Source organism: Sciurus vulgaris (assembly GCF_902686455.1).
Source record: "Sciurus vulgaris genome assembly, chromosome: 11".
Taxonomy (NCBI): domain Eukaryota; kingdom Metazoa; phylum Chordata; class Mammalia; order Rodentia; family Sciuridae; genus Sciurus; species Sciurus vulgaris.
In genome coordinates, this window is record NC_136472.1 from 61,559,639 (window position 1) to 62,642,718 (window position 1,083,080).

At 39.1% G+C, this 1,083,080-nt stretch overlaps 9 protein-coding genes, 2 long non-coding RNA genes and 1 pseudogene across 39 annotated transcripts; 6 read left to right on the forward strand and 6 right to left on the reverse strand.

The window, feature by feature from the left end:
- Positions 1 to 1,301: 1,301 nt before the first annotated feature.
- Positions 1,302 to 111,769, forward strand: IRAG1 (inositol 1,4,5-triphosphate receptor associated 1). Of its 13 annotated transcripts, none has more exons than XM_079102681.1 (21): positions 1,302 to 1,627; positions 37,699 to 37,936; positions 43,188 to 43,345; positions 57,005 to 57,105; positions 57,834 to 57,904; positions 59,975 to 60,148; positions 61,208 to 61,285; positions 61,951 to 62,003; positions 62,202 to 62,249; positions 63,253 to 63,870; positions 66,028 to 66,106; positions 80,497 to 80,620; positions 84,081 to 84,111; positions 86,261 to 86,401; positions 87,180 to 87,311; positions 89,601 to 89,742; positions 94,931 to 94,980; positions 95,532 to 95,639; positions 97,513 to 97,577; positions 105,602 to 105,721; positions 106,942 to 111,769. In XM_079102681.1, the coding sequence occupies exons 2-21, from the start codon at positions 37,867 to 37,869 to the stop codon at positions 107,264 to 107,266; spliced, it is 2,688 nt and encodes an 895-aa protein (XP_078958807.1). In that variant the 5' UTR covers positions 1,302 to 1,627; positions 37,699 to 37,866; the 3' UTR covers positions 107,267 to 111,769. The 13 variants fall into 13 exon arrangements, with proteins under 13 accessions (XP_078958807.1, XP_078958802.1, XP_078958808.1 ...); XM_079102676.1 differs by having other exon boundaries at positions 1,619 to 1,705; XM_079102682.1 differs by having other exon boundaries at positions 1,619 to 1,705; positions 62,205 to 62,249.
- Positions 87,429 to 125,294, reverse strand: LOC306639283. 2 transcript variants are annotated; one of them, XR_013757600.1, is made up of 4 exons: positions 124,527 to 125,294; positions 98,385 to 100,575; positions 94,901 to 95,006; positions 87,429 to 87,583 (listed from the first exon to the last, which is right to left on the reverse strand). It is a non-coding gene; the product is annotated as an uncharacterized lncRNA (long non-coding RNA). The 2 variants fall into 2 exon arrangements; XR_013757601.1 differs by lacking the exon at positions 124,527 to 125,294 and adding an exon at positions 102,965 to 104,874.
- On the forward strand, positions 119,668 to 134,155 carry LYVE1 (lymphatic vessel endothelial hyaluronan receptor 1). Its single transcript, XM_079102725.1, has 6 exons — positions 119,668 to 119,984; positions 123,571 to 123,742; positions 123,863 to 124,002; positions 130,425 to 130,727; positions 131,238 to 131,316; positions 131,890 to 134,155. Exons 1-6 carry the CDS (start codon positions 119,900 to 119,902, stop codon positions 132,074 to 132,076), a joined length of 966 nt encoding a protein of 321 aa, XP_078958851.1. The 5' UTR covers positions 119,668 to 119,899; the 3' UTR covers positions 132,077 to 134,155.
- An 18,644-nt stretch (positions 134,156 to 152,799) lies between these two features.
- RNF141 (ring finger protein 141) lies at positions 152,800 to 181,249 on the forward strand. 2 transcript variants are annotated; one of them, XM_079105069.1, is made up of 6 exons: positions 152,800 to 152,922; positions 162,723 to 162,914; positions 166,080 to 166,188; positions 170,161 to 170,342; positions 173,980 to 174,087; positions 178,697 to 181,249. In XM_079105069.1, exons 2-6 carry the CDS (start codon positions 162,772 to 162,774, stop codon positions 178,845 to 178,847), a joined length of 693 nt encoding a protein of 230 aa, XP_078961195.1. In that variant the 5' UTR covers positions 152,800 to 152,922; positions 162,723 to 162,771; the 3' UTR covers positions 178,848 to 181,249. The 2 variants fall into 2 exon arrangements, with proteins under 2 accessions (XP_078961195.1, XP_078961196.1); XM_079105070.1 differs by lacking the exon at positions 162,723 to 162,914 and having other exon boundaries at positions 152,818 to 152,922.
- LOC306640657 (biogenesis of lysosome-related organelles complex 1 subunit 5-like) lies at positions 159,626 to 161,520 on the forward strand. Its single transcript, XM_079105071.1, has one exon. The coding sequence runs from the start codon at positions 159,630 to 159,632 to the stop codon at positions 160,191 to 160,193; it is 564 nt and encodes a 187-aa protein (XP_078961197.1). The 5' UTR covers positions 159,626 to 159,629; the 3' UTR covers positions 160,194 to 161,520.
- On the reverse strand, positions 180,166 to 230,380 carry AMPD3 (adenosine monophosphate deaminase 3). Of its 11 annotated transcripts, none has more exons than XM_079105062.1 (15): positions 230,233 to 230,380; positions 219,258 to 219,483; positions 209,236 to 209,440; positions 206,274 to 206,436; positions 203,160 to 203,379; positions 201,190 to 201,319; positions 195,972 to 196,166; positions 194,913 to 195,044; positions 194,223 to 194,386; positions 193,490 to 193,616; positions 190,471 to 190,634; positions 189,228 to 189,348; positions 187,791 to 187,964; positions 185,970 to 186,080; positions 180,166 to 185,007 (listed from the first exon to the last, which is right to left on the reverse strand). In XM_079105062.1, exons 2-15 carry the CDS (start codon positions 219,476 to 219,478, stop codon positions 184,831 to 184,833), a joined length of 2,304 nt encoding a protein of 767 aa, XP_078961188.1. In that variant the 5' UTR covers positions 219,479 to 219,483; positions 230,233 to 230,380; the 3' UTR covers positions 180,166 to 184,830. The 11 variants fall into 11 exon arrangements, with proteins under 11 accessions (XP_078961188.1, XP_078961191.1, XP_078961186.1 ...); XM_079105065.1 differs by lacking the exon at positions 230,233 to 230,380 and adding an exon at positions 228,358 to 228,376; XM_079105060.1 differs by lacking the exon at positions 230,233 to 230,380 and adding an exon at positions 228,152 to 228,299.
- Positions 230,381 to 344,841: 114,461 nt separating this feature from the next.
- ADM (adrenomedullin) lies at positions 344,842 to 347,211 on the reverse strand. Of its 2 annotated transcripts, none has more exons than XM_079102797.1 (4): positions 347,058 to 347,211; positions 346,516 to 346,631; positions 346,112 to 346,261; positions 344,842 to 345,898 (listed from the first exon to the last, which is right to left on the reverse strand). In XM_079102797.1, exons 2-4 carry the CDS (start codon positions 346,611 to 346,613, stop codon positions 345,583 to 345,585), a joined length of 564 nt encoding a protein of 187 aa, XP_078958923.1. In that variant the 5' UTR covers positions 346,614 to 346,631; positions 347,058 to 347,211; the 3' UTR covers positions 344,842 to 345,582. The 2 variants fall into 2 exon arrangements, with proteins under 2 accessions (XP_078958923.1, XP_078958922.1); XM_079102796.1 differs by having other exon boundaries at positions 344,842 to 345,901; positions 347,058 to 347,210.
- An 11,884-nt stretch (positions 347,212 to 359,095) lies between these two features.
- SBF2 (SET binding factor 2) lies at positions 359,096 to 853,201 on the forward strand. Its single transcript, XM_079104301.1, is given in 44 exon segments — positions 359,096 to 359,319; positions 446,875 to 446,960; positions 581,192 to 581,329; positions 606,808 to 606,930; positions 608,055 to 608,165; positions 609,600 to 609,705; positions 636,025 to 636,157; positions 637,571 to 637,679; positions 639,683 to 639,796; positions 651,603 to 651,680; positions 652,896 to 653,009; positions 653,461 to 653,589; positions 655,945 to 656,043; positions 666,307 to 666,514; positions 668,768 to 668,877; positions 670,128 to 670,130; positions 670,132 to 670,204; positions 670,207 to 670,274; positions 732,469 to 732,537; positions 775,858 to 776,028; positions 778,263 to 778,525; positions 780,767 to 780,939; positions 781,735 to 781,808; positions 783,822 to 784,017; positions 787,622 to 787,749; positions 789,412 to 789,587; positions 793,450 to 793,595; positions 795,743 to 795,938; positions 802,298 to 802,494; positions 805,205 to 805,345; positions 806,166 to 806,261; positions 814,020 to 814,094; positions 815,323 to 815,507; positions 820,331 to 820,507; positions 822,665 to 822,766; positions 823,675 to 823,860; positions 838,932 to 839,058; positions 843,010 to 843,137; positions 844,193 to 844,426; positions 845,461 to 845,565; positions 847,093 to 847,286; positions 847,961 to 848,048; positions 850,451 to 850,582; positions 851,500 to 853,201. Coding segments are annotated over 44 exon segments (5,715 nt in total). The 5' UTR covers positions 359,096 to 359,264; the 3' UTR covers positions 851,599 to 853,201.
- Positions 501,857 to 533,480, forward strand: LOC306640214. The gene is made up of 2 exons (XR_013757770.1): positions 501,857 to 502,703; positions 533,221 to 533,480. It is a non-coding gene; the product is annotated as an uncharacterized lncRNA (long non-coding RNA).
- A 26,084-nt stretch (positions 853,202 to 879,285) lies between the features above and the next one.
- On the reverse strand, positions 879,286 to 956,346 carry SWAP70 (switching B cell complex subunit SWAP70). Of its 2 annotated transcripts, XM_079104291.1 has the most exons (13): positions 956,146 to 956,346; positions 938,340 to 938,480; positions 922,902 to 922,937; positions 919,439 to 919,612; positions 908,528 to 908,755; positions 906,005 to 906,151; positions 904,356 to 904,464; positions 902,138 to 902,319; positions 897,175 to 897,282; positions 895,720 to 895,886; positions 884,019 to 884,217; positions 882,517 to 882,613; positions 879,286 to 882,211 (listed from the first exon to the last, which is right to left on the reverse strand). In XM_079104291.1, exons 1-13 carry the CDS (start codon positions 956,242 to 956,244, stop codon positions 882,105 to 882,107), a joined length of 1,794 nt encoding a protein of 597 aa, XP_078960417.1. In that variant the 5' UTR covers positions 956,245 to 956,346; the 3' UTR covers positions 879,286 to 882,104. The 2 variants fall into 2 exon arrangements, with proteins under 2 accessions (XP_078960417.1, XP_078960418.1); XM_079104292.1 differs by lacking the exon at positions 922,902 to 922,937 and having other exon boundaries at positions 956,146 to 956,345.
- Positions 956,347 to 985,742: 29,396 nt separating this feature from the next.
- LOC306639846 (nucleolin-like) lies at positions 985,743 to 987,865 on the reverse strand (annotated as a pseudogene). Its single transcript has 2 exons — positions 987,449 to 987,865; positions 985,743 to 987,288 (listed from the first exon to the last, which is right to left on the reverse strand). The product of its transcript is annotated as a nucleolin-like (transcript).
- Positions 987,866 to 1,045,009: 57,144 nt separating this feature from the next.
- WEE1 (WEE1 G2 checkpoint kinase) lies at positions 1,045,010 to 1,062,749 on the reverse strand. Of its 2 annotated transcripts, none has more exons than XM_079104289.1 (11): positions 1,059,339 to 1,062,749; positions 1,057,450 to 1,057,655; positions 1,056,741 to 1,056,801; positions 1,056,369 to 1,056,541; positions 1,055,772 to 1,055,893; positions 1,051,826 to 1,051,972; positions 1,049,522 to 1,049,617; positions 1,049,228 to 1,049,313; positions 1,048,187 to 1,048,357; positions 1,047,958 to 1,048,103; positions 1,045,010 to 1,046,381 (listed from the first exon to the last, which is right to left on the reverse strand). In XM_079104289.1, exons 1-11 carry the CDS (start codon positions 1,059,912 to 1,059,914, stop codon positions 1,046,228 to 1,046,230), a joined length of 1,938 nt encoding a protein of 645 aa, XP_078960415.1. In that variant the 5' UTR covers positions 1,059,915 to 1,062,749; the 3' UTR covers positions 1,045,010 to 1,046,227. The 2 variants fall into 2 exon arrangements, with proteins under 2 accessions (XP_078960415.1, XP_078960416.1); XM_079104290.1 differs by lacking the exon at positions 1,059,339 to 1,062,749 and adding an exon at positions 1,058,507 to 1,059,238.
- Positions 1,062,750 to 1,083,080: the final 20,331 nt, after the last annotated feature.

Genomic DNA, 1,083,080 nt, shown 5'->3' on the forward strand with positions numbered 1-1,083,080 from the left:
AGGTTGGTAAAGTGTGCTAAAGAGCTTGGCAAATCCCTTCCAGGCCCTATGTTTGCAGTTCTAGTAGTTCCCACCATGTGGCTCTGCCAGCTGGAACCTGTACCAGCAAATGGACAGGTGTGAACACCGAGAGAAAGCTTGGCTGGTACCCAAGGTATCATCCCCCACCCCAGTTTCATCTACAAAAACACAATTACTCACGAGGGTAACTGTCAGAATGACTCCACCCCTACCAGGATCTCTTTCATAACACCCAGGAAGGGAGACAATCCAAGACTGCACATAGAAGGAAGGCCTGGGATGGAGGCCTGGAGGGCCAGGCTCAGTGGATAATGCCTGCTATCGTGGGGGTGCCCATTCCATGTCCATGGATGGGCTGTGCAGGTCCTGGCAGACTTCACCAGGAGCGCTTGACACTGCAGGCCTGGGAGCTCCCATCACTATGCTCTTGTCCACCACTGGTGAATGCTCTCTGCGGCGGCAAGGGATGGCCCAGGGATAGGATTCCCTGATTTAGCAAATAAAAATACAGGGTGCCCTGTTAAGTTTGAACTTCTGATGAAAAACACACAGTCTTAATGCAAGCATATCCCATGCATTCTTGGGACATACTTACACTGAAATAATTATGTGTTGTTTCTGTGAGATTCAAATTTAAGGGGGTGTCCTGTAATTATCTGGCAACCTGACCCAGGGCTTCTCAGTGTTTCTTCTAACCCCAGGAAGGACTGGAGCCCCCATGTGGTCATTTTAAGTTTGGTGCGCTCCGATCTTGGCCTAGGGTAGGAATGCACCTGAGGAGGGTGAAGAGGGAGTGCGGAAGGCTTGTGAATGCAGTCCCTCCTCACCTGTGCCCAGCCAGGGGCGGCAGCCCATCCATGCTGCTGTCGCACATGTGAGATGCTGGCACAGCAAAGCTCTCGAACATGTCTCATTTCGTGACCCTGTGAGCCAGTGAGTTAGGCATTTTCACTATTACTCCCACTTTAGAGATGAGGAGACTGAGGACCCATGATGTTAAGATCACAGGGCTGTTAAGTGGAGGAGTAGGGACTGGCCCCTGGGGCCTATGCCAGGTCTGAATTTAGCAGAATCTCCTAGTTCCTTCTCTCTGGTAATCCCAAGGGTTTAAGGTAGGAACAGCCCCCGCTCCCAAATTCCTGGGACAGGAAACATTCTCAGTTTCTCCTGGCACTGGGCCAGGGTCTTATCCCAGCTCACATACTTGCTGGAGAATTCGGGCTGGGAGGCGGGTCTGCAGAGTCCCCTTCGCCCCTATCTGACCAGGACAGTGTCCAGCAGCGTGAACTGCCCATACGCATTGCCATCTGCTGTGTGGGTGCCATGGGAGGGGTCTGGGGTTGGTGGCTACCTCACAGGCCCTGCCTGCCCTGAGCCCTGAGGCAGAAGCGTGGGCTTCCCCTGCCTGTAGACCCCCGGAGCCAGGCTGCAGAGGAGCTCTGCCTCCAAGTCCCAGCCCCTCAGAGGAGGCGGGCGGCCCTCTGCAGCCAGAGGCTTCTCAGCTCGGAGCTCCAGAGCCAGATGTAACATTGACCTTAAATGGTAAAAGCTCCCCAGAGTGAAGAGAGGCTGGCCAGAGGAGGAAAGGGGAATAACTCAGTTTTAGGTAAGTCATTGCTATATCCTAGAATAACCTGCCTCTTCAGCTGAGAGGGAAGCAGAGGGAAACTTCTCCTCCTTAAAGGTACAGGGTGCTGGGAGGGGATGCTTAACTTGGACTTTCCAGGGGATCTGGCTTTGTCGGGTGGCATTTCAACTGAGTGTTTTTATTGTTGCTGTCTTAAGTTTTAAATAACAAGTGAACTTTACTGGTACTAACTTAACTAAATCATGCCCCTTTTGTTTGCTGTTGGAAAACATGCACACGTTGGGGTGAAGATGTGGCTTCTTACTAGAGATCCCCACCCTACGCTTTCGTGTGGGCCCTTTGTGGCAATAGAGGGGTCCTGAGATTATGCAACTGCCAGGCAGGGTTTTCTTGCTGTTTTTCCTGTGTCTCTCCTTCTGTTCCCCTGTGCCTCTGTGTGTGCATACTGTGCTGGTCCATCCTATCTCCATCCTTGGCCCTGGGGCTATTTCTGTCCCTGACCCTCCTGTCCTTTGTTCTGGTCACTGCCCCTGCTTTTATCTCTACCCCATCTCTCCTTTCGTCTCCAACTCTCCCCACCTCCTGTGCCCTTTCCCTGCTCCTTAGAGAGGTACATGTGTCTGGGCCTGAGCCCTGGCCCTGCTCCCTTCCTATTCCTAGAGTGAACTGCATTCAGACTGACTTTTTGCAGAGGGAAAGCCTGGTGAAGCCAGAAGCCAGAGAGAGGCCCAGCTGCCCCATCCCTCCTGCGCAGTAAACAGTTGTAAAAGCTGGAGAGGCTCTGCAGTTTGCGTAAACAGCAGCGCAGGTCCTGGACCCCTGGCTGGCTCTCCCGCCTGCCAGAGTTCCAGCTGCTGTTCTCTTACACTCTTCAGGCAGCTCTCTGGAGTGGCAGGGGGAAGTGAAGCAGCCCCAGGGCTTGTCTGAGCTGGGTGTTCTGCAGGGAAAGGAGAAAGCTGCCCAGGTCTGCTAGGATGGGGGCACGAGGGAGGCAGAAACTGCCAAGGATTGTGTTGCCCTTATCAGGGGGTGATGACGAACCTGTGAGGCAGGTGGAGGTTCCCACCCCTCACCTCAACACTTTTACAAAGAAATAAACTCAGGTTAAGTGACTTAACCAAGGTCATACCACCAAAAAGAGCAGTGAGAACTTGAACCTTGGTCTATGTGACTCCAATTCCAGGGCTCCTGACCCTCAGCACAACTGAGTGTCTCCAACAGTGTATTGTAATTTTTGACCTAATAGACAAATCAGTTGTCATTGTCATGTTTGTTTGGTCCACGAATCAGTGGCATGTGTGTGTGTGCGTGCACTCGTGTATGCGTGCATGCATGAATGATTATACATGCTTTGGGGAGGGGCTGTTTGTATTCACAACTGAGGTCCCTTCCTCTACAGTTGGTGGTAAGCGAGGTGTTTCTATGTACCCTCTAAGATCATCTGGGAAGGATAACTCTGTTCTAATTGCTATGGCATAATCAATTATCCCCATAAGCATATTGTTTTCAGGGAGCGGAAGCAAACATGCAGTTTTTACTATGCAGTGAACATTGTTCTGAGCCTTTCCCACACACCATTCCCACAACCCTACAAGGCAGGGATTATTATCACCATTCTCACAGCACAGAGAGGTCACACAGTGGGCATGTGACCTCAGGCAGCCCGTCTCTGGAGGCTCTAGTCTTGACCACCTCAGCCCTGTTCACCTCTGCTTGGTTCCATTTCTGAGAGGACAGCGGGAGAAGGACAGACACTTCCAACATGCTGCATCTGAGGCTGTCACAGGTGGAGCCATGTGCCCCTTACTGCAAGGCTAGCAGAGATGGATCTTTACCTTAGTTTTGCAGGTGAGGACACTGGGGCTGGAGGGTGTGAAGTGACTTTTCCAAGCTCTCCCAGGCACCAGGCTAAATAGCATCTTGGGCTGAGTTTATTTAGGGCCACGTGACACCTTCTACTTGAAATTGAATCCCCAAGGGGCCCCAGGGGTCTTTTGGGTGGAGGGTTTCTGCAAATATGTGAGAGGAAGCTAGACGCCTTACCTGAGCTGCACACATGGTTCTCAGTTTTCCAAACAGCTTGCATTTCTTTCCTCTGAGCCTTCGCGATGAAGATGGATGACACCCCCGTGCCACCAGCAGAAGCGTATAAGTGCTTGGGATCAATGATTTTTGGGTTTGAATAGACACAATGCTCATAAAATGTGTCCTGGTTAAAGAAGGTCCTGAGTTTATTGAGCACAAGTTCCTGAGATCAGATTCTTGTAGCCTGGTTTGAAAGAATGCAAGGTGGGGGTCTCTAGCTATCCATCCCACCCTGTCACCTCTCCTTCGGAGCCCCACAGAACCACTGCCTGCATCTCAGCCATCCTCCCTCTGGTTCGTGGGTAGCAAGATTCTGTTTGATGCCCAAAGAGGAGCAGAGGCCCATGTGGATGAGGAGAGGAGAGAGCAAGACTCTGCCCCTGAAACTTCAGGAGCTATTTGAGTGAGGAGGAAGGAGATGGAGAACTGAGTTCTAGGGTAGTGAATGCAAAAGGAAAGAGGGGAGAAAACTGATATGAATTGAGCTCCTACTTTGTGGCAAGATCTTTTATTTAATTTAATCCTCGGGTTAGAGTCCAGGATGTCGTGGTTCAAAGAGAGGCACACAGCTGCTGGTGGTGAGCAGGAATTCCAGCTCAGGCTGCCTTGGTTGGTACTTTCTGCATTAGATGTCACACTCTAATTAGGGACTTGGGTCCCAGAGGCAGTTATTGAGTGTCACAGTCCAGATCATGCAAGAAGCAAGAACAGAGGGAAAGGGGATATCATGAGTTCAGGATAGCCTCATCTGATGAAACTTCAGACCCAGACTTCACAGGGGAGACACCTGCTGTGACCTTGGAAGCCCCCACCTTCTCTGCCAGGGCCTTCTCTGAGGGAGATAGAAAGCAGGTGAGGTAAGTTAGACAGACAGAAAACCTTTTCCAGACAGCAACAGATGTCAAAATGTTTGTTAAGGCTAGGCTTAGTCAGCGCTATTACATTCTTTCTAGTACTTTTTTTTAAATTCCAATTTTTATTCAAAATATTTTTTTGGTACCAGGGATTGAACCAAAAATTTTTTTGATTCTAAAATGCAATCCCTGGTACCAAAATACTTTTTTTGAATAAAAAAATTAACCACTTAACCACTGAGCCACATCCTCAGCCCTTTTTAATATTTTATTTAGAGACAGGGTCTTGCTAAATTGCTGAGGCTGGCTTTGAACTCACAATCTTCCTGCTGCAGCCTCCCTAGCTGGTGGGATTGTAGGTGTGTACCACTGTGCCCAGCTCAAACAAAAATTTTTTGGTCATAAAAATAACACATATTCCTTGCTAAACATTCTTGGAAAACATAGAAATGATATGAATAAGAAATTCAAAACAAATATGAAGATTTAAACTTTCCAGAAAAATCCCATCACTCTTAAAAATATTCTTAATATAGTGTGTTTCTTTCTTTAGATTTCTCTATACAAAACTAAGATTTCATTGGCAATGTGATTTTATAGTGTGCTTTTTTTTAAACTAAGCTTATAATAATAATGATCATTTTTTCCACATCATTAAAGGTTCTTCCAAGCATGAGTTTGTAACAGTTGTATAACATAGAGTAATTTTAGCTGTGTAACAGTTTGATCATCCTTCCTGTGGTTGGCATTTACAAATGTGGGTTTCCTTTGAGGACTATCTTAGTGACACACACAATTTGACAGCTTCCCAATATATTTGCAGTATTTGGGGACCTGTTTCTCAGAGGCGGGCTTCTCCCTTGTGGCCATGATGTGGGCTTGTTCTGAAAGACGATTATCAGTGAGACACTGGCCCAGCCTCACACACCCAAAAGAAGATGTTGAGTTTTATTACTGTGTTATTTTGTTTAAGTTTTCAGTCTTTCCCGTCAAGGGTGAATTCTCTATTGGAGGTCCAGTAACCAGCTGTCCGTTTTTTTCTGGGAATGAGAGTTGCCCCAAACTTCCAATGCTAAAAAAAAAAAAAAAAAAGGCGGCCTAAACAGACTGGGAAGTTAGTTGCCCGCCCCCAAGTCCACTGTGCTTAACAACCTTCTGACACTTGCTTGTCTTCCTTCTTGACAGGAGGAGGGCCAGTCTTGGCATGTAGTCTGGTAGGCAATAGCAGGAATTTAATAATTGTTTTCATTACATTTATTTTTACCGTAACTCTCTATTTGTGGTAAGTGGTACTGATTTTTCCATGTAAGAAAGGGACATAAAGTTTCCTTTTTTTTCCCCTTGGTGCTGGGGATTAAACCGAAGGTTTTGCACATGCTAGGCAAAGACTTCTACCAACATGCTGCACGCCCAGCCCAAAGTTTCCCTTTCAAATCAAGGTAGTGGTGATGTTAGCTAATACTTATTGAATGCCTGCTGTGTGCTAGATGCTGTTCTAATGTTTCACCTGCAATGGGTCATCTAACCTCAAAGCAACCCTCAGAAGTAGTTACCAGCATTGCCCACAGTATACAGATAAACTGAGGCATAGACAGTGTAAGGGACTTGCCCAACAACATGAAGCTGGTAAACAACAGAGCTAGGACTTCACTCTTGGCTTTTAGGCCCAATGCTAGTGAAATTAAAGAATATTAAATAAATAAGTACGTAGGTGGAACACAGATGTGGCAAAAATTGTGAGAGCTGTGTGCTCTCACACATGAAGTCTAGGACACATGGCTTGATGGAATTGGCACATCAGTGAGAGCAGGTGAGGGAAAAGCTGATCTGTCCCAGTAAAACCAAGGGAAAGTTAGGGACCCGTGGGCCAGTGGGACAGGTGGGCAGGGACGAGGCCACACATGGCTCACAGCTCAGCTAGAAGAGCAGCATGTGGTCCCCAGAATGGCTTTGCTGTGAAGGGACACACCAAAGCTATAGATAGTTCTGCTGTTGACACATCAGCAAGGAGGATGTTTCCAGAGAACCCCAGACCCCTGGTTCATCAGGAGAAAGCCTGAAGATGCCCTTGGCTTTGCTTACACAGGTGAGGTCAAAGACACATTGGAGCAGAGTGGGAAGACGGGCTCAGTGTTGACCAGCTCTTCCCTCACTGTTACCTCATGCTGGAGCCTCACAGTATCCTGGTGTGAAGTGGGGCCCTGGACGAACCATGTCACTCCATTGCTGACCAGCTACATACCTCCAGCTGTACCAATCTCTCTGAGCCTCAGTGAGGATAGAATCTACTTTGCAGGGTTAAATCCCTTAGTCCAGTTGGCACCCAGTATACATCAACTATACATATTTCTAGCATTCCTCTGTCCCCCCCCAGAGTTTCAATCAAGAAGACTCCTCACTGGCTTTAAGATACTGATCATCCATAATCTCAGGCCCTACTGGTGCCTCAATAGACACCCAAGTAGAATGGGGAACTTATTTACTAGATGATTGATCTTTGGTACCTGGTGAAGTCTTTAAAGAGGCCCAATAAATAATCTCTATGCTTCCCTTACGTTTTGAGGCCTATTGAGATTCTGAGAACAATATCCCCACATAACTGACAAAACTGGGATTGAGAAAGTGGGTCACATTGGCAGGCAAGCAGGCTTTCTAACCGTGTATTAAGCAGACTTATCCCCTTCCTCTGTGGTGCCCTGTGGTGGAGGCAGGGCCTTTTGGTTGGAGCATGGAGGAACAGAACAGATGCTGTGTTCCCTGTGTGTACTCATTCCCTGTGGAAAAGGCCAAGCAGCTCATGCTCACATGCCCAGGGCTCTCAGATCCATCCCTCTGGGTGGAGCTGGGACACTCCTGGGAAGTACAGTAAAGACCTGGTCCAAGCTTGTCCTCTCAAGTGACAAGCACCTGGTGAGACTTGTGCCATTCCCTAGTGAGAGATAGGAAGTGGTGAGGTCACAGGGTCCACCACGTGGAGCCCCAGCTCCTGCCCTTCCCACCTGAAGGAAACTTACCCTTTCTCCTCTGGAGATGCTGCTGGGGTGGGAGTGGGTCGATTGGTGCAGGGCTTCCCAGACCACACAAGCTCCAAACTGGAAGGATCTGGAATGATTTCTTTATTTTTTTCACAGAAGTTCCATTTCCAGTCAAGGAAACAAATGGTCTTTTAAGCCCCTCCTTCTGGGTTACTTTATACAGGTAGATGAGAGGGGACAGAAAAACAGAACTATAATTATCTGAGCAAAATGTATGTGCCAGGCATTTTAGATAAAATAATACACTAAATCCATATGTCAGCCATCTAAGGGAGATGTCCATGAGCAAACTGACTCCAGGAGGTTAGGTCACTTATCCAAGATCACTAACAAGTAACCAGTAAGTGAAGAATGGGGAGTTAAACCAAAAATCATTAGGCTCACAAACCCCCAACTCTTTGCATCTCTTTGTGGCTTACACAATAGGCCACAGAGGAGAGTGAGTGTATCCGGCCCTTTGGTCCTGCTCCTACAGGAACAGGTCCAGGAGGCCCCAGTGCTGCTCAGAACACAGGCCCCGAGCTCTTGTGGCAGCTGCCTCCCAAGACATGTTCTGCTTTGCTTCTTTCTTTTGTCTTCTTTCATTCAGTCTGTGACAGTCTTCATCAAGTCTCATAAACTTGTTCATGAATAAGCTCCTTCCTCTATTGAGAAGGAAAACACACATCTAGATTCATGAACTTTCTACTGACAAGAAATGCCATGTCCTACATCGTGAGTCCAGAATCACTGCCTGTGGCTCACCAAGGTTTTTGTGCTAAAAGTTCATAGATATTGTTAAGGTCACCTGAGGCAGTCAGGAGTAGTGGTTGAGGTGGGTTCAAATCCCAGCTTCACAACTTACTAGTGAATGATAATCTAACCTCTCTGTGTCTCACTACCCTAACCTTTAAAGTAGGATTGATGATAGTACTATGACTGTTCCAAGGGTCCTCATGAAGATGGAATGGATCACTGTAGAAAAAGCACTTGCACAAGTGTAAATGCTCAGTAAATAATAATAATTATTATTGGGGTCTGGATGAACACCAAATGCATGGACCCCAGATGGTCAGGTTTCCCCTAGTTGTCTTGTCTTGATAGTTTTAATCTCTTTGGAGATTGGCTCCCTGGGAGAAAGAATGCAATATCCTCCTGGACTTCCCCAGCTGAGGTCCAACTGGTCCTAACATAGGTTGGAAGACAATGATGAGAGGCTGGGGGTTGTCAGGAGGAACCTGGCTACTCAGCTTTTAAAAAGTCTCCCTAAGGAGCATCATCAGTCCTAAGCATCTATGTGCCAATGTATTGTGGGAGATAACCCTGCCCGTAACCAAAAAGCCCAGGAGATGGAGATGGAGATTTCAGTTGGAGGCAGACAGTTCTGATCAGCCATTTCTACCCACATCAGAGAGACACCCGCAAAGCCCAAGACAGGTATATCTCTTCTTGGAAGTATAGATGAGGATTTTTTTCTTTTTCTTTTTGCTGTAGGAAAATATTCTAGAATTTATTTGGTGGTACCTACAGGGCCCTTCCCAGGTAGGACAAAAGAAATTTATCAGATTCTACCTCTGTTGGTTAAAACTCTTTGGTTACCAAGTATCAGGAACCTATGCTGGATATCTCAAGAGAAAGTTTTGATTTTTGGAAGGTATTCCCAAGACTTCAAGAATGAAGTAGTCAGCCAAGCTTCAGGAAGGCAGGACCTGGTGAAGCTTGGCCTGCCATGGGAAGTTGCCAACCTTTTCTCTGGAGCAGAGAGCTGCAAGTTTTGGGTTTTTTAAAAGTTGTGCATCTTATTAGTTTGAAAAATTTAATCATGCACTTTGAACTTATGTATATTTGTTTCAATTTATAAAATATTTTATAAAACAAATTTTTTATAGAATGAGAAGAATGGAATAATATGGAAAATCATGATTATTTTTTTCTGAACAGTGCCAATAAATTTTCTACTTTGCCCAAAGAAAGAGATGTGATTGATCCTGCTTTATTATTTTGAAAATCTTGGTTTGGCACTTTGGATAACCCCTGGTTTTAATAACTGTCATGGCTGAAAGAGACACTTTGTCAATCAAGTTCCCAGTATGGAATCAAATCCAAGTCAGATGGTTCAAGAGACTTTAATAGACAGTTGATGGAGGTGTGAGAGCCAACAAGAGATGGTACCAAGAGACACAAAACTAGCAACAGCAGGAAGTCATTTCCAGCCCAACTGGGAGGGCAAGAGAGAAACACTGTATTACCAGAAGTCAGTGAGTTCTGTAGCCAGGGAAGAGGGTTTTTCTAAAATAAACTGTGGTTATGGAAGAATACAAACCCCCAGACCCTCCTGCCAGAGAGGTAGCAAGGACAGGCAGCAGGAAAGCTTCAACTTCTCTCTCCTTCAATCCTGCTGGTCCACTGATCAAACTCAGATGGCAAGCAAAGAAGGCCAGGGGATACATCCACAGGTGTCATCCTGGAGCCTGGAGTAGGCATGGCTCCCCAACAGGGCAGGCAGAGGGAGGGCAGAGAAAAACCAGCTCATATGGAAGAGAAATATGGTTACTTTCTGAATGAGATGTTAATATTTCAATTTGATCCACCCATTTGCAAAAAATTTTTGTAAATAAGTCATATGTAGTTTTAGCACCAGCAGCAATATCTTCACTCCCCTGTTTTTGCAGGAGTCTTCTAAGCACATGCCTGTTATGGTGGTTGGGTTGGTTAAAACTAGGTAAATATATTTCACTAATCCACTCATTTACATACGAGCTGTGTCACCCTACACTAAAAGCAAATGAATATATAGGTGTTATTCCGTGGCTCCACTGTGGAATTCTCTCTGAGCCCTTAGAGTGTCTCATGAACTGGACATGAAAGTGACCTTTCAACATATAGACTGAATAAGGGCGCCATTGCCAATGTGTTCATTAAATATTAAGCAAGTTTACTTTTTAGTAAAAATAGCAGTTTTAAATTTCTTCCTGTATTTCATTGAACCATCTTGAATTCCTTGGCATGTAAACTCCGCTATGAAGACCACTGCTCAGGGGCACAAGTCTAGCTTAAGCAGCCTCCTAATTTCTGTCCTTGTTCTCAGGAGAAAGATCCTGAGAGGCCCAGCTTGGGATCAATAGCCATGGTTAGTGGTCAGTATCACAGGAGACAGATGTGGCCATGGGGTTCATCCCTGGTATATAGGGGTTTCTTCTAAGAAAGGGAAATTTCTAAAAGCAAAAGTGTCTTCAAATTATATCATGACCTTGTAACAGCCCTTCTGTCCTGCCTCCTGGAGGTCCAGCAAGACACCCAACTCCTCAGCACATACATAGAAAACCTCTTATGTTATTTGAACAAATAACCCATGGTGTCCACTTGTGTGTGGGTTTTCCACCTGTGAATGCGCTGGAGAGTAGCCTTATTTCCCTGTGGTTGTTCCCATGTATAGCCAACATTCCCAACAGGTCTGGGGTTCATAGGATTTTTCCTAACTTGAAGGCAGACTGCTTCTCAGGCCTGATGGGTCTGGTAGAGGAACACGTGGTTGCTGATGGACTTCAAGCATCTGACACATTAGACCCCCAAACACGTGGTAAATTGTCCATATATCACAATTTCTACACTTTGGAAAACACAAAAGTTACTCAGGCACAAAGAAAGAAAGACTAATTTTTCAAAGGCCTGCAAGGGAAGGTTCCACTTGCTGAAATCTGTAGGAACTTGTTTCACATGACAATAACAAGAGTAATAATACTGTATTTATTATTGTTATTATAAGAGCTACTTTTATGGAGCACCAGCTAAACAACATGTTAAGTGCTTTGCATTTATTATCTCATATGTTTGCAACATCCTCAGAGATAGGCAATAATAATATCTCTGTTTTACTAATGAGAAAAATCAAGTCTTTGTAAGGTCTAGCAGTTCACTTGGGATTACACAGTTGTAAAGTTCCAGAACCAAAGCCTTCTTTTTTTAAAAAAATTATATATTTATATATATTTTACATATTATATATATATTTCTATATATCTATAATATATATTTTTTATATATATTTAGTTTTCAATGGACCTTTATTTTACTTATTTTTATGTGGTGCTGAGGATCAAACCCAGGGCCTCACACATGCTAGACAAGAGTTCTACCACTGAGCCACAACCCCAGCCCCCAAGACCTCATTGACTTTGGGGCAGAGTGCAAGAGAAATTCGAACTTGGGAGTTTACCAGGCCACGAGGGAGTAGAGGCTGGGCCAGTAAGATTTCAAAAAATTAACTCATGACAGGTTTACAGAGAGGTATTAAGGGAAGCCAGCAGCTTGGCAGTGGTCCCAAACTCTAGACCTGGCTCTGCCTCCAACTCATGCTGTGACTTCAGCATATCAATTCTCCTTTCTGAGGCCTCAGTTTCCTCATCTGTGAAACATTCATTCTTGAAGGCCCAGGAATTCACCCCAACAATCACATAACTGAGGTCATCCCCAAGCAAGAACTTCACCAGACACTAGATCCGTGACAAGGAGGGGACTGCAGGTGTGTCAGAAGATTTGCTGTAATTGTTCATTCTCCAGAAGCCACTGTAATGTCTTGGGGATAGTGGGAACTGACCTCAGGTCCAAAACAAATGGAAGACTTTGCTTTTAAGAAAGCATTTCTTGCTGAAGGGACTGTCTACTCATTCTCTTTTTTGTTAAAACAAGAGTCTCTTGACTCTCGCTTTAGATATTTACTGTTCAGATCAGAAATGATGTCTTATTTTTGTCACTAACAAAGGCAGCTGTTAAAACCTGGTCCCTCTTCCCTTGTGTTATAGAACCAGCTGCTCCAAGTCTCCAGCTCTGGGAGCAGATGGGAGTGCCTTCTGGAGTAGATGGTGGGGACATTGACAGAGAGGGTCTGTGTCTTAGAAGGGATGAACATCATTGGCGTCATAATTTGAGGGGAGGGGGCTTCAGGAGGCCTGGGTGCCCCTTTGGAACTCCCTAGGTAGAGGAAGTCTAATGAATGTGAGGAAATTCAGGAAACTGCTAAAACAGCTCACCAAAAGTGCGTAGCACTTTCTCTGATCCCTCCCCAAGGACCATGGAGCCTGGTAGCTAAGTAGCCTTTCAGGAATTCTCTGGATTTTACAGTTTTTTAAAAGAATTATTATTATTTTTTTTAGTTGTAAGTAGACAAAATACCTTTATTTTATTTATTTTTATGTGATGCTGAGAATCAAACCCAGTGCCTCACACATGCTAGGTGAGTGCTGTACCACTGAGCCACAATCCCAGCCCTGGACGTTACAGTTTTGTGCACTGTAAATAGCATAACCACCCCCTGCTCCATCCCCAGACTCCCACTAGCATTTTGTGCGCCCCGGGTACTTTTGCCTTCATGGGTCCCTTCCTCCTTATGAAAATATTAGAATTTATATTTTATGACTATGCTAGTAGAAAGACAAATGTACTACCATTACCTATTAAAATGTTTTCTTTGACCTAAAAGCTTGCTTTTTTCTTCAAATTTTGGAATGGAAACATTTTCACAGGCCCTCATCCCAGTTCCTACTGCACAATGGATTTTCAGCCCTGTCCCTGCCACTTTACTTTCCAGAATGTGGTCTAGGGACCAGCAGCATCAACATTACCTGAAAGCTGTTAGAGATGCACAATTCTTAGAGCGGCCTCAGACCTACTGCATCACACCCTGCACCTTAACCAGACCCCAGCTGACCATCTGCACCCTAAAACTGGGGATGCACTGCCTATGCACTGGCCCTGGACTACTGGGAATGCCTGAATCACAGGACACAGACTACTCCCCCAAATTACAGCAAGAAGTTTCATGATAGAGAGTCCTATATGGGAGACATGGCATCATTAAATGGCTATATAAATGCCAAGACTTCCTGTCTGCCTTAACCCTTCTCTCCCCTTACCCAGCCAGTGCTGTCCCTGTTCCCCCAACCCCAGGGGAAAAGTGAGATCCAGGGGAAGGAGCTAATTCCCCTCCTAGCTAATCTTTCAGTTTTTCTATAAAACACGTGGCCTTCAGAGTTATCTCTGCAGAGAAGAGGGATGCAGGAGACACCAGCCTCAGGGTTTCCACTCAGAGGTGACATGGACTATTGTCTAGAATTAGTCATGTGACTCCAAGCTATGACCACTCTGCCTTCTCACCTTTGGATGTCCTCCAACCCTAACGGGTTTAGGGCACCCCAAACTAATCTCCACGTTGTCTACTCCTTGAAAAAACATGTCTGGTCAAATAAGGTTGGAAAACATTGTATCTTGTTGCTCCTTCCTGGAGATTTATATTGCACATTTCCTTCTTAAAGGCTCTGAGATGTCCTGCAGGACAGAACCCTGCCTCACAGTGATATCTCCAAATGCAGTGACATACACAACCTTTCTTTTTATGGCTCCTAACAACATCACCAAAATTAGGGTTGTGTAGAACATGCTTTGACAAAAGCTAACTGGGGCATTTGTGCTTGAGTAGATATGGGGTGGATCTCACAGCATCTAGGGAGTCCCCCCCCCTTGCCAAACTGCCAAGGAGTACCTAAGTGGGTGAGGTCAGCCCAGAAAGCTTCTCCCTGTGTGTCAGACTGTGGGCTGGAGTGGAGAAAGCATGGGTTCTGATGGTTTTCAGTCCCCACTTAGCTATCCATCAGTTCTGTTACTTTGGAGAAGTTATAGCTTCTCATTGAGCCTCAGTTTCCCTATTTGCAAAATAACATCTACCTCGTAGGAAAGTGAGGGGATTGAGTAAATTTATCTGAAGTATCAGGCACACAGTGTGCCTTTGCTGAGTGGGAACGTTAGGGCTATTACCCGTTGTCTCTTTTGCTTATCTTATTCTTTACAATCTCCTGATCCCAGGTTGATGTAGGAGACGAGGATCAGAAGCCTCCAACGGGCATGCTGGACACAGCTCTACCATGTCAGGTTTTTGTGCTTTTTTTCAACTCCAAAGAGGTCAAGGGTCTCCTTGGTCCAAGGGATAGTTTCCTCCTAAGAAGGGAAAGGGAACACTGTCGCGATGAATGAAAGAATGGGAGGAAATTCAGAGTTGAAGTTGAACTTAGGGGAAACATTTAGATTTCCCTTTCTGTCGACATCGAAAGGAAAGCTTACCCCAGGATTCCAGAAAGTAACAGAAGACTCCCCAAAGGCAAAAGTGTCTTTACTTTGGCAGAATCTGCCCCAGGAAAAACATTTTGATTCTAAATGAGGTGCTAACAGAGTATATACAGAAGTCTTGACCAGTCATCCAGCAAGGGCCATTTCTTTTTCTTTTTTTTTAGCATTAAATTTTTTTTTAATTTTTATTTTTATAGACTGCATTTTGATTCATTGTACACAAGTGGGGTACAGCTTTTCATTTCTATGGTTGTACACAATGTAGATTTACACCGGTCATGTAATCATACATATGCATAGGGTAATACTGTCTGTCTCAACCCACTATCTTTCCTTCCCCGCAACACCTCCTGCCCCATTTTCCTCTACACCATCCAAAGTTCCTCCATTCTCCTCTTGCCCCGCCCCGCCAACCTCTAACCACCCCCCCCAACCGTTATGTATCATCATCCATTTATCAGAGAAAACATTCAGCAGCAAGGTCCATTTCTAAGTAATGGTGGATCCTAGAATAAATTTCCAAAGGTGGTCATTTTCAAATGACCTTGAACAGAGAGGCAAATGGAGAGAAGGCCCCTGTGGTGCTGTGGAAAGGGCACAGGTTGGGATATCAATCTTGGTTGGATCTCTAATGGCTGTGAGACCTTGCCAAGTCGCTTCACCCCACTGAATCTCAGCCTCTGTTTCGGAAAACAGACATAATAGTATGACCTGCAGGGCTGTTGTTGGAGTAAATTTAGTAGTGGATGTGAAGTATCTTGGGCCACAGAAAACTCTAAACAGCAAGAGGTTAGTGTCGAAGACCAGGAGCATCCTTTAAGGTGTGCCAGGAGGGATGGCAATTAAGATGAAATAGCTCCCTTGGACACTCCCAGGTGAAGTCAGCTAAGTGAATCCAGCATGTTGGTGAGAACTGGAGATCACAAGAATAAGCAACTTACTGGTAAACAGAATTTCCATGTGATACAAGTGGGCAACCCCACTTCTAGGTATATATCCCAAATAATTGGAAATATGGTCAAACAAAAACTTGTATAATAATGTTTACAGCAACATTATTCACAATAGCTAAAAGGTGGAAAGGACTCAAATGTCTAACCCCTGATGAGTGGATAGGCAAAATGTGGTATATCCATATCCATATAGCAGAATGTTATTCATCTATAAAAAGGAATGAAGTTCTGCTCCAATGTGCAGAAAATGGAAAAACATTATCTAAATGAAAGAAGCCAGACACACAAACAAAATCACATTTTGCATGACTTTATTTACATGAACTATCCAGAACAGTTCAATTGCTATATACAAAGAAAGCAGAGGTTGCCAGGTACTGGGTGCCAGGAGAAGGGAGAGTAAATGCTTACTGGGCCTGAGGTTTCTATTTGGGCTGATGAGAAGGTTCTGGAACTGGATAGTGGTGATAGGTGCACAACATTGTGAGTAGTCTCAGTGCTGCTGGATTGTACACATTAAAAAGGTTGAAGTTATAAGTTCTATGTCATGTGTATTTTGTCATAATTTTACAAAGAAGTTTCCTGGTAAAGAGAAAATATAAACCAAGGTGGTAGCTTCCACTGCTTGAGTGTGGTTAAGGGAATGGAGTGGGGGATGCAGAGTTTGTCAGCTAGAAGTTAAGGACTATGCCAACAGATTCACCAAGGAACTATATGGGCAAACCTAGTGCAAAGTCCCCAAGGGGATCTGGAACTGAGTTAGACATGCTTCTCAAGATGCATATAAACGACCCTCATGTAGGACAGACTGAGTGGCACTATATGTAAAGGAGAAAGTTCAAGACAGGGAGGCACTTTTTTGCTCTGGGGTCATCTGCAAAATCCTCTAGAAGAGAGTTGAGTAGGTAGGTAAGAAAGAGGTGTAAGGTCTTTCAGGAAAAGGGCCAGGCATGAGAACATGGAGGGAGTGTTTCAGAATGGGAGTAGGTCTGTATAAATGGGGCTCAGGGTGTGTGGAGCTGACGGACATGGTCATGGGAGAGAAACTCTTGGGGCAGTTAGGATCAGATTGTGGCAGGTATTGCAGGTGAAGCTGAGGGAGTCAGGACTTGTCTAGGTAGTAGGGAATCAAGGAGTCCTCTAAGTCAGTGTTTGAGAGCAAGCAGTGTGATAGAAGATGGACTGAGGAACAAAAGAGGGAGGACAAGGAGTTGAGCTGTGGTTTCATCTCTGTGGGGTTAAGGAGGGCCCCCCCAGGACAGCAGGAGTGGGGAAGGTAAAGCAACTCTCTTGAACTATGCATTAGCCAGGATTCTTGTTTGCACGGACTAGAAAAAAATGCAAATTTTATGAGAAAATTATCAGAATTTTCCGACAGTTGAGAAATCTAGGATAATTTCAGGTTCTTGCAGCAAGAAGTGCCCCAAAATTTCCAACAAAAGTTACCAAATTGACCAAATTGCATTTGTCGATTTGCTGAATTGCTCTGAGTGACATGCTCATCCTTAATTAATCAGAGTGGGGGGTCTGGGGTGTGCTGATGGACCAGTCTTGTGTCAGTGGGCACTCCCACAGTAGGGCCAGCTGCCTCTGTCCAAGCACAAGAATGTTGAAGATACTACAGATACCAGGAGGCAGACTGGGCACCAGATGGGCAAAAGCTGCAGCAGTTCCCACAATGCACCAGCTCTGTGCCAAGCAGTTTACACATTTGATTCTTCCTCTCAGCCCACCTGAAATAGAGACTGTTACGTCCATTTTACAATGGAACAAACAGGCATAGATTAGCTTGCCTCTCCCCTTGCTCCTCGCATCCAGAACTTTCTATCTTGTGCTACTGGCATCTCTTAAGGAGGCAAAGTAAGGTCAATGAGATGCAATACGAGGGACCCAGCTAAAAAAATTAGGGCTGACACACATGGTCAAATCACTTTTCTTTAGGCTAGACACACCCCAACTGCATTTAAATCAGAAAACTCACACTGGGGATATAAATCCCAAGCACTTCATTGTTAGAAAATTGGGGGTCAGTTTCCCAAGAGGAAGAGGGATGCTCTTCTGCATCTCTCCTGCCCTGTGGGCAAGGCAACCTTGGGGGATGGGGAGGAGGGGGAGTGTGAATCTCTGAGTATGCCCTGAACAAAGGTGTCTCCTCAAAAGCATTCACTGCAGATGAACTCAGGGAAGACTCAGCTTGTATAGACCCTTAGGAAGGCACTATACAAGAGGGCAAAGGGCACTGATTAGTCTCAGGGAGGAAAGGACATTCTGCACATAAAGCACATCATGAACAGAGGCTCTGAGGTGTGTGTGGAGTGATATGTCTTCTTCGTGAGCAAAGATCCAGGGATCCCAGAGTAATTTATCAGAGAAAGACCAGAGCCTGGGGGAATGGCTCCCTTTGGCATCCTGAGCAGGTCAGAGGCTCAGGGTTTCCCCAGGTGACTCTACTTCTCCAATCTTTATTTTTTCCTAATTTCTAGGAATTAAGTCACAACTCAGTGACAGAGCCACCCAGGCCACTTCTCCAAGGGCCTGTTTCTGCCCTTCTAAGTTATGTGCTAGGTTAAAGGCCTTTGACTTGGTAATAACAGGCAGCAGGCATAAATCTCAAGAATTTCCCATTTGGGAAGCAGCGCACGTGATGCAGAGTAGAGAAGGACCAGGCAGGAGCAAACAGAACCAAGAGAGCACCATGGTGGCCCAGATGGAAGTGGAGGTCTGACACAGGCACACTGGGTAAACAGGGATGTCTTAGAAATGCTAGCATTCCCAGGGGACAGGCCCAGCCCACGATGGAAAGCAATTTTAGATGCTCTGACTACTATTTTTGGAGCCTGAATCACATTAATTCACTACTGCTCCAAATGGTGGGCAGCCAGGGAGACCTTCAGGAGCCCAAGGGCTGTTTCCCAGCTCAGCAGGGCTACAGCCTTCCCAGACCCTGCAGGCCAGGGTCCAGACCCTCCCCACCCAGGTCGCTGTGCATTTCTTATACATATGCTGGTCCCAGTGCCCAAGGTACCCTCCATCAACTGCTCCAAAGAGAATCGGTCCCTAGCTTATATGCAGGGGGTGAACTGCCATCTTAGGATGGGATTCCAGGCAATTTCAGGACTATTGTTCATCTTGGACTCTAAGTCTGCAGTTGGAAGAGGAACCAGAATAAGAAATATTCAGAAACTTCCTTGGTCTTCTCAGAGTTGGTTGAATTGGCAGGGAGCAGGCACCGTGAGGGAAGCCGAGTTACTTCTGAGCTGAAATTCCCTTTCACGTGCCCGTCAGCAGTAGAGGATCCACAAGGCAGGGAAAAGGGGGCAACATGTGATGTCCTTTCTGGGCTACATCTGGAGGGGATGAGAGGAACAGGGAACAGAATGTGTTCTGGGAATTTTCCAGCCAAAAGCCCAGAGGAGGAGCACTGGTGTGCTTGCGATAGGTCACATTCCTCTGTTTCCAGTCGAGTGCTCACTGATGAAGCAGAAAGCGCACTGGGAATCTCCAGATTGTGGGATGAATCCTATCTTTGAGCCTCATTCTGTAGAGACTTCGGGGTGAGAACTACAGGATGCCATCCCCATTTTTACCCATACCTGTGAAAACACGACATCAACTTGAATGTCTTTGCTGGCAGAATTCTAAATGCCTCAGATGAGCAATGTTGCACCCCACAAAAATGACTTTGGTTTGGGGAGTGCTGCATCTGTGTGTGTGTGTGTGTGTGTGTGTGTGTGTGTGTGTGTCCGCACGTACACACCTGTGTGCTGCTGCTACGTCCTGAACTGCTGTGTGGTGGCTAGCACTGTACACACCTGTACATGCCTGTCACTGCTGCCTCTCTTACCTCTGAGCTGAGCAGCCTCATCAGCTAGGTTTACTCCTGTGCACATTTTGTAGGTGGTCAGTAAATAGTTGCTAAATGCAAGAAAGGATAATTGATCTGCACTGCATAGTTTGTCTTTCTTTTCCAGTGAAGTGTTGTCTCCTTGAGTCCATGTGTCTATCTCTCTGAGCCTGTGTCCTTTGTCCTTTCATTACTTACTATTTCTTTTGGTCTTTTTCTTCTCTCCTCCTCCTTCCCTTCTCCCCCCTCATGACTCTATCCTAGACACAAACTCCAAATCTTTTCCTCATCTGTTCTCTTGCATTATGTATACTCAGAGATTTCAGAAATGTAAAGAAACTTAGAAGTCATCTAGTATAATTTTCACCTTCTTTGTTTGAGAAAACAGTACCCAGTGACAATGTGGTAAGGAGGAATCCTAACTTTCTGCTGGAAGCTTTATTTATTTATTTTTTAAAAAGCCTGAGTTCAATCCCTGATACCACCCCCCAAACAAGCTTTATTAAGGGCTGCAGTTCTGGCTGAGTGGTAGAGCACCTGCCTAGCATGATGTGTGAGGCACTGGGTTCGATTCTTAGCACCACATAAAAACAAATAAACAACATCAAGGTAAAGAAAGAAAAAGCTTTATTAAGATGTAATTTATATATGGTACATCTCACCAATTTAAAGTGTAGAATCCACTGGTTTTTGGTATATTTGGAGGCTTGTGCAGCTATCATAACTATCTAGAACATTTTCATCACGCAAACAGAAACCTGGAGTTATTGATAGCCACTCCTCCTACTCCCATCCCTCCAACCCTAAGCAGGTGCCGACTTGCTTTCTGTTTCTGTAGACCTCTCTATTCTGGACATTTCATGTTGATGGAATCATGCAACACATGGTCTTTTGTGGCTGGCTTCTTTTACTTGGCATAAAGTTTCATCTTTTCATTCATTTTGAGGTTCATACCTTAGCAGTACTGCATTCCTTTTTATGACTTTGTAATCCACTGTAGGGATATACCACATTTTGTTCATCTATTAATTACTTGATGGACATTTAGTTTGCATCCACTTTTTTTCCCATCATGAAAAATGTTGCTGTGCACACTTTATATGTGTCATTATGTGATCATGTATTTTCTTTTGTCTTGGGTATATATCTAGGAGAATCAGTGGATCATGTGGTAACCATTTAATCTTTTGAATTACTAGCAAACTGTTTTCCAAGATGGCTGCACCATTTTACATTTCTATCAGCAATATATAAGGGTTCTAGTTTCTCCATTTCCTTGTTGACTCTTATAATCAGGTTTTTAAATTTTAGCCACCCTAATGGGTGGTCTTTGTTTCTACTTATACTTCCTTCATGGCTACTGATGTGGAGCATCTTCTCATGTGCTTTTAACCATTCCTATGCATTCTTTGGTAATAAGTCTGTTCAAATCTTGCACTCATCTTTAAATTGAGTTGTCTTTTCATTACTTAGTTGTTAAGCTCTTTATTCTAGATGTTGGTCCCTTACTAAATGTACTTTTTGAAACTATTTTTTCCTCTTAGTTGGGTTATCTTTTCACTTGCTTGATAATATCTTTTGCAGTGCAAGTTTTTTACTTTGATGAAGTCTGACTTATGTACTTTTTCTTTTGCTGCCTATGCTATGATTTTGTATCTAAGAAGGCATCATCTAACCCAAAGACACAAAGATTTACTCATATGTTTTTCTACAAAAATGTTTATAGTTTTGGCTCTTCCATTAGTGTGTTTGATCTATTTGAAGTAAATATTTGTGAATGGCATTGGAAGGGATCCAACTTTATCCTTTTGGATCTAAAAATTTAGTTGTTCCAGAACCATCTATTGAAAAGGCTCTTCTTTTCTCACAGAATTATCTTGACACCCTTGTTTAAATCTATTGATTATACATGAAAGCATTTATTTATAGGCTCTCAACTCTGTTCCATTGATCTATTACTATAGTAATGTGTTACTATATCACTGTATTTTTATAGTAAGTTTTGAAATTGGGAGATACAAATCATCCATTTGTCCTTTTTTTTTTTTTTTTTTTTTTTTTTTTTTTTTTTTTTTAGTTATTCTTGGTCCCTTATATTTCCATTTGAAATCAGAAATTTCTACTTGCCATTTTTTGCCAAAAAATTTTCAAACAAACAAACAAAAAAAGGAAGCTCGGATTTTAATTGGGATCATGTTGAATCTATAGATCAATTTGGAGAGTATTGCCATCTCAGCAGTATTGAGTCTTCTGAACACAGAATGACATTCCATGTATTTAGGTCTTCTTGACTTTCTTTCTGCATTTCTGTAGCTTTCACAGTATAATTTTTGTATATATTTTGTTGAGTATATTCCTAAGTAGTTTATGCTTTTCAATGCTGTTTGAATGGAACTGTTTTCTTAACTTTATTTTCAGATTGTTCATTGCTAGTATATAGAAATATAATTGATTTTTGCTTATTAATTTTGTATCCTACAACCTTACTGAACTTGTTTATTAGTTATAGTTTTTGGGTGGATTCTAACATCCTATCATCTGCCAATTTTACTTCTTCAAGGTAAAATTATTGGGGTGTAGTCTAGAGCATTCTGTTTATTTGGAAAAAGCCTAAAGAGCTTTGTTGTTAGCCTGGAAAAACACTAAAGCAGTTATTCTCCAAAATTCATTGATCTCAATTTCAAAGATGAGGTGCTTGAAACAGACTATAATTTTCATTTGATATGGCTGAGAAATTCTATCTATAGCTATATAGGTTTGCTAGAACTGTCATAGCAAATACCATAGACCAAGTGGTTTAAGCAATAGGAATTTATTTTCTAGTACTTTTGGAGAAGCCCAAGGTGAAAATGTCAGCAGGTGTGATTACTCCTGAGGCTCTCTCCTGGGCTTATCAGTGGCCACCTTCTTGCTATGTCTTCACATGATCTTTTCTCTGTGAGTACATCCCTGGCATCTCTGGGCATCTAATTTTTCTCTTCTTAAAAGACAGTAGTCAGTGATCATTCTAATGACCTTGTTTTAACTTAATCATCTATTTAAAAGCCCTATCTTCAAATATGTCATATTCTAAAGCACTGAGAGTTAGGGTTTCAACGTAAGAATTAGAGTAGAAGAAGCAAACTTCAACTCACAACAAAAATCTTCTAGTGTTCCTCTGAGATCTGAGCTCTGATTAGTTGCAGAATTTATGAAATAACACATTCACCATAACTGCCCAACAAGAGTGACCTGCAGCCACTGCTATTGTCCCTGAGCTAAAGGATCCTCAGTGTGGTTTTGGTTTTGCATTTTCCTGGAGTTCTTGGAAGTCAGGGTCTACTCTAATGCCACATCAGGGAAAGCTGATGACCAACCTTCAGATTCAAACATGCACATGACAGCTGGAGTCTCTATTTATACTGCCTACTTTAAAAACCAAAGCAAAATTACCCCAGATCCTGTTGCGTAAACAGCCTGGGGACACACATGTGCTTCTGTGATGGGAACTGTAAAGTTCAGAAATTCAAACTCTCACTCCAATTTTGCTCTTTTGAGCTAAGGGTCAGTTCTGGGGGTTAAAGATGCAAGTATTCTTGCTCTGCAATTCTCGTAGAAGCCAAATGCTGCTGATCTCAATTGGTTGTCTGCAGAACTGAGACTCCAGATTCCCCTCCAGTTCTAGAGCTCAGGAGTCATCCCACCTCAGCGTGGAGTTATTTCCCTTTTTCCTCTGCTCCCTCTTTCAACCATGATTTTTAATGTCTCTTGGCCTCCAAGTGTTTTTATTGACATATGACCACAAGCCCTTTTAGGAAACAGGCAGTTATAAATCACCCACAAGGAAATCGATAAAAACCAGTTCAATCTATGGTAAAACTGATTTGCCCCCAGATAACCAGGACTTTGCAGGCTCAGGATTTGGGCCTGTGGGGGTGTCTGCAAGAGGGTGGAGGGTAAGGTGGGGAAGGGGGGTGCTTCTGAAAAGGCAGTAGGCTGCTGACTCCTGGAGGCTGAACAAAAAAATGGACTTTGACCTCCCTCCATGCTTCTCATTCAGCCTCAGGGGAGAGCTCAGTGTTTGCATTTCACGCAGCTCAAAGTTTTCACATCAGTGGTTTCCTCATCTTCTGAGGATCTGCTTCAGACTAAAGTATCTTCTTTAAACCTCAAGGAAGGACCATAGGAAGGAATCGCTGCATTTGCTGGAGCGGGCTGCAGTATGTGACCACAGTGCAGAGGCACGGGAGAGGCAAGAATCTCTCCCAAGCTGTTTGTTGTCAGACCACTGCCTGCAGTCACCAGGAGCTAGAGGAGACCAGTCCTTGGGCCAGCACTTCAGGGAGTCAAAAGTCTGAAAGTCATTGTACAAAAGCTAGAAGCGAGGCTCAGAGAAGTGTGTGACTAGCCAATGTCACAGAGTGGTTTTATAACCATCTCATGTAGAAATGGTCTCATTGTTTTGAAATCCTAGTTCTCTTCCTGTAAGGAGTTTTGCTCAGAAAATATGAATTTATGGATAGGTGAAGCTAAACAAACATAAATCTCCAGAGGAGAACTATCAATCAGTTCATTTATTAAAAATGGGTAGATCAAACCACCACTGTAAGGTTTATAGGGATCATTAAACCATTTGGATCATCCATGTATGCCCTCTTAGAAAATGGGAATACACTAACCATTGAAAAGATAATTTCCTAAAAGTTTTGTTTGTTTGTTTGTTTGTTTGTTTGGGCCCATATCCATCAGGGAAAATACTCCACCTGCAAGGCCTGGGTTCCTGGGGTTGGGTAGTGGGAGACAATGAAACTCTGATGCACTGAGACCAGCTTTTCTTCTTCCCCAGGGCAGAAGGCAGGCTCAGAGCCAAGACTCCATGATCCATGGTGAATGGGGCCCAGGAATCTGCCTGGCTCATGGCCTTCAGGGGAGGCCAGAGCAGGAGGAGGTCCACGAATGGAGTCCAGGTTCATTGACACTCATGTGAGACTTTCTACTCTGAACCTGCCAACTTCTCTTATTTATTTTCCAGCCACTAGCACCAAAGTATCCCATATCCCAGCATCATCGAGTGCCCCAGTTTCCAGAATCTTCCATGTGCTATCAAACCTCGGTTCCACTCCTGCCTAGAAAGTCATTTCCCCCACCTGTCTCCATGGAAGGCTTACTCATTCTTCAAGAGCCATTTCATGATCCTCACCACATTAACCCCTTTTTTCCCCATGATCCACAAATGCTTCCTTTTAATTCCCATTTGTCCTATGTTTTCCCAATTTCTTCAGCCCTAGCCCTCCAGGAAGACTTGCTTTAGGGGCTTTCTGGAGACATGCATTTAAACTAGGGTGAAGAATTATTTGCTTCAGTTCAACATTTGCAAACCTCTAATTGTACATCAAGTGTTAAGGGAACAAAGGTGAAAAACACTGGCTTTGGAAGAATGAGTACGAATCTGCCGTGAAGACCCTTGAGTTGCTGTCAGTCAAGTGGAGATCAACCTGAGAACAAATAATTGCAATATATTAGAGTGGGATTGGCAAACCTGTCTGAGTAATAGAGATAGAGAATATTGTGGTTTTGTGGGTTAGATAGTATGTGCCTTAACTGCTTAACTTCCCTTCAGTATGAAAAAGTCACATATAATACACAAATAAATGGCTGTGGCTATATTCCAATAAGAATTTATTTACAAAAACAGTCAGTCATTCATTCATATTTGGCTCAGAGGTCATTCTTTGAACTCTGGGTTAGAGGAATGTCATCATAATATGAGAATAAGAAGAATAATAAAAGCTACCATTCCAATAGTTACTCTGCGCTGGACCCTCACTAGTCACTGCATAAATATACTTTACATTCTTATTTTTCTTTGCAATTTGTGAGAGTATTGAGATTCAAGAGCCAAAGTCACAGAACTAGGAAGTGGCATGTAAAGGGTTTAGGTATATGTTTCCAACTGAACTATTTTAAATGCTGAAAGGACAGAAGGGATGGATCTGGTGAGGATCAGAAAGTGGCTCTTGAAGAACGAGTACAGCCTTCCATGGAGACAGGAATGGGAAAATGGCCTTTTAGGCAGGAATGGAACTGAGGTTTGACAGCACATGGAAGATTCTGGAAACTGGAGCACTAGGTGATGCTGGGGTGTGGGATACTTTGGTGCTAGTGATTGGAGGATAAACAAGAGAGGTTTGCTCATATGTACACAGTAGGGAGTCTCATATGCATGTCAGTGACTTCACCTGTGGACCAAGGGTCCTCCAGTTCTGGCCTCCTCAAGGGCTATTGAACAGACAGATTCCTGGGCCCCATTCCCATACTCCAATTCAGTAGATCTTGGAAGAGTCCAGGAAAGTGCATTTTTTCAAACATTTCAGATAATTCTAGTAAGCAGTCAGATTTGAGAGTCAGTGCATGGGAAGCCACTGAAATGTTTTAACCAGAAGAAAATATGACTACAGTTGCCCGTCTGCATGAAAGACTGGTTACTTTATTAGAAGAACCAGTCCTCCCCTGGGTCTTTTTTCTGGTTAATTATCAGCTACTCTATCAGAGGGAAGAGGCTGCAGGATGGCTAGATTTTGATGAGGAGGGAATTGGGGTTACCTGAGGCAGCAAGAGGTATCAAGGAAGCACTGGTGGAGGCCCAACACCACCTGTGCTGTCCCCTGCCTTCTGTCCTGGGGCTCCTGGACCACCTTGGCCTGCCAGTCCTGCCCGAAGGCTGGCAGAGCCAAGTTGCTCCAGGTGCCTGCCCCAGTCTCAAAACCTGCTGGTCATACTCTAGTCAGCACTTCCAGGGGCAGGCCCTTCGGGGGGCTTTGCTTTTCCCAAACTCTGCCAACCCAATAAAAGGCCCCATGCAGAGGCTCTAGAAGGAGGGATCAGAGGAAGGGGCTCCAGAGGCAAGGCCAAGAAAACAGTGTCCCAGGCTTTTGGATCCAAGATGCCCCCAGCTTTGTTGTCTTTTTCTTAAACTTCTGTTCTACAACCATCCCTGGTCACATTACAAATATTTATATTCCTCCTAATTCTATCCCTATTGTTAATGGGGGAGAAAGACATTTAATAATTTAGAAAGATCAACCATGGACGTAGGAAAGCAGGAGGCCTGGGCCAGTGTACAGAGCCCACAGGCCATCCTGCTTCCTGAGGGATGGAAGCTTCCAGGTCAGTCCACAGAGGCATCAGGGACGTTGTCCTGCTGAGCATCGGTGACTTTCCAGTGCTTATGCTCCCCAGGGCTGACACCCAGCCAGGAAGGGGATTTGCGCTCCCGCCTGTCTGCCCACTCCACCCTGTTGGCCACTGCAGAACTGCTGAGGCATCTCAAGACCGTAACTGGCTCTCACCTCTCATAACTCAGACTTTATGGAGACAAGGGAAAGCTTTGTGATATGACTCAGCTTAACCCCCAGGATGGATTCTGTGCTGTTGACCAAACAGTTAACTGAAGTAGAGCTAGTGCACCTCAAACAATCTGCAGCTTAAAAGAACAAATCTGCAGCCTCTGATGGTCGAGGACAGTACCTTTTCCCTGGTGAATTGGTGAAGGCTCTGCCACATGACCCTCTTCTGCTCCTTCTTCAATGCTACCTGGGGGTGGTGGTTATCGCTGAGGTTGTTGATGATGATGTTTGGTTCTCTGTTGCTCCAGAGGCCTCATCATGAACTACTGAGCAGTTCCTGGGATTGAAGTCAGACTACTCTGAGCTTGAACCCTGTGCTTAGTACATACCTAGTAATCAAGACACCTGGAATAGTTTCCTTCACCTTGCTGAAGTTCAGTTTTCCTGCCTGTTAAGATGTGAATTATGGTACTGTACAGGGCTGTTGTAAGGACTCGATAGGAAAAAGGATGGAAAGAGTCAGGTAGGACAGCTGGCTGACAAATATCTGTCCTCTCCTGTGACGCCTTGGAATTACTCCCACACCATCCCCATCTATCCACTGGGGAGAAGCAGGTCCCCCAGAGGGACATTCTCTGCGGCTCCTTTCTGTCTCATATCAAGAAGCAGCCACAGTCACACGCACCCATTTGAGTAGCAGGATGCTGGAATATATGTTCCAGAGGCCCCTGTTGGGAGGGTCCTTTCCAGGCCCCTGCCTCCACTTCTCCTGGTCTCATTTCTGGTTTACCATAGTCTGTGTTTAACTTGTGTCTAAAAACTCAAATCCTGCCACACTGCACGTAGATCTGAATAACCAAGGGCACGTCTCGGTTTTACTTGAGTATATGGCTTCATGTGCACACAGCTGCTATCCCACAGTTCCACTCAGGATCTACTGGAGAAGCAAAGACACTGGCCAAGATCCACAGCTACCCCCACCCCACCACTGGGCTTGGTGGGCAAGGCTTGGGCTTCCTTCTTGCCCTACAAGCTGGACTCCTCACCAAGGGTCCAAGCAGAGTCTTCGAGCATGTTTCCATAGCCCGTCCTGGTCTGTGTCTCACCTCAGGGCAGCTTTCGTGGGGAGGGTGAATCCTCAGCCCATCTCACTTACTCTGAGCTGAGGATAGATGGAGAGTCAGCCCCAAGAATCAGTGATGTTTGAAAATCACTTGGAAGTTGATAATTGACTCATGAACATGCCTTGCTGTCCTCCAAACTATTTTTTAGGCAGGAACACGGAGGTTAGTCAAACCCAGTGCCTCCTCTGGGACCAAGCGTTTAGATGGATATGTGTAGCATGGGGAAGGGGAAGCACCCTGAGATCCAGTGGTTTGGACTGGGGTTCCTGAAGGATGCTGAACTCATCAGTGGGAGCAGGGATGCAGGAGGAAGAGCAGGTTCTGAGGATAGGGGCGTGGTCATATTTTAGTTAGGGAATAGCTCAGGACAAGCTCATTGGTTCTGGATCTTAGTTTTCCAGCTTAAACTTTCATGTAGCAACATAGCAGAGAAGACGGAAAAGTCTTTGGTGCTCTGCAAGACCTGGTACAGTCAGCTTCATGAAGGCTAGGCTGTTTGTACCAAGTGAAATTATCATAAGTGTCAAAAGAGACAAAATGTGCTCTTTTTGTAGTGAAGGAAAAGTGGGGGGGGGGGGGCGGGTAGTGATTTGTCCTCAAAACCTCAAAGCCCAGAGATTTCAGGCACAGCTTGATCAGGGCCTTAAAGGCATCCTCAGTTTCTTTTAGGTTCTTAACTGTGCTTCGTTTCATCCTTAGACAAGTTCTTCACCATTACAAGAGCGATTCTGGTGTCACCCTTCTAAGTTCAGGGTCTGCAGTTAAGAGTAAGAATCTTTTTCCCAGGATGCCCAGCAAAGTCTTATTGTATCTCATTGACTACGGCCAACTCACTTGCTCACTCTCCAGTCAATCACTGTAAGAGGGGGGATGTGAGGCAAAGATGTCTAAAGGCTACCTCTGGTCCTGGGGTTGCCAGCTGCCTCACTTTTGTCTGCATGATTGTTCTTAATAGGCAAGAGTGACCCCAAACTTGTTGGGAAGAAAGTGGCAGGCAGCTTAGGTCAACCTGTACCGTAGAACTGAGGAGTCTGAGTCCATCGTGGTGGAGAACTCATTCCATGTGGCAGATAGTGTTGCCATCTGTTCTTCATCCCCCCGAAGACCCTGTCCAGTCTTGTCTTTGGTTTGCTGGAGCACAGATTAAACCAGCCACCAGGCCAGACCTAAGTTATTGGACCCAATTCCATGGCTTCTGAGAACTGGGATCCCCAGCATGGTGATGAACAGGGCAGCACTGAACCTGGAGGTGCTCCACTCTGCCTGGAAAGTGCTCACTTCTCTGCCTTAAAGGATCCCAGCTGCTTCCTGTGACCTCAGGGAATGGAGTGGAAGGATTTTCAGTTCCTCAGAGAGGGGCTGCACCTCACCTGGGGTGACCCTGAGGTAGGGCTGCGATCTGGAATGATCAAGATGCACATCAGGAAGTGCCTCCCAATACCCTATTCTGTCTCTGCTGTGTTTAGAGAAGAACAGAATGAGCCCTCTAGAGGGAGAGAGTGAAGACCCCATTTGGGGAACAGAAGATCCAGATTTAATCCTGACTCTGTTTCCTTTACTCACTTTGCCTCTCTGAGGCTCAGTTTCTTCATCTGTAAGATGGAGATATGATACTTTCCTCAGAGCTGAAAGCATCCAAGAGCTCATCTATAGATATGTGCTGGGTGTGTAGCAAGCCAAGTGAAAACAGGTCTAATTCCGAGAGTGAACATTTTCAAAGTCAGGACTCACAAGGTACTGAGCCTTGCCCTTGAGCTGTGCTATGTCCCCACAGTGAGGATAAAGACAAAGCTCTCTACTTTCAGGCTCAGCATTCTCAGAGGAATGTGAAAGAAACAGAAACAACTGCTCCGCAGATGGTGGGGAGGTGTTTGGGAGGGAGCCACATGGTGCTATCATTGACTAAGTGTACACAACATCCAGGAGAGATCTGGGAAGCCTTCCTGGAGGAGGTGGCCTTGGGAGCCTCACTCCAAAGCCCCAGTGCATAGCACAGCACCTGGCAGACACTCAACAAGCATTTCTTGAGTGAATGGATGATTTAGGCAGGCACCAGGAGGTCATCTTTATCTTCTAACTTTCCTAAACCATTTTCTGCAGAGAGATCCTGATAGACACTTTCTAGAACAAAACTGGGAAGAGAGGAGGAGAGGAAGGGAAGCAGGAGGGAGGAACCCTTCAAGCTGGCATGATGCATCTGGGCTCCTTGTAATGAGACAGAATGATTTTCAGAGGTCTACCTCACAAGAATGAGTGTTTCCAGGGAAAGCCAGGATGTCCTAATGTCAGATTCTGTTCCCTTATTCAGAGTAGGAGTTGAGCCATGTGTCCAGGTTTGGTTCAAAGACTATGGCTACCTTGCAAACCTTCACACTCCTCTCTCTCAGGAAGGAGATGGTTCCAGGAGTACCACGGCAGCAGATACCAGGGTGCTGCCTGCTTTGACCTGTGCCACCAGCTGCTTGGGTGTGGCTAGCTTCCTGAGTGGAGCTGGAGGAGCCCAAGGGACTGCCCTGTGGCCTCCTGCTGGGGTTGAGGTTAAAGTTGGAAGTTCTGATAAATTAATCCTAAAAGTCACAATTCAAAGAACTCCTGGGCGGTAGAACAGAGGCATGGAGGTTTCAGAGGAGGAGGCCTTGCTCTTGGTGAGGTTTTAGTTGGTGGAATTCGATGGGGCAATTTGCACATCTGTGTGGCAGAGAAGACAGGAAACCGGTTATATCCCTAGGAGGAAAGCTCAGTGGTGAACCTAAGGAAGCTCGATGAGAACAGGGCAGCGAGGCCCCACCTGTGTGCACAGCAGCCCGGCTGACTCATGGTCACATCAGTCCAAGAGAACCAAGTCCTCCTGTTATATCAACTATTTCACTGCTGTGACTAAATAATCTGACCAGAATAAGTACAGAGGAGAAGAAGCTTATAGTTTCAGAGGTCTTAGTCCATAGAAGGCCGCTCCTTTCCTCAGGACTCAAGGTGAGGCTGGATATCATGGCGGGAGAAGGTGGTGGAGGGAAGCAGCTTACATCATGGTGATCAGGAAGCAGAGAGAGAGAAACTCCACTATCCAGATATAAAATACATACCCCAAAGCCACATCCCAATCCCACCTTCTCCAGCCACACCCTACTACTTCAGTAACCACTCAGTTACTCCCTATCAGGGGATTAATTCACTGATTGGGTTAAGACTCTCACAACCCAATCATTTCTCCTCTGAATCTTCCTGCATTGTCTCACATGTGAGATTTGGGGCGACACCTCACATTCAAACCATAGCTCCTCCCCACTTCCTGTGTGAGGAACAACAGGCCATGATGGGGCTACAAGTGGAATCAGCCCTGGAAGGGGCTCTTGGCTCCCCAGGCACCCTCAAAAATCAGGTTTGGAATTCTTAACTTCTCTGTCTTGGGAAGTATGTGAGAGTTCTTTTATTTTTTCCTTTTTACATCCAGTCATTCATTGGTTCAAGAAACCCTTGGAGGTAGACTATCCACTGGTTCCACCATCCTGGAGCCCACCCCTGACATGATTCTTCAATGAAGCATGGTTGAGAAGAAGGAAAGGGAGGAGGTGGCGGGGAGAGTGTTCCCCAGCTGGGGGAGCTCAGCAGAGTTAGCTGGAGGACTCTGCCCGCTTCGCACCACCCTGGAGATTTAGGCCTCTGGTGGTTGATAGACATTTTTTACATACTTTAGAAGGACTGGGTGGCAAACACCATTGAGAACTGCTGGTCCACTGAACAAATGATCACCAAACAAAGTGACAGAGACTGTGGGACCCAGAAGAGGGGCATCAGAGGGGGACATATGGGGAAGTTTCCTAGGGGAACTGACTAAGACAGAGTTGGCCCAGGGAACTCCAGAGAGAAAATTCCCCTGAAAGGCTCAGAGCCTCAAGTAGCATGTGCTGAAATGAAGACCCCTGGTGTACTGAAGTAGTCCATGATCAACTGTTCACTTTAAGTCATTTTTCGGGACACCAAAGAGACCATCTTTTTTCCCTTTCACAATTCCATTATATAGTATGTAAATAAGGCAAAATCATTGTGGAAAATACAGAGGTATAAATATTTTAAAGATGTTAAATTGAGTTTATTCATAATTCCACTTGAAGATTACCATTCCTTTTTTTTTTTTTTTTTTTTTTTTTGCAGCGCTGAAGATTGAACCCAGGGCCTTGTGCTTGCAAGGCAAGCACTCTACCAACTGAGCTATAGCCCCAGCCCAAGATTACCATTCTTAACGTTTGGGTTTTGACCTTTTGGACACACACACACACACTCTTCACATACAGTGTATACACATAAAATGATATGTGATTTTTAAGTGAAAGTAGAATCATGCCGATCATAGTTTTCTTCTCCTACTAGTATATTGTGGGGGAAAAAACCCCAACTATTTGTATAGCATCAAACCTTTACACATTTTAATCATTTTGCATGAAAACATTCTGAAAGGGAACTTATTTTCTAGTGCGTTCCAAGCAGCCAGCATGGGAGCCTTACTTCATTTCTGCCTAACCCGTGAGCTGGGCTGTAATCCAGGCGTGGCTCTGTGACCAGGAAGGAGTGGAAAAAGCAGCTCACCTGTGCTGAGCACGGGCTGCCACTTCCTTGGTCATGGTCACTTACCTCTTCTTATTGCCCCTTCATATTGCTGTGGGTTAGAAAACCAGAAAGCCAAACCTAAGAAGTGCATGGGAAGGAGGTACCTAGGTTATAACTGAAGTCCCTGTTGCTAAAGTGAAGGTGACTGTGTTTCCAGTGTTCTCTGTCTCAGAGACAAGTAAAGGAACCCTTCCTGAGCGTGCACTCTGCAGACTTCATGGGCTTTATCTTATTAAGCCCCAGAGCAATCTTTTTAGAGAGTATCTGATCCCCACTTGACAAAAGGAGACTGAGCCCTGAGAAGTTCATTGCTTTGTCAAGGGTCACTGAGCTGCAAGGGACAGAGCCCTGAGGGAGCCTGGTCTGTTCCGCTCCCAATCCCTGCTGTTCTCTCGGTGCCTTAGTTTGCTCTCTCTCCCAGGCTGTCTTTGGAAGGATGACATTTGCATAGACATGACCACTGAAGTGAGTGGAAAGGTACTTTGCTTGGAGAATTCTCCAGCTCTCATGAAGGAATGGGGCGGACACAGGCAAAAGGACGTCTCCTCAGGTGCCTTTTCCAGGGACCAGACACAAAGAGAGACCCACCCAGTCACAGACCACCCAGAGAGCAGGAGTCCTGTGGACAGAATGGGGAATCATCAATCTTTAGGAAGGGCAGGTCTCTGCTTAGCTCACTGGACCTGCCAGAGACAGCTCACAGTTGAACCTATTTGATTTAAATTAGATTCATTAGCAAAGAAGGCCCAGAGGAATATATTTTAGGTTATAAAAAAATCAAAGGAATTCCCTGGAGATCTGTTTGGCCTTCATGATGTTTTTCTAAATTTTGTTGTTGTTGTTGTTGTTGTTCCTCTAAATCTTTATGTTAGTTTTAACATTTATAAAGTGGGTGATATTACTTTTAACACCTAGTGCTTGTTCTTTCCTTAGAAAATTAGGAGATCTGGTTAACAAAAGATGGTGTTTCTTCTTAACCTCCAAACAGAATGGTAGCTGCCCCAGTTAAAAGGCACCTGCACTCTCTGTCCACCACTGTCCCCATCTCTCATGGTAGCTCTGCCATTCATTGTGCCTCCCTGGCCCTGAAAGGACTTGAGTGTGTTACTTCTGCATGAATCTTATTTTCACAGAAGTCGGTTGACAATGAAAGCAAAGTCTTCTTATCTGTTTATTAGAGACATGCTGTCATTCATTACTAATTTGATAAATATTTAGTGAGGGGTCATTCTATTTTTGACCCTGAAATGGACATAGGTCATGAAAATATGAATATTTATAAGGGTGTTCATAAAAATGTGAGTAAGCACAGTTCCTGTTGTCAAAGTGTTTGAGAGAGTATCTGTGTAAAGTACTCTGAGAGAAGAGTCCAGTAGGCAGAGTAATACACCCCTCCCCCCAGATGTCTACTTTGGGGATCTATGGATCTTTACCTTAAATGACAAAAGGGACTTTGCAAATACAATTAAACTGAGAATGCCTAGATGGAGAAATTATCCTGGGCTATCTGGGTGGACTCAGGCTAATCACAGGAGTCCTTAGACAAAGGAGATGGAAGGTCAAACTCAGAGAAGGAAATGAGAAGGTGAAGATGAAGGACAGGGAGAGAAGATGCCAGTACCTTTGCTGGCTCAGAAGGTGGGGAAAGGGGTCACTAACTGGGGCATGTGGCAGTCTCTAGCAGCTGGAAAAAGCAAGGAGACAGATTTTCCTCTTGAGCTTCAGGAGGAACACAGCCTGGCTAACACTTGGATTTTAGCTCTCTGAGACTGAGTTTAGACTTCTGACCTCCCAAACTGTAAGATAATAAAATTTGTGTGGTTGTAAGTCACCAAGTTTGTGGGTCCCAGAAGCAAAAGGGAAAAAAAATACAGGATGGGAATAACATTTTCTGGAGCAAGGTGAAGGAATGGGTTTATGAAGGAGGGTATATTTGAACTGGGTCTTGAAGGATGAGTAGGTAAAGAAAGTGGGTAGAAAGCAACCCAGGCATGGGGAAGAGGATATTTGCAAAGTGTATTTTAAAAAGCAGGGCATATCTGGAGGTTGGCTGTCAGTCTGTTGTGGTTGGAGCACAAGGTGTGTGAAGGCTGAAAGAGGAGATTAAGATGCAGACAGGCTAGGGTTTGCTCAGACTGGTCCAACACTTAAAAATTTTAGGAAAGGGAAGGACAATCACATTTATGCTTTAGTGAGACTACTCTGGTGTCATTGTGGAGGGTGGTTGGAAGGAGCCAGACCAGAGGTAAGGGGACCCACAAAGCTATTGCAGTGACTTGGGTCACACAGAGCCCTGGCAGGAATGGCAGCATGGAAGAAGGGAAGCAGTCGGAGTTATCTCTGAACTGGGATTGGCAGGGCTTGGAGAGGGATGGAGATGGAGGCATCATGATGACCCTGGTTTCTAGCTTGGGTGCCATGCTCAGAGCACCCAGGGAGTGGGCTGGGGAGGGCAAGAAGCAAAGGGCTCCCTTGGGAGGGTCCATATTACACGTGGGAAGAGTTGTCAGAAGGAAACTGGCATCAAATCTCCATGACAATGCTGTGGCAGGGTGGTGTTCTGCACTCCTTTTGTACCCTGGCAGGAGCGAAGCAGGGAGTCTGGGTGTGCTGGCTGTATGGTGTGCTGGCCATGTTTAACAGCCAGCTCCCTGGTGCAAGAGGGGCCCCAATGCGTAGCATTTTCTCCTTCTGTATGTCACTACTTCCATTTATGACCATTCTCTAGCTGCAAAGTGGACATCACTGATGATAGAGCTAAGAGATAGGCAGTGTCCCCTCTACAGTCACTTGTCCCCTCCACACACTTGTCCCCTCTACAGCCATCTCAAGAACATAGATCATAGTAAAACCCAGGAAAATGAGCAGAAAATGGTTGCATGTTTGTTTCTTTGTTTTCGAGGCAATTTATTTAGTCATAAGTCTGAGTGATTCAATTTTTATTAATGTGTTTAACAACCAACTTAGCAAAACTCTTGGAAACTTTACATTGGGCCCTTGTGAACTGTACAAGCAGGCTACGCACCCCACTGGGGAGGCTCCTCCAAAGTGCAAGGTAGAAAGGTCTAGAAACCCGTCTACCTCTCCACCAGGCTCAGGGTCTCACAAGGTCAAGGACGTGGGGAGGCAGAATGGTGCCCAGACCTAGGAACCACTCCCCAGCCTCCATTTCTTTGTGGTGACCCCTTGGGGCCTGCCCTTCATGGGTCTCACAGATCCAGGAATACCGTGTGGTCCTTGACCCCGGAGATGATGACTCATGTCACCATGCAGTGAATGACTCAGGAAAGAGGCTGCTGGACGGATGGCCTGGAACAAAGAGAACTGGGCAAGATTTATTTTTGCTTGGAGTTAAATGGGAGGCTCAGATACTTTTCTGCTGTTCCCGGCGCCTTTGAACTGCCTCCGATTGAGCAATTGCACATATTTCCAAGAAGAAAAAAATGTTTTCAAGTGGACTTATTTTTAAAAAAAGAATTGCTGAAGTGAACAAGCTGGAAAGGAAACCTGGGGAGATGTTTGGCTTATTTCCTGTCATGGCCAGGGGAGGGGGAGGGAGGGAGGAAGGGAAGAATGACCCAGGCTTGACCGTTTCTCCAGGGGCAGAGGACCTGGATCTCAGACATTTCAGGCCTTCCTCAAGCTCCCTCTTTCTCCAGAAGGCATCTAAATTCCAAGAGGCTTCCTAAGAACCAGGCACCAGGACAAGGACAATGTCATCTGTCCTGATTTGACAATGGGCCCCTCACCTACCTAGCAGTCCTTGGTCTGCTGAATCATCCTCTCAAGGCACTTGGGGTCTGGCAACGCCACTCCTGGGTCCACAGAAATGATGGTACTCTCCCCCACCCCTGGGACGTGAGGACCCTGTGAGGATGTCTAGAGGTCTGACATGTCTAGACGTGCCAAGTGGCCACTTCCTCTTGCTGGGGGCTTCTCCCTAAGGCTCTGTCTGAGAAATGGGATACAAGGCCACTTGGTTCAGCTTGGGGTTTTCCCACCTCCCCAGGGAAGCAGGCCCAGGTCCCTTCTGGGAACATCCCCGTCTGTGGTGTCACTGCCTCTCCACCTCTCTGTCTCCCTCACCCCACAATCCTACACTAGTCCTGGGGAGAGAGACTTGCCTTTACTTGGGATGTTTTCTCCCAAATCTTTTTTCTGTGTCTTAAGCCCTTTCCCTATCCTTTTGAGACCTAGAAGGTGGGGCTGGGCTGCTTCTCCATTTCCTGCTCCGATAGCCTCCCCAAGGCAATGGGCACAGTATTGTCTCCACAGGCCTGAGATAAGGGCCGTAAGGAAAAAGGAGGTCCAGGAAAGCGAGGGGCCTCGTGACTACTTCACCTGGCTTGGTGCACTTCCTCCCTGCCCCCTGCACAGATGAGTACCCCCGGCCTCCTCCAGGACTGGTTCAGCCTCTTCTCCAGTGGCCTGGCCCTGGTCTGCGGGTGTGGACCCTCTCTGGGAACCTATAGCCCACAAAGCCTGTAGAGATCTGCAGCAGTAAAAAGAGTGGCCATAGCCACGGGCCTGAGAGGTTTCCCAGAGAGGGGTAGATCCCAGGGAGCTGGGGTGCTGGGGTGCTGGGGTCATGGCCCTATGCTCCCAGCCAGTATTCCCACCATAGGAGGTGGTGCTGAGGGACAAGTCCTGGAGACTGTGCCCTCTGGTTCCTCATTCTTCCCTCTCCGTTGCCCACACCTCCATCTTCTCCACCCATCCCTGCAACCTCATTCTGCCCTACAATTGAAATAGGCTTTCTGAAAAGAACCTGGAGCCCCCACCAACAGCTGGGCATGGTGGTGTCCTCTGCAGTCATTCATCTACCCTCTTGTGCTGCCAGCACTGACCCAGAGCTCTTCCAGGACAGGCCCTGCGCCAGCTCCTGCCTCTCATTTGTGTATGGAAACCTCTTGCCCTTTGGGGCCTATCGTCACCACAAGGGTGGCAGCAAGAACGGGGTCTGAAACCAGGCAGACCACACTACAGATCTAGGAATGACCACAGTGCTGATCTGAGGCTGACCACAATACAGACCCAGGGCTGCCCACAGCCCTGTGCTCCCTCTCCATCCCAGTAGTGTTTGCAGAATGACCCTCCTCACAGGGCATGGCCCCTGAGGGCTCTAATTCCAGGCATGGCTGATGATGTATCTGTTTTTCTGTACAGATGTGAAGCCCATGGCCAGGCCAGGACTGTGTCTCCTTGATTTACAAGAGACCAGCTGGGGGATTCTGAGCCACCAAGTATGAACTACAGAACATCCGGGCCATGGTTGGGTCCTGATGCCATGGCTGAGAGAACTCAGCTGCCTACTCCGAGCATGGGAAGGATCATATGGAGTGCCTGCTGTGTGCCAGCACCTTGCATGCACCTCCTGATTTAATCCTCACGACAACCCTAAGAGGTGAGTACTAGCACCTCCTTTTTACAAATGAGGAAACTGAGGCTAGGGAGACAAATCCGACAAGGAAGACACAGAGGAGAGTTGCGGCTCCATCTCTTTAGCTCTCAAGCCCTCTTGGGACCTTCCAAGATTAGGAAGTGGGCGGATGTCCTGGATGGACCTCCACTAGGGCACATTTGTAGTGTCCAGGACTCAGTTCTACAGTTGCCTAGGTCCAGGGACCACAGAAACACCTCCCAGAACCTTGATCTTGTTTCCAATGCCCAAGGATCTTCTCCAAGTCTGACCTAGGTGAAGGCAGGGTGGGAGCATCTTCTTTCTCATGGGCCTGAGAGAGACCTGGAGGGGAAGAAAAAAATGGGGTGCCACTTTCTGGTACCAATACATTTGCTTATTTTCTGTTATAAGCTCAGTCTCCAAAGTCAGACACCAGAAAACTTCCAAGGTGACAGGAATCGGAGAGTTTGGGGATCTTCTCTGATGCTGACAGCCCCCGAGGTGTGGCATTGGTCTAGTCCCTGTCCCTGTCTGGGTCTCCGTTTCCCATCTGCAGAAGTGGGAGCCGGGTTTTCAATCTTCAGGGGCCCTCCCTGTCCCTTCTGGATTTTCAGAGGTGCTGAGAAAGATGTGTACAGATACCCCAAGCAATCCCCTGCCTCAGCTCTTCATCCAGAGAGAGGCTAGACCAGATATTAATAGCAGCCTAATCGCTCTCACATTCTTTATGTGCTAAACGAAAGCAAAAATCCCAAGCTGGAAGAACAAAGTCCTCCCTTCTGAGCAGACTGAGTCACTCCATGAAGGTCAGCGGAGCCTGGGTTAACTCCTGGTTTCCCAGATTGGCCGCTTGGCTCTTTCTCAGAGCCAGAAATTAACAGAGGGACTGAGCCACAAGCACACAGGCTGTGCTCCTGGGACACAGGTTTCAGAGAGGGCTTCGATCTCTTCTGGATAGGTCACACAGCTCTGGGAGAGACCACTGCCTGCCAGGAATGCCACTCACAAGGCAGAGGGCCCCACAAAGAGCTGGAGAGTCAGACAGATATGCAGTGCCATTCAGAGGCAATGCGAGATTGGGCAAGTTTTGGGCCATCTGTTTCCTCATCTGTAAAACTGGACTAATCATAGTGTCAATGGTGACAGTACTTATGTTGACACCTCCCTGGTGGCTGAGAGAACTGAGAGGGTAGATTCTATGAAAACCATTTCTTCACCCTGAGTTTTTTTTGTACCGGGAATTGAACTCAGGGGCCCTCAACCACTGAGCCACATACCAGTCCTATTTTGTATTTTATTTAGAGACAGGCTCTCACTGAGTTGCTCAGTGCCTTGCTTTTGCTGAGGCTAGTTTTGAACTTGTGATCCTCCTGCCTCAGCCTCCTGAACCACTGGGATTACAGGCATTTACCACCAAGCCCTGCTCACCCTGACTTTTGCTGGGACAGGGTGTGCCCTCTGTACCTATGAGGCCTGAGGAGCCCCTTTTCTCTACTCCCTACGGCTATGACCCCCACTCCCAGCAATGAGCACAGGAGGCCCCTCCCTTCCCACTGGCTGCGGTGGGCAAGCTGGTACCTGGTAACTATGGCTGGGCTCACCTGTGACTGCACGGCCACTCTGTCAGGGCAGCCCTAGCCTGCAGCCCACAGGGACCTGAGCAGCTCTTCTCAGGGTAACAGCCTGTGCTCTTGGCCTAGAGTGGGACTTCCTGGGGAGAATGGTTGGATGAACAAACCTGCGGGCAGTGGTATGAATCTGGAGGAGTCAGGAGGTGAGGGGGTGAGTGGATGGCCTGACACAGTGGACGGAAGGATGAAGGAACACCCTTGCTGCTCCACACAGTGGGGTCATGCAACCTCACACTGTGCCCCTCTTTTGCCCTCAGAAGACCCCTGGCCTGGCAACCAAGGTGCTGGTTTGCTTCCTCTCCCCTGCTTCTGGGAGTTTATGCTCTGTTTCCCAGTTGGGCTGTGAGGTCCCCACGCTAGGCTTCTCTGCTACCCTCTTGCAGAACTCCTGGTGGAGGAAGCAGAGTGCAATTAGGGGAAAGATGATGGGCCTTGGAGTCAGTCCAGCCTGGTTCATAATCCTTGCCGTTTATTACCTGTATGATCTTGAGCAAGTTGCTGAACCTCTCTGAGTCTTTGTTCTTGAATATGTTAAATGGAAATAATACAACCTATTTTGTGGGGTCAAACAAAATAGCAAAATAGTACCTGAAATGTACCTGGCATAGGGTCTGATGCCAAATAGAAAACCTAGAAATATCTGATGCATGAAAGCATGAACAAAAGTAAATTCCATAAATGGGGCAGGTAACTTACTTAAGGATGGGACTTCCAGCCCTTTTGAGTTACAGAAATGATGGTAAGTTACTCCGGCAGAGGCTCTTGGATAATTTGCACCAGGTAAAAAGGTTGCTGGAACCAGTCGAGTTGTTTCTTCTCTCTGCACCTCAGTTTCTCTTCCTGTAAAATGGGCCAGGTTCTATTTAAGCACCGGCTAGAGGCAGAATGAGTGGAGTCCAAAGAGTTGATAGGCTCTTGGAACAGTCCCTTTGAACCCTTTCCTGACCTGACTGGAGAGTGAGCAAGAAGGGCCAGGAAGCAGGTTCAGGAAGGAGCCACAGGGAGACCAAACATCACCAGATGTTTTTTCCTTTTTTGGGCTGGTGCTCTAGATTGCCACTTCCTGTAGATTGTATTCAAACTTTGCTGTGATGAATGTGAGGTCCGTGTGCCCATGAGCTCCCGCGGAACCCAGATGTCACTCACGGGGAGGGACTCGGCTTCTACCTTGCTATTTTAAGCAGCCAGTTTATAATAATGGATGGGAGAGAAGGCAAACAGGGCAGGAGCAGCGTGGGAATGGCCCTGCAGGCAGGGCTGCTGGGTCCCCCATGGAGCTGGGGGTTCCACCTTGTCAAGGGTGGGACCTCAGCCGGCATCCACTCTGCCTTCCTCCTGCGGCAGTGCCACGTTAGAGTTTGTCTGACTTCAGTCACTGCTGTTTGCTTTGCTGACCAGGGACTGGCCTAAGGCCTTTCCTGAAGAGAGGGAGGGAGAAGGGACGAAGAGGGTTAAGATTGGGGTCTTTCTGATACGACTGTGGAATGCCATGATTCCAGAATTCTGGGACGGAGCCTCAGGTCTTGTGGTTTGTTGTGACTAAGAAGAGTCCGGGATTTCAGAACAGAGGACTGGAAAGGCCCTGGCAGTGGTTGGGAATCCTGTGGCCCCTGCCCCAGGCTTTGTTGGAAGTCTCCCAGGACTAGGGAGCGCTCTGCCTTAAAGAGTGTCCCGTTCCATCTTCAGATGCTCCCAACCTCTAAAAGCCTTCCTTTGCACTTCTCTGACCTGGTCATGTGCCTGTCCTTTGGGGACAACAGTCTCCAGATGAATGCCTCTCACATCTCTGTGAAGAGAATATATTTTTTCCTGCACCTTCTCTTGTCCAGGACAAAGTCCTCTAGTTCTTTAAACACCAGTTCTTGTCCTCTGAACATCCTGCTTCCCCTTTTCTGAACATGTCCTAATTTGTCTGAATCCTTCTTAGCCTATGGAGCCCAAAGTACTTTTTATAGATTAAGACATAAAGGAAAGCAGGAACAGTTACCTCCCATGTTTTGAAAATCATACTTCTATGAAGATACCCAGGACCTGCGAATCTTAAGTGGTTTCCTGGGAGGTAAAACCAATTTTGTTGGTAGAATTGGGGTTTGTGGATACTCTTACTATGGTGCTGTGAGAACCCCTGCTGCTAGATACTGATGTCATTGCTGCTGAGTTCCGAGTAAAGATGATAGAGAAATTAATCTCAGGGCTCACCTTTGGGAGAGCCTCTCAATGTATTCATATGGTAACCACTTGGGATGGAAGACATGGCAGCTCTGGCCCCATGGCTGTCATTCCCGAGAGCCAGGTCAAATATGTCCAGGGTGGCCTCTCCTCTTCCTATCTCATCTTTTCTGTCTAGATAGATTCCATGTGCATTTCAGTGTTCAGGGCTCAGCTCAAACACTATAGCTGATGTAGAATATTCACTAACATTTTGTCCTCCTTCCCGGTTTCCGTAGTCAGGGACCTATTCCTGAGGTTTCTTTCTTCCGAAGTATTTATCCCATTACGCTGTATTCTGATTGCCACCCACCCTGGACTCCTTGAGGACCGTCCTCAGCATCTTTGTGTCGTCGTCAGCACAGGCTCAGCAAAGAGTGTTTGGAAGAATGAATGATGGGTCAGGTCATGCTCTACCAGCAGGGGTCGCCCCAACTATTTCAGAGCTGAGTGGGGCTCAGAGCAGAAAACGACCCAAGCCAAGAAGGCAGTCACCTTGACAACTCCCAGAGCTGAAGGTTTCTAGTTCTTTAAACCAACAGCCATTTTTGATGAATCTTTGGAACATCCGCAATGAACTAGACACCTTGCCTGCCTCAGGGAGCGAGGTCTAGAGGTGTGGGTTGGCAGGGGTGGGTCTGGCAGCTGGGGCTGATCCCAGATTCTGCCTTTCCGAGCCCTTTCTGTGGGACAGGAAGAATACCTAATATTATGGGAAGTGGCAGAGCTTTCTGGCTCTTCCTCCTGTAGCCCCCAGCAGCAGCAGCATGATACCTAGAACCTGCAACAGAGTAGGTGCTCAGGAAATGACAGTGTCCTTTGTTCTGTCCATGGGGAGGAGGTCAGGAAACCAAGGAAGGCTGTGTGTTAAAGTGGAAAGAATGCCAGCCTCAAATCAGGAAGGTCCAGATGCCAATGCTCAGTTCTTCGTGTGATTCAGGGCAAGTGGCCTCCACTCTCTGAGGAAGTTCCCTTTCTGTAGAATGGCACTACTGATGCCTATGTCAGAAGTCCTCTTGAGGATTCAAGTAGATGAAGGTAGTCATGTTCCTAGGATAGTGGCCGGCACACAGTAGGTGCTCAATAAATGGTGCTCAAATACCAATCTGATCCCAACGGAGTATCCTTCATTAGCTACAGCTTTGAGGAGTTTGAAGCACTTTTCTCCTTTCTGAAATAGTTCATGTTTACTGTAAGGACCAAATTAGATGCAAAAGGTCACCTCTGACTTTGTAAACAAAGCCAGAGAGCCGGAGGAAGTGCACTTCCAAATGCCCTCTCCTAGCCTAGTTTGACCTCAGGCATTGATGCGAACTCAAGCTGGCTCTCTCTGTGGCTCTTGGCTCCTGGAAATGGAACCCAGCTTGGGACAGGGATGGGAAGGAATTTGACTTGTCCTTTTGGCGTCTCCCCAGCCTGCGGAGCCCAGGCCTCTTGGAGCATCTTTGGGGCTGACGCAGCAGAGGTTCCGGGCACACGGGGCCACTCCAGCCAGGAGGCTGCCATGCCCCACATTCCCGAGGACGAGGAGCCCCCTGGAGAGCCACAGGCAGCCCAGAACCCTGCCAGTCAAGTAAGTGCCCCCCTCCCTGCCCATGGCTAGCCTGGCTGGGGGCCAAGACAAGTGACAGCTCTCAGCTGGTCAGGGGGTTTGCCGACAGCTTGTGTTGTCTGCAGTGGCACCTGGGAAAGGAGTGTGGCTTCCACACAGAGAAACACATTACCCTGAGTTCATCTGAAGTGACCATGACTGCATGTGGAACCATCTAGGCTATGTGTGATTGAGGCTTCATGGGAAGTCAAACCACCCTAACCCTGCAGGCTCCCTCCTGAACCGGAGAAAGGCTTAGAAGAGAACCTGCAACACAGAGGGTCCAGTCACATCGAGGTGGTGGGCACCAGCCAAAGGCCACTTAGAGTCAATCAGCTTAAAATGAAGATCAAAATTTCATAGCAAATAGTGAAAAGAGCATTCAGTGAATTTTTATTATAAAACAGGAAATAATGAAAATAAGTTAATGAAGAGAGTATCATTAAGCAAATGAAATTAAGAAAACAATTTGTTTTTAGCTGTACATATTACAAAGCACAGATTATATACTGATTTTCTGATTGAACAAAGAATCAACTGTTGATATGTTTATTTTTTTATGCCAACAAAATGATGTGTTCATATTTATTTTATAGCAACTTAAGAGACTGTTTAATATTTAAGGGCTTCATCCAAGGATCTCTTCAAATTCTTTGATATTCAAACCATCCCTTTTGAAGAACCTATCTTATCATCATCCTCATTATTTTTTCTTCATTCGTTAACTGATCCAGTGGCATCTGATCCTCACTGGTCAAAGATCGTGCACACAAAGGTCCCCAGCCTTGTTTTCTTTACTTCATGAACTTTGCAGTTGGTTTGCACTGAACTTGTATCGTCCTATTCTGACAGTCATCCAAACTGGCCGGCTCCAGCTGGGATAGACACTTGCTAAGCAAGGGAGGAATGTATGAGTGAGCGTTATTTTTCCAAATGAGCAGATTCCTAATGAATATTTTCATGTTATGATGACATTTGTTTTCTTACACATCATGACTGTGGGAACTTAGATAGCACATACTTAGAAAAGAATGGTCCCTGTATCTCCATATCCCAAGTTCGTGGGTTTGAGATGTTGCAGAACTTGGTAACCTTGGGGCGGGGAGATGCTCTTTCCCTGAATGTCTGAATGACAGTGTCCAGCCCCATCTCTTTGTCTGCAGACAGAAGCTCAGATTTTTACAAGCACCCCATGCCCACCCTGGGACATCTTGGGCCAGAGTGGGTGCTGCGTATCAGCAACCTTTGAGGTTGCCAAGTTCCAAGAGCTTGGGGACTGAAGAAGGAAATGGCAACAAGGAGAAACCACAATGGGATTGGAACGTGACTGATCCCAGAGCCTCAGGTCAAGACTTCCCTTGGGCTCCTCTCGCAATGGCCACCCCAACCCCTTAACATTTCACTAACAATGGCAGCGCCCTTGAATCAGATCCTCATGTGAAATCTAGCTCCCACATCCTGGGCAGCTCCCCCAAAGAGCTACCCCAAGAATAAAAGCATTCCTAAAAATAGTAATGAAAGATCAGCAAAGACACCACGCCATTGTCAGGGAAGATGAACTCATTTTCTATTGAATTCTAGTCTTCCTGGTTCTAAAGCTCTTTAACAAAAAGTTCTTTCAAACCATACTCTCAGGAGTCCCAAAGAAAGACCACACAAAAACCTGCTGGCCCTTCTAACCCTCATGCCTTCAAGCTACACACAGGTGCAGATCCTGAGGACAGGGTGAAGGTGAGCTTCCAGAAGTCTAGCAGGGGAAGGAAGCAATGAGCTTGCTGCAAAGTCAAGAGTAGGAGACCTTTGATTGACCAGCAAGAGCTCCAGATTCCAGTTCCCCATAGACTCAGTATCCCTGTGACTTTGCGCCAGAACCAGACTTTACAAAATGATAAGATGAATTCTGATGGCTTTTGGTCCTGAGACCCTGAAATCAAACCTGTTCAAGTTTTCATGCCTGTGATTCCTCCTGTGAAAAGTGAACTGCTGCATCCTGGACTCTGCCAGTCCAGCACAGCTGGAGACCATACCATTGAGCAGTTTAGACCCCCTGACTGAAGGCCCATAGGAGATTCAACATTCTTTTACTCTCCTCCCATACTGCCAGCCTCTGGCCTCTCTGACTTCTCCAGAAACCAATCAAATATCACTAAAGAGCTTCTGCCCCTGTTGTATCCACTAGACATCCACATTGGGATTTTAAGGCAGCCTCAGCTTCAGGGGAGAGTCAAGCCTCCTGAGCTGGGCTGGAGCCTCCAGGGGCAGGATCCTGAGTCCCTGGGAGCAGCGGAAGCCAGGCAGCCAGGGAAGCAGGGCTGGCCAGGAGGATGCAGCCGGAAGTCCTGGTACCGTGTGAATTCCCACTCTGCAGAGCAGGCAGAGAACAGAGCATCCTTCTGAGTTTACAGCTCCCCGGGGTCCAGCCCTAGTTCTGGTTGCTCTGGCCCCAGCCCCCATTTCCCATCGCTGGCATGAACACTAGCTGAAGCCTCCTCACACACAAACACAAGAGCTGTGGGACTAGATTCTGTTTTTCTTTCTGTATGCACATGCACGCACATGCAGTATTTATTGGGTTGGTCTGTAAATAGTGAGGCCCTCAAAGGAAAGAGTTTGCAAAGGGAAGAGTTTGTAGCCAAGGGCTCTGGAAGGATTGAAGCTATCAGGACACAGGACTGGGGCCTTAGGCGACCCAAGAATAGCAGACCATCTGAGCTAGCGGATCCCAGATCACATCTAACCTCCTCCCAGACAGGCAAAGCTCTCTATAACATAAGCCCTAAACCAGTCACCTAGGGAACTCAGGGAAACCCCAGGCTCTTGAGCACTGCCAAATCTGTGGGGATGGGTCTTGGGAATCTGTAGTAATGTTTTGATGATAGGAGGCTCACCATCTCACAAGGAATTCTGTGCTGTAATTGGCCAGCTCTGACCTGGTCAAGCTGGATCCACCTCTCCATGACTCTTCCTCAGTTTTGCCCTCTACAACAGCCTGTAGTAGACGAAATTCTGTACGTGAAGAGGTAGTTTCTGAATCTTCCCAGAGTGTCCTTCTCATTGTCCCTCAGTCTTTGCTACAGTGGCAGTGCCAGAGCCTGAGAGGAAGTGCCAACCTGTCCGTACTTCACTATGTAGCCCCAGACCCCAGAGGCAGTCTGACAAGGAATCAGGGATTTCCTAGCCTGTGACCAGCAGCCTCGTGTGGAAGTCAACTCATGGGGACAGCATGACATCCTCACAAATGCCTTGCAAACCTGGGGGAAAAAGAGGCTCACACTAACTGTGGGCCAGGCTTTCACTGGCTCTGACTTCCACTTGAACAACTCTACTCTTCAAGTTTCTAGAAGCCCCCAGGGCAGACCAGTTTCTAGAAGCCTCCAGGGCAGGTCACTCATAGGCAGATCTCTCTTCACATCATCTGCTCTAGCATCCCCACTACCACCACCTGTCCCCATATCCATTGCCCACAAAGTCACTTAATAATTGCAGCTAACCAGGTGCCAAGTACTATTCTACTTGGCATCTCATTTAACTTCCGCCTGACTCTATGAGGTAGATGTTTTCATCCCTGTTTCAGAGTTGAGGAAACTGAGGCACAGAGAAGGTGACTGCCTTCCTCAAAGGTCACAAAGCAAGCAGGTGGCAGTCCAGGATTTAAACCCTCACCACCAGGTCCTGGAGATTGCACTCGGCACTTTGCCTTGGGACCTCCGTGAGAGCTCTGGGGCCTGGACAAGGGAACTTTGTCCTGTGCTCCCAACCTGGACTCCTGCAGAACTCACTGTTCTGAGATCCCCAAAACACTGTAGCTGGGGCATGGCTCACACCAAAGCCCCTCTGCTTACTGTCCTCCCAGTTGCAGGAGCCTATGGGGCCAGGGGGCAAAGCTCCAAGTCTCACATCCTGCTGCCCTGGGACTTCCTCATTCTCCTTCAGCCAGACATAAAGCAGCACCATGAGAAGCCCACCAACTGAGAGAAACACAGACCGCCATGCTGCAGCCTGGTACGGCCACATCCATGAGGCACTCCAGGTCTCCCCACACGGCTCCTATGTGCTTCATGTGTGAGACTCTAGGCAGATGTTTAGCACTGTCATACAGTCGCATCTTGTGGTTTAGGACAGCACTTGACTAGCCAATGGCCTTCCCCCACCCGATTTTCAATTGTCTTGGATGAGGTTGGAGAAGTAGCCTTTTGTGTGTGGCACTAAAGAGGGGATCTGCTTGCAAGGTGGCTAGAACCTTTACTCATGAAGCCACTCTTTTGGCTCAGAATTGGAGACCATGGTAAGTGCCACCATAACAAATGGTAGTTCTCTCCCTGTTGGTGTGACAGGGTTAGAGACCCATCCTGGGTCCCACCCTCCATCAGTGGGCTGGGCCAGAGCCAGTACAGCGGTCTGTCCTCTTAGAGGAGGCCATGACAAGTGGTGCTCCCCAAGCAGCCAGGGAGATCTGGAAGGTGCAGGAAATGCTCTGGGTCAGAGGCAAATGGGTGTCACAGCACAGCAGAGGGGGAAAGCCTAGGCTCCATGTCCCTGAGGGCAACCCCGGGTACATTAGTTCTCTGCCTTAGTGCCCTCATCTACAGGTCGAGGGTTCCAATAAGAGCTGTATGGAGGGCTCGCTGTGTGCCAGGTGCTATGCCAGGCTCAGGATAGGCATGACCTCCTTTAAGCGCACAAAGTACTTGCATGGTCGGCACTACTATTATTTCCAATTATGTGAAGAGTTTAAGCACAGAAAAAAAGAAAAGTAATTTGCACTATATAACACAACTAAAGTTGAAATTATATTCAAACTCATGAGCTTAACCTCAATTACCAGACTTGTGTTTATATATAATTTATAATAATATATTTAATACTTAAATATATTATTAATATATTTAAATATATTATTATATATTTAATATATTATTAATATAAATATATAAATAATATAATAATATAAGTCTATATTTTAGATCTTTACATATAATATTAATGTATTAAATTATTAATATATAAATATACATAGAGAGAGAGAGAATGCTAAGCAAAGTGCTTAACTTATAGTAGATGTTCAATCCCTAATAATAAAAAGAAACTGGTTTGTAATGTGTCCTTGTAATTAATCCTCCAAAACCACTGAGAGGTAGCAGGGCAGAGGTCATCTCCCTAGGAAAGCAGAAGTTCAGAGCAGTGGGTATCTTATCCAAACTGACAAACAGGCTCCTAGTGTTTTCTGGAATAAACGCTTTACACTTATTATCTCAGCTAATGTCATACCATTCCTATAAGGGAGCAGTGACTATGCCCATTTTACAGCTCAGGAAACTAGTTTTGGAAAGGGTATGCTAGCTGTCCTAAGTCTCACGTAAAGAAGTTATAGGCCTGCATTCTAGTGTCCCACAGCTCTAAATCAAAGAAATGTAGCTACAGTTTATTGCTTTTCTTCTTTCTAGTCCAGAAATTCTCCCTCTATACTGCAGTGGTGTTTGAACACACAGGGGACAGAAGACTTCTCTTATACATGGTGAGCACTTCATAAATACAGAGGAAAAGTGCATTTACTCAATAAATGCTTATTGAAATCCTTCAGGAAATGTTGGTTGAGCATTCACTAACCAGGTCCTGCTCTCAGGGTGCTTGTATCCTAGTGGGTTTGCAACTGAGTGTTGATTCTCTGATTTGATTTGCTCTGAGTTCCCCTATGACCTTTTCTGTTCTGGAACTGGAGAATGCTTGCTCTGTGGGATCCCGAGATCAACTGGAGCTTAACAATTCACTTTACTATTTTAGGTGGGTGTCTAACTTCTCTCTCCATCTGTTTTAGTCAGCTTTTTCTTTTTTTTTCTTTTTTTTTTTTTTTGTGGTGCTGGGGATTGAACCCAGGGTCTTGTGCTTGCAAGGCAAGCACTCTACCGACTGAGCTCTCTCCCCAGCCCAGCTTTTTCTTTGCTGTGACCAAAGATTTTGACAAGAGAAACAAAGGAGAGGACATTTATTTGGGGTTATAGTTTCAGAGGTCTCAATTAATAGACAACAACTCCATTGCTCTGGGCCCAAGGTAAGCAAAACATCATGGCAGAAGGGTACGGAGGAGGAAAGCAGCTCAGGACATGGCAATTAGGAAGCAGAGAGGACTCTGCTCACCAGAGACAAAATATGAACCCCCAAATCACGCCTCCAGTGTCCCACCTCTTCCACCCACTCCTACCTGCCTACAGTTACCAACCAGTTAACCATAGGTTAAAGATCTCATAATCTAGTCGTTTCACCTCTAAACTTTTTGGCATTGTCTCACATATGAGTATCTGGGGTACACCTTATATCTAAACCATAACAGCATCTCACTTCCTCTGGACTGTCCAGACCCTGTCTTCATTGCCCAGAAAAACGGTTCTGTTTGCTCTTCTTTGGAGACTCTTTGGGGAGTGTGTACTCACCCACTGAAGGAAAATGTTTTAGGACCCAAAGAACCAATTCTGTCAGGAATGAGATGAAGATAAAATGGATAATACATGGGAGACACTTGGATCCCAGTATGGACCGTGTAGAGTAGGGACTTCCCCAACAAATTTACCCAGTGAGAAACCTCATATCATGCTTCCTGCAGCCAGGCACTGCTCTTAATATGCAGTAAGCTCAGAGTGACTTCAGGAGGCAGATGCTGTTATTATCCCATTTTACGGGTGAGAAAACGGACACCAGTAAGTACACTCTAGGACATCAGTAAGTACACTCTAATCACCATAAATCAAGAAGGAAGTACTTGAATGCTTCAACCTAGGATTTTGAATTCATCTTCCATAAAGCCATTTCCACTTAACTCATTACACCCTTTGAAAGAATGAGCTCAAGTATGATCTATAATGAAATATCTTCAAATAAGTTATAAATGAAGAATTGGGATCTGGTGTATGAGACATATGTTAGGTAGTGGCTATGTAGTCTCATCTCTTCAAGGTAGATTTTATTATCTCTAGAATTTAAAGGAAGACATTGAGTCTGCGAGGTTATATAACTGTCAAAGGTCACATAGTAGTGCATGATTGAGAGGAGATTCCAACCTGTTTCCTTCCTACATGTTTCTACCAGCTTTGCCTCCTTCTGACTGTCCCAAGTAGTAAAGCCAGCATCTTTTTTTACCAAACGCCTCAGGCATGGGGTGAAGGTGCTTAATGCTCTGTCTCCATGGAGAGGAGACTTGGGAAGGATTGAGGAGACAGAGGAAGAGTTACCAGATTTTATCTGTGAAGTGCCTACGTCAAAGTGGACAGTGTCTCAAAAAAGTTTTGGTTACAGACAATCAGGAATGCCTATGACAATTATTTGTCCTTAGTTCCTACTGTGAGCATGAAGTAGCTTGTCATTCTGTGTTTCTCTGTCACCCGTGTGTGAGCTACTTGGGGCCATGTCTTTCACATGTGCATCTGTACCCTCAGCAGAGGCCCTGGAGTGTGGTAGGGGCTTAGGGAAGCATGGAAGGACAGGTGGATGGATGAATAGATGGATGGATGTTTGTGTGAACGGTTGGGTGGAAAATCGGGATGCTGGATTGAAGGGAGGAAGAAATGGAAGAAGGAATAGCATTAGGAAGGCGGGGTAAAGATGATACTGGCCGACTGACTGACTGAGTGACTCCGTGGAATAGGTCCTAGCAATCCTGTGCGCCTCCATGCTCTCGAAGGCGATGGGCACGAGGTGAAAACAGTGAAGAAGAAAGCAGAGTCGTCTGGTTATTGATCCCTGACCTCTAGGGTTGGAGTGGCAGGAAAGAGGGTCCACCAGAGGCAGGACAGCGTGGACACACGAGAGGATCCACAGAGTGGATACTGGGGAGCCTACAGGGAGCCAGGGAACTGGTCCCCGCGGCCAGCAGACCTCAGCAGAGGCACTGCCGCCTCCCCCCGTGGCCTTAGGCCTTGCCACTGTAATAACCATTTTCTTGCAAGTCCCCTGAGAGTCCTTCATCCTGCCGTAAAAGCGCTAACTCCTCTTTGGGGCTGGGCCCCTGTCTACTGAGGCTCCCCACTTGCCCTCTAGGCCACAGCTAAACCATGCACACCCATTCCCACCCGCACTCTTCCCACCCTTATTGCTGTGTCTGTTTTATCCTTAAAACAAGTCTGAAAAACAGGAATTCATAGTTCCTTAGAATGTTTGAGAACATGAGAGTCAGGGAAACTAAGTGACTTGCTGGAGGTTACCGGGTGGGACTGCCGGCCAGGCCCATCCAACCTCTTCACTACCCGGCCTTGTCTTCCAGCAGGGTCCTCCTCTCCAAGGCTGTCACCCAGGGCCCATCAAAGAGCTAAACTGCACACGCCCTCCTGTTCCTTACTATTGCCTAGTCTAGTCCTCGTCATGTGACACTGGGATTCAAAGCTAATATTCCCGTCTATGACACTGGCCTATATTTATCCCTGAGCTCAGGCGCTTAGGAAAGTGTTGTGCATTCCTGGGAATTTATGAGTGAAATAAACATTTAAATGTTTCTATAAGATTTATTTAAAGGGAACAAAATGTGACCTGTGTGCTTGTTATTGGGTGAACTTGCTGGGAGGTGGTCCAGCCCTGCAGTGCTTGATGGCTTCAGGGAAGGGAAATGGACCCCCAGGGAGCCCAGGCCTCTGGACCAGTGACAGGAGCGGTGTTCAAGGTACCTCTGACCCCAGCTGGCTTTCCTCCAGCTGTATATTCAGTCCCATGCTGGCTGGAAGGCTTCTTGGAGGAAGAGGCACCTTCTGTGAGGAAGTGTGCAGCTGGGAAGAACAAGAGAGGAGTATCAGAGGCATTCAAGGAACCAGGGGAGGTGCCACCGAACTGCTTTCTGAAAGCTGTAAGAGTAGGATGTCCCAGTGGGAGGGACGCAGCCAGTGTTTCCCCTCCTGTATTGTTTATAAACCACAGAGCCCCAGGACAAGTCAAGCTTTATGTTGATAAAGTAGGGATCAAAATAGGAGCTGGGTGGGGCATGGTGCATGCCTGTAATCCCAGTGACTCAGGAGGCCGAGGCAGGAGGATCACAAGTTCAAGGCCAGCTTCAACCACTTAGTGAGACCATATGCAGTTTGCTGAAGCCTGTCCCCTGTCTCAAAATAAAACAATAAAAGGGGCTGTGAATAAGCACCCCTGGGTTCAATCCCCAGGACCCTCCCCCAGAAAAAAAAAAGAGGGAAGAGATAAGAAACATGTTATTGCCAACTCTATGGTACAAGCTTTGCTTTTATCTTCTCATGATTCTACCAGATTGGGAGGTATTATCACCTCCAATTTCTAGGGTGTCCTAAGGCTTATTCGCAGAATTGCTGGAAGGATTAAATGGGAGAGCACCATGGGATCTGGGATAGGGCCCAGCTGCAATGTGTCTGAGTAACCGTCATATCACTTCCTTTTACCACCATGTTTCTTTGCTTCCCTTCTCTGGGACCCACACTAGGCATCTATTGTTTGATCAGCAGAGGGTGAGAGATGGGGTGGACCAGGTGAAGGGCACTTGGGGATGGGCCTCTTGGGAGGCTTTGACAGCTTGGGCTTGTGTGACCAGATGCCCCAAGGAAGATGCTCTATAGCTCATGACCAGAAAGGGTGAGTAACTTGCTCAAGATCACAGAGCTAGTAAAAGAGAAGCTGTATCATAATAGTGTGGATCGGAGTCTGAGTCCCTTGAAATTTCAAAGTAACTTGCCTGGAAAACTCTAAATTCAGTCACATGCATTGCCTGAATTTTTCTTGAAGGCCTGCTTCTGTGGGAGCAGGGACAGGTATTTATGATGCATTAAAACCTGGCAAAGTTCACCCCAGAGGGATCCTGGAATCTTCCCACACTCTCTTCTCTAGAATACTCTTTCCCTAGTCCCTGCTAGAGTCAAAAACAGCCCACACGAGACACAAATGTTCCCACAAATACTGTTTCTCAGAGAACTAGAGTTTGCTGTGGGGTACCCAACCATTCTGTGAATAATTAGGGAAGAATGCTTTGATCGTAATGCTAGTGTATTTTGCACACATAGGAAGGAGAGAATGAAGACCCTTCCAGGATGTTCCATCAGGTGATTCAAGGCTTTCCTCCTGACTGCTTCACACCTCCTGGTTTTTGAGCAGCTGGAACTGTGTGACATGCTTGGCACTCACCACCCATGGCGTGGGTCTGCCTTTCTGTGCTGGCATCTCTGCCCCAACCCTCCTCCAAATGAGGGAATCTGCTGTCCCAGGCAAGGCACTCACCACAGGAGAGCTTTGCTGCAAGTGGCCTTTAGCCAGTAGGCAGAGAAAATTCCAACCAGAAAGCTGCTCCCTCCAGTGCCTTGCAAGCCATTTATCCTGTAGGTGCCAACCCTGAGGGCACTATCAGGTGTGGGGACAGGGACTCTTTCCTCTCTCCATCCCTTGGTGCTGACAGGAAGCACTGCAGAGGATGCCTGGCTTGCCTTTGTCTCCCAGACCATAGCCTAGACCATGTCTATAACAATAAATGTTTGCTGGAAGAATGGAGAGAATTAAGAGCAATAATGCGGAAGTGCTGGCAGACTTCATCCCCTTCCTGGAATCCAAAGAGGATTTCATCACTGCCACCCAGGGCCCCTCTCTTCTCAGAGAAGGTCCTTCCTCTGCAAGACTCTTGTAAACTGGTGTGGGCCAGTCATAAGAGCAGAGGTTCAGGTGATCCACACAATCAATAGTTGGAAGGAGCCGAGGGAGTAAAAGCACACCCACGTGAAAGAGAGAGAGAGATGGATGCAGGGAGAGGTGAAGAGAGAGGGAGAGGATTTGGGTGGGAAAGGTAAACCAGAGTCATCAGAGGAAAGAGTATGAGAAAAGGGAGGAAAGAAAAGGAGGGGAGAGGAGAAATGAGGACAGGCATCAAGGTTTCTTTCCCTTTCATGTCTGTTAAGAGGTGAGAGTAAAGAAGGAAGTTCCTTTTCTGTCTTTTCTTTTTCTTCTTTACTTATTTGTTGAACAGTTCTTTAAAGCAATCCTCTCAGATCCTGGACCACGTGGATCACAGCTTCACTGAGTTTCAGGTCACACAGTCTAACTTCAGAGCCAAACTGTAGGTGGCCGATTAGAAGGAGCAAGTGCTTCTCTTTGTCTGTTTTGGATATCTATGTTTATCACATCATTCCCCCGTTCTTATGGACTCCTGGTTTTAGGGCTTATATTTTGTTGTCAGATGCTTTAAATTGCTTGGTGAAATAGGTCATCTGTCAATAAATTAAAGTAAAATCTGCATTCTTCTTACTTAGAAGGTTGATATATTCGACTCTTGGAGAGGGATACATACTCCACCCCTGGCATGCTTGGCCCTTCCCACCCCTCTGCATAGATGTAGCTCCTCGGCATCAGTGCACACTGGGAATTTGTGAAGGCCCCACCACAGGGATGACAGGAACCATATGAGATCATGTGTGTGAGAATGGTATTTTAGTCAACGTGTTTCTTCTGGTTTACCAGAGAACTCATAATAGAAGTGAATTCTCTAAAAATATGGTAAACATAAAAAAAGGCAAAGTTCAGAGTCAGGATAGCATCCACCCAGGGAAGAAATCCCATGCACACTGTGAGCATAGCCAGAGTTTTGATTAGTGTCCTTTATAGTAAGAGTCATGCATGAGCCATTGTTAATCAGCTTTGTGTCGCTGTGACCAAAATAACCGATAAGAACAACTTAGAGGAGGAAAGGTTTTGTTTTGTTGTTTTTTTTCCTCATGGTTATCGAGGTTTAGTCCATGGTTGGCTGGGTCCATGGCTCTGAGCCCAAGGTGAGGCAGAAATCATGGCAGAAGGGCCTGGTGGAGAAGCACTGCTCACCTCATGGTGGCCATGAAATACAGAGAGGGGGAGGGGACGCAAGGAAGATGAGCCCTCCCAGGGAACACCCCCAATGACCTACCTCCTCCAGCCACACCCTACTCACCTATAGTTACACCCATCAGTCTATTCAAACTAGAATGAACTGGTTACGTTACACCTCTCACAGTCCAGTCATCTCACCTCTGAACACTTCTGCATTAACACAGGAGCTTTCGGGGGACACCTTATATCCAAATCATAACAGCCATCAAGATGATATGCGTGTGGGATATTTAAGCACAGCCTCCCATGCTCCAGAAAACCAGGCCACAATAAGAATCACTTGACATGGGGGCCAGTAACTCAGATGCCTTTGGGGCCAGGTACCATAAATGATTGAAGCAGGCCAGTTTGGATAGTAGCTCAAACCAAGGGATACTCTGCAGAAATGTGGACCTGAGATTGCTTGATCTTTCAGTTTTAGGAAAAGCAGGACATCCAGACCTCCATGCAAATTGTTTCCATTATAAACCATTGGTGGGCTGGGGATATAGCTCAGTTGGTAGAGTGCTTGCCTTGCAAGCACAAGGCCCTGGGTTCAAACCCCAGCACAATAAATAAATAAATAAATAAGTAAATAAATAAATAAATAAAATAAACCATTGGTAACTAATTTAAAACCTCATAAACACTTCCCCTAGAAAAAGGGCCCACAGGTCTCTGGTTTGCACCTCTGAGCTCAGAGATGATGCTACAGAGGATGCTCATTCCTTGATTGACGTTTAAGAGACAACATCCACCAGACAGTCTTTTAATGATATGAGAGGAAACAATGGAAACACTTCAGCCCTTCTGGCCCGCCAGAGAAGTCATGCAGTTGAAACCCACTCCCTCCTCTCCCCCGACTTTCTCATTTAGCCTAACACCCACTTCTGACCCTGCCTTCTGCCACCTTCCTTCTGCTACCTACTATTTGACACACTGCTTCTGCTTTGTGACCTCCCTCAATACTATTCCACTGCATGTCCTCATGACCAAAAATCTTCCTGCATCCCTGCTGTACCCCAGGGAACCTCTCTGCTGCTAGCTGGCCTCTTACCAGGGGAGGTCAGTGGACAAAAGATGGGGAGAACTGGTTCACTCAGAGTAGAGCCACTATTTGTTTTAAGAACAACCATGATGAATGAGTATTCATAGATCATATGATGACCATCACTGTGTATGTAAGTGCATTATTTCATTTTATTGGCCCAACCTTCATCTGAGACAGAACAGGCCTTTGACCATTTTATCACTACGGGAACCGCGGCATAGCGCAACAAGAGGACAAAGCAGAGGCTCTCTCCTCACCAGCCATCAGGCGATATTGTCACGAGAATGAGTAGTTGCTTTCTGGGAAACTCCCTGGGCATCACTTTCAGGAAGATGGGTATCTGTGTTCTTGGAGGGACTGGAGCCCTGGGGTCATGAGGACAGGTGTGCTGAGATCTGCAAAATTCCTGTGTGGGAGGATGGATGCTTTAATAGCTCAGCCTCTTCCATCATCTCAACCACTATGAATCATGGGGATTCACAGGTGGCTCTGCTGTCAACATTTCTGTGTTGTAGATATGTTAATTAGCTTAATTGTGATAATCATTTCACAATGTAGATGTATATCAAAACATCACATCGTGTACCTTGAATATACAAGGTACACAAATTTTTTTTATCAATTATGCCTCAACAAAGCGTAAACCAACAAGAACACTGCATTGGTCTACTGATTCCGATGGCGCTGAGTGTCATGGTGCAGCTGCAGGCCCCGGAAGCTCCCACCAGCCCAGGCCTAACCCCGTTTGTGTTCTTGTTCTAAACCACCAGGACCCTTCCTCTGCGGAAATATTTCACAGTCCACCTACAATTGTCCTGACTGGGGATGCCAGTTCACCTGAAGGAGACGCTGACAAAAACCTGGCCAACAGGTACACATCCCAGGTGCCTGATCCTTGTGTCTGATGGGCAGGATTTCTAAGAATGTGGGAGTAGATAACACTATTTCTTACAAATCATTTTTTTCTTGCATCACTTTATTGATGAAAATGTTTTTCACAATGGAGAGACAGGTTAAGGTTTTCCCATTGTCTTTCCCCCACTTCCAAAATGGTGTTTCTCTCCTTGTTTTGGCCCTTTAGTCTTTAAGTAAAAGTCTTCAAGTAAAAGCAGGATCGTAACAGAAATTTTCTCATAATAACTGTCCAGATTTTGCAGACAAACCTGAGAGTGTGTCTCTGACTGCAGAATCCTACCCCTGGCCATAGTGGGTCCTATGTGCAAGACGGTCACTTGGGAGGGACCCTGCTCACATGCACAGGGATGTCACTGTGTGTTTTACACAGTACTGGCCCATGCATTGGTCTAGGTGGAATGAGATTGTCTAAGTGTAATTTCCAAAAAATTAAAGAGAGAATTATCCTACAAACACATAGTAAGCATATGTCAAAGACTCACTTCCCTCAGGGAGCCAGCAGGATAGCAAAGTGGACTCAAAGAAGGATACAAGAAATGGATATACATAATATTATATCATACATAATAGTCAGAGGACCCCGGACATGCATGTAAGACAATGCTCTAGGATATCATGGAAGGAATAATCTGGCAATTTTTCCAGGTTGCTTTCCTAATGAGTTGACTCCGTTCTGATTTTCAGAGCTCACAGTCCCCACAGGAGGCTGTCTCACCGGCACCTGAAGGTGTCCACGGCTTCACTGACTTCTATAGGTAAGGGTTGGACCAGTTGGAAGTTGTTTTTGAACAGTAAGATTGAGGTTTGGTGTTGGCCATGCAACACCTTCCTGTCCTGCTTCTCAAGGCTGCCCAGCCCCATGAGCCCAGAGGGCAGAGTGGACCAGTCCCTCATGTTTGCCTCCAGAAGTAGCATGTCTGATTTCAGCCTCTCGTGGTAAAAAGACAAGATGGGGATATGAAGAGGAAGATAAGGAAGTCAAGGAGAGACTGTTGGGTGATGCTGATTTCTAGGGCTCAGGAGGCAGAATCCTTCAGCTCTTCTAGAAAGGCCCACATCTAGGTCAGGGTGTGTCTGGACTGACTGACCTGGTCACCTGCTCATTCCCCTGAGGTTTCTCCCAGTCTTCCCTGGGCCATTGGAACATAGATGTGCTGCAGTCTTGGCCTCTGCCTTCATATTGGTCACAGGCTATGAGGAGACAAGAAAGTGAACAGATGTAATCAGGACACAAGATTATAATGGCCATCACAGAAAAGCTAGGAAAATCAAGGTAAGAAGAAAGGTACTGCAGGTGAAAGAAGGGACATGGTAGGAAGCAGTCACCATACAGAGCACCATGTTGGCAACTAAGTGCTCTGCTGTCTTAATCAGACATTATTAAATGATGGGAACCCAGTTCACACTAGCTTACATCATAATAATAATAGTAGTAAGTAATAAGTGCCAGGGATTGTGGTTTCAGGTAGTGCTGGATCCAGGTGCCCAAACTGAGGTGTTAGTCATTTTCCCCGTCCATCTCTAAGTCTCCTTTCCTGTGTGTTAGTTTTCTTCTCTGGCAGATCCTTCATACTTGGTAACAAATGACTACTAGCAACTCTAAGCTTTCATCGTATCAATGAAAGAGTTTCTCTTCCCCACAGCCCCCCACCCCACAATTCCCATGACTGCCTTTGCTTGGTCTCACTTGTCCATGAGCTAATCTCTGTGTACAAGGATGGAATTCCTTGGTTGACCAAGACCGGTGTTTCCACTCTTTTCCTTGGCACTTGGGGCAGGGTTGTGGGTGGAGGTGGTTAGCTCCTTCCTAACTAGTGTAGCGGGGAACCAGGAGGGTTTCACCAATGAAAATGAGGAGCTGCTTCCAGAAATGAGAAGGAAGGCTGGGGAAGCTGGAGGAAGTCCAGTACAGAGGGCTCGGTGGAGATGCCTCAGCAGGAGTACGTGGAGTCAGCAGATGGGCTGGCTGGACCCAGCTTGGAGTTTGGATGTTACCTTGAGGACCTTGAGGAGTCCCCATGGAGATGGGCAGGAGAAGGGCATGGTTAGCTATGGGAGCTAGAGACTCACCCTCACAGGAATGGAGGATGGAATGAGGGGATGACCTGAAGACAGGGACCTATGAGGTGGCCGATGTGTTTGTTCAGGTCAGAGCTCCTGAGCACTCATAAAGATGAGGGGTGGCTCAGTGATTTCACAGGTGAATGCCAGGACTTGATTGGGTGGTTGGACATGCGGTAGGTGGGGAGAGGAGGTGTGCAGAGCCACTCCCATATTCCTGAACGGAGGTGAGAGGTGGTATCACTCTCCAGGGGAACTGCTAGAGAAGGGGTAGATGGGGAAAGGAGGGAGGTTGACCATGTGAGTTGAGGAAAGAAGAGGGAAGGTGACCATGGAATTGATCCTTGCCCTTCTTCCTTTTTCCACAACTTCAGCTCACTAGATTGTTTAAAAAAAAAAAATTAGAGACCAGGAGGAAGAATACATCAGGGGGAGTGGAGAGCAAGGAGAGGGGAGCCTGGGTGTCCTTCTTGAACAGCAGAGTTTAGGGCAGTTTTGGAACCCCAAGGTGGCTTCATGACTACTTTTGACATTTGTGACGGAGGACTCACCATAGCCATAGGCTACAAGCCACAGGCAACAGAGAGACCAGGCCAGCCGAGGAAGCTGCTGTCTGTTTCCAAACAATCCTCTCCATGCACCAGCGCTGAGCTGAGGTTCTTCCGGCTGTGTTATCTCTGGGATGAGGTGTGGGGTGGCAGGGCCTCTCAGCCCAGGACCATGAATGCAGTGGCTTTCACTCCAAGCTCACCCTCCCTCTGCAGACCCTGCGGGGCATGTCATTGACCTGGTAAATGACCAGCTGCCAGACATCAACATCTCAGAAGAGGACAAGAAAAAAAATCTGGCCCTGCTGGAAGAAGCCAAGTCTGTGAGTGAGCGATTCTTAACCCGCCGTGGGAGGAAGTCCAGGAGCAGCCCTGGAGACTCCCCGTCAGGTAGGCAGGGCCAGGAGTCTAGGTGGTTCCCTAAGTCCCTGTGAGACAGGGTGCTGGGGGGTGGGGGGTGGGTAAGGAGGGAAGATCCAGGCCCCAGCTGCAATGGAGCCCTGCTTCCAAGAGGGTAGGCTGTGATTCACCTGTCCTCAGGCCCCTAGGCCTCAGAGGGTCTGAGCCTTGTGGAGAAAATCCTACAAGGAGAATGTCTTGCTCAGTTTCAGGAGCTCTAAAATGCTGTTCAACTCTAACCCAGAAAATTTTCCTGCTTTTCGACCCTATGTGTGGCTATCATGGCTTCCTGTTTTGCCAGCAAATGTCAGCCCACTTGATACTGGTGAACTTAACCTGGGCTTCCACTCTCCCCCACCAGCTTCCACCTCCCTTGATCCTGCATGGAGAGATCCCTCTATGTGATACCCATGTGCACAGACCCGTTGGTCACCCTGCATGGGTGGAGTCTGAGTGTCATCCCCACCTTCCCCAGGAGGCCCTGCTCTATGAACTTCCTCAGCAAAGGTCTCAGGGGCCATTCTGGGCTTCCTCCCCCGACCTCCAGCTGCAGACTGGGAAGGACCTAGGCACTCTTGGGAAGGAGAGGCAGTCTTTTGGGGAAATTTCTGGGTTAGAGGGAAGGTTTACCTGGGCTCGCCTCTGATCCCTCTTCTTCCTGAGCAAAAAGTTGAGGCAGGTTTTATATAAGTCTGAATAGACTTAGAAGGTCAAGAAGAGTATTTGAAATCAGGGCCATCCTGGGACATCTAGGAGTGCAGCCCTTGGGGCTTTACCTGCTGAGCAAGAGCAGGTACTCAGTTTCTAAGGTGCTCTGAAGTCAGACTGAGGAATGTGATCTCCCCACTCCCCAAATGACTGGAGGGTCCCTGTGCCCAGTTGGCAGCAGAGAAAGTTGGTCTGTAATAGGAGCTTTACATGTCCAGAATTTGCCCCTGACCCTGACACTGCAGGCCTAGTCCCCAGGAGTGAGAAATGTCTGAAAGGACATTTTATTAGGTGGAGGTCCTAACCCTTCACCAATGCCAGCCTGTTGTGTCTATTCCACAGCCGTTTCCCCACGCCACAGCCCAGGAACTTCTCCCACACACTCTAGGAGCAGCTCACTTACAGTCCCCACCCTACCAGGTGAGGCCCAGCTTTCCAGCCCCATCCCTCTCTGCCTTTGGCTCAGCCCAACCAGGATGTTTCCCACTGGCCTTTGCCAGCCTGCAGCCATCCCATTCAGGGGGCCCAGCCAGGTCACCCCATGGAGGCAGATCATCTGTTGGGGTTTGGGACCCGTGTGTGGAGGCAGGAATAGTCGAAGACACCAGGCTAGGTGAGGACAGGGACAAGGTTAGGGGAAGGGGGCAGTGGTGGGCACTCTTTGCCCAGAGAGGGCTCAGAGAGAAGTCATCACAGAGCTTATTTGGAGAGCCCTCTTGTGTGGGCCACTCTTTGCATTTTGGTTTCTTCCCTTTCCTTTGGCTGTGTCCAGAGCCACACCCTCAGACCAGCAGGGGAGGGAAGAGTGAGGGGTATTGTGCCTGGGAAAGCAGAACCGACGCTTCCCGTCCATGTGACCTTGAGGTCACTCTATGCCTCAGTTTCCTCATAGTTCTGTGGGGATTCAATGAGGGCCCACCTCAGAACCTGGTCAGCCTGTGAGAGGCACTCGACAAATGGCAGTGTGTCTGGCTCTCAAGCCTGAGATTGCTAAGGGACAGCATCCCAGGGAGGGCTGTGATTTTGCTAAGGGAACAAATGAGAGTCTGGGGTGCTAACATCACTTCCTGTGTCAACCATTCCAGGTCTGGATGTGTGTGGTGGCTCACAGTCCCCTCTGCCAGGAGCACCACCACAGGTAAGGGCCCACTGGCTGTGGTGTTTCCATGCCAACAGACCTCTCCCCTCGCCTCTTCACTCCTGGGAGGCCCTCCATGACCTTAGCTTGGGTGCTGGGGCGGGAAAAGGCATTCACACCACAGCAAGGCCTCCTGTGGCAGTTCAAGAGGAAGCCAGCCTCTTCCCATCCAGGCTGACCTGTGTTCGCTTCTTTCAGCAGAAGGAAGATGAAGTCGCTGTCTCTGCACCTCACCTTGTCGAGCCTGTGAGTTTGAGCTATGTCCCATTTGGATGACCTCAGCTAGCCCCCAGGCAGCCTGCGAGTGTGTGTGCATGCGGGCATGTGAGTGGAGGGTGGAGATGGGCAAACAGCAGATTCCTCTGTCCCATCATGAGGTGGAGCCGGTGGGGAGACAGGATTCAGTCAGGCTGCTGGTCAGAGGGAGATGAAACTCCAGGCAAGACTGATGCTCCTCTCAGCTCCAAAGAATGTACAGAAAAGTCCCAACCCCTGATTGGGGTCCTCCTGGAGACATCCAGGAAGATTTCATCTCTGTTGATGAGCAATAGAAGTGCACATGCCTGCTCAGAGCAAGGTGCCCAAGCCCTCCAGGCAGAGTGGAGGGCAGGCTAGAATACAGTCTTGTCTGGAACTGGGCCTGGGATAGAGTCCTCTGGAGATTCAGCACCTACACAAGACAGCACAGATACCCACACACAGACCCTAATGTTCCCCGCAAAGCAGGCAATGAAAAGAGGGTGCAGAATCTTGGAACTTCTGAGAAGATGCCACTTTGCAAGGACCCTTACCCTCTTTTGATTCATGGAATGCTCTGAGAAATTATTAAAAACTGTGAATTTTCTTCCCAGAAAAATAGTCTTGAAATCCACAAATATTCATTTACATTTGCATATAATTTCAGAGTTCATAAACCTGGTGGGGAATGTGATTCCTGAGGGTCAATGGCCTTGCCAGGCAGAACCAGGACTTGAATGTGGGGCAAGTGAGCTGGAGCCAGAGCTCCCTTATATTCCACTCTCCTCCTTAGCTCCTAGACCTTGACATGTTCCTGACTGGCTTTAAATTGCAGGTCCCCTTGTCCTCACTGTTTCTCAAATCCCAGGCTTGTTGTGTGGCCCCTTTGCTGGCTCAGACCTTATCCACCTTATCCATACCCCATGTACACACACAAATGTGCCACTTGGCAGGGTCTCTATCTCCTCCTCAGCTTGCTTTCAGGGTCCCAACTCTACCTCGTCTCTTTCAGAATGTTCCCAAAGGGCTAGCTGACCGGAAGCAGAATGACCAGAGGAAAGTGTCTCAGGGCAGGCTGGCCCCTCGCTCTCCCACAGTCGAGAAGTCCAAAGAGCTTACAATAGAACAAAAGGAAAACTTTGATCCCCTTCAGCACCCTGACACTACACCCAAGGGCCCAACTTCTGGCACAAGCAACAGTGGGAAAATGGCCCTGAACAGCCCCCAGCCTAGCCCTGCGGAGAGCGAGCTGGGGAGGCAGCTCCTGAAGACAGCCAGGGAGGGCAACCCTCTGCCCAGAAGTCCAGCCCAGAGCTCGGGAGGGGTGGCTTCACAAGCTCCCCAGGGAAAAGGTTCAGCTGGAGAGCCCCTGGGATCCAAGTTTGGCTCCAAAGCTGAGCTGCGTCCCCCTGTGTCCCGGCCACCCCTGATCCGGGGGCTGTCCTGGGACAGTGGCCCCGAAGAGCCTGGGCCCCGGCTGCAGAAAGTGCTTGCCAAGCTGCCTCTGGCAGAGGAAGAGAAGCGGTTTCCAGGCAAAGCCAGTGGCAAGCTGGCCAAGACTCCTGGGCTTAAAGACTTCCAGATACAAGTACAGCCCGTGCGGATGCAGAAACTGACCAAACTCCGTGAGGTGGGTTTCTAGGTGCCACCTGGGTGGGGTGTGCATGCTGGGTCCCTCACAGGCTAAAGACCTCCGGGCAGAGCATGGACCCTGGGGCAGGGTGGCTCTGGCCTGGACGTAGATCTCAGGAGCCCTAAATTTCCCTACTCTGAGAAGCCAGGCCCACTTGCATGACGTTTTCTTCATAGTCCCAGTTTCAGGTACACTTTACACCTATTAATAGGCAGAAGTCAGTTTCAGATATAGCTGCCAAACAAAGCCATATTTCAGGGGAAGGTGGGTATGTGGAGAGACACATGGACTGTCAGTCCTGGGCTGTTTTTCTTCTCCAGCTAGTGTCTCATAAATGAGCCCCTGATGGAGGCTGGTCGTGCCTAGGACTGGACGAGGCTGGGATTAGATGGGTTTTTCTTTTGTAAGAGCACCCAGTCTTTCTTTCTTTTTTTTTTTTTTTTTTGGCAGTACTGGGGGGATTGAACCCAGGGCCTTGAGCTTGCAAGGCAAGCACTATGAACTGAGCTATCTCCCCAGCCCCAGTCTTTCTGATGCCTGGATCTGAGGCCCTTGGTTAAATATGATGAGGGCAATGAAGGCTGCTCCCTCCATGGTGAATTTCTTCCAATGCCCATGGTGCCCCCAACTTCCTTTGGCCATCAACCTAGGTACAATGGTTGTCCATAGGCTGCCACATTATGTATGGAAGGAGTGGTTAGGATGTCCAGAGATGCAGGCGAGAGAGGGCAGAGGGAAGGAGAAAAGAGTTAACAGGATAAAGAAATATGACCTAACCCTCACTTCTCCAGAAGGCCAACCCAGACACAGACCAAAGCAACTGGGATTCCACGGGGTGGGGCCTAGAACTGGACAATGTTTCCCTGGTTCCCCTAAAAAGAAGGCATGGGACGGGAAAGGAAATGAAGAACCCAATAGCTCTCCAGACAAGTGAGGGCATTTCTGTGCTAGAGGGACACATTCCAGTGCTGACCACTGTCCTACTCAGAAATCCTTCACGGTGCTCTAAGTTGGAAGCTTCTGGGAGCTGGGGCCTGGCTGCCAGTGTGAACATTTTACACAGAAATCCTTACCTAACCAGAAAGACCTAGGAAACCAGTGGACCTGAACAGGCACTGGAGGAGCTACCCATGGTGGGCCACAGTTCCACATCTGTGGGGGCAGGTGGACCAGAGGTTCCACAGATGGGGATTTGCCTTCATGAGCCTCAAAGTCCTAGGCAACAAGCCACTGCGCCCCCATCCAGCAAAGAAAGTTGCAGACAACCTGGAGGCTCCATGCCACTAACTGCTACCCTGGCAGCTGAGTACCCCACCCACTGCCTGGTTCAGGGTGCTGAGAGCTGATGGACTGCAGGCCTCCAGCTTCCTAAGGAAATAGGTAAAGGGCCTGGCCCAACTTCCCTTTGGATCATGAGCACCCTCTGCTGGCCCCTTCCTTTCCTTCTTTGCCCTGTTTTTTAATAACTCAAGGGAAAAATCTATTGATGGCACAAGTCAAGCGGGAAGGAACTCCGCTCCGAGTTTCCAGCCGAGGGCCCTAGTCTGGTGCTACCCGACTTGGAGCAGGTGTGGGCCTCACTACGCCACATTCCTGTGGTCAGCATCCCAGCTCTCCCCAGCTCTGCCCCCAGAGGCACCAAGGCAGCAATTCTCAGGCAACCTTTGTCTGGAGATGCCAGAAAGTCCACTGAGTAAGGGATGGTAGGGCGGGGTGACAACTCCAGAAAGTGGTCCTCCCCGCCCAGAACAGCGGGGCGGGAAGGTGCTGTCAGCCATGAGATCATCAGAGAGCGGGAGCAGCCACATGTGCACTCAGGGAACCCTCTGTCCCCAGGTCCCTAGTTCTTTTGTCCTCCAGTGTGGCCGAGCAGTTCAGTTACCCTAAGGCCCACGGACTTCTTAGAAAAACAGACCACACCAAGGGTAGTACGAGACCCAAGGAATGTGGCACTAATGGGGTTTCAGGCCCTTCAGAGGCTGGGAGAGGAGCTGGTGGCCCTCAGATCTCGTCATGCCATGCCTGTCCACTCACCCCGCTGCTGCCCCAGGGTTTTCCCAGCCTGGTTCAGAGTCACAGAACTACAGAGGGAACCCAGAGACATGTCCAGCCTGCTGCCACCATCTGAAATGCTGCCTTTCTTTTCCCACAAAGGAACACATCCTGATGAGAAATCAGAACCTGGTGGGGCTCAAGCTTCCTGAGCTGAGTGAAGCGGCTGAGCAGGAGAAAGGTAGGTGGGTGGGGCAGGTGCGCTTCAGGCCGGGGCTGAGCTGTCTGCCCCATCAAGTCTGGGAACTATGTGAACACTAGACTTCCTGCCCAAGGCCTTGGTCCATCCCAGGGGTGGTTGTGTGCCAGACAGAGCAGGCCCTCTCTCAGTATTTGCAGACGAATGAGGGAAATGGAGGGTGTTTCCTGCCCAGGCAGAGCACCCCAAACCTGTCTCTTCCCGCCAGCTGCCTGAGCCCTGTGAGCAGCAATGGGTCTGGAAGGGTGCCCCAGGCCTGAACTTTTGACCCTGCCTTTTCCTCCTCACACCCAGGAAGCCTCCCCAATAGACCAGTTCCTCTTTTCAAAGGCACCAGAACCATCTCTTGTTTTCTAATCTGCTGTCACCACAAAGTCCATACCCCAGCCTCGCCCTGCTGAGTGCCTGCAAGTCCCTTCCTCCTGGCCTCCTGGTCTCCACTGCCCTACCCACCCCCATGCCACATTCATCCAAAAACAAACCTTTCCATCTCCCACCGGCCTCAGTGGAATCCTGACCCTCTTCCATCTGCCCCTGGGATCCAGTCCTGCTCCCAGCATTCCCCTCACCCGTCTTTGGGCCTGTTCTTTAGCACCCATGCACTAAGCCCCACTGCAAGTCAGGACTGTCCAGCTCAATCCTGGCTCTGCCACTGCCCAGCCACAAGGTCTGGGCAAGCTACTTGACCTCACCATATCTGATCTCCCGCACAGCCGCATGTAGAATGGGAGTAATCATGGTTGCCTCAAAGGTTATTGAGAGGATTAAATGAGCTCCACTTGTGAACTACCTGAAACAGTGCTTGGTAGCTAAGCATTGTCTGGTGTTAGCTGTTACCCCTGAGTCAAAACCCCCAAGGGTGGGCATTTGTCTGGAACTCTGTGTGTGTGTGTGTCTACTGTGAAATGCCTGGCATTACTAGGTCCTGAATAAGGTTTTGTTTGTTTATGTGGTGCTGGGGATTGAACCTAGGGCATTGTGCATGCAAGGCAAGCACTCTACCAACTGAGCTATATCTACCAGCCCCTGAATAAGTAATTTTTAAATAAATGAATGAATGAAATCGTGTAAGACGTGGCAAAAGTTGTCACAGGGAAGTTTGTGAGACAGGTGCATAAAAATAATCTATAATCATAATGCCTTGAGGTGGGATGGAGGAACAAGGTGTGCTCAGAGGGGTCAGTGTTTCCAGCAGGCCAGGCTCTGTCCTGCCCTCTTCCTGACACCTCCCCCCAGGGGCCACTCACCTTCTTGCATCTGTGTATCCACACCATTTCTGCCTCCTGCCACCTCCTCTCCACTCTCCATCATATCGTATCTGTTCCTTAAAGCAGTGGGTAAGTCCAATCAGCTCTGAAATCCCCCCTGCTTCCTTGCTTTCTTTTGGATCCACTGCCGTATCCTACTTTGATTGGCCCTTATTAATTTTTTTATAGTGGTAAGTACATGTAATATAAAGTTGACTATTTTTGCCATGTGAGCTTACAGTTCTGTTGGCATTAAGCATGGACTGTGCTACTGCCACCACCATCTATCTCCGGAAATTTTCCATCCTCCCAGACTGAAACTCTGTGCCCATTAAACACTAGCTCCACTCTCCTGCCTCACCTAGTGCCTGGAAAACACAATTCTTTCTGTCTCTGTATTTGATAACTCTTATATAATATTATATCCTACCTCATTTAATGTAATCATAATAAACATTTTTCTAATGTGCCTTCCAGAGTATACATCATTTTGCACTTATGATTTTATTCATTCCCAATAGACTAAAAAGGCAGTGATTCTTGCTCTCATCTTACAATTGAGAAAAGTGAGGCCTAAAGAGCTCCTGAGTTCAAATTGCATGGTTTTGCCATTGCATGAGCGCTTTTGAAATGTTTTCATAGCCATATGATATTTCAGACAAACTGATACAGAGAAAGCTTCTAAGCTGGAGAGAGGTCTGTGGGCTGCTCCAGGTGCAGAGGAATCCTCTTTGTCCTCTGTGGTGCTAAGGCACCCCAGTGGATCCCAGGTGTCACAGAGTGACCACTTCATGCTGCCATGGTTAGTGACAGCTCAGAAGCCTCCATTCATGGATTGCCATGTGCAAGTGTTCTGGGTATCACCAACAAGTTGGAAGCCCCTAGTCTGAAATATAGTAACAAACACCCACCTATTCAATATGAACAAGGAGGTTTCAGGAAAGAAAAATTCCTGACAACATTTTTTAAAAATTAAAATTATTTTAAATTAACCATCGTTAGAGGAATCTTTTAAAATGAACATTTCTCTCCTTTGAATTTAAAAAATTTGCTTATTAAAGCAGATTTGAAACACTAGGAAAAATATCTTAAAATTTCACTCACAACCCCTTTTCAATTCTGAAAAGGCAACAATTGTTATACTTTCCAATATTTACTCATATTTATAATTTTTCATAAGGCAGTATGATGGTGTACATATACTTCCTACTTTATTTTCACTTAATTCAAAACTAATTCCATATAACTTGACTTGTCCTTATATTTATCATTAATAGGCATATATTTCCTGTTGTACTGATACATCTATTGTTGGGCATTTCAGTGTTTACAGTTCTCTTAACTATGATTAACGACCTTACTATAAACAATTTTGTACTTGTAGGTTTTATAGTTTTCTTCCTTGTTTTATTGTTACTCCCTTGGCACATGCTCAGACTTGAGATTCACTGGTTCAAGTGTGGAAATATTTGCATTTATTAAATTGCCTCCCATGTGTAATGCTATCTCCAGTGTATATGTATGTCTCTCTCCTAAGCAAGACCAGATCTTTTTTGCTTTTGGTTCTTATTGACCAGAATACTGTATAGTAAGAACCAGCTAATCAATAAGAAGAATGACAATTACGGTGTATTGTTATTACCAGTGTGAAATGCCACTTCATTATTATTGAATTAATTTGCTAGTAAGTTTAAACTTTAAGCTTTGAAATATTTACTTTCTTTTTTCTTTTGGGGCCAATCAGCTCCTCATCTCTGTCATGTATCCATTTGTGTCCTAGGCTTTGTTGTTGTTGTTAGTAATAAATGCAACCTCTATACATGACAGGTATTAACTCCTTGTTGGCTATATTTTTCTCGATAATTTTTACTTTATCTTTTTTTTTGCTTTTTAATGAATTAGAGAAGCTACAGAGTTTTTATATAATCATTTTTGTTTCTTTTGCTTTGAGAAGTCCTCCATTTTTTTAACCATTATAAAAATATTCTGTGTGAGAACATAGTTCTATTTTCATTAGGTTGTTTTTTTTTACCTATATCTTTGTTAATATCACTGAGCCTCATTTTGAGATATAAGTATTTAAGGCTTAAGATCTTGTTATTGCAGTCGTATTTTTAAGTGTTTATGTTTCTTCCATGGCATAGACAGTCATATTTTATATTCTTTTGGATACATACCACAGACTAACCCCAGCTCCTGATCAATGCCACATTATAATCACTGTTTTCATGATAGTGTGCAGTGGGGTTTGATCTCCTCCATTGCTCTTTTTTCCCAGAATACTTGTGAATATTCAAGAATAGAAAGAGTCAGTGAAAATAACAGCAAGAGTAACTAGACAGGACTCAGGAGGTCTGAGTTTGTGTCCCAGCCCAGAAACCAATTAATGGGTCTTTAAATATGTTCCTCAGCCTCTTAAAACTGATACCATTTTGTATAACATTTTAATTTTGGTTGCTCTAAACCTGTACATTGGATTCAGAAGAACTGCCCACATTTTGTTTGTCTTACAATTTATAGACCTTTTTAAATTTGCAAACATGTAGTTCTCTTCCAGGCACAGGGTTTGTCCTATTAATTTAGGTATTCCTTTCTTCTGCCCCTAAAAGTTTTGAGGTTCTTCATGTGCATCACCCTTGTGTCTTAGGGAGGCAAATTCTATGTGAGTTATACTTTGCCTGTTTATTTATGAAGAAGACTCTTTTTCATTAGATTTTCTAGCTGATAATTAGTGGCATAGATGAATGCTGTTCAGTGTTCTGTTTCTTGTATTGTAAACATTACTATTAACATGGTGGAGCAATTACTATGGTGATTAACTGGTGTATTGTTATACACCAGTTACTATAACTAGAGTGGTTACTATAACTAGAGTGGGCATGTGACAATGTTAAACTTAATGCTTGTAATAACCTTGGTAAGTGCCGTGGCCTTATGCTCCTTTCTCAAATGAGGAACTTGAGGTTTAGGGAGATGAAAGTCACGTGGTTACTAATTGCTAAAGCCAGATTGAAACCCAGACGTGTCTAATTTCAGAGGCCACTGGGCAGAACACATTTCTTTTTTAATCAACCCACCTGCTGTCTTTATTCTATGCAACTCACCCTTTGTCCTGGTTGTATGTGCATGTGTGTACATTTCTCCAATTGTGCTTGTACATGTTTTATTACTTTGTCAGCATTCTCTAATTTGCTAACAAGGTGATAAGGAGAACATTTGCCTTGTTTCTCTTTTTTGTTAAATTGGATATTTTTAGTGTTTTTTTTTCCTCAAGAAGCATATTAAATAACTGTATTATTTATGTTTACATATGCTATTTAAAATTATATTTATTATTTGATATCATTCAATATGTAATATTAATAAAATATAAAATATGACATTGTTTCATATTTTATATTATTTTATGTATTTTTTCCCAAAGTAACATTTTTCTCTTCCAAGTTTCAATATTTATGTTAAATTTTATCAAATGTCCTTTGGATATCTATTGAAAAGAATCATGAATTATTTTATGTAATTTATTTAATAATTTTCCATAAATAGAAATAAACCTTTGGTACTAGGGATTGAACTCAGGGGCACTCAACCATTGAGCCACATCCCCAGCCATATTTTGTATTTTATTTAGAGACAGAGTCTCACTGAGTTGCTTAGCACCTTGCCTTTGCTGAGGCTGGCTTTGAACTTGCCATCCTCCTGCCTCAGCCTCCAGATCTGCTGGGATTACAGGCAAGCGCCACTGCTGGAAATAAACCTTTTTTTTTTCTGATGTTCTTATTTCTGGGTGCTGGAATGAACTCATTTTATCATGACATGTTTTCTTTTATATGTCCTACCAAATTCTATCACTATCTCTTTTAAAGTATTGTGTAACTTTCCTGCTTAGGTAAGATAAAATCTAAATTCTTGTAACATAGAGAACCCCAATACAATAATGCATTGGAGAGTGAAAGTTGTTTCACTTTGGTGTAAAGTTCCAAAGTGAGCTGTTCAAGTATCAGCTGGCTCTGCTCCAAGCAAACATTCTGGGACCCTGGTTTCTTCCCAGTTGTCATTTTGCCATGGCCTGTGGTGTTAGGCTAGTTACAAGGTCAAAGCTGAATCAGATTTGGGTTCCCAGTACATGGAAGGAGAAAGAGTGGAAATCCAGAGTAGACAAATAAATAAATGAGCAGGGTAGGGATTACATACCTCCTTTCAGCTGCATTGTATGGATGCTGTTGTCCCGTGACCATAACCAGCATCAAGGGAAGATAGGGGCATGGTTGCTAGCTAAACAGCTGGTCCTATGTCCAAATTAAACTCCATCTGTTTAGGTAGATTTTGGTGGGTGACTGGGTACTTATCACATTGTCTTTTTACTTAACATATACTTACATCATTTCCCATTTAACATATATGGAGCTTATAAATTTTTAAATTGTTTTGTAGTATTGCACAAAGAACTGATATAAACATGTATGTTTTCCACACTCAACTCTTTTAAATTTTTTTTAGATATACAAGACAGTAGAGTGTATTTTGACATGTTTTACATACATGAAGTATAACTTCCCATTCTTATGGTTGTACGTGTCGTGGAATTACACTGGTTATGTATTCATTTATGAACATAGGAAGGCTATGTCTGATTCATTCTACTGTCTTTCCATTCCCATTCCCCCTCCCTTCTTTTCATTCCCCTTTGTATAATCCAATGAAGTTCTCTTCTTCCCTCCCTGCCACCTTATTGTGAGTTAGCATCCATATATCAGAGAGAACATTAGGCCTTTGGTGTTTTTGGAGACTGGTTTATTTCACTTAGCATGATAGACTCCAGTTCCATTCACTTACTGGAAAATGCCTTAATTTCATTTTACTTTATGGCTGAGTAATATGTATATATGCCACATTTTCTTTATCCATTCATTTGTTTAAAGGCACCTAGGTTGGTTCAATAGCTTAGTTATTGTGAATTGATCTGTTATAAACATTGATTCCACTAACCTCTTATTAATATTTATATTACTTCCAATTTTCCTCTATTACTAAATAATTATATAATGAACATTGTTCTACATGTATCTTTATAGAAATACGTGTTTTTCTAAGGGATATTATCCTATAAATGCAATTGATTTAGCAAAAGGCATTTACATTTAAATGTATAACATACTGCCAAATTAGTTTACAAAAAATTATGCCAATTTAGATATCCACTATGAACAGCAGAACCTCACTATCCAATATTAATAAAGAATAAGCTGGATCTTAGAAGTAAAATTATCTGATAAATGAATGATTCCTATTAGCACCAAATTTAAAAAAGAAAACCATGGTAGGTTTTTAATAAATGCACACTTCCTCTTGATTTTCTCTTAATTTGAGGGTGTGGATGGTTAAGAGGTCAAGCTTCACTATTTACCAGATGCAAAACCTTGAGCAAGTTTCTTATTTTCTTGATGCCTCAGTTTGTTCATCTATAAATTGGGGGTTATATCGCACCTGCTTCATTGATCTGGTATAATGTTTTGTGTGATACTAGTCATTGTGATTTCTGTCATTGAGGTGTGGAACTCTATCTTGTTGACCAAGTGAGACATTTTTTTTTAAACTCTGCTCCCCAGTGATAGGACAGTGAAGGAAATGTGGACAGCTATATGTGTTGGATGGCCATTTGCAGAATTCCTTCTCTCACATTTTGAAAGCCCCTTTCCCTACCCAGAACAAAAGGCTTTGGGAGCACTCTGAGATCTGGCCCAGAGAATATTTACAGGTTCTAAATTCAACAGTGCATATGAGCTCATGGGGAAAACGCGAGTCTCTTAAGATGCTTACTGGCTGTTCCTTTGGGAAATGGGGTAGATTCTTATCAGAACATTCTGGAGCCTTCAGAACTTTGGCTCTCCTTCAGATTCTGAGAACTGGGAGGCTCTCTTCCCTGCTGCATCTGATCTTTCCAACAATCCAACCAGTTCCTTTGTCTTTGTTTGCCCTTTGATTATTTGCAGTCTATTTCAGGACAAAGATGTGGGGCTAATGTGAGCCAATTCCTGGGCTATATAGGTTATATGATACAATGCATTATTTAAGAAAGGCTTAACCCCTACTCTCAAGGGGAGGGCCTCATCCAGCTATCATCCTAGTCATCTCAGCTACTTCAGCAGCCTCCTAACCAACCCTCAGCCTGCACTCCTGAGTGCCTCACCCTATCCAGTCCCTCCACCTGTACTCCTGACTCCCTCACTCACCTCAAACCATGACCACAGAGCCAGAGGAATCTATGAAACGCAAATCTGTTTCAGCATGTTCAGAGGCTTTATTCTGCTCTTAGAATGAGCACTTGAATCCTTAGTGGAAGCTGCAAGGCCCCATGTGGTTCACCCACTCCCCTCCCAGCATCTTCTGGGGCCACTCTCCCCTCCTTCCTTTAGCCACTCATTCCTCAACCATTTTAGCCTTGGCACATGCTATTCCTTCTACATGGAATGTTCTTCCTGTTGGCCTAATGAGCTCCCATTTATTCATAAGCTATCTGGTCAAAAGTCATTTTCTATGGAAGGCTTTTCTGGCACCTCCAGATCTCTTCTTTGTAAAATTTATCACAATGTGAAAGGAAAAGTTTAGATTTTTCTCTGATTAATCTCTGTACCCTTAGATAATAAACTCTTAGAGAACAGTGCCCAATTTTGCCTGGGACATAGTAAGCACCTCAGTAGATTTTAAATGAATTCATGAAAGAATGAGCTCACCTTCACTAAGAGAGGAAGCACAAGAGTAGACAAAGTCCCCACAATACATTGTGATAGACTTAACCAGAATATAAAGTACTAGGAACAAAGGAGAAGAAGCAGCCAGCTCAGTAGGGGTGAATCAGGGAAGGTTTCAATAGGAGCAGCTTTGATCTGGAAAGGGGGATCAGTAGGAATGAAGATATGTAAGTACAATCTAGGGCTTGGCATGTTTCAGGAACAGAAGGAATCCCAGGTGAACCAAGTGTGGATCATGTGTCCCCAGAGATGGGCAGTGGGGCTCGAACAGTGGGAGGCCGAAGGCTTTGCTGGCCAAAGTTAATGAGTTTGAACTTCATTTAGGACACTTTGGAAAACCAGAAACACCTGAAGGTAAGGTAGCTCAGGATCCAATCCATCTTTTAGAATAATTATGGATAATTACAAAAGATGGCTTTGAGACAGAAGAGGCTGGAGGCCAAAGGACACCATGTAGGAGGACCATGAAGGGCAATGAGATGATAGGGATGCAAGGAAAACAGTTTGAGAGCCAATGGGAGGCAAGCTTAGCAGGACTTGACAAGGGGAGAGGGTGAAGGGAGACCCAAAAGACCCTCAGGTATCTATGTGCATGGCTATGTGGGGGATGATGACATTAAGGACTGGGAGTACAGGAGGGGAGCTTGCTTGAGAAGATGGTGTGTTTGGGTTTGGACAGGTGGAATGCACATGAGAAGCTGGGATGCAAACGTCAGACAGACCTGCTTTTGCATCCTGGCTCTTCCACTAACTGGGTCAGCCCAGGGGAATCAGCTTACCTGAGTTTCATGTTCTCCAGAAAAAAGAACGTATTCACTTTGCAGGGCTACTATAAGGAATAAACAAGAAAGAGCATCTAATATGTAGCTGATATTCAATAAATGGTGGCCATTGAGATTATTTTATTCTCTTTATCCAAGTGGTCATGTCTAAGACGTGGTTGGATATCTGGACCCGGATTTTGAGAGAAGTGTAGGCTGAGGCAGAGAAGCAGAATTGATGGGCAGTCCTTCCAGACACCCCTAGTCTGGGCTCAGATCTCAGATCTCACACAGGGGAGAACCCTTCCTGAGAAGATGGATATGAAGGAAGTTTATCCCAACCAGTAGCTTTGGCTTTGGAGAATCATCCTGTGTTCAGAACATCTTTAACAAAGCCTCAAAGTTTATTTTCCTCAAATCCTTGAGATGTCCAGAAACAAATGTTTTTATTAGAATGAGCAAGCATAGGCAGATGTTTTGAACCATTAATGTTCATGCTCATCATCAAGAATTTCAACTAACAATGAAAAATACAAAGAAGAAAGTAAAAAGTAGCTTACACCAAATGCCCCCTCCCTACCAACACAAAAGAAGAAAAGGAGGGAGATTAGACTAGATGAACTTTTCTCAAAATAAAAAGTATTACAACTTAATTGAGTTAGAATTAAAGTGAAGTGAAACCATAGGACTTGCTGAATTTTGGTAATTGCTTCCTCCAATGAAAAGAAATTAGTTTCTAAAAGTTTTTAAATTGTATTAGAAATTCATTAGGGGTTTGGAGTTGTTGTGGTAGGTGTTTGCATGTTTTAAATCCAGATGGTTGTTCTAAACTTTGTACCCAGCGCTTGCTTTAATTAGGTAAGACACACAAACCAGAATTGATTCTCCGGAAGGAAGAAGTTTATACTCATAGATTACTCCAAACAGGGGACACAGCACGCCTTGGCACAGGGACACTTGGGCAAGGACCAGAGTTGGTCAGGAGGCAGAAGAGGGAGGTGAGAGTACAACCCAGGCCTTTATGGGGGTTTTCATGGGAAGGAATGCACAAGGTCAGGGGAGGGATGCCCTGAGTAAATTTAGGATTTGCTAACTTAAATACCGTTGGCAGGTTGGGCTAGAGGGGAGGTGTCTAGTTGTCAAGTCCCTGGTCCAGGGGTGATTTAGGGCAGGGGAAATATTGGCTTGGAGTGTGCAAGTTTGCTAAAGGAGATGTTTGGGGTAGGTTCTGGACTGGTTGGTTTGTATGTCAAAGAAAGCTGGCTTCTATCTCCAGGAATTACGTAGCCTTGGAAAGGCAGTCTCTCCAGGATGAAGGCCCCAAATGCTTGACATCAAGAATAAAGATGAGAACATTTTGTCACTAGGATGGTCCTACTGACTTCCTGGGAGGAAAGATGAGAATGGCAGCATTTCCTCCCACTTCGTACTGCTTCCTGTCTCCCTGTGACTACCTACACGTGTGCTGGATTCTTCTTTGTTTATTGTCAAGGCTTCAACTTTTACATTCCATCCTGCAGCCGTGGTTTTCACAGTTGTTTAGCCTTGGACTGACATGTAAAGGAATGTAAAGTTCACCCTGGTCCCTTTATCATGATTCATCATACTCCAGTTGATTTTGATTTTTGTCTTGCTTACCTGGAATTTCATTATTATTGTTTTCTCAGGAGGGTTGAGAGATGCTGTATCCCCTGCGTTCTAACATGTTTGAAAATGTTGTCTAGGTCTTAAACGACAACTTACATAATTATAAAATCCTTACCCTTAGAGCACTGCAGATTTGCTCCACTCTTTCCATGTTGTAGAGAAGTCTCAGTTCAGCTGTTTGCCTGCACTCTTTAGCAATCACTTCCCCCTATAGGCATCCTACTTTTCTGTGAGGGTGGCTAGAGAAGCATTTCTCTATCTACCTATCTTATTATGCCAAAGGCCTTACAAATATAGGCAGGAGGGAGGAGGGAGATAAGACTAGATGTACTTTTTCAAAAGTTAAATACATTTTTTTAATATGAGGTCAACTTACAACTTCAGCTTTCCCCTCATTTGAGGAAATTTTTTCTTTTGTTATATCTTTGAATATGTTCTTTGAGTCATTGGTTTGCTTCACTATTCCAGGAGAACATAAACTATACAGTGGTCAACAATGTCTCAACTTCAGGCCCATATACCTCATTCTTTTTTTTTTTTTTAATTTTTTTAGTTGTAGATGAACACAATACCTTTAATTAATTAATTTATTTTTATGTGGTGCTGAGGATTGAACCCAGTGCCTCACACGTGCAAGGCAAGTGCTCTACCACTGAGCTATAACCCCAGCTGCAAACCTCATTCTTTCTTTTCTTCCTTGCATTTCTTGTGATCATTCAATTTCTCTCACCTTCCTTACTAATCAATGTAGAACTCTTTATGTTTTATTTCATTTTCCAACATATTGGTTGCTTCTATATTTTCCAATTTATTGATTAGTTCTATTTTGGTCTTCAGTTTCTGTATGATCTTTTTATCTCATCCCTCATTTCTAATTTTAGTTTTTTTCAGATTCTAATTTCTCCTAGAGTCAACGTGTTTGTGGCATATATTTTGCACAGAAATGCATTTTTGCATTTTGATGTGTTTTTTTGCAGATATGTTTCCATCCTGACATCTGTCTCCTACATGTTTCCCTTTTTTCTTCCTTTCTACCTTCCTTCCTTCTGTTCTTCCTCTTTTGACTTTAGTATTTTTGTATAGTTGCTACACCATTTGTTTTCATTTTCTTTCTTTCTGACCTGGACATTTCTACTTGGATTTCTTTTGCCACATACATCGGGTGGGTTGATTTTCATTGACTTCTTTGTGCCTCATCTGAGATCTCGTCACCCTCCCTTCAGTCCTTTAGTTGAAGACTAGGCATTTTGTGTCTGTCTGCTTGTTACTGGTGGGGAAAAGGGGAAGTTCAGACAGAGCTGTGAATAGTAGTGTTTGCAGAACTGTTTTCTGCTCTTTTTTTATAACCCCAAAACTTGAGTTTACCAGATTGGGGATGTATCTGTTTCCTCGGTGGGCAAGAGTGAGCTTTGGACTACTTTCTCCAATTTGGAATTATGGAGACAACTTGCCCTGGTGTTTATTTTCAGACTAGGCCCATCCTCCCAGAAGCCACTCACTCTTCTGCCAAGCAAAGGAAAGAAAAGACAGACAAAATCCAAGGCATTTGGTCACTATGCCATTTTCAGAAGTGGGGTGGAGGTGGGGTTGGCTTCAGTTGGGGCTTTCCATGTCTCCTGTCAGTCACTCCATCCAAAGGGCTTGTTTTATTTTTAGTCTTCCTTTCTGGTAAATCCCTCCATATTGTTCAAGACAAGCAACTCTGATAGAATTCTGTGCAATCATTCTGCTTTTCCTCTCCCTTCCTAACCAGTAAGAAATGCTAAACGGCAACACAGTTGTTCCCCTCTTTTTCCTTCCTTAAAGTGTTGGTGTGGTGGGATGGAGACCCTCCATCCTGGAAAACCAGTGAATGTCCTCTGTAGGCAGCCACCCCCCACCTTTTCACTTTCCTGCTGTTCTGGGTCATTGCACTTGATCAGAACCTTACCTCTCACATCTTTTCAGAACTCATTCTTCAGGGGAGGAAGAAAAAAAGAGCTGTCAAGGGTGGGAGCTCAATGTTTATTGCAGTAATTTCTGTCTTTCTCTAGACATTATTTTTAAAGTGTGTTGCCATTTCCTGTATTTGAACATTGCTGGTGTATTTTGGGTTGATTTTTAAATTTTTTGTTTCTAATTTGGTCACATTCAGGAGGAGTGTAGTTGGTTCTGAGACACACCAATTCTGGCATTACTCTTCAGGGAGTTATTTTAACAAGGGTTAGAATCACTAAGTAGTTACTTTTGCCTTTCCTTTTTTTCTCCTTTCCTTCGATACCCGCTTCTTTTTCTCTTTCTTTCTTTCTTTCATTCCCTTTAACCTAAGGGGTTTTTCTAGGCAAAAGCCTCTGCTACAGTTCCACTCAATTATTAGGCTTCCTATTGTTCAATCAATCATACAGAGTTATCAGGAGCCCACAGCATAATTGATTCTCTGCTGAGTGTGGTGCAAATATAAAAATGTGGAGTGATGCCAAGGGTAACACAAGGTTGGCCATCGGTCACATAGAAATATCAGAGAGCAATAATTGCCTATCGATCCAAGAGTAGAGAGGTAGCTACGATACTAAGATATAATATAGTCAATGTTATACATTAAAAAAAAAAAAAAAAAAAAAAAAAGATTGCTGATGGTCCCAACTCTGACAGATGACCCTCCAGTCTTTGCTTGGATACCATGAAAATTAGGGAACTCATGAACAACATTCTGTTGTTAGAAAGCTAAAGGTATTTAAAAATTCTTAACCTTGAGCCCATCTGTACCCTATTCTCTGTGTGGTCTCCCTTGGTGAGGCTTCTGTTCACATGGTTTCAATCTTAGCTCTATTTAGATGGATGCAACAACTATGCCTGCAGTCCTGATCTGCAGCCTGGCCTACAGTTCTAGAAAATGACCAAGCAGTTTGGAAAGCTGCTACGTCAAAGTCCATGACAGACAGTCAAACAGGGATAAATATAAATTCCTGAATGCAAACGGAAAACAATCATTGTATGGGAAAAGGATACCTGAACTGAATAAAAGAAATTGGAGACTTTGACTTAACCCTAGTCAACTTTGAGCCCATAGTAAGGCATAGCAAGTCTATGCCGTGTGAATAATAAATGTCAATGTCAAAGTATTTGCTAGTGTCCTATGCTGAACTCATTAGAGCACACGTAGGCCTCTGAGATAACAAACCAGGATGCAGGCATGGACCTTGGATCATGGTAGGCCACAGTGAGCAGCTGGAAGTGCTGCAACCTGCAAAAGAGAATCTCTTAATACAAGAAGTGTCTTCAAACAGGGGAAAGATGTATGCGATCACAGCACAGATCCAGCATGGTTCCAGGGTATAATAAAGGCTGTTCATTGGCTCTGTTGGCTAGTAGGCATCTATATTTTAGAGCTATGTAAAAGGGCCTTAATGTCTTGGACCCTAACTTTGCCCTAGACATGTCTGTTTCTTTTCCTATCTATGAAACTATGAAACCAAATGCTGATTTCTAGGTAGGAACTGAAAAATAGAGCTTTTGAATATATATGAGGAAAAAATAACTGGACATGAGACCTCCTGAAAAACTACCAAATAGAGAGTTTTTCCCACTCTTTCTTTATCGCCAAACAGCTGACAAGTTTTCAGTTGCCAGAAACCAACATCTGTTCCCAGACATAAGATCACATTTGACACTGTGGGGAATTATGGGAAGAAAGAATTTGGAACAGATAGATCTAAGTCTGAAGTCTGGCTATGCCATTTACTCTGCCATTAATCTTGACCAAGTTACTTAAACTTACTGAGCCTTGGATAAGCTATCTGTAAGACAGGATGATTTTCTTCTAGCTCACTGGATCATTGTGATAAATAAGATGATAATTATTAAAGCCCCTGGCATCTAACTAGGGGTTTTAAGTGTTAAAACTCTTCCTGGTCCCCCTGAAAGTAGCTGCCAATAGTACTGCTGTGATTTCAGACATTTCATAAGAAAGCACCTTTATTTTCCAGGGCTCCCTTCTGAACTCTCCTCAACTATTGAGGAAGAAGAGTCCAAGAGTGATTTAGATGTCATGCCCAATATTTCTGATGTGCTGCTGCGCAAACTGCGAGTCCACAAGTCCCTCCCTGGAAGGTAAAATCAGAACATGGATTGCAGAAGACCCTGTGTTGGGTGGTGCCTGTGTTAGATTCTAGGAGGGACACAGAGGAGAACTAATCTTGGTTCTTAACCCCTGAAGGGTCACAGTTCAGTGGTCCAGGAAGGGGTTATGAATTCAAAACAAAAAGAATAAGGAAGGGCTGAACCTGGGAGTTTCCAACTCAAAGAGTACGTGGGATTCACAGGTGGTCACAGCCCTGAAGGACACAAGGGCCACCAGAGACTCATTATAGAAGAGGGTGGTGGGCTTTGGGACAGGAGAGATGGGTTTCAATCCAGGTACACCACTTACCTATAACTGGGAGAATCCAAGTCTTTTATCTGCATAGATGAAGCAACCACATGAAGAACAATTGCTTGGAAAACCCACCAGACTTCCTCCACTCATGGGGGTTAGTACCTTTGCTTTCTGAGTCTTAGTTTCTGAGGTGTTAATTACTCTGTCATTGGTGAAGTGTGACACAGGCTAAATGAGATTATGTGTGATCAGGGAGTTGAGACAGGGTTAGTACATAACAGGCCCTTGATAGCTGAGTTAAAAAGTGAACAGTCTGGGTCAGGCACAGTGGCACGTGCCTGTAATCCCAGCAGCTCAGGAAGCTGAGGCAGGAAGATGGTGAGTTCAAAGCCAGCCTTAGCAAAGGTGAGGTGAGACCCTGTCTCTAAATAAAATAGAAAATAGGATTGGGGATATGGCTCAGTGGTTGAGTGCCCCTGGGTTCAATCTCCAGCAAGAAAAAAAAAGAAAAGAAAAGAAAGAAGGAAGGAAGGAAGGAGAAAAAAGTGAACAGTTTGGTTGTTTGAGAAAGTTAGGTTGCTATGAAAATCATAAAATGGGGCATAAATAGAGAATGACGTGGGAGAGAAACATTGAGCAAAGAGTCAAAGAAGGTCTCTGTGATAAGTTAATAAATCTGAGACCTATAAATGACAAAAACAAGATATCCAGGCAAAGATTTTGGTGAAAAATCTTCCAAAAAAAAAAAAAGTAGTAATTTCAGCAAATGGTGGTGGGAGAAATAGATAGTCACATGCAAAAGAGTGAACTTACAACCCTACCTCACACAGTACACAAAAAATTTTAACTCAAAATGGACCACAGATCTAAGGGTAAGATATAATGCTATAAAGTTCTTAGAAGAAAACAGGAGTAAGTCTTCTTGGCCTTGGGTTAGTCCATGGTTTTTTAGATATGATACCAAAAGTACAAGAAAAAAGGTAAAAAAAAAAAAAAATTGATGAGCAGTACTTCATCCAAATAAAAACTCTGCTGTGCTACCAAACAATGCCATCCAGAAAGTGAAAGGCAGCCCACAGAGTGGGAGAAAATATTTACAAATCCTTTATCTGGTAAGGGACTTGTTTCTATATTAAGAGTTCTTAGAATGCAACAAAGACAAATAACCAATTTCTCAAAATGACCAATGATTTAAATAGATATTTAAAGAAGACATACAAGGGGTCACATGAAAAGACACTCCGTCCCTTCAGAGGTATGTGGCTCTGCCTCCTAGCTACCAATGCCAGTTTACAAGGCCTAGTTCTACATCAGGAACTGGCCTGGCCTGGGACTAGGCTTAAATCACACCTCTTTGAATTCCTCCTGTACCCACATGTGAATCTCATGTACAGTAAAACAAACCAATAAAATGTGTTTGGGTGTGTTCAAGAGCAAAAAAGCAGTCAACAAAGTAGTTGTTTGTGAGTCAGTAAAGTAGGAGAATAAAGGAATGAAGTTAGGTTAATTATTTATGAAAATATGCAAATTTCACAATAATATGCAGAGCCAGGAGTCAGAGGCACGCTCAGTGAGTTTTGATAAACAGTGTAGAGAGTATGTGATGCTCCACAGGAGGTATGTGGTAAGAGTGTGTGGGCCCTCAGGGGAAAGGGCCCTCTGGGTGGGGCTGTGACCAGGGCTGTAAGCCGAGCACATCTTTGCAGCTGTTTATTTCACGTTCTGCTCCCAGCTGACTTGGTGGCCGTGGGGTCTTGTTGCCTCATTCTAACAGGAAGGCTCTCACAGTCCCTCATGGAGGGTGAGAACCAGCCCCTTGCAGAGATGGCTGACCCTTACCTTTGCTCTCAGGTCCCTCTGCACCCGTCAAAGGGAGGAAGTTGTGTTTCCTGTGAAGCTTATTGATGGCAACCTCTCTTGCCAAGTCCTGTGACGTTGGTTGGACCCCTCCCGGTCTCCCCACCCAGCACAGGAAAGGGCCTGTGCATTATTTACATTAATCTGGGCTTCAGAAAGGGGCCAGCTTTAGTTATTAGCAGGAGCAGAGGTGGCAGCCACACAGTGTGAGCATGCAGATAAAAGAACTGCTTACTGGGGACAGGCTGCGGGGCCTGCACTAGAGAAGCAACCTCTCAGAAGGACTCCTCTGTGCCAGCTGGGACTCCCTTAACACTGTGCTTCCAGTCATCAGAAGGGCTCATTGGGGAGAAGAACTCAGGATACTCTTTCCTATCTTTAATTCTTTGGCCTCGTGGAACTTTGTCACAGTCCTCAAAAACGAAAGGGTCAGACTTTGCAGACTGAGGTAGTCCAAGGAAAAAACTATAACAGCAACTTGGTCATGTACAAAGTTTGTAAATTACAAATGCACTTGCTTATTAACTCCTCACAGCAAGCCTGTGAGTGAATAGTGACAATAGCTAACATTTCCTGGGTACTACTGAACGTGGATGTCATTTAAAAGTTGGTCCTCAGTATTCATGAAGAATTGGTTCCAGGACCCTGCCCCTTCTGTATGGATACCAAAACCTGCAAATTCTCAAGTCCCTTGTTTAAAATAACATAGTGTTTGCATATAACCTACACACATCCTCCAGTGGACTTTAAATCATCTCTAAGTGACTTATAATATCTAGTGCAATGGCAATGTTATGTAAATAAGTGTTATACTGTATTGTTTAGAGACTATAACCAGAAAAGTCTGCACATCTTCAGTACAGACACGATTTTCTCGAATATTTTCAATCTGTAGTTGGTGAAATCCAGGAATGTGGAACCCACAAATATGGAGGTTTGCCTGTATTAATAGGCACACACCTTCATTTTATATATATATATATATATATTCATTATGTACATATATATTCATTATCTATCTATATTCCTACTTCTGCAAGGTAGACAATTTGTCAGATAAGCAAGCTAGCACTTACAGAGATTAAATAACTTGTCCAAGATCACAGAAGTAGAGGTGACACTGATGGAGGACTGACCCCAGTATCTAATGTTTTCCTTCATGCTATCTCTGCAAGGGTCAGAATCCCACAGAAGACAGAGAACACAAAGTATTCCCATCTCACCAACTCAGCTTACTCTGTTCCTGAAAACACATGGTCTGCTGGTCATTCAGAGTCACCTTGTACTTTATTTCCCGGGCTAGATAAAGTTCATATGTGCATTCTTTCTTTTTCACAGCACCCCTCCACTCACTGAAAAGGAAGTTGAGGTAAGTGATTCAAGTGTTTTATGAAACTGAGTGTCTGCGATTAACTGGGCTTATTCAAAACATCCCTTTCTCCAGCCTCTGGTACTGACTTTTTTACACAAAAATGAGAATGAGTGACCATGAATAACATGGACATTCATACCCAGCCACTGAACCAACACGATTCCCACTGTTGGCCCAGTTAATGGAGGATTTGGACAAATTTGGTCAGAGGTGAGAAGGTAGTTGGAAATGTCATGTTCCTTCAAGGATTGTCTATGTTTTTTAAGTGAATATTTTTGATGCATGAGGTCAGCTAGAAGGCTGCAGAATTATATCAAATTTATTTTTAAAGGAGTAAAAGGTGGTAAGATTTCACGTTTCAAACTTTGGTCTCTAGGGAAAAGGTGCTTGCCTTCTGAGGGCTTCAGCTGCAAGAAAGCCAGCTCAGCTGCCTGTAGCACAGCGGCTCCTGGCTTGATGTTTAGTCTTCTGAGGCCTCCCTGTCCCAAGGTGGGTGGGGAGTGAGCTAAGAGGAATTTGCATTTCATTCTGGTGAAGGCATAGATGGACAAGGAGAACCTCTCAGAGGTGAGACAGCGTAAACCACTGGTGTGGATCAGATAAGCAAAGGAAGACAGATGAAATGAAATGTCTGCCACAGATGCCAACAACAGCCTTGCTCTAGACACAGCACTCGTAGCTTGAGCATGCATAGCCGTCCTTTCAGCTGATCTTCCCAACAGCTCTGAAAAGCAGGTGGAGCAGGAATTAAAGAAGAAAAAACTGACCAATCAAATAATTTGCCCAAGTTCCCAAATCCAGTGCTTAGCAAAACTAAGATTTGGGCCCAAGTGTTCTTTCTGAATTCAGGACTTGATGCCATTAAAGGAATAACCCAGGTACAGAGAACGACACATTGAGCATTATTCATAGACTATGGAGGCTGAGTAGGACAGAGAATTGGCATCGCAAGGCTGAGAGCTCAAAGCCCACTCACTGACATTTATGAACATAAGCCATGGGCAGTTGGTTTAATGGCCGAATCCTGTCCTCAGATGTCTTGCAGTCAGCTCCCAGCATGATGGAAGTAAAACAGACTTTGAAAGCAGTCCAAGAATTAAATCCTGATTCCACCACTCCCTGTCACCTTGTACAAGTTAATGACCTCTCTGGTCTCTTTACCCACAAAATGAGTATATCAGTCCCAGAGGATTGTTGAGGGATTAAATGAAGTAAGATTTGTAAACTCATGGCAGTCCTGGCATAACACAGATGTTCAAGAAGGAGTAGTTTTCAATATTGTCATTGTCATCATGTCGAGTCAGTTCAGTGCCTTCAATTCTGTCTGGAGATATCTGCCCACCACAGGTCATGTGACATGGACTTCAGAAGCTCAGACAGAGTTAGTGACCACTGGATATAAATCTGCTACCGCTGGACTCAGGTCAGGCAGATGAAGGCTGTAAAACTGAAGACTCTTCCTCCCTTCCAGTGTGGAGTCCCTCTGTCTACTCTCCCCCGTAGTTTCCTATTTCTCCAGGATTTCCATGTCTGATCAATACCACCTTTTAAAATGTATTCATGAACGCCATGATGCATTTTTGGCATAGAATATTTATTCCAGGAAGCTTATTCTAACAGAACCATACCTAGCCTTATTTAATCCTCTGGCAGCTACTTAAAGCTGCTATTGATGCAGGATTTGGAGCACTCAGGCTAGATGCTTGTTGAAGTTTGCCTTAAATCAACAAAACTTAAATCTCAAATGAGGCTTCTTTAAATACAGAGGTTTCATGCAAAAATCTCCAAAATCCCCTGAGCAATAAATCCAAACTGCTTACACAATCAGCTACACTGGCCTGAATTTAAACCCAAATACAGGATGTTACTTTCTTGAAATCTAGGGGAAAAGCAGAGTGTTATTCTCTTATTACTTTTTGGTAAAATGCATTTGGACTCCTGGTCCCAGAAAGGGCCTGGTATGAACTTGGGGTTACCATTCTCCATTATTTGTGTGGTTTACCATGTGGTGAGTTCCAGTACACATGGCTGCCTTGGTGCCTGTTTCTGGGGTCTGTTGTAAAATGCTTTGAGCAAGAAACACCTGCAGCCTTGTTCCCTGCAATAACTCCTCCTAGCACCTCTTCCACACTCTTGTTCCCAACAGAACGTGTTTGTACAACTGTCCTTGGCCTTTAGAAATGACAGCTACACCCTGGAATCTAGAATTAACCAGGCTGAAAGGGAACGAAACCTGACAGAGGAGAACACCGAAAAGGAACTGGAAAACTTTAAAGCTTCCATTACGGTAATTTTGTGGAGTCTACTTTAAGGAATTCTTGCAGGAGGGACTGTCTCATGCTAAGTGTCACACATCTCTTAGTCACTAAGTGAATCTCCTGAAATGAGAATTCGAGCCAAGATCCTGTCAGGGTTTTCTTCAGAGAGCTGGAGGAGCTGAGGCAGAGAACCTGAAGCCAGATTACCTTAGGCCTGTGAATGAGGCCTAGGAGTCCTTGGGAGCTTCTCCAGAGTGGGCCGAATGCCTGCATGTGACTCCTTTCAAGCCAGCCAGCAATAGACTATCTACATAGGGTTTCTCCAACTCCCAGAAGATGCTGTGGCCCTAGCCCTGCAGAGTCCTCTGGTCTTAACCAAAATGAGTCCAGGGTTTGTCTCATGAGTCTGTCATATCATCAGGCATGGTATGTGCTCCAGTCAACTCAGGCTGCTGTAACAAAGTGCCATAGACTGGGCAGCTTAAAGAACAAGCATTTATTTCTCACAGTTCTGCAGGTTGGAAGTCCAAGATGAGGGTGCAAGCACGGTCAGTTCTGGTCAGGGACCCTCTTTGGGCTGGCAGGCTGACATGGTAGAAAGAAAGCAAGAGACTCTCTGGGGCCCCTTTTATAAGGACATTAATCCCACTCCTGAGGGTTCCACCCTTGTGACCTAATCACCTCTTAAAAACCCCACTTCCTAGTATTCTTACCTTAGGATCTCAGCATGTACATTTTGGGGGGCTCAGACACGGGGTCCACAGCATTACATGAGGACCCTGGGTGATGTTCCCTCTCACTTCTCAGTCCTCAGCACCACTCTGGCACCACTGTGAGCATCGCGAGACCTACCAGAAGCTGCTGGAGGACATCGCGGTCCTGCACCGCCTGGCTGCCCGTCTCTCCAGCAGAGCTGAGGTGGTGGGGGCCGTTCGTCAGGTGAGCACCAGCCCCAGCTTTGCTGACTAACTCTGTTCCACCTATGGTAACCAGCACAATGACCAGCAGGAACAACTATAGACACCACCCAGTGCCGGGAGTCCTGTGTAGGTTATTGAGAGTATTTTTAGTGATTCACAAAACCCTGGAGATGCTCCCAGGAAAAAGATTTCTGTGGACACATAAGTTTGGTGATGATTGTTTACTGTCTTTCTTCATGGAGATTTTTAAGCATATTGGTGTTGGGAAGTCCTATAGGAAAAAAATGGGTACTGAAAAAATGATTAAGGAGAAGGAGAAATCCTATAGGAAAAAAAAAGGAAATTTAACTTTACCTATGTATTTCCCAAATGTATTTGACTAAAGAACCCTCCCTCTTTATTTTTATCACAAAGTGCCTATTTAACTCCCAAGGAACTAGGATTGGGGGAAACATCCTTTAGGAAAAACTGCTTTGTTTCATTTAATTCACCCACTAACCCTGAAAAGTATCTGTGCTTTTCCCCAGATGAAGAAGTGGAAGCTCTGAAAGGCCCAGGTTGAGTATTCCTAATCTGAAAATCCAAAATCTGAAATATTCCAAAGTTTTTGAGCACTAACCATGATGCTACAAGTGGACAATTCTATACCTGATTTCATGTGACAAATCACAGTCATAGTGTGGATGCTCTAAAAATATTGCATAAACTTACCTTCGGGCTACAAGTGGATGGTATACATGAAGCGTTAATGAATTTCATGCTTAGACTTGGGTTCCATTACCCAAGGCACCTCATTATACACACACACACACACACACACACACACACACACACACACACATGCACACACAAATATTCCAAAATCTGAAAAAAACACAAAATTCAAAAACACTTCTGGTTCCAAGTGTTTCAGATAAGGGCTACTCAACCTGTGATAGCACCAGTGAGTGGCAAAGTAGGGGTACAGGCCCAGGTAGGGCTCTCTCTTGGCCTCATTGGTCTACCCTGGTCCAGCGTGGTGTTATAGGGCCATACTGCCCAAGTTCTAGTTCTGGTTCCACCCCTCACTTGCTGTGAGACCTCAGGATGGTTACCAAGCTCTCTACGCTTCAGTTTCTTCAGCTGTGAATGAGGATGATTATGGGTCTGCCACGGGTCGCTGTAATCCTTGTAAAGTACTTAGATGTCATCATTGCTGGTGCTATTTCCGTGGACCCACATCCTGCTGCACTGGATGCATGAGAGGATGTCACTGGGGTGTGGCCCTGAGCACCGCCTATGAAATGAAAGGACAAGCCACAGGGCTGACCCACCCTGTGTCCTTTTGGATAGAGTTCCTGACTCAGCAGGGTAACCCAGGAAGTCACCCAGCTGGGAGCAGTGACATAGGGAGGGTGCTAGGGAGTGACTGGTCTCAGCCCCACTGGGCAATGGGGACCTCTTCCAGGGAAGTTAATGGGGAAGTCCCTCTGAGGCCAGATGGGGTATGAGCTAGACCCTCTGAGGGACCCAAGGTGGGTATACACAGAGAAAAACCATCTTCCCAAACAGGTTTCTGTCCCCTGGGTTGCTCACTCTGTCTTCACGCTTCTTTAAATGGCTCCCCACCCTGCCTCTGTCTCAGTCCTTGCCTTCCTCTCTGGTTCCACTGGACTAGCTCAAGCGCTTGTCCTGTCTTTCCCTGTTGCTCTCACTGCCACCAATGTCGCTCCCTTTCACCTGTCTCCACTCATATCATTCAGTGGTTCTACTTTTTCTTCAGAATAAGTCCTAATTCCTGCGTTTAGAATCCAAGGCCCTTCGCAGCCAGTTCTAATTCACCTGTTTTTCTTACTGCTTCTTCCCAGCTGCTGGCTGACTCTTGCCTGAGGGGGATGACTGCACAACTCTGGTTTATGCCTATTGTCCCAGCATAATTTGTAATGGCACCCCCTTTTCACTCTCTGAGGGCTTCCTGCCTGGAGGATAACTCCTCACTTACATAGAAGCCTTGTGAGGTCCTTCCTCTTGACTCACCTTGGGGCTCCCTGGCCTGCATGCACTTTGTCCCTCCTGCCTGTGTCTATATGTCTACACCCTGCATCCAAGACTTCATCTCATCTCCACAGACCCTCCCCTGACCCATTCTCCCTGAACACAGGTACCTGAGTCTACCTCTTGGTTCAGGCGGCAGTCTCATAGGGGGCATGGTCACCTCTGATGGGTCTCAATATCTCAATATCAGTGCAGAGCCTAGCTCAGAGCAGACAAGTGCTAATGGCGCCTTTCTTCCAATTGCCCCCTGAACACATGCTCTCCTTCCCTGTAGGAAAAGCGCATGTCAAAAGCAACAGAAGTGATGATGCAGTATGTGGAGAATCTGAAGAGGACCTACGAGAAGGACCATGCAGAACTCATGGAGTTTAAAAAACTTGCAAATCAGAATTCAAGCCGCAGCTGTGGCCCCTCTGGTAAGGAACTAGGCTTCTGCCCCTATCTTGCTCTCAGCTAGAACCAGGGGGATCAGGACAGCCCCAGGACCTATTTCTGATTGAGCAAGGCTCCCTGCCCCTGCCCAATGTCACCTAAAGAGCATTTGCAGCAGCTGCTCCAGGGAGCTTGGGGTCCTGGAACCAGGAAATATGAATGACCCCAAAATGACCTCCTGACTCCCAACACAATTAACCAAAGTGGCTGACCACAGACACAAAGACTACGGCTGCAAGAGCTCCCTTTACTCTGTGAGAGTGACCCCACGATCCATAAATCTTTGTGCTTTGGGACCACTTTTTAGGCAACATATGCTAAGGAATTTGGGTTTTATTTTGGAAAGCATTAGGGATTGAACCAAGGATTTTAATCAGGGAAATGACTTGATCATATGTGTAGTTTAAGAAGGTTCCTTCTAGCCATGGTGCATCAATCACATTGCTGGGGCAAAGCAGAGCCAAGGAGCACCATGGATAGGATATTGCAACCGTCCAGGTGAGGGGTGAAGTCTAGCAGTCAGGGTGGAGTGTGAGCCTGGCTGATGGCAGTATTGCAGAGATAAAGAGCAGACTTGTAGTCGAGACTGTTTTAAAGAAGTCCTCTCAGACATATGTTTTAAGTTCTACACAAATTGCTGTTGGAGCACAGAGTTGGGGCCTGCCTGATTCTGTTTAAGAAAGGCAAGGAAGGCTTCACAAAGGGATGGCATTTACTCAGTATTTAAAAATAAAGCTAGGAGTTCTGCAGTCAAGAGGGGCAGACTCATTGCAGGCGGAGAGAACAGCATCGACAAAGATGTGGAGGTTGAGGGTGAGAAGATGAAACAGTCTGATGTGGTTGCAGTGCGGCTGTGTGGTGGGGCAGGTTGAAGGTGATATACCTGGTAATCCAGGGCTACCTGCCAGGCCATGATAATATCAATGCAGGCCTTTGTCTTCCAGCCAGAGAGAAGTCATTGATGAGTTTATCACCTGACATGACCAGATTTTATTTCTAGAAGATTACTTTGACTTCAGTGTGACCAGTACATGAGAGGAGTATAAAAGTGGAAGTAGGGAAGGATGAGTTAGGAGGTTCTTGCTCAGTGCAGGAGGCAGATGTCAGTGCTTTGTATTAGAATCTCTCCCTGGGCCCTGCCAGGGCCTGGGCTCTGCTGATGAGGGTGGCTAATGGAGAAAATGGACATTTTAGCATCAGGAATCCCTGTGGAATGCAAACATCCGTGTTACCAAAAGCAGGAGGAGGGAGAGTACAAAAAGTATAACAGATGGAGAAACCTTTATAAACAGGAGGTTTCACAAGTTTCCTGGGGAACGTCAGTGACACTTCCCAGAGTCCAAAGGCAGTGTGCATATGCTCCAGGCTGTCTGCTTTGGATCTTTGCAGCAAGGCTCCTGACCTGTGAGCATCTGGGCTGTTAGCAAACCACTCTTAGTCAGTGTGGGAGAGGAGAATGGGGCCACCAAGGAAATCTTAGTACCTGGGTTATCACATTACTGTTCTACAGGTTCAAGGTCTCCTGAGGACCACCTTACCCATGATTCACGAGACAAACGGTTACTCCAGTCTTGTTCATTTGTTCTACACTTATCAAGCATCTTCAGTGTGCCCCACATGATATGGAATACAGAGACTCAAAGGAGTGCCCAACTATTGGGAGGTCAGGACGCTGTGGCCAGTGCCTTGGCAGAAATAAGCAGACCTCCACGTCTGCTCTGGGGAGATGAGAAAATGCTTACAGTAGCAAAGGACATGAGAGCTGAGTCTTGACTGATGAATTAAGATTTGGGAATATTTGGCTCCCTTCTAAGTTGTTTTTCTAAGGTGTGCCATCTCTTGAGCTGGTGACAAGGGGTCAGCACTCATCCAGCAGGTGTGTCCATAGGTATGCCATGACCATTCCCAAAGACTTTTTAAGCTTTTACATGACTTCTGACTATCTTTGTCTATGGCTGAGACTTTGAAGACTACAGTGAAATAAAATATCCCTGATTTCAAAAAAGATGATGTACATTTAAAAAATTTTTCTGAATATGCAACATGTTAATTATCTGTATATTACATTAAAATAGATTTTTAGTGGTATAAATACTAGCTCAGGGAAAAGAAATATTTTTAAGGATCTTAAAGCAAATATTTTCAAATAACTTATTTCCATTGAATGGATTACAGTGGGGTTCAATTTATTGTGTCACTAAAACCATTCTTATTCTTCCTTTTTAAAAATATGTATGACTTTGATAGGCTCCAACTATTTGATAATTGTTTTAATTTGTATTCCCATGCTTTTACCAATATCCATTAAGCATTTATATCTCCACTTTTGTAAATTTTCGAATTATGTTGTTTGCCCGCTTGTAAGATTGGTATTTTATTAATTTATATGAACTCTTCATATGTAAAGAATATTTTTTGGTTCTGCTAAATGGGCTGACTGGAAAACTTGAAAATTCTTTGACCACAAATACTTAGAAATTTCTGCTGGATAAAATCAAGCAAGCAATCTTAAAGAATAGCTGAATCCACAGGAAAAGAAATTGAAATACCCAGATACAAGAAAAGAAAAGAGAACTGAAACCGAGCTTGCCCTGCAGCTTCCTAGGGGACAGAAAGCCCAAGTTATCTGGGGGCCAAGTGTTTGCGTCCATGTCCATGGCCTTAGCCGCTCACGACAGAGTTGGCACTGAGATTCACACAGAAGGCAAAGACCATCCCCAGACTGTATCTTTATAGAATTTGGATGAGGGAAAAACAATCACCCACCAACAGAGAAATAAATAAGGAAGTTTGTCTGTTCCATCCTGCATTCTAGAAGGAAAAAAACACTTTCTCCTTCCTCATAGGAAAAGTACATGCCCAGGATGAGAGCGGTCATGATGCAATATGTGGGGAGCTGAAAGAACAGCAGGATGAGGTCTTTAGGAACACTGTCAGCCACTCCAGAGAGACACACCCTGCACGCAGGACACACAGGCTCCCTCTAAATAGCACCTCACTGAAGACAAGTTCACAATACAAAATGATAAATACACCATCAGAGAGAATCATCAAACCCACCGAACAATACGATTGTATCCTAAGAATATCATGTAGGAAGATAATTTATTTAAAGATACATTTAAAATTATTAGAGAGGTGAAAGGATGAATGGAAGGTATGACAGTAAAAGGATGTAGTTATTGAAAGAAAAGAAGAAGAAAATAGAATTCCTCAAAATGAGAAATAGAGTCATGGAAATAGAAAATTGAGTAGTTGAGGTGTGGTAGATGTGGTCATTACAGTAGTTGAGGTGATTCCTCAGTATTCCAGGTGTCTTCCCTCTGGGCACACTTCCCCATCCCCTGGAAGTTAGGCTAGGTCATGAGGCTGGCTTTGGGGCATAAGATGTGTCACATCTGAGCTGAGGCCCTTAAGAAATAGGTGTAGTTTGCCCTGCCTCTTGTTCTCCTGACCTGATAATGGTCGCTGCCCCAGAATACTAAAAGGTCCAGCTTGACTGGTGATAGAGTGAAGATAGTTACCCAAAAGGCAATGCAGAGGGATACAGTGATTAAAGAAATAAAAGGAATATTATGAGACATAGAATGCAGAGTACTGAGTAAGAAAATCTGCGATCCATTTATCAGATGGTCCCTAAGAAACAAATTAGAGCCAGAACATATTCAAAGAAAGAATAGCTGAGGTTTTTCCACAATTAAGGAAAGACCTAAATCATTGAATTCAGAAGGCATAGTGAATTCCATGTGGAAGAAATAGCACACAAAAGAGAAGCTTCAGAAGAACAAAGACAAAGTGAAGATCTTAAAAGTAACCGGAGAAAGAAGATAGTTGACAAAGCAATGACAAATCTCAAAAGCAATAATGGCACCAGAAGACCATGGAGTAACCTCTTCAAGGAGCTGAGAGAAAATTACTGTCGACATAGAGATAAAAGTGAGGTAGAGGGCTAGGTCAAGACATCTGGAGACAACTAATGAGAAGGTTTACCTCTACAGGTCATTGTTCAAAGAACAACTAGGGAAGAATGAAATTGAGATTTAAAAAAAAATGAGTAGGATGTGAGAAAGAACAGTGACCGAAGTTATTTGTAAGCATGTGGGCAGATCTAAACAAACATTCACTGTAGAAAACAACAACAGTAATAAAAAATTTTGGAATATAAAACAAGGTGAAGTAAAAATAATGAAAAAATATGTAATTAAAATTGGGGGATAGTTATTGTTTTAAAATATCAGGAAAAGAATAGAGATCTTCATTAATTTTAAATTTGAAGTTCAAAAAAGTTAAAGGAGTACATTAAAGATTAGAACTACAATGAATAATTTTCAAACCGTTAGGAGTGGGAGAGGAATTAGAAAAAACTTAATGCATAAAGTAGGGTAAATAGAAAAATAGAAAGTAAGATGGTAGAAATAAAAGGACATGAACAATCACAAGAAATATAAGCAGCATAAACCTGTTGGCTAACAGAGAACTTCAAATTAGATTAAGGGAAAAATATGTAGCTTTGCACTTTTGAAGAGGACAACTAAAATATATAGATTTGAAGGCTATACAGATATACAGGTTAAATGATATTGGTCAAACTGAATTCACCTTGCAAATACCTTTCTTTGCACATATTCAGATGTTTCCTGGTGGCACTGTTATGCAGGTGTGATGCTCAACACTTTACATAAATTATGTCAGTTCATGGATGTCCTAAGAAGAAAATCCTAGGGTGGTGGCTTCCTTTATTCTGAATCACCGGGCATGTGACATTTTGAAACTACTTGTTTAGCAAGTTTTCATTCTTACCAATACCACACCTTCCTTGCTCAGAGTTTCTCTGATTGTACCTCTCTTAAGGGAGCATAAAAGACCCAATAAGCTCTGAGTAGATTTCACACACTCTCCAAGAGACTGTGTAGTGGTGTTCAATGCAGATCAAAGGTTCCAGATTGGGACTTCTTATTAATATCCAGTAGATCTAGGAGAAAGGTTTCATCCAAAAGAGTCCCCATTCCGCCGATGATCATCTCAGAGAGGGAAGGGCCAAACTCAGTGTCCCAAACACCCAGACCATCCCTTGAAGACCAGTTCTGACCTTGATTTAGTTTCTGCTGACTGTTATATGCTGAAGCCCACTCTGAAACTTACATGAGTTTTTTCTGTTTCCTCCTGTTGTAGAAGACGGGGTCCCTCGCACAGCGCGGTCCATGTCCCTCACAATGGGAAAGGTACGCATGTTCAAGGACTACCGGGGCTTCCAGAGAAAATAGGACAGAAACTTTTATGGTTACTCAAGAAATTATTCACTCATGGATCATAGGATCCAGAGACTCTCTGAAAGTTTCCATTTAGCTTCCATATTTGCTAGCTTAGCCACTGGAATCTCACCTTTCTTGTACATATGTAGTTTTCCTGACTATACATCCCTTAAATGAACATGAAATGATGCTTAAACCTTGGTGTTGCTACAGGCAACTTTAATACACTATCCAAGATATTATTCAGAGACTAGGGGGTCATTTCCATTCTGTTTCTCCAGGATTTCATAATCTAAAGTAGGAACACGCTGAGAGATCCCTCACCACCAATAGAAAATTTGAGTCAACTTGACTCACCAATTTTCACACCAATTTTCAGCACCATCAGTATCCCCAAACCAAAATATCCAGTTAATGTCATTATAGCATCAGGAACTAGTAGTAGGCTTTTTCCAGGCCCTCCATGAATATGACTGTTATTACCTCCAAGAAAGTGGGCCTGGTCACTTCTCTTCCCACAGAACATGCCCCGCCGGAGGGTGAGTGTTGCTGTGGTTCCCAAGTTTAATGCCCTGAACCTGCCTGGCCAATCTACCAGCTCATCACCCATCCCTTCCTTACCCGTCCTGGTGAGTATGATGATGCCTGCCTCCCAGCCCTGACCTCTCCCTCACACTCACAGCTACAGAGGGAACCTAGGTGGGGGTAAATACTGAGAAGAAATTTTCGGAACAGAATTTGGGTGGTGTAGGCCAGGTCACATGTATTCCACTGCTCTCAGAAGAGATCTCAGGGCCCTTGAGCAAGGCATAAGCATCTCAGAAAATATTCCTTACAAGTGGTAGCTCTTCATGCTTGAATCCCAATTCTCCAATGTGAGGTTTTTTTTTTTTTTTTTCCCCCCACTCTGCAGTGGGTGTAAGTAGCTAAAGGTCATAATGTGTGGTGAGTGGGAGAGCCGAGCCTTAAACCCAGGCTTTCTCATCCTAGAGTCTGCATTTTTACACCGAGTGTTATCCTGCCTTGATTCACTAACACTGTGTGTCACAGTGAAACACTGGAAACAACCCAAGGTCCATGCATAAGAAATTGGTGAACAAATTATGAATGCCACTATAAAGAACTTCTGAAGAATAGAATTTTTGTGTATAATTCATTCTGAATAATTAGCAATTATATATATACACGCGTATGTATATAATAGTGCATATAGTGCGTAATTCTGTACTTTTAAAAAATCTGTTTCTATGTGGACATAGAAAATTCAGGAAGAAAATATGTAAAATTTAGTAATGATTATCTCTGGGCAATGGTAAACATAAAATTTTTATTTTCCTTTTGATTCCTTTTAAAATTCCTATTATGAGCAATAATCAGAAAAAAATCCATTTCAAGTTCTTTAAACACAGTTCTTATAAAGAAGTATTTTCCACATCCCAGGCCTCTGTGTATCTGATTAATTCTATCTAAAACACTTGTAATTCCTTCTCCAGTGGTTTCTCTATTCCCTGTCAATTACTAGTATTTCTGTATAAACAATTTGTGTAAGCAATTGGTAGTTCAAGCTCTATTGTCACAGCATTAGATAGTAATATCTCTTCAGTTTCTTTCACCTCTTCCTACCTTAAGCATTATAATCTATGAAATGATCCTAAACTTCCAAATCACTAACACAAAGCAACCTGAAAAAAAAAAAAAGAGTTTCAAAGGATGGGGAGGATTGGTTAGTATGTTTTAAAAGACCTATTTCTTCCCATACTCTACCTAAATTGTGCAAATGTGGTTTCCAAATATATATTTCCTTAGACTAGTGGTTAGCAACCGGGGCTGTGCATTAAAATCACAAGAGGATTTTGAAACCATTGAATGCCCAGGCCCCTTCCTCAAGACCATGGAGTGGATCTGTACTTTTAAAAGCTCTCCCCCAGGCCACATGTCTTCCAGGTGATTCTAATGCGCAGCCCCAGTTGAGAACCACTGCTGAAACCAAACCCACTAGAACAAAGCAAGGTGGGCTTCCTGGGGAAGGGGTCATGCAGGTGTTCCTGCTGGTGGGCACCTGCAGTAATGGCAGGCATCTCCTGAGAGTTATGCTTGGAGCTGTAAGTTTAGGAGCAGTGGTGGGCTTGTATGAGTCCCTCCCAGGGAACTTGGGACCTGCGCTGCCCTTTGGTGTTCAGTCATAGTCAGGAAATAGGACAAAGAAAACCTGAGGGCTCCCCTCTAGAAAGAAGTCTTAAAATGTAAACTCTTCACTCAAGGAAACAAAGAGGAGAAGGAAAAGGAGCAAGTTTTAGATGCCCCACATGGAAAGGACACTGAGAAAAGGGGCAGGGAAGTCCCAAGGGAGAGGGTGAACACCTGCGCTCCCGTGCAGGTTGGAAAGCTGGGAAGGAAGTGAGGGAAGGGAGAGAAACAGCCTCTCCCCCACATCATCAGAGGCTCAGCAGCCCTGGCTTCTGTTGCTCACCCTCAATCCTCTGTCTCCTGTTTCCCATCTAGTCGGAATCACCCAATGGGAAAGGCAACCTTCCTGTCGCCCCAGCACTGCCTGCACTTTTGGAAAAGTAAGTTTGTTGATTTTTCCTCTTCATGTTGGGGATCCCTAAGGAAAGTTTCCCCAGCTCACCCTCTTTCTTCCCATTCTCAACCTCGAAATGCAGTGAAAAGAAAATTTAAGTTCTAAGGGAAACTAATGGGACTCAGATCCACAAAGATTTCAGATCCATTTTGTAAAATTCTTGGACCAGGAAGATGCTATGACTTCATAGGCACTTTGCACCTAACCTATGAAGAACCCAGGGGACATGGAAGCTCTGCTGCTGGTTAGGATTCTTGGGCTACAGGTACAAGAAAACCCCAACTCAGCAGGGCTTAAAAAATAAGTGCAGAGGTAGGGATGGGCAGTTTCCTTGCCTCTGGCCACTCCATCATCAGGCTTATGGTCGTGGTTATGCTAGTTCCAGGCATCCCCTCCGGACAGGACACTATCTGGGGAAATGTAGGCACCATTTCTTCCATAGGAATGCCCAGAAGGTTTTCTCAGTCTTCCCTCTCATCTCATTGGCAAGTTGGGGACGGTCCCTTTCTAAACCAATCACAAGCTTTAGGATTGAGATCCCCATTGTGGGTTTAAACTATTCCCTGGAGTTGAAGAGACAGCTTCCCCGGAAGCACAATGACTCCGTGAAGAGGAGTAAATTCCTGAACAGAATCGTGTTGCCGTTAGGAGGAAGGAAGACAGGGCTGTGTTGGCAGCCAGCAGGCTCTGTTTTGTCTGACTTCTCTAGGTGTCTGTGCAATTCGCAGGTCTTTTATCCTCAGCCAGAGCAAGACAGGCTGTTTCTATGTACTCAGGGGAGTTTATAACTTACTTTTCTAATTCTTCCATTTGCTTGCTGGAAAACATCTGGATCACAGCTGGCACCTCTCAGAACTTTCCCCTTGCGTCTTTCTTCCTCTTATTCTTTCTTGTTCCTTGCCCCGAAACAGCTTTAGTCCTTCATTTTCCATTGCTGTTAGAAAAGTTTTGCTTGACTTGGCAAGGAATGTGTATGTTGGGCCCCTTTTCAGGTACAGACAAGTTCCCAAGCTCTCCACCTTCAGACTGGGCCTGTTTTCTTCACCTCTTGGTCTGTGCAGTCACCATCTTGTCACGCGCCGACTCCCCCCAGGTTAGTCTTGCAGTTTGCCCAGCATTCCCTCCCTTTGCTGCCTCACCCCACAAACTTGCAGGTCCTTCATGGTAAGCAGTGATCCTCCCCCTCCTCTTTCTTCTCCATCTCTGTAGGGATGACAAATTAACCACCATGAGAAGTAACCAAGGCTACGGAATCTTACCAAGTCCCTGGAGTCATAGTGCCTAGTCCATGGTCTCTGAATCTCTCCAGATATGGTCATTTGATCTCTGAGTGAGAAGTTATATAAACCCCTGTTAACCCTCCCTTCACCAGTTCCATTTCCTTCCCAACTCTAGGCCTGAAGAGCCAGACAAGGCAGATATGGGTCCCCATGCTCCCCCATCCTCTGATCATGATGGAGGAGGGCCTAAACTTGGTAGAACTAATGCGCAGGCCAGCGGAGAGCATCTGTCCAAGGCAGTGGAGATCAAGAACATGATAGTAGGAGAAACTGGGGTACAAAATCAGGGATGGCGGGCAACAGCCCCAAATCTAGAATGTCAATGAGTAAAGATCAATGATGGTGTCAGCTTTGCAATGGTTTAGAATCAGGAGGGAAACAGCCAGTTAACATCAAGGTAAGTTAAGTAAGAGGTTCCCAGGAAGGCATCTGCAGCTCCCTCCTGGGGCTGACCAGAGAAATGCCCACTGTGTGTGCTGTGTGCTGTGGGCTGACTCCCCTGTGGGCAACCCATCCTGCAAGGATGCTGTAAAGAGGGGAGGGAGGAATCAAAGGAGAGTCTCAGGACTAATTGCAGCTTTTCCTTCTGGATTATAAAAGGTGCTAAGTGATTTCCATCTGAATTCATGAAACTGGAAATATTTTAGACTAACATTGAGATAGTTGGTGAGTGAAAATGAATTCACACCTTCTGTTCTAGACACAGATGCAGTCCATTCTAGCTACCCTGTCCAAACTATTAAATAAAAATAACATGGTATAATTTAGTAGCCAGTGCTTTCTAGATTGCTGTATTCAATTTCATGTTAAAATAATTCCACATGCATTCAGTAATTAAACAAGAAGGGATCTGGCTGAACATGGGATAGGAAGATCGAATAACCTGTGGCTAGTTCACAAATACTTGAGAGCTGACTGCACTGCACAAAGTGGTTTGAGAGAATTCTGGGCTTTGCTCTTGTAAGTCACCTGGTGATAAACTGTTCTTCATTCAACAAGGGCCTAGGAACCCATAGGCTTAAGGAAACACAGAGAGTTATATTCAAAGTTAGAGATTTAAACAGAACCAAGCACAAGAGTAGTTCCACACTTAGGAAGAGCTGAATATTTGTAGTCTTTTATTCTTTCATTCTTTTGACAATTAATCACTGAGGACCAGGCACAGAAAAGGCTCTAAAGGAGCTCCACTCTAGTGGGAAAGGCAGACAGGAAACAGCCTATTAGTTCAGTGTGATGGGTGCTACTGGAAGAAATTACAGGTTGCTAAGGGAATAGCACACAAAAAAATGAACAGCTAACCCAGTTTAGGTATAGAATAGGGGGAAGGAGAGGCTCGGAAAAATCCCCATTAGGAACTTACTTTTCATGTGCCTCTTAGGGGGAACATTGCTTATAAAGTTAAACCTACAGGTTATATCATTAGCAAAGTGAACAGGAAAGAGGTTCTGTGGCAAGAAGGTATGGCGTATTCAAGGAATGATGATGATGATGATGATGATATAATGATGATAATTACTTTAACGTACTGCACATTTGCTGCATGCCAGGTGCTTTACTAATTGCTTTACATAAGAATCTTATTTAATCCTTACAATAATCCCATACTCACTTTATAGGTGAGGAAACTGATGCTCAGAGAAATCTTCACTTGCCTGAGTTCCCCCAGCATAGCTCATACTCTTAACCTCTTAATAGATTCTCCCACTAGAAGAACAGAGGAAGTTTAGTGTGACTATTGAGAAGAGGATGGATTTAAGATATGTATATATATATATATATATATATAGATATAGATGTATATATATATATATATATATGTATATATATATATATATATTTTTTTTTTTTTTTTAAAGAACCTGGTGACCGGATGGACTTGCTGAGGAGGGAGAGTAGGGTGGGAGGCATGGTGTGAGTGGAACTAATAACCAGGAGATCAGCAGAGCCAGGATGTGGATGATGCACAGGGTTAGTTGCTCAAAGGGGCCTTTTACTAATGTACAATGGTAGAGTGTTAACCAAAATCTCTAAATTCACAATCTTCTAACACTTTTGCAGCAGCTAGGGTAAAACCATCAAACATTTTATATGACATTAAGTTTGTAGAATAATCCCTCCCCCTTGCTGATAATATTCTGGAGTAAATTATCTTCCAATAAATGTGTTGGACCCTGGACCCAGGAATCTGGGAGTGAATAACAGGGAGTCTACTACCTCCTGTCATCCGGGCTGGCCTTATCAGGAGGAGTCATGGCAATAGAGGTGACTTAGAAATATTGCTGAACCCAAGAAGGTAAGATCTGTCCTTTAGAAAGGATTGTAGTCACTTTCAAACATTGTTTTAACATGCCAGGGAAATTGAATGTAATAAATCTGCCTAACAACACATTTTGACTAAACCGCCCCTCACTTTACTAAGAGATGAGGATACCAACAAAAACTTTTGACCTGGTGGACATGTGAGAACAATGGGCTTCATTTTAATGAATCACCCCAGAAAGAAGATACATAGGATTTCAGGCTGGGATTGAATGCCAAGATTTGTGCGTGTTTGATCCAAAAATCCCTGTGGTAGGCAGAGGCTATGCTCAGCTCTAGTCTACAGACATGGAAATATCCTTAGGCCCAACCCAAATACTGGGTTCTCAGGAAATACAGAAAGGACCTGCCCATTTCACAAGATTGGTAGACAGAGGACTGGATACATCATAAAGAAGACAGGGCAAACTCAAACGCACACCCAATGGTACTATGTGCACTAAGCATCATGTTGACTCAAACACGTCCCTCCCCCCGTGGCAATAGTCATATAGAGGAATGGGCAGGAATGTAAAAATGCCGTGTCTTAGTCATGCTGTCATGGGTGCTGTGAGAGAGCAGAGGGAGAAGGAGAGATCAACTTTAAACAGGGTGTGGGGGAAGGGAGAACATCAGCAAAGTTTTCATAGGGGAGGTTTTGAGCTGAGTCTTAAAGATCCTTAAGGGATGTTAGAGAAGATATGTAGGGAACTGGCAAGACTAGTTTCAGAGGTCAGGAGATGACAGCACATAGCTTACCTACTGTGGGTTTGCCCACCCTCCAATCCTCTTGATCCCGTCCCACTTTAAGCAAAGGCCCTCCACATTCTGAACCTGCAGCCTGAGAAAGAAGCGCAGCATGGCCGGCAGTGCTGCACCAGCCTGCAGGTGGGGATGGCTTAACTCAGCAGGTACCTGGGAGCCCAGGCACCACTCAGAGCTCCAGGAAATGCATCTTGACACGAAGTTAGAAGACCAATGTGAGAGTCCCAGCAGCAATAATGTGACCTGTAGGCAAGTCACTTACTCAACCCGAACTTGGGTTTGTTATCTGTCAGAGGGTCGATGCCTTGCATGGTGGCAGATTGTGCAGTCAAAAACATGGGCAGGTGTTGGGCTACCCAGGGTCAAATTCGTTTTGGAGCTATCATTTAACTTCTCTGAGACTTGGTTTCCTCACCTATCAAACTGAGAACAGTAATCCCTTAAAGGGTCATCATGAGTCCTAAGTGAACTCTTAAACAGAGCCTGATACATTGTTAGTTCTTCTTGTCATTGGGAAGATCAAGGGAGAGAACATATGTGAAAGCCCCATAGGGGAGCTGAAATGGACAGAAGGTCCCTGTTGAAGGGCGAATAAAATGGGCTTCCTGGCTCTACCAAGGAAGTTTGTCACTAGCGAGCAGTGACCCAAGGATGATAAAAGATTCGTTTATGGCCATGTGGTCAGCAAAACTCTAATGTGTATGTGTGTGTTATGGTAAGTGATAGTCATGCACTGAGAAAATTTTAAAGTAATCTTAGGTTAATTTCATGTAAATTATACCATACCTAACATTAGTTCACATTTAGGGTTCCTATGACTTTGAGGTGTCAGAGTAACCTATATCAAGTTCTCCCTTGAAGATGTAAAATTTGCCTGATAATTTATCAGCTTCAATTTTCTTTTACTGGGTCAGGTTTGAAGGAAGTTCAGTTTGCTTCCAACATTTACCAATACATCAACTAAATAACAGTAACAATGATATTCAGAGATATCATTTGTCAAGTACCATATTCAAGAAAGTATACTTACATTTCTTCATTAATTCTACCACCACCACCATCAAGGTATGTATTGCTGCCCCCATTTGACTGCTGAGGAATCTGCAGTTCAGGAAGATTAAGTAACTCACAAGTGTTGGAGCTGGGATCTGAACTCAAACTTGCCTCAATACATTCTTTTCCCCTCTACCGCATTGTCCTCCTTCAAACTTGTTTAACATTAATAAACCTCTAAGGTCAATAGCTGTACAGAAAAGAAATGAAAAGTGTGATAGCAGTATTTCTAATATATAAATATATTTCATAAAAGAATCACTGTCCCTGCCCTTGGCGGTAGCTATGTTTTTCTTCTCTTGCTCCAGTCATTTGGACAAATAGGAAACTGCACATTAGGCAAAGGTCACATGGAAGGGAGTGGATAATGTAATTTGTGAAAGGAGAAATGTTATGAATAGCTGGTATTTTTAGAGTGTTATCTTCCTTGTCCACAATGGGTTTTGGTTTCCAGTCTGATGAAATGTAAATTCTACAAGGTCTAAGGGAAAACTAAGAGGTGGGAGACTGATGCCAAGAATGAGGAGCAGATACAAGGCTCACTCATAAACCCTGCCTGAGAGGTCAGGGAGGAATGGCAGCTGTGATCTCTCAGAGTCCTGGCTGGAAAGCCCTGCTCACAGTTTTGCCTTGTTTGAGGGCTCCTCCATGACAACATTCCTCCCACTGGATCCTGGATGCCTCAGTGGGCTGCAGGATGTGTCGGGAAGGCATTGGCCCTTTAAACCCGATCCATCCCACTTCAATGAAGACCGGCACTGCTTAGCCAACCTACCATGGTTTTCTAATATGTGTATTTTCCTACTTTGCCACGTGACCCTTAGACTTTCTACTTCCTCCAACCTTATAGGCCCCTCTATCTCTCACTCTCAGCAGATAACCTTGCCTTCCACTTTATGGGAAAATTGAGCCTTCAGTAGAAGCCTTCTCATCTTCCTTCACCAGACTCCCAAGATGTCTCCATCTTCTTCTTCCCTTTGTAGTAACCAAGGAGAGGCATCTCCACCTTCCTAAGGTCTTTGTTCCCCCTAGCCAAAGACATCCCATTTTTTTTTATCCCTCCACTGAATCATTCATGTTCAAATGTGGCGTCGTCTCTTGGCCCACCTCTTCAGCTAAGTGCTTCCCCCAACACGCTCCTTTCTCCTCTTCCTAGTTAAATACCTGTGTCTCTACCTGTCTCACCTTCCTTTCCTTACTAAGTCCACTTGATATGCTCCTGGCTCCCACCCTTACCTCAAGGCTCTTCTTGACCTCTGTACTGTCATATCTAATAGTCACTTTGTTCCACAGAATCTCTGAAGACACAGTGAGATACAGTGACTCTCCCTCCCTCACACACTCTCCTTTCCTGAGTCCCAAGTCTCCAGACTCTTCCTGTCTTCCTCCTGCCTCTCTGGTAACTACCTCTGGATCACCTCTAGAGGCTCCTCCTTCTCCACTAAAGTGAGGAGATACCCCAGGTTTGGTCCAGAGTCCTCCCTTTTCACCTTTCCTACTGCTGTCTCTAGGCAATTTTATCCAATTCCCTAGGTTTAAATATCATCTGTATTCTGAGGATGTCAAATGCATATCTCCAGCTGAGAACTCTTCTCTGCCTCACTTCAGCATATCCAACTGTGCTCTTGACATCTCCATTTGAATACCTCACATACATAGCAAATTTATCCTTTCCAAAAGTTAACTCCCACCATGATGACTCTTTGCAGCTCCTCCGATGTCTCTGTCTCAGCACTTTTGTGCTGAAGTCTTTATATCCTGCATCCTCTCCCTCGGATGATCTTTGTGTGCTATAGACACAGCTGACCTCCCATCTTTCAGGCCTGTGCTTCAATTTTAGCACTCCAGAGAGGTCTTTTCTGATCCTTTACTCTAAGCACATTTTCCTCATTTTCTATCACTAATAGTTTCTTTCATAAGTGTAAAGTAATAATTTCATAATTGTAGTAATTTACAATTTGTTTCTTCCTTTTTTTGGGGGGGGTGTGTTGGGGATAGGGATGGGAGTCTTTCTCATCTGAGAAGCTCCACATTGGCAAAAATCATTTTGTTATTTTCTTTTTTGGGTACCGGGGATTGAACTCGGGCACTTTATTCCTGAGCTACATCCCCAGCCCTTTTTAGTTTTTACTTTGAGAAAGTCTTGCTCAATTGGTGAAGCTGGCCTTGAACGCGTAATCTTCCTGCCTCAGCCTCCCAAGTTACTGGGATTACAGGCATACACAACCAGCTCTCATTTTTTTATTTCCTAATGTGTCCTAAGCACGTTGCAATTACCTGCAGCTTATTTATATCAGTAGATGTTTGAAAGAATAAGTGGAAATCATGAGAATATTTTGATTCACCCTCATTTTCCTCATCTCAGTGCCGTGAAGCTCTGAATATTTGTCCACTCACAGCACCTCCTGGAATAAGAATAAAGGTGGATTTGGGAACACGAGGAGGAAGGGAGCGATGGCAGTTTTTGATGGTCTAGGAAAGATTCATGGAGTCAGAACTTTAAAAATCTTTCTCAGGGGTAGAAGGATTTTTAAAAATCTAAAAGCCTACTGAAAGAGCTGATTTCCTTACTTGTAATCAGGAATCAGCACCTGTACTTCCTCCTTCCCTCTAGTGGAAAGACAAATGGAGAGCCAGATTGTGAAGCCTCTGCTCCTGTGCCACCCCCGGGCTGCCTGGAGGAGATCAGCCAAGAGACCAAGGCCAGGGTGGAGGAAGAAGCCTACAACAAGGGGTGAGTCAGACCTTGGCCAGCCCTAGGGCACCTGGCAGATCTCAGAAGACACCTTCCCACAGCCTTTCCTGTTTCTTAGCTTTGGGGAGGCAACCAGTGGCCCCAGGGCCTCCTGGCCCTAGGAAGGAACTACATAGGAAGAGAGTAAGACTATTCCACAGGAAGGACAGAAGGAAGCTGGGTGGGACGTGTGGGTTAGGCAACAATAGACTACTCTCTTTTTAGGTTTGAATGCTACTGCTGGGTATGGTCTGGAAATCAGGGGCTCAGAGTAGGTTCCTCTTGGTGATGCTTGAGGTTTCCCAACACACGCGAGAAGCAGCCGTGTTGCTGCCAACAATACTCAGGGGCAGCTGCAACTCTGTTTCTAGAACAGCCCCCTCATCCCTTCCTCCTCTAAACTAGAGTCCCCTTGCTTCCAACCAGCCTCTTCTCTAACTGAGCTTCAGGAGCACCTAAGGCCAACTGTAAGTCACTGGGGAGATGGCACTGAGCAGGCCCAAATCCCAAGGTAGAGAATCACCTCCACCCTGGCTTGATGCCCCTACAGCTCCTGAAGGAGATGTAGCTCCCTGCCTACCAAAACCCTGGATAGTTGCAGGGCTACTCCAGCCAAACTGCTAATGTTAAGCACCATGCTATAGGACACGTAAACATATGTTCAGGGTAATCCTGATCCTGGGAGAAGGAAAGCAGAAGGTTCTCTCTTGGAAAGCCTATCTTTTCACCCACAACTGTCATCTACCCTCAGAATGTGCAGGGACAAAACTCCTTCATTGGCTTTGTGAACATTTACTGCCAGGTCAAGTCCCTGGCACTTCTGAAACTTTCCTGTGCCCTGTGAGATGGCGATCACCCTCTCTGTCTTACAGATGAAAAAAATGAAGTTCCAAGGTTACACAGAGAACAAATGCAATCTTATCTCTACAGAATGTTTTGTAGGATAAGAACCAGGAGCCCCTGTGCCCACATTTTTTTTCCCTGACAAATTGTCACATTGTCACATAAACAGGAAGGATGGACTGAGGAGTGAGGGGAAATTGTACTGACATGAGCCACATTGGGGTTCAGCGGAGCTTCCCAGCTTTTTCCTGTTGTGTGGGACCACAGGAAGTACATCATTATTGGAGGTGTCTACGTCCCCTCCCCTAGGAACTCAGGAAAGGATGCTCCTCCATGTCTGACCCTTCCAGATTCAGTTTTTCCTTTTTGCCTTCCAGATACCAGGAAGGTCTAAAGAAAACCAAAGAACTTCAAGAGCTGAAGGAAGAGGAGGAAGAACAGAAAAGCAAGAGTCCTGAGGAACCTGAGGAGGTGGAAGAAACTGAAGAAGAGGAAAAGGACCAGAGAAGCAGGTGGGAAGCCTGTGTGTGGAGACCTGAGATTACTGAAAATGGGTTACATTTATTTACTGAATTGCACAAAATCTCTGGAAGTGTCCGTCCAGGGCAGCAGTGGGTCCAGGGCCAAAGCATGGCCAACAGAGAACAAGAGGGCACTCATGTTGGAGAGGAGGTAGAGGAAATCAAGAGCAAATATAGTTAACAATGGAATATTTGCAAGAGTCGTGGGGTCAGAGGTGGTCATGGGTAGGACAGACAGTAATCAAGAGCTCTTATGAGTCGAGAAAGAGTAAAGGATCCTGAGCAGACTCCCTCCCAGCCCATTGACAATTAGCTCATTTTCCAGCCCTTCCCATAAACAATCCAAAATCAAGGGAAGATTCAACCAAGCGAGAGGGCTCAGCCTGCCTGAGTCAACCAAGGGAAAGGGCATCCAGGAGAACTGGGGAAATGCTTCCCCTCTGCTGGGACACATGGCCTCTCCTGAAGGAACCTGAAGCAGCTGGATGCTGTTCTCCTTGTGGCTCATCCCTCTTGGGGGTCTCTGCTCTTATTATTCAGGCCATCACACTGCCTTTCTTCCCTTAATATCATCAAACCCAGGTCCAGACAAAAGCCCTTCCTGAATACAGCGAAGACAGGCTAGAACTTCTAACACTACCAAACACTGAGAAAAAAACAAAAGAGAAATAAACAGAGAGAGTACATGCAATATAAACAGTCTGGTTTACAAAGCACGGGACTTATCTAGCTAATTTGATCTCAGGCAATTGTCAGCTCCCTCCCATTTCATGAAATTCCAGGGGAAATAAGGCTTTGTCTGGGTCCATTTCTGCCAGCTAGTTATAAGCACCTGGCAATGACCACCTGTGGCATCCATCACGCAAGAGTGTCCTCTTGATCCTCCTGATCCTGAGAGAGCTTGTTCTGTCTCCCTCTGCTCCCCCTTGGATTTGTTTTTTGGTTTTGAGAATATAACTGTTCCTCACGCAACAGACACCAAGCATGAGCACATGAGAAGGGTCTACATCCTTCAGCACAAGGATGTAGCTTCACATTTTCAGGCCTACCAGTGTGGTGTCATCTTCTCCATAAGGGCTGATATTGCTAGCATATAATCTGTCCACTCATGGTAATAAGTTTCCTTCCTCCCCTGTAACCCAAGCCACATTAGCCTCAAGAGCTGTTTTCTTCAATGCCAGGTGATCCTTGTCCATGTGAGCCTCTTAGATACACAGTTGCCTGCAGACACCTGCACTCAAACATGATCCCCCCATGAAATTTTGGTACCTCACTAATAAGCCATGTCTGAAGTTATTAAAAGTCCCATGTCCTATTTTAAAAAACATTAAGCTAAGCCCAACAGCTGAACCTTTATTTAAGGGATTCAACATCAAACACTAATGCCCCCACTTTTTTTTTTCTGAGTTTCTACTTAGTTATATGTCATAATGTAATCTGTTACAAATATTGCTATCTGGAGGATTGGTTTAAAGGAACTGGGATGAGTCAATCCAACATCTTAACAATATTCAAACAGAGAATACAGTCTTCTGGCATTTATATTAAACATTGAACAACTGAGACTCACAATATGTGACATAAAACTTTGTCTTTTTTCCTTCCACTGTTTAAAACTGCTCTAATGGGTTAAAATGATATTTAGGCAGGTTCCTTTACTTACCCTTAACTCTTGGGAAAACAGAAGTTTATTTACAATAACCAAAAATTGACTTCCACAGAATTCTATTTCTAACCTAATTTTTTTATTGGCGTACCTCAATTATGCAGAATAATGGGTTTTATACACATACAGGAAACACAATTTGATCTTTGTAACCTAATTTATCTCTAACCTCTCTTATAGGCTGGAAATGGATGACCACTTAAGGGTCACAAAGTCACATTTTTTTTTTTTCCTACTGGGGATTGCTTTATTTTGAGACAGGTTCTCACTGAGTTGCGTATGGCCTTGTTAAGTTGCTAAGACTGGCCTTGAACTTGTGATCCCTCCCATTCTCACTGTCCTGAGTCACTGGGATTACAGGCATGTGCCACCACTCCCTGCTACAAACCCAGGACTTGACCTCCTTTGTAGTGTCACTTAAAGTGGGGTCAGGGTGGGATTTTTCCCACTCTTGTAGCCTGTTTGGGGGCATGGAAATATAGTTCCAAAGAATGACTCCATTTTGGCATCTAGTCATACTCAATTAGAATCTAAAGAATCTAAATAGGATTTGAAAGGAAATAAAGCTTGCATTTCCAAGCTCTACCTTCCTGACGGTTGTGAATTAGCTAGTACTTTTCATATCAGCTAGTGTGCTCTTTTTATTTTTTTTTATTTTTATTTTTGTATTGCTATATTGTGCCTGAAATTATCTGATGGGGTTCCTACATAGGCAAGAAACAAATCAATTTCCTGTGGCCATACTTAGCAGGGGAGGCAAGCACTCTGAGCACTTGGCCCCTTTCAGAGGAGTTTGAGTTTTTCAATATGTTCCAAGTTATCCACTCTCTACTAACTGTATTAGAGCTCCTACTTCTCAGCAACAGGCCTTCTGGTGGAAATCTAGCTGCTTCCGAGAACTTGGCACAATTCTTCCACTCTGGACACAGTCGAAGGTGGAACTGAGAACAATGAATAATAAGCGTCTTAGCACTGATACAGGGACAGTTTAGAACTTGGAACTGATCACTAATACAGCTGAGAGCAATGGCATGCTGGTGCCATCTGATCCGTGGGAATATGGATCAGCCAAACTTGTGCTCTGGGGCTCAAGAGAATATAGATATCAGTGATCATCCCATGAATAGACAGATGAGAGCATGTGTGAATGGGTGAATGATCAAACAAGTAACAGAGTATTCTGATCAGAAGCTCCCACCATCAATGCTATAGACCAGAGATGTCAAAACCATCTAGAGAAATGTGACTATTGAGTCCTAGATCATAAGAATAATCTGGAGATTATTAAGAATCTGAAAATTCTTATTCAGTAGGCCTGAAGTATTTTGAAAAATTGCTACCAAGCTCCTATGCACAGTTGAGTTTGAGAATCACTGCTCTGGACAGCATAGGCGGGAATCCCCAGATAGAGAAATATGGATCTGGGAATCATACATTTGCCAATATACTAAGCCCCTGCCACCTGTTTTTCATTGACAGCAACTTGAAGAATTGGTCCACTTCTTACAAGTCTTGTATCCCAAACGTTGTCAGCACTGGCAAGTGATCTGGATGATGGCGCAGTGATTGCTGGTCTTGACTGTTGTGCTGGGACTCTAACAATTCCTATAATTCTTGTGTGGAGCAGGCCGATGGGCCCCTTGGAAGATCCACTTGCTCAGCAGCCCAGAGGGACTCCTGGTGGAGCTCAGGACTCCAGCATGAGCAGCCTACAGAGCAGTAGGAAACCTGATTCCTAGCCAATGCCCTGCTCCAGGACATCAGCCCACCACCTCGTCCCAAGTCTAGTGCATCAGGTTCAGGTGTGGATGTACTGCCACCCCTCCCATTGGGGGATAGAGGAGGGCTTCTTTTCACACTTGGCACCACTGTGGGAATTATTCAGACACAGTAACTTGCTTGTTCTTGGAGGATCAACAAACCTGCTTGGGAAAAGCATATGGTGGATAAAAAGTGACTGTCACCAAGGAAGTCTGGCAAAGGGAAGGTGTCCTGACCCTAGCTCACCTTCACTGGGGGACAGTAAGAAGCTCACTTTCCCCTTTTCCTTTCAGCAGTTGGGTACCAGGAAGAATTATACTTAACAGCTAGCATTGGCCCTAAGAGTCAGACCTGGAATATGGAGTCACACGTTGAATATCTTTCCAATTACCCATCTCATTTTCCATGACTATCCTTTGGCCTCCCTTTCTCCCCTTCAGAATCAGTTTCTTTTCACAGAGTAGGATTCTTAGAAAAATGTACAGGCCAAATTTAGCTCAGTGCTTGTAATGAAATGGGAAGATGAGAATTTAGGTCTGTGCATCTGTACACAAACACAACACACACAACACGCATAGTGCACGAAGCCAACAACCCTCCAAAAGTGTGCTCTGAAGAAATAAGATTGCGTGTCAAGCCCAACCCATAGATTTTCACTAAGTGTGGGGCAGTCACATCACCCGTATAGTGAACTATCCACATGGACTGAAGATGTTTGAAAACACTGAAAACTTGTGGCTTCAATGGCAGACTTGCTGGTCTCCATATCAGATGCCAATTCTAAGCTGCTGCACAGCACAGTCTGTTTCCTATTTGTTCTCCTCCCTTTGAAGGAGTTAACCCACCTCTCAGTGAGCAAGGAGAAGTGGTGTGCTTTCAGCTTCAGGCTCTCACTCTGAGTGTGTCCACATGCAAGGGGGAAATTGCACATTAGGGTTTCAGTTCAAATGGAATTTTCCAACCCTAGCATATAGCTCCAGAGCATTCCCAATTGGTTCAGTACAGAGCTGAAGGAACAAATCTCCAATTTGACATCTCTCCCACCTTTTCAGCCTCTGCCTTCATCAGCCTTCATCAGTTTGGGGGTGGGGGGTGGTGGGGGTTGGCTTCTGTATGGGTGGTTGCTTTGGGGTTTTGTTTGCTATCATTTACTTTTATGGGCCAACACCTCATATAGAACTACTCTAGCCAAGAACTATTCTCAGTATTATATGAATATTAATTCATTTAGTCCTCAAGGGAAAAAAAATAACTCTGAGGTGGATATCATTCTTCTGTTTCAGATAAGGAGCTAAAGCACAAAAAAAAAAATAAAAACAGTAACTTGTTAGGGACACACAGCTAGTAAATTGTGGAGTTAGCTCTCAAACTGGGGTGGTGGGGTCTATTTCCAGGGTACTCTACCCCTAACCCTATACTATATTTCTTCCTCCAGTGGTCTCCTAGCTGAATGCCTGCCATCCCAATCTTGCTCACTAAACTGGTCATTCAGCTCCTCCAAATCATCTCTGCTTCCCAAACTAAATTTTGGCTTGATGTTCTAAACCTCCACTCATCACTCATTAGGTTTTTTTTTTTTTTTTTTTTTTCGTTTTTTTTTTTTCCTGCTGTTAATGTCTTTGCTTTTGTTCACTCTTGAGGGCCAAGTGAAAAATCGCCCCTCCATACAGGCTTAATGACCTCATCCCACACTCTCCTCATACCCAACATAATGGCTCATATCCTCTGTGCTTTCTGACACTAAGTATTTTCATTATTTACCTATACCTACAGTCTATTGCCATAATTTATTTGTATTATCTGTTTCTCCAATCATTTTTCCTCAAGACAAAAACCATGTCTTACCCATCTGTTGGGTAGCTAACATGGTAGCTGATGCTTGGGAGGGTGTCATTAATATGATCAAAAGAACAAGTGAACATACAAGGTGGTGGAGAGCAGCCTGAGACTGCTGACATTCTGCAGTTTTCCCAGTTCCAGCACCAGCACCACCCCCATCTGCATGAGAAGAGTCACATTTTTGTTGACCTCAGCTTGTTCTAATATTTCTCAGGCTATTCTGTGAGAGAGAAGGAATGCAACCAGGCTAGCAGCAACACTTCCAAGCTCAAGGATGGGCTCAGTGCAATCACTCCCTTCAAATAGTCACCCTTAGACGAGACCCCACTTTAAAAACTGCATGTTATTGAAGGCAGTGTCCTTCACAGTGGTTTAGAAATAATGAGAGAGAAGCCCAAGCCAAGGGCTGACCAAGATTGCCATTAAGTAAAGAGGTACAGATCAAAGCCGAGGGACTTCAGAGGCATGGTGGTGGATGTTTCACCTGGCCTCTTCCAACAGGCATAAATACAAACTGAAGGATCTTTAGGTACACAAACCCCTCAGAGACAAAGATAGGCTGTGAATGGAGATCCAGAGAGAGCACCTATAAATAGAGCAGGACTCCAAGTGACCAATGTCCAACCTCAGCCCCCAATAACGGAGGACTAGGCTGAGTTGGCCCATTACCCACTTGGCACAAGCTTCTCAACCATGTTTTCAGGTCAGACAAGGTAAGGAGAGCTGGTGCAGAGAGCTCCTGCACCTCCAGCTTCCCCTGCAGAAAGGCCCTTAAGAGAACTTCAGGCACAGGCCCTCACCCACCCTACTCCATTTGTGAGTAAGGAAAGTTGAGGAAGAAGACAGTCCAAAAGGGAGCATAAGGGTAGCCATATTTACATAGGGCATGGCTGAAAAAGTACGCATCCGTCTATTGTTTTTTTCTGGAAGCAAAGATCAACCTGAAATAGTTGCATCTGTTGCCAAGCAGTTGTGAAAGGGAAACAGGCCCTATATTTCTAATATGATATTGATCTGAAATAAAGTTTCCCTCAAAATGCCTCTGACATTGCTGCTTAGCCCTAAATGTCTGGTTGCCTACTTTCGGTTGCAGAGTGATGCGTTGTTTGCATCATTGCTGACTTCACCTGTTGAAAGATCTTCCCTTTCTGGCTGCTGCAAAGTTATATGTATTGCTCCCCATGTACAGCCTGACAGAGGGAACAGGAAGGGAGAAGCTGGATTTGTGTATCACTGGTTGTCAGTTCCTAATGTTGTTAAGCCTCACACAGGTGTGCTAGCATTGAACTATAGAGTGTCACATACCTGAGTTTGAAAATAAAAGCACATTTCTAAACCTTTGGCAGTAGCCAGATGCCTCTTCATTTTATGGAGCTGAGCCACAATCTCATTCCAACCCTGAATTAGATTCCTTTGGATATAAGTTCCTCCCAGAACCAAGCCAGAAGTCCCCAGCTGTGTTAGTCAACTTTTTGTTGCTGTGACTGAAATACCTGACAAAAACAACTTAAAGGAGGAAAAGTTTATTTTGAGCTCACAGTTTCAGAAGTTCAGTACATGGTCAGCAACTCCATTGCTCTGAGCCCGAGGTGTAGTGGAACATCATGGCAGAAGAGTGTGACAGAGGAAAGCTGCTCAGCTTATGGCAGCCAAGAAGCAGAGAGGAAAAGTCACAGGAGCAAGGCATAATCCCCAATGGCACACTCACAGAGACCTACTTTCCCCCAGTCATGCCCCACCTGCCTACAGTTACCACTCAGTAGAGTAGTTCTTTCAAATTATTAGTCCATCAATAATTAATCCACTGATTAGGTTTTATTCTCATAATGTAATCATTTCCACCTCTGAAACATTCCCTGCATTATCTATCACATGAGCTAATTGAGGGACACCTCACCCAAACCATTCATACCAGCCATCATACTATGTATGATCATGTACATATGATCATTGTACTATGAGCTTCCTCACAGAGGCTAGATCAGTTCCTCTCCTTCATTCTTTGCCCATTCCTGTGCCAGTTCCTGTTTCTCTTCCTCGTCTATGTTTTTTTTTCATTAATATTTTTCACTATGTGATAGAGACTGAGTTTTGCCAACCCTACTTCCAAAGCTTGCCTGCATTTTTTGGTCTTTCTTGCAGCTAGATGCAAGGGAATGTGGACTTTATGGATCCAGTCTCCTAAAAACAAACTCTCCAGCCTAATATTCCACACTTCATTCATCCCTCTTCTACTGATCAAAGTCAGAGGATTCTGAAGAGGCCTCAGAAGCCTGGTAGAATCACTGAATGGATCAGGTCTCTGGTGTTGTGCTCAACAATGTCAACCTGTGACAGTGAGTAAGAAGCAAAATTTTAGTGTGTTTGAGTCACTAAGATTCAGGAAAGTTTGTTATAGCAGCTAACCTATCCTGACAAATGTATGTATTTGTACCTGAGATGGGGTGGTTTAATAATAAAATTTTAAAATCTGAGAAAGTGATTTAACAGTCAAGTATCAGACAAAAAGCTATATTGGGAGCTGGAAAGATAAGGGCCCATGTTGTGAATAAAACAAAAACATTTGGTAAAATCCTACCTGTGCTATTTGAAAGGCATTCTGTGAGTAGCTCATAACTCTAGAAGAAGTAAGTGGAAGAATTGAAGCGTTGGAATATGTGAGCCACTATTGGTTGCCTTTGACAAGATATTGCAAGGAAAAGAGTCCTTGGGAAAAATTGGCTATTTGAAGCAGAATTTAAAAAAAATAGAGAACATGTAGGGATTTAAGGGTTAGAAAACCGACTCCTTCTAAACTCCAAAACAAACTGAAAACAACTTCAAGAGAAAAAGAACTATTAAATTTCTCAGTTGAACAGATCAACTTAGCCTTATAGCAAAGAATAGATGCAGATGTGGCTTTCCCTTTTGTGGTTCCAAATAAACTTAGTGTAGTCACCATTAAGTTAGAAAGAGAGAAAGGATTGGACACAGGGACAGCAGAAACAGACTTAGAGAATGATGACGGAGAGAGATTGGGGGTATGATTATTGCACATGAAAGCAAAGAGATCATAAATCTACATTGTGAGGGAATCATATTTACAAAGAAACATAAGCCAGGATGGAAAACTTCAATTGTGCAAGCTAGAAAACCATCACTGAGATCCAGAGCTTACAACCGGGGGAAGGTGTGCTTCCTAATAGCTGCTTCAATTATGGCCAATAAAGATATATAATGAAAGGCATCCCAGAGGGAAGACAAAGGCCATAGAGAACAGTGGACTTGGGAATGTCTCCCAGAAAAGAGAATCAGGAGCTAATCAAGGACAGTTCACCATGGTAGGCAGAATTTCTCAAAGGGGCTCCCCAAAATGCCCCACCCCAAATCCCTGGAGCCTTTGAAAACAAGATATAACCCTTACAATTATATGGTAACTCTCACATTATGTGGTGAGTTGAGTTTGACACAGGAGATTATCAGGCAAGCTCGATGTAGTCACAAGAGACTTTCAAAGCCAAGAGCTTGCTCTGCTTCAGAGTGGAAGAGGGAGAAGAGGACTCGGCAGGTTTACACTGCTATGAAAATGAAGGGCCTCCAGGAAACAGGGAACTCATTCTATGAACTCAAAGAAATGAATTCTGCCGTCAACCTGAATGAGTTTGGAAGTGTGTTCTTCCCTAGCATCTCCAGTAAGAGCCTACCTACCCCAGTCCGATATCCTGATTTCAGGTTGGTGAGAAAACAGAGCAGAGCTCAACTATGGCCCAGATCTGAGCCACAGGAACTATGAGATAATAACTGGGTGTTGTTTTAAGACATTAAAGCTGTAGTAATTTGTTACGTAGCAAGAGAAAACTGATACGATGACTGTGTTAGTCCACTTTTCACCACCATAATGAAATATCTGACACAGACTACTTATGAAGAAAGAGAGTTTATTGAGCTAACAGTGCTGGAGGTTCAAGGGCATGGTGCCTACATCAGGTCATTTCTGGTGAAGACCTCATGACAATGGCAGGAGTGTGACTGAAATACTGACAATCTGGAGAGTAGAGACTCTTTCTCTCTCTGTTTCTGATCGCCATGATGCAAGCTGCTTCCCTCTGCCACACTCTTCAGCCATGATGTTTTGCCTCACCTCGAGCCCTGAGGAATGGAGCTGGCCTTCTATGGACTAAGATCTCTGAAAACATGAGTCCTCAAATAAACCTTTCCTCTTCTATAATTGTGCTGGTCAGATCATTTAGTGACAGCAGCAAAAAAGTTGACTAAAACAATGATCCTTTACACTCTGTTTCTTTGGTTGCTGGCTCAATGTGAAGATCTGGGGGAAAACCCAGAAGTACTAGGTGATAGTAGAGCTACACAAAGACCGATGGCAGGAGCCTCAGCCTCTAAATAACTGTGTGCGACTATCTCCCCACCACACAGACACCCAACATTACCACCACCACCATGCATCAGCCATTGGATTGTGAGATTAGAGACATTTTTAATTTATTAAGTCATTGAGATTTGGGGATGTTTGTTATAGCAATTAGACTACACTAAGACTTTTTTTTTTTTTTTTTTTGGTACTAGAGATTGAACCCAGGGGCGTTTAACCACTGAACCACATCCCCAGTCCTCTTTATTTTTTTATTTTGAGACAGGGTCTTGCTAAATTGCTTAGGACTACACTAAGTTACTGAAGCTGGCTTTGAACTTGTGATCATCCTGCCTCAGCCTCCTGAGTCAATTACAGAGATTATAGGTGTGTAACACTGTGCCTGGATAATACATTTTTAAATGATCCTTGTAATGTTAGGTACCATGGAATTATATTGCTATGTTATTTTCAAGTTTATAGAATTCAGTTTCTTTCTTTGACAGATGATAAAGCTGAGGCCCAGAGAAAAGTTAGTGATTTGCTCAAGGTTACACACATTATTAGCATTTGAATTTAAAACTAAAATTAAAATATTACCCTCAGCCCAGTACTCTGGATTATACCATATTTCCTTTCTTTGTGCCACATTTCAAATTTTCTGTTCTGCTTAAATTTGTATTTGCATGTGTTGGATTAAATAGGTAATCCAAGGTCCTATCTGGTTCAAAGTTCATGACCTCTGGGATGGATTCAAACTTCCTTAACAGGCCCAGTTGTAGCACTTTGTGATCTGGTGACCTATGAACTTTTACTCTTGTTTTCCACATGAAGAAAATAAGAAAACTGGTTTGGATATTCCATATTTCCTGCTCTCCTTTGAAACTTAATGGCTATCTTCTTCATTTTCTTTATTTTGCACATCTAATTGTGCATCTTTTTTCTTTAATCATTAGTTCTCCTTGATAGTGTGAACTACTACTTAGAAGTAGACGTGGTGCTGCTGGTTCTTTTTCCTTATCCTAAACACTCTCAAAATGGTGAAGAGAGATTCTGCACTAGATTCTTTTCTTTATGGCTCTCCACTTGAGCTTTTTAGCTTTTTGACAACAAGTTCTTGTCAGAACCTAACCATAGGTGGCAGACCTAGAACAGGCTGAACATATTCTCACTTAACAAGAGAGGAAGCAAGCCACCAAGAATTTCCATTCACTTTCCAATGGCAGCTTAACTTTTTTTCTCTTTTTTCCTCTCTTCAGAACCTGATGATCAAGCACAATTATGCAGACTCCCTTTATTCAATAATTATTCAACAATCCTCTTTCTGGACATTTGTTTCAAAATCAGTATCTTCCAAAAACCAAACTATGGAACCAGCCTAGGTGTCTATCAACAGATGAATGGATCAAGAAAATGTAATATATATACACAAAACGGAGTTTTATTCAGCCAAAAATGAAAATAAAATTATGTGATTTGCAGGAAATTGGACAGAACTTGAGAGCATTATGTTAAACAAAATAAGTCAAGCTCAGAAGGTTAAGGGTCATATGTTTTCTCTCATATGAGGAAGTTAGAGAGGAAGAAGGAAAAGAAAGGTGGGATGGGGAGGGTCTCATGAAAATCAAAGAGATCAGTAGAGGAAAGGAATGGGGGTGGGCAGAGGGAGGGAAGGAAAGAAGGAAATACTGCAGAGTGATACTGGCCAAATTACGTTGTTATATTGCATGCACATACAAAGTGCAACAACAAATCTCATCATTATGTACAACTATAGTGCATAGTGCATTATAATGCACGAATAAAAATGTGGGGTGAAAATCAAGTGTCTTCTCATTTCTCATAAGCTATTTCTCCTATGCCTACCCTGCATGATTCATTTTTTTCTCCTTACTGTTTTCTTTCCTTTTTCCTTTCATAACAATTTAACAAATTCTTAAAAACTAGCTATCTTTCAGGCACGGTGCTAAATGTTAAGGACATGATTTTCTCTCTTCCTCTCTGTCTACCTGCCACTGCAATGAGAGGCACATTTGTTTTTTAGGTACTAGGAGCCTAGGACTAGAGCTCACCTGAGAAATGAGTTTATATTGGAGATACTTAGGGGAGATTTCCCTGGTCTCTTAGAAGCTTGTGCAGAACAGATTCTCTTTTCATTACTGGGTTTTTTTTTTTTGTTTGTTTGTTTTTTATCTAACTTTATGATCAATAACTGCTTCTATAGAAAAGAACTTGTCATCCATGCACTTCATATAAAAGACATTCATTTTGAAGAAAAGTTATAAACATTTGCTCAAGGCATTGCTTGCAACCAGAATCTCATAATTGCTGTGGAAGGCAAACCACTGAAAAAACAGCTGGGAAACCATCAAGTACATATACTCACTTACATTCAGGTAGGGTCTGAATTGAAATTTGGTCCATCAGACTATAAAAGAAGTTATTATAGGGAAAGTTATATAAAGAACTGTCTGTGGTGATTACTATTGTAAAGTCGAAAATTCTTTTGTAAAGTGTAAAATGACTAACTTTGTAAATTGCCCCCTAGTTGTGTTTCATAGATGTGGATTTTTATGTGTGTCTGATTTCTTTGAGAAAGGAATCCCCTGCAGTGGTGTTGAGATTTCCAGTATATAAAAGAAGTCTCAAAGAAAGGCATGGTATTTAAGTGGGCATTTACTTTCATTGTTTCCCCCCCACATTATAAGGCAGTACTGCTGAGGGGGAAAATCACCAAAAGGAAAGAAGCACACCCACGCTCAATCTCCTTTTGACAGACACATTCCTAGGAGTATGTGGATGAATGGGCTCCACAGCAATAACAATGAATGGTGTGAGAACGGAGCTGTGGGGGAGGGCGAGTGGCAGGGAACATGGGAATTAGGAAAACCTTTGGTAGTTCACCCTGTGCTATCTGCCTTCCTCATTTGTGTGTTTTCTGAGTCAGCATTAGCTAAATTTTCCAGAAAGCCATCCACAAAATACAGCCTGGGCGTTCAAAGGACGTCACTCATTTCCCCCAGTGGCCTTGACAAGTCAGGAGCTTGAAAGCAGGGAAATCCGGATGTCTCAGTTATGAAGTGTAGCAGGGGCCTCGACATATTTCCAGAACTCTCCATCCAGCCTGGTGATTGAGCTTCTGCCTTCCTTACTGCCAGTGGCCATCTGCAGTGCTTACCTGGCTCTGAGGGGTCTGCACAATGGCCAAGTGCTTCAGCCTGGTGCTGCTTCTTGCCTCCATCTGGACCTTGAGGTTTCTGGTCCAAGGCTCTGTCCGAGTACAAGGTAGGTTTCTTACTAGATTTCCAGACAGAGGCGAGGCAAGGTCTTCAAAGCTGTCCTAAGCCCTCTATGCTCTTGACTAAGGACTCTGGGAATGTGGGCAACACTCAGGGTCAACAAAAGATCTAATTGGTAGGATTGCTCAGTCAGAAGTGTTCTCACCATATTGTCAACTTCACCAACATGATTTATGTTTACCTTTATAACACTTTGAATTTTTTTTTTTTGGTTATGGAATATCTTAATAATAATATGTTTAAATCAAGCATTGAGGAGAAATAATTTGTTCTTAAAAGTGTTTCATTCAAGAAGCAAACTATGACTGAAAAATTTGAAGCGATTACTAAAAAAGTGGATAAATGTCACTAAATACTGTCCTATTTTCTATTTTTAGAAGTGTTGACATAATTATTTTAATTTCAAGTATATTGTGCAGTAAATGAAATATTGTTTTTAATATGCATTGAATTTAATATGCTGTAATTTACTGGAAAAAAAAAACTGTGAAATTGTAAGTTTGAAAATTCATCATCAATTCCCTACCAAAGGAATGATTTAAAGTGATTTCTGGGCTTTTGAGATGTCTAAATGGAAATTTCAATCTGTACTATAGGCAAAAAAAAAAAAAAATGTTACCACAAACCACTTATTATAGCTCTGGGAAAATGAAAATCTGAGCACTTTTATAAAAGAGAAAATAGTTTTTTCCTCTGTTGGAAGATGCCCTAAGACATAGAATATAACAGTAAAAGTCATTTGGAGTTCACTCATATATTGTATTTTAATTTTATAAGGGAATTTAGAGTTACATGATTGCTATTTTTTCCCCAAATATCAGAACTGTTACTTGGGATCTTTTTGTGTTGTGCTGGGTATTGAACCCAGAGTTGCTTTACCACTGAGCCACATCCCCAGACCTTTTTATTTTTTATTTGAGACAGAATCTCACTAAGTAGCCTAGGCTGGACTTGACCTTGTGATCTTCCTGTCTCAGCCTCCCAAGTTGCTGGGATTACAGGCCTGTGCCATTGTGCCCAGCAGAAATGTTACTTTTAATAAGCTTGGTCCTTTCTGAAACCACCCTAGGGAGACTCTTCACTTTTTCCCACATTGCTGCCATTATTCAAACTGTTTTGGAATTCATGCTTTGATAATAACTCCATTGCACTCTGTGCACCATCCTCAATAATGGCAAATTTTTCCTAAGGAAATTAACTTTTTGGAAACAGCTGAAAGTACCTTAACCACAACTGTGGAACCAGGGGGTGATGAAGGTGAGTGGACGGGATAGGAACTTTTCTGAAGGCTCATTATGTAGAGATTTGGCTTTGGGTAAGAATATATAGATAAGGATTCATTTAATCCTCTCAAGAACAAATTTTATGAATGAATAAACAGGCTCAGTGATGCCAAATGACTTGTCCAATGCTATGCAGGAGATAAACGCTAGAACTTGGGGTTGAAATCAGCTCTGATTCCCAGGTACATTTTTGCTGTTTCCTAAGAAATCTTAAGGGAGAGGTTATAGAGTGCCCCTTAGATTCCACCTCCCTATTTCTATCTCTAAATGAAATAAGAAAGCATGAAATTGCTTAATATTTGTTGATTGCTTTCTATGAATCCAGTCTCTGCTAGGTATAAACTCTCTCATTTAATTCCAGATAAAAATCCTAGGACACTGTAGCCATCTCCATTTTACAGACAGCAACACTAACTTGCCCAAGGCCCTAAGGGCAGTTAACAACAGAAAAAATATCTAAAGCCAGGTCTATATGCACAGAATAGGTCTATCATGACTCTAAATAATAGCACTTCTCTAAATAGTAGCAAGACCACTTTATAGTGTAACAAAGACTCTCTGCAGTCAATTTCCAAAGAAGGAACCATAAGAGGTCTGAGCAAAAGCAAGCTTATAAGCCAAAGGAGCCAAATTCAAGGGCAAGTGGACAACTATATGTGTGTGTGTGTTTGGCTGTCAAACTCCCAGCAATAAAGTGGAAGGCAGAACAGTGTTACAGTTGAGAACTGGAATTTCAGAGTCAGGTAAAACTGAGTTTGTGACCCTAATCTGCACCAAGTTTCTGTATGGTTTGGGGTTTAGAAAAGATACTCTCCCTGAGCAAGTTTTAAGTTTTCTCTTAAAAGAGGCAGGGTTTGGCACAGAGTAACGTCAATGGATGGTAGGTATGGGAATTACTATTGATTTTAGTGTTAATGTAAGAATTGGCATAGGTGTGAATATTAGTGCATACAGTCATAGGTGGCTCTGTTGCCCCAGGCACAAACATTGGTACCGGGCTATTGACTCTCTGGTCTCTCGTGACAGCAAAGTCTGGATGCAAACAAGCCCATATGCAAATACACATCCCTTCCTCTAGCTCCTGCTTCAGAACACAGCAAGATCACACAAAGGACTTAGTGATGCACTTTCTACATTTGCAAGAAGAAACTTCCTTCAAATACTAACCCAGAAAGTGATCAAGGCATTTTTGCACCCACTACACAGAGCTCTGTACAAGCAGTTACTTGGGAGATTGAAATGCCCTTTGATGGATTTTCATAGATGAATCCCAACAGGAATAATGTACTTGAATATAATGCAACATGGCAATTTTATATAGTCTATAAATCCCAGAACCCAGAGGGGAGGGGTCAAATGAGCTCACAAGTCCATTAGATTTTGGGTAAAAATATTAGCTACATCTTAACAGAGCAACTGCTTCAGCTGCCCCAGGAAGATCAATCATTAGCAGACTAAAACCAAAATGCCTTGACGATAACATAATGGTGACATGTTTTCAGTACGTACTATACAGTAGGCACTATGCTAAACATTTTTATTACACTTCATTCTCTTAATTCTCACTATCCTATGCAGTAGATACTGTTCATATAAATAAGGAAACTGAAGCTCAAAGACAGTAACTAGCCTGAAGTGACAGAGCTAGCAAGCAGCATAGGCTAGGTCCAAGCCTAGGTCTGACTCTAAGATTCTCTTTCATTTAGTTTCTCTGCCATGCACGATATACTACCCAGGAACTCCAGGAACTTCTGAGTAAGCCTGCCCCCCTATGGTCAGAGAAGACCTGGAACTGAGGGAGCCCACATCTGTTAAAATGAATGCAACATTTTCAGTTCATTTCAGAAATAGCAGGGTCCCCACTCCACTATTGATTGGGAGTGTTGCTAACATTAATAACTATTCTACTAACCCAAGGCCTGAATTCTGTCTTTCCCAAAGTCTCAGATGCTTCATTTATAGACTCCCAAAAGGCTGGCAGCAGCTGTATCACCTAGACCATACCCCAGGAACTAGCAGCCAAAGGCCCCATGCAATGAACAAGGTTCCTTAATAGAGAAGATAGGATGGACTTGGATCTGGTGAAATTTGCATCTTGGACCAGAGCAAGTATCCACCTAACCCAACAGGCTGTCCTTGTAGGAAATTCCTGGCCTGTGTCCTGTTATTTCTAAATTCAATCCCAGACACCAGACCGCACTGCCACGCTACAACAATTCTCGGAGAGGAGGAGAGCCTAAGGTGTGCGGCAAAGGCAATAAACTGAGCACCTCTGTGATTTCTCTGCAGAGCTTTCCATCTCGCTGCCATGCAGAATTCTGGGGGTCACCCTTGTGAACAAAAAGGTACACCGGCAGATGAACTTCACAGAAGCCAAGGAGGCCTGCAGGCTGCTGGGACTAACTCTGGCCAGCAAAGACCAGGTGGAAGCAGCATGGAAGTCTGGCTTTGAGACTTGCAGGTGAGGAGCGACTGGATTCACTAATGCTGCTGGAGTTCCTTTGACGCCATGTTCTTATGCAGCACTCTAGAACGGTGCTTTCTAATCCTTTGTCCATTCAATGAGTGTGTTCTTTTACAGTTATGGATGGGTTGAAGAAGGGTACACTGTCATCCCTCGGATTCTCCCGAACCCCAAGTGTGGAAAGAATGGCATAGGCGTCCTGAGATGGAGCGCTCCAGTGAGCCAAACGTTCAGGGCCTATTGTTACAACTCATCTGGTGAGTCCACCCTGCAGCCTCTCCACACGGCACGTCCTTTCTGGTATCTCCAGCTCTGTGGCCTGTTTGGGAAGAGTAACCCTGAGCAGCAGTAGAAGCAGCCATGGCAATGATCATCCAGTTTTCCCAAAACTGTCTCTGACAGGGCTAATGGAGATAGTGTGCCCCCCAGAGGCAAAAGTTAGGGAAAATATGATTGAAAGGCAGCCTAAGAAGAGGGAGTCCCAGGAGGCATCTCCACCACCCCTGCTTCCTAAAAGATAAACAGGAAGAAGGGAAAGAAACAAGTACCACAGGTATGGGACCCATCCACTGTGGACAGAGCATTATGCAGGTTAGTTGTCCCTGAACCTCCACAGCTACCCTGTGAAATACGCTTTATCACCTCCAGTTACAAATACAGAAATTCAACTTGCAGGATGTAAAAAACACATCTAAAGTCTCTGTATTAGTCATTTTCCATTACTATAATGAAATACCTGAGGCTGAGTGATTTATAAAGAAAGGAGGCTTATTTAGCTCACAGTTCTGTAGATTCAAGGACATGGCGCCAGCATCAGCTCGGCTCTGGGAATGCTTTGTAGAGAATGGCATCCCAGCAGTGGAAATGCCTGTGTGAGAGTGATCAAATGACAAGACTGCAAGCCAGGGCCATGATTCAGGATGGCTACCCTCTCTGACCAGGGTCCCAGGGGAAATGTAACTGATTCCTTTAGAAGGAAGCACCTTCAATGACCTCCCACTAGGCTCCACCTCTTAAAGTCCCCACCACCTCTTAACATCAACACACTGAAGACCAAGCTTCCGGCACACGAACCTTTGAGGATAAGCTGAAACCACATTCAAACCATAGCAGTCTCACCCCTACAAAGGTTCCAACTCAGGTCTAATTCTGACACCTTGCTCTTTCCACCTTAAGAGGAGAGGAAATGCAGATGCTACATTTGACATTTTTAAGAACAAACACAATCTCCATTTTATGACAGAAGAAATTGAATTCCAAGTAGTTTACCTAAGTACTTTCTCAGAGAGTTTTTTTTAAAATTCCTACTCACTCTTAATTGTCCTAGGAACCACTGTCTGACTCATTACTTTTCACACATACTCACATATTTGACCTTAAGATTAGGTGCTGAGTGGACCCATACAAGATAGATTCTAAATTCATTCCCTAAGATCCACAAGATAAATGTTGGCCAATCAACATTAGCAAAAACCCAGAAAGACAGTAAGGAAGACAGGCAGTTCTCTGAACCTGAAAAAGGCCCTCAGGGAATCTTGTCCAGTTCCTTCACTTTATGGATGAAATGACAATGGTTCAAAATGGGGACAAAGCTAGCACAAATCTACAGCTAGTGGCAGAGGCCAGCTGGAGCACAGGGCCTCTCCAACATTTCTTCATCACCCTCCTTCTCTACTCTGCCTCTTCGGCCTGTCATGGTTGTCTAGGAAATTGACGATTGACATGCCTGCTTATCTCATGACCATCCCATGCCCTTGGCCTTGCCTTTTTAACTGCCTCACCTTCCTGCCAGCTGTCAACAAGACGATGTGATACCCAGCCCTCCGACTTGGATCTATTTACTTGTGGTTTCCTTTAACTTGTATTCATCCCCTGTGTTTCCTGCATACTGTAAGTTAAGGGAAGAGGCTCCATTAGACTCATGTTCAATATTTTTGGCAAACATATTTTATAGATGATATTATGATATTGTGCGTTTTGGATTGCATCACAACAAAAGGCACTTAATGTAATTACGCTTTGATTATTTAATTAAGATGGTGACAGCTGGTTCCCTCTAATAAAATTATAATGATATGTCTTCTCTTTTGCAATTAGTAGGTAATCTATAATGTAGTATTTTTGCATCATGAAAATAGTTGGACCACAAAGTGCCTTTTACCTAACAGTTTAACCAATCATTGATGAGCTTTGCTGAAATCAATTATTATGTAGGGGGTGAAAAATGGTGATATTTCTAAATCTATCCTTCCTTCTACATTTATTAGCCACCATCTTTGATAAAGAAGAATCACACTGGGTGTGATGACGCACGCCTATAATCCCAGCTACTCAGCAGACTGAGGCAAGGAGGATTGCAAGTTCAAAATCAGCCTGGGCAGCATAGTGAGAACCTGGCTTAAATTTTTTAAAAAAGGGCTAGGAACATAGCTCAATGGTAAAGCATGCCTTGATTGAATCCCCAGTAACATACACACAGAGAAGGAGAAGGAAAACTCCCTAAGATTAAGAACTCTCTCACACACACCAACACTTACAAATACATACTTTCTTTCTCCAGCTTATAGTACCATGACACATGACATATTACTTATTCATAATGTTTTCAATGTTATAGTCAGTCTTACAATTATTATATTTTATTCTTTTGGAGGCTCAAATTGTCCCAATTTTGGCAGGTGTGAACACTTTCTAGCTTACTATTTTTCCTTTATCCTATTTATTTTCTAATATATTTTATTTATTTATTTATTTATTTATTTATTTATTTATTTATTTATTTATTTATTTATTTATTTATTTCACTATACTGGGGATTGAACTCAGAGGTGCTCCATCTCTGAGCTACATCCCCAGCCTTTTTTATTTTGAAACAGGGTCTCACTAAGTTGCCCAGGCTGACCTCAAATATGCAATCCTCCTGCCTCAACTTCCTAAGTCACTGGGATTACAAACATGTGCCACTGCGCCGAGCTTATCAAATTATTTTCTGAGTAATTCCTTGCTCCCTAACACTATAATATATCCCAGGCTCACTTTGTACTTTCTCTGTCTCAAATGTGGGAATAGTTACTCATTTTTACAAAGAGCCCTAGTTCTTTTTAGTGGAGAATGTTAATTAGAAACCAAGATCTGCATGCAAATTTTTCTAATTACTACTGGAGTTTTCATTGCTTCTTTGTCCTTTTTGAATGAGTAGCTAGGAATGCACGCGCACACACACACACACACACACACACACATACACGCATACACATGAATATATATACATACATGGATATATATAAATATATACAGTCATAATTTTATATATACACATATAAATTATAAGTTTATATTGATAGTTCCATCTCAAATTTAATAATTTATTATTTCTTAGTTTACTTTTTAAATATTTGTATCTCTTTTTTCTATGTTGAAAAAAAATCTTAGTTCCCAGTAAACTAAATATTTTCTTATCCTCAAGTTTCAAAATTATAAAACCAATAGCAATAGGAATAACAAACCTACTAAGTGGAATTTAAGATTTCTATGCAACCCTTTTAGTCCTTAGATGATATCCTTGCAAGGATGTAGTCAGGGAATTATGTACAAAAGTGACATGGAAAAAAAAGTCACTATTCTATGAAGTTGTAATATCATTTTTAAATACGGTGAGTTCACTTGCTTCTGTTTGTAATGAATTAGGATTCGACTTTTTCCCTATTTTTTAAAATAGATAAAACATTTACATGGTTCGATGGTCCAAAATATGCTTTTTTAAAAAAGCATAATCAGAGAAGTCTTCCTCCTAACCTTTCTATACTGTTTCCACTCACAATTTTTGTTTCTGGTTTATCCCTGATTTTGTGTATAAAGGGAGGTGTGTGTGTGTGTGTGTGTGTGTGTGTGTGTGTGTGTGTGTGTGTTGTTTCCCCTTCCTTTCTTACAAAAAACTAACATACTGCATATACTATTCTTCACAAGACTTTTTTTACCTAAATTCTAGAAATTACTTCATATCTGTTCATAGAGATATTTCTCATTTTAACAGCTACATAGTACTCCACTAGGTGGTTATAGCATAGCTTATTCATTCAACCATTCCTCCATTGAGGGATATTTGGGCTGCTTCCTAAGGTTTTTGGGATTTCAGGTGTTTCTAGATTCTCCTCTTTCTGTGCAATTGCAATAACCTCCTCCTTTTCCCCTGGATTGTGCTCTCTCCCTCTGCATTTCATCCTCCACACACTTCCACCGGTAACTGTGTTCCTCCTCTGCTCACAGGCTTGGATGACTTCCCATTTGAGAATGTAAATTGTGAGATCTTTTACACATAAATGTGGACATATATGAGAACTTCTGTGTGAAACGTAGGAGGTTTATGAACCCCAGTTGAAAATTCCCTCTCGTACAGAATAAAGTCCAAATTCTTTAACATAAAAATTATGACTCTTAATACCATGGTCCCACCTATTTTTCCAGTCTTATATGCTGCTCATGATCTATCATGTTCCCAACCTCTTCCACACACACCATGTACCCCTTGTCATTTGTCTAACATGACGATACTCTCTAACTTCTGATTCTTGGATCACACTACTCCTGTTGACTGGGATATCTGATTCTGCCTTTGATACGAGGTGAGCTGTGCTCTCTTTGAGTCTTACAGGCCTTCGTATTCACCACACGGGTGAGTTCATTCAATTTCTGGCTCTCGTACCTTCTGTTCTTTTTACTGAATGTTTTTGCCCTAGATCTTCAATGACTGGCCACTTTTCATCATTCAGGTCTCAGCTTAAGAGTCACCTCCCCAAGAGACCTTCTCTTATCACTCCACCCAAAGTATCTGTCCCTCTTCCTCCACCCTTCTCAATTGAAACCACACCCTGTTTCATTTTCTTAACACCATTGACCATCCTCTGAAATTCTGGCTTATGTTCACTTATTTATTACCTCTATCCTTCTGGTAGCCTGGACACCCCTAAAGAACAGGGACTTGGTTTCATTTGCATCATGTCCCTAGCACCTGGAGCAGGGTTTGACACAGAGTTGGTGCTTCATAAATATTTTCTTTATGAACACACTAATCCTCCATGCTCTGCCCAAATGTTTCTCTGAATCCTCGATGATCACCCTTTTTTTTATCCAAATGCTTTCTCTGTCCTAGAAGCAAGAACCATGCCTTGTTTGTATTTAATATTAGTACCCAATGTAGTCTGGTGAACTGAGTGTTTTCCCCTTGATATTCAAAACTTCATTTTCTATGATGTCTATTTGAATGGAAGTAGGTATTTTCAATAGAACTAATAGAATAATAGCATGCAATTTAATGCATATGTGGTCAAAAATATTTTATCAGTTGTGTTTATGACCTTGATTGGCAATTCATTTAATTTTCAAGCAGATCAGCTTAATGGAATAACTTTTTGTTCATAGCTAACATTCAGGATGCCATCCACTTCTGCAAATAAACAGGGATTTAAAACAGTTGCAAATAGATATTATAATATGTTGCTTGACTCTGCCATTTACTAACTGTGTGACTTTGGGCAAGTTATTCGATTTCTTAGAACTTCAGTAATCTCCTGTGTAAATAAGGGTTTAGTCAAATTGTTAAATGAGTTACTTATTTAAACACCTAGTACCATGGTCAATTCAGAGTAAAATACCAAACAAATACCACGTTCAACAGATTGAAAAATAAATGTGCATGCTTCCCGTGGTCCCTCCTGCCTTTTTATATTTTGGTTTTTAGTTTTAGTTTAGTTTAGTTTTGTTGTTGTTGTTGTTGTTGTTGTTGTTTTATGAGCACAGAGAAATTTGGTTTTAGCAGATTTTGTCCTGAATTGTATGACAAGTGTATCTTGTTTCCTCATCTACTCCTTCCATCTTTTCATTTTTCCTTTTTACTTTATCAAATATTTTTTGAGCCAGACACAGGGACACACCATGATGACCAAACAAGACAGGGTTCCTACTTGCAGGGGGGAGGGTCACAGCCCAGTAGGGATCAGTTTAATGAGAACCATGACAAGAGAAGTAGACAGAGGTGCAGGAACATACGTCTACAGATCCAATATTGTCCCCAAGTCTGCCTGAGAAAGTCAAGGTCAACCTGACACCTGAAGGACAGGTAGGAGTTAGCTAAATAAAGAGCAGGCAGAAAGCCCTAACCCACTGCATCCCATCATCCCACATGCAGAACACCTATAAAAACTCAAGTACAGTACATAATATACAATTATAATAAGATGAGCATAATCACATTATAATGTAATAATTATAACATAAGAATAAACATAAGCTCTACATTATGATTTGCCACCTATTTTATTGCATCTGTGTCAATTTTTTTGGAATATTTATAGAATTGAATACTTGAACTTAATGAGTTAAGGGTGAAGGAAGCTCATGGGGGAGGCTAGGCTGTGGGAGAAAGCATGTCAGTATGGTGGGAGCCGCGAGAGAAAAGCTGAGCTGATCAATCTTACAATGCGAGCAGGGCCAGACCATGCAGCAAAGCCACGCGGAGTAGAGGCAGACTGCAGGATGCTAAGGAAGGAAGTGATATGATTAGATTTGCATTTTGGTGAGACCTCTCTGCTGCAGTTTGGCGGGTAGTGAGACTAGAGAGAGGAAGAACTTAGGAGGCTGTTGCAATACTTACTTCTTGTTTCATTTTTCCCTCTCTGGGCAGATATTTGGGTCAATTCATGTATTCCAGAAATTATCACCACCGATGACCCCATGTTTGACACTGAAACTGCAGCATACACATCAGAGTTCACTGACAGTGACAGCCCCTCCTCAGAATCATCCCCTTATTCCACGACACCTGTGCTTGCCACTACTCCTGCTCCAGCCACCACTTCTTCTCCGCGGAGGAAAAAATTGATTTGCATCACAGAAGTGGTCACGGAAACTAGTTCAATGTCTACAGAAACAGAGCCATCTATTAAAGGGGAAGCAGCATTCAAGAATGAAGCTGCTGGGTTTGGAGGTAAATGCTTTTTGTGTCTATGTTCTGTGCTTGTGTGTGTTTATGTAGAACAGACAATGCACAGAATCTGGTCTGCTCCAGAGTAGGCACTTAGCACCTGCCAGATAAAAAATAAAAGCTGAACACAAATTCAGTTTTCATAAGGGCATATAACTTAAGAGTTATAAAGAGCCTTAATGATTAAACTATGGTAAAAATAAATTATCATATTATTATATGTTCAAAACTAATTCCTTAAATGCCTATTACTTTTTTTCTGACATCTCTTTGTTAGCTAGTTTGGGTCACAAGGCCACAGGAAATGAACTCTACCTTTTGCTTTGCAATGGCATAGAATCGATTCTGAGAGGCAAGGTTGAGGAGTCTGTAGGCAGGAAGCAAAGAGGCTGGTGAGGGCCAGAGAGAAGGCTCTTCTCCTGCACTACCTACAGTCCCTATCATTGCATCATGAAATACACAGTAGGCGCAGGTGTGAGCGAAGGACCTACAGGCCTCGTCTGTTTCCTCCAGGTGTTCCCACGGCTCTGCTAGTACTTGCCCTCCTCTTCTTTGGTGCTGCGGCTGGTCTGGCAGTTTGCTACATCAAGAGGTAAGGTTGTTGGCACATTGCTGGTCTTGTTATCTTTGTCACATCCCTCCCTTGTGTTTTTCCAGGGTTGTTATTGACATTTTATTGGTAAAAATGGAGATGCATTATTCTTGTACTGTAAATTTGCTCCCTTACCTGGCCTCTCCTCCCTACCACCTTATCTTTCCTACTGTTTCAGCACAGGCATATCATCCAGGCTATAGATACCAGTCAATGGGTGTCCCTTTGAAATAAAATACTACAAAATACTATTATAAAATAAAATTTTATTTCCCCAGGGAATAAAAAGGAAAGATTGACATCTAGGGAAAATTTTTATGCTATATTGATTTTGGGGTTCTTGTTTTAGGTGGAAGAGTTGAGAGTTCAGCCTAAAGCTGGACCTGTGAGCATACCATCTGATTTAAATGACTCCATTAGTGGGGATGTATTAATGTATTTGGGCGTGCCTTAACATCAGTATGAAATAAAGGTACCTGGTGGACTGGGCCAATATGCATCATTGTAGGCAAAGTACTATCTATTATGATGTGGGCTACAAAGAAGTCTTACTCTTTATGTTTACGCTTACAGGTATGTGAAGGCCTTCCCTTTTACAAACAAGAATCAGCAGAAGGAAATGATTGAAACCAAAGTAGTGAAGGAGGAGAAGGCCGATGAGGGCAATCCTAATGAAGAATCAAAGAAAACAGATAAAAATCCAGAGGAGCCCAAGAGTCCGCCCAAAACCACAGTGCGATGCCTGGAAGCTGAAGTTTAGATTAGAAAGAAATGAAAAGCCACACCTGAGGCTAGTTTCTTTCCTGAACTATCCCAGCTCCAGGTGGGGAATCTAAAAAGGGCCAAAGAACCAAAGAAGAAAGTCCACTATTTGTTCCTAATGGGAATCAGCTCAGGGCTGCCTTTGGGCTGTGGTATTCTCCAAATGGACCCCTCTTCTTCTGTACCCCTTTCTGGACTATCTTTCTACCTCCAAAGTGTCCCATAGCCTCTCCAGCCTGCCTATGTCCTAGTAATATCCCACTGGGAGAAAGGAGCTTTGCAAAGCACAAGGATCCAGAAGTACGTGTCTGTACACATTTGTAAACAGGCTTCTGGGGTTGGCAGAGACTGGGGAGTTGCAGGCAGAGGAGTCACTGAGACCAGGCTGGCTCCATAGCCCAGAGCCTTTCTGCAGCTCTGAAAGGGGAAACGATTATACTGCCTGACGTGTCCTTCTGAGCCAGGCACACAAGGTTTGAGACCCAATCTCTGGGAAACCAAAATAAATAGAGCAATAGAAGGAGGCCAGGATCCTGACAGGGCCATTGTTAGCAGGGACAGAGGGCCAGGGATTCTTCCCTGAGTAAATAGATTGGAAACACTTTTTAGAATATTCTCACACTTTCTTTTCTCTCTACTACTACTAATTTTCTGTAGAAAAATAGATTTTTACAAGAAACAAAAAATACTTGTACAAATTTCTATTTTTATCTGGGTTAAGAAATTATTATTGAGGAAAATTACTATTGAAAAGTAATAAAATCAACAATTAGTTGCCAAATATCTACTGTAGGTTGATTATTCTTTATCTTAAATGCTTGGGACCAGAAGTGTTTGGATTTTGGATTTTTTAAGATTTTGTAATATTTGTGTATACATAATGAATATCTTAGAGATGAACTCCAAATCTGAACACAAAATTCTTTAATGGTTCATATACCCCTTATACACTTAGACTGGGGGTAATTTCATATAATATTTTTGATAATTTTGTACTTGAAACCGTTTCATGGTGTAGAATTTTCCGCTTGGGTTATCATATTGACACTCAAGAATTTCTAGATTTTGGAGCACTTCAGATTGGATTTTTGGATTATAGATGCTGTATATGTATATGTCAACCTGTATATGTCAGGTGCTTTGCAAGATATTACATCCTGTAACTGAATGTTATTCATCAAAAAATTGCATATAGTTGAGTGCTGTCTGAAGATAATTTTTTTTCTAGTTTTGAAATGCTTAGCTTACCTACTTCCAAACTAATTGTGGATGTGTTTTTTTCTTTTTGTTTGTTTGTTTTGGTTTTACTAAGACTAATCCGTTCATTTTCTTTAATATGGCAACTATTATAACTTTAATTTATTATTAACATACCTAAAAGTACATTATTACCTCTGTATATCAAAGCACAATTTTTAAAATGTCATTAACAAACATATCACCAGCTCTTGTTTTTCTAGCAAGAGCTACATGACAGGTGCGGAAATATTTGTGCCAAAAAAACAAAGCATTCAGAAAATTTATTTGCTCTCTTGTGTACCTAGATGAATTATCTTCCATGCAAAATTAAAATAGGACCAAATTATAATCTGTAGTTTGCAGAAGTGAAAGAGACAAACTTGGTTGCTAAAATTCAGATTAATGTGAACCCAGCAGTATTATAATCACCTTGTGGACTGTCCTTGCTTCAGATGGTCTCCTTTTAAGTTGGTCAGGCACACTCACATTAGTCCTTTACTTGTGACATCCCAATCCCCAGAGGGTTCATAGGGGAACCAGATTCGGGATAGCTCATCTGCCTTGGCTCTCCAGCTTTCCCTAGACTCCTATCTCCCTCCCTTCACCAGTGACTCCACAGCCCCAGTCCTTGCAGCCCAGAGGTCAGAACCTGGGGTTCATCTTTTGGATTGGCCTACAATTAAACAATTGACAATTAATTCAGTTGTCAAGAATTAAAAATCAGGGGCTGGGGTTGTGGCTTAGTGGTAAAGTACTCACCTCGCACATGTGAAGCACTGGGTTCAATCCTCAGCACCACATAAAATTAATAAGATAAAGGTATTGTGTCCATATAAAACTATCTATATATATATAAATTTTTTAAAAGAATTAAAAATCAAGAGCTCTTTTATGTTTATATTTCTAGGTTTCATTGGAAAAAATGGGAAGATCTAGAGTAGAGAATCCATATTTCCTCGGTACATAATTACCTGAGATGGAGCAGTGCTGTCCCCCTTGAGGGGACAGGCTCTCATTTCACCATGCCCTCATCACTATGTTGCATACTCATGCAAAAAGAAAGGAACCAAACCCAAGTACCTCACAACACTGTTGCCTTTGTCATGTCCTGCCCATGTCCCTCATTTGTATTACCTGCCTGGCCCTGTAAGTTTATGAGTTTGAATCTATGGTTCTTCAGCTTTATCAGCTTTACCCAGTTCTTGGGGAGTCAAGAAGAAAAAGTAGAAAGCTTAAATAGTGGCCTTCCCCTGTGTGTGTTAGCTGAAAAAGCTCAGATCTTCCACACATTTCCCATCCTGTGGGCATCTACTATATATTAGGATGCTATCGCTTCCTGTTTTTAGACAGGTATGTGCTCTTCCAAGGAGGAGGAAGTAGGAAAGGAGAAAAATTCACCCCGTCACATACATGGATAGTTCCCCCATAATCACGGTTCCACATCTACAGTCAACCAAGAGTGGATTGAAGATATTTGGGAAAAAAATTGTGCCCGAACTGAATGTGTGTAGACATCTCTTAAAAATACAGTTTAACAACTATTTGTATAGCATTTACATTGCATTCAACATCGTAAGTAATCTAGAGATGATTTAAAGTACACAGGAGGATGTACAGAAGTTATATGCAGATACTATGTCATTTTATATTATGGACCTGGACGTCTGTGAATTTTGTCATCGGAGGGGGAGACTAGACTCAATTCCCTCAAAGTACCAAGGAGCAACTGTAATCATTCAGTAGTCCAAATGTCATGCACGAACACACTAATGAATATGTAACTTCCATCATTATGCAAGGTAGGAGAGGGAGAAGGGAAGGAAACTAGTATTTATTGAGCACTTACAAAGTGACAGTCACTTCGTATGTTGTCCAAATAATTTCCACACCTTCCCTGAGAGGTAAGGATTATTACTGACATTTTATCAGTTAGAAAATTGGGTTTTCAGAAGACTCAAATCACTTTCAGAGGTCACAGGTCTAGTTAAATAGTAAAGGCAGGATAAGATCCCAGGATGACTGCAAAATTCATGCTCCTTTCCCTAAACCACAAAACTTCTCTTGCAAATGACAATATAAGGATGAATGGGAATTGTTTCATTATGCAAGTTGAAAATCAATCACCTGCCAAAAACACCAGGGAAAAATAAGGAAAACAACTCAGGACTCCTGTGCCAACTCCAGAGATCCTTTCTTAAATCCATTGACAATGATAGGGAGGAAAGAAAAGCCACTGAAGAACTGTGCGAAGTGCTTCCTCATCCATACCTAGCCCAGCTAGTATGGGCAGAAAATGTGGGACTCCTAAGAAACTCAGATCAGCTTCTCTAATTCTTTTTTCACAGAGTAAAAAATACAAAGCCTAATGTAACAGATAGCTAAAGGTGACACCTAGGCTAGAAATCTCCTTCTAGTCAAGTTCTCTTTACTCTCCATGGAACAAAAAGAAGTTGGAAGAGTACATGGGATCACCCCAGTTTAGACTTATAATCCAGCTCCCTTACCAGAAATGCCTCTTCTTCATGCATACCTCCTTCGTTCAAACTTAGTAGATCTATTCCTTTGACCAAAGATATTCTGTACCAAGAAGTCTCCTGCAAAATTGCATGTTTTGTCTACGGCCAGGATGCTATCAAATATTAACATGTCATTATGGGTTGAATAAAGGCAAGCTGATGTCTAATGACAAAACGAGAAAAGCCAGTGACTTTAGGCCCAGCACATTGCTGTACATAGTCCATGGACTTGAACAAAATTGAATAATAACCATTTCCAGACCAAAGAATTCTACACTTTGTTGTCTCTAGACCTTCAGTAAGTGCCCAAAACAAAACCATTCTAGGAAAGAATAGCTTTGAAAGGACAATAATAGCAACATGCTAATAAATTTATAAATATATAATATATATAATAAATATATTGTTACAAAAAAGAAAATGTGTTAAGCTTCCCAATGTGAAGAAAAGCAATTATTTGTCAGTTCACTCTTTAGTTGAAAATAAATAAAATTTAGTTGTCACCATAATGGTTTATATGTGGACTCAGTTTTAATCAAAAAGCATTTTATTTTTTTAACTTTTGCTTAAAATTTATTAAATATTCTTAGCTAAAGTAGTAGAAATAAAGAAATCCTCACAAATATCATAGAATAGTGCAGAAAACTTGTCTCTGGAAGGATATAAATTTATTATAAATCAAAGATTACTCAATATCCTCACTTTTGAAAACTGGAGAAAACAATTCTAACTTAGATCCTTTTATCAGAAGAAGACTTGTTCCTGAGGGTTGTTTTCTTTTTTTCAAAAAGCATTTCAACAATACTAAAATCAGATGGGAGTACTCCTTTCTGTATGTTCCCCAATATATGCCTGAAATTTCAAATAGTACTAATGTGATTGAAGATGTCCCCCGTCAGTATCTAGAATAACATTTACTTTTTAAAAAAATAAACATTTTACTTTGGTATAGTTTTAAATTTACAGAACAAAAATTGTGAAAATAATACAGAATCCCACCTGTTCACATCCATTTTCCCCAATAATCAACATCTATATTAATACAGTACCTTGTCACAATCACGAACCAACACTGACACATTATTAATTGATATCCATACTTTCTTCTAATTTCCTTAGTTTTTACCTAATATCCTTGTGCTATTCAGATTTTCTTTGTTCTTGATAACTTGGCAATTTTTGAAGAATACTGGTTAAGTATTGTGCAGAATGTCCCTCAGATGAGACTTCTCTGACATCTTCCCATGAGTGCACTAAGGTTAGAGGTTCCAGGAAGGAAGACCACAGAGGTAAAGTGCCATTTTCATCCCTTTGTATCAAGGGTACATAATATCAGTATGACCGACCACTGTGTGATGTTAACCTTGAGCACCTGGCTAAGGTGGTGTTTGTCAGGTTTCTTTACTATAGAGCCATTGTTTTTCCTTCTTATACTGTATTCTTTGAAAAAAAAAAAAGTCCCTATGCACAGCCCCCATTTAAGTAGTAGGGAGTGCGCTGCCTTCTTGAGGTACAAAATCCACACAGATTATTTGGAATTATCCTGCACAGTAGAGTCATCTATTCTCCCTCATTAATTTATCCATTCAATTATTTATTTGCATCAGTATGGACTCAAGAATATCTCTTTTCCACTTTAGGTTATAACTTAATACCATTTTATTTGTTTACTTGCTCAGTGTGTTCAAGCATCGACCATTGGAAGTGCTTTCAGTTTGCTGCTGTGTCCCTTTGACATGTCCTTGAGGGTTTTTTTTTTTTTTTTAAAGGCATAGACAGAAGTTTATTTAGGAAGGTAGATACACATTCGAGGGAGAATGTGGCTGTCTTGAGAGTGAGAAACAGCCCTGACTTGGGTTGGGGGTCCAATATTTATAGAAGGGCTATATCAGGGGCTGGACTGGAGGTGGATTCAGGGTGGAGCTACACAATTTCATGCCAGTTTTCCTGCACTTGTGTATCTGCCTCATTTCACAAGGGCACCAGGCCAAGGACATGGGCCAACATTTGCAACTGTGTTTTCTCCATCTCAACGGCTTGAGCCTGTTTCCCTTAAGATTAAGTATTTCTCTCTCCTAGTCCTAAATCCCTATCTCATCCCCTCCTCTTTGACCCCTTAATCTTAAGCATCAGTGAGGGATGAAGATCCATTTTCTATGACTGCTTCAGGCTGGCAAGGAGTAATGACACTGCCTTGTCAGGGATCAAAAGTCTTATCCTGACTATTCTAAAGGAAAGAGACACTGGTTTCAGTGGTAGGGATGTGTTGATTTTCTTGTGTTGCCATCCTCTTAACATGGAATTGTTATAATCAATGTTGATGCCTCTGAAGCCCCACATTGGGCCCCAAAAGATGTCATGGGAGAAGAGATGTCTCCAGAGAAGGATCCAAGGAGTTCCCAGAGAACTAGGGGGTTCTTGGCATATGTGATGGAAAAGAATTTCAGCAAGAGCCAGACAAAAGAATAGACAGAGATTTATTTAGAAAGGTAGATACACAAAGAAGAATATGGGTTGTCTTGAGAGTGAGAAGCCTACCCTTGGACACTTCCTTAACTTCTGATACTATAAAGATGCTCCAGTTTCACCTTTTCTATTTCATGGACAGGTTCTAGAATCAGCTGTTTCATTCTGCAAGGAGCCTATTTTTATTTGTTATTGTTCATTTGGTTTCACTTTTTGGGTTTTTGTTTTGTTTTGGTTTGGTTTTTGTCTTTTTGTTTTTTTTTTTTTTTTTTTTTTTTTTTTTTTAGAATAGTATTAGAATTAGAAGCCAAGATCTAGGCACTATGCACATTCTTGCTACTGGCATGTCAGTGTTTCTAGGCCTTTGCCCAGCAATGTAGGGAATAAGAGTCCTATGTATTTCCAATTTCATAGACCAATGATTCTTTTTGAAATCTGGGGAGCAACACAGGCCTACTTTCCAACTTTGAAATTTAATTCAGGTATTGACATCTGAAAATTATACTATCTAAAAGTCATTATCATATTATGAAAACTAACAAAGAGGAAGGATACAAAATTAGGATAAAGAGAAGTCTAAAAGTCTAGTGTTAAGAAAAACTCACTACACAGACTAATTTTGCTCATTTTTTTTCCTGGTCCAGTGAAGGCGTACTCATGATAAGCACCAAAGGATTGGCATTTCCTAATACACTAGAAAGGAAATGACTCTCTGCCAAGCATGGTGGTACACACCTGTAATCCCAGTGACTTGGCAGGCTGAAGCAGGAGGATTGCAAATTTGAGGTGAGCCTTAGCAGCTTAGCAAGGCCCTAAGCAACTCAGTGGAATTCTGTCTCAAAAATAAAAGCAGGGTGGAGTGGGGGGCAGCTAGGGATGTAGCTCAGTGGCAAAGCACCCCTGGATTCAATACCCAGTAACAAAGAAAGGAAAAAACAAAGAAGGGAGGAAGGAAGGAAGGAAAGAAGAGAGAGAGAGAGAGAGAGAGAGAGAGAGAGAGAGAGAGAGGGGGGGGGGGGAAGGAAGGAAGGAAGGAAGGAAGGAAGGAAAGAAAAGAAAAGAAAAGAAAAGAAAAAACTCTGAACCTGCCATTTGGATAAACTTTCAGGAATTATTCTGTCAACATTAGTTGACACATGATCCAATTCCCTCTACTCTCCCAATCATCTCCGCTTCCACATTCCTCCCTTCCACCCTACCCTTGTGCTCTGCATACGCCAACCACCACCATTAAGGAAAGAATCAGGAAGAGAGGAGGGGCAATTTATAGGTCACTATAATCTTAACCTAACAGTACTGAATGTTATAAAGCATAGCTTATGGGAACTCAGAGAAGAAACCACTTCTGGCTTACTTTTTCTGCAAAGACTTTAAGAAGATGGTTAATATTTCAGTTAGACTTTTAAGGATATGTAAGATTTGTGACAGGAAAAGAGAGAACAACATTCTGAGCTTTGGACTCTTGCAAAAGCACCAAAATATGAAAGAAGAAGTACCTCAAACAATTAATAATAGAACTTTTATATGCTATACAATCCAGCAATGCCACTACTGGGTATATATCCAAGGAAAGTGAAATCAGTATGTTCTATAGGATATGAGCACATCCATGTTTATTACAGCCCTATTCACAACTGTCAAAAATGGAAACAACCCAAGTTGTTGTGATATGTGCATATATAGATATAGAGATCACATATACACATGCACACTGAAATACTGCTCAGCCACAGAAAAGAATGAAAACCTGTCACTTGCAACAATGTGAATGGAATTGGAGATTATTGTGCTAAGTGAAATAGCCAGACACAGAAAGAGAAGTTCAGCATAATTTCGCTTATATGTAGAATCCAAAAAAGTTGATCTTACACAAGTTGAGAGTAGAATAGTGGTTACCAAAGGCTGGAAAGAGTGACAGGGAGGAAGGGATAGGGAGAATATATTAAGTCATAAATGGATAGGAGTAAGAAGTTCTGGCATACTATTGCATAATAGGGCAACTATGGCTAACAATAACATAGTGTATTTTTTTTAATCTAGGAGAAAAGAATTTTAAATGTTGTCACATAAAAAAAATGACAAGTGTTTGAGGAGAGAGAAATGTTTAATCTGTACTATATCCTCTAACCCTTAAAAGTACTGCTCCTTCTGTTTAAATCATCCTTGGTTTTCTTCTTAATGGTATTAATTACCTTTTGCTGCAATACAACTTACCTTAAAATTTAATGACTTATAATAACACTTGTTATTTCATGTGTTATGAGCCAGGAATCCACAACACATAGCCAGCTCTGCTTTGGGGTCTCTCACAAAGCTGAAGTTCAAATGTCAGCCAAGGTTAATCATCTCAAGGCTCAATGTGGATAGAATTCATTTCCAAATTCACTCACATGGACATAGTTCCTTGCTTGCTATGGGCCGAGGGCTGCCCTCAGTTCTTCCCCAGGTGGACATCCCCTGTGGAAACATCTCACAAAATGGCAGCTCGCTTCATCACAGGCAGCAAGCGAGAAGAGCCAGAGAAAGAGTATGCAAGATGAGAGTCATAATCTTTTAGATCTAATCTTGGAAGTACCATCCCATTACTCTTCTATTTGTTGGAAGCAAGTCAATATGTCCAACTCACTCTTAAGGAGAGGGGATTATATAAGGGATGAATACCAAGGAAGTTTTGGGAGTCATTTTAGAGGTTACCCACTACCACATTACCAAACCCTTCTTGTTCCTTCCTTTGCAATCTTGTTTATATAGTCAGTTTAGTACATGCCATATCATATTATAGTTACTTGTGTACATGTTTTTTCCTTTCATTCTTACCATTTATGTAGTATATGCACAGCTAGTACATACAAAGAAAACTCTTGGTAAATGTTGTTGAGTTAATGTGAGCAATCTTTGAGATCGCATGAGCTGCAAATCACAGCTTTTACCAGATATCCATGTTAAGTGCTGAGATCATTCAATATAGGGCCCACTGTTCCTTCCCATCTAAGTTGTGTTCTTGATGACTTTCTCCTGACGTAGAATGCAGTTGTAAACAAGCTAGAAGAATGCATAAAGGCTATTATATACCTGAACTTTACTGACTTGGACATTGACTCACCTATGTGAGTCATATATGTATTTGAACAGGGAAACTAGTGTGTTTTGGAGTCAATTCAGAGAAAGCTGAGCTTCCTCAGCAATCACAAACCTAATAAATACTGGCAATTTTTTGTTTCTTGGGTCACCAGATTTTTATTTTAGCCTTTGAAGTCAATGCTTTCTTGGAAGTCTGGAGTTTTGCACTAAACACTTTTGCTTTTTGAAAATTAGAGCCCTTTTCAGACTCTTCCAGATTCTTTTTACTGCTCCATTTATTTAGTTTGGGTCTTACCTTCAGCTAAGTTGCCATTCTTCTGTAACCAAAAAAAAAAGACGAAATTAATTAAAAATAAAATCTTTACAAATGTCAAAAGATCTAATTGAGTGCTCAACTGTGCTAACTGTGCTGTGAAGATTATTTTAGTAACAACATTGCAAATAATAAAAGTAATAACAAAAATTTAAATGTTGTAAAACTGCACGAAACTACAGTATCTTGAGAAAATATCTTAAAATCATGTCAAGTTTTCTCCATTAGTAGATTTTTAAAAAGAATCTAGTAAAGGGAGAGATTCAAGATGGCAGAATAGAGGAGGTTGAATTCTTGGCTGTTCCATGACTTGAAACCAAGAAAGCAGAAAAGTAGCTTCTTCACAAGGTGAGTGAACAAAAAAAATGGTGGTGGGGGGTACTTTACTGGAAACTAAAATTTGACATTCAAATAAGAATGGGGACACAGGAGGTTGTATATAATGAAATAAGGAAAAAAATCCCCAACGGCACAGCTGCTGCCACAGATGGGCCAGAAGCCCCTGCCGGGAGGTCCCTCCGTGAGCATATCAGAAGGATGAGGGAATTAAAGGAACCTGCATTTTTGGGAGGCCCAAGGCCTGTCTGGGTACAGAGTGTTTAGAAACCAAGGACATTGCCCAACAAACTTGAAGGACTCGCAGAATGATATCCATCCGTGTGTGGGGAAAGAATCTGCCATCTCTCTAGGTGGCATGTGGAGGACAAAGGAAGGAACCATTTTGCACCCTCGGGGCAGGGCCTGCAACTAATAAAGCCAATTGCTGGCAAACCCAAGTTTGGCCTGAAATACAGGCCCAGTAAACACACGCTGCATGACACAGAGTGCTTAAGTGACCAGAAGAAAATCAAACCTGAAGAGAGATTTACACAGGGACAACTGATCTCAGAAGCCCACCTGACTCTAACCCTCCCCTTCCAATCCAACTGTTTGCAGGATGGGCTGGAAGAGACACACCTGGCTGGGAACTTGGAAGGGCCATGGCAGGACTGTCCGGAGACTGAACCTGAGAGATGGAAACCTGTGGTCCACAGGTGACACAGGTGACACAGGGATTAAGAATTGGTTCTCCCACCACAAAAGTGGAACCCAGGGGAAACCTGGGGTAAAGTCCTCCAGTGTTGACCAGCAAGTACTGGGCACCGGAGGTGCACTGATTTAAAATCTTCAGACCAAGGAGCATTCAGTGAAAGCCTGGAGTCCTCCTAAGCCTAAACCCTGCCCCAAGGAACTCTGCCTACAGGATTACCTCTCACTCCAGCAATCCAGAGGGTGGAGAATCACACTCCAGATGACCCCACCTAAAACTGCTGAGAAGAGAAGCCAAGAATATTTTGAACTCAAATGTAAAGAATTCTTTAACTTTTCATCAAGATTTTTTTCTTTTCTTTTTTAAATTCTTTCTCATTGTTTAATTGTGACCTTAATGGTACATGGACATTTATAGTTTCCTATATTTCTTTTCTTCTCATCTCCAGCATTTTTTGAAGATAGTTATTTTACATGGATTAATTTTTTATGAACTAGGATGTTTGATTAGTATATTTTAGTTTTGTATTCTTTTATTTTTATTTATAATTTTTAAAAATGTTTGCTTTATATATATTTTTTCTCCTACCAGTTTCCCTTGGTTCTCTCTTTTCTTCTGCTAACAGTCAGTCTCTATTATTCTCTTTTTCACTCTTCCTTTCATCTTTTACTTCTGTCTTCTCTCCTCCTCCCTCATAATCATCATATCCTATATCACTTCTGTTCTCTCCCTGTCCACCATTTGAATAATGCAAACCCTTTTGTAAACTTGTTGTCTTTATTATAGGCAATAACTGATCGTAACATTTCTGTTTATTGTGATAATTAACATTGTAGACACCACAGTTGGAACTATTTGCTTTCATGTTGTAAATTGTTTGGATTGATTGTTGTTGGTATTATTTGTTTCTACCTAAACAGTGAGGTACTAGAAACCTTCAGGGACACTATAAGTCTACAGAGTAGAAACTCCACTTCCTCAGATCCATACTATTAGATGGGTAGACACACAAACAACATGATAAAGCAAGGGAACAAATTGCCTTAAGCAAACTAAGATACTCCAATAACAGAATTCATTGACACCGCAGTGGAAGAAATGTTAGAGAAGGAGTTTAGAATGTACATAGTTAAACTGATCTGAGAAGTAAAGGATGATGTAAGAGAACAAATACAGGTAGCAAAAGATCACTTCAATAAAGAGACAGAGATTCTGAAAAAAAAAAAAACAGAAATCCTTGAAATGAAAGAAACAATAAACCAAATTCAAAATTCAATAGAAAGCATCATCAACAGTCTAGACCACTTGGAAGACAGAACCTCAGGCAATGAAGACAAAACAAACAATCTTGAAAATAGAGCTGTCCATGGAGAAAAGATGTTAAGAAAACATCAACAGAACGTCTAAGAATTATGGGATAACATGAAAAAAACAATTTTAAGATTCAACAGGATAGATCAAAGCACAGAAATACAAACCAAAGGAATGCAAAATCTTTTCAATGAAATAGTATCAGAAAATTTTCCAAATCTGAAGAATGAAATGGAAAATCAAATACAAGAGGCTTATAGACCCCAAATGTGCAAAATTACAACAGACCCATATCAAGTCACATTATAATGAAAATACCTAGTATGCAGAATAAGGATAGAATTTTAAAGGCTGTGAGAGAAATGCATCGGATTACATAGAGGGGGAAACTAATATGGATCTCAGCTGATTTCTCAACCCAGACCCTCAAAGCTAGGAGGTCCTGGAATAACATATACCAAGCTATGAAAGAAAATGATGCCAACCAAGAATCCTATATCCAGCAAAATTAAGCTTCATATGTGAAAATGAAATAAAAACCTTCCATGATAAACAAAAATTAAAAGACTTTGCAGCCAAAAAGCTTGCACTTCAGAATATTCTCAATAAAACATTCCATGAAGATGAAATGGAAAAAATAAAAAAGTGAGGATGAGCAAAGGGAAGAACTACACTAAAGGAATAGTCAATCAAAGGAGAAACTAATTAAAATTAAAAACTAGAAATAAACCAAAATAAACAGGAACACAAATCATACCTTTATGAAAACCTTGAACATTAATGGCCTTAACTCACCAATCAAAAGAAATAGACTGGCAGATTGGATTAAAAAATAAGACCCAACAATATGCTGTCTCCAAGAGACTCACCTCATAGGCAAAGACATCCACAGATTGAAGGTGAAAGGATAGGAAAAAACATATCACTCACATGGATAGCATAAACAAGCAGGGTTGTCTATCCTCATATCAGATAAAGTGGACCTCAAGCCAAAGTTAATCAGAAGGGACAAAGGTCATTTCATACTGCTTAAGGGAATTATATATCAACAAGACATAACAATCATAAATATTTATGCCCCAAACAATGGAGCATATATGTACATCAAACAAACCCTTCTTAACTTCAAAAATCAAATAGACCACAACACAATAATACCAGGTTTGAACACTTTTATCCATATATATGAATACAAATATGAATATGCATGTAAAAATATATGTGAAAACATTTAAATGGATATGGATTTGTATATAGTTATTTTTCTTTTGAGATGGATATTTACAATTTTGGTAAGATATTATGTAACTGAGTATATATGAAAATTTATGGGTAAGATTTTGGATGTCATTAGGATACATATATATATGAATGTATATAAACATATACAGAACATATATGTGAAAATATATATATGGATATTCAAAGTAAAATAAATTTGGTTTAAAAGGCTCACAATTATAGGTAGGGTTAGGTTTAGTTGTGAGTTTTGGCTTTGGGTTAGGGGATGGATTACCTTTGGAACATATATATCAATATATATGAATATAAGTATGAATATAGAGGTAGTACTATATATCAAAATTTATATACATGTTTTATCTATGGATATTTTCAAGGTAAGCAATATTGTAATATTATGTATAAAATCTGGGTTATGCCTATGGAAATGAGTATATATATAAAATATCTATGGGTTTTTATGTGAATTTATAAATTTATATCCCCAAATACATAGGTACATTCATGTAAAATGTTATGGTTTAGATATAGAGAGATTTCCCTTAGGTATATTGGTAGGTATAGGACTAAATACAGGAAAATAGCTTATGGATTGAACATTTTTATCCATATACAGGAATGCAAATATGACTACATATGCAAAAATATACATGAAAATATTTAAATGGATATAAATTTGTATATAGTTGTTTTTCTTTTGAGATGAATGTTAACAATTTGTTTTAGTTATAGTTTATGATTATGTAATTGAATATATATGAAAATGTATGACCAGGAATTTGGTTCTGTTAGGGTATATTCATATATATATGAAAGCATATAACCATATAGGAATATATATGTGAAAATAAATGTGGATATTCAAATTTTAAAAATAAAAATTAAATTTAAAAAATCTAGTAAAGGAATACTACCAAGTTAAAGCATATAATAGGAACTTGTACATAGTAGAGGCTCAGGGAGGAGATGTTTATATCTACAGATTTGCTCAAAAATATATCTGAGTAGTAAATCTAAAAAGAATGATGGGTTGAGGCCATAGAGACAATGTTAACTCACCATGGGTATTGACTGGAATCTGGGCAGAGGCAAGAGGCAAGCACGATTCCAGTTTGGACTGAAACGAGGCTTTGTCTGCATGGGATTCTGCCCTGCATCTGAGATCCCAGCCCAGGTAGATCAAACCACTAAGATGCTCAGCCAAAATGACAAAATAATAACTTTTTTTTATTATTAAGCTAGAGGAGTCTGCACCTACATGGAGGAAAAATGTCATGAGGTATCAACCAGAGCTGCAGACACTTCTATGTCCCCTTTCTAATCTCCTCTCCATGGGAAGAGGGGTTGTACATCTACTGATTAAGACCTGGCTTACTACTGGTGGGGCTACACATTTTACTGGTGGGTTAAGTTATTTGTCTTAAATCTTAGCACCTATTCCTGGCTCCCAGTTGTCTGCTCCCTGCCTCAAATCCTGGCAGAGCCTTCTGGTTCTTACAGCAGATGAGTCATTTTGATCCACCACTGCCATTTTATACACAGGGTTAGATAGGTGGACCTTAATACCTGCTGTTCATCCTTTTTAGACTTCCAGGTTTAGGCCATATGTTCAACAGACATCTCTGTGCTGGAGGTTACTGGCTGGTATTAAACAAGTGTGGGCGAAGGCAGAGATAATTCTCTGCAGTTACTGTTCCTGACATTAACACTGATGCACTCTCATCCTAAAGCCATTTTGCTATGGAAATCATTGAGTTCTGGTCCCATTGCTACGGTACAATTATTCCTATGGGAGATAGTCTACGTAAATATGGAAATATGGGATTGGAATACCAGCAACAGACAACTGGCAAAGTAGATCTGGAAATTATCCAATACACATGATAATTAAAGCTATGAATGCATGAGCCCCATGAATATTTAAAATAAAAACAGAGGGCTGAGGACAAAGCTTGAGTAGAAGCAACCAGTGAGATATAGAAACCTCAAAGTGTAACATGCGGGAAGATGATAAAGCTTTAACCTTAGCTGCGGGTGCCTAATTGTTCCTCTGTATTCCACACTGATATAATTAAAAACTGTAATGCATTGTGAGGAAAAGCACTGTAGATTTGTGGCCAGGAAATCTGGATTCTAACCCAATTTGGTTAATATGCTTAGTCCTTTAATCATTTCCCATCTTTATATATCAGTTTCCTTGCCTATTAGAGAAGAATGTTGGACCAGATGATTGTCAGACAGTTCTTTCAACTCTATGATTTTAGGAATCACATGCAGGAAGTTAAACATGTTAACAGTCCATAGTTACTCACCGACTCCTCCAATATTCCCACAGTCCTGTCACAGATGTTGAGTGACCTTATAAAAAGCAGGAGGCATTGGACATGGACATATCTTCCTAGAAAAAAATATACCATTTCAAAAGCCAACATTTCCTTGTCTTCACTATATGACTGTGTTTACTATAATTTTAATAAAGTCTCCACATTTTCAATAACTTGGAAACACCTATATAAACTATGAAAATACACATTATAAAATTTATTACAAAAGGATGGAGCCTTCTTATAAAAAATTAGAGATCTCTTCTTTGACAACTATTATTATTTATATTTATGGTTTTCTACAAATATTTTTCCTACACTTTATGTGTAAGAAAAATAAATATTTCCTTATCCTGCTTCAAAATAACTTTATAATTTCTGTTTCGTGGAAGATTTCTAATCTGTTTTAAATATATATTACTGTCTTATTCTGTTTTCCATCCTAGTTAATTCATTATGCTTGTGCAAAGTTAAGAAAAAAGCTGCTATACTAAGAAGGAATTATATAGAGTCTCATTGACAATACTACTTTAATACTGATTTTTACATACACATAATATCACAGAATCGTGTGGCTGACAGATTCAAAGTTCAATATATACCAATGGATTCCCTTGTTACAGAATAAGAAAAGATTCCTGATAAGGTTTCAGATTCCATATTGCGACTAAACTTATTTTGGTATGATGTTTAAGAAGAACATCTACAATTACCTGAAAAGTTATTACAAAACTCTTCCAACTGCACAATATGTGGGGTTAGATTTTCTTTGTATATTCCAACCCAAACAATTTATTACCACAGATTAAATGTTGAAGCACTTATGAGAATCCATTTTTCCCAATATTAAAACATAGGTTGGAGAGATTTACAGAAATGTAAAACTATGCCACTCTTTTGAATCTGTTTCATAAAATACTTTATTACTAATTAAAAAAATATTGATTTTTACATATTTTAGTCTCATGGTCCTCTCTTATAGTCCAATCCTCATTGTACTAACTGTAAAAAGAACTGGCCCCATTTTTGAAATTGTACACAATTTGCACAGATTTATTTTTCTGACAGGCTCAGATTAGACTGAAATACAAAACCTTTTAAAATTTGACTCACTACACTTTTTTTGACAACTTCATTGATAATTGGTTAAAGTACGATTAAAGTACACCTTTTGATAAGTCTCTACATTATATATATACACTTGTGAAACTGTGACCTGTAATCATAACAATGAACAAATCCATTGCCCTTCAAAATTTCCTCCTTTGTAATATCATCCTACCACCCAACTCTCCCTCCTGTTCCCTCACCGTTCTCCCTACTCCCGATCCTTAGGCAACCACTGATTTGTTTTTATTGCTAATGGTTAGTTTGAATTTTCTGGGATCATACAGTGTAGTTTGTTTTGTTGCTATAATCACTCTTTCTTATTGCTGAGTAATATTCCATTGTGTAGATACGATTTTCCATTCACCTATTGATGGAAATCTGGGTTGTTTCCCAGTTAAGCTCTATTAATAATAATGCTGTGAAAATTTGTGGAAAAGTCTTTGTGTAGATACATTGTTTCATTTCTCTTAGGTAAATTCTTAGGAGTGGAATGGTTAAATCATGTAGTAGATGTCTATTTAGCTTTTTTTTTTTTTTAAATAAAATGACCAACTTTTCTTCCAAAATTGTTAGCATTTTGCATTCCCAACTGCAATAAACTAGAATTTCAGTTGTTCTACATCTTTGTCAACATTTGGTACAGTCAGGTTTTTTAATTTTAGCCATTCTATTAGCTATTATATATGGTGGTATTTCATTGAACTTCTAATTTTCATTTCTCTAATTATTAATGATGTTGAGCATCTTTTCATGTACTAATCTATTCATCATAAACCCAAATGCTCTTCAAATCTTTTCCCCATTTAAAAAAGTTAGATTGTCTTACTGATTTGTAAAATTCTTTTTAGAGTCTAGTTAGAAACCCTGCATCAGATATATGTCTGCAAGTACTTTCTTCTCCAAGTCTACAGCTGGCCCTTTCATTTTCTTACCAGTTTTGGAATAGCAGAAGTGTTTAATATTGATGAAGTACAATTTATCAATTTTTTCTTTTGTATAACTTAAGTTTTTTGTGCCTTGCTTAAGAAATCTCTGCCAAATTCAAGGTCATTAGGATTTTCTTCCTACATTTTCTTCTAGTTTTGTGATTTCTGTTCTTATATTTAGATTTATGATCCATTTTAATTAATTTTGTATGATATGAGGAAAGGATCTAGACTCCTTTGCTTGACACATGCTCTCCAATTTTTCCAGCTTCGTTTGTTGAAAAGATTATCCTTTCCCCCATTACATTTCCTTGGTATATTTGTTGAAAATCAATTGACAGAATATGTGTAGATATATCTCTGGGTTCTGTTATGTTCCATTGCTCTTTGTCTATCTTTACACAAATACCATACTGTGTTGATTGCCATAGCTCTTACAACACCTCTTGAAAGCAGGTGTAAGTCCTCACACTTGACCAAAGTCTTGGCTATATTAGGTTCTCTGCATTTCCATATAAAATTTTTAATAGCTTGGTAATTTCCACTAAATTGTCTGTGAGGATTTTTATTGGAATTACTTTGAATCTTCACATCAATTTAGACAGGAATGACATTTTTAAAATATTGACTTTTCTGACTCAAAATCTATGTAACTCTATTCAATTTAGGTCTTCTTTACTTTCTCCCAGCAAGGTTTTGTAGTTTTCAGAATGTATATCACATGTTTGGTCTTAATTTTTCCCTAAGATGTCATATTTTTGCTACTAAGTGGTATTTTTAAAATTTCAATTTCCAATTGTTCATTGCTAGTTTATAGAAACAACTGGGTTTTATATATTGTATCCTGCAACTTCTACTAAGCAAAAAACTGAGTTCTAGTAGCTTTTTTGTAGAATTCCATAGTATTTTTTATTGGTGTATTATAATTATACATAATAGTAAATCGTTGTTACACATTTGTACATGCACACAATATAATTTGGTCAATTTCATTCCCTTGCCCTCTTCTCCTTCCTCTCCCTGGTTTCCTTCCTTTATTCTACTGGTCTCCTTCTATTTTCATGATCCATAGTATTTTCTTATGCCAATAAAAACTGTTAGATCTTTCCCAGCCTGGGTGCCTTTTGTCTCTTAGTCTTGTTTTATTACACTGATTAGACTCTCCAATGCAATGTTCAATTAAAGACAATTTTTAGACAGCAATATTTCTGACTCCCAGGCCCAGATTTGGCTGAACTATAGAACTTGTTGAATTTAAATTATTTATTTGTTTGTTTGTTTGTTTGTTTATTTGCAGTGCTGGGGATTGAATCCAGGGCCTTGTGCATGTGAGGCAAACACTGTACCAACTGAGCTATATCCCCAGCCCAAATATTTTAAATTTACCAAACCATTAGTTTTTTTTTTCTGTTTGATGGGGTTTTTTTTCATTAAAATTTTTTTTATATTTACAGACTGCATTGTGATTCATTGTACACGAATGGGGTACAACTTTTCATTTCTATGGTTGTACAAAATGTAGATTCACACCTTTCATGTAATCATACATATACATAGGGTAATATTGTCTGTTTCATTCTACTATCTTTCCATCCCCCACCCCTTCCCACCCTATTTTCCTGTACACCATCCAAAGTTCCTTCATTCTTCTCTTCCCCTCACCTGCCACCCCCCCCCATTGTATATCATCCCAAACCATTAGTTTTAATGATATTTTAAATCACTTCAGTTTCAAGTTTTTTGCCTTCCAATGTTCACCTATTTATCAAGTGGTCAAAGTTTGAACTACTGCAAGTTAGGCACTGTGCTGATTGTCAGGGAGACAATGGAGGACAAGTAAACACTGTCACCCTGATGAAGTCTTATCATCTCATTGAGGCAGTATAAAACAAGAGTTAAAAGCACAATCTCAGAGTCCAGTAGGCTTGGGTTTGAATCTGGTGTTGCTCCTTACTCTTTTGACCTTGGAAAAATTGACCTAAGCTTGTTTCTTCACCTTTAAAATGAGGGTATTTACACCTACCTCACAGAATTGCTGTGAGGACTAAACAAATTAATACCTTTAGAGTCCTTAGAACAAGGTCTGACACATAGTAAGCAGTCAATGGATATTACTTATTTTTAAAGGACGGATTAGGTTTTTTTGAAGGAATTTTTATTGGTGCATTATAATTACACATACTAGTGGGATTCAATATACCATAACATAAATTGCTCAAACTCTTTCCCTTAGCACCTTCCTTTTCCCTCCTGTCCACACTCCCCCATCCACTTGCTCTACTCTGCTGATCTCCCTTCTATTATTATTATTATTATGTTAATATGTGCATTATCCTCCTAGTGAGATTGAGATTCATTGTGGTATATTAGGACCTGGACATAGCATAATTTGGCAAATTTTGTTCCCCAGTACTTGATTAGCTCCTTACCTAGTAAATCTATAAATGACTGATGAAAGGGTTCAGGCGTCCAAACATTAATCTAGCAGTTTAATTTAACTCCTAGGCATAGAGACAGTAGTGTCAGCCATCCTTAGGTTTAAATCCTTGCTCGGCTATCTACTGCCTGTATAACTTTGAGCCAACAACTTAAACGAGAGTGATGCTTGTAAAATGCCTTAGTGCAGTATTTGGAACACAATAACACATGCTTAATGGACAGCAATTATTGACTAAAATGTTCTCAAAAGCAATAATATCGCCAACATGTTCATAATAATGCTAGATGCTTTCTACACGTTCTCTCTTACGCTTACCGACCCAGCGAGGTGACCATAAGCTATCCCATTTCATAATAGAGGAAGGAGATGACATTTGTGTAGCTATGGTCGGAGGGAGATGGGAGTCTTTGTTAAGTGGTGGCCTAGGTCCCAACCCTCCACCAAACTCGGGGCTTGCAGGGCAGCCTGCCTCCGCTGCCGAGGCGGGTTCTGAGAGGCGGGAGTCGGCCAGGCGGACCCCCAGTCAACCCCAGGGGCCCCCTGCCTGGAGCAGCCTGTCAGGCAAGGGCTTTCGGTGCTGAGAGTTCCGAGGCCTAGGTCGCCACCACCACCTACGTCTCAACACGTTGGCGGCGCTCAGGCCTCTGGTCCACTGGTGAGGAGCAGCGAGAGGCGGGGCGGAACTGGGCGGAGGAAGATCCGAGCACCGTCTCCAGGCTACGCGCCGGGGGCAGGGCTTTGCGTCACTGAGGTGCGACGGGGTGGGCCGCCGAGCCGCCGCCTGCTGGTCTGAGCCCGGGGCCGGGGCGGCGTCGCTGCCGTCAGGAGCGCGATGCCTTGAACTGGGTGAGCTCCGCAGCGCTGTCTTCTCGCAGTTCCCCTTCCCAGCCGCTCCACGCCCCTAGAGCTGGAAATAGAAACCCCGTCCAGGCCTCCACTGCTGAGCCGGCATTCGGGCAGCTAGGCCCTTTCCAGGCCTGGGCTTAGGGCGCGGGCTGGCTTGGGAGGCCTTTCGGTAGACGCTGGGCTCCACCCCGGCGGTTTTCAGTGCCCAGGATGAGGTGACTTGTCCCGCTTTGGGGGTGGTTCTCGGGGCCCAGGAGAGAGGTTTTCCTCCTGAGCCCAGAACCGTTTTTTTGAATATTGCCGCCGGCGCAGTCAGTCGGCCGCCGGATTTAGCTGTTGGTTAAAAGTGCAGGTGCACCGAGGAGGGGCTGAGGCGGAGAGCGGGCGCCGGCACCCCGGTGGCGCGCGGGGCTGCGGGCGGCAGCCGGGGCGACTGGGGCTTTAGCTTAGAAAAACCCAGTCGTTCTTAGCACACCCTGTTGCCCAAGACTGTTGATTGTCAAACTAGCTGCTACCTTGAAACCCTTCTGAGAAAAAAAGTTTCCTTGCTAATAATAATTGTAATGATTACACAGAAGGGAAAGAAACCTTGTGTTAGCTTTTGAAACTGTTTCTTCAGTTATTTGTCTCATTTTATAAAATGTCGGGATATAGCCCCAGCTTCTACTTAAATGGGCACTGCCATATTCTGACCCTGCCCTGTTTTACAGCGCCCAGCATTCGTTTCTTTCCTCTGGTGTATTTATGAAGCTGCAATAATAATGCTTTATAAGTCTTCCATCTTCAGCGCGAAGTTTATCGTTACCACTCCCCTCTGCCCATTCTTCTGGCTATAAAATTTGGTTAGTTCGTTCAGAATTTTGCCTGGGGCACGAGCTACCAATGATCCTTAAGTAGTGCCCTCTGTATTGAAGCCACCCCTCTGAGAAGTGGTGCTTTTTGAATTCAGAACTCAAAAATAGAATAGAATATTCTTCTTTATGCTGCCTGACCTCAATTTCTAAATATTTTCCTCCAGAATATGATTGCGTGTTTCAAAATGTTAATTCTTTGTCTCTTGATTCCTCTTGGTTTTTATCTAAATACACTCTTCCCTTTTCCTTTTCCTAAAAAGGCTGTGAGGATCCACAGAGAATTCTTACAAGTGTAGTGTATTTTTCCAAATATGAAAGGTTTTTAGTAAACACATTGATACCATTAGAAATATACTAATTTCCCAAGACTATTTTATAGATAGTTTTTGTTGTTGTGATGGTGGGGTTTCTTTCTTTTCTTTTTTTTTTCTGATTAAGGTCTTTGAACCTAGACCATAGGAACGACATCAGGGCCCAGAGGAGGAGAGGGAAAGACGAAATACTAGGGACATACATTGACCAAATCATGTTGTTGTATTGTATGCATGTAACAAATTCCATTATTATGTATGATTATAATGCACCAATAAAGTATATGGAAAAATCTTTAATCCCAGAATAGCTATTCCAAACTCGGTAGTGACTCTTACTGGCCTAATTGTTGCACTATGTATCTGTTATAACTGTTAATTTTCTAGCTTGAAAAGTAATTGATACCTGCTTACAGATGTAGAATTTGAGTAAGCAATGAGTAACATCCTTCTGGAACTAGTTGTAGTACTTAGTACTGAGATTAAAGTTGACTTGAAAATAGGTGATGATATTTCCAGTTATAAGTATCTTTTGTAAGTGAATTTGATTCAAAATTTGATAGAGAACAATTTCAGAGAGGTTTTCTGAATGTTTCATTACTTGTCAATTAATTACCTCGTTGCACTTTCAGTTTTGCTTTTATCACTTTATGAATGGATTGTGGTTTAAATTTGCAGAGTTTTTGTGGACTTTGGATTTGATTTGGTTTTTGGTGGGGTATTTGTGTGTGTGTGTGTGTGTGTGTGTGTGTGTGTGCGCCAATTAGCCATGATGTGGTTGTTATATTTTTATAAGAAATGTTTGAACTACAGTAATTCATTTGTTAGAAGAAGAAGTGATCAACTATATGTACCACCCACTAGAGAATGGCATTTTTGGAATCCTTGACAGTCTTATGAGTTTCAAAATAACAGTTCTTTATCTAGAAATATCTTCAAATGTTTTCTGAAAGCACATTTCTATCTTGCTAGAAAGGACTATGTTAAAAGTGACAAAGTAGTTTGAGAGCTGCTAGTTCTTTGAGAAATCTTGACTACTGGTTTGTTTTTTGCTGAACTTTATGCCCGTGGTTTGTAAATTATGTTCCTATGCAATACCACTGTTCCATGATTTAGAGGTATTTTGTTAATATCAAATAGTGAATGTTTCCCAACTTATATAAACATCAATGATAAGGTTTTACAGTTTTTCATTCTTTTCTTCCATGTGTCTTTAACTTCTACGTATCTCCAAGTCAATACTACTACTTGACTGAACAAATTAACAAGACAAAAGAATTACTAAGCAAATAATTAAAAAACAAAAGCAGTCAACAAGACTTACTGCATTCATTTAGAAAACATTATGTACCTATGTATTTTCTAAAAGAGAGAACATAGGGTGTGGTTGTGCATGCCTGTAATCCCAGCAATCTGGGAGGCTGAGGCAGGAGCAAAGCCAGCCTCAACAGATTAGTGAGGCACTTAGCAACTCAGCAAGACACTGTCTCTAAATAAAATATAGTAAAGGGCTGTGGACATGGCTCAGTGGCTAAGCACTCCTGGGTTCAATCCTTGGTACCAAAAAAAAAAAAAAAAAGAGAGAGAGAGAGAGGGAAAACACATAGCTCTTATCCTGAAGAAGCTCATGGAGGAGAATGGGCAAGTAACTTAACTGCTGATATGTGCTATGATAGAAATGTGTAAAATACCAAAGGCAGATGCTGAAAAAGCTGTGACTGGTGACAAAAGGATGATCTCAACAGGTTGTTTTTTTGAACATTTACTCTTGATTGCAGGTTTATAGTAGTATAAATAACATATTTTTAGGCTAGTGTTAGACATTAATATTTATCAATATTTTATTGTTTTCAAAATAAACTGTAAATTCTAGGTTCTTCCTCCTGAACCAGGTTGAGAACCACTATTCCAGCTATCTTGGCTAAATACTGTTATTTTTTAATCTTAAGGAGTCAGTGATGAGGTTTCCTAGATACCAAGTACAATTACAGAAAAACAAGTTAATATGCTGCCTCAGATTATAAACTTTATCATTCAGAATTAGAACACCAGATTGAAACAATGCAGAAACAACGGGACACATTTTCTAACTCAATAAATAAGTAACTAAGGCTTCCTTGTAAATAGATTTTGGTGATCAGTGTAGCAAAATGTGTCACTTAGCATAGGGATTGTTTTGAGTTATAGGCACTTAAAAATTAGACCTTCCTTTTTCTTCCTGAAAGCAGGAGATAAAACCCCAATGTGAAAGTTACTCTCCCTGTACCAGGGGAAAGGAAGACATTCTTAACATCAGAAATGGACAATAAAGGCTGAGAGAAATCTATACAACCAAACCTTAAAGTAACAGTTATTTTCTCACTTTTCCATAATTAGCTTCTGTAGCCCCAAATCCTTTGTTTCATCATATTTTCACAATTTACTACTCTTGTTCCAATGCGGCATCTAAGCTTTTAGCCCTACTTTGTGTCTCTGCTTTTCTTGGGTCTCAGTTTCCAACTTGTTGAATAGAGTATTTTTCCTTTTTAATTAAGTTGGTACAGGAAATTTAGAAGAAGGTTAAGTTTCATTTGGATTACTCTCAAATATTAGGTTCAAGGTCACCTACTCCACTTCCCACCCAAGAAAAATCTATTAATCTCCAGATGAACTTCTAATTTTACTTAAATACTTCAAACTTCAGTGAAGAGGCTCACATATTACCCTTTTCCACTTCTAGATGTAAGACATTCTTACATTCAACTGAAATCTGCCTCTAATTTATTCTTTTTGACCATTTTCTTCTTGCAACTATAATGTAAATCTTACTTCTTCTTTCACATGGTAGCTCCTCAAATATTTGAACCAGTCATGTTGCTCTGGGTTACCAAGCCCTGCTAGAGTAAATCATTTTGTTTCCTTTTTTAGACCTATAACATCTTATCTTATCATCTTAATTTATCATCTTAGAGCTGAATGTAGACCTTCATTATGGTCAAAACATTAAAGAGCACAATGGGACTAGTAGGCTCCTTGTTCTAGACTTCTGCTTCTAGCAAGAGTTTAAGATTACTTTAGCATCTTTGGAGTCCCTATTATGCTCCTGACTTATTTTAATTAACCTTTTTTTTTCCTTTTATTTTAACTGCTTTACTTAGGTATCTTACCTGGGCGTATTTATGCAGTTGACTTTTCAAAACATATTCAGGAGTTAACTTGCTGTATTAAACATAATTTTAATTTCAGCAAGTCAGTACCTATTTCAGTCTTGATTCTGTGGATATTATTCCAGTTTTGGTCATCTATAGACCACATCTATAGACCACAATGGATGCAGTCTTGTCTTCAGGTCATCAATAAAAAAATGTTAAACAACGCATCTTTTGGTGCCAGTATCCCTTTCCCTCAGTCTCTCTGCTTTAGTTTTTCTGGCCTTTTAAAAATACGTCAAAGACACCATGGTCCTTCTTATCTCAGGCAAGTTCCTTAACCTCAGCCTGGAATGCCCTGCTCTCATCATGCGCCACCCCTCTTCTCTTACTCAGACTGTCCTGAACTCAAATGTTTTCCCAGGAAGTTCTCTCCTGACACAGGACTGGATCAGGTCCTTCTTATATAGACTTTCATAGCACCCTGTGCTTGTTTGGCTTAGTAGTTCTCATTTTGTAATCATACTTATTTATGTGAATATTGTCTCTTGCCCACTATATTGTATGCTCCGTGGTGACAAGAACCATGTTTCTTTTGCTCTCTGTCATATCTCTAGAGCATAAGCACCAGGCACATGGTTCTTGTTAAATTTAATTTTTAAAAAGATCATGTCACACAATGGATGCCTAATACTAGTCTGAAATCATTTGTTCCTGATGATGCTTTCATAAGTTTGAATTAGAACAACAACAACAAAAAATGACAATATGTAATTTTAATGTATATATGTAGTGAATATTAGGGTGAAGTCATTTCACTGTCTTTCTTAGAAAGGACTTCTAGTGTCATATCCTACTGTTCAGGATATAAGTTTTCTTAAATTTTTTCTTTTAATTTTTGAGGTTTCTTTTTTTTTTTTTTTTCTTTATTTTTAGATTACTTAGACTAAGAAGAAGTGTGCAACACCGTCATATGTGTTACTAGTCTGTAATACTCAGAAATCACTGATGGTGAATGCTCTAGACACCCGTCTTTCTCTTTGGATATAGTTGCAATAAATCTGCTTGTCCTTATTTTAAAATGTAATTTTACCTTCAGAGTTTTTTTTTTGTTTGTTTGTTTTTTGGTTTTTGTTTGTTTTTAGTAATCTGAATCTTCCTCAACGACTTCTTTTCATTTCTGTCAATATGATATTATTGCTGCCAAGTAGTCTCAGATACAAAATAATACTTGTAGAGTTTTTCCTTTTTTAGAACAATTGTACTTTTCCTATATTTAAGGTAACTTAGAGAATAAATCTCAAATATAGTACATTAGAATTTAATACCAAAAGCAAATTTTACATACTTATGACTACATACTTTATACTTTAAAATTGTTTTATATTTAAAGCTATACTTTATTTTTCATTTAATGATGAAATAAGTTTCCTAATAAAACTTTTCCTGTGAAATTGTTAGTTTTATCTACTTTATATGATATGGACATTAATTTGTGAAATAAAATGATAGTCTTTAATGGGTATATAAAATAGAATTTCCTCAGAGGGATCAGATATTTTAAAATTATAATTCATTTTTCATTTCCTACCTTTTTGTTTTAAAACTAAGCAAAAGTTACTGTTAACTATGTGACTTCCGGCAAGTTACTTTAATCTATTTTTGTTTCCTCAACTATCCTGTTTCTTCATCCACAAAATGGTTATTCTGGGAATTTAAATGATTAAATCTATGAATACATGTAAAGTGTTTAGAAGTATGTGTTATACAATGGAAATGATCAAGTGTGAACTGCTTTTATCATTAATAATATTTGTATTGAGTAGGAATATCACATGTAGTTATTGAATACATAGACAAATACTAAAATTTAGCTTAATTTTAACCAGATTCTCAGTGCTTGATATTCTGTTCAGTCATTATTTACCAAAGGAAAAGTATCTAGAATAAACACTCCAACTCTTCTCTAGCCACAATACATACAATTTTATCTTTCAAGATTTTAGAGTATGTGGTTATTGTATAAATGTTTTGTGGTTAAATTTTAAAGTCAATTTAACAAATTATTACTGTATATTTTTATACTCTATATTTCTTAGTAGTGATCCAGCCTTTTAACTTTAAAATATTCGTAATTAAAAAACAAATTACATAAATTCTAAATTAAAAGTAACTTGCAGAATTAAAGAGCAAAAGAGCTGTCTTCCCCCCCCCCAAGCAGAAAATATAAGCTGGTTAAATTATATTAACATTTCAATTTTATTAAATTTTTCAAACCAAAAAACTTGTTTAATTTTAATGTATTTTAAATTAAAAATAAGTTGTACATTGATAAGTAAAATATTTTAACTGATATAATTTTATCATGAGCCAGTGTATCATAGTGGTTAAGAATGTGTTTGAGGCCAGTCGGAATGAGTGGCGGAGGCACAGAGGCCCCTGTGGGTGGTGAGGTTGCCCGGGTCGCCGGCGTCAAGAAGAGGGACTCGCTGGGGACTGCGGGCTCAGCACACCTCATTATCAAGGATCTTGGAGAAATTCGTTCAAGGCTTTTGGATCACAGACCAGTTATTCAAGGTGAAACTCATTATTTTGTAAAAGAATTTGAAGAAAAACGTGGTCTTCGAGAAATGCGAGTTCTTGAAAATTTGAAGAATATGATCCATGAAACAAATGAACATACTCTTCCCAAATGCAGAGAAACGATGCAGGACAACTTGAAAGAAGTTCTCCAGAGATTGCAAGCAGCTAATGACTCCGTCTGTAGACTCCAGCAGAGGGAACAGGAACGAAAAAAGGTGTATAATGACCACTTATTAGCTAGTGAGAAGCAGCGTCAACTCCAGTGGGAGGATTTCATGAAAGAACAACCCCGCGGTCAGGCTGAGGTGGATGAAGAGCACAGGAGAGCCATGGAGAGGCTTAAAGAGCAGTATGCTGAGATGGAGAAGGACCTAGCCAAATTTTCAACTTTTTAAGGACTTGAACTACAACATTGACAGACAAAGGAGAAGACATTGACTTCCCCCACAAAATGCTCCCACCCACATTTAGCCTCTGCTTCAAGCTTAGCAATACTTTCAGTGGCACTCTTAGGTCCAAACGGAAACTTCAGCTCGAGCCTGATTGAATGTTCAGTAGAAGAAGAGTGCTACACCATTCCCGTTTTAAGTGCCTATATATGATCATTTGAATGGGGAAGAAGAGGAAGGAAAATGGGACGAATTTACTCATTGTCAGATTTGACTTGTTTTCCGATCATTATCTGAGAAGTAAGTACAGACTTCTTAGAAGGAACTCATTCTCACACAGGGTTGGTTAGTTTATCACCATGGCTGACAAGGCAGGTAGAATAGCTGCCTATCACAGCTTCCCTGGCTGTGAGAGATATAAGAATACGTAAAGCTCATTCCATGAGTGATATAAACAAACAGCTGGCTTTGGAACAAAGATCACATTTAAGAGAGGTAATGATCAAAATATCATCTCCACTATCATAAAGATGGCCACAGTGGTCCTGGCCCTGCCTGCTGGGAAAGATCACAGATTTTGCAGTGCAGCGTAATGCCTGCGTTTCCCTGGATGACAAGACGTGTGTGTTAAGCTTTGTGGCCTTCCAGCTCTTAATATTTTCATCTTTCGAAACATGCTTAGGAGGAAAAGCTTACTAAAAATATATTTTGGCTTTTAGCCTTTCCAAGAACCACAGTCTTGCCCATAGTATTTACCTCATTTTTGTGTCTGTTTTTCTGTGGGTAAGCTTTATAAGATAAATAACATCTATACATGTTTCAACTGTTTAATGAGTAATCAGCACAGTCTTCCAAGGAGTCCCTCTGGAACCATATAAGCATTCTGGCTCTGAATGAATCAGAAGTGTTTGCCCACATGGCAAATGATCCGTGTTAAATGCAAATCCTTTTTAATGTTCACGTCTGTTCTCATAAGCAGGTATATTAGGATGAAACTTATACCAATTTTGTCATCACTGTGATCCTTAAAATTCTGCATTTAATAATCAAATTGAAGAACTAAGTTGATTTTGTTTGCCATAAACCAAGCAAAAGTAAATGCAATAAGTTCAAGAGATTTATGGCAAATGAATTTGAGGTATGGCTGGATCTTTCTAGTAGTTTTGATTGCTTTTTATTAAGGAAAGGTACAAGGAAGAAAATATCTAACTCTCATGTTATCTCAGTGTTATGACTGCAGAAAATTGACAATGCTTGACTGTGTAAAAATTATGGCTTACTGTCAAAGCTTCATTCTTGGCTGCATGTTGAAAATGTGATTAAAGTTAATAGAGGAGATAAAAAAAAAAGAATGTGTTTGAGCATTAGAATATAAGAGAGTTCAAAGTTCACTTCCACCTTGTACAAAGTTCACTTTACTGTGTACTGTATATTTTACATAACACTTAGATCCATTTCTGTATCCATAAAACAGGAATATGATAACATCTTCCTCAAGAGATGTAAGTGTAAGCCCATGACCCACAAATGATGGAGGCAGGAGACAAACCTTCCTTCAGCAAGCTTTCCTGTATTTTGCAGTAAAGTCAATCTATCAGACACAAGAGGGCCCATTTTCTGGGTATGGAAATGGCCCCAGGGTTATAGAAGGTAGTCTGAGTTTTATAGTTTCATTGGAGACTGTGGACATGCAGTTTAGACAGGGGCTAGTTGTACAGGTTAAAACTTTAATTTAGGAAGATAGTTGTAAAAAGTCTGAAACTCATTGTCACTGGAAAAGCTCACAACTTGATGTTCACTGCTTATCTTCCTTCCTCTGGGACCCATTGCTATCTCGAGCTTCACTATTTGTTTTTCTCCTTCCAGGCCTCATCTGCAATGGGGAAGGGTAAAAGTCCAGGGCCCAGCATTTCAGTATTGCCTCCTTCCTTCAAGATCCACTGGGGTTGGAAAGGGGTAAATGTTTGCTTTTGGTGGAGATGGTAGGGATGAACCCAGGAGGAGATGAAAGTTTGCCATTTCTCCTCAGGGCCCATTGTTATTGGGAAAGGATGTCCTGGGAGAGGTTTAATTTCCCTCCCTGCTCCTGGCCACACTGTCCCTCACTTTTTCTTGGGGAACTGTCTTGTAGGAATATTATTTTCCATAACCCTTCAGTAAGAAATAAATGATATAATATATAGAAAGCGCTTATTTGGAATCTGACATGTGGTTAGCAGTCAGGAAATATTCTTAGGAAAATTAAATAAGGTAAACAATTTTCCTATTAAATACAATTATTTGACTATACCTGTGTATAAGAATTAGAGGTATATCACCCTCCCAATAAGTGAATCAATTTTCTCTTTTAGCTATGTGATTCTGAAAAAATAGAAATATAAATCTTAACTTTGAAAATATAGTCATTTGAAAAACTGTATTACACTCACATAAGACTACTGAACTCTTCCTAGTTTTCCTTTCTTTATTCAGAGAATGGATATTTTGCGTAATGGAATGTTGTGTGTAAAAGTAATTTTTTTATGTGTTTGACAGAAACTATGTGAAGCAACACTTTCTGAATTCTAAAAGACATCATTTCATCATGGGACAGCAAATTTCGGATCAGACGCAGTTGGTTATTAACAAGTTACCAGAAAAAGTAGCTAAACATGTCACATTGGTTCGAGAAAGTAGCTCCTTAACTTATGAAGAATTTCTTGGGAGAGTAGCTGAACTAAATGATGTGTAAGGCTTGCTCTTTTTCACTTTATTTTTTTCCTCTTTATGTGTGCCCCATATGTCATGGCTGTGTAAGAAGTAACTAAAGGTATTGATTGGTAAGATTTAATGTTTTCAGCAACAGGTAGCAAGTATTTGTTGACGTTATTATAAAGTAGACTTCCTGTGTAGTTTTTTAAAATAGATAATAGGAACAGAAGAGAAGAACTTAAAATGAAATTTGGAACGCAGATCACAGATATATTGAAGCATTTCTAGAATATAATGCAACCAGCATCTCAGTAATTGTATACTAAAAGACTATAATAATCAACTTGTTTGAAAGCACTAAATGGGTGCACAACAGAAGGAACTGTGTTATTTAACCACTATAAAGAAAGACTAGGATAGTCAGAAGTAACTCTGAAAAGGCTTCTGTACATCAACCCTTTCCACTGGATAGAGAAGGGAGAGTATCCCCTCTGTGTTTGTTTACTAAGTGATGATTTGGCAGAGAAATACATATATAGTGATGGGTAACTTTTATCACTTAGGAATAAAATTTTGTTTATTAGTGTTTTCTAATTATCTTGAAATCCCTACATAACTCCTTTGAATAATTTTTTTTTTCTAAGATGGGTTGTAAATGTCTCTGCCTTCTTAAAAAGTACCTAAGAGAACTTGGCCTTCATGAGTTTATTCTTTTTTTTTATGAATTTTTTTATGTATTTGTATAAAAATTCTTAAAATATACAGGCCTTTTTTGTCCTTGAATGGCCTCAGACCACTATGATTTTTAAATAGTGCTTATTTGTTTTCTCCCCTAGTGACAGGTAGGCAGATGTCAACTCTTTCTATTAAATCTTCCTGTAACAGCACCCACTTCTACCTTTCTTTATCTTCAGTCCCCCTAGGAGTATAATTAAAACTTATGTAAGATATCTTAAATAATATCTTAAAGATTCTCCCCTTAGTCTCTTCAATTTAGCCAACATTCACTGAGCATGTATTACATACAAAGTATTGTGCTAAGGGTTTGACATTTTAACTGAGGCCTAAATTGATTACCCAAGTATTTATGGCTGATCCAGCTCTCTCTCAGTCTGAAGCATCTTCCACTCTTCCACATTATCTCTCCTTAAACCCAAAAAGACAAAAAAAAAAAAAAAAAAAATTTCGTTAGAGGCCCAGAACCACTTGGTATATAAATTTATAGTAGTATAGTCACTATAAATAGCTCAGGGTTAGATTTATGAATCTACTCCCTAGGCTTTATGTGTTAGATAAGAGACATACCTGATAATCTAGAACACGTTAAGAAAGAATGCAGTACTGTCTTTATGGACATGATTGGAGTTGGCTATTACTAGCCAGTGGTGAAGAGTAAAATCTGATAAATTAGTTATTTCAGGAGATGATGCCTTTTAAGACCACTAGATTTCATTCATTAAAAAAAGAAAGAAAAAGAAACTTGTATGAATATATACATATATAAGTAAATACATAGAAAATGAACTAGAAGAATATGCACTAAATTATTCCCAGTGCTTGTCTCCGGATCAGGAGATGGTTGGTAAAGGAAACAGTGCAGGAAGATTTTACATTTTACTATGTACATTTGTGTATTTTCTAATGTTTTATGATAAAAATGCACTGTGGGTTTTAAAAACTCTAATATTTAAAATTTTCTAATCATCCAAATGGTAGTGTTTAAAGCATTACTGCTATGACCATATTCTTAAGGAATAAAATTTAAGATTGAGAATTTAGAAGTATCATAGAAGTGGAGTGCTTTTTTGTTGCTTGGTTTCAACTCTTAAGAATGATCAATTAACACGTGCCATCCTTTTAGTCTCAGAATTCATATACACAGACTCAATCTATTCTATACTATTTTGCCTATTAGCCTAAAGATATTGGATAAAATATGTCCTATAAAATCATCCACAAATTTATTGTGTCCTACAGAAGTAATGGTAAAGAATATATTCCTCTTATTTAGCACAGGACACTTCTAACTGTATTTGGGTTTTTTGTGGGTTTGTTTTGTTCTTTGTTTTTCTTTATTGGGGACTGAACCCAGGGTCTCACACATGCTAGACAAGCACTCTATCACTGAGCTACATCCCCACCCACCCTCTGGATTTGGTTCTTAAAATCAATTTGTGGGACAGGGGGTAGTTCTAGAGATTGAAATGGAGAAAACTATGTTATATATATTTATGAATATGTCAAAATGAACCCACTATTATGTATATCTATAATGCACTATATTATGCATTTAAAAAACCAGTTTGTGTGGATTAGAGTTGGGCATTTTACAAGTGCAGTGCTTTCTGACAACTGTAGTTAAGCCTCTACAGAGGTGTGGCTTGGTAGCTAGGAAACAGAACTAAAAACTGGTAAAGCAGAATTATTTTCACTGGCAGACTTTATTTCCTACGTCTAGTTACTTTATTTTTGATGGTCTCATTTTACTTAGCTATAAGTCACTTAGTTGAATGCTATTCCCTACTGGTGCTCAGAGAGAAATGTTATTAATGATAAATGTTTAATTATGTCTTTGAACTGATTTAGATTGGTATTGAAGCATATTAAATTATTCTCTAAATGAGTTGTTTTTTTATGTAATGTTTAAGAGGTTCTCAAAATTACTCTGCTGGGAGAGGATAGTAGAGCCATACTTCGTGTCTTAAGGTGTTTATTTTACTTGATCAAGCCCCAAATTGCCTATAAGGCCAAACTCTTGAGGAGTTCATGTTGTTGCTTAAACAGGACTCAATGAACAGCAAGATAGTTCTCAAAATATATCTCAGTAGTCAATATTTGGATTTTGGATAAGTGAAACTGACTACATTTTTTCTTTAGCTACCAAATTTCTTTGACTTATTTTTCCTAAATATCTTTGTTAGGATTTTAAAGACAATTGAGAAACAGATATGAAAAAATAGACATAAATGTTATTCCATAAATCTCTTAGCTTTAAAAACTTTGAAAACTAAGTTGTATGCTTATGTTCAAAACATTCTCTATTACTGTGTTTTAAGAATCTAGTTACTACAGTCATGGTTATCATTTGTCTTCATGTGTTTTCTTCATGTTTCCTATTCTGTGTTTCTTGAATCTGGCTTTATAGCTCTAGTGTTTTATGCGACTTTTTATAAATTAACAAATATGTTTGTCTTTTTTCAGAACTGCTAAAGTGGCTTCTGGCCAGGAAAAACATCTTCTCTTTGAGGTACAACCTGGATCTGATTCTTCTGCCTTTTGGAAAGTGGTTGTTCGCGTGGTCTGTACCAAGGTGAGACTGATAGAGACTTGTGTTTCTGAAATTCAACTATTTGGGGGTTATAACCACATTTTATAGTGGAAGTAAATGTTAATAATTTGGTGGTTTTGTAAAGCATCATTTCGATACTGATTGTCTTCCAGCTAACCAATTGTTTAATTGATGTATTACAGAGATTTTTCTAATCAAAGAAAGTGGTAGTAAACTCTTATCTTTATCTTCCACTTCTTTTTTTGAGTTTCAGTTGTCTGAGGAGTCCTGTTGAGCACTAAGACGACACCTTAAAAATTAAAAATATCTTAAGCCCGGTGTGGTGGCACACACCTATAATCCCAGTGACTCAGGAGACTGAGGCAGGAGGATCTTGAGTTCAGAGCCAGCCTCAGCAAAAGCCAGGTTTTAAGCAACTCAGTGAGACCCTGTCTCTAAATAAAATACAAAATAGGACTGGGGATGTGGCTTAGTGGTCAAGTGCCCCTGAGTTCAATCCCTGGTACCCCCCGCCCTGCCAAAATTAACAATATCTTAAAAGAGCATTTCTCTCAGAACCCTGGGTTTTGTTCATTTTTTTAAAAATCCATTAGAAGGGTTTGGTTTGACTTGTTTTGATAATTCTTAGTAATGGGTTTTTCACCATCAGTGTACTACATTTTAGATAATTGAATATTTCAGCTCAGCTAAAAATGCAGTGGTAGTTTTCACAGTGTGTTGGAAAGCTTCATCCACCAATGAATGGATTAGAATAGGAACTCTTAACTCTCTGAAGCCACAGACATTTGAGTGAAAGGTATGAATTTCATTGGCCCTCTTCAGTCCTAACCTCTATTCTAAAACAAAGATGCAATGAAACTGTCCATTTCCATATTATCTGTAAGTTGGACATTCACTAATGCCTTTAAGGCCATTCCTGACCAACCCATAAAGAGCCCCAAGGTTAGAAGATTTTTCTTTGAGTTCCCAGGATCCCAGAGTATTAACACAAATAGTATGTCACATTTTACCTCTATTATGTTTCACTTCCAGTTTATTCAAACAAGTATTTGAGTACACGTATGCCAGGCACTAGGAATATAGTATGTGACAAATAAGACAAATTCCATGCCATCAGGGAAACTGTACTTAGAGCTCAGCCCCTCTCTCTCCTGGGCCAGATTACTATAGATTTCATATTAATCTCTACACCTCCAGGTTCTTCTTCTAATTTGTGCTGCTGTGAGGTAAACTTTCTAAAGCACAACTATCATCAACTCATTGCCCTGCTTAAATTCCTCAGTAATTCCTCATTGCCTTCAAAATATTCCCAACTCCTTAATGTGGCATTCAAGGCTCTCTGCTGACTCCAAACTACTTTTTCTGCTTTATTCACAAATATCCCCTTTTGCATTCTCCATTCTCACTAATTTAAGCCATTACTTTCCCACCTTAGTTCCTGTGTTTCTTGAGTTGTCATCTGGACTATTCATTCCTTCCTGATGCAGACTAGCTCCAGCGGGACTCATTAAATAAGACCCAGCAGAACCCTCTTCTCAACTCATTGAGGAATAGGTCAAATTTCCTTCATACACATACATTAGCAAGAGGAAAGTGCTTCTCATGACTGGATTAGATTACACTAATCAGTAGTAACTCCTCTGAGTCACTTCAGGGGGTTATAAAAGCCAAAATAAAATGAGGTTCTGCCAGTGATGCAAAGTGGAAATGCTACTTGGATATCAGCCAACTGTTTCTGGCACATCTTTTGTTTCTCCTTGTCTAAACTTGATGTCTCTTTAAAGGCCCACCTCAGCTACCATCTTCCATAAAAATCTTCCATAAAGACTTCCCTAATAGGAATTCTTTTGCCTCTTCTAAATTCCAGAAGCACTTTATTTATATTTCATAATTAAATTTAGCATTAAGAATAAAATTATTAGGTTCTTGGCTTGAAAATTAGAGAGTTAGCTCCTAAGGGTAAGAACTAATCTTTATATCCCTTACAGTTGTAATTCAGCACTTTGCACCCTGCAGCTGGGTGTCATGTGACTGTATAGTCTTAGTTACTTAGGAGACTGAGGCAGGAGGATCATTTCAGCTCAGGAGTCTGAGATAAACACAGTGAGAACCCATCACCAAAAAAAAGGAAAGAAAAGAATAAGATTTAAATTATGGGAACTCAGCATATGTTGAGTGATCAAAAGTCTTTTTGAAGATCCAGGTGTAATGGCTGTCAAGAAACATCATGAATTATATGTTTCATCATTCTTAATATTTAGACTCAAATCTTAGAATTATCCTTGACTTTTCTTTTTTCCTCTCATGTTTCGAAGTCCATTCATAAATGAGCCCTGTCAGTTTTCTCTTCAAAATTTATTCAGAACCTAACTAGTTGTTACCATATGCACAGTATTCCCATCCCATTCCTAGTGACCATCACCTTTCACCAGGATTATGCCACTCACCTCCTAACTGGTCTCCCTGCTTCTGCTCTTGCTCTGCTCTGTCTATTCTCAGCTCAACAACCAGTCTATTAAACATAACACTTTAAAATACAAATTAGATCATATTACTTCTTGGCTCAAAGCCTTTCAGTACTTCCCATGCATGTTGAATAAAAGTCAAGTCATTTTGGTCAACAAAGTTATATATATTTTTGTCCCTACCTCACCTACCTCTAACCTTATCTTCCACCACTCCTCCTTCTCTCATTCTGTTTCAAACATTCTGGGCTCTTTGTTCTCCTTGCCAGGTATCCATCTGCCTAACAGCCTTTACACTTCCAGAAATGATCCCCAAGCTATCCATATATGATTAATTCCTGTACTTTTTCAAATTCTTAAATGTCACCTTCACTTTGAGGTCTTTGCTGCAACCCCTCAACAGTCTTCCTCCCCGTTTTCTCTTCTCCACAACAATGATTTTGTCTAACATAATCTGTATTCTGCCTGTATCTCCTACCTATCATATAACTTGCATGAGGGCAGGAATTTTTGTTTTATATGCATCTTTAAAACCTAGAGCAGTGTACATAATACCTATGAAGTCTACATCAATAAACGTAATAAATGTAAATCTCATTCTTTTCTTTCCTTTTTTTGGTGATGGGTTCTCACTGTGTTTATCTCGGACTCCTGGGCTGAAATGATCCTCCTGTCTCAGTCTCCTAAGTAGCTAAGACTATACAGTCACATAACACCCAGCTGCAGGAGTCCTATGATAGGAATAGTTAGTGTGATGTACTTTGCTGTTATGGTTAAGCTTATGAATTATTCCATGATTTCTTATGTACTGTGCAGTTCCAAAGAAAGACTGGCCTACTTTCCCCAGCTGTGAAGGCCTATTTGATAAACTGATAAATTCCTGTCCCTTTTAATTCTGTTTATTGTTCTCCATGTACAGTCTCTTACTACAAAGAACCTTATATATTTGCATCCACATAGATCTTACCTTCCAAAAATTAATCAACTTTCCAGTTATTAAAGATGAATCTACCTTTGAGCTAAAGCTCAAAATACAACAACCTTTGTTAGTTTTTAATGTAATTTTCCTGCCTTAGTTTAGAAGTTTTGGTACAAAATAGAATTTAAAGATATTCAAGAAAGCACTGTTTTTTCAGTCATAGTAGAATGGCATATGTTTGTTGGATTCAAGTAAATCCCTTAATTCTTTGAGAAATTAAAATGAAAGAATTGTGAATACTGATCTCTAAAATTCATTTCTTTGGAAAAGTCACTTAACTGTATCAATTCTTAACAGGATGATAGCTTAATCAATCTTATATAGTAAGATTGTTCAAATGAGATGTATCAAATTAGATACATTTATATATATATATATATATATATATATATATATATATATATATATTCAAAAAATACATTATTCACTTACTAAGACCTGTAAGTAATTTACAAACATTGAAAACCTCTATTTCCTAGGACATTTGACTAAATATTTGTGGTTCCCCCCCCCCATATACTTTTTTTTTCTTTTTCTTTGTATTTTTAGATTAACAAAAGCACTGGCATTGTGGAAGCATCACGGATCATGAATTTATACCAGTTTATTCAGCTTTATAAAGACATCACAAGTCAGGCAGCAGGAGTATTGGCTCAGAGCTCCACCTCTGAAGAAGCTGATGAAAACTCATCCTCTGTAACATCATGTCAGGCTAGTCTTTGGATGGGAAGGTATATAGTGCATAATCACTGTGCTTTGTTTATTTCTAATACGCGAACCACTGAAATCTCATTAGTATTTTGGCTGGTGCTCATTCTGACACCTTAAATTTTTTTGTCTCAGTTGGTATTATATCCCAGATCAGTTTTTGGATCACTTTGTCCTTCCTTTCATTTTACAGTGCTAAATTAAAGTGTCTCACACTAGGTATTGTCTCTGTCAACCCAGTCTCCAGAAGTCCACTCTCTATATGCTTACATCTGCTTATAAAGGAGATATTAAGTATTTAGTTCTTAGATGGTCAAAGCCTTTAAAGGAATTAGGTCCAAGAATTTGGCCAGATCATTCTAGAAAGTGTCTAAGTGAAGGATTAAAATTTTAAATAATGGCAGTCCATTCAGGAATGAACAAGTAGTTGGTGCACATATTGCATATAGTGAATTACAAGAAGGAAATGAAGTCAGCCAGAGTTTTCTGTGATGGTTCTTGTTTACTCAGGCCAATATATTATTGTTCTATCTGAAGTTTCTTTTCCTTCTCTGTTATGCTTTTGGCCTGTGAAAAGCTCCCACCTGTTGCCATTTGACAATCATGACCATAATTTAAATACCTCATTGGAAAAAGAGTGTGTGAATCCAGACATGTTGACATCCTGTCTTCTTGTCATACTGGGTAGACAGCAGAAATCTGTATTGACGGTGTCCTTTTCCTAAAGTTAGGAATGTGTTTAACAAGAATTTCTCTTTTATTGTTTTATTTGCACTTGCATTTTCTTGTCCATCCTTAACCAACTGGTTTCCAAATGCTACATTGTAGTTGAATTTTCCATTTATCATTTCCTGTTTATCTTTAGCTTTCAAGTCTTAGGCTTTTAGACAAGTGACATGCCAAATGAGGTTTAGAACATGGTAGGTAGTGTTTAGGCTTATCTTTCCTTTACTTTAATAAAGTTAATCTTTTAAAGACAGGGGTCTAATTTTCTGCTTTTTTCTTCTCCCTCTTCAGAGTGGTGAATTTTTTTAAGTGTTTTGAAAGCTGAGGATGGTATTTACATATATATTTAAGCCATATAGTAGCATACAAAAAGAAAATAATACTTCTTTTCTTGTTGCAGTCATCTTAATGAAGGAGGTAAAAGTTTTATCTCTTTAGATAGGGAAACTATCTCTTTAGATAGGGAAACTATCTCTTTAGATAGGGAAACTCAGTGACTGGTTAGTTAAGGCTGCTTCTTGCCTTTGTTTGTTTTTGGCTCATAGTGATACCTTGCTAAACTATTTCATAGAAAAAGACTTTCCAAGTTGAAGAGGACCTTAAGGGACCTTTATGTAGTTCAGTTTTACATCTGATGCATAATTTTATTAATGGTTTACATTTATTATTTACAGGATATTAGAACTCATTAAATCCTCACAGTAACCCTGTGGGAGTATAAATATTGGCCTATGTCAGATGAAGAAAGACTTAAACAAACAAATGCCATGATTAGCAATCAACCTCACTGAGACTTACATTTAGGCCTGTCAATATAGCTATGCTCTAACCTCAGAGATCTTATAGTACTGTACTTCTCAAAGTTTACTTTTCACTGTTTTTGAAGAAGAGCCTGAGGTTCTGTCAAGACCCAAGGTGGTGCCAATGCTGCTGATCCTCAGATAACACTTTGAGTAGCAATATTCTACTTAATCATACTTGACCAAATAGAATATAACTTTTACTTGCAAGTTGGACTACTGCTAACACCTGCAGTTATGTGAAACTCAGTGTCTCTGAGAAGCAAGCCTTTCCATGCTCAGATGACTCCAATGACTATGAAGTTTTTCCCTTTTGCCTTGTATTCCTCAGAGCACTCAAAACCTGACTATCTGGAGACAACACAGATTCTAGTACCAAGTCACCTGTGTTCAAATCCTCGATCCACTTTTTTCTCAGTTTCCTCATCTTTTAAAAGAGGTTAAGAACAGTAATATCTGTCCCAGAAGAATGTTGAGAAAATTTTGTGAGTTAATAGATATAAACCTCTTAGAACAATGCCTGGCACATAATATGTTTTAAGAATTAACTGTCATTGTTATTAAATTGTAACAGTATTCTCCTTGTGTTCAGTGACTGTGCCCTCTGGAATTGTACTAAAAACCTCTGTTCTCTCTACCAGCCCTTAGATATTTGAAAACGAATCAAATTCTCACTGAATCTTCTGTTCTCCAGAATAAGCACCTCCAGTCCCTTTGACCTATGTTTATATGGGTCTCTTCTACATACTGTAGGCTTTGCTGGACAATCCTTTATTGGTCAATATTACATTCAGAATATGGGGTAGAGAAAATTAATTCTTCACTCTGCAAGTGGTCTAGCAGGATCAAATAGAATAAGATCCTTCCTTCTGGTCACTGTGCCGCTAGGAAGGCAAAAAAAAAAAAAAAAAAAAAGGAGAAGAAGAAGAAGAAGATGATCAGGTGAACATTATACAGGTTCCACTAGCAATTTCTGTATTTCCTGATTTTTATCTCTATCTACAATGCTGTTCTTTGTAGCCCTGTCCTCTCACTTTTAAACCTTCAGAACACAATGTTACTCTTTGTAGATTCAGTTATATTCTCTGCAGCTGTCATCCAAGCCTACATCCTAGATGAAGATTTGAAGACTCTTAGAATCAGAGACCCTAACTCATGTGGGTCTGGTATAGACCTGAAAGACACTTAAATATTGAACTGAATATATATCATCAGTTTTATGTATAACATCAGATATATCAGATTCACATTCATTTAGGTTTTCATTCCATTTCACCTTTTCATTTCAGTGGCTGATTTCATTTTCCCATGACTAAAGCATAACATTTAATTTTAATCTATTACCACATTCTAATGATTTGTCTTTTGTAATGCTCCTTAAACCAGGCCCTAATTAATCTCCCAAGTGAATTGCTGAAATAAGGTCCTAACTGGTTTTGCTTTCTAGACTATCCCTTATTTTGTACTCCCAATTAATCTTCTCCTTGAGAAAGAGAAAAATGGATATTTGGAGCTGAGTTACTAAGGTTGGAGTTTACAAAACTCAGAAGAGCATCCCAGGAAAGGAAAACGCTATGTGCAAAGGCTCATGGCTCATTCAGGGCACTCTGAATTGTGACTGTAGTAGAAGATTCAACATCTTTTTTTCTTCCCGAGAAGATGAAAGAGCTTCTTGAGGACAGAGATTTTGTTTTCTATCCCTTTTGTTTACTTACATGCCCACTATCAGTATCAGCATTTCAAGGTTGTGATTCAGGGTTCATACTTTAGACATTTTTGTATCCTCTGTGATGGGTAAATCATATATTGGTCGAAATTATTTGTACAAATTCAGTATGATTAAATGGACTATTTTCAGAAAGACATGAATACTTCCAGTTTTTGTTCATGTTTTGTTTTCTTTAACCATCACAAAATTTATCTTTTATCCAGTCTTTATGAAATGTATCCCTTAGTTTCTTCCCTAATATAATCTTCTATCTCTAAAAGATGGTAATTTTAGTTCCATATTAACTTTGCACATAAGACATATTGTGCTTTCTGTGTGCTTTAATGCTTTTTAAGGCAATGAAAAAGAATTAGAAATCATATGGGCAGAGAATATGCTTGTCCCAGCTCAGTTTTCACATTGCAGGGTGAAGCAGCTGACCGATGAGGAGGAGTGCTGTATCTGTATGGATGGGCGAGCTGACCTCATCCTGCCTTGTGCTCACAGCTTTTGTCAGAAGTGTATTGATAAATGGTAAGTTATCTGCTGCCTTCAGGGATAGGAAAAGGTCAAATGGAATAGTATATGAATAAACTTTGAAAAGTTCGAAAGTATTGTAGTTAAGTATGAGAGATTTCTATTCTTTAGTATTTTGAATTTTATGATATAACTCCTGCTAGTTAAAAATATTTTTATACATAAAGTTTATAAAATGTGGGACTGTAGCTTGGTTTTAACATTTTTGTTGTAAGGAGATTTGTGCCTGAATTTAATCTAAAATCAAATGTTTTCTTTTTTCTCATTTTTGTATTTATATGTGCTTAGAAGGAATAAATCCTTGAGTATTAGATTTGGAGAGAACTTTAAGAGATGAGCTAGTCAAACTTGTTATTTTACAAAATAAGAATTAAGCATTTTAGAGAATCTATAAATGACATACAATAAATTACATGTATGTGAAGTACAATTTTATGTTTCGACATACATATAGACCCATAATAACCATGATCACAATCAAGATAACGAGCAAATCCACTGCCCCCACCAATTACCTGTATCCCATTGAAAAACTTCCTTCCCATCCTTTCCCCTAGTTCAGGCACTTGCTAATCTGCTTTCATTTGCTGAAAAGTAAGTTTGGATTTCATAGAATTTTTATGACTGGAATCAAAGTTTGTACTTTTTTTTTTTTTTTTTTTTTTTTTAATCTGGCTTCTTTTAATATAATTAAATTTAGATATATCCCCCTGGATAAATTACAAGTAAAAGTTCCTATATATATTCATAGACAAGTTTTTTTTTTTTTTTTTAAATTCACTTGTTCTGGGTTTTGTTTTGTTTTTGTGTGGTACTGGAGATTGGACCACTGGGCTATATCCTTAGCCCTTTTTTTTTTTTTTTTTTTTTTTTTTTCCTCTCAGTTCTCAAGGCAGGGTCTCACTAAGTTACTGAGACTGGCCCCAGCTTTGAAATTCTCCTGCCTTAGCCTCCTAAATCACTGAATTACAGGTGTATGTCACTGTACCTGGCTCTTAAGTATTTCTATGGACTGTGATTTTTTTCCTGGGAAAATATATAGAAGTAGAATAGCTAGATCGTATAGTAGGTATGTGTTTTAACTTTATGAGGAATTGCCAATTATTTTCCAAGAGAGTCATTTTAAATTTTTATTACTACCACCAGTACTGTGTAAGAGTTAGAGTTCCTCCAAGTCTTTGCCAACAATGGGTATGGTCGGTTTTCTTAATTTTAGCCATTTTAATCATGTGTGTAGTAGTATCTCATGGTTCTAATTTGCATTTCCCTATTGACAGAAGATATTGAGCAGCTTTTTGCATGCTAATTTACCATCTGTAGGTTTTTTGTGAGGTATAGCAGGAGTTTTGTGAATTCTTTACCTGTGGGTATGCACATATATACACATGTATGTACATATATATGTATTTTTTTTTCCAGATATATGTATGCTATAAAACACAGTATATGTTTTACACATATTTTCTCCTCTCTGGCAGTTTTCATTCTCTTAAAAATGTCTTTGAAAGCTTTTAATTTTGATGTGGTCAAATTTTTCAATTTGTGGTATATAGGTAGTGATTTTAGTGTCCTATGTAAGGAATCATTTCCTAACCTGAGGGTACAAAAAATACTATCTTTTCTCCCAAAAGTTTTATAGGTTTTTAAAAATTTTACATTTAGGTATACGATCCATTGTGAATTAACTTGTTGAAAGACTTTTTCTTCACTAACTTACCTCTTCATGTTTGTTGGAAATCATTTGTTCAAGTATGGGCCTGTTCCCACTGATCTGTTTGTCTGTTTTACTCCAATACCATACTATCCTGATAATTGTAACTCTATAATAAGCCTCAAAGTTGGACATAGCCTTTTGGATTTCAAAGGTCTTTTGGATTTCAATATGAATTTTAGAATCAGGTTATCAATTTCTATAAAAAAAACCTGAAAACATTCTGATTACAATTGTGTTGACTAAATAGATCATTTTGGGGAGAATTGATTTCTTATTAATATTGAATCTTTCAATACACAATGTATTTCTTCTTTTACTTAAGTCTTCTTTGATTTTCCTGACCAATTTTTGACATTTTCAGTGCTGCATATCTTTGACAAATTTGTCCCAATTTTATATTTTATGCTATTTTTAAGTGAGTTTCATTCGTTTTAATTTTTTTCTGCTAGCACATAAAAAGACAATAGATTTTTATGCATCAAATCTTACACCCTGCATTCTTACTAAACTCAGTTGTTCATTTTGGTATTTTTATAGATTCATAGGATTTTCTTCAATGTCTCAACAGTTATATCAAAAAAAATTTTTTTGATATAAAATTCTAGACTGAGATTATCTTTCTTTTCAGTACTTTAATGATGTTGCTTCACCCTCAACTTGCTTGCATTGTTTTCCCATGGGAAGGAAATATGTGGTCCCTTTTTCCTCTGGAGGTACTATGTCTTCTTTTCTCCTCTGGATACCTTCAAGTTTTTAACTTTTCACTGGTTTTAAGCAAGTATATGATGTGAGTCCCCTTCCCCCACCAATGTTTCTTGTTCTTGGAGTTTATCAAGCTCTTAAATTTGTAGGTTTTTAGTTTCATCAATGTTGGAAAAATTTTCAGCCATTATTTTCTCAAAAATTTTTGTTTTCCTTCTTCTGGGAGCCCAGTTGCCATAATTTTAGACCACTCGAATTTGTTTCATTTTGGATAGTTGCTATTGCTATGTCTTTCAAATTCATTAAACTTTTTCTGTAATGTCCAACTTGCCATTAGTCTCATCCAGTATCATTTTGTTTACCTTAATATTTTAGTTTTTATATCTGGAAGTTTGATTTGAATTTTAAAGTCTATATCCTACTTAATATAATTGATTTTTCCTCTAGCGTTTTGAATACATGGACTATAGTTATAACTTTTTAATTTTCTTATTGGTTAACTCTAATGCCTGTCAGTTCTGGGTTTTTTGATTGTTTTTTCTCTTCATTGTAAGTTATATTTTTTAGCTGTTTCTTTGTATGCTTTGTAGTTTTTCATTAGATGCCAAATATTGTGAATTTTTCCTTTTTAGGTACTAGATATTTTTGCATTACTGTAAATATTCTTGGGCTTCATTCTGGAATATAGTTAGGTTGCTTGGAAACAGTTTGACCCTTCTGGGACTTGCTTTTGTAATTTTTAGGCGGACCACATCAGTGTTTAATGCTAATTATGCCCCACTTAATGAAGCAAGACCTTTGAGAATACTCTACTCAGTGCTTCAAGAATTATAAGGTTTTCTTGTCTGGCTAGTGGGCACAGGCAGTATCCCATGCCCTCTGTGAACTTTGAGTAGTGTCCCCTCAAATCCCCAGCGTCACATAGTTTCCTCATTTGAAGGGCAGACTGTAGATGTCCAGAATTCTCTGTGTAGCTCTGTCCTCTCCAGTATTCTGCCCTGTGAACTCTAGCTTCCTTGGCCTGCAGAGATTTTGAGCTGTCTCTTCAACCCAGGTTGTCTGTCAGGTTCCATCTAGTTCTATCCTGGCCCCATTCTTGCTCAGTGCAGGAAAACTCTCTCCAGGCAGTTAGTTGGGGCAATTACAGGACTCACTTTCTTTGCTTAGCTCTTCTCAGGGACCACTCTCTTTGTTGCCTAATGTCTAGTGCTTCATATGAAAACATATTACACTGCTACTTTATAAATTTTGTCCCATGTTTTAATTGTTTTTAGTGGAATGATAAATCTTGTCCTTATTGGCCAGAATCAGAAGTTGTTTTTAAATTTTAATGTTGTATGTGCAGAAGAGCACACATAATTACTCATAAGAAATCTCTGGAGAGCTAGAAATCAACCTGAATAGTATATGCCAGTTCTAGCTCTCACATTTAGGTTTTGGAACAAATTTCTAAATTTTTGAATTGCCAAAGAGCAACTGATATAATTTAATTATTCTTTAGTCTCATATTTCCCAGAGAGAGAAAAAGAAAAACAATTTTCCTTGTATATTTCTGGCTCAAATATGGTAAAATTTGAAAAATTTCCCAAATAGCATTTGACAAAAAAAACCCTTTTGGAAAACATAAAATCTTATTTAAGTAATCATATACATATTCTTTGCCAATCAGAAAAATTATGAGAGATGAAAAACATTTTTCCTTGTATAATATATTTCTGGCTGAAAATTTGAAAGACTTCCCAAATAGTATTTGACAAAAAATAAAATCCCCTTGGAAAACATAAAATCTTATTTAAGTAATCATATATGTATTCTCTGCCTTTCAGAAAAATTATGATGCACATAAATTTAATTTTTTTTAAACTCAAATGCTCCATTTTTAGTTTCCCTAAGAAATCTTATTGATTATGAACCATAGGATCTTTTATCAGATATTTAAGCATAATTGTATGTTATACTTATGTCATAATTGAAGATATTATTTGGAAAAATGACTGGTACTGCCCTTTCCTTCTGCCTTATTCCCCTGCCACTGCTAAGAAGTTTTTCCTAGGGTAATGGGCTTCCATTTAAATGCAAATAAACATTTACTTTTAAGAAAAAAAACATGTGCATGTATTACTTTTCACACAAATCCTTTTTTAAAAAAGGAAAGAAAACAAACTGTTCTTGTTTTGACTTCCCTAATAGGAGTGATCGACACAGGAATTGCCCTATTTGTCGCCTGCAGATGACTGGAGCAAATGAATCTTGGGTGGTGTCAGATGCGCCCACTGAAGATGATATGGCTAACTATATTCTCAACATGGCTGATGAGGCAGGCCAGCCCCATAGGCCATGACGTTCTTTGGAGGGAGATCTTCCTTTGCTATTGTGGGCTACAAATACATTGTGGTCACTGAGGACAAATGAAGGGATATCGTGGCACAGATACAGAAAAAGCAATTTTCCCACCTTCTTATTTTTGCTATTGTGACAATATGTCCATTTTTTAAAATAAACCTCCCATGTCTTCCATTTTGGTAAACTAAAATTTACTACTATTGTAGATCATACTTCCCTATTATTTATCTGTTCTAATGTGTATTAGAACTAATTGCTCTTGAATCCTTTGCTGGCAGATAACAGCAATATTTCCATAGGCTTTTTGACACTACAGTTTTTCAAGGCATGAGTTCTGGAATCTTTTTTGTTAGGTTTATATACTTTGTTGAAAAGTTGTAGCCATCTGAGGGAAATTTAAAATGACTAAAAATGTAGGTTACATCAAAGTGCATGTTACTACTTAAAACGTCTTTCTGCTGGAATCTAAGGAGTATTTATTATGCCCCCTTGTGGTGAATTATTGCTCCTATTGCTCCTTTTACAATTTTTACTTGAAATGTTCCACAGTTATTCCATAACTTTATATAACTTCAATGTGTTTTGGAACTATGTATTTTTTAATTTTTACTTTAAAAATCTTTTTTCTTTTTGCCATGCGGTATTGTTTGGTTGAGGACTATAAAGTTGAGGCTTTAGGCCTTATAAATGAATTTCTGCTGGAGAACCTTCTTAGCTGTTCTGGAAATGCATTCCCAAAGCTGGATAACTAATTTAACTGACTTGATAATGCTTGTGCATTTGGGGAGTTTCCGGAGGAAATTTTTCTTCATTACAAGTACTAAATTTTGTATTTCTAAATTATAATAAGTCATTCAATATTCATTTATGGTGCTTTTATTTCAACTTGAAGGCATCTCTGAGATTTCACAGTCCTTGACTCTCTTGGATTACAAGAGAAGGAAAACAGGGTGAGACTTTTTCACCATATTTATATAAAATACCTCAGAAAACTAGGAGATAATTTGGCTTTCTTACTGTTCACTATACTTCCTTTGAAAGTCTCCCAAAGAATATAATAATGAAATTATGATCTTCATTAGCACCTCAACCATTTCTTTAGATATTTTTTCTTAAGAAGTAAAAATTTTAACATTATTTCAGCATATAGTAAGACTAGGGCTTAAAGTCTCCTTTAAAAAATGTTTTAACATTCCATGCAAATTTTTGACCTATTGACAAGTAACAAATATTCCTATTTTCCTAAGTACTAAGGTACACAATTTAAGTTGCTGCCTATTGATGACAAATTTTTGGATATTAAAATTTTAATAGGCTGGGCACAGTGGTCCGCAACTGTAATCTCAGCAGTTCTGAAGGCTGAGGTAGAAGGATTGCAAGTTTGAGGCCAGCCTTGCCAATTTAGTGAGACCGTGTCCCAAAAATAAGAGGGATTGGGGAGGTAGCTCAATGGTAAAGCACCCCTGGGTTCAATACCCAATACTGAAAAAAAGAAAATTAATAGACATGGCAAGTAAAATCCATTCCAAGGAAAAATGTCTAGCTAATAACTTGATTCCTGATAGGAGCAGCTAATTACCAAATACCTAAACACTCACTATTGGGTGTTTATGCAAGCAGAATACTGGAAGCTCTATTATATCAACGTGGAGATGCACTTGATGATTGTGTAACCTTCGGAAAGTCTTTTACTCTTGTTGGTAGTTTCCTACTTTAGAAACAGGTTTTTATCTGTGGTTTTTATACTACTACTTCAGCAGTGGAATCCTGTTTTTCAAGTAAAAATCGTAGAATCCTTATGCAGGTGTGCATGCACATATTCTACCCCACTATATGTCATATTTTCTTAATTAATTTTATTAATATCAATGTCCTTACATAAGCTTTGTGCACTATAATTACTAAATATTAGATCAACCAGTGAAAACACAAAATACATTGGTGATATATATTAAAATTTGGTAACAAATTTGTATCATGAGAATTCTTTTAACTTTTTTTTAAATAAAAAAAAATTAATTCCAGTCAAATTTGCAGGTTCCTGAATCTTCTCCACTGATTCTTCTTATTCCATGGAACATTATTTGAAAACCTTGGGATAAGTGATCCTCTGAGATGTAGTCCAGATCTAAAAATCTTAATTGTCATTTTGGATTAGACTGAGTTTAATTCAGAGTGTCTAATTTTAAAATGTTTCTGGAAATGAGCAATGCTGCTTTCCAAGTTTTTTGATCTTTCCAGGTATAGCCAATGATTTTATCCCCAGAATCCTTCACCTTTAAAGGAATTATAAAACAGTGACTTGATATTGGCCACACCTTTTTATCTTGCAATATGAACTCCAAGACACAAACTGTTCTACTGTGAAAAATAAAAATGTTTTTTATTAGCCTTATTAAATGAACGTAGTTCTTTAGTCACTTTATTAAACTGAGTGATAATTCTTAAGATGTGAACTTTAGGTTCTATTGTAATATCTAATCATAATCATAAGAGTTGTAAATTTGTCTAATAGATGAAATGTATGCTTTTTCTATTCTGTACAGCTTTGTCTTTTTAAATATGAAGTACTTAAATGCACTTACTATGATAGGAAATATGTGTGCCTTCTAGGATTTGTGAAATAGTCTCATGTATTCTGAGGAATTTGTTTTGTAAGTTATAGTTTTCCCTTCTATCCTAACTCAGTAATAAAGGGTTTACTCATAATGCGGTAGAACTTTAGTTTGAGAATATGAGTTTGACTATGTACTGAATTTAGAGGTTGAGAATAGTAGTATCTGTTTTATTCTTAGGAGAAACTGATTAAGTTGTGCAATAAATAATCTTTAGTCAATTTTATCTAAATTGAGATTTTCTTCTTATCTAATTTCACATTCTTAAATACTAAATATTTATATTCCTTAGAGGACTATTTGTGCTCTGAGGATTTGTGTTGTTTATGTGCTATGTTTGATAATAATTTCAAATTGGACTTGATTTTCTTATGTCCAATATATGTCTGGATAATAAGGCTGCTTGGAAATGTCTTTTGGTTCAGTAATTTTTAACATTGGGAAGGTAGGTTCATTAAAAAGAAGTCTGAAGAATTTGCATTTTTATCTGTTATGTTTTTGTTTTATTATGTTTTGTTGACATTTTGTTTATTTGTTATGTTTTGTTGAAGTTTACTTCATCTATCCAGGAATAAGAAAACTAATTGGAGATTAGAGAAATCAGCTGATAACCCACACTGACAATATATGACAATATAATATATGACAATATAATATAAACAATTGGCAGTAGAATATCATTTGTTTTCACATCTTTTTGTCCTATTGAACAGTAAAAATAATTTATAAAATACTCCATTCCGTGGTTGTTTGGTGTTTACCTTGTAAAATCATTTCCAAGATCCAAGAATATAATTAGAGATGCATCTTCAAATTTTAAGTGTTGAGAAAAGACAAAAGAGGAAGTAGCAGCTTATAATTAAAATTTACTGATGCATATCATCATACTGTGGAGAAATTTACATTTTGGTATCAGAACACATAAAAGCCTCCTCAGAGATGTATTTTGATAATCTTGTAGCTATGTATAGTCTTACTGTCATCCTCTTACTAAAAAGACATTTATTCTCTAGAGGCTGAAAGTACAGAAATTTCCACAGAGCTGTGTTTATCCATGATTTGTGTTCCTTTTATTGGAGTTAATTACACCTGTTCTTTATAACAGCCATGGTTCAGGGATAGAACATACAGGTGTACCACCAATATTGTAGCACATTACTCAGAAACATGTGAAGAGAAAACCAGAAGTAAAAGCCTTGATCAATACCATCCCAGGAGCTGAGATTTGTGTTCATGAGGCAGAGAGTAAGGATGTTGACCATTTCAGTAATACAACTCAAAGTAATGTGGAAAGCGCACCTATTAACACGACCTCAGAGCCATTCCATTAGAAACCAGTATACAGTTGCCTCTGATTCCAACTGCAAACACAGTGGAGAGTAGGAATTCACTTCCAAAAAGGCCAATCAAGACAACAGTGTAGTCAGTGTGAAGTGCTCCAGGAGATAGGTGCCTGGAAATATTGCAGGTCAAACCAACACATATTGGCTGAACAGACTGATGTACTATCCAAGGAAAGGAACTTTGCTGATGAACCCCTAACAGGGCAGAAGTTAGAGGGAAAAAAGGTAGCAAAGATTTACCTTCTGGTTCTAATGAGCTTTGGTTTGAGTATTTTGAATTTTTCTAGTGAATATCAGCCATGTCTCTTAGTTAAAAGATAAATTAACAGTTATTGATAGCATTTCATTATGCCCAACCTTAAAGTAAAAAATATTTGGTGTAAATATTAATGTGAGATAGTTTTAAATTATTGAGTCACAATCCTAACAGACTATTTAATAATTAAAAAATACTTGATACAGATAAAATTACAATGAAAAACTGTACAATACTTGCTATGTTAGGGCAAATGTATACAAATGGAGGTTTTTAAAAAATAATCCCTAAGATAACGACAGGTTTCCATTCAATTTCATAATTAGCTGTTAAGACAGCACATGTGTTTGCCTAGTAAAAAGATTACATTTATAGATCTGTATGCTATTTTGACCACTGGAGGGGCAGGCATTTTAAAGTCACAGGACAAGACAATCTAAAGTCAATATGCATGTTCCCAAGCAAAAACAGAGTCCTTTTAATTTTGAGTATTTTGTTGAATACTCGGAGCACATATCCTTCAAAAGTTGCCAGAAGAGAAATTCATTCACTTATTCCATATGCATTTATTGATCTCCTACTATGTACTAGGCACTAGTAACACAGATGAGGAATTCTTTGATAAAGTTTAACTTCAAATTGGTCATAAAAATGCTTTCTACCTGGCTCCTGGGACCACTCAATCTTCTGAAGAAATCTTCATATCAGGTAAGGGAGAATTTTGCCTTTTTGAAAAAAATGCACCAGGTTATAGTAGTTTAAAAAGAAAAATCATTTGTGAAGTGTCATGGAATAGCAGGGAAAGGACTGAATTGGAAATAAGGAAACTTAGTTCTAGTCCTGTTATTTATTAACTGTGTGACCCTAAGCGAACAAATTTCACTTCTCTGACCAAACTCTTCATGGGTAAATTAATACTAATTGGGCTACAATCATAGGATATTAAAACCAAAAGGATCACCTGGTTCTGTATTTCTCAAAGCTTTTAGTTTTCAAATGAAAATATGTAGTAGCCCCAGTGTAAAACTGAGGGAAGCAGAGTCACGTTGACAGCCCCTGAACCTCATTCACCCCGTCTCTTCCCTACCCCTGGAGTTGTTCCTGAGGATTCACAGAGCACATTTGAAAATACTTGTGTATCCAAACTCTCACTTTCCAGATGAGGAAACCAAAACAGAATAGGAGTGCCCATGTAATGAGTACACTTGGCTTCCTGACTAGAAAGAAAAGTTAAATAAAACAGGGTAAATTCATTAAAAAAAAAAAAAATACTGTCAAGAAAGGAATCTTCTATTTTCTCTCAAAGTAGCCCCTTTATGAAAGGGAGCTTTGAAGTGATTTTGTTTAAGGCAACCAGCCAGCCAAAGGCTGAAATGAACAACTACCAATTAGCCTGCAAGGCCTACAGAGAGAAGTGGCAGAAAACCACACAGGCCTCATGTCACTTGGCATTTGACCATGGATAATCCTGGCCCAACTCTCAAGCCCCAGCAGTTACAAGAGATATGTGGAAAATTAGGAACAAGTTCAGACTAGTGCCAGCTCCCAGGTACCCAAGGAAAAGCTGCCACCTCTTACTCAGAAATACTAACAGAAGTGGGCATGTCTGATCATAAAATGAACAGGACAACCAAAATCACAAGTTTGAAATTTCTTCGTACTCATCCTCTTTACAGAGGAAAACCCTAGTTTGATATCTTGACCACTGTTAGCCATCGCTGACCTGAAATTAAACCAAAAGGTTAAGATGCATGTTGAGTGCAGGACCTATTTGGTCAGGGCTGTGAACTCTTCTGATTTCATGGCATCAGACAGGAAGCTGAGCTCATTGCATAAGGTCTCGTAACGGAATGCCATCCGGATTTGAGCAACATTTGTCTTTCGAATATCATTTCCCTCGGGTCCTTCTTTGTAATAATTTTGTCCCAAAAATTTTTGCTTTTCCTGTGGACCAAGAGAAATAAATAGATTCACTTTCTATATCCACATGGCACCTTTGACATTAGCCATGGCATACAGAGTAGTCCCCTGAAGCAGATCCTTCATAAGGACTCATAAAATTCCTCCTGGCCTCTGTGTCCCTGAGGATGTCACCTGACAGCCCATCATTCATTCCTATGATTCCCTTGATCTGAAAGGGAAGAACTGTAGAACCTGCCGGGGATGGAGACAGTAAGGTAAAGATGTTAAGTACCTCCTGTGAGCTGACAAGGGCAGACAGGTTCTGGAGAACGACTACACACAGAATCTTGAACGTCTGTTCCCTGTATCATCATCCCAAGCATAGCACCTGATTGTTACCTCTTCTTGTACCAGTGACATCTCCCAGAGGAGGTGTCCAGGGACCTGAGATAGCTTCCAGAGTAGAGCTCTCGATTCCGGCTCCATATCAGAATTACACAAGGATCTACACAAACATTGCTGATGCCTGGGTCCCATCCCTAGAGTTTTTATTCACTCTAGAAACTAGTCGACTAGTTTGACAGTACTTAGTGGCTGCTATGTGCCAGGCCTATTCTGGGGATATGACTGGAATAAGCCTCTGCCCTCACAGAGCTTACTTTTAGAGAAAAACACCTAAGTACGCATTTCAATGTTAATAGTGGTAATGTTATAAAGAAAAACAGGTTAAAGGAATAGAGGAGGATGGCAAGTGTGTGGCTGTCTTAGAGAGAGTGACTAGGGAAGGCCTCTCTAAGGGGGTGACATTGAGTATAGTCTGAAAAGGATGAGGGAGCAGCCATGAAAGTTCAGGAGGTTCCTGAGGATCCTCCGAGAGCCCAAGAGACAGGGCATCAGAGGCACTGCTTGTTCTGTTTGCCATAGATCCCCAGGGCACACGGCAGACATTCTTTGCCCACTTGTTGAAGGACAGGCAGGACAAGGACAGCCCCATCACACCCTACCTGATGCGAGAGGCCACTCTGCAGCACACTGTTCCTGGCAATCTCACACAGGTCACACGTGCTCAGCTTCCACACTTGGGCAGCAATGGCGTATTCCTCCATCAGTGCTTCCTAGATCCCTCCCCAGAGGACATGGATTAGATAGGAGAATGTCCATTTCAACCCCTCGCACATCTCAAGAACTGAAAAGGGCCTGCATTGCAGACTTCATTTTCCTTTCCTAGCTAGCACCTGAATCTTCACACCGTAAATCCCAAACTCCTAGGATCTTTTCTCTGTGAAATTGTAAGTTACCAAACAGAAATAAAAGAACACCTCAACATTTGGTTTTTGACCCGTACTGGACCCTACCATGCTCAAAACTGAGTGCCAGTCATCAGCGATGCCAGGTTCTGTGCTGGAGAATTCCTTACATCAATTCAATGTAATAAGAGTTTATTCAAGCAAAACAAAACAGAAATGACTCATGAATAGGCCAGCTCCCTGAGCCAGGACAGACACTGAGAACCCCAGCCAACAATGTGATCTGACAGCATTTATAGAAAAACAGAAGACACAGAAAACAACTTCACTGGCTACAGCTTCATCAATCAACCAGTAAATTGTTACAGCTTCACTAGTTAACCAACCAAAGCTCAATTACTGATTTGTCTATACTGGCTTGGTCTGTTGGGCTCAGTACAGGTGCCCAGTCCAAATCCATGGCCTCCTACAAAATTTTTACTTACCCCTCTAGTCAGGCACATTTTTAGTAGCTGCTTTTTAGAGTTTCTCTTATTTAATGCACTATTTTGTTAAGATTTTAAAAGTATGAGTAAAGTTCTAAAGAGAAGAAATGGAACATTAAATAAGAATGAGAAATGGTCCTAGTGCAAGCAGGGAGACAGTGTAATCCCAAGAGGATGGGCTTTGTGCTGTGGTCCTGCTTTGTCTTTTGGGATATGAATGTCTGCCATGAATCCCTAGCCCTCCCCTTACCCCCTCCCTCACCCACCACTGCCTCTGTCTCCTACAGCAGTGGTTCCCAAAGTGGTTCTCCAGGCCCCTCTGGGACCCAAAGACCTTCTGAAAGGTCCTCCCCTAGCCAACTATGTATCTTTGTGAGGCAATATTATCTTCACAAACTTTGATAAAAACAAATTGAATGCAGAAGCAGATATGGGAACCCAGCTGTCTTCTATTAAGACATTAAAGAGATTTGCAAAATTGCAAAACAAAACCACTCAGTATTTTTGTTTTGGGCAATAGTTATTTTTCATAAAAATTACTATTTATATAACAAGTTCATACTGTTATTTTTAAATGAATTAATAGTTTTAAATGTCATTAGTTTCTAAGATTTTTCTCTTTTCCCAGAAATCCAAAGAGTAATCATAATAATAGTATTAATAAAAAAGACACCTGATATTTTGAGTAAATGCCAAATGCAGACATATTAGACTATTATTTTTAGATTCTATTTTCTTAATGAATTTCTGCAGGAACATAGAGACAATTCTATGCCCATTTGATAAATGAAGAGGAATAATAATACAGAGAGGTCTAATAACTTGACCAAGGCCACAGAACTAGTAAATATCAAAGGCAGGGAAAATGAAGAAAAGCAAAGAAATGTACTTTTTCCTTCAAGGGTTCAAGGACCTCAAAGAGGTTTCCTGAAAGAAAGACTTTTCCCTTACCAGGGGCTCACCCTTTTTCTTCACTGGGACACCAACCCCAACCCAAAGCCAAACTGAACCATGGCTGCAGGTACCCACGTGAGAAGACAGGTGGAGACCAGTGTCTGCTTGGACACAGCCACCCTTCCCCCAGAGCCCTCACCTTGGTGTAGTGGAACTGCATGGGATCATCAGTGGAGAGAGAGATGTGCAGTCCCTTGTGCAGGAATTCCCGCAGAGGGTTCTTGGAATATTCCAGGAAAAGGCTGTTGTTGCTAAGAGGGGACATGGCAATGGGGATCTGAGCAAGGTAGTAGAGATACTGCAATACCGGACTCTGCAAAAGAACCACCAAATTCATGTGACAGGTGCCAGAGGTTGGGCAGTGTCTGTACAGGTCCCCAAGTTCTCCAAGCCAGTACACCTAACCTGCCTTCCCTTTCTTCCCTTCCCCCCATTCCTCATCACTTCCTCTCCTTCCTGCATCACATGCCAGCCCTCAGGCCACAACCTTGCTACCCACTGTTTGATGTGCCCACTCTTGGCTCTAGGGTGGAGGCACGATGAGCAGCAGAAGGTGCAGTTGTCCCAACCCGCATCTTCATCTTCCCTCCCCTAGGCACTGACCCAAGGCTGTCAGGCAGGAGATGCCCCATTTCTGTTGCCTTTTTTTTGTTGTTGCTGGGGATCGAACCCAGGGCCTTGTGCATGCAAGGCAAGCACTCTACCGGCTTTCTGTTGCTTTGATATCAAACATTCAAGTGGAGATTATAAACACTGCAGCCCCTCAGAGATGAAGGGCTGGACAGGGGCACACCTGGCCAAGATACAGTGGTCTTCTCCTGTAGCATGAACCCACAGAGAAATGTGACACAGGCCAGAACTGCCAGGACCAGGACAGGGGAGCATATGGAGCAAACTACATTCCTACTGCAGTGACCCAACATACAGAAGACTAGGCACCCAGAGTTCATGGAAGCATTATTTACAGGAGGGAAAAGTCGGATGGCTGATGTGTGTCCACCACTGGGGACTAGCTGAATCGATTATAGACCAAGTGGCAGATAGTCCATCCAAAGCCTTTGGAGTAAGGAGCTGGGTATTATGTTGCTGCACAGAAAACAACTTGCTATGCAATGTAAAGGGACAATGTAGGAACCAAATTTCTGTGTTTACTATTATAAATGCTTTAAAAATATGCTGTGGCTGAGCCGGGCACAGTGGTGCACACCTGTGATCCCAGCAACTCAGGAGGCTGAGGTAGAAGGATCAAAATTTCAAGACCTGCTTCGGGAACTTAGCAAAACCCTATCTCAAAATGAAAAAATAAAAAGGGCTGGAGGTGTGACTCCCTGACAGATGGCTTGTTGTAGATGAAAGAGGGAGTTGGAGATATTAAAAAGCTAATAAAGCTGTTTCTATGAAGTAGTAGCAATAAAGGTTTTTTATTCGTTTCTCCATTTTTCAGAAAATCTAAATTAAAAATGAAAACCAAGATGACTACAGACAGCCCAGCCCAGACAGAAGCCCTGGCCCAGTAGCACTAGGGGCCGGGGGTAATCAGCTGCTGTGGGGCAGCTCCCCTAAGAAGCTTGTTTACCTTTTTGAGGAGCAGCCCATGGGAAATGTTGTCGGCAGTTAGGAAGGCAGACACCAGGTGAGTGATGGAGCCAGCCTCCCCACAGTGAGGCCGGAACAGGAACGTGCTTAGGCCTCGTTCCCTGTAGGAGAAGGGAGGCCCTGGGTCAGGAACACCCCTGGTTCACTCGGCCTGGGGTCCAACCCTCAGCCCAGGATCTACTTCAGGGGAGGCTGCACCCATGGCACAGCACAGCTGACCCATTCATCCTAGCAATAACCCCTCCTAAAATTCAGAGGCCCAGGCCCAGAGCCCCTCAGAGCCAAGAGTTACAATCTCCAGGGGCAGACATGTGCCTAATGATAACCCCGGCCTGCCTTCTGCCCACTCTTGCCCTTTCCTTCCTCTCTAGGCCTTGTTTCCCCCATTCATGAGCCTCCAGCATGAAACACACCCTAACAAAACAAGTCCAACCTCTGTTATAAAAGTGGGCAAACCAAGGCCCAGGGAGTGAAATCTGTGTTCAGTGAAGCTAGTGAGCAGGTCCATGGCAAAGCTAGAACAAGAAAACCGGTATCTAAGAGCTCATCCAAGGACGGCCTCCACCCCAATTTCAGGGCTCTTCCTTAAACCATGGCCCCATCCACAAGCTCCACACCTAGTAGCTTGCACTGGTCGAGCCTGAGCCATGGGGCCCCCATGCCCAGCAGGGGCAGGTGGTGCAGGACTTGCATGGAGAGAAACGGCCCCATGCCCTGCTGCCTTAGGCATCCGATTCCCGCCCTGTGTGCCTGGTGTGTGTTAGAGGGCTCCTGTGCACATAAGACCACCCCTGAGGCACAGCTGGATTGAGGCTGCTTTCCTCCATTGGTTGGCTTGTGCCTACACTGTGCCCATCACATTGCAGCTGCAATGATTTGTTGTAAAAACAAATGCATGTGCAGACACTGTTGGTGTTGAGTGAACATGCATGTGTGCTGGCATGTCCTGTTTCTGTTGTCTCAGGGACACATGGAGGTGTGTTGGTGAGTGTGTACCTATGACCTGTGTGGTGTGTAGCTTCACTGTATATATGCACATCTACGGGCATGCATGTTGTGGACATGCCAGCATGCATGTGCAATTGTGTGATGCATGCCTTGGGTGGTCCTGGGGGGTATCTTTGTGGGCAAATGGATGTGTCGGTTGAAGTGTACATAGATGAGTGGAGTGGGTGTGTGCCAGCGGGTGGACACAGGCTCGTGGGAGGGCTGGCCTCACCCACCTGCGGAGGTTGTTGAGCACCATGATGTTGGCGTACATGTAGTACAGGTAGTAGCTGTAGGGCGGGTTCTGTTCACTGGTCCAGATGTCTGGGTTGGGGCTCTTGTCCGAGAACATGTGGTCGCTGTGCTTGGACTCATCATCCACACTGTCAAACCCTGTCACCTGGACAGAAGAGGGGGTCCTGAGCATCAAGCCAAGGAGGGACAGGTCAGGACTCAGGCTTGGCTCAGCTTCCCGTGGCTCAGAGCTGAGCTTTTGAGGGCCTAGCAGCTCAGGTCTCTCAGGTGCACATCTCATCTAGGGACCCCAGGCTTGACTGAGGCCACTTTCCTCCCAGGGATGAGGACTGGGTACAGTGCCATGGTCTGGTCTTTCAGGGCTTCCCAAGGTCCCCGTAGGCCAGGCTGGAGAGTGCCCAGTCCCTGTGTGGTAGTGACAGTGGGGGAAACTCAGGCTGGGCCAGGTGAGGGTGTGGCCTCAGACCCACTGCCCATCTTGCTGTGCCACTGTGCCAGCAGTAGTAGTAACAAGCTATGAGGGAGAAAGGGAGCCACTGTCTGTCATGCACCTACTATACACCAGGTCCTGCTTCAAGCTCTTCACACACACGAGCTAACGTAATACTTGGAGCAACACTGTGGAGGAGGGGCTGGCCATGAGCCCCATTGTAAAGTTGACCAAACCAGGGCCATAGTGACTTAGGAAGTTGCCTGAGCAAGACGACCCACAAGGGCCCTAGGTCTGGATTCTTTGGGGCCTCAGGTGGAGGATACATTGGGACATGTTCCAGTGTGGCCATGAGATACTAACTGAGTGCCTCACAAACAGACCAGAGGCCCACTGTCCAAGCTGAGCCATTGTTCCCAGAGGCAGCTCTGCTAGCTGAGGGGAACTGCCCTCTGAACAGGTCAGAGGGACCTGAGAGAGCTCCCTCTTCTACTGCAGTTAGACTTCAACTGGAACTCATCTGTGGCCCTGGGGGCTTACCCAGGTCACTGAGCTTGGACTCCCAGAGCCTCAGGCTAATCCCAGAGACTGGGCCCTGACCAAGAATGTCCCTGCAGAGGACATAGTTCTCAGCCAGCACTTAGGGGAGGTCTGCCAACAGCCTCTCTTCTTTTACTCAGCCATAGCAGGACTTTGGGGAGGATCCTGAGCACCAGGCAGGAGAAAGAATGCTTTCCCACCTCATGCCACAACTGACCCAACTAGGGACTCCCAGCCTAGGCCCCAGTCCCAGCCCCAGCCCCAGCCAGGTCTGCCAGCCTCTCTGGTGCCTACATGGGCAAGGAGGGATCCTGAAGAGCAGGGAACAAGGGTCTTGGCCAGAAACTTCCTGTCACAGAGCCCTGTATTCAAGGAAACAACACAGTTCCCACTGTGGCTCTCAGCAGCTCCCAAATGGGTCTGGGGGCGGCTAGTGAGGACCTCTAGCTCTGCTCTGCTCACTGGTGCCACCTAACATCTGAACATTCTGGCATGGAGATAACGCCATCCCCTCTCCCAAGCTCTGTCCACCCAGTACAGGGCCTCACCACTGCATCTCACAGGCCTCAATCTCAAAATAGGTCCAAACCCTTCTCAAGCCTGCTCTTCCCCCATGGTTGACAGTAGCCTCCAACTACAAAGCAGGCATCCCAGGCACCCAGACTCCTCCTTCCTCCAGCCTCCACCTAGGTCCTGTGAGTCTACACCAGCCCCTTTTGCCTCACCTGCCTCTGCCCAGAGCCCCGGCCCTGCCCCATGCAGGCCTCAGGCTCACTTCCTGTACGTGGGAGGCAACCCAGAACTGGGGTTCAGGGCGCATGCTCTGGAGTCAGGCCCTCCTGGATATGAATTCCAGTTCTGCCACTTTCTAGCTTTGTGATCTCTCCGTTTAATTTCCTGGAGGGTACACTGGAGCTAGTAGCTTCACAGGGCTGGTGAGGATTAAAGGAGAGACTGGATGGAGAGCCCTGCACACAGCATCCAGCAAGAAGCACGCGGCACGCACACGTTAACTCTGCTTATCACTAAGGGCGAAGCGGAGATGCGGACGGTAACTGTGAGGCTGAAGTGAGCCCACGTGGTGGCGTACCACTAGGCCTGGCAGCAAGTGCTAACAAATGTGAGCTGTCACCGTCGGCTCAAGTGCCCACCATGTCTCCTGGGCTGGAACAGGCCTCTTACTGCCCGTCTAGTCCCCCACCACCACCTGAGCTACCTCCTGTTTCGGGCCCTCCTTCTCACACACAGCCAGATGATGTGTGTCTAGAACACAAATTCAGTGAGGTCCCTCAGCTTGTCCAAACACTTTCCAGGCAGCCCCTACGCATCTGAACTTAGCCGCTCCCTCCCCAAGCCTCGGTCCCCTGGGCTCCTCCCTGCCAGACCTCATCCCATCACCTCTACCTTCACCTCCACCATCACCTGCCTCCACCATCACCTCCCCAAAGCCTCCACCAGTCCTGAACTTGCTGCTCTGACATCCTCTTTTTTCCAGGCATCCAGAGGGAGGGGGGTGAAAACTGATCCCTCCCTCCTTAAGTCTCTCTTGCATCCTTTCTCCCCTTTTCCTATAATTACTCAAATACAGAAGAGAAATATATTTCCTGGGGCTTGTTATACTAAACCAAAGATGGTGTGAAGACCTTTGTTTCAGGTAAAAGAGGAGTTGAAATGTCTGCATTTCCAAGAAGACCCTCTGGGGCAGCTTGGTGCTTCCTGGGACAGGATCCATCTTGTCAGCACCCCTGGCCAGGAACCGACTCTCAATTCTTACCCACTTGCTGCCCTTCCCTGCTGGACCCACAGACTGCCCCAGGACCATCACCACCAGTACCCACCCAGGGCTGTCCCTGAGGAGAAGGGGACATCCCTCTAGGGTAGCCTCCCTTATTTTAGAAAATCAGCTTCTAGGGGCAGACAGCCCTAGGCCTGGGGCAGAGGGGTGGCAGGAGCCGAGAAGGAAAGCCATGGCAAGGGGTGAACCCTCCTCTGCCATGTGAGCTCACCCAGGTGCCCCCACCACCACTTACATATTTGAGGAAGAGGTGAAGCTCCCGATGATCTTGGGGATTGATTGTGGCCTTAAAAAGGGGCAGGAAGATGTTCTCCAGCATCTTTCCAAAGTTTGGCAGCAGCTTCTTTGACCTAAATATGTCACTGTAGGGAAGCAAAGACTGGCCTGTTGGGTGGACCCACAGTCCCCTTGGCCTGCCTCAGTCACTCAGGCAGCCTGCTTCCCATTAAGCACTCAGAGTAGAGTTAGATGTGGCCTTTCTGCAACACTTGGCGGTGCTTTGCAACTCCACACCTGCCAGACACCACCTCAAGCCAGAGGCCACTCAGGAGTGGGATTCAGGCTGGTCAAGGGTCTAGAGAGGGGTCTTCAAGTTTCCCAGTGATCCAGACTCAGTTCCCCTTAACCCCACACCCCAGCCCACCCAGAGAGGAGAGCGGTGGTCTAAGTGGTATCCAAGGGGAGGTCAGCAATGTAGACCACTACCAGGTCGCCCCATACCTTGAAGCCACCCAAACCTTCAATGAGAAGGCAGGCCGTAGAGCCCCAAGGCCTTGGAACATAAATATTCTTCAAAGAATCAGAGTTTAAGTGTCATAAGGGCATCTTTGCCAACCACTCCTCCTGGGGAGGAGAGGTCTAAGATGGCACTGGGCTTACAGTCTCCAGCCCTTAACAGTACAGCCCACACCAGACAGGATGTCATCCCCAGAGGGCATGGGGCAGACAGTGGGGTCATCCTCACTCACTAGATCCGGGGCACCTGGATGATCCAGCGCATGTTGGGTGAGTAGACCTTGTGCTGGATGAACCAGCGGGCCAGGTTGGGCCACTCCTCAGGACTGCGGCCATAGATGGAGAGCCGTGGCTCTGAGTACTGGTACTTGCTCTCCTCCAGCTCTCGGGCCACCTCCTGGCACCAAGAAGAACCAGGTCAGCCCAAAGCCTCCCAGCTGCATAGGTGATCTCTACCTCCAGCTCTGCATGACAGCTGGGTCCTGGGCCAGCTGCTCCCTGCTGCCTGCTGCCTTGTGAGCTCTGCTGCACAGCAGAGGCTCCTCCCCCACCGGGGAGGAGGGCCTCTGGTTTGCACCGGCACACTGCAGAACCAGGCTGGGCAGCAACAACATCTCCACCCCAAGCCAACCCGCACACGGCCAAGTTCAGGCTACAAATAGAGACAGGCACAGCGCCAGGGTGCTGGGAGTTCTGCCAAGGTGGATGCCCTCCCCTCCTCTTCCCTGCAGTTGGCATACAGCACCAGCCTGCCCATTCTCAGAAGAAGGAGACCAGGGCCAGAGCATAGGTGCCTGAGCTGGATGGTAGACAGAGGAGGATTCAGGGAGGGGAAGGGGACAGGAGGCCATGCAGGGTCCCCACTGAAAGCAGACAGCATCAGGTATCTGAGGAGGCCTTCGAGAGGCCAAGGGATTGCTCACCTTGACCATCCTGGCAAAGTACTCTCCTCCCAGATAGTTTTCAGTTTTTAAATACAGGTCGCGCAGCTCACTGGCCCCCACAGGGTTGTATTTGGAGTTGAACTTGTCAAAACGATGGAATGTCTGTCGGCCCTGAGGGGAGGAGGCCACCGGCCAGGTCACCACATTGTTCTGCAGCCATCAAGCATGTTTCCCCTCCAGGCCTTTATGTGTGGCATTATGTGTGGCCACACTGAATGATGTCTTTCAAGTCATTTCTTGCATGAAATCTTGGAAAATTCCAAGGGCCAGGTCCACGTAGCCTCATAGCCAGCCACAGGGCTCTTTCTGAGGCATTATGTGAAGGAGCATCAAAGGCTTCAGGCCCCAAGGAACCATGGCAAGGAGCATGCCAGCTTAGTAGCAGAGGATGATAGACCCCGGAACAGCAAACAATAAAGTGTTTCCTACGCCTTTTTAAGGCTGACTAATATTCTATTGTGTGGATATACTACATTTTGGTTACCCATTCATCTACTGATGAACACGGGTGATTTCTACCTTTTGGCTGTTGTAAGGAATGCCGGCTGTGAATACTGGCACACAAGTGCCTGTTCGAGTCTCCGATTTCAGTTCCTTTGGGTGTCTACCCAGGAGTGTGATTGCTGATTATATGGTACTTCTATAGTTTACTTTTTGAGGAGCCACCATACTGCTTTCCACACCATTGCACCATTGTTTTGAGTTTTAGTAACAAGGCACATGGCAGTTATCATTTTATAGGAAGGAAATAAAACCTTAAGTGAGTTGCTTAAGGGCATATAACTCCGAAGTGGCAGAAAGGGCATTAGAACTTGGACCCATCTAACCAGAAGTCACACACCCTTCCTCTGCCCCATGGCTGCTCCCTGCCCCATTATTTTCTGAGGTCAAACTAACACCGCAGCCTCCAAGACAAGCAGATAAAGAGCTGCTTCCCCAGCCAGTTGCTCTCCAAGCACAATCATAGCGCTTTCCAGGGGCTGAGTCCCCATCCAGGACTTCTTTCTGTTCAAGGCACTGGGGCAGAAGCTCACTCACAGCATGGACATCCAGGGAATCCACAGTGAGGTCGTAGGGGTCCATGTGCAGGCTGTCGAACACCTGCCGCAGGGTGATCTTCCGGCCCAGCTTCTCAGCCACAGTCCTGTCAGGCTCCGTCTGGTACGTGTGCTTGATGAAGCGGAGCAGGTGCTTCTGGTTCATGCAGGCTGCTGCGTGAATATGTGTGTCCACCTAGAACACAGCACCCACAGGCCAGTGAGCCAAGTCATCTCCTCAACGTGGAGCAGAGCCTCAGCACCAAATGGGCCACAGAGGCAGTGCCCACCGATGCCTGAATGTCCCTCCCCATTCCTCCCCTGAACTTCAAAAATGGTCTCCTTCCGTTAGCCTTGCTGCCCAATCCACTTCCTTATAACACCAAGAGATGGTTCTAAAATGAAGACTGGATCAGACCACTCTGTTAAGAAATCACAGTGGACCAGCACTCTGCAGGTACCGCCCAGCTCCTCAGCCTGGGAGTCGAGGCTACCTACCACCTGCTTTGCCACTGCCCCATCTATGCTCCAGCCATGGCAAGCCATGACCTGAGTTCAGGCACTAGGCTACTCCACTCCGCGGCAATTTGCCCACAGGCATCCTCGGCAGGGAATGCCTTTCCTCCTACCCACCAATCTCTTCCTTCTACATCCTCCACTTGGAAACCAATTCTGGTCTGCTACACACAACTAACCCACTCTTCCCTTGCCTGGTCTGGGCCGCTGGTATAGATGTTCCCTTGCTGTGCATGTCCTCCGATTCATTCAAATATGTTTCTCTCTACTCCTCTGCTAGCCTGGAGCTCCTCAAGGACAGGGACCATGTCTGAGGCATCCAGTCTCTACTGCCTACCCCATACTGGTACAAAGTATCAGGTGAATCAATGGATGGTTGAATGAACAAATGAACCGCTGTTACAGGTTTCAAGAGTTCTGATATCTATATGACCCCATATAAGCCTATGGGCATTATCAAATGCCCCACAGAATCTTCCCATTGACCTCTCAGAACCCCCTAACATTCCCAAAGCAAATTCCAAGTGGGGGACAGCAGCCACTACCACAGACTTCTTCAAACAGTTTCAGCTCACCCCAAATACAGGGCCTCCAAACCCCAAGAAGCACAGCTTCCCTGACCCTAAGCCAACATGTGGACTCAGATTTCAGAGTGAACTCTAACTTGAAGAAAGGCACAGAGAGCTTGGACTTCTCCTCTTACTTCATGGAAAGGCAATTTCCTTGAAAAAGACCCTGGAAAGGAGCCCACCAGGGTCTCAGAACACCTCACCGGATTCCTCATGCCTTCTGTGTCATGCTAAGTTCCTGAGGCACCAGCCTGGACCCTTGCCTTTCTGGCCTCTCCTTTTCAACCTCCTCAGTCAGCTCATCCTCATGACTAGACCTCCCAATACTGGCATTTCTTCAGGCCTGGTTCTGGGCCATCCTGTCCCCCCACTATATACTCTTTTCAAAGGTTATCTGTGCCTTAATTTTCTTCTTTATACCAAAAGCATCCAAATGTGTATCATCAGCCTAAAGCGCCAGAATTGTAGACAGCTGCCTATTTGGGAAACTCAAAGGCAGTTCAAATTTTAAAGTGGATGGACTCTATCTCTGGACCCAGCCCATACCTGATAGCTTCCCAGGTTTCTGCACCCCAGGAAAGGATACACCCTGCACCCAGTTGTTCACATGGGAAAACTGCAAGTCATCCTCCACCTTCCCCTCCCTCCCCAACACCAGCCAACCCATCAATTCTACCTTCCAAATAAATCTCAGATCCACACAGTGCTCTGCCACCTCACTGTCACTGCATGCTCACTCGTGAATCCACAATGACCTCTCAACTGGTCTTGCCACTTCTTCTCTTGCTCTGGTTCAATTCATTCTTTACACAGAAACTAGAATGGATTTTTGGATGCAATTTGATTCTGATTAATATTCTCATTAATCTTAGGATGAGGACCTTGCTACTCCTACTTAGTCCCTGCCATCTCCCCACCCTCCACATCCCCACTCTCCCTTTTTCTCTGTGCTCACACACAGGATAGCCACTTGGCTAAAATGAGAGATGGCCTTAGTCACAGGGGGCATCTTAAGTTTCCTTCTATGAGCCCAAGGGGCCTAAAGCAAGTCCCCAGGAGACAGCAGCCTCACAGGCCAGAGTGCCACCAGCCACCAATCTACACTGTGGAGTTACTGCTGCGTCTGACTGGGCACTGTGCCAGGGCCAGAATAAGGAGGCACTGACCTCGGGCCAGGGAAGGCTGTCCACAGCTGGTTGGGCATCTCCAAGTCATGCCAAAATGAGACATTTGATCTTTTGGACCTCTGTGCGTGTAATCCCAGCCAGCCCATGTCACTGGCCACATCACTCTGTCATCAGGGTCTTTCCTGCCATTAATCCTACTGCTACTACCAGAAAGACAGACTGCTGAACATCAGAGAAATGACACAACTCAAAGTACTGAAAACCAAAGCATCACCCACAGCACAGTGTCAAGGCTCGGGCGCCTCAGAAATGAGGCGGGGCTCATTTGGGATGCACAAGAGAAGGTCAGCTGGGATTAGCTCAGCTGGACACAGACTGGCTCCACTGCCTCAGCATGACTCAGCACATTCTGGGCTTCTGCTCATGTCCTCCAGCTTACCAATGACACACCACAGGGGGTTCAGCCTGTCCTTACCCCATGAGTCACAAGATAAAGAAGGAAAACAACTGGACATCCAGGAAGCACCCAATCCAAACTACAGGCTCTCAAAAGTGATTATTTTAGGAACAAGTCAAAGAAGCTGTCATGGGAGGTCAGTATTTTCAATTCACCAGAAGACCCAACCACATTCTCCACTTTTGCCTGAGGTTCAGGTCTAAAGAAACTGCAGAGTTTCCAAACAGGGCTGACCCAGACCTGGGGCCTGAGCTAACACTGACTATTCCCATACCCATGGCCGACATCAGTAATAGGTCACAGCACACTTTTCACTGAGCTTCTGGAACAGCCTCAGGGCGCTACTCCCAACTGGTGAAGTTTAGCGTAGAAGCTGAAACCTATTTGCTATCCCTGATGTGACACTTAAGCCCTGATGGATAATGTTCAGTCCTACCCTACTCACAAGCAGCAAACACGCTCAGCCCTTCTATCTTTGCTCTGAACAGAAAACAAGTGTCTCAGTTACACGGTACTGCTGGCTGGGCCTCACAGTGTCATAACCCACCATCTACCACCCACACGGACCCATAGCCAGGCCACAGCACCTGCCCTCAGAACTCAGTCCTGGCCTGCCCTGCCTTTGTGAAACAACCACTACCCCAGAAATAGGGAGCCCCCCTCCCAGCTCACTCTGAGTTTTATAAAGCCAGCTCTCCTCCCCACAGTACAGATTTTGAGGGAGAGATAAAGCTGCTGGCACCCAGGAGACAGGCTTCTCCTACCCCGGGGCAGAGCACACAGGCCTGATGCAGTGGCCCCAGGCCCATGTTTATGGACTGACTGTGGTGCCAGAGAATAGGCCACAGTGTCACCACACAGACATGAGGCCACCTCATGTACAGAGAGCACAGTAACCCCAAACTAAAAGGGAACCCCAATGATCAGCTCTGATATGTAACCACACCTCTACACAAGGACTCTGGCCCGCATTGTGGCAGGGAGCAGATGGTGAGCCCAGGAACATCCACAGGGCCCCACTTAGGGAGAAACCACTTCAGAGCCCATTCAGTCAACAAAAACAATTCAACCTAGGCAGCAGCAAGCAGCCAGACCCAGAACATTCATGTCTGCAGAGGGCAGGGCTGCAAGGAGCTCACAGTGACTGAGGTACCTGCCTGCCACCTAAGGCTCACAGAGAAGGAACAAATGGTACTTGAGGTGAAAGTGCCCAGCTACCCACATAGGTGTATCTAATGCATGACCCTTAACCTCTACCCAGAAATCCCCAACACTTTTTTCCATAAGCCTCCCAGAGTCCATTATCTGAAGCTAAACTCTCACTTCTAAAGGCTCTTAGTCCCATCCAAGTGGGGAGCCCAACACGGTGTGTAACAGGTGATCTTAGGCCTCCCTAAGATCCAGAGGGAAGGAGGGGCCTTCCATCTGGATCACTGAGTGCACTCACCCAGGGGGTCAGAGAGGCTGAGCAGGCTTTCCCAGAGGAGCCACGAGCTGACCCTAGGGAGAGGAGGCCTCAAGAGGTTGGAGCTCTGGAGATGACAACCCCACCGTGACCCAGCCCAGGTCTGGCCATCCTCCTCAAGCAAAGTCTAAACCCCCTGCCCCCAGAGACTTCTCTCCCAGCTCACCAGCACACCTGGCCCATTCCCAGTCCACAAGCCCCCAGACCTCTGCAGCTTCACTCCCCACAACCCATGCTCCCCTCTCCCTGATCCAAGCTCCAACCACACACCTCTCCCCTGCCTGGCATCCGCACATGCTGTTCCCTCCACAGGAAATGCCAGGGACACTGCTGCTTCCCTCCCGGCACCACCCTCTGCCTGGCTAATTCCTTCTCGCCCTGTAGATCAGTCCTGTAGATCAGCTTAGTTCTGGCCTCTCCCTGAAAGTCACCCCATCACACTTAACTCTAAGGTAACAGATGGGGAGATTCTCATCAGCAGGAAGTGACTTGCTCACCATTAAAGTCCCATGCTTAGCGCTGATCCTGCCTTGTTATAGGCTACTTGAATGGAAGAAAAGGGAAAAGCTAGGGGACACGATCATTTAACATAGACACCTGCTGCCCCCCTGCAGGCTGAAGGTGCCAGGAGCCACTCAACCACTCAAGGGGTATAAGAGGGACAGAGCTAGGAACTTTAAATACACCTTACCCTGAGGGACACAAACTCCCCAAATGCAAAGAGGTCATACAGTTTTTTCCCTCTATTATGAATCTAATTCTTCCCCTACCCTAAAGTAGACTGTGCTCACCAGTTATGACCACCTCATGGCCATTTCCTACTTCCCAAGGAAGAGGGCACATTCCAACAGAGGCAAACATGGACCTGGAGTGGCACCCAATACGGTCAGAGGCACAGCCTGACTCTAAGGACACAGCTCAACAGTCTCCCTTCTGCACAGACCCATTGCACTCCTCTGGCCAAAAAGGGCTGCCCTTGGCCAGCCTCAGGCTCTCACAGGGCACTAGCCCTGAACTGGCTCAGGGCAGCTCCTGTGCAGGGAAGGGGACCAGGCAGGTGGCTGGAACACTGGCCACTAACGCACCTTTCTCACATTATAGAAGTCTCGATGGGGGTTACTCTTCAATTCTTTGAACTCGGACATTTCATTTAACATCTCGTGAAGGCTGAATTTGGATTCCAGAAAATTCAGTCGCCGGTGACAATAGGTTTTCCTGCAGATTGGGAGGGGAAGAGACCACAGTTGAGGGGAAGTCACATCAAACTCTGTTTGGAGACTTCTAGAACAGGTGGGTCAAGCCCTGTGTGGAAGGTTGGGCTCTGGAAGGATGGAACCAAGAGGCTAAGAAGCTTTTAGATGTCTACTGACCTAGCTGACCTGGCTAACACATCAGTGTGCCCCAGTGTGAGTGGAGAGTCAACTTTGGAACCCCGTATCTTTGACTTCTAGATCTGTTTAGGCAATTAACCACAAACCTTCCTTCTCAAGAATAAGTAGCCCATGGATCAATATTGAGATGGTAAGGCCAAGGTTAAAGTGAAGGTTAGATTGGTTGATGTCTGGGAAAGGCCTGACTTTGAGAAGAGTGGGATACTCAATAAGTCTCCATCTCTTGTCCCCTCTCTTCTTTCTTCCCATCTATCCTCAGCTACCTTTTATTCCTTAAGAAATTAATTGCCCAGAATATGATAATACAGTCACACTATAAAGCATGGCCTGCCCATCTTGGGTTACAGAGGTACTTCCCAACTGACCAAATGTTCCCAAATTCTAAGACATGAGGACTCCCAGACTCTGAGGCTTCAGGACAATAGGCAGATTAGAGGCAGATTAGGAGTGGGGGTATTTATCACTAGGATAGAAATTTCTGTGAGACTCATGCCCCAAGTTCCCACCAACTCAAAGAAGGTACCCATGGGTAAAGAGGTTTTCTCTGCCAGCAAAGGTGGGGAGTTCACTGCTGTGGTCAGCTGCAAGCCCACGCCTAGCCAGGGGTGGCAGTCACATGCCTCGAGTCCAATGCCACACAGAACCTTTAACCACAATTCATGCCACACTGCTTCCTCACCCCCAGTGGCTGCCTCCATATCCCATCACTGAGGTTCCCATAAAGAACAGCTTCCTACCTGCAAGAGCGCCACCCTGTCTGCCAAGACAAACCCAGGATGTCACACAGCAGAAAGGAGGTCAAGCCCAGCCTCTCCTTCCAAGAAGGACTCTTCTTGACAACCACCCAGACAGGAGAGCCACTGCTCACACACCTGGCCCAGAAGGGCCTCCAAAAGAAAACTGCCCCTTCCCCACCCCAGTCTTAGTTCTGCCCTGGATCAGTGAGGACCAAGCTGCCCATCCACACCAGGCCCACTCTCTTCCTTCGGGACCCAGTATCACAATATTCCCAACAAAACCCAAAAAGCAGCACAAAGGAGAGGGAGCAGGGGCATGACGGCACACATCCCTCCGGATTCCCACTCCTGACTCATTCACTCCCAGGCTCCCGGCATGCCGGTCACTGAACTTCCGTCACTCATAGCTCAAGTGCCCAACAACTGAGGGGCCAAAATGCAGGAAGACAGCCACCTGCCAGCTCAGTTTAAGCCAAGCCTGTGGCCTCAGGCGGATCATAGCACAAAGTGCCTCAGGCTCCCTGCATGGCCCCTCCAGAAACTCAGACACCCAGGACCCGAAGGGACAGTCATTGCTCCTCCACCATATAATACCATGCCCTGGGCTGCCAGTTCTCTGCAAGGCTGCTGTCTTTCCTGACAAGAGGGGTGGCAGTCGTTTTAAGGTGCCCAGGTTGCCAGCAGCAAACAGAAGCTCCATACCCATAGGTGCAGAAGGGACGAGTAGTAACAACTCTAAGAATACAGCAGCCCAGGAAGGGAAATTGTTGCAGAAACCACAAAGCAAAGGGAAGTGACAACCACTCTTCCAGGAGGGTTTACATGCAGGAAAGCCTGGAACAGAGGGACACCCAGCTGCTTTCCCAGTTCCTTCCTACAAAAGAGCACCCACACAATGAGAGGGAGAGTTGGGGAAGGCTGGCTTACGTGGGGCCATCAGTGATGAGAGCCAGGATGTGGCTCATGTCCACCGTGTAGGTCTCCAGGTCAGGGTAGGGCAGGCTGTGGGGCTCCTGGCGCTCCAGCATCTTTTTGTTATCATACACGAAAAGGATGCCCCCCTGCATGCAGACCAGGTAGCCCAGGTTGGGGGGTGCATCATCCAGGCAGTAAGGGTCTTCCCCAGGCTGTGGGGGAGGGTGGAATTCTGCAAAACAGGATCAAGTGATGGCCATGACCTCGTGAGCTCTTGGATTCAAAAGTCACATTCGGGGTGAAGCCTTCCCTGGCCACTCTATCTAAAACCAACCGCCCGCACCTGTGCCAACATCAAAGCTCCTCTACTCTGTTTCGGCTCCTTAGCACTTAGCACCAAGCAAAGTAACTGTACCCCTGACCTTGGGTATTGGAGATCTTCCTGGCTCAGAGGAGAAACTTGGATGCAGACTGAGACTTTGATTTGCTGTACCCCACTACCCAGAACAGCCCCTGGTACCTGGCTGGCACCTCAGTATTTGTTTTTTAACTGAAATGGGCTTCAGTTTCCTTGGCCCTGCAGGGCCCCCAGGAATGTTTTTAAAAGGGCAGCTGCATCCTCCAGTAAGAGAACAGACAGCATTTGTTGTTTCCTTTGATGAGGAGTCAGGGTTTCTTCCCCTGCAGCTGGCAGCTGGTTCTATATGGTGCTGGCTGATCTGCCATACAGGAAAGCTGAAGCCACCAGTTCTGCTGTGTAGTATCAACCCTTGGTCAGACACAGAGCTTATCAAAAGCTAGAAAACACAGAATGAGAATAATGAGAAAACAGGTACTCCTCAGCTTATTATGGGGTCATGTCCCACTAAACCCATCATAAATTGAAAATATCCTAAGTTAAAAATGCACTTAATACCCCTAACCTACCTTAAAGGTGCTCAGGACACTTGCATTAGCCTACAGTTGAGCAAAGTCATTTAACATAAAACCTATTTTAGGTTGAACAGCTCATGTAATTTATTGAACACTGCACTGAAAGTGAAACACAGAATGGCTGTATGGGTACATTTTGCATGATCATGAAGTTGAAAAATTGTTAAATTGAACCACTATAAACTGAAGACTGTCCCTAAGCCCTCTAATGCACGTGCAGGGCATTCTTGTTTACAAAGCATTTTCCTATACACACAGCCTATGGAGGCAGAGGATGTGATCCTCAGATGAGAAGACAGGATCAGAGAGGCAAAGGGGTTTGTTAAAAGTCTCATGCTTAAGCCGGCCACGGTGGCACACACCTGAAATCCCAGCGCCTCGGGAGGCTGAGGCAGGAAGAGCGAGAGTTCAAAGGCAGCCTCAGCAACTCACTAAGGCCCTAAGCAACTCAGTGAGATCCTGTCTCTAAATACAAAAAAAAAAAACAGGGGAGCTGGGGGTGTGGCTCAATGGTTAAGTACCTCTGGGTTCAACCCCCAGTACAAAAAAATAAGGTCTCATGCCTAAAAAGAGGCATTCTGTGCCTCCTGTGGGCTAGGGACAGGGACAATTATCCCTACTGGGGGTCATGTAAATGTCCTGAGCACCTTTAAGGTAGGTTAGGTGTATTAAATGCATATTTAACTTAGGATATTTTCAATTTATGAAGAGTTTATTGGGACATGATCCCATAATAAGCTAAGGAGCACCCATTTTCTCATTGTTCTCACAAGCATTTTCTAGCTTTTGATCAACTCTGTGTCTGGCCAAGGGTTGATGCTACACAGCAGTACTGGGGGCTTCAGCTCTCCTATATGGCAGATCAGCCAGCACCATATAGTACCAGGGGCCCAGCTGCCAGCCATAGGGGAAGGAAATCCTGACTCCTCATCAAAGGAAGCAACCAAGGCAGGGTGACCTGCCTGGGTTTCCTCCACCAGTGCTCAGAACAGAATATCCCTAGAGCAAATGTGAGGAGTCACAGAGGAGCTGAAACAGAGGAGAACTGGGGGTTGGTGTCCCCCATGAGGCAAGGCCACAGGCCAGCTCAGAAGTTCCTAGTTTGTATCAGTGATCTTCAATTGCCTGGGTGAGGCCACAGCGTGTACACTCTGAGATGACTCCAACTCACCACACTCACGCCCAGAACCCCTGAGTCCTCCATATGCAGTACACATTTAGCCATCAGCCCTGCTGTCCTTACCAAAACTAGACTAGTAGGATCAATTTCCCTCAGACACATGGAAAATGGACCCAGAAGGCTGAGATTTACCCAGGGGTCTGGGTGGTGACAGATGCTCAAAATGCAGGACTCAGAGGTTCAAGGGAGTCAGTGACAGGAATAACCCAGCACCACCAACCACAACCAGGCAGCCAAGGTCCTGGGCCTTGGTGCAAACCTTGGGCCCTTATCTGCTCCCCATCCCTTGCTTTCAAAGTGAGGTTTCCCATCGTTTTCATTTGCATGACTTAACTCACAGCCTCTACAGCTCCAAGGTCCTTCACAAACCAAATGCACTCCACCTGGAAGCCATCCTGCACTCTCTCCTCTCCCTTTCCCTGAACTCTGCAGCTGCCATTTATTGAACATTCTGTAAATGCCAGAGATGCACTAAGTATGCCACAGGCATTTGCCTATTTAATCCTCACAATGACCCTAGGAGATAGATAATATTAGTATTCTCATTTTATAGATCAAAAAGAAGGAGATTTAGATTAAAATTGTTCAAGGTCCAAGAAATTGGCAGACCCCAGATGCAGGTGTGCTGGACTCCAGAGCCTACTTCCCCTGCCCCAGGACTATGCTCTCTGTATCTAGTCCCACCCCAGCCCATAATACCTCCAATTGGTCATTAACTGGTTGATGGTATTGTTTTCAGTGTCCCACTGGAGAATTCCTACCCCCCTGGCAGATTCCCACCACCAGGAACTTTCATCTCTCTGAACTTCCCCAGTTCATCTCCACACGGGGCCAGGCAACAGGACACATAAAACTGACCCAGGGGGAACCGCAAATAGCAGTGTAGCACAAGCCTACACCAGGGCCCACCCCTAAAACACCAGTGGGAAAACACATTCAGTCAACAAAAGGTCCCAAACAACTCTTGGGCCAGACCCACACTCGGGGCCCCATTTCCCACTTGGGCTCCATACCTGGGAGACCCTCTTCCAGGGGTGCAGTGTTGGCCCGCCGATGACCCAGGTACTGGGCTGTGGTCCGAGGGAAGCGGTGGTAGGCAAGCCGTGCATACTTCTCCCGGATCATCAGGGCCTTGGCCAGGCTCTTGGCAGCCTGCTCATAGTCCTCCACAGTGATCTGCAGAAGGGAGGCACGCAGAAAGGGTTCACGCAGCAGATCTGAGACCACTGTGCTTAAAAGGATGTACTTGCAAGGTTTGGCCTTTGACCAGCACCTGGGAACCTGGATTTCAGGAGAATTCCCACTATTCAATGATCAATGAGTGGCTCACTATGTCTAAACATGGCTTATGCTGGACACCACATTTCCTCTGGGAGTCTGGGCATGCGCTAGGCGGATATGTGAGCAGACCAGCACCTTGGGCACTGAGAGGCTAACGAGCCTCCCTGGCAGACAGCACTTCACACGTTGTCGCACTCAGATGCTGAAGGTATTATGTGTTCTGGTGACTCCACTGGGAGAGAACCCTTGCAGGCTCGTACCTGGTATCCTCCAGACCTCACCTCATGCACCTTTCCTTTTGCTGGTTTGTTCTGTGTTCTCTTGCTTTCATAAGTCATAGCTGTGAATACAGCTGGATGCTGAACTCTGAGAGTGCACCAAGCAAGTCACCAAACCAGGAGTGACTTTGGGAACACCCCCCCCCACACACACACACACACACGGAATTTCTGTGTGCCCAGCCCACAACTTTGCCAACCCAGTGGTCACATGCTATATGCCTGACTTTCCTTAGATGTCATTTTGCTCCTCAGTGCAGCTCATTTACAAATGGGAAAACTGAGGCCCAGAAAAGATCAATCGCCCAGGAGGAAGTTACAAAGTCAAGCTTCAGACTTAGCTCTGATTGATTCCCAAAACCCAAGGATGAGCTGCCTGACCAGAACTGTTTCATTTACAAAGATGAAGGAGACACACACCCACCTTCCAACGGGCTCGTTTATCTTGGTAGGTTTGGGAAGGAGGAGTATCACAGAAATCTGAGTGTGTCTGGGAGGACAAGCAGTAGACAATCAGGACAGGGGATGAGTGACACAGAGTGGGAGTGCAAGATGCTAGAAGAGCACAGAGTGAGACGGGCTAGGCCTGGAACTTTCCTCCTCTGCTTTAATAAAATAATCGTTCTTAATTTTGAAATATTTTAAATTTAGAGACAAGCACTGAAGGTAATATAAGAAATACCCACGCACCTACCTTCTAGAGCTAGCAATATTCACATTTTTCATAATTGTTTCAGAGATCTTACAAGTGTAAATAAATCATCATGGATACAGCTAAAACTACCCTCCCCCACCACTCTCTATCCTCAGAGCGGGGAAGCTGATACATATCTTCCCCATGTGTGTTTTCATTCTTTTATCAAATATTACTCCTTGCTTTCTGCTAAGGCAGAAGTTTCTTTCCTGTCTCCGAATGTGTTAATCAGTTTCACAAGGAACACTCCTGAGGAGGACGCTATAGGAGCACCGGGCCCCACACCACCTGTAAGACTGCAGGCTCTTTACCTGTCAGCAGGTGACCCCAGTTATCTTTGCCCAAGTTGAGTGCAGGGTAAAGATCAAGGCAGACAGGCTGCTTCAGAGTGCTGGTGAGCTTTCCACTCTGCTGCCATTACCAAATGGGTCCTTTGTGAAACCCACACCAGTCAGGGAGGTCACCTGAGGCCACCAAAGGGGTACATTTTTCTTAATAAAACTAAAGGATGTTTATCCTTAAACTGCCCCTTCTTACTAGACTTGTTTCTAAGTAAACTGGTGGGTTCTGTTTGGGTTTGCTTTTTTGAGGAAGGAAAAAAAGAGTGTGTTAATGCCGCTCTCAGTGGGCATGGCCTCTGAGAGCAGCAGGAATAGGTAAGCAGATACAAGTGTCTTAAACAAAACTATGTTCCTGCCCACAGCAAAGCCAAACTTGGTCTCTAGAACCAACAGAACCACATGACAAGGGATTCGGGCCATGGCCAAGGATATGAGAGGGTGCTCTGGATCCCAGTGAGGCTGCCGCCAATCAGCCAAGCTTGAAGGCATTACAGTCCCCATCGCTGGCAGCAGACCCTCTGGGTGCCAAGGAGATCTGCAAAGCTGGTCCACTTTTCACAGACGTGTAGCTCTCTGAATTCTAATTGCCCGGGTCAGGGGCCCCTTCCCTGCTACTTGCCAGACTGGCAGAAAGAAGCTAGTTCATGCTCCAGGCTGAGGTCTTCTCTCTTGTTCAGCTTGTGGTCCGCCCATCTCTGCTCTCCCTTTCCACTGCTGCGCCCACATGCCTGAGGTTTTCACCAAGGTGTGGCCAGGATGCTGACCTTCAGAAAGGCCTGAACTGTTTCCAACTCAAATTTCCATCTCCAAGAACTTAACATAATTCATGGTACCTCCATACTGTGGAATATTATGGGTTTGTAAAAAAATATTAACAAGGAAGTTCTTTATATTTTATATAAATTAACTGTTAAGTGTGTGGGGGGTGGACCTTGTCCACTTTCTGATCAAGACCCTCTCTTCCTGGTGGAGGAGATCTGGCCTATACTTAAGGATACTGAACCTAAGCATGTAAGAGGAGCTAAGTCAGCAATAACTGATTTCACACAAACCAGTCAATGCCATGACTTTGAATCCACTGAACATTTGGAAATGCTGATGTACCCAAGCTGGCACTCTGCTCAATAGGCTGCAGTGACAGAAGCAGCATTTCTGGACCTGGAGAACACCTAGGACTTACAGGCCACCGCCACGGTGTTCTGGACTCTCTGCACAGGACTGGAACAGCTCCCTAAACACTCCCACACCCTACGGCCTCTGCTCGGACCCTCCTTCCTTCTCTTCAGATTCCTGCACCTCCTCTCCACACCTCGCAGACACCCACAGACTGAGCCTGACCTCTGCATGCAAAGCCCAAAAACCACTCTCATGACTACCTTACCCCAGCACAGTAGTCTCCACTGATGGTGACCCGCTGGTACTCAGGCATGGCGTAGGGTGCTGGGGTGGGCTGGGAAGTGGCTCCAGGGAGCACAGGGGTTGCAGGAGACAGAGCCGGACTGGTCGTCGGGGGGCCTTTCCAGTCTTGCTGCACTGGCATTTGCAGAGACAGGGACTGGGAGCGGATCATCTTGAAACTTTTCTTTCTAAGAGCGAACAAGGAAAACAGAAGACATCAGCAGTTGCTTGGGGAGAGCCATAAACAATCTTCATTAGGTACAGAGCAAGAGAATTTTGCTATGATTAATCATGGGTGCTGGCTCGACCATTAAGAAATTTCTAAATTAGTTATGCCTTACACACATCTCTGCCTGAGGTACAGCACAGCCTCCAAAAACCCCGACCTATGCGTACTACGAACAGAAGTGGCTGTGTTTGCACAGTATGAGTCCCATTAGAATAAGGCAAATGCCCCAGGGAACAGACAGATGTAGACCACTCTGCAGTGCATGATGGACGTGAGGATAACATCAAATAGGCCAGGCTTTCCCTGTGCGAGGACAGTGCACTATCTTCACAAAACCCAAACTCTAAGGCCCAACATACAGTCTTAGGAAGGTCTGTGAACAGGAACACAGAGACAATCACACTATATTTCACAGAGTTGGAAATCTGGGGCACTGGAACCAGCAGAGATATAGATGATTGATTAATCCAACCTTCTTGTTTTATAAGAGTCAGGGATCCCACAATGGAAAGGGGCTTACACAAAGTTACACAGCAAGGTGGCTGCCCTCCCCAACCAGCACCCCTGCTATTAGGAAAAGGGATGATCAGCATCAGTTTCAAGACTGGACCTCTGGACCTGTCACCCTGGCACCAAAAGATTATTTCATTCACTCTTGGGCACAAGACTGTTTTACAATGCTGCAAGCTCATGCTGATTTGCAATGACCTCACCTTCCTTATTAACAAAATAGTTATGTTTCAACTGAGGTCACTCCACGTCCTGGAATCCTCAGGAAGGAAATTACTCTGCACTTAGGTGAAGCCATAGGCAAATGCCCCTCCCGTGTTTCTTTCTGCCTCCAGTGGCACCCAGCCTCCGATGTTGTCACCTCACAGTGTCTAATCAGAAGCCAGCTGACTCCTTGGCCACCTCATGACCAGGGGCTCAGAAGCTTCATGGGATTTATTCCACCACAACCAGGGTCTACAGCCACCAGCAAAGAACTCAGTGAAAACCAAGACCCACGAGAGCCCATTGAACCTCTCTTCTTCCCCCAGCAGTCATGACAGAGGGTGCAGAGAATGCGTTGATCCCCAAGGGGGCCTCAAGGCTCACCCAGAAACAGCTGTCTTCCTGCTGGCATTTGCCCAGTCTCCTCAACTGCCAAAGTTCCAGGAAGCACAATTCACCTCCTCTAATTACACACCCACCACATGCCACGGTCCTCTGGTTCTCCCATGCCTGTGGTAAAGAGCCTCTTTGAGGCAAGGCTGTTTGCACCTGAGAAGTGAAGGTGGCCCCTTTTCAGGAGGTTACCTTTGTCCTCCCCTGACCTTGCATAACATACTAAGCTACTTCAGGAAACTCATCTGGAACTCCTGGAACCCCCAGCCTGCCATCCATCACAGGGAGCTGAGCCAGCATCCTGCCCCAAGGAAGACATCAACTCAGGCCAGCCTACCATTCCTCAGAGCAGATTCACCCTGAGCAAGGAGGCTCTCCCTTGGCATCTTTGCAACATCCACACCTACAAGACTCATTGCTTTGGGCATCTTCTCATACTCTGACAGGCTCAGCTGGGCGCCATGGAACTCCAGCTTCGGTGTCACTCTCATACCCATCAGTCACTGTTTCGGTCTCTGTGCCAAACTCCACCACCCCCATATGCCTCAGCCCATGCTGCCTGAGGCCTACCAAGGAGAAGCAGCAAGTGACTTCTAAGGTAAGAAAGGTTTAAAAACACACATATAGGCCAATTGCCCTAAGCCTAGAGTCTCCCGGATTTCTCTTAGGAAGGTCCACATCCTTCTGCCCCACTGAAGAAGCCAGAACTCACCAAATGGTGCCTAGAGAATTCTCCTTCTTGCAGACATCCATTATGGGTACAGCCTTGGTCTTCAGATTGTCACATACAAACATCCTTAGGCCAGAAGCTCAGACTTTTCAGACACAGAGGTAGGTTCAGAGGCTGATGGGCCATCTCCTCAGGACCTACTCACCTTGGGCAGTGCCTTGGAATCATCAGAAGCTAATCACTGAGCATGTATCTCAAAAAGCTGGAGAAGCTGTTTTTGATTACTAAAAAATGAACTGCCACAAATTTGGTGGCTTAAAACAATAACCATTCATTAACTCACAGTGCTGCACGTGAGAAGTCTGACTGGATTTAACCACATTCTATGCTCAGAGCATCAAAAGACCAAAATCAAGATGTTGGCCACACTGCTTTTATATGAAGGCTCTGGGAAAGAATCTACTTCCAAGTTCATACAGGTTGTTGGTAGAATTCAGTTCCATATGGCTGTGAGACTGCCAGGGGTCACCTCATCTCCTGCACAAGGCACTCTGACCCTCACACTTAGCCCTCCATCTTCAAAGCCAGGGAGGCTGTGTGTTCTGGTACTTCAGATCTCTCTGATTTCCCCACCTACTCTCAACTTGAGAGAGCTCTGTTTTGAAAAGTTCCCGTAATTAGATCAGGCCCACTGACAACTTCCTTATCTTAAGGTCAACTGGCCATATGCCATGACAATCACAGGAGTGATAAGTCATATTCACAGGGTCTGGATATTAGAGAGGGGCAAGTTGGAAGGGGAGCATTTTAAAAATTTTGTCTACCACAGGCCCATATTCAGCATCCATCTATACAGCAGAGCTGGGGAGTGGCAGCTGAGGGTATGGATGTGTGGTTGCAGGTGCATGTTCATACATGGGCCCCTCTTTCCTTCCCAAGGCTTTCTGAAGCTCCCCACATGTCACGATAACAAAAGGACACATAAGAAGTTACCATAATCTTTATCTGAATTGTAGAACTATGGGGTCTCTTGATTGGAAAAGACCTTAAAGGCTGTACACCCCAGCCTCTCGCTAAGACAGCCTTTGCCTGGATACCTCCAGTGACAGGGTTCCCTATACTCCTGGGTAAGACCTCAGCATCGCTATTCAATAAACAGTTACCAAGCACCCACTCTGGGCCAGGCCAGAGCCAGACACACGAACAAACACAATGTTGATCAAAGCACGATCTGCTGCCACTGTTAGAAAGCACTTCCTCACTATGGGCCAGAACTGTCTGTCTGCAGTGCCACCTGTCACACCTCGTGCTAGCCTCTGGGGCACCAGGGTAAGCCAGCTCTCTTGCCACAGCTGGCCCGCCCCCTCCTTCCTCCAACCACATGTACGCTGGCAAAAACACACTGCTGCCGAGGAGCTGGCAGGGGTGGGGCTGTGAGGACACCAGCTCTGGCCAAGCCTGAGGGCCTGGGCTTAGTAGCAGCTTTATCGTCCCCTACACACAGTTGGTCCTCCTGGGCCACAGGGACCTTCTTGATGACCAGCCCCTTAAGACAAGGAGGCGATCTGGTCATGTGGGAGTTTTTATAGCCTTTCATCTCCCAGCACCTGTCCAGTGCCCCCACCTGCTCCATGGCTCTCAGCTGCCCCTGCCATTCATGACATCCCCATTCCTACCCTGTCCACTACCCAGGCCTCCTCAGAGCCTGGGAACCAAACACCCAAGAGCCCTCCAGAATATCTGGTTCATATGCTAAACCCAAGCTAGGACCATCAGTGGGGGCCCCCCTTGCTCTTCTTTCTAGAGAAGTGCTGGTCTCTTCCTGGAGAACCTTCTAAAGCCCACTACCCTGCGTAGTCTGTCCAGGAACGGCCAGGCAGGGAGAAGCCCCAGGCACTCAGAGGTACACAGGGGTCAGCGGGCTGCACATGGACTCCACTTCTTTCCATAAATCACCACAGGTCAACCCCTAGGGGAAAACAGGTAGATCACATATAACCTCAGACCCCAGGGGCTGTGTGATAGCAGAGATGGACACAGACAAGGAACAAATTATTAACAATGTGTGGTAAGATGCCCAGGATATTTTGGGATCCCAAAGGAGACACCTAATCCTGACTGGGGGTGGGAGCAGTGGAGCAGCACGCACGGAGGGAGGGGGACGTTTCAGAGTGGAAAGGCTCGTTTGAACCCCTCCCCCAGCACACTCAGACCATCCTGGCAGCCCGCTGCCTCCAGATGAGCACCGCTACTCGAAGGTTGGAGCAGGAGTGTTTTGTTGACCTTGTGACTCTAGATGCTGCTGGGCAGGGCAGGCATTCTCCACTTCCACAGGCTCCTGCTCCTGTTGCTTACAAGGTCACTGCACTGAGCCACACAGAACTCGGAGCCTGGTCTAAGGAGGAGAACGGCTGGAGAGCCGGTGCCTGCGGCATGATGGAGACCAGAGGTCCCAGCCAATCTGGGGAGAGAGTATGGGTGCAGTTGACCATGGTGCAGGGTACACGCTGGGCATGGTAAAAAGGTGTGCAGAGTGGAGAGGCCGCATGGAGACCACATACTCTGCTGGCACAGCCAGGTGACCAGCGCCACAGCTCAAACAGGTCACACACTTGAAGCCTGTCGTGCCTAAAGACTCAGAATACCCCACTCTGTCTCTCCCTTAGCTAGTCTACCTTCTCGTCCTCTCGACCCCAACAGCCTCCATTTGTCTCCCCACATTACCCTGGTCTCCCTCGCCCTTTCCCAACCCTTCCCACCTACTGTTCCTCCCTAGACCTCAGAAGTCAAAGTGAAGTACAATCCTTACTGCCTGTTATATTAAGAGTTAGAATCTCTATTCCTAATTTTTAAAGAAGATGAATAGACTGTTTCAAATGAAGCTCCTTTGTCAATGGCTGTGAGTTTTTTAAAAAAGAGTTTACCCATCCCTGATTTAAGAAGTTTCATAATACTAAATGACTTAACAAAATGTTAGCTGTGCTATGCTTTTGTAACAAACAAACGTATGTTTATCTACTTTACTCAAAACATTCTCGGAAAGCCAGGCACAATGGCACACACCTCTAATCCCAACTACTAAGGAGGCTGAGGCAGGAGGATTGGAAGTTGGAGGCCAGCCTGGGCAGCTTAATGAGATCTGTCTCAAAATAAAAAAAACAACAGAAAAACACATTCTCAGGGAAGTAGTTGTTCTGGATAGCCAGATGCTTAGATTGCAAAGTCATTCCCCCTGTATGTCCTAATTTAAAAAAAAAAAAAAAACTTTGGTGTAGCATTTTTTAATGAAATACATAAGTCCTGCATTCTTAACCAGAGTTTTCTGAACATAATTTAAAGTTCTGTCAGTGATTCAGGGTCATCCCTGAATTATCCAGTTATGATCTTAGAGGTGTTTTCCCTCCACTGCTGTGCTTTGAATTCTTGTGTCTGCTTTTCATAATTATGCTGATTCCTCCCTCACTGTTAACTGTCAAGTAATAACAATAACAAAAGCAGGACCATGAAAGGAGTTCCCATCACTGGGCTAAGCATTTTATGTGGATTCATTAATTTAATTCTCACAAGGAGGTCCTCTGATTACCATCATTTTTCAGATCAAAAAAGAGACTCGGGCAGTTAAGAGCCTTGACCAAGTCCACCCAATAGTGGACCTAATGGCCATCACTTGAATCCAGTTGGTCTGACTCCCAACTCACTTAAAAATCACTGCGCTTGATTTCTGAGATGCTCCCTATAGCAATCCTCCTCTTTACTTCTAATTTGCTCTTTAAATCTGCCGAGGGATAAACAGCAAGATAGACAAGTTGATCAAAACTCTGTGTAAAGTAAGGATAAATGGGAGATGGGATGGAAGGATGCAGGTGGGGTTGATAGGTAAAAGATGCGGGTTTTCTTTTGGTGGTGATAAGAATGTTCCAAAGCAGAATGTGGCCAAGGTCTTACAACTCTGTAAATAGACTAAAAACCATCTAACTGTAGAGTTTAAAAAGGTGGCTAATAAGGTGTATAAATTATATCTCAATAAAGCTGTAGAAGAAGAAACAGAAGAGTAAAAAGAAAAAAATCAGAGAGCTAGAAGAGCCCTATTAGGCACTTTGGTTGCTCAGAAATTTTTCATATTGTCCCCAGGATTGGCTAAGTTTCCCTATGTACATTTATAGGGTAGGTGAACTCTGCCTAATGCATTTGAGACTCAAAAGATGTCTCTGGGCACCACCAGCATTTTCTGGTTCTCACTTTGCCTCTACAGATAGTCCACCCCTCTTTCTGACCCTCACTGAGCCCTGAGCCCCAGCAGGGACCTGGCCAGTGTCATCTTCCTACATAGGCAGGGAGTCCTGCTGGCTCCTGATCTGAACTGGCCTGTAAAATACGCACCTCTCTGAGCAGCGTGGGTCCACAAGCCTGCAAGGGGGGCCACGTCTGAACCCAGCCTGGCTCCCACGCTGGCAACCCTGGACAAGCTCGTTCATCTTTCCAGATCACAGCTCAGGTTCTTTTTGTAAGAAGCTGGTTTACTACTATGATTCTCTCTTGAGTTTTTATATTAGACTTAAAATAGTTGTGGGTGTTTTGTTTTACTTTGGCTCATTTCTAAATTAGAGAGAAAAAAAAAATTGTTGTAAAGAAAATCCTTCTCCAAGTGCCAGAGATATTCAGAGGAGCCAGGGTAAGGGAGGTTTTTGTTTTGTTTTATTTTGTTTTATTTTTTGTGGTCCTGGGGATTGAACCCAGGGGCGCTCTACTGCTGAACTACATCCCCAACTCTTTTCTTTCTTTCTTTCTTTTTTTTTTTTTTTTTTCTTAAGCAGGGCTTTGCTAAGTTGTCCAGGCTGGCCTCGAATTTGAGATCCTCCTGCCTCGACCTCCCAAGTTGCTGGAATTACAGACATGCACCACCACACCAGGCTAAGGGGAGGATTTTCCTAAGAGAAGCCCCATCTTATGTAACCATTTGAAATACAAGCCCACAGACTGGGTATCTGGTGATCTGCTACTGGCTCCAGGCCTGTGGGATCCTTGCAGGATGGCTGCATATCACCAATTGTATTCAGAACATCAAGGAGGGGCCATAGATAGAGAGGCCTCTGGGGAGAAAGTGTCCTCCAGTGAAAATGTTAAAATTGAAAATTTGCATCAAGGCCCCTCCAGTGAGCAGTGAAATTAAAAGACAAACTTGAGCATGCAAGCCCCAGGTGACACTGGGATGCCTGACCAGGCTGCCTTTCAGGAAAGAAGTCAGTGGGCACAGGCACAGCTGTGACCAGCGTCCTTCATGTCACTCAGAAGCCAGCACCTGCATCCTGAGGAGCAGCACCAAGTGTCCACACACCAAGGAGCCAAAGACTCACCCTGCCTGCAGATAGGACAGTCTCCTGGTTAAGGTGTGACACCTGGAGCTAAAGGACAAGGGTTCTGGCTCCACACTCACTAAACTATGTGCAAGCCAATTCGACGTCCTTGAGCCTTACTCTTCTCATCTGCAGCCAGGATACTAAGAATATTCACTCGATAAGCTCAAGGTGGGGATGAAAGAAAACACAGATCACACAGCCCAGAAGTTGGCCCAGGGTAAGTCCTAACACAGGCTGTCACTGCTGCCCGTCTGAGCAGCAGGAAGTTAGAGAGTTAACTGTCATTTACATGGCGTACTATGACCCAGGCATGTCCCAAGGCTTTTGCATATGTTAACTTCCTCATTTCTCACCATACCACATGAAGGAAGCTACTGTCATCATCCATACTTCATAGAAGAGGAGGAAGCTGGGGCCCAGAGAGGTTTCCTAATTTGCCCAAGGTCACAAAGCATGTGAATAAGTTGCAGAAAACAGCAGTCCCCAGTGTGGTAGCAGTGGGGAGGCCGGATGCCTTCCTCTGCCAGACGCGCTCTGCCCACCAACACAGCTAAGGCTGTGGATCCTGGAGAGACAGTGGAGCCAGATACAGTCCTCAAGGGTCTCATATCACATGGGGCAGACAGATACAAACCAAGGAAGGGACACAACAAATTTCTGAAGAGGATTCTGCAGAGGAATTTCTGGAAATCACAGAGCACCATTTGACCGAGAGAAAGCTTCCGTTTTGCCCTTATCCTGGGCATCCAGAAGAACAGCAGTCTCTTTTTGCAGATGTCGGGCCCAGTGTCACTCTGTAATGGAAACTGGTCTCAGACACTTATTGTTCCTGGTAATAAAAAATGCCAGGACTCCTCCTCCTCTCATTATGAAGGGTCTAAAATGCTCAATTCATCACACACAGAGGATCCTGCAGGCCACTCCTTTCCTGCAGACAGCCCTGTGTGATGCCAGGGCAGCATGAACAAGGGTCTCTACTGTCATTTCCTCCTCTTTCCAGGGAGGAGCATGGCCCTGGCCAGGGACTGCACACCTCGCTTCTTGCCTGAAGAGGGCAAGCACTGATCTCCCAGAAGGCAAGGCTCTTCCTGCCTCTACACCACAACTTGTTACCTCTTTCCAAAAACAGTCAAGGAGATGCTAAAATTCTATACTACCAAGAAAGGCAAGGCCTTGCCTTTAAAAATGATGAGGTACCTTGGGAAGGGTCTCAGAAAGGACTCCAAGTTCCACTACTCTAGCTGTTGAGGTCTGCAATGTGCTGGGCAGGTGGGGACCCAATAACAGTCTCGCCAGATATTTCTTCCTCAAGGCTTTCTTCTGCTTTGATTTTGCTCTCCCACGTGAGATGAGCCATAAATCATGATGAGGACTTCCCACTGCACTTACCCTGAGATCCAAACCTCTTATCTGAGAGCACAAAGCCAACCTGCTTCCCTTCCAGCAGCAGGGCATGGCCTCCTTGAAGATATTGGGGCCTCTGCCCTGGCTGACTGACTTTACCTGTGAGGCAGCCACCCAACTCTGCACATAGCTAGATCCTTTGTACCTTGAAGTATGAGCTAAAGGATCACCTCCTCAGAGCCACCAACCCTGACTACCCAGTCTGAAAGAGCATCTCTCCCTCCCTCTCTCTTCCTCTCTTTCCCCTTCCCTCCCACCCTCCCTCCTTATTCATCTCGTTTCTATCTCTTATGCTGGTTCTGGGCCTGTTTGTCCTCAGTTGCATTCCTTCTCCTGTTTCCCAGGGGTGTCCGCTGGCTTCTGGCCTAGGTTTGGTCAGTACAGCCCCTGGGGGAACCTGGCCTGGAAGGTTCAGGAGGGGTAGAGCCATGTACGGCACCTCCTGCCTCCATCCCTGTCTTGGGAGGCAGCTCTCAGGCCTCCTCCTTGACTCCTGTTCTCTTTGGAAAGGCCACCACAGCTCCAGCCTTCCCAGGATGACCCCACCCTAGGCTCCAGCTGCCACCCTGTCTCCGGTTGACTCTCTAGCCTAGGGGTGGTGGCTGTCCCTACTGCCTTTCATCTCCAGGCTGTCTCCTTCTCCCCTGTTTGGCTTCTCAGTTCTCTACTACCCATGTAACCAAATCCTTGCACTAAAATCCTATTTCCAATATTCAAATTGTTTCTGTTTTTCTGATTAGACCCTAACTGACACAGCATCTACCATAACTTGTAATCTTTTTATTAATTTGTTCAGTTAGTTATTGTCTAGACCCACTGTAGCTTCCACAGGGCAGTGCTGTATCTATACTGTACATCGTTCCATCTGCAGTCCCAGCCCAGCACCTGGCAATTAGGGAGCCACCTTAACTAATAATGCAAACAAGAGTTGAGGGATGAAAAGATATAAAAATTGGTGTTTCCCAAGAAATACTCAAGTTTCCAAAAAGAAAAGGGAAATACCATTTGGAAGTAGCGTTTATTTCCACACACAATTTGTTATTAAAACATCAGCAAAGAAAGAGTGGCTTTTTTTATCTTTTCAACTAAACAGAGTTACTAAGACAACGTTCAATAAGTGGTGATGTAACTGATCTTGATTAAGAAATCAACACAGCCCAGGGACAAGCCAGCTCCCCAGGGTGCCACACCTCAGTACACACAATTCTGTACACATGAATGCCAAGTCCTGCACAAACCTTTTTGCAGTTTCCACAGACTTCTGCTCTGCCAGCTCCTTCTGTAGTTCCCTCTCCTTGGCTTCCTTCTGGCCAATGGGGCAGTCCTCGGGGACAGTGAAGAGGGACAGGGCATCTTTACTGTCCTCTTCTCGTAGGACTTTAGCAAACACCTTCTCAGCCAGGAGCCGGACTTGCTCATCCACTTCAGAGATGTTCAGCTTGGGGAATTGGCGCGGCATCTCGGCTGGCAAAGAAAGAACGAGAGTGTAAGTCTAATGTGTTACTGGATGTTCTGGGTCCCCACTGTTGGGGGCAGAAGGCATTGAAGTGAGGCCCAGCTCCACCTGATCCTTGGGTCAGCTGTCAACTCAGGAATTCCCAGATTAAGCCCAGCAGGCCAAATTTCAAAATCAGCTCCATAAGTAATCAACTGTGAAGTGCATGAAGCCACTCATGTTTCATGGGAAAGCAAACATTCAGACGTCAGAGAGTGAACTGTTCAACTGGATGTTTCCATTTTCCTGACCTTGGGGAATCTGCAGCACAAGGCAGGTCTGCCCTCCTGACTTTGCTTCCAAGACCAAGAAGGGGTAGGGGAGAATTCAGAACTTCCCTCTTCCACACTGTGAGATTATTAGGGCTGCAATACTAACCAAAAACTTCACTCCCCCTCTTCCAGGAAGTACCAAACTCACGGGGTTTCACAATGAGCTTACAGCTCCACAAGATTACAGTAGAGCCCTGAGTAATCCAAAGCTGCATTCTACATTTCATAAAATGGGAACATTAGGGGAAAGGAATCTGCTATCACAGTTCACGGCCTCCCAAACCCTCCAGAATTCTCTAATAAGACACAGCAAATAAAATGAAGGTTTTGAACAGGGATGCTTTACCCAGCTGAAAATCTACTTTCTCATAGAAACTTTCCCCATCCACCTCTCAGATACTGGAAAAGCTCTTCTCATCACTTAGCTTGCTTGTTTTCTTTTTCTTTGCTTTTTTACTTTGCAAACACTTATACAGCACTTAATATGTATACTCTGCCATGCGCTTTATATTTATTATCTCAGTTAATATTATTCCTAGTTTACAGATGAGACAAAAAAATGAAGACATAGTGTGACCACTCCCAGGGTCACACCTACCATAAGTTGGGGGAGGTCTGTGCTCTTCTCAGCCTTTCTCTCTTCTGTCCTTGGATCTGAACCTAATCGCCCATGTCCTTAACCACTATGCAGTGCTGCTACTCTGTTCCTCTGGGTGCAGGGCAGGGATTACTCACACTCCCCGCATAGCACACCTTGCAATAGGTGAATTCTGCCAACTTTTCAACAAACCACCTTCTCTAGGAGCAGCTCTGGAAGGGGCGTTTCCTGTCCACCTATTACCACTGTTTCTTAAAGGCTGGTTTAAGAAAGAAGTGGTTTTGTTGACAGACAAGTTGAAGGTGAGGCAGTGTCCTACCTGGCAGGAAGAGGAAGCAATTAATTATGGGGAAGGGGGCTCAGTGGGCCATCCCAGGACGGTCATTCTCTGGCTTCACAACTTTCTCATCTGTGAGATTAAGCCATGGGACTAAATGGTCTCTAAGGCCCTCTCAGTTCTAAGTGGCATAATTCTAGGTACCAGAGAGGTTTCCGGTGCCTAGGGAGGCTTGCTGCTCTGGTACTCATCATGGCATTTGCAGCTAATTCATGACACAGACAGGAGGGAGGAAAGTAGGCTGTAATGGGCAGTTAGAGCTCCATCTGTGGGCCCCTTAACTCTAAAACCAATTTCCTCTTTCCTCCACACCCAGGGTCATGCCTTTCCCAGGCCTCCCTTGCCCTAAGGGAGTTGGGTGGGAGGGAGCTGGTGAGGAAGAGCCACCACAACATGCAACTCTGCTGGTCTAGGGAACAGACCCAAGACAGCAGAGGCCTGGCCTCTGTAAAGAGGAAAAGGAACCGAGTTGACTGTGGAAATTGCTATGTTCTAATGGCAGAGCGAAGGGGAAGCTGGAGGTCATTAGAACAGAGGCTCAGAGAAGAAGGCAACTGGGGTTGGGGCGTTGCTGGAACAGCATAAAGAACCAGGCTCAGGAGGCAAAATCAGGCCAGAACAAAGCTGCACCCCCATCACTCCTCAAGTCCAAAGTCCATGGGTGAAGTACAGCATTCCAAATCCTCACATCACTTTTCAGAAGTAGACAGACCCAGATAAAGGGCAGCAAATTTCACAAAGCACCCACATTGTTTGACCAATAATCCTACTTCTAGAAATTCCTCTAAGAAAGAATCTGAAGAAAGGAAAAAGCGGAAAGACAGTTACCTCCACTCTTTACATAAAGAGTTTAAAATGTTCAAATTAAAGCATACACACTTGAAAAGTTATTAAGCTACCAGTATTATAATTATGAGGACAGTGTAACCACATTCTAAAAAATCTTGTGAAATAATAGTAAATGAAAATTTTAATGCCTGAAATTGTGCCTGTGCTTTGATTACAATGGCATAACAATGTATCCCCTTATGGACAGGGGCTGCAAGGGAGAGAGATGTTCAAAATGAGCAGATGACAGGATTCCCTATGTGTGGGGGGTGTCTTATTTTGATAATTAATGCTGTAGTAATGTCACTTTTTAAACAAACAATAAGAATAGAAAGAAAATGAATAGATTGCAAACCTTATAAGAAGAGGAATAAACAGTAAAAATAAACCATATTCCTTATTCTAGCAGGTTTTGGCAATCAGAGCCCTCTTCTATCTACTCCACACAGAAAGAGGCCAGCCCACAGGGAGCTAAGCCATTGAGACCCATCTCTGCCCAAGCTACTGCCCTGCATGAAAGCTGCCCACCACCACCTTCCTGCTAGCTCCACCCCCACAAACGCACACAGCCTGACTCAGGCATACCCCAGCAGGCAGCTCAGGAATGAGCATTTGGGAGGGCCCTTTATGTCTAAGGGTTCTTACGCCAGAGTCTACCATCTTTGTCCCTGAAGCATTTTCAGCCTGCTCAAGTCAATCAAACTTACTTTTCAGGATACATCGTTCTATAAAAGATCTCCCCCTTTTACTTTAGCTTAAACAGTTTAAATCAAAGTAGGCCCTGTGAGAAGTTGATACCTGTTGCTGGAAAAGCAGGGCCTGTCATCAAGTACTGGGGAGATGCTGTGTTCCACATCCCCTCCACCCAGGTTCACGAGGCACATTAGACTCAGGATCAAGGAGTAGTACATTCCTATGGAAGTCTTTCTATCATAGAGCTCATAGGAACCACTGCAGTGTCTTCAGTGACTGGTCCTTAGTATGGACCCACATACTACATCAGTGGGCCTTGGAGCCTGCCACACATGTGCCATCTCTTGGACGTTCCTGGCAGATAACTCCACCTGCCAAACCTTCCTTACAGAGCTCAAACCCCCTCTCAGACCTTCAGACACCTGCTAGACCAGGCCTGCCAAGGAAAGACCACTCGGCAGATGCCAAGTAGAGTTCAGCTCCAGCTGCCTGATTGTGTCTGGCCTTCAACCATTTGTCAGCTGAAGCCAGCAGGCTTTCGAGGCTTAACTGTTGATTCACCAGCATCAGTCAGCTAGTGATACAGCTTATCTTGTTGTTGCATATGACACCCTCTGATGAGCATGAAGAAATATCCCCAAGTTAGAAAGCTCTAAACTGCCACCAACTTCAACAAACTAATTTTGCATGGCACTAGGGCACCTCCAGAAAAGCAGCACAGTGACCCTGAAATCCCCTCCTTACACAAATAATGCTGTTTCCTGCTCTTGCCAGATGCTCCCTGAGAGAACCCATGACACAGACCTGAGCCTGGAGCTGGAGTCTCCATGACTGATCCTGCGGATGCCACACAGGCGATGAGACGTACTCAGGCCAGGTGCTACGTGCTGGTGCTGCCCAAGAGGCTGCGCTGAGTCAGTATAAGAGCAGCTAGCTGGGTCCTGCCTGCCGCGGCTGGGGTGGGAGGTCTCTGCTTTGCATATCTGTGAGCAGGAAAAGTCTGGGCTGGAAATTCTCCCGTGAATACAAAATGCGACTGGAAAATTTCAAGAGCCCTAAAGGCCCCAGGTAATGCTGGTTATCCAAGGCTGTAGTGTGAATGTGGTATCCTGGCACTGCTCCCAGCCCTCACCAGAAGAAACTAAAGCAGACGCTACCCCAACACAGCAGCACATTCAGCGATCCTGAGTGACCACAGAAGATAAGCCACCACCTCTCTCTAACGCCCAGATCCTCCTGAGAGCTGAGGAGCATTGAGACTCCATCACCAGTGCTGCTTCCGTTTTGAAACCCATTTCAGGCCTGACCTGGCAAAAGGCCCTTCTCCCCAAGGGGTTTCTTCTATGGCACAGACTGCCCTGTCTTCTTTCAGAAGACACCAGCAAAGCTACCCTTCTGACAGTACCCCAGGACTGAAGCAGGAGCCCAGAGCCCAACTGCCACTTCCATCTCCTCCCTCCCTTCCTCCAAGAAAAGAGGAAAGGACCATGAACTGTTTCCTCTTTTCCCAGGAAAGGACAGAGTCTCAGGGAGAGGAGAAGGCCTCAGTGCAGAGGCAGAGAGAAGGGTCAGTGGGGATGTGTGGTGGGGGGAGTTGGCAACCTGAAAGAAACCACACATCACAGACGACAGGCCAGCCTGACAAGCTCCACCAGACACACACTCACACAAGCAAGAAGATGCCCACCTGGCCCACCTGAGCCCACACCTTGCACCCTCCCCTCCTTACTGCCACTCATGTGGGCTCCAGCTCTGAGCAGCCTCCCGAGCTGGCTGGACTCTGTCACTCTCCTGGAGTGGAGTCCACTTCAAGTGACCCACAGAAGCCAAGCAGGATGGATTAAAACAGCATCACAGGCACAAAGCTCTGTATCCTTTCATCTGCCTTTTAGGAGAATGGGGAGGCTCAGAGGAGCCGCATGGCCTTCCAGTGACTTCGACAAATTGTGTGGGTCTGGGAAATAACCATGAGCAAAATGGCTATTTCTGTGGTGCTGTTGAAATCCTGGCGAGAAGAGCCCAGAAAGAATGGGTCAGCTGTTTACCAAGAGGCTAGATGTAGCCCTGACTTGGGCCTGAGTCACCTCCTCATGTCCAATCGAGATGTTGTGCCTTGCTGAGCCCGCATCATGACTCCTGTGAGCACAGAGCAGGATTACAGGGGTTGACACATGATCCTCAGGCTGCTGCTGGGCTTTGGCTACCCAGAGATTATGATCCACCTGTCCTCACAGCTGTTTCATAAACAGTACAATCAGCAGGCTACAAGCATTCTAGAAGGAGAGTAATATTTATTCATTAAATAATTAAACAGGCTTACAGCATGAGAAAAAATAATATTCAAGCCCTCAGTATTGTTCTGCCAGAAGGGAGGATACAAAGGATTTCTTCTGCTGGTGTTTTGGGGAAAGGAAAGATCAGGTGGAGAGTGTGATGGGAGCATCCTAACCCATGGGTCTGAGTCCAATGCATTCAGGTCATCTTTTTCTGCATCTTTAATGTGATCCTTGCTAGCCTTAGTCTAAATAAAGTACAGTCTGTGGAACCTAAAAGGACAGAAGACCTGGAAAATACTGCATTTCACAGTTCCATGTGAGGATTCATGCATTATTTCTACTAGCAGATTCACCCGCCAGGTCCAGACAGAGTCAGGCAGCAGTCACACTCAGATAACACTGGGTAGAGCAATGGCCAAGGTCCTGCTGGAGCTAAAAGGATGGAACACTCTCTAGAACAGGAGCCATTTAGGAGCAAACTACAGCTCTGTCTCAGGAGGGCAAGCTCTGCTCAGGACCTCATGATTCCACTTAGAACTTAACACATTGCTGTTCCCTGAGGCCCAGATGTCTCCCTAGACTAAACAGCACTGGTCCCAAGCCCAAAACCTTACTTCCCTGTTCAATAGACAACAGGTCAACATTTAATAACCAGACTCAGGGCCTGTATCTTCTGTGCAGGAAACCAGGCTACATTCACTTACATGCCCCTAAAAGACCATAAATGCTGGAATTAAATAATGTCTTATTGGGACAGGGAGGCACAGGCTTGCCTAGAGGGGTCCATTTTCCTTTTCTTTCCTGAGATGCACATGACTTAACACAAGGAGCTGGCAAAGCGGCTTTATCTGCTCAATATCAACTTCACAAGAAATCTTGCCTGTCTCATTCATGATTATATCCTTATGCCTGGAACATGGCAGGTACTTGATACATATTTGTTGAATAAGCAATTGTATAAAACACAAATGAATGAATGAGCTTTGTACAGGAATCTACCTAGATCAGTACAGTGAAGTAGCTAATAACATGGATTCAAGGTAATCTCCTGGGTTTGAATCCGAATCTTATTCCACCACTGAGTTGCATGACTTTGGGCAAGTGATTAAACTTTCTGTGCCTCAATTTTATGCCCTATAAAAGGAGAATGATAAAAATATCAGCCTCATGGGTTGCCATGACAAATTAATTAGCATATGTAAAGTGCTTAGACTAGTACCTGGCTTAGAATATGGGCTTTGTAAGCATTATCTGTCAACATCATTATCTTCACCATTTTATCAGATAAGATTCCAACTGGGAAAATAAACATGAAGTTTCATCTAGACACTGAATCCTTTCATTTAGCGTTACTTATCAAGAACAATTATGGGCCTGGTACTGTCCCAAGTTCCTACCTGGGTGCAGGAGGAAGGAAGCCATATTTAAATGTGAAGGCAGGTTAGAAGGAGGAACAGCCTTCCCCTCAATGAATACTACTTCTTGGTAACTGTGCACACCTAGGACTCCAACCATGAATCCCCCCTCCTATGCCCTAATCAGTTCCTCTTCACCATTAGAGACATTACCAATTGTCTCTTGTCCTGAATATGCAATCATGATGTGGATGCACTAAGAATTAATCTTCTCAATGGAAGAACCAGGAAAGTCAATTAGCCCCTTATGGAGAGAAAATGTATCTCCCTGATTAACCCTAAAACTACATTTATCTGACCATGACATTATGAAGATCTGAGACTGATGTTAAGACCACCCTGAAGAGTGATCCAGCAAGTGTAAGGGCGAGAAAAACAAATCTCATATCTCAAAGAACTTCTTGTCATAAGCGAGAGTTGCTCAATCCTTATCCAGGATCGAGTGACTGAGGCTGAGCTAAGAATGGGACTAAAAGTTCAGAGAGTCTCCCAGAACCCATCCACACAAGAACCATTATTCCAGAACGGGTAGTGCCCTACCATCATCTTCAGAGCAAGTGAGGCCCCTCAGAGTTGCAGCCAGAGTTGCAGCCAGGACAGACCAACTACCCCAAACCTTCTGTCAACACTCAGAGAAGTAGGAGCTGACAGAAGCTCTGTCTGACTCAGTGGCTCCACTACCACTCAGCATGGATGCTTCACAGCCAGAAGAAGAATTTCTCCTCTGCAGATTCCAGCAGCAGTCAGCTTTTCCCTGAAGATGGCCAAACATTGGTCACTCCCTCCAGGGGAATAGCCAACAAGGGCTCAGGGCCATGCTGAAATCCCTCCTAATGCTGCTTTCATCCCGCTCCTTTGCTTATTTGTCACCAAAAAAGCTTCCAGCCACAAACAGTTCAGGGACATGACAGTTAGCAAGCCTCTTCCTACTCCAGGGCCTCTGATAACTCACATCAGAGGCCACTGCCAGCCTAGACCAGCCATTAGCAGCTCTGCTGGCAAAACAGCTACCAGGAAGTTCAAGGGCAGAAAGCAGAGTAAGAGAAAACGAGGTTGCACATCTCCCTCCTTTGCCCCCAGAAAGCCAGAGGCAAGGATGAAACGGCTCATCCTGTCCATTTCCTGCCGCTAGGGAGAAGTCCACCTCAGTTGCCCACATCCAGCAGATCTCAAGCACCTAGAAACTTGTCCAGATGCTTAAGTGGCGGCGTGTCCCAGGGCCTTTAATTTCCCTAAATCTTGAGAATCCAATCTAGGCCTCCAGGAAACGGGGATGCTGCCAGCTCACCTGGGGCCCCTGAAGCCCAGGCCACCTCCAGGACAGAGGGGGAGCACAGGTAAGGTTAGGGTAGGGGATGAGCGCGGGGGTCGACGCTGCCACCTCTGTGGGCTGGGATGCCCGGAGCCGAGGTCTGGACTCTGGAGCACTCAGGATTCCCACCCTAGACTGCAGGGCCACAGGGCGCCGGCCCAAGGTCAGCAGTGCAGCATCGCGCGCACTCACCAGGTTCGGAGGACAGAGCCATGCCGCGGGCGCGAGAGGGGCGGCTGCAGGGCTGGAGCGCAGGTGACGCGCTAGGCAGGGCACACGGCTACGCCACGGAACTGGGCTGCAAAGCGCTGAAGCCCTCCAGGGCCGGGGGCGGCCGGGCCAGGCCGCGCTCCGGCCGGCGCTCCGCAAGAGCCCGCAGCGCGCCTGTGGCAGGGGTGGGGGCCGAGCTCCGCGAAGGTGCTGCGCCACAGAGCCCCGCTCCAAAGCCCCCGGGGCTGGCGCAGCGGGAGGAGCTAGGGCCGCCTCCGCAGGGAAGGAGCCGGCGAGCGGCGCACCGCCCCAGTCGTGCCCTACCTGGGCGCTGAGCAGAGGAGAAGCGAGAAGCCGGGAGCAGAGGGGTGCCGGTCCCGCTGCCGCCGCCCGCCAATTACGCCTGCCCACGGCTACCTGAAGCTCCCTGCCGCGCTGCCAGCAGGAAACTTGAGAGTGCCAGGGGCGCGGCAGCCGCCCAGTCCCTCGGCCGGAAGCGAGCCCGGCGCCGCCTGGGCTCTGCTGGGCCATCGCCGCAGCCCCGGGTCAGAGCCAGCCAAGATCCCCTCCTCGCCTCCGCTGCCACCCAACGCCGCTCGGTTCAGCGATCGGGTTTGCCTGACAGCCTCCCCTCCCCGCCAGAACTTTTGCCAAGGCGAGATTGGAGGGGTCTCTGCTCCCATACAGGTGACTTACTCCCTGTAGCTGAACCGACCCTCAAGCATCCGTTCTCTCCCAGGTGTCCGTCTGGTCACTTGTTTCACCTTCCCGCCCTCCCACACTCGGACACTTGCTCTCCAACTCTGCTGCCCAGCTTCTCTGCCTGGGCCCCGCCCCTCAAAGTCCGGAATGACCTCCTCGCTGCCAAAGCCAGTAGGTGCCTCACAGCCTTCCTTGCTCACCTCTTCCCAGGACTTGCGCCTGCTGACCACGCCCTCCTTCCTGGAACGTTTGGAAAACTCGCCCTCCAAAGTTAGCACCCGCTGACACTCCTCCCCACCCCGCCCCCACCCCCAGTACACACACACACACACACACAAGCACATACCTGGGGGCCTGTGGCCTCTAGGCCTCCATGGCCTGGTTCTTCTTGCGGTGTTCCCTGGGGTCCCACTGTGTCAGCCCCCTCGCTCACTCCACTGGCCCGTTCTTGGGGATCCCTGAACGGATCACTCCCATGGTTTTAACTACCTCCTGTCTGGTAGCGATTCTTGAACACCATCTTTAGTTAAGAATGCTCCAGAGCTGCTTCCTGGGAAGATCTCCACTTGCAGTTCCTACGCCCATGGAAATTGTCCATACCGAAACCCCTAATTGCCTCCTAGGAAAGAACCTGCTCCTGTGTTTCCAGTCTTAACGAATGAGACCCCCCACGCACCCAATCCCCTAGGCCACATTTGAGAGCCATCCTCCATTCAGTGTCCCTTTCACCAAATTAGTCACCAAGGGGAAAAAGAAACTATTCATTAATGAGTACCCCCATATATCCTCATGTGTGCCAACTGCTTTCACATAATTGCCTCATTTAAGCACCGAGTTTTATTCCTTCTACCTCACAACCTGATATTTATAATTTTTTATTTATAAAGTATATACACTGAGATTATGCTAATATATATTATGAAGCACATTGGAAAATGTTAAAGGATGTGGTAAAGATAAAACAATAATTTTAAATTATTTTATTTTTAACAAGTGATACAATATGCCTTTTTCCTTTCACTTTTAAGTTGTTTGCAAACATCTATTTAGTTACATAATTAAAAATGACTTTAATAAATCTTAGTTTAATATTTTATGAGTCTAAAAAGTACGCTTTTAAGTTCAGTTAATGTCAACACTGGATTCTAGTAGCTTTTATTGTTTTGTTTGTTTTGTTTTGATTTTGAGGGGTGGTGGGTTTTTTGTTTGTTTTTGTTTTTTTTTTTAAGACGTCCCAGCCAGGCACAATTGTGCACGCCTATGATCCCAGCTACTAGGGAGGTTGAGGCAAAAGAATGTAAATTCAAGACCACACAGGCAACTTAGTGAGACTTTGTCTCAAAACAAAAAAGAAAAGAGCTGGGAGTATAGATAAGTGATAGAGGACCCCTGGGTTCAATCCCCAGTACCACTGGGGGGCGGAGTGTATCCCATAAAGATTTAAAAAATAGAAAAACTCAACGTTTGCATCTACTAAATCATAAGTCACTAGGAAGCTATCTACTGATTTTACAAATGTAAAATTCCATAGGAAATATTTTTTTTGTTCATGAGGTCAATATTCTCAATGAGATTTTCATTGGTTTTTCTTGCAAATAATTTGAAAAAATAGGATGTTTAAAATTGTGGATTGTGCATTTTCAATATTATAAAATGAATTTAAAAGTATGCTTCTAAACTTTGCAGACTATGACCATTTTGACATTAAAATCACATGATAATCTAGGCACAGTAATGTACACCTGTAATCCCAACAACTCAGGTGACTGAAGCAGGAGGATCACAAGTTTGAAGTCAACCTCAGCAACTCAGAGAGACCATAAGCAGCTTAGTGAGTCCCTGTCTCAAAATAAAAAAAAAAAAAAAAAAAAAAAAAAATTAAAATGGGGATATAGCTCAGTGATAAAGCACCTCTGGGTTCAATCCCAAAAGATAACAAGTAACAAAAGATAAAAATCAATTAATCAATCCCATGAAAATGAGAAGAGTCCAAATGTCACTTTTCAAAGTACTTTCCCCACAACGTGATTATTTTTAAAGCATAATTATTTTTTATTTCATTGTTAAAATATTACCTGAAACGTCACAGTGGGGGCAGAGGGAGGGAGAGAAGTCTGTTCTCTGCTGGGTAGCACACTTGGAACAGCCAGCAGAGCAGAGGACCACACATTTGAAGCCGCTGTCCTTTTGTCAAAGAAAATTCATCTTTAAATTCCACAACTTCCAGTTCTTTGCCCTGAAATAATCAGTGTATCTTTGACTCATAGAAAAGATTTTGTCTTATTCTACATTTCATTTTAAAGTATTATAAGGACTCAGTGTTTGTTTTGTTTTGATGTAAACCACATTATTGACATCCTCTAGCAGTTTCTGCTCATTCAGCTTCAACTTTATTTTTGCCACTTATAGACAAATGAGGTGATTAATGAATTTCACATGTCTCAGTTTTGTATTCCAGACAGGTAGCTAGTACATCAGTGGTTATTCTCATATATAAAAATCACAGCATAAATTATTATATGTTATCCACTGTTAAAATAAAAGATCTTTATTTTTTTAAATATTTTTTAATTGTTGATGGACCTTTATCTTATTTATTTATTTGTATATGGTGCTGAGAATTGAACCCAGTGCTTCACACATGCTAGGCAAGTGCTCTACCACTGAGCCACAACCTCAACCCCAAAAATCTTTATTTTAGTAGATCACAAAAGTATTAAGTATTTTGTCATAGATGTTTTCATCATAAAGTGTAGCAAAGACTTAAGGTGAAACGTGTTAGCAACCTGCACCCAACCCTATAGCCAACCTCCTCAACACCATGTGTTCCAAATCCTTTTCTTCAGATCTTCAACAATGTTTCCTGTATGTCTTTCTTTTTCCTTTTCTTTTTTTCTTTTTTCTTTTTCTTGGCATTAGCAATTGAACCCAGGGGCGTTTAACTACTGAGCCACATCCCCAGCCCTTTTGAGACAGGGTCTAGCTAAGTTGCTTAGGATCTCGCTAAGTTGCTGAGGCTGGTTTTGAACTCAGGATCCTCCTGCCTCAGCCTCCCTAGCTGCTGGGATTACAGGCTTGTGCCACCACACCCAGCTTCTGTGCATCTCTCAATAGCATGCAAGTTTATATGTTACCATCTCTTCTCTGTACTAATTCAGTCTCTTAAACCATGGAAAATAGAACAGCTTTTTTTTTTTCCAATGATACTGACTGACATTTTGCCTCCTGCTGATAACTAAGAAGTTTCAAAAGAGAGTTCTGAACATTTTTATTACATTTAGTAATGCTTCACCAAAGTATACAACTAAATATTGCATGACTTGGAATATCCCTGAAAAAAATTTGTTGAGGTTCATTTCCATGCTCTGGGTTTATAGAATTTACATGTCTTGCTGATCATGATGGCTTATTTATATTATTATTAGTTAATAACTTAAGGGCCAATGTACAGTCATGTAAATCCATATTTTGAGTAGTCTTTTTTATAGATTTGAACATCTTGGTTGACTCCATTGTCAGAGCTGACTGTATCATCATAAAGGATCTCATGCTAGTAGTAGGAAATTTTCAGCTCAGTCATTTATTTAGTTAGTTTGCTTTTGCTTGTACTATTCATTTTATTTTCAATTAGTTGGTGGTTTCCTTGCAGGAATTCTTTCCCATCACTTGTCTTTTTACGAGAACAGTTTAGACAAAATCAGAAAATATAATCTGTCTATCCACTGCCTGGATGGAAGTAATTTGTAAGACATGCTACACTTGAAAGCAACTGGACCAGTAAGGGGACTGCAGTCCCCTCCTCCACCCGCTGCTTTGTAGAACCTCCCCTCTTCCCTGCCAATACACGACACAGACACCTGGCACATGGACTGCGTAAGGGTGCCTGTATTGATCTATGTAGTAAATATTGGTGAAGCAGATTTTTAGAACCAAAAAGATAAAAACAGAAGCTTTCAAAATTTTTCTTTTATATTCCAATTGATCATTCTGCACACCCCACTTTGAAGACCACTGATCTAATCCATCCCTTCCACTACCTCAGTTCAATGTGAACACCGTCTAACACTAGTCTCTGCCAACACAACCAGCCCCTCCCCTGGCCCCCAGCAGCAGTACCACCACCGGTCTCTCTTCACCCTCCTTCCACCAAGAGCAGACATCCTTTGGGATCTTACTCCTCTCCTCTGATCTGCCTGGTGTCCCCCCTTTGAAAACTTGGACCACCATGGAGAGCACCTGGAGATCTGTGGCCTCGAACAGCACTCAGACCTCTGGCAGGGTTTATTAAAGCGCTTTTGGAAGCTAAGAACTATTTGCTCCCCCCACAGTGATTGTCCCACGATGTGCACACATGTTCAAGATGGGTGTGACACCCTCCCAATACCCAATTTCTCTACCTCCTTTGATAGCTCCCTGAGCTGCCCTCCCCAACCCCTGCCCCACCGCTGGCGGGAGGCAAAAGGGAGGGCTCTGCTTCTGAGAGAGCTTTAGCAATGTCTCTTCAAATACGGCCAGTTTCAACCCAGAGTGCCCTGAGGACTGCTGCTAATTGAGTGGACAGAAATCACGGCATATGGTCAGACAACAGAGCAGAAACAGGACATCAGGAGTACAGGATGGCTGAAAGAAGAGAACCTAGGACAGTCGTCCTGGCTCCAGGCACAGGAGGCATTGCAGTCCGCCCTGATGCTCTAACCTAATGGGAATGCAAGCCTTCCCCACACCCTCCAGGTCAAAGTGCATCCCCAACCCCACCCCAGGACTTTAATGCCACATAGTCAATTACATCTAAGCAAGAAAGCCGAAGTCTGATTGGCAGTGGCCACAGTGGTCCCCTTACTAGTAAGAGCTGGTTCCTTCTTTCTGAAAATGGGGATCTGAAAGGGAGAGAATCAAACCTCTCTTTCTTCTAGTATGGGAGATAGCTAGATCCAAATCACAATGTACATAGTCACAGGATTTCAACAGAAAGTTCAGGAAAGGCATCCTGGGGGCCAGATGTAGGCCAGGAAGGGGAAAGAAGAGAACTCAGCAGAAGGACTGGGTTGGGTCTCCCTTGGGAGGCAGAGGTCCTTCCACCAAGTATCCTCACTTCTCTCTGAGCTGGAGTGCAGAAGGGTTAATGAGAGGGGATCTGAGACTTGAGGTCTCAAATGCCTAAGTCTGAGCCTGGTGGGGGAGATGCTTATCAGGTCATGCCTTTCTGCTGAGAAGTCCATGGTTTCTCTAATTAACTTGAAGTCTGGGATCCCAGTGACTTGGGAGGCTGAGGCAGCAGTATCTAAAGTTTGAGTTCAGTCTTGGCAACTTAATAAGATTCCCCCCACAAAAAATAAAAAGGGCTCAAATGATAAGGCAAGAAATGAAGGGGATTGAGGCAGATGATTAGGGGAGTGCCAGCAAAGGGTTAAATGTACAAGGCTGTTCCAGGCTGTGATTCCCACCTATGAAAATTTAATTGCAGTCTCACCAGAACAGAAGCTTGTTGTCACCTAGGGTGGTTTTGTATAGAGTCCTGGAAGGATGGCAGAACCAACAGGCCATTCTCAGATGGGAAAGGGGACTGCTAATTTCCAGACTTCAGGTTTTTTTTTTTTTTTTCAGTACCAGGGATTGAACTGTGGGGGTTCTACCTCTGAGGTATACAAAATCTGAAATGCAGGTTTCTAATTCTAATGTAGCCCTCTAGAGGTTTTGGTAACAGGGAAAGGGAAGCAAGAAGAGCAGAGCTCAGGCAAGACCTCTCCCCTAGATATATGGTCACCTCAGGGCCCCACCAGCACCACCAGTATACACACACACACACACACACACACACACACACACACACACACACATATAACATACCCCTTAGGTCACTTTCATTCCCAAGATTCCTCCCTGGCTATAATCTCTAGCATTTCTAGTCCCTGGCCAGCCTCTTCCCTATTCCTGATTCAGAACTGCCCACCCAACCATTCAGTGAGAAATAGAGTTTGAGGCTGAACCAGGAGCAATAGTAGGTAGCTATCCAATCACAATATTTGTAACCTAGTTGAGTGGCAGGCCTCTGAAGGCTGGCCTCCGTCAGTCCTTCACAGCACCCTGATCACCCATATGTCCATAGCTCTGTGAATTCTGCCAGGGATATCTGAAGAGAGGAAGAGAGGACCAGCTTCACTCCATCAGAGAGAAGCATAGGGTTCTTCCTAAGTACCTGAATTCCTGTTCTTTAAGCATGAACCTAACTATGATTTCACTGGTGATATAACACCTCTGGGTGGAGGAAGAAGACTCTGCTTAAGAAATGGATGCGGAAAATCAAAAATAAAGAAGTGGTGATGATTGGGCATGGTGGTGCACACTGGCAAGTCCCAGCTCCTCAGGAGGCTGGGGCAGGAGGATCACAAGTTCAAGACCTGAACAACTTAGCAAGACTCTGTCCCAAAATAAAATAAAAAGGGCTGGGGATGTAGTTCAGTGGCAGAGTGCTTGCCTAGCATGTTCGAGGCCCTGGATTTAATTCCCAGTACTGAAAAAAAATTGCAATAATTTTATAACATTATGAAGGCAATTAATGCCACTGAATTATAATTTAATATGTTTAAAATGGCAAAATATAATTAGATATTATTTTTCTATAATAAAAATTTAAAATTTTTGAGAAGCAAAAATTTTTAAATGTTATTTCAGAACTCCACAGCTTCTTTGCATCATTACACAAACAGGGCAGGCCACCCCCAACCATTCAGGCAAAGCGGTGAACAGCTGCTCTCAGGGACAGAACAGGAAGAATCTTGTTCCATGCTGGCTGGGACCAGGCCCAGGAGAGCAGAAAGGAGCCCCAAGGATATAAGCACATAACAAGGAATGAAGACACAAAGGTCACTATGACACAGAGCTCCACCCACATTCCCAGGAATTGGAGAAGAACAGTGGCCTGGTCCCACACAGCTCAGGGTGGGCAATAGTTCCCATAGCTCATAATTAGTTTAAAGGATGAATTGTTACAATTGAAAAATATATCAGTTAGAAGTCACTGGTACCTATCACCTGTCCACTGCTCCCAAAAGCTGAGCCCCAGTCACTGGCCCAAAGACATATTTCATGTATGCCTCACATTCTAGATAATTCCTGCTCGAACCAGAGCAATTCCAGTCACCTATGGCAGAGTACAGATGCCTTCTCCAATAAACATAGTGAAATCTCAAAGTGGTACCAATAATTCAGTATTCCCAAAATGGATTCATTGGAATTAGATTCAGATGCGGGCAACCGAGACCAAAGATAATAATGCTCCAAACAAGAAAAAAAAAATTCTTTCACTAAAGAGTCAGAAGTTGGAAACTACAAGCTACTCCACAAAATCTCCAGACACCCTTCAGCCACCACTCCACCATCCCACCAGTAACCATCATCCTGGTGGGAATCTAAAATCCTTCTACCTTGACTAAAGAGGAGCCATCAGTTAAAGCTTCAGCCACCTCTTCCACATTTCACACAGCCAGAAGAGAAAGGGAAGAAGAACCAAAGGAAAGGGCACAGGCCATATTTTGCTTGTTGGTTCATTTTCCTAGTACTGGGGATTGAACCCAGGAGGACTCTACCACTGAGCTGTTTCCCAGATCTTTATTTTTATTATCTTGAGATAGGGTCTTGTTAAGTGGCCCAGGCTGGGCTCCAAACTTGAGACCCTTCCTGCCTCAGTATCCTGAGTCACTGGGATTATAAGAATGGGTCACCCCACCTGGCTCCAAAGGTCTTTTTAATGAAGCCATTGTATCACCCTTCCCATCAGCCATGTCAGGCTGCCCTGTAACATCACTGACCAATAATAACAGTATTTCTTTGCTCACATGTAACTCCACCCAGGAATAAGTTTTCTTTCCTATATATCTGCCATTGATTTCCACTTGGAAATAACTGGTATAACTTGGTTATACCAGGCCTAGGATCTCATGTTAAAGGAAGAGGAGTAAGGTATCATGGGCAGTTAGCTGTCCCCAAACTTCTCCCACTGATCTTGTGCTCCATCACATTTTCATAGTTATAGCAGTCACTGCAAGATCTAATGACCTCTGAGTTAAAGGAAAACCTTCTGGCAATTTCAGGGAAATCAAAAGAGCTGGGTGTCTCTCTCCTGCTGTGAGGGCAAGATTTGATCTGATTTAAGTCTTCACTACCTCAGGAAGTTCTGCTGTCTGCAGGCACCATGCTAGTATCACATACTCACTCCCTCCTGCTAGACTGGGGTCAGGAAAAGGTCTTTTACACAGAGAAATGCAGGCAACATGGGCCCAGTGGTCAGACATTGTGCTTCACCTTCTCTCTCTTGGAAGCCAGTCTCAACTTGACATGCTTTAAAAGTCCTTCAGGAAGTCATCCTTGAAATATGTCAGTCATCTAGCAGGTGGCAGGCACTAGGTCCAAGAATAATGATGGGCCTAGAGCAACAATGGAGAGCAGAGGGCACTTGTTGCCTTCATGAAGGTTGTCAGCTAATGAGTGGGACAGGACATTCATCAGATGACCATGTGAAACATGACTTGAAACTGTGAGAGATCTGTGAAGAAACAGTACTAGAGCCATATCAGAACATAATAAGAAAACCCAACCTCCTTCAGAGTAAGAGAGAGGAGAAGAAGCTTCCAGATATTGGGAACAGCATGTGCAAAGGTCCTGGGAGAATTTATGGGAATAATATCTGAGTCATTCTGCCCCTTTATTTCTCCCACATATTTGTGATTGAAAATTGTTAAGTTTACACAAGAAAAGTTCAATATGTCAATGTGTATAAATTCCTTCTTTCACTGAGGGGAAGTACCACATGGCCTGGGTAAATAAAACCAGATTTCGGGCTCCAGGGTGGTGCTGTTTTTAAACGAACTTTTCCAAATCCTGCGCTTTTCTAGCATTTATTAAATTAATAGCAAACCTGTTTTAAAATCCCTCATGTCCACCCCCCATCTCTCTTATTTTCTGAGTGTTTCCAGCTCCATCTCTCCCAAGCATTTTTTCCACGTGAGCTGGAAAAAATGCTGGAAAAAAATTCTGAAAGTCAATGGGAAAAAACACCCTGATCCCTAGAGCTGTTCTCTGAGCATCTTCGGGTCTCCTGTCACAGTGACGTGAGCAAGTGCTCCGTGCCAGGTTTTGGCTCATCGTTCTTATACCACTCCTTCCTCCTGCAGTGGGTTCTAACTTTAATCATCCATCCTCCCCTGGAACCCTGACCCACTCAGCCCTTCTCAGAGAGCTAGTGGAATAGATCTGGGTGAGGCTAATGGTCATGGGCTATGGTCTTACTGTAGTCTTCCTGCCTCCAAATACCACTATCCCATCCCTGTCTCGAACCAGCTCTATCTAATATCTACCCCGCCTGATGCTTTAAGCCTAAACAGATAACCAAAATCCTACCGTGGATCCCTGAAGTGTCAGTGGAGTCCAGTCTACATCCTTACCTTTTGTGTGGTGAAAGTACCCACCCTTCAAACCTGTCCCCATCCTCTAATCCAGAACTGTTGCCAAGAGCCAGAGTCCCAGGGATCCTTCCAGAGCTGTCAACAGAATGACCTTCTCTGCAGTAGGGTCCCACAGCAAACAGATGGCACATTCACATTAGGATCAAGGATTTAATATGTAATTGAATAAGACTATTAAGACTATCACTAAAGTAGATAACTTAATAAAGGGACAAATTAGGATAATTGATTTAGTAGATAATTTGATAGAGGGACTATTTACAAAGATTTGGGAAGGGTATAAGACAACCATGAGCATTTGTGTAATACTCGAGGGCTAGTTACATCATGGCTGTTGCTCTCTGGGCCTGAAGGGCAAGGTGAAAGAGCAAGGACTCTAATTAAACATCAGGTTTCCAACCAAGCCAGAATCCAAGTTATTTTACTTGCCTCATGTTATGAGGCCAGCTCCTGAGGTCCCAGTAGGCTTTTCTCCTCACAGCCCTATCCTGTATGTGTAGGCCCCTCACAAGCTCTCACTAGGCCCTCCCCTAGGGGTTACTCCTTGGTAGAGGTACCCCGTCTCTCACATGGCCTGCAAGCTGTCCTGTGAGCCTAATGACTGCAGGCCCCTGGCCAACCCCACCTGCCCCTCAAGGTTCACACTCCTCCTCAGCTGAGGAGCTGGGAACCTGTGCTAAGGTCACCACCTTTGCCCTCTGACCTCCCTTGGCTTTGTTGTAATTGGTAATTGGTACCCAATCAGGCTGAACATTAAAGTCACAGCCAGTTCTTGTGGCAGCCCAATGTGGAGTCCTCCAATCCTCCTCCTCTGGGCCAGTGTACTATGGTCCAGCTCATAGCTCAGGCAGCTGTGTCCAATCTGTTTCCCAGCATTTTCCACCATGAGGGGGAAGGATCCCTCCCACCACCGCCATCCTGTCTCCTGTGGTCATTCTCACAGAGAACACAAAGTAGAGTGGCCCGTGCTCCTGTAGCAATTTCCATGAGCTGCCCTGTTTTGACTCACTTTCCATTACCACTTCCCTTTCTGGGGCTGAGCCACCAATAGCAATATCCACAGGCTGGGTCCCTCCCAAGAGGCTCCTAGAGCCTTCTGTGAGCAGACAGCTGCCTGCCTGTTCCCCATGACCACTCCAGCCTCCTCAGATGCATCTGATTCTGGTAGACCTGGTCCTAGGACCTGGTCCTGGTCCCAGGTCAGCTGTACCAGCAGAATCTTGACTCTGGTACAGTTCGACAAGGGACAGTTCTGTCCAAGCAGTCACCCCACAGAAATAGTCAACAATATCCTTCTCTCGGTCTGCTGTCAGCAGCTGAACTCAAGCAGCTCAATTTGCTCAGAACTCTGACCAGTGGGTGGGACATCAGGAAGTTGTACGTCCTTCTTACCCCTTAGGACTGACTATCATGGTTTTAAGTAGGAAAAAAAATGTGACTATAAAAAAGATGTTTATCAAGATCACATAGTAGGCTGTTTCTCCTCCTGGAGGGGGCCCATGTTCTTCTGCTTTCCTAAATAAACCTCTACATTCTGACCAGAGTTTGCTGGAATTCTTTTCCATCACGTATGCCAAGAACCCCACTGGTCCTGAGTCAAGTTCCCTCTTTTCTCTGGGAACTCCTCAGACCCTGCTTCAGAGACATCTCTTCTCCTGAGACATCTGTTGGAGGCCTGTACAGGGATTTTCAGAGGCATCAATATTGGTTCCAACAATTCCATGTTCAGAAGATGGCATCCCCATAACTGAGACCAGTGTCTCTCTATCTCCTTTACATCAGTCAAAATGAGACTTTCAGTCAGTGGGCCGTTGCCCCCTGCCAGCCTGAAGCAGCCATAGAAAATGGATCTTCAGCCCTCACCCACCCATAAGATTAAAGGACCAAAGTCTCAGGGGATGAAAATGAGATAGAAATTTGAGGATACCAAAAAGGGAGAGATATACTGCGTCTCAAGGGAAGCTTCCACATACCACTTAAATACCAAAAGCACCCATGAACAGTTACAGTTCCTGACCCACCCAGTCCTTGCCCTTGGCCCACACTGCTGACCCATGCATTTGCCTGCAGAAAGTAACTTGAAGGCGATGCAAAAGTACAGGGAAAACTGGTCAAAATCACATGACTCCTCCCTGACTCCACCTCTAGTCCAGCCCCCAAGCAACTATCCCTCTATAAATGTTAACACTCCACACCAGAAGGGTTGCCGTCTCTCCCTCTGGAGCTGGCCCACATTCTCCCTTGAATGTTCTTCTGCTTTTCTAAGAAAACCTCTGTATGCCTCTGGGAAATAAATAAATATGTGTGTGTGTGTGTATATATATATATATTTACTACATTATTAGATTATATAATCTAATAATGTAGTAAATGCTTATGATAGAACATTAAGTTATAAAAGTACAACACAAAAGTACAATCTCAACTTTGTCAAGAATACAACAAATGAAATAAAGTAAATAATAATCTGAGCACTGGGAATGTGACTGTCAGCAGAGGTCAGTTTAGCATGTATAAAGTCCTGGGTTCCATTCCCAGCACCACAAAAAGCTAAATAAAGTAAAATTAAAAAGTAGTATGTAGAAGTAAGTGGCAGGAGAAAAAGATAAAAATAAACCCTGGTTCTGGGGAAGAAACCTCACAGCTGACGAGAGCCGCCCTGATTCTCCATCAGCTGCCCACAGCCTTGTCTCTGCCCTAAGCTTCTGAGTGTGCTTTGGTCAGTAGAAATGAAAATTTGATCTTTGATCTTATCCTTTAATTAAGAAAAAGCTCTAATGTCAAAGTTGGAGAGCTTTGAGTGCTCTGGAGTAGGAGAGATGGGAAGAAGCAAGAATAGAGACTGGGAGAAAATAATGTGAATAGAGAAGGAGACCCAAGGACTTGGACCCTGAAAGGCAAGGAAACATTCCCTATGGAATGGAGAAGGCAGCTTATTCAAGTCGTTTCCTGTGGTGCATTGTGCTGTAACACCCTCTCACTACCCCCACACCTGCAGTATAAACCTCTTATAACAACCATCTTCTAACACTGACATTGGAGGAATAAAGAAGAGGGCTTGGCAAGTTGTAATATAGACTGATTTTTAAAAACTGATATAAAACAAGTCCCTGTATTAGCCACAATAGACTAGGCTATAGCAAGTCTCTTTAAAAAAAAAAACAAAACCTCAGTAGTTCAACATATCATTCTTGCTCATATCAAAAGCCAACGTGGGTCAGGCAGCTCTGCACGGCTCTCCTCCAAATGGTTTCTCAGAGACTCATGCGATTCCAGCCTGCACTTCCACCATTTAGGAGTCTTTCACCCTGGATATACGGGAGAAGGGAGGCAGTGTGGCCAATAACACTACTAATTCAGTGCCTAGAAATAAATTTATACCTTTAAGTCTAAATCTTTAAAAAGAAGAAAGGTTGAAAGCCAACGATCTAAGGTTCCAACTCAAAAAGGTAGGGAAAAAAAAGAAAAGAAAACACTAAATAAAAACCCCAAAAAACCCAAAAAAGTAGAAAAGAGGAACAAAGACCAGAAACTGATGAAATAGAAAACACACAATGGGAAAAAAATCAACAATGTCAAAAGGATATATTTAAATAGATTGAAATAATTAATAAACTCATAGTAAAACATATTAAAAAGAGAGAAGAACTGAGAGACAACACAAATACCAAAACTACATTTGAAAAAGGAGCTATCACTACAGACCTACAAACATTAGAAAAGACAATGAGGGGATATCATATGCCAATAAATTGGCATTTAAAAATAGCCAAATTCCTTAAAATAAAATTTATCAAGATTGCCACAAGAAGAAACTAAAAAGTACCAATAGTCCTTTATCTATCAAAGCCTGCAAAACCTTGAGACCTAAAGCTCAGAGAGACTTATACAAGAAAGGAAACTTGCTGGCCAGGGCCTGAGACTGGGAATTATAAAGGAACATGTTTTGAGACTATTTGGTGACCCATAGCCATCTCCACCACAGTACACTCTCTGGTCATTAAATACCCCTCTGTTCCCTTCTTCCCCAAGTGGGACAGCTTCAGCTGCTCTTCATGGAAACACCTCACTGCTTTCCATCCTTTGAACTGAAGACTTGTGAATGAAAAGAACAAGTTGTCTACCTCATATTCACATCAACAGACAGACATGCCATGATGAAGGAACAGGACAGAAACATTCCCATTCAGGAAGGGGAAACTGAGGCACCCACGTACGTCACTGGTCTGTAACAATGCTAACGGTGGTCAAGCCCAAGCAGGAATTCCCTCCTCCACTGTTGCTTGTGATCCTTGGTGCCCACCTCTGAGCGCTTGCTCCTGGACCCTAATTCTCTCAGACACATCAAAAGAGGGAATTGGGGTATACACTTGGACAACGTGCCACTTCCTCCTGCAGCTTGCTTTAAGGCTTAATCAACAGACTCACACTTTTTTCCACAGGACTGTGGTTTCTTTGACAACACAATTTCCTCAAAAAATTGAAGGTCTTCTGCTGGGGATGGTGGCACACTCAGGTAATCCCAACAACTAAGGAGGCTGAAGCAGGAAGATTGCAAGATTAAGGCTAGCCTCAGCAACTTGGCAAAACTCTGTCTCAAGTGTTTTTAAAAGTAGGGGGAGCTGGGCACGGCGGCGCACACCTATAATCCCAGAGGCTCAGGAGGCTGAGGAGGGAGGATTGCGGGGACATGGCTCAGTGGTTAAGCGCCCCTGGGTTCAATCCCTGGTATATAGCTCAGTGATAAAGTACCCTGGGTTCAATCTCTAGTACCCTCCCCCACAAAAAAGAAAACAATTGGTGAACTTCTGATCTATTTGCACCTTCTCAATTTCATTTGCCAATATCCACACCCATCATGTGTAAGATACGGTTTTCAAATTTGCCTGATGTTCTGCCTTTTTTTTTTTTTTTTTTTTTTTGGGTCAAGGCTCTCTCTTTCAAGTGACAGTGAAGCTGCCTGGAGCAAAGGAACACAGCCTTAGTCATATATTTTTCATGATTCATTTTAATTACCTGAGACATTTTCTTGGGCCTTTGTCATGCCAAGTCTTTTAGATTCCCATAGGAACTAGAAGCAGCCAGTTTCTTTGTTTTGTACCAGGAATTGAACCCAGGAGTGCTTTATCACTGAGCCAGATCCCTGAAATTCTCCTGCCTCAGCCTCCCAAGCAGCTGGGATTATAGGCATGTGCCACCCCAGTCAGCTCTGCTTCCGTCAGACTTTCCAACTAAGCAGCCACAGCATTCTGGACTTTCTCTATTTCATTTAATTTTTTTTACAGTGCTTGCAAAAATTGCCTAATGTTCTAATTTACTGTTATTTTTCTGACATTCTTTTTTACTACTCTCCTTGAAAGATGCAACAAATACATGCAAGTACAAAACTAGAATAACATCTGTTTTCCAAGGAAACAAACACATATTGAACACACTTAGGCAATAGCCAACTAAGCCACACCCTACGAATACATAGGACTTTGTTTTGTTTTTGTGAACTGACTGCATTTTTATTTACTTATTTTTTTTTTTTAACTGCCAAGCAAAACTTCTGTATATGCATGGTATACAGCATGGTGTTTTATGTATACATTGTGAAATGGCTAAATGGAGCAGATTAACATGTTTACTTACCATATTTTTGTGGTAAGAACACAAAGTCTATTGTCTCAGCAATTTTCAAGAATACACTATTATTAACTATAGTCACTATGTTGTAGAAAACAAATCTCGAGAACTTATTCCTCTTGTCTGATTGAAATTTTGTGTGCTTTGACCAGCAAGTCCCACCCTCAAGTCCCCAGTTTCTGGTAACCTCCATTCTACTCTCTACTGCTTTGTGTTCAACTTTTTAAAATTCCACATATAAGTGAGATCATTTCTTTCTATGCCTGGCCTATTTCACGTAACATAATGTTTTCTATGTTCATCCATGGTATCACAGTAAGGTTGAATAGTGTTCCTTTGTGCATATATAACCACATGTTCTTTATTCATTCATCTGTTGATGGACACTTAGGTTGATTCCATATTTGGCTGTTATGAATAACACAATAACAAACATGGGAGTACAGATATCTCTGCAATATAATAATTTCATTTCCTGTGGATATATGCCCAGTTGTGGGGTTATGGTATCATATGCTATCATAATTTTTAAGGAACCACCATACAGTTTTCCATAATGGCTGTACTAATGGATATTTCGACCCACAGTGTGCAAGGGTCCCCCTTTTTCCACATCCTCTCCAAATCTTGCTCTTTCATCTTTTTTTGGTAAGTCATTCTAATAGGTGTGAAGAGGTATCTCAATGTGGTTTTAACTTGTATTTTCCTGGTCATCAGTAATGTTGATGGATCAACTGTTGAATGGATAAACCATTTTTTTACTTATCTGTCGATGGTTTTGTGAATTATCTCTACTTTTGAGCTAATATGAATAATTTTGTCATGAACATTTGTGTACTAGTTTTTATGTGGATGTATGTTTTATTGCTCTTGGATAAATACCTAAGGGTGGAACTATAGATCATATAGGAACCTTTCTATTTGGTATTTTAAGGAACTTTCCAGATTGTCTTCCTGAGTGGTCACTCCATATGACATCCCCACCACCAACAAGGGAGAATTCCAGTTTCTCCACATCCTCCCCAGCACTTGTCATTGTTTTTATTTGATTGTAGACATGTTAGTGGGCAGGAAGTGGTATCTCCCTGTGGGACTGATTTGCATCTCCCTAATGACTGAGGTTGAGCATCTTTGCATATGCTTGTCTGTGTGCATGTGTCTTATTTTGAGAAATGTCTGTCAAATCCTTTGCCCATTTTAACATTAGGTTATTTCTATTTTTTATTATTGAATTATAATAATTCTCAATATCTTCTAGATACTAGACCTTTATCAGATAGCATATGCATATCAGACTTGCAAATATTTTTTCCTGTTCTCTGAGTTGTCTTTTCACGTTCTGAATTCTCAGTATCCTTTGAAACACTTTGAAGAGCCCTTTAATTTTGCTTACAATATGTTTCTTCCTGAATTCTACCTCTTCATTTTAAGTCTTTAATAAATTTTGAGCTAATTTTTGTATGTGGTGTGAGATAGTAATCCAACTTCATTCTTTTGCATGAATATTCAGATTTCCCGGCTCCATGTCCTAAAGAGACTATTCGTTCCCTATTGGTCTTCACTGAAAATCACTTGAGCATAGCACACATTTGGGTTTATTTCCAGATTCTCAATTCTATTCCACTGATATCCTTATGCCTGTGCCACCTCTTTTTTTTTTTTTTTTTTTTTTTTTTTTTTGGTATCAGAGATTGAACCCAGGGGCACTCAACCACTGAGCCACACCCCCAGCCCTTTTTATATTTTACTTAGAGACAGGGTCTAAGTTGCTTAGGGCCTTGCTAAGTTGCTGAGGCTGGCTCAGAACTTGAGATTCTCCCACCTCGGCCTCCCAAGCTGCTGGGATTACAGTTGTGTGCCCCCATACCAGGCCACACTTTTGATTATCATAGTTCTCTAAGTGCTGAAATCAGTAAGTGAATCCTCCAATTTTGTTATTTTCCGAATTTCTTTGTCTATTCTGTTCTTTCTCTAAAATTTCTTTGTCTATTCCAGATCCTTTATATATTTCCACACAAATTTTATTATCAACTTCTCAATTCCTCCAAAAAGTATGATAGGAATTTGATATCAATCAATTTGGGGAGTACTGCCATCTTGACGATATTGTTTTAAAATTCATGAGTACAGGGTGCCTTTCCATTTACTAAGGTCTTCTCTAATTTCCTTCAATAATATTTTGTACCAGTATTTCACTTCTTCTGTTAAATTTACCCTGAAATACTTTGTTATTTCTAATGCTACTTTTAAATTTATTGAGATTTAACAGCCTGACATATGGTCTATCCTTGATAACATTCCAGGTACACTTAAGGAGAATTTGTATTCTTCTGTAGCTGGGTGGAAGGTTCTACTGCTATAAGTTAGGCGTAGTTTGTTTAGATTGTTATTCAAGTCTCTGTTTCCTTATTAACCTTCAATTCAGTTGTACTATGCATAAAATTATCAAAGGTGGGGTATTGAACTCTTCAATTATTTTTGTGAAGTTGTCTGATTTTTCTTTTTTTGGTTTTTACTTCATGTGTTTTGGGCTCTGCTTTTAGATTTATATATGTTTACTTTTTATATCTTTTTGTTGGTTTGAGTCTTTTATAATTACAAAAATATTCATCTTTGTCTCTAGTGATGATTTTTATCTTAAAATCTATGTTGTCTGATATTAGTAGAGCCACACCAGCTTTCTTTTGGTTACTATTCACATGATATATCTTTTTCCATTCTTTTACTTTCAATCTATTTCTGTCTTGAGGACAACATGTGCCTTGTATATATAGCATGTAGTTGGATTGTTTTTTAAATCCATTCTGTCCAATTTATTCTGAGCTTGTCTTTTTCTTATAATCTTTAGCAAAGGTAGCAAGCACACATTATTATGTTCTGCTTTCCACTTTCTTCTAGAGATGCCATATAAGTTAACATGGAGTTTGCCTCCCAGGATAAGTTGATAACTTTTTGGCACAACATGACATGTATTGACCTATTTCCAGTCTCCAACATCAATTTTCCTCTTAGCATGCCACCAGATCATTAAGCTGTTATAGCAGTACCCTATTTCAATGTACGATATCTGTCTTAGTATAATGTCTACATTACTCAGTGTACTATAAACTATGCTGAACAGTAAATGAAACCAAAAATCTAAGTGGTCTAACCCATCACGGGTTCATTTCTGACTGTGTCACCATTCAATGCAGGTCAGTAGCTACAGCATGGCTCTCTCCAAGCAGTAATGGCTGCTCATATCTAACAACCCGGCTGTCTCCAAGTTCTTCACTTCTGGAAACGCAGAAGAGAGAGAGGAAGAGTGGCTGATAGTGCAAAGGCTTTATCTCCCATCTCAAAAATGACACATCACTTCTGCCCCATCTAATAGGCCAGCCATATACAAGGCTCAAACTCAATTGCAACAGAAATGGGAACACATTGACACTTGATGATCACTAGTAGTCTGCACTGTACCTCTATTCCACAAATACATCATAATTTCACCTTCAAAAGAGGAGAGGGTTAGCTAGCGTCCACTATTTTACAAATACAGACCATTCAGGGTACTAAAAGGTGTCATGATTAGGTGGCATTGGCTCTGGATCAAATCTAGCTTGGGCTCAAATCTCAGATCTGCAACTTACTAATTATGTCATCCTTAAGCCCTATAAGCTTCAGTTTCCTCATCTATAAAGTAAGGATTAAGTATTACCTACCTCTTAGTTTTTAGTCAAGATGAAGTGAGACAGCCCATGTACAAGAGGGTAATACCTAGCACACAGTAAATATGTAATAGAGGTTTACCTATTATTAGCTAAAGAGAAGGAAAATAATGGAACAGGAAATAAAGTCATACAGAGATTATAAGTGTTAATGATATTTCCCTCTGCATGACTGATTGGTTCCAAGCAGTGGCAGAAAAGTGCATGGCCAGACAGATGAAGAACTAATGGGCCTATTCATATGAGATGAGCAGGCATCTGATAATGGTATCAACTCTCACAAGTGTATGGGCCAGACCTGAATATGTTTCCCTGAGGACCAAGAGGAGAGATGTGTAATTGAAGTGCAATTTAAGTGTCTATCACATCCTGACTCACATGGGAGTGGAGCTGCCTGCCTGGTAGCCAGAAGCTTGGACTCTACTTTGGCTGCTTCTAGCGTTCCAAACCATGAGGCCCTGCAAATCCTCACAGGAGGGCCTAGGGGGAAACCAGACATTCTGAGTCTTTCTTCAACATTCAGAGACAGCTGAACTAAGGGCTCTTGCAGCTGCAAGGGGGCCCAAAAGATAAGGGAATTCGTGTGTGGTCAATCTAATGTCTGAATTCCCAGTCTTCATATGAGAGGTGACTGAATATAGTAGTCAAAGTACAGGTTTCAGAACCAGACTGCCCAAGTTCAAACACCAACTTGTCCCCTGAATTAATCGTGTAAATCAAGGAAGTCACCAACTTCTCCAAACCTTAAAAATATTCATCTGGGGTTTGTGTTATCGTGTTGCTGTCTTCTGTTTGCCACTCCTATCTACTTGCTACCCTTCTCCATCCTGACCTCTGTCCCAGAAGGCTGGCCTTCATAAACTGTATCCAAGGACTCCAGTTGCACCTGAGAAATGGGAGGGTGGGGGTAACATCTTGGTGCTTATTGCCCTGAATCCACACCGCTGGGTTGCTGAGGGTTGATGGACCCTCTCCCAAAAACCACAGTTACTTTCCAGCAAACTTCTCCTTACTGTCCTCTCTATGGGTTCCAGAGGTCCTACTTCCTCTTTCTCCTTCAGACCCAGGACGGTAACATCTCTTGCTGTCACTAGCCCCAAGACAGTATTGCAACATTCCTTGTTGCTGTTGCTAACTTGCCTCACTTAATCCCCTTATTAAATGCTTTTCGGTCAGCTACTTTTGAGTGTGCCAGGATCCTGTTGATAAAATTATGTACTTGCAATTATCACCCTTTCATCTATTGGCTCAGATGATTCTGTTTCTCTGAGAACATCTCCTATATAAGGGTGAGACCCCCCACCCTCAGCAGCCATGCCTGTTCTATGTGGTCCTTCAATTTGACTGGTCCAGGGACAGATACATGTGACCCACGACAGGCCCATCGGGTTCTCCTCCCAGGAATATATTCAGAACAGAGATAATAGGAACCAGAAGCCTCTAGAAGTGCACCAGCTTTATCTCCAAAACCACCTTCTAAGGAGTCTACAAGATCAGGCAAAAATTGGTTCCACTTCTCCCAAGTTTTGATTGTTGGACTCCTCCTTTGATAAAGTATAAGTATCCATCCTTTCCATACATTTCTTCTTTATTTAGCTAGCCAGAATTGGTTTCTGTTACTTACAATCTGAAGAACCTCAACAAACCCAGCTTGCTTACTGTAAGGCAAGCTCTCAATGGCTTTTAGCATTTATCATCTGCAGAAGTGGAGCTAATAATTGCCTCACAGGTTTTGTAAAATTTAAATGAACCTATGAAGTCTATACTACACCCTGATGGGCTCCCATAAGACTTGGGTCTGGAAAATTAAATAAAGGTTCTCAATAAATCTCAACTGTTTCTCACGTCCTGCAAGAGATAATATTAGTACCTCTGACCAATATAGCTCTAGGGCGAACATGATATTTTGCCTACTTGTGTTTCCTCATTTGCAAACTGTTCTGCACACCTTTCAAAGGAGTCTTGTAGGACTGTCAATCAAGTCAGGGGAAGCAAGAGGGATGAATGACCAAGTTGGCCAGAGTACCCTATCCCCTGGACACAGGAATGCACAAGACACCCAAGCAAGGACTAATGGAGTCCTCTGAGAAATTGGATTGGCTACTAAGAGGAATTTCTCTTTTTCTGAGATTATAAAATTATGGGTCCTAAAAGCCTGGAATCTCTGGAATTCTTTCAACATATGGAGAAAGTATGCTAGAAAAGATATCCAACATAGAAGAAAGAAGGTCCAAGAAATACAAAGGAGAGAAACAAATGTCTAGCAAAATTTTGGAGTTCCTTAAGCCAGCTACACCTGAAGCTGAAAACTGGTGTTTCCAGTTATAAACACATTTCCTTTAGTCTACATAGATAACTGTTTTTCACAACTGAAATAATCCTACCTGTTATATAACCCTTACTTCTAAAAAGTTTAGGCACTGTCAGGATTATTTCCTTTGTCTTAATAAGAGTCCTGGGAAATGAATGAGTACAGAAATTTTTCTTCCCATTGTTTGATAGAAAAAAATTAGTATGTTAAGAAATGTACCCAAATTTATATAGCAGATCAATGTTAGTGCCAGGATACCAGATTGACTGATAGATCAGTGTTCTGTTAAGGTCACATTAGGGCTTTCATAAGCCCCAAAGACTTTTGCCTTCTTGAGTTCCTTCCTCCTTAAACTAATACTTTAAATAGTAGTTTGCAAGTGAATTTTATGAATACTGTTTTATGAAATATTATCTTATAAAGAAATATAATCTAGTCTGGGTTTGTTATAAATCATTTTCATAATCATTTTTTCTACTTTTAAAAGAAATTAAAATTGACATTTTTTCATGAACCCTGAGCCCTAATGTGCTTAATGCATAAGTTGGCCCTGAGTCTCATTTGCAAAAGAAAGTAGGGAAATGATATTGTATGTAGGAGCATACTAAAGCACTCTGTTGATATATGTCATAAAATAAATATAAAGGCTATTATAACTAAAAGCGTACTCTCAGAGGGATAAGTGTATGATCTTTATATGTGGTCATGACATGATTTAAAGCCAGAAGCTCATGTGACTACACATGGGAGACGCCTAATGGTAGGAGACCAGAAGGATGGGGAGTCGATGACTTTGGGCAGGAAGGAGGCTTTTGCAGGCCAGTATCCACCTCTGACAACCAGCTGTCTCCAGGACATGGCCCAGCATGATGCACAGTCCAGAAGAAGCTAATCCTGGACACAGATGGAGCCTGCAGAGACACTCAGATGTGTCTAGGTCCTGGTAGACTGGTAGAAGCCACCTATAGGGATCTGGGTCAAAGAGGAGTTTTGGGTCAAGACTGAAAAGAGTTTTAATCTCGGTGACCATAGGAGGAATAGAGCCAGCAGCATAGACCAAATGTCCGGTGCAAAATATAGAGACCAAACTTGGGAAAATGCTTGGTGGGGAACTATAGGATCAAGAACAAGCCAGAATATAGTGTGTGGAGTTTCCAGGAGAGGATCAAGACCAAAGCCATGAACCATGGCTTCAGTATCACCTGGCTCTGTGGCCCAAAGGCAATCCCTGTTATTTCTTTCTTTCTTTCTTTCTTTCTTTCTTTCTTTCTTTCTTTCTTTCTTTCTTTCTTTCTTTCTTTCTTTCTTTCTTTCCTTCCCTCCCTCCCTCCCTCCCTCCTTCCCTTCCTTCCTTCCCTCCTTCCCTCCCTCTTTTCTTCCTTCCTTCCTTCCTTTCTTTCTTTCTTTCTTTCTTTCTTTCTTTCTTTCTTTCTTTCTTTCTTTCTTTCTTTCTTCTTTCTTTCTTCTTTCTTCTTTCCAGTGCCAGGGATTCAACCCAGGCCTTCATGCAAGCTAGATAAGGACTCTGCATCCCCAACCCAGTCCCTGTTATCTTAAGGAGCCCATGTAGAGTCAAACACACTGGATAAAAATAAACCTTCTCAAAAACATAGGTACCAATTTTCTCTTTTACTGTGAACTCTGAGCAACTGCTGACCAACTGAGAATTCTCCACGATTGATTATAAGTCCCATCTTAAGAAAAAAAAATCACATCAGTGAAGGAAATATAGTATGCCTGAGACGCAGAAGAGGGTTAAGAAAGAAAATGAGGCCAAGATAATAAAAGGAGAGGATTTCAACAGAATCAGGACAGAGATGATCCCCTTAGCCACATCTGGCTACAGTTACAGTCCCCTAGAGAAGAGGGATTAGCATCAATAGCTGAACAATATTTCATCTACTTTGCATCTGCTCATATATATGTGCTCGCTAAAAGCCACTTGTATAGTTCTCATCCCCTAGTGTCAGCTCAGTCAGTCTAGATGCCTTTTGTGTTGTTATTGTCCTTAGAGAGTCCCAAGAGAAGCTGTTTTCTGGATATGGTAATGAGAGACACCTGTTATAGAATAATACCTAGGTCAGCTGGATTCCAACAGGCAGCCACAACTCAGATCCTAGTGCCCAGATTGAGCAGACCAGGTAACTGCAGTCCCCAACCCTCTAGAAACTGTGGAACAAGCCAGAATGTTGGAGAAGGAGGCCTGCACATGCCTCATTGTCCTATGGTTGTACCACATATTACAGAAACTCATGGGTTAATTGAGAAGCAAGTTCTGGAACCGAAAACAGGATCAAACATGAAGAAACCTAGGAAAAAGCAAGAACTCTGATCACGGGAACACAACAGGGGAACCTTCCAGTCAACTGAACTGTTAGGTCAGTGAGAAACCTACTGCTGGGAGACATCAAGACTCTGCAAGATGACTGAGCATCTTTCTTAGTTGTCTCTTCCCTGAGGCAATAAAGGAGTGGCAATCACAGTCCCAAGCCACAGGACATTGGCTGGGAGGTGGGAGGCCACTGTGCCAGGGCAAGTGGCTCAGGCTGTCCTCAGAGAAGCTGCTGCTCTTGTGGTCCCCTGCCTGTGCAGCCTGCCTGGGGTGTGGGCAGGGGAGGGATGCTGAGCTTACACCAGCCTGACCCACCTGGCCCTCCTTAAAACCTCTGTGGGAATGCCATGAGCCCTCTGGGGCCTCCGTCACTCCAGAAGGAAATATTCTCAAGCTCTCTGCCTCTCTCTTTCCTCTCTTCAAAAGGTTAAAATTTTATCTTGCCTTCTTTTTTTTCATAAGTAGGTTGCTATTTTTGTTTTTGTTTTTTCCCAAAACCAACAACTTCAATAACCACAGAGAAACATGAAGGGAAGGAAACGGTGATAGTCATTTCCCAGACTCCTGCCCAAACTCCTGGGGAGAATTTGCATCTTAACATCTGCTCTGAACTGTAGACCATAGATGAAAGTTTCAACTTCAAAGTCTTCTCTAAAGACACTCCATAGAGGAAAAACAAACTCAAACTTACTATCTCCCACTACATACTCACAACACAGATCACTCCTGGGGTCCCAAAATATTGTGGATGGGGGTGGGAGGAGTTCTCCCCACCAGCAAGCGCTTCTGCAGCAGACACCAGCCAGGCCTCCTGATTCAATTCTGACACTACCTACCTGGAGACAGCATTCATCCCACAAGACTGCCCTCACTTCAGGTTCCAGTCACAAATCCTGCAGGCTACAAATTGGGCATTCTACACTCCCTTCCTTGGAATCAATGAATTTGCTAGAGGGGCTCATGGAATTCAGGAAAATGCTTATATTTACTGCTTTATTATAAAGGATATTTTAAAGGATAAAGAAGTGGTCAAATAAAGAGATCCATAGGGCAAGATATGGCAGGGTACTGAACACAGGAGCTTCCTGTGGAGATGCGGTGCACCACCTGCCCAGCACATGGGTGAGCACTTGTTCACCTTTCAGTATGCCTCTGAGTGTTCAGCTACCCAGCAACTCCCCGAATCCTCTGGAGTTTTTATGGAGAGCTCATTGCTTTAGCATGACTGAAGTGTGGATAATCATGTAGAAATGCGATTGGACAAGAGAATGAGCTAATGCCAATAGACTAAGTGGGGAACCCAGCAAGGCCTGTCTGCTTAGATTCTTCTGGGCCTCTCAGGAGAACTTCTTCCTCCCAGGCATGGGGCAGGATGCTTCCTGAAATGGAAGTTTTAGGGTGGTCTACTGTCAGAAGAGTAGGTTAGAGAATTTCTTTATGGTCAGCTCCAAGACAGAAAGACAGGGAAGATCATGATATAGTTTTAGATTCTGTGACCTCTCAATGGGGAAAACAGATTCTAGTTTCTATGACCTGCTTTAGGGGGAGGGGAGAAGAAAAAGGTCAATGACAGATACCTTGCTTCCTGAGGCTGCTTATGAGGGCTAAGGCGCCCCAACATTATAACAAGTCTGTCACCTTTACCCTTCAAAGCTGTTCCAAATCACTTTCAGAAACCAAAGAAAAAAGGCCAAATACTTTAACCTTATTGTTCCTGTCATTTAGGAAAGTTTAGGAGCTGCTAACCTGTGGTGGAGGTGTGTGTGTCATAGTAGCACAGCTTCATTCAACTACACTCTTTGAAGAGACACACAAAGGTACATCCTCTGTGTCACACACCAGGACTCTCCATACAAAATAAAATTAGAAGTCAGCAGCACCAGATACAAGTGACACCCCAAGGCCTGTCTTTGCTAGTCTCAGGCCCTCCCAGTTATTGGAGTCTCACTCTTCACAGTTGAACCTGGTGGCACTCCTGGCCATGTGGAAAATTACCCCCCAAAAGTTGTGGGTATGAGATGCCTTTGAGGCATATAGATGGAGAGTCCAGTAAACTGCTGGAATTCAGGGTTTGTCTCCAGTCCTTGGAGTACTTGGTATATATGAGGTATTTAAAAATCCCAGGACCAGATGAGATCAACTGTAGAAGGTGTGTAAGAAGAGAAAGAGGACCAAGGAAAAAGTTTATGGAAATTTCAGAAGAGCAAGAGAGTACAGAGATCCAAGATGACGGACTAGAGGGAGGCTACATTTCTTGTTGCTCCGTAACTCGGGTTTCAAGCAGAGTATATCTGTTTCTCTGTGAGGCAGTCTTTGCTGCTTATTGATCCCCTGTCGTTTACCCCATTTGTCCACTGTGGTCACCTGCAGTCTGCCAGCATATTGACTAATTTTTGAGTGCAGATTGCTCACTGACTGGCGCCTACCATCCAGCATTTGCCCATCATCCACCATCTGCCTGCTTGCCTGCTTCTTGCCTGCCCATTGCCTACCTTTCACCTATTCATCACCTACTGTCTGAGATCCACCTGCTGGTCATCCACTGGTAGCCTGCAGACCAACTGCAGACTGCCAGTGGATCACCAGCTGCCTGCTGTTGCCTGGAAGTCCACTGTCACAGTACCCACAGGTTTGGTTACACGTGGCTGCCACTATTTTGAGACAACAGCCAGGACCTGCAGGACCCCCACCTGGACTGACTGAGCCCTGTCTCCAGGACCCCTTAGCCTGACTGCACCCCGCCTCCAGGACCCCTGGACCAACCACACCCATGCCCCTAGCTCCAGCTCCCCATTTGCCAACACATTTGGAAACCAGTACAGCCATCTTGGATTATCCTGGAAGCAGAAGTTTCCATCTTTAGGTGGGGCAAATCCCTATTGGAGACTGGAAGCTCATTGTCAGGTACCTCTCGCATCAGGCTACAGAAGACTGGGAGGTTTGAATACTATATGACTGTATAGTGTAGATTTATTTTTCTTTTTTTTTCTCCTTTTTGGAAGTTTTAAAGTTTTTATTTCTTTACTTTTCTTGCTCTATTTTCCTTTTGTTTACCTGTTTCCTCGGTCTCATTCTCCCATTTCTCATGCTTACAACCAATCTCTTTTGATTACACTTTCACTCTTTCTATGATCTAGAACTTCTATATACCCTTTTCTTATCCCAGTAACAGTTACATCCTATACCCCTCCCCATCCTCTTTATCCTCCATTAGAAACTGCAGACCTTATTGAAAATCTATTTGTTACACTGTGGATAATAATTAAACTCATCCTCTGTTTATTATGACAATATTATTTTAACATCTTCATAGGGGCTATGTGGTTTAGGGATGCATATTGTCTGTACTGGGCACTGCTAATATTGATCTCCCCTTTAAAGAAGAGGTTTTGGAAACTATAGGGTCACTATAAGCCTATAGGAGAGAAACTGCAATACCCCAGATCTACACTGCTAGAGGGGAAGATACATGAACAACATGAAAAAACAAGGGAAGAAAATGATCCAAACAAACCTACATTCTATATTAATAGAATCCAGTGACAGCATGGGAGAAGAAATGTCAGAAAAGGAGTTCAAAATATACATAATTAAAATGATTCATGAAGAAAATTATGAGATAATTTCTTGAGAGCAAATGCAGGCAACGAACGATCACTCCAATAAGCAGTTGAAAGAGCAACTGCAGGAAGCAAAAGATCATTTCAACAAAGAGATAGAGATTCTCAAAAAAAAAAAAAAAAAAAAAAAAAAAAACACACAAACAGAAATCCTTGAAATGAAAAGAGTGCAGAGTAGCCAGTGGGATAGCAGACAAATAAGAAGAATGTGTTATCCTGAAGGGCAAAAGAAGCACGTCTTTCAAGAAGAAAGGAGTGGATGAACAGGGTGATGCAGGCCTATAATCCCAGCTACTCAGGAGGCTGTGGCAGGAGGATCACAAGTTGAAGACCAGCCTGGGCAGTTTAGCAAGACCTTTTCAAATAAAAAATAAAAAGGACTGGGGGTGTAGCTCAGTGGTAGAGCACCCTTGAGTTTGATCATTGGGGAATGGTATCTACTACAAATGTTTTATAGCAAAGTGATGTTCTAGAGAATAATTTGGGAGAAGGGCACCTACCCTAGACAGAGTGGACTAAGCAAGCCTCTCTGAAGAGGTAAATTTGAACTTCTGTGTGAATGACCAGGGACTGGGGCTGAAGTGAGCACTCTAGGCAGAAGGAAGAGCAGCGTGTTGTCAACAGCTCAGCAGACAAGATGCTGAATGCAGAGTCTGGAGGAGAAAGAGGAGGAGGAAGAGAAGTGAGTGGCCAAGTGCGTGGAATGCTGCTAAGAGACCGGATATTATGAAGACAGCAAAGTCACTGTTGGATTTGGCAACAAGCAGACTGTGGGTATCATTGACAAGAGCAGTTTTAAGGAACTGATGGAGACAGGAGAAAATGTTGACAATGACGAGGATTTCTGGTTGAGCATGGGTGGCTTCATGTGACGCTCCATTCCTTCCGGACACCCACTGTAATGAAAGTAACAAAGTTAATGTTTTTAAAATGAACCCACAAGAACCAAGAGAATGGCATGAAGATGACAGAAAACAAGAGAAGTCAATAATTGTTAGATGGGGTGATAGTCTGGGAAATGGTTACCCGTTTACCAGAGAAGGCCAAAACTAAAGCAGTTGAAGAGAAGGATGCCAACAAGAAGCCAGCCAGTGCCAACCACTGACCACACAAAAGCTCTTGAATTGAAGCCAGTGTGAGAGATGGGGCAAAAACAGGAGGGGGAGTCTAAGTCTTTATAAGAAGCCTGACTCCCCCAGAATCCCTCCCAAACTCTGCTGGAGGGTGCAATAGTTTTGTCTCCCATTCATCCAGAGACACTCTGGAACATAAGTGGTACCTGGCTTGAGGGAGGTTACATTGAGGCAATGAACAGAAAGCAGGGGGTTAGGTAAAATTTGCATTGCAAATGTGAGACTCCTCCCACCCTCTCCCAGCAGCAGCCTGGCAGGCTTACAGCCTTCTCTGTAGGAGACTGAGGAGCTGCGGGTTACACCCACTCTGGGCCAATGGCCAGGTTGGCCTGTGCAGACAGAGAAAGCCAGCTGGGAGGAGAGAGAAGGCAGCAGAGATGCTACACAGGAAACAGGGTCAGCTTTGGAGGCTAGCCTCAGGCCAAGACCAGGGGGTTCTTCCAATGCCGTGTCTGGAGGGTACCCATCATGCCCACAAGGGACACATCCTTCCTTGATCAGGTTGGAGGCTTATGACTTCACAGCCTGTTGATACCAGATAAGCACCACAAGCACCCAATAAATAGAAGGCTGATCTTTCAGACTGGGTAGGAATATCATTGGTAATCTTTCTCCATAATTGTTATGCAGAGGTTGCTGACTGAGCTACAGGCTGTTCCTTCCCAGGGACTCCTGCAATGGTCTGAAAAAAGCCTAACTGCTGGTCTGGAGGTTCCAGGAAAATAAGCGGTGGTCCCAGGTTGCTAGACAGTATCTTGTGCAGCCACCACACGTTACCGATAGAGAAGCGCTAACTCAAGGGCTGCAAAGGCCCAGCATACCGTTTACCAATTCCATAGTAAGAACTTGAAGGACTCAGAGAGAGGTTTTGGACATTTTATTACCCTGGTGCTCCTTGGCAGCCTCGGGCCAGGATACATGCAGGGCTGCACCTGGCCTGTAAGCAATGGTCTTCTTGGCATGTTTTATGAGTACATTCCTTTACTTTATAACCAAGGTCGCTGTGCTTTGATCCTCATCTAAAGATTGGAGACAAGGGAAGTGGCCAGTTTCCCCTCTCCATTTCCTCCCTTATCACATGCTTTGGTGTCTTTCATATCTCACCACCAGGAATAACAAGCTTTCCTAGGTTCCAGCTAGTGTATACCCCAACAGGAAAGTCCAGAAGACTTAGGCTACCTGCCTAAAGTAACAGAGTTTTATCAGTAAAAGAACTAGTTAAAGATAAGATCCAACTCTTAACTTTCAGTCCCTAAGTCTTTTCACTGCCCATGTTATTGTTGGGGTGTCCGGGTCTTTAGTGTCTCCCAAAAGCAACTAAGAAAGACGCACAGAATAAAAGGCAAAGTACAGATTTATTGAAGGTGAAGGTGGCACTCCATAGTCCAGAGCAGAGTGGACTCACGGCCCCAGTGTCTAGAAATTAGGGTCTGGCAGAATTATTTAGGGCCTTGCTAAATTGCTGAGGCTGTCTTTGGACTCCCAAGACTCCTGCCTCAGGCTCCTGGGCTGCTGGGATTACAGGCATGCACCACCACGCCTGGCAGGAAATTAGGTTTTTTTTTGTGCTGACCAGTGAAACATTTTCCTTCCTATGAGAACCGAATTGAAGACCTTATCCCATTTGCTTCCATTGATTACTTTTTAACACATGATTAGTATATTGTCCAATTCCCCCCCAACCCTGCCACTGGTTACTTTAGAAAACCTAATTAGAATACTGCCCACTTTACCTCCACTGGACATTTTAAAATATCAAACTGTGGCTGGAGTTGTCGTTGTGATAAGTCCTCAGTGGCAGGAGTTGTCATGGTAATGGGACTTTTCATAAACAGGGACATGACGCCTCTCCCTATCTTGTCCTCCAGCAGCATCGTTCTTATGCCCTGCCTCTACCATCTTGGCATCCCTGAACTCCTACCTAACACCCACATTCCCTCCCTGGGTAGGACTGATTTGAAACATCACGCGGTGGCCAGACTACTCTTTCCAGGGCACTGCTGAAATGAAAATTCTAAACCACACAACTATAGATGCAATTTTATGTAATAGACAAATGCTGAATGCAGAGTCCAGCATATAGGTTCTAATTCCACTCTCACCTCTCACTCTTTGGCAAATTACCCCTTCTCCAGACCTCATTTTCCTCATTTGAAGAATGTGGAGAGGACAGTGCCAAGAGCAAAGAATCCCAAGGGTCTGGAGCATCATCTGTACAGGCCTCTTAAGCTTGAGATTTCTGTAAGGTTTCCCTATTTACCTAAATGCCCATGCAAATTTTGCATCCTGTTCCTTTGTTTAATAATTTATATTTGTTAATATAAATATAAATAAGGTGGTATTTCACACCAATATTTACATCCAATTAATGCTCCAGGAAAATGATCTATAGCCATCCTAACTTTGCTTATCCTTGTAGAGCCCAAGGTTATAAGTCCTCCTTCTTTTTTCTTTTTAATTTATTTTTATTGTAAACAAATGGGATACATTTTGTTTCTGCTTGTACATGAAGTAGAGACATACCATTTGTGTAATCATATATCTACATAAGGTAATTGTGTTTGATTCATTCTGTTATTTTTACCCTCCCCCCCGACTCCTCCCACCCCTCTTTTCCCTCTATACAGTCCCTCCTTCCTCCATTCTTGCCCCCCTCCCACCCTCCATTATGTGTCATCATCCTATAAGCCCGCCTTCTAATGTCTGTTTGAAGGAAAGAACAAATGTGTTAAAGATGAAAGTGTCAGGCTAGTTCCAACGGAGGGCCAACACTTATGGTTCAGTCCACCAATTTTCCAAGGCCTCACAGATGCCTCACTCAACCTATAAAATATTGGGCCCCAGGGAGATTCCCCTAGTGAACCCAAAATTATCCTTTCCCACAGCAGAAAAAACCTGAAAGTTGAAATTCCCTCCAATAGGAGCCCAAGGGAAGTGAGAGACTGGGTCCAAGCTCTATAATTAGTCCCCAGGGATGTGGGAGGAGCTCTCATGTGCTATTATGCACAGCTCTCCTGGGAGACTGGCAGCTAGCTTCTCTCCCAGCTCCCCAGGAGGGGAGGTGCCAGGGGAAGACCAGGGCCAAGGGTGGGTCAGAGGTCTCACTCCTCCTACCTCTCACTCCTCCTTCTTCTGGCTGTCTCTGCTTTCCCTGCTCCCTCCCTCCCCCATGTCAGTGATCCTGCCAAAGTCCCTTTCTATTACCCTAACCTTGTCCCCGACCTAGTCTCCATTCCCCTCTTTCCCCAAAGTGTTACAAGATTGCCTACTTGGTCCCCATCCCACTCCACCCCTTGGATTCCCTGTGGGTAAACATGACAGAATGTTTTGAAGTTCAGTGACAGGCAGGCATCCTCAGTGGCTGAGGGCCCTTGAGGACATGGCAGTAGCAACTGGTTACAGCTCCCAGTTTCTATCCAGGCCTGGGCAGATCCCACTATGGAACTGCTGATTCAATTCCAGCTAACAGACATTATCAAGGCCCATCCCTGGACTAGAGTCTCGAGTGCCAGCTGTTAGGTATACATAGCCTGGCCTGGCCCCTGAGGGGAAACAGATCTGAAAAGCCATAATTATACTCTGCTGGCTACACAGGGAAGATACTTGGTAAATGAAGAAGAGCAGAGGGAGTAAGGGAAGGGAGTAGGTAGAAATCAGAGTAGCCAGCCCTCCTATGACCACACCACCCCTGTATCAGGTCTCTGAAGTCTGGCTCCCCACAAGACTTTACATCATTACAGACAAGAATGTAGGCCTGCCTGGACCTGAGCAGGAGAGCAAGTGAAGAGAATAGGGCTCATGACCCAAATTAGCTGTTCCTGAGCCAGACTGCCATTTTCCCTTACCCAGTTCACAGAACAGTGGGCCCAGAAGAGCCCACCCACCCCCAAGTGATAGAGGTGGGAAGCCCAGGGCTGTCCAATAGCACCACCTTCTGATTTGGATTTGCCCTCAAGAGCAAGACCAAAAAGACTGTGTGTATTGTAACATGGAGGAGAAGGGAATAATGAAAGAAAGGCACAAGGATGCAGAATGAAAAAAAGACATGCTAGTATCACTCTGATACCAAAGCCAGACAAAGATGCATCAAGGAAAGAAAACTTTAAACCAATATCCCTGATGAATATAGATGCAAAAATCCTTAACAAAATACTGGCAAATCGCATACAAAAACATATTAAAAAGATAATGCACCATAATCAAGTGGGGTTTATCCCAGGGATGCAAGGTTGGTTCAACATCCAGAAATTGATAAACATAAATCATCACATCAATAGGCTTAAAGTTAAGAATCATATGATTATTTCAATAGATGCTGAGAAAGCATTTGATAAAATATAGCACCCCTTCTTGCTCAAAACACTAGAAAAAATAGGGATAGTAGGAACATACCTCAACATTGTAAAGGCTGTCTATGCTAAGCCCATGGCCAACATCATTCTAAATGGAGAAAAACTGAAAGCATTCCCTCTAAAAACTGGAACAAGGCAGGGATGCTCTCTTTCACCACTTCCATTCAACATCATCCTTGAAACACTAGCCAGAGCAATTAGACAGACCAAAGAAATTAAATATAAATAGGAAAAGAAAAACTCAAGCTATCATATTTGCTGATGACATGATTTTATATTTAGAGGATCCAAAGAACTCCAGCAGAAATTTCTAGAACTAATAAATGAATTCAGCAAAGTAGCAGGATATAAAATCAATATACATAAACCTAATGCATTTCTATTCACAAGCGATGAATCCTCTGAAAGAGAAATTAGGAAAACCACTCCATTCACAATAGCCTCAAAAAAGATTAAATACTTGGGAATTAATCTAACAAAAGAGGTGAAAGTCCTCTACAATGAAAACTGCAGAACACTAAAGAAAGAAATTAACAAAAACCTTAGAAGATGGAAAGATCTCCCATGTTCTTGGATAGGCAGAATTAACATTGTCAAATATTATTTGGTCATATTGTCAAATAATATTTGGTCATTCTACCAAAGGCACTATACAGATTCAATGCAATTCCAATTAAAATTCCAATGATGTTCCTCATAGAAATAGAGAAAGCAATCATGAAATTCATCTGGAAGAATGAGAGACCTCAATAGCCAAAGCAATCTTGAGCAGGAAGAGTGAAGCAGGAGGTATCAAAATACCAGACCTTAAATTATACTACAGAGCAATAGTAACAAAACAGCATAGTATTGGCACCAAAATAAACAGGAGACCAATGGTACAGAATAGAAGACACAGAGACAAACCCACATAAATACAGTTACCTCATACTAGACAAAGAAGCCAAAAACATACAATGGAGAAATGATAAAGTGTTCAACAAATGGTGCTGGAAAACTGGAAATCTATATGTAGAAAAATGAAATTAAACCTCTATCTCTCACCCTGCACAAAACTCAACTAAAAATGGATCAAGGACCTACGAATTAGACCAGAGACCCTGCAGCAAATAGAAGAAAAAATAGGACCGAATCTTCATCACGTTGACTTAAGACCAAACTTTCTTAACAAGACCCACAAAGAACAAGAAATCAAAGCAAGAATTAATAAATGGGATGGATTCAAACTAAAAAGCTTTTTCTCAGCAAAGGACACAATCAATAATGTGAAAAGAGAGCCTACAAAGTGGGATAAAATCTTTTCCACGGGCTGGGGAGATAGCTCAGTCGGTAGAGTGCTTGCCTTGCAAGCATGAAGCCCTGGGTTCGATCCCCAGCACCGCAAAAAAAAAAAAAAAAAAAAAAAATCTTTTCCACATGCACGTCAGATAGAGCGCTAATCTCCAAAATTCATAAAGAACTTACAAAACTTTATACCAAAATTCAAAGTACCCAATCAATAAATGGGCCGAGGAACTAGACACTTCACAAAAGATATACAGGCAATTAATAAATATATGAAAAAGTGTTCAATATCTCTAGTAATTGGAGAAATGCAAATTAAAAACTCTAAGATTTCCTCTTATTCCAATTAGAATGGCTATTATCAAGAACACAAACAATAATAGATGTTGGTGTGGATGTGGGGAAAAAGGCACACTCGTACATTGTTGGTGGAGTTGCAAATTGGTGCAGCCACTCTGGAAAGTAGTATGGAGATTCCTCAGAAAACTTGGAATGGACCCACCTTTTGACCCAGTTATCCCACTCCTCTGTTTATACTCAAAAGACTTAAAATTAGCATACTACAGTGACACAACCACATCAATGTTTATAGCAGCTCAATTTACAATAGCTAGATTGTGGAACCAACCTAGGTGCCCTTCAACAGATGAATGGATAAAGAAACTGTGGTATATATACCCAATGGAATATTATTCAGCCATAATATTATAAAGAATAATATTATGGTATTTGCAAATAAATGGATGGAATTGGAGAATATCATGCTAAGTGAAATAAGCCAATTCCAAAAAACCAAAGGCTGAATGTTTTCCCTGATAAGTGGATGATGATACATAATGGGGGTGGGGGATGGGGGGCAAGAGAAGAATGGAGGAACTTTGGATTACGTAGAAGGAAATGAGAGGGGGAGGGGGTGGGGCTATGAAATATGGTGGAATAAGACAGACATCATTATCCTATATACATGTATGATTACATGAATGGTATGCATCTATATCATGCACAACCATAGAAACAAAAAGTTGTACTCCGTTTGTGTACAGTGAATCAAAATGCAGTCTGTATAAATAAAAAACAAATAAAAGTAAAAAATTTTAAAAAGACACAAAGAGCAAGAAGACAGCAAGCAAAAGGCAGAGTTGGCTGTAGATCTGAGCTAATGAGGTATAGATGTTCAGCATCCTATGTGCCCAGAGACAGGCCCCATCCCAGCCCTTCCCACAGAGCAAACTGTTTACCTGGTGTTAGGGTTTGGACATGAGGTAGCCCCCAAAATCTCCTGTGTTAATGCAGGAATGTTCAGAGGTGAAGTGATTGGATTGTGAGAGCTGTCACCTAATCAGTCTATCCTAGTTTGAAAGGACTAACTAGGTGATGACTGCAGGCAGGTGGGGGGTGGCTAGAGGAGGTGGGTCACTCGGGGAAGGTGCCCTGGAAGGTTTCATCTTCCCTGTAGTTCCTTCCCCCTTACCTCTCTCTGCTTCCTGGCTGCCATGAATGGAGCAACACTCCTCCACTTTGCCCTTCCACCATGATGTTGTGGGCCCAGAACAACAGACTCTACCATCTATAGACTGAGACCTCTGAAACCATGACCCTCAAATAAACTTCCTCCTCTAAGTTGTTCTGGTTGGCATTTTGGTCACCATGATACAAAGCTAACTATGACACCTGGCCTGAGCTCTGGTCCCAAGGGAAATGATGCCATGGACTCTTGGTCCCTGACAAATCAGTTTCCTATGGTGGTGGCTGGAAGGGAACCCATCTGGACCTTGTTCAGGTAGACACCCAATATACACCTTTTTTTAGAACTCAAAACCACAGAATTTAGCTTGGTAGCTTGGCCTGTTCCTACAGTTCCAGAAATTGGGAAGCTGAGGCAGGAGGATCACTTGAAGGTAAGAATCAAGACCAGCCTGGGCAAAGAGTGAGACCCTGTCTCAAAAACAAATGAACAAACAACAGAACTTGATTATTTATAATCCGTGGATATGTTTGACTGTATTCCCCAAGTGCTCATGTGTTAGGAGCTTGGTGCCTAGTGCAGTGGTGCTGAGAGGTGGGGACAATTTCAAGAGGTAGAGCCTAATGGGAGGGTCTTAGGTCATTGGGGAAGCTGCCATCAGAAGTGATGGTAGCTTTAATAAGGTCCGCAAGAATGAGTTACGGTAAGAGCAATCCTGACCCCTGATTCGCTCTCTGACTTCCTGTTTCAAGACATAATCTCTTCCTCCCACATAGGTTCCCATCACTGATGCCATCCACCATTAGACCCTCACCAAAATTAAAACCAATAGGTTACCCAATATTGAACTTGAACCTTCAGAATACTGAGTTGTAAAACACCTCTTTTCTTTATAATGTTAGTCTGTCTCCAGTATTTCAGCGTAGTAACACAAAACTGACTAATACAATTTCTAACACATTTTTAGGTTAATTTATGACCCTCTCTTACTATTTTACTAATGTCATGCCTAATGATTTCTGGAAACTTATTTAAAAGTTAAATGACTAAATTGACCAGGCATAGTGATGTGTGCTTGTAATTCCAGGTACTCAGGATACTAAGGCAGGAGGATCACAAGTTTGAGTACAGCCTCAGAAATTCAGCAAGATGGGCTTGGGAGATAGCTCAGTTGGTAAAGTGTTGCCTTACAAGCACAGGGCCCTGGGTTCGATCCCCAGCACTGAAAAAAAAAAAAAAAAAAAAAATCAGCAAGACTTTGTCTCAAAATAAAAATATCTTAAAGGGCTGGGATGTAGTGGAGTGGTAGAGCTCTTCTCTAGCATGCATGAAGAAAAAATAAAGACTGAATTGAATTATGAATATGGGGTTATACTCGGAAAGCTGAAATATATTAGCTTCTTCAGGGGCTAAAAGGACTTTTGGGTTCCATCCAAAACACACAGGAACTGAGAATATCCCAGAAAAACTAAAGGTTATGGTTTCTTTATGCTGAAGCACAGAAATCCAAGAGCCATCCCTTTCCAGAAGCCCATCCACCCCCAAGACTCCCACACGACATGTACCTCTCTGAGCTAGGAATTGGGAAGCCATGCCCCACTGGGCAAAACAGGTCTTCCACTCTTGTTATGTAAGGCCAATGAGCCCAGAATGGTTTTTACATTTTACAATGATTGAGGGTTTTAAAAAAAAAATCAAAAGAAAAATAAGACTTTGTGACCAGGAAAAATTACATGAATTCAAATTTCAGCATCCATAAATAAAATGTATTAGAACACAGCCACATTCATTCCCTAATTAGCATCGACTGCCTTCACACTACAATAGAAAAGTTAAGTAATTTGAACAGAGACTGGGTGACCCCACGAGCCTAAGATATTTATCATCTAGTCCCTTACAGAAAGGTTTGCCAATCCTGCTCTAGTCCAGAGCTTAGAAAGGGAGCACACACGTGTCTGATGGATCTCACTCCTTCCACCATCTCAAGCTTTCTCCTCCTTCCTCTCACAATTCTCTGTGATCAATAAGTGAGTGTCTATTTCCCGTATGTCAGATCTTCATCCTTTCTGACGTTAGCCCTAGTACCCTTCCTAGGTGAAAGCTTCCCAGTGGAAGTGCCTCAAAGTGGCAATAGGAGTAAAGCAAAATGGTCCTCAGGTGAGGAAACAGCTGGAGCACATGGATTGGTCACTCCCGGGAAGAGCCTCACCTACAGCTGCTTGGAGGGCAGCCAAGAGCAGGTCCCACCAACAGGCAAGGACAAGGATCTTCCCCCAAACAGTGAAGGGGCTACCACCATTTGGACATGTCCTTCAGGAGCCAGTTGTTCTATATACAACTGCCCATTGTGAACAAAGAGGCCAGAGGAACTGCTGGAGAAGCAGGAGTCCCATGGGCCCAGGAGCAAAGAGCACAGGCCAAGAGAGTTGGGTCTGGGGGTTAGGAGAGCAGGAGGGGACTCCTGGTGGCTATATCAGATGACACCCCAAATCTCCATTTTCACACATTTTACAGAAATGGTAATTCATTGTCCAAACAGGTATACTTGATTTTTTAAAATCAACTTTAACAAGGCATAATTTACATACAATAAAACACATTCATTTTAAATATACATTACAAAGAGTCTTCCCAATATGTGTATATATGGTGATCCGTCACTACCATAATCAAAATAGAAAACCTTGTTGTCTGATGGAATGAATCTGACATAACTTTCCTATGAACACATATGAATACACCACAGTGAATCTCAACAAGACTGGAATCCTAATTAGAATAAGATATACTTGATGTTTGTATAACTATGTCAAAACTGACTCCACTGTCATGCATAACTAAAAATAAAAAATAAAAAAGAAGAAAACCTTGTCATCACCCTTCCAAAGACCCCATGTTCCCCTTGCTGTCACCCCCCCAATTCTTCCTCCCAGCACCACTGCCCCAGACAAGTACTCATCTGCATTCTATCACTACAAATTAGTTTTGCCTGTTCTAGAATTTCAAATAAATGGACTCATACAGTGTGTACTTTTTTGTGTCTGGCTTCTATCAGTCAGGATAATGTTTTGAGACTCATCTATGCTATGTGTATCAATACCAGACTGGGACACTTCTGTTTGTTTTCAAGCGGAAGGAGGTGATGTTGAATAGTCATGTCAGGTCAGAAGCATGGATCAGAACTCTTCAGGACAAGTCAGGACAAGGGTCACCCTAGGTGCACGGGCTATTTCTGTCTTTCACAGCAATGGAGCTTTTTAGTCAGAGGGTGCAAAGTGACTGCTCTAAAAATGCTGTGTACTCTATGCCTCAGTGCATCACCATTATTTCAGCGCACTTGAACCAAAACATTTGAGTGCCAAATCTTACGCTCGTCACAAGAAATTTCAACAGTGCCTTTGTCAATGGGGAAAAAAAAGACTATTGTGTTCTTTTTTTTTTTTTTTTTTTTTTTCAATATTTTTTAGTTGCCAGTGGACCTTTATTTTATTTTATGTGGTGCTGAGGATTGAACCCAGAGCCTCACACATGCTAGGCAAGTGCTCTACCACTGAGCTACAATCCCCAGCCCTATTAGGTTCTTTAAATATAATTTCGACTGCTATATAATTTTAAGTGGTTATAAAATGTTTGCAATTTTTCACCACCAATTTTACAATAAAATTTTCTTGTCAATGATGTTTACCAAGAATTTGAAGAAATCATGAAAAATCTTGATCAAAAATTTTGTGTGACCATTTCAAGAGTACAATTAGATGGAAATATCATGTGCTAATTGAAGCAAGCTCATGTTTAACAATAAAATGTTTAAAATGTTCAAAATTATTTTATTTAGAATTTTGTACAAATTCAGTGTCTAATATTTTCCTGTACTTTGGACTTGGCCAAATCTTCCTCAGTTTGCCTGGTGTACCAGACTTGCATTCTCTTTTTCTATGTGTGCTGCCATGAACTGGGAAAGATAAGGCAGCACTGGAGAACCTGCTCCCTTGCTAAGAGGTCTCTCCTGCCCCCTAGTGATCACTTCTGTAGCTGGGTCTCAAAGGGAAAAATGGCAATGTAAGGAATAATTAAACAGATGGGTTTTGTATTTGCAAAGCTATCATCCCGGGTATACAAGCATTGCGCCTATCTTGAGTCCTGGAAGGTATTCCACTTCACAGTGGTGGGATACCTGGTGCTCAATGGGCTCTGGAAGGTCAAGCCTGTGTCTCCTCTTCCACAATTCCACCACCCTCTCTGCCCTTGTCTTCACCACTACTACAACACCAGCCAGGTCTTCACCACCCCAGCCAGTGAGACCACCCTTGACGTCACCTAGAACCACCAACCTCTGAACCCCCCTCTTTACCCTCACCTCCAGATACAAAAGCCAGAGGAAGGGAAAAGGGAGCATGAGCCTGGGAAGAAAACCACCAGTTCAGCAACCTGACATCAACAGGCAAACACCAGGTCCCAGACCTCTAGGGATTTTGAGCCCCTTGATGCATTGAGGGGAAAGGGTCCAGTTCCACCATAAACACTTTTCATACCCCGTTGTCTAGTCATAGTCCCAGCCTTTTCTCCCCTAGCAGCAGGTAGTAAGTGGCTGTCAGGAGAGAATGTAAAATTATCATCCAGCAGTTGTTATATAAAGTATTAATTTTGAGGGCTGGTGAGACAGCTCAGTTGGTAGAGTGCTTGCCTTGTAAGCACAAGGCCCTGGGTTCAATCCCCACCACCTCTAAGAAGAAGAGGAAGGAGGAGGAGGAGGGGATAGAAGGAAGGAAGGAAGGAAGGAAGGAAGGAAGGAAGGAAGGAAGGAAGGAAGGAAGGAAGGAAGGAAGGAAGGAAGGAAGGACCACTGTTGGACCATGTGCCAGTCCCTGAAGTAATTGCCATAGTCCTAGAGATGGAACAGGACACATTTCCTATATATCCAGGTCACAAGTCTGGCTACTATAGCAGGAGTAACCTGAAGCCTCCATTTCAAAGTCAAGTTGACTTTCCTATGGCCACTTCCAGGTCTCTCCTGGTCTCACCTTCTACAGAACACCTTGTCCACCCATCTTTCCTTCTTACCCTGGCTGTCCACCAAAGGCCCACTCTGCTGGGCCTCTCTGGCCCTTTCTGGTCCTCATCATAACCTGATTCTCAGCACCCTCTTCTCCAACCCCAAGTTTAGGCCTGAACTCAGGGACTGTGAGAGCTTCTTCCAAACCCCATGAATCTTTCGGCACCAGTCAGTGAGAATTATGGGGAATACGGGGAAAGACAGCGCTTCTCCATGTGCAGTACACTTACTATGCTCCTGCCAGCCAGCCAGGCACAGGAGGCCACCTGGGGCTACAGATGCAGCATGTGAAGGACTGGGCAAGCAGAGGGCAGAGTAAGAGGTTTCAGGAAACCAAACCCCTCACCCAGCTCTGTCCTAGATGGCTCAGACTGTGAAGGGCCACGAATATTGAACCAAGGAGCTGAAACTGTATCCAACAACAGAGTAAACCAAAGGCTCGCTGGTGAGTGACAAGTAATTACAGAGAAGAAATGTGAGCCCAGAGATGGAAACTGACTTGCTCCACATCACAAAGCAACCAAGTGGTAGACACAGGGATAAACTCCAGCCTCCTCATGCCCATCCTGCCCCTCCCGCCCAGGGCTGTCTGGGAACCTGGAGATCATCAGCCGTGCTCAGCTCCTCAGAGGAGCCAGAGCTGGGCTCCTGAGCTCCGAGGAAAAGCAGAGGCCTAGGGATTAGAAAGATGGACAGTCAGACAGAACCAACAACTGGGAAACCTCAGGAAGGCTCGAGCTGGCGCCTGTGATTGAGGCTGGGGAATTCAAGTGATGCTGAATTCTCTGGAGCGAGGTAGAGACAGGCAGAGGGAGCTAGCCCCAAGCTCAACTGCACTTTGCTCTGGGTACGTCCAGCCAGACTCTGAGGACAGTCCATCTCTGACAAAGCCCAAGGCTGGGCTGCAGGGGACCACACCCGCTTTGGTGGGTGGAGGGGCTCTGGCCTCCAAAGACCTTGGCAGTCCCCCTGCTGAACCTGGCATTTTGCCCCAGGTCCCAGAGTTGGAATTAAAGAGGGCAAGGACTAGGGTGGAGGGTGGAGTGAAAGAGGCCTTTTGGCTCCCGGTTTAGGGTTTACTAAACCAGAGGTGAACAACGGCCCAGAATTTCCATAAAAGCAATACTTTGCTGTATGGCTCACCACCACATCCCCAGTGTCTGGAATAGAAGCAGCACATGATAAATGCCCAACAAATAGTTGAATTAGTAATGGACCCTGCTAAGGGGTGGGGGGAGCAGTTTTTATAAATACTTTTGAAATTTCCTCTTTTCTTCTCTATGATTTATTATGATAATAAAAAGTCTGGGTGAAGTCAAGTCAATGCATATACAGTGGTTGGTTGAGAACTTTCTGTCCTCAGAAAGGCTGCTCAGCCCAGGTAGAACCCTTCATTCTTTGCTTTATCAAACATGTTTGATGGAAGCAAAAGATTTAGGCTGACTATCAGAACATTTCAGTCTTAGAAACACCCCAGCATCTATCAGTGGCAGATGTGAAGGAAAACAACAACACTTTTCAGAACATTTTCACAATTGAAAAAAAAAAAAAAGAATATACAGGCAGGGTGGCCCATGCCTGTAATTCCAGTGATTTGGGAGGCTGAGGCAGGAGGATCTCAAGTTTGAAGCCAGCCTCAGCAACTTAGCAAGGCTCTAAGCAACTTAGTGAAAACATGTCTCAAAATAAAAAAATAAAAAAGACGTGGGTGTGACTCAGTATGTATGCATACATACTTATAAAGGAATACTATTCAGCCTTTTAAAAGGAGATCTGGCCATTTGAAACACATGGATGAATTAGAGGACATCATGTTAAGTGAAATAAGCCAGACACGGGGTAAAATGCAGCATGATCTCACTTATAGATGGAAATCTTTTTAAAACTGAATGTGTAGAATGTGAGCTGGGTGCAGTAGCATACTCCTAGAATCCCAAGTTACTCAGGAGGCTGAGGCAGGAGGATCAAAATTTTGAGACCAACCTCAGCAACTTAGCCAGACTCTGTCTTAAAATTTTTAAAAATAAAAGTTAAAGGGACTGGGAATGTGGCTAAGTAGTTAAGTGCTCCTGGGTTCAATCCCCAGTACAAAAAAAAGCAGAAGAATGTTGTGTGTTTGGGGATGGTTGGGGAGATGTAAGTCAAAGAGAAAAAAGTAGTAGTTATGCATGAACACCATTTTTAATAATCTAGTAAGTGTACTAGGAGTTCCCTAAGAGAGTAGAGTGTAGGTATTAATGTTATCATCCAAATAAAGAGAGAACTGAGGAACAAAGGGAGGAAACTACCCGAGATAATGGAATATGTTAACTTACTTGATTTTAGATTAGTAATAGATAGGCCAAAACATCATATTGTACACCTTAAATTTATACAACAGAGAAAAGAGATAAAAAAGGCTAGGAGCCTCCCAGCCTCCCAGCCATCCCCTACCCTCCCCCACTCCCCTCTCAGGTGGGTTCCAGGCTCCCCAGGCCTTGAAAGAACTCTTTTGTTAAAATCCCTGCAGGAGGGCCCCATTCAGGACCTAGCTACTTATCACCCACAGGGAACTGGGACCAGCTGTGCCAGGCTCAAAGGACCCACAGATGAGGGAGAAGCAAGTCTGTCCCCCAAGAAGTCAGTCCTGGTGAGGAGTGGGGGATGGAGGCATAGGCAGACACAGTCCCCTGCGATCTTGCCTGGAAAGTGTTCAGAGGAAGCAAGTCCAGAGCTGTGAAGACATGAAGGAGGAAGTGATTGTCCCTGCTTGGGAGGTCAGGGAAGGACAAGAGCCTGGGGCTACAGCTCTGTCCAAGTGTGTGCAGGAGGGAAGGCTGTTCCAGCCCCAGGGGAGAGCATGTACAGAGGCACTGGATAAGGTCACCATGAAGAACCCAGTGCTCCTCTCCCTGGCTCTGAGATCTCCTTTTATGGAGCATGGCTTCCAGTTCTACCTTTTGTCTCCCTGCTTCTAGTTAACCTGCCCCCAAGCCTCCAAATAGTCTTCAGGCTCTGGATATCCCCAGTTCTCCCAGTATAGAAACCTTTGGTCTGATACGCACCACTAATCTCCCCGACTTTCGGTTCCTGGGAAATGAGTCAGAGCTGTAGGAACATGGACTTGGAGGTAGGGCCAGACTAAAGCAAAGCCAGAGCAAGGTAGAAGGAGCCCTGCAGCCCTTCTTAGCCCCCCTGGTAGGACCCTTCTGTTTATTGATAAGACTGCTTCAAATGGACCCCACCAGAGACAGGAATGAGCCCAAGAAACCTCAGCAAATCCTTCCAATTCTCAGCCAGGACAGCTGCAGGACCGTCTGTCTAACTGTATTGTGTATTGCTGCCAGGGTGGGTCCCTGGGTATTGTGCCCAGTCTTTAGATCAAATACCAGGGTAGATGTTGGTATAAAGGTGTTGTTATTATTGTGGTTATTGTTAGATATAATTAACATTTAAATCAGTAAATCTTTCATGTGGGTCGGGGGCAGGTATTGGAAATCAAACCCAAGGCCTTGCACATTCTAGGCAACTACCACTGAATCGTAAGCCCTTTTTAAACTTTTATTTCAAAAGAGGGTCTTGCTAAATTGCCTCATTCTCCCAAGTTGCTGGATTCACAGGTGCATGCCTCGGTACCCAGCTAGCTAATTCAGTAGACTTTCAAATAGAGCCAATCACTCTCCATAATGTAGTGGGTCTCATCTGATCAGCTGAAGTTCTTAAGAGGAAAGGCTGAGCTCTCTGGAGCAGAAGGGATGTGATCTCAAGTTTGCAACATGGAAACTCGCATAAGCCAGTTCCCTAAATTAAATATCTTTCCATATATATCCATAGGAGACATACGTAGTAGATACACACACATCCTACATCACTTAGATGCCTAATTGATGCTTGTATAGGATAATATATTTGTCTATATTTATATATGCTTTTGGTTCTGTTTCTCTGGAGTAATAAGCTGACTAATAAACACCGCTTTCTTTTACTTTATCCACAGAGAGGGACGTAGCCTGGGCTTCCTTCCAGGGGAACCAAGTAAGTATGAGATTGTTTTAGTCAGCTTTTTCACTGCTGTGACTAAAGGACCCAACCAGCACAATTGTAGAGAAGGAAAAGTTTTTTTTGAAGGCTCACAGTTTGAGGTCTTAGTCCATAGAAGGCCAGCTTCAATCCTTAGGGCTTGAGGTGAAGCAGGAAATCATGGTGGAAGAGTGTGGCAGAGGGAACCAGCTCATAGGATGATCAGGAAGCAGAGAAAGAGACCCCACTCACCAGATATGAAATATATACCCAAAGCCACGCCTCCCCCAGCCACACCCCACCACTTCAGTTACCACTCAGCTAATCCCTATCAGGGGATTAATTCACTGATTGGGTTAAGGCTCTCACAACCCAATCATTTCTTCTCTGAACCTTCTTACATTGTCTCACATGTGAGCTTTTGGGGGACACCTCGTCTCCAAACCGTAACAGACACGATTGTGGACATCCCGTGAGTGCTGTGGCTCTTCTCAAACACGAGAGATCCAGGATCCAAGCTGGAGCATCACCCTGCTCCTCGCCATCCTTCCAGAAATAGGTGGCTCACCGCCCAACACTGAGGCGGTCCCTGCACTAATGAGGCAATACTATTAAAAAATGTTGATCGATGTGACAAACATTCACTCTGAAGATTACATATCAATGCTAAAGAGTCACCAGAATCTCTACTCTCATTAGATTTCGTAACTCATTCGCTCACTCAACAAATATTTATTGAACGCCGCCTCCATGTGCCAGACATTCTCCTCGGCACCGGGAATGCAGCAGCAAACAGAACAGTAAGAGTCGAGCAGGAGACACGAGCAATAAACAGACTTGCGTATAATACATCTTGTGAGGAGGAAGAGCTATGGAGAAAAGTGAGGTGCAGTAAGGGGGTGGGTAGTAGCGTGAGAAAATAGGTGAAGGAGGCATTAATTGACATAGGGCGTGCAGAGAAGACCTCTTGGTTAAAGTGGCATTGAAAGGAGGCCTGAAGGGGTAAGGAAATGAGCCAGGCAGCTCTGTGGGAGAATATCTCAACAGGAGAGCACAGTAAATGCAGAGCCCCTGCAGCACAATATGCTGGCACTGGAGGCCAGAGTAGCTAGAACAGAATAAAGAAAGGAGAATATCAGTCTTTTAGCCAGCTTTGCATCACTGTGACCAAAATGCCTAACAAGAAAAACTTAGGAAAATTTATTTTGGCTCATAGTTTCAGAGGTTCAATCTACAATGGGCTGGTTCCATCCCTCTGGGCCCAAAGTGAGGCAGAACATCATGGCAGAAGAGCATGGTGGTGGAAACCAGCTCAGGACATGGCAACCAGGAAGCAGAGAGAGAGAGGGGGAGAGGGATGGAGGGAGCTCTGCTCATCAGGAGCAAAGGATAAACCCCAAATGCTCACCCCCAGTGACCTGTTTCCTCCCATCACACTCCATCTACCTACCTACAGTTACCACCCAGTTAATCCATATTGGTAGAATAATCCACTGATTAAGTTAAGGTTCTCATAACATATCATTTCACCTCTGAAAATTCTTGCATTGTCTCACACTCTCATGTGAGCTTTAGTGGGGATACCTCTTATCTAAACCATAACACTAGGAGAAGTAACAGTGGGAGGCCAAGCATGAAGGGTTTTAAGTCCACAAGAACTTTGGGTTTTACTCTGAGGAAGATGGAAGTCACTGGAGTTTATATCCAGGGGTAGCATCCTAACTCTAAGACTTAGGCCTTGGGATGGAGGGCTTGGGATAGACCTCAGTGGTAAAGCACATGCTTAGCATGTGCAGGAGCCTTGGGCTTAATCCCCTGCACTAGACAAAACTCATAAAAGATGGAAATAAAGAAAAGGGGAGGAGTGGTTTTACAGTCCAGGGATTCCATACCAGCCACTTCTGAGCCACGACATGCCCAGAAGCCCTGACTGAGCTTTCCACAGCTGTTGCCTGCCTCCCAGTTATATCACCTCCTCCTCAGAGGTGGACTGGTATTAACCTCCAGGCGACACATGGGAGGATGGGGAAAGGGCAGTGAAGGGCAAAGACCCCCAGAAGTCCCACTTTGACTGCCATCTGCTCAAGTTGATGCTGTGCTTTCTGCATTGCTTCCTCTAAACTGTTTTCATTGCAATCTTAACAACCCTCACATCAGCACACCACCTTGGTAATTGTTTTCCAGCAAATGAGCCCAGGGAGATGGCTGCTCCCCTTTTCCTGGCCCACCATCATGTTGATCCCCATTCAGTCCCTCCTCCTTGATTCTGAAGGCCACAGTCTTGTGACTCCCTGAAGGGCCTTTTGAATTAGTGCCTGCAGAAGCTTCTTCACCCCTTCCTCACTAGCTTTCTGTTCCTCCAGCAACATTCTACAGCTATTGCCCACACTGTCATCCCCTGTCCATCTCTTACTCCATCTGGTGGGAGAGAGTCAGGAAATAAAGACAGGAGAAAGGGCAATCAAGGGAGAGCGAGAGAGAAAGTAAGACAGAGAGAGAGAGAGGTGCCAAGGAAATGAGGAGCACAATCAAGGAGGGAGAGCCCAAAGACTTTGACCCTGAAGAAGTAACTCAGAAATCTCTGCCTCTGGTGAGCAGACAAGAAGCTAATCAGAATGAACTCTACTTCCCAGGTGTGGTGGTACATGCTTGTAATACCAGCAATTTGAGAGGTGGAGGCAGGAGAATCCCAATTTTGAGGTCAGCTTAGGTAACTTGGTGGTGAGACCCTGTCTCAAAATAAAAAGTAAAAAGGACTGGGAATGTAGTTCAGTGGTAGAGTACCCCCAGGTTCAATCCCAGCAACACAAAGAGAAAGAAAAAGAAGAGAAAGAGAGAGTGGGGGAGGGAGAAGGAGGAGGAGGAGGAGGGGGAGGGGGAGGGGGAGGAGGAGGAGGAGGAGGAGGAGATAAAGAAAGGAAAGGAAAGAAAAGAAAAGAAAAGAATTGATTCTGCTTCCCCTAATGTGTACTCAAAAGCCAAGAATGGTAGAAATAGCAGGAAACTGGGGGCGGGGGTGTCTTCTATCCCAGAGAACTCAGCCCTAGGATTGAGAACCCTCAGAAAGAAACATTCCTCCTGGAAGCCAGAGAGGCACGCTGTGTTCCCTGCCCCACAGAAATGATGTTTTCCCCTTCTTTTCCAATTTTCCCTTCCTGACTGGAACATCAGACATGACACCACCAAGTGCACCCCCTGCCGCCCACTGTGTGAAGCTATGCATGGGTTTCTCAGGAGTGAAAAGTACACAATGACTCAGCCTGGCCACCTGCATCCATTTTCCAGCTCTCTTGCCTGTGGCTCAGCCTCCTGCTCGGCCTCCACATCACAGAGCAAGACCTGCCTTCTCTGACTTTGCCGCATCCAAAACTAAAAGAATTTTTCCATGATTTGTCACTTTCTGAAAGAGCTTACATAAAGAGTAGCTGTTTCCAGGACAAAGCAAAGAATAATCAATGGAATTTAGAACAATCCTCGGAAAGGCCAGTTCCCGTGGAGAAGAGAAAATCCCTTGCCCCAGTTGAGTCACTACTTGCACACCATCCTGGCATCCTGGCATCCTTATGTTAGAAGGGTATCCCGGGATCCCACCCTAAGCTCCTTCCACAAGCCTGTTTGAAAGACCTTAGCCATAGTTCAAAGCTCTCAGGGAACAGATGAGAGGGTATGGCTGCCCAAAGGGAGTCTACAGTGCCATCACACTGGACCACGTCTTTGTCATCTCTTGACTGACAGCAGTAGTTCCTAGTTGATCTCCCTGTTCCCTCTCATCCATTCCTCAGAGCAGCTGGGGAAATCTTTCAGATCCAATTGCATCCATCTTCACTTGAGCCCCTTCCATCCCATCTTCCTCACCGTAGCCAAAAGGCCACGCCTTCGTATGCCTCCCACTTTCCTCCTGGCTTGGCTTCATGTAACTTTCTCATTTGCTGTTCTTCAGCCACGTTGAGTTCCTTTCTGTTTCTGGAACACATTTTCTTTCCTACCTCGGGGCCTTAGCATTTTTTGTTTTGTTTTGTTTTGTTTTGTTGCCTACTGCATGTACATTATGGTCCATCTACCACATCTTTCAGATCTCAACTTAAAGTTCAGTTCCTCAGAAAGCCTATGCCTAACACCCTTGAAAAATACGGCCCCTTCTAACTCATTCTTGTTCTCTTTTGTGCTCTTATTTCCTATGTATTAGGTCCTAATTACATTTTTAACAATTAATTATATTTACATGTTTATTGTCATTCTCCCCACTATTTCTCATCTCCTAGACTGGAGGAAAGCACATCAGTGGGTCCTGGGAGACAGAGAAAGGGCTAATAGCAGAAATAAGATTCCCTGGAAGAAGAATCCATATCTGACACCATGTTCCCACTGTCCAACACAGAACCTGGCAGAATATTTATTGGGATGGAGGGATGGATGGATGGGAGGAATTCAGCCTTGGGAAAAAAGCAACAAGAACCACCCCTGAGGAATGGGGGACAATTAGAATAGACATTTCCACCTACGGGAATATTATAGACCCAAGTTCAGAAATGTAGACAATGTTATTTTGGAGCCTGGATAAGAAAGAGACTCATGAGTGTGCTTAGAAAATACCTACCTGCATCATAAGGGGGAGAATCAAAACCAAATGAGAACCGGGATTGTGGCTCAATGGTAGCATGCTCACCTAACATGCGTGAGACCCTGGGTTTAATTCTCAGCATCATATAAAAATAAAATAAAGGTATTGTGTCCACCTACAACTAAAAAATATATTTATTTAAAAAACAAATGAATGAGGAATGTAGTCTGCTTTTCTCCTTCTTCACTGGGGCAGAGCTGCTTGGACTTGGATTAATCCCATGGGTTGATGAGCTAATGCAGGATGACCCATAATATTCTGAGACATGTCTACATCTACATGTAATGTCAGCATCTCTTACTGGTACACTAGGAAATATATTCCTTGAGGGAAGGGCTGCTTTCCACGGACTTCCAACAAGGTTTGCAATCAACAGAAGGGAGACAAATGAAAAGGAGAGAAGACTCTTGGAGTGGCTCAGAGGGACAGGCAACATAGCCCAGGCCAAGTGTCATTAGAATGAACTCATAGAAGAAGCACTAAGTCCAGAGGGAGGAGCAAAAGAAAATAGAGAAAGCCTCCTCACTAAGCCTGAGCCTTGGGTTCCAGCCCAGCTGCAAAATGGGCCCATAGACTGTTCATGGAATATTTCTGGTTGGCATCAGTATGAAAGGCGACCAGGCCAGTGGGCAATGATGGCAGACATGTGAGGTGACATAGAATCAGGAGAAGCTGCATCATGATGCCCTCCTTTGTGGCTGAAGGAGGGGGCAGCAAGCCCAAAATTTGTAAGTGGGCACAGAGTCCCAAGCAAGCTGGGTTCAGGGAAGCATAACAAGGAACCCAGGCTTGTGAATATATAACACAACAAGGCAGAAAGATCTCAAACAGGAACCCAGCCTGATGCTCCCCATACCAGATCTACCATCAGAAAGACAATTCCACACTGCATAGGGTATAGACTGACTAAGGCTATTATCAGGATTGGCTCAAGCCATGGAATACACTCAGGCATGGAGGTGGGGAAATCAATGACCCCAGCCACGAGGTACTAGAGAGACAAAAAGAGGGACATCAAGGTGCCCACGAAACTGACAACATCCTGGTGAACATTAGCATCACTTCCCACAATCAAGACTGTGGAGTGGGAGGAAAAATGTCACTGCCCAGGAAGTTTCAAGAAAGACCAGGGAGACACCACATTTCCTTTCTTTTGGGTCCTCTAGAAACAAGATCTCTGGCCTGGTTTGGGGATCCACCTCTTCAGCTTCAGGGAAAGAAATTCCTCTTCTGCAATCACAATGATTGTATGTCTCTGCCCTGTCCCCCTCACAAAGGTAGAGTCCAGTCAAAGAAAAGCTGTCTGTGTTTTGAGTTTTACTATCAAACACTTTCCATGAACAAGAACCCGCAGGCATGGGACCTGTCACTGTAAGATTCTGATTCCCTGGTTTGAGCTAGGGGACTCAGGAGAAAGTCCTCCTCCCTGTCCTTCCTGGCTGTTGTGGTTTGGAAGTTAGGTGGTTCGGATATTAGAAGTCACCCGAAAGTTCACATGTGAGACAATGCAAGGTTTGGAGGAGAAATGATTGGGTTATAGCCTTGACCTAATCAGTGAATTGATCCCTGATGGGATTAACTGGGTGGTAACTGGATGCAGGTGGAGTGTAGCTGGAGGAAGTGGTTCATTGGGGGCATGGTTATGGGGTATATATTTGGTATCTGAAGAGTGAGGTCTTTTCTCTCTCTCTGCTTCCTGATCATTGTGTGAACAGCTTCCCTCTGTCACACTCTTCTACCATGATGTTCAGCCTCACCTTGAGCCCCCAGGGATGGAGACTGGTGTCTATGGATTGAGACCTCTGAAACCATAAGCCCTCAAATAAACTTTTCCTCCTCTACAGTTGTTCTCATTGGGTCTTTTTAGTCACAGCAGTGAAAAAGCTGACTAAAATACTAACCTTCTCCAATTCTATCTTTAAAAACAGCCTCTAGGTGAAGGCCAGAGAAAGAGTCTGCTGGGCACAGTGTCTCACACCTATAATCTCAGCTACTTGGGAGGCTGAGATAAGAGAATTACAAGTTGGAGGCCAACCTGGCCAACTTAGCAAGACACTGTCTCAAAAATAAAAGGTCTGGGGGTGTAGCTCCATGCTAGAGCACTTGCCTAGCATGTGCAAGGCCCTGGATTCAATCCCCAGTACCAGGGAAAAAAGTAAGGGCCCATCCCTCCTCCAGGCTCCTACACCCTGTGAGAGGTCATCCTGCCCACCCAGGTTTCCCCAAGGGTTGCAACTAGCCACACCACTGATGTCTGGCTCTCAGCTCACTCCAAGGCCGCCAACATAATTCTCTTTAATCAAAACTGCTCACTCTGCAGTTGCTCCCGAGGGGACACTGCATAGGCACAGGCTATTTCACAATCACTGGCTTCACATCACGGCTGAAGGAACAGGGTGTAGCGGAAAGAGCACTGGTCCAGGAGTTAGATGCCCTGGGTCCTACTCTCCTCTGACGCTAGCATGGCCTCCGTTTCCTTGCCCTGTCCCCATCCCAAAGGTAGGGTTAGGTCAAAGAGAAGCTGTCAGTGATTTGTGTTTGAGCACTTTCCATGAACTCAGGGGTGGGACCTCAGGGGGAGCTCCCCTTCAGCTACATTTATACACAATACTCTGACCCTGTGGTCACAGCTGATTTGCCAAGAGTGAGCCTATTACCAGTCAAGGCCAATTAACACCCTTTCCCAAGGAATTTGGGATGAGGGAAGATTGAGAATGAGAGGTAGAAGAGAGGCCCATCTGAACTCAGGAGCTGGGGGCAATCTCATTTTCTGCCCTGCCTTCTGGAGAGCCAGGAAACCCATCCTGCAATAAGGGGAGAAATGAAACAAACATGCAAGACTGGCGGGCAGCAGGGCAGAGAGCCTGGGGAATCTTAGTTCTGGGTTCCAGGTCTCCCCAAAACCTGGCTTTTTAAACTGTGTCCTTCTTTGATCCCAAGCTCCTGAACAGCTTCAAGATGGTGGGCACGCATGGGCTGTCAGGGTCCGACACACGCATCAACACACGCATCAACCTGGATCTCGCTTCTCCAGTCAGATTTCCACCACCCCTGCTCTGTTCAAGCTTGGCTCAGGTATGGTCCATGTTTGTGTCTCACCCTGTCCCATAAGGCAGCCCAGTGCTTTGGCCACAGTAGGTGTTCTGTCAACTTGTGTCAGGTTGAGACAAAGAAAATCCAAAGACACCATTCCTCCCTGAGGCGTGTTCCTTAGTCAGGCCGGGCAGCTCCTCCCTCCCTGTGCAAGCTGTCCACAATGAATCCATGACCTGCCTGAGCCCTTCCGGCTCTGCAATCTGTGACCCTGCATGAGGCCAGGACTCAACCCCTGATGCAGCCAGCCCACAACTTCCCAAGTTTTATTTTTATTAACCCAACTGGAAAATTGGACTTCACTCAGGATTGTGCTGAAAACCAGATGCTGGAGCTGGGCTCTGGTTTCCTAGATAAACACATTGCAATAATATGCATCTACCCGTGAAATGCTCTCTGTGGCGGCACGTGGCAGTTCTCCAGAAGAAAGAAAAACAGTGTCAAAGCTCCATTTGAGGCTTCTCACTCCCCTTCCTGGCCAGAGGCTGGTGAAAATAGCCAAGTTTTTCTTGTTGGCCCCACTGTGGGCCAACTCCCTCTCTGCTGGCTCCCCTCACCCTCTCCCTACCTTTGGCCAGGAACTTAACAGCTTCTAGAAAGAACTTTAAGCTTTTCCCAGTTCCTTGTCTGGATCAAGGTCCTTCTCTGATCTCTCACCCTGCCCTGTGTCAACCCCATCCCAGCAGCAAGAAGACAGCATGGCACTGGGATTGCTAGGGTAGCACAGGAGCTCCTAAGGTGGGACAGGGCATCACATGTTGTAACCTGGTGCCCAGCAAGGGTTCTGGCACTGAGTGGGTGAACAGAGATGCTAATGCTGCTGTATCAGTGAATAAAAATGAATCACATTAGCCATAGAGGGTGGGGCAAATTAGGTTGCACAGGCAGAGGAAGCCTGGGCTTCAGGAATGTTGCTGAGGTCTCATTCAGTACTCACTGAGCTGTTACCTTGCCCAGATTCTGTGCTTGGTATGGGGATAGGCGGGATCAGGACACATTTCTGCCCCCAAAGAGCCTGCCATCTTGGCAAACAGCTATAGTAGCAAAGATAAGGTTTTCTTTCCCCTCAACCACATACAACCTCACTATCATGATGGGGAAGGCTCCTCTAGATAATCACCACAGAGTGACAGAAATTATTAATATAAAATCCCCAGGCTGTGGAAGTCAATCAACATCAAAAAGAGAATGACTCGCTGTATGGATGCTTCTCTTACTATTCTGAAAGACTTTAAGAACTGAAGACCTCTGAAATGATTCCATCATTCCAGAATAGAGTTGGGACCCTGCTGGAGACCAAGGGTTACAAAATACAAAAAAGTGGGTCATGAGGGAGATGAAGACAGCAAAAGGAATTCCCAGTTACCTTACTAAGGCTACTTCTACATGGACCAATCAATGATTTGATGAGAAAATTAAATATTTTGCCACATCCTTTGGACTGCGTGGGGTATACACAAATCCTTGAGATGAAGAGGTATTATGAAGCCACATAGCATACTGGAAGTTTCAGTGATGCTTTCAACTGGGCACAACTGGGAATGCATAGGGTCTATAGGAACATAGAAGATGGGTCACCTTTTTAGGGGCTCCAAGCTCTCATTCAGAAGTGTGTACCATCTGACATTTGTGTTTAAGTCTGGCCATTGTCCTTCTTGTTTATATCTTTGACTTCTCTAGACCTCAGCTACTCAAGGTACGCAGTAAAAATTCTATCACATTGGACATGGGGTGGACATTCATATTGGGGAGGATAAGCGCATGAACTCATAGAGCTGCCGGGGCAATCACAGTTACAACCCCAGCTGTCGTTAGGGACAGTCCCCTTTGACCAACCCACAAGGCTCAGAGCAGCAGTGCTGCTCCAGCCCACATGGTATCTCTGTTCTGAGGACAGTTGGACCAGAGTCACACACTGCTGGCCCACTGCCAGCAGGCCCTCAGAGCTGAAGGATGTATCATTACATCCTTCATTAGGTAACCTAGGCAGAAGTCAGACCTCCTTCAGGAGAATACGGAAGGCAGGGCAGAGTTCTCAGCAACTTCGAAGACTGACATAAAAGCAAACAAATACCAAAAAATTATTTAGACAATAAAATATAATCTATGTAAATGCAAATTAGTTCAGTCACTTTTTTATGTGAGGAGAGAATTAAGTGTTTAAATTAAAAAGATGGAAGAAAATTTTGGTTTTTTTTAATTTAGCTTTTTAATTCAAATTTGTAATTATCTTTTAAAGACAGAAAATCATCACAATTATTCCAGTGGTAGCTGTGAGGATTGTTTTCATGTATTAATAATGATGACACTATTTTAGTGTATTTCAAGCTTCCCTCACATGTGACAGAATTTTCCCTCACAGGAGTGACAGAATTTTCTTCTGTTATGAGTAAAGAATGATTCCTGGAAAGGAATCCAGTTGAGAACCTTGGCTGCCAAGACTCCCAGTATCTGGGGAGTGAGCATCCTGCTCCGAAGGAGGGATCTGAGAGACCAGAGGTCCCATTCAGCCGTTAATTTCAATGTCTTTGAATGCCTGTGTATAGCCTTTACCCAACTTTTTAATAGCAGTTTCATCTGTTTTATAAATTTATACTTGTGTTTTCTCTCTCTCTCCCCGTTCTATATGTATGTACACATACATATATGTGTGTGTGTATATATATAGTGAATCTTAATATTCTTATATATATACATTCTGCAAATCTTTCCCTCACTCTGCTCCCCCTCCCACTTCACCCCCTTTACTTTTCCATTTTCCTTCTTCTTGCCTCCTCAATCTATGTGTGAAACTCCTTGTTTATCTGTCCAGGACCCCCCTATTTGTATTGAGGAAACAGATTTTGAAACAAAGACAAGGGAAGGAGACATAGAAGAGGTTGGGGGAAAACCCAAAAAAATTCAGAGAGGGAAGAGGAGCAAAGACTCCCAAAGAGCAGATGCAGAAAAGGAGGTGCCGAGACCCAGGGGGGTCGAGGCCAAGGTGAAAGGGTTGACAGGGCCTGGGATAGGAAAGACCTACAGAGAAAAGGAAACTGGAGGGAGAGAAGCAGATCCAAAGTTTGTTTTATGACCTTAACATGATTATGTTGTCCTAACTTGCACTATATGATGTACTCAGATCTGAATCTACGTTGTGTATAACCATAGAAATGAAATTATGTATCCCATTTGTGTACAATGAATCAAAATGCAGTCTGTAAAAAATTAAAAGCTAAATAATAATAATAATAATAATAATAATAATAAAGACTTTTGAATTTTAATATCTTATTTAGAATGGTTTTCCCCACCCCAAGATTTTTAAAATATTATCAAATATAGTAACACCACTCACCACCACCACCACCACAATTATCTTTGGTTTAACTTCACACAGTTTTAATTACTTGTGGTCAGCTGGGGATGTAGCTCAGTGGCAGAGTACATGGGCCAAGCCCTGGGTTCAATCCCCAGCACTGAGGGAGAAAAAGATCTATTACTTGCAAACAACCTCAGTACTAAAATATTAATGGAAAAATTTCAGAAATAAACAATTAAAAAGTTTTTAAAAACTTATATTACAGCATATTATTATAATTATTCTACTTCATTGTAGTTGCTAATCTCTTGCTTTGTCTAATTTATAAATTAAACTTTATCGTAGAAATATACATGTAGGAAGAAACAGTATATATGGGGTTCAGTTCAATCCAGTTTCTGGCATCTACAGAATGTTTGTATATGTCCCTTGAGGTTGAGGGAGGAATAACAAAATTTTGTTCTAAAATTTTTATCTTTGTAATATTCTCTTCATATGTAGACCTCGTGGTACACACCTATAATCTCAGCTACTGGAGAGACTGAAGATCATAAGTTCAAGACCAACCTGGACAACTTAGCAAGAACCTATCTCAAAATAAAATAAAATATAAAGGGATGGGGATGTAGCTCAGTGGTAGAGCACCCCTGGTTTCAAACCCCAGTACCAGGAAAAATGTATATGATCTCCATAATTAATTTGAAATTTTATTTTTGTAAACAGGTGGAAAGGAATTTCAATTTTTTCTTTCCAAATAAATTTCTAGAAACATCGCTCTTTGTATCATTCACCCTTAGCCCTCTCCCCTTAGCCTGTCATTTGAAATATTATAGTCAACACATACTAAGCTTCTACATATGGACGAATCTGTCTCTGTACTCTCTTCTCTGTTCCACTGAATTATTTGTCTATTCCTGTGCCAATCCCACAATGTTTTAACCACTGTAGCTTTATAGTATATTTTGATATCTATTAGGCAAATTCTTCCCCATTGTTCTCTTTCAAAAATGTTCTTGGCCAGGCTTGTGCATTTTCTATTCCAGATGAACTCAAGAATCAGGGTCAAAAAAAGTTCAGAACACATCAAACACCTTGTTTCTAAATGTTCCTCCTTTTCCAATTACTGATCTGTTTCTCCTCCTCCCCACCCCCATTTCCTTTAAGCAGTACAAACGGTCATTGGCAAGGCACTCCCATAATTCCAAGAATCAAACTATTAAAATTTTCATTTTATAAGTAAAATTAGAAACATATAAGATGATTACTCTAAGATCAGAAGTAGGCACACACAAAAAAAAAAATCCCTACAATCTAATTGATTAGATATAACTATCTTTTTTCTTGTGGAAAAAGAGGAGCTGACTAGAGCCAGCAAATATCTTGTTCTCAAACCACTGTTTATCATCAGTGAACACCTAGTAAGTAATTTACACAAAAAGCATTCACTAGCTTGTGCAGTGAAATTCTGTTCTGAGTGAGATGGAGACCCTCTCAGAATTGACAAAATTTTATTTCCAAGTCTAACAAGCTGAGAACCAGGCTCTGGCAGGAGACATCCCAAGGTCACAGCTGCTTCATATAGCACCTATGAAAGTCAACAAGCCTCTCCATCCAGCTGTTGACCTGGCCACACACCTTTTTACAGGTTTGTGTGACAGTGTTCCACTTCTATTAAAGGAAGCAACAGATGGCTTTGAATATTTTCAAAACTGTCTGCTCATTCTTAGAAGGAAAATCTTTACACACCCTCAAGTATTCTAGTCTCCTTAACATTCACCATGCCAGGACCTCCATTTTTGTTAGATTTCTCTCTTCTACCTGAGTCATTCTAGACTGCTGGTTGTGGGCATGGATATCATAATTCTGATTTTTCTGAGACAGACAAGGATTTCAAATATTCTGAACTCAAGCCCGAAACCATTAAAATATATTTGGAATCCTAAGATTTCCATGTCCAACTAACCTCTCCCATATTGCGTTAACACTGGGAAATAACCCAAAACAATTTTGTAAGATGATGTGTCCTTGATGTTGGTTTGGTTCTGAAAATTCTGTTATAAAAGATTCCTAAGCTATGACACACACACATCCTTGAATTGTTTCTAACTCAATCACTCAGGGTCTTATATTTAGCCAAAGGAATTCTTTATTTAAACTAACTCAGTATTCCCTTTCACACATTATGTATCTTAAAGAATAAAATCTTTTAAATTGAATTTTTCTTCCATCAAAATGAATTAGAAAGAAAGAAAGAAAGAAAGTCAATTCATCATTCACAGAATGCCAGTGGCCCAGTGGTCCCATTAAGATGGGAAGACTGTGGTGGTTGCTGTGGAGCTGTCCACCCAGGGAGGTGCTGACAATTTCCTGGAGTTAGACAGGGTCTGCCCTCAAGAGTTGTGAAAGAGTCTCTTCCACATCACCACCCCATCTCCAGAAAACTCTAAAGTACTATCAGAGTTTACATAAACATAGGTCATGTTCCCTAGTTGGAATACAGAAGATAAAAATTGGCCTCAGAGTGTTCCAAATCTTCTCCAATTCACACAAATCCAGACATAATATCTGCCCAGGTAGGGCTCCTTTGCTCTGATTCAGAACATTTTATGCAATGCATGCTATGGATGCCTCCAGATGGATTTTTGGTCCCTGTAGATGCTAATTCTAGTGGACCTAATAGGAAAGTAGGACTAGCTGCCAAAGAGGGAGAGGTTATAGTGCTTCTCCCATGCCCTGGCATTCTCTTTCTTTTTCCTTTTCTACGCTAAGACCACAGATCTGAGGCTCTACCTCCTTTCCTTCTTCATAGGACTTGGAAAAAAAGATGGATTGCCTTGGGGGGGTCACTGATTGACTTTGATGTGTGGGGCAGGTTGACTAACTCTGAACAAAGCCTTCTTCCCTTCTAGTTTTGATCTCCTCATATGCAAGACAAGAAATGCCAGGGACTCAGAGCCCTTTTCCTGACTCCCTGTCTTCTGGCCACCTTTCTTCTTCCCCTCAGTCGTATACCTCCCTGTGGCCACCAACAGCCTGCACTCAAGTTCTCCAGCATAAAGACCCCTGATATGAGCTCTGGAACATGGGTCTTGGATGAGACCACCATAAATATTGAGGTATCAGATGGACCTGAAAGCTTTGGTCCTGGAGAGTATAGGGTGAGGGAAGGTAGCAAGAGGAAACCCCCAAGGTTGGGGGGATGGGTCAGGAGCATTGTCTTCCTCTCTTTTTTCCCATTGAGTCCTAAATTTTCAATTCTATACAGGATGATAGGACATAATGGGTTAAGATAATCTTTCACTTTTTATAAAAATGACACATACATACTATAAAATTCAAACAGTATTTAAGAACATGAGGAAAAAAATTGTCTTCAAAATACCACCACCCCAAAATAACCATAGCTGACACAAGAGAATATCACTACAGACAGTCCCCCGACCCCACTCTCTCTTCATTTACACGCAGGATAGATTGGCAGGTAACTAAGAAGGGAGAGTGAACAAAGGAATAGACAGATGAGTATAACGGAGTGGTTTATAAAGGGATCATACTTTGCATGTTATTATACAAAATATAAAATTTAACTTTCCTCGATTTTTAACAGAAGACAAAAATACTAATGTAAATCTAATGGAATTAAAATCAAATTTTGTTTATTCTCCACAAGAGATATTTCTCAACCTCTAAGGCTTAGCTATATTACAAAAGTATTGAGACCAGAATCTTTTTTATTTTAACATGATTCAATTTCAGGCAATATCAAATGACTGGCTGCTATGAAAGGAAATTAACACTTGTACACTTCCTCCCATCTCCCCCCTACTTCCCGAATATTATGAGTAATACTGTTTTTTCCTATTTTTGTCTCTTAATGTGAGTCATTGTCAGTGCATGTGATAAGGATTAAGCGGTACATATAATGGAGAAATGTGATGACAAAGCTGTCTATTATAAATACCAAAGAATAGCAGTAAAAGAAAGAAATTTTAAATGTAGCCAAGTATGGCTATATAAATACAATAATAAACTTAACCATCTTTGTGGATCACTGCCCTTGTGTTCCTAATTATCATGAATCACAAGGATAATTATGTACGATTATTTTCAAATATTAGATTGTTTAACAAAAAATTAAATGAGTAGACCAACTAGATTATCTTTAAAGCTTTTGTAGTGCTTTGACAATTCATTTTCTAGGATACCCTGGAGCAATCCCTATCTGAGATCAGGGGAGACTCCTGTCTCACAGCAGGGCCAGAACTGATACCAACAGCAATGATTTCTAAAATTACTGAGCACTCACTGCCTACCAGCCAGAATTAAGTACTTCACCAATATTAGCTGGCTTCATCACCCAACATTCCAATGAGTTTCAATACTCTATTCCTAATTTTAAAAGTGAGGAAAGAGGCAGAGTGATCAAGGAGTGCCCAAGTTCCCATACCAGTGAGTTGTGAACCTAAGCGCTTCACAATAAGTGACAGAGCTGGATTTTGAACACCATTTTCCCTAACTCACTAGATGTGTGGCCTTGGATTAATCACTCATCCTCTCTGGGTCAAATCATCTTCTATAAAAAGGGGACCTTGCTGTCACTCAGGACTTCACGGAGGATCAAGTAAGCAGTGCCTGGGAAAGAGCTTTATGAAGCAGCATTATTATCTTCTTCCCTTCAGAACTCACCATGGCACACAGCCGGTGGCCTTGGTCAGGACTCAGACAGGAATCAGCTCCTGCTGATGAGAAAAACACGACCACAAGTCTACAAAAACAAAAGAGCTCTGCCAGAAGATAGATGCAGTGGGGGTGGGGGAGTTTCAATGGTCATGAGCACTTTACTAAGTTCAGGTTCATAGTGAATTCTGTCCAGACACTATTTGTTCATGGGGTTCATTGTCAAACTACTAGTTGACAGTAGAAGCTGTTGCATTGAGGGACCATCAAGAGACAATGATCTCCACTACTTTGGCCTAGCTCTCTTTTTCTTCAGGCCCCAAGTGTTTGTTCACCCCTGGAGTTAACACTCTTGGCTGGGCTGAGCTACCAACCTGCTTCTCTGGATGAGATGCCTGAAAGGTGAGGGCCAAAGAAACACCATTTTAAAGCCTCAGTTGGTATGAAGAAGGAGGCACCAGGCCAACATTCAGAGCACTGGGGGCCCTGGGAGGCAGAAAAGATGACTTCTGGCCCTAACTCAAAAACATGACCTTGGGCAAGTCCCCTGTCCTCTCAGGGGTTTTGTTTTCCCATCCATAATACAAGGGCTTCCTGGATGTTCTCCCAAGGCCTTTCTAACTGCCTCATGCTGACTATTCTGGGGAGAGGTGCAATGTGGATATGCTGGCTGCAATTTCTCTGGAAGATTTCCAGAGAAAGGAATCCGGCAAGAATCTGGAGACCACAGACAAGACAAACTGCAGTTTAAGAACCCTGGGCTCTAAGTGCACAGGGATAACCCACAGCAGTTGGTTTGTAGGACAAAGAGGAAAGGATAGTACTGCAATTCACGTGTAAGGCACATGGAGAGATGGAGAGAAAGAGAAGCTACGGAAGCCCCCCAAATCAGTAAGCCACAGTGTCTGCCCTCCTAGCCGATGACAGTCTAGGCAAAAGACTATTGTATCATAAATCTGGGGAGAAGGATGAGGGATACAGTAGAGCTGTTTGCACTTACCATGGGATGCAAAAGGAAACACTTTTAAATCCTGGGCTGAGAAAGTGTGGTCAACGGTGGTCACTTCCCCTTGACTTCGGGTAGGAATGTGGGCCAGGCAGAAGAGATATCATTAAATACCAACCCAGGCCCTTGGAAAGGAGAAAGTCTGTAAACAGTCTAGAAAAATCAGATGTTCCCTGGGTTTTCACACCTCCAAGACAAGGCCTGTGTCCCTAAAGCTCTTTCATTTCTCAGTGAGCCAAATCAGGACCCTGTGTCCCTCTCAACTGCCCTACCCAGCACCCAAGGACTTCTCTCTTCCAGAAAAAAGTCAAGATCCCCAAACTCCCTCCCAGACCCTTCACTCTCTCCATCACTGGCAGGGCCTCTTTCTGACGCCTGGGAATGAATCCCGGGGCTGAACCCCACCTGGCTGGCTTTCTGTACTCTGCTCCAGGTCTGTCACAGATCCCAGACAGACAGAAACAGGAGGCAGCTCTGCTGGGACTTCTAAGCCCAGAGGTGGTAGCGACAATGATGGCACAGTCACTCAGGACAGCTTCCTGAATGACATGAGAGAGTTCTGTGACCCAGAACTTTGTAAAGATGACAAGAGGATCATTTAGAAGACTGGAACTCATTATTAACCATGTATCATTGTTTATTGTTTTTATATATGTAGACATATACATGCATACATGCACATATAAATACATATATGTAAGCATGCACAGAGTAAAAATAAAGTATACCTGAGGCCATTTTGGGGGCCCAGAATCAACTGTCAAACCCTCCTCATCAGAATGGCATTGGCTACGGGTAGTTTCTGTGATTTTTTTTTTTTTTTTTTCTGGTCTTCCTCTACCTGACCCATCTATACATGCTCACCCACTTATCCATCTTGATGATCCACATCCTGCACAAACCACATTAACCTCACACTGCCTTCTACAGATTCCATTTATTAACTGATAATGATTCTCTGTCTCTTTTTAAAATTTTTATGTTTAACTATGCTTAAAAACACACAAACACACAACATAACATTTACCATTGAAACCATTTTTAAGAGTATAATTTAAGAGTGTTGAGTTTATTCACAATGTTATCCTTCATCTCTCTTTTTGCAATTGCCTAAAAGTCCTAAAGTGACAGAATTCTCTTTTATAATTAGACTGATTTCAGGAATTTGACTCTTCTTTGTTCCTGCATATATCTGTGTAGAACTGAAGTGCAAAAGGTTCATACTTGACTTCAAATGCACTCTGTTAATGCCTATTATAAATTATCTGCACATTTGCTGACTCTGGATAAAAGCAGGTCAGTGCCCTGCAACCAACAGCCTTGGGCAGGTCAGTGGTGTGGGCTGCCTTCCAGGGACCTGTCTCAAAATGTGCTCCCAACACCACTGGAGTAGATCTTTCATGTCAGATGGGGGCACCAGAGGACCGTGCCTTTCAGCATGGTAGGTGCCTGCTGTGGCCCCTGCTTTGACCCTTGCAGGAAACACTTGGAAGAAGCAAGTTATTTAATGTCCAGTTCCTCATCTGTAGAATGACAATGATTTCAAAGCTTGAAAAAATATGACATACATAAACTTTTTGCTTTGGAGTGAGATATATAGAAGGCTTTTTTAAGTTTAAATTTTCAAATTCATTTATACTTTGCAATGTGCTATACTTAATATGTCTACTTTTTAAAAAAATTTAATTGACAAATTAAAATATCTAAATTTATGGTGTAAAACATGATGTTTGACAGGCATACATTGTGAAATAGCTACATCAAACTAATTAGCATACCTATTATCTCATATACTTAATTTTTTAAGGTAAGAATATTTCAAATGTACTGTCTTTGCAATTTGCAAGAATACAATGTCGCTATTAACTATAGTCACCCCATTGTACAATAAATCTCTTGAACTTATTCCCTCTAACTGAAATCTTATATCCTTTGACCAACATCTCCCAATCCTCCCACCCCCATGATAAGTGCTTAGTATGTGGAAGAATGGTATTTGTTGTTCTTGTTGTTTTGGGGGATCCTATTAACATGACTGAAAGTACTTGAGTAGTGATTCAGATTTCACCAGCTTATAGCCCCCTGAGCCCCCTGGCTCCAGTGGGGTGCCTCTCATGGAAGGCGCCTTTGCTCAGAGCAGCTCTCTCTCTGGGCCATCCCTGCTCTGCATGGCCCTAGTGTCTGAGGCTGCTTCTCACACCCAACACTACTACAGGTGTACAGAACCCCAATGGTGTCAAGCAGGCTCTTTCCCTGTGTGTCACACCCAGCAAAAGTCATCTCAAGGAATGTGACTGATGCACCAATGTTTTACATTCTTTGTAAAATGGCTTCATTTGCACTCAGAACTCCCTGTTCAGCATGAGACAGGATTGAGTGAGTCTCTGAAAATTCTTGAAATGTCAAGAGGCATCTTTAAGGGATAGCCACCAAGCTGGGTTCTTATTTCTTGCTCCCTCCTCCCCTGAGAGAAGTGTGGTTCCTCAGAAACCACTTCAGAAGCCCAACCCTTCAGGTCACCAGTCATTCCATGGAAGTCAAATCTGTCTCAGAGCAAGGGACACACCTAGACTAAGCTAAAATCTATCATCATTACCTTACTGAACTTTGACATCCCAAAATACACTCTCCCAGACACCTGCCCTGTATTCGTTGTTTATTGCTGCAAAATGAGTTATTTCAAATTTAATGGCTTAAAACAAGAAACTTTTATTATGGGGTTAGGAATCCAGTAGTGGCTTAGCTGGTTTATTTCGATCAGGGTCTTTTTCTCAAGATTGCCACGAAGGGTCAGCCAAGGCTACAGTCATCTGAGGCTCAGCTGGGTCACACTCAAGCTCACTCATGTGGCAGCTGGCAGAAAGTTTAGTTCTCTGTCACCTGGACCTCTCCATAACTTCTTATGGCATGGCTTTCTGCAGAATGGATTATCTAAGAGGGCAGACTGACCACGACAAAATGGCAGCCTTTCACAGCCTAATCTTAGAAAACACTTAACACCACTTCTGCCTTATGTTTTGTTTTGTTTGCCTTATTTTTCTGATCACGCAAGCCCACATAGGTACCAGGTAAAATGTGACCACACAAGGATATGAATAAGGAACTGGGGATCACTGGAGTCACTTAGAAGCTGGCTACACACACCCTCTGCCCTCTCCAGCTCCAGCCTCTACAGTCTTGCCTTCACAGTCCAAGAAGTGATTTTAGGGGCCCCAAGGACAGAGCTAAGCAATGTCAAAGTAGCTCTGGGACCCAAGAACATGTGTGTGAAGAACAGCATGAGGAGGAAAAGAAAGAGGACACAGGAGGACAGAAGTAAACCAGGGAGCACAGGTCTTGAAGAAAGTAAGAAAATAAAAAAGTAATATTATGTAAACAGAGAAGACTGGATCTTTAGTGGGTAGAATTGATAGAAACAAGAACTTTACAACAGCAGAGATATAGTCTCCTCTCTTGCCACTTGTTCATAGCGGGGGTTCTGTTCCACATCTCCTGCTTGGGAAAGCAGCTGTCATCTTGAACTCTACCATATCACTGGCAGAAAGAGAACTCTGGAGGGCCTTGCATTGCTAATGAAATGCACTGGCTCAGAAGTAGTGCATGTCCCTCCCCTGCAGTATCCACTGGCCATAAATGGTCACTCTGGCTCCAACCGCTGCAGAGAGCCAAGAAGTGCAATCCTATCACGTGCCTGGAGGAAGAGAAAACTGGAAAAACTTGGCAAACAGCACTCATAATTCCTCAAGGTCTAAAAGGAATAAACTTTTCAGAGAGAAAGGCAGGGACAGGACTAGGGTGGATCCTAGGGGTTAGATCACAAGGCAAAATGAGACTTTTCCAGGGTTTGATCAAAAAGGCCCTTTGACAGTTCCTCCCCCACCCAGCTCAAGTCATCCTTTGCTGCCTCACACAGCAGTCCAAAGAAGCATTTCTTGGGTCCTCTGCCTCAGGCTTGGGGCTTTCCCTGACCTCCCCTTATATAGTACCCCTCCCTCACTCAGCCCTTTGATCCAGGGGGAGGATGCCTAGACTCCAGGTCACATGCCGTTCAATTTCATGTTCCAAAATGTAGCCCAAGCCCTTGGGATCCCTGGAGATAACTCCCAACTCTCTAGTTCTAACCTGACCACTTGCCAATTGTCGTTGGTAGAGAATACATCCAAGCTCTCCATCAACCTGATGTGTCCCTGGCCCCTGTTCTCTCCCTTTTCACCAAAATCTCACTTCTAGGAATCTGTTTCTTACCCACACTTGCTGGTCCAGTCCAATCAACCCAGGCCAAAGATGTCATCTCCCCAGGAGGTCTTTCACACAAATACCTGGAGGTGGCTTCAAGACAATTCTTTGTAACACTGTCTTTATCTCTTCAGACTCCATATGACCTTTCACATTTATTCACATTCCCATATCCAACAACTGCTTAAGTTGTTAGAGCTGGTTTAGTTATTGGCCAGGTCCAAGCACTTTATTCATTCCCTCATGGATTAAGAAATATCCATGGTCATCAATAGAACCAGTGCCACCTGACCCCAGTCTCTTACTCCCCATCCCCTAAGCTATTTGCTCCAAAGTACCCAGCTAGTAAGTGGCATACCCAGGCTTCAGATTTGCCTAGTTCCAGATGTCAGGCTCTTAACCACTAAGTGATATTAAATAGTGGCAAACATACTTACAAAAGTGCCCCTCCAGGATTTTGGCCTTAGATGGCATCCTTAAGGTGACAAGGAAAGGGTCATCCTAAGATGGACAATTTGCTGCCTCACTCAGTCCTCACCATCTGGCTTCATCCACCCTGGCAGCTAGACATACAAATTGTCTCAGGTAGCAAGAAAGGACAGGAAAGGAGCATGTTGGACAAAGGTCTAGACTCAACAAGATGCCCTCCCATTCTGAGGTTTGCAGAGTTGCCCCACCAGGTCATACCAGGCCTTCAAAAAGTTGACCTGGAGTAGGAAAGTCATTAGTGTTTCTCCCTAAGGGCAGAGTCCAGGCTTTTTCTGAGGCATCAGAACAACCATGGCCTCATTGCAGCACCCTCTTCAAACCAATTGCTCTGGAGAACTCCCGGGGATTTCAAGACATCTGCAAACACGGAACCTGTGGAACTGAGTGCCATTCTCAATGCCTCTGACTTCAGGAAGCCATGATACAGTGGCCAGAAAGCAGGCGAGGGCAGCAGAGAGCCAGCAGCAGAAGCCCAGGAAAGAGCTAATGATCACAGCTGGGAGAACTCCTGGAGGAAGTGGGAGGGACACACGGAGAACCTCCATCTGCCAAGGAAATCCCCTCCCCTGGGTTCATACAAAGGCCAGTTCAGGTTGAAGCAAAGATGCTTGGAGAGCCCACTGGGAATCAGACCGGAGGAGAAACAGAGAGATGCCAGAGACAACACCACTGAGAGGCAAGGAGAGAGCCAGGAACTTGCTGGAGATCACCATAGGTCCTGGAACAGGTCTGAACAGGAGCCAGTCCTGTCGTCTTCAGGCCAGGAGAACAGAGAGGAATTTGAGAAAAAAAAGCAAAGAAGAAAGCTGCTCAGTTCATTTTAGGAGATCATCATGACCCTGATAGCAAAACCTGTCAAGAAAAGCACGAACACTGGAGGAACATCAGGCCAAAGCCACTTTTGAATGTGGACGGAAAACAACTGAAACACTAACTAAGTCAAACATATCAAAAAACTATCTGTGATAGTGAAGCAGAGCTTAGGCTAGCACTGTAGGGATGGTTTGGCATTAGAAAGCATATTAAAATTATACAGTTCACCAACAAGAAAATAAATCACCCAGACCTACATTCTGGAAAAATAAAACAACTAAAATTTCACATTCATGTTAATTTTTTTTTAATTTTTAATGTATAGGAAGAATGGTTCGATCTCTTAACAAAGAGTAGCAGTATCTTACTTAAAATCAAAATATTATAGATTACTTCATTAAAATCACAACCAAAACTGGTCATGGTGGTCCACACCTATAATCCCAGCTACTCAGGAGGCTAAAACAAGAGGATCACAAATTTGATGCCAGCCTGGGCAATTTACCAATCAAAAGATTTTTTTAAAAAGGGCTAGAGATGTTAGATGGTTGGTATAGCACTCCTGGGTTCAATTCCTTTTCAAAAAGTTTGAAAACATGACATTGATAAGCATGTGGATAAAAAGGCGTAGGAAAAACAAATGGTTTCTTCTCTATACTCAAATAATTCTCTGTTGGGTCCCAGTAGTGTCCTATTATTATTTCTGAGAGTAACTGTTCAGAGTAAGTCCATACCATAGATTAAGGGCTCAGTCCCACCTAGAATCACCCCCACTGCCTACCCTCAGGCACCAATTATGGTCCCCAGGTCATCCAGACTTCTGCCTGACAAACTGGGGGTTCTCACAGCCCTATTCTCGTGTTCATTAATTTGTTAGAATGTCTCATAGAATTCAAGGAAATATTACCTATATTTACCTGGTTTATTGTATGATGAAGGCTATAAAGACAGATGAACAATCACGGCTGAAGAGGAGCAGGGTGAGGTCCGGAAGTGTGCGGAGCAAGCAACTTCTCTCCCTATGGAGTTGGAGTGCGTCACCCCAAAGCACACGAAAGCATTCACCCACCCAGAAGCTCTACAAACCCTTGACGTTAAGGATTTTTATGGAAGCTTCTTCACACAAGTATGACTGATTATTTCCTCAATCTCTAGTTCCTCTTGCCTCCCTGGAGGACAGGGTGTGGGGACAAAGTTCCAAGCTTCTAATCATGATGTGGTCTGGTAACCAGCTCCCAGCCAGGAGTCCATCAAAAGTCATTTCTTTACAACAAAACAGACATTCCTAGCACCTCTATCACTCAGGAATTTACAAGGGTTTTTAGGAGAATTTATGTTAGGAACTGGGGCAGATATATAAGAGAGAAATGCATGCAATATGTATATTTCTTATTAATTTACAGTATTGAATATTGCTATAGCCTTTATGGAAAGCAATTTAGCAAGATTTAAAAATTATAAATACATATACCTTTTATTCTAGCAGTTCCTCTTTTAGGGATTAACATATATAATGAGTATATACAATATATATTGTAATATACAAGAATATCCTACAGATATCCATGAATCTATGTAAAAAAGCATATGTACAACCTTATTCTTTTTTATTTATTGTTATTACATAAGCAAGTGGAAGTGACCGGATAACCATCAATAGGAAATTGTTTGATAAATTGTAGTATCTAGCTATTAAAAAGAGTGAGGGAGCTTCCTATATACTAAAATGGAATAAGCTTAACATTCTAATGTTTAAGCAAAAATGCAATTGCATTAGGACTTCTCAGGAAGTGTGGGTAGTGGCACAACACACTAAGTCCAAGCTACTTGGGTATGTGGGAGGCTGAGATAGAAAGATCTCTTGAGTCTAGAAGTTCAAGGCCAGCCTGGGCAACAGAACAAGATCCTGCAATAAATTTAAAAAAACACTACGCTGGGTTTGTAACTCAGTAGCAGAGCCCTTATCTAGCACACATAAGGCACTGGGTTCAATCCTCAGCACTACATAGAAATAAATAAATAAAACAAAGGTATTGTGTCCATCTACAACCAAACATTTTTTAAAAAAGACTGTATAATTTACTACCATTTGGACATATGCATTATGTATTATTGTATTTACATATTTACTTGTTTATGCATAAAATATCTAGTAACATTTATTACATCTGCATACTCTGTTTTATGATTTGAATTTTCAGCCAGTAAATATATTATCTATTAACAAATACATTCAGTTTTAAGAAATAAGAGCTGGGGAATGTTTACAAAATATTGAGGATCTTTGCTTTGCCAGCCATAAAATTTACTTTAAAACTACTATTACTAAACATTATGAAATGATAATACTGGCAAAGTACTTGACAACATGAGAATTAGTAACTTGATACATGGCAAAGAAAACATCAGAAATAAGGAGTAATGTCAAATTATTCACTCAACAAAGGATCCAGAGGAAATAATTTTTCGGCAAAAAAAAAAATTCTCCTTTGACACAGACCACCTAAGTAAATTCCATATTATTCCAATTTTTAAATGTGCAAAGTAAAACTCAACAAAATAGGTGAAATATATATGGCTAGCTAACTCATTTCATATATTGATGGATTTTTCTGTTTTGAATATTAATTGAACTTCCCATTCCTGGGATAAACCCCAACTGGGTTGTGCTTGATTTCTTTTTCAGATACTGTTGGTTTCAAATTGCTTAAATATTGCAAAATTTTTTTTTACCTTTATTCATGAGGGATATTGGTCTTTAGTTTTCTTGTAATATCATTATCTGCTTGTGATGTCAGGATAATTCTGACCTCTTAAACTGAGTGATATTTCTCCTCTATTTTTTAAGTGAGTTTGTACAATTGGTATTTTTCCATTCTAATGTATGATAGAATTCATCCATTAAGCATAAAATTGCTCATAATATTCCCCTTTTTAAAATATCTATAAGATCTGTTATGATTCCCCCCCCCATTCCTAATGCCTTTCTTCCCTCTCCCTTCTTCCATCATTTTCCCTTCTTTTTATTAGTCCGATTAGAGGTTTATCAACTTTATTGACCTTTTTAAAAACCAAGTTTTCAGTTGGGCATGGTGGTGCATGCTTACTCCAAGCTACTCTAGAGACTGAGGCAGCAGAATTGCAAGTTTGAGGCCAGGCTCAAAAACCTATAGAGACCCTGTCTCAAAATAAAAAAATAAAAAGGGCTGGGGACACAGCTCAGTGGTAGATTTCCCCAGTACTGGGAGTTTTATTGACTTTATAATTTTTCTGTGTTGTATTTCATTGATTTCCACTCCTTAATTACTTCCTTCTATCACTTTTATGTTTGCTTTTCTTGCTTTTTTTTTAAGGCAGAAGCTTACATCATTGATTTCTTTAGACCTTTCTTTTCTAATATAAACTTTTAAAGCCAAAATTTATTCAAAAACACTACTTTAGTTACCTACCACAAATTCTGATGTTGTGGTTTCATTATCATTCAGTTCAAATTGTAATTTCCCTTCTTTGACCCACGGGTTATTTAAAAGAATGTCATTTAATTTCCAAATATATGTGGACTTTCTTTTTACTAATGATTTCCCATTTAATTGATTTTTAGTCAGAGAACATACTCTATGTGATTTCAATTATTCTAAATGTATCAAAATTTATTTTAAGGCCCACAGTGTGTTCCGTCTTGGTGAATGTTCCACATGCTCTTGAAAAGAAAGTGCATTCTGCTGTTGCTGAGTGCTAATGTTCCATAAATGCCAGGTCAGTCAGTAGACTGTGTTTCATCTTTATTCTTACTGGTCATCTGTGTGTCCTATCAATTACTAAGAAAGGAGTGTTGAGATCTCCAACTATAACTGTGGATTTGCTCATTTCTCTTTACTTTTGACAGTTTTTGGCTCATAAATTCTGAAGCTCTGGTGTTGGGTGTGCACACATTTTAAATCTTTTTTATTAATCAATCTTTTCAACATTAGGAAATATCCCTCATTATCCTTGGCAATCTTGCTTGTGCTAAAGTCTGTTTCGTTTTATATTAATATAGCCACTCCAGTTCTCTGGTGGCAAATGTTTGCAAAGTATATCTTTTTCTATTCTTTTAAGTTTAATCCATATGTGCCTTCATTTATATATACTTTTTTTTTTTTTTAAGACATGGCCTCACTAGATTGCCCCAGCTGGTCTCAAACTTTCAATCCTCCTTCCCCAGGCTCCCAAGTAGCTGGGATTACAGGTATGCACCACCACACCCAGCCTCACATTTAAAGTGGGTTTCTTCTTGCACATAGCACAAAGTTCAGTCTCCGGAGTTTTTTGTTTGGTTGTTTTACACTTGTTCACTTTTCATTTGATTTAGATTAATTTGTGGTGCTGGAGATCAAACCCAGGTACATCTTAGGCAAGGACAATACCATTGAGTTTAACCTCCAGCCCTGGGTCTCTGTTTTTAATTAGAGGGTCTAGATCATTTATGCTTAATGTGATTATTTAGTTTGCTATTTGCTTTCTATTTGGCCCCTTTGTTCTTTGTTCTTTCTTTCTTTTCCCTTTTATCATGAATTCTTTTGGATTACTTGATTGCATTTTAAGTATTTCAGTTTATCCACTTATTTGAGAATTCGTTAGCTACACTTATTTGGAGGTATTTTCTTTTTCCTTCTGTTTTGTTTCTGTGGTTGCTTCATGTTTTGCACCCACACATTTATCCAATCCTGGTCTACCTTCAACTAATATTATACCACTTCATGTATAAGACTTCACAAGAATTGACTTCTATTTCCCCTTCCTATCCTTTGTGCTATGTGGTCATGCATTTCACTTCTACATGTGTTATAAGGACCATGAAATGTTCTTGTTCTTCTTTGCTTTTGAGGTACTGGAGATTAAACCCAGGGGTTCTTAACCACTGAGCCACATCCCCAGCCCTTTTTATTTTTTATTTTGAGACAGGGTCTCACTAAGTTCCTGAGGGTCTTGCTAAATTGCTGAGGCTGGCCTCTGTCCTGCAATTCTCCTGCCTCAGTCTCCCCAGTTGCTGGGATCACAGGCAGATGCCACCATGCAGGGCACACTGTTATTTTTTTAAGTGAATTGTCTTTTTTTTTTTAAATTGTCTTTTAATAACATTTTTAAATGAAAAAAAAATTATTTTATAAATATTCATCTTTGCCATAACTTCCACCCTCTTTCCTTCATGTAGTTCCAAATTTCCCTGTTTTATAGTTTTAGTTGTCAGAATTTTCTTTACTGTTTCAAAAGTTCAAGTGATGTTCATTAATTCTCAGTTTTTATTTGTCTGAAGAGTCTTCATTTTTAAAGAATATTTTTCCTGGGGAGAGCACTGTAGGTTGACAGACTTTTCTTTTAAAGCTGTTGTTAGAAACAAGGCCTTGTTTTTGCAGTCATTCTTATCTTTGTTCCTCTGTACATAATGTACCTCTTTTTTTCTGGCTGAGTTTCAGGATTTTTTTTGTGTGTCATTGACTTCCAGCAGTTTGATTATGTTGTGCCTCGGTGTGGTTTACTTTATGTTTATCTTATCCTGCTTGGGGTTTGTTGAACTTCCTGGGTTTGAGGATTTATAGTTTTTATCCAGTATGAAAACATTTCCACCATTATTTCTTCTGCCGCTCCCTTTAGGACTCCAGTTATACATATATTATGCCCCTTATTATTGCCCCATAGATTACAGAGACTCTGGACATCTTTTCAGTTTTTTTCTTCTGTTTTTCCCCCTTTCTGTTTCTATTGCTTTGTTTTCAAGTTCACTAATCTTTTCTGCAGTGTCCAATCTGTTATTAAGCTCATCCAGTGAATTTTTCATTTTATGTATCTGCTAGCTCTGTCCATTTCACTACTTTATGTCTATCATTTCCCGTCCATTTCACTGCTCTATGTCTATCATTTCCTTCCTTGTTACGTTCATGTTTTTATTTAAATACTTGAACATATTAACAATAACTGCTTTAAAGTTATTTTCTGTTAATTCCATTATTTCCTTAATATCTACATCTTATTCTTCTCCTGTTGATGAGTCACTTTTTCTTGCTTCTTCCCATACCTAATAATTTTTTGGATGCTGGGCACTGTGCACGTTATGTTGTTACTGACTGTATATTGTTGCCTTCCAACATAAGTGACTTTGGATCCTGGAACGGAAAAAAAAATCAGTGAAAAACTGGTGAAATCCAAATTGAATCTGTACTTTAGTTAACAACACTGTGCCAATGTTAATTTGTTAGTTTGGACAAATTACCATGGTTATGTTTACATTAAGGTAGGATAGGTGAAGGTGATGCAGGAATTCTTTTTTTTTTTTTATTGTAAACAAATGGGATACATGTTGTTTCTCTGTTTGTACATAGAGTAAAGGTATACCATTTGTGTAATCATAAATTTACATAGGAAAATGATGTTTGAGTCATTCTGTTATTTTTTTCCTTCCCCCCCACCCCTCCCATCCCTCTTTTCCCTCTATACAGTCCTTCCTTCCTCCATTCTTGCCACCCTCGCAGGAATTCTTTGTACTATCTTTGCAACTTTTCTGTAAATCTAAAATTATTCTCAAATTAAAAGACTTGTTTTAATTCCTCTTTTTCTTCTATTTATCTTAAGGTACTATTTGTTCTGTTTTCCCTTGCATTTGGTGATAATTTAGCCTTTGTTTCTAAAATGATTTATTTTTTGTTTGTAATTCTTTTGTTATCTCATTTCTTTTTTCTTTTTTTTTTTTTTTTTTTGGGTGGTGCTGGGGATTGAACCCAGGGCCTTGTGCTTATGAAGCAAGCACTCTACCAACTGAGCTATATCCCCAGCCCCTTGTTATCTCATTTCTACATTTTTCTAATTCTGCTTTATTTTGTTCTTCAATATTTTTGTTCGAAATAAAATGCTATATGATATTATGACCTCTTTTTGAGTGACTCTTTCTAGCATGTATGTTTCATTGTCTGTATGTATAATACTGTTAATCCTTTTCTTCATGGAATTTTTTATCTTAATGCTTTCCTATTGGTTATGTTGGTATGAGTTCAGGATGGTTTTTGTTTACTTATTTGTTTTGTTTTGTTCAAATTGCTTTTATAATCCCACAGATTTCTCTTTTCTCATGTTTTCATGCAGTGTCAAAAATGGCATCTGAGTCAGACACAGTGGCCACATTGTAATCCCAGCTACTGGGGAGACTGAGGTAGGAGGATCATAAGTTTGAGGCCAGTTTGGGCAACTTAGTAAAACACTGTCTCAAAACAAAAACAAAAAGGGGCTGGGAGGTAGTTCAGTGTTATAGCACTTGCCTACCAAGTGTGAGGTCCTGGGTTTAATCTCTAGTACCACTAAAAATAAAAAATAATTTTTTAAAAGGCAGTCTACATTCTATAATAAGTTATTTTTTTAAATCATTCATCATTTTGTTTTCCTGGTTCTTTTTTCCTTCTACACTTTGATCTGAACTTTCTCTTTCTTTAGTTTCTTTTGTCCTTATTCAGTTTCAGTTCCTCTCCTAGACATTTCCAGTAGCATGGGGCCTGTCTTCAAATGGTACAACACAGGTTACTCAGTCTTGAGTTCATTTTCAAAGAGGCTAGAGTGCCCCGGTCCCTTTAGGCCTTACCACAAGCCCTTTGTTCTCATCCATCATTCAAGTGGACAAATTCCCATTTTTGCTGCTGTTCTCAAATTGACCCTGCATACTTTTCATCATGTCTGATGTTTTCTCCTGATTTCTCAGATCCATGAGCTGCCCTGTTGTTTCCCTCTGCTTTGTTCCACGATATGTTTGTGGTTGGTGCTTGTACTCTGTCACCTAGTTTTGCTATAAATATTGACCCTAGGTCTTTATATAGTTAATCAGGCATTCTGTTTCTTATATGGTGATTCAAGTCAATTCACACACTATGTCACCCCCCCCCTCCTGCTGTCTTCCCAGAATTCCAATATCTATCACTTTTAAACCAGGTCTGAGGTGGGGGACATTAGATATTCTGAAGTCACATTTATATTCCATTTGCAATTTAACCACAGTGATAGAAACTTGGAAAAAAGTCAATTGACGCAAGGAAAAACACCCCACATACTTGCACTAATAATGTAGGTAGCAATTTGTGTACTTCTTTTTTACTAAATGATTTATTACATGTGTCCCATATCTGGTATATAATCTTCACGGTCGTCATTTTAATGGCTTCAGGATATCCCATTGAGCAGATGTACCAAAATTTACTCAACCTCTTCCCTGTTACTAGACATGCGGGCTGTTTTCATCTTTCAGCTGCTTCAGATGATGTTGGCATAAATACCTTTGTGCATTTGGCTTTTTTGTTTTTGTTGAATTATTGCCCTATGATAAAATCCCCAGAGTGGAATGGATTGGGTCAAGGGTAGGAACATCTCCTTGGCTCTAGCAATCTATAATATGAAAATGTGTTTTGAGAATTATTTTTCTTATTCTAGGGGAAAGGTTGAGGCTCAGTTGTTATGGTAAGAATCATGTGAGAGAACAAGGACTATTTCCTGGGATGGCTGCTAATATATCTTCTCATAGCCATCCGTTTTTCCTATTCAGTTTAATCAACTTTCATCTTCAATCCACTTAACCAACCCATATGGGGGGCCTGCCCTGTGTCAAGCACTATGTTCCTCTCTTTCACACTGGAGTGAGCTCCACATGTATGTATGCTTCTCTGATCAAGGACCCATCCAACACACATGATGCAGATGGGCCCAGTTCAGATATGCACTGGCCTAGTTTCTCTGAGGAGCATGAAAGGTGCTGTGATTATCTTCACCAGGTATTCCCTCACCCCTCCTGATATGTCTAAGGCTGCTCATAGAACTCCAGAATCTTTCACCCGGAGAGATCTGGTGTCAGCAATCTGTCTCCCTCCATAGACAAGTTTAACCCCATTCTAGCACAGGTTTGAGTAGAAAAGGGAAGACCTAAACAATCAGCTGATCCAGTTGCCTAGAAATTATTTTCTTACCTGTATTCCAGAAAACTGGCAAGCTAGAGATAACCCCCATGGCCTCCTAGTCACAACCCACCAGTTATATTGATTCAGTCCATACACCGAATCTTCAGCCTGAATGTCCCTCAGTCTGTCTTTCCAATGTCCCCTTGAAACTAACCATCTTTTGCTGAACCCAGGTTCTGTTGATCTGGGTTCTGGTCGTGTTCTGAGTGCCTACCGCAGTCAGCATCTCCCCACATGGGGGCTGATCCTGCTGCACAACTCCAAGCCACTTGTTGAGTTTGTGGCTCAGTCGCCTGAGTACTGAAAAACAAGATCCTGTGCCTGTCTCTGCTTTCTCCTCCACGGTCACACTCAAACACTTGGTGGAGCCTGCAATCAGGTCCCTTGCCCCAACCTGACCAGAGTTCACCACACCTTTAAAGTCGCTATCAAGACCAGTTGGCTCCTGGTCTTGTAACTTGCACCTAACCTGATAAGTTAATATCACAATGTTTTAAAGGGGAGGAATCTAATTGCCAGAGAGTAGATCTGCATTGCAAAAGTCAAATAGTAAGTGTATCTTATACATAGGTCTAGAGCTCAAGTTCTTCATTTCCAGGGGGAAATGAGTAGGCAGAATATCAGAGGAGAAATTTAGAAAAATAAATGTTCAATTATAAGTTCTGAGACATCCAGGGTGAGGAAGGAAAGAAGGCCCTAGGATTTGAGAATAAGATAGGTCTTGCTTTTCAAGACCAGGGCATGAGGTCAGGAAGGTTTGAGCAATAGGACTGATTTTTGTAGCATCCCAGATCATCTGGCTGGATGCTACTTGTATCTCCAGAATGTCCAATGGGCCTGGAACTGGAATGTGCCCATAGGTGCAGGTCAGGGCGTGACATTTAAAGGTCAAGGAAAGAGAAAGGATAGAAATCTGAGGAAAGATATAGGGGCCAGACTGGACCTCACACATGTTAGATGCTCATATAGTCCACACATCAGTTGAGGCCTCCCTACACCATAATTTTATTTTTGGCAGTAATGGAGATTGAACCCAGGGCCTTCTCCATGCTAGGAAAGCACTCTACCACTGAAGGTCACTTCCAGCCCTTGAGACCTCCCTGTATCGTGAAGGCTAAGTAACCATTGCTCAAAATACACATGAGCATGGCCTGCAGAAGCTAAGCTTTCTTCAAGATTCCTGTAAATACTAGGATACATATATCCCCATGTGCTTGTCTCTCAGGGGTAACAGTCTTTGTTCTGTACTACATCAATCCAAGCACAAAATTTAGCCCTTTCATGAAAAAGGAAAAATCTTAACATGCTATATATGAGACTAGAAGACTGAAAAATGGGGCTGGGGAGATAGTGCAGTTGGTAGAGCACAAGCACAAGGCCCTGGATTCAATCCCCAGCACCACAAAAAAAAAAAAAAAAAAAAAAAAAAGACTGAAAAACCCTCTTGTACATTCTTGTTCTCCTAGTCCTTGTTAGCTACCTCTTGTAATGGTTTCCTCTATTGACCCTAACACTACATCTACCTTCAATGCACCCACCCTGACACACTCCTCTGCATTCTCTGTCTTCCTTCTCCTGTCTCCCTCCTCTGTTCTTTCCTCTTTCCCATCTCTCCAATGGCAGACATAAATTATTTTTCTTATCTCATACCAGGAGGCTTTGGGATATGAGGTTTGGGGGGGTGGATTCTTGTATCCCTACTGCTTCTTTGTCACACTTTTCTCAAAGACACTTCCTTTCCAAAGAGGAATTCACTAGAATTCAGGTGTTAAGGTAATTCAAACATTTTCTACCTCAATACACATGTATAAACAGAAAGCATGTAGAATTGTTCTGATGCTTAAGTTCATACCAGACCAAACACTAGGATTGTGCTATTCAAATGGACTAATGAAGAAGTTTAGACCATTGCATCTGATTCAAGAGTATGCCCTGTGAGTCCCCATCTCAAAATAAATGAAAAGGGCTGGAGATGTAACTTGGTGGTAGAGCACTTGCCTAGCATGCATGAAGCCATGGGTTTCAGCTCCAGTACTGGGGGGAAAAAAAATAAAAAGACTGTCTTTGGCCATGACAACTCAGCTGAAACCCAGAACTGATCCTAAAACTTGATTTGTCTTGTGTCCCTTTAAGATGTTTTAGAAACTGCTACAGGGAAGACACCCAAACTGGAATAATGTTTTTATTAGATGAGCCAAAAAGTAGTGCCCCTGGTCAGAAAGTTTCAAAGTTTTTCAAACCTATGTGAATTCTCAAAGTAGTCTCAGACTCAAACTTTGGATTGAAATGTGATATCCGTCCAGTTTAAAATAATGTTCAATGAATATTTCATATGATTAAACCAGGTAATCAGGTAAGCAATGAAGCTTCAAGATATGCACTTTAAAAGAAATAAACAGAAACTTCTCCATAGAAGGAAAACAGAAAGCCAATCAACACATGAAAAAATGTTGACTATTTCTAGTAATCAGGAAAATACAAATCAAAACTACAGTGAGATTTCATCTCACTTCAGTCAGAATGACAATGATTAAGAATACAAACAACAATAAATGCTGGCAAGGTTGTGGAAAGAAAGGAACACTTGTACATTGTTGGTGGGTCTGCAGATTAGTACAACCACTCTGGAAAGCATTTTGGAGATTCCTCCAAAAAAAAAAAAAAAACTGAGGATGGAAACACCATATAACCCTGCTATCCCACTGCTGGGTATTTTCCCAAAAGATCTAAAATTGGCCTACTATAACAACACAGTCACATCAATGTTTATAGCAGCACGATTCCCAATAGATAAATTAAGGAATCAACCCATATGCCATCAATAGATGAATGGATTAAGAAACTGTGGTATGTATATACAATGGAGTTCTACCCAACTATTTAAAAAAAAAAAATGAAAGTATGGCATTTGCCGGCAAATGGATGGAAATGGAGAATATCAGGCTAAGTGAAATTAGCCAAACTCAAACTCTCAAAAGTCAAATGTTTTCTCTCATGTGCAGAAGCTAGAATAAAATAAAGGAAAGGATAGGATAAGATTACCAAAAGAATCAATAAAATATTAATAAATGAGCAAAAGGAAGTCTAGTAGAAGAAGGAGAAAAGGGGTGAGGGGAGGACAGGAGGAAAAAGGGGGAAGGGATAATGAGCTGAAATTGGTTTCCATGCATGTATGAGTTTGTTGGGATGAATGCAACTACTATGTATAACTATAAAGCTCTAATAAAAAAATAAATTTAAAAACGTACTTGAGTTACTGCCTAGTGATATAAACTAACCACCAGTTTATTATGCTCAAGGGTTCTATGGTTCAGGAATTCAGAAAAGGCATAAAAAAGAAAGTTTGCATTTGCTTCACAATGTCAAGAGCTTCAGTTGGGAAGTCTCAGAGACTGAGGGTTACCTGAGTGCTCAGGTGCTGAAATTATCTGAAGACTCTCACTCATATGTCTGGCATTTAATGCTGGGATATATACTTGTGTCCCCATATGGACTTTCTCATAGCACGTTGGTTAGCTCTAGTGGAAAGGAGTCTCTAAGATCATCCCCAATGATCTCTACCTGCTGGTATTCACAGTCTTGTGTAGTCTTATCCCCTTGAATAACTTGCTTCTAACCAATAGAATATGGCAACACTGATGGACTATTTCCTCCACAATTAGGATTAGGTTACAAAAGATTGAGCTCTCTCTCTCTCTCTCTCTCTCTCTCTCTCTCTCTCTCTCTCTCTCTCAGCAAGATGCCATGTTGAAAAGGCTCACATGGTCACATGGCAAAGAATTGAGGGTTACCCTGGCCAACAGCCAGTGAGGAACTATGGCCTTCGGTCAGTCCAACAACCTTTAAAGAATTGAATCTTGGGTTAGGCATAGTGGTGCATGCCTGTAATTCCAGTGGTTCAGGAGACTGAGGCAGGAGGAGCATGAGTTCAAAGCCAGCCTTAGCAAGAACAAGACACTAAGCAATTCAGTGAGACCCTGTCTCTAAATAAAATACAAAATAGGGCTGGGAAGTGGCTCAGTGTCTGAGTGCCCCTGAGTTCGATCCCCGGTACTCCTCCACCCACCCACCCCCACAAAAAAGAATTGTATTCTGAATCTGGTTGTGTAGTTCCAGCAACTCAGGAGGCTGAGACAAGAGGATCACAAGTTTAAGGCCAGCCTAGACAACTTATTGAGACCTTGTCTCAAAAATAAAATAAAAAAGTGGTGGGGATATGTCTCATTGGTAGAGGGTCCCTGAGTTCAATCCCTACTACCGCAAAAAAGAAAAATTGAATCTTGCCCCAAAACCATGTAAGTGACCTTGGAAGTGGATCCTTCTCCATTCAAACCTTCAAGTGAGACCCCCAACCCTGACCAAAACCTTGATTACAGTCTTGTGAGAGATCCAAATCAGAGGTCCAGTTAGACCACAGTTGAATTACTGACTCAGAAAATTGTGAGATGGGTGATAAATGTGTATTGTTTTACAATACTAAGTTTGGGGGTGATTTTTACATAGCAATAAATATCTAACACAGGTTTCAAGAATGAGTATTCCACAAGAACCAGGTGGAGACAATATCATCTTTTATAACCTGGGCTCAAAAATCATATATTATTTTCCCCAAAGTCATAAGCCTGTCAAAATTCCAAGAGGTGATACAGACCCCCATCTCAAAAGGGAGTGCATACAAAATGTCAAAGTGTGATCACAAGAGGAGCCTGAGACAGAAAGATGCTGCTGTGATCATCTTTGGAAAATATACCCTACCCCATTACTTTCTGACCTTATCTGGCATCTTGGCCAGATCTTCTCATGTGTAATTTCAAGAAAGATCGTATATTCTTTTGCTATTTTGAAACTGGGGTTTTGTTTATGCTCCTCCTAAAATGTCTCCTCTCTTTTTAAGAAATGCTCAAAACAATTTCTCAGCATGTCACAATATAAATGGGAGTTTCCCCTCCTGCAGTCAGGGAGACCTCAGAAACATAATTTCCAAGAATGTGACTATCTGAAGATTCAAGATCTTCTCCACTTAGGAAAGACTCCTAATGAATTACAACACTGCTCTGGCTACATGTTCTGGAACATTCCAGCATTGCCCCACACTCCATGCCAGTTGAGGGAAAACTGAACTGAGTGAGGACAGGGGAGGACTGAAGAACACTCAGGCCAGGCTGAGTCCTGTGGAGCTCCTGGCTCTGAGGAGCCATAGAGCTCTGAGCAAGAAGGCATTTCAGACACCAATCGATTCAATTTATGCTAGTAATGATAGTAGCTATATTTAGTGTGGCTATAGTAGCAGTCCCTTCATGACTGAATGAACTTGATTCTATATCATATTGGATGCAACCCAATACATGTCAAATTCACCCACATGTAAACTCATACTTCTATTTGATGCTTCATCACTCTAGCTTGCGCCTCATCCTACTCGCTTCTAGCAATGCAGGCTTTGATCAAGTGCCCCTGAGAAGGGCTCTCACATCCGCCATTTCTCCAGACTTTCCACTTTGCCAGCTGACTCCACATGTGTGTCCAAACACCTGCTTCTTCAGGATCCAACTTTGCGAAGCCCGCTGTTCTGCCCAGCTTTGAGTCTTACAGGCCCTCTGCTGCCATTTTCATTGTGATAACATAAAGTAGGTTTGAAACTCTAATTTCTTTCTTTTCTTTTCTTTTTTTTTTTTTTTTTTTTGTGGTACTTGGGGTTGAACCCAGGACCTCATACATGCTAGGCAAGCACTCTGTCCCTGAGCTGCCTCCCCAGCCCTAAGCTGAAACTCTTAACAAGACATTACTAAAAGTTTGGAGAGACAAGAGAATTACAACATGAAGAAACTTAAGAGAAAATACTTTTGCTCAGATTCCCCAGGTCCCCAGCTGACCTACATTCTTTTCTGTTGCTGCCATGAAGCCAGGGCCAACCTGCCTCCCCACAGTGGGAATTCTCTTGATTCCTCAAATCCTTGAGGTTCAGAAAAAGGAGTCAATTATTTTCCCACACTCCAATCTGAGGCACATGTCCTGAGTCTTTATTTCCTCTTTTAGGTTTGATTTTGTTCCAGGTGGCCTGAGAATTGAAGTGTCCCTTTCATGGAAATCTCCAACTTCTAAATGTTACCATGATAAGCAGTCTGGCCATAAAACATCAAATGTGTGACACTAACAGCCCAACCAATGCTTTTAGTCCAGAAAACCAATGAAGTGCTTTTCCTCATTCTCTGCTCTAACCAGAAGTCTATGACCAGAGTTATATAGTCTTCCAACCTTCTTCATTGATGAGCTCCTGAGTATCTAAGATTGGCTAACTAAAAAACTGGTGCATTATCTAGAAAATGTCTAAGAGCAAGGTATAATAAAAAGACCATGCAAATCAAAACCACCCTAAGATTCCATCTCACCCCAATTAGAATGGCGATTATCAAAAATACAAGCAACAGGTGTTGGCGAGGATGTGGGGAGAAAGGTACACTCATACATTGCTGGTGGGGCTGCAAATTAGTGCAGCCACTCTGGAAAGCAGTGTGGAGATTCCTTAGAAAACTTGGAATGGACCCTCCATTTGACCCAGCTATCCCACTCCTTGGCCTATACCCAAAGGATCTAAAATCAGCATACTACAGAGATACAGCCACATCAATGTTCATAGCTGCTCAATTCACAATAGCCAGACTATGGAACCAACCTAGATGCCCTTCAATTGACGAGTGGATAAAGAAACTGTGGTATATATACACAATGGAATATTACTCAGCCATAAAGAATGACAAAATTATGGCATTTGCAGGCAAATGGATGAAATTGGAGAATATCATGCTAAGTGAGATAAGCCAATCTCAAAAAGACAAGGGACGAATGATATCGCTAATAAGTGGAGGATGACACATAATGGGGGGGAGGGAAGGGTTAGTGTTAGGGTTAGAGTTAGGGTTAGGGAGGGGGACAAGTATGGAGGAAGAAAGTACTGTATAGAGGGTAAAGAGGGGTGGGAGGGGTGGGGGGAAGGGGAAAAAATAACAGAATGAATCAAACAACATTACTGTATGTGGATTTATGATTACACAAATGGTATGCCTTTGCGCCATGTACAAACAGAGAGGCAACATGTATCCCATTTGTTTACAATAAAATAAAAAAAAAAAAAGACAGACTTCAGTCTAAACATATATTAAGGAAATAAACACTGCTCCAAAAGGAACCATTTAGAAAGATCAATTCTGCCATATGGCAACAACATTTTACCTAATTTTGACAAACATTTGCAGGTGTTAGAGACAGAATATCGGACGTTTCCTATTCCAGAGTAAGATTTTTTTCTCTCAACCTATGCATAAGGTCTATAGGAGGCATTTTCCTAGATATTTTCTCTTTTAGGAGGCACAAAACTGCCTGCAATTTATGATAGTTATTTCTATCCAGAGAACCAAAAATCTTTGGGTCCAATCTTAGCCAAGTTCACCTTGTTAAACTTCCTTTATGGGCAGAGGAAAATGGAGTTCTGTGAAATCCAATAGTTCATCAGAAAGTAGAAAAGCTGAAATTTAGAACACTCCTACACTGGGTGCTCTGGCTCTTGATCCTGTATCAGGACATGCTTGATCAGAGAGGAAATGTTATATATCACAAAAATATGCTGTGTGAAGACCAGCCAAACATGCAACAAATCAGTCCCATTCAGCTTGGGATTAAGCAGGACAAACAATAGAGCAGCTTTCAAAATGTACTTCCGTTTCCAGGATGAGAAGGAAACATAGGGACATAAGCTCTTAGGAGACACCTGCAGTGAGCAGGGACAGGTGCCAAAGATAGGGTGTAAAGAAGAGCCCAAAAAGAGAAGACTCCAAGGAGGATTGCCACACTGATTCTTCTTTTCCACAAACTTTCTTCATGTCTGGATTTGTGCTAAGCAGCAGGCATATGATAATGAATAAGTAGGAGACTCCTAGGCCTCACAATCTGGTAGAAAAGAGAAACAAGTAAATATAGAAATTGCATTCCCCTGATTCAAACAGAAAGGACATCCTGATTAAATTATCTATGGCAACTCTGAGCGCATTTGTGTCCAAGGACAGCAGGAGTCTGAAGTGGTTGTCGTTTCCTTTGTTCTATCAACTGTTATACCCGGAGAATCCCTGGGCCTAGCACCTAGCATGATCTCTCCAGGCCTCACCGCCCTCGTCATCATTTTCCCCTGGAATGTCTCAGCCTTTGAGGTACAATGCGTAACTATGACCATTGTCAACAGGCAATGACACAAAGCACCTGTCGTCTTTGGCAAAGATCAGCTGAGCAAATGCTTAACTCAGAAGCCTGTTATAGTTTCTGTAAAAACAAATTACATCAGTGCTTACCCAGGAGTCTTCCAATGAGGCTAAAGACTATTTTCTTTGGTAAGAGTGTGTGTGTGTGTGTGTGTGTGTGTGTGTGTGTGTGACAACTATGTAGCTGTCACGTGGCACAAAGGAACTCTGCATAGAGTGAAGTAGCACAAAAGTCTCCATATCTCAGTGCTCTGCAATGCTATCCAGCAGAGCCCTGGAAAACCACTTGGCAGGGAGACAGGTTTTCTGAGAAGTCTCAGCATTCAAAAAACCCTTTGAGTGCTGGCAATATAGCCCATCACGTTGAGTGCCTGCCTCACATGCTCGAGGCCCGGGTTCGAGTCCCCAGCACTGTGGGATTGCGGAAATAACAAACAAAAAACCCTTTGCTGCGGTGAGGGAGGTGCGGGAGATCAGCCAAAGTCATGGGTTCTCAGAGAAATAGAGGTTACTGTGTGGCTTCCATGGGCTGGGTACCAGGCCAGAGTTTTCACTTGCCTCTCTTATTTACTTACAACCCATGTGTGCTCAGTCCCATGCTCTTACTCTGGACCCACCTCAAGGCCTGCACTTGACAAAGTCACCTCTAAAACAATAGTGAGTAACAAAGATTTTACCACAGACTCCATGGAAACACAAAAGAGACATTTACATGGCAGACCACTAGTAAATCTTAATCTTCAAGACATCTATTGCATAACATGGTGACTATAGTTAATAACAAGGTATTGTATTCTTGAAAATTGCTAAAAGAATAGATTTTTTGTTCTTGCCACAAAAAAATAAGTATGTGAGGTAATGCATATTTTAATTAGCTCAATTTACCCATTCCACAATGTATACATGTTTCAAAACAATCTGCCCTCCATATCCACAGGTTCCACATCCACAGATGCAACTGACTGCAAACAGAAAATATTTGAAAAATAATTGCATCTGTACTGAACATGTACAGAACTTTTTACTTATCATTATTCCCTAAGCAATTCAGTCTAACAACTGTTTAAATAGCATTTACATTGTATTAGGTATTATAAGTAATCTAGAGGTGATTTAAGATAGGAGGATGTGCATGGGTTATATGCAAATACTACACTTTTTTCTTTTTTTTTTGATACCAGGGATTGAACCCAGGGGCACTTAACCACTGAATCACATTCTTTTCTTCTTTTATATTTTATTTTTGAGACAGGGTCTCAATAAGTTGCTCAGGGCCTCGCCAAGTTTCTGAGGCTGCCTTTGAACCTGGGATCCTCCTCCCTCAGCCTCTCAAGCAACTGGGATTACAAACATGTGCCACTATGCCCATCATATATCATTTTATATAAAGGACTTGAACATTCAAAGATTTTGGTATCCATGGGTCATCCTGGAACCAATCTCCTATGGATGCCAAGGGACTACTATATATGCATTTTCTATTTGCCAATTAAATGAATAAATTAGGGAAAAAAATCTCAATCCAACACCTCCATTGTCTTCTCTCTTCCCTGCTTCTCCAGTCTTTCTAACTTCCTTGTGGGTAGTTTCTCTCTTTCTCTCCTCCCCCTCCACTTCTCTCTGCCTCTCCAAATACACAGTTCCTTTAAAATCCCCTCCATATCTTCCCTCTCACTTGCTTAACCCCACATATAAAGTCTAATACTTAATCAAGAAGCAAGAATATCCCATTACTTCTTAAGCAGAACGCTTGTTTCATTCATTCATTCATTTAACAAATAGTTGTCAAGTTCCCAGCACTGATTTGGGTGCAGGAACTTAGTAGTGAACATGACAGACAAAAATATCTGCCCTCACATAGCTTCCATAATCCTTATAGCACTATCCATTTTTCCATATAAGAAAGCTGAGGTTCAGGGTCAATTTATCCGACAGAGTCAGACACTTGAAGCCCAGGAGCAAAATGTAACCCAGAAAAAGCAGCTGGCAGAACCTAATCAGGGTTTCTGGAGCCCAGCCAGCTCCCTGGGGTTTGTGGTTAGAGTCGGGGTGCACAGGCCTGGAGAACTAGAAAAGGAACCCAACTGTTACATTACAAGAACAGTCCTTGGAAACAAGTAAGTCTGGGTTCAAGTTCTGGCTCAGCTATTTACTTGGACTAATTACTTAATTCTAAGTCTTAGTTTTCTCATCTGTAAAATGAGAATAAACATTAAACTTATCTGCCAAGTGCCGTGGTACAAACCTATAACCACAGCCTCTCTGGAGTCTGAGGCAGGAAGATCACAAATTCAAGACCAGGCTGGACAACTTAGCAAGATGCTGTCTCAAAATCAAAAGTGCAAAGGACTAGGAATGTGACTCAGTGGTAAAGTGCCCCTAGGTTCTATCCCCAGTACCACACACACACACACACACACTTGCTTCATAGACTATGAATTTAATACACACACACTCCTTAAATGCTGCCAAACAAGTGCTATAAGTGTTTATTATGTATTTATTCATTTACATTTGTTATTATTATAGGTAGAAAAACTGAACCAAGATTGACCAAGTAGTAGAGCCCCATGGTTTTTCAGACCAGCACCTTTCTTCTGAGAACACTTTTCCCAATAGCCTCCCCATCTATCCTCATCATCCTGACCAATCAACCCTGTCCATGAGGTTGTTATGGAAGCCAACTTCCATAACATGTTATGGATCATATTGTATGTTATACAATATGGCTCCCCACACACAAGTACTTAAACCAAACTTAACTGATCAGAATCCAGAACAGAAAAGAGGTCAGACTCCAGGTAACTAAAGCTCTACCACTGGTGGCCATGTTTTCAGCCCCATGAACTAGAGAGTAAAAATCGGTCTGCAATAAGAACAAAGAATGGAATTGGTGAGCAGATAGAAGTAGAGATAGAAGATGGAGAATTGTGCCAGCATCTTCACTTCCAAGTTAATGGCACCATTGCTGTGTTCCCTATGGAAACACTCCTCCCTTAAGAAATAAGATTTCTAGACTAGTAGAGCCTAAAGTGGTGGAGATAGAAAGAAAAAAAATTCACAGTGGATAATTAAATGCAATGGTAAGGGGGGAAAAACTCATTTCCACTCCTAGATTCTTGGACCCATAAAAACTATCTATAGGAAAATAGCAACATGCATTGGTCTCTAATTTAGAGAATATACTACATCCCATAGTAGATTTGCCCCAGTTCTGCAAGATGTTTCCATCTAACTGGCTCTGTAACTAAGTCTTCAAAAGGTCATTTCACCACTTTATCAGGCCAGCTACTTCAAGGTGGTGGGGAACATCATAAGATCAGTGAATTCCATAAGCATGGCCCATGCCACACTTCATTTACTGTGAGATCCCTGGTCAGAAGCAATGCTCTGTGAAATGCCATGTAAATAACATGGTGGTTGAGGTGGAAGTATTGTGAACAGGGAAGACAAATCTGAGTCTGATGTGTCCATTCCAGAGAGAACAAAGTCTGTCCCTTTCATGATGGAAATTATCCTTTGTAAACAACCTTTCACCAGGTGGCTGGCTGATACTTCTGGGAATGGAACCATGTTGAAGGTTCAGGTTTAGTCCCTGGTGTTAACAGGATGAGTAGCAGAAATTGGAAATCCATGTTGCTGAGCTCCTGAATAACCCTAAGGACCACTTTTGTTTGGTTTCCATTGGACTAACCCAAGGATGGGTGGGGAAAGAGGCTAACAGAACAGGTAATCTCAACCACCTGTTTATTAAGATCTTCTTCTAATAAGATCACTGGTGAGCATTCACATGAAACATAATATCTTCACATTTTGTTCAAATTCAGAGTTCTACTCACAGACCACTTTCTCAGACCTCCTAATCATTGATTTTCCAATTGTGATCCTTCTAAGTCTCAATCAGCCAAACAAGTTGCTACTGTCCCTAATTCAATATAGATCCACACTGCCCACTGGGAGGATTTCCTTCCCCCATCTTTCGAATCCACTCCATTGTGAGACTGTAGTGCTACAACCATTCACTTTCAGGAAATGCCAGCACATTGTACAGAATTACCTTCAAATAAATTCAGGAATTTTTTCCTTCTCAGCCAACTTGTCATAAAGAACTACTAAGAAGCCACAAATACAGGTTGAATGGGAAAGAGGCAATATGACAGGAGTCTGGTACCACCCATGCCATGGGCAAATTGTTTATGCAACTTATTATACCTTTAGGACTTACTTGATGTCATATATAACACTTCCATTGAATGGTAGAATGCTGCGGTGAATGGCCAGCTTTATGGCTTGGAGGGTCAGACAACACCCAGTTCATGATGGGAAACTAAGATTGCATAATAACTTAGTGACTCATGGGTTAATGTTCATAGTCATTCCTCAAGATACATCTGTCATAGGTAGGTATTATTATTATTATACACATTTACAGATAAAAAGATAAAACCACAAAAATGTTCATAGTCTATTAAAGAGAAAGAAAGATTTTAATCCAAAACCTCCATAGTGGTATACTTTATTATTATCCTACCTCAGCCCTTATGCCATGATTGCTCTAGTATGGATCATGCATTCATCTTTAATCTAGGCTATGTAAAGACATACCATCCACTCCAAAACCTACAAGAGAATTCATTATCAGAAAAGGTAAGCTGATTCCTGAGGATGAGAAACAAGTTCTGATAAAGTAATAGGTATGGATTATACAAACCTTGTCTTTATCAAACTTTACCTGTATCCATAGTAGGAATATAGATAAATAAAAATAATTATTATAGAGTGAGGTTAAATGCAAAGATGAAAAAAGAATCAAGTCCTGTGAGAACACACAGAAGTTATGGGGGTCAAAAGAAGTTTTCTGAGAGGAAGTAATATTTGACTTGAGATATGAAGGATCAGTAGGAAGTAGGGGCAGAGCAAAGGGTGGCAGCAAGGGGAGGAAAGTATGGGTAGAGGGAATAGCAAGTTCCAAGGTACCTGAGGTGACAGACAGCACATTGGTTGATTTCTTATTTTGTTCTGTTTTGACATAACACAAACTCCAGGAGTGGACCAGAACCAGAACAGATGCTAATGGCTGCGATTAAGGAGTCAGGATCCCTTCCATCATTCCACTGTCTTAGCTTTCAACCTTGGTTCTCGTGGTAACAAGACAGCTGCTGCTACAGGTACTGTGTCTAAGCTCTGTGCTGGAACCAGAAGGCAGAAGACTTCTCATCACAGATCTTTGCCTTTTTATTTGGAGATGGAAACCCACCTCAGGGGTGTCTGTTAACTTCCAAAAGTACATCACATGGCCATCTCAGGCTATAATGAAGTCTGGGAATTTGTGTATGTTGCTTTGTTCCCTCTGTAGAAGGCAAGACAAAAGCAGTTGGAATGCTTATTGGGTCAGTCGATCTACAGTTTGGCCAAGAATTACTTTTGTAATTTTTTAATGTAAAAACAGTGCTATGAAAACTGTAAGGAAACACATACCTGGAAGAAATTTCATCATAGCCTGGCCTTCCTTTTTTTTTTTTTTTTTTTTTTTTTATTTCTCTTATCCAAGTTCCAAGCCTTCATGATCCTTTTTCTGGTGCTGTATTAAATGGTTACTATAGCAGCCTTTTCAATTCCTAAATTTTCATTTGAATAGAAAAGAGGCAGCCATAGCCTAAGACTGGAGAGTGGAATGACCACAAAATCCTCTCCAAAGTCCTGGCCTCCTTTTGCCTGATAGTCTCCAAAATAAATTTAATTTCTCCACTGACCCGAAGTTCACATTAAACTATTTACTGCCAAGGGTTTGAATTACTGCAAATATGTCTCTTGGGTTTATCCCAGTTGAATTAATAATCAGAGCCCCTGCCACGATCTCTTGTTTGGCAATTACTCTTATTCTAATCTCCCTCCTGAACTTAAGACTCATAATTTCCAACTTCCTGCTGGACAAGAACACCTTGATGTCCCACAGGCAAATCCAACTTGGTATGTTATCATGATCTCATGACAATCCCCCTCCAAACTCCTGTATTCCCCTGTCTCAGTGAATGGTACTACCATGGATTAAGCTGTTGAATTAATTTCTCAAATCTGGGCTCAGATCTTCTATTTTATTTATTTCACATCTCAGGTTAGAAAAATCCTGTTAAACAGGTGCTCTCTAATCTGCCCTTTTCTTTTCCTCCTCTAAATCAAGTTCAACTCATCTTCTGCCTGGACTGTGTAACAAAAGTGAATAAAATGTCCTAGAGGATGCCAAGAAACAGAAACAAGGCTGGGCACAGCAGCATATGCCTGTAATCCCAGCTACTTGGAAAACTGAGGAAAGGGATTCCAAGTTCAAGGCCAGCCTGGGAAGTTTAGCAAGACCCTGTCTCCATATAAAATTTTTAAAGGGGTCTGGGGATGCAGCTTGGGAATAGGGCATTTGCCTAGCATGCATGGAGACCCACAGGTCAGTTCCAGTACAGAAAGAAAAAGAAACAGAAACAAAAGCCTTGGAGCATAAAGAGGAAGGAAGAGCGTCAGGAGATGAGGTCAGAAAGGAAGACTGTGTCCAGATCCAGCCACGCTGAGGAGTGAGTGGTTAGTTATGGATTTTTGTTGTTGTTGCTGGTGGTGTTTTGTTTTTGTTTTCAGAGCTGTGGGTTTACATGCTAAGCAGCACTCTACCACAGAGCTACACCCCAGCCCTTTATTTATGTATTTTTTAATAATTGTGATGGTAAGCCATTGCAACACTTGAAAATAAAAGGGAACTGACTTAATAATCTCGAACTAGTTCACCCTCCACACTGACCCTATCTCACTTTGTAAAACACAGATCAAACTGTACTTTAAAACCCATGGTACCCACAACCCCAGTCTAAGCATGTGAAAAACATCAAAAAAACTGCAGTTGAGGGATATCCTACCATATACCTGACCAATACTCCTCAAAACTGTCAAGGTTGTCAAAAAAGACAGAGAAGAAGAAGGAAAGGAGGAGAAGTCTGAGAAACTGTGTTGTCTCAGCCAAGAGAGAAGCCAAAGGAGACGTGATGATTAACTGGTAGCCTAGATGGGATCCTGGAGCAGAAAAAGGACAATATGTTTAAAAAAAAAAAAAGAAAGAAAGAAAGAAAGAAAAGAAAATCTAAGTAAACTGTGGATTTTAGTTAAGAGTAATGTATTAATATAGATTCATTAATTCTAACTAAGTTGCCATTCTAATGTAAGATGTTAATGATAGAGGAAACTGCAGGGTCTATGCGGGAACTCTCTGTACTATTTGCTCAGTCTTTCTGTACATCCCAAACTGTTCTAACAAAAGTATATATACATTTAGGAGATGGGAATGGGAAAGACAGTAGAATGAATCAGATATAACTTTCCGATGCTCATATATGAATACACAACCAGTGTAACTCCACATCATGTACAGCCACAAAAATGGAAAGTTATTCTCCATGTATGCATGATATGTCAAAAAAAATTATAATGTCATGTATAACTGAAAAAAAATAAAAATAAAAAATGATTTTTTTAAGTATAATTTAGCCAGGCATGGTGGTGAGTGCCTGTAATCCCAGCAGCTTGGGAGGCTGAGACAGGAAGATCACAAGTATAATTCAGCCTCAGCAACTTAGTGAGGCCCTAAGCAACTTAGCAAGACCCTATCTCTAAATAAAACATAAAAAGGACTGGGGATCTGACTCAGTGGGTAAGCGCACCTGGGTTCAATCCCCCACATCAAAAAAAAAAAAAAGAAAGAAAGAAAGTAAAGTATATAAATTCCAAAGTAATTGGAGTTAGGGTATGGCTCAGTGGTAAAGGACTTGCCTAGCATGCACAAGGCCCTGGGTTCAATCCCTAGCAAAAAACAAAAACAAACAAAAAAACCAAAGACAAAACCTTTACAATAATTCCCAAAAGAGAAAGGTTAAATAGCATGTGCTTAGGGCATTTTTCCAAGCCAATTTCTTATTTCCCTGCACCTCCAAATCACACCCCAACTACACTGAACACTTCACTCTTCCCTTTTGTGAAAAGTAAAGTTTTCATTCTATGCCCTTTGTGCCTCTGAGCCCTTACACATACTATTCCCTCTGCCTAGAATGCCCTTCTCAACTCAGCTAACACTTTATTTAATTCCCGTGTTTCTCCAGCTGCTCCAATTGCCTCCTCCTGTGACATCACTTATCTCTTGAAACACTAACACATTATCTGTTCACAACAAATTCTAGAAGAGCAAGCAGCCCAAGTCAATCACCTCTCCTTCACTCCTAAGGTCTGAGCAGCTAACCAAACCATCACCAACTTTAAATTTTCCAAGCAGAAGTCAGAAAAATGGTCCAGTATGAACCCTTCTACCCTCACAATGGCAAGAGGTACATCCAGGCTGTCAGAATGGACCCTTCGAATCCCTTCTCTCTTGATCTGAGATCATAGGAGAAATACTAGTACATCTGTATTCCTTGGACTAGGTGGAGATGATACTCACTAGACAATTTTTCCAAAGAAATTCCCTTTTACAAATCCCCTCCACCCCCCCCATACTTTGTATTCCTTTGGTGTGGGTGAGCAGTTTAATGAATTGTTAGCAGTTTCAGGTATCTGCTTTGAACACCTGTGGATTGACTTACCTTGGCACTTGCTTTGGTGTCTGATACCTATCATATTGTACTGCAAACGTCTGCATGCTTGAACATCACTTCCCATCCCCTTCTCTGTGCCTTCCTGTGCTATGAAGTCTAGAAAATTTAAAACTATAATTCCCTTGCAGCTAGTATACTAGACTCAATGAAGGGCCCTCGCCTCACCTGAGTGTTAGATGGTATCCATGAGACATAGGCCTCAGCCTGCTGGCAACAAGGTCATGGGCCGAGCTCAGCTTTTCAGTGAATGCTCACCAGCTTCCTGGATGTTAGGGGGCAGCTGGTTGGCAGGGTCGACAGTGATCTCCAGATCACAGCCCCAGCAGGGCCTTCTGAATTCTGTTCGCAGTCCCTGACTCCAGCTACTCCAGCTCTTCCAATGATTTTGAATGCTCTTGAAACCTGAACAAATAAACACATCTGCTTAAAATACCTAGAACAGTTTCTCTATCTGTGTTGGTTTGCCAGGGCTACCACGACAACATACCCTGAGTTGGGTGACTAACACAGAAAAAAAATTGTTTTCTTAAGGTTCTGGAGGCAGGAAATCCAAGTTCAAGGTGATAGCAGGTTTGCTTTCTCCTGAGACTTCCCTTCTTGACTAGCTGATGTTCACCTTATGCTATGTCCTCACATGAACTTTCCTCTGTGTGCATATTCCCGGTGTCACTCTGTAAGTCCTCTTCTCCTCTTCTTATAAGGACACCAGTGCAATTGGATTAGGGCCCATCCTAATGGCCTCATTTTAACTAATTTCCTGTTTAAAGACCTTATTTCCAAATCCAGTCACTTTCTGAGGTACTAGAAGTTAGGACTTCAATATAAAATTCAGCCTATACTAACACCATCCATGTATCTTGATGTCTGCCCTTACCACCGATTTAACATCTTTAATGAATGAATGGAATGAACACAGTAGAGCTTTACAGCAAAAGTTCTTTCTCTAGTCACATTTTCTTTTCAGAGAGGCTGCCAGGGTTCCCTTCCAACCTCTCTTCACTAGGACTATTTTTTCTCCTGCAATTTTTATGGACAGCAAAGAGACTAATAAGTGGTATATTCGTTCTTTTACTTCTTAACATTATCACAAATTAACTGCTTAAAACTGTGTGTGTGTGTGTGTGTGTGTGTGTGTGTGCTTTAATTATCTCACTGTTTCTGTGGTTCAAGAGTCAGTCTTAATTTAACTGACTCCTTAGCTTAGTGTCTCACAGGTCTGTAATCAAGATGTCAGCGTGGCCACAGTCTCATCTGAAGCTAGTCTGTGGAAAGATCTGCTCCAAACTCACTCAGAATTCAGCTGGCAGAATTCAGCTCCTGTAGGATTTAGAACTTCAGTTTAATGATGTCCATTAGCCAGTGGTCACTCAACTCTTAGAGCCTGCCATAGTTCCTCGGAACATGGGGCTCACAACATGGTCATTTGTTTCCTCCAAGTCAAGAAAACAGCTCATCAATATGACATTAAGACCATGTGCATATAATAGCCTCAAAAAAATAAAATACTTGGGCATCAATCTAACAAAAGAGATAAAAGACCTCTACAATGAAAACTACAGAACACTAAAGAAAGAAATTGAAGAAGACCTTTGAAGATGGGATGATCTCACATGCTCTTGGATAGGCAGAATTAATATTATCAAAATGGCCATACTATCAAAAGTTCTATACAGATTCAATGTGGAATTCCTATTAAAATTCCAATGACATTCTTCACAGAACTAGAAAAGGCAATCATGAAATTCATTTGGAAAAATAAAAGACCCAGAATATCCAAGGCAATTCTTAGTCAGAAGAGTGGAACAGGAGGCATCACAATACTAGACCTTAAACTATACTACAGAGTAATAGTAACAAAAACAGCATGGTATTGGCACCAAAATAGACATGTAGACCAATGGTACAAAATAGAAGACACAGAGATAAACCCACATAAATACACTTATCTCATTCTAGACAAGGCACCAAAAACATACATTGGAGAAAAGATAGCCTATTCAACAAATGGTACTGGGAAGACTGGAAATCCACATGTAACAAAATGAAATTAAACCTCTATCTCTCACTCTGCACAAAAATCAACTCAAAATGGATCAAGACTTAGGCACTAGAACAGAGACCTTGTGCCTGATAAAAGAAAAAGTAGGCCCAAATCTTCATCATGTCAGCTTAGGAACTGACTTCCTTAACAAGACTCCTAAAGCACAAGAAGTAAAATTAAGAATCAATAAATGGGATGATTTCAAACTAAAAAGCTTCTTCTCAGCAAAGGAAACAATTAATAATGTGAAGAGAGAGCCTATAGAATGGGAAAAAATCTTTACCACATGCACCTCAGATAAAGCACTAATCTCCAAGATATGTAAAGAACTCAAAAAACTTAACACCAAAAATCGAATAACCCAATCAATAAATGGGCTAAGGAACTGAACAGACACTTCACAGAAGATATATAATCAATCAACAACGTACAAAATAACGTTCATCATCTCTTGCAACTAGAGAAATGCAAATCAAAACTCCTCTAAGATTTCATCTCACTCCAGTCAGAATGGCAATTATCAAGAATATAAGCAATAATAAGTGTTGGCAAGGATGTGGGAAAAAAGGTACACTCACACGTTTCTGGTGGGACTGCAAATTGGTACAACCACTATGGAAAGCAGTACGGAGATTCCTCAGAAAATTTGGAATGGAACCACCATTTAACATAGCTACCCCACTCCTCAGTTTATACCCGGAGGAATTAAAAATCAGTATACTACAGTGATGCAGCCACATCAATGTTTACAGCAGTTCAGTTCACAATAGCTAAACTATGGAACCAACCTAGATGCCCTTCAACAGATGAATGGATAAAGAAAATGTGGTACATACACACAATGGAATATTACTCAGCTTTAAAGAAGAATGAGATTATGGCATTTGCAGGTAAATGGATGGAACTAAAGAATATCATGCTAAATGAAATAAGCCAATCCTCAAAAACCAAAGGCCAAATGTTTCCTCTGATAAGTGGATACTGATCCATAGTGGGGGTGGGGGGGGAGAGTAAGGGGAGAGAAGAATGAAGGAACTTTGAAGTGTGCAGAGGGGAGTAAGAGGAGGGATGGGGTGGTTGGGATGGGAAGGATGGTAGACTGAAACAGACATTATTGCCCTATATACATGTATGATTACACTACTGGTGTGACTCAGCACCATGTACAGTCAGAGGAATGAGAAGTTACGCTCCTTTTGTGTACAAGGTGTCAAAATGCATTCTATTGTCATGTACAACCAATTAGAATAAATTTTAAAACTTTTTAAAAAGATCACGTGCAACATAATCATACATTCCATCATCTATACTGTATTCTGCTAGTTAGAAACAATCTCATCCACAGTAAAGAAGAGGGGATTATACCCAAATGTGAATGTCCAAGGTGAGATTCATGGAGGCCACCTAGAGGCTTACCACAGCTGCCATCTGCTTTCTTGGCCTTGTCCTCTTCCTTCCTCTGTCGGATCTCTGTGATCGGGACCCTGTGCCTTCCTGATGGCCTCAGAACTAGGGAAGGGGGCTGTGGGTGGAGCTCAGTGGTAGAGCCTAAGAGTTTGATCCCTAGGTAGGAAGAAAGGAACCAAGGAAGAGAGGGAGGGAAGAGTGGGGAGAAGAAAAAGAAAGGAGGGACACAGGGAGGAAGGGAGCAAAGGACATGAGGACTTCATTCAGAGCAAGTGCCTCTTCTAGCATAAAGTATCCATGTGGGAGCTGTCTGAAAGTAGAGAACCCATCAGTTTTACTGTTCTAGGTCCAAGAGGGGCAGATGAACCTGGGTTGTTGACAGCCTCAGCTGCCTGAATCCTTCGTGGCTGCTGCTTCAAGCTCCCAGGAGCGCCCCAGGGAGAGAACACTCCTGTCCTTTGCATTTACCAAGGACCCAGAGCACATGGCACACACCTCTGCAGCAGTCTCTACCACATGAGCCTTTTCCTGCACTGCGAGTGTGTTCATTTTATGACTTTTCAGATTCCAAACCCCTGAAGGACCAGGACCTTGCCTGGTTTTTCTTTTTAATTGCTCACTGTTGTGACCCAAGATTTGGCATATATGGATATTCTATATACATTAGGAAGAATAGATTAATTCCATAACTTGAAAATCAATATCTGGACTATAATATCAGAATGTAGCGAATTTAAATAGACAATTTGTTAAACACTTAGAAAAAAAATGAGATTCATACAACCAAATTAGGCTCAGATGTAGAAAAACAGTTAAAATAGATTAAGTAGAAAGCAAAATGTAATTACATGTGATTTTTTTGTAAGACAAAAATGCTGTAATAAAGAATATTGATAATGATAATAATTGACATAATGAGGGGACTGGAGTTGTGGCTTGGTGGTAGAGCACTTGCCTGGCATATGTGAGGCCCTGGGTTCAATTCTCAGCACCACATATAAATAAATAAAAGAAAAGATTCATTGACAACTAAAAAAAAAAAAATTTTTTTTTAATTGACATAATGAATATTATCAATCACAGTCTGCATTTTATTTTTCCTGTAATGGGTGACTTTTTTTTTCTTTTTGCAATGCTGAGGACCAAATCCAGGGCCTCATGCATGCTAGACAAGCGCTCTACCACTGAGCTACACTCAACCCCATTTTTACATTTTGACTGAAAACACCAAAAAGGAACATAAAGAGCACGAGGAACCCAAGCAGCTTATCAATGGATCGTGCGTGCCTAGTTTCCTTTTTATGTGGTTATTATGTTGATGATTCACAGAATTCAATATAATTCAAGAAACATTTATTGAGTCTACCACGTGCAAAGTGTTGAGCCAGTGCCAGATTGCTAGAGGTGGAAATCAAGGGCAGTGAGACTTGATTTCATTAAGGTGTTCAATAAAGCATCTCATGATCCAGGGGCCTCTAAGGTGGGAAGGTTGAGTGGTATAAAATTATTGGGATGATTCTGCAGCTGACTGAATAGCTGTACCCACAGAGGGTTGATAAATAACTGGGTGTCCATTGGCAGGAAACTGTCCTTATGAGTCACAGTTACCCCCTAATAACCTGCCCTATATATGACTTGACTAAAGAAGAAAGTAAGCACACAGTTTAGCATAATAGCTAAAAGATAAAAGAATCAAAATGCCAAATGGTCAAAACACCAGGAAATTCAACAAGGATCATTGTAAAGTTGTATACTTAAGCTTCCAAAAAAAACCAACAGTCCAGATTCATAGGGATTCCTGGCTTGGCAGCAGTTCATGTGGAGAAAAAAAAACTGGGTTTTTAATTGACCACAGATTCATTCTGAGGTATTAATGGAATGTGACTGATAAAAACAAAGACTAGGGCAATTCTTGACCACAGCCATAAATCTAGCATGCAGATAAGAGGGTAGCAGTTGAATCCTGTTCCAGTCAGACCACACTGGAGTTCTGGTTTCACTTCCAGGCACCCATTTCACTGTTGGAACATGGCACCCTTCACCCATCTTTGTGAAGTAAGAGTTTCTTGCACCCTTTTGCATCCCATGTACTGGCATACTCTCAAAAGCAGTATTCCAAACTAGGACAAGTGAACTGTACAGCTATACCCTTCTTACATAGCAAGATGATGAGGCAGTCATGTCACGTGGACCAGGTCCCTTACAGAAATGTCAATCACCCTAGCTTGCTGTGAACTGATTCTTTTATTGAAGCCTCCTCTCCCTGGGCATCTGGGCCTGAATACAAGGGTAATGAAATGACTAGAAATGTGACCTACAGCCATTACATGTACTCCAAAGGATTCTCTCCTCCCCCTCGTCATAAGATTCCAAGGAACCGACCTTGCCAGCCTCCTGTAGGACTTTAAATTCATCATTTCATCTGAAAACTGGAAACCATGCTATACTCCAATGCAAACAAGTCATCAAAATTAGATTGCAGAAGTTCCTCTTTCCCCCTCTAGTTAATACTTCTCCTCTCTTGCCAGAAATCCAACTCAACTCTCACTTCTCTTTCTTCCCCAACCCTAGTGAGAATTGGGAGTGAGGAAAACTTTAAGAAGAAAGGAGGAGAAAAGAGGAGAGAAGTGGGAAAGGAAGAGATTAACCCTGATTCCAAAGATAGTCGTTATGTTATTGCTCCAGAAAACCATGCTTCTCTCCCTTTTTAACCCTCTTCAATTCATTTACCTGCCCAAGGGCCAGAGAAAACCCAGGCTTTTAGGGCCCACTCCCTCCAAAGAGGCTGATCTTAAAACTAGAACCAGTCTAAGGGGACCACTGTCCACCCAGGCAAGATGCCTGACCTCAAACCAAGGTAAGGTGTAGTCAAAGATCTGCACACGCCCTCTTCTTCCTTATCTTACAAATGCCTGAAAATCATGGTCTCTCCAACTAATGCCCTTGGACTGAAGGGTGAAGGTTATATCCATAAGTCTAGGTTTGTGCTAAACACTGTGAATCCTTTATCTCACTCAATACCCACAGTAAATCCAGTGTTGAGGTGTATCAGTTAAGATTTCATCCATTGGGCTGGGGAGATAGCTCAGTTGGTAGAGTGCTTGCCTTATAAGCATAAGGCCCTGGGTTCAATCCCCAGCACCATGGGGGGCGGGGGGAGGGGGAATGTCATCCATTACAAGTAGCAAAAAGCTCAACTCAAAATGACATAAACAGTGAAGAGGATTATTGGTTTATACACATGAAATAAAATAAGTAGAACAGACTTTGGGATGGGTAGATTTCAGAGTTCAACAACTTTGTCAAGGAATCCTCCGTCTTCCTTCTCTCCACCCTGCCATGCACAGTGAGTGCATCCATAGGACTGGCCCTTATTTTAGTCTGAGTGACTTTTCTTTGTTATTAGAACCACATATATCCTTTTTTGTATATAATTTTAGTCCTGAGGATTGAACCCAAGGGTGCTCTACCACTGAGCTACACCCCCAGCTATTTTTAAATTTTTATTTTGAGACAGGGTCTTGCTAAGTTACCAAGGCAGACCTTGAACTTGCAATCCTCCTACCTCAGCTTCCCAGGTAGCTTGAATCACAGGCAGGCCCAACCACAGCACCTGACTTCCAGCCAGAAGAAACAAGACCTTCCTCCCACCCCCAAAAACAACCAGAAAACTTCTACAAGCTCCTTGGCCTGAATTAGACAGGACCCATGAGTGGATCTACAATATTGATTTGGAAATGGAATCTTTGAAGCCCAAGCCCTCAGAAGTGGAATGGTCTATTGTGGGGAGAAGAGGACACCCTAACAAAAGTCCCAGTAGTAAACAACAGGAGAACAGGTGCTGGGGGGCAAATGAAAGTCTCTCTTAAGTGTATATTATCCCAGTTGTGCAGAGAAGACATCAAGCTCAGAGAGGCTATGCAGCTGTGCAGTGATAGAGACCGCATTCTCAGTCTGCACCCCCATCAGGATATCTTAAGGAATCAAACCATAGAAAAGCCAGAGTAGTTATCCCTTCACCTTCAACCTAAAGCATGAAGTAGGAAAGGGAAACAAGGATTTCATAGGGCTGAGATCTTAGCCACTGTGTTGGTGCCAGAAACCACTAAACCAACCACCCCACAAAGCTGCGGCAGTATTGAGTGTGCATATCCCCTGGTCCCATGTCTAGCTCAGCAAATATCTGTAAACTTAAGAGAAGAGACTTAAATGCATCGCCCATGATGGTGAGTTCTAGAGCACTACTTTCCAAGTCCATTCTGGATTCAGTCAGTGGTGTGGGCTAGCCTGGGAACCTTGCCACAATGCATAACATTGCACCTCCTGGGGAATGTCTTCCAGGTTCCAAAGGACAGATTTGCAAATAGACTTCTGGAGCACAGCCCTATCCACTGCTGGGAACTGCATTTGTTGGACTTGTTTATTTGGGAGAGCTGCTCTGGACTTTCACCCAGCAGTTGCCTGGCAGGAGGTGACCTGCCTTTTGCCAACAGAGGGTGGGGTTAGCAGGAGAGTAAAACTGATAGCTGCTGCTCTGTGCTAACTGGGCACCAGGCTATACCATGGGAGGGGTAAGGGCAGAGTAGTCTTTTTTTTTTTGTGGTGCTGGGGATTGAACCCAGGGCCTTGTGCTTGACAGGCAAGCACTCTACCAACTGAGCTATATCCCCAGCCCAAGGGCAGAGTATAGAGAATCCAGAGTGCAGCTGGTCTCCCAAAGAGGACTTCAATTAAGGAGCATGAGACTCCCCAGCCCACTTCCACTTGGTGGAAGAGGGAGAGACAAGGTTGACTCACATGAGGTGAAAGTCTTTTGTAATTTTCGAGGGTCACTGCATAAAATCTTTGCTATAAGCAGCTGCTGTTTCTTGTTCCTATTGAGGTCTTTCACAAGGCAGCATCAGATTTTGAGTGTCAAGGCCTGCCACAGCCACACTGGCCATGAAGATTTCTGGGATCTATTTTGAGCAATTTCACTGTTCATGGTTCTGGCAAACTTGTCCATTTTCTGACAATATTTAGAGTCTGAGGTAAGTGTGAAGTAGATAATGACCTTTCAAGTCATGGCACAATGTTCTGTTTAAAGTTTTAATTTCTTCCTCAGAGCATCTGCAAGGTCCTTTGACCCTTCTGCATGGCCTCCTGGAGATTGCTCTGAGTTTCTGTCCACTCATGTGTGCCCAGGTTGGGGGAGATGATGAATGATGGGCAGAACATCCACGTGTCGGGTCGTGAGGCACATCAGAGCCTGCCCAAACCACTCCTTTGGTCTCTGCCACCCTTGCAGCGTGTTCTGATATGCACTGTGCTGACAGACTCCTCTGAGGCATTTCTTTCTCTCTGGACAATTTAGGATCATCCTCAAAACACATGTGAGAGCACACCAACTCCCCCCAGTGAGTAGTTACGAGGATTTGGCTCACATTTCAAGCCTGCCGTGGCTGAAACAATACCATATCTGCAGCTTAGCTTTAGGTGACTCACCAGAAGAGCTATTTTAAACAGAAATTGTAGCGACTAAGATTACATTTGTTCTAGGAAAAACAGACTGAAGGGACAAAAGGCTAATGCGATGTTTTTGAAATGCTCTTTTTGAGCTCATAGAAGCCCTGCTATATTTTCTTGACAGCATCCTAGTTACTGGGCACAACAGGAGGGGTAAGAACTGGTATCTATAACACTCAAGAAAAGACCCTGCCTTGACACCATCCAGCAAGAGTGTGTTCATCAGAAGCCAGGGCTGCTGAAGTAGTGATGATCTTGTCCATCTAGGCACCAGGGAACGAATGTAATGCATACCCTTGGGCTAGAGCTGTGGTAGCCTTGTAAAAGACAGAGTTTACCAGTCACCTATCCTACCTTCCAGTCAGCAATTACTGTCCCTACTCTCGTCCCCACCCCAGAAAGCAGAAGCAAATTGAGGCTCCTAGCTCTGATTTTTTGAGCTGGGACTGGGTTTCTAGGAGGAGCAAGGAATTGACATACAAGGAATGGGGGCTCCCATGCTACTCACACCAAGAGCTCAGGTAAAAATCAACTCCATCATTCTCTTGAGAAGCTGCTTCCCTTCCTGGTGGGGACTGGGAGGTGGTGGGAGGAGTGGGGGTGGATATAAGCATCAAAGCCTGAGGATTTGTCAGGACGGGGAGGGAAAGTGAAACCACTAGCCCAACCCTGTGTCGCTGAGTTTTCCTTCCTGTTTGGGGTCTCTCACTACACTTCCCATTGCCTCTATTACATCAGTCCCCCAGGGAGATACTGATATTTCTGTAGTGTTCTACAAGCCCTTTTCCGAAACTCTTCTTCACTCCGCTGAGACAGGGTAGATCTTTCCCAATGCCTCTGCAAAATTCTAAGGGAGAACAGGGGAGATAAACAAGAAAATACTTGAAGCATAAACATGGTCAAGCTTGTGTAATATGTTAACAATGGTGAGGCTGAAGGAATGAGACATGGAAGGGAGGGATTTTGTACATTGTAACTTTCTTGCTTAACTATTTTTCAAGAGTCATATTTACTTTGTAAGTAACACACGTGCATTTTGAATTTTGAAGCATACCCAGGATTCCTTTGGGCCTTCCATGGCGTTCCAGCTCTCATGGCTCATTCCATCTTCACACTTTCCACCTGATTAATTCTAAACTCTTTCTTGGCTCCTTTCTACCCCCATCCTTCTTCAACAGGTCTCACAGATCTTCCATGGAGAACGATGTGTGATAAGCTCGATCATTCATTCAATATGCGTTCCCTGTGCCAGCTGTAGTGCCAGACACTGAGTAATAAGTCATCACATACCTTCAGTGCTTATCAGTATCTCTCAAATGCCTTTCTCCTTGATAGCAGAAAAGATCAAGGGTCATTTCCTTAACACTTCATTCCGCGTCTATCTAAAAAGTCCCAGATCTTACGTTTCTTGAAAAAAAAAAGCACTCAGAATGATATGAAAACACACTTAAGAGGCTCATTAATCTCTGCCAATAAAAAGATCACGGTCGAAAGAATTCCTCAGTACAACAATGACAACAATGGAAAGGAACTCATTTGCATACAGATGGATCTTCCCGAAGAAGGCAAAGAGGAAAATCCCACTTTCTGAAATTGTTGGAGCAGCAACAAGTTACTAATATAGTAAGACAAGGCGATCTCTGTCCTCAGGGCTCCCCAATCAGATGACTAAGAAACCTTATCAGGTCCATCTCAGCATATGACTGCTAACTCTCCTGCTCTTTACCTGGGCTTCAGGGAGCCACCAAGTCCTCCCTCTTGTCATCTAACCTGAGGTCAGGTATTCCCACTTGAGAGTGATTTAATTTGAGCAAGTCTTCCCTTTCCTGGGAACTCCTCTTCCTTCAACTGCCTCAGTTTCCCCAAGGAAGACAAAGATAAAACATTTGGAAACACCACAAAGAGAACCTCATGCGAAGGTTTAGAGCCAATTTTACAGAGAAGAACAAATAGCGGGGGCGGGTTGGCCAAGGAACACCACCCACTGACACACCCTTCAGGGAACAATCTGTGCTTGGGGAATTTGCCTGCGGTTATGGCTCTCTTGACATCATTGACCCTCGAGGAAAAGACATTCAAACCTTCAGGTCCCTGGGCCTTGCTCAGAGATCTCATTGGCCAAAGCCATACATGTACCACCACCCCTCTGCCGAAGGTTTGGAGTCAGGGAGTCTGCTTTTCCCCTCTTCTGAGTTCTAGTCAGCTTATTCCAATGGATGGGGCAGGTGGGACTTACTGGTCTGAAAGAGAGCAACCACCATGTGGACTAACAGTTTACCTCAGGAAATGGCAGACAGCTGATACAGCACGATATAAACATATATTCCCAAATCCCCCCAAATTCTTCAGGGCACTTGGCTAAGATCAACCAATACACAATAATCCTAAAAACATTTCAAGAATTTATTCCAAAGGAAACAGCAGGTGGCAGCAGAGTTTTATATTTTTTACCCTTTGGACTGGAATGAAAAAGTATCAGGAAATAAGGGCCTCATTTCTGAGTCAGCTGGCCTAGAAATGGGTGCCCTGCCATTTTTAATGCAGAGTATAGAATCTCCTCAGGTGAGCTCCATACTTTTTAACAAGAGAATCTCAAAAATGCCCTGCCCCCAAATCAGTGGCTTGCCTGGTTCTGCTGGCCAGGTAGGAAAGTGACTGCAGCAGAGTGGCCAGATCACAGAGGTGCCCAATTTCAAGGTGATGCTTGATTGTGATGGAGAGGCCCTCAAAGAAACTTGAATATGATTAAGTAGAAGTATGCCTAAGAACTGAGCATCCATCTCACAGCGTATTTACCATCTATTACAACACAACCCATGGCAGAAATATGGGGGCTAAGAAAGATGGGGAAAAGAAGAAGAGTTAATAAAATCTGTTTCTGGTGCACCTAGTGATTTAAGTGCCTCTGAAAACTACATCACCACCCCACAGCTGCTGTAGCTCTGGGCTGGAGAGTAGGCAGTGCCAAGATCACTGTCTGGTTTGGTCTCAAATGTCTTCCTTGCCTTAGTGTTGAACTTGGCTCTCAACTTCAGGCTGTGGCTGGAAGGTTTCCATTGCCACAGCACAGACCTGGAGTTCAGAACCCAAGCTTTTACTGAATTGCTTTGCTGGGCAAATTCGGTTTGTCTTTAAGAAGTGACTGGTCGCTAGACATAGTGGTACATGCCTATAATCCCAGCTACTCAGGAGTCTGAAGTAGGAAGATTACAAGTTTGATCTCAAGTATGCCAGCCTGGGCAACTTACTGAGAGAACACCTGTCTAAAAAATAAGAAATAAAAAAAGGGCTGGAGACATAGCTCCATGATAGAGTGCCCCTGGGTTCAATCCCTGATTCTGAAGAAGGAGGAAAAAAAGTGCCTAGTCAATTCATTTCATCCCAAAATTGTGCTTTGAACTCTCAGACACACTCTAGATTGAGTCACTTCATTTCCATCCAGGAAGTAATTCATTCTTCATTCTCTCTCTCTCTCTCTCTCTCTCTCTCTCTCTCTCTCTCTCTACCAGAAATTGAATCCAGGGGCACTCTACTATTGAGCAACATCCCCCGCCCTTTTATTTCTTATTTTTTTAGATAGGTTCTTGTTGAGTTGCCGAGACTGACCTTAAGCTTGTGATCTTCCTGCCTCAGCCTCCTGAGTAGCTGGTCTTACTGGTGGGTGCCATCACACCCAACATAATTCTTATTTTTAAAGGTAGGGATGCAGGAATTTAGAGGGAATGGAGGATTTTGAGTTATTATTTTTAAAGGTCCAAAATTTGTTGAGGGCTGGGGTGGGGAGAGAAAATTGAAGACCTTGTTCCTAAGATCCTACACAGATCTTTCAAACAGATGTGTTTGTGGATTTTCCTTTTGGAAGTCGAGTTGACAAAAAAAAGGTTTTCGCCTTTTGTAAGTTACATAACTGAATCCATGGTACCTCAGCTGCTGGTGATCAGTGAGAACATTCCTGAAAGGTGTGCTGGAAGTGAAAGTTCATTTATTTACACAACATGGGGCTTCAGCCCCAAACACATGCCTTTTTTTTTTTTCCCCTTTCCTGCAGAAAATATGATTCTATTCTGACAAATGAAGGACAAACTTTACAGTTCTCTGCATAGAAAGAGCCATTTAAAATTATCTGCTAAGAAAAACATTCTGCAATTCCTTTGAATGTAATAAACAATATATTTTGGGGCAACTTGCCGCAAATGTTCCAGAATTCATATCAACATTTAATTCTCCCTCTGTGTGTATGTTCTGCACTCCCCAAATATGATGTTAAATCATTTAATGCAGAGAATTGACAGCACCAGGAAAATATTTGGATTGACTGTCTGGAGTTGCCATTATTGGCTTTAATTATGACCTACTGGCTCTTGGGTCCTGAAGCAGCCAGAAAATGAAATATGTGTGCCAAAGTATTCATTAGAATTCCCTTCTCAGTCATCGTTCAGAAAGAAAAAGTTCCCTTCTGGCTCCCATCCTCAGTATTTTAAGTGGAGTCATTAATATGCCAGATTTTTTAAAGGATCCCTCAGAAAACAAGATTATGTGCATACCTTGTATTTTGCATTAAAAAACATCTTGGAAAGGTCAAATGTCCCTTTGCTCTCATTCTATTACCACGAAGAAAGAATGTTTTTTGCAGCATGTTTGCGGGTATTCTCCACCAGGCTTTCTTTTCCAAGCCTTGCTCTCTTGAATGGACTTGATCCTGTAAGCTTCCGGGCTGGAAGTTCTGGTGAAGCACAGCTTGATAGAGGAACTATTCAGAAAAGATGGTTGAATTTCCTCTGTTCTTTGATGTTCCTCTCACCATGAATGTAAGATCTTAGAATGTTAGAGTAGGAGGCAAGGGATCTTAGAGATCATTGACTGCATGTCCTTGTTCTATAAGTGATTTGGCTAAGGCGAAATGATACTACCTCAGCTTTGTGTTCTGGCCTAGAGAAAGAATGGTGCTTTGTTTTGTCTTTTAAATGGGGACATTCTTATTGTTACTATTAAAAAGAGGGGCCCTTTAATGAGCAATCACTACACTGCCAACCAGGAAGTGTATCACTCCGAAGTATCATTCATCCTCACTACAAGTCTTTAAGGTGAATATTATTATTCCCTTTTCCTTGATAATGAAACTGAGACTGAAGTTAAAGAGATTTGCCCACAATTACAGGAGGAAGGAGAGTCCATATGCAAACACAGGGTTGTCTAACTTGTGTCCTTTACTAACCCCACCCTACTGCCTGCCAAATGAACTGAGACCAGAGTATTAATCAGTTGGGATATCTTGGGCCCTCACATCACTTTAATGTTTCAGAGAAGGAGGTGAGGGAAGAGTCCTCCCTAGTGATAAAGTGGAAAGGGTTGCCTGTGTCCAAGCAGTCCCCACTTAGCAGAATTTCCAAAAAGATCAGGAGGGATCATATAGATGCAACTATTTCCCACTGTCCGCTGGACATGTTGAGCAGGGCCGTGTACTCTGAAAGCTTTTGAAAGACTTTCCAGCTTTTAATAAAAGTTGGCTGATTTGGTGTTGACAATTTGTCTTTCATTTAATAAACATTTGGTGGGGGGGGAATTTGGGACAGATGCTTATTTTGGAAAAAAAAAATTGGGAGTTTTGTTTTTTTTATGTTAAAGTTCATATAGGGCTAGGAGAACAGATGTGGTATGAATTAGAGAAGTTGATCTGATTGTCATTTACAGTGGCATAGATGATGGGGTTATTGCATGGAAACACTTGAGTTTTCCATTGAAACATGGTTTGGGAAAGAAACATTGACGTTTTAGGAAAAACTAATAAAGTTAAGATAAAGTTGGAATGTTACGTATTAAACTAAAGAACATGAGCTGGGAACATTCCAGAGAAACATCTAAGTTTGTTAACTTAGGTGCCAGTGAAAATTGTGTACACTGAAATTTTACTTACCCTCAAAGAGAAAAGTCATATATCTGGGTTAGTTATAAATAACCTGCCTGGTTCCACAGTTCCCCTCTTTGCGTTTGAAGTCACTTGAATCACTCTGCAAGTAACTATGTACCTGGTCAGGGTGACTTCAGGAGCATCACCTCCACGTGAATTTTATCAGTGTTGAAACACCCCCATCTACCAAAACCCTCCTAATCCACACCAACCTCATGCCTATTTGGGCTAGCAAATAGCAGCACTCCAGTGCCTGAAACAGGGTCCAACACAGAATAGATAGTCAACGAAAATAGTGTGACTGACCAACTAAATGAATGAATGAATAAAATCCTGTTTGTCCTGAATCAAGTGACCCCAAGTCCCTAACCCTATTGTGTGACTGGTGCTGAGACCCAGCCATGATATCATGTCCCTAGGACTGCAGCCCCACCAGGTTCTCACCAATCCCTTCACAGATGTGTATTAGTTTGTTAGGACCATCCCAACCAAATAGAATGGCACTGGTAGCTTAATCATTAGAAATTTATTGTCTTACAGTTCTGGAGGCTGGAAGTCCAAAATCAGGGTGTTAGGAAGTTTGGTTTGTTTGAGGCCTCTCTCCCTGGCTTGCAGATGGTCACCTTTTCTATGTGTTCTCACATGGTCTTCTTGATGAGTTTATTTTATTTTAGTTTTCCCTTTCAAGGGAGTCACATTCTGAAGTACTAGGGGTTGGGAGTTCAACATACAAATGGGGGGTGCTCAATTCAGTCCATAATAAGCAACTCTAGTCCTCTCTCTGCATCCCAAAGCTGGGCTGCTTCGGAGCTACCTATGATTTGCTCCTAGAATGCACACTTCCCTGCTCTCTACATTCTCCCCCCCCCCCCCACAAATGGGGTCTCACTATATCGCCTAGGCTGTCTTCAAACTTATAATCCTCTTGCCTCAGTACCCTGAGTAGCGTATAGCACCATGTCCAGCTTCTCTGCCATTCTTGGTGCCCTGTCACGTCCTGCTGTTCCTCCTGGATGCCAGCACCCTCCAGCCCGTCAACCTGTTCTCTGTTACCTCACCCTCGACTGGCCTTCTTCCCATCACCTGTAGCTGGTCTTGTCTTTGAACACCTGCCCCCCTGGCTACAGTTAACCCTTCTATTTCTGTCTGTTTTACTAAACGCAACATTAACTCTAAAGCAAAATAAACATATCAGTTCTTATTCTTTGTTTCTTATGACCACTGGCGTGCACTTTTTAAAATGTAAAACGGCAATGTATGGCCTGGGGATGTGACTCAGTGACAGAGTGCCTCCATAGCATGCAGGAGGCCCTGGGTTCTACCTGCAGGATCACGGAAACAAACACACAGTAACAATAAAGAATGGCAATGTGTGGGCTAAAGTTGAGTGGCCTCACAAAGGTAAAATTTACACATGATCACATATGGTATTATTATGCCCCACCCACAGGGAATCTAGTTCAATTGGTTTGAAATGGAGCTCATATCAGCATTTTTTTCAAAGTTCCCCCACAATTTTAATTGATGAAAGGGATTAAGGATCACTGCTCTAACTGGTGTCCATCAAATTGAGAGGACAGGTTACCAACCAGGCTGGAACAAAGGAGCAACACAAGGCTGGGAGGCCCAAGTCATAAGTGACATGCAAAGTTATTGGAGCGTGCCTCTCCAAGTCTAGTCTCAACTAAGACAGAGTTGATTATTTTACCTGTGGCAATACCAGTCCTTTTATGTTACAAGCTCTGCCCTTTGGTCTAAGAAGTTGGGGTGGTTCCCTGCCCCGTGATGCTCTGGATGGAGCTCAGCAGTGACTCCAGGCACAGGTGAATATCACTTGCGCTAGAGTATGATCTACGGGCCCCAGCAGTGGTAGCAAGAACAGTTAAACATGGCTCAGACCACAGCGGAACTCACTCACATGGTCCAAGATGAGTTCCAGGCATTTAACTGAACCCACATGTTGCTGAATTGACCCGCCATCAATGGCCGCCCCTCTCTGTGGGACTTACCCCCCCCACCACCCTCCCCGGCCTCCTGCCACCTCTTAGATCCCCAGAGGACTGGGTGAGAAGTCCTACTCTGGGCTCCCTCTAGCCTCTTTCCCTCTAACCTCTTTCTGATAGGGGCAGAACCCAATCCCTGGTGCTTTTTGGCCTTCCCTTTTGATTCTCAAGAGCTTTTCCTTCTCTCAACAAAACCTGCTTCTCTGCAAATAAAAGGCTTTGGCTTTCAAAACTATTGTTTTTGATGTGGGCTTCAAGAGGCTATTTTAAAAGTCAGAAAACTGAACACTGACTGTTTTATTCTGACTGTTTCTTTCTGTTTGCATCCGGTTGTACCAATCCTAATTCTCCTCAAGGCAATGCCTCTGACTTACTAGGGGAAAGGTCAAGTGGAAAATGTGTAGCAAAGAAAAGCAGGAAGATTAACATTTTAAGATTCTCTTCCCACATAAGAAATAGTGCAACACCAACCACTTCTCCAACTTGCCCCGCAAGTCCCAACCAGAGAGAAGTCCTGGAAGGTCTCACAGGCAGAGCGAGGACATAATCAAATCTGTCTCCATGAGGAAAGTTCTGAATCACAATTATTAAATGTTGTTTTTTTTTCAACAAGTCAATATCATGAGAACAAGAGGAATGTTAGAGATATGACAATTTTATTTGGGACCTGTTTTGAACAAACCACTGTTAAAGGACAGTTTTTGAGACAATCATGTCAATTTGATTGTGGACTGGGTATGAGCTGATACCACAGAATTGCTAGTAAATGCTAACCGTGACATGTGTACTCTGGTTATGCAAGAGAACTTTGTTGTTTTTGTTGTTCTTTTTCTTAACAGATGCATACTAAAATATGTGGGGATAAATTGATAAAATGTCTGGAGAAAAGAAAAGATGCCAGGCACAGGGGTGCATGCCTGTGATCCTAGCTACTCCAGAGGCTGAGGCAGGAGGATTACAAGTTCAAAGTCAGTCTTGACAACTCAGCAAGACCCTGTCTCAAAATAAAAAATAGAAAGGGATGGGGGTGTAGCTCAGTAGTAGAGTACCCTGAGAAAGAAAGAAAGAAAGAAAGAAAGAAAGAAAGAAAGAAAGAAAGAAAGAAAGAAAGAAAGAAAGAAAGAAAGAAAGAAAGGAGGGAGGGAGGGAGGGATGGAGGGAAGGGAGGGAGGGAGGGAGGGAGGGAAGGAAGGAGGGAAACAGAAAAAAAGAAAGGAAAGACAGTCTGGAATAAAACAGAAAAAATAGAAAAGAAAAAGAGATAGGCATGAGTTATAAAATCATGATAATTGTTGGATTTTAATAGAGTATATGGAGACTCATATTATCATCTCTAACTTTTACATAAGTTTGAAAAGTTTCATAATAATCTTTTAAATTGTTAAACTAGTGCATAAAAATACAAACTGAGCAATGAAAGAGAATAAAAGGCCCAGAAAGAGATTTGTTGTTCAAGAATTTATATTACTGATTTATAGGCAGATGGACTCTTTTTTGACATGGAGACCCAACAAACAAAAAGACTGGAGAGGTTCAAATGGAACCTGGGGAAATAGTCTTTCTTTCCACTCCCTTGTCTCCCCATGAAACTTAAGAAGTAACTCAGGATGTGATTTTTGACATTGAAAGATGTCAAAGTGCTGGGCGTGGTGGTGCATACTTGTAATCCAGTGGCTCTAGGGAGGCTGAGGCAGGAGGATCTTGAGTTTATAGCCAGCCTCAGCAATTTAGCAAGGCCCTAGGCAATTCAGTGAGACCTGTCTCTAAATAAAATAAAAAATAGGGCTGGGGATGTGGCTTAGTGGTCAGTGCCCATGAGTTCAATTCCAAAAAAAAAGAAAGATGTCAAAGCTATATGAATGAGTAGGAAAAAGCAGGTAATAGACAAACATGATCCCATTTACTTTTAAAAAATTTGTTCTAATTAGTTATACACGACGTAGATCCCACTTATTTTTAATTGTGTGGTCCATTAGTGAAAGTTCACATCACCAATAAATAAATGAAGATAAGTCAAAATTCACTAGTAGTCAGTCACAGGAATTCAAACAATAACCTTATTGCTTTATTTATTTAAGACAGTGCTGGGAATCAAACCCAGAAGCTTACATACGCTAAGCAAGTATTCATCACTGAACTTCATTCTCAACCCGGAATAATATTACTTTTACACCCATCAAGGTGGTAAACATCAGAAAAAGAGGACCCACACTGAATTTATCAGGGCTGTGCAGAGACAGGTAATAGAGCATGGGAATTGCCTCACACAATCGAGGAGGCTGAGAAGTCCCAAGATACACTGTCTACAAGCTGGAAGACCAGGAAAGCCAGAAGCATGATTCAGTCTGAGTCCAAAGGCCTGAGATCCAGGAGAGCTGAGGGTGTAACTCCCAGTCTGACAGGGTGGAGCGAAGTGCTGTGAGTGGAAGTCCTAGAGTCTGAAGGTCCAAGATCCAATGTCTATAGGCAGAAGAAGATGAATGTTCCAAGTTAAGGAGAGAGAGGGAATTGGCCTTTCTTCCATCTCTTTTGTTTCATTCCAGCTCTCAATAGATTGGATGAAGCCTGGTAAGGGCAGATCTTCTTTAGTAGCTGATTCAAATGTTAATCTCCTCTGCAAACACCCTCACAGACACGCCCAGAAATAATGTTTTACCAGTTATCTAGGTATCTTTAAATCCAGTCAAGTTGACACATAAAATTAACCTTCACACCTGCCATGTTGGCAAGGATATGAAGAGATGGGAACGCTCATGCATACTGCTGGGAATACAAACTGACACAGGCATCCCAAAAAACTTACACAATTTGACAGCATCCGTATATAGAAAGCTTTTGAACAAATGATGAAAGTTCGTGATACATTTCCTCAAAAACTTTTAATTCAGATCCATAGAGGTCACAAAACCGGACATTCATCTACGCATTATTTGTAGTAGAGGGATGTTGCAGGCAACCCAAGTAGCCCTCATTTAAAGACAAGAAGAGTAACATGTGGTAGAATGTGTGTGTGTGAGAGAGAGACTATTAGAAAACAACAAAATGGAAACACAATAGATTGTATGTGAAACAGTACAAGTCTTACAAAATTACATTCATATAATTAGCATAGCTATCAAAAAATTAGTGAGGATTCTTATGAAGAAGACAAGAAGAATGAGAATTAAAGGGGGAAAAATAAAAAATAAAAATTATTAAAACAGAAGACTTTCATAGACTGATAATAATTTGCTTTAAACAGAAGTGTGTTTAATTCAGCTCTCCCCACCTGAGTTCCTTTTTTTTTTTTTTTTTTTTTTCTTTTCTTTCTTCCAGTACTGGAAATAGACCCCAGGGTCACTCTATCACCTAGCTACATCCCAGCCCTTTTTGTTTTTTTAATTTTGAGAACCGTCTTGCTAAATTGTCCAGGCTGTCCTCTACTTGTGATCTCCTGCCTCCTAAGTAGCTGGGATTACTGTTGTGTACCACCATGCCTGGCTCCAGGTTCCATTTTTAAAGGTTATAGATAATGTATTAAAATCTCTAAGGGGTCTATATTAAAATATTAATAGTGGTTATCTCTGGGAGTGGTATTAAAGGTGAATGTTGTTGCTGCACTTAATAAATATTGTGTAACAAGCAAAACATTATTTAAAAAAACTCATCTTCCTACTCAGAATTACTTTCCTGCTGTTAGAGAAATGTACAATAACCTACTAAAATCAGCTGCCTGTGTGGCCACAGTCATTTTATTGTTTTTTCCAGAATGTTCCAAAATAGCTCTGGAACAAGACCAGTGGGACCACCAGATAGCTATCTAGCCTCACCCTTCTTCCCATGCAAATGAAGACCAAGCCTCCAACTCAGCTTTGGCAGAAACCTCTGTGGGACTCAGGATAACAAGGCTCTCTCCTTGGCTGGGGAAAGGAAGGGCAGTACTCATAACTCTCTCAGAGTCAGCTCAGAACATCCTCTGAAAAGTTGCCTTGAGCAGCAGTTGCCAAGACAAAAGGTCCCACCTCAAGGGTGGAAATTCTATTTGCAGCTTTGTAGACACAGGTGTTCTTCCAGCGACTTAAGACCTACAGTGTGGTGGGACAGTGTTTGGCCCAGAATAGCTCAGAAGGCCTTCCCCTCAAAAGCCAGCTCTTGAGGGCTTCAGTGTATGTTCTAACTATATTTGGCAATACAAACCAAAGAGGTCAGTGGCTTAGCTCGGGAGGGGGGAGTAGAGGGGGGGGGCTATTCCTGATTTATAATCCCTGCTTCAAACCAGGACCAAGAATTTAAAACTCACTTCATTTATTTATTCTGTATGCAATGAGTTTACTATTGAAGCAGCTCTCCCTCCCAGTCCTACCAATCCTCTTGTAAACCCTTCAGAACCACAGGTGTAATCACCTACCCAAGCCATCCCTGTAGTAGAGGACTCTCAGGGACATCTGGCTTGAGAACCTAAATATTAAAAGTTTTCCATGTTACTCCTTATGGCTTCAGAGCATCAAAATAACCCATAGCACCTGGGTGCACATCCAGGTTCCACCACTTATTAGTCACTGTGTGACCTTGGCTAAGTTACTTTATGTCTCTGAGGTTCAGTTTCCTTATCTACAAACAGAGATAGTAACACCTACTTCACAGGGCTGCTGTGAGAACTAAATAAGATAAGGTATATAAAGTGGTTAGAATATCTGACACCAAGTGCATGCTAAAAAAAGAATCGGTTTCCATTCCCCTCTCTCACTCTCCTCCACCCTTAGCTGCTCAACCAACGTGTTGGCTCTTCAAGAAACTGCCTGGTACTATTGACTGATTACAAATGGATAATACCATCCCACAGCCAGCAACAGTAGCTGCCGATAAAAACTGGGACTACTTCTCAGCTGTGAACAGGTCGAATCAGCTCACAAATGACTCATCGCTGTTGATAAATGATGTGTTCTTGGCATCAAGAGACCCTATCCTGATAAGCTTCAGCACCTTAAGAAAAGACAAAGCAAAACAACAACAAACAAACAAACAAACAAAACCCCAGAAGCCCTGCCAAATAGCTTACAGAGAAGCCTGGGATTTGATGGTGACCTTCAGCTAATCCTAACCATGTACCAGACTGTTCATAGGAGGGTCTCTGTCTTCTCAGAAATGTCTGCAGTCACAGGACTGCAGTGGGAAGGACTCCAGCTGAGCAGCTGCCTCTCCCCTCTCAGAGCTGCACCATTTCAGCTGCACTTGCCTCAGATTCCCTGAAGTCATAAGACTCCTCAGGAAAGGCTAGATGCCTGTTCCCTGCTTACAACAGCCCCAAGCTAGTGCCCAACCTGCCTTTGGCAGCTTGGTCTGGTGGTTGAAGCTCTGCCAGGGTGAGGTTTGGCTGGAGGGCTCTGTGGGGATGGGACAAACCCTGGCTCAAGGAAGAGGGTAAGTGTTTAATCTTCAGCCTCTGTCTGTGAGGCTGAAGTGTTCACAGTTCTGTGTAGTTTCTGTAGCCCCTTCAGACCTCCCCAAATCCACTCCTGGCACAGAAATTCCTTGACTGGAGTTTTTAGTCACTCCTTCATTCATACATCCTGTACCTTTCCAGTGCCTGGCACAGAGTTCCTTCCAAGTGAATATTTATTAAGGAGTCCTTAAGGACATGATAACCTATTGCTGCATTGGTAAACCCCTAAATTCTGTTGAACCTCACGAAATTGTTAGGATCAAACAGATTACTGTATAAGCCTGACACTTGTCAATAGTCAGAGGCCCCAAACTGAGGTCTCCTATGAAAATTTCATGTTCAAAGGTCTTCTTTCTCCTAAACTGAAACTGCTGCCAGTTGCAGTGTAACCCCAGCAAGTCTGGAATTCCAGTAATTTGGAGCCTGAGGAGGGACACAAGTTCAAAGCCAACCTCAGTAACTTAGTAGGACCCCATTTCAAAATAAAAAACGGCTGGGGGTGTAGCTCAGTGGCACAGCACCCCTGGGTTCAATCTCCAGTCAAAAAAAGAAAAAAAGAAAAAGAAACTGCTTCAGAATCAGGTTGTCACTCAAACCAGTCTACGTCTTCCTGTGCATATACATACTGCTTCCGCAAGGAAGAACCATTCTCAGAGGGGGCCTGTAATGTGCAATTGAGGCAAAAGCCCCAGAGGGAGGTAAGCCACTTTGGAAAACATTTCCATCCTCCAAACCACCTTCAGACTTTCTGCATTAGGTAGATTTCTGAGATCTCAAAGAAGCACTGATATTTTTGTCATGCTCTGAAGTGGAAAGGAAACTTTGTAGAAAAGACAGAGAACTGGTCTCCATCTGGGGTCTTCAGGATATTGACTGGGACAAACGGACCAAGAAAATCAAAATCAGGTATGCCTCTTCCATCGACTGCCTCCCCCTACCTTCCCCTCCTGTTCGTTCACTGATACTGTGCTTCTAGTCACTCAATGTCTAGCACCTATCAACGGAACTGGGGGTAAACTTCTAAGATGATAAGTCATAAAGAAAGAAGCAGGAAGGAAGGAAGGAGAGAAAGGAAGGCCAGAGAGAAGTGGGAGAAAAAATGAAAAAGTCTTCGGGAGGAGGAAGGAAGAGGAGAGCTGCAAGGGGAGGCGGAACAATGAAGGTCTCTGGCCGTCCGAGGCGCACGGTTCCGGCGGCACGTCCGTCCCGCCCGCCTGCGGCCAGCAGCTGCACGCTGCGCAGCGTGTGGGCGCTGAGTCACTGTCCCAGAACAGCAAGCCGCCGTGCAGGTCGCGGGGGGAGGGGGCTGGTTGGCATTTGCAAACTTTTTTTTTTTCTTCTTTCCTCTTTCATTAAGGCTGTGTGCTGACTCCCACGTAGGAGAACTTATTAAACCGCACGTACTGCCTCATGGCTCTTGGGGCCAATCCGAGACGGTCGGCAGGGGGCGCCACAGCCTCGCTTATGGGCCCACCAGCTTGCTGGGAGCTCCGGCGGAAAGAGGACTACGATGGTAGTTCCCGAGATACACGAATATTCTGCTGGGATAGTTTCTAATTTTGACACCCGCAACTGCCAGAGTAAACTCTCCACTACACCTCGAAGACCACCCAACTGTCTCAAGAACACTTTCGCTCAGTGTCGGTGGAACAATACCATAAAACTGGGCCACGGTTGCGCAAGACGGGGAGTCCAGGCTCGCCTCTCCACTAAGGCTCATCCTACCCCGCCCCTCCTGGCCGCCACGCGAGGCGGTGACCTCGGGCGTCTCAGCGAAACTGATTCGCACCCAAGACACGCGCTCTGCGCGCCCCACATGGAGAACCGAGCTCGTGACAACTAAACTGTTGGGTCAGAGCTCTGAGGGGTCAGCTCAGACCGCCCCTCCATCCCTCCTCTCCAAGACCAGCGGCTAGACCCCAAGTTTCCAAGCGATCGTGAGCAGGACCCTCCCTGCCTAGATGCGTGAACTGAGAATGAATCAGCATTGAGACAGTTTATTGGTTTGCTGTTCGCACATCACCCATTTTATGTAAATAGGTTATACAGAGACACAATGTTTCCTTCTTCCACAGGCAGTAACCAGGCACTCTATTTTACACACGCACGCGCGCGCGCGCACACACACACACACATTCCACGAAACCAATGTTACACCTTGCTGAGACATTCACGTCTTAAAATAGGGGGAAGGGATAATATAGTTGCTTTAAAATGCCCTTAATACAATATATAACGTACAAAAATATCTCTATATATTTGAAGTTACAAAAAAATCTTGACAGCAACAAACTTAAATATTGATAGTTACCTCTGTTTGTACAATACGCATTGCACTTTTCCTCTCTAGGTTTGTAAAGTTCAAGTAATATTGAGGCTTGCGCCCCGTAGGGTGACACCCCTTGAGAAATAAGTTTGTGAGCGGGCAAAGCAGTGGCTCAGACCCCTGCCCCAAGGGTCTCAGCATTTAATTTTTAGTTTCTCCTCTCCATGAGCCTGGCACTCCCTCAGATTCCTCTGCCCTCCCTGGGCACCCAAGCCTCTTAGGGGTGAAGAAAGCGCTCAGCACTGAAGGAGAGGGGGCTCCGCAATGCCAGGGCTTGCGGCCGAACAGTGCCTTCTGGACTCCAGGTATCTGCAAGACTGCCTTAGCCTGGTCCCCCGAAGTCCCCTGCTCCGGGAGGCGCCAGCTTGTGCGACTGTTCGATGCTGTCACGGGTGCCTAAATCCTAAGGAGGGTGGAGAGCACTTGGTGCACCCGGGAGCCCGCAGCCGCGCGAGCCTGTGGCTCTGAAGACACCAGAGTCCGGCTCTGGCTAGTCTCCGGCAAGGAACGACGGCGCCGTCGGCCATAGCCTTGGGGGCTGATCTTGCTCCTGGGGGCGACACCGTCCTTGTCCTTGTCTGTGAACTGGTAGATCTGGTGTGCCAGCTTCTGAACCGTGCACGTCCCGAAACGACAGCCAAAGCTCCGGAGGCCCTGGAAGTTATTCATACTCTGGCGGTAGCGCTTGACTCGGATGCGGACGGCGTCCGGACTGCTGGGAAGGAGAAAGAAGGCTACTTGAGACCCCAAAAAGCAGAGTTTTGGCCCCAGTCATCAGGAACGAGAGTCATTCTAGGACCCGAGGGTGTTGGAAACTGCTCCTGAGATCCGAGCTACAAATCCAGTCGCGGCGATGCCCATAACCAGGGCAGAGGAAAGGGATAACACCTTCCGCACACCCCCTCCCTCCACCGGGCATAGTTACCTGATCTGAGGGCTGTGAGAAGCGCCCTTCACGTCCTGGGGCCGAATAAGAGTCTGGGCAGTCTCCGCCTTCATGTCAGCAAGCCCGGTGGGGTAGCTGCTGGACACTTGCAGTTCTCTCTTTCCACGACTTACAGCCCACTTATTCCATCTATTAAACACAAGCAGAGCCAATTCGAGTGAGTTCAGACGACTTCCCCGCCCGTTCCCGTTCTCATTCACTCTTATTTTTAAATTATTTACGGTGCTGGGGATCCAACCCGGGGCCTCACAAATGCTAAGCAAGCTTTCTACCCCGGACTACATCCTCAGCTCTCCCACTCAATTCTAACCCCTGGAGACCAACGATCAGTTTCCCCTGATCTGCCAGGTATCAGGACTGGGCAAGACGCTGCCAGGACTCACTTCTTTCTGAACTCCGACGCCACGTCGAGCCGAGCAGTGTCAGCGCCTAGGAAGGCGAGTGAGCCCAGGAACATCAGAGCGACGGAAAACAGTTTCATTCTGGCAATGCACAGAACCTGGAAAAGTAGAAAGGACGAGCTTGAGTACCCCGGCCTGCTGTGCGGCTCAGGCAGGGCACAGCCGGCGGGCTGGGGCCCGGGAGCCAGCGGTCTCACCCCCTAGCTCTGCTTGGCTTTGACGCTTATCTCCCCAGCGCGCAGAGAGGCGCCAGAGGCGTTTGCACCAACCGGTGACCGGCCCCGCAGGGGAAGCAGCTGCACAGCTCCAGTCTCCCAGAGGTTCTCTGCTCAATGCTTGGAACTTGCTTTATGAAACAGGAGACTAGGTCTCTGCAACTCCATCTTTATGCATGAGCGGGGTTCGGGGATGCGAGGTTTACCCCGGAGATAATCCCCCAAAGTGGGTTATTTTTTCATCCAGCGCTCCCAGTTTCGGGTTTTGACAAATGCCCACCTTTAACTCGCTGTGCCTGCAGCACCTACCTGCTGAAGCGGTGATCTGCCAAGTACTTGGAGAAAAAGGTTCGAGACGTCCCTTTGACAGTGGCAAAACACCAAAATCCGAGACTGCGATGAGAAGCCAGAAGTGGTAAGGCTGAAGCTGTTCTGCCTAGTGTCACCAAGAAACCACTGAGTGGCCAGCTCTGGTTCTTGCGCTTTATAAGAGCTCAGGGGGGCGGGGCCTGTACTGCCCTCGCGCCCTCCCTTTCCTCTCTCGCGCGCTCTCGGAGCGCAATGCTTTCACGTGAGCGTGGGGTTAGGGGGTCTCTTGTGCCCAGAGGGCTCACAGATGGACTACAGGAGATTGGTGGAGAAATTTCCACAATCGTAATTCTCTGGCATGGGTACAAATGGTAAGGAGGGGCGAAGGATGACTAGGAAAATCTTTGGGGGTCCTTATCCCAGGACCTGTACAACCCAGTGAGGGGCCTTCTGGCATCGAGTTGCTAGAGCCAGAGCCGGAGGACCGTGAGCCTGGCCCGAGCCCGGGACGTGGGGAGCTGTGGCTTCAAGTGGACCGCGCCCCCTGCCGGCTCAGCGCCTGACCTAGACTCGACCCCAGACTCCTGCGGAACCGCAGAAGCAGGGTACGAACCCTAGAGAGAGGAGTGGAACTACCAGCCTTCTCCCCACCCCCCTACCCCACCCCACCCCGAGAGCGGGTGAGGCCCGGAGGTTTCTGGATGGGCTAGTAAGATTTCACAATAAGGGCAAAACTAAACGGTTGAATTGAGAATTGGGATTTGGAGGGGTTAGTTAACTGAAGTTTCAGAATGTACGTGCCTATTTGGAAATACAGGAATATTTGGAAAATTAGGAAGAAAGATACCGTTTTATCCCCCCCACCCTTGTAATCCAATTATGCCTTATAAGGTTATAACCTGAGAGTTTGCCTGGCCGCCTTTATCCACCCATTGTAAACGTGAGGATTGACTGCCAGGGAGCACACTAACGCTTCACGTATGTTAATCGCTTTGCAGTTTACAAAGCAATGCCACATCCCGATTTCCTTTGATCTTTACACTTGAGTTAGGGAAGGAAGGCAACATTACTTTTCCCATTTCACCAAGTATAAAATTGAAGTTCAGAGAGGGGAAGTATATTGGTTAAAGCGACACTAAAGATAAGAAGCAATAGAGTCCTAACTCGATCCGGCAAGCAAGCACGGTGCTTTGGGGCGCGGCGGCGTGGATTCTTCTAGGCTGGGGTCACCATCTCTTCAAGGGGGAGAAGAGAGTCCCAGCCCCCGCCCGAGGATATGTGCCTGTTCATGATGAATCAGTTCAAACACGTTTGTCACCCGTTTGTGCTGTTGGCTCACAGCTTCTCCACTTCACTTTCTTGCTTACTTTCTGGGGGCCAAGCTGGGGAGGAAAGGCTCAGCCCCGCGGGGCTCCCTACTTCTTGCATATGAGTCGCTGGTGGTCGCTATCACCCACAACCCCAATCAAGTGTCCTGAAGCTCAGCAACCTAACTGAGGCCCAGGGTGTGAGACCACTGATTAGACCAGCTTCTTATCCTTGCTCTCTGACAATTCGGACATAGGCAAGTCACATTCTTTCTTTAGCGTCCCCATCTAAAATGTGTTCCCAGAAGATCTCCAAGATTTCTATCTGCCCTGCCATAATCAATCTGAGAGCCAGCCCCGCTGGGTCCCCTCGGACCTTGCTCACAATGTTCCTGGGATGAGCACTGCTGGCTCAGCCTCCTTTTCACTCTCGGGACTGAACCGTGGACATTGCACCAGGGAAGAAATAGCCCCGACAAGGTTATTCTAAGGGCTCTTGCCAGAGGGAGACACTTAAGTAGACGTGAGTTTCAACTGAGGGTCGGGGACAGATTCCAGGCTCTGGTTCTGTAAGAAAGTGGGGGAGCCCAGGGTTGAAGGGGTGGGTAAAGCGCCGCGAATTGGCCCATTTCAGGTTGCCTGACTGGCTGCAGGACAGTCACAGCAGCAGCGGGTCAAGCAGCTGGTCTGTCTGCACCTCAAACAGCAGGTATTTCTGTGAGCTTGCTGTTTCCAAGAGCCTCCCCAGTCTATTGTTTTTGTTGCTCCCATTTTCTGTCTCTTCCTTTCACTTCGTACCCAGGATCCTCTTCACACAGATCCTGTCTAGGATGGGCTGTCAGTCTCTCAGAGGATGCTACCTACCTGTCGCCAGCTTCCAGCTGGGTCAGTGCCAGATCAGGTTTTACTTTCATTTCCCCCCAGCCTGCGCCTGGAACTGTCCAGGAGGTCAAGGACAACTGGGCGTTGGCCCACATCCAGGGAAGGTCCCGTGATCTGGACTCGTTCCTTCCAGTCCCCACCAACCTTGAGAGGTTCGGTCTGCAGGGAACTCTGAGAACCTCCTCTTTGCTGTGTCCTTCAGGAAAGCTGGTGATTCTTTGAGGGAAACTGAGCTCTAGCTTGGCAGCTATGATCTTGGAACGTGCTGTCAGCTCAAACGTCTTTTGAGCTGCAGACAGCTTCAAGAAGAAAAATAAACTTGGGTGGAAACAGACTCAGTGGCTTGGGTCCACCAATCTACAGTGCCTAAGCCAGCAGCGTCGCCTCTATACAAGGAATTCCCACCTGAGAGCCTTGGCACGGTCTTATCAGCCTGGGTGCTGTTTGCCTTTCTGGCACTTAGAAGGTCTGTCGCTTAAGAAAAGAGTCAACTCTTTAAGTAAAGTCCTGGATTGTGCATGGGTGGGCAGCAGGGGTCAGATTGTCCCCCAAAGCATCAAGGGGCTTAAGTCCAAAAAAGATAATGAATTTGCCAAATCTGGACATCTATCCCCTCCCCAGGCCCTGTGATATCTAGTTGCCTTACTTAATCATTGTTAAAGGGGGGGGGGGGCCCTAATAACATAAATGTGGCGCACACACACACACACACACACACACACACACAAACCACAGGAGTTCTGTTCCTGGTGATTTGTTAACACAAGAGTTTCCTCCAAGTTGCAATGATTGCAGTTTCCCACTGAGCATGGACAGTACAAGGAAGAAAGGAAGGAAGGAAGAGAAGGAAGAAACATCTTAAATATCTTCCTGGCAAGAAAAGAGAAAGAAAAAGAAAAAAAAGAAAAGAAATCCTGGTTAATGAAGACCCACTATTTGTGTGTATGTGCACCAAAGACTTTTAGAAGGTGAGACTATAAATAAATCCCCAAAGCACTGTAATAAATGTGTATATCCTGACATGGTATGTACAGACATAAGAATACATACTTGTTGAAAAATAGTGTTTCAGTTTCTTCTTCACATTCCTTTTGAGTCTTTTAGGCCCTAAATTCAAGCATTATTCTCTTTTTTAATATTCATATTTTAATAGGGTTATTTTCTTTACAGAGGAATTACCTCTAGGTTTTTCTAAATAGTTTCCAACCAGTTCAAATGTGACTGCAATGATGAGCAAAGAAGCCTATATCAAAATTCAGGAGGCTGGTTTCTTTCCAAACATGTTCATGGAGTCCTGACCTCAGGGCTCAGTACTTCCTATCCTTTTTGATAGTCATGAAACAGGGGTTCTAACTGTTAAGATGTAGGTATAATACCCTAGAAAAATACCAGAGTTGAAAGAACACTGAGTTTGAGTCCTGACTCTCTGCCTAAAATAATGTGAATTTATTCAAGCTGTTTAACCTCCTTTGTAAAACAAAGGGGCTGTATATTTAGATGACTGTTGAGCATCTTCTCTGTGCTGATATCCAATAATTTAAAAGTATAAAGTGAAAGAAGTACATTTAAATATACTCTGTAATTATAAAACACAATATAGATGCTGTTGGTTATCTTTACAAGTTATAACATAAACCATCAAATTTATAGAAACCCAATTTGTACGTAAATTTTCAGGAAGGTATACATTACTCTATACATTTATCTAATGATTAAAATGAGTTGACTAAATGTATTATGGTATCCTGGATTAGATTCTGGAGCAGGGAAAAAAAAAAGGAAATTAATGGAAAAAACCCTAGTGATATCCCAGTAAAGTGTATAATAAGTTAACAGTAATATGCCAACAGTAAGATCTTAAATTTGAAAAATTCACCATGTTAATAAGGTAAGATGTTATGATTAGGGAAAGCTGTGTGAAGGATATACAGCAATTCTATGTGCTGTCTTTGCAAATTTTCTGTAAGTGTAAAATTATTCCAAATAAATATTTTAAATAAAATTATTGTGTTAAGTCTTTAGAATATAAACATGCATTCACAGGACCACAGAAATTAAGAAAAGGGACTGTCCAAACCAAAGTGGAAAAAGTAGGAGTGTAAGGAAATCAGACAGCAAGCAGCCATATTTTTAACACTACACAAAAGCAAGAGGAAGAAGAGCTTTCTGAAATTAGAAAACTTTTCCTGAGCCCCATGAAAAAGTAAAAATGAGCATGGACTAAGAAAATAAAACTGTGTTTTGCCATTCATCAAGTATTTATAACAGACATAGATAAAGTCAGATGCTGAGTTAAGCAATGGTTCCTCTCAAGAACATGTTTTAAAGAGTTACAACCCCCCCCCCCATTTTGAGTTATTATTGATTTTTCACTCACAGAGAACCTCAAGCATTATTCTTGATAATGTTTGGAGTTTAAAAATTGTGTGGTGGTGGTTTTTCTGTTGACACTGTGGACACAGTCCCTGAAGCTAGGGTAATCACACTTAAGTCTTTCAGAAAGGTAAGGGGAAATAATAATATTAATAAGAATGACTAAAACACAAGTAGTACAAGTAGTACACAAGTAGAGGAGTACATCACATAGTGACAGCAGATGCCTCTTTTTTAAAACAGGAAATTTTAGGGTGCATTCAGTATTCATGTAGTTCAAAATGTCTGTTAAGTTCAGGGGTTGTTTACAACATTCTCTGGAAAACAAGTTTCAAGATGTATCCTGAAATCATAACATCAAGTGGTTTACAGAAAGGATACAATCAGCCTTGCAGATTTGGTCTCATAAGGAAAAATAAAGCAGGCTAAACAGGTCAGGGAATTTTTTTTGGTATCTCTAACTTCTCAAAGGAACTAATAAAAATATAGATTCTTTCCAGAAATAGGCATATACATAAAATCAATTACAGTATAAAAAAGGAGTACAAGTTCAGGAGATTGGCCAATTTGAAATCTCTGACACAATAAAAAGTACCATTTCTTTATCTTTAACTTCTATCTGCTTTGGAGTGGTGGGGTCAGGGAGTGTAGTTAACCTCTGCTTTTAGTGCACACTATTTTTCAAAGTATCAGCATGAGGAAAAGTATGCTTTTGGTGCTTCTGCCCTCCTTTTTTGTTGTTGTTGTTGTTGTCCTTGTTTTGTTTTTGGTGCTGAGGATCAAACCCAGAGCCCCATATGTGTTAGGCAAGCGTTCTACCATTAGACTACATCTCCAGACTCGTGCCTTACTTTTGAGCTCCTGCACAAAACAGACAGAAAGTCAGTCCTTGTACATGATCAAGCCAGAGGGTAGACTGCTCTCAAGCTTAGCAAAGGTAAATTGCAGGACAAGTGAAGGAGAAGAGAGAGGGGGTAGTAAACATTAAGAAATTTATACTAAAAGCAATAGTAGAACAAGATAAAATGACTTCAAGAGAAATTTACTACTGAATGCCATGAATGAAAAGATGATAGAAAGCATCATTAGACACTTAGGGTCACTTCTAGCCAAAGAGAATGGTGTTAAGGAGAGTTACCTGCCAACAGGTGGGGATCCTGTACTATCGGATTACAAGAAAAAAGGAAATTTAATATATAGGCCTGTATGATCTGAAAGTTTATTCATTCCTTCAACAAATATTTATTGATCATGTATTAGATGTGCAGCATTCTGCTAAGTTCTGAACATACAGTGACCATCAATGCAAACATCACTCTTGCCCTCAAAAAACTTACTTACAGCCTAGTGGAAAAGCTAGCTATAAATTAATACTCATAGGAATAAATACATGATTGATTATAAATTGTTGTAAATGTTCTCCAGTGGAGAAAAGAGAATGTGGCCAGAAATGGAAAGAATTTTAGTGCCTTAGGGCTGGGGATATAGCTCAGTGGTAGAGCACTTGCCGGTCATGTGCAAGGCCCTGGGTTCAATCCCCAGTAGGCAGGGTGGGGAGGAGAGCAAGTTCTGCCCTGTAGCAAAATGATAGCTGGACATGGTAGTGATGCCTGTTAACCCAGTGACTCAGGAAGCTGAGGCACAAGAATCTCAAGTATGAGGCCAGCCTGGGAAACTTAGTAAGACCCTGTCTCAAAATAAAATAAAAAGGGTTAGGGATGTAGCTCAGTAGTAGAGCACCCCTGGAATTTGGTTGGAACATACTAAATAAGAGGGAAGAGTGGTATGAAATGAAAGAGATCAACGGGGTCAGAGTAAATAGGACCCTTTGGGACACATTGAAGATTTCACACTTTATTTGTGGTTACATGGGAAGCTATTGACAGGTTTGAAGACAGGAGAGATATGATCCAATATACATTTATTTTAAAGATCATTTATTTATTTTAAAGATAATTCTGGGACTGAGGGTGTAGCTTGGTATTAGAGCATGTGCTTAGGTTGTATGAGGCCTGGGGATCCCTCCCCAGCACTGAAAAAAAAAAAAAAAGTAAAAGATCATTTTCATTATTGACTAAGTAGATGAATTAGAGAATAACAAGAAGGGACACAGTGCAGTGGTGGTACCCAGGGGAGATTAGAAAGGGCCTAGTCCCACCATATTCTCTATTATATCTCATGCCCCACATACACACACTCCACCTTAATTGCACCAGCAGAGCTATTTTCATGGACATGCACCCTGTTCAGTTGTACAGGGTCTGCACTTGGAGGAGTCTGTACCTGGTTAAAGGTTTTGCTAAAGTTGTATGAAATTCTTAATAACTTTTGAACAGTAGGTCCCACATTTTCATTTGCACTAGGCTCTGCAAATTATGTAGCCAGACCTGCTCACTAAACATGCAATCTAAGTAAAAGCAGCCTGCAAACTCTGACAGTACCTATTTATACTATAGCTGCTAATGTCAGAGGTACTTCAAATGAATGCCAAGTTTCAATCATTTATCTCATCACACATGTAAAAGCAACAGTAGGACACTTTCCATCAGTTATCCTTGAAGTTCTCTTTTCTGTACCTCAAACATACATTAAAGGTAGAAATGGTGTGTTTGCCATACAAATTTAAGACAGGGCAATAGCCTCCTTATTGTTTTAAAATTTTACCCATATAGAAAGACTGGAACCACTGTAGCACAGTGGCACAGGTTTGTAATCCCAGCAACTGGGGAGCCTAAAACAGGAGGATCACAGTTTAAGGCAATTTATTGAGATTCCCGTCTCAAAATAAAAAATAAAGAGGGATGGGTGTAGCACCGTGGGAGAGAAGCCCTGGGTTACTGCATTTTATTATTATTTCAGAAGTATTTCAGTACTGGAAAGAAACAGAAAAAAGAGCCTGGAACCAATGAAGGACAGAAACCAGTTAGAAATGTATTACAATAATGTAGGTGGAAGATAATAACGGTTCAGACTAGTAAGGGTGGTGTAAGGATGGAGAGAAATGGACATATTTGGGAAGTAGGAGTAATAAGACTGAGGGATAAATGTGGGGTTAACAGACATGTATCAAGGGTAAAAATCTTTGTTTTTTGCTGAAGTAATTGAATAATTGTCAATGGATCAGAGAATTATTCACCACAGCTCTTGGGCTCCTTCGTTAGGGGTTGTAGAGACAATTTGAAAGGGCTAGAGCCCTGCCTGTGGAAATTTGGTCAAGTCTAACTCTCATATTGCGTCTCTGAACTGTAGTGGCTAACCACAGGAAACACTTAAATGAATGTACAGATCAACCACTTACCCCTACAACCCACAGTAGGAGCAATGGGCTGATAAGCCTTACTAATTTTCAGCTTCATTTTGTCTTCTAAAGCAAAAAGACAAGCATCTACTTTAGGGACACTTCCATTATAATGCGGCATAGCCTTCTGCCTTGCTGCTCTTGCTGGCCTTTAGTGAAACAAATCTGTGCTTGCTTTACTTCCTCACTCTTTGGTAAAAGGTAATGGTGGTTATCTTGGGGGAGGGTATGGCCTTCAGCCAAACTCAGAAATCAGGCTGTCTTGTCAGTGCTTTATCTGTTTCAGGCGCTTAGCAGCTGTTGTCTGAAAAGCAAAGTACAGCCTCAGTCTATGCTAAATATGCTCACGTGCATATACAAACATGCAGTGCATTTGAATAAACACCTGGGATATTTGAAAATCCCTAGGCTACAAAACAGTCATTTGCAAATGGTTGGCAGTCTGCGGAAGACCTTAACAGATTAAATATACCTAAGGGCAGTCTGATTCTAGGCGGTGAAATTTTGACTTTAAAAAAGTTAAAATAATTTAAACCAACACTTGCAAATAAAATAAAAAGTTATTTTAAAAAGCAAAATGGGAAACTTCCTACTACAAAGTTAACTCAAAGTGGATCAAAGTCCTAAATATAAGAACTAACACTATGCAGTGCTTAGAAGAAAACATAGAAATAAAATTTTATGACCTTTAATTTGGCAATGGATTCTTAGATATGACATCAAAATCACAGAAAACAAACAAAAAAAAAATTGGACTTTATCTAAATTAAAAACTTCTGTGAGTCATTGGGCACCATGGCACATGCCTATAATTCCTGCAACTCAGGAGGCTGGGGCAGGAGGATTGCAAGTTTGGGGCCACCCTCAGGAATTTAGCAAGACTTAAGCTACTTAGTGAGGCCTTGCCTCAGAATAAAAACTAAAAACATTGGAGTGAAGCTCAGTCATAAAGCACCCCTGGGTTCAGTCTCCAGTATGGGGGTGGCGGTGAAGGACAAAAACTTTTGTGAGTCAAAGGACATTATCAAGAAAAGGAGGGCTGGGGATGTGGCTCAGTGGTAGAGTGTCTAGCATGCATGAGGTTCTTGGTTTAATCCTCAGCACCAAAGAAGAAAAGGAAATGACAATCCATAAAATGGGAAAATGTCTGCAAAGTTTATAACCGATAGGGATTTAGTAACCAGAATGTGTAAACTCGACCACAAAATGACAAACAGGGCTGAGAGTGCAGCTCAGTGGTGGAACACAGGAAGCCCTGGGTTCAATCCCCAGCACTGAAAGACTGAAAGGAAAAAAAGAAAAGAAAAGAAAAGAAAAGAAAGGAAGAAAAGAAAAAGTCAATCGCGAGTTCAAAGCTAGCTTCAGCAAATTGGTGAGGCCCTAAGCAACTCAGCAAGACCCTGTCTCTAAATAAAATATAGAAAAGGATTGGGGATGTAGCTCAGTGGTTAAGCGTCCCTGGATTCAATGCCCAGTACAACAAAGAAAAAGTCAAAGGACTTGAACAGACATTTCTCCAAAGATTTTGAAGTGACCAACATTCATATGAAAAGATGCTCAACATCATTATTAGGTCAGTAGAGAAATGTAAATCAGGACTACAATAAGATACTACTTCTACCTACTAAGATAGCTTTAACAAAACAATAAACAATAAGAATAGGAAAACAACAAATGTTGGCAAAGACGCAGAGAAATCAGAACCTGCCGGCATTGCCAAGGGGTAAAGTGATGCAAACAGTGAAAAATAGTTTGGTGTCTCCTCAAAGTTAAACATAGGATTACCATAGAATTCAGTAATCCTACTCCTAAGAACACCAAGAATTGAAAACAAATATTGAAACAATTACGTGTATAGGCATGTTCATAGCAGCATGATTCACAATGCCAAAAGGTAGAAACAATCCGCAAATGTCCATCAGTGGATAAACAAAATATGGTTTATACATAAGGTGAAATGTCTTTCAGTCATAAAAAGAACAAAGTGCCAATATTAGGTATGGTGCTGTAAGGCAGTATTGATGCTTCAACTTGGATAAAACTTGAAAACAATATAGTAAACAAAAAACTCAGACACAAAAAGTCACATACTTTTGATTTTTTTTTTTTTTTTTAATCTTTTGGTACCATGTATTGAAACCAGGGGTGACTCTACCACTGAGCTACATTCCCAGACCTTTTCGTTTTTTTATTTTGAGACAGGGTCTTGCTAAGTTGCCCACGCTGACCTCAAACTTGTGATTCTCCTGCCTCAGCCTCCTGAATAGCTGGGATAATAGGTGTGTGCCACCACACCCAATTTATGATTCAATTTATATGAAATATCCATAATAGGCAAATCCATAGAGACAGAAAGCAAATTGGTTGTTGTCAGGGGCAGGAGGAGGGGAAAATGGAGTGACTGCTTAATGGGTGTGGAGTTTTCTTTTGGGTTATGAAAATGTTTTGGAACTAGATAGATGTAGTAGTCATCTGACACTGAATGTACTAAATGCCACTTTATGGCACACTTCATTTTATGACAGGTAAATTGTATCCCATTTTTTTTAAAGGGGGTAAATGGAGAAGGAACCTAATTGTCTTCAAAATCTAAAAGGCTATATCATGCAAATATTTCTGCCCCTTCTGGGTAGCTGCACAGAGCGGACTCAGGGGAAGTTACAGTAGCACAACTCTGACATAATAAGGAAGAACTTTCTAACAGTAGGGCTGTTAAACAGTGGAACGGGATGCTCCCAGGAAGTAACATTACGCTATATGGAAAGTGATCAAGTTGGATGATGTTCTTCCAGGATTTCCATGTATGGGGTATGATGTGAAGATTTAAAAAAAAAATTATTTTCAAGATCAATATATTTTCCCTCCACCTCTGCAATTGAGCTGATTCAGTTTGATCATTAGCAATTTACAGAGTTAAAGTATTCTTCAGTTTCAGCCTAACCTTCACAATCTGATGAAGCATGGCACACAAAGGGGAACTAGTCAATTAGAATAAATCTTCAGCTGCTGAAACACCAACCCTTTGGACTCTCAGTTCAGAGTTCCAGTCATTTCAGCTGCCTGATTATGACTAGGGGTGGGGGGGGGAGTGGGGTGGGCGATGAATTGCATATTTATTCACTAAAAATACTTGTTAAGCACTTATTATATTATATAGTGGATACTTTAAGAGCTCGTGTATGTAAATATTAAGGATCAAATCCTAAATGAACAGTGAGAGATAAGCAACCACAAAGATTATTTCCAAACCACAGAGAACCTCAAAACTTCAGAAATCTATCATTAGTATATATTTTACTAAATTTTCATGTGATATTAACAAGTGACAAAGTAAGCTCATCTAAGTGACACACCAGCCAAATTCGAAATGATCAATAGGAGGTGTAATAAAAGGCAAACGACTTGGACAGTCTTTAGACTGGACGATGAGACCCACCAATGCATTTCATTGCGTGTTTGTGCAGGGAACTTGAAAGTTACCACCTGCTTTCGGCTGCAGTAGCCCTGGGACCGTTGCAAAGGAAGCAAGCCGAGGCAGGCGGGGCTCCCCAAGGAGAGGGAGAGACCAGCCCAGTTCAGGAGGATCCCGGGGAAGCCGCGTTTCTGGGTGGAATCCTGCTCCCTCGGGCGCTCTGGGGGAAGCCCAGGCTGACCGCCCCCGGCCCAACCAGCAATGAAACCCGAGGCGCCGGAGGATTGCGCAAAACCCTCTCCCTCCCCCGCTTGATCGGTGGCATGTTTCTAAAATTCCCATCTGCACAACATAAACAGGAAACATGCAGCAAAAACCCTGGCGGTGCAAATTCCAAGCTTCCAGCCGAGGGCGGGAGAATCTCATCTTTGCTGGTGGTGGTAGTAAGCAGCGCAGAGTGAAAACTTTCCAAGTGACCCTTCAACTCTTCAGGTCCGGTTTTCCCAAATCACGCCCTCCCCGCCCTCCCCCAACAAAAAAAAGAATAGACCCTTGCTTTAGGAAAAATAGGGAATGGGGACCGCGAAGCGGCAAGGAGGCCTCAAAGCCACGTCCCGCGGCTCCAGAGGCAGCTCGAGGCTGGGATAAGCCCGGCTACCCACTCCCGCGATCGCTGCAGGAGCGGCCCGCCGCGGGTGGGGGTGGGCTCGCCGCCGCGGTTCGGGGCCGCGGAGCCCGTCGGGTGGGGGCAGGGGAGGAGCGGGCGCCAGGCGCGGCGCAGGCGCAGAACGCGCCTCGGTTGTCAAACATGGCTGAAGTGCTGCCGCTACCGCTGCTGCCGCTGCAGGGAAAATGCTGAGCCCTCCCGGGCCAGGTGGGCGGCGGCGGCGAGGGCGGCGACGGGGATCCGCTTCCCGGGCGCGGCGGCGGCGGCCATGGCCCGGCTGGCCGACTACTTCATTGTGGTAGGCTACGACCACGAGAAGCCAGGTAAGGGTGTGGGGCGGGCGCCGCCCCCGGGCCTCCTTGCCCCCGCCCCCCGGCCGCTGTCCAGTGGGCTCTGCGGGGCCGGGCGTCGCGGCCGGGAGGCGGGGAGGCGGGGAGGCCCTGGTCTGCCGGCGGCGGAGCGGGCGGGCGGAGCGGGCGGGCGGCGACGGGCCTTCATGGCGTGGCAGGACCTCGCGGTGGGCATGGGGCACCCGCACGAGGGGCGGAGACGGGGAGGCCGCACCGGCCGGGCCCAGGGAGGACCAACTGGGCCAGCCTCGGGCCAGTCTGGGGCTACGACCCTCTCTCTGCAGGCGCGCGGGGACTAGGGGCAGCGCCCTCGTGCCGGCGAGATTGGGCCCTGGACCGCTAGGTTGGGAGGGCGGGAGCCGACTGTGTTAAGTTCCTCGGGGATAAACTTCTACCCTGCATCCTGAGTGAGTAACGAGTGACGCAGGGGGCTGTCCTCTCCAAAAGGAAGTGCTGAGAGTCCAGTGCTACCTCACTCCTGCGTTGTTGGGGGCATTTACTGACCGCCCCTCCGAACGCTTGGTACGGACGAAGTTGGAAAGGATCTTTGCACTTTTAAACGTTTCTGGGAAATGCTCCCCGTTCCTTCAGGACTAAACGCATCCCGCGGATCGCTGGAGATGATGATGTTTCACTTTAATGTGTGTTTAAATTGTTTTCTTCATTTGTTATAAATTTTCCTTCACAAGGAACAATTTGGCTAATTCGTTGCCTTTTATATTTTAATTGATAGACTTCCGCAATTTAAGAGAATTAAAGGTCCATGCACTTTTTAATTTTGTTTGCATTCCTTTGTATGGTTACATAGGTAAACAATGTAATAATAAACTGAACTGGGGAAGCATTCCTTTTTTTCAAGCTTTTTTTCAAGCTTCACGCTTGAAAGGAATCTTACATTCCTTCTGTTCCCTTCATTTTTCAGAGGAGATGCTGAGGTTGTGTTTTGCTGATGGTCACGGTCATTGGTAGTGTTAGAATACCATTGTTCCACCCCCTCTTGTTGGTCCATTGTCCCTCTCATTACTGCTTTCCTAAGAACTTCCCCTTCTTTAGTGGAACTCTTATATTCTTTCATCTTTCACCACACGCGACCTGATTGAGGTCAGTTATTTAAGAGAAGGGTCTGGGCTATATTTAGAGTGTCTTTTGGTTTCAAAATTTCATACCGTTTCCCAGTAATTTTGCATAGTATAGTGTCTCCTACCAAGATTTAAGTGTGGAGGATCACACTTTTGTTTTTAACCTTTGTGATCTGGGGTCAAATCCAGAGCCTTGTGCATCCTAGGCAAGGACTCCAGTGAACTACAACCCCAGCTTGATTTTAACCTTGTTTAGTTTTCAGTGACATTGTTCTGCATCCTCACCCCACTTCCCTCATTGGGTTTTGAACCCAGAGGCACTCTGCCACTGAGTCTTTTTTTTTTTTTTATTTTGAGACAGGGTCTCACTAAGTTGCTGAGATTGGCCTGGAACTTGCATCCTCTTGCCTCTGCCTTCAGCGAAGCTGGGATTATAGGCATGCACCACTGTGCCCAACTTCCCCTCCCACTCCAACATTTTTAAACAGTCACAGATTGAAGAAAAGCTAGGAGTAGGGTACAAAGAATTTTTTTTCTCCTGAACAATTTGGGAGGAAGTTGTTGATCTGATGACCTGTCACCCTAGAATACTTTAGTGTGCATTTTCTCCAAAGAGGGTATTTTCCTACATAATCACAGTACAGGCATCAAAATAGGAAATTCATATTGATACAGTGCAACATCTAGTTATTTTGTTGATTGTGCTGTTAATTTCTTTACTGGCAAAAAGAGCACTGCAGAATTATGGGTTGCATTCATTTGTCATGTTTCTTTAGTCTCCTTCAATCTGGAACAGTTCCTGCCTCTTCTCTTTCATGACCTTGGCACTTTGGATGATTACAGTTCTTTTATTTTGTAGAATTTCTTTCATTTTGGAATTGTCTGTTCTCTCATGGTTAGATACACATAGGTTATGCACTTGGACAAGAGTATCACAGAAGCAGTGTTCATTGCATTTTCCAGTTAGGTGGTGCACAGTTTTACTTCATTATTGGTGATTTTCACTTTGAGTATATAATCAGTATCTGCCAGGTTTCTCTACTTGAAGTTAATAATAGTTTTTGTGAGGAGTACTTTGAAACTATGTAAATACTTGTTCCTCAACAAAAACTTGATGGATTCATTTATTGACGTCTATGAATTCATGGTTTTATGGTTTTTTTTTTTTTAGTGGATTATATTCTGTTACTGTTTGTTTTAATCTGTTACTGTAACAAAAATATCTTAAACTGGGTGATTTATAAACAATAGAAATTTATTTCTCAAAGTTCTAAACACTGAAAGTTCAAGATTTAGGATTCAGCAGATTTGGTTTCCAGTGAGGGTCTACTTCCTCATAGCCATGTTCTCACTTTAACCTCCCATGGCCTAAAGGGCAAATTAGCTTTCTGGGATCTCTTTAATAGAGGAACTAATCCCATTTATGAGGGCTCCACCCCCATGACCTAGTATTATCACTTCCTAGTACTGTCACCTTGGGGTTGAATTTTTTTTGGGGGGGGAGTTATAAACATTTAGGCCATAGTAATATTTATTTTGGTGATCAAATTATTTCTCATTTGGCCAGTGATATCCTATACAGCTAGTTTTTATGTCTTTATGATACATCCCTATCATTCTTTGAGTATATCTTTACTTTTCAGCATAAAATATTCCTGGGCTGGTGTGGTGGCAAATGCCTGTTTTCATCCCAGCTACTCAGGAGGCTGTGGCAGGAGGATCACAAAATCAGCAAGATTGTCTCAAAATAAAAAAATAAAAGCCTGGGGTGTAGCTAAGTGGTATGGGGCTCTTGAGTTTAATCTGCAGTACTCCCAAAACCAAAAACAACCAAAGATTTTCCTGGATTTCCCCCTCCCCCCTTCTTTTTTGGTGAATATTACCTAGGGGCCTTCTGCATGCTAGGCAAGCACTCTAATCCCCCCCCCCCCCCCCAGCTTATTTTGTACTTCCTTCTCTTGACTCTGGAATTAGCCATTTCTCTAGGGATCCCTGATTCCCTTTAGTGGAGAATGACATTTTTCAGTGCTAGTGTCTTATTGCTTTTAGGTTGTTAATGGTTGGAACTGGCAAATATATGTATGTATGCACACATACACATTTGCATCTATTGCTTTACATTTTGAAAACTGAATTCACCCTGATACTTTTGATTTCAGTTTAACACTCCAGGGTCCTTTTACAGCTTGTAATGTTCTTCACAGACAGCAAGATATCTGGCTTTCATTATTCTTAATATGTTTATCTGTTTAGTTTCTCATTTATAACCAACCTTTTTATTTATTTGCTGTGATGATTGAACTCACGGCCTCACACATGCTAGGCAAGCATCTACCACTGAGTTACATGCTCAACGCCCCCAACCTTATAACTGATCTTTCTTCTTCACCACTGTCCCCTTTCCCTTCTAATTCCCAGAGTCTTCATTCCATCTCTTCCTTCCTCACCTCCATCTCTGTCAGGATCTAAGAGCCCATAGTAGGGTGCCTCAATACAGGGCCTTCCAGCATACTCTGACTTAATACAGGGCTTCCCCAGCCTACTCTGACTCCCCAGATTTGTTTCCCCTCTGGATGTGTACACATTTCTCACCCTGTTCAGGCTCTCACCTCCCATGCTGGGTTGCTCCTAGTGAAGACATTCTTCTGAATGTGTCAGTTCTGCATGCCATTGACCCACAACTTGGATTCAACACAGTGGTCTTTAGTTTCTTTTCACATAGATAGTCTCTGTAGCTCACTTGAAATCCTACAAGCTTCCGCCCCCACGCTGCTTCTCTTCTCACAGGATGGAAAGGAAATTTTTTTCTTTTTCTTTTTTTTTAAAGTAACAAAAATCTAGAAGCTTGTATAAATTGCATAATCTTTCATAGTGAACTGTATAATTTTTTCTGTTTGGGGTAAGTTTTTGTAGTTTATTCAAGTATAATTTACATGCAGTAAATTTCACTCTTTTATGCGAGCTGTTCAGTGTTTCTTTTTTTAGGTTTTTTGTTTTTTGTTTTTTGTTTTAATACTGGAGATTGAACCCAGGGTTGCTTTTGATTTGTGGTTATAGTCTTCCTCTCTAAAAACTTATTGGAAGAAAATCTACTAAATCTATGTATTTTTAAAAATTACAATTGAAGATTCAATCTAATTGATTCTGCAGATCTTTATTACATAGTTTTCTTCGGGCATTAATATGATTTTATTATCCAGCTCTCTAAAAGCTAATCATATTATGATGATATGTTACTGAAATATATACAAGATTTAATACAAGAGTTCCTGGAATTATTCAACCAACATACTCTTTACTTTTGTACCTAAAATGTCTTTTCCATTAATAATACTTTCAACTGAATTTTGATATATATCTATTTTAAAGTTAAATTGAAAGAAAAAACCCTGTCTTGAAAAATTGCTTTTAAAAACTGGAAAAAAAAGAAAAAGAATAAGTATGTGCTATTCAAGTTACATAGAAAGAAGAGTACCTAACACTTTAGTATTTAACAAACGTATATTGAGCGAACACACAATTGTTAAAAATATGGAAAAAAACAAAGGAGAGGGGAGATGTGGTTATAAAAGGGCAACAGAAGGGATTTTTATGGTGATAGAACTGTTTTGTATCTTCACTGCATGGTGGATACATGAAGTTCCATAGGTGATGAAACTGTAGAGAACTAAATACTACTCATACAAACGAATACAAGAAAATGGGAAATCTGAATAAGAATGATGACTTATAGTAAAGTCTGTATCCTAGTGATGGTATAGTGCTATGATTTTTCATGATGTTACAATTGAGGAGAACTAAAGTAAAGGATACATAGTTTCTTTCATTTCTGATAGCTGGTGTATGTTTGTTTACCCAGGGCCCTATATCATTGAGCTACATCCCCAGCCCTGTTTACTTTTTTATTTTGAGACAAGGTCTTGCTGAGATACCCAGGCTGGCCTTGAACTTTTGATCCTTCTGCCTCAGTCTCCCAAGTAGCTGGGATTATGAATGTACACCACCAATCCTGGCTTTACAACCGTAAATCTATGATACCTCAAAATAAAAGGCTTAATTTAAAAAAAGCTATAAGGAAGATAAAAAGATCCCCTTAACTTCATACTGGTGGTATAAGGATTTTTGTTGTTGTTTTGTTTGTTATTTTGGTACTGGGGGTGGAAACAAGGGACTTGTGCAAGCGCTCTGCCTCTGAACTATATCCCCAGTGCAATATAAGGAAATATTTATGCTATAAAATCTGAAGATTGAAAAACAATCTTCAGTGGTGGAATTATTACATCTTGTGTGGACATCAGTTTAACTTCAACATTCACTTTATTATTGGACATTTACTTGTTTCCAGTTTTGTGCTTATGATGCTGCTATCCAGTTCAGGAAAACGTAGCTTGAAAACCTCGTTTTTTTTTTTTTTTTAATAGTGGTTTGATTTTGATAATTTGAAATTATGACTTTATTTTCCAGATTTTACATATGTACAGAATAATTAAAAATATTTGTTTCTAATAGTTATTTAGCCAACTGTTTTACTTTTAGTTTCACTCAGATTTGTCAAAGAAAAATTGATGACTACTGAGTTAATTCCCTACATGCCTTTACTTTTATTTTTCCTTACTTCTGCTTTTCATTAATAAATTTAGAAATAATCTACTTATCTAGATTTTATTTAACCTAGAATTAAGTTTGATAATCATTTGAGGTTCTTGTATTTTTTTCATATCAAAGTGTTTGCATATATTAGAGAAAGCATTTGGAATACTTCATAGGTAATTAATTGGTTTCATTTAAGCAGTATGTTATAGGTGAGGTAAGGCCAAAGGTAAATTATGTATAATACTTAAAATACTGTAGTTTGAGACTCTTTTTCCCCTCTGCTGGCGATTGAATCTAGAGCCTCTGTGTTTGCTAGGTAAGAGTTTTACCACTGAACTATACCCTAAGCCCCCCTCCCCCTGTTTTTGGTATCAGAGATTTAATCCAGGGGTGCTTTACCAGAGAGCCACATCCCAACCTTTTTTATTTTATTTTTGAGACAGGGTCTCACTGAATTGCTTTGGATCTCACTAAGTTCTGAAGCTTGTCTTGCAATCCTTCTATCTCAGCCTCCTAAGTTGCTGAGATTATAGGTCTGTCCACCATGCCCAGCAGCCCTTATTTTTTAAATTTTATTTTGAGGTAGGTTCTTGTTAATACTGATCTGGAACTTGGGATCCTTCTGCTGCAGCCTCCTGGGTAGTTGGAATTATAGGTATGCACCACCACACCTGGCTTCTGTGTGTGTGTGTGTGTGTGTGTGATTGAACCCAGGGCTTTGCACATACTGAGCACACACTAGAGCACTGAGTTATACCGAGGCTAGTCCCTTGAGCCTATGCATTTAAAAATCAACTATCCATTTTTAAAAGGAAATTATTATTAAACTATTGGAATACATAGTGCAAGATCCCCTCCTCATCCTCATTCTATATTGAAGGAGTTGGAATTTCCTGGCTATTGGTTTTTTTTTTTTTTTTTTTTTTTTACCAACTGTCAAGAACTATTTGGGATTAACTGATTTGAAAGAAATATTTATTACTTTATAGTCATTGTGCCAAATGCTAGGACAGTAAATAAATGAGTGAACAGGTGAGTCTCAGAGCTGGGTATGGTGGTCCTTGCCTGCATATAGTCCCAGCTGCTGAGGAGACTCAGGAGGTAGGAGGATCACTTCGGTCCAGGAGTTCAACTGGGCAACAACCAGACACTGTTAAAAAAACAAAAAGGAAAACTATTTTTAACTTAGTCATTAATGGAGACAGTCTTGAAGTAAGAAGTAATGATAAGAAGATGGATCTATTTTCCTGAAAGAGAAGATTTATGAGAGGTGATGTTTAAATGAAGTTGAGTAGGATGAGTAAGTCTTTGCTATATGGAAAGGAGGACAGAGATTATAGGCAAGGAGAAAAATGTGGAAGAGAGTAGTATAAATGGGAATGGAGGTAGGCTTTGATGTTGGAGTGGATTGGGATCAGACTATGTATAGCTTTGTGGAATTTAGCATTGACTCTGTAGATAGTGAGGTTTTTGAAAAACAAGAATTAACCTAGAAAAGTGACTCAAATGGTAATGAACTGGAGGTAGAAATATCAGTATCAGAAAATTCTGGAGCATTTACAGTGAGAATACAAAGGAGGATATGGATGCTAGAGAAATTTGAAAGCTCAAATTAGCAAAATTTAGTAATGAATGAATATGAGGAATAAAGTGGGAAGAGTAGTTGAGGATAACAAAATCTCTAGACTGAGTAATGGGTGGGTAATGATGATATAAATACAATTAAGGCATTCAGGAGAAGGAATGAATTTGGATGAAATGCTAATCAAGATAGAGATATCATTTGGGTATTGTAAATATATGTCAGGTTGTAAAGACAGGTAAAGATTAGAGATTTAATTTGATAATTTTAAATAGCTAGTTGATTGTCAGATATGAAGAAAAGAATTAGATTCCTCAGGAAATATGTAGAATGAGAAGAGGAGTGACATAATGGTTGAACCCAGAGAAAAATCAGAATTTAAGAGGTTGATAAAGTAGTAACAGCTAGGAAACTGAACAAAGCCAGGAAAGAGAACAAAGATTGTGAGGTATCATGGAAGACCAGGGTGTGCCAAATTTTGAGGAAGAGAAAATAGTAAATAAGTATGAAATGTTCTGAAGATGTTGTATAATGAAGGCTAAAAATAAGCTCATGAATTTGATAATTAGGATAATGATTTTAGAACATTATACAGTTATCTCTTGGTATCCATGGGGGACTGGTTCCAGAACACCTTTCCCAACTTCAGGACACTAAAATCTGTAGATATTCAAGTCCCTTTTATGAAATGATGAATATTTGCATATAACTTGTATATAGCCTTCATCATCTCTATATTATTTAAGTAATACAACATAAATTCTAAATAGTTGTTATACTATATTGTTTGGGGTATACTGATAAGAAAAAGTCTGTATATGTTCAGTAAAGACAAAATATTTTTTTTCTATTTTCAATCTGTAGTCCGTTAAATTTGCAAGTGCTGGTGAATGTGAAACCCAGAATACTTAAGGCTGAATGTATTAGAGTTGCAGGGACCAAAGTTAGTTTAATAAAATGCATGTCCCATGTCATGCTGCATAAATTTCATGTAGTTCAATATATTTAATTTGTGTGTGTGTGTGTGTGTGTGTGTGTGTGTGTGTGTGTGTGTGTGGTGCAGGGGATTGAATCCAGGACTTTGTGCATGCCAGGCAAGCACTCTACCAACTGAGCTATATCCCCATTCCCATATTTAATTTCTTTTTAAAAGTTTATTATGACCTGCAACTCATGGCTTGTGGAAAGAGAAGTCAGAGGTGACTTCAAGTTGCAAACCTCAAGGTCTGAGATACTTGTGATACTGTGAATTAAATAGAAGATTAAAAATGTTTTTCTTTTAAAATTGCATATGTCTCTGTGGGTTTGGAAGATACTGGGTTTTATTTTATAGACATCTGAGTGGAGTATTCAAAAAATGGGACAGGTAATAGTAGGTAGAGCTGTAGAAAGTTGGCATTGAGGCAGAAGAATGGATGACCAAGGATCAAACTTTGGGGAATACCATTGCTAAGGGTATGGAAAAGAAAAGGAACCACAGAAGAAGGGTTTGGAGAATTTAGGAGAGATGTTTAGGTTCTCCCCAGTAGCCATTCTTCTCTATGATAGTGATAGAACTACTACTGATTTTTGACTAGTTATGGGGCTGTGCAAAAGAGATCATTTTCAAATTTATAACAAGTATAAATCTGTGAATCTGTTCTGGCCAGTTCAGTGTAGGTGAAAATTGTGAATGACAGTATTTCGAAAGTGTTCTTAAAGGATGAAAGTGTGCCTTCTAGCTTTTCTCTTTTCTGAGACTGGCATTCTGATTAAAGACTGGAGCTCTGGCAGTCATATTGGGCCAAATAATAAAGGTCCATAGGTCCATACCCCAGGGATGTCAAAGGAAAACATTAGAAAGAACCTGGGTTCCTAATGACTTGTAGTAGGATTGTCATAGCAGACCTGGGGTGTAGCTGCTCTGGATTTTTTTAAAACAAGAAACTACTATAAATCTGAGTTTTCAGTTTCATGTATTTAATCCCAATACACAGAGGAGGGGAAGATCAGAATCCAGAGTCGTAGAAAGCAAGGGAATATATCTGAGTCATATGTGGCAGATAGAGATCAATGGGATAAGTTAAGAGCTTTCCAGATGAAAGTACAGATCTTCTGTTTGCATCAGATTTATGGATAAGGAGGAACCAGTGAAGGTTTCCTCCTACTAGTGGCTCATAAGTTATTACTTGTGAACAGATACACATCTTTTGAATGAAAATTCTGAACTGGAGGTTTCCTGATGCTTATTACACTCTAGTACATTATTTTATCTCTTGAGAATTTATATCAAGGATAATCTTAACCCTGAATTGTTTCAGCTGGCATGTTGTGTTATAAAGCAAATTATAGAACTTTAGCAGGAGAAATTAAGGAAACGGAGGAAGGAGATTAAGCTCTTATTTCTGAGAATATTTTACTGGTGTTGATGTAGGTGCATTAAAGTAGGTTGGAGATCATAAGCTAGAGCTTATATATATTAATTAATATTTGTCATAATTATATTCTTATATAATTACATTATACATTATTTGCTATGTTTGAGTTTTTATATATGTTCCACGTCTGGGACTGTGGGACAAAATGAGTTAAGACCTTTAGTTTGAATAAACTGATTTTGATGGGTAAGAATATCTGGTTGGAAAACTGAGAGTTTTTTCTTCAAGATAAAAAGACTATTTTTTTTTTTTTTTAATACCAGTGTTGTTTGTCTTATTAGTGCTCAATACATGTTCTTTTTTGGGGGATTCTGTATTGGGGATCTAACCCAGGGCCTGGCACATGCTAAGCCAGTGCTCTACCATTGAGCTACTCTCCCAACCTTGATAAGATATGTTTGTAGAATTGAATTGTAGAAGTAGTAAAATCCAATGAGAGTTAAAAAAAAAAAAAAAAAAGTATTTGTGAGCATCTATCACAATGGAAATCATTGGAATAAGAGCAATTAATGCTGGAGACAATGGGAATAAGTTTAGGAATAAAGTTCCTTAGGACTTGGAGGTTTTAGTCACCTTATTTGCTGCTGTGATTAAAAGACCCAACCAGAAAAAATGTAGAGGAGGAAAAGTTTATCTGGAGGCTCACGGTTTCAGAGGTCTAATCCACAGACAGCAGTTCCATTCCTCAGGTCTCAAGGTGAGGATGAACGTCATGGCAGAAGAATGTGGTAGAGGGAAGAAGCTCCTATCATGATCAGAAAGCACAGAGAATAGTCTCCACTTGCCAGATACTATTATGTACCCCAAAGTCACACCTCCAATGCCCCATCTGCCTTCAATTACCACTCAATTAATCCCATCAGGGAATTAATTTGCTGATTGGCTTAAGACTTTCACGACCCAATCACTTCTCTGAACCTTCTTGCATTGTCTTACAGGTGAGCTTTTGGGGTACACCTCAGATCCAAATCATAATGTATGCAAATGTTTGCAGGATACAAATATTTCAGTTAAGCTCTGACTTCTTCCCTTTAAAGGGTGTGTACATTAGAAAATAAAATTGCCATTTCAGTAGTCTTAGAGATATTCTATACAGTAGTCTTAGAGGTATTCTATACTGATCTGCATCAAAGAATGTCACTGATCAACTATGGGGACTTTGTGAGAGGTGACAAGTCAAGTAGGTAGGTATTATAAAACCAGAAATCTAATCTTTTCCTCCCTCTTCACATGGTTTTTGTGTCCTTGTCCCAATCGCCCTGTCTTTTATAAAGACACCAATCACTGGATTTAGAATTTATCCTGTATCCAGAATAATTTCTTCTCATTATATCATTAATTATATCTACAAAGACCCTCTTTCCAAATAAGATCACATTTTGAGATTCCAGTGGACTTGAATTTTGGAGGGACATTCTTTAACCCACTAGAAATGTAAAGGTTCATGAAATTTTTTTTATAATGCTGACTGTTTGCAAATGTTAGGAAATTGATCTGACAGAATAGTGCTAAATTGACTTAATTTCTTAAACATAATTTTGAGGTAACTCATACTTTCAAAAGTCAAATATATATAAAAATTCATTTCCATAACATTACAAGTTGAAACAACATTCACTTTAAATACCTGCATTAATAACACTTATGGAAAATTAAGAGGGGCTGAGGGTGTAGTGTAGTGGTAGAGTGCGTGCTTGATCCCAGGTTCAGTTCCAATCACCAAAGGAAAAAAAGAAAAAAGAAAGAAAATTAAGAATTCCTTGGATGATAGACTTGTAACTTTGTACATAGTTTTTCTTTTTCTTTCTTTTTTTTTTTCTTTTCTTTGTAGTGCTGGGGATTGCACCCAAGGACACTCTTATCACTAAGCTACATCCCTAGCACTTTTTGTTTTGAGAAAGGGTCTTGCTAAGTTGCTAAGATGGATCTGGAACTTGTGATCCTCCTGCCTCAGCCTCCTGGGTTGCTCAGATTATAGGGATGTACCATTGCAAATGGCTGTATATAAGTTTTCAAACATTTTTTTTAAAGGTAAAATTTATTAAGTGTTTGATGTCAGAAATTGTATTATATGCTCTATTTTTATAATTTTATTCAATTTTATAACAGATAATATCAAACAGTTGTTGCTGTTATCACCAATTAATGGCAAAGAAACTGATGCTTAGAATATTGAGCAAATTGCTAAAACTAGGAGACCCAAGTAGTGCATGATTAGAATCAAAAAAGGTTTTGATTTGTATATGTTCTTTAATTTACTGTGCCCTTTCTTTCCATATTATTATGTTGGTATAGTCAATAGGTAATGTCTCACAGCCTATATGTATATGTGTATACACATATATATGTGTGCCTAAATACATACATATATGTATGTGTATATGTATTTAGGCATTTGATTTATAGGCAGAGACCATCAGATTGAGTCTTCAACTCATTAAAAAAAAAAAAAAATCGAATGTTTTTCCTGCTAGGCAAGCACTCTACCACTAAACTATACCCCCAGTCCTACGGATAGATTATTTTTCAACTGTTTGTATAGGCCTGACACTTTTCATTGAGTTTTCTCTTGTCCTTTTTGTACTTCATTCCTGGATTTGAACTTCTTGATACTTTGCCAGTTAGCCATGAGAAATCAATACAAATAAGCAAATGCAAAACAAAATTTAAATAACCTGTTACAAGAGATGGTCAAAAGTGTTTCTGTAGAACTTTGGCCATCAGGAGGTGAATCTGCTTTTGAAAATATTTTTCTGTTGCAAAGTATGGTTGCTATTTTTTGATATAACTGGACTACTAATTATGGTTAAAGACCCATTTTTTTCACTGGGCAAGGTGGTGCATGCCTGTAATCCCAGTGACTCTTGAGGCTGAGGCAGATGGATCATAACCTCAAGACCAGACTTAGCAATGTAGTTGAAACCCTGTCTCAAAACAAATGAACAAACAAACAAAAAAAGAAAAGAATAAAAAGGACTGGGATATAGCTCAGTGGTTCAATCCCTAGTATTTTTCACCTTATTTATCAATAGTGTCTTTTGTAGAAAGTAAGAGTTAGACTGTGCAAATTGACTGATTTTAAAAGATCAATAACTGTAACCTCAGAAAAAAATTGCTTCTTTAAGCTTCTTAAAATCATTGTTCTGATTTTAACTATGATTAAAGCATGAAGAGAATTTTCAAGTTTTGAAGGCTATGGCATGTTATAATCTGCAGTTGCCACTAATATCATGTCACATAAATTCAGAGATTGCAATGAAATAGCATATTGGTTTATACACTCTTAAATGTTGATATGTCTTTTAGTGAACCTTCATAGGTGTATATAATTAAAAATAATAGTGTATAGAATTTCAGCTTTGGTAAAATATTATTTTGAAACAGGGCATTGTTAGTGTTACATGTCCCTCAAGAAACAAATTTTGTTTTATTCCCTCTGGTATATTGTTTTGTTATTTCATTTTATTCATTCATTTATTCATTTAGTACTGGAGATTGAATTGAGGGCTTTATACATGCTGGATAAATGGTCTACCTGTGAGCTATATTACCAGCCCTTTTTTTAAAAATTTATTCGTATTGTAAACAAATGGGATACATGTTGTTTCTGTTTGTACATGAAGTAAAGGCATACCATTTGTGTAATCATACATCTACATAGGGTAATGGTGTTTAATTCATTCTGTTATTTTTTCCTTCCCCCCACCCCTCTTTTCCCTCTATACAGTCCCTCCTTCCTCCATTCTTGCCCCCCTCCCACCCCCCATTATGTGTCATCATCTGCTTATCAGCGAAATCATTCGACCTTTGGTGTTTTGAGATTGGCTTATCTCACTTAGCATGATATTCTCCAATTTCATCCATTTGCCTGCAAATGCCATAATTTTATCATTCTTCATGGTGGAGTAATATTCCATTGTATATATATGCCACAGTTTCTTTATCCATTCATCAACTGAAGGGCATCTAGGTTGGTTCCACAATCTGGCTATAGTGAATTGAGCAGCTGTGAACATTGATGTGGCTGTATCTCTGTAGTGTGCTGATTTTAAGTCCTTTGGGTATAGGCTGAGGAGTGGGATAGCTGGGCCAAATGGTGGTTCCATTCCAAGTTTTCTAAGGAATCTCCACACTGCTTTCCAGAGTGGCTGCACTAATTTGCAACCCCACCAGCAGTGTATGAGTGTACCTTTTTCCCCACATCCTCTCCAACACCTATTGTTGCTTGTATTCTTGATAATCGCCATTCTAATTGGGGTGAGATGGAATCTTAGGGTAGTTTTGATTTGCATTTCTCTTATTACTAGAGATGTTGAACATTTTTTCATATATCTGTTGATTGCTTGTACATCTTCTTCTGTGAAGTGTCTGTTCATTTCCTTAGCCCATTTGTTGACTGGATTATTTGTATTCTTGGTGTAGAGTTTTTTGAGTTCTGGAAATTAGTGTTCTATCTGAAGTATGAGTGGCAAAGATTTTCTCCCACTCTGTAGGTTTTCTCTTCACATTGCTGATAGTTTCTTTGATGAGAGAAAGCTATTCAGTTTGAATCGATCCCAGTTATTGATTCTTGCTTTTATTTCTTGTGCTTTGGGAGACCTGTTAAGGAAGTCTGATCCTAAGCCGACATGTTGAAAATTTGGACCTACTTTTTTTTTTAAAATTTTATTTATTTATTTGTTTGACACAACTTGTTTCCTCCTTTATTTGACAATTCCTTTAGGATAATTCCTCCCTTTGCTGATTTGCTTCTTTGTTTTTCATCTCTTCCTCATGGAATATTTTGCTCAGAATGTTCTGTAATGCTGGCTTTCTTTTTGTAAATTCTTTTAGCTTTTGTTTATCATGGAAGGATTTTATTTCATCGTCAAATTTGAAGGTAAGTTTTGCTGGGTATAAGATTCTTGGTTGGCATCCATTTTCTTTCAGGGCTTGAAAAATGTTGTTCCAGGCCCTTCCAGCTTTTAGGGTGTGGATTGAAAAATCTGCTGATATGCGTATTGGTTTCCCCCTGAATGTAATTTGGTTCTTTTCTCTCACAGCCTTTAAAATTCTGTCTTTATTTTGTATGTTCGGTATTTTCATTATAATGTGCCTTGGTGTGGGTCTGTTGTAATTTTGTGTATTTGGAGTCCTATAAGCCTCTTGAACTTGATTTTCCATTTCATTCTTCAGATTTGGGAAATTTTCTGATATTATTTCATTGAATAAATTGTTCATTCCTTTGGCTTGTTTTTTCTAGGCCTTCCTCAATCCCAATAATTCTTAAATTTGGCCTTTTCATGATATCCCATAGTTCTTGTAGATTCTGTTCATGATTTCTTACCATCTTCTCTGTTTGTTCAACTTTGTTTTCAAGGTTAAATATTTTGTCTTCAATGTCTGAGGTTCTGTCTTCCAGGTGTTCTATCCTATTGGATATGCTTTCTATGGAGTTCTTAATTTGGTTTATTGTTTCCTTCATGTCAAGGATTTCTGTTTGTTTTTTTTTCAATATCTCTAACTCTTTATTGAAATGATCTTTTGCTTCCTGTATTTGCTCTTTTAATTGTTGATTGGTGCGATCATTCAATGCTTGCATTTGCTCTTTCATCTCATCATTCAGTGCGTGCATTGCTCTTTCATCTCATCGTTTGCTTCTCTGATCATTTTAATTATGTACATTCTGAACTCCTTTTCTGTCATTTCTTCTGCCATGCTGTCATTGGGTTTTATTGATGTAACATCTAGATTTGTTTGCAGCATTTTCTTTCCTTGTTTTCTCATATTGTTCAGGTATCAGTGGACCGCTGAGATGTTGCAGATTTCCTCTATTGACTTACAATGTCCCTGAAGATTTCTATATATATCCCCCCCTTCGCCTTCAGTAGGCTGAAGTCTTGGAGGAAGTTGATAATGCGGTGCTCCACAAGGAAGCTGCCTCTCTAGGAGTGGTGGCCTTCAGGTGGGGTATAATCCCTGCTAGTGGGCAGAGGTGCCTCCACTTGTTGACCAATGGTCATCCAAGGGGACCTAGGCTGCGGGCTGAGGCAAGGCCTGTTTGGGCCTGAGTCTCTGGTTTTACCATCCTTGTGGGGAAACCTCACCCGGCAGGGAAGACTCACCCGGTGGGGAGGTCTCGCTGGTCAGTTCCCTCCTAGAGGTTCCCCTCAATTTACAGCTACCGCCTGGGCTGGGCTGCCTTCCTCTGCAAAGTTCCCAGGGGCCCGGCCCTAACTCCTGGGCCTGGGAGCCTCACCCTTCGCAGATGAATCTCCTTAGGCTGCCCCTCCTCAGAGAATCTGCCCGCAGGCCTGGAACCTTCGCTCCGCCCTAAGCCTGTCTCTGTGCGGCTCTTCCACCAAGAAGCCTCCTAGATCCTGGGACCTTGCTCTGCACCTAATCGCCTGGCTATGCGGCCCCTCCTCTGAGCAGCCACCTGGGGCCCCGTACAATCGCTCTGAGTCCCAGAGACCCGCCACACGCCTCTTCCTCCAGACAGCTGCCCAGTATTCCGGTGCGATCACTAGGAGTCCAAGAAACTCACTGCGTGCCTCCACCTCCCACCAACCACCCGTAGCCCTGGGCAATCAATCACTCCGAGTCAAAGTGACCCTCCCCGTTCCTCCTCCTTCTCCAGATAACTCCCCGGGTGTTCAGGAGCGGTCGCTCTGAGTGACTCTGAATCCACGTGACCCGCTGCACGGGTCCTCTGGGCAACCGCCCGGAGCTCTGGTGCGGCCACTCAAGACCAAGCGACCCACCACGCTTCTCCTCCAGGCAGCCCCCCTGTGTTCAGGAGCTGTCACTTTAAGTCCAAACAACTCACCACTCGCCTTCTCCTCTGAGCAGCCGCCTGGAGCTCTAATGCAGTCATTGCGAGTCCACACGACCCGCCGCACTCCTCCTCCTCCTCCTCCTACTCCTTCGGGCAGGCCCCCGGTGTTCAGAAGTGGTCTGAGTCCAAACAGCTCGCCACGCAGCCCCTCCTCTGGCAACCGCCTGTAGCTCTCGTGTAGTCACTCTGAATCCAAGCGGCTGCGCTCCTCTTCCTCCTCCTCCTCCTCAGGGCAGGCCCCGGTGTTCTGAGTCCACACAGCTCTCCTCGCCACTCCTCCCCTGGGCAGCCGCCGGAGCCCCAGTGGTTGCTCCGAGTCCCAGTGCTGTGCAGAGCGGCCTCCTTTACGGGGCTCCCAGTTATCCGAGTTCACTGCTCCAGCGGGGGGAGGGGTGTCTCGCCGGCAGCTCTACTTCACAAAGTTTCCTGCGTTCCGGGACCACCGTCTCATCCGGGACGCCTTCCCAACGGGTGAGAGTCACCCGGCTGCTTTGAGTTGGTCCCAAGTGTCTCAATATCTCCTCTTTTGAATCCTGAGTCCTGGAGCAACATGAAATGCAGCCACCCTCTAGGCCGCCATCTTGAAACCCCCCTACTTTTTCTTCTATAAGATGCAGGGTCTCTGGTCTGATTCCAAGGTCCTTGATCCATTTTGAGTTGAGTCTTGTGCAGGGTGAGAGATAGGGGTTTAATTTCATTCTGTTGCATATGGTTTTCCAGTTTTCCCAGCACCATTTGTTGAAGAGGCTATCTTTTCTCCATTGCATATTTTTGGCCCCTTTGTCTAGTATGAGAAAATTGTATTTATTTGGGTTTGTGTCCTTGTCCTCTATTCTGTACCATTGATCTACCTGTCTATTTTGGTACCAATACCATGCCATTTTTGTTACTGTTGCTTTGTAGTAGAGTTGAAGTTCTGGTATTGTGATACCCCCTGTTTCACTCTTCCTGCTAAGGATTGCTTTAGCTATTCTGGGTTTCTTATTCTTCCAGATGAATTTCATGTTTGCTTGCTCTATTTCTGTAAGGTATTACCAGCCCTTTTTATTTTTTATTTTAATACAAGGTCGCACTAAATTGTTGTGCCTGACCTGGAACTTGAGATCCCTCAGCCTTTCAAATAGCCTGGATTACAGGCTTATAACACTTTCTGGCCTTTTAAAAATTTTGTTCTAAAATTCTCTTGTTGACTTGGAACTTAGAAGGATTGGGAGACCCTTTTTTTTTCTCCAAACAAAAAACAGTTAAAACATAAAAAAAGTGAATAATTATAATTTATTTTTATTTTTTATTTTTATTTTTGGTGGTGATGGTACTGGGGACTGAACCCAGGTGTGCTTTGCCACTGAGTTACAGTTCCAATTTTTTCTTTTCTTTTTTTTTTGTTTTTTTGGTATGGGGGATTAAACTCAGGGTCACTTAACCACTGAGTCATATCCCCAGCCCTTTTAATTAATTTATTTATGTTGAGATAGGGTCTTGCAAAGTTGCTTAGGGCCTTGCTGATTTGCTGAGTCTGGTTTTGAACTTATAATCCTCCTGCCTCAGCCTCCTGAGTTGCCAGGCCCAGCCCTTTTTGATTTTTTATTTTGAGACAGGGTCTTGCTCAAGCTGGTCTTGAATTTGCAATCTTCCTGTGTTGTTTGGATTATTGGCATGCAATGCCTCTTCCCCCTTTTACTCACATCTTGACTTTACCTCCTTATATACTTGTTTTCTTACTGGTCCTTTTGCCTGGCTCTTGATTTTTTGGTGCCATATGATTTAGAATCTCTGCTTACTATTTTTTTTTTTTTTTTTTGTGTGTGTGTATGATCAAATTCAGGGTCTTGCTGCATCTTAAGCCCATGCTAAGTCCATGCTAAGCCTATCACTGAGATACACCCTCTGCCCCGTGCATATCTGTTTTTCTGTTCAGCTTTGACTCAACTATTATGGTTCTGTTGCACATTCCTGGTACATGTTCCTCCATATTCCTTGGCATATTGCTTTAACTGACCTCCCTATTGCTAAATTCTTTTATGTCTTACTTATTATAGTAATACATATTTGTTACAAAAATTTCAAACATTACCAAAAGCTGCTGCTCTCTTGACTATATTACCTCTCTACATACTTTGTCACAATGAATTTGGTTCTAGGCACCTGTATGGAAAATTTCTAGTTCTTTTATTTTATTTTTTAGTACTGGGGATTGAACATGGGGGCAGTTTACCCCTGAACTACATCCCTAACCCCTTTTATTTTAAGACAAGCTCTCACAAAGTTGCTTAGGGCCTTTCTAAATTGCCGAGGCTAGTCTCAAACTTGCAGTCTTCCTACTTCAGTCTCCTGAGTGGCTGGAGTTGCAAGCATGCACCAGTACTTTTAATGAAATGAAACCTCAGTCTTCCAGAATTGACAACGGACGGAAAGCCTCAACAAGGGAAGGGTCTGCTTAACCTGCAAACTTTAATTCTTGCATTTCTCCATTCTGTCTTATGGAGTGCTACTTTTTTCATAACAGTTGTACATGTCATCCTGTACAAAACAAATTTTCCCTTTATTTTCTGAGACACAGCTGAAACAAGACTGAAACACTGAAAGATGACTTTTCTTGTTGGAAACAGTGGCACATGCCTATAATTCCAGCAGGCCCAGGCAGGAGGAAAGCAAGTTCCAGGGCAGTCTGGGTAACTTAGTAAGACCCTGTCTCAAAAAAATTTATGTGTATATAAATAGGGCTGGGAACGTAGATCATTGGTAGAGCACCCCTGGTTTCAGTCCCTAGTTCTACAAAAATAAATAAATAAAAGACTTTTCTAAAGACTATATAATGTGCATGCACGCGCGCGCGCACACACACACACATACACACACACACACAAACACACAAACATAAACATACACACACCCCCACACCAACCAACCAACCAACCAACCAACCAATCAACCAACAAAAGGTTTCCAAGGTGTAGTTTACTCCTTTTGGGTCTGTGGTTTCTTAAAGGATATGGATACCATTCCACTTGTTTTCTGGTCTGCCATCATATGATAGAAGTCATTTGTCCTTTCACCCTGTCTTACTTGTTTTTATGGTATTGGGGATTGAACCCAAGACTGTTCTGCCTCTGAGCTACATCCCCAGCCTTTTTTATTTTTGAGATAGGATCTTGCAAGGTGTGGAGGCCTTGATCTTTTGATCCTACTTTCTCAGTATCCTAAGAACTTGGGATTACAGGTGTGTGTCACCATGTCCCGCTTCAATATGTCTCTCTCTTTTATTATTTTTGACTTTAAAAAAAATTTGTTGTTTTTAGATATACATGACAGTAGGATGTATTTTGACATTATACATAACATGGAGTATAACTTACTCTAATTAGGATCCCAACCTTGTAGTTGAACATGATGTGGAGTTACACTGGTCATTTATTCTTATATGAACTTAGGAAAGTTATGTCTGATACATTCTACTGTCTTTCCTGTTCCTATCTCCTGTCCTTTCCCTTCATTTCCCTTTGTCTAATCAACTGAACTTTTATTCTTCCCTCCCCTGCTTATTGTATGTTAGCATCCACATATCAGAGATAACACAGAGAACATTTGGCCTTTGGTTTTTTGGGATTGGCTATTTCACTTAGCATTACAGTTTCCAGTTCCATCCATTTACTGCCAAATGCCATAATTCCATTCTTCTTTATGACTAATATTCCCTTTTATATATCTATAAAAGGGAATATTATATATATAATATTATAGATATATTATAGATATATAATATTATAGATATATAATATATGATATTATAGATATATATTATAGATATATAATATATAGATATATAGATATAGATATAATATTATATATAATATTATAGATATATAAAAGGGAATATTTACTTTATCCATTCATCCATTGAAGGGCACCTAGACTGGTTACATAGCTTAGCTATTGTGAATTGAGCTGCTGTAAACATTGATGTGGCTGTCTCCATACTGCTTTCCGTAGTCCAATTTGCAGTCCCACCAATAGTGTATCAACGTGTCTTTTTATGTGTAGACCCTAGGTGAGGGCTAGGCAGATAATCCATTCCTGTCGGGTCTAAGGTCCCTTTCCTGGTTCTCATATTCTACCTAAAGATCTGTCTCTTTTATGTGTGGTTGATATCAGGACTGCTTTAGGAGATATTCTATTCCTTACCCTTAAACACCGGCATCAACTGTTTATACAGTATTAGAAATCTGCACAAGAAAGGATAGTGATGTAGTTTGGGATATCTTTGTTTTTGTACCTGTTTGCTACCCCTGGTCCTAGCATTGACAAAATATTGATGTTACTTAGAAACATGGTCATAACATTTATGCATGTATCAAAACACAACCAAATAAGCATCATATTTTCTGTTATTTTTTAAAATAAAATAAGTTCTGTGAACTATGGGCTTGTGTATTTATTTTTGATACATTGTAATCTTTCCTGTTTGATTTTAATCTGAATAAATAATGATACCATTTTTCTTACTCCATAAGTGTAAATGTTACTTGAAGCAGTCTTAAAAAAATCAGTGGTTTGATTCCAAAATCATCTAGATCCTGGACTTATTTAATTTGTTCAGTTAGGTTGTATGATTTCTGAAAGTTGGCTTATTGTTTTAATTTTACTCTCTTGTTTAACATGTATTTTTTTCCCTACTAATGATTAAATAGAATAGTTACCAAAGCACCTAATTCAAAAGCCAAAACACAATAGTCTTTTCTTCTGTGTACATATTACATAGAAGCTCACTCTAGGGACTATTTTAAATGGATAATTTTAAAGAAATGGTATGTTGAAATCACTGTGTTTACTAAGGATTGTTTGTGCTTGTGGGTCATGAGGTTTGGAGCTATTGAAGAAATTGTTACGAGACTCAAGGAAATTGTGTGAGTGGTTGGTAATTGGCAAATAAGTAAGCTTCAGCTATAGTGAACTACTTTCATTCTCCTAAGGAGTCATAGTTGCTCACCTTAATTTTTCAAGTGCTATTCCCTTGTTTAGTTTGTCTTTTTAATTTTAACCATCCCTGTGGGTATTACCAAAGCAACATACTGCTAACATTTTGACATATCTTTCTTGAGATTTTATGTTCATTTACATGTAATATTTTTATCATCATTATTTTATTTCTTACAAAACAAATTCATAATACCTGTTCATTTATGCAATGTTTTTAAAACAATTGCCAGATTTCCATATACTGTATATTTTATATCATGATGTTTTTTGTTAGTATTTCATCATTTTAATATACACTTTAATGTTCTTATAATAACTTTGCCAGTGAATCTCTTATGATGAGACATTTTGGTTAGTTCCAGTTGTAAATGATGTTATGATGAATCTTAGGTAAATTTTTGAGTTCTTTCTCTTTTCATTTTGGTATTAGAAATTGAACTCAGGGGTGCTTAACCACTGAGCTATATCCTCAACCCTTTTTATTTAGAGTCAAAGTCTCCCTGAGTTGCTTATGGCCTCGCTAATTTGCTAAGGCTGGCATTGAACTTGATGTCCTCCTGCCTCAGCCTTCTTGTGAGTCCTGGGATTACAGGCGTGTGCCACTGTGCACAGCTTGAATTCATTCTTAATTTCTTGAGATAAGTAGAGAGAGACAGAACAGTTTAGTAATAGTAAAGTTAAAAGTGTGAAATGAAGCCAGGTGTTCTGGGTTTGATCCCTGGTTTTGCCTCTTAATAGTCCGACCTAATTTTTCTGTCTCAGTTTCTGCATCCATAAAATGAGATAATAGTAAATTGATTAATATCCATTAATTGATTAATAATAGTTTCTGCCTCATAGAATTGTTGTGAAGATTAAATGAGTTAATTCTTATAAAGCATTTAAGTCAGTGTTTGATATACAGTTATGGTGTAAATTTTAATTCCTGGAAGTGAATCTCCTGAATCAAAGATTATGTATGTTTTATGGACATATATTAATTTTATGCTCAGAAAGGTTCCTTTGTGAACCTTGCCTTTTATTCTCTGTGGTCTCAGGGAAAGTGTCATTTCTAGTTACCCACATGCCCTAGTTTTAAGTTGAGCTAATTAGAGCCATCCTTGGATCTTCTTTTTTGGAACAAAGCCTAACGTTTTCTATTGGAATGACTAAGGATTCTAAGTTGAGGCTGCCAAGGCAGCCTCCCTGCTGTGCTTAGAGAGTCTAGCTGAGTATTGAACACAAACTATGGCAAAGATAGCCACAAAATGAAGATGGACACAGGGTTTGGAAACATACTTCTGGTTGCAGGTGTTTCTGAAAGCCAAAAGAACTTTTTTTTTTTTTTTGAGGTGTATGCCAAATAGTCTTCCTGAAAGATTGAGTCAAGTTAGCAATATTGGAATATACTTATTTCCTTAGGGGAAATTTTCATTAGGAAAAAAAGTCACTTATCAGTGGAAACTGCATAGATCCATGAAGGTGAGGATGCTAAGGAGTTAGTTAAGTGAGGTCAGACTTTAAACCTAATTCGAATGCATTCTCTGAAACATTACAAATTGCTACTTATCTTTGATCATTACTGTGTCCTAAAAATATTTGAAACCAGGAATCTGTGTTCTGAAAATCCTACAGTTTTCCTTCTTGTATTTATCTGATTTATTCAGACCAAAAGAGATCCTTGCAGGCCAGGTCCCAGTATTCTATGAGTAGAGAAATTCTTGGAATTGAGGGGAAAAAAGTCCTTTCAGCAGAGGTACTATTATTTTAGAGAATACATATTATAAAGTAAATAATAATTTACTGATTATTTATTATGTGGACAGTTGTAGGCTGTTCTTTTCAGTGATTTCCCAAACAGACCTAGTTAGGAAAAAAGAATTTGTATCTTCCTTGGTGAGAAATGCCCTGTTCCACTGATGAGACCTTTATGTAGATGTCATCTTTTCCTTGGTGCTTTTGTAGCTCTCTGTGTAGTTTCTTAGTTTACAAGGTAAGTTAATAAGTACCATGATTTGAAGAAAACAACTTGTTTGGGAACTTGACTTATCAACTATTTTCTCCTTCCAAAAAAATATTTTATCCTCATAGTCATTTAAAATACAGATTTAAACTGAATGTGGTAGCCCATTCCTTTAATTCCAGCTGTTTGGGAGACCAAGGTAGGAGGATCACAGATTGAAGGCCAACCTGGGCAAATTTAGTGAGACCCTGTCTCAAAAAATTAAAATAAAGTGGGCTGGGGATATAGCTCAGGGGTAGAGTGCCCGTGGGTTCAGTCCCCAGTACCACAGGCTAAAAAAGAAAAAGAAAAAAAGGATTTAAGAACTTGAAATGAAAGATACTTCTTTAAAGAAATGATTATTTTGGGGACCAAAAAAAAAAAAAAAAACAGTTCAAAAAAATCTGTTTATAATTAATGACATTTGGTTATGGGTACAAATGCATCCATTGTTTTTTTCCCAGCTTAAGCTAACCCAAGTAAGATTCAGAGAGAGAAATCAAGTGTCAGACAAACATGGAAAATAGTAGTAAGAAAATGAATTTGCAATAGAAAGTACCAGTTAGGACTGGAGTGAATTTTACAGATATTTTGTATAATTGTCCCACACAGTCTTCTAGGGAATTTGAAAAGAATGTTGCTTGTTTTCCTTTTAAGACAGATGTTTTACCAAATAACTTTAGCCTGAGTAAACCAAAATCCTCTCAAGATTAGAGTTAGTAAAACTCTTTTTTTTTTTCTTTTTCTGGAAATGAGAAGGAACAATAGAATTAAATTTCACTTAGGGCAGTGAAAAACTGAATTTTGAAATACAAATTAACTATTACCAAAAAGTTGTATTCTTCCCATCTCTCCTGCCCCCATCCCAGATTATGTGTTTGAAGAATTTGTAGAAAAATGAAAATCTGAAGAGTAAAGAAGTTCATAAAGATATTATAATATGAATTAGGAGAAGATTTATGGCTTTAATTGTGTGAAAGGTGGAACACATAATTCCAATTGATAATGGCTACTGTTTATCAAATACCATGTTTATCAAATACCATGAGTTTAATCCATTTACATTTAATATGACTATTGATAGGTAAAGACTTACTGTTGTTGTTTTTAGTTGTCAGTGGCTCTTTTATTTTATTTATATGTGGTGTGGAGTATCAAACCCAGGACCTCACACATGCCAGGCAAGCACTCTACCACTGAGCCACAACTTCAGCCCCTCATGCCTGTTTTGTAGTTCTTTTGTTCCTTTTGTCCTTTCTTGCTATTTTCTTTTGTGCTTTGAGTTTCTGTGGTGATATACTTTGTTTTTTAAAAAATATTTTCTATTACAGGAGTTTCCTTGTTGATATCATAAATCTTACCTAAAAGTTATTAGTTATTTTAGATTATTTTGAGCTGATAAAAACTTCAATCTTATACAATCTATGCCACCCATTTTGTTGTCAATGCCAGTACTTCTACTTATATTGAAATCTACCAGCAATTTTTTGTGACTATAGTTTTATGTTAATACTTCTCTCCTTTAATTTGTGTGCTTGGGTTAAAAGTCAGTATGTGTCACGGTTGGAGTATTGCTTATTTTGTATTTGTTGATAAATTTACCTGTACTGGGTGAGATTTTACTTTAATTTGTTTTGGTGTTGTTGGTTAACACTTTTTCATTTCAACTTGAAGAATTCCCTTTAATATTTTTTGTCAGTTTAGTGGTGATAAATTCAGTTTTTGATTCTCTCAGAAAGTCTTTTATGTCTCTTCCTTTTAAAATATAGCTCTATCAGCTATATTATTTTTGATTTGCAACTTTGTTTTTCCCTTTTCTTTCAGCACTTTGAATGTATTATCCTGCCATCTGCTGGCCTGCAAATTTTTTGCTGAGAAATCCACTGGTAGTCTCATGTTTCCTTACATAGGATGTGTTACTTTTACTGCTTTGAAAATTTTCCTTGACTTGACAGTTCAATTGTAATACGTCTTGATGTAGAACTCTTTAGAAGTTATACTTATTTGGAGTTTTGGGCTTCATGATTCTGCATATTCATTCTTTTCTAGATTTTGGGAAATTTCAGCCATGGTTTCTTCTCTCTCTCTCTCTCTCTCTCTCTCTTTTTTATTTTTTTGCGGTGCTGGGGATTAAACCCAGGATCTTGTGCTTGATAGGCAAGCACTCTATGAACTGAGCTACATCCCCAGCCTCCTCCATTTCTTTAAATTATCTTTCACCCCTTTTCCTTCTGTGATCCTGTTATGTATATACTAATTTACTCGATGATACCTAATATGTCCTGTAGGTGTTCTTGAATATTTTTCACTCTTTTTTCTTTTTTTTCCCCCTGTGTTTATATAATTTTATATTACCTTGATATTTGCTGAGTTTTTCTGCTTGGTTGATTCTGCTGTTGAAGCTCTCTGTTGATGTTTTCATTTCAATCATTTTATTTTTCAGCTTCAGGATTTGTTTGGTTCTTTTGTTATGGTATTTATCTGTATATTAAACTTAGCATTTTGTTCATATGTATTTTACTTGATTTCATTTAGTTATAGTCCATGTACTCTTATAAGTTAACTGCATTATTATTTTCCTCATTTCATTTGATTGTCTGTGTTCTTTTATAGCTCATTGAGCTTTAAGGTAATTGTTTTGAATTCTTTTCTAGGCAGTTCATAGATTCTTCCTTCCTTCCTGCCACCTACCCACTCACTTAGGGCATTGTGGATGCTAATCATATGCTCTACCACTGAGTTACAACCCCTGGTCTCTATTTCCTTAGTGTCAGTTACTGAAGCTCAATTTTTCTGTGATGGTGTCATGATTCCCTGTTTCTTTGTGATCTTGTTTTTGTATCTGCATTTGAAGAAGCAATCACCTTTTCTATTTTTTTATAGAAAGACGGGTAAAACTCTTCACCAGATGTTCAGGCAAAGTGATTCTGGGTAGACTCACTGGATGAGGGGATGGGTGTAGGGGGTCGGCAGGCCCTGTGCTGGGTGTATCAGCAGGCACATTTCACTTCTTCTTTCCTTCAGGGGAGAACTTGGGGAGACTTGTGGACCAGGTGTATCTCTCTCAGTACTGTGCTTAGGAAGGCTGCATTCTAGAGCTCTTGTGAAGATCCTGTTTTTAGGCTGGATAATTGTTATACTTCTTTTTCTGTGGGCAGATGAGTGTGAGACCCTTTTATGCCATTTTGCTGACATCACATCTCTGCTCATATTTTCAATTTCTTGAAGTAGTTTTAAGAAAGTATTTCTTGGAGTTTGCCCTTTTCATCCAGATTTGTTTAAATTTATTGCCATAACATTTTTTTTTTGACCCGGTGCCATAACATTGTTGATAATATACATTTATTATCTTTTAAAAGTCAGTAGTATCTGTAATGATTTCTAATTTTGATTATTATTACCCTTTTTTTCCTCTTTGTTTTGTGTTATTGGGAGCTTATCAACTTAATAACCCATTTTTAGGTGTATGTTTCTTCTCTGTTGTATGATTTTTTTTTGTTTCATTAATTTCTATTCCTGTCTTTATTTTCTTCCTTCTTTTGGTTTAGTCTGCTATACCTTTTTCAAGTTCTATACTTTTTTCAAGTTCATAAGATAAATTTTTGGATACTTGATTTTTAACATTTCTTTCTTTTTTTTGTAAGGGGGGAGTACTGGGGATTGATCTCAGGGCACTCAACCACTGAGCCACATCCCAGCCCTACGTCGTATTTTATTTATAGACAGGGTCTTGCTGAGTTGTTTAGTGCCTCACGTTTGCTGCGGCTAGCTTTGATCTTGAGATCCTCCTGCCTCAGCTTCCAGAGCTGCTGGGATTACAGGCGTGCCTATTTTTATTTATTATGAATTTAACACTATCCATTTTTCTCTAAACACAGTCTAATTTATGATACAGAGGTTAGTTTAATAGTCTGATTTATTAGTATTAATTTATAAATTAGTATATCTTTTTTAAAAATTTTGTTTTAGATGTTGATAGACCTTTATTTTATGCATTTATTTTTTAATATGTGGTGCTTAGAATCAAACCCAGTGCCTCACTTGTGCTAGGCAAGCACTCTGCCACTGAGCCACAACCCCAGCCCTAATATATCTTTATAAAAATTAATGTTGGCGATCCAAGATGGTGGACTAGAGGGTGACTGCATCTCCTGTCGCTCCAGAACCCAGGATTCAAGAAGGGGAGGCATTGAGAGACTTGGACTAACATAGAGCCACGGGGTGAGTCTCCCCTACCAGGTGAAGCTTGGCCTGGGCAGCAGGCCCAGACAGGGGTGGCTTCTCAGAGCAGGGCAGGGCAGCTCGAGTCTTCCCCAGGCAGCCCTGATCCCTTCAGTGGCGGGCTGCTTTGATGGCCAGCTTCTCGGAGCAGGCCGCCCAGTGAGAACCTTTCTGCACAGAGCCAGCTCCAAGTCTCGGAGCCAGCAGCGAGCTCCGGCCTGCAGGCAGCGAGCTCCGGCCCGCAGGCAGCCTCTGGGACCAGGGCAGGGCAGCCAGAGACTTCTCCAAGCAGCCCTGCCCCCTCCGGTGGCAGGCTTCTTCCACGGCCAGCTTCTCGGAGCAGACAGCCCAGTGAGAGCCTTTCCGCACAGAGCCAGCTTCAAGCCCAGGAACCAGTAGTGGGCTAGGGGCACCATTCTTCGGAAGCACTGCATTATCAACTTCCTCCAAGACTTCAGGCTACTGAAGGTTGGGAGGTGCTATACTGGAAATCTACAGGGACATTATAAGCCAATAGAGGAAATCTGCAATATCTCAGAGTCCCACTGATATCTGACCAATATGAGAAAACAAGGGAAGAAAATGTCCCAAACAAACCTAGCTACTATATCAATAAAACCCAATGACAGCACAGCAGAAGAAATGTCAGAAAGGGAGTTCAGAATGTACATAATTAAAACAATCAGGGAAGCAAACGAGGAGATGAAAGAGCAAATGCAGGCATTGAAGGAGGAGATGAAACAGCAAATGCAGGCATTAAATGATCGCACCAATCAACAGTTAAAAGACCAAATACAGGAAGCAAGAGATCATTTCAATAAAGAGTTAGAGATACTGAAAACAAAAAAAACCAAACAGAAATCCTTGAAATGAAGGAAACAATAAACCAAGTTAAAAACTCCATAGAAAGCATAACCAATAGGATAGAACACCTGGAAGACAGAACCTCAGATATTAAAGACAAAATATTTAATCTTGAAAACAAAGTTGACCAAACAGAAAAGATGGTAAAAAATCATGAACAGAATCTACAAGAATTATGGGATATCATGAAAAGGCCAAATTTAAGAATTATTGGGATTGAGGAAGGCTCAGAGAAACAAACCAAAGGAATGAACAATCTATTCAATGAAATAATATCAGAAAATTTCCCAAATCTGAAGAATGAAATGGAAAACCAAGTACAAGAGGTTTACAGAACTCCAAATATACAAAATTACAACAGACCCACACCAAGGCACATTATTATGAAAATACCTAACATACAAAATAAAGACAGAATTTTAAAGGCCGCGAGAGAAAAGAATCAAATTACATTCAGGGGGAAACCAATACGAATATCAGCAGATTTTTCAATCCACACCCTAAAAGCTAGAAGGGCCTGGAATAACATTTACCAAGCCCTGAAAGAAAACGGATGCCAATCAAGAATCTTATACCCAGCAAAACTTACTTTCAGATTTGACGATGAAATAAGATTCTTCCATGATAAACAAAAGCTAAAGGAATTTACAAAAAGAAAGCCGGCATTACAGGACATTCCCAGCAAAATATTCCATGAGGAAGACATGAAAAACAACGATGCAAATCAGCAACAGGAGGAACTAGCCTAAAGGAATAGCCAAATAAAGGAGAAACCAAATCATGTCGAAAAACAAAAATGAGTCAAATGACTTGGAATACAATCATATCACAATAATAACCCTGAATGTTAATGGCCTGAACTCATCAATCAAAAGACATAGACTGGCAGATTGGATTCAAAAGAAAAATTCAACAATAAGCTGCCTGCAAGAGACTCATCTCATAGAAAGAGGTACCCATAGACTAAAGGTGAAAGCATGGGAAAAAACACCATGCACATGGACACAGCAAAAAAGCTGGAGTATCCATCCTCATTTCAGATAATGTGGACTTCAAGCCAAAACTAGTCAGAAGGGATAAAGAAGGACATTACATTCTGCTTAAGGGAAGCATAAATCAGCAAGACATAACAATCATAAATATTTATGCCCCGAACATTTGCTCATCCATGTACGTCAAACAAATCCTTCTTAATTCCAGAAATCAAATAGATGACAACATAATAATACTTGGCGATTTTAACACACCTCTCTCACCACTGAATACATCTCAATAACAAAATCAACAATTTAGGCTTAACCGACTTATTTAGAATGTACCATCCAACAAAGAATGAATACACCTTCTTCTCAGCAGCACATGGATCCTTCTCTAAAATAGACCATATTTAATGCCACAAAGCTGTTAGCAAATACAAGAAGATAGGGATACTACCTTGTACTCTATCAGATCATAATGGATTGAAATTAGAAATAAATGAAAAAATAAAAAACAGAAACTTCTCCAACCTGGAGATTAAATAATACACTATTATATGATGAATGGATAACAGAAGTCATCAGGAGGGAAATAAAAAAATTTTTAGAAGTAAACGAGAACAAAGACATCATATCAAAATCTCTGGGACACTATGAAAGCAGTACTTAGAGGAAGATTTATTTCATGGGGCGCAGTCAACAAAAGAAGTAGAAATCAACAAATAAACGACTTAACACTACAGCTCAAAGCCCTAGAAAAACAAGAGCAGACCAACACCAAAAGTAGTAGAAGACAGGAAATAGTTAAAATCAGAGCCGAAATTAACGAAATTGAAACAAAAGAAACAATCAGAAAAATTAACAAAATAAACAGATGGTTCATTGAAAAAATAAACAAAATTGATAAACCCTTAGCCACACTAACAAAGAGAAAGAGGGAGAAAACTCAAATTACTAAAATTCGGAACGAACAAGGAAATATCACAACAGACACGAGTGAAATACAAAACATAATTAGAAGCTATTTTGAAAATCTATACTCCAACAAAACAGAAAACCTCGAAGACATCAAGTTTCTAGAGACATATGAATTACCTAAACTGAATGAGGAGTATATACACAACTTAAATAAATCAATTTCCAGCAATGAAATAGAAGTGGTCATCAAAAGCCTACCAACAAAGAAAAGTCCGGGACCAGATGGGTTCTCAGCCGAGTTCTACAAAACCTTTGAAGAAGAGCTCATTCCAATACTTCTCAAAGTATTCCATAAAATAGAAGTGGAGGGAACCCTCCCAAACTCATTCTATGAAGCCAATATCACCCTGATACCTAAAGCAGACAGAGACACATCGAGGAAAGAAAATTTCAGACCAATATCCTTAATGAACATCGATGCAAAAATTCTCAACAAAATTTTAGCAAATCGCATACAAAAATATATTAAAAAGATAGTGCACCACGATCAAGTGGGTTTTATCCCAGGGATACAAGGTTGGTTCAACATCCGGAAATCAATAAATGTCATTCACCATGTCAACAGACTAAAAGTTAAGAATCACATGATTATTTCAATAGATGCAGAAAAAGCATTCGATAAAATACAACATCCCTTCATGCTCAAAACACTAGAGAAAACTGGGGTAGTGGGAACATTCCTTAACATTGTGAAGGCCATCTATGCTAAGCCCATGGCCAATATCATTCTAAATGGTGAAAAACTGAAAGCATTCTCCCTAAAAACTGGAACAAGGCAGGGATGCTCTCTTTCACCACTTCTATTCAACATCGTCCTTGAGACTCTGGCCAAAGCAATTAGACAAACCAAAGAAATTAAAGGGATACGAATTGGAAAAGAGGAACTCAAACTATCCCTATTCGCTGATGACATGATTATATATTTAGAGGAACCTGGAAATTCCACCAGAAAACTCTTAGAACTCATAAGTGAATTCAGTAAAGTAGCAGGTTACAAGATCAATGCTCATAAATCCAATGTATTTTTATACATAAATAATGAATCTTCAGAAAGAGAAGTTAGGAAAAACTACCCCATTCACAATAGCATCGAAAAAAATAAAATACTTGGGAATCAATCCCACAAAAGAGGTGAAAGACCTCTACAATGAGAACTATACAACACTAAAGAAAGAAATTAAAGAAAACCTTAGGAGATGGAAAGATCTCCCATGTTCTTGGATAGGCAGAATTAATATTGTCAAAATGGCCATATTACCAAAAGTGCTGTACAGATTCAGTGCAATTCCAATTAAAATCCCAGTGACATACCTTACAGAAATAGAGCAAGCAATTATGAAATTCATCTGGAGGAATAAGAAACCCACAATAGCTAAAGCAATCCTTAGCAGGAACAGTGAAACGGGGTTCGCAATACCAGATCTTCAACTCTACTACAAAGCAATAGTAACAAAAACGGCATGGTATTTGGTACCAACCAAAATAGAAAGGTAGATCAATGGTACAGAATAGAGGACATGGACAAATAAATTTTATATTAAAAATTTCATCAAAATGCAGTTTATTTAGTAAGTCAAGTCTTTGTACAAAAGTAGTGTTTGTCATTGTAGAAAACAAAGTTTTTACTGTAATTTTAAAAATTATTTTTATTGCAATTGTTAAGATTTTAAATGAAATTGCACCTTTCACCTTTGGCAAACAACCACAGAAAATGAAGTTTTAGATATTATATGACAAATAGCACTGTGCTCAACTGGAGATGAACATTAAAGTAGAAATATTACAATTTAAAAAAAAAAAAAAAAAAAAAAGAAACCCATAATAGCTAAAGCAATCCTCAGTAGAAAGAGCGAAACAGTGGGTATCACAATACCAGATCTTCAACTATACTACAAAGCAGTAGTAACAAAAATGGCATGGTATTTGTACCAAAATAGGCAGGTAGATCATTGGTACAGAATAGAGGACATGGACACAAACCCAAATAAATACAATTTTCTCATACTAGACAAAGGTGCCAAAAATATGCAATGGAGAAAAGACAGCCTCTTCAACAAATGGTGCTGGGAGAATTGGAAATCCATACGCAACAGAATGAAACTAAACCCATATCTCTCAGCATGCACGAAACTAAACTCAAAATGGATTAAGGACCTCGGAATCAGACCAGAGACCCTGCATCTTATAGAAGAAAAAGTAGGTCCAAATCTTCAACATGTTGGCTTAGGACCAGACTTCCTCAACAGGACTCCCATAGCACAAGAAATAAAAGCAAGAATCAATAACTGGGATAGATTCAAACTAAAAAGCTTTCTCTCAGCAAAGGAAACTATCAGCAATGCAACGAAAGAGCCTACAGAGTGGGAGAAAATCTTTGCCACTCATACTTCAGATAGAGCACTCATCTCCAGAATCTATAAAGAACTCCAAAAACTCTACCCTTAGAAGGCAAATAATCCAGTCGACAAATGGGCTAAGGAAATGAATAGACACTTCACAGAAGAAGATCTACAAGCAATCAACAATCATATCGAAAAATGTTCAACATCTCTAGTAATAAGAGAAATGCAAATCAAAACCACCCTAAGATTCCATCTCACCTCAATTAAAATGGCGATTATCAAGAATACAAGCAACAACAGGTGTTGGCAAGGATGTGGGGAGAAAGGTACACTCATACATTGTTGGTGGGGCTGCAAATTAGTGCAGCCACTCTGGAAAGTAGTGTGGAGAATCCTTAGGAAACTTGGAATGGACCCACCATTTGACCCAGCTATCCCACTCCTTGGCCTATACCCAAAGGACTTAAAATCAGCATACTACAGAGATACAGCCACATCAATGTTCATAGCTGCTCAATTCACTATAGCAAGATTGTGGAACCAACCTAGATATCCTTCAATTGATGAATGGATAAAGAAACTGTGGTATATATATATATACAATGGAATATTACTCTGCCATAAAGAATGATAAAATTATGGCATTTGGAGGCAAATGGATGAAATTGGAGAATATCATGCTAAGTGAGATAAGCCAATCTCAAAAAACCAAAGGTCGAATGATATCACTAATAAGTGGATGAGGACACATAATGGGGGGAGGGAGGGGTTAGTGTTAGGGTTAGAGTTATGGTTAGGGAGGGGGGCAAGAATGGAGGAAGGAAGGACTGTATAGAGGGAAAAGAGGGGTGGGAGGGGTGGGGGAAGGGAGAAAATAACAGAATGAATCAAACAACATTACCCTATGTAAATTTATGATTACACAGATGGTATGACTTTACGCCATGTACAAACAGAGAAACAATATGTATCCCATTTGTTTATAATAAAAAAAAATAAAATGTTATCAAAGATAATCAAGTAGCAATTCCTTCTGGACAAATAAATTTTATTTTTAAAATTTCATCAAAATGCAGTTTATTTGGTAAGTCAAGTCTTTGTACAAAAGTAATGTTTGTCATTGTGGAAAACAAAATTTTTACTGTAATTTTTAAAATTATTTTTATTGCAATTGTTAAGATTTTAAAATGAAATTGCACCTTTCACCTTTGGCAAACAACCACAGAAAATGAAGTTTTAGATATTATATGACAAATAGCACTGTGCTCAACTGGAGATGAACATTAAAGTAGAAATATTACAATTAAAAAAAAAAAAAAAAAAAAAGAAACCCATAATAGCTAAAGCAATCCTCAGTAGAAAGAGCGAAGCAGTGGGTATCACAGTACCAGATCTTCAACTATACTACAAAGCAGTAGTAACAAAAATGGCATGGTATTTGTACCAAAATAGGCAGGTAGATCAATGGTACAGAATAGAGGACACGGACACAAACCCAAATAAATACAATTTTCTCATACTAGACAAAGGTGCCAAAAATATGCAATGGAGAAAAGATAGCCTCTTCAACAAATGATGCTGGGAAAACTGGAAAACCATATGCAACAGAATGAAACTAAACCCCTATCTCTCACCCTGCACAAAACTCAACTCAAAATGGATCAAGGACCTCGGAATCAGACCAGAGACTCTGCATCTTATAGAATAAAAAGGAGGTTCAAATCTTCAACTTGTTGGCTTAGGATGAGACTTCCTTAACAGGACTCCCATAGCACAAGAAATAAAAGCAAGAATCAATAACTGGGATCGATTCAAACTAAATAGCTTTCTCTCATCAAAGGAAACTATCAGTAATGTGAAGAGAGAGCCTACAGAGTGGGAGAAAATCTTTGCCACTCATACTTCAGATAGAGCAGTAATTTCCAGAATCTATAGAGAACTCAAAAAACTCTACACCAAGAATACAAATAATCCAGTCAACAAATGGGCTAAGGAAATGAACAGACACTTCACAGAAGATGTGCAAGCAATCAACAATCATATGGAAAAATGTTCAACATCTCTAGTAATAAGAGAAATGCAAATCAAAACCACCCTAAGATTCCATCTCATCCCAATTAGAATGGCGATTATCAAGAACACAAGCAACAATAGGTGTTGGCGAGGATGTGGGGAAAAAGGTACACTCATACATTGCTGTTGGGGTTGCAAGTTAGTGCAGCCACTCTGGAAAGCAGTGTAGAGATTCCTCAGAAAACTTGGAATGGACCCACCATTTGACCAAGCTATCCCACTCCTTGGCCTATACCCAAAGGAGTTAAAATCAACATACTACAGAGATACATCCACATCAATGTTCATTGCTGCTCAATTCACCATAGCCAGACTGTGGAACCAACCTGGATGTCCTTCAATTGATGAATGGATAAAGAAACTGTGGCATATATATACAATGGAATATTACTCCACCATAAAGAATGATAAAATTATGGCATTTGGAGGCAAATGGATGAAATTGGAGAATATCATGCTAAGTGAGATAAGCCAATCTCAAAATACCAAAGGACGAATGATCTCGCTGATAAGCGGATGAGGACATATAATGGGGGGTGGGAGGGGTAGCGTTAGGGTTAGGGTTATGGCTAAGGAGGGGGGCAAGAATGGAGGAAGGAAGGACTGTATAGAGGGAAAAGAGGGGTGGGAGCGGTGGGGGACGGAAAAAAATAACAATCAGACAACATTACTCTATGTAAATTTATGATTACATAAATGGTATGCCTTGACTCCATGTAGAAACAGAGAAACAACATGTATCCTATTTAAATACTTTGAAATATTGAATTAAGATCATAAAATTTCATAATCACTGTTCTTTTAAACGTCTAAACACATTAAGCAGGAAAAATCATGTTTTATTTGTAAATGATCATTCCAAGTCATATGCAACATTCAATATCAGAAATTTAACTTTTTCTTATCCTTATTATAATATATTCCTACTATTCTAATATTTCTCCTTTTTAAGGTGTAATTCAACCCAATATAATGATATTTTGTTTTTATCTTTTCTAGCATTTAGTAATAGCACCAAACTCAAAGGCAAAAAGCATTTAGTCTGAGACCAGCAAAGCGTTCAGTTCTGTGTCATTGACCAGTTAAATTTTGTGTTGGACATGAAATCTGATTTTGTAGTCTGTGATGATTCAGGTTTCAGTTTTGTTCTCTATGATAATGATTTGTTTAATCTAGTTACTATGCATTTTATCATGGTAACTTTTACATTCCTATCTTTCATCTAAATTTGTGAAAATTTGTGTTCCTTCGTAGAAATAAGACAGTTCTAAAATTTTGTTTAGCCAAACTTAATATATTATCCTCCTGTTTTGTTGTAATGATTATATGCTTATTTTCTGACATGAATAGAAACTTAGTGCCTGTGGCATGGTAACATTAATATGTGTACCTGAGGTTTCATCCTCTGGGATATGAATTCTTAAGTCTGCATAGTTAACTTACTTTTAGGTGATTTTGTCTAATATGATGTCTTGGGACATACTGAAGAATTTCTTTTAACTGATTACTGTATATCAGTAACTAATTCGCTGTTGTACTTACTAAGGGGCTGACCTCTGATACTGATTGGTTCTTCTTGTCAATAGTTCAGTTCCTTCTTTGGGCCAGTGTTTATTTCACTACTGATTTTGTTCACTTTCTTCTGCTTATAAAAACAGGTCAGGTGCAGTGGTGTACCCTGTAATTCCAGCAACTCAGGAGGCTGAGGCAGGAGGATACCAAGTTTGAGGCCAGCCCTGATAATTTAGTGAGACCCTGTCTCAAAATTAAAATTAAAAGGCCTGAGTATGTAACTCAATGGTAGAGCACCCTGGTTTCAGTCCTCAGTACAACAAAAATAAAATAAAAAAAAAAAAGATAAAAATGGACACATTTCTATGTTTCATTTTTGTTTGTTCATTTTGCAGTATTGGAGATTAAACCTAGGGGCTCTCTACCACTGAGCTATACCCTCAGCTCTTTTAATTTTTTAATTTTTAAATTTTATCCTTGAACTTGCAGTCTTTCTGCTTCAGCCTTCTGAGTAGCAGGGATTACAGGCATGCACCACTGTGACATTTCTTTATGAATGAACACATACTCAAAACAAAAATATCCATAGATCCGCATATAGTGATACTTTTCTACAGATTAAAAAAACCCTATTATATTTGCCATTATTGTTTATACAGTGTATTTTGTCTTTTTGAACTCTTTTCTACATTAAAATTTCTAATTATTATTTAGAATTTGTGTTTTTTGCTCAGTTCAAAATTTAGTCTGTAAAATTCCTTATTTGGGTGTGTGTGGTTGTTTTAGTGCTAATTGTGATATTCTTTATAGTAATATTATTTCCCGTTTACAACACGATATTACAGACCCATTCTTATTTTGTTTCCTAATCCATGTTAAGTTCTTTGCCCAGGTCTTCTAATTGTTTCCATCAGGAAAGTTTGCCTAAATTACTGAATGTACATTATTAGAAGTGAAAGTTGTACTGTTTAAATTGAATATTTTTTCCCTCAAATGTTTAGTGTTCATTGTTATTTCTTTTGTAACTTTCTGGTTATTGAGAACCATTATATTTTAAGAGAAAATCATTACCCATCTTGCGTGATGAATATCTTGATGAAGCAGTCATTCAGTTTGCCTGTCATAGATTAATAGTTTTAGGGCATTGTCAATAACTTTGGAGTCTGGTTTGTGGTGGTCAGTAGAGAGTTATGAAGAAGTAGAGAGATGTGAGAAAGATTGTTGATGTGAAAGTATCTTCTCTTTTCAAAAAAGGGAGAAATTCATATAACTTAGGCTTGGCATTAGTGTTGGTCAAGGTTCTCAATTGGGTTTTTAAAAAAATATTTGTTAGTTATAGATGGATACAAGATCTTTGTTTTGTTTATTTGTTAATGTGGTGCTGAGGATCAAACCTAGAACCTCACATGTAAAAGGGAAGCTCTCTACCACTGAGCTACAACCCCAGCCCTCAATTGGGTTAAATAACCATGTTTTGTGACAGAGTATAATTATTATATATTCTTGAAAAAAAATTGATTATTATGTATTGAAGGCTCACAAATGCTGATAGAGTCATTAACTTGATGTTATCTCCTTTAGATCTTTATAAAGAAAGTATTTCTACCAGTGCTCATGCTTACCTGTTTCTCCTTTTTTTCCTCCACACAGAAATACTACCTCTGTAGCCCTCCTTTTGACCAATTTTAGCCAGTGAAATATGAGCAAATTGATATTTCTCATGTTCCTCGATGCATTCAAATGTATTTTTTCTTTTACTAAGCTGTAGCCACACTGATTTTCTTTTTTCCAGTAACACATCAAGCTTGTTACCATTGTTCTTTCTCTTGTGGATGTGTATGTCCTCTTCATCACAGTTCTTTTGTTATGGCCAATTAGTATTCTATCATGTATCTGTACCACTTTTTATTTATCCATTGATACCTAGGTTGATTTCATATCTTGGCTGCTGGGAATGGTGCTGCAGTAAACATGGGAGTCCAGATATCTCTTTGACCTACTCATTTCCTTCTTTTGGATATGTATGCAGTAGTCAGATTGCTGGATTATATGGTAGTTTTATTTTTTAATATTTTGAGGATTCTCCGTATGTTATGAGGATTCTCTCATACTGCTTTCCATATGGCAGTACTAATTTACATTCCTACCAGTGGCGTGTGAAGATTCCCTTTTTCCCACCAACATTTGTCTTTTGTTCTATGTGTTTGTGTGTTTTTTTTGTGTGTGTGGTATTGAGGATTGAGCCCAGAAGTGTTCTTCCACTCAGCTACATTCCCAATCCCCCTACCTTTTTAAAAATATTGACACAAGTTCTCACCAAGTTTCCCAGGGTGGCCTCTAATTTGGTGATCCTTCTGCCTCAGCCTTCCAAGTAAGTGGGATAATAGGTGTGCACCACCATGCCTAACTCTATTGTTGTTTTGATAATAACCATTCTAACTGAAGTTCGGTAGTAATCTCATTGTGATATTGATTGACATGTCCTGGATGATTATTGTGTTTTTGTTTCCTGTGCAGAAACTTTTTTAGTTTGGTGCTACACTGTTCCATTGGTCCATGTGTCTCTTTTTAGGCCATTATCATGCTGTTTGGTTGCTGTAGCTTTGTAGCATATTTTGAAGTCAGGTACATGTGATGCCTCTGGTTTTTTGTTGTTGTTGTTGTTGTTTGTTGTTTGTTTGTTTGGAATTGGGGATCAAACCCAGAGATTTGAGTATGGTATGCAAGTGCTTTACTACTGATCTGCCTTCTCAACCCAAGCTTTGTTCATTTTGCTCAAGATTGCTTTGTTTATTTGGGGTCTTTTGGTTCCATATGAATTTTAGGTTTGCTTTTTGTTTCTGTGAAGAATGTCATTAGTATTTTGGTGGAGATTGCATTGAAATTATAGATCATTTTGGGTAGTATGGACAGTTTTTAACAATATTCATTCTTCCGATTCATGAACATGGGATATCTTGCCACTTACTGTGTCCTCCAGTTTTTTTTTTTTTTTTTAACCAATGTTTTATAATTTCCAGTGTCTAGATCTTTTGTCTTCTTGGTTAATTTTATCCCTAGGTGTCTTTTTTTTTTCTTTCTGTAACTATTATAAATGCAATTGTTTTCTTGATTTCTTTTTCAGATAATTCACTATTTATATATAGAAAGTCTACTGAATTTTATATGTTGATTTTGTCTCTTGCACTGTCCTTAAAATCATTTATCAGTTTTAACAAATTTGGGGGGTTCCTCAGTAGGTTTTCCTCTATATAAGATCATGTCACCCACAATGGATAATTTGATGTCCTTCTTTCCAATTTGAAATGCATTTTATTTCTGTTTCTTGATTCACTGCTGTAGCTTGGACTTTGAGTACTATTTTGTATAGAAATTGGCATTTTTGTTTTGATCCTGATCTTAAAGGAAATGCTTTCTCTGTTTAGTATGATGTTGGCTGTGGGTTTATTTTATATGGCCTTTATTGAGTTGAGGTACATACCTTCTTTATCTATTTTTTTTTGAGAATTATCTTGAAGGGATGTTGAATTTTGCTTAGTGCTTTTTCTGCATCCATGGAAATGACCATGTGGTTTTGGGCTTGCTTTCTGTTAATGTGATGAATCACATTTACTAATTTGCATATATTGAACCATCCTTGCATCCCAGGATGAATCCCACTTGATCATAGTAAATGATCTTTTTTTAATGTGCTGTTGAATTCAGTTTGCTGGTATTTTGTTGAGAATTTCCAAATAATTTCTGATCCCACTGTTATGACAGAATAGAACAGAAATTACAAAGATAAAATCTAACAGTTGTAACTGCACATGGAAAATTTTTGTTGTTGATTAAAATCTGGTAGCAATAAAATCCTCTTGACAAAATGCAGATCTTAAAAATTGGCTTGGAAAAAATAAACTTGGTTAAGAAAAGGAAACTCAGTATGGTAGAAGTTTATCACTCTTTTCCCCTTCAAAATTTAATATGGTGAAGTTTACCTTTTTATTTGTTTATTTTTGAGATGGGGTTGCTCTCATTGCTCAGGCTGGCCTTGAGCTGCTGGGCTCAAATGATTCTCCTGCCTCAAGTCTCTATAGGGACTGTAGGACTGCACCACTGTGCCTGGGGATGTTTACATTCTTAAAATTTGTTTTGGAAGGTTGGGTTTGTGACTCAGTGGTAGCATGCTCACCTAGCAGCGTGAGGCCCTGGGTTCGATCCTCAGCACCACATAAAAAAATAAAGGTGTTGTGTCTACCTACAACCAAAAAATAAATTTTAGAAACAAATTATTTTGGATAGAAAACAAAATTACATTGTTACATAGAATGAATGTGTTGAGGAATTGGTCTAGCAATTCAGCAAAATGAACTTATTTATTTTTTTTCCCTGAGACTTGCTTCCTTCCCCCACTTTTCTTTCTTTCCCTTTTTTTTTTTGGGTACTGGGGATTGAACTTAGGGGTACTCGACCACTGAGCCACATCCCCATTCGTTTTTTGTATTTTATCTAGAGACAGGGTCTTGCTTAGCATCTAATTTTTGTTGAGGCTTGCTTTGAACTCGTGATCCTTCTGCTTTAGTCTCCTTAGTCTCACTTGGATTATAGGCAAGCATCATTACACTCAGCTGTTTTTTTTTTTTTTTTTTTTTTTTTGAGTCAGGGTCTTGATAATTTGCTCAGGCTGGTCTCCAACTTGTTTTCCTTCTGCCTCATCCTCCCCAATAGCTACTTTTATGTTTTCAGAATCTCAAAAATCAGTAGTGTAAGATTATGGATATGAATTACTCATGAGCATCTGGCAGAAGGATGATGTTTTTGGGGAGGAGGGAGTTGTTGACTACAAAGTTGTTATGCTTTAAGACAGGGATAGAGTTGTTCTTCCTATGCATTGTGATGATTAGAACATAATACTTATCACGTGTGTGAAGGAAGTCTAAAACTGAATAAAAAGGAGAAAATTGATAGAAATAACAAGGTAACTACTTTGTAAGGGAACATTTGTGTTGAAATTTGTGTATCAGCATGAAACTTTCGAAGAGACGACATGATAGAGTAAATTGAAAGATGAAAGTAGGTCTTTGTATATAGCCAGTTAGCTTCTTTGATTGGAAATATTTGCTTAAAGAAGATGTGTGGACCTTTTATGTTTTCAATATACTTTGTATATTGTACTCCTGACCCCAGGCAACTGGAGCTATCCAGATGGCAGATTTGTATTCTTGGACACCCTGGGACTAGGGTCTATGAATAAAAGAGCACATATTCATCACTGCCTACCAGAGAAAATAACAAAGGAGATGACTTCTGAAGGACTTCATATTGCTATAGAGGTAGAAGAATTTAGTTTTGGAAAACTTCATGGTGAGTTTGATAGTTAGGAGTTAAACTTTTCTCAAATGAAAAGAACCCCCCTCCATAATAAAAAAGACCCCCCCCCATAATAAAGAACTCAGACAAAATAAAAATATAAACAAGAACTTCTACTACTTAGATGTAATTGTTACCATTTTAGTATGTATACTTCCCAACTTCTTAAAATGCTTGTGAACCACTGATGCATGAAACATGTGTTGTACCTTAAATAGTGACTTTTTAATTTATAGCATATTATGCTGTTTATGAACTTTATTTAATTTACTATGTTTGGATATCTTCTGTGCAAATAAATATGTACACACACACGTGTGTTTATGTGGTGTGTGTGTGTGTGGGCGTATGTATATCTCCACCTCCCCTTCAGTACTGGGAGTTGAACTCAGGGCCTAGCATATGCTAGGCAACTACTCTGCCACAGAGCTATGTCCCTTGCTCAGTATAGATGCTTTTTTTAATCACTGTATAATTTTTTTCCAAATAGTTCCTATTATGGATGGTTTATAACTGGTTCATGAATATACTATAATTCATTTAACCATTTGCCAGTGTCATATATCAAGTGACATATAGGGCATTTAAATTATTTTTTAGTATTATCAGACAGTGTTGTGGTTTACACCCACATACACACACAGAACTCTCTCTCTCTCTCTCTCTCTCTGTCTCTCTTTTTCCCCCCTAGTCTAGTACTGGGAATTGAACCCAAGCGTGCTTTGCCACTGAGCTGATAAAAAGTCCTTTTATCTTTTGTTTGAGGCAGGGTCTCACTAAGTTTCCCAGGCTAGTCTTCAACTTGTGATGCTCTTGCCTCCACCTCCCGAGTGGCTGGGATTATAGGCATCCAGCATACAGGCATGTGGTACTTTTGAAAGCCTATTTCTGTTGGATGAAATTTTATAAATGAAAATCACAGTTTAAAAGACATGAATATTTTAAAAACTTCTGAAATGTATTACTGATTGACCTCTATAAATTTTGCCAACTTCTAGCAGTAGGGTATATGAGTGTTTTGTTCTTTTTATGTAGAGCTGGGAATGAACCGAGGCTGTCCTGTGTGCTAAGCATGTGCTCTACACCCCATCCCCTGTTGTTGTTCTTTTAATTTCTCAGCTGTAGACAATATCTTTCAGTTTAACTTTGCTAATAATAAATGGTATCATATTTTAATTTGCTATAAATGTTTGAATGTAGAATGATAAAATGTTACTGAGAAGTAGTAAACCAATTTCCTTTGGGATTGTAGAATAAGTGGCACAGAATGCTATTTTAGAACTTACTTGGTAGGATGGATGAATTAAAGATTGCTTTTGATAGAATTAACAAAATAAAAGAAAAATTGAGTTCTTCCTCTTTAAAAATGATAGTCATTGTCATGTAGAACTATCGTAAGGTAATAAAAGAAATACAAATAGAACATGTATTAGGAAATAAATTTCTATTTATAATAGCACAAATACAATTTTTATGACTTGTCTTTAGGAACAGAGAGTACTCCTTGTCTTGGATTCAGATGTTTACTATTTTCTCAAGGACATTCTTATATGACTTAAGACAACTGCTTTTTTGATGGGGAATTGGGTTTTCAAAATGCTACAATCTATTAAAAAATACATTTTCATTTATCTGGCATAATTTCATGTTCCATTCGGGCCCTTTTTTTATAGAAATAAGAATTTTTTAAATCAAATTGTTAAATGTTATCGGTAATATTCTCAAATTGGTTATATTTTAAGATGTATCTAATATGAGTTCATTTGAAAGATTACCAGTGTTTTTTTTTTTTTTTCCTCAGGTACTGGGACTTGAATCCAGGGGTGCTTTACTGATGTGCTACATCCTCCAGCACTTTATTTTTTTAATTTTAAGACAAAGTCTCACTAAGTTGCTGAGGCTGACCTCAAACTTGTGATCCTAAGGGTTTTTCATCCTATTTCTGAGTAATATAGAATATCAGTGACAGTAAAGAAACATTTTTATGTTCTTTTTATTTTGAATAAAAATTGTGTTCTTTTTATTTTTAATAAAAATATGTCTCAACATTTATTTGTCATATCAGTTTCCTCATACCTCCCTACCCCCAAAGAAGGTAAACTAAGAGGGCATTTGTACTATCTAAAATGGAGCAATATTTTAGATCTTTGTAAACTTGAGCCCAGGTTGGGTTTTCAGTTAATAATTAAGAAATTTGTTTTAAAGCATCAGTATTCTTGTTATATTGACCTTTGGGCATCCTGGAAAAACATGCAGATGTGGTCATTGTTCTCATGAAGCTATGGTACTGTAGCGGTGTGTTATTTAACTGTTTGTCACTGTAACCAAAATACCTGGCAAGTACAAGTTAGATGCTGCAGCAGGACATTAGGTTTGAGACAAAAGCAAGCAGACTGCCTGCCCAGCAGTTGCACTTGCTAACCAGGTTCCAGAGCAAGCCCTTCTGCGAGAAGTAAAGGTTTGCCTTGCCCACCCACTTTCAAGCATGTGTTTTCTTATTTCTAACACAACTGCCCAATAATATAGAAAAAAATATAAACAAATTAAGAGGGCTCGAGGTGTCTGTCACAGTGGGACTTACCTGTAATCTCAGTTACTTGGGAGACTGAGACTCTGATTGGAGGAGTTCTGGGTTACAGTGTACATGATTGGCTAATTTTAGAATTAGGGTGGGCAAAAAGAAGAGCTACAGTTGATCCAATTAAGGCTGAATACTAGATTTTGAAAATGAACCACCAAACCTTCTGCTTCTCACAGTTATAATAGTTGCTTGAAAATCTTTGCAAATTCCAACATCTGGCTCATCTTAGAGTTAGTTTCTGTTGATCAAAAATAGGTCATTTTTTCTAGATTTTTTTTTTTTTTGGGGTAAAGGAATTTTGGATTGTATACTGGACTTCATGAAAATGAATTTGTGGAGACTCTCAGGTCTGTTATTTCTTCCAGAGTGTGTTCATGCTTTTGTGTAGCAGCCAGTTAACATGATTGGACTCAAACTGCAAACTCTATTTCTTAGGTGGTAGCTCTCAGTTCAGTTCTTTTATTCTCAGCTGAACTCCTTATAATCTGTTCTTTGCAACTGTGATTCAGGGGAAGTCTAGTATCTACCTGTATTTTGTGCCTCTCCCTTTCTGGCTGTGGTTTTTTGTTTTTTTTTTTTTTCTTTCTGAGATTCCTTTTTAACTTTCCAGTATCTTTGGTCTCCCTGAATTCTGTTCTACAGTTCTTTAAGGTAGTAAGACTGTGTTGTGGAGTTTATCTGGGAGTTTTAGATACCTATGGTGCTGACTGGACTTGCTCTCAGGCTAAAACTTGTTTATGATGAACTTGCCTAATAACACTCTCAGTCTTTGACTCCCTTCCAGTATTTGTTCGCTAATGGTTACTCTTTAGGTAGCTGATTTTTGTAAATTATTCAGAATTTATAGTTGTTACTTGTGGAAAGGTTAATTTGGTAGGTGCTTATTAGTCATAGCAGAAACAATATTCTTTTCATCACTTTTTGTGTGGGGAAATTCCATTCATTACTATACTACCTAATGTACATACCATTTTTGTCAATATATCATATACAAATTAGTTAAGAAATACCATTTCGAGGCCAGGTGTGATGGTGCATGCCTGTAATCTTAGCACCTTGGGAGGCTGAGGCAGGAGGATTACAAGTTTGGGTCCACCTTCAGCAATCTAGCAAGACCCTCTCTCAAAAAATAAAAATAACTAGGCATGTAGCTCAGTGGTAAAGTCCCCTTGCGTTCAATTCCCAGTACCAAAAAAGGAAAAGTCATTTTGATTATTTTTGCCTTGTAAATTTCCTGACTTAGGAAAGACAGTTTCTGACCTTTTAACAGTCTAGTGGGAAGACAGGTAAATGGACCATAGTAATTCAACAGAAGGAGACATGGCAGAGGGATAAATAGGATACTGTTAAGAGAAATTTAACCCAGTTTGGTAGGGAAGAAACAAGGTGAAAGATGACTTCCTGAAGGAGGGAATTTCTGTATTTTATCTATGAGAAATAAAAGTATGCCAGGTGAAGAATAGAATAAAAGGCTATTTACAAAAAAGAAGGGGGCCTAAGAACAAATGACTTGTTAGAAGATTTACAAGTTTTGCTGTGGCTACAGTAGAGGGTGTATGTGAGGAAAATGTCAAAATTGGAGGCCCATCATTTAGGGTCTTGGATGTCATGCTAAGGACTTTGGACTTTAAATTATACATAGTGGGGAGCCATTGACGTGTTTTAAATTTGAATGTCAAAATCAAATTTGCATGTTAGAATGATTATTTTGGTAGCAGTGTACAGAAGAGGGAGAAATGGAAAGTAGGAACACCAAGTTATGCAAGAAATTATGAAGGCCTAATGAAGTTGCGGTAGAGAGGAGGAGATGAACCCAAGTGAGAATTTAGGAGTAAAAGCAGTAGACCTTGGAAAGACAGTCGTTGTATGTGTTGTGTTAGTTAACAAGGAGAAATCTACAATGTTCGGAAGTTATCCTCTCTCAGAGATGATTAGCAAATATAGTAACATGTCTCTAGGGCCCAGTTTTATCCCTCATAAATACTGTCAGGAAGCAGCACATTTTGGTCCCTGGTAGAGGCATCATTCATTGTGTCCGATTTGAGGCAGTGAGAATTTTGTGATTTTATAGAAGTGTACTTTAGTACTCATAAACAGAAGAAAATCTTTAAAAGTTGTCAATGGTTATTTGATTTTTGTTTACTTAAGAGTATAATCACAGATTTTTCTATTTATTTTCTTCCATATTATATGCACTAGTAACTTTTATATTTAATTTTTTTTTTCGGTGCTGGGGCTCGAACCCAGGCCTTTGTGCTTGCAAGGCAAGCACTCTACTGACTGAGCTATCTCCCCAGCCCTATATTTAATTTTTTAAAAAAGAAAACAATAAACAAACAAGGATATAAAGTAAAAAATTTCCCTTCTAAAAAAGTGAAGAGTCTGCCTTCACTTGCCTACTCAGTCCTCCTTCCTCAAAGTAAATTTCTTTTTGTCTCTTTGATCTGTTGGAGGACACTTCATAGAGGAATAAGTATATTGAACAACTTTAGACAGTATCTGTTAGTTCTCCAGTATGAAAGATGGGGAACTTAGTAAATTTAATACCTATCTAGCCATGTTCTCTCTTCACCTCCTGATATTTGTTTGGTATGTGAATGTTGTTAGTCTAGAGGATGAATACTTTATTACTGTAATATCATTATATTTTTGTCTCTCGAATTAACAAGTATAAAATGTTTGTTGGTTACCAACTGTGAAAGATAAAGAAAATTGGTATACTTTTTACCTGTCTTTAATGCCTATATTATTTCTTGTGACTTTTAAAAATACTGATTTAGACATTAATTTTATTTATAGAAAATAAATGTTTACCTTTATCTAAGATGTTTCTTTCTTATCCTTTTCTTCTTTTAAATTCATTTAAAATTTCTTATTCTGCATTAATTATTATTCTATATTCCTTAATTGTTCAGTTCTAGATGGGTACTGTTTTAAGGATTGAAACAATCTATACTGGGAAAATTACTTAGTTCTTGTTAGGAAATAGGAGAGAGGGATGGGAGAATCATGATTATGCTCTTGAAGGCATTTTATTTATTATTCCAGGTGACATGAATTGGTGAGAGTACTTGGTGAAGGTATTACTCATTGTACAGAAAAATTAAGTTCTTGTACTATTTAGATCTTTCTAACAATCGACTAAAATAATTGCTTAGCCCCTTCTTAGCATCATTTCTTTTGTGTTAGAGCTGCTAAGTCCTGCTAGAAGATTATGTAACTAAGTTTTCCCCCCTTTGATATTTTCAGTGTAATTTTAAGGCAGTATAGGAAAGGAAAACCCTTAGTTTGGGGGCACAAGTTGTCTGGAAACTTTTCTAAAAGGAGATGACACTTTAACTGCATCTTGTAAAATCTATGAGAGAACTTGGTGATGGGGGTATAGGAGTAAGAATAAAGAGGAGAGACTATATGGAAGGGACAATATATTCAGAAGCTGATGAGCTTGAATCCTTGTGGGCTAGCAGTTTGTGTGGCAGCTTCCTAATTTAGTAACGACTTTCCAATTCTGCAGATTCTGTAGCGGCTTCCTTGCTTGCCAGATTCCTGCAGGGATGGTACCGTCTTTTGAGACTGTGGCCCAGGCAGAATGGTTCTGTGGACTAATTTTTGTTTCTGGGAGTTTAGTCACTCTAGAGCTTGCCTCTCCACTTTTTCCAGTGACTTTTTGGAGCATCTGATTCTTGTTTAAGTTATTATTTGCTTAAATAACTTAGAGTGGATTCTGGTCCTGAACCAATACAGTGATTGGTCATAACCAAAACTGACCATCTGTAGATCTTTAAGGAATGTAGAAGGGTCACTGATAATCATTCTGTGGCACCTCATGATAAAAGTTACTTAAGATTTCACTTTGTGGCTCTGTGTGGTGACGCACATCTGTCATCCCAGTGGCTGGGGGGCTGAGGCAGAAGGATTGTGATTTCAAAGCCAGCCTCAGCAAGTTAGAGAGGCCCTAAGCAATTCAGCGAGAACTTGTCTCTAAATAAAATGTTAAAAAGGGTTGAGGATGTGGCTCAGTGTTTAAGCATCTCTGGGTTCAATCCCCAGTACCTCCTATTTCTGCCAAAAAAAAGAAGATTTTTACCTCTGATCACTGTTTTAGTCAATTTTTTCACTGCTGTGACCCAAGCAAAACAGTTGTAGAGGAGAAGTTTATTTGAGTCTCATGGTTTTAGAGGTCTTAATCCATGTAAGGTTGACTCCATTTCTCCAGGCTGAACATCATGGTGGGAGAGTGTGGCAGAGGAAAGAAGCTCATAATATGATCAGAAAGCAGAGGGAGACTCCACTGACTACATACAAATATATACTCAAAAGCCATGCCCCAATTCCCGCCTCCTCCAGCCACACCCTACCACTTCAGTTACCATCAGTTAATCCCTGTCAAGGGATTAATTCACTGATTGGATTATAAGACTCTTACAACCTAATCATTTCTCCTCTGAACCTTCTTGCATTGTCTCACATGTGAGCTTTGAGGACACCTCACATCCAAACCATAACAGTCACCTAAAATGAAGTACTGGTTAAAGGCAAAGCTTTGATGGACTGAGACACACACTATAAAAGACGCACACTATAAAAGATTAGGGAGGATTATGATTTTTAAGTCATCTGCAGAATTTAAAGCAGTGTTTCTCAACCTAGAGTGATTTTGCTCTCTGGGGAATATTTACAAATGTTTGATGATATTCTTGGTTATCATAAATGGGGTAAGGATAATCTAGGGCTTGGAGACCAGGGATGCTGCTGCATAGGAACCCCACCCCAGTTATCTAACACAAAATGTCAGTAGTGCTGAGTTTGAGAAACTCTACAGAAGACGAAAGGTTCAGAATTTTTGCTTTTTCCTTTTTTGCAGTACTGAGGATTGAACACAGGTCCTTTAACACTGAACTACATCCCCAACCCTTTTTAATTTTTGAGACAGTTCTCACCAAGTTGCCAAGGATGTCCTCCTGCCTCAGCCTCCCAAGTATCTGAAATTATAGGCACTTTTTAGCAAAGTGAGCCCACTCTCATCACTCTTGCTTCTGTTGGCAAGAGAGGATTGGGGAAAATTATGGATTAAGCATGCCTGGAGTCATTTAAATACTCCCAAATCTTACCATTCCAATTCTTGGAATCTCACTTTTTCCCAGTGACCCAAAGTATACCTAAGAAATCTGATAAAACTCTTGAGTTCCAGTCTACACTGTAGTTGAAAAACTTACTGGATCACACTGTTACTTGGTTTAGGCTATGAAAACCCTGATTTAGAAAATGTGATTTTAAGCCAATCATAAAATTCCTTCGTTCTCTAACTGTAACTTCAGCCGAGAGTTCAAATCTTGGCTGCTTAAAGGTGCTATAACAACCTCACTTCTTAAAATAATAACTGTTCTCATTTCTATTCTGCCACCCCATGACCTCTAGTATAACTGGAGTCAGATCCCAGAAACAATTAAGTTGGTCCCAGGCCAACTTAATTGTTGAAAAACAAGTTTTATACATCAAAAGAATTGCAAAAGACTGGGCACAGTGGTGCATGCCTATAATCCCAGCTGGAGGCCGAGGCAGGATGATTGTAAGTTCATGGTCAGCCTCAACAACTTAGTGAGGCCCTAAGTAACATAGTGAGATCCTGTCTCTAAATAAAAATATAAAAAGGACTAGGGATGTGACTCAGTGGTTAAGCAACCTTGGGTCAATACTTGGTACCAAAACAAAAACAAACAAAAAAAATGAATTGCAAAATACTTTTACCAATTTATATTAGCAAAAACCTGGGAAGTACATATGGAATTAGATTCTGAGGCTGCTAGACCAGGTATATAATTTTAGTTTGGACTGAATTTATTAATGTAGGTTCACCAACAAGAGATTTCAGATCTAGTGTTTACTCAGGAAACTGGGGCTGTTTCTAATTGTCTGTGTGATTGGCAGAAACCTGAATTCATCAGTGACCTATGTTGACTAAATTTGAGATTCCACACATGGGAATTGAGGAATGTTGAGGTAGATTTATTATGTGCAGTTAACTTCCTTACTCTCTAATTGTGTCCCCCAGGATGGATGTTCTCTACTACCTTTCAGAAAATACAGTAGTGAGGGGAATACTGGTGTCCTTAGAAAGTGCTCTACTGGCTGTTTTATCTGACTTTGATATGAAAGCTAGATCTGTGAAAGATTCTGCTGTTAAACTGGCGTGCTGCACTTAGTGGAATTCTGGAATGACAGAGGGAAGTAACAGAACGTAATTGTTCAAGGCAGAGTGGATATGGTTAACATAGCACACAAATTGATCAAAGGTTTGGAGGACTGACATGGAAGGGTAGCTTCTTAAAATCTTATTTGATCTGGATAACCGAACTCAAATAAAAACAAAACATGTTAGGTCTGATGAATGTAGGACTGGGGCTGGAGTTGTGGCTCAGTGATGGAGCACTTGCCTAGCATGTATGAGGCACTGGGTTCAATCCTCAGCAGCACATAAAAATAAATACATTAAAGAAAAAATAAAGGTATTGTGTCCATCTACAACTAAAAACAATTAAAAAAAAAAGGGATTGATTTTAGATCGCTACACCCAATCTCCCAATCCCTATACCTTTATCACATCACAAATTTCTAGAATTCCTTGAAGAAAGGGGAGACAGGGTACCTTTCTTTGAGGACTTTGTGATAATATCACAAGTAGGTGCAACACATTTTCTTCATAGTTTCTGTAAAGAAAGGAACTTTCAGTCATTTACAAGTATAACTGTGTATCAGGGAAAGGAAAATAGTCATACCTTTCAGGGATTTTTGGAACCTGAGCTAATATTTATTTTTAATGAGTCAGGATACAACAGTGTTTCATCAGGTTGGATGGGAGCTTGTGGAAATCAGTATGGACTGGAGCTTTAACTTAAATTTTTTCACATCAGGCCTCACGGATGCCTGATGAATCTATGAATTCATCCTGTGGTTATTTCTTGTTTCTTAATGCATTTTTGGAATAAACGTATTCAACAGTTGGAAGAATTCCTAAATTTTGATTCCATATTCATGGATTAAGGGCCATTGTGCTTAGAAGAGCCAAGGGTCTCTGGAGTTCTCCCTTTTTACCAACCAGTCTCATTTTCTGAATTCCAGAGATTAATGCCATACTAAAGACTTTGAAAGGTTCAGTTTGCATTTAACTCTTGTTTTGCCTGTACAGAAGATAGATATTGTACAATGCTTATGGTAAGTGTCTTCTGCCACTTGTATCATATCTAGATACAGGAGTTGTATCTAGCATGTGTGGTCTCTTTGCTAGATAAGGAACCTGGTACCTGGTAATTTGATATTGGTATATGAAATCCCTTGCAAACTCTAATTAACAGAGAGTATCAGAATTAACCAACAGTGTAGTGCATTGTCACCATGGCTAGGGCAACTTTTTAGCTCTTTGTTTTTATGTATGTACGTATGTATTGGGATTGAACCCAGGGGCACTTAACCACTGAGCCATATCCCTAGCCCTTTTTTGTTTTTTATTTTGAAATGGGTTTTTCACTAAGTTGTAGAGGGCCTCCCTAAGTTGCTGAGACTGACTTTGAGCTTGCAATCCTCATGCCTCAGCCTCCTAAGTTCCTGGGCTTACATGCATGTGCCACTGCACTCAGCTATGTTTGCCCTAATTTAGCATGTGCAGATTTTGTTGATCTCATCATCCCATAGTACATCATGATAACATCATGCTGATTCATAGGACTTCGTGATAGAGAACTAACTGGCACATAGATCCTTTGTGAAGATACAGAAGATGGTAGGACGTGAAGCCCATTAAAAAACTTAAGAATATAACACCTTAGTGAAATTCTTGAGGTTACAGTATTTTGGGATAAAGCTACTGCATCTTATATTCCCCACTGCCAAAAAGAATACAGTAAATAGTGGATCTTTGACTTTATAGTTAGCATGTATCACCTTATTTATTTATTTAAAAAATTTTTAGTTGTAGATGGGCATAATATTTTTATTTAATCTATTTACTTATATATGGTGCTGAGGATTGAACCCAGTGTATCACACTTGCTAGACAAGTACTCTACCACCGAGCTATAACCCCAACATAGCGTGGATTACCTTTCTTTGGTACCAGAGATTAAACTCAGGGGCACTTGATCATTGAGCCTCATCCCCAGCCCTTTTTTGTATTTTATTTAGAGACAGGGTCTCACTGAGTTGCTTTGCACCTCGCTTTTGCTGAGACTGGTTTTAATCCTCCTGCCTCAGCGTCCAGAGCCACTGGGATTACAGGTGTGTGCTACCATGCCAGGCCCAGCATGTATTATCTTTTAGTAACCATTACAACCTCTTTACTGATAACCCACAAGGCACCTTAAATTACTATATGGAACTCGTAGCACTCTCCGACAGAACTAACTGTATCTTCTTTGAAAAAGGCTATTGACTTGCTGTGGTATCTGATGGAGAACAAATATCTAAATACACAGATACCAACAATATGATCTACCTATGCAGGGCATGCTGAGTGGCATTCTTTCATTAAAAAGAAGTGGTAAATGTGAAATTGGGCAAAATGCAAGTACTAAAAGCACATGTACATTTAACAAGCAAAAGGGTCTTTCTGAACTGCTTTCACTCTCACAATCACACACCTATGACTTTATTCCCAGGGATTTCATTCTATTCTTTGTTAATTGAAGTTTTCTACCATGTGTTGGCACTCATCAAACTCCAGGCAGACTCTGGTAGAAACTGCCAGTTGCCTCTTACCATCTATTCTTTTTTCCTTGTTTACAAACAACCCCCCCCCCCCCCACACACACACTTCAGCAATTGTCACTTAACTAAGAAATTCCCTAGCAATTGAGCTTGGTCAGTGATATATAAGCAAAATTGTTCTTTCAGAAATTTTCCTTTAAGTAATCGGTACCCTTCTTTCTCCTCAGTTTCTGTTTGAAATGTAGATATGATATTTGGATCTCTAGCAGATATATTAAATCATGAAAATGAGGGTCACGCTCTGTGTAGTGGAGTGATAAACCTGAAGAAGCTGGATCCCTGAGACCATAGCTTTTCTTTTAGTTTTATTTCACATGAAAGTTTCTTATGAAAACTGCTGATATTTTAGGTTTTCTGCATATGAAGCTGAACATAATCCTAACTTAGACATTGAATTCCTAGATGGGAAAGGTATCACTCTCTAAGATAGGGAATAGAGTAAGGAGAAGATACAGGTTTTGTAGGAATGATGGAAAATCCCATTTTGGTCATGATTAATTTGCTGTGTTTGTGGAAATGCTCACTAAGGGGTGTAGATGGCATAGGACGCTTGAGAAATATTTTCTTTTTATCTATTAGAAGGCAGTGCTTATTTTCAGGGGAGCGAAACCTTAAGGAAAACACCCTGAAGTAAAGTATTTTGTAACCAGCCTCATAACTTGTCAGCTGCTTAACTTGTAATTGTTTTTTTGCAGGATAGGAAGTTTGATTTTCGAGAAGAGTAGAGCAGAAAACATAAGGCCTGGATTATGCATGTTGTGTTTTGCTCTGAGGTTAGCTTTTAGTTGGGACTAGGGAGTTAGAGATGGAAAAACACAGATTTGTGGAAGGGAGAGCACTGTAGGAAGTTTAAACTCTATTTTGGAAGAATAAATTTGTCATCTATATTTCTTTAAAGCAACAGTTCTAATTAATTTGCAAGGCTTAAGTTTCTGCAAATTCTTCAATACAGAGAGATTTATTTTCTTTCTCCTGTATTGATTTAGGATTAGAGTATGTATTGATAGGGACAAGTTGAATGTGTTTTAATGAGAATTGATAAGTATTTAGTCCAGGCACATTGTGTAAAAGATATGAATCTCTTGTTTGCATGATGACCTTTGCAGTTGTTTAATAATTAATCTCCATAATTTAATAAGGTTCTGTTTAAAAATTCCTATGCTAGAGACTGAGGCAGAAAGATAACAAGTTTGAGGCTAGTCTGGGCAACTCAGCAAGATCTTGTCTCAAAGTGAAAAGGGCTGGGGATTTAGCTCAGTGGTAGAGAATGCTTGCCTAGCTCATGAGAGGCCCTGGATTCAATCCTTAGTATTCAAACAAACAAACAAACAAACAAAACCAAAAATACTGTGGCTATCATATAATAATCTTATCTTCAATTGTAGTATAACTTAAATAGCAGAGTGAAAGTGATACAGCAAGGCATAGAAGAAAATTGTTTTAAATTTTCAATTCTCATCTATAAAGGGATTATACCTTTTATATTCATATTCTTCAAGCTGTTTCTAAGAAATTGGATTAACATTTTAACCCATTAAGTCCCAGGTTTTCAATTATGTGAATGTTTGAAAAAAATTTTAACATAGGTGTGTTAAAATAGATTAGAAATCACAGCCTACAGCTTATATATATATTATTATTTTAATTAGTATTAATAATAATATAATCTATTTTGAATATGTAATAGAATGTGTAATCATGTAACATTGTATAATTATATGCTATATACTATAAATTTTTAGATGTTCCACATCTGGGACAATGGGACAGAATGGGTTAATGTGTGAGTATTTTTTTTTTTCTGCTAAATTATCAACAAAGAAAAACATTTTGTGACACAATGGTAATACATTTCTATAATTCCTTGATAGGCACAGATAAAATATGATATTGCAGAAAGTCTCATAAAAACAACCACTTTTTTTTGTTTTAACCTGCCCCCATCCCTCTGCCTATATTCTTTCTGCCCCACTTCTTCACCCACTTCTTTGTGAAGGTATTGATTTTTAACTATTATACAATAAACAAGTCTTTATGATACTTATACTTACTTTTTTGTTTGTTTTTATTTCTTTTTTATTGTTGCTCATGTGGTGCTTGGAAACCAACCTAGGGCCTTGAGCATAAAGCAGGCACTCTAATTTGACCCACAGTTTGATTTAGGATAACCTCAGCCAGTCTAGAAAGGCACTATAGACAAGTTATTGAAACAATATAAACTGGTATAGTTTAAACTCAAAGGTAATCTTATCTAGAGGAAATTGTAATCAGCTTTTCAGGTCAGCAACCATAGTTTTATGCCCTCTTGTGGTAGATGTGTAATTTTCACATTTTCTTGTGCTTTATTTATCATGTATAGAATTTTAGAGCCAGAAGGGACCTCAGCTCAAGATGATGTAAGTGGGAGACCAAGTCTCAGAGAAGTTAGAGGATTTATTTAACATTAAGACAAACCGCTGGGTGGTGCATGCCTGTAATCCCAGTGGCTCGGGAGACTGAGGCAGGAGGATCAGGAGTTCAAAGTCAGCAAAAGCCTGGCGCTAAGCAACTCAGTGAAGCCCGTCTCTCAATAAAATACAAATTAGGACGGGGGATGTGGCTTGGTGATCGAGTGCCCCTGAGTTCAATCCTTGATACCTCCTTGCCAAAAACAAAGACAAAAAAAAAAAAAAAAAAAAACCCAAAAAACAAAGATTAAGACAAACCTTAGATTTCTTGTCAAGGGTAGTGTTCTTTTCAAAATATGACACAGAAGTATATGTCTGTGTCTTAGTTTGTTTTCTGTTTCTACAACCCAGTAGCACAGATTGGACAATTTACAAAGAACAGAGGTTTATTTAGCTCACAGCTGTGGAGACTGGGAAGTCCAAAACCATGGTTCTGGCATTCCTTGAAGGCCTTCTTGCTGTATCATAACTTGGTAGACTGTGACATCACATGGTAAGACTGACTAAGTGAACCAGAGAGAACTGACTTTTATAATAAAGCCATTCCCATGATACCTATTAATTGATAAGTAGGTTAATCCATTCATGAGGGCTCTCCCCTTATGATTCAGTCACCTCCTAAAGGTCCTATTCAATACTTTTGCTTTGGGACCTAAGTTTCCAACTTGAATTTTGGGGGGACAAATTCAAGCCATAGCAATTTACAGTGCATCCTTGAGGACTTTGTTATATTAATTTGAAGATTTTATGTGGGAAGCTATTTATATTTTGGGTTTTTTGCTTATTTAGAATTATTATTGATATCTTTAACATACTGGTGTTTTGAAAAGTAAATCCTTGCACTTGGAAGAGTAACCAAGAGAGGAAGGGAAGTGGATATCATATTTACCTATGAGAAGACACAATAGTTGTCTTTAAGTAGTTAAAGGACCGCTCATGGGAGAAGGTTGAGCTTGTTTTCAGCTTGTAGTGAGAACAGCAAATATTAATTATTGTGCCCCTGGGCTTGCCTTGGAGTGGTCTTGTTTATTTCAGGAGGATTAGGAGAGAGTCAAGGTCCTAGGTTTAGTTTAGACTTTGCTGTTAGGGTCATACTCAGACTATGTTCTGTGTTCAAAGAACTTGATTCTGGCTGATACACCCAGCTCCCACTCCATAGTACAGAACTAAAGGTTGCGAATCATGCAAGCAAAAGCTTCAAGGATGTAGACCTTTTAAGCAATCCCATGTATTATTTGAATAAGGATGCAGGATGAAAGATATTGCCTTGAAAAGATTTCGAAGCCAGTTGACACCAAGACACTGACCATTGGATTGGAGAAGCATTTGAGTACTAGAATTAGGATGATGTAAATTTGCATTTGTGGTCTGCTTCTTATTTATACTGTGAGACTTTAGGAAGATTACTAGACATCTTTTTTTAAAATAAATTTTATTTTTTGTGGTGCTGGAGACTGAACTTAAGGCCTTGTGCATGCTAGGCAAGTGCTCTACCACTGAGCTATATCCCCAGCCCCTCTCAGTTAATTTCTTTATGTCTAAAATGGAGATTAATATTTCTGTTTTGTAGGTTGTTAGGATTCAATACATTGTGCATAGCAGTGTTGACTGGATTTGGATCTGAGCAAAAACAAAATTGAAGTCCTAGGAAGTCTTAGGTTCTGAACAAATATTTTAATGTACAAAAGATATTTCTAATTGGGAAGTAGTGATTTCATTTTCACTAGGAGGTGTTAAGAGTATGAACCAACTCTTTGTGGATATTGTAGATGGTATTCAAATACTGGAAGAATTCAAATACTGAATTATTTTAACCATTAGGTATGAGTTTTAAAGCTTATAGGAACAATGATAGTTTATTTCATGTATCCATATTTTTGCATTGTTCATTGTTCTTCCTTCCTGATGTTCCACTATTGCTTCTTTTATAAGTTCCTGTCTGTTCAAGCAAACTTCCTTGTTTAAGAGTAGGTTTGTGAGTGACACATTCTTTTAGTTTTTCTTTATCTGTGTATATCTGAATTCCTTCTTCTTTCCTGGAGGATAGTTTTGCTGGAAATAGAATTCATGGTTGACTAGTCCTCTTGACTTATTTGCTACTTTGGGTGCTCCCCAGCTGGTGCCACCTGAGTTGGCAGAAGGTGTTTCCTAGTTTGGGCTGTCCCATGTCTTTTGGTTGAGGAGGGGAATCTCAGACCCACAGAAACAAGGTGATTTCACTGGACCAGGCTGCTTTTTGTGGCACGGTCACCATTTCTGGTACTATACTACTGCCCTGATGTTTTTTGAAGTATATGGGAGATTCTGACCCATGAGGACAAAGAGGCTCCCTGGGCTGCATGCTGTGATAGAGTCTGTCTTGTAATGCCACCCGCTCCCTACCTCACCCCAACCCCAGTATCTCTGTGTAGCAAGGGAATTCTCAGACCCATAGGAATAGAGTCTGGCTGGGTCACTTAATACAGTGGGGTTCTTTTTGCTGATGTTGATAAGATCCCATGATATCTCTTAGATAGGAAGATCTCAGGCCTATGGGGACAAAGACTTTTCAAGCCTGGCCACTAAATGTGACCTCATTTGCTAGTGCTGACTGGTCATGCTGCTGTCTCTCTGGGAAGGGAGTCTCAAGTCCAGTGGTAAAAGAAAATGCATTTCCTGGCTGCTTATTATCAGTGTGGCTCTCCGTCTACCTCCTTGGCCACGGTTGGGGCTTGCCTTTTATTATCATTAGAACTTCTATTTGATCTGGGACAGGAGTGAACTTGCCTGGAGTTGCTGCCTTCTGCTAGCTTGGGGATTGAGATACATCAGATCTGGGTTGTCTTTTTTGTTGGTTAGAGAGATATAGGATGTCCTAACACATAAGGCCGGGAGTGTAGTTCAGTGGTAGAATGCTTGCCTAGCATGTGCAAAGCCATTGGTTTAATCTGGAGTACTGCTAAAAACCAAACCCCCACAAGCTACATAAGTGCTTGGGCTGGGGATGTAGCTCAGTGGTAGAGCACTTGCCTAGTATGCGTAAGGCCCTGAATTCAGTCCCCAGCACTGGAAACACCCCCCCACACACACACCCACCCCCAAAAAGTGCAGTGGTGTTATGTTTGAGACCAGTGTCTATACCATGTGAATATAAAAAATAAAAAGGACCCTGGGGATGCAGCTCATTGGTAGAATACCCTGGGTTTAATCCCTACAGCCAAAAGAACCCCCAAAATTAAAAAAACTACCACTGTGTTGCTGCTCCATTCCTGCAGTTCTAAACTAGTTCACTTTCCTCTTAATCACCTTTCAGAGTCCTTTGGCTGTTTCTTGGATTACTTTTAGGTTTATACTTAGTGGAGAAGAGCAGAGAGAAATGAATTTACACCATCTTGTCTGGACCAAAGACCTATCTTTTTTCTTTTTTAATTCCTTTTTTTGGGATCTAACTCACATGCCATCTCACACTTCAAAAACGTAAAATGTAAAAGTTTTTCATATAGTTTTAGAGTTGTGCATCCATTACCACTATTTAAAACATTTCAGTCAATCCAGAAGAAACCCTATACCTGGTATCAGTCATTCTTCAGTTCCCTCTTCCCTAAAACTTTGACAACCACTAATCTTTCCCTTTGGATTTTGCCTGTTCTGGGCATTTCATATAAACAGTATCATCTCATATGTAGGTTTTGTGTCTGACTTCTTTCACTTAGTATGTTTTTAAGGATCATCTGTGCTATAGCATGTATCAGTACTCCATTTTTATGTCTAAATAACATCTCATTGTTTAGACATACTGTTTTGTTTTTAAGAGTTGTTTTTTTTTTTTTTTTTTTTTAGGGATGTATAAATGTTGAATTGATAATTTTTCTTTCAGTATTTTGAACTGAATTAAAACTATCTTTTAATTTGCCTTGTTTGTAATGAGAATTTGGCTGTCATTGTTATCTTTGTTGCTCTGTATGTGACAGATAACTCTGGCTTTTTAATTTCTAACTGTTCTTGAGATTTTTCTCTTTATATCCAACTAATTCGATTATGATGTGTTTTAGCCAATTTTCTCCATGTTTTTTGTGTTTGGGATTTGACTGAGAGAGTTAGCATGATGAACCTACTAATCAGTAGGTATATAGTTCTCAGGCTTGGAATAATCACCAGGCACTGTGGCACACCCCTATAATCCCAGTGGCTTGGGAGGCTAAGGCAGTAGGATTCCAGGTGCAAAGCCAGCCTCAGCAACTTAGTGAGGCCCTAAGCAACCTAGTGAGACCCTATCTCAAAAATTTTAAAAAGGGCTGGGGCTGTAGCTCAGTGATAAAGCACCCCTTGGCTCAATGTCTGGTACCAAAAACCAAAACAAAACCCTTATTAAAATGCTATTTTCGTGGGGGCTGGGGATATAGCTCAGTTGATAGAGTGCTTGCCTTGCAAGCGCAAGGCCTTGGGTTCAAATTCCCAGCACTGCAAAAAAAAAAAAAAAAAAAAAAATGCTGTTTTCTTGTTTACCAGAATACTTGTATTATAATGCCAAAATTGCCAGAAAAATCAAAACTTACCAAAATAAGTAGATCTAATTGTGTCAGTATAGACCAATTTTGAAGGGATAAAGAAAAGAAAAATGTTCATTCACTGGAAAGAAAGCATCCAGGAAATCATTCTACAAAAGACTTTCCTGTTTGAACCATTTAGCATTTAATGAAAGCAGTCTCTCTATTTCATTGAAAGAAGTCTTTTTATGGTTATTCAAAAAAGTAGGTAGGAATGTAATGTGAATTTTCCTATTTTCCAGTATAATCTCCTACTATTCAAAAGATTTATTTGGAATACACAAACTGTTTTTTTCCAAGAGTTAAACTTAGCAAAGTGCCCACAGGCTTTTATATAACTAAACAAGAATGCATTTAAAAATTGAACACAGTACACAGAGAACAAGGTATGCCATTAAAAAAATATCAGTTACAACTTTATTCTTTATAAATTCACAATTTATTGATAATGCATATCAAACAACTTAGAGAATAAAGAGGGAAATAAGTATAACATGAAATTAAAACATTTATCTAACATACTAATAAAGTTATTCAGATTTTGTCATATTACTGAATTAAAATGCCTTTATTAATAACAGTGAAGAAAGTGGTTGACAGTGCTTGGAATGTTGTGAAAATTCTATGGTCGGCTACCAGAAATTTTTTAAAGAAAATCTGATTGAATCCAAGCCTTTGTCCTGGAGGCAGAAAAGCAAGTGGTGGCAGACCCAAATGGAGGTTTGGAAAGTTCAGACTCAAGGGGTAACCAACAATGTTGGTATTTTGCCAAGACCTGTTTAGCATAGATTCTGACCAATGACATTGTTGGTACTGTTTCAAGACATGTTTAGCATAAATTTTGACCTATAACATTGATACCTTTGTAAGACCCGAATAGCCTAAATATTGATCAGTGCCCCTCCCCTGTAGCTATATAAGCCCCTAGATTAGTACTTTAAGTGGTAACCTGCTATCAGGTCCCCTTTCTGCTTGTAGGAGTTATTGTTGTTTTTATTTTTTTTAATTTTTGTTTTAGTTGTAGGTGAGCACAATACCTTTATTTTATTTTTATGTGATGCTGAGGATCAAACCCTAGGTCTCACACATGCTAGGTGAGCACTGTAACACTGAGCCACAAACCCAGCCTGAGTTAGTTCTTTCCACTTAAATAGGTCCTACTCCTTTCACTCTTGCCTTCCATTATTGTACATGGATTTCATTGTTGGAATTTGAGACAAGAACCTAGGAAGAAATTGGCAGTGAGCTTCTGGGGTGTGCTGCAACACTGGAGGACACAGTTGGCAATTAAGAACTGCAACATACCACTTTATAGTAGTGGAGAGGAATCCGGCTTTACCAGCTATGACTCTTGGAGCAGGCATCCCCTGCTGTGATTAGCTCCTGACACTAAAACAGGCTTTCTCAACTACAGAGATCTGCAGCAGACCCCACCCACCAGCAGAAGCAGAGAATCTAGTTTCATCTCACACTCCACTTTCATTATCAAATCTGTCCTCTGAATATGCTCCCATCTCCAGCATCATTCACAATCACTCTAATAGCTCAAACTCTCATTATTTTTCACCTGGTTGATAACAGAAGCGTTATCATCTCCCTAGTTCCTATATCATTTCACTCAGAGTAAAGCTCAAGTTTCTGGCAGTATAGAAATTCTGCAAAATCAAAGTTCATTATGCTAACTCCCTCAGTCAAAATAATTGAGTGATTTTCCAAATGGCTACACAATACAATAGTTCAAAGTCATTTTCTTGGGAACTTTATCTCACCCAAGATGGAGTTAAGTTGATTAAATTTACCCACCAACATGAGAACTAGAATTAAAGAAAAATGAAAGCAGATTTATAAATCAAAACGGGAAACTTGGGTCTTGCAGTTTGAATATGGCCCTCAATTTTGCTTACACACGGGTAAAATTCAGTTTCTTTTGATCAGCCTTTGCCCTATCCAGATGAGCAAGTCAATTCTGTGCACTCACCGGGCCAGAAATCTGATTTTTTTTCTAGCATTGTGCTTTTTCTCAAGCCTTTTCCTTTGAGTTGATAGTCTCAATAAAGGAGAGAAGAACAGGTGCAAGACATCATGATGTTCTAAGCAGACTGTTTTGGAATAGAATAGGAGTAGAGCCAAAGTTAGGGTATAGAGTATGTGTTATAGTTTAGATAAGAGGTGTCCCCCAAAGCTTATGTGTGAGACAATGCAAGAATGTTCAGAGGTAAAATGATTAGGTTATGAGAGCTTTAACCTAATCAGTGGCTTAATATACTGATATGGATTAACTGGATGGTAATTGTAGGTAGGTAGGGTGTAGCTAGGGGAAGTAGGTCAATGGGGCATGCCTTGGGGGTTTATATTTTGTCCCTGTCAAGTGGAGCTCACTCTTTTTGCTTCTTGGCAGTCATGAACTGAGCAGTTTTTCTTTGCATGCCCTTCTATCATGATCTACCTCACTCTTGTTATAGGATCAGCGGAACATGAACTGAACCTCTAAAATTGTAAGCCAAAATAAAGTTTTCCTCCTCTAAGTTGTTCTTGTTGAGTCTTTTGGTCACAGTAATGCAAAACTGACTGAAATAGCATGTTTTAACCAAGACCTTTTCTCTGTTGAAAAATAAAAAAATTTTTTACCAGACTTATGCCTAAGTTGATGAAGGTTTTTTTGGAAAATATTTTCTAGAGGAACTTCTTGAGTGATAATACAAATAATTTTAATTTTCTCAATTTTTCTTTGTATTTTACTAAAAGGGTTCTCATTGAGAGTTTGTCAGTATCCATCAGTCTGTTGACTTTAAATGGTTGTATTTTATGGCATGATACCTTAGCAAAAAATAAATTAATAAAACAAAAATTGAGTAATATAAATACAGTAGGTAACAGATATAGGATCTAAAAAGTGAGTGTGTTTGAGCTGTCTAAAGAAGTTTAACAGGGATATAACTTGAGTTGGAACACATTTTGAATAGGTACAAGAGAGCATCGAATGTTTTTACTTTAAAAAATTTACGTATTTGATTCAGAGGTAACTGCAGTAAGACCCATTAAGAAACCAAAAAGACCAAATATGAAACCATACTTCACTGTTAGTAGCACAGTTATCTAAAGTAATAGGTTCTCTTCTCTATACAATTATCAGTCACATCAGCTCATTTATCTCAAATATTTTATATTCAGCTCAGTACTACTGTGACAAACTGTCATATGCTTATGCTAACATGCATTTTGTGTATATTAAATTTTGGCTTTTACTATTAGAACTCTTTTAAGAGGTATGTAACAATCTCCATTTTACATAGTGGGAATAATAAAGCACAGAGAAGTAATGTAATTTTCCCAGGGTCATACAGCAAATAAATGGTGGCAATGGATTATAGTATACATGGTCTAAATCATGAGTCCATGTTCTTTCAAAATTATCTATCAGATTCCATGGCACATATTGAAATAAGAGTTCCTCTTTACCTAGTGTCAGTTACTCTATTGTCTTCTCATGTGCAGAGTTTTAGGATATCATCATTTAAATTTATTGCACAAAGGCAAGAAACTGATTCTTGCTCAACCAACATCAAGAAGAAATGATCCCATTTTGGGTTCAAACCCCAGAGTTGCCACAAAAAAAAAAAAAAAAAAAAAAAAAGCAAGAGAGAGAAAGAAGAAAAGAGACCCACAGTTAAAAGATGATTTTGTTTTCTTACCCAATGAAAGAATTAGTTTGTTCTGCTATTTATTTTTTGGGCATCTACCATGTATAGTGCGCTAATCAAGGTTGAGGGTGTAACTTAGTGGTAGAATAGATACTGAATATCTGTGAGGCTCTGAGTTGGGTCCCAGCACCGCTCCCTCTGCAAAAAAAAAGAAAAAAAAAATGCAAAATAGTATTTCACATGTCTGAATATTTAATCTGCTTTAAGAAGAAATGGCAGAAATTCTTATGGACTCTCTCTGTTTTACTGGGATAATAAATTATTTAATAAGCTTTGTATTTTTGAATAATTTTGGATGCAGAGAAGAGGCACAAATAAAACAGAGTGGTCTCACATCCCCCCTTGCACAGCTATATAAGATGCTAACATCTAATATTTGGATTTTACCTGTTTTCTTTAATGTCCTTTTGTAGTTCAGGCTACAACTCAAGATTAGATTGTACGTAGTCTTCTTGTCTCCTTAGTGTCTTTTGATCTGTGGACAGTCTTAGTCTTTCCTTTAAAAAATTTTTTTTTTCTTTTTTCTTTTTTTTTTTGGTACTAGGGATTGAACTCAGGGACACTTAATGACTGAGCCACATCCCCAGCCCTATTTTATTTTATTTAGAGACCGAATCTTGCTGAGTTGCTTAGGGCCTCACTGCGTTTCTGAAGCTGGCTTTGAGTTTCTGGGATTACAGGTGTGCCTCACCTTGCCCATTGTCTTTCTCTGTGTGTGTGTGTGTGTGTGTGTGTGTGTGTGTGTGTGTGTGTAATTTTAAAGAGTACTGATCAGGCTTTTTTAAAAATTTTATTTATTTTTTTGTGGTATTGAAAATTTTTCATTATCTTTTTCTGACAGTGATAAATATTAAAACATTTTTTTCATGCATATATATAGGGTAATAATGTCTGTCTTACTCTACCATCCTTCCCATGCCCTCAGCCCCTCCCTTCCTCTCATTTCCCTCTACACAATCCAAAGTTTCTTCATTCTTCCCTTACCCCTCCCCCCATTATGGATCAGCATCCAGTTATCAGAGAAAACATTCTGCCTTTGGTTTTCTGGGATTGGCTTATTTGACTTACCATGATATTCTCCAACTCCATCTATTTACCTGCAAATTTTATTCTTCTTTATGGCTGAGTAATGTTCTATTTCTTTATATATATAATATATATGTATATAAAATAGAATATATAATAGAATATATATTAATATATTATATATAATAGAATATATATATATATATATAGATATATAGATATATATATATATACACACACACACCACAGCTGCTTCATTCAACTATTGAAGGGCATCTAGGTTGGTTACACATTCTAGCAATTGTGAATTGAGCTGCTGTAACATTGATGTGGCTGTGCAACTGTAGTAAGCTGATTTTAAGTTCTTCAGGTATAAATAGAGGAGCTGGGCCAAATGGTGGTTCCATTCCAAGTTTTCTGAGGAATCTCCATACTGCTTTCCAGAGTGGCTGCACCAATTTGCAATCCCACCAGCAATGTATGAATGTACCTTTTTCCCCATATCCTTGCCAGCACCTATTATTGCTTGTGTTCTTGATAGTAGCCATTCTAATTGGAGTGAGATGAAATCTTAGGGTAGTTTTGATTTGCTTTTCTCTAATTACTAGAGGTGTTGAACATTTTTTCATATATTTGTTGATTGATTGTATATCTTCTGTGAAGTGTCTGCTCAGTTCCTTGACCCATTTATTGATTGGTTTTTTTTTTAATGTTAAGTTTTTTGAGTTGTTTATATATCCTGGAGTTTAGTGCTCTGAGGTGCGTGTGGTAAAAAGATTTTCTCCCATTCTGTAGGCTCTCTTTTCACATTATCAATTGTTTCCATTGCTGAGAAGCTTTTTTGTTTGAATCCATTTATTGATTCTTAACTTATTGATTCCATTTATTGATTCTTAATTTTACTTATTGTGTTTTAGGAGTCTCGTTAAGGAAATCAGGTCCTAAGCCAACATGATGAAGATCTGGGCCTACTCTTTCTTTTATTAGGCACAGGGTCTCTGTTCTAGTGCCTAAGTCTTTGATTTATTTTGAGTTGATTTTTGTGCAGGGTGAGAGATAGAAGTTTAATTTCTTTTTGTTACATATGGATTTTCAGTTTTCGCAGCACCATTTGTTAAATAGGCTATCTTTTCTCCAATGTATATTTTTGGCACCTTTGTCTAGTATGAGATAACTATATGTGGGTTTGTCTCTGTGTTTTGTAGTTTATACCATTGGTCTACATGTCTATTTTGGTGCCAGTACCATGCTGTTTTTGTTACTATTGCTCTGTAGTATAGTTTAAGGTCTTTTATTGTGATGCCTCCTGTTCCACTCTTCTGACTAAGAATTGCCTTGGCTATTCTGGGTCTCTTATTTTTCCAAATGAATTTCATGATTGCCTTTTCTAGTTCTGTGAAGAATGTCATTGGAATTTTAATAGGAATTACACATTAAATCTGTATAGCACTTTTGATAGTATGGCCATTTGATAATATTAATTCTGCCTGTCCAAGAGCATGTGAGATCATCCCATCTTCAAAGGTCTTCTTCAATTTCTTTATTTAGTGTTCTGTAGTTTTCATTATAGAAGTCTTTCATCTCTTTTATTAAATAGATTCCCAAGTTTTTTTTTTTTTTTGAGGCTATTGTGAATGGGGTAGTTTTCCTAATTTGTCTTGCAGAGAATTCATTTCTTATGTATAGAAATGCATTTGATTTATGGGTATTGACTTTATGTCCTGCTACTTTGCTGAATTCATTTATGAGTTTAGAAGTTTTCTGGTGGAATTTTTGGATCTTCTGAATATAGAATCATGTCATTGGCAAATAGTGATAATTTGAGTTCTTTGGCTGTTGGTATCCCTTTAATTTCTTTCATCTGTCTGATTGCTCTGGCTAGAGTTTCAAGGACGATGTTGAATAGAAGTGGTGAAAGAGGGCATCCCTGTCTTGTTACAGTTCTTAGAGGGAACGCGTTCAGCTTTTCTTCATTTAGAATGATATTGGTCATGGGCTTAGCATAGATGGCTTGTACAATGTTGAGGTATGTTCCTACTTTCTCTAGTTTTTCTAATGTTTCGATCATGAAGAGGTGCTCTATTTTATCAAACACTTTTTCTGCATCTATTGAGATAATCATATAATTCTTGTCTTTAACTCTATTGATGTGATGTATTACGTTCATTGATATCTGGATGTTGAACCAACTTTGCATTCCAGGGATGAACCCCACTTGATCATGGTGCACTATCTTTTAAATATTTTTTTGTATGTGATTTGCCAAAATTTTATTGTTTTTTTTTTGCATCTATATTCATCAAGCATATTGGTCTGAAGTTTTCTTTCCTTGATATGTCTTTGTCAGGTTTTGGTATCACAGTGGTATTAGCCTCATAGAATGAGTTTGGAAGTTTCCCCCCCTTTTCTGTTTCTTAGAATAATTTGAGGAGTATTGGTGTTAATTCTTCTTTGAAGGTCTTGTAGAACTCAGCTGAGAATCCATCTGGTCCTGGGCTTCTCTTGGTTGGTAGGCTTTTGATGGCATCTTCCATTTCATTGCTTGGAATTGATCTGTTTCAATTGTGTATGTTCTCCTATCTGTTTCATGTGTGTCTAGAAATTTGTTGATGGCTTCGAAATTTTCTATTTAGTTGGAGTATAGATTTTCAAAATAGCTTCTAATTATGTTTTGTATTTCAGTTGTGTACGTCATGATATTTTTTTTCTTTACAAATTTTTTAAAACTTATTTTTATTGTAAACAAATGGGATACTTGTTGTTCTTCTTTGTACATGAAGTAACAGCATACCATTTGCGTAATCATACATTCACACACGGTAATGAGGTTTGATTCATTCTGTTATTTTTTCTTTCCCCCGACCCCTCCCACCCCTCTTTTCCCTCTATACAGTCCCTCCTTCCTCTATTTTTGCCTCCCTCCCACCCCCCATTATGTGTCATCATCCGCTTATCAGTGAGATCATTTGTCTTTTGGATTTTTGAGATTGGCTTATCTCACTTAGCATGATATTCTCCAATTTCATCCATTTGCCTGCAAATGCCATAATTTTATTATTCTTTATAGCTGAGTAATATTCCATTGTGTATATATATATATATATATATATATATATATATACACCACAGTTTCTTTATGCATTCATCAATTGAAGGACATCTGGGTTGGTTACACAGTCTGGCTATTGTGAATTGAGCAGCTATGAACATAGATGTGGCTGTATCTCTGTAGTATGCTGATTTTAAGTCCTTTGGGTATAGGCCGAGGAGTGGGATACTGGGTCAAATGGTGGGTCCATTCCAAGTTTTTTTTTTTTTTTTAAGTTAAAATTTTTTTTAAATTTTAATTAAAAATCATAAATTAACATAGGGTAATGTTGTTTTATTCATTCTGTTATTTTTTTCCTTCCCCCCACCCCTCCCACCCCTCTTTTCCCTCTGTACAGTCCTTCCTTCCTCCATTGCTACCACCCTCCTTATCCCTAATCCTAAACCTAACCCTAACCCTAATGCTCACCCCTCCTATCCCCCCTTATATGTCCTCATCTGCTTATCAGCAAGATCATTCGTCCTTTAGTTTTTTGAGATTGGCTTACCTCACTTAGCATGATATCCTCCAATTTCATGCATTTGCCTGAAAATGCCGTAATTTTATCATTCTTCATGGTGGAATAATATTCCATTGTATATATATGCCACAGTTTCTTTATCCATTCATCAACTGAAGGGCATCTAGGTTGGTTCCACAATCTGGCTATTGTGAATTGAGCAGCTATGAACATTGATGTGGCTGTATCTCTGTAGTATGCTGATTTTAAGTCCTTTGGGTATAGGCCAAGGAGTGGGATAGCTGGGTCAAATGGTGGTTCCATTCCAAGCTTTCTGAGGAATCTCCATACTGCTTTCCAGAGTGGCTGCACTAATTTGCAGCCCCACCAGCAATGTATGAGTGTACCTTTTTCCCCACATCCTCGCCAACACCTATTGTTGCTTGTGTTCTTGATAAACGCCATTCTAATTGGGGTGAGATGAAATCTTAGGGTAGTTTTGATTTGCGTTTCTCTTATTACTAGAGATGTTGAACATTTTTTCATATATCTGTTGATTGCTTGTACATCTTCTTCTGTGAAGAGTCTGTTCATTTCCTTAGCTCATTTGTTGATTGGATTACTTGTATTCTCGGTGTAGAGTTTTTTGAGTTCTCTATAGATTCTGGAAATTAGCGCTCTATCTGAAGTATGAGTGGCAAAGATATTCTCCCACTCTGTAGGCTCTCTCTTCACATTACTGATAGTTTCCTTTGCTGAGAGAAAGCTTTTCAGTTTGAATCTATCCCAGTTGTTGATTCTTGCTTTTATTTCTTGTGCTATGGGAGTCCTGTTAAGGAAGTCTGATCCTAAGCCAACAAGGTGAAGATTTAGACCTACTTTTTCTTCTATAAGATGCAGGGTCTCTGGTCTGATTCCAAGGTCCTTGATCCATTTTGAGTTGAGTTTTGTGCAGAGTGAGAGATAGGGATTTAATTTCATTCTGTTGCATATGGTTTTCCAGTTTTCCCAGCACCATTTGTTGAAGAGGCTATCTTTTCTCCATTGCATATTTTTGGCACCTTTGTCTAGTATGAGAAAATTGTATTTATTTGGGTTTGTGTCCGTGTCCTCTATTCTGTACCATTGATCTACCTTTCTATTTTGGTACCAATACCATGCCGTTTTTGTTACTATTGCTTTGTAGTATAGTTGAAGTTCTGGTGTTGCAATACCCCCTGTTTGATTCTTCCTGCTCAGGATTGCTTTAGCTATTCTGTGTTTCTTATTCTTCCATATGAATTTCATGATTGCTTGCTCTATTTCTGTGAGGTATGTCATTGGGATTTTAATTGGAAGTCCATTGAATCTGTATAGCACTTTTGGTAGTATGGCCATTTTGACAATATTAATTCTGCCTATCCAAGAACATGGGAGATCTTTCCATCTTCTAAGGTTTTCTTCAATTTCTTTCTTTAGTGTTCTGTAGTTCTCATTGTAGAGGTCTTTTACCTCTTTTGTGAGATTGATTCCCAAGTATTTTATTTTTTTCAATGCTATTGTGAATGGGGTAGTTTTCCTAATTTCTCTTTCTGAAGATTCATCACTTATGTATAAAAATGCATTGGATTTATGAGCATTGATCTTGTAACCTGCTACTTTACCGAATTCACTTATGAGTTCGAAAAGTTTTCTGGTGGAATTTCCAGGTTCCTCTAAATATATAATCATGTCATCAGCAAGTAGGGATAGTTTGAGTTCTTTTTTTCCTATTCATATCCCTTTAATTTCTTTGGTTTGTCTAATTTCTCTGGCTAGAGTCTCAAGGACGATGTTGAATAGAAGTGGTGAAAGAGGGCATCCCTGTCTTGTTCCAGATTTTAGGGGGAATGCTTTCAGTTTTTCACCATTTAGAATGATATTAGCCATGGGCTTAGCATAGATAGCCTTTACAATGTTAAGGAATGTTCCCACTACCCCAGTTTTCTCTAGTGTTTTGAGCATGAAGGGATGCTGTATTTTATCGAATGCTTTTCCTGCATCTATTGAAATAATCATGTGATTCTTAACTTTTAGTCTGTTGATATGGTGAATGACATTTATTGATTTCCGGATGTTGAACCAACCTTGCATCCCTGGGATAAAACCCACTTGATCGTGGTGCACTATCTTTTTAATATATTTTTGTATGCGATTTGCTAAGATTTTGTTGAGAATTTTTGCATCGATGTTCATTAAGGATATTGGTCTGAAATTTTCTTTCTTGATATGTCTCTGTCTGGTTTAGGTATCAGGGTGATATTGGCTTCATAGAATGAGTTTGGGAGGGTTCCCTCCTCTTCTATTTTATGGAATACTTTGAGAAGTATTGGAATGAGCTCTTCTTTAAAAGTTTTATAGAACTCGGCTGAGAACCCATCTGGTCCCGGACTTTTCTTTGTTGGTAGGTTTTTGATGACCTCTTCTATTTCATTGCTTGAAATTGATTTATTTAAGTTGTGTATGTACTCCTCGTTCAGTTTAGGTAATTCATATGTCTCTAGAAACTTGTTGATGTCTTCGAGGTTTTCTGTTTTGTTGGAGTATAGATTTTCAAAACAGCTTCTAATTATGTTTTGTATTTCACTCGTGTCTGTTGTGATATTTCCTTGTTCGTTCCGAATTTTAGTAATTTGAGTTTTCTCCCTCTTTCTCTTTGTTAGTGTGGCTAAGGGTTTATCAATTTTGTTTATTTTTTCAACGAACCAACTGTTTATTTTGTTAATTTTTTGTATTGTTTCTTTTGTTTCAATTTCGTTAATTTCGGCTCTGATTTTAACTATTTCCTGTCTTCTACTGCTTTTGGTGTTGTTCTGCTCTTCTTTTTGTAGGGCTTTGACCTGTAGTGTTAAGTAGTTTCTTTTTTGATTTCTACTTCTTTTGTTGAATGCGCCCATGAAATAAATCTTCCTCTAAGTACTGCTTTCATAGTGTCCCAGAGATTTTGATATGATGTGTCTTTGTTCTCGTTTACTTCAAAAATTTTTTTTATTTCCCTCCTGATGTCTTCTGTTATCCATTCATCATATAATCGTGTATTATTTAATCTCCAGGTATTGGAGAAGTTTCTGTTTTTTATTCTGTCATTTATTTCTAATTTCAATCCATTATGATCTGATAGAGTACAAGGTAGTATCCCTATCTTCTTGTATTTGCTAACAGCTTTGTGGCATAAGACATGGTCTATTTTAGAGAAGGATCCATGTGCTGCTGAGAAGAAAGTGTATTCGTTCTTTGTTGGATGGTATATTCTATATAATTCGGTTAAGTCTAAATTGTTGACACACTGCTTTCCAGAGTGGCTGCACTAATTTGCAACCCCACCAGCAATGTATGAGTGTACCTTTTTCCCCACATCCTCGCCAACACCTATTGTTGCTTGTATTCTTGATGATCGCCATTCTAATTGGGGTCAGATGGAATCTTAGGGTAGTTTTGATTTGCATTTCTCTTATTACTAAACATGGTGAACATTTTTTCTTATGTTTGTTGATTGCTTGTAAATCTTCTGTGAAGTGTCTGTTCATATCCTTAGCCCATTTGTTGATTGAGTTGTTTGTATTCTTGGTGTAGAGTTTTTTGAGTTCTTTATATATTCTCGAAATTAGTGCTCTATCTGAAGTATGAGTGGCAAAGATATTCTCCCATCCTGTAGGTTCTCTCTTCAAACTGCTGATAGTTTCCCTTGCTGAGAGAAAGCTGTTTAGTTCGAATCTGTCCCAGTTATTGATTCTTGCTTTTATTTCTTGTGCTATGGGAGTCCTGTTAAGGAAGTCTGATCCTAAGTCAAGAAGTTGAAGATTTAGACCTACTTTTTCTTCTATAAGATGCAGGGTCTCTCGTTTGATTTCAAGGTCCTTGATCCCTTGTGAGTTGATTTTCGTGCAGGGTGAGAGATAGGGGTTTAATTTCATTCTGTTGCATATGGTTTTCCAGTTTTCCCAGCACCATTTGTTGAAGAGGCTATCTTTTCTCCATTGCATATTTTTGGCCCCTTTGTCTAGTATGAGAAAATTGTATTTATTAGGGTTTGTGTCCATGTCCTCTATTCTGTACCATTGATCTACCTGTCTATTGGTGCCAATACCATGCCGTTTTTGTTACTATTGCTTTGTAGTATAGTTGAAGTTCTGGTGTTGCAATACCCCCTGTTTGATTCTTCCTGCTCAGGATTGCTTTAGCTATTCTGTGTTTCTTATTCTTCCATATGAATTTCATGATTGCTTGCTCTATTTCTGTAAGGTACATCATTGGGATTTTAATTGGAAGTGCATTGAATCTGTATACCACTTTTGGTAGTATAGCCATTTTGAAAATATTAATTCTGCCTATCCAAGAACATGGGAGATCTTTCCATCTTATAAAGTCTCTCTCAATTTCTTTCTTCAATGTTTTGTAGTTCTCATTATAGAGGTCTTTCACCTCTTTTGTTAGATTGATTCCCAAGTATTTTATTTTTTTCAAAGCTATTGTGAAGGGGTAGTTTTCCTAAATTCTCTATCTGAAGATTCATTACTTAATTATAAAAATGCATTGGATTCATGAGCATTAATCTTATATCCTGCTACTTTACTGAATTCACTTATGAGTTCTAAAAGTTTTCTGGTGGAATTTTCTGGTTCCTCTAAATATATAATCATGTCATCAGCAAGTAGGGATAGTTTGAGTTCTTTTTTTCCTATTCGTATCCCTTTTAATTTTTTTGGTCTGTTGAATTGCTCTGGCTAGATTTTCGAGGACAGTGTTGAATAGAAGTGGTGAAAGAGGGCATCCCTGCCTTGTTCCAGTTTTTAGAGGGATTGCTTTCAGTTTTTCACCATTTAGAATGATATTGGCCATGGGCTTAGCGTAGATGGCCTTTACAATGTTAAGGAATGTTCCCACTATCCCTATTTTTTCCCGTGTTTTGAGCATGAAGGGATGCTATATTTTATCAAATGCTTTTCCTGCATCTGTTGAAATAATTATATGATTCTTGACTTTAAGTCTGTTGATATGGTGAATGACATTTATTGATTTCTGGATGTTGAACCAACCTTGCATCCCTGGGATGAAACCCACTTGATCATGGTGCACTATCTTTTTAATATATATTTGTACGCGATTTGCTAAGATTTTGTTGAGAATTTTTGCATCAATGTTCATAAAGGATATGGGTCTGAAATTTTCTTTCCTCGATGTGTCTCTGTCTGCTTTAGGTATCACAGTGATATTGACTTCATAGAATGAGTTTGGGAGGGTTTCCTCCTCTTCTATTTCATGAAATACTTTGAGAAATATTGGAATGAGCTCCTCTTTAAAGGTTTTGTAGAACTTGGCTGAGAACCCATCTGATCTCAGACTTTTCTTTGTTGGTAGGCTTTTGATGACTTTTTCTCTTTCATTACTTGAAATTGATCTATTTAAATTGTATATGTCCTTGTGGTTCAGTTTAGGTAATCCATATGTCTCTAGAAACCTGTTGATGTGTTTGAGATTTTGTATTTTGTTGGAGTATAGATTTTCAAAATAGTTTCTAATTATGTTTTTATTTCAATCATATCTGTTGTGATACTTCCTCGTTCATTTCCAATTTTAGTAATTTGGGTTTTCTCTCTTTTCTCCTTGTTAGATTGGCTAAGGGTTTTTCAATTTTGTTTATTTTTTCAATGAACCAACTATTTATTTTGTCAATTTTTTTGATTGTTTCTTTTGTTTCAATTTCGTTGATTTTGGCTCTGATTTTAACTATTTCCTGTCTTCTACTACTTTTGGTGTTGCTCTTTTCTTCTTTTTCTAGGGCTTTGAGCCGTAGTGTTAGGTCGTTTATTTGTTTATTTTTTGTTGTTTTATTGAATGCGCTCCATGAAATAAATTTTTCCCTAAGAACTGCTTTCATCGTGTCCCAGAGATTTTGATATGCTGTTTGTTTGTTCTCATTTACCTCTAAGAATAGTTTAATTTCCTTCCTGATATCTTCTGTTATCCATTCATCATACAATAGCATATTGTTTAATCTCCAGGTTTTGGAGTAGTTTCTGGTTTTTACTCTGTCATTTATTTCTAATTTAAATCCATTATGATCTGATATAATACAAGGTATTATGTCTATCTTTTTGTATTTGATAACCGTAGCTTTGTGGCATAGTATATGGTCTTTTTTAGAGAAGGATCCATGTGCTGCTGAGAAGAAAGTGTATTCGCTCTTGGTTGGATGGTATATTCTATAAATGTCTGTTAAATCTAAATTATTGATTGTGTTTTTTGAAATCTAGTGTTTCTTTGTTCAATTTTTGTTTGGAGGATCTGTCCACTAGTGAGAGAGGTGTGTTAAAATCACCTAGTATTATTGTGTTGTGGTCTATTTGATTTCTAGCGTTGAGAAGGATTTGTTTGACATATATGGATGAGCCAATGTTTGGGGCATAAATCTTTATGATTGTTATGTCTTGCTGATTTATGCTTCTCTTAAGCAGTATGAAATGTCCTTCTTTATCCCTTCTGACTAACTTTGGCTTAAAGTCCACATTATCTGAAATGAAGATGAATACTCCAGCTTTTTTGCTGTGTTCATATGCATGGTATGTTTTTCCCCATCCTTTCTCATTTAGTCTGTGGATATCTTTTTCTATGAGGTGAGTCTCTTGCAGGCCACAAATTATTGGATCTTTCTTTTTAATCCATTCTACCAGTCTGTGTCTTTTGATTGATGAGTTCAGGCCATTAACATTCAGGGTTATTATTGAAATATGATTTGTATTCCTGGTCATAGGTTCATATATATATATATATATATATATATATATATATATATATATATAATTTTTGTTTGGAGGATCTGTCCACTAGTGAGAGAGGTGTGTTAAAATCACATATATTATATATATATAATTTTTTTTTTTCGACACGATTTGATTTCTCTTTTATTTGGTTGTTAACTTTAGGGTAGTTCCTCCCTTTGCTGATGTACATCGTTGTTTTTCATCTCTTCCTCATGGAATGAATATTTTGCTGAGAATGTTCTGTAATACCGGCTTTCTTTTTGTTAATTCTTTTAGCTTTTGTTTATCATGGAAGGATTTTATTTCGTTGTCAAATCTGAAGGTAAGTTTTGCTGGGTATAAGATTCTTGGTTGGCATCCATTTTCTTTCAGAGCTTGAAAAATGTTGTTCCAGGCCCTTCGAGGTTTTAGGGTCTGGATTGAAAAATCTGCTGATATCCATATTGGTTTCCCCCGAATGTAATTTGATTCTTTTCTTGTGCAGCCTTTAAAATTCTGTGTTTATTTTGTATGTTAGGTATTTTCATTATAATGTGCCTTTGTATGGCTCTGTTGTAATTTTGTGTATGTGGAGTCCTATAAGCCTCTTGTACTTTATTTTCCCTTTCATTCTTCAGATTTGGGAAATTTTCTGATATTATTTCATTGAATAGATTGTTCATTCCTTTGGTTTGTTTTTCTGAGCCTTCCTCAATCCCAATAATTCTTAAATTTGACCTTTTCATGATATCCCATAATTCTAGTAGATTCTGTTCATGATTTCTTACCATCTTTTCTGTTTGGTCAACTTTATTTTCAAGATTAAATATTTTGTCTTCAATATCTGAGGTTCTGTCTTCCAGTTATGATGTCTGTCCTTTGCCTGCTGGCTATGCGGATAGCTGCCCGCCGCTTACCTCCGCGATGTAGGCGGCCTGACTCACCCGCCTGCTCTGTCTGCAACTGCCTGGGTCTTGTTTTTTAATTTATCTTCCAACCTGTGTCTTTTGATTGCAAATTGAGCCCATTTACATTCAATGTTATAAAGATGTTTATTATTTTTTACCATTTGTTTATTTCTAATGTTTAATTTGGTCCTGTTCCTCATTTGCGTAGCTGCTTTTCAAATGAGATCTATTTGTGAAACTTGGGTTTGAGGTTTATTTTTGATTTCTTCTCTGTGAAGTATTTTCTGTAGGGCCAGCTAATCATGAATTGTTTTGGTTTCTGCTTATATTGCAAGATTTTTGTTTCTTCTATTATTATAAAGGACAGCTTTGATGGATATAGCAACCTTGGTTGACAGTTCCTTTGTTTTCTAAATTGGTCATTTTTAATTATACATGACAGTAGAGTTCATTCTGACATAATTATAAAAGCTTGGAATAGGTCTTGTTTTAATTCAGTCCCTAGTGCCTTTCCCTTTTCCTCCCCTAACCCTTTTTTTTTCATTTTTTTAAAATTTATTTTTATTTTAAACAAATGGGATACATCTTGTTTCTTTGTTTTTTACATGAAGCAGAGGCACACCATTTGTGTAATCATACATTTACATAGGGTAATGGTGTTTGATTCATTCTGTTATTTTTTCCTCCCCCCCACCCTTCCCACCCTTCTTTTCCCTCTATGCAGTCCCTCCTTCATCCGTTGTTGCCTCCTTCCCACCCCCCATTATGTGTCATCATCCGCCTGTCAGCGAGATCATTTGTCCATTGGCTTATCTCACTTAGCATGATACTCTCCAATTTCATCCATTTGCCTGCAAATGCCACAATTTTATTATTCTTTATGGTGGAGTAATATTCCATTGTGTGTGTGTGTGTGTGTCTCACAGTTTCTTTATCCATTCATCAATTGAGGGGCATCTAGATTGTTTCAACAATCTGGCTATTGTGAATTGAGCAGCCATGAACATTGATGTGTCCGTATCTCTGTATTATGCTGATTTTAAGTCTTTTGGTTATAGGCTAAGCAGTGGGATAGCTGTGTCAAATGGTGGTTCCATTCCAAGTTTTCTAAGGAATCTCCACACTGCTTTCCAGAGTGGCTGCACTAATTTGCAACCCTACCAGCAATATATGAGTGTACCTTTATCCCCACATCCTCACCAACAGCTATTGTTACTTGTATTCTTGATAATTGCCATTCTAATTGGGGTGAGATGGAATCTTAGGGTAGTTTTGATTTGCTTTTCTCTTATTACTAGAGATGTTGAACATTTTTTCATATATCTGTTGATTGCTTGTACATCATCTGTGAAGTGTCTGTTCATATCTTTAGCCCATTTGTTGATTGAGTTATTTGTATTCTTGGTGTAGTGTTTTTTGAGTTCTTTATTCTGAAAATTAGTGCTCTGTCTGAAGTATGAGTGGCATAGACACAAGCCCAAATAAATACAATTTTCTCATACTGGACAAAGGTGCCAAAAATATGCAATAGAGGAAAGATAGCCTCTTCAACAAATGGTACTGGGAAAACTGGTAATCCATATGCTGCAGAATGAAACTAAACCCCTATCTGTCACCTTGCACAAGACTCAATTCAAAATGGATCAAGGACCTTGGAATCAGAGCACAGAACCTACATCTTATATAAGAATAAGTAGGTTCAAATCTTCAACATGTCGACTTAGGATCAGCCTTCCTTAACAGGTCTCCCATAACACAAGAAGTAAAAGCAAGAATCAATAACTGGGACAGATAAAAACTGAAAAGCTTTCTCTCAGCAAAGGGAACTATGAGGAATGTGAAGAGAGAGCCTCCCCTAACCCTTGAGAGTTATTCTCTTTCCGGACTTAGAACTCATCATTCTAAGCCTTTTTGGAATTTAGAGTTTGTGCTAGAAATGAGAAGTAATTCTGAATGTCTTGTTCTAAATGTGGCCTGATGTTTTCTCCTGAGGCTTTTAAAATTCTCTCTTTGTTCTGTATGTTAGGCCTTTTACGTATGTGTTGTAAAGACATTCTTTTTTGATCTGGTCTATTTGGAATTCTGAATGTCTCCTATATCTGAATATCCATCTCATCTCAGGTTTTGGAAATTTTTAAATATCCTTGAAGAGGTAATCTGTGCGAGTAGACTGGATGCTACAATCCTTTTTGATTCAAATGTTTCTTAAGTTGGTCTCTAATTTTCCTACAGTTTTTGTGTATTATGGTCATGGTTACTTACTTTCCTTTCTTTAACACTGTCCAAATTTTCGAGTCTAGCTACTTTGTCTTCCTACTCTGAGATTCTTTCTTCTGTGTAGTCTACTCTATTAGGGAGATTTCAACTGAACAGTTTGATTATTCTTTTATATCCAAGATTTCCATTTTGTTCTTTTTCAGTATCTCTATCTCCTTGTTGAATTTCTCACTCATATCCCATACCATCTTCCTTAATTCATTCAGTTTTTTTTTCCTGGATTCTCTTGACATTTGCTGATTATTTTCATTATCATACTTAAAAAATTTTTTTAAATTGTATTTTGTTGCAGTCATTGAACCCAAGGACACTGTACCATGAAGCTTCTTCCCTAGACTTTCTTTTTCTTTCTTTCTTTATTTTTTTTTTTTTTGAGACAGGGTCTGAATTGCTGAGGCTGGCTTCCAACTTGTAATCCTCCTGCTTTAGACTCCTGAGTTGCTGGAATTACAGGCGTGTGCCACTGCATCCAGCCTTTTGAATTCTTTATTTGGGTTTCATTCTCTTCAGTGTCTTTGGAGTCAGTTCTTGGTGCATTGTGAACATTAGGAGGTGTTGTCTTACCTTGTTTTTATATATATGTATTTCTTATACTCCTGTGCATTGGGTTTTGTGTATCTCTTAAGATAGATTTCTCCTTCACTATTACGTGTGGGCCTTTTTAGGGCACAGTCTTCTCTTGCTAATGTGTCCTAGATGGATTTAGACCCCTTTGTAGGTATGTTATCCACAGCCTTGTGTTAAAACCCTCTGTTTTTGCTGTAGGAGTAGTTATTCATGTGTTGGATTGAGTGCTTCCTCCCCCAGTGTTTCTGTTTGGGGCCTGGTTGGTTGGGGTTTTTCATCTCTTCTATTCTTTGTATTAAAGTGTCACTAAAGTTTGAGTGTGGTTAATTTGTATGTGGATTACTTGCACTGTCTCTTTCCTGGGTTTACTTTAGCAGCAGAGACTCTATCATGTGAACTTTTAGTGTCCCTGTAGATTAGTGCACCTGCCAGAGGGGAAACAATAGCAGCAACCAAAGAAAGCAATATAGAACATTAAAACAAACACCAGTGCATACGGTGATATCTCCAACACTAATTAGCACAAAACCAGGAACGGCGGGAATAGTAGTTGCCAACAGCAAAAATAATAAATAGCCATGAACTAGATCTGGCTTTAAAGTAAACATTAGATGTCAGCTGTGCTATCCACAGTACTAATATATGCAACAACATGAGTGGTGGGGACAGGAGTTATATAAACCAACTAGTTCTAAGATGGTAAAAATGCAGTTCATTTTACCTTGAAATAACATTATTGGCCTTTTTCATATCTTTCTCATATGAAACCTTTGTCTTTGAGCAACAAAACAAAACAACAACAACAAAAAATAAAAAAGGGAAAAATAATTCATAAAATGCTGAAATGAGAAGCAAACATGTATATTATATATATCTACAAATCAATCAGCACAGGAAGATACAAAAAATGCAAAAAGAAAAAAGAAAAAAAGGAGAAAAGATTCTTAATGAAAAGTGAAAGAATAGCCTCCACTGAGGTGGTCAAAACTGCCAATGAGGTTGGATGATTACTGCCTATCCTCGACTGTCCTTTATTTTTTTCTGGGCTGTGTACAGAGTAGGAAGGCAGGAGGGAGAGGGAAGAAGGCTGAATAATATTCCATTGTATTGATAGAGTACATTTTCTTTATCATTCGTCTGCTGGTGGGCATTTAGGTCAGCTACATATTGACTTTTGTGAATAGTGCTGAAGTGAATGTGGGCGTACAAATATCTCATTCATATCTTTCATTGCTTTTGAAATATACTCAAAAGGGGGATTACTGAATCATATGGTAGCTGCATTTTTGTTTATTTTTTTGAGTATATCCATATTGTTTTCCATAGTGTCTACACCACTTTACATTCCCATTCAACAGTATATAAGATCCCAGTTTTGTTACAACCTTACCATTGTAAGTTATTTTCTGTTTTTTGATAGTAGCAGACCTAATGCATGTGAGGTGGTATCTCACTATGGTTTTGATTTACATTTTCCTGTTGATTAGTGATGTTGAACATCATTGCATGTGTTTATTAGCCATTCAGGTATCTTTTTTGAAAAAATGTCTTTTGAAGTTCTTGCTCCATTTTTTAAAGTTTTTTTTGTTCTTGTTGTTGGTTTTGAGTTGTAATAGTTCTCTTTATATTCTGAATATTAACCACTTATTCAATATATGGTTTATCTGATATTTAGTCCTTTATCATATATATGGCATAATATATAGTCTATAAGCTATATGTACAAATATATAAGCTATATGTATGTATAAAATGAGCTATATACGTACAAAATAAGTTATGTGTAAAATAATCCATGTATTTATAAAATAAGCTATTTGACATATATCTTAAATATGTATTACATAATTTATATAATAAGCTATATGTAATATATATGTGATATTTTAAATATATATTTTAAATATTTTCAATATTCTCAATATATTTCGCATATATATATTTTACATATCACACCATACATGCGTGTGCGTGCACGCGCACGCTCACACACACGTATGTACCTATATATGGTATAATATATAGTCTCTTCTTCCCATCCAAGGACAAATAAATCTATGACTATGTCTACTCTTTTCTCATTGGTAGAAATGAAGAAGGTATAGGAACCAAGAGACGGACAATCAGAGTTGAGAAATCTTTGTTGAAGATAGGAGGACAATCTAAATGATATATTATGCTAGTTATCTGGTCATTAGCTTATAAAATTACATCAAAGGTCAATGATAAAGCTTACCATTCCTATGTAAAGGTTTCTGTTAGTATCCTTTTGTTTTAATAGGACTCAAACAGACTTCTGTCTTTGTAAATAGTAATAATTTTAGTCTGTTATTTAGTTTACATATTTGAAATGTGTTGGTCAGTAAGAAAGTCTGTACTAAATTTTCATGATTTTTCTTGAATGTTGGTAGTATTAAATGTTGATTGAGTACAGATTTTGTTAAGTGTAAAAATCCTCTACAAAACAAAGTCAGGGGCTGGGGTTGTGGCTTAGTGGCAGAGCACTTGCCTAGCATGTGCCAGGCACTGGGTTTCATTCTCATCACCGCATAGAAATAAATAAAATAAAGGTCCTTTGCCAACTACAATTTTTTTAAAAATTAAAAAAAAATCTGTGTGAGAAGAGGTCATCATGCACTTTTAGGTAATTATGAATTGCTTCTTAAACTGTTAAGCACTGTACCTACAGCTGCCCTTTTATTTGCATTCAAAAACCTCAGTTTAGGTCCTAAATATTCTCTCTGGCAGGTTTTATTCATCTCTCCTTAGCACTTAACAATTAACTCACAGTAATTGTTGAATAAATGAATTACTGTAATATTCTACTTGCCAGATTTTCTGGATTTATTCTCTTACAATTCTACCTGATTTTCCAGAGCACAAAATCTGGTAGCTTGAGTAAAACCTCCATTTACAATAATTACTTTCTGTGGCATTTCATTCTGCGATTTGATAGGTCTCATTATCAGAGGGTTTTGACTCAAAAATATGCCCTTAAATTTTTCTTTTGATTTGGGTCTTCCATATGTCTTGGTATATTCTTCCATATAATAACGCCTTAGATATTTGGAGAATGTTCTCATATATGTTACTGTTCTTTTAAATTTTGTCTAAACCTTTTTGTGTAATTGTTTCCATACTATATAAATTTGAAAGTGTTTGATCCATTAAGGTACCTCTTACTGTATGGTCTAGTTTGGACTCTGATGACAAGTAAACAAACCTATTCTAGGTAAAGTAAGAGGGAGATATTTTATAAGTATAGCCCAGATGTTTGCTGACAGATGCTACAGCACTACCCAAATTTATCGGGGGTAGAGTCTAGACAGACATTTTAATATGGCATTTCTGTTTCTTTCTATGTATTGTTCACCTCTTTCTTCTGGAGAATATCTGCCTACTTAGAATGTCTCCTGTTCTATGACTTTAGTTTTACACATGACCTCTATGGTTGCCTGTGCTCTTCTTGAGCAAATTGTGGTACATCCTTTTGACTCTGCATTTTCCTATTGAAACTTTCCTTACAGAGGCTTAGAATTTGGCTAGGATATTTTTTACCAAGTCACTCTTGTCATAAATTCTTGCCAGTTTATAGGTGCCCATGTAACTATTAGTCCCATTCATTTATTTGACAGGCATTTTATGAAGTATTTAATATATGCCAGAAACTATTGTAGGTACCTGGGATATATCAGTAAACAAACCAAGCCAAATTATTGTTCTAGTGCTATTGTTCTAGTGAGGTGAGACAGACAAGTAACAATAAGTGTAATAATTAAATTATTTAATAGTTGCTTTCTGGCTGGTAAGAAGAGGGTATGGTCATGTACACCTGAACATGACTGCTCCCTTCGGTAGAAGGGGGTGTGGTCAGATGAATATCAAAGGACAAGTCTAATGCAGATATCCACTGATCTAATTGTTTAATTAACACAGAGAAAAAGATGATTTATTGAACTTTGTAGTGGAGTAGAATTCTTCAAGCAAAGTTTAGGGTCTTATTAAACCAAGCAGTATATATTTTCTATGTCTGCCTTATTCTACAGAAAGCACTTTTGTCAGTTGGTATAGTCAATAAATATCAAGCATCCTTTTTGAGTGGAGCAGAGCATTACGTTTCTCTGCCTAATGAACCTCTAATCGTTCTTCACTTTTTTTGAAGAACTTGTTCCTTGGAGTCAATGGCAACTCCCCACCTAAAGCATGGTAGTTAACAAATCCGGAGAATGTTGTTTGATTCCTGTGGGGTCATTCTTCCAGGCTAGAACAGTTGCTTTGCTAAGGGTTGAGAAGTAATTGGTTTATCATAAAACACTTGATAATCCCTATTGCTGAGCTGGGTCGCCCAGCAGCTTTAGGAGGACCCAAAACGAAGTGGGTGAGCCAACGTAAGGGAGAGAAACAGTGATTGAACAATGTTATATCACTTTTCCTAAATTTGTTTTGGGTAGTTTGTCTAGCATATACACATAGTCTTTTCATAGAAAGCCATTTTCAGATGTGCTGTTGTCCTGTAGAGGGACCCCCACACCCTTTTAAAAAAATGGGTGAACTCCATTTGGTCATCATATTTCTTGATTTTTTTTTTTGGCTAGGGCAGGAGAGTAGGAGCTGGAAAGAAAAGCATGAAGACGCTGACTAATAACACCCCTCCCCCTTTCCATTGTAGCTGTGTAGAATGCAGTGGGCAATCATTATTTTGTCTGCCTAGCACCTCTTTTCTCCTGGAAAGGTCCTCTTTCCATTAAGGACTTTATCTCTCTCTTCCCTGTCAGAGTGCCACATTTAATATGTGCTACAAATAGGAGGTGCTTCCACAGCCATGCTTGATTGATGTGATTACTTTATCTGTGGGCATAAAGAAGAAATATGAATCTAGAAGAATTTTCCTTCATTGTGACTTGCTTCTCATTATAATTGTTATCTTCTCAAAATTCTAAATATAACTAGTACTGCCATAAGATAGTTATCAGATAAGATGTGTACACTTGGAAAGCAAGTTTAAACATTGACAATAACACATAAAAATCAGTCAAGAATCAGGAAATGTTTGCTTTTTGTATACTGCTTCCATAAGTTCCTTAAAAGTTGTCAACTGTGTCTATTTACATATTGAAAAACCAAATTTTGGGGATGGGGGTATATTTTAGAGGTAGAGTGCTTGCCTAGTATGCACAAGGCCCTGGGTTCAATTTCCAGTATTGGGAGGGGTGTGGGGGACCAAGTCATTATTGCTATTTCTACATTTTATTCATAATGAAACATTATTTTACCATTTTGATTTTGCCCTTTCTACTCTAATTTCCATTTTCAAATAATAGATCATCTTATCCTCATAAATCATGTTTCTGTGTACATTTATAAATGTTATACCAGCATTTCAAATGAAACCATCACATTATTGAAGCACTCTGTATCATTTTGAAATCAATAAATAGTATGTTGCTTATGGAGAACTTTTGAAAGCATAACTTCAAAAGTTCCAAAGAGGAACTTCTTATTTCTAAAATTGGCACTAACTAAAACAAACCAGTATGTATGTATTTATTAATTTATTTATTTTGCTGTACTGGGAATTAAACCCAGAGCCTTGTGCATACTAGGCAGGTATTTTATTACTAAGCTACACTCCCAGTCCAAAACAAACCAATTTAAAAAATAATGATTGTTGGTATCCGTGAAGTGAAAATGCCAGTCTTATATACAGAATTTTAAAATAAATGTTAACATCTTTCAGCTAGGTCCTTTGGATTTGCACACAGAGAATTATTAAAATTTTAATAGATTAAGTAGCTATATATCAAAGAATATTTTCTAAGGAAAAAGGTTTCTATAAAAAGATGCTTATTACAACTTTATTTATAATAGTGAGAAACTAGAAAATGTATGTCGAAAAACATCAAAGACCCTTTGTAAAATATGAAGAAGTAAACCAATATATAAAGCTTGGTTCAGTTATGAAGTCTTTAAGAAAAAATACATATATATGAAAGAAAAACCTAGGATGAAGTTGGGCACACGGTGCATGTCCGTAATCCCAGCAACTCAGGAGCATAAAGCAGGAGGATCACAAGTTAGAGGACAGCTTGGGCAGCTGTCTCAAAATAAAAAATAAGAAGGTGCTGATGGTGTAGCTCAGTGTTACAGTGCTCCTGGGTTCAGTTCCAAGTACCAAAAATAAACAAGCAAATAAATAAAAGCAAAACACAGCTAGGATGAATTGGATAGTTCAGAATTAACAGTAATTGCCTCCATGTGTAGGATTATGAGTAATCTTCATTAATGTTTTCTTTAATAATTTTTAATTTTTCTATAATTAATAAAATTAATGATAAAAATTTTTCTTGAGCCAAAATACATTAGGTTTGACTTTCAGAACTGAATAAATATGAGGATGCCTAGTTAAGTATGATGGGATAAATAATAATTTCTCTTTAGGAAGGCAAAGAGGTATAAATATAAAAGTTTCTGTCAATATTAATGAATTCAGTAAAATAGAAATTCAAATCTTTATGGCCTATATGCCAGGCATTCCATATAGTATGTGCTTGGGGTTACAAAGATGGTTATTGGGAAAAAAAAAAAAAAAAAAAGCTTACTATCATTTCTTCAAACAAGTTTTCTGTGGTCTTCTCTGTTAGGTTAGGTTCCCTTCTATCCCTGTGCTTACCATGATACGTTGACATTTCAGTTCATTATCAGTTCATCACCACTGTCAGAAAGGGTAAAGCTTGAGGTGGATTTTGAAGAATGAGTGCCAGTGATGCACCATATTTAATTTAGTTGACTTTTTTTGTTGTTGTTGCAGTAGTGGGGAATCAAACCTAGGGGAACTTTCTACTGGACTACATCCCCAACCTTACTTAAACTTTTTTACTCTGTTGCTGAGGCTGGCCTCCAACTTGAGATCTTTCTGCCTAGCCTCCTGAGTACCTGGGATTTCAGGTATGTGCCACCAAGCCCAGTTTAGTTGACCTTAATGAAATCCTTCATTTCCCTATAACATGGGATAGATAAGGAGTTACTGTCCTACAGAAGTTATGAATTTTAATGGAGAATGTTTTCCAGATTTATTTATTTATTTGTTTGTTTCTTTTTAGTTCCAAATGGACACAATTCCTTTATTTTATTTATTTATTTATTTTTATGTGGTGCTGAGGTTCAAACCCAGTGCCTCACACATGCTAGGCAAGTGCTCTACCACTGAGCTACAACCCCAGACCTGAGTTTGATGTGGGTTTTAGAACACAGTTTTGAGTTGGTTAATAAAGTGAATTTAATATCCATTCATTTTTTTTGAAAGCAAAACTTTGACTATGAAGTTATTGCACTGTAGATACAAGGAAAAAGTTCAGTTCATTGGGATGATTTTTCAAAAAGTGTATTAACAAATGTAATCAGTTAAGGCTTTCCTAAATTAGATGTAGAAATAATCAGAATATTGTTGCTTTCATCTTAAGTAAGCTGAACAACATGTAGAATATGTAAACCCATGAAGTACTTTAAGAAGTATATAGCAAAGGGCTGAATTATATGTAGTAAAAGAATGTATCTCAGTGGAAGCAAGCTTACCTAGCACAGTGCAAAGGATCCTCAGTTTGATCCCCAGGAACCACACACATACACACAAACTATAGTAAAAAGCAATTTAGATCTGGCAATTTAGATCTGACATGTACTTCTCATCTCCAAATTATTCACAGGATTATATCGCCAAAGTTCATTAATAAGTTGATCCAGTCTTTGATGTCATAGGCTAACTTTGTAACAAGAGTGATAAAAAACAGTGGTTTTCAACCCTGGAGACATTTGGCAATGTGGTTGTAACAACTTGATGGTGGTGGTGGGTGCTGCTAGCATGTAGTGAGTTGAAGCTGGGAATGCCACATACTATAATATACGAGACAGCACTCCCTCCCCTACCCCATACACAACAAAAAATCATCTATCCCCAAATGTCAGTAGCGCTAATGTTAGGAAGCTCTGCCTAGACAATGATCAAGTTCCAAGCCCAGCCTAAAAAACTTTATTTAACCCTCAGTAGTACTTGTAAACCATAACTGAAGCTTAGTGCCAACAGTACCATTTCATTTGTCATTTAAAATCACTGTCTCCGTGGAAAAGCACTCCTTAAATTTCAGCTTGGTATACTAAAGTTATTTCCTTATCGGGGCACAGAGAATAGTTACTTCCATGATGTGATAGATTTTAATACCTCTGTGTATTTTTCTTAGGTTCTCATATGTGTCAATCTTCGGCAGTTTTATAGGATGGGAATTGCCTGTTTTTTCAGTATTGTGTTTTGAAAATAACACTTTTATGTCCTTTAAAATTTAAAAATGTTTACTTGATATATCAATTTTTTCAACTATTCATTTAGAAATAAGTAATAGTTTAATGAGTATTCAGTGTTTTAGTACCTTGTAACTGATTTTCCCCCCAGTGGTACTGGGGATTGAACCTAGGGCCTTACATATGCTAAGCAAGCAGTCTACTACCAAGTTACATTCCCCAAGTGGTTTTTATTTTTTTATTTTGATGCAGGGTCTCCCTAAGTTGCCCAGGCTGACCTCGAACTTGTTGTCCTTCTGCATCAGTCTCCTGAGTAGGTGGGATTTTATGCATGTGCCTATCACACCCAGCTAACTTTGATTTTATTGACAGGGTCAGGAGAAGGTCTGGGGAAAATAATCCAGAGATTTCCACAGAAAGACTGGGATGATACACCTTTTCCACAGGGAATTGAATTGGTAAGTTTATGTTGTACTTATTATTGTACTTTTAAAATTATATATATTTTTGTTATATTTCTGTTTATATTGTTAAATTTCTTGTTAAATAATTTGATGATTTATCTGCAACATAGCACTAGAAATAATTTTCTTTCCTGCTAGGCCTATAAATATAATTCCCTTTAAATATATTGATTGTGGAATGCCTGTTATGCTATTCTTTTCTTCTATTTAAATTTCTGCCCATCTTTATAGGTGAAATTGATGATCTTTATGGACTCAGGAACAGAAAAATCCCTCTGATTCCTTAGTAAAAATCTTAGCCTAAGTAGTTTAAGGAATTGTTTATCACTAGGTAAATTTTATTATTTTATTTTTCCCTGAAATTCCCTGGTTCTTGTTTTAGTGAAAATAAAACAAACAAAACAAAACAAAACAAAAAAGACAAAAAGAAACCAAAAGTTTGTTTTATGGTGACCAGCCATAGTTTGAGTTTGGTCTCGAAATCACAAACCTGAATTATTTTATTTTTAGCTGTAGTGTTTGTAGGTTGCTTTATAATAGTGCAATTTGACTGACTTTGGGGGAGGAACAGTATAATGTGATAGAAGTGCAGGCCATGGAGCAGACTCCCTGGGTTGAAATCCCAGTTGCATTGTATGGCTTTTGACATGTTAATATACTTCTTTGAATAACAGAGTCATTTATAAAATGAGAATAATGGCAATAATAATTCATAGGGTTGTTGTAAAGATGAAGTGGAAAAAATGCACATACAATGCATAGAACAGTATCTTCCAAAAAATAAATGCTTAATAAATGAGGCAGATGTTTATTATGACTGTTGTTCATCATTTCTCACCACCTTACTCAGAGGAAGAATCATTCATTCTTTTGTTAACATGTATCAGAAAGGTCTATGAGAAATAAAATGAATGTTGAAAATTATAATTTTGCTTATTCAAGCTGATGACTGTCCCATTCTGTTTTACTGAGGATACACTGCAGAACACTTAGTTTTGATTGTCATAACCTAGCCATATAAAGAAGGCTGTGGGTTTGTAGGCCCACAGCAAGGGTAAATCTTGAATTTTGGCATTAAAAATAGGGAAGGAATGTGAGGACCCAAGGAAAAGTGGCTGTTTGGAGAGCCCCCTGCATTCCTTTCTTTTCTCTCCCACATGCCTTCACATACCAGTAATTGGCTTACTGTGTGAATAAACAGGCATTTGTACTATAATAGCTTTTAAACCCTGTTTTAGCTAACCTTTTTAGTGATGACTAAAAAGGTAGAATTGGATGTTGGGGACCTGTTGGAAAGTTTTGAAAGTTCCTACCTCCCTTCACATCAAAATGTGGAGGGCTAAAGAGGTACATCAATTTGACTATATGAACAATGAACCACTTTAAGTTTCAAGACTTTACAGGGGTATAAATAGATCATAGATTGGCATAGCTCTGTAGCTAGGACTGAGAAAGGATACTTTTTATATTTCGAAAACCTAGGAAATAGATGTTTATGATGCCTCTGAGGCAAGGGAGAAACATATATACATATTGATTTTACTGCTTAGTAAATGGATATTTTTAATTTTTATTTTGTATGACAGATACTGCCATGTTCAAGTGCTGCTAGTGTCTGTTCAATAATGGGGTGGAGTTGTATGCAGCTGGATTAGTGAAATGGAGGAAGCAAGAGGTAGATAGCACTTTTCCTCGCTTAGATAACTATTTTTTGGGGGGTACCAGGGATTGAATTCAGGGGCACTAGACCACTGAGCCACATCCCCAGCCCTATTTTGTATTTTATTTAGAGACAGGGTCTCACTGAGTTGCTTAGTGCCTTGCTTTTGCTAAGTTTGGCTTTGAACTTGTGATCCTCCTGCCTCAGTCTCCCTAACTGCTGGGATTACAAGCATGCGCCTCCATGCCCAGCTAACTTTTTGACTGGTTCTTAGTATAGCATTTAAAAAATTGGGGGGCTAGCTCAGTATTTAAAGGATAATTTATTTGTTGGATTATGTTGAAAATGTTCTTATTCCCTACAATTTAATGTCTATTGTGCTTTGTCAAGTACAAAAAAATTCTTACATCTATTAACACGTTTTTAAACAGAATACATTACTGTTAGCTTTTTGTTTGTGTGTTTTTAATTATTACATTGTACTGTTCTTTCATGTTAGGTATGATTTTATATATGAACAACAATAACTTAAATAACTGTGGTATACTATGTGATCTTGAGTAACTTTTAAACTTCAAGACCAAAGATAGACATAATAAAAGTTTAGTCTGAATTGATCTGGTTTAGTCCCTAAGTGGTTTGTTGATTCCAGGGTAATGGTAACTCTTCTCTGATGACATACAGTAAAAAAAAAACCATATCCTTTACAAGATGGAATGACTTTTAGTGTGTAGCATTAAAGTTAATATCTAATAGTTGTATGGCATTGATAGACTATGATAGACTAACATAAATTAGATAATTGATAACATTATGTTAATTTACAAATAAGTAAACTGAGGCTTAAGTTTAAATAATTTCAGCAAGGTCTAACAGGTAGAATGCAGCAGAGCTAGTATTCAAACTTAGATCTTCTGACTCTTAGTTTTAAGCAAGACATGGGAATATTCTTGGAGTTACAGATTAAGCTATATTAGCAGTTGCACTTTAGTACAAGAACTGAGGTTGAAAAATGTTAAAAGAATGCTAATTGTGTTAGGTTTTCATCACTATAAAATATACATGATACAGACTACTTATGAAGAAAAGAAAGCTTCTTTAGTTTACAGTTTTGGAGGTTCACATTCCGAACAGTATAGCATAGGCTCAGTGGTAAGGGCTGCCTCTTGACTGTAACACTTCATGGCACAGGTAGCCATGGGAGGCATGCATGCAGAAGCAAGCCATTACAACCTCATCCAGGATCAGAGAGAATGGGATGGGGCAGTCTTGCTCCTTTCATAACAACCCTTTCATGAGAAATACCTCATGCCCCAGTGACTTAAGGATCTCCCACTATGACCCACCTCTTAAAGGTCCCATCACCTCCCAGTATCAATACCTATAGAATAAGCTTTCATTCACAGTGAACCCTTGGGGGATACCCATATTATATGCAAACCATAGCACTACATTATTGAATACATATCAACTTTATCTAAGGACAAATATGGGTTCAGAACATAATTTTTTATTGAAATTATTTTCTGTTGCCACCTCTTCTTCCCAGGCAGCATATATTTGATGTACTTAAATTATAAATGAAAGAAAGAGTGTGTGTTCAGCCTGAAGATTAAACTTTATGATTTGTGGAAAAGGGCTTTAAGTATTCATTCATAATAAATCAAATCTCAGGTTTAATTTAGAGGATGCTGAATTTATTCTTTCTGTTTTTATGTAAAGAAATTGCCTTTTTCTTCTGTTTAGAAGTGGTAAACTTTAATTTGGACAGATTTTAAAAATAAAAATATGAAAATAAGCTAAACCAAACATAATGACTACTTTTCCAATTCTAGGATATTTTTGTCTTTTTCTTGTGCTTTTTAGGTATACACAGAAACCACAGACAGTCATATAAATAAAGCTGAAGTTAATTTTAGTGACAGTATTTCAAAGAAAATTAAAGAATTGTTTTCCAAAGGCATTCTATGGCTAACAATCTATTTATGATTATGGGAACAAATGTTTTTATTGGCTAGGTCTTGGATGTTAGCAAAACAGTATTGTTTTGGCACTACTTTTTAAGATGCTGTCTCAGAAGTGAATTTTTATTTCATAATTCAGAAAATATGCCATAATCTTCACAGAATAACTTTATTGAGGCATTTGTAGCATGTCTAATTTTCTTAGAACACTAAACTACTGTGAAGTATTTAAAGTGATTAGTTCAGTTATTTAAATTATATATTAATGATTTGAATGTCTTTAGTTTGAATCCAGTCTTCTATAAGCATAACTGAGGGAGAAGAGGGAAAGAAACTGGTATTCATCATTTTGTAGATATAGCTTCAATATGAGATGCTATAGGAGAAATAAGCATAAGCACCATGTAATGCTTTAATTCTTTACACTGTTTAGAATGAGATGAGTGTAACAAATGGGATGGTGGCCATCCACTTGACTGTTCCTCAGTTGTATCTTTTATAATAAATGAATAAATGTATGTATTTTCTGGAGTTCTGTGTGTCATTGTAATAAATTTTTGCACCACAGGCAGGGAGTCATAGAAATGCCTGAATTTGTGGGCAGAAGTGTGGGTAGCCTCGGTGCCCCATATGTGACTGACAACTAAAGTGGGGGCAGTCTTTTGGGCCTTAGCGCTAGACCTGTGAGGTCTGTGTTAACTCGTGGTAGGTAGTGTCAGAATTGAATTGAGTTGTTGGATAACATAGTTGATTTCAGAATTGGTTGGGGTTAGAAAAACCATACATTTGGTGTTAGAGAAAACAATATAGACTTCATCATATTGTATATTTTTCCAATTTCAGTTCCAATTACTTCTCATTTTCCATTATTCATAAGAGACTGACTTTTTAGTTTTTGTGTGTGTTTTATTTTCTCTGGAAAATGATGGTATCCTGCCAATCATTTGTACCTGACTCCCAGTCATGCCTTTGCTTATACTTTTCTGTAATTCTCATAACCTAACAGTATTGCCTGTATGGTGCAGGCAAAGCCAATCTATATTTTGGTCTCTTTTGCTAATACGAGGTTTTTATTGTGGGGTGAGTTTTGGAACAGATAATCTAGAAGGTTAAATCAAAGGTAGTTCTTGCATAATTTCTCTTCCTGCTTTGTTTCCTATACTTACATGGAAACTGGCATAACTGTATATTCAAACTAGAATGCTTTTGAGGATGAATGGGAGAGAATTGTGAAAACGTGTAAAGGGGTACTATCAGGAGCAAATTGATTTGTATGATTACTTATGTATATATATGTATAAGGCTCTTTATGGCAAAAGATTGGCAACTACATAAATGTCCCTCAGTAGGGGACTGGTTGAATTAGTGCTGGTATAGCCAGTCAACAGAGCATAACATCACTGATGAAAAGGATGATATAGAAGAACATATACAAATGGCTAATAAATATGTGAAAATATGCTGATATAACAACTCATCAGGGGATTGTAAATCTAAACTACACAGAGATACCAACTCATGTCCATTAGTATGGCTGTTATCAAAAACCAGAAAATAGGGCTGTGGTTGTGGCTCAGCGGTAGAGCACTTGCTTACCATGTGTGAGGCATTGGGTTCGATTCTCAGCACTGCATATAAATAAATGAATAAAATAAAGATCCATCAACAACTAAAAAATATTTTTAAAAGCCCCAGAAAATAGCAAGTATTGATGAGGGGGAAATTAGAATCCTTATACCAACCTCCTGCCTCAGCCTCCTGAGCTGGTGGGATTATAGTTGTGTGCCACCACTCCTGGCTTGGAGTAAAACTCTTAAAAAATAGTTTATCACTATACCACAAAGGTGGAAAGTCAGATAGCAAGAAGGTTCATTTTTGTCTCATTGGTTTCCCTTGGATCTCTGGACTCTGTGGATGTCATCTGGACCTTCTGTATTTTGCTTTTTACCTTTAGTGAGGAGGAGGGCAGTCTAGCAGCAGTTCAGCTTGGAATGCAAAGCTTTCCCACCTGGTGTTAACTGGTGGGAAACAGTGTTAACTGTTTTGCCTGATGCCAGGTCATCTTCTGCAAATCAAATTTTGGATATTTCAGATCTGTGGGATGACTTTGACAACAAGACTTTTTCCTTTAGCCAACTTTAGGTATTAAAAACATTATATGTGAAAGATTTTGTGATATGGAAGAAAGAACACTGAACTCTGGGATTTTATGTATCTATCAGGATATGTGTGTGTGTGTGTGTGTATACATATAAACAATTTGCTTATACAAAGCAATGGGTATTTAGCAAGAGCATCAACTTTCTAGGTCATATAATCTATTTTCAAAAGTATGTAGAGAATCATAATTTTATACTGGAGGGTTTATATCAACCCTCTCCTGCCCATTCTTGGTCTGATAAAATTCTTTGATGACTAGACATCCTATTTAATATGAAATATGCTCACATATTTTTGAGTTTGTTGTTCTTATGCAGTGTTCCCAGTTATGGGTATTTCTGTTCTTTCTTTATAATTTGGCCTATCTTAAAGTACCTTTAAGCTCACTAGAATAACTTGCAGATGTGTTCATTTTAAAAAGTAAAGTATTTGGTGGCCTCTAGTGGTACTTGTGTGTCTGTAAAAAGTTACTAATATCACCAATACACAAAATTTTAGAGTGAGAATATTACTAAGGTGACATAATAAGCAAATATGTATATTTGTTGAAGAATTGTTTTAGTCTTTGAGAACTAAAATTTTATTAATAAGTTATAAATTTACCAGTGATATGGCTATGTCTGTCTACTATTGTAGCAAATTGTCATTTCTGGATTTCACGTACCTTCAAGAAATGCCTTTGGAATTGTATGCATATATCTACATTGGAAGTTTTTCTATGTAGCTTGTACTTAATGTTTACTAATAGTTTACTATTGCATTGCACTGAGATGATAGGAGTGATTTCTGATATCTTAAATAAAAGCTAAAATAACATTAACGTTACATGTTTAATCATAAAGATAATAGTTTTTAGTAAGTTTTATTTAAATAGCTAATTCTGACTAGCTTACAGCCATTTTAAGTTAGGCCAAGAATTATCTGGAATCTGAACTATATGTGGAAATTTAGATCATTTTGAAACTTGGGAAAATTTGTACAGAGTCAATATTTAGAAAACCAAAGAGAAGATGACGGTTTTAGGAAATTAAATTTAAGTGCTGAAATTAATTTCCATTCTAAAAATAAGAAAATCCAAAGCTATTTAATAGCTTGTTCAGTATCATATGGCTATTTGATAGTTGCTAAGATGATAATAGAACCCTGGTCTTTTGACTCTGTTAAAGTTTTTCTAACAAATAAAATACTCATTATATAATATTGAGGCAAACTGATTTTGGAAATATTTCCCTGCTACTTGAATTTAAAAAAATTAATAAGTCTTAGATTCTTATATATCTGAGTTGAAAAGAGGCACAGGAAGACTCTGCTCATCAGTAATATCTTCCATTCTTGGAATCAGCTAGACCTTTTTCTGTCAATGTTTTTGCAGTCCTGGGGATAGAACCCAGGGCCTTGTGCATTAATACTGTCTACCTAGACATTGTCTGTAATTTTATCTCATGGAACAGCCTGTTGCTTGTTGATGACAGTGACAACTTTGAGCAAAATGACATGTCATTCTGGCATTACAAAAAGTGAAGAATTGTTTTCTGAATATGAAAAAGCACTGAGGGTGGAGCCCAGAAACTAATAATTTGGATGTCAGTAGGTCACTGGTGTTTTTTGTTTTTTTTTTTTTTTTTTTTTAAATCATTAAAGAACTGGCTTTTAAATACTTACAATATTTTTTTGGTAGCTTCCTCATTTGTCCAGACTTTTGCTTTAAAATTTACCACTGTTGAATATTTCGGTATGATCTGATGTCAGTTAATTCAGTTAGCAGGTATTTTTGAATGATTACTAGGTTCCAAACACTGAGATGGTTCAGTTATTTAAGATACAACTGAACCAAATAAAACCCTCTTCTTTTTAGAACTTAAATTTGTAGTGGGAGAAACTGGCACTAACCATAGTAAATAAGTAAATTATATAGTGTGTGATAAGTACCACAAAATAATTACTATAAAAATAATAAAGCAGTAATAGGCAGAGTAGTGGCCTATTAATTTGTAAATAAACAAGGCACCAGTTGTTTGTTTCTGTTTGTCACACAGAATCCTAGAAAGGAGATGAACTAGGTTAAATACCTTTTAGCAATTATACATTTTATATTATCAAGCAAGTTGAAACTATATGCTTTTAACCTTATTGAATTATTTTAAAAATTCTTCAAAGTATATTATGATATATGAAGTCCATAAGTGATAGATATCAGTTTCTTGGCTTAAATTAGCTATTACAGAGTTAATAGGTGACCTATTTGTATATGATACAAAATTTTCAAAAATATTTATATTCCATGAAAAGATAGAGGAAAAGGATAGAAAATGCAGAATCATACTTTTGCAGTTTATCATTAAAGTAAGTTAACTGCAAATATATAACTAACCATGTATCTGAGCAGTTGTTTAACTGGCACTAGACTTTTCAACTGGGAATTTTAAGGAAAAATGATTCTATGTACTTTCAAAACCAGGGATTTCCCCCCCAAACTGATAGTTAGTATACAAAATACAGCATTTGAGCATTTATCCTTTTAATACAATTCTTAGGTATAATCACTTTTTTAGATTCATATAATTGCTTAGTATATAAATACAGGAATATAGAAACAAGGTGAATTTATCCTTTAATATCACTAATGTTTACTGATTCTCTTTCATTCATTTTTCCCCCTGCCTGATAAAGATTTGTATAAAAAGGCTGACTGGAAGGTTATGATGCAGCCTGTGGTTATTGATAGACATTTCTGTAAAAGTCCTTCATGTCACAAGAGTATGAACCTCATTTAAAGTCATCACTGGGGTAATGATGAAAATGTTGTTGAGTTTGGAAGAACCCTTAAAGATTTCCTGGTCAAATTCCAACCTTTTTTGGTGATTAAATCAATTTGTATGCAATATTCTTGCCAAATGGCCATCTAGGTTTAGTTGTTATTAAATACTTAACAGTGATCTCTTCAACTTAAAGTATTTTCATGCTTGTTACATTCTGGCCAATGTGTTAGGTGCTAGGAACACAATGACAAGACAGATGTGGTCCAGGCACTCATAGACTCATTATAGTATGTTTTTATGGTGATAATGAACTTTTTCTTGTATGTATACTCAGCTTTATAGTCTTATATACATTATCTTTGAAGATCTTTTCCCCCCATGAATTTTAGAATTACCCTGACCTATGTTAAAGTCTAGTTGTTACTGTGCTTGAAAGTACTATGAGATCTTTTTCCAAATGCCAGCTTGCTAGATTTGTATTAAAATACATAACACTCAAATTTCTTTTTCTAAGAGTTTCAAGTCCTAAAATGTCTGGATGTGTCATGAAGTTATAAATATAGAACTATTAATGTAATCAAATTGAATTTTCTGAAACTTATATAGGGCAGAATGTAGGGTATTATGGTCCCATTTAAGTACATTATGTGAAAGGTGAGATTTATTTTAGATACTCTGTCTAGTTGAAGTGGCTAAGATGGTAACCTGATTCTGTGTAATGCTGGATTTTTTTTTTTGTTTCTCTTTCTCTTTCTCTCTCTCTCTCTTACTGTGGCAATGTAATTTTAGCATCTTTAGCCTTTCAAAAAGAAATTCCAACTCTGGAAAATCAGATAATCCAACTCTGGAAAATCTTTGGATGTTGTTTTTGATTAGTTTTGCAACAGATCATATTCAAGATTGGAAACCAGTCTGTTGTGAGTGGAGGGTTATTTGGTTTTTTTGGTGTTTTTTGAGTTCTCTGTATATCCTGGAGATTAGTGCTCTGTCTGAGGGTGTGGGGTAAAGGTTTTCTTCCATTCTGTAGGCTCTCTCTTCACATTGATTGTTTTCTTTGCTGAGAAGAAGCTTTTTAGTTTGAATCCATCCCATTTATTGATTCTTAATTTTACTTCTTGTGCTTTTCCCTCTGAGGAATGAAAGGGTTGGAAACAAAGAACATAAAGAGTTCCTGGGCTATAAATATAAATATTATTTTTTGGTATTACTGTTAAGTCCCCCTTACAAAAAGCAAATATATGGATACAGTATATCTTCCACTTGTTCTGTCTCAGCTTTGTTTGAACCAAGAAGACATTTTCTACTTTCACATTTTCTAATTTTATTTTACCTTTTTAAAATATGTGAGTTGGCATACATGGCAGTGGTGTTACAAAATTTGATGTCTCTAGAAATGACTTAGATTTCTCATGCATTTGAATATTCTGTTCTGTGGGAAATAATATGAAGTGTGGATTAAATGTGACCAATGTATAAAATAATTCTGAGTAATAGCACCAATTTCTGAGCTATAAGCTATTAGCAATAAGTGTGTTTGCATAGCATTTGTTTTTCATGTGACCAACATTGGAGCTCAGCACAAATGATTTAGCTGTTCATTACAATTAAAACATAAGCCTTTGTAGGTATAGTTTAATACAAAAACAGATCATATATAAAAAGAACATTCCATTTTTAGAAGAATTTACAGAAAAGAATTGGTTGTCAGAGCTGGGCATGATGGCACATGCCTGTAATCCCAGCAGCTCGGGAGACTGAGGCAGGAGAATCGTGAGTTTATAGCCAGCCTCAGCAAAAAGCAAGGCACTAAGCAAGTCCATCAGACCTTGTCTCTAAATAAAATACAAAATAGGGCTGGGAATGTAACTCAGTGGCCGAGTGCCCTTGAGTTCAATCCCTGGTACCACCCAACCCTGACCCCCCACCAAAAAAAATTGGTTTTGTTAGTTCAGTGGAGTCAGAAGCTGAATAATGTCCATGCTTTTAGATTAGGTTTTGAATTTAGTTTATAATTGGCTGCATAGTAGGTATATTAGGTCAGCCCTCAATGGGACTCCAACGAACTTTGAGTAATTTCAGTCATGATTGGATTAAAGTGATCTGTAATTGCTAGGGCTGTGTTTGACTAGTTGCCTGCTAAAAGAAAATAAATTCACTTTGGGTGAAGGTAATAATATCCAGAGTCAAATAAAATCTACTTTTTTAGGAACATATAATGTTCAGCATTCAATCAAAAGTAAGGGAACTCCACTAGCAATGTACAAGTGTGCCTTTCCCCCCAACATACCTACTGTTGCTTATGTTTTTGATAATAGCCATTCTAATTGGAGTAAGATGAAATCTTAGAGTTATTTTAATTTGCATTTCTCTAATTACTAGAGATGTTGAACACATTTTCATATATTTGTGAATTGCCTGTATATCTGTAAAGTGTCTGTTCCAGTTCCTTGGCCCATTTATTGGTTGGGTTCTTTGTATTTTTGGTAGAATGGAGGAACTCTAGATTACATAGAGGGAAATGAGAAGGGAGATGGGGCGAGGGTATGAAAGATGGTGGAATAAGATAAGACATCATTACCCTGTGTACATGTATGATTATGTGAATGGTATGAATCTATATAGTGTACAATAATAGAAATGAAAAGTTGTACCCCATTTGTATACAATGACTCAAAATGCAGTCTGTAAAAATTAAAATAAAATATCTAAAAAAAAAAAAAAAGTAAGGGAACATTCAACAAGCAAGACCATGTAACCCAAAATCAAAACAAAACTAAGAGACTTAATAGTATAAATAGACTCATAGGATTGAACTAATGGCACTGTCATACATGGCTGTATTTTACCTGGTTAAGGGAAGAAAGATTTAATATTTTAACAGAGAACTGGCAACTTATAAAATAAATTAAATCAAATATGAGAACTGAAAAAAATGGAGTAACTGAAATTAGTAACTCAGGAATTGATTTAAAAGCATATTAAGCCTATTGAAGAGAAAATCAGTGAGCCATAAGTAACAAGAAGAAAATTTCCAAATTGTTTCATGGAGAGAAATAGAGGGGTGGGAGAGGTGGGGGTGAAGAAAAAAGAAGTGTCTTTTTAGTAGATATTGCTGAAATAATAGATAACCAATTAACAAACGGTCTTTGATAAAAATCTAACAGTACATTTAAAAATGTACTTTAAATGGATCATACCTAAATATAGAATTGAAAACTTTTAACACTTTTTTGTTTTCCCTGGTTGGTCTAGCAATTTTATTTTATTGATCTTTTGGCAAATGATGCTTTGTTTTTGTTGATTTTCTTTATCAACTTATTGATTTCTGTTCTCATGTTTATTATTTTCCTCTTTCTGCTTGCTTTGGGGCTAATTTTCTCTTTTCCAATTTCTTAGGGTGGAAGCTAAAGTAATTGATTTGAGACCTTTATTATTTTCTAATATAGGTGTTTAGTGCTATAAATTAATCTCCAAGTGTTACTTTTACTGCATCTCACAAACTAATAAACTGTTTTAATTTTATTCAATTAAAATGTTTTTAGATTTCCATTTTGCATTATTCTTTGCCCCATGGGTTATTTAGAATTGTGTGCCTTAATGTTTTTGGATTTTGCAAGATCTTTTTAAAATTGATTCTTAATTTAATTCCATTGTGGTCAGAGAATACATTTCTTTTTTATTGTAAACAAATGGGATACGTGTTGTTTCTCTGTTCGTACATGGCGTAAAGGCATACCATTTGTGTAATCATAAATTTACATAGGGTAATGTTGTTCGATTCATTCTGTTATTTTTTCCCTTCCCCCCACCCCTCCCACACCTCTTTTCCCTCTATACAGTCCTTCCTTCCTCCATTCTTGCCCCCCTCCCTAACCATAACTCTAACCCTAACACTAACCCCTCCCTCCCCCCATTATGTGTCATCATCCACTTATTAGCGATATCATTCGTCCTTTGGTCTTTTGAGATTGGCTTATCTCACTTAGCATGATATTCTCCAATTTCATCCATTTGCCTGCAAATGCCATAATTTTATCATTCTTTATGGCTGAGTAATATTCCATTGTATATATATACCACAGTTTCTTTATCCATTCATCAATTGAAGGACATCTAGGTTGGTTCCACTATCTGGCTATTGTGAACTGAGCAGCTATGAACATTGATGTGGCTGTATCTCTGTAGTATGCTGATTTGAAGTCCTTTGGGTACAGGCCAAGGAGTGGGATAGCTGGGTCAAATGGTGGGTCCATTCCAAGTTTTCTAAGGATTCTCCACACTGCTTTCCAGAGTGGCTGCACTAATTTGCAGCCCCACCAGCAATGTATGAGTGTACCTTTCTCCCCACACCTCCCCAACACCTGTTGTTGCTTGTGTTCTTGATAATCGCCATTCTAATTGAGGTGAGATGGAATCTTAGGGTGGTTTTGATTTGCATTTCTCTTATTACTAGAGATGTTGAACATTTTTCCATATGTTTGTTGATTGCTTGTAGATCTTCTTCTGTGAAGTGTCTATTCATTTCCTTAGCCCATTTGTCGACTGGATTATTTGTATTCTTGGTGTAAAGATTTTTTTTTTTTTTTTTGTAAACAAATGGGATACATGTTGTTTCTCTGTTTGTACATGGCGTAAAGGCATACCATTTGTGTAATCATAAATTTACATAGAGTAATGTTGTTTGATTCATTCTGTTTTTTCCCTTCCCCCCACCCCTCCCACCCCTCTTTACCCTCTATACAGTACTTCCTTCCTCCATACTTGCCCCCCTCCCTAACCCTAACTCTAACCCTAACACTAACCCTTCCCTCCCCCCCATTATGTGTCATCCTCCACTTATTAGCGATATCATTCGTCCTTTGGCTTTTTGAAAGATTGGCTTATCTCACTTAGCATGATATTCTCCAATTTCATCCATTTGCCTGCAAATGCCATAATTTTATCATTCTTTATGGCTGAGTAATATTCCATTGTATATATATACCACAGTTTCTTTATCCACTCATCAATTGAAGGGCATCTAGGTTGGTTCCACAGTCTGGCTATTGTGAATTGAGCAGCTATGAACATTGATGTGGCTGTGTCTCTGTAGTATGCTGATTTTAAGTCCTTTGGGTATAGGCCAAGGAGTGGGATAGCTGGATCAAATGGAGGGTCCCTTCCAAGTTTTCTAAGGAATCTCCACACCGCTTGCACTAATTTGCAGCCCCACCAGCAATGTATGAGTGTACCTTTCTCCCCACATCCTCCCCAACACCTGTTGTTGCTCGTATTCTTGATAATCGCCATTCTAATTGGGGTGAGATGGAATCTTAGGGTGGTTTTGATTTGCATTTCTCTTATTACTAGAGATGTTGAACATTTTTCCATATGTTTGTTGATTGCTTGTAGATCTTCTTCTGTGAAGTGTCTATTCATTTCCTTAGCCCATTTGTCGACTGGATTATTTGAATTCTTGGAGTAAAGTTTTTTGAGTTCTTTATAGATTCTGGAGATTAGTGCTCTATCTGAAGTATGATTGGCAAAGATATTCTCCCATTCTGTAGGCTCTTTCTTCGCATTGCTGATAGTTTCCTTTGCTGAGAGAAAGCTTTTTAGTTTGAATCTATCCCATTGGTTGATTCTAGCTTTTATTTCTTGTGCTATGGGAGTCCTGTTAAGGAAGTCTGATCCTAGACCAACAAGGTGAAGATTTGGACCTACTTTTTCTTCTATAATCTGCAGGGTCTCTGGTCTGATTCTGAGGTCCTTAATCCATTTTGAGTTTAGTTTCATGCATGGTGAGAGATATGGGTTTAGTTTCATTCTGTTGCATATGGATTTCCAATTCTCCCAGCACCATTTGTTGAAGAGGCTATCTTTTCTCCATTGCATATTTTTGGCACCTTTGTCTAGTATGAGAAAATTGTATTTATTTGGGTTTGTGTCCGTGTCCTCTATTCTGTACCATTGATCTACCTTTCTATTTTGGTACCAATACCATGCCGTTTTTGTTACTATTGCTTTGTAGTAGAGTTGAAGATCTGGTATTGCAATACCCCCTGTTTCACTCTTCCTGCTAAGGATTGCTTTAGCTATTCTGGGTTTCTTATTCTTCCAGATGAATTTCATAATTGCTTGCTCTATTTCTGTAAGGTACATCATTGGGATTTTAATTGGAATTGCATTGAATTGTATAGCACTTTAGGTAGTATGGCCATTTTGACAATATTAATTCTTCCTATCCAAGAACATGGAAGATCTTTCCATCTTCTAAGGTGTTCTTTAATTTCTTTCTTTAGTGTTCTGTAGTTCTCATTGTAGAGGTCTTTCATCTCTTTTGTGAAATTGATTCCCAAGTATTTTATTTTCTTCGAGGCTATTGTGAATGGGGTAGTTTTCCTAATTATTCTTTCCAAAGATGCATCACTTATGTATAAAAATGCATTAGATTATGTGCATTGATCTTATATTCTGCTACTTTACTGAATTCACTTATGAGTTCTAAGAGTTTTCTGGTGGAATTTCCAGGTTCCTCTAAATATATAATCATGTCATCAGTGAACAGGGATAGTTTGAGTTCCTCTTTTCCAATTCATATCCCTTTAATTTCTTTGGTCTGTCTAATGCTCTGGCTAGAGTCTCAAGAATGATATTGAATAGAAGTGGTGAAAGAGGGCATCCCTGCCTTGTTCCAGTTTTTAGGGGGAATGCTTTCAGTTTTTCACCATTTAGAATGATATTGGCCATGGGCTTAGCGTAGATGGCTTTTACAATGTTAAGGAATGTTCCCACTACCCCAATTTTCTCTAGTGTTTTGAGCAGGAAGGGGTGCTGTATTTTATCGAATGCTTTTTCTGCATCTATTGAAATTATCATGTGATTCTTAACTTTTAGTCTGTTGATATGGTGAATGACATTTATTGATTTCCGGATGTTGAACCAACCTTGCATCCCTGGGATAAAACCCACTTGATCGTGGTGCACTATCTTTTTAATATATTTTTGTATGCGATTTGCTAAAATTTTGTTGAGAATTTTTGCATCGATGTTCATTAAGGATATTGGTCTGAAATTTTCTTTCCTTGATGTGTCTCTGTCTAGTTTATGTATCAGTGTGATATTGGCTTCATAGAATGAGTTTGGGAGGGTTCCCTCCTCTTCTATTTTATGGAATACTTTGAGAAGTATTGGAATGAGCTCTTCTTTAAAGGTTTTGTAGAACTCGGCTGAGAACCCATCTGGTCCCGGACTTTTCTTTGTTGGTAGGCTTTTGATGACCTCTTCTATTTCATTGCTTGAAATTGATTTATTTAAGTTGTGCATGTCCTCCTTGTTCAGTTTAGGTAATTCATATGTCTCTAGAAACCTGTTGATGTCTTCGAAATTTTCTATTTTGTTGGAGTATAGATTTTCAAAATAGCTTCTAATTATGTTTTGTATTTCAATCCTGTCTGTTGTGATATTTCCTTGTTCATTCCGAATTTTAGTGATTTGGGTTTTCTCTCGTCTTCTCTTTGTTAGTGTGGCTAAAGGTTTATCAATTTTGTTAATTTTTTCGAAGAACCAACTATTTATTTTGTCAATTTTTTGTATTGTTTCTTTTGTTTCAATTTCATTGATTTCAGCTCTGAGTTTATTTCCTGTCTTCTACTACTTTTGGTGCTGGTCTGTTTTTTTTCTAGGGCTTTGAGCTGTAGTGTTAGGTCGTTTATTTGTTGAGTTTTTCTTCTTTTATTGAATGCGCTCCATGAAATAAATTTTCCTCTAAGTACTGCTTTCATAGTGTCCCAGAGATTTTGATATGATGTTTCATTGTTCTCATTTACCTCTAAGAATTTTTTAATTTCCTTCCTAATATCTTCTGTTATCCATTCATCATATAATAGCATATTGTTTAATCTCCAGGTGTTGGAGTAGTTTCTGTTTTTTGCTCTTTCATTTATTTCTAACTTCAATCCATTATGATCTGATAGAATACAAGGTAATGTCTGTATCTTCTTGTATTTGTTAACATCAGCTTTGTGGCATAATATATGGTCTATTTTAGAGAAGGATCCATGTGCTGCTGAGAAGAAAGTGTATTCGCTCTTGGTTGGATGGTAAACTCTATAAATGTCTGTTAAGTCTAAATTATTGATTGTGTTATTGAGATCTATGATTTCTTTGTTCAATTTTTGTTTGGAAGATCTGTCCAGTAGTGAGAGAGGTGTGTTAAAATCACCTTGTATTATTGTGTTATGGTCTTTTTAGTTTCTGAAATTGAGAAGGATTTGTTTGACATACATGGATTAGCCACTGTTTGGGGCATAGATGTTTATGATTGTTATATCTTGCTGATTTATGCTTCTTTTAAGCAGTATGAAATGACCTTCTTTATCCCTTCTGACTAACTTTGACTTGAAGTCCACATTATCTGAAATGAGGATGGATACTCCAGCTTTTTTGCTGAGTCCATGTGCATGGTATGTTTTTCCCCATCCTTTCTCCTTTAGTCTGTGGATGTCTTTTTCTATGAGGTGAGTCTCTTGCAGGCAACATATTGGTGGATCTTTCTTTTTAATCCATTCTGCCAGTCTATGTCTTTTGATTGATGAATTCAGGCCATTAACATTCAGGGTTATTATTGAGATATGATTTGTATTCCTGGTCATTTGGTTCATTATTTTATTTAATTAATTAATTTATTTGACACGACTTGGTTCCTCCTTTGACAATTCCTTTAGGATAATTCCTCCCTTTGCTGATTTGCTTCTTTGTTTTTCATCTCTTCCTCATGGAATATTTTGCTGAGAATGTTCTATAATGCTGGCTTTCTTTTTGTAAATTCTTTTAGCAAAATATGGAACACTTCATGAATTTGCGTGTCATCCTTGCGCAGGGGCCATGTTAATCTTCTCTGTATCGTTCCAATTTTAGTATATGTGCTGCCGAAGCGAGCACCAGAGAATACATTTTGAATGCTTAAATTGTTTTAAATTTTTGAATGCCTTCATCATAGCCCAGAATATGATCTGCATTGTATGCTACTATGTATGTTTGAGGCTATTATTTTATTTATTCTTGGTAATTATATTGATTTTCTATCTGGTTTTCTTTTAGATTATCATTGCTTCCCTTTCACTGTTACCAGAGTTGTTATTCCTAAACCATTTGATTCTGTCAATCTTCTCTTTCTCAGAAAGTTTCAGTGACATCCCACGATCTGCAGATTTCTTTATCTTTAGCATGGGGGACAGTCCTTCCTTATTTGGCTACAAGTTGTCTTCCTAAGAAAGCCTCCAGTAGTCGAATTGTTTTCTAGATATTCTGTATTCCAGCCATATTGAATTGTTTTTCTTTTCCAACAATTATGGACTTTCAGATTTTTGTGCCTTGGATCCTTTGTGACTTAGATTTCCATTTTGAATTATTCTTCCTCCTTGAGTTCCCTCTTTCCATTTCTTTCTTTTCATTGGCTAATTCTGCTGCATCTGTGGAACTTTCTTTGATTTCCCTGGTCAGAATCTACTTCATCATTGGTTTTTTGTTTAGACCTTATCATATATTTTTACTTTGGTTGCCGTATTTGTGTCACTGTCCTCACCTAGTGTAGAAGGCAGGTTTTTTTTTTTTTTTTTTTTTGGTTAAATAATCTTTCTAGTCTTTGGAACACAGTAGGCACTTAGTATTCCTTCGGATCTCAGTTGTGAGAAAATTAAGATATTATTTGAGATATTTTCTAATTAAATAAATTTAGTATTCTTAATTTTAGCACATAGATCAAGGAGTTCTGGAATAGTGAAAAATTTTAAAGTATGTTTTGGAAGAAATTGAATTCAAGATTGTAGATTCTGTCCATTTTTAACAAACTTTCAGCATATGGATTCTTGGGAATGAAATAGAATTTTCAGCTCAGTTTTTTTACTAAATCTTAGAGTAATTAAAGGACTGAATTTGACCATGCTATTAAAAAATGAAGAATTTCCAAGAAGAAACTGAAAATAATTTTACTGATACCTATAAAATTGTTACTACTTAGTAAAGGTAACATTTAATAATCAATTAGTTTTGATGATTAGTTGGAAAATGAAATTATAAGTGATATAGAAATCATATATATAGTAAAAATGGTGAATCCAAATACAAAGAGGAGGAAGAGTTGAAACTATCTCTAAAGCTCGAAATTTTTTCTGTGGTATCCACAGCTGCTTGGCACATAATACTATATATTATATTACATTATTTATTTTATATTACATTACATTATGTTTACTTTTTGGAGTACTAGGAATTGAACCCAGGGTGCATGGTGGATCCCCAGGGCCTCACACATGTTAGGAATTGCTGTACCACTGAGATATCTCCCTAACCCCTATATTATGTTTAATAATTCAGTTAAATCATGATAAAATAAAAAAATTAACATCTTTTAAACCACCTAAAATTTTTTCATTGTAATACATACATTTATGTTTTAATTTGAAACGAAAATTTTAGAGATGTTTATTATTTTTATGATTCCCTGTTTCAGCCAACTTAACTGATTATCTGTTGTGTGCTTTGTGATCTATGTAGAATTGAATGAATGAGAGTTATACTTTTAGCCAAGAAAATAAGCTTTGTATAATAACAGTGTTTGAATAGCCCTTTTCTGTTTTCAAAAATGTTTTAAATATAGTGTTTCTTTGACTTTCAACAAGTTTGAGAGGAGAGAAATTAAAGATGTGAATACATGGAACCTGGTAGTCTGTTTACTTATTTTTCAGTGGCAAAAGAAGGATTCGTAGGGGTGGCTAAGTAAACAAAAAAATGCCAAGGGATTTTCTGTTCAGCATGACAGAACCTTTGTAGAACTAGATTAATTAGACCATATTATGGACACTTTTAGAAGTGTAAAGTATGGTATATGTGTGCATAGCTGAATATGGACATTTTTAAAAGTTATGGAGTCCTTGAAAGTTAAAGATTATGTATTTCAGAATATAAGATTTGATGATTTACACATGAATGTTTTCCTCTAAGGGAAATACATGTCAACTTTTAGAATAGAAAGTTGGGAGGAGCTCTTTATTATCTATGAGTCTTACAAGAAGTGCTGACTGGTATTTCTCTAATGATTTCATCCTAATTCCAGAAGGTTTAAGTCATATGTGATTATTAATTTAATACATTAGTAATTGCTACCATTGTGCTTTCATCCTTCTTTGGTCATTTAATCGCCCATTTCATGCCTGTTCTTGTTTTTTCCTAGTTGACCTTTTCATACACACCTGGTGGAGGGGATGTGTCTGTGTGTGTACACACACACACACACACACACACACACACACACACACGAAGTGTTTCTGTCTCATATCTGCTATACTTAAAGAATATTTTAAATTAGTTTTTTTGATGTATTTGTTAAGTGTGAATTCCTTTAACCAGGTATAAAATATGGGGCATTTATTTTAAAGTAGAACTAAAACAGAGAATGTTATCTAGGTAAAGCATTTCCAGATGAACAGCTTAAAAGCTGTTTTGTAGTCTATTTCCAGTCAATAAAATATATTTATTACTTAAAATGGTTAATATCAATGTGCTTAAAACTTAGATTTATTAAAAACTTACATCTGTTGAAACAGATACTAAAACATTTCAGTCAACTTAAAATAAGTTTAAATGTTTAATTATTAAATTGATATTTAAGTACCCACTTCCATCAATAATCTCTCTCCAAAAAAAAAAAATTAATTTATTGATCTTAAACTTTTGTGTTGATATTTTGTCAGCAAATGAAAATGGTGTTCTGCCCTCAAAAAGGCAATGAGTTTTCTGTCATAAATTTCAACTAGTTGTGCCATTCTCTCTTCATCACAAAGAATGGTTGTGAAAATGTTTGGATTATTATTAAGCCTAGGTGATTATGCCAGAATTATACTGTGAATTCAGAAAGAGTAGCTAAATCCTGTTGAATATCGTATTTGTTTATTCCTCATTTGTGTGCTGAAGGAGGTCATCTTAGGTTTTGTCATAGATAAGAGTGCAGAATTTTTGTTTAAGGGTTGGCAGTGACAGAAACTGGATAGTTTCTTCTGTAACAATTTTCTTTACTGCTAGACTGTACTTCTTAGTCTATTTTGTATTGTTATAACAAAATAACTGAGATTGGGTGTTTTTATAAAGAAAAGAGATTTATTTTGTTGTTGTTTTATTTTGTTTTTGAGGCAAGGGTCTCACTATGGTGCCAAGGCTGTTCTCAGACTCTAGAGATCAGGTGATTTTTCTAGCTTCACCTTCCTGAATGCTGGGACTATAGGTGATAACATGGTGCCTGGCTCAAGATTTATTTTGATTCACAGTTTTGGAGGCTGGAAAGTCCAAGCTTGGTTCTCCACATCTGGTGAGGGATTCACGCTACATTATAACATGACAGATGACATCACATGGCAGGAGCATGTGCAATAGCAGCCTGAGGTACAAGTGGAAGAGACCACATGGTAGCCTCACTTTATAAACTGACCTCAAGGTAACTAAACCACCCTTTAAAGGTTCTACCACCTCTTCAGTACTTTATAATGGGGAATAGACTTCTAGCACCTGCACCTTTGAAGGATAGACCACATCCAAATCATAACAACTTCCTCTTTCATTAGGTGGGGCTGTAATACTAGCTTTTGAGAATGGAATGTAGGTGAGAATAATGAACACAACCTCTAGACCCAACCCTAAAATCTCCTTCAAACTTTTCTAAAGTCTCTGAACTCATTGGTTATCCACATGCAGAGTATTTAGTTGGGGGAAATATCTGAGACCCTAGGATAGATAATAGTAGATACAGTGTCATTCAGTCATGATTGGAAGGCCATCTGTCCCTCTCCCAAATGGATTGTGACATAATAGAGAAGAACTTTTGTTGTATAAGACACTGAAACTTTTTGGTTGGTTGTTACAACAGAGTGTTAACATTTTTTGACATGGATTGCTGCTGTAATGAAATCCTAAAATACGTGGTATTGGCTAAAGGGTTGGGCTGTGGGAACATATATAACATATTGGGTGGCTAGAAATCCATGTCACATGATGAATATTTGCTAAAACTCTTAACCTTTGTAATCTGGAGACCATACCATGTTTCTGCCAAGTTTTAAATCTTAGAAAAAGAAATCATTAGTAGTATGTGTTGATTATAATAGCATGTATGAGTTTAGTAAAGAATTGCTCAATTTACAGGAATGAAAGAAACAGGAGCCAGAAACTCATTGCCTTGCAAAATTAGAAAATGTTTTCTAAACTCTAAAAATAAAAAATAAAAAATAAAAAAATGACACTTTAAAAGGCTTTGAGCAAATAGGACCCAGTAAGACTTCTCAGTTGAAGAGAGTATCTCTGCATTACTGCAAAGATCAGATTAAGTTATGTGACTTTCCTCTCAAACCTGAAAAATTAAAGTAGCTACCATTAAGTTAAGGGATAGAGGAAGAGTTGGGAAAAGAAGTAAAGAAATAAAGCAGATTTGAGAATGACATCTAAAAATTTTTGGGTTTGGTTATTGACACATGGATCTGATTAGAAGCCTACTATGATTCTGATGGAATTTAGTTGCTCCAGAAGCTGTGAAATTGATTTTGAAATTGACTCTTCAGTGAACTCTAAAAGCCATCCTTAAGCAAGAAGGCAAGAACCCATACTTCTCAACACCAACTTAATTAAGTTGAGGAATTAGTAGACAAGGAAGAAGGTAGAGGAAGGAGACATCAAGAACCAAGGACCAGGGAGTTTCTCCCAGAAAACAAAATTAGAAAGGATGAAGAAGTTTTCCCTTCACAATGTATATATATCCAATGGGATCTGAGAATGTTACAGATTAGTAACTACTAGTATCTTCTATTTTTTGCCTTTCTAAATGTGGTTGTTTTTTCTCTTTCACTAGAAAAGTTATGTGTTCTTCTGTACAAGGGGTATATGGGACAGATACCTTGTTATTTTAAGACTTAGATTGTACAACCACAAGAAGCCACATCTGGATCTGATGAAGATGATGAAATGTATGAACTGGAGATCTTAGATTTTTGTCCTAGGTAGGACTTTGAGTAGTCTTCCTAGGGAAGGGCTTGAGTACATTTCATATCAAGGAGGAATAGTAAAAAATTGACTATTTAGTGACTTTAATGAGGGACTATGCAGAAATTAACTAGATTCTCTTTATGCTCTTCTTCGGCAAACGGATTGTATACATATGGCCCCTAGTATGGAAGTGATATTATGTGACTTTTCGTTATCAATGGAATATGAGCAGAAGACATTTTGAGGCAAAGGTAGGGTGTCTTCTTTCTTTTCCTTTTCTGTAATGTCCTCTAAGCTAGGTCTCACAGGCTATTTGAAAGTTGTTTTTGTAAATGACCATGTACAAAGTGTCTTTCTCTACCACAGCTACTCCTCACAATTATTACTGAATGAATATTAAAATTTTGTCATAAAGGCATTGATGTGTGTGTTATCTATTATAACAATAAACTTAATGTTTTATATAGCAAAGAATATATTATTTTATATTAATTCATACACTGGCATGTTATATTAATAATATTTTGGGTACCTTTTAGAAAATAGCATTTCTAAGTTACTTGCTGTGTTCTAGACAGCATGCTGAGCTCTTAACACAGTATCATCTTTTTTACCCCTTAGTATTATTCATTGGAAGTGAAGTTGTTATTCCTAATTTAGGATTTAGGAATCTGAAGCTTAGAACATTTATAATTAACTTGTCCTGGTAGCTGCTGTTTATTGGGGTTTTATTTTATTATAATTGCTTATTTAATCTCATTCTGATGGACTTAGTGTTTTAAGAAGCAAAGACAGGCTGCCTTATTCACTGTTACGTATTACTAGTGGCTAATAAAGTTTGTTGTAGTTGTGAACTAAATACTGAACAAATGTATCAGTGACATTGGCATGGATCGCTTATGCTAGGTGCTGTAAGGGATTTATAAATTATTAAGCCCATCTTTCTAGGGAATTCCAAATGAAAGGTTATATAAGTCCTGTGATGTAAATAACTATAAAATAAATTGATAGAGAATTTGTTTTTTTTAGGAAGAACTTGTGAAGACTTTTTGGTGGGGATAAAACTTTAGCATGGTTGTGAAAGTTAAGTGTGGTGTTTTTAAAAAAACAGTCCTAAAGTTCTTTGACACTTCTCTCATTAAGGTATTTTTGTTTTTCTTATTTCCTTGAATCTGGGTGGTCTCATCACTTATTGAAACAAAAGAATGTGAACTTGAGAGGCTAGTTCAGGTGTTGAAGTTGTTCTCCTGTTACTTAGAATTTGCAATTGATTTTCTGAACCACAATGTAGAAGTCTGACTACTCTGAGGCCAATGAGAAAATGGTGACTTTATGATATTTATATTAGAAGCTTCTTTCTTTGAGAAATAGCATATGACTTTTGGAAGCTGAGGAGATATAAGGAAAATGTTTTGATTCTATATAATTAGTCTTGAAAAATAAGGTTATTTTTAGAAGTTGTGACTTTGTTTTATGTAAAAGACTTTCTACAATGAATTTCATTTTCAAATTAGTTGTGAGAGTCAGGCTTTGTATTAGTTTCACATTGCAGGAGGACCTAACAATATAATTTCCTTAAATGTTGAACAATATAGAACTAAATTGTATTCTCAAATTTCTAGCAGGTTTGGAAATTAATTTACATCTAAATGGCAGATGTATTATAAAAAATTAATTGCCTTTGCACAGTATTTCCAGGTATAGAATTGATTATATCCAATCTTTTCACTAAGAGAAATTTCTAAAATGTTTAGAAATATTGTAGTTCATGTCTGTGACATAGGCTACTCTTCTAATGTTGATATGTTCAGTATTTACTTCCTTTTCAGAATTTCAGTATTTGAAATGAGAAAAAATGTGGACTGATATCTTGGGGGAATGATGGTTCTAAGGAAAGTTTCAGTGGTGTAAGACTTAAGAGCTTAAAGAGGATGGTAATTTTTATTTTTATTATTTCTGACTTGAATATTACACCTAAAGTTTTTAGAAGTCAGATTTGAACCCCTTCAGGCTCAGAAACTTTATGTCATAGTTTCTCAATGAATACAAGATTTGTAAAGGGTTGATGGTGACTTTTTAAAGTATATTTGACATGACACATCAGTCAGGAATCTTGTTGGAGAACTGGATAGGTGCTTCACCATGACTTGCTTTTTGATAGGATTTCCAGTCCTACACTTGCTAGTATGTGTGAGGAAAGTTCTGAAACTGTGATACTTATCTCAGGACCAAAGCATGTTTAATATTTTATCAAGCAGCAGTAGCACTTCATTAGAAATCAGAGGGAAGCTACAATTTTGATGATTAGTTTGTTGGATAATAAAATTAATTGTCTTTTTAAGGATGATTTATAGAATTCATCAAGATTAATATAATTGTATTAGCTAAGGGAATCACATCCTCTTCTTGTTCTAAAATTATTAGATATTTACAGTCCTTTCCAGAGAAAGAGGAAGAGGTCTCCTGGATAAGGAAAGGGAGGGCAAAAACAGCAAACAGCAAAAACCACTAGTTGAAACTGAGATTATCTATTTGCCACCTTCTTTAATCTTGATATTTTTGTAAATATCCCCATGAAGAAGTGATCTATGTTCAGTTAGAATTATAGTATACTTAGAGCTTTAAAATAACCTAGGTTCCTGGTTATTAGGAAGTACTCTATTAAATCTGTTCTGAATTCAGAACATGATACTGAAGCCAAGCCCTTGTCCCAGAGTGAGGATATGGTAGACTGGAGCACAGGGTAAGAATAGGCTGTGGCTGTGTGGAGACCACTTTGCCAGTGTGGTTCTAAGATGCAGCAAGCCAGGCCTGAGGCAAGCCAGGGCACACTGACTAGTCATGCCAAGGCAGCTTAGCCAGAATTTTGTGCAGATGCCCCCTCCACATAGTGCTGCAGCTCTGAAACCGCAAGCATCCATGATCCACTGACCTCAGCCTCCTGGGAAACTGGGATTGCAGGCCAGCAGCAAGATAACAGAAGTGGGGCAGACCTGAATGGAAGTTCAGACTCAAGGGTTAACTAGTAGCATTACTTTTCCACATCCCAATTAGCATAAATTTGGACATTGACCCAAGTGTTATTTAAACCCCTGAACTAGCACTGAATGACAACCCTTATTGGATTCCCTCTTACCCTGCAGGAGTTCTTTTTCTGTTCACACTTGAATAAATCTTACTTTTACACACACTCATCCTTGTCTGTGGATTATATTCTTAGAGTTTGTGAGCGAGGAACCCAGGAAGAAGAAATTGGAAGTGAACTTCTGGGGTTTGCTGCAACACTTGGAGGGCATAGCCTATCTTTAGGAGCTGTAGCACATTTCTTTGCTATAGAGGCCTGCGTTTTATGCAGACGCCACCTGCCAGAAGAAACAGGTTTCAATATTGCAGCCATTATGTGGGCTGTAAGTCCTTATTCTTAGGTGTTGACATAAATCTGTATTTGGTAAAAGGAGAGTAAGCATTTTTGTTTTTCATACATTAAAGATACATGTATCCCTAGACTGTGTTTTTGTCATTTATTTGCCTTTAAATAAATGTGAACAAGAAAGGAAATACAGACTTTCTGTACTAACAATATTTCTCTTCTGACAACAGATTCATGGGAGTTTTTTTTTTTTTTAAACAAAATTTCTAATTCTTTAGACATCAACAGAGTGTTTTACAATTCAGTTTAATTCTGACAGTAGGCGGGGCTAGCACAGACCACAAGTTAGGGGCCAAGTCCTACAATACTGCTTCCTCCATCTTCAGATGCCAGTCTGAAGACTGTTACCTTCTTCTGGAGGTTCCCGTGACTTCGTCTTCAGGGTTTAATAGTTTGCTACAGTGGCTCACGGAATTCAGGGAAATACTTTACTTATTGGCACTGGTTTAATAGACAATATTTGGGAATAGCCAAATTCAGGCGATAGACTGGGCAGCATGTGGGGGAGTTGCATGGAGTTTCCTTGCCCTCTGTAGGCATGCCACCTCCCAGCATCTCCATGAGTTCATCAACCCTGAAGCTCTCAGAACCAGCCCTTTTGGAGTTTTATGGAGGCTTTATTATGTAGGCATGATTGATATGGGGTATAGATCAGTAGTACTATGTTTGCCTAGTATTCTGGAGGCCCTGGGTTTCATCCTAGGGACCAAATATTAGAACAGAAGATACTCTTATCACTCAGGAAAAGACAAGGGTTTTAGAAATTCTGTGTGAGTAACTGAAGATAGATTCCAAATATATATTTCTTATTGTAAATCACAAGTTTCACCTCCCACTTAAATGTTCAAAGGTCATTTATACACATTATATATATGTACATTTTATATTATATATATTATTTATAAACATTATATATATAGTATATTATATATATATATATATATATTATATACACAATTGTTTCCCTTTTGAATCTCCTAGAAAGTATCTGCATCCTAGGTAACTTGTACTTTTGCTAAACTATATCATGTGGTAGAAGTAAAATGATCCAGGATTCTAGGTGTTTTGTTGTTGTTATTGTTTGTTTGTTTGTTTTGTACCCAGAGGTACTTTATGATTGGGCCACATCCCCAGACCTTTTTATTTTATTTTTTTTTAAGCTTTGGGACAGGGTCTCATCTAGTTGCTTAAGGCGTTGCTAAGTTGCCCGGTGGGCCTGGAACTTATAATCCTCTGCTTCAGCCTCCCAAATTGCTGAGATTACAGGCGCATGCCATTGCGCCTGACTTAAATGCAAGAGTCCAAAGGTTTAAAGAGCTGTTTGTTAGATCAAAGATCAAGTATTCTCCCGTCACTTCCATCGCTCAGAAAATTACAAGGGTTTTTGGAGCTCTCAGTTCGAAAGCAGAAGCAGAGACCAAACATGTAAATTTCATGTGTATCACAGATACACAGGTCAGTGGAATAGATTTACAAACCCAAAAGTAGCCTCATATAATTATAGCCACCTAACTTTTGACAAAGGTATAAAAGAAATTCAATGGAGAAGAATAGTCTTTTTAAGAAAAGGAACTAGGGCTGGGGAGATAGCTCAGTCGGTAGAGTGCTTGTGTTGCAAGTGCAAGTCTCTGGGTTTGATCCCCAGCCCCCCCAGGGAGTGGGGAAGAAATGGAACTAGATCAATTTTATGTTGATAGACCAAGAAAACAAAAACAAAAACAAAAAAAGTCTTGACCTGAAGCTCATAGTTAGTACAAAAATAATTTACAATGGATCTTAGATTGAAGTTTAAAATGTAGAACTATAGCTGAGTGCAGGGGAACACATATGTAGTCCCAGCTACTCAGGAGACTGAGGCAGGAGAATTATAAGCTCTAGACCCACCAAGGCAACTTAGTGAGACCCTGTCTAAAAATAAAAATAAAAATAAAAAAGAACTGGTGATATAGTTCAATGGTAAAACTTCCTTGGGTTTAATCTGCAGTCCTAGGGTGGTCGTGGGAGGGTGGCAGATAAAACCTTAAAACTTTTAGCAGAAAACATAGAACATCTTTTAGAAGTAAAGCTTGGTGAAGAATTCTTAAATATGGAACTGGGAATATAACTCAGTGGTAGAGTACTTGGCTCTTAATTTATAACTTTGTTATAATAACTCTGTGATAAAAAGGAAAAGACTGGGATAAAATATTAGCAGACCACATACCTGACAGAAGATTTATAAATAGAATATATAAAAGCTCAAATCTCAACCTTAAAAACAACAATGCACAAAACAGTCTATTTAGAAAATGAGCCTATCTATCTCCTCAAACATTTATCATTTTTTTTTGTGGTGAAAACATTCAAAATCCTTTTTTTTTCTAGCTTTCTAAAAACGTACAGTGTGTTATCTTTATCAAACTCATTCTACCGTGCAGTAGAACACTAGAACTTATTTGTCTATTTAACTTAGTATCCATTGACGAGGTGTATATGTATGTATCAAAACATCACATTATACAGTATGTACAATTTTTATGTGTTCAAAATATAAAATAAAAATAATTTAAGAAGAGAAAAAATGTGGACAAAAGACACGAAAAGGTATTTTTCACCAAAAAGGGTATTGGGATGGCAAATAGGTACAGGAAAAGATGTTCATCTATAGGAAAATGCAGATTAAGACCTCAATGAGGTATCACTATATACCTGTTTGAATAGTTACAATAAAAAGTAGTGTTGATACCAACTGTTAGCAAGGATGTGGAGATACTGAACTTCTCATACATTGCTAGTAGATGGAATGTAAAATTGTAAAATCACTTTAGAAAATAATTTGGCAATTTCTTAAAATACTAACTACACACTCAGATATATTACTCAGCAATTGTATTCCTGGACATTTCTCCCAAAGAAATTAAAGCTTATTTCTACATAGAAGTCATACATGATTCTGCTCTCATTGGCCCCAAATTGGAAGCAACCAACATATCCTACAGTTGTTTGGTTAAATGAACCATCATATATCTATACTATGGCATACCACTTAGCAACAAACAATAATAACCTATTGATGCACTCAGCAGTTTGTATGGATCTCACCTTTTTTCTGAGTGAAGAAAAGCTAATCTCAAAAAGACACATAGTGTATAATTCTATTTATAAAGCATTCTCAACACAACAGAAGTCTAGAGGTTATCAACAAAGTAGTGGATGCCAGAGGACTATAGATGGGGAGGGGGATGGGTGAAACTAAAAGGTGTGGAAGGAGGAAAATTTTTTTGTGTTGGGGGAGGGGACCAGGAATTGAACCCAGGGACACTTAAACACTGAGCTACATCCCCAACGCCACCCACCTTTTTTTGAGATGGGGTCGTTTAGGGCCTTGCTGAGATACTGAGGCTGACTTTGAACTTGTGATCCTTCTGCCTCAGCCTCCTAAGTTGCTGGGATCATAGGCGTGTGCCACCATGCCTGGCTGGACGTGAAAAAGCTTTATGCTTATGATTTTTTAAAAATTATGATGTTGATGATACAAATGTATACCAGGGATAAAGTGACATAGAACTATTTATACATATTATGCCAATGTCAGTTTTCTGGTTTTCGTATTATACAATATGTAAAAAGTAACTCCTGGGGAAACTAATGAAGATTACAAGGGATCTCATCATGCTGTCTTTGTAACTTGATAAGATTCTGTAATTATTTCAAAGTAAGAACTTAAAAAATAATGTTTTGCGAGAAGTATATTGAAACTTAATGAAAAACACTTCCAGCCCCTTTTTAGTATATTTGATTAAAGAAGCTGTTCCTTGGCTAAAAAAAAATAGGCATAGTTAATATTCTTCAGATAAATTTTTGAAAAGCCATTCCTAGGAAATTAGGAACTGAATAATTCTTATGCCTGGATGCACATTCTTTTTGAAGTCAGATGGTTTTCACTTAATTGTTCTCAAGAAAATTAAAGGAGGATCTATGTAAGTTGTGAGCATTGCCTTACTCATAACTTTTTAGTTTGCTCAGTGTGCATGGGCATGTGTTTAATAAATAACTGTTAATTCCTTTGAAGAGAGGAGAAAAATTGCATGCAGTTAGCAACAAAACCGTTTCTCTGAAGGATTCTTACCGTCAAGCAAATAGCAAAGGAGCAAGAGATAGTATTTCATGGGAAGCATGACTGTTTTTGCCCATAATCAACTTGTTTGGATACTATCTGCATTGATCCAGGTAGAGAGGAATTCCTGTTTTGATAGCTGAATTAAGCTAGGTAAGAAAGCAAGCAGGAAAATAAACATTTATTCATATAAAACTATTAAAAAAAACATAGTTTGAAAGATAACACAGTTGTTTCCCCTATTTGTTTTAAACTGATGAAATGTTTACAACTCTTGAAATTCACTACATTTTATTTTGTTGACCTTTTCCCCTACAATTTGAATTTATAAATTAACAAAATTGCCAAAATGTACTATTTCTTATTTTCATTCTAAGCAACAGTAGTTTGTTTAGGGCTTTGATGTTCAACACTGTATTTTCATCCAATGCCACCATCATTACAGTCTTTAACCAGAATGTGATGTACCACTACAGGTTCTTTTGCTTTGTTTAGCACTGTTCATAGAATTAGAATATGTGGTAAAATAGTTGGATACTGAAACAGATTGGTATTCTCTGGTGGCCTTTGTGAAAATGCAAAAATGCAACCTTGGCTTTTACTGTTCAGAAGACAGAATCAGGTTTTTTTTTTTTTTTGCGGTGCTGGGGATTGAACCCAGGGCCTTGTGCTTGCAAGGCAAGCACTCTACCAACTGAGCTATATCCCCAGCCCCAGAATCAGGTTTTTAAGGAGAGGAGGGGGTGATTGTTCATGATGTAAACTTCTGTGTAAATTCTTTGAATTTTGTAAAACATTAGCTATTTGATTCATTTCTTCAGCAGCTATTTGAATGCCAAATTTTTGCAATTATATTTCTCCCAATTTCTGTGCTAGGTGCTCTGTGGTAGTAGGTAAGATTAATATAATTCCTGACTTCTTGGAGTCTAGGTAGGATGATAACTGGCACACTAACAAGTGTATGTTTAATCATATTACTTTCTAAAACTTGATAACAGTGTGTTATAAATTTACCAAAATGGAAAGTTTTGTTTATAATTCAGCTTGTTAGAAATTTGCTCAATCCATTTATACTGAAGTGTCAGACATTTCTAATAGGAATACTGAAAGCTAGCCTTTATTTAGTTTTTATGTTCTTTTAATATGATTTAACCTTCATGTGATGTTATAAAGTATAGATACCTTTATTCTTTCCATTTTGCAAGTAGGGAAAGTGGAACTCAGAGGAATTAAGTAACTTCCTAGCCTCAAACAAATTATTTAGTGATAGAAATTATTTTTGTATTGAATTAATGACAGGAGAGCTTGAGCTCTTAACCACTTTTGTAGTCTTTTCTCTATTACTTAGTACTATGTTAGGCCATATAAGGATATAAAGAAATAGGACATAAATCACTTTCTCTTAAGGTGCTTTCAACCTTATGCCAGTAGATAAAGACTGTATGTTAAATGATGTTTTTTTTTTATTGTAAACAAATGGGATACATGTTGTTTCTCTGTTTGTACATGGCGTAAAGGCATACCATTTGTGTAATCATAAATTTACATAGAGTAATGTTGTTTGATTCATTCTGTTTTTTCCCTTCCCCCCACCCCTCCCACCCCTCTTTACCCTCTATACAGTACTTCCTTCCTCCATACTTGCCCCCCTCCCTAACCCTAACTCTAACCCTAACACTAACCCTTCCCTCCCCCCCATTATGTGTCATCCTCCACTTATTAGCGATATCATTCGTCCTTTGGCTTTTTGAGATTGGCTTATCTCACTTAGCATGATATTCTCCAATTTCATCCATTTGCCTGCAAATGCCATAATTTTATCATTCTTTATGGCTCAGTGATATTCCATTGTATATATATACCACAGTTTCTTTATCCATTCATCAATTGAAGGACATCTAGGTTGGTTCCACAGTCTGGCTATTGTGAATTGAGCAGCTATGAACATTGATGTGGCTGTATCTCTGTAGTATGCTGATTTTAAGTCCTTTGGGTATAGGCCAAGGAGTGGGATAGCTGGGTCAAATGGAGGGTCCATTCCAAGTTTTCTAAGGAATCTCCACACTGCTTTCCAGAGTGGCCGCACTAATTTGCAGCTCCACCAGCAATGTATGAGTGTACCTTTCTCCCCACATCCTCGCCAACACCTGTTGTTGCTCGTATTCTTGATAATCGCCATTCTAATTGGGGTGAGATGGAATCTTAGGGTGGTTTTGATTTGCATTTCTCTTATTACTAGAGATGTTGAACATTTTTCCATATGTTTGTTGATTGCTTGTAGATCTTCTGTGAAGTGTCTATTCATTTCCTTAGCCCATTTGTCGACTGGATTATTTGAATTCTTGGAGTAGAGTTTTTTGAGTTCTTTATAGATTCTGGAGATTAGTGCTCTATCTGAAATATGATTGGCAAAGATATTCTCCCACTCTGTAGGCTCTTTCTTCACATTGCTGATAGTTTCCTTTGCTGAGAGAAAGCTTTTTAGTTTGAATCTATCCCATTGGTTGATTCTAGCTTTTATTTCTTGTGCTATGGGAGTCCTGTTAAGGAAGTCTGATCCTAGACCAACAAGGTGAAGATTTGGACCTACTTTTTCTTCTATAATCTGCAGGGTCTCTGGTCTGATTCTGAGGTCCTTAATCCATTTTGAGTTTAGTTTCGTGCATGGTGAGAGATATGGGTTTAGTTTCATTCTGTTGCATATGGATTTCCAATTCTCCCAGCACCATTTGTTGAAGAGGCTATCTTTTCTCCATTGCATACTTTTGGCCCCTTTGTCTAGTATGAGAAAATTTTATTTATTTGGGTTTGTGTCCGTGTCCTCTATTCTGTACCATTGATCTACCTTTCTATTTTGGTACCAATACCATGCCGTTTTTGTTACTATTGCTTTGTAGTAGAGTTGAAGATCTGGTATTGCAATACCCCCTGTTTCACTCTTCCTGCTAAGGATTGCTTTAGCTATTCTGGGTTTCTTATTCTTCCAGATGAATTTCATGATTGCTTGCTCTATTTCTGTAGGGACATCATTGGGATTTTAATTGGAATTGCATTGAATTTGTATAGCACTTTTGGTAGTATGGCCATTTTGACAATATTAATTCTTCCTATCCAAGAACATGGAAGATCTTTCCATCTTCTAAGGTGTTCTTTAATTTCTTTCTTTAGTGTTCTGTAGTTCTCATTGTAGAGGTCTTTCACCTCTTTTGTGAGATTGATTCCCAAGTATTTTATTTTTTTCGAGGCTATTGTGAATGGGGTAGTTTTCCTAATTTCTCTTTCTGAAGATTCATCACTTATGTATAAAAATGCGTTGGATTTATGGGCATTGATCTTGTAACCTGCTACTTTACTGAATTCACTTATGAGTTCTAAGAGTTTTCTGGTGGAATTTCCAGGTTCCTCTAAATATATAATCATGTCATCAGCGAACAGGGATAGTTGGAGTTCTTCTTTTCCAATTCGTATCCCTTTAATTTCTTTGGTTTGTCTAATTGCTCTGGCCAGAGTCTCAAGAACGATGTTGAATAGAAGTGGTGAAAGAGGGCATCCCTGCCTTGTTCCAGTTTTTACGGGGAATGCTTTCAGTTTTTCACCATTTAGAATGATATTAGCCATGGGCTTAGCATAAATGGCCTTTTCAATGTTAAGGAATGTTCCCACTATCCCTATTTTTTCTAGTGTTTTGAGCATGAAGGGGTGCTGTATTTTATCAAATGCTTTTTCTGCATCTATTGAAATAATCATGTGATTCTTGACTTTAAGTCTATTAATATGGTGAATTACGTTTATTGATTTCCTGATGTTGAACCAACCTTGCATCCCTGGGATGAAACCCACTTGATCATGGTGCACTATCTTTTTAATATGTTTTTGTATGCGATTTGCTAAAATTTTGTTGAGAATTTTTGCGTCGATGTTCATTAAGGATATTGGTCTGAAATTTTCTTTCCTTGATGAGACTCTGTCTGGTTTAGGTATCAGGGTGATACTGGCTTCATAGAATGAGTTTGGGAGGGTTCCCTCCTCTTCTATTTTATGGAATACTTTGAGAAGTATTGGAATGAGCTCTTCTTTAAAGGTTTTGTAGAACTCGGCTGAGAACCCATCTGGTCCCGGACTTTTCTTTGTTGGTAGGCTTTTGATGACTTCTTCTATTTAGTACTTGAAATTGGTCTATTTAAATTGTGTATGTCCTACTCGTTCAGATTAGGCAATTCATATGTCACTAGAAACCTGTTGATGTCTTCGAAATTTTCTATTTTGTTGGAGTATAGATTTTCAAAATAGCTTCTAATTATGTTTTGTATTTCACTTGTGTCTGTTGTGATATTTCCTTGTTCATTCCGAATTTTAGTGATTTGGGTTTTCTCTCGTCTTCTCTTTGTTAGTGTGGCTAAAGGTTTATCAATTTTGTTTATTTTTTCGAAGAACCAATTATTTATTTTGTCAATTTTTTGTATTGTTTCTTTTGTTTCAATTTCATTGATTTCAGCTCTGAGTTTTAACTATTTCCTGTCTTCTACTACTTTTGGTGCTGTTCTGTTCTTCTTTTTCTAGGGCTTTGAGCTGTAGTGTTAGGTCGTTTATTTGTTGAGTTTTACTTCTTTTATTAAATGCGCTCCACGAAATAAATTTCCCTCTAAGTACTGCTTTCATAGTGTCCCAGAGATTTTGATATGATGTTTCTTTGTTCTCATTTACCTCTAAGAATTTTTTAATTTCCTTCCTAATATCTTCTGTTATCCATTCATCATATAATAGCATATTGTTTAATCTCCAGATGTTGGAATAGTTTCTGTGTTTTACTCTTTCATTTATTTCTAACTTCAATCCATTATGATCTGATAGAATACATGCTAGTGTCTCTATCTTCTTGTATTTGCTAACATTAGCTTTGTGGCATAATATATGGTCTATTTTAGAGAAGGATCCATGTGCTGCTGAGAAGAAAGTGTATTCGCTCTTGGTTGGATGGTATATTCTATAAATGTCCGTTAAGTCTAAATTATTGATTGTGTTATTGAGATCTATAGTTTCTTTGTTCAATTTTTGTCTGGAAGATCTGTCCAGTGGTGAGAGAGGTGTGTTAAAATCACCTAGTATTATTGTGTTATGGTCTATTTGGTTTCTGAAATTGAGAAGGTTTTGTTTGACATACATGGATGAGCCACTGTTTGGGGCATAGATGTTTATGATTGTTATATCTTGCTGATTTATGCTTCCCTTAAGCAGTATGAAATGACCTTCTTTATCCCTTCTGACTAACTTTGACTTGAAGTTCACATTATCTGAAATGAGGATGGATACTCCAACTTTTTTGCTGAGTCCATGTGCATGGTATGTTTTTTCCCATCCTTTCACCTTTAGTCTATGGGTATCTTTTTCTATGAGGTGAGTCTCTTGCAGGCAACATATTGTTGGATCTTTCTTTTTAATCCAATCTGCCAGTCTATGTCTTTTGATTGATGAATTCAGGCCATTAACATTCAGGGTTATTATAGAGATATGATTTGGTTTCCCGGTCATTTGGTTCATTTTTAAAATTTTATTTATTTATTTGTTTGACACAACTTGTTTCCTCCTTTATTTGACAATTCCTTTAGGATAATTCCTCCCTTTGCTGATTTGCTTCTTTGTTTTTCATCTCTTCCTCATGGAATATTTTGCTGAGAATGTTCTGTAATGCTGGCTTTCTTTTTGTAAATTCTTTTAGCTTTTGTTTATCATGGAAGGATTTTATTTCATCGTCAAATTTGAAGGTAAGTTTTGCTGGGTATAAGATTCTTGGCTGGCATTCATTTTCTTTCAGGGCTTGAAAAATGTTTCAGGCCCTTCTAGCTTTTAGGGTCTGGATTGAAAAATCTGCTGATATCCGTATTGGTTTCCCCCTGAATGTAATTTGGTTCTTTTCTCTCACAGCCTTTAAAATTCTATCTTTATTTTGTATGTTCGGTATTTTCATTATAATGTGCCTTGGTGTGGGTCTGTTGTAATTTTGTACATTTGGAGTCCTATAAGCCTCTTGAACTTGATTTTCCATTTCATTCTTCAGATTTGGGAAATTTTCTGATATTATTTCATTGAATAAATTGTTCATTCCTTTGGCTTGTTTCTCTAGGCCTTCCTCAATCCCAATAATTCTTAAATTTGGCCTTTTCATGATATCCCATAGTTCTTGTAGATTCTGTTCATGATTTCTTACCATCTTCTCTGTTTGTTCAACTTTGTTTTCAAGGTTAAATATTTTGTCTTCAATGTCTGAGGTTCTGTCTTCCAGGTGTTCTATCCTATTGGATATGCTTTCTATGGAGTTCTTAATTTGGTTTATTGTTTCCTTCATGTCAAGGATTTCTGTTTGTTTTTTTTTCAATATCTCTAACTCTTTATTGAAATGATCTTTTGCTTCCTGTATTTGCTCTTTTAATTGTTGATTGGTGCGATCATTCAATGCTTGCATTTGCTCTTTCATCTCATCATTCAGTGCGTGCATTTGCTCTTTCATCTCATCGTTTGCTTCTCTGATCATTTTAATTATGTACATTCTGAACTCCTTTTCTGTCATTTCTTCTGCCATGCTGTCATTGGGTTTTATTGATGTAACATCTAGATTTGTTTGCAGCATTTTCTTTCCTTGTTTTCTCATATTGTTCAGGTATCAGTGGACCGCTGAGATGTTGCAGATTTCCTCTATTGACTTACAATGTCCCTGAAGATTTCTATATATATCCCCCCTTCGCCTTCAGTAGGCTGAAGTCTTGGAGGAAGTTGATAATGCGGTGCTCCACAAGGAAGCTGCCTCTCTAGGAGTGGTGGCCTTCAGGTGGGGTATAATCCCTGCTAGTGGGCAGAGGTGCCTCCACTTGTTGACCAATGGTCATCCAAAGGGGACCTAGGCTGCGGGCTGAGGCAAGGCCTGTTTGGGCCTGAGTCTCTGGTTTTACCATCCTTGTGGGGAAACCTCACCCGGCAGGGAAGACTCACCCGGTGGGGAGGTCTCGCTGGTCAGTTCCCTCCTAGAGGTTCCCCTCAATTTACAGCTACCGCCTGGGCTGGGCTGCCTTCCTCTGCAAAGTTCCCAGGGGCCCGGCCCTAACTCCTGGGCCTGGGAGCCTCACCCTTCGCAGATGAATCTCCTTAGGCTGCCCCTCCTCAGAGAATCTGCCCGCAGGCCTGGAACCTTCGCTCCGCCCTAAGCCTGTCTCTGTGCGGCTCTTCCACCAAGAAGCCTCCTAGATCCTGGCGCCCTAATGCAGTCACTGCGAGTCCACAGGACCCGCCGCGCTCCTCCTCCTCCTCCTCCTACTCCTCCGGCAGGCCCCGGTGTTCAGAAGTGGTCTGAGTCCAAACAGCTCGCCACGCAGCCCCTCCTCTGGCAACCGCCTGTAGCTCTGGTGTAGTCACTCCGAATCCAAGCGGCCGCGCTCCTCTTCCTCCTCCTCGTCCTCAGGGCAGGCCCCGGTGTTCAGAAGCAGTCGTTTTGAGTCCAAACAGCTCGCCGCGCAGCTTCTCCTCTGGCAACCGCCTGTAGCTCTGGTGCAGTCACTCCAAATCCAAGCGGCCACGTTCCTCCTCCTCGTCCTCAGGGCAGTCCCCGGTGTTCTGAGTCCACACAGCTTTCCTTGCCACTCCTCCCCTGGGCAGCCGCCGGAGCCCCAGTGGTTGCTCCGAGTCCCAGCGCTGTGCCGAGTGCTGAAAACAAGACTAATCTGACTGAGGAAACAGTTTGCCTATTCATTTTTCTTCTTCTGAGAGCCAGACATTTTGTCTGTGAGTAGTGAGATACTTTAGATTCTTCAGATTACTTATGTAGAATCTTCAATTTCTGGTAATAAGGAGTCTGTTGATATGTCTATTTTAATATTTTTGTTTTGATGAGATATAAGAAATAAAATTTACCATTTACTTTAAGTATACCATTTCGAGGCATTAAATACATTCACATTCTTGTACACTCTTCAGTGCTGTATATCTCCAGAACTTTTTAATTATCCCAGAATGAAAATTTGTACCTGTTAAACAATAACTTCTCATTTCCCTCTTCCTCCAACCACTGGTAACCTCTGTTCTCCTGTATGTCTCCATGAATTTGCCTATTTTAGGTCCCTCATATAAGTGAAATCCTGCAATATCTGTCCTTCTCTCTTTTGCTTATTTCACTTAGCATAGTGACTTCAAGGCTCATTTATGGTGTACCAAGTATCAGAATTTCATACATTTTCAAGGCTGAATATATATATACATCACATTTTGTGTATCCATTCACACATTGTAGACTTTTGTGGGTTTTTTTTTCTCACCTTTTGTATATTGTGACTGCTATGAGAGTGGACACAAATATCTGAGTCACTGCTGACACTTATTTTGGGTATATTATATACCCAGAAATGAAATTTGGGGATCACATGGAAATTTTATGTTTAATTTTCATAGGGAATCTATTTATTGACTGTAATATTTTCCCAATTGTTCACTGTTAGAATGTTTCCATCCCTGCACATATATATTATAGCTAGGCCAGATTATGTGCCCCATGTTTTCAAGTCCTTTGTTCTTTGTTTCTTTAGTTATCTGCCTTCTTGCTTTTGCCTTCCCTTCCATTTTTTTTCAATGTATTAACACTTTGACCATCTACTAAGATCTTTCGTGTGTATGTATGTGTGTGTGTGTGTTTTGTGGTACTGGGTATTAAACCTAGGATTTTGTACATGTTAGCCAAGCACTCTGTCACTGAGCTGCATACCCAGCCATTATCAAGATCTAAATACTGCTTCTTTGATAAAGGACAGTATTGATTGATCTATTTACAAAGAAATTAAATTCTCTGTCAATGTGTAATTTTCAAATGTTGGAAATAATCCTCATATAGATATAGAATGAGTATGCATCAGAACTCATTCAACCTTGAATTAATGCAGGAAACAAAGATTATAAAGCTAGATACCAGAGCATTTAGAGAATGGAGACTTATTATGTATATCTGGAAAGGTATTTTTAAAAGGTTGCCTTGAGAATGACCAGAAGACTGATCTGGTTAATATCATTTAACCTGTGGGTTTATGTTTTCTTTGGGACAGGAATACAAAAGTTACATGGGATTTCAGTGTCTGAGCTTTAATTAAATACTAAAGAAAGTTGAACAGGCATATTCTCCTCAGGAATTAAATAATCCTTTGATGAACCTATTAAATTAGTTCCCTGATAGGACATTGACAGGATATGCTAGACACCCTCATTTCTTCCCTTATTTTCTCCTTCAAAGATGAACATAAATGAATTCAGTTTTTTAGTATTTTGTGACACTTGAACCCTGATGCCTCTTTGAATTTCAACAGAGAAAATAGAAGAGTTATCTACAGTTGAGTCAGGTGGTTGGAGTGGTGAGACTAGGCAGTAATGACCTGCTTATATGGTGACTCATGAAATAGTCCTGGTTAAGTAGCTTCTGGCAAAAAAAAAAAAAAAAAAAAAAGAAGAAGAAAAATGTAGACAAAGTAGAGGTGTTTTTTTAAAAAAATTTATTTTAATTATTTTTATTGTAAACAAATGGGATACATGTTGTTTCTGTTTGTACATGAAGTAACAGCATATCATTTGCATAATCATACATTTACATAGGGTAATGGTGTTTGATTCATTTTGTTATTTTTTCCTCCCCCCCATACCTCCCACCCCTCTTTTCCCTCTGTGTAGTCCCTCCTTCCTCCATTCTTGCCCCCCTCCCACCCCCCCATTATGTGTCATCCTTCGCTTATCAGTGAGATCATTCGTCCTTTGGTTTTTTGAGATTGGCTTATCTCACTTAGCATGATATTCTCCAATTTCATCCATTTGCCTGCAAATGCCATAATTTTATTATTCTTTATAGCTGAGTAATATTCCATTGTATATATATATATACCACAGTTTCTTTATCCATTCATCAATTGAAGGGCATCTAGGTTAGTTCCACAATCTGGCTATTGTGCATTGAGCAGCTGTGAACATCCATGAGGCTGTATCTTTGTAGTATTCTGATTTTAAGTCCTTTGGGTTTAGGCCAAGGAGTGGGATAGCTAGATCAAACGTTGGTTCCATTCCAAGCTTTCTGAGGAATCTCCACACTGCTTTCCAGTGTGGCTGCACTCATTTGCAACCCCACCAGCAATGTATGAGTGTACCTTTTTCCCCACATCCTCTCCAACACCTATTGTTGCTTGTGTTCTTGATAATCGCCATTCTAATTGCAGTGAGATGGAATCTTAGGGTAGTTAAGTAGAGGTGTTTTTGTATGTGTAACTGCAAAAGTATATACCTGATAAGCTATGCACTTTTCTAAGGGTGTGTTTTAACATAATTTAACCTTTATTTGATAATTAAGGCTACTTCACAGGAGTATCAACTCTTGTCATCTTCTGTAGTAAGTAATCATCTTCTGTAGTAAGTGATGTTTGCAAGGAATAAGAGAGTGTGTAGGTATGAAGAGCTGATCTAGACTAGTGTGCTTGTTGAGACTTTATGACTCTTATCTCACCCCAATGTAAATGCATTTGTCGTACATGGGTAAGATACTTAATTGAATTTGTAGAATTGTGTATAAAATGATAGTATCTAATAACTCAGTGACTGTCAAAGGGAAATTAAATGCCTTTTTATTTTTGATACTGAGGATTTAACCCAGGGGTGCCTTATCTCCCTTTTATTAATTTATTATTTTTATTTTGAGAAGGACCTTGCTAAGTTGCTGAGGGTCTCACTGAGTTGCTGAGGCTGAGCTCAAACTTGTGGTACTCCTTCATCAGCCTCCCAACTTGCTGGGATTACAGGCACCACAACTGGAAAGTGCCTTTTAATAAAGATGTGTGATATTTAATTTTACTCTTTTACTGTTTGTTTGTTTGTTTGGCCTTCTTTCGGTACTTTGGCTATATGCCACACACTTGAATGTTTTGAATAAGTGAGATGTTGGAATTTTTTTTTTACTTTTTAAAAATTTGTTTCTTCTATTTAGTTATACAGCAGAATTCATTTCAATTCATTGTACACAAATGGAGTATAACTTTTCATTTCTCTGATTGTACATGATGTAGAGTCACACCATTCATGTATAGGATAATGATGTTTGTCTCATTCTACCATCTTTCCTTCCCCTTGCCCCCGCCCCTCCCTCATTTCTCTCTACACAATCCAACGTTCCTCTGTTCTTCCCTTAGCCCCTGCCCCACCCTATAATGTATCAGCATCCACTTATCAGAGAAAACATTTGGCCTTTGGTTTTTTAGGGATTGGCTTATTTCACTTAGCATGATATTCCCCAGCTCCATCCATTTACCTGCAAATGCCATAATTTTATTCTTTATAGCCAAGGAATATTCCATTGTATATATATACCACAGTTGTTTTTTTTTTTTTATGATTCAAATGTTTATCATAATTTCAAGACTTGCTCTGACTTCTAACTCTGCATTCTAAAATACATAAGAAATATGTTTTATTCTACAGGTTGCCAATTAAGTGCTGGATTTGTATAAAAGCATATTTTTATATCTATGTTGATTCTTTTCTTTTTCAGAGATGGTCATCTTTAGGTGAAATAGGGACTCAACTACTAGTCATCTTTAAAATTGGTTGGGAGAGTTCCAGCCGTGTATACTTCTGCCTCATAGCTAAGGCTTATTCTCCCCTCCCCCCCATCATCCTTATTACCATGAGGGAGAGGTAAAAAGTCATTCCTTATCTAAACAGTTAAGGCTTTATATATAAATGGTCCTGGGAGAAATCAGAAATGTTTCCATGTTCACCTTAAACCCTTTCTTTTTTCTTTTAGAGCAAATGTTCTGCTACTGGGTCACATCCCCAGCCCCAAATCCTTCTTTTTTTGGGGGGGGTGGGGTGGGTACTGGGGATTTAACCCGGGTCTTGTGCTTGCAATGCAAGCACTCTACCAACTGAGCTATATCCCCAGCCTCCAAACCCTTCTTAAGAACAGAGTAAGGTTGAGAGAATACTTGATAGTAAAAGAAGCAATTGGGGAGATTTCAAAGAAGGAAGCAATGTAGCTTATGCTACAGGTTGCCAGGTAAATGCTTGGTTTGAGAGATTCGGGAGATTTCAGAGAAGGAAGCAGGCTGAATCTGAGAAAAAAGAAGTGAACCAGTCTTACCTGAAAATTTTGTGTGTTCTCTAATTGTATTTCAACCATTACCTCTCTGTTCTTGCTTTATCTTTACTGCTGAGTGCTAAACCTGTATTTCTGACTGAGTGATATTACTTGAATGTTGCTTAACATCACTAATCATCAGAGAAATGCAAATCAAAACCACTGAGCTATCACTCAGTGTTAATACCCAAACAAAACAGAAGTTTATGGTTAATAAACTTATTTCATTAAGTTTATTGTGTTAATTATAACATAATATGTTTAATATGGTTAATACCAAAACAAACAAAACAGAAAATAAGTTTTAGCAAGGATGTGGAGAAATTGGAACTACATTGTGCAGTATTGGTGGGAATGTAAAATGGTACAGACATGTAATTCAACAACTTCACTTCTGAATATGTTTCCAAAAGAACTGTAAGTAGCATGTCAAATATGTTTTTGAACACCCATGTTTATTGCATTGCAGCATTCTTCACAATAGCCAAGAAGTGGAAGCAGTCCAGATGTGCATTAGTGCATGAATGGATAAAGAAAATATGGCACATACATATAATGAAATATTATTCAGCCTTAAAGAAGGAAATCCTGTCATATGCTATAACATGGGCCAGCCTTGAGAACATTATGTGAAATAAGCCAATCATAAAAAGAAAAATATTGGATAATTTTTACTTATAAGAGGTATCTAAAGTAGCCAAACAAATAGAAGCATTAAGTAGAATGGGGTTTCCAGGGGCTGGGGAAGAGGCAGATGGAGAGATGTTTTTCAGTGGGTATGGAGTTTGTTTTGTAACATGAAAAAGTCCTGGAGTTCTCTTCTTGCACAATATGAACATTGTTAAGTAGTTAACCCTATTGAGCTGTATACTTAAAAATGGTTAAGGTGGAACATTTTTTGTTATGTGTTTTTGACACAAAAATTTAAAATAAATATTGATACCAAGGCCTGATTGCCACAATTTTCTGATTTATGTGATTCCAGATGGAGGTCTGGTATTTAATAATTTAAAAAGCCTCTCAGATGATTCCATAGCACAGTCAAGGTTAAGAAACACTGAAATAAACACAAGAACATAAGGAATTATAAGACAAGTCCCTAGGTAGATGATTTTATATGATTCTATAAGCATTTTCATTCTAGGAGATTAAATATTCTTTGACCCAGGTATGCATGAGTTTGTTGGGATGAACCCAACTGCTATATATGACTATACAGCACTAATAAATTTTTAAAAAATTATTTGATTCATATATTGCTGAACTCTATTTAAGCAATCATTTGTTATTTTAATCATCAGAGTTGAAATCAGAGGATCCTTTTCATAAAAAATTAAATAAATTTGTGGAAACAAACATGGTTTTTCTTATGAATAATTTTCACTAATGACTGCTCCATAATAGATATCAGTTGGTTCAAAAATTTTATATCTACTTTTAACTTTGTAATGGCATACATAACATTTATTTAGCTTAAACTTTTGCTCAATTGGGAAAATTAAGTTCAGTTTGACTATAATTGTGCTTATTGCTTATGCCTCCATTGTTTTTATCTGCACAGATTTCCAAATTCTTACTTCTTGGATTTTTCTAAATGAAAGTTGTCTTTAGTTTGTTCTTTATACAGGTTGAGTGTCCCTTATCCCAAATTTTTGTAACTGGAACAGTGTCACATTTTGGAGTTTTTCAGTTTTGGAATATTTGCCTAGACTTTACTGGTTGAGCATCCCTAATCCAAAAATGTGAAATCCAAAGTGCTGCAAAATGTATTTTAATTTTCACATTTTTGAATTAGGGGTGCTCAGTCTGTACTAATATTTATACATGGGAATCATAAATGATAAATATCTTCTATGCAAAAAGAGGAGCAGAGAGTACTGAGAATTTTTCTACATAAAATTTTAGAAAATATGGTACAAATCAGAAACTTAGATGAAGTTGGAAGAGGTATTCAGTAAAATATATTAACTGAGAATTCACATACTATTTTTATCTTCTGAGTCTAGAATTTCCACCTTAAATATATGGGCATTGTTCCGTCCTGAGCATTGCAAAATATCTACTGGCAGGATATGAACTTGGAAGGGCAGACTGTTCTTTTTTTAGTAGCCTTTTTCCTGCAGATGTGACTTTAACAGAGAAAGATTCTTTCTTTATTTTTATTTACTTATTTTTTTGTGTTTCAGCAGGTAATTAGCTGTAGAAATGAAGACAATAGTCATTTGCTAAACTAACTGGTTAATTTATCTATAGAAGTTGTACATCTGTTTAAAAATTTTATGATTTTGTAGTATTCTTTTAAAATTATTAGTTTTGAATTTTAGGAATAATTTTTAATTTGTTTAACTTGTTTGATTTGAGGGGGAACAGATTTTTTTAGTTTTTCTTCTAGATGCAATATGAAAAATTGATGGTAACGTTTCTTTTATCTTACCCAATTATCAGTGATACTAGAAAAAGGATGTGTAATATAACCAAATACTAATAACAGAATTGAAAAAATTCTTTGTGAATACTTTCTCCTTACATATGTTACAAATATACATTTTCTGATGATCATATTTTAAGGTTTGATAATGAACCAGAACTTAGTATCATTAAGCTAAATTAGATAGTATTTATTTAAAGTTTTTTGAAATAAAGATTAATATCCTGTTGAAGCGGCATTCAACCCAGACTTTACCTTTGTGTGTGTATACCTCTAAGTTTTGTCCTGCCTTATACTTGGCTTTTTGAGTTTTTTCTTTGTTGTACTTCAATCCCTATTGTAATCTGGAATGCAAAGAGAACTTCCGGGAAGGACGTAAGTCTTACTTTAAAATGTACAAATAGGAATAGAGTCATCAGTCACTGACTAATGATAGTTGAACTCAATTTGCTTGTGTTTAAATTGACTAATGTTGTGCCTTTCAGTGAGACCAACATTTGGCATTCAGTATTTGGGATTGTGGGTAAAGCGAAAGGAAAGGTGAGTTCTAATAATGAATCAAGTCAGGAACTAAAGGAGGCTTTGTTTGTTTCTTTAACTTGTTTTGCAATAAGATCAGTTGTTTTAGTGAATAGCCAAGTTGTAGTGACATGAGGAATTGCACGTTGCTTGTGAGATGCAGAATGACATTATAGAAACTGCCAAAATTCTTTTCATTTATCATGAATTCCAGAAGGAGAACTTTGACCAGAAGTATCACGTTCCTTTTTTTTTTTTTTTTTTTTCTTCTTCTTTTTAAACTAAACACTCTTCATTCTTTAGGGAGTACAGCATTCCATTTTTACTTGAAATCCCAAATGGAATCATATTGCATGGTTATAATCAGAAAAGAAATGTGTAAATAGCACCCAAGAGAGCCTTCTTAAGGCTGCTTTACCAAGTCCAACTACATCTTTCTGTGTCTAAAAAGCAAGTCCATAACTAATTCTTCTCTACTCTTTATATCTCAATAATCACAGCTAATTTGTATCAGAACTTCACTTCAAAGTTCATAGAAACTTAAGTCTGAATAGGAAAGCGAAATGTCAGTGAGTTAAAATGCAAGAAACAGAACTGTATACTGGTCCCTGTTTGTGATTTTAATTTCTATATTAAGCTGAAGAACAAGTAGAACCATGGGGTTTGATAATATACTTTTTGTTTTACTTCATCATTTGTTAATACTGTAAAGATAAAAATCACTAAACTGGATCTTTAACTAGTTTGAATGACTTAACTCTTTGATCTGGGAATTTCCCTGAGGTTTACTTTTCTTCTTCAAAGTTCATATTTCCTTCCTTCCTTGTTCAGGGGATTGAACCCAGGGCCTCCTGCACTTGTTTACATACATTGTACCATTGAGCTACACTACCAGTCCTTAAAGACTTCATCAATTTAAAAGAATTTTTCTCTAATGGGGAAGAGATGGAGAATGTTTTTCACATTCTCAAGACTTTAAGATCTGTTAGGAAAAAGTGATAATTTAGAAAGAAAGATATATCTGCCTTTGGTAATTTAGAAACTCAAGCTGAAGTAAATTAAAACTTGAATTGGGCTGAAAGGGTGTTTAGAATTTTTTTCATTAGGAAGAGACTTGGGAAGTGAATGGGCCAAAGCAGGGTTATAAGAAAGATGGGTCTTGCTTAAAGGACTGACCTAACTGAAGCACAGAGCTCAGTGGGGGTTAATAGGGGGCCAGGGAATGAGAATTAAAAGTATATAAATTTATGAAACCTGATAATGGAGGGCCTTGAAAGTTGTGTAGGAGTTTGTATTTGAAGTAGGAGGCAATAAGAAACCATTATAGATTCTTGAATAAGGAAGTAGCATGACAAAAGCAGTGTTTTAGAAAATCAGTGCTTTAATGGGGAAGTTTTATTAAAAGAGACTATCTTGAGTTATTCTTTTTTTTTTTTCCTTTTAATAGATGGGGACACAATACCTTTTTTATTTATTTATTTATTTTAATGTGGTGCAGAAGATTGAACCCAGTGCTCACATGTGCCAAGCAAGCACTTTACTACTGAGACACAACAACAGCCCCTATTTTGAGCTATTCTTGATGCATAAACCTCCTGGCATTGTAATTGAGCAACCAGAATTAAGATTACACATTTTTGACTGTATTTAATTGTTTTATCTGTATGTGACAACTTTATAGATGTATTCTTACTTTATTTTAGAGCAACATAATTATATATATAATCTTTTAAAAATTTTGACAACTAGGGTTTAAATGAGTTAAAATTTATTTACAGTTGGCATTGTAAATGTAAATACTTTAACCAAAGTAATATTTAGATTAACTGATATTTTATATCTGTTATGCATATCTATATTTGTGATATGATCATAATCTTTGTACATTATCACCGGGTTTCTTTTGATATAAATTGGAAGCTCCATCTTGATTATATAAACATTAACAAGTGAAAGATATGTCTTAGATGTGAGGATTTAGGTTTTTTAAAATAATGTCTTTAGCAGTATTATGTGTTTAGTAGATTAGGAGTCTCAATTAGTATTGTATATTAATAACTGAAGCAGTAAAGTAGGTAGACAGAGTTGCCTCATTTAATACCCTTAGTAGGAAACAACAATAACAGCAAAGAAGAAAAGTTACCAATAAGAGAAAATCAAATACATGTACTAATGAACAGTTAGTGTAAATGTAGTTCTTTCCTTATATGCATGTGACCCAGTAGCTTTGGCTCTCAGATCATTATGTCTAAAATGGGGATAGAGTTGCCCTTTCTTCCCAGGTTGGTTGTGAGGAACTAAAGACACTGTGTTTTAAGTACTCTTATTTCCCTAATATATGTAATAGCATTTTTACTTCTGCTGTGATTTGAACATGTACTCCAAAGTTCATGTGTTAGAAGATTGATCCTCAGTGCTAAGTTGATGAGAGGGGTGTGGCCTAATGGAAGGTATTTGAGTTGTGGGAGCATCACTTTCAGGAATGGAGTAATGCCATTTTTGAGGGAGTCTCTTCATTATGATGGAAGTGCCCCCCCCCCCCCAACACTTGCTTTTTTCTGTCACCCTCTCTCTCTTCTTCCTGACATGGGATGATGTAGCAAAAAAGTCTTTGCCAGAATCTGGCACCTTGATCTTGGTTTTCTCTGTCTCTAACTTTGAGAAATAAATTTGTTTATTATAAATTATTCAGTCTTTGGTATTTTTGATAGTAACACAGAACAGACTATGACAACTTAAAACATTCAGCAATATATTGCTGTCCATTATTAAAAAGGTAATTTATAGAAAAGATTATAACTGCTAATACATATATATACTCATATATGTATATATACCTCTGAACTATGCAACTCAACAAGACCTTATCTCTGAATAAAATATGAAATAGGACTGGGGATGTGGCTCAGTGGTTGAATGCCCCTGAGTTCAAGCCCTTGTCCAGAAAAAAAAAAAAATCTGGTATGATTTCGACTATACTGGTCAGAGAAGAACATCTAATGTAGTGCTGTATTTGCTTGTTAATTGGATCAACTAATTTCCTTATTGATGAAATCATTTATATCAGAAATAGTACAAAATAAACAGATTTGTGTATATTTAAATAGTTCATACACATGAGTGTACAGATGACCCTCTCCCATCACCCTGGTCGGGGACCAGTGAAATCCCTTGGAGCTTGACTGAAGGAAATGCACATATGCACCTGTCCTGTGTGTTTTAATAGCTTCAAGCACAAAAGGCTCCCAGGGAATAACACCATCTTTGCTGAAGGTCGTAGACATTATACACCACAGAAGAAAACCATCATACAAAGGAGTGTGCAAATAAATAAATAAATACAAAAGCTAGAGATAATAGATAAAATCTTGAGGAGATTATAAAGCAAATTTGTTTAACATGATTATAGATAAATAGCACAGAAATAGAAAAATGTGTAAAAGATGTTGAGAACATGGGAAGACAGAATGTCAGGGTCCAGTTTATTTCATATAAGGAGTTTTAGATACAGAGAATAGGGAAGATATCTGAAAGAAGATAAAAGATATAAATTTTCAAAAATTAAAGAAAAGCATGAAATCCCACATTGAGGATATATGTGGAGTTTCAAACAAAATGAACAAAAATTTATCTATAGCTAGGCACAGTGGTGCACACCTTTAATCCAGCTACTCAGGAGGATGAGGCAGGATAACTGCAAGTTTGAAGGTAGCAATTTTATTAAATTTGCAAGTTTGAAGGTAGTAATTTTATTAAATTTGCTTTGATCATTGTAGATCCATTTTTTGTGCGTGTGCATAGAAATGTATTTTAGATCTTGAAGTTATGATATTTAGTTATAACAAAAGTATATTTTCTCTTCAATTTCTCTATAGTATGAAGATAAAAGCCGTACTATTTATGTTGTAATAGTATGTAAATAGTATGGCTATTTATGTTGTAAATAGTATGGTTACTGAACACTAAGAGAAACGGCAGATTATAAATGTTAAATTGTTTCTGATTCACCAGTTATTTTAATGTCCATTGGTAATGTAGCAACTATATATGTAGTTAATTCATTTTGCAATAATTCAACAAATGACTTTTTAGAGTAGTGAAGACTCAAGATTTGTAGGATTTCCTTTTTGCTATTTGTATCTAGTGTATTTTTAAGTGGTCTCAAATAAAGGCAGTGAATAAATGCTTTATTTTTCCTTGTATTTAAAAAATACATCTGGAAGAATAAATTCACCATCTGGTTCATGGATTTCCTCCATGGAGATGATCCAAATTCAGTGTCAAGATTAGAGCTTGTACTCATGGGTTTGCAGAATCTTGTGTGGAATTTGAAATATTTTGTTTGGAAGTAGTTGGGGGAAACAATTGATTCAGATGTTTGTGTTAGGTTCTAATTTTAGATATATTTCCCTCATTAAAAATAAAAATGTTTTGTACTTCGTAATATTATCAAGGTACATGTAAACACTGTTCACATTTGACAAGATGTTTTAATTGACTATTCTCTAATATTGCTTTACAAAAGAGAGATGAATTAAATAGTTAAACTCATCAGGCCACGGTGAGTAACAACGTAACCATTATTAGAAATGTATTTTGTACATAGTATTGTTATAGCCTGAATTATTTTGCCACATTTTGGTGACTCCATTTAGAAGCAACAAGTCATTTTTAAAAATTATTGTATCCTAAATATCTGCTCAAATGATTGTATAAGTTTAAATTCTCAGAGTATAATACACTGATTGCCTCCCTCAGCCTCATAATATTAACAAATGTATTTGTGTCTGAATGGAGTCCCTGGAGTAGCATAAAGTAGAAACATTTATGGGTACAGTCCAAGAAACATGTGAACTAAAAATAATATTGTCAAACTTTTATGAATTATTTGTCTTATGCATTGAGACTGCCAAATCAAGCTGCTGATCATGTGAGTTAATGTGATACACTGGGTGTTGCTTCATAAATCACCCTAATTTAGGAGGATGTTTGTTCTCTTTCAGAAATTTTTCATCTTTTAATGTGTGATGTATTTTCCATGTAACATTATAAAATTTATTTATAGATAAATCTGTATCTATTTGCCTTTTTGTTTTTTAACTTTGAGCTTTGTATGGAACAGAAAATGCATTTTGTGTATGTGTCTCACTTAGTGATTTCTAAATAATATGGCAGGAATTTTTGTGTTTCAGCAGATTTTCTGGTGCATTACTAAATCTTAGGTATTATAAGTGTTGAAAGGTGCCAGCATTTGAGGGTTCCTGCTTCTTTTCTCTTTATTCCTTCTTCCAATCTTTCCTCCCTCTTTAGTCATTGCCAGATAAAATTTTATTCTTTGGCAAATGAGAATTAAGATGGAAACATTAATTTACTTGATCATATATATGCAAGCCTTAAATCTGATTTGTACAGGTATGTACATTCTCTTTAAAATAGTTCCTTGCTTTATTTACTTGCTTTTATAACCTTCTTTGAACTTATGTCTCTCCTTACTTTGTTTCACACAGCAACTAAATTACCCTGGGTCTATAGATACCACTTGGTATTTAACACAGGGAACTCTGAGTTAGTGCTTCGTTGATTGATTGACTTGCTCCACAAGTATTCATTGAGAGTCCCTGTAAAAGGTAATGTTCAGGGAGCTGATGTTAAGCTGTCTGATTTCCTTTTTTTTTTTTTTTTTCCCCTTTGAGGTAGCAGAACTCTTTCTTCCTTAGGCTCTGTCATTCATTAAATTTACAGTTCAGATGATTCTACTTTTCTTTCTCAATTTTGCTAATTTCTTTAAACAACTCATAATCAATTTATTAAAATAGTTGACTTAGGCATGTGCAATGGGGACTTCAGTCTCCACTCCTGCTCAGTACTGATGGGAGTGATCTGCTTAACAATCTAAGAACTGTGCAAGTCAATGCATTGCTTGTGGGTTCTCATCTGGAAATCATCCTGTATCTTAAAATTGTCACCATAAGGTATTTTTCTTGTAGTGATTCTCAAAGAACCTGCAAACAGGTTCTTTCACTTGGATGTTCTTTTCCTTTGCACTTCTCATCAAGTCCGCACACACCTTCTGTGATTTCACATTGTGACTGGTAGGGTAATTCTTGGTGAATTACCACCTCTGCCACAGTTGCCGTTCCTACATCTTTAAAAGCCATGACTAATTCCACTAATTTAAAACCCTATTCTTGCAGTTCTGCTTTGAGTTTAGAACACTTACTTAAGTCAGTATCATTTCATGGTTACATTTTGAAACTCAGACATGGGACATGATGGAGTTCTCATCGCAAATTGTACACTTTGATAAACTTTTAATATGTTTATGTCTATGAAGCCACTACTGCAATCAAAACCAGTGGACATATCTCACCTTAGAAGTTTTCTCATACCCCTTTCTCCTAATCCCTCCCAATCTTGAGACAATACACTGATGTTTTCTGTCACTGTAAATGTAGATTGAATGGTGATCCCCCCAAAGATATATCTATCTTTAACCTATGATTGTGACCTTATTTTGAAACAAGGATCTTTGCAAATGTAATTAAGTTAAGGTTGTTAAGATACAATCATCCTGGATTAGGGTTGCTCCTAAATCCAATGACAAGTGTCCTTGGAAGAGAAGGACAGATGACATAAAGAGAAGATGATGTGATAGGGGTAGAGATTGGAGTGATATATCTACAAGCCAAACAATGCCAACTTTTGCTGGCAGCCACCAGCAGATAGGTGAGAAGAATGAATTGTTCCTGAGAGCCTTCAGAATAAATCCACCCTGCCAACAACTCGATTTTGGACTTCTGGTTTAGAACTGTGACTGAAATAAAGTTCTATGTTGTAAGCCACCAAGTTGTGGTAATTTATCTCAGCAAACCCTGTAAAACTAAGATCAGTTGCATTTTCCAGAATTTCATATAAAATGAAGTCATATAGTAGGTATTTTTTTATGCAGGTACTTTCAGCACAGTTATTTTGATATCATCTTTGTTATTGATACATTATTTTTTTTATTTATATGTTAGTGGATATTAGGGTAGTTTTCCAGTTTTGGGCTCTTATATATAAAGCTGCTATGAGCATTTATATACTCTTTTTTTTAAAAAAATGTGGTTTCTTTTCTCTTATATAAAAATCATTAGTGGAATAGCTGGATAAGATGGTAATATATGTTTAACTTTTAAAGAGATCGCATAAAACCATTTTTTCCAAAGTGGTTATGCCGTTTACATTTTTCACAATTAGTGTTTGTGAACTATAGTCCCTTCACATCCTTACTAACAGTATGGTCTGTCTTTTAAATTTTAATCATCCTGATAGGTGTGTAGTGTTAACATCATGGTTTTAGGGCTTGGAATATAACTCAGTGATAGAAAATTTGGACTAACATGTGTAGGGCCCTGGGTTCAACTACACACACATACAAATCATTAGCTCATGGTTTTAATATGCATGTCCTTGATGACTAGTGATAATAGTGTTTTCATGTTATTATCTGCCACCTAGATTTTTTTTTAGTGAAGAGTATGTATAATATTCCATAATGTTTAAAAGTGAGTTATTCATTTTCTTATTTTTGAGCTTTAATTGGTTTTTACATACCATGGATATAAGTTCTTTATCAGATGTATGCTTTGCATTTCTTTCTGTAGAGTGTGGCTTGTTTTTTCATTCTTAAAGTATATTTTGTTGTTGTTTACTTTTATTTATTTTTTTACTAGAGCTTTATACATTTTTTTTACTTTTTTAAAATTTATTTTATTTTTTTTATGTTTTAGAGACTGTGTTTTGATTCATTATAACCAAATGGGGTTGTACATTTCATTTCTATGGTTGTACATGATGTAGATTCATACCATTTGTGTAATCATACATGTACATAGGGTAATGATGTCTGTCTCATTCCACCATTTTTCATACTCCTCCCTCTCATTTTAAAGTTCCTCCACTCTTCTCTCACTGCTCCCCCCATTATAAATCATTATCCACTTATCAGGGAAAAACATTTGGCCTTTGGTTTTTTGGGATTGGGCTTATTTTCACTTAGCATGATATTCTCCAGTTCCATCCATTTATCTGCAAAATGCCATATATATTATTATTCTTTATGGCTGTGTATGTATACCACAGTTTAGTAGTTTTTTTATTCATAGTAGTTTGGTTCATCCTGACAAACCTCACTGTGACATTTTGAGGAGTAAAGGTTTTACATTTTAATAATGCCCATTTCAAGTCAATTCTTTTTTAAATTGTGATTTTGTGTCACATAAATCATTGCATAACCAAGGTCACTAAGATATTTTTCTTTTAGGTATTTTTCCCCACAATTTTTTTTTTAAGGTCTGTAACCCATTTTTAGCTTGCTTTTGCATGCAATATTGGTAGATGGGATGGGTTGAATTTCCCCTTTTCCCTACATAGAAATCATTATTTTTTAAAAAAAACTGTCCTTGCTTCAGTGAATTTGCCTTTGTGCTTTTATCAAAAATCAGTTGTCTATACATGTGCGAGTCTATATGTGGACTCTTCTATTCTCTTCCGTTCATGGTTGGTCCTGATTCTGGTAGTGTGCTGTCATAAATACTGTTACCTTTGTCTTCAGATATGGTAGTATTAGACTTGCAACTTTGTATGTTATACCCCAGAGTTGTTTTAGCTAGTTTAGGTTCTTGGTATTTCCATGTAATTTATTTCACCTATTTTCGTTCTTTAAAATAAAACCCACTGGATTGTTTTTTAATTAAGAGTGTGGTTGACTTCATAGTCCAAGGTGGAAAGGGTTGGTACATCTATTGTCAGATTATAAATATTTCATTTTGATACTAATGTAAATAGCAAGTACCTAACACATTTGACTTTTCTATATAAATCTTACATCTTACATATTTTAAAAACTCATTATTTTGATTAGCTTATCTTTGCAGATTCTGTCATATTTTCATTCCAGGTCAGATATCCTCAAACCATAGATATTTATTAGCCACCTTTTTTTATAAATAAAGTTTTATTGAAACATATTCATTTGTAATTGTATTGCCTAGGATTCTTTTTATTGTACAATTGTAGAGTAGTGTAGACTGTGGCCTGCAGCCTAAAACACTTATCACCTGCATGTTTAAGGAAAAATTGTGCTCACTCTTGACCTAGATGATTATGTAGTCTACTATTAAAGACCTTTTCCTTTCTATTCTGATTATCTTTATTTCTTTTCTTGCCATTGTTATAAGACTTCCTGCCATTGTTGCAAATCACTACCCTTTTAACTGAAGTGAGTTCTAAGGATTTAAAAGGGACTGGCATTCTTGTCTACCCTCCCTTTAATTTTTTCTTCTTTCCCTTTTGAGAGCCAGATATTAAGGACAACAACATTCTGAAGCAACTGCACCTACGGAAAAAATTAGAAAATGACCACCTATGTCCTGGGAAAGACATGGGTTTAGAAAAGATGTGAGAAGACTTTAGATTATGCCTCAGACTGATCCTTGGCCCAGAGGTAGCCTACAATATCAGAAATTTAAAAAAAAAAAAAAAAAATTTAAAAACTGCAAATTCTGTGCAGAAGTGGAGAACACTGATTTCCAGAATTATCATACTACTTGCATTCATATGTCCAATTTTCAAGAAAATTAAATCACAAGGTATACAAGGCATGGGAAATTATGACCAATTCAAAGGGGGAAAATCAACAGAAACTACCTCTGAGAAGACTTAATGGCAGATCTGCTACACACAAATATTTAAAACAACTGGGATATAGATGCTCAAATAATTAAAGGAAAATGTGGAGAGAAATCACAAAATAATGTGTGAATAAAATGGAAATGTCAATGAAGAGATAAAAGAAATTAAAGGGAAATTCTGGAGTTGAAAAGTGTAGTAACCAAAATGAAAAATTCAGTAGAGGAACAGGCAGAAGAAAGGATCAGTGAACATAAAGATAAGGAAAATGGAAATTATTGAATCTGAATAACAGAAAAAGGTTGAAGAAAAGTGAACAGAGCCTAACGAATCTGTGGAACATCATCAAGTGGACCAGCACATTCATTGTGGGAATTTCAGGAGAAGAAAGAGAAAAAGAGCAGAGAGAATATTTGAAATAATGGTGGAAAACCTCCTAAATTAATGACCCACATATAAACATCCAAAAATCTCAACACACGTAAGATGAATTTTAAAAGACCTACATCAAGAAATGTCTATACTTTTGAGAGATAAAGACAGCCTTGAAAGCAGGTTGTCTGCTTTCAACAAATGACTTCTCATATATAAGGTATCCTCAGCAACATTACCAGCAGCTTTCTCATCAGAAACTTTGAAGGCCATAAGGCAGAGGTTGTATATTAAAATGTTACAAAAGAAAAAAACAAAAACAAAAACAAAACCCCGTTCAACCAAGAATCTCGTATCTGGCAAAATTGCCCCTTAGTAATGAGAGAGAAATTGAGATATCTCCATATAAACAAAAAACTGAGGGAGTTAATTACCTCTAGATTGACCTGTAAGAAATGCTCAAGGGAGTCATTCAGAATGAAATGAAAAGACCCTGCATAGTAATTTGAAGCCATAACAATCCCAATAAAGGTAAATAAGTTCAAGGGCAATTATAAATGCTAGTATTATTATGATAATGGTTTATAACTCCAGTTTGTATTTTTCTGCATGATTTAAAGGATTAATACATTTTAAAAATTACTAGTATAAAAGCTAATATTGTACTTTAGTTTGTAATTCCACACTTTTGACATTAACTTAAAAGTTAAATGAATTTAAAACAATTTATGTTTTGGGGAACACAGTGTATAAAGATGTTATTTTTTAACATTAACTGAAGGAGTTGGACAGAGTTATAAGGAGTGCCAGTCTGTGTGGATTATTGAAATTAAACTTGTATAAGTTCAATTAGAGTATAGTAACATTAGAATGTTAAATGTAATTTCCCTTGCAACCAGGAAAAAAAATAGCCAGAGAAAAATAGATGTAGGGAGAAGAAAAGATGATGCACTAGAGCATGGATACATTTTCCATTTGCTCTGTGCCTTGGGATTCAAGTGAGCAGTAGAAGTATTGCTTCTCAATGAGGTGAGTGACAGAGGGCATTCAATGAAATCCAGTCTCAAGTAGGAAAAGAATTATAGAGACACACATATTTGGGAACTTTGAACACAGGGACAAGAAATAGTACATGGGAACCATATCAATAGTGCTGATGGTGCTGGTTCACTGCAGAGGGGGAGGGGTGACACAGGAAGAAAAAGGAAAACATGCTGAAAAAAAATTGACCTGAGGGAACCTGTGAAACAGAGAGCCAGTCTAATCCTAACTGAACCAGAGACTGAGCAGCAAGCCGGTGTTTGAAAACTGTTTCATGTTCTTGTCTGGCAAACTGAGAGCTGAGGAAGGGAGCCATCTTTGTTTATTTGTTTGTTTTGTTTTCCCCATACTTTAATTGGTGCATTAGGATCATACTTAATGGTGGAATTCGTTGTTACATAGTTGCACATGCATATTATATAACAATACAATACAGCCATTACCTTTTCCCAGTATTTCCCACCTCCCTACCCTTGGTCCCTTTTCCTGTACTCTATAGGTCTTCCTTTCATTTTTAGGGATCCCCTCCTACCTTTCTTTTCATTTTTCTTGTCCTTGCTTCTACATCTGAGAGGAAACATATATGACCCTTGACTTTCTGAGTTTTGGCTTATTAACATAATGTTCTCTTATATCTCATTTGTTGCAGGTGACATAAATTCTTCTTTATATGTGAATAAACTCCATTGTAGGAATATTACTCAGTCTTAAAGAAGAATAAATGATGATATTTGCTGGTAAATGGTTGGAGCTGGAGAATATCATGCTAAATGAAATAAGCCAACCTCCAAAAAACAAAGACCAAATGTTTCTCTGAATACCAATGCTAATTCACAATACAGGGGGTGCTAGGGAAGAATAGAGTTACTGTAGATTAGGCAGAAGGAAATGAAGGAATGGGAGGGGGGTATGAGTGTGGAAAGGAATTGAACATTATTTCCCTATGTGCATATATGATTACATGAATGGTGTGATTCTACATCATGTACAACTAGAACAATGAGAAGCTTTACTCCATTTATGTATGATGTGTTAATGCATTCTACTGTCATGTAACTAATTAGAACAAATTCTTAAAAACTCCATTGTGTATATATACCACATTTTCTTTATCCATTCATCCATCGATGAACAGCTAGGCTTGTTCCATAGTTTGACTTTTGTGACTTGTGCTGTTATAAACGTAGGTATGTGTTTATCACTATAGTTTGCTAACTTTATTATTTTGAATAAAGAATAGGGAGTGGTATAATTGGGTCATATTGCTTCCATTCATAGTCTTTTGAGGAACCTCATACTGATTTCCATAGTGGTTGTACTAATTTATAATCCTAATAACATTGTAAAAATGTTCCACCATTTATTGTTTGTATTCTTGATATAAGCTGCCATTCTAATTGGAATCAGGTGAAATCTCAGTGTAGTTTTGATTTGCATTCCCCTAATTGTTGAAGATCTTGGATATGTTCTCATACCTTTTTTTTTTTTTTTTTGTCATTTGTATTTCTTATTTTGCAAAGTGCCTGTTTAATTCATATTCCCATTTATTAAATGTTTTTGTTTTGATACTAAATTTTTTGAGTTCTTTATATATTAATCCTTTGTCAGAAGAGTAGCTAGCAAAGATTTTCACCCATTCTATAGGTTATCTCTTCACATTTGTAATTGTTTCCTTTGCTGTGCAGAAGCTTTTTAATTTTATGCCATCCATTTATTAATTCTTAACATCATTTTCTGAGCTTTAGAAGCCCTGTATTAAGAAAGTCATGCATGTACCTGTATGTTGGAGTGTTGACCCTGTGTTTTCTTCTAGTAGTTTCAATTCTTAAGTCTTTGGTTTGTGGTTCAATTCTTAAGTCTTTGATCCACTTTGAGTTGACTTTCATGCAGGTGCGAGATAAGGATGTAGTCTCATTCTTCCATATATAGATAGCCAGTTTTCCTGGCGCCATTTGTTAAAAAACTGTCTTTTCACTAACACGGGTTTTTTTTTGGCACTTTTGTCAAGAACTGTATCTGTGTGGGTTTGACTTTATGTCTTCTATTCTGTTCTCTTGGTCTGTATGTCTGTTTTTATGCTAGTGCCATGTGGTTTTTTTGTTACTCTTGCTCTCTAGTATAATTAGAAGTCAGATATTGTGATGCCTCCAGTATTGCTTTTTTAGCTTAGAAGGCCTTGGGATATTTTGGGTGTTTTATTCTTCCAAATTAACTTTTAGAACTGTTTTTCTGATTTTCTGAAGGACATCATTAGTATTTTGATGATAATTGCATTGAATCTGTAGATTACTTTTGGCCATTTTGTCAATATTAATTTTGCCTATCCATGAACATGGGAGGTCTTTCCATCTTCTTGTGTCTTCTTCAGTCTTTCTTCAGTGTTCTGTAGTTTTCATTGTAGACGACTTTCATCTCCTTGGTTAGATTTATTTCAATGATTTTTGTTGTTTTTGTTTTTTTGAGGCTATTTTGAATGGGGTATCTTCTTGATTTCATTCTCACCAGATTCATTATTGGTATATAGAAAAGCTGTTGATTTTTGTATGTTGATTTTGTGACCTGCTACTTTGCTGAATTCATTTGTTCTCGGAGTATTTTGGTAGAGCTTTTATAATCTTCTAAGTATAGGATCATATCATCTGTAAAGTGATAATTTGACTTCTTCCTTTTATATATTTATCCCTTTTATTTCCTTCTTTTGCCTCATTGCTCTGGCTAGAATTTCTGGTACCATATTAAATAGGAGTGGTGAGATTACACATCCTTGTCTTGTCCCAGATTTTATAGGAAATGCTTTCTTTTTTTCCCCATTCACTATGATGTGGGTTTGGATTTGTTCATGTATAGCTTTTATAATGTTGAAGTTAATTCCTTCTATCCATAGTTCAGTGTTTTTTATCCTGAACAGGTACTAAATTTTGTTGAAGGCTTTCTCTGTATCTATTGAGATGACTTTGTGATTGTTGTCCTTAATTCTTTTATGTGGCCAATTATATTTGTTGATGTTAAGCCATCCTTGCAACCCAGAAATAAAACCAACTTGATCATCATGTACAAATATCCTTAATATGTTGTTAACAATTTGCTAATATTTTATTAAGAATGCTTCAATGTAATTTAATCAATGATATTTGTGTTTAGTTTTCTTCCTTGATGTTTCCTTATCTGGTTTTGATATCAGGGTAAGGGTAGTACTGACTTCATAGATTGAATTTGGAAGTATTTCATCCCTTTTCATTTCATAGAATATTTTGAGGAACATTGGCATTAGATCTTTTTTAAATGTGGTAATTCAGCTGAGAATCCATCTGGCTCTGGGCTTTTCTTTATTGGAAGGTTTTTTATTACTGCTTCTATCTTACTGATGGATTTTGGTCTGTTTAGGTTTTCTGTGTCCTCTTGATTCAGCTTTAACACATCATATGTGTCTAGAAATGTATCCCTTTCTTCTAGTTTTTTCAATTTTTTGGAGTATAAGTTTTCAAATCACCTCTAATGATCCTCTGGAATTCTGTGATGTCTGTGATAATTTCTTTATTTGTTTTTCATGTCTAATTTTATTAATTTGGGTCTCCTCTCTTTCCTGTGGTTAATTTGGCTAAGAGCTTATCATGCTCATTTATCTTTTCAACAAATCAAATCTTCATTGATTCTTTCTATTTTTTAAATTCTCTGTCATTGTTTTGGCTCTGATCTTTATAATTTCCTTCCTTATACTGGATTTGGAATTAGTTTGTTCTTTTCAAGGGTCTTGAGAAGCATCATTAAGTTGTTTATTTGGGATCTTCTGATTTTCTTATGCAGGCACTCATAGTTATAAACTTGCCTCTTAGAATTGCCTTCACAGTGTCCCAGAGATTCTGATATGTTGTATCATGATTCTTGTTTGATTCCAAAAAACTTTAAACTTCTCCCTGAATTTTTCCTATCACACATTCATTATTCAAAAGTATAATGTTCAATCTACATGTGTTTATATAGTTTCAATAGGTTTTTTTTTTTTAGTGTTGATTGATCTCTAATTTCATTCCATTATGATCAGATAAGATGCAGGGAATATCACTTTTTAAGTATTTGTTAAGAGTTGCATTGTACCCTAAAATGTAATTTGTTTAAGAGATGATTCCATAAACAGCTGAGAAAAAAAATGAATTTGGTTCTTGTTGGATGGTTTATTCCATAGATGTTTGTTAAATTCATTTGACTTCGGTTTTTATTTTTTTAATAACTTTATTTTGTTTATTTAGTTTTTTATGTGGTGCTGGAGCTCAAACCCAGTGCCTTGAGTGTTCTAGGTAAGCACTGTACCACTGAGCCACAACACCAGCCCCCAAGGTTTTTATCTTTATGTCTAAAGAGCCTGTACTGAGTTAATGCCTGGATGATCTATCTGCTGGTGAAAGAATTGTGTTCAAATTACCCAGTATTATTAAACTGGGGTCTATCTCAGTTATAAAATTGAGTAGTATCTGTTTTATTAATTATCTACATTGACATTTGGAGCATAAATATTTACTATTGTTATGTCTTCATGTTGGATTGTTTCTCTTACCCCTATGCAGTGATCTCCTTTTTCCCTTCTGGTTTTATCTTGGCTCGAAATCTGTTTTTTTTTTTTCTTTTATTTCTTTTTTTTTTTTGATATGAGGATAGGTACTTTTACTTGTTTTCAGACTCCATTTGCATGGTATATCAATTTCTGTCCTTTCAGCTATCTTTGCCTGTTAGGTGAGTCTCTTGCAAACAACATGTAGTTGGATCTTGTACATTTTATTTGATTCTAACATTTCTGTTTGGTTCTTTTTCAATATCTCTGTTTCCTTGTTGAATTTTTTATTCATATCCATCTGACTTCCTCAATTCATTTAGTTGTTTTTCTGTGTTCCTCTTGGAATTCATTGATCAATTTTATAATCATCCTTTTGAATTCTATTTCTTTTATTTCATCCACTTCATTATCTCTGGAGTCAGTTGCTGGTGAATTACTAGCTTTAGAAGACATCGTATTTCCTTGAGTTTTCATACTTCTTGTGTTCTTGGGATTTGTGCATCTTTTGGGATGGATTTCTCTTCCATTCTTACTTATGGCCTTTTTTAGGGCAGAACCTTGCCTTGGCAAAGTGTTTTGGGATATTAGATTCTTGTGAATTTTTCAGTATATTTCCTAGTAGGTTTTGTAATATAATTTCCCTGCTTGTTCTTTGATAATGATTACTTTATTTTGATACAATGTATATTTTGTCAGAGGTTGAGGATTCTACTTTCCCTGTAGGTCTCAAGAGTGGGGTTCTTATTGATCTTGCAGTTTGTTGTATACAACAGTGTATGTGAGGTAAACCCTCTGTGATTGTTGTATATTCTAAAGGGTTACAGTAGTGTTCTAGATTGAGACCCCCCATAGGTGTTATGTCCACAGTCTTTGTGTTAATTCTCTTTGTTTTGTTCATGAGTAGGACCTGAGGACCTCTTCCTTACTCCTTCCTTCTTGTGGCCTGGTCATTATTTTGGGATTTTTGTCTCTTCTGTTCTTTGCACTAAAATATCACTGAAATTTGACGATGTTTAGATTGGTTGGGGAGCAAGGTTTTCTATCTCTTTGCTGTGTTAATCTCCTCAGCAGGGTCTCTACACTGTGAATTTACAGTGTTCAAGTAGATTCCCAGTATCTTCTCACCAGTGTAATGTAGGGCAGACTATGAAGTACTGAAAGTTGGAGTTTTGTTTGGACAAACCAGATTGAAGCACTCCAATGTGTCATATTTTGAAGGATTCTAGCTGGGTGCAGTGGTACATACCTGTAATCCTGGTAGCTCAGGAGACTGAAGCAGGAGGATTTCAAGTTCAAAGCAACCTCAGCAACTTAGTCAGGCCTTAAGCAACTTTGTGAGACCCTGTCTCAAAGTAAAAAAAAAATGAAAAGGACTGGGTATGTGGCTCAGCATTTAAGTACCTCTGGGTTCAATTCCTGGTACCAAAAAAAAAAAAAAAAAAAAAAATATATATATATATATATATATATATATTATATATAAATATAAATTCTGTGGCTGGCTCCTTTCTCCTCTGGACAATTCCAGAAGGGTGCCCCTATTGTGTCCATATTCTAGACCAGAGTACAGTAGCAAAGCTAACCAAAGCACTTCTTAGGCCAGGCTTGGTGATGCGTGCTTGTAATCCCAGTAACTCCGGAGACTGAGGTAGGAGGATTGCAAGTTCAAGGCCAGCCTCAGGAATTTTGCAAGGCCCTAAGCAACTAAATGAGACCCTGTCTCAAAATAAAATATAGAAAGGGCCGGGGGACATTGTTCATTGGTAAAATGCCCCGGGTTAAATCCCCAGTACCCAAAAAAATTTTAAAAAGGTAGGAAAGCACAGAACAAAAGGAAGAAAAAAAGAAAAGAAAGAGAACAGCACTTCTAAGGAAACATCTTGAAGTGGCCTGGCAGCAGTTTTCTGCTAGGGGAGCCTAGGAGATTGTAACAAGCATTCCCAGACTGTCCTAGCGAGGGCCTGCCAAAGGGTCCAGAGTATGCCTGGTAGTGCGACTGAAATGGACACAGAGAGATTTGTGCCCAGGGTAATTCAGGCTGGAAATATGAAGGGGAGTGAGGCTCACTTTCCCCGGTAGCTCATGGAACCAGCTGGGGAGAACCCAGAAGCTGAACAGGTCGGCACATTTTCGCTCTGGGTCTGATAGTGGGAAGACCATGACCATGTTCATGAGCTGTGAGTGTTTGATATCTGTGGAGGGTTACTTGCTCTTCCCTACAAACCAAGTTCTCTGGAGATTCCTGAGATCCAGATATGCAGAAGAGATTGGCATCTGCTTGGTAACAAGGAGTGTGGGTTTAACCTCTCTGGAATAGGTACTATTCCAGAAAGTTCAAAAGGATAATCAGAGCTAAACATCAACTACTGGAGTTTCCCTTTTAGAATTCTGCATCAGTCCTACTCTTTGCTGCATCAGTCTAATCCATACAAAACTCCAGTTGTCTGTACTTCCTATTATGTCCTACCTTACACTGGTAAGATGGGAAGCTGAGAGCTTTACAACTAGCTTCCATTATAGGCCGCTCCAGGTGGCTGCTTGATAAGCAACACAAAGAGAACAGGTTTTAACTCCTAGCCCTTGCTCCAGGATGTACATAGCCCAAGAAGAAGTGGAAAGAAGGGCACCATGTTATAGGCAATGAACATGCATCTTTTTCAACAGTTTTGTCTACCTCAGCGGAGACAGTCCTTTGATTTTTCATTAACTTTTTCCCCTGTGTGTGTGTGTTCTTGCTGTACCAATTGGTTCATGGACACACACACAACACAACACATGTATGTACACACACATTTTTCTTTAATTTTTAAAAACCTTTTTTTTAACCCATTATTATTGCTATTGGTACCAAGAATATAACCCAGGAGCCTTTAGCCACTGCCATATCCCTAGCCCTTTTGTAGTTAATTTAGAGAACAGGGTCTCACTGAGTTGCTTAGGGCCTAGCTAAGTTGCTGAGACTGGCACTGAACTCATGATCCCCCTGCCTCAGCCTCCTGAACTGCTGGGATTACCAGAGAGCACCGCCATGCCCTACTTACCTGTTATTTTATCTTGTTTTGACTTCGGTGGGTTAGGGATTTTTTGTGTGTTTCTTTTTATAGCTTTTGCTTTTGTTTTTATTTCTCATATTACTCTTTTCCTCTTTTCTTCCTCCTCTAATAGCCAAATTCTCTTGTTCTCTCTTCCTTTTTTTTTATTTTTTACTTTGGTTTTTATAGCTGTCACCGCTGCCTCTTCTGATTTTCCTCTGTTCGTATTTTAAATTTTTCTTTGCCTTCCTACACCAGTTTCTTTTCTCTTAAGGAACTGTAGTTTTACCATCTTTTAGAATGATTTAGTTTGATAATACCTGACCCTACCATCCTTGGTGTTGTAGTTATCAGTACTGTGGATGGTGTAGTTGACCTGCTTGTTTACATTAATGCCAGATCTAGTTCATGACTGTTTATCATTGTTGCTGTTGTTAATTGATAACTCTGCCATTTCTCTTTGTAGCAGTTACTGTTGTGAATGTCACAGTAGCCTCTGGGCATTTATTTTAATGCTGTATTTAGTCATTACTGTTTTTTCTGAGAGGAGCTAGGAAGTGACTGGGACACTAATAGTTCACAAGGTAGAAACTGCTGCTGATCTACACCCACAACTCAACCAAGTGACAGTCTACCTTGCTGCACATACAACTAACCCTCCTGAAGCTTCAAAAATACTTTAACACGTAGACCAGGGGAGAGAAAGCCCCCAAACCAACAACCAAGCCCCATATGAGAAGAGCTAGAGGGGTGCCCCACATAAATCCTTATTAAGACATTAGCAGATCACATTTAAAAACACACTAAGAGGGCTGGGGTTGTTTCTCCATGGTAGAGTGCTCATCTTGCATGTGTGAGGCACTGGGTTTGATCCTTAGCATCACATAAAAATAAATAATAGAAAGGTATTATGTCGATCTACAACTGAAAACCAAACCAAAACAACAACAGCAAACACATTAAGAAATTGTACACCAGGTTCAGGTTGGACTTGTCCCAGGAATGCAAGATTACTTTATTATGCATATATCAATAAATATCATTCGTCACAGAAATGGAATCTAGTAAAAACCACATGATCATATCAATAGATGTAGAAAAAGCCTTTAACAAAATACAACTCTCATTCATGTTAAAATTCCTGAAGAAACTGCATATAGAAGGGACTTACCACAGCATCATGAAGAATATGTACAACAGAGTCAAAGCCAGCATCAGACTGAATGGAGAAAAACTGAAAGTATTTCCTCTAAAATCAGGAAGAAGACAGGGATGTTTACTGTCATCAATCCTATTTAATATAGTTCTTGAAACTAGCCAGAGCAATCAGGCAATAGAAGGAAATTAAAGGGCTATAAATAAGAAAAGAAAAAATCAAACTACGAACATGCTCCTATATAAAAGACCCAAGAAACTCCACCAGAAGACTTCTAGAGCTGATAAACAAATTCATCAAATGCAGGATGTTAGATCAACACAGAAAATCAATAGTTTTCCTATACTCCAATAGTGGATCTCTTAAGAAAAAAGTCCAGAAAACTATTTTTTGTAATAGCCTCACAAAAACTAACATACAAACAAACAAAAAGCCCTTGGGGTAAATCTAAGAAAGGGCAAGAACTTTACAATGAAAACTATAGAACGCTGAAGAAAGAACTTGAAGAAGATCTTAAAAGGCGGAAAGATCTCCATGACAATATTGTCAAATGGCCATATTATGAAAACAATCTATAGAGTCAATGCATTCCCCATGAAAAAATCGATGACATTTTTCACAAACTAGAAAAAACAGTTCCAGAATTCATCAAAGTAAAACTAGTAGTAAGAGAGAGACTGGAGGAATTACCTCTTCTCAAATTCTACTATAGAGCTAGTGAAAAAAACATGGTATTGGCATGAAAATGGATTAAAAGACATACGGAACACATTAGAAGACACAAAAAGAAATTCACATACAGTCATCCGATCCTTGACAATAGGTATCAAAAATATACGTTGGAGAAAAGATTGCCATTTTATCAAATGATGCTGGGAAAACTGGATAGTCATATGTAAAAGAATGAAACCAGATCCCTATCTCTTCCCCTGCACAAAAAATCAACTCAAAATTAGAAATGCAGATCAAAACTAAGATTTCATCTCACTCCAGTCAGAATGGCAGTTATCAAGAATATAAGCAATAGTAAGTGCTGGTGAGGTTGTGTGGAGAACAGTACACTCATACATTGCTGGTGGGACTGCAGATTGGTGCAACCACTATGGAAAGCAGTACGGAGATTCCTACAAAAACTTGGAATGGAACCACCATGGAGTGTCATATAGGACCAATTAGAGCAAATAAAATTTAAAAAATTAATATTAAAGACAGGAATTAGAATAGAAACACTGAAACTACTAGAAGAAAACATACTGGGTGACACTACAACATATTGGCATAGGCATGATTTCCTTAAGACTCATAAAGTAAGAAATAAAATCAAGTGTTAATACATGGGATGGTATCAAATTGGAAAGTTTCTGCACAGCAAAGGAAGAACATGAAGAAAGAACCTACAGAATGGGAGAAGATCTTTGTGGGTTCCTCTTGTTATGTGATTAATATCCAGAAAACACAACTCAAAAACAACACCAGAAAATTAACCCAATCAATAAATGTGCAAAATATCCAAATAGATACTTCTTAGAATTACAAATCACCAACAAATACATGAAAAGATGTTCAACATCCTTAGCAGTCAGGGAGATGCAAATCAAAACTACACAGAGCTCTCACTGCAGTTAGAATGGCAGTCATTAAGAAGACAAATAATCACTGCTGGCAAGAATGTGGCCAAAAAGATACATTGATACATTGTTGGTAGTACTATAAATTAGTACAGCCACTTAGGAAAACAGTATGGAGATTCTTCAAAAGAACAGGAAGGTCCCAGGTATCCCACTCTTTGATATTTATCCAAAAGATCTAAAATTAGCATATTGTAGTGATACATGGATACAAGTATTTATAGCAATGCAAGTCATTGAACCAGTCTAGGTGTCCATCAACAGATGAATGGGTTTAAAAAATGTGGTATAAATACATAAGGAATTTTAAAGAAAACATGGCGCATATACACAATGGAATGCATTTTCCAGTGAATGGATAGAACTAAATAATCTAATGATAAATGAAATAAGCCAGTCAGAAAGTCCAAGTCAAAAATTTTCTCTAATATGTGGAAGTGAGGTGAGGAGAGAAATGAAAAAAGGGGAGCTCAGGAAAATAGGAGGGAGGGAAATAGAAAGGAGATAAGTAAAGGAAGGAGATCAAGAGAGAGGGAGGGGGAAGGGCATGGGAAAGTATTAAGGAATTAAATCTAACCAAATTTTGCTATGTCCATGTACAAATACCACAATGAATTTATACATTTGTACACAACACACAACCGGTAAAATTATAACACTAATTAAAATAACAGTAGAAGGGAGAGCAGCAGTAGAACAGATCAAGCCAATCTAGGGAGGGATGTGGGGAAGGAAATTGAAGGTACTGGAGAATGACCCTGATGTGTGCATGTGCAAATATGCCATAAATGAGTCCCACTATTATGTATAATTACAATGCACCAATTTTAAAACTCTGAAAAAAATAGCTGTGGGTAAAGAAAATAGTTACGGAATATACAAAGATGGAAATAAGAAAGGAATATAAATATTCACTACAAAAAAATATCAACTGAAAGTGGACATGGTGATACATGTCTATAATCCCAGTTACTCATGTAACTGAGGCAGGAGAATTGTAAGTTTGAGACAATTTAGTGAGACCCTGTCTCCCAGTAAAAAAGACTAGGGATACAACTCAGTGGTAGAGTGCCCCTGGGTTCAGTCCCTGGTACTGGGGGAAAAAAAGAGTTAAAAGAAGATTGTAATTTACGAATGAAAGACAAAAAAGCCATAAACTATATAAAAAACAAATAATAGAAAAATAACAGAAGAAAACTTTCTCATCAGTCATTTCTTTAAATGGATTAAATTCTCTTCTATAGTCTAGATCTTAAAGGTCTCCTGGAGGCCTATGTAGTAAAGCCTTGGTTTCTAGTCTGTGGTGCTATTGGGATGTCATAGAACCTTTAAGAGGTGGGTTCCAGTTGCAAGTTTTCTGGTTCTCTGGGTCCTTTCCTTTGAAGGAGATATTGTGGCCCTATCTCCTCATCTTTCTCTCATTTCTTCCTGGCTGCTACAATGTGCGTTCTTTGTTACACTATGAGCTCCCATCATGATTCAGTGACTTGCCACAGGTCCACAATCGATGGGGTCAACCAACCATGGACTGAAACATACCAAACCATAAGCCACCACAAACCTTTCCTATTTTTACGTTGATTATCTCAGGTATTTTGTTATAGTAACAGAAAGCTTTGGGTGTAGCTCAGTGAGGTTTAAACTCTGTACCAACAAATAAATAAATAAACAAAAACATAAAAACACAATCCAACTATGTGTTTCTTTTTGCCTCTTTAAGTGCATGTATTCTGCTTTTTCCTATAGCAAGGTTCTGGCCTGTGTGCTAGACTCCTGAGTTCCCTCAGAGAAACTCATCTGTGTTGAAATTGTTTCTGTAGAGCTGAAACAATATAGCTGAAAATTCCTATTCCTTCTTCTTGGTGCCAAAAGTCCTGTTCTTTTTTTTTTTTTTTTTCTTTTTTCTTTTTTCTTTGTTTTGAGCTGCAATCTAGGGGTAAAATGTTACATAAAATATTTGGCCAAAATGAGAAGTAAATGGAACACTTGTAATCCACAAGTGAGAGCAATCCATAACCCACTTTAAAAATTAGCAATAAGGATAAATCGAGTATAGTTGATGTCACATTTGAGAGAAACAGAGGGATCTTTGATGATGTCTGTTTTTAGACCTAGCTATACTATAGGTTTAAGAGGAAAACTGGTCATTTTGTTTGGACTATATTGAATTGAAAACTCCTAGTGGAATTCCAAATGCAGATGTTAAATGGGTAACTAGATTTGTGAGTCTGTGCTAGTGGATTAAAGATTATGTTATACAAACACATACATAAATGTATACACACATGTAAATAAATACAACTTTAAAGCCTTGAAACGGAATGATCTCCTAGAGAGTAGGTATTTCTAGAGTAGAGGGACTTGAATTCATGCTGTTTTGATGTACTTCAATCCAACATTTAGAGTTTTGGTAAAATAGACCAAGAGGGAATTATCAATGAGATATTTAGATGATCACCAGATGTTAGTGGTACCAAGGAATACTGGCACAGAAAGTGTAACAAGATAGAGCAAGTAGTAACCCCATTAAATGTTTTTCAAAGAGCAAGTTAAAGATGTAAGAGTCAATCCAAGTTTTTGTGGGAATCTCCATACTGCTTTCCATAGTAGTTGCACCAATATACATTCCCACCAGCAGTGTATGAGTGTACCTTCTTCCCTACATCCCCACCAACATTTATTATTGCTCGTATTCTTTTTTTAATTTATTTTTATTGTAAACAAATGGGATACATGTTGTTTCTGTTTGTACATGGAGTAACAGCATACCATTTGCATAATCATACATTTACATAGGGTAATGGTGTTTGATTCATTCTGAGGGCCCTTCCACCCCTCTTTTTGCTCTATACAGTCCCTCCTTCCTCCATTCTTGCCCCCGCCTACCCCCCATTATGTGTCATCATCCGCTTATCAGCGAGATCATTCATCCTTTGGTTTTTTGAGATTGGCTTATCTCACTTAGCATGATATTCTCCAATTTCATCCATTTGCCTGAGAATGCCATAATTTTACTATTCTATATAGCTGAGTAATATTCCATTGTATTTGTCTGTGAGTAGTGAGATACTTTAGATTCTTCAGATTACTTATGTAGAATCTTCAATTTCTGGTAATAAGGAGTCTGTTGATATGTCTATTTTAATATTTTTGTTTTGATGAGATATAAGAAATAAAATTTACCATTTACTTTAAGTATACCATTTCGAGGCATTAAATACATTCACATTCTTGTACACTCTTCAGTGCTGTATATCTCCAGAACTTTTTAATTATCCCAGAATGAAAATTTGTACCTGTTAAACAATAACTTCTCATTTCCCTCTTCCTCCAACCACTGGTAACCTCTGTTCTCCTGTATGTCTCCATGAATTTGCCTATTTTAGGTCCCTCATATAAGTGAAATCCTGCAATATCTGTCCTTCTCTCTTTTGCTTATTTCACTTAGCATAGTGACTTCAAGGCTCATTTATGGTGTACCAAGTATCAGAATTTCATACATTTTCAAGGCTGAATATATATATACATCACATTTTGTGTATCCATTCACACATTGTAGACTTTTGTGGGTTTTTTTTTCTCACCTTTTGTATATTGTGACTGCTATGAGAGTGGACACAAATATCTGAGTCACTGCTGACACTTATTTTGGGTATATTATATACCCAGAAATGAAATTTGGGGATCACATGGAAATTTATGTTTAATTTTCATAGGGAATCTATTTATTGACTGTAATATTTTCCCAATTGTTCACTGTTAGAATGTTTCCATCCCTGCACATATATTATAGCTAGGCCAGATTATGTGCCCCATGTTTTCAAGTCCTTTGTTCTTTGTTTCTTTAGTTATCTGCCTTCTTGCTTTTGCCTTCCCTTCCATTTTTTTTCAATGTATTAACACTTTGACCATCTACTAAGATCTTTCGTGTGTATGTATGTGTGTGTGTGTTTTGTGGTACTGGGTATTAAACCTAGGATTTTGTACATGTTAGCCAAGCACTCTGTCACTGAGCTGCATACCCAGCCATTATCAAGATCTAAATACTGCTTCTTTGATAAAGGACAGTATTGATTGATCTATTTACAAAGAAATTAAATTCTCTGTCAATGTGTAATTTTCAAATGTTGGAAATAATCCTCATATAGATATAGAATGAGTATGCATCAGAACTCATTCAACCTTGAATTAATGCAGGAAACAAAGATTATAAAGCTAGATACCAGAGCATTTAGAGAATGGAGACTTATTATGTATATCTGGAAAGGTATTTTTAAAAGGTTGCCTTGAGAATGACCAGAAGACTGATCTGGTTAATATCATTTAACCTGTGGGTTTATGTTTTCTTTGGGACAGGAATACAAAAGTTACATGGGATTTCAGTGTCTGAGCTTTAATTAAATACTAAAGAAAGTTGAACAGGCATATTCTCCTCAGGAATTAAATAATCCTTTGATGAACCTATTAAATTAGTTCCCTGATAGGACATTGACAGGATATGCTAGACACCCTCATTTCTTCCCTTATTTTCTCCTTCAAAGATGAACATAAATGAATTCAGTTTTTTAGTATTTTGTGACACTTGAACCCTGATGCCTCTTTGAATTTCAACAGAGAAAATAGAAGAGTTATCTACAGTTGAGTCAGGTGGTTGGAGTGGTGAGACTAGGCAGTAATGACCTGCTTATATGGTGACTCATGAAATAGTCCTGGTTAAGTAGCTTCTGGCAAAAAAAAAAAAAAAAAAAGAAGAAGAAAAATGTAGACAAAGTAGAGGTGTTTTTTTAAAAAAATTTATTTTAATTATTTTTATTGTAAACAAATGGGATACATGTTGTTTCTGTTTGTACATGAAGTAACAGCATATCATTTGCATAATCATACATTTACATAGGGTAATGGTGTTTGATTCATTTTGTTATTTTTTCCTCCCCCCCATACCTCCCACCCCTCTTTTCCCTCTGTGTAGTCCCTCCTTCCTCCATTCTTGCCCCCCTCCCACCCCCCCATTATGTGTCATCCTTCGCTTATCAGTGAGATCATTCGTCCTTTGGTTTTTTGAGATTGGCTTATCTCACTTAGCATGATATTCTCCAATTTCATCCATTTGCCTGCAAATGCCATAATTTTATTATTCTTTATAGCTGAGTAATATTCCATTGTATATATATATACCACAGTTTCTTTATCCATTCATCAATTGAAGGGCATCTAGGTTAGTTCCACAATCTGGCTATTGTGCATTGAGCAGCTGTGAACATCCATGAGGCTGTATCTTTGTAGTATTCTGATTTTAAGTCCTTTGGGTTTAGGCCAAGGAGTGGGATAGCTAGATCAAACGTTGGTTCCATTCCAAGCTTTCTGAGGAATCTCCACACTGCTTTCCAGTGTGGCTGCACTCATTTGCAACCCCACCAGCAATGTATGAGTGTACCTTTTTCCCCACATCCTCTCCAACACCTATTGTTGCTTGTGTTCTTGATAATCGCCATTCTAATTGCAGTGAGATGGAATCTTAGGGTAGTTAAGTAGAGGTGTTTTTGTATGTGTAACTGCAAAAGTATATACCTGATAAGCTATGCACTTTTCTAAGGGTGTGTTTTAACATAATTTAACCTTTATTTGATAATTAAGGCTACTTCACAGGAGTATCAACTCTTGTCATCTTCTGTAGTAAGTAATCATCTTCTGTAGTAAGTGATGTTTGCAAGGAATAAGAGAGTGTGTAGGTATGAAGAGCTGATCTAGACTAGTGTGCTTGTTGAGACTTTATGCTCTTATCTCACCCCAATGTAAATGCATTTGTCGTACATGGGTAAGATACTTAATTGAATTTGTAGAATTGTGTATAAAATGATAGTATCTAATAACTCAGTGACTGTCAAAGGGAAATTAAATGCCTTTTTATTTTGATACTGAGGATTAACCCAGGGGTGCCTTATCTCCCTTTTATTAATTTATTATTTTATTTTGAGAAGGACCTTGCTAAGTTGCTGAGGGTCTCACTGAGTTGCTGAGGCTGAGCTCAAACTTGTGGTACTCCTTCATCAGCCTCCCAACTTGCTGGGATTACAGGCACCACAACTGGAAAGTGCCTTTTAATAAAGATGTGTGATATTTAATTTTACTCTTTTACTGTTTGTTTGTTTGTTTGGCCTTCTTTCGGTACTTTGGCTATATGCCACACACTTGAATGTTTTGAATAAGTGAGATGTTGGAATTTTTTTTTTACTTTTTAAAAATTTGTTTCTTCTATTTAGTTATACAGCAGAATTCATTTCAATTCATTGTACACAATGGAGTATAACTTTTCATTTCTCTGATTGTACATGATGTAGAGTCACACCATTCATGTATAGGATAATGATGTTTGTCTCATTCTACCATCTTTCCTTCCCCTTGCCCCCGCCCCTCCCTCATTTCTCTCTACACAATCCAACGTTCCTCTGTTTCTTCCCTTAGCCCCTGCCCCACCCTATAATGTATCAGCATCCACTTATCAGAGAAAACATTTGGCCTTTGGTTTTTAGGGATTGGCTTATTTCACTTAGCATGATATTCCCCAGCTCCATCCATTTACCTGCAAATGCCATAATTTTATTCTTTATAGCCAAGGAATATTCCATTGTATATATATACCACAGTTGTTTTTTTTTTTTTATGATTCAAATGTTTATCATAATTTCAAGACTTGCTCTGACTTCTAACTCTGCATTCTAAAATACATAAGAAATATGTTTTATTCTACAGGTTGCCAATTAAGTGCTGGATTTGTATAAAAGCATATTTTTATATCTATGTTGATTCTTTCTTTTTCAGAGGATGGTCATCTTTAGGTGAAATAGGGACTCAACTACTAGTCATCTTTAAAATTGGTTGGGAGAGTTCCAGCCGTGTATACTTCTGCCTCATAGCTAAGGCTTATTCTCCCCTCCCCCCCATCATCCTTATTACCATGAGGGAGAGGTAAAAGTCATTCCTTATCTAAACAGTTAAGGCTTTATATATAAATGGTCCTGGGAGAAATCAGAAATGTTTCCATGTTCACCTTAAACCCTTTCTTTTTTCTTTTAGAGCAAATGTTCTGCTACTGGGTCACATCCCCAGCCCCAAATCCTTCTTTTTTGGGGGGGGTGGGGTGGGTACTGGGGATTTAACCCGGGTCTTGTGCTTGCAATGCAAGCACTCTACCAACTGAGCTATATCCCCAGCCTCCAAACCCTTCTTAAGAACAGAGTAAGGTTGAGAGAATACTTGATAGTAAAAGAAGCAATTGGGGAGATTTCAAAGAAGGAAGCAATGTAGCTTATGCTACAGGTTGCCAGGTAAATGCTTGGTTTGAGAGATTCGGGAGATTTCAGAGAAGGAAGCAGGCTGAATCTGAGAAAAAAGAAGTGAACCAGTCTTACCTGAAAATTTTGTGTGTTCTCTAATTGTATTTCAACCATTACCTCTCTGTTCTTGCTTTATCTTTACTGCTGAGTGCTAAACCTGTATTTCTGACTGAGTGATATTACTTGAATGTTGCTTAACATCACTAATCATCAGAGAAATGCAAATCAAAACCACTGAGCTATCACTCAGTGTTAATACCCAAACAAAACAGAAGTTTATGGTTAATAAACTTATTTCATTAAGTTTATTGTGTTAATTATAACATAATATGTTTAATATGGTTAATACCAAAACAAACAAAACAGAAAATAAGTTTTAGCAAGGATGTGGAGAAATTGGAACTACATTGTGCAGTATTGGTGGGAATGTAAAATGGTACAGACATGTAATTCAACAACTTCACTTCTGAATATGTTTCCAAAAGAACTGTAAGTAGCATGTCAAATATGTTTTTGAACACCCATGTTTATTGCATTGCAGCATTCTTCACAATAGCCAAGAAGTGGAAGCAGTCCAGATGTGCATTAGTGCATGAATGGATAAAGAAAATATGGCACATACATATAATGAAATATTATTCAGCCTTAAAGAAGGAAATCCTGTCATATGCTATAACATGGGCCAGCCTTGAGAACATTATGTGAAATAAGCCAATCATAAAAAGAAAAATATTGGATAATTTTTACTTATAAGAGGTATCTAAAGTAGCCAAACAAATAGAAGCATTAAGTAGAATGGGGTTTCCAGGGGCTGGGGAAGAGGCAGATGGAGAGATGTTTTCAGTGGGTATGGAGTTTGTTTTGTAACATGAAAAAGTCCTGGAGTTCTCTTCTTGCACAATATGAACATTGTTAAGTAGTTAACCCTATTGAGCTGTATACTTAAAAATGGTTAAGGTGGAACATTTTTTGTTATGTGTTTTTGACACAAAAATTTAAAATAAATATTGATACCAAGGCCTGATTGCCACAATTTTCTGATTTATGTGATTCCAGATGGAGGTCTGGTATTTAATAATTTAAAAAGCCTCTCAGATGATTCCATAGCACAGTCAAGGTTAAGAAACACTGAAATAAACACAAGAACATAAGGAATTATAAGACAAGTCCCTAGGTAGATGATTTATATGATTCTATAAGCATTTTCATTCTAGGAGATTAAATATTCTTTGACCCAGGTATGCATGAGTTTGTTGGGATGAACCCAACTGCTATATATGACTATACAGCACTAATAAATTTTTAAAAAATTATTTGATTCATATATTGCTGAACTCTATTTAAGCAATCATTTGTTATTTTAATCATCAGAGTTGAAATCAGAGGATCCTTTTCATAAAAAATTAAATAAATTTGTGGAAACAAACATGGTTTTTCTTATGAATAATTTTCACTAATGACTGCTCCATAATAGATATCAGTTGGTTCAAAAATTTTATATCTACTTTTAACTTTGTAATGGCATACATAACATTTATTTAGCTTAAACTTTTGCTCAATTGGGAAAATTAAGTTCAGTTTGACTATAATTGTGCTTATTGCTTATGCCTCCATTGTTTTTATCTGCACAGATTTCCAAATTCTTACTTCTTGGATTTTTCTAAATGAAAGTTGTCTTTAGTTGTTCTTTATACAGGTTGAGTGTCCCTTATCCCAAATTTTTGTAACTGGAACAGTGTCACATTTTGGAGTTTTTCAGTTTTGGAATATTTGCCTAGACTTTACTGGTTGAGCATCCCTAATCCAAAAATGTGAAATCCAAAGTGCTGCAAAATGTATTTTAATTTTCACATTTTTGAATTAGGGGTGCTCAGTCTGTACTAATATTTATACATGGGAATCATAAATGATAAATATCTTCTATGCAAAAAGAGGAGCAGAGAGTACTGAGAATTTTTCTACATAAAATTTTAGAAAATATGGTACAAATCAGAAACTTAGATGAAGTTGGAAGAGGTATTCAGTAAAATATATTAACTGAGAATTCACATACTATTTTTATCTTCTGAGTCTAGAATTTCCACCTTAAATATATGGGCATTGTTCCGTCCTGAGCATTGCAAAATATCTACTGGCAGGATATGAACTTGGAAGGGCAGACTGTTCTTTTTTAGTAGCCTTTTTCCTGCAGATGTGACTTTAACAGAGAAAGATTCTTTCTTTATTTTTATTTACTTATTTTTTTGTGTTTCAGCAGGTATTAGCTGTAGAAATGAAGACAATAGTCATTTGCTAAACTAACTGGTTAATTTATCTATAGAAGTTGTACATCTGTTTAAAAATTTTATGATTTTGTAGTATTCTTTTAAAATTATTAGTTTTGAATTTTAGGAATAATTTTTAATTTGTTTAACTTGTTTGATTTGAGGGGGAACAGATTTTTTTAGTTTTTCTTCTAGATGCAATATGAAAAATTGATGGTAACGTTTCTTTTATCTTACCCAATTATCAGTGATACTAGAAAAAGGATGTGTAATATAACCAAATACTAATAACAGAATTGAAAAAATTCTTTGTGAATACTTTCTCCTTACATATGTTACAAATATACATTTTCTGATGATCATATTTTAAGGTTTGATAATGAACCAGAACTTAGTATCATTAAGCTAAATTAGATAGTATTTATTTAAAGTTTTTGAAATAAAGATTAATATCCTGTTGAAGCGGCATTCAACCCAGACTTTACCTTTGTGTGTGTATACCTCTAAGTTTTGTCCTGCCTTATACTGGCTTTTTGAGTTTTTTCTTTGTTGTACTTCAATCCCTATTGTAATCTGGAATGCAAAGAGAACTTCCGGGAAGGACGTAAGTCTTACTTTAAAATGTACAAATAGGAATAGAGTCATCAGTCACTGACTAATGATAGTTGAACTCAATTTGCTTGTGTTTAAATTGACTAATGTTGTGCCTTTCAGTGAGACCAACATTTGGCATTCAGTATTTGGGATTGTGGGTAAAGCGAAAGGAAAGGTGAGTTCTAATAATGAATCAAGTCAGGAACTAAAGGAGGCTTTGTTTGTTTCTTTAACTTGTTTTGCAATAAGATCAGTTGTTTTAGTGAATAGCCAAGTTGTAGTGACATGAGGAATTGCACGTTGCTTGTGAGATGCAGAATGACATTATAGAAACTGCCAAAATTCTTTTCATTTATCATGAATTCCAGAAGGAGAACTTTGACCAGAAGTATCACGTTCCTTTTTTTTTTTTTTTTTTTTTCTTCTTCTTTTTAAACTAAACACTCTTCATTCTTTAGGGAGTACAGCATTCCATTTTTACTTGAAATCCCAAATGGAATCATATTGCATGGTTATAATCAGAAAAGAAATGTGTAAATAGCACCCAAGAGAGCCTTCTTAAGGCTGCTTTACCAAGTCCAACTACATCTTTCTGTGTCTAAAAAGCAAGTCCATAACTAATTCTTCTCTACTCTTTATTCTCAATAATCACAGCTAATTTGTATCAGAACTTCACTTCAAAGTCATAGAAACTTAAGTCTGAATAGGAAAGCGAAATGTCAGTGAGTTAAAATGCAAGAAACAGAACTGTATACTGGTCCCTGTTTGTGATTTTAATTTCTATATTAAGCTGAAGAACAAGTAGAACCATGGGTTTGGATAATATACTTTTTGTTTTTACTTCATCATTGTTAATACTGTAAAGATAAAATCACTAAACTGGATCTTTAACTAGTTTGACTGACTTAACTCTTTGATCTGGGAATTTCCCTGAGGTTTACTTTTCTTCTTCAAAGTTCATATTTCCTTCCTTCCTTGTTCAGGGGATTGAACCCAGGGCCTCCTGCACTGTTTACATACATTGTACCATGAGCTACACTACCAGTCCTTAAAGACTTCATCAATTTAAAAGAATTTTTCTCTAATGGGGAAGAGATGGAGAATGTTTTTCACATTCTCAAGACTTTAAGATCTGTTAGGACAAAGTGATTAATTTAGAAAGAAAGATATATCTGCCTTTGGTAATTAGAAACTCAAGCTGAAGTAAATTAACTTGAATTGGGCTGAAGGGTGTTTAGAATTTTTTTCATTAGGAAGAGACTTGGGAAGTGAATGGGCCAAAGCAGGGTTATAAGAAAGATGGGTCTGCTTAAAGGACTGACCTAACTGAAGCACAGAGCTCAGTGGGGGTTAATAGGGGGCCAGGGAATGAGAATTAAAGTATATAAATTTATGAAACCTGATAATGGAGGGCCTTGAAAGTTGTGTAGGAGTTTGTATTTGAAGTAGGAGGCCAATAAGCAAACCATTATAGATTCTTGAATAAGGAAGTCAGCATGACAAAAGCAGTGTTTAGAAAATCAGTGCTTTAATGGGGAAGTTTTATTAAAAGAGACTATCTGAGTTATTCTTTTTTTTTTTTCCTTTTAATAGATGGGGACACAATACCTTTTTTATTATTTATTTATTTTAATGTGGGCAGGAAGATTGAACCCAGTGCTCACATGTGCCAAGCAAGCACTTTACTACTGAGACACAACAACAGCCCCTATTTTGAGCTATTCTTGATGCATAAACCTCCTGGCATTGTAATTGAGCAACCAGAATTAAGATTACACATTTTGCTGTATTTAATTGTTTATCTGTATGTGACAACTTTATAGCTGTATTCTTACTTTATTTTAGAGCAACATAATTATATATATAATCTTTTAAAATTTTGACAACTAGGGTTTAAATGAGTTAAAATTATTTACAGTTGGCATTGTAAATGTAAATACTTTAACCAAAGTAATATTTAGATTAACTGATATTTTATATCTGTTATGCATATCTATATTTGTGATATGATCATAATCTTTGTACATTATCACCGGGTTTTCTTTTGATATAAATTGGAAGCTCCATCTTGATTATATAAACATTAACAAGTGAAAGATATGTCTTAGATGTGAGGATTTAGGTTTTTTAAAATAATGTCTTTAGCAGTATTATGTGTTTAGTAGATTAGGAGTCTCACTTGTATTGTATATTAATACTGAAGCAGTAAAGTAGGTAGACAGAGTTGCCTCATTTAATACCCTTAGTAGGAAACAACAATAACAGCAAAGAAGAAAAGTTACCAATAAGAGAAATCAAATACATGTACTAATGAACAGTTAGTGTAAATGTAGTTCTTTCCTTATATGCATGTGACCCAGTAGCTTTGGCTCTCAGATCATTATGTCTAAAATGGGGATAGAGTTGCCCTTTCTTCCCAGGTTGGTTGTGAGGAACTAAGACACTGTGTTTTAAGTACTCTTATTTCCCTAATATATGTAATAGCATTTTTACTTCTGCTGTGATTTGAACATGTACTCCAAAGTTCATGTGTTAGAAGATGATCCTCAGTGCTAAGTTGATGAGAGGGGTTGTGGCCTAATGGAAGGTATTTGAGTTGTGGGAGCATCACTTTCAGGAATGGAGTAATGCCATTTTGAGGGAGTCTCTTCATTATGATGGAGTGCCCCCCCCCCCCAACACTTTGCTTTTTTCTGTCACCCCTCTCTCTCTCTTCCTGACATGGGGATGTAGCAAAAAAGTCTTTGCCAGAATCTGGCACCTTGATCTTGGTTTTCTCTGTCTCTAACTTTGAGAATAAATTTGTTTATTATAAAATTATTCAGTCTTTGGTATTTTGATAGTAACACAGAACAGACTATGACAACTTAAAACATTCAGCAATATATTGCTGTCCATTATTAAAAAGGTAATTTATAGAAAAGATTATAACTGCTAATACATATATATACTCATATATGTATATATACCCTCTGAACTATGCAACTCAACAAGACCTTATCTTCTGAATAAAATATGAAATAGGACTGGGATGTGGCTCAGTGGTTGAATGCCCCTGAGTTCAAGCCCTTGTCCAGAAAAAAAAAAAATCTGGTATGATTTCGACTATACTGGTCAGAGAAGAACATCTAATGTAGTGCTGTATTTGCTTGTTAATTGGATCAACTAATTTCCTTATTGATGAAATCATTTATATCAGAAATAGTACAAAATAAACAGATTTGTGTATATTTAAATAGTTCATACACATGAGTGTACAGATGACCCTCTCCATCACCCTGGTCGGGGACCAGTGAAATCCCTTGGAGCTTGACTGAAGGAAATGCACATATGCACCTGTCCTGTGTGTTTTTAATAGCTTCAAGCACAAAAGGCTCCCAGGGAATAACACCATCTTTGCTGAAGGTCGTAGACATTATACACCACAGAAGAAAACCATCATACAAAGGAGTGTGCAAATAAATAAATAAATACAAAGCTAGAGATAATAGATAAAATCTTGAGGAGATTATAAAGCAAATTTGTTTAACATGATTATAGATAAATAGCACAGAAATAGAAAAATGTGTAAAAGATGTTGAGAACATGGGAAGACAGAATGTCAGGGTCCAGTTTATTTCATATAAGGAGTTTTAGATACAGAGAATAGGGAAGATATCTGAAAGAAGATAAAGATATAAATTTTCAAAAATTAAAGAAAAGCATGAATACCACATTGAGGATATATGTGGAGTTTCAAACAAAATGAACAAAAATTTATCTATAGCTAGGCACAGTGGTGCACACCTTTAATCCAGCTATCAGGAGGATGAGGCAGGATAACTGCAAGTTTGAAGGTAGCAATTTTATTAAATTTGCAAGTTTGAAGGTAGTAATTTTATTAAATTTGCTTTGATCATTGTAGATCCATTTTTTGTGCGTGTGCATAGAAATGTATTTTAGATCTTGAAGTTATGATATTTTAGTTATAACAAAAGTATATTTTTCTCTTCAATTTCTCTATAGTATGAAGATTAAAAGCCGTACTATTTATGTTGTAAATAGTATGTAAATAGTATGGCTATTTATGTTGTAAATAGTATGGTTACTGAACACTAAGAGAAACGGCAGATTATAAATGTTAAATTGTTTCTGATTCACCAGTTATTTTATGTCCATTGGTAATGTAGCAACTATATATGTAGTTTAATTCATTTGCAATAATTCAACAATGACTTTTTAGAGTAGTGGAAGACTCAAGATTTGTAGGATTTCCTTTTTGCTATTTGTATCTAGTGTATTTTTAAGTGGTCTCAAATAAAGGCAGTGAATAAATGCTTTATTTTTCCTTGTATTTAAAAAATACATCTGGAAGAATAAATTCACATCTGGTTCATGGATTTCCTCCATGGAGATGATCCAAATTCAGTGTCAAGATTAGAGCTTGTACTCATGGGTTTGCAGAATCTTGTGTGGAATTTGAAATATTTTGTTTGGAAGTAGTTGGGGAAACAATTGATTCAGATGTTTGTGTTAGGTTCTAATTTTAGATATATTTCCCTCATTAAAAATAAAAATGTTTTGTACTTCGTAATATTATCAAGGTACATGTAAACACTGTTCACATTTGACAAGATGTTTTAATTGACTATTCTCTAATATTGCTTTACAAAAGAGAGATGAATTAAATAGTTAAACTCATCAGGCCACCGGTGAGTAACAACGTAACCATTATTAGAAATGTATTTTGTACATAGTATTGTTATAGCCTGAATTATTTTGCCACATTTTGGTGACTCCATTTAGAAGCAACAAGTCATTTTTAAAAATTATTGTATCCTAAATATCTGCTCAAATGATTGTATAAGTTTAAATTCTCAGAGTATAATACACTGATTGCCTCCCTCAGCCTCATAATATTAACAAATGTATTTGTGTCTGAATGGAGTCCCTGGAGTAGCATAAAGTAGAAACATTTATGGGTACAGTCCAAGAAACATGTGAACTAAAAATAATATTGTCAAACTTTTATGAATTATTTGTCTTATGCATTGAGACTGCCAAATCAAGCTGCTGATCATGTGAGTTAATGTGATACACTGGGTGTTGCTTCATAAATCACCCTAATTTAGGAGGATGTTTGTTCTCTTCAGAAATTTTTCATCTTTAATGTGTGATGTATTTTCCATGTAACATTATAAAATTTATATTATAGATAAATCTGTATCTATTTGCCTTTTTGTTTTTTAACTTTGAGCTTTTGTATGGACAGAAAATGCATTTTGTGTATGTGTCTCACTTAGTGATTTCTAAATAATATGGCAGGAATTTTGTGGTTTCAGCAGATTTTCTGGTGCATTACTAAATCTTAGGTATTATAAGTGTTGAAAGGTGCCAGCATTTGAGGGTCTGCTTCTTTTCCTCTTTATTCCTTCTCCAATCTTTCCTCCCTCTTTAGTCATTGCCAGATAAAATTTTATTCTTTGGCAAATGAGAATTAAGATGGAAACCATTAATTTACTTGATCATATATATGCAAGCCTTAAATCTGATTTGTACAGGTATGTACATTCTCTTTAAAATAGGTTCCTTGCTTTATTTACTTGCTTTTATAACCTTCTTTGAACTTATGTCTCTCCTTACTTTGTTCACACAGCAACTAAATTACCCTGGGTCTATAGATACCACTTGGTATTTAACACAGGGAACTCTGAGTTAGTGCTTCGTTGATTGATTGACTTGCTCCACAAGTATTCATTGAGAGTCCCTGTAAAAGGTAATGTTCAGGGAGCTGATGTTAAGCTGTCTGATTTCCTTTTTTTTTTTTTTTTTTTCCCCTTTGAGGTAGCAGAACTCTTTCTTCCTTAGGCTCTGTCATTCATTAAATTTACAGTTCAGATGATTCTACTTTTCTTTCTCAATTTTGCTAATTCTTTAAACAACTCATAATCAATTTATTAAAATAGTTGACTTAGGCCTGTGCAATGGGGACTTCAGTCTCCACTCCTGCTCAGTACTGATGGGAGTGATCTGCTTAACAATCTAAGAACTGTGCAAGTCAATGCATTGCTTGTGGGTTCTCATCTGGAAATCATCCTGTATCTTAAAATTGTCACCATAAGGTATTTTTCTTGTAGTGATTCTCAAAGAACCTGCAAACAGGTTCTTTCACTTGGATGTTCTTTTCCTTTGCACTTCTCATCAAGTCCGCACACACCTTCTGTGATTTCACATTGTGACTGGTAGGGTAATTCTTGGTGAATTACCACCTCTGCCACAGTTGCCGTTCCTACATCTTTAAAGCCATGACTAATTCACTAATTTAAAACCCATCTTCTTGCAGTTCTGCTTTGAGTTTAGAACACTTACTTAAGTCAGTATCATTTCATGGTTACATTTTTGAAACTCAGACATGGGACATGATGGAGTTTCTCATCGCAAATTGTACACTTTGATAACTTTAATATGTTTATGGTCTATGAAGCCACTACTGCAATCAAAACAGTGGACATATCTCACCTTAGAAGTTTTCTCATACCCCTTTCTCCTAATCCCTCCCAATCTTGAGACAATACACTGATGTTTTCTGTCCCTGTAAATGTAGATTGAATGGTGATCCCCCCAAAGATATATCTATCTTTAACCTATGATTGTGACCTATTTTGAAACAAGGATCTTTGCAAATGTAATTAAGTTAAGGTTGTTAGATACAATCATCCTGGATAGGGTTGCTCCTAAATCCAATGACAAGTGTCCTTGGAAGAGAAGGACAGATGACATAAAGAGAAGATGATGTGATAGGGGTAGAGATTGAGTGATATATCTACAAGCCAAAACAATGCCAACTTTTGCTGGCAGCCACCAGCAGATAGGTGAGAAGAATGAATTGTTCCTGAGAGCCTTCAGAATAAATCCACCCTGCCAACAACTCGATTTTGGACTTCTGGTTTAGAACTGTGACTGAATAAATTTCTATTGTTGTAAGCCACCAAGTTTGTGGTAATTTATCTCAGCAACCCTGTAAAACCTAAGATCAGTTTGCCATTTTCCAGAATTTCATATAAATGAAGTCATATAGTATGTATTTTTTTATGCAGGTACTTTCAGCACAGTTATTTTGATATCATCTTTGTATTGATACATTATTTTTTTTATTTATATGTTAGTGGATATTAGGGTAGTTTTCCAGTTTTGGGCTCTTATATATAAAGCTGCTATGAGCATTATATACTCTTTTTTTAAAAAAATGTGGTTTCTTTTCTCTTATATAAAAATCATTAGTGGAATAGCTGGATAAGATGGTAATATATGTTTAACTTTTTAAAGAGATCGCTAAACCATTTTTTCCAAAGTGGTTATGCCGTTTTACATTTTTCACATTAGTGTTGTGAACTATAGTCCCTTCACATCCTTACTACAGTATGGTCTGTCTTTTAAATTTTAATCATCCTGATAGGTGTGTAGTGTTAACATCATGGTTTTAGGGCTTGGAATATAACTCAGTGATAGAAAATTTGACTAACATGTGTAGGGCCCTGGTTCAACTACACACACATACAAAATCATTAGCTCATGGTTTTAATATGCATGTCCTTGATGACTAGTGATAATAGTGTTTTCATGTTATTATCTGCCACCTAGATTTTTTTTTAGTGAAGAGTATGTATAATATTCCATAATGTTTAAAAGTGAGTTATTCATTTCTTATTTTTGAGCTTTAATTGGTTTTTACATACCATGGATATAAGTTCTTATCAGATGTATGCTTTGCATTTCTTTCTGTAGAGTGTGGCTTGTTTTTTCATTCTAAAGTATATTTTTTGGTTGTGTTTACTTTATTTATTTTTTACTAGAGCTTATACATTTTTTTTTACTTTTTTTAAAATTTATTTTTATTTTTTTATGTTTTAGAGACTGTGTTTTGATTCATTATACACAAATGGGGTTGTACATTTCATTTCTATGGTTGTACATGATGTAGATTCATACCATTTGTGTAATCATACATGTACATAGGGTAATGATGTCTGTCTCATTCCACCATTTTTCATACTCCTCCCTCTCATTTTAAAGTTCCTCCACTCTTCTCTCACTGCTCCCCCCATTATAAATCATTATCCACTTATCAGGGAAAACATTTGGCCTTTGGTTTTTTGGGATTGGCTTATTTCACTTAGCATGATATTCTCCAGTTCCATCCATTTATCTGCAAATGCCATAATATTATTATTCTTTATGGCTGTGTATGTATACCACAGTTTAGTAGTTTTTTTATTCATAGTAGTTTGGTTCATCCTGACAAACCTCACTGTGACATTTTGAGGAGTAAAGGTTTTACATTTTAATAATGCCCATTTCAAGCAATTCTTTTTTAAATTGTGATTTTGTTGTCACATAAATCATTGCATAACCCAAGGTCACTAAGATATTTTTCTTTTAGGTATTTTTCCCCACAATTTTTTTTTTAAGGTCTGGTAACCCATTTTTAGCTTGCTTTTGCATGCAATATTGGTAGATGGGATGGGTTTGAATTTTCCCCTTTTCCCTACATAGAAATCATTATTTTTTAAAAAACTGTCCTTGCTTCAGTGAATTTGCCTTTGTGCTTTTATCAAAAATCAGTTTGTCTATACATGTGCGAGTCTATATGTGGACTTTCTATTCTCTTCCGTTCATGTTGGTCCTGATTCTGGTAGTGTGCTGTCATAAATACTGTTACCTTTGTCTTCAGATATGGTAGTATTAGACTTGCAACTTTGTATGTTATTACCCCAGAGTTGTTTTAGCTAGTTTAGGTTCTTGGTATTTCCATGTAATTTATTTCACCTATTTTTCGGTCTTTAAAAATAAAACCCACTGGATTGTTTTTTAATTAAGAGTGTGTTGACTTCATAGTCCAAGGTGGGAAAGGGTTGGTACATCTATTGTCAGATTATAAATATTTCATTTTGATACTAATGTAAATAGCAAGTACCTAACACATTGACTTTTCTATATAAATCTTACATCTTACATATTTTAAAACTCATTATTTTGATTAGCTTATCTTTGCAGATTCTGTCATATTTTCATTCCAGGTCAGATATCCTCAAACCATAGATATTTATTAGCCACCTTTTTTTATAAATAAAGTTTATTGAAACATATTCATTTGTAATTGTATTGCCTAGGGATTCTTTATGTACAATTGTAGAGTAGTGTAGACTGTGGCCTGCAGCCTAAAACACTTATCACCTGCATGTTTAAGGAAAAATTGTGCTCACTCTTGACCTAGATGAATTATGTAGTCTACTATTAAAGACCTTTTCCTTTCTATTCTGATTATCTTTATTTCTTTTCTTGCCATTGTTTATAAGACTTCCTGCCATTGTTGCAAATCACTACCCTTTAACTGAAGTGAGTTCTAAGGATTTAAAAGGACTGGCATTCTTGTCTACCCTCCCTTAATTTTTTTCTTCTTTCCCTTTTGAGAGCCAGATATTAAGGACAACAACATTCTGAAGCAACTGCACCTACGGAAAAAATTAGAAAATGACCACCTATGTCCTGGGAAAGACATGGGTTTAGAAAAGATGTGAGAAGACTTTAGATTATGCCTCAGACTGATCCTTGGCCCAGAGGTAGCCTACAATAATCAGAAATTTAAAAAAAAAAAAAAAATTTAAAAACTGCAAATTCTGTGCAGAAGTGGAGACACTGATTTCCAGAATTATCATACTACTGCATTCATATGTCCAATTTTCAAGAAAAATTAAATCACAAGGTATACAAGGCATGGGAAATTATGACCAATTCAAAGGGGGAAAATCAACAGAAACTACCTCTGAGAAAGACTTAATGGCAGATCTGCTACACAAAAATATTAAAACAACTGGGATATAGATGCTCAAATAATTAAAGGAAAATGTGGAGAAAATCACAAAAATAATGTGTGAATAAATGGAAATGTCAATGAAGAGATAAAGAAATTAAAGGGAAATTCTGGAGTTGAAAAGTGTAGTAACCAAAATGAAAAATTCAGTAGAGGAACAGGCAGAGAAAGGATCAGTGAACATAAAGATAAGGAAAATGGAAATTATTGAATCTGAATAACGAAAAAGGTTGAAGAAAAGTGAACAGAGCCTAACGAATCTGTGGAACATCATCAGTGGACCAGCACATTCATTGTGGGAATTTCAGGAGAAGAAAGAGAAAAGAGCAGAGAGAATATTTGAAATAATGGTGGAAAACCTCCTAAATTAATGACCCACATATAAACATCCAAAAATCTCAACACACGTAAGATGAATTTTAAAAGACCTACATCAAGAAATGTCTATACTTTTGAGAGATAAAGACAGCCTTGAAAGCAGGTTGTCTGCTTTCAACAAATGACTTCTCATATATAAGGTATCCTCAGCAACATTACCAGCAGCTTTCTCATCAGAAACTTTGAAGGCCAGAAGGCAGAGGTTGATATATTAAAAATGTTACAAAAGAAAAAACAAAAACAAAACAAAACCCCGTTCAACCAAGAATCTCGTATCTGGCAAAATTGCCCCTTAGTAATGAGAGAGAAATTGAGATATCTCCATATAAACAAAAACTGAGGGAGTTAATTACCTCTAGATTGACCTGTAAGAAATGCTCAAGGGAGTCATTCAGAATGAAATGAAAAGACCCTGCATAGTAATTTGAAGCCATAACAATCCCAATAAAGGTAAATAAGTTCAAGGGCAATTATAAATGCTAGTATTATTATGATAATGGTTTATAACTCCAGTTTGTATTTTCTGCATGATTTAACAGGATTAATACATTTTAAAAATTACTAGTATAAAAGCAATATTGTAACTTTAGTTTGTAATTCCACACTTTTGACATAACTTAAAAGTTAAATGAATTTAAAACAATTTATGTTTTGGGGACACAGTGTATAAAGATGTTATTTTTTAACATTAAACGAAGGAGTTGGGACAGCGTTATAAGGAGTGCAGTCTGTGTGGATTATGCAATTAAACTTGTATAAGTTCAAATTAGAGTATAGTAACATTAGAATGTTTAAATGTAATTTCCCTTGCAACCAGGAAAAAAATAGCCAGAGAAAAATAGATGTAGGGAGAAGAAAAGATGATGCACTAGAGCATGGTACATTTTTCCATTTGCTCTGTGCCTTGGGATTCAAGTGAGCAGTAGAAGTATTGCTTCTCAATGAGGTGAGTGACAGAGGGCATTCAATGAAATCCAGTCTCAAGTAGGAAAAGAATTATAGAGACACACATATTTGGGAACTTTGAACACAGGGACAAGAAATAGTACATGGGAACCATATCAATAGTGCTGATGGTGCTGGTTCACTGCAGAGGGGGAGGGGTGACACAGGAAGAAAAAGGAAAACATGCTGAAAAAAATTGACCTGAGGGAACCTGTGAAACAGAGAGCCAGTCTAATCCTAACTGAACCAGAGACTGAGCAGCAAGCCGGTGTTTGAAAACTGTTTCATGTTTCTTGTCTGGCAAACTGAGAGCTGAGGAAGGGAGCCATCTTTGTTTATTTGTTTGTTTGTTTTCCCCATACTTTAATTGGTGCATTAGGATCATACTTAATGGTGGAATTCGTTGTTACATAGTTGCACATGCATATTATATAACAATACAATACAGCCATTACCTTTTCCCAGTATTTCCCACCTCCCTACCCTTGGTCCCTTTTCCTGTACTCTATAGGTCTTCCTTTCATTTTTATGGGATCCCCTCCTACCTTTCTTTTCATTTTTCTTGTCTTGCTTCTACATCTGAGAGAAAACATATATGACCCTTGACTTTCTGAGTTTGGCTTATTTAACATAATGTTCTCTTATATCTCATTTTGTTGCAGGTGACATAAATTCTTCTTTATATGTGAATAAAACTCCATTGTAGGAATATTACTCAGTCTTAAAGAAGAATAAAATGATGATATTTGCTGGTAAATGGTTGGAGCTGGAGAATATCATGCTAAATGAAATAAGCCAACCTCCAAAAAACAAAGACCAAATGTTTTCTCTGATATACCAATGCTAATTCACAATACAGGGGGTGCTAGGGAAGAATAGAGTTACTGTAGATTAGGCAGAAGGAAATGAAGGAATGGGAGGGGGTATGAGTGTGGAAAGGAATTGAACATTATTTCCCTATGTGCATATATGATTACATGACTGGTGTGATTCTACATCATGTACAACTAGAACAATGAGAAGCTTTACTCCATTTATGTATGATGTGTTAATGCATTCTACTGTCATGTAACTAATTAGAACAAATTCTTAAAAACTCCATTGTGTATATATACCACATTTTCTTTATCCATTCATCCATCGATGAACAGCTAGGCTTGTTCCATAGTTTGACTTTTGTGACTTGTGCTGTTATAAACGTAGGTATGTGTTTATCACTATAGTTTGCTAACTTTATTTATTTTGAATAAATAATAGGGAGTGGTATAATTGGGTCATATTGCTTCCATTCATAGTCTTTTGAGGAACCTCATACTGATTTCCATAGTGGTTGTACTAATTTATAATCCTAATAACATTGTAAAATGTTCCACCATTTATTGTTTGTATTCTTGATATAAGCTGCCATTCTAATTGGAATCAGGTGAAATCTCAGTGTAGTTTTGATTGCATTCCCCTAATTGTTGAAGATCTTGGATATGTTCTCATACCTTTTTTTTTTTTTTTTTTGTCATTTGTATTTCTTATTTTGCAAAGTGCCTGTTTAATTCATATTCCCATTTATTAAATGTTTTTGTTTTGATACTAAATTTTTTTGAGTTCTTTATATATTAATCCTTTGTCAGAAGAGTAGCTAGCAAAGATTTTCACCCATTCTATAGGTTATCTCTTCACATTTGTAATTGTTTCCTTTGCTGTGCAGAAGCTTTTTAATTTTATGCCATCCATTTATTAATTCTTAACATCATTTTCTGAGCTTTAGAAGCCCTGTATTAAGAAAGTCATGCATGTACCTGTATGTTGGAGTGTTGACCCTGTGTTTTCTTCTAGTAGTTTCAATTCTTAAGTCTTTGGTTTGTGGTTCAATTCTTAAGTCTTTGATCCACTTTGAGTTGACTTTCATGCAGGTGCGAGATAAGGATGTAGTCTCATTCTTCCATATATAGATAGCCAGTTTTCCTGGCGCCATTTGTTAAAAAACTGTCTTTCACTAACACGGGTTTTTTTTTGGCACTTTTGTCAAGAACTGTATCTGTGTGGGTTTGACTTTATGTCTTCTATTCTGTTCTCTTGGTCTGTATGTCTGTTTTTATGCTAGTGCCATGTGGTTTTTTTGTTACTCTTGCTCTCTAGTATAATTAGAAGTCAGATATTGTGATGCCTCCAGTATTGCTTTTTTAGCTTAGAAGGCCTTGGGATATTTTGGGTGTTTTATTCTTCCAAATTAACTTTTAGAACTGTTTTTCTGATTTTCTGAAGGACATCATTAGTATTTTGATGATAATTGCATTGAATCTGTAGATTACTTTGGCCATTTTGTCAATATTAATTTTGCCTATCCATGAACATGGGAGGTCTTTCCATCTTCTTGTGTCTTCTTCAGTCTTTCTTCAGTGTTCTGTAGTTTTCATTGTAGACGACTTTCATCTCCTTGGTTAGATTTATTTCAATGATTTTTGTTGTTTTTGTTTTTTTGAGGCTATTTTGAATGGGGTATCTTCCTTGATTTCATTCTCACCAGATTCATTATTGGTATATAGAAAAAGCTGTTGATTTTTGTATGTTGATTTTGTGACCTGCTACTTTGCTGAATTCATTTGTTCTCGGAGTATTTTGGTAGAGCTTTTATAATCTTCTAAGTATAGGATCATATCATCTGTAAAGTGATAATTTGACTTCTTCCTTTTATATATTTATCCCTTTTATTTCCTTCTTTTGCCTCATTGCTCTGGCTAGAATTTCTGGTACCATATTAAATAGGAGTGGTGAGATTACACATCCTTGTCTTGTCCCAGATTTTATAGGAAATGCTTTCTTTTTTCCCCATTCACTATGATGTGGGTTTTGGATTTGTCATGTATAGCTTTTATAATGTTGAAGTTAATTCCTTCTATCCATAGTTCAGTGTTTTTTATCCTGAACAGGTACTAAATTTTGTTGAAGGCTTTCTCTGTATCTATTGAGATGACTTTGTGATTGTTGTCCTTAATTCTTTTATGTGGCCAATTATATTTGTTGATGTTAAGCCATCCTTGCAACCCAGAAATAAAACCAACTTGATCATCATGTACAAATATCCTTAATATGTTGTTAACAATTTGCTAATATTTTATTAAGAATGCTTCAATGTAATTTAATCAATGATATTTGTGTTTAGTTTTCTTTCCTTGATGTTTCCTTATCTGGTTTTGATATCAGGGTAAGGGTAGTACTGACTTCATAGATTGAATTTGGAAGTATTTCATCCCTTTTCATTTCATAGAATATTTTGAGGAACATTGGCATTAGATCTTTTTTAAATGTGTAATTCAGCTGAGAATCCATCTGGCTCTGGGCTTTTCTTTATTGGAAGGTTTTTTATTACTGCTTCTATCTTACTGATGGATTTTGGTCTGTTTAGGTTTTCTGTGTCCTCTTGATTCAGCTTTAACACATCATATGTGTCTAGAAATGTATCCCTTTCTTCTAGTTTTTTCAATTTTTTGGAGTATAAGTTTTCAAAATCACCTCTAATGATCCTCTGGAATTCTGTGATGTCTGTGATAATTTCTTTATTTGTTTTTCATGTCTAATTTTATTAATTTGGGTCTCCTCTCTTTCCTGTGGTTAATTTGGCTAAGAGCTTATCATGCTCATTTATCTTTTCAACAAATCAAATCTTCATTGATTCTTTCTATTTTTTAAATTCTCTGTCATTGTTTGGCTCTGATCTTTATAATTTCCTTCCTTATACTGGATTTGGAATTAGTTTGTTCTTTTTCAAGGGTCTTGAGAAGCATCATTAAGTTGTTTATTTGGGATCTTCTGATTTTCTTATGCAGGCACTCATAGTTATAAACTTGCCTCTTAGAATTGCCTTCACAGTGTCCCAGAGATTCTGATATGTTGTATCATGATTCTTGTTTGATTCCAAAAAAACTTTAAACTTCTCCCTGAATTTTTCCTATCACACATTCATTATTCAAAAGTATAATGTTCAATCTACATGTGTTTATATAGTTTCAATAGGTTTTTTTTTTTAGTGTTGATTGATCTCTAATTTCATTCCATTATGATCAGATAAGATGCAGGGAATATCACTTTTTAAGTATTTGTTAAGAGTTGCATTGTACCCTAAAATGTAATTTGTTTAAGAGATGATTCCATAAACAGCTGAGAAAAAAAATGAATTTGGTTCTTGTTGGATGGTTATTCCATAGATGTTTGTTAAATTCATTTGACTTCGGTTTTTATTTTTTTAATAACTTTATTTTGTTTATTTAGTTTTTTATGTGGTGCTGGAGCTCAAACCCAGTGCCTTGAGTGTTCTAGGTAAGCACTGTACCACTGAGCCACAACACCAGCCCCAAGGTTTTTATCTTTATGTCTAAAGAGCCTGTACTGAGTTAATGCCTGGATGATCTATCTGCTGGTGAAAGAATTGTGTTCAAATTACCCAGTATTATTAAACTGGGGTCTATCTCAGTTATAAAATTGAGTAGTATCTGTTTTATTTAATTATCTACATTGACATTTGGAGCATAAATATTTACTATTGTTATGTCTTCATGTTGGATTGTTTCTCTTACCCCTATGCAGTGATCTCCTTTTTCCCTTCTGGTTTTATCTTGGCTCGAAATCTGTTTTTTTTTTCTTTTATTTCTTTTTTTTTTTTGATATGAGGATAGGTACTTTTACTTGTTTTCAGACTCCATTTGCATGGTATATCAATTTCTGTCCTTTCAGCTATCTTTGCCTGTTAGGTGAGTCTCTTGCAAACAACATGTAGTTGGATCTTGTACATTTTATTTGATTTCTAACATTTCTGTTTGGTTCTTTTTCAATATCTCTGTTTCCTTGTTGAATTTTTTATTCATATCCCATCTGACTTCCTCAATTCATTTAGTTGTTTTTCTGTGTTCTCTTGGAATTCATTGATCAATTTTATAATCATCCTTTTGAATTCTATTTCTTTTATTTCATCCACTTCATTATCTCTGGAGTCAGTTGCTGGTGAATTACTAGCTTTAGAAGACATCGTATTTCCTTGAGTTTTCATACTTCTTGTGTTCTTGGGATTTGTGCATCTTTTGGGATGGATTTCTCTTCCATTCTTACTTATTGGCCTTTTTTAGGGCAGAACCTTGCCTTGGCAAAGTGTTTTGGGATATTAGATTCTTGTGAATTTTTCAGTATATTTCCTAGTAGGTTTTGTAATATAATTTCCCTGCTTGTTCTTTGATAATGATTACTTTATTTTGATACAATGTATATTTTGTCAGAGGTTGAGGATTCTACTTTCCCTGTAGGTCTCAAGAGTGGGGTTCTTATTGATCTTGCAGTTGTGTTGTATACAACAGTGTATGTGAGGTAAACCCTCTGTGATTGTTGTATATTCTAAAGGGTTACAGTAGTGTTCTAGATTGAGACCCCCCATAGGTGTTATGTCCACAGTCTTTGTGTTAATTCTCTTTGTTTTTGTTCATGAGTAGGACCTGAGGACCTTCCTTACTCCTTCCTTCTTGTGGCCTGGTCATTATTTTGGGATTTTTGTCTCTTCTGTTCTTTGCACTAAAATATCACTGAAATTTGACGATGTTTAGATTGGTTGGGGAGCAAGGTTTTCTATCTCTTTGCTGTGTTAATCTCCTCAGCAGGGTCTCTACACTGTGAATTTACAGTGTTCAAGTAGATTCCCAGTATCTTCTCACCAGTGTAAGGTAGGGCAGACTATGAAGTACTGAAAGTTGGAGTTTTGTTTGGACAAACCAGATTGAAGCACTCCAATGTGTCATTATTTTGAAGGATTCTAGCTGGGTGCAGTGGTACATACCTGTAATCCTGGTAGCTCAGGAGACTGAAGCAGGAGGATTTCAAGTTCAAAGCCAACCTCAGCAACTTAGTCAGGCCTTAAGCAACTTTGTGAGACCCTGTCTCAAAGTAAAAAAAAATGAAAAGGACTGGGTATGTGGCTCAGCATTTAAGTACCTCTGGGTTCAATTCCTGGTACCAAAAAAAAAAAAAAAAAAAAAAATATATATATATATATATATATATATATATATATAAATATAAATTCTGTGGCTGGCTCCTTTCTCCTCTGGACAATTCCAGAAGGGTGCCCCTATTGTGTCCATATTCTAGACCAGAGTACAGTAGCAAAGCTAACCAAAGCACTTCTTAGGCCAGGCTTGGTGATGCGTGCTTGTAATCCCAGTAACTCCGGAGACTGAGGTAGGAGGATTGCAAGTTCAAGGCCAGCCTCAGGAATTTTGCAAGGCCCTAAGCAACTAAATGAGACCCTGTCTCAAAATAAAATATAGAAAGGGCCGGGGACATTGTTCATTGGTAAAATGCCCCGGGTTAAATCCCCAGTACCCAAAAAAATTTTAAAAAGGTAGGAAAGCACAGAACAAAAGGAAGAAAAAAAGAAAAGAAAGAGAACAGCACTTCTAAGGAAACATCTTGAAGTGGCCTGGCAGCAGTTTTCTGCTAGGGGAGCCTAGGAGATTGTAACAAGCATTCCCAGACTGTCCTAGCGAGGGCCTGCCAAAGGGTCCAGAGTATGCCTGGTAGTGCGACTGAAATGGACACAGAGAGATTTGTGCCCAGGGTAATTCAGGCTGGAAATATGAAGGGGAGTGAGGCTCACTTTCCCCGGTAGCTCATGGAACCAGCTGGGGAGAACCCAGAAGCTGAACAGGTCGGCACATTTTCGCTCTGGGTCTGATAGTGGGAAGACCATGACCATGTTCATGAGCTGTGAGTGTTTGATATCTGTGGAGGGTTACTTGCTCTTCCCTACAAACCAAGTTCTCTGGAGATTCCTGAGATCCAGATATGCAGAAGAGATTGGCATCTGCTTGGTAACAAGGAGTGTGGGTTTAACCTCTCTGGAATAGGTACTATTCCAGAAAGTTCAAAAGGATAATCAGAGCTAAACATCAACTACTGGAGTTTCCCTTTTAGAATTCTGCATCAGTCCTACTCTTTGCTGCATCAGTCTAATCCATACAAAACTCCAGTTGTCTGTACTTCCTATTATGTCCTACCTTACACTGGTAAGATGGGAAGCTGAGAGCTTTACAACTAGCTTCCATTATAGGCCGCTCCAGGTGGCTGCTTGATAAGCAACACAAAGAGAACAGGTTTTAACTCCTAGCCCTTGCTCCAGGATGTACATAGCCCAAGAAGAAGTGGAAAGAAGGGCACCATGTTATAGGCAATGAACATGCATCTTTTTCAACAGTTTTGTCTACCTCAGCGGAGACAGTCCTTTGATTTTTCATTAACTTTTTCCCCTGTGTGTGTGTGTTCTTGCTGTACCAATTGGTTCATGGACACACACACAACACAACACATGTATGTACACACACATTTTTCTTTAATTTTTAAAAACCTTTTTTTTAACCCATTATTATTGCTATTGGTACCAAGAATATAACCCAGGAGCCTTTAGCCACTGCCATATCCCTAGCCCTTTTGTAGTTAATTTAGAGAACAGGGTCTCACTGAGTTGCTTAGGGCCTAGCTAAGTTGCTGAGACTGGCACTGAACTCATGATCCCCCTGCCTCAGCCTCCTGAACTGCTGGGATTACCAGAGAGCACCGCCATGCCCTACTTACCTGTTATTTTATCTTGTTTTGACTTCGGTGGGTTAGGGATTTTTTGTGTGTTTCTTTTTATAGCTTTTGCTTTTGTTTTTATTTCTCATATTACTCTTTTCCTCTTTTCTTCCTCCTCTAATAGCCAAATTCTCTTGTTCTCTCTTCCTTTTTTTCTTTATTTTTTACTTTGGTTTTTATAGCTGTCACCGCTGCCTCTTCTGATTTTCCTCTGTTCGTATTTTAAATTTTTCTTTGCCTTCCTACACCAGTTTCTTTTCTCTTAAGGAACTGTAGTTTTACCATCTTTTAGAATGATTTAGTTTGATAATACCTGACCCTACCATCCTTGGTGTTGTAGTTATCAGTACTGTGGATGGTGTAGTTGACCTGCTTGTTTACATTAATGCCAGATCTAGTTCATGACTGTTTATCATTGTTGCTGTTGTTAATTGATAACTCTGCCATTTCTCTTTGTAGCAGTTACTGTTGTGAATGTCACAGTAGCCTCTGGGCATTTATTTTAATGCTGTATTTAGTCATTACTGTTTTTTCTGAGAGGAGCTAGGAAGTGACTGGGACACTAATAGTTCACAAGGTAGAAACTGCTGCTGATCTACACCCACAACTCAACCAAGTGACAGTCTACCTTGCTGCACATACAACTAACCCTCCTGAAGCTTCAAAAATACTTTAACACGTAGACCAGGGGAGAGAAAGCCCCCAAACCAACAACCAAGCCCCATATGAGAAGAGCTAGAGGGGTGCCCCACATAAATCCTTATTAAGACATTAGCAGATCACATTTAAAAACACACTAAGAGGGCTGGGGTGTTTCTCCATGGTAGAGTGCTCATCTTGCATGTGTGAGGCACTGGGTTTGATCCTTAGCATCACATAAAAATAAATAATAGAAAGGTATTATGTCGATCTACAACTGAAAACCAAACCAAAACAACAACAGCAAACACATTAAGAAATTGTACACCAGGTTCAGGTTGGACTTGTCCCAGGAATGCAAGATTACTTTATTATGCATATATCAATAAATATCATTCGTCACAGAAATGGAATCTAGTAAAAACCACATGATCATATCAATAGATGTAGAAAAAGCCTTTAACAAAATACAACTCTCATTCATGTTAAAATTCCTGAAGAAACTGCATATAGAAGGGACTTACCACAGCATCATGAAGAATATGTACAACAGAGTCAAAGCCAGCATCAGACTGAATGGAGAAAAACTGAAAGTATTTCCTCTAAAATCAGGAAGAAGACAGGGATGTTTACTGTCATCAATCCTATTTAATATAGTTCTTGAAACTAGCCAGAGCAATCAGGCAATAGAAGGAAATTAAAGGGCTATAAATAAGAAAAGAAAAAATCAAACTACGAACATGCTCCTATATAAAAGACCCAAGAAACTCCACCAGAAGACTTCTAGAGCTGATAAACAAATTCATCAAATGCAGGATGTTAGATCAACACAGAAAATCAATAGTTTTCCTATACTCCAATAGTGGATCTCTTAAGAAAAAAGTCCAGAAAACTATTTTATTTGTAATAGCCTCACAAAAACTAACATACAAACAAACAAAAAGCCCTTGGGGTAAATCTAAGAAAGGGCAAGAACTTTACAATGAAAACTATAGAACGCTGAAGAAAGAACTTGAAGAAGATCTTAAAAGGCGGAAAGATCTCCATGACAATATTGTCAAATGGCCATATTATGAAAACAATCTATAGAGTCAATGCATTCCCCATGAAAAATCGATGACATTTTTCACAAACTAGAAAAAACAGTTCCAGAATTCATCAAAGTAAAACTAGTAGTAAGAGAGAGACTGGAGGAATTACCTCTTCTCAAATTCTACTATAGAGCTAGTGAAAAAAACAACATGGTATTGGCATGAAAATGGATTAAAAGACATACGGAACACATTAGAAGACACAAAAAGAAATTCACATACAGTCATCCGATCCTTGACAATAGGTATCAAAAATATACGTTGGAGAAAAGATTGCCATTTTATCAAATGATGCTGGGAAAACTGGATAGTCATATGTAAAAGAATGAAACCAGATCCCTATCTCTTCCCCTGCACAAAAAATCAACTCAAAATTAGAAAAATGCAGATCAAAACTAAGATTTCATCTCACTCCAGTCAGAATGGCAGTTATCAAGAATATAAGCAATAGTAAGTGCTGGTGAGGTTGTGTGGAGAACAGTACACTCATACATTGCTGGTGGGACTGCAGATTGGTGCAACCACTATGGAAAGCAGTACGGAGATTCCTACAAAAACTTGGAATGGAACCACCATGGAGTGTCATATAGGACCAATTAGAGCAAATAAAATTTAAAAAATTAATATTAAAGACAGGAATTAGAATAGAAACACTGAAACTACTAGAAGAAAACATACTGGGTGACACTACAACATATTGGCATAGGCATGATTTCCTTAAGACTCATAAAGTAAGAAATAAAATCAAGTGTTAATACATGGGATGGTATCAAATTGGAAAGTTTCTGCACAGCAAAGGAAGAACATGAAGAAAGAACCTACAGAATGGGAGAAGATCTTTGTGGGTTCCTCTTGTTATGTGATTAATATCCAGAAAACACAACTCAAAAACAACACCAGAAAATTAACCCAATCAATAAATGTGCAAAATATCCAAATAGATACTTCTTAGAATTACAAATCACCAACAAATACATGAAAAGATGTTCAACATCCTTAGCAGTCAGGGAGATGCAAATCAAAACTACACAGAGCTCTCACTGCAGTTAGAATGGCAGTCATTAAGAAGACAAATAATCACTGCTGGCAAGAATGTGGCCAAAAAGATACATTGATACATTGTTGGTAGTACTATAAATTAGTACAGCCACTTAGGAAAACAGTATGGAGATTCTTCAAAAGAACAGGAAGGTCCCAGGTATCCCACTCTTTGATATTTATCCAAAAGATCTAAAATTAGCATATTGTAGTGATACATGGATACAAGTATTTATAGCAATGCAAGTCATTGAACCAGTCTAGGTGTCCATCAACAGATGAATGGGTTTAAAAAATGTGGTATAAATACATAAGGAATTTTAAAGAAAACATGGCGCATATACACAATGGAATGCATTTTCCAGTGAATGGATAGAACTAAATAATCTAATGATAAATGAAATAAGCCAGTCAGAAAGTCCAAGTCAAAAATTTTCTCTAATATGTGGAAGTGAGGTGAGGAGAGAAATGAAAAAAGGGGAGAGCTCAGGAAAATAGGAGGAAGGGAAATAGAAAGGAGATAAGTAAAGGAAGGAGATCAAGAGAGAGGGAGGGGGAAGGGCATGGGAAAGTATTAAGGAATTAAATCTAACCAAATTTTGCTATGTCCATGTACAAATATACCACAATGAATTTATACATTTGTACACACACACACAACCGGTAAAATTATAACACTAATTAAAATAACAGTAGAAGGGAGAGCAGCAGTAGAACAGATCAAGCCAATCTAGGGAGGGATGTGGGGAAGGAAATTGAAGGTACTGGAGAATGACCCTGATGTGTGCATGTGCAAATATGCCATAAATGAGTCCCACTATTATGTATAATTACAATGCACCAATTTTAAAACTCTGAAAAAAATAGCTGTGGGTAAAGAAAATAGTTACGGAATATACAAAGATGGAAATAAGAAAGGAATATAAATATTCACTACAAAAAAATATCAACTGAAAGTGGACATGGTGATACATGTCTATAATCCCAGTTACTCATGTAACTGAGGCAGGAGAATTGTAAGTTTGAGACAATTTAGTGAGACCCTGTCTCCCAGTAAAAAAGACTAGGGATACAACTCAGTGGTAGAGTGCCCCTGGGTTCAGTCCCTGGTACTGGGGGAAAAAAGAGTTAAAAGAAGATTGTAATTTACGAATGAAAGACAAAAAAGCCATAAACTATATAAAAAACAAATAATAGAAAAATAACAGAAGAAAACTTTCTCATCAGTCATTTCTTTAAATGGATTAAATTCTCTTCTATAGTCTAGATCTTAAAGGTCTCCTGGAGGCCTATGTAGTAAAGCCTTGGTTTCTAGTCTGTGGTGCTATTGGGATGTCATAGAACCTTTAAGAGGTGGGTTCCAGTTGCAAGTTTTCTGGTTCTCTGGGTCCTTTCCTTTGAAGGAGATATTGTGGCCCTATCTCCTCATCTTTCTCTCATTTCTTCCTGGCTGCTACAATGTGCGTTCTTTGTTACACTATGAGCTCCCATCATGATTCAGTGACTTGCCACAGGTCCACAATCGATGGGGTCAACCAACCATGGACTGAAACATACCAAACCATAAGCCACCACAAACCTTTCCTATTTTTACGTTGATTATCTCAGGTATTTTGTTATAGTAACAGAAAGCTTTGGGTGTAGCTCAGTGAGGTTTAAACTCTGTACCAACAAATAAATAAATAAACAAAAACATAAAAACACAATCCAACTATGTGTTTCTTTTTGCCTCTTTAAGTGCATGTATTCTGCTTTTTCCTATAGCAAGGTTCTGGCCTGTGTGCTAGACTCCTGAGTTCCCTCAGAGAAACTCATCTGTGTTGAAATTGTTTCTGTAGAGCTGAAACAATATAGCTGAAAATTCCGATTCCTTCTTCTTGGTGCCAAAAGTCCTGTTCTTTTTTTTTTTTTTTTCTTTTTTCTTTTTTCTTTGTTTTGAGCTGCAATCTAGGGGTAAAATGTTACATAAAATATATTTGGCCAAAATGAGAAGTAAATGGAACACTTGTAATCCACAAGTGAGAGCAATCCATAACCCACTTTAAAAATTAGCAATAAGGATAAATCGAGTATAGTTGATGTCACATTTGAGAGAAACAGAGGGATCTTTGATGATGTCTGTTTTTAGACCTAGCTATACTATAGGTTTAAGAGGAAAACTGGTCATTTTGTTTGGACTATATTGAATTGAAAACTCCTAGTGGAATTCCAAATGCAGATGTTAAATGGGTAACTAGATTTGTGAGTCTGTGCTAGTGGATTAAAGATTATGTTATACAAACACATACATAAATGTATACACACATGTAAATAAATACAACTTTAAAGCCTTGAAACGGAATGATCTCCTAGAGAGTAGGTATTTCTAGAGTAGAGGGACTTGAATTCATGCTGTTTTGATGTACTTCAATCCAACATTTAGAGTTTTGGTAAAATAGACCAAGAGGGAATTATCAATGAGATATTTAGATGATCACCAGATGTTAGTGGTACCAAGGAATACTGGCACAGAAAGTGTAACAAGATAGAGCAAGTAGTAACCCCATTAAATGTTTTTCAAAGAGCAAGTTAAAGATGTAAGAGTCAATCCAAGTTTTTGTGGGAATCTCCATACTGCTTTCCATAGTAGTTGCACCAATATACATTCCCACCAGCAGTGTATGAGTGTACCTTCTTCCCTACATCCCCACCAACATTTATTATTGCTCGTATTCTTTTTTTTAATTTATTTTTATTGTAAACAAATGGGATACATGTTGTTTCTGTTTGTACATGGAGTAACAGCATACCATTTGCATAATCATACATTTACATAGGGTAATGGTGTTTGATTCATTCTGAGGGCCCTTCCACCCCTCTTTTTGCTCTATACAGTCCCTCCTTCCTCCATTCTTGCCCCCGCCTACCCCCCATTATGTGTCATCATCCGCTTATCAGCGAGATCATTCATCCTTTGGTTTTTTGAGATTGGCTTATCTCACTTAGCATGATATTCTCCAATTTCATCCATTTGCCTGAGAATGCCATAATTTTACTATTCTATATAGCTGAGTAATATTCCATTGTATATATATACCACAATTTCTTTATCCATTCATCAATTGAAGGACATCTAGGTTGGTTCCACAATCTGGCTATTGTGAATTGAGCAGCTATGAACATTGATGTGGCTATATTTCTGTAGTATGCTGATTTTAAGTCCTTTGGGTATAGGCCAAGGAGTGGGATAGCTGGCTCAAATGGTGGGTCCAAATGGTGGGAGATTCTAAGGAATCTCCACACTGCTTTCCAGAGTGGCTGTACTAATTTGCAACCCCACCAGCAATGTATGAGTGTAACTTAATCCCCACATCCTCTGCAACACCTATTGTTGCTTGTATTCTTCATAATCACCATTCTAATTGGGGTGAGATGGAATCTTAGGGTGGTTTTGATTTGCATTTCTCTTATTACTAGAGATGTTGGACATTTTTTCATATGTTTGTTGATTGCTTGTAGATCTTCTATGAAGTGTCTGTTCATATCCTTAGCCCATTGTTGATTGGGTTATTTGTATTCTTGGTGTAGAGTTTTTTGAGTTCTTTATATATTCTGGAAATTAGTGCTCTATCTGAAGTATGAGTGGCAAAGATTTTCTCCCACTCTGTAGGCTCTCTCTTCGCATTGCTGATAGTTTCCTTTGCTGAGAGAAAGCTATTTAGTTTGAATCTATCCCAGTTGTTGATTCTTGCTTTTATTTCTTGTGTTATGGGAGTCCTGTTAAGGAAGTCTGATCCTAAGCCAACAAGTTGAAGATTTGGACCAACATTTTCTTCTATAAGATGCAGGGTCTCTGGTCTGATTTCAAGGTCCTTGATACATTGTGTATTGATTTTTATGCAGGGTGAGAGATAGGGGTTTATTTTCATTCTGTTGCATATGGATTTCCAATTCTCCCAGCACCATTTGTTGAAGAGGCTATCTTTTCTCCATTGCATATTTTTGGCCCCTTTGTCTAGTATGAGAAAATTGTATTTATTTGGGTTTGTGTCCGTGTCCTCTATTCTGTACCATTGATCTACTTGTCTATTTTGGTGCCAATACCACGCTGTTTTTGTTACTATTGCTTTGTAGTATAGTTGAAGTTCTGGTATTGCAATACTCCCTGTTTCATTCTTCCTGCTTAGGATTGCTTTAGCTATTTTGGGTTTCTTATTCTTCCACATGAATTTCACCATTGCCTGCTATATTTCTGTAAGGTACATCATTGGGATTTTAATTGGAGTTGCATTGAATCTGTGTAGCACTTTTGGTAGTATGGCCATTTTGACAATATTAATTCTTCCTCTCCAAGAACATGGGAGATCTTTCCATCTTCTAAGGTCTTCCTCAATTTCTTTCTTCAATGTTTTTGTAGTTTTCATTGTAGAGATCTTTTACCTCTTTGGTTAGATTGATTCCCAAGTATTTTATTTTTTTTGAGACTATTGCAAATGGAGTTGTTTTCCTCATTTCCCTTTCAGCTGTTTTGTTGCTTGCATATAAAAATGCTTTAGATTTATGCGTGTTGATTTTATAGCCTGCTATTTTGCTGAATTCATTGATGAGGTCTAGAAGTTTTCTGGAGGAGGTTTTTGGATCCTCTAAATATAGAATCATATCATCAGCAAATACTGACAGCTTAAGTTCCTCTTTTCCTATTTGTATCCCTTTAATTTCTTTAGTCTGTCTAATTGCTCTGACTAGAGTTTCGAGGACAATGTTGAATAGAAGTGGTGAAAGAGGACATCCCTGTCTTGTTCCCATTTTGAAAGGGAATGGTTTCAGTTTTTCTCCATTCAGAATGATGTTGGCCATGGGCTTAGCATAAATAGCCTTTACAATGTTCAGGTATGTCCCTATATCCCTATTTTTTCCTGTGTTTTGAGCATGAAGGGGTGTTGTATTTTGTCGAACGCTTTTTCTGCATCAATTGAAATAACTATATGATTCTTATCCTTAAGTCTATTGACATGATGGATTACGTTTACTGATTTACAGATGTTAAACCATCCTTGCATTCCGGGGATGAACCCCCCTTGATCGTGGTGCATGACTTTCTTAATATGTTTTTGGATACGGTTTGCCAATATTTTGTTAAGTATCTTTGCATCTATATTCATCAAGGATATTGGTCTAAAATTTTCTTTCCTTGATATGTCTTTGCCTGGTTTGGGTATGAGGGTGATATTAGCTTCATAGAATGAGTTTGGTAGGGTACCCTCCTTTTCTATTTCCTGGAATACTTTGAGAAGTATTGGAATGAGTTCTTCTTTGAAGGTCTTGTAGAACTCGGCTGAGAATCCATCTGGTCCTGGGCTTCTCTTGGATGGTAGGTTTTTAATGGCTTCTTCTATTTCATTGCTTGAAATGGATCTGTTCAAATTGTGTATGTCCTCCTGGTTCAGTTTGGGAGGAACATATGTCTCTAGAAAGTTGTCAATGTCTTCGGTAGTTTCTATTTTGTTGGAATACAGATTTTCAAAGTAGCTTCTCATTATGTTCTGTATCTCAGTGGTGTCTCTCGTGATATTTCATTTTTAATCACGAATTTTAGTAAATTGAGTTTTCTCTCTCCTTTTTGGTAGTGTGGCTGAGGGTTTGTCTATTTTGTTTACTTTTTCAAAGAATCAACTTTTTGTTTTGTCAATTTTTTGAATTGTTTCTTTTTTTCAATTTCATTGATTTCAGCTCTGATTTTAATTATTTCCTGTCTTCTACTACTTTTGCTGTTATTCTGTTCTTCTTTTTCTAGGGCTTTGAGCTGTAATGTTAGGTCATTTAATTGTTGACTTTTCATTCTTTTCTGGAATGCGCTCCATGCAATGAATTTTCCTCTTAGTACCACTTTCATAGTGTCCCAGAGATTTTGATATGTTGTATCATCATTCTCATTGACCTCTAAGAATTTTTTAATCTCCTCCCTGATGTTTTTTGTTATCCATGTTTCATTCAATAGCATATTTTTTAGTCTCCAAGTGTTGGAGTAATTTCTGTTTTTTATTTTGCTATTGATTTCTACTCTCAGTCCATTATGATCTGATAGAACACAAGGCAGTATCGCTATTTTTTTTGCATTTCCTAAGGGCTGCTTTGTGGCATAACATATGGTCTATTTTCCAGAAGGTTCCATGTGCTACTGAGAAGAAAGTGAATCCGCTCGTTGATGGATGAAATATTCTATATATGTCTATTAAGTCTAGGTTATTGATTGTGTTATTGAATTCTATGGTTTCTTTCTTTGTTTTTTATTTGGAAGATCTGTCTAGTGGTGACAGTGGTGTGTTAGTCACCCAGAATTATTGTGTTGTGGTCTATTTGATTCCTGAAATTGAGAAGGATTTGTTTGATGTACATGGATGCACCATTGTTTGGGGCATAAATATTTACTATCGTTATGTCTTCCTGATTTATGGTTCCCTTAAGCAGTATGAAATGTCCTTCTTTATCCTTTCTGACTAACTTTGACTTGAAGTCCACTTTATCTGATATAAGGATGGAAACCCCTGCTTTTTTACTATGTCCATGTGCGTGGTAGGTTTTTTCCCATCCTTTCATCTTTAGTCTGTGGATGTCCTTATCTATGAGATGAGTCTCTTGCAGGCAGCATATTGTTGGGTCTTTCTTTTTAATCCATTCTACCAGTCTGTGTCTTTTGATTGATGAGTTTAGGCCATTAACGTTCAGGGTTATTATTGAGATATGATTTGTATTCCCAGTCATTTTGGGCTTATTTTTGGTTTTTAAGTTGGCTTGGTTTCTCCTTTGAGTGGTTTTTCTCTAAGGTAGTTCCTCCCTTTGCTGACCTCCATTGTTGTTTTTCATTTCCTCCTCATGGAATATTTTGTTGAGAACATTCTGTAGTGCAGGCTTTCTATTTGTAAATTCTTTTAACTTTTGTTTATCATGGAAGGATTATATTGCATCTTCAAATCTGAAGATTAGTTTTGCTGGGTATAGGATTCTTGGTTGGCAACCATGTTCTTTCTTGTAAAGAGCTTGAAATACGTTGTTCCAGGCCCTTCTAGCTTTTAGAGTCTGGGTTGAGACGTCTGCTGCTATGTGTATTGATCTCCCCCTATATGTAATCTGATGTTTTTCTCTGGCAGCCTTCAAAATCCTATCTTCATTTTGAATGTTAGGCATTTTCATTATAATGTGCCTTGGTGTGGATCTGTTGTGATTCTGTGCATTTGGTGTTGTGTAAGCCTCTTGTATTTGATTTTCCATTTCATTCTTCAGGTTTGGGAAATTTTCTGATATCATTTCATTGAATAGGTTGTTCATTCCTTTGGTTTGTATCTCTGTGCCTTCCTCAATCCCAATAATTCTTAAATTTGGTCTTTTCATGATGTCCCATATAGTTCTTGGAGATTCTGTTTATGATTTCTCACCATCTTCTCTGTTTGGACAACTTTATTTTCACGATTAAATATTTTGTCTTCATTGTCTGACAGGTTCTGTCTTCCATGTGGTCTAGTCTTTTGGTGATGCTTTCCAGTGAGTTTTTTATTTGGTTTATTGTTTCCTTCATTTCAAGGAGTTCCGTTTGGTTTTCTTTGAGAATCTCTATCTCTTTGTTGAAATGATCTTTTGCTTCCTGTAGTTGCTCTTTCAACTGCTTATTGGTATTATCATTTATTGCCTGCATTTACTCTCTTAACTCATCCTTTGGTTCGCGAATCATCTTAATCATATATAATCTGAAGTCCTTTTCTGACATTTCTTCTAACATACTGTCATTGCATTCTATTACTATAGAATCTAGATTTGTTTGGATCATTTTCTTCCCTTGTTTTTTCATGTTGTTCATGTATCTTCCCCTCTAGCAGTGCAGATCTGGGGTATTACAGATTTCCCCCTATAGGCTTATAGTGGCCCTATAGGTTTCCAAAACCCTTTCTTTAAGGGGAAATCAATATTAGCAGTGCCCAAATCAGACACTGTGCAATCCTAGACCAAATAACCCCTATGAGGACAATAACAAAATTGTCATAATAAACAGCATGAGTTCAAATATTATCTTCAGTAAAATGAACAGATTTGCAGTAAGGTCTGCAGTTTCAAATGGAGGACAAAGAGAATGCAGAGGGATGTAGAATGTGGCTGTTAATGGGACAAGAAAAGAATATACAGAAGTTCTAGATAATAGAAAGGGTGAGAGTGTAATCAAGGGAAATTGGATGTTAGCATGCAAAAAAGGGAGAAAGAGACTCTGAGGGAACAGGTAAACAAAAGGAAAAGAGAGCAAGAAAAGTAATGAAATAAAAACTTAAATTTTTTCAATAAGAAGAATAAAGAAAATCTATAGTATAACAGCCACATAGTAATGAAACCTCCCAGTGTTCAGTAGCCTGATGCATGAGAGGTACCTGACAATGAGCTTCAAGCCTCCAGCAGACGTCTCAGGATGGGTTTTGCCCCACCTAAAGGTAGGAGCTCTGGCTTCCAGGATTATCCAAGATGGCCGCTCTGGCTTCGAAATGTGTTGGCAAATGGCGAGCTGCAGCTTGAGGTGTGGATGTGGTGAGCTGTAGGTCCTGGAGGTGGGGTGCAGTTGGTCAGGCAGGGGTCCTGGAGGTCGGGGTGTTTGGTGTGGTTGTGAGATCCTGGAGGCCGGGTCCAATCAGTCTGTGTGGGGTCCCGGTGATAGGTCGCAGTCAATTGGTCTGGGGGTCCTGGAGGCAGAGAGCAGTCAATCGATATGAGGGCCCCAGAGGCAGGGAGTGATCTGTCAGGCTGAGGGCTCCTGGAGACGGGACTCAGTCAGTCTGGCCAGGGGTCCTACGGGGCCTGGCTGTTTCGTATTCTTGATGATTGCCTTTCTGATTGCCTTTCTGACTGGAGTGAAATGAAATCTGAGAGGAGCTTTGATTTGCATTTCTCTAACTGCTAGAGATGTTGAACATTTTTCCATATATTTGTTGATCAGTTGTATTTCTTCTGTGAAGTGTCTGTTCTATTCCTTAACCCATTTATTGATTGGGTTACTTGTTTTTTTGGTGTTGAGTTTTTTGAGTTCTTTATATATCCTGAAGATTAATGGTCTATCTGAGGTGCATTTGTTAAATATTTTCTCCCATTCTGTAGGCTCGCTCTTCATGTTATTGATTGTTTCCTTTGTTGAGAAGAATCGTTTTTGTTTGACTACAATCCATTTTCACCCAGCTGTCCCAGGCTCCTTGGTTTATACTTAAAGGACTTAAAATTGGCATGCTGTAGTGATGCAACCACATCAATGTTTATAAGCACCTCAATTCATAGCTAAACTATGGAACCAATCTAGATGCCCTTCATCAGATGAATGTATAAACCGTGATATGTATACACAATTGAATATTACTCAGTCTTAAACAAGAATGAAATTATGGCATTTGCCAGTAAATGTCTGGATCTGGAGAATATCATGCTAAGTGAAATAAGCCAATCCCAACGAACCAAAGGCCAAATGTTTTCTCTGATTTGCCAATGCTCATTCATAGTCAGAGGTGGGGGTGTGGCGCTAGGGTATAGTAGAGGTACTTTGGATTAGATGAGTGAAGGGAGGACAGGGGTATGAAGGTAGGAAGGATGAAGAATGAATTGAACATTATGACCCTATGTGCATATGTGATTACATGACCAGTGTAATTCTACATCATGTACAACCAGAAAAATAAGAAGTTATACTCCATTTATGTATGATGTGTCAAAATGCTTTCTGTTGTCAGGTATAAGTAATTAGACCAAAATTTTTTTAAAAAAAGATGGAAGAGTCAACTATTCTGGACTTTGCTTGCTATTAGGATTTAGGCAAGTTAATTTCCCTAAATCTTAATTTTTCAACCAGAAAAAATTTTGAGGTTTCTTTTAACTTTTTCTTTTATGGATTTAGAAATATTCTACATATTTATATTGTTTTGTTGTTTCTGTCTAATAAACTGGCACTTGGCTAGGAAGTAATACCATTCCACTGCCTGTTTTTTAGCTGTTTAATCTAGTACCAAATTGCATCACTGTGTTAGCCCACTTGTGCTGCTACAACAAAGTGCCACAGACTGAGCATTTTATAAAGAACATTCTTTTTCTCGTAATTTTGGAGGTTGAGAAATTCAAGATCAGGGTCCCAGCAGGCTTATTGTGTGGTGAGGGCATAGTGTCTGTTTCCAAGATGCTTGCTACCGTATAGTTGCATTCTCTAAAGGGGACAAATATTTTGCTTTCACATGGTTGGAAAGGTAAGCTTGCTCCCTTCAAGCCCTTTTATATAATACCATTTATGAGGTCTCTGCCTTTAAGACCTAATCCCTTCCTCATGACCCCCCACTTAATACTATTATATTGGTGACTAAATTTCAACACATGAATTTTAGAGGACCAAACGATAGCAGTCAGAATAGTGAGTTCTAGTGACTGAATGTTATTAATGTGCTGATTGATTTCTCCTTTCTTCATTCCATAGCCTTCTTTTATATGTGTCCAGTTTTTTTTTTTTCTAATTTTAATTAATGCTGCCTGTAGTAGTGTCTGAAAAAAAATGAATCATAAACTCTACGTGATGGAAAGCAAATTGTTTTGTATCTTAAAATTTTTTTCTTTCCCTTAAACCTCATGAAAAGAAATAGAAGACCTCATTCCTAGGTGATGAAAAAGTTCAGCATTACTGTGAATGATGTACTACTGAGCTGCCTTTTGATTCGATTCTAGCAGAAAAGCAGTACTTAAAAAGAATTTACATCTTCTGTGCGATTCCATGGATACTTTGTTTCAGATCTTATGCAGTTCCATTATTTTGTACCTACATAATGACTTTTCTCTATTGTGAGATGTATGATTATAAACATAGTATTTTTAAATGTTTTGTGGTATAAATACCAAGTTAGATTTTTAGTTACTTAGATTTGAGTTATTTAGATTTGAATAACTGATTCTTGATAAGGTAATGAATATTAAGGCTTTTTACTTGCTCTTGCTTTTATCAGAACCTTGACTTAAGGTTAATCAAATTAAATAATGAAAATACACATTTCCAGGAGAAATCTTTTTGTTTTATTATATATTAAATCTTACATATTAAAAAAGGAAAATGCTGATTCATCTGAATTTTTTATTGAAGTGTATATAAGTCATTTTGTTTGAAACCTTTGCTAATAGAATATATACATAAGACTTGGCAATAAATGATCAGACATTTAGAAAAATGTAATTATCTGGCTTAAGAAAACTTCTGGCATTTATTTGGCCAAGTACTCTTAAAAATATGACAAGATCAGTTTATAAGGTCTCCTTTGTTGTTGAATCAATGTGGAATGATAGATTTGTAATTATCATGTTTGGGGGCATTCTCTAACTTCTGTTTAGTTTACTTTTGAAATAGTTCACTATTTAATCAACTGAAGCAATGGTAGGTTAAAATAAAGGTACCAATGCCGGTTGTTAGCTTTTGATCTTAACCTGATACTCTACAATTCCCTTACCCCAACTCTACATGACTGTTTTATTTAGGACATTTTGTTCAACTGTGTAATACTGTTCTTTAAATCTAGAATCAGATAATGCTAACTTGATTTTCAGTCTTTCTGGCCAGTACTTTGTTCTCTGAGATAAGAACTTGCATCCTTTTCTAATCCTTGTTTAGCTTTCTTTTAAGCTATTGACAAAAGTGATTATTTACTGTGGAACATGACCCTTTATCAAATATACCATGTACTTTGATTTCCTTATTTTATGCCTTTTTTTTTTTTTTTTTTTTTTAAGCTGGCAGCAACTGACTTTTGAAAAATAAGCCTGTGGAGTTCAGTGATGTTCCATTTATTTGAGGCATAGATGTATAATATTGTCATAGTTGGGCTTCAAAAGTGCTGAATTGGGGGTTATCATCTGTTTTCATTAAACTATTTCTATGCTTTATATCTTAAGTTATAGTGTCTTACATTCTTTGAACATTTTTAGCACTCAGTTCTTATTTAAGGATTTGTAATTTTAGTGCTAGTAGGACACATTCTATTACTTCACCATTAATATTATCTTGCTATTTAAATTTGTACAGTGACTTAAAATTCAAATTTAAAAGTTTAGTGACTGCAATTCTCTTTATTTTTCTGCTGGCCGTAACTATGCTTTTTAAAAATGAGAGTGCAATGAGGTGTCACAGCCCTGTAATCGCAGCAACTCAGGAGGCTGAGGCAGGAGGATCACAAGTTTAAGGCCAGCCTCAGCAACTTAGCAAGGCCCAAAGCAACTTAGCAGACCCCATCTCAAAATAAAAAATTAAAAGCCTGGGAATTCCCCCAGGATTCAGTTCCTAGTACGTACATGTATGCATGCATACATGCATACATACACATACATATATAAATGGGAGTACATGGGCAACTCTAGTTTTCAGTGGTATATAATAGGGTTACTTTCTTTTTGATTGATGAGTCTTAGACAGTTTATTAATGATTCTCCTACTACACCAGTCCCCATCCCCCCCAGATTTTATTTAAATTATTTTAATTAATGTAAATCATGAAGTAAAGGACGTGTTGTTAACCTAAGGCTCAAAAGATTTATAGTACCTTGATGAACACTTGGAGAACAAAGCAGTTATTCAAAGAAGAAATATTTCATAAGGTATAGAATCAAGAAACAGTGTAAGTTTTCTTAGTGTGTAGGTTTATTAGGCCAAAAAGTATAAGAGAGAAGTCTGGGAAATATGTTAAGGCCAAGTTGTCAAGGTTGTTTAATGTTGGTCAGTGGAAGTTTGTTTCTTTTATTCTGTGACTTTTATTTTTATTATTTTATTCTGTTATTTTGGGATCTGGAATGAGTAATGAAATTTGTGAAACTAAGAAGGCTGAGTAGTGAATTTAAAGAAAAGTAACAGATTGTGAGATAAGAATGTATGAACTAGGAATGAATAGAAATTCAGAGTTTGGTTATCACAGAGGTAGAACAATCCCCCTAATAATATGTCTTAACATTAGGCCTTGCTAGTGAATAATTGAGAAGGAGCAGTAGCAGAAAATGATTTCAGCATATAAATTTATTAACTGAGTAAATTCTTTAATTTATTGTGTTCCAGATAGTTTCCTAGGTTACAATAATTAGTGAGTAAAATAGTTTTACTATTAAGGGTTTTGCTTTGTAAACATACACATATATTAATAATTTTTTATAGCTTAATTCCTAAAATTATGAGTTCATTTTCCCAGTGATCAGAAAACAGATCAGCTGGTTTATTATCACTTTTAATTATTTTGTGGAAGTTAATTATTTAAAAACAATCTTAGGCCAGTCACAGTGGTGCAGACCTGTAATCCAAGTGACTCAGGAGTCTGAGGCAGGATTCCAAGTCCAAGGCCAGCCTGGGCAACTTAGCAAGACCCTGTCTCAAAATAAAAAGTAAAAAGAGATAGGACTGGAGCTCATTGATAGAATACCCCTGGCTTCAATCTCCAGAACTATAAAAAGAAAAAATACAAAACAAAACCTTACTACCATATTACAATGATTTCAGTGGAATGTGGTTTAAAATTTAATTGGAGGAAAACTGTTAAAAAATGATGTCATTTAACATATACAAAATTGTAGTGCTATATAATTTCACTGTTGAAGAGAATTGAGTATTTTTAGACCTTAAAGTTCTAAGACATTTTTTAAATCACATTGTTCCCCTTTTCATTTTTTGCACATTTAAAGTATACAATTTGAGTTTTGGCATTTGTGTACATTTGTGGAATTTAGCACAGTCAGTAAAATGTTTGTATATCCATCACCCTCTGTTATGGTTTGGATGTGAGGTGTCCCCCAAAAGCTCATGTGTGAGACAATGTAAAAAGGTTTAGAAGAGAAATGATTGGCTTGTGAGTCTTAACCCAATCAGTGAATTAATCCCCTGATAGGGATTAACTGAAGTAATAAGGTGTGGTTGGAGGAGGTGAGAATTGGAGACATGGCTTTGGGGTATATATTTATATCTGGCAAGTGGAGACTTTTCTGTTTCTGATCATCATGTGAGTTGGTTCCCTCTGCTGCACTCTTCCACCATGATGTTCTGCCTCACCTCGGCCCAAGCCTCTGATACCATCAGCCCTATAGAGTTTAATCTAAATTATTCTGGTCAGTCTTTTAGTCACAGCAGCAAAAAAGCTGAGTAAATACCCTCTAAAACTTTACTTTCTCGTTTCCCTGTCTTATATTTCTTATGCTGTCATTATAGATTAGTTTGTGTTTTCTAGAATATTTATATAAATATAATTATTCAGTATGTATATTTTGAGATGTTTTCTTTATAAGCATTATTGAGTTCATATTTATTATTGCATGTATCATTATAAATTGAGTCTTTGGCAAAGTTGCACAGTTTGTTAGTTCAGTTCACCTATTGATGGACATTGGATTGTTTCCACCATTATTTCCTTTCTCTTAGGTAAATTCATAAAAGTTAAATGACTGGATCATATTATAGGAGTATGTTTAACTTTAAAAAAAATATTTTTAGTTGTAGATGGACACAATGCCTTTATTTATTTATTTATTTTTGTGGTATTTAGGATCAAACCAGGTGCCTCACACATAATAGGCAAGTGCTCTACCACTGGACTACAACCCGTATGTTTAACTTTTTAAGAAAACTGTCCAGCTACTTTCCAAATACACCTTACTAATTTGCATTCTTTTGACCAGTATATAATATTTCCAGTTCTGCTACATTCTGGCCAGTACTCACCCAAATCAGTCTTCTGAATTCTAGCCATTCTGATAAGTGTGTATTGGTCCTTTATTTGCCATCTGAAATGTTCTTTGGTGAAATCTGTTAGAATTTTTTATTTATTTAAAAATGAGTGTTTCCTTATTTTTGAGTTGTAAGGAAAGTTCTTTATATAGTGTGTTCACTTCTGTATTTATAAATGTTACTCCCAATTTGTGGTTGGTCTTTTCATTTTCATAACAGTGTCTTTAAAAAAATTAATGTTGTACATGAACACAATACCTTTATTTTATTTATTTATTTTTATGTGGTCCCAAGGATTGAACCCAGTGCCTCACCTGTGCTAGGCAAGCACTCCACCACTGAACTACAACCCCAGCCCATCATAATAGTGTCTTTTGAAGCATAGAAGCTTTGTTTTGAAATCCACTTTATCAGTTTTTTTGTGTGTGCTTTTGGCATCATATTAAAGGTCACAAAGATTTTCCTTTATGTTTTCTTCTAGTAGTTTTATAGTTAGAGCTTTTTATGTTTAGTCCTAGCATCCTTTTCAACTTAATTTTTGTATATTGTACAAACTATAGTTTGGGAATCATTTTTATGGATATGAATGTTTGATAAATAATGCCTTATGTTGAGAAAATATTTCTTTTCTATTGAATTGCTTTTGTGAAAACAAAGTGTTCAGATATATACACATCTATTTCTGGACTTGATCCAGTGTCTATCTTCTAGCCAATATTACTTTCTCTTGATTACTATAGTCCTAAGGTAATAGTTACTGTAGTTCATTTACTGAGCTTTCTTTCTTTGTTGCTTTATAGTTTTCTGCATTTATATCTTACATATATTTTTATTCCTAAATAATTCATGTTTTCAAATGTACTTTTAATAAAACAGTACTTTAAAAAATACTGTCCTCATGTTCTGCACTCTTTCTAGTAATAAGCTTACTAATTAGTTCTAATTTTTTTTGGTGGATTCTTTGGAATTTTCTATGTAGATAGTTGTATCACCTGCAAATATAGTAGATAGTTTCATTTCTTCTCTCCCGATTTCTGTTTCTCTTTTCTTGGCTTCTTGCACTTAGTTGTATATCTACTACAAATTTGAATAGTTGTTTTTGCCTGTCTCATAGGTGAGGGCAAAAGAATTCATGTTTTATCATCATTATTATTTTTGTGTGTGCTACTAGAGGGTGAACACAGGGGTGTCCTACCACTTAGTTACACCCCCCCCCATCCCTTTTTTATTTTTATTTTTTTTTTTAATTTTGAGACAGGGTCTTACTAAGTTTTTGAGACTGGTCTTGAACTTCCAGTCCTCCTGCCTGAGCCTCAGCCCCTTGAGATTACAGGTGTGCATCACTGTGCCCAGCTATTGATATTAACTTTAAATTTTGGATTGATACCCTTTTTATTTTAGCAAGGTTTCCTTCTAGTTTTAGTTTTCTGAGAGTTTTTAATCATAACTGAATGTCAGATTTTTGGCAAATGCTTTTTTTCTGTCTAAATGATCATATGGTATTCTTCCATCTCTGAATATAGTGAATTGCACCAATGAGTTCTCAAATATTGAACCAGACTTGCATTCCTTGGATATATCCACTTGGAGTTGATTGCTGGTTTTAATTTGTTAATGTTTGCTTGGGAATTTGAATCTTTGTTTATGAGAGATATTGTTCTGCAGTTTTCTTGTGTGATGTCTTTTTCTGGTTTTAACCTTGAGGCAGTACTCACCTAAAAAAAAAAAAAAAAAAAAAAAAGCTTTGGAAGTATTTCTTCCCTTTTTATTTTCCCCAAATTTTTAATATTGTCTTCCTTAAATATTTAATTCAGTTTGTTCATGAGGTTTTATGGCCTGTGATTTTTTTTTTGAAAGACGTTTTAAAATCAGTAATTCAAATGTATAGAATTAATTAGCCGTTTATTCATAAATGTCTTTCAGAGTTTGTATCTTTGAAAAAATTAAATTGTTCCCTTATAATTTTAATATGTGTAGAGTCTGTGGTACTACCCTCTTTTTACTCTTGATATAGATAATTTGTGTCTTTTTCTTTTTTTCCTTTGGTCAGTCTTACTAGAGGTTTGTAAATGTTATTGAACTTCTCAGAGAACCAACTTTTACTTTCATTGATTTTTTTCCCCAATTATTTTTATGTATTTTTTGGGGGGGATGGTGTACCAGTGAACTCAGGAGCACTCAATCATTGAGCCACATACCTTTTTTGTATTGTATTTTATTTAGAGACAGGGTCTCACTGAGTTGCTTAGCACCTTGCTGTTGCTGAGACTGGCTTTGAACTGGTGATCCTCCTGCCTCAGCCTCCCACACCCCTGGGATTACAGGCGTGCAGCCCCGCATTCTGGCGTTTTTTCCTCTTATTTTGTTTTTTCCTTTTACTTATTTTCTTCTGCTTCCGATCCACATAATCTATTGAATATTTGAAATAAACCTTCAGAAAATCTTTGAAGTTTTTTCTCTGAGCATTTCTCTCTGGTACTTTGCCCTGCAAACACTACCTGCCTTGGTCTGTCTGGAGTGTTTTTGTTTTTAATGTGGTACTAGAAATTGACACCAGGGCTTTGCCCATGCTAAGCATATGTTATACCAGTAAGCTATACCCAGGCTCTTGCCTTGGTCTTCCTGGATCTCTGTCTTCTCAACTTAGGGAGTCTATTAGACTTTAATCCACTCCGTGCTGTGACCTTTAAACTCTTTTGAAGAAGCTGAGGCAGTCATTGGAGTCACCTAATTTATTTTTCACTTTTCATGAATGACTTCCCTTTATTACCTGATGTTTACTGTCTTGAAAACTATTATTTCATATACTTTGTCCAGCTTGTTTTGTTAAAATGGCTTTCTGGGAGGAGATTAAATCTATTCCTACATTTTGGTGTTTTATCACCCTATTTAATAATGGTAAACTCTTGAGAGAAGACAACTTTTGCATCCTTTATAGTATGTAGTACTAACCTTGTAGTTATTTGGTGTTTACTCAGAATTTGACTTTTTACTTCAGTTTACTTTTATTGGATGGAAGAGAGTGAGAAAGGAAAAGAGTAAAGTGACTATCTGACTGACTGTCCATGCTTGTTAGATGAACTTTCTTTGGAGTCTGTTATAATATAATTTCTTTATTCTATTCCCATGTGATAATTCTAGTTCTTACATTCAGATTATTGGAACTACACCCTCGGCCCCCACCAGACATCAGCTGAACCAACTGGATCATTAATCTTTAGTTTTGTGTATGAATTGTGTAACTGGTAAGATGTTGAGATAGGAAGAAATTTATCACAGATTAAGAAAAAATTTAAAGAAAATTTTTGATGCTGACTCCAAATATCCAGTTTCATTGTTAATCTGAAGATTCATTTTTCTTTTGTTCTAAAAAATTTCCGGCAATGTTTTCTTCACCATTTCTTTTAGTTCCCTTTTATCAAATTCATATTACAGAAGTATCAGAGCATCCCAATCTACACATGTCTTGGAACAACAGTTTCAATTAAATATTATTTCTGACTCTGTGCTGTTTTTTTAATTGGTGATATTAATTATACCAAATAGTGAGTTTTATTATGGCATATTTGTATATACATAAAAATGTAATGCAATTATTTTCACTCCCCAATGCCTCTTCCACTTTCCTCTCCTCCCTTGAGCTGAGATTTTGATGAATGTATCAACACAGTCTTCTAATTTAGCCAGTGGAATGAATCTGACATAGCTTTCCTATGTAAATGTATGAATAAACCACAGTGAATCCCACCATCATGTACATCCACAAGAATGGGATGCTAATTAGAATGAGATATATTCCATGCTTGTATAGTTATATCAAAATGGATTCTGCTGTCATGTATAACTAGAAAGAACCAATTAAAAAAAAAAAAAGAATTCATTCTCTCTTCAGTGCCAACAATAGAAAAGTTTATTTAATCTAGTGGTTAAAAAAACTCTGACTGTATTTTTCATTTTTAAATTTTCTAATGGGATTCACTTCATATCTACTTTTTTCTTCCTTTTTTGTTTTCATTTCCTGTTCATCTTCATTTTACCTGAACTTATCCCTTTTAACATTCATTCCATGTCAACTTATTTTTAAAGTTTTTGTTATTTAACTGTAAAACTTATTTCATATTGAATAAATTAAAATTCTGATGATTAATTTTTCTGGCTATAATTTTTTGGATTAGGTTTTCCCATATGATTTGTTTTTTTCCCCAGTGCTGGCGCTCAAACACAGGGCCTCCAAGCATTCTGCCGTGGAGCTGCACTCACAACCTCTCTATATGATTTTGACTTTGGGTTTGCTGGCTCATGTCATTGTGGGTATTGTTTTTCTGCTCTTGTTTTCTCTCCCCTTCCTCTCTCCCTGCTCATATTTATCTTTGGGAATTGTTACCTTTCATTTTGTTATTGCCTTCCTTTTCTACCCAACCCAGAACCATTTCTTAAAACAAAATTCTCTGCATTCAACAGGTCTGAGTCTTCAACCCAGTTCCTTTTTTGAAAAATAAAAAGTTCTGTTTTACAGTTTGTCATTGGAAATGTTTATTTTGCTTTTGAACCTGGCTCCTTTTTTGTTATTATTTTTGTATGTTTTATATGTCCTGGCCATGTATTTGATGTAGTATCAGTGACCAATAGTTAACTACCATGCCATCCTGATTTGAAATTCTATTCCTAGATTAGTAGATTTTAGAATAAATATTACTGGTTTAACTACTCCTGATTCTAAGTGGTCAAGGAAACAGGACTACAAATCTAATATTCTTTTATTGGTCTTTTGCAATAGAGAATATGTAAGTAGTTTCTTTATAGAGTATTACTTACTTATAATTGCTTTATTTTTCTCTAAATTCCCTAAGTTCTCCATGAATTTCTGCTCCTCAAGTCTTACAAGCACTGTAGTATAATCAAAGGACTGTTAAAAATCCAGATCTCAGGTCCTGGCGCCTAGCTGAGTGAATCAGTGCACATTATTCAACCTATTTGAATTTCAGTTTCCTCCTTTATAAAGCAGGTATAATATTTGTATATACCAGCTCATGGGAACATTGTGGACAATGAAGAAGGTAACAGAGTGAAATTCAACAAAGTTTTATTTAGCACATATTTGTAGAGACTCATTTTATTTTAGGTTCTAGGGAAATAAAAATTGAATAAAGCATAACTCTTTGGTAATTTATAATATAATGATGTGAACAACCTGTTTTATAATAAGTTGTAATGCAGCATGGAGTATGAGAAATTTACAAATATGGATACAAACAATGAATTAAGAAGACATCCCCCAGAGGAACAATTTATACTTAAGGAAATGAGCAGAAACTTCACTGAGGAGCCATTCTTTGATCAAAAGCCCTGGATAATGCCAAGGTGATATGTAAATGTAAGGTGTGCTATTTTTTTTTTTTTTTTTTTTATATATCCAAGTTTTCCCATGGATGAATCTGATTGGAGACCACTTGGCTGTTTTTTTTTTTTTTTTTTTTTTTTTTTTTTTTCTATTGATTGTGTCAGTCTGATCTTTTTTTTTTTTTTTTAATTTTTGTAGTTGTAGATGGACAGCATGCCTTTATTTTATTTATTTATTTTTTATGTAGTGCTGAGGATGGAACCCAGTGCCTCACACATACTAGGCAAGTGCTCTGCCACCGAGCTACAGCCACAGCCCCTTCGGTCTGATTTTGCTAGTAAATCGTCTTTCTTCTTGGTCCTGATGCTTGGCTCTAGGCAGCACACTCTTGTAGGAAGGCACTCAATATTTTTCTCTTCTGTAAACAACTGATTTCGATGTTGCTTTTTCAAGTGAAAGGTTTTCATGTTTTATTTTTGATAATGTAATATTGAAAAGAAGATTTTTCTTCTCCAGGCTGCTTTTCAAATATTGTTAACTCTGAAGTTCCAAGGAAACACCCATTTTGCTATTATCCAGATACATTTAGACTGAGCTTTTGCAGTAGAACATTTTGTTCCATTTGCAGTAATTTTTGTCAAGGGACAAAGATAAACAGCTTAAACAGATAACCATCTCTGGTTGCTGCTTCTAATAATAATATTTAGCAGCCAGTGAATACTCTGCAAGTGTCTTTCTCAGAAAGGCTTAATTAAGTAAACAAGCAGTAAATATTCTCTGATGGATAGATGATAGAATTTAAAGTTAGCCAACTGCCCATATCAGAATAAAACATTATTTGTTTTGTTTTGGTAAGCAGTACTCATCTTGTTTAGACAGGTCTTATCAAAAACGGTGTTAGCATTTTATACCAAACATATTTTTATGATGCTCATGAGAGTTAAAACTAAGTTTTGAACTACCTGAATCATACTTTATCAGCTTTCTTTAGATATATATCTTGATTTATTTCCAAATCACAAGTTATACTTTATCCTGTGTTTTGAAAAAAATGATAAAGCATTGTGCTGTGTTCTAATCAGTTAGCCTTTATGGTAAAACTTAGTCTATTTTTTTCTTTAATCTCAGCCATAGCTTGGGTTGATACTTGGAAACTTATTTTCATTTATTCTTTGGGTACCAAAGACTGATTTTGCTACAGGTGTTTTGTGAGGCTTATGTACTTAATATTTGGGTGGAGTCTATCTCAGGTACCAGTGTAATTTGAAATGTTATTTCCTTTGCAAACTTTGTAACATCAGTAGGCTAAGGGATGTAGTGATTTCTAGCATCCTTGCTTAGGTCTACAGAAGAGATAGCTACTATATATCACATATATATTTCAAGTTCAGATATTCTCTCAATTTATTTTATGTTTCATTAACAACCATGTATCATTGGAATTGACAGACACTTCAGACAGTAAACTGCTACAGATCAGGAGTTTCTTCTTTCTTATTGTATGTTAGTTCCTGAAACAAGGTTGGTACACAGTATAATTTAACAAACTAATTGAATTAGTTACTATCAATCCCTGACTCATCATCAGCACACTCATTGCTTTTATAAATGTTATACATAGGTCCTGGATCTTCTCCCTGAAAAAAATGGCACTCTCTTTCCTCTACTATTGAACACATTGTTTCAGGCTTAGAGGTTTCCTCTCTTCCATCCTTCTGTTTCATTGTATAATAATAACTGTAACGGCAGTGAAGATGATACAGATTGCTAGTAACACTTTAGTACCACTCTGTTACTGGTTTAAGTTTCTGTAGTAGTATAGGTATCAGGCAGTATGTTGAGAAGTTTACGTACATGTTGTCATTTTATTTTTTTCCCTTTTAAATTTTTACTTTCACAAACTGCATTTTGATTCATTGCACACAAATGGGATACAACTTTTCATTTCTATGATTGTACACAATGTAGATTCACACCATTCGTGTAATCGTACATGCACATAGGGTAATAATGTCTGTCTTAGTCCACTATCTTTTGTCATTTAATCTTGATAGCAAATTATGAGATATTTTGTGTTCAAGAGAAAATGAGATTCAGAGAAATTAGGTAACTTCTCCAAAAATTATAACCTAAATTAGGGGTCAAATCAGGACCAAGTTCTTAATTGTCTTGTGAAAAAGACATGAGATTATCAAGTGTAGCTTTTCTTCATGAATCTCTTTATCATTATATCTGATAAATTGCTGTCTAGTTTCTGGTTTAGTGTCCCCAGTAAGTGGTTCTCATTCTCTAGGAGACAGTTAATTTTATTAACAGCACTTATTATTAAAAGTTTTTCCTGCAGTTGAAAATGCATGCAGCTCAGTGGTAAAGTACTTGTCTAGCATGTACAAGGCCCTGGGTTTCACCTCCAGCACCACAAAAACAAACAAGTGGTTCTCTTTAATGTTAAGGATACACTGATATGTGTTTATGTAACTTTGTTTTCCAGTGCTGGGGATGGAACCCAGGACTTTGCCCACGCTAGACAAAAGTTCTACCATTGAGCCCTACCCCCAACTTCTATTTTTCTGTAATTTTTAAACTATTAGGTCTTAATAAGCCCTTCCAGGAACACGGAGGATAGACTGAATCTATCCTTACTAATATTGGTTATATTTAGCAAATTATATGTGTATATATATATATTTATATGTATACATATATTTGTGTGTGTGTGTGTGTGTGTGTATGTGTGTGTATAAACAACATTTGCCTGGCTATAAGCAAGAAATCTCTTTTTTTCAGATGGGTAAACTTTGTTAAAATTATATGTATATGATATTTTTAAAAGACTCTAGAGAGCTTAATGGACATACTTTAATTTTTAAAAATTCTGTATCTAGTCTACATCTGAATATCTATACCTAGTAAACAGAGATAGGTAATGGAATTTAGTGCAAATGTCCCCCCCGCCCCCTGGTACTGGGGGTTGAACTCAGAGGTGCTTTACCACTGGCTATATTCCTAGCCCTTTTTTACTTTGAGATAGGATCTCCCTAAATTCATGAAGCTGACTTTATACTTTGCAATTCTTCAGCTTCCTGATTGCTGGGATTATAGGCAAATGCCACCGTGCCTGGCTTGAGCAAATGTTTTTAATCAGACTAGTTGAAAACATATGAAACACTGATTACTAATAGGTAAAAGGAATTGTAGTGTGAGGAGTAATATTTATCTATTACAGACTTTGAGATATTAAAATCTGCTGAATGAAAAATCAAGCACAAGTTACAAGTGAGAGTTTCACAGAATTCAAAAAGCATTTTGCTTCTGATTTTTGTCTCTTATCTTCCTTTGTCAGTCTCATTAGTTTGTTTTTAGTCCCTTTCTAGGTTGTTGATTTGTTACCTTGTCAGTTAGATGTGTTTTGTGAACCCATCATTTTTTAAAGATGGGCCTTTGTTAGAAGAATATTGATTATGTCTTTCAACAACGTTTTAAATATTTACTGTCATATACAGTGCTTTAACAATAAGCACTAGGCAAAAAAATGTGATAAATAAGCATTGACTAGGTGTAATTACATACTGTAGTTCTCTCCCTTCGTTTCTTTTCATTAAAAACAGAAAAATTAAAGCATCAAAATAGAAAATAGTGAACTCTCAGTGTCTTCTGATCCAGCTACAATAATTATTAGCTCTGGGTCACTCTTTTTATTTTTATTTTTTATAACACTTATGTACTCACTAACCTTATACTTTCTCAAAATTAATGTGAAATAGATATTATATTAATAGAACCATATGAAATTTTCTATGTCAAACCATTCAGACCTATATGATAATACCATATAACTCCATATAATTTCATTCATAAAAATTGCAGGATGTATTTCTTCTAAAAGATATTTTTTTAAAAAAATACAATATCATTTTCACACCCCAAAACAATAATACATTAATATCATCAAATATTCATGGTCTTCATAGATCCTTACTTATGTATATATGCATATATACTGCTACTATTTTACTGTCTTTTCTTAGGTGTGAGTTTATTTGAATTATCATCCAAATAAGAATTACATGTGCTTCTGATTGACAGGTCTCTTTTTTTTTCCCCTTTAATTTAATTTAATTCGTACTGAGAATTGAACCCAGGGACACTACCACTGAGCTACATCTCCTGTCCTTTTTATTTTTTATTTTGAGACAGGGTCTTGCTAAATTGCTGAGGTAAGCCTCAAACCTGCGATCTTCCTGCCTCGGCCTCCTAAGTCCCTGAGATTCCAAGTATGCAATACTGCACATGGCAATAGTTCTCTTAGAGCTTTATTAATCTATAGTTTTTTTTTTCTTTATCTGATTTTCCTTGTTAGCCATTTGCTAAAGAAATTGCTCTCCCTTAATTTCAACTTAATAAAAATGTTAATAATTTAAGCAAATTAAAAATTAAAGTATGTGAAATTATTTTAGTTCATCTTGTGAAGAATATAGAAAATATAACTCAGTGTACATAGAAGCCTACTTTATTTCTTTAAGGTTACATTATTGGGCACTTGCTGTGTTCTATGCACTATTCTCAGCTCTTTCATATTCACAACAACCCTATGAAAAAGGTGCTATTATTAATCCCATAGGATAATGTGGTTATAGCTTCTTAGACCACATTATGTATTGGCCTTTTGAAGGAGTCAGTTGACAGCAAGATTCCATGTTTTTTTGTGTTTGTTTTTTTTTTAAGATTATGGTAATAGAATTATGAGTGGAAAAGCCCCAAATGATAGCATTCCTTCTATGTGTTATTCAGGAAATTAGTAAAATTCCAGTGTTTATAATCTACCAGAAGGGAAGACATATTAAATGGAACTCACCTCATTTCCTCTACTGAAGCACTAAATTTTAAATTAATTCTTAAAAAACTAAGGAATTTGTATGACTATTTGTTAATTTCAGTTCTTTAAAGAATTAAAAGTTTATCTATAATTTTCTAAGACATTATAACTGTTTCTAACTATTAAAAGGCAAGAAGTAGGCAAGTTGGCTGATCCTAAAAGATTTTGAAATGTCAACTCTTTGTCCTGTCTAGAATCTTGTCTCATTAAATATACAGTCTTGATATGATTCATTTTTAGATGCTGTCTGAAATTTTGGTTTTAGTAACTACAGTTTTGACAAATCTCTATCTTAGAAGCTATATAAGATATATAAAATACTTTATGTTAAAAATCAAAGCTGAATATTTTCATGTGATAAAACACTGACAGTAAAATAGGTGTAAGAATAGAAGGATTTCATTGTACTATTCAGATTATGTCAGAATAGTAATATACTCATGTACATGTGTATATATAAAGCATGCAACAATATTTGGAAGTAAAACCATAAAGCCATTACTCAAATGACTGGAGTTGAAGTTTAGAGTGGCCATATTGTTGGGTTATCTAAGAGTCAGAATTCCTGCTGTGACCTAATTTTCTTCAGTTTTTCCTTTAGGATACCTAATAAAACATTGTTTAAATCCCTTTGTTTATAATTTTTTATTGTATCTCCTTTATTCTGTAAATGTTCTTTGGTGTATAAAATCTCCCATCACCACCTCCCCCCCTCGCATCCCTCCAGGGTGCTTGGAATTAAAGCCAGGGCCTCAAGCTTGCTAGGCAAGGGCTATACCACTGAGCTGTACCCCCAGCTCATAAACTCCTCTTCTTAATGTTTTTCATTTTTTTTTTTTTCATTCTCCTGTGTTTGAAATTTTCTGCCGCTTCTAGCATTATCTTAAAGCCACTGCGTTCCCTTGTTTGTTTGTTTTGGACTTTCCCTCATATTTGGTGACATTCCTACATACCTGGTGCCTCTATTCCTCATGTTTTCCAGGAATTAGTGGTGTAAATCAGTTTTCCGGCTTCCAAAATCTTGTTAATGTTTTAAACTTATTGTTATCTTCTTTTCCATTTGTTTGCAGTTTGTATTTTTTAACTGTAATTTTAGTGGATTTTCAGGGTGTCTTAGAGTTAAAACATTTGATCTGCCATGCTTAACCAGAAGCATCTTTTGTGTTACTCATTTTGGAACTGTTTTACATTTGTAATCGGTTTGCAGTTGTTTTTTGTTTTAAAGCTTGATATTAGAAGTTATTCTAAATATTCCTTTTTCCTCTCTGGAGTTGTCTCTTGCCAATTTTATATTTAAAGTCAATGTATAGTGCTCTTTGTGAGACTGATAGATCAAAATGTTCAGTGTGAGAGGGTAGATTGGCTTATCCTGTGTTTTTGACAACATAAGATTATGAGTAGGATTCTTTCTCTAATTGCTTGTTGTCAGTATCAAAGGAAGCTATTAATTTTAATGTCCTTATATCTATCTACCTAACTAAAAATCTAGTTTAGTGTTATGTCAGTTTGCTTGGATTTTCTAGGTAGACAATCATATTGTCTTATACATAGTGAAAGTTGTATTATAATAATGAGGACAGTGCAATATAGTGTATAGCAGTAATAAAATATCCAAATGTAAATTTTTACTAAGATCACTGTAGGTGACCCATTTAAATTAAGCTGCATTTATTTAAGTAAACACTTAAAATATCTCTAACTACACTGAAGTATACATCATCAAAAGCTGCCCATTAAAATTAAGCATATATATGACACCAGCTAACAAAATATTTGAGAGTTATTTAGACTCTTAAATCGGCTTCCTTTGAACTTTTGAAAAATACACATGTAAAGTATAGAACACACATCTGATGCTCACCTGGCCTGGCTTGATGACGTTTCATCTACTAAAATTTCTGTTGCTTTATTTCACAATCTTTTCTTCTGTGGTCAGAATAAAGTTCATAAAGTTCTTTTTCATTACTTCTTTTTTTATCCCCTTTAGAAATATACCAGCAAAACAAAATAATCTTGTGGTTGCTTAACATTAAAAAGGAATTTAAAGGTAATTAAACATTTTTGTGCTCACTTGTATATATCCTATAAAACCAGTTATATTTCCCTTAAAAGTCTATAATATATATGATACTGTGCTTGTTTTAGCACAGTAAAAACAATAATGGCTAAGGTATGATACTTTATGAATACTTATATGATGATACAATACTCATTAAAAATACCTTTGTTAATCAGGCATGGTGGTGCATGCCTGTAATCTCACCTACTTGGGAGGCTGAGGCAGGAGTATCCCAAATTCAAGACTAACCTGGGCAACTTAGGGGGACCCTGTCTTGAAACAAAAAATAAAAATGGCTTGTGTAGAGTGCTTGCCTAGCATGTACAAGGCAGTGGGTTCAATCTTTAGCACCTTAATAAACTTAAATAAATAAATAAATAAATAAAATTTTTTATTAGATGCGTGTAAATTGATGGAAAATTTTAGATGTTACAGAAAGTGAAGAAAAAGGATTCATAAATGTATATATGATTTTCCTCCTTTTACGTAAAAAATATGCAGAGCTGGTGATGTGGCTCAGAGGAAGAGCACTTACCTAGCATGCTCAAGGCCCTGGGTTTCATCCTCAGTACCATGAAAAAACAAAAAACACCATATACATGTACATAGGCACACCATCTTGTTGCAAGGAAATGCATCATGTTATGAAATTCAGTTCATGTTATTTAAATTTTTCTCTCACGAATTTATATGAAGATAAAATAATATTCATAAGATGATTTGTAACGATAAGTCAGCAATGAAATAACTGGTTCCTAAAGATGCAGTTGGATTTTAGTCTTGTCAGTGTCACCTGCTGGCTCTGTGAACTTAACATCACATAACCCTGATTTCATTGTTTGTGAAATGAGTCTTGTAAGATATGATTTTATATAAAATGTTTTAAAATATGAGATCTTTTTACATTTGCACTTATCTTTTGTTTGTAGATAAGTGGCCTGATCCATATACTTGAGCAATTAAGTAAACAAGTGAACAACTAAAGTTGGTGTTTATAGTGTATTAAGGTGTGGAGTCCAGCCGCCTAGCAATTTTAACCTGTAACCTTGAGGTACCACTTGCCAAGTATACCAAGGTCTTAAAGAAAACTAAACATCCTGAAAAGGAATACACCTCTTGGCTATTCCCAGATATGTTGTAAAATTTTTATGCATGATCTGAGTGAAATGATGAGGTGAAGGTAGAAGGGAGTTGTCAAAAACATAAGTTGTTGCATATACAATTGTGGATGCATGAAAGCAACAGCTTTCATGGTACATCCATTGGTAATGACTTTTCAAACAAACGTATTTTCTCATGACTTGAAGAAAAGAAAGAAAAATGTAAATTTATTAATTATAACAATGAATTCTAAACATTTGGGGTTCTGTACCTGGTATAGCATTTTTTCCCTGTTTGCCAATAAAGACACTGGAGAGAGCAAAATCCTGATTTTATCCTGTTTGTTTAATGCTTATCATTTTGCTCACTGTCTTTTAGTGACTACTCTGTTCCCAGCTGTCTAAACATTCTCTCAGATTCCTGTCAGAAATGTGATTCCAGCCAGGTTCAGGAATTGTAGCGTCCACTCCCTCATTGTATATTACTTCTTCAAAACATTTTTAGTAGGCTGGGCTTGTGGCTCAGTGGTAGAGCACTTGCCTAGCACATTGAGGCACTGGGATTCAATCCTCAGCACCACATAAAAATAAATAAAGATAGTGTGTCCATCTACAGCTAAGACTTTTTTAAAAAAACATTTTTAGTTAAGAATTGACATGACTGAACCAGCTAGCATTATTACATTTCAAATCCAATCCTATGGGTGTTCTTCTCATTAAACAGTAGCATCATATCCTAATATCCAAATTCTATTATTGCTTAATCATATGTATGATAGAGTGAATTTAGAAGTAGATAGCAGATTAGGAAGAGTTCTTTTCATGGTTTGAAAAAATTTCAGTAAATTCAGTTGTGTGAACTTTTGTTTATTTTCTGAATATTATATATTAAAGTCATTCATTTGAGAGTACAAAATGCAATAATTCCTATAAAGTATGACTCTAATGATACTTTTAAGTGCATAGTGTAAGATAATTCTTTTTTATAGTTGTCATTTTATGTGTTAAATAAGGGATACATCTGTAACCAGTGTCTAGGTAACTCTCTTAACAGGTATTTTTGTGAAAATTTCATAAAAAAAAAAAAAAATCTGACCAGGCCAACCATGAATTACCATTACCATTACTCTCTTAGTTGTGGTCACATTATACTGATCTATGAAGAACTTATTGAATTTGGAAAGTGATCCTTGAAATTTTCCAAAAGTTTTAAGGTCAGTACTTTTTTTTTAATCACAGAATTCCTGTTATAATATAAACAGGGAAATGAAACTGTTTATATAACTAAGGAGCTTTTATTACCTAAACTCTTGCATTCTTCTTCTGGGTGTTATATGTTTCTTATTTTCTACTAGAAGAAGAAATTTTTATAAGCCTTTTTTAGGGGCACATTTAATTTTTTAGTTTAAAAGTTATGTGATAAAACATGGATTAGTAAGCTATAATTTATGATATGGATAAATATCTTGGAAAATATTAAAGGTGACTATTACCTAAAGAACCTTCTACAATGTCACCATCAAGAAATCATTTAATATAGTCACACTAATGCTATGGATGGTTTTAATTTTTCAGGTAAATTTTTCTTATATTCTCTGTATATTCAAAGCATTGAGAAAAGTAGGCACATTACTAGTTGCTTTTTCTAGTTTTAAGTGGCAAAAAATCCTATTGTTCATCTAATTAATATATCTATTTGCTTATAAAAAGTTATTTTGTTCCTTACGAACTCTTCTCTGTGGTAGGTAGCTTCAGTTTGAGATGTCAAATATATTTGATAGAATTAGAAGTAAAATATAGAGATTTAGAAACCTGTTTAGAAAACAGGTTCTTGAGAACCTGTAGTTTCATTTCATGAAAATAATGCAATCATAATTCTTTAGTATATAGCTTTTAGAACCATTTACTAAGCTCAATGATCAGCTAATGATCATGAATGACAAATGTCTATGAGAATGGAATTATTTGTAATTATTATTATCACAGAACTGATTTACTTTGTATCAGAGATGCAGTTTGTTGAATAAGTGGTAGTAGTAGAAATGTTACTGCAAGTTGTATCATATTGTTTTATAACCAAGCTCAGATACCTCATTCCTGGTTCCATACTTAACTTTAGAAAATCATATACCTTCCCAGTGACTTGGGAGGCTACAGCAGGAGGATCACAAGTTCAAGGCCAGCCTTGACAACTTAATAAGACCCTGTCTTGAAATTTTTAAAAAAGGGCTGGAAATATAGTTCCATCAAAGAGTTCCCCTAGGTTCAATCTCTAGTAACAGCACTACACCATCAAACACACACACACACACACACACACACACGCACACACACACAGATTGATGGAGAGAGAGAAAATGATACGCCTGATTTAGGAAAGAAGTTCACTGAAAGTAAAAAAATTTTAAAAGACATTTCTGGGTATGTTGTAACCTGATAAAACTTCCTGGTTCTTTAAAAGGATTATAACTCTCTGCTACACATAAATGTTGTTTAAGCCTAGGTTAGTTACATGTTAGTACTCATTCTCACTAAAAGAGCAGTTTGCAGCTGGGCATGGTGGCACACACCTGTAATCCCAGGGACTCAGGAGGCAGAGGCAGGGAGATCACAAGTTCAAGGCCAGCCCCAGCAACTTACTGAGGTCCTAAGAAAATTGGGGAGACTCTATCTCAAAATTTTAAAAAATAAAAAAATGGGTTGGGGATGTGTCTCAGTGGTTAAGCACCCCTGGGTTGAATCCCTGGTACAAATGAAATTTTTTAAAAAGGCAATTAATATGCTTTTTAGCCTCAGTACCTTTTATATGCTTATAGATCACTAAGGACTACCAGTGAGTTTTGTTTATATGGTTTTATCTGCTTATACATTAAAATTTGCCCTAAATTTTAAAAAATAAATTTATTCATTAAAAAATTACATGTTAACATAAATGTGCTATTTATGAAACTAGCTATATTTTCCAAAGCAAAAAAGGGCAAAAGAGTGACTTTAAAAATATTTTTGTAAATAACTGATCAACAAATATATGAAAAATATTCAATATCTCTAGCAATTAGAGAAATGCAAATCAAAACTATACTGAGATTCCATCTCATTTCAGTCAGAATGGCAATCATCAAGAATACCAGCAACAATAAATGTTGGGAAGGATGCGGAGAAAAAGATACACTCATACATTGCTGGTGGGACTGCAAATCAGTGCAAACCACTCTGGAAAGCAGTATGGAAATTCTTCAGAAAACTTGGAATGGAACCATCATTTGACCCAGTAATCTTGCTCCTAGGTTTATACCCAAAAGATTTAAAATCAGCATCAATTTTTATAGCAGTTCAATTCACAATAGCTAAACTATGGAACCAACCTAGATGCCCTTCAACAGATGAATGGATAAAGAAACTGTGGTATATATACACCATTGAATATTACTCAGTCTTAAGGAAAATGAAATTATGGCATTTGCCTGTAAATGGATGGAACTGGAGAATATCATGCTAAGTGAAATAAGTCAATCCTAAAGAACCAAAGGCCAAATGTTTTCTCTGATATGCAGATGCTAATTCATAATGTTGCAGGGAAGAATAGAGGTATTTTGGACTAGTCATAAGGAAGTGAAGCAAGGGAAGGAGGATATGAGGATAGGAATGATAGTAGAATAAATATGACCTTATTACCTTATGTGCACATATGATTACATGACCTTTGTAACTCTACATCATGTACAACCAGATAAATGAGAAGTTATACTCCATTTGTGTATGATGTGTTATAACGCATTCTGCTGTCAAGTATAACTAATTAGAAAAAAAAGAAAGTATTTTTGTAAATATCTTTTATATTTGATGTACTCAGAGGTATCTGGAGTCTCATACCTGGTTCTGCTCTTGTGATATATTATTTTCTTTTTTTTTTTTTTGTTAAAGTATATGAAGAAAATCAGATCTCACAAATAGGTAATCAGAGAAGGTAAGAGTATTTAATAACCTTTTTAGATAATTAAGGATATTCTTCTTTAAATACTGTGCTAACATGGAATAAATAGTGTTTTAAAAGTTAGTTGGAAGGTGGAATCTGTAACCACATCAGTGAACTTTCATATTATGTTACACTAAAATCTATTGGTCTACCTTATACTTTGAATAGATTTTTAATCCATGCATAATTTTATAATACCATGCATTGATCATTTGGCAAATATGAGTTCAATGAGTTATCTTCCAGATATTGACACATCATTAAATGATATTTAAAATATTATATTATTAATATTGCCATCATTTTTATCAGAAAAATTTTAAAATACTGCAAAGTTTTCAGGCTCATGGTGATGTTTGAAAGCTCAAGTTTTATCATTGGTAACAAATATTTGTTATTTGTGCCTGATACTGGCAGCAGATCTTTATCTTGAAATTACAGGCCTAGTTGATTTGTTTTGAGAAAATGTCTGCCAAATACATGTCTGTATAAGAATATTTTGTCAGATACTTTCAAGTGAAAAATGATGTTCCTTGGGGGAAAAAAAGATCTAATTCAGTTCACAGTGTAAATCATTGCACAATTTTTTTTTCTAGACAACTATCCTATTTCCACATGTAGCATAAGTGCTTTGTATGTACTTACTATTTGAAACATTGGAGAAAGTTGTGGTCATATGTGTTAAGATGAAATTTAATTTAATTTAATTGCTTCCTCAAGGGCTTTCTTAAGTGAAAGTGACTTTATTATTTTTTTAATTGCAAATGTGCAGCTATGAAGAATACAGTAACTACCAGTCAGTTTGGTGCCACTGCTTAGAGTTTGTTAAAACACAGAAATTTTACCTATTGTTTTCTTTTGCCTAACCAATGTAAATGTCAGCAGGGTTGAAAGAAGCAATGAGCATCTTAGTAGTAGTATGAAAATAGTTTTGACCTCAGGAACTTCTGTGATTCTGTTTATCACACCTGGAGAACTGCTATACTGGAATGTAAAGCGCTTGTGGTAGTTTTCAAGCCTGAGGTGTAATGATACAGAATTTAGTATATATAGATTCCAGAGAGAGAAATATTCATGAAGACAATGATGGGAACTTCTCTGTATCAGATTAGTAGATTAGAGAAGGTCTAACAAAATATAGGGGAGAACAGGTTACTATTATTATTGTTATTTATAATAAAAATGGTTTTGGAACACAGGACAGGAACTACCTAAATTCTTTGGTTTGGAGGGAGCTAGAAAAACTGGCAAGTTTCATAGAAGACTTTGTGAAATAAATGATATTTAAGTGCTCAGTAAATATTTGTTAAATGAATTACTACCTAAAAATAAAGATTCAGTAGAAATGTTTTCATTAATTTGGTATTTAAGGTATCTTTAAGCCTTACATGCGATTTCTTCATGTATACTTCATGGCGTCTGCTTAAAGAAATTCCTCTGGTAGGATTTTTTCATTCTGTAAAGAGACTGAATATGACTCCAAATGTAGGAATCATCTAGACAATACTTTTCTGATGTCTCTGGACTGAGACAGGGGCAATGAGGTGGTGAGAGGAAGGGTGGGTTTTCAAAAAGTGTATACAGAGGGGAAAGAGTCAAAGAGGTGGCATTAGAAACTGGGGTGAGTGAGGTGGGGTAATCATAATAAAAGTATTATAGATACTAAAGGATGTGCCAGGGCCTGTTCTGAGCACTTGGCATGTGTTAATTTATATTCCTTCTCAAGAATATTGTAGAATATACATTAATATTCTACCTTTATTGATGAGGAAACTGAAGCATTTAGAGGTTAAGTAAATTGCTCAAGATTATATAGTTATTAAGCAGAAAAAACAAAAAAGGAGGTAATCTGGCACAGAGGGCTGCTGTATCGGTAAACTATTTCTGTACATCATTCATGAGTAATACTGCTAATCAAGGTATCTTTTTTCCTTCAAATTCTAAAGCAAATAATAAATAATAAATAAATAATAGGGTTTTTAAAAAAAGCAGTTTTAGATTCATGGCAAAATTGATGTGAAAGTTCAGAGTTCTTATACACCCTCTCCCTCAGACCCTTTCTAGAAGCAGCCTCTCCCACTGTTATACTACACCTGAGTGGTGTGTCTATTACAATCGATGAACCTACACTGATGCATCATTATCACCTTAAGTCCATTGTTTACATTAGAGTGCATTTTTCCTCTACAGTACATTCTGTACATTTTGACAAAGATATAATGACATATATTCACCATTATAGTATCATACAGAAGAGTTTCACTGCCCTGAAAGTTCTGTTTCCTTGTTACGTTTTGGTTTTGGTTCTGAGGGTGGACTTGAGGGCCTTGCGTGTGCTAGGCAAGCACTCTGTCACTAAACTATATTCCAACTCCCCTAAAAATTCTCTGTGTTCCACCTGTTAATCCCTCCACTCTCCCCTCTCATCCCCTGACAACCATTGGTTTTTTAAATTATCTCCTTATTGTTGCCTTTTTGAGAGTGTCACATACATGAAAATCAATTTGTAACTTTCAGACTGGCTTATTTTACTTAGTAATGTTCATTATGTACAGACTGGAGATGTAGTAGCTCAGTGGCAGAGCTCTTGCCCAGCATGCACAAGTCTGAGTTTGATCCCCATTATCATATAAACAACAAACATACATTCTTTCATGTCTTTCATGGCTCAATAACTCATTTTTTAATTGCTGAATAATAGTTCATCTGTTTGTTTTTCATCCTATAGATCTTCTAGGAGTTACGTAGTTTACACTATATATGTGATCCATTTTAGTTAATTTTGTGAAATGTGCAAAGTTTATTTCTAGATTTTTTTCATGCTGATATTCAATTTTTTCATCACCATTATTAAAAACATTATCGTTTTTCCATTGTGTTTCTTTTCTCCTCTATCAAAGATCACTTATGTGAGTATATTTCTTGGCTCTCTAATCTTTTCATTGATCTCTTTGCCTGTATTTTTTTTTTTTTAATTAATGACATACTGGTTTACTTACTGAAGCTTTAGGGTAAGTCCTAAGTAGGTAGTATCAGTCTTTTGAGGTTCTTTTCTTCAATATTGTATTGGCTATCCTGGGTTTTTGCCTCATAAACTTTAGAATGAGGTTTTTGATAATATGCAAAATAACTTGCTGGGATTTTTATTGGGCTTGCATTGAATTTACAAATTAAAGTGGGAAGAATTGAAATTTATCAGTATTGAGTCTTCCTATCCATGAACCTGTAGTATCTTTCCATTTATTTAACTTTTTTGTGGTTCTTTTTTGTTATACATGACAATAGAGTATATTTTGATATATTTTACATACATGGAGTATAACTTATTCTAATTAGGATCCCATTCTTGTAGTTGTACATAATGTGGAGTTTCACCAGTGGTGTATTCCTACATGAACATAGGAAGTAATGTCAGATTCTGCTCTTTACTATTCTGTTCCCCATCCCTTCCTTTCATACTTTGTACTTTCTCTCCAACTTATTCCATGATTTGTTCTCATATTTGGCAGAAAGTCCTTATTTTTGGTACTATTTGTACATTTGGCAACCTTGGTCTGAGATATGGCATCTCAGAGTGCCATCTATGGAAAATCTAGATGTCTTCATAAAATATACATGCACATTTGTTAAAGTTTTCTACATTATGAATCTGTACATGAAATTTTTTTATGTTGGCTGAAATGACATGCCACATTAGGCAGGCATTTTTGAAGATAGAGGAAACTTTCAACACTTCTCAGATATTAAGGAATAAATTTTCATTATACTTCATAATGTGACATTTTTTCCCCCTGTTTCATTTAGTTTTGTCAGCCTGGAGGATGGCAGCTGTCCAGAGAGAGGAAACAACCAACGTTCTTTGTGGTGGTCCTAACAGACATTGACTCAGATCGACATTACTGCTCATGCCTAACCTTCTATGAGGCAGAGATCAATCTCCAGGTACAAAATCTTTTCTAGCCAAAGTGCAGTCACAGGGACAACATATTTGTGACATTTGTTTTTGATAAAACTGCAAGTTTGAGTTTTATGGGCTACTTTAAAAATCATGAGGCACTTTTTATGTTTTTGCATTTAATATTGAGTAGGAGAGCAACAAGGTAAAGTTTTTTAATAGTTTAATTATCTCATAAAAATATTTACCATAATCTGAATATTTCTAAGAATAGCTTATTTTTATTAAGAGTAGTTTTCTCTCGTGGTGAACTTGTGATTTTTCCCTTCTAGTTCACCCAGGGGATCTTTCATAGAACATAAGAATATTTAATCCAAATTTTTATGAGTCATTTATCACAATGCTTGACATTATTGTTGTAGCACCCAAGTAAATGTTAACTCAGTCTTACTAGTGGTAGTATTAGCAACATGATTAGTCAATATTCAGAGGCTACAATTATAGAAATCTAAAATAACTTTCTCTTTCAGAGTATTGTTTGAGATTTGATTTTAACTTTTAACTAGATATACTTTCCCTGATTTAAGAAGAAAAGATTTATGACAAAGTATAGGGCAACTTATGGCATTTCAGTGATTGAGTTTCAGGGATGAGGGACGAGTAGATAACCAATTTCTGGATATGAGAAATGGTTCACTTGGTGCTGTTCTCATAGAAACCACACTCTTTCCATGTTTTTCAACCTGACTCTCATGGTGCTGGGTATCAGGCTGTGTAACTGTCACCATACTTTCCCCTGAAAATTGCTTCTTCAATGTGCAGTCACTGTCTCACTGCTGACTTCTGCTTATTAGTCTAAAATGGATGTTTCCTTGGTGGAGGTGGAATAGTGAGTCAGAAGAACATAGGGTCTTTTATAATTGTTTGGTTTGCTTTTCATGCTGTGTAATACAAGAAGGAAATTAAAGGGATTTGGTGATGTTGGGTGAGCAAATTTACTTTATTCTGCTATATGGAGATGAATATAGATCACCACTGGGGAAAGATTGACTTGTTTTCTGAAATGGCCTCCCAAAGGAGCATTGGTAGTTTCAATTATGTTTATTAAACTCTAAGAACTGAATTTTCTGGATGCAGAAATCTGATTTTTCAATACAAGAAGAGATAGGTCTCCTATCATGACACAGGTTTACATCATCCAAGTTCATTGGACTTATGTATTAAAACCAGTATGCAAGTTTATGTATTTACAGTGAATTGTTAAAAAGTTACATAGAACAAAATGTGCGTATCTGCAATTATCAGCACATTCTATGTCTAATCTTGTGGGAAGCTATATCACAATCTGAAGGGGTTTTATATTATGAAATCAATCTAATACTTGATGAAATATTTAACAACTGTTAGCATATTGCTTCTGTTTGAGATTATTTTTTTTTTTGTCAATGGGAAATGGAAAATTTACAAGTCTGATTGTCATTTTTTCCTGTCCTTTTGTTACATAAATAGCTGATCAAATTCCTGTTTTGGTCCAATTCAGTCTAAATAAGTTAGTATTCTCTAGCCTACGTGCCACTCTATTGGGTGATTTTTCATTACTATGCTGATGTTTAGAGTTTAAGTTAATTTTGAAAATGCAGCATTTTTTATTTCCCTATTCCTTATAACTAGCCAGGATTGTCTAACAAAACTACTGTGATTATTTAGGTTCTCCCTCTTAAAATAAAATAATGCGGGGAGTTTCAAGATGGCGGCCTAGAGGGTGGCTGCATTTCATGTTGCTCCAGGACTCAGGATTCAAAAAGAGGAGATATTGAGACACTTGGGACCAACTCAAAGCAGCCGGGTGACTCTCACTCTTTGGGAAGGCGTCCCGGATGGGACGGTGGTCCCGGAACGCAGGAAACTTTGTGAAGTAGAGCTGCCGGCGAGACACCCCTCCCCCCGCTGGAGCAGTGAACTCGGACAACTGGGAGCCCGTAAAGGAGGCCGCTCGGCACAGTGCTGGGACTCGGAGCAACCACTGGGGGCTACGGCGGCTGCCCAGGGGAGGAGTGGCGAGGAGAGCTGTGTGGACTCAGGACACCGGGGCCTGCCCTGAGGAGGAGGAGGAGGAACGTGGCTGCTTGGATTCGGAGTGACTGCACCAGAGCTACAGGCGGTTGCCAGAGAGAAGCTCCGCGGCCAGCTGTTTGGACTCAGAACGACGCTTCTGAACCCCGGGGCCGGCCCTGAGGACGAGGAAGAGGAAGAGGAGCGCGGCCACTTGGATTCAGAGTGACTACACCAGAGCTACAGGCGGTTGCCAGAGGAGGGGCTGCGTGGCGAGCTGTTTGGACTCAGACCACTTCTGAACCTTGGAGCCTGCCCGGAGGAGTAGGAGGAGGAGAAGGAGGAGCGCGGCGGGTCGTTTGGACTCGCAGTGACTGCATTAGCACTCCAGGCGGCTGCTCAGAGGAGAAGGCGAGTGGTGAGTTGTTTGGACTTAAAGTGACAGCTCCTGAACACAGGGGGGCTGCCTGGAGGAGAAGCGTGGTGGGTCGCTTGGTCTTGAGTGGCCCCAGAGCTCCGAGCGGTTGCCCAGAGGACCCGTGCAGCGGGTCACGTGGATTCAGAGCCACTCAGAGCGACTGCTACTGAACACCCAGGGGGTTATCTGGAGAAGGAGGAGGAACGGGGAGGGTCACTTCAACTCGGAGTGATTGATTGCCCAGGGCTACGGGTGGTTGGTGGAGGTGGAGGCACGCAGTGAGTTTCTTGGACTCCTAGTGACCGCACCGGAATATTGGGCGGCTGTCTGGAGGAAGAGGCGTGTGGCGGGTCTCTGGGACTCAGAGCGATTGTTCGGGGCCCCAGGTGGGTGCTCAGAGGAGGGGTCGCATAGCCAGGCGATTAGGTGCAGAGCAGGGTCCCAGGATCTAGGAGGCTTCTTGGTGGAAGAGCCGCACAGAGACAGGCTTAGGGCGGAGCGAAGGTTCCAGACCTGCGGGCACATTCTCTGAGGAGGGGCAGCCTAAGGAGATTCATCTGCGAAGGGTGAGGCTCCCAGGCCCAGGAGGTAGGGCCGGGCCCCTGGGAACTTTGCAGAGGAAGGCAGCCCAACCCAGGCGGTAGCTGTAAATTGAGGGGAACCTCTAGGAGGGAACTGACCAGCGAGACCTCCCCACCGGGTGAGTCTTCCCTGCTGGGTGAGGTTTCCCCACAAGGACGGTAAAACCAGAGACACAGGCCCAAACAGGCCTTGCCTCAGCCCGCAGCCTAGGTCCCCTTTGGATGACCATTGGTCAACAAGTGGAGGCACCTCTGCCCACTAGCAGGGATTATACCCCACCTGAAGGCCACCACTCCTAGAGAGGCAGCTTCCTTGTGGAGCACCACATTATCAACTTCCTCCAAGACTTCAGCCTACTGAAGGCTAAGGGGGGATATATATAGAAATCTTCACGGACATTGTAAGTCAATAGAGGAAATCTGCAATATCTCAGCGGTCCACTGATACCTGAACAATATGAGAAAACAAGGAAAGAAAATGCTGCAAACAAATCTAGATGTTACATCAATAAAACCCAATGACAGCATGGCAGAAGAAATGACAGAAAAGGAGTTCAGAATGTACATAATTAAAATGATCAGAGAAGCAAATGATGAGATGAAAGAGCAAATGCAAGCATTGAATGATCGCACCAATCGACAGTTAAAAGAGCAAATACAGGAAGCAAAAGATCATTTCAATAAAGAGTTAGAGATATTGAAAAAAAACCAAACAGAAATCCTTGACATGAAGGAAACAATAAACCAAATTCAGAACTCCATAGAAAGCATATCCAATAGGATAGAACACCTGGAAGACAGAACCTCAGACATTGAAGACAAAATATTTAACCTTGAAAACAAAGTTGAACAAACAGAGAAGATGGTAAGAAATCATGAACAGAATCTACAAGAACTATGGGATATCATGAAAAGGCCAAATTTAAGAATTATTGGGATTGAGGAAGGCCTAGAGAAACAAGCCAAAGGAATGAACATTTATTCAATGAAATAATATCAGAAAATTTTCCCAAATCTGAAGAATGAAATGGAAAATCAAGTTCAAGAGGCTTATAGGACTCCAAATGTACAAAATTACAACAGACCCACACCAAGGCACATTATAATGAAAATACCTAACATACAAAATAAAGACAGAATTTTAAAGGCTGTGAGAGAAAAGAACCAATTACATTCAGGGGGAAACCAATACACATATCAGCAGATTTTTCAATCCAGACCCTAAAAGCTAGAAGGGCCTGGAACAACATTTTTCAAGCCCTGAAAGAAAATGGATGCCAACCAAGAATCTTATACCCAGCAAACTTACCTTCAAATTTGACGATGAAATAAAATCCTTCCATGATAAACAAAAGCTAAAAGAATTACAAAAAGAAAGCCAGCATTACAGAACATTCTCAGCAAAATATTCCATGAGGAAGAGATGAAAAACAAAGAAGCAAATCAGCAAAGGGAGGAATTATCCTAAAGGAATTGTCAAATAAAGGAGGAAACAAGTTGTGTCAAACAAATAAATAAATAAAATTTTAAAAATGAACCAAATGACCGGGAAACCAAATCATTTCTCTATAATAACCCTGAATGTTAATGGCCTGAATTCATCAATCAAAAGACATAGACTGGCAGACTGGATTAAAAAGAAAGATCCAACAATATGTTGCCTGCAAGAGACTCACCTCATAGAAAAAGATACCCATAGACTAAAGGTCAAAGGATGGGGAAAAACATACCATGCATATGGACTCAGCAAAAAAGCTGGAGTATCCATCCTCATTTCCGATAATGTGGACTTCAAGTCAAAGTTAGTCAGAAGGGATAAAGAAGGTCATTTCATACTGCTTAAGGGAAGCATAAATCAGCAAGATATAACAATCATAAACATCTATGCCCCAAACAGTGGCTCATCCATGTATGTCAAATAAATCCTTCTCAATTTCAGAAACCAAATAGACCATAACACAATAATACTAGGTGATTTTAACACGCCTCTCTCACCACTGGACAGATCTTCCAGACAAAAATTGAACAAAGAAACCATAGATCTCAATAACACAATCAATAATTTAGACTTAACGGACATTTATAGAATATACCATCCAACCAAGAGCGAATACACTTTCTTCTCAGCAGCACATGGATCCTTCTCTAAAATAGACCATATATTATGCCACAAAGCTAATGTTAGCAAATTCAAGAAGATAGAGACACTAGCATGTATTCTATCAGATCATAATGGATTGAAGTTAGAAATAAATGAAAGAGTAAAACACAGAAACTATTCCAACATCTGGAGATTAAACAATATGCTATTATATGATGAATGGATAACAGAAGATATTAGGAAGGAAATTAAAAAATTCTTAGAGGTAAATGAGAACAAAGAAACATCATATCAAAATCTCTGGGACACTATGAAAGCAGTACTTAGAGGGAAATTTATTTCGTGGAGCGCATTTAATAAAAGAAGTAAAACTCAACAAATAAACGACCTAACACTACAGCTCAAAGCCCTAGAAAAGAAGAACAGAACAGCACCAAAAGTAGTAGAAGACAGGAAATAGTTAAACTCAGAGCTGAAATCAATGAAATTGAAACAAAAGAAACAATACAAAAAATTGACAAAATAAATAGTTGGTTCTTCGAAAAAATAAACAAAATTAATAAACCTTTAGCCACACTAACAAAGAGAAGAGAGAAAACCCAAATCACTAAAATTCGGAATGAACAAGGAAATATCACAACAGACAGGATTGAAATACAAAACATAATTAGAAGGTATTTTGAAAATCTATACTCCAACCAAATAGAAAATTTCGAAGGCATCAACAGGTTTCTAGAGACATATGAATTGCCTAAACTGAACGAGGAGGACATAAACAATTTAAATAGACCAATTTCAAGTACTGAAATAGAAGAAGTCATCAAAAGCCTACCAACAAAGAAAAGTCCGGGACCAGATGGGTTCTCAGCCGAGTTCTACAAAACCTTTAAAGAAGAGCTCATTCCAATACTTCTCAAAGTATTCCATAAAATAGAAGAGGAGGGAACCCTCCCAAACTCATTCTATGAAGCCAGTATCACCCTGATACCTAAACCAGACAGAGACACATCAAGGAAAGAAAATTTCAGACCAATATCCTTAATGAACATCGACGCAAAAATTCTCAACAAAATTTTAGCAAATCGCATACAAAAACATATTAAAAGATAGTGCACCATGATCAAGTTGGTTTCATCCCAGGGATGCAAGGTTGGTTCAACATCAGGAAATCAATAAACGTAATTCACCATATTAATAGACTTAAAGTCAAGAATCACATGATTATTTCAATAGATGCAGAAAAAGCATTTGATAAAATACAGCACCCCTTCATGCTCAAAACACTAGAAAAAATAGGGATAGTGGGAACATTCCTTAACATTGTAAAGGCCATTTATGCTAAGCCCATGGCTAATATCATTCTAAATGGTGAAAAACTGAAAGCATTCCCCGTAAAAACTGGAACAAAGTAGGGATGCCCTCTTTCACCACTTCCATTCAATATTTTTCTTGAGACTCTGGCCAGAGAAATTAGACAAACCAAAGAAATTAAAGGGATACGAATTGGAAAAGAAGAACTCAAACTATCCCTGTTCGCTGATAACATGGTTATATATTTAGAGGAACCTGGAAATTCCACCAGAAAACTCTTAGAACTCATAAGTGAATTCAGTGAAGTAGCAGGTTACAAGATCAATGCCCATAAATCCAACGCATTTTTATACATAAGTGATGAATCTTCAGAAAGAGAAATTAGGAAAACTACCCCATTCACAATAGCCTCGAAAAAAATAAAATACTTGGGAATCAGTCTCACAAAAGAGGTGAAAGACTTCTACAATGAGAACTATACAACACTAAAGAAAGAAATTAAAGAACACCTTAGAAGATGGAAAGATCTTCCATGTTCTTGGATAGGAAGAATTAATATTGTCAAAATGGCCATACTACCTAACGTGCTATACTAATTCAATGCAATTCCAATTAAAATCCCAATTGTGTACCTTACAGAAATAGAGCAAGCAATTATGAAATTCATCTGGAAGAATAAGAAACCCAGAATAGCTAAAGCAATCCTTAGCAGGAAGAGTGAAACAGGGGGTATCACAATACCAGATCTTCACTCTACTACAAAGCAATAGTAACAAAAACGGCATGGTATTGGTACCAAAATAGAAAGGTAGATCAATGGTACAGAATAGAGGACACGGACACAAACCCAAATAAATACAATTTTCTCATACTAGACAAAGGGGCCAAAAGTATGCAATGGAGAAAAGATAGCTTCTTCAACAAATGGTGCTGGGAGAATTCGAAATCCATATGCAACAGAATGAGACTAAACCCATATCTCTCACCATGCACGAAACTAAACTCAAAATGGATTAAGGACCTCGGAATCAGACCAGAGACCCTGCAGATTATAGAAGAAAAAGTAGGTCCAAATATTTACCTTGTTGGCTTAGGATCAGACTTCCTCAACAGGACTCCCATAGCACAAGAAATAAAAGCTAGAATCAACCAATGGGATAGATTCAAACTAAAAAGCTTTCTCTCAGCAAAGGAAACTCTCAGCAATGCGAAGAAAGAGCCTACAGAATGGGAGAATATCTTTGCCAATCATACTTCAGATAGAGCACTAATCTCCAGAATCTATAAAGAACTCAAAAAACTTTACTCCAAGAATTCAAATAATCCAGTCGACAAATGGGCTAAGGAAATGAATAGACACTTCACAGAAGAAGATCTACAAGCAATCAACAAACATATGGAAAAATGTTCAACATCTCTAGTAATAAGAGAAATGCAAATCAAAACCACCCTAAGATTCCATCTCACCCCAATTAGAATGGCGATTATCAAGAATACGAGCAACAACAGGTGTTGGGGAGGATGTGGGGAGAAAGGTACACTCATACATTGCTTGTGGGGCTGCAAATTAGTGAGGCCACTCTGGAAAGCAGTGTGGAGATTCCTTAGAAAACTTGGAATGGACCCTCCATTTGACCCAGCTATCCCACTCCTTGGCCTATACCCAAAGGACTTAAAATCAGCATACTACAGAGATACAGGCACATCAATGTTCATAGCTGCTCAATTCACAATATCCAGACTGTGGAACCAACCTAGATGCCCTTCAATTGATGAATGGATAAAGAAACTGTGGTATATATATATACAATGGAATATTACTCAGCCATAAAGAATGATAAAATTATGGCATTTGCAGGCAAATGGAGGAAATTGGAGAATATCATGCTAAGTGAGATAAGCCAATCTCAAAAAGCCAAAGGACGAATGATATCGCTAATAAGTGGAGGATGACACATAATGGGGGGGAGGGAAGGGTTAGTGTTAGGGTTAGAGTTAGGGTTAGGGAGGGGGGAAATTATGGAGGAAGGAAGTACTGTATAGAGGGTAAAGAGGGGTGGGAGGGGTGGGAGGGGTGGGGGGAAGGGAAAAATAACAGAATGAATCACACAAACATTACTCTATGTAAATTTATGATTACACAAATGGTATGCCTTTACGCCATGTACAAACAGAGAAACAACATGTATCCCATTTGTTTACAATAAAAAAAAAATAAAAAATAAAATAATGCATATTTTTTTTTCTTTGTAACTTTTTAAGCATGTACCATAAATTAACAAAGTTGCATACTGGCTTACTGTCCACTCTTCTTCCCTCCAAATAAACCACAGAAATACATAAAGAACATTATCACAGGTATTTGTAATGAAGTTTTAGGAATTCTCGGGCATTTTCCAAACTTTTTATTTAGAAACAGAAAAGTAGCAAGAATTGTGTAAACATTCAAATATCATTTACCCATATTTTCCTATTGTTAATTTTTTGTTCCGTTGATTTGTTGAGATGTTTCTCCATTTTCCTTCCCTTTCTTCTCCCTCCTTCCCTCTCTTTTTCTTTTGTTCTCTCTCCCCCATACAAACACACACACAATTTTTTTCTAAATGATTTGAGAGAAAGTTACATGCACCATATCCCTTAATCCTAAATTCTTTGATATGTATTTTGAAGGAACATAAACAGTACAGTTATGAATCTCAGGAAATTTAACATTGATATAATACTTTAATCTACTATATATATTCCGTTTTTGTCATTTGACCTGATTTTTTTTTTTTTTCCTTTGAGGCTGGGTCTTGCTATGTTGCCAATTCTGGCCTCAAACTCTTGGGTCTAAGTGATCTGCTTACTTCAGTCTCGGAGTAACTAGGATTGTAGTCATGAACTACTATGCCTGACCTCAAAATGTTCCATATAGTCCCCGCCTCTATTTTTTTTTTCGTGAACAAGTCCAATATATCTTATATACAATGCATTTAATTATCATTTCTCTTTGTTTCTTTTCACCTGGAATAATTGCTCAGACTCTGTTTTTTTTATGACATTTTCAAATAATATAATTCCCACCCCCCTTTTTAATAAAATTTTTCTTTTTATTTAGTATTTTCTGATAGCCTCTCAATTAGATTCAGGTTGTGCTTCAATGAGTTAGAATACAGGCTGGGGATGTAGCTCAGTTGATAGAGTGCTTGCCTCGAAAGCACAAGGCCCTGGGTTCAATTCCTAGCACCACCCAAAAAAAAAAAAAAACAAAAAAAACTACACAAGTGTTCCTTCTGTGGGCATCTTTCTAAGGGTACATATTTGGAAGTGCACACTGTGTATCTATATGTCCTTCACTAATGATGTTAATTCTGGTAACCTGGTCAAGTGATTGTTAGTTTTCTCCACTGTATAGTTGCTTTTTTTTTTTTTTTTCTTTTCCTACCTGCAGCTAATAAGCAATCTATAGGAAGACATTGTAGGACCGTGCAAATATCCTGTTACTCATCACGTATACTTTCTAGATTTAGCATTTACTGATGATTCTTGACTATTCCAGTTTTGTATGATGGTTGCAGAATATTTTTCCAACTTCACACTCTACTTTTATCAGTCAGCAGTTGACATTTTAGTATAAGCAAGAACTCTTCCTTCTTGTCTGAGTCAGAAACTTACGAAATCCAATTGTTATGCTTTTTTCTTTTCTTTTCTTCAGTAATGTATAATTCATTAATTGTCCTTAATAGTTGTCATGTATATATTATCCTGTATTGAACAGTGGGTACCTCTCAAGCTAGGCTGGTTCCTTTTTTTTTTTTTGGCAGTGATGGGGATTGAACCTAGGGCCTTTGCTACCAACTGAGCTATATCTCCAGCCCCCTGTATGTTTTTCAGTAAGGCCCCATCTCTTTTTTTAACTTTCTGTCCTAACAGGCTGAACTAGACTCATCTTATTCATTTCCAGCTTTAGTCTTGAAATCATTCATTTCTTCAAGGAGCCTTGGCTCCTGTGAATATGGATTGATAGGGGAAACCAAGATCTGAGTTCTTGTATATTTTGATTGAGTGTTTAAAAAATTATTTTTCTTTTGAGATACATTATTTTCCTACTTGTCATTTTAATGAATAAACATTGTAATTTAATTTTACCTTCAATTTACAAAAGTTTTAAGTTTGGTTCATATGAGTTTTTCCAAGATTCTGAAAATTTAAGTAAGTTGTGAGAATTTTGGCTTCTGGGTAGGTACCAGCCAGAATTGCAAAACCACTTTTCTATGTTGGAAACAGAAAATTAATGTCTTTTGAGTTTGGTCCAATTGAGGGTACAAGCAATGAAGTAGAATTTGGAAAAAAGTAAATAAAAACCCAGAAGATATTCCTTTCTAGGTCATCAGCAAGGTTGTTCTCATTTTTGGCATGAACTATTTAGCTATGTTCTTTTTAAAATATGTGCTTTTCTTTTATTTTGGGGATCATATCATCAGTTCAAATAGATCTTTTAATTCTTGATGTGAATTACTTCATACCACATATATTATGACACATTGTTTGGAAGCTAGAAAGAGAAGGAACTTAGGGATGTACACCATCCAAAGAATAACTGTGCAACTTTAAAAATGTTGGCTCCATTACCTTTTCTAAGATACAGTAATACTGTCAGTAATCATAAGCAAACTGTGGCATCAAACTTTTGATAACATATCTCTAAAATTATTTAACTAGGGAATGTGATAGTAGATTTTTAAAATAGTAGTCAATAATGATAGATTTGGTATGGGCTTTAATGGCTTAGATAAAATATACAATAGACTTAAAATTTGTATCTTTTTAATAGTTCTTTAATGTGTTTCTATAACTATGTTTGAGTCAATGGTAATTATTGCAGTTCTCAGGAAAGATATCTGATATATCAGCACAATTGTCATTAGAAGGAAGTGGGGATGAATGAGTGTACTGTGGGGAGGTAAGAGGAAGAATAAAGGGGGAAGAACATAGAAGGCATAAGATATTGCTTTCTTATCTTAGTGGGCTTGAATTCTAGCTCAGGAGACAAAATTAAAACTAAAGAACAAAAATATCCCAAGTACCATATGCTAAGCATATTCAGTGAAATAGATAATAATTGAATGCTGGGCAACTTGAATAAGTCTTCCAGAGTTTACAAGATTGAGTAGACATTTAAAACATAAGATCTAATTACTTAGAAAAGGGGAAAGAAAAAGGACAATACAGGCAAAAAACTGTGGATAGGAAAAGAGATTTTAGAGCTTATAATAAATGAAAGACTTATCCTATTCTGAATACTATTCTAAAAGTTTTATAACAATTTTATTCTATTTTATTTAATTCACATGTATGTTATTTATTCTCAAAGAACATCATCTGATAGGTTCCTATTATATAGATATGACTAAAAAAACTGTACCCAGGGGACATTCAGTTTAGTAAGTCAAAGAGCTAGACTGTATCTGTCTCTGAAAAACCAAATACTAAAACATATACAGAAAAAGTGTGTCAGTGTGTTATTGATTCAAGAATAAGAACAATTATGGAAAGAGAAAAGGTAGTTGAGAAACACTCGAGGGTGGTATGGGAAATCAGTATCCTACAATGGAAGCTACATTTCAACAGTGTTAAACAGTGAGCATATTTGAAAAAAAAAATTGAAATGTTGATAATATTGTACAATAATTCCAAATGCTTAAGGAATTAACTGGAAACTGAAGGAATAAAAATGGATTTCTAAACTAATCATTAAATTGGAAAACTTGGCACCCTAGAAAGAATCCCATACAAAACATTTAATAGATTTATCTGAAGTATAAACCCAGTAACCACACCCTTTATCAAAGTTAACTGTGCTCATTATAGAAAATTTACAGAGTATGAGGAGAAAAGTAAGAGAAGAGAAAAGAAAATTAATTTGACTAATTTCTTCAAAAGATAAGAATTTTTAAAAAACTAAAATGACTATGTCCTAATCCATCATATGCATATATTTAATCAGGCTCCTAATGGGCAATTGTTTCCCATTTGCCAGTATTATAAATAACTTGTGATCAGTATCTCTTAAAAAAAAAACTTTTGGTTGCCCTCAACAGATTTAGTCAACAATAATCTACCTTATGGAACTAGAAATTAGGAATAGTTAAGTATAGGAATTGAGTTTTCTGATAATATAATCAACATTTTACTTGATTACATCTAGGCATTAGACCTAATTCTTAGACTTATTCAGCAAACAGGGTTTAGGAAAAACTAGTGTAAGTAACATGATTAAGACAGAAAAAAATCGGTAGACTTGTGTATGCTGAATTTATTCTATAGTTTGTTTGATAATTTACAATACATGCAAATATCCACATGGGATTTTCCTTACAGTACAAATGGTGAAGATTATGCTTAGTCCTAAATCCCTTTTAAAAATTGGATTGGACAGTGAACAGGATGTTGACTGTCTCCTTGATCCTCCTCACAGATATGTTTTGTAGGGAAGAACTATCTCTGAATTAATATTACATTCAGACTTGGGAAGGTTGAAGTAAGAACTGTGTGTTGTTATTACTATTTTTTAAACACAAAGATTATTACATTTGAATATAAAGGGGAAAAGTCAAGTTCTTTTTTATTGACAGTTTGACTTAAGAGATTTTTCTCTTAATCATCTTCTTTGAACTAATACCTTATTTCTTGTGTGTGTATGTGTGTAGAAAGAGAAGTAATTTAAATGAGAAGACTCAATTCCTAATGCCAGTTGTGCCTTAAATAAGCTGTGTAACCTTAGAAAGTTATTTCATCTTTTTGGGCATGGTTGCTAATTTATAAAATGACAAGTTTAAAATACCTTCTACTACTATATTTTTTTATTATTCTGTCATATTAATTATATCTCATTTTAAATAAATTATATCTGGTTTTAATGTTCTTCATAGTAGATAGACAAGTCATCTACTGAATAAGGTATGCATTTTAAGATGAATGTACTTTGTAGAATTTATTGCATGATATTTGCTTATAACTAAATGTTTGATTTCTTTATGAAATATTTAAAAAATAAAATACTTGGGAATCAATCTCACAAAAGAGGTGAAAGACCTCTACAATGAGAACTACAGAACACTAAGGAAAGAAATTAAAGAAAACCTTAGAAGATGGAAAGATCTCCCATGTTCTTGGATAGGCAGAATTAATATTGTCAAAATGGCCTTACTGCCAAAAGTGCTATACAGATTTAATGCAATTCCAATTAAAATCCCAATGACGTAATAGAGCAAGCAATTATGAAATTCATCTGGAAGAATAAGAAACCCAGAATAGCTAAAGCAATCCTCAGTAGAAAGAGCGAAGCAGGGGGTATCGCAATACCAGATCTTCAACTCTATTACAAAGCAATAGTAACAAAAAACGGCATGGTATTGGTACCAAAATAGACAGGTAGATCAGTGGTACAGAATAGAGGACAGGGACATAAACCCAAATAAATACCATTTTCTCATACTAGACAAAGGCGCCAAAAATATGCAATGGAGAAAAGATAGCCTCTTCAACAAATGGTGCTAGGAAAATTGAAAAACCATATGCAACAGAATGAAATTAAACCCCTATCTTTCACCCTGCACAAAACTCAACTCAAAATGGATCAAGGACCTTGAAATCAGATCAGAGACCCTGCATCTTATAGAAGAAAAAGTAGGTCCAAATCTTCAACATGTTGGCTTAGGATCAGACTTCCTTAATAGGACTCCCATAGCACAAGAAATAAAAGCAAGAATCAATAAATAGCTTTCTCTCAGCAAAGGAAACTATCAGTAATGTGAAGAGAGAGCCTACAGAGTGGGAGAAAATCTTTGCCACTCATACTTCAGATAGAGCACTAATTTCCAGAATATATAAAGAACTCAAAAAACTCTACACCAAGAATACAAATAACCCAGTCAACAAATGGGCTAAGGAAATGAACAGACACTTCACAGAAGAAGATGTACAAACAATCAACAGATATATGAAAAAATGTTCAACATCTCTAGTAATAAGAAATGCAAATCAAAACCACCCTAAGATTCCATCTCACCCCAATTAGAATGGCTATTATCAAGAACACAAGCAACAACAGGTGTTGGCGAGGATGTGGGGAAAAGGTACACTCATACATTGTTGGTGGGGTTGCAAATTAGTGCAGCCACTCTGGAAAGCAGTATGGAGATTCCTCAGAAAGCTTGGAATGGAACTATTTGACCCAGCTATCCCACTCCTTGGCCTATACCCAGAGGACTTAAAATCAGCATACTACAGAGATACAGCCACATCAATGTTCATAGCTGCTCAATTCACCATAGCCAGATTGTGGAACCAACCTAGGTACCCTTCAATTGATGAATGTATAAAGAAACTGTGGCATATATATACAATGGAATATTACTCAACCATAAAGAATGATAAAATTATGGCATTTGCAGGCAAATGGATGAAATTGGAGAATATCATGCTAAGTGAGATAAGCCAATCTCAAAAAAACCAAAGTATGAATGATCTCACTGATAAGCGGATGATGACATATAATGGGGGGGTGGGAGGGGTTAGCATTAGAGTTAGGGTTAGGTTTAGGGTTGGGTTAGGGAGGGGGGGAAAGAATGGAGGAAGGAAGGACTGCATACAGGGAAAGGAGGGGTGAGTGGGGTGGGGGAGAAGGGGGAAAATGGGAGAATGAATCAAACAACATTGCCCTGTGTAAATTTATGATTACACGAATGGTATGCCTTTACTCCATGTACAGAGAATCAAAATGTATCCCATTTGTTTACAATAAAAAATATATATATGTGACTATGTCATGTTACCTGGTCATTAAGCAAGATTTTGGCCTGTATTCCTCATTAAAGTAAAACTGAAATCTTGGTCTTTGTGACCAGTTTATTATAAATTTCTCCATCAGGAATTCCAAGGAAGTATATTTTATCTAATCAAAAATCTGGTGAATCTTTTTTAAGATCTTACAGCTTATCAAATAATATTAATGTAATGTTTTAGAAAAATTATTTCAGATTTTATTTATTTTATTTTTTACTAATTTTATCAAGTAGCAAAAAGAAACTTTAAAAGAGTTCATTGACTATGGTGGTTCACAAAAATTTATATTCTTAAATTTGTGAGAACCAAATTTTAAGATGATTAACCTTGTTAGAGAATAAACATGAAGCTTATTTGGTTTCCCTTCCTCTTTCAAAAGTTTACACTCATCTCCTTTCCTTGAAATACAAAGATTAGCTTAATAGTATTTCTCATAATTTTTACATTTTAAAGTCATCCTAAATGTTCTTAATTTTAAAAGTAAAGTCAAATACTTTTAAAGTAATTTAATAGTCGGAATATGAGTTGATTGTTTTGGGAATAAATGAGCAGAAACATTTCTCAGTTCCAATGACAGTATTCCCCAATTTATGATGATTAATTCATTAATTCTAACTGTATTAGATATTAATCAGAGTAAAAGATGTTTTAAAGAAAGTATCAGTAAGAATTATTGAAATAAAAGATGCCAAAAATTAAAAGTATAAATAAATTACCATAGTATATCTTTCTGATGTTATAAAATCTGTTGCAAATTAATCTGTTTCATCAACTAATAATGTCAAAATAGGCAAGGATTTTTAGTTCAATTTGTGTTGCATAAAAATTTAGAGTTTGGATTCATATTTTTAAAAGGCACATAATGACTAAAATTAGTAAAACTGTAAGAACTGGTGAGTATATATTGCAATTCAAGCCAGTCACAGTACAAAGCACACTTTTTTTTTTTTTTTAACTTGACCTCTGACTTCCCTAACTGTTGAATTTCTCTTTTTCACTTTGTCATTACTTCAGACTGTTCTGATTGATTTTTTAAGTTCCAATTTAATGCTGTGGGCCTCACTGAATGCCCTTCTCAGAGTTTCTCTGGCATTTTAACTATAAACTCCAATTGTTGCAATATTATTGTGCACCAAAGCTGTTATTTCACCTGTGTTGCTCTTATCATTTAAGCAAGACTAAATTTCCTGAGAGAAGGGGCTGCACCCTTTCCTTCTGTGACACCCACTCTGTGGTCAACCATGTTGTAAAGTTCAGTAAATTAACACATAATAATATATTACTACTTACTTTTTTAAAACTTTAAACTTTTATTGTTAAATAATGCAAATGTAGATATTTTAGAAAATTATTTTTCCCTGGATGCATATATGTTTTATGTGGTACATATCAACTATAATTCCATGACCCAAAGGGATTGGGCCTGAAGTAAAACTTTTCAGACCTTTTTCCCTCCATGTTCAAAGGATAAACAGATTTCATGCAAATTTACATACACATTTCTATATAGGTGATCCTTCTAAAAATTCTGTTTATATATTGATAAATTATCATGCCAGTATATTTATGATTACCTTTAAAATGTTTTTCTGGCATTATTTCTAAAAAATTTCAACTTGCTATCCTATTTTTTTTTACACAATATTTTTCTTTATTTATTTTTATGTGGTGCTGAGGATCCAACCCAGTGCCTTGCACATTTGATGAAAGGGCTCAACCAATGAGCCACAGCCCCAGCCCCTCCTATTTTTATGTAATAGAAAAAGCACTGGTTAAGAAAGGAATGCAGCTCATAGTTTTTGGAACTGTTAACATATGCAAGGTATACATTGCCTCTTGGTTACTCCCTATTTTCTACTTCCATCCCCTTTCCTAATGTAACTTATCTAGTTTTCCTAGTCTCAATAAATGGCATTACTATTGATTCAGGTGTTCAAACAAAAACTTAGAGTTATTCCTTATCCTTACTTTCTTTAATGAGAAAATTCTATCATTCTAGCCATGAGAAAATTATGTCAACTCTACTTCCAAAACAATTTCTCAGACATTTCCTCTCTGTCCCTCCCTGTTAGTACTGTACCATGTATCTAGCCTAAGCTACCAGATAGACTTCTAACCAGGCTTTTTCTGCTTTTGCCTCCTTACAAGCCGTTCTCCATTTAGCATCAAAGTCAATCTTTTAAAGGCAAAATTGAGATCACCCTGCTTCTTAAAATTGTATCAGATTCCCATGATATTTAGGTGGGGCGGGGGGGACCCAAACACCTTACTTTGGTCTCAAGGCCCTAAATAATCTGATCTCTGTGTATCACTCCAACTACTTCTGCTATAGTTTTCCCCCTAGCTACCTAGATTTCATACATCTGACTACTTTTCTGTTTCTTAAACTATAACATGCTCTTTCCTCATATGGGCTTTTTGCATTTGCCTGTTTATCCATCTGAATGTCTGACTAGCTGCTTTGGTTTTTTTTTTTTCCAGATATCATTTCCAGCATCACCTCGGAGAGATTCTCTGATCTTCTGAGCTTCATTATTTCTCTCCCACCTCTCTTTTCTTCTTTTTCATCTTCGTATAAGATACACAAACAAATTACTTTGTTTGTGTACTTGTCTTTTCATTGGGTGTGCCCCACCAGAATGTTCTGTTGCTGCTGTGATTGTTTGTTTGTACTAGGGATTGAACCCAGAGGCACTTTACCACCAAGCCACATCCCTAGCCATTTTATTTTTTTATCTTTCATTTTTAAATTTTGAGACAGGGTCTCACTAAATTGCTTAAGCTCTTGCTTAGTTGCTGAGGCTGGCCTGGAACTTGTGATCCTCCTGCCTCGGCTTCCAGTTTTGCTGAGATTACAGGCATGTGCTACCACACCCTGTATTCTTTAAAATTTTAAGACTGTCTCTAAATGTCTTTCTTTACCTATTCAGGTTTCAGAAAAGACCCAAACATTGAATTTTGTTTTTTTTTTGTTTGTTTGTTTGTTTGTTTTTCCTCTTAACGATTCTCCTTTAGGGGCATAGACCTGGGTCACTTGTTCTATGAAATAGCCAATATTCTGGATTTGGCTGATATTTGCCTTTAACTTGCACCTCTAATCCCCCTAGTTATTACAAAATAGTAATGGGATCTAAAATCTTTATTAGATTCAGATTTGATTTTTTTATAGCTGGAATACTTCAAAGATTGTGCTGTGCTTCCTATTATATTACATCAAGAGGAACATAATTTCTGGCTGTTCTGCTTTTATTGGTGGCTAAGATTAATTAATGGGTCTGTTGTAGTGCCAGCCTGATATTAATGATTTTAATATGTATTGATCATTTCCTGTATCCATTAGCTCATCAGAAATTATAAAAAGATAATTTCATAATTATATTATTCCTTCTGCATTTATTAATAGAAATTCATCTATGAAATAGAACTCTCTCTCATTAACCACAGTTTTATAGAAAAGACAATAAACTTGTTCACTTATTCTAAAACTCTCAGAATAGTAGATTAGTGTCCTAGCAGTCTTCAACAGTGACTGTTTAAAATTACCAATTTGAATATTTGATGTCTTATACATTTGATGAGTTTCTGTCAGCTGTGGTGCTTATTCATTTCAATGGTGTCTTTCTTTGGCAGATTGTTAACTTTTTGGCTTGAGATGAACACTGTAGAACTTATTTTGTACGTTTTCTGACACAGATATGGAATGTAATTTCTCTAAAAAGTCCTGGTTTTATTTACTAAGAAACAGTATTTAATAAAGTTTGGATTGTATAAATGAATTAACTATTCTCATTGTCCTTTATATTCTCATATTAGTGCAATGTAGTGATTCAAAAAACATCATCCCTGGATTAACTTCAGTATCACCAAGGAGCTTCTTAGAATAAATTCTCATCTCAGACCCTACCTCCGACTTACCGCATGAGAAATTGTGGGTGAAACCCAGAAATCAGTTTTTAGAATCCTCCCCTGATCTTGTTACACGCTAAAGTTTGAGAACCACTGGTCAAGAGTTGAAGTTCCTCTAGAGAATATTATTCTAAGCAAAATAAGCCAATCCCAAAGAACCAGAGACCAAATGTTTTCTCTGATATGTGGATGCTAATTCACAATAGGGGGCAGGGATAGAGGTATTTTGGACAGAGGGGAGTGAAGGGAGGAGAATGGACAGGGGGGTAGGAATGATAGTAGAATGAATCAGACATTATTACTCTATGTACATATATGATTATATGACCTGTGTAACTCTACATATTGTAGAACCAGACAAATGAGAAGTTATACTCCATTTATGTATGATATGTCAAAAAGCATTCTACTGTCACGTGTAACTAATTAGAACAAATAAAAAAATATTTTGAAAAAGAGTAGATGTTCCTAACTTGTCTGGTGAGAATGGAGAACAGGCATGCCAACATAACTTCTTAGGGCAGGTGCATAGTTCCCTGGCTTGTAGTACCTTGTCTTTTCAAATCTTGCCTTACTTTGTGCAATATGAGAATTAGTAGAAGTGGGACAGTCTATTTCTAAAACAAGCATTGTATATGCCTGTGCTCATAGGGTATAGAACATATGAACATATACATACTTGTTTCACACATTTTGTATACTGGACTAGTGTAAGACAGCCTTTTCCAGTATGTGTTCCAGGGGGCAATGTCTGGAATAAAGAGGAAAAATACTATATGTTATTTTCTGACACAGATATGGAATGTAATTACACAAATTATATTTGCATATCATAGTCTAAGAAATCCTGTAGTAAAAAAAACTTTTTTTATAAAACTATGTTGACCTTATTATTTCCAAAATTTGGGGGATAAGTAATGTCTATCAGTTTCCAGGAGAAAACACTTTGGAAAATACTGCCTTGTAAGTATTAAAAACACCATCACCAGCAGCAAAAGCAACTTATGGACTATGTGCCACTAACATAGAAAACTTTATGGGTGAATAAAAAATTGCCCTATAATTGAATTTGTCCTGCCTTCTAACTACTGTATAGCCCAGGTGCTATGCTCTTGAAGGTGCATATCTGTAGTATATTTTCTTTTCTAGAGGTAAACTCAAGTTTGAACTAAAAGCTAGTGGCTTGATTTATCTGAAGACTTGTTAATCTAAAACTTATATTCTTTATGAAATCTTTATTTTGTAGACCAATGCAAAGATAAACCACATTTTCTCATGTGACCATGGTAATGTGATTGAAAGATTAGTTGGCAAGAAATGATGGAGCTTTTCCAGGGGAATTTTAGACCATCAAGAATTTTGTAACTACTGAAACTCCTTTATTTCCAATTCTGGAAAATTTAAAAGTCCTTAAATTGTTTTACTGAGGCAACTCTCCATAATGGTACACTGTAATAAATTATATTTCAAAAAGGAAATTTAGAACTGAATTTTTTTTAATTTCAGAATTCCTTTTGTCCTTTTCTCAAAAACTAAATGTTTAATGAAATGTTATAGGAAGATTTTTAGTATGAAAAGGTAATTGTTGAAATTGAATATAATATAGAAGATGTTGGGTGCAACAATTCTTGTGAGAATAGAAGGGACAGGACTTGGTAGCTGGTTTAAGGTAAAAATCAAGCATTAGAATGCAGTGATCATGAGGTTGAAGTGTTCAACCTGAATGATAGATAAGATAAACTTCTTAAAGCTAGTGCCTGTCTGGTAGAAAAAAATCATCACATAAAATCACCCTCTAGTACTTTTTAGCTTTTTATTTCAAATATGTTTGAAAGTAACAGCATTTTGGGGGCAGAGCAATATGGTGTGTACTCATTTAGCTCATATTATTGGAAGCACTAGGACTATCAACTATACCTAAATGAACTACACAGAAGCTGAGAATGTCACTAGCAGTTGTAGTTCATTGTAATAATTGATAGACAAAGACACTACGAATGAGCAAGATGTTGCATGTAGTTATATTTGGATAAGAGATCAAATGACCTGTAAATCAACATGAGATAGTTCAGTAAACAGCATGTAAATTTGTACCTTAATTTGGGCCTACTAAAAGCCAAGAATAATCTTAGAAGAAGGCTTTATAAATATTGTTCAACTAGATAATATATGTAAAAATGGTTTATTCTATAAAATATTAAATTTCAAAGCATTATCTTAACATTTCTTAAATTCATAGACTGTGGTTTGAATTTCCTGCTTATTTTTAAGTTTCTCACATATTTTCAATGTGAAAATCTGCCATTGTAAAACATATATCAAATTAAGCCAGTATCATTATGTACCACAACTGTAGAAGTGGCAGTAGTACCCTTATATGATAAATCCTTTCTGGAAAATTTTGATGTGAAACATCACCTTATCATCCGCTGGAACAAACTATTTTATCTAACAACTTTTGGGGTTGTTTCTTTTATCACAACACTATGATTTTGCTTTGAAAAGTAGGAGCATGAATTTTTCTCTTAAACTTGAGATACTATATTCTTGTAGGAGAGTTATTAGAAATAAAAATAACATTTTAGGATTTACAAGTGAAAATCAACATCTGTAATAAAAAGTAATATAAAAGTGAAATTGTTTTTAGTTAACACTGAGTTACTATGTATTGAACCTTTTTCCTTTCTTGTTAATAACTATTCCTTTTAGTGGAATGTTTAAAGAGCAGGTTTAAGAAATGTCAAATAGGGGAGGGAGTGGGGAAAGGAAAGGTGGCGGAATGAGACAAACATCATTACCTTGTGTACATGTACGATTACACAAATGGTGTGACTCTACGTTGTGTACAACCAGAGAAATGAACAGTTGGTACATCATTTGTGTAAAATTTTAAAAAAATTAAAGAAATGACAAATGCATTCTATTTTATGTTTTGGTCAAAGTAGACTAATGGTTATTCATTTGAAATGTTTATCTACTCTTCGGGCTGTCTTTTAATGGTACTCTAGGGCATTTATCAGTCTCATAAAAATGTGGGTAGATTTTTCTCTTCCAGGAATTTCAGTCATCCTTTTGTCATGTTGAGTTCGTTAGTAATCCATGAAGAATATGATTCATTAAGTGTGGAAATCTTTGGTTAATTCATATTCAGCACATTTTAATTATTTCTAAGGATTCCAGAAAACAACCAACCTAATTTTAGTTTTTGCCTTGTAACAAATGAACATCTTTCAAGAGCAAATGGATCTTAAATTTCTCTTCAGATATGTACATTCCTTGGACAGTGAAGTCTTGGTCATGTTGTACTCTAATCAAACTAAACAGATTCTAAAGGAAATTGAAAGTATAGTTCTTGACTTCAATGAGTAAAGAGGCCCTTGGTAAAATACCCAGAGAAACATCCCAAGAAAATTATTCCTACATTTATGCACTGAACAAATAGTAAGTATCAACTGTGTACCCAACTGCTATTTTAGAAAGTAGGAAGTCACTATTGAACAAAACAGACAGAAGTCCTATCTTTTAGGGAACACATTCTAGTGGGGGAAACAGACAAACCAAAGCCCAAGATAAATAAAATGGATAATATGTTGGTTAGTGATAAGTACCATGGAGAAAAATAAAGAAGGAAAATGGTCTACTAGAGTGGTAGGGCATTGCATTTTCCAGTAGATTGGTCAGTATCAGAGCAGGACATGTTTCGATGAAGGAGATGAGGGACATAGTCATTGGGATATCTGTGAAAAGAGTATTCAGGCAAAGAACAAGCAAGTCCAAAAACATGTAGATGAGTGCATACCTGGTGTGTTTGAAGGCAGCAAGGAAACAGAGTTAAAGAAGAATAAAGGAAATGAAGGAAAGCTGTTGCAATAATCCAGGCAAAAGATAACGGTGGCTCCCAGTATTGTGGCAGCAATGGAGGTGGTGAGAAATCAGGATTTCTTGACATTTGGATGTGGTCTATGAAAGAGAGAAATCAGGACTTTGTTTGCCTAGTAAAAAAATGAAATTGCCATTAATTCATACAGACAGTGCAACTTCAACCATAGATTGAAGCTATGTTTTGCATATGTTTGTGATGTCTATTAGTCATTGACTGGAGATGTCAAGCAGGCAGCTGGATATAGCATTCTGTGGCACTTGGGGGAAAGGTTGGCAGAAGAAATATGTGTAAGCAAGTCTGATATATTGGTGAACCATGCTGAAAAGTAAGAGAAAGAAAAAATTTAGGAAAGAAAGGCTTCAGGGAGGAAAGTAAGCTTTCAGATGGGCCACTGATTGGTCTAAATGAATGAAAAAGAAATTTGGTTTAGGGAAAATGTTCTAGAATCTTAGAACATCTAGTACTAAATTTGAATCCCTCTTTGCCTTGCCCCTTATGTTTCATAAAACTTTCAGTGTCAGAGTATTATTGAACAGTAGGTACACAGCAAATATTTGTTGACTCAAAAATGAGAGTAATATTTTCCCAAGTTTATTGATCAGTATTTACTCATTGAAACTGAAGGGAATTTTTTTGTTTATTGATGGATTTTTGTTTTTCAGTACTGGACAATGAACCCAGGGCTTTTTGTGCAAGGGAGGTAAACATGCCAACCACTGAACTACATTCCCATCTGGAAACAGATTTGTTGTTGTTGTTATTGTTTAATTGTTGTTTAAGACTTTCTTTTTAAATGAGTTAAAATCTACCTGTGATTTACCATTTTAGCCATTTATAAACATGCATTTCTATTGCATTAAGTACATTCTGAAACTTATTTTGTGCATAAACAGATTCTTTCTTCTCAAAATATTAATATTGTTGCTTATGTGCAAAAGCAGTTTAGAGTTGATTGCTCTTTACTTCCAAGAGAATTGAACATTGTATAATTCAGGGTCAACTTGAAAAATAAAAGTGAAATTGAGTGCCTTAGTCCTAAAACAGGTTTTTTTCTTCTCTTGAAAACTGACTTCCTTTTTATGCGAAAGTCATTTTTAATTGTTTGGGTACTACTAAAAATAATTTCAGTATGCCATATTCAACTTTGACCACTGACATTTGATAAAGGAAATGCTGAAAAGTCATTGCACACACCTATAGTCCCAGCTACTTGGGAGGCTGAGGTAGGAGAAGAAAGAAAGCCGGGGGTGGGGGGGGGGGGTGGAGGGAAGAGAGGGAGGGAAGAAGAGGGGGAGGGGGAGGAAGGAAGAAAAGAAAGAAAAAGAAAAGGAGGGAGGGGGGAGGATAAAATGCTCAGGGTTGGGGTGGAATATGTATCTGGAGCTTTTTCAAAAATGAAATAACTGTCCCTTCACAATTTCTTTGTAAATTATATTTTGTAATTAATTTTAGATTTTTATAAATTATTTGGAAGGTGTGTACACATCTATCTTTTGTGAATAATGAACTTAGAAGAAGATCTACAAACAATCAACAAACATATGGAAAAATGTTCAACATATCTAGTAATAAGAAGAAATGCAAAATCAAAAGCCACACTAAGATTCCATCTCACCCCAATTAGAATGGTGATTATCAAGAATACAAGCAACAACAGGTGTTGGCGAGGATGTGGGGAAAAAGGTACACTCATAACATTGCTGGGGTGGGGCTGCAAATTAGTGCAGCCACTCTGGAAAGCAGTGTCGGAGGATTCCTTAGAAAGCTTGGAATGGAACCACCAATTTGACCCAGCTATCCCACTCCTTGGCCTATACCCAAAGGACTTAAAATCAGCATACTACAGAGATACAGCCCCATCAGGTTCATAGCGTGCTACATTCACAATAGGCCAGACTATGGAACCAACCTAGATCCCTTCAATTGATGAATGGAAAAGAAACTGTAATATATATATATATATAGTTGTGTGTGTGTGGTGTGTGTACACACACAATGGAATAGTTACTCAGCCATAAAGAATGATAAAATTATGGCATTTGCAGGCAAATGGATGAAATTGGAGAATATGCTAAGTGAGATAAGCCAATCTCAAAAAAAACAAAGGATGAATGATCTCGCTGATAAGTGGATGATGACACATAATGGGGGATGGGAGGGGTTAGGGTTAGAGTTAGGGTTAGGGAGGGGGGCAAGAATGGAGGAAGGAAGGACTGTATAGGGGGAAAAGAGGGGTGGGAGGGGTGGGAGGGGTGGGGGGAAGGGAAAAAATAACAGAATGAATCAAACAACATTACCCTATGTAAATTTACGATTACACAAATGGTATGCCTTTACACCATGTACAAACAGAGAAACAACATGTATCCCACTTGTTTACAATAAAAAAAAAATAATGAACTTAGGAAATTCTGTTGATTATCTATCTGTGTTGCTTTTTTTAGGGAACAAAGAAGGAAGAGATTGAAGGTGAAGAGGAAGTGTCTGGTTTAATTCAACCTGCAGAAGTGTTTGCTCCCAAAAGCCTGGTGTTGGTATCCAGATTAGATTATCCAGAAATTTTTAGGGTAAAGAACACCTAATTATTGTTATTGATTTGTATCATTGAGTAAATTTGTTTTGAATAAACCATGGCAATAAGTTCTTTTATCAAAATACTGTTAGTTTGATTTAGTGATTCATCAATAAAATATAGAGTAAGCAGAATAAATAAATTCATGTTGGATAGAAGGAATACCTGAGTATTCTAAGGATGTAGTGTTTGTTTTAAAACAGTTTCCACATTAATCAAAACCAAATTGTAGAAATCCTAAAGAAATAAAATACATTAATAATTTAACAACCTTGTATATGTTCATTAAGTTTATGAGAAGTTGAGTTGACATAAATAAAATTACTTGAGATTTGTTAATTCTGATCATACCGCCAGTGCATCTTTAAAATATTGTTTCCAGAATTTTTACTCAGAATTTTCAAATGTAAGAAAAAATTTTAATCTTTAATAAATATGTACAGTAATATGTAACTTAAAAAACTCTTCCAGAAAGTGAGATTATATATTCTATAAAAATTAACTTAGTGTTAAGGTTTCAGTGACAATGAATAACTCCTAATTTGTGACTAATTTTTCAGTCACACATTTTAGTAAACTGAAAGAGTCATAAAGATTGCATTTTATCTTTCATTTTACCACCTACCTTCTGCCGAACTCAAAGTATCAGTTAGTATCTTGGCTATTTTGCTACCCTTTGTTGTAATTAACATATTTAATTTTCTGGTGCATAAATGTTCTGGATTTATAATAAACACAAAACAAGATAAAATCTCTAAATTTTTACTTGAAATTTGGAGTTTCACAAAGTAAGTTGAAACAACATGATAAAACAGTATGGCAAAAACAGTGTTAGCCCTGCAAATTATCTAGAAGAGTTATCTGAATATAGATAAGACACTTGTTTTTTAAATTGGGGCTTTCTGCTTTCTATAAACTCATGCCAGAAGCTCATTTGTAGGTTCTGGTCCTAGAGGAAAATTTAATAAACTTTAATAACATTTGCTGCTTAAAATTTATTTCATGTTCATTGTAGAATATACCTTACTTGGTTTAAAGAGAAATTTCCGTCGAAGCTAATGTCACGACTATTTTTAGAATTTTTTGCATGATGTAACTACATGTGTCTTTCCTTTGCAGGCTTGCCTGGGTTTGATCTATACTGTATATGTGGATAGTCTGAATGTCTCCTTGGAAAGTCTTATTGCAAACCTTTGTGCCTGCCTTGTCCCAGCGGCTGGAGGGTCTCAGGTAAATAGAATAGAAGGGAGATGGAGACTGTTCCTTTTCCCCTCCAGTTAATTTATGAAGAAAGGGAAAGAAAGAATTCTTTAAATGTTTTTGTTTTAAAGAGCATCCTACTTTAGTTAAGCATTGTCCCTATGGTCTGCCTCTTAGACACTCAAGATTCCTTTCTTTTCTTAGGCCATGAGGTTAATTTTAACACAAGATTCACCTTTCACATAGCATAATTATAAGTCATATTTTGTGTAACTTGAACTCTAGTTTATATTTTTGGGGGCATATGCTTTTCAGACTGAACTTTTAAATGTGCTCTTTCTACCTTTCTTACTCTTGTGTATAACTCATTAACTTAATGTTTAAGTGACAGTCTTTGTAATATTATAACTCCTTTAATCTGTGTATCTTGATTTTTTTCTGTGTCTCTGAAGTAGAAAAATTAGAATTTTAGCAGCTATGATTTATTGTATTGTGTTGGAATATACCTTTTTTTTTTTTTTTTTTTTTTTTTTTTTTTTGGGCAGAGGGTACTGGGACTTGAACCTAGGTGCTTAATCACTGAATCAATCCCCAACTCTTTGTTTATTTTGAGACAGGGTCTCCTAAATTGCTCAGGAACCTTGCTATGTTACTGAGGCTGGCTTTGAACCTACAATCCTCCCGCCTTAGCCTCCTGAGCCTCTGGGATTATAGGCATGCACCACCAAGCCCAGCAACAACCATACTTTTCAAAGAATAAACCTTGGGTTGTGAAATGTAGCTCAGTGGTAGTGTGTGTGTTGAGCATACATGAGGCCCTGGGTTCAATCCCCAGAATCCAAACAAAAAGAACAGACTCTTTTCCTTTAACCCTAAGAATGATTCATTGATCATTTGTTTTTTGTTTCTGCTTATATATTATTGTGAAAACCTGCTAAAAATCACATTGTTTGTGCTTAATCTGATTAAGATGTTATGTATAGAGAAATTGGAATCCTGTTTCCTTGCCCTCTGACTTTAATTGTCCTCTGTCTTTCCCTGATGTTTTTTGTCTTAAATCGTTACCCTCTCCCCCACACCCTCCTACTCTCTTCTTCATCTCTGTTATAAGGGCAAATATTAAATGTGAATTTGGTCACAAATGAGCCTAAACTTTAAAGAAGCAGAAATGTCTTATGTGTCTTAATTAAAGTTGACTTTAACACTTTTATTTTTTGGTCAGTTATGATTGTCAGTGATTTTTGTGTGTCATTTCTACTAAATTTGAAACTTTCAACAATTTTCTCATACCATTTTTAGTTGTACGCGAAGTATCTTGAATGTTTTCAGTTATGTTATTGCCTTTTGCATCTATTAATTGACTCTTATGGGACCATTTGCTCTAAAATTGAGCTTAAGAGGAATTTTTATTTTGAGAAAACTTCAGAAATCAATTTGTGTGTTTGTGTTTCTCAAATTCTGCAGAAGCTGTTTTCCTTGGGTGCAGGAGATAGACAGCTGATTCAGACTCCTTTACATGAGAGTCTTCCTGTCACAGGCACTAGTGTGGCTCTTCTGTTCCAGCAGTTAGGTATGTCTTTTCTCCCATTTTCAATATCCTTTTATAGAATCCCATGAGGAAAATATTTAAGCTTAAATCACCTGGCATTAATCAAGAAAACATAAAACAAACTATTAAATGTCTCCTAGCTTGGGAGTAGGGCAGGAGAAAAGGAGAGGAGAGCTTGCTTCCCAAGTTCTGGTCTTTGAGCAGGCTGCCTGAGGGACTTGTTTCTGGGGCATGGTTTGGATATCTGGGAGCATCTGAGAACAAAGAAGGAGCATAGGGAGATACTTGCCATGACTTGCACAGCTTGGTGGCTTTGTAAGAAGTCACAGGATTTGAGGTTTATCCTTCAGGAAGGAGAGAGACAGGCATATCTGGTGTTCGATATAGATCTATATAACTAAATAATACAATCAATGATATAGACTTAATGGATATTTACAGAGTTATTTCATCCATCATCAAGTGAGTATACTTCCTTCTCAGTAGCTCATGGGTCCTTCTCCAAAATAGACCGTATGCTATGCCACAAAGAAGCCATTAGTAAATATAAAAAACAGAGATCCTACCCTGCATCCTATCAAATCATAATGGAATGTAATTAGAAATGATCAATAAAATAACAAACAAAAACCACTCATACACCTGGAGACTAAATAATATGCTGTTGAATGATGCAATGATAACAGAAGACATCAGGGAAGACATAAAAAAATTCTTAGAGGCAAATGAGAACAATGATACAACATATCACAATCTCTGGGACACTATGAAAGCAGTACTAAGAGGAAAGTTCATTGCATTGAGTTCATACATTAAAAAAATAAAAAGTCAACAACTAAATGACCTAACATTACACCTCAAAGCCCTCGAAAAAGAAGAACAGATCAACACCAAAAATAGTAGAAGACAGGAAATAATTTAAACCAGAGCTGAAATCAATGAAATCGAAACAAGAGAAACAATTAAAACATTTGACAAAACAAAAAGGTGGTTCTTTGAGAAAGTAAACAAAATTGATAAACCCCTAGCCACACTAACAAAGAGGAGAGAGAAAACTCAAATTACTAGAATTTGTGATGGAAAAAGGAAAGCTAACGACAGACACCATTGAAATACATAACATAATTAGAAGCTACTTTGAAAATCTATACTCCTACAAAATAGAAAATATCGAAGACATTGACAAATTTTTAGACACATATGATCCTCCCAAACTGAATCAGGAAGACGTACACAATATAAACAGATCAATTTCAAGCACTGAAATAGAAGAAACCATCAAAAGCCTACCAACTAAGAAAAGCCTAGGACCAGATGGATTCTCAGCCGAATTCTACAAGACCTTTAAAGAACAACTAATACCAATACTCCTCAAGTTATTCCAGGAAATAAAAAAGGAAGGAACCCTTCCAAATTCATTCTATGAGGCTAGTATCACTCTGATACCAAAACCAGACAAAGACAAATCAAGAAAAGAAAACTTTAGACCAATATCCCTGATGAACATAGATGCAAAAATTCTTAACAAAATACTGGCAAATCACATACAAAAATATATTAAAAAGATAGTGCACCATGATCAAGTTGGGTTTATCCTAGGGATGCAAGGTTGTTTCAACATCTGGAAATCAATAAATGTAATTCATCACATCAATAGGCTTAAAGTTAAGAATCACATGATTTTTTCAATTGATGCTGAGAAAGCCTTTGATAAAATACAGGACCCCAATAGGAATAGTAGGACCATACCTCAACATTGTAAAGGCTATCTATGCTAAGCCCACAGCCAGCATTATTCTTAATGGAGAAAAACTGAAAGCATTCCCTCTAAAAACTGAAACAAGACAGGGATGCCCTCTTTCACCACTTCTATTCAACATCATACTTGAAACACTTGCCAGAGCAATTAGACCAAAGACATTAAAGGGATACAAATGGGAAAAAGAAGAACGAAAGCTGTCACTATTGCTGATGACATGATCCTATATTTAGAAGATTAAAAAAACTCCACTAGAAAACATCTAGAACTAATAAATGAATTCAGCAAAGTAGCAGGATATAAAATCAATACACGTAAATCTAATGCATTTGTATTCATAAGTGATGAATCCTCTGAAAGAGAAATTAGGAAAACCACTCCATTCACAGTAGCCTCAAAAAAAAAAAAAAAAAATACTTGGGAATTAATCGAACAAAAGAGGTGAAAGACCTCTACAATGAAAACTACAGAATATTAAAGAAGGAAATTGAAGAAAAAACTTTGAAGATGGAAAGATCTCTCATGTTCCTGGATAAGCAGAATTAACATTGTCAAAATGGCGATTCTACCAAAGGTGCTATACAGATTCACTGCAATTCCAATTAAAATACCAATGACATTCCTCATAGAAATAGAGAAAGCAGGTTGCTGGGATTACACTTGTAGGTGGACCCAGGACCTTTATTTTATTTTTATGTGGTGCTGAGGATTGAACCCAGGTTCTCATGCATGCCAGGTGAGCGCTCTACAACTGAGCCACAACCCCAGCCCAGAAATATTCATGCCAGCATATCGACGCCTTTTTTGAGAGCAGATTGCTCACTGTGAGGCATCTGGCTTCCGCCATTTGCCTGCCTCTCGCCTGTCCATCGCCTGCCTTGCCCCTGTCCATCGCCCGGCGCTCGAGGTTCACCTCCGGATCGTCCGACAGCTGCCAGCGGATTGACCACAGACCGCCAGTGGAGAGCCGGCTGCCTGCTGCTGCCTGGAGGTTCACTGTTGCAGTACCTGCAGGTTTGATTGCACGTGGCTGCCGCCATTTTGAGACAACAGCCAGGCACTGTAGGACCCCTGGCCAGACTGACTGAGTCCCATCTTCAGGATCCCTCAGCCCAACCGATCACTCCCTGCCTCTGGGGCCCTCACATCAACTGACTGCTCCCTGCCGCCAGGAGCCCCAGACCAACTGACTGTGCCTTATCACCAGGAACCCAGACCAACTGATTGCACCTGGCCTCCTGGATCTCACAACCACACCAAACACACCTGACCTCCAGGACCACTGCCAGACCAACTGCATCCTGTCTCCAGGACCTCCAGCTGACCACATCCACCCCTGAGCTGCAGCTCCCCATTTGCTAACACATTTGGAAACCAGAGCAGCCATCTTGGATAATCCTGGAAGCAATAGCTCCGATCTTTGGGTGGGGCAAATCTCATCCTGAGACGCCTGCTGGAGGCTTGAAGCTCATTTTCAGGGGCTATTTGGTCTAGGATTGCATAGGGTCTGATTTGGGCACTGCTGATATTGATCTCCCCTTAAAGAAAGGGTTTTGGAAACCTATAGGGCCACTATAAGCCTATGAGGGAAATCTGCAATACCCCAGATCTGCAGCGCTAGAGGGGAAGATACATGAGCAACATGAAAAACCAAGGGAAGAAAATGATTCAAACAAATCTAGATTCTATAGTAATAGAATCCAATGACAGTATGTTAGCAGAAATGTCAGAAAAGGACTTCAGATTATACATGATTAAGATGATTCGCGAAGCAAAGGATGAGACAAGAGAGCAAATGCAGGCAATGAATAATAATACCAATAAGCTGAAACAGCACCTGCAGGAAGCAAAAGATCATTTCAACAAAGAGATAGAGATTCTAAAAAAAAAAAAACCAAATGGAACTCCTTGAAATGAAGGAGACAATAAACCAAATAAAAAACTCACTGGAAAGCATCACCAACAGACTAGACCACTTGGAAGACAGAACCTCAGACAATGAAGACAAAATATTTAATCTTGAAAATAAAGTTGTCCAAACAGAGAAGATGGTAAGTAATCATGAACAGAATCTCCAAGAACTATGGGACATCATGAAAAGACCAAATTTAAGAATTATTGGGATTGAGGAAGGCACAGAGATACAAACCGAAGGAATGAACAACCTTTCAATGAAATAATATCAGAAAATTTCCCAAACCTGAAGAATGAAATGGAAACTCAAATACAAGAGCTTACAGAACACCAAATGCACAGAATCACAACAGATCCACACCAAGGCACATTATAATGAAAATGCCTAACATTCAAAATAAAGATAGGATTTTGAAGGCCATGAGAGAAAAGTATCAGATTACATATGGGGGAGACCAATATGGATAGCAGCAGACTTCTCAACCCAGACTCTAAAAGCTAGAAGGGCCTGGACCAACAGATTTCAAGCTCTGAAAGAACATGGTTGCCAACCAAGAATTCTATACCCAGCAAAACTCACCTTCAGATTTGAAGAAGAAATAAAATCCTTCCATGATAAACAAAATATAAAAGAATTTACAAATAGAAAGCCTGCACTACAGAATGTTCTCAACAAAATATTCCATGAGGAGGAAGTGAAAAACAACAATGGAGGTCAGCAAAGGGAGGAACTACCTTAGAGAAAAAACCACTCAAAAGGAGAAACCAAGCCAACTTAAAACCAAAAATAGCCAAATGACTGGAATACAAAGTCATTTCTCAATAATAACCCTGAACATTAATGGCCTAAACTCATCAATCAAAAGACATAGACTGGCAGAATGGATTAAAAAGAAAGACCCAACAATATGCTGCCTGCAAGAGACTCATCTCATAGAAAAAGACATCTACAGACTAAAGGTGAAAGAATGGGAAAAAAACCTACCACGCACTGGACCAAGTAAAAAAGCGGGGTTTCCATCCTTATATCAGATTAAAGTGGGACTCAAGCCAAAGTTAGTCAGAAGGATAAAGTGAAGGACATTTCATACTGCTTAAGGGAACCATAAATCAGGAAGACATAACGATAGTAAATATTTATGCCCCAAATAATGGTGCATCCCTGTACATCAAACAAATCCTTCTCAATTTCAAGAATCACATAGACCACAACACAATAATTCTGGGCGACTTTAACTCACCACTGTCATCACTAGATAGATCTTCCAAACAAAATCCAACCAAAGAAACCATAGAATTCAATAACACAATCAATAACCTAGACTTAATAGACATATATAGAATATTCCATCCATCAACGAGCAGATACACTTTCTTCTCAGCAGCACATGGAACCTTCTCGAAAATAGACCATGTTATGCCACAAAGTAGCCCTTAGGAAATGCAAAAAAATAGAGATATTGCCTTGTGTTCTATCAGATGATAATGGACTGAGAGTAGAAATCAATGACAAAGTGAAAAAAAGGAAATTACTCCAACACTTGGAGACTAAAAAATATGCTATTGAATGAAACATGGATAACAAAAAACATCAGGGAGGAGATTAGAAAATTCTTAGAGGTCAAGGAGAATGATGATACAACAATATCAAAATCTCTGGGACACTATGAAGTGGTACTAAGAGGAAAATTCATTGCATGGAGCGCATTCCAGAAAAGAATGAAAAGTCAACAATAAATGAGCCTAACATTTACAGCTCAAAGCCCTAGAAAAAGAAGAACAGAACAATAGCAAAAGTAGTAGTAAGACCAGGAATAATTAAAATCAGACCTGAAATCATATGAATTGAAACAAAGAAACTGTTCAAAAAAGTTGACATAACAAAAAGTTGGTTCTTGAGAAAGTAACACAACAGATAAACCCTTAGCCACACTAACAAAGAGATGGAGAGAGAAGATCCAAAGACTCAAATTACTAAAGTACATGATGCAAAGAAATTATCACAACAGACACCACTGAGATACAGAAACAGTAATGAGACAGCTCCTTGAAAATCTGTATTCCAACAAAATAGAATAGTACCGAAACATTGACAAATTTCCTAGAGACATATGCTCCTCCCATACTGAACCAGGAGGACATACACGATTAACAGATCAATATCAAGCAATGAAATAGAAGAAGCCATTAAAAAAATCTACCATCCAAGAAAGCCCAGGACCAGATGGATTCTCCAGCCGAGTTCTACAAGACCTTCAAAGAAGAACTCATTCCAATACTTCTCAAAGTATTCCAGGAAATAGAAAAGGAAGGTACCCTACTGAACTCATTCTATGAAGCTAATATCACCCTCATACCCAAACCAGGCAAAGACAATCAAGGAAAGAAAATTTTAGACCAATATCCTTGATGAATATAGATGCAAAGATACTTAACAAAATATTGGCAAACCATATCCAAAAACTATTAAGAAATTGTGCACCACGATCAAGTGGGGTTCATTCCTGGAATGCAAGGATGGTTACAACATTCGTAAATCAATAAACGTAATCCATCATATCAATAGACTTAAGGATAAGAATCATATGGTTATTTCAATTGATGCAGAAAAAGCATTTGACAAAATACAACACCCCTTCATGCTCAAAACACTAGAAAAAATAGGGATATAGGAACATACCTGAACATTGTAAAGGCTATTTATGCTAAGCCCATGGCCAACATCATTCTGAATGGAGAAAAACTGAAACCATTCCCTTTCAAAATGGGAACAAGACAGGGATGTCCTCTTTCACCACTTCTATTCAACATTGTCCTCGAAACTCTAGTCAGAGCAATTAGGCAGACTAAAGAAATTAAAGGGATACGAATAGGAAAAGAGGAACTTAAGCTGTCACTATTTGCGGATGACATGATTCTATATTTAGAGGATCCAAAAACCTCCTCCAGAAAACTTCTAGACCTCATCAATGAATTCAGCAAATTAAAAGGCTATAAAATCAACACACATAAATCTACAGCATTTTTATACGCAAGCGATGAAACAGCTGAAAGGGAAATGCGGAAAACAACTCCATTTTCAATAGCCTCAAAAAAAATAAAATACTTGGGTATCAATCTAACCAAAGAGGTAAAAGATCTCTACAATGAAAACTACAAAACACTGAAGAAAGAAATTAAGGAAGACCTTAGAAGATGGAAAGATCTCCCATGTTCTTGGAGAGGCAGAATTAATATTGTCAAAATGGCAATACTACCAAAAGTGCTATACAGTTTCAATGCAATTCCAATTAAAATCCCAATGACGTACCTCACAGAAATAGAGCAAGCAATCATGAAATTCATATGGAAGAATAAGAAACCCAGAATAGCTAAAGCAATCCTAAGCAGGAAGAATGAAACAGGGGGTATCGCAATACCAGAACTTCAACTATACTACAAAGCAATAGTAACAAAAACGGCATGGTATTGGTACCAAAATAGACAGGTAGATCGATGGTACTGAATAGAGGACACGGACACAAACCCAAATAAATACAATTTTCTCATACTAGACAAAGGTGCCAAAAATATGCAATGGAGAAAAGATAGCCTCTTCAATAAATGGTGCTGGGAAAACTGGAAATCCATATGCAACAGAATGAAACTAAACCCCTATCTCTCACCCTGCCAAAACTCAACTCACAATGGATCAAGGACCTTGAAATCAGACCAGAGACCCTGCATCTTATAGAAGAAAAAGTAGGTCCATATCTTCACCTTGTTGGCTTAGGATCAGACTTCCTTAACAGGACTTCCATAGCACAAGAAATAAAACCTAGAATCAATAACTGGGATAGATTCAAACTAAATAGCTTTCTCTCAGCAAAGGAAACTATCAGCAATGCGAAGAGAGAGCCTACAGAGTGGGAGAATATCTTTGCCACTCATACTTCAGATAGAGCGCTAATTTCCAAAATATATAAAGAACTCAAAAAACTCTACACCAAGAATACAAATAACCCAATCAACAAATGAGCTAAGGAAATGAACAGACACTTCACAGAAGAAGATGTACAAGCAATCAACAGATATATGAAAAAATGTTTAACATCTTTAGTAATAAGAGAAATGCAAATGAAAACTACACTAAGATTCCATCTCACCCCAATTAGAATGGCAATTATCAAGAACACAAGCAACAATAGGTGTTGGCGAGGATGTGGGGAAAAAGGTACACTCATACATTGCTGGTGGGGCTGCAAATTAGTGCAGCCACTCTGGAAAGCAGTGTGGAGATTCCTTAGAAAACTTGGAATGGACCTACCATTTGACCCAGCTATCCCACTCCTTGGCCTATATCCAAAGGACTTAAAATCAGCATACTACAGAGATACAGCCACATCAATGTTCATAGCAGCTCAATTCACAATAGCCAGTCTATGGAACCAACCTAGATGCCCTTCAATTGATGAATGGATAAAGAAACTGTGGTATATATATATACAATGGAATATTACTCAGCTATAAAGAATAATAAAATTATGGAATTTGCAGGGAAATGCATGAAATTGGAGAATATCATGTTAAGTGAGATAAGCCAATCTCAAAAATCCAAAAGAGGAATGATCTCACTGATAAGCGGATGATGACACTTAATGGGGGGTGGGAGTGGGACAAGAATGGAGGAAGGAGGGACTGTATAGAGGGAAAAGAGAGGTGGGAGGGATGGGGGGGAAGGAAAAAAATAATGGAATGAATCAAACATTATTACTCTATGTAAATTTATGAATATGCAAATGATATGCTGTTACTTCATGTACAAACTGAAACAACGTGTATCCCATTTGTTTACAATAAAAATAAATTTAAAAAAAAAGAAATAGAGAAAGCAATCATGAACTTCATCTGCAAGAACAAGAGACCTCAAATAGCCAAAACAATCCTGAGTACAAAAAGTGAAACAGGAGGTATCACAATATCAGACATTAAATTATACTACAGAGCAATAGTAACCAAAACAGCATGGTATTGTCACCAAAATAGACAGGCAGACCAGTGGTACAGAATAGAAGACACAGAGACAAAACCACAGTCAACTCATACTAGACAAAGGAGCCAAAAACATACAGTGGAGAAAAGATAGCCTCTTCAACAAATGGTGCTGACAAAACTGGAAATCCATATGCAGTAAAGTGAAATTAAACCTGTATCTCTCACCCTGCACAAAACTCAACTCAAAATGGATCAAGGACCTAGGAATTAGACCAGAGACCCTGCACCAAATAGAAGAAAAAATCGATCCGAATCTTCATCATGTTGACTTAGGACCAGACTTCCTTAACAATACCCACAAAGAACAAGAAATCAAAGCAAGAATCAATAAAGGGGATGGACTCAAACTAAAAAGCTTTCTCTCAGCAAAGGATACAATCAAGAATGTGAAGAGAGAGCCTACAGAGTGTGAGAAACTCTTTTCCACATGCACTTCAGATAGAGCACTTATCTCCAATTTATAAAGAGCTTACAAAACTTTATACCAAAAATACAAAGTACCCAATCAATAAATGGGCTGAGGAACTAGACACTTTACAGAAGACATACAGGCAATTAATAAATATATGAAAAAGTATTCAATATCTCTAGTAATTAGAGAAATGCAAATTAAAACAACTCTAAGATTTCCTCTTATTCCAATTAGAATGGCTATTATCAAGAACACAAACAATAATAGATGTTGGTGTGGATGTGGGGAAAAAGGCACACTTTTACATTGCTGGTGGAGTTGCAAATTGGTGCAGCCCCTCTGGAAAGCAGTGTGGAGAACCCCCAGAAAAGTTGGAATGGATCCACCTTTTGACCCAGTTATCCCACTCCTAGGTTTATACCCAAAGGACTTAAAATCAGCATGCTACAGTAACACAGTCACAGCAATGTTTATAGCAGCTCAGTTCACAATAGCTAGATTGTAGAACCAACCAAAAAGCCCTTCAACAGATGAATGGATAAAGAAACTGTGATATATATATATATTCAATGGAATATTATTCAGCCATAAACAAGATTAATATCATGGCATTTGCAAATAAATTAATGGAATTGGAGAATATCATGCTAAGTGAAATAAGCCAAGCCCAACAAACCAAAGGTTGAATGTTTTCCCTGATAAGTGGAGAATGATATATAATGGGGGTGGGGGATTGGGCAGGGAGAGAAGAATGGGGGAACTTTAGATTATATAGAAGGAAATGAGAGGGAGGGGGTATAAAAATGGTGGAATGAGATAGACATCATTACCGTATGTACATGTATGATTACACGAATGGTATGAATCTACGTCGTGTACAGCCATAGAAATGAAATGATGTACCCCATTTGTGTACAATGAAACAAAATGCAGTCTGTAAAAAGATAAATTTAAAAAAAGGAATGAAGTATTGGTACTTGTTATCATTTTGATGAATCTGAAAACGTATTAAGTGAAACAAGCCAAATATAAAGGCCACATATTGTGTGATTCTATGTGAAATGTGTAGAATAGGCAAATATATATAGACAGCAAATAGAATTGTAGTTACCAGGGGCTGGAAGAAGGAAGCAGTGGGCATAGGATTTCTGTTGGGTAGTGAAATTGTTTTAGGTTAGATACTAATGATGGTTTATAATTTGGTTGGTTTTGTTCCTGAATATGTCCCTTTCTTTCCTTCTTTACTCCCCACTAAGTAGCCATCTTCAAGAGGCTTGATCTAAGCAGTGCATGGTGGCACACGCCTTTAATTGCAGTGGCTCAGGAGGCTAAGGCAGGAGGATTGTGAGTTCAAAGCCAGCCTCAGCAATAGTGAGGTGCTAAGCAACCCAGTGTGACCCTGCCATTGATGAGATGCTAATAAGCAACTCAGTGAAACCCTGTCTCTAAATAAAATACAAAATAGGACTGGGGATATGGCTTAGTGGTTGAGTACCCCCAAGTTCAATCCCTGGTACCCTCTTCCCGGCCACAAAAAAAAAAAAAAAAAAAAAAAAAAAGAGAGAGAGCGAGAGAGACTTGATCTAAGATGATAGAATTTGATCTAAGAAGATAGAGTTTGAGCTTCAAAAAATTTAATTACAGTTGAAACCCAGCCTATATTTTGAATTGCTTGAATTCTTAACATTTAAAACTCACCTAAGAATAAGATAGGGAACCAATTTGTTATCTCGAAAATTTATCAATAAAAGAAAAAAGTCATGGTAACCTAATAGTAGATGAGGGTAATTGTCTCTTTTAAGGTATATTATAATAAATGTATTATCATTTTCAGCCCTCCATAAATAAAGATCTAAGCATCACAAAAAGAAAAATAAACAAATATTAAGTGCCTATTCTTGCTACACACTACATAAGAATCCCATGACAAGAAATACAGAAGACAGAAGACCACGTTGCATTGCACCAAAGAATTATTTATCATATCAAAACTATCATTCAACTGCCCTGGGTTCTTTAACAAACAAATTATAAAGAAAGGAATGGAAGAAGAACCTCTAGACTAAAAGAACTTTACAGTTAGTTACTAAGAATATACTTCTGAATGATAAAACTACATATAGAAAAATTCAGGAAAGTGGTTGAAGTACAAATCAGTATAGTTACTTATGTGAACAGAGGGGTTATGATTGGGAAGCAGCAAAAGAGGCTTTGGGAGTTGGTGACAAAGTTCTCCATCTTGATATAGGTAGTGTTTGTAAATAATTCATTCAGTCATTAATTTGGTGTGGTTTTCTATATCTGTTTTATTTTAGATAAAACATATTTAACTGTAAAACTGTTTGTGTGTGACTTTAATTAAGAAAAACTTAAAAAATAAAGTGGTTTGGCTGTTATGGATTGTGCTGCCATAAAGGTTGATGTGGCTGCATCACTATAGCATGCGGATTTAAAATCTTTTGGACATATACTGATGAGTGGAATAGCTGGTTCATATATGGTGGTTTCATTCTTAGTTTTTTTAGGAATCTCTGTACTGCTTTACAGAGTGGTTGTACTAATTTACACTTTTACCAACAACAAATGAGTGTACCTTTTCCCCCACATCTTCACCAACATTTTCTTATTTATATTCTTGATAATTGCCATTCTGACAAGAGAACTACAGTGAGATGAAATCTCAGTATAGTTTTGATTTTCATTTCCCTGATTCCTAGAGATGTTGAACATTGTTTTATATATTTGTTGACCACTTGTATAACCAATCTAGGTGCTCTTTGACAGGAGAATGGATAAAGAAAATATGGTACGTGCACACGATTGAGTATGACTCAGCCATAAGGAAGAATGACATTATGGCATTTGCCAGTAAATGGATGGAACTGTAGACTCTCATGTTTAGTGAAATGAGCCAGTCCTAAAAGTGAAACATCAAATGTTTTCTCTGATATGCGGAAGCTAATCTAACATAAGTTGGTGAGGGAATTAAAAAATATAATGGCTTCAGATTTTATCCTTCTCACATTACAGAAATTCTAGAGGTAGACAGTCCAGGGCTGGTATATTTTGGTTCCTGGGTATCTTAAAAGGTGGTGTGGAAATTCTATCCTGTGATTCCACCTGTTTTTCTGTAAGAAGTTTTCCCTAATGAGATTATGAGCTTCAAAAGCTACCGTCTTACTGTGTGTCCTCTCTGGTACATTGCCTCAGGCACAGAAGTTATCAATATTTATTGAGTAAATTGAATGAACATACTCACCATGGAAAATGGTAATCATATCTCATTATAAGATTTTTGGAGGCTGGGAATGTAGCTCAGTTGTAGAGTACTTGCCTAGTATACACACAGATCCGGGTTCAGTCCCAAGTACTGCCCCCACAAAAAAAATTGGTACACAAACGAAGGTGCCAGAATACAAGATGATGTTCATTTGAAGATCAAATTTAGTTATTTTACTCTCTAGTGTTTTGAACTGAATTATCTTTTGAGTGTATATTCTAAATTCTTTTTTAGGGAAAGACTAGGAAAAAGGTAAGGAAGGAAGACAGAAAGATGCATCACTGTATGCAGAGTTGTATTTTCCAAAGCATATGGTAATGCAATTCTAAGTCATTCTCTTATCACTGTTTTTGGTTGAACTGTTCATTGTTGGAGGCCAATATTAGACCATTATCAGAGTCCACCTCCTGGGTTTAGGGTAGAGTGGTGGTGGTGGATTTTACCAAGCACAGAAAGGAAGTAGATAAGACTACAAGATTCTTTTGTAGCCTTGACTAGTTTGCCCATGAAAGGTCTAAATGTAATAATAGCACTTCCTTTGTTCTTTCCTCTTAGAATTATTATGATAGTGATTTGTTTTTCACAATTTGAAAGGTTTTTGTGTTTGCCTGAAATAGTTATATGGGCTACTACAAATCAGAGCCCTACCCCCCATAATTTTCTGTTGATCTTCTTCATTGCTTGCTTATCATCTTATTTTCTTGTTGAAGCCTGTGTGAAGTATTTTTGATTGCCTGAAGATTTATGGTTTAAGTACAGTAAATAGTATTTGTATGTTATTAAGGTTGTATTCACAGTAATTGTTTTTTATAGCTCCTCTAATCCATACCCATTTAACTTCAGTATCCCTACCCAATATAAATAATTTTGTAATGATTTATTTGATATCTTTGCTCATGTCTGTTCATCTATAATTTGGATTTTTGTTAGCAACAACAGAGTTTTAGATACTTATTCCCTACTCCTTCACAGTATACTCTTTATTAGATGTTTTTTAAAATCACTGGCAAAATGGTCTGGGGCTAGTCTCTGTTTCCATAGTTACACCAATATTAGTCTTGTACCATCTATGTTGATCCTTTTGTGTATGCAATATGTTCCTTTTGTGTAGCCATAAATCATATTTAATTTAGCCAGTTTTTCATCAGCTACCATTGGTCAAGTATTTTTCCACTAATTCTCTGTGATATTAAATCATATTATTTTGAAGTTATTAATTAGCCTGAAGTAGGGTTTTTTTTTCATTTTTATCTTCAAACATTATTCCAATTTCGTACATAAAAATCCTTAAAATATTGATTGTAGCAGTACCTTTCTATTCAAAAAGTTATTTCTGCTTTTAAAAATTTTAATGGAAAATCTTTGGTATTTTCACATTTGTCTTCCTCTGGAAAAATTCTATATAATACTATGTAATTATTTAAGTGATATGAACTTATGTAGGAACATTAAAAAATATGTACCTAGGAACTGAGTTTGTAGCTCAGTGGTAGAACACTCGCCTAGCCCTGTGGAGCCTCTGGGTTCAATTCTCAGCACTACATAAAATAAATTAAATAAAGATATTATGTTCATCTACAACTAAGAAAAATATTTTTAAAATGTGTACCTAAACTAGAAAGATAAACAGATGCCTAGCTAGAAGTAAGCATGACGGCTTAGAATAGTCAAAAACTATTTACCCTTAAAAGTAGTACCTTTTTGAGAGCATAAGTGATTATTGGTAAGTTTCTGAACAATGTGATTAATGTATCAATTGTAGAATGTTTTCTTATCCTTTTTTCATTAAGGAGGTCAAAATCTAGTGCCTAGACCATGAGTCTATGTTTTTCTCAATTTTCTCAGCTTGTTCAGATAACTTTATTGCTTGTTTTAGTCTTATTTCATTTATAATGGGGAAAAATGGAGTAGCCATTCTCTAATATTATATGGTTATGAAAAGATAGTTTGAGAATTTGACTGGCACAAGAATTTAGACTATCACTATGGATGGGATATTGTGCCCTGGGGGGAAAAGAACGAAAGTAGGAAATTTGGTTTACTCTATCTATGATTAATTATTTTTGACAGCTTGAAAATAAACTAATGTTCTTTGGGGATTTGAAACAATTAATCTCTTTGCTAGCCAACTGTGGAGCACTTTTTTTTGAAGAACTGCTTACCCGTGTCTACCCTACTTTATAGGCCTAGGGATCTCTAAAGAAAACTGGTTCAATTTAATTTCATAGAAATAAACAGCACAAAGTCTCTGTTGAAGTTCCCTTGTTATATAATGACAGAAGTATATTATTTTTACAAAGCCATTCCCATGACACCAGTCCTGTGCTAGTTACTAGGAATATAAGTATGAAACAAATCATAGCAATTATTCCAGATGTACTTTTAGCCTAGTGGAGAAGTAGGTTTTTTAAATTATAGTATGTGTATAACTATGCAATAATAGAGAAACTAACAGCAGACCTCTTACTAGTTATAACAGCGTAAGAAGAGTATCCCAAAAGGAAAAAATATATGCAGAAGTGCAGGAAGTAATGAAAAGCCTTTAGTGGAATAATTGTTTATTGAAGTTCTGTCCATCTAGCCATAAGAAGTAGAATGTTATTAAGAAACTGATTGAGACTGGGGTTGTGACCTCAGTGGTACCATGCTTGCCTAGCTCACGTGAGTCATGGGTTTGATCCTCAGCACCACATAAAAATAAAGGTATTGTGTCCACCTACAAGTAAAAATTTTATTTAAAAAAAAAAGAAATAAACTGATTGTTTGGCTAGGAATGTAGCTTAGTGGTAGAGTGCTTTCCCAGCATGTGCCATGGGCTTGGGTTCAATCCCCATTACTAGAAAGGAAAAAGGCAAAAAAAAAAAAAAAAAAAAAAAAGCTGCTGCTTCAGATTTCTTTATATTTATCCCTAGAATTTAGCAGTTGATGATATATCTCAGTAGTCTAGTATGATTTAATAATGGAGGGAGGAAGGGAAGGGAAGAAGAAAGGAAGATGTTTTAATTGAAAGTTATTTCTGCACAGAACAGTACCCTCTTATTCAATCCTTACATAATTCCCCAATTAGTCTATTTTTTCCTTCTCTAGTATTTGCTACTCTATTCCTCAGGCTCCTTTGCTTCCTGATTCTTAAATTTAGAATTAAAATGAGATTAAAAAACCTGGTTAATCAGAACAGGCACAGACTCAGAAACTGGGCAATCTGGTATGAGTTAGCCTAGACCCTTTACTGTGTATAAGAAAGAAGTAAATGTACTATACCTGTTTTACAGTTTTGGTTGAGGTATTCTTTTAAAGATTGCTGTTTGGAAAATATTTTAGATTTGGATTCCTTGTGACCATATATATTTAGTAATTGACTGACGCCGTCCAGCGGCGTTGATTTGGCGCGGGGGACAAACGAGTAGCGAGGCTCTTGAATTCAGAATGGTTCATTGTTGAATCAGGAAACCTGGGAACCCTGGCTCTCTAACCTGGAACTTGGGACCTCCAACCTGGAACTCAGGACCTCCAACCTGGAACTCGAACTCGGGCGCTGGAGGAGAGCCGGTTTATAATCCCCTCCAGGAGGTGAAGGGTAGGGCTTAAGCCAATTATGCGAAGATTAGGGAGGAGCTAGCTGCCCAATCATGGCAAAGGTCAAAGCGAGCAGGCATGATCAGGAGCACTTGGGAACACTTGTGCACACGTTGTGTGCGTGGACTTAATTGAATACAGCCAATGATAAATCACCTGGGTGTGCTTAATCAACCTCCTCACTACCCATGTGACCAAAACAACTTCTGGCTGGCTGCCAGGTGCCATCTTGGCGAGTCTGCAGGGCATAGCCCCCAACAATTGACTTCTTATATTTAAAGTTCTCACATTGCTAAGCTATATTTATATGTACATTATATATTTTTTTTCTTTTTTGTGTGTGGTACTGGGGCTTGAACGCAGGGGTGCTCTACCATTGAGCTATATCCCCAGCCCTTTTTAATTTTTTTTTTTTTTTTGAGACAGAGTCTCAAATTTGTAATCCTCCTGCCTCAGCTTTCTGAGTAGCTGAGATTAGGCATGCATCACCATGCCCAGCACACATAGTTAATTCATGTCACAATTCAGCCTATATTTATAACCACTAAACAATACCTCCTTTTTGTTGCTCAGTTCAGCTACACTTCTTAACTTTTTTTTTTTTTTATTTAGATTTGCCATATCTAACATATGTGGAAATAGCAGGCTAATTTTTTTTAGATGTTGATAAACCTTTATTTTATTCATTTATTTATATGTGGTGCCTAGAATTGAACCCAGTGCCTCATACATGCTAGGCAAGCACTCTACCACTGAACCACAACCCCAGCTCTAGCAGGCTAAATTTATAATAAATAGTAAGTATTGCCTCTTAGAAATAATTATGAAAGTATATTTAAATCTTCAGTTGATCTGTGAATGTCAGGATATTGTTATTTTTGTTCACTGCTATATTCTAGGATCTGGCATGTACTAGATGTTAAATAGATACTGGTTGAATGAAGGAGAAATCTTCTTTTTCATCGCTGTATTAAGCCATGACCAGCAAGTACTATACTGTTTTCTCTGCCATGGATTAACCAAAAAGAAACATTACAAACTGTACAAGGCCTTCTGAAATATATCCTGTGTTGAAAGCGAGGTCTTTTCTTCCTCACTTCACCCATTTGAATGCTGAAACAGTGTTCTATGTGTGCAACATATAATTATTATTCAGTGAAGAGGAGAATTCTGGAGAAAAGGTGATTTTTTTCCCCTCCTTTCAAAACAGGAAATAAATACATTGGTTAATGTTCAAGGCAATGAATTTTAGCACTCTAACCTTCAAGAAAATTGAATTCAGGAAGCAATTTTTCAGAATGTTTTACTATTTGAGCAATCAACAGGATGTGTATGTGCTATTGTAGTGAAATCTGTAGTAATTATCACTGGATTGTTTTTCATTTTGTCTCCTCTACTGTTACTGTGCAGCTCTAAATAGATGGCTACTGAAGACTAGAAAACAATTCAAGGTTATAGAGAAAACTGATTATGACAAGATATTCAAAGAAATTGAATTTCTAATTAACTGTCACTATAAACACAGTAACAGACACTGCTACTTGGGAATAAAAACCAAATTTCTTAAAATTTCAGAGTACTGATTTTATAGAATTTGAATCATGTGACATTTCAGAATACAGAATTTATATAATAACTCAGGCATGGGGGAATTCGTAGGTATTACACTATTAATTTTTCATTTAAGCACTAGAATATTCACCCTAATGCATTTTTAAATTGACATTTATCCTATCTTAGTAAGATAGTATATTTTTCCCTTCGATAATATAAACTAATTATTATTACTACTCTAATTAGGATAGACTCCCTTACCAGTGCAGGCCTGCCTTATTCACAGTTTTGTTGATACTAATGATATTAAGAATGTTTATTTTCTGATGAACTAGATGTGATTGGTTATTTTTGTGTGTGAGGGGAGAACAGAGTTCAGATAGGAACACATTCCTCCCTGAAGTCTTCATGAAGAAAGGCTAGATACTGCTTATGGCATACAAATTCCTTATGAACTTGTCCTTGGCAGAATTACCTGTAAGTCTGTTAGGACCTTTTATTCCCACAGTCTTCTCTTTCCTTACACATGGTCTTTTGTTAGCACTGAAACCTTTGCCCTTCTTGTCCACCTAACTAATGTTTATTCTTCAAAATCTAGCTCAAGGGTCAAGTTGCTTTAGGTTAATGCCACCTCAGGTAGGCCCAGGATCTTCACAAGGGTCCTCCAAAGATGGAAAGAGAGGGGCATGGAAATTAGTGTCAGAATCAAATGATGTGAGGAAACTCAATTAGCTGTTGTCAACTTTGAAGATGGAAGGTAGTCACATGGTGAGGAATGGGAAAGGCCAGAAAAAGCTAGAAAATTCAGAACTTAAAGCTGTTTTAAGTCATTAAGTCTGTGGTTATTATTACAACAGGCATAAGAATCTAATACATCCACAGACATTTATAAATATAACTTTTTTTGAATAGCTTAACTCATAAGAAATTACTAAATTATTACAGAATCCCCACATACACTTACCACCTTCCCCCAACAATAGTTTACATAACCATTACATTACAAAAAACAGAAATTGACATTTGGTAGGTTACTTTGAATTCAGGAAGGGAGTGACACTTTTCTGAGTATACCTGTATGTATATTTTGACTTCTGGAAGCATGCTTTATGTCTTACATAACCAGAAACAAAATTAAATCAATCTAATAAGTGGGAAGAAAGGAGAAAGAAAATACTATCTTGAAACTAAAAGCATATGGAAACAAACTCTACTGTCATGCAGGTGACTGACATAACCACACTGAAGAGTAGGAAAATACTAATCAAAGTAATTTATAAACACAGTGTATTAGTTACCTTGTATTACTACATTTGATCAGTGGTCAGCAAATTATGGCCAACTCTTTTTGTACAGCTCATGAACTAAAGATGCTTCTTTAGTCTTCTAAAGGATTAAAAGAAAAAAAAAAAAGGTATGCCAGCAATGAACAATCTGAAAAGGAAATTAAGACAATTCCAATTATAATATATCCCAAAGAGTAAAATAACCTGGGAGTAAGTTTAACCAAGGGTGTGAAAAACTTGTGCATTGGAAACTACAAGTCATTGTAATAACAAAATTCCAAAGAACTATTTTGTAGAAATGGGAAAAGATAATCCTCAGATTTCTATGGAAAATTCAAAGTTCCCTTAATAGCCAGTGTTGAAAAATAACAGTTTGAGGACTCACTCTTCCTGATTTCAAAATTGATTTTCACAAGGTGTCAAAATCACTAAATGGGAAAAAAATAGTTTCTTCAGCAAATGATAATGGAAAAATTGTACCATTACCTTATACCATATACAAAAATTGACTCAAAATGAATCACTGACCTAAATATAAGACTTCTTAAAACCATAAACTTTTAGAGGAAAACACAAAAGTAAATCTTCATGATCTTGAATTAACAATTTATTCTTAGGTATTACATGAGAAACAAAAGAAAATAGAAAAAATATATCTCACCAAAAATAAAAATTTCTGTGCATCAAATGATATTATTAAGAAAAAAAAAACCTTTAAAGTGTAAGTTAGATCTGAAGAAGGCATAGTATGCAGAATATGTAATTCAATAACAGAAATATTTAAAAAATTGAAAATTGAACAAGGAACTTGGATAGATATTTCTCCAAAGAAGATATACAAATGCAACAATCACATGAAAAGATGCTCAATATCCTTAGCCATTAGGAAAATGCAAAGCAAAGCCACAATGAGAAGGTTGGAGAATGAAACTAAACCCATATCTCTCACCATGCACGAAACTAAACTCAAAATGGATCAAGGACCTCGGAATCAGACCAGAGAGCCTGCAGATTATAGAAGAAAAAGTAGGTCCAAATCTTCACCTTGTTGGTCTAGGATCAGACTTCCTCAACAGGACTCCCATAGCACAAGAAATAAAAGCTAGAATCAACCACTGGGATAGATTCAAACTAAAAAGCTTTCTCTCAGCAAAGGAAACTATCAGCAATGTGAAGAAAGAGCCTACAGAGTGGGAGAATATCTTTGCCAATCATACTTCAGATAGAGCACTAATCTCCAGAATCTATAAAGAACTCAAAAAACTCTACTCCAAGAATTCAAATAATCCAGTCGACAAATGGGCTAAGGAAATGAATAGACACTTCACAGAAGAAGATCTAGAAGCAATCAACAAACATATGGAAAAATGTTCAACATCTCTAGTAATAAGAGAAATGCAAATCAAAACCACCCTAAGATTCCATCTCACCCCAATTAGAATGGCGATTATCAAGAATACGAGCAACAACAGGTGTTGGGGAGGATGTGGGGAGAAAGGTACACTCATACATTGCTGGTGTGGCTGCAAATTAGTGCAGCCACTCTGGAAAGCAGTGTGGAGATTCCTTAGAAAACTTGGAATGGACCCTCCATTTGACCCAGCTATCCCACTCCTTGGCCTATACCCAAAGGACTTAAAACCAGCATACTACAGAGATACAGCCACATCAATGTTCATAGCTGCTCAATTCACAATAGCCAGAGTGTGGAACCAACCTAGATGCCCTTCAATTGATGAGTGGATAAAGAAACTGTGGTATATATATATATATACAATGGAATATTACTCAGCCATAAAGAATGATAAAATTATGGCATTTGCAGGCAAATGGATGAAATTGGAGAATATCATGCTAAGTGAGATAAGCCAATCTCAAAAAGCCAAAGGACGAATGATATCGCTAATAAGTGGATGATGACACATAATGGGGGGGAGGGAAGGGTTAGTGTTAGGGTTAGAGTTAGGGTTAGGGAGGGGGGCAAGTATGGAGGAAGGAAGTACTGTATAGAGGGTAAAGAGGGGTGGGAGGGGTGGGGGGAAGGGAAAAAATAACAGAATGAATCAAACAACATTACTCTATGTAAATTTATGATTACACAAATGGTATGCCTTTACGCCATGTACAAACAGAAACAACATGTATCCCATTTGTTTACAATAAAAAAAAAAAAAGATACAAAAAAAAAAGAGAAAGTTGGGGATGTAGCTCAGTGGTCGAACCTCTTGCCCAGCATGCATAGGGCCCTGAGGCCCAATTCCCAGCACTGCAAAAAGAATTACAACAAGCAACAACAAATGAACCACAATAAGATACCACTTTATACCTATCAGAATAAGTATGATTTAAAAGAAAATAGGAAAACAACTGTGTTATCAAGGATGTGGAAAAATTAGAACCTTCACATATTGCTGGTGGGAATGTAAAATAGTTTGGCAGCTGTATAAAACAGTTCCTTAAAAGTTTAAACATAGAATCACCATACAGTTTTGCGATTCCACCTTAGATATATCCAAAAGAATTGAAAATAGGTATTCAAACAAGAAGATGTACATGCATGTTCATACTATTCACTATAGACAAAAAGTAGAAACAGTCCAAGTGTCCATCAAGGAATGAATGGATAAACAAAATGTGGTATATACATGTAAAATTTTGCTCTACAGCCATACAAAGAAATGAAGAGTTAATACACATTACACAGCAATGATGAACCTTGAAAACATTGTAAGTGGAAAACATCAGACACAGGAGTGTCTGATGATTATATGATTCTATTTATGTGAAATTTCAAAAACAAGTAAATCTATAGAGAATACATATTGGCGATGACTAAGAACAGTATGTGGTAGAAATCAGAGCCACTGCTTACTGGATCTAGGGATCCTTTATGGGCTGATAAAAATGTCTTGCAACTGGATAAAGGCGGTAGTTTTACAACACTGTGAGTGTATTAATTGCTACTGAGTTGTTCACCTTAATGTAATTTTATGTTACATGAATTTTACCTCAGTACATTAAAAAGAAAAGTTGTGGAAGTTCTCCATATTGAATGAGAATTAGGAAACAAAAACTAAATGAAATATCTGATCCTAGAATGAATTTTGAGGAAAAGGTCTCTTAAAGAATATTATTGGGTCGGTTGTGGTAGTGCATGCCTGTAATCTCAGACCTGAAAGCCTAAGGCAGAAGATTGCAGCCAGCCTCAACAATTTCGCAATTGTTCAAAGCCAGCCTCAGCAATTTAGCAAGACCCTGTCTCAATTAAAAAGGGCTGGGGACATAGCTCAGTGTTAAGGCACTCCTGGGTCCAATCCCCAATACCAAAAAAAATATTGAATAAGTTGACAAAATTGGAGTTCAGATAGGAGATTGGGTTTAAAATATTGTTTAGATGTTAATTTTTCAAATGGTGATAACTCTACTCTGGTTGTATAAGAGAATATCTTTATTCTTAGGAAAACACACTGAAGTGTCTAGGAGCAAATGTCATGATGTATGCAACTTACATTCAAATGCCTTAGACAAAGTTGTGCTCTAGCATGTGGGCACAAATGTTGAAGCAAATGGTATAAAATTTTAACAATAAGTTATACACAATACATGCCATATGAATACTTGATCTGTGTACAACTCACTTATTACTTTTCTGTAAGTTTTGAATTATTTTCAAAGAAATATTTTTTAAAACTCTTTGTATTCCTAATCTGCCTTAATAAATACAAAATATCCTGTGTATGTCTGCTCTTTACACAGATAAAGACCATGTTGAGTTTGATGTTTGTTAATCTCACACATATTTTTATACTTAGCATATTTATATATGTATATAAGCCATATACAGTAGAGTTTTGCATTGTTTTTACTTTACATAATGCTGTGTAATCATTATGCACCTTACTTTCCTCATTCACTGTTACATTGGAGAAAATTATTCATCGTGATGTATGCCATGCTCACTCACTCGTTTTTACTGCTATATAGGTATGCCAAAAGTCTTAGTGGTATTTATTTATTTTCTGTAGTGCTGGCTTAGTAGTCGTGAATTCTTTTAGTTTGTACTTATCTTGGAAGGTTTTTATTTCTGCTTCAACTCTGAAGAATAACTTTATAGATAGAGCAATCTTGGATAACATCATTCCAAGCCACCCTGAATTTTAAAGTATGCTGAGAAATTAGAAGTAATTCTCATTGCCTTGCCTCTAAATATGACCTGACATTTTTCTCTTGAAGCCTTTATAATTCTATCCTTGTTTTGAAACATTTGAAATTTACTCTCAGCTATTTAAAAATATACATTTTATTGACTGTAGTCACCTTCCTATGCAGTAGATCGCAGAAACTTATTTCTCCTAACTAAAACTTTCTATCCTTTGATCAACATCTCCCCATTTTCCTGCTCCCTCCTTCTAAAAGAAGGAGAAAATACTGTCATTTGTTTTAATGGATGAACCTGAAAGACACTATTTTAAGTGAAATAAGCCTGACACAGAAAAACCAATACTGAATGATTCTACTTATATGAGAAATTTGTACCTTTTAGTGAAAGTTTTAAAGTCTTTTTTAGTGACTCACTGCCCTATTCAGATGCTTTTCAGTTTAGTGAACAAACTTGAGTGTCAGCTATGTAGTAGGTACTGTGTTAGGCAGAAGGGTACATTAGTATGTAAAGCCCAGTGTAGTCTTAGAGGAACTCACATTTTAACAAAGAGGGCACCAGGCAGAGAGAACATGAGCAAAGGAAGCAGAAGTAAAAGGTGAAAGAAGTGTTCTGAGAGCTAGATAAGTTCCATATTGATCACATAATAGTGGGGCTGGAAGGATGAGGTGAAACCATGGAGGTGAGGTATAGAGTGCAGACTTAATTTTGTATGTTTTCAAACACTTTTAGCATCAGGACCCTAATGGCAGCAACCACAACAATTGGAATAATAATATTGCACATAATTACATACATGTTACATATTTATATCTTATTACATACATTGTATGCTAATATGCATTGATAATTTATCAAGGTGCTAGGCTGAGAACTTTGTTTTACCTCATTTCTTCTTCATAGCAACTTATAAGATAGGTATTAGATTTTTTTCCCTTTCATTTTACTTTCTGAGGTCTAGTGAGATTAATATATAAAACAAGTTGAAAGCAAATCTTCATTTGCTAAGTTGCTTGTGTGGAATAGAATACATTTGAAAACTACTGCCCAAAAGAATAGGAGGAAAGGTATCAATGGTTTGAGGAGTAAAAGTTACATAATCAGATTTGTATTTTATTTCTATCATTCTAGAAATGTATAGAGGATAGAGTTGAAGGGAATAAAGACTGGATTAGGAAAACTAGTTATGAAACTTTTAAATTAGTCTAGATCAGAGAATATTAAAAATCTGTACTGCAGGTTCTCACATATTTGAATAAGTTAGAATTAATTAGAGGGAATAGCAGTTAATGGTGACCAAGAAGAAATTTGCACATGTCACGTGAAGGAGTAAACTATGGCAAAGAGAAATATAGGAAATGCTGTACCTTGAGAAAAGGAAAGAGACCTCTTGATTTAATGGAACCATGTGATTAGGTTAAAGTGATATGACAAAACATGATTTGGTTCTAAGCGGGGGGGACTAGGAAAGAATAGATTACTTCAGGTAAAGGGGTGTGAAGAGAGGGAAATGGGTATGGGGATAAGAAGGATATGTACATATATAACTATATGACTAGTGGGATTCTACATCATGTACAATCAGAAGAATGAGAAATTATACTCCATCTATGTATGATGTGTCAAAGTGCATTCTACTGGCAGGTATAAATAATTAGGACAAATTGAAAAAAGAGGCAAGAGGAATAAAAAGAGGCAGAACATAAATAAATAGCATGAAATAAACTACTGTGTGTATAGCTGTCTTTATGTGGAGTGTATATCAATAATTGTAATAAGTCAATTAGATTATCTAATTAAAAGACAAAGGTTATCAGACTGGACTAAAAAATAATCAGGAGCTAGGGATGTAGCCTAGTGGTAGAGTGCTTGCCTAGCTGTATAAAGCCCTGGGTTTATTCTCTAGCACTGGGGGAAAAAAAAGTCATTTACAAGAAGAGAAAAAGTTGACTGTGGTATATATATGCAAGGGAATATTATTCAGCCATAAAGAAGAAGAATATTATGGCATTTGCAAATAAATGAATGGAATTGGAGAATATCATGCTAAATGAAATAAGCCAAATCCAAAAAAACCAAAGGCTGAATGTTTTCCCTGATAAGTGGAGAATGATATAAAATGGGGGTGGGGGAGATGGAGAGAGGACTGGGGGAACTTTAGATTATGTAGAAGGAAATGAGGGGGGAGGTATGAAAAATGGTGGAATGAGACAGACATCATTACTCTATGTACATGTATGATTACATGAATGGTATGAATCTACGTCGTGTAGCGCAAACATAGAAACGAAATGATGTACTCCATTTGTGTACAATGAATCAAAATGCAGTCTGTAAAAAATTAAAAGATAAATTTTTAAGAAGAAGAGAAAAATTTGAAATAAAACATGGAAAAAGATATACCAGGCAAATTGTAAAAACGACAAAGCTGATGTAGTATATAGTTATGGTGTCACTTAGTAACAGGAATATAGTCTGAGGAATGCTTTTCTTAGGCAGTTTCATTGTGTGAACATCATTAAATATATGTACCTACACAAAACTGGAGAGAGGCGGGGGGGGGGGGGAGAGGGAGGAGGAAAGGCCATGATGAGTAAACAGCAAAGATCAAATCAAGCACAAGAGAAAATGATGAAAGCAAGAAACACAGTAAATACAGGATGTATGAGGCTCCTGCAAGCATAACATGGCACACTGTTTTTTAATAAGTGGAAGGAGTATACTCTAATAAAAAGTATGGTGTAGTAAATATATGAACCACTTACATAGTCATTTATTATTATCAAGTATATTCTGTACATAATTGAATGCTATACTTTTAATATGACTAGCAGCATGGAAGATTTGTTTATGCCAGTGTTATCACAAATTTGTGAGTGATGCATTGTGTTTGGTTAGGACAGTTACAGTGTCACTAGGTGATAGGAAATTATGACCTCCATTATAATCTTAGGGGACTACTGTTGATATTCAATCCATAGATGACCAAAACATCATTTGAAACCGCTAGACTGTGGTAATATTAGACAAATAGACTTGGAAGGGGAAAAACATTACAACAATGCCAATATCTAAAACAGGAATTTAAGTACAACCTTGGAGATGAAAGTTGGAAAGAAGATAATAGTATATTTCCAAAAACATGTTCAATGTGTGTGGCACTGATTTGAAGAATAAAGACAAAACTGAAAGTCTGAGAAAACAAACACCCATCGTTTATTTAGAATTTATAGTTTAACCAAATATTTTCCTTCAGATATCCCCCAAATATTGACTTTTTCTCTTTATGTCATTCCAAGTCTATGATTGTTGGCAACACATATATAATTAACTGCATTTGTTAAGCCTTTACTCTTGTATTTTCAGGAATTCAAAATGTCCTCAGCCTCTTTTGCGCAGTACTTACAGAAAATAAGGTTCTCTTCCATTCTGCAAGTTTCCAGAGACTTAGTGATGCCTGTAGAGCCCTGGAATCATTAATGTTTCCTCTTAAATATAGGTGAGGTTTTTGCTTGATAATTTTATTTATTCCCAAATTATGCATTAATTATTGACAAGTCAAAATGTCATGGGACAATGATTTTGAATCATTTAGACATATTTTATAGTTCTACCATATCAAGAGTCATGATTCTAATAAAATCTAGCCTAGAATTGGGGCTTTTCGATGGTTTCCATTGCTGAGTATTGGTTAACTTAGTGAAAAAAGTTTTTTTTTTTTGTTTGAATAGTGTTGTTACCAACATTTAATTCTCTTTGAATGCGGATTTTGATAAAAGTTTTTAGAAAAAGTTGTTTGATACTAAAGTATTATTGTTAATTTTTATAAGTTATAATGGTACTGTGGTTCTATTAATAATGAATCCTTATCTTGCTGGGCACAATGGTGCACACCTGTAATCCCAGCCTTTTGGGAGACTGAGGCAGGAGGATCACCCATTAGTGCTACCCCGGGCAACTTATTAGCAAGACCCTGTCTCAAAATTAAAAAAAAAAAAAGACAGGAGATTGAGCTCAGTGATAAAGCACCCCTAGGCTTAATCCCAAATACCAGGGAAAAAGTCCTTACTTACTAAAGTATTTACATGTAAACATCTGGAGTTTAATTCAAAATAATATAGTAAGGAAAAGAACAAAAATATGTAGAAATATATATGATGGTGCATTGGTAATGGCCAAAACTGGATTGCATACATGGGGCTTCATTATAATTTTTTTCCTGTCTCTGGTTTTTTTCAGGAGTATGTTTAAATTTCCCATTTAAAAAAAAAAATCTAGGCAGTGATAACCTAATAATGCTATAAGTAGAACTCTAATATACTGTTTGATCACTTTAATGATCATTACATCTAGGAACTTAAGTTCATACAAATTAGATAAAATTTTAAGACTATCTCCAGAATTTCTTTAAAGTTTTTTTATCTGTGTATTTTTATTTACTGTTAGATAAAATAGAGTGTTTCTTCGTTAGTATGTGTGTGGGTGGGTATAAAAGAGAGACAGCAAGCCATTCTTACTGAATGCAAACATAAAGGATAGAAAGTGAAATTTCAATGAGTAGATTATATAGACAAATCACTACTTAGACTTGAGAAGAGAGGCTCCATCTGTTACTCTGGATTCTTAGGTTTCTATTTAAGAAAAAATCCTTTCAAAAAATACTAAAAGACCTTAAGAGACTACTTAATTAAAAGGAAGAAGGGATAAGGAAACTTGCCGGGGTTCTATTTATTTGTGTCATGTTATGTTTGATAATATCTTAAAGATACTTTGAAAATTGTTTCAGAATTTTAATAAGCACCATTGATAGTTTCTAAATGTAGTTCATTTAAAATTCATGCAGCATAAAAAGTGAAAGTGTGTTTATGTTGTGGAAAAACAAATGTATGACACATATTTTTATTTTTTCCAGTTATCCTTATATTCCCATTCTCCCAGCTCAGCTACTGGAAGTTCTGAGTTCCCCAACACCTTTCATTATTGGAGTACATTCTATCTTTAAAACTGATATCCATGAACTTGTAAGTATTCGTCGTTAAAATTTCCAGTTATTGAGTACAGAAGGCTTTCATATTTCTTTGAGTTCTGTAACATTTCAGCTAATTACTGTTTTCGTATCTGTTGCATCATCAACAGAAAAGACTGACTCGAAGGACATCATTGAACAATCAAATACGTTAATTTTGCCTTATTGCAAATATAGGTGATTTTAAAAAGGAATTTATAAATATATTTAAATACCACTCTGAATAATATATTTATGTTTCTGACTATGAGAAAAGAATGTAATTCATTCATTCATTAATATTTATTTATACTTTTCTTATTAGTGCTTAATTTATTTATATTTTGAAGTGAGACATGTAATACTGAATGACTGATAACTAACAAAGCAAAAATCATTCACAAAAGAGTTTAGTTAAGTGGAATCAAGTTTGATATCATTCCCCACCAAATGTTTGTGGTCTCAATTCCATAGAAATAGAAATACCAAAGAGGGAAAAACTAGTTTTCGAATAATGTATTTAGTTTTGGATATTGAAATTTAAGAGGGACTAAAGATAAAGCACTTCAGAAAAGGTTATTCAGGATTGTCAGGCCTTTAGAAACTATATTCTGTGCTGACCTAAGGAAATGTTTAAGATAATCTGATACTATTGAGTAGTTAAAAATAAAACATGTAGGTGACTGTCATAGGTCACTTAAATATAAGCCATTTCTATATAAGCATTTGTTAAAGGCCACGTCAATATAAGCATTTCTGTTAATGTTGTGCAGTAATGGAATGGGTTTCCTTATGTGAGATGAAGAGTATACTCTCAAACACTGTAAGTGGAGTATAAGGAGTGTTTACACGACAGTTTTTAAGGAGCATAAAGAAAGATTTATGACAAGATTAGGTTACATTTGTGATTCAGAGGTCCTTTAGACTTTGTAATTCTACCTCTGTTTTTCTTTCAAATGATAGCAAGTAAATGAGCTCTGTTGGAATATACACAGTAATTATAGTTATAAGCAAATTAGAGGTATCATTTAAATAAACAAAAGATTATTTAGCATTACAAACAAGACCATCATACATATAGGAATCGTTCTTCCTAACCTTGTATGTTGATATCTAGTTCCTAGTTAACTTTAGTATCATCATATAAAAAGATGTATAAATCAATATATTCAGTAAAACCTAATTAGTACTAATTAGAAAAATATCTTATAGTTTATAATTTTATTACTACTAAACATAAGCAGTCACTAGAAATAGGACAAAACAAGTTTTACCAAATGTAAAGATCTTAAATTTTTAATGAACAAATTAGAATGAGTTATAATGACATTATCAATGAAACAACTTCACTAATCTTATCTAGTTTCTCATATTTTTATGTAAGTTTTTAAATACACTTGTAAGATGGTAAAAATTAGGTTGTTGCTTAAGCATCTAAGTGTTACCCTTTTTATATACTTTTTTGTTGGTTAACTCTTAAAATATTAATTTATTTAGGATATGTCTAAACTACTATAATAAAACATCAAAATGCAATGGCTTGAACAAAATGGAATTTTATTTAACATTCATACGGCAGTCCATAGACTTGTTCCATTATGCCAGACCAGCTTGCTCTATTAAGTCACTTAAAGTCCAGGCTTCCTTACTTCTTGTTTCTCTACCAGAATTCTCTCAGTTGTTATCATCTGAATGCTCAAGGCTAGATTGCTGCCAGTTCATAGCTTCAGCCAATGGAAAGAGGACAGGGCACAGAAGAACCTTAAATACCCCATTTTGAAGGGTTGGAAGTTCAGTGTCATTTCTCATGCTCCACTGGCAGAAATGTAGCCACAGGCAACACCTAATATCAAAGGAAACTTAGAAACCATGAATCCAGAACTCTTACTACTAGGAACAGCCCGGAGTCCTATGCATAGTCATTTCTTCTCATTTTGAATTAGTTAAGGCCAAGTTAATTTTCTTAACAACAAAAGCATTTTATTAATTGTGGGTTAATCTTTTTTCCATCTCTTTTAGCTAGATGTAATCATAGCAGATTTGGATGGTGGCACTATCAAAATTCCTGAATGTATTCACCTCTCTTCCCTCCCAGAGCCACTTCTGCATCAGACTCAAGCAGCTCTTTCTTTGGTATGTATTTGAATCCTAATTGAATATTTGACATTCATTCCTTCACCCAGCATATTTATTCAGTAGCTACTATGTACCACAAACTATGTTAGATATTGGCAATACCATGTGAACACAAGGATAAGACTCCCTCAGTAGCTCTGATTCCCCTAACATCTCCCATTATAAGTTAATTTCTGTTTCCTAATTCTGGCATCTCATTCTTCTGAGGTAGATTTGCTACCTGCAAAACAGTGTAATGTTGCCTTGACAAAGTTTTTAGGTTAGTAGAGAAAGATAACCAGGCTTTTGAAACATTAAATGTACAACATACCATGCAATCAAGTTCTAAATGAATCTTGTGGCCAGGGCTTTTCACACTGAAACAAATTTAATTTTCTTGTAGTTATATTACTTTACTTTAGTTGATTTTCAAAAATGGGTTATTTTATTCTATTGACATATAGTTGCTTATTTATTCACAATTAATAAATCAAAAGTTAGAAATTCTGCATGCCGGCCAGGCATGGTAGCTCATACCTATAATCCCAGTGGCTCAGGAGGCTGAGGCAAGAAGATTGCAAGTTCAAAGTCCGCCTCAGCAACGTAGCAAGGCCTTAAGCAACTCAGTGAGACCTGTCTCTAAATAAAATATAAAAAAGGAATGAGGTTGTGGTTCAGTGGTTAAGCACCCCTGGGTTCATTCCCCAGTACAGAAAAAGTAAAAGAATTCTGCATTCCTTTCCAAGATGTTAGTAGAACTAAAGCCTTCATATTCTTAATGTTATTCCAATCTGGGTTGTTTTTTGTGTTTTGTTTGTGTTTTCCTTAAATAGAAACTTAGAAGTCAGGTGTTTACCAGGAGGGATTTTATTTTCAGAAAATTTACAATTTTGCAGTAGTACATTCTTTCACTTGATATTATTAAACAAATTACATCTCATTTTTAGGCTTATTTTCTGGTCTTTATCTATAGGATGAATGACTTATACAGAGATAAGTACATGTCTGTTTCCCAAAGTGAAGACAGGATGATTTTGGATGGGATATAGTCAGCCTTTTTTAATTTTAATAATTATGGTTTATTATAATGTATATTTAAAGTATCATACAAAACCTGCAATTTCACAAATAATGTCATCTAAGAAAATACTAGGTTTTAAAAGGTGAGTTGATTTAAATGAAAATTTAACTGTATAATTACATAGATGGCATATGGATATAGCAATACCTGAAAAAGTAGTGTTTGAGTGATTGAAGAAAGTCTATTATTTCTAGAAATCTTTTAATGATTAAATCATCTATGTGATCACATAGAAGTGATACTAATAATTTTTTGGGGTTAAGTACAAAAAATTAACAAATACAAAAATTAAAGTTTTTTAAACAGGGACTCTTGGCAGGGATTCTGCAGCTTACTGGTATACTTTAACCTATAACACCTGTGCCACCAAATTTGATTAATGTTTAAAATTCATTTTTGTTAAAACTTAGTATACCTGTTGGTATAGTTATCAAGCACAATGATGAATTGTGTACTATAATGTGTAGCACAATATACTGTGAATAGGAGATAAAAGGATTACCTTGTCAAACTAGGACCAAAAAGAGATCAGGTTTGATTGACCATATGAGAGCTTTGACATGTAAGTATATGAACTTTGTTTGGTTAGTAAATAATTGTGATCAAATGTCAATGCAGTACTTTAACTGTATAGCCATGGATGTTTTAATAGATAACAAAACATTGTCATAATGTAGTAGCAACAGGGTGATTTGTTTATAATTATCGTCAATAGTTTAGTCTTGATTTTAAGGGTAGTTTCAAGTCTTGATCTAACTATTCCATGAAAAAAAAGCACCTTAGTATTTGAAAATGATTTTGCAAAGACAAAACATTATTGCATTTCTCTAATTACTAGGGATAATGAGCACTTTTTCACATATTTGTTGATCACCTGTATATCTTCTGTGAAGTGTCTGTCCATTTCCTTAGCCCATTTATTGATTGGGTTCTTTGTATTTTGGATGTAAAGTTATTTAAGTTCTTTATAAACTTTGGAGATTAGTGCTCTGTCTGAAGTGTGTGTGGAAAAGATTTTCTCCCTCTGAAAATCTGAGCCTCTGTAGGCTCTGTGAACATTATTGATTGCTTCCTGTGCTGAGTAAAAACTTTTTAGTTTGAATCTATCCCATTTATTGATTCTTGCTTTCATTTCTTGCACTATGAGGGTCTTGTTAAGGAAGTCTGGTCCTAAGCCAACGTGATGGAGATTCGGGCCTACTTTTTCTTCTATTTGGTGAAGGGTTTCAGGTCTAATTCCTACATCCTTGATCCATTTTGAGTTGAGTTTTGTGCAGGGTGAGAGATAGAGGTTTAATTTCATTTTACTGCATATGCATTTCCAGTTTTGTTAGCACCATTTGTTGAAGAGGCTGTCTTTTCTCTATTGTAAGTTTTTGGCATTTTTGTCTAGTATGAGATAACTGTACTTATGTGGGTGAATATCTCTGTGTCTTCTATTCTGTACCATTGGGCTACCTGTCTATTTTGGTGCCAATACCATGCCATTTTTGTTACTATTACTTTATAGTAGAGTTTAAGGTCTGGTATAGTGATACCTCCTGCATCACTCTTCCTGCCCAGGATTGCTTTGACTTTTCTGGGTCATTTGTTCATAGCAGCTCAATTCACAATAGCTAGATTATGGAACCGACCAAGATGCCCTTCAATTGATGACTGGATGAAGAAAGTGTGGTATATATATAGCCATAAAGAAGAATAAAATTATGGCATTTGCTGGTAAATGGATGAAGTTGGAAAATATCATGCTAATGAAATAGGCCAAACCCAAAAAACCAAAGGCCAATTGTTTCTCTGATAAGTGCATGACAATATATTACAAGGGAGAATGGCAGGGGAAGAGAAGAATGAAGGAACTTTGGATGGTATAGAAGAAAATGGGGTGGGAGGGGTGGAGGACTAAAAGATAGTAGAATGAAATAGACAGTATTACCCTATGTATATGTATGATTACATGAATGGTGTGAATCTACGTTGTGTACAACCATAGAAATGAAAAGTGGTACCCCATTTGTGTACAATGGATCAAAATGCAGTCTGTAAAAATAAAAAAGATTTTAATAAAAAAAATTGTCAAAATGACCATTCTAAAGTGTTATACAGATTTAATACAATTCCTAATAAATTCCCAGTGACATTCTTCATAGAAATAGAAAAGGCAATCATGAAATTCATTTGAAAAATAAGAGACCCAGAATAGCCAAAGCAATCCTTAGCAAGAAGAGTGACACAGGAGGCATCAAAATACCAGACATTAAACTATACTACAGAGCTATAGTAACAAATAATAGCTCTCAGCAAAGGAAACAAGAATGTGAAAAGAGAGCCTGCAGAATGGGAGAAAACCTTTACAACCGAGCCTCAGAGAGAGCATTAATCTCCAGGATATACAAAGAACTCAAAATATTTAACAATTCAATACCAAAAAAATAAAATAAAATAACTCAATGGATAAATGGGCTAAGGAACTGAACAGATACTTCACTGAAGAAGAAATACAATCAATCAACAAATATATGAAAACATGTTCAACACCTCTAGCTATTTGAGAAAATTCAAATCAAAACTACTCTAGGATTTCATCTCACTCCAGTTAGATTGGCAATTATGAAGAATACAAGTGCTGGTGAGGGTGCGAGGAAAAAGGCACACTCATACGTTGGTGGTGGGACTGCAAATTGGTGTAACCACTCTTATAGCAGTATGGAGATTCCTTAGAAAACTTGGAATGGAACCACCTTTTGACCCAGTTATGCCACTCCTTGGCTTATATCCAAAGGACTTAAAATCAGCATACTACAGTAATTCAGCCACATCAATGTTTATAGTAGCTCAATTCACAATAGCTTAGCTATGCAACCAACCTAGGTGTTCTTCAACAGATGAATGAATAAAGAAACGGTGGTATATATGCACAATGGAATATTACTCAGCCTTTTAATGAAGAATGAAATTATGGCATTTGCTGGTAAATGAATGGAGTTTGAGAATATCATGCTAAGCAAAGTAAGACAATTTCAAAGAACCAAAGGCCAAATGTTTTCTCAAATAAGCAAATGCTGATTCATAAAGGGGTGGGTGGCTAGGGAAGAATGGAGGAAACTTGTACAGGGCAGAGGGGAGTGAGGAGAGGGAAGGGGATGTGGGGATAGGAAGGATGGTGGAATGAAGGGACATTATTACCCTATGTACATGTATGATTGCACAAATGGTATGACTGCACCATGTACAGCCAGAGAAAAGAGATGTTGTGCTCCATTTGTGTACAATGTGTCAAAAGCACTCTACTGTCATGTAGAACTAATTAGAACAAATAAAAAAATTTTTTTGAATGTTTAAAAAAACATTATTGCACACTGATAAGAGTATAATCTTTTTCTCTGTGCATGTCTTGCATGGACCCTTCTTTGCCTTCTCCTCCCCAGCCTGCTTTACTTCAAAGGCCAACTCAAATGTTAATCCTCTTATTCTTTTTAACTTTCCCTGGGTTGAGTTAGTTATACTTTATATTTCATATGTTATGGTTCATGTATTTGTAAGATTCATCACATTGTGTTAAACTTTCCCCTTCTGGACTACAAAAGCATATTCTCTTTGTCTCCAGTACTTTAGTTAGCTTAGTTTTTAATTTTACTATGAAACATAAAAACAAATACCTGTTTTCTAAAATCTATCCACATAAAAAAAAATTTAAAAAAATAAAATCTATCCACATATATACATAGCTCTGCTCCAGACCCACCACCTTCCCCATGGTCACTACTATTTTATAGTTTTGTGTCTGTTTTTTCAGAACTTTCCATTCTCACTTTATGTATATCAGTGTGTGCATGTGTGTATACACTTAGGATTCATTTTGTTTTATAAGGTCATATTACATGGATTTTTTTTTTAGAATAGGTTTTTCACTATTTTGTCTTGGAGATCTTTCCACAAACATACATGAAAGCTACCTCAGCTAACTGAATGATAGTTTTTTTTTTCATGGAGGGAATATAACATTTTTTCTGCATTAATATTTCATTTTTTCTTATTTATTTATTATAATTAAAAATAATAAATTTACATAGGGCAATATTGTTTGATTCATTCTGTTTTTTTTTCCCTTCCCCCTCACCCCTCCCACCCCTCTTTACCCTCTATACAGTCCTTCCTTCCTCCATTCTTACCGCCCTCCTTATCCCTAACCCTAAACCTAACTCTAACCCTAACACTAACCCTTCATACCCCCCCTTATATGTCCTCATCCGCTTATCAGCGAGATCATTCGTCCTTTAGTTTTTGGAGATTGGCTTATCTCATGTAGCATGATATCCTCCCATTTCATCCATTTGCCTGCAAATGCCATGATTTTATCATTCTTCATGGTGGAGTAATATTCCATTGTATATATATGCCACAGTTTCTTTATCCATTCATCAATTGAAGGGCATCTTGGTTGGTTCCACAATCTGGCTATTGTGAATTGAGCAGCTATGAACATTGATGTGGCTGTATCTCTGTAGTATGCTGATTTTAAGTCCTTTGGGTATAGGCCAAGGAGTGGGATAGCTGGGTCAAATGGTGGTTCCATTCCAAGCTTTCTGAGGAATCTCCATACTGCTTTCCAGAGTGGCTGCACTAATTTGCAGACCAACAACAATGTATGAGTGTACCTTTTTCCCCACACCCTCACCAACATCTATTGTTGCTTGTGTTCTTGATAATTGCCATTCTAATTGGGGTGAGATGAAATCTTAGGGTAGTTTTGATTTGCATTTCTCTTATTACTAGAGATGTTGAACATTTTTCCATATGTTTGTTGATTGCTTGTACATCTTCTTCTGTGAATTGTCTGTTCATTTCCTTAGCCCATTTGTTGATTGGATTATTTGTATTCTTGGTGTAGAGTTTTTTGAGTTCTCTATAGATTCTGGAAATTAGCGCTCTATCTGAAGTATGAGTGGCAAAGATATTCTCCCACTCTGTAGGCTCTCTCTTCACATTACTGATAGTTTTCCTTTGCTGAGAGAAAGCTTTTTAGTTTGAATCTATCCCAGTGGTTGATTCTAGGTTTTATTTCTTGTGCTATGGGAGTCCTGTTAAGGAAGTCTCACCCTAAGCCAGCAAATTGAAGGTTTGGACCTACTTTTTCTTCTATAAGATGCAGGGTCTCTGGTCTGATTCCGAGGTCCTTCATCCATTTTGAGCTGAGTTTTGTGCACGGTGAAAGATAGGGATTTAGTTTCATTCTGTTGCATATGGATTTCCAGTTTTGCTAGCACCATTTGTTGAAGAGGCTATCTTTTCTCCATTGCATATTTTTGGCACCTTTGTCTAGTATGAGAAAATTGTATTTATTTGGGTTTGTGTCCATGTCCTCTATTCTGTACCACTGATCTACCTGTCTATTTTGGTACCAATACCATACCGTTTTTGTTACTATTGCTTTGTAATAGAGTTGAAAATCTGGTATTGTGATACCCCCTGCTTTGCTCTTTCTACTGAGGATTGCTTTAGCTATTCTGGGTTTCTTATTCTTCCAGATGAATTTCATAATTGCTTGTTCTATTTCTAGAAGTAAGGTACTTCATTGGGATTTTAATTGGACTTGCATTGAATCTGTATAGCACTTTTGGTAGTATGGCCATTTTGACAATATTAATTCTCCCTATCCAAGAACATGGGAGATCTTTCCATCTCCTAAGGTTTTCTTTAATTTCTTTCTTTAGTGTTCTGTAGTTCTCATTATAGAGGTCTTTCACCTCTTTTGTGAGATTGATTTCCAAGTATTTTATTTTTTTCGATGCTATTGTGAATGGGGTAGTTTTCCTAATTTCTCTTTCTGAAGATTCATCACTTATGTATAAGAATGCATTGGATTTATGAGCATTATCTTCTGGCCTGCTACTTTACTGAATTCACTTATGAGTTCTAAGAGTTTTCTGGTGGAATTTCCAGATTCCTCTAAATATATAATCATGTCATCAGCGAACAGGGATAGTTTGAGTTCTTCTTTTCCAATTCGTATCCCTTTAATTTCTTTGGTTTGTCTAATTGCTCTGGCTAGAGTCTCAAGAACAATATTGAATGGAAGTGGTGAAAGAGGGCATCCCTGCCTTGTTGCAGTTTTTAGGTTGAATGCTTTCAGTTTTTCACCATTTAGAATGATATTGGCCATGGGCTTAGCGTAGATGGCCTTTACAATGTTAAGGAATGTTCCCACTACCCCAATTTTCTCTATTGTTTTGAGCATGAAGGGATGCTGTATTTTATTGAATGCTTTTTATGCATCTATTGAAATAATCATGTGATTCTTAACTTTTAGTCTGTTGATATGGTGAATGACATTTATTTATTTCCGGATGTTGAACCTACCTTGCATCCCTGGGATAAACCCCACTTGATCTTGGTGCACTATCTTTTTAATATATTTTTGTATGTGATTTGCCAGAATTTTGTTGAGAATTTTTACGTCGATGTTCATTAAGGATATTGGTCTGAAATTTTCTTTCCTTGATGAGTCTCTGTCTGGTTTAGGTATCAGTGTGATATTGGCTTCATAGAATGAGTTTGGGAGGGTTCCCTCCTCTTCTATTTTATGGAATACTTTGAGAAGTATTGGAATGAGCTCTTCTTTAAAGGTTTTGTAGAACTCGGCTGAGAACCCATCTGGTCCCGTGTTGGGGGCTGCGCCATGTTGGCAGCACCGGGATGGCGCCTGATCACACTGGCAGCGAGGAGGTTAATTGACATAAGCACATTCGGGTGATTTTATCATCTACGCACACAATGTATGCGCGTGTGTTCTCGAGCACTAATTACCTGCTCGGAGCGTCTTGCCTAATCTTTGCTTAAGAGGCATGGCCCTGCTCTCCGCCTCCTGTAAGTGATATAAGCTTAGGCAGAGCGAGACAGACACGGCAGCCATTAGCAGAAAAGCAGCCAGAGGGAAAAACACGGCGACAGCAGCCAGAGAGAAGAAGACACACACACAGCAGCCATTAGCAGAAGAAAAGCAGTAGAAGAAGACTCAAACACGAAAGCAGCTAGGAGACGCGTGAAGGCAGCTAGTAGGGAATCGCGGCACAGCAGCTAGCAGGCAGCGGCGGAAGGCAGATTGCAGAACGGAGAACTGAGACGCATCGCTAAACCACCTTAGGTAGATGTACCCTTAACTCACAGGATGCAGGACGCACCAGTGGGAAGCAGCAGAACTTAAGTGAGGCGTAGCAAGTCTCTCTTCCTCTAAGCTCTGGGAAAAGCCTGTCCTTCTTTCGGGGTCTCTCTTAAGCAAAGTCTCTTTCTCTCTGATAAGCAAAGTCTCTCTCTCTCTCCTCTCAAAGCAAGTAAACCTCATTTCCTCTGTCCTCTATAAACAACAAGCAAGAAAGCAGTGCACTAAAGAGAAAGATAGAAGAGCCTCAGTTTCCACTCCACCACCCATAAGACCCGTGCAAGTTGTTGCTACAGGCGGTGACAAATATCCATGGATTTTGGAACCGCAAAGAGCCAGCAACAGTCCCGGACTTTTCTTTGTTGGTAGGCTTTTGATGATCTCTTTTATTTCATTGCTGGAAATTGATTTATTTAAGTTGTGTATGTCCTCCTCGTTCAGTTTAGGTAATTCATATGTCTCTAGAAACTTGTTGATGTCTTCGAGGTTTTCTGTTCTGTTGGAGTATAGATTTTCAAAACAGCTTCTAATTATGTTTTGTATTTCACTCGTGTCTGTTGTGATATTTCCTTGTTCGTTCGACTTTTAGTAATTTGAGTTTTCTCCCTCTTTCTCTTTGTTAGTGTGGCTAAGGGTTTATCAATTTTGTTTATTTTTTCAACGAACCAACTATTTATTTTGTTAATTTTTCCGATTGTTTCTTTTGTTTCAATTTCGTTGATTTCGGCTCTGATTTTAACTATTTCCTGTCTTCTACTACTTTTGGTGTTGGTCTGCTCTTCTTTTTCTAGGGCTTTGAGCTGTAGTGTTAAGTCGTTTATTTGTTGATTTCTACTTCTTTTGTTGAATGCGCCCCATGAAATAAATCTTCCTCTAAGTACTGCTTTCATAGTGTCCCAGGGATTTTGATATGATGTGTCTTTGTTCTCGTTTACTTCTAAGAATTTTTTAATTTCCCTCCCGATGTCTTCTGTTATCCATTCATCATATAATAATGTATTATTTAATCTCCAGGTATTGGAGAAGTTTCTGTTTTTTATTCTGTCATTTATTTCTAATTTCAATCCATTATGATCTGATAGAGTACAAGGTAGTATCTCTATCTTCTTGTATTTGCTAACAGTAGCTTTGTGGCATAAGACATGGTCTATTTTAGAGAAGGATCCATGTGCTGCTCAGAAGAAAGTGTATTTGTTCTTTGTTGGATGGTATGTTCTAAATAAGTCAGTTAAGTCTAAATTGTTGATTGTGTTATTGAGATCTATGGTTTCTTTATTCAATTTTTGTTTGGACGATCTATCCAGCGGTGAGAGAGGTGTGTTAAAATCGCCTAGTATTATTGTGTTGTGGTCTATTTGATTTCTGGAATTGAGAAGGATTTGTTTGACGTACATGGATGAGCCAATGTTTGGGGCATAGATATTTATGATTGTTATGTCTTGGTGATTTATGCTTCCCTTAAGCAGTATGTAATGTCCTTCTTTATCCCTTCTGACTAGTTTTGGCTTGAAGTCCACATTATCTGAAATGAGGTTGGATACTCCAGCTTTTTTGCTGTGTCCATGTGCATGGTATGTTTTTTCCCATCCTTTCACCTTTAGTCTGTGGGTATCTCTTTCTATGAGATGAGTCTCTTGCAGGCAGCAAATTGTTGGATCTTTCTTTTTAATCCATTCTGCCAGTCTATGTCTTTTGATTGATGAGTTCAGGCCATTAACATTCAGGGTTATTATTGTGATATGATTTGTATTCCCAGTCATTTGACCCATTTTTGTTTTTTGACATGATTTGGTTTCCCCTTTATTTGGCTATTCCTTTAGGCTAGTTCCTCCCGTTGCTGATTTGCATCGTTGTTTTTCATGTCTTCCTCATGGAATATTTTGCTGAGAATGTTCTGCAATGCTGGCTTTCTTTTTGTAAATTCCTTTAGCTTTTGTTTATCATGGAAGGATCTTATTTCATCGTGAAATCTGAAAGTAAGTTTTGCTGGGTATAAGATTCTTGGTTGGCATCCATTTTCTTTCAGGGCTTGGTAAATGTTGTTCCAGGCCCTTCTAGCTTTTAGGGTCTGGATTGAAAAATCTGCTGATATTCTTATTGGTTTCCCCCTGAATGTAATTTGATTCTTTTCTCTTGCGGCCTTTAAAATTCTGTCTTTATTTTGTATGTTAGGTATTTTCATAATAATGTGCCTTGGTGTGCGTCTGTTGTAATTGTGTATATTTGGAGTCCTATAAGCCTCTTGTACTTGGTTTTCCATTTCATTCTTCAGATTTGGGAAATTTTCTGATATTATTTCATTGAATAGATTGTTCATTCCTTTGGTTTGTTTCTCTAAGCCTTCCTCAATCCCAATAATTCTTAAATTTGGCCTTTTCATGATATCCCATAATTCTTGTAGATTCTGTTCATGATTTCTTACCATCTTTTCTGTTTGGTCAACTTTGTTTTCTAGGCTAAATATTTGGTCTTCAGTGTCTGAGGTTCTGTGTTCCAGATGTTCTATCCTATTGGTTATGCTTTCTATGGAGTTTTTAACTTGGTTTATTGTTTCCTCATTTCAAGGATTTCTGTTTGTTTGTTTTTTTCAGTATCTCTAACTCTTTATTGAAATGATCTCTTGCTTCCCGTATTTGTTTTTTAACTGTTGATTGGTGCGATCATTTAATGCCTGCATTTGCTCTTTCATCTCCTCTTTTGCTTTCCTGATTGTTTTAATTATGTACATTCTGAACTCCCTTTCTGACATTTCTTCTGCTGTGCTGTCATTGGGTTTTATTGATATAGTATCTAGATTTGTTTGGGACATTTTCTTCCCTTGTTTTCTCATTTTGGTCAGATGTCAGTGGGACTTTGTGATATTGCAGAATTCTTCTATTGTCTTATAGTGTCCCTGTAGATTTCCAGTGTATCACCTTCCTGCCTTCAGTAGCCTGAAGTCTTGGAGTAACTTGATAATGCAGTGCTTCCAAGGAAAGCTGCCCCTATCCTGCTACTGGTTCCAGGACTTGGAGCTGGCTTTGTGTGGAAGGGCTCTCACTGGGGGGCCTGCTCCGAGAAGCTAGCCTGGATAGGCGCTTCCCGCCGGAGGGGGCCAGGCTGCGGGCTGCTTGGGGAAGTCCCTGGCTGCCATGTCCTGGTCCCTGAAGCAACCTGTGGGCAGGAACTCGCCGCCCTGGTTCAGGGACTTGAAGCTTGGCTCTGTGCAGGAAGGCTCTCACTTGGGGGCCTGCTCCGAGATGCTGGAGAATCTGGCCCTGTGGGAGGAGACCACCGCTGGAGTGCGCAGGGCTGCCTGGGGAAGACTCTAGCTGTCCTACTCTACTCTAATAAGCCACCCGAATCCGGGCCTCTCACCCAGGCAGCGCTTCACCGGGTGGGGGAGACTCACCCCGTGGCTCTATTTTAGTCTGAATCTCTCAATGCCTCCCCTTCTTGAATCCTGGGTTCTGGAGCGATTGGAGATGCAGTCACCCTCTAGTCCGCCATCTTGGATCGCCTTAATATTTCATTTTAATGCCATAAGGAGATTAAGAAAAGGTTTTATTGATTTTAAGATTTTTCATAACAAAACTCTTTTGCTTTAGATTTTACACCCGGATTTGGAAGTAGCAGATCATGCTTTTCCTCCTCCACGAACAGCTTTATCTCACTCAAAAATGCTGGTAAGAAATTGAATATTTAAATTTGCTACTTTTTAAAGAGAGCTGTAGTTCTGTTTGTAGAATTGTTAAAGAAACTGAGCGAAGTTAGAGTTAGATGTATAGCATAATAAAAAGTACTCCAAAGTACGCCAAACTAGAAAATGGAAGAACTTCCACCAAGTATCCTGTGTCCCACTCAAGGAAGTGCTAATGCTGGTGCATTTCCCTGGAGAGGAGCTATGAAAGTTGCTGGAGGAGGCCACTTAAGTACAGGACAAAAATTGGCACCTGGTTTCTAGCCTGGAAAACTGCCAAACATCAACTCAGAAGGGCCAAGGCAAGGATTTTTAAAAAGGAGGAAGCTTACAAAAATGAAAACAGTGAATGTTATCATCAGAGAGAATCAACTTTGAAGAGTGAGTGGGTAAAGAGAGTCTTGTTAGAAGTCATAAAATGGGGAGTGTATAACAGAGGCCCCTTTTTAATTTTTCTTAGTGAGTTTCTTAGAGATAAAATTCATGGCTAATAGGAGCCTCACAGAACTAGACAACTTTGACAACTACCTTAAATATTCATAATCTTCATTTCCTTATCAATTAAATAAATCTATAACTTTCCTTACAGTTTTAAAACCATAGTTATATTAAAATATAGATTGTCAAAGCAGACTTTTTAATCATACTTTATTAAAATAAGAATAGGGGCTGGGGATATAGCTCAGTTGGTAGAGGGCTTGCCTCACATGCATAAGGCCCTGGGTTCAATCCCCAGCACCACAAAAAAAAAAAAAAAAAAAAAAAAAATGTTTTTGTAAGTTGGATAAAATTTGGAAGAATTTCATAAGCTTTTAAAATTTAGTCTCTTGAGGGTTTTTTTCTCCCTTTTATAGCATTACTGTAATTCTTTTGGTGAATATAGAAGTCAAAGGACTTGGGATACATGCCCTTCTTTAACATAGTATAAAAGGATAATGTATTACTTATTTTTTTCTCTAGAGGAAAATTGGACATACTAAAGGCAAGTTTTGTTTGGTTCAGTAAGAACTATTTAATAGCCTAAACTGCTCAAGGATGGGATAGACTAGATGCCCCAAACCTAGGGCTGCCACAACTGAGACTTACTGGAGCACAGATAGATTTAGGCTTTCCAGATTTTTTTTCTCACCTTTTTCACTTGATGATATTTCATGTTTTTTTTAAGAAATTAAATTGCCTAACATACTTCTTATACTTTCAGGATAAAGAAGTGCGAGCAGTTTTCCTTAGACTATTTGCACAACTTTTCCAAGGATATAGATCATGCCTACAACTTATAAGAATTCATGCAGAGCCTGTAATACATTTTCACAAAGTAAGATACGGTACCAAATTATATCCTTCAAAAAAGCAGACTGATTTAATAAAACTAGTTCATTTTTTTCTAGCCATATTTTTTTTTTACTTTAATTTATCAAATGTGATTCTTTAAAACTTCTGCTTTGTGTGGTTAGATGACAGTTTTTAGTAATACTAAGTTACTAACAATATTTTCCATTAGAGTATGTTAACTTTAAGTTGGTTTTTCTTTTAAAATTGATTTTTAGTTTCTGATTTTTCCTCCTACCATATAGACAGATTCTTTTTTTTTTTTTTAATTTCAGGTATTGACAAAAACTCTTTATGAAAGAAATATATTTTATAACAATGCAAAGTTCTACACGAAAGCATTTATACAGGATTTGATCATTCCATTGTAATTTTGTCTTGACCATTTTTTCATTACAAAATAATAAATTATTATTTCACATTTTCTTTCTTTACAGACAGCTTTCTTGGGGCAGCGTGGTTTGGTTGAGAATGATTTCCTCACTAAAGTACTCAATGGAATGGCATTTGCAGGTTTTGTTTCAGAAAGAGGCCCTCCCTATAGATCCTGTGATCTCTTTGATGAGGTATAATTCTTATAAAATGAATACATTATTATGGACACATTTAGGACAGTAGTTAAAACTAGAGAAGCATTTTTAGACTTTGTTCAACATATTATCAGTTAAACATAAAATAATCCAAATATTACTGTGCTTATAATCTTAATGTTGTGGATTAGAAAAATATAAGTATTGGATGTCTCAGACATACATAAAAAATTTCAACAACTGAATTTTTAATAGTTGGTTAAAATCTTTTTGAAAATTTGACAGGGATTGTATCAGTAGAACTCATTTTTAGGCAATAATACAGTGATTCCTTTATCAGTCTGCTAGAGGGAAAAGTCTACTAGTTTCCTAGATGCACGTCTTCAAATTATAGTTACCTTTAGTCCATCAGTTTCATGAAGCCATAGTTTATTTTTATGGCATTCTTATTAACCAATAATCAACATTTGTCTAGCTCCCTCTGGAGCTATTAAATATATGAAAGACAGCTTTAATCTCTTTTTTCAATGATTTGGCCATATAGAGGGAGAAATAGAGCCAATGTAACTAACAATAAGAAGGCTATTTTACAGTTATTGTGCTTTTTTTTGAGCATCTTTCCATTTATCATTTAACCATATGTTCACAGGAGTGCATTTTGGGAGCTAGAACAAAGAATATTGTTCCCATTTCAGTTTCTAGGAAGAGTATTGTATTGGAACTAATAAATCTAAAAGTTCTTTAAAGTCTATAAAAGAAAACCTCTTCTATTACCCAGAACCATGGAGAATATATTAGCGGTCATATTTTGCTCCTGGTGGTTTTATGTAGAGAAGATAGGAATCAAAGCCTTGGAGATCCTTAGTTCATAGGATCTTAGTCTTTGTAAAGATAGTTAAGAATTAAAGAGATGTGTGTTTTAGTTCTGAGTATGAAGAGCTGCACCAAATGCTTTAGTTAATTAAAAACATACAAAGATTTAGGAGAGATTATACTGATTTGGACAATTCTTTCTTCTTCTTCTTGTTTTCTTTTTTTAGTTGTAGTTAGACACAATACCTTCATTTTATTTTATTTTCATAATGTGGTGCTGAGGATCACGAACCTAGTGCCTCACATGTGGTAAGCAAGTGCTATACCACTGAGCTACAACTCCAGCCCCAATTCTTTCTAATCAATTGCTCAATATTGATTCTTTACTGCTAACATTTAATATGACTGACCATTGCTTATACAAACATTTATATCAGCCATTAGATTCTGAACTAAGTAGTTGACACATCATGTCTTGTGAAGTTAAATTAGATGCCCTCCAAGGTCCTTGTTACATTTTGTTTGTCTTTGAAGCTTTATTAATGGTAACATTGGTGTACGTACTCTTTTTCTCTTCTATCCAGATTTTCCTTACTTATTCCTTCTGGCAACTTCATCACAACTAAAAAGGCAAATTGATTATGTGCTGAAAACTTTTTACCACCACCTCTATTTTTGTAGGTCCTCTTCTTGCTTGGAGTGCCTCCCCTTTACCCTTCACTCAACCATGACCTTCTGTTCTTCATATTCAGCCCTTATGTCAACACCTCCTTTACAGTTTCCAAAAGCTTTGACTAATGCTACTAAACTGCATTAGTGTGTTAGTCAGCTTTTTGTTCTTCTGTCTTATCCCTACAGTCCCATCAAATAGGTATCCAAGATTTATGAAAAAGTTTGCCTTTGTATGACAATCTTTCTGGCCTAGAATAGTTAAAGCCCTAGTTTTATATGTGTATCTGCACCTGTGAATCTAGTAGTTCCTAGAAGAATGAATCTATATTGTTCTTTTTCTTTTTTATCTTTCATCTGTTTTATCTTCCATCAGTTTTTTTCCTGTCAGCATTCTTTTCTCCACCTTAAGTATGTGCTACTTACACAGATCTCCCAGTAAATTAGTTAATAGAGAGCGGGACTAACAATCATCATGTTCTTCCATTTTCTTATAAAGATGGGGAAACTGAAGGCTACAAGTTTAAGTAACGTGTCTTAAACTGTCAACAGAACTAGGACTAGTGTCTGAATACCCTGACATAACCATTTGGTTCTTGTTTTGTGAGATAAGGAATAGTTTGGAAATTTTCTAACTTCCTGAATTTCTCTTGCATAACAGCCTGTAGCATGACTTTTCTCAAGAAGAAATAGGACCCTCAATAATTGAAGAGGGACCACCATGAATTCAGTATACCTTTATAATCCCAGCATAATTGTGAAACCCAGTAAAAATCTGAAATACTTTGTTTTAAAAATAATATATATTTTGGGTGTATTTTTGTTTTGCAAATTGTATAAAATTAGCACACAGATTTTAATTTGGCAAATTTTGGAATTGATGTTTTGCCATTTGATTCTTTTTCCAAGTTGGTAGCTTTTGAAGTAGAGAGAATTAAACTAGAAGAAAATAACCCATTGAAGATGATAAAGCATGTCAGAGAACTTGCTGAGCAACTATTCAAAAATGTAAGTAATTTATTTAGACAGTAATTAATTTTTAAAGTATTAATAAAATGTTTCCTTTGTAAAACTAAAAAATTTAATATTTCTGGTGATAATCTGTTTGCTCTGGAATATAGATTACAATATATTATAGTTTATACTCTATATCAAAAAAAGATCACATTTTCAACATAATTTTCCTATCACTGTTATGAAACATCTTAGTAATAATTTTTCCATTTATCATTTTCCCTCATTGTGATTTTCATTTATGTCTCATTTTTAAGACAAAAAGAAAAGATTAGTTGTGTTGGAGATCAGAAGCATGTCAGACAACATTGTCTACTTCAGTGTAGTACAGAGATTGTCAGCTAAATAATGAACATTATTTGAGTTATGTTGTTTTGAACAGAGAATGAAGATTGAAAGAAAGAAAGCAAACTGGCTAGTGACCACAGAAACCCAAAGGTAAAAATATTTCCTATATAGAGGAAATGCAGTAAGTTAAAAGGATTAAGATGTGATTAGGTGTAAAATAACCATGAGTACCAGGAAAGAAGATTTTAAGATGGCAGGGAAATTGCATGCTTGCAAAAGAGGAGTGGTGGTCATTCCTCTTGCTTATGTAGCTTTGAGTTCTTTTGCTAAGAAAAGTAAAGCAAGTAGGAAGTATGACCTGGTACTTCAGAGAACAGTAGTGGGAAGATATATTCTTAAGGAAATATAGTTAAGAAGGAATTGGGATCAGTATCCTGGCCCCAGTAAGTGTTGTTTAATTCAGTTGTTTGAGTAAGTTTGGGCATTGAGTCTAAATTAGTCACTGCTTTTAAATATTAATTTGAAATTTGAGAAGCAATTGGATGAAAGCAGGAATATTAAAATGTTTTCATTTTATATTATTCAATCTTCCTTCCCTTTCTTTTCCTTTCCCTTCCTTTCTGGTATTGAGGACAGAACCCAGGGGCTTTGCACATGCGGCAAATCCGTTCTTTCTGAGTTTCAAGTTTTACATTTAAAAGCTGACCTTTCTTTGAGGGAAAGAATACCTTTTTAAAAAACAACAAAAGCAGAGCTCAAAGGTTCTATATTAGAACAAACAAAATCCTTTTATGAGTTTTTCTCTTCTAAATCTTCTTAATAGTTGAAGATTTAAGTTTTGTTTTATCAGTTTTATAGTGATTCACTATAAATTTGGCAACATATGTGCTTTGCCTAGCATATAAAAGGAATGTGAAGACTGGGGTTGTGGCTCAGTGGTAGAGTGCTTGCCTAGCATGTGTGAGGCACTGGGTTCAATCCTCATCACCACATACAAATAAAAAAATAAAATAGGACTGGGGATATAGCTTAGTTGATAGAGTACTTGCCTTATAAGCACAAGGCCCGGGATTCAATCTCCAGCACTGCAAAAATTAATTAATTAATTAATTAATTAATTAATTAAAGGTCCATCAACAACTAAAAAAACTTTTAAAAGGAATGTTAATATCACTAATACATGCAGAAATCATTAGCCATAGCATTCTTGTGCCTGTCACAAGATCAAACTCCATTTTAAATTACTTAACACAGTGGTTCTTTGTTACTTGTAGATGATTAGTTCTTTAACTAAAAAGCAATATTTCATATTCCTAAATGTTACATTATAACATGTTGGTTTAACAAAAGCATAAATGGTTTTCCTGAAACTTTGCATGCCAGAATCTGTTTCATGCATTTATTAACTAAACACATTTTTAGTTGTTTAGAACTGCACCCAATATAATAAATATTTCTTTCTTAGTATACTGAAACTTAAAAAATTCAAAACATTTCTGTTAAGAGGAAAACTTGTGTTCCATGCTAGTCTTCGTTATTTATGATGAATGTGTAGAACTGGCATATAGCAGAATCTCACCTGAAATTTGTTGTTCCATTATAATAATAAATATTGAGTAGTTAGTGTAGTGTGCCAGTCATGGAATTAAACACTTTAAATACATCATCTCTAATGCTTATAACAATATAAAGTAGATGTCATTATCCCCATTTTACTTTGGTAATTGGCTGTGGATCATGGAGCTACTAAGGGATAGAATCCAGATTTTAAATTCAAAAATTTTCATCTAATTCTTACCCTTAATCTATCAGATTGACTCATATTAAATTAGAAAAAATAATGATCTTTTCAGTACATGTCACAATGTGTTTTGACATACATTCTCCCTTGAGCTTAGAAATGACCCTGTCAGATAAGTAGGGCTGGTTTTGAATACATGAGAAAACTGAAGATGAAAAATTTTCTAGGTGCATGATTTCCCCAATACTTTTCAGAAAAGGATACACATACATATGAGAGAGTGCGTCCACCCATGCCAGCATGACAGTATCCCCTCCAAAGGCACACCTCTAATGACCTACTCTTCCAGCAAGCCCCACACCCTTAAGGTCCCACCAGCTCCCAGTAGCACAACAGGCTAGTGACCAAGACTTAAATACATGGGCCTTTGGTGAACATTCAAGATTCAAATTATAGTAGTGATAAAGTTGCTCTCTTGGGTTGGTGTCAATGCAAGAAAAATAATCATTGTGGTTCTATTTCTAACTAGTCAGGTTTTTAAAATCACATTTCTAAAATTCCCTTTTGGTAATAAGCAAAAACCAAACATATAATTTCCTTATTATCATGTTAAAATTGAGACCTGGTGATTCCATTTAGATGTTTGTAAATACTTTATTGCACAGAAGGCTGGTATGTGTATCTAGCTTCTCTCCTTCACTTCCCTTTGAAGAACCTCAAAAGCATCTTAATTTTCCAGTTTCTTCTCACCACTGCTTTATATTGCTCTTCAGTGAGATTTTGGGAATGTGAGTGTCTAAGTTATAACTGGAGTTAGTTGCTCTTCTAGCTTTCAGGAGCTTCCTGAATAATTTACCCCCCCAAAAAAAGAATTTGGTAACTTTGGTGCAATGGAAAGGTGAAATAAAAGAGAAGGAAAGAACTAAATCCATTAGAGACAAGTTGTATAGGCAGTGTCAGAATTTATACAATGAAGATTTTTGGCAACACATTTATATAGTTATTTTTTTCCACTATTGATAATGCCGAGGACTGTCCACTTTGGCTTTCAGAATCTCCTGTGTTTACATGAGCACACGTTTTGCTACTTATATGTGTCATCCCCATGGCCCTTGTATACACTTATAAAGGACTACTGACTGTACACAAAATGAGAACATTAAAATAGGCCAAAATAAGAAGTGTATAAAATCTTCCTTCCAGGACATTAAGAAATCAGTTGGACATGTTTTTTTTTTTTTTTTTTTTTTTATCTAGTATAATTTTTCTAAATTGCTTTGCATCTGCAATATTACATGAATATTTGATAGGTATATAATTTGACAGTTTTGTTAAAAGAAAAATTGGGAGACATTTTCTTAAAAACATGAGATTTCTAATTGAACTTTATGTATATTTCATTGCCTGGCATTGAATCAAATAGGTGTTAAAATTCAAATGGCAAAACTGAGTTCAAATACAGAAATAACTATTCTAAATCAAATATGATCTACACTCTATATTTCTGCAGAGAGTTAATTTTACTACCAAGTCAATGTAATTTACACTAATGATATTCATACTCTGCCAATCATGAATAAAGGGATTTTTTTTCATTAAAGGAAGGAAGTAAAATATTGTGATTACCTCTAGTCTTAGAAAGTCAAGACATAGATATAAAGGACTTACTAGATTATGATGATGAAATAAGTCCCCTAGCCCAAAGCATAGAATTCTCCATCGCATCTGGTTTGTTTGTTCACTTGTGTCAGGTTTCTTGTGATTTGATTTATCCATAGTAAAATTCACCTTCTTCAGTGAACATTTCTCTAGGTTTTGACAGATGCATGTTGTCATGTAACCACTAGCACCATAATGAGTACATAAAACATTTCTATCACCCCAGAGAGTTTCTTAATATCCTTGCTGGCAACCATTTGTCTATTTTTCTGTCTCTGTAGGTTTGCCTTTTCCATAATATCATTATGTAGTATTAGTTTGTTGTTGTTGTTGTTTGGCTTCATTCATTTAATGTTATTTATTTCACCTTCATCCATGTTACTGCAAGTATTAGTTGTTTATTTCTTTCTATTGCTGAGTAGTATTCCATTATATGGCTCTACCAAAGAAAGACAATTTTGGCAGTTAGGAATAAGAAAGCATCTTAAACATTTACAAAGGATTTGGGGGGAATGTAAGTTTTCATTTGTCTTAGATAAATATTTAGGAGTAGGATACTGGCATATATGGTGATATGACATTTAATTTTATAAGAAACTGTCAAACTTTTTTTCAAGTATCTTTATTATTTTGCATTTTCAACAGCAATATATGAGGATTCCAATTTGCTCCTCATCTTTACCAGCACTTGCTATTGTCAGTTTTTGTTGTTGTTGTTCGTTTTTGTTTTAATCATTATAAAAGGTGTGTGGTGGTATCTCATGGTGCTTTAAATATGCATTTCAGCAGGTAAATGAGAATGTAGCCCTCTTAGCTCTTAACTGTATGCTGCATTGGTGCTTGTGACAGAAGTACTTGTGTTAAAAAAGAGAATCTCCCTTTGGAGTCATGAGTAAGAGTATGACTCTCAGCATCCTCCTCTGTCCTACCTCATGCAATTTGATAATGTCTGGAGACATTTTTGATTGTTGCAGCTAGAGGGGATGTGTTACTGTTAACTAGTGGGTGTAGGCCTGTAATGCTTCTAAACATTTACACTGCACAAGATACCCCAACCCCACCCCAAACAATTATCAAGCCCAAATGTCAGTAGTGCAGAGGTTAAGAAGCAAATGCTGAGTTAGGGCAGTTAACACATTAGAAATACTAAATGCAAATTAATTTGCATTTAAGGATAAGACATTAATATTAATTCAACTGGATGATTACTGAAAAGCCTATGAGGTAGCAAAATTGAGGATGTTTCCTTTCATTGTATATACTGCCAGGCAACTCACAAGAGTCCAGTTACATTTTGACAGTGTTTTAATGTTTTACTCCAGTGTTAGTATTATCTTCAACTGTGTTTGAAAGGATTTGTATAATTTACCATCCCACATAATTCTAGGTGTAATTGATACGTACTAAATAATTTAATGGGAAATTTGGTAACCTCTAACAAGCCTACACTGATCTGTCATTCACTAAGACCAATGTGAAGAAAAAAATTTTTTTCTCCTTGTGGCTGTTGCCTACTTTGAAATTTCTCTGGGGTTAGGGGTTTTTGCTTTGTTTTGCTTTGTTTTGCTTAGCTTTGGAGCATATTCTCAGCCCTGTACATATTCATATTTAGTCTGCTAAAGGGGAAGGAAAAAGAGAAAAATATGTTTCTAGACCAGATAATTTTTTCAAGACTGAGAAAAGTCATTGAACTTCCCATCACAGTACTGTACTTATTTTTTTTAAAAAATTTTTTTTAGTTTTAGATGGACACAATACCTTTATTTTATTTATTTACTTTTATGTGGTGCTGAGGATCAAACCCAGTGCCTGACAAGTGCTCAGTGAGTGCTGAGCTACAACTCCAGTCCCTTTAATGTGCTCTTAATCAGGATTACAGAGATCATTCTTGAAAATCATTATAAAAAATTCTCTCTTAAAGATAGTGCATTTTCTGTGGTACATATGCACAGTGGAATATTACTCAACCTTAAAGAAGAATGAAATTATGGCATTGCAGGTAAATGGATAGAACTAGAGAATATCAAGCTAAGTGAAATAAGCCAATCCCAAAAAACCAAAGACTGAATGTGTTCTCTGATAAGTGGGTGCTGATCCATAGTGGGGGTGGGTAGGGAAGAATGAAGGAACTTTGGATTATACAGAGGGAAGCGAGGGCATGGGTGGGACAGTGGGATAGGAAGGATGGTAGAATGAAGCAGACATTATTTCGTTTTATGTGCATGTATGAAAAAAGTCTTTTAAAATATTTATCATTGTCAAAAGATAATTAAAAAAAAAAAAGATAGTGTATTTTCACCTGTAATCTCAGTGATTTATGCTCCTGAGTTAGGGGGATTAGAAATTCAAGGCTACCCTTTGGCAACTTAGCAAGATCCTGTCTCAAAAAAAAAAAAAAAAAAAAAAGAAAGAAAGAAAAGAAAAAGGTATGGGAATGTGACTCAGGGGTACAGCTTCCCTGGGTTCAATCTCCAGAAACCACTCCAACACACACACACACACACACACACACACACACACACACACACACACACAGGCTTTCTTGGATATCTCATTTTTTGTGCCCTTGGACAAAATTGTTGCTATGTTCTCTAAATTTTTGGTTATTGCTTTGTATTTGCATTTCTTTGACATCAAAGATTTTTTTAAAAATTGGCTACTTCTTTGTACTGCTGAAAAATAATGGATTTCCTTATTTCAACAAGGAAGTTCAACAAGAAAGTTGGACTACAATTTTTAATGAGCTTACTAACCTTCAAGGAACCTGTCCAGATTAATTTGGAGTTACAGATAAGAGGAGATGTTTCTAAGAACATGCAGAGTTTGATGAACACTAACCTAATTTCTCATTTCTCATTGTTGATGTCTTAAGAAGTCTTTTGGGGAAGTTAGATTTAAATTGGCAAATGTAGTTCTTTACATTTGTCATGCTGACCATTAGAGGGCAGCAGTGCACAGACACAGCTAGAAAACCAAATATGAGATTTGGGGACATGTGGGTCTTTTTTGAATCTCGTAAACATTTGGAATTACCATAATTTAGCAGATTTAACCCATGGTCTGTATTTTGATTTTGAATTTTTTACAACTACAAATAGCCTCACTTTTGAACTTTAACATTGTTTAAATGGCTTGTTATTCTGAATTGTGTATGAATTTGTTTTGTAGTATTTCTGATTGCATATGGAAAGACTGTTAATAACATAGTCCTTTCTTTTTAAAATCAGCAATCTGTGTTTAAACTCTCACTGGGTACTACTACTAATACTACTGTTGTTATTAAAATATAAGTAGCTGGTGGTGTGATGAGAGTCTTGGGAGGAAGGGATGCTTTTAATTTCAGAAGCATGGTTTCATGCCAAAGAATATGCAGTGAGCAAGCATTTTTCAAATAATGTAGTTTAGACTTTTGGAAAACAGCCTTTAATTTTATTCTGGGGAGGGCAGAGAGAGATACTGACTGTGTCTGTGTTGGAAGAGCTTTCCTGTAACAGCTTGCAACAGTCCTCACAATAACCTTATGAAGTAGCTACTACATTATTATCTTCAGGACATGTGAGGAAGCTAAAACACTATGGGATAAGTGAACTGACAGTGCACTAGATCACACTACTAGAAAGTAGCCAAGCTGGGATTTGAACCAAGGCATTCTGAAATCAGAGACATGAACTAGAAATGGACTAACTACCTTTCTCCCTGAATTGTAACGCCAGACTATTTCTATCACATTTTCACATCTGGTCTTATTTCTGAGCTCTTTGGTCTATTTGTTTGTTCATTTAACCCCTCCTAATGTCAGTTGTTGTACTTCGTTAATCTTAAAGTTTTATACAAATTTTGATATCTGGAAAACTTGACTTTCTTTCTTACTTTTCTTCAGAATTTCCTTGACTAATTTTAGATCTTTGTTTCTCCCTATTAAGTTCAGGACTAAACTTGTCATATTGCATGACAAACTCTTTAGGAATTTTGACTAGAAGTGATATTGGCATCTTAATTTGTCTGAATCACCTTAAGTTCATATTTGGGACAAGACATAAGATAGATAAAATATAACAATAAAAGATATTGGCATTCATAAGGAGTTTTCTACTTTTATGTTTTCATGTTTAAAATTAGTATAATGAATATTATGGTAAATATATTTCAATTTCTATTATTTTTATTATAAAAAATAAGTAGAAACAAATAGTCAAGAATATAAATGATTCCTGCCTCAGGTCAACATGAATTACCTCTTTCCAGCCTAGAAAAAATCTGCCCAATGTCTTAGAGAATTATTAATTATAGTTTTTGAGAATATATGGGGTAGTTCTCATGTCTAATTAACAGAGACCAAAAATACTACTTTTTGAAAAGAACAATTTGAAACATTATAGACCAGTGATGTTTGCATTAATCCCAGGCAGAATTTTAGAGCAGTTTTGTTTCAACATATGCTTTTCGAATAATGACCACTAAGACTGGCATGAGAGTTTACTAATTTCTTTCTCCCTGTCTTTGCTAATGATATAGAGGGTTAGTACAAAGCATTCATGACAGCTACTTTGGCAAGAACGAATTTTGTATTTGATATTATCGTCTCAGGAATCGTGTAAGATAAACCCTATGTATGTATCTTAGGCAAAGTTATATGTCCAGCATCACATATGAGATAAAGGAAGAACTAGAATCCTCCGGCCTTTTACCTTAAAGCAGTCTTATTTTCAGTTATTGCTGAGATATGCTAACTGTGTCATCTGCCCTAGTGCCGCCTTTTCTTTTTCTGGGTCTGGGCCACATAACCAAAAAGATTTGTGGTGAACAATTATAATAGGTGATGACAGTTGGCCATTTTTAACTGTCAGGAGGATGTATGGGGTAATACTGAGTTTAATCTACAACATGATTACAGGTTCAGTGGGAATAGGAACTTTCTGGTTTTAAAAGATAACTAATGCTTAGCTTACTTGACCTAAGAATGGTTTTAAAGCAGCCTTCTCTAGAGAACTTTATGGAAAGACTGAATTCCACTCTGTCTGTAGTATTTGAAATATAATCCCATCAAATAAAAGTTCATGCCAGTTGTAAGTCTTTTAAAATATTAGTGGATAGGGTTTGGGGATATAGCTCATTGGATACATGCTTGAGGCCCTGGGTTCAATCCCCAAAATAATAGCAATAATAATAATTAATTTGCTGACACATTTAAATTATTGCAACTTTGATGTGTATTCTATATTGTGTATCACTCATCAGATTGCAGTAGGAAATCATTTAGAGTACCTGCTACGTGCCAGGCAGTTTCTTGATGTAACCAGTATACAGCAGAAGACAAAAAGAATATATATCGTTTTAATTGAATGAAAACATCTGCCCTTCTGGAGCTTCATTTTAGTGGAGAAAAGGATAAATAAGTTAAATAAAATTTATAGTGATAAACACTAAAAAGAAAAATATTGTAAGGAGTAAGCAATATGTTTAGGGGAAGAGTATAATTTTAGAAAGGATGGCCAGAAAAGATGGCATTTTGAGCCAAGAAAGAAATGCACTCCAGACAGAGGGAACAATTAAGTGCAAAGGACTTGAAGCAGAAACAAGAAGGCCTGTGCATCTGGAGCAGAATGAATGAAGGCAACAAATAGTGTAGAAAGACCAGATCCTGTAGGACCTTGTAAATAAGAACTTTTGAGTTTTACTCTGATTGAGATGCAGAACCATTTGAATCAACAGGGGAGTTACGTGGCGATTTGACATACTTTTTAACTAGATATCTCTTCTGCAGTGTTGAGGGAGGGGAGGTAAAGGTGGAAGCAATGAGACCAGTTGGAGACTTGTTTAGAGGGAGAGGCGTTAGCTGAACCAAGGGTGTCAATGAAAGATGGTAAGGTTCATAAAGCATAATTTGAAAGGTAAGTCCACAGTGTTTGCAAAGGAATGGATAAGTGGATGTTAGAGAAAGGCATTAAAGATACACAAAGCTTTTACCTGAGTGATTAGAAAAAAAAAATATAACACTGGAGTGGGGAAGATTGAAGAATACAGATTTAGAGATGGGTAAAAGATTAAGAGCGTCCATCGTAGACATACACTGAAGATTTTATTTAAAACCAATGGGTACTACTTTATGTAGATAGATCATTAGATAGTTATATAGTTCAGAGAAAGCTTGATTAGAGATAAAAATTATGTAACTTGTTTATGATTAACAAACAGGAGACTGCTGTAAGTGATCACCAAAGAGCTAAGTTTTAAATAGAAAAGAGACCCAAGTACTGAACCCTGAATTATTCACATTGTTAAGAGATTAGGGAGATGAGAAATAGATAAAGAAGTAACAAAAAGACCCAGAAATCAAGTAAAGAAAATGTTCATGGAAGAGGAAGACAAGTGACTAGCTGTCTCAGAGACTGCCAATAGATCATAGAAGTTTGATTCTTTTATTCTATATTTTGGGCATATGTATGAATGTATATAGTATAATCACTTATCTGTCTGATTTCAATCTGTGCCCCTCTGAACTCCTGCGCCCTTTCTGTCTGCCATTGTTATTTTAACACTAAATAATTTACCTATGTTTAATGTTGCAGGAGAATCCAAATCCTCATATGGCATTCCAGAAAGTTCCACGCCCAACAGAAGGATCTCATTTGCGAGTTCATATTCTTCCTTTCCCCAAAATTAATGAAGCTCGGGTTCAGGAATTAATACAGGAAAATCTTGCTAAGAACCAGAATGCACCTCCTGCTACACGAATGGAAGAAGAAATGTGTTGGTTGCCAGCAGGTCCACATGTTGGTAGGTATTTGTCTGTTTAAAAGTAAGCTTTTATCAAGATGTAAGATGCAAGAAGAACAGTATACAATTGATGAATGTTCACAAGGTGAACAAAGTCATATAATAGAATCAGAACACTGTCAACACTGAGAAAGCTCTTCCATTCAGTACTTCTCACAAGGATAATCATTAACCTAATGTGGCTCACCTAATGTAAAATCTTTATTGTTATGAAATAGTTTTTTGAGATACAATTCATATACCATAAATTCTCCCATTTAAAGTCTACAATTCAGTGTTTTTTTAGTATATTGATAGAATTGTTCAACCATTATCATTAGTTTGAGAACATTTTTATAAGCCAAATAGAAAATCCTATACCAATTAGAATTTCCTGTTTACTGCCCAAATCACCTCCTTCTGAAATTTAGGCAGTAACCTGCTCCCTGTCTTCACAGATTTTCCTATTCTGGCCATTTTATAAATAGAATTTTTATAAATTTTATAAGTAGAATATACTGTGTGATCTTTTGTGACTGCTTCCTTCACTGAGCAGAGTTATCTTTGTTTCAGCTTCGTCATTGATTTTTCGTAACTGAATAATATTCCATGGTAGTCTTTCTTTTTAAGTATGTGGGAGGTGAAAAGATTGTGCCTTTAGATTCCAAAAACAGCCATGAGATATGAGTCTTTCTTTTTTACTTCATTTGACTTTTTGTCTTCATTGATGCTTCATTTGCACAAATAATATATGTACTTTGTGGAAATATCCTTTTTTTTTTTTTTTTTTTTGTACTACGGGTATTGAACCCAGGAGTATTTAACCACTGAGCCACATCCCCACCCCTTTTTTGTATTTTATTTAGAGACAGGGTTTCACTGAGTTGTTAGGATCCTTGCTAACTTAGCTAACCAATCCTCCCTGCTTCAGCCTTCTGAGCTACTGGGATTATAGTCGTGCCCTGCAAAATATCATTTTTATTTTATTTTATTTTTTTACAAAATACTGTTGTTTCATTTTTTGTCCTTCTAATATTCTCTTTAATATGCTAAATTTATATGGGGGTAACTTTAACCTATATAATAGACTAGAATTTTCCAGGTCTGTGTTAAAAGATGTGTTAGAGGCATCGAAGTTTGCAGAAATTAAAGTGCAACATTCTGGAGCTCGGGTGTTGTAGCTCTAGTGGTAGTAGCGCCTTGCCTAGTATGTGTGACGCACTGCGTTCGAGTCTCAGCACCACATATAAATAAGTAAAATAAGGATCCATTGACAACTAAAAATATTTTTTAAAAAAAGTGACTTCTGCCAGACAGGGAGTACATGCCTGTAATCCCAGCTACTCACAAGGTGAGGCAAGGGGATCACAGGTGCAAGGCCAGCCTGGCAACTTAAGAAACCCGGGTCTCAAAATAAAATAGTAAAAAGGGCTGAAGGCATAGCTCAGTGGTAGAACATGTGCCTAATATGTGGAAGTCCTGAGTTCAGTCCCCAGTACTGAAAAAAAAAGTGACTTTCCTAAGCTAGGATAGCCGTGCATTAGCCATATTATCCATGATCATTTCTTTCTCTCTGTCTCTCTCTCTCTCTCTCTCTTTTGTTTTTTTTTTTACCTACTTCTTCCCTTCAAGTTCCCTATACACAAATTTGTAGTATCTAATTTTTTTGGTATGTACTTTTTCCTTGGTAATCTCTTAAGACTTCTTTTTCTGTCGGTAGTCCTCTTTCATACTACCTATTTTTGTTTTGGTCCTATTCCCTAAACATTGCCTATCATAACATTTGGTTTACGATTGAAATCTAAATAGATGTTACCTTTACAGTATTCATTTGCATAAGAGTTAAGTGTATCATGAAAATCTATCCTGTGAAATTATCCATTAGTCTAACATTTCAAAACCTGAAAATGTAATCAAATAATGAAATGGAATGCTTTCTTCAGTGGCCATATAACAAGAGGAGAAAAAAAATTATATGTCAGTCATGTTTATAAGTTGTTTTTTTTTTTTTTTCCATACCAGAGATTGAACCCAGAGGTACTTAACCACTAAACCACATCCCCAGCCCCTTTTCAGTTTTTTTTAAATTTTGAAATAGGGTCTCATGAAGTTGCTGAGTCTTGCCTTGATCTTCTGCCTCAGCCTCAGCCTCCTGAATTGCCACCATGTGCCACCTTGCCCAGCATGTTAACTCTGGAAGTAATATTCCCCTTGCTTTTGTAATTGCCAAAGAAGTTTAATTCATTTGTATATTTTTTTATATTCCTTTACTAGTTTCAATAATGGATAAGGTGACAACAGTTTTCAACAGTGCACAGAGACTGGAAGTTGTTAGAAATTGCATCTCATTCATATTTGAAAATAAAACTTTGGAGACTGAGAAGGTAATAAAATGCCATTTTCCCAAGTAAACATTTATCATTTTCCTTTCAAATTTACATGTTAAAGTTACCAACTGATCTTTCCTCTGATTCTATCCTTTTTCCTAGTAAAATAGCCTTTCATCATTATAATCACTTTAAATGAGTAGTGGTTAAGATTTTAAATTGTAGTCTAATCCTAATTATATGGCTATAAGAAAATTATTAATGGTAATTTTTCCCTCAGATTTTTAAACATTGTCCTTTAAACCTTATTCTTGGCATGTTACTTAAAAACAGTTATATTCTAAATATGATTTTATTTATCGCAGAATGTAGCTACATTTTATAATGGATTAAAGGAGCCTGTACTCAGCTTTAAATGACTGCTCACCTCTTTTATGTTTGAGGTTTTTGTTTGTTTCTAGTTTTTCTTATGGTTGAAATGTTGCAGATTTCACTCTCTTACTTTCAGCTTTCACCTGCTGTTTCTTATACCTGCCTATAAGATTATCATGCCCTTCTATAGTCAGACTTCTTCCTTTCCTTTTTATTTGCTGCTTTGTTCTTTTCTTTAGGTTTCCCAAATTAAATAAGCTTGTTATTACTTTTGTAAATTAACTTTACCTTACATGGAAACTGAAAGAGGCTTTCTGAGTGTTTGTCTGAGAAAGTGAAAGTGTTTTATGTGTAAACTTAGTGATATCTATTTAAGTTGTCCTGAGTTCTTTACTTATTTTGATGTTGAAATGAGAGAAGAGATTGGTAAAAACTATCTAGTCATTCATTAATGTTGAGTAGTGATGAAATCGCTGACCAATTTAAAAGTATAAAATTGTTTATGGGTTTTTGTTTTTATAATTCATTATAATTTTCCCTTCTATTCTTACCATGGATACTGGCCAGTTATAGAAAGGAGGTGTTTTACCTATCTGTGACTTGGAGTGTTTCTGAAGCAACTGTCAGTTGGTAACTAACATTTTGTTAAGTCTCAGGAAACAGTTAATGTGTTTTTCAATGTGCCACAGAAGCTAATTCTACTTATTTTTCATGCTGGTTTACAATAAAAATAACTGATAAAACCTATCTATTTTATTAATCATCTTCTAGCAAATCAGTTCTTTCCTAGGAGTCTCATTTTACTAATAACTTTGTTAAATAGTTGATAGGATGCATTTGAATTTTCACTGTGAGTGTTTGAAAGATTTGGGTTTTGTTTTCTTTTGTCTCCCCTGTGGTACCTTTTGATCACCTGTGTCCTTTCTCATCCTCAGACCCCTTCCTGCTGCACTAAGGCCCTACAGGAAAAGCTGCAAGACGTGTCTCACTGAAGAACTGGGCTTGCATGTACAGCAAACCGGGCAATTTTGGACCATCAACAGTTTGACTATATAATAAGGATGATGAATTGTACTCTACAGGTAATTTTTAGTCCTTCCAGATATTATTCTTATTTGAGGATACTTTTTATTTTTACTTGAGATTAGTAATTACCAATGTATTGACTTCTTGAGACTGCACAGCTAATAGGATTGAAGAGCCAATCATATTCATGTCATTTCTTTCGAAGCTTTCCTTCAGAACCCTTACTCATTACTTGTCATAAATATTAAAAGTTTTGCCACTAATTTTCTGTTTCCCCTCCTAGAAAATATTTTTACTAGTTTCCTAACATAAGCAAGCTCTTTAAAAATGGAGTGTTATATTTTAAAGCACTAAGTTATATATTACTTAATATCTATAGTCACAACATCAACCCTTTTCATTCAGTTTTTAGTTATACTAATCAAGGCAGAGGGCAATTAATGATGGATAATTCAATGATAAGTAAGTTAGTTTATTAAGGACTTTGTAAGTATAGAGCACAAATAAAAAGTTTACATTGAGCTTCAAAACTTGTCTTATCTTAGAGAAACTTTCCACAAAATAATGAAGACCTAAATTAGAAGAAGCAAATTCTTCTGGTTTCCTTATTATATATTCTGTACATTGGCATCCTATTTCTCTAACAGCTGATGCAAAAATCCTTTTTCAAAAAAGAAAATGTAAAGAAATATGAGGAGTTCAAAAAGTTATCTGTGGGACTCAGAGAAAATAAACAAAATAATGCATGTTAAACATGAGTATATCAGAAAGCAAGAATTACAGGATATAATTATTCTAAAATAATGAAGAAAGAGAATCTAAATAAATATATCATGTTGATGGATTGAAAAGTCTTCATATAATAAAGATATCAGTTCTCCTCAAATAATCTAAAAGAAAGTACAGTTCCTATCAGAATTGCAAGTAGAAGAGCAAAAGCCTTATAATTATATACCAACATGCTACTAAAGAAAAACAAAAACATGAGACTTTGCCTTTTCCGCTATTAAAATTTTGTTTTTAATAATATTAGAAAAAGATAATTAAGACAGTGTGGAATCTGCACAGTCATAATTAAATTGACAATAGAAGAGAACAGAGAGCCCAAAACAGATACACTAATGTATGGAATATATAGTGTGTCAGGAGACTTGGCCATCTTAAACCAGTGGTAAAGTGCAGCAGTTCATTAAACAGTGGTGAGCAGGTTTGGAATAACTGCCATACACATAATATCCCATTGATACAAATTTTGACATACATCTCACAGTATACACAAAAATCAATTCCACGTGGATTGAAGACTTAATATGAAGAACCAAAAAAGCTGATCTGAAAGCCTAAATTGTTTCAAACATAGTACAGGAAATAACCTAATGACTGGTGATGTAGGGAAAGATTGTTAAGTCACAATGCCCATTGTTAAAAGAAAATAAATTTGACTTCATAGTTGTTCATCCAAAAATATACCATAGAGTAAAACTACAAACCAGAGTAAGAGATGTTTCTAAAACACAACTGCCAAAAGGTTGTACCCAAGTTACAAGAACTCCTACAAATCAATTAAAAAAAAAAAAAAGAAGAAGGAAGAAAAACCCAATTTTAAAATGGGCAGAATATCAAAAGAAAACTTCTTGGTTAAAAAGTATATGAAAATCATCTATAATTAATTAAAGAAATGCCTTTTTTTGGGTGGGGGGCAAGTCCTGGAGACTAAACTCAGGAGCTTTCTACCACTGAGGTACATCTCCGGCCATTTTTTCTTCTTGAGGCAACATCTTGACAAGTTGCAGAGGATCTTACTAAGTTTGTAAGACTGGCCTAGAACCGATGATCCTCCTGTCTCAGCCTTCAAAATTGCTGATATTACAGGCGTTGCCCACCTAAAAACAGCAAAATAGCATTTTATGTTTGCTATTTGGCAAAAATTTTTAAATTTAATGTTATCGATTATTGGCAAAGTTTTGAATGGAACATATAAACTGTACCATGAATGTGTTAATTGATATAACCACTTTAGAAAATTTTATGAGATATAAGAAAAGAAATAAGATAATTTATCATTTTCTCATGAAGCTGCATAGTGTGTGACTCAGAGACTCCCTCCTTAGAGGAGCTCTTGCCCACAAGAAGCATGCACAAAATGTTCATAGTGGCATTGTTTTAAATAGCAAAATACTTGAAACAACTCATATGCCAACCAGCATAAGATAAATAAATTATGGTATCTTCTTATAATAGATTATTTAGCAGACAATAAATGAATTGTAATTACAGGGGATAATATTGATGAACCATAAAGAAGATAGTTTTATGCAGAAACAAAAAGAGCTTAATTATAGTGTGGTTCCTCCATTTTATAAAATTGAGAAGCATATATTATTTAGAGATATTTAATTTAGTGACACTTATGTGGAAAAATATAAAGAAAACCAACGTAATAAGAAACAAAATATTTAAGAAAATTATGTCTGGGACACAGAGAAGAAGGGCGGTGAACATGGGGCTCTCTAAAAGTGATGGTTACATTTTATTTCTGACACTAGGTATGGCAGCACTATTCTTAGAACTTTATAACATACATATTTTATGTCTCAGAGTACTCCTCTGACATTTTTTGCATGGCATATTTATCTTCCCAAACTCATTTCAGATATCTTTCTCATAAATTTTTTTTATTGTAAACAATGGGATACATGTTGTCTCTCTGTTTGTACATGGCGGAAAGGCATACCATTTGTGTAATCATAAATTTACATAGGGTAATGTTGTTTGATTCATTCTGTTATTTTTTTTTCCTTCCCCCCCACCCTTCCCACCCCTCTTTTCCCTCTATACAGGACTTCCTTCCTCCATTCTTGCCACCCTCCTTAACCCCAACCCTAAACCTAACCCTAACCCTAATGCTAACCCCTCCCTCCCCCCTTTATATGTCATCATTCGCTTATCAGCGAGATCATTCGTCCTTTAGTTTTTTGAGATTGGCTTATCTCACTTAGCATGATATTCTCCAATTTCATCCATTTGCCTGCAAATGCCATAATTTTATCATTCTTTATGGCTAAGTACTATTCCATTGTATATATATATGCCACAGTTTGTTTTTTTTTTTTTTTCTGTTGGGTCATTGTTTTTTTATTATTATTATTTAAACAAATGGGATACATGTTGATTCTCTATTTGTATTGTACATGGAATCAAGGCATACCATTGATTCAATCTGTTATTTTTATTCCCATTCCCCCCACCCCTCCCACCCCTCTTTACCCTCTATACAGTCCTTCCTTCCTCCATTCTTACCACTCTCCTTATAACTAACCCTAAACCTAACCCTAACCCTAACGCTAACACCACATTACCCCCATTATATGTCCTCATCCGCTTCTCAGCAAGATCATTCGTCCTTTAGTTTTTTTGAGATTGGCTTATCTCACTTAGCATGATATTCTCCAATTTCATCCATTTGCCTGCAAATGCCATGATTTTTTTCATTCTTCATGGCAGAGTAATAATATTCCATTGTATATATATGCCACAGTTTCTTTATCCACTCATCAACTGAAGTGCATCTTGGTTGGTTCCACAATCTGGCTATTGTGAATTGAGCAGCTATGAACATTGATGTGGCTGTATCTCTGTAGTATGCTGATTTTAAGTCCTTTGGGTATAGGCCAAGGAGTGGGATAGCTGGGTCAAATGGTGGTTCCATTCCAAGCTTTCTGAGGAATCTCCATACTGCTTTGCAGAGTGGCTGCACTAATTTGCAACCCCACCAACAATGTATGAGTGTACCTTTTTCCCCACATCCTCGCCAACACCTGTTGTTGCTTGTGTTCTTGATAATCGCCATTCTAATTGGGGTGAGATGAAATCTTAGGGTAGTTTTGATTTGCATTTCTCTTATTACTAGAGATGTTGAACATTTTTTCATATATCTGTTGATTGCTTGTACATCTTCTTCTGTGAAGTGTCTGTTCATTTCCTTAGCCCATTTGTTGATTGGATTATTTGTATTCTTGGTGTAGAGTTTTTTGAGTTCTCTATAGATTCTGGAAATTAGCACTCTATCTGAAGTATGAGTGGCAAAGATATTCTCCCACTCTGTAGGCTCTCTTTTCACATTACTGATAGTTTCCTTTGCTGAGAGAAAGCTTTTTAGTTTGAATCTATCCCAGTTGTTGATTCTTGGTTTTATTCCTTGTGCTATGGGAGTCCTGTTAAGGAAGTCTGATCCTAAGCCAACAAGGTGAAGATTTGGACCTACTTTTTCTTCTATAAGATGCAGGGTCTCTGGTCTGATTCCGAGGTCCTTCATCCATTTTGAGCTGAGTTTTGTGCACGGTGAGAGATACGGGTTTAATTTCATTCTTTTGCATATGGATTTCCAGTTTTGCTAGCACCATTTGTTGAAGAGGCTATCTTTTGTCCATTGCATATTTTTGGCACCTTTGTCTAGTATGAGAAAATTGTATTTATTTGGGTTTGTGTCCATGTCCTCTATTCTGTACCATTGATCTACCTGTCTATTTTGGTACCAATACCATGCCGTTTTTGTTACTATTGCTTTGTAGTAGAGTTGAAGATCTGGTAGTCTGATACCCCCTGCTTCGCTCTTTCTACTGAGAATTGCTTTAGCTATTCTGGGTTTCTTATTCTTCCAGATGAATTTCATAATTGCTTGCTCTATTTCTGTAAGGTACATCATTAGGATTTTAATTGGAATTGCATTGAATCTGTGTAGCACTTTTGGTAGTATGGCCATTTTGACAATATTAATTCTGCCTATCCAAGAACATGGGAGATCTTTCCATCTCCTAAGGTTTTCTTTAATTTCTTTCTTTAGTGTTCTGTAGTTCTCATTATAGAGGTCTTTCACCTCTTTTGTGAGATTGATTCTCAAGTATTGTATTTTTTTCGATGCTATTGTGAATGGGGTAGTTTTCCTAATTTCTCTTTCTGAAGATTCATCACTTATGTATAAGAATGCATTGGATTTATGAGCATTGATCTTGTAACCTGCTACTTTACTGAATTCACTTATGAGTTCTAAAAGTTTTCTGGTGGAATTTCCAGATTCCTCTAAATATATAATTATGTCATCAGCAAACAGGGATAGTTTGAGTTACTCTTTTCCAATTCGTATCCCTTTAATTTCTTTGGTTTGTCTAATTGCTCTGGCTGGAGTCTCAAGAACGATATTGAATAGAAGTGGTGAAAGAGGGCATCCCTGCCTTGTTCCAGTTTTTAGGGGGATTGCTTTCATTTTTTCACTATTTAGAATGATATTGGCCATGGGCTTAGCGTAGATGGCCTTTACAATGTTAAGGAATGTTCCCACTACCCCAATTTTCTCTAGTGTTTTGAGCATGAAGGGATGCTGTATTTTATCAAATGCTTTTTCTGCATCTATTGAAATAATCATGTGATCCTTAACTTTTAGTCTGTTGATATGGTGAATGACATTTATTTATTTCCGGATGTTGAACCAACCTTGCATCTCTGGGATAAAACCCACTTGATCGTGGTGCACTATCTTTTTAATATATTTTTGTATGCGATTTGCTAAAATTTTGTTGAGAATTTTTGCATCGATGTTCATTAAGGATATTGGTCTGAAATTTTCTATCCTTGATGTGTCTCTGTCTGGTTTAGGTAGCAGGGTGATATTGGCTTCATAGAATGAGTTTGGGAGGGTTCCCTCCTCTTCTATTTTATGGAATACTTTGAGAAATATTGGAATGAGCTCTTCTTTAAAGGTTTTGTAGAACTCGGCTGAGAACCCATCTGGTCCCGGACTTTTCTTTGTTGGTAGGCTTTTGATGACCACTTCTATTTCATTGCTGGAAATTGATTTATTTAAGTTGTGTATGTCCTCCTCGTTCAGTTTAGGTAATTCATATGTCTCTAGAAACTTGTTGATGTCTTCGAGGTTTTCTGTTCTGTTGGAGTATAGATTTTCAAAACAGCTTCTAATTATGTTTTGTATTTCACTCGTGTCTGTTGTGATATTTCCTTGTTCGTTCGACTTTTAGTAATTTGAGTTTTCTCCCTCTTTCTCTTTGTTAGTGTGGCTAAGGGTTTATCAATTTTGTTTATTTTTTCAACGAACCAACTATTTATTTTGTTAATTTTTCCGATTGTTTCTTTTGTTTCAATTTCGTTGATTTCGGCTCTGATTTTAACTATTTCCTGTCTTCTACTACTTTTGGTGTTGGTCTGCTCTTCTTTTTCTAGGGCTTTGAGCTGTAGTGTTAAGTCGTTTATTTGTTGATTTCTACTTCTTTTGTTGAATGCGCCCCATGAAATAAATCTTCCTCTAAGTACTGCTTTCATAGTGTCCCAGGGATTTTGATATGATGTGTCTTTGTTCTCGTTTACTTCTAAGAATTTTTTAATTTCCCTCCCGATGTCTTCTGTTATCCATTCATCATATAATAATGTATTATTTAATCTCCAGGTATTGGAGAAGTTTCTGTTTTTTATTCTGTCATTTATTTCTAATTTCAATCCATTATGATCTGATAGAGTACAAGGTAGTATCTCTATCTTCTTGTATTTGCTAACAGTAGCTTTGTGGCATAAGACATGGTCTATTTTAGAGAAGGATCCATGTGCTGCTCAGAAGAAAGTGTATTTGTTCTTTGTTGGATGGTATGTTCTAAATAAGTCAGTTAAGTCTAAATTGTTGATTGTGTTATTGAGATCTATGGTTTCTTTATTCAATTTTTGTTTGGACGATCTATCCAGCGGTGAGAGAGGTGTGTTAAAATCGCCTAGTATTATTGTGTTGTGGTCTATTTGATTTCTGGAATTGAGAAGGATTTGTTTGACGTACATGGATGAGCCAATGTTTGGGGCATAGATATTTATGATTGTTATGTCTTGGTGATTTATGCTTCCCTTAAGCAGTATGTAATGTCCTTCTTTATCCCTTCTGACTAGTTTTGGCTTGAAGTCCACATTATCTGAAATGAGGTTGGATACTCCAGCTTTTTTGCTGTGTCCATGTGCATGGTATGTTTTTTCCCATCCTTTCACCTTTAGTCTGTGGGTATCTCTTTCTATGAGATGAGTCTCTTGCAGGCAGCAAATTGTTGGATCTTTCTTTTTAATCCATTCTGCCAGTCTATGTCTTTTGATTGATGAGTTCAGGCCATTAACATTCAGGGTTATTATTGTGATATGATTTGTATTCCCAGTCATTTGACCCATTTTTGTTTTTTGACATGATTTGGTTTCCCCTTTATTTGGCTATTCCTTTAGGCTAGTTCCTCCCGTTGCTGATTTGCATCGTTGTTTTTCATGTCTTCCTCATGGAATATTTTGCTGAGAATGTTCTGCAATGCTGGCTTTCTTTTTGTAAATTCCTTTAGCTTTTGTTTATCATGGAAGGATCTTATTTCATCGTGAAATCTGAAAGTAAGTTTTGCTGGGTATAAGATTCTTGGTTGGCATCCATTTTCTTTCAGGGCTTGGTAAATGTTGTTCCAGGCCCTTCTAGCTTTTAGGGTCTGGATTGAAAAATCTGCTGATATTCTTATTGGTTTCCCCCTGAATGTAATTTGATTCTTTTCTCTTGCGGCCTTTAAAATTCTGTCTTTATTTTGTATGTTAGGTATTTTCATAATAATGTGCCTTGGTGTGCGTCTGTTGTAATTGTGTATATTTGGAGTCCTATAAGCCTCTTGTACTTGGTTTTCCATTTCATTCTTCAGATTTGGGAAATTTTCTGATATTATTTCATTGAATAGATTGTTCATTCCTTTGGTTTGTTTCTCTAAGCCTTCCTCAATCCCAATAATTCTTAAATTTGGCCTTTTCATGATATCCCATAATTCTTGTAGATTCTGTTCATGATTTCTTACCATCTTTTCTGTTTGGTCAACTTTGTTTTCTAGGCTAAATATTTGGTCTTCAGTGTCTGAGGTTCTGTGTTCCAGATGTTCTATCCTATTGGTTATGCTTTCTATGGAGTTTTTAACTTGGTTTATTGTTTCCTCATTTCAAGGATTTCTGTTTGTTTGTTTTTTTCAGTATCTCTAACTCTTTATTGAAATGATCTCTTGCTTCCCGTATTTGTTTTTTAACTGTTGATTGGTGCGATCATTTAATGCCTGCATTTGCTCTTTCATCTCCTCCTTCAATGCCTGCATTTGCTCTTTCATCTCCTCATTTGCTTCCCTGATTGTTTTAATTATGTACATTCTGAACTCCCTTTCTGACATTTCTTCTGCTGTGCTGTCATTGGGTTTTATTGATATAGTATCTAGGTTTGTTTGGGACATTTTCTTCCCTTGTTTTCTCATATTGGTCAGATATCAGTGGAATTCTGAGATATTGCAGATTTCCTCTGTTCACTTATAGTGTCCCTGTAGATTTCCAGTATATCACCTCCCAGCCTTCAGTAGCCTGAAGTCTTGGAGGAACTTGATAATGCAGTGTTTCCAAAGAAAGCTGCCACTAGCCCGCTACTGGTTTCAGGGCTTGAAGCTGGCTCTGTGTGGAAAGGCTCTCACTGGGTGTCTGCTCCGAGAAGCTGGCCTTGGACGGAGCCTGCCACCGATGGAGCAGGGCTGCTTGGAGAAGTCTCTGGCTGCCCTGCCCTGGTCCCAGAGGCTGCCTGCGGGCCAGAGCTCGCCATTGGCTCCAAGACTTGGAGCTGGCTCTGTGCAGAAAGGCTCTCACTGGGCGGCCTGCTCCGAGAAGCTGGCCATGGAAGGAACCTGCCACCAGAGGGAGCAGGGCTGCCTGGGGAAAACTCTAGCTGCCCTGTCCTGCTCTGAGAAGCTGCCCCTGTCTGGGCCTGCTGCCAGGCTGAGCTTCACCTGGTGGGGGAGACTCACCCCATGGCTCTATGTTAGTCCAAGTCTCTCAATGCCTTCCCTTCTTGAATCCTGGGTTCTAGAGTGACAGGAGATGCAGTCACCCTCTAGTCCGCCATCTTGGATCGCCATAAATTCTTACTTAATATCTGTAATGATCCAGTCCACCATCAAAAGTATAATCTTACAAGAAGCACTATGCAGTTCGTATAAGCAAATTGACAAAATAAGAGATGGATCATCTTTACTGGAAATAAATTCTTCCAGATAGTGATATCATAGTTTATAACAGTAAAAAATCCATACAACCTAAGTATTTACTATTTGGACATTGATTTATTTAATTATCATACAACTCTTCTTTGGAATATTGTTTAACTACTAAATATAAACAATTTTATATATGTACTAATGTGGTAAGACTTGTTATATATGCAGGTAGGTATAAAGGAAGTTAACATAAAGTAGATATAATATGATTTTGTCTTTACCTACAATTACATGTATGTATGATAATAGATGATCGTAAAAATCTAGATGGATTGATAGTGGTTAAATCTGAGATATGGTTAGAAGAAATTTGATTTCCAATTTAAACACTTCTCTGCCTAACACACATAACTAAATTATGTAAAATTAATACCAGCATATATTATATTTAATAAATTACTGTTATTATAGAGAATAAAGGAATAGGGTTAACAGATCAAGGTTTCTAGAAACCCAAAAATTAGGCAATTCCCTGGTTCCCTAATTAATTGATATTAAAACTATAAAAACTATTTTAGGAGCTTTTCTCCATTAGTACTTTCATTGCTGTTTATTAACTGAGAACAGAGTTTAAGATCTTTTCTAAATTTAGCACATTGAGTTTAGTAGGTCACTTGTATAATAGTAGGTTCTCTTAGGCTACAGATTTTTGCTTTTTATATTTTTAGTTGTAGATGGACACAATACCATTATTTTATCTACTTATTTATTTTTATGTGGTACTGAGGAACCCAGGGCCTCACATGTGCGAGGCAAGCACTCAACCACTGAGCTACAACTCTAGCCCCTAGGCTACAGATATTTTTCTTTTTTGTTTGAATAATCATATTTCTGGAAAAGAAAAGGTATGTGAACTTTTTTTTTGCTACTTTCAAATACACGTGGATTGATGGGTACACCTGGATTGATGGGTATTCAGTATTTCATAATTCAGTTTTTCATATATACATAAAAAACCCTGTGTTTCATCAAGCACATGCTATTTAAGTCCTTCTCAATTATGAAAGGACATCCATGTGATATGCTTATTTTAATGAGTTTTTTATTACCAACTTGGGATTTATTAGTGTTCATATTCCTGTTACAAGAACATACTTATGGGGATTTAACATGACATTCTGAACATTTTTTTGCAAAAGCATAAAGTTTCAAGGCAGAAAGGCAAAAACATCTGTGTTGGTGTTTTAAGAAAGAAACATTAAATTAGCTAATAATTTTAAGTATTGATTCAAAAATCTCAGTAAATTTTTGCTTTTCATGACCTAGAAGTTATTCTCTTTCCTGTCCTCGAGGGAGAATTAAAATGGAACATAAGTCCTGCCAAAGACTATTTTGTTTATCAGGTTTTCACTGCCAAGAAAACTTTCTACAGCACTGTTTTGTAGAGGTTATAGATTAATTCAACTACATTCATCTCATTTCAAAGAGTTGATCATATTTTAATATTTTTTGAATCTGAGATTTCTAAAAACCTCCCCCTAAATTCATGGTCTTAACTCTCCATTTTACCAGATACTCAAAGTCTTTTATTGTATCAACATCTTAGGTAATGTCTTTTATAAATAAATTATAATTGGAAAATCCAAGGAAGTTCTCCATTTCAAGTATCATGGTAAACTGCATGCTATGAGGAATCCTCTTATTAATGTAGAAATAGATTTTAGAAAATTGTAAACAAACATAAATCATGATTTTGATATATTGTTTCTCCCAAAAAGAAAAGAAAATTAATATTTAAATATACCCTCCCTGTATTCTTATGGAAAGACAAATAGGGAAAATCAAGTCCTGTGCAGTGAGCAATTGGCGAAACCAGATTTAGGCACAAAATTAAACCTTGGCAAGCTGGTTGAACCCAAAAGTTTTACATCAAGCTACAACACCGAAAAATAATAATGTAGTCCCTATTCAGTAGCGTGCCCTCCACCTTTGCCCCTAGAAGAAGCAATTGTGAATCATTTTTGGAATAATGCATCCCCACTTTAGGCAGTCAGGATTCCCATCGATTTAGTACAATAAAGTATTAATTGACAATTTTAAATTGACCAAATACCAAGGAAATGAACCAAGAATGAATTAGTGTCAACAGAAACAACCAACAGCAAATTTAGACCTCCAAAGAATATAGGAATTATCCAACTTGAATGAATAGTAATTAGAATAATTAAATAAATATACCAGGACCAATGGCACAAACTTGTAATCCCACCAACTTGAAAGGCCAAGATAGGAAGATTGCAAGTTCAAGGCCAGCCTGAACAATTGAGCCAGACTCTGTCTCAAAAATATTAAAATAAATAAAAAGCAGTAGGTAGTCAGTGGTAGAACACTTGCCTAGCACATGTGAGGCTCTCGGTTCAATCCCAAGTATTGGAGCAGGAATGGTTTGAACACAAAGTAAGCAAGTAACAGAAGATAACAAAAATGATTAGGTAAATTTAAATTATACAATCGCTAAAAGTAAAAACCCAAAGAATATGGAAGACTTAGTTATTATTAAAATGTCAGTCTCTGTAAGTGGAACTATAGATTAAATGTAGTCCAAAAAATTGCAAGTGACTTCTTTCTTAAATAAATTGATAAGCGATCCTAAAATTTATATAGAAATGCATAGAACTGAGAATGGCCAAAGCACTTTTGAAAAAGAACAAAGGTGGAGGATCAGATTTAAAAAATGTACTTTCGACCCCCAATAATCAAACATTGTTGTATTGACCTAAATATCAACAAATAGGTCAGTGGAAAAGAAATACAAGAAACAGACCCACATTTATGGCATTTTTGACAAAGGCATATAGGGAGAAGGAAGGGCTTTTTTTCCCCTACAAATAGCATTGACATAACTAACCATGTGAACATTAACTCTATCAGCAAACAAGAATCAAATTGATATAGAGCATAAAGTATAAAACCACATTTTTAGTAATTTAATTGTTGAGTGTGGGGTGGGGATAGAACCTATGGTCATATACATGTTAAGCAGATACTCTAAGCCATTATTCTAAATTCCCATTACAACTTAGAAGAAAATAAAGATAGTTTCATGTCTTAGAAATTTCCTATGTCATAGAAAGCAATAGCAAAATTTTTTTTGAAATATAATGAGATTGTTATCACAGTTAAAACTTGTGCTCATCAAAAGACACCATTGAGAAAAATGAACAAGCAAAACTAGAAAAAAAATTTCCAGAGTGTATATCTGACAAAGAACTGGTAAGTTCATCTGAGAACTTCCTACTAAGAAAAAAACAGGACACGGGATGTATCTCAGTTCTAGAGCATTTCCCTAGCATGAGCAGAGAGGCCCAATGGTTTGATTCTCGGCACCTCGAAAGGAAAAAAAAAAAAAGAAGAAGAGAAGAGGAGGAGGCCAGGCGTGGTGGTATATATCTGTAATTTCAGTGACCAGGAGGCTGAAGCAGGAGGATTGAAAGTTCAAGGTCAGTAATTGGACCATCTCAAATAAAAAGGACAGGGATATAGATCAGGGTTTATAAAGCTCCCTCAGGGTTCAATCCCAGTACCCCTGCCCCCCAAAACAGATATAATGCTAGTTTCTCAAGGAATTCAACAGTCCAGAAGGAAAGTCTCACAGATTGACTAATATTATAGAATATGTGCTGAGAGAGATCCAAAGAAAATACTGTGACATGTGAAAGCTCTTATGGGGCTTCTGGATTGGAATGGAAAGGAGGTGGTTACAGAAGGTATTTGTCACACAAGGATTGGGAAGAGTGTTGCTGGTAAATGATTTTGCTAGAAAAGAGAAGTATACAAAGGGCCTGTGTTTTTGAAAACTGGAGAATATTTCCATGTCAGTGAGACTGGAATTGCAATTGTAGAAGAGATGAGAGAAGTAGACAGAGTAACTTCTGTTAAAGTGAACAGATTACATGCATGCATTTAATCTCTGCTGCCTCCCAGATCCCACTAAAACAATAAGATTTTTTTTAATGCAGAAACCACAGGAAAGGTAGAAGAGGAGACAGAAGACAAGCAGGTTGGAAACTAGAAAAACTGTTGGATAAGTGATTTTTACATTAGCAGACTCAAGAAAGCCTGTCCCAGCTGCAGTGGGATAGCCTTAAACAACACCCAGGTTGCAGAACCCAAAAGGCTCAGGATTAGACATTCAACTCTCTCTCTGAAAGCAGGAGGATAAGATTGGGCTCGAACATTAAAAGAAAGAATGGTTAGTCTGCTTGAAATGTACTAGATTCCCCTCCCAGATCTTTTCCTAATTCTGTGTAAAACAGCCAATTGCTTTTCCTTTACTTTGGGCAGGGAATAGATATTTATTTGTTTATGTATTATTTTTAAGAGAGAGATATCATAGGGGTAGAACATAACTGGGACTGGTGAAGAAATTCTATCTTGCTGCAAACAAGGGGTTTAAGTGAATGCCAGATACATACGGAGATTGCCAGCAGGCTTTCCCCCTTCAGCTCCCAGAACTCTGGCAGCCTGCCCTCAAAGCAAGGGATTGGAAGATTGTTCACTGAGAAAATGTGACCAGCCTAAGAGAAACTTTATTAAAGGCACCAACTGTAGGAGTTTCTTAGTACAGCAGTTCTGCAAGGTCATGCTATAATGACGTTCCCAGTCAACAAGCTTTATCCATGTACCACGTTCTTTCTTTTCTTAATTTTATTTATTTTTATTTTTACAGACTGCATTTTGATTCATTGTATACACATGGGGTACAGCTTTTTGTTTCTATGGTTGTACACGATGTAGATTCACCCCATTTGTGTAATCATACATGTACATAGGGTAATGTCTGTCTCATTCCACTGTCTTTCTTTTCCCCATCCCCTACTCCCCCATTTCCCTCTACACAATCCAAAGTTATTCCATTCTTCTCTTACCCACCCCACACCACCATTATATATCATCATCCAGTTATCCGAGACAAACATTTGGCCTTTGTTTATTTGGGGTTGGCTTATTTCACTTAGCATATTCTCTTAACTCCATCCATTTACCTGTAAATGCCATAATTTTATTCTTTATGACTGAATAATAGTCCATTGTGTGTATATACCACAGTTTCTTTATCCATTCACCTATTGAAGGGCATCTGGGTTGGTTTCTCAGGTCTAGCTATTATGAATTGAGCTTTAAACATTGATGTGGCTGTGTTACTGTAGTATGCTGATTTTAAGCCCTTTGGGGTATGAGCCAAGGAGGTAGCTGGGTCAAAGGTGGTCCATTTGAAGTTTTCTAAGGAATCTCCATACTGCTTTTGAGAGTGACTGCACCAATTTGCAAGTCCACAACCAATGTACTAGTGTGCCTTTTTCCCCAAATCCTTGAAACACCTATTATTGCTTATGTTCTTGATAATAGCCATTCTAATTGAGTGAGATGAAATTCTAGGGTGGTTTTTAATTTGCATTTCTTTAATTACTAAAGATGTTGAACACTTTTCATATATTTGTTGATCACCTATATATGTTCTGTGAAGTATCTACCCAGTCCTTAGCCCATTTACTTATTGGGTTCTTTATAATTTTGATACAAAGTTTTTTAAGTTCTTTATAAATTTTAGAGATTAATGCTCTATCTGAAGTGAGTGTGAAAAGATTTTTTCCCACTCTGTAGGCTCTCTTTTCACATTGTTGATGTTTCCTTTGCTGAGAAAAAAATCTTTGTTTGAATCCATCTCATTTATTGATTCTTGTTTCATTCTTGTGCTCTGGGGGTCTTGTTAAGGAAGTCTGGTCCTAAGCCAACATGATGAAGATTTGGGCCTACTTTTTTCTACTGTTTGGTGCAGGGTCTCTGATCTAGTTCCAAGATCCTTAATCCATTTTAATTTGAGTTTTGTGCAGGGTGAGAGATAGGGGTTTAATTTCACTTTACTCCACATGGAATTTCCAGTTTTCCCAGCACCATTTGTTGAAGAGGCTATCTTTTTTCCATTGTATGTTTTTCACACCTTTGTCTAGTATGAGGTAACTGTATTCATGTGAGTTTGTTTCTGTGTCATCTATTCTGTACCACTGATCTACCTATTTGGGTGGCAATACCATGCTGTTTTTATTACTATTGCTCTGTGGTATAATTTAAGGTCTAGTATTGTGATACCTCCTGCTTCACTCTTCCTGCTCACGATTTCTTTGGCCATTCTTGGTCTCTTATTCTTCCAGATGAATTTCATAATTGCTTTCTCTATTTCTATGAGGAATGTCCATTGGGATTTTAATTGGAATTGCATTGAATTTGTATAGTGCCTTTGGTAGTATGACCATTTTGACAATATTAATTCTGCCTATCCAAGAACATGGGAAATCTTTCCATCTTCTAAGATTTTCCTTACTTCTTTTGTACCCTGAAGTTTTCATTGTAGAGGACTTTTATCTTTTTTGTTAGATTGATTCCCAAGTATTTTGGGGTTTTTTTAGGCTATTGTGATGGAGTAGTTTTCCTAATTTCTCTTTCAGAGGATTCATCACTTATGAATAGAAATGCATTAGACTTATGTGTGTTGATTTTACATCATACTACTTTGCTGAATTCCTTTATTAGTTCTAGAAGTTTTCTTGTGGAATATTTTAGATCCTCCAAATATAGAATCATGTCATTGGCAAATAGTGATAACTTGAGTTCTTCTTTTCCTATGTGTATCCCTTTAATTTCTTTGGTCTCTCTAATTTCTCTGGCTAGTATTTCAAGGATAATGTTGAATGGAAGTGGTAAAAGAGGGCATCCCTGTCTTATTCCAGTTTTTAGAGGAAATGCTTTTAAGTTTTCTCCATTTAAATGATGTTGGCCATGGGCTTAGCATAAGTAACCTTTGCAGGTTGAGGTATGTTCTTACTCTCTCTAGTTTTTCTAGTGTTTCGATCATGAAGAGGTGCTATATTTTATCAAACACATTTCTGCATCTATTGAGATATCATATGATTCCTATCTTGAAGTCTATTGTGATGTATTACATTTATTGATTTCCTGTGTTGAAACAACCTTGCATTCCAGGGATGAACCCCACTTAATCGTGGTGCACTATCTTCTTAATATGATTGCCATATTTTATTATGAATTTTTGCATCTATGTTCATCAGGGATATTAGTCTGAAGTTTTCTTTCCTTAATGTGTCTTTGGTCTGATTTTGTGTTAAAGGTGATACTAGCCTCATAGAATGAGTTTGGAGTTTCCCTCCTTTTCTATTTCTTGGAATAATTGAGGAGTATTGGTGTTAATTCTTCTTTGAAGGTCTTGTAGAACTCAGCTGAGAATCCTTCTGGTCGTGGCCTTTTCTTGGTTGGTAGGTTTTTGATGGCTTCTTCTATTTCATTGCTTGAAATTGATCTGTTTAAATTGTGTATGTCCTCCTGATTCAGGTAGGGAGGATCATCTGTCTCTAGAAATTTGTCCATGTCTTCAGATTTTCTGTTTTCTTGAGTATAGATTTTCAAAGTAGCTTTTAATTATGTTATGTATTTCAGTGATATCTGTAGTGATATTTCCTTTTTCATCACAAATTTAGTAATTCAAGTTTTCTCTCTCCTTCTCTTTGTTAGTTTGGCTAAGGGTTTATCTATCTTTTTTTTTTTTTTTCCTTTACTTTTTCAAAGAACCGACTTTTCTTTGTCAGTTTTTTTAATCATTTCTTTTATTTCAATTTCATTGATTGCCTCTCTGATTTTAATTATTTCCTGTCTTCTATTGCTTTCAGTATTGTTCTGTTCTTTTTCTAGGGCTTTGAGATGTTAGGTCATTTAGTTGTTGATTTTTTATTCTTTTCTTGAATGTACTCCATGTAATGAATTTTCCTCTTAGTACTGCTTTCATAGTGTCCCAGAGATTTTTTATACATTGTATTTGTCGTTCTCATATACCTCTAATAATTTTTTTTTATCTCCTCCTGATGTTTTCTGCTATCCATGCTTCATTCAATAGTACATTAGTCTCCAGGTGTTGGAGTAGTTTCTGGTGTTATTTTATCATTGATTTCTAATTTCATTCCATTATGATTTGATAGAATGCAAGGTAGTATGTCTTATTTTTTTGTGTTTACTAAGGGCTGCTTTGTGGCATAACATATGATCTATTTTAGAGAAGGATCCATGTGCTGCTAAGAAGAAAGTGTATTCACTCATGGATAGATGGAATATTCTATATATGTCTGTTAAGTCTAAGATATTGATTATGTTATTGAGTTCTATGGTTTCTTTGTTCAGTTTTCATTTGGAAGATCTATCCAGTGGTGAGAGCTATATGTTAACTTCACCCAGTATTATTGTGTTGTGGTCTATTTGTTCCCTGGAATTGAGAAGGATTTGTTTGATTTACATGGATGTGCCCATGGTTTGGAGCATAAATATTTACGATCGTTATGTCTTGCTGATTTTCGGTTCCCTTAAGCAGTATGAAATGTACTTCTTATCCCTTCTGACTAACTTGGCTTGAAGTTCACTTTATCTGAAATGAGGAAGAATCCCTGGTTTTTACTGAGTCCGTGTGCATGGTATATTTTTTACCATTCTTTCACCTTAGTCTGTGAAATGTCTTTTTCTATGAGATGAGTTTTCTTGAAGGCAGCATATTTGGGGTCTTTTTTAAAAATCCAATCTGCCAGTCTATGTCTTTTGATTGATGACTTTAGGCCATTAACATTCAGGGTTATTATTGAGATATTATTGTATTTCTGGTCTGTAGGGTGCCAAGCTAGCTCAGGCACGGTTAAGAGCCAACAGAGTCATAACCCAGACCCGGGAGTTGGGTAAAAGCAGGCTTATGGCGAGCAACCTGCAAACTCGTTTATTGCAGGAGAAACCATAATTTTATAGACTTCTAACCCAATCACAATGTGCCACGGGGGATCAGACCACCCAGGCCCCTCTACAGGTTCCCTGGTAACACTAGGTAAATTTGGGGACAGTTGTTTACTTTCCTAAGTGACCAGAGCGGAATGCTCCTCTCTGTAGGTATTCCTAACGGGCGTGATGTGTGAAGGTTTTCCTTACACACTTGAGACATTCACAGCTGCTAGCCAAGCTTAGTATTTCTCTCAACACTGGTCATTTTGGCTTATTTCAGTTTTAATTTGACTTGGTTTCTCCTTTGATTGGCTTTTCCTTTAAGGTAGTTCTTCCTTTGCTGACTTGCATTTTCATTTCCTCCTCATGGAATATTTTGCTGAGAATGTTCTATAATGGAGGCTTTGTGTTTGTACATTCTTTTAACTTTTATTTATCATGGAAGGATTTTATTTCCTTCTTAAATCTGAATGTTAGTTTTGCTGAGTATAAGATTCTTCGTTGGCAACTATGTTTTTTCAGAGCTTCAAATATGTTGTTCTAGGCCCCTCCTGGCTTTTAGGGTCTAGACTGAGATATCTGCTGATATCTTATTGGTTTCTCCCTATATGTAATCTGACACTTTCTCTCGCAGTCTTTAAAATTCTAGCTTTATTTTGGATGTTAGGCATTTTCATTATAATGTGCCTTGATGTGGATCTGTTGTAATTTTGTACCTTGGGTGTTCTGCAAGCCTCTTGTATTTGATTTTCCATTTCATTTCTTCACGTTGGTAAATTATCTGATACTATTTAATTGAATAGGTTTGTTCATTCCTTTGGTTTGTATCTCTGTGCCTTCCTCAATCCCAGTAACTCTTAAATTTGTTCTTTTTGTGATATCTCATAATTCTTTTTTTTATTTTGATTCATTGTATACAAATGGGGTACAACTTTCATTTCTCTGATTGTACATGAAGTAGTGTCACACCATTTGCGTAATCATACGTATACATAGGTTAATGATGTCTATCTCATTCTATTATCTTTCCTTCCTTCCACCCCTCATTTTCCTCTATAGAATCCATCCTTCCTCCATTCTTGACCTCCCCTCATCCCCCGTTACATGTCATCATCCACTTATCAGAAAAATCATTCAACCTTTGGTTTTTGGGATTGGCTTATTTCACTTAGCATGATATTCTACTCCATCCACTTATACCTACAAATGCCATAATTTTATTCTTTATTGCTGAATATTCCATTGTGTATATATATACCACAATTTCTTTATCCATTCATCAATTGAAGGGCATCTAGGTTGGTTCCACAATCTAACTATTGTGAATTGAGCTGCTAAACATTGATGTAGCTGTGTCACTGTAGTATGATTACTTTAAGTCCTTCAGGTATAGGCCAAGGAGTGGGATAGCTGGGTCAAATAGTGAGTCCATTCCAAGTTTTCTGAGGAATCTCCCTACCGCTTCCAGAGTAGCTGCACTAATTTGCAACCCCACCCCAGCAATGTATGAGTGTACCTTTTCCCCCAAATCCTAGCCAACACCTGTTGTTGCTGTATTCTTGATAATAGCCATTCTAATTGGAATGAGTTGAAATCTTAGGGTAGTTTGATTGCATTTCTCTTATTACTAGAGATGTTGAACATTTTTCATGTATCTGTTCATGCTTGTAGATCTTCGTGAAGTATCTGCTTATTTCCTTTATCCCATTTATTGATTGGGTTATTTGTATTCTTGGTGTAAAATTTTTTTAGTTCTTCATAGATTCTGGGATTAGGCTTTATCTGAAAGGAGTGTGGGAAAGATATTCTCCCGCTCTGTGGTTCTCTTCATGTTGTGATTATTTCCCTTGCTGAGAAAAAGCTTTTAGTTATTAATCCTTCTTTTATTTCTTGTGCTTTGGGAGTCATGTTAAGGAAGTCATCTAGTGATATTGAACATTTTTTCATATATTTGTTGACCACTATATTTCTCCTGTGAAGTGTCGTTCAGTTGCTTTGCACCATTTATTGATTGGGTTATTTTGTTTTTTGGTATTAAGCTTTTGAGTTCTTTAATATATCCTGGAGATTATGACCTGAGTGCTGGTGGCAAATTTTCTCCCATTCTGTAGGCTCCTCATCATGTTCTTAATTGTTTCCTTTGCTTTGAAGAAGATTTTTAATTTAATACATCCCATTATTTATTGATTCTTGATTTTACTTCTTGTGCTTTAAGAGTCTTGTTGAGGAAGTCAATTTCTAAACCAACATGATGGAAATTTGGCCCCTACTTTTTCTTCTACTAGGCACAGGAGCTCTGGTCTAATACTAGGTACTTGATTATCCTTGAATTGAGTTTGTGCATGAGAGTTAGGGGTCTAAATTCATTTGTTTCCATTTTTTCCCACACCCATTTTTTGAAGACGCTATCTTTTTTTCAATGTTTATGGCAACTCTGTCTAAATGAGATGACTATATATATGTGGGTTTGTCTCTGTGCCTTCTGTACCATTGGTCTACATGCCATTTTTGTTACTATAGCTCTGTAGTATAATTTAAGGTCTCATATTGTGATGCCTTCTGTTTCACTTTCTTGCTGAGGATTGCCTTGGCAATTCTAGGCCTCTTAGTTTTCCAAATGAATTTCATAACTGATTTTTCTATTTCTGTGAAGAACATCATTGGAATTTTAATAGGAATTGCATTTACTCTGTATAGCACTTTTAGTAGTATGGCCATTTTAACAATTCTCCCCATCTGAGAACATGGGAGATTGTTCATCTTCTAAGGTCTTCTTCAATTCATTTCTTTAGTGTTCAGTGGTTTTCATTGTATAGGTCTTTCACTTCCTCTGTTAGTTTGAGTCCCAAATACTGTGTTGTTGTTGTTGTTGTTTTGAAGCTACTGTGAATGGTATAGTTTTTCCTAATCTCTCCTTCAGTTGACTCATCACTGATGTATAGAAACACAATTGATTTATGAGTGTTCATATTATATCCTGCTACTTTTCTGAATTTATTCATGAGTTCAACAAGTTTTCTGGTGGATTTTTTTGGGTCTTCTAAATATAGAATCATGTCAACAAATAGGGATAATTTGAGTTCTTTGCCTATTCATATTCCTTTAATTTCTTTATTCCGTATGATTGCTCTGGCTAGAGTTTCAAGGACTGTGTTAAATAGAAGTGGTGAAAGACAGCATTCCTCTTTTGTTCCAGTTTTTAGAGGAAATTCTTTCAATTTTTCTCCACTTAGAATGATGTCGGCCTTGGGTTTAGCATACATAGCATTTACAATGTTGAGGTATGTTCCTACTATCCCTAGTTTTTCTAACATTGTGAACATGAATGGATGCTGTATTTTGTCAAATGCTTTTCTTCTATCTAGTGAGATAGTCATGTGATTATTCAAGTCGTTGATATGATGATTATGTTTATTGATTTCAATATATGAACCAACCTTGCATCACAGGAATGAATTCCACTTGATCATGGGTGTACTATCTTTTTATGAATATGTTGTTTTGTATGTGATTTGCCATATTTTATAAGAAGTTTTGCCTCTGTGTTCATGAGGGGATATTGTCTGAAGTTTTCTTTCCTGATGTGTCTGTCTGGTTTGGTATCAGGGTGATACTGGCTTCATAGAATGAGTTTGGAAGGATTCACTCTCTTCTGTTTCATGGAATTCTGAGGAGAATTTGTGTTAGTTTTCTTTGAAGGTCTGGTAGAACGTGGCAGGAGAATCTATCTGGTCCTGGACTTTTCTTTCTTGGTAGGCTTTTAATGGCATCTTCAATTTCATTGCTTGAAATTGATTTGTTTAATTCTTTCTAGTCCTCCTGATTCAATTTTGAGTAGGTCATATTGTTGATGTCTTCAAGGCTTTTTTATTGTAATAGAGTATAAATTTTCAAAATAGGTTCCAATTATCATCTGTATTTCAGTCAGTCTGGACTGAATATTTCAGTGTCTGAATATTTCCGTTTTCAGTGCAAATTTTAGTAATTTGAGTTTTCTCTTTGTTAGCTTGGATAAGGTTTTATTAATTTTATTGGTTTTTTTTCAAAGAACCAACTTTTCATTTTGTCAATATTTTTGGATTGTTTCTTTTGTTTCAATTTCATTGACTTCAGCTCTTATTTAATTATTTCCTGTCTTCTGCTTTTGCTATTGATTTGGGTTTTTTTTTTCCCCCTAGGGCTTTGAGATGTAATGTTATTTATTTTGTTCACTTTCTACTCTTTTAATGAATGAGTTCAATGCAATGAACTTTTCTCTTAGCACTGCCTTTTAGTGTCTCAGAGATTTTGATATGTTGTATCACTATTTTCATTAACCTCTAAGTATTTTTTTATTTCATCCCTGATTTCTTCTGCTATCCATTGATCTTTCGACAGCACATTATTTAGTCTCCAGGTATAAGAGTAGCTTCTATAATTTATTTTATTGTTGATTTCTAATTTCATTCCATTATAATCTGATAGAATTCAAGGAATTATCTTTACTTTTTTTGTATTTGCTAAGAGATGCTTTGTGACATAACATATGGTCTGTTTTACAGCAGGATCCATGTGCTGCAGAGAAGAACATATAGTCTGTCATTGATGGATGAAATATTCTGTATGTTTTTAAGTATAAATTATTGATTGTATTTTTTAGTTCTATAACTTCTTTATTTAGTTTTTATTTGGAAGACCTATCCAGTGTTGAGAGAGTTGTGTCAAAGTCACCCAGTGTTTATTGTGTTGTTGTCTCTTGATTCTTGAAATTGAAAAGGATTTATTTGATGTATGTAGGTGTTCCATTGTTTTGGGCATAAATATTACAACTGTTAGGGTCTTGTTGATTTATAATTCCCTTAAGCAGTATGAAATGCCCTTCTTTGTTCCTGCTGTTTGAACTTTTGCTTGAAATCTGCTTATCTATTATGAGGACAGAGAACCCCTGCTTGTTTACATGATCCATGTGAGTGGTATGTTTTTTCCCATCCTTTTACATTTAATCTGTGGATATCTTTGCCTATGAGATGAGTCTCTTGGAGACAGCATATTGTTGGGTCTTGTTTTTTAATCCAATCTTCCAGTCTATGTCTTTTGATTGATGAGTTTAGGCCATTTATATTCAATGTTATTATTGAGAAATGATTTTATTCCCTATCATTATGATTCATTTCTGGTTTTTAATTCAAATTAGTTTCTCCTTTCATGACTATTCTTCTAGTGTAGTTCCTCTGTTTGCTGGTTTTCCCTTTTATTTTTCATTTCTTCTTCATAAAATACCTTATTGAGTATGTTTTGTAGTGCAGGCTTTCTAATTATGAATTCTTTCAACTTATCATGGAAGGTTTTTAGTTCATTGTCAATTCTTAAGCTTAATTTTTCTGGGTATAGTATTCTTGACTGTCATCCAATTGTCTTTCAGAAACCTGTTATATGTTAATACAAGACCTCCAAGCTTAGAGGGTCTGGATTGAGAAATCAGCTGAGATCCCAGTTGGTTTAATCTAAATATGACTTGTTGTTTTTCTCTGGCAGCCTTTAAAATTCTATCCTTATTCTGTATGTTAGGCATTTTCATAGTAATGTGCCTTGGTGTGTTCTGTTGTAATTTTGTATATTTGGGGTCCTATAAGCCTCCTGTATTTGATTTTCTATTCATTCTGTATGTTGGGGAAATCTTCTGATATATTTCATTGAAAATATTGTGCGGGGGCTGGGCTTGTGGCTCAGTGGTACAGCGTTTTGCCTAGCGGTGTGTGAGGAACTGGGTTTGATCCTCAGCATCACATAAAAATAAATAAAACAAGGTTTTTTTTTTAATTATTGTGCATTCCTTTGATTGTATCTCTGATCTTTGTCTATCTGTATTTCTTGAAGTTCTGTTCATGCTTTCTTAACATCTTTTCTCCAAGGGGAACTTTGTTTTCAAGATTATATATTTTGTCTTCATTGCCTGAAACTCTGTCTTCCAAGTGATCTAGTCTGTTGGTGTTTCTTTCCATTGAATTCTTTTATTTGGTTTATTGATTTCTTCATTTTGAGGATTTCAGCTTGATTTTTTTTTCAGAATCTCTATCTTTATTAAAGTAATCTTTCATTTTCTGAATTTTCTCTCTGATTTCACCCCTCTCATTATCCTTTACCTTGCAGATCAGTTTAAACTGTATAGATTCTAAACTTTTTTCCTAGCATTTCTTCCACTGTGGTATCAGTGGATTCTGTTATTGAAGTATCTTGGTTTGTCTTGGGCAATTTGTTCCCTTGCTTTTTCATGTTGTTTGTCTACCCATCTAACTGTATGGATCTTAGGTAGTAGTGTTTCTACCCTGTGAACTTACAGTGTCCCTGAAGGTTTCCAGTACCTCACCATTTAGGAAAGAGAATAACAACAACCAATGCAAGCAATATATAGCATTAAACCAAATAGTTCCTGCTTTGACATTTACAATGTTAATTGTCCCAATAAACAGAAATGATACAGTTATTCGCCTACAATAAACAATAGAAAGTTTGCAATAGTTTAATAGTTTCAAATGGTGAACAGGGAGGGAACAGAAGTGATAAAGGATGTGATGACTATGAGGATGCAGGAGACAAGATAGAAGTCAAAAGGTAAAGAAAGAGTGAAGAGAGAACAATAGATAGTGACTGTTAGTGGAAGAAAAGAAAGAGAATCAAGGGAAACAGATGGGTAATAGAAAAATATATAGGTATGTAAAATTTAAAAACTAAAGATAAAGAATTCAAACAAACTGAAATATACTAATCAAACATCCTAGTCCTCAAAAACTGATCAATGAAAAATAAGGACCACATGCATACACATACACACTAAGTAAGCCAAGCATAGTGGTGCATGCCTATGTTCCCAGCAACTCAGGAGGCTGAGGAAGGAGGATTACGAATTTGAGGCTAGCCTCAGAAGCTTAGCAGAGATTCTCTTTCAAAATAAAAAATGCTGGGAATGTAGCACTGTGGTAAAGTGCCATGGGTTCTATCCCTAGTACCACAAAGGAAAAAAATTGGAATCATCCTGTTTATGCATTGATAAAATAAGTATATACTGAACAACTGCTCTTAACACTCATCTATGTCAATACTTATAGTCATTGTTTGTTTGTTTGTTTTGGGGATTTTTTGTTTTTGTTTTTATTTATTTGCTTATATTTGGTTCCAGGAATTGAATGCAGCAATGCATTCATCCCCAGCTGGTTTTTGTTTTGTTTTTGTTTCGTTTCATTTTGTTTTGTTGGTGTTTTGTTTTTGTTTTTTGTTTTTGAGACAGGGTTTTGCTAAGTTGCTTAGGGCCTTAGTGTTGCTGAAGCTGATCTTGAACTTGCTGTCCTTACATCCTTACATCCCTGGAATAAATCCTATTTGATCATGGTGAATAATATATATATATTTTTTTCCTCTGAGTTTAAGCTATATCTTTTTTTTTTTTATTGTAAACAAATGGGATACATGTTGCCTCTCTGTTTTGTACATGGCGCAAATGCATACCATTTGTGTATTCATAATCCACATACAGTAATGTTGTTTGATTCATTCTGTTATTTTTTTTTCCCCTTCCCCCCCACCCCCTCCCACCCCTCTTTACCCTCTATACAGTAACTTCTTCCTCCATACTTGCCCCCCTCCCTAACCCTAATTCTAACCCTAACACTAACCCTTCCCTCCCCCCCATTATGTGTCATCCTCCACTTATTAGCGATATCATTCGGTCCTTTGGCTTTTTGAGATTGGCTTATCTCACTTAGCATGATATTCTCCAATTTCATCCATTTGCCTGCAATGCCATAATTTTGTCATTCTTTATGGCTGAGTAATATTCCATTGTGTATATATACCACAGTTTCTTTATCCACTCGTCAATTGAAGGGCATCTAGGTTGGTTCCATAGTCTGGCTATTGTGAATTGAGCAGCTATGAACATTGATGTGGCTGTATCTCTATAGTATGCTGATTTTAGATCCTTTGGGTATAGGCCAAGGAGTGGGATAGCTGGGTCAAATGGAGGGTCCATTCCAAGTTTCTAAGGAATCTCCACACTGCTTTCCAGAGTGGCTGCACTAATTTGCAGCCCCACCAGCAATGTATGAGTGTACCTTTCTCCCCACATCCTCCCCAAACACCTGTTGCTTGTATTTTTGATAATCGCCATTCTAATTGGGTGAGATGGAATCTTTGGGTGGTTTTGATTTGCATTTCTCTTATTACTAGAGATGTTGAACATTTTTTCATATGTTTATTGATTGCTTGTACATCTTCTTCTGTGAAGTGTCTGTTCATTTCCTTAGCCCATTTGTCGATTGGATTATTTGTATTCTTGGTGTAGAGTTTTTTGAGTTCTTTATAGATTCTGGAGATTAATGCTCTATCTGAAGTATGATTGGCAAGATATTCTCCCACTCTGTAGGCTCTTTCTTCACATTGCTGATAGTTTCCTTTGCTGAGAGAAACCTTTTTAGTTTGAATCTGTCCCAGTTATTGATTCTTGCTTTTATTTCTTGTGCTATGGAGTCCTGTTGAGGAAGTCTGGTCCTAGGGCCGACATGTTGAAGATCGGGACCTACTTTTCTTCTATAATCTGCAGAGTCTCTGGTCTGATTCCAAGGTCCTTAATCCATTTTGAGTTGAGTTTTGTGCAGGGTGAGAGATATGGGTTTTAGTTTCATTCTGTTGCATATGGATTTCCAATTCTCCCAGCACCATTTGTTGAAGAGGCTATCTTTTCTCCATTGCATATTTTTGGCGCCTTTGTCTAGTATTAGAAAGTTGTATTTATTTGGGTTTGTGTCCGTGTCCTCTATTTTGTACCATTGATCTACCTGTCTATTTTGGTACCAGTACGATGCCGTCTTTGTTACTATTGCTTTGTAATAAGTTGAAGTTCGGGTATTGCGATACCCCCTGCTTCATTTTTCCTGCGAAGGATTGCTTTAGCTATTCTGGGTTTCTTATTCTTCCAGATGAATTTCATGATTGCTTGCTCTATTTCTGTAAGGTACGTCATTGGGATTTTAATTGGGATTGCATTGAATCTGTATAGCACTTTTGGTAGTATGGCCATTTTGACAATATTAATTCTCCCTATCCAAGAACATGGGAGATCTTTCCATCTTCTAAGGTTTTCTTCGATTTCTTTCTTTAGTGTTCTGTAGTTCTCATTGTAGAGGTCTTTTACCTCTTTTGTGAGATTGATTCCCAAGTATTTTATTTTTTTCGATGCTATGGTGAATGGGGTAGTTTTCATAATTTCTCTTTCTGAGGATTCCTCACTTATGTATAAAAATGCATTGGATTTATGAGCATTGATCTTGTAACCTGCCACTTTACTGAATTCACTTATGAGTTCTAACAGTTTTCTGGTGGAATTTCCTGGTTCCTCTAAGTATATAATCATATCATCCACAAATAGGGATAGTTTGAGTTCTTCTTTTCCTATTCGTATTCCTTTAATTTCCTTGGTCTGTCTAATTGCTCTGGCTAGAGTCTCAAGAACGATATTGAATAGGAGTGGTGAAAGAGGGCATCCCTGTCTTGTTCCAGTTTTTAGGGGGAATGCTTTCAGTTTTTCACCGTTTAGAATGATATTAGCCATGGGCTTAGCATAGATGGCCTTTACAATGTTAAGGAATGTTCCCACTATCCCTATTTTTTCTAGTGTTTTGAGCATGAAGGGGTGTTGTATTTTATCAAATGCTTTTTCTGCATCTATTGAAATAATCATGTGGTTCTTGACTTTAAGTCTATTGATATGGTGAATTACATTTATTGATTTCCGGATGTTGAACCAACCTTGCATCCCTGGGATAAAACCCGCTTGATCGTGGTGCACTATCTTTTTAATATGTTTTTGTATGCAATTTGCTAAAATTTTGTTGAGAATTTTTGCGTCAATGTTCATTAATGATATCGGTCTGAAATTTTCTTTCCTCGATTTATCTCTGTCTGGCTTGGGTATCAGGGTAATATTGGTTTCATAGAATGAGTTTGGGAGGGTACCCTCCTCTTCTATTTCATGGAATACTTTGAGAAGTATTGGAATGAGCTCTTCTTAAAGATTTTGTAGAACTCGGCTGAGAACCCATCTGGTCCTGGACTTTTCTTTGTTGGTAGGCTTTTGATGACCTCTTCTACTTCATTACTTGAAATTGATCTATTTAAATTTTGTATGTCCTCCTCGTTCAATTTAGGCAATTCATATGTCTCTAGAAACCTGTTGATGTTCTTCGAAATTTTCTATTTGGTTAGAATATAGATTTCAAATAGCTTCTAATTATGTTTTGTATTTCAATCGTGTCTGTTGTGATATTTCCTTGTTCATTCCGAATTTTGGTGATTTGGGTTTTCTCTCGTCTTCTCTTTGTTAGAGTGGCTAAGGGTTTATCAATTTTGTTTATTTTTTCAAAGAACCAACTATTTATTTTGTCAATTTTTTGTATAGTTTCTTTTGTTTCAATTTCATTGATTTCAGCTCTGAGTTTAACTATTTCCTGTCTTCTACTACTTTTGGTGTTGGTCTGTTCTTCTTTTTCTAGGGCTTTGAGCTGAAGTGTTAGGTTGTTTATTTGTTGAGTTTTACTTCTTTTATTGAATGCGCTCCATGAAATAAATTTTCCTCTAAGTACTGCTTTCATAGTGTCCCAAAGATTTTGATATGATGTTTCTTTGTTCTCATTTACCTCTAGCAATTTTTTAATTTCCTTCCTAATATCTTCTGTTATCCATTCATCATGTAATAGCATATTGTTTAATCTCCAGGTGTTGGAGTAGCTTCTGTTTTTTTTACTCTTTCATTATTTCTAACTTCAAACCATTATGATCTGATAGAATACAAGGTAGTGTCTCTATCTTCTTGTATTTGCTTACATTAGCTTTGTGGCATAATATATGGTCTATTTTAGAGAAGGATCCATGTGCTGCTGAGAAGAAAGTGTATTCGCTCTTGGTTGGATGGTATATTCTATAAATGTCCGTTAAGTCTAAATTATTGATTGTGTTATTGAGATCTATGGTTTCTTTGTTCAATTTTTGTTTGGAAGATCTGTCCAGTGGTGAGAGAGGCGTGTTAAAATCACCTAGTATTATTGTGTTATGGTCTATTTGGTTTTCTGAAATTGAGAAGGATTTGTTTGACATACATGGATGAGCCACTGTTTGGGGCATAGATGTTTATGATTGTTATGTCTTGCTGATTTATGGTTCCCTTAAGCAGTATGTAATGTCCTTCTTTATCCCTTTTGACTAGTTTTGACTTGAAGTCCACCTTATCTGAAATGAGGATGGATACCCCAGCTTTTTTGCTGAGTCCATGTGCATGATATGTTTTCCCCCATCCTTTCACCTTTAGTCTATGTGTATCTCTTTCTACGAGGTGAGTCTCTTGCAGGCAACATATTGTTGGATCTTTCTTTTTGATCCAATCTGCCAGTCTATGTCTTTTTATTGATGAGTTCAGGCCATTAATATTCAGGGTTATTATTGAGATATGATTAGTATTCCCAGTCATTTGGTTCATTTTATTTATTTATTTATTTATTTATTTATTTATTTATTTATTTATTTATTTATTTATTTATTTATTTTGAGACGACTTGGTTCTTCCTTTATTTGACTATTCCTTTAGGATGGTTCCTCCCATTGCTGATTTGTTTCTTTGTTTTTCATCTCTTCCTCATGGAATATTTTGCTGAGAATGTTCTGTAATGCTGGCTTTCTTTTTGTAAATTCTTTTAGCTTTTGTTTATCATGGAAGGATTTTATTTCATCATCAAATTTGAAGGTAAGTTTTGCTGGGTATAAGATTCTTGGCTGGCATCCATTTTCTTTCAGGGCTTGAAAAATGTTGTTCCAGGCCCTTCTAGCTTTTAGGGTCTGGATTGAAAAATCTGCTGATATCCGTATTGGTTTCCCCCTGAATGTAATTTGATTCCTCTCTCTTGCGGCCTTTAAAATTCTGTCTTTATTTTGTATGTTGGGCATTTTCATTATAATGTGCCTTGGTGTGGGTCTGTTGTAATTTTGTATATTTGGAGTCCTATAAGCCTCTTGTACTTGATCTTCCTTTTCATTCTTCAGATTTGGGAAATTTTCTGATAGTATTTCATTGAATAGATTGTTCATTCCTTTGGTTTGTTTCTCTAAGCCTTCCTCAATTCCAATAATTCTCAAATTTGGCCTCTTCATGATATCCCATAGTTCTTGGAGATTCTGTTCATGATTTCTTATCCATCTTCTCTGTTTGTTCAACTTTGTTTTCAAGGTTAAATATTTTATCTTCAATGTCTGATGTTCTGTCTTCCAGGTGTTCTATTCTATTGGTTATGCTTTCTATGGAGTTCTTAATTTGGTTTATTGTTTCCTTCATTTCAAGGATTTCTGTTTGGTTTTTTTTCAATATCTCTAACTCTTTATTGAAGTGATCTTTTGCTTCCTGTATTTGCTCTTTTAACTGTCGATTGGTGCGATCATTCAGTGCCTGCATTTGCTCTTGCATCTCGTCATTTGCTTCCCTGAGCATTTTAATTATGTACATTCTGAACTCCCTTTCTGTCATTTCTTCTGCCATGCTGTCGTTGGGGGTTTCATTGATGTACATCTAGATTTGTTTGCAGCATTTTCTTTCCTTGTTTTCTCATATTGTTCAGGTATCAGTTGACCGCTGTGATATTGCAGATTTCCTCTATTGTCTTATAATATCCCTGAAGATTTCTATTATATCCCCTCTTAGTCTTCAGAAGCCTGAAATCTTGGAGGAAGTTGATAATGCAGTGCTCCACAAGGGAGCTGACTCCCTAGGGGTGGTGGCCTTCTGGTGAGGTATATTCCCTGCTAGGGGCAGAGGTACCTTCACTTGCTGATGAATGGTCATCCAGAAGGGAAGTAGGTTATGGGCTGATGCAAGACCAGTTTGGGCCTGTGTCTCTGATTTTACGGTCCTTTTGGGAGAACCTCACCCAACAGGGAGGAGTCACCCGGTGGGGAGGTCTCGCTGGTCGGTTTTCCTCCCAGAGGTTCTGTTCAATTCACAACTACCGCCTGGGCTGGGCAGCCTTCTTCTGCAATGTTCCCAGGGACCCGGACCTACCTCCTGGGCCTGGAAGCCTCACCCTTCGCAAACGAATGTCCTTTGGCTGCCTCTCCTCAGAGAAGCTGCCTGCAGTCCTGGAGCCTTCGCTCTGCCCCTCAGTTTGTCTGTGGGGCCCTTCCACCAAGAAGCCGTCTAGGACCCTGCTCTGCACTTTTCGCCTGGCTATGCGGCCCCTCCTCCGAGCAGCCACCTGGAGCCCCTTACAATCGCTCCGAGTCCCAGTGACCCGCCACAATGCCTTTTCCTCCGGCAGCCACCTGTTGTTCCGTGCGGGTCGCTCTAAGACCAAGTGACCCCACCACACACCCACTTTCTCCACCAGGCAGTCACCCAGAGATCTGGTGCATCACGAGTCCCAAGAACTCACTGTGCACCTTCTTGTCCCGACTGCCTCCCGTAGCCCTGGTGCAGTCACTTCGAGCCCAAGCACCCCGCCGCGCTCCTCCTCCTTCTCCAGACAACCCCCCTATGTTCAGGAGCGGATGCTCTGGGACCAAACCACTCACCACGCTGTTCCACCGGATAGCCGCCCAGAGCCCTGGTGCAGCTGTTCCAAGTCCAAGCGACGTGCCGAGCCCGTATTTCTCCTTCTCCTCTGGGCAGCCCCCTGTGTTCAGGGGTGGTCGCTTTCAGTCCAAACAGCTCACCAAGCACCTTCTCTTTTGGGCAGCCTCCCAGAGCGCGGGTGGGTTGCACCGAGTCCAAGTGCTGTGGTGAACAGCCACCTCTCCAATGCTCCCAGCTGTGTGCGATCACTGCTCCGGCGGGGGGAGGGGCGCCTCGCCGGCAGTTCTACTTTGCAAAGATCCCTGCTTTCGGGGCTACCGCCCTGTCCGGGGGCTACCGCCCCGTCCGGGATGCCTGCCCAGTGGGAAACACTCACCCGGCTGCTTTGAGTTGGTCCCAAGTCTCTCAATATCTCCTTTCTTGAGTCCTGAGTCCACGCTGCTCCTCCGGATAGCCGCCCCGGAGCCCTGGCGCAGCTGATCCAATTCCAAGCGACGTGCCGAGCCCGTATTTCTCCTTCTCCTCTGGGCAGCCCCCTCTTCAATGCTCCCAGCTGTCTGCGATCACTGCTCCGGCGGGCGGAGGGGCACCTCGCCGGCCGTTCTACTTTGCAAAGATCCCTGCTTTTGGGGCTACCGCCCCGTCCAGGACTCCTGCCCCATCCGGGACGCCTGCCCAATGGGGGACTCTCGCCCGGCTGCTTTGAGTTGGTCCCAAGGCTCTCTATATCTCCTCTTCTTGAGTCCTGAGTCCTGGAGCAACACGAAACGCAGCCACCCTCTAGTCCGCCATCTTGAATCTGAATAATATTTTTGCTCTTGATTTGATGTGCTGTTGTTTGTTGAGAATTTTTGCATCTCTGTTCATCAGTGATTTTGAGCCATAGTGGTTTTGTTTGTTTGTTTGTTTTGTTTAGGAGATCTCTGCAGTTTGTGTCTCATAAGGAATCTCTTCATTTAGTCTAAGCTGTCCAGTGTCTTGGCATGAACCTGTTAATCACATCCCCTTATTATCCTTTTAGTATCCATAAAATCTGGAGTAATAACTCTCTCATTTCTTATGGCAGTAGTTTGTTGTCTTCTCTTTTTTCCCTTTTCAGTCTAGCTGAGATCTATTTTTATGAACTATTCAAAGAACCAGATTTTCTTTTCATTGATTTTTCTCTATTTTTTTGTTTTCTATCATTGATTTTTACTCCAAATTTTATATTTCCCTTTCTTCTACTTATTTCATGTTTAATTGGCTCTTTGTTTCCTAAGGTAGAAACTGAGGTGATTTTTAATATTTTTTAATTGTAGATGGACAGAATACCTTTATTTGTATTTATTTTATATGGTGCTGAGGATCGAACCCAGCACCTCATACATACAAGATGAGCACTCTACCTCTGAGCCACAACCCCAGCCCCATAACTGAGGTGATTAATTTGAGACCTTTCTTTTCCCACAGGCATTTAGTATTTCTGAATAATATTCTTAGCAGCAGTCAACATAATTTGATGTGAAATATTTTTATTTTAATTTATTTTTAAACACTTTCTCTTTTTCTTTTGATTTCTTTGTTGAATCCTTGAGTTATTTTAGAATTATATTAGGTAGTTTGTACATCTTGTAGATCATCCAGAAATTTTTGTGTTAAAATATTTTTTGTGATCAGAGAATGTGCTATGACTTCTAAAATTTACTGAAACATTATGGCTCAGTATATATTTATTATGCATTTGACAAAAATATATTCTAGGATAAGAACTCAGTGGGTATAGCACTATGAAATTTATTTAGTTTAGGTTCATCATTTCTTCTCCTTTTTTACTTTTCTTTAGTCTCCCAGTGGTAATGTTAAGGAAAAAAAAATAAGTAAAGTAAAATTTTCTTGTTTCTTAAATCTATACTTTAACTTTGAATGGTCACCATGGCAAAAGAAGTCTACAAGTTTCTAACAGCTACAGAAGAGAATCAAATAAAGTTTGCCCCAAATATTTTCTACTTATTCAACACAGAAATGATCAAGGCTCAATGCAAAAGGGGGGCAGGGAATCTAAGGAGATGAAACATTATTTTTTATAAATACAACATAAGCCAAATCACAGATAGTTTGCAGCAGAGACAACAAGGACAAAATTAAAAGATCACATCTCAGTCTTTGAATCTACCAGACTTTCATACGCTTTGAAGCTCAGGCTGATATCTTCTTTTATCTGTGAATGATTTTATGAAAAACACTTTTATTAACATGGTGCCAGACCCCCTTGTTTTTAGCCTGGAGGGTTGACATTTTTTGGTTTGTTCGGGAAAAGTTTAGTGCCCCAGCTTGATGTCCCCTGCCATAAATTTTCTAAACATTATTTCAAAAATAGCAACCAGAAGTCCAGGGAAAGGTCATTTGTGGGAAGGAAAGAGAACCACAATTTCTGTTTACTTTGGGGCTCTATGACCCAGATATTAAGGGTATTATACTCTAATACAGGCTTACTTCTGTGACATCAGGAAGTAGATAACTGCATGAAATGTGACCAGTCTAAACTGAGATGTGCTTGTATTGTAAAATACACATAGGACTTTTCAGACTACAACTTTGTATGAAAAAGAAGTATAAAATATCTCATTGATGATGTTTATATTGATTGCACTTGAAATGATCATATTCAGCTGTATTTAGTTAGATAAAATATATTATTACAATTAGTTTTACCTGTTCTTAGGCTACATTTTTTTAAAAACAGGCCTACTAGAAAATTTTGAATTCACACATTAAGCTCACGTTATGTTTCATTCAGGCATTGTTCTAGAATCCCATGCCCAAAATTCAACCCAAGACAGTGTTCTTGCTTTATTTTACCTGTATTCAGTTTCATCTGACCTAATGATAGAAGGTTTGGGGTGGTTGGTGGGGTGGAACAGAACAATTAAGAACAATGGCAAATCCCTTACACAGATTTAGGAGAATTTACTTTTTAATTAATAGATCTATCATAAAACCTTCTCGTGTGATTCTGTCCACCTCACACTTCAATGAAGTTCACTTAGCTTGGATCTCATTGCAGTATCTGGCTGACATTTCAGGGACCAAGAATTAGAGATGTGCTTTTAAAAAGGGTGAAGAAAAGCAATTAGGTGCAGACAGACAGACAGGCAATACATTTCTCCTTAGTCCTCCTCCCCTTGGAAACATGATTTCCACATGCCAGAAGGAAACTGATTAGAAAATGGTGAAGATCTGCAACCTGTTTCAGAGTCAAGAAAACATACAACTTTTAGTTTTTTTAAGATCACTTACTCAACTTTTGACAGGTTCAAAATTACACAACCACAGTAAACAGTGACCATTGTATTCCTGTGTACTAAGAATTGCATTTGGACTGAAATATTCTATCCATGTTTTAAAAATGTCTCATCTCTCTCTAAAATCTGTTACACCGTAGCATAAAAATCATGCACTGGATTTAAATTGCTTATGCTCACAATTGTGGAACTCAGTACTGACCTTAATCTCTTGGTGGTGATGGTAATTAGGGTATATTGCAAAACAGGTTTTGCCATTTAAGGAATGCTTTTTCTATCAATAATACATCAGCCAAGGTTTTGGCCGCTGCCATGGCCTCTGAGACATATCTCTTTAGAGATGAAGTAATGTAATTTTAAGGACACTCTTTCCTAATGTCTGTCATCTGCACATATCAAGCCTAACATTGTGTTCTGTAAACTACACACAACTAGCTTCTGGAATTCACCCTTGTATCCAGAATATTTGCAAAGACTATCTGACTAGATAGCCACAAAAAAGAGGCATTCCCTTTCTTGATGATATTTTTAGTTGAGTTGAAATCAGAAATAGAATTTCAAAAGGTTTAGACGATTAAAAATAAAGGTCAGGAGGCTTAGTGGTAGACCACTTGCCTAGCATGAATGAGATTCTAGGTTTGATCCCAAACACCGCAAACAAAAAAAGTTTTAAATTAAAAAAAAAAAAAAACTAATATAAATAAAGGTCATTACAGATTATTGAGTCCAAACTCTTTTCTAGATGAAGAAAGTAAGGTCTACTGAGATGAAGTGATTTGTTCAAGATCACAGCATCAGATAATATCATTCTCAGGTTAAGAATACAGATCTTACTGATATTCAATTCTGCATTTTTTCCAATCTTCTACATATGCTCTTTAAATAATAATAGTGTATGGTCTATAGCATAATAGCATTTCTTGAGATTTATTTAAAAGAAGGAAATCTTAATTTACATGAATAAAGGTAAATTTTTAATTTTGGAATCTTTATTGAAGCAAAACAATGCTTTTCTAGACATGAAAATCAGTGGACCTCATTTTTATGCAAAATATATGTGTAAAAATTGACATACATTGTCACCATAGTTTAAAATAGTCATTAATGAATATATGCTTGAATGGAGTATCCACATATAGAGACTTGTTTTCATATTTTAACTTTTGTATATTTTTAAAACAATGGCCATTAACTAATGGCATATAAGAGAAAAAAAGAGGGAGATATGAAAGAAGAGGATTAAGTCCAAATAGAAGTTCAGTCTTCTAGTTCAGTCTCAGTACTTCTCATTCATTAAGACTTTTCTGATTTTTATAGTGGAATCATATGTAATATATAATCATGTATATGCCTATAACACTTTTCTCTAATTCTAGTGCAGCATGTCAAATGCATTCATTTGCATGAACTATCACTGGGCCTGTTAGTTCCACTAGCTTGTGGTAACTCCAATGGCAGGGACCATACGCAACTTTTCACTTTGTGTTGCACTGGGCTCATACTTATTGGATAAAAAAAAAAAAAAAAAAAAAGAAGACAAATAAGTATAAACTCAGTAACATAGCTTATTTCTTTGAAGCTTAATAGTCTAAAAATGGGGAGGGGGGTGATACTTTAAGCAAAAGTAGAATAATTTGAATAATGCATAGTATTACAGACATTTTTGATAATCTAAAATCAAATTAAGTATAAGCTTGTTTTTCTAGAAGGTTTCAAGATCATATAGAAAGGATAATACTGTATAGGCCAGTGATTCTCAGTCTTTAGCATGCTTTAGGATAACAAAAGAATTTGTGAAAATATATGTTACTGGGTTCATACCCAGAGTTCCTGATTCATTAGATCTGTGGTGGTGTGTGTGTGTGTGTGTGTGTGTGTGTGTGTGTGTGTGTGTGTGTGTGAGAGAGAGAGAGAGAGAGAGAGAGAGAGAGAAATTTAGTGGGAGATTGTGTATGAGAGAAAGAGAAATTTAGTGAGAGGGGAGAGACATATATAGTTCTCTAAAATATTAAGATCAAAAGGAGGATTTAGTAGGCTATCATGCCAATTATTTCACAGTGTTCAAAAAAAAAAAAATTCAGACCAGTTTCTACCTGAGATTGAAAGCCTAAGATGTTTGTCACTAATATTTGCACATTGTTGAGCCTAATGAGTTATACATGGTTGCTACACTTTTATACCTGTCTATATATTGAATGTTATTTTTTATTTCTTCAGACTAGATGACTATATAAGATCATAAACCAGTAAGTTTTTTTATTTTTTTAAAAGAAGGAAGTCTTATTGGAAATACATGCAGGTACCAAATAGTCTAATACCAGAATCATAAATTCAAGGATGATGTGATTCTGGGCTCCAAGTTATTTCTACTCCCTCCTAAAAATTGTAGATGGATTTTTTAAATATAAATATAAATTCCTGAGGACAAAAAGAAAAACACTTAAAACAAAATATTGGAAGACAGAAAGCAAATGGTAAGTTGTAACTGACAATAGATAGGATAAAACTGAAACTAGGAGGCTGGGGAGAAGCAATCTTTTTTGTACTGTAGAAGTCCTCCTCCAAAGGCTCAGAAATTAGTAGGGGTAAAGTTACCAGCATTGTAGAAGTCCAAACAAAGCTACTGTTAAGAAGGGGGACTATATGACAGATGCAATGAAGACAGAATTAACAGTACCTGATTAAGCCTCAAGAGGACAATGATCATATAACTGTTTAATCCATATCCCCACCACAGTGCACCTAGTTCAACTAAAGACATTTGTCAGATGCATAGATGGAAAGAATGTCACGTTGGTGGCATCAACTTGATATCTGATTGAATGTGGGGATGTGATATGATCAAAAGGTTTCTACCAGTATTAAAGATCCATCAGGCATGGAATGGAGGTCAAGAAAATGAAGTTTAGGATATGTTGAGTTTGAAGTTTTTACAAGACATAATATTATTTTCTAAGACATAATTTTTACAAAACAATTATATTCTTACATTCTAAAATTTTCCTGCTGATGTCCATTTTTGACCAATTACAACCACATTTTGTATAGTTTTTATAGTTTTAAGGTCATTATTATCATAAGACTGCCTTCATAATATTTCAATAGATAAAATAATCACTATATAATTATCACAAATTACTAAGAAAAATCATTTTCTTCATGACTTATATTGCAAAAAGATGCCAGCAGAGTATCAGAAAAGCTTATCTGACTTTTAGTGTTAAGAGAAATATTCTGGAATATCATTGTAATTAGTTAGCCAACCTTAACATATCATTATCACTAAAGAACCTAGTGTACACTTTCAATGTTGTACATTCTTTGATTTTTGACTAGTATATAATGGTATGTGTGTACCACTGTGATATACAGAGTAATTTCACTGCCTTAATCATTCTGTTTGCCCTACCTGTTCATATCTTCTTCCCCACTATCCTCTGGAAACCACTGAATTTTTTTTTACTATCTCCATAGAGACATTCTTTCCCAGAATGTCATTTAATTGGAATCCTATAATATGTAACCTTTTCAGATTGATTTCTTTCACTTAGTAATGTGATTTAAATTTATTGTTTTTTTAATGGCTCAATTGCTGTTTCTTAAAGTGCTGAATAATATTCCATTTTCCAGATATACCAGTTTATTTATCCATTTATCTATTGAAGTTAATTTTGGTTGTTTCCAGGTTTGACAGTTACGAATAAACCTGCTGTGAACATCCACGTGCAGGTTTTTGTATGGATATATTTTCAGCTCCTTTCGGTAAATAACAAAGAACGTGCTTGCTGGATGGTATGATAAGAGTATATTTAGTTTTCTGAGAACTGCCTATCTTCCAAAGTGGTTATACCATTTTGTATTCCTCACCACCAATGCACAAGTGTTTGTGTTGCTCCACGTCCTCCTCTTCAGCATTTGGTGGTGTCAGTATTCTGGATTTGGGCCATTTTAAGGGATCTCATTATTCTTTATCTTTGTATTTCCCTAATGACATTTGATGTGGAAAACCTTTCTATATGGTTATTTGCCATCTGTGTATCTTAGTGAGGTAAGTCTGTTAAGGTCTTTTGGTCCATTTTTAAATTAGGTTGTTGGTGTCTTACTGGTGAGTTTCAAGGATTATTTGTATATTTTGGGTAACAGTCCAGTATAAGCTGTATCTTTCATAAATATTTTCTGCTAGCCTTTGACCCATCTTTTCATTCTCTTACCAGTGTCTTTCACAAGCTGAAATTATTAATTTTTATGAAGTCAAACATCAGTTTTTTCATGGATCATGCTTTTGGTATTGTATAAAAAAAACTATTGCCAAAGCCAGACAAAGGGGCACACACCTATCATCCCAGTGACTTGGGAATCTGAGGCAGGAGGATCACAAGTTTAATGCCAGCCCAGGCAACTTAACAAGACCTTATCCCAAAATAAAAAATAAAAAGGGCTGGGAATATAGCTTAGTGGGAGAAAGCCCCTGAGTTCAATCCCAAGTACATTAAAAAAAAAAAAAAAAAAAAAAAAAAAAGTCATTGCCAAATCCAGGCCATCTAAATCTTTTCTGGTGTTATTTTCCAGGAGTTTAAGTATGTGGTCCATTTTGAGTTAACTGTTATGAAAAATATAAGGTTTTTATCTAAGTTGATTGGTTTTTTTCCCCTATTTATTTCAGCACCATTATTGAAAAGACTACCTTTTCTCCATTTTATTACCTTTACTCCTTTGTCAAAGATTAGGTTATGTGGGATCTACTTTTGCTCATCTGCGTTCAAGCTATATTAAGTCCATCAAAGGTATTCTTCATTTTGGTTACCGTGTTTTTTATCTCTAGTATTTCTTTTTGGTACTTTATTAGAATTTCCATCTTTTGCTTATATTATACATCTGTTCTTTCATTCTTTTCATTTATCTATTAGAGCACTTAGCATATTAAACCTAGTGGTTTAAATTACCAGTTTGATCATTTGAACATTCCTGCCATATTTGAGCCTGGTTCTGATCTCTGCTTTGCCTTTTCGAACTGTTTTTTTTTGTTGTTTTTTGTTTTTTTTTTTTGTCTTTTAGTATACCTTACCATTTTTTCTTGATAGCTAGTCTGAGTCTTTTATTCTTCCAAGTAAATTTTAGGATTGCTTTTTTCTGGTTCTCTTAAGAATGTCATTGGTATTTGATGGGGATTTCATTGAAGCTATAGATTGCTTTTGGTGGTATAGCCATTTTAACAATATTAATGCTGCCTATCCGTGAACATGGGGGGTCTTTCCATCTTCTGAGTTCTTCAGTTTCTTTCTTCAGTGTTCTATGGTTTTCACTATGAAGGTCTTTCACCTTATTGGTTAGATTTATTCCTGGGGGTTTTTGTTTGTTTGTTTTTGTTTAGGCTATTGTCAATGGCTATTGTGAGATTTCTTTCTCAGCTGATTCATTATTGGTATAGGAAAGTTGATTTTTAAAAATTTATTTTTGTTGTTGTAGATGAACAGAATGCCTTTTTTTTTTTTTTTTTTTTTTTTTTGTATATATTTATGTGGTACTAAGGATTGAGCCCAATGCAAGCACTCTGACACTGAGCTACAGCCCCAGGCCAGAAAGTTGATTTTTGTATGTTGCCTTTGTAACCTGGTACTTTACTGAATTTTTTTATTAGTTCTAGTAATATTTTATGGAGCTTTTTATATCTTCTATGTATAGGATCATATCATCTGTAAACAGTGATAGTATTTCTTCCTTTCCTTCTTTTATCCCTTTTATTTCCTTCTTTTGCCTAATTGCTCTGGCTAAAATTTCTACTACTATATTAACTAGGAGTAGTGAGAGTGGACATCCTTGTCCCAGATTTTAAAGGAAATGCTTTCAGTTTTTCCTCATTCATTATGATATTGGCTTTGGGTTTGTCATATATAACCCTTCTGATGTTGAAGTACGTTCCTTCTAAACCTAGTTTTTTTTAGTTTTTTTTTTTTTTTAACGAGTGGGTGCTGAATTTTTTCAAAGACTTTTTCTGCATCTATTAAAATGACTAATCAATTAATGCTCTTAATTCTATTCATGTAATTAATTATATTTATTGATTTGCAGATGTTAAACCATCCTCACATCCCTGGGGTAAAACCAGCTTGGTCATGATGTGCAGTCTTCTTAATATGTATTGAAAACAATGTATTATTTTCTATTTTCTTTCCTTGATTTGTCCTTTTTTAGTTTTGGTGTGAGTGTGATACTGACATCATTGAGTGAATTTGGAAGTGTTCCATCCCTTTCTGTTTTATGGAATGATTTGAAGACCATTGGCATTAGTTCTTCTTTCAAGGTCTGATAGAGTTCAACTAAAAATGCATCTGATCCTGAACTTTTAAGAAGACTTTTAATTACTGCTTTTCATTGCTAGTTATTGGTTCATTTAGATTTTCCATTCACCCTTGATTCAATTTTGAGAGGTTATATGTGTTTGGAAATGTATCCATTTCTTCTAGGTTTTCCTATTTATTGGAGTATAAGTTTTTTAAATGGTCCCTAATGATCCTCTAGATTTCTGTCATATCTGTGGTGATTCTCCTTTTCCATCCCCAATTTTATTAAATTGAGTCTCCTTTTTGTTTTGGTTAGTTTGGCTAAGAGTTTATCAGTTTGTTTATCTTTTCAACAAAGCAGCTCTTCATTTCATTGATCTTTTGTATTGTTTTCCTGTTTTCAGTTTCATTGATTTTCAGCTCTGATTTTAATCATTTCCTTTCCTTTTCTGGTTTTGGAATTGGGTTCTTTTTCAAGAGCCTTGAGACACAATCATTAGGTTGTTTATTGAGGTTTTTTCTGATTTTCTTTTCTTTTTGTTTGTTTGGTTTTGGTTTTTTATTTTAGGGGGTACTGGGAATTTAACCCAGGAGCAATTTACCACTAATATACATCCCCAGCCCCTTTCAGTTTTTATTTTGAGACAGCATCTCACTAAGTTGCTTAGAGTCTTGCTAAGTTATTGAGACTGACCTTGAACTTGCAATCCAACTGTCTTAGTCTCCCAAGCCACTGGGATTCCATGTGGGCACTACTGTACCCAACTCTGATTTTCTTACATAGGTAGTCATAGCTATATAATTTTCTCTTAGAACTGCCCTTATAGTATCCCAGAGGCTCTGGTAAGTTTTATCAGTATTCTTATTTGATTCTAAGATTTTTTTAATTTCTCCTCTGATTTCTTATATCACCCATTTATCATTCATTAGTATACGCTTTAATCTACATGTATTTATACAGTCCGTTAGGTTTATTGGTGTTAGTTTCTAATTTTATCTCATTATGATCCTGTAAGATGCAAAGAATTATGTCCCTTTTTCTGTATTTGTTAAAAGTTGTTTTGGACATAAAATATGGTCTGTTTTGGAAAAGATTCCATGAGCAACTAAGAAGTGTGTTCAGGTGTTGTTGGATAAAATACTCTCTAGATGTTTGTTAATTTCATTTAATTTATAGTATTTTGGGGGTCCAAAAAGCTTTTACTGCATTTATGCCTAGACTACCTATCTATCAGTGAGAGAGGTGTATTGAAATCACCCAGTGTTGTTATACTGGGACCTATCAGAGTATTTAATTCAAGTAATGTCTCTTCTATGTAATTAACTGCACCAACCTTTGGACCATAAATATTTACTATTATTATATCTTCTTGTTAGATTTTTCTCTTTACCAGTATGAAGTGACCTTCTTTGTCTCTTCTGATTAATTTCTACTTGAAATCTGCTTTGTTGGATATGTGAGTAACTACTCCTGCTTGTTTTCAGGCTCTGTTTATATGATATATGACTTTCCATCTTTTAACTTTTGACTTGTTAACTTTTATTTTTTGCTAAACAGTGAGTCTCTTGCAAACAACGTATAGTTGGGTCTTTTTAATCTGTCTGGCAGCCTATGTCTTTTAATTGGAAAATTTAGTCCACTTATTTACATTTAATGTTGTTATAGCAAGATTTTTATTAATTCCTGCCATTCCGACTTATTTCTAATGTTTAATTTGATTCTGTTTCTAATTTTCCTATTTACTTTTCAAAGGTGACTTATTCGTTTGTGAGCTCTGAGTTCGTTTTTTATTTCTTCTGTGTGGAATATTTTTTAAAGTAAGTTCTGTAGTGCTGGCTTATTAGTGGAATTCTTTTTAGTTTCTCCTCTTTGAAGGTCTTTTATTTCTACTTTGATTTTGAAAGATAACTTTGCTGGATACAGCAATCTTGGTTGGCAGTTATTTTCTTTCACATCTTTGGAATGATGTATTCCAAGTCCTCCTGGATTTTAGAGTTTGTGCTGAAAAATCAGAAGTAATTCTGATTGACTTGACTTTAAATGTGACCTGTAATTTTTCTCTTGAGGTTTTTCAAATTCTATCCTTGCTCTGTATGTTATGCGTTTTAATTATAATGAATCATGGAGAGGTTCTTTTTTGATCTCGTCTATTTGGGGTTCTGAATGCCTATCTCATTCTGAAGGTTTGGAAATTTTTCTGGTATTATTTCCCCAGAGAGGTTATCCATTCCATTAGCCTGCAATTCACAACCTACTTCAATTACAATGATTCTTTAATTTGGTCTCTTACGTATGTCCCAGAGTTCTTATATATTCTGATCATGGTTACTTATTTTCTTTTGTTTAATAATGTGTGAATATTTCAAGGTTAGACACTTTTGTCTTCCAGCTCTAAAATTTTGTCTTCAGTATGGTCTGTTAGACTTTCAACTGAACATTTTACTTGATTAATTGTGTCTTTCATTTCTAAGATATGTATTTTGTTCTTTCTCAGTACTTCTATCTCCTTTTTTAATTTCTCATTCTTATCCTATACTGACTTTTTAAATTCAGTCAGTTGTTTTTCTGTGTTCTCATTCATTGATAATTTTATAATCATTCTTTTGATTTGTCTACTATATCATCCATTTCATTATCTTTGGAATCAGTTGCTGGTGAATCATGATCTTTAAGAGCCATTGTATTACCTTGTGTTTTTATATTGTTTGTATATTCCTTTGTTGGGTTTTATGCATCTGTTGAGAGGAGCCTTTTTAGGACACAACATTCTCTTGCCAAAGTGTCTAAGAGTCATCTAGATTGAGATTCCCTCATAGTTGTGTCATTTATAGGCTCTCTTTTGCCAGTGGATTCTGTGAGTGGGACCTGGGGGCCTATCCCCGGCCATTACTACTTGGGACCTGGTCATTAGTTTAGGTTTTTTGTCTCTTCTATTTTTATGTTCAAGTGTAACTGAAGTTTGAGTGTCAGTAATTCTTGTATGGAACAAGGTGCATTGTCTTTTGACTGAGCAGCAGAGTCTCTACTTGTAGAGAACTTGTAGTGCCCCTATAGATTTCCAGTACCTCTCAGAAAGGATAAAACAATAGCATCAATTGATGAAAACAATATACAGCATTAAAATAAATACCTGGTGCTTACTATGATGTCTATAACATTAATTACCACAAAAATAGGAATGATGGGGTCAACAATTGCCAACAGCAAAAATATAAATATGAACTAGATCTGGCATTAAAGTAAACAGCAGGTGTCAACTGTGTCATCCACAGGAGTAATAATTGAAACAACATGAATAGTAGGAGCAGGAGTTATATAAACCAAATAATTCTAAAAGATGGTAAAGATACAGTTCATTAAGAGAAAATAAAATGTGATAAAAAGGTTGAGTTTAGAATTTTCAAAACATGGACAGAGAATGCAGAAGAGATGTAGTGAGTCATGGTTGTAAAGGAGAAGGAGAAAAATAGGAAAAACAACATAAAGAGAAAGAAAAAGAATAAGAGATTTTGGCTGTTAGCAGGAGAAAAAGGAGAGAAGAAAAACAAACAAACAAATAAACCAAAACACTAACTCTCAAAAGACAAGGCAAGGAAAAATAACTACATTTTAAAATGCTAAAAATGAAGGGGGGAAACAAATACATCTATGTATATAGGTCCACAAACCAATCAGTATGGCAAGAACAGGAAGAAAAAAATGATTCTTAATGGAAAACAAAGGAATCATCTATGCTGAGGTGGTCAGAACAGTTAATGGGAATTGATGGTCCCTGCCTAGACCCAACTGCTCTTCTTTTCCATTTCTTGTACTGGGGGGAGGGGAGATTATTAACTCCTTCCATTTTTGTGTTGCTCTCAGAGCTGCCAGTTGGAGTGGCCTGAAATTAAAGTTGATTGAAATAGCTCTCAGCTTCCCTTCTCAACAGTATAAGGTAGGCTGGAATGGGAAATACTGTCCATTGGAGTTTTGTCCAGCAGACAGGGTGGGAATGCTGCAGCATTTTTGGGGGGGGAATCCTGGAGGCCAGGGCTTAGGTCTGATCAGGCCTTGGGCACTTTTTTGGTGGCATCTCCTCTGGAGAGATTAGATCAATACATCCATAGGGCCAGGCAGATGCTTATCTCTGCTGAGCCTCTAGATTTCAGGAGCCTCCCAAGAATTTTATTCACAGGGTAAGGGAGCCCATCCTCCTCATACTCTGCTACCCACAAACACAGCCTTCCCAGGCTTTAGTTCCTGAGTGTATTCGTAACTACCTGTTCAGATTCCCGACCCTCTCTGATCAGTCACGTGAGCCATCTGACTCAAAGGGAAAGCAAGCTGGATTCCCCTTTGTTTTTCTGACTGTAATTCCCCTGGGTACAATCTTTATACCTGTTTCACTCATGTTCTTCTAGGCGCACCCTATGCCATCTTAGTTGCTTACTGGGGCAATAAAGCATGGCGATGTTTGCTGTGGTCTGGCGCCCTCAGCAGTAGCTGCCATATGGCCTCTTCAAGATGGCTTCTGCTTCAGCTTTTTGTTGCCAGTTGAGAAATACAGAGCACTTTTCAAACACCAGTTCACTATGCAGCTTCAGGATCAGCTAATAAGTTCAGACTGCTTTTCTGAACTACAGGTTTTTCTATACCAAATCTTTCCATTGTGTTTCTCTATGTTAGTCTGCCTCTCTGTGGTGAACTAGCATTGCTGCTGCAGCCAGTCACTGCCACAACTGCCTTGGCTCCAATGTACTTTCTCATTCTTTGTTCAATGCACCCAAATTTCTCAGTCTTTAAGACATTTTGTGACTGTCTAGTATTCAATTTTAGTGAAATCCCTCTTTCACCCACCTAACTGAGAAGGTCCCACTGCTTGAATCCTGAGCCACAGAGCAACTGAAAGTGCAGCCTTCCTCTAATCCACACCCTTGAATCTTCCCTACATCCATTTTTGTTCCCCATGCCCCCCCAATCCCAGTCACCATCCTGTACCCATAATGATCTTTTCAAACTACAAATACATACTAGACTGGGTTCACAGGAAATAGAACCTGCCGCCAAGCTGTGTGTGCTACCACTTTTAGGATGTTGTTTCAGGTTGCTAACAGATTCTGAGACAGAGTTTATTGCCAATGATGTTTGTTAGGGAGTGCTCTTGAGATCAATACCTGTGAAAGGAGGGAAAGAAATAGAATTGGGCAGAAGGCAAAGCCAAGCAGTGTTGTTGGACCAAGGACCCAGTGAGAGCCTTGCTGAATTCACAGAGTTCCATAACTGGAGCTGTCACACATTAAGCCAAAATGGTTGGATCTTTTTACCTTGATTGGTCATTGAATGTGGGTTTTTTCCAAAGAGTTGTTGATGGTACTACATAGTCATGGGACAACAGTTCTTTGAAGGGGTATCTGGGTAGGGCATTGCCATATTCCCCCTCTTGTGCTGGCTATATCCACTTCATATGTATTCAGAAACATTCCTTCAGAATTCCAGTGTGTCTCTCTTGCTAGAGGAAATTTAGAAGAGATAAGAGGAAAATCCTCTAGCCCCTACTACTGCAGCTGATCTCAGTAAATGATACTTATCATCTCCCTTCTCTACTGTCCATTTTAGATTGTCCTCATCCTAGCTTCTCAGTGGTTTCCTGGTGATATGACCTAGACCCTAATCCTAGAGAAGGCTGAGCCCTTAATCACCATGTCTTTCTTGGCCAGGATTGTTGCCCATCGAAATTAGCTCCCCCACCCCCGCCAGAAAAAAATCAACCATTTTTCTAAAACGTACCTGAGTACTGATAATATTACTCCTTGCTTCTGTTGTGTAACAGTAGCAGGCCTGCTTCCACCTGTCATTCTGGTCTGATGACTCCTTCCTTGTTTGCTGGTCCCTGGACACTAGAAGTCTAAAGTGTCTTTTGGCATTAGTAGCTTAGCTTAATGGTATTCTTATTCCATCCCATTAAAAATGTTTATTTTTTGAGTACTAGAATTTCTAAACCTACATAGCTGAGAGTTCTCTAAGTGAGTCACTGGGTGAGATAGTGACCAGGACTTATCAATTTAATTCCTGGATCTGGCTTTGGGCACCACTCAATGCTGGCAGCCTTTTGTGTCACCTAGAATGAACCAGAACAGTACTTTCAGATGTGGAATGTACAGTCTCTGTAACCCAAAGAGGCCTACCAGAAACTGCTTTCTTTCTCAATTGTGGGAGATATGAGGAACAACAAGTTGTATTTTACTTTGAATGGAATGTCCCAGTATGCCCATGAATGTTCATAAGGTATATCACCAGTCCTCTAGAGTACATGGTTTTACCAAGGTTTCCAACATGATAGACATTTCCTACTCATCTGGCCTAATTAGCATGATGCCATCAATGTAGTATATTGGTATCATTTTCTATATGATATTCAAATGGTCTCACTTTCTTCAAAATGAATTTTAATGGGAGAGTACTTCATTAACATATCCCTGAGGCAAAATTGTCAGTGTTTACCATTGTGCATTTCATATGAATGCAGGCTGTTCCTGATCCTCTTCTCTAATAGGAGTGGAAAACAAGACATTTACCAAATTGGTGCTTGTTATGATACACCTAAGACTTCGTTATATCATTGCATTTGGAGCCACTGCTTTGTTGCATTTGCTGTGATTTACTTTCATTTTCCAGAATCTGCTAGTTTTCTGTAGACACTATGCTAGAGAATTAGAGATGTGACGGGAACCACCACTCTTGTATCTTTTGAACCTTAAGAGTGTCACTAATTTTTGTTACCACTACTAGTGAATCAATTTAAAATGGGTAGTAAAATTTCATATCAAATAGTGAATAAAAGGAGGGGTGTTTGGTACAATGATTTAAAAGAAGTTGTAAATTTTGTTTCATTTTGTTTTAACATATATTGAGGGTACAGTTTTAACTATGTGCCAAAGTATAGATCAGTATTTCATTTGAGGGAGAGAAGGGTATTTAAAATAATCTCTAACAAAATTGTATAATTTACATTTGGCTTTTACAGCACTATTATTTTTTGGAAAACTCTTGAAGGATTCATTATTTATCCAAAGGATTTTTGAAAAATTTTTTTTCGTATCAAATCAGTTGCTGATAAGCATTTATCATGATACTATCCTAATCAATTATCTTTTCCACCTGATCTGATTTTGTTAGATTCTCCTTTGTCAGGCTGATCAGTTTAAGCAATTATTTGACATCACTGTGGTAGACTTCATATATGTATATACCCTATTGGCACATGTTTACCTTGATGTAATTTGATGAACTTAATGGAGATAGGGGCCAAGGTTAATCTAGAATAGATATTTAAATAGTGATTGATGGTGGTATGGAAGTGATAATGATGGTGTTGACAGAGATGACTAATGATAATGATAGCAGTGTTAATGTATTATTGATTCTTTGGATCAAAATTGTGTTTAGCATTTGCTAGTCACATATTCAAATGCATGTATAAATTGCATTCTAAGCTACTTACACATGAATTAAACTTGTGATTATTTTATTCTTATTATTATAGATAAAAAATGTAGTAATCTTTTAATTTTTTTTATTGTGTTTGGAAAAATTCATCCATGACATTGGATACAGCTGTAATTCACTCATTTTCATTTTGTGTAGTATTCCAATATATCACTGTGTATTTTATTCATTCAGCCAAACACAGACATTTGAGTTGTATCCAGGCCTTGTTTTTTTTTTTTTTTTTTTTTTTTTTAAACAGTGCTGTTAAGAACATTGTTGCTATATAATCTTAGTACATGTGTATATAAGTTAGGGAATATACCTCCTAAGTCATGGGATATGTGTATGTACTACTTTATTAAATGAGATCAAATGCTTTTTTCTCATTCACTCCCAACGGAAACTAACTCTACTTCATGTCCTTATGAACACTTATTTTGTCAGTCTTAATTTTTTTTGGTGTGATGACTATGTACTGCTGTCCCTTTGTGTTTGTAATTTGTATTTACTGCTGCAGTTGAGTACTCTTTCATGTTTATTGGCGATTCTGGTTTTCTCTTTTATGAAGTACCTGTTTATATTTTCATCCAACTTTTCCTGACTTATTTCTTTCATCTATATTTTAGAGTAGTTCTTTATATATTTTGAATATTTGTCCTTTGTTATGTTTTAGAAATATTCTATGCTATGACTTGTCTTTTAATTATTTATGTTGACTTTAAAAATTAATTTTCTGGGCCTGGGGTTGTGGCTCAGTGGTAGAGCACTTGCCTAGCATGTGTGAGGCACTGGGTTCAATCCTCAGCACCACATAAAAGTAAAATAAAGGCATTGTGTTCACCTACAACTAAAAAAATTTTTTAAATTAATTTTCTGAATTTTAATATTATTAAATTTATTAATCTTTATGAGGGTGCTTTTTTTTTTGTATCTTAAGAATTATTCCTCTGTGGAACTGCTGAGCTACCTCCAAGTCCACAGTTTTAGAGTGTCAATTTGAAGTAGGCATGTGTCATTGTCGCAAGCAGAAGAACCCACCTGAACTGAAGCCTAGAGATAGGGAATTATAGGTTCTTCCCTGTGGCAATTTTCATAGGCAGAGCTTGTCATAAATGACCAGGTGATGGTGTCAGGGTGTCGCTGTTATCAGTCTTGGAATTCTTCTCCTTTTGGGTCTCAGGTAAGGAAATTGCATCATTCAGTGGACTGGTGTGTTTGATAAGCTCATGGAACTGGTTTTTCTTTCTTCTTTTTCTTTTTTTTCCTATTTCTCTTTCCACATTTTTTATTAGTGCATTATAGTTGTACATACTGATGGGATTTGTTGTTAATTTGTACATTTGTACATGCACATAATATAATAATATAATTTGGCCATTATCACTCCCCAGCACTTCCCCTTTCCCTCCCTGCCTCCTTCTCCTTGGTCCCTTTCCTGTACTAATCTCCCTTTGATTTTTAGGAGATCCCTACCCCATCCCCACCTTTCTTTTCCTTTTTCCTCTCTAGCTTCTGCATATGAGAGTAAACATATGACCTTTAATCTTCTGAATTTGACTTATTTCACTTAACATTATTGCCTCTAATTCCATCCATTTTCCTGAAAATGCCATAATTTCATTTTTATGGCCAAATAAAACTCCATTGTGTGTATGTGTATATATGTGTGTGATATATATATGTGTGTGTATGTGTATATATGTGTGTGATATATATATATCACATTTTCTTTGTACATTCATCCATTGATGTACACCTAGGCTGGTTCCATAGTTTGGCTATTGTGATTGCACTGCTATAAATGTGGGTATGCACATATCTCTGTAGTCAGGTAACTTTAATTCTTCAGGATAAATATGGAGGAATGGTATAATGGGGTCATATGGTGGTTCCATGGCTAGTCTTTTGAGAAACCTTCATACTGATTTACAGTGGTTGTACTAAGGTACAGTTCCACCAACAGTTTAAAATTTTCCTTTTTCTCCACATCCTCTCCATCATTTATTATTGTTTGTATTCTTGATAATTGCCATTCTGACTGAAATGAGATGAAATCTCGGTGTAGTTTTGATTTACATTTCCCTAATTGCTAATGATGCTGAACAATTTTTTCATGTATTTGTTGGCCATTTGTGTTTCTTCTTTTGAGAAGTGTCTGTTTAGTTTGCCTGTTTATTAACTGGGTTATTTGATTTTTTGGTGTTAGGGTTTTTGAGCTCTTTATATTTTCTTTAGATATTCTCTGTCAGAAGAGTAGCTAGCAAAGATTTTCTTCCATGCTATGGTTCTATCTTCACATTCCTAATTGATTCTTTTGCTGTCAGAAACTTTTTAATTTGATGCTGTCCCATTTATTAAGTCTTGGCATTATTTCCTGAGCATTAGGGATTTCATTGAGAAAGTCAACACCTAAACCTAAAAGATAAGAGTTTCTCCTAAACATAGAAGAAAAAAATGTATGTTTTCTTCTTGAAATTGCATACTTTCTCATCTGATTACAAGGTCTTTGATCTATTTTAAGTTGATTTTTGTGCAGGGTGAGAGACAAGAGTCTAGTTTCAATCTTATACATATGGCAGACCAGTTGTCATAGCACCATTTGTTAAAAACTGTCTTTTCTCCAATGTATATTTTCGTGGACCTGATTTTTCTGACATGGGTTTGATGTGCCCCTGAATCCATGTGCTTCTGATTTAATTGGATAAGTTCACAGGTGGTCATTTTTTATTAGCACAATTAATTTCTTTATCAGCTTGTGCCATATGGTTGTACTAGGCAGATGCTGGTTGTTGACTTGTGTGAAAAAGGTTTAGGGTCATTTTACCTCAGAATTTATATGCAGAATGGAGAAATTCATGGCAAGCCATTGTTTACAAAATGAGGTAACTCAGGATTAGGCACAGTCTGAAAATAAGTGTTCTATACATTCATGAAGTAACACAGAGCAGGGCACAGTCTGCTCTCTACACTGATATTTTATCTTCTAATTTAACTGTATTTGGTAAAATAACTTTTACTTCCTTTTTTAAGAAATCATTTTTTAATATTTTTATTTGTTCTAATTAGTTTATACATGACAGTAGAATGCATTTTGACACATCATACATACATGGAGTATAATTTCTCATTCTTCTGGTTGTACATGATGTAGAATCACACTGGTCATGTAGTCATATGTGTACCTAGAGTAATAATGTCAGATTCTTTCTACTATCCTTCTTACCCCCATATCCCTCCCCTCACTTTTATTTTTTATTTATTTGTTTTTTATATGGTCCTGAGGATCAAATCCAGTGCCTCACCCATTCTAGGCAAGTGCTCTACCACTGAGCTACAACCCCAGCCCAAGAAATCATTCCTTTGTTTAGTAATATTCATTGAATATCTGTTATGTATGACATGATTATTGATCTGAAAAGGCATATGACTTATTAAGGAAGCTATGCAGTTAATGTAATTTTAATAAAAAGCAAGGAGTAATAAAAGACTGGAAATCATGAAGAAACGGCATTTGGAAGGTAGCCCAGCAGGAGCTTACCCTGTGCCAGGCAAAATGGAGCTTGAGGCCATAAACAGATTCACCAGCCCAGGCAACCTGGCTGTCTTCCCCCATCTGACCTTGGTGCTTCTGGCCATAAGCATGTTCTTCACCATGTGCTTCTTACCTAATCTACTAGGTGGCCTTACTCTTCACAAGGTATGGATTCCTCTTCCTCCTACTGTGGTTCAGCTTCTGTGTATGAACTCCCAAGAATACCTATTCACTAGGTGACTTCACTGAATCTCATCTGCTTTTAATGAATTTTTTTTTTTTCTTTTTACTCTTGCTGGAAGTGTTCTACCTGCTGCTCACAATAAAGGCAGAGGTGTGACAGAGAGAGAGAGAGAGGAAGAAAGGGAGGATTGAGGGAGGGCGGGAGGGAGAGAGGGAGGAAACGAACAAAAGAAAGGCATCATGACCGAAAATTGAAATAATGGGAAGATTTGAGTATCCAGAGATGAAGGAAGGCTTATCAATAGAGGAGTAAAGGAAGGACAGGAGTTGGAAAAGCACGTTTCTATCCTGTATCTCTCCAATGTGGAATGTAAGTTCTGTTATAACCAGGACTTTGACTTGCCCACTACCTTTTATCTAGCACCTAAAATAGTACTTGGCACAGGGTAGAAACTCAGCATTTGCTGAATGGTTGAATCTGTCCCCAATACTGGCTTATTCTTCACACTATTGTCAGAGCGATCATTCTAAAAAGCAAATCAGGTGCATTTATACCCCCAACTTAATAAATTTCTGTCACATTATTAGCAAACATTCTGAGAAAATATTAATATGTAGGTGACTATAAAATTTTTATTGATATGAATGAATATTCAGGAAAAGTTTTAAATATGGTAGAAAACTACTTACTGAGAAACCCAGTTCTCTACATATTGGGAAATAGCCATGAAGGACATGCTTTCAGTGATTGGTACACATGGATAGAATCTATAGTACCCTGTCTACATGGACCATACAGAAATGTTAATTTAAGTTCCAAAGTGACAGTGCATTGTGGGGCACAATTTCCAGAAACTTATTAGTACTGTTTGTATACTATTTAAGAACATACTCCATATCTTTACAAAATCTGAACAGTTTGTTTTTTAGTATATTCTAGATACTACCTGGAATGAGTGATATGTTTTCCTTTGGTAATCAAAATCAGTTATTTTGAATCATTAGAAAGGATTTTGAAACAAGTTCATGCATTATTCTGTATATCTTACAAAGTAAAAATTAGTTTTATTTATTGCCCCAGGTAATTTTAGCAGATCAAATAAATGAAACTATATCTGATAAATTTCTTTTTAATTTTTTTTCAGTTATTTATGAACTTTCTCTCTCTCTTTCTTTCTTCTCTTTCTTTCTTTCTATGTGGTGCTGAGAATCAAACCCAGTGCCTCACACATGCTAGGCAAATCTACCACTGAGCTACAACCCCAGCCCATTATTTAAATAATGAATATGATGTTGGTAAATTGTACAAACATTCAAGAAAAAGATGATACAGCATGACAAGGTCTCAGTGGACCTTGATGTAGATGGAGGTAGAAGGAGGAAGAAATTCCCCAAATGAACAGAAGTACTTCTGAAGGGGATATGGGTGTGGGCTGGCCCCAGGCAGGGAGAGGAATATGAAATGCACAGACATTTATCTCAGGTATAAGAATTCTTTATATATTTTTGGATATATAAGTTCTTTATCAGTTATGTTTTACCAGTATTTTCTCCTACTATATGATTTGTACTTTGATTTTCAACTTTCATGTGGGGTGTATATTCATGTGTGTACTGAGAATTGAACCAAAGCACACTACCACTGAATCATGTCCACAGCTCAACAATGTCTTTTCTGGTACACAGTTTAAATTTTGATTAAGTTCAATTTATTACTTTTTCTTTATGGTTTTAAATCTGTGCTTTACCCCATGGGTCACAAAAATTTTTCCGTTTTCTTCTCAAGTTTTATAACATAAGCTGTTCCATTTAGGTCACCAGTTTGGTTTAATTTTTATAAAGGGTATGAGGTAAGAGTTGAGTTTTATTTTCTCCTATGTGGATATCCTGTTGTTCCAGCACCATCCGTGGAAAAGACTCTTCTTTCACCATTAAATTACCATAACATCTTTCTTAAAAATCAGCTATCTCTGTATATCTTAATCTGTTCTCCTCTCCCTATTTTGTTCATTCAGTTATTTTTTCATAGATGTGGTATAGTTAAACACTTCCCTGGATGTTATTTATAAATTACTGGAATATTTCTTATCTTGCCTGAATTATATGTGTCCACAGTGTCGTTTTTAGATTTAGTTCAACACCCTAATGCATTTGAGAAGCAAGAGAACAAAGAGGTTTAAGGCAAAAATAATACAGTAACACTACTTAGTTTTGAATTCTAGGTCTGCCATTTGTGGCTTTATAATCCCAGGCAAATAACCTTTAGAAGCTCAGTCCCTTCACCAACAAAATGGTTCTAATTATAGTATGTAGTTCATAGAAGTTTATGAAGATGAAATGAACCCGGCATGGTGGTGCATGCCTGTAATCCCAGCAACTTCAGAGGCTGAGGCAAGAGGATTGCAAGTTTGAGGCCAGCCTGAGCAACTTAGCAAGGCCCTGAACAACTTAGTACCCTGGATTCTATCCCTAGTACCAAAAAAAAGGAGGAGGAGGAGGAGGAGAAAAAGGAGGTAGAGGAGGAGGGAGGAAGGAGGATGAGAGGAAGAAGTTTATGAAGATTAAATGAAATAATTTACATAAGTCATGTTTAGAGTATGTCTGATACTGACTAAGCACTCAATAAATGTTAGCTATTATTACCATATACCAGATATAGTGTTCTAGTTTCTATGCAAATAAAATTGAAACAGACTTGGTCAATTCAAAGATCTTAAACCAAATCTTGATAATATTTGTCAAGTCTAGCATTCACCTTCTATCTTAGCAAGTGTCATAGTGCATATAAATAACCATAATGTTCAAAATCGCAATATATCCTCTATGGTTGTATCATTTTATTTAGTGTTAAAATACAACTCTAAAACTATAGTAAAAATTCTTTTGCCGATTTTGTGTGTAGCATTGTACTTGGAAAGAGTAGAGAAATATGGGGCCATGCTCATGGAAGTACCATGGAAGGAAAAAAAAAAAGATATATATGACAAAGCAATTCATGGACAGTCTTCTTAGGGATATTAGTGTGGTAGCAATAAGTATAATGTAGAATAGAAGATGATAAATAAAACTGGCTAACTAGATCACAGCTTGTAACAGGGGGACCATATGATCCCATGGATACTGAGGTGGATCCACAGCACATAGCTGAGTCCACACTATGAAAGCCTGGCAAAAGAGTTTGGTCATTATCCTGTAATAATAAGAACATGACTGAGATTTTTAACAGGAGAGCAAAGAGGTATTTTCGTTTTTTTATTTTTGTTGCTAAGTAGAAAATACAAATGTTTTCAATGTTTGGGACAATTCAAAACATTTTTTCCTGAGCTGTGTCAAATGTGAATTCTAATGGTAACCCATTGTACCTTCCTATCTCATTTTTTTAGTGTTCAAATATTTTTACTGTTCATTTTTGAGAAAAGGCAAAGTTCTATGAAATAGGAACCTTGGCTATGACAGTTCAAAAGTATGTAGGTTAAAGGTATGAAGTAATTGAGGATAATGAGAAATTAAGATTGCAAGGCTCACTCTTCAATTGTAGCAGGAAAATTAAAGGTAAATTACACAGCAGAGTTCAGAATAAAACATGTATAAATGTTCAAGTCCTTGCAAGTTTATAAATTGCTTGGTATGTTTGTAACTACAATGCTATTATGTAGCCAAAGCACAGGGGACTTCAGGATGTGTACTTATGGACTGATTCCCCAACAGATAACTACATTGTTCTGGAATGCAATTGCTTTGTCAATAGTTAGTCTTTTTGTTTTAAAATTTTTCCATCTTTCAACCTAATTAGTTTAGAATGTCTCTAACGTGATTTGCAAAGAATTTCATATTTATATTTTGCAATCAGCGTTTGAATGGTGCACAGGTTTTAGACATGCACTACAATGTGTAAACAGTTTGTAAGATAATAAATAGCTCTTTCTAGTCTAAATGTTTTATGATTGCTTAGTCCCTGCTAATTGGTCATGGATTGAAATCCCCCATTGTTTAATTTTTTTAATTTGTGGGAAATTTTTATAAATGAGTATATGGGGCTTCGTATCACAGCTGTTGTCATTTAAAGTTTGGACAGCATCATTACAAATGAAGCCCTGCTGTGAAATCAAAGTCAAAAGGCATCTTGGCATCCCAACCATTTCCTTGGGAGAAGATTACAGCTCAAGTCTGTTGAACTTTATTGCCTTGGGCCTCATGACAGTCTTCAGAAACATGCAAGGCATTTCTGTTAAATAAATTCAGATGTGCTAGGACACAGATGACATTCTTGTGCATAGCAGTGTCCTTGGGGGGTACAGAATAAAGATTGACAGTTTCTGCTATGTTTTGGGATTATTTTATAAAATCTATGGAAATTTTGTAGACCATCAGTAATACCCCATAGGAAAAGGTGTGGTGTTTTTCTGCATGCCCTGACAACATTTTTTAAAAATTAAAACCTGTAAACATGACTCTGAGATAATGACTGTCTTCAAAGTCATCTATCCCACCCCTGTAGTACTGAGGATGGAACCCAGGTTCTTGGCCTGCTAGCCAAACACTATAGTCATATTTCAGATGATTTTATCATTCTCTTTGAAGGAAGTTCTCATTGATATTTCTTTTCTCCTTCTCCAGTCTCTAACACATGTTCCAGAGGGAGAGAGATTACTAAGGTATCTAAAGCTAGTGTTTTTTAATTTAAAACCAAAGACCATTTGATCCAACTTAAAATCTGTACAATCATTAACCAGATTTCAACTACAGTCTCCACAGAGACATCAAGAAGAACATGGTTGTCCCTCAAATTATGAGATCCATTCAGCCATGAATCTGTCTCAGTCCTTTAAAATGTGTTCTTGGTTGTCATCTGTTTTTCCTCTTGTGATAGTTTCCTGAGTTCTTTACCTACAATATGCCTGGAACATACTAGGTACTCATTAAGTATCTGTGAATGAATGAAAAATTTTTTTCAAAGGTCGATCCTTCTATTTACTCTCAACATTCATTCTGGAAATTTAAGACCCAACAATATCATTAGTTTCTACTAATCTTTTGGCTTTGATACATTCTTTCATTCAACAGCTTGCCATAAATATTGATACTGCTTCTTACTCACTGCAGCAAAAATGCTGTCAAGCCAGGTATGGTGACATGAATCTATAGTTCCAGCTATTTTTGGGAGACTGAGACAGAAGGATCACTTGAGCCCAAGAGTTCCAGGCCAGCCTGATAAACCTAAGGAGATTCATATCATTTTTTTTTTATTTTGTCAAATCAGTTATAGTTTAGAAAGTAGACATACAAGTAAGTAGATAGATAATTACATTATAGTGTGGTACTAAGTTGTTCCTTGCCTTAGTGATAACATTTATTGAATACAGTGTGCCAAGCACACTTTTAAGTACTTTACATGCATTATTTCTAACTTAGTTACATTGTGATCTGACAACTGTAACTATGATATTAATCCTTTGAAGTTTACTGATACTTACTTTATGGCACAATATGAAGTCAGTTTTTCTAAATTCATCCAAGCAGATGGTAACATAAGAGTGCAAAATACACCCACTCCTTGGTCTATACCCAAAGGACTTAAAATCAGCATACTACAGAGATACAGCCACATCAATGTTCATAGCTGCTCAATTCACAATAGCCAGATTGTGGAACCAACCTAGATGTCCTTCAGTTGATGAGTGGATAAAGAAACTGTGGTATATATATACAATGGAATATTACTCTGCCATAAAGAACGATAAAATTATGGCATTTACAGGCAAATGGATGAAATTGGAGACCATCATGCTAAGTGAGATAAGCCAATCTCAAAAAATTAAAAGGACGAATGATCTCGCTGATAAGTGGATGATGACACATAAGGGGGAGGGTGGGGGGGGAGTTAGTGTTAGGGTTAGAGTTAGGGAGGGGGACAAGAATGGAGGAAGAAAGGACTGTTTAGAGGGAAAAGAAGGGTGGGAGGGGTGGGGGGGAAGGGAAAAAATAATAGAATGAATCAAACAACATTACCATATGTAAATTTATGATTATACAAATGGTATGCCTTTAACCCATGTACAAACAGACAAACAACATGTATCCCATTTGTTTACAATAAATAAAAAAAGAAAAAAAAAAGTGCAAAATACAGTAGATCAAGCAGGATTTCTTATACGTATATGCATGCTTATATGCGTGTGCATCCATTAGCTCTAGTTTTTGAAATATTTCCTTAAGTTTCTTGTAAGATTATCAAGTGTTCTTCTTCCTGTTTGACCTGTCAGTTACTTAAAGAGATATTTTAAAATTTTTTTTCTGTATAATTATGAATTTATTTCTTTTTCTGTTAGTTTTGCTTTATATATTTGAGGCTAATTTATTAAGTTTATATGCATGGTTATATAAATGGTTACATCTTTCTAGTACATTGAACTTCTTACCATTATGTAATGGTTCTTTTTATCTCTAGGAGTGCTTTGTGCCTGAAAGATTTGTCTGATTTTTAATATAGCTACCTCGACTTCTTTTGGCATTTGCCTGTCACGTATTTTTCCAACCTTTGTGTATCCTTAAGTTATAGATGTGTCTTTTTAAAAACAGATCCTTGGATTCTGGTTTTTTTTGTTTTTGTTTTTGTTTTTTGCAGTGCTGGGGATTGAACCCAGGGCCTTGTGCATGCAAGGCAAGCACTCTACCGACTGAGCTATCTCCCCAGCATGGATTCTGGTTTTTGATTCAATGACAGTCTCTGTATTTTCATTAGAACACTGGACCCATTTGAGCTATTATTTTAGTTTTATTTTTTTCTGTCATCTTACTTTATTCTTTTCTAATTATTTCCCTGGGTTTCTTTTTCTCTTATTTCTTACTTACCTTTGGATTGTGTGTGGTTGTGGTTGTGGTTGTTGTTGCTGTTTTTCTTGTATTTCATTTTTTACCTCAATTGAAATGAAAGTTAATAACCCTTTTTCTATTTCCTTGGTGACGATATAATTTTTTTTTCTTTTTTCTTTGTTTTTTTTTTCCCCCTTTTATATTACTAGGAATTGAACCCAAGGGCTCTTTGCCACTGAGCTATATCCTCAGCCCTTTTTATTTTTCACTTTGAGACAGTCTCACTAGTTGCTTAGGGCCTTGCCTAAGTTGCTGAGGATGGCTTTGAACCTGTAGTCCTCCTGCTTCAGCCTTCTGAGTTGCCAGAATTATAAGCATAAGTCACCACTCAGCAGATAATGCAAAAAATTCTTGAAGATTATTTATTAAAATCTAACTTCAATCTGTTCTCTTACCAAATCTATGCTACCATGATTATATGCTTTATTTATATCTTAATTTTATTTAACACCCCCCAAAAGATGTTATTGGCATTGATTAATAGAGTCAAAATTGTGTTCTAGCCAGATGTGGTAGTGCATGCCTCTAGTACCGGCACTCAAGGCTGAGTCAGGAGATCACTTGAGCCCGTGTTTGAGACCAGCCTGGGCTTCTTTCTTCTCATATGTTATACCTGCTGATATTGTCAAAGATCCTGCTATTTAATATAAATTGCATATATTTGCTTTTATGGAAATGAAATGTTTCAAAGACTTAATCCTGACTTAGAAATTGGGACAATATTAACTTGCAGGTATATCCCAGAGACCTTATTCTAATATTTCTTTTTCATCCACTACATTTTCCCCTTTGGCATACTTGGAATCCTCTAATTCTCAAAGAATCAAAGGATTGAATAAAATCTTAGTATTCATCTGGTTCTGCCCTCTGTAGACTCATTAAATTACCTGTTTGGATATAGTAACTTCTGAAGTGGGTGGTTAACCATTCTTTCTTTTTAATCTACTTACCTGTAACCTAATCATTTCAGAATCCACCAGTACCTCTTATATTTATCAGTTTCTTGACTTTTCTCAAACTTCATTTTAACAAATTTCCTCTGAAACATTCAAAACTACTTGTCTTTCTTCTCTTGACATCTGTGATACTGCTGTCTCCTAATTCTCCTTCCCCTTCTTGATTTTCCATTACATATTACATATTACATTACATATTTCCATTACATATTACATATTGCATTAATTTTCCATTACATATTTTTGTAAATAAATGTCTCCAAAGTTTCTATCTACCTTTTCTCATTACTCTTTCCTTGCATATTTTCCTTTATCCATTCTCTTACTCATTTATCCAATGAACATTAGTCAATGTGATGAATTAATTAGAAGTATTTTATCTAGTATAAGAAATCTGAGCCTCTCTTTTAGTTATTTTTTTTAATTGAGTCAAAGAATGTGAGCTGTATGAGAATGATTTTTTATTGCAAATTTCTCTTATTTTCAGTACTTATTGGAGTTGAATATTCAATGCATTTTAAAACTTTTTCAGACTAACAATGTATAAATTCAATTGAGAACTCTTTTAGCAGATCATAGTACCAAACTACTCATGCCAGGCAAGACTGACTTTAGGGTAGATGGACACTTGTAGACCATGACTTGTAAATGAAAGCTTCTATCTTTTGTCCTCAGGGAAGTACTACCACCTCCCTGTCCTCGCTGCTGTCCCTGCCAAGCCCTAATAGTACTTTGAAACAGGCCAAAGCTGTCTGTGATATGTTCCCACTTTGCCTTTTGACTCTTCGTTATGCTTTCTAGAGCCCTTGTCCCTGATACCAGTGCACTTATGCAGCTCTAAGCCTCCTACTGCTCTCCATTTCAGGCCTCTTCTCTCTCACCTTCCCTCTTTCACACTCCATACTTATTGCTGGAAGCTGATAAAACTCTGATCCTGTACTGCAAGAATAGGATGAAAAGCAACCAAGTACAAAAGTCAATGTCTAGAGGAAAAAGCACAACACCGATAAGTAGATAAATCTAGATTCTAGCCTTGGCTCTGTGATTGACTCCTAAACTTCTTTTCTCTCATTTGGAATGTAGAGAAATTACACTGGAATATTTAATATCTAAGGTACCAGCTCTGTAAATTTTAAAGTTAGTTCACACAAATATGAGGAATTTGCCTTTTAATAAAAACAGCTACCTTGTTTAAGGTTGGAGCTTTAGTCATTGTATCTAACCTTCTTGGGAGGGTGTCAGTTAAGCTTTTGCTGTCCTTAGGTACTGTTCCAAATCCTGATCTCCTTATGGCTTATTTTGTGTTCCACTGCCAGACAGAGGAAAGACTGGTTAGTATAACTATACAGATATTCACCTGGTATAGTTACCCTAAGGTTCATCCATGTCATGGCATGTGTCAGATTTTGAAGACTGAGTAATATTCCATAGTATGTGTGTGTGTATGTGCACACATCACATACATGTGTGTCCAGTACCTTGCCTGTTTGTGTTCAGCTCTTGTGTTTAGTTCTTTTGGGTATATACTAAAAGTAGATATGCTAGAGCATATAGTTATTCCATTTGTCTATATATATATATATATATATATATATATATATTCTATTTTCCAATTCCACATAGTAATTCTATTGTTTATTTGTTTTGAGGACTTGCCATACTTTTTTTCACAGCAGCTGCACCATTTTACATTCCCACTGAGATTTTTCTAACTATACTGTTCCCCAACATTTTACCCTGTGGGTTTCAGCATCAGCAATATTTCTTGCCTGATCAATAACAAGATACCCTTTTCATATAACACTAAGAAAGAAGAAATACTTTCAGTCTGTTATAAAATGCATTCTAATCTCAGAGATGATAAAATCTGAGAAGAAAAATCTTACACTCAGTGAAATGTAGTAGGTAAATCTCCTAAAAAAAAGAGACTCAATGTTTTGTGTGTAAGTTATATAAATTTTAACTGTCATTGTAAAAAATGAAGGTAGCTATTCACAAATGGTGTGTAAAAATGAGATCTTCCTCAAATATATTTCTACTGCATTTTTTCTGAAAGAATATGCTTCAGGGAGAGTTTTCTACCCCTCCTCCAACTTATCTACTATGCCTCAGTGACAATTTGGAATAAAAGTAAAAACCTCACAGAACATTAAATAGTATATCACCCTATTTTGGTTTCCATATGTTTGTGGTTTCTGGTAAGTATAATATTCATTTGTCTTTGTTTCTTTTTAAGGATTGTTCAAGTTTAGAAGAATATAACATTGCAGCAGCATTACTCCCTTTGACCAGTGCTTTCTATAGGGTAAGTCCCATTGGTCTATATGTAAACTTGTAATGATTTGTATAAATGTATCCAGTTTGATTCCTCATGGAACTGAATGAATCCTGTCCTCTTAGTATACCTAAGACATAACTGTGGTTATATTTATTATAACATTCCATGTGTCGCTGGTCTTTGGGGTACCAAATCCGTGGATATTTGTCACCGCTTGCAGCAACCATTTGCAAGGGTCTTATGGGGTGGTGGACTGGAACTGAGCCACTTCGATCTCTGGGCTACTTCCTTGCTTGCTTGTTTATAGCGGATAGAGGAAGAGGTTTACTTGCTTTGAGTGGGGGGAGAGGGAGGGAGAGAGGACTTTGCTTTCATAGATATCTATGTCTTCTTAGTGTTCTGCTGCTTCTTACTGGTGCGTCTGCATCCTGTGAACTAAGGGTACGTCTACCTAAGGTGCTTTAGTGCGTCTCAGTTCTCCGCTCTGTGATCTGCCTTACGCGCTTTCTGCTAGCTGCTCTGTCTTCTGCTAGCTGCTGCTGTTTCTTTCTACTAGCTGCTGCCATCCTTCTTTCTACTAGCTGCTATGTGTCCCTACTAGCTGCTAGTTGCTGCTGTGTGTTCCTCTGTCTCGCTCCGCCTACGCTTATATCACCTCCAGGAGGCGGAGAGCAGGGCCACGCCTCTACGCAAAGATTAGCAAGACGCTAGGTGTCCGAGCAGGCACAATTAGGAGTGCTTGAGAACACATGCACATACATTGTGTGCTGCGGACGATAAAATCACTCTGAGTGTGCTTATGTCAGTTAACCTCCTCGCTGCCGATGTGGTCAACATTGCACAGCCCCCCAACACCATGAATAGGAAAAGTTGCATAGAACAATAAAACATCTCCTAATACAGCACCCTCACCCATTTTACCCTATTTTATTTTCCTTATAACACCTGAAATTGTATTATATATTGATTAGTTTACAAATTTTTCCCTCAACCACAGAAAGTACATTCTATGAGTCTGGGATCTTGTCTTTGCTGCTATATCCTAGTGCAAACACAGTAAATAGTTATTAAATGAATGATATGAATGACATCATTTGGGGGCAGACAGAAATAGAATTTAATGTAGTTGGCAATTTCTGTCACCCACCCTGAGAATTTTCCTGGACTGTTCGAAGTGACTTAAATTCTGTCATTACAGCTTTGACATAAATGTATTAGCTCTTATGGCAAACCAAATCAGCAATTACCCTTCTTTACTGTCACTTCCTATGAAGAATTAGATAACCACACTGTGAAACCATGCATTTAATACATCCTTCTGAAATGTGCAATAGGAAATAATAAATCTGTGTGACAACAGACTGACTCATGTTGAGCCATAAGCAGTCAGCCTTTTATAAGGCAGTAAGTTAACAAGTTTGGCCAAATGCCATGATGTTTCTCTGTATTATCCAAACTTAATAATACCATGCTATGTTTTAGAGGTGGGTTTATATATGTGATTGTTTTTGTCTTAATATTTGGGTTTTTTTGCAGGTGAATTAGTCAAGGCCCAATGGAAGTTCTATCAGTAATTTGAGTAGATAGATTTTAACATAAGGTGTATTAAGTAATAATGATTATTACTAAGAGATAAAGATAATCTAAAGAATACAGGAATAGAATTTGGGAGCAGCTACTACTCTAGGGCTCAAGCAGAGTGCCTAAGAGAGAAATAAACTTGGAAAGGCCTCACATCTAAGCTGATTCAGATCTTTTTGGAGAGGTATTATTATGGCCAGTTATGACTTAGAAGTTAACTCAGGGTCTATAGACCAGGACTGGCAAGCAGAAAACTGTCTGTTACAAGACTTACTTGGAGAACACCTACTAGGGTGCTAGTAAAATTTAATAGCATGCCACCAGTTGGGATAGTACTTAAACTTCTTCAATAGCAAACACCTTTAGGTATCCCACATACCACTAGCAGGTGCATGTCACAGGAGTTAAAAGGAAAAAGCACACCAGAACCAGGAAGAGAAACCACTTTCTACTGCAGTGTCCCTGCACTTTTTATTTACAAGGCTTAATATTATGCCCAGTGACAAAGGAAATGTTTATAACACTCAATTCCAAGATTGCAAAGCGTGGAAAAGAGAGAGAGCTTTGGAACAAAGAGTCAGTGCATTAATTGATACCGAAGGGTTTGGAAGGCAGAACACACTGATTCTTGAATATTTTCTAAATATGTATCTTATGGAATTAATTATTGTGCATAGTGGATTTCTTAATTCAGGAAGTAGATATAAATTGCATTAATCTGACCACACATTACAGATGAGCTATCCTCATAACTGTGTAGCCAGTATAAATTCTTGAGACTTGCACAGCATTACTTCAGAGAATGGACTCAGTTGTTTGTTACTTTTAAAATATTTTAATAACATACTCATTTTTTTTTCAATGCAACAAAAGTTTATTGAGCATCTAACAAAGTTACTATGTGAGGCAATATCACAGGCAACAACATTAATAAAACATCAACATGTCTGTCAGAACTTGTATTAATACTCTAATACTGCAAATGATTTTTAAAAAATCAAACTTGAAGGTTTTCAGTTTTTTCTTCTTTCAGTATAATGTCCCTGTTGACTTTGTCATCTATAACCTTTGTGGTATTTGGGTAAGTTCTGTAGTTTCTCCAGTGTTTTTAACATGACTCGGTGCTGAATTTTGTCAGTCTTTTTCTGCATCTGTTGAGATGATTATGTGATTTTTGTCCTTGATTTTATTTATGTGATGAATTACATCTATTGATTTACATATATTGAACCAACCTTGTATCCCTAGGATGAATTCTTAATGTGTTCTAGAATGCAGTTTGCTACTATTTTATTAAGAATTGTTGCAGCTATGTTCATCAGGGATGTTGGTCTGTAGTTTTCTTTTCTTGATGTATCTTTATCTGGCTTTGTATCAGAGTGATACTGGCTTCACTGAATGAATTTGACCCAGTGTTCCTTATCTTTCTGTTTCATGGGATAATTTGAGGAGGGTTGGTGTTAATTCTTTAAAGTTCTGGTAGAACTAAACCAAGAATCCATCTGGTCCTGGACGTTTCTTTGTTGGAAGGCTTTTTATTACTGCTTCATATTATTTTATTATTGCTTGATATTGGTCTCTTTGGGTTTTCTAAATCCTCATGTTCAATCTGGGTAGGTCATATGTGTTTAGAAATGTATCAATATCTTCTAGATTTTCCAATTCATTGGCATGTAAGTTTTCAAAATAGCCACAATGCCACAACCATATGGATGATTTTTTAAATATATCTGGTTAGGAATTCAGGTAATATAGAAAAATACAAAATGCAAAGCAAAAGCTCCCTTTCCTAGCTCTACCCCATCTCCCTCTAAACAGTTGGTTTCCTTGGGAGAATAGAAGGAGGAGTTACATGTTATTGCAGCATATCCAGGTGAAAACTATTGTTCTCTTTTTTTTTTTTTTTTTTTCTTTTAAGGAAGGGATTAATCATTTACACTATTTTCTCACCTTGCTTTTTTCAGTTAGGAGTACATATTAGAGATCCTTCCACAATAGTACATATTTTTATTTTGTGTTTTGCAGTGCTGGCCTTGTGCGTGCTAACACACTCTGCCACTGAATTACATTCCCAGCCCTACTCAGTTGTTTTTAATGATTGCATAGTGCTGGTGTATATGTACTTACTATTCTTCTAAAAGTAGTATACTTCATTGACTCAAACAAAAAGTGATATTTTATCTTTTAGAGCCACGCTTAGTATAAAAATATCTAAGATTTTCCACTTATAACGTTACCTATCTAGCTCCTTAGGAATTGGTTATACAATAGCTAACCACAGATTTAGGGGGTTTTCCTCCCCTTAGATTGAAAGTTTACAGTTTCTTTTCTTTTTTGTTTTTTTTTTTTTTTTTTTTTTTTGGTACTGGGGATTGAACTCACAACCCCAGCCCTATTTTGTATTTTATTTAGAGGACAGGGTCTCACTGAGTTGCTTATTAGCACCCTTGCTATCACTGAGGCTGGCTTTGAACTCTTGATTCTCCTGCCTCAGCCTCTGAGATGCTGGATTACAGGTGTGAGCCATCATAACCTGGCCTAACTTAAGTCTTTGGCCATGGTACTTTATTTAGTAGCTTAAAGAGTTTAAATGGTTAGGAGTACTTTCACATGAAAAATAATGTAATATTTTACATATCTATTATGCTTATTCTTTACTGTTCTTTAATTTCTCAATTTAGCAAACGTTTGTTAGGATCTGCAAGCACTGGGTCTATGCCTGATGCAGAGTCACAGTCCAGTAACATACTTCTTACTGTCAAGAAACCCAACACTGGCCTCTCCACCCATTTATCAGCTATTAACAGTAGAGGATCATTTAAAGTTAATGAATAACATTGGGCTACTCTTTGTTTTGTTAGGGTCATTTTTGCTAAAAGATTGTTAAATTAAGAGCCAGAGTGTGTTTTAAAGCAGGAGTTCTTGTTTAAATATACATTTTTAGAAGAAAAAAAATTATAAGTAAAACCCAATATGACAGGAATAGAACCAAAATGGGTATACTTGGATCACTCCATCCCAACAATAGAAGTGAGCAATATTCAAGACCATCGGCACCTCCACCACAAAGTGCCATTAATGCCTTCTCCTCAGTGACCCATGTAACTTAGAGTCACGTTGTAGTTCTTAATAATCAAGTAATATAGTTGAAGTTTCCTGATATTGATGAAACTATATAACACATCCCTCCCATTACTTTTTTGAGGCACTGTGTTGGTTGTTGATACTCAAAATGTCTCCCAGGAGAGATAATCCACTCCTTTAGTACTATCATTATAGTTTATTTTTACCCTGGGAAGAAAAACAAATACCTTATTTACATTAAATTCAAGCACACTGAAGTGAAGCCTTTACAAATTCCAAAGATCTCCCATGTGTACATAGCACTTTGAAGATGTCCTGTTGACCAAAATAGACTGTACTTCAGTCTAAGAGCATTATTCATGGAATCATTCTCAGTAGAAACAAATTTTTCTTCAAAATTTTCATTTCATTCAGCATATTAAACTTCCTTTCCAATATCCAGACATTTGAAAGACTTGTTTTTATTAACAGATTTATGAAGTATAATTTATATACCACAAAATTCAGCCATTTTAAGTGTCATGTTATGATTTTAGTATAGTTACAGAATAGTACAACTATCACCACAATCTAATTGTAGAACATTTCTGTCATTCCCAAAAAAACCCTCATCATGCCCATATATACTCACTTTCCATTCTCAGGTGACACTTACCTGCTTTCTGTCTAAATTTGCCCTTCATCATATAAATGGAATAATACAATGTATGTCTTAGGTCCTTAGGTGTCTGTTTCTTTCACCGAGCATAATGTTGCTAGGTGATTTCTTTAGGACTATTAATTAACAATTAACAATCTGTTTTATACCTAGAATGTTAAAACTTCAGTATTATTTCAAAGTATATCTAATTCAGGATGTAGTACATAATTAATCCTCTTGATACATTTTATGTGAGATGTAAAGCATGGTTTCTCAGTCTGAATAAATATAAATTTTACATTCCTATCTATGTGATTTTTACAGTTCTTTAATTTCTTTATCACTCAATTTCGTTTTGACTTACACATTCTAAAAAAGCATACACTAGCTGGTCCAAATACAAATAAAATTTGTAGGTCTAGGTATTACTTTCATTTCAAAATATTAAAAGCTCAAGGCAAGTAAATTCATTAGGTATGATAGGAAAATCTTTTCTAAGGCCTTGTATAAAAATAACTTACCTAATCAGAGATGCAGAAAGTAAACCCTAAAGCATGGAGAGCCACAAAATCACCTGAGCAGTGACCATCCTGCCACCACCAAACTCTTACTAGTAATTCTTCCTTCAACTCCTGTTTCCCAAAATGAATAAACTAAATCTGCTGTGTTTTTCATGTCAAAGTCTGTCGTTGGTCCTGTGTAAGTCTACCTACCTAATAGAACAGAAACCCAGAGGAAGGTGATAGGAATAATAATGAGAACTAATATTTATTGAATTCTTACATGTACAAGATGCTACATTTGACTTCTCAGAATCTATCCCACCTCAGTGAAGTATTGTTCCCATTTTAAAGGTAAAGCCATTTTATGACTTGGGAAGAATCTATACCACATAGCTAGTAAGTGTAAACTCTGTTCTGTCTAAACTGTTCAGTCTGATCCCAAAGCTCATGTTTTGTTTTGTTGTTTTTTAAACTGTAATAGGGTTCCCAGATGAATCCCAATTTATGCAGCACACCTTCAAGAAACTTTTTTACTTTGTGCCTCGAGATATAAATTGGCATCGCTCCTATCCTTTTATTTCCCCAGACATTTTCACATGTATATTCAGCAAAGATGCTTCAATTAAGTTTGGTTTGGAGGGGGCAAGGATAGGAAATGATGATTAATACCGATGATTTCAGCAGGTTGTCATATAGTATACTTATAAGTCTCCAATTTCTACATATTTCTACAAAAAACATACTAAATATTCAAAATGACACCAAATACATTTTTTTAAATTTCTCTGATGATTTAGAAGTTACTTAAATACTGACCTTGCCTTTAGTCATTAATATGGACCCTTGTCCTATTATAGATATGACAATTTGTAGGTAATTCCAGCTGATGGAATACAAATAAACCTGCTTTCATTGTATTATGATGCTGCTAGAAGAAAAATCTTACAGTAATATGAAAAACAGATATTTTTATTAATCATTATTTTTAATTAGTAAATGATGAGAGGTTATTAAAATCTACAAAATAAGAAAAGACTTTGTTTTTCTCAGACTTCATGGCCTAGATACATTGCATTCCTATCATCGTCTCAAAAGATTACATTTTTGGCCAAAAAAAGGGGGAAATGATAAAGGGTCTTTTTCTGATATAAGATTGAATATTAATCTTAAAAATAAGGGAGCAGAAAAACATCTGCAAGTAAAGACAAGTATCAACACTAGCTGAATCTAAATTTGGCCTGGAAGAGATGTTAATGTGTTTACTACAGCAGATGCCTCCAGCACCGAATAATTTTAGAATAGCCAGAGAATTAGTATCTTGCTTTTATTTCCTCCCTTTATTTTCTTCTTGTTTTTTTAGGACAATTTAACATTCCTTTCTCCTCCTCCTCCTCCCTCTCAGCACAAACTCTCCTGTGTCTCTCAGTATTTTTTTCAGGTTTTAAAACACTGCTTCTTCCTTTTTTTCTTTTTTCTTTTTTTTTTTTAGTACTCTTGAAAAACCTCTGCTGCAAACAGTGAATTATAATCAGTTCTGAACTACAATTTTAAGATTAGGTAATATTCACTGTCTAAACTAGTGATATAGAGTAACTACGAGGTAACTTGCTCATTAACTTCAGAACAGGTATTATTGATTTTCAGTGAATAAAGTAACAATATTTTAATTTTATTAAACTTAATATTTATTTTATTAATGTTAATATTTATTAATTTTTAATTTAGAGTATTTTTCCAAACTTTTTTACCTCTTTCCTATGATGTCTAAGGTTTAGAGAATTTTGTTCATTTTTCAGAAAATGAAGCAACCTCCTATGACTGGTTCTTCCTCTGTTCCAGAAGAAATTTACTGTGTCCCAAGCGTTAGAAATACAAAGGTGAACAAGTCAAGGCTTCCACCCTTGAAGAACACAGACAATTTCAAAGAAAATAGTTAGTAAAATAAATTACAATGCAAGTAATCTAAAATAGATATATTCTAAGCACTATAAGAATACATTAATTCCTGGTGAACTGAGAAACACAACAAATAAATTGTGAGATTTGTGCCCTTGAAAAATACACTTATCTTATAGCTAGGGCTGAAGTAGAGAAACTGAAGAATAGGAAGATATAAATAGTATAGGTAGAGAAAAGACCATGGATCACTTAATGGGAATTGTTATTGAAGATGGAACCCTAAGGAAAGACAGTCTGTGGCCAGATTGTGAATAACCTTGTGTGCCATATAAGGAATTCAAATATTGTATAAACAACAAGGATTTTACTTCTATTCTTCCATGATTTAAAAAAAAAAAAAAACTTTAAATGAACCAATAGCACAAATAAGATTTGAAGGAAGATGTTTACTTATAAATGTAAAGTTACAGATCAGAAACTTGGAAAACCTGTAAATAAAATAAAATAAAATAAAATAAAAAGAATGGGTTCAATCAACAAATGAGCAAAGGAACTGAACAGACACTTCTCAAAAGAAGAAATACAAATGGTCATCAAATTCATGAAAAAAATGTTCAACATCTGTAGTAGAGAAATGCAAATTCAAACTACACTGAGATTTCATGTAACTCTAGTCAGAATGGCAATTATCAACAATACAAATAACAATAAAATGTTGGATAGGATTGTGGGAAAAGGGTACACTCATACATTATTGATGGGACTGCAAATTGGCGCAGCCACTCTGGAAAGCAGTATGGAGACTCCTCAAAAAACTAGGAGTGGAACCACTATTTGACCCAGCTATCCCACTCCTTGGAATATATCCAAAGGATTTAAAATCAGCATACTACGGTGACTCAGCCACATCAGTGTTTATAGCAGCACAATTCTCAATGGCTAAGCTATGGAGCCAACTTAGGTGCCCTTCAACAGATAAATGAATAAAGAAATTGTGTATATACACAATAGAGTATTACTCAGCCATAAAGAAGAATGAATTTATGACATTTACTGGTAAATGGATGGATCTGGAGACTCTCATGCTAAGTGAAATAAACCAATCCCCAAAACCTAAGGTCACCTTGGTCTCTCTGATATGTGAAAGCTAACCATAAAAAGTGGGGAAGGGGAGAAATAGAAGTTCAGTGGATTAGACAAAGGGGAATGAAGGAAGAGAGGGGGGATAGGAAAGGAAAGAAAGAGGAATGAATCTGACAATTTTCCTATGTACATGTATGAATACACACAATGAATCCCACCATTGTGTACATCCACAAGTCTGGGATCCTAATTAGAATAAAATATATTCTGTGCTTGCATAATTATATCAAAATGGATTCTACTGTCATGTATAACTAAAAAGAACCAATAAAAAATAATTAGTTGGGCTGGGGATATAGCTCAGTTGGTAGAGTGCTTGCCTTGCAAGCACAAGGCCCTGGGTTCAACCCCCAGCACTGCAAAAAAAAAAAAAAAAAAAAAAATTAATTAATTTAAAAAACAAAGAATGAGTGCAAGAATATCACATGGAAGAGATCAAGTGAACTTGTAAAATTTCTACTTTGAAATAGAAGTTAAAGAAAATTGCTAATTTAAACAGTCTTAGTAGATTTTGTAGTACCATTAAAAATCAAGTGATCAAGAAAGCCGTGAGAATAGAAATATAGATATGACTAAAGCCAAGAGACTCTGAATTCTTCTGCAGTAGCATGGAAATTGATTTACTCCATTGACCCTTCCAAGCATATTTTCTTTTTAGAAGATAGATTAAAGGACTGTGTTGTTTGACAAAAACCACAATGCTCTCTCCTCCCTAATTCTGAGACAGTAGAGGTGGGGCAAAGGTAGCACTGAAGGCCTCCTGCTTGCTAGAAAGTTGAACAGGAAGATAGGTGGTTGTCCTGTAAGACTGACTCCTTTCTGTTTTAACCTCACTGTAGTACACCCAGCATCCTGGTTGCTGTTGCAGAAGGATTAAAGGGCAGAAGGACTGCTCAGTGATCTGGAATCTAGAGACCTGTCTATATATGAGCTCTAATCCTTTGGTCTGAATCTGTGACTCTTAATCCTACTCCTTGTTATAATCACCTAGAGCACTTTTTAAAGATAAACAGATTCAAAGCCCCTATCAAAGAACAGTTGACACCAAAATCTTTGGGACTGAGTCCTGGACACCAGTGTCTTAAAAGCTCCACAGTTGTTGGAATTAGAAATATTTAAGGATCTTGAAACCTGGAGAGTCTGTCATTCACTTTTGTGTTGATGCTGATATATAACATAGTTTAATGACATGCTTCACCAGTGGAAACTGGTTATAAAGGCAGTACTTTTCAGATTGGGGGGAAAATTTTTTGGAGATTTTAAAGTCCAAAAAATAACTTAGTACCTTTTTTGTTTCTCAGATCGATAAATCTAGAATTCTGAAAGGTTAATGAAAAATTAGGATATTTTATTTTATTGCACTTATTGATTCACATAAAAACTATTTCTCTCTTTGTGTTCAGAATCTTTTGGTAGACGAAATAAGAAACCTCAACATAAAAGATTTAGCCTCTACATTTAAAGAATTTGTAATTTATTAGAATTGAGATGGAAAAATGCTGATAAAATGTAATAGTAAGGACAGAGCACATAGTTCCATGGTAGAACATTTGCATAACATGCATGAGGCCCTGGGTTTGATTTCTTGCACTATTAAAAAATATAATAATAATAATATACCCTAGCATTGATTGAACACTTTCCCAGATACTGGATAGTATACTAAGTACTTAACATACACCAGTACACTTAATCCTCACTGTCATTACCTTGAGAGGTAGTCTAAGTTCAGAACCCATGTTTTTGTCTGTCAATCCATATAGCTAGGGAAAGATGATCAAATAGTTGGTTTTTTTAAAATTCTTTTTAGTCATAAATGACAGTAGAGTCTATTTTGACATATTTATACAAACATGAAGCATATTAGGATCCCCAGTCTTGTGGATGTACATGATATTGAGATTCACTGTGGTATATTCATATATGTATATAGGAAAGTTATGTCAGATTCATTCCACTTTTTCCATTTATCTGTTGAAGGGCACCTAGGTTAACTCCATAGCCTAGCTATTGTGAATTGTACTGCTATAAATATTGATGTGGCTGCATCACTATAGTATGCTGATTTTAAATCCTGTGTATATATACTGACAACTGGGATAACTGAGTCAAACGGTGGTTCCATTCCTAGTTTTTTGAGGAATCTCTATATTGCTTTCCAGAGTGGTTGCACCAATTTACAGTCCACCAACAATGTATGAGTGTACCCTTTTCCCCACATCCTCTCCAACATTATTGTTAATTGTATTCTTGATAATTACCATCAGATAGTAATCTGGGCAACCCCAGCCCTAGATGGTTGTTTTTAGCTACTAAGTTTTGGCTCTATTTTTGTGCATCAATAGATTAATATAAATGCTGACATATGGTTAAGTGCAATGGAAGTATTAGCTAATATCATTATTGTCATTATGTAGATCTTTGAGGCCAGGTTGTGAAGTCCATATATAATCAATGGGGAGTTATATTAGGTGATTGGGCAAGACAACCAACATGTATTAAACAATATTTTATTAACTTTGTAACAGAGTCCAGCTTAAAGGAAGTATTGATTAGTACAAGAGAATATAATTTTCAAGCACTGTATTCAGGAAAACAAAAAATCATATACAGAAGTGCTACTCAATGATCCCATGCTAAACTATTTCACATATTACAAATATCTATGGAAGTTATGCAATTATATACCTTCTGTGGCTCAGGATATTGTGTCATTATTTGTAATTCTTCCTCATAGTTATAATCAAATTTTACTAGCTTCATCCCAGTGCCTGTGAATTTTATAGGAATTTTTCTATAAAATAACAATAAAAGTAACAATTCAAAATACTCAAGGTTAACAAATAGTGAAGAGATTTGCTTTTATTCCAACAGACCGTGGGATAGTTTTTCTGAAATATTTTCTGACTGCTGATTGCATTTTTGCTATCTCTCAAGTTAAAGAGACAGTTGTATTGAACCAGAATTCTTGTCTATTTACTAAGTAATTGATTTCCCAATTGCATCTTTGATGGTTTGACTCACTGTGTTATAAAGATCTGTGGTATTACACGGAAGGCTGTGGAAAAACAACACATTTTTGCTTTATTATTTTTCTTACAAAAACAAGTTTATTTGTTTAATTGGGGCAGTGGGGAGATGGGAGGAGTTGTATGAACTATACTTGGCCAAAATCAAAATCTGTTCTCTGTTCCAAACAAGAAAATTAACTGAGGCTGACATGACTTCTGGAAACAGCATTACAGCTGACATCTGGGCATGCCCCATGCCAAAGTGTTATCATGAGAAATCAGTCCAACAGGAGTGTTATTTGAATCCTCTAGAAAAATTGAATTTAAAATATTATCTCAATATTATCACCTTATTTGGAATTAATAAACTAAGTTTTTACAGCATAACTATAGTTAAGAATGACAAGATGCTGTATAACAATGAGCAGTTACTTATTCTTCCAAAGACAGTTTCAGTGGTCTAATATCAATGTTTTAAACTTTGCATGTGACAGCATGTTTTAGAATTACCATCCAGATCCCAGAATAGTGCTAAACATATCATTTATACTTCAAAAACTACTCATGGTTATAGGGTGATTCATCCTTAAGTGCCAATACTATACAAAGAACCTTTTGTCCACATGCAAATCTTATTTAATAATTTAATTATTTATATAATTCGTTTATATTTTTTGTCTGTCATCTTGTTTTTTCTACTTGGTGAAAAAATGAAATTTTATATCCAAAAATACTTAAGGAATACTTACAGTAGTGTTGCAAAAAGATAAAGGAATATTAGTACCTTTATATTATTGATTAGCATGTGTGTAATCTTTAAAAACCATCATTGACCCCATATCTTTTTGTTTTCTGTAGGGAGTATGTGTCAATGTCTTGTGTAAGCAATAAAGGTTTAAGGCACACATATCTGCAAGTGAATATTAATGAATTATAGATATTCCTTATTCCTTACACTTGAATTTGAAAATCATACTTCTTGCAATTCAGGCCATTGATCAAAATATCAGAAAGGACAAAATTTTGTACAAATTACAAAATGCCTAAAATGTTATGTTTAGGAGTTTAGACTGATATCCTCTAGTCACTAAGTAGTATACAATACTAAACTCTTGAGAAAGACAGTGACATGATTGTATTTCAGAAATTTAAAGCCATACAGAAGAAGGTCAGGAGGCCATTAGTAAGCAGAGGCTATAAGGATAGCATAACACACAAGTGTTAATGAGGGGGCTTAGGAAGTAGCAAAGTACCTATAAAATAATATTCCATTGTGTATATGTACCACATTTTCTTTATCCATTCATCTGTTGAAGGGCATCTAGGTTGGTTCCATAGTTTAGCTATTATGAATTGCTGCTATCAACATTGATGTGGCTGCATCACTGTAGTATGCTGATTTTAAATCCTTTGGGTATAAACCAAAGAGTGGGCTAACTGGGTCAAATGGTAGTTCCATTCCAAGTTTTCTGAGGAATCTCCATACTGCTTTCCATAGTGGTTGCACCAATTTGCAGTCCCACCAGCACTGTAGGAAATTTTGGCATTTAAATGAATGGAGCTGGAGAATATCATGCTAAGAGAAAGCCAAACCCAAAAAATCAAAGGTCAAATGTTTTCTCTGATAAGCTGACAGTGATCCTTAATGGGAAGGGTGGGGTGTTGAAGGAACTTTGTACTGGGCAGAGGGGAGTGAGGGGAGGGGAGGGGCGGTGGGGATGGGAAGGACGATGGAATTAGACTGACATTACTATCCTGTATACATGTATGACTACACTTCTGGTGTGACTCTGCACCATGTTCTTCTGGAGGAATGAGAAGTTTTGCTCCATTTGTGTACAATGTGTCAAAATGCATTCTGTCATGTATAACTAATTAGAACAAATGTTTAAAATATTACTCAACCTTAAAGAAGAATGAAATTATAGCATTTGCCAGTAAATGGATGGAACTGGAGAATATCATGCTAAGCAAAATAAGCCAATCCAAAAAAACTAAAAGCTGAGTATGCTAACTCATAATGGGAGGTGGGACTAAGGAAGAATAGAGTTCCTTTAGATTAGGTATTATGGGGATAGGAAGAATAGTAAAATGAATCACAAATTATTACCCCATGTACATACACACACACACACACGCACACACACACACATACACATACACATATGACCAGTGGTATTTTACATCATGTATAACCAGAAGAATGAGAAATTATACTCCATTATATATGATATTTCAAAGTACATCCTACTGTCATGTGTAACTAATCAAAACAAATTTTTAAAAAATGTTTAAATGTCCATAGAGATCAAACAAACAATGTAAATAAGTCAAGCTGGCCAAATGAAGAGCAGACATTCCTACCTAAGGGACAGCCACTGCTCAGCTGTAGCAGTTGTTAACAATACAAGAACATTGTTACCACATCTTTAAATTTTTCAAGAGAAACAAAAAATTTAGATTTTATGTTATATCTCTTAATTTATAAATGTTGGTTTCTTTTTTTAAAAATCCTATGCAGCCAAAACAAAACTCATCTGCAACCATCTATAGCAAATAGGATGCCAACTTTACGATCTCTAACTTCTAGCTTCTGGTTGTAAATTCTTGTACATTATAGTGGGGAGTCAGATCTGTATTTGAACTTTGACTTATCTTAAGATCTTAAACAAATGTCTGAAATGACAATAACTAAACATGAAATAAGATGATGCATATAAAGCATCCAGCCTAGTGACTGGCATATATAGTAAGCACACAGTATTTGTTGAATGAAATACAGGACATGAATTCAAATACAAATTGAACATCTGCTTCATCAGTCACTGGATATGCATTGAAGTGTAAGAACTCTCACAGCTTAGTCAAGGTCCTGTAACCGGTAAATGGCAAGACTATGTTGACTCAGGTTAGCATTCTTAAATACTGTCCTATCCTGTTACTGGCTTTATATTCTCTCTCACAAGCTATCTGCAACTCCAGCTAGAGCTAGAAGCAAACGTCTTATACTAAGTAACTTTCATCCAGGGGGAAGGTAGAAGCAAAACCTTAATGAGTGCTCTTTCTGTTTAGCTTCATCTGTATTAAACAACTTTTTCTATACTAACTGTTCAGCTATGATAGTAGCCAAGGTTATAGCCCTTCACAATGCTAAACATTTTGACCCAGATCCATGTGGGAGAGAACTGTCCTTGTCTAGAAGTGAGTACCAATCTTGTGGGATTTTTGTTTGTTTATTTGTTTGTTTTTCATGCTCCTCCACCTCCTTGGGGCCCCTCAAGGGTCCTAGTCCACTATTGGGGGAGGGAGTCAAAGGCATACTTGATTATGTTGATTTTCAGTTAACTTTTAATATTTTCAATTAGTATAGGGACTCTCTGGCTTTAGGGTAGGAATTAGAAAACCTTTGGTGAGATACAGCCTGATAATGTACTTGAAAAGAAAAAAGAATATTCAAAACTTATTACTGTCTTTATGAGTAGCAAAAGTGAGGATAAGAAACTTTTCCCTAAAGAAAACTTTATAGATTTTTATTCTTATTTAATTTTGCTTATGCAGCACTGTTTCCTTTGTATTAGTCAGCATTGTTAACATTTTTGAGAAGTCACAGACTTGATGGGGATTTGTGGAGGAGCTGCTGAATTACAGAAGAAATTATTACAGCAGAAAATGAGTTATGTGGTACTATAAATACTCAACTCAGTGACTCAGCAAATTCCCTTTATGTCTAAAGTATAAATATTTTGTACCTAATTCATGAGACCTGTTTTCAATTTCTGCAGCTTTGCAGTTATCCTTATCTGTCACTGATACATTTTCACATTATATGAGAGACATAAAGATAAAGAGAGCACTTTCAGAGGGAGGTTTAAGTGTTGGGGAAATGAAAGCAAAGGAAACCTTGCTTCAATATTGATGGTGGGGATTACCAAGAAGTCAAAGAACCATCTGGAATGTCTGTGAGAAATTTGTTGTTTTTATTATACTCTTGGGTGACCTTTCCAACTAATAAAATTAGATTTAGAATTGTAATCTTATAAGCAAAACTCTAGAAAATATGTAATTAACCTTTTAGAATTTGACAAGCATTCTGTGTACCTCCAATTCCTGAAAGGAGTAAAAGGATTAAGGCACACATCTCTGAGGATGGATACTGATAAATCATAAAGATTTCCTGGGTTGGGGCTGTAGCTCAGGAGTAGCACATGTTTAGCATGCATGAGGCCCTGGGTTTGATCCCCAGAACCACAAGTTTTTGCTTTGTTTTTTTCTAACTAAAAAAGAAAAAAGATTTCTTATCCCTTCACCTAAATTTGTAATCCAAGCCATTGATAAGTATGTTAAAAAGGGCAGAATTTTGTAGCAGAACACTTGACATTTCCTATTAGGGTACCAGTCTACTCAGTCATCATTATAGCTCCAAAAAATATATATAAGCTATTTTAAGCTGAATTGATGCTGAGATGTGCATGACATAGTCTCTGTACTCACAAACTATTGAAAGACTATATGTACACAATTTTTAAAATTATTTATGTTTAATAGTTTTGCATTTACTTTTAAACCTAAAAAATTGTTAATATTTCAATAAATATTATCATCTCTTAATGACTATGCAAAAGTGGAAACAATATCAGAACTGGTTTCACACAACACAATTTTTTCCTTTTTTCTTTTAAATGGATACAATACCTTTGTGGGTTTTTTTTATTTATTTTTATGTAGTCCTTAGGTTCAAATGCAGTGCCTCACACGTAGTAGGCAGCCATTCTTCCACTGAGCTACAACCCCAGCCCAACAACACACTTTCCCTATAGAACAATAGAGTATTACTTATAAAAAAGAAAACCTCTGTACCTTGATCACTTTTGTTTTAATACAAATACTAATACTCATTATTACATTTTACTACATTGGCAACTAAGATCTGTTAAATGCTATTCTGTCTTATATAACCTGAGAAAGGTTATAACATTGCATTTCAGCACATTCTTGAGCAAAAATTGTCCTAAATGTAGTACAGAATAGATTGTAATAATGGTTATAGGTGTACTGATGAAGATCTACATAGGTAGTGTTTTACTCTGCTTGGGCTGCCATAACAAAATACCATAAGCTGGGTAGCCGAAACTACCAAAATTTATGTTCTTAGTTCTGGGACCTATAAGTCCAAGGTGAAGGTTGTAGCCATTTCTGTTTCCTTTTTTGGCTTTTAGATAGCTGCCTTATTGCTACACCATCATGTGCCCTTTTCTCACTGCCCATGTACCAAGGAGAGAGACACAGCAAGTGAGCAAGAGCCAAAACTCTCTGATGTCTAAGGACCCTAATCCTATTCAATTATAGCCCCACCCTGATGAACTCATTTAACTTTAATTACTTCTTACTCCAAATACAATGAAGGTAAGGACTTAAACTTGTAAATTTGAGGGGACACAATTATTAAGCACATAAAAGGGAATAAAGAGGGAGCTTCCAGCAAAGACATTTTTAAGGAGAAAGCATTTGAATAAGCCCTTGGAGAAAGAGTAAGATTTTTTTTTTTTGTAATATTTCATCCTTGAAGATTTTTTTGTTCTTTCATTTTCTTTATTTTTTTTAATTTTTATTTTTACAGACTGCATTTTGATCCATTATACACCAGTGGGGTACAATTTTTCATTTCTATGTTTGTACACAATGTAGATTCATACCATTCATGTATTCACAGTCCAGAGTTCATCCATTCTTCTCTTGCCCCCCCCCAACACCCCTCCTCATTATGGATCATCATTCACTTATCAGAGGAAACATTTGGCCTTTGGTTTTTTGGGGACTGGCTTATTTCACTTAGCATGATGTTCTCCAGCTCCATCCATTTACCAGCAAATGCCATAATTTTATTCTTCTTTATGGTTGAGTAATATTCTGTTGTGTATATATACTGTAGTTTCTTTATCCATTCAATTGAAGGGCATCTAGGTTGGTTCCACAATCGAGCTTTTGTTAATTGAGTTGCTATAAACATTGATGTGGCTGTGTTACTGTAGTGTGCTGATTTTAAGTCCTTTAGGTATAAACATAAGTGGGATAGTTGAGTCAAATGGTATTTCCATTCCAGGTTTTCTGAGGAATCTCCATACTGCTTTCCAGGGTGGCTGCACCAATTTGCAACTCAACCAGCAATATATGAGTGTGCCTTTTCCCCCACATTCATCCCAACACTTATTATTGCCTGTGTTCTTGATAATAGCCATTCTAATTGGAGTTAGATGAAATCTTAGGGTGGTTTTAATTTGCATTTCTCTAATTACGAGAGATGATGAGCACTTTTTCAGATATTTGTTGATCACCTGTATATCTTCTTCTTTGAAGTGTCTGCCCATTTCCTTAGCCCATTTATTGATTGGGTTCTTTGTATTTTTGGTTGTAAAGTTTTTTTAAGTTCTTTATAAATTTTGGAGATTAGTGTTCTGTCTGAAGTATGTGTGGAAAAGATTTTCTCCCACTCTGTAGGCTCTTTTTTCCACATTGTTGATTGTTTCCTTTGCTGAGAAAAAGCTTTTTAGTTTGAATCCATCCCATGCAATGATTCTTGCTTTTATTTCTTACACTCTGGGGGTCTTGTTAAGGAAGTCTGGTCCTAAGCCAACATGATGAAGATTCAGGCCTCCTTTTCTTCTATTGATGAAGGGTCTCAGGTCTAATTCCTCGATTCTTGATCCATTTTGAGTTGAGTTTTGTACAGGGTGACAGGGGTTTAATTTCAGTTTATTGCACATGGATTTTCAGTTTTGCCAGCACCATTTGTTAAGAGACTATCTTTTCTACATCGTATATTTTTGGCACCTTTGTCTAGTATGAGATAATGGTATTTATGTGGGTTTGTCTCTGTGTCTTCTATTCTGTACCATTGGTCTACCTGTTTGTTTTGGTACCAACAGTTTTTGTGACTATTGCTCCATAGTAGAATTTAAGGTCTGGTACTGTGATACCTCCTTTATCACTCTTCCTACCCAGGATTGCTTTGGTTATTCTGGGTCTTTTGTTCTTCCAGATATATTTTACGATTGCTTTCTTTGTTTCTATGAGGAATGTCATTGGGATTTTAATTGGAATTATGTTAAATCTGTATACCGCCTTTGGAAGTATGGCCATTTTGATAATATTAATTCTGCCTATCCAAGAACACAGGAGATCTTTCCATCTTCTAAGGTCTTCTTCAGTTTCTTTCTTTAATGTTCTGCAGTTTTCCTTGTAGAGGTCTTTCACCTCTTTTGTTAGATTGATCCCCAAGTATTTTTTTTTTTTTTTTAGGCTATCATGTCTCATTATTATTAGTCTCATTTTCCTAATTTCTCTATCAGAGGATTCCTCACTTATGAATAGAAATGCATTAGATTTATGTGTGTTGATTTTATATTCTGCTATTTTGCTGAATTCATTTATTAGTGCTAGAAGTTTTCTGGTGGAATTTTTTGGATCCTCCAAAGATAGAATCATGTCATCGGCAAATAGTGATAGCTTGAGTTCTTCTTTTCCTATGTGTATCCCTTTAATTTCTTTGGTCTTTCCAATTGCTCTGGCTAGTATTTCAATAACAATGTTGAATAGAAGTGGTAAAAGAGGGCATCCTTGTCTTGTTTCAGTTTTTCTCCATTAAGAATTATATTGGCCATGGGCTTAGCATAAAATGTCTTTACAATGTTGAGGTATGTTCCTACTATCCCTATTTTTTCTAGTGTTTTGATCATGAAGGGATGCGGTGTTTTGTTAAATGCTTTCTCTGCATATATTGAAATAATCATGATTCTTAACCTTAAGACTATTGAGGTGATGAACTATGATTATTGATCTCGAGATGTTGAACCAACCTTGCATCCCCATGATGAATCCCACTTGATCATAGTGCACTATCTTCTTAATATGTTTTTGTATGTGATTTGCCAGAATTTTGTTAAGGATTTTTGTGTTTGTGTTCATCAGAGATATTGGTCTAAAGTTCTTTCCTTGATGCATCTTTGTCTGGTTTTGGTGTCACCGTGATACTAGCTTCATAGAAAGAGTTTGGAAGGGTTCCCTCCTTTTCTTTTTCAAGGAATACTTCGAGGAATATTGAAATGACTTCTTCTTTGAAGGTCTTGTAGAACTCAGCTGAGAATCCATCTGGTCCTGGGCTTTTCTTGGATGGTAGGCTTTTGATGGCTTCTTCTATTTCATTGCTTGAAATTGATCTGTATAAATTGTGTATGTCCTCCTGGTTCAGTTTGGGAGGATCATATGTCTCTAGAAATTTGTTGATGTCTTCAATATTTTCTATTAGAGTATATATTTTCAAAGTAGCTTCTCATTATGTTAGGTATATCAGTGATGTCTGTCATAATATTTTCTTTTTCATCACAAACTTTAGTAATTTGAGTTTTCTCCTTCCCTTTGTTAGTGTGGCTAAGTGTTATCTATTTTGTTTACTTTTTCAAAGAACCAATTTTTGTTTTGTCAATTGTTTTTTATTCTTTTTTTCAATATCATTGATTTCAGCTCTGATTTTAATTATTTCCTGTCTTCTACTACTTTTAGTGTTGTTCTGTTCTCTTTCTAGGACTTTGAGATGTAATGTTAGGTCTTTTAGTTATTGACTTCTCATTCGTTTCTTGACTGTGCTCCATGCAATGAATTTACCTCTTAGTACTGCTTTCATAGTGTCCCAGAGATTTTGATATGTTGTATTGTTGTTCTTATTTACCTCTAAGAATTTTTTTATCTCCTCCCTGATGTCTTCTGTTATCCATGCTTCATTCAGTAGCATATTATTTAGTCTCCAGGTGTTGGAGTAGTTTCTGGTTTTTATTTTATCATTGATTTCTAATTTCATTCCATTATGATCTGATAGAATGCAAGGTAATATCTCTATTTTTTTGTGTTTACTAAGGGCTGCTTTTTGGCATAACATGTGGTCTGGTTTAGAGAACAACCCATGTGCTGCTGAGAAGGAAGTGTATTCTCTCATTGATGGATGGAATATTCTATATATGCCTGTTAAGTCTAAGTTATTGATTGCGTTACTGAGTTCTATGATTTCCTTGTTTAGTTTTTGTTTGGAAGATTTATCCAGTGGTGACAGTGGTGTGTTAAAGTCACCCAGTATTATTGTGTTGTGGTCTATTTGGTTCCTGGAATTTAGAAGGATTTGTTTGATTTACATGGATACACCACGGTTTGGTTTCGGGCATAAATATTTACGATCGTTATGTCTTGCTGATTTTTGGTTCCCTTAAGCAGTATAAAATGTACTTCTTTATCCCTCTGACTAACTTTGGCTTGAAGTCCATTTTATCTGATATTAGGATGGAGACCTACTTTTTTACTGAGTCCATGTGCATGGTATGTTTTTTCCCACCCTTTCACCTTTAGTCTGTGGATGTCCTTTTCTATGAGATGAGTCTCTTAAAGGCAGCATTTGTTGGGTCTTTCTTTTTAATCCAATCTGCCAATCTATGTCTTTTAATTCATGAGTTTAGGTCATTAACATTTAGGTTTATTATTGAGATATGATTTGTATTCCCAGTCATTTTAGCCTATTTTCAGTTTTTAACTTGACTTGGTTTCTCCTTTGATTGACTTTTCCTTTAGGGTAGTTCCTCCCTTTGCTGACCTACATTGTTGCTTTTCATTTCCTCCTCATGGAACATTTTGCTGAGAATGTTCTGTAGCACAGGCTTTCTATTTGTAGATTCTTTTGACTTTTTTTTTTTTTTAATCATGGAATGATTTTATTTCATCTTCAATTCTGAAGGTTAGTTTTGCTGGGTTTAAGGTCCTGGTTGGCAACCATGTTCTTTCAGAGCTTGAAATATGTTGTTCCAGACCCTTCTAGCTTTTAGGGTCTGAATTGACTGAGAAATCTGCTGTTATCCATATTGGTTTCCCCCTATATGTAATCTGATGCTTTTCTCTTGCAGCCTTTAAAATTCTGTCTTTATTTTGGATGCTAGGCATTTTCATTATAATGTGCCTTGGTGTGGATTTTTTGTAATTTTGTACATTTGGTGTTCTGTAAGCCTCTTGTATTTGATTTTCCATTTCATTCGTCAGGTTTGGGAAATTTTTTGATATTATTCATTGAATAGGTTGTTCATTCCTTTGGTTTGTTTTTCTGTGCCTTCCTCAATCCTGATATTTCTTAAATTTGGTCTTTTTGTGATATCCCATAGTTCTTGGAGGTTCCGTTCATGATTTCTTACCATCTTCTCTGTTTGATCAACTTTATTTTCAGGATTAAATATTTTGTCTTCATTGTCTGAGGTTCTGTCTTCCAAGTGATCTAGTCTGTTGGTTATGCTCTCTCTATTGAGTATTTTATTTGGTTTATTGTTTCCTTCAATTCAAGGATTTCTGTTTGGTTGTTTTTTGAGAATCTCTCTTTTGTGAAATGATCTTTTGCTTCCTGCAGTTGCTCTTTTAACTGTTTATTGGAGTGATCATTCATTGCCTGCATTTGCTCTCTTACGTCATCCTTTACTTCATGAATCATTTCTATTATGTATACTCTGAACTCCTACCATGCTGTCATTGGATTTTATTAATGTAGAATCTTGGTTTATTTGGAACACTTTCTTCCTTTGTTTTTTTCATGTTGTTCATGTATCTTCCCCTCTAGCAGTGCAGATCTGGGGTATTGTAGTTTTCCCCCTATAGACTTATAGTGACCCTGCAGGTTTCCGAAACTTCTTCTTTAAGAGGGAGATCAATGTTAGCAGCACCCAGTACAGACAATATGCAGCCCTAAACCTAATAGCCCCTCTGAAGACATTAAGAGTATTGTCATAATAAACAGAGAGGACAAGTTCAATTATTATCTCCAGTATAACCATTAGAGTTGCAACGAGGTCTACAGTTTCTGATGGTGCACAGAGAGGATGGGTAGGGGTGTAGGATGTAACTGTTAATGGGATAAGAAAAGAGTATATAGAAGTCCTAGATGATTGTTCCAAATAAACCAAGATTCTATATTTATAAAATCCAATGATAGCATGGTAGGAGTTCAAAGTATACATAATTGAAATGATTCATGAAGCAAAGGATGACATAAGAGAGCAAATGCAGGCAATGAATGATCACTCCAATAAACAGTTAAAAGAGCAACTGCAGGAAGCCAAAGATCATTTCACAAAAGAGAGATTCTCAAAAACAACCAAACAGAAATCCTTGAGTCAAAAGAAGTTGGTTGTTAGCATGAGAAAAGGGAGAAAGAGGGAAAAAAATCTACACTATAACAGTCATATACTATTCAAACCTCCCAGGCTTCAGTACCTGATGCATGAGAGGTACCTGACAATGAGCTTCCAGTCTCCATCACGCATCTCAGGATGGGATTTGCCCCACCTAAAGATGGCAGTTTCTACTTCCAGGATAATCCAAAATGACTGCACTGGTTTCCAAACATGGTGGCAAGTGGGGAGCTGCAGTGTGGGGCAAGGGCACTGAGTCTGTGTGTAGCATGGTCGGTCAGGCCAGGGGTCCTGTAGGTCCTGGCTGTTGTCCCAAAATGGCAGCAGCCACGTGTAACCAAACCTGTGGGTACTGTGACAGTAGACTTCCAGGCAACAGTGGTCAGCAAGCGATCTGCTTGCTGCTTATTAAATCAGTCAGTGGGCAGTCCTGCAGGCTACTAGCAGATGATCGGCAGGTAGACTTTGGGTGGTGGGTGATGGGTAAGTGAAAGGCAGGTGATGGGCAGACAAGAGGCAGGAAAACGGGCAAATGGTGGATAATAGGTGGCAGTCAGTGAGCGATCTACACTCAAAAAGTAGGTGATATGCTGGCAGACAGCAGGGGAATCGATGAGCAGCAAAGACTGCCTCACAGAAAAGCAGATTTTTCTCTGCTTAAAACCTGAGTTACAGAGCGACAAAAAACACAACCTCCCTCTAGTCTGCCATCTTGGATCCTCAAGGGTAAGATTGTAGCCAATAAAAATTGGAAGGAAGGATTTCCAGAGGAGGCAACAGCTTTACCAATGTCATGGCAGTGAGAAAGCAGAAAGTATGTTCAGCACATTTACCTGCATTTAGCTCTTTGACCTACAGGATTACATGATGCAGTATTACTCAGGAAGTCAAGAAAGGAAGGCTAGGCCATAGTACTTAGTACCTTATGAAACACTAATTTCTGGTTTCATTACTGTTACTAGGTGGCCTTTGTTATGTTCTTTCACTTATGTCTCATCATCCCCATGCATCATTGAAAAAAGTTAAATTCTCAGATGTTTCTTCTGAGTCTTCAAAACAAGCAAGTGATTTAATAAGCACTGTGTGTTTGTGTGTGCTTGCATACTTTGACTCTTGTGCCCTCACCAGCAGATGTGCAACTTCTATAAATATTTGATGATAGGCAGAAAAATCTGCCACTTACAAAAGTTTCATTTGAACTCCTCCCACCCCTCCATAAATTGGGAAACTTATTCAGCATATTCCAAACACCCAAAATGGGTATCCCAGGGAAGAAGGAACAAGCAAATTGAGAAAGTATATGATTTTCCCCTCTTTCACTGGCCCTCTAATTTTCTTCTGTTTTTGACTTTTAATTTCCCTCATGACTTGACCGCTCCTTCCATGGAACCTTAATCTAAAAGCCTTCTTTCATGTTCAGTTACAGGCAACTGGTTAAAGGTATCACCAAGCACCTAGTACTATTTGATTTTTAGTAAACTTTAGGCCTTAAACTATACAAATGAAGCACAAATAGCAAACTTCCAGACATTAGTATGTAGAGGAGCTGGGATTGCAGGAGGGAGGTAGCGTTTGTGGTGTTCCTCAAAGCCTTGGAAACAGACAATGATCCCCTACAGCTTGAAAACCATTTCCAGCCCTAGAACAGTTTAATGTAGCATTATAACTGTTCATTCTTAGCACTGGACCTGTCTTGGTTATTTTTAACCAGATAATTACCACTGTTTGCCTATTTTCTAGAGTTCTAGGCATAATTGTTAGCTTACTCATACAAACACTTGGATAACTTTTACCTGGTCTTTATAATTCAATAGATAATTTTTCCTCCTGGAAAATGGCTACTAGGTATACAGCTTATTCCTTATTCTCAAAGTTCAGTTGTAATGAATCTTTCCAAAATAAATAAGCAGTAGAATTAAAATTGAAGAAAAAGTCCTCAAAAACAGGAACATATTTCTTCTCAAGAAATATATTTTCTTTCCTCACAGTATAGAATTAGCTTACAATACTAAGTGGATGTAGAAAAAAAGGCACATTTATGCATTGCTGGTGAAGTTGCAAATTGGTGCAGCCACTCTGGAAAGTAGTAGGGAGATTCCTCAGAAAACTTGGAATGGAACCACCATTTGACCCAGCTTCCCACTCCTGGGTTTATACCCAAAGAACTTAAAATTAGCATACTATATTAACACAGCCACACCAATGTTTATAGCAGCTCAATTCACAATAGCTAGATTGTGCAACCAACCTAGATGTTCTTCAATAGATGAATGGATAAAGAAACTGTAGTATATACACAATGGAATATTATTCAGCCATAAAGAAGAATAATATTATGGCATTTGCTGGTAAATGGATGAAGTTGGAGAATATCATGCTAAGTGAAATAAGCCAGTCCCAAAAACTAAAGGCCAAATGTTTTCCCTGATAAGTGGATGATGATACATAATGGGGGTGGGGGATAGAGAGGTAAGAGAAAAATGGAGGAACTTTACATAGAGGGAAATGAGAGGGAGGAGTGGGCAGGGGTATGAAAGATGGTGGGATGAGACAGACATCATTACCCTACGTACATGTATGATTACACAAATGGTGTGAATGTACATCATACACAACCATAGAAATGAAAAGTTGTACCCCATTTGTGTGAAATGAATCAAAATGTAGTCTGTAAAAATAAAAAAAAATACTGTCTTTCTTCTCAAAAATAAATTCATCTATATCTCTCAGATTTACATGCCAGTTAAGAATGTGTTGTCTTTGTGATAAACATAAGTTTAGGAGCTTAGGTGACTTATCCAAGAATAGTCTATAAGTCAGAAACATCTCAGGGCTGATGTTTACTGCTCTGTGGCCTCCACTTTGTGTAGGCACCACCTCATTGAATCACACTGGCTGCCAGTCACTCATTCTGTCAAGGCACAGCTTCAAAATAAAACCTTTAGAAGATGTAGGCACTGAAGTAACAGTTACAATATAAGTGCACCCATGGTTGATGTGCCATGGATACAACCTGCAATTTGAGTCTTTTTGGTCATTGACAAGAGTCTTAAGTTTCCAAGTCAAAACATCAGTGAAATTTGGAATTGGGCCTTAAGTTGTTGATTTTGTTTATAGGAAATCCTTTTAAGACCTTGCTTTTTGTAACAATTTTTTTTAAGTCTGTGGAAAAGTTGAGTAGATGGAAACTAATGAAGAAATGTACTACCAAATTGTAATTCAGTAGTACTGTGGTTTCTGCTTTTATCTAGTAAAAAGCAGGAAATAGTATAGGAATCAGTTCATTCTTCTTCAATTCACTATTATTTGTTTGATAATAACAATTCAAATTTTAAAAGCCACTTAAAATCAGCCAGGCGCCATGGCACATGCCTATAATTCCAGCAGCTAGGGAGGCTGAGGCAGGAGGATCACGAGTTCAAAGCCAGCCTCAGCAAAAGCGAGGCACTAAGCGACTCAGTGAGACCTTGTCTCTAATTAAAATGCAGAATAGGGCTGGGTATGTGACTCAGTGGTTGAGTGCCCCTGAGTCCAATCCTTGGTACCAAAAAAAAAAAAAAAAAAAAAAAATCACTTAAAGCCAGAGCTTGCTAATCATGTTTTTCTTCCAGATTCTCATTAGAATAGTCTCTAAGATACTACTGTTATCCAAACTTAAATAAGTGTTAAAGTTTAGTCACACGAGGAAAGAAATGTACTAATATAGTAGTGACCTATTAAATACAGCATATTTGGAGCTAGATGGTAATAGCCAGCTTTCTAGGTGTCTGCCTGCCTCACTGCCCATGTAAAATGACAACCTAGAACGACAACATGTTCCTCTACCCAGGCATGTGCTTCTGTTTTCCAAGGACATCCATGACATCTCACATGGGCTTTCTGCTGTTGTACTATGTCCTTGTACAATTATGTCATTGCACCTCACCAAGTCCTCTCTACTAAATATATATTAAATGTTATGTACACGTGCAGAGTTTTACTTACTGGTTTTCCCATCTTGGTAGGGCAGAGCTACTCTGAAATGAAGTTAGCATATTACAATGTAATCTTAGTTTTGCTTCCATGGTATGCCTTCTAAATTGTCAGACTGTGGTGAAAGATTACAACCACTATTTGTGACTTTATGCTAATTTTTTGTACTAATCCATTTCTCTTTAGATTTTTGTGACAAACTACATAAATCACTTTAGTAAATACTTCAGCTCACTGAAAAGACTCCTTAAGTCCTAGAAAGGCCATTTTTCGTTCTTCTCAGATAAAGAGCAATCCAAGAATCTTTGGCATCACCAAAGTTATTTTTAGGGCACCTAATTTATTTATTTATTTATTTGTTTATTTATACATACCAGGTATTGAACCCAGTGGTGCTTAACCACTGAGCCACATCCCCAGCCCTCTATGTTGTATTTTGAGCCAGGGTCTCACTAAATTGCTTAGGGCCTTGCTAAGTTGCTGAGACTGGCTTTGAACTCAAGATCCTCCTGCCTCAGCCCCCCGAGTCATTGGGAATACAGTCATGTGCCACTGTGCCCAGGGTGCCTCATTTATTATTTTTATCTAGAATCAGTATTCAGTTCTATCAGCAGAGAAATAAGAACGTATGCTGTTGTAAATAAACATATAGCCCCTTTGTATTTGTTACTCCATCTCTAGAATCTCCCTTGCCAGTGGGACCTGTGTATCAATACCTCTTCCATCCTTACTCTTTATTCCACTACCTTATTATGAATTTGCAGCTCTCCAATTGTACATCTAGTTGATAGACAGTTTGCTTAGAAAATTGCCCTTGCTCCAAGAGGAATTGCGTGCATACTAATGAACAAGGAGAAACAGACAGGTAGATTATCTACTTTGAGCAGTAAAATTTTCAGGAAGAGCCATTTGTACGCCAGATTTCAGTTAATGAGCATCCCCCCATCACCACCCATCCCATACTGGGGATTGGACCCAGTCCTTCAAGCAGAAGCCCTCCACAATTGGAGTTTTTTGTGGGTTTTTTGATGCATAGAGACAGGATCTCTCTAAGTCACCCAGGCTGGTCTTGAACTTCCAATCCTCCTGCCTCAGCCTCCCAAGTAGGTAAGATTACAGGCATGTGCCACCATGTCCAGCAAAATATGCATGTCTTTATAGAAATATATCCTAATCTCAATTCTATGAGGTAGAAGCCAAGTCAAAGAATTACAGTATCAGCAAAACTTTACAATGTCCTGGTTAAAATTTTAATTAATCTAGGGTTAAAACCTAAAAATTCCATTTTAAACCACATAGTTGGAAATTCATTTTGAACCCGTTTCCTGTCTTAATAGATATAGTAAAAATAAACTCAAACAACCAAACTTCTTATGTGAGGGTTTTTCAGGACTTCGGATTTGTAAATTCTCACCTAGGAACAAAAATCCAGGAAATAAAGCTTCCATAGCTGGTGCTGGATCTTACGAGTCTACATACACTGGCAGGTTTGGAATGAATCTGTTATATTCCTGCAATTTCTAAGATGCTGAGGGTGAATATTCTAGCTGGGACTGCTAGACCATGAAAAATCCTACCTGACATTCAGAAGTATTTCCAAGTCACTTAAGAGCCCACATATTTTGTAAGAATAAAATTCTAATTTGATGAAAGAATTTTAAAAACTTGCTCAAGGTTATTATAATAAAAGTTGACCTACCAACTTAATCTAAACATTTTCTTATCTCCACTTGTAAAACAAATTTGATAAGAACATATGTCTTCAAGAGGTAAATAATAAAGATTATTTTATTTTCTGTTTAATTTTTATTCCATATATAATAACCTTATTTTAAAATGATATGTGTTAATTTTGGAAATAAAAAAATTACAGCTTATCACGAAAATAGAGGTACCAGCCCTACTTCCAAAAATCTGTCTACTTTCCAGGGAAAACTGTGTTGAACTCCTTAGGTATTTATTTTGGTATTTGGCTTTGCATTTCTAAGTAATAAGCATTCACTGCTATTTCTTAATTTTACAGTATTAGACATTATGAAGTGACTTGCATTGTGAACATTTAGGTCTCTTACATTACCACCACCTCTGCCCGTCCTCTTACAAATTTCCCCCTCCTTCCATTCCACACAGTAACACATCCCACCTGTTAGTCTGACATTATCTGATTTCTACTCTTTTGCTTGTGGCCAATTTTATCTCTGTGCTATGTTGTAGGATTCCCTTTCATGGATTAAGTGTTAATAAAGTTATGCCTTATGTGGGTCTTTATTCACTCACTAGATAGGCATTAGTTGGATTTTTCAAACTGAAAAATCTGTGACCTTTGGTTCAGGAAAATACCAGAATATTCTTATTTCATTTATTTGATTATTTTCTTCTCTTAATTTTCTCTGGTTCTCTTTAGAATTCCTACTAATTAGATACTAACTAGATTTTTTTAAGATTTATCTGTGCTGGTCCATGTATCAGTAGTTCATTCCTTTTTATTACTAAGTACTAGTCCATTATATAAATACCCTTGATTTGGCAATCCATTAACTTGTTGGTAGAAATTTGGATTGTTTCCAGATTTTAGTTATTTCAAATAAGGCTACTATGAATAGTCATATACAAGCTTTCTATAGATATGTATTTTACTTTTTCTTGGATACATAACCTGGAAATGGAATCTTTGTAGTAGGTGTATGTTTAACTCCTTAAGAAATGGCCAACTTTTTCTCCAAAGAGCTAACATTTCTACTCCTTCCAGCAGCTTGAGACTTCTAGTTCCTCCACATCTTCATGTTAGGTTTTAGCTATTGTTAATTTAGCTTTATGTTAATTTTAGCTATTCCAATAGACATGAAGTAATATGTTGTTGCAATTTTCATTTGTATCTTCCTAATGACCAATGATAATGAGTTTCTTTGCAGATGCTTATTTGCTATCCCTGTATCATCTCTGGTGAAGTATCTATTCAGATATTTTGCCCATCTTTTTTAACTGGTTGGTTAAAAATTAGACTTCAGCCAACCTGTCTACGTTTGAATTCCAGCTCTGCCTATACCACTTTCTTGGAAATGTTCTTGTGGGCAGGTTACTTAACTTCTTAGTGCTTCAGTTCCCTCATCTTTAAAAAGCTGGGCATGGTGGCTCAAGCCTGTAGTTCCATCTACTTGGGAGGCTGGGGTGGGAATATTACTTGAGACCACAGGTTTGAAACTAGCCTGAGCAACACAGGAAGATCTTATTCTTTAAAAAAAAAAAAAAAAAAAAAAAAGACTAGAGGAAAGAATAGTACTTATCTCAGTGGGTCATAAGATTTCTGTAAGGTTTTAGTGAGTTTATAAATATTGGTAGTAAAAGAAATCTCCAGAAATTTAAGATAGTCTCTGCATTCTACATTATTCTTTAAGATCATCACATGTTTATGGAACGAGTCCTGCTTTCCATCCTGAAATTTAGTTTCCCTCTGAGCTCTCCAAAAGGAAACTCAGACCTGGGGAGCGAACATGTAGCCAGACAAGATTTAGACAGGCCCTTTGTACTTACATCTTAACCTCTCCCTTGATTATCTGTCTGGTCTCTCAGATGATAACTATCCATTTATTTGGATTTTAATATGGCCTGCTGTTTGGTGAGCCCCATAAGTTTATTCTCCATATCCTGCCCCATGCTGGGTTTCCTTTGAAAGCTTTGTGGAAAATGAATGGCATTGCTTAATCTAGTACTTTCAGAGCTATTTTTTCTAGATAAGGAAGGAAATCAACACATTCTTAATATCTTACAAAATTGCGTGACACAATATCACTTGTTTCTTTAGGACAGAATCATAAGAATTATTATGAAATATAAAATAAGTATTAGTGCCAGAATTGAAGGGAAAGGGAGATGTCAATTGACATCATTCCCTACCACCACTCTCAGTATGGATTGGATCTCATCTTTGTACAAAATAAAATATCATGAAGCTAGCAATATATACCAGTTTGAGAAACTGTCTTGGAAAAGTTTTTACTTAAAACCAAAGACCTGATTAAAATCAGGAGATAGTTTTATCCACAGGTGCTTATTTTCTCTGTTTAACGAAACTGCTATTTTCACAGATTATACAGAATCAGAAAACCTAAAAAGTCTCATTACATCTTTCTCTCCATAATTATATTACAATTTTGTTTTGTGGGGAAGCATCTTAATTTTTATATCTTACAGAATTTTTGTATCCCAGTGTAATGGAAAATCATATTTCTGTTCCCATCTCATCTTTCCCATCTTGTCATGCAACCTTGGGCAAATCCATTCTTTTATAGGGTTTCTCAAATGTGCAGTGAAGACATGCAATATTCACCTTACTTTTGCAGTCTGCTTTGCAGCCCAACCAGACTGAAAAGTTCCATGTTTACAATTTCTATCTAAAGCTATGATGGAATCTCAGTAGAATAACGTGCTACTGCCCTCTGCTGGTCCTGAGAACACACCTGCCCATCAGTGCAGTGGCCCTGCCCAACCTAACACTGGGCCCCAGTGTCCTTGCTCACAGTTGAACAAATAGCAAGAAACCACAAAGAAAGGCAGATTTCATGTTTGAGGAAATAATAATATTTTTAGCATCTGGAAAGTAGTGATTTCTTATACATATATCAGATGCCATAGCCTCTCGTGACTGTCTTGCCACTGAAAGTGTTTATCCTATAATCACTTCAACCTGCTGTAATTCTCATCAAGCAAACAGGCAATGGGTTCTGACCCTTTTGGACCATGATCACTCTCTTTTGCACCATTTCTATTTGGAACATAGAGTCCCACTTCTGTTGAAAAGATTTAGAGAAGCTTTTGCATATTCATTTTAGTTTGTGAATAAACAGGAAGATAATATCAATGAATATGTGCCACAGAAAGGGAGTATGCAGCATCAGTGAGAAAAATGCTGTAGGAGAAAAGAAAGGCTTCTTTAGACTCTCAGATTCCTTTAGAGCTCTGTCAATTTTTATATTTTTTTTTCTTTTTCTTTTTTTTTTTTTTTTAGGTGGTGGGGATTGAACCCAAGGCCTTGTGCTTGCAAGGCAAGCACTCTACCAACTGAGCTATATCCCCAGCCCACCTCTTTCAATTTTTAATAAGAGATTTATAATTAATAACTTTTGGTATGTTGATTTTCCTTTAAAAAAAGAGAAAAAACTGATAATATCCTAAGGAAACTAATGAGGATTCGTTAAGAGCTCAGTTTTCCTGAACTTGTCTATTTTAATGTAATTTCAGAACTCCAAGGCTTTTGGAGCTGCTGTTCTTTTCATTATGTACCTCATCTGTATGAAAAGGCACTGCTTCCCAGGCTGGGAATGCAGCTCTGTCATGGAGAGTTTCCCTTGCACGTGCAAGACCCTGGGTCCAGTCCTTAGTGCCATGAAAAAAAGAAAGGAGAGGAAAGGAGAAATGGTATTACCTCTGACTGTTCTCATGGGGAAGGCAGTTGAGAATTATGCTTTTATTTTATTTGAATTTTATACCTTTAGAATCTTTTTCACAATAGGTCTGTGCACTGCTACTAAAGCAATGGTCAGTCCTTACAGTGAAGGACTAAACTGTGAGGGGTAATCCACATCCCAAGTATCTACGTGCAGAGGTATAAGGAACACGTGACTCACTGTGTATGGCTTCTGCTTACACACTCTCAGCACCAAACATTTGTCCATGATTTCCCATAGGTAGATAGTAGCTATTGTTTGTGCACTTTGGCCTCAGGGAACTATTCAATTTTTTTTTAATTTTTTAGACCTGTATTTTATTCATTTATTTATATATTATGCTGAGAATCCAACCCAGTGCCTCACACATGTTAGGCAAGTGCTGTACCACTGAGCCACAACCCCAGTACAGGAACTGCTCAATTTTGCTTCATGGTCAACCCTAATTTATAGCCACCTAACAGGGAGAATGGGGGTGGAAGCTAGTCATTTCAGCAGGAGTACAAAGAGCCTCTCAGGAGCAAAATCACAGCCATCTTGCTTCCAACTATACAAGACTATCTTCTTTAAAATATTTTTTTTTGTAGTCAATGGACCTTTACTTTTTTTTTTTATTGTAAACAAATGGGATACATGTTTGTTTGTACATGGGTTAAAGTCATACCATTTGTATAATCATAAATTTACATATGGTAATGTTGTTTGATTCATTCTATTATTTTTCCCCTTCCCCCCACCCCTCCCACCCTTCTTTCCCCTCTAAACAGTCCTTTCTTCCTCCATTCGTGACCCCTCCCTAACCCTAACCCTAACCCTAACACTAACTCCTCCCACCCTCCCCCTTATGTGTCATCATCCACTTATCAGCGAGATCATTCGTCCTTTAGTTTTTTGAGATTGGCTTATCTCACTTAGCATGATGGTCTCCAATTTCATTCATTTGCCTGTAAATGCCATAATTTTATCGTTCTTTATGGCAGAGTAATATTCCATTGTATATATATACCACAGTTTCTTTATCCACTCATCAATTGAAGGACATCTAGGTTGGTTCCACAATCTAGCTATTGTGAATTGAGCAGCTATGAACATTGATGTAGCTGTATCTCTGTAGTATGCTGATTTTAAGTCCTTTGGGTATAGACCAAGGAATGGGATAGCTGGGTCAAATGGTGGTTCCATTCCAAGTTTTCTAAGGAATCTCCACACTGCTTTCCAGAGTGGCTGCACTAATTTGCAGCCCCACCAGCAATGTATGAGTGTACCTTTCTCCCCACATCCTCGCCAACACCTGTTGCTTGTATTTTTGATAATCGCCATTCTAATTGGGGTGAGATGGAATCTTAGGGTGGTTTTGATTTGCATTTCTCTTATTACTAGAGATGTTGAACATTTTTTCATATGTTTGTTGATTGCTTGTACATCTTCTTCTGTGAAGTGTCTATTCATTTCCTTAGCCCATTTGTCGATTGGATTATTTGTATTCTTGGTGTAGAGTTTTTTGAGTTCTTTAGAGGACATGGACACAAACCCAAATAAATACAACTTTCTAATACTAGACAAAGGTGACAAAAATATGCAATGGAGAAAAGATAGCCTCTTCAACAAATGGTGCTGGGAGAATTGGAAATCCATATGCAACAGAATGAAACTAAACCCCTATCTCTCACCCTGCACAAAAGTCAACTCAAAATGGATTAAGGACCTTGGAATCAGACCAGAGACCCTGCAGATTATAGAAGAAAAAGTAGGTCCAGATCTTCAACATGTCGGCCTAGGACCAGACTTCCTCAACAGGACTCCCATAGCACAAGAAATAAAAGCACGAATCAATAACTGGGACAGATTCAAACTAAAAAGCTTTCTCTCAGCAAAGGAAACTATCAGCAATGCGAAGAAAGAGCCTACAGAGTGGGAGAATATCTTTGCCAATCATACTTCAGATAGAGCACTAATCTCCAGAATCTATAAAGGACCTTTACTTTTTATGTGCAGTGCTGAGAATCAAACCCAGTGCCTCACACATACTAGGCAAGTGTCCTACCACTGAGCTACACCAGCCCCACAAGTACTACCTTTTATGTTAGGCTCGGTGCCTATTCCAGGTTTGGTTTTAGTACACTCTAAACCAAAAAGGAAATTAGCATATATTGAGCATATAATTTTTACCAAGTATTTTGTATATGTGTATATCTCTAAGAGGCAACCAACTTTTCCTACATAATTGTTTTCTGTATAACCTTTAGTGTCTAATATTTCAGAAGAAAATTTATTTAGTCACTTCAAAAGAAAACTTTTCAGAAACTTTTTAGTTTTACTCACAAAAAACAGATTCTAAGGAATAAAATGGATACCTCCAAAAAATTGCCTATTGAAGATCCAATCTGCTGTTTTATAAGAAATTATGAATTAAATTTTTTGAAGCACCTTAACTTTAGAAGTGAAAGCAGCAGCTGTGGAAAAATGACTCATCATTAACTGACATTTGGCAATGTAAATTTTTTTTGTACTGGGGATTATAAACCTAGGGGTGCTTAACCATTAAGCTACATCCCCAGCCCTTTTTTTAAAAATACATTTTATTTAGAGATAGGGTTTCAATAAGTTGCTGACTTTGAACTTGTGATCCTCCTGCCTCAGCATCCTGAGCTGCTGGGATTACAGGCATGTGCCACCATGCCTGGTGTAAATTCTCTTTTTAAAAACACAGAGCTGGGGGTTTTTCAAGATGGCGGCCTAGAGGGTGGGTGCATTTCATGTTGCTCCAGGACTCAGGATTCAAAAGAGGAGATATTGAGACGCTTGGGACCAACTCAAAGCAGCCGGGTGACTCTCACCCCCTGGGGGGACATCCCGGATGGGACAGGGGTCCCGGAACGCAGGAAACTTTGTGAAGTAGAACTGCCGGCGAGACGCCCCTCCCCCCGCTGGAGCAGTGAACTCGGACAGCTGGGAGCGCCGTAAAGGAGGCCGCTGGGCACAGCGCTGGGACTCGGAGCAGCCACTGGGGCTCCGGCGGCTGCCCAGGGGAAGAGTGGCGAGGAGAACTGTGTGGACTCAGGACACCGGGGCCTGCCCTGAGGAGGAGGAGAGGAGCGTGGCCACTTGGATTCGGAGAGACTACACCAGAGCTACAGGCGGTTGCCAGAGAAGGGGCTGCGTGGCGAGTTGTTTGGACTCTGACCACTTCTGAACCCCAGGGCCTGCCCGGAGGAGTAGGAGAAGGAGGAGAAGGAGCGCGGCGGGTCCTTTGGACTCGCAGTGACTGCATTAGCGCTCCAGGCGGCTGCTCAGAGGAGAAGGCGAGTGGTGAGTTGTTTGGTCTTAAAGTGACAGCTCCTGAACACAGGGGGGCTGCCTGGAGGAGAAGCGTGGTGGGACGCTTGGTCTTGAGTGGCCGCACCTGAGCTCCGGGCGGTGCCCAGAGGACCCGTGCAGCGGGTCACGTGGATTCAGAGCCACTCAGAGGGACTGCTCCTGAACACCCGGGGGGTTATCTGGAGAAGGAGGAGGAACGGGGAGGGTCACTTCGACTCGGAGTGATTGATTGCCCCGGGCTATGGGTGGTTGGTGGGAGGAGGAGGCACGAAGTGAGTTTCTTGGACTCCTAGTGACCGCACCGGCATACTGGGCGGCTGTCTGGAGGAAGAGGCCTGTGGCGGGTCTCTGGGACTCAGAGCGATTGTTCGGGGCCACAGGTGGCTGCTCAGAGGAGGGGCCACGCAGCCAGGCGATTAGGTGCAGAACAGGGTCCCAGGATCTAGGAGGCTTCTGGGTGGAAGAGCCGCACAGAGACAGGCTTAGGTCGGAGCGAAGGTTCCAGGCCTGTGGGCAAATTCTCTGAAGAGGGGCAGCCTAAGGAGATTCATCTGCGAAGGGTGAGGCTCCCAGGCCCAGGAGGTAGGGCCGGGCCCCTGGAAACTTTGCAGAGGAAGGCAGCCCAGCCCAGGCAGTAGCTGTAAATTGAGGGGAACCTCTAGGAGGAAACTGACCAGCGAGACCTCCCCACTGGGTGAGTCTTCCCTGCCTGGTGAGGTTTCCCCACAAGGACGGTAAAACCAGAGACACAGGCCCAAACAGGCCTTGCCTCAGCCCACAGCCTAGGTCCCCTTTGGATGACCATTGGTCAACAAGTGGAGGCACCTCTGCCCACTAGCAGGGAATATACCCCACCTGAAGGCCACCACTCCTAGAGAGGCAGCTTCCTTGTGGAGCACCGCATTATCAACTTCCTCCAAGACTTCAGCCTACTGAAAGCTAAGAGGGGATATATATAGAAATCTTCAGGGACATTGTAAATCAACAGAGGAAATCTGCAATATCTCAGCGGTCCACTGATATCTGAACAATATGAGAAAACAAGGAAACAAAATGCTGCAAACAAATCTAGATGTTACATCAATAAAACCCAATGACAGCATGGCAGAAGAAATGACAGAAAAGGAGTTCAGAATGTACATAATTAAAATGATCAGAGAAGCAAACGATGAGATGAAAGAGCAAATGCAAGCATTGAATGATCGCACCAATCGACAGTTAAAAGAGCAAATACAGGAAGCAAAAGATCATTTCAATAAAGAGTTAGAGATATTGAAAAAAAAACCAAACAGAAATCCTTGACATGAAGGAAACAATAAACCAAATTAAGAACTCCATAGAAAGCATATCCAATAGGATAGAACACCTGGAAGACAGAACCTCAGACATTGAAGACAAAATATTTAACCTTGAAAACAAAGTTGAACAGAGAAGATGGTAAGAAATCATGAACAGAATCTACAAGAACTATGGGATATCATGAAAAGGCCAAATTTAAGAATTATTGGGATTGAGGAAGGTCTAGAGAAACAAGCCAAAGGAATGAACAACCTATTCAATGAAATAATATCAGAAAATTTCCCAAATCTGAAGAATGAAATGGAAAATCAAGTTCAAGAGGCTTACAGGACTCCAAATACACAAAATTACAACAGACCCACACCAAGGCACATTATAATGAAAATACCTAACATACAAAATAAAGACAGAATTTTAAAGGCTGTGAGAGAAAAGAACCAAATTACATTCAGGGGGAAACCAATACACATATCAGCAGATTTTTCAATCCAGACCCTAAAAGCTAGAAGGTCCTGGAACAACATTTTTCAAGCCCTGAAAGAAAATGGATGCCAACCAAGAATCTTATACCCAGCAAAACTTACCTTCAAATTTGACGATGAAATAAAATCCTTCCATGATAAACAAAAGCTAAAAGAATTTACAAAAAGAAAGCCAGCATTACAGAACATTCTCAACAAAATATTCCATGAGGAAGAGATGAAAAACAAAGAAGCAAATCAGCAAAGGGAGGAATTATCCTAAAGGAATTGTCAAATAAAGGAGGAAACAAGTTGTGTCAAACAAATAAATAAACAAAATTTTAAAAATGAACCAAATGACCGGGAAACCAAATCATTTCTCTATAATAACCCTGAATGTTAATGGCCTGAATTCATCAATCAAAAGACATAGACTGGCAGACTGGATTAAAAAGAAAGATCCAACAATATGTTGCCTGCAAGAGACTCACCTCATAGAAAAAGATACCCATAGATTAAAGGTGAAAGGATGGGGAAAAACATACCATGCACATGGACTCAGCAAAAAAGCTGGAGTATCCATCCTCATTTCCGATAATGTGGACTTCAAGCCAAAGTTAGTCAGAAGGGATAAAGAAGGTCATTTCTTACTGCTTAAGGGAAGCATAAATCAGCAAGATATAACAATCATAAACATCTATGCTCCAAACAGTGGCTCATCTATGTATGTCAAACAAATCCTTCTCAATTTCAGAAACCAAATAGACCACAACACAATAATAATAGGTGATTTTAACACGCCGCTCTCACCACTGGACAGATCTTCCAGACAAAAATTGAACAAAGAAACCATAGATCTCAACAACACAATCAATAATTTAGACTTAACGGACATTTATAGAATATACCATCCAACCAAGAGTGAATACACTTTCTTCTCAGCAGCACATGGATCCTTCTCTAAAATAGACCATATATTATGCCACAAAGCTAATGTTAGCAAATACAAGAAGATAGAGACACTAGCATGTATTCTATCAGATCATAATGGATTGAAGTTAGAAATAAATGAAAGAGTAAAACACAGAAACTATTCCAACATCTGGAGATTAAACAATATGCTATTATATGATGAATGGATAACAGAAGATATTAGGAAGGAAATTAAAAAATTCTTAGAGGTAAATGAGAACAAAGAAACATCATATCAAAATCTCTGGGACACTATGAGCAGTACTTAGAGGGAAATTTATTTCATGGAGCGCATTTAATAAAAGAAGTAAAACTCAACAAATAAACAACCTAACACTACAGCTCAAAGCCCTAGAAAAAGAAGAACAGAACAGCACCAAAAGTAGTAGAAGACAGGAAATAGTTAAACTCAGAGCTGAAATCAATGAAATTGAAACAAAAGAAACAATACAAAAAATTGACAAAATAAATAGTTGGTTCTTCGAAAAAATAAATTGATAAACCTTTAGCCACACTAACAAAGAGAAGACGAGAGAAAACCCAAATCACTAAAATTCGGAATGAACAAGGAAATATCACAACAGACAGGATGGAAATACAAAACATAATTAGAAGCTATTTTGAAAATCTATACTCCAACAAAATAGAAAATTTCGAAGACATCAACAGGTTTCTAGAGACATATGAATTGCCTAAACTGAATGAGGAGGACATAAACAATTTAAATAGACCAATTTCAAGTACTGAAATAGAAGAAGTCATCAAAAGCCTACCAACAAAGAAAAGTCCGGGACCAGATGGGTTCTCAGCCGAGTTCTACAAAACCTTTAAGGAAGAGCTCATTCCAATACTTCTCAAAGTATTCCATAAAATAGAAGAGGAGGGAACCCTCCCAAACTCATTCTATGAAGCCAATATCACACTGATACCTAAACCAGACAGAGACTCATCAAGGAAAGAAAATTTCAGACCAATATCCTTAATGAACATCGACGCAAAAATTCTCAACAAAATTTTAGCAAATCGCATACAAAAACATATTAAAAAGATAGTGCACCATGATCAAGTGGGTTTCATCCCAGGGATGCAAGGTTGGTTCAACATCAGGAAATCAATAAACGTAATTCACCATATTAATAGACTTAAAGTCAAGAATCACATGATTATTTCAATAGATGCAGAAAAAGCATTTGATAAAATACAGCACCCCTTCATGCTCAAAACACTAGAAAAAATAGGGATAGTGGGAACATTCCTTAACATTGTAAAGGCCATTTATGCTAAGCCCATGGCTAATATCATTCTAAATGGTGAAAAACTGAAAGCATTCCCCCTAAAAACTGGAACAAGGCAGGGATGCCCTCTTTCACCACTTCTATTCAACATCGTTCTTGAGACTCTGGCCAGAGCAATTAGACAAACCAAAGAAATTAAAGGGATACGAATTGGAAAAGAAGAACTCAAACTATCCCTGTTCGCTGATAACATGATTATATATTTAGAGGAACCTGGAAATTCCACCAGAAAACTCTTAGAACTCATAAGTGATTTCAGTAAAGTAGCAGGTTACAAGATCAATGCCCATAAATCCAACGCATTTTTATACATAAGTGATGAATCTTCAGAAAGAGAAATTAGGAAAACTACCCCATTCACAATAGCCTCGAAAAAAATAAAATACTTGGGAATCAATCTCACAAAAGAGGTGAAAGACCTCTACAATGAGAACTATACAACACTAAAGAAAGAAATTAAAGAACACCTTAGAAGATGGAAAGATCTTCCATGTTCTTGGATAGGAAGAATTAATATTGTCAAAATGGCCATACTACCTAAAGTGCTATACAAATTCAATGCAATTCCAATTAAAATCCCAATTGTGTACCTTACAGAAATAGAGCAAGCAATTATGAAATTCATCTGGAAGAATAAGAAACCCAGAATAGCTAAAGCAATCCTTAGCAGGAAGAGTGAAACAGGGGGTATTGCAATACCAGACCTTCAACTCTACTACAAAGCAATAGTAACAAAAACGGCATGGTATTGGTACCAAAATAGAAAGGTAGATCAATGGTACAGAATAGAGGACACGGACACAAACCCAAATAAATACAATTTTCTCATACTAGACAAAGGGGCCAAAAATATGCAATGGAGAAAAGATAGCCTCTTCAACAAATGGTGCTGGGAGAATTGGAAATCCTTATGCAACAGAATGAGACTAAACCCATATCTCTCACCATGCACGAAACTAAACTCAAAATGGATTAAGGACCTCGGAATCAGACCAGAGACCCTGCAGATTATAGAAGAAAAAGTAGGTCCAAATCTTCACCTTGTTGGTCTAGGACCAGACTTCCTTAACAGGACTCCCATAGCACAAGAAATAAAAGCTAGAATCAACCACTGGGATAGATTCAAACTAAAAAGCTTTCTCTCAGCAAAGGAAACTATCAGCAATGCGAAGAAAGAGCCTACAGAGTGGGAGAACATCTTTGCCAATCATACTTCAGATAGAGCACTAATCTCCAGAATCTATAAAGAACTCAAAAAACTCTACTCCAAGAATTCAAATAGTCCAGTCAACAAATGGGCTAAGGAAATGAATAGACACTTCACAGAAGAAGATCTACAAGCAATCAACAAACATATGGAAAAATGTTCAACATCTCTAGTAATAAGAGAAATGCAAATCAAAACCACCCTAAGATTCCATCTCACCCCAATTAGAATGGCGATTATCAAGAATACGAGCAACAACAGGTGTTGGGGAGGATGTGGGGAGAAAGGTACACTCATACACTGCTGGTGGGGCTGCAAATTAGTGCAGCCACTATGGAAAGCAGTGTGGAGATTCCTTAGAAAACTTGGAATGGAACCACCATTTGACCCAGCTATCCCACTCCTTGGCCTATACCCAAAGGACTTAAAATCTGCATACTACAGAAATACAGCCACATCAATGTTCATAGCTGCTCAATTCACAATAGCCAGACTGTGGAACCAACCTAGATGCCCTTCAATTGATGAGTGGATAAAGAAACTGTGGTATATATATACAATGGAATATTACTCAGCCATGAAGAATGATAAAATTATGACATTTGCAGGCAAATGGATGAAATTGGAGAATATCATGCTAAGTGAGATACACTGATCTCAAAAAGCCAAAGGACGAATGATATCGCTGATAAGTGGAGGATGACACATAATGGGGGGGAGGGAAGGGTTAGAGTTAGGGTTAGGGAGGGGGGCAAGTATGGAGGAAGGAACTACTGTATAGAGGGTAAAGAGGGGTGGGAGGGGTGGGGGGAAGGGAAAAAATAACAGAATGAATCAAACAACATTGCTCTATGTAAATTTATGATTACACAAATGGTATGCCTTTACGCCATGTACAAACAGAGAAACAACATGTATCCCATTTGTTTACAATAAAAAAAAAAAAACGAAAGAAAGAGAAAAAAAAAAAAACACAGAGCTGGGGATGTAGCTCAGTGGTATGGATCTTGCCTAGTATGTATGAGACCCTGCATTTGATCACAATATCACACAAAACAAATTTTTTAATGTATGTAAAGTCTTATCAGAGTTTTCAAGACAAAATACTGACTTTTGAGAAACACGATCCTAAGTGAGGGTGGGGTACAGTCGTGCAAATTGGCCAATAATTTGTTTTCAGTTCTTTTTCAAAGACCCTTTGGTATAGTAAAAAGGTCAGGGGTTTGGAAACAAACTTTGAGCCTGAAACTTAGTTCCACCACCTACTTGATTGCTCTATGACCTTAGTCAATCACATAACCTTCCCCAAACTTCTGTTTTCTCTTCCTTAAATTGTGGATAATAATATTCATCTTAGAAAATTTTTAGTATTAAACTAGACATGTAAATACACATGAAGTACCTACCAAGTACCTGCAGTTAGCTTTCCTTACTTCTGTTAATTATCTCTTTTTTTTTTTTTTTTTTTTTGGAGTTGGGGGGATACTGAGAATTAAACCCAGTCTATATGAGTTACATCCCCATCCCTTTTTATTTTGAAACAGGGACTCACTAAATTGTACAGGCTGACCTCAGACTTGTAATCCTCCTGCCTCTGCCTCCCAAGCAGCTGGGATTATAGGTGACACACTGTTATTAATTACCTCTTAAATTTACCTAATGCTGAAACCCCACAAAAAGTCCAGGAAAGGAATAGTTACTTTCCCATACTCAGATTTAGTTACTAGAAAATGTCCTTGAAGCCTAGAACAGTCTTTTGGCAGGTATGTAAGCCAAGCAGCAAGCAACTAGGTGAGAAAGTACTCAGCTAGAGTTAGCATTGGGGAGAGAACAATTCCATGAGCCACAAATTCAAGATTTGCCCTCATTCTGTGTGTAAGACTAAATTCATATCTCACTTAGTGAAGTTTAAAAAAAGGTACTCTTAAAACTGGGTGAAAGAAAATTTAAATTATCTGGAGTTCTATATCTAGATTATGATAGATTTTATTATATGTCCTAATTATAATAATTGTATAGTGCCTACTGTGCACATGGTACATTGATAGGCTTCATATATTCTCTAATTATAAAGTAACATCTTTGATTTTTATCTGTTACTAAATTCCCATTTTGATAGGTAAAGTAACTGAGATCCTAAAAGATTTGATACCAAGCTAAAGTTTGCCAGTTAAAAATGAGTAAGATACTGATTGCTAAACCTTTGGAGAAATCCTTTGATCACCTCTCCAATTAACTGTGGCACCTGTGAACTTCTGAACTGTCATAACTCTAGCAGCCACAACGTGATAGATATTGTGTGTTCTTACAGAAACTAGCCCCTGGAGTCAGCCAGTTTGCCTACACCTGTGTTCAGGACCATCCCATTTGGACAAATCAGCAGTTTTGGGAGACAACTTTTTACAATGCAGTACAAGAACAGGTTCGCTCCCTGTATCTCTCAGCGAAGGAAGACAATCATGCTTTATATCTGAAGCAAAAGGTAAGAGAAAAGAAGGGTACTTGAATGAGGCTAGGATTCTGATATTTAAGAATGCTTACATGGATATTCTAAAACTAGTCATTTCCTACTAGTGTATTTGAGATTTACTTTAGAGAACCCTGTGGTGAGTGTCTTTCTTTTGTTGATTTCTGGCATATTTTTCAATAATACTTCCCAATACTAGCCCTATAATTATTTTATCATTTAATAAATAAGAATTCTTTGGAAACAATTATAGGAAAGTGAATAGAAAGAACAAACCTAAAATATATCAAAATATAAGTCTCTGTGCAACTTTCTTGAAGAAATGTCAAATTAAGGTTAATTTATTCTAGGACTGGGCCATGTGGTCAAATGGTAAAGTGCTTGCCTAGCATTTGCAAAGGTCCTGGGCTTGATCCCAAGCACCACAAAAGAAAGGAAGGAGGTGAGATGGCAGCAAAGAAGAAAATAGTTAATTGACTTTAAAATAAATATAAAATTAAATAGTTCTGGGGCTGGAGTTGTGGCTTAGTGGTGGAGCATTTGCCTAGCATGTGTGAGGCATTGGGTTCGATTCTCAGCACCACATAAAAATAAATAAATAAAGGTTCATCAAGAACTAATAAAAATATTTTTTAAAAAAATTAAATAGTTCTGATTACAAATATGCCAGCAATAAATTTAAGTCTTCTGTTATGAATATTCTATGTTTCTGTATATCTCAATAGCATATAATTTTTTCAAGAACGAATTAAAAAGTGTTTATAATTCGAAAAAGTAGTTTATAGTCTGAAATTTTTAAATTTACTAGCTCTCTGGTCTGGGACAAGTCATGTTACCTCTTGGTGCCTTATTTTCTCATTGGCAAAATGAATAAATACGATTATTGTTAAGATTTTAGTGTTTAATACTTGTACCTGGAACATAGTAAATAAGTGGTTTTATTTGTTCAGAGTTTTTTTGTTTTGTTTTTTGTGGTACCAGTGGCCCATTTATGGCCTCACACACATGCTAGGCAAACACTACCACTGAAGTACATCTCCAGCTCTAAAAAATAAGCATTAGAAGTTATTATCCTCATGAATTGAACTTAAAGCAGCCTAAAAATTAGCTAATTATCAATTTTGATTCACTTAACAGTTAATTTTTAGCTCTACTTACTGGGCAAATATATCACTGCTGATCCTTTCCATCATTTTCCACTTTAACTTTATAGAATATAAAATAAATTATTCTTGATATCTTGGTATCTTTTATGGGGGGGGCAGGATGAGGGGGGGGTACCAAATATTGAACTCAGGGGCATTCAACCACTGAGCCACATCCCCAGCCCTATTTTGTATTTTATTTAGAGACAGAGTCTTACTGAGTTGCTTAGTGCCTCACTTTTGCTGAGTCTGGCTTTGAACTCTCGATTCCCCTGCCTTAGCCTCCTGAGCCACTAGGATTACAGGCGTGCACCACCATGCCTGGTGATTCTTGGAATCTTAACAGAACCTACACAGTAGTATTCAGATATTTCTGTGCCTTATATTATTTTAGATATAGTATTGGTCTGTTATTTAATATAAGAACAAATAGCATTGACATCTGCCTGGTATGCCAAATTATTCTTCACGAGCTATAAAATGCTATGAAAATGTGAATCACTGTTCTTATTACTTAACTCTTCAGCCAACTAGGAATCCCTCTTAAAAATTCCACTGTCACCTATAAACTTGTGTGTATGATAGTGCCTGACTCCCACATTTACAAGGAAATCTAGCTATATTTTTGTGACCTTGGTTAATCCATCTTCTCCCAAAGAGCAGAAAAAACAATCAGAGTATTAGCAAATGCTACTGGAGGAACTGTAGGTCAACAGTTTATTGTAACTAGTAGCTTAAAAGGGATGGGACCATAGTGATAAATAAATACAGTGAAATTTTAGCAATGAGAAACATCCATCTGTGTTTTGCTTCTGCTGCCTTAAGTCTGTTGCGCAGTTCTGAAGACTAGGTTTTGTTTTGTAGTGATTGTTATATTTTGGTTTTGTGTTTTCATTTCTGCTGCTAATATGTGATAGAAGATGTTTTCTTAATTTTTAAGACAGTTTTCTTGATTTTTAAATATTTGCATGGTATTTTTGTCAAAAATAGTGAATGCTGATAAAATATATAGAAACATAGAATATTCCAAAGAGAAGATCTAAATTTTTAAAGCTCATATGAATTGATGGGTGTTCTTCTTTGTCTTGTTTCTCTGTTTTCTAGGATAAGCTTCCTGATGACCAATATCAGGAGAAGACAGCAATGGACCTGGCAGCCGAGCAGCTACGCCTCTGGCCTACTCTGAGTAAATCAACTCAGCAGGAGCTAGTGCAACATGAGGAGAGCACTGTCTTCAGTCAGGCCATTCACTTCGCAAACCTCATGGTCAACCTGCTAGTTCCACTAGACACAAGTAAAAACAAGCTCCTGAGGGCATCAGCGCCAGGTGACTGGGAGAGCGGGAGCAACAGTATTGTCACAAACAGGTACTGGAAAGTAGAGACACAGAGACCCTCCTTCTGCTGTTGTTGGAGCCAGTCTTGGCTTAGCAGAAAGTATAGTATTTTGGGCAAATATTTCACCTATTTCAAAAATTAACCATTTTCCCCCATCTTCAGCTCAGCTTTCTTCTATTAAAATACCTTTACTTCATCCTACTGTTCTTAACCTTCTCCCACATATTCTTCTCTTTACCTCAACTTGTATGTGGAATTTTCCTAATCATGTGCTCAATCATGCCTTTCTTTCTACCCTCCAGTGACTTCCCATACCACTGAGAATAAAACCCAAAGTCTTTATCATGGCCTGCAGGACCTAACAGGACCCTGACTATATAAGCTTTGATCTTATTTCCTATCATTCTTCTGTCAACTAGCCTGCTAATACTTGGTTTACGTACTCATACTAAACCCAGATTCTCCAAGCATAGTACTGCCTTAGGGCCTTTGTATTTGTTATTTCATCATACTTTTTCTGAAATAGCCATAAGAATCACACCCTTATTTAGGTATTAGCTTAATATCACCTACCAAGACTCTCCTGACTTCCCTATCTTAAGTATCACCTCTAACACTCCATCTCCCACCATGCTTTTATTTTTCTTTTGTGACATTTTCCACAATCTGATTTATTTTCTTATATTTGCTTATTGTCTATTTCTTGTCTGTTTTGTTCAATGCTATATTTCAGCTTCTTTGCATATAGTAAGTACTCAGTAATATTTGAATGAGTAGATAATTAAGTGAATGAATAAATGAACTAATCACCTGAACAGTAGTAAAATTCTACCCCTTTTCTGTCTTTAGTGCTGGATGTTGCAGCATCCTGGTGGTTCTTCTAGCTCTCCTGAATCCCTCTTCTCTTTCAGGCAGCTTCTCTTCTCTTTCCATTCTCAATCCTGCCAGTACTCTACACACTCTGTTGGAAAGTTCATTCAAAGGCCTAACTCTTTTTCCCTGAACTCTAAATATTCCTATCCAGACACTTTTTTTTTTTTTTTTTTTTCTCAAAAACACCTCAGAGTTTCTGTTCGGCTAGACAGTGTGGAGCCAGAATTTTGCACATACAGTCATCTGCTCAGATCTCTTTATTTCTTCCTGTAAGGTTCTTGTTCATCCTTTGGTCATTTTATGTGAACAACATAGCCTAGGCCCTTATTACTTCAAGCCATAATTATTATAATAGTCTCTTAGTTGTTTCATTTTTTCATTCTTCTCTTTTAGGATTTATCTCACTGTTTCATTCCTCTCTTGCTGTAGTTACTACCACAAGAATCTTTCTGAAATGATGCTTCCACATTCCTTTACTGCTCATAATCTCACAGATTATTTCATTAATTCTGCACTCAATTGCTTGATTTTTTAAGATCTTCCTTAATGTGTCTCAGCTTTATCTCCCAGTGCTATTCAAGTTGATCTCCATTATGACTGTCAATAACTATATTTTCCTTTTCCTTTGAAGTTGTCATTAGATGACCATGATCTCTCAAGGTCTGCATAGTGAGTGGCTAAGGCATCTAAGTTCTTTAATAGTTTGGGATGATACAATGGCCACATTTTCTGCTTAGCTTTACTTTAATAGTTTTTCAATTGATGTGGTTGGTTTTGGATTGAGCTTTCATATCTGCTTCATTTCAAATTTGTTCTCTCTTCCTGCATGATTTTTTCACATACAGAAGAATGGTGGTTTCAAAGTGACCCAAAGATTTGTGACTCACTCAAGAGAGAGAAGTGCCAGCAAAAGAAAGGATCACAGGATAGTTTGATTCTTCCTTATGGAAGAATGTGCAAGTTGCTAAAAGTAGTTCTTTTACTTCACCTTCCAGGGTACATGTTCCCCAGTTGCCAAAGATAGCCACGTTACTTTGTCTGATTCTATGTAGTAATTAACTTGAGAGAACAAGTTATTTTGGACGGTTTAGGTAACAGATAATAAATGCAAGAGTCACTGTTAATTTTTTGCGGTTCCTGAGATCCTTTTGGGAGAGTCACAGAGGGTATTCCTTACAGAAACAAATCTAGGTCCAAAGGATAATGCTGGACAGTAGTTTCCAAAGGTAGGCAAGTAGAACATCATGTTTCATCACTGTCTTTTAATATAGAAGCCATGGAGTCGAGTGAACCCCCTCCTACTTCTAGTAAGTTTTAGTTGCTCTGTAAATTGATTGACATAGTTGTCATTTGTTGCATTTGAGTACTGACTGTGACTTCTGCCTTTGATTTTCCTAGTATTGCAGGAAGTGTAGCTGAGAGCTATGATACAGAGAGTGGGTTTGAAGATTCGGAGAACAATGACATTGCCAACTCTGTTGTGCGGTTCATTACTCGATTTATTGACAAGGTTTGTACAGAAAGTGGAGTTACTCAGGATCACATCAAGAGCCTTCATTGCATGATACCAGGTAATCACTTTACAAATATTAAAGATTCAGAATATTAGAGATAATCGAGTTCCAGCATACGATCTGTAATACCTGTCTACATGTAGTTTACCCATGTTTTTATCTTCTGGTTTTTTAATATTTTTAAGTTGTAATGACATATGTATAACATAAAATTTGCCATTTCAACCATTTTTAACTATATAATCCAGTGGCATTAATTGTGTTCACAGTATTGTGCAACCATCACCACTATTTCCAACCTTTTTTCATCACCTCAAATAGAACTGCAATAAGCAAAAACTCCTGTTTCCCCACTCCCCAGTCCTCTATGTCATCTAATTTACTTTCTATCTCCATGAATTTGTCTATTCTAGATATCTTATATAAGTGGAATCATACAATATTTCAATCTTTGTGTCTGACTTAATTTCATTTATTTAATGAATTTCATTTTCAAGGTTTGTCCATATATCAGAACTTATATCTCCTTTTTATGGCTACATGATATTCCATTGTATGGATTTACCAGATTTGTTTACCTATTCATCTGTTGATGGATACTTGCATTGTTTCTACCTTTGGGATATTGTAAATAATGCTATTATGAATATTCACATAGAAGAATCTTGTGGTACTTAATTTCAGTTCTTTGGAGTATCCACTTTAGAGTAGAATTGTTGGGTCATATGGTAGTTCTGTTTAACTTTTTGAGGAACTGCAAAACTTTGATTAGTTTTAAATTTAAAAATAGTTTTGATTAGTTTTTATTCCACTTGTGTGCTCTTTCATTTTGATTACTCTGACTCTTCCTAGGAATTGTAGCTATGCACATTGAGACCCTAGAAGCAGTGCATCGGGAAAGTAGAAGACTTCCACCTATACAGAAGGTAATTATTCCAGATTACATCCCTTCAGAGTGCAGCATCTCTTCTCAAAATCAGCAGCAATAGTTGTGTTCCAGAAATTACCTTCTCCTAACCTCTTACAAATACAATTCTGGTAATACATTAAACTTTCAGAGGAATTTGTCATGTGGAACCTTATAAAAAGGATGCTGAAGTGGAAATAGTATCCTTTCTTGAATTCAACAAAAGAGCACTAATAACCTCTTTCTGAGTCTTGTATAAGGACACAGAATTATGAATAATTCTAACTTCCAAGCCCAACCCAAGAGTTTATGCCCTGCCTACTTGAAAAAAAAAAAAAAAAAAGGAATTTAAGCAATTATAGAAGCACTCAGTTCCACTGTACATCACAAGCAGCTGGGAAGTCTATTAAAAATTCAGAGTCCTGAACTCAACTTAGCCTCCTGGAATCAGAGTACCCAGGGACATGGCCTGGAAATCTGCTTCCTAGATGATTATTTTGCAGCTAGTCTGACACCAGTCTCTGGACTAGGGTTTAGGACCCTCTTGCTTATAAAACAGAATTATTGGGGCTGGGGTTGAGGCTTAGTGGTAGTGTGCTTGCCTAGCATGTGTAAGGCACTGGGTTTGATTCTTAGTACCACATATAAGTAAATAAATTCCATTGACAATCAAAAAATATTTTATAAAAACAACTATTAAAAATAAATTTAAAGAGAGACCAGAAGCCAGATAGGAAAAATAATGTATCAGAAATTTAAGACAGTAATCATTACTTACATTTACATTTAGCTTTAAGCCTCCTAGAGCCAACAAAAAGCATAGTGCTGATTTGTATAGTTTTTATCACTTAGTAAAATATAGTAGACATTCATTTTCTTTTTCTGTGTTCTGATCTCTTCAGAAGAATGAAACATGTAGTTCCTTATATAAAGGATACTGAGTCCAGATTTCTCAAGGTGTATAAATGTTTGTTACTTGGCCAAGAATAGGTCTTTTTAAAAACATCCATTTTTTAAGTATTTGTTTTTTCAATTTGCAAACATAATAATGCTCTTTGTATAAAATTTAAGCATAAAAGAAGCATGCATTGTTCAAAATGAAAGTCCTCCAGTAGTCCTCCCTACCCTATTCCTACCTCCACCATTAACCATGATACCACTTTTAACAAGTTGATTTATATTTTTGCAATGTTTTTCTTTTTTCAAAAATGGGATCATAGGGCTAGAGTTGTAGCTCAGTGGTAGAACACTTGCCTAGCATGTGTGAGACACTGGGTTCAATCCACAGCACCACATAAAAATAAATATCTACAACTAAAAATATATTTTTTAAAAAACTAGATTAAAATATGCAACTGGTTTGCAACTTGCTTTTCTTAGTGTTCCAGGGACTAGGGATATAGCTCAGTTGGTTGAGTGTTTGCCTAGAATATGCAAGGCTTTTTAAATTCAATCCCCAGCACTACAAAAAACAAAAACAATCAAAAACAATGTTTTCTGGGCACCTTGCTATTAATACGTAGAGATATCTGTCATTTTTTTTTTTAAGTAGAAAAATGATCCATTGAATGGATATGTCAAACATATGACTTACTCCCCAGTGATTTTACTGTGAATAAGCAATGCTAGAATGATTTGACACTTGGATACAGAACTTAACTTCTGCCTCTTCCCAATGTATTTTCAGCCGGGCAAAGTGGTGTATGCCTGTAATCCCAGCATCTCTGGAGGCTGAGACAGGAGCATCAGGAGTTCAAAGCCAGCCTCAGCAACAGCAAGGCACTAAGCAACTCAGGGAGACCCTGTCTCTAAGTAAAATACAAAATAGGGCTGGGGATATGGCTCAGTAGTCAAGTGCCCCTGAGTTCAGTCCCTGGTACCCCTCCACCAGTAAAAAATCCAAATCTATTTTCTCATTTGGCTACTGAGGAAATCTGCTCAAGGTTTTTAGGTCTATAAATTAAAATATAACCTTGGTCTAGGTGTTGGAAAACCCTATGACTTGTGTTTAAAATACTTTCTCTGTTGTTAGCCCAAGATTCTTAGACCTGCTCTACTGCCAGGAGAAGAAATTGTGTGTGAAGGTCTTCGAGTCCTGCTGGATCCTGATGGCAGAGAAGAAGCCACTGGAGGTCTTCTTGGAGGCCCTCAGCTCCTGCCAGCAGAAGGAGCCTTATTCCTCACCACGTACAGAATTCTCTTCAGAGGGACGCCCCATGACCAGCTAGGTATGACTCATAGGTTCAGATCATGTTTCGTTTGTTTGTGTGGTGTTAGGGATTGAACCCAGGACCTTGCACGTGTTAGGCAGCACTCTACCACTGAGCTCCATCCCAGCCTGCTGTCAGAACATGCATGTTTATGGGGCACAGGAGGTTTTCATTCTGTGCAGTGATTGCAGATCATTTCAAATCTAGAATATGATTTTGGCCATACAGGTATTTTTGGAGGATGCTTTTGTCTGTCAAAGTTAATGATAATTTACATAATAGATTTTTATTTGAAGACTAAAGAGTGTCTTCTAACCAGTAAATCAAGGGTTCATTTGCTGAGGTGATTATAATTTCATGAGGTGAGTATTATGACCTAGGAATATTCACAGTATCTAGATTCATAATATGTACACTGCTGATTTGTCCCAGCTTTCTGACTCTTACAGTAAACCATGAAGCCATGATCCTTTGTGGAAAGATGTGCTAAATAACATAGGATTCTACAGTACTCACTAATCCACTTCATTCTTATCCCATTTCAGTTAACCCTGTTTCCCTCTTAGCAGACAACTTCTCTTCTACTCACTAAACTCTCATAACATCTATTTCTATTGTCTACTACTCTGTATAGCCTTTTCTGTTAGAAAGGAATAGGAAAATCTCTCCATAATTAATCTACATTATCTTCTTAAAAATCACTGTAGCCTCTACATAAAATATTCTTATTGATGGGGAAAATTGCCTTAGGTTTGGGGCAAAACTGTTAGACTCAAAGTGAGAAAGCTCAGGTCTGGATTGCTATTGACTAATCTTGATAGCTTAAGTCAATCACCCAACCTCTCTAGACTTCATTTTTCTCTTTTATAAAATTAGGGAATTGTGCTTTCATTGGTGACAATTTGGGGGCTCTCAACCTTGACCATATATTTGAATTAATCTGGGAAACTTAAAAAAAAAATTTCTAGTACTGGGAATGTGCAAAACTCTGGGTTCAACCTCCAACACCACAAAAAATTAAATTAAATTAAAAAAATAAAGGAAAGATTTTGAGGCCCATACTCCAACAATTAAAGAGTAGAAATGGAGAGCCTGCGAGTATTTCTTGTTAGTTTGTTGTTGTTGTTGTTGATGTTGTTGTTGTTGTTTTGGGTGGGTTGTGTATTTGTTTAGTGGTTCTGGGGGTTGAACCCAGGGGCACTTTACCACTGAGCTATATTCCCATACCTTTTTATTTCTTTCATTTTGAGACAGGGTCTTGCTAAGCTGCTGAGGCTGACCTAAAACTTAGAATTCTCCTGAGAAGCTGGGACTACAGGCATGCACCCACCTGGAACATCTGTATATTTCTTAATTCTCAAAAATGGTTGTGATAAATATTGAGAATTAACAACACTGTCGGGTTAAATAGCCACAAAAGTTTCTTCTTTGTCTGAAATTATTCATTCAGTAGCATTTGATGAGTAGGCACTATGTACTATGTATTTTGTTGGACAGTGAAATTCAGATATAAAAAATGTATAGTCATTAAAATTTTTATCACCCCTTTAAAGGCTCTCCCTCTACATATAGTCACATTCTGAAGTACTCAGAGTGTCAGCAAATGAATTTTGGAAGTACACAGTTCAACCTATAATAATGTGTTTTATCTGATTAATCCAACAATATTTTAGGAGAGGGTCATTCCTTATTTTACCTCTAAAATGTACCCTTCTTTAAATCTTTACAGTTGGATTATTTCTAAACTGGATAGAATGAAGATGGTTTAGTGTATTGGTCATAAAAGATTACTGGGCTGGAATTGTGGCTCAGTGGTTGAGCGCTTTCCTAGCATGTATGAGGCACTGGGTTCGATTCTTAGCACCACATAAAAATAAATAAAGTAAAGGTATTGTGCCCATCTACAGCTGAAAAAAAATTAAAAATTAAAAAAAGATTACCACATAATATACAAAAAGCTCATAAAAAAGATAAAACTATAGAAATAGTTGTGCTTCTTTTGAAAAAGTGAAAAATGAAGCAAAATTTCTTAGCCCTGTTGGTATGTTGCTGTCCATAAATTACATTTAAATGCAAACATATTTGTTAAAAGAAACTAAATATTGAGTACAGAATGAGTATCACTTATCCAGAATGCATGGAACCTGAAATATTTCAGATTTTGGAGTTTTTTGCAGTTTGGAAGATTGCAATAGACTTTATCAGTTGAGCATTCTTCATCCAAAAACTCAAAAATTGCTCCAAAATCCAAAAATTTTTGATCACTAGTTGAACTTTCAAATTAGGAACGCCCAACCTGCCCATACCACTTTTTTATATAAGGACTTGTGAGATTAATACCCATAAATGTACATTTTAGATGTATAAGCATGAGATAATTATGTGGTCATTTCAATTGCTATAACATTTCTTCTAAAGAAAACAAAGTCAGTCTTAGTGTGAAATCTATATATTCTCTTATTTTTATTCATTCAAATTTTGAATTTTACTTTTTAAAAAAAGTTATTTTTATCAGGAAAATTATAAATTTATAATTTAATATAAGTTCAATATATGTTTATTCTTTTAAACCCAGAATTATGACACACACCTCTAATCCCAGCCACTCCAGAGACTGAAGCAGGAAGATAACAAGTTCAAGACCCTGTCTCAAAATTTAAAAAGGCCTGGGGATGTAGCTTAGTGGTGAAATGTATCTGGGGTCAGTGCCTTGGGATGGAGGGCAGGGATAGTGGAGGACATGCAGGTTTGAAAGTCAAATGAACCTAGTTTAAATCCTACCCCTTTTTCTTTCTAGCTATGAGACCTTATTCATTATTCAGTACTGTTCCTATTATGTTGTCTGTTCTGTTCCACTGCTTATAATGTCCTCCTTCTTCCCCTCTGCAAATCCAAATCCTACACTCTCTTCAAAGCTTTCATTCCGACTTCTTGCAAGAATCATTCTCTATTCATCTGGCATTCAAAGATCATCTCCTTTTCTGAAATATTTGAATTCTTGAATAGTCTTTTCCCTCCCACCTAGGAGCTAATCACACATTATTATATTCTTCATGTGATTCTCCTCTTTTAGGGAACTAGAAGCTGTCCAAGGAGACTTTGTGAGTGCTGCTTCTTTTCTAGACCCTAATATTCATAACCTCAGGTAGTTGATATCCTATTCTTGCTTTAATCTTTAAACTCCTAAAAATCTTGGACTTAATTCTAACCTATCTTCCAAAAATGTATATTCATAATACAGTACCCTTTGCACATATGGAAACTTTAAAAACCTTCTCTTTTGCTCTATCCTTACATTAAATACCTTGGATGTCTTGTCAATAATTACAGATACTTCTTTCTGTATAAGACATATGCTTCCTGTAAGACTGCCTTAAACCAACTGATCTTGTGTGGCACACAGTACATTGGAGAGATAGAATGAGGGGAGGTAGGTTGTGACAATTCACTCATTCTGGGAAAGGATTATGTCTCAGGAATGAGTTACCATGCAATAAAATATAGTGAGATTCTCGAATCATGACATTTTCTCTTACTGCTTTCCTGGGTATTGTCCTCTGCAGAGACTCTAGACATGAATTACAAAGTGTTGTTACTGAGTCTGTGTCCTATCTTCCTACAGTTGGTGAACAGACAGTTGTACGGAGCTTTCCCATTGCCTCTATCACCAAGGAGAAGAAAATCACAATGCAGAACCAGCTACAGCAGAACATGCAAGAAGGACTGCAGATTACATCAGCATCTTTTCAGGTACAAGTTTGGTATCTTGTCTGAAATGCTTGGGACAAGAAGTGTTTCAGATTCTGAAACATTTTGAGTTTGGGGATATTTGCCTAGCATTTACCAGTCAAGCATTCCTAAATACAAAATCTAAATCATTCTGAAATCCAAAGCTTTTTTGAGCATTGATGTTTCAGATTTTGGAGTGTTTCAATTTCATATTTTTGGATTAATTATGCTCAACCCATATTAAGAAAGGAAGCCATTCTTTTAATATTCAAAAGTTTTCTGTGGACAGGCATGGTGGAGCATGCCTGTAATCCCAGCAGCTCAGGAGGCTGAGGCAGGAGAGTAGCAAGTTCAAAGCCAGCCTCAGCACTTAGTGAGGCCCTAAGAACTTAGTGAGACCCCCATCTCAAAATAAAAAATTTTTAAAAGGGGTGGGGCTGGGGATATGGCTCAGTCAGGAAGTGCCCTTGGGTTCAATCACTGGTACCAAAAAAAAAAAAAAAAAGTTTTCTATGATTCTTGTAGCTACTCTGTGGTCATGCAAAAGATAAGGGATCAGAGTGTCTGGGAGAGTAATCTTCAGATGACTAAACTCATAGTTTAACCCTTCAATTTATGAGTCCCTTGGCCCACTCAGAGTATCAACAGGTTTTCAAATTTTAGTGTTCTTTGAATCTCAGACACATGGTGGCTCTTTTTCTCTGCCAAGTTATACCTAGATTCTTTTGATAAAACCTTTAGATAAAAATCAATTCCTCTAGCATCTGTTTCAGGAAGAAATGCCCTATAGCTGGCTCTCCTATGGAAAATGTAAAACACTTAAGTGTAGCTTGGGCTAATATACTATTGGTTAGTAACTGAGTAACCGCTGATAAAGCATGGGTTTTTCCAGGGAACTCTGAACATATCAGAACTTATAGAACTACTGATACAAACCAAATTCTGGAAGAAGCAATCTTTTCTTAGTTTTTCTTCTTTTTTCAAAGTTCACAGTCTGTAAATCTTTCGTTTTTCCTATTCTTCATGCCTTGTCTCTGACTTTGCAAATTACTAAGGATTCCATTTCTTACCTCATTTCTTCTAGTCAAGTAGTCAAGGAGCCCTCTATAGTACCTCCTATGATCATCTCATGAACTGTGAGACTGTTGATCTTTAGACTCCAGACCTTACATCACCCAAGAATACTGACTGTTCCAACTGCCAAAGGACACTGTCTATACTGGTTAAGATTATAATCAAAATGACTATAATTAGTTTTTTTTTTCCCTAGATTTGATGAATCTCTAGGTACAAAGGGACCTTAATAGGTCAAATTCCCTATCTAGAACCAGCAGTTGCAAAATAAAAAGAGCATACTTGCTACTTCAGCCATTAACAAACAAGTTTATTCCCCATCCCATGACAGAAAAGATAGTCTTAAAGAAACCCAGCTTCAAAAACCTGATTTTCCTTGCCAACTAACCATCCACGACAAGTAAACTTTTCTGGACCTTTTTTTCAATTTCAAAATTAAAAATCTATATTGTACATTATCTAGAGTCCTACAACCTCCAGAGTCTTGCCATTTAGTTTTGTTATTTTTTTCTGGGTGTTTTGTTTTGTTTTATTTTGTTTTGTTTTAGTAATTTGGGGGATAGTTACCTGGAAATAGTGCTTCTGATATGTTTAATCTTTTGTCTCTAGTTGATTAAAGTAGCATTTGATGAAGAAGTCAGTCCGGAAGTAGTAGAGATCTTTAAGAAACAGCTAATGAAGTTCCGTTATCCTCAGTCCATCTTTAGCACCTTCGCTTTTGCTGCTGGACAAACTACCCCACAAATAATTTTACCCAAGCAGAAGGAAAAGAACACTTCCTTTCGGTAAGAAGAAAGACTGGTCTCTTAATTTCAACCCTTCTGTAATTGATTGGCAAAGGAAGTGACCTATCCTTTGTGTTAAGGTGTAAATGATTGCTCTTTTTGATTTCTGTAAAGACCATTGGGCCAACCTCATCAAACTATGGAAGAGTAGCATTGATATGTGTAACAGGTTTGAAAATCTGAAAAACTGTAAGAAACTTTGACTATCATATCCATTGCTCATGATGCATTTTTAGAATGTGAAATTCTATTTTCTTCTTTTCCATATTAATATTTTTAATATTTTTTTAGTTGTAGGTGGACACAATACCTTTATTTTATTTTTATGTGGTGCTGAGGATCCAACCCAAGGCCTCACACATGCTAGGCAAACGTGCTACCGCTGAGCCACAACCCCAGCCTCATTCCATATTAATCTTAAACTGCTTGTGAAGAGCAGCCCTTGCATCTTTTACTAATATCCAGACTGAGTGGACAGTTTTGATTTTTGATCTACAGACAGGAGTCTTTATTTTTTTCTTTTTTTAGAACTTTATTTTGAATAATTTTAAACTTATAGAAAATTTATTACAGTAGTCCAAAGAATTCCTTTATATTCTTTACCCAAATTAACCAGTGGTTTCTATTTGGGTTATATTCATTCTTTGTGTGTGTGTGTGTGTGTGTGTGTGTGTGTGTGTGTGTGGTGTACACTTGTAAAATTACTTCAGGTATAACTTACTGGGTTTTATTTGGTGGTAGGGGTGGTGATTGATTGGGGTTTCTTTGTTTTGTTTTGTTTTTGTTTTGGTACCAGGGATCAAATCTGGGGGTTCTTTACCACTGAGCTACATTCCCAGTCCTTTTTTTATTTTGAGACAGGGTTTTGCTAAATTGTTGAGACTGGCCTCAAACTTGCAATCCTCCTGCCTTAGCCTCCTGAGTCACTGAGATTATAGTCATGAACCACAATGCCCAGCCCAATGGTATTTTTCGAAAAAAATTTTTCCAGCTAGAGTGACAGCCTTTTTTTTTTTTTCATATTCAAGGCAATTCTTGAAATTTTTAAATTGTTGCATCTTTCTTGCAGCTGATAAAACAGCTCCATATATATTATACATACATATGTATTGCATACACACACAATAGCTATGTGTATATGTATTGCATATTTTGTGTATAATTTTTGACCACTGGGTTATCATACAAAATGCCCCTTTATCCTTGAACATCAGTATACATTTTCTCAAAAAAAAAAAGACATTATCTCATATCACCTAGGTACAGTAATCAACCAAAAAATGTGTCCAGGTACGTGATGCATGCCTTTAATCCCAGCAATTCAGGAGGCTGCAGCAGAAGGATCATAAATTTGAGGCCAGCCTCAGCAACTTAGAGACCCTGTCTTAAGATAAAAAAGTAAAAGAATCTGGGGATGTAGCTGTTAGAATGGTAGAGTGCCCCTGGGTGCAATCCCCTGCACTGCCCAAGAAGCAAAAACAAACAAAAAAGAAAAAGAAAGAAATGTAATTAATGTAAAACCCTTATCTAACCCAGAGTCTATATTCAAGATTTGCTGATGACTCTTTATAGCTACTTTTTTTGTTGTTGTTTTCTGATTCAGGATCCAATCGAGGATCAGGCATTGCATTGTCATATGAATCCCTGTTTTCTAAGAAAATGTTTAGGAATCAATGTTGAAACTTAATTTCAGCTCTTATAAAATAACAATTGATTTAAAATTCCCTACTCTTAGTGATAAAATATAGAAGCTAAATTTTTCCTTCATTCACCATTAATCACCTAGAATGTGGGCATCTGCCAATACAAATTACATATAAGAATGAGCTTTGCAGACTTTTTGCCTGAAAGTGAAGTAGATTAGAGATTATGGAAGATTTGAGGTTCCCAATAGTATGTCATTTTCCCACCAGTTTTCTGTGTTTCCTGGTAAATGAAAGGAGCCATAGATATAAAGATATGATATGTTAAAGCATGAAAACTTCCTAAAGATTTATAACAGTAAGTAAAGCATATTATCTCAGCACCTCAGGGTCACGGATCATCCTACCTGTGATGTTTGTTATCCCAGTCCTTAACGGAAGAAAGAATGCTTGGCATAGTGTTTTAGAAATACTATACATACTATCAGAATTATGTATATTTATATTAGTTTCAGAAATATGTAACTGTATCATACCTGTTGTATCAGCTGCAAGAGATACATAGCAATTTAAAATTGTAAGAATTGAACCTGGCAAGGTGGCGCACACCCATAATCCCAATAACTTAGGAGGCCAAGGCAGGAGGATCCTGAGTTCAAAGCCAGCCTTAGCAACTAGCGAGGCCCCAGGCAACTCAGTGAGATCCTGTTTCTAAAAAAAATATTAAACAAGGGCTGGGAATGTAGCTCAGTGGTTGAGTACCCCTGGGTTCAGGTTCAATCCCTGGTACCATAAAAAAAAAAAAAAAAAAAAAGCAAGAAAGAATTTCCTTTGTGTTTGAAACAAAGGCTATAGCTGGAAAAATTTTCAGAAATATCATTCAGTTTAAGTTATACCTAAAAGATTTACAATAAGTTTAATTTAGGGAATATTAGTATTTTATGATTCCCAACCGTTACTTTAAATGTATTTCATAATCTTCAGGTTTGCATTGAAGGTGACTAAAAATGGTCTGTTAAATCTGTTTGACAATAAAAGAATCCTTATCATTTTCACAGAATGACAAGAAAACACAAAAAAAGAATTCCATTCTTTATCAGAGAAGAACATAATCAAGAACAATCTTACTCAAAATCTTCATCTCTGATTAATGAGGAAATTGCTTCTTTGTTTAATTCACTAGAGTATAAATACTCTGGATTTTCTATCAGCAAGAAAGGGAAAGCTATTTGAATAAGTAAAATATTTTTAGGTCCAAATAATTTACATCCTGGTTTCCCTTTAATTAAAGCTGATTCTCAAAAGAATACTTAAGTTTCTGATTTCTTACTTTTCTCCTTTCAAAAGGGGAGCATTCTTTTTCTATACCTGTAAAAGCCCAGGTAGGACACCACACATACACACTTAAAGCATTTAGGAAATAAGTCATGGAGACCATCATGCTAAAGGAAATAAATAAATCCCAAAAAACCAAAGGTTGAATGTTTTCACTGATAGGTGGAAGCTAACCCACAATGGGGGTGGTGGGGAGAAGCTCAGTAGACTAGTCAAAGGGGGGATGGAAAAAGGAAAGAGAGTGGAATGAATCTGACACAATTTTCCTATGTACAAATATGAATACCCCACAGTGAATCTCACCATCTTGTACATCCATAAGAATAGGGTCCTGATTAGAAGAAGATATATTCCATGCTTATATAATTATATCAAGATGGATTCTACTGTCATATAATCAAAAATAACCAGTTTAAAAAAAAAAAAAGAAGAAGCCAAAAGTGCTGCCAACTGTAATTGTCATATGACCTCAAAAAGAGCTTCATTGGCAGAGAAGGAGTCAGGTTGACTTTCCATGTAGAGAGACTGCTGCAAGCATGATTTTGTGGGACTGGTGGCATGGAGAATCAGAATGGGCTCAGGCTGTACTTGACCAAAAAAGCTACACCAAGGAGTTTAGAGTTAGGTGATAAGTAGTTTGTGTCCCGCTTTAAGTTCTTACACTTTTTGCCTAAGTTTCCTGATGACAGTGGAGCCTAACAGGAAGTTAGTCTACAGTCACATAAAAGGTGATCTAAAGGAGAAGCTAAACAAAGTATGTATAATACTGTAGACTGTACACATGGCTGTGGGAATGGAGAAGAAAATTTGAGCTATGTGGGTGTCAAAATAATAGGTGTACCTTCATATTAAGTCAACATTCTCTTTGATTTTATTACCTGTAGCACTTTCTCAAAAACAATTGTGAAAGGTGCCAAAAGGGCAGGGAAAATGACAATTGGGAGGCAGTATTTGTTGAAGAGGAGGACAGGAACAATTGTGGAAGAGAGAGTAAATCGTCCTGGATGGAATGAAGAAGATGATGTATCTGGTATGTAAGAATCATTTTTCATGATTCAGTTTTTATTGTTATGTAAATGTAGTTGCATTTAACCTTTGATATGCAAAAACCTAGATCTTATAAGAAGATTGGAAATACCAAGTTCTCAGAACTGGAAAAAACATCATTTTCCTCATTTTCTGTCATTTAAAGATTTTGTTAAATTATACTTCTTTACTAAATTTATACATTGACCATTTTCATGTGGGTCTTATAAAAAGGAGAAAGAAGGAAACTCCACCGCATAGGAAATTTGGACATAGGGTACTCCCCTGTGCCTATTCTAACATAATAAAAATAGTGAAATAAAAATATCGAATATTCAAAGTTGAAGATTGGGCTTTTGGTAAACATATCTGTGAGTCCTCTTAATCAAAATGGGGGACCTCAGATGAATGAATTCTTAGGTGATAATAAAAAAATATCTTCTTAAATATTTAAAAGAATACAGTTTAGGCAATCAAGATAACTCTTATATGGGAAAACAGAAGAAAGCCAGTAGGAAAATATTGTATTGACTGATTTTTTTTTTTTCCTGTTTAACCCAATATCTATATGCTATAGAATTAACACTCCACCATTTCCTTACTGAAGTGACCATTTGATAGAATCCTGGCCTTCTCACAGTCATATGTAAAGTCTTAAAAAAAATTACTGCTGCCCATCCTTGTTGACTTTTCTAATTCAAAGTTTTTATAATTTCATGGAACAAAAAACATTCTATAACTGGGCACAGTGGTATGTACTATAGTCCCAACTACTGAGAAGACCAATACAAGAGAACATTTCAGCCCAGAGTTCAGTGTCAACATGGGCAGTCTAGTAAGACCTTATCTCTAAAAAACAAACAAATAAACAAAAAACTAGTTTTCTATTATAATGATCCCACCAAAAACCAAATTATGTAATACTCTTTGCTCCTCTGAAAATTAAAGGCCAACATAAAACTAATACCTGGTTATCTTCCACTGCAAAATTCATAAATCGAAACACAAAGTCTTACATTTGCAAGAGTAAGCTGTTGGTTTTCATCTTTTTTTCTTTTTAATTTTAATGGAAGAAAGCCATATCTTTTTCTCACACACTGGTACTCTGAGTATATTCCCATAACCTTCAAAAGTTTGATTCGACATCTCTCACATTAAAAATGAACAGAAAAGTAAAGAAGTAAAACAGTTTTTAACATGGATTTTTCTTTTTTTTTTTTAAGTTAGAACATACAGTACCAATTAGTAATATCTTTTGTTTTTAATCCTCCCTAACACACTTGATTATTGAGTAAATTCTTCCACATCTGAACTCTTAAAGAAGTCTGTAACCATGATTGCAAAACTATGAGGGAGTTTTCCATGTATACCACATCCTCCAACAAAAATATTTTCAGGAAAAAACTATAACTTCTTTATACCACTCTAAGGGGAAAAAAAAAAGTTACTTTTCTCTCTAGTGAGGTTCTACTTAATCTAGAAATTTCTAATAAAATTTATGCTCTGAAAAGTAAACTGAAACCCAGATGATGAATTTGTATAGTGATCCTGTGAAAGACAAATTTTCCTGACAACGTTTGGGTGTTTTTAAGGTCATATTTAAAAATCACTGCAGTTTGACATTAATGAGCAAGACTGATTAAAAAAGGGAAAATATGGGTAATGAATTCAGAATTATTGTTTTTCCAAATTACTTAAATGCTTTTATTTCTCTGACATTTTCTAGTTACCTGAATTACTATTCATTTCCTGACTGTCCACTGCTATTTTAATTCATGCTTATTTATAATTTCTCATAGATGTTACATGATTTAATTTATGATGTACATAATGCCTGTGCACAAATGTAAACATCCTCTTCAAAATTAAGTTTTGAATCCTAGCTGGGCACATTGGCACACACCTGTAACCCCAGCAACTTGGGAGACTAAGGCAGGAGGATCAAGAGTTCAAAACCAGCCTCAGCAACTTGGCGAGGCCCTAAGCAACTCAGAATGACCCTGTCTCAAAATACAATACAAAAAGGGCTGGAGATGTGGCTCAGTTAAGCACCCCTGGGTTCAATCCCCAGTACAAAAAAGATTAATAATAAATTTTGAACCCTTTACTTTGAGTTAATTATTTCTTAAAAACCTGTTGCTGCCATTACAGTTTCAGATGATAGTGAACTCCCCACAAGTACCTTGAAGGCCTCAGAGAAGTCTACAATGGAGCAGTTGGTGGAAAAAGCTTGTTTCAGAGATTATCAGCGTTTAGGTTTGGGAACCATCAGTGGCAGCTCCTCCCGATCAAAACCAGAGTATTTCCGAATCACTGCCTCCAACAGGATGTATTCGCTGTGCCGGAGGTAAGCGTCACTGGGCTCCAAAAAGAAACCTTTCCTTTCTCCTGTTTGCGTCTTCAGTGGTATATTTATATCCATAATCCAGAGATAGATAAAAGTGCCAGAAAAGAGATATAAATATTTGAGAGATACTTTTTATGCAGCATGAGCAAGGATCTCATTGGTATTTTCAAAACATTTATATTGCTGAAAAGTGCCTATTAGGTCAGAAAGTGAAAGACAAAGTGTTTTTCCCCTTTATGAATTTTCTTTGTGTCTCTCTTCCCAGTTTGCATTTTTTCTAGCATACACAAAGATGAAATGAAGAAAAGGATTTGCTCAGATAGGCAAAGTCAAGCCAAGTCTGCTATAAGCCTGGGACCCACAAACCTTTTCTGTAAAGGACTGGAGAGTAAATAATTTCAGTTTGTGAACCATAAAGTCTCTTATTGCAGCCCCTTAACTCTGCCACAGAAGCAACTGTAGACATTAAAGAAATGAGTGGGTATGACTGGCTTTAGCCCACAGTCCATAATTTGCAGACCCAGGTATAGGCAGGGCTTTCTTATACTGCCTAATTAGAATATTTGCCTGAAATATTAAAGAAAGTAAATGAACACACTTTCTTTTTTCTATTCTTGATGCCTCTTGCTGTTTTTCAAATCTGTTAGGCTCTGTTTCATTCTTCACTATATGTAAATATACATTTTCTAAAACTATATTCCACCATCCACAAGTTTAGTCACTTTTATCTCCTGGTAAGTTGTTTTCTTTTATATATTTATATATTCCTGCTTGGATTAAATAGCTCCAAAACCACTTTGTAAATTGTAAGCCTTGTACATATTTTAGAAAATTGTCTTCATGTTGCTATTAGTTTCAGCCCTGCTGCTCCTAAAAAACTATAGATAATGTCTATCATTTTATTTATTTATTTATTTTTGGGTGCTGGGGATCAAACCCAGGGCCTTGTGCTTGCAAGGCAAGCACTCTATCGACTGAGCTATCTCCCCAGCTCCTCTGTCATGTTAAATGGCAACTTAAGTGTACAAATACCAGTGTGAACTTTGAAAAACAAACTGGGAATATAGTTTGAGATTATGGCTAAACATTTTGCATGAAGTCCGGAAAAGTTGGGACTCTGAATATGCAGCAATTTTTGTGGAATTTTTATTTCTCTTGGTAGATAGGTATTAGTGGTGGTGTCAGGGTCTGATGTCCTACTGATTGGGAAGTTTGCTTTCAAAATTATGCTTACCAGTGAGAAAACAGACTCTTTTTATTGTTTCAATCTGTCAAAAGCAAAGTAAAATCTTAATAGACAATTTATTAGAGCACTTGTTATAAAAACATTTATGGTGTTATAAAATAATATATATCATTCAAACTATTAGAAGGAAGGAAATGGAATAATAACAAATAAGCCATAAGAATGCATGAAAGAAAATAAAAAGAAACATAAAACAAATAGGACACACATAATATAAGTAGTAAGATGATGGACTCATATCAACAATTACAAATATTTCAATATATACATTACTTTAAAGAAACTAAAGCTGCTATCATCATACAAACATCAAAGTAGACTTTAAAGTATAGAGCATTACTAGGAATAAAGAAGAAGGACAAAAGATTCCTTTCACACACACAGGAATTCATTAAGACTAAGTAGAGTTTATTTCTTTACAGATATACGGAACTGGCTTGACATTGAAATTGAGCCTGAGAAAGATCAGTTTAGTAGAGGGAAGGGAGCAGGGGCGGGGTGAGGGGAGGGAAAAGAGAGGTGCTAAGGACTAAATTAGAACAAGATATATTCCATGCTTTCATAATTGTGCCAAAATGGATTCTACTGTCATATATAACTAAAAAGAACCAACAAATAAAAAGAAAGTGAGCTTGGAGATGTGACTCAGTAGAACAGTGCTTGTCTGGCATGCAATAAAGGGCCTAGGTTCCTCCCTAGCAAGAAAGAGACAGGGAGGTGAGAGAAGGAGACAGGGAGGAAGATTAGTCAGTGTAATTTGCTATTTTAGCAAAATTTAAAAGAAAATTATATAATAAGGTTTTATATATAGGAAAACATTTTATAAAATGTAATATGCACTTATGATTTTTTAAGAAGAACTCAACAATTTAATAAAGGGATAGCTCCTAATCTGTCTTATAAACCTTACAGCAAGACTTACTTAATGGTAAAAGCTTTTCCTCTGAGATCAGAAGACAAGAATGTTCTCTATCACCACTTCTATTCAGTGTTGCATTTGAGGTTCTGGGGAGTGAAAAAAAACTTGAAAAACAAATGATGAAAAGACAAAGATCGAAAAGAAAAAATAAAATTTTCATTATTCACATATTATCTGAATGTACATGTAGAAAATTTGAAGGAATCTACAGGTAAAGTAGGTTACTGGTACAAAGTCATTCTAGTAGTCATATATGTACCCAAACCAAACCATTGAAAAATGAAATTTTAAAATGATGCTATTTGGTACTTTAATGATGCTATTTACTGATATTATTTACAGTAGCACTAAGAAACATTAAATATTTAAGAATAAATCTTATGAAAGATGTGCAAGATCTTTTCATGGAACTCTCGGAATAATATTGAGGATCATTACAGCTCTAAATAGATATTTCATGAGTTAGATTCAAATATTCAATATTCTAATAATCGTAAGTTCTCTTGAAATTGATCTATAGATTCAATGAAGTTCTAACTGAAATCCCAGCAAAATGATTTTGGAAATTGAAAAGGTGATTCTAAGAGTTACATAAGAATGCAGAAGGCCAGGAGTAGTAGTAAGGATAGCCTTACAATATAGTACTACAACATATCAAGACTTTTTATGAAGCTGCAGTAATGAAGATTGTATGCATTTCTGCATACGATCGTACACAAGGATGTACAAACACACCATTGGAACAAAAGAAGGAATATAGCAACAGCCCAACATACTTGTCTCGGTTTACAGTAAAGGTTGCTCTTAAGAGCAATGGATGGGGGCTGGGGAGACAGGGCCCTGGGTTCGATCCCCAGCACTGCAAAAAAAAAAAAAAAAAAAAAAAAAAAAAAGTCAGCCAAGAGCAATGAATGGAAGAAGTTTTCAATAAATGGTGGTAGAGGTATATCTATATGGGGGGTTAATTTTTTAAAACTTTTTTAATTGTAGATGGACACAGTACCTTTATTTTATTTATTTTTATGTGGTGCTGAGGATCAAACACTTCTACCCCTGAGACACAATCCCAGCCTGGGTGGGTTGTGGGGGTAGCAGGCCAGGAAGGGGAATTAAACTTTATCCCAAGCTTATAATGTACACAAAAATCAATCCCCATTGACATATAGGTCTGCATAAAAAAAAATTAAAAGTTTCCAGCTGGGTGCAATGGCACATGCCTATAATCCTAGCAACTCAGGAAGCTTAGGCAGGAGGATTGCAAATTCAAAGTCAGCCTCAGCAACTCAGAGAGGCCCTAAGTAACTTAGCAAGACCCTGTCTCAAATAAAAAATAAAAATGGTTGGGGATGTGTCTTAGTGGTTTAAGTGCCCCTGAATTCAATCCCTTGTACCCCCAAAAAAAGAAAAGTTAAAAATTCCTAAGAGGTAAGAGAATATCTTTATGACTGTGAGATAGGGAAAGATGTCTTAGGACTGGAAAAGCATTATCCATAAAGAGTTGATAAATTAAGAACTTCTGTACACCAGAAGGTATCATTAAGAGGGTAAAAGGCAATGAAAATGTGAGGAGACTTGAGTAGACACAAAAGAGATTATTTTGGTAGTTAAAAAAAAATAGTATCTGAAAAGACACTCAACCTATTAATCTTCAGTTAAATAAAAATTAAAATCCCAGTGAGCCTACTATATATACCTGCCAAAATGGTCAAAATTTAAGACTGATAATACACAGTGCTAGTAAAGATGTTGAGCAATTAGCGTCACTTATTACTGTTGGAACTGTAAATTGGGTAAACAACTTCAGAAAGTTGTCTGGTAGCATCTACTAAACATTGAAACAGCTTCTGAACATGTTCATAACCTGTTACCCAAAAATTCTCTTAGGTAGAGTAGAATTTGTAACAGAAATACACTTGTGCTTCCAAAAGATGTCTACAAGCATGTTCATGACTATTATTATTATTATTACTACACGTTTTTGGTGGGGAGGGGGTTGTTTTGGTTTCTGGGTTTTTTGATTTGGGGTTTTTGTGGGTTTTGCTACTGGGAATTGAACCCATGGCCTCGTGCATAAGTGTGCACTTTACCACTGAGTTATACCCCCAGCCCCTGCAACATTATTCTTAATAAGCAAAACCTAGAAACTGCTCAAAAATCAACAAGACAGAAAAATGCATAGCAATATACCATATACTATACAGTAATGAAAATGAATAAATTAACCTATATACAGTAACAGGGTTGGATCTCACAAACAATGTTAAACAAAAGAAGACAACAAGATAACAAATTCTATTGGTTTCTTTGTCTAGAATTCAAAATGGACAAAATATATCCATATTGTTAGCAATCAGGAGAGGTAATCTTTAAGGAAGAGAAAGAGTGGGATGAAACACAAGGGGGTCTTCTTGGTTGCTGTCATGGTTCATTGTCTGACATAGATGGTAGTGGCATGAGTTTCTTTTTTGTGTCACCTCATTTGTGTTTGGAGCATTTGTATGTGAGCTATTCCTTGTTTTAAAAACTTCCACAGCAGCTTCTGAAGTCCAGTCTATCCCTTGAGGCTTTCTCTTAAGCCTACAGCTGAAGGCTCTGGGGGATGTGCGATAGGGTGGTAGCAGGGTAATTGGTATATTTTATTACTAAATGAGACAGGTACCAAGAGTAGCCTTCTCTGGTCTTCGGTCTCACCACTGCTTGCCCCAGCACCAGGGGTTATCGAGCTATCACTCCAGCATGTGTGGGAGCAGGAAAGCCTTGGATCCCATATGTAGCACAGCATGATCTGTGTGGTACTCAGGTTCAATGGAAGGAGTGGACAGGCAGGGAGTGAAGAAGTGTGCTGGTTCTACCCCTGTTACTGAGGCAGACATTACACACCACTCCCCTTACCTAACACACATTATCACAGTATCTAGAAGCAAGTTAGGGGAGAACAGAAATTAAAGTGGAATTAGAAATAGAGAGTTCTAATAATGGAAATGCTTTCCAGTCTTCAGAAATGATTATGTAAACAGCCTGGTTTTTTTAAGTTTTTAGTACTAGTAAAATACAGGCTATAACTTCCTAGAACACCAGAGTGCTAGGAATACTAAGAGTGCTAGACTTTTAAAAGGTGGGTTACGTTGGAAAGTTAATTTGGCATTCACTAAAGTAGTTGACAGCGATGATTTTCATGACCATAAACTGGATTTCCTCTGTATCTTCTCAGCACTGGTTTATATCAAGATAAAGAATTAGAATTTTTAGGAATGGATATTGGTGGTAGTCGTACAAGAGTGTGAATATACTTTATACTACTGATTTGTACATTTAAACAAAGGATAACATGGTAAATTTTATGTTAGGTGTATTTTACCACCATAAAAAATCACCAAATAAATAAATAAATAAAAGATGCTATATTAGTGGTTGTGAGTGTATAAAATCCCTTTAGTGTAATATTTCAAATAAAGAAACGGCTCTGAAACCTGCTTATCTTCTTGCACTTCCTAATCTATAAAACAAGGTACTCTTAAATTTTTTATTTCCCCAGCATCATATCCTACAACTTTATGAGCTAATCTTTTTAAAATAAATATCCACATGTATTTAAACTCATTGTGACATTTGAACATTTCATTTTCATTCAAAAATCATTGGTTTTGATTTTTAATCATTTCACCATCTCAGGCAGTCTAATATTGGTATGCTTTGTTCTCTGTTGTCGTTTCAGAGATCTATGAGTTTTTGATAATTTGACTCTTCATTCTCATAAAGTTGACCTTAATCCACTAATCTTACAATACTTATTTCAAGTTGAGAAAAAGTAGTGTTTAAGTCCAAGGAAACATTCAGTTCCACAGAAACCTTTTAAATATTAAGTAATATTTTTATTTTCTAAACTTAGGTTATTCAATGAAAGTCTGTAGTATCATTGCAAGATGCTCATTTAGAAAAAAAAAAAAAAAAAAAACTACAGATTGGTGGATAAGTTAACTGTTTTCATATTTTCTTCTCAACCCCAGAAAAATAAAGGAATTGAAATGAAGTTTCGTATTTAAATGTCTTAGCCCTTCAACCAATGTGTTTTTGAGTCTTAGAAAATTACTGTGCTAGTATACTATTCATATTCTTATATCCTCTTTCTCCTCCCACCCGTTTCTTTTCCCCACCTCCCCTTTCACTCCCTTTCTCCCTTCCACATCCCCGAAGCTATCCTGGCCTTTTAGTCATACCTCAAACTGTACAGGACAGTAGTTTACCAAGAGTAGCCCGCTGCTATCGACACAATCGCCTGCCTGTTGTATGTTGGAAGAACTCAAGAAGTGGTACTCTGCTCCTCCGATCTGGAGGATTCCATGGGAAGGGAGTTGTTGGTCTTTTCAAATCTCAGAACTCCCCTCAGGCTGGTAAGCATCTCTCTATAACACCCTTTCACTAAGTGTATCCCTAAAAATAAGCTGTTAAATAAGCCAGGTGTGGCACCGTACACCTGTAGTCCCAGCTACTTAGAGGGCTGAGGCAGGAAGATCACTGGACATCAGGAGTTTGGGGCCAGCCTGGGCAACTTAGCTTTCTCAAAAAAGAAAAACAGAAATGAAGACCTGGGAATGTCAGCAGTGCCCATTCATCAAGACTTGTCTCACATCACTTTCCCATGTGCTGCTATATACATCTCATACAGCCTGAGTAAGAATTGTATTTGGTAGTGTGGGCTCCACCTTGAATTTGACATCTTAATATATCTGGCCTATCCTTTAATTTTAATGAAAATTAGTATAATAAAGTTTAGTTATAGGCTATTTTCATTCCAACAGGTTAAGAGTATCCACAGATAGAAACTAGATTGTACTAAACTTTTCCCTTTCTGCTGAGAACATCCAAATATATTTAACAATGTGAGTAGAGATTCTGACCTAGGTGATATGAGATATCTGTCTTATTCCTACAACACACACACACACACACACACAAAACAGCAGCAGTAGCAGACTAATGACCAAAATGCTGCTTTGAGATCTTAGCTTTTTGTAGGAAACTAGGGAAATAAGTACTGCTGTCCCCTATGGGGATGATATTTGTCAGTATCAAGTCTGAAGTCAGAGGTTACATTTTGTTTACTTTACTCAGCTTCTAGCTATAATAGATACTCAGTAAAACCATGGACCACTAAGATATCATATCCAATTTAGGGATAACAGCATTCTTCCCCCTTTAGAAATGAGGTAAACTCAAAGTCTATGGTTGAGCAGATAAAACCATGTGCTTTTTGCAGTTTCTCTTTATTCTTATCCTTTTCCTTCCTGAAAGTTTTCCAGTGTATCCTTGATCATTTGGTTTACTGAGGGCAACACACACACACACACATACAATGCTGTATTCAGCCAGGCTTTAGAGTTTCAGCACAGATATAACTGAAGGCAGCTGACTTGTGCCCATTTCTGCTCTGAGAAATCTTCCCAAACCACATAGTAGGTATAATAGAACACAAGCATATGTAAGTTACATAAAGTATCATTTCAGGAGTGCTGGTGAGCATCTCACTGAGCTTTTAGTTGGAAAAAAAATGAAGCTTATTCCACAGGTTTCTGGGTTTTTTGTGTTTTTGATAATAGGGATTGAACCCAGGAGTACTCTTCCACAGAGCTGTATCTCCAGTCCTTTTTTATTTTGAGACAAGGTCTCACTAAGTTGCTGAGGCTAGCTTCAAACTTGCCACCCTCCTGCCTCAATCTCTCAGGTTGCTGGATTGAAGGAGTGGGCCACCACACCTGGTTTGATTTTTTTTTAATATTAATTTACTGTCATTCATATTTTTGAACTCACACATTTGCTCACATTTTAGTGTATCTGAAATTGAGATGCATCTTAGAATGGATGTAATGAGAAAGAAATAGTATAGTTTAAATGGCAGTGTTTTTTTTGTGGTACATAAAATAGCAATGTATCTTATCCTTGTTGACATATTAGAATGTACTAAGTATAATCATGGGGGCTGGAGTTGTAGCTCAGTGACAGAGTCCTTGGACTCGGTTCAATCCTCAGCACCACTTAAAAATAAAAAAAGATAAAAAGTGTTGTGTAAAAAAAAAAAGTATAATCGTGGCATCTGAGTTGGTTTTAAAATGTCAATTATTTTCTGTACAGGTTATAAAGAAAATTTATGAATATCTGCTATCCTTCTAGTGAGTCCATCCCAATGTCTCTTTAAAGTAACTGAGCCAATTTCATTGATTCTGTTTAGCTCCACACAAACCAGGCTCATATCCCTCCAACTCAAATTTGTTCTCATAATTATTTTTATCTATGCATATTTTTGCCCTCCTTTTAAAAATTTACCCTATTTCGTATTTATTTATTTTTACAGAACTAGGGATTGAGCCCAGGGCCTCATATGTGCTAGGCTAGTACTCTACCACTGAGCTACAGCCTCAGCCCCTTACTTTTTTGAGACAGAGTCTCCCTGAGTTGCCCAGGCTGACCTCAAACTTGCAGTCCTCCTGCCTCAGCCTCTTGGGTAGCTAAGATTACAGATGTGCACCACTATTCCCAGCTTGCCCTTCTTTTAAAAGGACCAGGGAATCAGTTAATTGCTCTTATCTTCTCTCCATTTTCCTCCACTCTTTCCTTAAACCCTTCCAACCTCATATCCCCTGTTAGGCCTGTGTGGCAAAGTTGGAATAAAGCTTGTGGTATTAAGAAATTCCTGTTTCTGCCCATTCTGGGATACCAGGGGAATCCACTATGTCCTCTGCTTCCAAACTGTAGCATGAACAGGATATTGGGGGAGATTATCAAGGAGATGTTGTTTGTGAATCTTCATTTTGAGATGCTTGAGTAATGAGAAGCTATACTAGTGCTTGGAAGGATAGCCCTATGCTGGTTTTCCATACCTAGGCTCTGTCTGGGAGGGTGATGAAGCAATTGAGAAGTAGGTGTGGTGACACCAGCATCATGGGATTAGCCATTTAATTGATTGGGGCTTTAAGTGGGGCTGGTTTCTATATTGGGGTGTGGTAGCCTGAGATTATGCAGAGAAATTATAAGCAAATATATATAGAAGCTTGTTTTATTAACATAGAGACAGTTTGTTTTATCCAATATCTTTTCCTTGTATAGCTCCTACCTCCTCTTTAGAATCTTCCAGTAGCATAGAACAAGAAAAGTACTTGCAAGCCTTACTGAATGCAGTTTCTGTCCATCAGAAACTCAGAGGCAACAACACCCTTACTGTCAGGCCGGCACTTGCCTTGTCTCCAGGTAAGATTCAATACTTTTCTGTTTGACAACTACTTTGAAAGGTCAGAACTGTTCCTAGAGTTAGTCTATTCAGTTATTTGCACTGTTCCATGACCCCTTGAAAGTTTTACCCTACAGGGTCTTTTACTTAGAAAGCAAGAGTATCATTATTAATGTTTAGTAAATGGCTACCATATTTAGAGATTCAGCCATTTATTCTTTAAAATAGTGTAGTATCTTCACCCAAACTTTATAATATTATGAAATTGAATGTATAAGTTGAACATTGGTTCATTAAATGTATATTTTTTACTCTTATGTGTAAGTTTGAAATTTCCAAAATTTCTGTAGCCTTTTATGATTTTGCAGTAGTTTGTTTTCTCTAGATTTGAATGAAAGCATTAAGACTTGTACTAATATTCTGTTTCAGTCATCATGTGATGGAACCCCAAAGGGTTCATGTAGAGGTAACCCTAATGTGTTAGACACAGGAGCATGTGACTTGAGAAGTTGGCCTCTGGCTTAATCAGCTGTTTGAATTAGCTCAACATAAGCAGAAAGTGGCTTTTCTTGTAAAGTAACACCATGCATGCCTTGCTTCATTTATCATTAAATTCTCTGATTGCACTTGCCAAACCTAACTCTCTGTAATCTTGCAAATGTGTGTTATCTCTGATGAAATAATAACATTGCCTTGTTATCTCTAATAAAGCTTTGAATACTTAAAAAGTACAATGTTTGGCAGCAATTAGACATGCTACACATAAAGATAAATTTTTGTCATTTGAGTAATGTTAACCCAAACGACATGGTTTTTGTTCTTCTTTTTGGCTGACTTTAGGGACTGAAAAGAGGACTTCAAGAATGTCCACTGTGCTTAAGCAGGTAGTGCCAGGACATTTGGATGTAAACCCATCCAATAGCTTTTCTCGAGGAGGTTAGTAAGATTAATTTTATAACTGAGCACTGATACAAGGTTAAAAGCAGAAAACATTTTCTCTAGATAGTGGATTTTTAAAAATCAGTAATTATGGTTCAAATTGTTCTCAATTATCCTCTAAATGAACACTCAAATATATTAAATTCATTACTGCTAGTATGATGACCAAAGAGTTTAGACTAATGAGATAATATGCATAATCATTGTGGTATCTTACATATTGATGAGTCTGGGAGTATTAGGGACTGAGGGGAATATGTCCAGATGGGAAATTAGCTCTGGGAATGCTCCATGATTCTCCAGGCTTATAGGGTAGAAAAGTCAGCTTTCTGTTGCTATGACAAAATACCTGAGATAAGCAATTTTTAAGAAGAAAGGATTTATTTTGGCTCACAGTTTCAGAGGTTTCAGTTCATGGTCACTTGGTCCTCTTGCCTTTGGGACTCTGGTGGGGCAGAACATCATGGTGAGATGTGCATGGTAGAAGAAACTGCTCACCTCATGGCAACCAGGAAGCCAAAAGAGAGGGACTGGGGTCCCTATAGTCCCTTCAAGGGCATGCCCCAGAGACTTCACTTTCTTCCTTTAGACTTACTTTCTAAACTGTCCACCACCATTCAGTAGCACCCAGGCTGGTGACAAAGCTCTCAGCAAGATCCGTGCCATAACAACTGACCACAGAATTATAAACATCTAAGGAAAAGTGATACCAGACCCAAAGCTATGCCTCCAAAGAACTCCTGTTTTCTGGAATACTAGTTGGGAGGATAAGATACAATGAGATCCATGTTTTCTTTTTTTTTTTTTTTTTTTCCTCTGGACTATAGCTACTAGCATGAGGAAATAGAAAAAGACTAAATAGTGGCTCTTTTAAGCTTTAAACAGTGGTTCATTTTGGTCTCTGGACGTTTACATGAGATTCTTCTACTCTTCAGAGGAAATTCCAGGCCAGTTATCTTGATTATAAAATCCTCCTGCTTCACAGTGGTGTTATACAATCTTAGACTCTTCCTCTCATTCCCATATAATGCTGAATCTCCTTGAAAACGTACCAACTCGATGAACTTGGTTCTGCTTAACCATCATCAGTAATAGGAAACTCATTTTCCCTTTCCCCTTTGCCCATGAAAGCAACTCTGTTTGTTAGAAAGTTCTTTCTCATTCGATCTAAATATTTACTATGTAACTTACATATTGACCCTAGCTCTGCACTCTGAAGTTAGGAACCAAGTCTAATTTATCACATCAGCTCTTCAGATTTGAAAACTCTTCTCTTGTTTTCTGAAAATTTTAAATTATGTAGTCCATTCATCATCCTCATCCATCTGTGGATTCTCCATAAAATCAAAACCAGAACTCTAGGTGTTCTTGCAACCTAAGATTACATTAACTAGGGGGAGCATCCCATGACAAGATTAACCCAGGTTGGTATTAATAGCACTTGAAATCCCTGTGTCTTCTTCACACGTGCTATTGTTCTTGGTATACTGTACTGAGGACTACTCCTTGACCTGAGTATACTATCGCTATACCTACAAAATGTCATCTTTTGGGGACTATTTTAGACTTTTGGATCCCAACTCTGCCTACTAGCATAATAACTATTTTTATAAAACCATTGTAATCCATAGATTTGATCACTGTTATTGTGTGATTTTTTTGCTTTAAAAAAAATGTGGACTAAGGACAAAGGCCTATAGCAAAAAAATATAAATCTCTCTGGAGAAAGGTATTGGTCTATATTGGTTATGAATCTTTCTACTAAAATTTACCTACCTGGTCCATCCATATATTTCTAATTCTCTGGTAATCTTCTCCTTCCTTCTCCCTCTCCCCCTTGAGACAGGGTCTTGCTAAGTTAATGAACTTGGACTCGAACTTGCAATCCTCCTGCCTCAGCCTCTTGAGTTGTTGGGATTACAGGCATGCACTGCCACACCAGGCTCTGCTAATCCCTTTAATCCAAGATCTATCTATCTTTTGAAATGTTATCTGCATCACAAAAATTTTATGGTTGTTTTGGCATGACTTGAGAGTTTATTAATAATCTAGATTTTGATTTAGAATAAAGTCTTTATCTTGCAAAATTCACTTTTTTTTCCTTTTGAAAATCATGCACATCTCCTGATAATTATACTGGATACTTTTTTACCTACATCATTAGAACTTCCTATAATTTCAGGATGTCCGAAGAGCTTTCAACTGTTTTAAATTTTCTTCCTAATTAACACGTCAGGCCTCTAGGTCATGGTATTAATTTTCTACAGCTACCATAGCAAAGCACCACAAATTTGGTGGTTTGGCATTTGATAGTTCTGGAGGCTAGAAGTCCAAAATCAAGGTGTCAGCAGGTAGTCCTTCTGAGGACAATGAAGGGGAATCTGTCCCATGCCCCTCTCCTAGCTTCTGGATGTTTGCTGGTAATATTTGACATACCTTGGCTTATAGAAGCATCACCTAAATCTATGTCTTCATCTTCACAGGACTTTCTCCCTTGTGTCTGTCTATAAATTTCCCCTTTTTATAAGGATACCAGTCATATTGAATTAGGGTCCACCCTACTCCAGTATGACCTCATCATAATTAATTATATCTGCAGCAGTGCTATTTCCAAATGAGGTCACATTCTGTGGTACTAGGGGTTAGGGTTTCAATATATTTGAATCACAACAATCATAAATAGCTTTTTTCTGACCCTTTTCTTTTTACCCATTATTTTAAGGTTTAAGATAAAAACTTCATATTTTTTTTGAGCTAAAATTTAGTAGTTACTTTCTCCTAAGGTTCCTGGTATTTCTGTTGTCCAAAACTCTTATCAAATTTTGGTTCAAGGTTGCAGTTCCCTTATTGCTTCATTTGCCACCTGAAAGTTTATACAGGTTGAGTATCTTTTATCCCAAATCTCAAATGCTTGGGACCAGAAGTGGTTCATATTTTGGAGATTTTTTTGGTTTGTTTTGTTGTTGTTGTTGGCTGTTTGTTTGTTTTATTTTGGAATATTTGCATAGACTTTACTGTTTTGAGCATCCTTAATCCAAAATCAGAAACTTTCTGAGCGTTTCAATCCTCAAAAAAGTTTCCAGTTTTGGTTTTCAGATTTTCAAATTTGGGATACTTAACCACTATTTTCAGAAAGGGAGGCTAATAATTTTTCCATTCAACTTTTGGAAGAATTCAACTTCCAGCAGATGTCTAGTTAGTTGAAGCTCTCCCATACAACACCCTGCTCATATATTTAGCCTTTGTAAATTTCATCAAGAACATGTTATCTATTCCTGTATTTGGCTAGGTGGCTTATAATACAAATTTTAACTTAAATTATCTCTCCTTTTGTGTTTTTAAGTAAGACCCATAGATTTTCTATCTGTTTCAACTACATTGTCTTCTTTTTTTATATTGGTGTCAGACTCATGGATTCCTTTATAGGAAAGGATGCCCACTAGTGATTATATTCTTATCATGAGTCCATTCTTTTCTAGTCACAAAAGGTACTTAGGCTGTTTTTACTCCTTTGGATTACATCTCCTATTTTATTTGTCTGTGACCATTCCATGCATGTCTGAGTCTATAGTTATTTCTGACACCCTTCCCAAGTGTTTTCTGCTGAAAATTACCATGAACTTAAGGTATTTCCTTGTCACAATTTTTTGCTCCTAACCAAGTAACTGTCCTTCTTGCATCTTAAGCTGGATCCAAAAATGCAAATCTCATTCTTTCCTCCATCTCTTAAGTCCTCACTCCCCAAGCCTCTCAGATCTTCCAGTGTCCCAGTGACTAATTGAAAGAAGAGATACTACTTTTTTCAACAACTTTGACGTGCTCTGTGATTATTAGATCATTTCTCTTCTGGAATAATCTTTCCTCCAATAAAGCAGTAACAACGGACTGGGTCAAGCAAGTATGGAAGGTCTCAAAAGATTCCCTATTGCATGAAATCATAGGCAGACACACATTCAAATTATCCAGAGCAAGACCAGGTACAGATGCTTCTGTGCCCTCCAAGCAGTTCATTTCTTTGTACCTACCTGCAAGTACAGGTCTCCAAAGAACTGAGTACCACTTCCCCAGAAATTTCTAATTCACCCTGTACGGGAAGAGTCACTATCTCATAATTCTCCCTCTTAACCTTTTCCTTTCTTCTCTTCTATTTTCACTGTATTTTGATTCTGTTCATTGTTATATAGTCTTAATTCTTTATTTTCTTCTTAATGATATTTACACTGTGTTCCTTTCCTGCTCAGATAAGTCAGAGTTGAGATTGACTGCCACCTTTTTTCAGTTAAGGAGATCACTTTATATTCAGCATGCATGTTGGTGAGTTCATAAAACAGGGACTTACATCCATTTTTTCTAAAGAGCCACTTAAAAATGAAGATGTTAGTCACATCACTTTTCATTTAAAGTTAAAAGAGCTTTTCCTTGGGGAAAGCATATATACAACTGGGAAATTGCATTCTTGGGTAGAAAAATACCATGAGAAAATGGTACTGTCTCTTAAATACTAAAATTTAATAGAGAAGTAGCCACATGGAGGCAGCTTTTTAATTTTCCATCCTTTTTATTCTTGTGGCCCTTTAAGTTCCTCTGCATGTATTATTTTATCCTTGAAGTAACCTCCAGAATAGATATTTTAAGAAACCGAGAGAGATTAAGTGACTTTGCCAAGGTCACACAGCAAACAGCAATATAACTGGTACTAGAATTAGCTCAGTATTGTACCATTTCAGTGCAGCATTTACTGAATGTATCTTGTGTCTCCTGCACTTGATTAGGTGTAAGGTTACACTGGTAGTAGGTTACCCCTCCCCCACATCTAACCTAGACATCCCTTTTCCTTCTGTCCTCTGTTCGGTCTCAACAGGGTAGAGAGGAAAAACACCAGTGCTTAGCGGGCACTCATGCTCTGAACAACAGTGTGTTCCTGTGCGGTGAATGAATTGCATTATTTCTTCACTGAAGCAGTCCCCTCAGCCAGTCCCTAGTAGACAGGACCAGTACCACATAATTGCTTAGGTCACAGTATATTAAAAGTTCATTCCAGTTACATTCAAATCAAAATTGCCGCCCCACTACTATGATATTAAGAAATTTAGGAAACATCTTCTCAGTCCTCATCTGTGAAGAGAAGATAATAAATAGTACTTAACTTTAGGGTAGTCATGTGAAATAATACAAGTAAAAACACTTAACATAGGAATTAGCTCATAATAGTACTCCAATAAATATTAGCTATTGCCTAATAATCTGCTGAAGGGGGAATAAATTCTACATTTGCTTTTAAACTGCAGTGAGCTTCAGCCAGACATGGTGGCACACACCTATAATCCTAGTGGCTCAGGAGGCAGAGGCAGGAGGATTTTGAGTTCAAAGCCAGCCTCAGCAACTTAGTGAGGCCCTAAGCAACTTAGTGAGACTTGTTTCTAAATAAAATATGAAAAGGGGCCAGGGATGTAGCTCACTGGTTAATTCCTCTGGGTTCAATCAATCCCTGGTACTGAAAAATGAAACAAAACTTTAATGAGCTTCACTGATCTAGGTCTAGAAGGCAGAAGGCCAATAACTTTGAAACGCTTTTCATAATGAATCGCAATAAGAAATACATTTCTATCTATATGGATACATATTCATTTTATATCACAATTCAGATATTAAGCCACAATGCAAAATGCACATATGCTAAAACAAGTTTCATGAAACAGTGTTCATCTCTACCCTGTGCAATACACATAGTATTTTCAATTGTAATGTTTCACTTTAAAAAGAAAACTACTGATTTGACTTACTACAGTGATTTCACAGGCCACTAAGGGGGATCCTGCAGTTTGAAAAAACATTAGTCTAGGCCCTTGACTGGTGTTAAATGCTCAGGTCATCTAGGAATCACTTAGGAAATGTAAGTAGCCCTTACTACCACCAATGCAGTACTGATTCCTGTAGTTAAATCACTTCCAGATGGGATTTCAGTTCTTAAAATCTTTTGCTGGCTGCATTTCAGTACAGGTCATTTTATCATTGCTGATTTTATGCTAAGTGAATAAGCACTTGGCATTTTTTAATTAATGACTTTAAGAATATGCTAAGTGTTTTCTGTTTAATACTTTTCTTTTCACTTTTTCAGTGCAAATAATTGAGTTGATATAGTAGAAACTGATAACAGCTCACAATGTGTTGATTTGCAAAAGAGAATAATCAACAAATTCTTTGAGTGCCTGTATGTTGGACTGTCAGCATGGATACATGAATAAACATGTTAGGTCCCTGCCTTTGCAAGCACGTAATCTTGTAAAAGAATATGCAGATAATCATAATACAATGTGATCTGAATTCAAACAGAGCTTCTTACAACTCCAAATAGTCAGGAAAGCCTTTCAGAGGAGTTAACCCTGTATCTGAATCTTAAGGGATAATGTCAGTTAAAGAAATGGAAGAAATTATAGCAATCAGAGAGACTAGCATAAGAAAGTGTGATGTACTAAGGGCCTAGTATCTTGGAATCAGGAACCACTCAGACTTCATTGTATCAACTTAGTGTCCCACATTCCAGCAGGGACACTTTGGCAGAAAGAAGAGCAGTCAGCCAGCATGTAGGAGGCCCAGTGCTTTTGCCATGCAGTCACAGGCCCAAGTTCTGCCTGTCCTGTGGTCACTAGTCACTTCCTTTGTACTATTAGCTAGCATTTCTACAGTCCTTATTTTCTGACTTCCTTTGGCCCCAGAAACCACGAATACTCTTAATTTTCTGCTTCCACAGGAGTGATATAGGAAGGGAAATCACTTTGATTAATTTTTCTTTTATCTTATAATTATGTCATATTTTATGCAGTTTGCATTGATTGTATAGCTTAATAATACTGCTCTTAAAGTAGGCAACACTGAATACAGAATAATTTCCCTTAATTGACTTGAGTCATTTCTTTGCTCAAAAAATGATGTGACTGATTAGTATTTTGGTTATTACCAGGTAAAGTTTGTGTTCTTAACAAAACTCCGTTGGGAAAAAAAAAAAAAAACAATATTACTCAAATTACAAAAGTATTATCTCTAATACTGCTGATCATTTTGGTGTAAATAGGGGTTTTAAGAGAAGCCATTACTTCAGTCACCACAAGCTGTCTTATTAGTATTAGTCATTGTCACAGGATCATGAATTCTTAATGCTTATAACTCTATTTATGGAAAATAAACATAATTTCCATATGAAAAGAACAGAAGGAAGATAATGTGGCAATGCTTAATGCTTTGCTGCAAAAACATGCCCTTAGTTATTCCAAATGGTTGCTAGAGCTTTCCTGGTATGATGACCTTTCTCAAAGAACAAATACATTGAACATCACATAGCATTTGCCAATGAATCTCCTTCAAAACTAGGGCCAGTGTATCCCCAGCATTTACATACATCTGAAATTCCTTAATTTTATTATATACGCTTGTTTCTGACTGAATGACAATCTTCAAAAGCTTATTCCATTTGGTATGATTTTTTAGTGGCACTCTCTGCTGTGCTGTCCATTTCATTGTGCTTACAGCATTTATAAACAGGTGCTGAAATTTCATTTAACAGGCACTCAGTTCATCTTTTTTGTGACTGTGCAGCTTTTTTGTTAATTAAATCTTCTACTTTAATTGTATTTATGTTTTTCCCATATGTTAACTTATCTCAAAAATTAAATAGACTGTTCTTCTCTTATTCAACCTGCTCTCATGCTTGCTGCTGTATACATTTCATTTCTCCTATGTCTTTAATCTTACCACCAGTGCATGGGTACAGAAATAAATGTTTTATTCAGTCAGATCCCAAATCTTCAGCTAAGGGAAGAGTCCATAATCAAGGTACTGTATTATGTGTCCTGATGTGTCACTCTTTCAAACCATCTTCATATGAAAGTATGTCACAAGTGACTTTTTCACGTGTTTGTCAAATTATATCCTCTATTCTCATTTACATTCTGAATTTCTTGTGATTCCATTTACAAAAAAATACACTTGCCATAATCTGAGAAAAGCTTATGAATTATATAGAAAGATACATTCATATCCTTAATATATCCTCCTAATATCATAAATACTGATGGCAAAGAAGATGTGACATTATCATGGTGCTTTCTAGTCACCTAGAAACACAGTTTGATTTGTCATTGAGCAAAGAATAAAGCTTCTTACACAGCCTTTCCAGACTTGAAGAAGAGCCCTACTTTTAGGGAGGTCCTCCACCTGTGACCTTGTCACTGGGACGAACTCCATTGCCACAGGCATTTATGAGGGACTCTGTTGTTTTGAAGGTTCAGTAGTGTGAGTCACAGTGGAGAATTATCATATGCCTGTGTGTTTGGATATTTAATATTTAATGGTTTCTCTTACATATAGAAATCCTTGATTTTTCTAATTAATATAAGGTCAATTTTTATCATGAGACTCTTGTAGCTATTTAACTTGGCCTTTCTCTTGGAGGACATCTACTTCCTAAGAGTCAATGAAATGCGTATTATTGAATGTACAACATTATTTTTCATATACTGGAAAACCTACAGTATAATCTTTACTTATTTAAAATTGCATTATTTCGGTATGATGTACAAATGTAAGTTCTAAATCCAGTCTCTAACTTTAGATTTAGGAAGTTTCTAGTTTACATTTTAACCTAGATTTCTTGTTGAGTTAAGTAAACAGGCAGAAGAATGTTCCTCCCTTCTTTCATGAACCCTGAGATGTTCTCCCTCCTAGGCTTCATTGTTGCCTCCTGTTTGCATTTTGTTTCCAGTGTCAGTGTACTCTTTTTACTTGTGATTTTAATGTTGATTTATAAATACTAATCTACATCAGCATATAAAAATGGGATGTGAGTGACTACTTAGGTCCTTCTGAGTCTAAAATAAATGATTTTGAAATGCAATTTTGAGTAATGCTTACATTGCAAAAATAAATGCTAAATGACCATTGTGATTCATGAATAACTCACTATTATCTCTAAAACTGTGGCTCCAGAACATGTATCTGTTTCTTTACCCAGTGGCATTCTCACATTGAATTGTCTCATTCGATTCTTTTGACTTTTATGAAGGTGTATGGGCAAGTCTTCGCTCCAGCACTCGCTTGATCAGCTCTCCAACATCCTTCGTTGATGTTGGTGCCCGGCTGGCAGGCAAGGATCATTCAGCCTCCTTCAGTAACAGCACCTACCTACAAAACCAGCTCTTGAAACGCCAAGCAGCCCTTTATATATTTGGTGAAAAGTCACAACTAAGGGTAAGATTTTTTTTCCTCACTTAGAAAATTTATGGATATACTAAGGCAGTTTATAAAACCTGTCAAGCCAACTTTTCCAGAAAAATTTTTATAGTATGATTTCTAACCTGTAGTTAATAATCTCAAAAAATAGCTCTCTTTATATTTATATATATATGTATACACACATACACATATATGTATCTATACATATGTATATAGATAGATATCTGTGCTTATGTATTAGTCATGAAAATAAAAATATATTCATAACCTCTAAAATATCAGCCTATATATCAGGAAATATTAGGAAGTTTGCATACAAAAAAGAAATAATGCCTATTCAGGCTGTTTTTTCCATTATCTTTATCTTGAGTCAGTTTCCACAGAAATCTGTGCCCATGGCAAAACAGATGTTTTGTTGTTGTAAATCTATCAATACAGAAAACTACAGGAGGGCAGAAAGAAGGATGGAGGGAGGAAAACTATTCCACTACACATAAAGGCAAGGGAAGGTCAAGGCTAGGTTTTCTAAGTAATATTTCTCAAACTTTTTAAGTTCGTATTTATAGAAACACATATCCTAAGATATGTCAGAAAATTCAAAATATTAAATACTAATCAGTCTCATTCTTTTTGGAGGGAGGTGGGTGCCTGGCATTGAACCTAGGGCCTCACACATGCTTGGAAGCACTCTGCTACTGTATATATCCCCAGACCCCTGTTTTGAACTATTTTTCTGCTAAAGAGTTTCACTATGCTGCAATCTTAAACTGTAAAGATAGTCTCTACCTCCAAAAACAATAGGAATTCTTCAAGTTCAATGTTTCCATGAAATGTTAGAAAATAAATTTTAATCTCTATTGAAAAGTGTATAGGAAATGAAAGTTATTTCTTTCAGAAATCCCCTCAAAGTTTAGTACTGGACCATCTACACAGACCTTTGGCTGAACCATAGAGCAGAGACTGGAGCACTATGCTCTCAGCAGGATCCCACATGCTCAGGCGTAAAGATGCCAGTGACTGAGTCATCTCTTCTGTAGCATGCTGGCGTTGCTAGCTCTTTTCCCACTACCTGGACTGCTGCAAATCACTTAGTCACTAACCTTTAGGTAGAGGGCACAAAACTGCTGGGTAATGCTCAGTTTTTAAATCTTCATACATGTCTTCTGATATAACAGATAATTTTATATCTAGAAAATAGTTGGAACTCTTCAACAGCCATCCAAGGTTGCTTACTCAGCTTCCTTGGCACCAGTGTCTTTCCAGAATACAGGACATTTAACATGATCGGAGTCATTTCCCAAAGTTTGGTTCCTGAATGCTCTCCTTCTCTTTTCCCTGCCTATGTTAGTCCTCAGATTAGCTGCGTGATCATGCATATTTGAGTAAGAAAGATGGACCTCTTGGGACCCTTTCTTGCTTCCTTCCCTTTTACTTTCTTCCTTCTTCCCTGCCATCAATAAAGTACTACAATTTAAAAAAACAACTCCAGCCAGATATATTGGCATACTCCTGTAATCCCAGGGATTCAGGAGGCTAAGGAAGGAGAATTGCAAGTTCAAGGCCAGCTTCAGCAACTTAGCAACTTAGCTAGATCCTGTCTCAAAACAAAAAGGGCTGGAAATATAGCTCGGTGGTAAAGCATTGCTGGGTTCAATCCCCAGTACCAAAGTAATTAATTAATTAAAATAAAAGTACTGGAGATGTAGATAGAATGCTCCTGGGTTCAATCCAGTACCACAAAAATAAAAATTAAAAAAAATTGCACCGCCTTGGCACAAGAGTTGTTAACAATTATATATATTCCACTTAGTTTTTTTTATTAATTTTTGTATGTAGAACATGACTCTATATCTGTCTGATATGTGCCTCATTCTAGCTAACATTGCTGTCCACATCTTTGTCTGCCAAAAAAGGAAGCATAAAGGAAAGCTAGTGAGTGACAGAAATTTATTTGAAAAACAATTTTGATTTTTGACCTTCTTTATATTTTTAAATTCATAATTATTAGTAGTAACAAATTCCTTGTAACCCAACAGTGTGTCTCAACACTATGCTTAAAAACTCCTAGTTTATAAGATAGACATAGCTAGCTCATGGATAGGTGGAAAATAGGAACCTATTTTTCCTGAAAACTAAACTCTTTTAAGGAAACACCTATCAGTTCCCCTCTTGCCCTGTGGGAGTTCTTGTTTCTATGCACACTTGAATAAATCCTACTCTTACACTCACACACAAAAAAATAAAATAAATAAACTCTTATATCTTATAAAAGGAGCATCATAAATTCAAGTCCAGCCTAGGCAACTTAGCAAAACCCATCACAAAATAAAAAATAAATAGAAAGGACTGGGATGGAGTTCAGTGGTAGAGCCACCCTAGGTTCTGGGTTCAATCCCCAGGACTGGGGTGGGTGGTGGGAGACAAACCTTTTTTTCTGGATGCATTTTAGAAATGCTATTTCCTAATATCATAATAACTTTTTCCTTTAAAAATTTGAGAATTTTTGTTTCCTTTTAAAAATTTAATAGACCTTCCTTAAAAAAATAGTCAATATAAAACATTAAAGAGACCCTATATATAAGTCATTGGCAGTGGTTTTTTTAATTTGTCAAATACATATAACAAAATATACCATTTGAATCATTTTTAAGTGTACAATTTAGCATTATTAAGTACATTCACATTGTTGGACATACAACCAATCTCCAGAAGCAGTTTTACTACTTCTTTTTAAAAAGAAGTGATCTAGTAGAATAATTTGAGCATAATGAAAGAAAGTAGAAAGAATCTGAGAAAATTAATTCATTCTTTGGCATGAGAAGTTAGAGGATTTTTTCTTTCTTTTTTCATACCAGGAATTGAACCCAGTGGCACTTAACTATTAAGCCACATCCCCAGCCCTTTTTATGTTTTATTTTGATAAAGGTTCTTACTCGTTGCTTAGGGTCTCAATAAATTGCTGAGGCTGGCTTCGAACTCAGATCCTCCTGCCTCAGCTTCCTAAATCACTGGGATTACAGGCAAAAGTCACTGTACCTAGCAAGTTATAGAACTTTTAAATTTTCTTTGGAACTCGGCAACTAGACTATCAAAATGAAACACACTAATGGGCCAGTATCGCATTCTTTAATTACAAATGCAATGTTCATACTTCACCCAGAATAAATTCCATGTGGATTAAAGATAAAAATGGCAAAGGACTCAAATAAACATAGGTGATATCTGTTTCATATTGAGTTAAAAAAAAAAAAAAAGGGTACCAAAGCTAGAAACCAACAGTCTTTCATGCTTTGTTGCATATACTTTCTTATTGACTTTTTTAAAGTAACCATAATGTTAGAAGATCAGGGCAGTGATAGTGATTTTTATTTTTCACAATGTTTATTTCTTTTTCATTTTCATAATGAATATATTTTACATGAATAATAAACTAATACCTGGATGTCTACAGAATTTAATTTGTACAGTTCTGGAAGCCCACAGTGTAATACCTTACCATTACAACGTGCGTCTTGGGAAGGCCAAGTTACACTGTTGGATTAGCCATACTGTCCATGTGTCATTAACTCTTTAAATCTCCAGGTTCATGACCTCAGAATTGGTTATATTGGTGTTATCAGCTGCATCAAATTCCTAACAGGAGTCTCTTTATTTATTTTTTTTTAATAATGTATTTTTTTTATTGTAAACAAATGGGATACATGTTGTTTCTCTGTTTGTACATGGTGTAAAGGCATACCATTTGTGTAATCATAAATTTACATAGAGTAATGTTGTTTGATTCATTCTGTTATTTTTCCCTTCCCCCCACCCCTCCCACCCCTCTTTACCCTCTATACAGTCCTTCCTTCCTCCATACTTGCCCCCCTCCCTAACCCTAACTCTAACCCTAACACTAACCCTACCCTCCCCCCATTATATGTCATCATCCACTTATTAGCGATATCATTCGTCCTTTAGTTTTTGAGATTGGCTTATCTCACTTAGCATGATATTCTCCAATTTCATCCATTTGCCTGCAAATGCCATAATTTTATCATTCTTTATGGCTGAGTAATATTCCATTGTATATATATACCACAGTTTCTTTATCCATTCATCAATTGAAGGACATCTAGGTTGGTTCCACAGTCTGGCTATTGTGAATTGAGCAGCTATGAACATTGATGTGGCTGTATCTCTGTAGTATGCTGATTTTAAGTCCTTTGGGTATAGGCCAAGGAGTGGGATAGCTGGGTCAAATGGTGGTTCCATTCCAGGTTTTCTAAGGAATCTCCACACTGCTTTCCAGAGTGGCTGCACTAATTTGCAGCCCCACCAGCAATGTATGAGTGTACCTTTCTCCCCACATCCTCGCCAACACCTGTTGTTGCTTGTGTTCTTGATAATCGCCATTCTAATTGGGGTGAGATGGAATCTTAGGGTGGTTTTGATTTGCATTTCTCTTATTACTAGAGATGCTGAACATTTTTCCATATGTTTGTAGATTGCTTGTAGATCTTCTTCTGTGAAGCGTCTATTCATTTCCTTAGCCTGTTTGTCGACTGGATTATTTGTATTCTTAGAGTTTTTTGAGTTCTTTATAGATTCTGGAGATTTAAATTCCTAGAATGACAGCATTCCTAAGCTAGAGTCTGCCTCTAGAAAGGACTAGATTTGCCCTTCCAGGCAAACCACTAGACCTTTCACCATGCTGACATGGTGATCCACACAGTTGACTTTCTTGATCCACTGCAGCCTCTGTAACTGGTGGCCTCAGCTAACTTTTATCAGCATTACCCTATTGAAAATCTTTTACTTATAGCTTTTCATCTGCCTAATTCTCTCTTTATCCACAGAGCTTCAAGGTAGAATTTGCTTTAAATTGTGAGTTTGTTCCTGTTGAATTTCATGAAATCCGACAAGTGAAAGCCAGTTTTAAAAAGCTGATGAGAGCTTGTATCCCAAGCACCATTCCTACTGACTCAGAAGTGACCTTCCTGAAGGCTCTGGGTGACTCTGAGTGGTTCCCACAGGTAATATCTGGGGCAGCTTGACTTATAACTCAAAGAGAGTTCGAGTAGATATACCAAACCAATACTTGAGAAAAAAAAATTTCTTTCCCCACCCCTCACCCCCTTTGTTGTGAGCCATCTGTAAAGGCCTTTAAATTTCAGGAAACTGTGTGATATAGAAGGTGGGGGATAGGATTTATTGATCACCAGTTTTTATGTCTGTATAATTGCAAGTTTGGTATCTGTAAGATGCTAAAGAGAAGAAAATTATTTTATGTGGGAAATTGTTGATGTCCAGTAAATTTAATCAGTATTTATTTATAGCTGTCCTGCCCTATTTTCAAGACAGTGAGGATCCAGGACAGAAGGCGATTTCTGAATGACTCCAAGAGCCTTTCCCTCTTGCTTTCTTACCTTCCATTTGTCTTTTCCTACTTCATATCTCTAGATTTTAGATTCACCCCCCACCAGCCACATAAAACACAGTTGATGCCCCACACCACACAGTCATACTTGGATATCCATCATTCGGCTAAGTCAATCATTGGATATTTTTAATTGAACTTTTATTGAAAAATTAAGGGGAAATAGGTATGTTAGCACAGTATACCCACATTTCTTCCAAACCACAGAAAGAAAGGTATTTATGACATGCATATTTCAGACATGGATACAGACATTTGGCCAAAAGCAATATAACCTTCAGCTTTGTCTTTAGGCCCTTATGCTATGTTCATTATACCTTCTCACCCTGAAGGAATTTTCAGGGTTTTTGTCTCCTGCCCCCATCTACCTACAAGCATTCTGCCTCTCTTGAGAAGAAAAAAAAGTTGTTTTCCATAGTACATTGGATTATAAAAGGCAAGGAAGCCAAGAAACAATGTGAATACCAAAGTCGGGTACTTTGAACTATAGAGAAATAGTCACATAGGCAATTGGTTATAAATGTATATCGGGGTATGTTCATTACTCTTAAGGCAGTTAATTCAGTATACCTTGGGAACCCAAGGAATAAGCTGACCAATGCTTTCTTCTGTCCCTAGTCCAAGGGTCCCAGCCCCAAAATGTCCCTACCACCCCAACTATCTATCTATGTTTTGGGAGTATTCTGTCCTCTGCTCCTTGCTGAAAAGTAGATCTGTACTAGAAATTAGAAACTAAATACAGTACCCCACCTAGGGTAGTGACATTTAAAAAGTTAACTGATGCAGCAAACGCTGGGTCCAAGAAAATTGAGGCCTAGTGCTTACTGTGTTGCAGGAACAGCAAGTAAGTAGCCTTCCACTGCTGAGTAGGGCACATGACTTGCTCCTATGCTTAAAATAGCCTCACTGTTTAAAATATAGGTTCTTTAGAACAGTTGGATTCATACTGCAAATTAGGTCATATAATGCTTAAAATGTTTTTTTAAAACTACAATCTTATACATTTGGTTTTCATAGCTGTGTGCTATGCTCATACCCAAATTAATTGTTCCTTAAGGACTTAGATTACAAATGTAAGTTTCTTTCCCATGTATGTATAATTCACTTACTATAAAATTCCTTCTTTTAAACTGCACAGCAGTGCTTTTTAGTATATTCACAATGATAAACAACCATTACACTAATTCCAGAAAATAAAGAGTATCTGAAATAGAACTTATTGCATCATCGAAAAACAAATTTTCAGTTGAGTAACTGTTGAGAAGGCCATGTAGAATCTGTCTTTTTGACTTTATGGAATTGTGGTTTTTCTACTTTTGGAGGAATTGTATAAGGTCATTTTACTATGTATCATCTGAGCACATCATTTAAAAATGTGTTTACCTTTAAAACATATCAATGTTTAATCTTGCTTTTACAAGAACTTTAAGTATTTAAAACATTATGTGAGCCAAGCACAGTGGAACATGCTTGGCTCAGCAACTTGGGAGGCTGAGGCAGGAGGATCAAAGTTCAAGGCCATAAGCAACTTGGTGAGACCCTGTCTCAAAATAAAATAGAAAGAGCCAGGGATAAGGCTCAGTGGTGAAGTGCCACTGGGTTCAATCCCTGGTACCAAAAAAAAAAAAAAAAAAAAAAATGTGGTTCTCTTGTCCAATGTTTCATCCCTAATTGATATCCAACGTTGATAGCAAATCTGTCTGTCTGGTGCTCAGAAAATGCTCTAATTGTGGACTCCTGTCTTCTCTCTTAGCTTCACAGAATAATGCAGCTGGCTGTGGTAGTATCAGAAGTACTTGAGAATGGTTCCTCAGTTTTGGTCTGTTTGGAAGAAGGCTGGGACATCACTGCCCAAGTAACTATTAATACATATTCTCAGATATTGCACTTTATATTTGTATTTCAATTTGCAGACAGATTTTTTTTATAATTACTAGTGTTTTTATGGACAGAAAAGGTTCTATGTTGAAACCACCAGGTTTCAACATTAGGAAGCTTGGTGCCATGAGCTATCAGCCCCTACATAACCTGAAACTCTGGATTAGGGCATCAGGCTCCCATATCCACAGATGTACCCTTGCAGGCTTGCTCTTGACAAGCAGTGTGGGACATTGACTATCCTTCCTGGATTTTGTCCATCCTTTTTCTGGCTCTCTTTAAGCCCCTTCCTTATTCCAGAATGAAAATTATAAATACAAACCACGTTAAGATTAACCTGTACCTGCCAAAAAGTAGAATAGGTTTAAACTGATCCCCGACCTCACTGATTAATCTAGAAAACAACCACAATCTTCAAATTGGCAAAGTCAGAATTGAAATCTTAATTCCTCTGAAAGAAAACATGTAACAAAAATAAATTTGTGTTTTCATTTTACTGGAACGTTTGTAGAATTCATTTGATTTACCATCTTGGAACAGTTAGTAAATAAATTTGCTCCTAGCTTTGCTTGTGAATTAGCTATTAAATAGGGAAATGGCAGGACTCAGTAGTGCATGCCTGTAATCCCACTGGCTCCAGGAGACTGAGGTAGGAGGATCACAAATTCAAAGCAGCCTCAGCAAAAGTGAGGCACTAAGCAACTCACAGAGATCCTGTCTCTAAATAAAATACAAAATAGGACTGGGGATGTACTCAGTGGTGTAGTGCCCCTGAGTTCAATCCCTGGTACCACCAAAAAAAAAAAAAAAAAAAAAAAAGGAAATGCTTTATCCTAGCATTTCAGGACTGAAATTAATGAAATATCCATCCTGTTTGTGCCCTAGGTGACATCCCTGGTGCAGTTACTCAGCGATCCCTTTTATAGGACACTTGAAGGCTTCCGGATGCTGGTTGAAAAAGAGTGGCTGTCTTTTGGTCATAAATTCAGTCAGCGGAGCAGCTTGACCCTCAGCAGTCAGGGTAGTGGTTTTGCTCCAGTCTTTTTACAATTCTTAGACTGTGTACACCAGGTAAGTAGAGCAAGTTTAAATTGACTTAATATGAAGGAAAGAAAATTACTAGCATTTATTATGCTTTGTAGTGCTGTGCCAGGTACCTTACTGTCATAATTCAGCCCTAATGTACTGAAATCTTTGGAGGCAGGGAGACACTGAAGTACTGGGAATTGAATCAAGAGATGCTTTACTATTGAGTTACATCTCCAGCCCTTTTTTACTTTAAGACAGGGTCTCACTAGGTTGCTTAGGACCTCACTAAGTTGCTGAGCCTGGCCTCAAACTTGCAATCTTCCTACCTCAGCCTCCTGAGTTGCTGGGATTACAGATGTGTGCCACTGTGCTCAGCCTGAAATCTTAACAGCAGACTCTTGGGAATAAATAAGAAAAAGAAGTGTTTGGGGTTTCTCAAACTAGGATTGCTAAGCTAGCTGTTGGGCTGGCCCCCAAGTGAAGTAGTCAGCATTTTTAAATTACATCTCCAAAGAGGAGAAGCAAACTTGGGATCATTTGCTGCAGTTTTGAATAGAGTAGTACGGCAAAAATTTCTAGGTAGTGGGCTTGCCTGAAATCCAGCATCTCTGCCCAGCTTGGAAGAGCCCTACCATGTTTCTGGGAACATCAGAGGCAGAGGCTAATCTCTAAAGAAATCATGAGGACCCAGCCAGACGGCTTCTGGGGTTTGAGAGTACTGGCTCATTTCTACAGGGCAACCTAATTGGGACTAATCAAGAGACTAGAGAAAAGCCCAGATACATATAATCCAGTCAAACTCAGTGGGGGTAGGGAGCGGTGAGCACTCTAGGCTCCCTCCTGTCTTCATCCCGGGCCCACCAGTAACAGAACTCTCTTAGTGGGGCTTTGCTTAGGACTGGGCTCAAGAATTAGGTGGCACTAGATTTTCAAACAGAAGACTAAACTGACTTAGGAAAAAAAGCAAGGTTGACATTTCCAGCTTTGTTTCATCTGCATCACCACACCAGAAGTAGATGAATAGATTTGGGCACAACTTTTTGAGATATATTGGCCTGAAGTATTTCTTGGAAGAAAAGGTAGAAATGTTTCAGAAAACAGAATTGAAACTAGGTCTCTTGAAGAGGTCAGTGTGGCATGTGGTTATGTTTTTATTTGTTTGTTTTTATTCTGTTAATCACTTGATTTTTAAATTAACAGTCTCTTTGAACTTTAATTTATAATCATATAGTTTACCTATTTAAAATGTACCGTTGAATAGTTTTTAGCATATTTGAAGAATTGTGCAGTAATTACCACAATTTTAGAATATCTTATTACCCAAAAGAAATTCCATACCCATTAACAGTGATTTTTCCATCTTTGCTTATCCACCATGTATACACACACATACATGCACTCTCAGAGAAGATCATGTTTTTGATTGCTTCAGTTTGTTTAAGAAAAGACCTGTTGAATAATTTTAATCCATCTGCCCAAGCAGCATCAAGCAGCACTGATAACATGGTTGAATTTATACTTATAAACTCTTTGTAGCTAATGGTATCTTTGTTTTCTATTCGAATATTAGCCTTTTGCATACTCCTTTGGCAAATAGATGAGGGAGAAATTTGGAGACCATTGTCTCTGAAACAGATAGCTTAACTGAGTCTAGGGAAAGGAGGAAGCATCTTTTCTCACTTCTCGACAGGTGACAGAAAGACTGTGAGTTCTTCACAAAAGCACTTATTCTTTTACTTATTGTCCTATTTCCTGCCTCCATCTACCACTACTAACAATAATTACTAATGTGTATTGACTGCTTTGTATGTGCCACACTGTTCTGACCACTATAATGTTTTCTTATTTCGTGATTTTTCAGTACTCTTTGAACATTTCTCTGATCTCCCTCATTTGTATTCCTAATGAATCGTATACAGACTTCTTTGGTAGCATCTATAACACTAGCATAAGATATTTATTTGTATGTATCTCTTGTCTTCTACTTAGACTGAAAAGTCTTGAGTACAGGGACTTTGTCATATTAGTTTTCACACCTCTAATATCTTACACACTCATAGTTTCAGTCTCTGGAATATACCCAATACTCAGTAAATAAGTATTATCAGTTAATTAATGCAATTTTACAAGTTCTGTTCATGTTTTCAACACCCTTGATTAAGACCATCTAAAAATATTCTCTGTTGAATTGTTAACATAATCTTCTGAAAGCTCAGATACAATGCTGTTACTCCCCTGGGTCAAAACCTTCAGTGGGTCTACATTTCCTAAAGAATCATTCTTCCTGTCCAGTTTGAATATAAAATCAATACCTTGCCAAGACTTCCCTTGAAATTCTTAGAAGGCTTTTTATTGGAGGCCTAGATTCTGAATAAGTATACACAGTTTTTACCCTTGCCTTGAGATCATCTCACTGATAAGTCAGTTGAACACTAGATGAAACAATCAACTTTCATTTTAGGGTCTTGGTCATAATAAGCTGTTTACAATTAAGAGCATGTTGGAACAGAAACAAAATGAGGAAACATCAGAGTCACACCTCTCATAAATCTGACTCTGAAGCACAAAGTCATTGAGAAGAATGACAGGTGGAATCATCCATATAGATCTTTTTATTTTAATAAGAATTAGACTAAATCCATTTTGACTTTTTGTTTTTAAGTAAGAATTAAGCTGAACACAGGCTGTTTATTTAATAAACGTTTTTACTGAGCCCTCAAAGATAGCATCCCTTTGTATATAGAAAATGTCCATATTTTAAATTTCATTTATTTTAATGCATAATTTAAATTTTATGATATCCTTTATATCATGTTGGATATAACATGATATGTTATCCTCATATTTCACAATGTAAAATGGAATTTTAAAATGAGTAAGCTTGACTTCCACAAATGGGGGCTAAAACCCTAAAGACAATGGTTCCCACAGAAAATAACCAAGACACAGGGAAAGGAGAGTTTTCCATAAACTATATCAGAATAACTAGATATTTATATGGAAAAATATGAACCCTCACCCTTATATCATTCACAAAAATAATATTTGAAATGGATTATAGACCTAAATGGCTAGAGGAAGTTCTTCAAATATAAAATAAATGATAAAAGAGGAATTTGGGGGTATCAGGAAGGAATAAAGAAAAACAAACATGAGTAAATGTAATAGACCTTACTTCTCCCCTGGAGTTTTCTAAATTTTGTTCGACATCTGAAGCAAAAGTGAAGCACTATTTAATGTATTTCTCTAAGTGTGTCACAGAAATAGTTAAGACAGTTATAGATGGGGGACATAAAGGCAGTGAAGGGAAGCAAGTTGTCTACACTTGACTGAAGCTCGCAAAATGTCAATATCAGTAGACTGATGTGATATATAATATCATACCTACAGCAACCTCTTAGAAATCTTCATAAAGAGATACACTCAAAAATATGGTAGATAAATCAAAATCGAATTCTAAAACATATTAAAGTAACCCACAGAAGGCAAAGAACAAATAGATGACAAACACTTGCCCTAATATATCAATAATTACATTAAATGTAACTAGTCTAAATATATCATGATCAAACTATATGCTGCTTATATGAAACTCACTTCAAATATTACTGTACTATTCAAAGAAGCCATATTTAAGATGGCCAAAGGGCGAGGGGAGGGTCCTACAATAGTGAATGTCTAAACAAACTGGTACGTTCATATTATGAAATACTACTCACAGTTAAAAGGAATAAGCTATTGATACATGCAACAACTTAAGTAGATCTCAAGATTGTTATATTGAATGAAGGAAAAAACAATCTCTGAAGGTCACATACTATGTGATTTCATTTATATAACATTCTCAAAATGACAAGATCATAGAGAATAAATAATTGGTTTCCAGGGCTTTGAGATAGCGTAGGGGGTGAGTATAAAGGGGTAGTGTAACAAATTTGATGTTCATCAGCTGGTGAGCAGATGAATTCTGACATGTTCATATAACACAGTACTACTCAGCAAGCACAGGAATGGAATACTAATACATACAACATGGTGAATCTTACTGTCATTATGCTCAGTGAAAGAAGCCAGGCAAAAAGGCTACATACTATATAAACTCTATGTACATGAAATTCTAAAAAAAAGTACCATGTGCATGTACAAATATCTAACAACAAATGCCATCATTATGTATAATTACAGTGTACCAGTTTTAAAATATGGGGAAAAAAGAAAAACTATAGTGAGTGATAGCAGATCAATGATTGTCTGGGACAAATGGTCAGGAAAGAGGATTCACTACAAAGGGCATAAATAAAATTTTTAAGACCAAGAAACTTCGTACTTTAGTTGTAGTGGTTACTCAACTGTGTACAGTAACCCAAACTAATTAAGTCATATGTTAAAATTGAGAATTTTCATTTTATGTAAGTTATACTTTGGTTAGCCTAAAATCTTTTTTCATTATTAAGTCCATCATCTCAGTAAGCTGGGAGTTTCAGAAAGGAAAACAATAGGTTTCTAGTTTCTCCTTAGAAGCAATTGCCAGTCTGATGCCTGAAGAGTACTTGTAAGGTCTGGCTGCCTGTTTTCAGGAAGCAGGGCAGAAGATGGGTCTGGGAAGATCCCATTCAATATGTAGACTTTACTTGTTTCCCTGCTATTTTTAGTCAAGCATTGTCACTGACACATATACACATGGTATTCCCAGGTTCAAAGTTTATCAAGTTGGCTTTTCTAAGACAGGGAAAGGGGCTGTAGTCTCTTGCTCTGAAGAAGGTAATAATATGGGTAGGAAAGGACCTTGGAGTCCTAAAGTACCACTGCCTCTGTAGACTTCCAACTGTTCCCCATTTTAGCCCCCATTTTACTTCTTGGGCCTCTGTTCTGAACCTTTCTGGGTTTGCGGGGCAGGCTGTTACAGGCATCTCAATGTAGTTTCTCTTCGGTTACTCACTGCTATTCTTCCTTCAGTTTTTCATCCTTCAAAAATTTGCTAAAGCCTGTGCCTATAATCCCAGTGAATCAGGAGGCAGAGGCAAGAGGATCACAAGGTGGAGGCCAGGCTGGGCTACTTACACCCTATCTCAAAATTTAAAAAAAAAAAAAAAAAAAAAAAAAAAAGAAGAGGACTGGAGATGTAACTCAGTGATAGAGGGTCTTTGGGTTCAATCCCCAGTACTGGGGGAGTTTAAAATTTTTTGCTGAATTGTTTTGCCCCAGTACTGTGTTCCTTCCTATTTTCCCCACTCCATTTTGGGGTTTTTGCTTCTTAAAAATTCTTTTTCTTGGGGCTGGGGTTGTGGCTCAGTGGTAGAGCACTTGCCTAGCATGTGTGAGGCACTGGGTTCAATTCTCAGCACCACATATGAATAAATAAAATGAAGGTCCATTGATAACTGAAAAAAAATTTTTTTTAATTCTCTTTAATGGAGAGAGGATTTCAGAGAACTGGGTTTCTATAGCTGAACTTGGCTTAAGTTAAATATACTACTAAACATATTAAATCCCTATGCTCAGGTTGCAGAATTCTAAATGTTAGAGTCAGCAAAAGAAAATACAATCAATAAGAGATGGGAGCTCTGGTGTAAGGCATAGTGTGCTCACAGATGGGAACATCAGTGTCTCAAGTGCAATAATTCTTACTTGGAATATAATGTTTATATCATATTGCTGAGGTGGGGTAAGTGTGAGTAGTCTAGAATGTTGAGAGGTAATCTATATTCTGTGAGCATTCCTTAAGTGATATAAATAAAGCAATTTAACAAACTTTATGTGTATAAATCCCATTCCTCTTGTCTTTAAGATACACTACAGTAGGTGCTACAACCTTAGTATGTTGTTACATAAAGGAGCATGGGATACAATGCTAATTTCTTGTCATTTCTTTTAAATAAAAAGTTAAATTCAAATGTTCTGTATAAATCAGTTGGTTCTGAAATCAAAAACAGAAGTTGACTTTTAATGAAAGCTCATTTTTTATAAGCACATGCTTTACAAACTGTGGGAAGCAATATTCAGGATTTAAAAGACCCTGGATTTCAGTTCTAATTGTACTAAATTAAATATTTTTATAATTGAAATTACTTTTTAAAAAATTTGCCTGAACCCTCCTTTGACTTGGTACCTCATACATACTAACCTGGGTGTAGACAAGTCATGACAAAAGATCATGTGACCTTAATTGCAGTATTTCAAGGGTGCTTGGCTGCAATAGTTATCAGCTTTGGTTAAGCAAATTATTTTGTGCTGAAGAAGGATTGTTTATTCATTTGAAAACAGAGGAATCTAAGAAGTCTATGGTTAACAAATAGTGCAGACTTAATTATAAGGTCGTGTTTCATCATCTCTTACATACTGGTCTCAGGCATTAGAAAATGCCTTCTTTGAATGCCTTTCAACTGAACACTAGTGCTTTACATGACTGACTTCTGCCAGATAATTCACATTAGTGCTGTCCTCAGTCTCTCAGGGACACAAAAACAGAGCCAGGTCCAACAACATTAAAAAATAATAATAATAAGTTCAAAATTACACAGCAGCAAGCAAAACTGTCCCAGGTGGAATGTGTTCCCTGCTTGTTAACCATTTTTGAACATGCTGAATGCCAGAAGGCAATCCATGGACATGTGCCTAGACTTGTCCATTAGTACTAATAAAGTTACACAGAAAACAGATGAAGCACTGATCTTAAATTAGAACTGCCTCATCATATAAAAAGCCATTGTTTATGCCAGTATGTCCAGGTGTCAGATGAATTTTAAATGCTAGATCACTGTTTCATAATAGCAACATCTGGCAGATTTTTTTGTTAGTTCTAAAAGAAATTAGCTTAGCTCAAATGATATCATTACAGGATGCTTCCTTTTCTTAAAACAGTTGGGCCAAATCTTTCAAAAGGAAAATACATCCAGAATACAAAAGAAAAATGAAGTTTTTACCTAAAATTTCTTTTTAAAATACAATACCAAGGGGGGAAATATGTATAATCTGAATGAAAACATGAAGAAAGCAACCTTTTTATTTCAACATTTGATAGATCTTTGAGAGCATCCTAAAACTTTTTCAATGTTTCCCACAAAATAACAGTTTTGACTTGCCTGCAGAGTTTATCACTGGGTAATTTGGCTCACTCTGGCCTGGCTTGGTGATGTGATTTCTGTCTGCCAGCATTATACAAGGTTCTACTCCAAAGACAAAAGCTATTTGCCTTTTGAGAATGGGAGTCTTCCTTGTGAGCTCATGTTCCGGCAGCTAAGCTCCTCCACAAAGGCTGATCACTCTAAGATTTATCCTTTCATATTGGCCAAGTATAGCTGCAGCTGATAGATGCACGATATATTCAAGAGTTCCTGACATTTGCCTGCTTTCCATTCAACTGAAAACTGGCGCTATTTTACATAATCCAAGCTGTTTTATAACAAAGCAACTTTGTGCACAATTAATATTAAATCTTAATCTGTTAAATGACAAAATTTAATATTAGCCAATTTTTTTTCCTCTGGTGCATCTAATTGTGCATACCCACAGTTTTGGTAACCTACATAGTGTCTCTTGTAACTTAATATTTCTAATACTGAAAGTAGAATCCTATTTTATTATATTTTATTCCCTAAACATTGATCTTTCCTGGGATAAGAGTCATAGCTTGCTTTTATGAGCCTTTTTAAATTTTACAAAGAACTTAATGGCACATGAGCAAAAATATAAGACCCTATAAATTCATGTTTCTCCAAATTCCATTTTAGATTCACTTCTTATAAATAAATGAAACTGACAGGTTTTACCCCATAATGGAAAATAAAACTAAAATGCCTCACACAGTTTAGTCTTCTAAATCTGTCCCTTTTTTTTCCCTTCAGCAAGATGAGTAGAAAATTATTTTGAACAACAGAATCCAGACAGTGCCTTAGAGAGGCCTAAAACTCTATTTAGCATCTTAGGGAAGTGATCATATAGAAATAATTTACTGGCTGAGATGCCTGTCATTCTCAATTTTATGATAATAATGATAAGGTTAAATTTATTTGAAACACACTTGCCTTTAGGCCCCAGAAATCTTGTGGTCAATAATAAAGAAAACTAATGAAACCAAAAACTGTTCTGTGAGATTGATAAAATTGATAAACTTCTAGCCAATCTGACTGAAGAAAAAGAAAGAAAATACAAATTACCAATTTTGAAAATAAGAAAGATAACATCACCACAACTCTATGTCAATAATGAACAATTTAGATGAAATGGACAAATTCCTTAAAAGACACAAACTACCCAAATCACTCTCGAAGAAATAAATAACTTGAATAGGCCTATGTCTGTTAAGGAAGTTGAAACTGTAGTTAAAATCTTTGCACAATGAAAAGTCCAAGCCCAGGTGACTTCAATGATAAATTCTACTAAGCATTCAAAAAAAAAAAAAAAAATACTAGCACTTCTACAAAGTCTCTTCCCTGAAAATGGAAGCAAAGATAATACAGCCCAACTTAGTCCATAAGGCCAGCCTGGCAAAGACAGTAAAAGAAAACTGTAGATCGGTGTCCCTGATGATCTTAGACAGATTCAGATTTTCTAAACAAAATGTTAGCAAATCAAATCCAATAGTATAAAAAAAAAGGATAACATGCCACAATTAAGTGGGGTTTATCCCAGGAATGCAAGGTTGATTTTACATTCAAAGTCAATAAATGTAATTAAACTTAAAAAGAAGAAAAAAGCATGGTCATCTCATTAGGTTACTGTTATGGTTTGGATGTGAGGTGTTCCCCAGAAGCTCACATGTGAAACAATGCAGGAAGATTCAGAGGAGAAATGATTGGGTTATAAGAGTCTTAACCCAATCAGTGAATTAATCCCTGATCAGGTTAATTGAAGTGGTAAGGTGTGGTTGGAGGAAATTGGAATTGGGCCTGGCTTTGGGGTATATATTTTGTATCTGGAGAGTGGAGTCTCTCTCTCTCTCTCTCTCTCTCTCTCTCTCTCTCTCTGCTTCCTGATCACCATGATGCGAGCTGCTTCTCTCTGCCACGTTCTTCCGCCATGATGTTCTTCCTCACCTTGAACCCCAAGGAATGGAGCCGGCTTTCTATGGACTAAGACCTCTGAAATTCTGAGCCCTCAAATAAACCTTTCCTCCTGTATAATTGTGCTGGTTAGATCATTTAGTCACAGCAGTGAAAAAGCTGACTAAAACAGTTACAGAAAAAACATTTCACAAAATATAACATCTGTTTCTTACTAAATTTTTCAGGAAACTAGGAACAGAAGGGAATTTCCTCAAAATAATAGAGAATGTCTATTTTTAGTAACAACATAACAGTAAAACACAGAATGCTTTCCCCCGAGACCAGAAAAAAGATACTGATGTCTGCTTCATTCCTACTCAACATTGTACTGAAGATCCTAACCAAGCACTAAGGCAAGAAAAATAATAACAATAATAATAAAAGATGTCCACATTGAGAGACTGTCTCTTTATTCATAGGCAGCATGATTATCTATGAAATCTACAAGGAAAAAATATTAGAATCAGTGAGCCTAGCCAGGCTATAGAATATATAATCAACATGCAAAAATCAATTATATTTCCACATACTAGCAATGAACCATTGAAAAAACTGAAATTTAAAAATCAGTACAATGGAACTTGAGATGTAGATTAGTGGTAGAGCACTTGCCTAGCATACACAAGACCCTGGGGTTCAATCCCCAGCAGTACCCCCCCAAAAAAAATACCATTTACAATAGCATCAGAAAAACATAAAATAATAAAATATGTTAAGGACCTGGACACTGAAAATTATAAAACATCCCCAAAAGAAATTAAAAATATTTAAATCAAGAGATATCTCTTGTTCATGGCTTAGAAGATACAATATTATTTAAATGTCACACATAGAAATAAATGAACAAAATAAAGGTCTATTAACATCTAAAAAAAATTTTTTTAAATGTCCCACTTCTGCACAATAGGGTTTATCTAAGCAATCTGCATAGTCCTAGTATCTCAGGAAGCTGTAGAAATTGGCAAGCTAGTTCTAAAATCCATATGGGAATAAAGACCTAGGATAGCCAAAACAACTTTGAAAATTAATAAAATTGAAGGACTAGTACTATCTATTTATAAAGCTTTAGAAATCAAAAGTTTGATCATTGGTGTTCGATAGATTGATGAAACAGTGTCCAGAAATGGACTCATACACATATCTATGAACTGTTATTTTGACAAAGATAAAAAAGCAATCAGCAAAAAAAGGATATCTGAACAACTGGATATCCAGGGGGTGAGGGGGATTCCCCTAGCACCATATGAAAATTCATTCAAAAATATCATAAAACTTCTAGAAGAAAACATAGGGAGAAACCTTTGTAACCTTGGGATAAGCAAAAATATCTAGAGTCAACATCAAAAGCATGATTCATAAGAGAAGAAATTGATAAATCAGACTGTCAAAGTTAAAAACTTGTGTTCTTTAGAAATCACTTAAAATGAAAAGACAATCGAGTGGGAGAAGACACTTGCCAATCTGTATCTGCTAAAAAATTGTGTTCAGAATATATTAAGAATTTTCAAAACAGTAAGAAAACAGCCAAGCTCTTTTTTTTCATTCCAAATGAGAAAAACATTTCTACTGACTTAATAAAAATGTACTCATGAGGGCTGGGGTTGTGACTCAGTGGTAGAGCACTCACCTAGCATGTGTGAGGCCCTGGGTTTGATCCTCAGCACCACATAAAAAAAAAATTAAATAAAGAAATAAACGTATTGTGTCCACCTACAACTAAAACAAAATATTTTTTAAATGTACTAATGAAAAATAAACACAGGAAAATATTCTTCATTAAGAAGTACAACAAAAATCACAACAAAATACCACCACACACCTATTTTTTCTTAATGACTGAAAATTTTAAAACTGACTAGAGTTTTTTTTCAAGGATATGTAGGACATATCCCTGTTAAGAATTATAAAATTGTGCAACTATTTTGGAACAGTTTGGCCATTTCTTTGAAAGTTAAACATACACCAACCATACTAATCAGTCTTTCATTCTAGGCAGTTTTGCAAGAGAAATGAGGTTTATGCCCATATAAAAATTTGTACATAATTCTTCTTAGCAGTTTTATTTATAATAGTAAAAAATATGGCCAAGTGCCTTGGTGCATGCCTGTAATCCCAGCAATTTGTGAGGCTGAGGCATGAAGATCTTGAGTTCAAAGCCAGCCTCAGCAACTTAGCAAGGCCCTAAGCAATTCAGTGAGACCCTGTCTCTAAATAAAATATAAAAAGGGCTGGGGATGTGGCTCAGTGGTTAAGCATCCCTGGGTTCAATTCTCAGTACCCAAAAAAATAAAAAGAAAAGAAAAAAAGCCAAAAATCTAGGGGAAAAAAATGTCCACTAACAGATGAAAGAATAAATAAATTGTGATATATCTATGCGGTAGAGTACTACTCAGAAATAAAAAAGAATGAATTATTGATAACCCAATAATGTGATTGGATCCCACATAATTCTGCCTGGTAAAATGAGGCAGACAAAAAGAATCCATACTTACAATTCCATTTATATAAAGTTGAGTGAGTACAGACTTATCTGCAGTAGCAAAATCAAACCAGTGTTTGGTTGCCTAGGGAGAGGCAAAAGGAAGTTTCTAGGAGTCATGGATGATATGTTGATTATTTTGATTGTGTTGGTTTGATATGTATACAGATACGTCAAAATTTATCAGATTATGCATATTAAATACAGCTTATTGCATGTCACTTATACCTCATTAATGCTGTTAAAGCAGAATCTTGCAGCAAACAAACCTCCATCTCTTAATCACCCCCCCCCCCATCATAAGTCCTTAGAGGAAATTGTCTTTGACTTGATCTCCTTTCTTCTATTAAAATAATACTGCACAGTCAGGGCAGTCCCAGCATTAGCATGTTATGGACTGTGCCTTTTTGGAGACCACCTGGTACATCTGAAGAGTGCATTTGTCCCACTTAACAAGAAGGGAAAAATAGCCAATGAACTGGACAAACTGAGTGCCTGGGATATTGGGCTAAATGAACAAAGTGATTTTTCTTGATTACTAGAAATCCAATCACCAGATTTCATTTTATAAATTCAGTCAACTCCTCATTTCTCCTTTCATTATGGTAGAAAGACATCTCAGAAAATTTCTTATTTCTTAATGTCACATTCCAAATGTGATATCTGGGTACTGATCAACCCAGCATCCAGGCACATCTGACTTATTTTTTCCACTGAAGAAATTCTCACATGCTTGTTACTTAAACTGTTGCTGAAGAGTGAAAAACAAAGTCACCGTGCATCTTCTTTTCCATTTCTAGTACACTGGGTCATGAACTACAGTTTAGGGGCAGATTTTTTTTTTTTTAAATCCTAGGCAGTTATCAGCTGCAGGCTCCCCTGCGGCACACACATGAGAACAAGTACTCGTACCTTGATGCAAAGTACCAATTCCAGTCCTAGCAGTGGCAGTACCAGAGGCTTCAGGAAAGTGACCTCTCTGACATAATTATGGAGGGCAGGGTTTGTGGTGAGGTCAATCCCTCAGTATAGTGGTCTGGGAAAGCTTTTTTTTTCCACTTGTAGAGAAGGCTTGTGGTCCTAACATATGATTCCTGAAATACCTGTAGGTTCATCTTAAGGTCATGTTCATTATCATTCCCATTCTGCTTTACTTCAGAAATGGGTTTTCAGAATTATATTCCTGAGGATATTAACTATCATAACGATCAAGGAAAGATACAGGTGTGAAGCAAGTGGTTTCTATGGAGAATAATCATTGAGAGAAATGTTATTTGGGGCTTGGCTTAAAAAGGTTTTCTAAGTGTTTCTAGAACTAATTGTGGACTAAGTCAATAGAAAAAACCCTGAACTCTTCTTCCCCAGAAACAGTGATCCAGGGGCTGGTTTTTGACTACTGCAGGTTTATTCCAGGAATTATGGGGGCAGTTGTCCTTTTAGTGCACCCTGCCTGAGCATACTGTAGATTTCTCCTCTCAGATGATAGGCAGCCAAGTACCATCTTCAATTGGCCTGTCCCCTTCTCTTTCTGATCTGCCACTGTCTGATCATCCCCCTCTCCATCATGTGTACACTGGCTCCATGGGATGATGACCATTAATTCCAAACCAGGAGCTCAAACTAGAAAGCTTTATATGGCATTAAAGGATAGGTTACGGGGAAACTTGAGCTCTGGGCACTTCTTAAGGAAGTGAACACCCAGAGAATCAGACCAAGTGGAGAGTCTAACCCAGGACCACCTTCAGTGTACCTTTGTAAATAGGGGCAAACATATGAATGAGAATTGTACTAAAGGATATGGTTGACAGCGGAGACAAACATCTAACGAAGCAAGGAAAGAAAGAAAATGTTTTGCATTTATTTTTCCATTATTGAAATAGAAGAAAGTAATACTCATTCTAATAACCAGTTACTTATTTTTATGCCCAATGATAATGCTCAAGGCAATAATGTTGAACCGTAAATGTGTCAGACTGACTTAAGTTTTATTTAATTATAACCATAAACTCTTCAAGTATACTTAGCCTTTATAATTAGTTACTCATATACCATAATCACAGGAAACCCATGGCATCTAATCCCTTCATTTTCACTGGTGAGAAAAATCAATACAGATACTTATAATTCTAACTGTGTAGAAGATGACACACTACCCAACAATGGAGAACCAGACTAGGGAAGCAGCCCCACTGTGTGCAGGCCCATTCCCTGGTCTGTAGACTCTCTAATCTTCCTAAAATCCATTTTCTTTTCCATTGCTTACGAGCTAAAATTTTAGATTAATGAAAAGGACAGTAAGAAAATCTTGTAGAAAAAAAAAAAAAAGAACACTTTGCTCATCACAGGAAACTAGGTTTTTAATCAGATGAATTTTGAAATGATGTCCACATCATGTCTTAAAATGCCTACTATTCCGTTGGACAATCAACATACTACACACATGGCTGCTCAGTTCAGCTGACTGCATGTGGGTCTGTATGGACAAATTAAACATGGACAGGAAAACTAACTTTAGTCATTTGAAATAGTTCTTAAGCAAGCACAAGTATGATGGGAACTTATCTGAGCCAAACAAAATTCAGACGGTCATGAGAGATTGTTTGAACATTGCAACAGCAAGATCACCTGGTGGACTAGGGAGTGTCACAAGGTCATTAGCCTGCCTTCTTCCAACATAAGAAGGCTCCATAGCATCTGAATATAACTAGCCTAAAGTATGCTATAGACACACGATGACTCGGTGACTTCCAAACGATTGCCTGCCCTCTCCCTCTCCCTCTCATATCATTCCCCTTTCCTTGTTCCTGTATCCAATGACCTTGCTGCCTGATTTACTGATGAAAAATAATGTTACAAGGCATACACTCCTCCCCCTTCCCTTGGCATGTGAACATACCTTTATCTACCCCCATCCCTCCTTGTTTCCAAGGCCATTCCTATAACTGTGCCTCATTCATTCTTGCTTTTCCATGGACTTATTCTCTTAGTTATTAACTCTTTCTTCTAAAATTGTTCTCTCTGCTGGTCCCTCCAGGTTGCACACATTCCTTTTGTCCAGAATATATCTCTTGCTTTCCCTTTAAGCTCCCACCTTCTCTTCCCAGTTCTCATTGCCAAACTTCTGAAGTACAGTTTTTCTTACGTTTCACACTGTCACACCACAGAGGCCTGTAAAGCAAGAACCATGACTTACATTACTTTCTCTGTGTCAGCCTGCCTCTCATGGTGTAGTGTAGTGAGTGGACACAGACCTTGAAGCCTGTCAAACCACGATTCCCGTTTGGACTCAGTAGTTACTGTTGAGTAACTTAATCTTGCTGATCCCAAGCCTTCTCAAATGTCAGGTGATATCAGTAATGCCGGTCTACAGTGTAGCAAAAACTAAGTAAGATTTTTTATGAAATCCCTAATATGGTGGCTGGCACAGAGTAGATGCCCAGAAGAACATGTGCTTCCCATTTCTACCAGTAGTGAAGATTCATTTATTGAATGAATAACCCAACGATCTCAGCATTTCAGGCCAGCACTCAGTGGCATGGCATTTGCTTTTTGTTCTGTTTGATTCTTAACTGTTCTTTGCCTTGTTTCAGGTTCACAACCAGTATCCAACTGAGTTTGAATTCAATCTCTATTACTTAAAGTTCTTGGCCTTCCACTATGTATCTAATCGTTTTAAGACATTTCTCCTGGATTCTGACTATGAACGATTAGAGCACGGTATGTATTTATATGCCCTTGTTTTGTCCATTTTGTTAGTCTTGCATGTGTTTAATGAAAACTCTAATGATATATCTACTCCCAAATGAGACAAGCTCAGAATTAGGGTTTTATACCAAACTACCAATGTAAAATGGATAAGAACAACTGCCAGATTCTGAGATTGTGAGCTGTGTTAGTTCTTAAGGACAGCAGATGCTCATTCCTGTAGCACCTCTGTAAAGTTAAATCTGTTTACTATTTTGATACCTCTAAGTGATACCATATTAGGAAAAATATTTGGCTCAGTTTTTCCATCCATGGCATACTTCAATAGGAAGGTTAACTAACCTGTTTGAATAGCAGCTAACACAGGGAATCTGAAACAAATAAACCAGGGTTAAATTCCAACACTGACAGTTACCAGCTGTGTATTTTGGAGGAATTGGGTATGTCTCTGAGGTTCAGCTTCCTCTTCATTAAAATAGGGACAGTTCTAGCCCATCCCTTAAGACCATGATGATAACATGAGGAAATAGTTGTAAATTTCTTGGCACAGTCACTAGCACATAGTAAGCACTCATCAAATTTTAAATGTTACTATCATTACTGTAATTTGTAATACCTATAGTAGTAGTCAAGAGTAGATTCTGAAAGCCCCTGTGAAAACATTTCCCAGGGGGATTTTATATTATTCTTTTGTTGTTATAGAGGTGGGAAAAATATACATGACTATTTTTGTCAAGACTAAAAAAAAAAAAAGGCAGCTATATTCAGTACCTTATGTGTACCAGAATATTCACAAAGAAAACTCTTAGTAACAAGAAAGTATTTGCTGATGTTCTCAGTTTAAAATCTGAAATTAGGAAATACTGCTTTCCAGGGTGTGCTATTATCGTTGTCTAGTATGATATGTCATACTTTTGGTAAGGGAGACAACACTGGTCAGACCATTTCCCATCATGTTTATACTTTCAGACCTGTGTTGACTCATGGAATTGCCATTCCTCACATCACAATCAGAAACATAATTTCTTAAAAGTACCATGTCTTAGGAAGATATTCATTACAGCTAGTTACAGCTGCCTGGGGCCTGGTCTTAAGCCAACTGATCTATGTGACCACACATAGCTTTGTCACTGAAAGGAAAAACATATTCTAATATTGGTTTGAGTAAAGTATAGTTGTCTACTGAGAGCAGGTTTTGTTTTGATTTTTGGTTTTTTTTTTTTTTTTTTTTTTTTTTTTTTTTTTTTTTTTTTTTTTTTTAATAAGGTAGTTTGTTTTGTTAAATTAAGCTTAGTAGCATATTACCTTTAGCCACGTGTGGATGTGGCCAAACCTTCTGCTGTAGATTGTGGCTCTCTTTCATTAAAAAAGCAACAAAGCCTAGTGCTCTGGTTCTCCGAGTCGACTGAACATTAGCATCACCTGGGGAACTTTTAAAACTCCTAGTATCCAGGCAACACTTCCCAACAGTTGAATCAGGATCTATGATTGTGCAGACTGGGCACCAACAGCTTTTTAAAGCTCCCAGGTGGTTCCACTGTGCTGCCAAGGCTGAGACAACCATTGACTCAGTGAGAATGCCAAACTAAGTCAGAAAATGACTGGGACACTGGGTAAAGGACTTCATCTCACTGGAAAACTGGTCAAGGACATTTGCCCTTCCTATCACACAGAAAAGATTAATAAATGAAGTGTATAGAAGAATATGTTTGGTATATATTGAAAGACAGTCATGGTTGTTTGACATGCTAATCTTGTGTCCTAGATATGTTTTCTCATAAGACACATAATTGCATTTAGAATCCTAGAGTGATTATTTTATTTACACATTTTTTATTTGTTCTAATTAGTTATACGTGACAGCAGAATGCATTTCAATTCATTGTACATTAATGGAGCACAACTTCATTTCTCTGGTTGTACATGATATAGAGTCATACCATTCATTTGATCATACATGTACCTAGAATAATGATTTCAATCTAATTCTACCATGTTTCCCACTTCCATGCCCCCTCCCCTCCTCATTCTCCTCTGCCCCGTCCAAAGTTCCTCCATTCTTCCTTTGGCCTCCCCCGATTATGGATCAGCATCCACATATCAGAGAAAACATTTGGCCTTTGGTTTTGGGGAATTGGCTTATTTTGCTTAGCATGATATTCTCTAACTCCATCCATTTACCTGCAAATGCCAAAATTTTATTTTCCTTTAACTAGAGTGATTATTGAAGGGTCCTTAGATATCATCTGCCCAATCATCTCTTTGGATAGATGGGCTACCCAATGGTCACCCACCTAATTAGCATCAAAGAAGCCTGTTTTTGTGCCTCCAGTTCAGACTCAGCTACCTACTTTGGAGGCTATTCCTGTTGTGATTGGATAGATACACTAATTATCAAGCCTGCACAGTGAAACATCATTTAGGAACAGCTGTGGCAGTTACCTCCACCTGCCAAGATCAACAATTGGAGAGTAAGGAGTCTCTGTCACAGCTGGTGAATTCATCAGTCATAATACTTAAGGTTTCATCAGAAAAGCCTAAACACTGTGAACTCTCCTGTGTCCCAAAAGACTAATATGTTGACCATTATATACTGGATTATAGGACTGTAATTTGATAGAATCTGACACTTGTGCCTGATGATTCAGCGTTCTTTAGATGTTCCCTATGTAGTGTGCATGCTACCCTAAGACAGTCATCTGGATATTGCAAAAGTTCCTTGAACTTGGTTCCAGCCACCAGGTGTCATCAAGGAGGAGAATGCCCTAAGTTAGGGAGGGCCAGATCTTACACCTTCTCTTCCAGTTTCAGCTCATTTTCCTCCTATCTACAAAAGTGCCCAAAGTCTATTTTACTTGGAGCTAACTGCCCCATCGCCCCTTCAGTATAACCCATGCCTCCTCACAAATAGAGCTGGAGGGGACTTTAAAAGTCCTCTCTCCAACGCCTAGAGCAGTCTCAATTTTGAACACTGGAGTAACTTGGAGAATTATCAAAATGACTAATACCTAGGGAGTAACTGAAAGATCCTGATGTAATTGAACTGGGGTAGACTGGAGCATTGGGATATTTTTATGTTAAGCCCTTGATTTTTCTAATGTGTGACCAAGACTGAAAACTACTGCGCTGGACCCTACATTTATAAGGTAGATGAAAGGGGAAAAAAAAAAATCGAGAAGAAAACATTCATTAGACTTGGAAGCCCAATGTATTACAGGATTTTATATAGCCTTGGGCTTGAGGCATTCTTTCTGATAAACTGGTAAAATGCTTGTTGACTTTTGACTGAGTCATTTCATTCAAAGCAAGACAGCGCTACTGAGACACCCTTCCTAGCCCTTTACAAAAATTCCTCCTGCCTCGCCCTGACACATCTTCTCCCTGTTTAAAAAAAAAAAAAAAAAAAAAAGCTCATGTGAGCAGTCAAGTGACTCTGAAAGGTATAAAGGTGAAGTACTCCCCTGAGGTTTGCTTTCAGGTCACCCAGTAATACTGAACACACCCTCTGTCATCCAGAGTCTCTGTGACCATGATTTGCAATATATATAAACTGCTCAACAAGAAAACACTTTAAATGACTTCATTAATTAAGCAGTCAAGAACTTTGAAAGGAAACATAAAATTGTGTTTTTAACGGAGTTTCATCAGATCAACTCATAAGTCCTTCCATTTTCTATTGAAAAATGTGCAGAATATCTCCTGGCAGGACCTCTGTGGCTATAGATGCAAGTTCAGAACATAGAGTGAAAGAAAATAACTGTCTAGGAAAACCTTTCACTTTGATTTGTTTCCATATACCTGTGAAGTTCTTCCTTTCTTTAGTTGCAGTTCTCTTCTAAGGTTTCTGCACATATGTTGCTGTTTTTAGAGCCATAAAAATTTTTCACCTCTCAATGCATCGTACTTTTAGGCAAAATGTTTATTTAACTTTAATTTTGTTGGATTTTTTTAAACAATTTATAGGAACTTTATTTGATGATAAAGGAGACAAGCATGCCAAGAAAGGAATTTGTATTTGGGAGTGTATTGATAGAATGCACAAGAGGAGTCCCATTTTCTTTAACTATTTATATTCACCAGTGGAAATAGAGGTAAAGTAAGAAATCATTTGTGTTTTATTTTCTAAATATTTTGTGTTAAAGTTTTCCTTAGTTTTAGTGGATATAAAGTTTTTATAAATATTTGACAAGTTTTTATGCCAAAAGCTACTTTGGTTTGGGTTTGGGTTATGATGTAAATGGATACTGTTCACTGAATTCTTGCCACAAAAATTTGGATCTGGCCCCTAAAATCTAGAAAGGATGTCAGAATCAAAGCAACTTCTCTTGGAACTCATGAAACATGAAATCTCAACAAGTGGTCTAAGCTAGAAAATCTGAAATACTTTAGGAAAAGCTTTTCAGGTCCATCTGTACCAAACCCATAGAAATACTCCTTTGTGATACAGGGATGTTTGGTGCCCAATCCAAGAAGGATGACATATCTTAGGGGCAACAGTATTCTATTGTGCGCATCTGTATAAGGCTCTGAGATGGAACAGTACTAGCCTTATTTAGAGACACAAGAAGCCCCTTCCCTGGGCACCCTTTATTAGAACCCCAGTTGTACCCTCCTCCCCTCCCAAGGTAAGGAGTACAAGAAACCAAGGCACATCTCTCCTCATCTAGCCATGCTCTGGGTACCTTGAAATTCCTTGCCCATACTCAAGGAGTTTGGCTACTCACCAGGCTACTTTTCCTAGTCTAGGCCCAAAGGGTGATGAGAAGTAGCTCTTCAGCAGGGAGCAGAGAGAGTCTGTACACAAACATTCATGCAAGGCCAGGGTGGGAGGAAGTATAAGCCAAGGACTGGGAGCTGGGGCCAGATCCCCCAGTGCTACCACTTCCTAGGGTAGAATTCTGAGGAGTCTAAGAATTCTGTATTTGAACCTGACCTTCCAGGTCATTAAGTTACTTCCTCAAGATAGAAGGATAGAACATGTTTTATTTAACATTTATTAAAGTTATCTTGATGTATAACTTTTTAATATTCAGGTGAATGATGTTTGAACCTCCTTTCACATGCTTTTCCTGACTCCTGAAAATGTTAGTGAGCTTGGGGTACTTTGGTCAGTATGAAACTATATTTCAGAGTTTTCTTTAAACAGGCCCTGAAGCCCAGTGTAAACATCTCCAGCCTCAAGAAGTGGGACTACTACACAGAGGAGACCCTGTCCACAGGGCCTTCGTACGACTGGATGATGCTGACCCCCAAGCACTTCCCCTCTGAAGAGTCTGATCTGACTGGAGGAGCTGGGCCCCAGAGCCAAAGGAGAACAGTGTGGCCATGCTATGATGATGTCAGCATTGCTCAGCCCGATGCTCTCACCAGACTTTTTAGTGTAAGTCAGTGGCGTGCAGGCACATAGGGCTCACCTCGGGAGCACATGAGGCCTTAGGAACCAGGCAAAGCAAAGGCGGCTCATCAACTTCTGAATGGCTCTCCTTACACTGGGATCATTTCAGATGTAGCACTCCAGAGGTCTGAACAAACCAGGTTTGCTCCCCTGCATCAGTGGGATAGCAGGCTTAACCACTGAAGAGTCTCAATAACAGTGAGCTTCCAGCATTACAAGGAAGCAGTTGAGCAAATGGAGCAATTTGCTTCTTCTGAGAACTTCCCAGCTATTCTCGCTGCCCAAGCAGCCTGAGTCAGGCCTGGGCTATGGCTTTTCTGGGTGCTTTACTTCCTCTGGTCAGAAGTGTGGATAGCCAATGGCCTGATGGGACTGCTGCCAACCACCTTCTGCAAGGAAACTTCTGGAGCAAAGCCATCCTGGCAATCGCTACCCTGAGGAATAGTTTTGAGTCCTCATGTGGTCCAGACAGTTCCTAAAGAGTCCTCTCCCTCAGGTTTTTTGGCCAGGAACAGTATGCAGCAGTGATGGCACTGTAGCAGAGCCCTATCTGAAGGGAAATCCATCTCCTTGGGCATTTCTTGGCTCATTCTTTCCACATCTGCTTTGAGTCACCAGAATTGAGGGGCTCCTCTTTCAAGGACAGACTTCACATCTGCCTCAGCCATTAGGGTTGACCTTTTACTTTGCCCATCAGATTTCTTGGGTTGCCCAAGGGTGAAGGTATTTAGGATACATATTTTATCTCTTGCTAGTTAAGCCTGTCTTTAAGAAAAAAAAAAAAAAAAACCTGATTATGGGTCCTGATAAATCATCTTCATCACATGCATCATATCAACTCATGCCCCCACCACTCTTCCTGGCTTGGGAAACCTCTGAGGCCCCACATCTATGACTTTTTTTTAACTGCCCTCTGGCCATGCTGCTCATCTGGGCCCAGTACAGAGGACAAGTGACTCTGGGGCACATCCTGACTTCTGTGATGTACTGATCTGTCAGAAAACTTAATTTCTTTGCAGGAAATTGAAAAATTGGAGCATAAATTGAATCAAACCCCTGAGAAATGGCAGCAGCTGTGGGAAAAAGTAACCATGGACCTTAAGGAAGATCCAAGAACAGACCGGGTGAGTTGCAGAACCCCTCAGGAGCTAATTCTTAGTTTCTGAGGGTGCTGGGTCAGGTGGGGCCCACTGTCTCCGCTAGCAGGACTCAGTGGATTTATGGCCAGAAGGAAGATGGGAGAGGGAGGCTTCATGCCCGGGGGTCAGGGTAGAAAGTTCCAAGTGACCGGATACTTCCTGAGTGTCTCACTGTACCACAGTGACATAATACTTATGTTTCAGGGCATTGAATCCAGGGAAAATTACTGGGTTCTTTTCTATCCCAGTGCCTCTGTGGTTTCAACTGATCTTCTACCACATGAGGGAGGAGGGGAATGCCAAGGCCATGTTTGCTCCAGAGGAATAAGCAGAGAAAATGAAAATATTTTTAAAAGACAAAATAAGCTACTTTCTGTTCCTTACACTTCCTTTCTGTATCTGATCTAAGAAGCATTTATCATAGAAATGTTTTTAAACCAAATAATCTGTTTTCTGCTTCTTACATCCCATTTCCTGTTTCTGACTTAAGAAACATTTATCAAGCACATGATATGTGCAAGCGACTGTGCTTAGAAGCAGACACACACTCGCATCCTGTCCCTTCCACAGTGAGGAGAGTCAGTCCCTTCTCACACACGAGGGAGCAGCAGAGATCTCACAGCCAGTAGTTGGTAGCACCACCATTCAAACTCACATCAGATGACTCCAAACACATCAGAGGGAAATTAGGACAGATGAGTATTCAGAAGAGCATTTCAGAAAGGCGAGGTCAAGAGGAATGCAGTGAGAAGGAAACCTTTGGTAATGAGGAACCCTCCAGGCTCTGTCTCGAGCCTCAGCATTTGAAGTGCTGTTTGCACATGGGCCACAGGGCGACATGTTTGTCCTTTTTTCCTCAGAAAGTTTCTCTTTTTTTAATATTTTTTTAGATGTTGATGGACCTTTATTTTAATTCATTTACTTATATGCACTGCTAAGAATCAAACCAGTGCCTCACACATGCTAGGCAAGCACTGTACCACTGAGCTACAACCCCAGCCCAAAAGATAGTTTCTTGATATGTTTCTGATTATTAAAGTAAGGCATTTTTTCAAAATAAGATAGTCCACAGAAAGTTATAAAATAGAAGATGAAAATCACCCATAATATATAACCTGAAATAAACCACTGTGCTCTTCAACTTGTTTCATCATTCCAAACCCACACGCAAAAGGGATTGACTTTTACATACTGTTTTTAAACCTGCCTTTTTTACTTAATGTTGACATACATGTGCCTTATTTGCCACCATGTGTAAGTCAGCATCATCATTTTAGTGACTGTCTAGAACACAATGTACAGAAATAATATTTTAACCATTCCCCTAAATAATGGTTATTTAGATGGCTTATAGTTTTTATTTTAAACAACCCCAGGATTAGTATCTTTGTACCTACATCAGTGCTCATTATCCAGTTTTTTCCTTGAGATAAGTTTGCATAAGTGAAATGATCAGGTCAGTTGCTTAAAGTCTCTGTAAAGCTTTCTTAGCACCTGTTTCTTTGTTTTCAGCCCCAAAGATACCCATCAGGGTCCCCAGGAATTGTGTCTACCAACCTACCTTCCTATCAAAAGAGGCCTGTGTTGCACCTCCCGGACAGTAGCATGGGTGAAGAGCAGAATTCCAGCATCTCCCCCTCCAATGGCGTGGAGCGAAGGGCAGCCACACTCTATAGCCAGTACACCTCCAAGAACGATGAGAACAGGTGATGTGCTGAGCCTGCTGAGTGTGCTCACAAGACTCCCGCGCTGCCCTATGCTAATGCACAGGGCTCAGTGATGGCCTGTGCCTCCAGCCTTTGTAAACTTTGGATTAGCCTTAATTCTTTATTTTTCCTAAATGCTTTAGATGGTTCTTTAAAGAGGGAAAAAATGAATATTACAACTAAAAATGATGCCAAGAGGTTATAGCTATTTATGGTTGGTGCCTGATTGTTATTATCTCATGTCTGCCAGAGCTTTTGAGGGAATGCATGTTAGTCAGCACTTTTTCAATGGCACACATGAGAAATCCAGCTCATACTAGCTGAAGCAAAAGGAATTTACTCACAGAAACTAGGACAGCCAAGGACATGCTGGTTTCTTACACAGCGCCTTCAGGCTTCTGTCTGTTTCCAGCTCCACTTTTCCCTTTGTGTAACCAATCCCAGCATAGCACGGAAGGTGGCTGCTAACAGTTCCTAACCTCACAATTGTGATGAGCCCAGCAGAAAAAGGCAGTCCCTCCCCAAAGGTCTAGTACCAAATTCCAGGGAGAACTCTGACTGGCCTTTTTTTGGATCACATAGAGGAAATAGATACTTAGCAAAACCAGCAGATGTCTCCTTTACCATATTTTCTAAGTAAAAAATCAAAATTACTCTGTTGTCATTTCTTCTAGGTCCTTTGAGGGAACACTGTACAAAAGAGGGGCTTTACTGAAAGGTTGGAAACCACGTTGGTTCGTATTGGATGTAACAAAACATCAGGTAATGCTGTTAAAGCCAACAGAAATTACTTTGGTTGGGCTGGTCTCAGTCCCTGGCTATTATGTGGCTCTCAACAGACAGATACATTCCTATGTACAGACTGCTGTCCTGGAGCCTCTCATATGTAGCCTGGGGGCTCCTCAGGGCCCCTGATGTCCCTAGCACCCTTCTGTGGGAATTCCAAAGTAGAGGCACATTCTATCAGAGGCAGTGAACTGAGTCCTGAGCGTTCAGAGCAACAGAACTCTTTTTAGTGCTTGAATATCTCCTATGCCTGCTCTTAAAGCCCAGGTCAGGAAGCACTGAGGCCTTAGCTGTTGCATATGTACCATATGCACATATAGGCCTGTGCACCTGCCACAGAATTCAGACATCCTTCATCCTTGCATCTAACATCCAGTCATGTGAGGGTGTTAAGCTATTCAGCAGACATTTATTGCAGCCCATTTTTGTGCCCATCACTGAACTGGTTACTAAAAAGGCATTGCTATCCCTCAAAGGTGGTAGCAGCAGGAGAGGGGAGGGAAAGGGAGGGGAGGATGCCCCACCCAAATCTTGAATCACTGTGAGCAGGTACTAGACTTGACCTTGCTGACCACATTAGGTAAACTTCTGCCATTGTTAGGTTCTTAGCTATACCTCTAACAACTAAAGGTTATTAGCCTTAGTGTCATAATCTTGCTCCAGAGCTTTCAAAGGGGAGTGATCCCTACCCAACCCTCCCACCTCTCTGCACCTTTTATTAGTGAGAGCGCATGGCCTCCCCTTCTGACCGCAGGCTAGTTCACTCTCATGCATTCATCCAGGCAGTGAGTCTGTGGAAAAGGGCTGAACCGTTACCCTATGTGCTCTGGTGGGATCTGCAGCTAGAAGACGACTATATTTGGGGCCCACTTTTTCCTCTGCTCAAGGTTGCAGAGTCTTTATGTGAGAATATTGAGAACTTATTCTCACATATACAAATGGAAGCCCTCTTAGCGGGGCTGTACTTTAAAGGTGTCTCTGAAATCATAGAGCCAACACTATGCAGAAGAGTCCCAGTAAAACACTAACTATAAATAGGAGAATGTTATATTTTTCCATAATTTAAAATTACACCAAATTATACTTGTATTCTTACCAATCTTGAGGATTTCTTTAACATGAAAGGTAGATAGTTTTTCCATTTGGCCCTACTCTTACCATGCCTCAGGGGAGAGACAGAGAAAGTCTGAGGCCAGAACCGTGGTGACAGAAACAGCAGACATATTCCTGTCATGCACACTGAAATCCACAGGATGGATTTCACCAGCAGGCTCTTTAACTTTTAAAATTCCAAAAATAATGCATGTATTTTTACACCAAATTCAGATATTTCATAAAGATCCAAAAGTCCCCTGTGTAATCAAATATCAAGCTATTTATTATGTTCTACAGATATAATTTCATACCTACATGCCATTTGGCAAACTTGCTTTTGTGTGTGTGTGGTGCTGGGAATTGAACCCATGACCTTGTGCTTGCAAGGCAAGCACTTTGCCAACTGAGCTATCTTCCCAGCGGGCAAACTTGCTTTTTAAAATAATGTATCTTGAACAGTTTTCCTACCACTTTATAATGGAAGTCTTATTTGTTCATTTGGGAAAGCCAGGTAGTATATTCTATGTTATTGATACGTTATCATTTAATCAACCAAGCTTCCACTGAAAGACAGGGGCCTCTTTTCTGATGCTGAGCTGATAAATGCAGTGTGGAAGATGACCCCTTAGTTTCTGTCTGTAGGAGAACTTTCTAGAGCTGGGAAAGATGGTCAATAGGTGCAGACATTTTCAGTTTTAGCTGATATTGCCAAATAGTTTTCCACAAGGGTTCTAACAAATTATATCCCACTAACAGCATTTGAGAGACCTCACTGGGTATTACTGGGTATTATCAGCCATTTCTAATATTTTTCAATCCAAATGAAAAATGAAATCTTACTTACTTTTATCTGATCAGTGAAGTTGGTCATCTTTTCAGATATTTGTAGGTCATTTGTCTTTTTTCTGTGACTTGCTTGTTGAGATCCTCTATTTTTCTGCTAGCTTATTTATCATTCCTAACAATTTCTAAGAATTCTATATGAACACTAAACCCCTTTCTTATATGTTATATATTTCTTAATTGTTGCTAGTTGACTATTTTTTATATATAATATATTTATCTGCTCAAATTCAAAGAAGCTCATATGTCTTGTGCCCACTTCCTTCTCCCAGCACCGGCTCTTCCTAAAGTTAGTCAGTATCTAATTTGTGTCTTCTTCCAGGGATAGTTTAGCATATATAACCACAAGACAAAGGAAAATAATCAGATACAGTTCGGAAAGCCATGCCATTTTCCCTTTCTGTGTCTTTTGCATCCCATCTGTATCCCTTTGATCCTAGCTGCGATACTATGACTCAGGTGAGGACACGAGCTGTAAAGGCCACATTGACCTGGCAGAAGTAGAAATGGTCATCCCTGCTGGCCCCAGCATGGGAGCCCCAAAGCACACGAGCGACAAGGCTTTCTTTGATGTAAGTTGATCTTATTTCTCTTTTGGTGACTCAGCCTGCACATCATTCCATCTGCCTCCAAAACACTACGGGGCCCTCAGAGCAGTTGGTGGTGACTGCAGATGGGTGACAGACCCTGGCTGTGGGAAGTACTGAACGTGAAATCAGTACTCTGAACCTAAGCCTGACCACTCTTAGCTGTCCATGCATCTCAGACCCACATGGGGAAGTCAACGAGCTCCTTGCAAAATGCTGTCAGTCATCTTAGTCAGCCGTGCTTTCAAGGACAGATGCTACTTCCTCCATAGCCAGTGGTCTTTCAGCCTGACCCTCCACAAAAGGCTGTCGGTGGCCACACATGAAGATTGTCTGCTAACATCTTCAGCAGCCTAAGGTGGGTGTTCAGGCATTTTATGGGCCACAAGACAGAGGAGACTTGTCTAGTCCCTGGAGTCAAGCAGGACTTCATAAAAAGCAGAGGTCATATTCCAGAGTCCTGATCAGGCCAAGAGGCCATTTCCTTGTCTCTTGGCTTCCATTATGATCCCAACTGAAGACAAAGACACAAAGGGCAACTTCATGGTAAGGATGACTCTGGGCCTTTCCCCCTGAGCTTCCTCACCTATACTGCATTGGTATGCTATTTGAGAGAGGCCAGAAACTCCAGCCAGTCCTGATCCTTACTCCCTAATCAAAGGTGGCCCCAGGAAGGCACACAGCTCTCTCTTGTGTCCCCAGTACCTTTCTATTCACATGGCCTGTGACTTTGGGAACTAGAAAAAGTACAGAGACAGTAAAGGCAGTGACAGTGTGGTAGTGGAGAGAGAGAAGATAGATGTTCTGGGCAGCATGGAAAGGAAGATTGCGGGGATTGATTTGCCACAGCCATAAAACAACCCAGCCCTTCATCTCTGGTTCTCTGTCATTTGGTTTTTTAGCTCAAGACCAGCAAACGTGTGTATAATTTCTGTGCCCAGGATGGACAGAGTGCCCAGCAATGGATGGACAGGATCCAGAGCTGTATCTCTGATGCCTGATGCCTGTGGTCAACCCAAGGAGAAGAAGTAGAGGGACTCCTGCTGCCAGATAGAAAAAAAAGCATGACTCTTTGAAGAGCAGGCAGCGAGTCATCCCAGGGCATGGCCTTCTCCTGCTGGTCTTACCCAGGCCCCTCTTGCAGCAGTTGCGACATCCACTTAACCTGAATGGGTGTGTCACACAGCCTGGTCAAGAGCACCAGGTCCTTCCTGTGTCTTGCACTGAATTGTTCTAACAGGGTCATAGTGGTTAGGGATCAGAAGAATTCTCCTGAACCTGCTCTCATCCATCCTGTAGGCAAAATGGCCACCACCTACTTGAGTCCTTCATGAAGGCCCTTTTAGTTCTCTAAGGTCATCATTTCCTTGGAGAACTCTATAACTAGCAAAAATCAAAACCCTACAAAGATCATCTTACATCCTGTATAGAGTAGGTTTCCTAACCAGGCACCTACTCTTATAGCCTGACCTTGGAGATGCTCAGTTCTCTGGTGCTACCAAAAGGTGCTTCCTTGGTCCCTGCTCTGCCTTTGAGGTTTCCAGTGGGAGACATTAATGATCAGTAAGAGGCAAAGAAGGAGCTCACAGGATTATCCTGATGGAAAGAGCCTGCCCAGGAAATGATGCAGTGATGACCAGGCCAATGCAGGAAAAGACTGCTTCCAAAACATGAATCCTCTAGACCAGAGGTTCCAGCGATGCAGGGCCTGTGTTCTTGTGTGTTCTTCTGCTCCCTGACAGCTTCTTACACAAAATAACATGCAGAAAGCTGCATGCACTAACCCACAGACACTTGCACTGAGCTCCTAATCAAGTGAAGATGTTGGAAAGATGGCAGCCAGCTACTTGGAGCCACGCACCCATGACAAGCACATGCTGTAGCAGGGCTGGACACCCACACAGCACTTCTGCACATGAGAAGTAAGAACTGCCCTTAGATTCTCCTTACTTTGGATGACCTGTGTTTGTTCAGCCTGAGGCCCAAGGATCCTGTTTGCTCTTGGTGAGCAGGAACGCCTCTGCCTGCCTCAGCCGCTCCTGCCCTCGGTGGCTCCGTCACTGCATTTGTTTTGAAATGTTAATATGTTAAATACCAAACTAATATTTCAAAAATATGTATATATGATTTCTATATCCTTGTTTTTCAGATAGCCTGCTTATAATTTAATATAAAATTAACTAAACTGATTGATTCATAAGATTTTAGTAAAGAAAGGTTCCCTTTTTAAGAAATAAAGAGCTACTTTGTAGGTTAAAATAAGTCAGATTTTCAAATTTAAAATTACCTATATAGTAGGATATAGAAATGTGTTAATATATAAGAAATTGGGGAATAAGAAGAATGAAGGACTTTTCTATCATACTCATTTTATAAATTTGCCACCTGTGAAAATGGTTTTGCACATTATTTGTACTTTTCTTTGTATATGAAATAATGTTTTGTACTTTGTAAAATATGGAGCCCATTGTACTTCCAGCAATTTGAGACTGTACACAGTGCTTCTTTTGTAACTGGATTATTTTATTTTAACTTTCATGAAGGCATTACATGCCTTATGTTCACTAACCACCTGGAATTAAATTTTTTTCTTAAGAAACAGCATCCTTCTTGGACTGTAAAGTGACATTCATTCTGCAGTGCTCAGCCCTCCAGGGGGGAGTGTTCAGGTCTTGTAGAGCAATAGAAGGGTTAAGGATTTAAAAAAAAAAAAAAAAAACATAGCCCACTTATGCCTTGGTTCTGCTAATGTCATTGCTTCCATTTGCTCAGGAGTAAGAGATGCTAGACACTGTCCTGAGCTTCGGGTTCTGGACATTCTTATGCAGTGTTTAAGAAGAGACCTGAGCTGGGCGTGGTGGCTCATGCCTATAGTCCCAGTGGCTCAGGAGGCTGAGGCAAGAGGATCATGAGTTCAAAACCCAGTCTCAGCAAAAGTGAGGCAGTAAGCAACTGAGTGAGACCCTGTCTCTAAATAAAATACAAAATGGGGCTGGGGATGTGGCTCAGTAGTCGAGTGCCCCAGAGTTCAATCCCTGGTACCCAAAAAAAAGGAGAGACCCGAGGCTGAGGTTCTCACTCCCACCACCACCTCCTCATAAGCTGTGAGAGACTGGTTGAGCCCCTCACCCCCTCTGGGTCACAGTTTTTCCACCTGTGGTATGTGGCAATTTGTGAACATTTTAGGCATGAGCCATTGAAGTCTTGTTGGGTAGTAGACATCACTGCTTCAGGGAATTGTTAAGCAGCACAGAGTGATCAGTGATTTCAGTTCTGGTCAACACTTCCTCTGGTTCAGTCCTTGGAGTTACCTCATGTAACCAGGGGAGAGGCCCCTTTTCACCTCAGAGCTGAACCTTTAAGGAGCCATTTCTGAACCAGGCAAGAAGACCTCCAAGAGCTACAGGGGCCCAAGGTGAGCCTTCAGCTTTCCTTAGTTGAGGTCACATGTGACTGAGCCAAGAGGCCCCAGGCCTCCTCCCTAGTGGCCAGCCCTGGGACTTGCCATTGTACCCTGCTCTGTCCCTGAGATTTAGTCAGGAGGGAAACAACTGGAATTGGGGGTTGAGCATGAGCCATATGCACAGTCTCAGTATCTGGATGCCCTTTATTCCTCAGGGTGGAGCTGAAGAGAAAGGGTACTGGGTTCCAAGGAGGACAGATCCTAGCCTTGTGCCTTACCTATAGCAAGTCCCTCCCTGCATGTAGCTTCTGTGACAAAGCCTTTCTATACCTACAAGCCTTGAAAGGTGCAGATTCAAGGGGGAATGTTAGCACAGGTCACACTGTGATTCATGTCCTTCATCAGTGTCCCAACCCTCTACCCTGCTGCCTCCCCTCCAGAGCCAGACCTTAAACTGCTAATGGCTTGGCAAGTTTGCTTTTCAGTGGAAATTGACATTTTTAGATATTTCATCATGACTTATTAAAAGTTATTGGGTAACCTCATCATCTCATAAAGAATTCCTCAAAGATCCTAAGCCGATAACCAGGAAATGCCCTCAACAATGGCAGCCAAGACTACTAATTAAGCAATGAATAACACAGTGTTGATGGAGAGAGACAATTCAGAACAGCACTGTCAGATACACAACACAAGCCACATATGCATATTTTTAAAGGGGAAAAAATTTGGATGAAATTTTTATTTTTACTGGAAAACTTAACCCAATATTTCTAAGTATCATTTCAATGAGTAATCAAGAAATTATTAATGAAATGTTTTGTATTCTTTGTTTCTAAGTCAATCCTTAAGATCCAGTGTGTGTAACTCCCTAGAGTTAGCACAGACCCCAGAGCTATGGGAATCTGTTCCACAAGACCACCCACACTCCAGACACCAGTTGCAAATCCCAAGAGTTTCTGGGAGTTCAGACCAACCAGCTATGAATTTGGAGGTTCCCCAATCCCCTCCTTCAATAATTTGCCACAGCAAGTCACAGAATCAGGAAAACACTACTTATATTTGCCAGTTTATTACAAGGTACATATAACTCAGGAACAGCTAAATGGAAGAAATGAACAGAGCAAGAGGTACACTTGGTGGCATGGCACCTTAATGGCCATCAACTCAGTTGCTGTCTGTCCCCTGAAGCTGGAGAGGCTAAAAGCTCCTACCTCTATTCACTTGTTCTGTTTTTCCAGAGATGGGCTCCCCCTCCCAAAGCTATCTAAGGGGCCCTACCCTGAGCCATCTTATAGCATGAACTCAGGTGTGGTTGAAAAGGGCACATTTTAAATAACAAGACACTCCTGTCACTCAGGAAGTTCCAAGAGTCTTAGCAACTGTGCACAAAGAGCCCAGGACAAAAACCAATTTTTTTTTTACTATTCCTCATATTTTTATAGCAACATATACTGTACCACATATCTCGGTGCAGCCTTATTTCCATTGCTACATGCTAGACAACAGATCGAGGGCAAGCCGTCTGCTCCCAGCAGAGCCTGCAGTGGGAGGAGCTGGAAAACAAGAGGCCTGGGTTCCAGTGCTGACTCTTACATTTCACTCAGTAGTCCCTTCATTCTGCTGGGCTTTGACATATGAAATGAGAGACCCAGGGGCTGGGGGTGTAGCTCAGTGGCAGAGCACATGCGGTCCTATGTTCAGTCCCCAACACGCACGCACACAACAAAAACGAAGGACCCAGATGGTCTGTCACGTTGTGATTCCAAATGTTTACCTTGACAAGGACTCAGGTTCCAAACTGAGATTTAAAAGATTTGCGAGGGGAAAAAAATAAATTGATGCTTCTCAAACAGTAATGCCCATATAAATCATCTTGTTAAAATGAAAATTCCAGGGCCTGGGGGTAGCAGAGCATGCGCGTAAGCATGCACAAGGCCCTGGGTTCAACCCCCAGCAACAACAACAGCAAATTATCTAATTAAGTCTAGGGTGAGACTTGACCTTCCATAGTTCTAACAAGCTCCTGTGTGATGCTTTTGCTGGTCCCAAGAGTACACAGGTAGTAACAGATGTGTTACTCTGAGAAGCAGGTACCAGTGAGAAGGAAATCAGGGGAAGGGGAATCAGATCACAATGCAGATGTGAACCTTGGTCATCTTCCATGGATACAGACCTATTCTGGGCATGCATTGCCTTTTCTGACCAGAGCCTCTGTCAGCACCATGTGCTAGGGACTTACAGAATGCATGATCCAAAGCGTAGAATTCCACTCAACTGAGGATCCTATAATAGTCCATGAGAACTAGGATCTAGAGCTGCCACCAGGGCACTTGGGATTCTTTGTGTTCATAGACCAAAGACATGAAGAGGAGTCACCGAAAGTACCAGGAGTAATTGACCTTGATGAACTACTGGCCCTTCCAGGATGGAAAGAGCCCGAGGCAGTTGACTTGCCCCAGTGGTAGGTTGACTTCCTTAAGGAGCGAAGCCACACTGGGGGTCAGCATCAGCCTCTCTTGCCGAACACTGGACATTCTAAGGCAGGAATATCCAGGTTTGCTTGGTGTGGCCCTTGCAGGGAGCTCCTATTAGCCCAGGTTTGGTTTCTGCCACTCCACAGGAGAGCCGTCGTACTGGTCCCCACTTAGCCACTGACAAGGGCTGGCTACTGTCAGCTGTGCAGGTCATTTCCCACGTCGGGTGCTTTCTGGTGAGCATTAATGTGGTACAAAACCACACAGCATGCTTTCTCCCACACGCCCGCAACAGCCACACGCCTCTGCCACACCCAGATGCTGCTCATCCCCAGTCCTCCAGTCCCCTGACCAAAGAACCAGGCAATGTGTGTACTTACTGCCTGGACCACTTCTTCTCGTACACGAAGCAGACAGCCAAGCACTCTGCTCACGTCTCTACCCTTTCGCTTCGTACCTCTTGTCAGGGAGCCACTGTCCATCTTCCCCTGGTTCCCATGCACACACTCAATCCACCCATAAACCAGTCTCAGCCTTCTTCCTCCTCTCGGTTGGTTCCACAGAACCCGCCGTGTGTCTGTAGGTACAAGGGCTGTGAGGGACAGGCCCTGACCACCTCCTCTGACCCTGCAAACTCAGTCCCAGATGCAGTCCGTCTGTCTCATGATGGACTCTGCCAGGCCCATCTGACTTTACAACCTGTGCCTCTGACAGAACCCAGCTAATAATGAGCAGTTTTGGACTTCCCGCTTGGTATTCCACAGACAGGTGTTCTGTCACCACCAAAGCCTTATAACATGTCAAAGACTGTTTCTCAAAAGGTGTATAGTCGCCCAGGCATGCTGGCACATGCTGTAATCACAGCAGCTGGGAGGCTGAGGCAGGAGGATCATGAGTTCAAAGCCAGCCTCAGGAACTTAGTGAGGCCCTAAGAAACTTAGTGAGACTCTGTCTCAAAACAAAAAACGGTGGGATGTGGCTAAGTGGTTAAGCACCCCCGGGTTCAATCCCTGCTACAAAAAAATAAAAGTGTATGTAGTCCTCTGCTGCTGATGGTACGGCCTTGCTAAAGGACCCCAAAGGCCTATGTTGTGATTTTGTGTTGAGACTCTCCATGAGCTTTCTGCTGCATCTTTCCCCTTTGTCATACTGACATCTCCAACACCATAGAGTCTGCCAAAGCATGCCCGATGGCGGGCTGCTCTCACTGCACTCTTAGGCTTCCTCAGAGCCTTTCCTGGCATGGGACCCAGCTTTCCCTGTCATCGGATTGACATGTTGCCTCTGGCCCCAAAGGAGGTCTGCAGACACCATGCTTTCTTCACTGTGACAAGAGATGCAAGACACAGTGATTTCTTTTACTCAGGAGGGGGTATCCCAGCATACTTCTGACCCCTGGACCCCTTAAAAGCTTCATTGCAGAGGCAGCTCTTTGAATCTTCAAGCTTTTGCATAACACGGTGAATCAATGTGATGCTGTGTCCTCACCTCTTGGGATGGTGTTATAACAGGGACAAGAGAGTTAGCATAGCCTGAGGCAAAACTTCTAAGGAACACTGTTGTCCATCCCAAGTGAATGTGAGCTGTTTCTGATCCTCTTTTCTAACTGGAATAGGGAAGAACACATTTGCCACATGGCTGCATCCACAAACCCAAAGCCTGATTCAGCTCCACCACCAATTCCGCCTCACACATGGCAGCTGCAGGCAGCCCTCCTGCGTGGGTAAGCCTGAGGTGCTCTGCAGTCTCTCTGCAGGGTCCATCCTTTTTCTGCAGGGGTCACACTGGTGAATTAAACGGAGGCCCGGTAGGAACCCCCACCCCTTCATCCTTTCAATTGTTCACGATGACACTAATCTCCGCCACACTCCCTGGGATGAGATATCGTTATTTTTATCTACTCTAAAATGTGGCAAGAGCCACAGGGTGAAGGAGTAGGGAAAAGGCAGTTTCAGAAGTACCCACTTGGAGGCTGGGGTTGTGGCTCAGTGGTAGAGTACTTGCCTAGATCAGCACCACATAAAAATAAATAAAATAAAGGTATTGTGTCCATCTAGAACTAAAAAATATATTTTTTAAAAAAGTATCCCTGTGGTCTCTCTATAAGAGCTCTTACCCAATAGCTCAAAGATTACTCCCCTGTCAGACCATCAATTCCAATTAAATGCCTGGGTGCAGGGAACTACTGCGGGGTGGGTGCTTTTGTGGACCCCGTGAGCCTGCAATGAGCCAGACTTCCGCCAGGGTTCTGCTTATTACCTGGCCCCTGGAAGCCCCCCCGTTGGCCAGCCTTCCATTACTATAACAAATATCCAAGATAAACAACTCCAGAGAAGTTTGATTTTAGCTCAGTTTCAGAGATTTTGCTCCCTGTTCAATTGGTCCCATTGTTTTGGGAGAGGCAGGATTGTGTGGGAGAGCAAAACCACTCGCCTCTTGGAAGGGAAAGAGGACAAGGAGGGAGCCAGGGTGCTGCTCCCCACCCCAAGATCAAGCCCCAAATGACCTTAATGCAGGGACCTGTTGGGGACACCCCAAATCCAATCTGTAGCATCCCCTCTGAGGGACGGACTGTGATCACACTTTTAGCTCCAGGTATTCATGTCAACTCAAACTCCACGGTCTACTAAAACTTCAATTATTCCCCCTTTTCTAGTAAGCAATCATGCAACTCAATTGGCCGCATGCCCCTTTTGTGGGCGGGGGACCTGAAGGAATCATCGTGGTATATACCTGCGGCCTCTTCAGGTGGTGGCTCTTTCTCTGGAAATGAGCTTAGGTCTGGGAGCTGAGCCAGGGATCACAGCTTTCCAATGTCTCTGCCTCCTGCTCCTCCATTTCTGCCTTTGTTCTTGTACCAGAGCCTTCATGGATACTGGTCTAGCTTGCCCTTTGGGGCTCTGCACCCCATTAACCATGTCCACACTTTGTATGGGCCAAACCCAGTCCTTCCCCCGAGTAATGGCTGGCCTCACCTAATATATCTATTCCAACAGGTGTTCTTGCCTGCCAAGTGCAAGTGTTCCACTCTGAGCTACAGCCACGCCCCAGCCCCACCATCGTTACTGCTTTGCAGCGCTGGCAAGGGAGCCCAGGGCTCAAGCATGCAAGGCGAGGACTCGAGCTCTGGGCTACACCCCCAGCCCTCCTCAGCTTTTTTGCTTTGTTCTCTACACCTGCCAGGGGGACTCAGGTATCTCCACTGAGTGCTGAGTGCTGGCTACCACCTGTGCCAGATTTCTAAGAGACACTCCTACAGAGAAGGCTCCATCCCGGTTAGGGTGCTAACTCTTATCTCCAGAAAGTGACCTCCTGTCCATGGCTTGTTGCCTATCCAGGGCACATCCCTGCCCTTAACCAAGCACTCCCCAAATCCAGGCCCAGGAGTACTCACTCCCCTGGCTCCTGGCAGCATATCTGGTATTTAATTCTCACTATTGTCTCTAATCTGTTTCCATTTTTTTTTTTTTTAATCAGGCTCAGCATATCCCAAATTATTCTGGAATTCAATCCTAATTAGTGTCTTTGGCAGCCCGAAGAGGAAGTGGGGGCAGCCCTGGGAGGGAGGCCAAGGCCTCAGCAGACCTCTCAGCACAACACAGGTGGTGGCTCTTACTAGGAGAGGGGCCACCCTGTGGCTTAGAGGGTCAGGGAGGCTGCTGTGCTACATCCTTACCTCCCACCCCAGTCCCCGGCTGAGCACTTCTCTGCAGCTCTGCAGCGCCACCATCTTCTCACACCAAGAAGCAGACACCAAGGTGGGATTAGGGGTGCAAAAGATTCCTAAGAAATACCTGCGAGGCACAGCAGGCAGAGAGGGCTCTCAGACGGTGATGTAAGTGTGAGCCCTGTGAGGCTGGGGGAGGGAAGGAAGGTTGTGGGGAATCAGGGGACAGTAAGATTTAAGAAAGCAGCAAGACCATTGGGGAATCCCTGTGCCAAAGCTGCCTGGGCGGGTGGGGAGTTCTGCATCTCTCAAGAATGGATGTGCCTTCGTCATTGTCAGGGAACAGTCCACAGGCCACAGTGCAAACAGCGATGGACATTGGAGCAGCAGGGCCATCAGGTGATAGTAGTCTGACATCTGAGCAGTATATTCCCAGAGCCACCTCCCAGGGTCTCGGGATCAATCTCCTGTGGAGTTCTAGACCCCAAGGAACAAAACCGTTAGCACTTTCTACCCCGTGTCAGTATACACTCAAACTCCAGCTCTGTCACAGCTGTCTGGCCTTGGATGGTTCCTAACTTCTCTGAGCCTCATCTTCTTCATCTATAAATTTCTTCATCTATAAATAAAAAACTAAAATGATATACAGATGGTCCCACCTTAATCATGGCTAATGTAAGTTTTTTTTTTTAACTTTATGACGGCATGAGAACAATATGAATCCAGTAGAAATTGCACTTCAGATTTGAAATTTTGACCTTTTCCCAGACTTGTGACATGTGAGTGTGTCAGCACTCAATCCTAGAGCTCAAGTGTAGGATGGAACCTATTGTGAATGAGCTGATCAACTAAAGTCACACGGTGTCCCCTTCCCAGTCATTTACCTGCCCATCAGTCATTCAGTCAGCATATCTATTCATGCTTGCTCTGTGCTGCTTCCTGTTCTGGATATTTCTTTTCCCAGGCTGGTGATACCAGGTCACTTACCAGATATATGAAGGGCTCTGGAAGAGGCTGGAGACTACCTTGGGTCCACCTTCTCTGGCAAGGGGCTGGCGGCAGCAGGGGCTCAGCTGTCAGTCAGCCCCTCCATCTTGAAGGGTCAACAGCATCTTGTTTACTAAGCTGGGATGGTGAGTGGGTTAGGGGTCTTAAATGCATCTTCGGCTTACCATCTTCTCTTGATCGTCAACTTACGATCAAGAGAAATCCCCATGAGTCCGGGAGCATCTCTAGATGAAAGCACCCAGCACAAAACAAATTCTCAAAGCGTCTGTTGAGTGGGAGTCCTCAATAGCTGTGCAGAAAACGCCTACAGCTCACGGGGCACTGACTGCTCCTCAGGAATCTCTGGATGAGTAAAACACAGTTGAGGTCCCCAAGAAGAGCAGCCTAGAGACAGGCCATTGGTGGCAGCTAGCCTTGAGCCAAGAATGAGGTGACCTCCAGACACTGGAAAAGGCAAGAAGACAGATTCTCCTCATTAACCCCAGGAATGAACACAGTCCTGCTCCCCCAGAGAGACCTATTGTGGACCTCTGTTCTCCAGAACTGCATGGTAATAAATGTGGGGAGGGGAGTGTTATCTTTGTTTGTTTTGGTACCAGGGATTGAACTCAGGTGCACTTAACCACTGAGCCACATCCCCAGTCCTTTTTATTATTTTTTAAAAGCATTTCTTTACATATTTATTTGTAGTTATCGATGGACAAAATGCCTTCATTTCATTTGTTTATTTTTCTGGGATGTTAAGGATGGAACTAAATGCCTAACACACGCTTAGCAAGTACTTTGCCACTGAGCTTTATTTTTTAATAAATAAATAAAGCCCCAACCCTTTATTTTTTATTTTGAGACAGGGTCTAAGTTGCTTAGGGTCTTGCTACATTGCTGAGGCTGACCTTAAACTTGTACTCCTCCTGACTCAGCCTCCCAATTTGCTGGAATTACAAGCATGTGTCGCCACACCCGACCCCATAAATGTGTTGTTTAAAGGCACTAACTTTATAATAATCTGTTACAACAGTATTAACAAACTCAGACAGCATCATGCAGATCAGTCAGTGATGCGCCATGAGCAGCACAGTGGGCACACGCCCAGGATGAGGAAGCCGAGCTGGGGTGGCCTAGGGAGAGGTAAGAGCGAGGCAGGGGCAGAAGTTGCGGAAGGTGAGGGCTGCTGCGAGGCCCTGGGTGGAGGCACCCACAGACACACGGTCCTACACACACAGCAACACAGACAAGGGCATGAGTGTCCAGGACACACCTTCTGCACGTACACAGGCAGTCTTTTGGACACATGCCCACCCATACCTGGTTTGCACCTGATTTAATGAGCTCGCTTAACCCTAGCTGAGTTTAGCAAGTGGTAGTGGGGAGCGATGTGTTCCATGGCCCTGTCACTGGCCTGGATCTGCACAGGGGGACACTGGCAGCCTGGGCCTCACCAGTGGGAGGCAGCTGGAAATCATTTCCCTGCCCAGGGCCTCAGCAGTCAGCGTGCCCTGAACTCACACACTCCTTCCAACCCTCAGCCTCTTCCCTGCGGACTATGGGAAGGCATCGACTCTGAGTGAGCCACACTCAGAACCTGTTCATTGTTCACTCACTCAACATACATTTATCAGTGCTTGTGCTGATGCCTGTTCTGGGCACCTGGACCCCAAGTAAAAGTGGCAGTCGACCACACCTACAAGGCATGATATCTACTGTGGCCAGAGCTATGCCAGGTGTGCAGGCAGGGCCTGCAGAAGGGTGGGAGGAGCTCATCACCAGCCCTGGGGTCAGGGACACTTCCTGACCTGTGGCATTTATGCTGAGTGTTACAGGACAGGAGATGGCCGTGTGTAGGTGACATGGAGGAGGGAAGGAAAGGAGTTAAGCTGGATTGTGCTGTGAGTTTTAGAAAGACCCCCCTGACGAGGCTCGTGCTGGGGAGTGGGCTGGGGAGCTGTACCATCATCAGGACTTGAAAAGGCATCAGGGCTGGGGTGGCATTTGCAGGATTTGGGGCCTAGGTGATGGGGAAGAAGGAGAGATGCAACTGAGGACTGTCTGGTTGATGCCCAGGGTGCCAGAGAATGCCCTGGCCTCAGAGTCAAGTAGGGGAAGAATGGGCAGGCAGGGAGTGACCAGCCCTGCTTCAGGGGCAGGCCACATGCATCCCGGGGTGGGAGGAACTGGACTTCCCAAAAGTTAAATGACCTTGTCTGAGGTCACACTGTAGTACCTGATGGAATTGGGACTTGAACACAGGCTTGTCTGAGTCCCACCTCCCACCTCCCCTCAGCCACCCAGCCTTGGTGTGGAGACTAGAGAGTACAGGGGTCTGTGATCCCTCCTTCACATCCAGACTAGCCACGCCACTTGGAAGACCATTCAAAGCCTGGGGACAGGACCAGGACATAACGTCCCTCCCGTGGACGTAGGGAGTTTGGGCCCTACAAAGAGAAGACGGAAGCCCCCCGCCCCCCGTTGACTTAGCCCTCATGCCCCCATCATGCTGTGGCCACCCACCTACAGCCAGAGCACCTCAGAGGTCCCTCCTACTCTGGAGGCAAGGGCTCCTGGCTCCTTTTCAAGGGAAGCCCAGGCACAGCTGGGCCACAGCTGAGCCTTCCAGGAAATCCGAGCCTGAGCAAGAGGAACCAATTGTTCAGGACTCAGGATGAGGTTCTGTGTGATCCTGTGCGGACCTGGCCTGCTTCCTCATCCGAAGTACGGCTAGGCTTATTTCTTCACAGCTCCTGCAGCTGCGACTGTGCCCCCTCTGCAGAACTTGGCCTGATCCAGGCCCAAGGGTTGAACAACAGATGCCTGGTCCCTGCGGACAGCCCCTGACTCCAGCCGCAGCAGATCCACCTCCTCATTCCCCACAGTCCCCAGAGGTTCGAGCTTCGGAGCAGCCCCAGCCAGAGGAATGTGAGCCATTCCCGGCATCTCCTCCCCTGCGGCCAGCCCAGAGAGGGGCTGGGGCCTCTGGGCCCTTCTGACAGGAAATTAGCTGGGCCTGGCCTTCCCCATTACCAGCTGCTCTGCTGACCCTGACCCCATGTTTTCTGAAACTTGATACTGCAGATTTCAGAGCCTCTTCTCCATTCCCCAGGAGGCCTGGCTGAGCTCTGCGTCTAGCAGGCCTCCGGCCCACATGCAGGTCTGCCTTCCTGCCCTGGAGAGGGCAGAGACTGGGGCCAGAGGGGGAGGCCTGGGACTCAGCCCAGCTGCGACCCTGAGCGGACCGACCCCTCCTATGGTCAGTCTCCTGTCCCTGGGCAGCAAAGCAGACCCAGAGTAACTGCAAGGTGGTGGATGAGTTGGAAGGGCATGGGGAGCTGTGGAGAGACCCCCAAGAGGCTTGTGATGGTCTAGGGAAGCAATGTTGGTGGTTTGGACGAGGGTGGGATGGCAGACTGAGGATTCCACAGCCCATGTTTAGGTCAAATTGAAGAGGAACTGCTGACAAGTCGGCTAAGGAGACTGAGGGACAGAGGTGTCAGACCTAGGATTCTGAGCTACTCTGCCGGCTGGATGGCGACGCCTCTCACTGAGCTGTACAGAGGGATGACCAAGGCTGGGGTGGGGAGAGTGAAAGGCCACCAGTGAGGCAGTGGACGTGCAGTCACAGGCGCCTTTCAGATGCCCCAGTGCAGAAGTCAAGCACTTGGGGAGAGGAATGAGCGGGAGATCCACCTGAGGACAGGGACAGAACTGCCAAGAGGGAAAGCATGGAGTAACAAGAGAGGACCCCACCTATGCCTTAAGGCCACTAGTATCTGATGGCCCAGTGAATGGGCGAAGAACCTGGTGCAAAAGAGGAAGAGCAGAGCTGGAGCAGGAACCAGAGGAATGCTTGCTAGGTGGGGACTGGAGAAGAGTGCTCGCTGAGCAAGGCGGGCTGGGAGCTAGCTCGCAGGCACAAGGCCCTGGGTTCCATCCCCAGTACGTGGAGAGAAAAAACAGAAAAAGAAACACGGGGAATTTCAGGATTTTGGTTGCTCCAGGGGAAAACTAAGAGAAAGACTCAAAAAGCATGCACCATGGGGATGTGGTGCCCTGGCTCGGGGGTGCTGCTTGAGTGTTGAGAATCACGGGGAAGCCAGGCTGCAGGCGTGTGAGAGGGAGGAGACAAGGACCTGCATGTAGAAAACTAACTCTGGAGGGGTTTCAGTGTGGACGGGAGAACTGGAGCAGCCCTTGATGGGTGTGGACTTGAGAAAAGGGGCTTTCATTTGTTTTTAAAGACCCGGTGACACCAGCATATTCAAGTACTGAGAAGGATTCTGCTGGGATGAGAGGCTGACAACAACTGAGACAGCAGGGACGACAAATACAAAGACATTTATGAGAACACAGGGATGCATGCTAGGGTCACTCAGCAGGGCAGCAGCTGAGCTAGAGAGAACACACAGGTCACTCCCAGGCAGGCAGGGGGAAACCCTGAGAGTCGCCCCATCCCATTCTGGCCCTAGAGGCAAAGCTTCCCTGGGCTGCTGAGGTTAGGGAAGGTAGGAGCAGCTTCCAGCAACTCAGAGGGCCATCAGCGAGGCCCAGTGGGCACAAGGCCTCAAAGGGAACATCTCCAACCCCGCAAAGACAGCTCCTGGGCACAGGTCTGGCTGTGGCCCTGCCTAATTCCTGTATATTCCCCACAACCAAGGCCTAGCACCCTCAGATGGCCACACACACACACACACCCTGCTGAGGGCAAGAGTTAAGAAATAGCTGGACAGACAAAGGAGGGCCACAAGGCCCTAAAGAAGGGTGCTAAGTCTCTGGAGAAGAGCCCTGGGCCCTGGGCCTACTGCAGGCATGGGCCCATTGCCAGTGACAGAAGCCCAGAGATCTGCTGGATAACATACCTGAGTCCAAAGGCCCCAGGTCTTTCCATTCCAACCTACCTACTCCATCCTACCTCTCCTGGAGCGGGACGATCCCAGCATCCCATGGGGCAGTGGTTCTCAGAGAATGACCCTAGACAAGGAATATGGTATTACCTGGAATCTTGTGAGAAATGCAGATTCTGTGGGGGTGGGATCCAAAGGTCTGTGCTAAACAAAGCTTCCAGGTGACTCTGAGGCCCCACTTCCATAAGGGATCAAACCATCTACCCCTCCATTTGCTGTCTATTCATGAACCTAAAATTCATGCATCCATCCATCTAAAGAGTTGCCAGCTAACCATCCATTTCTCAGTCCATTCTGAGTCAGTCCAGGAAGCTGTGACAGAATGCCACAGACTGTGAGGCTTATGGGTAACACAGGTCTATTCCTCACTGTTCCAGAGGATGGGAAGTCTAGGATCAAGGTCCTGGCATACTCTGGGAGACTCCCTTTCGGTCTGTTCGGGGTCAGCCACCAACCACCCACTTTAACATGTCTAGTCACCTGTGCGCATCTGTCTACTCCAATCAGCTGGCTCTTCAGCCTGAACACTCCTTCACTCCTACCACACACAGCTAGCATCTCTTCACTATTCTCACAACCACACATACTAAAAAAGAATATGGATTGGATAACCCTTATCTAAAGTGCTTGAGACCAGAAGTGTTTCCGATTTCCAATTCTTTCAGATGTTGGAATATTTTCATGTGTCTAATGAGGAATCTTGGAGACGGGATCCAAGTCTAACGTGAAATTCATTTATGTTTCATGTGCACCTTATAAACATAACCTGAGGGCTGGGGCTGGGCTCAGTGGTAGAGCGCTTGCCTCGCACATGTGAGGCTCTGGGTTCGATCCTCAACACCACATTTTATTTTATTTATAATCGACAACTAAAAAATTTTTAAAAAATAAATAAATAAACATAGCCTGAAGGGGATTTTAAAGAATATCGTTAGTGTGCCTGTGTCTTGACTTCAGCCATCACCTGCGAGCAGATGTGGAATTTCCACTAGTGGCACCATGTCAGTGCTCAAAAAGTTACGGATTTCAGATTTTGGGGTTAGGGATCCTACGCCTGTACCCACAACCCTCAGCATCCCTTTCTGAGGTAGCTGGACAAGCAATTTCCTTCTGCATCAGGACTCTATCATGTATATTAAGTGATATGAGTTCTAATTCCCTGGACAACCCATTAGACCAGGGGCTGGTTCTCCACTAATGGCAACTGTGTGGTGTGTGTGTGTGTGTGTGTGTGTGTGTGTGTGTGTGTGTAGTCTTACATATATTATATGCCTATAATATATACAATAGCTCATGTATAGTATATACAGACATATTACACAGATACAGCTCCACTGCACACATGCATACCTATATCCTATATAACTTCAATAGCTGGACATAAACTGCCCTAAAGAGGCTGTCTATTGGATGGTGACAGACTGGACCAATCATGCACCTTCTCTTCCTTGAAGGGAATGAATATCAGGTATGCCGGAGAAGTTAGGGTACTTCAAGCACCAGCTGTATCCTGAACAACATAAGCTATTGTTCCAGTTGCCACTGAGCTGTTGTGTGTCCCATCTTGAGAGTAGGATTCAGGTGACCCTGTGGCTCAGGAGGACTGCCAGGTGCTCTTGCATCCCTGTGTTGAGCCCTGGTTATCCAAGAGGTACGTGAAGTGGCCTCTACCACAGGGCCGAGCTGATGGTCATGCTGAGCACACGGGATCTGGGTGCCTCTCTGCGCAAGAGCCTGGCGATGCTGACCTGCTGCAGGCGAAGGAGCCGCTGTCCAGCCACTTCCTCGGTCCTCATCCCTCAGGACCCATCAGCAGCTCCGGACACGATTCCCTCCCTCTCTCTGCACACTGGCCTCCTCCGCATCTCCTTTTCTACTCCGCCCTCACTGCCCACTCCTCCTAGGTCCCCTTTGGTGGTTATTCTTTCCCCAAACCCCTAACTCTGGATGGGCAGGGGTCATTCCTCAAATCTCCTCTTCTCCATTTACACTCTCTCCTCAGTGACCTCATTCACTCACATGGCTTTGAAATGGTCACTGAAATGGCAACAAGTTCCAAACTGTAACTCCACCTCAGCCCTCTTTCCTGAACCCTAGACTCACATCCAACTACCCTCAGCATCGCGCATCACCACCTGAACTCGATAAAATTGAGTTCCTGTCCCCGCACCTCTAACGTTCCCAAAAGTTAAGACTTTCTCTTCTTCACAAATGGAAACTCCATCTTTACAGCTGCCCTGGCCAAAATCTTAAAGGTGTGCTCGCCTGAATTTTCCTTTCTCTCACACCAACATCCCATCCCCAGCAAATCAAAACCCTGGTTCTACCTTTAAAATCCACCCTAAACTCACCTGAGCCACTGCCTGTCCTGGGATGCTATAGCTTCCTGGCCACTCTCCCCACTTCAGCCTTGTCCCCTTCAGCCCAGCAGCACAGTAGCCAGAGAGCTCCTTTGTAGAACACAAGGCCACGCTTCTCCCCTGGGGAATGTCCTCCATTGCCTTCCCTCTTTCTCTGGGTCAAAGTCAAAGTCCTCACAACAGTTAGCAAGATTCTACACCATCCGATTTCTGCCACCCTTCTTGTTCCCGCGGCGTTAGCTGCCCCGGCCTCAGTTGCCCCGGCCTCACAGATGCTGCTCAAATGTGCCAAGAGGCCCCACCTCAGGACCTTGGCACTTGTTCTTCCTACACCATTCCCACCTCCCCCACCCCACGTCTTTATGGCTCCCCCCCGTCACTTTCTTCAGATCTCTGATGGAACGCTCTCCTGGTAGAGACGCTGGCTGAGCAGGCAACCCACAATCTCCATGCACCCCACTATCCCCATGTTCTTCCTTCCAGGGCACTGGCCATCACTGCTCTCCCTGGGTCAAGCCCTGTCGGCTCCATAGGGCAGTGACTCTGTGCTGGTCACTGTATACTTTTTAGCACATAAGAGCTTTGCAGAGGTGCAAACAGGCACATTCATAAGCACATGATAACCACCTGGAGAGGGCTGAGCAAGAATGGCTGAGAGGCCTGCTGCCATGTCACAAGGGCAGCTGGGCAGAGGACAGCAGCACAGAGGAGCCAGCAGAGGAAAGAACAGGTGTTGGGAGAACTTTTGGTCCTCCAGAGATGGATGAAGAGTGGTCATTCCTGATTTCCCAGTTCCCATCTCCCCTGAGGCCTGAATGTCAATGATGTCTACAAGGTGGTCCCTGTATTCCCACCAGCATCCCTCCCCTTCCCTGAAGATATTTGGTTCTTTCGTTCTTTGTAACAAAAATAACCTTGACCTGACTGGCATCCTTCCAACCATCCATCCACCCATCCCTCATTCCCTCCATCTACCCTCCCTTCACCCATACCTCCAATTGTCTGTGAATCCAAAAGCCCACTAGTCCATTCAGCCCTATAAGCCTCCATCATCCTAGAATCCACCTGTCACCATGAATCCATGTGACCAACTATCCATCCCCATGTCAGCCTTTTAGAACACCCAGGTAGAGTGGAGCCAGCTTAGATGGGTCTTGAGGGCCAGTCTGAGGCAATCTGATCTGCTTCCTAAGCAGCTGGAGAGCTTCAGGAAGACTTTTGAACAGAAAACTTGTAGTCAGACCTGTATCTTAGAACGATGACTCCACAGCTGTCTGCAGGATAGATTAGCGGGGGCAGGTCTAAAAGTGGGAAGACCAGTTGGGGTAATACTGCAATAGTCCAGATGAACTAGAGCAGAGGTACAAGGGCTTATGAAGATTTAAAAGGAGAGACTGAGCAGCCCTGGGATCAAGCCCAGGCTGGAAGGCAGGCCCTGCCCAAATGAGGGAGTCTAGCAGGGGGCTTCTGTTCTGCAATTGGGCACGTCAGCTCAAGCAGTGTGCCCCAGCTCTCAGGTGGCACTGTGCCTCCTGCACATCAGCCCAGGGCAGGGAGTTCCTGGGAAGCCCAACCCAGAACCAGTGCACCCTGGGCCCATCTGCAGAGCCCTCTGTCCTACAGTTTAAGTCCCTAAGCAAGTGACAACTCTAAATACACAGTCCCCCACCAACTCCAGTCTCATAGCTCAGCCCTGGCTACAGAAAGCTGGGGCCTCTTCTCTGTGAATTTCCTGCAACTCCTCAGAGGCTGGGCCTCAGGCCCAGTGAAGTCACAGTCTGGGACACAGCCCTGGCTCCCTGCCCGCCCACGGAGGCTATATTTGGAGCAAGACTACTCCCTACAGAGACAGGGCTTGGGACCCACCCTGCAGAGCCGCCTGACCAATTTTGCCAAGTATCCAAGCAGCCAGGCTGTCACTTGTATTGCCACTTGTTTGTCGGTTTGTACACTCAATTATTCAATCCATAAGTATACACTGACCCCTAGTATGATGTGGCATACACTAGGATTCGCTGGGCCTACATCCATACGAGTACATGTGGGTATCTGCATCTAAACAGGGAAGGCAGGACACACTCTCGGTGCCCTCCCCCAGGGTTGTTTGGTTTGGTGACTCAGAGTCAGGTGCACAGGTGTGCGCAGTACCTGTGTGCACGTGTGCACAGGCACGCGCTCTCTGAGCAGGGAGTGGTGACTCATCTTCACACGGCATCCCTGGGCACCTGTGTGGATGGGCCTGTGTGTGCAGGAACAGAGGCTCCCGCTCCCCAGTGGGTGGGGAAGTGGCCGTGACTCAGCTGCACATGGCAACCAGTAGCCCACTGGCCTGGCTCACTTGCCAAAACAAACAGCCAATATTGGGTGGGTGCAAATACTCTGTCACAGAGTATGAGTGTCGAAACTCCAGAGCCGGGTGACCTCAGGCGAGCAGGAGAGATTTAGCTGTCTAGGACCAATAGCAGTTGCCTCCAGGGTCCTCTGCCACAGCCCCTCACCACAGGAAAAAGGTTCCATGTTGCCACCCTCAACCTCTTTGGTCTGGCCTCCTGGAGACTCAGAAACCACCTTCTGTCCTGGCTCCACCATTACCCTGGAGTACAAGTGCCAGGGTCACACACATCTGGAACTAGGCTCAGGAGTTCAGAATCGTGGCCTTCGAGCTGCCAGCCCAACCCCATCTCTGCCATATCCCAAACCTCTCTGTTACACTCATCACAATAACATTGTTCTTAATGATCCAGAAACATTTCAGAGGCTCTGGGGCTCCAGACCCAACCGTCTCCCGGCAGGCCTTTGCCCCATCTTCACCTCTGTTCCATCTCTCCCTGGCTGTCTCTGTCCTTATCTGTCCTGTGTCTATCTTTGTCTCTTCTCCCAGTCAGGCTGTCTGCAGCAGAGGCTTCCCAAGAGTCGAGGTGCTGACAGAGTGGGGGTGTGGAGAGGACACTCCGTGTCCCTTCTTGAGTCTTATCAAGAAAACTGAAGCCACTGCTGGGGGCTCAAGCTGGAATTTCGCCCTAGATGACCTCGCTGGTTTGCTGGGGCCTCCTCAGAGACAACCGAGGTCAAAGGAGTCAGGAAACAGGCCCCTGCTTTCTGGCTGTTCCTCCCTCCCTCGCCCTCCCCCCAACCACTGCAGCCGCCACCCCTGGAGAGGAGAGGCTGTCCCAATCCCGGGTACTCACAGGGAAAAGGACAAAGGAGGTGGGACCTGGAGTCATGAATGACAGGGCCTCCTCGAGTTTCTAAGGGAAATCCCTAGGGGCTCGAGGGACAGGGTGGTCACCCGATCCTGCCTGAATGACTCCCCCACATCCATGCCTTAGGCCCCGTCGGAGTGGTGGGGAGGTCCCAGGGCCCGCACTACCTGCGTCCCTTTGGGCAACTTCCTGGCTCCCTGAGCCTCATTTTCAGCATCGGTAAAATAGGAAAACAGCGTCAATTCTCTGGGTCGCAAAGATAAAATGACAAGTCAGGCTGGCTCCCAGCAGGCGCTCGGTGCCTGTGGCTTCCTCACGGTGAGGAACCGGGCGGCCACCATCCACCCACCGAGTGCCCTGTCCGGCTGGAACTCAGCGGCACGGCGCACGCCTGCCACCTGGCGGCCGCCCGCGCCAGCGCAAGGTTGCGCGCTCCAGGCTCCCCCGCGCAAGAGCGCAGGCTGTGAGACTGGCACCTGTCCTAGCAGGTTAGTTTGTCCTGGGGTGAGCCCATAACGAAGCGGTTTGTTCTTGTCTTGCCACTTTGGGTGTGTCTTACTTTGTGATACGAAAAAAGCTAGTTTTTTTTTTGTTTGTTTGTTTTTGTTTTTTTATCACATGGGTAGGAAGAAAAGGGGTCAAATCAGTCTGACCATGGAGGGAATTCTAGAACTCTTCGGCTTCCTAATAAATGTTTGCATGAAGATTCCCAGAAGTCTCTAGGAGAAACAGACTAGGACTTCAGCCACAGAGCTCATGGTCCCTCTTTCACCTGTGCTGCGATTAGTTTTTTTTGTTGTTGTTTTGTTTTGTTTTTTGTTTTTTCTTTTAAGGAAAAAAATGTCTCCATCCTCATGGTAGGGTGGGGCAGATCTCCAAGTAGATCAGACACTCTTGAGAAAAGAGTTGAGTTGCAGGTCAACCTGATTCAAAATCGAGAGGGCCGGCTGGAAGTTAGCCCCAGAACAGATTTGCAGGCAAGACATTGATATCAGAAATGGAATATTCAAAAGCATTTACTAGACCTACCTAGCACATATGCTGGATAAACAGCCACGAGGGAAGCCACCCCTGTCTTACAGAGCAGGAAGTTGGGAGCTCAGTGCAGACTCCCTGCAGCTGCTGAGGCAGAAACAGCAAAAGCATCCCAGGGGCACAGGGAGCCATAGTTGCTAGCTGAGGCTGGAAGCTGAGAGAATAGCTCCTGCCACCACAAGAGAAAAACTGCAGCTGCCACCAAGGAAACCTCTACTCCTGAACAGGGAGTAGAGGCCTGCGTCTTTGGGGGTCTAATGGGAGGTGGCAATCAGAGTCCCTTGAGATCCCCTCCACAGCCTCATTGGGATCTTACAAAGGGCAGTGTGACAGGGGAGATGGCCATTGGCCTCACCCAAGGACCTCATTTGTTCAGTTACCTACTCAGACATTGGCCAAATACGTGCCTTTGCAGGTCACCTCAGAAACTGCAGACCTGCTTCTGGGAACGCAGGAAGCACCTGAGGTATTTCCCTAACTCTCCAGAAGCCATGCATGATCAACCTACCAATCACCTGCTGGATTTTCTCAGAATTTGCCAGCCCACCAACCAAAATCCCCACTATATGACCCAGCAGAGATGGAAAGTCCCCTTCTAAATTTCTCTGAAGAAAATGTACCCTGACATAACATCAGAGTGGGGGGTGGGGAGTGTGTGTCAGTACCATGGAAAAACTTTAACACGTTATGCATTCCCCCTCACCTAAGGGGCAGATGGCCAGTGCCCCTCTAAGTGTGACACTCTGAGGACATTACCTGTGCAGTACCCTCCTGAGAATGCACAACCTGAGTCCCATCCACTGGGGGTGACACAAGGAGCTGGAAGCGTGCCTGGAACTCAGGTCTGTTTGACTCTGAAGCCCAGGCTCCTCCAGCTTAGTACTTTAAAGGCCAGACTGGGGTCAGGGAGAGAGGTGCAAGCACTGCCCCTCTGAGTCCCTTCACTGTCCTGCAGCCATTTGCCAGCAAACAGCAATGAGGACTATGGAGCTGTGGAGCTCCTCTATACTTTTTTTTTGGATAGCCTGTGTGTTCCTTGTGAACAAATATTTCAGACCCAAATGCCTTCCAATCCAGGAGCGAGTCCAGTTTAGCAATTGGGGACAATGACTCTGCTCTTTCATTGTCAGGACTTCTGGAAGCAACTGGGGAACAAGTGAGCATGGAGGTGACAGCAGTCCTGGTAGCCCCAAAACCAGCCTATGATAGACAGTCTCCTGGGGGAGCTGGATGGGGTCCCTGGGGGATGCTCCTGACTGAGAGCGGAGGAAGAAAAACATAGGAAGTGGGATTCAGAGGCTGCTCTCTAAAACCCAGCATGGGCTCTTGGGCAAAGCAGAAAATGTTGCCCCTAGGGGAGAGGCAGGGTGAATTGGGACAGGAAAGAAGACTTCAGATGGGGAAGAGGGGTGGGCTACAGGGCATGGAGGCTGGGCAGAGCCTCCCTCTGCCTCTCCCACTGTCCTGCTGGCCCTCTATTGGCCTGTGGACTGCTACGGAGGAGGAGGTGACAAAGAGGAAGGCCTGCATTCCTGTGGTGCACAGCCTTGTGAGACCATAGAATGCATCTGTGTGGTGGAAACAGGAAAAGGAGGCTGAGTCTAGCCCAGGGCTAGAATTTAGTGTCCACCACAAATGCACCCACTACCCAAGGCCAAAGACTCAGCAACCCCAAAAGGGTCAATGGAAGCTGAATACGGGACTGGAAAGGGTCAAAGTTCTCCCTGCCTGTAGGAGTGATGCATGGACATGACAACTCACTGAGCAATAAAATGACTGACATTCTAATGTAAGGAGGGGACCTGCAGGTGGGTGTAAGGAGCAACATCCTAGAAGAGGGTCAGGAACTTTAGAAGCATAGGCATGCTATGTCCTCTGCCAAAAGCAAGTCCTGGGCCGGCTAATCTCTACGGACCGGCCAGTTTTAGCATTCTAGAGGCTTCAGCCAGTACACTCAACAATCTTGGGTCTGAAGTCAAGACTTTTTTGTTTTAGGTTTGCTCATTTATTTTCCAGTGCTGGATGGGCAGGGAGACCAGGGATGTTCTACCACTGAATTATATCCCCAGTCCTTTTAAAAATTTTGAGACAGGGTCTTGCTAAATTGCTGAAGCTGGCCTTGTACGTTTGACCCTCCTGCCTCAGCCTCCTGAGTCACTGGGATTACAGGCATGCACCACTGTGCCCAGCCTACAGGCTCTTCTTAAATTAATAAATTGTGATTTAGTCTCGTAGTGGAACTTCTCCGTACGTAACCACCACCATTCTCAGCATCCCAGGAAGTTCACGTGTGCCCAGCCAACAACCACCCACCCTAGGTAACCATCATTTTCACTTCTAAGTCCAGATTCATGTTTCAAGTTCTGAGAAGGAATATAAGTGGAATCATACAGTGTGTGCTCGTTTGGCTTTTTGCTCCACAGGATCTGTGGGATTCATCCATGTTGCTGCATCTCTTAGTAACAGGTTATTTAACTTCAGTGTTGTCCACAGTGTATTTGTCTCTACTAATGGAGATCTGGATTGGTTATGGTTGGGGCTATTTTATTTATTTATTTATTTATTTATTTATTTATTTATTTATTTATGCTTTTATTTTTTTTAATTGTAAACAAATGGGATACATGTTGTTTCTCTGTACATGGCGTAAAGGCATACCATTTGTGTAATCATAAATTTACATAGAGTAATGTTGTTTGATTCATTCTGTTATTTTTCCTTCCCCCCACCCCTCCCACCCCTCTTTACCCTCTATACAGTACTTTCTTCCTCCATACTTGCCCCCCTCCCTAACCCTAACTCTAACCCTAACACTAACCCTTCCCTCCCCCCCATTATGTGTCATCCTCCACTTATTAGCGATATCATTCGTCCTTTGGCTTTTTGAGATTGGCTTATCTCACTTAGCATGATATTCTCCAATTTCATCCATTTGCCTGCAAATGCCATAATTTTATCATTCTTTATGGCTGAGTAATATTCCATTGTATATATATACCACAGTTTCTTTATCCACTCATCAATTGAAGGGCATCTAGGTTGGTTCCACAGTCTGGCTATTGTGAATTGAGCAGCTATGAACATTGATGTGGCTGTGTCTCTGTAGTATGCTGATTTTAAGTCCTTTGGGTATAGGCCAAGGAGTGGGATAGCTGGGTCAAATGGCGGGTCCATTCCAAGTTTTCTAAGGAATCTCCACACTGCTTTCCAGAGTGGCTGCACTAATTTGCAGCCGGTTGGGGCTATTTTAAACAAAGCCTGCTATGAATTCTCTTGTATGAGTCTTTGGTGGACATAGGCTTCATTTCTCTCAGGTGGAACTGCTGGGCCACAGGGTAGTTGTTTGTCTTAAGCTTTAGTAGCTATTGCTGAATAGTCTCTCAAAGTTGAAGGGTCATTTTTTTTTTTTTATATCATTGAAAAATTTTTATTATTTCAGTAGGCTTCATTACATATGTATCTAATTTATACTTAGATAATTATGCTTATAATTTATAAGTAAATTAGTATGATTCAAAGTTCCTTAAGGATGGAGCATGCAACAAAAATAGTAGAGTACACAGAGAAAATGTACTTGGGTGGAACAAATACTGGCCTTGGCATTTGGGATGCTTACATCCTGATTTTGAGAACCATGTAAATTTTTGGCAAGAGACTTAAGTTTTCTTAGGCACAGTTTTCTCATCAGCAAAATGAGGATATCAGTGTCCACTTCATTGGATTGTAGTGAAGATTTCAGATAATGTGTATAAAGAACCTGGTATAGTCCACAGTCCACAATAGAGTCTCGCTAAGTATCTATACCTGTCATCATGACAGGATCACTGGCTCCTATTCAGAAGCCTTTTCTGCTGGATTGTAATTTTTATTATTTATTTGGATGTAAACATCTCCATGACGCTTTCAAACTCAGGACTTTCATAGATAAAAATGTTAAAGGGAATTTTGCTCTGTTCTCTTAAAACAAGCACTGATTTTTAACATGACCTTGCACTCTATTTGTAAAGATATATTTTTAAAAATTCTTTAAAAAATAAATCAGTTTGGCTTAAATTTCAGTAACTTGGGCAAGGGTTTCAGTGACTAATGTCTATGAAATATTGTGTCTTCATACTTCTATGGCAATAAGGGTAAGCTAGTATGTTTCCATGATACAGAAGATAATTTCAGAGTGTAAATATACTGTTTTGAAAAAAATCAGTATGTATTTATTTCCATATCAATGGACTAAAGAAGGCAATCGTAAGATTATCTAAGTAGATGTAGAACAGTTTGACCAAATGCAAATTCCAAGCAGGATGAAATATTCAGCAAACCAAGATGAGAAAGGAATTTTCTCAACCTACGTTATATTTTGTATTTTAGATTGAACTGAAACATTTGGTTTATATTTTACCTGACACTGGTGACCCTGCCAAAATAAATTATTTTCAAACTGTACCTTTGTGTAATTAAACATGTTAAAATCCTTTATGGAATTATAGATATGCCATAATAAAATTATTTTTGATATCTGCCACAAGTCATTATTTTAATTTTTTACAGGTAATTGATCTTCATCAATTCTTTACCTTCTAGGTAGAAATAAATTATTCAATGTCATTTCTGGATCATAATTTTAAAACTTTGCTTTCTATATGATAGTCCATGTATGCAGATTGTTCAGTTCAGTCAAAATGACTTTAAAATATTTACATAAAAGACAAAAGGGGAAAAAAATGAAGGGTCATTTTTACAGTCTCAAACTGAACATAAAAATCAAGGAGTAGTGGGTGTGAGAGAGAAAACAGGTATTCCTTAAACTATTCTCAAGACTGGTTCTTCCAACAAATTGTGTGCGCTGACTCCACACCTGCAGAAGCTGTGGAGCAAGCACCTCTTCCCCGGGGCCTAGTATTGTTCACCTGACCCTTGCCCCACTGGGGCAGCGTACCTGCTGGGATAACCTTACAGTAAAATTAGGGCTTTGCCAGTTAGGACAAGCCCCGGTGCGATGCAGAACACCTCACCCCCTGGGCGGCAAATCTTCAATTCACACTTTACCAGCAGCAGCTAGAGCTGTCAGCCCCGCCCTGTGCATGACACTCGTGGAAGAACCCAGGGCCAAGGCAGCTTCACACCTTGGGAACCCATATCCCAGAAAGACTTTACAACATACACAAAGCCACTGTCTGCCAGGTGCATGTACAAATGTGTAACAATAAATCCCACAATTACGGATAATTATAATGCACCAAGAAGAAATTTGGGAAAAAATAAAACTGCAGCATACAACATATAAAGCAATTCCCTTCTGATCTATGTTGAAAGGCATCAGTTTCGGCCCACTGCCCCACACTGGACTCTCTGCCAGCTCTCAGAACAAACTCTCCCTTCCGGGGGGACCCATTTACACTGTAGGGCAGGGACTCCTGGAACTAGTCCTTTTTCTGCTATTATAACAGAATATCAAGGACTAAGTAATTTATAAAGAAAGGTAAGCTGTCTCTCACAATTCGAAAGTTGGAAAGTGACGTGACATCTGGTGAGGGGCTTCCAACTGTGTCACCACAGGGTCAGAGGCAGGAGGACAGGAGAGTGAGAGAGGCCCAAGATGCTTTTATAACAAATCCACCCTCATGATAATGGATCCACTCCCACGATAACACTAATCCACTCACTAGGGAGAGCTCTTGCAGCCTGATCACATGGTATTAAGTACCACCTCCCAGCAATAGTTACTAAAGCTGGGGACAAAGTTTCCAGCACAAGTACCTTGGGGGACACATTCAGACCACAGCAGACCCAGTAAGGGAAACCCTGACTCCAAGAGCCTATTGTATTCTGGGTAACACAATATCCGGAGATTTCTGTAGAAAGCGTTTTAATACTCTTTCAGGTGTGCTCCACTTACACCAAAGTGATCAATGTCAACTCCTAGGACAACTAAAGGGAAACCCTGACTCCAAAAACCTGCTGTGTTCTAGATAATAGGACTTGTCTTTCTGCAGAGCAGGATTTCTTAACCTCATCATTACTGACATTTTAGGCCAGATAATTTGGTTACAGGGGACTGTCCTGCGCATTGTAGGATGTCTTATAGCATCCCTGGCCTCTACCTACTAGATGCCAGCAGTGAAAACCAAAAAGCTTCCACACATTGCCAAATGTTCACCAGAGGGCAGATCTGCCCCCAGCTGAAAACCACTGTCTAAGAAAGAAGAGTTCACAGAAAGGCCAACACCAACCTCTCCTCTCCCTTGCTCTATAAGGGAAAAATCAGCTTTCCAATACACAATCAAGCTGGACTGAGTGGGCCTGCTTCATCCACAACATGCGTTTTAATGTTGGCAACCACGTAAAACAAAACAAAAACCCACAGTTTACGCTGGTGAAGGAAAAACTGAAAGACATGAAAAGAAAATCTGAGAAAACAGAGGTAAGAGGATTTGGAGGTAACAGCAACAGTGAGGGAGAGATCATCTTTGTAAGTTCCCGCTTGTGAGCTGACACATCAGCCATGGTTTCCCCACATCCGTGACTCAAACACCAAACAGGAGGCCAGAGCTAATTTCTTGGGGTCTTAACCCAGTGTTTTCAGGAAGTGTCCCAAAACCAAAGTCCACCTTATTAAATGAAAATACACACACAGACACACAACTGTACCCCACTGTTTTATTAAACCAGACAGTTCAAAATGTATGATGTTCTGACATTTTAATTTTTTTTACTGGGTCCATTTTACTACAAAAAAATATATATAAAACACCTTTAATATATCTTAGAAAAATTAGCAAAAAATTAAGAAAGCTGAGCATGTTACATTGTACAATGTTTAGACACGAATGTTTGAAAATTAAATTTTGTTCCCTGTCCATACTGCAAATCACAAAACATGTTTTTAAAATTTTTTCATGTAAAATTCCTGGAAATGATCATGTCTCTACTTATTAAGGAAAAGGCCTGATTATGACAAGCATTCAAGCACTCCTGAAATTTTCTGTACAGTAATTACAAAAGTAAAACCATTTTAAGTATTAGGAGGAATTTGATTAATATAAAAATATCACCCCAAATTGGACTGACGGAGTTCATTTCTGTGCTGCCTTTTCTATACATTGTTTAAAGGGGCTCCTGCCTTCTGGATATAGTGCCATGGAAGCTGGGATGTCAATCAGCAACACTGCAATAAATAGAAACCTTTCTGCACCAACACAGGAGTGACTGCTTAGTCAAGGCAAGGCCCACATTGTGACCAGAAAGCAGGCAGTCTTCAGGCTGATGGCCTAGGCCACAAAGTAAGGTCCATGGGAGGACACAGCTGGAGCAGCTAAGCCCCAAGTCATGTTTTCAGTTGCAGCTATGCAACAAGCCAGGTTTTAAGGAGGGACACTCTGTAAGGGTAGATGGTCTATCTCACCATTTCCCAAAAGCAGAAATTCATACATTGCACCCCACCCTAGGCTTAGGTTACTGGACTGCAAGTCCACATGGTTTCTACCTCAGAAAGGTCATGTAGGTCATTGGCTTCTTTGTAAGGTATCTTTTCCTCATCCTTTATGAAGGACACTGAGGTCCCCTGGTGTGATAAATCAAACCACAAGAAAGGTTCCATTCCAGTTGGTCTCACATACCTGCCAGTTACTAAATAACAGTACTTATAAGTGGCTCAACAGAAAACAACACCCAAAATAGCTATTAAATTTGGAAAGCACATGATACAAAGATATTTTAGATAAAAATCTAAATTTTATAAAGACAACGATAAGAGATCATTAAATAAAGTTACTTTTTTTCTCAAACAGCCCTTAAGACAAATTTCTAAAGAGCATTTCATTGGCAAATATTTTCCAGTCATAAAAGATATATGGAATTATATTCCAGTTCCCTCTCATGTAAGTAAATATATACACTGAAATTTCTAAGACCATCCACTCTAGATGTACACATCCTTTTGGAATTGCTTCCTCACCACTGTTATGCAAGCACTTAAAGAATGCCTGAGTTCTGTCCCATTTAATACTTGCTGGGACTTGAATTCTGCCTTTGTGTAACAACTGAATTACTCCCATGTTTGCTCTTTTTTTTTCTTCTTCTTCTTTTCCTTCTTTTTTCAGTACTGGGGACTAAAACCAGAGGCATTCTACCCCCAAGTTGCATTGTCAGTTCTTTTTATTTTTTTATTTTGAGACAGGCTAGCCTCAAACTGGTGATCCTCCTGCCTCAGCCTCCTGAGTTGCTGGGGTGCTAGGGTCACAGGTATACACCACCACACCCTGCTATCCCCATATTGCTTTTTCATTTTAAGCATCATGGCTGTCCATGGAGTTACTGATGCTTTTAGAGTATAACTAGTATTGGCTTGATTCCATAAATATGATTCTCAATCCAAAGACAAATTACACATGAGAAACTTCCTCAATTTTATTTTCAAATCAGATATATAGAAATTATGACCCCAATTTTCCTGCTTCACTTATTTTAACTAGATATTTCTTCCCTGTCACACACAGGAAGAGAAAAGGCAGAAAAGCTGCCCACCCAATGAGAGCTATGACTGGGCTACTATAATGACATGCTACCATCTTCATGACTTTTTTCCCCTTTATGACATTTTAAATCTAACTACACACATATGGGCAACTTTGCTTTATAAATCAACCAAATAATTTTTATTTTAAATTGGCTCCTTTCTACACTCAACATAATCCTCTTACCCCATGGTGTAATACATGGTGTCCTAGTAACACATCATTTGTTAGAGAGAAGGGGAGAGAGAACACCCGAGATAGAATTAGGTTGAGAGTTTTTGAGCCAAGAGGATGTTTTTCTTTGAGGTGAGGGGAAGGCAATGGGAATGATACATGCCAAATGTATGATGCTCAGGGAAAGAACTCTCTCAGTAAGCTCAGAAACCTCAATTGCCAGATCCGTCCAGAAGGATGACCAGAAATGCCAGAAGGATGGCAGTGACTCCATGACCCCTTCATCAGAGCACCTGTGGTCAAAGGCCTGCCAGGTCGACGGGCATGGATGCCAAGAAGACAGGCCAATCTCATTAAAAAAAAAAAAAAAAACACTCAAAGGAAACATGCTGCCAAAAGAAACAGCTGGCACCCAGTCCAAAGAGGTTCTGACTACTCGGTGATACTGAGCACCCAGACCCCACTGCTCTCACCCTGCAGATGACAGAGCTGACCGTGCATCTGTGCTCTGCCTCACACAGAAAAGAATCTGAGCCAAATGTACTTTTCAGAAGCTGAAGTTTTCAAAGAAAGTAAATAAAGAACTTAACATTGACTTTTTTGTCCTTTTCAGAGAAGCTCGTATTTGCAGGAAGAGCTCCTCAGCATACTGACCCCATTAGAGGCACCAAGAAAAGAGTTAGAAGCAGCAAAGCCAGTTTCTTTTGCCTTTAGCATAAAGCTCTCCAGCCATACTCAGTATGTGCATAACTGAGGGGACTTCTGCTATGAGTAGTCACTCGGTAGTCTTTTTTTCTTTCCAGTTCTTCTCTCTCTCCTCCAGTTCTGCCTGGGTGAAAGCGGCAGGTCCCCAATTAGTGATCAGGTGAGGGTTCTTTGAACCTAAAAGACAAACATGCTTTAAACACAGGTAGTATTATATTCTTCAGTTATATTCATTTCTCCATGGACAAAATGGTAACTTTTTACCTTACTTCTTATCTGAGGAACAGCTAAAAAATTCATACGAGTCAAAGATAAGAGGCTGTGCAAAAGGAAGACTATCTGGGCCCAAGAGAAATGTACTCTGAACAGTTTCATGTTTATACATTTGGGCCAAAAATGGTTTTAATTTAAGTACAATTCAAATACACAAATAAAACAAAATTAAACTTAAAAATATATGATTACTTCAAAAAACCTATTACCTGGTTCTATCAATCGAATTAATCCTTCATGATGAGCCACTTTGTCCTTCCAGCTCTTGGTCTTATTAGTTGCCATCTCTAGCTTCTTTTTAACTCCCTGGAACAAGAGTGGAGTTTGGACTTTGCACACACATAAGTAGTTTGAGAATCAAATAATAAAAACTAGTTACTTACTATATGCCCATGGGTTATTGCATTAAACTCTAATAATCACTCTAAGAAGCAGGAACTGTGGTTATCCCGTGTACAGCAGTGGAAACTGCCTGAGGTCACACAAGAGGAAGCAGCAGAGCAAGGACTGGAACCCAGGTCATCTGGCACTAAAGCCTACCCTTCCATCATATCTACCACTCTCAGCTCGAATCAGTCTCCACTGCCTTGTTACTAGAATAATCTTCCCTCACTAGTTGGCACCATTTCAGTTTTGACAGTAACAGGTGCTGAAGGAAGGAAGCTGGTACTCAGGACAACCTTGTTGTCACCCCCAGTGAGTTTCAGTGGCACCTCCCTGGGAGTAACCAGTGCCTAAGAGCAGTTTCCCCAGAAGTTCTGGTGGCCTAGCAAGTCAGCCACTCCCTCTGCCACTGTGGTGTCCCCCAAGGAGGCCTGGATCATAGTGCTGCGATCAGGGGCCAGGAGCAAGGGACTCCTGCAGCACTCTGCCTCTGCCTGGAGGCAGCAGCTGCTTCTCGAGTCTTGGTAGATAATCCTCTATTATGGTTAATAAGTGTATTTATTACACTTTTTTGCTCACATTACTATGTGGTTCCTGTCTCCTCATTGGACTCTGAGGGACACACCTCATCTCTTATAAAAACTTCCTCTCTCCTTCCTCCTGATTCTTGCTACAGCCTTGTACTAACAGCTAGGCATTACTAAACAATCTTTTCTGTTTGTTTTTCTGGCACAGGGTATAGAACCCAGGGCACAGGACGTGGTAAGGCAAGTGCTCAACTACGGAGCTATATCCCTAGTACTTTGTTTTATTTTGAGACAGAATCTCACTGGATTGCTGAAGCTGGCTTTGAACTTGCAATGCTTCTGCCCCAGACTCCCAAGTTGCTGGGATTACTGGTGTGCACCACCACACCCAGCTTGAACAATGTGTGTGTGTCTTTTAAAATATTTTTAGTTGTAGATGGACATAATACCTTTATTTTATTTATTTTTATGTGGTGCTGAGGATCAAACCCAGTGCCTCACATGTTAGACACCCTACCACTCAGCTACACTCAAGCCCCCTGAACAATGTTTTTAAGGAATCAAACTCAAGAGTGTGTGTTGGGGGGGGGGGGGGGAGCGCTATAGTTCAGTTGGCTGAGTGCTTACCTCACATGCACAAAGCCCTGGGTTCAATCCCTTTTTAAAAAAAAAAAAAAAAAAAAAAAAAAGGCCTGAAATCAGGCTGGGTGCTTGCCACATGTGAGGCACAGGGTTCGATGCTTGGCACCACAGGAAAAAAGTAAATAAAATAAAGAGTATACAGAGACCAGCCCAGTCACCTCATACTGCTCCAGAGCCTGCTTCCGCTCAAGCTCAAGCTGTTCCAGCTGTGCCATGGCCTCCTGCAGGGCCTGCTCCTTCATGACACGCTGGTGCTCCAACTCCTGCTTCTCTGCCTCAGTTGTCTGAATGGCCTGCTGCTGTGCCAAGTGCCACTTTTCCAGCTCTGCCCTCTTAGAAGACTCTTCTTCCAACAACCTGCAATGCAAAGGAGACTCAGATCACATCTGCCAAGGCACCACACCAAATCTAGCATTTGAAGGAGGAATTTCAGAGAAGAGAATATTCAAGGTTGTTTAATGCACCTCTCATGTCACAAAGAGGAAAGTGGGAGCCAGATGCTCCTATTCACTAAGTTGGTATACAGTCCACTATTTTACCATTTTTTGAAAAGGAAAATAACATTTATGCAAAGCTGAATGTGTGCCAGAAACTGAGCTAAGAATCAAATGTATTTTCTCTATCAATCTTCACAGTAAACTTATGTGCTATTAATGTTCACATTTTAGAGATGAAGAAAGTGAGGCACAAAGGTTATGTGACCTGTACTCGGTCATCCACCTACCAGATGGGGGGGCCAAGTTTTGAAATTTGGTTGCTACACCTTTAAATGTTTCTTCACCTAATAAAGATCTATTAACAAGGGGGAAAATTCTGATAATTAAAGTAATAAGATGAAGGAAGAAAGAGTTAACACAAAGGAGAATAACAGATACTATTTGCTGAACAATTACTATATGCCAGATGCTTTACCTTCATTATGGCTAATCCCCCAACAATTCTGCAAGGTATTATCCCCAAGTTACAGATGAAGCAATGGTTTACAACCATGTTGCATGGGTCATAATGGATTTCAACCTGAAGTATGTTGACTCCAAATGTTATTTTCAGTAACAGGCTACCCATTTGAGATTACCCAGCTGTACATAAACCAGCACATAGCCCAAATCTGCACTCAAAGTGCAGATGGTTGGGGGAAAGAGAAAAAATAACAGAATGAATCAAACAACATTACCCTATGTAAATTTATGATTACACAAATGGTATGCCTTTATGCCATGTACAAACAGAGAAACAACATGTATCCCATTTGTTTACAATTTAAAAAAAAAAAAAAAAAGTGCAGATGGTGTGTTGAGATGCCAACCCTGGTCAGGATACAAATTTGATAATAAGCCATATGGTTTCAACTCACATGGCAAGTCGTTTACTGCATCATCTGCCATTTAAGGGAAATAGAGTAACAGACCACACAGCCTTTACCTGACTCCAGCTCCTCCAGCCCCAGCCCCCACACACACCAGCAACAGAATTCCCTCTAAGCCCTCCTCAAAGACGGCTGCCCAATCTGCTCCAGTACCCTACCCAAGGGGGCACTCATACTCTCATGAGTCAGTCAGTACATTTATGGGCAGTTTCAATTTCTTCTAACACCAACATGAGCTTCCCCATCCATTATCTATACTTCTACAAATGATCAATCTGCTCCCTCTATGCCCTGATCACCTTTTAGCAACTGGAAGTAGCTCTCCCTCCTGCTAAGAATGCCTCCCCAAGTAGACCAGTGCCAGCCCAAGGATGGGGCCCAGTGTTCATATGCAATATCCTTCCTGAGACACACACTAGGCTCCTTTCATGTTTCTTGGAGTATGACTGTATATACAGCTGAATAAAGTACTACAGATGTGGTCTGACCAGTGTGAAGTTTATCCCCTCATTCAATGTGCATTTATTATATACCTTCTAAGTACTCCTGTAAATACTGGGATAAAACAGTGAGCAAGATCAAAAGGGTTGTTTCTTCATTCTAATCGTAAAGTATGGAAGGAGAATGGACATTTGCAGGTGGTTACGCTGCCCAGCACCTGAACCCTCTCAGGTGTCTAGGGAATCTACCATATTAGGAATCTTCATGAGAGGTAGAGTCATCTCCCATTATAGATGCCACACACCAGAAAGCTACCCTTCTTGCCCTTGCAAGCCAGGGCACAAGGAAGACAAGAGCTGAGCTTGGCTAACTGGATGCCCTTCCTAGAACTTTGACTCAGAAGCAACTGACACACACAACCAGAGACAGTGCAGAATTTACTTTGTTGGCAGCAGCAGAAGCAATGGTACTACTATCATCCACTACCAATGAAGTGGCATCCTTTCTCAGCTCTTCCAATGGCCTGGTTTGAGCTGTAGTCCAGGTTAATAGACTCTTCCAGTCTGGTTCCTGCCAGTGTTCAAAGCCTGCCCACCTGCCTTTCTGTGGAACTGGTGAACTGTTTAAGAACTTTCCAATAAATTATTTTATTACTTCATCTAATCCAAGTCAGTTTCTGTGGTTTGCAAACAAACCCATAATTGAAGTCTAGTGCCTCACTCTTTTTGTGCTTCAGCTTCCTCATTTATTTAAAAAAAGAAGAGGAGTTTTGAGGCCAGACAATAAAGCAAGACTGTTTCAAAAATAAAAAAGGAATGGAAATGATATCTATCTTCAGAGGTGTGCTGATGAAGCAAATGTGATAATGCATGGAAGGTACTTACATGCCTGCCACAGAGCAAGTGCAGAGTAAACAACAGCTCTTATATTACTGTGAGACTATTGCTTCATTTGCTCTGCACACTTCACATCTGTTAAAGCTACCTAATAGTACGTGAGGTTTTGGCAACCACATCACAGGGAAGTGAAACTCTGGATCTTTCAAATGAACTGTTATTAAGCCAGTACTTGTTCTTTGATATTTTAAACTATCTTATTGGTCTAAAACTATCATTCCAGCCTGTCAACATCTTTTTGATTTTCTATATTGAAAATTATTTTGAAATTCTATACATGAATTACTTTCCCCATCTGCAAATCAGATAAAGGAACAGAAAGCATCTCACTGAGTGACCACCAAACATTATGCTAAACATTATACCTCATTTTATCTTCACAAACCTGTAGAGCTGACAATTACTTCATTTTTTGAATAAGGGACTGAAGGCTCAAAGTAGTGAAACACTTCTCTAAAAGTACACAGCTACAAACAAAGTATCACAGCTGGGAATCAGTACCCACACCTCACTCGGAAACCCAGTACCTAAATGCCTTCAAACATATAAAAAGTATTACAACTTGAAAGAGAGACTCTGGGTCCACATGGCCACAGCAGGTAAAACTTGGATCCATGCATTCATTCAAAAAATATTCCTTGTGTGCCAGGTACTGCACCAGTTACTGGGAATGCAGTCATGACTAAGGATGCTCCTAGGCCTTAGAGATCCAGAACTTCAGTGGGTAAAAGTTATAGTGGGACGGATTATGGCTCAGTCTCAAGAACTTTTCAATAGTTGATTTTTTCCAAGTGTTAAAACAGTTTTCTTTTGAGTACCCCATTCAGAGGCAGTTAGGTAACCTTCAGGGTTAAACATTTTAAAAATTTGAATTTGAATGAAAAAAAAAATTACAAGACCCAGATGGCTCAAATCGAAGTCATTACATTGAAATAATTTACTATAAAAGCTATCTTGGAGAAACTTATGACACTGCATCTACTTGGGAGAAGGAAGGACGGTCACTTGAACCTGAGAGTTAAAGTCAGTCTGGACAATACAGTAAGATCCTGCCTCAAAAATCTGCCTACCCTCATGGGCTGGGGTTGTGGCTCAGTGATAAGAGTGCTTGCCTAACTCGTGTGAGGCACTGGGTTTGATCCTCAGCACCACATACAACTATAAAAATAAAATAAAGGTATTGCGTCCATCTATAACTAAAAATATTAAATATTTGTATCTACCCTCACAGGTAGATATATTGTTTCTATATATATTACTTTCCTTGTTTTTTCCTACCCAGGCCAATCCTGAGGAGCAAGGCACAAGTCCCCTATGCCAATTTGACAGTCTCTGAATCAGGGCGTCTTCAGGGACTTCAGGAGAAAAAGGACCTGCTTCTCTTAAAAATGACCACTAGATGGGGCAAATTTGTACATCTCAAGTTCCAAAAACTAGAAATGATTTAGAAAAAATAATTATATTCATAAAATAGCCTTCATACACCAATTAAAAGTTAAAATTTTGTGCTGTACTTTTAGCTACTGGAACAGAGCTACCTATGGTAGTTACATTTAAAACCATTTTGCTATTTGCTTAAATAAGAGGACATAAAATAATTAGGCTGAGCTTTTTAAATAATATTCATGTCTCTTTCTTATCCACAGATAATTCTGATTCATTAAATCTGCGGAGAGGCTCACGTGAGGTTTTTTTTTTTTTTTTTAATTAAACCTTTGTAAGGTGGTTCTAACTCTGAAATTATTCCTTATTCAAGCTGGGCATGGTGGTGCATACCTGTAATCTCAGCAACTGGGAAGCTGAGGCAGGAGGACTGCAAGTTTGAGACCAGCCTCAGCAACTTAGCAAGACTCTGTTTAAGAATAAAAATAAAAAGGACTAGTGATGTAGTTCAGTGTAAAGTAGCCCTGTGTTCAACCATCAGTACATAAAACAAAAACAAAACACACAAAAACAAAACAACTCTGAGGAGCTGGTCACAGTGGTATAATGGTGCATGCCTGTAATCCCAACAACTCAGAAGGCTGAAGCAGAAGAATCAAAAGTTAGAAGCAAGTCTGGGCCACTTGCTGGGAGTGTGTCACAAATTATTTTTAAAAAACAAAAAGGGCTAGAAATGTAGATCAGTGGTAGACTGCTCCTAGGGTTCAATCCCTGGTATAAAAGAAGGGTGGGGAGCTCTAAGGAAAAGAAAATCTACTTTCAAAAACTTTAAAAACTAGATTTCAAGTATTACTTATTAAAGAATGGTCAAATCCTGAATGACCAAATGGAAACCGCACATGTACTCTAAATTGTGACTGTAATTCTGGCCTAAGCCCCCACCCTGTCCCCAAATTAAGGGCTGTCTTTTGTCTGCAACATGAACAAGTCAACTTCTCAGCAAGCTGACCTGGGTTCATGGATATTCCAGAGTATGATCTTCTCGATCCATAACTTGGGTTTCCAGCAGATGATATCTGTTTCTTGGTAAAGCAGTTTTTGCTGCTTATCGATCCCCTGCTGTTTACCCCATTTGTCTGCTGTGACCACCTGCAGTCTGCCAGCATATGGACACCTTTTTTGAGTGCAGATTGCTCACTGTCAGGCGCCTATCATCCGCCATTTGTCTGCCTCTCACCTGTCCATCGCCTGCCTTACACCTATCCATCACCCAACGCACGAGGTTCACCTCCCGACGCCCAAAAACAGTCAGCAAACTGATCTCTGACCGCCAGTGGAGCACCAGCTGCCTGCTGTTGCCTGGAAGCTCACTGTTATAGTACCTGCAGGTTTGATTACATGTGGCTGCCGCCATTTTGCGACAACAGGCCAGGCCCCATAGGACCCCTGGCCAGACTGACTGAGCCCCGTCTCCAGGAGCCCTCAGCCCGAACGATCACTCCCTGCCTCTGGGACCCTCACATGGACTGACTGCTCCCTGCCGCCAGGACCCCCAGACCAACTGACTGCGCCCTATCACCGTCCCCCAGACTGCACCGGGGCTCCAGGATCCAGCAACCACACCAAACACACCTGAACTACAGGACCCCTGCCTGACCAACCGCACCCCTCCTCGGGACCTCCAGCCGACCACGTCCACACCCTGAGCTGCAACTTCCCATTTGCCAACACATTTCGAAGCCAGAGCGGCCATCTTAGATAATCCTGGAAGCCTAACTCCTATCTTTGGGTGGGGCAAAACCCATCCTGAGACGCCTGCTGGAGACTTGAAGCTCATTGTCAGGTACCTCTCATGCATCAGGCTACTGAACACTGGGAGGTTTCATTACTATGTGACTGTTATACTGTAGATTTTCTTTTTTCTCCTTATTGAAAAATTTTAAGTTTTTATTTCTTTACTTTTCTTGCTCTCTTTTCCTTTTGTTTATCTGTTCCGTCAGAGTCTTTCTCCCTTTTTTGCATGCTAACATCCAATTTCTTTTGATTACACTCTCACCCTTTCTATTATCTAGAACTTCTGTATATTCTTTTCTTGTCCCATTAACAGCCACATTCTACATCCCTCTGCATCCTCTTTGTCCTACATTAGAAACTGCAGACCTTATTGCAAAATCTGTTCGTTTTACTAAAGATAATATTTGAACTCATGCTGTTTATTATGACAATTTTGTTATTGTCCTCATAGGGGCTGTTTGGTCTAGGATTGCATAGTGTCTGAATTGGACACTGCTAATATTGATCTCCCATTAAAGAACAGGTTTTGGAAACCTATAGGGCCACTATAAGCCTATAGGGGGAAATCTGCAATACCCCAGATCTGCACTGCTAGATGGGAAGATACATGAACAACATGAAAAAACAAGGGAAGAAAATGATCCAAACAAATTTAGATTCTATATTAATAGAATCCAATGACAGTATGGCAGAAGAAATGTCAGAAAAGGACTTCAGATTATACGTGATTAAGATGATTCACGAAGCAAAGGATGAGATAAGAGAGCAAATGCAGGCAATGAATAATACCAATAAGCTGAAAGAGCAACTGCAAAAAGCAAAAGATCATTTCAACAAAGAGATAGAGATTCTCAAAAAAAACCAAACGGAAATTCTTGAAATGAAGGAAACAATAAACCAAATAAAAAACTCAATGGAAAGCATCACCAAAAGACTAGATCACTTGGAAGACAGAACCTCAGACAATGAAGACAAAATATTTAACCTTGAAAATAAAGTTGCCCAAACAGAGACGATGATAAGAAATCATGAACAGAATCTCCAAGAACTATGGGACATCATGAAAAGACCAAATTTAAGAATTATTGGGATTGAGGAAGGCACAGAGATACAAACTAAAGGAATGAACAACCTATTCAATGAAATAATATCAGAAAATTTCCCAAACCTGAAGAATGAAATGGAAAATCAAATACAAGAGGCTTACAGAACACCAAATGCACAGAATCTCAACAGATCCACACCAAGGCACATTATAATGAAAATGCCTAACATTCAAAATAAAGATAGGATTTTGAAGGCCCTGAGAGAAAAGCAGCAGATTACATATAGGGGGAGACCAATACGGATAGTAGCAGACTTCTCAACCCAGCCTCTAAAAGCTGGAAGGGTCTGGAACAACATATTTCAAGCTCTGAAAGAACATGGTTGCCAATCAAGAATCCTATACCCAGCAAAACTAACCTTCAGATTTGAAGATGAAATAAAATCCTTCCATGATAAACAAAAGTTAAAAGAATTTACAAATAGAAAGCCTGCACTACAGATTGTTCTCAACAAAATATTCCATGAGGAGGAAATGAAAAAAATGTAGGTCAGCAAAGGGAGGAACTACCTTAGAGAAAACCACTCAAATGAGAAACCAAGCCAACTTAAAAACTAAAAATAAGCCAAATGACTGGGAATACAAATCATATCTCAATAATAACCCTGAACATTAATGGCCTAAACTCATCAATCAAAAGACATAGACTGGCAGAATGGATTAAAAAGAAAGACCCAACAATATGCTGCCTGCAAGAGACTTATCTCATAGAAAAAGACATCCACAGACTAAAGGTGAAAGGATGGGAAAAAAACTACCACGCACAGGGACTCAGTAAAAAAGCGAGGGTTTCCATCCTCGTATCAGATAAGGTGGACTTCAAGCGAAAGTTAGTCAAAAGGGATAAAGAAGGACATTTCATACTGTTTAAGGGAACCATAAATCAGGAAGACATAACAATAGTAAATATGTATGCCCCAAACAATGGTGCATCCCTGTACATCAAACAAATCCTTCTCAATTTCAGGAATCACATAGACCACAACACAATAATTCTGGGTGACTTTAACTCACCACTGTCATCACTAGATAGATCTTCCAAACAAAAACCAACCAAAGAAACCATAGAACTCAATAACACAATCAATAACCTACACTTAATAGACATATATAGAATATTCCATCCATCAACGAGCAGATTCACTTTCTGCTCAGCAGCACCTGGAACCTTCTTGAAAATAGACCATATGTTATGCCACAAAGCAGCCCTTAGGAAATGCAAAAAAATAGAGAGACTGCCTTGTGTACTATCAGATCATAATGGATTAAGAGTAGAAATCAATAACAATAAAAAACAGAAACTACTCCAACACCTGGAGACTAAATAATATGCTATTGAATGAAACATGGATAACAGGAAACATGGATAACAGAAAACATCAAGGAGGAGATAAAAAAATTCTAAGAGATCAATGAGAACGATGATACAACATATCAAAATCTCTGGGACACTATGAAAGCGGTACTAAGAGGGAAATTCATTGCATGGAGCGCATTTAAGAAAAGAATGAAAAGTCAACAACTAAATGACCTAACATTACAGCTCAAAGCCCTAGAAAAAGAAGAACAGAATAACAGCAAAAGTAGTAGAAGACAGGAAATAATTAAAATCAGAGCTGAAATCAGTGAAATTGAAACAAAAGAAACAATTCAAAAAATTGGCAAAACAAAAAGTTGGTTCTTTGAAAAAGTAAACAAAAACGACAAACCCTTAGCCACACTAACAAAGAGGAGAGAGAAAACTCAAATTACTAAAATTCATGATGAAAAAGGAAATATCACAACAGACACCACTGAGATACAGAACATAATGAGAAGCTACTTTGAAAATCTGTATTCAAACAAAATAGAAAGTACTGAAGACATTGACAAATTTCTAGAGACATATATGCTCCTTCCAAACTGAACCAGGAGGACATACACAATTTAAACAGATCAATATCAAGCAATGAAATAGAAGAAGCCATTAAAAAATCTACCATCCAAGAAAAGCCCAGGACCAGACAGATTCTCAGCCGAGTTCTACAAGACCTTTAAAGAAGAACTCATTCCAATACTTCTCAAAGTATTCCAGGAAATAGAAAAGGAGGATACCCTACCACACAAATTCTATGAAGCTATTATCACCCTCATACCCAAACCAGGAAAAGACACATCAAGGAAAGAAAAGTAGACCAATATCCTTGATGAATATAGATGCAAAGATCCTTAACAAAATACTGGCAAACCGTATCCAAAAACATATTAAGAAGATAGTGCACCACGATCAAGTGGGGTTCATCCCAGGATGCAAGGTTGGTTTAATATCCATAAATCAATAAACATAATCCATCATGCCAATAGACTTAAGGATAAGAATCATATGGTTATATCAACTGACGCAGAAAAAGCGTTCGACAAAATACAACACCCCTTCGTGCTCAAAACACTAGAAAAAATAGGGACAGTAGGAACATACCTGAACATTGTAAAGGCTATTTATGCTAAGCCCATGGCCAACATCATTCTTAATGGAGAAAAACTGAAACCATTCCCTTTAAAAATGGGAACAAGACAGGGATGCCCTCTTTCATCACTTCTATTCAACATCATACTGGAAATATTAGCCTGAGCAATTAGACAAACCAAAGAAATTAAAGGAATATGAATAGGAAAAGAGGAACATAAACTGTCACTATTTGCTGATGACATGATTCTCTATTTAGAGGATCCAAAAAACTCCTCCAGAAAACTTCTAGACCTCATCAATGAATTCAGCAAAACAGCAGGTTATAAAATCAACACACATAAATCTAAAGTACTTTTATATGTAAGTGATGAAACAGCTGAAAGGGAAATGAGGAAAACAACTCCATTTGCAATAGCCTCAAAAAAAAAAAAAAATAAAATACTTGGGAATGGATCTAACCAAAGAGGTAAAACATCTCTACAATGAAAACTACAAAACACTGAAGAAAGAAATTGAGGAAGACCTTAGAAGGTAGAAAGATCTCCCATGTTCTTGGACAGGTAGAATTAATATTATCGAAATGGCCATACTTCCAAAGGCGCTATACAGATTTAACACAATTCCAATTAAAATCCCTATGACATTTCTCATAGAAACATAAAAAGCAATCATGAAATTCCTCTGGAAGAACAAAAGACCCACAATAGCCAAAGCAATTCTGGGCAGGAAGAGTGATGCAGGAGGTATCACTATACCAGACCTTAAACTCTACTATAGAGCAACAGTATCAAAAACAGCATGGTCCTGGCACCAAACTGACAGTAGATCAATAGTACAGGATAGAAGACATGGAGACATACCCACATAAGTACAGTTATCTCATACTAGACAAAGGTGCCAAAAACTTACAATGGAGAAAAGATAGCTTCTTCAACAAATGGTGCTGGAAAACTGGAAATCCATATGCAGTAAAATGAAATTAAACCCCTATCTCTCACCCTGTGCAAAACTCAACTCAAAATGGATCAAGGATCTAGGAATTAGACCTGAGACCCTTCACCAAATAGAAGAAAAAGTAGGCCTGAATCTCTATCATGTTGGCTTAGGATCAGACTTCCTTAACAAGATTCCCATAGCTCAAGAACTAAAAGCAAGAATCTATAAGTGGGATAGATTCAAACTAAAAGTGTTTTCTCTGCACAGGAAACAATCAATAAGAGTCTACAGAGTGGGAGAAAATCTTTTCCACACACACTTCAGACACAGCACTAATCTCCAAAGTTTAAAAAGAACTTTAAAAACTTTACATAAAAAATACAAAGAACCCAATCAATAAATGGGCTAAAGAACTGGGCAGACACTTCACAGAAGATATACTGGTGATCAACAAATATATGAAAAAGTGCTCATCACTCCTGATAATTAGAGAAATGCAAATTAAAACCACCCTAAGATTTCATCTAACTCTAATTAGAATGGCTATTATCAAGAACACAAGCAATAATAAGTACTGGTGTGGAAGTGGGGGAAAAGGCACACTCATACACTGCTGGTAGAGTTGTTAATTGGTGCTGCCACTCTGGAAAGAAGTATGGAGATTCCTCAGAAAACTTGGAATGGACCCACCATTTGACCCAGTTATCCCACTCCACGGTTAATACCCGAAGGACTTAAAATCAGCACACTACAGTGATACAGCCACATCAATGTTCATAGCAGCTCAATTCACAATAGCTAGGTGATGGAACTAACCAAAAAGTCCTTCAACTGATGAATGGATAAAGAAACTGTGGTATATATACACAATGGAATATTACTCAGTCATAAAGTAGAATAAAATTATGGCATTTGCTGGTAAATGGATGAAGTTGGAGAATATGCTAAGTGAAATAGTCCAAGCCCAAAACCAAAAGTCCAAAGTTTTCTCTGACAAGTGGATAACAATACATAACAAGGGAAGGGGGCGGGGAGAGAAGAATGAAGGAACTTTGGGTGGTTTAGAAGAAAATGAGGTGGGAGAGGGTGGGGGATGGAAAGATAGAATGAAATAGACAGTATTACCCTATATATATGTATGATTACATGAATGGTGTGAATCTACATTGTGTACAACCATAGAAATGAAAAGTTGTACCCCATTTGTATACAATGAATCAAAATGCAATCTGTAAAAGTAAAAAAAAAAAAAAAAAAAAGATGCAAGGTCTTTCTTAGTTTCCCAAGCAAGGGTTTCAGCGCCCTAGAATGAAGAGAAACACCTTTGCAGGCCAAGCCTCCAGAGTCTCTACAGCCCAGATAACACATAAGCTCAGTCACTGCCAGGGCTGAAAGCCTCTTCCCTTTCCACCAGTGTTAGCTGACACAAGCAGAAACCATCAGTCCAAGCCAAGAATGCAAAGGCAAAGACTGCAAACTGATCTGGCACCTGGCCTGAAGTTTCCGCACCATCTCTTCATCTTGCCGGGCCTGCCTCTCATCCTCAAGAGCCTCCTGCAGCTTTAGGTACATGTCTTCCAGTTCCCGTACTCGCTGAAGATACTGTTCCAGTTCAGAGGACTTTTGGGCAACCTGTTCTTCCATCTGCTGTCTGATCTGAAGGTATAAAAGGGTCATGGTCATGCTGAAATGCAGGTTGACTTCTCCCCTGGGGAAAGTCTCCCATCCCACCTCTATCCTGGGAGCAGTCGCCTGGTGAGTATAGTGGGCCCTGGCCTTCAGTTCTTGAATTAATGTGAAAGAAATGACAGCCCAACATCCAATTCCAGTTGTAAAAGACTCCAAGGAAACAAAGTACAACCCAAACCCTATGTTCCTGCTCTTTCCACTCCACCTTTTGATTCAAGTCAAAACAAGGTGTTTCCCCATATAATTTTTCTTTAAGTTCCTTTCTGTCTTCCAGCCACAACTTCTTTACTAATAGTCTTTACTGAAAGGAATGAATGAACCTTTGTCCATTCAGAGCAAGGTGCATGTAAAAAAACAGGGAGAAAAGAAGCTTGGTCTGCAGGAGACTCCTCCTGTGACTTGCCCACTGTCACACCTCTTCTACCCTCCCTAGAACACCTTCAGCCGGAGAGAACTCGAGCAGTAAAGTCAGTGTTTTAACAAGTGCATGGTTTCCCCACTTCTGGGTAAAAGTTTTGATCTCTGCCTTAAAGATCATCCTAAAGGTAATATCACACATTAGCAGATGTTTCTTCAGTTTATAAAATATTTTCACTAGCATTAGTTCCCTTTGTCTCGTAATAGCCAGGAAAGATCATATGATAACCCACCCCTACATTTAAGAGAAAACTATAGCTCAGTGAGAAGGAACAGAGAGGAAAGTAGGCTGGGCCTCCAGACTGTGAATGTACCATTGCCTCCCAGTTACAAGCCTGCCCTATGTGCTTTCCTCTCAACACAAATGTGCTCTTTTAAGTGACTATAGGATAGGTCATGAGCACATCAAGGCACTGGGCTTGGCACTTTCCCACACAGCATGGCTCAGCATAAGAAGACCTATGGACCACTTAACCAGCTGATGACCTGGAGCAACCCAGACCCTTTGGGGCCTTTAAGATGAATCAAAGCTGCCAAGAGCAGCACATCAAAATGCAGATGCTCTTGCAATTTCAGATCCCCACCATAAATTTCTGCTTAGCAGGTCTTAAAAACAGTGTTCATATCTTTCCCCTTTACATCTTTGGCACAGTGCCTGGTACAGAGGAGGTGCTCAATAAAGGACTAATGAATGAATGAACACATAACTTCCCCAGTAATCACTGCATGTCAGTAGCAGTAATATGGCCTTACTCCAGCCTGCCAGGCCTCACCTTCCCCCAACCAGGCCAGCCCTGTGAGCTCAGGCCACAGTTCTCCCTAGCCATGTGGTCCTCACCAGCTTCTCACGCTCCAGCTCTGTGCTGAACCTGGTCTGTAGCTCCACTTGAGTTTGCAGGCGTTTCTTTTCCTCTTCTGCTGCACGAGATGCTGCTTCCTCCAGTTTCTACCGAATTAAAAACCCAGAAAAGTGGAATTGTTAAAGTGGAAGTACGTATGAGAGAAAAGGCCACACTTATGAAGCCAAGCATTCAATAAAAATAGAATAAAGCCAGGCATGGTGACTTATGTCTGTAATCCTAGTGGCTTGGGAGGCTGAAGCAGGAGGATTGTGAGTTCAAAACCAGCCTCAGCAAAAGTGAGGCACTAAGCAACTCAGTGAGACCCTGTCTCTAAATAAAATACAAAATAGGGCTGGGGATGTGGCACAGTGCTTGAGTGCTCCTGAGTTCAATCCCCAGTAACCCCCACCCCCTGCCACTCCCACCCCCCCCAAAAAACAACCATTTAGTCTCTGGAAATTATCCTAAAGACATAAAAGAATGGAGAACATTTATCTAAAAAAATCTACTAAGGGCTGGGAATGCAGCTCATTGGCAGAGTAGTACTTGCTTAGCATGCGCAAGGCCCTCTGGCACCACAAAACAAAAAACAGAAAAAGAAAATCTATCAAATCTCAGTAAGAACAGTGAGTCTATGGCTGTTGAGGCACAACACATTCCTATCTCCCCAACAACATCAGTGAGAAGGAAGATCCACTCTTGGCAGATGAAACCAAAAATGAAGGCTCCTTCTCCCCTCAGCTCACAGCCCAGGAGTGCACCAACTCCCTATGAGGCGTGAGAGCCAGTATTCCTCACCTTCCCTAACTCTATGCTGCAGAAACTGTACTCCAGGCAAGCATAGCTGAGAGATCGTTCCCTCAGCCCCTATTCACAGGGTGAGCAGGCTGAGAGGACTAGATCTGATCACCCTTGTCCCAACTCACTTATGGGGCAGAAGCTTCACAAAGGGAGAGGCAAGGAACAAAGGCCAAAGGCCACCTCCTTCACCAAATGACAGGCTCATAAAGCAGGAGCACCACTCCAAGCAAAGTATACCGATTGCTGTCTCCACAAATTCTAGAATGCTGCACCGAAGTTTTGTCCAGGGAGAAAGGCAGGTTTGGCTGCTCTCCCCAAAAGAAGCGACTTTATTTGAAAGTGTGAAGAAGAATAAGCCTAAGGACACTTGAAAACAATGGAGAGTTTGGTGGTAAAGTATTAAGAGGAGGCTGGTGGCTCTACAAGATCACCCAAGTAAACTACAGACCAGCCAAAAGCCTGACAGAGAAAACCAGGGGAAGAGACAGCCAGGCAGAGCCTTCATGTGACAGGAACAAGTCTTAAGGACTGGCCTTGACTACATGAAGGCCTGAATTTAAATGATATCACACCATGGGGCTCCAGGGTATCATGGAAAACATAGAGCAATCATCAAGAAATACTGAAACTTAATACTTTGGTGTGATACTAACAGAGGTGAACGGTTTAGCAGAGAGAATAGAGAAAGAGACATTTAAAGAGAGCCTGGCTAAAATCCGGGTCATCCCAGGGTGACTATGTGCATGCCTAAGGCTGTGCCTCTGAGGAGCACAGAGGCTTCACACTGTCAGAAAACAGTCCAGGAAACAGTCCAGCCAAATCACTAAACAAGTAAATGAGCAAACAACAATAAGGCCTAAGATGGGGAGTGTTAGAATCAATATCCAGAGTTGATACAGTATGTTTTCTAAATGTCCATTTTTCTATAAAAAATTATGAGGGAAAAAACAGTAACAACAACAACAAAAAGAACAGGAATTAGAAACTGCCTTTAAAAGAGACCCGGATGAACATCTGCCCAAAGAACTGAAAGCAGTTATTATAAATTTGTCCAAAGAAACACAGGAAACAATGCTCAAAGACGTAATGGAAGGAATGACGATATCCTATTAAACAGAAAATATCAATGAGGAGAAAGAAATTACAAAAAGAAACAAATAGGGCTGGGGTTGTGGCTCAGTGGTGGAGCACTTGCCTTGCATGTGTGACACACTGGGTTTGATCCTCAGCACCACATTAAAAAAACAAATAAATAAATGTATTGCATCCACCTATAATTAAAACAAAAAATTTAAAAAAAAGAACCAACAGAGATTGTAGACTTGAAAAGTACAATAACTGAAATGAAAAATTCACTCCATAGTATATTTGAGCTATAAAAAGACTCCCATAATGGGGGGGGGGGGGAATGAAGGAAGGAGGGATAGTATAGAGGGAAAAGAGGGGTGGGAGGGGTGGGGGGGAAATAACAGAATGAATCAAACACCATTACCCTATGTAAATGTATTATTACACAAATGGTATGCCTCTACTTCATGCACAAAGAAACAAGATGTATCCCATTTGTTTACAATAAAAATAAATTTAAAAAAAAAAAGAAGACTCCCTGAAAAAGAGATCCACAGAAATTACACAATCAGAACAGAAAAAGAATGAAGAAAAAAATGAACAGTCTTAAGAGAAACGTGGGGCATCATCATGAATGCCAACATCCGCATAGTAAAAGTATCAGGAAGAGGAGAAAGGAGTAGAAAAACTATTTGAAGAAATGACTGAAAATTTCTCAAATTTGATGGACATTAGCCTACAAACTGAGTATAGCTCAGTTGGTAAAGTGCTTGCCTTGCAAGCACAGGGCCCAGGGTTCGATCCCCAGCACCACAAAAAAAACCAAACAGAGATCCACAGTCACAAACATCATAGCAAACTGTTAAAAGACAAGCACAAAGAAGAGAATCTTGAAGGCAGTGGAAGAAAAATTATTCACCACACACACAAGGAACTTCAGTAAACTTGAAAGTTGACTTCTCATTAGAAACACATGACTAGTTCTGGCTAAAGTATTGTAAATAGGAGTGAAATGTGACACCTCTAGGCAGGAGCCCTTAACTGCCAAACCCTAGAATACTTTTTCTTCTGTGGAGTCAACAGCAACATTCAGGATGGCAGGTGTTCCCTCAGCCTGGATTTCATAGTTCTGGCCCAGAAATTCCACTTCTGAGAATTATTTTACAGGGATACTAGAAAATGTATGAACATGTACAAAGTGGCACAGGTTCACTATATAATTCCCTACAGCACTGTCTATTCAAAGATTAAAACACCCCAAATGTTCATCAATGAGGGATTGATTAAATAAGTAATGACACAATCATGCAATGGAATACTGGAGAGCTATATGACAGAATATCAGGCAGTCATTAAAAAGAATAAGGAAGCTCTCTTAACACTGATATAGACAGATCTCAAAAATACATTCAGTGAAACTAAATGCAGAACACTGAGGTTAGTATGTACTTTTTTTAGAAACAGATAAGTGATTTCCAGGGTTTAGAGGTAAAGGGAAGGTCTAAATACAAAGGAGAAGCACAAGGGAATTTTGGGGGGTATTACAATTGTTCTATATTCTGTCCATGGCTATTACAAAAATCCAAGCACATGTTAAAAGTCACAAAACAAGGTTGGAGATATAGCTCAGTTCACAGAGTGCTTGCCTGTCAAGCACAAGGCTTGAGTTCAATCCCTAGCACCGCAAAAAAAAAAAAAAAAATCACAAAATAATAAAAAGATTGTGAATCTTAACTATTTGTAAATTTTTTTTTAAAAAAAAGGGAAAAAAGAGCTTTAAAATATTGGAAAATCCTAATTAGAATAAGTTATACTCTATGTATGTATTTCAAAATACACTCTTCTGTCACTTATCTCTAAAGAGAACAAAATTTAAAAATTGGCTATATTCTATCCTAACCTTGGTAGTAGTTTCACTGGTATTAATTGTATAACATATAATACATATTTTATGCTTTCCTGTTCAGGTATGGCCTACTTCATAAATTTAATGAAGTGTAAGGGAATCACACCCCAGCTTCCTACCTGTCCTCTACCCTCATAACATTCATTTCTGATACATGCACAGAAGGGAGGAAAGAGTGAGCCCACACTGCAGGTGCTCAGCCTAGCCTCTCAAGGGATTTGATAAGGAAAATGTTTTGCAGCAGAAAGAGGTAAGATGCAAGAGTGATTTGGGGAGAAGAGTAATCAATGAGCTGCTTTTGTAAAGTCTCTGGGCTGCCTAGTAATGGCTGTTTCTAAGACTGTATGATCACATAGTGATCTTACACCTAATCTTAATAATCTTAATAATCTTATACCTAAGATTATAATTGTATTTTTAAAAAATATTCATGGGTCTACTAGGTTCAGCAAACAGTGTGGCATTTCCATGGGTTTTAAAAGGAGAAGCCCACAAACATTGTGGGGCCTTAAACTATGAGTTACCCCCATATCCCAGGGCAAAGGTATTGCACAGGAGGGCATGAAAGCATCTTTAAGCTTGTGGTTAGACAGGATCAATCCTGAGGTATCCCAAATAAAGACCATGCCACACAATGGGGGACTCACTGCCACCTGTGACCAGGGAACAATGTTTCCCTGTGAATGCTAACCATCCCATACACCCTATGGTACTTGACCACCCAGCCTTGATGGAAGGAGAAGCTGACTGACGAGACTGTAACTCTGACTTCAAATAGTATAAAAACCTCACTGTACATTAAGGGTCTTTGGGGACACTCATAAATGCACATGGGAGCTACAGGGGGAAAATCCTACACTGATCACCCCAAAACAGCTCTCATGTTCCCAAAAGGGTGAAATTTCCTATCTTTCTCTGACAAAATTAAAATGTGCTCATTATTCTTATAAATGCACCTTCTTAGTCAATGAGATGTTTTTGCTGACCTGTGATACGCATATTTTTAAGACTAGGAAAACCAGAGAATCTCACAAGTAGTCTGGGTACATTTGAGAACACAGTTTACCAAAAACCTCTCCTGAAAATTGCATTAGCCTAGTGTTGGTGGAACCAAAGTAAGTAAGGCAGCTGTGGCTTCTGCACTGAAGTGAAGAGTGCCCCTCCAGCCCTGAGCCCACACACACCTTCCTCACAGTCTCCAGTTCCTGCTGCTTGCTTTCATTGGCGGCCTGGAGCTCCTTCATCTGCCGCTCCAGCTCCTCCTGCTCGGCCAGTAGCTTCTTTCGAAGTTCTTTTCGACGCTGGCGGGCTTCTTTATGTGGTGGAGGGCTGCCCAGCTTCAAGAGGTGGATAGTAGAATGAATGGCTATAAAACATAGTGGAGAAAAAAATGGGAAATAAACTTTATTCTTCACATGTCTACCATACAAATGACACAGCAGGAAGAATACCAGTGTGGATACTGATTTTGCCAGTGAGCAGCGTCATGACCATGAGCAAACATCTAGTCTCTTGAAGCATCAGCTTCCCCATCTCCAAAATAAGATCATAAAATGAGAGAGATAATCTTTCAAGTCTCTTCCAACTCCCGAAGTGCATGATGATACACCCGTACTTACAGAAACACTTAATTCAGTAATACTACACTGCACACATTTTAAGAACTTCTGACAACACTTTCACCTCCCTTCTCTCTACTTCTCCAAAAGCTAAATAAGAATAAGGCATAGTAAGGGCAGAGAGTCAAAGTTCCTGATATCAGATTTGTAGCCAGCTGTATTTAGTCTGTCCCTCATGAAACCATCTCCCTGAGATAACTCCCTTCCCTGAGATAACAGATCACATTAGCTGATATTTATTGAAAATTCAGGGCTGGGGATGTGGCTCAGTGGCAGAGGGCTTGCTTAGTGTGCATGAGGTTGTAAGCTCAATACCCAGCACAGGAAAAAAAAAAAAATTACATAATGAATGTAAAGAATATCATGTAAGATGCATGCACATATAATATGCATATCCTTTATATAAATCATCTAATTTTCATATAAACTTGATTTTTTTTCCTGGTATTTTTAATTACTTAAATTTCATTTCCTGACTAACTAATACACATTGCTCGAAATCAAAACACATTAAAGGACATTTTAGAAAAGTCTTCTACTTACTCCTATCCCCTAAGCACTGGGTTTCCTGCCCCATTAGCAACAAATACTAACAGTTTCTTGTGCATTTTTCCTGAGATATTTTAAGCAAACGGAATATGTACATAGTCTCCTTTCTTTTGACACAAATGGTGACACAACACACTCTTTGAGCTTCGGTGTTTTCACTTAATTTATTTGTATAAGTTACCTCAGATATCTACAACAGTGGGGCATACAACTGGAGCACCTGCCTAGCATATTCAAGGCCCTGAGCTCAATTCCCAGTACTGCACACGCAGAAATGTACATGAAGTACTATAAGGTGAGTACTACATACGTGCTCCACTGTGTAATGAGATCATAATTTGTTCAACCACTTCCCAGTGAACGGACAGGATTATTTGCAATCTATCACAAAAAGTTCTGTAAGAATGTCATTTTGAAAATGTTCAAAGTTTATCTGTCCTCTAACTTTTAATCCTCACAACAACCCTGAGCAGTAGGGACTATATTATCCCCATTCCAGAGAAGAAAGCAGCTATAGAATTAATCATTCAAATCATAACCCAGGAAAGAAGACTCAGATTCATATGCAGTATAGTTTTATTTATGTTCAAGACTACTTGGACAGGCTGGAGTTGTGGCTCAGTGGTAGAGCACTTGCCTAGCATGTGTGAGGCACTGGGTTCTATTCTCAGCAACACATAAAAATAAATAAAATAAAGTCCATTGACAATTTTAAAAATATTTTAAAAAAGACTATTTGGAATCCCCTTTCAGGTTTAAAATAAAATCTCACATATAGTTCTTCACTAATTCTGAATGATATAATACTTTCAATTTAAAAGTAATTAATTGTAAAGTTTATGTTCTTAAGATTATTATTCTTATGGAAATTAATAACTGACCTGAAAAATCACTTGAAGTATTTAAAAGTGACTGCATTAATTCCACTTTTTTTTTAACACCTATGACCAAAAATTCAACAAGACAGTCATTTTAAAATTCTTCATAGTCCTAAAAGGGGAAACTCCATGGACTTTAAACAATAAATAAAATCTAAAATTTCCTATATACAATTTCCCCCCAAGTTCATTACACAAATTGACGAAAAATTGAGAACTCATCTTGTTTTCCTTTCAGTTATTATGTCACATGTAGATATAACTACTAAACAATAAGGAAACATTGCTTTAGCATCATTCATGAGATTCAAAAGTCAGTTCTAATTTATTATGGCATATAATAAAAATTGCCTTACCCTGAATCCACTCTTGTTTCTTTTTCTTATCTGAAGCACTGATTTCAAAGGTCTTATCAAAACATTTTATTAGAAAGAGGCATTTCTTTCCATCTTTGTCAGGCAGAGACTAAAACAGAAAGCATAACTAGTTCTTTAAAATGTTATTCTTAAGTATATAAAACATTTACATAAATCTGACTGAAACTCAATGTCAGTGGAAAATATCTATAAATGCAAACTACTAATTTACTAATGCTACTCTCTAGGTTGCATTACTTACGGTAACAATAACACTGACTGGTATAACATGTCTGCCTGGAGAACTACAAACACCTGATGGGGATGCTGAGATGCCATACTTTGGAAGCACAGCAACTTCTGTATCCAAGAATATCCCACCCTGTAGGAACCCTGGAAGGTACACGCATGGGATCATTATAAGTACTGATTCCTATGACATAGAAGGCTTCCATGTCAGGGTGATTCCTACCCATGTCTGCTACGGCTTCCTCTCCTAGCACCCAGGATGTTGCTGCTGGCAACTTGTGGTTTCTTTCCTATATTCTTATGAGTAGGATGGCAAAGCCTACAGCAATCTTGTGATTCTCTTCAGTTGAATCTAAGCAGCCCCCTTTGTGGGCACTGCAGTCCTATATGAGCATAATATATTTATACCATTTCATTCATCAAAATGCACCATGAGTGACAGCTACATTCTACATGTTCTTCAACAAATACAGACATAATACAAATTAAAAACTCAAAATTTATGTTATTGAGGATTTGCCTGCCCCTTTTCCTTAGTACCTGGGATTGACTGAACTCAGGGGCACTTACCACCAAGTCACATATCCCCAGCCCTTTTTTTTTTTTTTTTTTTTTGAGACAGGGTTTCATTAAGTTGCTCAGAGCCTCTCTAAGTTGCTGAGGTTGGCTCTGAACTCATGATCCTCCTGCCTCAGTCTCCTGAGTCACCAGGATTACAGGTGTACACTACTGCACCAGCTAGGATTTCACTTCTTTACAGAATTTAGTAGTTGTGAATGAAGTGTCTTGAAATTCAAATTTTTCAAATATAATGCTCAATCTTCAGGGCTGGGGAGATAGCTCAGTCGGTAGAGTGCTTGCCTTGTAAGCACAAGGCCCTGGGTTCGATCCCCAGCACCCCCCCCAAAAAAAATTGCTCAATCCTCTTTTCCTTAGTATATTCAAAATGTCCCAGATCTTTCAGTATATTCATATTTTCAAACACTGTCATGCTTTTTTGCTTGTCTTTTTTACAACTTCATTTTATTTAATAAATGATTCCTTAAACATACAAAGATTGAATCTCTATACTTTGTTCAAAAGTATAAGATACAAAACATTCATATCAGAAAAACTTTTTAAGTTACCTTTAATATTTGTTTCAGAAACCATGGTGATTGTATGCCTATATTGTTTTAAAAATGTAAATTTATTGGGCTGGCGAGATAGCTCAGTTGGTAAAGTGCTTGCCTTGCAAGCACAGGGCCCTGGGTTCAATCCCCAGCACCGCAAAAAAAAAAAAAAAAAGTAAATTTATTATTTTCAGGCTCAATAGCCTGAAAGGGGGGGATAGAGAGAAACTACTTTGACAGCAGGGGGCAGCACCAAGTAATCATGCAAAGAAGTAGCAACAGAGTTACCTCTACACAGCAGTTTTCATCCAAGAGAATGTCTCCTTTTTTATCTTTCAGATCCTCACTCACATAATAAGAAATTATGTTGGGTTTTAGTACAAACCAACGTTCAGTCCAGTTTTTCCGTCTATGGCCTTTTTTCATCATGTAACCCTATAAAAGATTAAATCTGATGTAAATGCTTGTCTTTTATGTACAAAAGCTGGTATTTTTTTCTTAGCAGACTTTTCTATCATTATCTGAATACATAAATGTCAATGGTACTTGCCCTTTGAGAATCTGTGCAGGCCAGGAGCATTACACCCAAATTCATGCAAGCACATGCAGATAAAAGTTTGCTTGTAATTCCAAACATTTCAGAGACAACCCCCACAAAGTGATATACAGATACCAGACTTTAGAACTCTTGATGTTAAAACATTGTGAATTTTTTAAATTCCTTGACTTTTGAGATAGCTAGTGAAATATTTACAGAAAAAAATGAACTGTCTGGAATTTGCTTTAAGAAAAAAACAACAGAAGAGGCACAAAAGTAGATGGAGTAGGATTATCCATGTATTGTGGGGGTTGGGTGACAGGCATATGGACATTCATTACACTATTCTATTTCAGAAAGAAAACAAGACCCTCTAACAATGATTCTTCCTAAAGTTTCAACCAATTAAAACATCAGAGGGTATCACCTTGGCCAGGTCTACCTTTTCAATCAATACTAGAGGATTTCACCCTCTTATATCAACCTATCTTTGCACCTGATCTCTCACTACACAGGAAAATGAACTCTGCTCTGGACAAGCAGAAAAGAATTGGATCGGGAGTTAGGATACTACTTCTGAGCTCACACTCTAAGTCCTGTACTTCCTTTCCATATATCAGCCTCAAAAGTGTGTAATTCAAATTTTTTACTTTAACAAAATCACATATTGTAGTTACTAAAGTCTTTTGGGGTTGTACAAAAATCAATGAAATTTTTAATATTAAATCTACAGGTGGTGATAGGCTGTACACATCACTAAACATGATATTAACTTGGCTGCAAATTTCATTGGATTATTATACTAAATTCTGATCATATAACTTCTTCAGTTTCTTAATATCTCATAATACAATTCATCAATAGTCCTATATTCTGCCATCTTAATGGGCCTTTAAGTCTTTAGAGATCTTGTCTCATACCTCTTTGTAGCACCAAAACCTAAACAAATTAAGCATTAATTGATGTTTACTGATACACTCCCCCTCAGGGAAAAAAAAAAAAAGGCAAAGACGACAATATCACCTACTGAACAAATAAAGAAGCAAAACAAAAAAATAAACAATCAGTTAGGGGGTGGGAGGGGTGGGGGGAAGGGAAAAAATAACAGAATGAATCAAACAACATTACTGTATGTAAATTTATGATTACACAAATGGTATGCCTTTACGCCATGTACAAACAGAGAAACAACATGTATCCCATTTGTTTAAAATAAAAAAAAAAAAAAAAATGAAGTAAGTTTGAAAGGTCCACCAAAATGTATACAAATTCTATTTAAAAAGCATTAAGCTTCCCATGTGTATATCAGATGCTAGACTAGGTTTGGAGAAAACAAAGAGCAGAATAAGAAAAAATGCAACTCTGTTTTATGGAGGTATCATTTTCTAAAAGTAAGAGTATTCTTCTAGTTTTTAAAAATAATATAAAATTATGTAGAAAGAAAAATAAAGAAAAGGAATAAAAAAGAAAATAAGATTTTTTAAAAAATCACACTTTCTGGAGGCAATCACTGTGAATGTTTTGGTGAACATCCTTTCAGACAACTCTACACACATACATCACATGCTGCATGAAAGAGATCACATGGTACCCCATGTTCTACAGATAATTACTTTCTCACTGAACAAAATGCCATTTCAGATCAATGGGTGTAGGGGTGCACAGGATATGAGAAATATAATTATATAAATAGATCCTTTCAAACAGTAGCTTCTCAATTCTTAACCATATTTCAAAACTGTACCAGTAATTATTTTAAAATGAAAACCTAGGGCTAGGGGTGTAACTCATTGAAAGAGTGCTTGCCTAGAATGCACAGTGCATTAGGTCTGATCACCAGCACTGGGAAAAAAAGAAAAAAGAAAAAACAACAACATGAAAGCCTAATAAAAGACTGAAAAAATAAGAGCATTACTCTTGTTCTAAATCTTAAGTTTAAATGTATAATTGGTCAGGCACACAGTATATGCCTATAATCTCTGCTACTCAGAAGGTTGAAGCAGGAGGATCACAAGTTTGAGGTTAGCCTGGTAACACTGTGAGACCCTGCCTCAAAATTTAAAAAAAAAAAAAAATTTTTTCAAAGTGCTAGGAATGTAGCTCAGTGGTAGAGCAGCCCTGCATTCAATCTCTAGCACCATAAAATTTTTTAAAAAGAGCTTAATTTTTTAAAAAGAGCTACCATCTTCGCAGAAAAAAAAAAAAAAAAAAACTATTTCAAACATGTCAAATTCTAAAGATGAGGAAAAATACTCATGTTATAGGACTCTTACCTGTTTTAACACATCTAATATAAGCTCATTAAACACTTCATTAATTGCCATAGATACTGTCTGTCGATCCATGCCTTTACTAAACTGTCCATTTCCAATAAGCTCAATAAGTTCCCACGCAGAAAGGCCATCTTTATTATCATCAAAGTTGATTTTATAATGTTCAAATTGTTCTTGTTGCCAGCCTCCTCCCATAGCTTCTGTAAGTTTCTTAAGCAGGTATTCAATCTGTATAAAGAAAAAATTTTTTTAATTATTTCCTACTTTAAAAGAAACCTTTTAACACAGATATACATTTATGTTATTTACAATGATGGTCAACTTAGGAAATATCTTTAGAGTTCTGAAAAGTGTATTTCTTTAAACAAACTATTGACAGGGAAAGGGATATGGATAAAATGTCAATGGTTCTCTATTAGCCTAGAGTAAGAAATCAAAAGTCGATAACCCTTTAATGGTATATTTGTATACAGAACTAAAGTAAACTGTAAAGACACAAGTATACACAAACTTATTATTGTGATCTAATGACTCTCTGTTGGCTATTTCAATGTCAGAACATTAATTTAACTGGACTAACATATAAGTGCTAAATTAAATAAACATCTCAAAGTAGAATAAACAAGTTATTACCCAATTTACAAATTTTGGTATGTAAACCAATTATTTGATTCATGCCTCCTCTTCCATTAGAATACTAGGAATGTTGTAAATAATGGCTGAATTACCAGCCTGAGCCTAAGAAGCTTACTAAATCCTGAATCATACCTATATGTAAAAATTACTGCTACTGAAATAATAACAGCTAAACGAAACAATGAGGCAGTAATATTGAATCAGACTTTGATATCTCTTATCTACTGGAAGCCTGGAAATCCTATAGAGCTCTCAAACTCAGCATGTTCAAAAGGAATAAATCATCTCTTTTCAAATGGTATCCCCTTTATTCTTTTTTTTTTTTTACAGACTGCATTTTGATCCACTGTACACTTTAAGTTGTTAGCAACAACATTCACATGTTCAACCATGCTTGTTCCTCATCCTTTATATCAAATCAGTGACAAAATCCTACAGATATTACTTCCCTAGATCAGTGTTTTTCAAACTGTGGGTTATGGTCCACTATGAAATCAATTCAGTCAGTGGGCAGTAACCTGTATTTTTTGGAATAAAATGAAAAAATATGCAAGTACAACTACAATAAAGAAAAATAGTTTGGTAATAAGTTTCACATTGTGTGTACACATGTTCCATGTATGCTGGTCATAAAATAAATAAAATGTTTATCTTCTTACGGGTTGCAATCAAAAGAAAATGAAAAACTTTGTCACAAACATTTCTTAAACTTGATCTTTTACCATTTGCCTTGGTTTGGGCCTCCTATTTGGCTTCCCTGCCTCCAAATGGCTCCCCTTTCGTCTATATTCTGCCAAGGGGATTTTTCTAAAACAAAAACCTAATAAGCCTGTCACTCTCCTCTCTAAATCCTTCCCTAGCTCCCTATCATCTCAAAGATAAAGGTCACGCTTTCTGCATCCCTGGGTAATCATACTACAGCCTAATAGCTCTAGCACGTCTTCCTTAAGTCCCAATTTACCACCAGTATCACAGGCCAGGAGTTACAAACTTTAAAGGGCTGAGTGATAAATATTTCTTCATCTCTATCACATGTTCTTCTCTGTTTTTCTTTTTAACCCTTCAGAAATACAAAAAACTAAATGCACGGACTTTACAAAAACAGGCTAAGAGGATGAATTTGGCTAGCAAGCAGCAGTTTGTCAATACCAGCCATGAATTTTAAGTTGGGTACCCACTTAACATGCTGTTTCTATGCTTCTATGCGTCTCCTGTCTAGGATATATTTTCCATTTCTCAACCTAATTAAAATTTTGTTAGAGTTCTACATCCACCTCCAGGATATTCCTACTCAAAGTGAGATGTTGCATTGGCATCACCCAGAAGCCTGTTCAAAATGAACATTCTCAGGTTCCACTAAAGAACCCAAATCAGAATCGGCATTTTAACAACAAACCCAGGTATCCACACATGCATGCCCAAGTTTGAGAAGTGCTGCCCTAACAAACCTGCTCTGACCAATCCTAATCCAGGTCTAGCAATCCTCTTCTAGGTCACTGCACTTAACAAACGTACTAAAATTACCTTTTTACTCCTTTGCTTTTCTACCATGTTTTGAATTGCTTGTAGAAGAAAAGATATCCCACTCATCTTTGCAATCCCAGTTTTCAGCATAGTACCGAGAACATAGCACAGTTCAACTAATAACTGCTAAACCCAAATAAACTAAGTCTCATTTTTTTTTTTCATCCATGAAATGGGTATAACAATACTCATCATATAGAACTACCATGGGAATAAAAGGAGAAAAATACAGAGCAATTTTCACAACTCCTGGCATATGGTAGGTACTCCAATGTTGTTTTCCCTCTTCACTGAGTGGAATATTTGTCAAACAGAGAAAGTAAATTTTATTTGTTACAAATAGGATTGTGATTTAATTTTTCCTTATCCTTTGCACTCCAATTATTTGGTTACAATGTTCATCATTTTAACAGAAAAAGAATGGAAATACGTCTGTGCAGAGAAATATATGTTCACAAAATATCACAAGTTCAAAAAATATCAAGAGTTCTGACTGAATTCAATGAGATATAATCTCCTTTAGGAAAGATTATCTTATAACTTAAAACCGCACATAGTAGGTATTCAACAACTGTTTACTTATTACATGCTTTGGTCTTTCCCTTCTCTTGCTGCAGATACTTTGCCTACTGTTCAGCCTATGCAATATTAAGTAGTTTTGTGGCACTTAAATAGAAATAACAGGAATAGACAGTAATAGAAAAGGGAAATGATTAATAAGGGGGGTGGGAAGCTGAGGATAACGCTCAGTGGCAGAGGGTTTGCTCAGCATGTGTGAGGCCCTGGGTTCAATCCCCAGCACAGAGGAGGAGGAAAAGAAAGGGACAGAAAAGATAAAGGAAAAAAAAAAAGATAATAGTCAAGAAGAGATTGACAGAATCAAAACAGAAAATAAGAGTTAAAAGACACTAATATACATGACTGCTCTAACTAAAGTAACTTAGCGGCCTTAACATGTATAAAAATTCAAACTTCCTAAGGGCAGCAAAAAGGGCCCAGGCTGCCAGGTTACAACTCAGGTTCAGGGAGTACAGGCTCAATAGAAGTTCTGGCAGTATGGTCAAAGGGCGCACAAGTGCATGCCGTGTGTGTGCACAGAACAATGGATGAGTGGGTATGACATAATGGTGCAGCCCACTGACCATGTACGAGTCAGGAAACTGCCTCACCTACCACTGTGAGTGAGCACAAGCCTCTCAAATTACAAGCTTCAGTTTCCTCTGCAATATCAGGTGATCTTTTAAAATGTCAGCAACTCAAAAATTGCCTGTTAACAGCCAATCAGCTCTAGAAGCATCTTCCCAGGTTCATCCTGAACCTCTCCAAAGGTGCTCTCCCAAACCCTATGGGCTATCAGCACCCAGTATCTACCTGCTCAGCAACCCCAGTGACTGCCAGAAAACTAATCTAGATGCACTCCTGTTGACTTTCAACACAATCATATACTTAACTATAACCAAGTAACTTGAGGAACTTTTGATTCATTATAGTGGGCCAAGGAAAGACAAACATTTCCATTCTGAACTATTTAATTATACTAAATAATAAATCACATGCTGCCGTGCTAGTCTCCAGTGGCCTGCACCAATTCTGAGAGCTCATTCAATTTCAGGAAGCAGCTTACTTCCTCCTTCCAAGCAAGTTTCACCAAAAATAACAAAGAATAAACTTTCAATCTGCATGTGATTTTCTAGGCCTTCAGCTCATAATTTTATTCTGTTAGAAAGTTCTTTCCCTGTCACCATTAAAAGGAGTACTTATGGGCTTAAAACAACTCAAATTTTATTTTACTTAGAGTCTACTATTTCAGGTTTGACTTTTCATTGCATCAAGGCAATTCTTCCAAATAAGTCTAAAAGAGACACATCCTGTTTTGTTCTTAGTTCTGTAGGAAATGAATGCTAAGTAAAAACTATACTTACAGATATACACTTCCAGGAATATCATCTGAGGAAAATTACGGAAGCAACTCAAAAGGGGACACACTACTTCTTGACATCTGTGTGATAGAAACATCTTAACTAGGCTGTAAGTCATTTAAATATTGATTTAACATTCTTGACACTACTGTCTGTTTTCCATCATCTGAATTAAATGCAAATTTACTATCTCTCTACATTATTCATACAAATGCCACTATAGTATTAACTGAGGTAGAGGAAAAAAACTCTTTCTTAAAACCACTCGCACTGAGCCAGGCATGGTAGTGCACAGCTGTAATCCCAGCAGTTCCAGAGGCTGTGGCAGGAAGATTGAGAGTTCAAAGCCAGCCTCAGCAACTTAGCAAGGGACTAAACAACTGAGCAAGACCCTGTCTCTAAATAAAATATAAAAAAGGGCTGGGGAAGTGGTTAAGTGACCCTGGGTTCAAACCCTATACCAAATAAATAAATAAATAAATAATATTTGCACTAGGGGCATAGCTCAGTGTTAGAGTGCTTGCTTAGCATGTGTAAGGCCCTGGGTTCAATCCCCAGTACTGGGGAGAAAAAAAACAGATGTAAAATATAAGTGACTATTATGGTAGGTAGGTTACTGGAAACAGATTATTTTTTATTTATTTATTTATTTATTTATTTTTGCGGTACTGGGGATCGAACTCAGGGCCTTGTGCTTGCGAGGCAAGCACTCTACCAGCTGAGCTATCTCCCCAGCCCAACAGATTACTTTAAAAGGCCTAAAAACTGTTGACAAGATTACAAGTTAAATCAGATATACACTCATGACAAATTAAAATGTATTCTGAAATTTATTTTTAAATATGTTTTCACATTTTTTTAAATCTGTAAGTCTAAAACTAGTTCAAATACAGTTTTTAAAATGCTATTACATTATTTAGAAAGGAAGCTAAACCTAACATGATGTGTTTTCCATGATATAGTATGACCTTTAGTTTGCTATGCCTGGCCAAAGGTGCTACACTAAGAGCTCAATAAGTACAAGTGCACTCATCAAACCTCAGAAGGCTGGTTCAGCAGCCAAAGCAGTTCCCTGTTAATCTGTTCTAATGAACCTATTTTCCCAGAATAAGCATGCCTGCCCACAGAGGAATAATCTACACACTAATTCTAATTCTACTTCTGAGGAGAAGAAATGCTGAGGCAGTTAAAGGCCAAAAAAGTACAAACAAAAACATGACAAAGTATACTACCTGGCTATTTAATGAATCAGAGAGGCTGTTCTCTTTTCAAACTAGAGAACTTTTTTCAGAGAGATACCAAGACATTCATGTCAGCCTGCAAAGAAGGTAAGTCCTCTGAAGAGTCTGGGCTGGGCTCTGGGCTGCAGAAAGGATAGTCATGACACATATTGAGGCCCATGTGGGTCCTGTTCTTCAGGCCCCTTGCAGCACAAGCTTTTTAAGTTTCTTAGAGTAGTCAGGAGGCTAACGCTGACTGGTTCCCTTCACAGATATGGCTCAGTGATAATTTAAAACCCATGACAAGTCTCCCACATCAAGGAAGTACTGTTATATCAAGGTATAAAATTAGTCTCCTTACTCACTAATTTTTTTTTCTCTTTCCACTTTTTTATTAGTGCATTATAGTTATACATAATGAAGGAATTCACTGCTACATATTCATACATGTACACAATATAAAAAAAATATAATTTAGCCAATATCACTCAAGTACTTCCCTCGTTACTAATTTCTAATTCTGAAATCAGGACAAAGTCACCTTCAAGTTCATAAATATTTTAGTGATGGAAAAACAAAACAAAACATCACTGGTAAAAAACCAACTCCATTTCCAGTTCCAAAAAAAACACATATATATCTGGAATACTGAGTGTAATTACAAAATGTCGTTAAAGATAATACTGGAAATTCTATTTGCATAATTTTTCCAAGGAACAATCAATTGTATATCTTTTTCTACATTTATCATCATTATATTTCCCTTTATATGCCTCTGTACTAAGCTAGACAATTTCCTTGGACAAATATTCCATAGCATGTTATATTTTTTATTTTTCCTTTAACCTACATATATAATAGATCATTACTGTTATTTAACACTAAGAAACATTCCTTCTACTACACTGAAATTGCCTTTTCCTTAAGTACCAATAACCACCAATTGTTAAATCCAAGAGCAACTTCTTATCACTCACTTTTCTGTAGCATCTAATGCCAGTATCACCTTTCTGCTTCTTAGAACTTTTTGTTTCTTTGGCAACACTCTCCCAATTCTCCTTCTATCTCACAGCGTGTTCAATTCAGCTTCCTTTACCAAATCTACTTCCTCTCCCTGCTACAGAAAGTCCCAAGGTTCTGCCCTTGGCTCTCAAAACTTCCACTGCCCTCCCTTCCTCCGTGATTTAATTTACTTCCATGGTTTCCCTACCTGTCTCCAAGCCCTGGCCTCTAACAAGTTCTAAATTATTGCCTTTTAATTGATTATAGGACAGTTCTACAAAGACATCCCACCTAAAATGCCAAATGTAGCACATCCATCATGTCCTCAATTTGTTGATCATCCTGTCACTTATTCTCTGTATTCTGTCACTCTCTCCCCGCCACCTGCATGTATGTGCCCTTGCTCTCTCTCTCTCACACACACACATACACACACACCCCTACACACCTTTTCATGGGTCCAGGCACCATGATAAATGCTTCACACATATCAACTTTTTCAGCCTTCACAGAGTATGCTGAAGAAAGCAGGCATCCCCATTTTAAGATGAAGAAACTCAGAGATTGAGTCATGTGTCACATAGCTAATAAGTGTAAAGTTGGGTTTCAAACCAATCTGTCTGATTTCAAAGCCCATGCTTTAAATGAAAACACTATATTACCTCTAATTGCCCAGACCTGCTACCTCCCTATAGTCAAGCACGATGCACTTGGTCCTGTAACCTCTAGGATTTTTCCATTTGGTCTTCTTTTCCATTCTCACTGATACTACAACATAGTCCTCAGTGCCACTTACCTTTTCTTAGCTTCCCATCTCTGCATATTTTATTATTCACCTGTTCCTCTCTTGCTCAGAAACCATGAGTGGTTCACAACACCCACTGCCTATAGGAAAAAGTCAAAACTCTCCAGGCTCATCCTCCATCACTCTTCTTCAACGTCATCATGTTCCAGTTAGATAGGACATGTGACATTCTTTTGTGACTGCCCAGCATCTAACTCCCTTCTTAAGCCTGGGGAATTCCCTACCTCACAATGTAGAAACTTAAAATACAAATGCACCCTTTCCAAGCCTTCTTTTTTGCAGCTAGCACCAGTGCTTCACCTAGGTCATGCAAATTAGATGTATCATGCCTGACTGTGAATCAAGACAGAATACTATGAAGAACTCTTCCTGGTAGCAGGAGCTATTTGATATTTGAGTTCCTGAGTAGCATCTAATGTCCAGGCCAGAGGTATTCTATGGTTCAAGTGCAATGCCTGCCCTCGGTTCCTGCTGCCATTTTCCTGTGGCTCTTCACTGGAGTAACTGGTATAGACTAGGCTACACAACCTCTGCACCCAATTTTTCAGTCATCATGATGGTTCTATGACCTACCCACAGCATCTTTTTTAATTTCTTTAGTTGCTAGTAGACCTTTATTTATTTATATGCAGTGCTGAGAATCAAACCCAGTGCCTCACACGTTAGGCAAGCGCTCTACACTGAGCTACAACAACAGCCCCCACAGCATTCTTTTTAAAAAAAATTTTTTAATTATACTACACATAAGTTGTTCTTTGATACCCACATACCAAATTGCAGGTATTCAAAATTTTATACACATTGATTATTGTTGGTTGGGTTCCTTGAGAAGCACACTATGATACAGACTTTGGGGTAACAAGCTGTTTATTGAAAGGGATCAGCATCCTTTTTAAAAAATGTATTTTTGGATTACATCAGCCAAGTTGGCTGTTTCCAAGTAAGCATACTGACTGGCAATTCAGTCATACCAGGTATCTCGCTCATTTCAAACACACCCTTTGTTTTTCTACCTCATATAACTACAATTATTTCTTCCATCCAGAATTATTCTTCTTTACCTTCTCCATTAACTGAAATCCTCCCCATCCTTTAATGCCCAGTATAAGTTCTACTTTCCCCATAAATGTAATAGCTAACGCTTGGTGATTGCGTTCCTCAGTCCCAGCATTCTCTCATTCAATCTTCTTAAAAAGACTAGGAAGAAGACAGTAGCATTATCCCTATTTTAAAGTTGAGGAAATTGCAGCAAAAACAAAATAAGTAAATTGCCCAAGGTCACACAGTTAGTGAATAGACATGGAGCCAGAATACAAATCCAGGAAATTTAACACTTCAACTTGTTAGGAAATTAGGATGTAACAAATCATAGTCCACCAGCCAATTCTGACTCATCATCTGTTTTCATATACCTGTGATCTAAGAGTAGTTTTTACATTTTAAATGGTTGGGGAGAAAATCAAAATAGTATTTCATGATCCATGAAAAATACATGAAATTCCAATTTTAATGCTATAAGTAACGGTTTTGTTTTGTTTTGGTTTGGTTTGGTTTGGTTTGGTTTTGGTACCAGTGACTGAACTCTGGGGCACTTGACCACTGAGCCACATCCCCAGCCCTATTTTGTATTTTACTTAGAGACAGGGTCTCACTGAGTTGCTTAGGGCCTCACCATTGCTGAGGCTGGTTTTTGAACTCGAGATCCTCCTGCCTCAGCCTCCAGAGCCAGTGGGATTACAGGCGTGTGGCACTGTACCCTGCTATAAATGACAGTTTTATCAAGACACAGCCATGCGCTGACTGTGATTCTTTCATGTTACAACAGTACAGGTGAGCATGTCTGACAGTGCTGGTATGGGCTTGAAAGACCACAAAGCCTCATATACTTACTGTCTGGCCCATGACTAAAAGAGTTTAAGACACTGTTTTTAACCACTACATTATATTGCCTCCTTTTTAAAAAGACTTCCCTGATCCCTTAATTCCCCCAAGATGGAATGAAGTTTCCCTTCAATACATTTGCACCACATTTGCTTCTCTAAAGGGTAGTCTGTTTTGCTTTACATTACATTTGACTTATTTTTCTCCTCAGTAGATTGTAAATTCCTTGAAGATAGGCAGTAATCATTTCTACTTTGCATTCTTGTTGGTGCCTCACTTATTGTTGGCAGTCAGAAAAGGCTTACTGATTTTAAATAAAATATGACAGTGCAAACTTTTAAGATTTCCATTATTTTTCTAACATGAACATGAATCATAAGAGTCAAAGATTAGGACTACAAATGCAGCTCAGTGGTAAAGCGATAGCCTAGCATTCATGAGGTCATGGGTTCAATCCCCAATATCACAAAAAAAGAAAAGAAAAAAAATAAAGGTCAGAGACTAGCCTCTTTTTTTGGCAGAATGGGTAAAAACGGGCATCCTCAACCACTTCTGTGAGATGTATGTATAAATTTGTATATATTGTCTTTCTAAAGGGCAATTTTCTCTTTTTTTTTTTTTTATTTTATTGTAAACATATGGGATACATGTTGCCTCTCTGTTTGTACATGGCGCAAAGGCATACCATTTGTGTAATCATAAATCCACATACAGTAATGTTGTTTGATTCATTCTGTTATTTTTTTTCCCCTTCCCCCCACCCCTCCCACCCCTCTTTACCCTCTATACAGTACTTTCTTCCTCCATACTTGCCCCCCTCCCTAACCCTAACTCTAACCCTAACACTAACCCTTCCCTCCCCGCCACAATTTTCTCCTGTTTATCTAATGCCTTAAAAATGTTCATAGGATTCAGAATGCCTCTGCTAGAAATTTATCTTAAGGAAATAAGCGGGCTAGTATGAAAAAAATGTATGCAATAACAGTACTCAGAGGAGTCAACACACTTAATGAGTGCACATTACATGCTGGGCACTGAACTAATTCCTTAAATGCAGAACCTCACCCTTAGCATAAAAACTGTGATTAGCCTTATTTCATGGATGAGAAAATTAAGACACAAGACACAGGAAGTTAAGTAATTTTTCCAAGTTCAAGGGATTACAGATGACTTTTAAAGTAAGAAGACTAGCTGATTTTAATTTTTGCCCATTATTAGTCCTCCCCAAATTTACTACCACAATGAGTATGAATTACATGTATAAATTTTAGGGTGGTAAGGTAGCACAGAAATAATACTCCTATTTTTCAAGAAGTTCAAGAAAAATAACCCAGAACAAAACAAGCAAATGTCCTTTTTCATTTACTTTGAAAAGTACTGTAAAAAATCATTCTCGGGCTGGGGATATAGCTCAGTTGGTAGAGTGCTTGCCTTGAAACCACAAGGCACTGGGTTCAATCCCTAGCACCACCAAAAAAAAAAAAAAAAAAAAAAAATCATTTTCTTAGACTTTAAAACAAGAATAATATTTATTCACATAAACCACCCTTAAGAACAACATTCTGGATCCTCTTACCCATATAGCATCACTCCGCCAGTTGTTATGGTTTTGCCAATATGCAAGCAGACAGAAAATTATGTTGTGACTTGTACTGAACAACTCTCTTTGGACATGAGGATGGATTCATCTATAATCATAGTAATTTACACAGGAACCCTCTCTGCAAATCTCCAGGGGTATTGCATACCCCCAAATCACTAAGTTTGAGGCTTTTCTGGAGTCAAGCTGTTTTTTGCCTCTACTCCAAATACACTAGTCAAGGTTCTCCTTCTATACCTACACTAAATCAACAAAAATACTTCCAATTCAGATCTAATCAAATTTAAGATGACCATGTAAAAACTCTCAAAAGTCACAGCTTACCTCCTCTGGAACAATAATTAATGGATACTTGTCTTCAGATAAAAAGTTGAAAATAACCCATACTTTAAATGCATCTTCTTCATTAATGAGCAAGGGACTCTTTGTGAGATTTTTTTTCACACAGAGGGTCCAACACATCCTATTGAATTCAATCTTGTCAAAGTTATCTTGGACCTAAAAAGGAATGAGAAAAAACTTCAATGAAGCAATTCAAAATAAGGGTCATATAAGCCAAGTAAAAGAGAAGGAAAAGCCTTCTTCAGGCTTCTATGTTAATCAATTCAAATAACCAAAAGCCATATTCCACATATTTGCTCTAGCTACTACACTTTCAAAGGTTCAACTACGAACATTATGTTTATCCTGACACTGAAGCAATATCTGTCCATATCACTAACTGGGCACAGTTACTGATTGTCAAATAGTTTTGTTTTTTGTTTTTTCAAGAATACACATTTGCTTTCTACAAAGTAGGAGCTGAAAATATCATTATTCTTGTCAAAGAAGAGACCCATCTTTTAGAAATTCTAAAAAGACAGCCTTGCCATTCTTCACTCATTCATTCAAGCAATCAATATTCCCTCAGCATTTACTATGAGCCAAATATTATATTATAAATTAAGGACACAAAGGATAAGAACTTGATCTGCACTCTTAGAATGTACATAGTTTATTAAGAAAAACATGAAGCTGGGTGTGGTGGCACATACCTGTAATCCCAGCAGCTTGGGAGGCTGAGGCAAGAGGATCACCAGTTCAAAGCCAACCTCAGCAACTTAGCTAGGCCCAAAGCAACTTAGAAAGACCCTGTCTTCTCAAAATAAATAATAAAAAGGGCTGGGGATGTGACTCAGTGATGGATGGATGGATGGATGGATGGATGGATGGATGGACGGGAGAGAGAGAGAGAGAGAGAGAGAAAGAGAAGGAAGGGAGGGAGGGAGGGAGGGAGGGAGGGAAAGAAAGAACACATGTAAAAGACAAAGTATAATGTAATAGTGTATAATTCAAAAGAATTTTTCACTATTCAACAAGTAAAATTCAGAAATCAATTATTATTTGCCAGGGAAAGTGCAAAGATATCCAACATAATACTAGCCCATGTCTCTGAGAAACATAGACAAGTACTATGATAAACAGAATTCCATGGGAACACTGAGAAACTAATTCAATCTTAAGATTCAAGGGAAGGGGCTGGGGAGATAGCTCAATAGGTAGAGTGCTTGCCTTATAAGCACAAGGCCCTGGGTTTGATCCCCAGCACCGCCCCCCCCGCCCAAAAAAAAAAAAAAGATTCAAGGGAAGATTTGCAGAATGAGTGCTATGACAATAAACCTGAGTCCCAAAGGACCTTTGAAAGTCTGACAAATCAAGAATGGGATATAGGGTATTCAGGAAGAACAGAATGTGAAAAAGACCAGAGGTAAAGACAACTATGGTTAGTTCAGAAGAACTGTAAGAGGTTTAATGTGAAGTGGGCACTTGGTGCTGAAGGGGATATCAGACAAGGCTCCTTATAAGTACAGGGAACAGAAACCATCTTGAGTTCCTAATAAACAGAAAAGAAATTTATTAGAAAAACAATGGGTAACCTCCCAGATCCATGAGAGCTGAAAAATGAGGTTGCTGAAATCAGGCTAGTATTACAGCAGGGTAGGAAGCCAGAACTGTAGCCAAAACCATTCACAGGAAGATTCTGGCAGAGATATGAGGAAATCACCACTGTCCACAGGAGTGTCACCTCCTTCTTGATTCTCTTGCCACTCTCTGCAGTGGATCTCCACTGAGCCTAGGCCATATTCCTATGCTCTAGTTGGCAAGGAGCAGGAAAAATGATGATCTGAACTCTTCAGTTCCTCAATGTGAGACAGGTCCTGTTCCCCCAAGACCCTATGGAATTTCCCAAACATAAGAAAAACTTTCAAAGCTAGACAGACCCAAAATGGCTAATGTCCACTACATAGAACATAATGAAATGTGAAGCTAGAGAGGTAAATGAACTGGGTCATAAAGAGCCCGATCATTTATCTTGCAATCACAATTCTCATTTTCTTTTCTTTTCTTTTTTTTTTTTTTTTTTTTACAATTCTCATTTTCAAAGCCATATTTGGGGACAATATAAAAGATGTCCTGAAAGAGGTAAGAATGGCCAGCAGGACATGAACAAAAGCATTTGTAGATTTGTAGAGATATGAACAAAAAGTGCTGTGCACACTGTAAGGAAGAAATAACTAGCTGGCTGCAAGGAGAAGTTTCTCTTGATCGCTAACTAGAATTTCTGGTTGGCAAACCAGTCCCCCAGGAATAGGAAGATCTCCTTTTGTTCTGCCTTCAGAACCTCATCTCCGTCTGGCACTACTTTCCATGCTTCCATTAAATACAAGTGATTCCATGGAGGGAAAGCAGCCAGGACAGCAGTAAATGCTGCTGCTCAGGGCACATATCATCCCTATTTTACAAATCAGGAAACAGAAATTCAGAAAAACTGAGTACTTTTATCAAGTTCACATGGCAAGTAAATGTCAAAACCAGAGTTTCAACTAAAACTCAAAGCCAGCTTTTTCAAACTGCTGGCTAAACTCATCTAAACTGCTAGCTAAACAGTAGATGGAGACCATCTATGTCATAGAGGACATCTATGCAGAACTAGTTTCAAAGGCCACTGCCACCAGCTCTACCCACACCCTGAAAAAACACTAAGTGGAAGATATGCCACACAGAGGAAATGATATGTGCATGAAAGCGTATCTCCTTGCTCTGAGGAACAAGAAGTGATTCTATGTGGATTATGTGGTGAATGACAGAATTCCTGAGGGGGAGTAGCTAGAAAAGTGGCTGCAAAGCAAAGACCAAATCACAAAGGGATTAATAATTCTAAGAAAAGGTCTGTACAACAAAAACACCAATGGAAGGGTTTTAAAACAGAAAACAAGCAGGTCATATGCAGCCCATAGAAAAGATGGTATTTGAGGTGGACCTTAAGATACAGTGATCACTCCAAAGGGCAGAAGAAGAATAGTCATGAGCCAAGGCACAACAGCAGCAGGTGCCACCCATGTATGGGGAGTGGTGAGTAGCCAAGTTGGGTTGACATAGGTGCGGGAAAGGCTAAAGTCAGATTTATATGATGCTTTGGAATTGACTTTATTATAAATACAGGAGGAAATAACCAAAGGTTTGTGAGTAAAGAGCAACAATTGGTTCTGTGTTTTAGGAAAATTTTACAGACCAAATTGCACTAGATGGATTTCAGTGGGTAGAAGGATACAGAGAGAAAAAAAAAAGATAAGAAATTACTCCAAAAATTCCAGGCAAAAGGCATTAAAGGGCCCAACTAGGGTAAGATCTTGGTAAAAATGGACAGAAGGGATGAATATAAAATAGATGAGACTTCAGGGAATGGATCAGCATCTTGACAAAACAAGAAGGGGCTTGGGATATAACTCAATGGTAGAGCACTTGCCTGGTATGTGCAAGGTCCTGGGCTCAATCTCCAGCACTGCAAACAACAACAAGAAGGGGAGAGGGAAAGGGAAAGTCTTCAGTTATGGGCATCTTCAACTTGAAGTTCTGCCAAGACATTTAGACGAAGGTGTCCAAAGACAACCAAAGAAGTGACATGTAACCTACAAGAGAGGCAGATTTATGAATCAAATGCAAAATGAAAATGACTGAAGTCATGATTGCCAATGATATCAGTGAAAGAGAACATAAGGCAAGAAAAGAAATGGGGTCAAAAATTGAACCTCAAGGTACCCCTGCATTTACAAAGTGAGAGGAGAAACAGTAATTATGATGTAAGAGCCAAAATGGTAGAAAAACCATAAACAATGAAAACTGTGAGGAAACAGTTAAGAAAAAATTTTGATTAATAGTGTCCAATGCTACAGAGAGATCATAGAAAAAGGAGTTTTAAAAAAGACCACTGGTTCTGCAATTCAGAGATCACTAGTTACCTCCAAGATAGCCAAGTTTGGATAAAAGTCAGATTGCAATGGGGTCAGAAACCAAGCATATTCTCCATATATTAGTTCGCCTAGGAAAGAATAGTAGCTTTCTGAACCAAGTTCACTATATCTTACTTATTTTTAATAAGCTGTCTGGCTCATTTCTTCTCTAAAGCTTAATTGATTCCTTCTCTTTGGTTTATTCTTATTCAAAGGTATATTAAATGTTGGAATTTACACTCTTTAAAAAGCACAATATTGCCAGGCACAGTGACACATACCTGTGATCCCAGCAACTTGGGAGGCTAAGGCAAAAGGATAATCTCAGCAATGTAACAAGACCCTGTCTCAAAATAAAAAATAAAAAGAGTAGGGTGCAGTTCAGTGGTAAAGTGACCCCGGGTTTAATCCCTAGTACCATAATAATGTACAATATCAATTCATATATGAAAAGTCCACAGCTATCTTCATGCCTAATGGTGAAAAAACAAAAAGACTTTCCTTTAAGATCCTCGAGGAATAAGACAGGGATGCCCACTCTTGCCACTTCTCAACATATTACTGTAAGTTCTAGTCAGAGCAATTACACACAAAAAGAAATAAGGAGGATACAAACTGAAAAGGAAGAAGTAAAATTACCTGTTTGTAGATGACAAGATCTTAGATGTAGTAACCCCTAAAGATTCCATACAAATAATAGAATACATGAATTCAGCAAAGTTGCAGAACACAAAATCAAAGTCCAAAATTCCATTGCATTTCTATATACTAATAATGAACAAAGCCAAAACAAAATTAAGAAAGTATCATGCACTTCACAAGAAGTAATTCAAATTAGAGAAATGTAAATTAAAACTACACTGAGACTTCATCTCACTCTAGTCAGAATGGCAATTATCAAGAATAACAAGTAACAATAAATGTTGGAGAGGATGTAGGGAAAAAGGTACACTCATATGTCGCTGGCAGGAATGCACAATGGTGCAACCAATATGGAAAGCAGTATGGAGATTCCTCAGAAAACTTGAAATGAAACGACCATTTGACCCAGTTATTCCACTCCCTGGCATATACCCAAAGGACTTAACATCAGCAGATTATAGTGATGTCACCACATCAATGTTTATAGCAGATCAATTCAGAATAGCTAAACTATGGGACCAGTCTAGGTGCCCTTCAACAGATGAAAGGATGAAGAAAATGTAGTGTATGTATACACAATGAAATATTACTCAGCTATAAAGAAGAATGAAATTATGGCATTTGCCAGTAAATGGATGGAAATGGAGACTATCATGCTAAGTGAAATAAGCCAATCCCAAAAAACCAAAGGCCAATGTTATCTCTCATATGTGGATGCTAACGCACAATGGGGGGGGCGGGTAGAAATTCACTGGATTAGACAAAGGGGAATGAAAGGAAGGGAATGGGGGGTGGGAACAGGAAAGACAGTAGAATGAATAAGACATAACTTTCCTATGTTCATGTATGAATATACAACCAGTACAACTTCATATCATGAATAACCACAAGAATGGGAAGTTACTACCCTATGTATGTAAAAATAGAAAATATACTCAACTATTATGTATATCCAAAAAGAACATATTTTTAAAAAGAAAATATCACTTACAATAGCATCAAAAAGAATAAAATGCTCAGGAATTAATCAAGAAGGGGAAAAGATCTATACAATGAGAACTACAAAATGCTGCTGAAAGAAAGTTTAGGAAATACAAATAAATGTAAAGACAACCCATGTTCATTGACTGGAAGATTTAATACTGTTAAGATACTCACACAACTTAATCTACAGATTCAATGCAATGCCTACAAAACCCCAATGGCACTGTTTGCAGAAATAGAAAAACATTTGAAATTCACATGAAATCTTAAGGGACCCCAAAATAGCAAAAAAAAAATTCAAAACTGGAGACCTCATATACCTCCTGACTTCAAAACATATTACAAAGCTACAGTAATCAAAATAGCATAGTACTGACATAAAGACACATATATAAGACCAATGGAACAGAATAGAGAAGTCAGAAATAAACCCTCAAGCATATGATCAAATGATCTTCAACAAGGTTGCCAAGAATATACAACAGGGAAAGATAGAGTCTTCAACACATAGTATTAGAAAAACTGTATATTCATATTGACAATAAATGAAGACAGACCCTTACTTAACATCACATACAAAAATTAACTCAGAAATGACCTAAGACTAAGACCTAAAACTCCTAGGAGAAAACACAGGGTGGCTGCTTGATGATACTGCAGTGGCAATGACATTCTTAAATATGATACCAAAAACACAAGCAACAAAACCAAAAACAGAAACAGAACTACAAGCTTAAAAACTTCTGTACCACAAAGGAAATAATCAACAGAGTGAAAAGGCAACCTACAGAATGGGAGAAAATAATTTTACAAGCCATGTATTGGTTAAAAGATTAATATCTAAGCTGGACACAGTGGTGAACAACCTGTAATCCCAGCAACTCAGGAGGCAGAGGCAGGAAGATCACAAGTTCAAAGACAGCCTCGGCAACTCTGTGAGACTTTCGGGCACTTAGCAAGACCCTGTCTCGAATAAAAATAAAAAGGACCGGGGATGTAGCTTGTGGTACAGTACCTCTGTATTCAATACCCAGTACCCCAAAACAACAACAACGACAAAAGAGGTTAACTTCCTGAATACCCAAAGAACTCCTACAACTCAACACAAGCAATAAAACCAACTTAAAAATGAATCAAGAAAAATTAAAATGAACAAAGGATCTGAAGACATGTCTCCAAAGAAAATATACAAATTTTCAACAAACAGATGAAAAGATGCTCAATGTCATTTATCATCAGAAAACACAAATTAAAGTACAATGAGATATCATCTCACACCTGTTAGGATGGTCACTATCAAAAAAATAAAAATTACAAGTATACAGAAAAACTGGAACACTGGTGCTCTGTTGATAGGATTATAAAATGGTGAAGTTGCTACGGAAAACAGTATGATGGATCGTCAAAAAGTGAAAAATAACGAGATTAAGAGAAAAAGAAAAAAAAAACTGTCTAAGAGTGGTCTGCTGCAGACTAGCCTCCCAGAAAAGCAGCTGTCCTTGTATAAACTCCATGGGAGTTGGCTGTGCCTAGGTTCCTAGGATAAATCAATCCTAGTTAAATGCAATCCATAATCACACCAGGGAAAGGACTGATGTGTCCCTAACCAGAAACCCTGATGTTGCAACTCCAACTGCTGGTTTGACATGTAGTGAAAACAGGAGGTATAGACTCCAGTGCCCTAGGCACACGCAGTCATTTCTCACCTCCAACAGATAAGAAACTGGCAGGGTAGAATCGGAGCCAAAATTCTGCCATACCACAGCAAGAATCATGCCAGGACGGGCCAGTGCTTCTCTAATTCTGCAGCTTTAAACTTCACAACTCAAGGTTTAGGATCCTCTGAATCTTATGCCTTAATGCATTTTTTATTAATGCATTATATTATATGTAAGAATGGGGTTCATTTTGAAATAATCATACCTATGTGGAATATAATTTACTCCATTTCAGTCCTCAGTGCTTTATCTTTCTCTTGCCTCCTCCCTTCCGCTATTCCACTTTCTCTACTCTACTGGTTTTCCTTCTATTTATTTATAGTTTTTTTTTATTTGGTGCTCTATATTCATATATTTCTCATTGACATCTGGACTGGATTCTTCAAGAGATTCTTGGAATATAATAGATGAGTTAACCAACACAGACTAATTAGACTCCATTAGATGGACAGTTTAAGGAGTTTTCTTTTTTAATCAAATAGGTCTTCTGCTGCCTCTCTCCCTGTCTTTTGGAATATCTCATTCCTCTGCCAAAGCAGCTTAACACTCCCTGCGTGAAGACCGGAAGCAAGGATGACAGTCTTTTTTTCTCAAATGCCATCTGCTCCAAGGAAGACTGCTATGATTAATCACCAATGTTAGTTATAGGTATGGGGACAAAAGGTAGTGTGACATGTGCCATATGTTTGTCATTTTATCTAGCTTTTCAGTAAATTATTCTCCACACTTCAAAACTGTCTTTTTTTGGACATCTGCTTTTCTCCTTAAACACCACAAGCTAGACGATGAAATATTATTCAGCACTACAAAGAAATGAACCCTTAAACCACGGAAAGACATGAAGATTTGAAACTTAAATATTTACAACTTCATTAAAGGAGTCAATCGGAAAAGGCTCCATCGTCTATGATTCCAATTGTATAAAATTATGGGGAATGGAAAACTCTAGAGACAGAAAAAGATGAGTGGTTGCCAGGGGCTGGAGGGAAGAATGGATAAGTAGGTGGAGCACAGGGCTCCTTCTGCAAAGTGAATCTACTCCAGGTAGAACTGTCGTGGAGGACATGTGTCACTGTGCAATTTGTCCACACCCATAGAATGCAACATACCAAAAGCAATCCCAATGCAAATCTCAGACTTTGGGTGGTAAAGTGTGAATGTTGGTTCTTCATTTGCGACAAATGTGTCACTCTGGTGAGGGATGCTGAAAATGGAAAAGTCTATGCACATGTGGAGACTGCAGGCGTATCAGGCACTTTGGTACCCTCCACTCAGTTTCATTTCAATGTTAAATTGCCCTAACATATATGTCTTAAAAAATAGCCCACAAGCTACTGACCTCTGCTATGATCTTTCCAAGAGCTATGGCTTCATATGTAATATAAGTCAAATAAAAATTAGCTTAATGGAGTCTCTCTATCTTGGATAATTTTCTAGTAAGGTCAAATATGGTTATGTCTAAAGTTTGAAGTACATCAATAGTATAAATTCCCTGGGGAAATATTTCCCTCTCTCTTTTAGAACGACAAAGCACAGGGTGTTTGAAATGTGTGTTTTTTGGTAAAAGTGATGGCAACAGCCGTTCTCTTTTGCCTTTGAAAACACTAACTCATTTCTTTATTATGTGGATTCTAAAGCCATTTTCTGTGGGTTAAATTTAAACAACTACCAAAATAAAAATCCAATCTTGCAAAAAAAAAAAAAAAAAGTGAAAAATAAAACTACTATATGATCAAGCAATCCCACTTTCAGGTACATATTCAAAAGAACTGAAAATAAGACCTTGAAGAGATATTAGCACACCCATGTCCACTGCAGCACTATTCACATTAGCCAACATATAGAAGCACCTACATGTCCATCAAAAAATGAACAGAGAAAATGCGAAATATATATGTAGATAGATATATAGCTATCTAACAATATTATGTGACCTTAAAAAAGAAAGTAATTCTGTCATTTGCTACTACATAGATGAACTTTAAGAATATTATGCTAAGTGAAATAAGCCAATCACAAAAAGTTAAAGAGGTATGATTTCACTTATGAGATATCTAACTAAAGTAACTTGAATTCATTAAATAGAGTAGAATGGTGGTTGCCAGGGGCTGGGGGAAGAAGGAAAAGGGGCTGTTGTCTAATAGAGTTTCAGGCCTTCAAGAAGAAAAAGTTCTAGATATCCCTGTACAGTAATATGCATTTAATTCAAAATACCATATATGTCCTTAAAACTGTTAAAAAGAGTAAATTTAGGTTATGCATTTTTAACACAATTCTTTCCATATTTTTATTGGTGCCTTATAATTATACATAATGGTGGGATTCAACATGCACACAATATAACAACATAATTAGGCCAATACCATTCTTCGGTATGTCCCATTTCCCTCCCTTCCTTCCTCCCCAGGTCCCTTTCACATTTTTTTTTTTTTAAGTACAAAATTCATCACTTTTCAACATTAAATAGTAGATAAAGAATTAGCATTCAAGTGCTTTCATGAGGGATTACACCAAATAAAACAAGTAAATTCAATTTGGGGTCTCTAGGATTTTATACACCATATACTAAAACAAATGGTGCTCAATATTCTAAGAATAAAGGAACATATATGATGAGCTAATTTTTTTAATACTATGAAGTATTGGATTATTATTAAATTCTATGATGTTCTGGAGGGAAAAGATAAAACAGAAAAAAGCAATATGCAGACCAGAGGGCATATAGAAGGCAACTATGTGTATAGGAAGGGAAAAAGAATAAATCATGTTTGCTGTTTGTATAAAGTGTAGTCAAGTCTGTATCAATGTCTGCCTTTGAGCTGAAAGGCAGCTCAAGATCCATATATATATATTTACATATATATATTTACATATATATATATACATATATATATATATCCCCCTCCCCCCGGTGCTAGGGGTCGAACCCAGGGCCCTGTGCTTGCAAGGCAAGCACTTTACCAACTGAGCTATCTCCCCAGCCCCAAGATCCTTATTTTAGGTCCTCTCTTTTACTGTATATCTGATAATATGCAAATATTTACTACCTGTCTACTACAGGTCAGTCAATATATATAATTTGGGAGTCCCACATCAAATAAGAGAGTCCCACTTTACAGAGCTTCTAGTCACTAGGAATCTGATGCAATGAGAAATAACAGTTATTTGCAAATGCTACAATAAAGATGAGTACAGGGTGCTCTGGAATACAATTCAGATGGTGAGGATGGAGGTTGGATACAAATCATGCTTAATTTGAAGTGCGCAGAAGGATTATTCAGGTGAAAACAGAGCAGAGTCACAAGCCAGTATTTTTCTCTTTTGGTGCTCTGCACTCAGTTATTGAATGGGCATGTCAAAGGGCTGGATGATTAGGGATTGTTTCAGGAAGGTGGAAAACAAAGTGCAAGGGACTGTTTATATAAGTCCATCACTTATTCTTTGCCAATTTTTAAAAGGCTTAAGAATAGTAAGTTTTCACATCCACTAGGATAGCGACAGTTAAAAAAATATGAGGAAGAAAGAAAAACAAGAAAGAATACGTGTATAAACAATGAATGGGTGAAAAAATGTGGCATGGCAATACAATGGAATGTTATTCAGCCATAAAAATGAAGTAATGCTACAACATGGATGAACCTTGAAATTATTATGTTATATGAAAGAAGTCAGACACAAAAGGCCACATATTGTATGATTGATTAACATGAAATATTCTGAACAGGCAAACCCAGGGAGTCAGAAAGTAGTAGTTGCTAGGGAGTTGGGGAAAGGCAGATTGGAGATTGACCACTTACAGGATTTCTTTTGGGGATTATGGAATTAGATAGAGATGGTGACTATATAACATAGTAAATGTACTAACTACTGAATTATATACCTCAAAATGGTATGTTTTTGGGGGGAAATGGTAGGTTTGAGCTGAGGATATAGCTCAGAGGTAAAGCACTTGCCTAGCATGCACAAAGCCCTGGGTTGGACCCCCAGCACTGCAAAAAACAAACAGTAACTTTTATGTTATGTGAATTATAGCTCAATAGAAAAATATTAAGTTTCACAAACTCACTTAGACCAGAGCAAAAGTACAAAACCCAAGAAAATGGAGAAGGCAAAAGGGGAAGGCTCTTATAGCCACACATACAATTCTAACCTACAACTCTTTTCTGAGTCTAAGTTCTGTATTCACTGTAGTTCACACAAAATCATGAATTCTTTAAAATAGAAGGCCATATTTTATTCACATTGCATCTTCTCTGCATTGTATGCAGGGTTCATTTGCTTATTCATTCAGAGAGTTGTGAGGGTTCACCAAGTGCCAGTCCTTATGCCAAGACTGGACAACAGTGAATCAGCCCTCACCATCACAGAACTTATACTCCATAAGCAGAATACAACCCCAAACATTACAGCAACAGCCCAGTACCTATACACTGAAAACTCTAAGACCTCAGAAGGAAAAGGATAGGATGCTGTGAGCACACATCATGAGATGTTATTATCTCTGGAAAGGGTGGGATGCCAACTGAGGAAACCTTCCCGCGGAAGAAACAACGACCAGAGGATGGACAAGAAGTGGCTGTATCTTATGGATGGAAGAAGTCTTACAGCAGAGGAAGCAGCATATCTCAAGGCTCTGAGGCAGAAAGAGCCTTGGTAATATGAGGAACAGAGAAAGGCCAATGCTGTTGCTCTGAAGTAAACAACTCAAATGTCCAACCACTGATGAGTGTGTAAACAAAATGTGGTGTAGCCATAATAGAATATTATTTGGCTAAAAAGGAATGAAGCACTATTACAAATTACAACATGGACGAACTTTGAAAACATACTAAGTGAAAGAAACTAAAGGTTGTATATTGTATGACTCCATTAACACTGAATGTCCAAAACAGGCAAATCCACAGATAGAAAATAGACTGGTGCTTGTCCAGGGTTGTGAGGAGGGCAACGTGATACTAATGGGTATGGAATTTAGGGGGAAGAGAGTAGTGAAAATATTCCAAAATAGAGTGTGGTAATAGGTCACACAAAATAATAACTATACTAAAACCACTAAATTGGTAGGCAACTATGTGTATAGGAAAGGAAAAAGAATAAATCATCCTTGCTGTCAAATAGGTAAATTATACAATACATGAATTATATGTCAATAAAGCTGTTATTTTTTAAAACAATATTTCTTTATATCACTGACATTTATATTGTTGATCAAAATTTTCATAGCAGCATAGTAATCCATAGGTCTCAGCAAGAAACCCATTTGCTCAGAAGTATATAGTTCTCTGTTGATTCACAAATATGATGAAAATGTCGAGTACAACTTTGTCAATGTGCCAAATTAAAACCATACAACTTGCAGCATGTCTGTAATCCAACTACTCAGGAGGCTGAGGCAGGAGCATCATGAGTTCAAGGCCAGCATGAGCAACTTATCAAGACCTAGTTTCAAAAAGAGAAAACGAACCGAAAGACTATACAACTTTTAAACAATAATGAAAGAAAAAAATAATACAGACTACAAGACAGAAAGAACATGCAAAAGCATGGGTTTGCACGGTTAAGAGTAGTACCACTTCGTATTCAGTGATGGCTCTTAGGCACACAGTGGAAGTACTCTGAGAACTGAAGGCACAGTCATTCAACCAACAAAGAAACCTGAACCCACAAGTTATGCAAGAAATATAACTGCCACATAAGCGCCAAGCAAGGTAAGAAAGCTCACACACCAAAGGGGGAAAGAGCATCGGACTAGAAAAACAGAATGCAGAGGCTTCTAGTCTCTAAAGGCGATGATATTAAGCCAAAATGTTCTGTGTTTTTCTCTTGTGTGTATGTATGCTTTCAAAAAACAAAACAATAAAAAAAATTCTGTTGGAAAGAATCAGTCTCCAAGTTGAAGTTGGTATGTTGCCAATGAATTACTGGTTTTAATCACATAGCAAAGACCAAGACTTACTCTGTAGAGCTAAGGAAAAGAACTAACAATGATTTGGACCAGCAAGCCTAATCAGCCATTAAATCTCATGAAAGAATTAGACTGCCTCTTAAACATGCTGAAGCAGAACTAGTTTTTTATGTAGTTCCTTGGGCCTAAATAGGAAAGAAGTATTAATATACCAATTTCTTCAATTATTCACCATCTGAAAATCCAGGTATGGTGTCACTTTGGGAAAAAAAAAAAAAAGAAAGAAAAGAAAAGGAAAAAAAAGAAAAACTAAAGTTTCTTCCTATATGTTTGTGGAATTCCACTCCTTTACTGAAGAAGGAATTTAGCAAAGTTAGCATGCAGGGAAGGCAAAATATTTGGTGAAAGAACAACAGACAAGTTAATCATTTTAGTCTCAGAAAAACTAAAAATAAATTCTATCACTGTAAAGAACAACAGGAATGATTATCAGGAAGTAAATACAGAAGCCAAATATGAAAATTACCTTTTAGAAACTGAGTTTCAACAAAATTTATCTTAGTCCCAACCTCTTCAGAATAATACTTTCAGGCAAAGGCAAAAGACCTCTAAAACAATCTGCATACAAACTAACCAAACAGACACTAAAGAACACCATACACTAAAAGAAAAGAATCATCCTAAAATACTTAAAAGAATCTAAGAGAACTGAATGGGTGCTACAATAGTTTATCAGAATTTTTTTCCCCAGAAAAAGTATAAAGGGTTTAAGAGATTGAAGTACAACCCGGCGTGCAGCGGGCCACCTTTAAGAGAAAAAACAGCCAGTCATCAGACTTTTTTTTTAAGTAACTCCCACCACTGCCTTCAACTAGTATTTCCCCTGTGTAATCAAATAACTAGGGAAAAAACATAATTCTGAAAGGGAGCAATTGATTCCTCAAGAATACAGTTAAAGGGATGCTGATGGAAAAGCTAAATGGTTTAGGTCCAAAACTTATCTACCCCTTATTAGCTAGGCCATCTTAGGCTCTATTTCCTCCTGCATTAAATGGGCATAATTCCAGTTCTACCTCACAGGATTAACATGAGGATCAAATGAGGCAGTACATATGAATAGCACACCTTGCAAATGTTTAATCAATACTTTATATTTTCTTTGCATTACTAATAGAAATCTCTAAGCTTTGTGTTAACATTCTTCAGGCACTATTGGCATTTTTTTTCTTTCCAACCAAATTTCAAAACAAGGCACTACTCTTTGCACAATTTAAACCCACACCATGGAAACCTTGGCTGCCTTACTTGAATTGCAAGGCTGGCGAAACTCCACTCCAGGTGGCTAAGCAGTAATAAACAAGGACTCACTGTTTCATCACATCCTCACTAGATCCGTGAATACTTTTTTCTCCAAATTTTGTGGCTCATTTTGGATTTTTTTCTCTTCCAGTTAAAAACTTTAAAATATACAAATACTCAAACAAAGAACATTTTAAAACTTAAAATTAAAGAGGTTTAAAAAATATTGCATCAGGAGAACAAAACGCCGTACTAAGGTACAGCACTTCAAGATATTAAACCAGGGGCTGGGGTTGTGGCTCAGGGGTAGAGCACTTGCCTAGCATGTGTGGGGCACTGGGTTTAATTCTCAGCACCACATATAAATAAATGAATAAAATAAAGGTCCATCAACAAGTAAAAAACATGTATTATATGAAAAAATATATATTAAAAGATATTAACCCAGTGTATATCCTCTCTAATGAGCCATTCCACACAAATGCTAGCACTAAAAAACAATTTTCATATTTCTGAGAATTTCCTAGTATGTTCTAAGTATTTTAATAAGACACAATTATACTGCCTATAATTTTTAAGATTAAACACATGCACATAGCAGGTCATCAAATATTTGCTAAAGACATAGTTACTTTTAACTATAGAACAACTAGTCAATGAACAAAATAGCAGCAAAACAAGCAAAAACAAAACAAAAAACTCCAGAAAATAGTATAACATCTTACTGTGAAGATGTTTCAGATGTACAGAAACCAACAATTTGATTAAATCTTTAAATACTTAAAAAGTGTTCAGAAAACTCACCCTTTTAAAGTACACAATTTCACTATATATCCACAAGGTTTTACAACCATTATCACCATCTAGAACATTTTCACCATTCCCCCAAAGAAACTCCAAACCCATTAGTAGTCACTCACCATTTTTACCTCCCCACAGTCCCTTATCTCTAGATATTTGCCTATTTGGGACCTTATATATAAATGGAATCATAAAATATGTGATTTTTCTAGGTTTGAATATACCTTCCATTTCATTATCATGTGGTTTTCTTCCTAATTAAACATGACTGTACAACATGGTGACTATAGTTAATAACAATGTACTACATGCTTAAAAATTGCTCAGAGTAGATTCTAAGTATTCTGACTACAAATAAATGGTAAGTATGTGAGGTAATACATACTGCTTTGACTTCACCATTCTGCAACATATACTATTTCAAAATATGTTATACACTATAATTATATATAATTTTTATTTATTGAATTTTAAAAAAACACAAAGCAGGGAGAAAAGCAATTCAAGACAATGCTCTCATCTCTACCAGAGATGATACTTTAAAAAACATACACAACATTTAAAACACGTACACATACACAGATATCTATGTATATACATATATATACACACATATACACATACAGACATAAAGAAAATCATCAGAAAATTGTATTGTAGGACTGATGGGTAATAACAGATACAGATACAAAAAAGTACCATACAAATGAACACACTATAATTTTGATGATTACTTTGTTCTGAAAAATATGATGCAGCCTCTTGTGATTTTTAAAAAGAATCCTGGAGCTGGATTTGTGGCTGAGTGGTAGAGGGCTTGCCTAGCACGTGTGAGGCACTGAGTTCTAACCTCAGCACCATATAAAAATTAATTAATTAATTAAAGGTATGGTATCCATCTGCAATTAAAAATAAATATAAAAAAGAATCCTGACCAACATTTTGACCTTTTCCATACTACTAACTTATTATGATAAATGGTGTACTTTGATATAGTAAAAGGACACTAAATTACTTTTAAATTTATGTATAAATAGCAATAAAAATCTGAAGTCATAAAAAATATATAAATAGGTATAGTACTTAGGTAACAGGAAAATGGACTCTAAAATACATTTTATTTTTAATTTTAAAATGCTATTGTCACTCCTTGAAAGGCATTTTTGACATATACCAAAATATTTCACACTTAGCGTTATAAGCAGGTAAGAGCAGGAGTTCCCTAACTTTTGATATGAATTTTACTGTCATAGCTAAACTAAATGGACATGATATGGAGATATAACACTAATGTACTGTTCAGTAAAAAAGATTTATTGCAGAACTGCACATATGATTCAAATAGAAAACAAAACTCCACATTTAGCTAGGCACGGTATACAACTATAATCCTAGCAACTGGGGAGGCTAAGGAAGGAGAATCACAAGTTGAAAGCCAGCCTCTACAACTTAAGTCAGAAGCTCAGCAACTTGGCAAGACCATCTCAAAATTAAAAGAAAAAAAAAAAAAAAAAAAAACAGTAGGGAGTGTGCATACATGTGTGCATGTGTACATGATTGTGTGCTATTTGCATGTTTTTTGTTTTCAATACTGGAGATACAGCCTAAGAGCACTTTACCCCTGAGCTACATCCCCAGTCCTTTTTTTGGTTTTGCTTTTTTTAAAATTTTTGTTTTGTTTTGTTTTTTAGACAGTCTTGCTAAATTGCCAACGGAGCAATAAGAGGCTGAGACAGGAGGATGGCCAAGTTCAAAGCCAGCCTCAGCAATTTAGCAAGGCCCTGAGCAACTTAGAAAGACCCTGTCTCAAAATTAAAAAAAAAAAAAAAAAAAAAAAACACGGGCGAGGGATGTGGTTCAGTGGCTAAGTGCCCCTGGGTTCAAACTCTGATACCAAAAATAAATAAATACCCAAGGCTGGCCTGAACTTGTGATCCTTCTGCCTCGGCCTACCCAGTTGCTAGATTAGAGGCAATGCACCACCATACCCAGTTTGCTTGCTTGATTTGTTTATCTATCTATCTATTGGTCTGAAGACTGAACCCAGGAGAGCTCTACCACTGAGCTACATATATCTTCAGCCCTTTTTTTTTTTTTTTTTTTTTTCGGTACCAGGAATTGAACCCAGGGGCATTTAATTATCAAGCCATAACCCCAGCCCTTTTTATTTGGAGACTGGGTATGACTAAGTTTCTTAGGGCCTCACTAAAGGCTGATGAGGCTGGCCTTGAATCCTGCCTCAGCCTAACGAGCCACTGGGATTATACGCATGTGCTTCCATGCCCAGATTGCATGTAATTTTAAAAAGCTCTACAAAGTCATCAAACTGTTATTAGGAATGGTTATTCCTGGAGAATAACTGAAAAGACTTTTTAAGATTCACTTTTTATTCCATATATTTCTGTATTATGTATTTAATAGTAAGCATGTACCTTCACAACTTTTTTTTTTTTAATATTTTGTTTTAGATGTAGGTGGGCACAATACCTTTATTTTTTATGTGGTGCTAAGGATCAAACCCAGGGCCTCACATGTTAGGCAAGCACTCTACCACTGAGCCACACCCTAGCCCCTCACAACTTTTCAATCACCAATTTTTTCAAGTATTTAAACGTACCATCAGTTTACATTATTTTACTCTTTTCATGCATTAAATTCAACACTTGGGAGGGAAGCATGGGAAAAAGTTATCAACAGATCCTACATTATAGTTAGGAATAAGAAATTCTGGTGCCCTATTACACAGTAGGGTGACTAGAGATAATGATAAAGCACTGTATATTTCTATAAGCTGTAAGAAAGCTTTTAGAAAAATGTTTTCACTGTAAGGAAATGATAAATAAGGGAAAGATGATTTAACCCAAACCTAAACTTTATATAATGTACACACATAAGGAAACATCACATGATATCCCAGAAATACGTACAATTTTTATTTTCACGTATCAGTTAAAAAATAAATTTCATTTATTTCACCGGGCATCAGAATAAAAGCACTTTCTAAGAAGAGAGTAAAGAGAAAGAACTCAGAGCTGAAAACTAAGTTTTGGGGAATGTCTAGATTAAGAGGGAGAGAGGGGAAGGATGTGATCCTATAAAAACATCTCTGAAGAACTTAGAACATGGTGGGATCAAAAATGAGAGCCAGACATGGTGGCACACATCTGTAATCCCAGTGATTCAGGAGGCTGAGGCAGGAGGATCACAGGTTCAATGACAGTTCAGCAACTTAGCAAGGCCCAAAGCAATTCAGCAATTGCTTTGTCTGATATTTTTCAACCCTGTCCTGATATTTCAAAAAGGCTGGGAATGTGGCTCAGTGGTTAAGTACCTGTGGGTTCAACTCCAGTATCAAAAAAACATTTTTTTCAACACTTTTATGTATAGATTATTAATGATCCAATCCAAGGGAAAAAACTGAACATGGCAGCAAAAATCAATGCAGTTTATGTGGTTTCCAAACGCATGGTAGATTTTTAATAGCATCCTACTCAGAATATAAACCAGAGGATGCATTCAAGTGGTACCTTGAAATATTTGTGATGAAAAGGGCCCACTCGATAAATCAAACACAGTTGAAAGCAAGAAAAGGTTAAGAATCTTACCTTTTCTAAAATGAACTTGTTTAAATATGGCATGTAGCCTTGGTTGGAGACAGGTCCTTCATCATCATCCCTGAAGTGCTCCTCAAGGGCAACAGGGTCATGTGGAACCTTCAGAACTGTACATAGGTTATGGGAAAGGACCTAAGGGGAAAAAAGAGTAACTTAAAGACACCCACTAAATCACCATGTGACACCTCCACTGTATGAACACAACACACAATTCCCTGCCGTAGGCAGAGAAAGACAGGAGAATAAACCAGCAAGACGGGCCTGATGGCACATGCCTATAATCCCAGCAACTCAGGAGGCTGAGGCAGGAGGACTGCAACTAAAGGCCAGCCACAGCAATTTAGCAAGGCCTTAAGCAACCAAAACAGAACAGTTTAAAAAAGGGGTGGAGATGTGGCTTAGTGTCCCCTGGTACCAAAAAGAGAGAAAATAAATCAGCAAGTTTGGAAGTACTGCTCAGCTGCCAGCCCCCCTACTTATTACACATGAATCTCTCTCATTCCTCCCCAGTTTTGGTTTACTTCAAGCAAGTCTATTTTACATTCCTACATGAGCCAGGCTCCATGCAAGGTCTATGAACACAATTTTCTCCTTACTGTCTTTTATAGCTGATCCACATTAGAAAGAAAGAGAGGAGGTAAAAGGTGTTCAAAATTAAAATTTTCCCCAAGTAGATCAGCATCATCCAGATAGAGTTTATTTAGAGAAAGAACTGTGTACTGGGCAGCTGTAGCCAGGTGTTCTGAATAAGGTGGCTAAGCTGGACAAATCACAACTTCTCTGGGCTTCAGTTTGTTCATATATTCAGTAGAAAGGTCAGATTAATATATAAAAACACCAAATACTAACTTGTAATCTGTTAAGTGTCCAAACATCTCTAAAATTCTATGACTCTAGGCCAAGTTTCTGTATAAGTACAAAAGAACATGAATATAAAAACAGAAAGAAATCAAGAGCATGGTTTAGAAATAGAAGAAAAATACAAATATCTCAGGTATGGTGATTACTGGAGATAGGGCAGGGGAAAAGGGTGGAACAAAGGCAGCTGGATTTGATCAGTGCGTGCTGTATGCATGTATGGAAATATCACACCAAATCCCACTAATACATACAATTAGTATGTTTTAATAAAAATCTCAGGAGCCACTAAACTGGTTGAAAACACTTTGTAAAACATCTGCATTCCATAGCATAAATACATAAAGGAATACTACTGGTCTTACAATAACCTAAGTGTATATTTCAACATTCAAGTAATAGGACTAGCAGTTTGGGCTATCTCATGAAATTCTAATTCTATCTAGTGAAACTTCAAAAACAAAACTCATAAGTCCCTTCCATTTTATTTGTACATCATCCCAAACAGATCAAATTACACAGATAAGGCTGGATGTCAAATCCCAGGTTAAAATATACCCTATTTTTCTCAGTATTAAATATTTAAGAAGCCACATTCATCTCAGTAAACACTTTTGCTTCCATTTAGCAAGTCGCTCCTTTCTGCATATACATATTTCAACTGTAATTTTTTAAGATTAAAAATTTTTAATCTATAAAAAGAACATTTGAATATCTTTTTTTCTAAATTGGTTTTGTTTCTCAAAGCTTCATTAATGTGCACATCCCTTTCTACATGCTCTACTGGTTTTAAGGAAGTAAGTAAAGTAAAGGAAGTAAACTTACCACTGATTATAAATGTAGTAATGAAGACTTTTCTGAGCCCCTACAAAGCAGGTTGTATTTCTCAAGAAAACCCTGTTTGCCAGTGGAACACATGGCAAGAGCACAGTAAGGATTTTATTGAAGAATCCACAGGGGTTGTGGCTCAGTGGTAAGAGCACTTGCCTAGCATGTGTGAGGCACTGGGTTTTATATGGTCCTCAGGACCATATAAAAATAATAAGTAAATTACATAAAGGTATTTTTTTAAAAAATCTTGCACCACAGTCAACAAAATCCTAAACAGATACATATTTGTTCTCTATATTTACCTAGTAAAATCTCTCTGGTAATTATCTGTCTCAAAGAGGTTTTGTGGGGATCAATTTCAAGAATGTAAAGTGCTGAAAAACTGTAAAGTAACTATGGAAATATAAGTTTTAAAGAAATGAAAAACATATATCTTAGATGAGGATAAAAATTCATTCAACTTATAAAAATCATTCAAATTATAAAATCATGTGGGACCACTGGCTTTGAATTCATGATCCTCCTGCCTCATTAGCCAACCACTGGCTAATTTATGGTACTTTCATGAAACATTAAAAACCATAAGGAAACTTGCTATGTACTGATATGAAAAGATCCCCAAGATAAATTACATGAGAATGTATAGTATTGCCATCTTTTGTATAAAGGAAAAAGTAAATTCTAGAGGGATTCATTAAAAAACTTAACTGCAAGGAGGACTTAGTTGATGGGAAACCAGGGGTAAAGACAACTTTTCACTGCCACTGCATCTCCCCATCTTATTAAGTTAAAAAAAAAAAAAAAAAAAAAACTACCTATTCAAAATGCTCTACCTAGGCTGGAGATGTAGTTCAGTGGTACTGCACTTCCCTAGCACAAACAAGGTCCTGGCCTAATCTCCAGCATAGCCAAAAACAAACAAAAACTAGCCAGGTACAGAGGTGCACACCTGTAATCCTGGAAGCTCAGGAGACTGAAGCAGTAGGATCTCAAATTCAAAGCCAGCCTCAGCAACTTAGCAAAGCCCTAAGCAACTTAGTGAGATCCTGTCTCAAAATTAAAAATAAAAAGGGCTGGGGATGAGGTTCAGTGGAATAGAATCAATCCCTAGTACCAAAAAAAAAAAAAAAAAATTCAAAGCCAGCCTCAGCAATTTAGCAAGGCCCTAAGTAACTTAGTCAGATCCTCTCAAACTAAAACAATTTGGGCTGATGATTTGACTTAGTGGTTAAGTGCTTCTGGGTTCATTCCCCAGTATCAAAAATAAACAATTTTTTAAAAAACTGAACATATATATTTTTAATCAGTCTATCAAGGATCAAATAGCCAAATCTACCTATCTTCACAATCTGTTCTTCTACATTAACTTATTCCCTAGAGACAAAGTACAAAAGGAAGACATAATCCACGACAATGTGCCATAATTAAGGGATAAGTGGGATCTAAGGGCAATACATGAGTTTAGAAAAGGAAAACAAAAGAATAGAAATGTAATCTAGGGCTGTAAGGATAGCTTTTGGATAGGAATAGAAGCGACTGACCAGAAAGGGGAATAAAATGAGAAAAGTAGTTGGTTAAAGCAAAGCTCTCAGGAAACAAAAAGAAAACAATTTCTTCCATGGTGACCCTGTCCTCTACCTTTGGGTTTCACAGATTCTCCAACTAAAGTCCTGGCAGGGGTCTTGGATGCCACATTGTCATATTTCTCATAAATAGTTGAGTACTAGCTCAAAGAGTTAAATGTATTCTTGACTAAGGTTACTAAGCAGAGTTGAGATCAGAACTCAGGTTTTACAATCCCAATCCACACTCTCTAGTAATAAGGAATGTAATGCTTTCAGTTCTCCAAAGTCAATTGCTCTCTGTAGGTGGAGGTGCTTAGTTTGATTCAATGATCCCACTAAAGAAGATTCAGATTTGAACTCTAGACTTCAGCACTGGACAATTAAACAGCACTCTTGCTAAAAACAAGGATGGCTGAATTCAGTGTTAATTTTCTTAATCACTTTTACTTGCAATCTGTGAGGGAGACAACACATATAGTAATAAGCACCCTAGAGAAAGAGAACTGAGCTCCTGTCCTGGCACCACTATGGACCTGCTTAGTCTTCGAACGCTCACTGTAAAATGAGGAGTTGGGCTTGTGTCCCAGTTTTGGAGGGAGAAAAAGCTCAACCCTTAACTGTCAATCCAAACACATTTCACGAGAAATGAAGAGAACTATAATTTGGATGAGTAGTCCAGCTTTGTTATAGCTTTTGTCAGTAGGCCTAGAAAAAGGAAGTAGTCTTCAAACAAAATAACAAACCAAATGAGATAAAAAGTGTTACTAAACGAGGGACAAAAACTGTGTTATCTTTAAAACTTTTTTAAACTTTTAATCAGGTATTTTAAAAGTCTAGACAGTAACTCAGGTTTTTTTAAATTAAAAAAAAAAAAAAAGTAAGTACAAAGAAACCAAAATTTTGATGGCCAGAATTTAAATAAGTAAAGTTCTATAAGCTTATACCAGCAACCTGTGCTTTTTATAGTAGACTCACACCATCACAGTGTTTATGAGTTCTGAAATAGGATTAGAATGCAAGTTCCTCAGTCTGGTATCCTTTCCATGCTGTGCCACCTCTCCTATCTGGAAAAACAGTCCCAACTCACACAAACATGACTCTGGATAGGCAAGCACATTGTGTCTAAACTGCGGGGAGGGGCTGGGATTACCCAGCACACAACAAGATGACTGACACTCTTCAGCAGAGCCATGTTAAATCCTGTGGTAAAGAACTGCACCCGCATAAAAACTAGACTACTGCACCATTTTTTCTCTGGGAGCCCTCATTTCCAACACCAGCCTCTGGCAATACCCCTTTCTCCAGATGAGGAAGCCAGAAACAGATTAAGACAAAAACAAACAAAGAAAGAGGACTATGAGTTCTTAATTTGTAAAAAGACTGCCACTGAATCACTGTAATCAGGGCGTTTGTTTCTTTAAAAGGCTGAACTTATCCCACTTTAAATGCCTGCTCGTCCAAAGGCCATTCTTCTAGCACCCACATGATTTCTAAGCAACTCTGCTCATTCCCCTAAGTTGAAGAATAAACTACTGTTACACAATAAAGATCCAAATCCATGCCAGAAACTCATCTCTCCCATTCCTTCATGGCAGCCTAGTGTTGCCCCTGCAGGGCCTCAGCTGACAAGAGATGACTGGCTGCATGAGCCCAGCTCCTGCGGTCTGCTGCTGTGCAGTGATTTGCCACTCACCCTTTTTAGCACTTTGCCCCAGCTATCATGAGAATGAAATCGAGGATGGTGAATGACTGAATCGTGTTTTAACACATGAGTGCTTAATGTTCATCCTCCTCCCTCTCAAAGATGTAGAGATTTTAAAAGGTTCTTTGAAATGTGTCCCCCCGTCACATCATTTCCCTTTACAGGATGTGCGTAATGGGGAAGATTCAGCACTGGAAAAAAAGGGGGGTGGGAATTTCTATTCCAACAGACTTATCTGAACCAACACAATTACAGAATTATAATTCATAATGGATGATCTTTTTTTTAAACATGAAAAGTTCTCTCTGATTTACAAAATTTGAAGCTGATGGCAAATTACCAGAAAATTATTCCTAACAATGAGCCAGAATGACCAATTTCCTACCATTGCTATGCCCAGCCTTAGGAGCATTGTGTACTAGAAGTTCTACCCCTTTCCACATGGAGTCATTTTTCCTTCCTGATGACATCCTTTCGTCCTGCTTGTCACTGCTTACATTTTTTTACTTGCTTTCTCTTAAATTATCTTTACTCATCCTCAAAAATCTCAAAGTCACTGTTGACACTGCCCTGTCTCAATCCTGGAGTGTTAATCAATTATCAAATAAATACTTACCAAATAAATCTTCAAGTGCTGCTTACGTTATCCCCTTGCCTAAAAGTCATCAAAAGCCTACAGAAGTAGAAGCCAAGGAAGTATCTGAGCTCCATGTTTAAGTCAATCCAAAAGCCAGCTCACTTTACCCTTGTATCCTTATTTTTTCCTTACCCTCTGCACCAACAGTACAAATCGAGTCAAACAAGCTTCCTCATTAAACTCAAAGCAAACCCCATACCACCCCACTTCCTCCACTGGGTCCTTGAACAAGGCTGCCATTTCTACCTCACATAAATGCTTTCTCATTCTGAATCCTTCACCACTCAAAACCAAAAGGTTCTCTCCCTACTCCCAAGCCATCTGTACCTCTTGTGTTATATTTCCACATATGAGAGTCAATCCCTAAGACTTTTTATTTCAGAGAGCAAGACCCACGTCTTACCCATCGTTGCATGCCCATGGCACCTAGCATCCTGCACAGTATCCTGAAGGCTTTCAATAATTGCTAAATCAGTTCTTTCTAAAAAATTTGTTCAATAGTAAAACCATGATTCTTTAATGAGAACCATCTTAGAAAGTATCCTACTCCTATATCCTTACCTCACAAACAAAAAAGACTAGGGCCTGGGACTTGGCCTAAATCACACAGAAGTTAGTAACAAAGCAGGGCCTAGAACCTGAGTTTCCTGTCTTTTCCACAGTGATGCCCTTCTGCCTAGTCACATCCTTCAGGACTAGGTCATTCTTCATAACCTCCAGGAAAACTTCACTGACCCACCTTGCCCAATGAACACTCAGCATTTAATTCTGTTTCAAATACCGAACTACAGTTTGGTGAGGAAAGAAACTCTGCGTACTCTTTTTCTTCTGTATCCTTCACAACAGATAGCATGGTGTTAGGGAGGACTCAGTAGGAGCACAACACTTACAGACAGATTAAGGCAGGGTATCTCAACCAAAACCATCTGTTGTGATGTTGTACACAGAATATATGCAAGATATAAGTCCCAGCGTGGTGGTGCATGCCTGTAATCTCAGTGATCTGGGAAGCTGAGGCAGGAGGACCGCAAGTTTGAGACCAGCCTCAGCAATTTAGAAAAGCCCTAGGCGAATTAGTGAAACCCTGTCTCAAAATAAAAAATAAAAGGCTTCTGGGGGTGTGGCTCAATGGTTAAGCATCCCTGGGTTCAATCCCCAGTACCCCCACCCAAAAAAGACATATAAACAAACAAAAAAGGGCTTCAGTACTCAAATCACTCTTAGAAACAGGGGAGGGGAGGGCGCGCACAGGAGGACATGAACTGAAATCAATTTCCATGCATGTATGAGTTTATCAGAATGAACCCAACTACTATGTATAACCATAAAGCTCTAATAAAAGAGAGAAAGAGAGAGAGAGACAGTCCCTCTTTTAGGGACAGTAACCCTAAAACAGTTATTAACATATTTTCTGTGAGGAAATAATTTTATTTCTGGCCTTCCACCACAACTGAGCACCACTGCTTCCATCATAAGTACCAATCATTGCTCTAAGATGATTCATCTCCCATATATTCTCCCTCTAATTTAAGCACTGTAACAAAATTAGGGAAATACCTTACTCATATCTAAATATATAACTAAATGAAAATAAACTTTTAGAAAAGAAGCTGAAAATGACCCACTTGCCTAAGATAAGTTACAAAACTGAGCCTGCAATTTTATTTTGTTTAACCAGTAGTTTGTTTTTGTTGTTGCTATTTTTAATTGAATTTGTGTCAAATATTAACAAATAGATTTTCTTTTTAAAAAAAGAAAAGAAAAGGAACTGCGGCCCAGCTAAAAGAACAGTGGACAGATGACAGCCTTGAGCTAGCTTCAGGGTCCACACAGCCAATGGCTGAGCATCACTTATGCCCAACATGGTGCTCCCCAAACAGGCAGTCTGCACCAAAGCTCTTGGTATTGCCAAGAGCTGTACTATGGTTTGACAGCTACTTTTCCCAATCCTGGTTATTCTCCCATATCCACAGGAGTTTCTTCCCAATGACCCTTTTTTAGTCCTAACACTGTCTCAGTATCCATTTCCTAGAGAAGCCAAGCTGGGACAGCACCTTCTAATCAAGTCACTTTCCCAGTTTTTCAGCACTTGGTCCTCTGGATCACCCAGTCCTCTTACACATTTTTTAAGTACCAGGGATTGAAAATCAAAGGTACTTAACTACTGAGTCATATCCCCAGCCTTTTTTATTTTGAGACAAGGTCTCACTAAATTGCTGAGGGTGGCTGGCTTTGAACTTACAATCTCTTTCCCCCGCTCCCCCCCCCAGTGCTGGGGATTGAACCCAGGGCCTTGTGCACGCTACCAACTGAGCTATATCTCACTGCCTCATCCTCCCAATCTCCTGGGATTACAGGTGAGTGCCACCACGTCCAGTCTCTTAAGATATTTTTGGCCCATGACGTACCATGTCCTAAGTTCTTCAAAGATGCCTTTATTGGATCACATCCTACTCCTTTCCCCTTCCCAATCTGAACATTTCCCAAAGCTTACTTTTCAGCTCTGAGTTCTTTCTCTCTTCTTAGAAAGTGCTTTTATTCTTACAACTTTAAGTCACCTCTATACTAATGACTATACTAATGACTCTCCTATTTCTTTCAGATCTTGACCTCTGAAGCAAGCACTGGTTTAACCAATACTAGAGATTTCCATTCTAAATTTGCCTCATACGAAACACCCAAAGGAGAACTCATCACTTTTTTCTCCAAAACAGGTGTGCCTCCTTGATTCCGACTTTAGTATCACCATTCCCTTAACAACAAAACTATAAACTCTTAGTCTTGTACCTCTTTTTTTTTTTTTTTTTTTTTTTTAAGTCTTCCCTCTTTCTGGATCTAATACAGTCCCAGTCAAAGTCAATCTCTCTACTGATGGAGTTACTCTGTAAAATACAATGCTGCATATTTTTTCCTCCCCAGAGTAATGAACAGAGTTACAGACACCTTCAAATTCATACATCATTTCATGGATCAATTTTCTTCAACATCAATTTTGGTAAGAAGTAAATAGAATTTTTGTTGTCACACATTAAAGTTACAAATTCTATCTACTCAAGCTTGCATGGTCTTATACAGTATGCCCTCCACCTTATCCACAAGGAATATGTTCCAAGACTTCCCCAAGAGAATGCCTGAAACTGCAGATGGTACCAAACCCTGTATGTGTTTTTTCCTATAAAAATATACCTACTATAAAATTTACAATAAATTAGGAAGCATAAAAGATTAACAAAATAAAAAAGAACAACATACTATAATAAAAGTTATTGAAAACTTATGGCTGGGTATCATGGCACATGCCTGTAATCTCAGAGTCTGGTGAGGCTGAGGTAGAAGGATTACAAATTCAAAGCCAATCCCAGCAATTTAATGAGACCTTAAGCAATTCAGGAAGACCCTGTCTTAAAATTAAAAAAAAATTTTTTTAAAGGATGGAGATGTGGCTCAGTGGTTAAGTACATCTTGGTTCAATCCCTGGTACAAAAACAAATAAATAAAAATAAAATAAAGCTTATGAATCATTTCTGGAATCTTCCATTTGATATTTTTGGACCACAGTTCACCACAGGTAAATGAAACCACAGAAAGCAAAGCCAAGAATAAGAGGGACATTTCTGTATGTCTTAACATTCCAACTTAATAGATAAGCTTTTTGGGTGGTGGTACTAGAGACTGAACGATTAAAACCCAGGGATATTCTACCACTGAGCTACATCCCCCATCCCTTCTTTATTTTTTTTCAATTTTTGAGCCAGGGTCTCACTAAACTGCCCAGGTTGGCCTTGAATTTGCACTCCTCCTGCCTCTGCCTTCCTAGTAAGGTACGATTACAGGTGTGCAACAGAGCACCTGGCTAATAATCTTAAAATAGAAGAAAGAAGAAAGAAAGTTTCCCAAAGTCACCCAGGTAAAGGACCTCAGAATTACAATCTAATCTAATCTATTAACAGCCTGTTGTCTTGTAAATAGCATTTTTCAGGTTACCAATGAGACCTGAGTCAGCTGCCTACCAATTCCTGCTCTTAACTCCAAGGTTAACAGCTATCTGATGAGAATCCATCATCCTATCAACAGATAGAACTGATTGAAGGCAGACAGTGTCCCCTCCTCCAGAGTTGCCTTTTCAGTGATGTGTAATAACACTCAACATGCCCAGAACAATTTTTTATAACAACTGGTGTCACACTTCTGGTTGGTGTACCATGCCCATATATACCACTCTTCTGGTTCAAATTAAGTGCTGTAAAACTAACTTTTCTTAAAGAATCAAAGAATACATAAGGCATGGAAGAGTCCTAAGGTGAAAAAATTAGCTTTTTCAATACTACAGAAAATCTCCCTAATCACAAGATCCCCTTAAATGAAATTCAAGTAAATGCAGATTTCCTCTGAAACACTTTCCCTCAATTGCTGAGAGCTGCAGTTTCAAGGAGACAAAAATTAAAAGTAAAAAGAGAAATGCAAAAGCAGTGGCACACGCCTATAATCCTAGCTGCTCAGAAGACTGAGGCATGAGGCAGGAGGACAGCTTGAGCCCAGGAGTTCAAGGACTGCCTGGGCAACATAACAAGCCCCTCCCTGTCTCAAAAAAAAAAAAAAAAAAGGACAATGGATGTGAGATGAGAAGAAAATAAGGCTCCAGGTAAAGAAGAAAGGTCCTTTACCTTATGAAATGCAGCCTTGGGGGAGATAACAGAAGGTGAGGCAAAGGGCCACCCTATGCTCATGTTGTGGGAAAGGAACAGGGACATGCAAAAGAGGATGTGATAAAACAAATCAAAGTACTCTGCTGAGTTTTGATCTGCTAATTATCACAGATGGGAGAAAGGTCCTATAAATCCTTAACACTGGGAGGGAATGAGAAATACATAATTAGTGAAGACATACGCAGCAAGTGGGAAAAGGTCACCCAAAGACTCCCATCCCTAGGTCTGTTACCATGTACATCTGGGACTGTGGTCAAACTCATTTCCCAAAGGAAATACAAAGTGAGGGATCAGGGAAGTTAAAAGATCTAAGTCATAAATCAGAAATGCACTGGCTAGCCCGGCACAGTGGCACATGCCTGTAATTCCAGAGGCTCAGGGGAGGTTGAGGAAGGAGAATAGCAAATTCAAGACCAGCCTCAACAATTCAGTAAGGGCCTAAGCAATTTAGCAAGACCCTGTCTCAAAATAAAAAATTAAAATGGGCTTGGGGTGTGGCTCATTTGTTATGTGCTCCTGGATTTTTTGTTTTTTTGGGTGCTGGGGATCGAACCCAGGGCCTTGTGCTTACAAGGCAAGCACTCTACCAACTGAGCTATCTCCCCAGCCCCGCCCCTGGGTTTAATCCCTAGTTGCCAAAATAAAAAAAAAAAAAAAAGAAAAGAAAAGAAATGCACCAGCTATTAAGATGAAGGGCCAACACCAAAAAAAAAAAAAGTGCCTCATGGTCTGCATGTTATCATTTTTTAAATATTTTTTAGATGTTGATAGACCTTTATTTATTTATTTATGTGTATGTGGTGCTAAGAATCAAACTCAGTGACTCACACATGCTAGGCAAGTGCTCTACCACCGAGCCACAACCCCAGCCCTGCATGTTGTCTTTAATAAGGCAAAAGTTTACATGTATTTCAAAAAAATTTTTTTTCAAGTTATCTTACTGAAAAGTTTCTAGCTAGCAAGAAATGGAAAACAGAACCAACCTAGATGTCCTTCAATTGATGAATGGATAAAGAAACTGTGATATATATATATATATATATATATATATATATATATATATATATACACACACACACACATATACACACAATGGAATATTACTCAGCCATAAAGAATGATAAAATTATGGCATTTGCAGGCAAATGTATGAAATTGGAGAATATCATGTTAAGTGAGATAAGCCAATCTCAAAAAACCAAAGGACGAATGATATCACTAATAAGTGGATGATGACATATAATGGGGGGTGGGAGGGGTTAGTGTTAGGGTTAGAGTTAGGGTTAGGGAGGGGGGCAAGAATGGAGGAAGGAAGGACTGTATAGAGGGAAAAGAGGGGTGGGAGGGGTGGGGGGAAGGGAAAAAATAACAGAATGAATCAAACAACATTACCCTATGTAAATTTATGATTACACAAATGGTATGCCTTTACGCCATGTACAAACAGAGAAACAACATGTATCCCATTTGTTTACAATAAAAAAAATTTAAAAAAAAAGAAATGGAAAACAGAAATAACCCAGGATTCATTATCACCATTTTTAAGATTTTTAAATGTCTAATGGGCCACACAATTTTGGTGAAATATGAAAAATATTTACAAAGATTTTATTAGTTTACTCATGACTCTGATCCCCTGACTCTGTTTTTTTTTTTTTTTTTAAGTGCTGGAGGGTTGAACCCAGGGGCATTTTACCACTATAACCCAACCTCCTAACCCTTTTTATTTTTTATTTTGAAACATGGTCTTGTTAAACTTGCCCAGGTTGGCTTTCACCTTGGGATTCTCCTGCCTCAATCTCCCTAGCTGGTGGAATTAAAGTCATGTGCCACCACACCTGGCTACCTCATTTTTAAAATAAGATTTTCTTATTCCTCAGCAGAAACAACTTTTACCACAGGGGTTAACAGAAACATAACACAAAAGATTAGAGAGAAAAAACTATACATGCCAAATTCAAAAGAATTAACCACATCTTTGTACAATGTGTTCCACACAATAAAAGCCCTTTCTGCAATTAACTTCCTTTATATTTTTAGCTGACTACTGGCCTCACTCAATTACTTTTGTAACTAACAAGGTTAAAACTTTTGAAGCAAAATGCCTACTTTGGAATAGAATACAAGATATTATGCACAAGATATGCAAACCAATTATGAGATAATAAAAATGATTTAATTGAAAAATCTATCACTGATAAAATAATAAAGCTTCAAACTACCCACATTGTTCCTCTAAAAATTTTTTTCATTTAGATCCTCACTAGTTGTAAGCCCTTTAACGTAAGAAAAGTACAATTAAAAAAAAAACTGTTTCTAAAAACAGGATAAAAACGAAGAGCCAATAAGCTTATTTCAAGACATTTCCAGCCCTGACATGTAATTTACATTCCAGCCACAATTGCAAAGTAGTTATAATAGAGGTTGCAAAAATATCACTAGAGTTTGCTATATTTAAGATGAAAAAACTAACTATAAGTGTATTTACCTTTAGGTACATTGTGATCTCAGGAGGAAATATAAAAAAAATGAAAATAATGGTTACCCCCCCTAGGGCAGGGAATAGTGTGGGCTAAGGGTTGGGAAAAACTTACTTTCCACTTTTGTAAATGCCCTTTTGAATGTTATAAATTTTATACCATGTATATGTGAACTATTCAAAAGTTCCTTTTAAATATATACTTGTTTAATAAACCTTCATTATTGTATCTTCATGGAACTGAATGTATATCTAAGTAACACTGGAGACTTACTATCTCTGGGCAAGACCACTGAAGCACTAAATAATAGGAAGATAATTTTTAAATAGAAGAAAAGATAATTACTGCCTCTACTTGAAATAATATAACCTCTACCTATTTCCATTATGCTGCTTCAGACTTATATCATAACCTAAAAGGAATAATGTCTGTTTCCAGTGGCAAATTAATAAGGTCTCTGAGAGTATGAAATTGATGCACAAATGACCCTCCATAAAAAGAATAATATATAAGTGGGTGCAGTGGTACACAACCTGCAATCCCATCTATTCAGAAGCCCGAGACAGGAGGATCTCAAGTTCGGGGTCAGCCAGGACTACTCAGCCAGACCCTAACTCAAAATAAAAATACTTTTTAAAAAAGTCTGGGGGACTGGGTATGTAGCTCAGTGCTCACCTAGCATGTGCCAAGACCCCAGGTTCAATATCCAGAAAAATAACAATAATAAGGTGAATACAGGGAAAAGAAGAGTACAAACACCAAAACCAAGGGGGGGAAGTGGCAAAAAAGTTTTAACATTCAGTTCATCAATATACACTCAGCTACCTGTACATACCTAGTACTTTCTTATAAAGAAAAGTTGCAATCTCAGTAGTTTTCAGTCTCCTTTCAGTTATCAGAGAGAACAGAGTTGCATTAAAAATTAAAAATACAAACAATAGTTTGTTCTAGAAAGGAACATTCACAAATACAAATTTAAATGCAAATACAGAATGTGTTTCTACTGACATCTACTTCAAAATCTCTATACAAATGGAAAAAAACTTACTTAGTTCAGTGGCAAAGTCTAAACTAAGTGATTCCAAGTCTGCAAAACAGAATAACACCAAATCAACATGACAATAAAATGAGCTGGCATGTAATAATCAAATTAGGCTAATAATGCCCATACCTCATGATATTAATCCAGTTCTGAGGCAGTAACCCTAGCTATGCAGGTTAAGGCTGGAGGATTGTGTGTTCAAGGACAGCCTAGGCAATTTAGAGAGGTCCTGTCTCAAAATAAAAAATGGAAAAACAAAGTGCTGGGGATGTAGTCCAGTGTACCCCTGGGTTCAATCTCCAGTACCACAAAAAAAAGTGGGGAGGAACTAACAGAGCTGATGACTTCTATGCGGTACACAGGCCTGTGCAGCTGTAACTCAGGGGAGGAACCAAAAATCCCATAACTGGAGCCAAAGAGATAGAGGTTCATATATCTGGACAGGGTAGATGTCTGAGTAATATAATCTATAAAGAATGCATTCTCCAATAGTTTAGACTCTTAAGTTGCTTACCACAATTTAAACTCTTCAAAGGCAAAGATCTGTATTTCTTTTTCTTCCATGTTTTACTACCATATCATCCTTAGCATCAGGCTCAGTGTCCAACATTTTTAGTATCCAATATATATTTATTGCATATTTCCATCCTCTATATCAAAAGTTGTGAAGGTAATTCAAAAAGACAAGCCAAAAATACTTTAGAAGCCAGGCATGATGGGATATGCCTGTAATCCCAGCAATCTAGGAAGCGGAGGCAAGAGGATCACAGTCAAGGTCAGTTTGGGCAATTTAGTGAAGTCTTGTTTCAAAAGAAAAAAGAAAAAGGGCTGGAGATATAGCTCAGTGGTAGAGTAACCCCCTTGATTCAATCCCCGGCAACACACACACACACACACACACACACACACATACACACGCTTACACAGACACAAAGATTATTGTAGGAATGAATCAACAAATCAAGACAAAAACTCCACTCCTAGCTAATGAAACATCAAGTTCAGAGTTAAACACCAAAAGGAATACAGAGAAGGTTGAGGGAAGGAGACTGCAAATTCAAGGTCAGCCTGAGTAACTTAGCAAGACCCTGTCTCAAAAAAAAAATTTTAAAGGACAGGGGATATAGCTCAGTAGTAGAGCACCTCTGGGTTTAATTCCCAGTACCAAAAATAAAAAATAAAATAAAATTTAAAAAAAAATAACCACCAAAAAGAAGAAACTTAAAATACAAATTTTAAAATATTTTCAATTCCACAAACATTGGCAAGATGAATGTAAATGAATTAATCATTAATCTCGAATCTCTTATGTGGACAAAGGAGAGAGAAAATATAACTGAAGATGTGTTAACATCTTGTGATTGAAAGCTATGAACTAGGATTCTATACTCCCTGCCAAGCCTGCTATCAAGAAATCCCTGGGGGAAGGGGTGAAAACAAAAAAATCCCCTGGGGAAAGGTGTGGAGGTGCTTGCTAACTGGGGAGACTGAGGCAGGAGGACTGCAAGTTCAAAGCCAGCCTCAGCAATCTAGCAAGGCTCTAAGCAATTTGAGACACTAACTCAAAATTAAATATTTTTAAAAAGGCTGGAGATGTAGCTCAGTGGTTAAGCACCCATGGATTCAATTCTCGGTATTAAAAAAGGAAAGAAAAAAAATCATTCCCTAGGCATTGTTTCTATAAGCAGCAACAAAGGCGATTTTAAATGGAATACAACAAAAATAACAGAAGAACATTTATGTCATCAATTGGAAAAGAAAAAGGGGGAAAAAATGAACAAAACACTGGCTCAAAGTAAAAATCTTGGCTCTATGCTTAACCACTACTTACAACTGTGACTTTGGACAAATCACTAAGCATCTCAGAAGCTTCATCTACGGTATCTACAAAACTGAGGGGTGATTTGGGGGAAAAAAATTAACTATTCTCCCCTTAAGATCTTTAAAATAGAAATACTGGTTGAAAGCAAAATATTTAACATTGATGGTTTTCAATGTATATAAATTAATAAACATGACAATTGTAACAAAGGAAGGGTAAAGCAAACTATAAGGTGATATGGTTTATGCATTCCTCTTAAAAGAGATAAAATATGAATTCTGAATAGATTATGAAACTTTGGGTAAGTATATTATAACTTGTACTGCAACCACTAAAAAACTACACAAAGATTAGTTTAAAAACTCAGCCTTAAAATGGAATAATAGGGGCTGAAGTTGAAGCTCAGTGGTAGAGGGCTTGCCTAGCATGTGTGAGGCACTGGGTTCGATCCTTAGCACCACATAAAAATAAATAAAAGTATTGTGTCCATCTACAACTAAAATATATATATATTTTCAAATAATATAGGGTAGAAACAAAAAACAGAAACCATTTAATAAAATGGTAGCCCTACACCAATAATCACATTAAGTGTAAATAATCTAAATACACCAATTCAAAGACAGTTGTCAGAACGGATGAAGAACAAGACACAGCAAAATACTATCTAAAAGAAATCCACTTTAAATATAGTGGTAGTAAAAGTAAAAACAGTAAAAAGTAAAAGGCAACTCTATTCATAATCACCAAAAACTGCAAATAACATAAATCTTGAAAGGTGAACAGATAAACAGTGGTACATCCATACAATGGAATATTACTTAGCGATAACAAGGTAAAACATACCGAGTAACAGAAGCCCATTTCAAAAGTTACATACTGTAGGATCCATTTTATATGACACTACAGAAAAGACAAAACTATAGGAATTAGAACACATCAGTGGTTACCAGGTGTTGGGGTGGGGGTGGGGCAATATGAGAACCAACTATGGAATTATGAAATCCTGGTTGTAATAGTAGTTATATGACTCTCTTTACACGTGTTAAAATACGGAACTGTACACCAAAAAAAGCAATTTTACTGTATACTCATGTTTTGTTTTGTTTTGTTTTTTAATAAAAAACATGTGGATGAGCTCCAAACCATGATTCCATGAATAAGTAAAGAGCGGCTGGCAAATGGAAGACAAGGGAAAATGATAAATCCTACTGGCATAAAAAGCCACTACTCAAAAGAACTTCCTGATCACTGCACAAAATATACAAAGCAAATCCAATCTTCAGAAATTTATTCCCAGAAGAGGCTAAGAAAACAGTCATTCAGATCCAAAATGTGTATATTTGAAAATGCCTGTGAATAGCTCTTCTTGTCTGTTTCCATATTTTATACTTTCAAGACGCTGCCGATTTCCCCTGGCTGAGTGCCACTTTCCTTGCTTGGGGTTACTCAATTTACAAGTATCCCTTTATGTATACCTTACACTCTGATTTAGTACCAGGGTCTTGGCAGCCACAGAAACGACAGAAAGATCAGTGTTCCCCACCCGGGGCAAAGGCCCCTGCGGGTCACAGCACACCCTCTGGACCAGTTCCAGGTCTGAGGACACCGGGTGAGGAGGTCTTCACAAGTTAAAAAGCCCGAGTCTCCCAAAGACGACCACTGCTCCGGGCGTTTTGCCCTTTCCTGAGCCGCCCTGGCTCCTCGGGGGCACCCGGCGTTTCGAGGACTGCCCCGGTGTGGAGCTGCGGGTTGCAGAGCGCTTTGCCCAGTGACCCTGGGCAAGTCCCTTCCTTCTGCTGAGTAAGGTGGAGACCCTGGGAAGGTCTTCTAAAGGAAGCTATCCACCACCATCTCCGAGTCCGAAACCTTCCGGGCCCAGCGCGCCAACAGGGACTCGTCCCGCACGGACCCCACCCCAGCCTTTCGCCGCTCACTCGGAGCCCGAGGGGACGAACACGCCGGCCCGACGGCTCCGCCCGAAGGCGAAAAGGAAGCAGAAAACGCCAAATCCCGGTCTCTGCCCACCCCGCCGCGCGGAGGCCTCCGGCTCCCACTACCGCCCGCCCCTGCCCGCCGCGGCCGCCCGCCGGGTCTCGCTTCCAGCCCGGAGGTGGCGAGCGCCGGGTGAGGCGCGGGGCCGAGGGCGCCCACCTTGAGTTGAGATTTGGAGACTTTGCCGCTGTGGTCCAGGTCCAGCGCGGTGAAGGCGTGCCAGATGGCCTTGAGCAGCTCGTCCTTCAAGCCCCCCATGGCCGCTGCCCCGCTGCCCGGCTGCCCCAACTGCCCGGGACTGCCCCGCCTGCGCAGCCAGCCCTCGGCGCCTCGGCGGCCCCTCCGCCGCAGCCGCCCCACCGCGGGTCACCTGACCACAGCAGGCCCCGCCCCGCCCTGCCGGCCCCGCCCACTCAGCCTCGCGCCGGGGGCTGGCCCGCGGGGTGGGTAAGTCCCGCTGGCCGGCACCGGTGGGAATGGGACAGTAAACACCACCCCCAAGTCCCTGTAGTTTGTTCCCAGAACAACTCAGGCCATTTTCAGTGCTCTCTTACCCCCCAAAAAAATGCCCCCACCACGAAGAAAAATGTGAGAGCCGGGTGAGCAGCCTGTCCAGCACCGACTGGTGTCCCGCACTGAAAAGGGGAGCCCCTGTCCTGCCCCGGATGGAGTCGCTGTCTCAGGAGGCCAAACAAGGCCCCAAAAGGCCTTGGGCAGAGTCTCAAATGCTAGCCCCGCCCCAAATTAAGACGGATGCAGAAGAGGAGAGGAAGCAGGGAAGGGCCTCTATTGGAAGTTGGTTCATTCTTATCTTATTTTGCAATTGCATATTGATGCCTACTCTGTGGTGGACTCTGGGTGCCATAGAGACAGGTTTTAAGTTGTTTCAGAAATCAAGGGTGACTGCGCCTACTAGAAGAAAAAGTAGGCCCAAATCTCCATCGACTGAGGAATCCAATTCCTCGACAAGACTCCTAAAGCGCAAGAAGATCAAGAATCAATAAATGGGATGGCATCGAACTGAAAAACTTCTTCACATCAAAGGAAACAATGACGAACATGAAGAGAGAGGCTACAGAATGGCAGAAAATCTTTGCCACCTGCACCTCAGAGAGAGAATTAATCTCCAAGATATATAAAGAACTCAAAAAACCTAACACCAAAAAAACAAATAACCCAATAATGGGCAAAAGAACCGAACAGACACCACAGAAGAAGAAATACGAATGGTCAACGAATATATGAAAAAATGTTCAACATAATTAGCAATTAGAGAAATGCACATTCTCTAATTTTATCTCACTCCAATCAGAATACAAGTAACAAGAAACTATCAAGAATACAAGTAACAATAAATGTTGGAGAGGATGTGAGGAAAACATCATACAGTGCTGGTGGGACTGCAGATTGATACAACCACTATGGAAAGCAGTATGGAAATTTCTCAGAAAACCTGGAATGAAACACCATTTGACCCAGTTATTCTACTCCTTGGTATATACCCAAAGGACTTAACATCAGCATACTACAGTAAGAAGGCCACATCAATGTTTATTGCAACTCAATTCACAATAACTAAACTATGGAACCAACCTAGGTGCCCTTCAACAGATGACTGGATAAAGAAAATGTGGTACATATATACAATGGAATATTACACAGCCATGAAGAAGAATGGGATTAGGGCATTAACTAGTAAATGGATGGACCCGGAGGCTGTCATGCTAAATGAAATAAGCCAACCAAAAAAACCTAAGGCCAAATGTTCTCTTTGATATGAGGATACTGAATCACAATGCCAGGATGGAAGTGGAGGTTCACCAGATTGGACAGGGGAATGGGGGCAAGGAAGAGGGGATGAGAAAAAGACAGTAGAATAGATTGGACATAACTTTCCCATGTTCATATATGAATACACAACCAGTGTAACTCCACATCATGTACAACCACAAGAATGGGAAGCTACACTCCATGTATGTATAATATGTCAAAATACACTTTACTGTCAAGTATATCTAAAAAGACCAAAAAAAAAAAAAAAAAAAAAGGAAGAACAATTCAACAGGTCAGGCAATCTTTCCTTGCTAACCCCTAGCTGTTTTTGGTCAATTCACATCTTAGGAAGGGTTTTCCCAGTGTAATGCTGTTTCTGGTGTTTCTGTGTTTGGTGGTAGGAAATCTGGGGGTTCCATAACAAATCACTCCACCCATTTTTACTAATTCGAATGGGAGAACCGCTTAAAAGAACATTCAAATCTAGGAGAGTGTCCTTCTGAATGTAGCCATTCAATTCATACCTGTTAACAATAGTCACTTGGGCTCTTTAAGCTTCAGACTGTACACATATAAAATAAGCAGATGTTTGAAAATGTTACTCCCCATGCTAGTATCCTAGGATAATTATTGCCGGTGACTCCAATCTGGTTTAATTACACTGCCTCCTCTCCAGGAAACAAATTTGAGCAATATTGAGGGAAGAATAAATGCCAGGAGTTTTCAAAAGGAGATGATTCTCAGATAAAGTGTGGTTTTCTTTTTTCAAAGTTCCTTAATGCTGCCAGTTTCAGTGGCACACTATCTATAATTATAGATATATAATATATTAGATATATAATATATATCTAATATTATAGATATATAATATATAATATATAGAGATATATATTATAGATATATAATATATAGATATATAATATAATATAGATATATAATATATATAATATATATATAGATATATAATTATAGGATTATAGGTTATATCTATAATCCCAGAGATTTGGGAGGCCGAGGCAGGAAACGGCAAGATTTAGCAAAATCCTGTCTCAGGATAAAAAATAAAAAGGACTGGGGTTGTAGCTCAGTGCTAAAGCACCCTTGGGTTCAATCCCCAGTACCTAAAATAAAAAATAAAAAAAGTTCCTTAATGCACACATGTATACTATATTTAAAAAAAGAAAAGATCATTATAAGAAATGGGGAATTTGGAAAGAGTAGAAAAAGAAGGAGCTGTGTCAATGAGTTTAAGATCAAAGGGAGCAGAGAAAAGGATGGCCCAGTTGGAGGGAAGGGGCAGAAGCAAAGGGACAGTCAGCCCATCACTGTGACAGCCCTGGAAGTACCACCCACTTGGTCAGGTCAGGACATTTCTTGCCCTCCCAGATCCGGCGTCTCTTTTCTTCCCCAACTCCAGCACAAGTTTGCTAGTCAGCAAAAACACCTATTATAACTTCTCGTTTCTTCATGCTAACTCAACTTACCCTAGGTAGTAACAAAAAAGACATCCATCCTCCTTCTTCTCAAAGTTCAGCTTAACCACTAGATGACACTCCTCCTTCTCTCTGTGTCAGGAAGCACTAACTGTATTTCAAACCCTTTTTTAATCACAGGGCTAGGACATTCTGCACTTACAAATTCCTACTTTTTCCAAAATCCCTGTATTTAACAATCCAAACAAATTTTAAAGCAGCATGATGTCATGGAAAGAGCAGAGCTTTTGAAGTAAGAGGTTATATTCATTTTCTTTTGTCTCATAACCAATTAATCTAAAATAAGCATCTTAAAAAATAATAAACATTATCTCATATTTCCTGTGATCATCATGTGGCATGCTGGTGCTTTCAAGATAGTTTTTTCCTGCCACAGTGGCACACACCTGTAATCCCAAAGAGTCAAGAGGTTCTGGGCAGAAGAATGGCAAGGCCAAAGTCAAACTCAGAAATTTAGGGAGGGCATAAGAAACTTAGCAAGACCCTGTCTCAAAATAAAAAAACAAAAAGGACTGGGGATGTGACCCAGTGGTTAAGTGCCCCTGGGATCAATCCCTGGTAAAAACAAAACAAAACAAAACAAAAAACCCGGGTATGGTGGCACACGCCTATAATCCCAGCAACTCGGGAGGCTGAAGCAGGAGGATCATGAGTTCAGAGCCAGCCTCAACAAAAGCAAGGCACTAAACAACTCAGTGAGACCCTGTCTCTAAATAAAATACAAAATAGGGCTGGGGATGTGGCTTATGTTATGGGGCACAACTTAAGAACAGACTGATCACCACAGAGAAGTCCAAATTTGAGTCTTTTATTAAGCCGGCCAGCTGACTGTCTCACACAATGCCCCCAAAAAATGGCTATTGGGAGAACAGCCCCGACCACAGGGTTGTAGGGGTTCTTATACCAAAAATCACGTCAATCATAAGTGTCTGTCGCTATGATTCAAAATTAAAGACTAATATCATGAGATATCAACAGAGGGGGAAGTGGGTCAAAACGACCCTTACCTGGGTACAGACTAAAGAATGGTTATTAACATCCACACGATCACCATTCGCATGGTACATTGTTTAGGAGCAATAGGAATCAAAAGAGAGCAATTTTTCATTACATGAGAGTTGTCATTTTGTATTACTAAACGTGTCACCCTAAGTAACTGATGATGGGTACAGGGGCGGGGTGTTCCCATGGGAGAAGCTAAACAATTGTTGATGGGTACAGAGGCGAGGTGTTCCCATGGAGAAGCTTATTTCCTACATAACATGGAGTCTCAGAGCAAAATGGAGTCTGTTTAGTCATTTCCCTTAGAGTCTGGGCTTTAACATTTTCATGGCGCCAGATCTGTCAGCCCATCACAGCTTAGAGGTTGAGTGCCTCTGAGTTCAAGCCTTGGTACCCCCTGCCAAAATTTAAAAAAAAAAAAAAAAAAATTTAAAAAGAAAGTTTATTCCCCTGTACTGATTGCTCTCTAAAGACCTCAGTCATTCGCCATATGGACCAGCCCATAGGCAGCTTGAATATCTTTACAACATGGCAGCTAGCTTTCCCCAGAGCAAATAATCCAAGAAAGAGGAAGGTGAGACCTGCAATAACTTTTTGATCCAACTTCAAAAGTTATTAACCATCAGTTCTGCAATGTTCTAGTGATTACTCAGGTCAAACCTATTTTATGTGAGAGGGGAACCAAAACAGTCTGAATACCAGTAGGAAAACGTCATTTGCAGCCATCTTGGAAGCTGACTACTGCACTGATGTGGGACAGAATCCCGGCTTCCCCATTTTCTCACTTATGTCAACTATGAGACTTCATTTCCTTGTATCTAAAATTAGGAGACTAACATTTATCTTGTGAGGTTGATGAGAGACAAATGAAAGGCTAGCATATTTGAGACACAGAATCGTGAAATCTGACAACTGTTGATGCTGGGCTTGTGTTACGATTTTGTACTGTGTCAACATAGCTAAGCTGAAGTTTAGTTCCCAGATGTCCTTTGCCAATATGGTTTTAGGATAGGATTGGCTGCAAGAAAAATTTGTGTAAGATTTGGGAGGAGCAAGTGAAGCAGCAGCCCCTGTGCTCTGATGGTTGAGGTAGGGAGCCAGATGCCCCTGCAGATCGGATACTTGTTACTGAACTGTTCACACATTTCGTTGGTGCAGAGCATCAGCCAGCCCGAAGCTCTCTCCAGCTCCCACTAGATTTCCTGTCAGCTCCTCCAAGCCCCAGGGCAAGGACTATAGGTTGACAGTGAAGGCAACAGCTTATTCTACAGATCACATGCTCATCGGGGACAGAGATAGCTGCGAGTTCCATTTTGTCCTCATGGGTTCCAGTTTATTCTGTGGATTCCAATTTGTCTTCACTCTCCCCCAGTTTGATTCAGCTGCTAGCTCTGAAACCCTAGCAACTTCGGGCCTGTTACTGAATACAGAGGAAATAGCCTTCCATAGACTTCTCCAGAAGCTTTCCTTTGTTGTCCCTAGTTGGTGACTTTTCTCTGTGTAGACATTTCCTTCCATACTTGAACTTCCCCAGCTTCTCTTGCAATTTTGTTGTACTTAAGCCCTATAATAAATCCTGTATTCCATAGTTGAGCTGTTTTCTGGATCAGCTCCTGATACTGACATTGATGAAGTTGGAATCTGCTATAACCAAAACCATGTGACATGGATTTTGGAGGTGGGAGGGTAGAAGCTAAGAGGGCCTCAAAGCAAAACCTTGAAGGTCAGTGAGGGAGTTGTTATTAAATATTGATTTTATGAGTTAAATTGTGTCACCACCACCCCACCCCCCGCAAAAAAAAAAATTTGTATATTTAAGTCCCCAGTACCTCAGAATGTGATCTTATTTGGAAACAGGGTCTTTATAGAAGTGATCCAGTTAAAATGAGGTCATGAGGATGGGCTCCAGCTCAGGAAGCTGTAATCCCAGCAACTCAGGAGGATTACAAATCCGAAACCAACCTCAGCGATATATCAAGCCCTAAGCAACTCAGTGAAACTGTCTCAAAATAAAATATAAAAAGGATGGGAGGGCCCTGGGTTCAATCCCCAGCACCAGAAGAAAATAGAAAGGGGTTGGAGTTATAGCACATGCAGGTCGTAGGTTCAGTTCCCAATCTCTCTCTCTCTCTCTCTCTCTCTCTCTCTCTCTCTCTCTCACACACACACACACACACACACACACACACACACACAAGCACTCACGAAGAAAAAGAAGAAGATTATTATTCCCAGACTTAAGTTGTATACAAGAAAAAGATATACCAAATCTCAAAAGAGAAACATCCAGGTACCCTTGGAATTCAAGAAATGCCCATGAACTTTTGAAATGCAAAATAAGCAATTAGAGAGCAACTCAAGCCACAGGGTAACCCCATCCTTAGGCTTCATCCTTGACTTGAGTTCTCAACTGCAAAGAGTAACGTGATGGGAGGACAATACACGTGCAAGCACGTGATAATCTGTCCCCAAATTGTGTAACTCTGCCTCAACTCCACCTCTAGGTCAGCCCCTAGCTACTGTCCCTCTATAAATATTAACATCCCACAGCAAGAGATTGCTGTGTCTCCCTCTGGAGATGGCCTACATTCTCCCTTGAGTGTGTGTTTCTTGCTTTACCCCCCAAAACATCTCTCTCTTGAGATACCCCACATTCTCGCTGGAATGTGTGTCTTTCATAAATCAATCTGGCTGTTTCTCCCACTGGTGGGTGCTGAAATTCTTTCTCTAGCATTTTTCGCCAAAGACCCAACTTGTCCTGAGTTGACGTCCCCACTCTGGGAACTCCTCTGGTGACAGACCTATGGGTACAACTGTGCTTTGTTGCCTGGAGCCCAAAAGAACTAGCCAAATCCTTAAACTCTTCAATCTCTGTAAAGATTATGCCCACCAATATTTTGTCAAAACGTCAATTAAACAAGAAAAGTAAGAAACTCAGGCCCAAAGCACCAAAAATTCAGCATCTCGTTACTGCATATGTCCAACAACGCAAATGCTGACATACTGCTCAGAAGAAACTGCATACTAAGAAGAATAAAGATGAGGCTGCAGGAAATGCAAAACTTTTGGCCAAGAGAATGAAGAAAGCCAAAGAAAAACACCAGGAACAGATTGCTGAGATGCAGACTATCCTCTCGGGAGCTTCAAGTACAAGCTCTCAGAAAGAAAGCTTCAAAAATAAGAAACAAAGTAACAAATGGTAATCCCAGCAACTCAGAAGGCTGAGACAGGAAGATCCCAAGTGTGAGGCCAGCCTCATACATCTGGCAAGGCCCTAAACACCTTGGCAAGACCCTGTCTCAGAACAAAAAAATAAAAAGACTTAGGGATGTAGCTCAGTGGTAAAGTTCCCCAGGGTTCAATCCCCAGTACCAGTACCAAAAAAAAAAGTAGGTAACAAATAAATAAAATCAGATATTTTAAAAAAGAAGAAAACAGGCATGATGGTGCACATCTGTTATCAAAGTGACTTGGAAGGTTGAGGCAGGAGGTTCAAGGCTAGTCTCAGCAATTTAGCTAGGCACTAAGCAACTTAACAAGACTCTGACTCAAAATTTTTAAAAAAAGGACTAGGGATAGTGTTAGCACAAAAAGACTGGGTTGGACACAAACTTCATGGATCATCTCAAAGCCTTTATTCAGCAACAGAATCATGCCCTTGATGGATCCACTTTCCTGGTGGAAAATGAACCACTGGACAAAGGAGGGGACTGGGCTTATACAGGTTACACTGAGAGGTTTGGAATTTGGGGTCTATTTTACTGAGCAAAATGGGAGGGGGTCTGGGATCAGCAGTTATCTGGTATTTATCTTACTGAACCAGATGAACCAGATGGAGGACCTGGGGTCAGTGGTAAGGATCTGAGATTTATCTTTTATTGGGTCAGACAGAAGGCCTGGGGTCAGTGGTTAGTATCTGGGAAAGGATTTGTTTAGGGAAGGATCAGTGATTTGGCCTCTTCCCAGACTTGATGGATAACTCTGCCCCTGGGCCTGTATGGTCATTGGGAAAAAACGTATTGAGAAAGAATCAATATATTACCTTTGTCCTCATTCCCTCTCCCTGGGTCACACTATTTTGGGGTTTGTCATTTTATAAATCCAATAGATAGAACTCAGTGGTAAAGCACTCCTGGGCTTAATCCTGAGTACCACAAAACAAAACAAAAATACAGAAGAAAGGAGAAATCAGGGAGAGTGGTGCACACCGGTAATCTCAGCTACTTGGGAGGCTAAAGACGATTTCAAGTTCAAGACTGTCCTCAACAACTTAAGGAAAACCTGTCTCAAAATAAAAGATAAAAAGGGAAAGGGAAGTGGGGACGTGGCTCAATGGTAGCACGCTTGCCTAGCATGCACGAGGCCCCAGGTTCAATCAATCACCAGCACCACAAAAAAAAAAAAAAAAAAAAAAAAAAGGAAAAGAAAAGAAAGGACTGGGAATGTAATTCAGTGGCAGAGCACCCCTGGATTCAGTCCTAGTACTACAAAAAGGAGGGGAGGAGGAAGAGAAAGAATTGTTTAATTTTCAAACAAAATTTAGAGGAAGTGTAAATAAGCCAAGATTGAAATAAAGTTGATTCCAATCCCTGGTCTCTCTCAGCAAAAGACTCTCACAGCAGGAAATGACTTAATAGTGAAGATTAAATCCAGCACATTTCAAGTAAAGTATGGTCTCTGGGTAGAAATAATCTATGGTGTTCTCTCAACTCAGGGAATAGCTGTAAAGTTGAAAAATATTCTTCATAGATACTCCCAACTTGACAATAAGACTCCAATAATTTTAAAAGCATTATCTCAGAGGACCTTGATTTCAAGTCCAAGAAAGAAAGGGGATTGTCTTTGAGACTTTAAAGCGTGACTTTTGTCTAGATGAGTGACCCTTGATACTATGAATAGAAAACCCACAACATTAAGAGACTTGTATTGGTAGAAGCACCAGCTACTGACTTGAACAGGAAAGAGATAGTTCAAGGTGAAAAGCAGCCTCAGAATAGCAACTCTACAAGAGAAAGAAGCAGGCTGAGATATTCATTTGCAAACACAGGCTTGCCTTTTTTTTTTTTTTTTTTTCTGGTACCAGAAATTGAATGCAGGGGTTTTTAACCACTGAGCCACATTCCCAGCCTGTTCTATTTATTTTGAGATGGGCTCACTAAGTTGCTTAGGACCTCACTAAGTTGCTGAGGCTATCCTTGAATTTGTGATTCTTCTGGCTCAGCCTCCAAGCTGCTGGGATACAGGTTTGTGCCACCAGTACACAGGCTATTTCTAATGAAATAAGAAAAATAACAAAATGCTGAGCCAAGAGCCTAAAACAAGAGCCAAGAATCATAGAACCATTCCCATAGAGCAAGACCAGGCTTTAGAAACATGTGTCTGGATGGAGTTCAGAATTTCTATGGACCAGTGACTGCTATATGTTTCACGCTCCATCTTTTTGAATGGGAATGTTTATTCTAGTTTTACTATCCTTATATCGTCCTTACCATTGGCTAGCGTACAAAAAAGAGTTAACAGGTCAGACTGCTTATCCTTAGAAAGATCTGTTTATACAGCTGGCCTTTGGGTGGTAACTGGGAACTTAGTTTCAGGGAAGGTTCCTACTGGTAACTAAATAGAAGCAGCTCTCTATGCCTAAGTTGTTTGTATGAACAATAAGGTTTCTACTGAACCTTCAGGTTTCCTTGAACCTTCCTTCTTTCAGGATGATTACAATGTGGGTACATGTCAGACAAAAGCTACTTACATGATGAGCCCTCAATAAAAAGGAACCAAAAAAAAAAAAAAACCTGAACACTGAAATGTCTAATGAGTTTTCCTGGTTGGCCACATTTCACTTGTATTTTCCCAACTCATTGCTGGGGGAATTAAGCATATCTTGTGTGACTTCACTGGGAGAAGATTTTGGAAACATGTGCATGGTTTTCTCTGGATATTGCCCCCATGAGGCTTTTCCCTTTGCTGATTTTGCTCTTTATTCTTTTGTTGTTAATAAATCTTAGCCATGAGTATAAGCATGTGCTGAGTTCCATGAATCTTACTAGTGAATCACTGAACCTGGGGTGCTCTTGGGGACACCAACACAGGCAAAAATGGAATAAATAACTTGTCTCTTTAATTTACAGTCCTCCAGACTAAGGCACCTCATCCACACCTGACACTAATTTATATGAGATCCTGTACTTCAAGCCAGTTCTATGAAAAAAACATGAATTATGGTGACTAGGATGGGGTGGGGTCTGTAGTAGATAATCCATAAAGTGGCTGTTGTTCCATCCTTCCTTATAGGCACATACTGCTCCTCATATCAAAAGGCAAAGTCCAATTCCTCTTCCCTTGGACTTGGGCTGGACTTGGTTATTCGTCTGTCCAATGGAATATGGCAGAAGTGATAGCCTGAGACTTCTGAGGCCAGGTCATAAAACACCTTACAACTTTCACCCAACTTTCTTGGAATTCTCACTTTTGGGCTACTCCATCTTGGAAACTTGCTCCTTTGCTGTGAGAAGGCCAAGTCACATCGAAAGACTACACAGATAGAGAAAACAATGCTGACCAACCCCCAGCTATTTCAACTGTATCAGCCCAGACATCAGATATATGAATCAAGGCACCATCTTAGACACTCCAGTCCTAGCAGATACTACCTGGAAAAGAACCAAAGCCCCAGACCTATGACCCCAGTCAATCAGTGTCCACCACCTCCAACCCTTTGAGCCAATCCCTCAGTCACTGGAAAGCGAAGACAAAGCATCCCCACTGTAATGTATAAAGCTGCTCCCCCGCCCATCAGGTGCAGCCATTTTCCCCACCTCCCAACCACTTGTCAATCTGTGAACATCCTAGCTAGCTATTGGTTCATCAGCCAGCTTGCAAGTATCCTTCTCCTACATTGGTCCCCTGTTAGCCCAGCGGAATTCAACTGTTTACTATAGCTTCCCCACCATCTCTTCCCATTCTTCTGTCTGTCCTACTCACTTTCTCTATCCTCCTGACTTTCACACTCTCTCTAGTGCATGCCCTTTCTCTTTCCTTTCTCTTTCCCTCTCATTTTCTCTCTTTCCCTGCAGGGAGACACTCTGTTTGCTTAATAAACTCCCTTATGTGATTTCCCATGTCCGGCGTGGTTCTGTGGGATTTCCTTACACCCACTGTGCCCTGCTCAAACCTCTGACCCACTAGATCATAAGCACAATAAAATGGTAGTTGTTTAATGCTACTAAGTTTGGGGATGGACGGTTACCTAGGATTAGATAACCCAGCAGTAGTGAAAAGATAACGTTTCTGCCTCCTTCCTGTCAGAGAAGATTCTGTCTTGGCCTGCTCAGAGTCTTCCCATTCCTTGCCTTTGAAGGAGGGTCCTGCAATTAGGTATTTGAATTGTCTTTTGTTATGAAAAATTAGGAAGAAAAGAAAAGGGAGAGAGGACCACAATGCAGAGTTTTGAGGAAAGAGCAGTTGTTGATAAAAAGAGAAAAAGCAGCTGTAGCATGTGAAGGCAGCAGCTAGGAAAGGGGTAAAGAGATTCCAAGAGGTCTCATGGGGGACTACATCTCTATAGTGTTCAAAGGGCACAAATAAAAGGCTTAAAAACTGTCTTGGGGGACTGGGAATATAGCTCAGTTGGTAGAGTGCTTGCCTTGCAAGCATAAGGACCTGGGTTTGATCCCCAGCACTGCAAAAAACAAAAAACAAACAAAAAAAACCTGTCTTGGGTTTGATTTTTTTTTTTTTTTTTGAGACAGGATTTCACTAGTCACCCAGGCTAACCCTAAACCTCTGGGTTCAAATGATTCTCTTCCCTCAGTCACCTGAGTAAACTGTACCCAGCTTTAAAATATTTTTAAGGGTTAGGGCTGTAGCTCAGTGGCAGAGCGCAGGTGTGAGTACTGGGTTCGATCCTTAGGACCACATGAAAATAAAAAAATAAAATAAAGGCATTCTGTCCACCTACAACTACACAAAAAAATTCTTTTAGTATTTTTAAACTAGTTTCAATGGCATGGACTGTGTTCTTTGAGACTATCTTTTATTCAGGACTAGTTGATGACTTTCTGTGTGTCACAAATGAAGGGTATTCCTTTCACTTGGACTGCGCTCCAGACCATCCAGTTCTTTCCTACTAAGTCCTACAAAGTAGGGATTAAAAGAGTGTATATATAGATGAACATGCTGATCTGTTGAGAACAGGTAAGATTTCAACGAAGGAATACAGCCAGAGTAGTGCAGATCTGTAACCCCATCAATTTGGGAGCCTGAGGCTGAAGGATCACAAGTTCAAGGCCAGCCTCAGCAGTTCAGCAAGGCCCTCAGCAATTTAGCAAGACCTGTCTCAAAAAAAATTAAAGGACTAGGGATATGACTCAGTGGTAAAGCACCCCTAGGTTAAATCCCCAGTACTAGAAGGAGAAGCAGGAAGAGGAAGAGGAGGAGAAATTGACAAGGAATCTGAATCGCAAAGGATGAGTTGCAGTTATCTGGGCAAAAAATGAGAAACAAGCCTTCCAGATAGAAAAAACAATCTGAAAGGGGAATGGTTTAGTCAAGAAACCAAGTGAAGACCAGTGTGACTGGAATATGGCAAGTGCTGGGGAGAACACTGAGATGAGAAGAGAATCTGGAGAGATTAGTAACCAAATTCAATAAGCCAGGAGCACCAACTCTGTCAGTTAGCTCGGTGGAGCTCTTATCTGCCCCCAAAGGCCTGAAGTACTATTGTAATCAGTGGGAACAATCAGCAGCAGGAAACAGAAATGCTGAATGTCTATGACTGTAGTTGGCAGATGTGGGAGTGGTATCCGGCCCCTGGCCACTGGGCTCAGCAGTAGCTGATAGCATCTTCATTACTGCCATTAACACTGGGGAGGGAAGGGAATTTCTGGCTCCATGGGAAGGTTCATAAGCCAGCCTAGGGATTTAAGCAGAGGCTTGGGGACTCAAGCCTGCCTCATGTCCTCAGAGCCAGGTGAGATTGTAGCTGCTCACCTGGCCAAAACAACATCTCTCTCTGCCTGGGGTGGGCGTGGGGGGGTTATTATGAGGAATGAGTAAGGTAATAACAGCTTGTGAAAGCAGGTCATAACCACTAGAGACCATCCAAATGGGAGGGGTGACAGTGACAAACAAGAAAAGGAGAGAATAATAATAATAGAGTTCTGATGCCAACAAGGACAAAGGCCTCTCTAGTTTGCTCAAGTGCAAAAGCAGCAAAATCTGATCTTATAATGACAAGAATTGTGTGGCAGTGCTAACTCTGAAAGAACTCTCAGACATCATTAGTTGAGTTCAGGCTGAGTCCTGCTTTCTACACAAAATCCCAATTTAACAATTCTCCACTGGGACAAAGGCCAGAGCTACTGCCACACTGAATGCATGAAAATCCATGTCAGCCTAACCCACTAAGGATAGGAGTAGAGTCAGACAGACACAGTGTAGCACACCTGTCATCCCAGCAACTCAGGAGGCTGAGGCAGGAGAAGCACAGTTTTAATGTCAGCCTCAGCAGTGGAGGAAGACCATGTCTCAAAAGCACAAAAAGGCTGGAGATGTAACTCAGTGGTACAGCACCCCTGGGTCCTTCCCCCATACCATAAAAGAAAGAAAGAGAGAAAGAGAGAGAGACAGAGAGACAGAGAGAGAGAGAGAGACTAGAGTCAGCAGAAGCTTATCAGAGATGAAGGTTGAGTTTTGAGAATTAGTGAAAATTCACAGATAGCTCTAGAGGGGAAGGAAGGACATTCCACAAAGAAGGAGCTGCAAGTGCAGAAGTGTGGAAGCAAAAAAAAAAAAAAAAGTGAAAGGTGAAGGTGAAATGTAGGAGAGTTTTATAGTTTTGACCAAGATTCTTGTCTTTGCAGTGAGAAGGATCCAAGAGAGAATCATTTTTAGGACACAACGAATCTAAAAACCAGGTAAACCCACAATGAACATCGCACTCAACAGTATAAAACTGAAAACTTTTCCTCTAAGGTCAGGAACAAGGTGCTCGCTTCGGCAGCACATATACTAAAATTGGAACGATACAGAGAAGATTAGCATGGCCCCTGCGCAAGGATGACACGCAAATTCGTGAAGCGTTCCATATTTTCGAAGGAATGAACAACTTTTTCAATGAAATAACATCAGAAAATTTCCCAAACCTGAAGAATGAAATGGAAAATCAAATACAAGAGGCTTACAGAACACCAAATGCACAGAATCACAACAGATCCACACCAAGGCACATTATAATGAAAATGCCTAACATTCAAAATAAAGATAGGATTTTGAAGGCCCTGAGAGAAAAGCAGCAGATTACATATAGGGGGAGACCAATACGGACAGCAGCCAACTTCTCAACCCAGACTCTAAAAGCTAGAAGGGCCTGGACCAACATATTTCAAGCAATGAAAGAACATGGTTGCCAACCAAGAATCCTATATCCAGCAAAACTAACCTTCAGATTTGAAGATGAAATAAAATCCTTCCATGACAAACAAAAGTTAAAAGAATTTACAAATAGAAAGCCTGCACTACAGAATGTTCTCAACAAAATATTCCATGAGGAGGAAATGAAAAACAACAAATGTAGGTCAGCAAAGGGAGGAGGAACTACCTTAGAGAAAAACCACTCAAAGGAGAAACCAAGCCAACTTACAAACCAAAAATAAGCCAAATGACTGGGAATATGAATCATTTCTCAATAATAACCCTGAACGTTAATGGCCTAAATTCATCAATCAAAAGACATAGACTGGCAGAATGGATTAAAAAGAAAGACCCAACAATATGCTGCCTGCAAGAGACTCATCTCATAGAAAAAGACATCCACAGACTAAAGGTGAAAGGATGGGAAAAAACCTACCACGCACATGGACTCAGTAAAAAAGCGGGGGTTTCGGGGGATTCAAGATGGCGGACTAGAGGGTGGCTGCGTTTCGTGTTGCTCCAGGACTCAGGACTCAAGAAGAGGAGATATAGAGAGACTTGGGACCAACTCAAAGCAGCCAGGTGAGTGTCTCCCACTGGGCAGGTGTCCCGGATGGGGCGGTAGACCCGAAAGCAGGGATCTTTGCGAAGTAGAGCTGCCGGCAAGGCGCCCCTCCCCCTGCCGGAGCAGTGAACGCAGACAACTGGGAGCATTGGAGAGGTGGCTGTTCACCACAGCGCTTGGACTCGGCGCAACCCACCCGGGCTCTGGGAGGCTGCCCGAAGGAGAAGGTGCTTGGTGAGCTGTTTGGACTGAAAGCGACCACCCCTGAACACAGGGGGCTGCCCAGAGGAGAAGGAGAAATACGGGCTCGGCACGTCGCTTGGACTTGGAGCAGCTGCGCCAGGGCTCCGGGCGGCTATCCGGAGGAGCAGCATGGACTCAGGACTCAAGAAGAGGAGATATTGAGAGACTTGGGACCAACTCAAAGCAGCCGGCACTTGGACTCGGTGCAACCCACCCGGGCTCTGGGAGGCTGCCCAAAGGAGAAGGTGCTCGGCGAGCTGTTTGGACTGAAAGCGACCATCCCTGAACACGGGGCTGCCCAGAGGAGAAGGAGAAATACGGGCTCGGCACGTCGCTTGGAATTGGAGCAGCTGCGCCAGGGCTCTGGGCGGCTATCCGGTGGAACAGCGTGGTGAGTGGTTTGGTCCCAGAGCATCTGCTCCTGAACACAGGGGGGTTGTCTGGAGAAGGAGGAGGAGCGCAGCGGGGTGCTTGGGCTCGAAGTGACTGCACCAGGGCTACGTGTGGCAGTCGGGACAAGAAGGTGCACAGTGAGTTCTTGGGACTCGTGATGCACCAGATCTCTGGGTGACTGCCTGGTGGAGAAAGAGGTGCGTGGTGGGTCACTTGGACTTAGAGCGACCGCACGGAACACCAGGTGGCTGCCGGAGGAAAAGGCGTGTGGCGGGTCACTGGGACTCGGAGCGATTGTAAGGGGCTCCAGGTGGCTGCTCAGAGGAGGGGCCGCATAGCCAGGCGAAAAGTGCAGAGCAGGGTCCCAGGGCCTAGGCGGCTTCTTGGTGGAAGAGCCCCACAGACAAACTGAGGGGCGGAGTGAAGGCTCCAGGACTGCAGGCAGCTTCTCTGAGGAGAGGCAGCCTAAGGAGATTCGTTTGCGAAGGGTGAGGCTTCCAGGCCCAGGAGGTAGGTCCGGGTCCCTGGGAACATTGCAGAAGAAGGCTGCCCAGCCCAGGCGGTAGTTGTGAATTGAACGGAACCTCTCGGAGGAAAACCAACCAGCGAGACCTCCCCACCGGGTGAGTCCTCCCTGTCGGGTGAGGTTCTCCCAAAAGGACTGTAAAATCAGAGACACAGGCCCAAACTGGTCTTGCATCAGCCCACATCCTACTTCCCTTTTGGATGACCATTCATCAGCAAGTGAAGGTACCTCTGCCCACTAGCAGGGAATATACCCCACCGGAAGGCCACCACCCCTAGGGAGTCAGCTCCCTTGTGGAGCACTGCATTATCAACTTCCTCCAAGACTTCAGGCTACTGAAGACTAAGAGGGGATATACTAGAAATCTTCAGGGATATTATAAGACAATAGAGGAAATCTGCAATATCACAGCGGTCAACTGATACCTGAACAATATGAGAAAACAAGGAAAGAAAATGCTGCAAACAAATCTAGATGTTACATCAATGAAACCCAACGACAGCATGGCAGAAGAAATGACAGAAAGGGAGTTCAGAATGTACATAATTAAAATGCTCAGGGAAGCAAATGACGAGATGCAAGAGCAAATGCAGGCACTGAATGATCGCACCAATCGACAGTTAAAAGAGCAAATACAGGAAGCAAAAGATCATTTCAATAAAGAGTTAGAGATATTGAAAAAAAAACAAACAGAAATCCTTGAAATGAAGGAAACAATAAACCAAATTAAGAACTCCATAGAAAGCATATCCAATAGGATAGAACACCTGGAAGACAGAACCTCAGACATTGAAGACAAAATATTTAACCTTGAAAACAAAGTTGAACAAACAGAGAAGATGGTAAGAAATCATGAACAGAATCTCCAAGAACTATGGGATATCATGAAAAGGCCAAATTTAAGAATTATTGGAACTGAGGAAGGCTTAGAGAAACAGACCAAAGGAATGAACAATCTATTCAATGAAATACTATCAGAAAATTTCCCAAATCTGAAAAATGAAATGGAAGATCAAGTACAAGAGGCTTATAGGACTCCAAATATACAAAATTACAACAGACCCACACCAAGGCACATTATAATGAAAATACCTAACATACAAAATAAAGACAGAATTTTAAAGGCCGCAAGAGAGAGGAATCAAATTACATTCAGGGGGAAACCAATACGGATATCAGCAGATTTTTCAATCCAGACCCTAAAAGCTAGAAGGGCCTGGAACAACATTTTTCAAGCCCTGAAAGAAAATGGATGCCAACCAAGAATCTTATACCCAGCAAAACTTACCTTCAAATTTGATGATGAAATAAAATCCTTCCATGATAAACAAAAGCTAAAAGAATTTACAAAAAGAAAGCCAGCATTACAGAACATTCTCAGCAAAATATTCCACGAGGAAGAGATGAAAAACAAAGAAACAAATCAGCAATGGGAGGAACTATCCTAAAGGAATTGTCAAATAAAGGAAGAACCAAGTCATCTCAAAATAAATAAATAAATAAATAAATAAAATGAACCAAATGACCGGGAATACTAATCATATCTCAATAATAACCCTGAATATTAATGGCCTGAACTCATCAATAAAAAGACATAGACTGGCAGATTGGATCAAAAAGAAAGATCCAACAATATGTTGCCTGCAAGAGACTCACCTCGTAGAAAGAGATACCCATAGACTAAAGGTGAAAGGATGGGGGAAAACATACCATGCACATGGACTCAGCAAAAAAGCTGGGGTATCCATCCTCATTTCAGATAATGTGGACTTCAAGTCAAAACTAGTCAGAAGGGATAAAGAAGGACATTACATACTGCTTAAGGGAACCATAAATCAGCAAGACATAACAATCATAAACATCTATGCCCCAAACAGTGGCTCATCCATGTATGTCAAACAAATCCTTCTCAATTTCAGAAACCAAATAGACCATAACACAATAATACTAGGTGATTTTAAAATGCCTCTCTCACCACTGGATAGATCTTCCAAACAAAAATTGAACAAAGAAACCATAGATCTCAATAACACAATCAATAATTTAGACTTAACGGACATTTATAGAATATACCATCCAACCAAGAGCGAATACACTTTCTTCTCAGCAGCACATGGATCCTTCTCTAAAATAGACCATATATTATGCCACAAAGCTAATGTAAGCAAATACAAGAAGATAGAGACACTACCATGTATTCTATCAGATCATAATGGATTGAAGTTAGAAATAAATGAAAGAGTAAAAAACAGAAGCTACTCCAACACCTGGAGATTAAACAATATGCTATTACATGATGAATGGATAACAGAAGATATTAGGAAGGAAATTAAAATATTCTTAGAGGTAAATGAGAACAAAGAAACATCATATCAAAATCTTTGGGACACTATGAAAGCAGTACTTAGAGGAAAATTTATTTCATGGAGCGCATTCAATAAAAGAAGTAAAAATCAACAAATAAACAACCTAACACTACAGCTCAAAGCCCTAGAAAAAGAAGAACAAACCAACACCAAAAGTAGTAGAAAACAGGAAATAGTTAAACTCAGAGCTGAAATCAATGAAATTGAAACAAAAGAAACTATACAAAAAATTGACAAAATAAATAGTTGGTTCTTTGAAAAAATAAACAAAATTGATAAACCCTTAACCACTCTAACAAAGAGAAGACGAGAGAAAACCCAAATCACCAAAATTCAGAATGAACAAGGAAATATCACAACAGACACGATTGAAATACAAAACATAATTAGAAGATATTTTGATAATCTATATTCTAACCAAATAGAAAATTTCGAAGACATCAACAGGTTTCTAGAGACATATGAATTGCCTAAATTGAATGAGGAGGACATACACAATTTAAATAGAACAATTTCAAGTAATGAAGTAGAAGAGGTCATCAAAAGCCTACCAACAAAGAAAAGTCCAGGACCAGATGGGTTCTCAGCCGAGTTCTACAAAATCTTTAAAGAAGAGCTCATTCCAATACTTCTCAAAGTATTCCATGAAATAGAAGAGGAGGGTACCCTCCCAAACTCATTCTATGAAACCAATATTACCCTGATACCCAAGCCAGACAGAGACAAATCGAGGAAAGAAAATTTCAGACCGATATCATTAATGAACATTGACGCAAAAATTCTCAATAAAATTTTAGCAAATCGCATACAAAAATATATTAAAAAGATAGTGCACCATGATCAAGTGGGTTTCATCCCAGGGATGCAAGGTTGGTTCAACATCAGGAAATCAATAAACGTAATTCACCATATTAATAGACTTAAAGTCAAGAATCACATGATTATTTCAATAGATGCAGAAAAAGCATTTGATAAAATACAACACCCCTTCACGCTCAAAACACTAGAAAAAATAGGGATAGTGGGAACATTCCTTAACATTGTAAAGGCCATCTATGCTAAGCCCATGGCTAATATCATTCTAAATGGTGAAAAACTGAAAGCATTCCCCCTAAAAACTGGAACAAGACAGGGATGCCCTCTTTCATCACTCCTATCCAATATCGTTCTTGAGACTCTAGCCAGAGCAATTAGACAGACCAAGGAAATTAAAGGAATACGAATAGGAAAAGAAGAACTCAAACTATCCCTATTTGTGGATGATATGATTATATACTTAGAGGAACCAGGAAATTCCACCAGAAAATTGTTAGAACTCATAAGTGAATTCAGTAAAGTGGCAGGTTACAAGATCAATGCTCATAAATCCAATGCATTTTTATACATAAGTGATGAATCCTCAGAAAGAGAAATTATGAAAACTACCCCATTCACCATAGCATCGAAAAAAATAAAATACTTGGGAATCAATCTCACAAAAGAGGTGAAAGACCTCTACAATGAGAACTACAGAACACTAAAGAAAGATATTAAAGAAAACCTTAGAAGATGGAAAGATCTCCCATGTTCTTGGATAGGCAGAATTAATATTGTCAAAATGGCCATACTACCAAAAGTGCTATACAGATTCAATGCAATCCCAATTAAAATCCCAATGACGTACCTTACAGAAATAGAGCAAGCAATCATGAAATTCATCTGGAAGAATAAGAAACCCAGAATAGCTAAAGCAATCCTTCGCAGGAAAAATGAATCAGGGGGTATCGCAATACCCGAACTTCAACTTTATTACAAAGCAATAGTAACAAAGACGGCATGGTACTGGTACCAAAATAGACAGGTAGATCAATGGTACAGAATAGAGGACACGGACACAAACCCAAATAAATACAACTTTCTAATACTAGACAAAGGCGCCAAAAATATGCAATGGAGAAAAGATAGCCTCTTCAACAAATGGTGCTGGGAGAATTGGAAATCCATATGCAACAGAATGAAACTAAACCCATATCTCTCACCCTGCACAAAACTCAACTCAAAATGGATTGAGGACCTTGGAATCAGACCAGAGACTCTGCAGATTATAGAAGAAAAAGTAGGTCCCGATCTTCAACATGTCGGCCTAGAACCAGACTTCCTCAACAGGACTCCCATAGCACAAGAAACAAAAGCAAGAATCAATAACTGGGATAGATTCAAACTAAAAAGCTTTCTCTCAGCAAAGGAAACTATCAGTAATGTGAAGAAAGCGCCTACAGAGTGGGAGAATATCTTTGCCACTCATACTTCAGATAGAGCGCTAATTTCCAGAATATATAAAGAACTCAAAAAACTCTACACCAAGAATACAAATAATCCAATTGACAAATGGGCTAAGGAAATGAACAGACACTTCACAGAAGATGTACAAGCAATCAATAAACATATGAAAAAATGTTCAACATCTCTAGTAACAAGAGAAATGCAAATCAAAACCACCCTAAGATTCCATCTCACCCCAATTAGAATGGCGATTATCAAAAATACAAGCAACAGGTGTTGGCGAGGATGTGGGGAGAAAGGTACACTCATACATTGCTGGTGGGGCTGCAAATTAGTGCAGCCACTATGGAAAGCAGTGTGGAGATTCCTTAGAAAACTTGGAATGGAACCACCATTTGACCCAGCTATCCCACTCCTTGGCCTATACCCAAAGGACTTAAAATCAGCATACTACACAGATACAGCCACATCAATGTTCATAGCTGCTCAATTCACAATAGCCAGACTATGGAACCAACCTAGATGCCCTTCAATTGATGAGTGGATAAAGAAACTGTGGTATATATACACAATGGAATATTACTCAGCCATAAAGAATGACAAAATTATGGCATTTGCAGGCAAATGGATGAAATTGGAGAATATCATGCTAAGTGAGATAAGCCAATCTCAAAAAGCCAAAGGACGAATGATATCGCTAATAAGTGGAGGATGACACATAAAGGGGGGGAGGGAAGGGTTAATGTTAGGGTTAGAGTTAGGGTTAGGGAGGGGGGCAAGTATGGAGGAAGAAAGTACTGTATAGAGGGTAAAGAGGGGTGGGAGGGGTGAGGGGAAGGGAAAAAATAACAGAATGAATCAAACAACATTACTGTATGTAAATTTATGATTACACAAATGGTATGCCTTTACGCCATGTACAAACAGAGAAACAACATGTATCCCATTTGTTTACAATTAAAAAAAAAAAAAAGCGGGGGTTTCCATCCTTATATCAGATAAAGTGGACTTCAAGCCAAAGTTAGTCAGGAGGGATAAAGAAGGACATTTCATACTGCTTAAGGGAACCATAAATCAGGAAGACATAACAATAGTAAATATGTATGCCCCAAACAATGGTGCATCCCTGTACATGAAACAAATCCTTCTCAATTTCAAGCATCACATAAACCACAACACAATAATTCTGGGCGACTTTAACGCACCACTGTCACCACTAGATAGATCTTCCAAACAAAATCCAACCAAAGAAACCATAGAACTCAATAACACAATCAATAACCTAGACTTAATAGACACATATAGAATATTCCATCCATCAACGAGCGGATACACTTTCTTCTCAGCAGCACATGGAACCTTCTCAAAAATAGACCATATGTTATGCCACAAAGCAGCCCTTAGGAAATGCAAAAAAATAGAGAGACTGCCTTGTGTTCTATCAGATCATAATGGACTGAGAGTAGAAATCAATGACAAAGTAAAAAAGGAAATTACTCCAACACTTGGAGACTAAATAATATGCTATTGAATGAAACATGGATAACAAAAAACATCAGGGAGGAGATTAAAAAATTCTTAGAGGTCAATGAGAACGATGATACAACATATCAAAATCTCTGGGACACTATGAAAGCGGTACTAAGAGGAAAATTCATTGCATGGAGCGCATTCCAGGTCAGGAACAAGGTTATGTATGTACTCTCTTGCTGCTTGTACATAATGTAGTACTGGAAGTCCTAGCCAGAGCAATCAGACAAGAAACAATAAAAAATATAAGGCATCCAAATAGGAAAGGAAGAAGTAAAATTACCTCCGTCCATACATTATATGCTCTTTCATGTAGAAAACCCTAAAGACATGTGTACGTGCGCGCACATACACACACACACACACAAATACCATTGGAGCTAATAAAGAATTTAGCAAAGTTGTAAAATACAAAGTCAAATACGAAAACGGTTGCATTTCTATACATTCCCAAATAATTCAAAAAGGAAATTATGAAAAGAATTCCATTCACAATAGCATTTAAAAAGAATAAAACACTTGGGAATTAAATTAACTTATCCAAGAAGGTGAAATGTTTCCACAGTGAAAACTACACAACATTGCTCAAAGAAATTAAAGAAGACATAAATAAATGTAAAGTCATGTGTTCATGGTTAGAAAACAATATTGTTGAGATGTGCATACTACCCACGCAATCCATAGATTCAATGCCATTCCCACCAAAATTGTAATGGCATTGTTGCAGAAATGGAAAAATCTATCCTACAATATATATGGAACCTCAAAAGACCCTGAGTAGCCAGAATATCTCAAAAAAGGAAGAGTAAAGCTGGAGACTTCACACTTCCTAATTTCAAAATAACTATAGATCTAACATAATATATATACATATTTCTGAAAATTCGGAAATAAATCTTTTTGACATGGGTGTCAAGACTATTCAATGGAGAAAGTCTTTTTAACAAATGGTGATGGAGAAACTGGATATACACAGGCAAAAGAATGAAGTTGGAATCTTATTTAACATCATACATGGGACTGGGGAGATAGCTCAGTCGGTAGAGTGCTTGTCTTGTAAGCACAAGACCCTGGGTTGGGTCCTCAGCACCCCCCCCAAAAAAAAAAAAAACTCATCATACATAAAAATTAATTCAAATGGGGCTGAGGGTGTAGCTCAGCAGCAGAATGCGTGCCTAGCATGCTCAAGGACCTGGGTTTGATCCCCAGTACCAGAAAAATTTTTTTTTTTTCAAAATGTACCAGAGACCCAAATGTAAGACCTAAAACTAAAGGAACTCTTAGAAGAAATACAGGACAAAAACTTCACAACATTAGATTTAGCAATGTTTTCTTGGATATGACACCAAAGACACAAGCAGTAGAAGAAAAAATACAAATTCATGGGGCTAGGGGTGTAGTTCAATGGTTAAAACGCTTGCCCAGCAAGTGGGAGGTTCTGGATTTGATCCCTGACACTGCAGGGGGTAAAAAAAGAAAGAGACTAAGGAAGTGCAGCCCCTGAGGTCCAAAATCCCTCCAATCCCTAGTCCTCCTTAGCCCCACTGTCTGCAGAGAGTCTTTTGTGTTAAGTCAATTCTTAATCCTTCCTCTTTATAATCCCCATCAAAACTTCCTTTCTCAGGATTAGGGTACACGTAGCTCAGTGGTAGAGCATTCACCTAGCATGCACAAGGCCTGTCTGAGTTTGACCTACAGCACTGAAAAAAAAAAAAAAAAATTGAAAAACAAAACAAACCAAAAAAAAAAAAAAAAAAAAAAACAAAAAAAAACTCCCCTTTGCCTTCGTATAGGAAATCAATGTAAATTAAAGCAAACCATATTCAGATATGAATAACCAATGCTTCTCTGCTTTCAACCACCCATGAGTGTTGACCTATACATGTGAATTAATGGAATGGATGAAATTTCATCCTACTTGACCTGGGAGTGGCAAAGGAAGCTCCAGTTGTCCCTACTCTGGTCAGCTCCTTCAGCTTGGGGAGGGCAAGCAGAGGACACAGTTGGAAGCAGCTCTGAAGCCCTTCTGAACTCCTACTCTTGTGGATTCCTATGGCTCCCTCTTCCCCAACACCTTTTTCTAATGGAGGAATCCATAGTTTGAATCTCATGGAAACCTGTAACTGATCAACATGGAAATTCTGGGCAAATACTAGGATCTAAGCAGGACAAAGGAAATACTGGCATTTAAGGTCCAGTTCAACTTCAAGTTAAATATTTCCATTCTCTCTGCACTTGAATTGGCTCTCAAGGACAGAACACCTCAGGTCTTGGACTCTACCCAAGAACATGACGGAAGAGGGCATGTCATCCTCTCCCTCAGAGGAACACCTCAAACAAACATCTTCTCCTCCCACATTTTTGACTCTCTTTCTTGCTCCATGCCTTCCTTACTTCCTTTCACAAGGAAAGGAATTGAGCTGCTTTTCTGCATCAGTCTTTGTTCCAGGAACTAGGAGTCCAACAATGAACTATATGGCCTCTGTACCCCATCTCCACCCTGACCTCATCCTGGTTCCACCCCAGCCAGCTGTGGATTTATAGTTTTGTGAAGGCCCTGTCCCTTCTGATGGTGATCTGATGAGGCCCCATCTCTTTCCTCAGCTAACCCTTAATCTACTTAGTAGAACCATCCCAGGAAAGAGAGCATTGGATCTGCAGAATCAGTTTTCTTTCTTTCTTTATGACATCGGGTGAATGCATCATCTTGTAAAACATCATTGGATGTTTTCTATTTACCTGTTTATTATATTGCCATCCAGATCATTCAGTTTCTCCTGTTCTTGGTACAGTTCCTTCTATTTTACGTCACTCTGATTTACTTGCAGTTCCCTATATACACTCTTCTCTTGCTGTGATTTGAAATGTCCCTCTCAAAATTCAAGTTGAAGCCAAGTGCGGTGGCAGACACACTGCAACCTAGGAGGCTAAGGAAGGAGGATCACGAGTTTGAGGCCATTCTGGGCAACTTAATTGACAACACCCTGTCTCAAAAAAACAGAAGGGTTAGGAATGTAACTCAATGATAGAGCATCCCTGGGTTCAATCATCAGTGCTGGGGGAGAAAAAATAAACAAATAAACTCATGTTCAAATTTAATCCCCATTGTGAGATATTAGGGTAGAAATTTAACCCAACTATGGTATTTAAATGTGGGAGCTTTTAGACATAACTAAGGTTAAATGAGGCAAAAAGGGTGAACCTCTAATTCAATGGGACTTTGGCTTTATAACAAGAGGAGACCAGAGCTGAGATGTTCTGTCCCACCTTGTGATGCTCTGTATTGCCTTGGGATTCTGCAGAGTCCCCATCAGAAAGAAGGCCCTCACCAGGCATAGCCTCACAATCTTGAACTTCCCAGCTTTCAGAACTATGAGCCAAATAAACCTCTATTTATTTATAAATTACCCAGTTTGTGGTATTCAGTTTTGGCAACAAAAAATGAACTAAGAGATCCCTCACTATAGAGAGAAGTATATATCTGCATTTTATATACAAAATAAGCTTAACAGAAGAAACAGTCAAAAATATTAACACCTAGGGCTGGGGATATAGCTCAAGGGCTGGGGATATAGCTCAGTTGGTAGAGTGCTTGCCTTGCATGCACAAGGCCCTGGGTTCAATCCCCAGCATGGCAAAAAAAAAAGAAAAATTAACACCTACTTTTAAAATTAGTAAGAATTTAAATACATCCTATTATATTTGTCCTCCTTTGTATTATAAATAGTTCTCATAATATTTCTTGTAAACTTTTCATTTTGATTAATGGGCTTTTAAAATGTTATAATTCAATGTAATTATTATTATGTTTTGATGCTCAAAAGAACAACAATGTAGCAAGTGGGAACCCTCTTTGATTGGCACCATTGATCAATCAGCATTATTTCAAATATTTTTTTAAATTTTTTTATTATTTTTTTTATTGTGGTACTGAGGATCAAACCCAGTGCCTCATATGTGAGAGGCAAACATTCTACTACTGAGTCATAGCCCCAGCCAGATTTCAAATATTTTTGAAAGCAGACTTTTCTTGAATGTTTTAAGTTCCTCCTGATTCTTCCTTCCCACAGTCATGGAACTGATTATGCTAGAAAACTTTGATTTCTTTTTAAGGCATAGAAGAATCTAAAATCAGCGTGCTTGGGTATGCAAGTCAGCTTGATGGTGAACAAAAGGACACTTTCCAAGTGAGGGACCTGAAGAATATTTTTTTCTTTTTAAGGCTATCGACTTGTATTAAAACTTTCCATGTTTTTCCAATTGTACTATTTTGGTTCTAATACAAAAATTTAAGCTGGGTGCAGTGGCACTTCTATAATCTCAGTGATTCACAAAGTGGAGGTTGGATGATCACAAGTTCAAGGCCAGCCTGGGCAACTTAGTAAGACCCTGTCTCAAAATAAAAAAGTGAAAAAGGCTGGGGATGTAGCTCAGTGGTAAAGCACCCCTGGATTCAATTCAAGAAAAAAAAAAGTAATCTGCTCTACCATGTACTTCATTAACTCTGAACTCCTAATCAAATCTATTCTGATAACCTCTTGTCTTTTATAATCTCTGTTTGAATCATCTACCATCATCCAGAACTTTATTCAATGATGCAAATTTGTTTGCATTCATTTTTGGTCCAAAATAAATTTAGCACTCAACTGTCAGACAGACTTTCCAGTTAATTGTGCATGTCTATACCTTGGCTCTTTATAAGTGACCTGTGTTCTGCTTCAATTTTAATCCGTTTTTGGAAGAATCTGGGTATAAGTATGAAATAAATGAATAGCTAAACAGATCAAATAAAGCTTGATAACAAAGAAAATCTGGTATGGTAAATGTCTATTTCATGAGTTGTTATTAATAAGATAATTGAGCATGCACATATGTAAAAGTTTGCAAAGATGATGGTCATATACATGTGAAGATCAGTAGGTTATGGGTTAGATGGGAGGAAAGTAGGAAAAGGAACAAAGTGTGGGGAGGAGAAGGAAGCTACTCAGAGGCCACAGTTGATAGTTCAGAAATGCTAACCCAGAAGCACTCACAGGGCAGATCCCTTTCGGGCCACCAGCAGGAGAAACAGGACCTCTATCAGGCACTACATCCACAAGGGAAAGGCCATGCCTGCACATTCATTGTTAGATCCCCAGTGCCTGGCACAAAGCCTAACACAGAGAAGATGTTCAGTATTATTTGTGGAAGGAAGAAAGTAAGGAGGGGAGGAAGGGAAAGAGTAGATTCCTAATATATTAGGTATGTTATATTTTTAGTCATTCCAAACAAGTGGATCAAAATATCATAAAGGTCAGTCGGTAGAGTGCTTGCCTTGCAAGCACAAGGCCCTGGGTTCGATCCCCAGCACCGCAAAAAAAAAAAAAAAAAAAAAAAAAAAAAAAAATCATAAAGGTAGAACAATTAATTATATAATACTAACTAAGCAAAACATTAAAATACTTAACTCTGGGAAATTCCCTATGAAGGTCTAGGTGCGACAAGCATCACTGATAGAGCGAGTAAAGTTGAACATTTAAAAGGACAGCCTCCACATGGTGTATGATTCCGTGTGCATAAGATGTCCATAATGTGCAAATCCACAGAGACAGAAAGTAAACTGATAGTTACATAGGCTGGGAGGGAGGAAATGGAGAGTCACTGCCGATGGGTTTCTTACTGGAGTGATGAAAACATTCTACAACTGAATACAGTAATGGTTTCACGATTCAGAATATAATCCCCCCAAAACTCATGGTTTGAAAGTGTGGTCCTCAATGCAGCAGTTTTCAGAGGTGGGGTCTTCCAGTGGTAATTGGGTCATTGAGGGCTCTGACCTCATGAATAGATTAATCCACTTATGGATTCTTAATGGGTTATTGAGAGGTGGTGGAGACTTTGGGAGGTGGAGCCTGTTGGAGGAAATAGGTCATTGGGGATGTGCCCTGAAAGGATACATTTTGTGCCTGTCCCTTCCTACCTCTCTCTCTCTTTCTCCTTCTGGCCACTATGAGGTGAGCAATTCCCTACCATGATTTTCTGCCTTGCCACAGGCTCAGAAACAACAGAGTCAAATGATCATAAACTGAAACCATGAGTCAAAATAAACCTTTCCTCCAAATTGATTTTCTCAGGTATTTTGTCACAGCAACAGAAAGATAACTAACGTAAGTATGCTAAAAAACATTGTGTTGTATACTTTAAATGAATGAGTTGTATGGCACATGATGTTTCATCTCAATAAAACTGTTATAAAAAGGGTGGAGAAGGCATCCTGATGCTTGCCAACTAAAATTTAGATTTAGAGTCCCAGATATGTTCCAGTCAGAAATCAACTACAAATAAACACCTAGCATAAATAACCTACAACCTTGGATAGTATGAGATGGTATTATTTTAATTTGGGACCTTAGTAATGTTACCACAAATATTAACAAGAAAAGTATCCAAATAAATATTACTTATAAGAATAAGTATTAAATCCTTGATTTTAATAGCTTAAAACAATATTTAAGTATAGTTATAGCTTTGTGATTATTTTATTTTTGTGTTTTTGTATGCTGTCTGGTGTGTTACAATGGTTGCAGTTTGGATTAAGAAATTTTGAGTTTGTATGGACAGACTCCCAACATTTATTTCACTCTTGGATAATTAATAAAAGTGGAAGAAGTCCCATTCTCCTCACCAGTGGTGGACTTAGGAATGGACTTGTGACATAGTTCTGGCCAATGAGATGTGAGTTAAAGTCTGCTGAGGGGATTTTTTTTTGGTAGGAAAAAAATCAGTTTGTACATGGGATGAAACAATATAAATTCAAAACTTACAGATTTGGGGTAAGCTCTATCACTCATCTCTTTAAAAAGTTTATCTGAATATCCAGTCAAAACCAACAGGGTGGGGTGGGGGGGAAGGGGGAAAAATGGCAGAATGAATCAAACAACATTGCCCTGTGTAAATTTATGATTACACGAATGGTATGCCTTTACTCCATGTACAGAGAATCAAAATGTATCCCATTTGTTTACAATTAAAAAAAAAAAACCCAACAGGGTTTCTCCTTTGAAAAATCATCAATACGGATTTCCAAATGGACCACAGGACTGTATACTATCTTGGGATGTCCTCAGAAGGCTCTGTCATTGAACAGGTAACAGAGTTAAAAACCCAGAGTTATTTCTTTCAAACAGAAGAGGGAAAGACAGGGACAGAAGAAACTACTCAAACTTGGTCTTCTTTCCTTGTGGCTTGTGGTCTTCTCCTTCCCCTTTGCCTCCTTGGCAGCCTCCTGGCCCTCCAAACCTTCCCGGCCTCTGCCAAGGAATTCACCTCTGCCTCCTCCGTCACCACGTTGGCCTCCAAAGCCACCTTCCCCTTTAGGCTTGGCCCTGTGCAGGGTAACTTCATTTCCATTAATTTCACCACCTTCCACAGCCTCTTTGGCGGTTTTGGAATCTTCCTCACTGTTGAAGTCTACAAATCCAAACACTTTGGAGAATCCGGTTTCCCTGTCAGTGACTATCTTTGCACAAGCAGAGCCATCAAATAATTCCTTTAAGGTTTCTTCGGTGGTGTCCTCAGACAGACTTTTCACAGTTTTTGATGACTGGTTTCTTGGGTTAGACAATTCCCTGAATCCTTGCAATTCTAGCCTGATTGCTCTGCCATCAATTTCCCTTTTATTACAGGAATTGAAAACTTCTTTTGCATCTTCAAATGAAGCACACTCTATAAATGCATACCCTTTAGATTTGGCATTTTGGTTCTGGGGTACTTTGATAAAAGTTGCCTTCTCAAATACTTCCCGAAGAGTTTCTTCTGTTGCATTGTAAGACAGGTTGCTTAAAACCAGTTTTTGATTCACCAATCTAAGTGCGTTCTTTCCACCTCCATAATCTTGATTTCAACCTTTCTCTCCAGTGTAGTAGAGGGAAATAGATCGTGCATGGATCTCTGTTCCCTGCTTTTCTCTGCATCAGCTTTTGTCTTAAATTTAATATAAACGATCACTTTTCTCTTCCCATCCTTGCTGACTAGTCTGATCTCCATGCCATCTTCAAACATTTCTTTTAATTCATCCTGAGTGACTTTGTGAGGGAGATTTTTGGCCAAAAGTGTTCTTGCATCTTGACATTTCTTACTTTTATTCCTTTTGTTTTTTCTAGTTTAATTTCATTGCCAAGAAGTTTTAAATCAGTGAGTTCCAAGTCTTCTTCCAGATCTTAAGCAGATTCAAAATCCACAAACTTCCTAGTTGTTCCAATTCTGACATCCACAGCAGCCAGATCAGTTTTAGAGAAAAGTTCACTGAGACCAATTTTTAGTTCAGGAGTAGATTGGTTAGCATTCAGGTTTCCAATGAAGAAATTAAAAGATGTAGTTGGTTCTGTGCCTTTCACTTTCTGATTCTCGGCTGCAGGAACTCCCTTCTGTTTGGTCATTTCCTTCTTTTGTTTCCTAAGTGCTTCCTTGACTGGCTCTTCTTTCTCCTCCTCCTCCTCCGCTTCTTCATCGTCATTTTCATCCTCCTCAGCCATGCTCTTGGCTTTCACTGGTACGACTTTGGCAGCAGCTTTCTTTCCTTTGGCTGGCGTGATCTCCATAGCTTCTTCTTCAGAGTCATCTTCCTCCTCATCCTCCTCTTCCTCATCATCTTCATCCTCGTCCTCATCATCACCGCTGTCCTCTGAGGCAGGGGCAGCAGCTGCTGCTTTCATCACTGCTGGTTCGAATTCATCCTCATCCTCATCTTCATCTTCCTCACTGACATCACCCCCCCATCATCTCTGGCTTCCTTCTTAGCATTCTTTTTTTTTTTTCATTTATTTTTTAGTTGTAGGTGGACTTAATACCTTTATTTTATTTTTTATATGGTGCTGAGGATTGAATGTAGGTTCTAACATGTGCTAGGCTAGCTTGCTACCCCTGAGCTACAACCCCAGGCACCTTCTTAGTATTCTTGGCATTTTTTGCCCACTTCTTACCAGGGGCTGCTACCAATGCTTTTCCCAGAGTGACTCCATTCTTTCCAGGTGTTGCAACTGCTTTGATTGACTAGTGTAAGTTTTTCTTGGTTGGTGTGGCTGCTGCCTTTTTGCCTGGGGTGACAGCTGCTTTCTTGGTAGGTGTGGCAGTTGCAAACTTTTTGTTGGGAAAACCACCACCTTCTTTGCTGGGGTTCTGGTAGCTTCTTACCTTTTTCCTGAGGGATGACAACTTCTTATCCACTACTGTCATCTTCTGATATTTCCTCCTCTTCACTATCTTCTACTTTCTTTGAGGGAGGAGCCATTTTCTTCGTGTCAACTTGATTTTTACTGGCCTTTGCAAGCTTCAGCATCACAGCAAAGTGTGTGGCAGGGGAGTGACAGATGAACCTAGAGGAACTGAAGCGACATTGATGGAGGCCCTCAAGTACTGAAGATGTTAGGTATAGGAAATGAAAAACCCCAAGATAGTACAGCCTGGGAAAAGGGAGTGAAAAAGAAAGCCGTAAGTTGATAGCCTTCATCTCTTTCTAGATAAATCCTTTTCAGATGCTGGCCACAGGTGGGGAGAAAGTCTTTCATCAAACCTAGAATGATAGTCTCTGGGAAACATTAATCTCTTCCAAGGTAAATCCTTTCCAGGTGCTGACCACAGACCCCCCAACCCCAAAACCCAAATTCCTGAGTGCACGCTCACTAAATCATCAATGGCCAGTGCTCATTTTCCACCAGGAAAGTGTGTCCCTTAGAAGCACGTCACCCCGTTCCTGCATACCCCATTCCTGCATAAAACTTCGTTCCTGAATAAAAGAGCTGAGCTGATCCCTTAAATTTTCATACGACCTGGTCCTTTTGTGCTAACAGAAGATGCTGCTGCTGAGGGGCTTTTGAAAGAGGTTTCTTCAGGCCCCACAAAAAGGAAATAATGTCCCACTTACTGCTCTGAATTGTAACATGTGAATAAGGTGATGCCACACACCGAGAAGGGTAGAACCAAGAGACTCACAGAGAGTAGAGCCTGAGCCCAGAGATACTGTACCAGAAGTCCATCCTAGCCAGGCACAGTGGCCGCGCCTGCAATCCCAGCTACTTGAGAGGTTGAGGCAGGAGGATTATAAGTTCAAGAACCCCCTGGGTAACTTAGTGAGACCCTGCCTAAAAATGATAAATAAAAAGAGTTGGGGATATAACTTAGTGATAGAGTGCCCCTGGGTTTAATCCCCAATACCAGCACCCCCCCGCTTGACCCCTAAAGAAGAAAGTGAAAAGAAAAACAAAGAACAGAAGGAACAGATGGATGTTCATTGTACTGCTGGACTTCATGTTATGTGAGATAATAAATTTCTAAATTTAGTCAAAATGAGTGACAGTCTTTTTGACTTAAACAAGTTCTATTATTTTCACCCAAAAGAAATATAATCTATAATAAGAATTTAAATGTAAAACTATAGTTCAGGAAATTTTTATTTTCTTAGTTTCATATGTTAAACGTATAAATTGAGCATCAATTATGTTGAAAATTGTAGAGTGTTCCTTTGCCCATGCAGAATTGCCTTGGACATTTTTTAAAAAATATTTTTTAGTTGTAGATGGACACAATATCTTTATTTTCTTTATTTAATTTTATGTAGTGCTAAGGATTGAACCCAGTGCCTCACACATGTGAGGCAAGCACTCTGCCACTGAGTCACAACCCCAGTCCCTCACCTCGGACTTTTAAGAACCTGAAAATAGTACAAAGACAAATTCCGAAGAAGAATTCATTCCCTGGATCCTGATATGAGGACCTGTCACTAGATTGGGTCCAAAGAGGTCCCCCAGAAGAAAGAAGGGAATCTCAACCCCTCCTGGCAGGTTCTTGACTTCTGCCACAGAAAGGAATTCTAGGATGCATCAAAAGAGGCCCAAGCCAAGATTTATTTAGGAAAGCCAGCAACAGAACGGAATATGCACTCAAAGGAGATTGAGTGTGGATGCTTGAGAGTGAGGTACGCTTTGGGGGTCTCAGGGTTCTTTTTTGAAGGAAACTTTGTATGAGAAGCATATAGTATAGCATTAGCCTAATGTGTTCAATTCCTTTGATCACGGGCACAGAACGGGTCATGGTGGTCTGGTTCTTCTTAGATCTTCAGGTTGTAATATCTTGTTAACAGACTTGGACTGTATCCATATCATGGGTTCTTAACACTGTATCTTCCTCTAGATTCTTTTAAGCAATCTAAAAACAAATTATATAAGCTAACAAGGTATATAGTCACCAATTAAGTGGGTTGACAGTAGTCTAAGGTTTACTGCATCTTTTAAGAATTTGGGTTAGGGGCTAAGGTTGTGGCTCAGAGATAGAGCACTTGCCTAGCATGTGTGAGGCACTGGGTTCGATTCTCAGCACCACATAAAATAAATGAATAAAATGAAGGTCCATCGACATCTTAAAAAATTAAAAAAAAAAAAAAAAAAAAAAAGAATTTGGGTCTAATCAGGAGCAGTGATGCACCTATAATCCCAGCAGCTTGAGAGACTGAGGCAGGAGGATTGTGAGTTCAAAGTCAGTCTCAGCAAAAGTGAAATGCTAAGCAACTCAGTGAGACCCTGGCTCTCAATAAAATACAAAATAGGGCTGGGAATGTGGTTTGGTGGTCAAGTGTCCCTAAATTCAATCCCTGGTACCCTACAAAAAAGGAATTTGGGTGTAGAGATCAGGCCTTGGGAGTGAAGGTGAGGATGTTCATGGGTGTCCTTCCCTGTTTGATGGCTTTCTATCTATCCTTATTTCTTCTATCTTAGACTGACTGACACATGAGAAATGTCTTCAGTGGTGGACATTACATATAAATTCAGGAAGATACATCTGCAGGAATCACAAACACTGATCTGCTGGCATCGTTTCTTGTAGAGGAGAGGACGGAGAACCCAAAGGAGCATATCACTAGCAGCTATACTCTGTACTGATGACCAAAGGGTCATTGCCACTTAGAGCCAAGGGATATCATCAGGGGGAAATGCAGTTTCAGTGCTGCCAAATCTTCTATTTGTCAAGAAAAGCCAAAAACCTGGATCATGTGAATCTGTTCATTTTTACATTTGGGCAAGTTTTTAAGATTTAAAAATTTTTCTTTAAAAGCAAAACAACGTAATACCATGGGGCCAAACAAAACACATCTATAGACTGTCTGTGGTTTGCAGAATGCCACATTAGCCACAGGCTTACAGCAGGTATCAGAGAGGACTTGTGTTCAGCCCCATGCATCCATGAAAGCCCAGCATTTCCGTCCCATAGGAGCTTCTTAGACACTAAGATTCTGGTCCACATAGCTGAAAAGACATGGTTTGTACTCACAGCCCTGCAAGAAAGAATAGCTGGAAAGTGTGTCCAAGTTTCTGAGTGAAATGACCTGCTGCATGGAGTCATTTAGTGTTATCTGCTGAAATGTTAAAGACCAACACATAATTTTCATTTCAATCCCTGCCAAAGCCAAGTCTGGTCATTGATGAACCACCAATGTGGCTGGATCCTTTAAACTTCTTTGCTATGTTCCTTGGCTTCATAAACTGATCTAATCATTCACCTGCAACTGAAAAGTAAGAGAAAAGGAAAGAATGAGAGGAACTGGACATGAGCCTCAAGAGACTTGGAGTCTTGTCACACGTCTCTAGACTTCCAACACAGTCCTGGTCTGCAGTGATCACACAACCAATAATTCACAAGTGTCTTTCTTCCCCCCCCCCCTTTGTTTTTCCTTCTTCTTGTTCCACATTTGTTATTGGTGCATTATATTTGTACATAATGATGGGACTTGTTGTTATATATTCTTACATGCACACATAACAATATAATTTGGCCAATATCACTCCCCAGAACTTCCCACTCCCTCCCCGCCTTCCACTCCCTGGCCCCTTTCTTCTACTGATCTCCCTTTGATTTTCATGAGATCCACCACACCTTTCTTTTTCTTTTTCTAGTTTCCACACATAAGGGAAAACATACAATCCTTGACCTTCTGAGTTTGACTTATTTAACTTAATATAATAGTCTCTAGTTCCATTCATTTTCCTGAAAGCAACTTAATTTCTTCTTTTCTTTTCTTTTTTCTTTTCTTCCCTCCTCCCCTTTCCTTTCCTTTCCCCTTCCTTCCTTCCTTCCTTCCTTCCTTCCTTCCTTCCTTCCTTCCTTCCTTCCTTCCTTCCTTCCTTCCTTCCTTCCTTCCTTCCTTCTCTCCTTCCTTCCCAGGGATTAAACCCAGGGACACTAACCACTGAGCACCATTCCCAGCTCTTTATTTTTCATTTTGAGACAGGTCTCACAAGTTTCTTAGGGCCTCACTAAGATGCTGAGGCTAATTTTGAACTTGTGATCTTCTTGCCTCAGCCTCCTGAGTCACTGGAATTACAGGCATGTGCCACTGTACCAAACTCATTTTTCTTTATGACTGAATAAAACCCCATTGTACATATATATATTCTTTATTCTTCTGTTGATGGACATCTAGGCTGGTTCCATAGTTGGGCTATTGTGAATTGTGTTGTTATTAACATGGATATACATATATCCATGACTTTAATTCTTTAGGATAAATACTGAGGAGTGGCATAGCTGGGTCATATGGTGGTTCCATGCCTAGTCTTGAGGAATCTCCATATGCATTTCCATAGTGGTTGTACTATTTTACAATCCCACCAACAGTGTAAAAGTGTTTCTATTTCTCCATATCCTCTCCTGCATTTGTTATTATTTATATTCTTTTTTATACTTTTTTTTTTTTTTTTTTGAACTGGGAATTTAACCACCTAGGGGCATTTCACCACTGAGCTACATCCCCAGCCCATTTATTTTTTTTTTATTTTGAGACAGCATCTCTTTAAGTTCCTTAGGGCCTTGCCAAGTTGCTGAGCCTGGTCTGGAACTCGAAAGCTTCCTGCCTCAGCCTCCTGAGACAATGGGATTACAGGTTTATTATTTGTATTCTTGATGGCTACCATTCTGACCAGTGTAGGATGAAATCTCAGTATACTTTTGATTGGCATTTCCCTAGTTGCTAATAATGTTAAACATTTTTATATTTATATTATATTTGCTGGTAACTCTTATTTCTTCTTCTTCTTCTTTTTTTTTTTTTTTTTTTTGGGTGCTGGGGATCGAACCCAGGGTCTTGTGCTTACAAGGCAAGCACTCCACCTACTGAGCTATCTCCCCAACTCCTATTTCTTCTTTTGAGAAGTGTCTATTTAATTCATTTGTCCATTTTTTAGTTGGGTTATTTGATTTTTTTGGCATTGAGTTTTTTGAGTTCTTTATATATTCTAAATATTAATTTTCTGTCCGAAGAGTAGCTAGCAAAGAGTTTCTCACATTCTGTAGTTTCTTTATTCACATTCCCAATTGTTTTCTTTGCTGTGTAGAAGCTTTTAATTTGTTGCCATCCCATTTATTAACTCTTGGCATTATTTTCTGAGTTTTAGGGATCCTATTTTTTTTTTTTTTCTTTTTTTGTACAAAGGATTGAACTCAGGGGAACTTAACCACTAAGCCACATCTCCAGCCCTTTTAATATTTTATTTTGAGACAGGGTATCACTGAGTTGCTTAGGGCCTCACTAAGTTTCTGAGGATGCCTTTGAACTTGTGATCCTCCTGCCTCAATCTCCTGAGCTACTGGGATTATAGGCATATGCTACTGCACCCAGCTAAGGGTCCTATTGAGAAAGTTGCTGCCTGTGCCTATATGCTGCAGTGTTGATCTTACATTTTCTTCTGGGAGTTACATAGTTTCTGGTCTAATTCCTAGGTCTTTGATCCTTTTTGAATTGATTTTTTGTGCAGGGTGAGAGCTAAGGGTCTAGTTTCATTCTTCTACATATGGATAACCAATTTTCCTAGCATTATTTGCTTAAAAGGCTATCTTTTCTCCAATGTATGTTTTTGGCACCTCTGTCAAGGATCAGATAATTGTATCTGTGTGAATTTGTCTGTGTCTTCTATTCTGTACCATTGGTCTATGTGACTGCTTTTATGCTACTACCATGCATTTTTTGTTACTATAGCTCTCTCATATAATTTGAAGTCAAGTATTATGATTCTTCTAGCATGGCTTTTTTTTTTTTGGCTTAGAATGGTTTTGGCTATTCTGGGTCTATTATTATTCCAATTAATTCTAGGATTGTTTTTTCTGGTTCTGTGAAGAATGTCATTGGTATTTTGATGGGAATTGCATTGAATCTGTAGATTGCTTTTGGTCGTTTTGTTTGTTTGTTTGGTACTGGGGATTGAACCCAGGGGCACTTAACCACTGAGCCACATCCCCAGTCATTTTTATTTTATTTTGAGACAGAGTCTTGCTAAGTTACTTAGGACCTCACTAAGTTGCTGATGCTGGATTCAAATTTGTGATCCTCCTGCCTCAGCCTCCTGAGTTGTTGGGATTACAGGTGTGCACCACTACATCCAGCTGGCCATTTTAACAATATTAATTCTGCATATCCATGAACATAGTTGATCTATCCATCTTCTGAGGACTTTTTTGATTTCTTCAATATTCTATATTTTCATTGTAGAGTTCTTTTGCCTCCTTGGTTAGATTTATTCCTAGGTTTTTTGTTTCAGTTTTGGTTTTTGGTTTTGTTTTGTTTTGTTTTTGAGGCTATTGTGAATAGAATTGTTTTCCTAATTTCTTTCTCGGCAGATTCATTGTTGGTATCTATGCAAGCTAATGATTTAAAAAAAAATTTTTTTTTTGTCTAATTAGTTGTACATGACAGTACAATGAATTTATACATTTTGATAGATCACACATAAATGAAGTGTAATCTCTCAATTTTCTGATTATACAAATTGTAGGATCACATCAGTCATGCAGTCTTATGTGTACATGTCTATTTCACTCTACTATCATTCCTATACCCATACCCTGATTTTTGTATATTGATTTTGTAATGGGCTACTCTGCTGAATTTGCTTATTAACTTTAGTAGTCTTTTGCTGGAGTTATTGGATCTTCTATGTACAGGATCATATCATCTGCAAACAGTAATTCACTGATTTCTTGATGATAACAGTAAACTAAAGACAAGTGAATGTCCCTGACTCATGGGGAAAAAATGGCTCATTTTCATGGATCTGAGGGTTATTTTTAAAATAAGCATGCTATGACACATTGTAGCAGGAAGAACTTTGGTTATATATTAAGAACAATTTCCAGACTATATGAATTGTGAAGCACTGAGCAGGTTACAAACGAGGAAGTAGAGACCTCATCTGTGTAGGAATTTTTAACTTTAAGGGTAAATATCTGATGTGTGGTTCAAAAGCTGTCACTGGTGAGAAGAGAAGTTGCCCTTCATGTGCTGTGTCTACTTCAAACTGGTTGTCACTCCAGTAATGACCTTCTTTTTTCTGCTCACTATCCCACATCCCTTATTTTACAGTGCCAGTCATAACTTAGAAACAATCCTGAATGCCATAATCCCAAATGATCAAAATCCTGAAAATACAATTCTGAAAGAAACAATTTTTTAAAAATTTAAGAGATATTTACACTTTTTTGTGTGCTAGGAATTGAATCCTCGGGCACGCCATGCATATGCTCTACCACTGAGTTATAGCCCATTTACACTTTTAAAAGGCAGTTTACTTGAGAAGCATATAAAAAGCAACAGTTCACTTTATAGGCCACTTTACACAATAAAATAGACAATAAAAACATGCACATTTTTGTAAGCATAAGCACTTTGGTATACTAACAATAATTGCATAGTTTTTTTTAACAGTTATGAATGAACAGATGAACTGTATTATAGAAAAAGCAGGTCAAAAAGTGAGAGATAGAAACACATATCACTATGATTGGTAATTTTGTACATTTAGTTTAATAAACTACAGTCAACTGAGGTACATGACAGAAAACCTAAGTCTTTTGACAAGAACAACCAAAAACCACAATAGATTACCACCACATATATAGTCACCCAGTCTTTCACAAACACAGATGTTCAAAAAGGACATCGATTTATTTATTGAGGAAGTCTCGAAATTTTTGCATATATGCACAATGCTTATACATAAAGTCAACTTTGCAATAATGTACTTTCATTGAGTCAGGTTTGCAAAAACTGTTCAAAGCTAATTTGAACTCTAATTTGTTTTACACAATTTAAGCCTTCAGTGTGGGAAATGATGCAAAGATGAAATAATAACAGAAAATTATAAAAAAATAAATCTGATAAGCAAAATAGTGGGGGAAAACTAAATGTGAAAAAAAAAGAACTAAAAAGAAAATTCGACATATGAGAAAGTGTATTACAGGGACAGATTAGAAGCAGTGGCACAGAGGCAGTTGCTAGAAGCGGTTAACTAATGATTCTGAAGTCTTGTATTTCTTTTTTTTTTTTTTTCTGCGGTGCTGAGGATCGAACCCAGGGCCTTGCACTTGCAAGGCAAGCACTCTACCGAGTGAGCTATCTCCCCAGCCCTGAAGTCTTGTATTGTACCAGCTGCTTTTTTTCTTTTAGGATAAGGTTCTTCTCAGGGAATACACTCACAATCATTTCCTACGTGACAGATCCCCCCCACAAGTCAGTTCAGACTCACACACTAATTTCTGGAAACATCCTCACATACATCCCCAAAATAACGCTTTACCAGGTTTCTAAGAATTTGTTCTGCCCGAAATGATGCAACTATCTTGCATACAACCCCAAACTACAGTAATCCCTTCCCCCAAATTCAGCTTTCTATCCCTTTCACATAACCTTTTTTTAAAAAATTAGAATTGTAGCTTTCAGCTTTTAAGTTTTTAACATTCTGGAATTTAAACTTTCAGAATTTTAATCTCAGAGATTTTTTTACTTTGGAGATTCTGATCTTTTAGGATAAACATTTCAGAATTTTGACCCAAACCCCTTTTTTATCAAATCCTTATAGAAACCCAATAAGATCAATTATACCCATTTTACAGTTGAGGAAACTTGAACCTCTGCTCAGCTCTAGTTCAACTTGCTCAAGTTCAAGAGCTAGGATTAGTACCCACCTGTATGTAACTTCAAAACTCAGGCTTCTTCTACAAAGCCACACTACTGCAGGTCCCAGCAGTGTACCTAGGTCTGCATGTGGGGAAAAGACCCAAAGGCAGGTGTAGATCAGGGCAGTATTACCCAAAGGAGTGGTGAGCACATGGTTGAGGTTCAAAGAGGAAGCCAGAGTCAGGAAGAGAATGAGATAACCTCTGGGAAAGGCAAGTGCTGTCAGAACCTGGAAGTCAGGCATATTCTTCCAGAAATAACTTTGGAGTGATTTATACCATCCAGGAAGGGAAGATGAACAGGGAGTTTCTTTTAAGCAAAACCAAGAGTCTGCCAAGTCCCCGGCAGTGTGTCACTGACCTGCCCAGCTCAGATTTTCCTTTGGTAGCCCCTGGTCAGTTCTCATTCAGACTCCCCCACCCTCTCTAACAATTGTCTTTGGTGCTTAAGAACTGAGACATTGTTTCCAACAATAACTCTGCAGTTTAATTATGTGTTTATGTCTTTCTTCAGAATGTCTGGAGTCATAAAACTTTCCTTCTCTAAATAAAATAAAATAAAATAAAATAAAGACCCTCTTTTCTTGTTTCTGCTCTGAGAGGGTTCAGTTTCCTAAAATAGCATTGTCACCAAAAAATAAGAAAGGGCAGGTGGAAAACTAATGGGTCAATATATTATAAATTAAGTCATGGGGCTTTTCCTACTTAATGTTTGAGTCTGAAAGGAGTGAGTGTCCCTATCACAAAATCAGCCAAAAGGCAGCTCCTGGTCAACTCTGGAGGAGGGACCACAGGTAGACTATTTCAAGAGGTGATTCTGTGTCCTTTTTCCCTTTTGAGAGCTGTTTCCCAAACTCCAGTTATTCTCAGTAGCTTTGGCCTTTGAGTTCAGTTAGAAAATCTAAGAGAATTATGCAACTACAGAGATGCAAGAGGACAGACACACTGGCCTGGGCTCCCAATATTCACCTAGAACTGAGATCCAACTCATTTAATTAATCTGAAAATTTCCCAGAAGCTCAGTCTCTAAGAGTGGGAGGGAGCCCCAAATCTGTTCTGCTGGTCAGTGACTGGGAAATTATGTCATTCAGTGTACATATTCTTAAAACTCACACCCATTAATGAGGGCAGCAAGGGTAAAATAAACCAGAAATAAGATAAATAAACAAATAAAAAACAAACAAACCAAAAGGGTTCCTCTATCTCTGAATAGCAGCTGGGCCAGGCAAGAAATTAATGCAGGGATACATTTTCCTGAAATTGTTTCTCTCACACACCCACTGTGAATAAAAGCCAAACCTGACTTATCTATGACTCCAGAGGAAGGTTAAAGTTCTCCAAAGTCTTCTGAGACTCTGGCCTTGGGAATAACAGAACTGTAGGGGAATGCTTGGGATTTTTTGAGTTATTCCACAATAATTTCCTGAGCACCTTCTATTTTTTAGATGCTACATTAGAAGTGGCAGAATGCCTCTGAGATGACTTAGCACAGACCCTGCTCTCTAGCTGCTCCGGGTAAAGTAGGAAAGATGAAGCATGAACTAGTTGACTCTGGATAAGAGGAAGAAAGTACTAAGTGCCACACAGAGATATAACCAAATTATCATTATCATATTTGTTCAAATGGGACTTTTTGAAATCAGGTTTCTTGTATTATCTCTTTTGACTCACAGCACACATGTGGTGGATATCTGTAGTTATTCTCATCCAACTAGAAATGCACCCTGACTTCTCACTGGATGTGAGAAATAGAAAGTCTGGTAGTACATTTTCGGAGTACAGTATTTAGCTTTAAATGTAAAATTACTGGAGATGTAAAAATAAAACAGCTGAAGGGGAAATGGTTACCAGAAGTTCACACCTGACTCTAACAGATTCACACAGTCCCTAGACAAACAGAAGGCAAGAAAGAAGAGGCCTACCTGACCAACTGCCCACATGCCAAAAGGCACTCAATTCAAGAAGATTTTGCTGCCACAAAAGAATAAAGGGAGGTGGGAACAGGTAAAAGTATATTTCTTTTAAAAACCCAATAGTAGATAGTGAAACCAAGTGACCTTCAGGAAGATTGTGCACACCATAGTACTCAGTCAGTGAGGAACTGGGGGAGGTACCATGTGCTCTAGAGGATGAAGTGCTGATTTTAACCACTTTGGGGGCGCTGGCCCCCTCAGACACCCAATCTTGCGAGATCGTCAGTAAAGCCTCACTTTTGCTATACTTTGTGTCTCTTTGTCTACTCTTTGGGTTTGAACAGGTGAGCAAGTTTCTTACATTGGACAACTTCCACTTGCCCTTGTTCATCCCAGGTGCTACTGGCAGGTATTCACCCCAGGATCTGAGGTAGGAAAGGGCTCCAGTCAATCCAAGCATCAAGTTCCCTTGGCCACAGTGACAACTCAAGGATTGGCACAGGATCCATTGAGAACCGATGTGGACTCAATTGACTTCTGAGACTTCTGAGAAGGAGCTTCTTGAACTTGTCTGCTAGACTTGAAGTAGAAAGCAGGTGCGTTCTGAAACTGCTGTTTCTTGCAACTCTTTGAGCCTGAGCTTGAAGGTGACAGAACAAAAGGCAGAGCTGAGAGGAGTCAGAGTCTTGAATCAGCATTGGAGACTTTTGTTGTGGGGGTGGTTCTAAGGGATTAAACCCAGGGCTGCCAGCATGCTACACAAGCACTCTACCACTGCACTGTATCCCCAGCCCTTTTTACTTTGAGACAGGGTCTCAATAAATTTGCTGGTCTTTAAGACTGGTCTTGTACTTTTGGTCCTCCTGCTTCAGCCTCCTGAGTAGCTAGAATGAAGGGCATGCGCCACCACACCCAGCTTCCATTTCTGTTTTATGTGAAAAAAAAAAAAAAATGGCCTTCAGATAGGTAAAAAGAGAAGGCTGCTAAGAAATAGCAAGTTGTGACTTCAGCCCCCAAGTCCTGATATCAATTCATAGGCTTAATCTTACAACTTTATCAGTCATAGAAATACAGAGGAAACAGAAAACCTTAAGCTGAAAGATTAGTCAGGTTTATTACAGCACCAGCTGAGTTGGACTTTGAACAACAGGTTAGATTTAGCCTGCAATGAAGATAAAAGAGCATTGTATGCGAGGCCATGGATCTGAGAAGGCTCAGGAGTACATTCAGAATAGCAAGCACTTGGGGCTGGGGAGATATCTCAGTCGGTACAGTGCTTGCCTTGTAAGCACAAGGCCCTGGGTTCAATCCCCAGCACCCAAAAACAAAACAAAACAAACAAACAAACAAAAAAAGAATAGCAAGCACTTTGCTTTGTCAAAATCATTAGGTGGATAAGAAAGGGTAATATAGCACTGGGATGTAGCTCAGTGGTAGACTGCTTGCCTGGTGTGCTTGATGCATGAGGCCCTGGGTTTGATCCCCAGCATCTATCTATCTATCTCTCTCTCTCTCTCTCTCTCTCTCTCTCTCTCTCTCTCTCTCTCTCTCTCTCTCTCTCTCTCGTGCGCGCGCGCGCGCGCACACACACACACACACACATGAAAATAAAGGATAATGTTAAATAGAATCATATTTAGCATCAGAATGTTTGGTGAAGTGTAACTTATCCTGAAGGTCAGAAATTTATTCCCCACTGTATTAAAATTTGGTTGCAAGTTTCTGAAACTCAATTGTGACTCAATTGCTTGTACTGAATCTTGGGGGTGAGGCTTATTGACCCAGTAAAAAGGAATCAAAAGAATCCAGTCGGGAGAAAGAGTCAAAGTATTGTCTTTGGGTTGCACAGTGTGTCTTGAAACCAGATAAGGTGATTGAACTGAAGTAGGAATTCCCTCTCATACAAACAAGTAGATATGCTAGATCGTTGATTCTCAAAATTTATCTGAGATTGAAAGCAAGAAAGGGCATTCCAAGGTGCTAGAAATCAAATGGGAAACCAAAGCTAACATGGTGAACAGAATCTGAAGCTAAACCAGAATAGGTTTTGGGGATTAAGGATGGGGTTTTAATATTGATGTGGCAACTGAATATGAAACCTTGAGCCCTAACAAAACTTGAATTGGAAAAAATGTCCTATCTACTCTCCATAGGAGAAAAAAAAAGAAAGAAAGAAAGAAAAACTCTGCTATCAGCTTGAGGAAAGAGGAGGACAGCTTGCCATTGGCCTGGACCGCAAATAAAATAAAGAATCACCTATGAAAAATTGGAATCTGTTTCTATATAAGTGCATGTCTTAAATTCATATAATCCATTAGTGCAGGTTACAAGATACTGAGAAAAATTACAAATAAATTAATTCCTAGCCAGAATGGTTGAAGAATATGAAAGAAACAAAAGCCTTAAAAGTAACTAGTAGACGAAAATGGCTCACAAAAGAACAAGCTTTACCCAGCACTCATCAGCAACAATAGGCTTTAAAAGACAAGGAATATATTAAAATTGCTGGTGGAAAATAATTGTCAAACTTTAATCCTGCTCAGATAAATTAGCATTAAAAAATGGAAGAGGGCTAGGGCTGCCAGCTCAGTGGTAGAGCACTTGCCTAGCAAGTGTGAGGTCCGTACCTCATAAAACTAAATAAACAAAATGAAAGCATTGCATCTATCTGCAACTAAAATTTTTTAAAAAATGGGAGAGAAATAAAGATGATTTCAGGCAGGGCAGTGTAGGAGTGTATATACATGCAAACTCAGTGACTGGGGAACTGAGGCAGGAGGATTGCAAGTTCAAGGTTAGCCTCTGCAACTTGGCCAGACTCGGTCTCAGAACAAATATAAATAAGTAAATAAATAAAATTTTCAAGGGGAGGTCAGTGCTGGGACTAGGGATGTAGTTCAGGAAAAAAAAAAAAAAAAAAAAAGCCACAATCTACTGATTAACAGTCATGTTCCTTACTTTTTTTCACAAGTGGTGGAGCCCATGTTGGCCTCTTGTATCAAGCTGTGAGCTTCAATCTCCCACGTTGTTGGGGGCACCATACCCCCACAAGGGCTGAACCCTCACCCAGTGACCACATGTCAAAGTTCCAGACTTAGAGTTTCACAAGTGCAGAACTTCAGTTCTATTATCTTATTGTGTTTCTAGCTTAGTTATGGTTCATAGGGATATATAAGAATCCAGTTTTGTTTTGTTTTGTTTGTTTGTTTGCTTTTTTGTTTTTGTTGAGGCTGGCCTGGAACTTGGAATCTTCCTGCTCCAGCCTCCCAAATAGCTGGGATTATAGATGTAAGCCACCACACCTAACCAACCCTGTCTTTTTAAAAAAATCATTGTATTTATTTATTTTATTTTCTCCCCAGTACTAGGGATTGAACTCAGGGGTGCTTTTCCACTGGGCTACATCCCCAGACCTTTTTTAATGTTTTATTTCGAGGCAGGGTCTTGCTCAGTTGCTTAGGGCCTTGCTAAATTGCTGAGGCTGGCCTCCATCTTGCAATTCTCCTCCTTCAGCCTCCCAAGTCACTAGGATTATAGGCAAATTATATTGCGCCCAGCTAGGATTTTTATTCTAACACATTGTTTACATTTTAATGTCCCTGAAATCATGATGCATATTATAATCAACTGGCAATTTTTAGTTTTAGCTTTGTTTTCCCTTGGGAAATTTTGTCCAGGTTTTCATATGTTCGGTTTTCTGTGTACTGAGGTAATGTAGTCAAGCTCTCTATCAGCAGTGTAAATCTCAAGCATATTTATTTTCATTATCTATTGTTATCACCTACTTGAAGAAGTCTCCCTGGAGCCTTCTGACTTGCTCTGTCATGGACTGCCTGTTCTCTAAGTCTGCAGGACATCACCATCTTGGATTCTCCCTTCATCCCATTGGGGATTTCCTTCCCCTCTACCTTGTGGTAAATACCTGGTCTCCTGGTACCCCTTCCTCCTTCCTCCTCTCCCTCCTGGTTAATCTCCTTGTTTCAGTGAGGTAAATTCTCTTATCATGTCCCGAGAGTGCTTTAGAAGAAACTTTTTTTTTTTTTTTTTTTTTTTTTCTGTACTGGGGATCAAACTCAGGGCCTTGTGCTTGTAAGACAAGCACTCTACCAGCTGAGCTATCTCCCCAGCCCCAATATTTTTTCTTTTTAAACAGTGCTGGGGATTGAACCCAGGGCCTTGTGCTTTGAGGCAAGCACTCTACCAACTGAGCTATATCCCCAGCCCTAGAAGAAACATTTTTTAAGACTGCACCTCTGAAAATATTTTTTCTTTCCTCACATGACAGCTTGGTAGGGTGAGAATTCCAAGTTGAAAATTACTTTTTCTCAGGTTTTGTGTTGTTTTTATTTTTGAAACAGGGTCCCACCCAGGTCGGCCTTGAACTGACAATCCTGCCTCAGCTTCCTGAGTAGCTGGGATTAAAGAAGTATACCGCCAGCTACTTTTTCTCAGTATATTGAAAGCATTTCTCCTTTGCCTTCTGGTATTCCATGAGAAAGCATAGAATTTGGATGCATTCTGATCCTCGAGTCTCTTATAAAAAACTATTCTTTCACTCTGAGCAGTCTTAGAATCTCATAGTTCACAATGTTATGGAATTTTTTTATAGAACACCAATTTTTATTCATTCTGCTGAAATTTAATGAACTTGTTTTTTATGATGGTGCCTTCATTCCAGCTTTAAGGCTTATCAAGGTCAAGACCTCACCTCCTGTTGTCATGAGAACATTAACCCAATGCTTGGCGCCTGAAAACTATCTTGTCCCAGCTTCAGATTCTGCTCATGCTATTCCTTTTTCATCATGGGTTCCTGTTTGGTTTCTGGCACCTGAAAATTTCCCTTTCTTACTTTCAGGTTGCCTCCATGATATTGCTTTTGGTTTTAAATGCCACCTGCTTATAAGTTTTGTATCTGCACCAGATCTCTTCAAACCCACATATTCTCTGTAGCCAAAAGAAACTTTGAACTTGAAATTCCACATCAGAGCAGCTGATGGTCCCCCTAAGCCTATTCCTCCCTCAGTCTTCTGCCTGTCAGTAATGGACTCTTGCAAGTACTCCATCTGAAAACATCAGAGTCATCCCTGACTCTTCTTTCTCACATTCACATTCAATGCCATAAGCAAATCCTCTCAAATCTACCTTCAAAATATATCCATAAACCAATGAATGCTCACCATCTCCAATGCTAGCACACTGGTCCAAACTACCAGCACATCTTGCCTATATCACTGAGCAAGTTTTCAGTTAATGGTATTGGACTGTCACCGTGATTGCCCCCTCACCTAGCCAATGAACTACAGCTCCTGTATGCATGTCTTTGAGTGGTCCCCTTGCCTCAAGTCTGGGCTGGCCCTGTAACCTACTCTAACTTAAAGAATGTGGAAGAACCGATGCTTGCCAGTGATGAGCCTAAGCCTTAGAAGGCCTGGCAGCTTCCACCTGCACACTGTTGAGAGTTCTGAGGTGCCATGTAAGAAGTCTAGCTACCCTAATGGAGAGGTCACATAGAGAGCGAGAGGCTAGGAGACCACCTGAAGGTATACTGAGGAATTGGACCAAGAGCAAAACTCCCCAAACATGTGACCCCAGGACAGCTGTTGCAACCAGCCACTACCTGCTTAAGCTATCCTGGCTAAGGTGCCATTTGTGTGACTAAAGAAGTCATATTGGACATTCCAGGCTGAGTAGAAACTGAGTGGTACAGAGACAAATTAGTCTTCCTGTGCTCCATCAGGATTCCTACCCATATAACCATGAATAATAGTAAAAAGTTTATCATTTAAACCCTTAAGTTATAGGATAGTTTATTATACCTCAGTATATAACCTGAATTCTAGTCTCTGTTGACTCCTTCAGCCTATTCTTCATACAACAGATGTTTCTCTTAAAATATATATACATATATCTACATATACAATTATAATGCACTAATTATGATAATAATAGAAGGAAGATCAGTAGAGTAGAGCAAGTGGACCAAGGGGGGAAGAGACAAGGGGAAGGGATGATAACTGGGAATGAGACTAATCAAATTATGTTATGGGCATGTATGAAAATGGTGTAATGAATCTCACATAATGAATTATGTATAACTATAATGTACTAATAAAATATTTAAAAAGGTAAGAGAGGTCCCTGTGCTCAGAATCCTCCAATTCTTCTCATTTCATAGTAAGAAAGGCAGTAGTGTTTTGTTGTTGTTGTTTAGTTGTAGATGGACACAATACCTTTATTTTTACGTGGTGCCCAGGACCGAAACCAGTGCCTCGAATGCTAGGCAAGTGCTTTACCACTGAGCCACAACCCCAGCTCAACTTTTACACTTTTAAGTGAAAATAACTTTTTTTAAATGGAAAGAACTATTTAAATAATGCTTTTTAAAATGGGAAGAAAATAAAAAGAATAGATGACAGAGACCATATGGAGCCTGCAAAGTTTAAAATTGTACTATCTGGCACGTTAGAGAGAAAAGTTTGCCAACCTCTGCCCCACATAGTCTGGCCCCTCTCTGGTTCATCTCCTTTGCTCATTCCCCTTTCTCACCTAGCTCCAGGCAGACTGACCTCCTTGTCATTTCTTGCAGTTTCTTCTGTCATTCCAAAACAGACAGGCATGCTTCTGCCCTGAGGTCTTCGTTTCCACTGTTTTCTCTGCCTGGAATGTTCTTCCCCCAGACATCTGCACAACTAACTCCCCTATTCAAACTTACAGGACATACTCCCTAACTCCCTTTGCTTTATTTTTCTTTAAAGCATGTATCACCAGCTAACACATATTTTACTTTTTATCGTTGTTTCCTGTTTCTTATATCCTTCCCCTAGAATACAAATTCCATGAGGACAAGAGCCTTCACCTCATTTTTCACTGCTGTATTTCCAATGCTTACAACTGTTCCTGGTGCATTGAGGGTACTCAAAATGAATTTCTTGATGTCCTGAGTCACAAAACTCTGTTTTCTGTACAGCACTTGTCACTAGCTGCATGCCATATGTAGTTTTGTCCACGAACTCCATGAAAACAGGGACCACAGGACAACATCCAACAAATACCTTATGTATTTATGTTGATATTTATTATTCAGTAAGTATCTATTCCACACTTTTTTTTTTTAAAGAGCAAAAAAGGAAATGAGGTAACATGGTGAGTCAACAACTTTTTCAAGAATATTTGTGACTGGGAAGAGAGAAATGTTAACCGTGGCTGGAAGGGGATACAGAGTCAAGGAAGGTTAAAGGTGGGGATGAGGGGAACAATCCCAATCAACACATACATCAACAGCATAAGAAAGAAGGAGTGATTAAAGAAGCAGAGCCCTTGGAAAGGTGAGGCTGATGGGAGGCAGAGCAAGTGGGGGATTGGCTGGTGACTGACAGAGATCTGTCCTTCCCTTGTAACAGGAGGAAAGTCAGAGGAGCCTCAAGCACCACTGGGGAGGTGAGGGAGTTCCCGATACCAGGCCTCTACTCTAGTTCCTCCCTGCAGTGTGGGAGGTGAGGTTATCTGCTGAAACTGAAGAGAAGGCAAGACATGGAAGTTTGAGAAGAGAGAACAGAGTACAGATTAGACAAGGGACTTTACTAGGGAAATGGGAAACAATAGCCAGGCAGTTACTAAGGGCTCCTCTAGCGTCTGTAATCATGAATTTAAATGAAAGCAGTGGGGTTGGGTGATTTTCCTTGAGCAACGCTCAGCTCCCTGGTTGCAGATGCCCTGAAGATTAGGGTGATTATAATAAAGCAGTGGTTCTTAAAGTGGGGGCCCTGGGCCAGCAGCATCAGAATGTTGAAAATTTGTGGGAAATGCACATCCTCAGGTCTCCTGGAACACTGCACTGTGTTTTAACAAGCCTCCGGGGTTCTGGTGCTGCGTGCAGTCAAGTTGGAGCAGCCCTGCAAAAAAGGAAGAGAAGAACGAGACAACGAGGACCACACAGGGATGATTATGATGACACACCAGAAAATCTAAATCGGAAATAAAGGCATGATGGGGTTGACCAACAGTAATAAAATGATCTTAGAATATAACAAAGTCAAATAATTATAGCATGGTGTACTCATTTTCTCCTAGGGCCATAACAAACTACCTGACTCAGTGGCTGAAAACAATAGCAATTTGTGATCTCATAGTTCAGCAGGGCAGAAGTCCAGGTACAGCATGCCTCAGATAGATCACCCATTTAGTTGCACATTCCTTTCTTGAGATCTTGGAGATAAATCTGCCTCTAAATTCATTCCAGTTGTTGTAGAACTTAGTCCCTGTGGTTGTAGGGCTGAGATTTCCTTGCTGACTGTCAAAGAACACTATGGCAACTTCTTTTTTTTTTATTTTTTTTTATTTTTACAGACAAATTTTGATTCATTGTACACAAATGGGGTTCAACTTTTCATTTCTATGGTTGTACACAATGTAGATTCACACCATTCACGTAATCATACATATATATAGGGTAATACTGTTTAATTCTACTGTTTTTCCATCCCCACCCCCTCTTACTCCCTTTTCCTCTACACCCTCCAAAGTACTTTCATTCTTCACTTCCCCCGGCTACCCCATATCGTTATATATTGCCATGCACTTATCAGAGAAAACATTTGGCCTTTGGTTTTTTGGGCTTGGCCTATTTCACTTAGCATGATATTTTCCAACTTCATCCACTTACCTGCAAATGCCATAATTTTATTATTCTTCATGGCTGAGTAATATTCCATTGTATATATATATATATACCACAGTTTCTTTATCCATTTATCTGTTGAAGGGCATCTAGGTTGGTTCCACAATCTGGCAATTGTGAATTGAGCTGCTATGAACATTGATGTGGTTGCATCACTGTAGTATGCTGATTTTAAGTCCTTTGGGTTATGGCAACTTCTTAAAGCTACAAGCATTCCCTGTCATACTATCCCCTTCATCTTCCAACCAGACAGTGCATGGAGGCCTTCTGGTACCTTAAATCTCTCTGACTTACCCTTCAATTGTATCTCTTCTTTCTGCTTTACTTCTTTATTGCATCTCTGATTCCAGTCAGAGAAAAGTCTCTGGTGTATTTAAGGATTACTGTGATTAGATTGAGTCTTTTGCCTAAAACCGATCAAAGGTTGCCCTTTCAGTGTCTACTATCATGGCTTTTCTTCTTTCCCACCTCCCCTTTCATGGTCTTCCTCCTCTTTGCAAAAGAAAGGAACATGAGGGCTGGGGATATAGCTCAGTTGGTAGACTGCTTGCCTAGCATGCATAAACCCCTGTGTTCAATCCCCAGCACCACCAAAAAAAAAAAAAAAAAAAGGACATCTCTCACCTATCCTGAGACTTTTTTTGGGGGGGGTGGGTAATAATGATATATTTTTTTCCCACACTTTTTTTTTTTGCGGTGCTGGGGACTGAAGCCAGGACCTTGTGCTTGCGAGGCAGGCACTCTACCAACTGAGCCATATCCCCAGCCCCCACATTTTTTATTGGTGCATTACAGTTGTAGATACTGACGGAATTTGTTGTTACATACTCAGACATGTACACAATACATAATATAATATAATTTGACAAATATCATATCATTCCCCAGCACGTTCCCCCTCTGTCACCTCCTCCCATGCCTTGGTTCCCTTATCCCGAGTCTTATGTTGCAAATTAACCCAGAACATAAAAAATTATTCTCTTTAAACAGGGCATAGTAATACTCATTTTCTACCGGGGCCATAACAAACTACCCCAGACTCAGTGGCTGAAAACAACAGCAATTTGTGATCTCATAGTTCAGCAGGTGAGAAGTCCAAATATAGCATGCCTCAGATAGAAGTAGGGCTTCAAATCTTTTCCTGTCTTATAGATATTTTTGTTAAGTCTGAAGCATCACCTTGTGAACTGAGTCATTTGGTCCACTGACTGTTAGATATGTTCTAGAATGAAACCAAGGACAAATGACAAGCTTTATCCTCCCATCTCCAGACTGCTATGAAAGAATGCATTGCTTCAGAGACAGAATCCTGTGAGGGAAAAGCAAAGCCATCAAAGGAAATGCCAGGGCAGTACCTTTCGTCATCCAGGCACAAACGTGGGGCAGAGCACTCTGCCTCACTTAGATATTTAATCTAGAACCAGACTTCAGACTCAGGATCAGGAAACACAACATGTTTATTGAAGTTGAAAACTGATGCCTGATTGGCTAATTAATTTAATAATTAAGCCGATTTTTGCCAATTTGATCATATGGCACACATTTCCTAAACTGTCTGAGTCAATTCTACAGCTCCAAAGTTTTGACAAATTCCATTTAAAGTTCATAGTGAAATAAGGCATTTTATTTAAAAAAAATGATATCAGAAAGTCATATTAAAGTTAATATTGTTACATTTCTCTTTCTGACTATATTGGGTCAAAAATGCTGTGTCTACATGAAAGAATAGAAGACATAAATAACATTTGTTAAATCTTGGCAAGGCTCTGCAGAAATTGATGAGTGAATAAGTCTAACTGGGTAAAAAATGATTTTGAAAGAGAAGTGGTTTTCAATACTTCTTACTTTCAGTGAAACTGAAAATTGAATTGTCAGCTGAAAAGTTGTTAAAATTCATTTTTGGTAATACTTTGCTATGTGATTTTTGACATATAACTTAGAAAGGGTTCAAGTAATTGAAGATATCTGCAATGACCAAATTCCTTCCAATCGCATCTGTTTATTTATGTGAACAAGGTAATATGTAATCACTAATATATGAACTAAAAAATGCAAACCCATCTATCTTATTAAGAAAAATACTTTCACTAATATTTTATTTTTCATATTTAAAAAGTCTTTGTCATGCTGGGCTCAGTGGTATTACCTGTAATCCCAGCAACTTGGGAGGCTGAGGCAGGAGGATTGCAAGTTCAAAGCCAGCCTCAGCAATTTAGCAAGGCCCTAAGCAATTTAGTGAGACTGTGTCTTAAAATAAAAAATAAAAAGGAATGAAGTTTTGGCTCAGTGGTTGAGTGATCCTGGGTTCAATCCCTGGTATAAAAAAAAGTTGTCATAATTATAAGACATTTATATTGTTTTGATCAATGTATTTCAACAATAATCACAATTCAATCCAGAAAAATTTAACACCTATAACTTGAGAGTCATAGAAAATATTTTTTTAAAATTTCAATTCATTCAAAAGAATAATATGTAATCAATAAATGACTTTCAAAAATAAAAACATTACCTCAGGATAAAATTCTGTAGTGAGAACTACAATATATTTTGAAAGTTCAAGGAGAAAAAGACAAAATTCCAACTTTAAAAAGATCATGTTTTTTTTTTTTTAATGGACAGAGGGTATTAAACTGTCATGGGATTTAGATTCTATAAGATCCATTTTTAGCGTTTTAGTCTGTTTTCTGTTGCTACAACAAATTACCTGCAACAGGATGACTCATAAAGAATAAAAGTTTTTGGCTTATAGTTCTAGAGGCTGGTAAGTCCAACGGCATGGTGCTGGCATCTCTTGGTATTCATGAGGGTCGTCTTTCTGTATCATAACATGGCAGAGGGCATCACATGGTGAAACTGCAAGCGTGCTAGCTCAGGTCTCTCTTCCTCTTCTTATAAAGCCACTAATGCCATCATAGGGACCCCACGCTAATGACCTCATCTCATCCTATTTACCTCTCAAAAGTTCCACTTCCATATATCTCCAGAACACATGAATTTGGGCATTAGATTTCCAAAACATGAACTTTAGGGGACATAGTCAAACTATAACACCTTTTGGGGACTTGCATATTTGCACAATCTGCTGGTTTTGATCCAGATGTATCTCTAACTGGTCTAATTGGTAGGTCTTCCGAGCATCCCCTGCACTTGCCAATGTGTCCTACCCCAGGACTTGACTGGCCTCAGACATTTCAGAACAGGTGAAGAAAGGAAGAGAAGACCAAGTTAGTCTTGGCCTACGCAGCTGCCCTACACAGCTATTTGAGAGGCTCTGGAGCGCTAACCCTGGATTTGTGCCTTCCTTGAACCAAGGCTACTTACTGGGTCAGAGCTACTAGGCAGCAACAGAGCAGTATGTGCTGGAGGAACAACAGCCAACTCACTTCATTTTTCCTGCCTCTGAGATGTTAGGCTGCTTCTACAACATGATGGTAGCACTTCTTCCATCCACCTGGATTCTCCAACCTTTAATTCAGGTCTCTGGACAGAGCATTGATACTTTCAGATCTTCTATATTATAAGTGCAGGGAACACTTGATAGATGATTAAATGAACAACCAACAAATAACTACATGGTTTCTCTAACTTCCAGTTTTTTAAGACTTTCATTGTAGCTGAGCACAGTGGTGCACACCTGTAACCCCAGTGGTTCCGGAGGCTGAGGCAGGAGGATTGCAATTTCGAGGACTGTCTTAGCAATTTAGCAAGGTCCTAAGCAACTCATCAAGTCCCTGTGTCAAACTAAAACATAAAAATAAAAAGGGCTGGAACTTCTTGATTGCTCACTGTCAGGCTCCTATCATCCGCCATTTGCCTGCCTCTCTCCTGTCCATCGCTTGCCTTACTCCTATCCATCACCCAATGCATGAGGTTCACCTCCCGATCCTCTGACAACAGTCAGCAAACTGATCTCCGACCACCAGTGGAGCACCAGCTGCCTGTTTCCTGGAAGTTCACTGTTACAGTACCTGCAGGTTTGATTACATGTGGCTGCCGCCATTTTGAGACAATAGCCAGGCCCCCTATGACCCCTGGCCAGACTGACTGAGCCCCGTCTCCAGGAGCCCTCAGCCCAACCGATCACTCCCTGCCTCTGGGGCCCTCACAAGGACTGACTGCTCCCTGCTGCCAAGACCCCCAGACCAACTGACTGTGCCCTATCACCCAGACCTCAGACCAACTGCACCCAGCCTCCAGGATCCAGCAACCACACCAAACACACCCAACCTCCAGGACTCCTGCCTGACCAACCCCATCCCGCCTCCAGGACCTCCTGCTGGCCACAGCCACACCCTGAGCTGCAGCTCCCCATTTGCCAACACATTTCGAAGCCAGAGCGGCCATCTTGGATAATCCTGGAAGCCAGAGCTCCGATCTTTAGGTAGGGCAAATCCCATCCTGAGACGCCTGATGGAGGCTTGAAGCTCATTGTCAGGTACCTCTCATGCATCAGGCTACTGAACACTGGGAGGTTTCATTACTATGTGGCTGTTATACTGTAGATTTTCTTTTTTCTCCTTATTGAAAAAATTTAGGTTTTTATTTCGTTACTTTTCTTGCTCTCTTTTCCTTTTGTTTATCTGTTCCCTCAGAGTCTCTTTCTCCCTTTTTTGCATGCTAACATCCAATTTCTCTTGATTACACTCTCACCCTTTCTATTATCTAGAACTTCTGTATATTCTTTTCTTGTCCCATTAACAGCCACATTCTACATCCCTCTGCATTCTCTTTGTCCTCCATTTGAAACTGCAGACCTTATTGCAAATCTGTTTGTTTTACTGAAGATAATATTTGAACTCATGCTGTTTATTATGACAATTTTGTTATTGTCCCCATAAGGGTTATTTGGTCTAGGATTGCACAGTGTCTGAATTGGGCACTGCTAATATTGATTTCCCCTTAGAGAAAGGGTTTTGGAAACCTATAGGGCCACTATAAGCCTATAGGGGGAAATCTGTAATACCCCATATCTGCACTGCTAGACGGGAAGATACATGAACAACATGAAAAAAACAAGGGAAGAAAATGATCCAAACAAATTTAGATTCTATATTAATAGAATCCACGACAGTATGGTAGAAGAAATGTCAGAAAAGGACTTCAGATTATACGTGATTAAGATGATTCACGAAGCAAAGGATGAGATAAGAGAGCAAATGCAGGCAATGAATGATAATACCAATAAGCTGAAAGAGCAACTGCAGAAAGCAAAAGATCATTTCAACAAAGAGATAGAGATTCTCAAAAAAAACCAAACGGAAATTCTTGAAATGAAGGAAACAATAAACCAAATAAAAAACTCAATGGAAAGCATCACCAAAAGACTAGATCACTTGGAAGACAGAACCTCAGACAATGAAGACAAAATATTTAACCTTGAAAATAAAGTTGCCCAAACAGAGACAATGATAAGAAATCATGAACAGAATCTCCAAGAACTATGGGACATCATGAAAAGACCAAATTTAAGAATTATTGGGATTGAGGAAGGCACAGAGATACAAACTAAAGGAATGAACAACCTATTCAATGAAATAATATCAGAAAATTTCCCAAACCTGAAGAATGAAATGGAAAATCAAATACAAGAGGCTTACAGAACACCAAATGCACAAAATCACAACAGATCCACACCAAGGCACATTATAATGAAAATGCCTAACATCCAAAATAAAGATAGGATTTTGAAGGCCCTGAGAGAAAAGCAGCAGATTACATATAGGGGGAGACCAATACGGACAGCAGCCAAATTCTCAACCCAGACTCTAAAAGCTAGAAGGGCCTGGAACAATGTATTCCAAGCTCTGAAAGAACATGGTTGCCAATCAAGAATCCTATACCCAGCAAAACTAACCTTCAGATTTGAAGATGAAATAAAATCCTTCCATGATAAACGAAAGTTAAAAGAATTTACGAATAGAAAGCCTGTGCTACAGAATGTTCTCAACAAAATATTCCATGAGGAGGAAATGAAAAACAACAAATGTAGGTCAGCAAAGGGAGGAGGAACTACCTTAGAGAAAAACCACTCAAAGGAGAAACCAAGCCAACTTACAAACCAAAAATAAGCCAAATGACTGGGAATGCAAATCATTTCTCAATAATAACCCTGAACGTTAATAGCCTAACCTCATCAATCAAAAGACATAGACTGGCAGAATGGATTAAAAAGAAAGACCCAACAATATGCTGCCTGCAAGAGACTCATCTCATAGAAAAGGACATCCACAGACTAAAAGTGAAAGGATGGGAAAAAACCTACCACGCACAGGGACTCAATAAAAAAGCGGGGGTTTCCATTCTTATATCAGATAAAGTGGACTTCAAGCCAAAGTTAGTCAGAAGGGATAAAGAAGGACATTTCATACTGCTTAAGGGAACCATAAATCAGGAAGACATAACGATAGTAAATATTTATGCCCCAAACAATGGTGCATCCCTGTACATCAAACAAATCCTTCTCAATTTCAGGAATCACATAGACCACAACACAATAATTTTGGGTGACTTTAATGCACCGCTGTCACCACTAGATAGATCTTCCAAACAAAATCCAACCAAAGAAACCATAGAACTCAATAACACAATCAATAACCTAGACTTAATAGACATATATAGAATATTCCATCCATCAACGAGCAGATTCACTTTCTTCTCAGCAGCACATGGAACCTTCTTGAAAATAGACCATATGTTATGCCACAAAGCAGCCCTTAGGAAATGCAAAAAAAAAAGAGAGACTGCCTTGTGTTCTATCAGATCATAATGGACTGAGAGTAGAAATCAATGACAAAATAAAAAACAGAAATTACTCTAACATCTTGAGACTAAATAATATGCTATTGAATGAAACATGGATAACAAAAAACATCAGGGAGGAGATTAAAAAATTCTTAGAGGTCAATGAGAACAATGATACAACATATCAAAATCTCTGGGACACTATGAAAGTGGTACTAAGAGGAAAATTCATTGCATGGAGCGCATTCCAGAAAAGAATGAAAAGTCAACAACTAAATGACCTAACATTACAGCTCAAAGCCCTAGAAAGAGAAGAACAGAATAACAGCAAAAGTAGTAGAAGACAGGAAATAATTAAAATCAGAGCTGAAATCAATGAAATTGAAACAAAAGAAACAATTCAAAAAATTGGCAAAACAAAAAGTTGGTTCTTTGAAAAAGTAAACAAAAACGACAAACCCTTAGCCACACTAACAAAGAGGAGAGAGAAGACTCAAATTACTAAATTCATGATGAAAAAGGAAATATCACGACAGACACCACTGGGATACATAACATAATGAGAAGCTACTTTGAAAATCTGTATTCCAACAAAATAGAAACTACTGAAGACATTGACAAATTTCTAGAGACATATGCTCCTCCCAAACTAAACCAGGAGGACATACACAAGTTAAACAGATCAATATCAAGCAATGAAATAGAAGAAGCCATTAAAAACCTACCATCCAAAAAAAGCCGAGGACCAGAAGGATTCTCAGCCAAGTTCTACAAGACCTTCAAAGAAGAACTCACTCCAATACTTTTCAAGAGTATTCCAGAAAATAGAAAATGAGGGTACCCTACCAAACTCATTCTATGAAGCTAATATCACCCTCATACCCAAACCAGGCAAAGACACATCAAGGAAAGAAAATTATTGGCAAACCATATCCAAAAACATATTAAGAAAATTGTGCACCACGATCAAGTGGGGTTCATCCCTGGAATGCAAGGATGGTTTAACATCCATAAATCAATAAACGTAATCCATCATGTCAATAAACTTAAGGATAAGAATCATATGGTTATTTCAATAGACACAGAAAAAGCGTTCGACAAAATACAACACCCCTTCATGCTCAAAACACTAGAAAAAATAGGGATACTGGGAACATACCTGAACATTGTAAAGGCTATTTATGCTAAGCCCATGGCCAACATCATTCTTAATGGAGAAAAACTGAAACCATTCCCTTTAAAAACGGGAACAAGACAGGGATGTCCTCTTTCACCACTTCTATTCAACATTATCCTCAAAACTCTAGCCAGAGCAATTAGGCAGACCAAAGAAATTAAAGGGATTTGAATAGGAAAAGAGGAACTTAAGCTGTCACTATTTGCTGATGACATGATTCTCTATTTAGAGGATCCAAAAAACTCCTCCAGAAAACTTCTAGACCTCATCAATGAATTCTGCAAAATAGCAGGCTACAAAATCAACACGCATAAATCTAAAGCATTTTTATATGCAAGCAACGAAACATCTGAAAGGGAAATGAGGAAAACAACTCCATTTGCAATAGCCTCAAAAAAAAAAAAAAATACTTGGGCATCAATCTAACAAAAGAGGTAAAAGATCTCTACAATGAAAACTACAAAACACTGAAGAAAGAAATTGAGGAAGACCTTAGAAGATGGAAAGATCTTCCATGTTCTTAGATAGGCAGAATTAATATTGTCAAAATGACCATACTACCAAAAGTGCTATATAGATTCAATGCAATTCCAATTAAAATCCCAATGACATACCTTACAGAAATAGAGCAAGCAATCGTGAAATTCATATGGAAGAATAAGAAACCCAGAATAGCTAAAGCAATCCTTAGCAGGAAGAATGAAACAGGGGGTATCGCAATACCTGAACTTCAATTATACTACAAAGCAATAGTAACAAAAACGGCATGGTATTGGTACCAAAATAGACAGGTAGATCAATGGTACAGAATAGAGGACATGGACACAAACCCAAATAAGTACAATTTTCTAATACTAGACAAAGGTGCCAAAAATATGCAATGGAGAAAGGACAGCCTATTCAACAAATGGTGCTGGGAAAACTGGAAATCTATATGCAACAGAATGAAACTAAACTCCTATCTCTTACCCTGCACAAAACTCAACTCAAAATGGATCAAGGACCTTGAAATCAGATCAGAGACCCTGCATCTTATAGAAGAAAAAGTAGGCCCAAATCTTCAACTTGTTGGCTTAGGATCAGACTTCCTTAACAGGACTTCCATAGCACAAGAAATAAAAGCAAGAATCAATAACCGGGAGAGATTCAAAGTAAATAGCTTTCTCTCAGCAAAGGAAACTATCGGCAATTCGAAGAGAGAGCCTACAGAGTGGGAGAATATCTTTGCCACTCATACTTCAGATAGAGCACTAATTTCCAGAATATATAAAGAACTCAAAAAACTCTACACCAAGAATACAAATAACCCAATCAACAAATGGGCTAAGGATGTGAACAGATGCTTCACAGAAGAAGTAATCTACAAGTAATCAACAAACATATGAAAAAATGTTCACCATCTTTAGTAATAAGAGAAATGCAAATCAAAACTACACTAAGATTCCATTTCACCCCAATTAGAATGGCAATTATCAAGAATACAAGCAGCAATAGGTGTTGGAGAGGATGTGGGGGAAAAGGTACACTCATACATTGCTGGTGGGGTTGCAAATTAGTGCAGCCACTCTGGAAAGCAGAGTGGAGATTCCTTAGAAAACTTGGAATGGACCCATCATTTGAGCCAGCTATCCCACTCCTCGGCCTATACCCAAAGGACTTAAAATCAGCATACTACAGAGATACAGCCACATCAATGTTCATAGCTGCTCAATTCACTATAGCCAGACTGTGGAACCAACCTAGATGTCCTTTAATTGATGAATGGATAGAGAAACTGTGGTATACATATACAATGGAATATTACTCAGCTATAAAGAATAATAAAATTATGGCATTTGCAGGCAAATGGATGAAACTGGAGAATATTATGCTAAGTGAGATAAGCCAATCTCAAAAATCCAAAAGACGAATGATCTTGCTGATAAGTGGATAATAACACATAATGGGGGGTGGGAGAGGGGCAAGAATGGAGGAAGGAGGGACTGTATACAGGAAAAAGAGGGTGGGAGGGGTAGGGGGGAAGGAAAAAATAACAGAATGAATCAAACATCATTAACCTATGTAAATGTATGGTTACACAAATGGTATGTTGTTACTGCGTGTACAAACAGAAACAACATGTATCCCATCTGTTTACAATAAAAATAAATTTAAAAAAAAAAAAGAGCTGGAGCTGGAGCTCTATGGTAAAGCACCCTGAGTTCAGAGCACAACACTTTTTTTTTCCTTCTTTTTTTTAGTTAGAGATGGACACAATGTCTTTATTTTATTTATTTATGTGGTGCTGAGGATTGAACCCAGTGCCCCACACATGCAAGGTAAGTGCTCTACCACTGAGCCACAACCCCAGTCCAGTGCACAACACTTTTAAAATATGCTTCCAACATAAATAAATGAATAGAAGATAAAAATAAAAATAAAATATTCTTCCATTCCCTACCTTCGTTCAAGTACCTCTAATTTTCTTACCTATACCCTTCACCCAGCCCAGAAGGAGTCTCTGCATCATGTCTGCTCCTGGCCTCTTCCCTCATGCCCATATTTCAGCCTCATCATTACAATCTGCCTTTAAGGTCATCAGACTCATTTCATAAAGCCCTGTATTCAATCATTCATTCATTCAGCCAACATTTATCAATCACCCTCCATGTTGCAGGCACTGTTGAGAGTACTTGGGACACATAAGTAAACAAAAAATAAATAAAATAAAACTAAGATTCCTGCTCTTGAAGCGCTCGCTCACTCTCAGATAAATACACTATATCATATGTTATTAGGTGAGAAGTCATATAAAAAGAAAAAGATCAGGTAGAGAAAGCAGGAGCAAGGATGAAAAGTGTTGCATATTTAATTGAGTGGTCATGAGCAGTCTCACCCAGAAAGTCAGAGGAACAAAATCCTAGGACAGTGAAGGAACAGAGGCAGGAGTATGTCTGGCTTGTTTGAGACAGAAGCCCCAAGTTGCTGGAGCAAAGTGAAGGATGAAGAGAATAGCAGAAGACAGACCATACATGGACGTTCCAGCCAGATGATGTGAGTCATTAAAAGGCTTTTTCTTTTATTCAGAGTGAGTAACAGCCACCTGTTCGAGATTGTGAAGAATAGGCTGGTGGGGGGTGTGTTGCAGAAGCAGAAGAAAATGTAAGGGGGCTATTGCAGTGACCCAGGCAAGAAATAACTCATGGCAGCTCTGATATGGATGGTAGCAGCAAAAAGTGGTTAAAAAAAAAGTGTTTGCATTACATCTGGAATATATTTTGAAAGCAGATTCAACAGGATTTTTCTGACAGAATGGATGTGGGAGGTGAGAGAAAAAGTAAAGTCTAACTCCCAGGTTTTTTCTGAGCAATGAATGAATGGTGTTATCATCAACCGAGATAGGGGAGTCTGTGGGTAGAAACATTTGGGGGAGTTAAGATCAGATGTTCAGTTTTGGACATGTTGAGCTTGGCTTGTCTTTTAGAGATCAGAGTGAAGCTGTTAAGCAGGTAGCTGGATAAATGACTGATCTCATGCCATCTCATGCTTTGAATATTCTATCTGCATAGACATCTCCAGAGCCAACTCTGACACTCTGCTAAACTTTAAACTTTTTTTTTTTTTTTTTTTTTTTTGTCTGTATTGGGGATATGACCCAGGGTGCTTTACCTCTGAGCTACATCCCCATTCCTTTTTATTTTTTATTTTGGGACAGGGTCTTGCTACATTGCTGAGGCTGTCCTCAACCTTGCAATCCTCCTGCTTCAGGCCCCCAAGTCACTGGGATTATAGGTGTACACCACAACAACCAGCCTAAAACTTCAAATTTGTACATCCAACTACCTACTTGATTTACTCACTTAGTTTTCTAATGTGCATCTTTTTTTTTTTTAGTTGTAGATGTACACAATACCTTTATTTTATTTATTTTTATATGGTACTAAGGATTGAACCCAGTGCCTCATAGGTGCTAGGCAAGTGCTCTCCCACTGAGCTATAACCCGAGCCTAACATGCACCCGTTTGGTTTTTTTTTTTTTTTTTTTTTTTTTTAGCGATGCTGAGGATTGAACCCAGGGCCTTGTGCTTATGAGGCAAGCATGCTGCCAACTGAGCTATGTCCCCAGCCCCCTAATATGCACTTTTGATTTAATCTGTCCAAAGCTAAATTTCTAATTCCCTGCCTCCCTTCACAAAACACAAAAAACCAACAACAAAACTCAAAAATTCCAACAGCAATTCCATCCTACCTAAACCATAAAGGCATCCTTGACGCTTTTCCCTTTCAAACTTTACATTCAAACCACTAACAGATCCTTCTGAATCTATCCCAAGACCATCCTTACCATCTTCTCCAACTGTACCTGCTCCAAAGCACCACATCATCTCCTGCCTGGATTACTGTAACAACCTCCAGATTTAGACAGCCTGTTCCCCACAGTGACCAAATTGATTCCTTTAAGAGTTAAGTCAGAGCATCTTGTTCCTGCATTCAAAACCTTTTAATGGTTCCTCAACTCAGAGTAAAAGTCTGTAGGCCCCTACAGGATGTGGGCTCGATCATGGACACCTTATCTCTCTACTCACATCTCCTTCCATTTGTCCTGGCTCACGCTACTCCTGTCACACTGGCCTCTACCAGTGCCTTTGCACTTGTGCTTGGGTTTCTGCCCAGAAAGCATTTGATTCATTTTCTGATCAAATGTCAACTTTATCAAAAAGATATTTTTTGATCACTTTACAAAAAAAGCAAAACAAACAAACAAAAACACATCATCTAATCTCCCTTACCTTGTGAGCTCTATGATAGCAGAATCTTTGTTCACTTCTGTATCCTCAGTGCTTGACATTAATAGAATATTCACGGGAAGAATGAATAAAGTAAACATGGCTTCTCTGTAGTTTGAGAAGTGATCATGACACTAGAAATTGACCTGGGAAAAGAAGAAACCTGTGTGAACTCTCTGAACACAACATTCATGACATAACACTACCACTACCACACACACACACACACCACAATAACCTAGAACCTATGCAAATGTACAACCAGGGAAATGATACAGTGTGCCTGTAGTGTAGAAAAGCAGACATTTATTAAAACCACTAATTATGAAGACAATAAAATGCTTATGATATGTTATAGAAAAGTAGCAGATTATAAAATAAAACTGTTCTTAATATACAGTTAATGTACTGCTATAATCACAGCAATCCAAAATGTGTATACACAGAAGAGGGGACATTAAAAATAGTTATTGTGTTGTCTATAATTTTTTCTTCACAATTAAAATAGCAACAACCTGTGTTATTTTTTTCCATAAAAGGAACATGTTTTAACTCTCTGAGTGACTGGCTGAGGAAAATCCCAGACAGTGAAGTCAGTGCCCAAGTTCCCCCAGGGACTCCTGGGTGCAAAGGTGGTGAGGGGTCCTGAGACAAGCCTGTGCAGAAGAGTTGCCCCAGAGGCTGAAACCCAGTGGTAAGTGAGGCATAGAGGTTTGCATGACTAATGGGGAAAAACCCACCAAAGAGCTATTTCTATTTAAGCTCAGAAATGCAGAAGTACCTCTGTTTGAACCTAACTTGACTTTAAAAGGAAACCAACTGTGCCCCTGGAGTTTTTGTGGGGTGGAGGAAGAGGAGGGGTATTCTTTAAGGAGGGAAGGTCAAGTGCAGACCCTAGTGATCCTAGCTGGAGAACCAAACACCCCCGCAGGTGCCAGATTCCAGGGCCCAGGCAGACTCAGTGTTGGTGGAGTTCTGAATTCATAAACCTGCTAGTATTGATTTTGAATGCTTTTATTAGTGCATTACAGTTATGCAAAATAGTTTGGTTCATTTTGACATGATCATTCATGTATGATATTTAATTTGCTTCATTTTGGTCCCCAGTGCCTCCTCTTTGCCTCCCCTCCCCCCATTCCCATTCCTCTTCTTTATTGGTCTTCTATTTATTTCCTTCTATTTCTTTTTAATTAGTGCTTTGTAGATATACACAAAGGAGGAATTCACTGTGGTATATTTATAAATGAAGATAGCATAATTTTATCAAGTTAATTCCACATTTCCTCCAGTTTCTCATTTCTCCCTTCTCCCTCAGTCTCTCTCTTTTCCACCGGGTCTTCCCTCTAAATTTAGGCTATTCGATTCCACACTCCCTCCCACACACACCTTCCTGCCACACTTTGCTCTAGCTTTCTCAAAGGAAAGAAAACACTCGACCTTGAGTCTGGCTCATTTTACCTAGCATGGTGTTCTCTAGTATTGATCTTAGACCAATATTTATTAACTAAACTAATAAAACTGGTCATCATAAAACTATGAAACTTCTGAGGAAAATTGCTCAACAGCTCAAAAAGTTGGAAAATTTTGAGGTTCGTGGACTCCCTGAATCCTATATCCATCCTAGTTGTCTCCACACCCATTAAGGACCTCTGAGGAGACTGAATAAATACAATGCCTTACATACAATGTGTCCCACATGTGTGATATTTTTCAAGTCTGTTAATTGAATAGTAATGAATAAATACAAATACATTTAAAAGAAATACTAAATTCAGGGGTTGTGGCTCAGTGGTAGAGCATTCTTTTGGCATGTGTTGTGAGGCGCTGGGTTCGATTCTCAGTACCACATAAAAATAAATAAAATAAAGGTATTGTGTCCATCTAAACCTAAAGAAAAAAAGAAAAAAAGAAAGAAAGAAAGAAAAAGAAAAGAAAAGAAATACTAAATCCAGATACTCAGGTATATTTCCAGAGGGGCACTGAATGTTTGTGTGCAGGACTGAGGAACTTGTTACTCGGTAGCAATGCAGTCTTCCTAGTGTTGGGGAGGGGCCCTGCCCCAGTGGCAAAGCACTGGAGGGTGCCTGGCTTCAAGCACGAGATCCAAGGATTTAAGGCATCACCGCCTGTCCTGGCTTCCCCACCGCTTAGGTAGATATTTTATTTTAGTTGCAGATGGACACAATACCTTTATTATTTTTTTTTAATGTGGTGCTGAGGATCCAACCCAGTGCCTCACGCAAGCTAGGCGAGCGCTCTGCCACTGAGCCACAACCCCAGTCCCTGCCCTAGCTTTTCGAGTGTGTGAGTGTGTGTGTGTGTGTGTGTGTGTGTGTGTGTGTGTGTGTCTCTCACGGAAGTGCAGCAGTTGGTTGGTTCATCTTTATTTAAGATTTATTCTCCAGTTATGACCGGCATTTCCAGACATGGATTGTTACATGGATTGATAGCACGTTTTCAAACAGTAACCAGAGTGACCCGGGCGTGAAGCTCAGCCACCGGGTCGCTTGGGGTGAGTGTTTGCGTGGAGTCGCAGGGCGCAGGCGTGGGTGGCGGTCCCCCGCGCAGCTACCTGCCCAACGCCCAACCCGCGGGCTCCCTCTGGCGCTGCGGCGCGCAACCACTTTACTGTCCCAACCGCGGAGGAATGGGAAGATGGCGAGAACAGGGGCGCGTAGTCCAGCCTTACTGCCCGTCGCTGTGGTCTCCAGGACAGTACTCCGCTAACACCTCACTGCGCCCCTTCTGCCCATCCTCTGGGACGCTCCAAACCTGATTTCGACATTAGCCCCCAAACTTGGCTCTAGGTGCCAAGTGCTGGCTCCATACGCTGCTCTTCAGACTCTAGTAACTGGCACACAGTAGTTGTGCGCACATCAGTTGAATACATGAAATACTGTATTTTTCGTATTCGAACTACTGTGTCTATTGCGACACTTTCAGCAGTGGACCCTCGGTAGGAAGAGGTACAATAAGTGATGTGCAAGGAGGGACGAGAAGGGTCTGGGAGGAGGTAGAAATGCGCAGGCTTGGAAAACAACTTGAGCTTAAGCTGCACTCAGCGCCCAGAACCTATCCCGACACAGCGAGGCAAAGCCGAGACGTGAGGCACTGACCACCAGGACTGCGCGCTGCCGCCCAGGGCCAGGGAGGCGGAAAAATCTAACAAGGAGAGCTGGAAGGGGCAAAGCCTACCCTCCACAGGGTAAAAGTCCCGACCTACCATGTATTGAAGTCATGGGACCCGGGAAGCTCGAAGCTTCAGGAAACCTGGACAGGAGGCGGCTGGTCAAAGAGAATTGGGGTTACATGTGTCTCAGTGGTAGAGCGCTTGTCCAGCATGCGTGAGGCCCTGGGTTCAATCCCCGGCACCGCCAAAATGAAGGGCGTGGTTGGGGAGGGGGTACGGACACAAATCATGTTGCAGTGGTACAGCGACACGTCCACCGGAGCTTGGAAGATAAAGACCAAGATAGGAGCTGCCCTGGTGGGTGGCCTTGCCCCAGGTTTCCCAGGTCTGGGGATCCAAGCCGTCTGCAGGGGGCGAGGTGTTCCTTTGGCACTGCAGAACTGTAGCTAAAAGAGAAGCCAAAAATAGAAGCTGAGATCAACTCAAAGGAATGAAACTGAACAACTAGATATATATAATCCTGACGAGACACGTAGTGAAGTAATATTCCCAAACATGGCAGTAAGGAAGGATTAACTATGTCAGGAATGCTCGGTAAGTGAATTAAAAATTTAGAGGAAAAAAAATGCAAGTTCCACCTCATACATCAGAATAAACTCCAAGAAGATTAAAATGGTAAAGTTTAAAGAGACTCATAGACACACTGTATCAAATAGTAACACACTATATCAAATCTTTAAAACAAGGGAAGAAACTGTAAAGAAAGTAAATTTTAAAATGTAAAAACTGGACACAATTTTTAAGAGATGGGAGCTTAAGAAAAATGTCTTCAAAGAGTAAGCAGATAATATTTCAAATATATAAAAGTTCATTTGAATATAGAAGAACAATCGAAGTACTAATATTTAAAGAAGATAAGTAGATAATTCACAAGAAGAAAGAAAATTAGTACCCCAGTGCATGGGGAGATGCTCATTGTTCTTGATAATCAGAAATTTTAAACTTATAATCCTAACATAGTTCCTTACACCTACTAAAGTGGCAATTTTTAAAAATTATAGTGCATAATATCAACAAAGTGGTAGGACTGGGGGCATAGCCCAGGGGTAGAACACATGCAAGAGGCCCTGGGTTGAATGGATCCCCAGTATCACAAAAACAAATAAAGCAAAGTAGTAAAATAAGTTATCATACAATTCTTTAGAATAACAATAAGGTGATCTTCAATTATTCAGTAAATTGCTATTAAATAGTTCATACCCAGGTCAAACATGACTTTAATCTTGTTTTATAATACAATAAAAGTAAACAAGCAAATATACTCATTGCAAGATGGTGTTCCAGCTAAGAAGAGAAATAGAACTGTGAATGATGAGATATGCTAGTGGAATCTGGTTAGTCAGCATAGAGGGTTAGTCATGATAAACTATCTGAGCAGAGAGATGAAGGAAGTGAAGGAGCACATTTCATTCAACCTACGGAAGGAGTGCTCCAGGCAGAGGGAACAGAAAAGAACAATGACCCTTAGGCAAGATTATATGACTCATAGAGCACCAGGTGGTTCCCTTTAAACTGTAATACTTTGAAAAAAAATTTCAATTGACTTACTTTTATACATATCAAGACAATAATGAATTCTCTGCACTGAAGAGATATAGTCAAATATGTTATTTTATCTTAGCTAAATCAATAAAATACAGCGTCAGTGAAAGAGACACTACAAAAATTTTGTTTCACCCCATCCTCTGCCCGAAGCTAGAGTCTGCCAGAAGCAAAACATCATTTTCACCACGCTTAGTTCTTTTCTAAATAAAGTATTTGAAGGTATAAATGAAAGTACTGCCACAATTCAGGGAAAGAGTTATTAAAGTAAAAGAAAAAAATGTCTTGAGTGGGTCTACCAAGTTTTGTGACTTTAAATACCACTGCTGTTCTAATGATCCTCAAATCATTTCCAAACCTGACCTCTGAACTCCACACTCCAAGATCCTTCTGTCTCCTTGACCTCTCCACTTAGATGTCTAATAGGCATCTCGGATTTAAATGTCCACACTGATCACTTGTTCTCTATGTGCTCTACCCAACCTGTGCGCACGTGCACACACACACACACACACACACACACACACACACACACACCATGTTTCTCTAACAGTTAATAACAAGTCAGTTTTTTCATTTGCTCAGTCCAAAAGCTTGGACTCATTCTCCACTCCCCTCTCCTCTTTTTCTCCCTCTCTCTTTAGTACTGGGAATTGAACTCAGAGGTGCTTTACAGCTGAGCTACATCCCCAGTTTTTTTTTTGTTTTTTATTTTGAGACAGGGTCTCGCTAAATTGCCTCAATCTTTCAATCCTCCTGCCTCAGACTCCTGAGCAGTTGGGATTACAGGCATTCTCCATCAGACCTGACTACCCCTCTCTTTGTTTTAAAGACAGGCTGGGGTTGTAGCTCAGTGATAGAGCACTCGCCTAGTATGCGCGACGCACTGGGTTCAATTCTCAGCACTGCATATAAATTTAAAAAATAAAATTGACAACTAAAAAATATAAAAAAAAAAAAAGAAAAAAAGAAAATCATCTTGGCAATCAAGTTCTTGAAACTTTCCTCATCTATTGGATGTAAAAGCTGAAGTGCTCATGTGCCCTAGAGTCCCAGGCTACATGCCCCATCACCTATCTGACTTCCTAGTCTTCCCTTCATTTCTCCTCTGGGTCAGACTGGCCTCCTTACTGTGATGGGCTGACAGATCTGGCTCCATGAGAATGTTATAGGCCAGACAGACTTCATTTTGCTCTGAGACTCCATGTTATGTAGGAAATAAGCTTCTCCCATGGGAACACCCTGCCTCTGTGCCCATCAACAATTGCTTAGCTTCTCCTATGGGAACATCCACCTCTGTCCCCATCATCAGTTACTTGGTGTGACATGTTTAACAATATAAAATGACAATTCCTATGTAATAAAAAATTGCTCTCTTTTGATCTCTATTGCTCCTAACCAATGTACCATGTAAACGTAATTGTGTGGTTATTAGTAATCATTCTTTAGTTTGTACCTAGGTAACCCACTTCCCCCTCTGTCGATGATCTCATGATGTTAGTGTGTAATTTCGAATCATAGCAACAGACGCTTATGATTAATGTAATTTTTGGTATAAGAACCCCTACAACCCTGTGGCCGGGGCTGTTCTCCCAATAGCCATTTTTGGGGGCATTGTGTGAGACAGTCAGCTGGCCAGCTTAATAAAGACTCTCAAATTTGGACTTCTCAAGTGCTGATCGGTCTGTTCTTAAGTTGCACCCCATAACACTTACTATTCCTAAAATAGTCAGACATATGCCACCTCAAGGCCACTGGACATTTCTGTCTGCCAGGAATGCTCTTCTGCTCCACACTCATGTGTGGTCCATGCCTCAAGCCAAAGCAACTTGCACAGTGAGAACTTCTTCTCTACCCACCCTGTGTCTGTGGATTTTATTCTTCAAATTCATGAGACAAAGAACCCACCCCCCATGCTCCATGCTACAGTAAGAAGGAGTAAGCACAGAAGGGAGGATGTGAGTAGACACTGTTATAGGCAGGAGAGATGAGAGGGGCTGAGGTCTCAGAAGTCAGTAAAGATAGGGACAGACAAAGGGACTGAGAGTGACAGAATAAGGAGAGGGAGTTTGGCTATGTTTCCATGTGCTTTAACACATGAACTTAGCATGGGTGACATACTAAAGGTTATATAATTGTGTTTGGGGGAAGGATTGAAAAACACTTAGCAATGAAATATTATACTTCCTTCCACCTTGGAATTGTCTTTCCTACATAGGGGTTCTCTGCATGCCCAGTGACCAGGTCTGTACTAGGTAAACTTGTCCCCACTGCATAGCTCTTTGGTCCAGGGTCAGACACATGAATCCCTTCTCCCTCAGATGGCTTCCTTTGCTCACCTCTTAAAAAAAAAAAAAAAAATATATATATATATATATATATGTGTGTGTGTGTGTGTGTGTGTATACACACACATAAATATACATACGTGCATATATTTTGTTTATTTATTTATTTATTTATTTTGCAGTGCTGGAGATCAAACCCAGGACTTCATATATGCTAGGCAGGCATTCCATCACTAAGTGATATCCCCAGCCCCTTTTTTTTTTTTTTTTTTTTTTTTTTTTATTGTAAACAAATGGGATACATGTTGTTTCTCTGTTTGTACATGGCGTAAAGGCATACCATTTGTGTAATCATAAATTTACATAGAGTAATGTTGTTTGATTCATTCTGTTATTTTTTCCCTTCCCCCCACCCCTCCCACCCCAGCCCTTTTTAAAATTTTTGAGACAGAGTCTTGCTAAGTTGTTAAGACTGGCCTTGAACTTGCAGTCCTCCTGCCTCAGCCTCTCAAGTAGCTGGAATTATAGGCACATGCCACTCTACCTTTCTCCTTTGATTACCTCTTTGTTGTTGTTTTTGTTCTTGTGTGTTTTTTATTGGGGCAGGGGCAGGTACCAGGGATTGAACCCAGGGGCACTCAACCACTGAGCCACATCCCCAGCCCTTTTTAAATTTTATTTAGAGACAGGGTCACTGAGTTGCTTAGTGCCTCACTTTTGCTGAGGTGGCTTGAACTTGTGATCCTCCTACTTTAGCCTCATGAGCCACTGGGATTACAGGCATGTGGCCACTGCTCCCAGCTCTTTGATTACCTCTTGAGAGAAGCCAACTCATTTTCATAGCCCACCTACCATGCCACAAGATTGGTCATTATCCTTCCTCCCTCACTGCCTCATCAGCATCCCTCTTCTTTGACTTTCCCTTCCTTGTACTGCCATCTGCTAACTTCCCCAGCATTCATGAAGGATTCTAGCTCCTGACTCACAGGCTTCTCAGGGGAAAAACTGCCATCATCCTGGAACACTTGATGTCCCTGTGGTTAACACATTCTATATCTTAAAGTCTCAAACCCTTGTCCCCAATGACTTGTGCCCTTCTTATCGCTTGGGCTCCTCATCCCCTTGGTCACATGCTGAGCGTTGACATCACCTAGAAGTATTATATTCCCTAACAAAACCTCTTCCTCCAAACGCAACCACTTGCTCTTGCAGCTCTTCCTTCCTCATCTCAGGACATTCGTGTCCCTTCTTCCTTCTTGTCCTTACGTGCAGCTGAGCAGCATGGGGAATATCCCATTCTGTGGACAAGAGCCAGGGTCTTTAATCCCCAGACATCTGGATCCTCTCTACACTACAATACTGCAACCACTCTTTCCAATATCACACAGATTTCCTTGTGGCTCAACTGGAGGGACCCCTCAGTCCTTATCTTCTTCCCAGTCTTCTTCTCCATGCTGACCACTTTTTTATTTATTTCCTGAGGCTACAGAGTTGCTCAGTTTCCCCTCATTTTCTTCCATCTCCTTGAACACTCTCCTCCCCCTTCCTCACTGATTCCTTTCCGCCCATCAGTGCCACAATCACCATCCCCAGTACTCTGTCCTGGGTTTACTTCTGATATTTTATAGATTAATCTCAGATGATTTCACATCCAAGATTTCAAGAATTCTCCAAATGCTGGTGATGCCCGAATCTAAGTCCATTGACTGTTGCCACCCCAGCTCCCCTCAGGGACCTTAAACTCTATGTGTTCAAAATAGAACATTCTGAATCAGGTGCTAGAGCATAGGACTGTACTCTCAGCTACTTGGGAGGTGGAGGCAGGAGAAGTGCAAGTCAACCACTTAAGGTGACCCTGTCTCAAAAAAAAAAAAAAAAAAAAAAAAAAAAAGTTTGGTGATGTAACCCAGTGGTAGAGGATCCCTGAGTTCAATCCTCAGTACCACAAAAAAATTTAAAAAAAAAAAATTAATTAAAAGGGCTGATAGAGCACTTGTCTGCAACTACCTTGGATTCAATTCCCAGAATCGCCAAAAAAAACCAAAAACTAAAACATAAATTGAACTCTCTGGGATAAGGATGTAGCTTAGCAATGAAGCACTTACCTTGTGTGTAAGAGGCCCTGGGTTCTATCTCCAGCTTTGCAGAAAAAAATTAATGATAGCAAAATTGAACTTTGTATTCTTTAAGCTGAATTCTTCTTTCTCTTCACTGAAACAGCATGCCTTGTATGATATGGCAGAGTGTAATTAAGACCAAAAGATGCTACCTCTCCCCTAGACTGAAAAGGGAACTTGAACCATACTCACTATTACCAATTTAAGGTTTATTAAAGTGTCCCAGACATTTCTGTTTTTCAAAAAGTTGGTGACTTTAAAAACACTTATAATTCTATTTTCCCTTTAAGGTCCTGAGTTGCTCAGCTGTTAACTCTCCTCCCACAGATGACTTCAAGAGGAAGTGCTGTCTTGGCCAGCTGCCTACCTTGATTTGGCACATTTATGACTTATGGAATACAAGGCAGAGTCAGGGTTAACACATGCAGGGCGTGTGCCTGAATGTTTTGAAATGGATTTTGCTTCGTTGTAGATATCTAGCTTAGTAGAAAAGAGGCTGGGTCATACATAAAGTTGAAAATAGAAAGCCTTCCTCTAAGGACACTCCAGGTGTGTGCCTAGGTTTCTGGTCTCATGCTGCCTTGTAACCGTGGGCTCTCAGAGGCAGGCACCAAGTCTTACATGAATAGATTGACACCCTACTGGAAACAGAGATGCCCGTTCTGGCAACAGGACTTCCAAAACTGGCTAGAGGGAAATAGTCCCCACTGACATAACTCCTCTTGGGTCCAGGTGAGATGGAGGGATGTAGAATTAAAGGAGTCTCAGGATGAAGGAAAGCTCTGGGTACCATTAGCTTAACCTGCTCAGTTTGTCATCAAGTGAGAATTTGTGTTGCATGACACAAAAATGGAAAAAATGAACCAAGGACTTTAAGAAAAGCAGGTGAGCCCTGGAAGGATAATTGAGTGCTTCAAGTTGCAACTAAACTAGAAGAATAGGAGGAAAGCCCTGAGTGTGGGCCTCTGTCGGATGCCACTGGACCCAAGTCTTCAATGTCTGGTCTCTCTTCAGTCTGCTTCCACCTTCCCCATTTCAGCCTGAATTCTCAGCATGACTGAGTGCCAGTAGCTCCCTGGCCTCTCTCACATCCCACCTGCTACCAGCAGAGAGGGATTGGTCTATTCTCACTCTTGCTATGCTCAGGAATGGATCCCCACACTACCTGTGTTTGGGCTGTGACAAGGTCCAACAAGTCCTCTTGATTCATGTATCTGACCCTGGACCAAAGAGCTATGCAGTGGGGACAAGTTTACAGACCTGGTCACTGGGCATGCAGAGAACCCTATGTAAGAAAGACAATTCCAGGGTGGAAGGAAGTATAGTATTTCATAGCTAAGTGTTTTTCAATCCTTCCCCCCAAACACAATTATATAACCTTTAGTATGTCACCCATGCTAAGTTCATGTGTTAAAGCACATGGAAACATAGCCAAACTCCCTCTCCTTATTCTGTCACTCTCAGTCCCTTTGTCTGTCCCTATCTTTACTGACTTCTGAGACCTCAGCCCCTCTCATCTCTCCCACCTATAACAGGGTCTACTCACATCCTCCCTTCTGTGTTCACTCCCTCTTACTGTAGCATGGAGCATGGAGGGTGGGTTCTTTGTCTCATGAATTTGAAGAATAAAATCCACAGACACAGGGTGGGAGTAAAGTAACAGGATTTATTAGAGTAATAGAAAAAAGGCAGAGCTCCCAAAGAGAGAGGGGTCCCAAGAAAGGGACACCAAAGAGTGGCTATTGTCCAGGGACTTATATAGATCTATTGGTTTAAGGAAGGCACTCAGAGTCCATGAGGTACTTATGCAGCCTTTAGTCCAATCAAAATATCAATCAGGCATTTTTTCTTCTTTGGAGAGGCATGGACCCCAGTCACGTAGGTCCTGATTTAAATTAGCCTTTTTGTAAGTTTCTTAGCAAATATTTGCAGGTGCTGTTTGTACTCTACTGCCCAGGAAGTTACCCAGGGCCTATCTCCCTATCTCCCTATCATTTCACCTCTTATTGCTCTCTTTTTTATTATGCCCAAAGGGAGAAACTTAAAATCTCCTGGCAAAAGGAAACCATGAAGATGCGAATCTGCACGTGCTCCAGTTTTACACATAAGGGCCTTGTGGGTGAAGAAGTAGCTCCTCACAAGGCCTGGTGAAGAGGAAAACGTGAGAGGACAGGGCATGTGTGTTGCAGCCTCTCCACATGGGTCTTGGTCTCTCCCTGGATGAAGCCAGGGTATTCTCTGGTGCCCCAGGATATGTGAGTCTGTGAGTATGTGAGCTCATGTGTGAGAAAGTATGACACATCAATTACACAACTGACAACCAGTGAAAAGCAGCTGAGGGCATGTAGTGTCTGTCCCATGTCTTTCAGACTCACTCCTGATACCAGCTTTCTGCCTCTGCTTGCAGTTGAATTTGATTTTCTGTACTGGCCCTTCTTACTACTCCCTAAAATTTTAGCTCATATGTAAACTGGGCATGGTGGCTCATGCATGTAATTCCAGCTACTCAGGAAGCTGAGTCAGGAGGAAGAAAAATTCAAGGCCAAACTGAGCAATTTCACTAGACTCTCTCAGAATTAGAAACAAAAAGAAGGAGGAGGAGGAAGAAGAAAGGTCTGAGTATATAGCTCAATGGCAGAGGCCTGCTGGGTTCAATGCAAAAAACAAAAAGAAAAACAACAACAACAACAAAATAAAAACCTTGCCAATTGTTAAGGAAATGCAAAATAAATGTGTTAACCACATAAACAGTCATTTAAGGTGCAGAACAGGGAAAATGTCCACTTAACTCTTATGTACCCTCGGGACACTTTGATCATGATCTCCTCTAGTTTCAGCTTTCACACTAAACCCCATACCCAGCCTGCTTGGCCCTCCAGCCAAGCTCACACCAGCAACACTAATGGGGTTCAACAGTAGACATGATACTACTGTAGGTAGGGAAGGAGTTACTCTTTCTAGTCCTCTCTAGGCAAAAGGAGTAAGAAAGGAAGAGAAGCAGTTGCTTTGCCAAAGGGGAAGAGAGGCTTTGCTCCAAATACAGCCCTGTCCTACACCGTCAGCTCCCCAGACTTGTCTGCTGGGACTGCTCAGTATTCAGCAACCAGGAGACAGAGAGAAGCACAAGGGGCCAATCCCCAAGACTTGGCATAGGGATTTGGGCACAGAGAAGGCAACACCAGACACACTGGAGGAAGGAGGACATAATATAGAGGGTAAAAGGGACAGTGCCTAGAACTGGTCTGATGAAGAAGAGAGTAGGGTCAGTGATGAGGTGGGAGCAGCTGCTCTGGGCTCTTTCCAGAAGAGGGAGCTCAGAAGAAGCCAAAGTTGCAATGACAATGGACATTCTTCTCTCCTTTTCCTCCCATGGTCTTTGTGATTCATTCTTTGATTGACACAGCCTAGAACTTCTTACATACATTTCTCTCATTGCTTATTCATCATTGTTTTCTATTCTTGTTGGAACAAGAATAAATAACACTTCCTATTTCTTAGCCATTTGTTTATTGCAGAATCGAAACCCAGAAATAGAACACATGAAAGTGGCAGAGTGAAGCTGACTTCCCAGTAATCATTGCGCAAAACCAGCTTGCTTGTTTCCCTCTAACACATATGCTATGCTCTCACTCCTTAATGCCCCGAGCGGTTTCATTCCTCTGTGCCTTGCTCATGCTGATTTCTCTACCTAGGAAACCCTTTTACCTCATCCATTTGGCAAACTCGTACTCATTTTTCAAGACATAGAGGAAGTCTCACCTCTCCTGGAACAGCAACACCCACCTCTCTTTCTGATGGATTGTGTATTATTTGGTCCCCATAGTGACCTACATTGACCAAAAAGAGCACTTATTTTTCTATATATAGTTTTTTCCTGTCTAATCCCTCCTCTAAACTGTGTACAATGAAAAAAGTATGTGTGGGAGGGGGTTATCTTGTTTGTATTCTTCAATGTCTATCACTAGCTAATAACCCCTAGCACAGTGCAGATACTCAAAATAAACACAGATTGAAAAAAGAAGCCAAAGAATGCAATCAACAAAGAAAACATGGGTGCAGTTTCATTCTACACGTTGGTCCATTCTATGTCTGAGCCAGAACTCTATAATTATTGGCATCAGATCTGCTGCCGCCATTATTCTGCCTCCCCTACGCCACTTTACAACCCCCTGAAATTTGACTACTTAAGAATGACTCCAGGATCCAAGATGGCGGACTAGAGGGTGACTGCATCTCCTGTCGCTCCAGAACCCAGGATTCAAGAAGGGGAGGCATTGAGAGATTTGGACTAAAATAGAGCAACAGGGTGAGTCTCCCCCATTGGGTGAAGCTCGGCCTGGGCGGCAGGCCCGGATAGGGGCCGCTTATCAGAGCAGGGCAGGGAGGGCAGCTAGAGTCTTCCCCAAGTAGCCCGACTCACTCCGGCGGTGGGCTCCTCCCACATGGCCAGCTTCTTGGAGCAGGCTACCCAGTGAGAGCCTTTCTGCACAGAACCAGCTCCAAGTCCCATTAGTGGTGAGCTCCGGCCCGCAGGCAGCTTCAGGGACCAGGACAGGGCAGCCAGGGACTTCCCCAAGCAGCCCGGCTCCCCCGGGCGGGAGGTGCCTTTCAAGGCTAGTTTCTTGGAGCAGACCACCCAGTGAGAGCCTTTCCGCACAGAGCCAGCTCCAAGCCCTGGAACCAGTAGCGGGCTAGGGGCAGCTTTCTTTGGAAGCACTGCATTATCAAGTTCCTCCAAGACTTCAGGCTACTGAAGGCTGCAAGGTAATACACTGGAAATCTACAGGGACACTATATGCCAACAGAGGAAATCTGCAATATCTCAGAGTCCCACTGACATCTGACCAATATGAGAAAACAAGGGAAGAAAATGTCCCAAACAAACCTAGACACTATATCAATAAAACCCAATGACAGCACAGCAGAAGAAATGTCAGAAAGGGAGTTCAGAATGTACATAATTAAAACAATCAGGGAAGCAAAAAGAGGAGATGAAAGAACAAATGCAGGCATTGAAAGAAGAGATGAAAGAGCAAATGCAGGCATTAAATGATCGCACCAATCAACACTTAAAAGACTAAATGCGGGAAGCAACAGATCATTTCAATAAAGAGTTAGAGATACTGAAAAAAAAACCCCAGAAATCCTTGAAATGAAGGAAACAATAAACCAAGTTAAAAACTCCATAGAAAGCATAACCAATAGAATAGAACCCCTGGAAGACAGAACCTCAGACATTGAAGACAAAATATTTAATCTTGAAAACAAAGTTGACCAAACAGAGAAGATGGTAAGAAATCATGAACAGAATCTACAAGAATTATGGGATATCATGAAAAGGCCAAATTTAAGAATTATTGGGATTGAGGAAGGCTTAGAGAAACAAACCAAAGGAATGAACAATCTATTCAATGAAATAATATCAGAACATTTCCCAAATCTGAAGAATGAAATGGAAAACCAAGCACAAGAGGCTTATAGGACTCCAAATATACAAAATTACAACAGACCCACACCAAGGCATATTATTATGAAAATATCTAACATACAAAATAAAGACAGAATTTTAAAGGCCGCGAGAGAAAAGAATCAAATTACATTCAGGGGGAAACCAATAAGAATATCAGCAGATTTTTCAATCCAGACCCTAAAAGCTAGAAGGGCCTGGAACAACATTTACCAAGCCCTGAAAGAAAACGGACGCCAACCAAGAATCTTATACCCAGCAAAACTTACTTTCAGATTTGACGACGAAATCAGATCCTTCCATGATAAACAAAAGCTAAAGGAATTTACAAAAAGAAAGCCAGCATTGCAGAACATTCTCAGCAAAATATTCCATGAGGAAGAGATGAAAAACAATGATGCAAATCAGCAACGGGAGGAACTAGCCTAAAGGAATAGCCAAATAAAGGAGAAACCAAATCATGTCAAAAAACAAAAATGAGTCAAATGACTGGGAATACAAATCATATCACAATAACCCCGAATGTTAATGGCCTGAACTCATCAATCAAAGATTGGCAGATTGGATTAAAAAGAAAAATCCAACAATATGCTGCCTTCAAGAGACTCACCTCATAGAAAGAGATACCCATAGACTAAAGGTGAAAGGATGGGAAAAAACATACCATGCACACGGACACAGCAAAAAAGCTGGAGTATCCATCCTCATTTCAGATAATGTGGACTTCAAGCCAAAACTAGTCAGAAGGGATAAAGAAGGACATTACATACTGCTTAAGGGAAGCATAAATCAGCAAGACATAACAATCATAAATATCTATGCCCCGAACATTGGCTCATCCATGTATGTCAAACAAATCCTTCTCAATTCCAGAAATCAAATAGACCACAATACAATAATACTAGTTGATTTTAACACACCTCTCTCACCACTGGATAGATCTTCCAAAAAAAATTGAATAAAGAAACCATAGATCTCAATAACACAATCAACAATTTAGACTTAACCGACATATATAGAATATACCATCCAACAAAGAACGAATACACTTTCTTCTCAGCAGCACATGGATCCTTCTCTAAAATAGACCATATTTTATGCCAGAAAGCTACTGTTAGCAAATACAAGAAAATAGAGATACTACCTTGTACTCTATCAGATCATAATGGATTGAAGTGAGAAATAAATGACAGAATAAAAAATAGAAACTTCTCCAATACCTGGAGATTAAATAATACACTATTATATGATGAATGGATAACAGAAGACATCAGGAGAGAAATAAAAAAAAATTCTTAGAAGTAAACGAGAACAAAGATACATCATATCAAAATCTCTGGGACACTATGAAAGCAGTACTTAGAGGAAGATTTATTTCATGGGGCGCATTCAACAAAAGAAGTAGAAATCAACAAATAATGACTTAACACTGCAGCTCAAAGCCTGAGAAAAAGAAGAGCAGACCAACACCAAAAGTAGTAGAGGACAGGAAATAATTAAAATCAGAGCCGAAATCAACAAAATTGAAACAAAAGAAACAATCAGAAAAATTAACAAAATAAATAGTTGGTTCTTTGAAAAAATAAACAAAATTGATAAACCCTTAGCCATACTAACAAAGAGAAAGAGGAAGAAAACTCAAATTACTAAAATTTGGAATGAACAAGGAAATATCACAACAGACACGAGTGAAATACAAAACATAATTAGAAGCTATTTTGAAAATCTATACTCCAACAAAACAGAAAACCTCGAAGACATCAACAAGTTTCTAGAGACATATGAATTACCTAAACTGAACGAGGAGGATATACACAACTTAAATAATTCAGTTTCAAGCAATGAAATAGGTCATCAAAAGCCTACCAACAAAGAAAAGTCCAGGACCAGATGGATTCTCAGCCGAGTTCTACAAAACCTTTAAAGAAGAGCTCATTCCAATACTCCTCAAAGTATTCCATGAAATAGAAGAGGCGGGAACCCTCCCAAACTCATTGTATGAAGCCAATATCACCCTGATACCTAAACCAGACAGAGACACATCGAGGAAAGAAAATTTCAGACCAATATCCTTAATGAATATCAACACAAAAATTCTCAACAAAATTTTAGCAAATTGCATACAAAAATATATTAAAAAGATAGTGCACCACGATCAAGTGGGTTTTATCCCAGGGATGCAAGTTGGTTCAACATCTGGAAATCAATAAATGTCATTCACCATATCAACAGACTTAAAGTTAAGAATCACATGATTATTTCAATAGACGCAGAAAAAGCATTCAATAAAATACAGCATTCCTTCATGCTCAAAACACTAGAAAAAATTGGGGTAGTGGGAACATTCCTTAACATTGTGAAGGCCATCTAGGCTAAGCCCATGGCCAATATCATTCTAAATGGTGAAAAACTGAAAGCATTCCCCCTAAAAACTGGAACAAGGCAGGGATGCCCTCTTTCACCACTTCTATTCAACATCGTTCTTGAGACTCTAGCCAGAGCAATTAGACAAACCAAAGAAATTAAAGGGATACGAATTGGAAAAGAAGAACTCAAACTATGCCTGTTCACTGATGACATGATTATATATTTAGAGGAACCTGGAAATTCCACCAGAAAACTTGTAGAACTCATAAGTGAATTCAGTAAAGTAGCAGGTTACAAGATCAATGCTCATAAATCCAATGCATTTTTATACATAAGTGATGAATCTTCAGAAAGAGAAATTAGGAAAACTTCCCCATTCACAATAGCATCGAAAAAAATAAAATACTTGGGAATCAATTTCACAAAAGAGGTGAAAGACCTCTACAATGAGAATTACAGAACACTAAAGAAAGAAATTAAAGAAAACCTTAGAAGATGGAAAGATCTCCCATGTTCTTGGATAGGCAGAATTAATATTGTCAAAATGGCCATACTACCTAAAGTGCTATACAGATTCAATGCATTTCCAATTAAAATCCCAATGATGTACCTTACAGAAATTATGAAATTCATCTGGAAGAATAAAAAACCCAGAATAGCTAAAGCAATCCTCAGTAGAAAGAGCAAAGCAGGGAGTATCGCAATACCAGATCTTCAACTCTATTACAAAGCAATAGTAACAAAAACAGCATGGTATTGGTACCAAAATAGACAGATAGATCAATGGTACAGAATAGAGGACATGGACACAAACCCAAATAAATACAATTTTCTCATACTAGACAAAGGTGCCAAAAATATGCAATGGAGAAAAGATAGCCTCTTCAACAAATGGTGCTGGGAAAACTGGAAAACCATAGGCAACAGAATGAAATTAAACCCCTATCTCTTACCCTGCACAAAACTCAACTCAAAATGGATCAAGGACCTTGAAAACAGATCAGAGACCCTGCATCTTATAGAAGAAAAAGTAGGTCCAAATCTTCAACTTGTTGGTTTAGGATCAGACTTCCTTAACAGGACTCCCATAACACAAGAAATAAAAGCAAGAATCAACAACTGGGATAGATTCAAACTAAAAAGCTTTCTCTCGGCAAAGAAAACTATCAGTAATGTGAACAGAGAGCCTACAGAGTGGAAGAATATCTTTGCCACTCATACTTCAGATAGAGCGCTAATTTCCAGAATATATAAAGAACTCAAAAAACTCTACACCAAGAATACAAATAATCCAATCAACAAATGGGCTAAGGAAATGAACAGACACTTCACAGAAAAAGATGTACAAGCAATCAACAGATATATGAAAAAATGTTCAACATCTTTAGTAATAAGAGAAATGCAAATCAAAACTACCCTAAGATTTCATCTCACCCCAATTAGAATGGTAATTATCAAGAATACAAGCAACAGGGCTGGGGAGATAGCTCAGCTGGTAGAGTGCTTGCCTCGCAAGCACAAGACCCTGAGTTCAATCCCTAGTACTGCAAAAAAAAAAAAAAAAAAAAAAAAAAAAAAAAAAAAAAAGCAAAAAAAGGGGTTGGCAAGGATGTGGGGACAAAGGTACACTCATACATTGCTGGTGGGGTTGCAAATTAGTGCAGCCACTCTGGAAAGCAGTATGGAGATTCCTCAGAAAGCTTGGAATGGAACCACCATTTGACCCAGCTATCCCACTCCTTGGCCTATACCCAAAGGACTTAAAATCAGCATACTACAGAGATACAGCCACATCAATGTTCATAGCTGCTCAATTCACCATAGCCAGGTTGTGGAACCAACCTAGATGCCCTTCAACAGATAAATGGATAAAGAAACTGTGGTATATATATACAATGGAATATTACTTCGCCATGAAGAATAATAAAATTATGGCATTTGCAGGCAAATGGATGAAATTGGAGAATATCATGCTAAGTGAGATAAGCCAATCTCAAAAAATTAAAGGATGAATGATCTCGCTGATAAGCGGATGAGGACATATAATGGGGGGTGGGAGGGGTTAGCGTTAGGGTTAGGTTTAGGGTTAGGGATAAGGAGGGTGGTAAGAATGGAGGAAGGAAGGACTGTATAGAGGGAAAAGAGGGATGGGAGGGGTGGGGGGGGAAGGGGAAAAATAACAGAATGAATCAAACATTACCCTATGTAAATTGATGAGTACACAAATGGTATGCTTTAACTCCATGTACAAATAGAGAAACAACATGTATCCCATTTGTTTATAATAAAAAAAAAAGAATGACCACCGCCATTCTCTCTCACTCTCCCTCCTCCTCACTCTTACTCACTTCCTCTCTCTCTCTCACTCTCTCTCCCTGACCCTGTGGGCAGACACTCTGCCTGTGCGCTTAATAAAATCTCTTGTGTGAGTTCCCACATCTGGAGTGGTCTCTGGGTGCTTTCAATAATGCAGGACTCTATAATCCAGAAGCATGTGGTGGAGCCAGATCTTAGCTACTTCAGTATTTGTTCCATTCCTCAGAACGAGGATGCTTAAAACACCACTTTTTCCTAAATTCGTATGTCAAAGATAAAAACAAGGCACCTCCCTAATTCATCTCTACCTTCTTTCTTCAAGTATAGATTCTTTGATAATCATAGCAATAGTGGATGGCAAACAGGAAACAAGCTGCACATTTAATTGTCCAAATCAGCTTGCTGCATAAGTTTCTTTAGCTGTTAATGAAAATGTGGTGCTTAATCCAGTTCAACAGACTCAAGGTCAAGCAGTCCATTTTAAAAGAATAAATAAATAAGGTCTATCAGTCCAAAACTGCTGTGGCTGGTGCTTTGTACAAAGTAGGTACTAAAAAATTGATGCTGTAATCATATGTAACCAAGGAAAATGAGGCGGGTGGAGAGGAGATAAGATGGAGACTGCTGTGTCACATGTCATCTTGATCCAGCAGGAACTTCAACCAAAGGATTAACCCAGGAACCTTCAAATCTTTGGCACACATTTCTCAGTTATACAAAATCTTGAAGATTTAATTCATGCCTGCCAGTTCAGAGAACTATGTTGCAATAGTGAGATTTTAATTTTAAGCAACTGAAACCCACTTCAAAATAGCTTAGGCCAAAAAGACTTTAAAAAACTTAGGCTAGGGGCTGGGGAGATAGCTCAGTCGTAGAGTGCTTGCCTTGCTAACACAAGCCCCTAGGTCGATCCCCAGCACCCCCGCCCCCCCAAAAAAAAAAAAAAAAAAAAAAAAAAAAAAAAAAAAACACCTTAAGCTAGAAAAAGACTTATGTAGGCTCATGGAACCAAGTAAGATTGAGGCACTGAGATCTTGCTCTCCTCACTTCTTAATTCTGGTTCCATATTGGTTCATTCTCTTTTTCTGCAAATAGGAGGAGGTGGGGGGGCAGGGACCAAAACAACAACAATGAAAAACAAAAACAAAAACAATGGGAGCTGCTTCTCCATCTATGCTGATAAAGATTCTAGGAAAAATTCCATTTGGCCCAGTGCAGATCATTTGGTGCACCTGAATTCAAAGGAGTGATCTCCACTCTCAGAAATCTGGAGGAAGCACGGGCATAATCATTGGACAGATCTTAGTAAACCAGGTGACTTGTCCAGACTGTGTATATTAATCACTTCATCTTTTTAAAATTTATTTTTATTAGAAAACAAAGCCTTGTTTAAAATATGGTAAGTTAAAAATGAAAGAGGGAAAATTTTTCATAATCCCAGTTTTCAAATGATGATCATTTTAGTCTCATGCTCTTTCACTTAATGCTTTAAAAAATATACATGTATACAATTTTGATTTTTTTCCACTTGATTATAATACATGCATTTCCCCAAGAAATAAAAGCACCTTTAAACACTGCTTTAAAGAGCTGTGTAGTATACTCTGAAAACTTTTTAACCACCTCATTCACAAGGGAAGTATTCCTTCCACACGTCTGTCCTCAGGCCCCTGTAGCACTTTGAATTCATGGAACTCAATTCCAACTTTAGAAAAAGAGGCCACCATGCGGGAATCCTCCCTCCTCCATTTCCTGTATTCCCCAGAACACTTCCAAATTTGTCTCATCCATGCTCATTCCTTTTCTGCTCCTGGCATAGAACACTTGTTCTGAATTAAGCACTTTGTGTCTGACTCTAGACAGTGTAGATATGTAATCTGGGAAATTCATTTTATTTCTCTAAATATGATGTATAAAATGCAGATTTTTGTCATGGAGTTGTATATGTGTGGTATGGTACTGGGTATTGAACAACTCCACCACTGAGGTTCTCAGCCTTTTATTTAATTAATTTATAGACAGGGTCTCACTAAATTGCTGAGGCTGGCCTGAAACTTGTCATCCTCCTGCCTCAGCCTCTGGAGTCGTAGGGCTCACAGGAGGGCACCACCACTGTTTGATGTCATGGAGTTTTTATGAGGTTTAAATGTTGTAAAACAGTTAGCCCACAGCAGTTAATAATAACATCAAAAACAAAACTCAAAATTCCTTTCTAGCTATAGCTCTCTCTTCCCTTTAGCCATATTTCTTAAAAAATGATACTTGTTGTCTCTGCTTCATATCCTGCTTACATTCCAACCCACTGCTAACTGGCTTTTGTTCCCCCTTTAATGGCATTTCTTATCAAAAATCTCCTAATGAACTCTAGGTGCCTTCTCAGACCTTTAAGTCATTTAATCCTTTATTGGTTAACTGATTTCTTCTTTAAAGTTCTCTATTGGTATCTATGACAAGAGATTCATTCTTAGATTGCTCCTTCTTACTGCCCTTTGCCAACTGCCCTCTGTCCTTTCTTTCTTGTCCTCAACTTTCAAGCGACTGGAAAAAAAAAAAAGTTCTTTGCAATGAGATTTGAGTAGGAATTCTGGTTCTGCTGAGTACCTATTCTAAAATTGTTTTAACTCTCTCAAACCTCCATATTCTCACCTTCACAAAGGTAACACCCCTCCTGGGTAATCATCCTTAAATACAGATGATGTACACTGCACCTATTATTTCCCATTGGCATAATGAATTCAAAGGCATAAATCAGTATTCTGGGGCTGGAAACCCACTTCATACCATAAGAATGTCAGAACTCAAAACAAATGTATGTTCTTCAAAATATTTATTAACCATACAAAACTAAACAATATGAACTATCATATAAATGTTCCTTTGAGGTATTTTTCTTCAAGGGCTGGACTGGCCGAGGTTTCTTAGACTCTTAGTTTAATGAAGTTGGGACAGAACATGCCATCTTTTCCTGGTAAATCTTCCTAGAGCATACATAGATATTTTTCCTTACTCCAGAGACCTTTGAACTGCATTGAAAATTAGGGACATCTGCCACAAAGAAAAAAAAAGTTCAATGATGTTCAGATGAGTACCTCTCAAAGTTTGTGAAAGCTAAATGTTGGGAGAGGGACAGTTTCAATGATGTCTTACTCTTCCATTTTTTGCAAAAAATCTACTTCACTGAACTTCTGAAAAATTTCTAACAACACAACCAGGTTTGCAGAAGTTAATTCCTAAATCCACTCACTCTGCATTGTCAATCAGTTTCAGTGATGATTTTTAGTTATACCAAATGCCTTCAAGAATATTGAGGGCTGGGGTTGTGGCTCAGTGGTAGAGCACTTGCCTCGCACGCGGGAGGCACGGGATTCAATCCTCAGCACCACATATAAATAAATAAAGGTATTGTGTCCATCTACAACTGAAAACAGTTAAAAAAAAAAAAAAGAATATTGAATAAGGCAGTTTCCTCCAATTCCTAGTTCCAGGTTTCACTTAGGATTTACACAATATTCAAAATACTTCCAAAAATATTTTGATTAATCATCCTTGATTGCTTGCTTTAGCTTTCAAAAAGTTCTAAATAAAAATGACTTAAGAATGCAAAACATCTTATTTGTTGGTCTAAGTCAGAGAGATGCTTTGTGGAGATGTACTGGGGAAAAAGAAAAACTACTCTAGTGTTAGGGTGCTGCTGCATAAGAATTGGGAGATAGCCTGAAGCATTACCCAAACCCAGCTGTTACATGATTTTTTTTTTTTTTTTTTTATAAGGTTGTAATTGTATCAGGTCTGGTGGAGTGAAAACCAAGTGAAGTGAAATGCAAAGCTTGAGAACTGGCTCTTCAAAAGATATTAGTTCATTAATTAAAGGGGTACTGCTCTTGGTTTCTTGGCAAGGCAAATTTTTATTTGTAGTCAACTATAACTTGATTCCTCCTACCCAACTGCTTTTTTCTTCTTTATTAAACTCGGTTTTCCAAAAATATATTTGTACCAATGGTAAATAACCTGTGTCAAACAGTAAGACCTTTACATTTTAATTAAATTTTTTTGAAAATCTTCATTATTAGTATTAGTGCTTCCCCATAGATATTATGCTAAGTTCTCATTCTTTGTAATAAAAATAAAACTATTTCAAGTGCAGTGTTTCCATCTAATGAAATCTATCTCTTTATTTCTACAGTGGCCTTGAGACCAGTCTGAACTTAATTCCATGATCCACTCTCCAATCCACCACCATTATCTTCTCAAGACGTGGACAGAAGTTTGAACCATCATTTTAACCTTGCCCAATCCCTCCAATACAGCACTTAGCACTTTATTGTCATTGTATATTTACATAAATCTCCTCTATTTTATCCTAGTAAGCAAAGACTATTTCTTACTGGTTTTTGGTCTACCACAGCACATAAAAGGCACTCAAAAGTATCTTATGTTGACCATCAGTCCAACTCTCATATATCAGTTTTCAGATGGCTCAGGAACTCCCTCTTGAATACCAAATACCACACTTTTTTCTCCTAATTTCTTAAACAGTATGTAAAAAACAAAACAACAAACCTGCAAATCTTGATGAAAAACACCTTATTTTTTCTTTGAAGCTAGTGCACTAGAAAAATGTACCTTAATGACTTAGAATAATCACATCAAACACCAGTTATCACTCTTTCTATAGCCATCTTCATTAGCTACTAAAAAAATGAAACATTTACCTGCTCTAATCCATGCAGTATTTTAGGTTCTTTCATCAATACTCATCAGCTTTGGGGCGGGGGTACTGGGGATTGAACCCAGAGGCACTTTACCACTGAGCTAATTCCCAGCCCTTTTTGACACAGGGTCTCCTTAAGTTGGTGAGGCTGGCCTCAAACTTGCAATCCCCATGTCTCAGCCTTCCAAGTCACTGAGGTTACAGGTGTGCACCATTGTGCCCAGTACCTTTTTATACCTAATTTACCTGTCTACCAATTTCTCTCATAACTGTTTTACTTTTTAAGATGCCATATGCTAAAATGGTAAAATAATCTAGCTTGTGAGAAATATTTATAGTAGAAATAAAGCCTAATCAAGAGCCTAATAGACCCATGATCAGTAACATCACTCTTGCTGTGTCAGAAAAAATGTCACAGTAGAACTAGCACTGTTACTTCAATCTGCACTGTTTTTAGAAGCCAACCTAGTTTAATGAATTAAAATCTCAGCCAGGAATGGTAGTTTGTGCCTTTAATCCCAGCTTCTTGGGAGGCTAAGGCAGCAGGATCACAAGTTCAAGGCGATTTAGCTGACCATATCAAAATAAAATGACCTGGAGGTGTAATTCAGTGGTAGAGCACTTGCCTAGCATGTGTGAGGTCCTGGGTTCAATCTGAAGTACCACAAAAAACAAACAAACAAAAAACCCTTTCCCACTTTAAAGCTTTCTTCTGTGATGCAGTCCAAATTAGAAAGTTATGAATCATATATGAATCATGTTTTATTCACTTCAATTAACCTGGTTATTTTAATGACATTATACCATATTTCTAGCAAGTCAGATGCATAATATGTAATCAACACAAAATACTATATAAACTTTTTTAAAAAATACTTTTTTAGTTGTAGGTGGACACAATACCTTCATTTTTACGTGGTGCTGAGGATCAAACCCAGGGCCTCGCGAATGCCAGGTGAGCACTCTATCACTGAGTCACAACCCCAGCCCTATGTAAATATTTTTAATGATTTAAAAAACATTTAAAGTTGATGGATGAACTGTCATGAAATCACAAAATATAGCTGGACTAAAGCCTGTCATTAAACACCCAGTAAGTTTTGTATTTCATCAAAAATATGCACTCTGCTAGAGTATTTTATGTACATTATACTCTGTTTTATAATGTAGTGATAATGGAAATAAAATAGGAGAAAACAGGCACCACAAAGATTTAGACAATTAAGGTAAGCTCAGAGTGACTTTTAATATGCCAATCAATGTTAATAAAACACTAGTCCAACAGACAAGTGCAAACATGTTTTAGATCAAAATTAACGAGAAAACAAACAAGAGATTTTTTTTTTTTTTTTTTTTTGGTAATATCCATTAGCCAGTGTTAATTAAATGGCCAATCATACAGATCAAATATATTTTGTGAAAAACTTGGAATAGTCAGAAGTCATTCTGGCACTTCAACAGCTATGTACAGTATTACCAAGATCAGTTTATATACACAAATATTGAAGAGAAACCAGGCAAAACATTTAAAAATAGACTAACCATACAATCAAGTACAAAACCTGGGATAAGGAAGGAGACATTTTAAAAAAGTGTCAGGGAAGGACATTATCAGAAAAAAAAAAAATTACAAAAACCAGTAATAATTATACTACATTTAATACAGCATTCCAAAGGGGAGGAGGTGCATTTTTTCAATGCACTAGCTTCAAAGTTCAAAGAGAAAAAAAGGCAAATAACTGCTTTTCATCAAGAGCAGCTATGTATTTCACATAATTGTTTCAAAAGAAAGCCTATTAACAACAATGATTGTTTAATGCTACAATTTTACAGCAAAGACAAAACTAAAATAGCAGCAAATTCACAAGGCAATACTTCCACAGAATTATCATTCCATGGTTCATGCAATGCCTACAAAGTGCTCCCAGTTGGATATACAAGTATAATTCACAATTAAGAAGAAAGAAAAAAAGAAAGAAAGAAAGAGATTGACACAGATACAAAGGAGAAGCTGAGTAGTACTACGACTCTTAGTATTTCCCTTTCCGAAGGGAAGTATGTTTGTAATAAAGCCCTTGAGTCCTTTCTACAGGTACTACAGGGAAAGATACCTTTTTATTACAATGCAACAGAAAACTGTAAGCAGCACACCACCACAGTGGTTAACCCTGCAAAGGCTGGTGTAACATTCAACAGTGACTGACTGACATCCTACAGAAGACAAACTGATAAAACTACACAAAAGCCTGATAAGAGTAATGGTCAAAATACAGCTTTCAACTGTAATTCACAAATAAAAGTCCTAAAAAGTACTTCAGTAAAACTACTGACACCAAATAGAGAAAGTAATTGCAAAGTAGATTCTAGCAGTGATTTCAACCTAGCTTTCTCTTGTCACAGTTTTTTTGGGGTAGATGGGAAATGAGCAGTTCAGTATATAGTAAGGCTGACAGAGCGGTTCATTTTCTTTCCAATAAGTCGAGAGGTTCTATTACTCTGGGTGGTGGACCTAGTGGCCATCCGGTCAGTGAAGAGTGCTCTTTCCTCAGCTGCAGCTTTTGCCATCTGGGCTTTCTTGAGTTCTCTAAGAATGTAGAAATAGAAAACAGAACTTTTTACCTATTAATCCTAGGAAGAGTTTCTAAGAGGCCAAACACAAATTGTACTATCAACTGGGAACTATTCACACACCATTGTTCTAAGATGGGTTTTTTTTTTTTTTTTTTTTTTTTTGGGGGTGCTGGGGATCGAACCCAGGGCCTTGTGCTTATAAGGCAAGCAATCCACCAGCTGAGCTATCTCCCCAGCCTAAGATGTATTTTTTTAACTTTGTTTTTTTTCTGTTCTGAGATGTATTTTTAAAGAAAGGAAAAATACAACATGAAACTTTAGCTTCTATTCAATTTAAATATACAAAATGATTTTATTTTGTGCTTTTAACATCAAAATACCATATATACTTTAATACAAGATGTAAATAATAAGTAGTAGTGACTTTAGGTGGTTTTTTTTTTGTGACTTTAGGTATTAAAAAATAATTTCAGGGGCTGTGATCATGGCTCACGGATAGAGCACTTGCCTAGCATGCCTGAGGCACTGGGTTCAATCCTCAGCACCCACATAAAAATAAATACAATAAAGTATTATGTCCATCTACAACTAAAAAAATAAAAAATAATTTCAATCAGACATGGTGGCACCTGCCTGGAGTTCCAATGACTTGGGAGACCTGAGGCAGGAGGATCCCAAGTTCAGGAGGATCCCAAGTTCAAAAATAGCCTCAGCAACCTTGTCTCAAAATGAAAAATAAAAAGGGCCGGGGACTTAGCTCAGTGGCAAAGTACCTCTATATTTAATCCCTAGTACTAAAAAAAATTCAAATAAAACTCTAATTTATATTGTGAGTCCATTTTGCATAACAGATGAAAAGAGAACCTTACTACCTATCTGTATAAACTGATGGTTATCAAACTAGTGACATATAAATACTTTAATACAAAACTTTTAAAGTCACTTTTTTTTTTTTCCAGTTTCAACAAAGGATTTTATTTGCTGATCCCCAAAAAAGCAAAATTTAGAAAACAGAAACCCATTGCAAGAATGATAAAAAGTCATTTTTCTTATGTTAGACTCAAAATGATAATAATAAATCAAAAGAATTGGAAATGTGGCCTGCGGTTACTAATACTTTCCAATATTTCCCTTTTTTGATAACCTTTATCTTTGCAACCATCTTTCTGAAACTGTCAAGTCATTCAGGTTAAATATATATAATCACATGTCAACCTAATTAATCAGTATTAATTTCGTCCTTTTGTAAAATAAGCACAATAGAATGTTGTAAGGAAGACAATTTTTGGTGAGTCTGGAGGAAAAACTGTAAGAGCTCACTTAGCTTCTACTATTATTTAGGGCTTGGAAACTATCGCTGCTTGCAGAACATTCTAGGCTTAACATTTTTAAAGTTGATAAATTTCAAAGTTTAGTAAGAACATAAATAGTAGTTCAAATACTAATTTAAGGCAGAAGTCTCCAAACTTCCATTTGTAACATATAAAATTATTATATTCTTTGTTGACCAAAAGTCTAAGTGATCTCTCATTAAAATTTGAGAATTAATGAACACAATAAAGTAAAAACAAAACAAAAACCTCACTCACTTCTGCAAAAGTGAATTTTTGAATTTTTCAGCATTCAATTCTATTCGTAATTGTTCAGCACTCTTTCTAGATGCGGACAACAATACTGAATGTTTTACCAGTGCCATTGCTGAAGGTCTTCTCTCTGGATCTGGATGAATCATAACCTTAGAAAAGTAAAATTAAAGACATACAATTTAATAAAGTATCAAACAGAGTCAATAAAATGATTCATATATAAAATGCTCACTTTTAGTAACTCTGTAAATTCCTGGGAAAGCACTTGTGGAATCCGAGGTAATCTACCCTGTCTGATTTCATGCCATTGTTCTCCATTTCTGGGAAGAGGTTCAGCACCAGCAGCACACACCACTGTGAGGGCAAGGGCAAAAATATCTGCTTTCGGTAGATGGGTGTAGTTCTGTAAAAGTTTTGTAAAAATGGTCAAAATAAGAACACTTCAATGATGATTTAAGTGAGAAATGAGACAAAATTAAAAAGTTAATGCCACGTTTAAGTTGAAGATCTCTTTAGAGAACTGCTAAATTTAAGGAGATTTTTAAAAATTACAATGCATATATATGTATATATATATGAAAAGAGTAATAAGATCATAATTATATTTTCTGTTGTTCTAGTTATCCTATTTTATTTCAATTCTTATTAAGAAATATTTTGTTATACTTTTTCTAAAATTATGTGGCAAACTATTTTTGAAACTTTGTGCCACTACTTAATCTTTTTCTCATTAGTACGTACATACCTATTTACATTATTCTCAATTCGTATTTGCCTATGAATCTTTTTACAGAAGAGACTCCTAGAAGTGAAAATTCTGAGTCAGAGAACATGATTTTTAAATACTGACAGATACTAATATTCTGATCTCCAAAAGAGCTGTACCATTTTAAAGTTCACAAGTGGCATATGGGAACAGCTCTTTAACTTCAATGTCATGATAAATCTTTGACTTTAATGACTTTTAAATTAAAGAGATTAAAGATTAAATTCCTACCTGACGGTTTAGACTTTCTGTTCCACTAGTTATAAAAGTTCAATATATTTGTATTTATATTCTTCTAACTGATAGGTGTTACAAAGCAACAGTATTATTAAAATACAGCATTTAAAAAAAATTTTTTTAGATGTTGATAAGACCTTTATTTTATTCATTTATTTATATGTGGTGCTGAGAATTGACCCAGTGCCTCACAAATGCTAGGCAAGTGCTCTACCACTGAGTCGCAACCTCAGCCCGGAAAGTACAGTATTATAAAAGGACAAAAATTACCTCCTGTAAAACTTCATTTGCAAGAAAACGACTATCCCCTTCTTCAACTTGTGGACTAGAGATTCTTGTTACATGCCCAAGATCACCTAGAAGTATTGAAAAAGCACAGTAAGAATTAAAACCAAGAGCTGGGGATATAGGTCAGTGATAGAACACTTGCTTAACATGTGCAAGGTTCCTGGGTTCAATCGCTGGTATGTGCATGCAGGTACATACACACACACAAAGAATTAAAACAAAAACAAATAGTGTTTGTCTTAATTTTAACATAACAATCTAGTTATTTTTTCTTACCTATTTTAAACATAACTTTGTTGGATGCCCAGTCATCTTCATCTCCTTCTTCAGAGGCAGCATTTGGGATTGCAGTTCGAGATATGAAAATATTACCTGTTAAATAGTTAATTATTTAAGCCTCACTAACAAAAGTATAACCATAGTTTATAAACAAAGTCAAATATCAAAATCATCCAAAAGGCTTTTAAAAAATCCGGCTCTCATTTTCTACCCCAAACTCAATGAGAACAAAATTTTCAGGGGATGAGGACCAGGTTATGTTTTTTGGGAAAATATTTCCTAGCTTGAAAATGATCCCTGAACACTTAGAAAACACTGCATTAGAATCTCATCAAATGCATATTAATCTCCAGGAGTTTATTAACTTAAAAACAATACAAAAGATAACAGTAATTTGTGATCCTGCCAAAGCACAAATTTTAATTTAGTGCTTCCGAGGCTGGTGTGAAAATAAGACATTTAGCTAGTGAGTTTGGCTGACCATACAGTATCTATTAACCAATATTGCTTGGTGGTTCACTATTTGCTACTGTACAGACTAGCTCTTCCTTCAAATTCAAGTAAACTCATGATTAACTTAAGTTTCAGTGGCAGATTTCATTAATAGCTTTACTGATAAAATATTGAATTTTTACATGTTATACTCACTTGACTCTGTCCAGTTTCTATTTATAGACAACTTATGATGAGATTTGTAAATCTGATTTTAAAACTTCATATCCCTTAATAATTCAAACTTTGTACAAGGGTCTATGGTACTTATGAGTTTATACAAGCTATGAGGGAGTATAGCTAATGAACCTTACTAATTCAGATTCACTACCACTACCAGGAGTCCAATATATTTTTTCCTTTTGAAAATAAAAACTTTCTTTAGAGAGGTGTTCATTTACAAATAAAAAATTACATCAGAAATAAGGTGTATAAAGTGACTTAAATTCTCTGAACTGACATATATTCCCATAGAAAAGAGAGAGAGAAAAAAAAAAAAAACAGCCTAAAATGTCTGGTTTGACTCCATCAATCTTCAGCTACAAATTAATTTATAGGAAATATAGGGGAGAACGGAACAAATTAAATGATAGAAGGAAACAACTAGTCAAATTCCAGAAGAAATGGTATCTTGTAAGATAATACTATATCATTTTTAAAAAGCAGAGGAAGACAGCCAAGTATAGTAGCAAATGCCTGTAATCCCAGCAACTCTGGAGATTGAAGTAGGAGGATCACAAGTTGGAGGCCAGCCTCAGCAACTTAGTGAGGCAGTCTCAAAATAAAAAAAAATAATTGGGGGGGGGGCGGGGAAGGTAGGGATGTAATTTGGTGGTAAAGCATCCCGGGTTCAATCCCCAGTACCAAATACATAAGTAAGTAAGTAAATAAATAGTAGTAGAATGAAATGTGAAAGACAAAAATGGATATAAACAGATTTAATGCATGGTGCTTGAGAGATACTAATTTAAACAAATGAACTGTTAAAAGACTTGGGTCAGGCTGGGGTTGTAGCTCAGTTGTAGAGTGCTTGCCTCGCATGTATGAGGCACCAGGTTCAATTCTCAGCACCACATAAAAATAAATGAATAAAGGTCTATCAACATCTTAGAAAAAAAAAAAAAAAGGCTTGAGTCAAGGGTCTGAGATTGTGGATTGGTGCTAGAGCACTTGCTAGCACATGTGAAGCACAGGGTTCAATCCTCAGCACCACATTAAAAAATAATAAAATAAAAGTTTCGTGTCCATCTACAATTGAAAAAAATATAGGGTCAATTAGGGAAAATTTTAATATGGCCTGGCTTAGAAGAGGAGTGGAGTGTTAAGTCTTTTGCTTTTGTTTCTGTAATACTGGAGACTCAACCCAGGGACGCACTCAGGCTAGGTAAGTGCTCTACCTCTAAGCTACATTCCCATCCTGAAGAATGCAGTTTTATTTTTGTTGTTGTAGATTGGACACAATACTTTTATTTTTATGTGGTGCTGAACATCGAACCTAGTGCCTCACACATGTGCGAGGCACTGAGCTACAATGCCAGCCCAGAATGTGGTTTTAAATATAGGTTTTAAGTCTCCATCAAAAATCCCACTTTGGGACTACATAGTTCCTACAAAAGACAGCAAAAAGTTTTCAACTTTTAATGAGTAGTATTTAAATTTGGGGGATAACAAGGAAAGAGATGAATAGGATAACAAAGACCTTTTAAAACTAATAATGAAAAAAGCATGTGGTTACATATTATTATAATGAAGTGATTTATTATCTATATCCCCAAAGAATGCAAATCAGAGGATCTATATAATACTTACTAGGTTTTATATCCATGTGAACCAAAGACATTGAATGAATATATCTTAAGCCCCGGCCAACTTGCAAAAGGAGATCCTTCAACTCTACTTCTGTAAAGTAACTCATGATTCTGTAGTTTTCACTTATAGCATCCGCTAAACTTCCACCTAACAAAAAGAGCAAAATCAATATTTTCTTCTTTTACAGTCTTATTTTTCTTTCATCCCTTTTTACGCTCAACAAAGAATATATTTTCTAGGACCTCGCCCTTCAACCTGCTTGCAAAATCAAACTTTTATTTATTCTTTTAATAGGTAAATACATTCAAGTGGATAGAGAGTATGATTTAAACCTTCTTGCCTATATACCCCAGTAACCCAAATGGTTCCCAGAATAAACCAATGTTATCAGTTTATGTATTCATCCACTTTTAACATAATGATATCACACGTTCATTATCTTGAAGACAATCCCATGTCAACATACAAAGACTGCCCTTTTCTTTCTTGTGTCTCCACAGAATTCCATTGAAGGGTAATACATTAACCAATCCCCTAATTGATGGACATTTAAAAATAATTTACAAGTCTTTGTTTATTATATACTGCAATCTAATGTATAACGTTATTCATAGGTTGCTTCACACATGTTTAGCATGTCCTGGCACCAACACTGCTGGATCAAAAAATGTAAGTATTTATAATTTGTAATATATGGCTAACACACACAGATGCATTATCTCTCCAAGAAGACCATACCGAATTTATATGTCCAATATCAATGTTTGAGTAACTCTTTCCCTACACCCTAACAGGTCTATAAATTTTATAGGTAAACACCAGTATCTTAGTATAGTTTTAATTTATACCTCTCTTACTCTGAATGAGAACATAAACCTGCTTTTATAAAACTGGTCAAACCAATCAGTACATTTGTTAATACTTTTTAAAACTTTTTAAATTTATACTTTGTCTCAAAGTCAATGAAGAGCTGTTAAAACAAGCCTGGGCTAGGCTAGAAGTCAGTGGTAGAGCACTTGCCTAACATGCTTGTGGCTCTGGGTTTGATTCCCAGCACCACAAAACAACAAATATATTTAAAACTTAAGAATAACAGAATCAGTCAGGGTAATAATGTCAGGAAGGTCCATGGTGCCTTAGTCAGGAAAGGAAGTTCTTCAATTTAAGACTAAATACCAAAATGTCAAATGTGTTTTGTATTTTTTTGGGGGGAGGTGGGGTGCAGTAACCAGGGTTTGGACTTAACCACTGAGCCACATCTCCAGCCCTTTTAAAGTTTATTTTTAGATAGAGTCCTGCTAAGTTGTTGAGGGCCTGGTTAAATTGCTGGGGCTGGGGCTGGGGCTGGGGAGACAGCTCAGTCGGTAGAGTGCTTGCCTTGCAAACACAAGGCCCTGGGTTCAATCCCCAGCACCGCAAAAAAAAAAAAAAAAAAAAAAAAAAAAAAAAAAAATTGCTGGGGCTGTCTTTGAACTCGTGATTATCCTGTCTCAGCCTCCCTAGCTGCTGGGATTACAGATGTGTGCCACTGTACCCAGTACGTATTTTTAAATTAAAAATTGGGGTTGGGGATGTACCACATCAACAAGGTGAAAAAATAAAAGAAACTAAAAGGAGATGGCATCAAGCAAATATGTTAAGAGAGAAAACAATATGGTTAAGTTGTTCCAAGTTAAATTCAGCAACTGAAAAATTAGGGTTAAAAAAATAGTCCACAAGATCATAAGAGCTACATAAATTTTGATGATATGAATAGAAACATTTCTAGAACTTTGTAAAACAAACTAGCAGCAATGCTATATAATGAACAAAGTTCTTTCAAGGGTAAAGAATTAAAAACTTAATGAGTCATGATTGGAAAATGAATTTGTTCACTGTTTTTAAATATGGAGAAGCTGAATCTATACCACTTATTTAGTAACAAGCTATGAGATTGCTGATATTGCTTATTTAAGGAAAAAATGAAAATCAACAAAAATAAATCTTTGCTCTCTCAAGGGTTAGCTAAACTCCAAATTCTCTAATAATCACAGGAGATATATAGGAATAGAAATAATGCATTATATATGAAAATGTGGGTGTGTAATAATAGAATCCCAGAAAGATCTGCATTCAGATCAGGATTTTGGTAAAAATTTAGTAAAAAAAAGAAGGAAACCAGTTGGCCCTTGAAGTAAGTTCATGAAAGTGAAAGCTATATAAGGAGGCCAAAACTGATCCTATACATGCTTGCTTTGTTTCAATTCAGAAGAGGGAGAGAGACCAGCATAACTTGGATAGATGGTGGGAGTAAAGCAGAATTTCAGAATGCCTTGAAGAAATGAATAAATTCACATTAATAGAAAGTCATTGTCCTGACAAGCATCACTGGGTTCAATCCCCAGTACTAAAAATAAAAAAATTATGAAATCTTTGCTCAGAAAGAACTAAGGCATAATGTGACTCTTTTATTAAATATGTGCTTAATGTTGTCTTCAATATTCAAGATGCTGCCTTTGGGAAATTGGTAACATAGAAAAAAACAACCCAAGACGAAGCACAACTACTGATCTAAAGCCACATAAAAGAAATGAAATATAAATTCAGTATTAGGGAAAATGAACCAATGAATTAGAAGGTAAACTTGTAAAGTTTCTTAGTTAAAAGGTTTAAAATAAAACTAAAAGATAATATACATAAAAACTGGAAACTTCTGTCTATAACCAAACTTTATAAATTGAATTTTTAAAAAACTATGAAATATTTGCCAAAAATATAGCATTAATTTTAAGAAACCATACCAAACAATTAGAAAATGTTGATTCTGATAAAAGATGAGGGGACAATGAAGAGAAAAAACATGAAAAATAATAATTTCCCTCAGTAGCAAAGATACATAAATTAAATTAAAACATATTTTTACTATCAAATTAGGAAAAACATAAAAGCCTATAATACCATTAGCAAAAAAAAAAAAGTCATTGTCCTTTTATAAGTAACCAACAACAGTACTAGAAACAAAATAAAATGGAAAAAGAAGAATGGATGCAGTGAGAATGTGCAGGAATAAAATCTCTTTGCTAAGATTTAAATGTGTCCCCATAATTTCATGTGTTGGACACCTAATCCCCAATGCGAAAGCACTGGGAGCTGGGGTCTAATACAGAGTGACTACATCATGGGGATTCTATCATCAAAAAAGGATTAATGCTTTTATCAAGAGAATTTAAAAAAAGGGGGGGGGGGGGGACTTCAGCCTTTGACAAATGCTGTTGACAAGCTCTTGGATTTCCCAGCCTCTAGAACCAAAAACCAGATAAATTTCTTTTCATTATAAAATTACTCAAACAGCTGATTGTGGTGGCACACATCTGTAATCCTACCTACTAAGGGAGGCTAAAGTAGAAGAATCACAAGTTTAAGGTCAGCTTGCCTCCAAATAAATAAAAAGGGCTGGGAATTAGCTCAGTGGTAGTGCCTAATATGTGTTAGGCCTTGGGTTCAACCTCCAATACTGCAAAATACATAAATAATATATAACCCAATCTCATTTGTTCTTTTGTAGCAGCAAAAATTACATTAATGGAGTAGTTGTCAAGACAGTCTTGACAACTATGTGTTCTATGTGCTATGCTAGGTTCTAGGGATTTCAGAATATACTTGGTAAAACCACTATTCTTTCAAATAGCTCAGGGTAATTTGAATAACACATGAATAGTAAGCAAAGTTCTACCTTTGAGGTCCCTACAAGGTGCTTCAGAAGGAAGGTTTTCAACCTACTTGCACTTGAAATGCAGAGAAAGCCTCTAATCTTTTGAGTTTACTAGAGAGTCTGGGGAGTGCCAGCCTTGTACATTACCACCAAAGAGAGACACAAAGAGTCAGGGAGAAAAACTTGACATAATGATAAATATTTCCTCCTCAGTGCTCATTTTCTCAAGTTTATGAGAAAACCATTATTACTCACCATTACAATATTCATTTTGTATAAGCATATGATCATCTTCTGCCCAGGCAGAGAAATATCGAACCACATGAGAATGTTGTCCGAGCACTGCATGAGCATATACTTCTCTCAAAGCGTTCTGCCTAGGAAATATTTTAGATAAACAGAATGGTAAATGATTTTACTCAAGACTAACCCTGAATTAATTTCTCTGAAACTTCATAGACTTTACTTTTGTAATTATCACTATGCTGAAATGCAACATGCTTAAGATAGGGTGGGTTAAGACTCATGAGATTTCCCAAAGGCTTCCATTAAAGACGACTTTCAGAAAGCAGAAAGTTTGCTGGTCTTAGGGACTCAGCAAAGATTACATGCCATTTTACTGTGAATTCATGGATGTTGACTAGAAATAAGAAACTTAAGTTAGGCTCTAAAATAAAAAAAAACAATGGCACAAAATTAAAAGGGCCTGATTGAATCATTATAACTTCTCAAGAATTAAATAAGTCAAATTCAATGTTTGATCACCTAAAACCCTAACATTTGTAATGCCATAGAAGATGCGGGGGGGGGGGGGGGGGGGGGGGGGGGGAGACAAAAATATTTGATACATACTCATCAACAGAGCCGGCCAATGGTTTTTTTGATCGCTTAATGGCATAAATGCATCCATCTAGCCTCTTCACACACTTAAACACAGAACCAAACTCTCCAGAGCCAATTTTTTCCAGCTCATGAAATTCTGTCGTATACCGTGACTTCATATTGCTTTCAGTAATTGTAATTCTCTGTAACAAAAAGGTTATCCATATGCATAATACAAAGAAATGAAAATGCTACAATGATAAAGACTATATATGAAATTTTAAAAATTATTCTAGTTTATGCTTCCCACACCACCCCATCTAGTTTATGCTTTAATGTTTACTTAACATGTATATATCTTAATTTGTTAGGAACAGAAAAACAAATTTCGGGAATATTTACTTTAGCAGGTCTTGTTTCATCTTCAAGCTCATAATCACTGGCTTCCATATCTTCACAGGAACTGAAAAAATAGCATATTGTGTTTCATCAACACATCTAATAGATATATCAACTTGAGATTCAAAGTTGTCTTTGGTCCGCATACAGTGAAGTGGAATTTTAAAACAAGAAAGAAAACATCTAATTTCATAATCACAAGATTCAGTCTAGCTAATGAAACAAAGTCCCCACTGATATGCACTCAGTAACTAGATGTCAACATCACCACACATATCAAAATTAAAGTCTTTTTAAAGCTGGCAATAGTGGTGCAAACTGGTAATTCTAGCAGTTAAGGAGGCTGAGGCAGGAGGATAGCAACGTTGAGGCCAGACTGGGCAACTTAATGAGACCCTGTTTCAAAATAAAAAAGGACTGGGGATGTAGCTCAGTGGTTAAGTGTTTAATCCTCAATAAAAAAAAAAAAAAAAAAAAAAAAGGCCTTTTTAATAAACAACTATCTGCCTGCCTCATTTGACAGCAATTTTCCTACAAGATATCTAAGTTTTTTCATTCCTTCCTTTTTCACACCACTCCTTTCCTAAGTGCTTATATGAAACCATTTCAGAGCACAACCAACTACCCATGCCATTCAACAGAAGCTAAACTTAAGTACATCAAACCAATTTTGTATACACGGGAGAGCCAAACTATTGAATAAATGACTCACTCATTCCAATACGCTCTCTTTCTTCTACGACACTGTCCTGAGGAATGAAGCAAAACTGAATCCGGAGTAAAAGGATTAATATTCACTTGAGGAGTCTGTCGTGTGTCAAATTCTCTCTTTCCTGATTTTTGTGTGTCCATGAATAGAGAACCACCCCGGAGTTTCACAGAGCTGGAATCAATTCCCCGAGCTTTGGAAAGCAAACTCTAGAGGAGGGAAAATAAAAATTTTAGGACCCAAACCCTCCAGACAGTCAATCTTACCTTCAACAGGCCTTTTAAGTGGCTGAAGGTGTAGATCAAAGCACCCACCCTACCAGGACTGGGGATGTAGTTTAGTGCAGCTTGCCTAGCATGCTGGAAGCCCTAGTTTCATCCCCAGCACCGCAGGGAAAGCAACACACAAGCTTTTTTTTTTTTTTTTTTTTTTTTTTAATATATACTTTATTTGTCAATGGGCCTTTGTATGCAACGCTGAGAATCGAACCCAGTGCCTCACACATGCTAGGCAAATGCTCTACCACTGAGCTACAACCCCGGCACAACACAAAAGCTTTTATTTCAAAAACAGCCAAGCACAGGGCTGAGGCATGAGAATTCCAAGTTCTAAGCCAGCCTCAGCAACTTACGAGAGGCCCTGAACAACTTAGCGAGAACTTGTCTGGCTGGGGATGTAGCTCAGTTAAACTGAAAAACAAAACAAAAACACAGTGGCTAATTTAAGAGTCTGAGATTAGATATTATCTACCTTTTAGAGAAAGGCAGCAAAATAAATTTGGTCTCTAATCCTAAAAGGAATATTTGTGCTAACTAAAACTAAATTAATTTCAGTGACCAAAAGTTAACAAACTCTGTTATCTAAAAATATAAAGCAGTCAGTCCCATAAAAGCTCCCCTCCCCCATCTAAATAGGGCTTTGAAAGCCACCTCCGCCGGACTCCTCCCCTCACTTGCAGAAGGATCTTGCCCTGGGCACATCCGCTAATAAACGAAGTCCCCAAAGCACACCTATTCCTGGGGTTTTTCACGAACGGACGCTGAAATCAACATGGACTCACTTGAAATGTCTCGCACACAAATGTGCTGCTTGTCTTAATTTCAGGAAGTGTCTGTTCTTAAATCTGTGCGACTTCTGGAGTATGAGAAGCGGTAATCGACACACTGAACGGCCATTCCACAAACAGGTGCAGAGCACCTCCTTCTTGAAGATAGGTTATCATCCGCACGACGACTCTAAGCACCACCCAAAGGCCCACCTCACTCGGGCACCGCAGTCCCACGGATGAAAACAAACTCTCACCCAATACTACGTCCTGAAGGAAGCTTAAAGGCTACCTGGAGTGACTCAGTCTCCAGGACTGTGCGTGCGGGGAAGTCCTCGCCTTTCCCCATTACGCCACAGGACCCGAAAGGATAAGCGCGGGGACTTTTTTTTTTTTAACCAAACACCTTCTGCCCGAGGGGCCCAAATTACAGGCCTCGTCGCCGCTTTTAAAAGGCACCATATGGCTCGGGAGTGTCAGAGGGCCGGCCTGCACCCCTCGGGCATCTTCGCACACCGCGTTACGGGTGCCACAGTTGGGGCTGAGGCGCTCGGGCGGCCCCGCTCCCAGGGGCGTCAAATCGTCCGCCACCTGCACGGCGCCGGCCAGCCCCTTTGTAAGATGAAGAAGTTGCAGACGAGGCCTATTGTTCAGTTACATAATCTAACGGACAACTCCTGGGCAGGGCCAAAGAGAGGGGCTGCCAACTCTGGGTGGCGGCGCAGGGCAGCGAGCGGGGCGCGGCCGGGCGGTTATGTAACCGAACCCCGGCGGCGGCGGCGCGCTCGGCCGGGCGCCGCGGCCTGTTTAAAGGCCCGGCCGCCCTGCGCCCCGCCCGCCCGCTCACCTTGGGCGTGTGCGGCGTGTCGAAGAGCCTCAGCTTGCGGAAGGTCTTGTGCGGCGGGGTACCCGGGTGGTCGGGCAGCGGCGAGCAGGGGCCCTCGCCGGCCCGGCGCGCCCCGCAGCCCCGCGGAGACGCGTCCCCCGGGCCGCCGCAGCGCACAGGCGAGAAAGAGCTGCCCAGGAAGTAGGCGGCCGCCGGCGACTTGACGGGCGACGAGGAGCCGAAGCCCTCCTCCTCCCACGAGTCGCCCTCGGCCCCGCCGCCCGCCGCGTCAGCTCCCGGGCAGGCGCCTTGCAGCAGCATGTCCTCTTCCAGCTCCCCGGGGCTGCCGGGGGCCGGGCCGGGCGAGCGGCGGCGCTCGGGCCCGGGCTCCGTGGGGCTCCGCGCGGGCGGCAGCGGCGAGTCGGGCTCCTGAAAGGCCGAGTCCTCCCCGGTGCTGTGGCCACTGCCCTCCTCCTCCTCTTCCTCCTCCTCCTCCTCACAGTCGCTGCACGGCGAGAAGATCAGCTTCTGCCGCAAAGTGCAGGCGGCCCCCGCGCGGCGGGGCGGTGGCGGCTGCTGCCGGCTCAGGAAGCTCATCGCGGGCCTGGGGCCGGGGCGGAGGACCGGAGAGCCGCTGCCCGCGGAGTCCAGGACTCGGCCGGCCCAGGGGGCGGGTCCGCCACGTGCGACTGGGCGCGCCTGGCTGCGGTGGCGGCGGGCCTGCGCAGCGGCAGCTGCGGCTCCGGCTCCGAGGCGCTCGGGGCTGCGGGCGGCAGCTGCAGCGGCGGCGCGGACTGTCCGGCGGAGGCTGGGCGGCCAGGGCACCACGGCTGAGGTCTCCGCAGGTCCAGCCGCAAGTTCGGGCTCCGCGGCTTCCCGCGACCGTTAACCACGTGAGAGCCCAGCCCACCAATCCCCGCCCCGCTCCGGGTTTGAAAAAAAAGGAGGGCGCGACGTAGCCCGCGGGGGAGGAACCAGCTACGCGATTTTGGCGCGAACCCGCTAGCTCCGCCTCCCCGGCCGGCGCTCTGCCAGGCCTGGGCCGGCCGCGGGCCTATGAGCGAGCCCGAGGCGGCCTTCTGGGAGGGGCGAGGAGAGCCGGGCACGCCCTGCGGGTTGGTCTCCCGGGCCTCCCAGGGGTCTGAAACACTGCGGGCGTCTGGGGAGCGTCTTTGGCCCTGCGGGCAGATAGCAGCCAGGGCCGCCCGCAGCCTGGAGTCCCTTTGGGGCAGGCCACTGGGGCGCTGTGGGCGTGGCGGTGTGCAGTCACGTTCCGGCCTTGAGGTCTGAGCCGGGAATGGTGATCGGGCCTCCGGACCTGTGAACGAGTGTGCCTAGACGGGACACCGAGGTCAAGAGGAGGACCGACTCTCGAGTTCTCGAGGCGAAGACACTGGCTGTGGGGGCGCGTCCTCTGAGCCTCAGTTTGCCCTGGTGGTGGCTGTTGGGGGCGGGTGTGACCTCCTGAGGTGAGCTCTCCAGGCCCGTGTCCCCCTCCGCAGCCGAGCCCAGGCCTGTCCCTGGTAAACAGAAGCAGCACCCCGGCGGCCTTGGCCCAAACCAGTGTCCACCAAGCGAGCACGGTGTTTGTCAACCAGCACGTGGGCCTGTGTTGGCAAAGCCGATTGGCCTGGCAGCTATGGTGCAACTAGAGAAAAACTTCCCTCGCACCCTGTCAAACCGTCCCTTATTGCACACACAAGATTTCTTCTCCAGTTTTTGTGTTGTAAATAACCCTGTGACTAATAGCCTTTGTTGTCCGTGGTATTATTATTATCATTACTTAGGATGCATTGCCAGAGTGGGAATTACTGGGTCAAAAAGGATTTAAGGTGCCAAACTGCGGTCCAGGAAAACAATTTGTATTCTCACTAGGAGTAGATTACAGCACACTTTTGTGGATTTTGGATGTTAGTGGGTATTTAATGTTTGTTCAGGTGGGTTTGCATTTGGTTTAGTGTGGGTTTTTTCCTTTTATTTTTGGCTTTCTCTGGGAATTGAACCCAGAGGCGCTTTACCATTGAGTTACATTCCCAATTATTTTTATTTTGAGACAGGATCTCCCTAAGTTGCTGAGACTGGCCTGAAAGTTACATCCTCAATTATTTTATTTTTATTTTGAGACAAGATCTCCCTAAGTTGCTGAGACTGGCCTGGAACTTGGCGAGTCCCTTGCCTCAGCCTCCCCAGTCGCTGGGATTATGGGCATGCACCACTCCTCCCAGCCCTGGATTTGTTTTGATCCATTCACAGTATTGGATAGTAATCGTGGGTTAATGGCTGTTTGCATTTATTTGTTTTTTATCATAGCACTTAATGGGAGTTAACGCCTTGTGATATAAGATGTTTTAACACTTCAAAAGCAACATCAAGCTGAATTTTTTAAACTCCACTCTTAGTACTTGGCACATGTCCTGAGATTACAACTGATGACACAGTAAAGGATCAACAGCTGTCTTTTCCAAACATTTGCTAGCTGATGTATAAATATGCTTTTTTGTATGCTAACCCAGACTTAATTTTAAACTCTGAAAGACCAAAACTCTCTATCTGTACACTTCCTGGAGAGGCCAGAGTGGCCAAAGCCAAGGATTGTTTTCTAGCACCCTCTATAACCTTCCCTTCTGCCCCTTCTGGAAACAAAATTCTTTGATGTGGATAGTTGACATTTTCTCTGAAATGTAAATAAAAATAAGTTTAGAAAACTGTTTTTTATTGATCTAAAGCATGAATGTGTGTAAAAATGTGCTTTGTAGGTAAGTGGGAACTTTAAAGTCCCTTAGGCCTATTCCCACTAGACTGTTGCTCCTGAGCCCCTCCTATATAAGAATTCTGTATCCCTTGTTGCTAAGTGCTCATATCCTCTTCCTTGCCCCACTTTGGTCTTTCACAATTCCCTGTTTTATTTCCTTAACAGACTTATGTCTATCTCAAAGTAGGCTGTTTGTCACTCTCCTGGAAAAATAAGGTCCCTGAGGGTCAGGACCCACCCTATCTTGTTTATTGCAGTGTTCTGATGTAGCTTAGGTGCTCACTATTTTATGACTGATAAAAGAGCCCTTAGTTAAACTGTTAATTGCTTTGCTTCCTAAATTGTCAAGTTTGCAGATAAATTTGCCTATTTTTTTTTTCACGCAAGAGATTTTATTAAGTGGACAGGCAGAGTGCCTGCAGGGTGAGAGAGAGAGAGAGGAGGAAGAGTGAGGAGGAGAGATTTAAAAAAAAATTTTTTTTAGTTGTCGTTGGACCTTTACTTTATTTATTTATATGTGGTGCTTAGACTCAAACCCAGCGCCTCACACATGATAGGCAAGCACTCTGCCACTGGGCCACAACCACAGCCCCTATTTTAAGATTTGAATAGAGGATTACTACTCCATTCAATGAAAGTTTATAAAGATTAGCAGGCATCACACTTTATCATTTTCCCCCCCATGGTCTCCCCCACCCCCAAATAATAAAGATTTAAATGATCACAGAAGTTTCTTACTTATCTCTTCAATGTTCAGCCTGGTTCCCCTTCCTGGAGGTGAACACTCTTAACAGTGTTTGCTTTGAATTATTTTTGTCAACTCTTACATTGCCACCTGTCTGCTTCCCTAAACTGGAAGTCCTCAAACTGGGGCAACATAGGAAGGGACGTTCTTAGTACACAGTCCCAGAACTTTGAATTCTTGGCATCCTCACACAGAATGGATGAGGTAAGTTCCCAACAAATATGTAGAATAATTGGGGAAAAGCCAGTATTTTAAAAAAATTTTTTATTTGTTCTTTTTAGTTATATATGACAGTAGAGTTTATTTTTTAAAATATATATATTTTTAGTTGTAAGTAGACACAATACCTTTATTTTATTTTTTGTGGTGCTGAGGATCAAACCCAGGGCCTCAGGGGTGTTAGGCGAGCATGCTACCACTGAACCACAACCCCCAGCCCCAAAAGAATGTATTTTGATGTATCATACATACCTGGAGTATAACCTCTCATTTTTATGGTTGTACATGATGTGGAGTTCACTGGTCACGTATTCATATTTGAACATACGAAATTTATGTCTGATTCATTCTACGGTCTTCCCTCTTCCCATCCTCCCTCCCTTCCCTTCATTCCCCTTTGTCTAATCCAGTAAACTTCTGTTCTTCCTACCCCTCCCCCTCTTATTGTGTGTTAGCATCCAAATATCAGAGAGAACATTCAGCCTTTGGGTTTTAAAAGCCAGTATTTTTTAAAAATTGAAAATAAGACTCAGTGCTAGAGGCTAAGGTATAACTCAGTGGGTGATGCTTGCCCAGCATTCTGGAGGCACTGGGTTGTTCCTAACCATGGGATGGGGTAGAGCCAAAGGTGGCACACACCAGTGCTAGTGCCACTTCCTAAAGCCTTCCTGCATGACTTACTCTTGCCCACACCTGCATGGACTGTGGAACACTCTTTTAACTTTACTAATCTGGCTTTCCTCACACCCACAGCTGGAATCAAGTTTTATTTGTCTTTAGAATTCTATTCAGCAACCAGCACTGTGCTTTGAACACCAAGACAGTGCTTCCTAAATGTTTCTGGAATATCTGAAAGAAGCTCTAGTGATCCTTAAAACAACAGTGCCATAATGAAAAAGAAATCAGGCCCTGCCTCCTCAGCTAAGCACATGGCACAGTGTTATGGTTTAATTACAGCAACATCCTAACTGAAATTTTAAATGACTTCTGATTTTTAAAATTTCATGCTCCTTGAGTACAGCACACACTGTACTAAAGAGAAGAGTTACACCCATCTGCCCCAGGGCATATGTAAGTCAAATTTCTAGTTCCCTTCCCTACCCAGTGTTGTTTCCAACTGTAATGTTGCTAGGCAATTTTTGCAGAATCCACATGCTTGTGGAGGTGTTGTAATAACTGAGTAAAAATTTTGCCTCTAGCTTTGGGTAGAACAAACTTAACCTGTTTATCCTGCTTAGATCCATGACTTAGCAAGTAAAAAGCTTTAATGCCACTATTGTAGCCCATTGACTTTCCTTGGCAGAAAAATAAGATTTATAATTGAGGGCTGAAGTTGTAGCTCAGTGGTAGAGCGCTTACCTAGCATGTGTGAAGCATTGGGCTCAAACATCAGCACCACATAAAAATAAACAAAATAAAGGTATTGTGTCCATCTACATCTAAAAAAAAGTATATATATATAAAGATTTATAATTGAGATTTCTAAATCATTCTAAGCACTTTATATAGCACTTTTGCTTATTAACATAGCTTTGTATTCTTTGAAAGAAATCCTTCAGAACTAAGAACTAAATTTTTTTTTTAAGTGATGTAGTGTCTGTAGGAATGTTTCATAAAACTAATGGGGGCTTTAATGAATCATTTCTAGTTTATGCTTTTTTTTTTTAAGATGTTGATAGACCTTTATTTTATTCATTTATTTTTATGTGGTGCTGAGAATTGAACCCAGTGCCTCACACATACTAGGCAAGCACTCTACCACTGAGCCACAACCCCAGCCCCATAGTTTATGCTTTTGATCCTAGAGAAATAATCAGTTCATCTCAAAAGCGCCTACTTTGATAGGTTTCTAATTTTTTTAAAAAAGCTACATTGATCAAATCTCAGATTTTCACTTGAAAAGCAAATAATATGCAAAAATGTTCAACTGTCTTTCTTCATCTTCTTTATCTTTACCTTTCCCTTTCTTGTTCTCTCAACAAACCTCAGCTTTAACTGCTACCAACTGCCGGTTGACCCCAGGAATCCAGATCACAGGCTAGAATGTGGCAACTCCTAGCACTGCTCCTGTTTGACTTCTCAGGTATAGATTAGATTTCTCTACTTTGTCACTTGCCTTAACACCCTCTGATGTAGTGGTTATTTGACCATTTTACTAAATGTTCATCAGCTCACACTGAAAGTACATTGTAATCAAATTCTTCCTTAGATGTTCAATGTGAGATTAGCATTATTCCTTATTAAGTATATGTTACAAATGTACATTTAATTATAACAATGTTGTTTGAGAATAATTTACCCTTTTTATGACTTTGTAGTCAGTAAATGCAACATGTGACATCTAATGTTCCCCAAATATGTTTACTTAATATGAATAGACAGTCAAGTTTTGCATACCCAGCTAGGATAATCAAGTCAGAACAGAAATAATAATGCAAAGGTGATGGATAGTTTAATGAAATAAAAATTATTTCTTGTCATGTTTAAATCTTTAGGGACTACTAATATACTATTTCCATGTATCCTAATATTTATATAAGGCAGATTAAGGGCAAATTTTATTATATCCTTTAGATATGGATAGAATATACTTTTTCTTTCTTTTTTTTTTTTTTTTTTTTGGTACTAGGGATTGAACCTAGGGGTGTTACCACTAAGCTACATCTCCAGCCCTTTCTATATTTTATTTTGAGATAGTGTCTCACCAAACTTCTGAGAATCTGATTCAATTGCAGAGACTGGCCTCTAACATCCATCCTTCTGCCTCAGCCTCCCAAGTCACTGGGTTTATAAGCCTGTGCCACCAGGCCTGGCTCACATATGGTTTCTGTATTACAATTGAGGATCTGGGGGCTGGGGTCTTGGCTCAGTGGTAGATCATTTGGCTAGTATGTGTGGGGCACTGGGTTTGATTCTCAGAACCACATGTAAATAAATTAATAAAATAAAGGTCTGTCAACATCTAAAAAAATAAAATTCGAGGATCTAGGGGCTGGGGTTATAGCTTAATGAGTCTTTGCCTAGTGCCTGCAAGGCCCCGGGTTCAATTCCCAGGACTACCAAAAAAAAAAGTTTGAAGATTCTCAGTCAATTTTTGCTTGGGGGTCTTAAGCTAGGAGAGACCATACTAAGGTATTTAAAAATTGCGTCTGTGCATGTCCAAAACCTTGGCTATGAACAGCCTTAATAGCGGAAGGAGCCTCAGGCCTGCTCCCAGATATTTCAGTAGCTCTCAGCCTTATGCAGTCTCCTGATCTTCAAAGACTTGATAGTCTACTACAGTCAGGCAATGGATGATATTAACTGCAAGACCTTTCTCAAGAGAAAATACCACTGACCACATCATTCCTAGATACTAGAGGAGTTTACAACCATCATATTTTAAATCTATACCTCTGAGGCAGCTATCATGCTTATTATTTGCTATTTAGCTCTTGGGATGGAATCAGGTATATTCAGAGAAATCCAATATTTCCCCTTTTCCCCTTTTCAGAGGCATAAAGGCCTGCTTTCCTTTGTACTTTAATGAGTTTCAATAACTGAAAAGATCGCTTCACAGAAATGTCATAAACAGGGAATCATTGAGTGCCCAGCAGAAATGCAGCCACTCAAAAAACATTCAGGTAATTGATTAATTGCCTCTCCCTTGGATTTGTGGCATACACAGGAAATGACCTAGATGGTGGCCATATTGTGTGATTATTTAAATCAGCTTTGTTGAGATGACCACAGTACAAAAGATGAGATGACTCTTGCCAGTGAGTCAAGTGGCCCTTTCTCAGTAGGGGAGGGAAGGGAGAAAAGACAGACATCCCATGCTGATCTTTTGTTAGCAACAGGAGCAAGTATGTTTGGGTATTGCTGTGTTTTGATGACTCAGTAGTGAGTCAGTTTTAAAGTTCTGTAAAAGGCCTTGTTCAGCTGAGACAGGATTGAGAGAGGAACTCATTCAGTGGCTAGCTCGTTAGACAGCATCCAGTTGTGTGACATGATCAGACTGGTATGTAAATGTGTAAACTGAAGAAAGACACTGGTTCCTAAGTGCAGAAATCAGCTCTACTTGAGAGTTATCTATTGAGTATCTACCATGTTCAAGCACCAACCTTAGCCTATCAATTGCATATTCCCTTAATGCTGATCAGAATATAAAAAATGTTCTTAGTGCTACAAAGAGTGGGGATGCTTTGGCGGGGAGAACATTTTAGTGCCAGTTATGTGATAAATACTGAATCGGAGGTTTTACATATCCATCCTTTTTTTTGGCAGGGGTAGGGAGGCAGTGTACTGGGGAGTACACCCAGAGGTGCTTTACCCCTGAGCTACATCCCCAACCTGGTTTATTTTAGTTAATTTTAAGACAGGGTCTCCCTAAGTTGTTGTGGGCTTTGTTAAATTGCTGAGGCTGGCCTCAAACTAAAGATCCTCCTGCCTAAGCCTCCAGAGTTGTTGGGATTACAGGCATGTGCCAGAGCACCTAGTTTTCATATTAATCATTATGGGAATTCTATGAGAAGGTTTTTTTTTTTTTTTTTTTTTTTTTTTTTCAAGTACTGGGGATTGAACTGAGCTACATTCCCCAGACCTTTTTATTTTTTTTTATTTTAAGACAGGTTTTCCCTAAGTTGCTTAGGGCCTTTCTAAATTGCTGAGGCTGGTTGAACTCACAGTCATCCTGCCTCAGCCTCCCCAGATTGGTGGGATTACAGGTGTGAGCCATGGTGCCTGGTGGATTTATATTTAACTTTACATTTTTCTTTTCCTAAGTGCTAGGAATCAAACCCAGGGCCTCATGCATGCTAGGCAAGCACTCAACCATTGAGCTATATCACCAGCCCTCGTAACAGGTATTTTTAATTCTCATTTCATAGATGAAGAAAATGAAATCCATTGGATTGGGGATATGGTTCATTGGTAGAGTGCCTGCTTAATATGATTAAGACCCTGGGTTCAGTCCAGCCCAAAAAAGTAAAAAAAAAAAAGAAAGATGAAATCCAAAAAGGTTTAAAAAATGCCTGACCAAGCATGGCCATGCCCTCCTGTAATCCCAGTGACTCAGGAGGCTGAGGCAGGAGGATCACAAGTTCAAGTCTGCCTCAGCAATTTAGAGAGACCCTAAGCATTTTAGTGAGACCCGATTCAAAATAAGAAATAAAAAGGGCTTAGGGATGTGATGCAGGGGTAAGATGCCTCTGACTTCTATCCCCAGTACCAAAAATAAATAAATATGTAAAAAGTGCCTGTATATACTATCATAGAACTGGCATTACTGAGACTATTTTTCTAAGACTGTATTACTATTGGTTTAGAGCCTGGTTTCTCTTACTCCAGCAAAAATGGAATAAGATAAAGGAGGAGAATTAATTAGGAGGAGACTTGATGAATGCAGAATCACTGGACCTTGGTGGGCCTGACTAATTAGGCAGTGTGATAGCTAGAGTCCAGACATCAAGGCATACTCTTGATGAAGTGAATGTGCAAAGTAAATCCAGAGGGAGACAGACTTGCACTTTGATTTTTTTGTCCCATCATAAAACCCAAATGTTTTAAATTCTCAGATCAAGAAGAAAGAATACAAAGATTGATATCATACTGTATCCTACAGGTTGTGTATTCTTTTCTGCTTTTGGGGTGGATATGAATTGTTCTTTCTTTCTTTCTTTCTTTCTTTCTTTCTTTCTTTCTTTCTTTCTTTCTTTCTTTCTTTCTTTCTTTCTGTGAGGGATTGAACTCTGAGGGGCTTAACCACTGAGCCCTTTTTATATTTTATTTTGAGACAGGGTCTTGCTAACTTACTTAGGGCCTCACTAAATTGCTGAGGCTGGCTTTGAACTCAGTCCTCCTGCCTCACCCTCTCTAAATTGCTGGGATTATAGGCATGCGCCTCTGAGCCCTGCCGAATTAGAATTTAAAAGATTTTTTGGTGATTTCTGTCACAATTTAAATATTTACAGTCTTTTGATCCATCAACACTACTAAAACATTTGTACAGATTTACAAAAATATGTAAAAGAATGTTTATTGTTGTATGATTAGTTCATCAAGTAAACACTTAGATACCCCTTTGTTCTGGACACCTGGGCATTAGGAACATAGCAGCGATGCACAGGAGTCCTTACCTTTTTTTTTCCCCATGGTACTTAGCCTTTAAAATTTTTTTTTTGAGACAGAGTCTCGCTAAATTCTTGAACTTGGATCTTTTTGCCTTACCCTCCTGAGTAGCTGGGATTACAGGAGTTAGCTGTAGAAGTTCCCTACCATGCCTGGCAAGAATCTACTTTCTTTCTTTCTTTCTTTTTTTTTTTTTTTTTTTTTTTTTTTTTGGTACTGGGGATTGAGACCTTGATTCAAAATAAGAAATAAAAAGGGCTAGGGATGTGATTCAGGGGTGAAGTGCCTCTGGATTCTATCCCCAGTACCAAAAAAATAAAAATTAAAAGTGCCTGCGTGTACAATTATAGATCTGGCATTTATTTCTCAACTACATCCCCAGCTTTTATTATTTTTTATTTCGAGACAAGGTCTTGCCAAATTGCTGAGGGCCTCATTAAATTGCTGAAGGCAGCCTTGAACTTTCAATCCCGTCTCAGCATTCCAAGTCACTGGGATTACAGCCATATGTCACTGGGGCCAGTCAATAATTCTTACTTTCATAACATTTTTGAGGCTGCCAGTATATACAAACAATACATAAGTAAACAAATGCACAAAAAGATCATATAATGATAAGTACTTTAAAAAAAAAATAATAAGGGATTAAGAAGTGGTGAGATCAAGGAATGCTATTCTGAGGAGGTGACATTTGAGCAGGATCCTGAATGAAGTCAAGAAATCAGCTAAATGGAGATCTATGATTATAATACAAAATTGCAAGCCACTCAAATGTCCATGACATACTAAGTAACTATGTTTTACAAAATAGTGAATCAGAGCTACATGTACAAACTGAAAAGATGTCCATAATATAATGGAAAACAAGTTGCGAAACTGTATGATTACATTAGAAACAAAACCAAAATCAACCTGAAGCAAATGATTACCACAGAAAAATGTGAAGAAATACACAAAGTTGTCAGAAGTTCTGACTTGTAATAGATTGAATGAGACAAAAATAAGTCAGAGTGCCTGAGTGCTTATCAAAGAGAGCCAGGAACAAAGCCCATTTCTCTCCAAAACTGGGTAAGGCAGATAAAATTATACCCAAGCTCTGCAGATCTGACATGATTGAAGTGGTCCTTTCTTCCCGCTTCCTTGTGCTTGAAACCTTCCTTTTTCTCACTTCTCCACATGTCTTTTTTCCTCCTATAGTTTTGCTCCTGGGAAAGAACCCTGCACTTCATTTTCTCTTGATTTGTTTGCTTCATCTGACCTTTCCTCCACTCTCAGACAAGCAGCTTTGTCCTCTGGCTGCAGTCTGTGAAGAGCTGCTGATAAGGAAGAGGGCTTCCTGACACCTGCTGGTTCATAACAGCCTCCCTTCCAAGAAAATGCAGCATAAAGGGCTAGAATGTTAGGATTGTTCACAATATTCCCACTCAGTGTTGAGGGGATCACCTGCCTTCCATTTAAGGAGTTTGCAGCAGCCAGGCTTTACTCGCTTTCTACCAATCTCCACTCTCACCCTCTGCCACTCACTTTGATAACTTCCAGGGCCTTGTGGGTTGGGATGCTTGCCAGTCAATTGTAAGAAACAACAGAAGAACACAGAAAAATGGCCAGTGTAAATAAAAACATGCAAAATACAGAAAAGGGGATAGGGATGTAGCTCAGTGGTAGAGCACTTGATGAGCATGCATGCTCCAGGCCCTGGGTTCAATCCCAGCACCACAAATAAATAAATATACAAAGAATATTCTGTGCTCTTATTTCTGACAATTATTCATTTTGATTATTTTAGATTTCTAGGTAGACAATTAAATAATCAATAATAATTCTCCTTCCTAGTGTTTTGTTTCTTATTGTCTACTTGCATTAACTAGAATAACATTCAGAACAACATTAAATAATAGAGGTGGTGAGTATCCTTGTCTTGGTCTTGATTCTAATGGGGATATTAAGAATAACATTAAGGACTGGGGATATAGTTCAGTTGGTAGAGTGCTTTCACAGGCACATAGGCCCTGGGTTCAATCCCCAGCACTGCAAAAAAAAACAAACAACATTAGTTATCTGGGCATAGTGGCACAAATCTATAATCCCAGAGACTCTGGAGGTTGAGGCAGGAGGATAGCAAGCTTGAGGCCAACCTCAGCAACTTTTTTTGTTATCGGTGTTACCAAAGGTTGAAGCCAGGGGTGCTTAATCACTAAGCCATATCCCCAGCCTTTTCTTATATTTCATTTAGAAGTAGGGTCTCACTAAGTTGCTTAGGGCCTTGCAAAGTTGCTGAGGCTGGCTTTTTTTTTTTTTTTTGAATTTTACTTATACATGACGGTAGAATGTATTTGGATATATCATACATACATGGAGTGTAACTTCCTGTTCTTGTGGTTATACATGATGTGGAGTTACACCAGTTGTGTATTCATATATGAACTTAGGAGAGTTATATCCAATTCATTCTACTGTCTTTCCCATTCCCATCCCCCTTCCCTTACCCACCTCCAATCCAATTAATTCTATTGTCTTCCCCATTCCCATCCCCCTTGCCTCCCCCGCCTCCAATCCAGTGAACCCCAACTCCACCTACCCTTATGAGTCAGCATCCACATATCAGAGAGAACTTTCGACCTTTGGTTTTTTTGGGATTGGCTTATTTCACTTTGAGTGATAGTCTATCCATTTACTGGCAAATGCCATAATTTCACTCTTCTTTATGGCTGAGTAATATTCCATTATGTATATGTACCATGTTTTCTTTATTCATTCATCTGTTGAAAGGCACCTAGGCTGGTTCCATAGCTTAGCTATTGTGAATTGAGCTGTTATGAACATTAATGTGGCCGCGTCCCTCCTAGTATGTTGATTTTTAGTCCTTTGGGTATATGCCAAGGAGTGGGGTAATTGGGTCAAATAGTGGTTCCATTCCAAGTTTTCTGAGAAATCTCCATACTGCTTTCCAGAGTGGTTGCACCAATTTGCAGTTCCACCAGCAAAGTATGAGTGTACCTTTTCCCCCACATCTTCTCCAATGTTTATTGTTGCTTGTATTCTTGATAATTGCCATTCTGACTAGAGTGAGATGAAATCTCAGTGTAGTTTTAATTTGCATTCCTCTTGCTAGTGATGTTGAGCATTTTTTCATATATTTGTTGACCATGTTTGCATTTCTTCTGCAAAGTGTCTGTTCAGTTCCTTTACCCATTTATTGATTGGATTATTTGGGTTTTTTAGGTCTTTATATATCCTGGAGATTAGTGCTCTATCTGAGGTGCAGGTGGCAAAGATTTTCTCCCATTCTGTAGACTCTCTCTTCATGTTCTTGGTTGTTTCCTTTGCTATGGAGAAGCTTTTTAGTTTGATGCCATCCCATTTATTGATTCTTAATTTTACTTCTGGGAGTCTTGTTGAGGAATTCAGTTCCTAAGCTGACATGATAGAGATTTGGACCTACCTTTTCTTCTAGTAGGTGCAGGGTCTCTGATCTAATGCCTAAGTCCTTGATCCACTTTGAGTTGAGTTTCATGCAGGGTGAGAGATAGGAGTTTAATTTCATTTTGTTACATGTTGATTTCCAGTTTTCCCAGCACCATTTGTTGAAGAGGCTATCTTTTCTCCAATGTATGTTTATGGCACCTTTGTCAGGTATGAGATTAACTGTATTTATGTGGGTTTGTCTCTGTGTCTTCTATTCTGTACCATTGGTCTTTATGTCTGTTTTGGTGCTGTTTTAGCTTTTTCACTTCTATGACTAAAAGATCTGACCAGAACAATTTTAAAGAAGGAAAAGTTTATTTGCGGGCTCACAGTTTCAGAGGTATTAGTCCATAGAAGGCCAGCTCCATTCCTTGGGGCTCAAGGTGAGGCAGAACATCATGACGGAAGAGCGTTGGCAGAGGGAAGCAGCTTGCATCATCAGGAAAGAGAGAGAAGGGGAGAGAAAGAGAGAGAGACACACACTCCACTCTCCAGATACCCCAAACATATATCCCATAACCATGCCCCCAATGAACCACACTTCCTCCAGCCACACCCTACCTCCAGTTACCACTCAGTTAATCCCATCAGGAATTAATTTGCTGATTAGGTCAAGACTCTCTCAACCCAATCATTTCTCCTCTGAATCTTCTTGCATTGTACCATACATAAGCTTTTGGGGGATACTTCACATCCAAGCCATAACTGGTACCAATACCATGTCATTTTTGTTACTACAGCTCTGTAGTATAATTTAAGGTCTGATATTGTAATGCCTCCTGCTTCACTTTTCTCATTATGGATTACTTTGGCTATTCTGGACTGAGTCTGGCTTTGAATTTGCGATCCTCCTGCCTCAGCCTCCTAAGCTGCTGGGATTACAGGCATGTGCCACCATACCCAGCTGGCCTCAGCAACTTATCAAGACCTTATCTCAAAATTAAAAAAGAATAAAATGTGATGTGATGTGGTTAAGTGATGTGGTTAAGTGTTGGTGATGTGGCTAAGTGGTAGGGTGCCCCTGGATTCAATTCTTCGTATCACATATCCATACAAAAAGAATAATATTTGTTGATGAAGTATGTGTGTGTACACACAGGATTTATATCTGTAGTATGTTAAATATTATATCCCTTTAATATTTTTTAAGGAATGAATATTAAATTCTATCAAAATTTTAGTATTCCTTTTGATTATTCTATTATTTTTATTCATTTTACTTATTTATGTGGTGAATTGGATTAATGGATTTCCTTATACCACTCTTTCCCTCCTGAAACCAACTGTACATAATCAAGTTGTTTCAAAATATACTGAAAAATTACGTTCATATATTTTTAGGTGTTTTGAATCTACATTCATAAATGACACTGGTCCATAATTTTTGTTGCTCGGTGTAAGATTTTGGCTTACCACACACCTGCTGGCCCTTGCCTCTCTCCTTTTTCCCTTTCTTCCTCCCTCTCTCTCTCTGTCTTTTTTTCTGAGACTGGGTCTCCCTATGTTGCCCACATTGGCTTGAGCTCCTCTACTCAAGTGATCCTCCTGCCTCCACTTCCCCAGCAGCTGTGATGACAGGCATGTGTCACCATAACCTTCTTCCTTCATTCTTTTTCTATCCTTGGAATAGCTTTAATAGTATTGGAATAATTGCTTCTCTGAAAAGTTTGAAAAAAAAGCTGTTCACTAACCTATCTAGAGTTATGGGATTTGATTGTTTGTTTGTTGTTAGTATAGATTTTAATAGCTTTCATCCATGATTTATGTGTGTGTGTATGTGGTACTGGGGATGCAACGCAGCACCTTACCTTGTATGTGCTAGGCAAGCACTCTACCACTGAGCCACACCCCCTAGACTGGGTGATTATTTATGTGTTTAGATTTTCTGTTCTTCTGAGTCCCTATTGGTAATTTACATTTCCTTGAGTTTTATCTATTTCATTCAGATTTTACCACAGAATGTAAAAATCATTGTATTAGCATAGGATTGGATAAAGCTTTCCCTTGTAATTCTCATCATTTCCCCTGTACTGATGGCTATGAGCCCTTTGTCATTCCAAATTTGTGATGCTGGAGTTGGAGCACAGGGTCTTAGGTATGCTAGACAAGAGTATTTTAGTCCTTTATCATTTATAATATTTATGAAGCCTCTTTTTTTTTTTTTAATTTGTTAGCAAAATGGTTTGTCAGGTTGGTGTTTTGGTTTGTTCTTTTTGGTATTTGGTATTGAACCCAGGAGTACTTTACCACTGAACTACATTCTCAGCCCTTTTTATATTTTATTTTAAGAAAGCATCTGGCTGAGTTGGCTAGGGCCTTGCTAAGTTGCTGAGGCTGGTCTTCAATTTGGGATCCTCCTGCCTCAGCTAGAGTTGCTAAGATTACAGGTATGCCCCATATTGCTGGTCAGTTTGTTAGTTTTGTTGCTTGCTTCCTCCCTCTGCAAAGAATCATATTTTAGATTTACATATCCTAGCCCCCCCCTTTTTTTTCCATCCTAGCCCTTTTTTAAAAAATATTTTTTTAGTTTTGTCGATGGACCTTTATTTATTAATTTTTATTTATATGTGGTACTGAGAATTGAACCCAGTGTCTCACACATGCTAGGCAAGTGCTCTACCACCTAGCTACAACCCCAGCCCCTCTTTTTATTTTTTATTTTGAGACAGGGTCTCACTAAGTTGCTTAGAGCCTCTCTAAGTTGCTGAGGCTGGCTTTAAACTTGTGATCCTCCTGCCTCGCCCTCTCAAGCTGCTGGGATTACAGGGATGGGCCACTGGGCCCAGCTGATTCTCTGGTTTTAAGGTAATTCAGAGTGGTCTCCTGTGCTCCTTAACTTATGACCACTTCTGTCATCCTCAAGGCATATCACTCCAGTGTCTACTTCTGTTATCACATCACTCCCTGTAGCATTTTTGGGGACCACTGGGGAGTGAATCTAGGGGTGCTTTACCACTGAGCTACATCCTCTGTCCTTTTTATTTTGTATTTTTGAGATAGGGTCTGCCTAAATTGCTTAGTCTTGTTATCCTCCTGCCTCAGCATCCAGAGTTGCTGGGATTACAGGAGTACTCAACTTTGTAGTGTTCATCTTATAAGGACCATGTGGTAACATTGGGCTCACCCAGATAAATGAGGAGTCTCCTCATCTCAAGATCTTTACCTTAATCACATTTGCAGGTCTCCTTTGCCATATAAAATAAGGCTCACAACTTTTGGGGATTGGGTTATGCACGTATTGGAGAGGTGCATTATTCAACCTATTATACCCTTTGACCAGTCTATCATAAGACTCTCCAAATAGACCTACCTAGCATGTTTCACACAATCCTGAAGCCAAGAGACGCCTAAGGCAGTATAACTCCCATGATTTATTTGAACAGTCTTCCTTTAGGCTATTTCCAAAACTTTTGCTATTATGAGCAATGCTGCTCATAATGATTACCTTTTTTAATAAAAATTTTAAATATTTTTTAAGTTGATGGACCTTTATTTTCATTCATTTATTTATATTCAGTGCTGAGAATCGAACCCAGTGCCTCACACATGCTAGGCAAGCGATCCACCACTGAGCCACAACTCCAGCCCCTATGAGGATTACCTTTTTTTTTTTTTTAATATTTTTTAGTTGTCAATGGACTTTTATTTTACTTATTTATATGTGGTGCCGAGAATCAAACCCCATGTGTCTTCATATGCTAGGTGAGTGCTCTATCACAACCCCAGCCGTATGATTATCTTTGACATAATTTCTCTACATGTGAGTATATCCCTAGAACACATTAGGAGGAGAGTTGCTGGGTGAAAGGATAATTTGCATTTTCAACCTGTTTCTTTATACCTTGCCATCAACATTATCAACTTTTTTGGGGGTAGTTCTAGATTGAACCCAGGGCCTAGTGCAAGCTAAGCATGTGTTCTGTCATTGAGCTCCATTTCTAACCCAGTCACCTTTTTTTTTTTTTAGTTGTAAATGGGCACAATACCTTTATTTTTTTATTTTTATGTGGTGCTGAGGATCAAACCCAGGGCCTCACATGCTAGGTGAATGCTCTACCACTGAGCCATAACCCCAGTCCACCCAGTCAACTTTTAAATTTTACTTTTTTTCAGAGCTGGGGATTGAACCAATGGCCTTGTGCATGTTAAGCAAATGTTCTATCACTGAACCACATCACCACATCATCAGCCATCAACTTTTTTTTTTTTTTTTTTGGTACCAGAAATTGAACTGAAGGGTACTAGACCACTGAGCCACATCCCCTGTCCTATTTTGTATTTTATTTGGAGACAGGGTCTCACTGAGTTGCTTAGCACCTCATAGTTGCTGAGGTTGGTTTTGAACTTTTGATCCTCCTCCCTCAGCTTCCTGAGCTGCTGGGATTACAGGTGTGTACCATCATACCCTGCAATTTCAGTATAGTTTTAATATTGGTTTATCTTATTACAAGTGAGGATATGCATGTTTTCGTATGTTTAAAACACCATTTCTCTTTCCTTCCTCTAAGATATTGGCCCCTCACGCAAAATGCTCTATCTAAAGGCATAGTTAACAGTGGCAGTTAGACTCCCCCACCTGCCAAAAAAAGATACCATAGAATTAAAAACCCTCCTGGAAGATAAAGATAGGAATGGAGAATTCAGGAGTAGATGAAGACAGAGGTGAGTCTGAGTCTACAGGAATAAGATCCTTGCTACCAGTCTTGACTTCCATGATAGGAAGAATATCTTGAGGTTCTGGTATCATAAATGTAGGCACAGTTTAGGAAGTCTGGGATCCAGGAGAGGTAATCAAGGCAGAGTCAATCTTCAGGAACAAGATTAGAGCTAATTATTAGATTTAGATACAAGGCAAGGCAGCAAAGAGACATTTATTCCAAAAGTTCCTGTTGAAGAACATGGAATAGGAGCTATTGATACCTTAGCCCCTTTTCTGTTGCTATACCACAGACTGGGTAATTTTCTTCTTTCTTTTTCTTTTTGGTACCAGGGATTGAACCTAGGGCACTCTACGGCTAAGCTATGTTTCCCAGTCCTTTTTATTTTTTTCTTTTGAGACAAGGTCTTGCTCAATTGTTGAGGGGCTGACTTTAACTTGCTGAGACTGGCCTTGAACTTATGATCCTCTTGCCTCAGCCTCCCCTATCACTGGGAATGTGCCACTGCACCAAGCCAGACTGTGTAATTCATAAAGAGAAGAAGTTTATTTTCCACAGTTTTGGAGGTTGGGATCTCTTAAGATGGAGGACTGTGTCTGGTGAGGCCTTCTTGCTGGATCATTACACAGTAGAAAGCATTCCATGACAGGAGAGTGCTCAAAACAGAGAAAGGGTATAGGCTGAACTAATTCTTTAATCAGGAACTTACTCCTCCAGTGACAGCATTAATCCATTCATGAGGACAAAGACTTCATAACCTAATCACTTCTAAAACATCCCACCTCTTAATACTGTTACCATGACAATTATTGGCAATTTTGGAGAGGGCATTCAAATTATATCAACAACCAATTTTCTTCAGTCATGGTTGATTCTGGGGCCCTGGATTGGGTTCTTGTGGGTGAGCAAGCAACTTTCCCAGTAGGGATGGAAGATGATGACCCAATAGCCCCTCCCTTGAGATTACAGAGTGCCTGCAAATGACAGTGACTGCTACCACCCTGCCTGTCCTGAAGAATTGGGCATAGGAGTGTGGAATGTTGCTAAAAATAAGTGACTGGGGTAGGGACCTCTTTAGGCCTCCCAGAGATTTGCCTTGAGTAGGAATGAGATTTAGTCTTTAGCATTGTCTAGTCAAGCACTGCAACTGGCATCTCTGGATGAAATCTGAAATACCTGCAGAAGTATTTCTTTGGTCAACACTGTTATTAAGCATTAATAAAGCTCAAAGTGGAGCTGGGCATGATGGCACATACCTATAATCCCAGAGACTGGAGAGACTGAGGCAGGAGGATCATGAGTTTGAGGCCACCCTGGGTAATTGCACAAGATCCTGTTTGAAAAAGGACTGGGGTGTAGCTCATTGGTAAAGCATCCTGAGTTCATTCCCCTGTACCACCAAAAAATAAAGCCAAAAGTGGTTGTCATTGTGTAAGGAGACAAAACTAGTTTCTCAAGTCTGGAGTCAGCATTTTTTTCCATAATAACATCCAAGTGACCTGAGGAGGCAAACAGGGTCCTTCTCTTTCTATTACTCTCCCCTTTTTCTCTCATGAAATGACTTCCTTCAAGGAGTTGGGTCTCAAAAGATTAAAAAAAAAAAAAAAAAGATACTCCAAAGTATGGCACATTGATATGCTGAATACTTGAGTACTTTGAACTAAAAACAAAAGCAATCTTAGAACACAGCTTTTTCTGACCTTCTGTCATTCCCCCACCCAAAGCACAAAGAGGGGTTCCCTTTGAAGTACAATTATCTGATTAAACGGGTTTCTCTAGCAGGAATGCAGTTGTCTTGAGTCCCATCCCTATAGTTTCATCAAACAGGGAAGATAGCCTGGCATGGTGGTACATGCCTGTAATTCTAGCAACTCAGGAGGCTAAGGCAGGAGGATCACAAGTTTGAGGCCAACCTAGGCATCTAAGTGAGACCCTGTCTCAAAATTTAAAAAATAAAAAGAGCTGGGGATGTAATTCAATGCTAGAGGACATCTAGGTTCAATTCCTAGTATTGCCAAAAACAAAACAAAACAAAAAACAAAAAACAAACAAACAAACAAAAAGAATAACTCATAGGAAAGGACCACTAGAACACCATGCCAGACAAACTTTCTCTCAGGCTATTATCTTTTTTCAGGTCCATTTATCTCCCTCAGAATCATTTACTCCATGTCTCCTGCCCTCATGCATGAAACCTCAACCCCCTATTTTATTCTATAGTTCAAACTGCTATTTAAGTTTCAACAATTCAGACTTCGAGTCTCATATTTTGTGTGGTTGTCATGTCCATGTGTGCATAATAAATTTGTGTGCCTTTTTCTCCTATTAATCTGTCTACTGTCAGTTTATTTGTGCTGACTCAATTATGGAACCTTCACAGGACAGAGGGGAACTTCCTTTTGTGCCTACAAAGACCATCCCACTAGGCACATGCTTGTAATCCCAGTGATTTAGGAAGCTGAGGCAGGAGGATCATAAAATCAAGGCCAGACTCAGCAATTACCAAGTCCCCAATTGGGGTTATAGCTCAGTGGTAGCTTGCCCCTGGGTTCAATCCCCAGTAACACACACACACACACACACACACACACACACACACACAAGACTCTCCTGTGGCTGGTGTAGCTAAGTGGTAGGGCACTTGTGTAGCATGCACAAGGCTTTGAGTTCCATCACTAGCACTGTAAAGAACAACAACAAAAAAAAAAACAAACAAAGCAACATGCATGTCATGAACCAGTTTTTCTTTTTAGCTTTGAGAAACCTTCAAAATTCCACTGACTTCACAATAGTGAAGCCCACATTTGCAGGAAAAAAAATGGGCCATTTCTCTGTCATGCTGTTTGGTTGGTTAAAAGAACATGAAGCAATTTCAGGATACTAGAAAAGGCCTAAAGCAATGGGAAGCCTGTCTGATCAGTTTTATCTGGGTAAAACCTCCTGTGAGTGTGGGAGCTGCTTTCCCAAGTGGAATGTACTGTCCTCTAAGGCCAGGATAGCACAAAAGCCCTGCCACTGCTCTGGAGCAAAGGTTTCCTGTTTTAAAAGATAAGGTAATCCCCCTGGGGCACAGAGATTTTAACTCTTGGCTTTTCCCATAGAAACTGCGTAATTTGTGGGGTGGGCCCTGGGACTGAGACTACAGCTCAGATTAGAGCTGTTTCTCATGTCTCTTTTTGAGTTTGGGGGCTTTGGAGCAAATTAGTGAAGGTGCTTAGGCCTGGGGAGAGCTTTCAGATGCTCAAGGAGTCCTTGCATCCCAGGGAAACCTGCAGAGGTGAGGTCAATTATGTAGAAGAGTGAGTAAAAATGCTTTTGCCAGAGAATTCTCATTGTAACACTCCTGCAGTTTATCCTGAATTTTGAGCATTCTTGACTCTCAGCATGACTTTCTGTTCTTCAATTTCAGCCATGCCCTGGAATCAAAATGAAACTCCTGCCTGGAGAATTGAGAAGAAGTCTCTTTGTACCCCTGCAAGCCAGGTGAGTTCAGAGTAGGAGGAAACAGCTAGCTGTGATGTGCTGCTGTGCAGTGGAATTTACATGGAAGTTTAAATTTCCAGTTGTCTTAAGGGAGCCCATAATCTAAATGGGGAAACAGGTAATATAAATTCACAAAATACAAGTCACACATCTACAGCAGAAAAGGAAAGGCTAACACAAACATTTCTTAGCAAGACAGGCTATCTAATCTGTGGGGCTAGTGCAAAATGAAAATGTGAAGCCTCTTAGTCAAAGAGCAAGAAAAAAGTGCTTTTAAACACTTTTAAACAGAAAGCCAGACACAAAAGGACAAATATTCACTCGGCATGGTGACCCACACCTGTAATCCCAATGGCTCAGGAGGCTGAGGCAGGAGGATTGCAAGTTCAAAGCCAGCCTCAATAATTTAGTGAGGCCCTAAACAACTCAGCAAGTTGTAATAAAGTACCAAAAAAAAAAAAAAAAAAAAAAAAGGACTGGGAATGTGGCTCAGTGGTTAAGTGCCCCTGGGTTCTATCAAAAAAAAAAAAAAGAAAAGAAAAGAAAAGAAATAACTGTATGATATGAATTGCCTAAAGTAGTCAATTTCATAGAGACAGAAAAGAGTGGTGATTGTCAGGGGCTGGGAGGAGGAGAAATGGGGAGTTAGAGTTTGTTTTGTTTTGTTTTTTTAGTTGTAGATGGACACATGTCTTTATTTTGTTTATTCATGTGGTGCTGAGGATTGAACCCAGTGCCCCATGCATGGGAGGCAAGTGCTCTTTCACTGAGCCACAACCTGAGCCTGGGAGTTAGAGTTTAATGGGCATAGTGTTTGTTTGGGTGATGAAAAGTTCAGGAACTGGATGTGGTGATGGTTGCACAAGATCATCACCATTAAGTACATATGAATGTACTTAATGGTATACTTAATGGTACAGAATTGCACACTCTAAAATGGGGTTACCTAGCATACACAAAGCCCTGAGTTCAATTTCCAGCACTGGAAAAAAAATGGTTAAAAATGGTAAATTTTAGGGGCTGGGGCTGTGGCTTAGTGGTGGAGCACTTGCCTGACCTGACATGCATGAGGCCCCTGGGTTCAATTCTCAGCACCACACACAAATAAATATATAAATTAAAATAAAGACCTGACAACTAAAAATTTTTAAAATGGTAAATTTTATTATATGTATACTCATGTATTTTATTAGTTATTATTTGGTATTAGAGATTAAATCCAGAGGTACTTTACTGCTGAGCTACATCTCCAGTCCTTTTTATTTTTTATTTTGAGACAGGGTCTTGCTAAGTTGCTGAGACTGTCCTTGAATTTGAGATCCTCCTGCCTCAGCCTCCCGAGTTGCTGGGATTGTAGGTGTGCGCCATCACACCTGACTCATTGTATGTATATTTAATAGCATGTGAGCACACACACACACAAACACACACACACGCACACGGTAGAGACATAAGCTTGTCCCTTCTTTTGTAGTCTCCATCTTGATTTGTCATAGTGACTTTGCTACTTAATAGTCTAAGAAAAATTAAACATTTAAGGTTTCAACATAGATTTTACCCTTTATCTTTATATTCTTATCTTAATCTGCTTTCTATCATTGATATAATTCAACTTAAAAAGAGAAAAGTTTTATTCTGGCTCACGATTGGTTTGCTTGTTGTTTTGGGACTTGTGGCAAAACAGTACATCGTGGTAGGAGTGCATTGCAAAGAAAATTGTTCACCTCATGGCAGCCAGGAAACAGAAAGAGGCTGGGGTCCCAACATCCCCTTCGAGGGCATGCCCCCAATGAACCAGGCTCTACATCCTAAAGGTTTCACCATTCCCTAATAGTGCCACAGGCTGGGTTGAAGACTTCAACACATGGACATTGGGGAGACATTCAAGATCCAAACTATAGCTATTTTTCAGTGCCAAATTTTAAAAATATCAGGACTATTTAACTCAACTGGGCATGGTGGCACACACCTATAATACCAGCAACTTGGGAAGTTGAAGCAGGAAGATTCCAAGTTCCAAGCCAGTCTCAACAACTTAGGAAGGCCATAAGCAACTTAGAAAGACCCTGTCTCCAAATAAAAAGGACTGGGATGTGGCTCAGTCATTAAGAACCCCTGGATTAATACCTGGTATCAAAAAAAAAAAAAAAAAAAAGGTATTTAATTCATATTTGAAATCACTGAAATAACACAAAATTTGAGCTGACTAGAAAAGACATACACAAGTCAGGCTCAGGAAAGCTGGAAGGAGGAAGAGAAATCCCAGCAAAGAGCCTGCTGAAAATCATCCCAGGCATGGGACCTCATAGGGGAATGTGTTGCTCACAGGTGCT

Coding starts and splice junctions, on each gene's coding strand:
- RNF141 (XM_079105069.1), top strand. CDS start 162,772: ATGGGACAGCAAATTTCGGATCAGACGCAGTTGGTTATTAACAAGTTA. Junction 166,189..170,160: donor TTCGCGTGGTCTGTACCAAG/GTGAGACTGATA, acceptor TTGTATTTTTAG/ATTAACAAAAGCACTGGCAT. Junction 174,088..178,696: donor CAGAAGTGTATTGATAAATG/GTAAGTTATCTG, acceptor CTTCCCTAATAG/GAGTGATCGACACAGGAATT.
- LYVE1 (XM_079102725.1), top strand. CDS start 119,900: ATGGCCAAGTGCTTCAGCCTGGTGCTGCTTCTTGCCTCCATCTGGACC. Junction 119,985..123,570: donor AGGCTCTGTCCGAGTACAAG/GTAGGTTTCTTA, acceptor ATTTCTCTGCAG/AGCTTTCCATCTCGCTGCCA. Junction 124,003..130,424: donor CTATTGTTACAACTCATCTG/GTGAGTCCACCC, acceptor CTCTCTGGGCAG/ATATTTGGGTCAATTCATGT.
- AMPD3 (XM_079105055.1), bottom strand. CDS start 223,071: ATGGAGACTCCAGCTCCAGGCTCAG. Junction 219,484..223,046: donor GACTCCAGCTCCAGGCTCAG/GTCTGTGTCATG, acceptor TTTCTTTGCCAG/CCGAGATGCCGCGCCAATTC. Junction 190,635..193,489: donor TTCACCTCTTCCTCAAATAT/GTAAGTGGTGGT, acceptor TCTTCTGTCCAG/GTGACAGGGTTTGACAGTGT.
- LOC306640657 (XM_079105071.1), top strand. CDS start 159,630: ATGAGTGGCGGAGGCACAGAGGCCCCTGTGGGTGGTGAGGTTGCCCGG.
- ADM (XM_079102796.1), bottom strand. CDS start 346,613: ATGAAACTGTTTTCCGTCGCTCTGATGTTCCTGGGCTCACTCGCCTTC. Junction 346,262..346,515: donor GCGTCGGAGTTCAGAAAGAA/GTGAGTCCTGGC, acceptor TGTGTTTAATAG/ATGGAATAAGTGGGCTGTAA. Junction 345,902..346,111: donor TCTCACAGCCCTCAGATCAG/GTAACTATGCCC, acceptor TCTCCTTCCCAG/CAGTCCGGACGCCGTCCGCA.
- IRAG1 (XM_079102681.1), top strand. CDS start 37,867: ATGGAGTGCCTGCTGTGTGCCAGCACCTTGCATGCACCTCCTGATTTA. Junction 37,937..43,187: donor CCTCACGACAACCCTAAGAG/GTGAGTACTAGC, acceptor GCGTCTCCCCAG/CCTGCGGAGCCCAGGCCTCT. Junction 86,402..87,179: donor ACTTTAAAGCTTCCATTACG/GTAATTTTGTGG, acceptor CTCACTTCTCAG/TCCTCAGCACCACTCTGGCA.
- SWAP70 (XM_079104291.1), bottom strand. CDS start 956,244: ATGGGGGGCTTGAAGGACGAGCTGCTCAAGGCCATCTGGCACGCCTTC. Junction 906,152..908,527: donor TATTAGATGTGTTAAAACAG/GTAAGAGTCCTA, acceptor AATCTTTTATAG/GGTTACATGATGAAAAAAGG. Junction 882,614..884,018: donor AGGCTCTGGAGCAGTATGAG/GTGACTGGGCTG, acceptor CTCTTGTTCCAG/GGAGTTAAAAAGAAGCTAGA.
- WEE1 (XM_079104289.1), bottom strand. CDS start 1,059,914: ATGAGCTTCCTGAGCCGGCAGCAGCCGCCACCGCCCCGCCGCGCGGGG. Junction 1,049,618..1,051,825: donor TCACATGGATATAAAACCTA/GTAAGTATTATA, acceptor ACTATTTAACAG/GTAATATTTTCATATCTCGA. Junction 1,048,358..1,049,227: donor CAAATGAAGTTTTACAGGAG/GTAATTTTTGTC, acceptor AAACTTTTACAG/AACTACACCCATCTACCGAA.